General features: G+C 36.1%; 230 protein-coding genes, 9 long non-coding RNA genes, 11 other non-coding genes and 46 pseudogenes across 485 annotated transcripts; 157 read left to right on the forward strand and 139 right to left on the reverse strand.

The window, feature by feature from the left end:
- The first annotated feature begins 13,978 nt into the window (after positions 1–13,978).
- On the forward strand, positions 13,979–16,795 carry LOC104779249 (polyadenylate-binding protein-interacting protein 9-like). Of its 2 annotated transcripts, XM_087452551.1 has the most exons (10): positions 13,979–14,956; positions 15,058–15,168; positions 15,255–15,299; positions 15,511–15,583; positions 15,669–15,781; positions 15,887–15,946; positions 16,029–16,076; positions 16,191–16,259; positions 16,342–16,403; positions 16,492–16,795. In XM_087452551.1, exons 1-10 carry the CDS (start codon positions 14,606–14,608, stop codon positions 16,550–16,552), a joined length of 993 nt encoding a protein of 330 aa, XP_087308677.1. In that variant the 5' UTR covers positions 13,979–14,605; the 3' UTR covers positions 16,553–16,795. The 2 variants fall into 2 exon arrangements, with proteins under 2 accessions (XP_087308677.1, XP_087308679.1); XM_087452553.1 differs by lacking the exons at positions 15,511–15,583; positions 15,669–15,781 and having other exon boundaries at positions 14,187–14,956.
- A 1,558-nt stretch (positions 16,796–18,353) lies between these two features.
- On the forward strand, positions 18,354–19,216 carry LOC104704822 (uncharacterized). Its single transcript, XM_010420853.2, has one exon. It carries the CDS (start codon positions 18,479–18,481, stop codon positions 19,037–19,039), a length of 561 nt encoding a protein of 186 aa, XP_010419155.1. The 5' UTR covers positions 18,354–18,478; the 3' UTR covers positions 19,040–19,216.
- A 79-nt stretch (positions 19,217–19,295) lies between these two features.
- On the reverse strand, positions 19,296–23,117 carry LOC104779258 (terpenoid synthase 17-like; annotated as a pseudogene). The gene is made up of 7 exons (XR_015592152.1): positions 22,864–23,117; positions 21,109–21,382; positions 20,647–21,031; positions 20,338–20,556; positions 20,125–20,263; positions 19,794–20,039; positions 19,296–19,724 (listed from the first exon to the last, which is right to left on the reverse strand). The product of XR_015592152.1 is annotated as a terpenoid synthase 17-like (transcript).
- A 5,044-nt stretch (positions 23,118–28,161) lies between these two features.
- On the reverse strand, positions 28,162–29,526 carry LOC104779265 (geranylgeranyl pyrophosphate synthase 11, chloroplastic pseudogene; annotated as a pseudogene). The gene has a single exon (XR_015558445.1). The product of XR_015558445.1 is annotated as a geranylgeranyl pyrophosphate synthase 11, chloroplastic pseudogene (transcript).
- Positions 29,527–33,793: 4,267 nt separating this feature from the next.
- Positions 33,794–44,506, reverse strand: LOC104704837 (terpenoid synthase 29-like; annotated as a pseudogene).
- An 808-nt stretch (positions 44,507–45,314) lies between these two features.
- LOC104779276 (Terpenoid cyclases/Protein prenyltransferases superfamily protein) lies at positions 45,315–48,167 on the reverse strand. Its single transcript, XM_010503637.3, has 7 exons — positions 47,797–48,167; positions 47,417–47,690; positions 46,945–47,323; positions 46,472–46,693; positions 46,256–46,394; positions 45,877–46,125; positions 45,315–45,768 (listed from the first exon to the last, which is right to left on the reverse strand). The coding sequence occupies exons 1-7, from the start codon at positions 48,052–48,054 to the stop codon at positions 45,475–45,477; spliced, it is 1,815 nt and encodes a 604-aa protein (XP_010501939.1). The 5' UTR covers positions 48,055–48,167; the 3' UTR covers positions 45,315–45,474.
- A 1,012-nt stretch (positions 48,168–49,179) lies between these two features.
- Positions 49,180–50,597, reverse strand: LOC104779283 (geranylgeranyl pyrophosphate synthase 11, chloroplastic-like). Its single transcript, XM_010503645.3, has 2 exons — positions 50,066–50,597; positions 49,180–49,956 (listed from the first exon to the last, which is right to left on the reverse strand). The coding sequence occupies exons 1-2, from the start codon at positions 50,555–50,557 to the stop codon at positions 49,366–49,368; spliced, it is 1,083 nt and encodes a 360-aa protein (XP_010501947.1). The 5' UTR covers positions 50,558–50,597; the 3' UTR covers positions 49,180–49,365.
- Positions 50,598–50,891: 294 nt separating this feature from the next.
- On the forward strand, positions 50,892–52,774 carry LOC104704847 (terpenoid synthase 25-like; annotated as a pseudogene).
- Positions 52,775–53,185: 411 nt separating this feature from the next.
- On the reverse strand, positions 53,186–56,047 carry LOC104704854 (small ribosomal subunit protein eS8y-like; annotated as a pseudogene). The gene is made up of 5 exons (XR_015596344.1): positions 55,988–56,047; positions 54,414–54,488; positions 54,263–54,288; positions 53,628–53,925; positions 53,186–53,536 (listed from the first exon to the last, which is right to left on the reverse strand). The product of XR_015596344.1 is annotated as a small ribosomal subunit protein eS8y-like (transcript).
- A 1,178-nt stretch (positions 56,048–57,225) lies between these two features.
- Positions 57,226–57,987, forward strand: LOC104779291 (uncharacterized). The gene has a single exon (XM_010503651.2). It carries the CDS (start codon positions 57,334–57,336, stop codon positions 57,802–57,804), a length of 471 nt encoding a protein of 156 aa, XP_010501953.1. The 5' UTR covers positions 57,226–57,333; the 3' UTR covers positions 57,805–57,987.
- A 2,439-nt stretch (positions 57,988–60,426) lies between these two features.
- LOC104779297 (putative callose synthase 8) lies at positions 60,427–70,982 on the forward strand. 4 transcript variants are annotated; one of them, XM_010503662.3, is made up of 41 exons: positions 60,427–60,929; positions 61,029–61,129; positions 61,249–61,370; positions 61,454–61,541; positions 61,644–61,754; positions 61,869–61,988; positions 62,074–62,166; positions 62,249–62,340; positions 62,438–62,564; positions 62,666–62,803; positions 62,877–62,953; positions 63,040–63,244; positions 63,636–63,767; positions 63,851–63,968; positions 64,041–64,369; positions 64,547–64,599; positions 64,689–64,749; positions 64,854–64,935; positions 65,027–65,076; positions 65,157–65,243; positions 65,342–65,476; positions 65,603–65,697; positions 65,779–65,863; positions 65,946–66,106; positions 66,191–66,314; positions 66,434–66,555; positions 66,657–66,804; positions 66,907–67,058; positions 67,176–67,282; positions 67,378–67,500; positions 67,594–67,662; positions 67,756–67,924; positions 68,029–68,140; positions 68,243–68,362; positions 68,439–68,554; positions 68,639–68,722; positions 68,816–68,928; positions 69,013–69,242; positions 69,324–70,172; positions 70,280–70,465; positions 70,551–70,982. In XM_010503662.3, the coding sequence occupies exons 1-41, from the start codon at positions 60,680–60,682 to the stop codon at positions 70,779–70,781; spliced, it is 5,967 nt and encodes a 1,988-aa protein (XP_010501964.2). In that variant the 5' UTR covers positions 60,427–60,679; the 3' UTR covers positions 70,782–70,982. The 4 variants fall into 4 exon arrangements, 3 of the variants coding, with proteins under 3 accessions (XP_010501964.2, XP_087359869.1, XP_087359904.1); XR_015592250.1 differs by lacking the exons at positions 70,280–70,465; positions 70,551–70,982 and having other exon boundaries at positions 68,639–68,736; positions 69,324–69,742; XM_087503743.1 differs by lacking the exons at positions 60,427–60,929; positions 61,029–61,129; positions 61,249–61,370; ... (7 more) ...; positions 62,877–62,953; positions 63,040–63,244 and adding an exon at positions 63,368–63,424.
- A 74-nt stretch (positions 70,983–71,056) lies between these two features.
- LOC104779310 (uncharacterized) lies at positions 71,057–72,282 on the forward strand (annotated as a pseudogene).
- An 81-nt stretch (positions 72,283–72,363) lies between these two features.
- Positions 72,364–76,721, reverse strand: LOC104779317 (C2 domain-containing protein At1g53590). 2 transcript variants are annotated; one of them, XM_019246280.2, is made up of 12 exons: positions 75,731–76,265; positions 75,544–75,618; positions 75,236–75,379; positions 74,953–75,048; positions 74,736–74,867; positions 74,494–74,646; positions 74,360–74,401; positions 74,206–74,257; positions 73,990–74,082; positions 73,594–73,901; positions 72,860–73,515; positions 72,364–72,727 (listed from the first exon to the last, which is right to left on the reverse strand). In XM_019246280.2, exons 1-12 carry the CDS (start codon positions 75,845–75,847, stop codon positions 72,586–72,588), a joined length of 2,010 nt encoding a protein of 669 aa, XP_019101825.2. In that variant the 5' UTR covers positions 75,848–76,265; the 3' UTR covers positions 72,364–72,585. The 2 variants fall into 2 exon arrangements, with proteins under 2 accessions (XP_019101825.2, XP_019101822.2); XM_019246277.2 differs by having other exon boundaries at positions 72,364–73,515; positions 75,731–76,721.
- Positions 76,722–77,864: 1,143 nt separating this feature from the next.
- On the forward strand, positions 77,865–79,332 carry LOC104779322 (large ribosomal subunit protein eL20z). The gene is made up of 4 exons (XM_010503679.3): positions 77,865–78,272; positions 78,643–78,721; positions 78,844–78,955; positions 79,046–79,332. The coding sequence occupies exons 1-4, from the start codon at positions 78,101–78,103 to the stop codon at positions 79,106–79,108; spliced, it is 426 nt and encodes a 141-aa protein (XP_010501981.1). The 5' UTR covers positions 77,865–78,100; the 3' UTR covers positions 79,109–79,332.
- An 86-nt stretch (positions 79,333–79,418) lies between these two features.
- LOC104779328 (large ribosomal subunit protein eL20x) lies at positions 79,419–80,903 on the forward strand. Its single transcript, XM_010503684.3, has 4 exons — positions 79,419–79,631; positions 80,023–80,138; positions 80,233–80,296; positions 80,384–80,903. Exons 1-4 carry the CDS (start codon positions 79,617–79,619, stop codon positions 80,723–80,725), a joined length of 537 nt encoding a protein of 178 aa, XP_010501986.1. The 5' UTR covers positions 79,419–79,616; the 3' UTR covers positions 80,726–80,903.
- Positions 80,904–81,025: 122 nt separating this feature from the next.
- On the forward strand, positions 81,026–83,725 carry LOC104779336 (cytochrome P450 72A13). The gene is made up of 5 exons (XM_087504050.1): positions 81,026–81,884; positions 82,040–82,257; positions 82,349–82,596; positions 82,671–83,043; positions 83,148–83,725. The coding sequence occupies exons 1-5, from the start codon at positions 81,611–81,613 to the stop codon at positions 83,571–83,573; spliced, it is 1,539 nt and encodes a 512-aa protein (XP_087360176.1). The 5' UTR covers positions 81,026–81,610; the 3' UTR covers positions 83,574–83,725.
- A 136-nt stretch (positions 83,726–83,861) lies between these two features.
- LOC104745737 (cytochrome P450 72A13) lies at positions 83,862–86,119 on the forward strand. Its single transcript, XM_010467054.3, has 5 exons — positions 83,862–84,369; positions 84,485–84,702; positions 84,782–85,029; positions 85,097–85,460; positions 85,558–86,119. The coding sequence occupies exons 1-5, from the start codon at positions 83,973–83,975 to the stop codon at positions 85,984–85,986; spliced, it is 1,656 nt and encodes a 551-aa protein (XP_010465356.2). The 5' UTR covers positions 83,862–83,972; the 3' UTR covers positions 85,987–86,119.
- Positions 86,120–86,953: 834 nt separating this feature from the next.
- Positions 86,954–87,830, forward strand: LOC147949596 (cytochrome P450 72A13-like). The gene is made up of 3 exons (XM_087504204.1): positions 86,954–87,241; positions 87,328–87,575; positions 87,695–87,830. The coding sequence occupies exons 1-3, from the start codon at positions 87,068–87,070 to the stop codon at positions 87,708–87,710; spliced, it is 438 nt and encodes a 145-aa protein (XP_087360330.1). The 5' UTR covers positions 86,954–87,067; the 3' UTR covers positions 87,711–87,830.
- On the forward strand, positions 87,728–88,712 carry LOC147949597 (cytochrome P450 72A14-like). Its single transcript, XM_087504121.1, has 2 exons — positions 87,728–88,054; positions 88,147–88,712. Exons 1-2 carry the CDS (start codon positions 87,860–87,862, stop codon positions 88,570–88,572), a joined length of 621 nt encoding a protein of 206 aa, XP_087360247.1. The 5' UTR covers positions 87,728–87,859; the 3' UTR covers positions 88,573–88,712.
- Positions 88,623–91,362, reverse strand: LOC147949598 (uncharacterized). Its single transcript, XR_015592379.1, has 2 exons — positions 90,069–91,362; positions 88,623–89,963 (listed from the first exon to the last, which is right to left on the reverse strand). It is a non-coding gene; the product is annotated as an uncharacterized LOC147949598 (long non-coding RNA).
- Positions 88,798–90,935, forward strand: LOC147949599 (cytochrome P450 72A13-like). The gene is made up of 5 exons (XM_087503899.1): positions 88,798–89,197; positions 89,289–89,506; positions 89,593–89,840; positions 89,956–90,325; positions 90,407–90,935. The coding sequence occupies exons 1-5, from the start codon at positions 88,798–88,800 to the stop codon at positions 90,830–90,832; spliced, it is 1,662 nt and encodes a 553-aa protein (XP_087360025.1). The 3' UTR covers positions 90,833–90,935.
- Positions 91,363–92,936: 1,574 nt separating the features above from the next.
- LOC104779358 (cytochrome P450 72A13) lies at positions 92,937–95,300 on the forward strand. Of its 2 annotated transcripts, none has more exons than XM_010503718.3 (5): positions 92,937–93,476; positions 93,585–93,802; positions 93,947–94,197; positions 94,301–94,670; positions 94,749–95,300. In XM_010503718.3, the coding sequence occupies exons 1-5, from the start codon at positions 93,200–93,202 to the stop codon at positions 95,172–95,174; spliced, it is 1,542 nt and encodes a 513-aa protein (XP_010502020.1). In that variant the 5' UTR covers positions 92,937–93,199; the 3' UTR covers positions 95,175–95,300. The 2 variants fall into 2 exon arrangements, with proteins under 2 accessions (XP_010502020.1, XP_010502013.1); XM_010503711.3 differs by having other exon boundaries at positions 93,058–93,476; positions 93,567–93,802.
- A 1,093-nt stretch (positions 95,301–96,393) lies between these two features.
- On the forward strand, positions 96,394–98,914 carry LOC104779349 (cytochrome P450 72A15). Its single transcript, XM_010503705.3, has 5 exons — positions 96,394–97,103; positions 97,202–97,419; positions 97,512–97,759; positions 97,894–98,263; positions 98,347–98,914. The coding sequence occupies exons 1-5, from the start codon at positions 96,707–96,709 to the stop codon at positions 98,770–98,772; spliced, it is 1,659 nt and encodes a 552-aa protein (XP_010502007.3). The 5' UTR covers positions 96,394–96,706; the 3' UTR covers positions 98,773–98,914.
- Positions 98,915–101,372: 2,458 nt separating this feature from the next.
- Positions 101,373–104,373, forward strand: LOC104779396 (F-box/FBD/LRR-repeat protein At3g14710). 2 transcript variants are annotated; one of them, XM_010503743.3, is made up of 4 exons: positions 101,373–101,626; positions 102,660–103,592; positions 103,687–103,827; positions 103,933–104,373. In XM_010503743.3, the coding sequence occupies exons 2-4, from the start codon at positions 102,675–102,677 to the stop codon at positions 104,209–104,211; spliced, it is 1,338 nt and encodes a 445-aa protein (XP_010502045.2). In that variant the 5' UTR covers positions 101,373–101,626; positions 102,660–102,674; the 3' UTR covers positions 104,212–104,373. The 2 variants fall into 2 exon arrangements, with proteins under 2 accessions (XP_010502045.2, XP_010502046.2); XM_010503744.3 differs by lacking the exon at positions 101,373–101,626 and adding an exon at positions 101,786–102,561.
- Positions 101,787–102,632, forward strand: LOC104779398 (SART-1 family protein DOT2-like; annotated as a pseudogene).
- Positions 104,374–106,613: 2,240 nt separating the features above from the next.
- On the forward strand, positions 106,614–110,405 carry LOC104779399 (mitogen-activated protein kinase 19). Its single transcript, XM_010503746.2, has 10 exons — positions 106,614–107,337; positions 107,447–107,855; positions 107,950–108,077; positions 108,175–108,234; positions 108,504–108,653; positions 108,743–108,898; positions 109,040–109,248; positions 109,359–109,460; positions 109,560–109,720; positions 109,865–110,405. The coding sequence occupies exons 1-10, from the start codon at positions 107,311–107,313 to the stop codon at positions 110,260–110,262; spliced, it is 1,800 nt and encodes a 599-aa protein (XP_010502048.2). The 5' UTR covers positions 106,614–107,310; the 3' UTR covers positions 110,263–110,405.
- A 186-nt stretch (positions 110,406–110,591) lies between these two features.
- LOC104779400 (pentatricopeptide repeat-containing protein At3g14730 pseudogene) lies at positions 110,592–112,674 on the reverse strand (annotated as a pseudogene).
- A 214-nt stretch (positions 112,675–112,888) lies between these two features.
- LOC147949600 (U6 spliceosomal RNA) lies at positions 112,889–112,991 on the forward strand. Its single transcript, XR_015565293.1, has one exon. It is a non-coding gene; the product is annotated as a U6 spliceosomal RNA (small nuclear RNA).
- Positions 112,992–113,419: 428 nt separating this feature from the next.
- Positions 113,420–114,980, reverse strand: LOC104779401 (uncharacterized). 2 transcript variants are annotated; one of them, XM_010503749.3, is made up of 2 exons: positions 113,884–114,980; positions 113,420–113,777 (listed from the first exon to the last, which is right to left on the reverse strand). In XM_010503749.3, the coding sequence occupies exons 1-2, from the start codon at positions 114,838–114,840 to the stop codon at positions 113,724–113,726; spliced, it is 1,011 nt and encodes a 336-aa protein (XP_010502051.1). In that variant the 5' UTR covers positions 114,841–114,980; the 3' UTR covers positions 113,420–113,723. The 2 variants fall into 2 exon arrangements, with proteins under 2 accessions (XP_010502051.1, XP_010502052.1); XM_010503750.3 differs by having other exon boundaries at positions 113,420–113,771; positions 113,884–114,956.
- Positions 114,981–115,268: 288 nt separating this feature from the next.
- On the reverse strand, positions 115,269–117,432 carry LOC104779402 (protein FLX-like 1). Of its 3 annotated transcripts, none has more exons than XM_010503754.3 (5): positions 117,210–117,432; positions 116,434–117,128; positions 116,187–116,350; positions 115,974–116,059; positions 115,269–115,553 (listed from the first exon to the last, which is right to left on the reverse strand). In XM_010503754.3, the coding sequence occupies exons 2-5, from the start codon at positions 117,066–117,068 to the stop codon at positions 115,434–115,436; spliced, it is 1,005 nt and encodes a 334-aa protein (XP_010502056.1). In that variant the 5' UTR covers positions 117,069–117,128; positions 117,210–117,432; the 3' UTR covers positions 115,269–115,433. The 3 variants fall into 3 exon arrangements, with proteins under 3 accessions (XP_010502056.1, XP_010502064.1, XP_087360708.1); XM_010503762.3 differs by having other exon boundaries at positions 116,434–117,071; positions 117,210–117,395; XM_087504582.1 differs by having other exon boundaries at positions 116,434–117,071; positions 117,188–117,379.
- A 560-nt stretch (positions 117,433–117,992) lies between these two features.
- On the forward strand, positions 117,993–119,075 carry LOC104779422 (uncharacterized). Its single transcript, XM_010503786.3, has 2 exons — positions 117,993–118,618; positions 118,715–119,075. Exons 1-2 carry the CDS (start codon positions 118,160–118,162, stop codon positions 118,760–118,762), a joined length of 507 nt encoding a protein of 168 aa, XP_010502088.1. The 5' UTR covers positions 117,993–118,159; the 3' UTR covers positions 118,763–119,075.
- LOC104779417 (bidirectional sugar transporter SWEET2) lies at positions 119,042–121,717 on the reverse strand. Of its 2 annotated transcripts, XM_087452566.1 has the most exons (7): positions 121,221–121,386; positions 120,983–121,151; positions 120,490–120,526; positions 120,160–120,376; positions 119,902–120,060; positions 119,695–119,814; positions 119,042–119,600 (listed from the first exon to the last, which is right to left on the reverse strand). In XM_087452566.1, the coding sequence occupies exons 2-7, from the start codon at positions 121,041–121,043 to the stop codon at positions 119,484–119,486; spliced, it is 711 nt and encodes a 236-aa protein (XP_087308692.1). In that variant the 5' UTR covers positions 121,044–121,151; positions 121,221–121,386; the 3' UTR covers positions 119,042–119,483. The 2 variants fall into 2 exon arrangements, with proteins under 2 accessions (XP_087308692.1, XP_010502075.1); XM_010503773.2 differs by having other exon boundaries at positions 120,983–121,717.
- A 1,808-nt stretch (positions 121,718–123,525) lies between these two features.
- On the reverse strand, positions 123,526–125,371 carry LOC104779430 (uncharacterized). The gene is made up of 5 exons (XM_010503798.3): positions 124,963–125,371; positions 124,737–124,837; positions 124,439–124,563; positions 123,993–124,329; positions 123,526–123,889 (listed from the first exon to the last, which is right to left on the reverse strand). Exons 1-5 carry the CDS (start codon positions 125,198–125,200, stop codon positions 123,623–123,625), a joined length of 1,068 nt encoding a protein of 355 aa, XP_010502100.2. The 5' UTR covers positions 125,201–125,371; the 3' UTR covers positions 123,526–123,622.
- A 457-nt stretch (positions 125,372–125,828) lies between these two features.
- On the reverse strand, positions 125,829–127,443 carry LOC104779440 (uncharacterized). Its single transcript, XR_766464.3, has 4 exons — positions 127,267–127,443; positions 126,861–126,901; positions 126,245–126,377; positions 125,829–126,092 (listed from the first exon to the last, which is right to left on the reverse strand). It is a non-coding gene; the product is annotated as an uncharacterized LOC104779440 (long non-coding RNA).
- Positions 127,444–127,846: 403 nt separating this feature from the next.
- On the reverse strand, positions 127,847–129,623 carry LOC104779448 (putative callose synthase 8). The gene is made up of 5 exons (XM_010503812.3): positions 129,269–129,623; positions 129,033–129,133; positions 128,730–128,851; positions 128,351–128,618; positions 127,847–128,244 (listed from the first exon to the last, which is right to left on the reverse strand). The coding sequence occupies exons 1-5, from the start codon at positions 129,498–129,500 to the stop codon at positions 127,972–127,974; spliced, it is 996 nt and encodes a 331-aa protein (XP_010502114.1). The 5' UTR covers positions 129,501–129,623; the 3' UTR covers positions 127,847–127,971.
- A 255-nt stretch (positions 129,624–129,878) lies between these two features.
- Positions 129,879–129,985, forward strand: LOC147949601 (small nucleolar RNA R71). Its single transcript, XR_015565050.1, has one exon. It is a non-coding gene; the product is annotated as a small nucleolar RNA R71 (small nucleolar RNA).
- A 3,216-nt stretch (positions 129,986–133,201) lies between these two features.
- Positions 133,202–136,317, forward strand: LOC104779456 (trifunctional UDP-glucose 4,6-dehydratase/UDP-4-keto-6-deoxy-D-glucose 3,5-epimerase/UDP-4-keto-L-rhamnose-reductase RHM3). The gene is made up of 3 exons (XM_010503823.3): positions 133,202–133,550; positions 134,005–135,579; positions 135,671–136,317. The coding sequence occupies exons 2-3, from the start codon at positions 134,029–134,031 to the stop codon at positions 136,112–136,114; spliced, it is 1,995 nt and encodes a 664-aa protein (XP_010502125.1). The 5' UTR covers positions 133,202–133,550; positions 134,005–134,028; the 3' UTR covers positions 136,115–136,317.
- Positions 136,318–136,423: 106 nt separating this feature from the next.
- LOC104779464 (zinc finger BED domain-containing protein RICESLEEPER 1) lies at positions 136,424–139,600 on the reverse strand. Of its 4 annotated transcripts, none has more exons than XM_087504856.1 (4): positions 139,278–139,600; positions 136,892–138,903; positions 136,721–136,781; positions 136,424–136,640 (listed from the first exon to the last, which is right to left on the reverse strand). In XM_087504856.1, exons 2-3 carry the CDS (start codon positions 138,858–138,860, stop codon positions 136,744–136,746), a joined length of 2,007 nt encoding a protein of 668 aa, XP_087360982.1. In that variant the 5' UTR covers positions 138,861–138,903; positions 139,278–139,600; the 3' UTR covers positions 136,424–136,640; positions 136,721–136,743. The 4 variants fall into 4 exon arrangements, with proteins under 4 accessions (XP_087360982.1, XP_087361034.1, XP_087361065.1 ...); XM_087504908.1 differs by having other exon boundaries at positions 136,424–136,637; positions 139,278–139,596; XM_087504939.1 differs by having other exon boundaries at positions 136,424–136,637; positions 139,144–139,390.
- A 134-nt stretch (positions 139,601–139,734) lies between these two features.
- LOC104779502 (mechanosensitive ion channel protein 5) lies at positions 139,735–143,606 on the reverse strand. The gene is made up of 5 exons (XM_010503870.3): positions 141,335–143,606; positions 141,101–141,224; positions 140,713–141,006; positions 140,420–140,622; positions 139,735–140,323 (listed from the first exon to the last, which is right to left on the reverse strand). The coding sequence occupies exons 1-5, from the start codon at positions 143,050–143,052 to the stop codon at positions 140,020–140,022; spliced, it is 2,643 nt and encodes an 880-aa protein (XP_010502172.2). The 5' UTR covers positions 143,053–143,606; the 3' UTR covers positions 139,735–140,019.
- Positions 143,607–147,164: 3,558 nt separating this feature from the next.
- LOC104704864 (GDSL esterase/lipase At3g14820-like) lies at positions 147,165–149,389 on the forward strand. The gene is made up of 6 exons (XM_019245159.2): positions 147,165–147,319; positions 147,428–147,610; positions 147,728–147,858; positions 147,951–148,175; positions 148,279–148,531; positions 148,633–149,389. The coding sequence occupies exons 1-6, from the start codon at positions 147,256–147,258 to the stop codon at positions 148,827–148,829; spliced, it is 1,053 nt and encodes a 350-aa protein (XP_019100704.2). The 5' UTR covers positions 147,165–147,255; the 3' UTR covers positions 148,830–149,389.
- Positions 149,390–151,783: 2,394 nt separating this feature from the next.
- On the forward strand, positions 151,784–154,909 carry LOC104779513 (uncharacterized). The gene is made up of 7 exons (XM_010503881.3): positions 151,784–152,959; positions 153,409–153,648; positions 153,742–153,831; positions 153,921–154,070; positions 154,167–154,291; positions 154,373–154,502; positions 154,593–154,909. The coding sequence occupies exons 1-7, from the start codon at positions 152,393–152,395 to the stop codon at positions 154,716–154,718; spliced, it is 1,428 nt and encodes a 475-aa protein (XP_010502183.1). The 5' UTR covers positions 151,784–152,392; the 3' UTR covers positions 154,719–154,909.
- Positions 154,910–156,971: 2,062 nt separating this feature from the next.
- On the forward strand, positions 156,972–163,052 carry LOC147949602 (putative leucine-rich repeat receptor-like serine/threonine-protein kinase At3g14840). The gene is made up of 24 exons (XM_087505023.1): positions 156,972–157,352; positions 157,449–157,623; positions 158,125–158,196; positions 158,328–158,396; positions 158,499–158,570; positions 158,666–158,737; positions 158,855–158,926; positions 159,029–159,100; positions 159,190–159,261; positions 159,377–159,448; positions 159,540–159,611; positions 159,703–159,774; positions 159,873–159,938; positions 160,044–160,100; positions 160,184–160,225; positions 160,319–160,359; positions 160,460–160,842; positions 160,920–161,115; positions 161,213–161,374; positions 161,463–161,581; positions 161,665–161,875; positions 161,974–162,211; positions 162,291–162,441; positions 162,521–163,052. The coding sequence occupies exons 1-24, from the start codon at positions 157,004–157,006 to the stop codon at positions 162,923–162,925; spliced, it is 3,312 nt and encodes a 1,103-aa protein (XP_087361149.1). The 5' UTR covers positions 156,972–157,003; the 3' UTR covers positions 162,926–163,052.
- A 1,511-nt stretch (positions 163,053–164,563) lies between these two features.
- LOC104779533 (protein trichome birefringence-like 41) lies at positions 164,564–166,792 on the forward strand. Its single transcript, XM_019239962.2, has 5 exons — positions 164,564–164,892; positions 165,608–165,779; positions 165,866–166,041; positions 166,136–166,294; positions 166,375–166,792. Exons 1-5 carry the CDS (start codon positions 164,633–164,635, stop codon positions 166,673–166,675), a joined length of 1,068 nt encoding a protein of 355 aa, XP_019095507.2. The 5' UTR covers positions 164,564–164,632; the 3' UTR covers positions 166,676–166,792.
- A 372-nt stretch (positions 166,793–167,164) lies between these two features.
- On the forward strand, positions 167,165–167,236 carry TRNAC-GCA (transfer RNA cysteine (anticodon GCA)). Its single transcript has one exon. It is a non-coding gene; the product is annotated as a tRNA-Cys (tRNA).
- Positions 167,237–167,292: 56 nt separating this feature from the next.
- On the reverse strand, positions 167,293–169,940 carry LOC104779544 (uncharacterized). Of its 4 annotated transcripts, none has more exons than XM_010503913.3 (7): positions 169,508–169,940; positions 169,307–169,378; positions 169,059–169,226; positions 168,720–168,890; positions 168,430–168,642; positions 168,245–168,333; positions 167,293–168,154 (listed from the first exon to the last, which is right to left on the reverse strand). In XM_010503913.3, exons 1-7 carry the CDS (start codon positions 169,635–169,637, stop codon positions 167,507–167,509), a joined length of 1,491 nt encoding a protein of 496 aa, XP_010502215.2. In that variant the 5' UTR covers positions 169,638–169,940; the 3' UTR covers positions 167,293–167,506. The 4 variants fall into 4 exon arrangements, with proteins under 4 accessions (XP_010502215.2, XP_087308763.1, XP_087308752.1 ...); XM_087452637.1 differs by having other exon boundaries at positions 167,293–168,151; positions 168,720–168,886; positions 169,508–169,828; XM_087452626.1 differs by having other exon boundaries at positions 168,720–168,886; positions 169,508–169,828.
- Positions 169,941–170,967: 1,027 nt separating this feature from the next.
- Positions 170,968–174,859, forward strand: LOC104779560 (protein GRAVITROPIC IN THE LIGHT 1). 2 transcript variants are annotated; one of them, XM_010503937.3, is made up of 3 exons: positions 170,968–171,399; positions 171,729–171,854; positions 173,121–174,859. In XM_010503937.3, exon 3 carries the CDS (start codon positions 173,121–173,123, stop codon positions 174,534–174,536), a length of 1,416 nt encoding a protein of 471 aa, XP_010502239.2. In that variant the 5' UTR covers positions 170,968–171,399; positions 171,729–171,854; the 3' UTR covers positions 174,537–174,859. The 2 variants fall into 2 exon arrangements, with proteins under 2 accessions (XP_010502239.2, XP_010502231.2); XM_010503929.3 differs by lacking the exons at positions 170,968–171,399; positions 171,729–171,854 and adding an exon at positions 172,782–173,002.
- An 815-nt stretch (positions 174,860–175,674) lies between these two features.
- On the forward strand, positions 175,675–177,184 carry LOC104779577 (protein DOG1-like 4). Of its 4 annotated transcripts, none has more exons than XM_010503946.3 (2): positions 175,675–176,199; positions 176,658–177,184. In XM_010503946.3, the coding sequence occupies exons 1-2, from the start codon at positions 175,793–175,795 to the stop codon at positions 176,986–176,988; spliced, it is 738 nt and encodes a 245-aa protein (XP_010502248.2). In that variant the 5' UTR covers positions 175,675–175,792; the 3' UTR covers positions 176,989–177,184. The 4 variants fall into 4 exon arrangements, with proteins under 4 accessions (XP_010502248.2, XP_010502256.2, XP_010502264.2 ...); XM_010503954.3 differs by having other exon boundaries at positions 176,661–177,184; XM_010503962.3 differs by having other exon boundaries at positions 176,682–177,184.
- Positions 177,185–178,111: 927 nt separating this feature from the next.
- LOC104779599 (phosphoesterase) lies at positions 178,112–182,970 on the forward strand. Of its 8 annotated transcripts, none has more exons than XM_010503993.3 (17): positions 178,112–178,572; positions 178,671–178,733; positions 178,861–179,130; positions 179,426–179,488; positions 179,590–179,718; positions 179,843–180,142; positions 180,385–180,447; positions 180,636–180,710; positions 180,799–180,867; positions 180,969–181,052; positions 181,189–181,245; positions 181,341–181,417; positions 181,707–181,788; positions 181,880–181,996; positions 182,241–182,365; positions 182,548–182,617; positions 182,722–182,970. In XM_010503993.3, the coding sequence occupies exons 1-17, from the start codon at positions 178,216–178,218 to the stop codon at positions 182,776–182,778; spliced, it is 2,058 nt and encodes a 685-aa protein (XP_010502295.2). In that variant the 5' UTR covers positions 178,112–178,215; the 3' UTR covers positions 182,779–182,970. The 8 variants fall into 8 exon arrangements, with proteins under 8 accessions (XP_010502295.2, XP_087361384.1, XP_087361500.1 ...); XM_087505258.1 differs by having other exon boundaries at positions 178,115–178,572; positions 178,858–179,130; XM_087505374.1 differs by having other exon boundaries at positions 178,115–178,572; positions 178,858–179,130; positions 180,385–180,441.
- Positions 182,971–183,072: 102 nt separating this feature from the next.
- LOC104779622 (uncharacterized) lies at positions 183,073–185,118 on the reverse strand. The gene has a single exon (XM_010504001.3). It carries the CDS (start codon positions 185,061–185,063, stop codon positions 183,240–183,242), a length of 1,824 nt encoding a protein of 607 aa, XP_010502303.2. The 5' UTR covers positions 185,064–185,118; the 3' UTR covers positions 183,073–183,239.
- LOC104779630 (uncharacterized) lies at positions 185,113–187,673 on the forward strand. Of its 3 annotated transcripts, none has more exons than XM_010504012.3 (8): positions 185,113–185,561; positions 185,724–185,858; positions 185,941–186,132; positions 186,319–186,380; positions 186,473–186,633; positions 186,708–186,856; positions 187,001–187,141; positions 187,222–187,673. In XM_010504012.3, exons 1-8 carry the CDS (start codon positions 185,217–185,219, stop codon positions 187,402–187,404), a joined length of 1,368 nt encoding a protein of 455 aa, XP_010502314.2. In that variant the 5' UTR covers positions 185,113–185,216; the 3' UTR covers positions 187,405–187,673. The 3 variants fall into 3 exon arrangements, with proteins under 3 accessions (XP_010502314.2, XP_087361740.1, XP_087361761.1); XM_087505614.1 differs by having other exon boundaries at positions 185,193–185,561; positions 185,953–186,132; XM_087505635.1 differs by having other exon boundaries at positions 185,193–185,561; positions 185,724–185,823.
- A 56-nt stretch (positions 187,674–187,729) lies between these two features.
- On the forward strand, positions 187,730–189,869 carry LOC104779644 (peptide-N4-(N-acetyl-beta-glucosaminyl)asparagine amidase A pseudogene; annotated as a pseudogene). Its single transcript, XR_015593179.1, has one exon. The product of XR_015593179.1 is annotated as a peptide-N4-(N-acetyl-beta-glucosaminyl)asparagine amidase A pseudogene (transcript).
- Positions 189,870–189,939: 70 nt separating this feature from the next.
- LOC104779652 (uroporphyrinogen decarboxylase 1, chloroplastic) lies at positions 189,940–192,469 on the forward strand. The gene is made up of 7 exons (XM_010504041.3): positions 189,940–190,223; positions 190,333–190,481; positions 190,785–191,167; positions 191,251–191,535; positions 191,615–191,850; positions 191,939–192,139; positions 192,221–192,469. Exons 1-6 carry the CDS (start codon positions 190,201–190,203, stop codon positions 192,114–192,116), a joined length of 1,254 nt encoding a protein of 417 aa, XP_010502343.1. The 5' UTR covers positions 189,940–190,200; the 3' UTR covers positions 192,117–192,139; positions 192,221–192,469.
- Positions 192,470–194,567: 2,098 nt separating this feature from the next.
- Positions 194,568–199,095, forward strand: LOC104779660 (phosphoenolpyruvate carboxylase 3). Its single transcript, XM_087452653.1, has 11 exons — positions 194,568–194,809; positions 194,972–195,187; positions 195,430–195,824; positions 195,898–195,982; positions 196,059–196,281; positions 196,368–196,471; positions 196,554–196,644; positions 196,756–196,910; positions 197,000–198,001; positions 198,088–198,474; positions 198,556–199,095. Exons 2-11 carry the CDS (start codon positions 195,020–195,022, stop codon positions 198,850–198,852), a joined length of 2,907 nt encoding a protein of 968 aa, XP_087308779.1. The 5' UTR covers positions 194,568–194,809; positions 194,972–195,019; the 3' UTR covers positions 198,853–199,095.
- A 253-nt stretch (positions 199,096–199,348) lies between these two features.
- On the reverse strand, positions 199,349–202,796 carry LOC104779670 (TPR repeat-containing thioredoxin TTL2-like). Of its 2 annotated transcripts, none has more exons than XR_015558447.1 (7): positions 201,277–202,674; positions 201,000–201,195; positions 200,724–200,908; positions 200,298–200,617; positions 200,016–200,220; positions 199,826–199,932; positions 199,349–199,745 (listed from the first exon to the last, which is right to left on the reverse strand). XR_015558447.1 is itself a non-coding variant. In XM_010504062.3 (7 exons), exons 1-7 carry the CDS (start codon positions 202,302–202,304, stop codon positions 199,593–199,595), a joined length of 2,208 nt encoding a protein of 735 aa, XP_010502364.2. In that variant the 5' UTR covers positions 202,305–202,796; the 3' UTR covers positions 199,349–199,592. The 2 variants fall into 2 exon arrangements, 1 of the variants encoding a protein (XP_010502364.2); XM_010504062.3 differs by having other exon boundaries at positions 200,298–200,631; positions 201,277–202,796.
- Positions 202,797–204,901: 2,105 nt separating this feature from the next.
- LOC104779677 (putative beta-1,3-galactosyltransferase 13) lies at positions 204,902–207,383 on the reverse strand. Its single transcript, XM_010504075.3, has 7 exons — positions 206,711–207,383; positions 206,324–206,476; positions 206,138–206,220; positions 205,943–206,042; positions 205,688–205,801; positions 205,390–205,532; positions 204,902–205,284 (listed from the first exon to the last, which is right to left on the reverse strand). The coding sequence occupies exons 1-7, from the start codon at positions 207,070–207,072 to the stop codon at positions 205,193–205,195; spliced, it is 1,047 nt and encodes a 348-aa protein (XP_010502377.2). The 5' UTR covers positions 207,073–207,383; the 3' UTR covers positions 204,902–205,192.
- A 549-nt stretch (positions 207,384–207,932) lies between these two features.
- Positions 207,933–214,342, reverse strand: LOC104779699 (increased DNA methylation 1). Its single transcript, XM_010504101.3, has 9 exons — positions 213,689–214,342; positions 210,642–212,975; positions 210,264–210,381; positions 209,863–209,945; positions 209,421–209,662; positions 209,210–209,296; positions 208,937–209,036; positions 208,533–208,734; positions 207,933–208,454 (listed from the first exon to the last, which is right to left on the reverse strand). The coding sequence occupies exons 2-9, from the start codon at positions 212,916–212,918 to the stop codon at positions 207,976–207,978; spliced, it is 3,588 nt and encodes a 1,195-aa protein (XP_010502403.2). The 5' UTR covers positions 212,919–212,975; positions 213,689–214,342; the 3' UTR covers positions 207,933–207,975.
- A 2,308-nt stretch (positions 214,343–216,650) lies between these two features.
- On the forward strand, positions 216,651–218,921 carry LOC104779710 (protein DJ-1 homolog A-like). Its single transcript, XM_010504110.3, has 8 exons — positions 216,651–216,843; positions 216,964–217,164; positions 217,286–217,435; positions 217,527–217,712; positions 217,790–217,870; positions 218,038–218,238; positions 218,326–218,466; positions 218,548–218,921. Exons 1-8 carry the CDS (start codon positions 216,823–216,825, stop codon positions 218,743–218,745), a joined length of 1,179 nt encoding a protein of 392 aa, XP_010502412.1. The 5' UTR covers positions 216,651–216,822; the 3' UTR covers positions 218,746–218,921.
- A 313-nt stretch (positions 218,922–219,234) lies between these two features.
- Positions 219,235–221,474, forward strand: LOC104779717 (multiple organellar RNA editing factor 8, chloroplastic/mitochondrial). The gene is made up of 4 exons (XM_010504118.3): positions 219,235–219,799; positions 219,964–220,061; positions 220,148–220,213; positions 220,580–221,474. Exons 1-4 carry the CDS (start codon positions 219,396–219,398, stop codon positions 221,242–221,244), a joined length of 1,233 nt encoding a protein of 410 aa, XP_010502420.2. The 5' UTR covers positions 219,235–219,395; the 3' UTR covers positions 221,245–221,474.
- A 6,067-nt stretch (positions 221,475–227,541) lies between these two features.
- Positions 227,542–230,042, forward strand: LOC104779728 (transcription factor TCP4). Its single transcript, XM_010504125.3, has 2 exons — positions 227,542–229,535; positions 229,623–230,042. The coding sequence occupies exon 1, from the start codon at positions 228,216–228,218 to the stop codon at positions 229,500–229,502; it is 1,287 nt and encodes a 428-aa protein (XP_010502427.1). The 5' UTR covers positions 227,542–228,215; the 3' UTR covers positions 229,503–229,535; positions 229,623–230,042.
- A 1,325-nt stretch (positions 230,043–231,367) lies between these two features.
- Positions 231,368–232,318, reverse strand: LOC147949603 (protein S40-7 pseudogene; annotated as a pseudogene). The gene has a single exon (XR_015593537.1). The product of XR_015593537.1 is annotated as a protein S40-7 pseudogene (transcript).
- Positions 231,368–234,399, reverse strand: LOC104779736 (protein IQ-DOMAIN 10). The gene is made up of 5 exons (XM_087505895.1): positions 234,127–234,399; positions 233,945–234,058; positions 233,513–233,854; positions 232,778–233,400; positions 231,368–232,422 (listed from the first exon to the last, which is right to left on the reverse strand). Exons 1-4 carry the CDS (start codon positions 234,199–234,201, stop codon positions 233,146–233,148), a joined length of 786 nt encoding a protein of 261 aa, XP_087362021.1. The 5' UTR covers positions 234,202–234,399; the 3' UTR covers positions 231,368–232,422; positions 232,778–233,145.
- A 173-nt stretch (positions 234,400–234,572) lies between these two features.
- TRNAI-UAU (transfer RNA isoleucine (anticodon UAU)) lies at positions 234,573–234,646 on the reverse strand. The gene has a single exon. It is a non-coding gene; the product is annotated as a tRNA-Ile (tRNA).
- A 322-nt stretch (positions 234,647–234,968) lies between these two features.
- LOC104779754 (uncharacterized) lies at positions 234,969–236,791 on the reverse strand. Of its 6 annotated transcripts, none has more exons than XM_087506107.1 (6): positions 236,361–236,791; positions 236,032–236,265; positions 235,766–235,903; positions 235,608–235,671; positions 235,383–235,505; positions 234,969–235,247 (listed from the first exon to the last, which is right to left on the reverse strand). In XM_087506107.1, the coding sequence occupies exons 1-3, from the start codon at positions 236,590–236,592 to the stop codon at positions 235,866–235,868; spliced, it is 504 nt and encodes a 167-aa protein (XP_087362233.1). In that variant the 5' UTR covers positions 236,593–236,791; the 3' UTR covers positions 234,969–235,247; positions 235,383–235,505; positions 235,608–235,671; positions 235,766–235,865. The 6 variants fall into 6 exon arrangements, with proteins under 6 accessions (XP_087362233.1, XP_087362196.1, XP_087362213.1 ...); XM_087506070.1 differs by having other exon boundaries at positions 235,597–235,671; XM_087506087.1 differs by having other exon boundaries at positions 235,593–235,671.
- Positions 236,792–238,518: 1,727 nt separating this feature from the next.
- Positions 238,519–239,664, forward strand: LOC104779761 (ras-related protein RABA1g-like; annotated as a pseudogene). The gene is made up of 2 exons (XR_015593861.1): positions 238,519–238,874; positions 239,060–239,664. The product of XR_015593861.1 is annotated as a ras-related protein RABA1g-like (transcript).
- Positions 239,665–239,716: 52 nt separating this feature from the next.
- Positions 239,717–242,898, reverse strand: LOC104779773 (uncharacterized). The gene is made up of 6 exons (XM_010504155.3): positions 242,692–242,898; positions 241,088–241,834; positions 240,709–241,004; positions 240,514–240,609; positions 240,234–240,395; positions 239,717–240,133 (listed from the first exon to the last, which is right to left on the reverse strand). The coding sequence occupies exons 2-6, from the start codon at positions 241,809–241,811 to the stop codon at positions 239,942–239,944; spliced, it is 1,470 nt and encodes a 489-aa protein (XP_010502457.1). The 5' UTR covers positions 241,812–241,834; positions 242,692–242,898; the 3' UTR covers positions 239,717–239,941.
- Positions 242,899–243,851: 953 nt separating this feature from the next.
- LOC104779777 (RNA exonuclease 4) lies at positions 243,852–246,195 on the forward strand. 3 transcript variants are annotated; one of them, XM_010504161.3, is made up of 9 exons: positions 243,852–244,203; positions 244,305–244,392; positions 244,492–244,570; positions 244,858–244,939; positions 245,037–245,145; positions 245,284–245,372; positions 245,449–245,513; positions 245,638–245,716; positions 245,798–246,195. In XM_010504161.3, the coding sequence occupies exons 1-9, from the start codon at positions 244,111–244,113 to the stop codon at positions 245,960–245,962; spliced, it is 849 nt and encodes a 282-aa protein (XP_010502463.2). In that variant the 5' UTR covers positions 243,852–244,110; the 3' UTR covers positions 245,963–246,195. The 3 variants fall into 3 exon arrangements, with proteins under 3 accessions (XP_010502463.2, XP_087362411.1, XP_087362384.1); XM_087506285.1 differs by having other exon boundaries at positions 244,019–244,203; positions 244,866–244,939; XM_087506258.1 differs by having other exon boundaries at positions 244,057–244,203; positions 244,671–244,939.
- On the forward strand, positions 246,149–248,908 carry LOC109124634 (uncharacterized). Its single transcript, XM_010504172.3, has 7 exons — positions 246,149–246,823; positions 247,106–247,333; positions 247,438–247,511; positions 247,642–247,801; positions 247,896–248,015; positions 248,130–248,238; positions 248,362–248,908. Exons 1-7 carry the CDS (start codon positions 246,593–246,595, stop codon positions 248,538–248,540), a joined length of 1,101 nt encoding a protein of 366 aa, XP_010502474.1. The 5' UTR covers positions 246,149–246,592; the 3' UTR covers positions 248,541–248,908.
- A 2,669-nt stretch (positions 248,909–251,577) lies between these two features.
- LOC104779793 (uncharacterized) lies at positions 251,578–254,540 on the forward strand. The gene has a single exon (XM_010504182.3). The coding sequence runs from the start codon at positions 252,261–252,263 to the stop codon at positions 254,406–254,408; it is 2,148 nt and encodes a 715-aa protein (XP_010502484.1). The 5' UTR covers positions 251,578–252,260; the 3' UTR covers positions 254,409–254,540.
- An 88-nt stretch (positions 254,541–254,628) lies between these two features.
- Positions 254,629–256,442, reverse strand: LOC104779805 (uncharacterized). The gene is made up of 4 exons (XM_010504191.3): positions 255,889–256,442; positions 255,536–255,760; positions 255,067–255,092; positions 254,629–254,968 (listed from the first exon to the last, which is right to left on the reverse strand). The coding sequence occupies exons 1-4, from the start codon at positions 256,255–256,257 to the stop codon at positions 254,770–254,772; spliced, it is 819 nt and encodes a 272-aa protein (XP_010502493.2). The 5' UTR covers positions 256,258–256,442; the 3' UTR covers positions 254,629–254,769.
- A 153-nt stretch (positions 256,443–256,595) lies between these two features.
- On the reverse strand, positions 256,596–257,943 carry LOC104779811 (uncharacterized). The gene is made up of 2 exons (XM_010504202.3): positions 257,102–257,943; positions 256,596–256,998 (listed from the first exon to the last, which is right to left on the reverse strand). Exons 1-2 carry the CDS (start codon positions 257,756–257,758, stop codon positions 256,663–256,665), a joined length of 993 nt encoding a protein of 330 aa, XP_010502504.2. The 5' UTR covers positions 257,759–257,943; the 3' UTR covers positions 256,596–256,662.
- A 769-nt stretch (positions 257,944–258,712) lies between these two features.
- On the reverse strand, positions 258,713–266,304 carry LOC104779818 (uncharacterized). The gene is made up of 6 exons (XM_087506391.1): positions 264,306–266,304; positions 263,703–263,843; positions 261,818–263,579; positions 261,440–261,690; positions 260,342–261,201; positions 258,713–260,221 (listed from the first exon to the last, which is right to left on the reverse strand). The coding sequence occupies exons 1-6, from the start codon at positions 265,881–265,883 to the stop codon at positions 258,904–258,906; spliced, it is 5,910 nt and encodes a 1,969-aa protein (XP_087362517.1). The 5' UTR covers positions 265,884–266,304; the 3' UTR covers positions 258,713–258,903.
- A 392-nt stretch (positions 266,305–266,696) lies between these two features.
- LOC147949604 (uncharacterized) lies at positions 266,697–268,048 on the reverse strand. Its single transcript, XM_087509617.1, has 5 exons — positions 267,982–268,048; positions 267,704–267,870; positions 267,469–267,599; positions 267,314–267,360; positions 266,697–266,944 (listed from the first exon to the last, which is right to left on the reverse strand). The coding sequence occupies exons 1-5, from the start codon at positions 268,046–268,048 to the stop codon at positions 266,697–266,699; spliced, it is 660 nt and encodes a 219-aa protein (XP_087365743.1).
- LOC147949605 (F-box/kelch-repeat protein At1g24800 pseudogene) lies at positions 267,712–269,776 on the reverse strand (annotated as a pseudogene).
- A 93-nt stretch (positions 269,777–269,869) lies between these two features.
- LOC104779825 (putative pentatricopeptide repeat-containing protein At3g15130 pseudogene) lies at positions 269,870–272,236 on the reverse strand (annotated as a pseudogene). Its single transcript, XR_015558448.1, has one exon. The product of XR_015558448.1 is annotated as a putative pentatricopeptide repeat-containing protein At3g15130 pseudogene (transcript).
- Positions 272,237–274,557: 2,321 nt separating this feature from the next.
- Positions 274,558–276,935, reverse strand: LOC104779834 (putative exonuclease domain-containing protein At3g15140). Its single transcript, XM_010504236.3, has 6 exons — positions 276,548–276,935; positions 276,033–276,235; positions 275,673–275,753; positions 275,297–275,422; positions 275,037–275,160; positions 274,558–274,947 (listed from the first exon to the last, which is right to left on the reverse strand). Exons 1-6 carry the CDS (start codon positions 276,806–276,808, stop codon positions 274,747–274,749), a joined length of 996 nt encoding a protein of 331 aa, XP_010502538.2. The 5' UTR covers positions 276,809–276,935; the 3' UTR covers positions 274,558–274,746.
- A 45-nt stretch (positions 276,936–276,980) lies between these two features.
- LOC104779843 (E3 SUMO-protein ligase MMS21) lies at positions 276,981–279,413 on the reverse strand. The gene is made up of 7 exons (XM_010504249.3): positions 279,105–279,413; positions 278,811–278,882; positions 278,368–278,478; positions 278,180–278,290; positions 277,877–278,016; positions 277,512–277,588; positions 276,981–277,415 (listed from the first exon to the last, which is right to left on the reverse strand). Exons 1-7 carry the CDS (start codon positions 279,345–279,347, stop codon positions 277,270–277,272), a joined length of 900 nt encoding a protein of 299 aa, XP_010502551.2. The 5' UTR covers positions 279,348–279,413; the 3' UTR covers positions 276,981–277,269.
- A 121-nt stretch (positions 279,414–279,534) lies between these two features.
- Positions 279,535–283,681, forward strand: LOC104779852 (uncharacterized). Of its 2 annotated transcripts, none has more exons than XM_087452718.1 (16): positions 279,535–279,845; positions 279,945–280,091; positions 280,210–280,301; positions 280,457–280,553; positions 280,898–280,941; positions 281,030–281,118; positions 281,325–281,422; positions 281,501–281,647; positions 281,819–281,966; positions 282,082–282,158; positions 282,409–282,480; positions 282,596–282,643; positions 282,709–282,836; positions 282,941–283,085; positions 283,171–283,375; positions 283,474–283,681. In XM_087452718.1, exons 1-16 carry the CDS (start codon positions 279,744–279,746, stop codon positions 283,521–283,523), a joined length of 1,689 nt encoding a protein of 562 aa, XP_087308844.1. In that variant the 5' UTR covers positions 279,535–279,743; the 3' UTR covers positions 283,524–283,681. The 2 variants fall into 2 exon arrangements, 1 of the variants encoding a protein (XP_087308844.1); XR_015558459.1 differs by having other exon boundaries at positions 279,585–279,845; positions 281,853–281,966.
- Positions 283,682–285,075: 1,394 nt separating this feature from the next.
- Positions 285,076–286,790, forward strand: LOC104779857 (protein CUP-SHAPED COTYLEDON 1). The gene is made up of 3 exons (XM_010504274.3): positions 285,076–285,427; positions 285,812–286,095; positions 286,182–286,790. The coding sequence occupies exons 1-3, from the start codon at positions 285,229–285,231 to the stop codon at positions 286,620–286,622; spliced, it is 924 nt and encodes a 307-aa protein (XP_010502576.1). The 5' UTR covers positions 285,076–285,228; the 3' UTR covers positions 286,623–286,790.
- A 236-nt stretch (positions 286,791–287,026) lies between these two features.
- On the forward strand, positions 287,027–291,424 carry LOC104779866 (uncharacterized). The gene is made up of 17 exons (XM_010504286.3): positions 287,027–287,285; positions 287,387–287,450; positions 287,595–287,703; positions 287,823–287,885; positions 287,987–288,090; positions 288,325–288,391; positions 288,483–288,554; positions 288,641–288,802; positions 288,909–288,982; positions 289,095–289,192; positions 289,549–289,656; positions 289,827–289,924; positions 290,110–290,247; positions 290,335–290,382; positions 290,603–290,717; positions 290,841–290,938; positions 291,053–291,424. Exons 1-17 carry the CDS (start codon positions 287,231–287,233, stop codon positions 291,137–291,139), a joined length of 1,560 nt encoding a protein of 519 aa, XP_010502588.2. The 5' UTR covers positions 287,027–287,230; the 3' UTR covers positions 291,140–291,424.
- A 66-nt stretch (positions 291,425–291,490) lies between these two features.
- On the forward strand, positions 291,491–292,872 carry LOC104779883 (small ribosomal subunit protein bS20c). Its single transcript, XM_010504308.3, has 3 exons — positions 291,491–291,760; positions 291,912–292,072; positions 292,471–292,872. Exons 1-3 carry the CDS (start codon positions 291,571–291,573, stop codon positions 292,729–292,731), a joined length of 612 nt encoding a protein of 203 aa, XP_010502610.1. The 5' UTR covers positions 291,491–291,570; the 3' UTR covers positions 292,732–292,872.
- Positions 292,285–294,474, reverse strand: LOC104779874 (putative pentatricopeptide repeat-containing protein At3g15200 pseudogene; annotated as a pseudogene). The gene has a single exon (XR_015594012.1). The product of XR_015594012.1 is annotated as a putative pentatricopeptide repeat-containing protein At3g15200 pseudogene (transcript).
- Positions 294,475–296,768: 2,294 nt separating this feature from the next.
- Positions 296,769–298,235, forward strand: LOC104779892 (ethylene-responsive transcription factor 4). The gene has a single exon (XM_010504318.3). The coding sequence runs from the start codon at positions 297,223–297,225 to the stop codon at positions 297,886–297,888; it is 666 nt and encodes a 221-aa protein (XP_010502620.1). The 5' UTR covers positions 296,769–297,222; the 3' UTR covers positions 297,889–298,235.
- An 8,503-nt stretch (positions 298,236–306,738) lies between these two features.
- LOC147949606 (PRA1 family protein H-like) lies at positions 306,739–309,711 on the forward strand. The gene is made up of 5 exons (XM_087509631.1): positions 306,739–306,822; positions 308,455–308,461; positions 308,932–309,396; positions 309,497–309,568; positions 309,671–309,711. The coding sequence occupies exons 1-5, from the start codon at positions 306,739–306,741 to the stop codon at positions 309,709–309,711; spliced, it is 669 nt and encodes a 222-aa protein (XP_087365757.1).
- Positions 309,712–309,828: 117 nt separating this feature from the next.
- On the reverse strand, positions 309,829–315,720 carry LOC104779912 (uncharacterized). Of its 9 annotated transcripts, none has more exons than XM_087506725.1 (21): positions 315,537–315,720; positions 314,961–315,094; positions 314,797–314,853; positions 314,509–314,536; positions 314,298–314,420; positions 314,032–314,143; positions 313,911–313,948; positions 313,754–313,807; positions 313,207–313,275; positions 312,975–313,087; positions 312,768–312,836; positions 312,598–312,677; positions 312,286–312,414; positions 311,944–312,211; positions 311,595–311,687; positions 311,341–311,505; positions 311,042–311,172; positions 310,832–310,964; positions 310,588–310,712; positions 310,336–310,491; positions 309,829–310,245 (listed from the first exon to the last, which is right to left on the reverse strand). In XM_087506725.1, exons 10-21 carry the CDS (start codon positions 313,053–313,055, stop codon positions 310,215–310,217), a joined length of 1,461 nt encoding a protein of 486 aa, XP_087362851.1. In that variant the 5' UTR covers positions 313,056–313,087; positions 313,207–313,275; positions 313,754–313,807; positions 313,911–313,948; positions 314,032–314,143; positions 314,298–314,420; positions 314,509–314,536; positions 314,797–314,853; positions 314,961–315,094; positions 315,537–315,720; the 3' UTR covers positions 309,829–310,214. The 9 variants fall into 9 exon arrangements, with proteins under 9 accessions (XP_087362851.1, XP_087362847.1, XP_087362858.1 ...); XM_087506721.1 differs by having other exon boundaries at positions 314,961–315,103; XM_087506732.1 differs by having other exon boundaries at positions 314,797–314,869; positions 315,537–315,675.
- Positions 315,721–315,746: 26 nt separating this feature from the next.
- Positions 315,747–315,818, reverse strand: TRNAM-CAU (transfer RNA methionine (anticodon CAU)). The gene has a single exon. It is a non-coding gene; the product is annotated as a tRNA-Met (tRNA).
- A 1,684-nt stretch (positions 315,819–317,502) lies between these two features.
- LOC104779919 (protein RICE SALT SENSITIVE 3) lies at positions 317,503–319,948 on the forward strand. 2 transcript variants are annotated; one of them, XM_087452724.1, is made up of 7 exons: positions 317,503–317,859; positions 317,951–318,004; positions 318,515–318,649; positions 318,820–318,925; positions 319,015–319,056; positions 319,142–319,198; positions 319,279–319,948. In XM_087452724.1, the coding sequence occupies exons 1-7, from the start codon at positions 317,687–317,689 to the stop codon at positions 319,798–319,800; spliced, it is 1,089 nt and encodes a 362-aa protein (XP_087308850.1). In that variant the 5' UTR covers positions 317,503–317,686; the 3' UTR covers positions 319,801–319,948. The 2 variants fall into 2 exon arrangements, with proteins under 2 accessions (XP_087308850.1, XP_087308852.1); XM_087452726.1 differs by having other exon boundaries at positions 317,591–317,859; positions 318,515–318,660.
- A 257-nt stretch (positions 319,949–320,205) lies between these two features.
- Positions 320,206–320,988, reverse strand: LOC104745819 (uncharacterized). Its single transcript, XM_010467172.3, has one exon. It carries the CDS (start codon positions 320,980–320,982, stop codon positions 320,350–320,352), a length of 633 nt encoding a protein of 210 aa, XP_010465474.2. The 5' UTR covers positions 320,983–320,988; the 3' UTR covers positions 320,206–320,349.
- Positions 320,989–321,768: 780 nt separating this feature from the next.
- LOC104779958 (putative protein phosphatase 2C 39) lies at positions 321,769–325,792 on the forward strand. 2 transcript variants are annotated; one of them, XR_015594391.1, is made up of 7 exons: positions 321,854–322,113; positions 322,293–322,547; positions 322,652–322,928; positions 323,022–323,176; positions 323,248–323,398; positions 324,953–325,037; positions 325,477–325,792. XR_015594391.1 is itself a non-coding variant. In XM_087506744.1 (6 exons), the coding sequence occupies exons 1-5, from the start codon at positions 322,069–322,071 to the stop codon at positions 323,383–323,385; spliced, it is 870 nt and encodes a 289-aa protein (XP_087362870.1). In that variant the 5' UTR covers positions 321,769–322,068; the 3' UTR covers positions 323,386–323,398; positions 325,477–325,792. The 2 variants fall into 2 exon arrangements, 1 of the variants encoding a protein (XP_087362870.1); XM_087506744.1 differs by lacking the exon at positions 324,953–325,037 and having other exon boundaries at positions 321,769–322,113.
- Positions 323,474–324,580, reverse strand: LOC104779950 (squamosa promoter-binding-like protein 5). Its single transcript, XM_010504390.3, has 2 exons — positions 324,046–324,580; positions 323,474–323,958 (listed from the first exon to the last, which is right to left on the reverse strand). The coding sequence occupies exons 1-2, from the start codon at positions 324,369–324,371 to the stop codon at positions 323,739–323,741; spliced, it is 546 nt and encodes a 181-aa protein (XP_010502692.1). The 5' UTR covers positions 324,372–324,580; the 3' UTR covers positions 323,474–323,738.
- A 1,040-nt stretch (positions 325,793–326,832) lies between the features above and the next one.
- On the reverse strand, positions 326,833–327,754 carry LOC104779966 (uncharacterized). Its single transcript, XM_010504411.3, has 2 exons — positions 327,525–327,754; positions 326,833–327,378 (listed from the first exon to the last, which is right to left on the reverse strand). The coding sequence occupies exons 1-2, from the start codon at positions 327,660–327,662 to the stop codon at positions 327,031–327,033; spliced, it is 486 nt and encodes a 161-aa protein (XP_010502713.2). The 5' UTR covers positions 327,663–327,754; the 3' UTR covers positions 326,833–327,030.
- LOC104779976 (uncharacterized) lies at positions 327,729–329,725 on the forward strand. Its single transcript, XM_010504424.3, has 4 exons — positions 327,729–328,250; positions 328,567–328,788; positions 328,908–329,020; positions 329,157–329,725. Exons 1-4 carry the CDS (start codon positions 328,074–328,076, stop codon positions 329,521–329,523), a joined length of 879 nt encoding a protein of 292 aa, XP_010502726.1. The 5' UTR covers positions 327,729–328,073; the 3' UTR covers positions 329,524–329,725.
- A 1,565-nt stretch (positions 329,726–331,290) lies between these two features.
- Positions 331,291–332,319, reverse strand: LOC104779981 (VQ motif-containing protein 19). Its single transcript, XM_010504436.3, has one exon. The coding sequence runs from the start codon at positions 332,041–332,043 to the stop codon at positions 331,378–331,380; it is 666 nt and encodes a 221-aa protein (XP_010502738.1). The 5' UTR covers positions 332,044–332,319; the 3' UTR covers positions 331,291–331,377.
- Positions 332,320–336,013: 3,694 nt separating this feature from the next.
- On the forward strand, positions 336,014–336,852 carry LOC104765356 (protein GRIM REAPER pseudogene; annotated as a pseudogene).
- A 383-nt stretch (positions 336,853–337,235) lies between these two features.
- LOC104767525 (uncharacterized) lies at positions 337,236–338,368 on the forward strand. The gene is made up of 2 exons (XM_087508600.1): positions 337,236–337,314; positions 337,403–338,368. Exon 2 carries the CDS (start codon positions 337,433–337,435, stop codon positions 338,288–338,290), a length of 858 nt encoding a protein of 285 aa, XP_087364726.1. The 5' UTR covers positions 337,236–337,314; positions 337,403–337,432; the 3' UTR covers positions 338,291–338,368.
- A 1,350-nt stretch (positions 338,369–339,718) lies between these two features.
- LOC104704874 (RNA polymerase II C-terminal domain phosphatase-like 5) lies at positions 339,719–342,130 on the forward strand. Its single transcript, XM_087509638.1, has 2 exons — positions 339,719–340,431; positions 341,278–342,130. Exons 1-2 carry the CDS (start codon positions 339,719–339,721, stop codon positions 342,128–342,130), a joined length of 1,566 nt encoding a protein of 521 aa, XP_087365764.1.
- An 807-nt stretch (positions 342,131–342,937) lies between these two features.
- LOC104704881 (RNA polymerase II C-terminal domain phosphatase-like 5 pseudogene) lies at positions 342,938–343,891 on the forward strand (annotated as a pseudogene).
- On the reverse strand, positions 343,892–347,488 carry LOC104779993 (proton pump-interactor 2). The gene is made up of 8 exons (XM_010504457.3): positions 347,061–347,488; positions 346,324–346,671; positions 345,984–346,163; positions 345,738–345,884; positions 345,452–345,646; positions 345,256–345,354; positions 344,650–345,168; positions 343,892–344,553 (listed from the first exon to the last, which is right to left on the reverse strand). The coding sequence occupies exons 2-8, from the start codon at positions 346,657–346,659 to the stop codon at positions 344,236–344,238; spliced, it is 1,794 nt and encodes a 597-aa protein (XP_010502759.1). The 5' UTR covers positions 346,660–346,671; positions 347,061–347,488; the 3' UTR covers positions 343,892–344,235.
- A 3,469-nt stretch (positions 347,489–350,957) lies between these two features.
- On the forward strand, positions 350,958–354,143 carry LOC104780004 (beta-glucuronosyltransferase GlcAT14A-like). Its single transcript, XM_010504466.3, has 5 exons — positions 350,958–351,440; positions 351,978–352,726; positions 352,827–352,902; positions 352,988–353,103; positions 353,363–354,143. Exons 2-5 carry the CDS (start codon positions 352,150–352,152, stop codon positions 353,866–353,868), a joined length of 1,275 nt encoding a protein of 424 aa, XP_010502768.1. The 5' UTR covers positions 350,958–351,440; positions 351,978–352,149; the 3' UTR covers positions 353,869–354,143.
- LOC104780021 (protein SPA1-RELATED 3-like) lies at positions 354,122–358,286 on the reverse strand. 4 transcript variants are annotated; one of them, XR_015594403.1, is made up of 7 exons: positions 356,851–358,164; positions 356,555–356,712; positions 355,464–356,424; positions 355,210–355,374; positions 354,797–355,108; positions 354,639–354,698; positions 354,122–354,555 (listed from the first exon to the last, which is right to left on the reverse strand). XR_015594403.1 is itself a non-coding variant. In XM_087506761.1 (7 exons), exons 1-7 carry the CDS (start codon positions 357,556–357,558, stop codon positions 354,364–354,366), a joined length of 2,538 nt encoding a protein of 845 aa, XP_087362887.1. In that variant the 5' UTR covers positions 357,559–358,286; the 3' UTR covers positions 354,122–354,363. The 4 variants fall into 4 exon arrangements, 3 of the variants coding, with proteins under 3 accessions (XP_087362887.1, XP_087362898.1, XP_087362892.1); XM_087506761.1 differs by having other exon boundaries at positions 355,228–355,374; positions 356,851–358,286; XM_087506772.1 differs by having other exon boundaries at positions 355,228–355,374; positions 356,555–356,723; positions 356,851–358,110.
- A 3,498-nt stretch (positions 358,287–361,784) lies between these two features.
- Positions 361,785–363,609, reverse strand: LOC104780031 (lectin-like protein At3g16530). The gene has a single exon (XM_010504494.3). The coding sequence runs from the start codon at positions 363,018–363,020 to the stop codon at positions 362,121–362,123; it is 900 nt and encodes a 299-aa protein (XP_010502796.1). The 5' UTR covers positions 363,021–363,609; the 3' UTR covers positions 361,785–362,120.
- Positions 363,585–365,157, forward strand: LOC104780037 (uncharacterized). The gene is made up of 4 exons (XM_010504497.3): positions 363,585–363,660; positions 364,170–364,255; positions 364,479–364,746; positions 364,840–365,157. Exons 2-4 carry the CDS (start codon positions 364,172–364,174, stop codon positions 364,992–364,994), a joined length of 507 nt encoding a protein of 168 aa, XP_010502799.2. The 5' UTR covers positions 363,585–363,660; positions 364,170–364,171; the 3' UTR covers positions 364,995–365,157.
- A 45-nt stretch (positions 365,158–365,202) lies between these two features.
- LOC104780047 (lectin-like protein LEC) lies at positions 365,203–366,301 on the reverse strand. Its single transcript, XM_010504507.3, has one exon. It carries the CDS (start codon positions 366,202–366,204, stop codon positions 365,386–365,388), a length of 819 nt encoding a protein of 272 aa, XP_010502809.2. The 5' UTR covers positions 366,205–366,301; the 3' UTR covers positions 365,203–365,385.
- A 194-nt stretch (positions 366,302–366,495) lies between these two features.
- Positions 366,496–368,073, forward strand: LOC104780057 (uncharacterized). 2 transcript variants are annotated; one of them, XM_010504516.3, is made up of 4 exons: positions 366,496–366,698; positions 367,246–367,339; positions 367,427–367,694; positions 367,783–368,073. In XM_010504516.3, the coding sequence occupies exons 2-4, from the start codon at positions 367,256–367,258 to the stop codon at positions 367,920–367,922; spliced, it is 492 nt and encodes a 163-aa protein (XP_010502818.2). In that variant the 5' UTR covers positions 366,496–366,698; positions 367,246–367,255; the 3' UTR covers positions 367,923–368,073. The 2 variants fall into 2 exon arrangements, with proteins under 2 accessions (XP_010502818.2, XP_087362917.1); XM_087506791.1 differs by having other exon boundaries at positions 366,601–366,698; positions 367,254–367,339.
- Positions 368,074–368,344: 271 nt separating this feature from the next.
- LOC104780066 (uncharacterized) lies at positions 368,345–369,224 on the forward strand. The gene is made up of 2 exons (XM_010504525.2): positions 368,345–368,484; positions 368,585–369,224. Exon 2 carries the CDS (start codon positions 368,646–368,648, stop codon positions 369,078–369,080), a length of 435 nt encoding a protein of 144 aa, XP_010502827.2. The 5' UTR covers positions 368,345–368,484; positions 368,585–368,645; the 3' UTR covers positions 369,081–369,224.
- Positions 369,225–369,874: 650 nt separating this feature from the next.
- Positions 369,875–371,212, forward strand: LOC104780073 (cytochrome c oxidase copper chaperone 1). The gene is made up of 2 exons (XM_019246452.2): positions 369,875–370,011; positions 370,777–371,212. The coding sequence occupies exon 2, from the start codon at positions 370,778–370,780 to the stop codon at positions 371,003–371,005; it is 228 nt and encodes a 75-aa protein (XP_019101997.2). The 5' UTR covers positions 369,875–370,011; position 370,777; the 3' UTR covers positions 371,006–371,212.
- A 43-nt stretch (positions 371,213–371,255) lies between these two features.
- On the reverse strand, positions 371,256–371,964 carry LOC109133388 (metallothionein-like protein 3). Its single transcript, XM_019246455.2, has 3 exons — positions 371,843–371,964; positions 371,622–371,669; positions 371,256–371,531 (listed from the first exon to the last, which is right to left on the reverse strand). Exons 1-3 carry the CDS (start codon positions 371,890–371,892, stop codon positions 371,420–371,422), a joined length of 210 nt encoding a protein of 69 aa, XP_019102000.1. The 5' UTR covers positions 371,893–371,964; the 3' UTR covers positions 371,256–371,419.
- A 2,175-nt stretch (positions 371,965–374,139) lies between these two features.
- On the forward strand, positions 374,140–378,064 carry LOC104780079 (putative ubiquitin-conjugating enzyme E2 25). Its single transcript, XM_010504549.3, has 8 exons — positions 374,140–374,671; positions 374,773–374,872; positions 375,713–375,868; positions 375,972–376,589; positions 376,682–376,745; positions 376,834–376,973; positions 377,083–377,397; positions 377,549–378,064. The coding sequence occupies exons 2-8, from the start codon at positions 374,804–374,806 to the stop codon at positions 377,882–377,884; spliced, it is 1,698 nt and encodes a 565-aa protein (XP_010502851.2). The 5' UTR covers positions 374,140–374,671; positions 374,773–374,803; the 3' UTR covers positions 377,885–378,064.
- On the forward strand, positions 375,190–380,495 carry LOC104780103 (thioredoxin M4, chloroplastic). Of its 2 annotated transcripts, XM_087506813.1 has the most exons (3): positions 375,190–375,301; positions 379,193–379,559; positions 380,017–380,495. In XM_087506813.1, exons 2-3 carry the CDS (start codon positions 379,295–379,297, stop codon positions 380,334–380,336), a joined length of 585 nt encoding a protein of 194 aa, XP_087362939.1. In that variant the 5' UTR covers positions 375,190–375,301; positions 379,193–379,294; the 3' UTR covers positions 380,337–380,495. The 2 variants fall into 2 exon arrangements, with proteins under 2 accessions (XP_087362939.1, XP_010502872.1); XM_010504570.2 differs by lacking the exon at positions 375,190–375,301 and having other exon boundaries at positions 379,131–379,559.
- Positions 378,288–378,949, forward strand: LOC104780094 (uncharacterized). Its single transcript, XM_010504559.3, has one exon. The coding sequence runs from the start codon at positions 378,339–378,341 to the stop codon at positions 378,789–378,791; it is 453 nt and encodes a 150-aa protein (XP_010502861.1). The 5' UTR covers positions 378,288–378,338; the 3' UTR covers positions 378,792–378,949.
- Positions 380,496–381,493: 998 nt separating the features above from the next.
- Positions 381,494–382,896, forward strand: LOC104780112 (expansin-A12). The gene is made up of 3 exons (XM_010504580.3): positions 381,494–381,718; positions 381,811–382,120; positions 382,306–382,896. The coding sequence occupies exons 1-3, from the start codon at positions 381,592–381,594 to the stop codon at positions 382,619–382,621; spliced, it is 753 nt and encodes a 250-aa protein (XP_010502882.3). The 5' UTR covers positions 381,494–381,591; the 3' UTR covers positions 382,622–382,896.
- An 849-nt stretch (positions 382,897–383,745) lies between these two features.
- LOC104780142 (choline transporter protein 1) lies at positions 383,746–387,267 on the forward strand. The gene is made up of 10 exons (XM_010504617.3): positions 383,746–384,100; positions 384,448–384,806; positions 384,897–385,042; positions 385,145–385,328; positions 385,416–385,489; positions 385,592–385,705; positions 385,789–386,148; positions 386,240–386,500; positions 386,593–386,820; positions 386,916–387,267. The coding sequence occupies exons 1-10, from the start codon at positions 383,916–383,918 to the stop codon at positions 387,105–387,107; spliced, it is 2,103 nt and encodes a 700-aa protein (XP_010502919.2). The 5' UTR covers positions 383,746–383,915; the 3' UTR covers positions 387,108–387,267.
- On the reverse strand, positions 387,218–391,196 carry LOC104780122 (putative nuclear RNA export factor SDE5). Of its 11 annotated transcripts, none has more exons than XM_087506839.1 (12): positions 390,774–391,196; positions 389,620–390,182; positions 389,484–389,509; positions 388,929–388,994; positions 388,757–388,830; positions 388,418–388,662; positions 388,243–388,325; positions 388,073–388,129; positions 387,913–387,980; positions 387,686–387,807; positions 387,546–387,607; positions 387,218–387,450 (listed from the first exon to the last, which is right to left on the reverse strand). In XM_087506839.1, the coding sequence occupies exons 2-12, from the start codon at positions 390,173–390,175 to the stop codon at positions 387,331–387,333; spliced, it is 1,479 nt and encodes a 492-aa protein (XP_087362965.1). In that variant the 5' UTR covers positions 390,176–390,182; positions 390,774–391,196; the 3' UTR covers positions 387,218–387,330. The 11 variants fall into 11 exon arrangements, with proteins under 11 accessions (XP_087362965.1, XP_010502892.2, XP_019102010.2 ...); XM_010504590.3 differs by having other exon boundaries at positions 388,926–388,994; XM_019246465.2 differs by having other exon boundaries at positions 388,926–388,994; positions 389,620–390,185; positions 390,774–391,178.
- Positions 391,197–391,257: 61 nt separating this feature from the next.
- LOC104780156 (uncharacterized) lies at positions 391,258–392,048 on the forward strand. Of its 3 annotated transcripts, none has more exons than XM_010504636.3 (3): positions 391,258–391,394; positions 391,558–391,668; positions 391,775–392,048. In XM_010504636.3, exons 2-3 carry the CDS (start codon positions 391,593–391,595, stop codon positions 391,876–391,878), a joined length of 180 nt encoding a protein of 59 aa, XP_010502938.2. In that variant the 5' UTR covers positions 391,258–391,394; positions 391,558–391,592; the 3' UTR covers positions 391,879–392,048. The 3 variants fall into 3 exon arrangements, with proteins under 3 accessions (XP_010502938.2, XP_010502953.2, XP_010502946.2); XM_010504651.3 differs by having other exon boundaries at positions 391,301–391,394; positions 391,486–391,668; XM_010504644.3 differs by having other exon boundaries at positions 391,303–391,394; positions 391,481–391,668.
- A 139-nt stretch (positions 392,049–392,187) lies between these two features.
- LOC104780147 (plant intracellular Ras-group-related LRR protein 6) lies at positions 392,188–397,795 on the forward strand. The gene is made up of 21 exons (XM_010504627.3): positions 392,188–393,745; positions 394,049–394,112; positions 394,202–394,338; positions 394,417–394,503; positions 394,617–394,692; positions 394,778–394,852; positions 394,974–395,043; positions 395,126–395,203; positions 395,305–395,365; positions 395,467–395,545; positions 395,655–395,745; positions 395,860–395,920; positions 396,022–396,089; positions 396,164–396,234; positions 396,333–396,470; positions 396,598–396,702; positions 396,789–396,910; positions 396,990–397,086; positions 397,240–397,314; positions 397,393–397,448; positions 397,554–397,795. The coding sequence occupies exons 1-21, from the start codon at positions 393,681–393,683 to the stop codon at positions 397,627–397,629; spliced, it is 1,752 nt and encodes a 583-aa protein (XP_010502929.1). The 5' UTR covers positions 392,188–393,680; the 3' UTR covers positions 397,630–397,795.
- On the forward strand, positions 392,224–393,541 carry LOC109124914 (uncharacterized). The gene has a single exon (XM_019246470.2). The coding sequence runs from the start codon at positions 392,224–392,226 to the stop codon at positions 393,265–393,267; it is 1,044 nt and encodes a 347-aa protein (XP_019102015.2). The 3' UTR covers positions 393,268–393,541.
- LOC104780173 (uncharacterized) lies at positions 397,756–398,930 on the reverse strand. Of its 7 annotated transcripts, none has more exons than XM_010504671.3 (5): positions 398,774–398,930; positions 398,507–398,638; positions 398,363–398,413; positions 398,205–398,256; positions 397,756–398,119 (listed from the first exon to the last, which is right to left on the reverse strand). In XM_010504671.3, exons 2-5 carry the CDS (start codon positions 398,591–398,593, stop codon positions 397,977–397,979), a joined length of 333 nt encoding a protein of 110 aa, XP_010502973.1. In that variant the 5' UTR covers positions 398,594–398,638; positions 398,774–398,930; the 3' UTR covers positions 397,756–397,976. The 7 variants fall into 7 exon arrangements, with proteins under 7 accessions (XP_010502973.1, XP_087362998.1, XP_010502979.1 ...); XM_087506872.1 differs by having other exon boundaries at positions 398,770–398,928; XM_010504677.2 differs by having other exon boundaries at positions 398,503–398,638; positions 398,770–398,928.
- Positions 398,931–399,184: 254 nt separating this feature from the next.
- LOC104780193 (ultraviolet-B receptor UVR8) lies at positions 399,185–402,375 on the forward strand. Of its 2 annotated transcripts, XM_010504696.2 has the most exons (7): positions 399,200–399,458; positions 399,639–400,284; positions 400,485–400,694; positions 400,790–400,900; positions 400,987–401,355; positions 401,444–401,551; positions 401,894–402,375. In XM_010504696.2, the coding sequence occupies exons 2-7, from the start codon at positions 399,946–399,948 to the stop codon at positions 402,221–402,223; spliced, it is 1,467 nt and encodes a 488-aa protein (XP_010502998.2). In that variant the 5' UTR covers positions 399,200–399,458; positions 399,639–399,945; the 3' UTR covers positions 402,224–402,375. The 2 variants fall into 2 exon arrangements, with proteins under 2 accessions (XP_010502990.2, XP_010502998.2); XM_010504688.3 differs by having other exon boundaries at positions 399,185–400,284.
- An 815-nt stretch (positions 402,376–403,190) lies between these two features.
- On the forward strand, positions 403,191–404,480 carry LOC104780226 (stem-specific protein TSJT1). Its single transcript, XM_010504731.2, has 3 exons — positions 403,191–403,578; positions 403,659–404,023; positions 404,122–404,480. Exons 1-3 carry the CDS (start codon positions 403,373–403,375, stop codon positions 404,310–404,312), a joined length of 762 nt encoding a protein of 253 aa, XP_010503033.1. The 5' UTR covers positions 403,191–403,372; the 3' UTR covers positions 404,313–404,480.
- Positions 404,481–404,503: 23 nt separating this feature from the next.
- LOC104780218 (ribosome biogenesis protein BRX1 homolog 2-like) lies at positions 404,504–406,450 on the reverse strand (annotated as a pseudogene). The gene is made up of 8 exons (XR_015594515.1): positions 406,233–406,450; positions 405,997–406,145; positions 405,603–405,681; positions 405,348–405,470; positions 405,136–405,237; positions 404,956–405,024; positions 404,818–404,877; positions 404,504–404,729 (listed from the first exon to the last, which is right to left on the reverse strand). The product of XR_015594515.1 is annotated as a ribosome biogenesis protein BRX1 homolog 2-like (transcript).
- A 103-nt stretch (positions 406,451–406,553) lies between these two features.
- On the reverse strand, positions 406,554–410,585 carry LOC104780206 (uncharacterized). 2 transcript variants are annotated; one of them, XM_087506908.1, is made up of 8 exons: positions 409,521–410,581; positions 408,463–409,423; positions 408,272–408,362; positions 408,019–408,176; positions 407,861–407,912; positions 407,684–407,766; positions 407,495–407,588; positions 406,554–407,403 (listed from the first exon to the last, which is right to left on the reverse strand). In XM_087506908.1, the coding sequence occupies exons 2-8, from the start codon at positions 409,393–409,395 to the stop codon at positions 406,790–406,792; spliced, it is 2,025 nt and encodes a 674-aa protein (XP_087363034.1). In that variant the 5' UTR covers positions 409,396–409,423; positions 409,521–410,581; the 3' UTR covers positions 406,554–406,789. The 2 variants fall into 2 exon arrangements, with proteins under 2 accessions (XP_087363034.1, XP_010503009.2); XM_010504707.2 differs by having other exon boundaries at positions 408,463–410,585.
- Positions 410,586–417,681: 7,096 nt separating this feature from the next.
- On the reverse strand, positions 417,682–419,491 carry LOC104780234 (uncharacterized). The gene is made up of 3 exons (XM_010504742.3): positions 419,142–419,491; positions 418,260–418,465; positions 417,682–418,159 (listed from the first exon to the last, which is right to left on the reverse strand). Exons 1-3 carry the CDS (start codon positions 419,229–419,231, stop codon positions 417,928–417,930), a joined length of 528 nt encoding a protein of 175 aa, XP_010503044.1. The 5' UTR covers positions 419,232–419,491; the 3' UTR covers positions 417,682–417,927.
- A 1,206-nt stretch (positions 419,492–420,697) lies between these two features.
- Positions 420,698–422,425, forward strand: LOC104704891 (vacuolar protein sorting-associated protein IST1-like). Of its 2 annotated transcripts, none has more exons than XM_010420906.2 (5): positions 420,698–420,813; positions 421,223–421,315; positions 421,407–421,539; positions 421,642–421,745; positions 421,840–422,425. In XM_010420906.2, exons 2-5 carry the CDS (start codon positions 421,233–421,235, stop codon positions 422,258–422,260), a joined length of 741 nt encoding a protein of 246 aa, XP_010419208.2. In that variant the 5' UTR covers positions 420,698–420,813; positions 421,223–421,232; the 3' UTR covers positions 422,261–422,425. The 2 variants fall into 2 exon arrangements, with proteins under 2 accessions (XP_010419208.2, XP_087363070.1); XM_087506944.1 differs by having other exon boundaries at positions 420,772–421,074.
- A 3,315-nt stretch (positions 422,426–425,740) lies between these two features.
- On the forward strand, positions 425,741–427,295 carry LOC104780243 (NAC domain-containing protein 55). Its single transcript, XM_010504750.3, has 3 exons — positions 425,741–426,102; positions 426,185–426,453; positions 426,542–427,295. The coding sequence occupies exons 1-3, from the start codon at positions 425,922–425,924 to the stop codon at positions 427,049–427,051; spliced, it is 960 nt and encodes a 319-aa protein (XP_010503052.2). The 5' UTR covers positions 425,741–425,921; the 3' UTR covers positions 427,052–427,295.
- Positions 427,296–436,419: 9,124 nt separating this feature from the next.
- Positions 436,420–438,500, forward strand: LOC104780254 (NAC transcription factor 56). Of its 3 annotated transcripts, none has more exons than XM_087506962.1 (4): positions 436,420–436,912; positions 437,100–437,407; positions 437,522–437,809; positions 437,871–438,500. In XM_087506962.1, the coding sequence occupies exons 1-4, from the start codon at positions 436,723–436,725 to the stop codon at positions 437,877–437,879; spliced, it is 795 nt and encodes a 264-aa protein (XP_087363088.1). In that variant the 5' UTR covers positions 436,420–436,722; the 3' UTR covers positions 437,880–438,500. The 3 variants fall into 3 exon arrangements, with proteins under 3 accessions (XP_087363088.1, XP_010503061.2, XP_087363085.1); XM_087506959.1 differs by having other exon boundaries at positions 436,483–436,912; positions 437,522–437,806; positions 437,867–438,500; XM_010504759.3 differs by having other exon boundaries at positions 436,481–436,912; positions 437,522–438,500.
- A 3,527-nt stretch (positions 438,501–442,027) lies between these two features.
- On the forward strand, positions 442,028–442,617 carry LOC104780289 (uncharacterized). The gene has a single exon (XM_087506973.1). It carries the CDS (start codon positions 442,167–442,169, stop codon positions 442,488–442,490), a length of 324 nt encoding a protein of 107 aa, XP_087363099.1. The 5' UTR covers positions 442,028–442,166; the 3' UTR covers positions 442,491–442,617.
- Positions 442,533–445,601, reverse strand: LOC104780264 (peptidyl-prolyl cis-trans isomerase CYP37, chloroplastic). Of its 5 annotated transcripts, none has more exons than XR_015594537.1 (12): positions 445,170–445,601; positions 444,758–445,021; positions 444,568–444,657; positions 444,333–444,428; positions 444,031–444,138; positions 443,884–443,933; positions 443,702–443,804; positions 443,534–443,592; positions 443,259–443,417; positions 443,058–443,180; positions 442,924–442,973; positions 442,533–442,831 (listed from the first exon to the last, which is right to left on the reverse strand). XR_015594537.1 is itself a non-coding variant. In XM_010504780.3 (12 exons), exons 1-12 carry the CDS (start codon positions 445,344–445,346, stop codon positions 442,705–442,707), a joined length of 1,401 nt encoding a protein of 466 aa, XP_010503082.2. In that variant the 5' UTR covers positions 445,347–445,601; the 3' UTR covers positions 442,533–442,704. The 5 variants fall into 5 exon arrangements, 3 of the variants coding, with proteins under 3 accessions (XP_010503082.2, XP_010503070.2, XP_087363078.1); XR_015594533.1 differs by having other exon boundaries at positions 443,884–443,948; XM_010504780.3 differs by having other exon boundaries at positions 443,539–443,592.
- A 671-nt stretch (positions 445,602–446,272) lies between these two features.
- LOC104780302 (uncharacterized) lies at positions 446,273–447,822 on the reverse strand. The gene is made up of 3 exons (XM_010504806.3): positions 447,658–447,822; positions 447,012–447,528; positions 446,273–446,925 (listed from the first exon to the last, which is right to left on the reverse strand). The coding sequence occupies exons 2-3, from the start codon at positions 447,496–447,498 to the stop codon at positions 446,543–446,545; spliced, it is 870 nt and encodes a 289-aa protein (XP_010503108.2). The 5' UTR covers positions 447,499–447,528; positions 447,658–447,822; the 3' UTR covers positions 446,273–446,542.
- A 638-nt stretch (positions 447,823–448,460) lies between these two features.
- Positions 448,461–450,381, reverse strand: LOC104780312 (uncharacterized). The gene is made up of 8 exons (XR_015594542.1): positions 450,137–450,381; positions 449,816–449,994; positions 449,675–449,736; positions 449,506–449,588; positions 449,250–449,407; positions 448,961–449,164; positions 448,632–448,877; positions 448,461–448,546 (listed from the first exon to the last, which is right to left on the reverse strand). It is a non-coding gene; the product is annotated as an uncharacterized LOC104780312 (long non-coding RNA).
- Positions 450,382–455,929: 5,548 nt separating this feature from the next.
- LOC109130514 (uncharacterized) lies at positions 455,930–456,660 on the forward strand. Its single transcript, XM_019240118.2, has one exon. The coding sequence runs from the start codon at positions 456,042–456,044 to the stop codon at positions 456,456–456,458; it is 417 nt and encodes a 138-aa protein (XP_019095663.2). The 5' UTR covers positions 455,930–456,041; the 3' UTR covers positions 456,459–456,660.
- Positions 456,661–461,888: 5,228 nt separating this feature from the next.
- LOC104780331 (uncharacterized) lies at positions 461,889–462,410 on the forward strand. The gene is made up of 2 exons (XR_766705.3): positions 461,889–462,088; positions 462,215–462,410. It is a non-coding gene; the product is annotated as an uncharacterized LOC104780331 (long non-coding RNA).
- A 4,052-nt stretch (positions 462,411–466,462) lies between these two features.
- Positions 466,463–468,182, forward strand: LOC104780337 (auxin-responsive protein IAA19-like). The gene is made up of 3 exons (XM_010504839.3): positions 466,463–466,974; positions 467,641–467,734; positions 467,830–468,182. The coding sequence occupies exons 1-3, from the start codon at positions 466,566–466,568 to the stop codon at positions 467,918–467,920; spliced, it is 594 nt and encodes a 197-aa protein (XP_010503141.1). The 5' UTR covers positions 466,463–466,565; the 3' UTR covers positions 467,921–468,182.
- A 769-nt stretch (positions 468,183–468,951) lies between these two features.
- On the reverse strand, positions 468,952–470,467 carry LOC104704897 (putative 2-oxoglutarate-dependent dioxygenase AOP1; annotated as a pseudogene). The gene is made up of 3 exons (XR_015595303.1): positions 469,967–470,467; positions 469,481–469,820; positions 468,952–469,383 (listed from the first exon to the last, which is right to left on the reverse strand). The product of XR_015595303.1 is annotated as a putative 2-oxoglutarate-dependent dioxygenase AOP1 (transcript).
- Positions 470,468–471,228: 761 nt separating this feature from the next.
- On the forward strand, positions 471,229–474,481 carry LOC104780351 (uncharacterized). The gene is made up of 7 exons (XM_010504853.3): positions 471,229–471,566; positions 471,838–471,953; positions 472,055–472,173; positions 472,290–472,452; positions 472,535–472,743; positions 472,820–473,138; positions 473,233–474,481. Exons 1-7 carry the CDS (start codon positions 471,408–471,410, stop codon positions 474,284–474,286), a joined length of 2,139 nt encoding a protein of 712 aa, XP_010503155.1. The 5' UTR covers positions 471,229–471,407; the 3' UTR covers positions 474,287–474,481.
- LOC104780347 (root phototropism protein 3-like) lies at positions 474,340–476,156 on the reverse strand. Its single transcript, XM_010504847.3, has 2 exons — positions 475,121–476,156; positions 474,340–475,045 (listed from the first exon to the last, which is right to left on the reverse strand). Exons 1-2 carry the CDS (start codon positions 475,871–475,873, stop codon positions 474,461–474,463), a joined length of 1,338 nt encoding a protein of 445 aa, XP_010503149.1. The 5' UTR covers positions 475,874–476,156; the 3' UTR covers positions 474,340–474,460.
- Positions 476,157–478,120: 1,964 nt separating this feature from the next.
- LOC104780361 (autophagy-related protein 8i) lies at positions 478,121–479,250 on the reverse strand. Its single transcript, XM_010504863.3, has 5 exons — positions 479,060–479,250; positions 478,903–478,958; positions 478,735–478,787; positions 478,458–478,576; positions 478,121–478,374 (listed from the first exon to the last, which is right to left on the reverse strand). The coding sequence occupies exons 1-5, from the start codon at positions 479,088–479,090 to the stop codon at positions 478,286–478,288; spliced, it is 348 nt and encodes a 115-aa protein (XP_010503165.1). The 5' UTR covers positions 479,091–479,250; the 3' UTR covers positions 478,121–478,285.
- A 17-nt stretch (positions 479,251–479,267) lies between these two features.
- TRNAF-GAA (transfer RNA phenylalanine (anticodon GAA)) lies at positions 479,268–479,340 on the forward strand. The gene has a single exon. It is a non-coding gene; the product is annotated as a tRNA-Phe (tRNA).
- A 464-nt stretch (positions 479,341–479,804) lies between these two features.
- LOC104780373 (pentatricopeptide repeat-containing protein At3g15590, mitochondrial) lies at positions 479,805–482,309 on the reverse strand. Its single transcript, XM_010504872.2, has 4 exons — positions 482,142–482,309; positions 481,969–482,039; positions 481,260–481,845; positions 479,805–481,163 (listed from the first exon to the last, which is right to left on the reverse strand). Exons 2-4 carry the CDS (start codon positions 481,995–481,997, stop codon positions 479,910–479,912), a joined length of 1,869 nt encoding a protein of 622 aa, XP_010503174.2. The 5' UTR covers positions 481,998–482,039; positions 482,142–482,309; the 3' UTR covers positions 479,805–479,909.
- A 665-nt stretch (positions 482,310–482,974) lies between these two features.
- LOC104780384 (protein ANTI-SILENCING 1-like) lies at positions 482,975–487,337 on the forward strand. Of its 3 annotated transcripts, none has more exons than XM_087507000.1 (12): positions 482,975–483,316; positions 483,913–484,278; positions 484,395–484,563; positions 484,668–484,850; positions 484,943–485,217; positions 485,415–485,441; positions 485,744–485,836; positions 486,197–486,275; positions 486,378–486,468; positions 486,563–486,665; positions 486,780–486,896; positions 486,991–487,337. In XM_087507000.1, exons 2-12 carry the CDS (start codon positions 483,925–483,927, stop codon positions 487,036–487,038), a joined length of 1,539 nt encoding a protein of 512 aa, XP_087363126.1. In that variant the 5' UTR covers positions 482,975–483,316; positions 483,913–483,924; the 3' UTR covers positions 487,039–487,337. The 3 variants fall into 3 exon arrangements, with proteins under 3 accessions (XP_087363126.1, XP_087363123.1, XP_019102052.2); XM_087506997.1 differs by having other exon boundaries at positions 482,975–483,165; XM_019246507.2 differs by having other exon boundaries at positions 483,185–484,278.
- Positions 487,330–488,701, reverse strand: LOC104780402 (putative histone H2A variant 3). Of its 2 annotated transcripts, XM_010504905.3 has the most exons (3): positions 488,583–488,701; positions 488,309–488,403; positions 487,330–487,861 (listed from the first exon to the last, which is right to left on the reverse strand). In XM_010504905.3, exons 2-3 carry the CDS (start codon positions 488,384–488,386, stop codon positions 487,565–487,567), a joined length of 375 nt encoding a protein of 124 aa, XP_010503207.1. In that variant the 5' UTR covers positions 488,387–488,403; positions 488,583–488,701; the 3' UTR covers positions 487,330–487,564. The 2 variants fall into 2 exon arrangements, with proteins under 2 accessions (XP_010503207.1, XP_010503198.1); XM_010504896.3 differs by lacking the exon at positions 488,583–488,701 and having other exon boundaries at positions 488,309–488,527.
- A 41-nt stretch (positions 488,702–488,742) lies between these two features.
- LOC104780417 (uncharacterized) lies at positions 488,743–491,225 on the reverse strand. The gene is made up of 7 exons (XM_010504915.3): positions 490,628–491,225; positions 490,350–490,485; positions 490,123–490,204; positions 489,755–489,930; positions 489,526–489,663; positions 489,272–489,411; positions 488,743–489,132 (listed from the first exon to the last, which is right to left on the reverse strand). The coding sequence occupies exons 1-7, from the start codon at positions 490,743–490,745 to the stop codon at positions 488,897–488,899; spliced, it is 1,026 nt and encodes a 341-aa protein (XP_010503217.2). The 5' UTR covers positions 490,746–491,225; the 3' UTR covers positions 488,743–488,896.
- A 123-nt stretch (positions 491,226–491,348) lies between these two features.
- On the reverse strand, positions 491,349–494,745 carry LOC104780428 ((6-4)DNA photolyase). 2 transcript variants are annotated; one of them, XM_010504927.3, is made up of 14 exons: positions 494,192–494,745; positions 494,020–494,091; positions 493,831–493,911; positions 493,552–493,731; positions 493,403–493,474; positions 493,122–493,208; positions 492,940–493,038; positions 492,780–492,863; positions 492,613–492,699; positions 492,462–492,533; positions 492,270–492,383; positions 492,003–492,090; positions 491,817–491,912; positions 491,349–491,650 (listed from the first exon to the last, which is right to left on the reverse strand). In XM_010504927.3, the coding sequence occupies exons 1-14, from the start codon at positions 494,630–494,632 to the stop codon at positions 491,469–491,471; spliced, it is 1,755 nt and encodes a 584-aa protein (XP_010503229.2). In that variant the 5' UTR covers positions 494,633–494,745; the 3' UTR covers positions 491,349–491,468. The 2 variants fall into 2 exon arrangements, with proteins under 2 accessions (XP_010503229.2, XP_087363131.1); XM_087507005.1 differs by having other exon boundaries at positions 493,552–493,735; positions 494,192–494,730.
- Positions 494,746–495,041: 296 nt separating this feature from the next.
- On the reverse strand, positions 495,042–495,886 carry LOC104780442 (uncharacterized). The gene has a single exon (XM_010504945.3). The coding sequence runs from the start codon at positions 495,699–495,701 to the stop codon at positions 495,333–495,335; it is 369 nt and encodes a 122-aa protein (XP_010503247.1). The 5' UTR covers positions 495,702–495,886; the 3' UTR covers positions 495,042–495,332.
- A 1,497-nt stretch (positions 495,887–497,383) lies between these two features.
- Positions 497,384–500,179, forward strand: LOC104780452 (cytochrome c oxidase subunit 5b-1, mitochondrial-like). Of its 2 annotated transcripts, none has more exons than XM_010504954.3 (6): positions 497,384–497,827; positions 498,050–498,135; positions 498,344–498,394; positions 499,368–499,434; positions 499,591–499,670; positions 499,848–500,179. In XM_010504954.3, exons 1-6 carry the CDS (start codon positions 497,647–497,649, stop codon positions 499,914–499,916), a joined length of 534 nt encoding a protein of 177 aa, XP_010503256.1. In that variant the 5' UTR covers positions 497,384–497,646; the 3' UTR covers positions 499,917–500,179. The 2 variants fall into 2 exon arrangements, with proteins under 2 accessions (XP_010503256.1, XP_010503263.1); XM_010504961.3 differs by having other exon boundaries at positions 497,489–497,827; positions 498,053–498,135.
- Positions 500,180–504,802: 4,623 nt separating this feature from the next.
- On the forward strand, positions 504,803–507,530 carry LOC104780501 (uncharacterized). Its single transcript, XM_010505009.2, has 9 exons — positions 504,803–505,589; positions 505,732–505,843; positions 506,134–506,170; positions 506,269–506,338; positions 506,417–506,521; positions 506,638–506,788; positions 506,875–506,957; positions 507,056–507,149; positions 507,243–507,530. The coding sequence occupies exons 1-9, from the start codon at positions 505,361–505,363 to the stop codon at positions 507,325–507,327; spliced, it is 966 nt and encodes a 321-aa protein (XP_010503311.1). The 5' UTR covers positions 504,803–505,360; the 3' UTR covers positions 507,328–507,530.
- Positions 507,524–509,191, reverse strand: LOC104780468 (monothiol glutaredoxin-S15, mitochondrial). Of its 3 annotated transcripts, none has more exons than XM_010504984.3 (7): positions 509,114–509,191; positions 508,886–509,022; positions 508,477–508,617; positions 508,279–508,378; positions 508,080–508,146; positions 507,819–507,897; positions 507,524–507,730 (listed from the first exon to the last, which is right to left on the reverse strand). In XM_010504984.3, the coding sequence occupies exons 2-7, from the start codon at positions 508,955–508,957 to the stop codon at positions 507,680–507,682; spliced, it is 510 nt and encodes a 169-aa protein (XP_010503286.1). In that variant the 5' UTR covers positions 508,958–509,022; positions 509,114–509,191; the 3' UTR covers positions 507,524–507,679. The 3 variants fall into 3 exon arrangements, with proteins under 3 accessions (XP_010503286.1, XP_010503293.1, XP_010503274.1); XM_010504991.3 differs by having other exon boundaries at positions 508,886–508,967; positions 509,114–509,190; XM_010504972.3 differs by lacking the exon at positions 509,114–509,191 and having other exon boundaries at positions 508,886–509,111.
- A 376-nt stretch (positions 509,192–509,567) lies between these two features.
- LOC104780510 (uncharacterized) lies at positions 509,568–510,713 on the reverse strand. The gene is made up of 2 exons (XM_010505018.3): positions 510,555–510,713; positions 509,568–510,466 (listed from the first exon to the last, which is right to left on the reverse strand). Exons 1-2 carry the CDS (start codon positions 510,606–510,608, stop codon positions 509,810–509,812), a joined length of 711 nt encoding a protein of 236 aa, XP_010503320.1. The 5' UTR covers positions 510,609–510,713; the 3' UTR covers positions 509,568–509,809.
- A 5,185-nt stretch (positions 510,714–515,898) lies between these two features.
- LOC104780518 (RNA-binding protein csdA-like) lies at positions 515,899–517,734 on the forward strand. Its single transcript, XM_010505024.3, has 4 exons — positions 515,899–516,249; positions 516,627–517,068; positions 517,192–517,327; positions 517,429–517,734. Exons 2-3 carry the CDS (start codon positions 516,665–516,667, stop codon positions 517,280–517,282), a joined length of 495 nt encoding a protein of 164 aa, XP_010503326.2. The 5' UTR covers positions 515,899–516,249; positions 516,627–516,664; the 3' UTR covers positions 517,283–517,327; positions 517,429–517,734.
- A 676-nt stretch (positions 517,735–518,410) lies between these two features.
- On the forward strand, positions 518,411–521,190 carry LOC104780528 (uncharacterized). The gene is made up of 9 exons (XM_010505032.3): positions 518,411–518,637; positions 519,221–519,412; positions 519,602–519,678; positions 519,895–519,954; positions 520,083–520,286; positions 520,472–520,534; positions 520,631–520,699; positions 520,806–520,851; positions 520,946–521,190. The coding sequence occupies exons 1-9, from the start codon at positions 518,628–518,630 to the stop codon at positions 521,014–521,016; spliced, it is 792 nt and encodes a 263-aa protein (XP_010503334.1). The 5' UTR covers positions 518,411–518,627; the 3' UTR covers positions 521,017–521,190.
- A 210-nt stretch (positions 521,191–521,400) lies between these two features.
- LOC104704905 (F-box protein ETP1 pseudogene) lies at positions 521,401–522,573 on the reverse strand (annotated as a pseudogene).
- Positions 522,574–524,866: 2,293 nt separating this feature from the next.
- LOC104780539 (putative disease resistance protein At3g15700) lies at positions 524,867–527,780 on the reverse strand. 2 transcript variants are annotated; one of them, XM_010505042.2, is made up of 4 exons: positions 526,974–527,780; positions 526,518–526,856; positions 526,364–526,407; positions 524,867–526,227 (listed from the first exon to the last, which is right to left on the reverse strand). In XM_010505042.2, the coding sequence occupies exons 1-3, from the start codon at positions 527,743–527,745 to the stop codon at positions 526,382–526,384; spliced, it is 1,137 nt and encodes a 378-aa protein (XP_010503344.1). In that variant the 5' UTR covers positions 527,746–527,780; the 3' UTR covers positions 524,867–526,227; positions 526,364–526,381. The 2 variants fall into 2 exon arrangements, with proteins under 2 accessions (XP_010503344.1, XP_087363176.1); XM_087507050.1 differs by having other exon boundaries at positions 524,867–525,217; positions 526,974–527,772.
- A 620-nt stretch (positions 527,781–528,400) lies between these two features.
- LOC104780549 (uncharacterized) lies at positions 528,401–529,971 on the reverse strand (annotated as a pseudogene). Its single transcript, XR_015594588.1, has 8 exons — positions 529,768–529,971; positions 529,530–529,642; positions 529,360–529,431; positions 529,217–529,252; positions 529,042–529,087; positions 528,871–528,958; positions 528,731–528,788; positions 528,401–528,630 (listed from the first exon to the last, which is right to left on the reverse strand). The product of XR_015594588.1 is annotated as an uncharacterized LOC104780549 (transcript).
- A 1,383-nt stretch (positions 529,972–531,354) lies between these two features.
- On the reverse strand, positions 531,355–532,965 carry LOC104780558 (uncharacterized). The gene is made up of 8 exons (XM_010505060.3): positions 532,733–532,965; positions 532,500–532,612; positions 532,332–532,403; positions 532,189–532,224; positions 532,032–532,077; positions 531,859–531,946; positions 531,694–531,751; positions 531,355–531,588 (listed from the first exon to the last, which is right to left on the reverse strand). Exons 1-8 carry the CDS (start codon positions 532,809–532,811, stop codon positions 531,538–531,540), a joined length of 543 nt encoding a protein of 180 aa, XP_010503362.1. The 5' UTR covers positions 532,812–532,965; the 3' UTR covers positions 531,355–531,537.
- A 648-nt stretch (positions 532,966–533,613) lies between these two features.
- Positions 533,614–536,153, reverse strand: LOC104780569 (putative polygalacturonase At3g15720). Of its 3 annotated transcripts, XM_087507057.1 has the most exons (9): positions 535,981–536,153; positions 535,711–535,827; positions 535,499–535,633; positions 535,222–535,380; positions 534,918–535,125; positions 534,600–534,681; positions 534,403–534,511; positions 534,186–534,308; positions 533,614–534,095 (listed from the first exon to the last, which is right to left on the reverse strand). In XM_087507057.1, the coding sequence occupies exons 1-9, from the start codon at positions 536,086–536,088 to the stop codon at positions 533,673–533,675; spliced, it is 1,464 nt and encodes a 487-aa protein (XP_087363183.1). In that variant the 5' UTR covers positions 536,089–536,153; the 3' UTR covers positions 533,614–533,672. The 3 variants fall into 3 exon arrangements, with proteins under 3 accessions (XP_087363183.1, XP_019095739.2, XP_087363187.1); XM_019240194.2 differs by lacking the exon at positions 535,981–536,153 and having other exon boundaries at positions 535,711–535,963; XM_087507061.1 differs by lacking the exon at positions 535,981–536,153 and having other exon boundaries at positions 535,222–535,307; positions 535,711–535,939.
- A 3,827-nt stretch (positions 536,154–539,980) lies between these two features.
- LOC104780586 (phospholipase D alpha 1) lies at positions 539,981–544,207 on the forward strand. The gene is made up of 4 exons (XM_010505090.3): positions 539,981–540,723; positions 541,197–541,300; positions 541,549–543,451; positions 543,538–544,207. Exons 2-4 carry the CDS (start codon positions 541,205–541,207, stop codon positions 543,969–543,971), a joined length of 2,433 nt encoding a protein of 810 aa, XP_010503392.1. The 5' UTR covers positions 539,981–540,723; positions 541,197–541,204; the 3' UTR covers positions 543,972–544,207.
- A 796-nt stretch (positions 544,208–545,003) lies between these two features.
- LOC104780578 (uncharacterized) lies at positions 545,004–546,096 on the reverse strand. The gene has a single exon (XM_010505081.3). It carries the CDS (start codon positions 545,979–545,981, stop codon positions 545,310–545,312), a length of 672 nt encoding a protein of 223 aa, XP_010503383.1. The 5' UTR covers positions 545,982–546,096; the 3' UTR covers positions 545,004–545,309.
- A 1,601-nt stretch (positions 546,097–547,697) lies between these two features.
- Positions 547,698–548,729, forward strand: LOC104780596 (uncharacterized). Its single transcript, XM_010505100.3, has 2 exons — positions 547,698–548,179; positions 548,267–548,729. The coding sequence occupies exons 1-2, from the start codon at positions 548,017–548,019 to the stop codon at positions 548,512–548,514; spliced, it is 411 nt and encodes a 136-aa protein (XP_010503402.1). The 5' UTR covers positions 547,698–548,016; the 3' UTR covers positions 548,515–548,729.
- Positions 548,730–549,738: 1,009 nt separating this feature from the next.
- Positions 549,739–551,543, forward strand: LOC104780604 (uncharacterized). 4 transcript variants are annotated; one of them, XM_010505120.3, is made up of 5 exons: positions 549,739–550,364; positions 550,601–550,872; positions 550,963–551,053; positions 551,136–551,202; positions 551,302–551,543. In XM_010505120.3, exons 1-5 carry the CDS (start codon positions 550,360–550,362, stop codon positions 551,353–551,355), a joined length of 489 nt encoding a protein of 162 aa, XP_010503422.1. In that variant the 5' UTR covers positions 549,739–550,359; the 3' UTR covers positions 551,356–551,543. The 4 variants fall into 4 exon arrangements, with proteins under 4 accessions (XP_010503422.1, XP_010503415.1, XP_087363225.1 ...); XM_010505113.3 differs by having other exon boundaries at positions 549,986–550,364; positions 550,598–550,872; XM_087507099.1 differs by having other exon boundaries at positions 550,045–550,364; positions 550,626–550,872.
- An 80-nt stretch (positions 551,544–551,623) lies between these two features.
- Positions 551,624–554,993, forward strand: LOC104780627 (methyl-CpG-binding domain-containing protein 11). 3 transcript variants are annotated; one of them, XM_010505157.3, is made up of 3 exons: positions 551,624–552,711; positions 553,505–553,592; positions 554,001–554,993. In XM_010505157.3, exons 2-3 carry the CDS (start codon positions 553,530–553,532, stop codon positions 554,730–554,732), a joined length of 795 nt encoding a protein of 264 aa, XP_010503459.2. In that variant the 5' UTR covers positions 551,624–552,711; positions 553,505–553,529; the 3' UTR covers positions 554,733–554,993. The 3 variants fall into 3 exon arrangements, with proteins under 3 accessions (XP_010503459.2, XP_010503451.2, XP_010503441.2); XM_010505149.3 differs by lacking the exon at positions 551,624–552,711 and adding an exon at positions 553,056–553,339; XM_010505139.3 differs by lacking the exon at positions 551,624–552,711 and adding an exon at positions 553,102–553,395.
- A 370-nt stretch (positions 554,994–555,363) lies between these two features.
- LOC104780648 (glucan endo-1,3-beta-glucosidase 14-like) lies at positions 555,364–557,447 on the forward strand. The gene is made up of 3 exons (XM_010505167.3): positions 555,364–556,159; positions 556,380–556,697; positions 556,922–557,447. The coding sequence occupies exons 1-3, from the start codon at positions 555,647–555,649 to the stop codon at positions 557,279–557,281; spliced, it is 1,191 nt and encodes a 396-aa protein (XP_010503469.1). The 5' UTR covers positions 555,364–555,646; the 3' UTR covers positions 557,282–557,447.
- An 820-nt stretch (positions 557,448–558,267) lies between these two features.
- LOC104780658 (protein LURP-one-related 12-like) lies at positions 558,268–559,783 on the reverse strand. Its single transcript, XM_010505179.3, has 2 exons — positions 559,336–559,783; positions 558,268–558,864 (listed from the first exon to the last, which is right to left on the reverse strand). The coding sequence occupies exons 1-2, from the start codon at positions 559,600–559,602 to the stop codon at positions 558,469–558,471; spliced, it is 663 nt and encodes a 220-aa protein (XP_010503481.1). The 5' UTR covers positions 559,603–559,783; the 3' UTR covers positions 558,268–558,468.
- Positions 559,784–562,043: 2,260 nt separating this feature from the next.
- Positions 562,044–564,683, forward strand: LOC104780666 (phosphatidylcholine:diacylglycerol cholinephosphotransferase 1). Its single transcript, XM_010505191.3, has 3 exons — positions 562,044–562,622; positions 563,252–563,389; positions 564,208–564,683. The coding sequence occupies exons 1-3, from the start codon at positions 562,113–562,115 to the stop codon at positions 564,532–564,534; spliced, it is 975 nt and encodes a 324-aa protein (XP_010503493.2). The 5' UTR covers positions 562,044–562,112; the 3' UTR covers positions 564,535–564,683.
- A 1,860-nt stretch (positions 564,684–566,543) lies between these two features.
- LOC104780676 (phosphatidylcholine:diacylglycerol cholinephosphotransferase 2-like) lies at positions 566,544–568,262 on the forward strand. The gene is made up of 3 exons (XM_010505201.3): positions 566,544–567,193; positions 567,315–567,452; positions 567,847–568,262. The coding sequence occupies exons 1-3, from the start codon at positions 566,768–566,770 to the stop codon at positions 568,171–568,173; spliced, it is 891 nt and encodes a 296-aa protein (XP_010503503.1). The 5' UTR covers positions 566,544–566,767; the 3' UTR covers positions 568,174–568,262.
- A 567-nt stretch (positions 568,263–568,829) lies between these two features.
- LOC104780685 (protein POST-ILLUMINATION CHLOROPHYLL FLUORESCENCE INCREASE, chloroplastic) lies at positions 568,830–570,709 on the reverse strand. The gene is made up of 8 exons (XM_010505211.3): positions 570,384–570,709; positions 570,156–570,264; positions 569,971–570,055; positions 569,806–569,884; positions 569,571–569,684; positions 569,348–569,460; positions 569,150–569,260; positions 568,830–569,060 (listed from the first exon to the last, which is right to left on the reverse strand). The coding sequence occupies exons 1-8, from the start codon at positions 570,454–570,456 to the stop codon at positions 568,938–568,940; spliced, it is 807 nt and encodes a 268-aa protein (XP_010503513.1). The 5' UTR covers positions 570,457–570,709; the 3' UTR covers positions 568,830–568,937.
- A 189-nt stretch (positions 570,710–570,898) lies between these two features.
- On the forward strand, positions 570,899–573,159 carry LOC104780697 (palmitoyl-monogalactosyldiacylglycerol delta-7 desaturase, chloroplastic). The gene is made up of 5 exons (XM_010505220.3): positions 570,899–571,701; positions 571,791–571,931; positions 572,027–572,167; positions 572,727–572,833; positions 572,919–573,159. Exons 1-5 carry the CDS (start codon positions 571,171–571,173, stop codon positions 573,118–573,120), a joined length of 1,122 nt encoding a protein of 373 aa, XP_010503522.1. The 5' UTR covers positions 570,899–571,170; the 3' UTR covers positions 573,121–573,159.
- A 97-nt stretch (positions 573,160–573,256) lies between these two features.
- LOC104704915 (uncharacterized) lies at positions 573,257–573,898 on the reverse strand. Its single transcript, XM_010420924.3, has one exon. The coding sequence runs from the start codon at positions 573,848–573,850 to the stop codon at positions 573,335–573,337; it is 516 nt and encodes a 171-aa protein (XP_010419226.1). The 5' UTR covers positions 573,851–573,898; the 3' UTR covers positions 573,257–573,334.
- Positions 573,899–575,487: 1,589 nt separating this feature from the next.
- LOC104780716 (putative lipid desaturase ADS3.2, chloroplastic) lies at positions 575,488–577,462 on the forward strand. Its single transcript, XM_010505240.3, has 5 exons — positions 575,488–576,000; positions 576,159–576,299; positions 576,639–576,779; positions 576,976–577,082; positions 577,154–577,462. Exons 1-5 carry the CDS (start codon positions 575,500–575,502, stop codon positions 577,347–577,349), a joined length of 1,086 nt encoding a protein of 361 aa, XP_010503542.2. The 5' UTR covers positions 575,488–575,499; the 3' UTR covers positions 577,350–577,462.
- Positions 577,463–577,481: 19 nt separating this feature from the next.
- Positions 577,482–585,621, reverse strand: LOC104780708 (topless-related protein 4-like). Of its 4 annotated transcripts, none has more exons than XM_087507148.1 (26): positions 585,367–585,621; positions 584,955–585,058; positions 584,463–584,642; positions 584,237–584,350; positions 583,888–584,046; positions 583,619–583,796; positions 583,406–583,526; positions 582,871–582,986; positions 582,615–582,783; positions 582,357–582,466; positions 582,060–582,129; positions 581,858–581,931; positions 581,419–581,514; positions 581,245–581,340; positions 580,778–580,905; positions 580,461–580,695; positions 580,218–580,382; positions 580,018–580,116; positions 579,655–579,798; positions 579,257–579,367; positions 578,994–579,173; positions 578,776–578,904; positions 578,584–578,679; positions 578,294–578,482; positions 578,037–578,203; positions 577,482–577,954 (listed from the first exon to the last, which is right to left on the reverse strand). In XM_087507148.1, the coding sequence occupies exons 2-26, from the start codon at positions 585,032–585,034 to the stop codon at positions 577,759–577,761; spliced, it is 3,402 nt and encodes a 1,133-aa protein (XP_087363274.1). In that variant the 5' UTR covers positions 585,035–585,058; positions 585,367–585,621; the 3' UTR covers positions 577,482–577,758. The 4 variants fall into 4 exon arrangements, with proteins under 4 accessions (XP_087363274.1, XP_087363261.1, XP_087363267.1 ...); XM_087507135.1 differs by having other exon boundaries at positions 584,955–585,061; positions 585,367–585,591; XM_087507141.1 differs by having other exon boundaries at positions 584,955–585,161; positions 585,367–585,539.
- Positions 585,622–587,329: 1,708 nt separating this feature from the next.
- LOC104780726 (PTI1-like tyrosine-protein kinase At3g15890) lies at positions 587,330–589,452 on the forward strand. 2 transcript variants are annotated; one of them, XM_087452758.1, is made up of 4 exons: positions 587,330–587,592; positions 587,973–588,117; positions 588,213–588,475; positions 588,555–589,452. In XM_087452758.1, coding segments are annotated over exons 1-4 (1,014 nt in total). In that variant the 5' UTR covers positions 587,330–587,590; the 3' UTR covers positions 589,159–589,452. The 2 variants fall into 2 exon arrangements, with proteins under 2 accessions (XP_087308884.1, XP_010503552.1); XM_010505250.3 differs by having other exon boundaries at positions 587,355–587,587.
- Positions 589,423–590,288, reverse strand: LOC104780741 (uncharacterized). Its single transcript, XM_010505267.2, has 2 exons — positions 589,895–590,288; positions 589,423–589,729 (listed from the first exon to the last, which is right to left on the reverse strand). Exons 1-2 carry the CDS (start codon positions 590,120–590,122, stop codon positions 589,535–589,537), a joined length of 423 nt encoding a protein of 140 aa, XP_010503569.1. The 5' UTR covers positions 590,123–590,288; the 3' UTR covers positions 589,423–589,534.
- A 285-nt stretch (positions 590,289–590,573) lies between these two features.
- LOC104704926 (uncharacterized) lies at positions 590,574–592,064 on the forward strand (annotated as a pseudogene).
- A 189-nt stretch (positions 592,065–592,253) lies between these two features.
- Positions 592,254–595,991, reverse strand: LOC104780750 (PX domain-containing protein EREX). Of its 7 annotated transcripts, none has more exons than XR_015594631.1 (10): positions 595,512–595,955; positions 595,043–595,153; positions 594,846–594,944; positions 594,646–594,732; positions 594,464–594,572; positions 593,669–594,336; positions 593,406–593,570; positions 593,081–593,323; positions 592,750–592,999; positions 592,254–592,659 (listed from the first exon to the last, which is right to left on the reverse strand). XR_015594631.1 is itself a non-coding variant. In XM_087507173.1 (10 exons), the coding sequence occupies exons 5-10, from the start codon at positions 594,546–594,548 to the stop codon at positions 592,396–592,398; spliced, it is 1,644 nt and encodes a 547-aa protein (XP_087363299.1). In that variant the 5' UTR covers positions 594,549–594,572; positions 594,646–594,732; positions 594,846–594,944; positions 595,043–595,149; positions 595,512–595,991; the 3' UTR covers positions 592,254–592,395. The 7 variants fall into 7 exon arrangements, 4 of the variants coding, with proteins under 4 accessions (XP_087363299.1, XP_010503583.1, XP_087363295.1 ...); XR_015594635.1 differs by having other exon boundaries at positions 594,464–594,582; positions 595,512–595,868; XR_015594638.1 differs by having other exon boundaries at positions 594,464–594,582; positions 595,043–595,149; positions 595,512–595,863.
- A 2,853-nt stretch (positions 595,992–598,844) lies between these two features.
- Positions 598,845–598,932, forward strand: LOC147949607 (small nucleolar RNA snoR121). The gene has a single exon (XR_015565623.1). It is a non-coding gene; the product is annotated as a small nucleolar RNA snoR121 (small nucleolar RNA).
- Positions 598,933–599,590: 658 nt separating this feature from the next.
- On the reverse strand, positions 599,591–600,929 carry LOC147949608 (uncharacterized; annotated as a pseudogene). Its single transcript, XR_015596358.1, has 4 exons — positions 600,921–600,929; positions 600,085–600,371; positions 599,933–599,991; positions 599,591–599,834 (listed from the first exon to the last, which is right to left on the reverse strand). The product of XR_015596358.1 is annotated as an uncharacterized LOC147949608 (transcript).
- A 111-nt stretch (positions 600,930–601,040) lies between these two features.
- Positions 601,041–602,051, reverse strand: LOC104704945 (putative F-box protein At4g17200 pseudogene; annotated as a pseudogene). Its single transcript, XR_015594644.1, has one exon. The product of XR_015594644.1 is annotated as a putative F-box protein At4g17200 pseudogene (transcript).
- A 1,423-nt stretch (positions 602,052–603,474) lies between these two features.
- Positions 603,475–603,562, forward strand: LOC147949609 (small nucleolar RNA snoR121). The gene has a single exon (XR_015565622.1). It is a non-coding gene; the product is annotated as a small nucleolar RNA snoR121 (small nucleolar RNA).
- Positions 603,563–608,438: 4,876 nt separating this feature from the next.
- Positions 608,439–611,304, forward strand: LOC104780757 (putative pentatricopeptide repeat-containing protein At3g15930 pseudogene; annotated as a pseudogene). 3 transcript variants are annotated; one of them, XR_015558490.1, is made up of 3 exons: positions 608,439–609,025; positions 609,153–609,312; positions 609,416–611,304. The product of XR_015558490.1 is annotated as a putative pentatricopeptide repeat-containing protein At3g15930 pseudogene, transcript variant X3 (transcript). The 3 variants fall into 3 exon arrangements; XR_015558488.1 differs by having other exon boundaries at positions 608,443–609,025; positions 609,153–611,304; XR_015558482.1 differs by having other exon boundaries at positions 608,445–611,304.
- On the forward strand, positions 608,452–608,539 carry LOC147949610 (small nucleolar RNA snoR121). The gene has a single exon (XR_015565624.1). It is a non-coding gene; the product is annotated as a small nucleolar RNA snoR121 (small nucleolar RNA).
- A 348-nt stretch (positions 611,305–611,652) lies between the features above and the next one.
- On the reverse strand, positions 611,653–615,200 carry LOC147949611 (uncharacterized). Its single transcript, XM_087452772.1, has 6 exons — positions 614,998–615,200; positions 614,744–614,830; positions 613,390–614,428; positions 612,277–613,112; positions 612,107–612,163; positions 611,653–612,008 (listed from the first exon to the last, which is right to left on the reverse strand). Exons 3-6 carry the CDS (start codon positions 614,327–614,329, stop codon positions 611,766–611,768), a joined length of 2,076 nt encoding a protein of 691 aa, XP_087308898.1. The 5' UTR covers positions 614,330–614,428; positions 614,744–614,830; positions 614,998–615,200; the 3' UTR covers positions 611,653–611,765.
- A 1,456-nt stretch (positions 615,201–616,656) lies between these two features.
- On the reverse strand, positions 616,657–621,863 carry LOC104780774 (TSA1-like protein). Of its 2 annotated transcripts, none has more exons than XM_010505322.3 (28): positions 621,727–621,863; positions 621,574–621,625; positions 621,448–621,489; positions 621,205–621,317; positions 621,028–621,097; positions 620,808–620,882; positions 620,680–620,727; positions 620,524–620,586; positions 620,377–620,424; positions 620,215–620,280; positions 620,078–620,125; positions 619,927–619,989; positions 619,797–619,844; positions 619,623–619,694; positions 619,478–619,525; positions 619,323–619,385; positions 619,180–619,227; positions 619,013–619,078; positions 618,885–618,932; positions 618,711–618,779; positions 618,576–618,623; positions 618,386–618,430; positions 618,255–618,305; positions 618,132–618,164; positions 617,988–618,044; positions 617,869–617,898; positions 617,675–617,778; positions 616,657–617,574 (listed from the first exon to the last, which is right to left on the reverse strand). In XM_010505322.3, exons 1-28 carry the CDS (start codon positions 621,799–621,801, stop codon positions 616,870–616,872), a joined length of 2,298 nt encoding a protein of 765 aa, XP_010503624.2. In that variant the 5' UTR covers positions 621,802–621,863; the 3' UTR covers positions 616,657–616,869. The 2 variants fall into 2 exon arrangements, with proteins under 2 accessions (XP_010503624.2, XP_010503617.2); XM_010505315.3 differs by having other exon boundaries at positions 620,524–620,598.
- A 6,700-nt stretch (positions 621,864–628,563) lies between these two features.
- On the reverse strand, positions 628,564–630,700 carry LOC104780785 (nuclear pore complex protein NUP50B). Its single transcript, XM_010505327.3, has 2 exons — positions 630,449–630,700; positions 628,564–630,040 (listed from the first exon to the last, which is right to left on the reverse strand). Exon 2 carries the CDS (start codon positions 630,008–630,010, stop codon positions 628,745–628,747), a length of 1,266 nt encoding a protein of 421 aa, XP_010503629.2. The 5' UTR covers positions 630,011–630,040; positions 630,449–630,700; the 3' UTR covers positions 628,564–628,744.
- Positions 630,701–632,266: 1,566 nt separating this feature from the next.
- LOC104780794 (coatomer subunit beta'-3) lies at positions 632,267–640,196 on the reverse strand. Of its 10 annotated transcripts, none has more exons than XR_015594647.1 (26): positions 640,117–640,196; positions 639,235–639,485; positions 638,837–638,857; positions 638,671–638,732; positions 638,287–638,323; positions 637,843–638,168; positions 637,611–637,742; positions 637,374–637,522; positions 637,121–637,189; positions 636,738–636,888; positions 636,563–636,628; positions 636,060–636,248; positions 635,792–635,932; positions 635,574–635,648; positions 635,303–635,479; positions 635,133–635,224; positions 634,927–635,043; positions 634,584–634,698; positions 634,417–634,488; positions 633,974–634,170; positions 633,796–633,889; positions 633,605–633,711; positions 633,224–633,353; positions 632,884–633,119; positions 632,611–632,663; positions 632,267–632,516 (listed from the first exon to the last, which is right to left on the reverse strand). XR_015594647.1 is itself a non-coding variant. In XM_087507209.1 (26 exons), the coding sequence occupies exons 13-25, from the start codon at positions 635,867–635,869 to the stop codon at positions 632,644–632,646; spliced, it is 1,425 nt and encodes a 474-aa protein (XP_087363335.1). In that variant the 5' UTR covers positions 635,870–635,932; positions 636,060–636,248; positions 636,385–636,628; positions 636,738–636,888; positions 637,121–637,189; positions 637,374–637,522; positions 637,611–637,742; positions 637,843–638,168; positions 638,287–638,323; positions 638,516–638,570; positions 638,671–638,732; positions 638,837–638,857; positions 639,235–639,373; the 3' UTR covers positions 632,267–632,516; positions 632,611–632,643. The 10 variants fall into 10 exon arrangements, 5 of the variants coding, with proteins under 5 accessions (XP_087363335.1, XP_087363317.1, XP_087363321.1 ...); XR_015594650.1 differs by lacking the exon at positions 640,117–640,196 and adding an exon at positions 638,516–638,570 and having other exon boundaries at positions 636,385–636,628; positions 639,235–639,405; XR_015594648.1 differs by lacking the exon at positions 640,117–640,196 and adding an exon at positions 638,516–638,570 and having other exon boundaries at positions 632,928–633,119; positions 636,385–636,628; positions 639,235–639,377.
- Positions 640,197–651,554: 11,358 nt separating this feature from the next.
- On the forward strand, positions 651,555–656,322 carry LOC104780805 (putative sulfate transporter 3.4). The gene is made up of 13 exons (XM_010505348.3): positions 651,555–652,651; positions 653,178–653,226; positions 653,326–653,533; positions 653,901–654,072; positions 654,167–654,232; positions 654,324–654,437; positions 654,532–654,648; positions 654,739–654,865; positions 654,953–655,239; positions 655,324–655,514; positions 655,605–655,690; positions 655,775–655,851; positions 655,942–656,322. Exons 1-13 carry the CDS (start codon positions 652,316–652,318, stop codon positions 656,089–656,091), a joined length of 1,980 nt encoding a protein of 659 aa, XP_010503650.1. The 5' UTR covers positions 651,555–652,315; the 3' UTR covers positions 656,092–656,322.
- Positions 656,323–656,378: 56 nt separating this feature from the next.
- LOC104780815 (MAR-binding filament-like protein 1) lies at positions 656,379–659,227 on the reverse strand. 2 transcript variants are annotated; one of them, XM_010505358.3, is made up of 4 exons: positions 658,801–659,227; positions 658,635–658,678; positions 658,386–658,529; positions 656,379–658,204 (listed from the first exon to the last, which is right to left on the reverse strand). In XM_010505358.3, exons 1-4 carry the CDS (start codon positions 659,081–659,083, stop codon positions 656,504–656,506), a joined length of 2,172 nt encoding a protein of 723 aa, XP_010503660.1. In that variant the 5' UTR covers positions 659,084–659,227; the 3' UTR covers positions 656,379–656,503. The 2 variants fall into 2 exon arrangements, with proteins under 2 accessions (XP_010503660.1, XP_087363346.1); XM_087507220.1 differs by having other exon boundaries at positions 658,632–658,678; positions 658,801–659,219.
- On the forward strand, positions 659,040–660,560 carry LOC104780826 (pentatricopeptide repeat-containing protein At3g16010). The gene is made up of 2 exons (XM_010505368.3): positions 659,040–659,640; positions 659,807–660,560. Exons 1-2 carry the CDS (start codon positions 659,556–659,558, stop codon positions 660,391–660,393), a joined length of 672 nt encoding a protein of 223 aa, XP_010503670.2. The 5' UTR covers positions 659,040–659,555; the 3' UTR covers positions 660,394–660,560.
- A 1,470-nt stretch (positions 660,561–662,030) lies between these two features.
- Positions 662,031–663,666, forward strand: LOC104704962 (putative F-box protein At3g17620 pseudogene; annotated as a pseudogene). Its single transcript, XR_015594658.1, has one exon. The product of XR_015594658.1 is annotated as a putative F-box protein At3g17620 pseudogene (transcript).
- Positions 662,179–667,713, forward strand: LOC104780835 (G-type lectin S-receptor-like serine/threonine-protein kinase CES101). 2 transcript variants are annotated; one of them, XM_019246577.2, is made up of 11 exons: positions 663,544–663,815; positions 664,045–664,094; positions 664,262–665,443; positions 665,524–665,652; positions 665,740–665,796; positions 665,940–665,996; positions 666,095–666,327; positions 666,398–666,608; positions 666,687–666,924; positions 667,016–667,169; positions 667,231–667,713. In XM_019246577.2, the coding sequence occupies exons 3-11, from the start codon at positions 664,648–664,650 to the stop codon at positions 667,549–667,551; spliced, it is 2,196 nt and encodes a 731-aa protein (XP_019102122.2). In that variant the 5' UTR covers positions 663,544–663,815; positions 664,045–664,094; positions 664,262–664,647; the 3' UTR covers positions 667,552–667,713. The 2 variants fall into 2 exon arrangements, with proteins under 2 accessions (XP_087363339.1, XP_019102122.2); XM_087507213.1 differs by having other exon boundaries at positions 662,179–664,094.
- Positions 667,714–667,792: 79 nt separating this feature from the next.
- Positions 667,793–672,133, forward strand: LOC147949612 (uncharacterized). Of its 4 annotated transcripts, XR_015594662.1 has the most exons (8): positions 667,795–667,940; positions 668,229–668,281; positions 668,400–668,441; positions 668,533–668,631; positions 668,829–670,376; positions 670,472–670,560; positions 670,646–670,744; positions 670,820–672,133. XR_015594662.1 is itself a non-coding variant. In XM_087507254.1 (5 exons), the coding sequence occupies exons 1-4, from the start codon at positions 667,925–667,927 to the stop codon at positions 668,611–668,613; spliced, it is 192 nt and encodes a 63-aa protein (XP_087363380.1). In that variant the 5' UTR covers positions 667,795–667,924; the 3' UTR covers positions 668,614–668,631; positions 670,646–670,816. The 4 variants fall into 4 exon arrangements, 2 of the variants coding, with proteins under 2 accessions (XP_087363371.1, XP_087363380.1); XR_015594661.1 differs by lacking the exon at positions 670,820–672,133 and having other exon boundaries at positions 670,646–670,816; XM_087507254.1 differs by lacking the exons at positions 668,829–670,376; positions 670,472–670,560; positions 670,820–672,133 and having other exon boundaries at positions 670,646–670,816.
- On the reverse strand, positions 669,050–670,227 carry LOC104780849 (uncharacterized; annotated as a pseudogene).
- LOC104780857 (pyridoxal 5'-phosphate synthase-like subunit PDX1.2) lies at positions 670,829–671,967 on the reverse strand. The gene has a single exon (XM_010505398.3). It carries the CDS (start codon positions 671,965–671,967, stop codon positions 671,020–671,022), a length of 948 nt encoding a protein of 315 aa, XP_010503700.2. The 3' UTR covers positions 670,829–671,019.
- Positions 672,134–673,837: 1,704 nt separating the features above from the next.
- LOC104780866 (kinesin-like protein KIN-13B) lies at positions 673,838–678,260 on the forward strand. Of its 2 annotated transcripts, none has more exons than XM_010505416.2 (12): positions 673,838–674,269; positions 674,536–674,754; positions 675,169–675,339; positions 675,455–675,556; positions 675,656–675,733; positions 675,841–675,922; positions 676,228–676,387; positions 676,475–676,777; positions 676,883–677,101; positions 677,193–677,538; positions 677,632–677,697; positions 677,780–678,260. In XM_010505416.2, the coding sequence occupies exons 1-12, from the start codon at positions 674,132–674,134 to the stop codon at positions 677,957–677,959; spliced, it is 2,064 nt and encodes a 687-aa protein (XP_010503718.1). In that variant the 5' UTR covers positions 673,838–674,131; the 3' UTR covers positions 677,960–678,260. The 2 variants fall into 2 exon arrangements, with proteins under 2 accessions (XP_010503718.1, XP_010503711.1); XM_010505409.2 differs by having other exon boundaries at positions 673,878–674,269; positions 675,166–675,339.
- Positions 678,261–678,377: 117 nt separating this feature from the next.
- LOC104780882 (uncharacterized) lies at positions 678,378–679,051 on the reverse strand. The gene has a single exon (XM_010505426.2). The coding sequence runs from the start codon at positions 678,954–678,956 to the stop codon at positions 678,504–678,506; it is 453 nt and encodes a 150-aa protein (XP_010503728.1). The 5' UTR covers positions 678,957–679,051; the 3' UTR covers positions 678,378–678,503.
- Positions 679,052–680,235: 1,184 nt separating this feature from the next.
- On the forward strand, positions 680,236–682,367 carry LOC104780893 (putative F-box protein At3g16210). Of its 5 annotated transcripts, XR_015558506.1 has the most exons (4): positions 680,256–680,549; positions 680,632–681,484; positions 681,564–681,663; positions 681,773–682,062. XR_015558506.1 is itself a non-coding variant. In XM_087452781.1 (3 exons), the coding sequence occupies exons 1-2, from the start codon at positions 680,552–680,554 to the stop codon at positions 681,825–681,827; spliced, it is 1,167 nt and encodes a 388-aa protein (XP_087308907.1). In that variant the 5' UTR covers positions 680,236–680,551; the 3' UTR covers positions 681,828–681,862; positions 682,077–682,367. The 5 variants fall into 5 exon arrangements, 3 of the variants coding, with proteins under 3 accessions (XP_087308907.1, XP_010503738.2, XP_087308911.1); XR_015558503.1 differs by having other exon boundaries at positions 680,236–681,484; XM_087452781.1 differs by adding an exon at positions 682,077–682,367 and having other exon boundaries at positions 680,236–681,663; positions 681,773–681,862.
- LOC104780902 (uncharacterized) lies at positions 682,136–683,227 on the forward strand. The gene is made up of 4 exons (XM_010505453.2): positions 682,136–682,291; positions 682,464–682,520; positions 682,605–682,677; positions 682,765–683,227. Exons 1-4 carry the CDS (start codon positions 682,136–682,138, stop codon positions 682,818–682,820), a joined length of 342 nt encoding a protein of 113 aa, XP_010503755.1. The 3' UTR covers positions 682,821–683,227.
- Positions 683,228–683,400: 173 nt separating this feature from the next.
- Positions 683,401–684,631, forward strand: LOC104780916 (large ribosomal subunit protein eL37x). Its single transcript, XM_010505464.3, has 4 exons — positions 683,401–683,534; positions 683,657–683,792; positions 684,187–684,288; positions 684,386–684,631. The coding sequence occupies exons 1-4, from the start codon at positions 683,532–683,534 to the stop codon at positions 684,430–684,432; spliced, it is 288 nt and encodes a 95-aa protein (XP_010503766.1). The 5' UTR covers positions 683,401–683,531; the 3' UTR covers positions 684,433–684,631.
- Positions 684,632–684,727: 96 nt separating this feature from the next.
- LOC104780927 (ERAD-associated E3 ubiquitin-protein ligase HRD1A) lies at positions 684,728–688,060 on the forward strand. 2 transcript variants are annotated; one of them, XM_087507275.1, is made up of 8 exons: positions 684,728–685,031; positions 685,192–685,753; positions 685,921–686,097; positions 686,267–686,416; positions 686,543–686,748; positions 686,875–687,034; positions 687,333–687,513; positions 687,603–688,060. In XM_087507275.1, the coding sequence occupies exons 2-8, from the start codon at positions 685,221–685,223 to the stop codon at positions 687,708–687,710; spliced, it is 1,515 nt and encodes a 504-aa protein (XP_087363401.1). In that variant the 5' UTR covers positions 684,728–685,031; positions 685,192–685,220; the 3' UTR covers positions 687,711–688,060. The 2 variants fall into 2 exon arrangements, with proteins under 2 accessions (XP_087363401.1, XP_010503775.1); XM_010505473.2 differs by having other exon boundaries at positions 684,785–685,031; positions 686,872–687,034.
- Positions 688,061–688,076: 16 nt separating this feature from the next.
- LOC104765443 (ras-related protein RABG3c) lies at positions 688,077–689,719 on the forward strand. The gene is made up of 7 exons (XM_010505493.3): positions 688,077–688,249; positions 688,354–688,380; positions 688,492–688,591; positions 688,791–688,937; positions 689,036–689,116; positions 689,196–689,341; positions 689,446–689,719. Exons 1-7 carry the CDS (start codon positions 688,197–688,199, stop codon positions 689,510–689,512), a joined length of 621 nt encoding a protein of 206 aa, XP_010503795.2. The 5' UTR covers positions 688,077–688,196; the 3' UTR covers positions 689,513–689,719.
- Positions 689,720–689,750: 31 nt separating this feature from the next.
- On the reverse strand, positions 689,751–692,924 carry LOC104780952 (protein disulfide isomerase-like 1-6). The gene is made up of 12 exons (XM_010505502.3): positions 692,174–692,924; positions 691,897–692,026; positions 691,633–691,801; positions 691,344–691,462; positions 691,156–691,236; positions 690,983–691,072; positions 690,810–690,884; positions 690,653–690,721; positions 690,484–690,564; positions 690,259–690,393; positions 690,103–690,156; positions 689,751–690,019 (listed from the first exon to the last, which is right to left on the reverse strand). The coding sequence occupies exons 1-12, from the start codon at positions 692,689–692,691 to the stop codon at positions 689,924–689,926; spliced, it is 1,617 nt and encodes a 538-aa protein (XP_010503804.1). The 5' UTR covers positions 692,692–692,924; the 3' UTR covers positions 689,751–689,923.
- On the reverse strand, positions 692,894–694,733 carry LOC104780961 (uncharacterized). Of its 2 annotated transcripts, XM_010505516.3 has the most exons (4): positions 694,289–694,733; positions 693,635–693,946; positions 693,368–693,553; positions 692,894–693,282 (listed from the first exon to the last, which is right to left on the reverse strand). In XM_010505516.3, the coding sequence occupies exons 2-4, from the start codon at positions 693,935–693,937 to the stop codon at positions 693,004–693,006; spliced, it is 768 nt and encodes a 255-aa protein (XP_010503818.1). In that variant the 5' UTR covers positions 693,938–693,946; positions 694,289–694,733; the 3' UTR covers positions 692,894–693,003. The 2 variants fall into 2 exon arrangements, with proteins under 2 accessions (XP_010503818.1, XP_087363404.1); XM_087507278.1 differs by lacking the exon at positions 694,289–694,733 and having other exon boundaries at positions 693,635–694,052.
- A 494-nt stretch (positions 694,734–695,227) lies between these two features.
- Positions 695,228–696,676, reverse strand: LOC104780968 (UPF0725 protein At1g02770-like; annotated as a pseudogene). The gene is made up of 4 exons (XR_015595305.1): positions 696,552–696,676; positions 696,266–696,397; positions 695,935–696,118; positions 695,228–695,833 (listed from the first exon to the last, which is right to left on the reverse strand). The product of XR_015595305.1 is annotated as a UPF0725 protein At1g02770-like (transcript).
- Positions 696,677–696,955: 279 nt separating this feature from the next.
- Positions 696,956–697,897, forward strand: LOC104780977 (dynein light chain 1, cytoplasmic-like). 2 transcript variants are annotated; one of them, XM_019240288.2, is made up of 4 exons: positions 696,956–697,074; positions 697,156–697,227; positions 697,325–697,504; positions 697,585–697,897. In XM_019240288.2, exons 3-4 carry the CDS (start codon positions 697,367–697,369, stop codon positions 697,729–697,731), a joined length of 285 nt encoding a protein of 94 aa, XP_019095833.1. In that variant the 5' UTR covers positions 696,956–697,074; positions 697,156–697,227; positions 697,325–697,366; the 3' UTR covers positions 697,732–697,897. The 2 variants fall into 2 exon arrangements, with proteins under 2 accessions (XP_019095833.1, XP_019095817.1); XM_019240272.2 differs by lacking the exon at positions 696,956–697,074 and having other exon boundaries at positions 697,100–697,227.
- Positions 697,898–698,503: 606 nt separating this feature from the next.
- On the forward strand, positions 698,504–700,982 carry LOC104780997 (rop guanine nucleotide exchange factor 13-like). The gene is made up of 6 exons (XM_019246611.2): positions 698,504–698,783; positions 698,895–699,166; positions 699,246–699,320; positions 699,406–699,678; positions 699,796–700,125; positions 700,207–700,982. Exons 1-6 carry the CDS (start codon positions 698,504–698,506, stop codon positions 700,633–700,635), a joined length of 1,659 nt encoding a protein of 552 aa, XP_019102156.1. The 3' UTR covers positions 700,636–700,982.
- On the reverse strand, positions 700,721–702,203 carry LOC104780986 (photosystem I reaction center subunit VI-1, chloroplastic). The gene is made up of 3 exons (XM_010505548.3): positions 701,309–702,203; positions 701,078–701,204; positions 700,721–700,980 (listed from the first exon to the last, which is right to left on the reverse strand). The coding sequence occupies exons 1-3, from the start codon at positions 701,437–701,439 to the stop codon at positions 700,801–700,803; spliced, it is 438 nt and encodes a 145-aa protein (XP_010503850.1). The 5' UTR covers positions 701,440–702,203; the 3' UTR covers positions 700,721–700,800.
- A 2,014-nt stretch (positions 702,204–704,217) lies between these two features.
- On the forward strand, positions 704,218–705,840 carry LOC104781013 (putative isoaspartyl peptidase/L-asparaginase 2). The gene is made up of 4 exons (XM_010505582.3): positions 704,218–704,528; positions 704,628–704,861; positions 704,985–705,071; positions 705,159–705,840. Exons 1-4 carry the CDS (start codon positions 704,367–704,369, stop codon positions 705,651–705,653), a joined length of 978 nt encoding a protein of 325 aa, XP_010503884.1. The 5' UTR covers positions 704,218–704,366; the 3' UTR covers positions 705,654–705,840.
- Positions 705,762–708,332, reverse strand: LOC104781005 (protein tesmin/TSO1-like CXC 8). The gene is made up of 7 exons (XM_087507289.1): positions 707,752–708,332; positions 707,562–707,660; positions 707,218–707,386; positions 706,722–707,123; positions 706,522–706,625; positions 706,327–706,430; positions 705,762–706,233 (listed from the first exon to the last, which is right to left on the reverse strand). Exons 1-7 carry the CDS (start codon positions 707,877–707,879, stop codon positions 705,950–705,952), a joined length of 1,290 nt encoding a protein of 429 aa, XP_087363415.1. The 5' UTR covers positions 707,880–708,332; the 3' UTR covers positions 705,762–705,949.
- Positions 708,333–708,837: 505 nt separating this feature from the next.
- LOC104781031 (malonate--CoA ligase) lies at positions 708,838–713,627 on the forward strand. The gene is made up of 15 exons (XM_010505604.3): positions 708,838–709,413; positions 709,694–709,866; positions 709,968–710,150; positions 710,498–710,669; positions 710,795–710,880; positions 711,076–711,198; positions 711,312–711,419; positions 711,801–711,899; positions 712,035–712,127; positions 712,237–712,314; positions 712,437–712,623; positions 712,723–712,796; positions 712,939–713,118; positions 713,203–713,256; positions 713,349–713,627. The coding sequence occupies exons 1-15, from the start codon at positions 709,230–709,232 to the stop codon at positions 713,391–713,393; spliced, it is 1,839 nt and encodes a 612-aa protein (XP_010503906.2). The 5' UTR covers positions 708,838–709,229; the 3' UTR covers positions 713,394–713,627.
- Positions 713,628–713,633: 6 nt separating this feature from the next.
- LOC104781022 (uncharacterized) lies at positions 713,634–714,601 on the forward strand. The gene is made up of 3 exons (XM_010505592.3): positions 713,634–713,973; positions 714,055–714,195; positions 714,332–714,601. Exons 1-3 carry the CDS (start codon positions 713,809–713,811, stop codon positions 714,503–714,505), a joined length of 480 nt encoding a protein of 159 aa, XP_010503894.1. The 5' UTR covers positions 713,634–713,808; the 3' UTR covers positions 714,506–714,601.
- A 56-nt stretch (positions 714,602–714,657) lies between these two features.
- LOC104781039 (protein NRT1/ PTR FAMILY 1.1-like) lies at positions 714,658–718,829 on the reverse strand. The gene is made up of 4 exons (XM_010505613.3): positions 718,197–718,829; positions 717,872–718,089; positions 715,753–716,312; positions 714,658–715,666 (listed from the first exon to the last, which is right to left on the reverse strand). The coding sequence occupies exons 1-4, from the start codon at positions 718,306–718,308 to the stop codon at positions 714,769–714,771; spliced, it is 1,788 nt and encodes a 595-aa protein (XP_010503915.1). The 5' UTR covers positions 718,309–718,829; the 3' UTR covers positions 714,658–714,768.
- A 4,117-nt stretch (positions 718,830–722,946) lies between these two features.
- On the reverse strand, positions 722,947–724,427 carry LOC104781048 (putative inactive nicotinamidase At3g16190). The gene is made up of 5 exons (XM_010505625.3): positions 724,188–724,427; positions 723,974–724,087; positions 723,491–723,728; positions 723,291–723,407; positions 722,947–723,156 (listed from the first exon to the last, which is right to left on the reverse strand). The coding sequence occupies exons 1-5, from the start codon at positions 724,233–724,235 to the stop codon at positions 723,083–723,085; spliced, it is 591 nt and encodes a 196-aa protein (XP_010503927.1). The 5' UTR covers positions 724,236–724,427; the 3' UTR covers positions 722,947–723,082.
- A 50-nt stretch (positions 724,428–724,477) lies between these two features.
- On the reverse strand, positions 724,478–726,593 carry LOC104781064 (uncharacterized). 2 transcript variants are annotated; one of them, XM_087507311.1, is made up of 4 exons: positions 726,132–726,593; positions 725,382–725,822; positions 725,178–725,293; positions 724,478–725,094 (listed from the first exon to the last, which is right to left on the reverse strand). In XM_087507311.1, exons 2-4 carry the CDS (start codon positions 725,720–725,722, stop codon positions 724,673–724,675), a joined length of 879 nt encoding a protein of 292 aa, XP_087363437.1. In that variant the 5' UTR covers positions 725,723–725,822; positions 726,132–726,593; the 3' UTR covers positions 724,478–724,672. The 2 variants fall into 2 exon arrangements, with proteins under 2 accessions (XP_087363437.1, XP_087363434.1); XM_087507308.1 differs by having other exon boundaries at positions 725,382–725,826; positions 726,132–726,588.
- Positions 726,594–726,825: 232 nt separating this feature from the next.
- LOC109132958 (putative F-box protein At3g16210 pseudogene) lies at positions 726,826–727,833 on the reverse strand (annotated as a pseudogene). Its single transcript, XR_015594667.1, has one exon. The product of XR_015594667.1 is annotated as a putative F-box protein At3g16210 pseudogene (transcript).
- Positions 727,834–733,254: 5,421 nt separating this feature from the next.
- On the reverse strand, positions 733,255–734,355 carry LOC104781080 (uncharacterized). 3 transcript variants are annotated; one of them, XR_002036504.2, is made up of 3 exons: positions 734,006–734,355; positions 733,776–733,869; positions 733,255–733,573 (listed from the first exon to the last, which is right to left on the reverse strand). It is a non-coding gene; the product is annotated as an uncharacterized LOC104781080 (long non-coding RNA). The 3 variants fall into 3 exon arrangements; XR_015558513.1 differs by having other exon boundaries at positions 733,255–733,674; positions 734,006–734,151; XR_015558515.1 differs by lacking the exon at positions 733,776–733,869 and having other exon boundaries at positions 734,006–734,259.
- A 490-nt stretch (positions 734,356–734,845) lies between these two features.
- On the forward strand, positions 734,846–736,673 carry LOC104781091 (uncharacterized). Its single transcript, XM_010505690.3, has 7 exons — positions 734,846–735,076; positions 735,211–735,370; positions 735,475–735,587; positions 735,701–735,766; positions 735,885–735,975; positions 736,070–736,134; positions 736,249–736,673. The coding sequence occupies exons 1-7, from the start codon at positions 734,993–734,995 to the stop codon at positions 736,456–736,458; spliced, it is 789 nt and encodes a 262-aa protein (XP_010503992.2). The 5' UTR covers positions 734,846–734,992; the 3' UTR covers positions 736,459–736,673.
- A 54-nt stretch (positions 736,674–736,727) lies between these two features.
- LOC104781102 (uncharacterized) lies at positions 736,728–739,763 on the forward strand (annotated as a pseudogene). The gene is made up of 14 exons (XR_015594668.1): positions 736,728–736,862; positions 737,016–737,064; positions 737,199–737,328; positions 737,421–737,551; positions 737,638–737,675; positions 737,771–737,850; positions 737,950–738,017; positions 738,133–738,412; positions 738,499–738,611; positions 738,691–738,756; positions 738,844–738,934; positions 739,051–739,118; positions 739,237–739,277; positions 739,365–739,763. The product of XR_015594668.1 is annotated as an uncharacterized LOC104781102 (transcript).
- Positions 739,764–739,923: 160 nt separating this feature from the next.
- On the reverse strand, positions 739,924–741,697 carry LOC104704978 (F-box/kelch-repeat protein At5g51250 pseudogene; annotated as a pseudogene). The gene has a single exon (XR_015594669.1). The product of XR_015594669.1 is annotated as an F-box/kelch-repeat protein At5g51250 pseudogene (transcript).
- Positions 741,698–744,709: 3,012 nt separating this feature from the next.
- LOC104781112 (aquaporin TIP2-1) lies at positions 744,710–746,583 on the forward strand. The gene is made up of 3 exons (XM_010505712.2): positions 744,710–745,365; positions 745,471–745,721; positions 746,072–746,583. The coding sequence occupies exons 1-3, from the start codon at positions 745,239–745,241 to the stop codon at positions 746,444–746,446; spliced, it is 753 nt and encodes a 250-aa protein (XP_010504014.1). The 5' UTR covers positions 744,710–745,238; the 3' UTR covers positions 746,447–746,583.
- Positions 746,584–746,632: 49 nt separating this feature from the next.
- LOC104781121 (photosynthetic NDH subunit of subcomplex B 3, chloroplastic) lies at positions 746,633–748,256 on the reverse strand. Its single transcript, XM_010505717.3, has 6 exons — positions 747,735–748,256; positions 747,414–747,524; positions 747,268–747,324; positions 747,069–747,131; positions 746,924–746,986; positions 746,633–746,821 (listed from the first exon to the last, which is right to left on the reverse strand). The coding sequence occupies exons 1-6, from the start codon at positions 747,966–747,968 to the stop codon at positions 746,729–746,731; spliced, it is 621 nt and encodes a 206-aa protein (XP_010504019.1). The 5' UTR covers positions 747,969–748,256; the 3' UTR covers positions 746,633–746,728.
- A 3,231-nt stretch (positions 748,257–751,487) lies between these two features.
- LOC104781131 (DEAD-box ATP-dependent RNA helicase 45 pseudogene) lies at positions 751,488–754,814 on the forward strand (annotated as a pseudogene). Its single transcript, XR_015558524.1, has one exon. The product of XR_015558524.1 is annotated as a DEAD-box ATP-dependent RNA helicase 45 pseudogene (transcript).
- Positions 754,815–756,767: 1,953 nt separating this feature from the next.
- Positions 756,768–760,847, forward strand: LOC104781150 (tRNAse Z TRZ4, mitochondrial). Of its 2 annotated transcripts, none has more exons than XM_010505751.3 (11): positions 756,768–757,417; positions 757,509–757,598; positions 757,675–757,719; positions 757,801–757,855; positions 757,951–757,994; positions 758,127–758,522; positions 758,615–758,880; positions 758,961–759,105; positions 759,194–759,244; positions 759,336–760,328; positions 760,418–760,847. In XM_010505751.3, exons 1-11 carry the CDS (start codon positions 757,037–757,039, stop codon positions 760,763–760,765), a joined length of 2,814 nt encoding a protein of 937 aa, XP_010504053.1. In that variant the 5' UTR covers positions 756,768–757,036; the 3' UTR covers positions 760,766–760,847. The 2 variants fall into 2 exon arrangements, with proteins under 2 accessions (XP_010504053.1, XP_087363458.1); XM_087507332.1 differs by having other exon boundaries at positions 756,907–757,417; positions 757,951–758,022.
- Positions 760,815–764,488, forward strand: LOC104781161 (protein MODIFIED TRANSPORT TO THE VACUOLE 1). Its single transcript, XM_087507339.1, has 6 exons — positions 760,815–761,023; positions 761,144–761,569; positions 761,803–762,534; positions 762,700–762,855; positions 762,947–763,888; positions 764,079–764,488. The coding sequence occupies exons 2-6, from the start codon at positions 761,363–761,365 to the stop codon at positions 764,118–764,120; spliced, it is 2,079 nt and encodes a 692-aa protein (XP_087363465.1). The 5' UTR covers positions 760,815–761,023; positions 761,144–761,362; the 3' UTR covers positions 764,121–764,488.
- Positions 764,489–766,033: 1,545 nt separating this feature from the next.
- LOC104781169 (ethylene-responsive transcription factor ERF036 pseudogene) lies at positions 766,034–767,059 on the forward strand (annotated as a pseudogene). Its single transcript, XR_015594672.1, has one exon. The product of XR_015594672.1 is annotated as an ethylene-responsive transcription factor ERF036 pseudogene (transcript).
- Positions 767,060–768,676: 1,617 nt separating this feature from the next.
- Positions 768,677–772,829, reverse strand: LOC104781179 (putative inactive ATP-dependent zinc metalloprotease FTSHI 2, chloroplastic). Its single transcript, XM_010505782.3, has 11 exons — positions 771,312–772,829; positions 771,029–771,201; positions 770,754–770,855; positions 770,504–770,668; positions 770,242–770,382; positions 769,875–770,033; positions 769,690–769,775; positions 769,528–769,606; positions 769,279–769,401; positions 769,149–769,205; positions 768,677–769,053 (listed from the first exon to the last, which is right to left on the reverse strand). The coding sequence occupies exons 1-11, from the start codon at positions 772,639–772,641 to the stop codon at positions 768,838–768,840; spliced, it is 2,631 nt and encodes an 876-aa protein (XP_010504084.2). The 5' UTR covers positions 772,642–772,829; the 3' UTR covers positions 768,677–768,837.
- Positions 772,830–772,955: 126 nt separating this feature from the next.
- On the reverse strand, positions 772,956–773,943 carry LOC104781188 (CASP-like protein 3A1). The gene is made up of 2 exons (XM_010505791.3): positions 773,565–773,943; positions 772,956–773,476 (listed from the first exon to the last, which is right to left on the reverse strand). Exons 1-2 carry the CDS (start codon positions 773,825–773,827, stop codon positions 773,122–773,124), a joined length of 618 nt encoding a protein of 205 aa, XP_010504093.2. The 5' UTR covers positions 773,828–773,943; the 3' UTR covers positions 772,956–773,121.
- Positions 773,944–774,041: 98 nt separating this feature from the next.
- On the reverse strand, positions 774,042–776,195 carry LOC104781202 (nuclear pore complex protein NUP35-like). Its single transcript, XM_010505808.3, has 4 exons — positions 776,026–776,195; positions 775,166–775,744; positions 774,695–774,806; positions 774,042–774,547 (listed from the first exon to the last, which is right to left on the reverse strand). Exons 2-4 carry the CDS (start codon positions 775,732–775,734, stop codon positions 774,248–774,250), a joined length of 981 nt encoding a protein of 326 aa, XP_010504110.1. The 5' UTR covers positions 775,735–775,744; positions 776,026–776,195; the 3' UTR covers positions 774,042–774,247.
- A 772-nt stretch (positions 776,196–776,967) lies between these two features.
- Positions 776,968–782,120, forward strand: LOC104781212 (cell division cycle protein 27 homolog A-like). Of its 3 annotated transcripts, none has more exons than XM_087507345.1 (16): positions 776,968–777,237; positions 777,626–777,698; positions 777,796–777,905; positions 778,064–778,110; positions 778,423–778,520; positions 778,640–778,929; positions 779,063–779,182; positions 779,398–779,575; positions 779,805–779,983; positions 780,096–780,161; positions 780,302–780,421; positions 780,619–780,695; positions 780,882–781,001; positions 781,089–781,308; positions 781,452–781,733; positions 781,855–782,120. In XM_087507345.1, exons 1-16 carry the CDS (start codon positions 777,133–777,135, stop codon positions 781,909–781,911), a joined length of 2,142 nt encoding a protein of 713 aa, XP_087363471.1. In that variant the 5' UTR covers positions 776,968–777,132; the 3' UTR covers positions 781,912–782,120. The 3 variants fall into 3 exon arrangements, 2 of the variants coding, with proteins under 2 accessions (XP_087363471.1, XP_087363475.1); XR_015594673.1 differs by having other exon boundaries at positions 776,975–777,237; positions 779,805–780,001; XM_087507349.1 differs by having other exon boundaries at positions 776,975–777,237; positions 781,455–781,733.
- A 403-nt stretch (positions 782,121–782,523) lies between these two features.
- On the forward strand, positions 782,524–783,447 carry LOC104781240 (uncharacterized). The gene has a single exon (XM_010505856.3). The coding sequence runs from the start codon at positions 782,689–782,691 to the stop codon at positions 783,316–783,318; it is 630 nt and encodes a 209-aa protein (XP_010504158.2). The 5' UTR covers positions 782,524–782,688; the 3' UTR covers positions 783,319–783,447.
- An 8,158-nt stretch (positions 783,448–791,605) lies between these two features.
- LOC104781248 (ABC transporter G family member 29-like) lies at positions 791,606–799,179 on the forward strand. Its single transcript, XM_087452811.1, has 19 exons — positions 791,606–792,190; positions 792,595–792,804; positions 792,883–792,967; positions 793,054–793,213; positions 793,295–793,425; positions 793,996–794,086; positions 794,206–794,507; positions 794,845–795,443; positions 795,528–795,688; positions 795,787–795,896; positions 796,001–796,154; positions 796,364–796,530; positions 796,609–796,941; positions 797,026–797,400; positions 797,486–797,619; positions 797,695–797,922; positions 798,010–798,181; positions 798,281–798,535; positions 798,639–799,179. The coding sequence occupies exons 8-19, from the start codon at positions 795,085–795,087 to the stop codon at positions 798,909–798,911; spliced, it is 2,721 nt and encodes a 906-aa protein (XP_087308937.1). The 5' UTR covers positions 791,606–792,190; positions 792,595–792,804; positions 792,883–792,967; positions 793,054–793,213; positions 793,295–793,425; positions 793,996–794,086; positions 794,206–794,507; positions 794,845–795,084; the 3' UTR covers positions 798,912–799,179.
- Positions 791,880–794,576, forward strand: LOC147949613 (ABC transporter G family member 29-like). Its single transcript, XM_087509670.1, has 7 exons — positions 791,880–792,190; positions 792,595–792,804; positions 792,883–792,967; positions 793,054–793,213; positions 793,295–793,425; positions 793,996–794,086; positions 794,401–794,576. The coding sequence occupies exons 1-7, from the start codon at positions 791,880–791,882 to the stop codon at positions 794,574–794,576; spliced, it is 1,164 nt and encodes a 387-aa protein (XP_087365796.1).
- On the reverse strand, positions 792,311–792,392 carry TRNAS-UGA (transfer RNA serine (anticodon UGA)). The gene has a single exon. It is a non-coding gene; the product is annotated as a tRNA-Ser (tRNA).
- A 619-nt stretch (positions 799,180–799,798) lies between the features above and the next one.
- Positions 799,799–802,075, forward strand: LOC104781253 (transcription factor MYBS3). Its single transcript, XM_010505881.3, has 3 exons — positions 799,799–800,473; positions 800,910–801,121; positions 801,217–802,075. Exons 1-3 carry the CDS (start codon positions 800,083–800,085, stop codon positions 801,775–801,777), a joined length of 1,164 nt encoding a protein of 387 aa, XP_010504183.1. The 5' UTR covers positions 799,799–800,082; the 3' UTR covers positions 801,778–802,075.
- Positions 802,076–806,888: 4,813 nt separating this feature from the next.
- LOC104781263 (histidine-containing phosphotransfer protein 4-like) lies at positions 806,889–808,418 on the forward strand. The gene is made up of 6 exons (XM_010505892.3): positions 806,889–807,033; positions 807,156–807,286; positions 807,366–807,434; positions 807,720–807,791; positions 807,980–808,052; positions 808,186–808,418. Exons 1-6 carry the CDS (start codon positions 806,989–806,991, stop codon positions 808,231–808,233), a joined length of 438 nt encoding a protein of 145 aa, XP_010504194.1. The 5' UTR covers positions 806,889–806,988; the 3' UTR covers positions 808,234–808,418.
- An 897-nt stretch (positions 808,419–809,315) lies between these two features.
- LOC104781283 (GDSL esterase/lipase APG) lies at positions 809,316–811,229 on the forward strand. Its single transcript, XM_010505915.3, has 5 exons — positions 809,316–809,886; positions 809,974–810,104; positions 810,191–810,424; positions 810,513–810,768; positions 810,873–811,229. Exons 1-5 carry the CDS (start codon positions 809,643–809,645, stop codon positions 811,067–811,069), a joined length of 1,062 nt encoding a protein of 353 aa, XP_010504217.1. The 5' UTR covers positions 809,316–809,642; the 3' UTR covers positions 811,070–811,229.
- On the reverse strand, positions 811,179–814,148 carry LOC104781273 (polyadenylate-binding protein 6-like). The gene is made up of 7 exons (XM_010505903.3): positions 813,696–814,148; positions 813,137–813,449; positions 812,775–813,034; positions 812,390–812,683; positions 811,923–812,287; positions 811,775–811,837; positions 811,179–811,654 (listed from the first exon to the last, which is right to left on the reverse strand). The coding sequence occupies exons 1-7, from the start codon at positions 813,934–813,936 to the stop codon at positions 811,415–811,417; spliced, it is 1,776 nt and encodes a 591-aa protein (XP_010504205.2). The 5' UTR covers positions 813,937–814,148; the 3' UTR covers positions 811,179–811,414.
- Positions 814,149–816,026: 1,878 nt separating this feature from the next.
- Positions 816,027–818,398, forward strand: LOC104781292 (thiohydroximate-O-sulfate sulfur/sulfate-lyase (nitrile-forming) NSP1). Of its 2 annotated transcripts, none has more exons than XM_087507371.1 (4): positions 816,027–816,265; positions 816,368–816,607; positions 816,705–816,977; positions 817,231–818,398. In XM_087507371.1, the coding sequence occupies exons 2-4, from the start codon at positions 816,413–816,415 to the stop codon at positions 818,176–818,178; spliced, it is 1,416 nt and encodes a 471-aa protein (XP_087363497.1). In that variant the 5' UTR covers positions 816,027–816,265; positions 816,368–816,412; the 3' UTR covers positions 818,179–818,398. The 2 variants fall into 2 exon arrangements, with proteins under 2 accessions (XP_087363497.1, XP_087363493.1); XM_087507367.1 differs by having other exon boundaries at positions 816,096–816,265; positions 816,345–816,607.
- Positions 818,399–819,652: 1,254 nt separating this feature from the next.
- LOC104705032 (replication protein A 70 kDa DNA-binding subunit B-like) lies at positions 819,653–822,010 on the forward strand (annotated as a pseudogene).
- Positions 822,011–824,879: 2,869 nt separating this feature from the next.
- LOC147949614 (uncharacterized) lies at positions 824,880–829,640 on the forward strand (annotated as a pseudogene).
- Positions 829,641–832,692: 3,052 nt separating this feature from the next.
- On the forward strand, positions 832,693–834,308 carry LOC104781311 (PYK10-binding protein 1). The gene is made up of 4 exons (XM_010505951.2): positions 832,693–832,805; positions 832,893–833,124; positions 833,235–833,678; positions 833,878–834,308. The coding sequence occupies exons 2-4, from the start codon at positions 832,924–832,926 to the stop codon at positions 834,127–834,129; spliced, it is 897 nt and encodes a 298-aa protein (XP_010504253.1). The 5' UTR covers positions 832,693–832,805; positions 832,893–832,923; the 3' UTR covers positions 834,130–834,308.
- Positions 834,309–835,104: 796 nt separating this feature from the next.
- LOC104781319 (jacalin-related lectin 32) lies at positions 835,105–837,142 on the forward strand. The gene is made up of 4 exons (XM_010505963.2): positions 835,105–835,176; positions 835,255–835,485; positions 835,953–836,441; positions 836,714–837,142. The coding sequence occupies exons 1-4, from the start codon at positions 835,138–835,140 to the stop codon at positions 836,963–836,965; spliced, it is 1,011 nt and encodes a 336-aa protein (XP_010504265.1). The 5' UTR covers positions 835,105–835,137; the 3' UTR covers positions 836,966–837,142.
- Positions 837,143–838,885: 1,743 nt separating this feature from the next.
- LOC104781329 (uncharacterized) lies at positions 838,886–841,556 on the reverse strand. 50 transcript variants are annotated; one of them, XR_015594702.1, is made up of 11 exons: positions 841,308–841,514; positions 841,156–841,230; positions 841,004–841,059; positions 840,601–840,682; positions 840,325–840,429; positions 840,127–840,235; positions 839,940–840,009; positions 839,558–839,793; positions 839,289–839,446; positions 839,158–839,201; positions 838,886–839,069 (listed from the first exon to the last, which is right to left on the reverse strand). XR_015594702.1 is itself a non-coding variant. In XM_087507414.1 (11 exons), the coding sequence occupies exons 4-7, from the start codon at positions 840,609–840,611 to the stop codon at positions 839,999–840,001; spliced, it is 231 nt and encodes a 76-aa protein (XP_087363540.1). In that variant the 5' UTR covers positions 840,612–840,682; positions 841,004–841,059; positions 841,156–841,230; positions 841,308–841,556; the 3' UTR covers positions 838,886–839,069; positions 839,158–839,201; positions 839,330–839,457; positions 839,558–839,793; positions 839,940–839,998. The 50 variants fall into 50 exon arrangements, 13 of the variants coding, with proteins under 13 accessions (XP_087363540.1, XP_087363530.1, XP_087363519.1 ...); XR_015594683.1 differs by having other exon boundaries at positions 839,330–839,457; positions 839,940–839,979; positions 841,308–841,506; XR_015594704.1 differs by having other exon boundaries at positions 839,330–839,446; positions 839,940–839,979; positions 841,308–841,505.
- Positions 841,557–841,911: 355 nt separating this feature from the next.
- Positions 841,912–843,801, forward strand: LOC104705042 (jacalin-related lectin 33-like). Its single transcript, XM_087507464.1, has 4 exons — positions 841,912–842,127; positions 842,230–842,676; positions 842,914–843,381; positions 843,453–843,801. Exons 1-4 carry the CDS (start codon positions 841,927–841,929, stop codon positions 843,726–843,728), a joined length of 1,392 nt encoding a protein of 463 aa, XP_087363590.1. The 5' UTR covers positions 841,912–841,926; the 3' UTR covers positions 843,729–843,801.
- A 3,203-nt stretch (positions 843,802–847,004) lies between these two features.
- LOC104781361 (jacalin-related lectin 34) lies at positions 847,005–849,336 on the forward strand. 2 transcript variants are annotated; one of them, XM_087507382.1, is made up of 6 exons: positions 847,197–847,243; positions 847,403–847,429; positions 847,540–847,700; positions 847,801–848,247; positions 848,326–848,790; positions 848,903–849,336. In XM_087507382.1, exons 3-6 carry the CDS (start codon positions 847,554–847,556, stop codon positions 849,152–849,154), a joined length of 1,311 nt encoding a protein of 436 aa, XP_087363508.1. In that variant the 5' UTR covers positions 847,197–847,243; positions 847,403–847,429; positions 847,540–847,553; the 3' UTR covers positions 849,155–849,336. The 2 variants fall into 2 exon arrangements, with proteins under 2 accessions (XP_087363503.1, XP_087363508.1); XM_087507377.1 differs by lacking the exon at positions 847,403–847,429 and having other exon boundaries at positions 847,005–847,243.
- Positions 849,337–849,387: 51 nt separating this feature from the next.
- Positions 849,388–851,682, reverse strand: LOC104781376 (jacalin-related lectin 35). 2 transcript variants are annotated; one of them, XM_010506042.2, is made up of 5 exons: positions 851,472–851,682; positions 851,003–851,212; positions 850,448–850,909; positions 849,918–850,367; positions 849,388–849,807 (listed from the first exon to the last, which is right to left on the reverse strand). In XM_010506042.2, exons 2-5 carry the CDS (start codon positions 851,195–851,197, stop codon positions 849,559–849,561), a joined length of 1,356 nt encoding a protein of 451 aa, XP_010504344.1. In that variant the 5' UTR covers positions 851,198–851,212; positions 851,472–851,682; the 3' UTR covers positions 849,388–849,558. The 2 variants fall into 2 exon arrangements, with proteins under 2 accessions (XP_010504344.1, XP_019102207.1); XM_019246662.2 differs by having other exon boundaries at positions 851,003–851,239; positions 851,472–851,597.
- A 1,483-nt stretch (positions 851,683–853,165) lies between these two features.
- Positions 853,166–856,511, forward strand: LOC104781384 (putative mitochondrial-processing peptidase subunit alpha-2, chloroplastic/mitochondrial). 2 transcript variants are annotated; one of them, XM_010506054.3, is made up of 13 exons: positions 853,166–853,438; positions 853,785–854,030; positions 854,123–854,419; positions 854,518–854,679; positions 854,796–854,963; positions 855,053–855,130; positions 855,206–855,272; positions 855,408–855,505; positions 855,588–855,657; positions 855,741–855,814; positions 855,912–855,961; positions 856,058–856,170; positions 856,246–856,511. In XM_010506054.3, exons 1-13 carry the CDS (start codon positions 853,400–853,402, stop codon positions 856,290–856,292), a joined length of 1,509 nt encoding a protein of 502 aa, XP_010504356.1. In that variant the 5' UTR covers positions 853,166–853,399; the 3' UTR covers positions 856,293–856,511. The 2 variants fall into 2 exon arrangements, with proteins under 2 accessions (XP_010504356.1, XP_010504362.1); XM_010506060.3 differs by having other exon boundaries at positions 855,744–855,814.
- Positions 856,512–857,218: 707 nt separating this feature from the next.
- On the reverse strand, positions 857,219–859,406 carry LOC104781401 (protein IQ-domain 26). Its single transcript, XM_010506072.3, has 3 exons — positions 858,567–859,406; positions 858,088–858,288; positions 857,219–857,995 (listed from the first exon to the last, which is right to left on the reverse strand). The coding sequence occupies exons 1-3, from the start codon at positions 858,945–858,947 to the stop codon at positions 857,393–857,395; spliced, it is 1,185 nt and encodes a 394-aa protein (XP_010504374.2). The 5' UTR covers positions 858,948–859,406; the 3' UTR covers positions 857,219–857,392.
- A 2,628-nt stretch (positions 859,407–862,034) lies between these two features.
- On the reverse strand, positions 862,035–862,643 carry LOC104781410 (uncharacterized). Its single transcript, XR_766906.2, has 2 exons — positions 862,305–862,643; positions 862,035–862,217 (listed from the first exon to the last, which is right to left on the reverse strand). It is a non-coding gene; the product is annotated as an uncharacterized LOC104781410 (long non-coding RNA).
- A 2,944-nt stretch (positions 862,644–865,587) lies between these two features.
- LOC104781417 (auxin-responsive protein IAA26) lies at positions 865,588–868,215 on the reverse strand. 2 transcript variants are annotated; one of them, XM_087507482.1, is made up of 6 exons: positions 868,100–868,215; positions 867,140–867,832; positions 866,635–866,918; positions 866,412–866,544; positions 866,117–866,184; positions 865,588–866,022 (listed from the first exon to the last, which is right to left on the reverse strand). In XM_087507482.1, the coding sequence occupies exons 2-6, from the start codon at positions 867,418–867,420 to the stop codon at positions 865,985–865,987; spliced, it is 804 nt and encodes a 267-aa protein (XP_087363608.1). In that variant the 5' UTR covers positions 867,421–867,832; positions 868,100–868,215; the 3' UTR covers positions 865,588–865,984. The 2 variants fall into 2 exon arrangements, with proteins under 2 accessions (XP_087363608.1, XP_010504392.2); XM_010506090.3 differs by having other exon boundaries at positions 868,008–868,215.
- A 2,468-nt stretch (positions 868,216–870,683) lies between these two features.
- LOC104781428 (uncharacterized) lies at positions 870,684–872,264 on the reverse strand. The gene has a single exon (XM_010506101.3). The coding sequence runs from the start codon at positions 871,951–871,953 to the stop codon at positions 870,847–870,849; it is 1,107 nt and encodes a 368-aa protein (XP_010504403.2). The 5' UTR covers positions 871,954–872,264; the 3' UTR covers positions 870,684–870,846.
- A 30-nt stretch (positions 872,265–872,294) lies between these two features.
- Positions 872,295–874,021, reverse strand: LOC104781436 (UDP-glycosyltransferase 88A1). Its single transcript, XM_010506112.3, is given in 3 exon segments — positions 872,295–872,708; positions 872,810–873,203; positions 873,206–874,021. Coding segments are annotated over 3 exon segments (1,413 nt in total). The 5' UTR covers positions 873,950–874,021; the 3' UTR covers positions 872,295–872,433.
- A 2,550-nt stretch (positions 874,022–876,571) lies between these two features.
- LOC104781446 (UDP-glycosyltransferase 88A1-like) lies at positions 876,572–878,334 on the reverse strand. Its single transcript, XM_010506123.3, has 2 exons — positions 877,073–878,334; positions 876,572–876,971 (listed from the first exon to the last, which is right to left on the reverse strand). Exons 1-2 carry the CDS (start codon positions 878,190–878,192, stop codon positions 876,697–876,699), a joined length of 1,395 nt encoding a protein of 464 aa, XP_010504425.2. The 5' UTR covers positions 878,193–878,334; the 3' UTR covers positions 876,572–876,696.
- Positions 878,335–879,203: 869 nt separating this feature from the next.
- Positions 879,204–879,276, forward strand: TRNAK-CUU (transfer RNA lysine (anticodon CUU)). The gene has a single exon. It is a non-coding gene; the product is annotated as a tRNA-Lys (tRNA).
- Positions 879,277–881,844: 2,568 nt separating this feature from the next.
- LOC104705052 (putative protein phosphatase 2C 40) lies at positions 881,845–884,877 on the reverse strand. Of its 2 annotated transcripts, XM_087507531.1 has the most exons (5): positions 884,570–884,792; positions 883,779–883,845; positions 882,712–883,678; positions 882,360–882,624; positions 881,845–882,285 (listed from the first exon to the last, which is right to left on the reverse strand). In XM_087507531.1, the coding sequence occupies exons 3-5, from the start codon at positions 883,474–883,476 to the stop codon at positions 882,158–882,160; spliced, it is 1,158 nt and encodes a 385-aa protein (XP_087363657.1). In that variant the 5' UTR covers positions 883,477–883,678; positions 883,779–883,845; positions 884,570–884,792; the 3' UTR covers positions 881,845–882,157. The 2 variants fall into 2 exon arrangements, with proteins under 2 accessions (XP_087363657.1, XP_019102202.1); XM_019246657.2 differs by having other exon boundaries at positions 882,712–883,845; positions 884,570–884,877.
- A 1,181-nt stretch (positions 884,878–886,058) lies between these two features.
- LOC104781454 (uncharacterized) lies at positions 886,059–889,367 on the reverse strand (annotated as a pseudogene). The gene is made up of 10 exons (XR_015594734.1): positions 889,163–889,367; positions 888,921–889,067; positions 888,709–888,821; positions 888,256–888,348; positions 888,049–888,151; positions 887,887–887,961; positions 887,302–887,399; positions 887,067–887,180; positions 886,555–886,778; positions 886,059–886,333 (listed from the first exon to the last, which is right to left on the reverse strand). The product of XR_015594734.1 is annotated as an uncharacterized LOC104781454 (transcript).
- A 1,671-nt stretch (positions 889,368–891,038) lies between these two features.
- Positions 891,039–891,762, forward strand: LOC104781463 (rapid alkalinization factor 23). The gene has a single exon (XM_010506143.3). It carries the CDS (start codon positions 891,115–891,117, stop codon positions 891,505–891,507), a length of 393 nt encoding a protein of 130 aa, XP_010504445.1. The 5' UTR covers positions 891,039–891,114; the 3' UTR covers positions 891,508–891,762.
- A 5,940-nt stretch (positions 891,763–897,702) lies between these two features.
- LOC104781473 (putative F-box protein At3g16590) lies at positions 897,703–899,032 on the reverse strand. Its single transcript, XM_010506155.3, has one exon. The coding sequence runs from the start codon at positions 899,018–899,020 to the stop codon at positions 897,878–897,880; it is 1,143 nt and encodes a 380-aa protein (XP_010504457.3). The 5' UTR covers positions 899,021–899,032; the 3' UTR covers positions 897,703–897,877.
- A 277-nt stretch (positions 899,033–899,309) lies between these two features.
- LOC104705072 (helicase-like transcription factor CHR28) lies at positions 899,310–902,924 on the reverse strand (annotated as a pseudogene). The gene is made up of 10 exons (XR_015594723.1): positions 902,786–902,924; positions 902,149–902,290; positions 901,938–902,009; positions 901,775–901,852; positions 901,000–901,681; positions 900,791–900,921; positions 900,473–900,694; positions 899,971–900,367; positions 899,666–899,875; positions 899,310–899,558 (listed from the first exon to the last, which is right to left on the reverse strand). The product of XR_015594723.1 is annotated as a helicase-like transcription factor CHR28 (transcript).
- Positions 902,717–905,215, reverse strand: LOC104774377 (pentatricopeptide repeat-containing protein At3g16610 pseudogene; annotated as a pseudogene). Its single transcript, XR_765325.3, has 2 exons — positions 903,085–905,215; positions 902,717–902,996 (listed from the first exon to the last, which is right to left on the reverse strand). The product of XR_765325.3 is annotated as a pentatricopeptide repeat-containing protein At3g16610 pseudogene (transcript).
- Positions 905,216–905,470: 255 nt separating this feature from the next.
- On the reverse strand, positions 905,471–909,714 carry LOC147949615 (translocase of chloroplast 120, chloroplastic-like). 2 transcript variants are annotated; one of them, XM_087507494.1, is made up of 3 exons: positions 909,406–909,714; positions 905,792–909,216; positions 905,471–905,672 (listed from the first exon to the last, which is right to left on the reverse strand). In XM_087507494.1, the coding sequence occupies exon 2, from the start codon at positions 909,155–909,157 to the stop codon at positions 905,822–905,824; it is 3,336 nt and encodes a 1,111-aa protein (XP_087363620.1). In that variant the 5' UTR covers positions 909,158–909,216; positions 909,406–909,714; the 3' UTR covers positions 905,471–905,672; positions 905,792–905,821. The 2 variants fall into 2 exon arrangements, with proteins under 2 accessions (XP_087363620.1, XP_087363622.1); XM_087507496.1 differs by having other exon boundaries at positions 905,792–909,190; positions 909,406–909,563.
- A 274-nt stretch (positions 909,715–909,988) lies between these two features.
- LOC104705083 (kinesin-like protein KIN-13A) lies at positions 909,989–915,379 on the reverse strand. Of its 2 annotated transcripts, none has more exons than XM_087507501.1 (14): positions 914,917–915,379; positions 914,745–914,831; positions 914,399–914,640; positions 913,779–914,000; positions 913,177–913,356; positions 912,958–913,059; positions 912,760–912,837; positions 912,451–912,532; positions 912,189–912,351; positions 911,681–912,010; positions 911,295–911,513; positions 910,649–911,198; positions 910,447–910,512; positions 909,989–910,331 (listed from the first exon to the last, which is right to left on the reverse strand). In XM_087507501.1, exons 3-14 carry the CDS (start codon positions 914,585–914,587, stop codon positions 910,149–910,151), a joined length of 2,364 nt encoding a protein of 787 aa, XP_087363627.1. In that variant the 5' UTR covers positions 914,588–914,640; positions 914,745–914,831; positions 914,917–915,379; the 3' UTR covers positions 909,989–910,148. The 2 variants fall into 2 exon arrangements, with proteins under 2 accessions (XP_087363627.1, XP_087363633.1); XM_087507507.1 differs by having other exon boundaries at positions 914,399–914,627; positions 914,917–915,276.
- A 1,638-nt stretch (positions 915,380–917,017) lies between these two features.
- Positions 917,018–918,670, reverse strand: LOC104781504 (translationally-controlled tumor protein 1). The gene is made up of 5 exons (XM_010506198.3): positions 918,557–918,670; positions 917,988–918,061; positions 917,758–917,886; positions 917,411–917,568; positions 917,018–917,317 (listed from the first exon to the last, which is right to left on the reverse strand). The coding sequence occupies exons 1-5, from the start codon at positions 918,582–918,584 to the stop codon at positions 917,200–917,202; spliced, it is 507 nt and encodes a 168-aa protein (XP_010504500.1). The 5' UTR covers positions 918,585–918,670; the 3' UTR covers positions 917,018–917,199.
- Positions 918,671–918,939: 269 nt separating this feature from the next.
- On the forward strand, positions 918,940–922,805 carry LOC104781511 (protein pleiotropic regulator PRL2-like; annotated as a pseudogene). Its single transcript, XR_015594743.1, has 17 exons — positions 918,940–919,136; positions 919,242–919,282; positions 919,421–919,519; positions 919,719–919,800; positions 919,915–919,980; positions 920,198–920,282; positions 920,417–920,509; positions 920,730–920,793; positions 920,895–920,982; positions 921,084–921,176; positions 921,298–921,381; positions 921,485–921,545; positions 921,645–921,711; positions 921,796–921,873; positions 922,028–922,092; positions 922,229–922,306; positions 922,471–922,805. The product of XR_015594743.1 is annotated as a protein pleiotropic regulator PRL2-like (transcript).
- Positions 922,806–924,535: 1,730 nt separating this feature from the next.
- On the forward strand, positions 924,536–925,540 carry LOC104781520 (phylloplanin-like). Its single transcript, XM_010506221.3, has 2 exons — positions 924,536–924,864; positions 925,047–925,540. Exons 1-2 carry the CDS (start codon positions 924,630–924,632, stop codon positions 925,328–925,330), a joined length of 519 nt encoding a protein of 172 aa, XP_010504523.1. The 5' UTR covers positions 924,536–924,629; the 3' UTR covers positions 925,331–925,540.
- A 3,187-nt stretch (positions 925,541–928,727) lies between these two features.
- LOC104781531 (phylloplanin) lies at positions 928,728–929,705 on the forward strand. Its single transcript, XM_010506233.3, has 2 exons — positions 928,728–929,012; positions 929,198–929,705. Exons 1-2 carry the CDS (start codon positions 928,832–928,834, stop codon positions 929,473–929,475), a joined length of 459 nt encoding a protein of 152 aa, XP_010504535.1. The 5' UTR covers positions 928,728–928,831; the 3' UTR covers positions 929,476–929,705.
- A 1,352-nt stretch (positions 929,706–931,057) lies between these two features.
- Positions 931,058–931,997, forward strand: LOC104705093 (DNA-directed RNA polymerases II and IV subunit 5A-like). The gene is made up of 4 exons (XM_019245585.1): positions 931,058–931,258; positions 931,397–931,582; positions 931,662–931,775; positions 931,872–931,997. The coding sequence occupies exons 1-4, from the start codon at positions 931,058–931,060 to the stop codon at positions 931,995–931,997; spliced, it is 627 nt and encodes a 208-aa protein (XP_019101130.1).
- Positions 931,998–932,234: 237 nt separating this feature from the next.
- LOC104781538 (bidirectional sugar transporter SWEET16-like) lies at positions 932,235–934,539 on the reverse strand. Of its 2 annotated transcripts, XM_010506244.3 has the most exons (6): positions 934,322–934,539; positions 934,142–934,178; positions 933,793–934,003; positions 933,305–933,469; positions 932,569–932,688; positions 932,235–932,462 (listed from the first exon to the last, which is right to left on the reverse strand). In XM_010506244.3, exons 1-6 carry the CDS (start codon positions 934,353–934,355, stop codon positions 932,331–932,333), a joined length of 699 nt encoding a protein of 232 aa, XP_010504546.1. In that variant the 5' UTR covers positions 934,356–934,539; the 3' UTR covers positions 932,235–932,330. The 2 variants fall into 2 exon arrangements, with proteins under 2 accessions (XP_010504546.1, XP_087363670.1); XM_087507544.1 differs by lacking the exons at positions 932,235–932,462; positions 932,569–932,688 and adding an exon at positions 932,713–932,974 and having other exon boundaries at positions 934,322–934,476.
- A 1,776-nt stretch (positions 934,540–936,315) lies between these two features.
- On the reverse strand, positions 936,316–937,450 carry LOC147949616 (uncharacterized). The gene is made up of 3 exons (XM_087507569.1): positions 937,051–937,450; positions 936,599–936,720; positions 936,316–936,470 (listed from the first exon to the last, which is right to left on the reverse strand). Exons 1-3 carry the CDS (start codon positions 937,305–937,307, stop codon positions 936,457–936,459), a joined length of 393 nt encoding a protein of 130 aa, XP_087363695.1. The 5' UTR covers positions 937,308–937,450; the 3' UTR covers positions 936,316–936,456.
- Positions 937,451–937,549: 99 nt separating this feature from the next.
- LOC147949617 (uncharacterized) lies at positions 937,550–939,000 on the reverse strand. The gene is made up of 3 exons (XR_015594751.1): positions 938,548–939,000; positions 938,211–938,472; positions 937,550–938,102 (listed from the first exon to the last, which is right to left on the reverse strand). It is a non-coding gene; the product is annotated as an uncharacterized LOC147949617 (long non-coding RNA).
- Positions 939,001–939,131: 131 nt separating this feature from the next.
- LOC104781547 (oxaloacetate tautomerase FAHD2, mitochondrial) lies at positions 939,132–941,256 on the forward strand. The gene is made up of 7 exons (XM_010506257.3): positions 939,132–939,417; positions 939,624–939,789; positions 940,000–940,052; positions 940,404–940,466; positions 940,664–940,714; positions 940,800–940,917; positions 941,003–941,256. Exons 1-7 carry the CDS (start codon positions 939,304–939,306, stop codon positions 941,116–941,118), a joined length of 681 nt encoding a protein of 226 aa, XP_010504559.1. The 5' UTR covers positions 939,132–939,303; the 3' UTR covers positions 941,119–941,256.
- Positions 941,257–941,303: 47 nt separating this feature from the next.
- Positions 941,304–948,157, forward strand: LOC104781557 (uncharacterized). 3 transcript variants are annotated; one of them, XM_087507575.1, is made up of 4 exons: positions 941,331–943,175; positions 943,309–943,393; positions 943,785–944,525; positions 944,636–948,157. In XM_087507575.1, the coding sequence occupies exon 1, from the start codon at positions 941,462–941,464 to the stop codon at positions 942,956–942,958; it is 1,497 nt and encodes a 498-aa protein (XP_087363701.1). In that variant the 5' UTR covers positions 941,331–941,461; the 3' UTR covers positions 942,959–943,175; positions 943,309–943,393; positions 943,785–944,525; positions 944,636–948,157. The 3 variants fall into 3 exon arrangements, with proteins under 3 accessions (XP_087363706.1, XP_087363704.1, XP_087363701.1); XM_087507580.1 differs by lacking the exons at positions 943,785–944,525; positions 944,636–948,157 and having other exon boundaries at positions 941,304–942,769; positions 942,874–943,175; positions 943,309–943,741; XM_087507578.1 differs by lacking the exons at positions 943,785–944,525; positions 944,636–948,157 and having other exon boundaries at positions 941,306–942,778; positions 942,874–943,175; positions 943,309–943,741.
- Positions 948,158–954,350: 6,193 nt separating this feature from the next.
- LOC104781593 (RING-H2 finger protein ATL2) lies at positions 954,351–955,913 on the forward strand. The gene has a single exon (XM_010506311.3). It carries the CDS (start codon positions 954,708–954,710, stop codon positions 955,635–955,637), a length of 930 nt encoding a protein of 309 aa, XP_010504613.1. The 5' UTR covers positions 954,351–954,707; the 3' UTR covers positions 955,638–955,913.
- A 1,153-nt stretch (positions 955,914–957,066) lies between these two features.
- LOC104781604 (condensin-2 complex subunit H2) lies at positions 957,067–961,282 on the reverse strand. 3 transcript variants are annotated; one of them, XM_087507628.1, is made up of 12 exons: positions 961,112–961,254; positions 960,408–961,040; positions 960,197–960,296; positions 959,619–959,725; positions 959,390–959,532; positions 958,883–959,300; positions 958,607–958,779; positions 958,372–958,536; positions 958,194–958,292; positions 957,963–958,064; positions 957,710–957,865; positions 957,067–957,633 (listed from the first exon to the last, which is right to left on the reverse strand). In XM_087507628.1, exons 2-12 carry the CDS (start codon positions 960,592–960,594, stop codon positions 957,250–957,252), a joined length of 2,034 nt encoding a protein of 677 aa, XP_087363754.1. In that variant the 5' UTR covers positions 960,595–961,040; positions 961,112–961,254; the 3' UTR covers positions 957,067–957,249. The 3 variants fall into 3 exon arrangements, with proteins under 3 accessions (XP_087363754.1, XP_019102253.1, XP_087363743.1); XM_019246708.2 differs by having other exon boundaries at positions 960,408–961,282; XM_087507617.1 differs by lacking the exon at positions 961,112–961,254 and having other exon boundaries at positions 960,197–960,731.
- LOC147949618 (uncharacterized) lies at positions 957,281–957,926 on the forward strand. The gene is made up of 2 exons (XR_015594752.1): positions 957,281–957,494; positions 957,603–957,926. It is a non-coding gene; the product is annotated as an uncharacterized LOC147949618 (long non-coding RNA).
- On the forward strand, positions 961,197–963,791 carry LOC104781615 (uncharacterized). The gene is made up of 2 exons (XM_010506333.2): positions 961,197–962,901; positions 963,372–963,791. The coding sequence occupies exons 1-2, from the start codon at positions 961,630–961,632 to the stop codon at positions 963,543–963,545; spliced, it is 1,446 nt and encodes a 481-aa protein (XP_010504635.2). The 5' UTR covers positions 961,197–961,629; the 3' UTR covers positions 963,546–963,791.
- A 583-nt stretch (positions 963,792–964,374) lies between these two features.
- Positions 964,375–965,849, forward strand: LOC104781624 (ethylene-responsive transcription factor RAP2-3). The gene is made up of 2 exons (XM_010506345.3): positions 964,375–964,729; positions 964,981–965,849. The coding sequence occupies exons 1-2, from the start codon at positions 964,570–964,572 to the stop codon at positions 965,571–965,573; spliced, it is 753 nt and encodes a 250-aa protein (XP_010504647.2). The 5' UTR covers positions 964,375–964,569; the 3' UTR covers positions 965,574–965,849.
- A 2,953-nt stretch (positions 965,850–968,802) lies between these two features.
- Positions 968,803–970,487, forward strand: LOC104781633 (large ribosomal subunit protein eL19z). Its single transcript, XM_010506355.3, has 5 exons — positions 968,803–969,008; positions 969,470–969,592; positions 969,697–970,010; positions 970,115–970,173; positions 970,290–970,487. Exons 1-5 carry the CDS (start codon positions 968,897–968,899, stop codon positions 970,318–970,320), a joined length of 639 nt encoding a protein of 212 aa, XP_010504657.1. The 5' UTR covers positions 968,803–968,896; the 3' UTR covers positions 970,321–970,487.
- Positions 970,488–970,937: 450 nt separating this feature from the next.
- On the forward strand, positions 970,938–979,255 carry LOC104705124 (phospholipase D zeta 1). 4 transcript variants are annotated; one of them, XM_087507667.1, is made up of 20 exons: positions 970,938–971,639; positions 971,921–972,022; positions 972,141–972,247; positions 972,353–972,491; positions 972,713–972,878; positions 973,359–973,532; positions 973,938–974,180; positions 974,273–974,389; positions 974,949–975,088; positions 975,219–975,368; positions 975,669–975,825; positions 975,903–976,382; positions 976,572–976,682; positions 976,919–977,065; positions 977,153–977,350; positions 977,495–977,596; positions 977,914–978,045; positions 978,299–978,364; positions 978,444–978,505; positions 978,659–979,255. In XM_087507667.1, the coding sequence occupies exons 5-20, from the start codon at positions 972,729–972,731 to the stop codon at positions 978,906–978,908; spliced, it is 2,679 nt and encodes an 892-aa protein (XP_087363793.1). In that variant the 5' UTR covers positions 970,938–971,639; positions 971,921–972,022; positions 972,141–972,247; positions 972,353–972,491; positions 972,713–972,728; the 3' UTR covers positions 978,909–979,255. The 4 variants fall into 4 exon arrangements, with proteins under 4 accessions (XP_087363793.1, XP_087363790.1, XP_087363785.1 ...); XM_087507664.1 differs by having other exon boundaries at positions 970,958–971,639; positions 972,166–972,247; positions 972,705–972,878; XM_087507659.1 differs by having other exon boundaries at positions 971,048–971,639; positions 972,705–972,878.
- A 2,166-nt stretch (positions 979,256–981,421) lies between these two features.
- LOC104781642 (putative protein phosphatase 2C 41) lies at positions 981,422–983,621 on the forward strand. Of its 4 annotated transcripts, none has more exons than XM_019246717.2 (6): positions 981,422–981,560; positions 981,745–982,013; positions 982,210–982,497; positions 982,628–982,745; positions 982,853–983,076; positions 983,170–983,621. In XM_019246717.2, the coding sequence occupies exons 2-6, from the start codon at positions 981,765–981,767 to the stop codon at positions 983,341–983,343; spliced, it is 1,053 nt and encodes a 350-aa protein (XP_019102262.1). In that variant the 5' UTR covers positions 981,422–981,560; positions 981,745–981,764; the 3' UTR covers positions 983,344–983,621. The 4 variants fall into 4 exon arrangements, with proteins under 4 accessions (XP_019102262.1, XP_010504668.1, XP_087363830.1 ...); XM_010506366.2 differs by having other exon boundaries at positions 981,431–981,560; positions 981,742–982,013; XM_087507704.1 differs by having other exon boundaries at positions 981,442–981,560; positions 981,742–982,042.
- Positions 983,622–983,788: 167 nt separating this feature from the next.
- LOC104781653 (pumilio homolog 24) lies at positions 983,789–988,846 on the reverse strand. Its single transcript, XM_010506376.3, has 17 exons — positions 988,488–988,846; positions 988,315–988,368; positions 988,091–988,152; positions 987,916–987,997; positions 987,691–987,814; positions 987,519–987,602; positions 987,257–987,371; positions 986,909–987,059; positions 986,685–986,798; positions 986,308–986,379; positions 986,148–986,198; positions 986,012–986,062; positions 985,702–985,809; positions 985,405–985,593; positions 985,229–985,303; positions 984,330–984,583; positions 983,789–984,219 (listed from the first exon to the last, which is right to left on the reverse strand). Exons 1-17 carry the CDS (start codon positions 988,695–988,697, stop codon positions 984,093–984,095), a joined length of 1,923 nt encoding a protein of 640 aa, XP_010504678.2. The 5' UTR covers positions 988,698–988,846; the 3' UTR covers positions 983,789–984,092.
- A 1,691-nt stretch (positions 988,847–990,537) lies between these two features.
- Positions 990,538–991,182, reverse strand: LOC147949619 (putative F-box protein At3g17620 pseudogene; annotated as a pseudogene).
- A 20-nt stretch (positions 991,183–991,202) lies between these two features.
- Positions 991,203–991,703, reverse strand: LOC104705134 (F-box protein At3g17320 pseudogene; annotated as a pseudogene).
- Positions 991,704–992,324: 621 nt separating this feature from the next.
- Positions 992,325–993,293, reverse strand: LOC104705145 (F-box/kelch-repeat protein At3g16740 pseudogene; annotated as a pseudogene).
- Positions 993,294–993,351: 58 nt separating this feature from the next.
- On the reverse strand, positions 993,352–993,699 carry LOC147949620 (putative F-box protein At2g11200 pseudogene; annotated as a pseudogene).
- Positions 993,700–995,386: 1,687 nt separating this feature from the next.
- On the forward strand, positions 995,387–1,002,001 carry LOC104781668 (topless-related protein 2). The gene is made up of 25 exons (XM_010506395.3): positions 995,387–995,958; positions 996,080–996,259; positions 996,363–996,476; positions 996,575–996,733; positions 996,816–996,993; positions 997,083–997,215; positions 997,311–997,426; positions 997,585–997,717; positions 997,803–997,912; positions 998,034–998,103; positions 998,207–998,277; positions 998,369–998,464; positions 998,536–998,628; positions 998,720–998,847; positions 998,964–999,198; positions 999,306–999,464; positions 999,560–999,655; positions 999,870–1,000,019; positions 1,000,117–1,000,227; positions 1,000,345–1,000,521; positions 1,000,611–1,000,739; positions 1,000,829–1,000,924; positions 1,001,009–1,001,191; positions 1,001,282–1,001,457; positions 1,001,554–1,002,001. The coding sequence occupies exons 1-25, from the start codon at positions 995,879–995,881 to the stop codon at positions 1,001,774–1,001,776; spliced, it is 3,396 nt and encodes a 1,131-aa protein (XP_010504697.2). The 5' UTR covers positions 995,387–995,878; the 3' UTR covers positions 1,001,777–1,002,001.
- Positions 1,002,002–1,002,117: 116 nt separating this feature from the next.
- LOC147949621 (uncharacterized) lies at positions 1,002,118–1,002,964 on the reverse strand. The gene is made up of 2 exons (XR_015594782.1): positions 1,002,769–1,002,964; positions 1,002,118–1,002,477 (listed from the first exon to the last, which is right to left on the reverse strand). It is a non-coding gene; the product is annotated as an uncharacterized LOC147949621 (long non-coding RNA).
- A 1,066-nt stretch (positions 1,002,965–1,004,030) lies between these two features.
- On the reverse strand, positions 1,004,031–1,009,099 carry LOC104781679 (DEAD-box ATP-dependent RNA helicase 13). Of its 2 annotated transcripts, none has more exons than XM_087507727.1 (15): positions 1,008,732–1,009,099; positions 1,008,284–1,008,613; positions 1,007,697–1,007,881; positions 1,007,423–1,007,617; positions 1,007,116–1,007,292; positions 1,006,485–1,006,873; positions 1,006,120–1,006,300; positions 1,005,853–1,005,975; positions 1,005,649–1,005,765; positions 1,005,393–1,005,497; positions 1,004,983–1,005,123; positions 1,004,814–1,004,879; positions 1,004,513–1,004,671; positions 1,004,335–1,004,416; positions 1,004,031–1,004,195 (listed from the first exon to the last, which is right to left on the reverse strand). In XM_087507727.1, the coding sequence occupies exons 1-15, from the start codon at positions 1,008,919–1,008,921 to the stop codon at positions 1,004,137–1,004,139; spliced, it is 2,499 nt and encodes an 832-aa protein (XP_087363853.1). In that variant the 5' UTR covers positions 1,008,922–1,009,099; the 3' UTR covers positions 1,004,031–1,004,136. The 2 variants fall into 2 exon arrangements, with proteins under 2 accessions (XP_087363853.1, XP_087363845.1); XM_087507719.1 differs by having other exon boundaries at positions 1,007,697–1,007,884.
- A 3,274-nt stretch (positions 1,009,100–1,012,373) lies between these two features.
- Positions 1,012,374–1,015,387, forward strand: LOC104781687 (putative polygalacturonase). 2 transcript variants are annotated; one of them, XM_010506415.3, is made up of 5 exons: positions 1,012,374–1,012,768; positions 1,013,377–1,013,691; positions 1,013,897–1,014,017; positions 1,014,112–1,014,357; positions 1,014,433–1,015,387. In XM_010506415.3, the coding sequence occupies exons 1-5, from the start codon at positions 1,012,757–1,012,759 to the stop codon at positions 1,015,092–1,015,094; spliced, it is 1,356 nt and encodes a 451-aa protein (XP_010504717.1). In that variant the 5' UTR covers positions 1,012,374–1,012,756; the 3' UTR covers positions 1,015,095–1,015,387. The 2 variants fall into 2 exon arrangements, with proteins under 2 accessions (XP_010504717.1, XP_087308941.1); XM_087452815.1 differs by having other exon boundaries at positions 1,012,580–1,012,772; positions 1,013,350–1,013,691.
- Positions 1,015,388–1,022,639: 7,252 nt separating this feature from the next.
- LOC104781695 (two-component response regulator ARR1) lies at positions 1,022,640–1,026,561 on the forward strand. Of its 2 annotated transcripts, none has more exons than XM_010506426.3 (6): positions 1,022,640–1,023,200; positions 1,023,824–1,023,976; positions 1,024,080–1,024,514; positions 1,024,595–1,024,671; positions 1,024,756–1,025,907; positions 1,026,181–1,026,561. In XM_010506426.3, exons 1-6 carry the CDS (start codon positions 1,023,002–1,023,004, stop codon positions 1,026,247–1,026,249), a joined length of 2,085 nt encoding a protein of 694 aa, XP_010504728.1. In that variant the 5' UTR covers positions 1,022,640–1,023,001; the 3' UTR covers positions 1,026,250–1,026,561. The 2 variants fall into 2 exon arrangements, with proteins under 2 accessions (XP_010504728.1, XP_010504735.1); XM_010506433.3 differs by lacking the exon at positions 1,022,640–1,023,200 and adding an exon at positions 1,023,376–1,023,692.
- Positions 1,026,562–1,026,597: 36 nt separating this feature from the next.
- Positions 1,026,598–1,029,290, reverse strand: LOC104781712 (COBRA-like protein 8). Its single transcript, XM_010506445.2, has 2 exons — positions 1,028,518–1,029,290; positions 1,026,598–1,028,193 (listed from the first exon to the last, which is right to left on the reverse strand). Exons 1-2 carry the CDS (start codon positions 1,029,056–1,029,058, stop codon positions 1,026,773–1,026,775), a joined length of 1,962 nt encoding a protein of 653 aa, XP_010504747.2. The 5' UTR covers positions 1,029,059–1,029,290; the 3' UTR covers positions 1,026,598–1,026,772.
- A 1,320-nt stretch (positions 1,029,291–1,030,610) lies between these two features.
- On the reverse strand, positions 1,030,611–1,031,880 carry LOC104781720 (GATA transcription factor 17). The gene is made up of 2 exons (XM_010506454.3): positions 1,031,450–1,031,880; positions 1,030,611–1,031,207 (listed from the first exon to the last, which is right to left on the reverse strand). Exons 1-2 carry the CDS (start codon positions 1,031,642–1,031,644, stop codon positions 1,030,821–1,030,823), a joined length of 582 nt encoding a protein of 193 aa, XP_010504756.1. The 5' UTR covers positions 1,031,645–1,031,880; the 3' UTR covers positions 1,030,611–1,030,820.
- A 417-nt stretch (positions 1,031,881–1,032,297) lies between these two features.
- Positions 1,032,298–1,033,326, forward strand: LOC104705153 (putative F-box protein At3g17620 pseudogene; annotated as a pseudogene).
- A 1,223-nt stretch (positions 1,033,327–1,034,549) lies between these two features.
- On the forward strand, positions 1,034,550–1,035,740 carry LOC104705163 (putative F-box/kelch-repeat protein At3g16880 pseudogene; annotated as a pseudogene).
- Positions 1,035,741–1,036,083: 343 nt separating this feature from the next.
- On the reverse strand, positions 1,036,084–1,038,375 carry LOC104781729 (putative pentatricopeptide repeat-containing protein At3g16890, mitochondrial; annotated as a pseudogene). The gene has a single exon (XR_015558565.1). The product of XR_015558565.1 is annotated as a putative pentatricopeptide repeat-containing protein At3g16890, mitochondrial (transcript).
- Positions 1,038,376–1,038,490: 115 nt separating this feature from the next.
- Positions 1,038,491–1,039,453, forward strand: LOC104781735 (protein LURP-one-related 13). The gene is made up of 2 exons (XM_010506477.3): positions 1,038,491–1,038,789; positions 1,038,904–1,039,453. Exons 1-2 carry the CDS (start codon positions 1,038,562–1,038,564, stop codon positions 1,039,243–1,039,245), a joined length of 570 nt encoding a protein of 189 aa, XP_010504779.1. The 5' UTR covers positions 1,038,491–1,038,561; the 3' UTR covers positions 1,039,246–1,039,453.
- LOC147949622 (acetate/butyrate--CoA ligase AAE7, peroxisomal pseudogene) lies at positions 1,039,445–1,040,369 on the reverse strand (annotated as a pseudogene). Its single transcript, XR_015558578.1, has one exon. The product of XR_015558578.1 is annotated as an acetate/butyrate--CoA ligase AAE7, peroxisomal pseudogene (transcript).
- On the reverse strand, positions 1,039,445–1,042,010 carry LOC104781747 (acetate/butyrate--CoA ligase AAE7, peroxisomal-like). Its single transcript, XM_087452829.1, has 3 exons — positions 1,041,521–1,042,010; positions 1,040,584–1,041,174; positions 1,039,445–1,040,508 (listed from the first exon to the last, which is right to left on the reverse strand). The coding sequence occupies exons 1-3, from the start codon at positions 1,041,740–1,041,742 to the stop codon at positions 1,040,419–1,040,421; spliced, it is 903 nt and encodes a 300-aa protein (XP_087308955.1). The 5' UTR covers positions 1,041,743–1,042,010; the 3' UTR covers positions 1,039,445–1,040,418.
- A 985-nt stretch (positions 1,042,011–1,042,995) lies between these two features.
- On the reverse strand, positions 1,042,996–1,043,653 carry LOC104781756 (defensin-like protein 47). Its single transcript, XM_010506499.3, has 2 exons — positions 1,043,522–1,043,653; positions 1,042,996–1,043,281 (listed from the first exon to the last, which is right to left on the reverse strand). The coding sequence occupies exons 1-2, from the start codon at positions 1,043,604–1,043,606 to the stop codon at positions 1,043,130–1,043,132; spliced, it is 237 nt and encodes a 78-aa protein (XP_010504801.1). The 5' UTR covers positions 1,043,607–1,043,653; the 3' UTR covers positions 1,042,996–1,043,129.
- Positions 1,043,654–1,047,360: 3,707 nt separating this feature from the next.
- On the reverse strand, positions 1,047,361–1,048,044 carry LOC147949623 (defensin-like protein 47). Its single transcript, XM_087452845.1, has 2 exons — positions 1,047,888–1,048,044; positions 1,047,361–1,047,648 (listed from the first exon to the last, which is right to left on the reverse strand). Exons 1-2 carry the CDS (start codon positions 1,047,970–1,047,972, stop codon positions 1,047,497–1,047,499), a joined length of 237 nt encoding a protein of 78 aa, XP_087308971.1. The 5' UTR covers positions 1,047,973–1,048,044; the 3' UTR covers positions 1,047,361–1,047,496.
- Positions 1,048,045–1,048,694: 650 nt separating this feature from the next.
- LOC104781765 (chitinase-like protein 2) lies at positions 1,048,695–1,050,267 on the reverse strand. Its single transcript, XM_010506510.2, has 3 exons — positions 1,049,616–1,050,267; positions 1,049,369–1,049,528; positions 1,048,695–1,049,284 (listed from the first exon to the last, which is right to left on the reverse strand). Exons 1-3 carry the CDS (start codon positions 1,050,034–1,050,036, stop codon positions 1,048,858–1,048,860), a joined length of 1,008 nt encoding a protein of 335 aa, XP_010504812.1. The 5' UTR covers positions 1,050,037–1,050,267; the 3' UTR covers positions 1,048,695–1,048,857.
- Between the last annotated feature and the right edge of the window lie 2,229 nt (positions 1,050,268–1,052,496).

The raw sequence follows: 1,052,496 nt of genomic DNA on the forward strand, positions 1-1,052,496 counted from the left end.
TGTTGACTCGTATTTTGCTTAAATTTTGCTTCCTTCTATAATATTCCGATGCGCGTTGATGCAAAATAAATTGACCCGTACATATATAAGACTATAAGTGTGTGAGTATTCACATACCAAACAAGTTACTATAGTTGAAAGGTTGGTCTTCAAACTAATTATAAATCTTGTTCTTTTCTGTCCTAATTTATGTCACGTGGTATACATTTTCTTTGGAAATTATGGCCCTAAATAAATCCAAAATACATGGGAAAGTGAAACCATTATTTAATTAGTGGTTAATCGAATGTTTCATGTTTCTACTTTTAATATGAGATCTGACTTTCTGATAGTTTCTTTTTGTAAATTATGAAAGCCATCAAACAAGTTGCAAATTAAAAATTATCTTTTGTGAATGTCATAGACATTAAACCGTCGGTAGTAAAAGTGAGATCACGGTTCCGGTGATGCATTCGTAGTGGTAAATTTGTTTGCTCTGCCTCTGATACTATATAGATCATGGATCTCCATTGTATAATCCCGTTAAACTCATTGAATGACAAACAAAATAATTTTCTATACATGCATGACAAATCCCATACACTCAGACTAAAATTCAATACATGGCATTCTCCGATCCTAACCCAAAAAAAAAGCGATACACTCTTATATTTCTGTGAAAAAAAAACTATTACATAATTGTTACCAGTATTTTGTAAACATAGTTAAAAATTGTAATACTTACAAAACAGCAATCAAAATGATTCACCACGCGAAATACGCAAGACTATACATAACCAAGTATGGATATCCGTTGTCCAAGAGTTGGGTATATTCTAAATGGATAAGAATTTATATATATATATATATATATATATATATGTTTGGCGAGGGTTATTCCCATGTTATTGGACAAAAATGGAGATAAATGGCTGCACCTGATTAAAAAAAAAAATTAAATAAGACCTCCACTCTAAAAAAAGTAACACAAAATAAAAAGAACCGTGATTTTATTGTTACGGGCCCACATCAAGTGTTCTGCGTGTGGGACCCATCCAAGTGCCCCCTGAGTTTATGACTTTTTGTTAGACTTGCGCCGACCGGCCAATCAGCGTTCCGAGATACCATACACATACATGTGCGTAAGTGCATCTCTCTCTCTCTCCCTATATATATATATATAAATGTAAACGTACATGTGTGTTTATCATATGTTTAATTACATTAATTCATATATGGTTTGAGTGTTTTTCATAAAGTTAAATGAATGGATGAGATTTGAAACTGGTGATGAAAAAAAGAAATGATATGTTTTCTAATAACAGTTTGATTTGGTAACCACGAAAATGCTAGTTATCCAATATTTTTTAAAAGTATGCATGTAAAAGCAAATTACTTAAGAAAACCCTTAAAATAAAGATTAATGCATATCATAATTCCTTGTAAATAATGTCATTAAATTTATAGATTGTTTTAACTATCGAAAAAGTTTGCCTATTTCGAATCAATCGCATCTTCTAAACACAATTCTTTGAAGTTTGAACAATTCTAGATAACCTTAATTAACTGTCTATCTCTATTTCGTAGCTTTGTTTATGAAGTTCATAATCCAATAGATCAATATAATTTATAAAACTCTCGTATGTTTATATATATGTGTGTGTGTGTGAATGCAAATAATTGGAGCCAATATGTGTGGGTATGACGACACTGGAATTTTGACCAAGACCTACTTGGAGGAGAGACAAGCACGAGAAGAAGGGGAGCAGACTTATTAGGGACATGTTTGGCAGGTGTCAAATCAAGTTTTAAGAGTTACAGAGAAAACGCCACAATATGGATGACCCCTACTCCAAACGCTGCCTTATTTTATCGTGCGCATGTTTTTGTATTTATTCCTTCGAAATGCATTATAGCACGAGTAAAGAACAAACTCAATTTGAAAGCTGAGATCGTAAGCACAATTGCTTTAATTCCGGTTATAACGCATAGAAGTGAATCAAATTATTTGTGTGTGCCAATGAAATGGTAAAGATAAATCTAATTAATGACTAAAGTTATTTATCTAATTACTCGACACCAGTTAGATAACACTCCAGCATGTCAAAGTCGATGCATCACCGTCCAAGTTTAAATCCACGCAATGCATGTTACCGATGGAAAAAAAAAATTGAATAGAGAAAATTTAATTGCATCTTGTTTTGTAAATTACATATGCTTGGATATTTATAGAAAAAAAATATAATGTATAAAGATATATATATATATATATATATACTTTACAAATGTAGTGCCTAAAGTAGGTGTGACTACAAGAAAATTGGTCTTATTGAGATGAATGTTTGAGACATAATTTTTTTTTCTTTTTTTTAACATCTGATTGTATTAATTTGTAAAAGGATAATACAAGTAGTTTGTCGACCAATCTGGTGGTGAAGCAAAACTAAGATACAAATTGTCTATATTTGTAGCATTTTGAGATAACTTGTCTGCCACCATGTTCTTCTCTCGGTTCACATGTTCAAGTGAGCATAAGGGAAGTTTCGCCATCCAGAAATAAATATCATAGAGAAGAGTGCCCAATTTATTGTGATCCCCAATTGTATTGATTAAATTGTCAACTCCAGATTATCTCCTTCAAACCAAACATGACGCAATCCTTGAACCCATATCATTTGTAGAATGTGAAGGAAACCTAAAGCCTCTGCTTGTAAAGCAGAGTAAGATGGCTGCAGTTTCGCATATTCCGATAGTATTACACGGCCATTTGTATCTCGGATTAGCCAACCTGTGTTCGTGAAGCTTCTCCCCTGTATATCCACTATCAAAATTATGTTACTGTGACATTTTAGATAGGCTATTGTTTGTCACAAATCGTAGTTATTTCTTCACAACAAAATTATTTTTTTTGAATCATATTTTTTTATTTTTTTGGTATATGTTTATTATTCATATGTTCATTATGATTCTGTTTTTTTCATATGCATTGGTTAACTTGCACGTAAGAGAATTTCAAGAAAAGCTTCTTTAGAAAAAGTAAATGGCTTAATCAGTCAAAAGGAAAGTAAAAAAAAGAGAGGATTATTAATGAAAGTTACCAAAAGAAGGCTTTTATCAACCTCATTTGATTTGTTTAGTCTTTACATCTAACTAACTTTGCTATTTGAGGAGACGATATTTATTTTCCTCCAGTAAAGTTAGTCAAAGTTCAACATACATATATATCACTAATATAACAAGATCAAAGTATTAGGTCTGGTCTCGTTGATTTCTAAATTAGTTTTTTTTATTATTTTTTTAAAAAAAACCTAGGTGTCGATAACAATCGTCGTCATTATCTCCTCCGGATAAGATATATACTTAGTCAAATAATCGATGCATATCAGAAATATTCTAATATAGTAAGCTCGACATACCAGAATTTGTTTGTTTCAAGAACATACAAGTACGAATTTATAACGACAACTCGATCTCTTGCTCTTAAGTTATAATACCACAGATCATAAATCACCTTATCAACAACATTGTGACACGTCTCATATTTTGTAATATAAAAATTAAAACCTAAAACGTCTCTTCATAATTATATTGTAACGCATGTATATTCCACCAATGTTCATTTGTGTGTGTGAGTGTGTCCAATCGGAAAAACTAGTTTTCTCTATCGGACGTCGCTATCTATATATGAATTTAATTAAGTATTTGATATATTATTTCAATATATTAAAATTTCCTTTTTATTTGCATATAACAATACGAAGACCACACGATTAATATTAATATTAATGTTTAACTAACAATATAATTGAATAACAAGGAATTAGCTAGAAAAAAATGGATTTTTTTTTTCAAAATTATATCAACTAAAATCCAGAGAAATAACTGTATTTGTAATTTGTATTACACTTATAAATTTGGAGATTTAAAGTTACTGGTTGGCAAATAAAATATGCATTATATACATCATTCTCTTTTTTTACCGTTGCATGCAATTATTAAATACGACCAACGAACTAAACGACTACCGAGGGACTAGAAACAAAAACACAATTTTGTTTTCTTTCTAAAAGCAAACTCCTGATGTCGGCAAAAGATCACTGAAATGCTAATGTAATCACTGAATATAATTCGCCTGATTGGCTAATCCAGTAGTAACCTCTTATAAGAAATCGCTTTTGGTCAGTTTTAAAAATCACTAAATCATCTCTAGTTAAAAATTTGTTCCCACCGTTGAATCGTTGTCGTTCCGAAGATATGAGTTTGCGTGGTGAGCTATATCGCACCCGAAACCGCGTCCGCTTTATCTGTTCTGCTCCTGTCTTTTTTTTCTTCTTATTTTACATAAGCGAACCCTTAATTATACCTAACTAATACTACTTACTTTAATAGCATTTTTTAAAATACTACCAGCTAATGCTTGGCAACAAGGGAAGTGTTTTGTGTACCACACGGAATATATTTGTGCAGTACTAGTAGATGTCACTAATAACAATAATTTATCATAATAACAACATTAACAATAAGATACAACTTCCACTACTAACTCTTTTTTTTATGTTATTCTTAACGCTCTAGATGAGAGTAATGGAGGTGATCATGACAATTTCCCCAGATCATAATAAGAGATGTGACAAAAATAAGATCGTTCTTCTCGAAGAGGCTTAGTTGTCGTTCGTTTATTCGTACCTAACCAAGAGTGACTTATATAGTTAGTATGTAATATTCTCTTTGTTTGACCCAATATAGTATTTAGCAAAGCCTTATCTTTGTTAACTTTTTCTTATTTCCTTTTTGATCTTTGTAATATTTTTGTTCGGTGTACTTAATCACACTTTTCGGAATAATCAAAGACTGCTTTTGATATGATACGGTTTAATCATATTTGAAGGACAACAATTAGTAAATTAATAGAAAAGGTTCTGTTGATAAAGCTTAGCCTACTACATATTGCAAATCATATAAACAATTTGAGGCCCGGGTTTATGTAACTGATAAAAAGTTTAAAAGTTAATCCACTTTTAGCACAAACATTATGCATCCCCTATACTGGTAATTTTATAAACATATATGTAGCTAAATTTAATTTTATTGCAATAGCACCAAAGAAGTTAAACAATCTACTGTATTTGTCTCCCACAAAAGAAAAAAATTCTATTGTATTTGTCGAACTTTTTTTTTTGTTTCTTTGTTTTTACTTTTTTCTAATGGGGTGCGGTGGCTTGGGCTTAGGTCCTCCTAACTGCACTGTGTTGCATTGTTTCTTCAATACCCCTACGTCTTTGAATGTAGCTTCAAACAAGCAAATAAATATCTAGACCTTTTTGTTTATGACTTTATTCATAAAAGACATGTGTGTTGTTTCTATTTGAGTCACCAAAACTTTTATATGTTAGATATTTTGGCACAATTATTATATTATAAACTCCAAAAACTTCTAGTGCAAAGGTTAAATCTTGAAATGGCGTGGACGTCGACCATTTTTAGTGCGGTTCAGTTATATATATATATATATATATATATATGTTTGAATTTCTTGTCAAAGAACACTTCTCATATATTTAAATCCTGGTAAACAACCACTTTTTATAGAAGGAATTTCATATCTAAGACGCGTTTTTTTACTTTATATCAGAAACATTTCGGTTGGTGGATGCATAAGCAGATTTAACTAGTCAATGTTAATGTAATTATATATCACAATACGAAATTATTTTTATTTAAAATAACTTTTCATTACTGAGCATAAATCTAAACACTTTAGATCGGATATTATTTTGTATAAATTAATTGTAGGACTAAAAATAAAGTTATCATTATTGTTAGAAACCTATAAACGTAGGACTAAAATAAAGTTATTATTATTGTTAACAAAACATAATTGTAGGTTTTTAGATATATATCACCCATAACTATTTTTCTAAGAAAATGATATGACATATTTCTCTTTTAGGTGAAAGACTATGAAACAATTATCATCAAAAACTAAGAAGAAGAAGAAAAGAAATCAAACGTAATTGTGAGAATTATATATATAGTCAGGAGGAAAAAGAATAAGAATGGAGACCCCTTTAAAGATTCTGCATAAAACATATAAAAGCAAGCAAAACAAAGGGATTTAACGAAAAAGAAATCATAAAAGGTGAAAGAATACGAAAAAATCTTTAAGGATGGAGTCAAAGTCAAACTTACATGTTTCGAACTATATATATCTATGAAATACTAACTAAAGTAAGCAAACAAAACTCAAAAGCTATAGGAGCGTCAACTGACCCGTTCTCTGAAGACAAAGACTGTATGATAACATAAACTGTACGTTAGCCAAGTAATTCTCAAAATAAGAATATTGTATTATTCAACTCTAATGAGATATAGTAGTTGATGTTATTTGACGAGTTTGATTTTGTCTCAAATCTAACAAACTAAACTAACAACTATACTTAGCAAACAATTACGCACAGTACTGTTAACTGTTAATAGATTGAAGCGTAAAATTTATGCTCTACTTTATATCATTGAAAGAAACGAACATAACCTCCACATAGAGAGAGGACAAAAGAAGTTATGATTAAAGAAGGTGCGTAAAATAAAAGAAAGAGACAGACACTCACTACCTCACTTTCACTGATTCATGCACTCCTTTCATTTTAATAGCTCTCTTCCAATCAAATTTCTTTTTCTGTCCCACTCTCTCCATATCCCTTCTTCCTTTTTAATATTTTTCATTTTTATTCGACCGTCTTGTCCAATCAATGCATGTCGTTCTTCAATATCTACTTAAAGATTCTAAATTAAAAGAAGAAGAAGAAGAACAAAGGTCTCTATCAAATAGTTCCATAATCTAATCTACTTAAATTAATCCTGGAATGGCGGAGAGAATATTTGTTCCTTTTTTCTTATGTTGTTTAGTCAATCTATAACAATAGCTTATTATTACCGATGCACAGCTTCAGTCCCATAACATTTTTTTTTGTTTTTTCCATTTTGAAAATCTATAATATACTTTGGTAAAATAGACAATATTAAGTTAGCGAAAAGGTATATATATATATATATATCGTAGATTTTAGACAAGTAACGTCATGAGAGCATGGCAAAAAAAACCGAAAGTGGACAAAAGATTAAAAAAGGCATTTTATGTACTGTGTGCGTGATACTTATTGATGTAATTATCATTATGTTCTTTCAATTTATAAAAGAAAACAACAAATTATTATCCAAAGCAGTAAATTAAAAAAAAAAGACAGTAAAAAGACGGCAGGCAAATTCTCCAACGGCTCAAAATCTGCCGCCAAAAATGTACGATACCGTTAGTTAAATGACACGTCATTGCTTAGAGACCTTCCGACAAAAAACGACACGGTGGAGTAAACGTGTCCGTCTCACCAAGAAGATGACCCTACACGTGGCACTTCATGACATATATATATATATATTTTTCTGTAAAAGACGTGAATTGAGTCTTTGACGCGTTTGTTTTTTATAACGGTCATCACTGAGCAAAGCGCTTTAACCGACCGCACTCGATCGAGTTGAATCTTCTAATTTGCTTAGCTTTGATTGGTAACATGAATTACAATTGAGTTATAAACTTAACTCATAAATTATTCAAAAATATTACCAATCAACAACAAAACTAAAAATTTTAAAGTTGAGTTTGAGTTACCATATGTTATGGTTGACTTACAATTTTGAGTTGTATCATTTGTAAAATTATTAACTCAAAACATTATTCAACATCATGGAAATTTTCATAAGTTAAGATGTAGTAAGTTGAATTATTTTTTTTTTAATTAAAAAAAAACGAAAATTCAGTTATATAATACAAACAATTATTGTTTTTGTTTTTATTTAATTCATATATCAATAAAAATAACTTTTACTGTTTTTCTTTTATTTAATAACTTTTTAATTAGTTATATTATATTTTTCCTAAATTATTATTTTTATTATCATTTGAAATGAAAATAGGCATAGACCTAAATATGATAAAATTTTAAATATTATGGCATATATTAGTTAATTTTTTAATTTGCAATGTAACAAAGAAGTTTAGTTAAATTTGTGTATATTAAAACTATTTTATTATTTATATATTTTTATTAATTTATTATTCTATAATTTTGTGAAATATGTTCACTAATATTTTTAATAATTATAATCAAATAATACATACTGCAACATCTACCACAAAAATGTCACCGGTCAGTAATTTTGATAAGATTAATAAATCATATTTTTACAGCGATCCATTACATCAAACTGCTATTTTTACCACATAATTTTTACTGCAACTTACATAATATTCTCTGCAATTCAACTTCAATAAATCATTTTACCAATCCGAGCCTTAATCATTTTCGTTAACGGAATCCTATAATTTGACCTTCTCTGATATTATCCCATGAATCTATCATCTACTACTATAATTCTTAGTTATTTCGTAAATTGTTTATCTAAATTTGATAAAAGTTGATGTGTCATTCTTTAAAATTTACTTACTGTTGAATAGGAAACGTAGGGTGCAAATGATTGCAAGGTTGATGAGATTGAAAAATATTATTCAACTAATTTTCATCATTTGCATTGAAAAGGTTGAAGATGTTAGAATAAAATTATTCAGCTCGTTTAACTTAAAAAGTTGAAAAAAAAACTAATCCTATTGTAAAAAATTTCAACTTTTTTAACCATTATTTTGAAGATGAATGAGTTGAATATTATTCAACTCAATTTTGTTTAACCTATTTTTGCAACCATATTCTTTCTTTTATACACATTTTGTAAAAGTGTTACAGATAATTTGAATGTCTTTTTTTCGTTCTTCTGATAACCGATTTTTTTTTTCTTTTGTTTTAGATCAAAATTAATAGTGCATGTAAGGAAGCCGTGAATCCGATTGTTTGTAAAATTCACGTAATTGCTCATATTTTTCTTTTCGTTTTTTTTTGTCATGTGGATAATATTGTGATACTATCGGTAGGTTTGAATATTTACGAAAAGAAAAAGCTTGAATATATTTAGATTTTTTCCGTGTAATTCTTTAAATGCAAACACATGTAATCAACGAAAAAGATAGATCACGTTTGTAAATTTCTGTTTGTTTATTTCTTGTCAACATTTATAGTCTGTTTTACTTACGTAACATTTGTGGCCAATTCTTTTTTTTTTTTTTTTTTATAATTCAGGATAAATCCCCAAGCCTATAGAGGGGTCTGAGACTAATCCCTAAGGGAAATGTAACCCATGGATAGATCCTCTCTCCAGATATTCAAATGGGCCGTAAATAAGGGCCCATATCCATGTGACCGCATAATAAATGAGTAGCAATTCTGCATTTAGAAAGAATTGATTTCTGGCCTTGACCAATAAAATAACTCTTCCAACCAAATGGGAACCACTAGCCCACCACCATGTGTTAAACCATTCTTGAAAACTTTTCAAACAAATACAAAAATATTTTTAAAAAACGAAGAAATTTCCTATGCCCACCACCATGTGGCCAATTCTTCTTTTTACTATTATAAAAAGATGTTTCCATTTAATAGAAATGTTGAAGGAAGTTTCTTAGAACTTGGTTTGCAAGAAAACTGAAAAAAGGAACTCAATTACGATTTTGCTAGCTCGAAGCCTCGAAATAATCTTGGTACGTTGGTTGATTTGGTATATTCTAAACGTCTTCAGATAGTTCGAGAACCCGTGTCATCATATATTCTTTTTTTTTTTTTTAACAACGGTGGAAATGGAATAGTGACAAAAAACAAAAATTGACCACGAGAAAAAGAAGGATGGAATATGCTTGTAAAATATACGTAACAACGGATGCACGTGAACGAAACCTACCAGTAAAATAAAAATAAAACATTATTTCAAAAACCATTTTGTTTACAATAGAGTTAACTACCTTTTCACCTTTTTGCTGTGAAATGAAAGATCAAACAATTAGCACACAAAAAGAAAAATAGAAAGGGAATAAAAGTATTTATAAGCGAGACCCCCGAATAAAAAAAAATTGTATTTGTATGTTTCTATTTAGTTAGTTGGGCCCAAATATTAAAATCCAACATATATTATGTTCGTTATTGGTTTATTCGATTAGTCATATTACATTTTCAGGGAATAATGATGAGCCTATATGGGCCTGGAACCTCCAAACAACGTTGGTGGGACGATTGTTTTGACTTTGTTGTTCCATAAGTCATTATTTATTTTTCTTGCTAAGACATAAGTCATAATTTACCTCAAAACTTAATTTATGGACTTCTAAAAAGGACTTGAACTTGTACAAGAATGAAGAATTTAACGCTAAACGGTCATTATTCAGTTAAGAACGGATTGCGAGGCTTGGCCGAACGCTAAACCTGTTGGCCTGCTCCTGAAAATGCAACACTTGTTAGATCGTACGAGACCTTACACTCTTACAGAGGAAATCAAGTTCCATGGACCATGGACAAATGGTCACGTTTCAAGCCAGTTTTACGGAGTCTCCATTCGGCAATCAAAGTGGTGATATAGCTTTTCAAAGAATGTGGTTTCATGTTGATGAATATTCCCGTGCACCCCTACTGCTTTTAGAAACCCCTTGATATGCTCAAATTGTAATACCCTAATGGTACTAACAATTTTGCAGTTGTAATACTTAAGAGGTCGAATCTACAGAGACTATAGATCACACAATAGACTTATTAATCTTTTAATTATGCTAAATCAAAATATTAATTTAAAAACAATGCAAAAACAGAATTAGAATGTTTTGTAAATTCATGAATTAAAAATGCTAGGTCTAGAGAAATTCTGAGGAATTTATGAAATATTAAATCAATTAATAAATTAGGATTCAATCAATTAAGATTAGATCAAGAACTCTAAACAAAATTGTAAAATAAATCAGTTCTCATTGCAAACATTTTCTAAATTTAAAACCAGAAAATCCAAATCTCTTTGCAATATTCTAGGTTAAAAATCAGCTTTAAAAAAAAATCAGTTTAGATTGTTCACAAAATTATTAAATCAAATCTCTTTGCAAGAAATAATTTTGTTCATCAAAAGGTTTAATTAGGAAAATCAATTATACTCTCATATCAATTTATTTTCCTAGGTATTAATTTTAGGTGATCACTCATGAATTAATATGAAGAACAACCTAAGATGAAAATTACAGAAGGATAAGAATCCTACTAAATCAGCAGATCTAATAGATCATAAAAAACCTATGAAAACCCTGAACCTAACTAGAGATTTACTCAGACATGATTATTGAAACAAAACCATGAATAAAATAGATATCATATAATGATTCAAAAGAAAAAACAAAGAGTTTAGAAAGCTTCTCTCAACAGGGCTGAGTTCTTGGTTTGTCTCTCTCAAAAAGGTCTCTCTCTCAAAAGGTGGCAGAAAAATTGCTAGAAAATAACTTAGATCTAAACAATGACCATAAAAATCCTATAAATACTCTAAAACACGTCTTGGGCCTTAATTGCAAATAAAAGAAACTTGGGCAAATTTTGTAAATCTTCTAGAGCTTGTGGAGAAAACTTCTGATTGACTTGTGGCAGCAGCATCGATCGATGCTTTGGGTTGCATCGGTTGATGCATACTCTTGAACTTGTCTCCCACCTTCGTAGATCAGCCTTAATGCTTTGATTATGTTCCAAATCATCCTTTTTAGCTTATTTGTATTCCGTCTGTGCCAATGAGTATCTAAACCTATAAAGGCTCAAAAACAACCTAGAAAACAAATCAAAAGACTTAAAAAGCACACTTATACCATGGTTAAAAACCACAAAAACCATGATATATCACCCCTCAAGCGAAAATCACCAACATCACGAGAGAGATTTTATCTTTGAGTTTTTGTTATACAAACATATATAAAATATTGTATAACGGGGTACGGAGTACAACAACAATATCGTCATCAATACTTATTAGACTTTTCGAGGAGAGATTAGATAGAAAAATACTTAGGTTCACTCCTAGGGTGAACCTTCTTGTTCACTTCTTCATTTTCAACCAATCAGAATATTATATACATTATTTTATTTAAAACAATAAATCAAAATTAAATTAAAAAGCAAAACAGATTAAGGAAATAAATTCTGTATAATTTTTTAAGGAAAGTTAAATATTGGCTTGGTTTAGATTTTACAATTTGAATGAAATGATCTATCGGTATGAGTTTACAAATAAGGTAACTAGGGTTTAGATTTTACAATTCAAACAAAATTATATGTCAGTTTGGGTTTAAAAATGAAGTGGTTAGGGTTTATATTTTAAAATTAAAACGAAATTATATGTCGGTTTTGATTTACAAATGAAGTGGTTAGGGTTTAGATTTTACAATTAAAACAAAATTATATGTCGGTTTGGGTTTACAAATGAGATGGTTAGGGTTTAGATTTTACAATTACAACGAAATTATATGTCGGTTTGGGTTTACAAATGAGATGGTTAGGGTTTAGATTTTACAATTAGAATGAAATTATATGTCGGTTTGGGTTTACAAATGAGATGATTAGGTTTTAGATTTTACAATTAGAATAAAATTATATATTGGTTTGGATTTATAAATAAGCAGTTTAAGTTTTTAATTTTATAATAATGTATAAAGATTTTGTTTCTTTATTTTATAAAAAGATGAATGAATAGGTTATTAAATGTATTATGATATGTTAAAATTTCATTGACTAAAATATGGAGAATTGAATAAAGGAGTTCACCTTAGGAGTGAACCCAATTCGATTAAATATCTTATTATATACAACGGCCACCACGTATATATATATATATATATGAAAAGTGTACATAATAACATTTGTGGTCGAAAAGAACTCGTGTCATCGTGGAGTTAAAGGAAAATTTGTCTGTCCATGTGTATATGTTACACAACGATATATTAAAAACAAAATATAAACCGTATGTGTCATGTTTATGAATATATGATATATTAAAAAAAAAAAAAAAGAGAAGAGAACGACACATTGAGTTGTTATTAGTTTGGTGTCAAATTAAAAGAGATTTGGTCTTAAATGTAGAAAGCATCTCTCGTATATATAACATCAAACGTGTATATATACAATGCGTTATTTTGGAAACTTCTTTTCACCAATGGAACGAGTCTTATATAGTACTTGTATTTCTTTGAACAATGGTTTACTTTACGAAGTTAAAATATAACTTCTTTCGAAACAGATCCTTCCATTGTTGTGTGACATGTCGAGTCGTTTGTTTGCGTTTGCAACGAAGGGGAAAACGTTTTAAATACTCAAAAATGCAAAGAGTAGGGGACTTTATCATAATTGACCTTTTCTTTCTTAAAATTAATTAATTTAATCAATAAAGAAAGAGATCCAGAAAATTTCGCGATGGATAATATTTTAGAACATATATATATATATAAATGAATGTATATTAGACGTATTACTCAAACGAGAAAAATTGTATAAGACAATTAAAAAGGGAAATCATAAATTTCATTCTCTATTCTAGTTTCGACGAAGACGGTGGATTCTGTTGTTGAATAAGCTAGATATTTGATTCGCGCCGAGATTTGACATTATAATATTTTAAAATGAAAATTTTGAATATACTGGAGAAGAACGAGAAGAACGAGAAAAACGAAATTTATTATAAAAAAAGAAAAAGAGAAATAGATAAGAAGATCCTAACAAACACATATATTTATGCATTCGTAGCAGAATGCAACGGACTTATTAGTTTAACGAGTCTACTACTCTCTCTACGACACAGAAAAAAATGTTTGAACAAGAAAACAATAAAATGGAAGAAGAAAAATTAACCAAAAGGAAAAAGAAAAGAAAAAGAAGACGAATATAATCACAAAATGGAATAAAATAATAGTATGATTGATATTGTCACTTTATATGATTCCCTTATATGATAGTTTGATAATAACATATCGACTCACTTCACTTAGCTAGACTCGAACTGCGTCGAAATTTGAAACAATATTAAATCAGACATTGTTGTTATCCATAGTGTTCTTAGGATTAAATTGGTTAGATCGACAAAATTTAGAACACCTATAAAAATAAATTTAGGGCCAACGTAAACTTGAGGCAATTCGTGCAATGAAAAAAAAGATAAGGGGACACAAAGATAATTAAAAAATAAATGGTTCCCTTTAACAACAAGAATTATATTTCCTACTTGTAATGCAAGTAGAAAAGGCCAAAATAGAGAGCGGCCAAAACGGAAGCCAAAAAAAAAACATTATTATTCTTCCCTTTATTTCTTTCTTTCATCATCTTCCCCCACTTCTTTCTTCTTGGTGGTCTCTCCTCACCACCATTACCACACACACACACAGAAGCTTTCTGTATTTGTTTCTTTCTTATGGGCTAATTTATTACATTTTCACTAAACAGTCTGTTTTTTTTATATATATATACACATATCTACGAGATCAAACCTCTCTCGTGTTTCCTTTGCGCTGTTTTGTCCATTTTTCTTCTCTTATATATGGTTTGTTTTGGTCCATTAAGAGTGTAACATTTTGGATCATCTTCGTCGGAAAATATATACGGGAAAAAGAGATAACTTTCTCTTAATTGTTCTTAATTTTTGAGCCTCTCTGTTTCGTGTTTTCTGGTGAGTTGTTGTTTTTGATCCAATGGCTGCTGCGGTCACTGATGTTGTTCTGGACGATGTTCATGAAATTAATATCAAAAGTGATGGTGGTGAAAAGATCATCGGTGAAGGAATTGATGAGAACACTTCGATCACCGAGGCTGAATCAGAGCTGAAACCCAAATCGGAATTTGATATGAAGAAGCTTGTGGCCATGTTCAAGAAACTGAATCCTCTGGCCAAGGAGTTTTTCCCTTCTTACTACAACCCTAAGAAGAACAATCAGGTTGGGAAACCTAATCAATATCTCTCTGCTGACGATTTTGCCACTGCCAAGAAGCAATCTGGTGAAGAATTTGAATCTGATGCCAAGAAGGATGACAATACCAGGAAGGTAGAACAATTCTGTTTGCTGTTAAAGCTTTAAACTTTTTTACTTAATGGGTTTGCTTTTTTCTTTAATTCTGTTTTTATTGCTGCTTTTTGTTATTATAGAGAAGAAACAATTATAGCCAAGGGAGGAGGAGGTTGACTGGGAGGATTTCTAAGGCTCAAAGAGAGGATAGTATTAGAAGAACAGTGTATGTTTCTGACATTGACCAGAGTGTAAGTTTCATAAGTCTCTCTATTAAGGTTCTCCAACAGAGTCTAGTTAACTTGCATCAATGTAACAATTCTGTTTTGTGATCTAGGTGACTGAGGAGGGTCTTGCTGCCTTGTTTAGTAACTGTGGACAAGTAAGCTTTAAATTTATGTTCTGTTATATATCTTTCAACTTGATGGGTTTGGAAAGTGTGTTTACTTTAAATATAGTATTTTTTAGGCTGTGTGACAAATATACTGAACCTTAAAAACCTTCCTGTTGAAACGATTGTGTAGCAAGAAGTTTCATGATAAAAAAAAAAAAGTTACTTTGGTGGTAACATTGAGTTATATAATTTTGTGAAGGTTGTCGACTGTCGAATCTGTGGCGATCCACATTCAGTCCTTCGATTTGCGTTCGTTGAATTTGCTGATGACCGTAAGTTTGGCTGCTAGATTAATCTTGAAATGCTTTAACAAAATAAAATGATAGTAATTATTTACATAGTTAAAAATTTCTACAGAGGGTGCACGAGAAGCTTTAAGCCTTGGTGGAACAATGCTTGGGTTCTACCCGGTGAGGGTCTTACCTTCAAAAACTGCTATTCTTCCAGTGAACCCCACTTTTCTTCCCAGGGTAAGCTCTATAGGGATTTTGATCAGAAGTTATACTAATCATTTTGGTTTCAGTTTTGAGATTTGAATTTTACTTCTAATATCTACTATGTTTTGGTTAATTCAGTCAGAAGATGAAAGGGAGATGTGCACAAGGACAATCTACTGCACTAATATTGACAAGAAGGTAAATGATGAACTATCTACATAGAATCTATACATATGTTTATTAGTGTCGCCTGTTTAAAGACTTTTTCCTACGAGTGCAGGTTTCTCAAGCTGATGTGAGAACCTTCTTTGAGTCTGCATGTGGTGAGGTCAGAACAGAACCTCTACTATCTCATCTCTCTCTTTCTCTCTTATTTGTTAATTAACCTGAAATTTTCTTCTAAGGAGTGAATGTGATGCTTAACTTGTGGTGTAATACGCAGGTAACTCGTCTGAGGCTTCTTGGCGATGAGTTGCATTCAACTCGCATAGCTTTTGTTGAATTTGCTCTGGTGAGCTCTTTTCTCCATGTCTTAGCATTTGTTGACTTGACTGACATAATGTCTTAGCAATATTGTTTTATTGAATGAGCAGGCAGATAGTGCACTTAGGGCGCTCAACTGCAGTGGATTGCTCGTTGGTGCCCAACCGATAAGGTAGATTCGATCGATGCAGTGTCTTAAAAGATTTCTCTGAATATCTCAACTGGATCTAAATTTGGCTTTTATATCTTTTTTTTTTCAGGGTAAGCCCTTCAAAGACACCAGTGAGGCCAAGAATCACTCGACCACCATCAACAAACTAGAAGAGAGACCCGACTAGCTGGCGTTTCAGAAGAGAGATGACTGCAAACCATTTCATTTCCTTCAGCAATTTTTTTTTCTTCCCATTATCTGTTACGTTTTTAGAACAGTTAATCTCCAGTTATGTTATTAGTAGCTGGGAACACTATGATCCTGCCTCTGAATTTGGAGTTTTTTTTTAGGCTTTTCTGTCGTTTCCACTGAGATACTTCTATCATCTTTCTCTCTAAGGGATTTTTGGAGCATTTGCTTTTCACCTTTTTTTTTTCAAGGTTAGACCAATAGTGCATTAGTACTGAAATAGTCATTGTTTTGAGATACAAATATCAAATCTTGGTAAAAAATTGTGAAAAATTTACAGTGTCGTGTAAATCAAGTAAGGTCTCTAGTGTATACTTTTTACAAATAAATAAATAATATTTTTCTCAAGAGAAGATCTCACCATTGATTTCAACATGTGGAATGTTCAATACCTTGAAGAACTCTGTTTCTGCTTCAGCAAAACTCTCAGTCAACAATGAACATGAGCTTATTCTCAGACAAGACAATGAACAAGGAAGATCTTCATCTATCGATATATGCAGCTTATCACAGCCGTTGATCTCCATTGTCTCGAGCGCTACAGTATCTCGAAACCCTTTCGATTCAGTGTCCTAAGGTTTTCGAATCGGCTTATCCTCAGAGAAAAAACACCTTTTGGCAGTAACCCTTCATCTGGAACGATTCAATGTCTTCGTTTCCTCCTTCAAACAGAAGGTTCATCAATACTTTGACTAGTTGAAGCTATAAATCTGGTTGAGCACTAGTACTCGCATCTAATCTTGGATTCCCAGTAGGGGAAGACAGTTCACCTCTGCTCATAGAGGCAGTGCAGGCTGGACTTTCTGGAATATTATTCAGATTCCTTGTGGAGAAATGTTCTCCTTCAGCAACTGCTCTTAGGGGGCAATCAGCTCAATATCATCAACATCCTCAGTTTCATCTTCCAAGATCAAACGTTTCAGGTTCACCGAGGTCTCATGGTTCACGCAGATCATATGATTCACGTTCACCTTCAAGATATGACTAAAACCTGATTCGTTTTCATCAATCAAAAATCCTTTTTTCCTTTTAGTTATATATATGTAAATGTGTACTACTGGTCGTATATCATTATGTTCTCCTCAGTCAAAAGGGATTTTCCAACTAATGGAAACCTGAGCACTTTTGTACTCTTTTTTTTTTGTTTAAAATTTGTACAATTTGAAACGGCATAAACCCATATTCTGTTTTGTTGGCAATGAGGTCAATGAAACAATTGGTTGATAATATAAATAATAACATACTCTAGAAAGAAAATCCTTTTTATAAATATAAACATACCAAATTGAAATTCTTAAAAGAGAGCATACCAGAATTGGAATGAAATTTTTTAGAAAAGCATAAAGACATATTCCCTCTGTATCACAAAAAATTTACAAAGATTGATTTCTATAATTTATTTATCAATTATTGTTAGAAAATTGTGTAGGTTTCAAGATTCATTAATTGAGAATATAAATTTTTAATAAGTTACTATTGGCTAATAGTCATGAGAAATGTGTATTATAAATAAATAATACATTTAGAGCTAAACATTAAAATGTTTTTTAATTTATGTGAAAATCCTAAAAACCATCTTTTATGATACAGAGGAAGTATAAGCTTAAAAATAAAATAAGAAATAGAAGAAAAAAAGTCAATACAAATCCAGGGCAATCAATGACAATCTAAAAGATATATTATTGATAAACATATATGATAAGTCCACTAATTTTTGTTAAAACTCTCAACAATAAAATCTACACAAATGTGTAAGAGACTATAGGATCTGATTTAAGTTAAGGAGTTTACATTTTTATTGCAAAACTCGAGGTTCGAACTTCTTAAGTGGGAAGAAACTAGAGAAAATGTTGGATTTGGTTGTTGCACTCGTATCATGCGTCGTATTAATAGTGGTGGTTATCTTCTTAAGCTGCATCATCGCCAGCGGGGCAGATGTCGATTCTCCACCGCCGCTTTCACGACGAGGGCAGCTCGGGTTGCCGGTGTATAAAACCAAATGTGAAGATTTGGCAGGCGCTGGTACAGCCATATCAGTGGCTAGAACCAATATCTATGGTGGTTCAGGTGGTGCTTGTGGCGGAGATGGAAGTGAAGGCATCATCACCAGGGATACAAAGCTTCCTTTTCCACCGCGGGCTTCACTGCTTCCACCACGACCAGTGGAGCTCCCTAGGCCTGCGTATAGAGCCAAAGATCAAGATATGATAAGCACTGGCATCGCGCTATCATTGGCTGTATCCGTTTTAAATAGTGGTTCCGGTGTTGGTTGTGGTGGTGGTGGTGGTAATGGAAATAGTTACAGTGACGGGGGAGGCTGTGGTGGTGGTAATGGAAATAGTTACAGTGACGGGGGAGGCGGTTGTGGAGGCGGTGGTGGAGGTGGCGGTTGTGGAGGCGGCGGTTGAGGTGAATATAAGGGATAGGTTATGTTTTCATGAAGGATGTTTAAACATTTACTTTTTCTTCTTTTACAACTTCTTCATGAAAATATTAAACATTAGCGATATTTTCGGTAACAAAATAAATTATAAGATTTTTGTATATATAAAATTATATATATACCAAACGTCTTTATAGGTGAACAGTTTATTTTCTTAAGGCATAATTACGGAACAAATCCAAAATGTCTACTTCATGGTTCGGCTACCAGTGTGACACCAGTGAAAAAACAAAGAACCCACAAATTATATGCCTTGGCTATTACGGTAGGGGAAAGGAAAAAAAAAAAAAGAAGAATACAAAGCGTCTTATTTAGAAGTGTTTCTATGCACTTTATTAAAGAGGAATTGGATGGATGAACAAAGAAGAGATGACTTCTTTGAGCTTTCCGAAATAAGGATCAGTGAATTCATCACCCTCCTTGTAAAACAGATCGATGGGTCGTGAAACGTTGAGGCATCGCACCAGAATCGGGCGTGGCACAGCGGTTGTCGTCAAGTACTCCTCCATTATTATTTTGTAATAATCAGTAGCAATCTTGTTCAACTCTCCAATCGCTTCTTCTTTGGTAACACCATGTTGCTTCATGTAGCAATTCAGCCCATTAGCCACTTCTCCTCTGCTCATCCATTACATTCGTTAAGTTAATTTCTAAGACAATAACTTGTTGTTGATGTGAATATTGTTTGGTTGTCATGATTTTTTATGTCTTACTATTACCTCATAGGTGGCTATGTCGTTCTTAAGACAATACAGGCCATTCAAACCTTCCATCATTTTGGGTCTGGAATTGTACCACTCGCACGTTTGATTCTCATCACAATCTTCCATAGCAATAAAGCTATAGGCTGCAAATTTATCCATTGACGTTTGCATCCCAATCTCCATGTACTCCTCAAAGGTTGGCACGTGACTTGTGCGTGCCCATTTCGAGATGGTCAAGTATGATTTCCCCAACTTCTTCATCTACATGCAAAACATTCAGTTTTTTCTTGTAGTTGTAGACACAGACTTGACTACAACTTTTGCTACCCCAATTTGGAGGACTCACCTCATCTACTGCTACTTGCACAATGCGTGATCTTCCTCTAGGCATCATTTCTTTTTCAATCTCTTCTAAAGTTTCAAACACACTTCGAAAGACGATTCTTAAATAGTTTGGTAGCTTTTCAATGTCCCCAAGATCCCACCTATACCATAAATATTTGGACGCCAAGTTACTTACTCTTAACCTTAATCTAGTAAATAGATTTAAAGACAATACCTTTGAAAAGAGTCAACGAGACTTGTAACTTCAGGAAGAGTGCCATATGCATCACATGTGTCATTCAAAACAGTTGCAACCACAGTGATTTTTGCGACTATAATTCTCCCAAGCGAATACCGTGGCTCAAAATACATTGTGAGTGCCCCGAAATAGACCTCTACAATTCTGTCTCTGATGTAAGGTAGCTTAGATGCCAGATCTAGATCCTTCCACCATCTGCAAAACATAAATATTCAAATAAAGCAACACTGCACGATATATATATGTAATATGTCAAGACTGAAGAAATGAACTACCACAACATACTTAGTCAAATCTTTTAGATCTTGAATGTAATGTAGCTGGCAATAGTTGAAGTTGAGTTTTGCAAACTTTAGCAGCGTCTCGTCGTGATCTTCTTCTTGTTCGTAGAAAGAGATATATTCTCTTGCGACTAGTATCTCCAATTTATGATACCGAGCTCTATACAGTGCGTTTTGTATATGTCTAGAGAGATGGGGACTAGCACTTGCTGCATGATGACCTTTTAATGACTCCAAGTGATACCGAGTGAAACTCAATGCTTCGTCCATTATATCTTCAGATGGTGTCCCAAGATGTGCTGCTTCGTACAATTGTAGCATCCCTCTAACATCATCAGCTAGACTTTCCTTGAACTTCCCATCTTCACCTTTGAATCTATTGAATACATCTACAATGAAGTCGATAAACAAGTTATATATGAGTGTGTATATATTTATGTGAATCAAAGGTAACCAAAAACCATACCGCAAGGAATATAGTAACCGCGTAGTCTGAAAACCTCAAACATGGTGGAGATTGTCTCTAAATCATCTTCCTTGTGGATTATGTCCTCCAAATTCGTAAAAGCTTGGATAAGGATCTCATCAATCTCAGTTTCGAAATGATATGCGATTCCGAGGTTAATTAGCAAATGGATGAGACGGATCCTCTCATTGTCACTGTTTTTGGAAGACATGAGCATGTCCCTCACTTTTGGCTTCATCCTCACTTCAATGTCTCTTGAAAATTCATCAAATTTCTACAAAAATACAAAAGAATAATGTATAACTAAACCAACAATGTGAAACAGATTGAGTCATCATGTGCTTACATCAACATCTAAGGGAACAGAAAGGAAGTGATCTCCCCAAAGAGTGGGAGAAAAGTGTGCCAATGGACGAGTTCGCTCGAGTTCATCATTAGTCTCAGTAGCACTAGCCCTAACACAGACCAAGTGGGTTTTTTTTGCCGGTTTGAGGGAAAGAGTGGGCTTGTGAAGCCAACGCCGGGGAAAGAGAGAGAGAGGTTGGTCGTGAGACAGAGAGGGGAGCTGTGAAAATTAGGAAGACCAAAACCCATTATTGTTGATTCCATGTTGCTACTGGAGATAGCATTTAGAGGAACTCTGTTTTAATGTTCCATTTCAAATTACTCTGTTTTATTTAAGTAAACCCTGGACGCTTGTCTTGCCCCTGATGTTTCTTCAATGGATCCTGATTTGAATAAAAACAAAATGAATTAACTATGTACGAGTTGTATCTATTGTTATGGTTGGACACAATGATGAACTGAGAAACATTAATTGGGAGGGAAAATGTCAGACGATCATTTAATTTGATTTAAGTGGGGAATCCATTCCAAGCTATTCAGTCAATCAAGGTGTCCCCTGTGCATTAAATTCCTTCTGCAACAAGAAATAACCACATCGGGTTGATGAAGGCGTCCTGTGCATTTTAGCCTTGAAATGAAAACAGAGGTACTCTGTTTCTTATGCTTGGTTTCTATTTCATAAGTACTCTGTTTTATTAGGTAAAACCCTAACCTTGCGCAGAGATTTAAATGGATGTTTTCAATAAATAAATAAAAAAACAAAATATTTTCGGTTTCAGTTCTGCATGGTTGAGCTGGGGACATGTCATTGTGAGAACTGTTACAATACGACATAGCCAAAATAAAAGATCTGGATAAACATTAACTATGTTTTATTTAGGTGTCATTGTGCAGTCACGGGAAAGAACTGTTAGACAGTCATTTAATACGATTGAATTAATTGAGAATCGAAGCAATCATATTTAATCACTATCTCTCTTTCTTAAGGGCATGCATTAAATTCCTTCTAAGTTACGACATAGCCAGTGTTCTGCAACAAGAAGCATATGGAGAGGCTCACTCTGAACACGAGCTAGCTTTTTTTGGGTCCGAAAGTCTTTCTTGCTGCTGCGTCTATAACAATACAGGTCTATATACTCTGTTTTGGTTGAAGTACTTGACTACAACTCTTTCGCACTCTGGTTTTAAATTACTCCCAGAAGCTATAACCTTGCGCTCAAAAATAGGACTTTCATCCTTCAAAGTATTGTTATGTCATAGGAACCGTAGAGGGTTCTCTAGCCAGTAAACTTGCCTCAATAATTATGTCAACCGTACTGTGTCTGTGCCCTAAAAGTTAAAAGTTTTAAAATTACTTACCATGGACAAAATAAGACATTGGATACGTCAAAATATGATCCAAATACTTACTGAGTCGTCGATAGGAAGTGAGTGGAAGTAATCTCCCCAAAAAGAGGGAGGAAATTGCGTCAAAGGACGAGTACTCTCAAGATCATCACTAGTCGAACTCTTAGTAGTAGCTTTAACACAGAACAAGTTAGGTTTTATGGGTTTCAGCGAATGAGAAGGGGGACGAGACACGGAGAGGCTGGTCTTAAGACAGCGGGGAATTGGTGAAGGTAAGAGAAAGTTCTGATCCCAAAACCCATTCTTGTTGTTTCCATTTTAGTCAAAGTTAAGATTAGATAGATATAACTACTCTGTTTTACTTGAAATACTCTGTTTTTAGGTTGGTTGGGTTTTTATTCCAAAAGATATCTCATATCTACTGGCTACTGCTCTTATTTCCCTTAAGTAAACAAGGAACAAAGGAAGCTACGTGGTCAACCACTCAACGGCCAGGAACACATTTAATGAATATTGTGTACTGATCTGGTTGTTGTAACTTGTAATGCAAAATATCTAATCTGATTGAGGTATCTTATATAATATGCAAGGTTTTTTCTAACTTTTACTCACATTGCAACATTTGACATTCTCTTTTAGTGACACTTATCGTCCTTTATTTTCATTTTATTCTTTTAAAACAAATTTATATAATTTCTAATTCCAAATAATCATATTTCTCTTTTTAATGTTGGTACAATTGACATATATTTTTAAATCCACTTTTATATCTTAAATTTTTTTTGTCAAACAAAATCAGATTATTTTATAATAAAGTATATGATACAAAATATAATATTCTATAACATTTACTAATAAATAACTGATATTTGATACATCTACTTTAAACATTTTTCTGACATTTTATTTAATTTGTCTTTCATCCTTTAAAGTGAAAAAAATACACACTATTTTTAATAAAAGAAAATATCATAATAAAAACCATATCTTGGATGAGAAATGGAAATAGTTTAAATACATGATTATGATTAAGCTTTTATATATTTATAAACCTAAATTTTAACACGTTTTAGAATCATAAAATATTTTCTTTCATTAATTGAGTAGGCAATAAAGTTAGTCAGCTCTACACTTCCACTAAAATCCTATTAAATTATGATAAATTACACAACAATAGCTTTCCTTTTATATCAATACACATATCAACATAAAATCGATCTTCTCAAGAGCATTTCAGAATTGTTGTCATGTTCAAATCATATATATATATATATATATATATATATATATTTCATATATGTTGACTTTCTTGATTTTCTATCTATTTATTTCATTAGAAAATTGTAAATGACATATTTAAAATAGTATTAGTTAAACCATTAAGTTTGATTATTTTTTATATGGAAAATATATTAAAATTTTATATTTAATATCATGTAGTGGTTACAAATTGCTTTTACCATGCATTAAAGAGAGTTATAATTTCAATAACCATGCATTGAAATGTATTTAGTCTAATGGAAAGATTTTTGTTTGCAAATATTTATGTTACAAAAGTTATGACACCGAATTCCACAATTCCCAAATTTGTAACTGTTAACAAAATATTTTGAACCTAAGAGTTACATCTATCTAACATTCAAATAGCGTACGTATATATAGCCATAGGTAGACATTTACTTAAATACTTAGACTCAAATTTACTCTCAAATTCTAGACCTGTTATAACATATATCATCAACGCTGCAAGAGGAAAAAAGATCATCATGTTTCTTGATTATGATGGTACCCTTCTCCAATCTTTGATGATCCAAATAGAGATTTGATATCTAGCAAGGTGTCCTTATAATTAACCAAAATATATATACCCTTTCTCTCCATAATCAAGATATATTTCATGTGTTCTGTGTTTCACAGATGAGAAGAAGAGTGAAAAACATGGCCAAGTATTTTCAACTTTTATAATTACGTAGATGCATTTTATTTTTGGTAGAATAGTTACATAGATGCATTGACAAGTTACATTTTGTAAAATAATTTTGTTTCCCATTTTCTTAACCAAATTTGTTAAATGTTATTTATTATTTTTATTTTTGTAGATTTATATCTTAGTGAAGCTAGCAGAACCCTATTATATAGAAGCCATGGAATGAAATCAATGGATATTAAAGGCTCAGCTAAAGTCTTCTCGAGATACAAGAAGGTAGATTCTTAAAAAAAATGATTAACCAAATTTTTATCTGAATTCCTTTATTTACATTTTAATCAAAATTTACTCTTGGTTTTTATATATGTAGCCATTATTTGAACTTTCCTGACGATTAGTTAAACGTCTTCATTTTAGGTTTATGTGTTTGTTTTAACATCTTATCGAGAAAGGAACCAAGCCAGTTCCGGAGGACAAGCAGACTAAACAACCTTAGACCATAAATTTATATTATGGTTAAAGGCCATCAAATAATATGTATATTATAATAGTCACGATATATTTTCCTCACTAAAATCTACTCCATCCATTCCTTATAAATCCATTTTCTAGAGAAAAACAAATGTTGCACAAAAAACAATTTTTAGGTTTTCTATATGTTTTAATAAATAATTAATAACAAATTGTAAACTTAAAAAAAAAGAACTGAATATTCTTGGTTGAAATTCGTTAATCACAAAAACATAATGCAAGTAAAGTCAGTTTTTAAGATGTTTGAAAACCCTAAAATATGGATTAATCAGGAACATAGGGAGTATTGTCTAATATAACCATTTAATACAGTCCCACATAATTTTTAAAATTTTCAATGATGGGAAGTTTTTTTAGTCAAGTGGTTACATCACCACCTCTGTGACCGATCCCACCGGAGTTCGATTCCACTATGTCACGTTATCTCGCTTAGTAGGGACTAACTATGAATCGGACCTTGTCAATTATATGTTGACAGAAAACAAATTCAATGATAAATGGAAATAAGGCTGGAATATGATTTGTGGCAACATTTTCATTTTGTTGGATGAAAAGGGATTTTGTTTCATATAACAATATTGGCCAGGCTGGATTGTGGAGAATCACTATCCATGAAAATGGAGGCATATCAAAGGCACTTCAAACGTTTGGACCAAACAAAATAAAAGTTAATTATATAGAGGTAAAGTGAGTCATAAAAAAGCAAGCAATGGAAAAATGGTACATCAATAGTCCATTGTATAAAATTTATAAAAATTAAATGTTTTATTTATGAAATCATTCACAAAACATAAAAAGTTGAGGCAAGTTAATTCAAGAGTGATGGAGAGATAATGTTTAGTATTATAATGTTTAGTATATTTAGTATTTGGTGTTTAGGGTTTAGAATTTAGTTATTTTGTATATATATATATATATATATATAAGGATATTATTGAAAATGGATTACAAGAGAAGGTATTTCTTTTAAAATTATTTGTTGTTAAGTATTACTTTTAGATGATGAAAGTAAAATTAATATATAGAACAACATTAAATTATCTATCAAAGTAATTATATAGTAAGGTCTTACAATTTTTTTTTAGACTACTGATCAGTTTTTTTCAAAAAAAAACAAAGTTATAAATAAATATAATTTATCTTAATTACTTAACGAAAATACCAAATTAAATTGATTTTGCGGTAACTTAAACAATGGCCCTATTATTATTGTAACATATTGTTTAAATATTTTCAACAATACTGTGTACTTTAACTTTTTTCCTCTATCTCAAAATGACTCTTTTATGAAGCATCATATAACAAATATATATTAAAATATTGTAGTTAAATCATAATATTGTAAAAATTAATTTTCAATACATATACTAATAATTACATATATATTTATACAATTGAATAGAAACTTCATTCTTTATTTCAAATTAATCAATGTATAGATGACTCACGCATCACGTAGACTACTTTCTAGTACGTACATACGATCACGTTTGTATATTTTTTTTGAAAAATGGGTTCTCTCATGTATAGTCATATCTTTCCAAATAAGTTGTGAAGCAATAGGATAGTGATGCTTTGTAATTATCTGCTGCTGTACGCTAAAAGTGGATGCTGAATCTCTTATCTTCAATACCGAACTTGTTCATTCCTTAATTTTCCTTTTAAATTTTTATATCTCAGTAGATCTTAACCATACCAAGTGGATTTTTCTTTTTTTTAGCCGTTTTCAGGGAAAGAATGGGATTGTGAAGCCAACGCTGAGAAAAGTGAGAGGTTGGTCGTGCGTGAGAGAAGGACGCTGTGAACGTTAGGAAGACCAAAACCCATTATTGTTGCTTCCATGTTATTACTGTGTAACAGGATAAAGACGAAATAGAGTGTTTAGAGGAACTCTGTTTTTAATGTTTCATTTCAAATTACTCTGTTTTATTTAAGTAAACCCTGGACGCTTGTCTTACCCCTGACGTTTCTTCAATGGATCCTGATTTGAATAAAAACAAAATGAATTAACTATGTACAAGTTGTATCTATTGTTATGGTTGGACACAATGATGAACTGAGAAACATTAATTGGGAGGAAAAATGTCAGACGATCATTTAATTTGATTTAAGTGGGGAATCCAATCCAGGTGTCCTTTCCAAGCTACTCAGTCAATCAAGGTGTCCCCTGTGCATTAAATTCCTTCTGCAACAAGAAAGAACCACATCGGGTCGACCATGGTTTTGGCCTTAAAATGGAGAGGCACACAGATGCTTTGTTTTGAGAGGTACTCTGTTTCTAACACAGATAGATTTACTTGAACTTCTGTACATGAAGAGAAAGATAAAATGACATTTGATTGGTTTAGAGGTACTCTGTTTCTAATGCATGCCCTTAATAAAATGGCATGTAATCTTTAGAGGTACACTGTTTCTAAAGCTTGGTTTCCATCTCAAACTACTCTGTTTTAATTAAGTAAACCCTTGAAGCTGCCTTGCGCAGAGATTTAAATGGATGATTTGATTGCATGATTCAGCTGGGGACATGTCAGATTGTACGTGATTGTGAACATTAAAAGCAGTCACGTTAAAATATGTTAGACAATCATTATCTGTCTTTCTTAAGGGCATGCATTAAATTCCTTCCAAGTTACGACATAGCCAATGTTTGTGAGAATCATGTTCTACAACCAGAAGTACATTGTGTGACGACTCTGGTTTTGGTCCAGAGTACTTACGAATGTTAGTGGTCTTAAATCTTAATATGGAGATGCACACTCTGAAGTCTGAACATGAGCTAGCTTTTTGGGTCCGAAAGTGATTCTTGCTGCTGCTTCGATAACGATACTAATCCATATACTCTGTTTTGGTTTAAGTACTTTATTTAGTAGAAATCTGAAATCTTAATTAATGGTACCATTAAGTGCCATGAGCAAACCTTATTAATCTATGTCGAAACATGACATTAAGATTCAAAAAGACAATACTAAAATACAACTTGAAAACACAGAGAGATGATCACATCATAAATGATTTATAAGAAACAAGACCATAGATCGAACTAAAAGGACTAATTAAGAGATTCTATGCATTGAGAATTTGATGATCAGTCCATAAAAAATCTCAGTTGTGTCTGTAAAGCAACGTAGCTAGCAAGAGCCACTAGAGGCGCCGCCTTGTCCGAATCAAACCCTAGAAGCTGTTCCTCTGCTTCCTTGCTCAGTTTCTCTGCAAATTCCCTCGATCTCCCCAGACCTATCAGCCTTGGATACGTCAGCTTTCCGGCCATTACATCTTTTCCGGCGGTCTTACCCAATTCCTCAGTGGATTTCGTTACGTCAAGAATATCATCAACCACCTGAAACAGCAGCCCAATACTTCTCGCATACTTTCTAAGCTTCTCGATCTCTTCCTCTGTCCCACCTCCCATTATAACCCCTAAAACCGCCGCTGCCTCCAATAATGCCGCTGTTTTGTGGAGATGGATGAACTCTAGATGCTCCAATCTGACGCTGTCTGGATTCATTCTTTCGCTGGCTAGATCCATCATTTGTCCAGCAACTAGCCCTGTTGTACCTATCGCCTTTGCCAACTCAACTACCGCACGGATCATCCTCTCGGGAATGTGCTCAAAAGCCAAAGCAAGGAGTGCATCACCTGCCAAAACCGCCATGTCTTCTCCAAATACCTTGTGGCTGGTGGGCTTGCTTCTGCGGAGGTCGGCATTGTCCATGCACGGAAGGTCGTCATGAATAAGAGAGCTCGTGTGGATCATCTCGACCGCGCAGGCGGCTGGCATGGCAGTAGCCTCGTCGACTCCTACAAGCTCGCAGGCGGCAATGCAGAGCAGAGGCCTCACACGTTTTCCGCCAGTTAGCAATGAGTACCGCACAGCCTCCGGGATCGTGAGGGGTTCTTGGAGAGGTACTGAAACGTTGAAAGCCGCACTTACGGATTCGGCTTTGCGGATCATATACGACTTGAAGTCAAAGGCAGAGTTGGGATCATTGCTTTTTCCTTCCAGCAGAATCATGTCTCCGCCTTGTGAGTTGATAGCACAAGAGAGAGACAAAACAGTGCGTTTTTGGAGATTGTTGAATGAGGGTGTGGAGTTATAACTTCGTCCTCTGGATTGGATAAAGAGAGAGGATGAGCTGAGATGAACAACACTAGTACCCATGGCCGATCCCACCTTCTCCGATATTATTTTGTATTTGGGTTTAAAGAGTAAGTTGAGTTCTTAATAGGTTTCCAATGCTTGGAAGCAATGAACGTCAACGTCTTTACAGTTATTTTAAACTGTAATCTGCTAACAAAATAATTTGAATTAGTTTCCAATTATGGGTTGAATAAGTCACGTTCTATGTACATATTTTAACAAAGAAGTTGAAAATAATAATTAGAATAGTTAATGACTGCAGTTCAGGTCTCGTTAAGTACGAAAGGTTTGACTTCGATCACATGTAGAGAAAAACAGGTGCCCAATATGTGAGTCTGATTCTAAAAACAGGTGTCTAAGAGATTTTGACCTGCGTATACAAATATGTTATATAATATGAGAATGTTTTCTTCTAATTTTGCATAATACGATGACATTTGGCAGCGTATATTTTTGAAATATATCTTTATTTTTGAATTTTTTTTTTAATTTATTTTTCTCAAAAGTATATACATTATTTTCATATTTACTAAATTTAAATGATATTTCTGTACTAAAAAATATATTGACATTTATACAATACACTTTTAGTAATTATATATAGATATCATTTATCAATATTTTATATAATTAACATAAAATTATAATTTCGCATAGGTATTATTTTTCAATACTTTATATAAGATTACCATAACATTATAATTTTGCAAATAAGAAAAAATTAAATATTAATATTTTAAATTTAGACAAAATAAATTTCTGATAATTAAAGATTTAAATATTAATATCATAATTCTGGAAAAATATAATGTATTGTTATTAAATTATTTACTATTTTCAAGCTATAAATATATTATAATATTATAATTATATAATATGAGAATGTTTTCTCCTAACTTTGCATAACACGATGACATTTGGCAGCATCTATTTTCGACACATATCCTCACTTTTGAATTATTAAAATCTTTTAATTTATTTTTCTCAAAAGTACATACATTATTTTCATATTCACTAAATTTAAATGAGATTTCTTTACTAAAAAATATATTGACATTTATGCAATACCCTTTTAGTAATTATTCATAGATATCATTTATCAATATTTTATATAATTAACATAAAATTATAATTTCGCATAGGTATCATTTTTCAATACTTTATATAAGATTACCATAACATTATAATTTTGCAAATAAGAAAGAATTAAATATTAATATTTTAAATTTAGAAAAAAATAAATTTCTGATAATTAAAGATTTAAATATTAATATCATAATTTTGGAAAAATATAATGTGATAGTTATTAAATTCTTTACTAATTTCAAGCTATAAAAATATTATAATATTACAATAATTATTTGTTGATAAAAAAGTAAATATTTGTTTCACAATTTTTGTCCCAAAATATTAAATCAATTTATTCTAAAATAATTTCAAGATATTAAAACAATATACTATTTATTTTTTCTTTAATAGTAATCATTAACACAATTTATTGCATATTAATTCTTGAAAATGTAACTCCCATGATGTTTGAAAAATAAATAAAAACAAATCTTTCATCATGTGAATACACTTTAATATATTAATTGCAATACAATTTGTGTTTTACAAAAAAAAAAAAAAAAAAAAAAAAAAACACAGACAAAACCTATGATATATTTATTCTTTGAAATGTAACCATAACTGTTATGATGTTTGACCAAAAAAAAAACTGAAAAACCTCTCATACTACTACAAATTTATGTATAAATAGCTAGACAAGGTCGTCATTAAACATCTTATTTTACCTCTCACATAATTTTCTAAATTTTGTAATATTTAACGTTTTCCTATATGTGACATTTGTAGGTTTTGAAATAAATAAATTGATTCAAAATTTTGGAGCATATATAGAAGTGAACATGTTAAATGTGGTTATTCATTAGAAAGAGTTAGATGAAGAAGGTCTTAGGCACATAACACATTCTCACTTGTAAATGTTGGTAAATGTTGTTTCAAATGCCTATTTTGTATATCAATGTTGTAATTTGTTTTTCTTTTTATCCATTTGATAATTTTTTAATATAAATTTTTTAGTTTTAGATCATAATTCATAAACTCTAATAGATTTTATATCTTAGTCACAATATTTATGCTACTTATCACCCATGCTATATTTTATACAAGTGTGTTTGTATGTTTACCCATGAAAATGAGTTTAAACAAATATTAACTGTTTCGAATACTATTACTTTAAATTTGTTCCTTAACGTTACAACTGTATTTGTATGTATTTATTAAGTTTGTTTCCGATAATCATTTCCATAGTCCTTTATTTGATATATTAATATATCAATAACATTTTTTTACTCAATTCTCAACTAAAATTCAGTTTGCATTTAGTATGTTCAATAGATATAAAGTACGTAATCAAAATATAGAAATATCTAACAAAGAACTTTCTTTTCCAAATTCAATTAATCAAGAAACAAAAAGAATTCTACTTCTAGAACACAAATGCATTTGAAGTCATTTGTATAATTTATTAAGATTAAAATATTTTATTGCTAAAACACTCAAATTATAATAATAAAACTTTTAAACATGTGTGAAGCATGCTGGTAATATATAAATTTCAAAATTATTTATGCTACCTTTATTTATTTAATTAATGAAATTAATTATGCAGAGAATGAAGGAAAAGCATGAGTTTCGGCTCAAGAAGAGGTTATTCGAGAAATTCAAGCTACTGTCTCGCCCTTCTTGGAGGTGTCTGGTTTTAAAATATATTGATGTTTTATAGATTATGTTAAAAGCCGAAACATGCTCATCTGCATTTTATTTTATACTTAATCAATATTTTTTTCCTAATGTAAAAAACGTTTGTACGTCTTGATTTTGCATCAAAACATGAATAGCTCTATATATTATGTGATACATACTAAATATTTGAAGTAACATTTCATATTAATAAAAAAATTCAGTTTAATGATTTACTAATCAATAGTTATTCATTTAAGTGACTGAAAATACTTATTTAAAAACAAAACAAATAACAAACATAAGATAATTTATCAGAACACAAAATACATAATTTTAAATATTTTAATAAATCTAAGATCTGTTAAAATTATTATAAATTTATGTCGGGCGATGGCGTGAGTCTACTTGTAGTACAATATAGATTAGGACACCATTCCGTCTAGGATAATTTTTAGAGTTGAGGATTATGATTATGTCATTATCAAAGCGTTAAACCTCATCAGAGAAATTATGAGTTTGTTTCTCTCAGGCTCAGCCAAAAGAGTGATCATTCGTGCTTTGTGTTAAAGTGAATGCAGTGTAAAAGCATCTCCAATAGGGTTTCTTATTTTCATTAGCGCAAGTTTTGTTTTAAAATTAAAATGTAAATACATAATTTAAGTTATAAAAAAAAACTAATATTTTAATGCTAAAAATACCATGAGTATGTAACCAATATGGCTGCTCTAATCTCCAATATGAATTGTTATTGTTTTGGAGGTGCCTTGAAGTTACAGATATACTCACAGTACAATCTCTTTTACTATTACTTGCCTTCTTGAATTAGAGTTTCAGTAATCTGAGTTCTCGTGATTGCTCGAATAATTACCCTATACACTTAACCGTGAGACAATATATGCGGGTCAAATCCATATATACCAATGGTACACTAAAGATTTTCGAGATTCATAAATAGCTAAAATGGAGGAATAATAGTTTGTTTGGTATCAGAAATTATAAATAAAAATGCAAGAAATAAATGATTTAATTTATAAGATTAAAATATTGGGTCTTTGAGGTATTTATACCCTTATTAAAATAAAAGAAATAAAAGAAATAAAAATAGAAAAATCAGAAGAAGAAATAAGTTTCTGGATGGCAGGTATAGAGACTACAGACTTCACCAGACTTCTCCAGCCTTCAGCAGACTTATCTACAGATTTCACCAGAGTTGTGTACAGACTTCACCAGACTTCTCCAAACTTCAACAGACTTGTTACCAAGCATACTTGTATACAGACTTTACCAGACTTCATCAGACTTCAGCAAACTTGTCTATAGACTTCACCAGACTTTTATCCAGGCTTCACCAGACTTCTGATTCATTTCAACTTGGAGATGTCCAAAAGTCACTTCCTGCTTCTTTACTCTGGTTAAACTCGAATCCAATCAAAAGACTCCAAATCCATCACATCGTCTCCACACCTAATCACAACTCAAAAAAAAAAAAGACACAAAAAACAGACAAATATGCGACAAATGGCTCAAAACGAATATTGAATGAAGGACAAAAGACACCAAAAAACACAATACATCATCTTGTATTAAAACGATACCCCATATATAATCTTCTTCATGGAAGTAGAAGTGTGCAATCTTAGTTTGGTTTGTTAAAAGTTCTTAAGAGTTAAAAGATAGATTACTAGGGGTATCGGGTGGACGTACAAGGAGGTCATAAAGTGTTCGATTTTGTTTTTGGGTTCACTAAATCCATAACCCTCTGTGTAGTAAACATCAAAGATGCGTGCAAAGTTGAGGCATCGCAGCAGAACCTGGTGCGATACATGGTTATGGTAATGTGAGTTCATGAACTCCTCCATAACCACTTTTTATGGTCTCTGTACACTTTATGCAACTCTTGGGATGCTTCTTCCTTGGTGACTCCATGTTGTTTCATGTAACAGTTGAGCCCATTAGCCACCTCTCCTCTGTTAATCTCGGTCTGCAAAATATCATTTATTCACGACAATTTGCGAAGAGGAAAACAAAAAAGATCAAGAACTAGAGATATCCCCTATAGTGTGTGGTGTATACCTCGTAGGATCCTACGTCATTTGATAGGCGGAACATTAAAGACAGATTTTTGATGATTAGGGGATCGGTATTGAGCCAGTCATAAGATTCGTTCTCATTTATATCTTCCATACCAATAAAGCTGTACGCTGCAAAATCACCCATCACACCTGACAAATACCCAACCTTCATGTACTCATCGAAGGTTGATACATGACCCGTCCATGCCCACTTTGCTATCTCTAGGTATGCTTTCACAAGGATCTTGAGCTGTGTATAGACTCGAAGAATTAATTAGAGTCCACTAACTCTTTTTTTTTTCTTTGTCAATCAAGGATGTAGGAAATGTACATATAAAAATACATACAAAATATTGATTACCTTCTCTGCTGCTTGGCTGACGCCGTACGATCTTCCTTTTGGTCTCATTTCTCGTTCAATCTCTCCTATGACTTCAAACAAACTTCCGAGGACGATTCGTAAATATTCTGGTAGATTATCATTGACACCAATATTCCACCTGATAAATATATTTCCACCAACTAAAATTTAAAAGAGAAAGAAGAGCTATATGCATATATTAGTGGGTGCAGATTGTTAATAGGTGGATTCAAACCCTCCTCCTTTTAACTATTTTTGATGTAAAATCCAACCACTTTGCCATTTACTTTACTTTGCTTAATGTAAGATTTTTACAACGTGGCAGAGGTATGATATATGCATGGATAGACACACAATATAATATATATACGTCTAATAAAGTAAATGTACTAAAAACCTATCAAATTTTGAAAATGTACTAGTTTGCAAACACACCCTATATATGTATACAGAGAGAGTAGAGAGAGCACCTTTGCAAACATTCCGTTAGAGCTGTAACTTCGGGAAAGGTTGCATATGCATCATATGTATCATCCACAACAACCACGATCATTATGATTTTAGCCATTACGACTCTTGCAAGCGAATACTGTGGCTCGAAATACGCTCCTAGAGCCCCGAAATGACACTCCACAAGTCTATCCCTAATGTAAGGCAGCTTAGATGCAAGATCTAAGTCCTTCCACCATCTGCAACCCTAAAAGTAAATTAATGAATTGGGAAAAATTGAAATTGAGACCAATGTTATCAACAAGATGAATTGAAGAGAAGTATGTTACTTGGTGAGGGTTTTGAGTTCTTGGACGTAATGAAACTGGCAGAAGTTAAAGCTAAGCTTGGCAAACTTGAGCAGGATCTCGTCGTGACGTTGTTCTTGTTCGTAGTAAGATATATATTCTCTTGCCACTAGTACTTCTATATTACAGTATCGAGGTATGTATAATGAGTTTTGTATATGCTTGGATAGTTGGGGAGTTTTCACTGGATAGGTTATTGATGTGTGTAGAATTTCACTCCAAAATTTTTACCTAAAAGACTACACGACGACTGAAAGTGTACAGTTAATCAATTGTAGTATTTTAGGATCGATCCCTCAGAGAGTAATAGCAAGTACAAATTGAATTAAAAGGGAAAGAACTATGGCTAAGACTAAAGAAGAGATTGAGGTTTTGGTTTTCCTAATAACTATTGCAAATAAATAAAATGTAAATAAAAGCGGTTTAAAATTATAAGACTAAGGCGTTGGGCATTTTGGGAGTCATCTTAGGGTTTTCATGGTTCTAAGCAATATTAAGTGTAAGATCTAACAAGTAAATACTAATTTTCGGTCTAGGTTCTCAATTACGAAACTCTAATGAACTAACAAGCTATTCTCATAGAATGAAAGTCTAAAGTCTTCACGCTCCGTTATCAACTTTCTCAGGCAACGTCGCATGCAAACCAGCTAGTTAAACAAGTTCGATACATTCACCAAACTTCGCAACTCAACTTATGCAGGTTACGAGCAAGGCTTCGGTATAACACTAGTTCAGAGAAGTAGGATAACATGGTTAGCGCTCCCATTCTCTAGATCAGTACTTGGTGATCAATCCAAGCATAAGCATTAAGATAAAGATTTTCCAAAAGAACTCTAATATAAAACCGAAAATAAGATCTAACAACCTAATTGAAGCGAACCATGAATTCCCCTTGAATCACCCCATAGAACCCAACAAAGTAAACTACTCGCGCATGATGCAAAGAAACAACATTGATATTATAAAGTATAGCATCAAAAGTGAATCAATAAACAAAAGGGGGTTCAAAGTAAACTTCTCTATTTGTCACAAAAGTAACTTGATCCCAAAAGCAAAGTAAGTATGAAAGAAATAAGGAAGAGTAGAGATTTGGTGTCTTCGGCGATGGCTTCTAAGAGGAGTTGAGAGAGGACGAATTTCGACGGCGGTGAAGGAGTCTCTGGTTGTCTCTAGGTCGGCTGCTGGTGGCGTGTATGAAGAACTTAGAGGCACAAAGGAAGCACACCACAAAACCCTAGGTCTTAAGAGTATTTATAGGGTTTTGTTTACGGTTAGGGTTTTGTAAGAGTAGAAACGTCTTCTCTTGTTAAGTGCAGGACAAGGGGCGGCGAAAGAGGCTTCTGGACCATGGAGGAGGCTTGGACTGGGCCGCCGTGATGGTCGCTGGTCAGGCCTTGGATGAAAGCCCATCCGTAGGTCAGTTCTTCTTACGTCAGTTTATAACACGTTTCGGTAAATCGAACATAACTTCCGGATGAATGAATGGATTGACTTGATTCCACCTCGAGGAGAAAAATGACTCTTCCAGCTTTCCATAGACACCAAGCTTGATATATTTTGAGTTTAGGAAGGTCTTCAAAAGTTGCCCGTACTGTAAAGCTCTTAAACTTTCCTAAAACATATTTTCCTTGTCTTTTGGTCCTTTTTGCTATAAAACCTGTAAAACCTTCTTCAAACCTGAAATACTTGATAATAGACATTAAAGCATTGAAATCATATCAAACTATTCCTAAATGCAGACTAAAACTATAGCTAAAATGGGTAAAATAATGATGTTATCAGTTATCAAATACCCAAGACTCCAAGTGATTCCTCGTAAAATTCAGTGCTTCTGTTAAGAAAAAGTCTCTCTCTTTATTAACGATGAATGAATGGTACAAGAGTAACAAATTCTAACAAAGAACCAAGAGAAACTCTAGGCGCAACTAGATCATAATTCTCTCCCAACGAAGACACATACGTCTCGTGTTCTCACAACAAACAACATGCCTAACAAACTCTTTTTACAATTGCTTATATACTCAAAGTATTCTTTCAATCCGCACGTGTTCCTCTATTGCTCCACACGTGCCACTTCTTCTTTGCCTTTCCTCCTTATATAAACCTGATGGGGCTTATCAATACCCCCCTCCCTTCGAAACGCAGCTTATCCTCAAGCGCCAAGGTTGGAAATTGCTGCTTTAACTCCTTTACAGACTCCCAAGTATTATCATAGTCAGGTAGACCTCGCCAATGAACCAACGCCTCCGAAATGCCATTAGTATTGTAGCGAGTATCTAATACCTTTTCAGGCTCAATTACCAACTCATCTGACTCATTGAATATCTCTGGTAATGGTATGACCAGTTGATGCTCACCTAACACCTTCTTAATCTGCGAGACATGAAAAACTGGGTGGATTTTTGAGCCTTGAGGTAATTGTAATCGGTATGCTGCCTTATCGATTCTCTCCATCACTTCATACGGACCATAATATTTCGTTGCTAAATTCTGACAAGCTCTTCTAGCTACCGATTATTGCATGTAAGGTCGTAACTTCAGAAAAACCCAATCACCAACCGCATACTCAATATCCCTTTGATGTTTATCAGCATTGTTTTTCATCAACCGTTGTGCATGAATCAGGTGATCCTTAATTCAGGACATCATTAAGTCACGTTCCTTCATCATAGCCTCCAACTCAGGAACCTTAGTAGCTTGACCTTCAAAGCGCACTATTGCTGGTGGATCACGACCGTACAAGACCTTGAAGGGTGTTGCTTTCAATGATGAGTGATAAGTTGAATTGTACCAGAGTTCAGCCCACGACAAATATTGATGCCAAGTCTTGGGATGAGAGGAAGCAAAACACCTGAGATATGTTTCTAAGCACCGATTCAGAACCTCTGTCTGTCCATCCGTTTGAGGGTGAAACGCAGTGTTGTACTTCAACTTGGTTCCCGACAATTTAAAACAGTCCTTCCAAAAAGCACTCAAAAAAGTATTCCCTCGATCTGAAACAATTGATTCTGGATACCCATGGAGCTTAACTACTTCGAACAATCTTGCCACATATGATGCTGCATAAGGATGCTTCAAACTGAGAAAGTGACAATACTTACTCAGCCTGTCCACTACTACCAAGATCACATTCTTTCCTTGACATTTGGGAAGACCTTCTACAAAGTCCATAGAGATATCCTCCCACACTTGATGTGGCAAAGGAAGAGGTTGGAGAAGGCCAGCTGGTGCCAATGTCGAGTATTTATGTCGCTGACAAATATCACATTCTGCCACATACTTTTGAACATCACTTCGTAAGCCATCCCAATGGAAAGATTGTTGAATTCTTTTGACTGTCTTTAATACACCTGAATGTCCTCCTAACAGTCCATTATGATATTCACTCAATATCAATGGAATAAACCTTGACTTTTTTGATAAAACCAGTCTATTTTTATACCATAACCTTCCATTTCTCACCGAAAATTTCGATTGGGTAGATTGCTTGGATAGGCAGTTTTGCACTTCCCTCTGCAAGTCTGCATCCTTGTCAACTTCTTCATATATGTCATGGAGTTGTAACACTGTTGGCACTGTCAATGCCAAAAGTGAATGAGACAACAACACTCCATAAGGTTGTGTCATCCGAGATAACCCATTCGCTGCTGTGTTCTCTAATCCTGGCTTGTATATGATTTTAAAATCATAATTCAACAACTTGATTAGCCACTTCTGGTAGTCCATTGTCACTTCTCGTTGGTCCAATAAGAAATTTAGACTTTTCTGGTTTGTATGCGCTACAAAATGCCTCCCAAATAAGTAATGCTTCCATTTTTGGATAGACAAAACTATTGCCATTAATTCTCTCTCGTAGACCGGTTTGAGTTGTTCTTTAGCCGTAAGTCCATGACTAAAAAAAGCAATTGGTCTTTTGTTCTGCATCAACATTGCCCGTAAGCCAAAACCAGATGCATCAGCTTCTACCGTAAAGATCTCCTCAAAATTTGGTAATGCCAATATTGGAGCAGTTGACATTGCCTTCTTCAGTCTATCAAAGGCTAATTGAGCTTCTACAGACCATTCAAAACTATCCTTTCTCAACAAATCTGTCAAAGGTCTCGCCAAATCCCCATAACCTTTGATGAATCTTCTATAATATCCTGTTAGGCCCAAAAATCCTCTCAAGTCCTTCACTGACTTTGGAGTAACCCATTGTACCATAGCTCTTGTCTTCTCTGGGTCTTTGGACACTCCCTCCTGAGAAATAATATGCCCCAAGTAATCCACTTGCTTCTGACCAAACGAACATTTTTTTTATTACCAAACAGTTGGTGTTTTTCCAAGATCTCCATAACAACTGTCAGATGCTTGAGATGTTGTTCCCTTGTTGAATGTAAATCAAGATATCATCTAAGAACACCAATATGAATTTCCTGAGATATGGTCGAAACAGCTCATTCATCAAAGCTTGGAAAGTCGCAAGGGCATTAGTTAAGCCAAATGGCATTACTAAAAACTCATAATGACCGTCGTGAGTTCTAAATGTTGTCTTGGGTATATCTTCTTCCTTCATCCTAATTTGATGATAACCAGCACGAAGATCAAGTTTAGAAAATACAACTGACCCATTTAACTCATCCAAGAGCTGATCAATCATTGGAATAGGAAACTTATCCGCCACAGTTGCTCGGTTTAAGGCTCTCTAATCCATGCAAAACCGCCAACTGTCATATTTCTTCTTCACTAACAGAACATGGCTTGAAAAGGGGCTTTGACTTGGTCGTATAATCCCGATGACAACATCTCCTTCACCATTTTCTCCATAACTTCTTTTTGTGCATGTGGATATCGATAAGGTCTACCACTGATAGCATTATTCCCAGGTAGCACGGTGATAGAATGCTCTCTGCCTCTTATAGGAGGTAAGTCAGTGGGAATGTCAAACACCTTGTCAAACCTTGATAACACTATTTGAATGTCCACATCTATTGGTTGTGAAGCTCCTTGATTCAATTGTTGGCTACATAGTGCTACTTCGACACCTCTCTAAGTAACTGAAAATCCACCAGATAGTGATTTCAAGGAAAGCTTTGAAATTTATAAGTCAGATTCTCCTCTCAATGTAACTGTCATGTTCTTATATAAGAACGATATCTCATTCTTCTGCCAGTTTACTCTGCAATCTCCCAAGGTACTCAACCAGAACACACCTAGAATGATGTCAAGATTCCCCAGTTTTGATACCACAAAGTCTGTGGTGAACTCCAAACCTTGAACTGAGAAGGTCACTTTCTCACAAACTCCCATTCCTTGTACTGTTATTCCCGTTCCCAGTCTGATGTTTAAGTTTCCAATCTCTTGGCAGAAGCTACTCAAACTCGAACACTTCCAAACCTAGCTCTCGCTAGAGAAACATGGTTGAGCAGGCATGACGAACCAGTTCATTCACGTCAACGAACACCCTAGACAACTAATCTTTTAGGCCAGGAATGCAAGTCTCTGGCACTAGTTGGTCAGACATTTCATCAAACACCTTTTGGATGCGGAAATGTCTAAGACCTAGTTCCAATTGATCAGAGACAAACTGGTATTTCTAACTCTAGTCCAGAAGGGAGTATACAAATCTAAACTTAAACACCCTACATATTAAGATCCTCTACCTAATCTATCCCATCCTCAAGAACTCTAACACTACTTAGATCCGGAAATCATCATCAAGGATACAAACTCAGAAAGCATTGAATAAAACATAATAAGATAGACAAGAATAAGATGAACAACTTTGTAGAAGAAATCAAATGCAAAAACTGAATATTCTCAAAGATATCGGAATACAAAGTCTCAGAACGTATTTGGTGGCTAGGTTAACCTTAACAACAAAACGAAAATGAGATAAAAGATGAGATGTCTCAGTAAAACTTAACAAAACATATTTATAGTAAAACATAAAACGACAATATAGAACGTCGGTTTGGGAACCCTTCCCGGATGCGTCTTAAGAACAAAACCAAGACGTCGATATAAAAGCGTCGACCGAGTCGCATCGTGAGAGTGTCGATCGAGTCGGAGTCCAGGAAGCTTGATTGAATGGTGGCTTGAGACATGTCATCGGAGATCTGCTGATCGAGTCGCTTCTTGAGGGTGCTCAGGAGAGCTGCTGATCGAGTCGCGTCTTGAGGGTGCTAAGGAGAGCTGCTGATCGAGTCGCATCTTGAGGGTTCTCAGAAGCCCTCCTGAGACGTCTTGGTCGAGTCGCTGCTAACATGTTCGATCGAGTGGGAGCTTGCCTTTGCGTGCAGGTCGAGTCGGAATTCAGATCGTATGTGCGTCCACTAAAACAATGATAACTCATGAATCACGATTCCGATTTGCTTGAAATCAATGGCATTGGAAAGATGACTCGATTATCTACAACTTTGATGAAGACGTAGAAAGCTGAATCCCAAAGTAAAATCTTCACTCAACTCGATCAAAGACGTGGAAGGTTGGGTCGCTGGACTGCTCTCCTGCTCCTTGTTTGCTTTTGATGGTTTGAACATTTCCTAAAATACCTGAAATAACTCCAATATGCAAGATACATGCAAAACCAATGCAAATACTACCTAAATATGCATATTATGCAAAAGAGACTGAAAATAATGCAAAACAATGAGTTAAGAGAACAGAATGAATGAGAAATGCATGATGAAATAGTGTAAAATATACACATATCATGCTACTCCGACACCTCTCTTAGTAACTGAAAATCCAACAGATAGTGATTTCAAGGAAAGCTTTGAAATGTATAAGTCAGATTCTCCTCTCAATGTAATTATCATGTTCTTATATAAGAACGACACCTCATTCTTCTGCCAGTTTACTCTGCAATCTCCCAAAGTACTCAACCAGAACACACCTAGAATGATGTCAAGATTCCCAGTTCTAATACCACAAAGTGTGTGGTGAACTCCAAACCTTGAACTGAGAAGGTCACTTTCTCACAAACTCCCATTCCTTGTACTGTTATTCCCGTTCCCAGTCTGATGTTTAAGTTTGGATCCTCTGTACACTTCAGTTTTAATTTCTTAACTGCCGCTGCAGAAATATAATTGTGTGTTGCACCACTGTCTAACATGACACGCACTTCCGTCTTTCCCATAGTTTCCCTGACTTTAGTTGTTGAGTGGGAAGAAATGCCTCTATATGACGAGAAGGATAGGGCCATACACTCTCCGGTAGGTTCCTCCAAGTTTGCTTCTTCTCTTCCTCCGTCTAACACCTCCACTTCATACCCATTTAAAATAGTCAAGATTCGCAATTCCTTATTAGGACAATGTGATTCTTTGACCATGGACCATCACAGTTGAAACATAGTCCTTTTCGTCTCTTCTCATCCAATTCACTGTTAGAATTGTGCCTTCTAGGTCTTTGTTCTGTTCTCATTACTTGCTTCTCAGTAGCTTGTAAGTTCTCCATAAAGACTGGTTTCGTCTCCAATGTTTAGTGTTGTGATGTGTGTTACTTCTATACTCCGGTCCACTTATCTCCTTGTTCTCTTTATTAGCCAACAACAACTCTTTTTGAACCACTCTTCTGATGATACTGGACTCCATGGCTCGTGCTTCTGCTACCATTTCAGGAAGGTTTCTCAGCTTTTGCATATGCACCAATTCCTGCATCTCCTGAGTTAAACCATTCAAGAAGATCCCTTCTAACTTCTGATCATCCAAACTTGACACTTGCGATGATAAATCCTCAAATCTCTGTACGTAATCAGCAATGGAACCGGTTTGTTTGATACAGAACAAACTTTGGCTTGGACCTCTGATCTTCAAATTTTCAAATCGCAACAATAAGCTTGCTTTAAACTGTTCCCAACTTGCAAATTCACGTCTGTTGATTTCCCAATTATACTAACTGAGAGCTTCACCTTGTAAGCTAACTGCTACCAACGCCAACTTCTCTACATCATTATAACCTCCTGTTCTGAAGAATCTTTCAACCATGGCGATCCACCCGTATGTGCCAATTCCCTCAAATACAGCCATTTCCACATTTTTCAACTAGTTCTCTCTGAGTCTTGGCCTAAGCATACTACGACAAGGTTCCGAGAAAGAATTTGGTACCTGATTTGTTTGATCCTGGTTTTGAATGATTCTGGAATTGCTCGATCCTCCAATTTCTCTCGTAATCGCCTTCAATCTGCACATGTTCCTCTATTGCTCCCCACGTGCCACTTCTTCTTTGCCTTTCCTCCTTATATAAACCTGATGGGGCTTATCAACTTCATTCATTATATCTTCAGAGGGTGCTCCGAGATGAGCTACTTCGAACAACTGTAGCAGACCTCTAACATCTCTGGCTAGACACTCCTTGAACCTCCCATCCTCCCCTCTGAATCTACCAAAGGCATCTACAATGGAAGCACGTACCCAAAGTAGATTTTATAAGTAATTTAGTACATATGTTATGTTATGAATAAGCTGCATGCATGTATGCGTATCAAGGAAACTACTATTCTTAGTTTCTTACTACAAGACATCTTGTGACCGTACAGTCTGAAGACCTCAAACATGATGGTGATTGTTTCCAAATCATCTTCCCCAACTATTATGTCATCCAACTTTGTGAAACTGTGTTTAAGGATCTCTTGAATCTCATTATCAAAATGATAAAGAGATCCCGAGGCTGATAAGCAAATGGATGAGGCGAATCTTCTCCTTGTCACTGCTTTGTGAAGACATAAGCATGTCTCTCACCAGAGGATTCATAGTTTCAATCTCTCTTTCTACTTTATCAAATTCCTAGAAAATGAATACAATTAGCTGGTCAAGAATCATGTTTTCTGCTGCAAGATACGTGAAAGGTTCTCATATGCACTTACAACGCGATCGAGGGAAACAGAGAGGAAGTGATCTCCCCAAAGGGAAGGAGAAAAGTGCGTCGAAGGACGAGTACCCTCAAGATCAGCAGACCTTACAACGAACAAGTCTTGTTTTGCGGGCTTCCAAGATAGAGTGTGGCTGTGAAGTAAACGACGAGGAAAGAGAGAGAGGTTGGTCTGAAGACAAAGAGGGGATTTTCGAAGGTAAGAGAAAGATCTGATCACAAAACCCATTCTTGTTGCTTCCATGTTTTATCACAGTCAAGAAGACTCAAGAGAGGGTGAGAGATAGCTGATCTGTTTTACTTGAAAGACTCTGTTTCTATCTCATTACTCTTATTTCCCTGAAGTAACAAAGGAAGTCAACGGCCAGGAATCATTTTAATGAATACTGTGTAAAACAATAATGTAATAACTAGAATTAAGGAAATTTCGTATAGAAGAGAATCAGGGGTTGTTGAATCTCTAATCTGATTGGGGGAATGAATATTGAATACGATCACGTTTGTAAAGTGTTTTTTTTTTTTAAATGTGTTCTCTCTCATATATGTAAACTTCTCTAATCATAATGCAAGATCGGAGGTTATGGGGTGTAATATAGAAACCCATGTGGAGAGAGAGCACCACGACGCCATCAAAATTCGGATTTGAACAATATTTTCGCTGAATATGGAAGTTGCATATTGTACTAGAAAACCTATTTCTTTTTGTGTTCTCTTAATTATTTAGTATCTAATCATTGAGATATACTAATTTTATCTTCGGTTATTGATGGACGCATATGTGAACCGGGATATATGGAAGGAAAAATGTCAGAGAGCCATTTCAATCTCTCAAGTGTATTAAATTCCCTCCAAGTTACGATTTAACCGTGTTTATGACAGACAAGTGAACTCGGGCCTATTAACAGAACATAAATAGAAAACTCTTGCTGTAAATGGAAATCATCAAAGGAAATAAAGAAAACAAAATTGTCAACGTTTACCTCTTGTTTCACATTTTCTTCAGGTACAAGATGTGATGTAAAAACGAAGGTAAAAAAGAGAGCGAGTACAAAGAACACGTTCGATAGATTCTGGAAAATTATTGATTATAATAATAGATTAAGCGTTGATTCTTGCAGATACATAAAAAAAAAAAAATCAATAAGCAGGTTTGAATACAAAAGGTCAAGTATAAAAAAAAAAAAAAAAAAAAGAAAAAAAAAAGAGAGAGATAAAAGGTAAGTAAGCATAACAGATAGATGGTGATATGGTCACACCGGAAAAGGATGGATGAACAGAGAGGTGATGAGATCTTTAATATTTCCATCTGGATTAGTGAATTCATCAGTATCCTTGTAAAACACATTGACCATGCGTGCAATGTTGAAGCATCGCTTCACAACTGGACGTGGCATATCGATTGTCGTAAAGAACTCCTCCATGACTATCTTATAGCTATCTCTAGCCATCTTACTCAATTCTTCAACAGCTACGTCTTTAGTAACACCGTGTTGCTTCATGTAACAGTTGACCCCATTCGCCACCTCTCCTCTGCTCATCTCTCTCTGCTCATTTATATATATACCCATAGAGTTTATAAATTTATAGCAAAGAAAACAAATGCGAACACCTTGTCTTAATTAGTCATTTTTATCATATATTTGGTACAATACCTCGTAGGAGACAATATCGTTGTTCAGACGAAATATAGGACACAAAGCTTGTAATATTTTGGGTTTGGAGTTGTACCATTCGTACAATGGTTTCTCATCACACTCTTCCATTGCGATAAAGCTGTACAATGCAAAATAAGCCATTCCCGCGGTGACAAGTCCAACCTCCATGTATTCTTCAAAGGTTGGCACGTGACTTGCGCCTGCCCATTTTGATATTGCTTGGTACGCTCTCCCTAGAGTCTTAGTCTAAGGTTTTCATTTGACAGCAATTTTTTTTTTTTTTATCAAACATTTGAAAATGTGAACTCGTGTTGTAATATGTTTCTGACCATTTCAACAACACTTATTATGCAGCCATATAATAATTCTGAACTACCTCATTTATAGTGTGTTGCACACTAGCAGATCTTCCTTGGGGCTTCATTTCTTTTTCAATCTCTCCCATAGTTTCCAATATTAATCGAACGACTATTTTGGAATAGCTTGGTAGTTCGTCAATAGCTTCAAGATCCCACCTGTCCATTTACCATTTCATATATTTTTTTAAAAGCTATTTTTGCAATTAAAATCAGTAAGTGGATGCATAAAGTACCTCTGCAAAGAATCAATGAGACTTTTGACTTCGGGAAAAGTTGCATACGAATCACACGTGTCATCCAAAACAACCACGATCATGGTAATTTTAGCCGCTATAATTCTCGCAAGTGAATATCGTGGCTCGTAATATAATCCCATCGCAGGGAAATAGCATTCCACAATTCTATCCCTGATCAAATAAGGAAGCTGAGAGGAAACATCTAGATCTTTCCACCATCTGCAAAGAAGAAACAAATAAAAAGAGCTTCAAATAAAAGAAGCTTCTGGAAAAATATATTTCCAAGGACTATTCCATCTTCCAACCCTAATCTATTTCTTCTCTCAAACCCTAACATCTAAACATTTAACTCTAGATGGTCAATTGGTCATATTTGTTTAATTGTTTTTTTTTCCCCCAATCATCCTTATATAATTCGAGCTAAGAAATTAAAAGAGTAGTATAATATATGGTGAACTAGGGTAAAATACTTGGTGAGAGTTTTGAGCTCTTGGATGTAATGCAAACGGCAATAGTTGAAGCTGAGCTTTGCAAACTTGAGAAGCGTCTGGTCATGACTTTCTTCTTGGTCGTAGAAAGAAATGTATTCTCTTGCGACTAGTATTTCCATATTATGATATCGAGCTCTGAACAAGGTGTTACGAATATATGAGGAGAGATGAGAAGAAGTAGTAGTACTTGCTGCCAAAGACTCCAATTGGTTCCTAGCAAAACTCTTCGCCTCCTCCATTATATCTTCGGAGAGTGTCCCGAGATGCGCTGCTTGGTACAATTGTAGCATTCCTCTAACATCCCCGACTAGACTCTCCTTAAACTTTCCATCTTCACCTTTAAATTTTACGAATGTATCTATAAAGAAACCAATATACACAGCCATCATCATGTTGTATATATATTTGCATGCATACATATGTGATGAATCAAGGGAAATGATATTGTTACCGCATGACATCTTGTGTTGATACAGTCGGAAAACCTCAAACATGATGGAGACTGTTTCCAAATCGTCTTCCTCGGCCATTAGCCCGTCCAAATCTTCAAAAGCCTGGTTTAGGATCATCTCAATCTCGGTCTCAAAGTAATGGGAGATTCCAAGACTGATAAGCAAATGGATTAGACGGATCTTATCCTTGTTGCTGTTGTGAGAAGACGTCAGCCTGTCTCTCACTTTCGGCTTCATCACCATATCAATCTCTCTCGCTATTTCATCAAATTCCTACGCAGATACAAAAATATACTATATATCAAGAATCATTTTTTATATATATATAACAAAAAAAAGAATGATTCCATTAGTTTTTTCTTGTGATCCAAATACTTACGGAGTCGTCGTTGGGAAGTGAGGAGAAGTAATCTCCCCAAAGAGAGGGAGAAAAGTTCGTCAAAGGACGTCTAGTCTCATGATCATCACTAGTCGAACTCTTAGCAGTAGCTTTAACACAGAAAAAGTCATGTTTTATGGGTTTTATCAGCGAAAGAGAAGGGGGACGCGGGAGAGTGAGGCTGGTCTTAAGACAGAGAGGGACTTGGTGAAGGTAAGAGAAATTTCTGATGCCAAACCCCATTCTTGTTGCTTCCATGTTTTATCACAGTACTCAAGAGAGAGTGAGAGATTGCTACTCTGTTTTACTTGAGTTAAGATAGATATAGTACTTTGTTTTAAGGTTCTGTTTCAGTTTCAAAAGATAATCTCATATCCGCTGCTCTTATTATTTACCTTAATAAGTAAACAAGGAACAAAGGAAACTGTACGTGGTCAACGGCCAAGAAACGTTTAATGAATATTATTTACTAGTGATGATATTATATCTAATCTAATCATTGCAATATTCTAATTTTATCTTCTGTTATTGTTGGACGCATATGCGAAGTGTGAAGTGTACTAGAAACCCCATGTCAGCGAATCATTTTTTGGCAAAATATGATATTGTACTAGAAACCCCATGGGGAGAACACCAGCAATATAGAAACCCCATGGGGAGAACACCAACAATATAATATTTTGGCAAAATATGATATTGTACTAGAAACCATAAGTTTTTTGTTTTGTTCTTAATAATTCCTAATTATTTAGTAATGATGATATTACATCTAATCTAATCATTGCAATATTTTAATTTTATCTTCTGTTATTGTTGGACGCATATGCCAAGTGTGAAGTGTAAACGAATTATTTTTTGGCAAAATATGATATTGTACTAGAAACCCACCAACAATACAATCTTTTGGCAAAATATGATATTGTACTAGAAACCATAATTTTTTGTTTTGTCTTTAATAATTCCTAATTATTTAGTAATGATGATCTATTCATTGCAATAAAAATTTCGGTTATTGTTGGACGCATATGTGAAGTGTGAACCGGGAAATATGAAAGGGAAAAATGTCAGCGAATCATTTAATTTTTATCATATTTTTCAGTTAACCCGTCACGTTACCTGATCATGTTATGTAACAAGAATCACCTCGGCTCAACTGTGGTTTTGTTCTCTGTACATGCAGGAGGTTAGTCTTAAGACGGAGAGTCACCGTAAGTGAGCTAGCTTTTTAGATTCGAAACCCATTCTTGCTGCTGCTTCAATAACAAATTAACAATACAGATATATATTATCTGTTTTGGTTGATGTTCTCTGTTCTCTGTTCTCTGTTTTATTTCAGAAGCCTTATCTTTCCCACTCACGTTTTATTTCCCATTATCCGAGTCATTACGTGATGATTTAGTTCCATTTGACATCAAGATTCAAAAACATAATACTAAAATACAACCTGAAAATACAGAGAGATGAAGGCAACATAATATGATTCACAACTCACAAGGAAAAAGACCAGAGATCGAACTAAATGGACATATTAGGAGATTGCACTGAACACATGATCAGTCTATGCAAAAATCAGTTGTTTCTGAAGGCAATGTAGCTAGCAAGAGCAACCAGAGGCGCTGCCTTATTGGAATCAAACCCTAGAAGCTGTTCCTCTGCTTCTCTTCTCAGTTTCTCCGCAACCTCCCTCGATTTCTCCAAACCTATCAGCCTTGGATACGTCAGCTTTCCAGCCATTACGTCTTTTCCGGCAGTCTTACCCAATTCATCCGTAGATTTTGTTACGTCAAGTATATCATCAACAACCTGAAACAATAGTCCAATACATCTCGCGTACTTTCTAAGTTTCCCGATCTCTTCCTCTGTTCCACCTCCCATTATAACTCCTAACACCGCTGCTGCCTCCAACAAGGCCGCTGTTTTATGGAGATGGATGAACTCTAGACGCTCCAGTTCCACGTTGTCTGGATTCAACCTTTCGCTTCTTAGGTCTATCACTTGTCCAGCAACTAGCCCTGTTGTACCCATGGATTTTGCCAGCTCAATCACCGCACGGATCATCCTCTCAGGAGCGACCAGCTCACTCGACACAACCGTCATGTGCTCAAACGCCAAAGCAAGGAGTGCATCACCTGCCAAAACCGCCATGTCTTCTCCAAATACCTTGTTTGAAAAAAAATGGGTTCAACCCTAGTGAGCAAGCACTAAGATCAATGAATGCTTCAACTCTAGTGCGCATTTCTTTGAGCCTTCATATAATTTAACAACATACCTTGTGGCTGGTGGGCTTGCCTCTGCGGAGGTCGGCATTGTCCATGCACGGAAGATCGTCATGAATAAGAGAGCTCGTGTGGATCATCTCTACCGCGCAAGCGGCTGACATGGCAGTAGCCTCGTAACCTCCCACGAGCTCGCAGGCGGCAATACAGAGCAGGGGTCTCACACGTTTTCCGCCAGCTAGCAATGAGTACCGCACAGCCTCCTGGATCGTGAGGGGTTCCTGGAGAGGTACTGAAACGTTGAGGGCCGCACTTACGGATTCGGCTTTACGGATCATATACGACTCGAAGTCAAAGGCAGAGTTGCGATCATTGTTTTTTCCCGTTGGTGTAATCATGTCCCCGCCTTGTGAGTTGATAGCACAAGAAAGAGACAAAACAGTACGCTTTTGGAGATTGTTGAATAAGGGTATGGAGTTGTATCTTCGTCGTCTGGATTGGATGAAGAGAGAGGATGAGCTGAAATGAACAACAGTAGTAGCCATGGACGATCCCACCTTCTTCGATATAATTTTATAATTGGGTTTGCCCAAATTAAATGTGAGTAAGTGGAGCTCTTAATAGGTTTCTAATAAACTCCTAATGCTTGGAAGCAATGAAGGTCAACGTGTTTATTGTTATATTAAACTGTAGTCTGGGAACAAAATAATATGAAATAATTTCAATTATGGCATGTAAAAGTCACGTTCTATGTACATATTTTTAACAAAGTAAGAAGTTCAAAATAATCATTAGAATAGTTGACTACCATTTTGGGGCACTTGATCAGAGTAAGTAGAATGCAAAGATATGATTTTTTTATTATATTTGTAGGAATTTAAGGCACTTGAGAAAGAAATTGAATCGGTGTTGAAGCCTAAAGTGAGAGACATGCTCATGTCTCCTCACAGCAGCGACAAGGAAAGGATTCGTCTCATCCATGTGCTTATCAGCCTCGCTATAGCTCATTACTACGAGACCGAAATCTAGGAGATTCTACACGAGGCTTTCGGGAAGTTCGCCTGCTTAATTTTGAAAATTGAAACGAGATTGATCATTTTTCATGTTCAGATGTATATATAACATAACATATAATGGTTTGGTATAGATGTGTTCGATAGATTCAAAGACGAAGATGGCAAGTTTAAGGAAAGTATAGTTGGCGATGTTAGAGGGCTGCTACAGCTGTACGAAGCCGCACATCTCGGAACACCATCTGAAGATATAATGGATGAAGCCATAAGTTTCGCACGGTACCACTTGGAATCGTTGACTAGCCACGAAACAAGCTCCCATCTCTTTAAGCATGTACAAAACGCATTGTATAGAGCTCGATATCATAGCATAGAGATACTAGTAGCACGACAGTACATCTCTTTCTATGAACAAGAAGAAGGCCACGATGAGACGCTCCTCAGGTTTTCAAAGCTCAATTTCAATTTTTGCCAGATGCATTACATCAAAGAGCTCAAAATTATCACCAGGTAATTATACGGTATGTTTAAGATTCTCGTCGTCCATATTCCTTACAAATCTAACCTAATTTTTATGGTTCAAGATGGTGGGAGGAGCTAGGTCTACCATCTAAGGTACCGTATTTCATAAGGGACCGCAGTGTGGAGACCTATCTTGGGTGATTGGGAATGTTTTTCGAGCCACGATATTCACTTGGGAGAATTTTCTCAGTTAAACTTACACTGATCTTGACTGTTGTGGATGATACATGTGATGCATATGCCACCCTTCCTGAAGTTCAGAGTCTTCATGATGCTTTTCAAAAGTATGTATTTAGAGTCTTATCTACAACCATACATACCAAAATCTCATGCACCTATATGATGACCTATATATGTGTTTTCAGATATTAATGTAGAAACGAAATATCCAGATGGGATCTGCGGGCCATGGACGAACTACCGACGTATATGAGAATCATCTACCAAAATGTGTTAGAAACTGTGGAAGGTATTGATCGAGAAATGATAGCTCTAGGGAAACTTGGTAGGTTGCAACCAACTATAGATGAGGTAAGTTAACTGAACTCAAGTAGTAGAAAGAGTGTAGAAACCAGTTAACCTAATTAACAAAGGACAACGATCCTTGCAGACTAAGAGTCTGCTGATATTGTATCTAGCGATAGCAAAATGGGCACGCACAGGTCATGTGCCAAGCTTTGAGGATTACATGGAGACTGGGATCTCCTCGTCTGCATTGGATGACTTGACAGCCTACGGCGTTAGACCAATGGACGATTGTGATCAGAAGCAATTGAACGAGTGGTTTTACTCCAAACCCAAAATCTTCCACGCCTTGAATATTGTGTTTCGTATCAGAAATGACATTGTCACGTTCGAGTTACGTATACACACAACTTTTAATTCTGATTTTTTTGGAACATCTCTAATGTAAGCAGTACAATAAACAGCAAGAGATGAGTAGAGGAGAGGTGGCAAATGGCGTCAATTGTTACATGAAGCAACAAAGTGTTACCAAAGAAGCAGCAGTTGAAGTACTGAGGAAGATATATAGAGAGAGATAATTATAAGATAATAATGGAGGAGTTCCAGACGTCCAAAGCTGTGCCACGACAGATTCTGGTGCGGCTAGTCAACATTGCGCGTGTGATTGATTTGTATTACAAAGAAGGTGATGGGTTCGGGCATCCTGATCAAAAGCTCAAACACATTCTTGCGTCTTTGTTCCTCCATCCAATTCCTCTCTGAACATTTATTTAAGTGATACGTAACTTTTACGTGTGACTTTGAATAAGTAATTTTCACACGTGTAAGAGAAAAGCTCGGTAATAAGAGCAAGATTATCGGTAGTATCATAATTGGAGTCTCTTAAATATTGTTTAATTTTTTTATGAATTAATTGTGTATTGTTTTGAATATAAGAATCCATGATCTCTTAGTTAAAATTTTCTCCTCCATTGGTAGGTTTTAATTTTGGGTCTCTTATTTTTTTGAAAATATTGTTTTTTGAAATTTAAAACTTTTAAATAGAATAGAAGTAGTATAAATGTGTAAACATTCAATATTTTATAAAAATAGAAAATATTGCATTTAATTAATTTTTAAACATACAAAACATAAAAACAAACATTAATACATATTACAATAGAAATGTAATTCACAAATGGAAAAAATGATTAGTTGTAAAATGATTAATTGTAATACTCATCATGTAGCTTTCTTTTTGTTGTTAAAGAATGAATAAAAAAAAAAGAGTTAGAATGGAAAACAAATATGACTACTTAACTAAAATAAAAAAGTTAAGAAATAAAGATATAGAACATTGCATCATCATCAGCACGGCCACATGCCACATTGTCCAGGTCTTGATGCGATACATGCAAGCAACCTTCCACTGCTAAACTGCTCTTCAAGGTGAGAATCAAGTGCTCGGCCTTCTTGTCGGGTCTCAAGCTTCCTTTGAACATGATTGCTTTTCTTCACTTCCTCAGTGGCTACCGCATCTCCTTCCTAAGATTACAAACACCAATCGAATCAGAATCGTCTAAAGAGAAAAAGAACAATCAACAACACCAAGTCATCATCAAAGGATAAAACAAACCTTGGTTGCAGCAGCAGCAGCTTTCTTCTTACGACCAATATCAACTCCGTAATGTTGGAGATACCATTGTTTGAATGGAGCAGCATCAACTTGAACAATTGCACTCTTCACAAGAGTTTGTGTACGAACAAGTTCATTGTTAGATGCATTGTAAGCAACATCCAAGTCTTCCCCATGAGTAGTTTCCTGTATCAAGTTTCAAACTCTCCACTATACGTTCCCACCACGCACACGGATCCTCCTCACTGTCTTGTTACTTGATAGCTTAGTGTTAGCTGGTTGCCTTCCAAGCTCATGCCTTTCAACAGACAACCAAAGTTTTTAGTTTATATGATCAATTCCGCATCAATCAGAATTGCGTTTCAAGAATGTAGACACAACCAAAATCAAAGAAAACGAAAAGCTTCGATGAATGAAGAGGAATATGAAAAAAAGTACCCATGATTTCAAAAGCTTTTGGTTCTCAAGAGCTTCAGAGGTTTATGAATGGCGGTGGAGAAGATGAAAGAGCTATAAAGATGTAGAACATTGCATCATCATCAAGAAACAATTTTTTAAATTCAGAATGATTCTCTCAAATTGGATTGTTAAAAAATGGAACCTTTACGAGTGTGGAAACCAGAAGGTTTGCGTGCTTGAGAGCTTCTCTAATGGCTATTATCTGCAATTAACAAAAACGCAATTAAATAACTATACCAAAGACACTATAATAGATTCTGACTTAAAACATATTGTAGTACAGATAATCTTAAACCTAGGAAACACTCGGGATTCTGACCAGTTTACCAAACAATCCAAGGGAGGAGACCCATTGAATCGATACAGCTTAAGCCCTGATTTGGAATAATCAAGCTCCTTCACCTAACAACAATTCAATAAATTAACACTGCCCTTGACCAACAGAAACACTAACAATGCATTTCATTACAATGAATTTCATTACAATGCATCACTTTAAACAGCTGCTTCCTCCTAATCGAACATTAAAAAGACAACTTCTACCAAAAAAATGGACCAAGAACCCCAAATTTCTAACAAACATCAAATTTTTTTTCCCTTTTATATTATTCTTTTTGGCCAACAATAAAACGACATCTCTTAGAACATAGTTGAGTATATTATATAACAGCCTCCCTTAACTTTTTTCTTTTATTCTAATTTATTTTTTTCCTACAAAACGCTATAAACCCCTGTAAGAGACTATCGATGGAGAAGGTCTAATATTACCTATTTCTTTTACAGCACTTTTTAATATATATTTTTTAATACTTGCAGCATCTTACAGATCTTGATAAAAAAAAAACCTTTAACTGGAGTTATAGAGCAAAACTTATAAGAAAAACATAGAACCTGTGAAAATTTTGTGACTGGTATGAAAAAAAAAAGGAAAGAAGTCGATCGCTTGGCTTCTGGTTTGAACAAGAAGGCTAAAATCTGTTTCTTTTGTTGATTCATGTTTTAGAAGAAAAAAAAGTTGTTTCAAAAAGTTACATGTTATCATCAATATCTAAATGTAGTTATTCTTTTCTTTCCAATTCACCTCTATGATATTTATTATTTAAATAAATGTATATAACACTGTAATTAAAAAAAGATATAACTTTAGTGTTTGGTTGACAAAAAAAAAAGGATATAACTGTTCTTTCAAAAATTATTGACTAAATTTGGAAAATACATTCTTTTTGTTTACACTTTTGAAAAAAATACCATTTATTTATTATCATTCCCAAAACTATGTTTAAATTAGTAAAATTACTAAAATAACTTCACTTAAACAATAATAATTAACCAAAAAGATATATATTATAGGTAAATAAGATACCAAATCAATTTATTAATTTATTAGTAATAATTAAATATTTAATTTTTAAAAAGTTGGTATACAGCTAGCAATTCCATAAATTTATTATCTTAATTTTTTTTGTAATATAAAAAATAAAATAACAGTAAACTACCAAATATTAAATTATAATTTTTACCAAATCATGTGCTATTGTCATAGTTCATATTTTGATAGATTCATTATTATTGAAAACGAATAAACTAGTTTAGTGTTATAATTTTTTTTCCGATGTTAACTAATTAAAAAACGTTAAACTATACAAAGTTTTGAATCATATGTTTTACACTACAGGATAATCCGACAAAATATTAGAGAATAATTGGAGAAGATTAAAGAAGTCTTCTTTAAGAAGAGCAAAAGAGAGGTGGAGACATGTGTACCGAGCGATAATTGATGCGACGAAGATGGGGTGGGTCGGTCCACTAGAAGAACCACCACTCGTGCTAATGCTTCGAATCTTATTTATTCGGTCAAATCACTTCTTCTCCAACGTCCAACACCTACATGTGACACGTACCTTATCAAGCATATCGTATACGACCCCCTCAAAATTAAAGTTTCCTTTTTTTACATACATCTTTATTATCAATTTAGTGTCGGTACGTGTATTGTGAATTTGTGATTGTGACATCCATTTGCATTCTTAGGCTCTTAGCCTACATTGTATTTATTTCAAGCCTATATACGTTAGTGTCCCGAACCGTTTTTACAGGCGTGTAAATGGTTCATTCGTACACCTTATTAGAAAACTTTTGAAGAAATTATATATCAGTTAAATTTAGATATAAAGCTTTTACAAATTTTGTGACATTATTGTATTACAACACTTCTTCATAAACACACGACGCCCACCTTTAATTGTGATCTTAGTTTTCTTTTAAAACATCCGAATCGTTTCATGTAAGCAAATTGTTAAAAAGTTAATACAAATGGTAGAACTGTGATATATGTTGAACAATTCCGTGATTCTATTGTTTCATCAGTTTACTAAAACAAAAAGAATTTCTTCATTTTACAATTATGTGAGATTCTTTTTCTTAAAATCGATATGGTATTCTATAATATTCTATCCCTCATGTTTTTATTTCTTCATCTCTCTTAATGTCTTTGTTACGGCCACAAATCATAATTTTTTGTTTAAGAAATGATATGGTGTATAAATTAAAGTTTGACATTGCCTTTAAATTATTCTTTCCTGTAGAAATCAATTCCTCAAGAATAAAATCTTTCATAAAAATAAATTACTTTTTTTGGATATTTATATGGTACTGGTGTTTTCTTTGTCTACATAATAGTGGTATTATCCGGAGCATTTTATAAAGTTCCCCTTTTGAAAATAAAAATAAATTCTACGTCCGTTGATTTGTTCCTAAGTTAATTGCAAACACGAGTAAAGTAGATGTCTCGGCTTTGTTTCTTCGCCTGTCCTAAACCATATCTATAAGTATTAAGTGGGTTGTGTGCATTGTACCAAACTTGAAAGATCTTGCCTGTACGCATATTCCCACTTGTACATTTGAAATTTGACATTCAACTAACTTTATTATTATATTGATGCTCAAGATTTAATTTCATTTAGTCATGTCTCATCGATGGACCATTACTAGTTTGGCCAAAAGCTACGCTATCCTATTCTTTTTTATTATTAAGTATTATTACCATCATCATATCATATTACATATGATCACATGATTGGTCGTGTAGTGTGGGGGAGACATCTTATCTCATATGCCAATTTGCCTAATTAATTAATGAACCTTTGCCTATATAAGAGACCTTAGTTTTGGCTCAAGCTATAATCTATTAAAGTAGTATATATATTTTCTCTTAAGAATTACTCTTTTTTCCCCTCCTCTCTCACAAATGGCGTCGGTGCAATATGCTTTTGACCATCAAGGCGGCATGGAGATTAACAACGATGAGCTTCTCATGTCGTTCTTGGAAGAAGAATCTCCCGTGGAAAATCATAGTAGCATCAACAAAGAGGAAGAAGAGAAATTAAATAGTGTGATTAGATCGTTAGAAGTTGAGATCAACATGAGTTCTCCGACCATAGAAGCTAGGAAAATTGATCTGCAACAGACGCCGACGATATGCGGTCTTGAAGATGATTTCAGGTGGCTTAACGACTTTGATATTGGTATGATTTCGTCGCAAAATGATGATGAGATGATGAACTGGTGTACGGAGCTTTCTTACATGGATGGTGTGGTAGATAGTACTGTTCTTGAGACTGAAGGTGGTGATTATTACTCTCATATTAACTATGGACTTACATTTGAGGAACCAACTCTTTCTCTATGGCAAGAGGATAATGATGTTGTTATGTATTGATTGATTTCGTGAAGCCATAATATAGCAAAAGCTGTTTAATAATCTGAACATAAAAAAAGAAACAAAAGTGTTTCAAATAATCTTTTAACAAAAGAGAAGAAGGATGTTTCAACCAGTTATTTAACCTTTTAAATTCATGTATGTATTAGTAAACGCTACGTTAATGTTACATGCTTTTTATTATGGATTTTTGAGAAATTAATATGTTTTTTGCCCCCAAAAAAACATATATATAAAGAAATATGTTAGAAGATTTATCGTGATTATCACTTGACAAGAACAATCATTAAACTAGCTGGATGAAAATATATTTTTAATTTAAAAGTATATTTTTATCATTCTAACTTTAAAAATATACAAAAAGTTAATATTAGTATACTTTGAAAATAGCTTGATTAAAAAAAGAAATATCTGACATAAGTGAACAAAGGGCAAATTTGGTTTTGGACTCTTGGTGTAGAGTTTGGTTAAAGAGATATTTGAATGTCGTTTGGCTGATGCATAACCAACGACTCCATGGTGCGGCTCCTACTACCTCTGCTCAGCTGATTAAGCTCATCGACAAAAACATCAGAAACAGATTCACTGCAATCCATGATGGCTTGCTTTTATGGTTTGCTACTCGGCCATAATGAGACTCCTCCACAAATCGTCTAGTTTTTTCAACACCAATCTTGTCTAATTTTATCTCAACACACATTTGTAAATTTTCAACACCAATCTTGTCTACAGCGAATGTACAACAGTCTTGTCTTTATTCAAACTCAAAGACTGTTGTACATTTATGCAACAGTTTGAGTTTGAATAAATTTAACATTCAATTCAAAAAAAAAAAAAAAAAAAAATAGGAATGTCAGTTTGGCGGTTAAATTATGACAAAATTTTCTAAAAAGTGAAAATCATGTTTTACTGGGCTTAGAAATATAAATATAATTGGTCGACAAAAAATAAAGAAATATAAAATATAACTAAACCTAAACAAATATGAAAGTTGTTTTTTTGTTTGTCAACAACATGCAATACACGAATATGGATTTTCAGAATCGTGACACATCGACACTATTAGCACAAACCAGTTAACTACACAAGTCTACAAATGCTGGTTGGATGTGAGAATTCTTCGAAGAACTTTTTAAACCGTCCATATATCATAAATAATTTTTTTGTATAAAAAAAACTGATTTGAAGACATTTAAGCCTTGGTATGTTGCTTTGCATTCAAAATACTAACAAACAAAGCCCATGGGCGATTGATAAACATATCTAGGAATCATATATGGGTTAATATACTCAAAAGTCCAATTCTAATTCATATATCAGGCGCAGATATCATCAGTTCATTACATTTAGAAAAATACTTGGGTTCAAGACAAAACTACCATTAAGCTTCACTTGAGGTCTATGCATTACACACTCGTCAATGTAATTAAGTAAATTTATTATCTTCGAATACATAAAATTGTCAATATATCTCGTGGCTTTTGAAAATGTAGTTTGTGCAATAAATAACGTAAGAGAAAATCAAGACAAGAAATGAAAAACACACAAAAGAAAAGGTCAGTTTGATGTTTTAAAAAAAGAAATTGGTTCGCTTTGGACACCAAGTTATATTTTGTAGTCTTTTGGCATATTCTTAGTGACTAAGATACATATGAACATCAAGTATATGCTTTTATATTCCAATTCATTTAAATAAGATTTGGCTGCTTTACAGTCAATCAGCTTCTTTTCTTTTTAATGTTTAGTTTTTTTTTTTTTTCTATTCCCATGCACGTTGGTATATATTATGGTGTAAAATAAACTATTGTTGTGAAGCCACTTTTTTAAAGCAGGGATTTAGTAGCAACAAACACTTTTTTTTTGGTTTGTCATCCAATGAAACTAGTAAACTACTACATACACCAAATGTTTGTTTCTTCATACATCTTATTATCTTTCACTTTAACTCTTGTCTTTTATTTTGTCATCTTTTGGAGAAAAAAGCTTACTTAGTTAATAAAAAAGTTCTTTACAACTTTAATCTTTCTGACATTTAAGACCAAATTATGCAAAGCTAATTAACACTTCTCCTCTATAGATATAGACTTCAATATAGTAAATCTCAACTTTTCTTGTATATATATGAAATTGACTCCCAAGGATTTAATCACAACATGTAGTAATCAAAACTTAAACCTATATATATCAGGATTAATCCAAATTACGTTTCTTCCAAAACTCGAGTTAGGTTAAAATAAGTATCTAAACAATCATGCTATAAAACATAGTAACATACGTATACTATATATCACCTTCACGGCTTCACCTATGTATATATAAAATTACAAAGAACTTTGTGACGTAATTTGATTGTTTGTTTCACATATATATCCAAACTAGGAAAAGAGTTTACTTAAAGAAATATAAACTCACACACATTATATTACTGTAAACCAAGAACTTAAAATCGAATCTAATTAATAAAATTATAATCTAATAAAAGGAAAAAAAAACAAAACAAAAAATAACTGAAAATACATAATTTAATAACCTACTCCTATTCTCTCTATGTTTCCCTCTAAAAAAAAAAAAAAAAAGAACGGCCAACTCTATTAAAGAAAGCAAAAAGCCCCCAAAAGAAAAAAAAAGGAAATCGCACTCATCATCACTCCAGTATCATCCCCTCTCATCAAATCTCTCCTCCTTTTTCAAAAATTTCCGCCATGGAATTGGAAACTCACCTCGCTAAGCAATTGCAACTTTATATAAATCTTCCCATCTCCACTCATCTTATTCCCCCATTCTCCTTCCCTCCAAACCCCCCCTACCGACGAACAAATCCCTAGAATTAGAAGAATCAGCTTTAATACTGATTCTCTGATTTATTCTCCTATATATGTCTCACGAAATCGTCCCCGTCGACCCCATCGATGTTCCTAGTACTAGTTACTCACGGCCTGGTCTGGGTGATGATGATTCGCCGGAACGCCACCAGTTCACGAGATCCCTAACTTTTCGGGAACATGTTTCGTCCTCGGAGCCTTTTGATAGCGAGAGGCTTCCTGCGACATTAGCCTCAGAGATACAGAGGTTTCTTCGTATTGCTAATTTGGTTGAGTCTGAGGAACCTCGTATCGCTTATCTTTGTTAGTTCACTCTCTCCCCCACCCCTCCTTCCCTAATTTTTCAGCTCAATTTTTACTAATGTTCTGAATATATAATGTCGAAATTTTTGGGGGTTGCAGGTCGATTTCATGCTTTCGAGATAGCTCACCACATGGATAGAAACTCTACCGGAAGAGGTGTACGGCAGTTCAAAACTTCTCTTCTTCAAAGGCTTGAACAGGCAAGTCTCCTATAGCTGTGTTTTTTTGACCCAAGATGATATGACCAAATCGTAATCATTCATGAAATTTCTAAACAAATTATCTGTTTCTTTGATTTTTTTTTTTTTTTTTTTTGTAGGATGAAGAGTTTACGGTAAGAAGAAGGAAGGAGAAGAGTGATGTTCGGGAGCTCAAACGTGTTTATCATGCTTACAAGGAATACATTATTAGACATGGTGCAGCTTTCAATCTGGATAACAGGTAAAATCTACTGACTATATAGCTTCTTCTTGTTCACTTTCAGCTAACACACATTAACGCATTTGGAATTTTCATCTTAATAGTCAGCGAGAGAAGTTGATTAACGCACGCAGAATTGCTTCTGTTTTGTATGAAGTTCTTAAGACAGTCACAAGTGGTGCTGGCCCGCAGGTTCTGCTCTCTTTTTTATTTTATTCGTTTCTCTCAACTATAACTTGTGCATTGTTTTCACAATATTGTATGTCTAACTTGAAATATTTTGTTTGCTGATAGGCCATTGCGGATAGAGACAGTATTCGGGCAAAATCTGAATTTTATGTGCCATATAACATTCTTCCTCTTGATAAAGGAGGGGTACACCAAGCAATCATGCATCTGCCTGAGGTACAAAGATATATATTGTCTTCTCACCAATCACTGTTTCTATTTGGTGGTTTTTTATTGTTATGATTTCTCATTGTAGTATGTATGCATTGTTCCTTTACGTCCTAAATACAGATTAAAGCTGCTGTTGCAATTGTACGTAACACTCGCGGGTTGCCTCCTCCAGAGGATTTTCAGAGACACCAGCCTTTTGTGGATTTATTTGAATTCTTGCAGTATGCATTTGGGTTTCAGGTACTTGTCAGGAACTCGGTATCAGTATTGTAAAGACTCTAACTACAGATGGTGACCAGACTTTCAATTTTTTTTCTTCCGCTAGAATGGAAATGTTGCCAATCAGAGAGAGCATCTGATCCTACTACTCAGTAACACCATAATACGGCAACCTCAGAAGCAGTCTTCAGCACCAAAGGTGTTGCGTTATGTCGCCTTTTTCTTGAATAAATAAAGTTCTCCATCTTTGAAACTGACATAATCTTCATTCTTGTAACCAGTCTGGTGATGAGGCAGTAGATGCGTTGATGAAGAAGTTTTTTAAGAACTACACAAACTGGTGCAAATTTCTTGGGAGAAAAAACAACATCAGGTATTTCAAGATAGTTTCCATCTATTCAATTTCAATAGTTTTCTCATCTCTTAAGCCCATTTATTTTTAACTGTTTGGCCTCCCGATCTACCTGCAGGTTGCCATATGTGAAACAGGAAGCCCTACAATATAAAACACTCTATATAGGACTATACCTTCTCATATGGGGAGAGGCGTCAAACTTGAGGTTCATGCCAGAGTGCCTGTGTTATATTTTCCATCATGTAAGCACAAAATTTCTGTTTCTGTCATTAATACATCTTCTTAGAAAGTTCATCACTCAATCTGATCAATATTCACAATGTTGATCTTGATGATAATTCAGATGGCATATGAATTGCATGGAGTTTTAACCGGTGCAGTTAGTATGATAACTGGGGAGAAGGTCATGCCAGCATATGGTGTTGGACACGAATCTTTCCTTGCGAATGTAGTTACCCCCATATACAGGGTTGTCGAAAAGGTGATCTTCTGTTTGATGAAGTGCTTAAATCAACTTTAAAATGAGTAGTCAATTGTATTATATATGTCTGCAGGAAGCTGATAAGAACAAGAATGGAACTGCTGATCATTCAATGTGGAGAAACTACGATGATCTGAACGAGTTCTTCTGGTCAGAACAACATGTCTCTTTGCTACCATGTCTGTGTTTAAAAGCCGTGAACAACATCACTAATCAGTCTTTTACGTCTTCTACAGGTCTTCTGAATGCTTCGAAATAGGTTGGCCAATGCGAGTGAACCAGGGAGATGGCGAGGAATGCTTTGATGGCCAATGTCAGCACGATTTTTTCTGTGTAGAATCGTCAGATACCAGTAAAACAGGGAGATGGCGAGGAATGCTTAGATTTCGCAAGCAGACAAAGAAAACGGATGAAGAGATAGAGGATGCCGAAGAACTTGGGGTACATGTCCCTGTAACTCATGGATCTCTTCCCCTGATTATGCATTTGCATATACACACTAAGTAACCTAAATAATACTGGAAGCTTTATTTATCAGTAGGCTGTTCATTTTTGTCATAGCAGTATGGTGTTCCTAGCTTGTTCAAGAGACTTCGGAGCATATTATCGCTTAATATCTAAGTAAGCACATTATTCAAATTGGTCAATTCATGTGTGAACGGCTTCCAAAATCATCATTCAGAAAAAAGAACTTGGGCTGTCTGTAGGACTAACGTTGTTAGGTTCAGAAAATTGCATTGCTTTTAACTTATTTACAAAGATTGTACGTCTCAAAAATGCTATATAGATAACTGATTTTTCCTTGCCTCATGTGATCTTCTCTTCACTGTAGGGTCTCAGTGAGGAACAAACTAAACCAACCTCAAAATGGCTGGGGAAGACAAATTTTGTAGAGACTCGTTCCTTTTGGCAGATATTCCGGAGCTTTGACAGAATGTGGAGTTTCTTTGTTTTGTCTCTACAGGTTCCTCTTCTTCTGCTCTTTCATCGTTCAAATTATATCCATGTATGCTACTACAAATTATGAAAATCTTGTTTTCATTTCAGGCATTGATAATTATGGCTTGTCATGATGTGGGATCTCCACTCCAAATGTTTAATGCCAATATATTTGAAGACGTCATGAGCATTTTCATTACCTCTGCAATTCTAAATCTTATCAAAGGTTATCAGCTATCTTTAATATGAAACCTGAGATAAAATAATTATTGCTAACAATTTATGGGGCGTGTTGCAGGTATTCTTGACATAATCTTCAAATGGAAAGCCAGGAATACTATGCCAATCAATGAAAAGAAGAAGCAGATGGTGAAGTTGGGTTTTGCTGCGATCTGGACTATAATTCTACCAGTGCTATATGCTCATTCAAGAAGGAAATACATATGTTATTTCACAGATTACAAAACCTGGCTTGGCGAATGGTGTTTTTCTCCATATATGGTGGCTGTCACGATATACCTGACAGGAAGTGCTATTAAGTTGGTCTTGTTTTTCGTTCCTGCCATCAGCAAATACATTGAGACCTCCAATCATCGCATCTTCAAAACTTTGTCGTGGTGGGGACAGGTACATAAATCTCAGAAACTCTATACATTTGTTCAAATTTCTCACAGTTAAGCATTAAAGCCCACCAAATGTATTGTACATGTCTTCAGTTTGTCCGTTTTAGTTTTGGTGTATATTAAACTCACTTTACAAGTTAGTATCCGATTATTTTATTGACTGCTAGCTGATTTTCTGCAGCCTAGATTATATGTTGGGCGAGGAGTGCAAGAAACTCAGATGTCACAATTCAAGTATGTAATTTGGCCAAATTTCCTCGGTTACTTTTGTTGACCATGTATTTTCTATTTTTGTGTAGTTTTTATATATGTTTTCTGTTCAGATACACCCTCTTTTGGATTCTAGTTCTCCTGACCAAGTTTGCATTCAGCTACGCATTTGAGGTAACTAAAATTGATGCAGTTTCCAGATAGGCACTACTGATAACTGATGTTGTATGCGTTGAGCTCAAACAAAGTCTTACATTCGTTATGATCTGAAAATGCAGATAAAGCCTCTAATAGAACCTACACGACTAATAATGAAAGCTGGTGTGCGGAACTATGAATGGCATGAAATTTTCCCAGAAGGTTAACTCCAATACTCTATTTTTTAAAATTCTTATGTTGTAAAGTATGTATTGAAGCGTACTAAAGAACCTTATTTTTTCTCCTTCTATAGTGAAGAGTAATGCTGCTGCAATTGTAGCAGTATGGGCGCCGATCATGGTGGTGAGTTCTCTATGGTAGATAAAAAGCTCTGAGTTTTTCCAGCTCCATGCATATACCTTCCATAAAAATTGAACTTTCAGGTCTATTTTATGGATACACAAATATGGTATTCAGTGTACTGTACGATCTTTGGTGGGCTGTATGGAGTTCTGCATCACCTTGGTGAGGTAAGCACACATTTGTTCAATGCCAGAGTTGTCATTTTTGCATTTTCTGGCCAGGTGTTGCTGTTTCCAGGTTAACATGTTCCTTTATTTCTATTCAGATTCGAACTTTAGGCATGTTGAGAGGCCGGTTTCATACTTTACCTTCTGCTTTTAATGCATGCCTTATTCCACACTCAACAAAAGATGAGAAAAGGAGAAAACAGCGAGGCTTTTTCCCTTTCAGTTTAGGCAGGGTAAGAAATTTTTTGAATGGATAATGTGTATATGCTGAAAGACTAAACTGTACACTTTTTTATGAGCTGACTACTGGACTATATTTGAGTTTCTCATAATGAAGTCATCCACTTTTTCTTTTGCAGGGGTCTGACGGCCAGAAAAACAGTATGGCCAAGTTTGTGTTGGTGTGGAACCAAGTCATTAACAGTTTCAGAACAGAAGATCTGATAAGTAACAAGTAAATTTCTCCCTTCTATACTGTATGCATGTAAAGTTCTGACATATATAAATAGCTAATAAGTGATATTTTTCTATCCAGGGAACTAGATTTGATGACAATGCCGATGTCATCGGAGGTCTTATCAGGGATCATCCGTTGGCCCATTTTCCTCCTCGCAAATAAGGTACATTTTCTTAAAAAATTTCTAAACAATTATTTTTGGGGATTTCGGTTTGTTGGTAAATATAGCTGCCCCATCTTACTAGTTTTCAACAGCTCTGAGCATTACGAAAGACTTTGTCGGGAAGGACGAGGTTCTTTACCGAAGGATTCGGAAAGATGAGTACATGTACTACGCAGTAAAAGAATGCTATGAATCTTTGAAGTACATTCTTCAGATTCTTGTTGTTGGTGATCTCGAGAAAAAGTATAGCCTTATAGCTATGTACAACTTTTACTTCATTTTCTGCTGCCTGCGGGTATGTAATTTATATATTTGATATTGGCTCAGGATTATATCTGGCATAATAAACGAGATAGAGGAAAACATCAGACATTCAAATTTGCTTGAAGAGTTTAAGATGACTGAGCTCCCAGCGTTGCATGATAAATGTATTGAGCTGGTTCAACTCCTGGTAATCATCTTGTGGTGTTGCTATAGATTTTAAAGTGATGCCAATGGCCGTTTCGTTGCCTAAAACTATAGTACTTCCAACGTCCCTTTACAATAAATGGGTTCTTCTGTACATTCCAGGTTGAGGGAAGTGAAGAGCGACTCCAGATTGAGAAAAGCGAAGAACTGCATGGTAAACTTGTAAAGGCTCTTCAGGATATCTTTGAGCTGGTAACAAATGATATGATGGTACATGGTGACAGGTTGGTGAATTACGAAGTTACGGATCCCCTGTTGTTTTTAGTTCTCTCTAAGTGAAGGAATGAGCAAGCTGACATTGCTTAATTATTTTTTGCATGTTTAGGATTCTGGATTTGCTCAAGTCTCAGGAGGGGTCAGAAGAGGACACAGATATCTTTATGAGGGTTATAGAACCACAATTGTTTGAATCTTATGGAGAACATAGATGCATTCATTTTCCACTGCCAGATAGTGCTTCATTGAGTGAACAGGTACCCTATAAGCGTGTTACAGTGTGGCATTCGTTCAGTTGTTCCAACTCCAACCCTGCGAAAATTCTGCTGTGTGCTGATAATGTACATTGGTTTTGGCAGATCCAGCGTTTTCTATTATTGTTAACAGTCAAAGATAGTGCAATGGACATACCAGAGAACCTAGAAGCTCGGCGACGCATATCTTTCTTTGCTACTTCGCTTTTCATGGATATGCCCGACGCTCCGAAAGTACGCAATATGATGTCATTCAGGTTTGCCTTCACGACTTTACCTTAAAAAAATATTCAAATTATTACTTCATTCTCTAGGAAACTAGAAGAGGAGTACATGCTTGGATCATCAATTGATGACTACCATTTTGGTTGCAGTGTTTTGACACCGCATTATCAGGAGGATATTAACTTTTCAACGAAGGAACTACATTCCACCAACTCTAGCGTGTCAATCATCTTTTATATGCAGAAGATTTTTCCAGGTAAGTCACAACACATGTGCGTTTTGATTGATGTATCACTATGTATGTATTCTCTGTCGTGTTTTAAAATGTAGTCTTTATCTTTGGATTGTTAGATGAGTGGAAAAACTTTCTGGAGCGAATGGGATGTGATAATTTGGACTCATTAAAGAAAGAGGGTAAAGAAGAAGAGCTTCGAAGCTGGGCATCATTTCGTGGACAAACATTGAGTAGAACAGGTGAGACCAGTAAGAATATGTGAAAAATTGCCTAATTGATCTTTATCACTCTTAAAGTAACAAATTTTTATCTTGTTTTCATGCTTAACACAGTTCGTGGTATGATGTATTGCCGAGAAGCTCTGAAACTGCAAGCCTTCCTTGACATGGCAGATGACGAGGGTATGTCATCTTGACTCTAATCTCTGATCTTTGCAACTTCTTTTTGAAAACATTAATCTTGTAGATTCAAATGTAGTCCTATTTCTCCTCTAGATCTTCTTGAAGGATACAATGACGTGGAACGAAGTAACAGACCTTTAGCCGCACAACTTGATGCATTAGCAGATATGAAATTCACGTATGTTGTGTCTTGCCAAATGTTTGGAGCCCAAAAATCAGCTGGGGATCCCCACGCGCAGGACATACTTGACCTGATGATAAAGTGAGCTTTTATTGTTATGCAAATTGTACATGACCTCAGTTAGATTCAGTAGCCAAAGTTGTAAGTGCTTCCCTAAAGCAATATTACATGATTGTTGCATTTAGGTACCCGTCTCTCCGTGTTGCATACGTTGAGGAGAGGGAAGAAATCGTGTTGGATGTTCCAAAGAAGGTTTACTACTCTATATTGGTTAAAGCTGTCAACGGTTTCGATCAGGTAATAGTAACTTTGCTACAATGTTGATTGATGTGCAAGTTGAACTGTAAAATCTTCGGCACACGGTAATAGTCAATGATTAAATTTGGTATGATATTCTAGGAAATTTACCGTGTCAAACTTCCTGGACCACCTAACATTGGAGAGGGGAAGCCTGAGAATCAAAATCACGCCATAGTTTTCACTCGAGGCGAAGCACTTCAGACTATTGACATGAACCAAGTAAGTTTTCTGCCTCTTGGATGTACAATTAATTAATCACCTTTGTGTCTTCTAAAACTTTTGACATAAATGTTAGGATCACTACCTGGAAGAGGCTTTTAAAATGAGAAATCTCCTTCAAGAATTTCTTCGAAACCGTGGAAGAAGACCTCCAACAATCCTTGGATTAAGGGAACACATCTTCACCGGAAGGTTTGTTCCACACATACGTGCATGCACATAATTATCTTTCTCCCTAGCATAAGCAGCGAATTTACCGAGTTTCTGGTATTGCAGTGTTTCTTCTCTAGCATGGTTTATGTCATATCAAGAAACTAGTTTTGTCACAATCGGTCAAAGGCTTCTTGCTAATCCTCTCAGGCAATAATCCCTAGGTCTCGAACCCTCAAAATCACAGTTTCCATTTGGTGCGGCTACGGAAACCTAATATGTGTTTTTTTCACAAATTTACAGAGTCCGTTTTCACTATGGACATCCAGATGTCTTTGACAGAATTTTCCACATAGCAAGGGGTGGCATCAGTAAAGCATCGAGAACTATTAACTTAAGTGAAGATGTTTTTGCTGGTATGAAATCACATATAAAGGACTACATTCTCAGCAATTTTTTTAAGGTTTACTTGAAGTTACACTCGTCCTTGTGTTCTGTAGGTTATAATACCACCCTGCGACGTGGATGCATAACCTACAATGAGTACCTCCAAGTTGGAAAAGGTCGTGATGTTGGCCTCAATCAGATCTCAAAGTTTGAGGCCAAGGTGGCTAATGGAAACAGCGAACAGACTATTAGCCGTGACATATACCGCTTAGGACAACGTTTTGATTTCTTCAGAATGTTGTCTTGTTATTTCACAACCATTGGTTTCTACTTCAGTAGCTTGGTAACGTCCATGAAACTCAGCTAAATGATAAGGTTTTCTTGTTTCAGTGATGAGTTCTAAATCCTGCTGACGTGTGTACAGATTTCTGTGATTGGGATATATATTTATCTCTATGGTCAACTCTACCTCGTGCTCAGTGGTTTGCAGAAGACGCTTATTCTTGAGGCCAAGGTGAAAAACATAAAGTCATTGGAAACAGCCCTTGCCTCTGAATCATTTATCCAGCTAGGTCTCTTGACCGGTCTACCAATGGTGATGGAGATTGGATTGGAGAAAGGATTTCTTATAGCCTTTCAAGATTTCATACTCATGCAGCTACAACTTGCTGCATTCTTCTTCACTTTCTCTCTAGGAACCAAAACGCATTACTTTGGCAGAACAATTCTCCATGGAGGCGCCAAATACAGACCCACAGGGCGTAAAGTGGTGGTGTTCCATGCCAACTTCAGTGAAAATTACAGATTATATTCGCGAAGCCATTTCATCAAAGGGTTTGAGCTCATGATTCTTTTGGTCGTCTACGAGTTGTTCAAGCATACATCTCAAAGCAATATGGCTTACTCATTCATCACTTTCTCAGTGTGGTTCATGTCCCTTACATGGTTATGCGCCCCGTTTCTTTTCAACCCTTCAGGATTTACCTGGGAAATAATAGTTGGAGACTGGAGAGACTGGAACAGGTGGATCAAAGAGCAAGGCGGGATAGGGATTCAACAAGACAAGAGCTGGCAATCTTGGTGGAACGAGGAGCAAGCTCATCTACGTGGCTCTGGTGTTGGAGCTCGCTGTTTGGAGATAATTTTGTCTCTCAGGTTCTTCGTGTATCAGTATGGTTTGGTATACCACCTTGACATTTCCCAAAGCAGCACAAATATCATAGTCTACGCACTTTCTTGGGTCGTGATTCTCGCCACATTCTTCACAGTCAAGGTAAAACCTCTCATCTCCTTTTATCTCTCTGCTAGAGTAACAAAAAGATGCACAGAAAACAGAACCAAAGTCGAGCTAGAAACAATTCTATATGTTTTCTCTTGCAGGCTGTAGATCTAGGGAGGCAACTCTTCAGCACAAGAAAGCATCTCCTGTTTCGGTTCTTCAAAGTCTTCATCTTCGTGAGCATTCTAACAGTCATTATTACTCTATCAAACATCTGCCACCTCTCTATCAAGGACCTTATAGTCTCTTGCTTAGCTTTCTTGCCCACCGGTTGGGGTCTGATTCTGGTACCAATCCTTCCCATTTCGAATCTACCTCTCATTGTTCTTACAATTTAGTTTCTTACGGCATCCCCTAAAAACCTCGCTGCAGATGGCACAAGCGGTTAGGCCAAAGATAGAAGGAACGAGCTTGTGGGAGTTCGCACAGGTCCTTGCTAGAGCGTATGATTATGGAATGGGAGTTGTTCTGTTTGCACCAATGGCTATCTTAGCATGGCTTCCAATCATCTCTGCGTTTCAGACACGCTTTCTCTTCAACGAAGCTTTTAACAGAAGGCTTCAAATTCAACCTATTCTTGCAGGGAAGAAGAAAAATCGATAAGATTATGCTTCGTTTTCTTGCTTCCACTCCTCTGCTTTGTACATCTTGTAACTATTTCACTTCTCTGTACAAAAATACGGTTCATTAAAATTATTTCACTGGTGTACTAAACCGCTAAAAAATGTCCGGTATATTACCAGTAAACCGGATCTGAATTTCGAAATCGAAATATCTGAATAGTAAACCACTTGGTTTAATTAATTGTTGGACCGGTTTTGTTCATATTTAAACAGTTCGTGGCGTCTGTTTCAGAGCTGTTTCTGGGAACAGAAACAATGATTCTTCTTCGAAGGCTTCTTGTTCTGTCTTCATCATCGTATTCAAACCCCAGAAGACGCCGATCACTTTCATCTTCGACCGTTCGTCTTCTCTCATCATCATCGACGACGACGTCGCAACGATACTCCGGTGACGATAAACTCGCAAGGCTAAAGCACAAGGACTGGTTAGCTCCAAACGAGGTTTTGAAAATCTTCGAGAATGTCAAAGATCCGAGCTTTCTGATTCCTGCTTATCAACATTTCTCTAAACGTAAAGATTACCAACCAACGGAGTCTCTCTACGCACTTCTGATCAACAAGTTCGGACAAGCTAAGATGTTCGACGAAATCGAGGAAGTAATGAGAATCATAAAGCTCGAGAAACGGTGTCGTTTCTCGGAGGAGTTCTTCTACAATCTGATGAAGGTTTACGGGAATTTAGCCGGTAGAATCAACCGAGCGATCGAGGTTTTGTTCGGTATGCCTGATTTTGGATGCTGGCCGAGTTCCAAAAGTTTCAATTTCGTTTTGAATCTACTCGTTTCCGCGAAGCTCTTCGATGAGATTCATAAGATCTTCGTGAGTGCTCCTAAGCTAGGTGTTGAGATTGATGCTTGTTGTTTGAATATACTCATCAAAGGACTTTGTGAGAGTGGGAACTTGGAAGCTGCACTCCAACTGCTCGACGAATTTCCTAAACAAAAATCACGCCCTAATGTGATGACTTTTTCACCTTTAATCCGTGGTTTTTGTAACAGGGGAAAGTTTGAAGAAGCTTTTGAGTTGTTGGAGAGGATGGAGAAGGAACGAATCGAACCAGACACGATCACGTTTAACATTCTGATTTCAGGGCTTAGGAAGAAAGGCAGGGTTGATGAAGGGATTGGACTTTTGGAGAGAATGAAGTTAAAGGTTGTGAACCAAACCCTGGGACTTATCAGGAGGTGTTATATGGTCTCTTGGATAAAAAAAGGAACTTGGAAGCTAAAGAGATGATGAATCAGATGATTTCATGGGGTATGAGACCCAGTTTTCTGTCGTATAAGAAGATGGTTTTGGGGCTCTGTGAGACGAAGTCAGTTGTGGAGTTGGACTGGGTTTTGAGGCAAATGGTGCATCATGGTTTTGTTCCTAAAACAGGTATGTGGTGGAAAGTTGCTAACTGTGTAGTTTCGAAGAATAATAATGACTGGAGAGAAAATTTGGATCGTGTTACTGCTTGCCAAGAAACTCCTGGATAAGGTTTTATGCACTCTGCTGTGTTGTTTGAAAGATGGAACATGCTATGCACAGAAGCTATTTGTTCTTCGAGTTGAAGAAAATGGAAGAAGCAAGACAGTGACTCATTAAAAAACCAAAGATAGAGACTCAAAACTGGCGTACATATACAACTGTTCTACTTGAGCACACTCAAAAATCCATCCTCAAGCTTTTTTGATTGATTACCTATGATAGTCTTGGGCGTGAAAGACTTTCTCAGCTTCAGCAGAAGAGTTCCTGCCATCACTATATGTAGTTCCCAAGTTTGCTAAATTTACTTTTATCTACCTTTGCTTCTTCGAAATGTCCGCAACACCTTTAGAATCTTCTTTGGAGATTGCTGATATATTTACATTCTCATTCTCACCTGCTTTGACAATTTTTCCTTCAAGTTTTGCTGTTCTTGGTGTCCCCACATCCTGCACGCTGCTAAATGCAGATTCATCATCAGAATATTCACATCGACATTCAGAATCAGAGAGAGACTCAGATTCAGGAATGTTATCTTGGTCTGACACATTGCTTGATTTCCTTGATCCTTTACGTGAAAATGCATACTTTAGTTGTCTTGCAGACTTTTCAGCTTGTTTTAGAATGCTCTTTGCAACATCCTTCATGTGTCCCTTGTGCAGACTGTCTTCAGAACCAAAGCTCCCACCCCTTGAACTTCTTCCTGTGAGTGGCCCCGATAGACTGTCTTCAACGATGAACTTTACCCCAACATCCTTTCGATCTAACGCCTTCAAATTAATCCGAGGAGACATGATATCATCTTCAATGTTCCCTGCATTATTATGGCATTCTTCTTTTTTCCCATTCCTATGAAACATTAAACCGATTCTCTTCAGTCCCCGACCAACAGACTTCATCGGGCTCTTTCCTTCCTGATTTTCATCAGTGCTGTTGCTTTCATTTTTGGGGGATGTAGATGCAGTGGAACGGGCACTGCCAGCACCTTGTATTTGGTTATCGAGGCATCGATTCTTGCCTTTTCTTGGTTCCCAAATCTGTGAGACTTCAGTTCCTGGTTGATGTACCCATATTCCAGTCTCTTCTTCTCCTTCGATGTTAATTGGTTCCATATTATCAGGAACCCTTGGAGACTTATACGATACCACTGAAGAAAAGGAACCTTTATTTGTAATGTCGGAAGCAAAAGAAGCCCACATGTCTTCCTTACTTATTGTCACTCCTTCAAACGGATCATCGTTCAACTGTAAATGGAATCAGATGCACAAGAATTGGTCATGGAAACTCTATATTTAAAGAAACTGAAAAGGATCTCAATCTACCTTTGTCTCGCTCTCAAGTACGGTTACAGCAAGATGCAGCCTTCCCATTTTGATGTTCTGAAGAGGCAACCACATATCATTTCTTTGGCCACCTCGAAACTCTGCAATGTTTACTGAACAATCGCCAAGCCTATCATCGCTAAACCGGTCCTTGTCTTGAACTTCAATGTTAAGAACATTTGGGGAGTCCCATGTGCAGATTGGTATCTTGAACTCTTCTTGCCATTTGGGAGCCAACGTTTTCCTTAGTATCTTGGTTTTGAATCTGTAAGCGCCAAGCTGCCCTTTCACATAAGGATCAGCTAAACCTGAAGCATCCAGATCCGAGCAGTTCATAAACTGTAGTTCCGACAACTAAAGCAGAGGAAAATAACTTCCGGTGAATTTCAGACTAACCATTTAGGTCTGATGGTTTAACATCAGATGCTTCAACGACTTCAACAAGAGCGTGTGCTACTGGTTCTTTCTCATCAACAAAGAACCAATTTTCTGGAACGAACACAGACAACAGAAGGTAACTCATCTGGACTGAATAATATGATGTTTTGAGGAACCAATAAAAGAAGTACAAGATAGATTTCATGAATTATGGACATCTCCTGCAATATTTACCTCCTGACTGTGGACTAACAAATTTCTCCATATCAACTACCAGCATATTTGGCTGTAAATTAGACGACACAAGCTTCATTTAGCTGGGGTGACTGTATTGACAATGGTTTCTTAACTACAGGAAGATAAAGGCGACAAACCAAAAGAATCTTACCTCAACAAGAGTCTGCTCAAATGCAACAGACAAAAGTTTGTCCTGATTGAGAAAGGTAAAGCTCAGAAAAACTACTAGAGAGGAGTTTCTGACACTATATAAGTTTACAAGCTTATCCAGGAGTCAATACTTACTAGCCATCCTGCAATCCCTGGAAGCACAGCAACATCAAGTCCATGAGTGGTAATTGGTTTAACAGTCATTTGGAAATAAGGTGGCTCTGCAAAGCAAACACGTAAACGCCCCAGAAAAGGCCATCGACGAAGGAACTTCACTCCAATCAACACCTTCAAGAGTTAAAGGTATTATCTATATAAAGCAAGTTACTTCATTTAAGAGTATGTGAATTTAACTACAGATAATAAAAATCCACTACCTTTCCTTCGACATGCATTCCTGTTAAATGCAACTTAGTCCACATTCCAAACCCAAGTCTCTTTCTTAGTTTCACAGCGAGTACTGCGCTCATATCATCTGCTGTGAGAAAATTCATTCCAAGTTCCAGTACCTGTAGACACTCCAGTATAAGTTCCACTTTCTCTACAGATATTACACACCAGATGTCACAAAACTGAAGTTGTGCAACTATATACCAAGTGATCATCACCCGTAGATTCCCGAAGAACCCTTATATCAGTCAACAGAGGCGGGTTTCTTCCCAAATAGAGGTCTTGTATCACAGCTTCTTTCTGCAGAAATCATCATACAATCAATAATACGTAAGGCGCTTTTTCGACTGTGAACTGTAATACAGTAAGTGGCATTAGAACCCAAAGAAGTATTTAAAACTGTCTAACTAGACGCAAATAAATTGTAAAGACTCAAAAAGAGACATCTACACTATAAAACAGAGAAACAAATTTGTATGGGGTTTACCGCGGTCCAAGGTCTATACTTGTCCAAGAACCAAGGTATGATTGGACGTAGAATCTTCTGAGATGCAATCTGTTCCATACAAATTGGCCATATCTTCTCAACAGCATGATTCAACCACCGAACTGATTCAGAATCGGATAGGACCTAAAAAGAAAGGATTACCATTTAGTACAAAAGAAAGCTAAAGAAAGTATCTTCCAACACAAGATTGAGAACCCTAGTGTCTGCACTAAGAATTGGAAACAAGGCAACTTGAACAATCGAATCAGTATCACTAAGGAAGAAAACAAAAAAAAGGTAGCAAATACCCTTCTCTGGTTAGCTTGCTTCCTCTCTTCAAACTGCAATTTCTTCCTCAATATGATTACATATCGTTCATGAACCTATAACGAAACCAACCAGGATACAAAAACACAACAATCTTTTCACCAAATCAATAAAAAAAAAAACCAAAAGAAACATGTCAACTAGAAAGAGAAGAGAAAGGAACAATACCAGGTAGAGATAAATCAGAGCGAGGAAAAAGAAAAAGCCGTGTGATCGATTCAAGTAAGATAGAACCCAAAGTAACAGTAACACAATCACTACGTGATGTATAACAGAACACTCCATTACTATTTATTACTCCAGAACTGAAAAAAAAAAAACTACTCCAAAGATTCTTCTTGCTTCTTCTTTTCAAACACCAACCTCATGAAAACCAAACCATCCAAAACCAATCCATCCGAATCGAGTCAGAAAACTTCATCATGTGTGTTGTTTGGTTTAACTAAAAAGATGAAAGAAACCAAAGATAATGATTGCAGTTTCTTTTGTATTTTTCGGTTCTGGGGGGATTGATACAGTTAAAAGCAGAGAGAGGGAGAGACAAATAAGACAGAGCAAACGAGAGAGACGGAGACAAAGAAAACAAAAACATTCGATCTATGCAATTTGCTCTGTTTTCTTCCGCGAAGCCAGCAAACGATGTCGTTTTCATCCCCACAAAATAAAAAAATAAACATCTTCTTTGAAAAAAAGGAAACGCGTCAACCGCCTAAAAGTGTGCAAACGTGTCATATAATCTCATCTCTATTATTATTAGGCCTATTATCATTTTGAATAATATATTGATCTGGCTTTCTCTCTCTTATCTCTCTCGAATGTTTTAGAGAGAGAGAAAAGTTCTCTTCACATTAAAATCGAAATCTCTTTGATTTTAATATGGTTTTTTGTTGTAATATATTATCCAGCCTAGTCGGGATCTTCTCTCTCGTCTAAGCACGAGTTTTGTTTTAGCCGTTTTGCCTTATTTTCTTTTATTTTGTTTGGTTTTTCCCCTTTTCCAGTAACAAAATCTCTTCAATTGAAGGAGACAAACACCGAGAGTGAAAATCAGAGGTTCAAAAGATCATCAACTACTCGATTTTCTTGCAAGAAAGGATAAATCCTTCATACCATATTGGTGCCGTAATCGGCTTAGGATGAAGGTCCTTTTTCTTTGTTCGTGGATCGGGATGATTGGAAACTTGATGGCTGGTGAAGACAGATTCAGGAGAGCGTGTTTTGCTACTGGCTCTAAAATCGAGGATGAGTCGAGGATGAGTCGGTGACATGTTGATTGCATCTTCCACCTCCCAACTTGCGCGACACACGTGTCCATTTTTAGGCCTAACCGATTCTCTTTGTAATTTATGCTGTTGGACTACTGATGGGCTTTCTATTTTGTTGGACTTCTGTTTCACCACTGTATCTTTGCCTAGTTTGGGGTTTTAATGAAATATGATTGTCGACAAAAAAAATATATATATATATATATTAAAATGGTCAACAAAATAAATATGATTTTAAATGTTTATTCAATTGTTATGGTAAACAAGTGGGGTTATTTTTCTTCATCTATATTTTGTAACTATCTCACTCACTCTCTATATATAGACAACTATTAATTATGCATCCACCTCTAATCTTGTATTATTATGGTGGTTGGATTGGATGTATGTTGGTGCATGATTTAGCATCCCTTACATATCGAACTAAACCAGAAAGACAATTTAGTTATTTAACTGGGGATCCGGTTAAGTGTTCAGTTAGGTCATTTAAGCCCACTTCGGATAGAAGAAGTCCAGCCTCGAGAATGAAGAATCGACTTCCACTTCGCCCAGCGGCCGATCTAAGAGATAGAGTAACTTTCCTTATTTCAGTTCGTCCGATAAGGAAAGTTAATATATTGTATGATTCATGAATATGTATAAAGGGGAAAAGATTTCTCCATTGTAAGGCATCGATTATTGAATACAATTATTGAGTTCTCTTCTCGTTCTCAGCAATAAAAACCCTAATTCTTCTAATATCAAAGCCTAGATTAGTTTTCTAAGAGAGTTTTCCTTACTGAATTTGTTTCCCCCATAAACAAATTTATTGTGGAAATCGAGTTTCTACAGTGTACATAGCCAGTAGTTTATCTTTGTAAAGAATCTAATTAAGGTTTTTTTTTTCCTTTGAAGAAGAAGGTAATTGATAATAATAATATTATTATTAGTTGAAGGGTAAAATGTCAATTGATAACGACGGTAAAAATACTTAAATACAATGAATTGAGTATTTTATTTTAATGTTTGCTAATTTGCGTCGGTGCTTTCGTTCCCCTGTGATTACGCGAACGGCAAAACTCAAATTAATTAGGAAAATCTAGTTGGGAAAAATATGACTAACCACAGAAAAAGCCACGTGGCACGTGCACCTTCCTAAAATACGTAACTTTAAAGTTTAACAAGAAGAAGAGGGAATAATATCTTTGGTTCTTTCACCTCTTCACACAGATCCAAATCAGAGAAAATATCTGTTTTTGTTTATTGATCTGTGGAGAGAGAGAGAGAGAGAGAGATGACGAGCGCCGCCGTGGAAGACGATAAGAACAGATCAGTCGTGACGGATCATCAACACCACCACCAACAGCCTCCTCCTCCGTATCAAGGGGTCTCTAACTATCCTCCTCCGCCGCAGCAGCAGCCTCCTGCCGCTGGTTTTCCTCAGCCGGCTCAGCCCTACGTACAAGGTGAGCTTCTTCTTCGTCTCTCATTATCAGGGTAGCTTTTAGATTTCGATTTTTTTTGGTGGGTATGATAAAAGTTTCGTTTTTTTTTTTTTTTTCTTTTTCTTGATCTGTTATTCTATTAAAGGCTCTGTTTTTATGAGTTTTGTTTGGATATTCGCAATGGGTTTAGAATCTGACTCTTGGATATTTCGTACGAGGCTTTGTAGTATTTAAAAGAGAATCTATCTATTGCCTCTTTTTTTTTTATGTCATGGTCCTATTTCGAAATTTATGTCTTTGAGATGATGATGTCAAATCCTAGTTTTCTCAAAAGGATTCTTGTCATTTATTGCTACGCTTCATCATTATGCTGTTTCGGTCTTGGTCGCAGGTTATGCTGTTAATGGAGGCATGACAACAGCTCAACACGATCGCCTTCCTTGTTGTGGTATAGGCGTTGGCTGGGTGCTGTAAGTGATCTCCATCGTTTTACCTAACTTCTCTTCTTATTACGTTCTTGTCAATTTCTAAGATGATTAGAGACACATATTGTAAGGCTTTTTTTTTAAAAGGTTTTTTTGTTTTTTTGAAGATTCATCCTTGGTTTCTTCTTCGGCACGATCCCTTGGTACATCGGGTTCTTCCTTCTATTGTTCTCTAGAAACATTCGTGAGAGACCAGGATATATAGCTTGCGCAATTGGAGTAAGTCCACTTTTATATAATTATCTCTAACTCAACATTGTCCTGGTTCATGTTAACTCTATTCTGACTAACCCATCATCATGTCCACAGTCTGTTGTTGCTACCATTATCATCGTCATTGGAGCCGTAAGAGGATCAGGGGTCTGGTCCTGAAGTGAAGATTGTCAACACTCTGAATCCAGTGTAGACCGGTTAGGCCGTTAAGATATTATTATCACAGAAGAAGATTGTAAATGTGTTTTTTTCTTACTTCAAGAGCACAATGTCTATTGTCTCAAGATTGTATATGTTACCTAAAAAAGTGTTCTTCTCAAAACATACTCTTCTCAAAAATACAACTAATGTGTGAATTATATATAAAGATAAGCATTTGTTTAGATGATATGAATTAATAAACTCCAAGTCTGACAGAATGAACGAAGTACTAAATTTGTATAATGTTAGATTTTAAATTAACTGCTGCAAATAATAGTTTTATAACAATGAGATGAAAAAAATATTATTGAAAGGGCCGAGTAAAAAAATAGAAAAGCCCAGAGAGACGGCATAGGGTTTGTTCTAGAGAACCTCTTTTATAGTTTTTATTTTTCCGGCGCCACCGTGTAGCTCTCTCTGTTTCTTTTAGGCTGATTTCGTCAGAGCTTGATCTCCCTCCCTAGAAATGGGTGCTTTCCGGGTAAGTTGCTCTTCACGATTGTGTCTCCGGATCGTTTTAGGAACTTTCTGAGCTACGAGTGACTCTGTAATTTTGGTCGTTTTGATGATTGATTTAGAAAATCATTAAATGTGCTCGTGCTGCTTGGTTCTGATTCGTTTAGAAAGTATGAAACTTTTTTTCTGAATTTTTTGTTTCCGACCCGAGGAAGTAGACTGCATTAGTTTCTGGATGAACTCTGATCCATGTGAATCTCTATGATAGCTTTAAAGCGTCATTAGTTATCAATAATCCCAAATTGATACTGTTTTGTGACTTGCTTTCTTAGAGAGTTCGTATGATTTAAAGTTTGAGTGTCTTTAAGGGTATGCAAAGCTGATCTCTTTTTCTCTTATAACAATGTACATTGCAGTTTCACCAGTATCAAGTGGTTGGGAGGGCCCTTCCGACAGAGAAAGATGAGCACCCTAAGATCTATCGGATGAAGCTATGGGGTAAAAATGAAGTATGTGCCATGTCCAAGTTTTGGTATGTCCTGTTTGGTACCAGTTGTTTGTTAATGGAAACTCTGGTTTGTCTTGTTTATTCCCTGATCTTAGATGAATTTGTTTGTTGTATCTAGGTACTTCATGAGGAAATTGAAGAAGGTGAAGAAAAGCAATGGACAGATGCTTGCCATCAATGAGGTATTGATTGCATTTCCCCAGCTGAATATCTTACATATGCTGCAAGATGGGTACTTTTATATGATCTTGTTGTTCTTACTTTTATAGATTTTTGAGAAGAACCCGACGACGATCAAGAATTATGGTATCTGGCTGCGTTATCAGAGCCGAACTGGGTACCATAACATGTACAAGGAGTACCGTGACACAACACTCAATGGTGCAGTGGAGCAGATGTACACTGAGATGGCTTCTCGTCATAGAGTGAGGTTCCCTTGCATTCAGATCATCAAGACCGCAACAGTCCCTGCAAAGCTGTGCAAGAGAGAGAGCACCAAGCAGTTTCACAACTCGGAGATCAAGTTCCCTCTTGTTTTCAGAAAGGTCAGACCACCAAGCAGGATGCTCAAGACTACATACAAGGCATCAAGGCCCAACCTGTTCATGTAAAACCAATCTTAAATGATTATTCATATTTTTATCAACCAACAGATTAGGGTTGTAGTTCCAAGTCTGAACAAACCACCATTTTGGAGTTCATCACTTGAAGTTTTAAAGTTTGCATCTTTTGAACATTTGTGTTCTAGATATTATGATACGATATTATTAAGGTTCACTCGTTTCCAGATTTCTCACCAACTTTTAAAGTTTTGCTGCTTCAATGTAATGTTTCAGTTTTCACCAATTTTAAAACTTAGTAAGGATAGTGTTGGAGAGTTAACTGTAAATAAACCTCTCCCGTTATAAATCAGTCTGCTTTAAGATGCAAACAAGCAACATTTCATCCTCAGCCTGTTCTTTGCAAATGGAGCCTTTAGGCATTTTGGCAACTAGTGATGCACTTTTGTAACTGGCACTTTTCATCAATTTTCAAAGTTTTGCTGCTTGAGGTAAGTTTGCAGAAAGTATAAAAGCTACGGAAGTGTTGGAGAGGCCATCGTATCTAATTTTGCAACTCCATTAATCGCTAGATAAACAGCTCTTCATCTGCAGTCTCAGTCTGGTCTTTGCTACATGTTCTCCGGGGAGCTCTCGGCGTCTGATACACACGCGCTTATCCTTGACCAGCAAAAGAGTTGACAACACTTTTTTATTCATCATGCTCAGTGGAATCACCTTTCAAGATTTATCGATTAAAAAATTTGCCAGTGGACAAGATGGACACGACACGACGCCCCAGTTACAGACAAAAGCCCCTTCCCGGCAAAGGATTTGGACTGTAAATTGTGTCTAATCGAAACGAAACTCCAGTGCTAGATCAAAAGTTTCGATCTTTATAAAAAAACCCCCCACGAAAACTTGCGGACTCCAGCAGAGCGAGTTAGAGAATTGGAGATGCCTTTTTCATTAGTAGCAGCTTTAGTATTGGTTGTAACAGTAGTGGTACTGTGGACATGGCGGATCGTGAAGTGGGTCTGGATAAAACCAAAGATGCTTGAGAGTTGCCTGAGAAGACAGGGTCTTACCGGAACTCCTTACACGCCTTTCGTCGGAGATATTAAGAGGAACGTTGATATGATGACGGAGGCCAGATCTAAACCCATCAAGTTAACCGATGATATCACCCCACGTCTCCTTCCTCTCACCTTGAAGATGCACAATTCTCACGGTATAGTGTCTCCCTTCGCTTTCCTCTTAAGGACTTGAGAGTGCTCTTTTGAGTTGGGGAGTGAATTGTGTAGAATTGAGTTTTTGACTTAGGGAGATCTCTCTCTGTTTAGGTTTCCATTATTGGTACTTGATTGAGTTATGTTGGTGCAACAGGAAAGACTTTCTTCATATGGATTGGACCAATTCCAACGATTGTGATAACGAATCCAGAACAGATCAAGGAAATATTCAATAAAGTTTACGACTTTGAGAAACCTTCTACGTTCCCTTTGGTCAGATTGTTAGCAGGAGGGCTCGCGGGTTACAAGGGAGATGAATGGGCGAGTCACAGGAGGATCATCAACCCTGCTTTTCACATCGAGAAGATCAAGGTATTTGGTTCTCTGCTGCCTGCACCAGTTAAGACTGTAAATTTTTTTGGATCTCATAGTGAGTAGTGACCTTGTTTTTTTTTGGTTACAGAACATGGTCCCTGCGTTTTACCATTGTTGCAGCGAGGTTGTCTGCCAATGGGAGAAGCTATTTACAGATAAAGAATCGTCTCTTGAAGTTGATGTTTGGCCTTGGCTTGTGAATATGACTGCGGATGTGATCTCACATACTGCTTTTGGAAGCAGCTATAAAGAAGGGCAGAAGATATTTCAACTACAAGGGGAATTGGCTGAGCTCATTGCACAAGCTTTTAAGAAATTTTACATCCCTGGATCGAGGTAAAGCCACAACCTCCGTCGTGTTTTTCGTGTCACAAACTAAAGATTTTGAGAATTTGTTTGTTTTGGTGTAGGTTTTACCCAACAAAGAGCAATAGAAGGATGAAAGCAATAGATAGAGAAGTAAACGTAATATTGAGACGTATTGTGAGCAAACGGGAGAAAGCGAGAGAAGCTGGAGAACCAGCAAACGATGATTTGTTGGGGATACTGCTTGAATCAAATTCACAGGAATCTCAAGGAAATGGAATGACCGTAGAAGAAGTGATGAAAGAGTGCAAGTTGTTTTATTTCGCAGGACAAGAGACAACTTCAGTACTCTTGGTCTGGACTATGGTTTTGTTAAGCTATCACCAAGACTGGCAAGCTCGCGCACGAGAGGAAGTGAGGCAAGTACTCGGTGAAAACAATAAACCTGATATGGAGTCCCTTAACAACCTTAAAGTCGTAAGTAAAAAAAAAAAACAACTTTCACCATCCTTTTCCAATAAATGTTTACCAAAGTCACTTGAATTTCAATTGAAAGTTTCCTTTTAATGGATTTTCAACAGATGACCATGATCTTCTATGAGGTTTTGAGGCTATACCCTCCGGTGGCTCAGCTTAAACGAGCTGTTAACAAAGAAATGAAGCTAGGAGAGCTTACCCTTCCCGCTGGAGTTCAGATTTATTTACCAACTATTCTTGTCCAGCGCAACATCGAGCTTTGGGGTGATGATGCAGCGGATTTTAAACCCGAGCGGTTCAGAGACGGGCTCTCAAAGGCAACAAAGAACCAGGTCTCCTTCTTTCCCTTTGGGTGGGGACCTAGGATTTGCATCGGTCAGAATTTTGCTATGTTGGAGGCAAAGATGGCGATGGCTTTGATTCTACAGAGATTCTCCTTCGAGCTCTCTCCTTCTTATGTTCACGCGCCTCAAACAGTCATGACCACTCGTCCTCAGTTCGGAGCTCATCTCATCTTACACAAGCTCTGATTTTCGTATTGCTAAAGCGAAGTCATCAAAAGTCTCTGTTCTGTAACAAAAAGATGTCATAGAAAGGCTTATAGCCCTTAGCTTTTGAAATTTTCAACTTCTATGTCTGAAGCAAATAGTTATTCGATATGGTAAAGGTCTTATTCAGTCAAGTCTTAAGGTCGTTTTCTATTGTGGCTGCATTATTAATCTTGAAAAGTCTATACCAAGAAGCCAATTTCGATTCTACTATCTTTAGGATTAGGATGTGTCTAGTCTTTTTAGGTAAGCCAAATAGTTTTCAATGTCATAGCAACCATAGATAAGAAAATCAGAATACTTGAGTTAGACAGTCTAGAACATTCATTGAATCTTCTTGTCCCCGACACTTTTATTTTCTTGACACACACGTAAATTAACATGAATTTATATATCTATATATACAAAGCATTTCACCTGGCAACTTACATTCAGAAAAAAAGAACCAAAAAAAAAGACATCAAACATATATGGAAAAGAAGTGCATCTATGAGTGATACAGAGATATCAGCGGTGGCAGTTGCGGCTGCGATTGTGGTGGTAACTGTGGTTGCTGTATGGATATGGAAAGGCCTGAGTCTGGCTTGGCTTAGACCAAAGAAACATGAGGCTTATCTAAAGAGACAAGGTCTCTCTGGAACTCCTTTCACCTTTCTTGTGGGAGACGCTAGAAGGGAAGCCAGTATGGTAGAACAAGCAAAGTCTAAACCCATCAGTCTTACTGACGATTACACGCAACGTGTCATGCCTCTGATATTACAGACCGTTAAGGATCATGGTAAGAAACGGTTTAGATTTGAACTAAAAAAAACAGAGATCCTTTGTTTTTGTAATATATGAGTTGGTTACTTGGTTAGTGTTGAAATCCTCTGTTTCTATGTTTGTTTGTTTAGGGAAGACAACTTACATGTGGATGGGACCTAAAGCGAGTGTGATTGTGACGAAACCAGAACACATCAAAGAAGTTTTTAACAGAGTTTACGATTTCCCAAAGCCACCAAAGCACCCAATCGTTGAGCTTTTTGCGACTGGTGTCGCCCTGTGTGACGGAGAGAAATGGGCTAAGCATAGGAAGATAATAAACCCTTCTTTTCATCTAGAAAAGCTCAAGGTCTTTCTGACATCAATTCTCATGGCTTTTGCAACTGTTACAAATCATATGTTGACATTGCCTTTTCTTTGCTTTGCAGGTTATGATACCTGCGTTCTACGAGAGCTGCAGTGAGATGATAAGTAAATGGGAGAGAATGGTGAGCGAGCAGGGATCATCGAGTGAGATTGATATTTGGTCATACCTTGGGGATCTAACATCAGATGTCATTTCACGTACTGCGTTTGGTAGTAGCTACGAGGAAGGTAAGAGAATCTTTGAGCTTCAAGAAGAACAAGGCCGGCGACTTTTAAAAGCTCTTGAACTGGCTTTTATACCTGGAATGAGGTACATTAAGATGACCTTTCGTGTTCTTTCATTCATTCGTTATATAGTAATCTTCTCATTGGTTTAGGTTTCTACCAACAAAGAACAACATGAGAATGTGGCAAATAAATAGGGAAGTTAAGTCAAGACTGAAAGAGATCATCATGAAAAGACAGAGAGCATTGGAAGCAGGGGAGGCTCCAAAGAATGATCTGTTGGGGATACTCTTGGAATCGAATTCGGGAGATCACGGTATGAGTATTGAAGATGTGGTGGAAGAGTGCAGGCTGTTTCACTTTGCGGGCCACGAAACCACCGCGGTGCTGCTCGTGTGGACCATGATCATGCTGAGCCATCACACGCAATGGCAAGATCAAGCTAGAGAAGAGATCTTAGAAGTCATTGCGAAGAACAACAAACCTAACTTTGATGCACTCTCTAGACTTAAAATAGTAAAAGCACTAATCTTTGTGTATTTTTCCTATAACCGGAGGATTCTAGGCCAAAATCCCATACTAACGTTTTCTCGGAACCTTTTTGTCTTGACAGATGACCATGATCCTTAACGAGGTGTTGAGGTTATACCCACCAGGGATACTACTTGGTCGAGCAATAGAGAAAGAAACAAAGCTTGGTGAGGACATGACACTTCCAGATGGTGCACAAGTAGTGGTTCCTGTTCTTATGGTTCATCGTGATCCCGAGCTCTGGGGAGAAGATGTTCATGAGTTTAAGCCCGAAAGATTCGCTGATGGGATCTCAAAGGCCACGAAGAACCAAGTTTCGTTTCTTCCGTTTGGATGGGGACCAAGGTTCTGTCCTGGCCAGACTTTTGCCCTGATGGAAGCTAAGATGGCTCTTGTCTTGATTCTGCAGAGATTCTCTTTCGAGCTGTCACCTTCTTACACTCACTCCCCTCACACGGTTCTTACACTTCATCCTCAGTTTGGTGCTCCGTTGATCTTCCACATGCTCTAAGATCGATTGACAGAGTACATAAAATTTCGAAAATCCTCTCTTTTTTTTTTTTACTTAAAACAAGAATACTCTTGATAAGAGTAGCATATGTTATCCAATAATACGAGGAACTCATGAGAATTGAATTACAAAACTATGGTGATCGCAATTATTATCCTATTACATGTGTTCGCCCAAGATGATGAGTGGAAGTGCAATGAGTTTTCCTATGTTAATCAAAATAACCTTCTTCATATGCCTTACACCAAAAGAAAAGAACCTTCTATCATGCCAAGTAACATGTCTTATGGGAAGAGATGATATTTGGAAAACTTCTACAACAGCATTACATATATCAGAAAAAAGGTCAATGAGAATCCATTATAAAATCTACTAATTTGTTAGCAAAAAAATAAAAAAAAAGAATCTACCAATTTGGGTAAACATAATTGTAGAACCCAAAAAAATCTGAAAATATTTAAAATCTCTCAACTTTAAAAATACACAAAACACTTACACAATTCTAACTTCCCAATAAAAGCAAGACATCAAGTAAATCAAAATATCAATTAGTAAAACCAAAATAATTGTCCAAAACATCAGAGGTGGTCATCTCCACATCCGTCTCTTCTAAATTCTCAACCTCTCTATCTCTCTTCTCCGAGAGAGAGAATGGAGATATCAGGTGCATCGTTAACAGTTTCAATAGCTCTAATTGTTGTGTCGTGGTGGGTATGGAGAACTTTACAGTGGGTTTGGTTTAAACCAAAGATGCTTGAGAGTTACTTGAGAAAACAAGGTCTTGCCGGAACTCCTTACACGCCTCTTGTCGGCGACTTGAAGAGGAATGTCAACTTGTTTACGGAGGCAATATCCAAACCCATTGAACTAACAGATGATATCACACCACGTGTCATGCCTCATCCATTGCAAATGTTCAAGAATCACGTTACCTCTCTGATTAGAACTGTTGCAGAGTATCTGATCTTTGTGTGGTTTAAAGTTGTGCATCTTTGTGTGGTTTAAAGTTGTGTATCTTTGTGTGGTTGAAACAGGAAGGTCTTTCTTTACATGGCTCGGACCAACACTAACCATCACCATAATGGATCCTGAGCAAATTAAGGAAGTGTTCAACAATGTTTATGATTTCCAGAAGGCACAGACGTTCCTTTTGGGAAACTTAATAGCAACTGGACTCATCATTAATTATGATGGTGATAAATGGGCGAAGCATCGAAGAATCATCAACCCGGCTTTCCACCTTGTGAAACTCAAGGTTTAAGGTTTTATATTTAAGTTACGAATCAGGTTTTACGTTCATTTAGTCCTGAACCAATTTGTGCCTTGTGCTTCTATGTATAGAAAATGGTACCTGCGTTCCACCAAAGCTGCAGCGATGTTGTTTGCGAATGGGACAAGTTAGTCTCTGATAAAGGGTCGTCGTGTGAGGTGGACGTTTGGCCTTGGCTTGTGAGTATGACTGCAGATGTGATCTCTCGTTCTGCTTTTGGTAGTAGCTACAAAGAAGGACAGAGGATATTTGAGCTCCAAACAGAACTAGTGCATCTCATCATACAAGCTTTTTGGAAAGTTTACATCCCTGGATATCGGTAATAAAAAACCTCAACTTGTCTGGTTAAGAACATGACCGTATAAAGCCAAATGCTGTAATTTATTAGAGATTTTTAATCATGTCGTGTCATATTCTCTCTGTCTTCTGTTTGTGTAGTTATCTCCCTACGTAGAGTAATAAAAGGATGAAAGAAGCATCTGGAGAAGTCCAAGTTATACTGAGAGGGATCGTTAACAAAAGGGTTAGAACAATCCCTCTCAGTATACTTCTTGCTGGGTATACTTCTTGAATCGAACTTGGGGCAAGCGAAAGGAAATTGGAATGAGTACTGAGGATGTGATGGAGGAGTGCAAGTTATTATATTTCGCCGGGCAAGAGACAACTTCGGTACTTCTTGTCTGGACAATGGTATTGTTAAGCCAACACCAAGACTGGCAGGCTCGTGCACGAGAAGAAGTGAAGCAAGTTTTTGGCGACAAAGAACCTGATACAGAAGGCCTTAACCAGCTCAAAGTTGTAAGTAAAACTAAATCATATACCTTTAGGTGACTTCAATATTTTTGTTGTGTTTAAATGATTTTGCTGAATATGTTTCCAAATTCCAACAGATGACGATGATGTTATATGAGGTCCTAAGGCTATATCCTCCAGTAACTCACCTGGCCCGAGCCATTCACAAAGAGATGAAGCTAGGTGACTTGACACTACCAGGCGGTGTCCATATCAGTTTACCCGTAATGCTAGTCCAACGCGACACCAAGCTGTGGGGGAATGATGCAGGGGAGTTCAAGCCTGAGAGATTCAAAGATGGTATTTCAAAGGCAACAAAGAGCCAAGTCTCCTTCTTTCCATTTGCGTGGGGACCAAGGATCTGCATTGGCCAGAATTTTACCCTGATGGAGGCAAAGATGGCAATGGCATTGATTCTAATGAGATTCTCGTTCGAGCTTTCTCCTTCCTATGTCCATGCGCCTTACACCGTCGTCACCATCCACCCACAATTTGATGCTCACCTTATCCTGCACAGGCTATAATTCTAGAACCCCTTTTGTTGTTGTTAATTAAACAAAGGAAGCAAAGTCCAGATCATAATCAAATATTTTTATTAAGTGAAGTCAGTATTTGTAATTTACAAAACAAGATATTTCAAAGAAAGAGTACTTTTCTTCCTCTTTCTGTCGCTTTTCACACAAAGTCAAAATTTGCTTCTTCCCTCTTCAATTAGTCACTACATAATAAATGTATTGTTGACATCAGGGATGATTTACCACCACAACTTCTCCGAAACTCTCCTTAATATAGCCCAAGAATGGCCGCAAACTCTCTTTCTCTCCCTACCTCTCTCTCTCTCTCTCTCTCTCTCTCTCTCTCCGGTAGAGAAAATGGATATATCAGTTGCATCGGTAACAGTTTCAGTAGCTGTAGTTGTTGTTTCGTTGTGGGTATGGAGAACTTTACAATGGGTTTGGTTTAAACCAAAGATGCTTGAGAGTAACCTGAGAAGACAGGGACTTTCCGGAACTCCTTACACGCTTCTTGTTGGCGATTTAAAGAGGCATTTCAGCATGTTGACCGAGGCAAAATCTAAACCCATCAAACTAACGGATGATATTACACCCCGTATCGTGCCTTATCCCTTGCAAATGCTCAAGACTCACGGTATGCTTCCTGGTTCGCTTCTTAATTTCTCTCTGTTTGGAACTGTTGTAGAAAAGGTTTCAACGTTTGCATCTCTATGTGGCTTAAACAGGGAGAACTTTCTTTACATGGCTTGGACCCATACCAACCATCACCATAATGGATCCTGAACAAATCAAGGAAGTGTTCAACAAAGTTTATGATTTCCAAAAGGCGCATACGTTTCCTTTGGGCAGATTAATAGCGGCTGGACTCGTTAGTTATGATGGTGATAAATGGGCAAAACACCGAAGAATTATCAACCCAGCTTTCCACCTTGAGAAGATCAAGGTTTATTAGCTATATCTTCCGTAGTCTTTATGTATGTATGTCTATTTGGCTCTGACCCAATTTGTGCCTTCTGCTTCTATGTATAGAATATGGTACCTGCGTTCCATCAGAGCTGCAGCGAAACTGTTGGCGAGTGGGACAAGTTAGTGTCGAACAAAGGGTCGTCCTGTGAGATGGATGTTTGGCCTTGGCTTGTGAGTATGACTGCAGATGTGATCTCCCGTACTGCTTTTGGCAGCAGCTACAAAGAAGGACAGAGGATTTTTGAGCTCCAAGCAGAACTAGCACAGCTCATCATACAAGCTTTTGGGAAAGCTTTCATCCCCGGATACCGGTAATGAGAAACCTCAACTTGTCTGGTTTTTATACAAGGCCTTTTAGTTTAGGGCTTGAGTAGTGCTGTTTTGAACCATGTTGTGTCATATTCTCTATGTCATCTGTTCGTGTAGTTATCTACCTACAAAGGGTAACAGAAGGATGAACGCAACAGCTAGAGAAATCAAAGTTATACTGAGAGGGATCGTTGACAAAAGGTTAAGGGGAAGAGAAGGTGGGGAAGTACCAAGTGACGATTTGCTGGGAATACTTCTTGAATCGAATTTGGGGCAAACGAAAGGAAATGGAATGAGTACTGAGGAACTGATGGAGGAATGCAAGCTGTTCTATTTCGCGGGGCAAGAGACGACATCAGTACTTCTGGTCTGGACGATGGTTCTGTTAAGCCAACACCAAGACTGGCAGGCTCGTGCACGAGAAGAAGTGAAGCAAGTCTTTGGCAATAAAGAACCTAATACAGAAGGTCTCAACCAACTCAAAGTTGTAAGTAAACCGAACCAAAAACTTTTACGTGACTTTTGATGTGTTTTGATGATTTTTGATGAATGATATGATCCCTCGCAGATGACAACGATATTATACGAAGTCCTCAGGCTATATCCTCCAGTATCCCAGCTGACCAGAGCCATTAACAAAGAGATGAAGCTAGGCGACCTGACATTACCAGGTGGTGTTCAGATCACTCTACCCATTCTGCTAGTCCAACGAGACACGGATCTGTGGGGAAACGATGCAGGGGAGTTCAAGCCAGAGAGATTCAAAGACGGTCTCTCAAAGGCAACAAAAGGCCAAGTCTCCTTCTTAGCTTTTGCGTGGGGGCCGAGGATATGCATAGGGCAGAACTTTGCAATGCTTGAGGCAAAGATGGCGATGGCTTTGATTCTACAGAAATTCTCATTTGAGCTTTCTCCTTCCTATGTTCATGCGCCAGACACAGTCCTCACCACTCACCCACAGTTCGGTGCACCTCTTATCTTGCACAAGCTCTAATCCTATAACCAATTTCCTTGTGTTGCTGTCAAATAAACTTCCATATGATAGATACATACGATTACACATAATACAAAAAACAGAATATTTTTCTAAGTCAAAACTCGCGTCTCACAGACCCTTCTGCGCAGTGATCTCACGGAAACAAATCTCAGTTGCCAATTAAAAAGGATCGAAACTGAGTGAAGAAGATTATCCAAAATTATAAACCTTTTTGAGCATCTGTTCTTCATCAATGCCTCCTCTCTTCTGATTTCTAATCAGCAGCGGCAACGATTTTTATCTGGAGCATCCGTACCCAAAACACGTTGGAGCAATCAACACAATGCTCCCACCAAATATGAAACAGAGTACCATATTCTCTACATAGACGATATTCTCAAAATCGATCACTTCAGAAAACCCTAATATAAAGAACCCCCTAAGGATCGACTCCTCTAAACCCTCAAACCTCGAGATACCCTAATTACATACAAATAGCGAATTCGACCGTCGGCTAAAGGTTCTGCACGACGGCGCTAGCTATGTTTAGACATGACGACGACGTTTTCTAACTACTTTTATCTGGGTTGCCCACCTGACCCCACAACCCTGATAAAATATGAAATTTAAACTGTTTTAAATAAATTTTAATCACCTATGAAATAAAAATAAATATTAACAAATTTTTCAAGTAGCTTTTACTCAGGCATGTATTTGTATTTTTGTAGTTTAAAGTTTAAACTTATTATCAGTTCATTTTTTATAGTTATACTTTTGATATTATGTAATTCAAAGTACATTTACTATACTTACACATCAAAATATTTGTTAAAATACTTTATTTGTTTGTTTCACGTAATAATGTGGTGACTATTTACAAAGTAAATATAGAAGTATATGGTAATCAAAGTAAAAGTATGACAATAAGATAGTTATTAATTTAGATTTATATGATTTAGATTTCAATAGCAACAATATGTTTGATGTATTTACTAGGATTGGGCAAAAATACGCACATGAATATTCAACCTGGAACCCAACCCAAAAATACCCGTTTGAATTGGGTTTGGATATATCTAAATAACTTTATTGGGTTATATATTGCTAAACTTGTGGGTTAGTGTTCACGTTAGGGTAATACATGTTACCCAAACGGGTACCCATAAAACCTGAATATATAGAAATATCTACAATATTAATAATATTTAGCATTTATATAATTCAATTATCCAAAATTATAATTATAATTTTGAATATATCAATTAGTTTTCTACCTAAATACCTAAAATAATTTAAATATCTAAAAAATATTTGTTACATATGTCAAAATTTAGCTAAAATTATTTAAATTTAACTAATTTTTAAAGATTTTTTTTTCGGGTAACCGGTAGTTCGGATAGTAACCGGATTCCAAAATTTATAACTCGGACCGACTTGAATCCGATAGCATCCAAACCGAAACTCTAAAATTACCCAATGGGTTCTATTTTCCTAAACCCGTTTCCCCGAACTCGAACGGATTACCCATATGCCCTGGCCTAATAGTTACCGTAAAAGGTGTAAATGGATGACTTAAAAGATTGAACGAGCATTCATCTAAAAACATATGATAAAAACTTATTCAAGTCATTCAACCAAAAAATTTGAAGAAATGAACAAATTATACTGAAAAATTGTTCAACTTTATCATCTCCTATTTAGGGATGAATGAGTTGAATCCTTTGCACCCAATTCAACTACTTTATCCAACTCATCTTTATGCAACTCATTCATCTTTATGCAACTATTTACAGCCACCAAAAATGAATACCATACAACATTGTTTTGTTTGTATTTTTTTTTTTTTTTCACACTTATAAACTTAGTTGTACTAGACTACTAGTTGGACATAGTTGCCATGTTGGAGGCAAAGATGGCAATGGCATTGATTCTAATGAGATTCTCTTTCCAACTTTCTCCTTCCTATGTTCATGGGCCTTACACCGTCGTCACCATTCACCCACAATTCGGTGCTTATCTTATCCCTTTTGCACAAGCAATATAATTCTATAACCCCTTTTGTTGTTGTCAATTAGGAAACAAATTCCAGATCATAAAATACAAAACACAACTTTTTTTTTTTAATTAAGTGAAGTCAGATTTTGTGTCTTACAGATTAAAAGCCAAATATTTGTTGTATTGACAAAACAAGATATTTTCAAGAGTAATATACATGGACCAATATATTTCTTCCTCTTCGTGAGGCTCTCAATTATTCACTACGCATTAGTTGTATTTACGACATCAGGGATGATGTCACTACCACATCCATATTTCCTACGAAATTATTAACCTTTATATTCCGAGAATGTTAGTAAATTATCTACCCTCTCTCTGGTACAGAAAATGGAGATATCAGTTGCATCGGTAACAGTTTCAGTAGCTGTAGCTGTTGTGTCGTTGTGGGTATGGAGAACTTTACAGTGGGTTTGGTTTAAACCAAAGATGCTTGAGAGTTACTTGAAGAGACAGGGTCTTGCCGGAACTCCTTACACGCCTCTTGTCGGCGATTTAAAGAGGAATTCCAGCATGTTGGCTGTGGCAAGATCCAAACCCATCAAACTAACGGATGATATCACACCACGTGTTGTGCCTTTTCCCTTGCACATGCTCAAGACTCACGGTATGCTTCCTGTTTGGCATCTCTTGATTCCTCTCTGTGTAGAACTGATGTAGAGTATCTAGAAAAGGCTTCACCTTTTGTATCTCTAAGTGGCTGTGGCTGAAACAGGGAGAACTTTCTTTACATGGTTTGGACCTGTACCAGTCATCACCATAATGGATCCTGAGCTTATCAAGGAAGTGTTCAACAAAGTTTATGATTTCCAGAAGGCGCATACGTTCCCTTTGGGCAGAATTATAGCGGCTGGACTCGTTAGTTATGATGGTGATAAATGGGCAAAACACCGAAGAATCATCAACCCGGCTTTCCACCTTGAAAAGATCAAGGTTTAAAAGCTATATATTTTTTTCCATAGTCCATTTGGTTCTGACCCAATTCTTTATGTATGTAAAAGATCAAGGTCTAATTGCTTTATGTATGTATGTCCATTTGGCTCTGACCCAATTTCTGCCTTCTGCTTCTATGTATAGAATATGGTACCTGCCTTCCACCAGAGTTGCAGCGAGGTTGTTGGCCAATGGGACAAGTTAGCGTTGGATAAAGAAGGGTCGTCCTGTGAGATGGATGTTTGGCCTTGGCTTGTGAGTATGACTGCAGATGTGATCTCCCGTACTGCTTTTGGCAGCAGCTACAAAGAAGGTCAGAGGATATTTGAGCTCCAAGCAGAACTAGCAAAGCTCATCATACAAGCTTTTCGGAAAGCTTTCATCCCTGGATACAAGTAATGAGAAACCTCAACTTGTCTGGTTTTAGTTTAGGGCTTGAGTAGTAGTGCAATATCTATAGGAGATTCTGAACCATGTTATATCATGTTTTCTATGTAGTTATCTCCCTACAAAGGGTAATAGAAGGATGAAAGCAGCAGCTAGAGAAGTCAAAGTTATACTGGGAGGGATCGTTAACAAAAGGTTAAGGGCAAGAGAAGCTGGGGACGCAACAAGTGACGATTTGTTGGGTATACTTCTTGAATCGAATTTGGGGCAAAAGAAAGGAAATGGAATGACTACCGAGGAACTGATGGAGGAGTGCAAGCTGTTCTATTTTGCTGGGCAAGAGACTACAACAGTACTTCTGGTCTGGACAATGGTTCTGTTAAGCCAACACCAAGACTGGCAGGCTCGTGCACGTGAAGAAGTGAAGCAAGTCTTTGGCGACAAGGAACCTGATACAGAAGGCCTTAACCAGCTCAAAGTTGTAAGTAACCCGACCCAAAAACTTTCAGGTGACTTGAGTGTTTTGATAATTTAAGCTGAATGATTTGATCCCTCACAGATGACAATGATACTATATGAGGTCCTAAGGCTGTATCCTCCAGTAACACAGCTGACCCGAGCCATACACAAAGAGATGAAGCTAGGCGACCTGACATTACCAAGCGGTGTTCAGATCAGTCTACCCATTCTGCTAGTCCAACGCGACACGGAGCTGTGGGGAAACGATGCAGGGGAGTTCAAGCCAGAGAGATTCAAAGACGGTCTCTCAAAGGCAACAAAAAACCAAGTCTCCTTCTTTCCATTTGCGTGGGGACCGAGGATATGCATAGGCCAGAACTTTGCAATGCTTGAAGCAAAGATGGCAATGGCTTTGATTCTACAGAAGTTTTCCTTTGAGCTCTCTCCTTCATATGTTCACGCGCCTCACACAGTCATCACCATTCACCCACAGTTCGGTGCCCCTCTTATCTTGCACAAGCTGTAATCTTATAACCCCATTCTGTTGCTGTCAAATTAAAATTTCCAGACACAGATGGTACGAGTCCACATTATATACACACACAAAAGAACAGAGTCTTTCTCATGTATTGAAGTCAAAACTCGCGTCTCACAGACCCTTTGCACAGTGATTCCCACGGGTACAAATCTCAATTGTTAAAACTAAAACCCAATTACAAAGTGATCAAAACTCCTAGTGCACATATCCAGATTTATAAACAAGAGATGATAAAAATAAACCCTTTTGAGCATCTCTGTTCGTTCTTCATCAACAACGACTTCACTCTTCCGATTTCTGATTAGCAGCGGCAACGATTTTATCTGGAGCATTCGTATCCAAACACGTAACACCAATCAGAACAGGTCGATTACGTCGTGATTTCGCTTCCTCAACAATGCTCCCACCAAATCTTACAGTCTCTTAAAAATTTGAAACAGAGTACCTGAGTCACACAGAGACCATATTCTCCGAATCGATAACTTTAGAGAACCCAAAAACGAAGAACCCCCCCAAGGATGGACTCTCCTAAATCCCCAAGTATCGACTCTCTTAAACCCCCCCAAACCTCGATACCCTACCCAAATCGAATTCGACCGTCGGCCAAAGGTTCTCAACGACGGGCGTATGTTTAGACAGGACGACGTCGGCCTTCTTCTTTTTTTCGTTTCCTAAAACGCTGTCGTTTTGATTTTATCCATTCTTATCTAGTATTTTTGTATAAATTCATGCGGTGGAAAAAAAATGATGCAATAGCTAAATCCATGAGTTAAATCATCCAAATATTTTAAAGAATTTTTTTTGTATCCATGGGAAATGTTTTCAGACATCATTTTTCTTTTTTGTAAAGAAATGACACTTCGATAAATCGTTTTTCGCACAAAGAAAAAAACAAGTCAAATGACTTCGAAATATTTTGTTTTCCAACGTTGTGGTAAAGGGAAAGAAGAGTAAAACGCGTGGAAGCCTGGAAGGTAATGATTGACGTAGAAACGTCAAAAAGCCGAAGACGTTCATAACCTGGCCACCACTCAAGTCATGACCAAAATAGTTTAGTTATTCATCTTCTCTTTTTTGGTAAAAATATTTCTCATCTTGCTGTTTTAATCAATTTTGTTTCTTACTGCTTCGTGGCATGTGACTGTGAAGCGTGTGAACCTCCAAGTGAAGTAAAAGATCAAAAATACACCACCGCATAAACTGTCCGAAACATATTCCAAGAATAATATTTAACCTTTATATTCCGAGAATATTTAGCAACTTAAATTATCTACGTCCTCTTTCTTCTCTAGATAGTATCGGTAAATGACAAAAGAAACGTCACGAAGTTGAAGACGCTCGTCCCTTGCCCGCCACTGATGCGTTATATGACTATGAGTTAGTTATGAGTTATGACCACACAGAAGTCCAAATTGCTTCTTGCGCCTTCGTGGCATGTGACTGTGAGGCAACAAGTAAAGCAAAATATCAATTAGTCACCATAAGATAATTGTCCGAACACACAAGATATAACATCACTGATGATGTCATCACCACAGTCATATCTTCTCCACAATTTTCAACCTTTATATCCCAACATTTTCGCAAACTCTCCACCCCTCTCTCTCTCGCTCTCTCTCTCTCTTCTCTGGAAGAAAAAAATGGAGATATCAGTTGCATCGGTAACAATTTCAGTAGCTGTAGTTGTTACATCATGGTTGGTATGGAGAGCTTTACAGTGGGTTTGGTTTAAACCAAAGATGCTTGAGAGTTACCTGAGAAGACAAGGTCTTCCCGGAACTTCTTACACGCCTCTCGTCGGCGATGTGAAGAGGAATTTCAGCATGTTGACAGAGGCAAGATCAAAACCCATCAACCTAACGGATGATATCACACCACGTGTCATGCCTCATCCTTTGCAAATGCTCAAGACTCACGGTATGCTTCCTGCTTGGCATCTCTTGATTCTTCTCTGTTTACAACTGTTGCAGAGTATCTGATCTTGAAAAGGTTTCAACTTTTGAATTTTGGAACAGGAAGGACTTACTTTTCATGGTTTGGACCTGTACCAATCATCACCATAATGGATCCTGAGCAAATCAAGGAAGTGTTCAACAAAGTTTATGATTTCCAAAAGCCGCATACATTCCCTTTGGCCACACTGATAGCTAAAGGACTCGCTAATTATGATGGTGATAAATGGGCAAAACACCGAAGAATCATCAACCCGGCTTTCCACCTTGAGAAGATCAAGGTTTATAGTCACCTAGAATCAAGTTATTTAGAAAACTGTAGATGTTTGTATGTTCATTTGGCTCTAACCCAACTTTGTGCTTCTATGTTTAGAATATGGTACCTGCGTTCTACCAAAGCTGTAGCGAGGTTCTTGGCGAATGGGAGAAGTTAGTGTCAGATAAAGGGTCTTCGTGTGAGGTAGACGTTTGGCCTGGGCTTGTGAGTATGACTGCAGATGTGATCTCTCGTACTGCTTTTGGCAGCAGCTACAAAGAAGGACAGAGGATCTTTGAGCTCCAAGCAGAACTAGCACAGCTCATCATTCAAGCTTTCCGGAAAGCCATCATCCCTGGATTTAGGTAATGACAAAGATACACTTATCTGATTTAATATAAGGACTTCAGAGCTGGACTCTTGATCTTTTAGTTCTGCAATCGGTTAAAGACATGAAGAACCGTCCTGTCATAATCGTTGTGCCAACTTTTGTGTGTAGTTATCTCCCGACAAAAGGTAACAGAAGGATGAAAGCAACAGCTAGAGAAATCCAAGTTATACTGAGAGGGATTGTTAACAAAAGGTTAAGGGCGAGAGAAGCTGGCGAAGCACCAAGTGACGATTTGCTGGGTATACTTCTTGAATCGAATTTGGGGCAAACGAAAGGAAACGGTATGAGTACTGAGGATCTGATGGAGGAATGCAAGTTGTTCTATTTCGCGGGGCAAGAGACGACATCAGTACTTCTGGTCTGGACGATGGTTCTGTTAAGCCAACACAAAGACTGGCAGGCTCGTGCACGAGAAGAAGTGAAGCAAGTTTTTGGCGATAAAGAGCCTGATGCAGAAGGTCTCAACCAGCTCAAAGTTGTAAGTAAAACCAAATCATAAACCTTTGAAAAGACTTTTGCTGTGTTTTGATGATTTTTGATGAATGACATGATCCCTCGCAGATGACAATGATATTATACGAGGTCCTAAGGCTATATCCACCAGTAACACAGCTGACCAGAGCCATTCACAAAGAGATAAAGCTAGGAGACCTAACACTACCAGGCGGTGTTCAGATCAGTCTACCCATTCTGCTAGTCCAACGGGACACGGAGCTGTGGGGAAACGATGCAGGGGAGTTCAAGCCAGAGAGATTCAAAGACGGTCTCTCAAAGGCAACAAAGAGCCAAGTCTCCTTCTTTCCTTTTGCATGGGGACCAAGGATATGCATCGGCCAGAACTTTGCAATGCTTGAGGCAAAGATGGCAATGGCTTTGATTCTACAGAAATTCTCGTTTGAGCTTTCTCTTTCATATCTTCATGCGCCTTACACAATCATCACCATTCACCCACAATTTGGTGCTCAGCTTATCCTGCAGAAGCTCTAAAATACTACTACCCTTTTCGTTTTTTTCAAATAAGCTTGTTGTTGTTATACACAGATGAAACGAGTTAGATCACACAATATACAAAAACTGAAATCTTTTTAATGTATTCAAGTCAGAAGTTCTGACTCATAACTTGAACAAATCTCTGTTTGAAACTAGAACCCAATATAAAGGAACGAAATTTAAGACTCGCCCACTATTTAAACTGAGACATATCGAGGAGGAGGACATCTGAGATTCCCAAAAATTATCTCTTCCTACGGTTCGACTCACTAAACCCCTGACCTAGGGAAACCTTAGTTTCAGAGAGATCAACGGCGAGACTTGCGGAGGTTCTTCGGTATGACGGCTTAGAAGCATCTCGGTTCTTCATTAACGACTCCTCTCTTTCGATATCTAATTAGCCAGCGGCAACGATTATATCCGGGAACATTCGTAGCCAAACTCGTAAGACCAATCAAAACAGGTCGATTACGTCGTGATTTCGCTTCCTCAACAATGCTCCACCAAACTTACAGTCTCTATTGAAACAGAGTACCATAGACGAGAGTTCGACGGTGGTGATGTTCGCTAAAAGGGTTCAGCACGGCGGCGCTATTTAGACAGAATGACGGCGGTTTTGTTTTGTTCCCCTTTTTCTATGACGTTTTCTAAAATGCCGTCGTTTACTTTTATCTGTTTCAGCCATTTTAAACGCCGCCGTTTACTTTTATCTGTTTCACCTTTTTCTTCATCTGTTTTGGCGATAATAAAGAACCTAATACAAAAGGTTTCAACCAGCTCAAAGTTGTAAGTAAACCGAACCAACAACTTTTAGGTGTCTTTTGCTGCGATTTGATGAATGGTAATATGATATGATCCATCGCAGATGACGATGATATTATACGAAGTCCTCCGGCTGTAATTTGTATCCACTAGTATTCAAGATGACAGTGTCAGCTTAAACATAACATATTACATGTCGTGGGCAAACTAAAAAAAAATGTCTTTTAGCTTATGAAAAAATTTATTGATTTTTTTTAGATATCTTTGGTTTATATAAATTTTTTTTTGACTTTTCTAGGCAAATTTTTTTTTGTGCCTCTTTAACTTACAAATTTTTTTATCTTGCTCTTTAAACTTGCAATTTCTTTTTTATCCTTTTTCTTATACGTATATGCCTCTTTAATTTATTTATTCGGAACGCTCGTACTGTTCCCTAGTTAAGTCGGCATCGTTCACAAAGAGAGGAAACTAGACGACCTGACATTACCAGGCATTGTTCTTATCACTGTACCTACTCTGCTAGTCTAGTGCAACACGATGTTGAATGTAATGTTAAATTATATTAAAAAGAAAACTTTTTTACAACTAATGCATAAGTTCTTTGAGTGGTTTTAAAAGAAAGTGTACAAAAATCAAATTCTAGAGCCTAGCCATATGAGTAAACCGTTGTCGTAACGCGGATGCAGGGGAGTTCAAGCCAGAGAGATTCAAAGACGGTCTCTCAAATGCAACAAAAGGCCAAGGCCCCTTCTTTTCTTTTGGGTGGGGACCGAGGATATGCATATGCCAGAGCTTTGCAATGCTTGAGGCAAAGATGGCAATGGCTTTGATTCTACAGAAATTCTCGTTTGAGCTTTCACCTTCATATCTTCACGCGCCTTACACAGTCCTCACCATTCACCCACACTTCGGTGCTCCTCTTATCTTGTACAATCTCTAAAATCCCATTACCCCTTTTGTTTCTGTCAAGTAAACTTGTTATGTAAGACATAATTTCTCTTTTCCTATTACGTGGTCTTATATTATCCGTTTTTTATAAAATATTGTTATCTAAATATCTTAACATAGCAAGTAAGGGTCAACTAAACTTGTAATGGAACGAGTTATAATATCATAATACACAAAACTCTAATCTTTTAATATGTGTAGCTTATTAATTTAATGCAGAGAAATTATCATTGAAAACAAAAACAAAAAAATGCAGAGAAATTATCATTAAAAAAAAAAGAAGGAGTTTGGTATTTTTGGCCTGTGGGGAATTTGTCTCGGAGTAAAAGCCACCAAAAAAATATACATATTGACGTGAACTCAAATCTAATACTAAAACATTTAAGACCTTTACCACCTTCAGTTCTCGTGATATAAAGACCAATAACGCTGGCAAAATGATCTCTGCCTCTGATATAAATGGATATTTCTGTTTGATAACTATAGTTTTCTGTCCTGTGGGCTAGTGGACACGGAGAACTCTGATGTGGGGTTGGCTAAAACCGAAGATGTTTTGTTGGAGTGTTACTTGAGAGTTGAAACAGGGTCGTCTACGTTTACCTGGAACTCTTTACACGCCCTCTTGTCGGAGATTTGAGGAATTTTCAGAGTTTTAATAAAGAAAATATCCAAACCCATCAAACTAACAAATGATATCATCCCACGTGTCATGCCTATAACCTTAAACATGCTCCACACTCACGACCAACATTGTTAATTTTGTTTATAAGTCCCTTTATTTTATGACTACTTTAGTTCCATTTTCTTATTATTATTTTTTTGACAACTGATTTTATTATTTTCTTAAAGATAATACTATATATTTGATATATATCGAATAATATAATGGACCTTGACGTGGAATTCAGTTTTCATATATAATAGTATCCGCTCGAGAAAATTCTTCAAGTCAGCCCACCGAAACTGCTTTTGTCAATTTGGGCTTCTTGGTCAATCCTTAGCTAAGCTAGGTAGGGATCAACCTCGATAACATCGTTTGCTGTTCCGAAATCGATCGGTGAATTTCATGTGATTTGAAGTTGGAACCTGGAGATTGTCTTCTTTGTGATCGTCCATTCTCAATACAGACCTGACCATAAAGGTATTCGAGTTATTTTTTTTCCTCTTCTTGTTAGGATTCCAAATTAGGAAGGAATTAATAGGTCAAACAATAAACCCTAGATCTCTAATTCTATATAAGCTTTTGAATTTTCTCGGTATCGTATACGTTTCTGTCTCATCATCGCGGGGTTTTGATAAGGATGTCTCAGTTCAACATAGCTACGAAGAAGGTTTCGATGAAGAAGAATAAGAAACTGGTTATAAACATTGCTCTAGATAAAGATGATCATGGTCAAGGTGGTCTCGGTTCGTTAAGAGAGGAGACAGAGAGGTCTGATTCATCAGAGAGACTAATAAGTGATGTGGTTTGTTCCAAAGCTGACGACCATAATAACCTTGGTTGTTCAAGGGAGGAGAAAGATAGGTTCCAAAGGGTTTGTTCCAAAGCTGATGAAGAGATTGATGATCATCATCATGGTTCTAGTACTTTAAGAGATGGGATGATGCGTGAGGTTGATGTCGGAACAGGATTATCTGGTGCGTTGAACCGTCTTAGAGAGCAAGGTACTTTCAAAGGAGGGGAAAGCAAGCTTGTTGTAGGTGTTAAGGACAAGCATGATGATGATCAAGGTGACAGATTCAGAGATGGATTTAAGGATATACAGATTCAGAGGGTTGACAAGTGGGGAAGGACATTGAATCAGAAAGAAGCTTATCGTGCACTCTGTCATGGATTTCATGGGAAGCAGCCTGGGAAGAGGAAGCAAGAGAAACGGAATAAGAAGCATGAAGATAATTCAAAACAGATGGAATCTTCAGAGAGAGCTGTGGAGAGAAATAGAGAATGAGAGAAGTTCATGCCGTATTGAAGAGTCCTTACATTGTTCTCTAGTCATGATAAAAACTTCTCTATACTAGGCTTTTACAACGATGATCTCATTGGCATTTTTCAAATTAAAAACATCATAGGATTTGGTATTTTGCTTAATATTTTCGAGGTTTCTTTTATGTTTTTTACATCAATAATACAGTGTTTTTCTTTTTCACCTATAATTCCATTGCTTGATGATCAGGGAAAACCAATTTCAATGCATCCCGAGACAAAACAAGCGTGTTTAGTGAAGGTTCCATCTTCCAAGAAGGCTCGCCTATGCAGTGATCAGAACTTTGAAGATAAGTTCAGCAGCTTGCATGAGAGTATTGTTAGCAGAATTCTAAGCCATCTTCCAACTGTAGAAGCTGTTAGTACTTCTGTGTTGTCAAAGTCATGGAGGAACATGTGGACAAGCATCACAGAGTTACAGTTTGATGATAAAATGCATAGGGATCCGACTGATTCTCGATTTACTGACTTTGTTGATCGTGTGATTGGCAACATTGGAAGTCATCATATTAACAGCTTCCATCTATCTTCTGTTAATTCTTACGATGAGGCTTTTGTAATCTCGTGGTTGTCTGAGGTTCTAAAGCGCAACCTTCAGAGACTTGTTATCACTTGCCACGAACTTGACAGCGTAAACTTTTCACCACTGTTTCCTAGTTTTGGTGCTCTTGTGGAGTTAAGGCTTCGTACAAAGAGCATTATTGACATTTCGGCTCCAGCTCTTCTCCCTAATCTTAAGTTCTTGAGTCTCGAGGATGCTAGAATCTTCAACTTGTCTTCCGTCTCAACGAACCTCGTTCTGAACTTCCCTGTCTTGGAAACTTTTGAAGCCTCTTATTGCCGCTGCTTTAGAACTGATACTGTGATCCTAGATTCTCCATTGCTCAGGATCTTTGAGATGTTCAAGTGTACCTCTGTACACGTACCAAATGCTTCTCAAGTGTGTAAGATCAGGGTGTTAGCTTCAAACCTTGAGAAAATCACTTTCTCCGGGAACGATTCCCGAAAGATTCTTCTTTCTTTTCCACCGTCTTTACCTGAAGCTTATCTTGCCCTCAGCAGATCACATTGGTCCAAGAAGTTTCTAAGTAGCTTCACGTGCGTGAGGAGTTTGGGGCTCGAGGTTAGTTACATTACATCTTCCTCTTAACTTAATTTTCAAAGCTTTTCCAGGCTCAGTTCACTCACACAACTCTTTGTCTCGGCGTCCTTCTTAGCTTAGCAAGGATTTTCATGTGTTCACATTACCCAAATTCAGACAGTTGGTTTACCTGCATTTGATATACGACATGACACGGTATTTTATATTAGCACAGTTCCTCGAAGCCGCACCAATACTCGAAATGCTCAGCATCCGCGTAAGTCATATACATGTCCTACTAATAATATCTAATGTTGTGAGTTGTGACACCAATATCTTTTCTCTTGTTCTGAACTTGCCTGTCCGGTGAAACAACCTGCAGGACCTGACATCTCCTCGTTCATCCCCTACTGAAAAGTTCTTGAAGGAACTACGTTCAGAAGAATCCCCGGACTGCATTCGAACAATGCTCAAGGTCCTGCAAATCAGGAATTTTAAGCCAAACAGGCTGCAGACATCAGTGTTGAGGTGCGTGATGGAGAACGCTGGGATTCTTGGATCAGTCATCCTTTCCTCGCCCAATCCGATCACAGAAGAAGCTAAAGCACAGATCTTGTCTTATCCTAAAGCCTCACCTCATGCCTCTGTCTTTTTCGAATGACCAAAACTTGACCTTTTTGCAATTCCCAGTTCCTTGTGGGTTACGGCAAAGTTATATGATCTTTATTTCGATTCTCACTAAAACTTTGAAATTATGTTCTTTGTGGATACTCTGATTTCAAAGAAAAGAATATGCCTTTTGGACAAGGTTTAAAGACAGAAACAAGTGTTGATGTGCCCTTAACCACATGCAACTTCTTCTGCCACTCTCAGTGGACCACTCTTCTTTGCACTAATATTATGATTTATTGGTATGATGCAGCATCCAATATTTGTCTTCTTTTATCACAACTCTTTTGCATAGTAATATAAATATAAATATTAGACAAAATCTCATGAATTGTGTATTATTAAGTTTATGGTCCTCTGTTTTTCTAGTCTAAAAGATTGAAAAAGTTGTTTTGGAGTTATGTGTAAAAGATACTTTTATTTTATTTGATGTTAATATAGGTGGTGACACAAACTTATTAGCATCATAATAATTATGATGGTGATGTGTTTTTAATATTGAACAATAAATTAGGTTCGTTGATTTTAGAAGGCCACCAAACAAACAAAACAAGAAAACAAAACAAAAATCTGCTTGGCGGAGATATTTCGGTTCTTATAATTTACACCACTTTGGAGTTTGGAGTAAAGCCAAATCTAACAAGAGTTATGTTTTATGTGGTCGATTAGTGTCAACTGTGCTATTTTGAGCTTTAACTATAGTGGATAGAAAAAAAAAAAAAAACGGTAATTGATGATCATTCTAGATGAAGTCCTGTCCTAAACGTTGGTTTAATTTGTTGTTAGTATGTTAATATGTTATCAGTTAAATTTCTGGTTAACTGATAAACTTTTATTGGTTTTTTAGTTAATAGCCAGAGCAAAATAGTACTATATACTAACTTTCAATCATGGAAAAATTAATTTCGGATCAAAGGCCGCGAAACCGGATTCGTATATTTTTATGTTCAAAGACCTAAAACTGAAAACTTAAAATGATGACCACATGTCGTAGTTTCAACGGTGGCATATTATTTTAAGCAACTCCCAAATGTATGGGAACATTTTGTGATACTCGAACCCGAGTTTTATACACCAATTTAGACTAAATCAGACCCATTTGTGTCACGTTTCCAATATAGTATAGATATATATATATAGATTGATTTTTAGCTTAATAAAAAGTTTATTATATATGAAGAGAAGTAGAGAATTTGTCGATATTATTATAAAAAAGGGTCACCGGAACGAAGAAAGCGTGATGGAAAATGAAAGATCAACTTCTGTTTAAATGTTAAAATATTATTACTTAGTTGACACCTTGCCCTACATTTATATAAGATATGTTATTTTGTGTGGCTTAAGATTCGAGATCATCTAAATATATAATATGCAAATGTCTTTTTCATGCTTTTTAGCTAATGGACCGACTTTACATCTCACCCATATGTTATTAATAAAAAATCTAAAATTGTACAAATTACATTACAATCCAAGTCTTTAATATCAAACTTAGAATAAACCATATAAGTTTAACATAATTAACTCAACAAAGTATATAAATTAATTAAACTTTGAATGGGCATGCATGATACAACATTTGAGTACTCCAGTATTAACATATAACTTAGTCTCTTCGAGTATTATTTTAAAATTTAATCAAATAAATTAGTAACATTGACCTTGATACCAACTATTATAATGATTTTGTTAACTTTTTTTCTTCATCAAAGGGATACCAAATGAGACTTGCAATCTTTTATTGCCTTCGATCTCAACGTTGTAGCGGCAACAACAACAGCAAGGGTCGCTTGCTAGAAAGTCATTATCCTTTTTTTTTTTTTTTTTTTTGACACTTAAGTCTTCCCCAATTTATTCAAAATGTAATCGTAATTACTATAATCTTATTATATAAAACAACTTTAAGAAAACTCAAAAAGTGTTCTTTAGTATTAAATTCCGCCATGTGTAATATACATGTGAAACGTTATCTTAACTATGATTAGGTGAGTTTTTATTAACGGCTACATAATAGTAAACTTATCCTAATTCATTATTATGTTCTCATCTAATAGTACTAATCTCTTAAATGAGCAATATTAATTGACTGAAACAATCAATGACAGAGAGATAAACCAAACAACTCTTGTTTTGGTATGATTAGCTGTGAAAAAAATAATAATAACAAACTTTCAATTTAACCACACGAATTTTATATTTTTTAAAAAAAGGAGTAGGTGAAGTTTTGCAAATTGCAACATAAAAAATATACGAAGTAAAAAATAGCAGTATTAAAAAGGGTCGGGTTCATTCATCGGTAGTTGCCTCACAACGGGTCAATTTGAAAAAGATCACACCACCGACAGTAGACCTAACCAAACTATTAAACCTCAGAGTTCGTAGTAAATTACGATTAATGCCATTCTGTTCCCTCGTGACCTGTCCCCCCCCCCCCCCGGTACCCAATTAGTACCACGAAAATTACTAATTTTTGAAATATATATGTATGCTATATTTTTAATTATTATTTGGAGAGGAAACAAAAAAAAAAAAATTAATAAAATAAATCACATCTTTGGGTTTTGTATATATATATAAACAAACCATTTCTCATCTTGTTAGAGATTTTTGTTGTTGTTGTTGTTGTTGTGGTTGTCTATCAATCTTTTCTCTTCGATCGCTGGATCTTGAAGATCTCTAGATTTTCTCATCTCTCTCTTTCGCTTTTGAGTCCGTCTGGGTTTTTGGGGAGTTCTTGTGAGAGAATCTAGGGGGTTTTCTCTAGTAATCAAAAAAAAAAAAAAAAATTAAAATCTCGATCGGGTTTTGGTTTCTGGGATTTTGTGTAAATCGAAGAATCGCCATTTTCTTTGATTTTACTCATTTAAAAAAAAAAAGAAAAGTTGCGATCTTTATCGAGATCATTAAGTTTGATTTTGATTTTGATTTTTTTTTTTTTTTGAGGGGAGAAGACGATAAGGGTTGTTGAGCGGTATTGGTTCCTTCTGGTGTTTAAAGCTTTGTTCATCTTTCTATCTATCTATACTTGGTGTTGTTTGGTTTGGTTGCCTGAGAAAATTACAAAAAAAAAAATTCAATCTTTCGGAAGAGGATGATGCAACAAGGTCAGGAGAAGAAGGTTCGTTTCTTATAGCTTTCTTTGTTGAATCTGAGTACCCTTTTTAGTGAATGTGATTCATCAGAGATCTTACGATTCTTTTTTTTTTCTTTGGGACTAATTTGTACAGAACATGAAGGAGGTGGAGTTTTTCACAGAGTATGGTGATGCTAACCGTTATAGGATTCTTGAAGTTATTGGGAAAGGAAGCTATGGAGTTGTTTGTGCTGCTATTGATACACATACTGGAGAGAAAGTTGCTATTAAGAAGATTAATGATGTCTTTGAACATGTCTCTGATGCTCTCCGTATCCTCCGTGAGGTTAAGCTTCTTAGGCTCTTGAGACACCCTGATATCGTTGAAATCAAAAGCATCATGTTGCCGCCTTCCAAAAGAGAGTTCAAAGATATATATGTTGTGTTTGAGCTTATGGAATCTGATCTTCACCAAGTCATCAAAGCTAATGATGACTTGACTCGTGAGCACCATCAGTTTTTTCTTTATCAGATGCTTCGTGCTTTGAAGTACATGCATACAGGTGAGAAAAAAACTTACTTTTTCTTTTTCCCTCACTTAGATTTTGCGGTGATTGGTAAACTCTGTTGTTAACTGGATTCTGTCTGGATGCGCAGCTAATGTTTACCATCGTGATCTTAAACCGAAGAACATCTTGGCCAATGCAAACTGCAAGTTGAAAGTCTGTGACTTTGGACTAGCAAGAGTGGCGTTTAATGATACACCTACAACAGTCTTTTGGACGGTATGCACCCTTATCTTACACATTTTGTTGCCAACTCTTTATTCAGTTCTGGTATTCTCTCTCCAGTGTTTTTTGAATTTTCTTCTCTTTGTTCCAGGATTATGTTGCCACAAGATGGTACAGGGCACCTGAGCTCTGTGGATCATTCTGTTCTAAGGTAGTTGTAATTCTTCTCTATTTCTCTGTGATTGTTAAGTTATAGGTTTGGTGTAGAAATCTGTGTGGTAGAGAGTGTTAGATATATGTCTAGTACTCTGCAAGTTAGACTTGTGCCCTATTGGGTAGAATGAACCCGCATATGGACATAATTTTTGCTCAGGGAGGATTTGAACTCTCCCGGAAATTGAAAAACCATAGGGCAGCCTAGGCACTTGTTTCAGAATTGTTCGCTCAATATTCTGATATGCAGTTTCTTAACTTTGGCAGTACACTCCAGCAATTGACATTTGGAGCATTGGCTGCATCTTTGCTGAGGTATTAACAGGGAAACCTTTGTTTCCTGGAAAAAGTGTCGTCCATCAGTTAGACTTAATTACCGATCTTCTTGGCACACCAAAATCAGAGACCATTGCTGGAGTATGTTCCTTCTGCTTCCACATTACCAAATTCTTTTTACTTTTGCGGGGAGGAGACATGCATAACTAATAATATTGTCTCTAATGCAGGTTCGAAATGAAAAGGCTAGAAAATATTTGAACGAAATGAGGAAGAAAAATCTTGTCCCCTTTTCGCAAAAATTTCCTAATGCTGATCCTTTAGCATTGCGCCTTTTGCAAAGACTGCTGGCTTTTGATCCAAAGGATAGGCCGACTGCTGCAGAGGTGCGTGTTCTGTCATTTCTCTTGTTAATAGATTCTTTCATCCCTTTATATTAGAACAACTGACTTCCTTTTAGTGCAGTAAGCTGTTCATATTTCAGCTCCTTAAATTGGTGGTTTTAACACTGTAATGTTCTTTGACAGGCGCTGGCTGATCCTTACTTTAAGTGTCTTGCTAAGGTTGAAAGAGAGCCTTCTTGTCAGCCGATCTCGAAGATGGAATTTGAGTTTGAAAGACGAAGGTTGACAAAGGATGACATCAGAGAACTAATATACAAGGAGATACTAGAATACCATCCGCAGCTGCTCAAGGATTATATGAACTCTGAAAGCTCAAGTTTTCTATATCCTAGGTTATTACTTCTTCCTCTTTTAAACATAGTCATGTCTTCCTTTCGTAGCAAAATAACACTACACTCTGTCGTTATTCATTTTCGCTGATTGATTTTATTTTCAATTGCAGTGCCATCGGTCACTTGAGGAAACAATTTGCGTACCTAGAGGAAAATAGTGGCAAAAGTGGGCCAGTCATACCTCCAGAGAGGAAGCATACTTCACTTCCACGGTATGTTTTCTCATCCATTCATAACAATTTTACAGAATATATGTCTCTGTTGATTCTGTATGGCAGTTGTGATTAATATTTACCTCTTCATCTTCGTAGATCGACAGTTCACTCCAGTGCAGTAAACTCCAACGCTCAACCCAGTTTGAATGCATCAGACACTCGACGCGTTCCTTTCGAGCCTCCAAGAAATGGAATAGTTCCATCAACTTCAGCATATTCAACTAAACCTTTAGGGCCTCCACCAAGAGTACCATCAGGTAATTACCCAAGTTATAATTTCTGAAAGTATTCGACTTTTTCTCTGGGGCAGAAAAATTGTAGCAACCTTCCACCTTAGTTAATATCACAAATTGATGCACAGTATTGTTCTCAAAGTCAAGCGCCTTCTATATGTCTAACAGGTAGACCAGGCCGTGTTGTGGAATCATCTGTAACTTATGAAAATGACAGAAACCTCAAAGAGTCGTCCTATGATGCAAGGACATCATATTACAGAAGCAAGGTACTCCCTCCACAGACGGTATCTCCTAACTATTTCTTCCATCCTAACTCCATGAACCAAGAGAAGCACGGTGGTACAGCTGCTGCTTCTCAACCAAAACCGCAGTTTGTCCCCTCCCAATGCAACTCCGTGAAGCCAGCTGAGCTGAACCCAAACCCTTATGTCCAATCACAGCACAAGGTGGGTATTGATGCTAAGCTGTTGCAGGCACAATCCCAATTCGGTCCTGCTGGAGCTGCCGCGGTTGCAGTAGCAGCACGCCGGAACATGGGCGCAGTTGGGTATGGCATGTCTTAGAATTTACTCATTTAGCACATTGGCGCTGTTGGCTATTGCCAGAACTCCTCTCATTAGTTGTTATGTAATGTAAGTATTATTCGATCGAAGCCTGATTTGAACACATTTGAGATTGTAATAAAAATGGTTCAGTTTTAACCCCACCATATGTCTCGGCTGAAGCCTAATGTGCTCTTGGAAACTGCTCCGGTAAAGCTTGGATCTTCCATGTGTTTTATTGTTGGAAAAGATTTAAGATTTTGGCCTTTGAAGAATAAAGGACTAAAAAATAAATCAATGTTAATCCAAATTGGCCTCTTGGCTAATAACACAGAGGAATGGCCAAAGAATTTACAGGTCCCAAGATGTGGTTGATTAGATTTTTATAGTCCGTAAACTATTGTCTTTCACAGAACATAAATAGTAAATTATACTCGATGGTTACAAAAATATCTGACGTCTACACAAACAAGTGGTCGAGCATCATTGACTCATTACCATGCATATGAGAAATCAATAGGTTTAACCAAGCGTGGACAGATTTTAATTCTGGGTGAGTCCGATCGCCGGTAAAGAAGGTGTGAACATCATTCTTGAGCGCAATCCAGCTGCAACCTGGTGTCTTCTTCACATTCTGCTGTCTCATTGTGTCTCTAACGTCCCACACTTCCTCGTACTTCCCAGCTTCCACAAGAATATTAGACATTAATACATAACCACCACAATGCTCTGGCTCGAGCTCACTTAGCCGCTTTCCTGCCAATAGTGCGAGATCATTGTTCCCGTGAAGACGACAAGATGACAGTATTGACCTCCAGACTACAGGATTATCGCAAACGGGTATTGATATTGCTAACTCATATGCTTCCTTTAGCTTGTCTGCACGGCCAAGCATATCTATTACACAAGCGTAGTGATCACTTGTTGGGAGAATGTTATATACCGTCTCCATCTGAGCCAAAAATCTTCTCCCTTCGTTCACAAAACCTGAGTGGCTACACGCTTGTAGCAACCCAACGAATGTGATTTCATCGGGTTTAAAACCGGCTCTGCACATGCAGGAAAACATATGCAAAGCTAACTCACCGCAGCTCTGGACACCATAACCATTGATCATGATATTCCAAGAAGCAGAGTCTTTAACCCTCATCGAGTCGAAAACCTTCCGAGCATCCCTCAAATCCCCGCATTTCACGTACATATCCATCAAAGAGTTATGTATGAATTCAGTATTGGAATTACGGTTTAGAAGTCCATTGACGATCATGTAGCCATGAATCTCTCTGCCCTGCTTCAGTGCAGCTAGACGACCGCAAGTGGGCAGAACAGTTGTCAATGTTACAATATCAGGTCGGAATCCAGAACATAGCATCCTTTTGAAAAGATGCAAGGTTCGATCATGATCACCAGAGTAGTCATGAACACATAAAACAGAGTTCCAAGTAAATATATCTCTCTCCTCCATTGCTTCAAATATACTAATTGCCTCTTCTAGCCGCTTACTCTTTCCATACATATCAATCAACGCATTTGAGACAACAATATCAGAATCAGAACCCGTTTTCACCGCAAGACCATGGATTGACCTACCGTTGTCAAGATCCCCTGACACAGTAAAACCAGATAAGACGCTTGTAATCGTATGCCTACTTAGGCCTACACCTTCTTCACGCATTTTACTAAACACTATCAAAGCATCCTCAAATCTAAAAATCTGTGAATACCCATTGACCAACGCATTCCAAAGCACACTGTCATCTCTCTCAGGCAATTCGTCGAACACTTTCTGAGCATCTTCCACTGACTTGAACTTCGAATAAGAAGTAACCAATCCACTCCCAACGTAACAATCAGAATCAAACCCAAGTTTAAACGCGAAACCATGAAGCTTCTTAACATCATAAACCTCCATAGCATCGCATCCTTTAAGCAAACTAGGAAAGGTATACTTATCAGGCAAAATCCCATTAGCTCTCATTTCTCTATACATCTCCATCGCATCCAAAGGAAACCCATTCACCACAAACCCAGAAATCAAAGCGTTGTAACCAAACACATCGCGTTCAGATCCGCCAAAGACCGTCACCGCACGCCGCATAAGACCACACTTGGCATACATGTTGACGAGGCTCGTGACGGCTCGTGGCGAATCTTCGAGAAACCCTTTCCTAACCATGAAACCGTGGATCTGTTCGCCGGAAACGTAATCGTTGCGCTGCGCACACCGTTGCAACGCGGCGATACATGTAGCAACATTGTGGTACTCGTATCTCTTCGGGTGTTCTTCGATTTGTCCAGAAACTGTCGAATATAATAAAGCAGCTGATGCAGACGGAGGCTTTATTATAGCTGAGGATAAATCTGGGTTTCGTGAGAGCAACCTTAAAGTTCCGACAGACATTGAATCTCTATACGTAGAATCAAAACGGTCATTGTTTTTTTTCCGACGATTATATTTGAAAATTGAATTTAAGCTTTTATATATATAAAAAAGCTCTGTGTTTATTATATATATATAGAAAGAAAAAGGCCCATGAAGAGAGGCAGACAGGCCCATTTAATACTAAAGACTATGTAATTTATCCCACATCGCGTAGCTGAGGAGAGATAGCAGTGTTTAAATAAGGTTAGAGTAGTGTAAGTGATTGTCCCTTCGGGGACATCCGATAAAATTGGAACGATACAGAGAAGATTAGCATGGCCCCTGCGCAAGGATGACACGCACAAATCGAGAAGTGGTCCAAATTTTTTTTTCCCCCAAAATTTCCTCAGATCGATCTCTTCTTCTTCTTCTTCTGCTTCTGTTCGATTTCTGTGATTTTCCCCGTTTTGTGGATCACAAGTGATGTTTTTGATGCAAGATTTTCTTGAAAAATGTAAGATTACAGGTTTCTTGAACCCTAAAATTCGACCTGCAATGAACTTATACGATAGCTTAGACAATCTGGTTGGTTTGTTGTTTCAGTTCTGATGGTCGGAGAGTTTTGTTTCTGATTACGTGTATTGAGAGAGGTTCCGATTAGGCTATCGGTTTAAGGGTAAACCAAAGAAACCATTTCTTTACTCTAAAGTCGTCAGAGGAGTTTCTGGTGGATTAGTAATGTTGTATATTCTTTTCCTTTTTTGGTTGGTGCTATACTGTTATTATTGATTTCAAGAGAAATTACAAAAGATTTGATTTTCAGAGAAGACAAGTATTTTATTTTCGAACAAGAGAATCAAGGCCTAGACTCCTCTTTGAAAAACTACTTGGTTGAAAACTTTAAAAATACAACAGGAGTGGAATAAGATTGACCAAAAGATTAAACATAACATAGCTTTTTCAGAAAGTCACAAACTTGACAGCATTTAGCACCAGAGCTACTCTTACTTATCAGATAACAATGAAAATCAAAGAGAAAAAAAAAACAATTAAAATCACATGAGTGGAAGCTTCAGAGTTGCAAGCAAACGCATGGTGGTCATGGTCCTCGAGCTTTCTCCTACTTTTTATCTTCATCTCTAGCAACAATCCTGTACTTCCCACTTTCCTGTTGCTGACAAACAAATACTTATCATCAAATTCAAAAACTGATAGTAAACAGACACAACAACTAAACAGACAAGAAAAAAAAACAGTAGAAAAATTGATAGTAATCTTACCCTTTCCCATAGTTTGGTATGCTCATTGCAGAAACCAACAACAATACCACAAGTCTTCTTGCCTTCACGATACTCAATACAAAGATCCTCCTTCAACCCACAAGTAACATGAAAAGCCAACTGACATCTCATCTCCGAACACTCAATAACACACCCGCGCCTATCCTTACACAGATAACACCTATCTTTCCATCTCTTACTCGGTATCTCACTGCAACAAATCCCTTCCCTTCCTTCAGGATCCTCAAAATAAACCTCAGGCACAAACAACGCGCAAGTGATGTGAGCCCATCGACCATCATTCGTAGGTTTCATCGCTCCACCTTTAGTTGTACACAAACAGCAAGAGACTGGATTCTTCTTCGAAGACATACACATTCTACAAAACCAATCACCTTCTGGTATAGCCTTAACAAGAGGATTCCCATAACAGGAAGCATGAACCATCAAATCACAACCATCACAGAACACAATTGGATTTGTTGGATCACCATCTGTACTTTGACATACAGAACACATAATCCCATCTTCATCTTCTACTTCTTCTCTATCTTCTAGTTCTAGATCCAACACTTTTACATTCCCTAGAGGATTCTCTTTATCATCATCTTCTTCTACCTCTAGACTCGATTCAACCACTAGAGTTGACTTTTTCTCTATTGAACTCTCCTCAACAGAAGGCTTATACTCTATATTCAGATCAAAAGATGAAAATGGGTTACCCGAGAGCAGATCAGGATCAACCGCCCAGATCCTTTTCTTCGCCGGAAGACAACGGTAGGTAGGGTTAGAGTTCTCGGTGTCTTCGTCGTAGTCGACTCGAGTTTGCTTCCTCTTCTTGGCCGGCAACTGCAACGACTTCGCGTCTGGTTGGTTCTGTTGCGCAGCTTCGAGATCTCGTTGCATCAGTCTGTATCTTTTGAGAGGAGGCAGATCTTGATACTGACCAGCATCCATAGCTTCTAGTTTCAGATCTGTGTGTGTGTGTCTGAATGATTGAATGAACCAGTCGTTAGATCTCGGAGAAATTAAAGGCAAAACGAAAACTGAGATTTGCCCGCCAATTTGTTTTCTGTGCGCCAAATTTCTAAAATCTGTTTCTCATTTTTAAAATTTCGTTTATTTTCTTCTTTTCTTTTCGTTTCACCCAAACCGAAAAATAAAAATTTTAGAGTTACCCGCCAATTGTTGTTTTAATTCGGCCTATTTAAGATGTTAATGGGCTTATTCTTTTTATAAAACTATTGGGCTTTCATGTTTTTTTCTTAATTATCAACGCTGTATTTATGCTGCTTGTTTCATAATCATTTGCAAATTATATGCAAATTTTTTTGAGTCTCTGTTTCAGGCTGATCTTCTTGGTCACGCTAAGTCACGAGACGTTCTTTTGTAATTTTTATACTTCTTGAATAAATAACGGGTGGCTTTAGTCGCCCGGTCCCTTACCCAAAAAAAAAATTTGCAAATTATATGCATCATCATCCCCAATAATCAGAGTAAACTTACAAAAAGTAATTTCACGAGATTTGCTGGGAAAATGGACGAATTTTTCACTGATGTCCTTGTTGTCCTTGTGGCTGCTGCTGGTGTTGCTGCGGATCGTAGCCACCAGCCCACGCAGCCTGCGGTCCGTAAGGAGGAGGATAATAGCCAACAACGCCTGCTTGTGCCTGAACCATCATTGTCAATCATCATATGAGCGCATTGCTTTAGATGTGTACAATAAAACTACAATACCATGAGATATCTGAAGATAGTTGTTGTTCAGTTACATATTATATGTCACAGGTTTCATCGACTATTGTTGACTCGAGATTCTTCTAATAAATCTATTGATCCAGTTCTCTTTACTCTTTACACTAGATTGACTTGTTCGAACCTTAGGCTGTACTATTTGGCTACTGAAGTTCCGGTTCATGTCCAAGATTCAAAGTTCAAACTTAAACTGTCTAGACAGAACTATAGTGAGTTCAGACATATCATCTACTGATCTACTATAGCACAGGAAAAATAAAAACTGTCTTCTTAGTAAAAACTAACAAAAGAGATCCCCACGGGAAATAGATAAAAGCTGTAACTTTATAACTTACTGGATTCATGACATAGTTGGGTTGATAAGGATTCACAGGATACCCAGCCTCAGGATTTCCATAGCCACCACCATAAGCAACTCCACCTGATAAAAAAAAAACATGTTTTTGCTTAACATCGGCACATACATTCAACTGTAGTTTCACTGTATATTGCTTATAATTATCTTCACCTATTACAAAAATGTTTGTGATTATTCAAGATGATCATACCAGGATTCCCAACAGGGCCAGTTGCATGAGCCCTCGACTCTGAGTTAGCAATCTCTGCTCGAAGCTTCTCCAGTTCCCGAGCCATTGCAACTAATTTATGCTCCATGATCTTGCCGTGCTCGTAATTTTCCGCATACCCTTTCTTCTCATAATCAATAGCCGCTCTACAAAACAGAAACCACAGCATTTAACATATTAACATCAATATGAACAAAGGGAAATCTTAAAAACGAGACTGGTCTCTAACCTTGCTCTTTGCAACTCTTGCTTTGTGTTCTCAATTTCAGCAGTTAGTGTTGGTATCTGCTGCAAATCTGATGTAAGTCTAGCCAAATCTTGAGTCATCACATGAACCTGGCTGTTGAGTTCTTGCCTACCAGAAGTCAACTCTTTAATATCCACCCGAATCTTCTGAATCTCAGCTCGCATAGCATCAACTTCACGCAGTTCCATCTCGGACCGCATAGATTTATCATACATCTCCCTCATCATGATCTCTTCCTCAGCTCTCAAGGAATCAATGTAATGCATAATTCTCTGCAACTCATGCTGAGCAACTTCAAGTTCCTGATTCAGCGCCACATGAATAGCAGCCACAGTCTGGTTATCAGCAAGTAACCCCTGAACATCTTGGTTCTGAGCAGCGAGACGATCCTCCATGATTGAAAACTGTGGAGGAAGACCTCTTGCATCAACCCTAAACTGTGGAGCTTCCCTACCATCATCAATCATAGAAGGATGAGGCGGAGGTGGCACTGGTCCTCCTCCTCCTCCTAAGCCTCTAACGAAAGGCGGTTGTTGGTGAACCGGAGCTTGTAAGCCACTGTAAGACCCACCATTCATCGAAGGAGGTGGAGGAGGTCCACGGTTTCTTCCAGACATTACCTTAAACGTTTAACCAGTTATGATCTTAGAATCGTTTCAAAACTATAATCTCAATTCCTGGCACGGTGTTTGTTTAATAATAGTCAGCAACAAATTCGAGAACGAAAAAGGCTTACAAACTCAGAATCACGCACTGACCTTCGACGACGAACAGAACAAGCTCTCGCACCGGAGAAAGTAAATTAGGGTTCCTTAGATAACGCCTTGTTTCATCAAATTGAGGATCGATCAGCTTCGACGTTCCCTCAACTGTAACAACTCCGATTTGCTCTAGAGAAATCAAAAACCGTCAAATTTTCCAATTCGCCGGAAATTGATAAAGCGGAGGTTTGCTTAATAATAGTTATTTTCATAACTAGTCCTTGATATTTTCATATTTACAGTATTTCTCAGTAATATTTATCTTTTTGTCATTTTACCCAATTATTTCGGCTTTTTCAGTTTACTCCACTTCGTCTTTAATTGGTGGCACCATGCCACCATGACGGGTCCATAGGTCCACACACCAACAAGAACATGAATAGACAGCGTTGTGTGGCTCGTGATGTCATCATAAACACCTTTTGTCCCCACTAGCTATACCGTGAATATAAGATTCCCATAAGATATATACTCATTAATCATGCTACAAATCATTTAATTAACCTTTAAATCGTCAAAAAAATATTTTCAATCTAAATTTGACTATCTCTAGATTCTCTACCTTGTTGACGCTAAATTCATTTTCTAAGCTAAATTGACGCTCTCATTTAAAAACGATACGTAAGGTTTACACAGCCTTACAATCATACGACTACAATGACAAATGTTAGTATTTAATTTTTCTTTAGGCAGCAATAAATTTGTTTAGTTTCCGTTACGAGACTACCAACGGATGAATTTAATACCACAATGACATCAATACTCAAAACACAATGAATCGTCAAGGTAAGAGAGACGAAAGTTTTGATTGATGGGTTATAATATATCATAATGAGATGAATAAATCTATAACGGTGGTATTCACATGAAGCTCACCATTTTCACCTATATACTTTGCTGCTCTCACTAGAGAGACCCCTAAAAAAGACCCCCAAATTTAACAAACAATGGAAGCCTTGTGGGAGTTGGAGGACAAACTGAAGCTAACAACACAAGAAGCAGTTGTGATCTTGGTCGGAACAGCGGCTGCAGTAACTTTACTCTGCATAGTCGCAGCGTTTCTCAACCGCAATTCTCGGGGGAAGCAAGTAGCAGACGCGGAGTGGGCGTTTGAAGCAGCGTTTGTATCGAGAGCTATGGAGGAAAATAGGAAATGTAAGTGGAGTAAAGTGAAGAGAACGTTGATGGGTTCGTTTTGTTGGAGCTCCGGAGCCAAGTGGATGGAGATGGAAACGCTAAGGCCGCCTCCATTGCCTGCGGCTAAAGAAAGGAGTCTTAACGCGGTTGATCCGGTTTGGCAGCGACCGATACTGATGGGTGAGAAATGTGAATTGCCACGGTTTAGCGGCCTTATATTGTATGATGAACGTGGCCTTCCGCGTCATCATCCTCAACTTCAAGAACAAGTGAGTGTTAGTTTGCTCCTTATCTATATACTCAACAACATATTAGAATGTTTATTTTTCTGTTATAACTTAGTTCTTTCCATTGTTGTTTTGTAGGTAAAACAGAGTTCTATGGTAAGAACAACTCTGAGAGATTTGCTCTGACAATGGTTCTCTCTGCAAGGAATTTTCTTGAAGTTTTGTGTATCACAAGTTAAAACCGCTGTGAAAGGTCAAATTCTGAGAATGTGGAAAACTATGCTTCTGAAAACATTGTCCTATGTGATGAAGATGCAAAAACATCTTTCCTTTTTTTTTTGTGTTCTTGATTGCTTAGAGGGACAAAGAGTAGCTTAATCTTATATGAACAAACGATTTGCTACAAATACATGCAAATTTGTGTATTTGTATTTTTGATTGCTTGGTGTGACAAAGAAAGCAGAGTTCTTATGAAATGGAATAATATTCACCAAACAAACAATATATGGACATTCGTTCTTCAAATCAACCCATACCAAAGATTTACATCTTAAAGAAACAAAATCTTATGAACAAACAAATAAGAATTTCTTCAAATCGACCCCACCGTAGACTTTCATCACACAAACAAATAAAACCACAGTAGTGAATCTGTCATTTGTCTTCGGATAATCTTCAGCAATTTAGAGTCATCAAAACTGGAAAAAAAATCTCCATCCTTGGATCATGACCAGAAGCCGAGAGGATAAACATCTTCACGCCATGAGAGAAGGAAAGCCGCGGTAGATATGGTTACAAGAAGCTACACAAAGTAGACAACAACAATAACAACAAATAAATCTTGATGTCACCACATTTCCTGAGGTGTTTTTTTTCGCCACAGTAGATTTGCATCTTTGTGCTAATTTCACACATAAGAAACAATCAGAGGCTCTTTTGTTTCTTCTGCTGTAGAATTCCTGTGGTAGTAACAGTACAAAGCCAGCTGCACTATACCAAGAATAGTTCCTATTCCATTTGGTATCTGAGTTGAGAAAAAAAAGAAACAAGTTTTGTTAGTACTCCAAAATGAGGAAAACACAGATTGCAATAGCAATTATGGTAGAGTAACAACTTACATAAACAAAGGCGTCCCAGTTGAATAACCCGTAAAGTAAGAAGGAAGCACTCATCAAGAAAGTCGATAGAGAGAGATAAAAAGGCATAAACTCAACGCTCTTAGTCCGAATCACTAGGTTCTGCAAAGAGCAGACATGTCAGGCAATCAAGAACTTAGATGCACATTTTGAAATGATTTGTTGACATTTTTTTTTTGGGAAACTTACGATAACAAACAAAGGTGAGGCAGACATCGAGACAAGAGAACCGCAGCTCAAGAACCCGACAAAGTACCATCGTGTGAGCTGGTCAGGTATCTGCAAACTTCCAGATACAATCAATCCAACCACAGCAAACACCACAAAAAGCAAACCAAGCATCCTCATCTGCCATGATCAAAAATGTTGATTAGCTAGAGTTACTAAAGAAACACGATTTTTTTTTTTTTGGCAAAGAGCATACAAGGTCAGGCAATCAAAAGAAACCTTGTTCTTCTTGTCTGTGTGCATGATGAAGAGGATAATGTAGCATAGCTGAAAAGTGGCTCCAACAGAATTCACAGTCATAAGCATGGTATTGCTGTGTGATATGAAAGGTGTGCCATACCAAAGGCAGATCAAGCAGTTTACGAGAGCGTAAATGTATGGTAAACCCGAGAATTGCTCGGTAGATTTGTTCCTCATGATTCTCCTAAACGTTGGCCTGAGAAAAAGAAAAAAAAGATAGATATTAGTGACTGAAGTCCATAAAACTTATGTTTAATTACAAGTTTACAACCAAGGAGCAAGTTTAGTAAGTGAAAAAGAGGAACTCACATTGGTGAAACGAATAGCCCAAATGCAAATATGTTGCCTGAAACATGGAAGAAAAATGAAACAGTGATAAGTGATATTAACAGATAGGAAAAGTTTATGTTCTTGTTAATAAATTGCATCAGTTCTGTTTCTTCAGAATAACAGAATCAGAGTTCTTGAATTCACCGAGAAAATTGATCAGAGACAACATTTTGTTACTTATTAACGTTGTTTCAGTGCCTAGAAATAGAAAGGTGCAGACCAAAAATGGCTAAACAAATCTACTGAATATTCATGGAATGAAACCTACGCCACATCTACTTACATACTAATTAGCTTACATCTTTGACAAAAAAAATATATATATATATATAAATAAACTAATTAGCTTACATATTTTATATATTAAAAAAAATTAAATGGAATTTAAAAACTGAATATTCCCCAAATTAAATTTTACCCATGAAAAGAAAAGAAAAAGAAAAAAAGCAGTGAATAAAAATATAGAGATTACCTGCGATTCCGGCAACATCTTTACACAGAGATAAAGAAACATTGAAAGTATATACATCCATGAGAGACTTCTCTGTCTTAAACTCTGTTTTTTTTTTTTTTTTTTTTTCTGTTTCTTGCTCTGTTTCTGTTCTGTTCTTATAAACACGGATTAAAACGCAAAACAGATTCTAATTGTAAAATCTAAACTTTCTTCTTCCTTGGAAAAAAAAAAAAAAAAAAAAAAAAAAACGCAAAACAGAGAATTAATAGAGACGAGATGTCTAAGAGATATCTTCTTATAGAAATGAAACTGGAACCCAGCTGAAACCAAAAAGAAGACTTCCCTTAAAAGGTAATGAGCTTAACACTCAATCTGTACGACTATATATATGCGGTCCAGATTTGGCTTTGTCGACTGCTCTACTATCTTACAAAATAAATTAAAACAAAAAAGTGTCGTAAAGTTATATACTATCTACACTTTGCTGGGAACCAAAAAAAAAATGTTATATATAATATGTTACTATCTATTTATTAAGAAAATACATCAGTAATTTTCAAAAACGTGATCTTTGAGTAATAGACTTGCTTGTCTCCGTTGATTATGCGCATTAAATGTTATATTGTTCTTATTAGAATGTACTGTATAAGATTTGAAAAGACTCCAAAGGTTTGAAAATCATGCCGAAAAGAGACAGTTAATTAAAAAAATTTCGTTGTTTTAGCCTACGCTGGAACATTGCTCACCGTCCACATTGATCCCAACTTGATTTATTTTTCGATATCGATAGATCTCCATTTGGTTATCTGATAGTTGCTGTCTGCTGACCAATCATTTCTTTTCGTTTTGGATTGAGCTTTTTTGTGGTCTACGTTTTACATTCTCTCACAAAAGGTTTTATTTTTTGTTTTTTTAATGAAGAGGAATATAATAGTAATTATAATTAACATTTAATTTGGTGGTCGTGTGCTCTCTACGTCAACAAGCTGTCTTGAGTTGTGAATTTGTGATGCATATGTGTCTCGCGCTGAGTCACTCATCACAATCTTAAACCCTGAGGATGAAAAAATCTAGTGGAACACGTAAATCACACTTTTATACCATTTTTATTATTAAGCATAGATTTATAAATCTCCAATGGGACACGTAAACTACGTACAGTGTTTTTGACTAGTTGCATGGTTTTTTTTTCCTTCTTTCTTTTAGAGAATTATCAACCCTTCGAGAGAACAACTCCCATATTTGTTTTCAAATGAAACCATCACAATCTTAATATTGTTTCAGGATCTCATTTACCTCTCATCTGGTCAGCACCTTCCTAACCATAGCGAGACGCTCACTAAACATAGTGTACGTTCTGTGAATTTATTATCGACGGTATGTGAAATTATAACTTACGTAAGGGAGTGAATACGAAATATGAGATCGAGATAAAAATAATACTAGAAAAAAAAAACTGTATATTAAAACTGTATTGTTTAAAGAAAACCCCAACTTGTAAAGAAAATATTCACGTTATCCACTAAATCATTAGATTTTTCTATCAATACTTATTGAAGTCAAAAATACCGATTGAATAGTTAATTAAGCCATGTCAATATGTGATATGTCATTGATGACCTACGTTATAAGCGAAGGCTGCGAAGCCACGCGATCTGTTTAACAAAGCGTGGGACAATCAATCATTAGATCTAATTAACGTAATAACGCAAGTATTGTGTCTCTTTTGCTACTACATATTGGTGAACAAATGATTCCAAGCCATTTATAATTGAAAATTAGGTAGCAGCGATAACTTCGCAAAATATGTATAATCAATAGGTTTGACTTTTTATGTTGTGAGCTGTGTGACACGTTTATTATTCATCACGCGAATTAATTAGTTTTAACTTTGAAAGTATACTCCTTTATTTACAATCAAATTAAAATAGAGCCTTTATGTAGTCACTATCGCTAACCTATGCAAAACATTTATAAACAATATTACATGGGTTATCCAGTTTTCAGAAAATTATACGATTCAGATTTCCGGTGAGTACTTTTTTAATGTTAACTTAGAAATATCAATTGGATCTACAAGAAAAAACACGTGAATTCAGCAAAAGAAAAGTCATTAGGAGACTTTTGCGATTGTTTAATTACACGGAAAAAGTAATAAACTGTGTCTAGTTTTGTTATTTGTCTAGATGATAATTATAACCAAAAACAATTAACAGTGAATGCGACTAGGCCCAAAACAATAAATTGTGAATGCACTCACAGGCCCAAAAAATAAAATATGGCATATCGCTAATCAGTAAATCACCGACAAGGCGACAACTACGATCTAAAAACCCCCAAGTAAAACTTCAAAGCTCCAAACCTGATGGCTAATGAGTTCATCCAAGACCAAGAGTGTGTTGTTGTTCCGGTTATTCAAAATTCCTATTCGAAATATATACTAATGTCACTCAAACACTCAATGTGTCCACCACCACTTTTTTCCAATCAACTTATATAAGCTCTCATGCAATTGGTAAACAGAATTAAAGTTCGTAAATTATATGAATATCCGAAACATATTTTAAAACTGAATTTTAATATTTGTTGTCTTACAAACATTAAAATAAATAAAAACAAGATAGAAAATAATTTTTTTTATTGGCTTTGTTTATGGGATTATTGTTGTTTGTTGTTTTCCATTTGGTTCGCTCTCATGGACGGAGGTACTTGGTCTGGAAACATGTTTTGCATCACGTTAGTCCAGAAGTCGACATCCTTGAGTTTCAACTCCATCTCCTCAATCTTCTTCTCCACCTTGTTCAACTTTTCTTGTGTCTCAAGATATTTATCTTTGTAAAGCAGAGATGGAACTGCGGAACTCGGTCTGACATCGCCCTTCATTGACCCATCTGCAAACCTTCTGTCTTCCTTTATTTGAACTTCCTAACAAACCCCAAAAATTATCAAAAATAGTTAGGTAATATGCTTAGAAAGCTACTATTACAAAATAAATAAATTGTCAACATCGCATCAAATGTGTTGTTACCTCTTTGTGGATAGTATCTATGTCAGTTTGGGCGAGATGGTTTGACTGGATGGAGTCATGATCGCCTTGACACAAGTGAGTTTGGCTCTCATCCTCCAGGGCTTTGCACTTCTCAACTATCAACTCGGCTTTTTCGTCGACAAAGGTCCCATCTAAATTTCTCTTGTGGGTGTCCTCTATTGAGATGACCATGTCAAGTAGTTCACCAGTCTCCTCATCCCGGTTTAATAGTATACTTTCTGGGGGTGGTGCGTAAGCGCCACTTTTGTCGTTTGCCTTGAGAACTTCATACAAAACAGAAGCAATTCTGCGTGCGTTTATCAATTTCTCTCGCTGACTAGTAAGATAAATTTCCATATATAGGTTAATAATGTTGGCTCGCTGAGGTTGAACTAAAACTAGCAATAGTTATTAGTAGATTAAAAAGAAAGAAAGATGGACGATACCTATTATTATCCAAATCGAATGATGCACCATGTGTGATAATGTATGCCAAGTAAGAATCATAAACACGTTTGAGTTCTCTAATATCATTCCTATCCTTTCTTATTCTCGTAGTTAACTCCTCGTCCTACAAGGAAACAATGAAGATAAACAACAAAATAATTAAACAGATGATGTTTAGAAATTTAATTAATTATCCGGAAACTAGTCCACGTCAATATTTATACGATCGATCAAAAATCATAGGCATCAGAAACTAGCTAGAATCTGTATCCTGTTCAACTATATTGGATGACTTGCCTTCTCAAGCCTTCGAAGAAGAGAAGTTTTGAATTGTCGTACACCTCTTCCAGTGGAACTAGCGTCAATTCGGTGAGCTACCTCAAACGTATAGAAACGGCCTGCGACATATGGAAATTATGAGTCTTTTAACAAGAAAGCGCCAAGAAAGAAAAAAAAAAAGAGAAGATTCAAAAATAGTAACAAATTGACCTAAAAACATTAGGGAATACGAGAGTGAACTCACAAAGATAAGCAATACGAGGTTCTTCAGACTCAACCAAGTTAGCTACACGAAGAAACCTTTGAATCCCTGAGGCTAACGTCTCGGGAAGCTTCTCGCTGTCATAGGGTACCCACACAAATTGTTCCTGAGAAGTGACGGATCTCGTGGACTGGCGGATGGTTGGCGAATCTTCGGGGAAGATGGGATCCATATCAACAAAAACATCGGTGGGATCAACGGGGACGATTTCGTGAGACATTTGGGAGGCTAAAAGCTGATTGCTCTATGGTTTTGGCTGGCACTTGGCATGGAGACGGAAATGTTCCATTATATAAAGCGGCAATAACTTAGCGAGGTGAGTTTCCTTGGCAGATTATCTTTTACTCTTTACAACAACGTGCATGGGAAAAGTAAAAAATAAAACTTTGTTGAGTGTAGTAAAGGAGCCAAATCTTGTTTAAATGGAATACAAAGCATATACTTGACGTGAATTTGTAACTATGTCTTAGTCATTAAGATTATATGTACCAAAAGACGACACAAATAAATTGGCTATCCAAAATCAAACCATTTTGTTTTGTTATATTTATCATAATCAAATTATAAAAACGTGAGATAAGGATAGTCGATTTTAATGTATAGACTAGTTAGAGCAAGATTAATGGGGGGGGGGGGGGGGTTTATATATTGAGGATTTTATATACTGTTTGAATTTTTTAAGACTTAAGTGTGTCTTGTTTTGTAAATAAGAACTCATGATCTCTTAGTTAAAATTTTATCCTCCAATAGTAAATTCTAATTTTGGGTTTCTTATTTTTGAAAAAATTATTTTTTGAAATTTGATAGTAAATATGAAACTCAAACTTGTTAAACGCAAAGATAGTAAATATGAAACTCAAACTTGATATAGTAGTAGAGAATACTAAATAAGAGTCATCATGAATCATGATTTAACTTTTGATGGATATGTTACATACGTGAAAAGAGAAGATTGTGATGAAGAGAAATAGATTGTGATGAAGATAAAGGTTCACATCTAGATTTCAAAAAGAAACCTAGAAACTAGAAACCAAAGCTTGTTGGTTTTACTGTTGTTTGGCTTCAACCTTCTTCTTCTGCCATAGCTTGTCGACTCCACTGTCGGCATCACCCTATATCGTTTCAAGAAAGTGTTAACAATGTCATGTACTAACAAAAGCATTACATGACCAATTCTAGTTAACACAATACCAATTCCATTGCTATACTAGATTAAAGTCAGACAAGTCTCAAGATTTATGATATAGAAGCTGTCTTGACAAACCTGAGCACGGACAAAACCGCAGAGAGAAAATGTAGTGAATTGACCAGTGTACACCCCATCAGCATCGAGATGACCAATGTTGAGCTGCACAGAAGCATGATCCTTTGATGTGATCAACCTGTTAGTAACCGAGCTGCAATTATAATCCAAAAACAAACAAGAACAATCAATTCATTAAGTTTCCTTACAATAATAATAAAAAAGTGACTCCTCTTCGTTCTGCATCTTTTGGAGCTTAAAACTGACAGATTTCTAAATCTTTCAATTGCTACAAAACAAACAATTGTACACAAAACATTGTAAAAAAAACCACGAGATAAGATCCAAAGAGAGAACCTCCTTCTCAATGTCTCTTCCAGATCTTAGCAAGAACCTCATCTTACATCATTTTTTTCAAATACAAACATCATTACTCAGCATTCACGTTTTGAATTGCCTATTTTTAAACAAACAACAAGAACATCAAATACATACTAGCTCTCCAGCAAGATCATAGAGGGACTCATCAACTGTCGCCCGCAAATTGACAAAGTAAACTTTCTTATGAACAGAAACAACAAGATTGACACGACAAGAGTACAAAGATACAAATTGTACACGCGACAGCGAACATTACCTGCAATAGCCTCATCCTCTGCATCAGTCTCTGTACTCTAACTTCAAGATGAAAAACAGATTTCAGAACCGGTTAAACAAAAGAGAAGCACAGTGACATCCATCTAAACCATTCAGTGATCTCTATAACAGAACAAAAAGCTAAAGTCTCAATCTTTAATACTTAACCCAAGGTTATCAAAGCTATGACAAAACAAAAAACATAAAGTTATCAAAGCTACATGTCACAAACAAGTTCGATAACCTCTACTAGATTCCAAATTCAACAGTCATGCATTCAAATAGACAAGATCCCTAATTTTCCAACTAACATCAAATAATCCTAATTTGCGATCCAAAATCAAATAACCCTAATCATAAAACAATTTGCGATTCATACAAATGTACCAAAATCAAAGAACCCAAACCTTGAAGCTTTTGATTCCAAATTGTTTTCTCGTTTCGGGGATTCAATCGCGAGAGAAAGAGAGAGAGAGGAAAAAGAATAAAATCGATCTTTCCCAAAAAAAAAATTTCTTTTGTATTATTATGTTCGACCAACCGAAAGATGACACGTAGTCTCTCTTAAACCAAGTTTGAGTATACTATATAAGAGAAGATCTTACATTTTTTCTTTTGTTCTGATTAATTTGTTTTCAACAAAATACTAAGATCTCCTCTATAAACCCACCGATGGAGAAGGTCTTAGACGAGTAGTGAAGTGTGTGATTAAGGGTAGTTTTGTCACCAACAACTACGATCTAAAATCCCCAAGTAAAACCTAAACCAGGCTCTCGTTGATTTCTGATCTACTTTCATCAGATCAAACTTTTGCCGTTTCGCGTTCAAAGCCCCAAACCTGATGGCCAATGAGTACATCCAAAAGTGTGTTGTTGTTCCGGTTATTCAAAATTCCTATTCGAAATATATACTAAGATAATGTCACTCAAACACTCAATGTGTCCACCACCACTTTTTTCCAATCAACTTATATAAGCTCTCATGCAATTGGTAAACAGAATTAAAGTTCGTAAATTATATGAATATCCGAAACATATTTTAAAACTGAATTTTAATATTTGTTGTCTTACAAACATTAAAATAAAATAAAAACAAGATAGAAAATAATTTTTTTATTGGCTTTGTTTATTGTTGTTTTCGGTTTGGTTCGCTCTCATGGACGGAGGTACTTGGTCTGGAAACATGTTTTGCATCATGCTAGTCCAGAAGTCGACATCCTTGAGTTTCAGCTCGATCTCCTCAATCTTCTTCTCCACCTTGTTCAACTTTTCTTGTGTCTCAAGATATTTATCTTCGTTTGACAAATATGGAACTGCGGAACTCGATCTGACACCGTCCCCCATTGACCCGTTTGCAAACTTTCTGTCTTCCTTTATTTGAACTTCCTAAAAAACCCAAAAATTATCAAAAAATAGTTAGATAATAATATGCTTATAAAGTTATTGTTACAAAATAAATAAATTTTGAACATCTCAAATGTGTTATGATCACCTCTTTGTGGATGGCACTTATGTCAGTTTGGGTGAGATGGTTTAAGTCATCGCCTTGGGACATATGAATTTGTCTCTCCTCCTCCAGGGCTTTGCATTTCTCAACTATCAAGTCGGCTTTTTCGACAAGTAGTTCACCAGTCTCCTCATCCCGGTTTAATAGTATACTTTCTGGGGCTGCTGCGTAAGCACCAGTTGTGTCGTTTGCCTTGAGAACTTCATACAAAACAGAAGCAATTCTGCGTGCGTTTATCAACTTCTCTCGCTGACTATTAAGATAAATTTCCATAGGTTAATGTTGGCTCGCTGAGATTGAAGTAAAACTAGCAATAGTAATGATCAGTATAGGTTAAAAAGAATGAACGATATGGACGATATACCTATTATCCAAATTGAATGCTGCACCATTTCTGATAACGTATTCCAAGTAAGCATCATAAACACGTTTGAGTTCCTTAAAATCATCCCCCTTGTCTATTAACCTCGCAGTCAACTCGTTATCCTACTAGGAAAGAAAGAAGACACACATGACAAAATAATTAAACAGATAATGTTTAGAAATTTCATGAATAATCCAGAAACAGATACGATCGGTCATATCTTTAACAATAAGTCAATAACCGTAGACTTAAGAAACTAGCTAGAATCAGTAGTGTCCCGTTCTACAATATTGGATGACTTGCCTTCTCAAGCCTTCGAAGAAGAGAATTTTTGAACTGCCGTACACCTCTTCCGGTGGAAGTAGGGTCAAGTCGGTGAGCTAACTCAAATGTATTAAAACGGCCTGCGACAAAAATAATTATGAGTCTTTTAACAAGAAAGCGACAAGAAGAAAAAAATTAACAAATAAAAGAAGAGAAAAGTCACAAATAGTAACAATTGACCAAAAAACATTAAACAAGACGAGAGTAAAACTCACAAATATAAGCAATACGAGGTTCTTCAGACTCAACCAAATTTGCTACACGAAGAAACCTTTGAATCCCTGAGGCGAACGTCTCCGGAAGCTTCTCAATGTCACAGGGCTCCCACACATATTGTTCCCGAAAAGTGGCGGATCTCGTTAACTGCTGCGAATCTTCGGGGAAGATGGGATCAATATCAATAAAAACTTCGGTGGGATCAACGGGGACGATTTCTTCATGAGACATTACGAAAGCTGATTGTTCTACGGTTTTGGTTGGCGTTGAGATAGGTGGAGATGGAAAAGGTTAATACATTATATAAAGCGGCAATTGCTTAGCGAGGTGAGTTTCCATGGCAGATTTTTTGTCAATTAACTATGTAAGGTTTTTACTAAAATTTGTACTAGAGAAAGTGGGTTCCACGCAATATTTTGCACTTTACAACAACATAATATACCAACGTGCATGGGAAAAGTTAAAAAAAAAAAAAGTTTGTTGAGTGAGATTCTCAACCAAAGTCATATCAACATCAACATCTTGCCCAAGAAAATTACCATTACTTGCTGTGTCAAGCAATTTGGAAGCACTCCTCTATATAATGTACTGAGAAGAGATTCTTTAGAGAAGCCATGATGAGGACATTGCATAGTGTAGCCTTTGAATCTTTCCCATGCTTCACAAAAGCTCTTATTTCCATTTTGAGCAAAGCTTGATATTCCATTCCTTAGTCTTGCTGTTCTAGTAGTAGAGAAGAATTTGGATAGGAAAGCTCTCTTACATTGATCCCAATAGATAACTGAGCCTACCGGCAGGTTCTTCTCCCAACTCCTAGCTCTATCACCAAGAGAAAATGGGAAGAGGCGGAGCTTGAATGCATCTTCAGAGATGTCATTGATTTTCACTGTCCCACACATCATGTCAAACTGATCCAAGTGGTCAAGAGGGTCTTCCATAGGCAGACCATGAAACTTTGAGCTTTGTACCATGTTGATAAGACTTGACTTGATCTCATAGTTATCGTTCTCAACAGGAGGTGCTCTAATTCCCATGCGGTTCCCATGAATGTTTGGTTGATCAAAAGTTCCAATGACTCTTGGCTGTCTTGGAGGATGGATAGGAGCTTGTTCAACATGGGGCTGGTCATTTCCATTGTGACCAGCTGGGGGTGGAGGGTTGTTATCCATAGCTTGGCAGGCTATTCGATGATTTTCTCTTTCAAAACGACGAATGTCGTCAACACGCTCAACTAAATTTGCTTGGCCTTGACTTCTCAAGTTCATACACCTTACAAAAGAGAGTTCAAACCACCAAAGCAAACCAAGTAAGTAACAATATAAAGTAAAATAATAGGCTCAAACAATGTTGAAATCCTAATGAGCAAATTGAATGCAAATGGGCAACAGCGCCAAATTGATGTAGTATATTTCAGTCAATTAAATTATCAATCCACAATCTGCATTAATCAACTCACTAAGAATACACAAAGTTGTTTAACCTATTCTTAACAGGAATTGGTTATGTTGTAACAATCTTAACTAGCAAACAAATTAAAGAAAAGAAACAGAACACAACTAATAACAAACTTTGAATCAAGATTAAACAAGTGAACCTTGGGCAAGGTAATTGACTTGGGAGATAGCTAACCAATCCTAAATGTCCAGGCAACAATCAAGAACAATCCTATGGCTAAGAACACTAATGCAAATCAATCCATTTCCATGGTAGAGATTCCTATGCTAATCAAGTAATAATCAACTTTTTCCAAAGACAATCACAAAGCTAGCATGCATTAAGAACAAGTCTTAATACCACTAAGCACCCTAATCATCAATTTCCATTGGCTAGGAGTGAAAAGCCCTTGAATAGTTTGGTTCAGGAATTTCATCAAACACCTTCTGGGCAATGGAAATCCTAATGTCTAGATTCAAGCTTGATCAAGGCTTTCCAGCATTATTAACACTAAACAAGATATGAAACACATAAATAAGGCTCTAGACATCAAAGATCAATCATATATCTCCCTAATCTACCTAGCCCAAAATTCTAATGATCTACTCACTCATCATCATGATCACACAAAGGAAATAGTTGATCTTTGTGAAATCATAATAAGAGATTATAGATTAAGAGATTTGAAAGAGAAATTGCTATTAAAAAACTTAGAAGTACTCAATCATTCAACAAACCAAGAGTAAATAAGCTTAAGAATCCTAAGTGGCTGCTAAACAAGAGATAAACAAAAGATCAACCAAAGATAAGAGATAAGAGATCAGTCTCCCCTTAATAGGGTTAGAGTATTTATAGCAAAATAAAAGGGAGCCGGGTCAACCCAGTTCAAACCGGGTCAAACCCGGATCAAAACTAAAACAAGTGTGGTGATGGTTTCGCACGGCCATGCTTTGACCGATTGAGATGGTCGATTGGGATGGTCGGGCACACTTTGGCCGATGGTGGTGGCCGCTGGTGTAAACGGTGTTTTCTCTTCTTGAGCTCCATCGGCCATGGCTTGGCCGATTGATGAGGTCGCGTGGCTCCAACGGTCATGGCTTGGCCGATTGAGCTTGGCCGCTGCTCTTGACCAATTGGGATGGCCGCTGGTCTTCACTCGGCCACCGTTTGGCCGCTGCTCTTGGCCGCGTGTGGCTCCTGTCTTCACTCTGGCTGTATATACGTTCACTCAAACAGGTATAACTCTTTACACACACATCTGATTGGCCTGAAATCACCTCCATTGCAAATCTTACTCAATTTCCAATAACTTAGATGAAGAACTCTGGAGCTAAATCTCAAAGAAAGTTCTTCATACGAGTCGATCTTTGAGGGACTGCAAACTGGTTCCGAATCATCAATCATCTTGTGTGCATCCAAATGTGTGTCTTCCATTATATTGCTAATTATTGACTTATTTGGCTCCAAAGCACACTTTCCTTGTACATCTCTACTCCATCATCTGAGATAACAAACTTGATGCAAAATGCAACCTAAAGAACCTGAATGCTCATGAATATGCACAAAATAACGAAGAATTAAGCTCTAAAATTACATAAAAACACAAGATATCACTCGTCTCTAATGTTTCCCTGGTCACGGTGGACGAAGGCAGAGGATTCAACTAGATGAAAAAATTCATCATTGCATGGAGGAGAACTCAGAGAAGTTAGAGATTCAGTCGACGGCTTGATATTGAAGAAGGAGAAGATGAAAGTCGACAAAAAAAAAAGTTGAGGGTTATGAAGAGAGAGAGCTTTGATTTTTTATGAAGAGAAAAGAAAATAATAACAATTTGGAATAAAAAAAATATAGGGAATAAGGGCAAAAGAGTATTTTTTAGAACTCTCTATGGCAGGCAGGAAAATGTTTTCGTGAAAGAGGCATAGGAAAGAAAGATTGGTACTGTTCATGGTATAATCAACACTTTTCTCTTTGAAGAACATGTCTCACATTATGTTAGTAGGATTTTTACTGTTTTAGATAGTTCATAGTAGCATGAACTAGCTAGTAGTCTAGTACTAAACTACTAATAATGATACAAAGAAACCAATTTTTTTGTATGATACTCAAAAATACTTTTCCCGTTTCAAAATATAAAATGTTTTAGAGAAGTTTTCTGTTTTATATATAATATATGATGTTTTCAAGTTTTTATGTAACTTTTAAATTAATTTAGTATTTTATATTATGCAGTATTGTTTTCGATTGGTGGAACATGTTAAAAATAAAGACTTTTTAAAAGGGAGAGAGTGGTACTGTATTTATGTTTGTTCGTTCAAAGTTAAATAATAAATTACACAAAAAAAATTGTCTTCCTACATATACCACTACTATTTATTAATTTAGAAAATTGTGAAACCGAAACTCATGCGGACAACAAATCGAAGTTTCTACGTTTGCCTATATTTTCGGGTAATTAATCCACAAATATTGATAGTAGCACCTTAAAACAATTAATGTCAGAGGTGCATAAAAAAAAAAAAAGAAGAAGAAACGATTAATCCATTTATTTAGCTAAAGCGTAATAATGGGCAAATTAGTCATTTCGTAGTCTCCTCTCCCTGCCTCCTGGTGGTTCTCCGTAACTATCTCTCAAAAAATTAATAAGAGAAGAAGGCTTTAATTACTCTCTTTTATTTCAGACGCTTTGTCCGTTTTGGTTCTTCCCCTTCCCTCTCTTTCTTCTTCACTCCTTTATTTATCTCCCTCCCATTGATCCCTCTCTCTCTCTCTCCCTCTCTCTCTTCTCTCCACAGATTGTTCAAGCTTTAGTAGATTCATCCTGATCTCTCTCAATCGTTCCCGGTACATGAACTCTTTCTCTTTCTCAATTCTGTGTTTGATGATCTCTTCTGACCTTTCATTTGTGAATGCTGCGTTTGATTCGATGACCTGAAGGTTTATGTATGATGTGTGATGCTTTCTCATTGTTTTTGTCATTTGGATCTGCTGCTCAATCTTTGGGAAAATTTTAGCGTATTTGATTGCTGCATTTGTCTTTACTCCTTTGGATCTAGATCTGATCAGTTTTATAATATCTCTCGCTAATAGCATCGTTGTTTTTGCTTCATAAATTCCTCTATCGAAGCTGAATCACAGTGAGATTTCCCAAAATTGATAGATCTGTAAATGGTGCCTGCTTAGTTTGTAGTCTATCTGTTTGATTAAATTACATTTCGAATTCGCTCGGTTCTTTTTGTAATCGTTGTTCTTGGTGCTATAATTACTGAAGCTTCATGGTTTTTTTTTGATGTTACAGATTTGGTTATATTTCCACATTCACATGGCTACTTATAAGCCAAAGAACATCCTCATCACTGGGGCTGCTGGTTTCATTGCCTCCCATGTTGCCAACAGACTTGTTCGTAGCTACCCTGACTACAAAATCGTTGTGCTTGACAAGCTTGATTACTGTTCTAACCTCAAAAACCTCAACCCTTCTAAATCCTCTCCCAACTTCAAGTTTGTGAAAGGTGACATCGCCAGTGCTGACCTTGTCAACTACCTTCTCATCACTGAAGAAATCGACACCATTATGCACTTTGCTGCTCAAACTCATGTTGACAACTCTTTCGGTAACAGCTTTGAGTTTACCAAGAACAATATCTATGGTACTCATGTTCTTCTCGAAGCTTGCAAAGTCACTGGCCAGATCAGGAGGTTTATCCATGTCAGTACTGATGAGGTCTATGGAGAGACTGATGAGGATGCTTCTGTTGGAAATCACGAGGCTTCTCAGTTGCTTCCTACTAACCCGTACTCTGCTACTAAGGCTGGAGCTGAGATGCTTGTGATGGCATATGGTAGATCATACGGGTTACCAGTAATAACGACTCGCGGGAACAATGTTTATGGTCCTAACCAGTTTCCTGAAAAGTTGATTCCTAAGTTCATCTTGTTGGCCATGAATGGGAAGCCTCTCCCAATCCACGGAGATGGATCTAATGTTAGGAGTTACCTCTACTGCGAAGATGTTGCTGAGGCATTTGAGGTTGTTCTTCACAAAGGGGAAGTTAACCATGTCTACAATATCGGGACTACGAGAGAAAGGAGAGTGATTGACGTTGCCAATGACATCAGCAAACTCTTTGGTATAGACCCTGACTCCACCATTCAGTTTGTGGAGAACCGGCCTTTCAATGACCAGAGGTACTTCCTCGATGACCAGAAGCTGAAGAAATTGGGATGGTGTGAACGAACCACTTGGGAAGAAGGACTCAGGAAGACAATGGAATGGTACACTGAGAACCCTGAGTGGTGGGGCGACGTTTCTGGAGCTCTGCTTCCTCATCCACGGATGCTCATGATGCCAGGTGACCGACACTCTGATGGCTCTGACGAGCACAAGAAAACAGATGGTAATCAGACATTCACGGTGGTTACTCCGACCAGAGCTGGTGGTTCTGCAGACAAACCATCTTTAAAGTTCCTCATCTATGGGAAGACTGGGTGGCTCGGTGGTCTTCTTGGAAAACTATGTGAGAAGCAAGGTATTCCATACGAGTATGGAAAAGGGAGACTAGAAGACAGAGCTTCTCTAGTGGCGGATATTCGCAGCATCAAACCTAGTCATGTCTTCAACGCTGCCGGTTTAACTGGTAGACCCAATGTTGACTGGTGTGAATCTCACAAAACCGAGACCATCCGGGTCAATGTTGCTGGAACTTTGACTCTAGCAGATGTTTGCAGAGAGAATGATCTGCTGATGATGAACTTTGCCACTGGTTGTATATTCGAGTACGATGCTGCGCATCCAGAAGGTTCAGGGATTGGCTTTAAAGAAGAAGACAAACCGAACTTCACCGGTTCTTTCTACTCAAAAACAAAAGCAATGGTAAGATAACATCACATAACCAAACCACATCTGATCCTCAATTTTGTTTAAACTCTGTCCATAAAAATCCTCTTGTTTCTATTTTTGCAAGGTCGAAGAGCTTCTAAGAGAATTTGACAACGTGTGCACCTTGAGAGTGCGGATGCCAATCTCATCAGACTTAAATAACCCGAGGAACTTCATCACAAAGATCTCGCGTTATAACAAAGTGGTGAACATCCCAAACAGCATGACCATACTAGACGAACTCTTACCAATCTCAATCGAAATGGCCAAGAGGAACCTAAGGGGGATTTGGAACTTCACCAATCCAGGAGTGGTGAGCCACAACGAGATTCTAGAGATGTACAAGAGCTACATTGAGCCGGATTTCAAATGGTCCAACTTCACTTTGGAAGAACAGGCTAAGGTCATCGTTGCGCCACGGAGCAACAACGAGATGGATGGTTCCAAGCTCAGCAAGGAGTTTCCAGAGATGCTTTCCATCAAAGATTCGTTGATCAAATACGTCTTCGAACCCAACAAGCGAACATAAAACACACATACACACACACACTCTTATTCTCTCTGTGTTCACTAGAATGTTTCTACTTTAATTTGATTTGATTTATCATACGATTCATTTACTCTTTTGCATTCTACGACTTACATGTAGCTCTCTTCACACATTCTACATCACAACACATCTTTGTTTACATTAATATTTTTACACAGATCAATTTACTTGAGTTTACTTTACTACCGTTCTTGATTCCTAATTTCCTACTCCTATTATAATAATGCCTGTGTGTTTCCATATATCAAGATAAGGAGAAGAGTTGAAGAAAGAAACAAAATCGACTGATTTATGTAACTTATTTCCCTTTGCTTTAAACTTGAGGATTCTATTTGTTACAAGAACAATATCTCTCATATGTTAATCTTCCTAATGCATAAATAGAAATCGCAAACTCAAATGCAAACTAAATTAAACCCTCTGTACTTTCTGTCCCCATCTTCGCCACACGACCATCTACCAGCATTTTGCTTTCGCTTAATCACCTTAGCACCTTAGCGAACTACTGAGAGACATTCCATAAAAATGATGATGTAAATATGATGAAGAAGACAATGGAAGGAAGGAACAGAAAAAGCTCAATACCTTGAATTTTGTTCATCTCTTCACTAAGCTGGAGCGTATTGTCTAGACAATGGTAGAGTTTCTTGGCTCGTTATAAGATTTAAAAGCAAAGTCAGTTGGAGTTGAAGATTGACTATTTGAGTTATTTATAAAGGACAAAAAAAGACTTGAATAGAGAGTTTGGGATTGTACCTTCTGTTTCTGTAGACAACCAATCATGTGCACAGAACAAAGCCTGTCTAATATCAGGGTTCAAAGAACTCTGGCTATCAGCGATCATTGGTGTCCCAGAGTTAAATGTTGAATCAGGCGCAAGGATTGACATTGGCGTCCCCAAAATGTCACGTGCCAGAAGAGAGAGGACAGGGTATCTTGGTGTATGAACCTTCCAGTAATTCAGAATGTTGAACTCGCCAGTACGGGGGAACACTGGTTCAGACAAGTATTTGTCCAAATCCGATGCTGTGTTCAGGTTCTGAGAAGTTTCACGGAGAAACTTGTCGAATCCTTTCAATCTGTCTCTAGTGTCCATGGTTCTACCTAAGCCAGAGCCAGAGAAAGAAGAGTCTTCACCGACAATGGCTGAGCACATCGAATATGCATCAAGAAGCTCCTTGACACCATTCGACACTTCCTTGATGCGGTCCAGAGCGGTACTGCCATAGATCTTCGAGTAGTAATACTCCACCAACTTCATCTTGAATCGAGGATCCAATATGGCAGCGATGGCTAAAACAAGGCTGCATTTGTTCCAATACTCATCGAATTTAACCTTCATATTTGCTGCAAGAGAACTCAAGAAATTGTCCTGGTTCTTGCACCACTCGATCAACTGGATGTGGAAATCGCACATCTCAACAAAGTATACATTTGCTGTCGGGAACTTGTTTCTTGAAAAGTCAGAGGCAATATCGAACACAAGTTTAAGATAACCGGTAACGTATCTTGTCCATTCCCACTCCTCATCGGTTAGAGATGAATCAAACGCATGATCGTGATCACGCAGATGGCAAAACGCACCCTTGTACTCCAGCACAGTTTCAAGCATCAGGTAAGTAGAGTTCGAGTTAACAAGAGAATCAAGAACCAAGATCTTGTGGGAGTTGATTCCAGCGAGTTGAGCGATTTCATTGAACCTTACTTGTGTTGATTGTGAGCTCTTGACATATCTCACACTTCCTCGAATCTTCTGGATCACATCTCTCATAGCCTCCAAGCAATCTTGGACAAGAGAGCTCAGAAGATGAGCGGCAGATTTCAACTCAAGTAACTGCCCGTTGACTAAAATCTGGCTGCTCTGAGACATGTGGTCTTTAATTCGCAGGACAATCTCTTCATTAACAGAAAAACTGTCAAACGTTACAGCGAAAAGCTTGCTCTCAAGCCTCCATTCAATCAAACATCTGATGATTACTTCCGAGAGCATATCTTCAGTATGAGAAGGATCCAATGTGATAAAGTTCAGAACATTTCTGTGTAGCCTCCACTCCTCATCTATATAATGAGAGGCCAAACACACATAGTTAGCATTATCCCGTGAAGACCACATCTCCACCGAAAGATTGATTTTGCCGTATAAATTATTCAAAGTATGCTGCACTCTCTGCTTCTCCCTCATGTAAATCTCCATACATGAATCCTCAACTGTGCTATTTGGCACAGCTTCAAACAAGGGCTGAAGGTTCCTAGCAAACACTTTGAACCCAACATGATCAACCATGGCTAACGGATAACCGTGCATAATAATCATACGTGCAAGATCAACCTGACTCCTTTCTTGACTGAACCTTCCTCCACTTCCACGGCTAAGAACCACCTCGTCCCTACGTTGTTGCTCATGATCGAACTTAGGTCTGAGATACTCGTCTTTCGGTTGACCCTCATCGAAACTGATAGGAGTAGCAACAGTAACTGGATTCTCTTTTTTCTTTCTTTTAGGTGTCAGCAACTGAGACATGTCATGATTGGTTCGTTTGAGACACCGCATAAGATGGTTCCTAAGATGAGTAGTCCCGCTGTTGCTCGAACCACTGAGTTTCTTATTACACTGAATACAAACAGCATAGCACACATCAGCCTTTCTCACCCTCTCAAAGTAATTCCAAACAACAGATGTCAACCTCTTCGATTTCTGCAAGATGATCTCATTTGATTCATCCATCTCATACACAAAAAACTCGTATAGCTTGCTCCACCAAAATCCCCTATTCATTGATTAAAAAAAAAACAAAACTTTAGACTTTATAATGACACTAACTGTTACAAAGATCATCTTAACCAGCACCATCAGGCATTATACACTTTGATCAAAACCAAAAGATTCAACATTGCAACAACAGAGATCAAAATCATAAAACCACATTATTCAACAATAACACAACCACACAAATTGAGATGAATGAAATCAAACAAAGGTGAAAACTTTGTGATGAAATTAGTCATACACTGAAAACAAACAAACAGAACCCTTTTGAATTTTGCGAGCAAGGCAGAGTTTTTTTTTTTATACACGAGGAAATTAGCGAAGAGAGTTAGAGACGAACAGAGAAAAAGCAACAAGGTTTGAAATTTGAGGCACCTTTGTTTAACAAAATTATAATAAAAAGCCGTCAGAATCTGTGGAGACTAGAATCGGAGGATCCGAGGAGCTCTTTTAAGGGTTACGGGTGGGAAGAAGCTGGATCGAAGTGTTATCAGATCCGATGGACGATTTGGGTTATTTAAAGACCCGGATTTAGGGGTTTCGGGTGGGTGAGGATAAAGGGATCCGGTTCTGGATCCGAATTGATCCCGGGTCTCGTTAGATTCACACATGTAACGCGCGCGGGCCTTGGCGCGGTTGGATAGATCTGGTTCCCGATCCGATCTCCATTAATCAAATTAATTAATTGCATTCTAAACAAAAATTAAACACGTCTAGATAATGTTTTGATTTATCAATATGATATTTTTCTGTAATATATAGACTATTATAGTTTTTTTTTTTTAAGTGTCTAATTTATTTTGAAACACGTGTTTTACAAATTAAATGTTAGTTTATGCAAACTTGAATTGAACCATTTCATAAAGACCTAAGGTTTTACAATTGTGCCTTCATTCCCTCGATTAAGTAGAACAATATAAAAAATTGTCTCAAGGCCATAAACTTAGCGACAACAATAACTCTACTTACTCTTAAAGCATCACAAACTACTAACTTCAAACAAAACCACTCATACATAATAAATATATACACAAAATAATTCATAATCTTCTTTCGCATAACATAACGCAGTGGAAGTATATATCATTCCATCTCTTTCTCTAAAAATCATTTCAATTCAAGGATTGCGTTGTTGCATCCATGAAGGAGGAATACGGTCTGAAGTCGCTGGACCAGCCGTAGGAGGGAGACTTCGAACATTAATGTTTAGAGGATATAAACGATACTCGATATCGAGCTCTCTACAAGTTTTTCCAACTTCCTCTAGTAATTGACCTCTTCTTATATACCTCTCTCCCATGTCTTGATGATTCATTCTATGTGTCAACCACACCGCAATTTTCACACTATTCAAGTCGTCAATGTTTAGGTACACTATCATAGGTGCAGGATACCAATAATCCTTCTTGTTGTCTACATAACTGCATGAAAATTAAACATAATAAATAATGTTAAGAATCATAATGTTAAACCTTTAGTATATCGTTTAGGATTTACGGGTTTAGGGTTTAAGAAACCTGAGTATTCTCTGTTTAATAGCAGCTATCTTTTCAGGAGGAGTTGCTATATGGATAAAGAATTCGACCGCGTCTCCCATATCAGGACTTCGGTAATAGTTAGCTATCGGTTTTGTGCCAAGAACACTATTCGGGTATATGATCTTTTGATTATCATATCGCAAGAAAACAGTCGTCAATATGTTCATCTCCTCCACAACCAACTGGTATGCATAAACAATTGATAGATTAGAACAAGGCCATCATAGTAAACGTCAAAAGCAATTTTAATGTATATATAGGAGAGAACAAACCTGAACACCGTCGATTTCGCATCGGTCACCGACATCAAATGGGTGCATAACGAAAAGGAAAATGATGGCTTCGAAAATGGTTTTGCATGAGTTTCCGAATACAAAGGCTACAAGAAGAAGCTGAGAGCTTAAGACTAGCAAGAATCTAGTTGTGGCGATTCCTAGTATAAGGAGCCAGATGACTATGACTATAATGCCAATCACCACATTGATTATGCGGTGAAGCCTGTTCACTGCTGTTTTTGTATCGTTTAAGGTCAAGGCCAGAGCCCTCCGTTCTCTAAACGCCTTAACCTGTGAAGAAATTAACACGAGATTAATTAGATAACGTACGTAACTCTGCTTTCCATGAAAAAGTTTCTTGAGATATATCGAATTTGAGACTTACCACCCAATTCTTGAGGCAAGACTTGCTGATCTTATGGCTCTCTGAAGCTCCTTCAAAGAGATCTATGGCTCTTTCAGACTCCTCTTCACATAAAAAACGCAAGAAGTCTTCCAAATATATGTACCTAAAAACCATATATAAGATCCTCTTTAATTAGTTTAAGCTGAAATCAACCTAATCAAGAACTTTGATATATTTGATGATGAAATTAAAGCTATATATAATCAATTATACCTGGAACCTGGCTCGGTGACATTGTGGAAAATCTTCCTAGCTGCACATTTAGCTTCGTACTCGCTTCGTATCTGCGTGGCGTCTTCATCCTCCTGAGTCGTGTCCTGAATCTGTTGATCCAAAGTAGAAAGAGCGCCTTTTCGTATTATGTTCATCAATCTCTTCATGTTCCAAGCAGATACATTCTTTGTGTTCATTCTCTGCAAATGATCAATCCTAATCCCGTCCCTATTCTTGGAACCAATCCGAGTCAGCCCACCTGGTGCTCTCCCGACTTTCATAAAACTTTTAACAGTCTCCTTTAGAGCTGGAGGCAACCTAGCTCCAGCTAGTCTCTCTAAGCTTTTTACATCCTCTGTTACCTTTTGCTCTTCTTCCTCCATTCTCTGAATCTCCATCAAAGGAGGACCCGAGAGAGTCTCAATTACGTATTGAGTGAACAACGACTCCTGGATCCGATCGAAGTAAGTGCTCATGTGGAACGATGAAGCAAGAACCTTAACCAGAATTGTTTTAACCAACCAAATGATAACAGCTACGAGCAAACACACCAACACTCTTGTCACGTACTGAAGCGGCGTGATCCGAGTCTCTCTTTCGACTTTCTTATCGAACAAGAAATGCCACGCGAGCAACACTAGCCCTAACCACAAGCAGTTTTGAACAGATTTTCTCACACCGTAGACGAAGTACAAAACCCTTTTCCTCCACAGGAAGTTCTTCTCGACCAAGAAGACAATGATTCTCACTATCCAACTCGAGACTAATCTCCCACATATCAACACCAAAACCGTCACTTCCCATTTCCACAAATCTAGCTTCCACCATGTCTTGCGTTTCAAGTTATGTACAGTCAAGCTACAGACCAAACTGGTTACTATCAGAACAAGACTTATCCATTCAAGCAAAAGCCAGATGCTAAGTTTGTCCCTTTTGTATTCCTCCGGTAAATCCTCGTCTAGAAACGGATCTTCCTCTTCTTCTTCATCCAAGACCCCACCTCGACCTGGAGTACCCGCTTTAGGGCTTTTCCCAAGAAACCCAGATTTAAAAATCCCGGATCTCCGACCGGACTTCATCTCTGTTTTGTCAATCGCCGGGTGTGTCGGTGTCGGAGGATCCTGCAATCTTGATTTCGTCTTGTTCCTCCTCAGCATCGGTTTGTTCGAACTACACTTCATAACCTCTGCTTCGTCTCTGTTTCGTCCCTCTTCGTCGCTACTTCCACCAAGAGATATTCTGTTCTGCCTCCGTCTTACAGCGTCGGCTTTAACTTTGGTCGTGAACGGAGAGGAAGACTCAGAAATAGTCGACAAGCCACGTCGCGGGGTGTTGCTTGCAGTTGCAGCACGTGGCGGCGTGTTGCTGTGTAGCTCAGCCATGTTAAGCTCAACATCAAGAGAGATCTCGTCTCCTGAAGCTCTCTGCTTGTGGAGAAACTGACGAATCAGCTTCGCCGGCGGGTCAGATAACTCAGCCGACTTATGCCTCCGCTCCGTCGGCTGCCTGAAATGGAAACTGCCGCCGTCTTCGTCGTCGTCGTCTCCTTTCTTATCATTCTTACCCTTTTCACCATCCCAGAAATCATAACTTGATTCTTTCCAAACATTACCTCCCTCAGCATTGCTGCTTGACCCTGTAGCACCGACGGCTCCACTCTCTTGGCCGTTGATGTTCACGATGAAGTCCCGCCGATCAGTTGAATCGACGGCCGCCATGTTTCGTTAGATCTCTCACAAAGGCAGAAGTCTAGATTTTCTTACCTAATATGATTTCCGGAAAAAGTGGAAAGATTTGTTTTTTTTTTGGTTGGGAAAATTTCAGAAGAGACGAGTGACAGTGTACGATCGAAGAAGAAGATGAGGGTGAGATGTAACCAAGTAAGTAGTAGATGAGTGCAAATAAATAAGCAAATATTAAATATGTTACACAAACAAAAAAAAATAGCAGGTGATATTTTGGTGATAATGAGAAAGGGGAACAAAGTTTTGTTCTCATATATCACAATGTGTAAAAAAAATTTAAGTTTTTTTTTTTCTTGAGGAAAGGTTTGGTAATGCAAACTATGTTCATGATCCAAGTGGTATTTATATGATGTGATGTGATTTGGTGAGTTGAACTTTGTGCTAATTGCTAAAAGCAACAAAAACAATAATAGGATAATTGGTTTTTTTTTTCTACTATGTCCCTTTAGAAAGTAACAATAGTGTACGGATGAAAAGGAACGCCATGATAAATGGAATTTTTTCAAATAATGATAACAAAGGTTTTCGACTATGCAACTCCTCCATATTTTGGGTTGTATACTTTTTTCGGGTAAAACCAGGAATTTATATAGATGGGGATGAAAATAAGTATAACCACTAAGTAGTATGTAAAAAAAAAAAAAAAAATCATACAAGTATTCCACATTTCTATGTTAGTCCTAAATCAAAATATTTCTTTTTTTTTTTGGAGAAGAGAGGTACTAGATCTCTTTTTAAAAGTAGACTAGTTTTACGTGTTCTAATCTTTTGTGTTGTGTCCAATAGAAGTAAGAAAAGAAAAAAACATCCACTTGAGAAATGTTCTTTTTTTTTTTGGTAATGGTGAGAAATGTTCTTCTTCTAATTACTATATAAATTTCGTTCATTCCATTAGACCTACTTTATTTAGTAAGTTTTACCAATTTGACCTATACTATATATTATATTCGAATTCATGTCAGATAGCACTGAAATATAATATTGCTGACTGATTGAGCCATTTTTGTTTGGTTGGTATCATTACAAATCATCATTGATATATGATTTTCTCCGATCCAATATAATCAGCACCACTAAATGTTTTTTTATAACCCTAGTACTAAGACTCGTGTCATCCTCTCGGTGGCTTGGTCCTAATAAGTCAAAATGTACACGAGAGTGGAGTTTGGAAGCTTAATAACGCATCTAAAAAACTAAAATCGTGTTGTTTCTAGCTTTATTTTTAGCATATGTGTTCGATAGCTAAATTTTATGTTTTATTTGTAAAAAAATATCTAAAATAGATATTGCTTCATGGTTAAGACTTACGGGGTGGTGCATGTCTCTTGCTTTTTTGTGCTTTTGTGTGCTTTTGGTTTTTAATAGACAGTCGATTTCTATATTTGGTGTGTCAGCAATGCAGAAAGCATTTTCAGTTATCAACTGTGATTAACTGTTAACATAAATAAGAATGGATTACCATTTCTAAGTTGCATGGCGTGTTTCCCTACCGTTTACATATTTTTTAGCTAGTCGTCACTGATTTATTCGAAAAAAACTTTTGCTATACGTATATGCTATTAGTAGAAATCACACCAATTTTTTTTCTGATAAAGATCACACACAAGTTTTACCATCGCAGGTTTTTTTAAAACCAAATTTGCTTTGTTTTTATCATCATAATTATCTCTTACCAACTTTTTGCTAAAGATTTGTTTTTTTTTTGTTGTCAGAAAGCTAAAAGGTTTGGTTATGTAGCTGCAAATAAGCTTTTTTACCGACTACTATGTAGGCGGTCGGGAGCGAAGAAGTAATTATTTTAGAAAAAACACATGAAAAAAATGGCCCAAAACAATCATGCTGACAATACAAATAAATCCACTATCTTATGCCAGACTGGCTTACGTGGCTACATATAAGCGGCGGAAATAATTTAATATAAAGCCAGTTGGAGTGATAAGAAAGGTACACGTGGTTGGACGTTGTTAGTCGACCTGGCGAATAAATACAAAGGTTGCCAAGAGAAAACGACAGGGAAAACGACTCGTGAGGGATGAAAACGGCATACAAGCCAGATACGCAACAAAGCTAGAGGTCAATATCGACATGGTGGTTCTCTTCTCTCTCGACAAGAGTGGTCACTCCGTGTTGATGCTGAGTATATCTCTTGTAATTATCACTCACTCGACTTGGATATATATCTTATCATCTACATCTCTATTGTTTTGGACATCTTCAATTCTGTTTTGGCTTTCTGTTCTCATTATTTATTTTTCCTTTTTCTTCTAATAATACATATCGGTTTTGGTTTTATTATGAACTCTATTGTTAATGACATGAATCTTTTGTTTTCTATAAAATCAATCTATTCGAAGTTAAATCAGCTGGTATCATTTTCATATCAGACTTTTTTCGGTTTAGTTCACATTTGTTCAATTCGATTACTGATGAATTTGTGGACTAATCTACCTTAAACATCATAATATGGTAGCAAACAAAAATTATTGAATTGAATGATGGTTAAGAAGAATACAATCAGAGTGTAAACCGTGTACGGATCTGTTTGGTCTTTTAACCAAAGGCAAATCATGATATTTGTAAAGAAACAATCCATCAAATTAAATAAGTTGGTCAAATATCTGATTATTGTTGGAAATTAGTTAATTCCATGAATGTCAAGTATTTTTATAAAGAGTGTATTCCCGAATTAGTAAGTAGTTCAAAATAACATATAGGTTGTTCATCAACTACGATACATAAAGTATGGAACCGTTGGAAGTTTCAAGGTATAATAAAAGTAAAAGCCATATTTGGTGACTTAAAATTATGACAGGAAAGGCATAGTTTGATTTTTTTGGAGTGGAAACATTAAAAGAAAATGGATGATTTGAATTTTTATATATTGTTTGTGATCCATACGATACGATCAAGAACCATGGACCACATTTTGTTGGATTTCGAAGGTATCAGCCGGTCTAGTCATCATGCATATAATGTTTTTATCTATGGCCCATCATCTGATTTTGTGATCGTGTGACCACGGAACCGCCGCTCGACCTACCCACACATATTAAAATCAACTATTATATTTTCTAAGTGAATATATCCGTATTAAAGACGTTCAACGGTTTTGATATCATACTTATTCAACAATGTGCATTTCTCTCGGATCTAATTATGCGAAGCATGTATACATACGTTATAAACGTTACAATTACAATACACGCTATTAGTTTACTTTCTAGCATCTTCTGGATCCTATTTTTGAATTTGTATCAGTTACCTACTTTTAAAGTATGATCATGACTAGGTGATACTCTCAGTAATTAGGAATTAGGTAGACATTGAAATCATCTATGATGAAGGAGTTAGGCATACTGTATGATTTTGTTACAGACAATTACAGATATCTCTTTTTATAAAAGTTATTTGGCACACAGAATATCATGTCTCTAAACAAACACAGTGAAAACTGGATAACAAAAACAATATGTTATAAAAATGTAAATATACTGGCTTACCACTAATATAAAATCAAACATATTAAATGGGAATTAAATATATTTTGACTGTTAGATATCGACAAATCGATATACACTTGTGACACTTGCATGATATAATTATAGGTTGAGGTGTATTTTCTGCAGAAGAACCTTCCGCATCCAAGAGCGTATTCTTCCATGGCTGATACATCATACATGAATACCTACCTAGCTACGCACTAGCACTCCAGTAGAAATTGTGACAGCGCTATATGCATGTACCTTTTCCCCATTTAGATTGTTATCCTCTCTCTCTCTCTTTTTTTGTTCCTTTTTGGTTGCCTATGTACAGCAAGAAAACAGCTATATATAACTGCGTGTATATACAACGTATATTTACTAAAAAACGTTATTATTTTATACTGTATTTGCATGCATGTAAGATCACTTTCTTTTATATAAGATTCTGTACATGTGATTTTATATTTTTTCTATTAAAACGGTTGCCAGGATTTGCTGTTTCCATTTTAAACAATTATCTTCTTTATGTTTTTAGATTATGTGTATCAAATGATATTCAGACTATATATATATATATATATATATATGTGTGTGTAAGAATGTCTCCGTTCTCAAACATCATCTATTCATCTGCACAGAAATATATATATTGTGAAATTAGTTTTCTCATTCGTTTAAATAATATTTTCGTAGCATGGATCCGCGATTTATATGCTTTATATTGCTGTCTTTTATCGTACAAGCGACCACAGGCAGTGGTACATAAATCAAACTTGTTCAAGGTTTAATTTATAAATTTAATTCTTTTAGTAATCACGTTCTAACCTGTTGTTTTTTTGTTTTTTTTTTTGGTATTTATAATTAAGCTCCTACGAGGAACATAACAGTACCAGCACTGATAGTATTTGGAGACTCAATCATGGATACAGGAAATAATAATGACATCCCCACTCTTCTTAAGGCCAACTTTCCTCCCTATGGTGTAGATTTCCCTGGTGCTATTCCTACCGGTAGATTTTCAGACGGGAAAGTTCCATCCGACATCATTGGTATAACTCATTAATACAAACTCCATATATATATCATTTTGGTTTTGTAATTGCTTTAGTCTATCTGTGTCCTTATTCTTATTATAATGTATTATATATTTTATAAAAACATTGCAGCGGAAAAATTAGGGATAGCAAAGACACTACCACCATATTTAGGCTCCAATCTCAAACCAGATGATCTTCTAAAAGGTGTAATCTTTGCTTCTGGAGGTTCCGGTTATGATCCATTAACATCTACAGTATTGGTACGAATATTTTTACATATATGTTATAGTTTTAATTGATTTTTTTATAACTATTCCTAATTTTCTTTTGGTTTTCATATTTTTTTTTTCAGTCTGTCGTATCGATGTCTGACCAACTGAAGTACTTTCAAGAATATTTATCAAAAATTAAACAACACTTTGGAGAAGAAAAAGTTAAATTTATATTGGAGAAAAGTTTGTTTCTAGTGGTCTCTAGCAGTAATGATCTCGCTGAGACTTATTTGGTTCGATCGGTCGAATATTGTCGTAACTCATATGCTGAATATCTTGCTCAATTGGCATCAGATTTCATCAAAGTAAGTTTCTTTTTATTATATGTATAATATTATAAACCCACATCATTTTAATCGCAAAAGTAACCAAGAAATGATATCTCAATTCTTGATTATAACGTGTTAGGAATTATCTGGACTTGGAGCTAAATACATCGGAGTGTTTAGCGGAGTACCGGTTGGATGTGTACCCGCACAAAGAACACTATTTGGGGGGTTTACAAGATTATGTTTTGAAGATTTGAATAACATGGCACTTCATTTCAATTCAAAGCTATCTTCTAATTTGGATGCTCTAACGAAAGAGCTGCCCAGCAGAGTAGTATATATTGACGTTTACGAAACTCTTCTTGACATCATAAAAAATCCTACAAAATACGGTAACTATGACATATGAACTGATATTTTTTATTCCATTAACGTACATAAATGTTATATGATTGGCATATATAATATATACTTTTTTTTTTAATTTTTGTAGGATTTGAAGTAGCAGATAAAGGATGTTGTGGTACAGGATTAATTGAGTTGATGGAGTTGTGCAATAAATTTTCTCCGTTCACATGTTCGGATCCATCGACTCATGTGTTCTTTGACGCTTATCATCCTAGCGAAAAGGCATATCAGATTATCACTGATAAATTGATGGATAAATACCTTAAGTACCTAAACAATTAAATATGTTTAGTCCAGTGATATTAGTTCATTCAACGAGTGTACTTTGATTGTTTTTCCCTTATTTTTTTTTGTTCTACCATCATTTAATAACAGTGTTCAAGAAAGCGGTCTAGGCGGCCGCCTAGGCGCCGTCTAGGCGCTAGGCGCTCAGCAGACGTCTAGATGACCGCCTAATCCGCTTAAAATTATATACATTTTATTTTAATATTTATTTTTGACTTTTAAATTACATATAATTAAATTATTATGTTTTATATCTATATACGTAATTATAAACATTTATATGTTGTTAATATAACTTAAATAAATGTATTTTTCTTACCGTTGTTTATAATTTATAATTTTTTTTATTTTTATAACATATATTTTAATATAATTATATATATATATATATATAATATTTTATGTTGTAAACGCCTAAACCGCCTAAAACCGTCTAGGCCCCGATTAAGCGTTCTAGGCGCTAGGCGTTGGGTCACCGCCCAGATACCGCCTAGCACTTTCTTGAACAATGTTTAATAATAAGGATTTTTTTCATTAATGTGATTATATTTGATTTAGCTTACGATTTGATTACACTCATTTCTGTTATCTAACCGACATTAGCCTAATTATTGTGTACCTTTGCGTCATAATGGGAACTTAAATTAGGGTAACCAACAAAAAAAAAACACTCATGAATGTGTTTTGATTTAAGGGGGAATGCATGTCGTATTGCTCTAATAAAGTTAATTACCATGATTTACGTAAATGTTACAAAATTATTTAATTCGAAGATAAGTAAAAAGCTTAATGCTGAAGTTTAAAAATTAATCACGAAGCAATCGTTACATAATCTTCCCTAATTTTTTAAGTTATCAACAATTTAATTATTGTTGTACACCGAAAGTGGATTTAATCAAGGTGGCAGTAATTACACAACACTAAATCCAAATTACTGTGGAGAGCCACCTGGTCGATGTGATAAATTAGTGACAGCACATACGATTGAAATGATAAAATAAAAATAGTAGGATTGTTGTACTGGTGACTGGTGTGGTGACTTCCCCCACGATAAAGAGTTAAACTGAAAAAGGAAAGTAACTTATTAACTTTGCGAATTAATTAAATCGTTACAACTTACAACTTTACAACCTTAGCAGATGTCGGCAACTTTAGTTTCTATGCGCATGTGTCTATAAACATATTTACAGTGTTAAATTTTAGTTAAACACATACATTATTCTTTAAAGATAAAATACCGAATAATATAAGTTATCGCTATGTACTTTGCCCCTATTTATAATCTAGATTGTCTTCTACAGTTCTATATCCCACAACCAATAATTCAAAACAAAAGATTCTCATTTTTTTTAAGATATGAAATGGGGGCCATGTAGTATCAGGGAACTGTGGTGAATGAGTGGTCAATAATTTAATGAGCACGTTGACAAAAGAATGTAATAGATAGGCCCCCACGGAGAGAATCAATGGGAGAGGCCTTCGATTATACTAAAAATGATGCATATTAAGTTGTTATATATTAGGTATAGATAAGAAGATGCGATTTATATCTTTAGAGTGATGGTTTATTATATCGTATGCGTTTTAATACCTTTGGCTCTTGGCTTAATATGTTTATGTGTGACAAAAAAAAAAAAGTTTGTGTGAGAAAGAGGCTATATCAAAGTGGCGGTTAGCCAAGACATATATGATTTTATTTCAATTCTTGGGGTATTGGCGTATTGCTATCAGTGCATGCCTGCATGGCCGTAACTCGTAAGCTGAATTTGTGTACAAAAACTAGTTATATCTCTAACTTCTTCTTAAAATACTTAATTATTCCATTATAAGTTACTCAATACAGAAAACACGATTTTCTTTTGACGATTTATACCACGTTGACTAACAATTGGATAAGCGAAGTGGCGGGGACAGAAAGAGTAAACACAATTAAGATGAGATTTTGTGTTTCGAATTCAAACTCACGAGTCATAACAAAGATATATAGAATACATCATATTAGGGGATATGGAGATGCGATGTGATAAGAAGATACGGATTTGTCATGCTGCTTTACGTAAATGTTATATACTAATTCATATAGAAATTTTTGATTGAAGATATATAAAAATATTGATAGTGAGGTTTGCAGAATCTAGCCAATAGCTAGTTCAGTGTATTCTGACGGCAAAAAAAAAGAAGAAGCTAGCTTATTAGTGTATTCTTTTGCAGATCTGCTTCTTTTGTCTCTAACATGATATGTATTCTCCAATAAATTTTGAGAATTAAAAATAAATAAGAAACGTTCTGGCCTATAAAAGAGCAAGCAAGAAAACAATCATTATATTTTCTAATATTATAAGTTATATATCAACAAATTTTACTATTATTGTACATCCCAAAGAAGATATAAATCAAAGTGGCCTGGGAGTACACTAATTAAAAAGAAAAAAGAAGAAAAAAAACCCTAGAGATAAAAAAGAATCGTTCGGTTTGATGATGTGATTATATTAGTGCCATGCAGCACATAAAAATAAAATAAGAAAAGTAACTTATCCAACGTTCAAAAAATTTAATCCTTATGTACAAACAACTTACAACGTTAATAATTTAATACCTTATTCTCCTTTTATCTGTCGCTACCATGTAGGTGGCAACTTTTATATTATAGTTTATACGAATGTCCATTGTCCATGAACATATTTTACACTTTACAGTGTCAACTCTAGCTATTTATATGTAATATATACCGATTAATCATCTATGTTCACTTTGGCACTTTGCATTGCTTATTTATCTTATTAGTTGCATTTGCCTGTTCACTTGCATAAACCCAAAACGATTCTCTCATTTTTTTCCAAAACTGTGCTCATATCTAGGCCTCCGGATAATCAAAGAGCTAGGCCTTTTTAATAAATAGGCCCATTTGAGTGACGTGATTGTTTTTTATCACTAAGCGAGAGAGTTCGGTTAGGTTATTATTTGATACTTATCATCACCCTCTACTTGGCTGAGAGGGTTTCTGGATAAGTAAGATGCCGTGAAGTCAAAAGTACGAAAGGGGGAAGACTTGAAGAGGTTCCTCTTTGGGTGGGGATGGGACAAAGAAAGATTTGATATTTTAAGGAAGTGAACACTCAAAAAAAAAAAATCACAATTTGCTTGGTTACAACTTGTTTTGCGTGAGGGAGAGAGGCATATCATCATCATCACCAAGTGACCCAACAGGTATTTCGAAGTGGCGGTAACTGGTTTAAGGTGAATCTGTGTGCTTTACCCACTTCGCGTCATTCAAAGCTCTTCTCTCTCTCTCTTTCCAACTTTGATTCCATGGCCATCTCTGTAACGCTTTGATTACTAAAGTCCCTAAATTTCCGATCTTTTCGTCTTTGTCTCCCCTGTTTTGCGAGTTTCTGTTGAGTGTGTGTCAAAACCCTAATTTTGACTTCAGCCCTAATTAGATAGATCCTGGGTTAAAGTGTTTTTTTTTTTTTTTTTCTGGTTTTACACTCATAAATTTCCGAGCTTTCGGTGTTTGATTTCGCATGAGGATTTGAATAAGCAAGGAAAAAGAGAAAAAGATGTCAGTGGAGAGATCTATTGAAGCTTGGGAAGAGGTTCAACGACATGGGCAAGACTTAGCTGATCGACTTGCTCAAGGTTTTACGGGTTTGATTCAGATAAACCCACCTTCGTTTCCATGGCCGCCGAGTCATCACCATCTTCACAAGGCGAAACTGTTCGATCTCGAGTTCCCAAGTCAACATTTCAGTGTTATTAGGGATTCTAGGTTTGGTATTAGTCAACCCATCAACGGTGTCTCAGCGATTCTCGATATTGGGAATAAGATTGGTCAAGCTGGTGTTGATTTTGGTGCTGGATTGAACGTTATGGTTCAGCAATTCTTTAGGAGGTTGCCTTTGCCTATACCGTTCCTGCACGACGACAATAACAAGCTTGTTGTCCTTGTGGAAAGTGAAAGGAGCCATATGGCTTATGTGAACACAAAAGGTGATTTGGGATTGGCTGCAGAACGGTTGAGGGATTCAGGGTTTTCTAAAACTGATGATACTGCTTCTGTTACTATGTCTGAGGAGGAAGTTGCTGATTCCTACCTAAGAACGGCTGGATTGCTTGGAAAATCGAAGGTACTAGTTTTCAACCGACTTGAGGGTTCTTGTTCTTCTGTGTTTCACCTGAATTTGTTTGTTATAGCAGTCTATAAATAAATGTTTTTCCTTTAAGTTTATAGAAAACGGGTTATAAAGAATGAGGATGTATAGCTTTTAGAAATATAGATGCTGGTTTGATCCTTATCTGGTGAGACTAGAATTAGGCTGTGGTGATGTCACTGTGAATCCGGGAGAAACTAGTGATATTTCGAAGCTAATTAAATATAAACCTACTGGGGACTAGTGATGTTTTGAAGCAAATAATGCAAGCTTGGACACTGTGCTGTGGGTTTTGAGGAGTCTTCTCCTTCTTTTTGGTGCTGTTTAGTGAAGTTACTGCAAGACTGAAAGTTGTTTCTTTATGTTTGTTTTATCTCTCTCTCTGCTTATTGATCTAGTAACTGTATATTTCTCGAGGAATGCAGGGAACAATTGATATGTCATCAAGTTATGACAGTAGGACAAATGGTATGGAACATTCATTGGCAGCCAGAGGAGACCTCTGGAGGGTAGAAGCTTCACATTCGAGTTCTACTGCAAGCGATGGAAATTCGTCTCTCTTTCTTCTCCAGCTTGGACCACTTCTCTTTCTACGTGATTCAACGCTTCTTTTACCGTTACACTTATCAAAACAACACTTGCTCTGGTATGGATATGATAGGAAGGTATGCTTCAAAAAAATTTCCTACTTCAGTTACTTTTTCTCATGTTAGAATTCTATCCTGAATCTCATGTAATTCTGTTAATTGGCGTGACAGAAAGGTATGCATTCACTCTGTCCAGCTATATGGTCAAAGCATCGAAGGTGGCTTATGATGTCAATGCTCTCTCTCAATCCACTAGCTTGTGTAAGCTGATCTTTCCCTTAAAGCTACTGTTATGTTCTCACTTATCTGGAACTGATTCCCTGAACTTGTCGTATTTGTGCTTGGGACAGTCATTTATGGATTTGCAATTCCCAAACGGGCAGTTGACATATGTATCTGGCGAAGGACTGACGATAAGTGGTTTTGTGCCTTTTTGTGGCGGTCTTCTTCAAGCACAGGGCCAATATCCAGGAGACATGAGATTTAGTTACTCTTGTAAGGTTAGATAGAGATAGGAACCCATCATGATCCATGTGGAGCTTATTCTCATAGGAAACTTAATTGTCGTTTTGTAAATATCTTTGTTTGTGGAACAGAATAAATGCGGAACCCGAATCACACCAATGGTACATTGGCCTGACAAATCATTTGCGTTGGATCTTTCTCAACCCTTGGCTTGGCGTAGATCCGGACTACTGATGAAACCGACAATTCAAGTCAGGTAAACAGCTTTTTCTAACCCCATTTCCCTCTCAACTTATAAAGAATTTGTTGAACTTACATAATTCATAAACCGGAGCAGTGTATGTCCCACATTCGGTGGAAGCAATCCGGGGATTAAAGCAGAAGTTATTCACTCGTTGAGGGATGACTTGAATCTGATATGTGGCTACGCGCTCAACGCACATCCTTCAGCATTTGCCTCTGTATCTGTAAGCAAATCTTCTTATTATTTCAGTTCTCTCAAACCTGACTGTTTTTTTTCTCTCTAGTTACTATAACTTCTCTATCGAAAACTGCAGTTGGGTCGGTCGAAATGGAATGGGAACATTGGACGAACGGGAATAGTTGTTAGAGCTGATACTCCACTTGCAAATATTGGCCAGCCTTCTTTCTCTGTCCAGTTTAGTAACGCTTTCGAGTTCTGAATCTTTTCGCAATTATAACATAGAAAGATTACAGTGTACATGTACATATGTTTGAAAAGAGTGCTGTTCCCTTCAGTAACTTTTGTATATGGTAGTTTACTACTCGGTTAACCCACGAGTCTGTGTCTCTGTAAGTCTGGCAGATATTTTCACCACGTTAAAGATTACAGTGTCACATTGCTTGGTTTCTAGCCCTATTGGTTTCAACTTATCGATGATGTTTTTTTTTGTTTTGTTTAAAGTTTTGAAAACAAAGTGTATTAAATTACGTACTTTTATATATATGTCTAGTGGCAAGTGGGTCACTGACACTTACAGTTGGATCGTAGGTCCATAAAGACTAAATGTATCAAAAGTTGGTACACGAAGACATTAACTGCAAACCTAATTAGAACCCGTGTTTTTAATTCTGTTTATTCTAATAATCCAATTTGATGATGTTTTGACCCAAAGGAATTTTAACTACGTACATTTTCTCTGAATTTTTGGGTTAAAATATAAGAGGAAGAAAATGTTCACTGAACGAATTCCAAATGCCGTACATACTATTATAAAATAGTACGAAATACTTTTGTGGACTCGATTCTTTATTGAGAAATTGTTACGTTAGAAATTGACAAAAGGTTCCACTGAAGATATGACCAAAGGTTTGAGAGCTGTTTGACGACTTTTCATAATTGTTAATTATCGAAAACAATGAGTGGTTACTTTTTTTTCTCGTCTCGATTCTAATAAGAGTGGCTTTGACTTGTCTACGACTACGAGATTTATTCAGTCATCGAAGAAGGTTCAATGAACTAATACGGGTATGGTTCGGAACTAATAAGATAAAATATTACGAGATCCAATTAGAAATTTTTTATAAATATAGATTGAAAAGAAAAAACAAAGTCAAGAGAAGGAAACCGAAATTCTATTAAAAAAAATGCTATAATATAAAATACATAAAAACATGTCACGTTCCAAATTAACATGTGATTTCCAGAACAACAACAGTTGACGCAAACAAGTACTCATTGACTGATAATTGTGTTTAGATTTTATGAATATCCTTCTGAATTTTTGTTTCTTGATATCATCTAATCTACGATGTCTGCAGATAATGCCCATTTCGCTTCAAGTTGAAGCCTTCAACTATAGTATTTTTTCTTAATAACTTTTCTTTAATAAAAAAACTACAATAATCTAAGATGAACACCATTCTTCTGTGGTGAAAATATTGACTTGGACGTAGACAAATCATTTAAACAACACCACATTAATATCCCCTAACCACGTACGTCAACGTTCTTCTGTAATCCAAAAGTTAAAAACTCTACCTTAATTCGTATTAGGCTAGTACCTCATCAAATGATTATTGTCATTATTTTCATGCCTATACATCTGCTAGCTAGCAATAACGAAAAGGCAAAAACCAACAAAAATAATGATAACAATAACAATAATGACAAGAAAAATCATATACTTAGGCAATCCACTATGTTAGATATATGGATTTAACCGAAACAATGTTAGATGTATCTATGTTTTTCTACGTGTATACCTTACCTATGACTCTATGAGCCAGAACACACTAATTACGACCGCACGTACTTTATTATTTGTTCGCTAAAAAGAAATCTTAAAGTTTCGTTTATTTTTTCTTAGGCGAAAAAAAAAAAGGAAGAAAAAGTTGTATGTCTCCATCGTGGAACTTGCTACGTTAATTATTAGTATTTCGCTTCTTGCAGGTGTGTGGGTCGAAGACTCTACCCTTTATAATTTAATTATCTATCCTTTTATCAGGCGTAAACCCATTATGAGAGTTATAATTATCTATCCTTTTGTACCAATAATCTCATAATTGGATGAATAGTAAATAGCTCAACTATTCATTTTTAAAGTTTTGAAAAAACCAAATCCATTTTTTCTTTCTTTCAAATCACCTATTGACTAGTCATTTTGCTTTTTTAATATTTTCATCCTAATTAAGTCGTCGGTAGAAATCAAAGATAATATAAATATACATCAAAGAAAATAATAAAAATTATCTTAAATAAAGAAGAATCAAAACGAATTATTTTTTGATGTGTACAACAAACTCGCTGGCTCCATCTTTGTTTTTCCACACAACCTGACCCACACTATGTTTTATGCAAGTAGCACATTTTAAATCCCTATCCTATTTGATTTAATTGATTATTAAAAAACGATAGAAAAGGCCAAAAAAATATATATATATATATATATATATATATATATTATTCATTTTTTAGATGTAAAAATAGTCCTTTTTTGTCTAATAAATGTTGACTTACTCATCTCCTCTCCATTTTCTCAAATGTCTTCCCCCATTCGTCGTCACATTAAGCAAAAATAAGGCATTCCTCGATACGCTTCTTCACTTTTCTTCTTCTTTCCATCGCCAACATCTCTCTCTCTCTCTCTCTCTCTCTCTCTCTCTCTCTCTCTCTCTCTGCTCCTCTCAACAAATAAATAAGAATCTCCAATCTAATTCCAATTCCATAATCAGATCTTCCATACACAAATTGAATGTTGAAATGTCGTTCAATCGACTTCTCTTCTTCTTCTTCTTCGTCTCTCTTATACTCTTCTCCGGCTTCGCATCCTCTGCAACATTAGCCCCAGAAGAAGGTATTGTATTTGTTTATATGATACTTATGTGTTTGATGATTCGGTGTTAAACGATTTTGTTCTCTCTCTCTCTCTCTCTCTCTGTAATTTTGGCAGTCGAAGCTTTAAAAAGCGTAGCGACGGCGTTGAAGAAGACTAATTGGAATTTCTCGGTGGATCCATGCGACGAAAGTTCATCTGACGGCGGATGGAGGAAACTTAACCAGCCTAAGGGTGCCGAAGACGCCGTTGCTTGTAACTGCTCCTCCGGCACTTGCCACGTCACCAACATGTGCGTTCTTTCTTTTTCTCTCTTCTTCCATTTATTTTATTTTATTTTTACGTCATAAAATCATAAATATTTTCTAGTCTTAGGCACTGAAGAAATTTTTAAACACATACATATATATTTAGTATTGATGAATTCTAAAAATTAAGACTTTTTTTTTTGAACTTTGAATCAGTAGGTCTCGTTTTCTAAAGCTAATTACTATCCCAATGTTTTTATTTAATCTTTAATACAAGTAGTAGTAGCTTTTATAGATGCTGACAATTTTATTGACGCCGTCGCTATGGACCCCTTTTTTTTATTCATTAGTATTATTTATTTGACGCGTCCTTGAACCTAATAACAACACCTAATTTTCTTATTACGTCCGTGAATCTTATAATGTTTTTACTTTCGGGCTGATTGAAATTGGGCCGACAATATAATGGGCCTATTAATTTCGCAAACCGCTTTTTAAAGAAAACCTGTCTTTTTCTTTCCCCCCCCCCCCCCTGAACTCAACAGAACTCTCAAGGGACAAGACCTTCAAGGAACTCTTCCTACAGATCTTTCAGGACTTCCTTTCTTGCAAGAGATGTAAGCAAGCAGAAATATTCACTCACTCACCAATTTTTAACAACCCTCTCTAATGTTTATATCTATTGTTTCAATATCTGTTTGTATTATAATCTCTCATTTTAACTAACTTCACTCTTCTTTCTCGACAGTGATCTGACTAGAAATTATCTCAACGGTTCCATTCCTCCCGAATGGGGATCCTCATCACTTATATCCATGTATGAATCTATATATATGCCTCTTTCTCTTTTCATATGCGCTTTATTTATGTATAGAGGTTGATTGAGTTTTGTTTTGTTGGCATGATGGTGAAAATTCAGCCAACTACTTGGAAACCGGATTACTGGTCCCATCCCAAAAGAACTTGCAAACCTTACAAACCTTTTTAGTCTGTGAGTACACTTCTTGTATCTCTCGCTCTTCACTAATCTTTCAGATTACTCTATAACATTTGTTTTAATTTTCGGAACATTTGTGGTTTTTTTAGTGTCTTGGAATACAACCAACTCTCAGGAAAGTTACCACCAGAGCTCGGAGATCTACCCAACCTTCAAAGATTGTAAGAATTTTTTTGCCAAGTTCTCCCAAACTGTTCCTCTTTTTCATTTTTCTTTATATAAATAAAAAACAATTACTGGCCTTTGCTGGTGTTGAGACTATGTTTTACTCTTTGTAGGTTTCTTAGCTCAAACTACTTGACCGGGGAAATCCCAAGTACATTCGCCAAACTTACTAATTTGACTGATTTGTAAGTATTTCTGTGTTTTTGTTTGATCATCGAACATATGTTATGTTTTGCTGGAGATTTCTGACTTTTGTTGTATATATATTTTCCTCTCTTGGTGTATAGTCGTATTAGCGACAACCAGTTCACTGGTACTATACCAGATTTCATTCAGAACTGGACAGGACTTGAGAAACTGTAAGCAGTCCTTTCAGCTTAATGAGATCTTTCATTTTTCACTTGTCACTTATAAAATATTGAAATGTTTGCTTTGCTTCATCAATCAGGGTTATTCAAGCAAGTGGTTTAGTTGGACCGATCCCTCGTGCCATTGGTCGTCTGGGAACCATAACAGACTTGTAAGTACACAAACTTTGCATGTTGGGGTTCATTATTTTCGCCTCTCATCTCATGGGCTGACTCACCACCTTCAATAATGTATATTTACTCTGTTCCAAATTTGAAATTTTGTAGGAGAATCACTGACTTGAGTGGACCTGAATCTCCATTTCCGCCACTAACCAACATGAAATCGTTGAAGTTTTTGTGAGTTTGAGCCTCACACTAGACGAGTTTGGTATTGGTTTCTTCCACCTTCTACTAGCTAACTTCTGTTTATACTCGTTGTTCGTTGCAGGATTCTTAGGAACTGCAACCTTACAGATACCTTACCTGATTATCTTGGAGAGAGGAGAACCTTAAAGAATTTGTTAGTATTCTCTTTTTTCTACGGCAAGGATAAAATCGATTTATCGAAGATGGAAAGGAATTAATCTGACATTGTGAGACTCATTTCGCAGGGATCTTAGCTTTAACAAACTGAGTGGACCAATCCCCGATTCGTATGCCGCTCTTTCAAATGTAGATTTCATGTATGATGCTCTTCCCTTCTCTTCTTTCTTCTCTTTCAATAAAAGATTTCTATCGAGTAAAGTTAAACTGAGCTGAAATTTGTTTTCCAATCTTGCAGATACTTCACAAGTAACATGTTAAATGGGTCAGTACCAAGCTGGATGGTAGACAAAGGAGACATGATGTGAGTGTTCTTCACCGATATATACACCCATATATATAATCCAATTCTTTGTAGTGGAAACAGTAGAACTAACGTTTTCTTTGGTTGTTGTATCTTTTATGGCAGTGATCTTACTTACAATAACTTCTCCAAAGATATTAAAACTGAATGCCAACTAAACGTGTAAGAAGAACAAATGTTTTAAACTTCTCATGCCTTTAAAGTCGCTATAAAGCTTATGGTTTCTTGGCTCTTTTTATTTGCAGGAATACGTTTTTAAGCACAAGCCCTTTAGTGGCAAATCACTCGTAAGTCTTTTTTACTTCTCATAACATTTCGAAAGCTTTGGATCTGTATAAACACTCACTATAATATTGATGTTACGTTCTATTTTGCTACAGCTCAAATGCTTCGTGTCTGAGTACAATTACCTGTCCTAGAAGTAAGTCTTTGAAGCTATTTATACATTACAAAACCATATCGCTTAATTAATACATTCAGCGTATCTGATTAATCTTCGGTTACTAATCATTTGTTTCCAGCTTTCTACGGCCTTCATATAAACTGTGCTGGTGATGAAATAACAAGCAATGGGACTAAGTATGATGCTGACCCAAGGGATGCACAAGGTTTCTATAATAGTAAAAACGGGTGGGTTTCTAGCAACACGGGAAACTTCTTGGATGGTGAACGACCTAACAGTGGAGAAACAAAAGGGTCGATTTCACCAAATCTTAATATAACAAAGATCAGCATAGATTCTAGGTATACGCAGGCGCGTCTCTCGGCCATCTCCCTCACGTACTACGCATTGTGTCTTGGAGAAGGAAACTATACGGTTAATCTTCATTTCGCTGAAATTATGTTTTATGATAACACCACGTATAGCACCTTGGGAAGAAGATTCTTTGACATATACGTTCAGGTAATTTGTTTAAACTTTTATCTTGATTGTCAGAATTATTGTATAAACGAATCAATTGGCTGGTGTGATATTTGCAGGGTAAACTTGTGGCTAAAGATTTCAATATTGTTGATGAGGCAAAAGGTGTGGGAAAAGCTGTTGTTAAGAAATTTCCGGTCACGATTACAAATGGGAAACTGGAAATAAGATTGCAGTGGGCTGGGAAAGGAACTCAAGCTATTCCTGTGAAAGGTGTATATGGTCCTCTCATATCTGCTGTATCGGTAGATCCAGGTAAGCTTTGCTAAACCTCAAACTATCTCTAAGAGATATTTCTCCTTTGTTTGAGTGTTTTTGTCTCTTGACTTTATCTTCCATGATCTTGCTCTAGATTTTATTCCACCAAAGGAACCTGGAACTGGATCTGGTGGAGGAAGCTCTATTGGTACTGTGGTTGGTAGTGTAATCGCTTCGACCGTATTTCTTGTGCTTTTAATCGGAGGTATATTATGGTGGAGAGGCTGCTTAAGACCTAAGAGTCAGATGGAAAAAGGTACTTAGATAGCTTTTGAACATTCAAATTTATTTTGTGTTATGTCTCTTTGTTTCTTCCTAAACTCAACTGTGTTTCTTCACCTCAGATTTTAAGAACTTAGATTTCCAGATCAGTTCGTTCTCGTTGAGGCAAATCAAAGTTGCCACGGATAACTTTGATCCTGCAAACAAGATCGGAGAAGGTGGTTTCGGTCCTGTACACAAGGTTAGCATCATACTGTGATATGACATGTTATGAGAGATGAATGATATATGATCTTTAAGGTTTTGTCAATTGTATGAATACAGGGAACATTGACTGATGGAACTGTAATCGCGGTGAAGCAGCTATCGGCGAAATCAAAACAAGGGAATCGAGAGTTTTTGAACGAGATTGCTATGATTTCTGCTCTGCAGCATCCACATTTGGTTAAACTATATGGATGTTGCGTCGAAGGTGACCAGCTCTTGCTAGTTTACGAGTACTTGGAAAACAACAGTCTCGCGCGAGCTCTTTTCGGTTAGTCATTCCTTTTCAAGCATCTCATAGCTTAAAAACGTTCTTTTCAATCCAATTTTTGTTTTCCTCAACAACAATGTTTTTCTATCAATTTAAAGGTCCTCAAGAGACACAGATACCACTAAATTGGTCAATGAGGCAGAAGATTTGTGTCGGGATAGCGAGAGGATTAGCTTATCTCCACGAGGAATCAAGACTCAAGATCGTACACAGAGATATCAAAGCCACTAATGTCTTGCTGGACAAGGATCTAAATCCAAAAATCTCGGATTTCGGTCTTGCCAAGCTTGACGAAGAAGAAAACACACACATCAGCACACGAGTCGCCGGAACATAGTGAGTCAATCAATGACAAATAAGAATTTTCACCTCTGTGAGATATATCTTCTAACCAAACAAATTTCTCTTTTTGCAGCGGATATATGGCTCCAGAATACGCCATGAGAGGCCATTTGACAGATAAAGCCGACGTCTACAGTTTTGGCATTGTTGCTCTGGAAATAGTTCATGGAAAGAGCAACACGAGCTCACGATCCAAAGCCGAGACCTTCTACCTTCTTGACTGGGTAAATCTCGAAAACCCTGAAACATAAACCTTAAACCCTAGATCATTGGATCATATATGTATCTCAATTTCTTCCACAGGTGCACGTTCTAAGGGAGCAAAACAATCTGGTGGAAGTAATAGATCCAAGGCTAGGAACAAGTTACAACAGACAAGAAGCAATGACGATGATTCAGATAGGGATGCTCTGCACCAGTCCAGCTCCGGCGGATAGACCTTCCATGTCGACTGTGGTGAGTATGCTCGAAGGCCACTCAACGGTGAATGTTGAGAAGCTACTTGAAGCTTCGTTCAACAAAGGAAGTGAAAAGGACGAAGAGAGCGTGAGAGCGATGAAGAGGCATTACGCAATGATAGGTGAGGAGGAGATAACGAACACGACAACCACCGACGGACCTTTCACGTCGTCTTCTACGTCAACCGCAAACGCCAGCGATCTTTACCCTGTGAAGCTTGATTCTGCTTACTGGAACACCAGAACTTAGTTATGGGGATCCTGTTTTTGCCACCAACAGAAAAGAAAATTATGGAACAAGTTATTATGACGTTTGGTATTTTGCTTTTGTAAAGTTATTTTCTTTACTTTTATGATAATTATTTTATTTAAGACAATTTAGATGATTACGTTATATGAAACAGAAAATGAGGCTATTATTTATCTTAAGAGAATCAAAAAGGTTCTAAAACAATTTAGGTGAGATAATGCTGAGTCAAGCAAGACAAGTATTGTTGTTCTGTTTTTTTTTTTTTTTTTTCGTATTATTGTTCTGTTAACACCTTTTTTATATACAGTATTTGACGTATGGGTTGGAACTTTTTTTTTTAAACTTTCTTAAACAAACTCGATATTATGGTTTCCAAAATTTTCATTCAAAATTAAGATAAACTTCACTCGGCTTATTGGGGATACCAGAGCTTACTGAACTTTCATAAATTTGATTGGTAGGATTACTTTAGTTTCCTTACATATACTGTATAACTTGATAGAACAATCAGTTTCAAATTTATTTCAAATTATTGTTAAAAAATATTGATTGCACCGATAATGGCATTAGTGTATTTATATATCCCCTTAATATGATTGTCTTAATCAACCATCTTATTATTAATTATACACATCTTATGATTCATTTAATAAGAATTACATTATTTGGCTTAAGCTTAACCAGAACAATTATTTTGGATTTAAATAAGAGCGACCGAATAAACTGTTGGTCTGTTAACATCGGTTTCTCTATGGACAAATGATTTGGCTTGTACTAGTTTAATACTATAGGATCTATCTATGTTGTCGTTAAGAAAAATTTCTATACAAAAACTACGCTTAAACTAAAAACATGAATAATTAAAACACCAATTTATAGGTCCGCAAGTTTTTTCACGAGGTAGCACCGGCAAATGAAAAGTCCTTTTAAATAGACGAAACAAAAAGAAAACTCTTCACAGAATCTTTATGGTCCGAACAAATCGATTTATTTCAGGGAAACAAATTTGTTTAAGCATGATCTAGGAGAAGTAAATGATAGGAATAAATTTATCAAGCCTGTAACGGATATTTCGCAATTTAGAAGATGAGAAAGAAAGATTCCCAATGTGATATATGGTAGAAATAAGAAATTAAGATCTCTATCATTTAATATCTTGACCATTTAATTTTACATTACTTGGATTTGAAAATCAAAATCTCGAAATGGAAAACCGTAGTTAGTCTATTACGTACGTGTCAATGAATACTTAAATGCACACAAAGAAATATTGAGAGATTGAGATGAAAAAAAAAAATTTGAGATTTTGTCTTAAAAATTTCTTATCAAAAACTATATATATGGCATTATAAAGTTCACATATTTGACTTACAAAAACAAAACAAAAAAAAAAGAAATATTGAGATTTTGTCTTAGAAATTTCTTATTATATGGCATTATAAGTTCACATATTTGACTTACAAAAAACAAAAAAAAAAAAAGAAATATTGAGATTTTGTCTTAAAAATTTCTTATCAAAACTATATATATGGAATTATAAATTCACATATTTGACTTTCAAAAAAACAAAAAAAAAGTAAAATATTATTTTTGTTTCTTCTTTTTAATGTGACAAATATATACATAAATATATAGATGCGTGGGTGTATAAAAACCAGAAGCGTATTTGAATCTCTCTCTCTCCCCTCTCCTCTCCTCTGTGTTAAAATGGGTTCAAAGGATAACGCCATGTCTAATAGCTCTGCATTAGTTTTATCGCTGCTTCTTCTTCTTCTTCTTCTTCTTCTACACGAAGCAGAGGGATGTGATATGTTCACAGGGCGATGGGTGAAGGACGCTTCTTACCCTCTTTACGACGTATCCACGTGTCCGTTCATAAGACGCGAGTTCGCTTGCAAACGAAATGGACGGCCAGATCTCGATTACTCGACCTTCAGATGGCAGCCTCAGTCCTGCAAATTAGCAAGGTACATACATATCAGGCGTCAACTTGTTAGTATAAATCTTCTTTTTTATCTTTTAGATTTATTATTAATTTTGGGTTTCTAGATATTGAATCAAGGTGTATCGTTATAGATTTATACTATAAACCAAGGGATATAAATAGACGCATAGCCAGTGATTCTTACTTTTGATTCTATATTATATAAAAAAATCTATTCGTAGGTGTTATTATTTGATGAAATATGACATTACATTAGCGTTAATTATTGGTGCACATTTTTGTTGATTTGGTACATATATTATTATTATACCTTTCAAGAAAATAGAAAATATTTGCATATATTATGTGTTTATAACTTTTTATAAATTAAAGGCACTTTTGAGTGAAGCAACCAATGAAAAAAAGAGAATGCTATTTATATAGTAGTTTTGCCATAATTGAATGGGGTGTTTTGGAATCTCTAAAATAAAAAAAACTGCACGAAGATGAAAACGAACTCTATTTTTTTTGTCACAATATGCCAACTGGTGATTCCGACGTGTGTTCCACGCGCCTCCGGTGATACTATGACACCCACCAAACTCTCTCTTCATATGAAGACATAAATTCTCCCACACTTGTGGGGACACTAACTCAAACTCTTTACGGTTCTGTCCTGGTGCTTGTTACGTTAATTACCATTGATGCCACCGACATAACGGCGGCGTTTTAATTTTACTGTTTTGTGTGTGTTTTAGGTTCAACGGAGTGGAGTTTTTGGAGAGAAACAAAGGGAAGAAGATAATGTTTGTTGGTGATTCTCTTAGTCTAAATCAGTGGCAATCTTTGACATGTATGCTTCACTCTTCCGTTCCCAATTCTTCGTATACTTTAACCACACAAGGCAGCATCTCAACCTTCACATTCAAGGTACTAACCAGTAACCAATTTCTACACTTGTTTTGGTTTTTTTAAGTATAATGTCAAACTAACGTGGAGTAATGGTGAAATTGCAGGAGTATGGATTGGAATTGAAGCTTGACAGGAATGTGTATTTGGTAGATATAGTGAGGGAGAAGATTGGGAGAGTGTTGAAGCTTGATTCGATCAATGATGGAAAAAATTGGTTAGGAATGGATACATTGATTTTTAATACTTGGCATTGGTGGGGCCGGAGAGGTCCTTCACAACCGTATGTTCAATTAACTCTAGATTAATAATATGCTTCTTTTTTTTTACTTAATTACATGCAATGTTCTAAGTTTGGATTTGTTTTGTTTTGGCAGATGGGACTGGATTCAATTAGGGACTAACGTTACAAAAGACATGAACCGTGTGGCCGCATTCGAAATCGCCCTTGGGACTTGGGGAAAATGGATCGATACCGTCGTAGATACTAAGAAAACTAAAGTCTTTTTCCAAGGAATCTCACCTTCTCATTACAAGTAAGTGGTTATGCATTTGATTAAAGACAAACTTTCTGTGAAACTTTTTTAAAATCTAAAATGGCTTTGGGTTACAACAGAGGAGTTTTGTGGGGTGAGCCAGCTGCAAAGAGTTGCTTGGGACAGAAGGAACCAGTTTTGGGGTCAAATTATCCAGGAGGATTGCCAGCAGAAGTGGGAGTTCTGAAGAGAGCACTTGGGAAAATATCCAAACCAGTGACATTGCTAGACATTACAATGCTTTCGTTGCTTCGGAAAGATGGTCATCCTTCGGTTTACGGTCTAGGCGGGCAATCCTCCGGTGGTGACTGCAGCCACTGGTGTCTCTCTGGGGTACCTGATACTTGGAATGAGATTCTTTACAATTATATGGTTGTGTAAATTAAAATCTAAACACAAAAGAATAACAATATTTAAACACAGAAAAAACCACAATTATAGCATTTGTTATTGTGTTTGATTCAATTTGAATCTAAATAAAAAGGTATTTTTCTGATTTTTGTAATCATATATCGAGCAAAAGAAGCAATGTGAACCCTAAAACCCCAGTAGTTTTTAATGAACACAATGTAAAATTGTATAGATCAAACGTCTATTGCTAATTCTTTTAGTAAGGTCGTTTTTCAATTGAAGCTTACTATGTGACCAAAGTTTATACCCATTTTATTAAAAATTTAATGGAAATGATGAGAGAAGTCAAGTTTTTTATTTTATCGAATTCGATCTTAGATCACATTGTAGATCAGACTCTCTTTAACTCGGTGCCAATCAAACATGGACTCTGTTTTATTATGAGCACCCATTTTTTTTTCGGTGAAATTCTCAAAGCAATCAGGAGTTCTATAAACCAATCACGTGAAAGTAGCAAAAGGGTTCTTAGCTCAGTGGTAGAGCAATTGACTGCAGATCAATAGGTCACCGGTTCGAATCCGGTAGGGCCCTTTATATTTTTTTCTTCTTTTAGTTAGAATCATTGGTTTAGTTTAGTCCTCTTCATGTTTAAAAACAAAATCAGTAATACATAAATCATCGATCCTTCATTACAAGGCAAAACAAACAACACTTTTAACCTCTTTTCTTTCATCTGTGTAACAAGATTTTCCTTAACAACTATCAAAAAGAAAACATAACGATTCTCCCCGAAGAAAGGACACACCTTGCTCAGAAAAGGGTTCTGAATCAGAACTTCTGATGGAGGAATGAGTTTACTTTCTAGAATCGAAATGGAGTTTCGGGACCATACTTGCCGCTCCTCATGTTGAAATGATCAAACTTTGAACTATTACTGTATTCTACAGGCTTCACCGTATCTGATGGTGTTGGCTTTGGTTCTGTCTCTGTTGTTTTATCTCTATGGCGGCGCCTCGATCGCTCTTTATGGACCTTCGGTTGGGGAACCTCTCCCGAGGCATAGAACTGAGCATAGTCCTGCCGTTTTGATGATGACCTGTGGTGCTTGGATGACGACAAAGTAGGGTCCTTCATTACACTACTTGATCTTAGCTTCGGGGTCTTATGTTCCGGGTGACTCTCATCCGCTTCAGGCAAGTGTGCATGTCGGGATTCAGAGAGTGGTGCTGGTGCAGTATGCATTTGGACTCGAGGTGGTTCTTGTTCGTCTTCAGGCATTTTCAGTCTATCTTTTAATGGCCTTAGATTGGGGTTGGTTTTGAATCGGGCTGGAACTAGGTGGCTGGTTATAAACTCGAGAGAGAGTTTGCAGAGATCAATAATGAGTTGCCCAAATGATGGCCAACCAGGTTCTTCCTTGGTTGCTGTTGTCTCAAGGACAGGTCGGAAAATTTTCTCTTTGCCTTGAACTTTATGCTCCTCTTCAAAGCTGGTTTCTGTCTCTAGCTGCTGTAATATACAACACATAAACCTTTGTTGTTTGTAGCATATGGTTAATGAGAAGTGAAAATGCCCGAAAGAGAAGAAATAGAAATCTACCGTCTTTGAGAAGAAAGAATTTCCAAAACCCTGCTGGAGCAAACAAGTAGCATAACCAATGAGAACGGCACCAATCACCAAGAGGATATCTGCACAAGAGCACGCAATGACACTCTCTGATCCACCTCTAAACAGTGTGTATCTATGTAGTTTACAAATGGGAAGAGGTGTTTTCGACTTATTACCAGTTGGAGAGATTGAGCTATCATCTTGATAGTCACAATCCTCTTCGCTAAGAGAGATTTGGCGAAGAGCTGCGTTTCCTCGGTCAATGACAAGCAACGAGCAGGTAGGCCGAACATAAACAACATCAAAATCATTTGAGAACTTTGCATCCTCACTTGGTCCATCTCTATACCCAGCTATATTTGATTTCCCCCCAGCAATTGTAGTAACACCTGCAAAAATGTTCCATACTTTAGTTTAAGTGCTGATATATACAAAACACTATAAAGAATACTTTTTGTATTATTACCTGAATCTCCAATCTTTCTGATAGCGAGATTCAAAGTATCAGCGACATAAACGTTCCCTTTGTCATCCATTGTTACTCCCCTCGGATGATTAAAACGAGCCTCGCTTGGCTTACCATCTGCATGTCCCGTCTTCCCTTGAAACGATCCAGCCACCAATCTTCCCCTGCTGTCTGCCCACAAGCACATAATATTATAAACAAAGTCATAACAAACTCCAAAACTAATAAAGATAATGTAAAAATCAAATGCTACATACAATGGAGCAATCTGGAAAACGTAATGACACATTAGTATACATAACTATCAATTATCATCAAGGCAAAGTTAGGAAATTATACACTGTGACAAGGGAGGAGTGATCTTCATGATGTTGCTATTAACTTCATCAACAGCATAAAGCTCTCCATCATCAGAAACTCGAATCTTGTAAGGAACAACACCAATTTCGTTTCCTTCCACAACAGTTTCGACCAAGTAACCATTCTCAAATTCAAGAACATTAGTATCTGCACAATTAAAGCAACCACTCTCAAATTCAAGAACATTAGTATCAACCAAGTAAACCATTCTGAAATTGAGCATATACCTGATTGGGATATTTTAGAGGATGATCCCGTAGTCCACTTCAAAACCCATGACATGTGCTTAATCAAAGAACCTGGATTCAATTTACAAAAATTGATATAAAACCCAGTAGTCTAAGAAAGTGAGTGAAGGAGATAGATCAAAAGACACCAAATCACTGATAATAATAGAAAGCAAGCAAAGTTTAACTATGGTAACTTACTAGCAGGAGCAGCTTGAGCTTGAAATGGAAAGCTGTTAAGAAGAGTAAAGACGATCCATAAAGTGAACACAGTCTTTAAAGACCAACAAGTAGTAAAGCTCTGAGCGAGTAGAATCTGAGATTCGCCCATCTCTTTGGATCCTCTAGTTAGTAGTAGCTTCCTTCCAAGTACAAATTTGTGCTCGAGTCGAACCCTAGAGAGGCGATTCACATATTCCAAGACAAACACAACCCAACTGATAGAATGAAACCAAATTTGCAGATGACCACCGTTTTGTTTTTTTTTTTTTTTCTTTTTTTAAGTAAAAAAAAAATTACAACGCCTGTGAAAAAGTGGTCATTTATCAAAATTAAAATTTTTTTATGAAGTTGTAAATTTCTTTAAAAAAAATATCTTCTTTGAAGGTAATTAATTTACTAAATTTGTTTTCTTGTTGTTTTTGTTTCTTCTTATAAAAATTACCTTATTGGGTTACTCGTGTTTGAAATAAAGCAAATTTCTGACCTCGTTTCTGGATTTGGGCTATATAAAAAAGCCCAATAATGAGCCTATTAAGGTTTCTTACCGTTAGTGAGTGAGTGCTAAATGCTTTTGCCCCACTAGATGTCTTCAGGAAAAGACAAAATTATTAGGAAAGGGAAAAAAAAAGAAAAAAAAAAAGCTGATCGGATCAGAAGCACTTCTTCGATATGTCCAATCACATCATATCTTTTTACTGTCTGTTTCAATCTATAAGGTAAAATAAATAATTGAAACTATAGTCTCTCCTAAATAAAATATGTATATATGTGAATAATCTGGTTAATGCGATGGATACGGAAGCCTACTTTACAACTTTGTTATACTTAACCCAGAGTCGTTCATAGCTCTCAATTTTTGGTTTGACATTGAAATCCAATTGTCTCTGCTTTTTTTCTTTCCGCAAAACACGGACAATTTACCTCAATTTTGTACTGACTGATTAAAAAGTTACATTCATATGCCATATTGTATTTGCACAACTCATAAACCCCGCTAATTACAAGACTATTTTTGTTTGATTATCGTTTATATAAAATGATTCAAATGTTGGACTTCGCAATCTGCATCCTTAATTTGCTTTCATCGATAAGACAACTGTTATTTGTTCAGCCAATACTGCTATTCAGCTGTCTTTTATGCAACTTGGACAAATAATTTAAGAGTCTTAGACTCTTATTCAAGAAGAAAAAAATTAGAGAATGAAATGAACTTACTAATAAACAATTAAACATTAAGGCAATTTGAATATGGATCTACTAGTCTACCAACAAATAAATAGTTCAATAAATAACGAAGAAAGCGTTTTCAGCAGAATGTGTGGGAAATGGTTTACACAGTTTTTAATCGCCACGTGTCGTTCATCTATCTAACTCATACCGGACGGACCGGTCTTCGCGTACGAACGTAACAACCAAACAGCTTCCAAGTAGTTTCACTTGTCCCAACCCAAACCGTGTGATTTTTATTTTGCGTTCTGTCTGATTGATTACGCTTTCTAGCATTTTTAATTTGTATTCCCTTAAATACCCAAAACACCCTTTCTTACTTTTCGACGTTTCTGTAGAGTAAAGTAGCAATGTCGGTGTAATTATCTCTTGACCACGAGGGTATTTTAGGTAAAAAAATTCCTTTGAACTTCCCTAGGCTCGCCCTCTCCTCGCGTCATTTACTACTTCTCTTCATCTTCTCCTACGACTCTTTCTCACTCTAAAGCTTTCTCTTTTCACTTTTTTTCCCTCTCTCCTCTTCTTTTTTCATTCTCGAGCTCCGGGTTTGTCTTGAAACCGTGAAGGAATCTGTATCTTCCTTTTTTGTTACCCATCTTATTGTCGTTCAACGACAATCTAGGAAGCTTTTTATCATCGATCAGGTTTGTTGAATCAACATTTAATTATAACTTCATCCTGTTACTATCATCCTTTTTTTTTGTTTCTTCTGAATAATTTGGTTTCCATTATTGTTGCGTAGTTGTTTATACTCTCATTTCCAATCAATGAATATATCTTTGTGACTTGTGAAGCCTCACAATCCAATCATCATTCATAGCAATAATGCCATGGCTAAGCATTCACATTAGTTTGCATATTATTCTGTTTTTTTTTTTTGGTGTTTGTCTTTCTTATATTGGTTCTCTGATTTGTTCAATCTTCATTTGGTAGGTACTGATTTATGATTTTACATGATTGATTTGATCTGCAGGGTTTTAGCAGAGGTTGGTTTGTCATTTCGCCAGTTGGTTCCTTCAGATTCACTCTACAATGAAGTGAGAACAACAAAACAGAACATAGAAATAAGAGAGATAGAAACCTTTGAACTTTTCGAAAGGTACATCACATTCTTTAACATTTTACAGTTCGTTTTCAATGAACTTCGAGTACCACTTTGGTTTTAACCTCTCTGGGGTTTACTGGTTGGATGTTTCCTCGACTCCATTTCCAGATTTCAATAATCACTATCTTTAACATAATAACTCACTAATTCTCCTTCAGTTTGTGTGTATTATGGTCTAAACCAGTAAACCGTAGTGAAATCGAGAATATGATTGTTTTGTGAGTAGCTTGTGACTGTACTAAAATGTTAGGTAGCTATTTTAGGCTTTGATGCTGTATTACTTTCTTTTTTCAATTGAGTGGATTCTAGTTTGATGACCATTCGACAGAATCATATACATATAATATAAACATGTGTGTGTTTGTGTGTGGGGGTACTTTTTATTTCTTGGATTCTAGTTTAACTGATTTGGTTTGTAGCAATTATGAATCCTGAATACTCTAATCCTCTTTCTCAGTATCCCATAATTGCCAACTTATGAATAACTTTGAGTATCTCTATGTATTCGAAACTCATTAGTTCTTTTTGTTTTCACTTTTGAACTTTTTTCTTGACTGTTCCTTTTCAGAGAAAAGTGAAAAAGAAATAAGAACGAGGGGTGTTGAATTATTTGCATGTGTCATGTGTGTGTTCTGCAGATGTGAGATAACCCATTTGGGTGTTATTATATAATATGTATTTTTTCTCACTTTTGTTTGATTCTATAGTAGCAGCACAATTTGACTGAATAGCCCCACACATATATAGCAAAAGATTTCAGAACATTAAAAAAAAAAAGTAGATCGGTTCTTGAAAAGAAAATGGTACTACACACGCAAGTTGTTTATTCTTCTTCCTTGGACATTTCTTAATTCTTTATTCCTTACAAATAAAAAACATTTTCATTTGTATATGAACCACATTGTCCCCACAACTCTGGATGAATCTTTAAGCTGTATCCACTTGATAATCTAGGCATGTATACCTCTTTCTCTCTGTTTACTATATTTATTGCATACCTCTCTCTCTCCTTTGTGACCCAAAAGTGTAGTGTGAAACATTAGTGAAACAATCTCTTCAAAGCTTCTTCTCTGCTCTTCCATCTTTTCTTTTTTTTTGTTGTTGTTAACTAAAGAAGTCTATAAAGAGAAGCTCCATCAATGGTCCTAGATCTGATTTTGCTTTTCCTTTTCTCTTTTTGTTCGATATAGACATTGTTACAAGTCTCCTTCTTCACTTTTATTTGTCACCTTACTAAAAGCATTTGTGATGAATCTGCAGATGGAGTCTGTGAAACCAATGGATGTTGCTTCAGGAAAAGGAAAACTCAGACGCACATTTGCCAAGGTTATCAACATTAAGAAGCTAACCGGTGTTGTTCCAGAAGACAACAAGGTTGAGAGAGTGAAGAAGAGCCAAGAGAATGTTACGTTTGATAAAGATATAGTGAAGAATGCCGCAAATCTCTCCGAGTCCTTTGACAAACTGGAGGAAGAGTACGAGAAAAGGCTTGCCTTGGAAGCTCTTCTCGCAAAGCTGTTTGCTACGATATCTTCCATAAAATCTGGTTATGCGCAGTTGCAGTATGCTCAGTCTCCGTATGATCCAAATGGGATTCAGAAATCAGACAACTTGGTAATAGCAGAGTTGAAGACATTGTCAGAGCTGAAACAGAGTTTCTTGAAGAACCAGCTTGATCCAAATCCTGATAGAACACTTGTTCTTGCGGAGATTCAAGAACTGAAAAGCCTCTTAAAGACTTATGAGATCATGGGGAAGAAGCTTGAGTGTCAGTTAAAGCTTAAAGACTCTGAGATCATATTTCTCAAAGAAAAGTTTGAAGAATCAATGAGTCAGAACAAGTTGATGGGGAAGAGACTAAACCAAAGCGGCCAACTTTGCAATCCACTGGATCATAATCTTCATCTATCGGCGCTAAATCCAACCCATTTCGTTACTTATCTGCACCACACTATCAAACCGATCCGAGGATTCGTCAAATTAATGGTTGATCAGATGAAACTCGCAGCTTGGGACATCGATATGGCAGCTGATGCGATACAACCTGAAGTATTCTATTACAAGCAAGACCACAAGTGTTTCGCTTTCGAGCATTACGTTTGCAATGTAATGTTTGAAGCGTTTCATCTACCTTACTTCTCAAACGAATCATCATCGAAGAAGAAGAAGAGCAAAGAAGACAAAGCAATGTTCTTTGAGAGATTCACAGAGCTTAGATCGATGAAACCAAAAGAGTACTTAGCATCACGACCTAAATCAAGATTTGCTAGGTTCTGCAGAGGGAAGTATCTGCAGCTCATACATCCCAAAATGGAGGAAGCGTTCTTCGGACATTTGCATCTAAGAAACCAAGTCACTGCAGGTGAGTTCCCGGAGACGAGCTTGTGCACTGCGTTTCTCGAAATGGCGAAAAGGGTTTGGCTTTTACATTGCCTTGCTTTCTCCTTCGACCCTGAAGCTTCAATCTTTCAAGTACCTAAAGGGTGTAGATTCTCAGAAGTGTACATGAAGAGCGTGGCGGAAGAAGCGTTTTTCTCGCCGGAGGATGACGGAAACTCGTCGGAATTCGAGCCGGGAGTTGCGTTTACGGTGGTTCCCGGGTTTAGAATTGGGAAAACGTCGATACAATGCGAGGTCTACCTCTCACGTTCATGTCAACGCCATCCGATCAGATAAAGTCCCGGCGATGATGTCACAGGGGTATTAGAGTAATTTAGTTGGTGGGGGACTTTTTTTTGGGGGTAGGAAAAATAATAAATGAGGGAGAGAGAAAAATTACTGACCGTTGGATTCAGGGAAAAGGCAAAGTATTATGTGCTTTGTTGAGTTGAGATTTATGGTTTATGTTTTTTGCTTTGTCAATATTAGAGAGAGCAGAAGAGACAGAAGCATCTCTTAGCTGTTTTCCATGGAATTATTACATGTCGTCACTCACTACCTTCTATTCTATCATATGTAAATAGTTTTCGTCATAATTTATAAAATATTAATTATTGCTATGTTTGTAGTATTACATAATGTTGTGTTTTGATATCAATTAGTGAATTAAAAAGGAATGCATGTATGATTAAAGTAAAGTCTAATTTGTATGAGTGGAATGGAGAGAGATATCATCTTTTTAAAAAGTGATATGAATCATAGGAAAAAAAAAAAAGTGATTTTGAATCATGGACTTGAGTTTTTTACTTTTTTTTTTCCTTCTCTTCTTGAAATTTGACTTTTTGACACAAATCTCTCTGTTTTTATTTATATTTTGACGACCGACCAAATATATCAGATAATTACACTGATGGGTCCATTATATGATGGATAGATCTTTTGGGCCCAAAAACAGTCATATGAACATATCCAAGGATCAGTGGGAATTGACTCGGTTGTGTCTTTGATTCTCGAACCAACCCGGTTAGATTTATACTGATTTACCACCAATTGATATACTCAAAGTTCAACTTCAACAATGTCAGATGCCATTAGATATAGAAGACTGTATAATGATTATTGAGAACACTGTTTCGGTATAATGTCTGTGGGAATTGATATGGGTTCAGCCGTTCAGTCCTAAATTACAAAATTTTGAGACCAAACCAGTTAGCTTTACGCATTTACACCTGCATTCTTATTACGAAGCGCCGAATGTCACACTCTAGTGAAGTACAGTTTTGCGAAAATTTGGCACCAAAAAGAAAAGAAAAGAGATTGAAACATTAATTCTACAAAACGATAAAACGTTAATTTATCTTCTTTGACCGGACAATTAATTTATATGCATCTCTAAAATTTTAGAAGATTTTTACAGGAAAAAATCAAATGGGAACGTTGTCGATACAAATAACAAAGTCGGTGACAAAAGATAATAATAATATAAAAGCATAGTATATACAATATATAAATTGGTTCGACCATCCCAAACACTACGGAGGACACAAATAAAAATGAGCCAAGAGACAGCGATAGCGAGCTTCAAGAAATTCCAACAGTCATGGATCGAGCAGCTACAACACCACCTCAACTACCTTCGTTCAGCTCAAAACCACCACCGGAACTCTGTTACCGGTGACGAGGAACGGCTTAGGGAAGCGGTGGAGAGAGTGATGGAACACTTTAGAGAGTTCCACAGGGCGAAGTGGGCGACGACGGAGAAAGACGTAGTTGGAGTTATGGCTGCTCCTTGGTCTTCGGCTCTTGAACGGTCGCTCCATTGGGTCGGTGGTTGGCGACCAACCACCTTGTTTCATCTGGTTTATACTGAGTCCAGTATTTTGTTCGAGTCTCGTATTGTTGATATACTTCGTGGCTTTCGCACCGGTGATCTCAGCGATCTCTCTCCTTCTCAGTTCAGGTTATACACGAAACTCTAATTAATTATAGCTACTTTGTTTACTAATCACGACTCATACTCTCTAATATAAAACTTTTTTTTATCTGACTTATGTCCTAAAGTTGTGATATGATTCGAGTATTATTGTGATTCTCGTGTTATATAGACTGTTTACCAAAAGGTCCAAAACTAATACATGTTCACACATACAGCTAGATATACCAAAGAGTTCATTTTGAACATAAGTTGTTTATTTGTCTATTTTTAAAAAATGCTAAAAACATTTTGATGGGTTTGAGAGATTAACAAACACATTTTGATTATAGATGATAAAGATTTGATTATTTTGGTAGTTGAAACAGTTTTTCCAAAAAAGACTACTTTATCTTACTTTTTTATCTAGTTTTTTTTTTTTTTTGGTAAATGTGTATGCGCATATGGACTAACTAAATAAATTTTGATTATTTAAAACTTAATAGTAGGATTAAATTTGTCAAAGGCAGGACGGTGAGTGAGCTACAATGTGAGACGGTGAAGGAAGAGAATGCGATAACGGAAGAGTTATCAGAGTGGCAAGACGATGCGAGCGAACTCGTCATGGGAACATCGTCCAATCCCGAGCAGAGGATCCGACGTCTAGCAGAAATCGTCCATCGAACCGATGATCTACGGCTGAGAACGATTACACGTGTGGTGGAACTGCTTAGTCCGCTCCAACAAGCGGAGTTTCTTATCGCTGCGGCTGAGCTTCGTGCGGGCGTTGCTGGTTGGGGGACTAGCCACGACCGTCGTCGAAGTTCCAACGTTTGAAGCTAATAATTAAAACTGTTTAAAAGGTTATATGAATTGAGAAAAAGATTCAAGTTCTTTTGGATATTAATTATATGTTTTTACCATGTTTTTGGTTATATCCACTCAAACCGTACGTGGGAGTTTGTTTGGTTTTTTTACATGGTTATGAAATATATATATAAATCCTGTGTTATGGCTGTCCGGTTGCAGTAAAGATCAACTGATGGGCGTGCGTGTTAGTTTATATTTTTCAGTTGTGATTTCTAAGCGTTAGAACTTTTTTTATGAGATCATAATCGGACCTGAATGGGGCATTTGTTGTTTTGCTAATTAAAAAAAAAAACAATAAAGACAGAATCGTGGACATGGGTAATTGTTGGTTTCTTCTATAGACCAAGTGGAAAAAAAAAAAAATAGAATGTCAGATACCAAAAAAATAAAGGACATGAAGTGAACGTGGCATGGTCATGTCTCTTGAAGACATGCATGAGGACACTTGGTGTGGTACGCGTCCTCCTATCACGGCGTCGATTCCAAACATTTTGTTTGGTTTAGTTTTAAAGATTCTTCCTAAAAAAAAAGTCTTATTTTAGTCGAAGACAAATAGACAATGATTACATGACAATTTTCATCTTACATATCCTTGCTCTTAGTCTTAGTGCAGCTGCCAGCTCCTTCTCGGAATTTTATAAATACTTAACCGTGTGATATTTCAACTGTCTTTCTTCTTTCATTATTTGTGTACCAGCCTACCAGGCAATTACAAAGCAGATTTTATAGTAACTTTCTGAAATTTAGAACTTAGAAACTTGTGAGACTGCTACACAATGAAAAAGATAAAACAAAAAAATATTAAGACTTTATTCTTTCCTCCTATAAATTAACAACAACAGACTCGCAGGAAAAAAACTATCATATGGTTTTGATTGGTTAAAGATGTGGCAGAGAATTTTTTATCTTCAAATAAATGCTTTTATTTATTTTCATTGAAAAAACTACTAAAAAAGGTAAGTTATGAAGGCTTTTCAAAGCCCTAAAAAGCCCAAAATCGAAACCCAATAAAAGAGGAGACACTGAGGTCTGGCCCGAGAAACATAATAATTTACATTTATACCCCTTTGACCGAGATCAATTTACCGACATACATCTTCTAAAGTTTCTACTTTCCACTTTCCAGATTGGCGGGAACGCGAAAAGAACCCTAAATCGCCCTTTTCTCTCGAAATCCCACTCACTCATGGCTTTATGATTACTAAATTCGCGTCTCTTCGTTTCTCCTCTCTTCTTATATTCAATCGTTCCACTCTCTATTTCGGAGAACGACCACCACAGTACTACTATCTCTACAACCCCAGTCACATTTTGAGAAGAACACCGGCGGCGAAGAAGAAAATGCCTGTCGTAGCTGAGTACGCGAAGTCGAATCGATCGTCTTGTAAGTCATGTTCGGAGAAGATTGCTGTGAAATCGCTTAGGTTAGGGTTGATTAGCAAAGGACCTGGCGGGGTTGATATGACCAGGTGGCACCATTTCGATTGTTTCCCTACTGATTCCGAGCCGATTGCTTCAGCTGATGATATCCAAGGTTTATCCGCTTTAGAGGTTAGGGTTTTCCTCTGTTTTCTATTCTACTGTGTGTTTGGACTCTTTAGGGTTAGAGGTTTGTGCTAATGCTTGTGCTTGTTTTTATATGGTATCAGAAAGATGACCAGGATGCTTTGATGAAGATGGTGGAACAGTGTGGTGAAGAGTCTGCTAAAAACGTAAGTATTTTGGAAGTGACGTTGTTCTTTAGTCTCACTCTCATTTGCTCCATCTATCTTAGTTGATGTTAGATTGAAGTGCTCTTTGTCTTAACTGCTTGTTTGTGTTGGTGAAATTTCAAAGAAGCAAGATGAGAAGAAGGTGACGGTTAAAGTTGGGCCGAAGAGGTTTAAGGAGAATAATGCGAAAGTTATTGCTGATTATGCGAAATCAAGCAGATCATCATGCAAGAGGTGCTCTCAGACAATCGATTCAAAGGATCTGAGATTGGGGCTGGTGACTAAAGAGTCCTCCAGGGGATTTGATGTGACCAGCTGGCATCACTTTGGTTGTTTTCCCCGCGAATGGAATCCAATTCATTCTGTGGAGGATATTGGTGGATATTCATCACTTGAGGTTAGTCGGTATTCAAAGATTAGGAATTTTTTAGTTCAGGGGATTATAGAGCTGTTGGATGATTGCGTATTTCCTATGGTAACTAGGATCATAATATGAAACCTATACTGCTATTTTGAATATTGATTTGGGTATATATATTCAAAGTATTGTCACATTGTTTCTTTTTTTTTTTTTTTTGGTAGGAGTCACATTGTTTCTTAAATATAACAATGGTGATCATATCGTTGTCAGTGTCATGTTGAGTAGTGTGCTGACATATCCTTTATATTTGATTCAATTGTAATTTGAACAGCATGATGATCAGAAGGCATTAAAGGAATGGGCCGAACATTGCAGGAAGGGGATCTCGAAAGATGTACTACCAATATAACCTTTATAATAATATAACCTTTTAAAAATATTTGTGGTAGTATATCAGGCTTCTCCAAACTAACTTCTTACTTCATTTTCTGGCAGGAATTACCGAAGCTGGATGAAGAGAATGCGGAATCTGTAGCTGATAATGAGTTAATGGAGGAGACAAACAAAGGAAAACATTCTCCGGTTGCAAAATTGGTGGAACAATGTGGCGAGCCTGCAAAAGAAGTAAGTTCTAGAAATAAAAATTTTCTTTTTTGGGAGGAAAGCCTGCTATAGTCTCATTTGCTCATCTCGATGTAGTTGACTGAAGCACTTTTCGTAACTGCTTGTATCGGTTAAAATAAAGCAGCTTGATGAGGATGAAGAGATTAAAAAGCCTGCATCAGATGTAAAAATAAGTGGGGAGAAGATTAAGGAGACGAAAGAGACTCCTGATTCTTCAAAAGTTAATGCTGAGTATGCAAAATCAAGCAGATCAACGTGCAAGCAGTGCTCTCAGACTATCGCTGCAAAGGAACTGAGGTTAGGGCTAGTGACCAGAAACTTCCGGGGCTTTGATATGACACAGTGGCATCACTTGGGTTGTTTTCCTGTCGACTCAGATCCAATTGGTTCTGTAGAAGAAATTGGTGGATTTTCAGAACTGCAGGTTAGTCTGTATTTAATGATTAGGAATTTCTAGTTCAGGGGATAGAGCTTCTGGATGATTGCATTTATCATCTGGTAACAGGATCATAAAACGAAACAGAATGGAATATAGATGTTAGCATATTTAAATAGTATTGTCACTTTGGCATGACATCGCCGTCAGCGTCATGCTGATTTAACACCCAAAACATGTACATATCCTTGTTAATGCTGACACATCTTTATATTTGTAAATATAAACAGAGTGGTGATCAGGATGCATTAAAGGAATTGTTCAAACAATGCGGGAAGAAGACTTTGGTAGATGTACTAGTAAAACCCTTTTTCGTAATATTCTTTTTCCTTTGAAGGAAGCATTCTGTTTTAAAGTGTTATCATGTCTAATGTCTTAACCAAAAAATAATTATTTAGTCGGTTTCAGAAAATGTAGAGAATTTTAACATTGTAGGCTTCTCTAAACTAACTTGTAACTTCATTTCGTGGTGGGATTGCAGAAGATGGATGAAGATAATGACGAATCTGATAATACTAGGCTAACTGAGGAGACAAACAAAAGAAAACATTCTGAGGTTAATAGATAACGTCATTCACATCTTTTAATATAATCTTCTTAGACTGGAATATTCCTTGACCTGTAATGTATTATTTCTTATGAAGGTTGTTAAAATGGCGGATGAAGATGACTCGCAAACTAAAGCAAACCAACACACGTCTAGAAAGCATAAGGTATACAAGCAATGATATGTACTGAATACCTGCTAATGGTAGCCACTCTCTTCATTGGGTAGAAATTCTCCTTCATAATTTTGGAATATTGTGTTATGCAGGTGAACAATAATGAGTCAACTTCTCAGGTCGAGGTTGAAGCAGAAATCTCTCTTTCAGCTTCTGATGTGAAGGATAAGTACAGGGTAGGCACTTTGTGTCAATTAGGTTAAAGCCATCTACTCCCGTGTTAAATGTTCTTCTTGGGAGTTTGTAGCTTTGGCATTTGTATTCTTTTTCAGTTCTTTTATCTTCATGGCTGCTAATCTACTTGTTTCCTAGGATGCCAATCTACTACCAAAGTGGAAAGCTTTCGAGACAGTTATATTCCTTGAGCGGGTGAGAACTCTTCTTTAGATATGACTTCTCTTCTCGAGTATACGGTAATGTAGTTTTATGGCCTAATGTTATATTCCTTTGTGACATTTTAACAGGATGATGGTCTTAAAGATTCAGAGAAAATAGCTGCATTTGACTTTGATGGATGCCTGGCAAAAACATCTGTGAAAATGTAAGAAGCTCATCCAGAATTTTGCTGTTTTCTCTGTTTCTTGCCTAGGCCGTTTGTTATCTCTGGACCTATAGCTATAGGCTGTCTATCTCAAGTGATTACGTTTTCACAGAAAAGCAAGCCGACAATGCTTTTGTGATTTAGTAAATTTGTACGCTACACTTTTTGTTTATCTTTATTGTTATCTTAATAATTTAATGGTGTTACTGTTACGCATGAACCTTATCTTTTATGGACAATAAGAATCAATGGAATGTGCAATAATATTTTATATTTCTTTCTTTTTCAGTACAGGGGCACATGCTTGGTCCCTTATGTACCCCTCCATTCCTGAGAAACTGCAAAGTCTGTACAATCAAGGCTATAAGCTGGTATCTTATTTCAGATAGAATTCCATCTACGCCTATGTTACTCGACGGTCTTTGTTTATATATAGAATAGCTGAGTTTGATTGATGTACAGGTCATTTTCACAAATGAATCCAACATTGATCGATGGAAGAACAAAAGGCAAGCTGCTGTAGATTCGAAGATCGGACGTCTCAACAGTTTTATCAAGCGCGTGGAGGTTCCCATTCAGGTAAAGTGCACTTAGTTTTCTTAAACGTCATTGTATCTACTGAAGAACACTGCTTTAACTACGTAGCTATCATTTATGAGTAGAAACTGTGATGCATTCAAAATCACTAATCTGAAGTTAATTCATATGGTTCTAATGGCTTGTTCTGTGTATCGAGAAAATAACCCAAAGCTTTCTAAAGTGCCAGTTGCCGTAACATGTTGCTGATACTGTGAAGATTATAATGGGTTTGTTCTGCAAACAGGTGTTTATAGCCTGCGGGTTCTCAAGTTCTGCGGGTAAAGATGACCGTTACCGCAAACCTAAGGCTGGAATGTGGCAACTTATGAAGAAGCATTTTAACTCTGGAATTGCTATTGATATGGACAAGTTAGTTTCTCCCAACTTGCTCCTTTCGTTTTGGGCAAAAAACTTGGATTTACCTGAAATTTTAGAAAGGCTGGAAGATTACACTCATTTGTCCACCAGCCTTCCTGATTGAACTCCATCCGTTCGTGTTCTTACTCGCACTTAAGTTAAGTTGATACTGACTCTCGTACTGTGCTCATCAGATCCTTTTATGTTGGGGATGCAGCCGGAAGAAAAATGGATCACAGCGACGCTGACATCAAATTTGCGCAGGTATTTGTTACAATATCTCAGACAGTACCCGTACCGTATTTTTTAATTCACCCAATATAGTTTCCTCCACGTTCCTCATAGACAACTACTCTCTTTGGTTGCAGGCAAATGGACTAAAGTTTTACACCCCGGAGGAGTTCTTTATCTCTTCAAGTACATAAGCAGGGACTTGGCAGTTTCACTCTTCTCGCAACTTCTTTTGTTTTTTGTGATCAGACTATCAGTAATTTAATATGCTTTTTGTGATCAAACTATCAGTAATTCAGTATGCTTTTTGTAATCAAATTATCAGTAATTCGGTATGCTTTTTGTAATCAAATTATCAGTAATTCAGTATGCTTTTTGTGATCAAACTATCAGTATGTGTTGAAGACTCTTTTGTATATAAGTGCAAATTTAAGCATCAACTAGATCTTACTGAACAAGGAAAAACAAACTCATTTGAACAAGCAGGGTTGCAGAAGAAGAATTAGAAATCATTGATAACAAAAAAGTTTTCAAATTTCCGACTGATTTACAAACACGAGGTTGGCGGAAGTTTCAAATCTCTTCTGATGCTAATAACATACATCAAATACACACTCTTTTTCATTCTTTAATCAAAATAGACTTGGTTCTGAAATCACTCCTTTTGACCAATCTCTCCTTCCAAAATGGCGTGTCTTGTCAGAACAATCTCTTTGACAAGGTTTCTGTAAACAAAGGGCCTAACAGCAGCACGGAGAAATAGCTCAGGTGGGATCCTACTCTTCTTTATCTTCTTCATCCACCTTCCATATCCTACTGTCTTCCATTCTTCTGGTTTCACTTTTGCCTTCTTACCTCTCATTTCCAACTCATCTCCTTCAATCTCACTCTTTTCTCTTTCCTCCATTGCCTTTAACTGCTTCTCATAAAACTTATCTGATACCACCATACTCATCTCCGCAAGCTTCTCCATCCTCTCTGCGTTGCTCGTCGCTTTGTTGAATTGCCCTTCCCAGTACCTTTCATCCTCTTCCGGATCCGTCTCCTCTGTTTCACCTTCTAAACTGTCTTCTTCCTCGCTTCCCTCCACATCTACAACCATGTTATCATCATCATTCTCTTCCTCCACCTCACCATCATCATCATCATCATCGTCATTGTCAGCTTCATCTTCAATCCACTCTGAGAATTCAGCCTTCTTTGAGTTTCCACTAATGTTCATCTCATCCTCATTTTCATCTGGAGCATCACACCCTAGCTCCGTCTCCTCCAACTTTGCTTTCCACTCTTTTGTATACGGATGCAACAACTCGTTCGGGTGGTTTCCAAGCAAGAACTTCAACACTTTGGACTTCTTTTCATCACTCGACTTCTCATACGCATTTACCACATCGTCCACAAAAGCAGTCTGTCTCACCTTCAGCATCTTACACAACCCTCCGTAGTAAGTGCTGAACTCCAATCTACCTTCATCATCCTCCACTTCACACACGAATCCAGATTCCGTTACCGGGTTTAGATAAGGGATGAGCGAGTTAAAGAAATCTTCTTGAGGCTCAAACCTGCACTGAAACACAGGCTTCTTCACATACACAATATCAGGTCTAAACCAAGCCGCACATTGACATATCAAAGACCTAGACTTGTTCCCCAATCTCCCCATCAAATTCCACTTGTCCAGCCTCTGCTTCTTATCCGCTTCTACAACCACTTCGCTAACCAACGTCCATTGCTCCCACGGCAGCTCACTGAGTCTCCATTTCGGATGCCTAACAAAAACCCAAAAATACTTCAAACCAAGATTCGAATCCAACTCCTTAACCCTCTTCTGAAAATCTAAATTCATGTCATGCTGCTCAATCTTCTCAAACTCTTCATGATTCTCCACTTCACCAATCATAGTAACACACTCATCAGAGATAGTACCACGAACAGGATCACCAACCACAACACCACGCCACGAGTAAGGTCCAAACTCTCCATACTTGAACCAATCATAAGGATGACGCAATCTAGGGTCATCCTTATCCATAAACCGAACCATCCTATCGTAACCAAGCCCAATCATCTCAAGCTCCTCTTCCGTGAACTTATCCGGGTGGCTACTAAGAATCTTACTTCGACTCTTGTCAGGGTTATTATACAATCTGTAAAACAAAGATTCCGCTAGCTTCTTAGACTTATCACGAGCGTTCCTCTTCACCTGCTTCCTCATATCTGCATCTCCTTCTATCCTCCCACCAGAAGAACCTCCTCCAAGCTTCTTCTTGCTCCTCCCCGCCAAAGCACGCACATCTCGCCTAAACCCACCATCATTTCTGAGCAAAAGCTCGGAGCTTTTGACCCTGAACGCATAGTTCCTCTCGGTAATAACCGGTAAAACCGAAACGACCCTTCGTACGCCGCAATTGGGTGGAGATTTACGGAAGGAGAAACTAGGGTTCAGGGTTTTAGAAAAGGATAAATCTTGACTCAGCATTGCTTCTCTCGAAACAGCTCTTAGAGATGATTAGAGACGGTAATGATATAAGCCAAAAGATACGACGACGTTTTGCTTCTGTGTTAGGAACTGAAAAAAATTAAAAATCTGATTTTTTTTTTTTTTTTTTTTGTTTGGTTCAGAAGATTTGTGATGGCGAAGAGGATCCACCTGACGGAACTAGGCTGCATCGCGTGTGAGGAACTTAGTGAGCTCGGTGCGGGCAAAGAAGGGTGGCTCGTGAACAATCCGAATCTTTTGTGTGCACTCGATTCTCACTCTTTAGCCCTAGCCAATCGTAATCTCATCTTGATTGTGAATTGGGGTGATCCTGATGCGCCTCGTGTCAAGATCAGGCCCGATCTGTCTCCGATTGAGGCTGAGTCGATTACGGCGATTGAATGGTTGGTGTTTGATGACGTCAGAGTCGTCGTTGCAGGGACTTCTTGTGGGTATCTCCTGGTTTACTCTGTTGCCGGTGATCTCATTCATAAGCAGGTTCAAATAAATTCGAATTTGATGTTTGCTTTAATTGCGGAAACATTGGTTTTATGAACAATGATGTCTCAGAACATTGTGGCAGTTCTGTTGTTGAGTTACTTTAGTTTACAGTAAAGTGATCTTATAGATGAATTACTTAGTTCTTGTCTGTATTTACAGATGGTACATGCCAGCCGTATCTTGAAAATAAGAGTACGAGGAACTAAGAAAGATTTGATACAAGAGACATCCACTGAGGAGATCTGCTTTGTAATGCCTGGTATCATTGCCCGTTTTGATGGCTCCAACATTCAGGTTTTGTTGAAAAAGTAGAATTTCTTTAGGTGATGATTTGCTAAGTTCTGAGATTTGTTTATTTTTGTCTGCGTAATTGTAGAGTATGCTTCAGAAATGGTTTCAGGAGAAAAATTCTAATTTTTGGGACCAAAAGAATAGAAAGGGAGATGTAGAAGATACTGGTAGTTTGTACCAACGACTACCGTATCAGATATGGAATGTCAACAAGAATGGTGTGTGTGTTGATGCTACTGTCACTGGCGTAATGCCTCCTCCATTACTAGAACTTCAGGTGTCTACTGATGTCTATTTTGATTGTTTCAGACTTGGAAAATAAGATAACTCTCTGCATTTTTTTAATAAAGCATAACCTTTTTGTATGTTATGTTTCTGCTGTTGTAAAGAAAGCAAAAGAATAGAGAGACCTTTTTGGAGTTTGTTCCGGTTTATAAATCTGGCTAATTTTATTCTTTGACAGTCAAGTCAACGTTATTATTGTGCAGTGACCATTGGAGAAGATGCTGTAATCTCTTCTTATAGGTATCTTGGATGATTGTTTTTCATATGTTACTTTGATGATGTTCTTCTTCTATTTATTAAAGAATACTTTCTGTGATCACTTTCTTTTAAAGGCTCTCAGAAGACAGAGGTAGATCACTTGTTGGAGCGATTCTTTCAAAAGTTGTGCCTGCAGCTGCTTCAACCATAGCTTCTTTTTCTAAACTGATCTGGAGAAGTAATGATCAATCACCAAAGCGAAAGCCAGAAGCCAAGACTCAGTCTTTTGCTCGAGGTACATTTTCATACCCTCTGATCACTTCACAATATATCACTCTGTGGCTTAACCTTGTCAAAATGTTGCTGCAGCATCATCCTTGACATGTATAAAGGACTACCCAAGGAAAGGCGAGAAGCTCACGTTATCCCCGAGTGGGACATTAGCTGCGATAACAGATTCTCTTGGTCGAATACTTCTGCTAGACACTCAAGCTCTCGTAGTTGTCCGGCTTTGGAAGGTTTGTTTTAACATCCTTGATACTTCTTCCCTTAAATTTCCTCTCTGTTTTTATAATGGAAGACAGTGAAGCAAGACCACTTCGAGAAGAACCAATGTGAAAACAGTTTAATGCCACATCTGACTCAACAACTTTATTTGTCAGGGTTATCGTGACGCAAGCTGTGTGTTCATGGAGATGTTAGCCAAAAAAGATAAAGGGAAAGGAGTAATTCACACAGAACCGGTAAAAAGTGATTACTGTCTATGCTTAGCCATTCACGCGCCACGAAAAGGCATCATCGAGGTAACAATGTCTTCTCTCAATAACTTTTATCATTGTTTTCGATCATATGCATTGACTGATTTGCTCCGCAATGTATCTAGGTGTGGCAGATGAGAACAGGGCCGCGTCTTCTAACGATTCAATGTGCGAAAGGTAGCAAATTGTTGCAGCCAGCGTACAGGTTCGGATCAAATTCATCGTCTTCTCCTTACATTCCACTTGAAGTCTTCTTACTCAATGGAGATTCTGGCCAAGTCTCTATGCTCAACCGATCTCTCTCTTAAAAAATACTTCTAAACTAAACTTTCTATCAATTCCACAACAGTTTTCTTCATACTTTTCTCTAAACTTTTGTCCATAGCTAAGCGAAAGTCTCTAATTGAAATGTTTTCTAAGCAAGAAACAAAAACTTCGCAGTTGATTCTTAATATGTAATCAGTGTTCATGTTTTTTTTTTTTTTTTTTTTAACTTGCTTGTGAGAGTTGGGTGTGAATGTGATCATATGATTTGTAACTTTACTTCAAAGATTCAACTAATAGTGTTATTCTTTAATTCAATCCACAATTAAATAACAAGGAATGTTTTAGTCATGGTCCCAAGAAATAATCAAATCCAAGTTAATTTATTAGTAAGAATTAATACTGTTTTCTTGGGGGAAGCTTTCCTTCTTTAAAATCAGTTTGATTACCAGACAGAGACCAAATGCACACAAAAAAAAAAATGGTCATGACTTTTCCACTCATCTTCTTCACCGTCTTCTTCGCCGCCACTCTCTCCGCCGTCGCTGCCGATCTCCACGTAACCAGATCACGTTTCAAACCTCCTCTCTTCTTCTCTGCTCTTCCTCAAAACGTCACCAAATCCCGTACTCGTTACTTCGAGGTTCAAAAACCTCCCGTACCAAATCTTCCGACATCTCAACCACCATCGTCATGCTCGTATCATATTCTCCACCATGACTTTGGTTACACCTACGCTAAACCACCGGTTCTCGCCAATTACACACTTCCCTCCCACTGCTCGTCGGCTCGAGAGTTCTCCAAAATCGTCCTCGACTTCAAATCCACCAGCAAAGGAAGACAGTTCGATCGTATCTTCGGAGTTTGGCTCGACGGCGTTGAGATTCTCCGGAGCTGCACCGCCGAGCCTAGACCAAACGGAATCGTTTGGTCAGTTGAGAAAGATGTCACCAAGTATCACTCTATCCTCGTCAAGAACGAGACTCAGATCCTCGCTGTTTATCTCGGTAATCTTATAGATAAGACCTATACTGGTGTTTACCATGTCGACGTCACCTTCCATTTCTATCAACTCGAAAAGAATCTTGAAGATTCTTTTTCTTCTTCTGGTTACAGCTCTCCTCAAGCTGATATGATCTTGCCTGTTTCTAGAAACCTTCCCTTAAACGATGGGTTGTGGTTTGAAATTGTGAATACGAGTGATTCCAAGTATAAGGAGTTTGAGATCCCTAGGAATGTGTATAGAGCTGTTCTTGAGGTTTATGTTTCTTTCCATGAGAATGATGAGTTTTGGTATGGTAATCTTCCTAATGACTTCGTTACTGCTAATAATCTCAGTGTTGCTGGTAATGGACCTTTTAGAGAAGTTGTGGTTAGTCTCGACGGTGATATTGCTGGTGCTGTTTGGCCTTTCCCTGTTGTTTTCACTGGTGGGATCAATCCTTTGCTTTGGAGACCAATTACTGCTATTGGTTCTTTTGATTTGCCGAGTTATGATGTTGAGATCACGCCGTTATTGGGAAGATTGTTGGATGGGAAGACTCATAAGGTCGGGTTTAGTGTGACAAACGCGTTGAATGTTTGGTATATCGATGCGAATTTGCATCTTTGGTTGGATCAGGAGAGGGAGATAGTGGAAGGGACGGTGTTGGAGTTCAGTAAAAGCTCGTTGAAGCTTAGCTCTGTCTCAGACTTTAAAGGCATGAATGGGAACTTCACGACGAAAGCAAAGAGGTCGATAACTTCGATCGGGTTGGTCAAATCCTCTCATGGGGACATTATAACCAATGCTAATCAAGAATTCACCTATGGAAACACGATGGTTTTAGGTAAAGATGGGGGCTTGCAGATCATAGACCAGTTGATCCAAGCCGATGATCGTATTCACGCCAAGAAAGCCGCGAGAGAGGTATACTGCGCGAAATCCATCAAGAGGTTTCCTTTTTACCTCTACTCTGACTCTTTAGAGCAGCAGAATGACACATCTCTGGAGATTTCGAATGTCACGATGGAGTTCAACGAGGAGAGATCAGAGAGCGACAAAGGGTTGATGAGAACATTCAATAGCAAGCTTGAAAACAAGCAAGATGGGCAAGGGGTTATGGTGGTGAAGAATAACTTAGTGGTCAATGGATATGGAAGCACACAACAAGTGTATAGATATGTTGGAAGTGACCAATGCTACTTCAGAAACATTAGCAGCTCCAACTACACCATTCTATATGACAAGCGTGAAACTGTTTGCAAGAAGAAAACGCTGAAACTGCCGCCACGACTCGAGCATCTAACCAGACAACATCATTTACTGGCTTGATATATGACCAGAGACAAAAAAACCTCGCTCTTGCTGTGATTGACAATTGGAAAAAGAAACATCACAAATAAATAATAAACTTTCCATGTTCCTTCTGTTTTTTTTTCCAGTTTTTGGTCAGATTTGATGTATGTCATTATGCAATTGCAAGAAGGCTCACGCTGAACTGTGTAGCCTTCGGACTTTACTTCAAAACACGCAGATGTGAGAATAAACCGATCAATTTGAAGTGTTATCAGATTTAACCTGTATCTGAACCGTTATAAACCGAACCAGAGAATCGTACCAGAAGCAACTAGAGAATCCGAAAGGTGGGTCCTACTATTATCCTGATATGTCGTACGTGGCCACATAACAGCCGTCGAAGGGATTGACTTAAGAAGGTCAAAGATTTGACCTTTCAATCGCATCTCTCTCTGTCTTCCCTCGGTGATAAGGGAAACATCTGACCAGACCGGAACCAAGGAGCGGGTAAACTCACAGAAAGCATCGATCTTCAAACTCTTTGCTTCTTCTGTGATTGAAAATGAGCTTATCATCACCAACCAGGTCTGATTAAAGTTCCAATTTTTGTTCTTTCGATTTCAGTTATGCATGATTAGTACTTTTCTTGCTGAATTCCAAGACATTTCTCTTTGCTAAATATTGTTGTAAGCAGTGCCTGTAGCTCTTCGAGATGCTACTCCTCGGGATTGTCGTTACCGATAGGGTTCCGATCGAATCCCGTCAATGTGGGATTGGTTTGTGATCCAAAAAGACACAGTCTTGCTGCTCGGAAGCTCCTCGTAGCTTGCTCCTCCTCTTCCGGTAAGTATCTCCTGCAATCTAAATTCTTGAAGATTTGTGCTTTTCGATTGTGAAGTGATTTTGGTAGGTTCGGGTTTCTAGCTGCTCATTGGAATGTCAATTTTGAGCAGCTCTTGAGTGTAGATGTTTTAGCTTGAATTGGTGTTAGTTTATCTTTTGACCATGTGGAACAGAAGACGAAATTTCCAGTTTTAGGTCACTTAACTTGATATTTTAGCTAGTAACGATCAATGAAACTGTAGCCTTATTCTTTTGTAAGTCTGAAAGAACTTTCTCACATTTTGTTCAAAAATGTTAAAACAGATCCTTTGTTGGTTAAGGCTGCGAAAGGGCAAGTTGTGAGTCGCCCTCCAGCTTGGATGATGAGGCAAGCAGGAAGGTATATGGCTGTTTACCAAAAGCTCGCCAAGAAACACCCGTCCTTCAGAGAGAGATCAGAGAACACTGATCTAATCGTGGAAATCTCTTTGCAGCCTTGGCAAGCATTTAGACCAGACGGTGTCATCATCTTCTCTGACATCCTCACGCCTTTACCCGCATTTGGTGTCCCATTTGACATTGAAGATGTAAAAGGCCCCGTGATCCAATCTCCCATCCGAACTGAAGAAGATTTAAAGAAATTACATCCCATTGATTTCGAGAAACTGCAGTTCGTTGGAGATTCTCTTAAGATTCTGAGACAAGAGGTGGTTTTCCTCCTTCTTCTCAGCTTTCCTCTAGACTTAACCAATACCTTCCAGTTTGTGAAAATGGATTCTTGTTTTGAAAGGTTGGGGAACATGCTGCTGTATTAGGTTTCGTTGGAGCTCCTTGGACTATTGCAACATATATTGTTGAAGGAGGAACAACTCGGACATATACAGTCATAAAGAATATGTGCCACACTGCACCAAATGTATTGAGAGCTCTATTATCTCATTTAACCAAGGCCATTACCGAGTATGTTGTTTACCAAGTTGAGCATGGAGCTCATTGCATACAAATATTCGATTCATGGGGTGGCCAACTGACTCCTGAGATGTGGGAACGCTGGTCCAAACCCTACATCGAAGAGGTATAATTTAGTTGCTTTCATCTTGAGGACTAGATTCTCTTTGGTGTTTAACGTTTTTCTTGTCATTTGGGCTCGCCAGATCATTCATGCTGTAAAGAAAAGATGTCCAGATACGCCGATAGTTTTCTACATCAATGGAAATGGTGGCCTTCTTGAGCGAATGAAGACTACTGGAGCTGATGTTATTGGGCTTGACTGGACTGTAGATATGGCTGATGGAAGGAGGCGACTGGGAAGCGATGTTAGTGTGCAGGGAAATGTGGATCCAGCTTACCTATTCTCTCCGCTCCCTGCTTTAACGGAAGAAATTGTAAGGTAGGTAGTTACTTTGTTCAGCTGATGACAGAGTTATGCTTGTAAATTCAATTCAAGAAACTGAAAGTAATGTTTCTTTTGTTGTCAGAGTTGTGAAGTGTGCTGGACCAAAGGGGCATATTCTCAATCTAGGACACGGTGTCTTGGTAGGAACACCAGAGGAAGCCGTGGCTCATTTCTTTGAAACCGCTAGAAGCTTGGATTACCAAACAGTCTTCCAAAATCATATTCCTGCAGAAAAAGCTGAATCTGAGTTGGTTGCCTGAGTAATCTGCTGTTGAACAGACATGTAAGACAAGTCCCTACGCCAAAGAAATCTGCTGTTTGAGTTTTGTGAACATATGTTCGAATTTCTTAAATTTGGTTGCAGGAATCAGAGAAAGACTTCCATGTCTGACCCATAATCGATGCCAAAGTTGGTAACTTGCTAGGAGATAACATTGGAAGCTGCCCCCTTTTTTTTTTTTTTTGCTAGCCTCCAGTCTTCTGGACCAAGCTGAGCTCAACTATTAACAATGTCTTGAGTTGCTCATGGGCTTCAATGTTGCTGCTTCATTTGGAGATATGTATGACTCAAGTTTTAACTTTTAACCAAACATCAAATTTGGTTGATCTTAAAGCTTTCTCTTTGTTGTCCCACTTTTTCATATGGTTTTATCTCGATCTCGGTTATCTTATCTGAAACCAAGTAGCTTTGAATTATTGCAATTGAACCGAAGAAAAAAAAGCAGAAGAGATCCTGATCAATTTTTAATTTTTGTCTCATCTGGTTTGGTCTAGTTAGATTCAGTTTACCAATTTGGTGTCTAAAACTGTTAACCGAATTAAAACGTACCGTCATATTTTGATTCTTTTTTTTTTCTTTTACTTGACAACCATATTTTGCTTCTTAATGGGCCTACTTTACTTCTTTCGTCAATTATAATCTAATTGTAATATTATTTTTTTTGTTAATTTAAATAAATTGAATATAGTTAAACATATAGAACTATATATTGAAAAATATTTGCAATAAAATTAAAGATAAGAAAGAGCAACATATTTGGAAAAAAAAAAAAGTAGATGATAACAAGATAATTTATATGTGATCTAAAGTCAAATGACATCGCAACATACAAAGTTTTTTTAAGTCTCACCATATTTGTTTTCATGAATCATCCCACTTGTCATTATTCATTAATCAAAAACTGAAATATAAAATGAAGGCTATTGTCGTTACCCTCCTCGAATGTTTCTGATAAATAATGTTAACTTATCATCTTAATACGTCAACCGAATTATCAGTTTGTCACCGACACTGACCCCCCACACCAAACCACTAATCAGTAATCACTAATCCATAAGTTTATAATTAATGTATCTATCAATCATCTAATATATTAATATCCAATGATACTGAACTTTGTTTATTTCGTTGAGTCCATAAAGCGATCTATATAAACTACAAAGTTTTTCGTTATAATTAATTCAGCATTATCGCTAAATTTTAAATTAAGAAGACGGCAATGATTTATGAAAAGAGATACTACTATTAAGATATACAAAAGGGTCAATGATATATGCTTAAAACGAATCAGTCTACCCAAGAGCCATTTTTCTAATCTCTAACTTTATTTTTTTATAGAGAGTTTAGTTATTCCAAAATATTTGACAGGCTAATCTCTAATATTTCGATAGTTTGAAACGACATTTTTTATTAGCCCTAAAAATTTGAAACATAATCGATTTTTTTTTTTTAATGTGATACACTGATATCATACTACTACGACGAAAATGAATCAGAATTAATTCGAATATTCGAACAGATCACTAGCTCTAAATATTTTTAACAACATATCACAAACTTGGTTGACTTGAGTTGCATATTATAATGACGTACTCAGTGATTCGAATATTCTCGTTATCATCCACAAAATAAGAATAAAAACCTTAATTTATTTTAATTTTTTAATTTTTAGGCAAATGATTTTACTAAATTATAGTATGATATCATGTAAAATAGCATGGTATCGTATATAAAAAATATATATATAGCATGCTATCTTTTTATAGTAATTACAACATTTTAAATAGCATGTGTTTTATCGTATAAAATAAAAAACATGTAAATAATATTTTACCATCATGTATTTTTGTAAATAAATACATAATGTAATATCCTGAAGATCTAAAAATTCAACTGGATCGTATGTGAGAGTTAGGGTAAGTCAGAGATCTGTATATAGACGAAGATGCATGCACAAGCAGACAAGCTCACACGATCCTGTATGTTTAGTTTCTTCATCAGCTAAGATTCATTCAAAAACCCAATGAAGAGTAATTCCATAAGTATCTCTGTTACAATTAAGAAATGAAGATCCATATACAGTACAAGATCTTTGACCACATAAAACTTCAAAATTCAAAATGTGTGTTATTTAATGCTTTTATATATTTCAGTCCACAGAATCAATTAGATTTACTATGAATAATAGTTTCATTTTCTTACTCAATTCTAATCGAAAATTTTAATCCACCCTATGAAAAATGGAATTGAATTAGTGAAATATATATATTTTTTTACCATATATTTTATATTTGAAAGAATACCCCCGAGTATTATTCGTTCTGCACAATTAAATAAGATGGATTTTGCTGCATATATAATTTTTTCACTTCATATGATAATTATTTTAAAATGATATAAAATATTTAAGAAATAGGGAAAATAATGAAATAGAGTTAAAAATAAATTTATATGAGTTATTCAAAGCGTGCATGCATTACACAGTGTAACGCACTTGCTCTCGTCTATATATACTCAGACTCTGTTTTCTCATTCTCCTTCATCTCTGAATCTGATTCCCACACCCAACCCAAAAAAAAACCAAACTTTTCTATTGAATCTGGTTGCCTTAGTAATCTGCTGTTGAACAGACAACAAAAACCGAACTATCCGCAGATCTCTTCTTTATTTCAGGTTTGTCTCAATCAAATCAAATTCTGAATTTTTTTCGGGCCAGTCTATACCAAATCCCCTGTTTTTACGGCTAATTTTGAGTCAGTTGCCAACAGATTTTTTTTCTTTCTTTTTTTTTTTCGATTTTTAATTATTTTTCATTTGATATGATATGATTTACAGAGAAGAACTCAGAAAGCTGGTGGAGAGTTTTGTGATTGATCGGCGATAATGGCGGGTCGGAACGTAGAGAAGATGGCATCAATTGATGCGCAGCTTCGGCAACTTGTTCCTGCTAAAGTCAGCGAAGACGATAAACTTATTGAGTATGATGCTCTTCTCCTCGATCGTTTCCTCGATATTCTCCAGGATTTACACGGCGAGGATCTTCGTGAAACGGTACCAATCCTTCTTCTTCTCCTTGTTTGTATAGGATTGAATCAATACCCTTTTGCTAGAGATCTTAAAAATCTCATCTTTGTTTCGATTTACTCGTTAATGGTGGATTAAGCAGAGACTACGTAAAGTTTGAATCAGATTCGGTTGACGTGTTAGTTATGTCTATTGGTGAAATGTTTTGGTGTATAGTTCTGTTATTGATGATTTATTTGTGAATTTGAGAAAATGGTCTTGTGGAACAGGTTCAAGAGCTATACGAGCTATCTGCTGAGTATGAAGGGAAGCGTGAGCCTAAGAAGCTTGAGGAACTAGGGAGTCTCCTGACGAGTTTGGATGCTGGTGACTCCATTGTTATCTCCAAGGCCTTCTCTCACATGCTTAACTTAGCCAACTTGGCTGAGGAAGTGCAGATTGCTCACCGCCGCAGGATCAAGAAGCTCAAGAAGGGTGATTTCGTTGATGAGAGCTCTGCTACTACTGAATCCGATATCGAAGAGACTTTCAAGAGACTCGTTTCTGATCTTGGTAAGTCTCCTGAAGAGATCTTTGATGCCCTGAAGAATCAGACTGTGGATTTGGTTTTGACTGCTCATCCTACTCAGTCTGTGCGTAGATCATTGCTTCAGAAGCATGGGAGGTTAGTTTTTGGATTTTGCTGTCTTTTTTTCTTTTCTTTTGCTTTTGTATATTGACCTTAAATGCTTTCTCAGGATAAGAGACTGTCTTGCTCAACTGTATGCAAAGGACATTACTCCTGATGACAAGCAGGAGCTCGATGAGTCTCTGCAAAGAGAGGTAAGAACTCAACCTCATTGAATTGTACCATGTTGGTTCAGAAGATTGACTTTTAAAACTCTCCTGTTTTGTTTAGATTCAAGCTGCATTCCGTACAGATGAGATTAGAAGAACACCTCCAACCCCACAAGATGAAATGAGAGCTGGAATGAGTTATTTCCATGAGACAATCTGGAAAGGTGTCCCCAAGTTCTTGCGTCGTGTGGATACAGCTCTGAAAAACATTGGGATTGATGAACGTGTCCCTTACAATGCCCCATTGATCCAATTCTCTTCATGGATGGGCGGTGATCGTGATGGTACATACGTTTTTCAGATTACTGACAAACAAATCTTTCTCTTGTTTCCTTTTTCTCACCCACTAATCAACTTATCTGAATATCAGGTAATCCGAGGGTTACACCAGAGGTCACTAGAGATGTGTGCTTGTTGGCTAGAATGATGGCCGCCAATCTCTACTATAACCAAATTGAGAATCTGATGTTTGAGGTTTTTATCTCTTGTTACATGTACTCTTTTCCGGTTTTTCTTCTTCAAGATTCTTTTGATTCATTTGTGTTCTTCTTGGCAGTTGTCTATGTGGCGTTGCACTGATGAGTTCCGTGTTAGGGCGGATGAACTCCACAGGAACTCAAGGAAAGATGCTGCAAAACATTACATAGGTACGAAGCTTTGGTGATTTTCTTCTTGCAAGATAAGAAACACATACTGAAAGTATACAATGGTGCTGCTTTTGCATGCTTAAGTTAATTTTTTTGTTTAACTCAATGCAGAATTCTGGAAGACAATTCCTCCAACTGAGCCATATCGTGTGATTCTTGGTGATGTGAGGGATAAACTGTATCACACACGTGAGCGCTCTCGTCAATTGCTGAGTAACGGAATCTCTGACATCCCTGAAGAAGCTACTTTCACCAATGTGGAAGAGGTAAGCAATCTTTATACTCTTGAGTATTACTTCTTTACTCTGATTATATTCACGGAATTCAATTTGTGTTTACTCTTCTATTTATACAGTTCTTGGAGCCTCTTGAGCTCTGTTACCGATCACTATGTTCATGTGGTGACCGCTCAATAGCTGATGGAAGCCTTCTTGATTTCTTGAGGCAAGTCTCTACTTTTGGACTCTCCCTTGTGAGAGTTGACATTAGGCAAGAGTCAGAACGTCACACAGATGTCTTGGATGCTATCACCAAGCATTTGGACATCGGTTCCTCCTATAGAGACTGGTCTGAAGAAGGACGACAGGAGTGGCTTTTAGCTGAACTAAGTGGAAAGCGTCCATTATTCGGACCTGATCTTCCCAAAACCGAAGAAATTTCTGATGTCCTCGACACATTCAAAGTCATATCTGAGCTGCCTTCAGATTGTTTTGGAGCATACATTATCTCTATGGCAACTTCACCTAGTGATGTGCTTGCGGTTGAGCTTTTACAGCGTGAATGCCATGTTAAAAAGCCACTTAGAGTTGTTCCACTCTTTGAGAAGCTAGCTGATCTTGAAGCAGCTCCTGCAGCTGTTGCAAGACTCTTTTCTATAGACTGGTACAAAAACCGTATCAATGGTAAACAAGAGGTTATGATCGGTTACTCAGATTCAGGGAAAGATGCTGGACGTCTCTCAGCGGCTTGGGAGCTATACAAAGCTCAAGAAGAACTTGTGAAGGTTGCTAAGAAATATGGAGTGAAGCTAACTATGTTCCATGGCCGTGGTGGCACAGTCGGAAGAGGAGGTGGTCCTACTCATCTTGCTATATTGTCTCAGCCGCCGGATACAGTTAACGGCTCTCTTCGAGTCACAGTGCAGGGTGAGGTCATTGAGCAGTCATTTGGTGAGGAACACTTATGCTTCAGAACACTTCAGCGTTTCACAGCTGCAACTCTAGAGCACGGAATGAACCCTCCAATTTCACCAAAACCTGAGTGGCGTGCTTTGCTAGATGAAATGGCGGTTGTTGCAACTGAGGAATACCGATCTGTCGTTTTCCAAGAACCTCGATTTGTCGAGTACTTCCGCCTCGTAAGTATTCATTCACATCAATCCATAATTCACCAAAGTTTTTATGTGTTTTAAGTATACCTCAAACCGTTGGTTTGGTTTCTCAGGCTACTCCGGAGCTGGAGTATGGACGTATGAACATCGGAAGTAGACCTTCAAAGAGAAAACCAAGCGGTGGGATCGAATCTCTCCGTGCAATCCCATGGATCTTTGCTTGGACGCAAACAAGATTCCATCTTCCTGTATGGTTAGGTTTCGGAGCAGCTTTTAGGTTTGCGATTAAGAAGGATGTGAGAAACCTCCACATGCTGCAAGATATGTACAAACACTGGCCGTTCTTCCGAGTCACCATCGATCTAATTGAAATGGTGTTCGCCAAAGGAGACCCTGGGATTGCCGCTTTGTACGACAAGCTTCTTGTCTCAGAAGATTTGTGGGCTTTTGGAGAGAAACTCAGAGCCAACTTTGAAGAAACCAAGAATCTCGTCCTCCAGGTATAAAGCAGAGTCCTCTGTTTCGTGTTCCTTACGGATTTCTTGACAATACCACTGAGACTAAAAATCTCCTTGTTGCAGACTGCTGGACATAAAGATCTTCTTGAAGGAGACCCTTACTTGAAACAGAGACTGAGGCTGCGTGACTCTTACATTACTACCCTCAACGTTTGCCAAGCCTACACATTGAAGAGGATCCGTGATCAAAACTACAATGTGACCCTGCGACCACACATTTCCAAAGAGATCATGCAATCAAGCAAATCAGCACAAGAGCTCGTCAAGCTTAACCCAACGAGTGAATACGCGCCAGGACTTGAGGACACGCTCATCTTAACCATGAAGGGTATCGCCGCAGGATTGCAAAACACCGGTTAAGTGAGTGAGCCAGTGAGACAAAACAAAACTTTGAATTCTCCGTTTTTTTTCTTTTTCTTATTTTCCCTTTTAATAATGTCTTTTTTAGAATCCAAAAAATAATAACTTCTTACGGTTGGATTACAGTTTACTTTATGTATCCACCGTTCTATTGTATGAAAGTAACACTGCTCTGTTTCTGGAAGTGGAAACAAAAACAGAGACAGTAAATCTTAATGTTTGATCTTCTTTGTCTTTTTGCTACTGCTCTCTGTCTCAGAACCATTTACATTTGTTAATACCTTTAAATTGCACGTCGTCTAAAGTCTGAATGTGGTCCCTGAAACAGCAGGCATGTTAATAGAACTATGCCGTTAAAGAAGGGAGGTGCGTTGACGAAACGACACGATTGTTTTTGGTTTTTGCTGTTTAAGACACACGGCTCGCATTTGGTCTGCATGTATTACTATAGCGTACAGTTCTCACTGTAACAATGCTTAAGAGTTAAACCAGATAATAAGAGAAGAAGAAGAAATTTTATTGATGGAAAAAATGTGTTGACAACATGAATGAATGATGTTCTGTCTCTGCTTATTTTATATGGTTTCATCACCTAAGTAGCCAAAATTTTCTCTATGTACAAAGGGACTAATCTCTCTTTTAAATTCCTTCCTAAACCTAACAGAGCAATGAATGAATCAAATCAGAAGTGATCTTTTTTTTTCTTCTTTTGAGTGAACATTATCTTGTTTTGAGTTTTGCTAAAGGCCATAGTGTCTCACTGTTTTCTCTAGTGCTTCCTTGCTTGGACACACAATCTCTTTCATCCGAATCCCAAGTTTGTAAATCTTGAATGTTGGCACAACTCTCACTCTCTCTGCATCACCTACTGCTGGACACTTTACAATCTCCACCTATTGAAAAGACATTTTACAAATAAGTTTACTTGTTCTCTGGTTACATAAACAGATGTCTTCACATTTTTGTTTTTTACCTTGAGGAAATGTAAAGATGGGTAACGAACACATAATGCGTCCATGAACATAGACATCTCCTTGCATTGTGGATCAGATGCTCTAAAAAAGTGTACAATGGAAACTCCTGCCATTGAAGTATACAACAAGTTACTAGAGGGAATTTTTCTGACTGCTTAAGAGCATATATAAGTTTCAAATATCACTTACCAGGACGGGTTAATGCAGCTTTTAACTCTTCAAGACTAGATATTTCCTCAACTTCACCTCCAAACTCCATGTTTAGAACTACTTCACCGCGAGATTTCTTCAATGCAACTTGAGCGTGAAACAAAGACTCAGCCAATTGCTTGTCATAAGGCAGTTCCTTTCTTAAGGTCTCATAGTCGCTCACTGCTTCAGCCCATCTTTCCAACTACAGTTTCGTAGAAATAATAAACTTAGAACAAGTGAAAAACCAAAACTAAGTCATACCATTTATATATATTTCACCTTGCTATATGAAGCAGCCCTTTGAAGACGAGGCTTTGTGTATCTCGGTAGAATGAGCAATGCATGGTTACAATCTTCGATCGAACTCTCCCACATCCCAACTTTAAAGAAACAATCTGCTCTATGACATAATAGAGTAGCATTGGATGGATCATATTTAAGGCCTTCCCCATAAGCTGAGCTTGCTTCAGTGTATCTTTCTAATTCATAAAGATCGTTACCACGATCACGCGCCCTAGTAATTGATCTAACATTTCTATACAACGTTTCAACTTCATAGTTTTGTGGATCCATCTCTGAAGCTTTCTCTGCAGTCGTAACTGCATTTTCAAACCTGCAAGAATTCATCATTTGCTCTTCACTCTTTTTTAACGCATGACATAGCAATAAGACAACAATCAAATCAACATGTCTACAAAATCTCACCTCCCTAGAGCCAACTCCATTTGGGATTTGACAAAATATGTGTAAGCTTCACATATCATATCGAAAAACCGAGTCTGTGCGTAAGAGACCGGGAGTGGTTCTACTTTGGGGACAAATTCTAGTTCTATTTGAGCATCATCAAGCCGTAGGAGTTTCAGTAGTGCTTCAACTTTACACATAGCTAGCTGAAGATTTGAGATATGTAAAATACTTAAAACCACTTTAAAACGTTTTCATGAAGTAACACGGATTAATACAAGAATGTTTGTTATCTACCTGAGGAGAAGAATCAGCTCCAGACGCCATGGCTGCACTTACTTCTGTCAAAACTATATTCCATTCACCTCGTCTTCTTGCATATGTGCATTTGTTCAAGTGTCTATCTATTTGTTGAAGCATCTTCACCACCTTGGGATCTGATGGTTCTGCCACTGAATAAAAGTGTATCCCTGCACTATCGACATAACCTAATCTGCAACCAAATCAAGACTCAGATTTATTTGATTAGATATCCAATCTCTATCAAGATTCTATTAAGCAATTCAGTTTTTACCTAAGAAGCAAGAAGGCTAAACGGTGATGAGCCCTTGCAAATTTTGGATCCAACTTAATAGCTTTTTCACACTCATTCACAGCTTCACCAATCTGACCCAAACTAGACAATGCAGCTGCTCGATTGCTATGGTAAGTCGCATTACTTGGTGATAACTCTATTGCTCGATCGTACAACTTCAAAGCCTCAGTGAAACAACCTTTCTTGAACATATCGTTTCCAATTCTCTTTACCTCTTCTGAATTCGAACTGTATAAAGCAACCTTCCACGGTATCTCCGCGTCGCTAGAGCTGCGTATAGCTAAAGGCAAAACAGAGGAAGAAGAAGAAGAACCAGACGTCCTCGTTGGCTTCACCGGAGATAAGTTGTTTCCTGGGATTATGCTACCGTACCCGTATGACTTAGCACTACCTGGCCCAAGAGCCATGCTTCTTGGTTTCTCTTGAGTCATGCCTGTAATCTGTACCTTCCCCGACGGGAAAAGGTTCCCGCCGGGAAGTATTTGGACATGCTGTTGCAACGCACTAGAGCTTTTAACCGATGGTTTTGTTCTTGTTGTACTCGAAACAGAGCTCGATGGTCTTATATTCCCAGTTGTGGTCTTTGGGCATCCTGTCTTAACGCCAACTTGGCTGCTTGAACGAGATTGAGCGCGGGCAGGACTACTAGACCCAAACTGAGCGGCGGAGGAGCCATTACTGGACTTTGATTGTATGGCGGAGGGAGTACTAGATTTAGCGGCGGAGGGTGTGTTAGACGACTTAAAGGATTGAGCTTTGTTCGACTTAGAGGATTGATCGGCTGAGGACGAAACGGGCCGATCCGAACTGGGTTTTCTTGTATGTCCAGCATGACCCGTAACCGATCCAGAGGAGCTAGAACTACAACTTCCACTACTAGTGGTAGCCGTAGAGGTGGAACGAGTCTGAAGCGGTGTAATTGGTGATCCATGATCCACATTAATTATAATACTATCTGGCTTATCGGTGGTGACACAGTCAGGTTCCCGTATCAAAGGCTTTAACATTTTTGTACGGTCAAAAAAAAAGAAGAAGATACCTTTTGAAGTAGTGATCGGTAATGAATCCCCAAATTTCCCTAATGGTTTCTCTCCGGAAGAAGATTCAGAGCAATGACCTGACCTTCTTCAATGGTGGAGGAGGATCATATATGTTCTGAACAATGCATGGGAAAGGAGAGAGAAAAAGGGAAAGATGGGGATCTCAGCGATGTCAAAGAATGAAGCAAGTGAATGAATGTGATAAGTGTTGTTGTTGTTGTTGTCTCATAGATAGATAGAGAGAGAGAGAGAGAGAAAATAAAAGTTTCAGAAACAGAGAGGTAGGAGACGACGAAGAGCGATTGAAATTAATAATAATATAATCTAAAGTTATATCTTTGTGTGTATTTATTTAATTCTTTAATATTCTTTGTTGACAAAATAAAAAGAAAAAAGTGACTTTTTTTGTTCCTCTCTCTGTTCCGTTAAAGTGTGTACGTAATACAAACTGCGTAACACAAAAATAAATGTTATAATGTACGGATATATTAAATACAATGTTTTTTTTTTTGTGTGTGTGAGGAATATTTTGTTAAATATTATTAATTTGTACCAGATTTTTGCCTAGTCAAATGAAAACTAGTGTCACTATGATCTAAATTTTGCGATTTGAGAATAAATTTAGGATTTGGTTTTAGCTATTTTAATAATCTTCAAATCTTAAAGTCTTGACTGAATCCTTCTCGTGCCTTGCGCTACGACTATGTCCACGCAACAACACTCTACGGCTACCATATACTTATAAAATGCGAACCTTCATATTCATAATAAAATCGGCTCTGAATAAAAATAAAAAATCAGCTTCACGAGACAGATTTCTAAGGAATGTCTTATCATCAGAAGAAACATTATAAAATAGTAGGTGTATGTATGAAGTAAATAAGTTATTAAATAATTTGCAGACTTTTTTTTTTTTGTCTTTCGATTATATCTATGTGCTTTTAAATTTCTTTCTCAATCATTTATTAGCATATGGTTTTGTTCTCAGGTCTTTTAGCAAACTTTTTTTGTCAACGTACTATTTACAGATATCATAATGTACACGCACTGACACACGCATATAAATTAGAAAACCTACGTGTGTTACATATGTAACGCATATATGCCTATTCACATAAGCTAGACGCATGCATATTCGTTTCATCTACGTATTGTTCATGTATGTAGCTTTTGTTTTGTATATAAATTCCCACACGCTTCAAATATCTCAGGTTCATAATGCAAATAATACATTTTACATTACATATTATGTGTGTTCATAAAATCCTAACATCTGTTTAATGTATAATTGCATTACAGCTGCTAGATGCGCATATGTATATATATATATAAAGAAGAAGGTAACATACAGTGCTTTTAGAGTTTTAGACAAATATAAGACCGTGAAAATTAATTTTGGTTGGTAAGTTCATGAACCTACATCTAATTAGACAACGAAATAAATAATATGTCTAGATTTTCTAGTAAGAGTAGGTAAGCACGCACTTAATTGTTTAAACAAAAAAAGACACTTAATTGGCTAAGATGATATTCCACCTGTGTTTCACGTTGTGTATTGTTCTAATACAATGCATACTGATTAAAATCTTTTACAAAAAAAGACATTAATTGGTCCTATACTTTTACACCAAATTACACTACTAATTAAGTTTTCAAAAGTCCCATTATTTTAAAACAATCTTAAAAATATAATTAGAAATCAAATATGTATGGAGTAATGATATATATGTATGGCGTATGGGCTTAAGCCAAGCCATGGTGCCTTAATTCTAAATATGAAAATCATTATTGGGCAGCAGCAGCAGTGTAAGATGATGGGTTCTCTTGTTTTTATTTTTTTTTATAATTATTGTGGGGTTTGACAGCTTTTAACATGCTTACACAAAGATAATTGACCCCATTTTAGGCTACTTCTTCTATTTTCGTTATTTATCTTTTTGCAGACCCAAAATTGTTATAATTTTTTAATTTAATTATGATATAAAATACTATAAAAACCACACGTACAAGTAACATAACCTATGTTCTTACTGTCAAATGAATTGAGTAACGAATTGATTAAGACTTTACGATAAATTAAATGCCAGCTATGTTCTACTGTCAAATGTCAAATAGTATTGAAGTATTTTTTTAATAATCATATACTCCCTCTGGTTTTTTTAGTTGTCATTCTAGACTAAAAATTTTGTTTTCCAATACTTGTCGTTTTAGGTTTCCAATGCATATGTTTGATAAAAATACCAATTTTATCCCAACTATTTTAATGATTTGACCAATAAAAAAATTAGAAAATGTATTAAAGAAAGGATATAATAGAACATTAATCTAGTTTCTTAATTTGTGTGCAAAGCTCTAGAACGACAAGTAAAAAAAACCGGAGGGAGTACTAGGTTAAATGCCAGTTCTCTAATAACTATTTGTTCGATTTCACTTTTCCTCTAGATTCACATAAAGATGTAGTATAATTTTCAATCTAATCTTTTTGTGGAATGGTCGTATAGTACAAAACAATACAAAATAATTTAAGTTACGGAAAAAGAAGCTTAATTGTTTTACACTGTAACTATCACTAAAGAAATTGCAATTAGTTCAATCTTATACTTGTACAACAAGGTATCACCCAAAATTTGTTATACACAAAAAATTACTAACCCTAGTTTAAAATAACCCAAAAGCTGTTTAAGCGTGATCAACTCTCGTCGTTTTTCTCACACTCCCCCAGGAAGAACAGAGCTGCGTCAACTGAAAAACCGAGAGGCTTGAGCTTCAATGGCGGACATGTCAGAGAAAGAGATATATAAATTGTTACGCCTCGGATCTTACATCAGTACAAAAGACATATATAAGAGGGTAGATCATTTATCATCATCCGATGGCAAGGTCGGACTCTTTGAGCAGCTATCTAGCTTGTGAAGTTCCAACATCCTTTTCTCTGGGTTACAAAGACCTGCAGCAGTAACATATTCAATCCTAATTGTGATCAGTTGTTGTAGAAATGCTTATGCAAAGTGAGTAAATTAATTCCTTGAGACCAGAACGAAGAAAAATGAACCTGAGCATTTTGGTATATCCCAAATAGCAATGGAGTGTGGTGAGCACTCTGGTTCACAAAGGGTGTGAAGGTTCTCGTGTTTAACGTTCATTGCCAGCATCCACGCACCTATTGTCACATCCTCGTTGCTAAACATCCTGAAACTGTAGTTTGGGAAAAGTTCTCACTTTGTTAAACAGAAAGACTGACAAGTATCGAGGAACAGAGACCTCTTTAAGAGTGCAAATGAAGTCCTAATCGAGACATATCACTCCAGGAGAATTCAAAAGCATACAACATTTCAGGAGACAGAACTTGCCTGTTGTTCTTTAGGGCAACCAAACTTGTGACAACATCAGCAGAAAGAGCATATATGGGGCCATAAGCATGAAGAAAGTACTCTTTCCCGAGCAGATCTGCCAAAGGTTCATACCTGCAAAAAAATCCAACCAATTTTAAGGTACATCGAACCGCACGAGATGATTAGGTGTCGCAAAAATCCTTATCTTAACCCAAAGTTTTTCATAAAGAGAAGCATGATTTTGCGGATTCTGTTAGTTCTTCCTGTTCTTACCATTTGAGTTTTGGATCTGTGAAAACTGGACCCTTTTTCAGGCATCCAATGTATGTCTGCGAGTGACTCCGCTCTTTAGCCAACAGCAAAGACAACCGATCTGTGAAGAAAAATAACAGCCTCTTATGAAATCAAGAAGGATCAGAACATTCCTGAAGACACGAATTCAAAACCAGAGAAAGCAATCAATTTTACCTGGCCTCAAGTATATATCATCATCAGCTTTGACATAGAATTCTGAATCATATAGGGCGTATGCAGCTTTGAAGAAAGCCAAACTATACAACAAAATCACAAAAACATAAATCATGGATCACATTCTTTTTACTGTTATCTGTCATATGAGACATGAGTAGAAAAAGTATTTAGTCTCTTACTAACGTTTTGTATGGGAGCTTACTGTACTCCTCCTCGATATCAAGCAGTACAAAATCATCATACTCTACGATTTCCCTTCTAAGCTCAGCCAATTTAGCCTCATCTTTGGTTTTGCCTATAATAAACCTGATGGCCAATCCTGTTGATTCTTCCAATCTGCAGAGAGCAGTAGTGTTCTTCAGTGAAACAAAGAAAGTCCCAAGACTCATCAAGCATTGAAGATAAAAGTCCCATGATCACAAAGCTATTTATAACCAGATCAAACCAATCTCGATGATGCAAAAGTTCAATCCTTTGTGACAAATTGATTCCAGAGAGAACCCTAACTAAAGCTAGGACCAGTGAATTAAACCAATTTGAGATTTTGAGAGAAGAGATTGAAATCAGTACCGTCGAAGTCCATCTGGATCGGACGGCATCCACGTGTTCCTGAGAGCTCGTCTCCGGCCAGCTGATCTGAACCCGGTCTGGATTCCGACGAACCCCATAACCTTGTGTCTCTTCACTTGGCCGCCTGCTCCATTATTAACGATGCTATTTCCCGCGACGTCCCAGACGATCCGAACCGTCTTCGGAGGCAAGTTGGTGAGGCAGGTCCGGCCGGATAACCGGAGACCCGGGAATAGAATCGTGGATAGTCCGAAAAGGAAACCGGTGAGCCCAATAGCTAGAGAAGCGAAGACGATCAAAGGCGTCGATCGGCGCGTGAAGAATGATGGCCGCGCGTGAAATAGCTTAGGAGAAGATGGCATGATGGATGGATCCAGCTGCTACGGCGGATCCAATTTCTTTTTTCCGTTAACGGTCGTTAATGGCAAGGCTACGGCGGGTGTTTTTTCGTTACTTCAGGACAGTTGGATCCGTGTTCTCGGATTCGGGTCGGATCCTTTTCAAGATGTAAGGATTTATTTATAAATTTGATATACAATTTTAGAACATTCACTAGGTTTGAGAAAAAAAAAAAAAAAAAAAAGACTTTTTGATTATAAACATTAGTGATGAACACAAGTTAGGCAAATAGTTAATTAATTTGACCATTATGAAACAAAAAAAAAACAAAACCTAACAAATGAGAAATAGCATTCATTTATAGGTGAAAACGTTTCCAAAACCTCTTAAAAATCATAATGAATATCTTTCTTGACAAAATATAAAATAAAAAATCATAGTAATGAATATCTTTGAAGTTAATTAAAATCCCACCAATATATTAGATCCATAAATCAATACACCTTCCAAAAATTAGGGTGTATTTATTAGTTATTACAAAATTTATGTAGACTAAAAATATTTATGTCTACATATACATCCTTCACGTTACGGATGGCATCACGCTCCTTCAAATCAAAGATGGCACCTCACAATAACGAGGGGCTTTAATCAAATCAAATCATGCTATACACGATGGGTTTGATCAACTGATAGAGTTTCAAAGATTGAGAGGATCTTCTTCTTCTTCTCCGTCTGAGTTTAAATCATGAGCAAGATTGTAATCCACTTGGAGGTGGAATATTAAGTTTTGTGTCTTTTATGCTTAGGGGATGATCTGTATTTATAAGCGGTTTCCTTATCTCTTCTTACTCTATAGGTTTCAAGTGAACGAGAGAAGATATAGCAGTGGTCAATACGGTCATAGTTTTTTTAGTCTACTATTATTATTCCGGGTCTTCTTCAGAGCTATCAGAGTCAAGCTGTTCATCAAAACAAAGCAACATGTCATCACTAACATTATTTACTACTACTACTCCTACATCACTTACTTCTTCTAAAGCTGCAGCGGAAGAAGAAGCTCTTGTCATTTCTTTTCCTTCTTCTGAAATCTTTGATACCTCTTCCTGCAAACCTTCTTCTTCTTCTTCTTCTTCTTCTTCTCCCATAGAGACTCTTGTTTTATTTGGCATATCATCAACATTGCTGTCTTGGCTTGGGTTCTCTGTTTCTGAAGTTGGCTCTGTATCCTTGGCTCCAAGTGGCACGGGGAAGCCTGGGGCCGGCTCTCCATCTGAACCTGCTGGAACCATCTGATCACAGCTCTCAACTTGGGTATTCATGGGAAACCCGGCTTTGTCTAGGCCTGGCTCTAGGTCTGCTTCTTTGTTTGATGGTTCACTGTGATCTTTAGAAACACAAACGCCTGTGCAGGAGCAAGAATCCGGTGAGGTGCGCTGTAAATATATATAGAGAGAGAGAAAGAGAGAGGGGTGGAATTTACCGTTCACAATGTTGGTTTTTGTGCTCTCGTAAAGCGTTTTCTTGAGCAGAATTGTCCCAGGGAAGACCATCAAGTTTATTCTTTTGAGAGCATCACGTTCTTCATCATCCATGGGTTTGAAGCCAAAACCTTCAGTCCAAGTTTCCACTAAACTCGGCAATGCAGCTACCACAAGCTTCTCCACTTTGAGAGACATAAGCAGCTGCAGCCAAAACCAATCAATAGTTTTATCTTTTGATAGCCGAGGAATGAAGACATGAATGGAAGAGAGATCATATGAGCTAAGAGATCATCAAGGTCAGCATATGAGCGGTGTTGTATACCTATCATTGTACTAAGTTTATACATTATTAATGTGGATGGATCCTCGAGAACAATCACATGGATAATTCTAAATATTGTACCTCTTCGATGGCAGCCACGAGGATTCTGCACATCCCCTGTCGGCGATATTTGCTGCAGGTAGCTACAAGAGGCATCTCTGCAATAGCTACTCCATGCACCCTGGATAGAGTATATGGGTTTCATATGTAACTCATTCCAGTGTATAGAAGTGATAGAAGTGAAAGAATAATTCTAAGCATCCATTTGCCTGGAGGATTTTGGAAGACATTCCAAACATGTGATAGCCATTGGTATTACTTTTTTTTCCCTAGCATAAATTCGATCATACTAACCTGATAGATGCTACTGAGACCATCACATCGTCCTTCTCCACAACCACAGTGTAAAACCCATCAAAGTCTAAGCGAGCAAATTTTGACCTGTACGTGCAACAAAAGATTCAAAAAAGATAAGACATATCGATGAGTATGAAGAGCAAAAATGAAGCTACAGAAGTAACAAACACAAATCAAAGAGTGCAAGCTAATGACAAAAAGACATTACCCCCAGTTGTATAGCACATGAGGTATCATGTCAATACCAGTTCTTGGATCTATCATAGACTGAAAGCTTTCCTCCATAATTGATAGGGCAACAGCTAATTTCGAGTTGCATTCAGCCTTCAGCGCCAACCTTCGGGCAGAATGAACATTTCCATCTTCTTGAAAACATTTCAGAATTGACCAAGACAAACCAGCCGCATTAGGGTTAATAACCCCAACACGAGAACTGAGACCAGTGTACACCTGCATTACACAAGCTACTTGATGAGAACCTAGAAAGTTGTTAAGCAGCTGTAACATCTTCTTTGTTATATGTCAGAGATCCCATGAGCACCCAAAAAACAATTACTCTCAATGTAAATCCAAAAAGTACTTGGAAGAACAAAAAGTTTTCACGATACACACTAGTTGTTTAAGTCACAGAGACTAGGCATGATTAATACCTTCTCGCAATTTTTACCACAAAAGTAGGTCTCTGGACAAAGTTTTCTCGGTTTACTTGCCCCTTGCAAACATATTCCATGATCTGATAACATAAAAGTAACAATCATCAGCCAAAGTGGATTTCAAACCAAAATAACAACTGTGGGATCCTACTATCGAGAGAGGCATAACTTCAAAAGTGAGTTATACAAGCGTCAATTACTAAAGAAAGAAAATTGGAGAAGTGCCGAGCATGGCAGACAAAACCAAACATCTACAACTGTAATTGATGAACAGTGACATTAATGGTGATAAAATCTCAGTGAACCATGATAGAAGAAAATTCAATCAGAGGCTTCCTTTCATGTGATAACGAAATAAATCATAATTTCTAAGAGATGGCGAGTGGTAAGATGATTACATTTATGCGCACACTGAGAACATTTAAAATCCTGAGAGCGTTCAGCATTCTCACTAACCAACTCGCTGCAATACCAACATGTGCAGCTCGAGCAATACCAACTTCCTTCAGGGAGCACCTGGGTAGAAAAAGCAAAAGTAATACAGCCACTCTCTTTAAAGGGTAGCGATTTACCAAGGATAAAGTTCTAGTTAGGTAACAAATCCTAGTTATATTAATGCCATGTAAGTTACTAGAGTTGACTTAGTAAAAATTACAGAACCAGCCAAGAAGTTTCACCCCACGTGTATGTTTGAGCAATACCAACTGGAGAAGTTTGGCTCCACGTGTATGTATAGCCAAAATGTAAATTAGACCCTGGAATGAGCCAGACAATACCTGCATTGATAAGCAAGCCTGATGGAAGGTCGACGGACAATTATCACAGCAGATCAGTTCACCCCCATCACCACAAACACCACAAGAATCATCATTTGGATCATCATCAGAAGCTTCCACTGATTTCCATCCATTTCTTCGCGCTTTATACTCAGCAGACCAAGCTTCCAGCTGACATGAAGCTAAAGGTTTTCCTGACCCCATGAAAAGATTCAGACATGGGCAATTCTGGTTAAATCCAGCATGGTTCTTGAATTCAGAAAGTGATACAGTCCTATTGCAACATGTACAAACCACTCCATCTTTAGTTACGAGGCCTGTTTTTACCACAGTATCATCATCTGGATCTCGTAACTGGATTACTTCGTCCCTAGAAATTACTTTGGTAGCTATCAACCATGATAAGACAGTTCTTGGACCCAAAATAGACCAATTTCCTTGACATAATTGATTTTCCACATTGCTTGTGCTTCGGGGAAGCAGCCTGCACCCTCCCCTATTGTTTCTTTTTTTTGTTCTAGCCTTTGGTTTCTGGGTTTTCTTTTTCTGGCTTGATCTACAAACCTTACCTTTGTTTCTAATTATTGTCGACACCATAAGATCATCATCCTGAGAATAGTGCTTCCTAGCTTTCTTTCTTCCTTTATTTGAATTGCAACATGAATTCTTAATCTTCTCATTCCTCAACCTTTCATCCGGACTTCCATTTGCGATGAGGTGAATGTTGCTCATCTCCTTATCCTGGCATTCAAGGCTGTCGAGAGAATTAGAATCTAGTGAATCATGTTGGTCCAAGGGAGCTGGTTTGATATCCGATACTTTCTTTGATCTTCTGTGTAACTTCTTTCTCATAACACTTTCATGCATGTCTTCTGCTATCAAGTTTGAAGCTACAACGCCCTTGCTAACCTCCTGCTCATCACTCTCATAGATTTCCTTACCAACTATATTCTGCCTCTCTAGTCTTGAAGAAACTTTTCGAGGGACAATTTTAGTTTGCACCTCAAGATCTAAATGAATCTCTTGGATAGCATCCACGTCATTAACAAGATGACTGCCTTCAGATACTGTCAGCACACTTTCAGGACAGCCTGAAATCATGTTCAAACAAATCGCATCTTCTTTCTTCAACTTGTCAACTATTGAAATCCTTGCAACTTCGACTTTATTTCCTCTTCTTAAAGATCCAACGTGCTTAGAAATGAAGACAGCAATCACAAAAGGCTCTAAGGCACTCCACCAAAGTGCCCGTGTGTTGGCAAGATTTAGATTTTTCATGTTCTCCTCGATGTCCAACAGTGTAAGAGAGAGATCAGACCAGAAGTCATTGATACCGGTCCATTTCTTAGTACTAGTATCCATTAACTTATGACCAGCTAATAGGATCTCACCCAACGATTTCCAAGCTGACCCAAATTCACGAAATTTCCGTCCCTCTGGCGATATGTAAAATGTATCACAGCATTTCCTACCTGATCTTCCGCGCTTCTCGATTTTCCATCTAGCAGCATTTAGCAACTTACAGACATATTTGTAGAGAAGAGGACGGGGATCGTCTTTAGGATCAATCTTTAGACAGGTTTTAGACATAATTAGCTCATTAGGAGATACTTTAGACCCGTTGTTCAACTGCGGTGAGAAGCAAGCCTTCTCACTATGAGGCGTAGAAGCACCTGCACAGATCATTCTGGTTGCGAAGCTCTCCTGAGAAACAGGAGAGGCAATTGCTTTAAATTCCTTTCCATCGGGTCTGTCCAAGTTTTGTGACTTGCACTTTTCTGAGACGATGCCACCCAGATAAACTTCTTTCCCCTTTTCCATGCTTTGCTTTAGCAAATAAGAGCTAGTTGAAACACCCTTGTTGGATGATTCAACTAAATGGAGAGGAATTGTTTCTCTAGCTATATCCGAATTTGGAAAACCACTGAAAGCGGATCCCTTTTCGTCCCTTGCATCCAAATGCTTATTACCTGAAAGCTTAAGTCTCTTAGCTTTCGAGTTAAAATCTGAACCATCTTTTGTAGCAGATGCCTCAAAACCTTCTAGACAAGCATATCCACTTGTTACGACAGAGTTGTCATTGTTGGAACTGAGAGAGGAATTGACATTCTTAGTGGAATCAAATTCGAAGTTAATGACTCCAGTAACGAGACATCTTTTAGTAGTATTTCCAGAATCACTTCCAAAGAAAACTTCTCTGAATATCTGATGATCCTCATATGACCCTTCAAAGCAGTCGTCGGCTCCTAACATGTCAACCTCAGCTTTGCGAAACATCTTGACAAACTAGCTGCATATTCCACTTCACCTTAAATTATAAATGGAAATAGATACCTGAAATTATAACAAAGTAATGATTATTACAAGAACTTTACAAAAGAAGTTTTCAGTACAAGGTCAAGTTTCCTAATTGTGTTATGAAAGTAATCAAAAAGACACAGATAAGACAGGAAGTACTACTACTATGTACAACAACACCTTTTTTTTTTATATCTCTGACGACTAAACTAATAGCCCAGCAAAGATAGAAAAACTACAAATGGAAAAAAAAAAATAAGGGCATCAATTTATCCTCTTGGTTTGTGACATTGTAGGCCTCTACATGGATAGTATCAAGACAAATGCAAAACATGAATTGTGCTTGAGTTTCTTATCTGTCTACTACAATTTCAAAGTTAACTAAACAATTTACATTTAGGTTTTAAGAATAAAGTGGATAGTAGAGAGAACTTATGACCACTATCACTTTATAGATAAACGAAAACTGTCACAGAACCCCAAAATTGCGGTAAAGTTTCTCCAGGAGAAATGGAAATCAGCTTCTCAAAAATCAAACAAGAAGAAATGACGGGAAAAAAAAAGAAAAGCTGGAAACAAAAACACAAAACCCATAAGGCGCAACATGAGCTAAAAAAAAAAAAAAAAAATCAGAGATCCCAGAGAAGGGCCAAAAACTTTGAAGATCCGTAGTGAAATTGAGATGTGAAATCGGCTAATTACATCCAAAAGAAAGCTTCAAAAAAAATTGGGGAAATGTATGAAATTACCAGCATGCAGAAATGGATCAGAGCAGCATCCAAAAACAAAATTAAAATCTATCTGTCCGTGAAATCAGACATATGGATGGGTGGGGGTTTCTTCTTCTTCTTCTTCTTTCTTCTTCTATCACTGGAAAAGCCTCATTTCGGCCCTTATCCTCAGAAAACACACTCTAAGTCTAAACCCCAAATCTCTTTCCGCAAGTGGGAAACGCATTTTCTATTTTCTATTTCACCTTCTCTGCACTCACACTCTCTCTCTCCCCTTGATCTCTCTCTCTCTCTCTCTCTCTCTCACACACACAACAGAAGAACGATTCGATGATTACTTCTTTTTTTTCTATGAATTTGGAAGAAATCCACCTCTCTCTGATTCATTCGGGTGTTAAATCTCCAAAAAATATCACCTCTGAGAATGAATCTCTATCCCCCCACTTTGTGCAGATTGGCTATTTCTCTCTCTCTCTCGTTCCTCTTTTTTTTTTTTTTTTTTTCCTTTTTTCTTTTCCTCTATTTCATTTTTTCCCATTTGTGTGCTGTCACCAAAAAAAAAAAAGGCATCTTTCGTATTTTCATCTTTCTTTATTTTATTTTTTTTCTCTCCTCTTCATTTTACTGAAAAAGGCAATCTTACATTTTTTTTTACACACTCTCTCTGTTGACAAACGGACCAGACTAGTTACGTACGGTTATATACTGAGATACTTTTTATTAGTACGATTTTATTACATGAAATTAAACACACACAAATATTTCTCATGTTCGTAATCCAGTGACTGACGACGACCATATATCACTTCACTATGGTAAGCCAATTAATGGCTATTGTTTTAAGTTCGTCACAGAGTTTTTTTTGGTAAATTCACTATTGACGAACAACAAAACAGAAAAACTTTAAAAACAAAAAAAAAACAAAAAACAGGCATAGTTAATTGCCAGATTCTTAACGGTTTTTTTTGTTTGTTTTTCGTTGTCGTTTTTAAATCATTTCATCTTATGTTTTTTTCTTCTTTTCCTTTGAAAAATCAGTCATCATGACCGATCGTTACTTGGTTTTATCGTTTATAAGTTAAGTAGATTGGATGTTTAGTAATTTGCGCGGCGGAATCTTTACGTGTCTTAACGATAACATGATCACATAGGTGCATGCCATGATGGACGACCAGCTTTGTTGTTGAACATATATAAACACGTTATTTTAACTTATTCTGTGAACACATTATTTAGCTTTTGTTTGCCCAAAAAAATATATAAAAAAAAGTGAACACATACATGATTATTTTGGTAAAAGGTTAAATTGTCAACACATTGGTTATAAGATGTTTTGTTTTAATAAGCAAATAAGGATTCGAATCTTGAGATATTGTATTTGTTTCTTGATTCGATTTTTGACATACATATGAGAAATCCAAAAAAGTACGTGTAGTACGATGGAAACGACTTTGGTTGGTGAAAATTATTATTACTTTTTTATAACCGGGATAAATTCCAGATACTTTTGTCATTTTAAGAATTAACAATGATTATAAAGGATTCTTTTTTTTTCAGATGCATGGTAGACCTCATTTGCTAATTCGATTCACTTACGAGTTACGACTCTTGAACCACGTGTGTTGGACCTGTTGGTTATATATATGTGGCTTTCTTCTGTACTAAGACATTCTTCTTAATCTTAAATTCTTATTTGTAATTGAAATATTTTGGACCAACGAAGCGATCAAAACATGTTTAAAAACAGAAACACATGTGACTTTATAATTTAGTTTAATTTGGTCTGACTCGCAGACCCTCGTTTCACCTCTTTGCTTTCGTGAAGACTCAAACGAGCTGAAGCCTGAAGGGAATCCTACATGGCATCTTCTCATTGTGGTCTCTCTTAACTTTTCTACCTCCTTTTACTTTGTTTCTAGTTCTTCAACTGTTTTAGCTGATTCCATTGCAAAGTCTGCTCTCAGTGTTTTGATTGTCTCACTCTGCCATAGAGTTTAATTAACTCTGTTCTAGGGATTGAGTTTTGACCAACAAAAAAAACAAACAATATACTGTAAAGTGAAGTTTGGTATAATTCTTGTCATCGTTATAATAAATTTTATTTTACAAAAGTCATTATCATATCTAAAACTTTGAGTTTCTTATAATGCGTTGGACCGGATAATGGATACTATTTATTAAATTTTATTGTTTGTTGTACGTTGGCTTAGAAACTATAATTGATCATCACAAAACTCACCATTTTTCACATCTGACTTATAAACCAAGAAAATAATAATGCTTTAAGAAACTGTAACTGTCTAATCACATTCAAGTACTGTAAATATAAAGTGATGCATGAATGGCCAAAATTAATGCTTTCAAGTTTCAACTTTCAGTGAAACAAACTGAAAAATGTTTGTGGTTTGGAATCTCAACCCAAACAAAATAAATCGTCGACTCTTCTTTGAATTCATCATCGATTCAATCCAAAAACCATCGGAACAACCTCTTAGTTGACCTCGTAGCAGATCATAAGTAATGGGATCATCTCTTCTCTGATTAGGCTTAGTAACAAATTGCACGTTAACATAGCTATTTAAAAGGGTACTTTTTTGACCCGTTAACACTACCGTATAAAGCCACTAATCATTGGAACACTATAGAGAGATCGAACAAAACATCTCCCGGTTCAGAAGTTCGTCCGGTTTACACTAGTACAAATTAATATCAAAACAACAGCACATGCTTCCACAAAAGTAAGAACCAGGACGTGATCTCGTTGTGGTGTGGATCAACACTTTTTTCTTCTTTCTCTCGCCAACTTCGGCGTCACCGATAAACAAAGTGGCTTTTAAAATGATTTTATCCAATATATGACGTGGAAAGATTAAAGAGAAACCATCGCCACGGTCCACCAGTGAATGCTTGACACGTATCCACCGAGTTTACTTTTCTTCTATGATTAATTGATTACGTCATCGCATACGTCAGTTTTCTTGTGTTTTTGAGGCTCGTAGAAGTAAAGTGATAAAAACGGAAAGTCGTAAATGGCATCGTCACTTGAACACTATTTTAACCCTATATATCAGTTACACTCCTTTCTTCTCCACTAAACTCCATTTCTCTCTTCTTGTTGATTCTACCATCTCTTTCTCTAAACCTCCGCAACTATGGCCCCATCTACGAAGACGGTGGGTGTGGTTTCTTCAAGATCACCAGATCATACTTCTTTTTTTCACTCTCATCGTACGTAACGATTTTTTTTGATGATCTTATATTAATTTATCCGAGGTTTCTTGGCATCTTTTTAGGTTTTGATCCCTATTGCACACGGTACGGAGCCTCTAGAAGCGGTGGCGATAATCACCGTGTTGCGTCCAGGTGGTGCTGACGTGACGGTGGCTTCCGTCGAGACTCAAGTTGGTGTTGATGCTTGTCATGGCATCAAGATGGTCGCTGATACTCTTCTCTCTGATATCACCGACTCTGTTTTCGACCTTATTGTTCTCCCCGTAAGTCTCTATGCTAGTTTTAACACTTTCTTTGCGTGTGATCTGAGAATTAAGGACAGAAAACAAGTGGATCGATATCAACTAATGAGAATTGTGTTGTTGATTATATGATCGGTTAAAGGGAGGGCTTCCCGGTGGCGAGACTCTTAAAAACTGTAAACCTTTAGAGAACATGGTAAAGAAACAAGACTCAGATGGACGACTTAACGCAGCTATCTGTTGTGCTCCTGCGTTGGCTCTTGGTACTTGGGGTCTGCTTGAAGGCAAGAAAGTAAGTCGGAAGTGATATATCCAAGAACGTTTGTTTATCTTGTTTTCAATTCTTGTCTAATGTCTGGATATTACATGGGGTTTCCTTACAGGCAACGGGTTACCCTGTTTTTATGGAGAAACTTGCGGCTACTTGTGCCACTGCTGTTGAGTCAAGGGTGCAGATAGATGGAAGAATAGTGACCAGTCGTGGACCAGGAACAACCATTGAATTCTCCATCACGCTTATAGAGCAGTTGTATGGGAAAGAGAAAGTTGATGAACTCTTAAGTGTCTTGGTATGTTTTGTCTCTGACTCTTCTACACTTGTTTTGTCACATCTTCTTAGACTTACCAGTTCTCCTTTTGAAATCAGCTCGTTCGTCCTAACCCTGGTGAGGAGTTTACTTTTACTGAGCTTAACCAAACCAACTGGTCATTCGAAGATACACCACAGGTACAGAGTTCAGTTGCCTCTCCACTTGGTCTTTTAATATTTTGTCAAGAAAATATCTGTTTGATCGTTATACGGATTCCCAGGGACATGCTGTGTTGTAAAGGTTTTGTCTTTCTTGATCAACAGTCGTTTATGAGTCAGAAAGATAATGTTTTCCTGTTTTGCAGATTCTCGTACCCATTGCAGAGCAGTCAGAGGAAGTTGAAGCTATTGCGCTTGTAGATATCCTGAGGCGTGCAAAAGCCAATGTTGTGATTGCTGCTATTGGTAACAGTTTGGAAGTTGTAGGATCTCAAAAAGCTAAGCTAGTTGCAGATGTGCTTCTTGATGAGGTTGCAGAGAAGTCGTTCGATCTGATTGTGTTGCCTGTAAGTGCCAACTCTCAAAAGATGAACATTTTGAGATTCATTGACATATAACCAAAAAAATAATCCAACTTCTTTGATGAACTACAGGGCGGTCTTAACGGTGCTCCAAGATTCGCGAGCTGCGAGAAACTGGTGAGTATGTTAAAGAAACAAGCAGAAGCAAACAAACCATTTGGAGGAATCTGCGCATCGCCTGCTTACGTCTTCGAACCTAATGGTTTACTCAAGGTGCATAAATCAAAACAGTGCTAGAATTGTTGTATATTCAAGTCATGAAACTGAGATATATAAGTGACATGTTTTGTATAGGGTAAGAAGGCTACTACTCACCCAAGGGTGAGCGACAAACTTTCAGACCAGAGTCACACTGAGCACAGAGTCGTGGTGGATGGAAATGTGATAACGAGCAGAGCTCCAGGGACCGCAATGGAGTTCTCACTTGCGATTGTGGAGAAGTTTTATGGGAGAGAGAAAGCGCTTCAGCTAGCTAAGGCAACACTTGTGTGATTTTCAAACAATGAAATGACTTGAATAAAAGAAGGCTTTTTGCCTCTTGAGTTATAAATATGCATTGGTGATTAGTTACTTTCGTGATATGACATATGAGCTTTGGTTGGTCTGTAGCTGTATGTCCTTTAAATAAATGAAAAAAAGTAATGAATAAAGTAAACGAGATTCTTCTATGTATGTGCCAATGTGGCCAATATGTCGTTAACCCTCTGCATGAGTTAGAGGCTTTGCTGGAAGAAGATATTATCTTGTATGGAGAGGTATTTATTTTTAGTCACACTTTTTTCACCAAATTCACCTAACAATAACTATAAAATACGAATCTGCCCCAATATTTAGCTTTGGCGTAATATTTATCATACTTTTTAAGTTTTATCTTTTAAAAAGAGAGTAAATGTCACTTAAATTATTAGCAAAAAATGTGTATGATTGCAATTTTTGTTAAAATTGAGGGCAATTTGATTCCATCTGATAAGATCAAGGGGTATAACCGTAGATTTCGCTGCTGTTGGTTCGGATATAAAAATACCGAAAATGTCCTCGAAGCATAATCTAGTATATTAAACCCTCACAAAACCCTCGATTTCATTCCTAAACTTAATCCCTCACTCCCCCCCCCCTAGGGTTTTCATCTGCGAAACCCATCCATGGCGACTTATACCATTTCTCGCTCCTTTCTTAGCCGACCGGCGAAATCTCTTTCGTTCCTGTTCACGAGATCCTTCGCTTCATCTGCTCCTCTCGCCAAAACCCCGGCTTCTTCTCTTTACACGTCGTCTCTGCTCAGCCGTTCCCGTCCTCTCGTCGCCGCTTTCTCCTCCGTTGTCCGTGGTGGCCTCGTGTCCGTGAAAGGTCTCTCGACTCAGGCTACGTCGTCTTCTCTCAGCGATCCGAATCCCAACTGGTCTAATAGGCCACCAAAGGAGACGATCCTTCTCGATGGTTGCGATTTCGAGCACTGGCTTGTCGTCGTTGAGCCACCTGAGGGTGAACCTACTAGAGACGAGATCATTGACAGCTACATCAAAACCCTAGCTCAGATTGTAGGCAGGTAAACCCCTAATTTATTTTTAGGGATTTTAGGGTTTTTATGAAGTGAGGAATCCACTACCTTAATTGTTCTATATAGAGTTGGTACGATTGGATCTGTGTGTTTGCTTGGATCATTTTGAAGCTCTTGTATGATATTTATATATCTCGTTTTGGATATTTCAGTGAAGAAGAAGCTAGGATGAAGATCTACTCGGTTTCAACTAGGTGTTACTATGCTTTTGGAGCTCTCGTGTCAGAAGATCTTTCTCACAAGATTAAAGGTAAACCCTTTGCCTTCTTTGGTTTTAATTTTTACCCATTTTATGTGTTCAAATCCGCCTTCTCATTTGTTTATGTAACTCTCCAGAGTTGCCAAAGGTGCGCTGGGTTCTTCCTGATTCTTACCTGGATGTGAGGAACAAAGACTACGGAGGTAAGGCTTAGTGTGTGTTTTCTAATTCACAACCTGACAAGCTTTGCTCGACCATTATACTTTTTGCTGGTTTTAAATTTTTAATAAGAGGAGCTATATGTCGCTAGTGTTCGCTCTGTGGACTCGTTACTTGCTCCATGTTTTTGTGTTATATGTTGGCACATAGGGCCGACATCTATCTATAGTTAAACAACAGTTCTGAAAATAAATTAAGGGTGCATATGTTAGAATTGATTAGTGATATCTATTTTGAGGCTGGTGTGTTAGAAGTCGCAGTGATGTTGCTTTGTTGAGAGCTTTAATCGTTTGATGATCCTTATTTAGAATTTGTTTGATGCGGGTTGTTTTAAAAAAATTGACTTTCAGGGGAACCTTTCATCGATGGGAAGGCTGTTCCTTATGATCCTAAGTATCATGAGGAGTGGATAAGGAACAATGCTCGAGCAAATGAAAGAAACAGACGCAACGACCGTCCTCGCGGTAACTCTGATAGAAGCAGAAACTTTGAGAGGAGAAGAGAGAACATGGCAGGAGGCCCTCCTCCTCAACGTCCTCCAATGGGAGGACCCCCTCCTCCTCCTCCACACATGGGAGGACCCCCGCCTCCTTCACACATGGGTGGCTCCGCACCTCCTCCACACATGGGGCAGAACTACGGAGGACCACCACCACCGAACAACATGGGAGGACAAAGGCCACCATCAAACTATGGAGGACCACCGCCACAAAACAACATGGGTGGACAGAGGCCGCCACCTAACTATGGAGGAGCACCACCAGCAAACAACATGGGAGGAGCACCACCAAACTATGGAGGAGGACCACCGCCAAACTATGGAGGAGCACCACAGCCACCAAACTATGGAGGAGCACCGCCACCAAACTATGGAGGATCACCACCTCCTAACTATGGAGGAGCAGCACCACAGAACAACAACTACCAGCAGCAGAGTGGTGGAATGCAGCAGCCACAGTACCAGAACAACTATCCACCAAACCGGGATGGCAGCGGGAACCCCTACCAGGGTTGAAGCAGTCGTGGTTTCCTATTTTAATCATGCATTCTGGGCTGTGTATAGATAATTTGAGGAAGAGAGAGTGCAATAGCAAGACTTAAAAACTCCTTTTTATCTCGAGTGTTTTATCAGTCCTGGTATTATGTGAGAGGAGAGCCTAAGTAACACTGTGGCATGGTTAGAACTTTTTACTCTCTTGCGTTTTGTTTTTCTTAGTTTATATCCTAAATCGGTGTTAGTGCTTCCTTTTGATGTTGATTCCTCTTAATTCCTCAATTCTGCTAGCATGAAGTTCGTAACCTACCTCGCACAGTTGATACTTTGATAGTTTTGCTTCTTCCGAGTTCTACTTCTGATTTGCCCAATCATGTTTCTTGGCTGCAATAAAATACTCAAATATTAGAACAGTAACTTTTCTCAAGAACAACAAATGTAAGCATATACAAATATGGGCCGGCTATTCTTTATCCGGCTCATCATTTTAAATTTCAGCCCAAGCTGAAAAAGTACCAACATATTGAAAAGGTAATATTCACCTAATAATGAAGACTCAACTCTATATTTACAAAATACACTAAAATCTGGACTTGCACGTATGTGTGAGTGTGAGACTGTGAGGTGATACTTGTAAAACTTGGACCATGTATGTAGAAGCTGAAAACAAAGTTAGAATGCTGATGCATGCTTCAAAGGACTCGACGGTGTTCCAGATGTGGTGGAATGCTCATTCGTCCATTCTAGCATCATCAAGCTTCCTTTCTTCACCTCAAAGGTAATGAGTGTCCCAAAAACTATAAACGTTCAATTAAAATCATCAGATTATATAGATTATAATGGTCATTGACCCCTTGTCTCCTTGTGATTTTGTTGGTAAGACTGGGAAAAAACCGAGTGGAGGAAGTGCTAGATCTTGGGCCACTCTCAGACTGTGAAAAGAAAGGCTTAGAGAAGCCCTCAACTCAAATCCTCCATCACCAACCAAGGGAATCTAAATTTCCCAACCAATGAGTTTTTGCTCTTTAGGACTTAACTTTAGGTTAATCATGTTGTCTTTCCAATTTTAGGTAGATCGAGTTGTCTTCTGCTCTTTAGGAACCAGTGGGAAAACTGTGGTAGTAAGTTTTTTTTTTAAACCACTGTTGTTATGGAAGCTACGATTCATCTTGACCCTTTTGAGGAATGAAACGTGGTGCTCTTATTATTCTTGTTCACAGAATAAAAAAACAAACTGTTGTGAGTTGCATTATTTGGACGAACTATTCATATAATAAGTTGCATTATTTACATTACATAGAGACAGGTGAAAGTGTACTTGTTGATATTGATATTGTTGGATCACGAGCCTTTCTGTCTTTATGATTTTTATTTTTCTTACATACACTTTGATTGAATGAATAGAGATAGATGGTGTCAAAAGAAGCGAGAGAGTGAAAGGACGTCATGTCCCTTCTCAATGTCTCACCTTTTTTCATGTTCCTTCTCAGGTTTTTTTTTTTTGGATCACCATCAACTTTTCATTAACCAAATTGTTACAACCAAAACCAAATCAAACGTTACATTACATTCACCTCTATAGATTTAGACCAAAATAAATGCAATGGTTAATCAAGTACAACCCTAGAACACTAGCGGATCTAATGCTACCTAATCGAAAACCGTTGCATTTTTTAACCACAGTGAGATAGATAACACACCACGACTCAATGTGAAATCATCTCTTAAACCACCTAAATTGACCTAATGACACGAAAACAAATACTTATACAGAGAAGACCTAATCAATAATGAAAATATATCAAATCCCAGCTAAGAGATCCTCATGATTGACGTGTAGAGCTTGTCTTAATAGCTTCAACACCAAGAGATGCATCATCAGAAAAGCTTGGTCTCCACGGCTTTTACTATTCCGGTCTTAAACCTAAAACGGACAATACATCCGACTGACCCAACTAAAAGTCATGAAGCTATAATAACCAACGAAAATGATGATTCTTCGAACTAACTATACAAAAACCAGAATGCTAATCATGTTCCTTCTCTGTTTGTAAACAGTTTATAATTATACAAATATAATTACAATATTTCGATCTTTTGATTTAACTGGACACCTTTTTTTTCATATCAACAATGTATTTAGTGATTTGCTTGTACTCTTCAAATCTATCTTATATGTCGTGATAACATAGAACTATCTTATAATTTGAAGTGATATTAAGGGATAAACACAACAACAATAACAACAAAAATGAGTAGTAAATCAATAGAGGACCCTTGGAAAGTGACAAATTATATCGATAGAAAAAACAAAATAATTTTGATAGCGAATGGACAGAAGGGTGTTTATTATTTATTCATAACAAAAGAAAAATAAATAAAAACGTACAAATATTTAATCAATTTTTTTAATGTTTTTTGAGGATAAAGGAAACATAGAGACAACTGATTTTATAGAACTGATCCGAATGGTACTATCGATGATATATAAAATTCCAAAAAAAAAAAACACGAATTTTATTTGACAGTAATAGGGGTAAAATTCTTAATCAAAAATCACGGTTTTACCCTTTTTACTGTCAAATTCGCTCGAGAACCAGTTGAGCATGTCTCGTGTCGCCAGGTCATCATAAGAAGTCATGTCCTACGTGCCAAATCCGACATTACGTGTCTTTTCAAAACTTTGCCGATGAGTTTTGTTTTTGCATGTTCACTCCTTAACATTGTTAAAACAAATCAAATTGGGTCGGCTTCCTCTCTAAATTGCTACAACTCAATACTCAAACCATAATAATTCACACAAAAGGCTGTCCAACAACAGAAAAAAATGTTCTACTTATACATCTTTCGTATCTAATCTTTGACCAACAAAATAGGACAATCAATACTAAAATAGTATCTAATTTGATTGTAAGTTTTTACTTACTTACTGATGACGATTCTCGAAACATCATTCCAACTTGCATGTTTTCATTTTTATATTACTGACGAGTGAACGATGACAGACTACCAAAAGAGTCATGAATATCCTGCAAACCATTGTCTCTCCATGTTACTTATATTTTATCTCCATAACATCGGTCATTAATAAAGATCTCTTTTGACATTGTTTAAGAAAAGAAGATAATTGTACTTGTTTTGGTTTTTTTTAATAGTATTCTACTACGACCTTCTTAATGCTCGAAGAGCAAACTATAGAGTCTTTACACCGTATATACATTTCTTCTCTTGTTTATGAAAACACATTCCAACCATAGTCACACGTCCGCTCTGGTTCCATTACGGATTTAAAAGTTAATGAGACTTTTAATGAGAACATGATGTATATATGTATATTTTCTTTGTAATTTTACAGTAATCTTCGATGTGTTCGAAGACTTTCGGTATTAATTGGATTTTCCGAACGATGTATATAAGATCAACTGATACTTTACAATAAGGATTTTGTAGGAACTATTGACTATACTGCGATTTAAAAGTCTGATTAACTTTTAAAAGTCTCATTAACTTTTAAATCGTAAATCTTTGTTCTAACAAAAATAAAATGTAAAGTTTTCGGGGGAAAAAAAAAAAGAAAGATGATCCATACATACTAACATACTATTTGCCTAGTTGGCCATATTGTCAACTATTTTTGATGATCAAAATACTTAAAACTGACGTTATTAATCAATGGTATTCTTAAATTAGCTATTGGCGTTATTGTGCTTAATACCATTGATTGTATTTAACACTAATTCTGATAATTAAAACTTAAAATCTCTCGCAATCATTCTATTTTGTTGTGTTGCGAATCGTGACCGTGATTCCAAGTGGAAGCTACTTTGATTTACAGTTAATTAATATGCAACCGTGGGAGATGACATATATTCTCCTTTTTTCTCTACTAAACAACCTATTTAGTATTTAATGTTTAAAAATATAATACTATGAGTTGTTTATGTTTGATTATTTTAATGTGTTCGTATTAGGTTCGTCAATCGACCCTTTTATATAGTGCTAATATGTCACTTTCCTATTTATTATTCCATTAAATTAGGTGGTTAAATTTTTTATAAAATATAAGATGAAATAGTTTAAAACTATCAAATAATGCTGTATAATAGTATATTTTCCCAACTAGAACAAATAGTATAGTTTAATGTAAATAATATTTGGTCCAAAAAAATGTAAATGATATAATCCTTAGCGTCAAAGTTTTTATGTTAGCTTATCGTACGTGTGTTTAAATTTAATATGCTACAACTTTTTTTTTTTTTTTGAAATACAAGTACTATATATGCGACAAATGTGTGAACAATAATACAGGTTTGTTGTATTTATTCGTGTTTCACCAATCTGGAGTTATTTTGTGGTACATATATTATATAACCACAATATATTCCATACATGGAATTAGTTGTCTGAGTTATTATAGGTAATTGGTTTGGGATTCAAGAAGCATTATAGAGTCCCACCAATTATTATTTTTGAGAGCTTGAGAAATTCTCAAGATCTTAGATATATTTTCGTTGAAGCTTAGATTGTCTTTTACTCCACTTTATTAGTTTATTTTTACGTTCTTGTATTCTTTGATTTCAAACTGCCTTTTTAATATGAATTTGGGTGACATATACGATAAGAACATCTCCAATGGTTCTTTATTTTTTTCTCTATAATAGAGAGTCCCTATAATAGAGGTAAACTTTATTCCAATCCACCTCTATTTTCACCTATAAAATAGAGATTGCTATTTTTTATTCTGTTTATAGGGGAATTCTATTTTTTTCTATAAAGGGTTTCACTATGAATAGAAAAACTCTATTTTAGAGGAGAGAATAGAGATGGGTTGGAATAAAACTCACATCTATTATAAAAATCTCTAGAAGAAAAAAATAGAGAAAACCATTGGAGATGGTCTAAGGTGAAAACAATTACTTCGTCAAGTCAATTAGAAAAGAAAAAAGGAAAAAAATGGATTTTAGAACAAAAAGAATAACGAGGATCTCATTTTGCCTATTAGTTTATAGTAGAATATAAGACAAGAATTTTTAAAAACATCAAAAAAAAAGAAGATCATAAGAAAAATAAAATCTTAGGATATAGACTATAATAGTATAAAGAGCCCTAATTATTTTTGTTAAAAAAAAAGAGAGGCCTAATTGTATAGTTTTAACTTATACTATATTCTTCAATGATCGAGTTCGATTTTCCGAATAAAAATCTGCTTTAGTTAACTATTGAGATTCTTACAACAAAAAGGTGGAGAGAAGAGTGGATCGGAGCATCAATAAAGCTTTATGTATTTTTCCATTAGTAATGTATTGGGTCAACCCTTGGAAAGAAAGAAACTGAGAAGCAAAAAAAGGTTGAATTGAACCTTGACCCAGCTTACACCATAAGTTTTTTTTAGGGTATTTATTCATTTATTGAATTTGGAAACTTGAAAATAAAAAGTACTACTATAGCTAAGCTAGTTCCATCCAGTAGTTTCAACTTTATATAACAAGTCCGCGATTATGATGCGCTTGCGCTGATGATATATAAATTTGTTGCGTTTTGTCTTTTAAATTGATGCGTACATATAGTTTGATGGCTTGTAGTAATATCATTGTGTAACGATTTGAATTCAAATTCAAGAATTTGCAATTGGGAACTGTAAGAATATGACAAAACTTGACACGATATCCCTATATCTTATTTAGGTAAATATAATTCCATTCTTCCTTCTATCATATGTGCAAATTAAGACATGTGTGATTATGTGAACATATCCACCAAAAGAATCCCCATTTTTTGTTTTTCTTTCGTATCGAATAAGTATCTCTGACGAAACATAACACCCCGCGTATATTTGATGGTTTAAGTTTACAATACATCTTAGTAATTCTTAGTGTATACTATAAGATAACACTAAATTAATCTGTTTAATATAGTATATTAGAAAATAACATAATGATTTGCATAAAAGACACACCCTTTTAAAATTTTTATTTTGGGAGACAAATTTGGTTTTGGAAAAGACGAATTCTAAGAACCTAATGTAGTAGTATTATTTTTTTCTGACATTTTTTGTTTGTTTGCACCCTGCAATTCATTTTATATGTATGCTAACTATGTACATGTTTGGCTGTATTTTGAAGTTTTTACATAGTTATATCTACATATTACACATTAAACATTGTTTAGAATTTATAAATTATGAATACATTTGGGAAACGACTCAGCTTCTGATTGCCCAAAAAAGAAAGAAAGTAAATAAGAACAATACTATAAAAATTTAAATAAAATAATAATGGAAAGAATTAAATGTGGGAAGAGGGATGAGAGATTCTTTTTAGTGAGAGGACCAATAAAAAGAAGAAACACTGTCAACTTACCCAATTGCGTCATCATCTACCTACACTACAAACAACACTCTCTCCTCTTCTTCTTCTTCTCTATTTTTACTCTCTCTTTTTTTTTTAATTACCATATCTTTTCTTTTAAACATTTTCCCGAGAAATATCAGAAAAATAAAAGAAAAAAAAAGCTTTCTCTGGTTTTTTTTTTTTTTTTTGTCTTGATTGGTCAATTTACACATCTCCCTTTCTTCTCGTCTCTTCTCTCTCTCTCACATCGCTTGCTTCATCTCTTTGGTCTCCTTCTTGCGTTTTCTTTCTATTAACAACTGAGAGACACCAAACAAGAGAAGAGAGACCTTTTACTAAGTATTAGCCAAAAAAAAAAGAGAGTTTTTTTTCAGATATGGGTTAGTCTCCAATTTTGCATTAAACCTCTTCTTCTTCTTCTTTCTTTCTTTCTTAGGATTGTTTAGAGCTCTATCCTTCTCTGTTTTTTTTAGGGTTAGGGTTAGGGTTTTTTTTTATTTTAAGGTGAGGTTGTGAGCAAGTATGCGGGAGTTACTTCCTTTTTGAGTTACTCTGGATTCCTCACCCTCTAACGACGACCACCGTCGCCGCCGTCGCCGCCGTCTCGACGAAGACTCTGAGCTTCCTCAATATGCTCAATCAATGTCAGACGAATTCCTCCACCCGCCAGCACCACCACCGCGTCCTCCTTCTTCAATGAGGCACCGCACTACGTCGGATGCGGCCGACGGCGGATGCGGCGAGATTGTTGAGGTTCAAGGTGGTCACATTGTTCGGTCCACTGGAAGAAAAGATCGGCACAGCAAAGTCTGCACGGCCAAAGGACCACGTGACCGGCGCGTGAGGCTCTCTGCTCACACGGCGATTCAGTTCTACGATGTTCAAGACAGGCTTGGCTTCGACCGCCCTAGCAAAGCCGTTGATTGGCTTATCAAAAAGGCTAAGACTTCCATCGACGAGCTCGCTGAGCTTCCTCCGTGGAATCCCGCCGATGCTATTCGCCTAGCCGCTGCCAACGCTAAACCCAGACGAACCACCGCCAAAACCCAAATCTCGCCGTCTCCTCCGCCGCAGCAGCAGCAACAGCTTCAGTTCGGTGTTGGATTCGACGGAGGAGGAACAGAGCATCCGAGTAATAACAACAACGAGAACGAGCCGAGTTTTCTCCCGCCGTCTATGGATTCAGATTCGATAGCTGACACTATAAAGTCGTTTTTTCCGGTGGTTGGTTCTTCAACGGAGGCTCCTCCGAATCATCATCAGCTTATGCACAACTACCATCATCATCAGCATCCGCCGGATTTGCTTTCTCGAACTAATAGCCAAAACCAAGATCTCCGTCTCTCGCTGCATTCGTTCCCGGATGGTCCACCGTCGCTTCTCCACAACCACAACCACCACACCTCTGCTTCCGCCTCCGAACCTGTTCTGTTCTACGGACAGAGCAATCCGTTAGGGTTTGACACATCGAATTCGGTGAGCTGGGAGCAACAGTCATCGGAATTCGGAAGGATTCAGAGACTAGTGGCTTGGAACAGCGGCGGAGCAACCGATACAGGAAACGGAGGAGGGTTTCTGTTCGCTCCTCCTCCTACTCCTCCTTCCTCGACGACGTCGTTTCAGCCAGTTCTTGGCCAAAGCCAACAGCTTCATTCTCAGAGGGGTCCCCTTCAGTCCAGTTACAGTCCCATGATCCGTGCTTGGTTTGATCCTCACCAACATCATCAATCCATCTCCACCGACGATCTCAACCACCACCACCACCTTCCTCCGCCGGTTCACCAATCAGCAATCCCCGGAATCGGATTTGCCTCCGGTGAATCCTCTTCCGGTTTTCGCATACCAGCACGGTTTCAGGGACAAGAAGAGGAGCAGCACGACGGTCTCACCCACAAGCCGTCCTCTGCTTCCTCCATTTCTCGCCATTGAACAATTGAAAACTAATCCTCTTTCACATTCCAGGTTAATCCCAAGTTCTGTCCTTTTTATTCATCAAATTCAGTACTTTTGTAGTTGTTTGGTCATTGAACTTATAAAACCATTTTGCAGGGCTTGTCAAGCCTTCCATGCACATTGAAGCTTGACTTAGATTGTTCGGAACAGGGAAGGCGTTCTCGGTTAGTGTGATTCAGTGGCCTGAAAAGCAAGGAAAGGATGAAAGGGAGGAAGAAGAAGGACACCAAGTGTGTAAACCCACAACTTCAGGTTCTTCGACTTCCTTCTTCCAATATCCTGACCTTGCCATTTGTAATTTTTCATCTTTTTTTTTCACCAGTTAGACCAACTGTTCTGTAGCTCAATTATGGTTAGATTCCAAGGTTTGCTTCTTGTTGTGTTATGTTTTTGTATCATCATCACGATCATCCTCTTGTTACTGCAGTAACCTAGATACTTGAGAAATTGCAGTTTCCCCTGTTCTTGTTGTGTAACTCCATGGTTGTTCTTCTAATAAAGTCTTAAACTTTCACTTTTACTGCTTTCATCAGATAGGTAACTGCTCTGTTCAAGATAGATCCTTGTTATTAAACAAGATGAGCCAGGGTGTTGATTCCTATTTCTTTCTCTCAAAACGTAAACCTTTGGTCCCAATAGATATAAGTTGGTCATTTTCCATGAACAGTAACTTTTGAATTGTTTCTTCTTCTGGAACATCAGGAGGGTTTAGCCAGTTCCCTTAAATTACTAGTGAAACTTTACTCACAAGAGTAAAAATATGATTGTTATTCTATGTCTGATGTCAATAATTGTTCTCTCTCACCTACTTTAGTGGTAGGAGGAGATCCACCAAACTTGAATGTGATGTTGTCTTTGATGAGTAAAAGAATGGGGACATGAGATAGGTATAGAGAGCCACCCATGTTGGTCTAAATGAAGGAAGTTGTTCAATAAAACTAGTCAATCTTCTCTTTAGACATTAATAATATTGGATTATTACAAGTTATAGTCAAATATTCACTTGGTACTAAATGTATTTTACCTTACTATAACAGATAACTATATTAGAATATTTAAACTTTACCTTTTAGTTTAAAAAGGAACATCTTTTCATGTGATGTAGTAATAAACACACACCAGACCAATGTGTTGCGATGTCAAAAAGTACGTTACACCCAAAAGATAGAAAGGGAATCGTCTTCTTCAATTTAACGTCTAATGAGTCATATGACTCTCAAACATCATATCTAACCTATCCGTTTATTCTGTCTTTTCTTTTGTCAACTGATAATATGTATCATCAAGCATTCAAAAAAAGAAAAAAAAAAAATATGTATCATCAAGCTCGTTCTATAAGACAATTGTACAGTACAAACTATTAAAACGTTTCTCATTAAACCTAAAAATATCTTATGGGTTGGGGATGGATTTTGAGGAAGATGGAACCAAAATTGTTAAAAGAGCTGTCGCTTTAAGAATGGTCCCCTCTCTCACTCTTGTAAGATCTCACTACTTTATTCAAAAGATCCAAGTTAAAAAAAAGTCACAGCCTTTTAGGCTCTAGACAAGTCCATAAATAAATTGCATGAATACCAATTTGAAAGGAACAAATAGCCAAATACAGTATTGCAAAAAGAAACACAATTAAAGCTCAAAAGGTGATCATTTTCTCTTTGAAGATTAATCAATTTTAGATCATATGATCAGTGTCAACCTCAGCGAACCATATATAAATAACTTTCATGGCTCAAATAATGCAAGAACTTTCTTCAGAGACTGTCATAAAGGGCTTGCATATAAATGTGAAACTTAAACCTCAAAACAACTCTAACCTTCTCTGTCACCAAAACATCAACATGTGAAGCATGAAAGCAACTATAAACATGTGCAATCACATCAATCTCTTTGATATGAAGTAACAAATCGTCTAATGTAGACAACATATATGAACAATACACATTGACAAGTTTCAGTGGCCAAATAAGGGGATAAAGAAGTTCATCAATTGGGATAACAAATTAAAGAATGGTCTTTCTGAATTGAAAAGAAAGAAAAAAGAAAACTCAATCTATGAAACCGGTTCTTCTGAAAACAGCATTCCTTACCTGCCTGAGATCTCTCCCTTTAAGTGTCCTTCCTGCTCCTTCAAGCACCGAGCAAGATAACAACGAAGACTGAGCCAAAGATCGAGCTACAATCTCGTGAGGCGGAAGCATTTCGCCTTCTTCTTCCTCCTCCTCATCATCATCCACCACATCAGTCAGCTTAAACTCCTTCTTATGGCGATTCATCATAGCGGAAGACATTAACGGCACTTGAACAGGAGCTGACTGAGGATACTTCCCACCACCACCTATAAAAGAAGCTGAAAACGGAAGCCTCTCTTGAGGAGGTTTAGGCGCGGATGGGATAGCTCGAGATGAAGACGAAGAAGCAGCAGATGCACCACCACCACCTGAAGAAGACGATGGAGAAACAGTGGAGGAGACAGAAGTAGAGAGAACAGCCGCAGGCTTGTGGTGAAAGACATGACTCAAGTAACTGCTGTTTCCAGAGGATTCAGGAAGAGCGGCAAGGATACCAGAAGCTTCAACGTTTTTCAAACCGCTCTTGCTCCTCTGAAGCTGACGAGCAGGATGATGATGATGATGATGATGATGCTGCGACGGAGACGACACGGGAGAATGACGAGGAGGCGCGTGAGATATGTCGATTGCGAAGATGTCGTCTTCATTAAACTCACCGTCTGCAGAGGCGGAGACGGTGGCTAAAGATGGTGAAGGGATATCGATTCTTGTGTTTCTGTTCATTTTCTTATAAAACTATTTGAGATCTGCGAATCAGAACAAAATCGGGTTGATTCCACAAATCTCTTCACCTCACCCACCAAAGAAAGATTAGATTTTTAAAAGACCTGAAACATTAAAGTTTAGAGTTTTGGAATTAGATCGATCCATGTTAAAAACAAAAAAAAGTTTCGAACTTTTCAATTTCTGGGTAGAAAATAAAAAGGGGTCGTTTTCAATCAAATATCGATTTACTCAAATGAACTCTCTCTCAATCATAACCACAATAAATTCAAAACCTTTCACGTGAACAAATATGATTAGGTCGTTTTTTTTTCTTCTCCTTCTTCTTCCAGAATCAATTGAAATTGCAGCAAAATACGAAAGGTCGATCCAATTATAACCAAAGATTAATTTAAGCAACAATCAAGAAGAAGGAGATTCAGAATCGAAAAAAAAAAGAAAGAAAAGAATCAAAATTACCTCAACTCTTGGAAGAAAAATTAAGACAGCACCAAATCAGATGCACGAACGAACCAGCTAAGCGATCTTAAAATGTTTAGCGACAGAGAGAGAGAGAGAGAGAGAGAAGAAGACCTGAATGACATTTTTCCACAATTTGGCATCCGTACGATACGTCGCCGTTTTCACAACGTTGAAGCCCAATACAGTAGGCCCAAATTAGACTAAAATGTAAAGAACTTGGTTTAATAAAAAAATACTAGGAAAAGAGTTTTGTTTTGTGTATACAAAAAGAAATTAAACCACCAATTTTATAGAAAAGCAAAGCATTAAGAAATCAAACCAGACAATTTTTATATGTAAAAAAACATAAAACGGCTTAATCAAACTCATTCGGAACCAGGCTTTTTGGAATTTTTGACTTCCTTGGTGTTTGGCAAACCCGGTTTAGTAGAGGTCTTTGACACATTGGGTGATAATTTTTCCGGTTTTTTAGCTGGTTTGATCGGTTTAGTCACGTGGCATTGAGCCCTAATCTCCCAAGGTCGAGCTGCAATCCACCGTTCTTTCCAACTCCATCCCCAGCTTTCTTTACCTAGGTTAAAAGAAGCTTGACCTAGATACTGTGTAGCATTAGCCCTCCACTGCGAAAAAAAAAAAAATACAAAAACCAGAAGATTTACTTGAGCTACATGTTATCTAAGTTACAAACCTACCAACGAACCAATGTTAAGTTGAAGTCTCAGTTTCATTGACCTGATGAGAGAAAGCATAAGCCATTGCTCGTTCACGTTTCACTGTAGCTTCTTCTTTCTGTTGGATCTTTGCTAGAATCTCCTCCATTGTTTCAGAACCTCCACACCATTCAACTTCTAGCTCTTGAAGCTTGATCTCCAGCTTCAACCGCTTCTCCAGTCTTTTGTTCTGGAGTCTACCTTGTGTCACCATATACAAACGTCTTTCTCTGATCTGGCTCTGTATATCGCACCAGGTATGCATCACATTGAGTGCAGTTGAAGTCTGGTTACTCAGTTTATTGCCTTGTATCAGCGAGTTAAATCTCCTCGCGCTCATCAAACTGCATAGTCTTTTCCTCGCCTGCAGATCAGATTCGCAGCAACATTTAAAAATGAAAAAAAAAGTGAACCGGTGAATCAGAATTGTCAGATAGTGGAAAATATGACGAACCTTGAATGCTCGAAAAGCCTTTTGAATGCGAATAACAGCGACTTCTGTGGTGAGCCTGGTGGAAGCAGTGCTTGATCCAACCGGTTTGATACGGTTTGATGTTTCAGAAGGTACCTAGAGATAACATCTTTGAAGTCATTTAGGACAAGAAAGGAAACTAATGAAACAGAGTTTATACTAACGTTGCCTCGATTTGGTTTGTTCTTCTTTGGTCCGTTTAGACAGGTAATAGAGCGGAGCAACCATCCAGATCCCATGACAGTAGATTATCAATGTTATGTTAATCTGGCTGAATATCAGATTGTGTTGAAAGAGATATGAGATTATAAATTTATAACGTGTTTTTTGTTTGAAGGCACAAGAAGGTTTAATGTTGAGTGGTTTTTAAGGAAAATGAGAGAGAAAGAGAAGAGAAGGAGAGTTGAAGCTTCGCTCTCTCTGTGGTGAATAAGCCCATCTTGGTGACTGACATTTCAACCAATGGAGAAAGGTGTTGTTTGATCTTTTCTTCAAATTCAAGGTGGGGGCTATTTCTGATCATTTTAATTACTTTAGGCCAAGATTGATGAGACTCATAGAAACAAAGGATTTGTTCCCAAAAGAAAACTAATGAATTTATCTCCAATATTGGTCCCGGCGGGGCTCGAACCCGCGACCTTCGGCTCATAAGACCAACGCTCTAACCAACTGACCTACGGGACCAACTTCTTAAATTTGTTCCATACTTTTATTTCTCTGTTTTGTATATTTTTTTTCTTATGTATTGTATCTCACAAAATTGCAAACAGTAATTATTGATAATTATAATTCAAATATACAAAAGAAAAAACAATATCTTTTAGCAACCAATGAATTAAACACTATTCCCATATTCTTGCACCGAAAGTATCGCACAGTTCAACATGTGAAATATTGTTTAGTATTTTCATGAGTTTCTCCATGATCGGACTCTATCAATTTAATATGGGCTCTTTTTTTGTTGGTCAACATATATGTAAGGTACAAATACTATTTGAATGTTAAGAGGTTAAAAACTGTGTGTAAATTAAACTTACTCAATAATATATAATGCTCTGAAATTCAATCTTAAATGTCACAAATTATGAATATTTGTTTTTTTCACCAAAAGGCCCTTCTTTTCCAACTCCTTACACATCACACCCCAAACGTATAACACTCCTCTTAGCACATTCTTCTTCTTCGTTTTATTTCGTATAGTCCGTCCCTCCATCTAGATGATCGATCATTCCGGGTTCTCCTCATCTACAGCTTCTTCTCCAGTATTTCTCTTCTTGCAGGTATTCTATAATGTTTAAGCATCAACCAAAGTCAGTATATCCAAAATCAAAAGCATGCTATATGTGTACCTCTTCACATCTGGGGTCTAGTTAAACTCAACAGTAAGTAAATTCCAAAAACTTGGGATATTAAAACTTGCCTTTGGTTGACTCTGCTGCACCATGGTATTGGTAGCAATGTTTAGAGGCTTAAAGGGGCCGGACCTCCGGTTTAGAAGAGAAGTACGATGAGCCACGTCTTGATTATACAGCAAGTACCACTCCTGCTTGACAACCAAATCCAGAGGTAATTTGGTAAGTTGTGAAAGGGCAATTGGGAAATTCCTGAAATTAGAGATCATGATAAAAACTTGCGTTTGATTGACCCTTGGGAATGTTAGCAGGGTCTAGTCGATCCACATTGTTATGACTAGCCTCCATGTCCCACTCCTGTTTGACAACCAGAGGCATTATATATTTACTTTGAAAAGGGTAAGACAGGTGACAAATGTATTTAGAAGCAGAGAGAGGTAGAGATGCTTACAGCATATGAATGTTACGCACTCTTGAGATGCGTGGTGAAATCTTCAAAGCTTTGTCCAGGAAAATCGCATACTGAGCAAGTCCAGGGAGATTCATTGGTTTCACTGCACTTTTCCTGAAGAACAAGTCTTGTTTTTTCCTGTTTGTCATCCCCCATATAACATCATCATCTACATGTGGGAATCCAAACTAAACTAGTTGAGAACCAACAGCTTTGCTGGTTATTTCAAGTGAGAGAAAGAGAGAGAGAGGGGACAAAGTTAACACCTGACAGTAAGCTATTCCATAAACACTCTTTCGAAACACTACTGAGAAAGCTTTGCCAGAGACAGTCAGGAGCTGGAGCTCGTTGAGGATATGCCAAAAGAATGCTGTAGCCAAGATGTTCTAGGTCGTAAAGCGTATGAGCTAACGGTTCCAATTCCTTAGAATCAGATATGAGCATTATGGTAGCCGGAGCTGGATTCACATCGGTCCACTCCAACAAACCCGTTCGAACGTCTGTTTCAGAAAAAGCAAACTAACTAACGTTGAATCTAAACCCTAATATACATATATAGAGAAGAAAGAAAGTGAAATTTTTTAATATAACTAACCGTGGCCATGCTTAAGAGCGACTCCAGTGGAAGAAAGCTTGCGCAGGACGTCATCGTCACCAGGGATCTCTGTTAGGTTGCCAAAGGCTGTGATATAGAGAGGACCAGAGCGGTAGCGCCATTGGCCTGAATTTTTCAACGCCGATTCAATTCTTTGACTGATCAGACAAGGATCATGACCATCAGGAATCGGCCACAACACCATCGTTTTCTCCTCCTCCTTGTGCATCATCTCGTTTTTGTGCAAAAAATTAGATTAAAAATATTAGGAAAACGAAACCGCACTTTAGGATCTCTCTAATGTAGAATCAAACGACACTGATACTACCTTTTAGATCAAAATCACCGAAGAATATCAAAAAAAGTAGGGTATTAGGTTTTAGGCTTATGTTTATGAACAAAAGAAAAATTGTTTTCTCTATATATTCTATATACTAGGACTCCCGTATAAATTATTTATAACTAAAATATTTAAATGATAAATTGTATTTGTTGGTTATATATGTTATAATTATATATAATAATTTTTAATTTTAGGGTTTAAAGTTTAAACCATATAATACCGCAATATAATTTATTTTTTACATAATATTTATTTAATTAATTTAATTAGATATGTCTATTATCTAATACCGATAGTGTTAACAAAATAATAAAATGATGTTTTTATCCGTGTAATACCAAATTAATGATATTTTAAATTTATATAAATATGGAAAAAACCGTCCTGCTATATAACTTCGTCCCGAGATATTTTAATTCGCACTGTATCATTTTAATTTTTAATATTTATTGTCTTAAGTTATAAATATTAGATTGAGTTGATATGTTATTTATTAAGATTGTAACCATTTACATTTTATAAGATTGATGCTTCTTATAAAGTTAAATTTTTATAATATTTAAAATTCTTAAAACGGTTGAGTATTTCTCATATTTGAAGTTTTGTAAAAGTTTAAATATATTATTAGTATTTTAAAGGTCTTCTAACTTTTTTAAAAGATGAAATATTTATAATATTTAAACTTTATAAATTTGAAACTTCATAAATGTTTAAATATTATTAATATTTTTAACATTTTATAAAGTTTAACTTTCTAAAAAATATAAATATTTATACTTTTTATAAAATATAAATATTTATAATATTTAAAATTTTAAAAATCTTTAAAATAAAGAACCGGAATAAACCAAATATTTTTTTTTAAAAGTTTGAATGCCTGATAAATCAAGCTTTTTGTATTATGAATCATTTTGGTCTCTTTTATAGTATGACTCTGATGTGAGATATTGTACCCGTAAATTGAGTAATATATGTCTGTTTTTAAAAATTTGTATTAAATCATATACAGGAAAAATCAAAATTTTTTTAACTAAATGTATTATAAAATAATTCAAGATAATTTAAATATAAATTCAAATAAAAAAATGAAAAGGAATTAGATATTTATATTTGAATGAGGTAGAAAGATTTCCTTATTTTTCTAAATCTTATCTATAGTTAATTTTGAAACATTTGGTAACTAATATTAAATTCAATGCATTAAATGTAAAAACTTTCCAAAACCGATTTTTTGAGCAAAAACTGTTGCAAAAATACTAGTATAGATATAGATAATAGTAAAATAATTGTTTTTAATAATATATCAAAGTTATATATATATTACTGTATTTGCAAAATATTTACAATATTAGTTATTAAATAAATAGGTGTTGAATCTGAAAGAATTATAAGTATGTATATTTTATTAAAAATAACTGAATAAGTAATTTTATTAATTTTAATATGTATTATTAAATTTCAGTTTTAAGTTATAATATCAAATTAAATTATTAGAATATCAATAAATATCAACTAATATTAATATATTTATTAAGTACAATATTTATTATTAATGGTAGAAATTAAAAATGTTAGGATATCAATGAATGGACCATATATAAATCCGAATCAGTGAATCGGGTTATATATTTCAATTTTCACCCAACCCGTTTAAAAAATGTACTTCAAATACCATTGCGAAAAATCCGACCCGATAATAATCGGATCCGGAGCCAACCCGATAATAATCGGATCCGGATCCGACCCGACCCGTACGCAGATCTACGCAAATTTTCTCATCCATTTAAATCTCTCTCTCTCTCTCTCTCTCTCTGTCTTCTTCTGCTCGTGCGTTTCATCTCTGCCTTCCGTCTGTTCCGTCAGTACACGTTTTCTTACCACCCACCAGGTTAACCTGAAACAAAAGAGCTGCTTCTTTCTCTGATCGAAGAAACCTTCTCTTCTCACACAATGGCGGCGTACAGAGCTGACGATGATTACGATTTCCTCTACAAGGTTGTATTAATCGGTGATTCCGGCGTCGGAAAATCCAACCTTCTCTCTCGATTCACCCGCAACGAGTTCAGCCTCGAGTCTAAATCCACCATCGGTGTCGAATTCGCCACCCGAAGCATTCACGTCGACGAAAAAATCGTCAAGGCTCAGATTTGGGACACCGCCGGTCAGGAGAGGTATAAACCAACCATTTCTTACATTCAATTTCCCTAAAAACGAATGATGCTTCTGTGACTCACCTCCTCGTACAATTTGATTGATGCTGTTATAACCTAATCGACACATTTGGGGGCTTTGATAGTGAAACGTTTTCATGTACATATGTTTTGATGATGATCTATTGTGTTTTGTTACTTTTTAGATACCGAGCAATCACAAGCGCATACTATAGAGGAGCTGTGGGGGCTTTGCTTGTCTATGATGTTACGCGACATGTTACATTTTGAGAACGTTGAGAGATGGTTGAAGGAGCTTAGGGACCACACAGAAGCCAACATTGTGATCATGCTTGTTGGTAACAAGGCTGATCTACGTCACCTAAGAGCTGTTTCTACTGAAGATGCTAAAGCCTTTGCAGAGAGAGAGAACACATTCTTTATGGAGACGTCTGCACTCGAAGCATTGAACGTGGAGAATGCTTTCACTGAAGTGCTTTCTCAAATATACCGTGTGGCAAGCAAGAAAGCTTTGGATATTGGAGATGATCCGGCTACGATTCCTAAAGGACGAAGTATTAATGTCGGGTCTAAGGACGATGTTTCTGATGTCAAGAAGGTCGGATGCTGCTCAAGTTGATCTCTCTCGATCCACAGCCATTTTGTTTTCTTAGGAGAAACTTATACAGTTTAAATTATCTATGGAAGATATACAAGCAGATGATAATACTCCTTTGTGTTTTCCTTTTGGTTGCTTCTTTTGGTGTAAGTTTTTCAGATCCTTATAATGTTTTTAATTATTTCTACAAAATCATATTCGGGAATTGATGAACAAAAATGAAGAATGTAAAAGAAACTTCACGGGAGCAACCAAAATGTGCAATGAACCAAAGAAGCCTGTACAGTTTTTTTATAGTCACTAAGCCAATCTCAGCTTTTAGGACTGTCACCACAAATTATGTGCACAGAAGTACAAATTTACAGAATTTGGGGCTGGAAACTTACCCTGACTCTGTTTCTCTCTCTTATAAAACCAATAGATAAAAAAAGCACGTCTAAAAAAACCATCTGCGTACGGGTAACCTCTCTTAGCTTGAATCCGTAGTAACCTCTTCTCCTATACTACTTAATCGTAGCTTCTTCTTCTTCTCCATGACCAGTGCCTCTGATTTACAGATTGGGCACACGTTCTTGATAACCAACCACTTCTGCAAGCATTCTGTGTGGTACTCGTGCCTGCAATCTAGCGTTGCAATCTTATCTTGGTGTTTGTAGTTTTCCTGTCAATTTCCCATTATTAAGAAAATATAATTTTACTACTAATAAGAGTCTTAAGTGAACTTTGACAGTTTGCATAAGCTTGGGGGATGCAGTCCTTACCTGGCATATTGTGCAAGAATCGCTTTCTAGATCGGTAGATGGAGCTTCTTCCAGGTTGATTCTGGTCGCTAATGAGGTTTTTCTTTTCAGAAGATCTTTAACATCTTCTTCCGACAAGCCAGTCTTCACAGTTCCAATCTGGTCGCTCAAAGCAAGAAGCTCCTGCACCATCGAGGTTTTGAATGTCATCAGATAAGGCACACCACCGTGAATTCATTAAATAGCTATATGGTGAAAGAGTAACGTGGACCATTTGAATTATGTGGTCTAAAAGACTAACCTCATACGACATGTCCTCTATATCTAAGCGCATGGCTTGATGATCATCGACATTTTCATCATCGTAGAACTCTCCTGTCTCCCAAAGTGCAACTTCCTACACATATTAACAGAGAAAAAGCCATTATTGGAAAGTGAACACTCTTTTGAACAAACTGACTCTAGAAGATGAAAAATGTGCTCAAGAGGATAGTACATGGTGCCTTAGTATTGCTCCAGGTACATAATCTTCTCGGGGATATTGTTGGTTTATCCTCAATCCGGTTGATTGAACGGGTCCCACATGAGTGTATGAAGTAGCATGCATAGTTTCAGTGTATGAGGCTGAAGGCATGTGAGGGTATACAATGGGAGGAGGAGGTACCGGGTGATTGCTAATATAGTGGTTCCTTGGGTATACAAATGGTGGTGTGGGGTTTCTGCTACTAGATGTTTCATGGTATCTTGGGAAACAGACATTACCAGAGTCTATGGATCCAGGAACAACGTTACCTAAAAGATCATTCAAGAAGAAGAATAAATTTTTCAAGAACTTGCAAAATGACAAATTTAAATGCTGCAAATAAGGATAGTACCAGGCATATAAGGTGCAGGGGGTGCTTGGGACCAATGCGAAGACGATCCATCAGATCTGCTGCTATTACAGTGTTGTTCATACCAGGTTGAGCCAGGAGGTGGAAAAGGATGAGCTGCATAGTTTCCTTGAATGAAGTTGTTATGACCATGAGAGAGAAGTGGATCCATTGTAGCTGCTCCTGCTCTGTTCGTCACACTTGCCTGATCTAGTGGTTGTGCATAACTACCAAACTGTGGGAATGAGATAGGTGCTGCCTCCTGTGAATTCAATTGAGGGAACGAACAAGGAGCTGTTAATGGATACTGAGAATTTCCAGGCATTCCTTCAGAACTCTTTCTTTTGTATCCGTGATCCATAAAATGGGGATTTCTCTCATGTTCAGCGGAAGTAGCTCCAACAACTGCACCATAATTTCCATGAGACAACATATAACTCGGTGGAGCTTCATAGTTCACATAAGGGGGATAGAAATTGGGTGCGGTTGACATGGCAGAACCAAGATTTGAAGCACGTTGAAGATGGTACTGCTGGGGAGGCCCGTAGAACATTGAGTGGTTGTTGTCATAAGGTTCTTGCAGAGAAGGAGCTACTAAATGAGGAACAATCACGGGTGGGATATCTGGATAGAGAAAGTTAGTTCCAATGCATGGTTCAGGATGACCGAGAAAGATTTGAGAATGCTGCTCCATGTCTACACCAGTCATCATATTTCTTCGTCTCATATTTGCTTCGTCGCAGAAACCCCCTGGTAGTTGAATTTAACAAAGATCAGCAACAGTAAAGCGAAAGAACAAGTAAAAAAATTCACCCACAAAGACAGCAAAGACCCGATGTTATTATTACACCGCAAAGCTCAATCTAGCTAGTGCTTTTCAAATAAGCACATTGAACATTCAAGCATCACGGATACATTGCAGACTTATGAAACTTAAAGCTGTATAAATCAAACCCAATTCAGAAAGCAAGAATAAATACCTTCTTCAAAACCCAAACATAAACAAAGTAAATCTCCCAACCAATGATTTTCACAGAAACCAAACAGTGGTTTCGGCAAAACCAAACATTCTTGCAAGTCTTATTATATATTATATATGAATTTAAGAAGGAAACAAGACAAAGCCACCTTGCCAGACATGCCTAACCAAAATCAGATCAAACCCAATTTCACAACCAAAACAAAAAAAAACAAGAAATTATAGGAAGGAAGTAGGGAATATATCATGAGATTTATAAAAATCAGCTCCTGACCTTTCCTAGCATCAAGATTGAAGAAACAAAGCTTCGAAAACAATTCAGCAAAAAAAGAAAAAGAAAAAAAAAACACTTGAATTTTCGTATAATCGGAAGCTACCGAACCCTGTAGCACAAACACAGAGGGTTACAAGATATTAAAACAGCAACAACCTAGACGATCAAAAAGAGATTACACCCAAATCCTGACTAAACCAATAAACAATGCAATTCATCAGCAAAGCTCGTATATAAAATAAAAACAATTCCCATAAGATAATCAGCAAAAACAAACCAACCAAAAAGACAACATTAAAAAAAGAATCAAAAAGCAAGAAAAGAATCGTGATGATCATAATCAAGATAAAGTACCTGATTAATCAGGGAGAGAGATAGAGAGATCCAACAACAAGGACGAGCGAGCGAGAGAGAGAGAGAAGATGAAGATGAAAGATGATGAAGACGTCGGTCTTTCTTAGTTTCTAATTTATTTTCCTCACACGGTGACGGATGGTTATATTTATTTTTTCCTCTTTCTTCTCAGTTTTTTTTATTATTCTCTTAGGAATTATCTTTCCTTTTTCATTTTTATTTAATTTTAGTATTTTACTACTTTTTATTTTTCATTGGTTTCTTCTTCTCAATTTCTTTTAAAAAAAAAAAAAAAAAATCTTAAGTAAAAAAAAAAAAGGATAATAATCAATATCCCTTACATATGAAAACGACGTCGTATCTTTAGATAACATAATATATGTAATCTCTTTAATTTCTCATCTAATTACCACTTTTAATAACAGGATCGCTTTTCTCTTGTATACCAATGCATGCCCATTGAATTTTAACAAGAAAACAAGCATGTCACTGGCATATCCTTTTAACTAATAAAGAAGATATGCTTCTACTCTAACCAACCAATTTTTGTTATAAATAAATAATCTCTACCTTGTTTAATTTTCATCAACATAGTATTACATAGGACGGTTTCCAAAAAAAAAAAAAAAAAAAAAGGGACAACGTCGTTGATAAACAGAAAAGTTAGGCAGAGCTGGAGAACTAGAGAACTAAAATGCAATAAATCAGTGATCTGGTTAATGTGGAACAACGTAACGAATCAGTGAGTTATATAATGTAAGAATAATCCCAACTCAACAACACTTGGTATCTCGACAGAACACACTAACATATCATATCAGTTAAGTTTTTTTTTTCACATAAACGTTAAAATGTGATCTTTCGCATCAATCCATCAGAGAAAGATGTTCGTTTTCTTACACAAGTTAATAGTAAATCTCTTCCATGTGTCATGAATTTTATTTATTTTTTTTTTTTTTGTGTGTCGGAAGTCGGAACAGAACAATTGAATGAATCCGAGGATGCAAGTAACATATGATGCGAATATTTATTATAGGGGAGGTGCTTCTGCTTTCCCATGTGCTAGTTTTTATGTTGGTTGAACCACCAAGTCACCTAATTATCCCCAATTAATCATTTCAGTCTCTGTTTATGTTAAGAGAAAGGACATTACTATAAGAATACATCCATATCTTATCTTAGCTTTTTTTTCAAAAAAAAATACAATAATTGAATACATGTATAATTTTTTATCATACCAATAAACTTAGTCAAACAAAATTTATTATAGTATTCCTAACGTGATGAAAATCGTATTATTTGGTTTAGACGGAAACGGCAGCGTTTTGGAAGGGTCTTAAACCTTGCTCTGGAGTCTGGACTCTTGAGCCGCGCTTCTCAACAAAATTTCCAAACGACCGGCGCTGCTACACTAAAAAGATGAGTTCTTCTGATCTTAATAGAAAGCAGAAGACGAAGAAGACAAATACAAAACCTGTTCAGTTAAACCCTAATTGGTCACTTCTCCAACAAGTTAGTCTCTATTTCTTTCTCTTACCTTTCTCCTCTTTTTCCAGATTTTCTTTTTTGTTCAGCCATTGAACTTTTTGGTTTTTTGTCTATCGTGCTTGCAGAAGCTGAAATCTGATTCTCATGGAAACAAGGGAAACACTCGAAAATCGTTTAGTAATGACAGCCCAGATAATCCCAGCTCCATATTAGGTACCATTCAACCTAAAAAATGCGAACTTGAGGTTTAGGGTTTAAATACCATGTTTTTTTGGTTTCTCAGTTGTTCTAACTTACACAGCATACTTGCAGGGAAGCGGAAAGAGAGACCTGATTCAGAGGTTGATGTTCCTAAGATTGATCCCTTAACTCCAGTTAACGACGATTCGAGGTGGGTCATGACGACTAACTAGCTAAGATATATATACACAATGTTAATAACTACACCATATGAGCTTTAAATTGTTAGGGGTTTTGTTGTTGAATTGTAGGTTTCTTTAGGCTGTCAGATTATCTTGCTCTTCTTCTCATTGATTAAGGCGATCATTGTGGAATTGGCTTGAGTCGCTTAGATAATAAAAGAATGTTGAGAAATTGTTATAAGCAACCAAAAAGAAAAAAAGTTTGCTAATAGATGTTTGACAATCTGTATATTAAATCTCACCAACATGTGGATAGTTTGACAGATGAAGTGGCTATGGACTGTGAAATGGTTGGTGTCGGTCAAGGAACCAAAAGTGCTCTTGGACGAGTTACCTTGGTACACATCTCATAATCCATGTTCTTGAGGTGTATATATCATATATGTATCTTCTTCTACGTGAAGGTCACTGATTATTTCACCATCCTATTGTCAGGTTAACAAATGGGGAAATGTTCTATACGATGAGTTTGTCCGTCCAGTGGAACGTGTTGTTGACTTTCGTACACATATTAGTGGGATTCGACCTCGAGATTTGAGGAAAGGTTGGTATTTCTTGAATCTGTCAACATTCTTGACCTTTGCTCCGCTGGAACTAAGGCTTTTAGGGTGCAAATAGATTGGATTTTCTACTAAACGGTTTGGAACTTTGATCTTAATTTAGCATTTTTTTTTAACCTCAGCCAAAGATTTCCGCGTTGCTCAGACCAAAGTAGCGGAGTTGATAAAGGGAAAGATTCTAGTGGGACACGCCTTGCACAACGATCTCAAGGTCTGTAGGTTTTACAAATCTTGAATCTGGTTTCTATACGAATGCAGAGTTTTAACGGAAATAAACTTTGTAACAGGCTTTGCTGCTAACACACCCCAAACAGGACATAAGGGACACAGCTGAGTATCAGCCCTTTCTCAAGTACTCACTCTCAGAGACCCCTGTCTTTTATGAGTTTTATCTAATTGATACTTGTCACACTTCTGCTTTCCCAAACTTCAAACCTTTGGCTTGTAACCTAATGAATCTGTAATCTTCCAAACAGGGGCAAACCAAGAAAGTCGTTGAAACATCTCACATCTGAAATTCTAGGAGCTGACATCCAAAATGGAGAGCACTGCCCTGTAAGTATATACATCTGAATATAAACAAACATCTTGACGTTTTGCATCTGCAAATATTTATCTCTCTTATTGTAACGGCAGATTGATGATGCACGAGCAGCTATGATGCTTTACCAGAAGCACAGACAAGAGTGGGAGAAAAATGTGAAAGACCAGACACGGATGTGGCTGAAACAAACGAAACGTAAGCCTAAGAAGAAAGTAAAACAAGGGAACGCTTCCACCAATGACAGTCCACTTGTTTGAATCAATCAGCGAAAGCAAACATGACTAAACAGAAACCAAGAATCGCTGAAAAGTTTTGGTCTTTTTCCTTTCTTTTGATTGTTGTCGGCATCAGGCGCACACAAATGTACTATCTTGTTGTGTACAAGTTCATCACAATGTTATACCATATTGATATTAGCTCATGTATTATTGTTAAACGAAACAATACATTTTTGGAGGTTCTGAAGTTAAGCAAGTTGTTCAGATTTGTATACCCGTTTACGTTCTCCGGTTTGATTGTCCGTTAGGTTTGTTGAAATCAAAATTTCTATTCTCAGTCTCACTCGGACTCTCGGAGCCATTGGGAGAAGAATTTTGAAGAATGTTAGTTTTGGTTCGGTGTAAGCAATTGAAGAATGTAGCGGTTTGTCTCACTAAATTTACGGTAAAATCGGTTCGGTTTGTAATAAACCGGTTAATTAATTAAAATCACAGGTTGGTTGCATGTACAGTCAAGTAAACAAACCCGCTCTGCGGACGCAAATGCTGCCACGTCTTAGATTTCCGTTTCTGTGTAAACAAGAAAACCTAAAAAATAGAAGAAGCTAGCAGATTCTCGCATCAACGAAGAAGAAGACGAGTAAATTGGTTTCCATAGACGACGGAGAAATGCGAGTGATGAGATCATTGCGCAGTAATTCCGGTTCTGGATTTGTTTTCCGGCCGGCGAGGTTAAGCTCTCTCCGGAGCGTCTTTACCGGCTGCCGTGCTGTGATGTTGCCTCGCTTTGGCGGTCCGGAGGTTTTCGAGCTCCGGGAGAATGTTCCGGTGCCGAATCTCAATCCGAATGAGGTTCTTGTTCGAGCGAAAGCTGTCTCCGTCAATCCTCTTGATTGCAGAGTGAGTGTGTTATCTGCTTGATCCGTTTTGATTTCATCTGATTAGTTGGCATTAAGATATAATCGAAGATTACCGTAATTAGAAATTAGGATTGGTTTGATCGTTTAGCTTGGATCTCTTGCATATGCGTATGAAACGGAAGATGTAAAAGGAGAAGCTTGAGGTGGTGTAGATGTCTCCCATTGATGATAATATTAGTATGAAGAGTTGTGAGATTGATTTGTATGATCATTCAGCTGCTATGGTATCAAGTTTTATGATGAGAAATTCTATTGATTTCAGATACGAGCTGGATATGGACGTTCTGTATTCGAGCCGCATCTACCTATTATAGTTGGACGCGATATCAGTGGTGAAGTTGCAGCAATTGGAAACTCAGTTAAGTCATTAAAAGTAGGACAAGAAGTTTTTGGTGCATTGCATCCTACAGCGTTGAGAGGTACTTACACTGACTATGGAATTCTTTCGGAGGAAGAACTCACGGAAAAGCCTTCATCAGTTTCTCATGTGGTAACTGGGAAGATCTAGATACCCTTGAATCTCTCTATATTTGCTTTTATTTTTCGATTGATTGTATATCTTTTATAAGCTATTCTTTTGTTTGTCTCTTGTAGGAAGCAAGTGCCATTCCTTTTGCAGCGTTGACTGCTTGGCGTGCTTTGAAGAGTAATGCTCGGATAACTGAAGGGTATGTTATTGTCTATTTGGTGGCGAGAAGCTGATACTAATTCACTTTTCAACATTCACACGTATTCTGTCATGTTATATTTGTACTATTGTGGACTCAGCATCGTTTCTTACAATGTGTCTCTTTGCAGGCAAAGACTATTAGTTTTTGGAGGAGGAGGAGCAGTAGGTTTTTCTGCAATCCAGCTTGCAGTAGCCTCTGGATGTCATGTGACAGCCTCTTGTGTGGGTCAGACTAAAGACAGAATACTGGCAGCTGGTGCCGAGCAAGCTGTTGACTACACAGCCGAGGTAATTACATGAGTTGTGTAGTTATCTGTTCGTCCAAAGCAGATCCATGATGATCTTATTCTGACTCCTGAACCTGGACCTGTTTCATATACAGGACATTGAGTTGGCGGTAAAAGGAAATTTTGACGCTGTCTTGGATACTATTGGTGGGCCTGAAACAGAAAGAATAGGTATTAACTTCTTGAGGAAGGGTGGAAGCTATATGACTCTCCAGGTATATAGAATTCTTCTGTTTTTGCTTTACAAGCTGCAGCTACCTTGGTTGCTTAGGTTTTGGATCTTGTTAAACATAAGTGGTTTTTAAATCTTTTGCATTTATCTTTCGAAGGGTGAGGCTGCAGCTTTGACTGATAAATACGGTTTTGTGGTTGGGCTTCCGCTCGCAACTTCACTCTTGATGAAGAAGAAGATACAATATCAGTATTCTCATGGAATAGGTATATGATAGATCCTGATTACTCTCTTTGATTTTTAAGGAACTATTCTGATAATAAGACATGTCTCATTGAGTGGAAAGAAAAGGCTAATGTGATAAAATCTGATTGTGATGAAAAAATCAGACTATTGGTGGACGTATATGAGGGCTGATCCTGAAGGTCTAGCTGAGATTCAGCGGTTAGTTGGAGCCGGAAAGCTAAAGATACCTGTGGAGAAAACATTTCCAGTAACCGATGTTGCAGCCGCTCATGAAGCCAAGGAAAAGAAGCAGATTCCGGGTAAGGTGGTTCTAGAGTTCTGAACTATATATACATAGTAGCAGCAATAATAACATCTGCATAGTTCTCTAGCAGTTGTTCTTTCTAGAGTTTACACGCAGAGAAAAACAAGTGTTTGTTTGACAAAAAAAAAAAAAAATGTTTTTGCGTCTGGAGTTTTCTGTAAATGAGATCTATCAGGCTTAGATTCAGATCAAGAGCTTGAAGTTTCTGTATAGACTTTCCAAAAGGGTTCGTTTTTTATTGGGACTTCGTGTCGCAACTGGCAGTAAAACCGAAAGTAATGAGAATTGTTTAGAAAGATTTTGTTGTTGTTGTTGTTGTCATCTATTGTTTAGAGTCATACAACTAAAAGTAGTTCCAATAAACAAAACAATCACATTTTGATGCTCTTCTAGATTATTGAAGGGTGGTTTTGAAAAGAAATTGAAACTGTTACTTGCAACAATAATTGGAACAGAAACGTAGAGTTAAATCCGAGATCTAATAATAAGTTGATATGGTATAACTATGCACTATAAGATAACGTATATGTGACCTCAATTAAATAAGGCATACATAATTGCTAAATGTGTCACACCATGCCAATGGTTGATCACACTGAACGAACAAATCCTACAAAATCAAAATCCAACCTCATATGCAAATAGCATTCTTTGTTTATTAGTACTTGATTTAAAGTAGGTCTTAAAGATCTCCGAACAAGTAATAAGTTACTCCATTAGTTAGAAAAAAAGGTGTCGACGTGTCATTAAAAGCATAATATGCAGTTAAATTAACTTGATAAATGTATGTTTTGTCTGGTTCTCGTCCTTTAATGGTCTCTCTCTTCTCTGCCAGATCAACAAAACAACTAAATCCTTTTAACGCGCCATGATACGCGTGTCGTTCACACTTCTCACCTGACCTAAGTGGGACAAGAACCTTCTCTTTCTTTCCAAGTCTTCGAAACTTTTTTTTTTTTTTTTTTTTTTTGATTTTAATGTTAAGATAAGTCTTCGAAACTTTTTTCTTTTTTTTTTCTTTCTGGGAAATGTTATTGCCAAGTCTTCGAAAACGATAGATACCTTCTTCGTTTCTTTAATTTCTTCGATATACCTACAGCAAAGAACATACTATATCTACATGCTTATTATTTTTGGGGGACCAATGAGCACATGTGTATATATATCATCATATTAATTGTCAGTAAAATCACGTAGACACCTTTCCATCTATGTAATCAATTTGGCATTTATTATATATATATTATTGTATCCAACAATGTTGATGCTTATGAAAAAGGGGATTGTTACATCTTATCTTATACCAGAGTCAATCATAGTAACATATATTATAATCTAAATTTTGTAGGATTTTTTTTTTCCATAACATAATTTCTACATAGGGAAACAAAAAATTAAAATGGCCGAACGAAGTATGGATTTTTTTAGTATTTGCTATATATGGGGTTTGTTTGTAGAAGAAGTAGTAGAGTATTATTAGTCTAGTTGTAAAATTATTAAATAAAAAGTAGGAAGCGTTAGATTAAAAGCATGTTAATGCAAATGTAAAGTGGTCCTCTTTATTAGTATTAGTACTCTTCTTTTATTAGGTCTGGTCAAACTCTTTTTCTTCTTCTCTATACGACTGCCACATCATAAAAACCTATCTTCAATTCCTTATTATTGTGACCGTTACTTCGCGGTTCACGCGCGTTTTTTCTTACCCGCGTGATTTTTATTCACGCTATTTACCTTCTTTTGTGATTTATATGTAAATGGATCAACCTAACTTGATTTTAAAAAAAGATAAATTAAATGATTATTTAAGGGTGTATTTTAAGTATAAAAGTGAAGCGTAAGTGTTTAATATCAAGAAGTTTTAGATTTTTATTGTTCAAAAGTTTTAGATATTTGATGCTTACAAAGTTTTGAATTAGAAGATATTTTAAATTTGAATTTGATAGTTTTTTACTAATCGGTCTAAGTAAAACGTGTATGTATTCCTAGATCAGTGAAAAAGAGTCAAACTGTGCAAGTTCGAGAATCTCAATAAAAACAGAATTTGGTATTTGTACCTATCGACAAAAATGCAACACAAAAGTTTCGAATAATATGAAACATATTTGTTACGAGGCTGATCTATCCATCTGAAAATTTTAACTCCATGGCTTCTGAATTGTAAATTGTATGATTAGTTAAGAGTAGAATAGTCATGTCTCTAATAATTAGATCATACTCACATTCGGAACAACATAAATGATAAAGAAGCTAGTAGGTCCGACTCCTTTAAGTGCTTCAAAAAGCGACACGACGTCCCTTGGTTTTCATGCACAAGAAAATGAAAAAAGAAGTAAAAGTGAGAATATCACGAGCTTAAAAACTCAAAACTAATAATAACCTAAGCTTGAATGTATCTTTACAAAAATGGTTATAATTAAAATAAGAAAAAGAACAACGGCCATATCGAATCATTACCCTATCTCACGGTACTCCGATCACGTGCAAGCTTTGGCTTCTCTACTATTCTATGGTGCTTTTATATTTTTAATACTAAATAACTTTTTAACTTTATTTAATTTTATCATCAATATTATCTCTGTGCTATATTTGTCTTCGACCGTTTTTAGCCCAAACCATGTGACGATTTCCGGTATACTGTTTTATCATTATGAAAAAAGGAAAATGAATAAAAAAGCTATGTCCCCCTTAATTGGGTTTATTCTTTTTTAAGTTTTTTTAAAAAATAATTAAGTTCACTCTCTCCATAAAGCTTGTTCTTTGTGGTTTTTGGCTATACTAAAAACTTGAAATGATCAGTAAATAAAAACCTCATCCATAAAATGATTATAGTTTCAAACATAAACACAACCAGAACAGAAGATTCTAAAATATCTTAGAGGAGATCTGAACACTTGACTTTACTAATTCATTTTGAATTTTATGTTACATAAAAATTTACACATTTTGTGTAAAAGCATCATCCACTTGTCGTCATAAAATACCATTCCAAGATCCCTCCAATCTCTACATGCATATAAGTCCAATAAAAATCTTAGCCACGAGAAAAAGAAATCCAAAATTTTTTGAATTTCACAATCTTTTTCCAAATGAAAGAAATACTCCACAAAAGTTTGTGTTTTTATTTCCACCAAAAAAGATCCAAAAGCTAAAAAAAAAAAAAAAAAAAAAAAAGGAAAGAGAGATTACAAAAACAATACAAGCAAAATATACAAGAGACATGCGTGTCTGAGTGTTTGTGTTTTTGGGAAAGCCAATACCTTTAGGCTTTAGTGTGCACACACACATGTGTGTATCCCACAGAGTGTACGAACCCCCTTTTCTTGTTCTTTTTTTAACTCATTTCACTCTCATCATGGGCCACCCCTTACTACAACACTCTCTCTTTCACCATCCACAACAATTACCCAATTCACCCCTTCCTCCTTATCAACTACACATGCCACAACCAAACCCAAGCCATTACCATCATTGGCATTACCTAAAAGAAGAAAGAAAAAAAATCTAAATTGAGATTTGTATTAGTCAATCCAATAGATTAGATTTAGGAAGAAGGAATCTTACTCCTCCTAAGTCCTAACCAGATCGAGGGGTATTTTAGTAAATTCTCAAAGGATCCCTAACTCTCTCGATTCCGTTACACTCTCAAAAATTTATCTATCTATGGTGATAGCTACTACTACTACTACTACTATTACACTCTTCTTCTTCTTCTTCTTCTCCTCACTGTAAAAAAAACCAATGGCGGAAACTGAAAGACCCCACCGTTCTTCAAGTATTAACAGCAGCAGCAACAACAACAACAATGCTTCTTCTTCTTCTTCTTCAACCGATCTATTCATTTGTTTCACATCTCGCTTCTCTTCTTCTTCTTCCATGCGTCTCTCTTCTAAATCCATCCATAGTCCAGCTCGTTCCGCTTGTCTCACCACTTCTCTCAGCCGTCGTCTCCGTACCAGCGGTAGTTTGAAGAACGCTTCAGCTGGAGTTTTGAACTCTCCGATGTTTGGTGCTAATAATAGTGGAGGAGGACGCAAGAGATCTGGATCTGGTTACGAGAATAGCAACAATAACAACAACAACAACATAGAGCCGTCGTCTCCTAAGGTTACGTGTATTGGTCAGGTTAGGGTGAAGACTAGGAAACATGTCAAGAAGAAGATGAGAGCTAGATCTAGGAGGAAAGGAGGTGAGACTAGTTTCAGAAGATCGGCCGATCAAAACGACGGTGGTAGTGGAAGCGGTAGTGGTGGTGGTGGATGTCGTTTTGATGCGACTGAGAATCGCTGGGTTCATCTTCCGGTGACTATATGTGAGTCGTTGAGATCGTTTGGTTCCGAGCTCAACTGTTTCTTCCCGTGTAGATCTTCGTGTATGGAGAACAGTCATGGTGATGGGAGGCGGCGAGTTGAGAGTAACAACGAAGGTTGCGGCGGCGGAGGGGGAAAGTCGTGTGGTGCGGTGTTTACGAGGTGGTTTGTAGCGGTGGAGGAGACGTCGTCGGGAGGGAAGAGAAGAGAGATTGAGCTTGTGGTTGGTGGAGAAGACGAAGTTGAGGAAGATAGACGGAGGAGTCGTCGGAGACATGTGTTCGAGGGGCTTGATTTGAGTGAGATTGAGATGAAGACGGAGAAGAAAGAGAGAGGAGAAGTTGGACGGATGAGTATATGTTCTCCGCCGAAGAACGCTTTGCTGTTGATGAGGTGTAGATCCGATCCGGTTAAGGTGGCGGCGTTAGCTAACCGGGTTCGAGAAAGACAGTTGTCGTTAAACGACGGCGTTTACAGAGGAGGAAGAGAAGAGGAGGAAGATGATGAGAGAAGAAGAAAGTTTGAGCTGGAGATTGAAGATAAGAAACGGATCGACTTGTGTGACAAATGGATTTCTGGGGAAACTAATGTCGAGAGAGAAGAAGCTGAAGCAGAAGCAGAGGTGGTTCCTCTGGTTTCAAATCCAGTTACAGAGGAAGAAGAAAGAGTCCAAGTTCTTGAAGATTCGATTGTGGAAGCACAAGAAGAAGGTTCGAAAAGCTTGGAGGTTGATTCGTATGAGGAAGAAGAAATCGAAGCTACGATATTGAAGAACATTGAAGATGATATCAGAAACGCCATAGAAGAAGAGGAGCACATGGCTGAGATGGTTGATGAGGAAGAATTAGCTGCGGTGGCTGAGGTTGAGGAGGAGGAAGAAGAAGAAGAAAGCAAAGAGGTTGAGGAGGAGGAAGAAGAAGAAGAAAGCAAAGAGGTTGCTGATGCTGTCTCTGTAACAAGAGAAAACGAGGAAAGATCCGAACAAGGAAACAGAGAACCCGACCCGAGTCCAGAAGTGGTGATGAGAGGAGGAAGTCAACTCGAGAAGACGACGGCGACGCCGTATAAGGTGTTACCGGATTGTTTGCTGTTAATGATGTGTGAACCAAAGCTATCGATGGAAGTTTCCAAGGAGACTTGGGTTTGCAGTACAGATTTCGTCAGATGTCTACCAGGAAGACCTCCGGCGAAGAAGATACCACCAGAAGCCACCGGAGATAATAATAATAATAATCATCATCATCAACAACCCAAGAAGCGAATTGTCGCAGCCGTTGATTCCAACGCATCTTCTCGCCGGCGTTCAATCGATAAACCACCCTTACACCTACAGCCGCCACGGTCATCGTGTTCATACCCAGCAGCACCACCGATAATAACGGCGGCTGCGGCGGTTGGTGAGCAGAAGGTAGCCGGAGCTAATAAGGCGTACGAGCCACCAGTGCTGCCACGTTGCAAATCGGAACCTAGGAAGTCAGCATCGAAGCTTGCGCCGGAAGCTTGTTTCTGGAAAAACAGGAAGCTGGAGCCGCATCCGCAGGCAAGCGTCGGAGTCGGCGCCGCCGGAGTAGGGTTCTAGGAGAAGGGGGGGAGGCGTGAGTGGGGAATAAAGAAAACTATTTGGGTGTAATAGTAATTTCAAAATACTATAAGTCCTTTGTTTGTAAATTTTGTTTTGTTTAGTCATAATTCATTTCTTTCACTGTGCCAATGTTTTTTCATGAAAATCTGTATCCGTTTTTTGTCCGTTAGTCTAATGTCTCACTTTCCTCCTCTGGTCGATAAAGTCCCATCGAAACTAACAACAACTAACGCTTCCCAACAAACAAGTAGATATGGTTTACAATCAATTCAAAAGAGAGAGAAAAAAAAGAAAACCCCAATTTATACATGAATTATTATTATTACATGTTTCATAAGTACAAAATACAAAGACTGGATCAATCACCGGAACTTTGATCATCGTTGCTTTTATTTACTTCACTGTTGTCTACTGATGAGTCTCCAGGCTGTGTTGTAGCCTTCATGTCTTCATCGGACTCTTCATTGAAGGCTAACTGACCAGAGTAAAGGAGAAGTCCAAACGCGTTGAGACCAAAAACAAATGTTGCTAGATAGCATATACCGTTGATGATAGTCCTGCAAGAAAATGAAGAGTTAGTTTGGTCTAAGAAGTTGCGAAGATTGGCTTGAGATAATGAATATAGAGAAAGGGGTAAGATAAAGCTTATATGTACCTTACGGTTACTGTGATTTGCCTAATCTGCAATAGATAGAAGATAAGCTTTTAGAGAAGTTTAAGGTTTCGGACAAAAGAATGAATGTATAGCTAATAGCCTAATAGCTGTAGCTAGTTTATACATAGAATTCAGAAACCATGGAATGGACACACTCTTCTTATACACAGCAATGATCGAAAGTGTTTTATTGAAAGAAGTCTAAGAATGGGTCATTCCCATAATGAACTTAAAAGCTAGCTGCACAATGAATTGAGAAATCGTGGACAAGGATTGGGTCCTGTGCATAATGAATACCCCAATAATGGGCATTTACAGTTATGGAGGAGGCCATAATGATACTTGGGACACAAGGTAGTAACTAATACTTAGCCAAAGCAAAGATAGAGACAGAGAAACAGCAAATGTCGAGACAAGCAAGCAATGAATGAGATCAAAAGGGGAGAGAGAGAGAACTGAAGAAACGAACCGAGAAGTTATCAGAGATAGTCTGGCGGTTGAGTCCTGATTCAACGGTAACAGTGAATTTGTAAAGGATGAGAGCAATGACTCCTGCTGATATCGCACCAAGAAACGCTTGAGCCGCCGATGGAGTTGAACTACCACCACCTTCTATCGGAGTTGAACCCAACGCTTTCAAATTATCCAATGCCTCATCTTTCAACGATTTCTTTGCTCCGGTAGATCTAAATGTCTACAATTCCAACACCAAAATCAACTCACAATCCCAAATTCTCAAAACACAATCCCCAAATTTCAAATCGATTTTAGACCAAAATCAATGATTCTTTGTTCCGTAACGAGAGGAGAATGAGAATTCACCAGTTCTTTGGAGCGTCGAGCGCGCCGTCGAACTGAGCGGATGAGGAAGACAGTGATGGCACCGGTTAGAAGCACACTGGTGGCTAACTGGAGAGGAGTAGGGTCATCGGAAGTGGCGAATATGGAGTTGGTAGACGAAAACGGAGACGTGGACGGTGGAGGAAGCTCAATTGGACCATCTTCCTCAACATCCTCCGCCACATCGGCTATTTTTTTAACGGCGGTTACCCGGATTCTATCGGGTCGGATCCTGGTAAAAGCGGATACTGTAGAGAGAGATTCCGGTAGGCCGTATATAGAGATAAGACGCGTCGGACGGAGACGGTGAGGGAGAGTGAAGAGACACTGGTGGCTCTGCAACACTAACATTTTTCTATTTTCTTAGCCGTCGAAAGCTTTTTTTTTATCTCACCATTAACGTCTTCTTCAAATAATGTATCCTCAGTTCAAAGCCTCTTTATTGTTTAGAAGGTTCCTCTCCGTAGACTCTCTAAGTGAAACAGAAGGTCTAATATTACCATTATACAAACAAAACTAGTGTCTACCAAAATGTCATCTAGTTTCACTTGATTCTATATCATATAAACTATTACTTCAATTTGCTTTTGCCCTAAAATCACAAAACCCATTATTATGTTTCTTTATCCTTGTTGTAGGTGAAATGATAAATGAATGTTTTTTTAACAAAAGGGAACAAAAGAATGAGATTCAGAAGTGAAGTGTTGTATATATATTAGAAGCATCTTGTTGTGAATGAGAATAATGTTATCAATATCAGCATTCTTGTCGAACATTACTTGCGACGGTTCGAGCCCAAAACTTGATTTGAGCTTTCATGTCTCTACTTGAATCCTTTGGAACCCAAACCGGGATCGGCTGTCCAACCACCCCAGCGGCTCGTGGGACTCTCCTCTGTTTTTGTTCTTCTTGTTTCTTCTCTGAATCAATGTCCAAATCCTTCAACATCATGATCTCTTTCGTGTCGATGCTGCTTAATGTTTTACGCAGCGTTTTTGGGTTTGGGGTCTTTTGTGCTTTGACGACCAGTTCTTGAATAGCCTCTTCTGATCTTGAGTTTCTCGGTGGTCTATGCCTTGGAATGCTTGAAAGCTGCACAAAGTTTCGAAACTTTTCTGATCAACTTCAAAAGTCTCAACAATTTAATCAAATCATCCAAGTATTAGATAAGAGTAATGTAAAAAAGAGAGATCACCTTTGAAGTGTTCTGTTTTGTTGGAGTAAATTCAGAAGAAGAAGAAGAAGAGCTAGCGATGGCTTCACGGATCAAGAATCCCATTCTTGAATCATCAACCTCCTGATCTTGAAACTCATTTCCATCGTCTTCTCTTCCTATGTAACTCGGTAACGTCTGAGTTCTCTGCAAACTCCCTCCCATCGAACAACACTGGACACTATTACTAGAACTACTACCTGTTCTGTTTCTTCTCGAACTGTCTTTTATTCCCTTTTCTCGAATCATAGGTTCCTTCTTCTTCAAGTAAGTTCTTCGTTCTTGAACCCTAATCTTCTCAGAGAACTGTATCCTCATCTTCTTTATCTTCTCAGGCTCGCCTGCACCTTCTTTTTTCTCAATACACGGCGGTGGAACAGAGTCTTCCCCAGTGGAAGCTTTTAGGAGCTTGTTCTCCGAATCCGAATCTCCAATTTTCGAAACTTCGGGTTTGGGACAAGTGGAGGAAGAAGAAGAAGAAGAAGGTGAAGGAGAAAAAGGGTAAGGATCTGAATGACAGTACCTCAAGATCCTTGATCTTCTGTCAAGTAAGTTGTCAAAGAACCAGAAATCTTCGAGAAGATCATCGATGGCTTCGATTTGTTCTAATTCTTGATGATCATTCGAAGCAGATTCCATTTTTTTTTAGTTCAGACAAGAGATAACAAAAAGAGATAAGTATGAGTTCTTGTTTCTTCTTCTTCTTCTTTTGTTCGGTTTGTATTTGAAGCATAGATTCTGGAGACTTATTAAGAGGTGCCCATGTGGGCAACCATTCAGCACTTATTTTAGTTTTTTTACATTATTTTTCAATGTTTTTATGTGGAGTCAATGTTTTTTGTTTTGGTACAAAAAATAAAAGAATAAGATATGAGTAAAACAAAAAGGGAAAGAAATTTTAGAAATTTTCCTTAATTATAAGATTTTTTCATTTTTCAATTATTCTGAATTTTGGAATCAATATATTTTAACTTCTAGGGAAATATTTTTGACTCCACTTATTTTAAAGTTGCAGTGATACAAAAACATCTTGTTGTAAATATATAAACCAAATGTATTTCTGGAAAAGAATAACCCAATAATTAAGTATTGTTAAGTGGATAACTAAACCAAAATTACAAAAAACAAATCAAGAGGATTTCTGGCAACAACTAAGAAAAATAAGGTTTTCAACAAAAGATATGATTGCTAAGAAACGGCATAATAAGCCCTGTCATGACAGTCAACATGCCATGTGATTCTTAAACTAACATGTAACAAATTGGGTTTTCTATAGTATTAAATAATATTATTTGTTATCCATCGCCTCCTACGCGACAGCTACGAATTATAGTAACCTAATAAATACAAAGATATTGGTGATAATATCATAATTTACATGTAATGTAAAAGCATTTACTCTCTCGAGCTCTGAACCTACATATTCTTCTCCAATTATAGTGTGACATTGCATATGCTATATACTTATATACTAGTATGATTTAACAATAACTATGTTCATCAGCCGTAATCTTTATCAGGTGACATGCGGCCAAAGCTAAATCAGTCAATCTAGCTGCGTACCTGAAGATTTGTTGACAATGCTCAAGATACTAATGCTAATCTCATCACAATTATCTCAAGAGAAAGATCCAGTATTAATTAGTAACAATACAGAAAATGTAAACCCTCAGTAAAATGTATATATTTTTTCATACCTGAGCTAAATTAGTTTACCAGTACAGCAAAAATCAATGGAAGAGACACCAGTTAAAACGGGTAACAAAAGATAAAAGATGAATCAATCAAAAAGGCTTCATCTCAGTTGCAATTAACTCTACGAGAGAACCAAGGCAGAGTCTATCATATTTACAATGCAAAGAGCGGTCATCTTCAGTACTTACCGGAACCAATATTCCATCTTTGAAAATGAATTGTGGTTCAACCCAAGTCTTAGGGCTAGGATATCTGTTTGCTTCATCCAAGCTCCCTCGCTCTTCAGCAGAGTGACTGCAACATTCAACTGAGGCAAGAAAATTACCGGATAAGCGTTTGCAAGAACATGCTTCTTTTTCTGGATATCCATCGTGATCTTCAGTCTTTGCTTCCTGTGTAGTACCATCGTTTTTGGGAGAGATGAACTTTCTAACAGCAGCAATAAGCTCGACTGATAATGACGAAACCGCATCATGTATACCCTCTGTTGTGATGTAACTTCTACCAACTCTCAATTCGCGAGTAACTAATTTATGCATCGAATCTTGGAGGATGGAGACACAGTGGGAGCAGCACCGGTATAAACACACCAAACTAGGGTCATCCAGAGGATTAGTTCTTGCAGTCTTTTCAACTTGTTTAACTTGTTCGGGCATGTTGCTTGCAGATTCTAAGGCATGAACTCCGTCCCAGGCTTTACCATGATCTAAGTCAGCTGATTTGTCGGGATCTTCCAGGGAGAGAGTATTGAACTCCCCCGATCCATTAGGATTTTCTAGGGCAGTCTCTCCTTGAAAGGCAATGGCTGTTGTTGTAGTTTCTACCTCGCATGATCCATGGTGAGTTTCATTCTTTTCATGGTCGGCTGCAGGAGAGTTAAGATCAAGAAGAGCAGCCTGCTGTAAGGAACTAACTCCTGAATCCTCGATCATTATTTCAGTATTCGAAATATCATCACCATTTTCTTTGACCAAAGTTAAGCCATCCATACTTTGGGTTGTAAGATGGCCAGTATCTTCACGCGAAGGTTCATGATTTGTTCCAGAACGACCATTTGCAATCTCTAGAACTGGCTGATGACTATCGGTAACATCACCATTTTCTTTGACCAAACTTAAGCCATCCGTACTTTGGATTGTAAGATGTCCAGTATCTTCACGAAAAGGTTCATGATTTGTTCCACAACGACCATTTGCAATCTCTAGAACTGGCTGATGACTATCGGTAAGATTACTAGATATTACAGGGTCTGGCAAATTCATGTTTTGGGTATCTTGTTTCGGGTCTTGTTCTAACCCTTTTAATTGATCAGATGTTCCTTGCTCAGTTGGCTCATAACTCACTGATGTATTGAGTACAGAACATGACAATGGATTCGTCGACTCTGTTTGAGTGGTCGATTCGAAACTGTAAACAATGAAGTTGTGTTAGATATGTCTCTGTGTAAGAACAAACATATACTTAAAACAATGAAGTTATGTATGTGTTAGAACAAACATACATAAAACAATATACTTTAAGGCGTACCTTCGCATTGCATATACCCAACTATTAACCAAATCTTCCAGATAAGCAACTTGAGACAAAATTCGAATATATCGACATCTGTCCTTTCCAGCATTGATTTTTACACTGATCCGTCCAACTAAGAGCTCAAGAACTTTTCGTACCTCAATGGAGACTTCCCTCAGTGATAAATAGGTGCCTCTATACGCTGATAATCCAACAGCAATAAGGCCTCTGACAATACCCGATGAATCTTTCCCTTTAACATTGTTGGAGTCGGAAGCAGTTATAATCTGCTCTGAGGAATTACAAGGACGAGTGATACACGAATTGAATGGCCATCCTCTCCAAGGACCAGAAACATCTGCACTTGGCCCTTGCTTAAGCTTTGATGTAACCCAACAAAGTTCAGCGAACTGAGGATACCGTAGAATTTGATAACCAAATGTGGAGACAGCTAACTGCAGGCTTGATTTCGCTTTCACATTAATGTTGATAGGTAATGGTGGAACTTTTAAAGAGCCATCATCAAGAGGTTTTGATTTACCAACTGCTTCTTCCCTTGCGCCATGATCAGTATTATTCTGATAACCTGCATCTCTGCAACCGTGGTCAGGATCCTCTCTTTGGTATTTCTTCTGTATGTCACAGTGAGTATGGGTTCTCTGATGCACCAAATGAAGGAAAACTTGGACTGCCCGCCTTGACAACTCAGTAGCAGACAGGTCAATGGCTATATCCTGGTCAGAATTTTCCGTGACTTGTACAGTGAATTGTGGAACAGCCTCAGACATAGTTGGCTGATACTCCTTTGAAAGGTCAGTCTTAAAGAACTGTTGTATCTTAGCAGGCAGGAGTTTGTAGGGCATGCCAGAAGTAGCCTATCACCAAAAATAAACAATTTTAGTATAGAGACTGTCTTCTCAGAGACTGGTAATCAACAAAAAGCATAGTACACAGCTTACATTACCACCCTTCACAAAAAGATGGAAAAAAAAATGACTAACCAAAATTACTGTAACTAAATTAACAAGAAGTCCAGACAGCCCATTATTAACTACTGCCGAAACAAGGAAAATATATTGAAGAAAACAATATTATGTAAGAAGTTAAGCATACCAGAATCATCATCTTTGTGGAAACTCGCAACGATTCTACTTGCTCAAAAAATGTGTTCCAAGCATGGGAAACTTGAGCAGCATTCTGCAATGCCTTTTCCTCTCCCATCTCTGGAAAAATGGCAGAACAATTTTCCTTTACAGAATCATCATCACACTCGACCTCCTCACTCAGTGGAGTTTCTGTCTTTACAGCCCACAAGTCAATCCTTGGCATGAATACAACACATGATTTCCTGCTAGCACATTTAACTACAAGCAGACAAGATATTCCAGTTACGAAATTGTATGCAAGACTAAACAGAAAAATGTTATGTGAATGATTAAATATCCTCAATACTGAAGTAACAGCATGGAAATTATATAACAAAATACGTACTTAACAAGTGAGTTATGCCTAACACCAGATCCCCATTTCCTTCTTGTGAAATTGTTGCTGTGTCTATCTTCTGCATCTCTGCATTACCAATAAAACAATGCAAGATACAAGAAGCAAGATGTCGTTGACCAGATTTAGGTCCTCCAGCAATAAGCAGTTGGAACCCTGACTTGCTCGTTGAGTCTACAGAAGCACTTCCCAGAATCCCAGGATGTCGGCAAACTCTGTGTACCATGAATTGTGCAGAACCCAAACTACAGTCGTCAGCACCAGGAATGCTTGCAACAGATCTAACCAAGTCACAACCTCCATCTAGTATCCCAGCATAAGAAAGTCTTTGTACTATATCCTTTACAACATCTACATCTTGGAGAAGAGTATCAACATGAGACCACCAACCACCCTCAGTTATCTTTTTGTCGCTCAAAGCAGAACGGATCACATTTTGGACATCAACCGCAGCTTTGGAAAGAAGAGGTGGTAGCAAGATACGTTCTTCAAGATGAAAAGCAACAAGTAAAGAACACAAGGGTCGCAACAGAGAAGGCACCAAGTAAGTAGGAAGCGGGGCAGAAAATATATCACTAGCTGCTATTCCCGCACCTCTACGTGAACATGGGGGTGGGGAGCGGGATAAAGCTTCCAACCAATCTTTTTCTTCAACTGAGAAGGATGGAAGAGCAGCACGATTACTACTAGACACTCCCAACTCTGCAGCGGCCAAAGATTCTTGCAAAGGGAAACTCCTATTTAAGGCAATCATGGCAGCTTGTGTGCAGAGAGCTTGTATATCGGCACCAGCAAAACCGGCAGTTTCTTTAGCAATCCACTTGAGCAAGTATCCAGACACTGGCTTAGGCCACTTCCTCGTATGGAGTGAGATGATTGCAGCCCTATTGTCGACGGATGGTAGTGGAAAATATATCTCCCTATCAAATCTCCCAGGTCTCCTTAACGCTGGGTCAATAGCATCAGGGTAGTTTGTTGCACCTATGACCACCACTGAGCCACGCGACTTTAAGCCATCTAGTAAAGCAAGCAATGTGGATACAACAGAGCTATGTGTTTGATCTTGATGCCTTGACCGCTTGGGAGCGAGACCATCTATTTCATCAAAAAAGATGATGGATGGTTGGCATTTTTCAGCGACCTGAAACAAAAGCCTCAACTGGCGCTCTGCGTCACCAACGTATTTTCCCAGACAGTCTGCCCCTTTACGGGCAAAGTAGGCAATCCTTCTATTACCACGAGCAAGGGAACCGATCAGCGCTCGAACCACAAGAGTTTTTCCAGTTCCAGGATGTCCATACAAGAGGATACCTCTTGGAGGTGTAAGTCCTAAGTTATCAAAGAATTCTGGATATAGTAAGGGTATAAGAACAACCTCTTTCATACATTGAGTTACACCCTCAAGCCCAGCAACAGAGTCCCATCCCTCAAATGCCTTTCCACTTTCAGAATCAGATCCCCCAATATACTCAGGGGCAACTCTTAACAGATCTCGATGCAGTCTCTTGCTTTCACGTTTTAAAAATTCTTCATCTTCACCACACTTCTCAAACCACTTTTCCTCGGCTTCTACATCCTTACGCCAGGCATCATTTGAGTGTTTCTTCATCTCCAATCGCATCCTCTTGGCTTTCATCTTCTTCATTCTGACTTGACATTGACGACCATAGGGTTGGAAATGATGTCTATGGTCTGTGCAAGCAATGAGAAATTTACGGTGATCAAAGATGCAACCATTAGCTCGTGCACAAGGCTGCGAAATACAGAACACCACAGAGAAATTGTCAGAGCAAGATACAGTAACATTTCCAGCTGCAAGTTAGTTAGCCTATATCTCAGGTGAGGAAGGGAAACCAGAAAGGGAGTAGTAATAGACCAAATGATAGGTTCTTGGACATCGATCAACCCGACAACCAATGGTTGCCCCAGGTCTTGAACAACGAGTGCATTTTAAAGACCTCCCTCTGAAAAGTGCCGCCCTTATATTCTTTAAGCATCCTACACCAGCAAAATAAACCTGCAGTAAAAGAGTAAACATTAACGTTTACGGAAAACAGAGTTCAGTAAAAGGGAAATTACTGAGACGACAGTAAGAGCATAGTTACAACAGATAAATAAATGCCAAGACCCTTTGTATTGCTTAGATCAAGGAATAGAAAAGCCTAGAAAATCAAGAAATTTGACAAGCCTTTTTGTATATTCTGCTCTTTAACTGTTGTATTACATTTTCATCAAGTACAGCAATGGAAAATACAACCATGAGAGATATATCAATAGTTACGAAACAAAATCACAGAACAACGAAAGATTAGGCGAGAGAAAAAACACCAGAAGTGATAATACTGTGACAGAATTGAACAAACAATGTGTGTAAATGAACCCATAGAAACATATATAACATTGAAGTGAGAAACACATGTAAATGCAACCTAAGCAATCAAAAGATGTGTTGTGTCATATAATCAGAACCACACATTACCTCTGGACTCCATACGGCACAATTCTGATGAACCCAAGTTCCAGAAATTCCAAAACGATCATTTATAGGACCCAGTAGACGGCCAAGCCATCCAGTATCATCGCCAAAACCATCCAAGATGTCATAAATTGGCTCCTCTGACGACGAAGACCCACTATGTTCCTCTACGTTACTGTCACCATTATCTTGCATCAACTTCTTTGGGAGTTTGCCATCAGTACCAACTCCACATAAACCACATCGTCTGGTTTGTTTGAAGATTGGCTTACCAAGTCTATCTAATGAAGTGCAAATTGAGTCGACTACCTTCTTGCAAGTTTCATTCTGAATAGGCAACTCATCAAGCATTTCCACACTTTCATCCACTCTAATGAGAAACTCACTTAGTTCTTCGGTCTTATCATGAGATGGTGTACTAGAAACACCTGGCTCTCCGATGTCATCATTCTGCTTCAAACTCTCATTAACCTCGATGCTAGCTTCGTGAAGTTGTTCAGGATGTAAAGCATCTTCTTTTATGTTCTTAACTTTATCAGCAATATCATTATCATCCTCCAGTATACCAGCGCCATTTCCACTTCCAGAAACTATTACACCCATCTCCGTAATCACATCTTCAACTCCCATCTCAATCTCATTTACCAATCCCTCCATTTGATTCCGACTTTCATTTTGCACTGCTTCCATTCTAACATTAGTATCATCTCTCATTTCATCCACATTAGCTTCAGTCTCACTTCCTGTCTTCACTGTACTACCTTGAGTCTCACTTCCTGTCTTCTCTGCACTACCTTGAGTCTCACTTTCCCCCTCTTCATCACTATCATCAGTCTCACTGTCAGTAGTGTCGGTTACCTCCTCGCTCTCAGTCTCCGTTCCATCAACTTCATTCTCACTCTCTAGAACAACGGATCTTTTAGTAGCCTTCTTCTTCTTCTCATCTTTCTCTCTAATTTCACTGTCAGCCTGCATTGATTCCTCTTCAGAATTACTGGTATCTGACTCTTTTCCCTCATCTTCCGAACTTTCGGATTCCGTAACTTCCACTGGCGCTTTTGTTTTAATCAGCTTCCCACCTTTAGGGGATCCACTTTCCTCTTCCCTTTCTCTTGCCACTGCTTTTTCACTCAACTCATAGGAACTATCTCTGAAAACGTGCTTTCTTCTCCCCTTAACCGCACCTCTCTGTCTCCTACTCGCTTGAAAACCGACGTTCCTCCTCCTTGACCTCAACCTAGATTTCCAACCATCCGGGCTATCCAAATCCCCCTTCTCCTCCTTAGTCACTCTCTCTATACTACTGGACCTCCTATCCCCGCGATTATTAAAACGCTGCCGTTTCTTTGGAGGAGCAGGAGAAGCGTCCAAGATGGACGGTATCTTCCTGACCCTAGAGCTCCGCCGAAGTTCAGAGTCAGCACAAGCTAACCCACCAGACCCACCACCACCATCATCTCTGTCTATCGAATCTCCATGGTTTTTTTTGTATTCCTCCTCACATATTGCAGCCAGCTTCTTACTCTTCTTCACAGAAGGAGAACCCAAAGGATTCTTTCTTACCTCATGCGATGATTTCATGACGAATCAAAGACGCATACAACAACTGTTCTTCTCAATGCTGAACCAAATGAACATAAGAAAAACTCACCGAACCATACGCCTTCCGAAATCAAGCTCCGTGAAGCAGTGTATCGCGACGGAGGTGCTTAAGAAAACGCATCAGAGCAACTCAATGATCAGCCCATTTATTTGGCAGAATCTAATCCGAATAAACCCAAACCCTCAATCCTAATTTTCGACTAATTTAACTTGAGAAATTAGGATTGTAATGATACAATCGAAACCTCCTTCCCTCCGAGAAGTTCGTCTCTCCGGTGATAACTCTTCCTCAATTTGCCTCGGAGTTTTGGGTCTCCACGGTGGCGCTAGTCAAATTAACAAAAAAAACTAGAAAATGGGTGAATTGATATAAAATAAATTAGCCACGCTCATTTGAAGCGAGTGAATCTCAGCCGCGTGATTCCCAGTTAACGTAACCGTCGATTTCTCAAGAACCAATAAGATTCGAGTTGACTTAACACACGCAGCTCTTAAGGCCGAAATTGGGCTTTAGTCCTGGGCCTCTCTTTTTGTTTTGGATGCTATTTTCGTACTAAAAGTTGCCGCCTATCAATATCATTTTTATCAGCCGGAACCAGTTAATATGGTACGTCAAGTGTTGAAATGTCATTGAAGGGTTATAATAAATAATAAATCAAAAACCTTCAAAATATGGAAGAGAGCAGCCTATGGAAGATGGAAACATCGCCAAATAAAATGAAGTTTGCTAGTACTATTCTATTATTCTTTTTTTTTTTTTTTACCTTACAATTTAGTGGATACGTTTGACTATCATGATAGGTACTGATCATCGTCTTGGAGATGAGAAGACTCTTTCTTCTTGGACACAGCCATATCAAAACCTTCAGAAGCTCTTCTGTTTTTTGGTTTCAATCCATAGTATCCTTGCAAGGAGTTCATGGCTGGAGACACCTTCTTTTCTGAAGGCTTCAATTTCAAAGACTGGAAGGAGTCAAACAATACGTCTTGGTTGTTGCCATTGCTTGCTTGACAATAAAGCTTGCTTCGAACACCCCTCTCTGCAAGAAGAATTCATGGGAATATGATTACTTTGATATGTGGATGTCCTTTAATGCAAATCAGTAGACTCTACTTAATTCTACTTTTACTCATTCTCTTACTTGCTTTAAAGAACATTGGTTGTAAGGAACTAATCAAGATAAAGTAAACTTAAGAGTTCATAGCCTGCTGCACAAACTCTAGCGCAGATAGAAACTTTACATTTTTCCAGTAGTAACTTTGGTTCTGTGGTGACATGACGAACAACAGAATTCAAAATGTCAAAACAGTTCTTTTACAAGGTAAAGCTGTACCCATCTTGGTTTGATATCGTCGCTCCTTAATACTATCTTGATCTTATGGAAACTTCTTTCAATGAGCTTGCTAACCTAGTCTAAGTTTCTTAATGTTACTTGGGAAATGCACAACAGCATAACTTTACAGGTAATCTAATGTAAACAGCTCAAGTTCTGCAAAAACCTTATAAGTCACACTGTCACAGACTACATACCACGAAGAGAGGATGAAGAGGCTAAAAAAATACCCAAGATTAAGAGAGCCATTAGATAAGCATGGGGAAGGAGGATGTCTGCCAGGTAATGGTATCCGGAGAGACTTGAGAGCAAACATCTGAAGATCAGTTACAAGCCCATTCAGCTTCGTAATATCTGCAACCTGATCAATCACCACACTTCATTAAAAAAAGCACACACAAGCCCCCAAAAAGAAAAAAACAATCCTTGTACACACGATTCATTTAGCTTTTTAAACTATAATACCTCAACACCGTATTTGATGGCAATTCCAGCGAGAGTATCCTCGTGTTCGATATAACCAGCGCCGGTAGGAGTGGTCGAAGAAGGTGGAGACGAGGTCGGTGACGAGATACGCAGTATCTTGGAAACAGATGATGATGATGATGATCTTCTCGAAGGACTATAAGGTGCTATTCTAGGATTCCATTTCCTCGTGCCATTCTAGGATTCCATTCTAGGATTCTAGGTCGTTTTCCTTTGTGGCAAATTTGTTGTTGTTGGATTCACTTATTTTCATAAACCAGCCTTCAGATGCATTATTGGTTTATCTCCTTCTTTGCAAACATAAACCTTTAACATCTTCTCCATCAACTCATAGCTCCTGAGGATTTCAATATCAACTGAAATCAGTGTCATCAGAATATATAAGCTTTGTGGTAAGCCAAAGAGCATCAGTGAGTAGTGGTCTCATATCCACATTAAAAAAATTGCTCCAAGACACAGCACTAGGATCAATCTTAGTGGTAAGCCAAATCTCCAATGTTTCAATTGAGTCTCCACCCCGCTGAAATAGCAGCTGTGTTTTAAATGGCGAGAGGCGAGGTGAGGCGACAGAGGGTAGGTTTGGCGCCCTGCGCCTAGGCGAGATTCGCCCCACGCCTTTGGTGTATGAGGCGCAACTGCAAAAAACAGACATAAGGTTAGTCATAAATCATCGATTCCTTACCATGTAAGCACAACCTGAGTCTAAAACCAATAGCTTATCATTTGAAATTGAAACATAGAGAAAGAGAGAAACCCAATAATAGTTATAACAGAGATTTGAAAACAAAGGAAAAGCCAAAGCCAAAGCCAATCATGAGTGTGAAACAGAGAAATGAAAACAAAGTAGAAGCAAATCCAACGAAAGTTTAAAACTTAAACACAAAGCCTAAAAATCCGTCTCATCATCATCAAAAGTTTAGGGCTTCTAGCAATAAATTCACGGCAATCAACAAAATCATTCTAGAAACATTTTAAGTAAGCAAATATTGAGAAAATATTGAGAAAATATTGAGAAGATATTGAGGTTTAACCATATATTACCTATTACAATTGCAGGCGCTAAGCGAGATGAGGCGGGCTCCATGGCAAGGCGTCCCGAAGCGAGCGCCTTTGGTCTACCGCCTGGCCTCGTCTACTAGAGGCGCTACACCCTTATAATCACCTCGCCTCTCGCCCAGGCGCGCCTAGGCGACGCTTTTTTAAACACAGAATAGCAGGCGAGCTGTTCTTCTCTAACACATGAGAGGGTCACAGTATCTTCAATATAAGAGTGAAACGGAATAGGCAGACGCCGTCCAAATCTCTCTGTTGTAAAATCAAAACAGAGTAAGAAATCTTCAACTTCGTCCTCCTCCATTTCACCGCTGGATTCTCTTAGTACGGGAGCAAAAAAATCAAGCCCTTCCTTCTCATGAGCAAAGAAATAAGCATTTCCCTTCAAAGACACGCCACGCTGATAGAATTCTACCTCCCAGTCGGGTCTGACGTCTAGAACCCTCCATGAGTTAGACCCAAAGTCATAGATCTCGAACCCGAAATAGTGTATTGAATGGATGCAATTATCCACAAACCTCAAGATTTTGTGGTGGTTACGGTTAATGTCGTATCCCAGAGCATACCTGTCTACTCTGTGGAAACTTGTATTGGGTCCTATCCACCTTGTTTGCCCCAAATAAGGATTCCACACCAAGAGCCTCGAGTTGTCCTTGAGGACGCATAACAATAAGCCGCCGCAGTGAAAAACTGTAGATACCTCGACTTGATCAAGTAAAGCTACCTGCTTACCTGCTTTATAGATAGATCAACTGAGTCTTCTTCTTCCTTGCGGCGGAGATGGAATCTGACCGAACAAACCTTGGAATCCATCGTCATGAACCCCAAAAACTGCTGCTTTGATGCTGCTGCTACTGCTTTACCCACAATCCAATCTTTGGATAAAGCGTCCAATAATTTACTAGTGGATCGCACTGCTGCCAAAGATGTTATAGGAACCTTGGCGAGTATCTTGTCCCCTACCACTTCCGGTGGAAGATCGCATATCCTCTTACTCATTCTTCCAACTTCAGACACACGCCGTCTCACAAAAAAAAATATAACTAGGGCTTTCTCTCTACTACATATCTTACATATACAGAAAACCAAAAATTGGATAAAAATATATTGACAATTGTATTACACAAACCGTCAGTTACATTATTTCTAAAAATGGAGAAAACAAATTAATGACATACAGTATCAGCTCGTATGCTTAGCAGAAGTAATCAAGCTTGAGGGTCACCAGTAATCTCCACAAGAACAACAACCATCTTCAAAACTGTGAAACCGAACAGCATCTCTCACAACAAACGATATTTTCGTGATTTTAGACAACGCCTTGATGAACTCATGACAATCTGCGCATACCCTCAAGTTCTTGAACACTCTTACTGTCTTTCCTTTCTGGTCCAACCCGCCTGATGCCAATGCCAGACCGATCGCTAGCTTTTCGCTGTGAGCTCTAAGGTTCTCCTCCTTCGACTCATCGTCTATATCATGCAGCTCATGTTTCAGGCCGTAAACATATCCCAGTTCTTCTCTTAGTCTTCTTTCAACTTCTTTCAAAGTTTCTTGGATCATATGTGTCAGAGGATGTGAATCCTCTCCACTACGGAAGAAATGTACCTCTCTCTCAATTTCGACCCAGCTCATACCAGCTTCTTTCTTCAACCCTTTTATACTGCCAAGCTCTCGTGCGTTCCCTTGTTCGTTCCAGTAACCGGCTTGCCCATAAAGGTTGGACATCATCACGTAGTTTGCAGGATTGTTTCCATCCATCCACAAAAGAATCTTTCCCACTTCTTTCCCTAATTCGATGTCCCCATGTACTTGACAGCGGCTAAGAAGTGTTTGCCATATTCCGACATTTGGTTTAATCGGCATTGTGTCAATCAGATGTTTAGCTTCCTTCAAACGACCAGCTCGTCCTAACAAATCAACTACACACCCATAGTGTTCTACCCTAGGTTTGAGTCCCTGTGTCTCTAGTAACTTAGAAAAAAGTTCTTCACCTTCTCTGATCATACCAGAATGGCTACAAGCTGAGAGTACAGCTAAATAACATACCTCATCAGGGACAATGTTATGTCTCAGCATTTTGTTAAAAGTATCAACAGCTTTATGGCCAAGCCCGTGCTTCCCGTAGCCAGTGATCATTACAGTCCAGGAGATGACATCTCTCAACTGCATTTCAGCAAAGTATTTCTCAGCCTCATCAACTAATCCACACTTGAGATACATGTCCACCACTGAATTTGAAACAGATGTCTCTAACCCAGATGGAAGTTTAATAGCAAGCGCTTGCATTTGCTTCCCTTGCTGCAAGAGGGCAAAATCAGCAAAGACTCCGACGAAGCTAGAAAGAACAAAACTGTCGATCCGGGAGTTAAGCTCCTGTAGTTGCTTAAACAAACCCATCGCCTCCACAAAGTCACCCTCTTGAGAATATCCAAGAATCAATGAACTCCATGAGATCATAGTCTTTTCCTTGATCTGATCAAAAGCTTTCCGAGCACTATATACATTTCCACACTTGACATATAAATCAACAAGAGAACCCGTGATGGTAACAGAACTCGGACAATGGAACCCACTCCTAACTAGAAAACCATGTAACTGTTTCCCTGCATGAATCATACCAGTGCTACTGCAAGCCTTTAACAAGCTAGTCAAAGTGAACTCGTCTGGACTTACCTTTATCTTTGCCTCTTGCATCATCCCAAACGTAGCCAAAGCTTTACTACCATACCCTGCATGTACGTATCCAGCTATCATCGCGTTCCAGCTTATAAGATTCCTATCTCCCATCAACCAAAACACTTTCTCAGCTTCATCGACTCTTCCACATTTTGAATACATGTCAAGCAAAGAATTCCCCACCTCAACCATCATTTCAAAACCAATCTTCAAGCAAAACCCATGGATCTGCAAACCCTTGTCAAGTGCGTTAAGCAAACCACAGACTTTTAGATTCGTGGAGAAAGTGAACTCGTTTGGGTAAATACCCTGACGCCCCATTTCTGAGAGAAGAGATAAGGTTCCCTTGAGGTCACCGTTAAGTACATGTCCGCTCATTAAAGCCGTCCATGAAACAACGTTTCTCTCAGGCATACTGTCGAACACCTTATAAGCAATCAGCGGTTCTTTGCATTTACAGTACATATCGATAAGATAGTTGCTTGTAATCAAATTAGAACCCGATCCGGACTTGAGAAGAAAACAATGAACTTGACTCCCTTGATTACAAAGCCCCTTCCTTGTGCAAACTCGCAAGATACTAACAAGGTTTTGTCGCTGATTCGGATTCATCAGTTCTTGGTACAAATGAAACACGAATCTCAAACTTGACTTTGCGGTTTCCCCCGGTTAAATATATATACTAAAATTTATATGTTTAATTTGTTTGACAGCTTCAGCTCAATTTATTGTTATATTACTCTGCCTTGACCCCCAATTCAGCAGTTCGAGGCTTTTTTGGCACCCTGTTTGCTTTAGTCTTTTTCCCCTTTTATGTTTTCATTAACGTTTATTAGTGTACCATTTTTAAAAATATTATATTCAACTATTAATTTATTTAACACTAACTAAATAAAATTATTTTTTATTTATAATTAAAATAAAATTAATATTTATTTAAAATAATTAAATTAATATTAATATATAAATATATTTTGACTCCCTCAAAAATATTATCTAGATCCGCCACTGGCTCTGATGCTGGCCCAATCTTGAGGACTTTCTTCCGCTCATGTCTTAGCCAGTATTGCTTTTTATGTTTTATATCGGTCGTATTGCTTCATTGTTCGTTCATTTTGCTCATATGTGTTGATCTTGTCATGAATCTTCCTTGTAGATTTGTGAACCAACCTAGGCTATATCTCTACAATCACGGAGAATTTACTGAACAATATCTGGGAGAATCTCTACAATTGCAGGTCTTGTCTTTGTAAATAAATTATCTATGATTATAGGGATAGCCTAGGTTGGTTCAAATTAGGTTAGGGGTGTCAAGTTGGGTAAACCAATCCATAACCATAAAGATTTAGTATTGAATGGATAATGAGTCAACTCAACTCATTAAGCAAATGGTTTGGATCAACCCACAACTCATTTAGCTTAAAGGATTAATGAGTTAAATGAGTTGATCCACTTAATATCATAATCAGATATTTAGACCTTGTATAATTTTATAAAGTCATCAAAGCTTGTGTAATTTTATACATTATCCAAATTATGATAAACATGATATATGTCTCCAATTATTCAAATTTTGAAAACCAGAAATTTTAAACAATTTCAGCTAGGCTCAGCATTCACGACACAAACAGCAAAGTTCCAATTTGTATCAATAATTACAAATTCAGTCTTTAGAGAATCTAACAAGACAAAAGCATAAGAGAGAAGAAAGAGTGTGTTTATGCCTTTCTGGCTAACACTCGCTAGAATCAATCAAGATCCTAAAATTACAAACGATCACCAACACAAGAGAAGTAAGTATCCTAAAATTATAGAAGTTCAATTCGGTTACTCATTTAATTAAAAGAAAAATCGGTTTAATTTGGTATTTAAAATCAATTCAACTATGTTTGGTTTGGTTTTAGTTAACTCATCAATATTTTATTTTAATCCATTTCAACCCAATCCATCAAACCCATAAACCATTTTGATCCATTAATCCATTAAAACTCAAATTATCAATCCAATAAGTTTTTGAATTGGTTTGGTTTGGGTTGATCCATAAATTTGGAACCATTTTGACACCCCTACATTAGGTTTATGGGTGTATGGAGTCATAGTGAAAACATCACTCCTGGAAAGTATCAAGTCATCTCTACCCCAGTAAGCCAGCGATTCCTAAAGGCTTCCAGGGTTTCATTGAGATCTGATATGCACAACAACAAAAAAAAACGTCAGAGGTTAAGTGGTATAGAGGAGATGATTTAAAGAATGTGTGTCGTTTTGTTCTACTATAAACGACGTAGCTATTCAATACTATTGTTCAATTAATTGAAATAATCAAACTCCTATTACTAGAGACACTAATGTTACAAAGTTTGTGTTATCCATTTTTTATTTCAGTGCTATTCAATACTACTATGGAGGACACCCCTGTGGGTTGTTTGCTGTTATTTTTTTTTATGGTTTTATATTTATGGTTATATTTATATGTTGTTGATTTTTTGTACATTTTTTAATGTGTTTGGCTATATTTTGTTGTTTTCCTTTATTTTAATTTTATATTTTATTTATTCATTTATAATGTTGTGTCGTTATCATATGTCAATGAATATTTTTGATTTAGTTTTGAATATGTTTTTTATTATTAAATTAGAAATTTAAACTTAAAACGAAAATGTGACCAGTGTTATAAATAAGGCAACCTTTTGTTTGGTCCTTTTTTGTTTGTCTAAGTGTAATTATTTTTAAAAAAAATCGTCATTTTGTTTTACTGTCATATTTTTAAAGATTTTTTAAATCAAATACTTATAAGTTTGGTTCATGCTCTATGTGTTAGAATCGTTTCTATCTAATTGTAATTTAGTTTCATCGAGTTTCTTTTATTTGTATGACTCATTGTTTATTGATTTTGTGTTAAAATGTTTTACAAATGAGCATAACATGCATAAGCCAAGCGAATAAGTGCTTGCTAATTTTGTTTTTTTATTTATTTAGGAAGTAAACTATATTTTTGACAGTTTCTTTTTTGTTTTTATTTTTATTTTTATTTTAATTGTTGGAAGTCCATGATCTATGTGTCCAAAAAACAATCCAATCATATATAAATTTAAAAGCCAAAGTTTACATGTATATAATCTTCAATTAAAAAGAAAAATATATATAGATTGTTCAATTAAAAATACACTACATAAACTTGTACCATTGTAAATAAAGCTGGTATAAAGTTTGCAAAATTGGTGAAAAAAATAAGCTTGTTATGGATCATAAAGGGGCAAGCTTGTTGTGTTTGTTATTTATCCTTGAGAACTTTACTTGATCCTGTTCTTGAACAGAAACTCGACGTTTCTTGTATTGGATTTGCTTCTTCGAGCTGTGATCTTAAGAACTGCACCATCTGAGAGCATCCGTTGGACCACCCTCGTGATGTTCTTTGTGTCATCAATTCCCAGATGGTGACTTCCCATGAGCTTTATTCCACACTGCTTCATCATTGACACCATTCCTCTGGCCTGTCATGTGTCATGTCATTTACTATTGATGAGTTTATAATAACATACAAATAGGATGATGATACATATAGATCTATCCAAGTTGTTACCTCACGGCCGTAGAAGTTCAAGTAGACGTCTTTGAGATTGATCCATTCCATAAAATATGGCGGAAGCTTGATATTTGACACCACGCATTGTTCAGGAATCTTTGTCTTGATATCCCAATTTCCACTAATTACATTAACTTAATCAATATCCTAAACATGGCAGGAGCTCTAAAGACACTCGTACGAAACTGTGTCTGTTCATAAGGAAACCAACATCAAATATTCACACAGGAAGCTCAGCTCTTAATGTTAGTTCTCACCAGGTTACAAAAGCTGCGTTGTTCAGAGCCCCATCTGTATCTTTAGCCCACAAGCAATGCTCAGCTAACCAAGCTTCAAACTCCTCAACAACTTCCTTAAATGGAATAGCTGTGTCATGCCACACACTGCAATTCGACTTTGAAAAAGTTAATGCAACAGTCTCAGAATCCAAGAGAGGAAAAAGATGTTTGGAGAAGTCTGTAGACTCTAAATTAATTCCATTTATTACTAATTATGGTAGCAGAACTTAATCAACTAAAGCATTTGGCAGCATATGCATAAAGGATCAGGTTAGTTCAATTAAAACATAACAAGCATTGTAGCGCTGTAGCCATATCTATATCTACACCCGGAAGTAAGGTAGAAGTAGCACACCGATCAACACCGAGTTCCCCATACTTGCCTTCGATGTATTTGTTAATTGCTTGCTGACTCATTTTTGTGGGTCTTACAAACCTTACCAAGAACAAAGAACAAAGAACAAATCATCAACCACATTGTAAAATTGAGCAATAAAATTCTTAAAGAACACATAATAAACCAACTTGTGAAATCTAGCTATGAGCAATAAAACTCCTAAAGAACATCAATTTAATAGCTGTTCTTGTGTCTAACTATGCACTTACAAGTTCTTACGCCAATGACACAAAAACTAAACCATTCAAACACCCCAAAGACCCTTTGACCATTAATAAAAGAGTTACGTCATTAAAGATAGGAAGCTGTTATATAAACCTGTGGAACAAGTCTACGACTTCCATGGTATTGGCATCTACGATCAAAACAGGAAACTCAAGAATCTCAACTTTTCCTTCCAAGTCAATAACCAAGAAAAAGTTGAATTCTTGTGGCTTCTTTCTCTCAAGATCAGCAGCAGTCACTGGAAGCTCCTTGGAACAATCATGGTTAAAAATCTCCAAATGGGCAGGATCATCCATCTGGTATGGACACCAACGTGAACTTCATCAGCCATGTTTAACGATTATTTAGGTGTATATAACAAACGAGTAAAGAAATAACTATAACGATCTCGAGACACAAACAATTAACAAGTTCCAAATCTCGCTCAGACATTTCATCGAACAAGTTGCAGACATTGCATAGTTGGTAGAAGTTTCGTATCAAAGCGCTTGTCTAGTAACAATCACACAAAGCAGGAACCACCCAGAAATCAAGGAAGACATGGGATTTAATTCCGCTGTAGCAAAAACAAAATTTAACAAGAACTACGAGTGTAGCGACGTGTTAACCTTTGTGCACTTCCCGTGAGTGTAATACAAACACATGGGTCTCCACCTCGCAATTTCTTTTGTTTCCATCAACGAAGAAGTAGAAGGAGAAGGAGACGAAGAAGAAATGTCAGATGGAGAAGGAGATGAAGATACATAGTGCGAAGAGTTGCACATGATTCGTTTGGTACGAGCTAAAGAGAACGGAAAAGAGAACCGGCTATCACGGAAAGGACTAATTCTCGACATCGAAACACGAAATGCAGAGAAAGCGGACGCCATTTTCGTCGAATAGCTTGAGCTTGACGATTAAAAGAAGAAGATGCTTCCCTTATTCAGAGACTGGGGAAAACATAAAGCTACTGAACTGACTGTTAGTTAACAAATTTACCCAATCCAAATCGAACCAAAATTGAATTTAAAAAACCAAACTGATTTATATCCACACAAACTCTAACCAAACCATACCATGAAAAATTAATAAACCGATTAGACCAAATAAATGGTCATAAACTGAGAATTCTGAACTACAACAAGAAATGTAATAAGCTTTGACTAGCCTCAGTAATTGAACACAAACTTGGCCAAAACGAGCGGTTGAATTCAGAAATGACAGAGATAATTACATCCAAAAGTGGAAACAATTGGTAGCTGAATTCACGTTTAACCAATATACCGAGAAGAACAAAAGCTGTGATGTTTCACTGCAGCGGCTAAAACCCCGAGTAAGAGATGTTTAATCTCTAATCTTTATTGACATCTTCTGTGAAGTCTTCAATCACTTCGGCTCTATTAGATTGTTTGTTCAACGAGCGCAACTCCTCGATTTCAAACTTCAACATTGCATCACAAAACACTTTGTTGTGATTCTGCAGTTTACCTCGGCATCCTGAGGATTTCAAGTGGTCACAGGGATGGAAAAATCAGCATGAAAGAACAAGGGAATCTCTATAAGTTCGGTCGAGGTAAGTAAGAACTATCTTACCTGCAACAGGACAATTTGGATTTTTGACTATGTACTGCAGGATTGCAGCTTTCTCATAGACGTGCCTGCAATCCACACTGCAGCCAGAGAAGGATCAGAAAGACTCAGTATCAATTTTACCGCACAATCATCTATCATTCATGTAAGCTATCCAGCACAAAATGTGATAACTTCTACGCTACATAAAAGATAAAGTAGTATTTCAAGTTTTATGATACATATAGAACTCAATATCGAGTAAATATGGCTTTAAGAATCGTCCTACATAGACATCAAGCATGGGAGAGGACAAGCAAATCATCCGAACAAAACAAGACATCCGAGTTAAGGTAGAAAAAAAAGAAAACAATACACATTCATTGTACCTGCGAACTGGATCTGCTAGTTCAGTGACAGGCTTCCCGCTCAAGGGGCAAGTCATATTTAGGAGAGGGCACTGAGTACTGGTCATGACAATGTCCTCTTCATCGTCACCAGGCATAGGTTCACCTGCATGATGAACATTCTGCAGCAAAACATTGACAAGAACTTATATGGAAATCGGAGTATAGACCTATTAGATTGAAGCTAAGAATAGAAGTAAAAAAAAAAAAAAGAAAGCAATACTATTCTGACAAAAAGAGAGAAAACTGAGGAACTAATGGTGTAGAAAGTCAAAAATGGCATACCCAAACCGCTTCCCTGAACTGGCGCATCAAATGTTCATTTTGTGGCACTGAAGAAGGTGCAGCCTTGAGCTTAGTGAATTCATCATCAAGCAACTTTTGAAAATTCGTGAACTGCAGTCATTAGAGTGAATCAGTCTGCTAAACCTAACAAGCAATTACGTAACACCTGAAAGAGGAATGGGGAGTACCTGTTCCCCAGGTTGGTACCCATTAGCAACAGACTGAATTGCTGAAGAACGAAGATTACAATCACTATATAAATCCAATAGCTCAGCCACAGAATTTTCAAGATCTTTAACCTGTGGAATCCAAAACATCGAAATGAACAGCAGGTATTAAGAGCATTTAGGGGAAAAAACAAAGACAGACATCAAGGAAAGAGTTTGGCTGGAGCCGGACAATACAATGTGAGGAAGAAAGAGAGATGTGATAACAAGTTGTGAAGCAATACAATTAGCCAAGAAACTATCACAATAGACGAAATTCATAGTAGTTCCCTTCAAGTTTAGTGTGAGGATCACTTCTGATTATAGCCAAATACAAAAAAAACTCAAGGAGATGAAACTGCTCTAGACTAAACTATAGGGTTACTCAGACAAACTAAAAATCGAATAACAAATTAATAACCAACCTTGTCAGTTTGATTTTCTTTCTCCAATTGAACAGCAATGTTCTTCATCATTGTCACAGCTTTGCGGATATCCTGCAAAAAAAAAAAAAAGAGAAGTAAACATAACCAGGCTACTATGATGCAACAGCTTGTAGGAAAAACCAATTCAAACGAAACCAAAAGATAAAAGCAGATTCTTCTTAGGCAATATTTTTACCCTAAATTATAAATCCCTTGTTTACTTCCAACTAGTCAAAACCCATATTTACATCAAAAAAGGGCAAGAATAACAGTGGTTTGAACGAAAATACTCACGGCAAGCGTGGAATTGTTATCGGATACAAGGACCAGCGATGCGTTTTGAATCCTTCCGGCAATTCCGTCGGAAGAGGTCGCCGCCATATTTATCCCTGCTTCGCTCCAATTTTTTCCTTCCGAGGTTTGTTTTGGAGGGAGAATTAGAAGACGGAGAGAGAGTGTGACAGAGAGAGCCTGAGGAATACGATGGAGGTTTGCTGAATAAAAATGTGTGCCGTCTCCTGCTGTTATAACCGACATTGTAGTTAATTTTATTTAAAACGTTGAGAACCCAAGTCGTGTGTCGTATTCGTATCATCGCAACCTGTGTTCGTGTAAAGCTTTAAAAGGCCGCAGCCCAATCGACTATACAGAGCATAGCCCGTCTAGGGTTTGCTTAATAGACTGTCGGCCGTTTTATATTACTATAAACAACACGTAGTTAACTGTTCAAAGCTGTAGAAGACATGTGGACAACAAAAGATGGCATGCAGTTTTAAGGATATAGATCTCCGGAAAACGTCGTCGTCTCAGCTCCAATCCTCCAATTCCCGGGACTCGGAAGTCGACGAAGCCGAAGGGCCATAGCTTCCCCATCTTCGTCAAGCTTCATCAATCCATCAATCCATCATTTGAATTTCGTTTTAATTTGAGAACATGACCGATCAAGAAGGAGACTGGAATTTTTATCTGAGAATCCTAAGCAATAGCGCGCGGGATTCAACGGATCCTGCTTCTGATCCATCTATACTACAATCAGTACGCAATCTTATAGACTCAGCTCGAGAAAAATGATTTAGTTTAGATGAACAAAAGGGATTCATTTGCTTGGTTTTTGTTTGAATGTGTGTGGATTAGGTGAAGAAGCTACATGGGTTCTGTAAATTGGAAAACTCAGATGATCTTGTGGCTAGAATTTATCCCCAAATCAATAAGGTCTTCCAGCGTTCGGTTGCTTCACTGTCTCAGTCCGATTCAGGGTCTTCCAAAGGCCTTCTCTTGCTAGTATGTTGTTACTTTCCCTGATAATTTTCAACCAAATTTGTTTCAGATGAGTTTTTTTTCCTACGGTTTTGGGTTCTAGCGTATGATGCATTCAAATATGATGTGTTTTGTGTTTTAGGCCATTCTTCAGTTTTTTCTTGATTTTGGGGATATGGTTCTGCACGATGCTGACCCAAGTTTGAGGACTTTCTTCCGATCGTGTCTTAGCCGGTATGGACTTGCTTTTTATGTTTTATATTGGTCGTATTGCTTCATTGTTCGTTCATTCTGGTCATATGTGTTTTCTACTATCAGTTTGTGTAGATAATTCTTGGGTATTTTATTAGGGACATTTGTGCTAATCTTGTGATGAATCTTCCTTGTAGTGAGTTTTCAGATACTGGTGTTGCAGAGGCAACTTGTGAATTCCTTATCGCGAACAAGAGAAAGCTCTTAGCGTCTTTCCCAAACTTACTCCCTCAGGTATATAAATTAGGAAAAGTAGCCTTATAAATCCTAAAACTTGCTTTTAGCTTTCAGCATCGAGAAAAGTACTCTCTTAATTAGCAAACACCTTTATTTCTTTGTTATTCCTGTGTGTATCAACATATGTAAGAGAACTGTTTGCTTTCATCTTTCTTATTTTGTGTCCATATACTTTCCAATTGTTAAAAATGTGCGAAATCTTTTTAGAATTCAGTACACAATTGCTACATATCCACCGCTTTAACAATGAAGCCAGAACAGACACGCTTGCTCTGGTCAATTGATCTATACGGATTTACATATCCATCTTCTCCGTCTAATACAAGAAATTGTATCTGCAGTTTTTCCCTTTGTTGCTTAAGCTCATTGCCTGGAATTGGGAGAAGTAAGCTGGAAAATTCTTGCTATTTGTTGATTCTGATTTCTGATTTCATGAGTGATAAGGAAAAAATATTTCTTGCTTCTTATTTCAGGTTGGAGAAGTCCTTCCTGAAGATATTTCCCGGACTAATATCACCTGGGTCATTTCTTCCTCTGTTTCCATCCATAGTAGACTTGCCAAGTGAGTCCGCTTGTCTGAAAAATGCTACTGGATTTTTTATACTTGTTTATACTCTAACTTGGAGGCCACTTAGGTGACTCCAACTAGTAACTTCCAGAGCTTGTGTAGTAAATCCTTATTGATGCTTGGATTGTATTCTCTCAGCCTGATTGAGTGTGCGAGTGTTGTGTACTAATTATATGTCTTCTTGTTAATGTTTTTGCTAGTGTTGGTTGTGGCATTAGAAAAAGTTGAAAGAAGCTCGGGGTCAGGGTCAAGGGTTGGAGGTGGCATTGCTTCAATCCAGAAGAGTGCAGCTCCAGAGGTCTTATATTTCATAAATACATTAACCGGGTTGACAGTTCAGATAGTCAATGAATGACAAGGATCCCTGTGAATGCAGATGCTTCTTGCCCTTATGGATGAAGCATATACTGGTTCAACCATCGGGGATGGAGGGGATGACTCTGAATCTGAAGATAACAATACAATAGATGTAGCTGATCCTCTGTTTCTGGAGCTTCTAAAGGACGAAAATGATGGTCTAGCTGTATGCTTTCTTCCTCGGGCTTTGCTTTATTCCAAATTCCAACGGAAACAGTTCCATATAAATATTTTCTGTTTAGTCAAAAATTTAGGGGCCTAAATGAAAGTTGGTAGTTGTTTTAATTATCTAATAGATTTGACAAACTGAGAGTATCTATTCAAATTTGTGCTTCAGGAAAGACACCGCGCTACTCCTGCATTGAGTTCAGCTCTGCAGGCTGCTGCAAGTGGTCCTCGGTCAGAAAGGATGAAGCAGACACTTAAGATTGCTCCCCGACTTCTTGATGTCTACTTTAGTGTTACATTGCGAGATGCAAATGACTGTAAGATAATTTACAGCCTTCCTAGGTTTATTTAGTCAGTTACCAACTTAGTTAGGCCTTTGACCACTAACCGTTCATGCTTGTTTTCTTTCTTTTAATGCTTTATCTTTTGCAGCTTTGATCTGTGCATTAATCCCTCTTCTTATGACAAGAAACGCTACAATGTTTCCGGATAAGAATTTTTCTCATGAGGTATCGCGCATCTTCAGTGTTACTGATATCGTACTTCCATTTCTGAATACTATCCTTAGAAAATTATTGACACATGCTAATTGGCAATGATTGTTGATTTCTCTCCTCTAAATGACTAAATCTGAGTAAAGCGTCCATTGATATTCTACTATTTGTCAGAAGTGCTATGCTTTTTTGACCTTTTAATGTATAAACCTGTTTTGCTGCGATATTGGACCTTAACTTACAGAGATATTATTTGCGTATACAGATCCGTAGGAGGCTACTGGAATTTGTACTTGCTGCATTTCAGAGGTCTCCAAGTTTCATTGCCCTGTTGAAAGTAATGTCTTCCTATGTTTTTAGATTTTTGTTTTTAAAATAAACCCTACGTCCATGCGTTACATAGTCTTTTATGATTGCCGCATATTTTCTCAAGAACTTCTTACATAACGCAGAAGCCTATAATTGACCGGCTTGGAGAAGCTTACGATGATGTTGCAAAGGTCAGTTTCTAATATTTCGACGGATCCTTTGTAAGATAATCTCCTCTAAGCATTTTCTTCCGTAGAGAGAGTTAGCTTTACAGCTGTGTTGGGCAATTGGAGAGTATGGTGGCGGGGGAGAATCACACAAGGAAGCTGCTCGCGAGCTCTTTGAAAGTTTAGAATTGCTTCTATATGAGAATCTCTCATCAAGGTATTTTTAACTTTTGTTATACACTCTACTTTCTCAGACAGAAAACAGAAATGTTATTGACACCGTTTTCTGCAATTTGCTTCCAACAACCAAAACAAAAAAAGCCGCCTAGGTCTGAGGCAAGAGTCTGGGAATGGTTCCAGAAGAACAACACAGTCAAGACTTTTGTGTTTTGTAGTCACAGCTATCGCAAAGCTCGCAACATATCACCGGGAATTATTACCAAGAGCCCGTGTCGCCTTGGGAAAGGTATATACATGAACATGGAGACATATCAAATCCACTAATGGACTTATCAATGGTCGCTTTAACTTATCATTATGTATATGTGTAGGTAGTACGGTCTCGGATATCTGATGCAAGGGTTTGGAGAAGAGCACATGATTACTTGGGACTAATGAACGAACCAGGAATCTGTTGGTCTGTGTTAGGACCTTCACGGGTCTCAGAAAAACGGTTTCCAGGCACGGTTAACTGGAGCGAGGGCGGACAAAAAATGGTTGCACACATTCCATTTCACATTCTCAGTGAACAAGGAGGTTAGGAGTCTCTTATCATCCCTCTATTAAAACTTCATTCAAACAAGATAATGTGGTTGGAATTAGAATAAATCTAAAGTTGTGTCAAATTTTTGCAGGTCCTCCGTTCCATGACTTTGCTCTCTCCGATGTCATCCCCAAAAACTGATCAAACAAAGAAGAAAAAGTTTCTTAAATTGTGTTTTGTTGTGAATAGTGAAACACTGAAAATGATTTTGTGTAATACCCATCTGCAATCTTTTTTCTATCCAGCAGATGTGGTTGTAACCTTTAAGTTAACTAAATAATGTTATCATTGGCACAAAATCTCAATCAGACCCGGTTCGATCCGGTTTAAATGTGGTCTAACTCCCGGTTAAATTAAATTACAATACAAAAACAAAAAAGGAAAAGTAATCCGACACAATAATGACGAAATTGCTATCGCCGTATTTGATCCTCTTTTCTAACAAACTCCGAAGGAGAAAATGCCAAAAAAAAAAAACACTGAGGTGGGTCCAGAGCTTTGCCGTAGACTCGAAAAACGACACCGTAGGGTTCAGGGCGGAGGTCGGCGGAGATGATTCTCTCCTCCACCACTACATACGTCACTCGACTCCTGTCACCACCTGTGTGTTAAATAATACAGTAATCTCTCTTGGTACCCGAGTCTCTCTCTCTCCTTCTCTGTATTCTCATGCTTTTTAAACAAAACAATTATTGATTCTCAGCATCATTATGACTTTACTATAATTTAAAATAATTTTCATCCTTCCAAAATCAGCAGCTGACATTGATCTCTTTATTGTTTTTATGAATTTTCTTCTTAACTAAATGCAATATTTCTCTATTAAAAAATACGGAACTCATAAGAATGAGATATACTTCGTCTACTCAAACATAACGTGTCGAGTTTAACTAATTAATAAAACAAAAAATGGGTTGGACAATATATTACGAAATTGTGAGAAAAAAAAACATCATATCAAAAGTCTTTTTTATACAAAAGTAAAATTTATATTTATATAAGTAGAGTTAATTTTGAGAGAAGCATAGGGGTAAAAAAAATAGCAGGAGAGAGGGGAGAAATATGAAAGATGCATGCAAAAAGAAAAGATGGGAATATTTTTCAATACGACGTTACCTTACTACAGATATGACGCGTCTCTATCCTGTCCGTTCATTTTTTCCCTCTTCAGACGCTGATGGATGGATGTGATTGCTTCTTTATGATTTGATGCATCCATGCACCTCTGTTTTTCATTTTTTTTTTTTCATATTTCTGTTTTTTGTTTTTGTTTTTTCCAATAAAGTTTTGACTTTTGATGTAATAATGCTTTAACGCGTATAGAATTTCTGTAAAAAGTTTAATCTTACTCATGGTGTGAAGCTCGCACTTCTAAACAGACAAAAGATCCAAGTAGTATCCAATAATCTTTTTTAAATTGTAATTTAAATAAATTTTGGATTTTTTTTGCTTACTTACTAACTCTAGGGTGACGTAGAATCGCCTGAAATTTTCCAGTCACGCACGCATTGCATGCTCAAAAGACAAATGTCCAATAATATCATACAAAATCCTAAAACACATTTTAGCTTAAAATATTGTAATCCTATACACACACATATATATTCGTTTTGTGTGGTGTATTGTACACATCAACATCAACTCTGTCTGTCACTAGCTACTGTCAAATATCACATCAGTTGCTTGTAGAACAGGAGAAACACAGATCATTTTTTAAAGAGGACCTTTTTTTTATCTCCCCTTCTCTTTCTTTTCTCTTCCTCCTTTTATCTATCAACATTTTGGATATCTTGGGGGTTTTTGTTTTTTCTTTAAAGCTTTTCTCTTGTGTTTGTGTGTACCGACAATGGATATTGATGTGTTTAATGGTTGGGAGAGATCAAAGTTTGAAGATGAAACCCTAATGCCACCTGGGTTTAGATTTCATCCGACTGATGAAGAGCTCATCACTTACTATCTCCTCAAGAAGGTTCTTGATTCCAATTTCTCTTGTGCCGCCATTTCTCAAGTCGATCTCAACAAGTCTGAGCCTTGGGAGCTTCCTGGTAAACCCACTTAACTCACCTTCTGTTTCACCTGATGCACTTTACAAAATTTAATAATCAAATCCCATCTCTAGACTTTTGCTTTAATCGTCATAAACCCTAGTTTCATCAAGTCCGAAGTCTTACACTTTTCTCTGTTCTTATTTGCCTGTTATCAAATGTCTTAGTTTAGTTGTAGCATGATATAGAGATTAGCGAAGACATTGTTTTTTGTAACTATTTAAGCTTTGATCAGTTTTAAAGAACTCAAACTCTTGTTCAACTTAATTATATCTGCACACTAGTGACTAGTCCTTGTTCGGTTCTGAAACAGAGTCTTTACTTTAAAGACAATGTTATAACTCGATGCAAAGTTTGTAACTTTCTCTTGTACCGTTTGAGCAGAGAAAGCGAAAATGGGAGAGAAAGAGTGGTACTTCTTCACACTAAGAGATCGAAAATACCCAACTGGACTGAGAACGAATAGAGCAACAGAAGCTGGTTACTGGAAAGCCACTGGTAAAGATAGAGAGATCAAAAGCTCAAAGACAAAATCACTTCTCGGGATGAAGAAAACTCTTGTCTTTTACAAAGGCAGAGCTCCTAAAGGAGAGAAGAGTTGTTGGGTCATGCATGAGTATCGCCTCGACGGCAAATTCTCTTACCATTACATCTCTTCTTCAGCTAAGGTCAATTGTTAAATCTCTCTGAATAAATTATTTTTCCTCAAATATATTACTCAAAAATGTTTACTTTGTCGTTTCGTTTTACACAGGACGAATGGGTTCTCTGTAAAGTTTGTCTCAAAAGCGGCGTAGTTGGTAGAGAGACGAACTTGATCTCTTCGTCTTCTTCCGCCGTCGCCGGTGAATTCTCCTCTGCCGGATCTGCCATTGCTCCGATCATCAACAACTTTGTCACGGAGCACGTGTCCTGTTTCTCCAAGAACTCTGCTTCTCATGCCGAAGCAAGCTTTCCTCCTACTACATACCTTCAAGCTCCACCACCTTCACTGCCGCCACGTCACGTCGGTGATGACGTGGCGTTTGGTCAGTTCTTGGATTTGGGATCATCGGGGCAGATTAGTTTCGACGCAGCAGCTGCAGCAGCGTTCTTCCCTAATCTGCCTTCTCTGCCACCCACGATGCTTCCTTCTCCTCCGTCATTTGCAATGTTCGGCGGAGGCTCCGCTAGCGTCTGGCCGTTTGCTCTCTGATGATCGTTCATGCGGCTACAAAACTATCTCTACTATCTTTTAATATTTTAAATCTACCGAAAAGACTTTAGATTGCTTAATTAGTGGCTTTGCATTAGTCTCAATTCGTATCCACTGGTGTAATGTTTCTAAACATGATGACATCTATCAATCTATGCGGATTTCATATTTCTTGCAACATATTTTCTAGTTCGAAAGCGTCCTAAAATGGTCAAATTAATCGTTTATCTTATTGGATAAAGGCTTTAAATGTAGTTTTTAGGAGATTGCATTCTAATTTTTATATAGTGAAAATTAACATATATTAATTAGGCTATGATAGGTAACATGAATTAAGATCGGGTTATGTTCACACTGTGTAACTTAAAAATGTCACCAATCATGATTTGTTTTTAAAACTTAGTAAGATTACCAATGAAGATAACTCTTGCTCACCCCTATGGGCCTTATCAGATAAATGGGCCAGGCCATAATTAAAGAGTTTCCCAATTGCCACGCGTTTGATGAAGCATAGGAGGACTTGAGTCGTCATCAAAGAGGGTCCTTTTCGTCTCTCTCATTCTTGTTCGCAACGAAACAAATTTTGCTGAAAAGAAAAAGAAATCGCCATGGAAGACGTTAACCAGTTGTTCGATGCTGCTTTCGAGTTCGCAAACTATCCCGGTAACTAACGCGATTGTTCTTGTACCACTTCCTTTAATACGTATTTGTGCGATTGTTCTAATTCCGTCGTGATTGAAATACGATTACTGTTTTGATCTCAGGCGTTCTAAACGAAGCCTCGGTTAAGGAGTTCCTCGATCGCTTCCCTCTTCCGGTTATTTTCAAGTGATTCTCTTCTTCCAACTTTGCTTAACTTTTGCGATTTCTGTTTGAATCTTTTTTTGTGGTTTGCTCAGGGTTTAAGTAGTTTCTTATGAGTTCTGGTAGCTATTTAGTTGTTAACTGGGAATTCGTAATACTCGCGTGCAGGGCTTTACAAACCGATCCGGACATCCCAGGTTTTGAGAACACGCTTGTGACTTGCTTGGAGAGGCTGTTTAAGACTAAGTATGGCGCCTCCCTCATTCCTCAATATATGGTAAGACTCACTGATTTCTATTTGTAGATTTGTGCTTCTAAATTAACGGGATGAAAATAGGTTTGACCAATTGCTATATTTGTTGTAGTCTGATTTAATTGTTTGGTGTTTGGTTTAAGCCCGTTCTGCAAGCTGGTCTCAAGGCGAATTCTGCAGTAGTGAAATCTCTGGCTTGCAAAACTGTAAGTGTCTATATATATAAGCATTGGTTTATGCCTTCTCAGTGGGTTTTCTCGTTTGTAGCGTTTGCTAATGTTGAAGTCTTGTTTCGGTTTTTCTTAAGGTCCTTTGCCTCTTGGAGAATTACGATACAAACGATGTTTCCCCTGTTCAGCTAGTTGTTAGCAATGGCATATACCCTCTTCTGCTTGATTATATCATTAACAGGCAAGATGCCATGTTTTATTGTTCTAGATTATATTCTTACAGTTGTCTTCTTTCGTATGGGATTACTCTAGTCTAACAATCTAAAGACCAACAGAAACAACTAGTTGAAGCGTAATGAATACCGTCGAGAAAGCCTTTGGATGGGTCTTGAGGGATTCAAATATGGCTTTAGTGTCTCTAAATAGCTCTTTGCCTCAAAATTCACCATTGACATTTTTTTGTTTGTTTCTGTAGCGATGATGAAGTGGCACATGCTGCAAGTGAGACAATTAAGAGCCTTGCACGTTTTCCCGATGCAATGGTCTGTGTTTAATGTTTAACCGGTTATTCTGGCTCAGTGGCTAGTTCTTTTGCACCAACTATTCCTGATGCATAAAACTCTTTTTCCACAGTCCGTAATCTTCCCTTCTGACACCAACGATGCTACACATCTTCGCAACCTTGCTGCAAGGTGTTCGTCACTGGTAATTCAAATTCAGCGCTTTATAAAAGAATTTTATCATGCTGTTCCATTCTTGTTTTCGCTTACAGTTATCCAACTACTTTTCAGGCACGAGTCCGGGTTTTGTCTTTGGTAGTGAAGCTTTTCTCGATATCTCGAGTTGTAGCTTCAGAAATTAAGAATTCGGGGCTTCTTGATTTACTCGAGGCAGAAATGAAGGGTACAAAAGACACTCTTGTGATCTTAAATGTTCTGGAACTCTACTATGAGGTTGGCCTCTGATATCTGAGATTACTATTGGTCTATTTCCTGTGTTGCCCATTTTTGAAAGGAAAAGATAGAATTATGTTTAAATATTTGTGCATGAACGCTGAAGTTAGTGGAAGTGGAGCACAGTTCAGAGTTCGTGCCACAAACTTCACTTATTCAGCTTTTGTGCTCTATCATCAGGTACAAACACTGTTAAACCTTACCCAAGTTTGCAGCAAAAAGAGTATGGATATCTATTAAGCTTGCCTCAGCTCACCCTTCAATTTTTCTCTGGGTCTTATATTTTGTATAGTGGTACATCGACGGGACCATATGAAAAGTTAAGAGCAATGATGATAAGTGGCAGGCTCCTCTCGAAGGAAAATATCTACAATGTCGTGGAGGAAGCTAGTAAGATTTTCATTATTATCTGCCTCTATTGGTTAGAAAAATGTGAATGTTATGTGTTTCCTTCTATATGCTAAGACAACAAGGAGTTTTAGGGATTATGTTATGTTAGGACTGCAAGAGTTATGCGGTTGTTCCCTGTCTCAAATAATCTAGGTCTTTATTCTCCTATCATCATATAATAAGAGCCTCTGTTTACTGTGCCTATGATACAAGTGAAGAAGTTGACAAGTTAACTACGAATTGCTTTGTCTCTGAATGTAATCTATGAAAGAGAAGATAGCTTTAGGAATAGACTTATGTTTTGCGGCTGTACTGTAGCTGGCAAAAATCCACTTTGACCCTTGTCCTGAATCCAGGTGTGAAGGCGTTAATTTCAGCTATTGTTGGGAGTCTGGAGTCAGTGGAGATAAATGATACTGATGCACAGGAAGTTGCGATTGATGCACTTGGTCAGATTGGATCAAGTAAGTGGCTCACTGTTCTGTGAAACTCCGTTTGTTGCAGTCTCCTAAAAAAGATAGCTAGCTAGGTCATACATTTGCAGTTGTGGGTTATAAAGAGCAACTGACAAGATATTTGTTTCCCATGCAATGATCTTGTGACTTACATGTATATTTTGTATAATAATGTTTAGCAACGAAGGGGGCGAATCTTGTCCTTTCAACTTCACCTCCAGCTGCAAGCCATGTTGTAGCTACTGCGTTTGATCGTAATGCACACGGAAAACAGTTGGTTAGTGAGTTATTGCTATCATCAATTGAAATCCTGCCGATTATATGCTCGTAGGAAGACAGTTTTTAATATCCAACTTTTGCAGTTTTAGGATTTCTGATTCTAAATATTGAGGGTTGATATTTTGTTTAATTAGCAGAGACATTCATGAAACTATATGACTATTTCGTAAATGGCATGTGCAGGCTGCACTGCACGCACTGGCAAACGTCGCAGGTGAAACACGACCTAAGAGCAACAGAATAGTTGATGGAAAAGCTGAAGAAAGCCTTCGATGTCTAATATACGATGTTGCAGCAGAGAGCACAAAACTAACCCCTTCCGTAAGTTCATTTCCTCTTTTGCTCATTCTTCCTCAGTATGTTTGATCCGTAGCATGAACTAATTGAAGCATGCCACACAAATTGCAGGGTTTATTCCTTTCAGTTCTTCAACAAAGCTCAGAGATTCGTCTTGCGGTAAAGCTTTATAACCTCAGCATTTGATCTTTCATATATTCTCCCCCTTGATTTCTCTGGTTGAAAATTTTACAATGCCACACTACATTTCATTCAAAAGTAAAACCTCTCTTTTGTCCTTCTACAAAACTCGGAACATGTCGCTCATTTTATCTCACATTGCCTAGAGGGACCTATGTTTTTTTAGCTAAAACTAGGTTGTTTACAATGTCGTTTGCAGGGTTATAGAACGTTAACAGCATTGGTGGCTCGGCCATGGTGCCTGGTGGAAATCTTGTCCAAAGAAGAGATAATAAACATAGTTACGGATGCAACCACTGAAATTGAGAAAATAGGTAAACCAAGTAACACTCCTGGCATCATCACACACAATGGCTACACCAGCCATTGTGTTGGCTTTTTTCTCCCTTCAACCCCTTTGTTCTATGAGTCTAAATGACACATTTTATCTTACTCAGCAATGGAAGCAAGGTATAACTGCTGCAAATCAATTCACGAAGCATTCTTGTGTAGTAACTTTGCTGATGACCCTCGTCGTCTAAAAACCGGTGAAAAGGTTCCATCTTTTTCCTCTGATATCTTCAACTAAGATGGAAGTTTCGGAAAAGCTTTCTATGATGTTATATTATATACTTTTGGTTGCTGTTGACATGATTGAAATTTGTTGCAGCTGCAAGAAGCTGTTCGAAGTGGACCGTATTTGTCGAAGAAGTACAGAGACGCACGACCAGAAGTAAAGACAGGCGAAGGATTTTGAAGACATAACTAGAGAAAAACTTCTTCGTTGACCAAAGTTTTTTTTTTTGTAATCTTCTCTACTGTTCGGATAAGTAAACTTTTAGTTCCTTGGAAACAGTACAAAGTTTCCAAACGAGATTTGTGTTCTCTATATTTCCGTAGTGTTGAACGTTGGTTAGTCAAAGCCTCAAAGGAAAAACAGAAAAAAAAAAAAAAAAAAGATACGAGTTTGTTCGTTTCTCATAGTTTGCCAGACATAGCCTGAGAATAAAACACGGAAAGGGTTAAATCGTTGTTAAGTAAATCAAATAAGGGTAATATGGTAATTACAGTTCCAGACGTCATCTCTTCCTTTATGGATAACACTGGTTCGAAATGGCCATTATTCTTCTTACTGACAGAAGAGAGCAGTGAAGAGAAGAGAAGAGGAGAGAAGCCGTGTGGATATCGATGGCGACGATAGTGCAGTGTCTTTCTTCCTGTGCGACTCTCGAATCTCAATTCAAAGTCCTTTCGCTTAAGGGAATCTCTTGTTCGTCATCATCTTCTTCCGTCTCCACTCGTCGTGCTTCCTCGGCTACTGTATGCTCTTCGCTTAGCTTCTCTCAGAGCGTTTCTCAATGTGTCTCCTTCTCCTCCGGTATAATAACCCTACTTTCAGAATCGTGAATTTCGTCCTGTTCATGGAATATTATATTGAAATGTGTTATCTGCATTTTTGAATTCACTCGTGCTCTTTGTGTTTTCGAAATTTTGGGGTTTTTGGGATTGAATTATACATGTCTCGATAGGTAATTTGTGGGTTCAGAAGCCAACGAGGCAATTGATTGTGTGTGAGGCTACTGCTCCGACGAAGAAAGCTGATTCAGCTGCTAAGAGAGCTCGCCAAGCTGAGAAGAGGCGCCTTTACAACAAATCTAAGAAATCTGAAGCTCGAACACGGATGAAGAAGGTAATCTTGTAAACCTCATATACTGTTTCTGTGGATGCTGTATACAAGTTTGTTGATAAGCTTGTAGGTGCTGTTTCTCTAAAGTCTTAGTGATAAGTTGCGTGGAATCGATATTAGGTAATGTTTCTCCTTTGGAATTCTTGTAACAACCACTAAACAACGCTGAACATTGGAATCCAAGTAGGTGGATTAGTCCTCATTGTTTGCAACCGTTTTGTAGAAATGGAAGCTGTACCATGTTGTTGTTAGAACTTGGGAGATGTTAAATAGTCTTGATAGTTTACAACATCTCGTTATCCCCGACAGCTACAAGAATTATAAATGTTTGTGATTAACTTTTTTTACATACATGCAAGATGAGAGTAAAATCCATTTGAGTTATATATATATTCTAACAGGTCTTGGAAGCACTTGAGGGACTCAAGAAGAAAACAGAGGCCCAACCTGATGAGATAGTATCCGTGGAAAAACTTATCGGAGAGGCTTATTCTGCAATTGACAAAGCAGTGAAGGTTAAAGCGCTACACAAGAACACTGGTGCTCGTAGGAAGTCTCGGCTGGCAAGGAGGAAAAAAGCTGTTGAGATTCACCACGGTTGGTATGTCCCAGACGGCGCAGCAGCAGCAGTAGCATCAGAAGCTGTGACAACAGCTGCATAAAAGAACATGGAGCTGGATTATGCAAATTTGTTTTTGTTTACTAGATCTTTTCAAAATCAAAATCTGTTTTTATAATGTACATTTAGTCGCTTTCAGACTCATCTTCTTTTGTTAAGTTCGATCTAAGCATTTTGTCTTCTACTCGTGGCTTGGTCTTGTTCTGGTTCAGTAACATCTCAGTTCTTGGCTCTGGCACCATTCCTCTTGACATCATCTCTTGAAAGTAACTTAATGCTTGTCCAATTTTTCCCTTTGTATGCAGACCATGAATTCTAATAGTATATGTTCTCTGATCTGGTCCTAATCCACTTCTCTCCATCTTCCCCCATATCTCTCTCACTTTCTCTTCATTGTCCCACTGAACATATAACCTAAACATCAAGTTGTACAAGTCGCTTGTCATTTCGCACCTGTTCTTTCTCATCCTCTCCAAAACGTCCTCCACATCCTTAGGCTTCTGCGAATACTTAAGCAAGTAACCGAACGTCACATCGTTAGGGGAACAACTCCCACCTTTATGTTCCATCTCTTCCACAAGCTCCCAAACTTTAACTGTTCTCCTTATCTTGCAGAGATGCTTCAAAAGCGAGTTATAGGTGACAACATTAGGACAGCAACCCTTCTCACCCATCTCGTTGAACACTTGAAGAGCCTCAGGGATTCTCTTCTTGAAACACAAAGCATCAATGACATTATTGCAGATTTTAACATCCGGGTTTCTTCCGGTTTCCCACAGAGCTCTGTATAGTTCCATAGCCTTTCCCAATTTCCCCTTCTTCGTCAACGCATTAATCATGGTCCCATAGCTTACAACATCTGGCTTACATTTAGAAGCAATGATATCTTTCCAAATCCTCTTAGCTTCATGAACATTTCCCAAAACACACCACCCATTGAGAATAATATTCATGGCTTTTATATCGCAACCAAACTCTCTTCTGCGAGTGCACAACAAGGTCTCCGCAAATTCGACATGTTTATACCTACACAACCACATCAATAGCCCATGAAATGCAACCAGATCATCCTCTATCCCAAACTCTCTCCTCCTCTCAAACACTCCTACTGCTTCATCTACTTTGTGAGCAGCAGCGTACCGGTTTAGCAAAACCTCGTATGTCTTCTCGTTAATAAACCCATCCCTCTTAGACATTTCGTCGAACACTTGGTGGAACTCTTCGAATCGCTTCATTTTCCCAAGAACATCGAGAATCTCGTTATACACTAAGGAGCTAGATAGATAAACAGATTGTTTCACGATCAATTGGAAAAGTACGTAAGCCGGTCTCCAATCAGATCGATTCCGAGTAACCACTTCTAGAACCAGCTCTTCGGTTAACTCAATCCCGCACTTACCAAGAATCCGCTCAATCTCTTCAGATGAACTTCCACGGTGATTCTTTATGATGTTATGAACATCATCGACAGCAGATTGCTTGACATTGTCGTGAGTTGCAAGAGAATGAAGAAAGTGAGTAGCTTGACTAATACCCAGGAAGCGAGGAAACCCAGAGAGAGTGGTGTTGTTCTTATGATTAAGCTTCTCTGGAGGTAAAACACGGCGAAGAACGACCAAGGATGATGATGACGAAGTGATCTGGCGTCTCCATAGAGCATTTTGTAGCTGAAGTAAGATTTCAATTTTGTTTTTGTTCCCACCCATCTTCACAATCTCTCCAAGGTACGATCTTTGGAAGCAGTACGTAACCAATATGTAACATATATACCAAATTTATTGCAATTATTTTTTTTGGGTAATTAATTATTGCAATTAACATTGTAAAAATAAACTTTAACAAAAATAAAAAATAAAAAGAAATATCTGGTGAGTTTCTTTTTTTGTGAAATTAAAATCTAGTGAATGAATGACTAAATATTACAACTTACAATTTTACAAAGTTCTATTACTGTATACAATAGTATTAAAAAAGTAAATTGCCGACCAAACTAAAATTTTAATTTTTGAGATTTAAACGACCTATAAAAATTTGACGTAGAAACCGACGACATATGTAAGGGAAGCTGCTACGTAGTTCAATAATCATGTTTAAGAAATACTAAAACAGTATCTTGATAATCAATTAACTGTTGTTACACCTTGTGAAACGTAAAGATAGCAATAATAATTAACAAAAAAAAAAAGGAAGATAATATAGTAAAATAATGGTATTTTATTAAAATTCTGATATTCGAGCAGATTCTGTGGCCCGAGAAAAACCCAATCCATTATCCATGGCGTGAAGACATATGTAGCTGTCGTGAAGACATATATTTTAATTTTTCTATATAAAAAAAATACTACTAAGTAGCCAGAATAAAATTAATCAAAGCATTTTATAACGAAGACGTCTTCATGTGCCGTCGTCAATGTAAAGTAAAATTACCGTCCGTCTTTTAGGAAACAAAACAAACGGCGGGCCCACCGCCGTTAGAATCTCTCTCACGATTAGCCGACGCGGGCACCATTCTCTCTCTTTGTCTCCCTCTCTCTCCATAATCATTCTCCACGCGTCGCGTTGACCACGTGGCACTATACATCTTTTATACAAAACCAAAGATAACAAAACACTTTAAATTTTTTTTATTTCTTTTTGGTATTAAATACTCGAGTGCGTTGTGGGCTCATGTTTGTTGTTTTTGGGCGAAGGGGCGGCTATGTAGCTTTCCAATTTTTTAATTTTTATTGACGAAAAAGAAAATGAAAAATAAAGCAGTCAAACTCAAAGTTGAAATGGAGCTTAGAGTCGAACAAGTCACGCATTAACGCTCTCTTTCTTTCACGCGATCGCCGTCGGCACGTGTTTAGCGGTGAGATTCACTCTCCTGCATTGAAACGCGTTTACTTAGCCGCGCGTCCTCCTGATGTCGCCACGTATTTTTTTTACAATTTTGCGTCATCCAATATTATTTATTGTTTTTGGTTTCTTTCTCTCTGCTTTTCAGGCGCCGCTGCTCAATTTATTTCCTAGTAGTAGTTTTTTTTAATTTACCACTCTCCTCTCTTTATTTATTAACTCCCTGATTAGCTCAATATCCGAGTATCTATCTATTTTTTACAGGTATTTTCATGCGCATATAAATGGTAATTTAAATTTCAAACAAAATTTTGAGAAAACTAGAGTATTATGCATACATTTTTAATTCACTTTACTCATTTCGAAAAGAAAATTTGAGATATTATATAAAACATAATTACTGAGTAAATGAAATGACTCACAGATTTATTCAGTTTTTTTTTCTTTAATCTCAATAGCATTAACTTGGAGTCAAACAAATTAACTATTAAGGGAAAACATAATGAGTCCAGTCAATCATAAGTTTAATACTTTATACTTTGTACATATATATGGCAACAAGGTTTGTTGTACATGTTGTGCGGCTGATAGATAAATAAGCTCTCTGATTTGAAACAATCTCATAACAAAGCGTGCAAAATTCAAGTTAGTTGTACTCACTGCCTATCTTTTAAGAGGAGAGCCAGCTTTTAATTCGATCCTAAATCACGTGAGCAAACGGAACCAAGGGATAAAAAAAAAAAGAAAGAGTTCTTAATTCAGAAATTTTGTTTAACCATAGACATTAAATTATGATATGGGATTACATTCTTAATTGGGAACCTTGGTTAAAAAAAAAAAAAAAAAAAAAAAAAAAAAAAAAATCAAAATCAAAATCTTATCAGCATTTATGGGAATACATTGTGTGGGCAAACAGCAAACTCCACGCATCTCCATTTAATGCGTCAAACAAATTTGTCCGGATTTTTTCTTCTTCCTTTTTTTTTCTTTTTTCCTTTTGATCCAATGTATCAAACTTTTGTTACATTGTAACTAAAAAGTGTATCTAACATTGTATCAAAAGTTTAGTACATCAGATAAGCAATGTATCTAAACTCATCGAGTTAGAAAAAGTTCCTCATTAAGTGATATTTTCTGATTTGATGTCATGAGAAAACTTTAATGCAGAGATTATATAGTTTAATTTTCTTATTGCTGAAATATTCATCAATTAAAAAAAAAAGATACTGAGATAAAGTGTTATTTAAAAGGTATATAAAGTAATTAATTCTATATCTATTTTTTTGACAATGTATTTAACAGTGTAAAATACAACAATTAAATCATTAATATGATGATAAACAGAAATTAAAAAAACGCTTGGTGGGGTAAAAAAGAAAAAAAAAACGAAGGGTTGATAAAAAAATAAAAAATAAAAAGCAAAATTCATTGTAAAAAGGAAACAAAAACACGTGGCAAAAGATAAGTGGTGGTAAGAGAGAAAAAAAAACCATGAAAACCGCTGGTGTTTTTTAAGAGAAGCCGCTAAAACCATTTCAGGCTTTGACTGTTCTCACAACAAAGCGCCCCAAAAGGAGCGTCGCTTTTACTCTCTCTCTCCCATCCTCATCATCCATCTTATATATAAACAACCTCTCTCCCCCATCCTCTTCTTCCTTCAATTATCACACCCACTCTCAATCTCTTATCTTCCGATATGGCCAAGATGGGCTTGAAACCCGACCCGGCTACTCCTACTAACCAGACCCATATTAATAATACTGCCAAGGAGATTCGTTACAGAGGCGTTAGGAAGCGTCCTTGGGGCCGTTACGCCGCCGAGATCCGTGATCCTGGCAAGAAAACCCGCGTCTGGCTTGGTACTTTCGATACCGCCGAGGAAGCGGCGCGTGCTTACGATTCAGCGGCGCGTGATTTTCGTGGAGCTAAGGCTAAGACCAATTTCCCCACTTTCCTCGAGCTCACTGATCAGAAGGTGCCTGCCGGTTTCGCTCGCAGCCCTAGCCAGAGCAGCACGCTCGACTGCGCTTCTCCTCCCACGGCGGTTGTGCCGTCTGCTACGGCTGGAAATGTTCCGCCGCAGCTCGAGCTTAGCCTAGGCGGCGGCGGCGCGTGTTATCAGATCCCGATGGCGCGTCCTGTCTACTTTTTGGACCTGATGGGAATCGGTAACGGAGGTCGTGGTCAGTCTACTCCGGTGTTTAGGCCGTCGGCGGTGCATGCTGCGACTAAGGTTGCCTGTGGAGGAGCCCAAAGCGACTCTGACTCGTCCTCTGTCGTCGATTTCGAAGGAAGGTTGGAGAAGAGATCTCAGCCGTTAGATCTAGATCTAAACTTGCCTCCTCCGTCAGAACAAGCCTGAGCGTTTTAGCGGTGTCGTTTCAATTCGAAGCGCATGCGTTATCTTTTTTTTTCTTTTGAGCTGAGAGAATTCGTTTTCTCCTAGTTTTTTTTCTCTCTCAGATGAAATTATTAATCAGTTTTTAGAAAGGAAGAAAAAATTATATCTGAGAGAGAGAAAAATTATAATTTTAGCTGACATGGATCGTTATGTACATATTATTACATAACCGGGGGAGATCTGAACTTTTGTTGTGTGTTTTTAATTTTTTTTTGCGACTTGGTTTTAACCCATGTTGTTCCTCCTATGTTTTTTTTTTATATAATTTTTGTTGTTCTTTTCAATCAATAATTTGGTAATCTTCAGAATGGTGTTATCTAATCTAATCTAATTTCATAAATGATTAATTACTGCTTATGTACTTTATCTGGCGGCTTCTTCTATATTGGCCTTCGTTTCCAATATCGTTAACAAAATAATAAAATTTGATAAAACAATCACAAATAACTGTGTAAGATGAAGGGCGTAAAAGAAATCTAAAATTAAAAAAAAGTGATTAAAAAAAGGTTAGTTGAGTTGTGAGTTGTGAGAGATGAGTTGAGTATGTCGTCGTCGGGGCTTTTTAAACAAATGGTCTAAGTTTCCAGCAGACACGCAGCCGGCGTGTGTGGGCCCCCACTCTTTTCTTCTCTCTGCGGCGTATGTTAGAAAATTCTTCGCGCTTACGTCATTAAGTAGGGTCTACTTATACAGTACGGACATACAAGAGGGCTCTATTTGTTTTTTCTTTTGGGCTAATTTTTGTAGATGAACATTTAACACTCTATTTAGGTTGTGACAGAGAGAACCTAGACTTTAAATTTGATAGATTCTTCTTCTTCCGTTTGAAAAGAGGACAATAAAGGAGATCTAGAAGGAGTATAATAATTTTATTTGGAAAAGATCTCTATAATTGAGTAAACAAATTTTTGTCGGCAAAGATTAAAACAAAAAGGAGTAAATAGATTCTCTTAAACAAAACAACTAGTCTAGATATTGGTTTACATAATTACTTGTATTCTTTAAATATGACATTGAATTGATTCGGAGTTGAATTCGACTAAAAAAAACATCATTTGACCTAATTGTGTGTTTTTTTTATATATAAAATTATCCTTTTGGCCAATTGTTTCTAGATGGCTGGTTTAAATGGATTTTGATTATATTTGATTTTTGTTCGGTAAGCAAAAATTACTAGTATTAGTGAAAACAATGATGGCGTGATGTGGTTAAAATGTAAATTAGATTCAATGATGTTAAGGAAAGAGTAGTAATTTAACGTTTGAAATAAGGAAAAAACGACGACGTATAAGAGGAAGATTGTGAGAGAGAGATAAAAAGAAAAAGAAAGCGGCTTCATAATGAGAGGCAGAGAAGAGATGGTTTGATTGAGATTCTTTGTCTCCAACTCCGCAATCAAAAAGAGTCAAAATAACGATGCCTTCGTGATTCGCGTGTACATTTAACGGCTTAGATTCTTTTTCCTTATACACGTGGTTCGATCTTATAATTTCAGTTTTATATATATAATTCCGAAAGAAAAAGAAAAAAGAGTGAGGCGGCACCGACGGCCAAGCAAAAGCAGCGCGAGTGATCCTTTTCAGAAGAGACCGAATCAGAGACGGTGGCGCCCACTTTTTGCCACAAAATTTAAAAATCTTAGTATATACTTATGAGAAATAGTACTAGTACTTTGTAGTCTTCGTAGTATTATTTCAAAAGTCATCGTCCTCTCTTTATTATTAACAGCGAGCTGCGACCAAATGACTTTTACAATTTTCCAAAAATAACGAATGTTTTACTCTTATCTTTTATCATATTCAAACAGTTTCACACACGCAAGTTAATTTAATGGTTAAAAAAGTTGACTGATATTTTAAGAATATGAAACAGCAAGTGAAACACTCATGTTATTTACATTCTATTTAACTATTACGGGTTATTTGATTTTTATAACATATTCCTTTTAATTTCATCTTATTTTTGGAGGCCAAGTGTGTGTTTTTCAATATAATTATCTAATTAATTAAATAGATATTATTAAAATTTAAGATTTCATGTTTGATAAATGCTTCATTAGGAAGGAATTAATGTTCGCCTTAGAAATTACAATTTTACAATTAAAACAGTATTTGTTCCATTTTTTGTTAATAAAATCATACTATATAACAAAATTAAAATTTACTTCTTTTTTTTCTTTTTCGGATAAAAAAATTTACTTCTTCGATAATAAATTTTAGTTGTTTAGTAATTATCACATTTTAAAATATTAGTTTCATGACTTTTACAAATGTAGAATTTAATTAGTTTCCATACGCAAGATAAGAAAAATAATAGTCCAATAAAGTTGTTGAATTAAAAAAATGATAGCTCAAGATATAGTGATATACCCGGTCAAATCCGGTTTGAACTATTATTGTAGACTGTTAAGTGAAAACCGGAGTCGGAGAGTAAGAAGTTGCATGTGTTTGAGAATCTGGCGCGTGTGAAAGTGGCATGGATGTAAATTCCGTGTTGACGAGGTTTATGTCGGGAGTCTTGGTTGTCTTCACGTGCATCTCCACCGTCCGATAAAGTTTGATTCTCACTGTCTTTTTTTTCTTTCCCATTATTGTTTTTTTTCTAAATTATTTTACCAAGCCAATTGAATTACGTGAAGGACTCCGTAAATTGAGGTATTCTAATTTTTGGCCCCTCATCTCATCATCTTGCTCCCCCATAATAAACCCCACCTCCCAGAATTTTTTCAATACGAGAAACCTTTTTTTTACAACAAGATTAATTTTCAGATTAAAAAAAAACTACAAAAGTTTGAAAAAATGAAAATGCGGAGAAACAGGCGCACACACCAATCTTATCATATAAAGTTGGATTTTGAAAATTAGCCATTAACAAGATTTTGACATGTGTGAAGTTATCAATCTTAGATTTTGACAATTATAAAAGTTAATAATGTAAAAAGATAATTATCAAAAATTACTGAATTTATTATAAATACAATTTTTTTTTGAAATAATTATAAGGAGATTATATATATATATATATATATCATAAAATTCAAAATTATAGTATTATTTATTTATTTTTAATTTTAAGTTATTAATTATACAAAAAAAAGGAATTAAAGAAAATATAGAGTTTTTTTTTGTCGGCCAACGTTTCTTACCATTTAAATAAAGAGGTACATAGTTTTACAAGATTAACTAAACCAAGAGATATCATAAGAGAGTTTACAATTCTAGCTTTTTTTGCTAATGCATCAGCAGATACATTTGATGTCCTACTGATAAAAGTGAAATGATGAAGACTGGTGGACAATTCAAGTATGTCATCCAGATGGCCTTGAATTTCTGTAAACTCATTCGGTGGCTTGCCTTGCTCTTTAGCTTTCTGAAGGTATGTATATATGGTCTTCGAATCTTCACAGAATACTATTGGTTTGTAGTCCAAACGTTTGACATGGATGAGCGCTTCTTTGATCGCAATGGCTTCTGCTTCAAGAGCTGTATTGGTGGGCTCAATTGATGAGGATCCTTTGAGAATACATTTGCCCTGGGCATTATGTAGTTCCCATCCTATCCCAGCTCTGCTTTGATTATTTAACCATGATCCATCTGTATAACAATAGAATATGTTAGTTTGGTTCAAAGCAGCTCTATTGGTGACCATATTAGTCTTCTCATGTTGTTCATGCTTATTGTCGTGAGTCAACGATCCATTGTTCGCCTCCTTCCATAAACTAAAATCCGTGAGAGCTTTGCGTATGATATCAGGAATGGACCATCTTTTGCTATTGTAAATAAGGTCATTGCGGGCTTTCCAAATCCGCCAACCAATGAACGGGAAAATGTACTCCTTTAGAGAGGCTACGTTTTCCTTGAAATGAGATGCTGAAATATTTTAGCAAGAGAATTGTGAGAGTCTAACTGACCTGCATTAATAGGCATAGCAGAAAGCTCCCAAACTTCTCTTGATATTCTGCAGTGGAAAAGGAGGTGAATGATGGTCTCTTGTGCTTCTCCACAAAAGTGACATTCTCGTGGAATATTGATATTCCTTAATACTAATGTCTCAGCAACCGGAAGAGCATTATGAAGGACTCTCCACCATAAGTGCTTGATTTTTGGTGGGACAAACAGAGACCACAATGATTTCCAAAGTGTACTTGCGGTTAGGATAGACTCTTCATCCACTTTGCTGAGTTGATGGTAGCCTGATTTTACTGAATACTGACCATTTTTTGTAAATGTCCATATAGGCATGTCAGGTACCTTGACGAAACGTGGTATGATTCTCCGGATGTGACTAATATCTTGTGGATGCACTAATTCGCGAAGTTTCTCCTCACTCCACTGGTTTGTACTTGGTGTAAGAAGATCCACCACCTTAAGCGAGTTGGGATTTGTCTGATTCGAATTCGCTCTCCTAACTGGTCGAGGAGGGTTATCAATCCATGGATCTTGCCATATTCTTACAGTATTACCATCTCCTATTCTCCATTTGAGGCTTTGTTTAACTAGTTGTATAATTTGGTATATGCTCCTCCAGGCATGACTAGGTCGATGTCCCAACTTTGCATCCGTCAACACCGACTGTGAGAAGTATTTAGCTTGGAGGACTCTTGCAAGAAGGGATTGAGGCTCTTTGAGAATTCTCCATGCCTGTTTTGCTAATAAGGCAATGTTGAATTGATGAAGATCTTTGATTCCCATTCCTCCATATTGCTTCAGTTTGGTCATCTTGGCACAAGAAATCCAAGGTATCTTGTTTTTTTCTTTAGCTCCAAACCACCAAAACTTCCTGATTTGTCCTGTAAGATGATTTATGATTTTCTGAGGTAGCAAAAAACAGGACATTGCATAAGTAGGAAGAGCAGTAGCAACCGCTTTAATCAAAACTTCCTTCCCTCCGGGAGAAAAGAGATTAGAATACCAGCTATTCAACTTATTTTGCACTTTCTGTGATATATAAGCAAAAACATTTGCTTTATTTCGTCCTATCGCTTCTGGTAAACCCAGATATTTCCCAAACCCACTATTTTTATTGATCCCTAGAGAATTCATAATACTCTGTTGGATGTCTGGGTGAACAGTCTTACCAAATTGAATAGCTGACTTTTGGAAGTTGACATGTTGGCTTGATGTTGATGCGTAAATCTTTAGTAGATTGATAACTCTTTGGCATTCTTCTTCATCAGCTTTACAGAAAAGAAAGGAATCATCAGCAAAGATCGTTTATAGAGTTAATTTTAACTTTTAAATTTTGTATATATAAACATAGACCGTTTCATATTTAAATAATTTATTCAAAAACACTGCTTTCAACTTTGTTTAATTGGGAAATTTTTTTTAATGGGAAGATAATTTTTTCTTATTTTTTAAACCAAAATTTTTCTCCAACTTTTTACCTTTTCAGTAGAGAATAGGTAAGATTAATATGTTGATCCAAAAAAAATTAATATATGCGTTTTCTTTTCCTAATACTATATTTTAAATTGTTTTATTTAATTTATATTTTATCTTTGAATTATTTGAGATTCATATATTACTGTGCTTATAATTTTCTATTGTTTCTTTAATTATGTACGTCAAATTAATTTTCTTCTAATTTTTCAATGGTTGGTCATAAACCCTTCTTTTTTTTTCAAACATAATTGTTACCATTATTCATTCAATCTCAAAGGGAGATAATAATTAGAAGCTCATCAACCTAATGGATTGATAAAATAGGCTAATCAAACATAAGCTTACAACAAACATAGATCGATAGATTAGAAAAAAATAAATCGTTGTTGATAGATCCATAGGAGCTCAAAGATTGTGACACCCTGGTTTGCGGAAAAGTTTAAAAAGAATTGATTTTGGCCACATATGTCACCAAAATGCACTTACTTTTCTGGTCAAAGTTCCTGAGAGAACTTCATGATGGGTGACCTTCCTGGAAGTGATTTTCGAAATTGTGCAAGTGAGGACAAAATACAAGAAAATATCATTTGTTGATTTGTAGGATCGGTAAATAAGTTTTTAAAGCCTCCCAGACGTAACAAACCAGTCATCGAATATGGATGGGTCCACGGACCAGGAATAGATGTAGAACCCACTTAGGAAGGTGGGCCCATGGATTAAGAGTGGACATGGGCTCAGTAAGCAAGGTGGAGGTTGAGGCGTTACAGAGACAGAGCCTACATCATGATGTGTCAAAGATACTTCTAAAAATACATTGGGAAATTTAACATTAGTTACTATCAAAAGATTTTGTGACGTTAGTAAAAGGTTTTTACTTTCATTGGTTGTCGGAGCAAGCCATTTTGATATAGCAAAAAGACGTGAACATGTTCTCTCTACACATAAAAAGGGCATAGCCGAGGTTCTCTCTATAGTGGAGAAGGGAGGAAGGTGGAAGAGATTGAACGCAAGGTTATCTCCCTAAGGGAGGAAAGCGGAACCAAGGTTCTCTCCATGGTGGAGGAGGTTGGACGCAAGGTTCTCTCCATAAAGGATGAAAGTGGAGCCGAGGTTTTCTCCATGGTGGTCATACATTATTATGATGATACATCATTGATTAGTGTATTATATAATATATTTTTATTCAAAATGTTTTCTGAGCTAACAATTTTAGTAATTAAAAAACTATGCAATAGTGAAAGTAAATAGTAGGCTTAATGTGTTCATATTGACATTTTTTAACTGATGATAAAGAATATATTTGTAATATAAAGTATAATTAGGTGTAAAAAATACATTTTTAATAGTATCAAATAAAATATTTGTAAATGAATATAAATTAGTGTATTATAATAAAAAAATTTATAAATAACATATAACAAATTTTAATATATTTTTATTAAATTTAATTTAATTTATAAAACTTTAAATCCGCATATTAAACGGTCCTCTTCTAGTTCTATATACATGGATGGGTAGAATTAATAAGATACAGGTTAGTCGCAGATATAGATATCAGGGACACGTCTTAATAATAAAAAATACTAGTATTTTAATAATTACAGTGGGAATAATAATAATTCGTTAAAATCAATTTAGAATACACATGGTAGATAAGACACGTGTGAAACAAGATTAGCTGCGGCGGCCGCTTTTTATTGGTGGAACCCACACGCTTGATAATAAGCGTCATCCAGAATCTCAATCCCAACCAACCAGATTTTTTTCCCTCCTTTTTTTTTTCTTCTCACCCGATTCGATTTCCAAGTCGGCCACACTATGATGGGGTTGTATAAAAAGTAATAGGACCAATAAGCAAAATTCATTAATCGCAACAAATAAGTATCTCAATCATCTTCTCTTTTTAAAATAAGTAGCACACTGCATTAAAAGCCCTCAGGAAAAAAATGAATTACGGAGGCATCGCTTCCAAATAAGTAACATCATTTTATTAATTTGGACAATATTTTTGTTAAGGATAGTTTTATAATTTTAATAAATTTAAATTTTTAAACAAAGATCATATATTATTTAAGTGATAATTTTTAAAAAATTATTAAAATTATATGTTATTGGTTTGATAATTTACAAAATATATATTAAAATCTCATATTATTTGTTTAACGATAACATAAGACCAAAACATTTAATAACATAAAGGAAAGAGTATAACAACCTTAATCTAAAATATTTGATTAAGTCTCGTTATCAAAATGAAAGTAGCCATACATAACAAAATATTTGATAACAAAAAGGAAATAGTATAACAACCTTAATCTAAAAAGATAAAAACAACGGACAATAAAACTTTAAGAGAAACAATAGAACCAAAAGAACAAATAATCTCAAAAATCTTAGAAAATCTTTTTCTAAAGCACAAACAAATGAGATTTACCCAAGATGCTTACAATCTTTTTATTAAGGGTGTGAATGGTTGTAACGGTTGGGGCGGACAAGTCCGTCTGCGGACTAGACTGCTTTTTATTTACTATTCAGCAAATGTAGTCTGCAGTGGTTTAGTCCAAATAAAGTAGAGACAAAACTGCAGCGGACTAACTGCAAATCGCTTTTGCATACAAATAGAGTTGGTGCGCAATGGTCTCTAATACGTTTTAAAAATGAAGTGATCTAGACTGTATATGAATTTAGCCATCCTAATCGCAATTACCATTCAAACCATAAATCAAGTTACTCGATTTGTTTGTTACCTATAAATAATTATTAATAAGATAATATTATTTGTTCTGTGAAAATTTTGTGTTATGCAAAGATAAAGCGGTTTTAGCATAAAGAAGAATGAGAATAATAATAATAGGGGGAGCCGGAGTAGTATATTTTTGTAATAAAAGAATCAAACCAATGTGAAGCAGCCACGCAGGTGGCTTCATCTGGACACATGTTACCAAATTGGGGGCAGGTGGCGCTGTTAAATGTCGTAACGGGACAGACAGTCACTATAGAAAATAAATATGGTTGCGTTTGCGTCGGCTGTGTGACGCTGATATCGTCGTTCTCACGTGTAGGAGCGCGTGAAATAGGTCCCAGTTTTGTTTTTTGGGTCCAAGTGCTTCTTTTTTTTCTTTGTAGTGCGGCGCGTGAGCCACGTGTAGGACTTGTGCTTATTACAAAACACCTTATTGGAACTCTGCAACCAAACAAGAACCACTTATTTATTCCCCATTAAAATATACGTAAACACATTCGTGTATATCTTTTTTTTCGTTTAAGAACAAGAAATTTAAACTCCGTATCATCCATCGTCTGAATCATTTCACAAGTCACTATCTATTCTTTTATTAGTCTCCTTTTTTTCTTTTCAAAACGCATTTTTCACCCTGATTTGTTGTTAGTCACTCGTTAAACCAAAAAGTATGTATTGATTTGTTTAATGAGAAGGGGGGCATTATGGGCGGTTGCCGTTACCGTTAAACCGCCGTTAGCTGCGGCATATGAGTGTTGGGTGATGTGTCAGGTCAGTTGAACTGTCGTCTATTCCATGAAACTTCGAGGAGACCTTATTGGCTTTCACGTGTCTGTTTTGACATTTAGGGTCCAAATAGTGACAGCATATTTAATTGTGCAGGACAAAAAAATTAATAATGCGATTCATACGGAAGAAATATATTTGCGGGACAAATGCGGGTAATAGAAAATAAACAGTCCAAAATAAAACTTGATTGGTGAAAAAATAATTGCGGTTTAGAATAAGCGGTACAAAATAATATAAATAATATAAATTATTATGTGTAATATAATTTCATATATTTTGTAGATATATTTTTTATACAAAATATATTTACATAAATAAACAAGATTTGTATAAACCAATTAATTATCTTTAGTTCAATCTCCTATAGCTTATTTTTTAAAGATAGATTGATTCGAATATTGTTAAAATTATTGTATTTTTATCAACACTTTATATATTTATGTGAAAAGACTGAACATCTATTTACATGACTCTTTCTTGTATTAGAAGAAGACAATTAATTTTGCTTTATTGAATGTTTGCCTTTGGTCAAAATTATATTAAAAATATATAAAAAGCTTAATTTTGGTATGTGGTAATTTATATTTAGGGAAAATGATATGAAAAAATCTTTGACAAAAAGTTATTAAATTAAAAAACAATTTTTTAATAAAATGTTTTAATAAATTTAATATACCAAACTATCGCATGTTTCTTCAATATTTATTCAATAATAATAAAGTTTAAATACAATATTATTTTATTATTTTATAACAATGATACATGAAGGAAGAGGAGAGAATAGATATCTTAGGTATTAGTTATATACGTGAGAAAAAATTACAGCTATATACTATTTTAATAATAATAAAAATAATATATATATATATACTCCATTGCGGTCTGACTGCTGGCTAATAACTTTTTTGAAGTTTTATTGCGGTCCAAGACTATTTTCTGTTCTAAAAAACGCATCCATTCTTTTCTTTGTTTTATTTGCAAAACCACGAAACTATAATAATAGTTGTGATTGGTAACTTAAGTGGGTTATTCAGAATTTTTTTCTCAATTCCGCTAAATACTTGCTTCCATTCAGGGCCTTACAATGACGCCGTCAACTCCTTTTATCCTTTTGTTCTCTTAACTAAAATTATGTAGTAATTTATTTAGTCTTTTGAAACTTGTTATCGCCGCCCTTCACGCTCCTAGCATTTTCATACTCGCTTTTGTTACTTTATATATAGTACAAAAAAAAGAAGGTAATCAGCCTGATTTACAATTTGATTGCCGACATTAAAAGAAAACTATTCATTGAAACTTCAAGGAAAAAACCAAATTCCGTTTTGTGAGGAATTGATTGAGGCTTTCATCATATATACACATATGATCACAGACATGTTACATCATAATGGAGTATTAGCTTTTTTTGTCAACGGATCACAAAATAGTAAACGTTAGGACTTCGGAGTATCAAAATAAATAAAGTACAATTACCATAAATATAGAGTTATGTTCCTTTTTTTTTTCTTTTGAACAAATTATATAGAGCTACGTTCTATAATGATTTTCATCGTTTTAACTTTTAAATCAAAGCTTCTATTAGCGTTAACTTTTTTTTTTCTGAAATTTTTTCAGTTGTCTGGTAATTAACTTTGTCTTAATTAATGGGCTCAAGTAAAGGCCTGATCAAAATGACGCGAAAATATCAACTCTAAAATTTAATATGAATGGCACGTTGGTACATTAACTCTAAAAAATTCGCGATTTGCTACCTTACGAAGAGCATGGATGATATTGATGGATTCGTAACATTTATCCAATAGTAAAAGCTGCCACACCATGCATTCCATTAATGAGTAAATCACTGCAAAAAATATTATATGAAATTTAATCTAGACATTATAATGCTACTTTGAAATATTTTACAGAATAAGTAACAATGATAACTGCAAAAATATATAATTTAATGATCATATATGAATACACAACTGCAATCAAATTTTGAAATATTTGCTAACATAATCAATCTATCTATATATATAAAAGACAACACACATTGCCCACAAAAAAAAAACAAGTTACATAATATATTAAAACAAAAAGGGAACTAAGAAAAAATATCTTTGCGAGCGATTAGCGATGCAAAGCAAAGAGAGAAACAAGAGGTCTCCGCCACCGTCTCCACGTCATCATACTCCACCATAGTTTCACGGGCGAGGATTCTCTTGTCCCTCTTGAGAATCAACCCTTTTGGTAAGCTAACAACGAGTGACCTAGACAAAAACAAAACGCCGCTGTTTAGCGTTTTCAGCGGCAGAACTGAACTCTACTCGTTCCCGGTGTCACAATCGGAGGCAACAGCAAGAGTTCAAGAAAACGTTAGCCAGTTCATCGGGAACTACATTTCTGTCTTTGTCATCTTCTTCTTAATATCTCTGTACAAGCAGACGACACCATTTTTAGTGCTGTTAGCGAGTTTTCCGGTTACGGATTATCTCGACAATTTGATTGTTAAAAAAGGACTTGATCAAGTTTACCCCTTCATTCGTCGTTTGCTCTTCTTCATCTCCAAATTAGGTTGATAAAGAAACAAGTACTATACTTAATACTTTTTGTGGACATAATGCAAGGCAAAATATCTCTTGACGATCGTTGTTGTACGAATGTTGTTTTGCAGGAATATCGGCTCTTCTTATGCGTAGAGAAGTTGTTATCGCTTTTTTCTCGTCTCTTCTTGCTGCTTACTTAAGTACAATTTTTTTTTAATCTCTTTCTATGTCTCTCTTATTTAAATGTAGGCGCGTTACGTATACTTGGGAATTAATTTTTTTGTTTTGGTATATGTTTGTAGTGATGTTATTGCACGGAGCGTTAAGGAAGTTGCGTGATTGAGACTTGGAATCTTCTAAAAGACTTTTGGGTTTTATCGCTTGGGACGAACTTAGCAATATTAACAACTAAATATATGTATTAAGACAATGATTATCAAATTACTAAACAAGAAAGCTATTCATAAACGTAAACATAAGTAATTTAAGGAAATGATTATCAAACTACATTTTTGTAATAATACAAACAAACAAAATTAGCCAAACCCTTTAATACAAACAAAATAAGCCAAACCCTTTAATAATACACAACTATGAATAGAATTTCCTCTTGAAAACTTGGGGAAGACAAATTGAAAAAAATAAAAACAAATTTGTAAAATTTTAAAAAATAAAAACCAAAGGAGAGAAAGAAAAAAGAAATCTAGAAATACATTTTTTTTTGGACAAAATCTAGAAATACCTTTAAAGATATTTTATGCACATAAATACCAAAAATTAACGCATCAATGAAATTAAAAAAACAAGCCAATGCATTCTATGTGTAGGTTGTCTCAGGGTGGGAGCTTAAAGATCACGTGATGATTGGCCTAGCCATCTGCAGAGAGAAAACAAAGAAACCCATTTCGAGGCTTTAAATGAAAACAAAGTTCCAAGTTCAAGAAAAATTGTTCCATATCGAACAAACCTTGAAAGTAAGAATCTGCCCAGTGGGCTAACGTTTGTGTTGGAACTAAACTCCTTGTTATCTTGTTTTCTTTTGTTCACTACATAGTCGGGTGTGGTTTTGGCAAAAACACGGACCGCCATGTCATGCAAATCTTTCACCGAAGCTTCTTTTGAACTGTTAGGGATTTATGGTTTTTCTCACATTAAGTGTATTCACAATCAGATGACCAAACATGTGTTTTCTCTATGTGTTGTTTAAAGTTTCATGTACCTTCCCAAAAGTTCAATCAGCTTGGCAACAAAAGCTTCACAAGAACCAGGTTTTTCACGTTCCATCGTCACAAAGGATCTCAACACTGTACGCCCAATAGATTCTTTTGGATCGTCACCAAGAGCCTACACCATGAACCAGAAGACATGATCATTTCGCTATTCGTTTAACCTACTCGCAAGTCGCAACTCATTTTTATACGCAAGTGAAAAAGATTTGATTGTAGTTATTATAGTAGCAGTACCTCTTTTAGGGACGGTATGAGCAATACTGACAATGATGCAGGCAATGAATCCCATTTGGACTCATCTTCTTCATCACTCACTTGTTCTGACCTTGGGCGTGCTTTTTGTTTACTAGACTCATCGCCAGAGTTTCTGCATAAATTGTAGCTTCGTGTTAGAAATGAGCATACTACATTCTCTGAGCATGAGAAGCTAGGATCTACATTCACCCTGAATAATCAGAATCATCGGCACTTTGTTCCCTTCTTCGGTTAACCGTCCCATCATTATTGTTCTTTCTTATTCCAAGTCTTTCTCTAGCATTTCCCCTTCTGAAGCCTGCGTCAAGTGCTGCCTTTGCCTGAAAGAAGTATTGAATATAAGTGTAAGAATCAGATGATAAATCCCAATGAACAGAAGATACCTAAAGCAATGTAAAGATATGTGGAAAAAAAAAAAGGTGATGGCTAGTACAATTCCGAGAGGCAACCTTTCAAGATAATATGAAGATTAAAGGGGATAAACAAACCTCCGCGAGATTTGCGATGCTATCTTCTGAGGCACTGGAAGTTCTCTCTTGAATCCCTAGTCTAGATTTTGGGGTTCGAGGTGATCCAGAGTCATCGTACTGTCCACGAACAACAACAGTTCCACTTGCTGAAGCATCATGAAAAGGTGTATACCTGCCGCTAGACTAACAGAGTAGAAATGGAATCTTTCATAAGACTCGGAGCTTGTTTCATTTCTGTAGATGATGTTATAATGGATCCAGGACCTTCATACCCCAGAGCTTTGTTCACGGAATATTGAAGATGATTGAGAATTTCTTGGGGTTCTTATGACAACAGTTCCCGATCCACTGAGCGATGAATCATCCTGGGATTAGAAGGACAAGGTACAAAACATATGTTACCGTGTCCTCATTCTTAAGCATACATAGACATACAATAGAGTAAATCCTAGACGTGAAACTTAAAACTAGATCCCTGCAGTAGAAATCATTACCCAAGTAACATGAAACATACATATCACGACATGCTTTAGAATATAATTTTCAGGTGCAACAATAACAGCAAAAATCGTGTCAAATAAGACGGGCTGCATTTGGCACACAAGAGGGAAAGGATCTTACTTCTTCGTTGAAGCCATCTTCATGGTCATTCCGAAAAGGATGTTTTTTGACAAAACCTCCATCAGAGGCTCCAGAAGTTGTACTACCAGTCGCAGATGACCATTGATTACCACTAGCTCTTGTTGTTCTTTGCGAAATATGATTAGAAGAAACTTCTTGGCGCCTCTCTCTCGCTTGAGGAGGTTTTAAAGCACGAACTGTTCCAATACTCTGTGACCCCCCAACGCTAAAGTCCCATCCAGCATTTTTGACAGTATTCCCCTGAAAACTGTAGCTACGAGTTATAAGAGATTTTTTCAAACAAGTAACAGAAGAAACCCCAAGCCCAGAAATCCATCGAACCTAGATCCAGGAGAGCCTTGGCTTCTTTCATCTCTAGCCACCCTAACAGTACCAGATGATTGAACTGGAGTTTTGGGACCATTCCTAGGTGTCTCTTCATCCTCTTTTACTTGGTACTTTGGCCGCTCTCTTTAAAGAGGAAAAAAGGACAGAACAACAATCGTGCTTATTCTGGATTTTCTTTTGGCATATAAAAGATCAAGACAAACATACGGGAAAACCATCTAAATGTTACTTTTGACATACAATCAATTTAGGAAAGTCATAACTGAAATCACATGCCAAATCCGTTGAAGAGAAAAAGCATCAGACCTTATCCTCTCAAGAAGTTTCGGACTTTTCCTAGCATTCTTAATAAATCTGTGTTTAATAAGTTCTCTAGCACTTGGTCTCTGAAAGTATAAGGCTTGAATAAGAGATCTTGAAATCCCACTGCTGCTGTTAAAAAAAAGCAAAGATTTCAAGGATTGCATTATAAATACCTCAGCAGGGACCTTCTTCACGCATAATGAAACAAACTCCTTGACCGGACGGGAAAAATGCTCATCTAACTGCACAGAAAAGAAAGAACGTTAAACATTAAAAGGCGGCTTCACAATCAAGAAATAGCAGTGACAGAATTTCACTGAGGCAAAGCACACAAACCAGCTGCATAACTTTATCATGTTTAAAATAAAAAAATGTGAAACCTGAGGTGGATTTTCCCGAGGAATGATAAAAAGCACTCTCATAGGATGAAGGTCAGCTAGGGGAGGTTCTCCTTTTGCCATCTCAATAACCGTAATTCCGAGCGACCAAATATCTGCTTACAATGACAACAATCCCAGCAACAGAAACAAAATTGCCAAAAAATATTAGATTTGCTGAAACATAAGACATGTCAAGCTAGAAGAGGTGGAGATCAGCATATAGACGAGATACCTTTTCATTATACCCTTCTGTGTTTTGAATCACTTCTGGTGCCATCCAAAATGGGGTTCCTACAAAAGTCTGTCATTGCTTAACATATCAGCGCACACAACCCAGGTGAGCCCTGATGAATGAACGAAAATTCTAGACCCTTAGCAGAGAACTATAGAGTTATCCGAATTGATAAGAGAAGCTTTTTGTTAAGGCCATCTTTCAGAAGATCTCTTCTAACATATAAATATTTCCATAATTGAAACATGCACAGGATTCTACTATGTAAGGCTGTAGATGAGAAATTGGAACCGGGGCTGCAGATAGATGTATAATAATAATGACCTAGTGAATAGGACTATTCAAGAGTATCATAGTCCGTGGAAAACTTAATTCAGTAAAAGCCAATAGACCGCAAGCAGCAAAATCTAAACAAGGAGACCATAAACTTTATTACCAACCCTCCTCATATATTATGGGGACATAAAAGATACATTGCACATCAGAAAGTTGAATCAGTAACAAGAATCAAAATCAACAGTGATCATTGGCATAGTAGAGTACGCACCTTTCTTCTTGATATTGTCCGCGTTAGCTGAGCAGACACACCAAAGTCCGCCACCTGATGCAAAGTGAAAAGGATGTTGAGGATGAAGCTCACGGAACTAATACTCGAAACAGAAGATATTGAAGATTTTACTGCTATAATAAAAGTAACAAAAAACCTTAACATCTCCATTCTCGGTCAACAAAATATTAGCAGCTGCAAAGAAGGGAAGAAAAAGGTTTTATACACCAAGCAGTTAAACACATAAACCACAGTAATTATATTAACGCACACAGAACCTTTAATGTCTCTGTGGATCTTTCCCTCATTATGTAGATATTCAACAGCATGAAGCAGATCGCGTGTGATACAAGCGATTGATGATTCATCCAATGGATTACCAGATTGAAGCTGCGCAAGATATATCACTTTTGAGAATTATAAGTTGTATCAGAGAGAATATAAGTACAGGACACAGATCGATACCGTGTGTGCATCACCACACACACAACTATACTTCCAAAATTCTTTAAGTTCTGAATACAAAAGTAGTGAGTTGACATACAAGATCAGCAACTGAGCCACCAGCCATATATTCCATGATGATCCACAACTTGGTGTGATGAAGATAAGAACCATAGTATTCGGTAATATACGGGCAACGACATTGTGATAAGACTGAAATTTCCTGGGGGTGGTCAACAAAAGAAAATGAGCACGACAATCCATACACACCAATGTATTAAGCTTAGAAATTGACGTCAATGCAGAGGTACCTTCTGGATATCTTCGATCTCATCTTCACTGTCAGATATCAAGTAAAAAGGTTAGTTAGAAAATTAGTAAGGAGGATTATGGTATGCTCAACCAAACACACTATAACTAACAGCTGAATCTATAAGTCTAGTAAAAGCTAAGGAAAGATTACTGCCCTTTATCCTTTGAGAATCATGAACAAAACATTCATCGAGTTATAAAATGTAATTAGTCAACTTATATCCAAAACCTTAAGAGAAGAAATGCATATATGACAAGAAAGAACTTAAAATAGAAAATGTACTCACGATTCTTCCAAGTCGATTACTTTAATGGCAACTTCTTTATTGAGGTCCTTATCAAACCTGATAAGCAACAGCACTAGCTCAGCATACAAAAAAAAAAAGATGACTTTTATCACATGAAATAATTAGATAAATGCTCAATCCATTTTTCCAAACTGGATACTTACGCTTTATAGACATCACCAAAAGATCAATTTCCAATCAACTCAATCTGACTAAATCTGGCTCCAGCTGCCTCTTGTAAACCCGCAACATCTTCCATCTCCACATACAAGGAAAAAACACTCTCTCTACTCTCCCACTGCAAACACTATATTGATAAAAATAAATAAGCCAATAACAACACAATCAGAGAGCAGAGTAGCAGACTATAACAATTATCACCAATCCCTCCCTCCTCTTCTCCCTAGAGCTAAACTCACCCCACAAAAGAATCAAAGCTGCAACGTTTACTCAATAACACGAACTTCACGAAAGTAAAAGCAAAATGCAAACTTGAATTAAATGCGAGAATCCCTTTTACTCAAAGCAAAAAAAAAAAAAAAAAAAAAAGATAAAAAGAGAATGTAAAATTGCAAAAAATCTGGCAGTTTGGTGGATTCGAGGAAGTGACAGCTGACCTATACAAATTTTGCAACTAGCCGCAAATTTGAAACAGACGTCACTGGGTTCTAGCTTATCCCGTTCGATCAATCAGATAACGAAATTCAAATTCTCTAAAGTTGAGGATCGATGCAACTTACAAGGTGATTCGACAAACAAGACGAACGGTTACTATGGGATCTCTTTGCTGCTCTTTCCTTTCGTTTGCTATAGCATTTTCTGAGAAACCACTCTCGAGTACCAAGAAGAGATCGAGGAGACACTATTGGCAGAGCAGATGAAGACGTTTCCTCGATTTGTTGATGATTGTTTTGTTCCTTTTTTGACAAAAAAAGGAAAATCAAAATATATATCAGAGCCAGGTTTCGATCCTGGGACCTGTGGGTTATGGGCCCACCACGCTTCCGCTGCGCCACTCTGATATTTGTTAATCGTTCTTTTCATTCCAACTATTGTTTTTAAAATGAGAAAGAGAAACAAAAAAATTATGGAACTCATTCCTCAGGACCCAGTTCAGAAGAACTACCCAGCCCAAGTTAAAAGCCCAATAGTCTCCAAAGCTGATTTAACGGCCCTCGTAAAAATTGAGAATAATTTCTTAGCCGATCACATATTACAACATATTTTTCGTTAATTTTTAATAAAAACCCTAGCATTTTAGGTACATTACAAGAGAAATATGGGATTAAACAAATTTTATCTGTTCGAGATTCTCCCCTTTTATTATAATCACTGCTCCTTAACTCCTTTTTTGGCCACCCCGAATAAGATTATACTACAAAATAAACTCCTCAAAAGATACGAATATCCTACTTAAAAGGACATATACAAAACTCATGAAACGGTAGTAAAGGTCCTAAGGATAGAACAGACCTTACCATATGGAAAAATTATAAATTTTTCGTGTATTATAATGGTAAAGCTTGAACCAACTTTTTTTTTTTTTCCAGCTTGAACCAACTTATTAGAAATGTTTTACAAAACTTCACTATATATATATATATAAGTATACGATTCTTTTTAAGATACAAGAAAACTAGTCATCGTTTTTTTTCAACAACAATACAATAACCTTACTCCATGTCCTCTTCTTTTATTTTGACAAATTCAAGAGTTTGCACATAAAAATTCAAAATATACAGTGTACTATATAACTAGTATATGAAAAAGGGTTGGGTCCCACAAAAGAGAAATTTTAGGAAAAGAACAGAACCGGTCAATGCGGGGAGCTAAGACTTCCGTCAGGGTTTCAGATGCAACCAGACCAACTCTCTGTTACTGCCTTTCGTATAATACTCCCTCACGCGCCACCCTTTGATTGTATTCTTCATGCGCTTTCGTTTCTTCTTCCTTCCTTATTTGTCTATGCGTAGTCTAACACGCGCTCGAGGTTAAAAACCAGACTGTTGGGTCATTCATTTGTTTGATGACAAAGCCACTCGAGTCTTACACACGGCACGTGCGCACGTGACACCTAAATCTCTTCTTCCTATATATTCTCTTTGTCGTGCCCCCTTAATCTGCGTGCGTGTCACACAGAAGTAAGTATGAATCTTGGTCCAAAACCAAATCCCATGTTTGACGACAACCAAATGAAAGGCTTTTTCCCAACGTATCACTATGGCTGCATATATATAAAAATAATGTCTTTTTAGTGAGGAAAAATGTCGCCTGATTAATTATGGTCACTGTAATTGCATCTTTAATCATAACAAGTTAACAACAACAGTTTATCCACTCCAAATCATATGATTATCTCTCTTTCAGAAAAGCAATCTTAACTACTACTATTAAAAAGAAAATCTACGGTTGATGATTGGATTCATTTTTTTAAAAGCGAATTATAAAGATTTTTTTCAGGAAGATTTTTACGTATCTTTGACTTTCTTGGTTTAAGAGATTAAAACTTTTTTTCATGCAAAAAAACTTTAACTTTGTGTTCAATTGGTTCTCTAATATTTTAATCATGTATTATATATTGTTGACTATACCAAACCCCAAGAAATTCGTATCCTATTGCCACAAGATTGTAAGTTTTTACGTATCAACAAAATATTCAGAACTAAAATAACACATAATTGAGTGAGTCGACAAACAGTAAATGTTGGTTTGGCATTCAGATTAGTCTAAAAAAATAAAAAATAAAAATAAAAGAAAATTATAACATAAAAGAGTCCATGAGAAGCTTGAGCAAGGAAGGCAGCAAAGAAAAACTATAAGGCCAAAAGCTAGAGGAGAAATATCTATATATACATACATACAGATAACACACATCGACATATTTATATAGATGGTGGGCTCAGAACATCGTCATCATCATCGACATCATCATCAAAACCATCAGCAGCAGCAACAAAGGAGCAAAGAAGCTTTAGGGATGGTGGCTCTCCACGAAGCCCTAAGAACCGTTTGTCTCAACACCGACTGGACTTACTCTGTCTTCTGGTCGATCCGTCCCCGTCCGTACGTATCTCTCTCCTTCTCTCTTTTTACTCTACAACATCTCGGTCTCTCTCTCTCTCTCCCCAAACCGATGTCTTTTTTTGTTCTTCAGGAGAGTTCGAGGCGGTGGCAACGGCTGCAAAGTTGGCGACGACAATGGAAGCTTGTAAGTTACACTTTTTTACAAAAAAAATTATAGATTACCCATATATATAGTCAAGACTTAACCTACTTTAGTTTAGTCTTTATGAAACATGGTTAAAAAAAGTCGACATTTTCCCCTATGGTTTATCACTTTACCGTATATTCACCGGAAACTTTCCTCGGAAAGAAACTAGTTAGACAGACTATTTATTAGTACTCTATAGGGTTGATTAAAATCCAAAATAATTACAAAAGTTGCATGAACATCCTAGACATGATCATGATCACGTAGCTAAGAGATGAGAGTATATCTAATCTACCTTTCAATTATAAGTTATGATCTGTTTACTAAATAAATAAAAATAACAAGTTATAAATCATGATCTGGTGGAAAAAACACCAAGTCATCAACTATAGATGATCTTGTCGAATAACCATATATAGTATCCATTTTATTTATCATAATTAATGATTTGTGATGAGAAGAGAGATTTACAAATACATTATGTATTATTGACATATTGATATACAGGATGTTGATGTGGGAAGATGGATACTGCAGAGGAAGAGGAGGCACAGAAGGCTGCTATGGAGACATGGAAGGGGAAGATCCTGTTCGTAAATCTTTCAGCAAGATGTCAATTCAGTTATATAATTATGGCGAAGGGTGGGTACTTGGTAGGTCCTTAATTACTTTTTTATTATCTTGTCTGTGCGCATGAATATATATAACTCCTGACCTTATAACCACTGCAAATTAGCCGAAAATAGAAACTATATATCTTCGCTTTTTTTCTGGGGTTTGCAACATATATACTTCTTGGCTCTTGCCAACAGGTTAATGGGGAAGGTTGCTTCTGACAAATGCCATAAATGGGTTTTCAAGGAACAAACTGAATCTGAATCTAATGCGTCTAGTTACTGGCAAAGCTCATTTGATGCTGTAAGTTTTTTGTTTACAGAATAAATGACACATTTATTTATAAAAAGATTTCACTCTGCAAGACTGAGATCTTTCTCTTGAAAATGCAGATTCCTTCAGAGTGGAATGATCAGTTCGAATCTGGGATTCAGGTAATATAAAGAACAATATTTAACCATATATGATATGAGAATGTTCCTGAATTTCTTGTTTCTCAAGTAACCTTTGCATCTACAGACCATAGCTGTCATTCAAGCTGGACATGGCCTTTTACAACTTGGTTCTTGCAAGATTGTAAGTTTTCACAGTAAATTAGTTTTCTCACTGGGGATCTTTCGGTTATGTTCTCTAAACGGGCTGGTATTGTTACTCAGATACCTGAAGATCTGCACTTTGTTCTTCGGATGAGGCACACGTTTGAATCACTCGGCTACCAATCCGGCTTTTACCTCTCTCAGCTCTTCTCCTCAAACCGAACCACTTCGTCTTCAAACACATCGCTCATGGGTTCAAACCACCCTATACTTCCTCCACAAACTCAACCATTACAACCCTCTCTTCCTCACTACAGCTGGAGCGGTACAAGCCAACGACCGATGATGGCTCAAACCTCTTTGCCTAACTACCAGCCTCACATGCCTTTTCCAGTAATGCCACACTCGAACAAAGAACAAGACCCCGACGTGAAATGGCCCACGGGGCTATCTTTCTTTAATGCATTGACTAACAATGTCAACGCTAAGCTTCTGTTTGACTCAGAGGGGTTAGGTGACAAAACAGACCACCAGGGCCACCAAAACAATAGCCAGGAACAGAGCAATTCTGAGAGTCAAGCGAATCCGAGCGAGTTCTTGAGCCTTGATAGTCACCATCGAAACATGAGTTTCTTGGAGTGATGGTTTTCATGTCTGACCCTCTTGTTTGGTTCTGTTTGGATCCAAACAGAACTTAGTTTGGTTCTGTTTCTGTGTCTCTTGTTTGTTGTTTGGATTTTTTCTCATCACTTCTGTTAAACATAGTTAATCTACTTATCTCTTTTTTTCATTTATTTTTTATTTTTTTCAACTTAAGCATTTTTCTTTCCTAAAAACTTTTCTAGACCCTTTATCTTACGACATAAGTTTTGTTCTAAAATAAATTATAACAATTTCAAATCACCAAGTTCTTTTGTTGTTGAAAATATATTTTGACATTGCAATTGTATTTTTAAATTTACTATAAATAAATCTGTTTGTTTTCGTAATTTATCAGATATAGTCAGGTTGAAGATACTTTTTTTTTTTTTTGTGCAAAAGGTTGAAGATACTTAAATTGTATTTTTAAAGACAAAAATTTAGTTACAGAATCGCCAAAAACCCACAAGCCAATATAGTTTTTTTACTATTGAATGAACAATCATCTTTGTTTCATATATAACCACGTCACCACTCATCATTTCACAAATCTCAAGCTTCTTCCAATGCATGACACTCTCTACAAGCAAAAATAGCCGCCATTAAAATTCTTCTCCACAGCTTCATCACCCTACTCCCCCTTCTCTCCTCCGTCTTCTTCCTCACCCTCGCCACCTTCTTCTTCCGCCCACCGACCCTTATCCCTCCACTCATTTTCACCGGCACGGGAGTTATATATTGCCACCGCTGCGATGAATACGACCTGTACAGAGACGCAGTCACAATCTCCGTCGCTTTCCTCCTCGTCGAATTTACTGTTTTGCAACATTTACTATTCGGAGGTTTTATATCCAACGGCTTGTTGTGAATGTGAGTAATGGGACTGTTGTTGTTGCAACCGACGTTGCAACTGCTCGTTCGTGGAGAGTGAGAAGCTGAGCTGCTATTACTACCAAAACTGCTCCTGCTGTTCGTACTATTGCTCCGGGATGAGATTGACTGCTTTGTATACATACTGCTGGCCGCAGGGAAAGCGTGTGGCAAGAGACGGCCGTTGAAGAAGAGGTGATCAGCGGGAGAATTCTCATTGAACGAGTCTTGCGACGGAGAAGATGGAGTCAACGATCCGAACTCAAACTCCGGCGGCGACTCGTCAGTGTCTGTGGTTTGCCGATGATTCACCATTTTTGATACTTTGATTTATGTGGTTCGTCTACTTCGTTTAAATAGAGAGGAGGACACGTGGCGAAATATGTACGGAAGTATTGAGGAGGGAGCCAAATAAAAAACTTGCCTAAATTGCGTTTGTTACACGTGGCAAAGTAAAATGATTGTGTTTTGTAAATGATCTTGTCTAAATTGCGTCGATGGTCGACCGGATCACGGTCCACGGATTAGTTAATTAATCTTCTAAGTTAACACGCTCATTTTTATTAAAATTCTTGCGCTTATCTTGTTGCATTGTAAATTCATGTCCTCTACAAACTATTTCTAACTTTATAAAAAATTCTCTGCTGTATGTAGCTCACATGTTTTACGCAGGGGACACAAGTCTCCCAAAGATACGCTTAGGGCTAAAGCAAAAGCAACAATGGCTTTTATATACTACAACCTTATCAAACGAGCTTATTATCACAAAAAGATGGAAAGATTCTCTGCTGCTAATCTAACAATTTAGAGATTAAAAATATCCAAAAGTAATTTTAAGATAAGAAGAAATTAAAACACACAATACAGCAGTATCAACAAATTTTAAAAGACAAAAGAATTCGCACTATGGCTTTTGTCTCCCATTGGCCCATTTTGAAGTGTCGCTTTACACTTTAGGACCCGTACCTTAAGGGAAACAGCTATCATCATTAATCTCAGTGCTAATCATATTTAATGTTTCATTTACTAAACGAGTGGATAGTGGTTATCTTATTTAATTCTAATTTGCTTATATAACACATAATTAATTGCCTTTTAACTAAACCTTTGGAAGTAAGCCCATCATCCTATTGGGCTTCAATCGACCCGTTTATCAACATTTTTGTCCGTTTGTTAATAAAAAAATGGAAGGAAGAGGCATAGGTGGCGCGAAGACGTCAGACATCGCCGCAAAGGAAGCGGCGGTGGAAGCTGACATGCAACATCGTGGTCGTCTCTCTCTCTCTCTCTCTCTCTCTCTCTCTCTCTCTCTCGATTCGTATGCATTTTCGTCTGTTCTTCATTACATCACACATACAGATTCTTAGATATATATAATTGATTGTCTCTTCATCTTGAGCCATGACCGGTAAAGATATTCTCCACAAGATGAAGGAATCCGTAAAGGTATCGTTTTTAATTTAATCGCTTACTTTAGCAATCGCTTTTGGCCACTTAACATGCGGATCGGGTATTTGGTAGAAGTAGAACTGGTTCTTTTAGATTCAGATATATAATATACTTGTTGGAATCTAAGATACCTCAGTTGTGACAATTGGCTGTTTGATTGTAACCTTTTGGTGTAGGAGAAAGTTGGGTTAGGTGCATCTGCTTCATCTGCAGATTCAGGGAAAGGTAAGAGCAAGATGTCAAAGCAGATCACACATGGTTTTCATTTGGTGAAAGGGAAAGCATTTCACGAGATGGAGGATTATGTTGTTGCCAAATTCAAGGAAGTTGATGATAATGAGCTTGGTTTGTTTGCTATCTTCGATGGCCATCTTAGCCACGAGATTCCTGACTACTTGTGCTCCCATTTGTTTGAGAACATCTTAAAAGAGGTAATGGGAGTTCTGTGCTTGGAAGTCCAGTTTTTTTTTTTTTTTTTGTTTATAATTGAGATTATGGAGTTTGATGTTTTCTTTTTTTGGTTTTGATTGGGAAGCCTAATTTCTGGAAAGAGCCTGAGGTAGCTATAAAGAAAGCTTATTATATCACAGATACGACGATTCTAGACAAGGCAGCGGATTTGGGGAAAGGTGGTTCTACTGCTGTGACTGCGATATTGATCAATTGCCAGAAGCTTGTGGTTGCTAATGTTGGAGACTCACGAGCTGTTATTTGCAAAGATGGTGTTGCAAAGCCACTCTCTGTTGATCACGAGCCCAATTTGGAGAAGGAAGAAATTGAGAACAGAGGCGGATTCGTTTCTAACTTTCCTGGTATCTAAATAATTCAGTTACATTTATGCAAATATGTTATGATTTTGTTGTTGGATATGATTGAGTCTTGATTTTCTATTGAACCTATTTCAGGGGATGTTCCTCGAGTTGATGGTCAACTAGCTGTGGCAAGGGCATTTGGTGACAAGAGTTTAAAGATGCATTTGAGTTCGGAACCATATGTTACGGTGGAGATAATTAGCGACGATGCAGAGTTTCTTATCCTAGCAAGTGATGGACTATGGAAGGTTTTGATCTATCGTTATCTATTTTTCAACAACTTACTTGTATGGTCGCTGATTCTTTCAAAACTCAATAGGTCATGTCAAACCAAGAAGCCGTTGACACGATTAAGGGGATAAAAGATGCCAAGTCTGCAGCTAAGCACCTCGCAGAAGAGGCTGTTGCAAGGAAAAGCTCAGATGATATCTCGGTCGTTGTCGTGAAATTTCAGTGACCATTAGCTCTCGGTTAGTCTTCTCTTCTCTCATTTTGGCCTTTTCAATTAGCGTTACTCATATAAATGATCAAGTGAAGACTGTGAGAGTAGAAAAAACATATCATAATCGTATCTTCAAACATACAGGAAACACGATCACTAAACATTATTAGACGCATGATGCCTAGGTCTTTTGGATTTGCTGATAGACATCCATTACAGGACAACATAGAGGGAACCATAGGGATGTAGTTATATATTGGTGTAGGATTCGATACCATTGACTCGCTTTTCTTGACATGGTTAGATGCCATTATTTGGATAACAAAATAGAGCATATGTAGATGACAGAAGAGAGGGAGCGGGAGGGTTTATCTGATCTGGGGTCGCTTGAATGACGAGTTGGTCATAGGAAGTTTCATCTCTACCCTGTTTCTTTCTTGAGTCTGGATCAATTGACTACTAAACCCTCTCCGGCCTGACCCTTCTCCATAAATGTCACAAGAAATCTTCCTCCTCCTCTCATTGTGTCCAGCCAAGCGCCTCCTACAACTTCTTTTAGCTTCATCAAACTCTGGTAGCTCATGAAACCTGCTCAAAACCCCCAAAACCATCAAAATTGAGAACAAACCTCTTCCTGATCATTTTTATAAGTAATATTTAAGGGAAGAATGGTACCTGCTGCATTGTTGACAGAAACGTTGCCTGACGCCTGTAACAGTTGCAGCAGATGCCTTTGCATGAACTTCACAAACTCTGTGTCTGCGGTAATACTGCTTGGCATCAGTCAAATTAGCAGTGCACCTATCGACCTGGCACAGTCGAGATGGAACACGGTCGGTGCTAGGACCTCTAACTCTCTCCATCACTCGCTTCCTTTTGTCTTCATCTCCCCCATCTTCCTCTTCTCCATCCATACCATTCTCCGTTTCTTCTTCATCAAGCTTGGAGACTGTAACCTTGTCTTTCAAGTAACCCCGTCGTTGTGTTCTCTGCCCCTCCATTTTTTGGTAAAGCTTTCAAGTTATAGTTTTATGAAATGGTGGTGAAAGTCTGGTTAGGACTAAGTAATGTTGAGGGATGGGCTTGTGGTTGGAATAATGGATTTTTTGAAGTGTTTAAAAAGGGGAGAAAAGTCGGGAGATGGACCACTGTGTCCTTGTATGCTTCTCTGGTGGAATAAGTACATGATTACGTGATGTGTTTGCTCCCCAAAAAAGAAGAATAGAGTAATGGGGTTTAGTTTGAAATTATACAAGTGAAAAATTTCTGCTAACTGCTTTGGTTTCTTCTGGTGCACTTAATAGTTGGTACAAAATTGGAGCTGTATATTGTACTTCCGCTTTATTATTTGACTTTTAATTTGAATTTCTTATTGAAACTGGGGACCCTTTTGTTTGGAACATTGATGTCCTTCTAGGTAATTAAGATGATCCTTATTGACCAGTGCAACTGTAGACATATAGTACAATGAAGACGAGCTGGAAAATCATAATTTACGCATGGTCTTCTCATCTAACTTTATAATATATCTCTAGAAACGGACAAAGATCCTAATAAATGGTGATATCCTTTGTCGATGTAGACTATCCTCATCCTGCAAACCTAGTGGTCATCTATTGTTGGACCCATCTGGACTATAGGCATTTAAGGTTAGCTCAGGATTAGAGGTAAAATGGTTATTTTCAGTTTAAACTTTTTATTACATGCTGGTTTGTAATCTGGTTTTAATTCGCCTTGTCTCTGATATTTGATGCTGGCAGCGTGAATATCATCTGTTCTGGACCATAGCATAGGAATGCATTTTAATTGATGCTTTTACACTTTTTTTTTCCTTTCTTTCGGGTGTTGGGTGTTTATTAATATCACCTGCAAAGATTCGATTTTGTTGGAGTGGAAATTCAGAGATTAAAAAGTAAACAGTGAGGTCACTTTAGCTATAAGGAGTCAATGCAATATGACACTTGGAACAATTCTTGATAGAGAGCTTTGATGTTTAAGGTTTAAAGTTTAGCTGCTCGAAAGAGATCTTCTTCACATAATAATAACCATGCATAAAAGTAACAATATCATTCACTTTTTAACCTTGCTTTGTTTTTGCTTTGATAGGAGAAGAGAATAATAACAAGTATGGGCGTTCCTTCTGTAAGATGCAATCATCACCACTTCTGTTTTACTTGTCTTCCCTTTTTCTTTTCAACTCAAATAGTGAAAGCTTTTTTTTTCTTTCTTTCTTTTTTGTAACTTTTTTTTATTACACAATACAGCAGTGTAAGAAAGTGGAATAGTTAGAAATACTGGGTAGTGAAAGAGACAGGTCATAAAAGGTTTCACATGCCAAACTGTACTCATGTCTTGAGTCTATGACATGAGCTTTTGGGTTTGTTTTTACAGTAACAGAATAAATCTCGTCCCTTTCTTCTCACATCTTCCTTCGATGTTACTTCATTTTGAAATTAAATTGTTTCTAGCAACCTAAAAGTAGAAGAATATGCTATAGTTTAAGGATTTGATTTTGCTTTCGTTTTGTTATATACAGTATATATATATATATATATATATATTTCTTTTTGTGTGAGCAAGAAGTGATTCTCTTGAAATCGTGTAAAGAACACAAAGTGAACAAACCGTAGAATATGATAAGTTTCTGCTCGTCTCCTTCTGCTCGGTGCCAATTTCAAGTTTTGGTCCTAATAAAGAAATAGAATCAAAACGCGAACTTAAAAAGAGAAAAAAAAAAAAGATGCTATTGTATAATCGAGGAAGTGGAGAATATATTTATCCAGTCTTTGGCCAACTTTCGTAGCTTTCGCATTTGTCACTTAACGTAAGGAAACAAAACGCACGTACCTTTCCTTAAGCCACTACTAACACCAAATATCAGAGATGCCTAGGCCTCCTCTCGTTTCGGTTCCACTTGTCCCCTACAGAACCAAAGAGCATCAGTTCTGTTTATTTGTGTCAAAGACGCTACAATCTAACTATGATAATATATATCATACTTATAAATAACTGAAAAAAAAAGAACTCAGATTGAATCATGATAGGGTTTGTAAACAAAACCAAATGATATAGTTACAGTTCATATTTTGTGTGTGTATATATAAACGATTCACAATACCTAGACTGTTTTCAGACAAAGAAACTGAACTACTTGTTTTAGTAAATAGTAGTACACCATTTGTGTCTGATCTGCTAGAGCGCGATTTTGAGCCGAGAGAATTTGTCCCTCCATTTGCAGGAATTTTCAACGAAGCCAGCTTTAAATATTGCCGATGTGATATACCCTACTGACTATGCGATCCAGCTGTGTTCAGTCCCAACCCCACAACCAAACTCCGTAGACATTCGTCAATCTACACACTTATCTTATATCAGTTTTTGCATGCAATCACTTCATATTTTATTCTCCTTAATTAATTTCACGAGAAAAATATCTAGGAGATTATGTTTGTGCGTACATAATTTTAGAAGATAGTTATCATATAAAAATTGTTCGGAGCGGTTGTTTATTTTGCATTAGTTCAACCTAGAGATAAAAAAAAATAGTAATGAAAATCTAGCCACGGTCCATTCATAAATCTTGAACCACGAGCAACCTCTCATTGAAACAACAACAATGCAAAAAAAAAAAAAAAACGACAGAAACCCCAAAACACTAGCTTAGGGTGACTTAACTTCGCCGCCAGTTTGCTGATGTAGATCCTCCACACCCCTGTACTCCGTCGTATCAACAGTCTGTTGCACATCCTTCAACTCCACTGCCACCTTATCCTCTTGAATCCTGCCGTGATCATCATCATCATCGCCCGCAACCGCATCGCTAATGTTTTGACCTGTTTCCTTGGCTGCTTTCCACGCGCCTTCCATCGTATCCTTCATGTTATCTCCGGCATTGATAGCTGCGTCGGTTGCTTTCTTCACTCCTTCCTTTGCCTTGTCCGATACGTAACTCGCCGTGGACTTATCGTCGTTTGCATTGTTCGAGCCTTGACCATAGTGAGTAGAGCCCTATAGAAATAAATCCTTCATTTATCAGCCCTAGTATCAATTAAATACTTAATTAAACGAAAAAAGTGTTACACTCTAATCCAAAAATATTGGAAAAAAAAATAATTAATAATCTAAATTGTTATATAAACCTTAGATATACGTACCGCCGTTTGCTTAAATCCGGTTGAGAAGCAGTTGATTCCGGTTGTAGCTTGTCGGATAACACAACCGGAGAAATGTCCCCCCGGAGTACTTGAAACCTTCACCGCCGTGAGTCTTTTCGCCAAAAACCTAGTCGCCATTATTAATTGTCCTCTTTAAGTTCTCGATTAGATATTAATCTGTTGCTTTCCCAAATTATCTCGCAGTTGCATAAGAAGTAGTTAACGAAGAAGATCCAAAGGTTGCGGAAGTCAGTGGAATATTAAGAGTATCAAGCCAGCGACACGTGGACAAACTTACGACACGTTTCTCAGTTAATGTCTCACTTCTCGACACGTCCTCAAAGCGGTTCCTAAGTAAATCCTTATATTATTACTGTGGCGTTTTCATCTTTTGGCCCATTTATAGCCATTAGGGGCCCATTATTGTTAAGGCCCAGGTTTTGAAGCTTAGCTGGCAATGTCATCTATCTCTTGTGATGATATGGGAAAGTACAAAGAGATTACGATAGCCGGCGACACGGAGAAGCGGAGAGAGTGAAAACGTCGGAGATGAAGTGTGTCGGAGTAGTGGGTGCTGGACAGATGGGTTCAGGAATTGCGCAACTCGCCGCCACGAACGGTCTCGAAGTCTGGCTAATGGACGCTGATCGTGATGCGCTCTCTCGAGCCACCGCAGCTATCTCCACCTCCGTCAAACGTTTCGTCTTCAAAGGTCTAATCTCCAAGGCAAGATTTACTTCTTTTTTTTTTTCACTCCTTGGTATATAATTCTCCACGGAACCAAACCAACTAACTGAGAGATCACCGTGTTAGCAAATATAATCCAATTTATAGCTTGTCCTGTTTTGCTTTGATTGCTCTGTCACGCATATTGGTTCTTAGGCTACTTCACTATCCTATATTAGTTTCACTATAATGTTCTTATGATAGTGCTCTAGTGTTAAAGACTTCAGAACACTTTGCAGGATTTAGGAAAAGTGAAATGGTTGAAACGTTGTGGTAATCTCTATTAAGAAGACGTAGTGATTTTGTAATTTTGCAGGAAGTTGGTGATGATGCTCTGCGTCGTCTACGTGTAACATCCAACATTCAAGATTTGTCTTCTGCTGATATCATCGTTGAAGCCATTGTGGAATCTGAAGACATAAAGAGGAAGTTGTTCAAGGATCTAGATGGTTTAGCAAAGAGTTCTGCGATTTTAGCTTCTAATACAAGTTCTATCTCCATTACTCGTCTTGCCTCCGCAACAAAAAGACCTAGCCAGGTTCAAGTTTATATTTTTTACTTCCTCTAACTAAAATTAATCATCTTATCTGTTGTTCATTAGTTTCAAGTCCGAATATTTTATACTTTCTCAAGTGTGTTTTTGTGTGTCTTCTATAGGTCATTGGAATGCACTTTATGAACCCGCCTCCAGTAATGAAACTGGTTGAGATCATTCGCGGTGCGGAGACCTCAGAAGAGACGTTTATTGCTACAAAAGCCCTCGCTGAAAGGTTCGATATTTCCTTGAAATAAAGTTTTACATGTAACAAGTTTCTTGGGTTTGGTTACTCAGGGTAACTAACTAAATCGCTGGTTTAGTTACTCTTTGTTGAATTCGATTTAACTGTCTATCCCTGAAACCTGCAGGTTTGGCAAGACAACAGTTTGCTCACAAGACTACGCGGGATTCGTCGTGAACAGGATCCTCATGCCGATGATCAATGAAGCCTTCCACACACTTTACACAGGGGTGGCTACAAAGGAAGACATTGACAGCGGAATGAAACACGGCACAAACCACCCGATGGGTCCCTTGGAGTTAGCTGACTTAATCGGTCTAGACGTGTGCTTGTCTGTATTGAAAGTTCTGCATCAGAGACTTGGAGACGCAAAGTACACACCTTGTCCTCTTCTTGTTCAATACGTTGACGCTGGAAGGTTAGGAAGAAAACGAGGAGTCGGAGTTTATGATTACCGTAATAAAGCTACACAAAATCTATCTCCTCGGCTCTGAGAAAGCATAGACAACAAAAAAAAAGTAAAGACATGTTTAGCTCTTAAGACAAGAACAGTTTAATGCTTTGTGGGTTGTGTCTGGATCCTTTGTTTCTCGGTAGATATGTGAAGTTTACCGGTCAGCGACCTTGTGTTGTAATCTTGACATGTACTTTAAAAACTAGCTTAAAACAAATCAATAAACATCGTTGTTGTTATCACTAGTGGTGGGCATTCGGGTATCGGTTCGGATTCGGTTCGAGTAATTTGGATTATAGGTATAATAAAAATTTCGGTTTCAGGTTTGGTTCGGATTTTTTTCGGGTTCGGGTCGGTTTAGATATTTTTTTGGAATATCGAAAGATATCTGATATGTTTTGGGTTCGGCTCGGTATAAGTATTTTTTACTCATTTAGAACCAAAATACCCATATACAATAACTAAAATATCCTATATATAAATTGAATAACTATATCAAATTTCATGAAGTTATAACTAAAAAAATCATACCAAAATAACTAAACCAATTCTATATAGAGTCTAAAGAATCAATCGATGAACTAAAGTACCAAACACTCGTGGTTAAATGCATCAAACTTTCGTGGTTAACTCCATATACAATATAAGTGTCAATTGATGAACTAAATTCACTAAGCAATGAGATTTACCTTTGAACGAGTCTTTAACGTCTCTGAAAGAGGAGATTCAGGAGAAGAAGCGAAGAAATTTAAAGAATCCAGATTCAAATTGTGGATTAGGGTTATAGAATTTATAAAGAAAAAACAAATCTTCAGCAGGTACAGCCATATAGGTAGTAGAGAGTGGAGACGAACTGATAAATACGATTCTTCTTCTTCAATACAATCTAACTGATAAACACACATAAGGATTACATATCTGAAATTATAAACAACATAGGTTTGGATATACATGGGTACTAATTGGGTATCGGTTCGGATCGGGTAATACCCGATACCCAAGAGTATTTGCAATTAAGATCCAACTAATATATTGGGAAAAATCCGTACCTGATCCGAACCGGAGTTTTTCGATTCGGTTCCAATACAGATATTTCGGGTCGGGTATTTTGCCCAGGCCTAGACTTATCACCTTGTTTTCTACTAGTAAATAACTAAAGTGAAACTTTTTCTTTATAACTCTGTTGTTTCAAATTCTTAACTTAATGTTGTCTTGGTTTTGACTTAATCATCAGCAGAATCGCTACATGAAATGTTCTCCGAGACGATCTCTTTTGGGTTGATTGAATCAATATATATCAAAATTCAGACATACTTTTCTTCAAATCAAATAACCATAAAAAAAAAAAAAAGGTAAATTCAACAGCAAAAGGACAGAGAGAATCTTGGTCAAGGTTATCAAACTTATCATCGATGACGAAGAAATTTAAAGAGATAATGATTAAAACCATTAGGTGATAAGTTTTGATGATGCAAAGAATAAACCCAGTCAAATAGGAAAAGACAAATCTCTGTTGACGAAAACAAAAATAGCAAAAGACAAATACCTTGCACATTATTATAATTACTCTCTTAATCCAAACTTCAACGTTAACTCCGTTAGAAAATACTACAGTAGCAATTATAATTTATTACCATGCATTAATCTTTAATAATTTTAATTATCTTTTGAAATTGTAGTAGTACAATTTAAGTTACTCGTTGTAATCTTATCATTATCTTTGTTTATTTATTTGAAAGCTTAATTAACACATTTTACTCTATATTGTAAGTAAAATAGTAATTAGCTGAAGCAGTAGTAATAAAGATATTTAAAAGCAGAGCAAAGTTATTAATAATAAAAGCAAAAAGAAAATTACAATCGCAGTAAAAGAATGTATAAACAGTCTCTCAGTCTACTTCTCCGGCGATACTCTCGGAGAAGTCACCGGAAACAGTGGCAGAAGCTGCGGCTCTGATTCTCTCGGAGTTGAAATCGGAGATTGGTGTAGGTAATAACCCTTGTCAGCGATCGCTCTCTCTTCCTCAGATAATGGCGACATCCTGTCAAAAGGGTCGCCGTCGTTTCCGCTGTTCCCCTGCTTTAACGGCGTCACGGGACTGTTAAGTGCAAGCTTGGGGAAATCAAGACAGCTAGGCGACAAAATATCCTGATTCCTCGGCGAGAATCTTGGACTCCCGGAGCCACCACCGATCATGAGTGTGTTAATCATGAGACTGTTCTTGATGAGGTTGTGGTTGTTAAATCCGCCGTGCGATCTCCTCTCGTAAAGTTTGTTAGCACCAGAATGTTTCTTCGGCTGTACGGTTTTGAACGGTGGAATCACGAAGTTACCCTTGCCGGAAGGAGTCGTCGGAGGACGTTGTGAGTCTGGAGATCTCGGGGAAGAGGTTCCCGTGAGCATCTGTACGACTTGTTTGAAAGAAGATGTGTCTGCTTGAACAAAAGTTGTTGGGTAATGATCAGATCTAGTTACGATGTGATGATGTAAAGATCCATTGATAATGGAAGATGAAGCTGATGATGAGGAAGAAGATAGTGGGTTTGTTGAAATCTCCATTGATGTTATCTTTTGGGGGAGCTTCTTGATTTTAATGGTTTCCTCTATAACTCCATTAGACTATGGCTCTTCTCTTGTCTGTTCGAATTGGAAAATTCTGTGGTGAGTTTTGAGTGAAAGAGAAGATGAAATTAAAATGGAGGTCTTCTCTTCTTGAGGTTTTGGGATTATAAAAGAATTGGATTGGTTATTTTATTTAATATGGAATCTTTCTTTATGAGAAAAAATTAAAACTAGTAAATGTTTATAGAAATAAATATAGAGACAAATAAAAGTTGTCATGAGGATTTGTGCCCAGGGAATCAAAAGATGTTTTTATTAGGCAATTTTTAATTTCCTAACTTTGAATTTGTCTGCCATAGTGTATAAAGGAAGAAATTGCTATGCAACTTTGTTTTTATTAGGCTCTAAATTGATATTGAATTATAGAATTTTACACACTATTCAGAGAATGCTTGTATTGCATACCTTATCGAACAACAAATTATATTTGATACTTTAGTTTTAAAAACTAGTACAGTACAACATAATTGCTTTCTTGAAAATAAATAAATCATATTGCTCCTTTTTCTGCTAAAGTAAAATTATCAAGGGAGTCATATCTTTATGAGTTTTTGTGCATGCATACATACACCTATACACATCTAAATATGTATATATAGATTTATCGTATCTCGGTCTCCTATAGCTTTTTCATATCCAGGAAATGTTCTAACTACCAATCAAACTAGTACACTTGGCTATTTTGTGTTTACATATGATGTGTGCGACATCGACGTATCAAATTTTCATTTGTGATGATAAAATAAAGAAACTTCGAAGTCTTTGGCTCAGTGGACTATATATGTGCGATATTACATACTTTCTCAGGAAAAAAAGAGAAAAGAAATCACGTAGATAAACCACGATACAAATCCTCTATAGAAAGTAGACTTATTTATGTATACAAGACAATTATTTGGATTAGATTTATTTATGTCGTTATGACTCGTTCACAGAAGTAGACTTTGGTTAAACAAATTCAGAGAAAATTTCTTACTTCAATTTCGATTAGAATAAGTCTAGTCAATATTTCTTTCCTAAAACTAACAAAGATCTTTTGTGCAAGTTTCAATTTAAGACTGGTTGTTTAAAGAAACGAAGAAAACTATAAAAAGAAAGATGCGATAGGCGTGCATGTATTGAGCCGCAAACCCTAATGATGAAAATTTTAAATTAAAAGTCGTCTGACTATAGAGAGTTAGAGACACTTGTCCGGCAGATATTGGTTTATTGCTCCTAGTTGAACGGGCAAATACTCCTATTAGTCTACTTCTACTAACTCTAATTAACTTCGGATTGGCCGGTCCAATTATCTATAGATTAAACAATTATTATATGTAATGTCCATGAGAACCATAGTATATGTCATGTTTGGTTACACTTTAATTCGTAGAAGTACACATGTTGCGATAGACTGATTTGGTTTGATCAGTCCAAACTTTTGTTCCCAAAAAACTTTTTCTCTTCTTTAATCTACATAATGAATTCTTGAGTTAAACTAATTACGTTGGTGACTAGCTATAAAATTGTTCTTCTTTTTTTCCTATTCTTCTTTGTCACAAATTGTTCTTCTTTAAGCTGATAAATATATATATATATATGTATATATGTTGCTAAATTAATTGGTTCGTACGACTATGTATGTAGTACTTGGAATTTAGCGGACTGCCCATGGCATAAGAGAAATAAAAAAATTGGGATCATATTGATATATTCTTCGTTAATGTAGGAAAAATCATATACTATTTTTTTGTCGTAGTTGTGTATGAAAGTCAATCGCAATAATAAGATAGTGATCGCAAAGACTATTAATTAGTATTATCTATGAATGCGATAAACAAACTGTAAATGATAGAATATTAAAGAAGATGATGACTCTTTAATTACCGCCTGAGTGCCTAACCCATAGTTTTATTTATTTTTGTTAATTGCCTAACCCAAAGTTGGTTTCCCACTTTCTTTCTTTTTACCTTTTTGGGGTTATTAATGTGCTTAAGAATATATTCGTACTACTTCAAATGTATATGATTAACTATTAAATAACCTTTCACCCACCATTAACTGAAGAAAAGAAGAAAATTTAAACTTTTTAAGGTAAGCTAACGATGCTTATATTAGTGGCTAACAAATGCTTTCTTGTCATAAACATTAAGTAGTTAGATTCTGTAAAATTCAATGTATTTTCGAGTTAGGTTAAATTATCATCACATATCATTCAAACCAAATGTTCCCATTTTACCTAAATTCTCTACCTCAAAAAGAATGATAGAAGAGTTTGACTATCCATACAGAAATGATTCTGATCTTTCTTTTGTGATAGATGTTTGATGATGATAATTTTTTTTCATCGTTCAGTGCAAAAACAAAGACCTGAACACATGTGTCACCCACCAACTTTTTATTCACAATGTAAACAGCAAACACAACAAAAACAATCGATAAAAGTGATATATTTTTTCCACAAGAAAAGACTAATAAATGTAATGAAACAGAGAAGCCACACATGAGAACGTGTTAAAAAACCTAATGCACAGTCGACTTTTTCCCCACGAGCTCCCTAGATTCGTTATTAAAAGTTCAAATATTAACAAACGAAATGCAAATCAAACATTCTCGCATCATCTACTCAAACAATGAATACATACGAGCTTGATGTACTTTATAATAAAGCTTGGTTTTACTGATCACGCAAATAGTTTCCGGGTTAATTTGGGCTGATTTGGCCCATTAATTGTTTTTGGAACCCGCTAATGGCTATGCTTATGTATGAATATCTCAAATTACTCAACAGTACTAACTGGTACTAATAATTATTTTACATGTTAATATAAATTGAATATCTTGATCTTTCAGAGAACATGAAGCTATAGCATATATATTATATAGGCTTAGAAGATGTCATGTGCGTAACAACAGTCTTGAATCAATGAACATAGTAAAAATAGTATTGTTTTGATAATAATGAAACATTCAAAATTGTATCCACGTTTACGAAATTATTATTGGAATTTCAGTTTCCACCGGATCTTCAGAGGTCAACGGTTAAACGTTGGTTTATAGTCAACGTGAAGCTCCAAGTAAAGTGAGTAAGTAATGAGCAATTGCGGTGGCGATATGACTGTCACAAACATAAGAAGTGAGAAATAAACGACATGTTGAGGGGAAACATTAGAGTGTCTTAAGTCGGGTTTTGCAAGTAAGCGTAACGGACATGTGACTCTTACCGAGTTTCGTGGCACATCTACCGTCCTCATACGTGCGAGGTTTGCATAGGTTTCGGTGTAAGACAACTCGTGAACTGCATGACTTCTCAAGTTCTCTGCATAACAGTAAAATGTCCTATGATTGTCTAAGTGAGAGAAGAAAATATAAAATACTAAGTTGGAACAAAATGTGATATTTTGGTTTTAGTAGAAAGAAGGGTGGAGTTGATTTCGTGACCATATTTCCCCATAATATAACTAATCTAAAAAAAGAAAAGCTGAGGACACTATTGGTTAACACGACTACATTTGATGCAAAAGTACTGCGAAAATTAGATCAGCCATGCTTCAATCAGAAGACTAGAGACATTTTTCCGAGTTCCGTCTAAAGAACTTGGCATGTTATGCGGAAAATGGTTATATGAATTTTAACAGAAACAACTGATGAGTTGATGTTAAGTACAAAATGTGTATAACAAAAAAAAGAAAAAAAAATGAAAATTGAGATGATGTTAAGTAACAATGTCTAACAAACAAAATTGTGAAGTAACATATGACAACTAGAAAATATGTAATAATAACGATAATAGCTTAAAGATTCTTGTAAGTAAGGTTTTGCAGTGAATTTCCTTTTTCCCTTCCGTTATAAATAGATAGTAATCACTTGTTTTGCCTAATTTAAGGAACTTAAAAAAAAAAGCTTTCATAAAATCTAGAATTATGAATCTTCTTATGGCAATATATATACCAATACGACATCTTCCCTTTATGTTCCACTCTTCCTTTTTTCTTATTGTTTGTTCCAAAGCCAAACTTTCTTCGTCTACTTAATCGACTCTTTACCTTACAAGCTAAATGGTCATTAAGATCCCTTGTACTTTCATTAAACTGATCATTCCCCTCATCTCCTTAATCCTCTATTTCCTCGCAACGGCAACGGTGTCTAATCCTTATTCCGTTTTAGCCGAAGAAGCTACCAATGTAGAAGACCAAGAGTTCTACATTCTTGATGAAAGTCCTACAATACTTTCGAATGTAACAATATCATCCAAAGCCCGACTACTAGTTAGCCACTGCAAGAAGATCAGAAAAGGGATGAGATGTCATGTGGCAGGTTATAACGTTTGCAACGGCGTAAAGGCTGACAAGGGGACGAGTTTGTTGTATTGTTGCAAGAAGCATTGTCGAAATATCTTAGGTGATATGAATAATTGTGGACGGTGCGGTCACAAATGTAGATTTGGACAAAGATGTTGCGGAGGCATATGCACCAATGTTGGCTTTAACCCTAAGCATTGTGGTAAATGCAACAAAAAGTGTAAATCCGGGGTGAAATGTGAGTACGGATATTGTGGCTACGCTTGATTTTTTAATATGAAACTGCTGGAGGGTTAATGGGTAATTTTAAGAGTGGTGTATTTCTTAAGAAGCTTCATAAGCAGAGATCGTATTCGTATACGCATACTTAAATGGATACATTATCAATCGACAATAGATATCTCTACGCATACGTGCACCATGATTTTATCTGTGATATTTATATATACATATGTGTATTTTGTTCTTGATAACTTATGCAAACTTAAAAAAAAAAAAAAAAAAAAATTATTTTTAATAATTAGTTTGGTTCTGTTTAAAAAAACATAATATCCCAAGAAAAAAGCGTCGAATGTAATTTATATTCCTTATGCAACTTTAATTAATTATAGGTTAGTATATGGGTATAAATAGTATATTGTTTAACTTTTTACCATTCAGGAACATAAATCAAAATTTTCAAAATCTTTGAAACCCGCCCTCTCTCTTCGCGTCGTCTTCTCCGTACAAGTACCTCAGAGTCGAAGCAGGACTGCCTTGGAATACACGCAAATATGGTATTACTCTTTCTTGGAAAAAGTTTTCTATAATTTTACTCTTTTTTGACATTTTCTTGGAAACTTAGGTGATAAGTAGGCGAGTTTCTTTGAGGCGTCGTACGAGTCTTCAACAACTGGCGCCGGCGTATCCTTTCCGATTCAATCTCGCGGTATAAGAGTTATATGAGGTTACGAGTCATGGGTTTGAGTTTTCAGGGTTGAATTTAATTGGAGAACCATGAATGAATTGAATTGCAGGACGTGAGAAGTTCTTTGGAAACGGCTGAGATGGAACGTCGTCGGAAAGGTGAAGCTGTGGTTTACGATGGCGAAAAAGATGATACAGAGAATGGAGTGATTATTCATGAAAGAGGAGAAACAAGTTATGAATTGCAGGACGTGAGAAGTTCTTTGGAAACGGCTGAGATGGAACGTCGTCGGAAAGGTAAAGCTGTGGTTTCTGATGGCGAAAAAGATGATACAGAGAATGGGGTGTTAATTCAAGAAAGAGGAGAAACAAGTTATGTTGGGGTAGGAGGGGGAAGTAGCGAACAAAGGATTAACATAGAAGAACTGTTGAGTGGTCAAGAAGCTCATCAACACAAGCAGCAGACTGATTCCGTATACAAAGAATCACTGTTGAGTTCAAGAAACATCGTTGCTTTGGTGGTGATCTTTCTGGCAACAGTTGGATGGTCGACAGGGTTAAATCCCCCAGGAGGGTTAAACGATGATGGAGAGGCAGCCGTTGGGAAAAAGACAGCATTCTTCATCTTCATGCTTGCGGTTTACACCATGGTTCCTGTTAGTTTGATCACTCTTGGTCTGCTTTGTGGTGTTACCCCTCGTAACCAGAAAGTGCAGAGAAACACATTGAAGGTCTGTCATGCTTTCATGTGGATTGGCTTGATATCATTTGCAGTGGCGTTTGTTTCCGGCAGTTGGTTGATTGTGCCAAGCGATAGATTCTGGTTAAAGCTGATTGGTTTGTTAAACACACTTGCTGCTATGATTGTTCTCATCTCTTACATATGGTCAAAGCAAGCCAGGAAGTTTTTTAGGCGCCTCTCTTTCTGTGATTTGGACGGTTCATCTGATGAAGACGAAGTAGAAACTTCTATGGTTACTACTCAGATCAAGACATAGCAATGGGATTTTTGATATGTTGTAGAGAGAATATATGACGACGGTATATAAGTGGAAATTTTCGATATGTGTATATGAGCTGGGAGTTCTGATATGATAGGACTTTGTTCTGTTATAGGAGTAGCTGATTGATAGGATACATGATTGATGTATACTTTTGATATGTTCAGCTTTCTAATAGATGAAGAAGAAGTTTTAACTCTCCTTTTAATTACTTCTATTGCTAGTTATTTGGTTTCTTAACTTACGAGCTAGCTAACAGCTTTATACAAATCTGACCTTGATTGAGATTTATCACTAAATTTATCATTGGTTTGAGCAAAAAAGGTTTTCGTCTCTGAGAATCTGGTGAACCTGCTGCATTGTAGTTGAGAAACCTTCTTCTGCATTTTTATTTTTCTACTGCTTCTATTTGGATGGATATGATTTCTGTTTTGATGCACTGCATTTGACAACCCGTCAGATTCTTAACTGAAAAGTAATTAGACTAGTTGCTTCCTTGTTCTTCTATATATATAGATGCTTGCTATTCAGTTCTGAAGATATCATCAAAATTAGTGACAGAGGCATATAACTGATCAAAGTAATTCAGCATTCTCTCTCTTTACTCAAATTGTTGCCTTTTTCATCTTTGAGTGATAGGCCTTGCTTGTAGCTTCTTCTCTGCTTCATTTTGCATGAAAAATTGATCTTGTCCCCTGTTTGAAGCCAGTAAATTCTGCTCTTTGGCAATTGCTACTATTCTTCTTTAAAAAATATAGGCACTTAAGCTTCTGATTTTAGTAAAGCAGTAGAGAATAATCGGAGAATGTTCCCATGCTTACTTCTGAGTACTCTTTATTCCATACTAATCTGTTATCATATTCAAATCGCTTAAAATCCTTCCATCTACTCTGTTCTGAACGTATAACTATTTCACTCGTGGGATCAAATCTTAAAAGTTCGCTGTATCCATATAAGCTTCGTCTGTTCTGGACGTGACTGAGGGTTGTTATCGCTTTCCTACCCATTTCTCTAACTACTCTAAAAAACGTTTCAACCTTAATGGATCTCCTTTCCTTTCTAACTCGGCACTAGATATCATATTGAAATCACCTCACACTAGGTCTAAGCTACTAGCATTAGTCTATGGCAGTACAGTCCTGCTTTGACAAGATCATTCATGTTCCTCCATACGTTTTAATTCCTGTTGCTTGTCCGCAAAGCCATAGACATATGTTGCATGTTGATAGAAGGATAAAAACACAGCTGCATGTTCGCTCATCTTTTAACACAAACGAAGTCCAACAAATTATATAGGCCCATTTTATCCTATGGGCCAGGCCTCATGATAGCACAACCTCGCCTGTCTACGACTATTCAGCCATATATATATATATGTTAAAAAAAAAAAAAAAAAAAAGCAGAAGTCGAATTAGGGTTCTCACCATGTCAGGCCATTGTGTTCATTGGCTAGTCCATAACGGGTTCTGTTGTGAATGCAAATCTGCCGTGCACTGGTATAAAGGTGAACTAAAGAATTGCAGAAGGATCAAAGATCCGGATTGTGATCATTCGATGTCTTACCGTGGATACTGTGCCAGGTGCTGTTGTAAAGTGGACGAAAGCGATGGACAGTTATTCAATTACATATCCCAAGGTCACCATCTAACCTACAAATTCGTAGCTTCAATGAAACGGAAGAGGTCTGGAATCGGGTACGGGCAGAGGAAGCTTCACTTGGTTGTTGACTTGCAGCACGTGCTTCTACACTCCCGCCTCTCCAAGGATGATGATGATGGTGTTTTGGTGTTACGTCCTTTCGCTCGGGAATTTCTCCGTGAGGCAAACGAGCTCTTTACAATCTATGCCTACACCAAATCGGATCCAAAGCAAGCCCGACATTGTGTCAAGTTGCTCGATCCGCTGGAAATATTCTTCCCAAGTCGGTTCATTACAATCGCTGATGAGAAGAGGAAGAAGAAGAGTCTTGAGTTTGTACTGGCGGAAGAAAGAGGGGTGGTGATCCTTGATTGCAAGTCTGAGACGTGGGAGAAGGATGATCAGAGAAACTTGCTTCTGATCAAGAGTTATGATTATTTCAAACAAGTGGATGATGATTACCAAGGACCCATCACGAGATTCATCAAACTCTTCAACAAGTCTTCTTTGCTAGATGAAAAGAGAAATGAAGAAGAAGAAGAAGAAGAAGAAGAAGAAGAAGAAGAAGAAGAAGAAGAAGAAGAAGAAGAAGAAGAAGAAGAAGAAGAAGAAGAAGAAGAAGAAGAAGAAGAAGAAGAAGAAGAAGATGATGATGATGATGATGATGATGATGGAGCGCTGGTGGATGCACTCAACTCCCTCAAGACACTTCACCAAAGATTCTTTCATGGCCAATGTAAAGACGTGAGGCTTTTGTTACATCCCTCGACCAGATAATAAAGCTTTAATTTCCTTAATATTTTGTACACTTGATTTTCAAACTTTTGTCAACACCCCTCTCTCTCTCTCCAGTCTCCATTCTTTGATCTTTTGAGAATTCCAAAACTTCAGACTTTAATTAGCTGCTCAACATTTCGGTTTAATCAAGTATAGCAAACTAACTAGTATTCGGATCGACTGAAAAAGCTTATTAAGATTTGGAAACGTCGTGAAAGGACAGTAATCCTCATTTTATCGGGACATGATCGAATTTAGAGGTTTCCACTATATACAGTATAAATTTTATGATTCCGGTCCAAGAGTGAAAATCTAAGGTTGGTTCACCAATCTGTTTATAAGATTTATCCAAAAATTTCGGCTTCGTAGAATTACATGTTTTTTATTTTTTTAATGTTTTTCTTTCACTAATAAATCTATTTATATATATATATATCCCAAAGGAAAACTCCCAAACAAAATTAGGGTTGTACGTACATGATAAACAAACAATAAGGAGTTTTTGACCTAAAAAAACCAATGTCTTGCAATCATCGTATTGTCGTTGAAGGAATCTGCCGTGAATGCAGATCGCGTGTGACTCGACCTAATGATGCCTTTCTTCAACCTTTCAGTAATCTCGCCGATGGCTTATCCTTGAGCCATGAATTTGTAGGGTCTTTGAAGAGCCGTGTTTCCAGAAACTCGTTACAGGAGAAGAAGCTACACTTGGTTCTCAGTTTGAGCGGTACACTTTTCGACACTCAGACTTTCCCACGTCTTTCTAACAAGGAGAAGTATCTAAAAGGTAAAGTCAATTCGAGGGATGATCTTGATTTGTGGCAAACCAGAATCTTTGGTCGCGAGGTCCTGGTAAAGTTGCGGTCTTTTGTTCGCGAGTTCTTGCGCGAAGCTAATAAGTTGTTTATATTGCACGTCCACACTCTTTGTATCCCCGAGTATGCTGATTTTGTGCTCAAGTTGATTGATCCGCATCAAGTGTATTTCGGGAATCGTATCATTAGTGTTAGCAAACACGTCATGTGGGAGAAGGCACTTGATGTAGTCTTGGTCGGCGAACGCCAGGTGGTTATCCTCGACGATAGATACGACGTTTGGTGCCAGGAGAACAGGTCAAACTTGCTGCAGATCACAACTTACTCTTATTTCAAAGCAACTAAAGAAAGGAACAGCCTCGCTGCTGGAGGAGGCATGTTCAAGAACCTTTTCAAGTTTCTTCTCAAGATGTTTTCAAGAGATGATGATCTACTCTCGGATTCATCAGCATCTTACTCTGAAGAGAGAAAAGATGAGAGTGTTGATGATGGAGCACTGGCGAATGCTCTGAGTTTTCTCTCCAAGATTCACCACTCCTTCTTTAACCATCACTATAATGAAGACGATATTTATAAGAGAGATGTGAGAATTTTCCTTCATTCCTGACTTTGTAGACCCAGACTAAATCTCTACTTTCTTAGCTTTGGACTTTTTATAGTTCCCCATATAAAACTTGGATTTTCCTTGTAAGATCTAAATTTAATCAAACCCTTAAGCTAGCTTTTATGCTAAGTTTTACATAAAAATCTCAGTATGTTTTGGTTCGAGCCAACTCGTATCAAATAATTTACTCTTTAAATGGGTTGAAATCACATCATTCAAATTGTTATGAAGGTTTATTCCGCAAAACGGCATATTTTATGTGTTAAAATTTCTGTCACTCTTGATCAGTCTGATTCAGTTTAGCGTTTAAAGAACTTCGTGTTTGTTATGTTTTTATGCTCACCTTCTAGAATTTTAGGTTGAAGAGATGATTCGTCTATGGGGTATTACACTATTACATAAGGTATATGAAGAATCTTTAACAAAAAAAAGAAAAAAAAAAAGTAAAAGGAATGAAGAAATAACATGCAACTAAATACAAATTTCGTTTAATTTTACAAAAAGGGGTCGTCTGATTTTATATATTGTCATTTGTAAAGTAAGTTATTAATAACTTTTCCAAAAATTTAGCCAATGTTGAAATTTCCTAATTTCGATACCCTTTTCTTCGTCATTTTCCTCTTTTCATTCCAATATATATACCATTGATATGTGTATTTTTGTTTTCATTCCAATAAATCAGTTTCACGTGATTTGAGTTTTACCAAATCTTTCTCAAGTATTGCAAAACCATTGATTCATAGAAAACACGATCTTCTTTCCCTTTTTTTTTCCCGGAAAAGAGAGCTCGGAAGATCGATCGATTCAGAGATGATGAACGAGTCATCGTCTTCCTCTGGTAGTAATTGTAGTCATTTGTTTGTTGATCACGGAATCTGCCTCGCCTGTAAAACAAAGGTGAGCTGTGTCGAAGGCCAACCATTCGGTTATCTCTTCCCCGGTTTATGTTTGAGCCGCGAAGCTGTATCTGTTACAAAGCATCTCACAACCCTAATCTCAGTTTACGGACATAGGAAGCTTCACTTAGTCCTTGACTTGGACCGCACGCTAATCCACTCCATGAAGACTACAAATCTTACTAAAGCAGAGAAGTATCTTATCAAAGAAGAGAAATCAGGTTCAAGGAAAGATCTGCGGACCTATGACGGTAGATTAATATAATTAAGTTGCGACCTTTTGTTGAAGAGTTCCTTAAAGAAGCCAACAAGCTGTTTACTATGTTTGCTTACACAAAAGGCCGTTCGAGTTACGGTCACGCTGTTGTGAGGATGATTGATCCAAACAAAATCTATTTCGGGGATCGAGTGATAACTAGGGAAGAGAGTCCTGGCACGAAGACACTTGATCTTGTCTTAGCTGATGAACGTGGAATCGTTATTGTGGATGATAAGCTAGATGCTTGGCCTCATCATCAGAGAAACTTGTTGGAGGTCACAAAATACTTCTATTTCAGAAACGATAACAAATACACTAAGTCAAGACCATCTTACGCAGAGAGGAAGAGTGACGAGAGTAGAAGCAAAAGAGTATTGATGAATCTTCTGAAATTCCTGAAGCAAGTTCATAATGGATTCTTTACCTGTGGGCTTGAAGATGAGTTAGATTTTAAGGACGTTAGGTGCTTGATTAAAGGTCCCTTTAAACCACCTGGATGCTAAATTTTTGAACTTTTTACCAATTGAATAAAGGTATGGATTTTTATCATTACCATTCTTTGGAAACTAGATTTAGCTTCTTCTGAAATATGAAACGAGAGACAGAAAATGGAAGAAGCTAATTTTTATTTGCAATTTTTTTAAGGATATATGTAATTAGTCAAGGATCTTGACTAACTATAAAGTGGATTCAATCCACAATGTTCACATCAAGACAACATGAGATCTCTCTATGGACTCTTAGAAGCTCTTACTCACAATTAGGATGTTTTTTTTTTTTTTCAGACAACTCTCCAAAGAGACAGAAACATTGACTAATAAAATAATATCTAAAGGTTATGAACCTATTATAAAGAAACTAACCGCTAACTTTGCAGCTCTTCCTTCACTCACTCCATCTCTCCAATTAGGCAAAGTCACAAGACCTTTCAATGTCTCTTTCCTTTTCTCACTTTACCTTAGAAGTAAAACCACGAGAAAGAGTGCGCAAGCAAGTGCAGCAGAGGAAAGTCCCCAAACCCAATATTTATGAGCCTTTCTACGGTTTAGGATGGCCTTAGGGAGAGCTTCGGTTCCTCTCCCGCGGTGTTTGTACCTGAAACTTCTTTGCTTTGGAAACAATGATCTATCCTTCTGGTGCTTCTCTTTCCCTGAAGCTGTTAACGTCCTAACCTTTTCCAGCTCATTGATCACTTCTCGTGATTGGTCTGATTCTGAAGGAGAAGAAGAAGAATTTGCAGCAGCTTTCTTCTTCGCCTTCTTCTCACACTCCTGGAAACAAAACGAAGTATTAAAAAAACAGACAAATGTAAAGGAAGAGTTAAATTCACATCTTTAAAAAAATCGAAATGGGATAATATAATTTGCCTTGAGTTTCTTCTCAGCATCCTTTTGAGCTCTTATAGCAGCTTTAGCAGCAGCTTTCTCTTGCAGCTTCCTCTTCCTTTCCATCGCTAACCGAGCTTTCTCTAACTGCTCTTCTCTTTTCCTCTCCTTCAACGTTTCTTCATCGACATCTTCTTCTTCCTTCTTTGGTATCTCATACACCGGGAACTCCAAATCTATAACATCGCTTTCCTCAGCACTCGACCTGTTGCTGCAATCCACAGCCTCTTTCCTCGTTTCTTTCTTTCGTTTGTCAGTAATTACATTTCCATCTTGAGACGAGTTGGAGCTGGAGTCTTCTCTACTCGCCTTGTAAACCTTCTCGCCTCCCATCATCATAGTCTTACTCAGCACTTGCTTTCCCCGAACAACCTGAACTTCAGGATCTTTAATCCGGCCATCACGGTTCAGCTGTCTTTCACAGAGTGAAAGAGAGATTCTTTTCACGTAATCATCCCTAAAAGCCTTGTCACCATTCCAATGAGTCATGAATTTATCAACCTATAAAGAAAACAGAATCAAAAACATATGCTCAAATCTCAGATAGAGACACCTAAGCAAGAATCCTGCAATTAGACCCAAACAAACCTCAGAGCTGGCAAACACTTCAAGATCTCTAACATTTCCAGAAGCAGCCAATTCTTTAGCTTTCCTCATAACAGCATGGCTCTGGAAAAAGGCAGCATTCTACATACACACACACAAAAAAAAAGATAAGAGAAGACAAATATCAGAACTTTGAAATCATCCATAAGCTGAAGTTAACAGAAAGACAAATATGTACCCCTTTGTCTCGTTGTATCCTCAGCATCTTAATCCTTGCATACGATTTGTCCCTCTTCTCAAGTAGTTGTGCCATTTCTAAATCCAACATCCTGATATTGTTCTGAAGCTTCCCCATTTTGTCAGACAACTGGCTAATATTCCATGTAATCGCATCGAGCTCCTTCTTTACTTCATACAATTCCACAGCTATTGACTGTAACGAGGCAAAAAACCATCACATCATTAGATTCAACAATGTTTTTGGTAAAATTCCCCAAAGAGTTGAACTTTGGTAAGAGGCTTACCTTGACACGGTTAATAGAAGCTTCTTTCTGCGCAAGAGATTCCTCGCTTAGAACTATCCCATCAGGCTTCTCAACATCCTTAAGCACCCAATCTTTATCTTCCAAACCAATGCTACCATGTTCAATCTGATAATGAGCTATATATACCTGCATCCACCACATTCAAAACACTTCCACAATCAGAAAACTAAGAAAACCGAATATTTATCTATAATTAAACCCGTTATGTAAAACAGTTTCCATTACAAGATGATCGAGCTCCTCTTTTGTAAAGCAAAGCTGATCACTCCTACTAGAACACCGAAGGTTCCGTAGAGCTTCCTGTAGAGTATCAAATTCCCTCTTCTTTGTTTCAAAAACCAATCTATATCCTTCTGATGTAGGAACCAAACCCTCCATTTGAGCAAACAAAGACGAAAGCTCAGCCTATAACAAAACCCATAACCCCAAATTCAGAAACGTATTCCTCATCATCATCATTATCATCATCATCATCATCATCATCATCATCATCATCATCATCATCATCATCATCATCATCACAAAAAAATAAAAATAAAAGAAAGAAAAGAAAAAAAAGACTCACCCTTTCGAGTTTTTGTGCAGTGGAGACATTGATACGGAGCTTATTACAGCGATAAATCTCCTGATCAGCTTCATCAATCTTAGATTTGATCTCAGGATCATCATAAACCGGTTGTTTAACAAAGTAGAAAGAGAAATGCTTAGCTTCAGGCCATTCCTCTTCAGCCGCAAGTCCCGGCGAACTATCGCCGGAAAAAACAGTGCCGTCTTCTTCGGTGGTGACAGTTGATACATCGCAGTTAGACACAGATTGGTCGCTTCCGAAGAAAATCAAATCGTTCATCTCCGGCGGAGGAACCACCTCGAAGCCATCACAGAGTATAATCTGCGCACCCATTTTTGGCACCACCTTATATAACAAGAACAGAGAGAAAGAGAAAAAAAAAATCACTGTAAGAACAACTGTGACATTGTCAAAAAACGAAACTGAAATCGACTTAAAAAAGATCTGTCAGATAAATGTGACAGAAAATAATAAAAAAAAAAAAAAAAAAAAAACACAAACAAAAAAGCGCAAAGGAATAAAGAAGATTTGAGGAACATACGAGAATTCAGAAAAAACAAGAACAGAGGATGTGTGGTACAACAGTAAACAACAAAAGATGTATCCTTTAAATCAAAAGCCAATATATATATTTTTGTAAAAGACGAACAAGAAAAAAAAACGCAGAATCGAGGAAGAACGAGTTAAAAAAAAAAAAATCGAGCTTTAACCGAAAAAGTTAATTGAGATTTTACCTAGAAAACGAGATATGAGTGTCGTCACTACACACAGATGCTCGCAAAAATCTCAGGGTTTTGTGCTGAAGAGGAAATTTTTATTCTGATTACTTTGAAAAAAAATCCTAAAGGGAGAAAAAAATCTGAGACTTTTTTAGAGAAAGAGGGAGAGAGAGAGAGAGACCCTGTTCTGTTCTTCGGTCTTTCTTCTCTCTAATTCTATCAATCAAAATGGTGAGAGATTTCTCTTTTGGCTATTTCTTAAAATCTCTATCTTCAAGGCTTTAAAAAAAGATCTTCTTTCTTCATCCTTAAATAATTTTTTTAGGAAATATAGATTTACATGTATTTATAATCTTTTTTCTCTTTCTTTTTTGCTTTTTCTAGTCCTCTCTATCCAAAATTTGCTAGACTGTACGTTTTTTTTCAAACAAAGTTTTGGACCTTTTCATATTTCTTTAATTCTTTTTAATTTATATAATGATTATAGTTTTGGATGTATATTACTTTAATTTTGGTTTAATACAATATATTTGTTTACAAAATAAAACACTTTAAATTTTACAATTCTTTTTAAAAAAAAATTAAAAACAAACAATAACTTGTATTTTGACTGGTAAAGTGCAAGTACGTAAATTTTTTTAATGACAAGAAGGAAATCTAATCTTAGCTTAGGCTTAATAGGCTATTCAAAGTCAGCTCTTGTTTATGTGAGTTGACTATTGACTTTCTTTGGATTTGACTCCTCCTTTCAAGTATTTTTAGCAATGAAATAAGAGAGTTTAATTCTCAGTCTAGATAAACTTTATTTCTCTTATTCAATAAATAATTTAACTTAACTTATGGATCATAAATGCTTTACAAAGTATGAACATTGACCCCATTACTTGACATTTATATTAGATGGTTCAAAAATTAAAAAAATGTCTATAACTCAGTAAGATTTATCTGTTCATATTATCTTTCTAAAATCTGTTTACGTATATAAATAATTTGATCGATCAATATGATTAATTTTGTCGCATACCATAATTAGTATGCGTTGACAAATAATTCTATTTTTAATCGATTAAAATTTTTCGTTTTGTTTGCATATTCATAATGTATATGCGTTTGACGAATGTTTATATATTATAATCGATTAATATCATTAATTTTGTCGTATATGCATTGACGAATGTTTATATTTTAATCGATCATTATAATTAATTTTGTCGTATATGCATTGACGAATATTTGTATTTGAATCGATCAATATATATATATATATATAATTGTTTGCATATAATAATGAATATGATTTAATAGTTGTATTAGAATTTTTGTTACATTAATATCTAAATTTAAATGCATGTATTATAGTTTTTGGATAAATTAAAAAAAAAACTACATTTGCAAGACTTATAATTGAAAATTCAAATGTTGTTGGACGCGGAGATAATCAGGTAAGAACCTTCAGACTGGCCAAGCCTTTGAGTACCAAGCATATATATTTGTCTTTGGTAATTATTGTTTTAAGCTGGTAAATTATCTTTGGATTTTTTTTTCCAAGCAGATTTTAGTAATTATAGAAAATATCTGTTGGTGGGATACAAAGATAAATTCATTTTTTTTTTCACTGCTGTATTAATTACAAAAGACAGTCAATTTGACTATGTTTAGATAGTGACTAATCTCCACGTAACCCTAACTACCCTCCAAAAGAAAAAAAAGGTTTTAGCATTTAATTATCGGTTACAAATTTACAATTGGACATTATTATACACGTTAGTAACGGACAAAACCCAAAACAAAAATTATGTAACGGACAAAACCCAAAACAAAAATTATCTAAATATGGTCAACTAGTTTCATAGCTAGTTCAGTTTAAAGCTGTCAAATTTATCGGAAAACTGAAATTTTAAAAGAAATGTGTAATATACCACACAAACAAATTAGATAATTCTCAGAATAAATATAGTTTTCTAAATACTTTGACAATCGTTAACACCTATGGTATCACATAGTCACCAAAATTTTCACAAACCTTGAAGAGTTGTGGTACATATGAGAAAATATGATTGTTTTTTTTTGGTGATGTACTGAACAAATGAATATAATAATATTAGTTATTTAAAAGAACAAAAAAATAATATCAATTATAAATGTTATTTTATACTGAACAAATTTTGTTATAAGAGAAAAATAAAAGATTATTTAAAATTAACAGTATTTATTATAGAATAATTTAAACGAGGAAAACGAAATATATGGTCAATGATAAGTTTATAGATCATGACATAAATCAAAATTATATATTAATAAGACAAAACGATATATTTGTATTTTTATATGTCATATAGGTGATTTTTGATCCGCCAACATTGTGATGTATAAGATCAGATAGACGTTACAATTCCAAAATGGCAAAACAATATCTTTTTTTTTATAGGATATGCATGTTTTTTGATCTACCGACATTGTTGTGTACAAGAATAGATGAACGTTACAACTCTAAAACGACAAATCATATATTTGTATCCTTATATGTCAAACAGATGTTTTTTGATCCGCTGACAATGCAACGTACAAGATCATATAGACGTTACGACTCCAAAATAGCAAAACGATATTTTTATATGCCTAACAAATAGTTTTTGATTTGTTAACATTATAGTGTATAAAATCATATAGACATTACAACTCCAAAATAGCATAATAATTAACATATTCTAGTTAGCCACTTGAAAAAAATCTGTTATTTGGGGTTTGAACTAAGTTATGAGAGTAGAAAAGAAAAAAAAACAGTTTTTATCAAAAGAAATATAGAATAAAAGATTTGTCTTGTAGAAAGGACATGATTCTCTTTTGTATATACTATTTCTCTTTTGTATATACTATCTCTTTTTTGATTTTGACAGACCTAGCTCATCTCACAAATTTGTGTTTTTGGTTCAACTACAAATATTCATTATCCAACGTTCGTACATCACATATCTCATCTAACAGTTAAGCATGTACACAACTTATAGTGGGACGAGTTGAGTTCGATCCGTCACACTGTCTTGATCTCGACCCTACTAGCTGTCTTGACAAAGGTTGAAAAAGAAACGAAAAGGATTGTGAAAGTAACCTCTAGTTTGGGCCTCAGCAATTAAAAAAGAAATGGTTATAAAGGCCTACCAACGTCGAAAGAGATAAAAAAAGACTATGGGAAGCCCATCATCAAGGCGCAATAATGATCTCGTGAGTCTTCTGAGTGACCCACCCACTCTCCACGCGCTTGGCGAAATAGTTTATGTCAATCAATACGTAATTAGCGCAACATACAATAACTTTTTTTTTTTTTTTTATTATCATAAAGTCGTATACCGTTATACGAATGCCAATAATACTCATGTGTGAAACCATAACTTCTGGAGACTCCTGTTGTGGACTTCTAACTTGAAAACGATTGAAAGCAACGATTCTCATATAACAATTAATTGTTACAAAATTTCACGAATTCTTATGACTATTGATTTTAACCCCACCAAAAAGAAAAGAAAAAAAAAGTTTCTTATCAGTTACATCACATTCGAGTGAAAATATAGTTACATTACCACAAATTCATCATAAGTACACAAGGTGTTTAAAGAGCATCTATTTAGAAAATGTAAATTAATTATGGTAAGTAATGTTGCTATCAACATTACCATACGTGTCAGTTACTAGTCCCAATTGACACTAACGCAATAAATATGTCTTGTTCGAATAAAGCCAATAGTTTTCGAATCAGCTGCACCCACATCCACAAGATATACTCCGATTTCATCTATCAACATAAGTCTCAGCCAATCAGTGTAGCTTACTCGTACACGTCTTAAACTCTTAGCATAAACGTAATGTAGAGAATAAAAACTAGAAGCTACCCCAGTATCTTAAAACTCTGAAAACGTGTCAGCCAAACGGTTTCTTTTTACAGTTCGTGTAATTTAATGTTAAAAAAACTTACAAATTTTAAAATTCGTTTATTAGATTCCAGAAATAAAGGAACAGAGAGAGACCAATCAAAAAAAAAAAAGTAACGAGATTTAGAGCTGAGAAAGAACGAAAGATTTGGAATTTTTCTTTTGTTTATGCAAATTATTCAACGAATCGGAGTATCACACACGCTCTACGAATTTTCCAGCTTAATTTATAGATTTAAAAACCGTATTTTTATTTACTTATTTGTTTTTGTTTTTTTTTGTTTTGTTTTGTCGATTTCACTGTCTCTTCATCTTTTATATAAAAACTTTATAACTCCGACACAGGAGTGTCCCGTGTTCTTGAGCATAAAGTAGCGGAACAAAGCAAATAAGGAAAAAAAAAAAAGAACAAAGCTTCATTGCCTCGAGATTAAACAGTATCACACAAGGCAACAACCAAGAAATCCAGGTTTCTTTCATCGTATTAATCTATCGTCTTCTTTTTTTTTTAGTTTTGTTTCTCGATCTCTGTTTTAAATGTCTAGATTTGTTTTTTTTTTTTCTTTGTTTCCTTTATTGTTAGAGAGATGAATAAAGTATTGTTCTACAGTGCATTAGATCTAAATCTCAGCTTCGAGATTCTTATTGTCTCTCTATGTGATAATCTCCGACAAGGTTTTTTTTTTTTTTTTCTTTCCCTTAACATATTGGTAATGTCACTATTTGAGGGGTTGTAAAGAGTTTGCTTAATCTGAGGTTAATCTTGCTGCTGAGATGTCTCGTTGATTGATTGATTATAAATCTCGATCCAAGAGCCTTGTCGTCGTTCTTGATTGAATTTATCTTAAATTATCTTAAAATTGTTTTCGTAATTCTCAAGCTTTGTGCTTTATGTTGCGTGAGAATCTGGGAACTTGTATGTTTCAGCTGCGTGTTACAGTTGCTTATTCTTTCTATTTTTGGTTCTGAAAAGTGGGAAGTTGTAACATTTGTGTTTCTCTGATAGGTTCTTGTGTCCGAGTCTGAAAGATTCAGGCTTTTTAGCTCGAAGTACTTTCCAAGAGGGTTGTGAATCAGTTCACACTTGTGTCTCTTCAGATTGGGATTAGCCAAGAGATTGGTTGGTTTTTTCTTTTCAGAAGTTTGTTTACTTATCTCATGATCACTGGTTTTAAGCAATGGGGTATGTAAACGTGGAGAAGAGATGGGTTTTTCCTCTTGTGATCACATCTCTTGTCTGCGTTTTTCTCCTTGCAACATCTTTCAACATGGGACTAGTCTCTTCCCTCCGAACAATCAACGGGTTTTTCTCCATCATCCCTTCTCGTCTCGCCAAGAATCAAACGAGGTTTGACTTTGCAGAGTCCAAAGTCGCTAGAAAGACACGTGTTCCCCCTCACGAAGACAAGCTTCCCCGTTTTGCTTACCTTGTTTCCGGGTCTAAAGGTGATGTAGAGAAACTTTGGAGAACACTTAGAGCTGTGTACCATCCGAGGAACCAGTATGTTGTTCATCTTGATCTTGAATCACCCGTGGATGAGAGACTAGAGCTGGCTGCTCGGATTAATAAAGATCCTATGTATTCCAAAACCGGGAATGTATATATGATAACCAAGGCTAATCTTGTCACATATAAAGGACCAACAATGGTGGCGAATACTCTTCACGCTTGTGCTGTTCTTCTTAGGAGAAGCGCCAACTGGGATTGGTTTATTAATCTCAGTGCTTCAGATTATCCTCTGGTGACCCAAGATGGTAAAAATATGTACTCTGATCTCACTTTTGTTCTCAGTTTTCATCAATTTTTCAGTCCTGTTTTTGATTAACTTACTGTCAATAATCTCTGTGTTTGAAGATCTGCTTCATACGTTTTCGACATTAGACCGGAACCTCAACTTTATCGAACACACAAGTCAACTGGGTTGGAAAGAGTGAGCATATTCACGTTCTTGAGTTTCCTTTTTGGTTGTGAAGTCTTGTGTTCTTGTGGACTGATTTTGTTGTTTCCTTGTGAAGGGAGAAGCGAGCACAGCCATTAATGATTGATCCTGGACTCTACTTGTTGAACAAATCAGATATTTACTGGGTCACACCTCGTCGAAGTTTGCCAACTGCCTTTAAGTTATTCACTGGTCAGTCCTCTACTTCCTCTAGCTCCATTGGATCAACTTCTTCCCACGAATCAAATCTTGAAACATTGTTGTCATTGCTGTTATAGATCTTTAAGATCAAAACTCTTCTCCAACATCAAATCTTGAAACCTTTCTTTGTTTCTGCTATAAATTCAGGAATTAAAAGCCTTCTTGCCATTAAAGTTTGAACCTATAAGGTGTTGCGGCTTTCTTTTGCTCAACAGAGCTTGAAACTTTTTCGTTGCTGTTGTTGTTACAGGATCAGCTTGGATGGCTCTATCACGCCCGTTTGTAGAGTATTGCATATGGGGATGGGACAATTTACCACGAACACTCCTAATGTATTACACCAACTTCGTTTCATCACCCGAAGGTTACTTCCAGACAGTGATTTGCAACGTGCCAGAGTTTGCAAAAACAGCAATAAACCATGACCTCCACTACATTTCCTGGGACACTCCGCCGCAGCAGCACCCACACGTGTTGTCACTCAACGACACAGTGCCCATGATATCGAGCGGTGCTGCATTTGCTAGGAAATTCAAAAGAGACGACGAAGTACTCGATAAGATCGACAAGGAATTACTTAGACGGAGGACTGATAAAGATAGTTTTACTCCTGGTGGGTGGTGCAGTGGGAAACCAAAATGCTCCATGGTCGGTGATGTGGCTAAGATTGAGCCTAGCGCTGGAGCTCAGAGGCTTCAGGGACTTGTGGACAGGTTAGTTAACGAAGCTAAAACTGGAGTTAGTCAGTGTAAATAGATCGAATTCGAGAATCATTTTGAGCTGTGAATTCAAATTCAGGGAGAGTGAGACTGTCCTTAACGATATATATATATATATATATTTATATTATACATATAGAGAATCTTGCAGTTGCAGGCTTTTAGAAAAGACCTATTATTAGACATTGTTTTCAGCAAGTAGATGCCTTGTATTAGACATCACCTACTGGTCTCGTATTGGGATTAGTTCTTCTTGTTTGAAGTCATCTCCCTCAAATTTACAAATCAAATAAAATTTATAACCTTTTTTTATTGAGATGTTTTCAATTATAACAGAATATACAAATACAAAGATCCAATATTTGTATCCTCCCCTTTTTAAAAAAATGAAATTCTATACACAATGTTTCCCACTTTCCTATCTTTTTTTGGTAAAAATGGTTTACCCTATAAGTACCCCCAACAAAAGCAGATCTCTTGCCAAGAAGAACCAGAGATCTATGAGATTAATCCTTTTACCCCTGAGAGAGGCTCAAGCCATCATCTCCAAAATCTTGATGTTGCCATTGGAGTTAGCAGCGACTAATGTAGACGACTGTCCTCGCCAGCAGATCGAAGATATGAATTGTGAGGCATCATCCACTTCGAGACCAGATACAGAGTCAGTGTTGTTGAACATGTACGACATCACTGGCATTGGGAATGCCTTGTGGTACACGAAAACCTGTAATGGATCCACAACAATAAGAAACTCAGATAATTAAAGTGACAATCTGTCATAAAGATATTTATTCTATCTGTAACAACCTCGTTAGTCTCTGAGCCTGTTGCTATATACCCATCAGAGACAGATAAGCCAACAAAATTCTGCAACACATCACAAGAACATAGCATTATCAGAATGTGTACTCAGAAACCGGAGATAGAAAAGAGTCTAGAAAGCAAGATTTCAGGATAAACGTTACCTTAAAATTAGTATGTCCAGTGAATGAGTGAAGAGGGGTTTCATTAATCCCAGAAGCAGACATCGACAAGTCCCAAAGCTTCAATGTGTTATCAGTAGAAGAGGACACAAGGGTGGATGAATCAACAAATTTGACATAGCTCACTGTCTTGCTATGACCAACCATTGTGCAAAGAGGAATCTTGGGGTTTCGAAGATCGTAGTAATACACTTTGTGATCTGCAGAACCAAATGCTAGAGACCGTCCTGAGTCCGATGGAAACTGGACACAGCATATATTGGCTTTTGTCTTAATGGTCCCAATGCTAGCTCCCTGAAAACATTTTAAAGACAAGCAAGAATCTTTATCACACATGCTGAGAATTAAGATGTCTGCATTATTAGAGAAATCAGTTTCAGTTTTCAATAGCCGACATTTCAAATTAGAATTGCCTGATTGATACTCCATAGCTTAACGGTTCCATCATCGCTTCCGCTAGCCAGCAAAGTCGGGTCTGCTGATGAAATATCGATGGACCATACTCGCTTCTTGTGCTCCTTCATCTCTGTAACCAACTGGCTTCTCGCAACATCCCATATCTGCAAAAAAAACATATGTATCCCACATTGATTTTTATGAAACTCGAAGCTATTAATAACACTAGAGCGAAATCTAAAACTAAACTAACCTGAACCACGCCATCAAAGTTACTTGATACAATTTGGCTCTTTATGTAGCTGTTCCAACATAAACTACTTAGCTTTGACCGACCAGCCAATTCAACAACCGGATAGTGGATATCCCGGTTATTGTTTACGATGGAGTTACATTCGAATATTTTGATTTTCTTGTTGACACCCGCAGTGGCGAATAGTTCCCCATCTCGGTCAAAAGCAAGGGCGCAGACAAGGTTAGAAGAGTTCAACAAATCTCCTTGTTTCAAATCTGCTTTTACTCTTAGCTTACTGAATGATAAATATCTGCACAAACCCTCAAGGAATGGATCTATCCAGCCCCCTTGTCTCAAATCATTATTGTAGAAATCTTTGGGTGCCACCGGGTTGCTTACTGAGCTTTTCTCTGAGACAATCATTGAACCTCTTCCATTTTCACTACTTAAGGGGGAATGTCTAGTTAATGATTTCCCTGAAGCAGTAGCTTTCATTTGCCTGCGCCTTGTCAGAAAGTAGACCGATTCTAGTTTCTTGAAGTTTCTCATCAACCGAGAGCTTTCAAGAAGTGTGCTTCCTTGACTCTCTTCATCAACTTCAACATCGTCTTCCAATGCCGTAACTCCTTGTCTAAACCGTTTTCTTGAGGTCAAGAATGCTGATGGCTCCTCGTTTGCTTGGAAGTTCATCAATGGCTGACCAGAGGGATATTGATGATCATCTTTACTGAAATCAGAGAGTGAGCTTCCCTTTTTCTTCAAAATTAATTGTCTCTTTACAACTTGCTCAATGTCAGAGGAAAGAAGCGAAACGGTATCCCGTAATCTATATGCAGATTCATGCTTTCTCTGTTGAATAAGTAACAAGAACTCGAGTAACGACTCCTGTTCCTCGATTCTATCCCTAAGCTCAACTGCTGCTTCACGTTCTTCCAAATTATCCCTTGGTTCGGTTATAAACTCGCTTTGCAGCAAGTCACTGCACCATAAAAGACAGCTTCTCATTTAGTTACATATAGTAAAAGATTACAGAGACTGGCAATGCTCAAACTAAGAACATGAAGTAAAAGAAGCTCATAAAGAGAAGAGAAGTCAAGAACTATGTAAACCTCATTGATGGTCGACAACTTGGCTCGGGGTGCAATAACCACAAGCAGAAAGAAGCTTCTTTTGGACATTTGAGCAATATCTGAGGCGGAAGAACGCGATGTCTTAAACTAGACATAGTTCTTGACTTCTCTTCTCTTGAAGGCACAGGGCAGAATAGCTGCAAATGGACTAACTTTCATCTAATCACCTTTTCAAGAAGAATAAAACATGCGAAACAAAAAAAAAAACAGAAACTTTGAATCCAACAGCAGTTAATACATTATTAGAAACATTGTTTCCTTCTTATATCACAAACCTCGAAAAGGAGAACGCCAAGACGGTAAACATCTGAAGCACAAGTACTTGAACCACCAAAATCTTCTTCAGGGCTTGTATACCAGCTTGTCTCCATTGCCAATATATGTTTCATAGGAAAAGGTTGATTCTTTTCTTCTTCCAGTTTCTCAATTCGTCTCTCCAAAAGCTTATTGTAGTCTCCTTTCTCTTCAACTACAATAGCTTTCGACACAGCTTCCTCTCTTCTTGAGCTACCAATCTCCTTCTGGCTAATTGGACCGTCCTCCAAGGAATCAGAGCCGGAGTCAGAAGCGGATTCAATGAACGAAACATGGTTAAACGAAGACATGACAAAACAAGATGGCCTGACATTGTGAACAACAATGCCTTGAGAGTGAGCCGAATTCACAATCTCGACGATTTGTCTGAAAACGTGCAAGCACTCGAAAACATCAACGGATCTTTCAGGTTTATCCAACCACTGTCTCAAGCTAACATCACCCCATTCCAAGGATCTAACAAAAGGGTCAATCCCTAAAGAATCGTCTTCACCGGACTTGTGTGTACTACTAGTAGTACCAAACAAGCTTCTAACATACTCATCAACATGAGAGGAAGGCTTGGAACGAGATGTGATTCTCTCACCAGGTGAAAACTCAGTGTTCCTATCTGAAACACCAGAGGTATTATTGAATCCCCTATAGTTAGAATTTGAAGAACCTTCCATTTATCATCCACCAAAAGCTAACCAGAAACCAACAAGTAGTAGTAACCAATAACTTCTCTGAATTCCCAACTCTAACTAGAATCATTTCGGATTCAACAGCTCATTGCTTAAGATCTTCCCCTTTTCGAGTGATCCCACCCAAAGAAAAGAAAAAACTAGGCTATAAACAGAAGAGAACTGAAGAACTTAGGATACCCATTTGAGAATAACAGAGCCAAAAAGATATAAATATTGAAGAAAAATGAAAATGTTTTGATCATATAAACAGCCAAAAAAAAGGAAAGGAAGCTTCTTTACCGCAAGCTTAGTGAGAGAAGATAAGAAGTATCTAAAGAGGAGAGGCCACCCAGAAATAATCTATTAGGGATTGAAACAGAGCCACACAACAACCATCAACACCAAACAACACTGTTTTTATTTTTTTTTCTCCTCTTTTAACTCGAAAAAAAAAAGCAAGAAGAGCAGCCTCTCTCTCTTCTCTTCTCTATCAGCCTCATAAATTATCGGCCTTTAAGAATAAAAACAAAAAACGACTGCTGAAAGAAACGATTCACTGTCGGAGTTTAGTCGTATCTCTTTTTATATTATTATATTTTATCTTCTCTCAGTCCAGGTTTTTCTTTTGTTCTTTTTAAATTCTGATAATCCCTCTTCACCCTCTCTTTACACGCAAGCAACGTGGTTAATCTACCACCTCACAAATCAGTGCAGTGAATCACACAGGGCGTAAAAGGAATAACCTTTTTAAGGCCCAAATGTATGTATATATAAAATATAGACAAACATTGGGGTTGGGGGGAGGGGGGGGGGGGGGTCAAATCTTCAATCTTTTGCTCTGGAACTAAGTAACATTTTTGTTTTCAGGGTTCTTTCTTCCTATAACAGCACGGCAACTTTTTCTTTGGTACATAATTGCAGAAATAACTGAATTTTTTATGAAAAAAACATACCAGAAAATAAAAAAAGAGTCATAATTAGATTGTTTAAGACAAGTGAATCTCTAACGTCTAAAGAACTAGTACATAAGTACATAACTAAAAAGTACGCCACTGATTTTACCTTTATTTATGCGGAAAAAATAAAAATAAAAGAGAGAGAGAGACAGATTTAGCTCCGGTTATCACTCCCGGAGACAATAACTAAACGGAATTCGAACCGGTTTAGCTGTTCTTTGGCGCTGTTTATCGAGTGATCAGCTCCAAATGTGACATGTACCCAGCAAAAAACCGGTGTAGATGTTTTCAAGAAAGAAAAATAAAACTTCAGATAGATCTCTATAAGGACAAAAGTAACATAGTTAATGTTTACAAATTACACCGACAATGTTATAGTTAATGACTCCGAAAAAACGTTAGTCCTGCAATGCTATACTATTGTTTGGTTTTGTTAAAAATTTCTAGGCATCATTGGTTTGTCGATGTTGAGTTTGAGAGAAGAACAGAGCAAGAAAACAGAGTTTTCTGAATCTTGGCATGTAAGTATGTAACAGACTAACTACACCACTACGGTATGAAAGAAGATATATATCTTGAAATTTTTGTTTAGACTGGTAACAAAAATTATAATAACTCAAACCGTCAATTTAGTAACGCCAAGTGGGAGCGTACCGCCGCCACCCACAAGAACCTCAAACAAACATGGACCTACTGCTTTCAGTGCATGAGGCTTTCATCTATCCGATTGGGAAATACAACATAAACAAATTAGAATAAAAACAATCTTCTTGATAATTGAATTCCATTTATTTATTTCGTGTCCCCTTTCATAATGGGAACATTATTAATTCCCATCTCGTGTTTAAATCTAAGACATTCCACGTTTATAGTTTCGTTTGCATGGCAAAACGTTTTCTTTTATTATTATTATCCTTTCTTTGCCGTCAACAACAAACAACAAAAATTCAATTATTCTCCTTTATATAAAAGATAAACCGCTTTCGTTGCTTGGATGCAAGAATTTGATTTGTTTGTTCTCATCTTCAATCTGTAGAAACATCTATACCATACGCGAAGACGTGTAGATGTATTATTGATGTTGATTTCGAGCTTAACTCAATCCTTTACCTTGTGTGAAAATCATGTGGTTCAAGTAAATCCTATTGTAAAGAAATTTAACTTAAAAGAAAAACGTAAGATTCTTTTATTGAAAATCTCTAAATTGACTGAATACAAATCATGCAATACAGAGCCACAGATTTGGCTTGTTTTATTCAAACATTAATCATATATAGTTTATTCACTCTACGGTGCTTAACCACTGAGTAGAAGCAGGGGCGGAGTTAGTATAAGATCATGTGGGTCAAATGACCTTGGTGAATTTTAAAATTTTGCTGAATTTTTTAAAAAACTTTAAACACAACTTTCATAAATATTGGCTATTTATCAAGTTGTTGATTTAATTTTAATTATTTTGTAAAAATTATCTGGTCTTTAGGACAAAAAAAATAACAAAATTACCTTTTGATATTTTCCCTTTAAAATAAAAGATATTCTACCCATAATAAAATATAAAACAAAAAAATGTGAATTTACAATTTATATTATATACTAATAAACAATTTATCTTTTTTACCACACATATATATCTTATACTATGTGTGGATAGATACATAAATATAGTACAAAAGACAGTAAAATCAATCACAAGTAAAGTATACTCTTCATGTCTCACTATAACTCCTCTTTCACACCTTTTGAAGTGACAACATCGTAAATGTTTTGAAAATAGGTGAGGTGTAGCTTATGTATTCTGAAATTTTTTTTCTTGAAAAAACAGTTTTTATATGATTTTGGTTTTAGATGTCATTCTGTATATAACCACAAAAAAAAAATGTGAGAAAACATAGGCCTATGAAAATAATCCAATATTGAATTAAGAATCTGGTTTACAGATTAAATCAATATATGTTACTGATGATAATGCCATATTTATTCAAAAATGGCATATGATTTTGCATTGTCATGTTAGCCACTCAGATTTCAAACTCTCAATAATACATATGTATATGTACATATATATGGGCATGACATTTTACTAACCTTCCATCCTAGTGTTCATTAAAAATATATTTTTTCTTAATAGTTATAGTTCATAAAATTACTTCGAATGGTTAGTAGTTTAGGAAAAGAATAATTCTTAATTTTTAAAATACATTTACAACTGCAATCAATGCAATTCTAAAGGAAAAACGTTTGTTATATTGATAAATATTTTAATAAACAATTCATTAGTTTGTTGTGAATAATATATTGTGGACTGTTTTGATTTTGTACTAATGTAGTTGCTTAGTATACGAGATCTAAGATTTTAATTGTCTATTAGTTATGGAGGATGTTGTAGCCACGTCTCTGGAGGCGCCTAAGATCCCAAGCAAAACCATGCTCTCCACTTATCATCATCACATTCACAGGTGCAAGGTTGGTGCCGGTCCACCTATTTATTCTTTCAATAATCTTCTTGTCACTTCACTCCATTGTTTTTCAGTGCTTCTTGAATTTCTAGGAGAACCCGTTCATAGTTTGCAGCAACTACAACAATCTTGATCGGTCCCATGTATCCTAGCCGCTTCAATGAAGATCTGATACTAGGACCGACAATGGCGGCATCACAGTCATGCGGAACCCTGTAGTTCTTTGTGTCAAACCATACAAATTATTAGAGATATATTTGATTATGATTTTCGTATTATTAATGTTTATTTAATTTTTCCTTTTTATTATTTTGCAGAAAAATATGATAGCTATACCGACCACGCAACGTTATACAAGATCCGATTTGTTATTTGTGCTCCAAAGAATTTTATTTTGAAAATGAAAAAATTTATATAGTAAATGTTTTGAAGAAGAACTACTCAAAGGAATAAGATTATCACTTTTATAATACTCTTTAAGATATCAGAGCTATACGATCTTTAAATAAAAATAAAATATTTAAACGAACAAAAATTTTCATTTTTCACTATATGTGTTTTGTCGATTTCAAACTACATAACTATCCTTTTTAACTTTTTTTCCTAAAACTGTTTTTAATAGCATAACATGTTATAATAGAGAACTATATGTCTATAGTGAAAAATGATTCTTGTTTAATAGTATAGATTGATTTTGAGTAATAATTGATTCGATTACGTTTTTTTTTTGTCCCATTAGCCTATACGATATTAAGGATATCATATCGTCATATCAATCCTTATATGATTGATCTACTGATTGATTATGTTGAGGCTGTTTTTATAGATAGTCGTATATATTCTCATTCATTGTATTGTAATACCCTAGCTTCTCCTTGTATAAATAGAGAACTATTCAAAGGAATAAGATTATCACTTCTACAATACTCTTTATGGTATCAGAGCTATACCATCTCTAAATAAAAATAAAAGTTTTCATCGCCTGAATACAAATAAGGCAATACAGAAAAGCCACAGATTCGGCTTGTTTTATTCAAACATTAATCATAGTTTATTCACTCTAGGATACTTACCACTGAGTAGTAGTAGTACAACAATTACTAAATAAATGCACACAATACCTAGCCAAACTGAACCGAAGAGCCAAACGGGTTTAGTTGTTTTTGGCGGCGTTTTCGAAAGACCAGCTCCAAATGTCGTGACGCTCAACGGCACGTCCCATGGAACCAGCAAAGCCGGCGTACATGTTTTGAAGAAGAACTTCATTGAGCACTCTCGGACCTTGGAGCAAAGGCTTCTTAGGTTTCTTAACGTTTTCAGGCGCGAGCGTAACGGTGATCCTAGAGTCTTTGCTTCTGAACTCGACCCAAGCCTTGAACCTCTCTCCACTGCTCAGATTCACATCTTTGAACGACCAAACTTTCCTTTTCCCGACCAATGTCTGAACCCAGTAACCAGCTTTCTCAGCGACAAGGGAAGTCATCGAGTTGATGTTGACTCCGACATGGTTACCACTAATGTCCATGAACTCATCGTTTTGGAAAGTGTCGAATTCGACAGCGAAGATGTGGTTTTCTGGCTTCCCATCGTTGGTTTTGTTGAGGATTCCAAGGTATCCGCCACCGGAGGCGCCAGAGTTATCAGCTTCCGGGACGATGACGAAAGCAAGGCCTTGACCGGAGTTGGGTTTGGTGCGAGGAGTGATGGAGAAAGTGAAAGAAGTTTCAAACGAAAAAGGAGAAGAAGTGTTTGAAGGCTTGAATGGGATTGGATTGATGTAAAGACCTTTACCGTGAGATAAAGGGTTTTCATCTCGGGTCATGGATAGAGCTCCGGATCGGCCTACGCCATCAGAGGAAGGACCAAGCTCTGCGTCTCCTAAGAACAACAAGTTGTTGCCATCGAAGGAGTTGAAGTTGAACTTGACGGCGAAAGCTGCGTTAGCTAAGAACAGAACAAGAAAACAGAGTTTGCGAATCTGCATTGTGATTCTTTTCTCGTATGTAGTTGTGTGTTGATTGAAGTGTGAAGAAGAATGATGGATGATGAACATATATATATATATATGAGACTGATGATGTGTTTATATAAGGGTTGAAACGAAAGCCATCGAGTTTGAAACTTGAATCTATTATTCTAAAATAAAGTTGGTCAAATAAAATAAGCCAAGTGGACGCGTTAGCACGTTACAGACGCCGCCACGAGGGCCTAGCAGTGTAAATGGACCTACCAGATGTTTTTCAATAATGAACAAATCTTATCTGTTTTGATAAATAAATATTAATTGATTTTGAGTAATAATTGATTCAATTACGTATTCTATTACGTATTTTTTTTTGTCCCCTTTTGGCTAGACGAAACATTGTTGTTTTATTCTTGCCTCGTGTAAAATCAAAATCTATTAGACATCTAGTTTATATGATGAATATGAATGATAATATGATCTGTTTCCCTAACGTGGATGCTAATTTACTATGTTCTTTTACTGACGTCAGAATAAATAAGTAAATACGTTTTATCTGACGACGAGGGTGAAAGATGATGGCACACTTTATAAATTGGGCCGGTGTAAATGAAAATAGCCCATATACTCGGCCCATAAAATCAATTGACGGTCCTCTCCTAGATAGATAATATCAGGCAGGGTCTCTCGCCGGTTCTCTGTTTTTCTTAATCTTCTTCTACTGTTCAAGGTTTGTGTTTTTGTTTTCTCTGAAAAAACTATGTATCGTTCTCTTGTTAAGATTCTGGCAATTGAATATTAGAGAACATTTCGTGGTTTAGGGTCCACAGTACAGGATTTGGGATTCAGGGTTTTATGTTTTAGGGTTTATCATAATTATATCTACGAGAGATGAACAATTTATCACTTGGTAGAATAGAAGCTGAACCGATAGTTAGGGGTTTAGGATGATTCTGGTACATATGATATAGCAAACACATGGGGGTAGCTTTAAGAGAGGTGGTTCTAACGAGAGTCTTTGAAATAGATCGTAAACTAACTAGTATCCACAGCTTCTTGTTTTGTTTGGCTTAAGTTAGGGTGTGATTTGGGTATGAAGAAGTAGGTTAACATGGAGTTACAGGATTAAGAAGATCGACCATGCTAGTTATCAAAATATAATTTTTGTGCCTCTGTTAACAAGAATGCCTTATTTGATGGTTCTGAGCCTATATGTTTGTTGTAATCTGCTAACACTAGAGATGGAGTTGGATCCAAAGAAGTTTGCTCAGCTTTTGGACAAAATTGAAGCCGAAGCTGATGAGTTTCTTCTAGCTCGAAATCAGGTTCTAGAAATCTCTTTGGTAGCATCTCTAGTTGGAATAATATTCACTACTTCCTTATTTAGTAATATGATTTGTGGAATGTACAATAACTTCCTCTGGAATTCACAAGCTTTTTATTCTATTGTTGATCTGCATCTTACTATTGTCTTTGTGAGGAATCAGTTAGGTTGTTAGGTCAATAAGGTTTATTAAACAAATGGAGCTTGTTATATATGTGTAATAGATGGTGGAGAATGACAAGGAGAGGAATGCAAACCGGGAGGCACTTACAGCACTTAGGAAGAGAGCTAGGACAACAAAGACTAGTGTTCTTTCTCCATTCGATTCTATGATGAAGGATACACATGGAAGCTCAACCAAACCTTTGGTTCAAGAAGTTTGCTCCACGTGTGGATCCCATGACTCTACTGAACCCACTTGGATGATGCTACCTGGAGCTGATCTTTTTGCTGCAGTTCCCTTTCATGCTGTGCATACAATGCTTGAGAAAGGTTTTGAATCTAGTTCACAGTATTGCTACTATCCTAAAAAACTAATATAATAGCCTCATCAGAAAAGGTTGATTGTTATTTGTTACTGTGTAGATGAAGAGAGATTGGAGTTTGAATCGAAGAAGTTGCAGAGCTTAGTGAAGGAGAAGGCACTTTTCATATCTGAACTAGGTGCTCTTGCGGATAGTACGTCCCCAGGCGTTATCAGGTCATTGGTGGCGTTAAAGGACAAGCCTTCAGTCAAGTAAAAGTAGAGCAACGCTGGATTGTCACCAACAGTGTTATCCATTCGTGATGTTGAAGTTTTAATGTCCCTATGTTATGAAAATTCATCGTTTCTTGTACTGTATGTTGGAAAATAATATTTTAGGATTTGCGTATATATATCAGTTTTGTTATTTTGGAGCTTAATTTGATGTTCAAGCAAAACCAGTTAATCAGTTAGAAGTACAATAATTTTTTTAAAAAGTATCGTTTATTACTGAATACAACAAATATGGAAAATGCAATGCAAAGTGGTTTTATATGGAAAATGCAATTCAAAGTAAGCCACAGGTTTGTTTGTCTTATCTTATTAAAACCTTTAACAAAGCAGACGATACAATATTACATAGCCAAACTGAAACGAATCAAAACGGTTTAGTTGTTTTCGAAAGACCAGCTCCAGATGTCGTGACGCTCAGCGGCACGCCCCATGGAACCAGCAAAACCGGCGTACATGTTTTGAAGAAGAACTTCATTAAGTACTCTCGAACCTTGGATCAAAGGCCTCTTCGGCTTCTCAACGTTTTCAGGCGCGATTGTAACGGTATTCCTAGAGTCTTTGCTTCTGAACTCGATCCAAGCTCTGAACCTCTCTCCACTGCTGAGATTCACATCTTTAAACGACCAAACTTTCCTTTTCCCGACCAATGTCTGAACCCAGTAACCAGCTTTCTCAGCGACAAGAGAAGTCATCGAGTTGATGTTGAGTCCGACATGGTTACCACTAATGTCTCTGAACTGTTCGTTCGAGAAAGTGTCGAACTCGACTGCGAAGAGGTTATTTTCTAGCTTCCCATCGTTGGTTTTGTTGAGGATTCCGAGGTACCCGCCGCCAGAAGCGCCGGAGTTATCAGCGGCTGGGACAATGACGAAGGCAAAGCCTTGACCAGAGTTAGGTTTGGTGCGAGGAGTGATGGAGAAAGTGAAAGAAGTTTTAAATGAAAAAGGAGAAGAAGCGTTTGAAGGCTTGAATGGGATCGGATTGATGTAAAGACCTTGACCGTGTGAGAATGGGTTCTCTTCTCGTGTCATGGATAGAGCTCCGGATCGTCCTACGCCATCAGAGGAAGCACCGAGCTCTGCGTCTCCTAGGAACAACAAGTTGTTGCCATCGAAGGATTTGAAGTTGAACTTGACGGCGAAAGCTACGTTAGCTAAGAACAGAGCAAGAAAACAGAGTTTGTGAATCTGCATTGTGTTTTGTATGCTGTGTTGATTGAAGTGTGATGGAAATATTTGGAGATTGATAAATGTGTTTATATAAGAGCTAAACGTAAGCCATCCAGTTTGACTATTCAAATCGAATAATTCGAAAAGTGGTCAAATAATATAAGCCAAGTGGGATGCGTTTAAAGATGATGGCTGCCACATGTGACAAGACCAAGGGCCTAGCCGAGCACTGAAAAAAATTTATGGACCCAACCAGTTGATGTCTCTAAGTGAACAAATCTTATATTACAGTTGTCGACGGCGGGAATCGATAAGCATCAATAGAAAGGTGTGGAAGAATGGGCTGGGCCTATCATAGCCCAAATACTTAGCCCTTAACTCAATTTGAGAATTTATTAAATTTTGCTGACTTTTTTTTTTGTCCCTCTCATTGTGTCACGGTGTCACCGGAGATTTTCAGTTTTTCACCGGTGGTTCTCTGTTTTTTGAATCTTCCTCCGCCTGAAATTTAGTTAAAGGTACAATTTTAATTTGTTCATTCTATTTCTTTCTGATGAACTTTGTACCGCTCTCTTTTGTTAGGATAATCGTTGGATTAAAATTGTTACCGAATTGTTTATGAGTTTGTGTGCTGTTGTTGTGCTTGCCTTCGTTATTGCATCGTAGCAATGAGGTTTCGTGATTTAGGGTTCAGGTTTTAGGCTTTTAGGGTTTTTTTTCGGAACTATCAATCACTTTACTCGCTATCAATTGTGAATTCAGTACTCATTTCATTTTAATAGAACTTGAAATCTTAAGTAAGGATGAACAAAACACATGGAGTGGCTTAAGAGAGGTGGGTCTAATGAGAGATTCTTTAAATTTTAGCTTAATCAAACTAGTATCCGCAGTATACCACAGCTTCTCTTTTTCTTTTCGTTTTTGGCTTCGTAGTTAGGGTTTGATTTGTGCACAGAAAAGCCAACCTAACATTGAGATTTTCAGGATTAGGAAGATTGCCTTAGTTAGCTAATCAAATATTTTCCTTTTTCCGAGCGTATTTGATTTTGATTGCTGGTCTGTTAGACTACTAGAGATGGAGTTGGATCCAAAGAAGTTTGCTCAACTATTGGACAAAATTGAAGCTGAAGCTGATGAGTTTCTTCTAGCTCGGAATCAGGTACTAGAAATCTCTTTGGTAGAATAGAATGGAGAAAGAAGACTAGTCTTTGTTTAACCAAAATGGAGCTTGTAATATGTGTAATAGATGGTAGAGAATGACAAGGAGAGGAATGCGAACCGAGAGGCACTTACAGCACTTAGGAAGAGAGCTAGGACAACAAAGACTAGTGTTCTTTCTCCATTTGATTCTATGATGAAGGATAGACACGGTTGCTCAACCAAACCTTTGGTTCAAGAAGTTTGCTCCACGTGTGGATCCCATGACTCTAGTGAACCCACTTGGATGATGCTACCTGGAGCTGATCTTTTTGCTGCAGTTCCCTTTCATGCTGTGCATACAATGCTAGAGAAAGGTTTTTATCTAGTTTACAGTTTTGTTACTCCTCTACTAATATAATAGCCTCAATAGAAAAAAGGTGATTGTTATTTGTTACTGTGTAGATGAAGAGAAATTGGAGTTTGAATCGAAGAAGTTGCAAAGCTTAGTGAAGGAGAAGGCACTTTTTATATCGGAACTAGGTGCTCTTGCTGATAGTACGTCCCCAGGCGTGATCAGGTCGTTGGTGGCGTTAAAGGACTAGCCTTTAGTCAAGTAGAAGTAGAACAATGTTGGTTTATCCATTTGTGATGTTGAAGTTTTGATTGATGTCCCTATGATATGAAATTTAATCGTTGCTTGTATTGTATGTTGGACAAGTCATCATCCTTAATATTAATTAAGAAATTTACAAACTTTCTATTGAATTGATGATTGCATTTTTAAATTGTTCAAGGATGTTGAATCAATTGATTTAAATATTATCTTATGTTTTACCAATTTCTTGGATAAGTTTCCATACAAATGGCATTATCTGTATAAATTAATATATACTTATTGTCTTATAAATTCAATTCTTTCTTGAACAAAACTTTCAACTAAAATAATTTATAATATATAATCGGAAAGCAATCTTTATGCGGTGGGTTTGAATTTCAGCTGAACAAAGAGAAGCTGCCAAAAGAGAACTGAGAGATCAAAGTCAAAAAAATCTTCTTTTGCATCAAAACAAAATTAGGGTTTATCCATAAACAGTTCCCAGAAGTTCTCCTTTGGCTCCCAAAACCACCACAGCCTTAAAACATCATCATCACAGCTTCCCTCAGGTTTGAAAGTTTGAAGCTTTAACATCTCTGTTTTGGAGTTTGCACAAAAATTGGGTTTTTCTTTTTGTTCCATCTGTTTTTTGACCTTTTTTCTCGATAGATTCTTTTGATCACTCAGCAGAAAGCTCGATTCTTTATAATTGGAAATCAACAAGGGTCCGATGAATTCACATCTCTTCCGCGTAATCTGTATACTCCATTCGATTATCGCACTTACAAGTGGAACCCTGATGATGTTCTACACAGAGAAAGCTTCCATCTTTGGTCACGGTAGTGATATAGCAAACAAGCTCAAAGGATCAACGCCTCACGACGAGCAACTCATCCAGATTTCTCAGTCATTCTCTGGTTTGCTTCTATTCGCAATCGGACTGGTCTTGTTCATGGTGTCGTTTGTGAAAGACAGAGAGTTTCATAACTTCTTTGCTGGAGGTTCTGTGATTCTCTATATGCTTATGGCTCTATGGAGAGTTATGTTTGAGTGGAAGATTGAAGATCTTGCTTTTGAATGTCCCAAGCAAGCCCTTGGAGACATTGCTTTAGCTGTCTCATGGGTGTTCTTCCTCGTTTATACATGGAGAGAGAAGTACGATTGATGTTTTTTTTTGTTTTCTTCTTAATTTTGTGGGCTAATGCAAAAGATGATGTGTTTTGTTAGAAAGTGGAGATCAAACTATTGTTGGATTATGTAGATTCAGAAGATCAGCAAGTGTCAATGAAAATGGTTTATTTTTTTTCAACTGTGAAAACATCACACTGTCTTGGTTTCATCTGAAATTGCATTCTGAAATCTCGTTTTGTAAGTAATCTGTACGGTGGGATTCTTATCTGTGAAACTGTAACTTTGTTTTCTCACATGATACAATCTAGAAACAAAAGTGGAGAGATCATATCACCAAACTATTTCTATCAGAGACAAGTTCATATTCTAAGAATGGGATGGTTCTGTGGACAATCACATTCATGATTCATTCCAAGTCCATTAGATGCATCATCATCCTCAATTTCAGATTACACTATAATGAGAAGAAACAGCCAATTCCAAAAAAATCATTAACTTCTCTCCTGACTCCTCTTGCATATAGCAAATAATGTAGCTTTCTTTTGTTCCAGCCTCTCTCACCCTTAGTCTCAGTGTCTATTATAGTTAAGAAGAGTAAAAATTCTCTATAAACATTATGTTTCCATCTTCCTTACCCCTTGTCTTCAACATCAATACCAACCTGAACATCTACTGTCACTCCGCAAGATATCAAAATTGAATTGTGCAATTTCAGGCAAGTGTCATTCTTCAAAGTTATAATAAAATGGGCCTAGCCAATCATAAGGGCCCATAGCTAAATTAGATCCTTGTGTCTGGAACACTCAAAATCAAAAAAATTCTTATTTAGTGGCTTTAACTTTGGAATTCGCCTTCTTGTTCAAGCCAGAAGCCAAGTGTTCTTCTTTCATTTCATACCTGTCGCCGACATTTTCACCGGTTCTCTGCTCTTCGATTCTTCTTCCTCTGTGAATCCATTTTCAAAGGTTACTTTTTTTTTTCCCCTCTTTTTGAGAAATTCTTGTGTCAAGAATTGTAAGATGCTGCAAAGGAAAGATGAAGCATTTTCACTTCAATCTTCGGATTTAGTTCGGCTTGCTTTGCTCGTTGAATTGGATTGTTACCGAATTGTGTTTTATGAGTTTGGTCTTGTTGTTTTTATCTTTATGAATGAGATTTCGTGATTTGAAGGTTCAGGGTTTTGGGATTCGTGTGATGTTTCTCTTAGGGTTTATCAGATTTGTTTATCAGCGACCTCGTGTCTAGAATTAGAATAACCAATTACATTATCCAATTTTTGAAATGGGTTTATTGTGCATTTTAGAAATTGATAGAAAAAAATCTTGAATTTCTAAAACCACTCTTGGTATTTTCAAGCCATTGATTTGTGATGAGAAGAGGTTCTCAATAAAATGTCTTTGTTTCCGATTTCTTACCAAATCCGAGGTTTTAATGGAGTTTTATACGCTTGTTAACTCTTTATTAAGCTTGGTTTTGAGAACCAAACTTGTAATTTACGATCTTTCTTTGTGTTTGATAATGAGTCTTTGTAATTTAAGGACTTGATTTTGATCTTTTACGAGCGTGTCTTGAACAGTTGAATGATAGAGTTTGCTTGTGAATACCAAATAGGATGTGTGGAGGAGAATCTAGCTTATGTAACTTATGTTAATGTTAAAGGCCATTTGTTCATCATTATCATGTTCATATTTTGACCATGTTCTTCCTTGTTGTCTGCATTATTATGACAGGATGAGTGACCAACCAGCACAAAACGGCTTGAATCCTCCTCCACCCGTTTCAGAGCCAACCAAGCCTGCTGCCTCAGTAGAAACGAAACCAAAGAAGAAAATATGCTGTGCTTGCCCTGATACCAAGAGGCTGAGAGATGAGTGCATCGTTGAGTATGGTGAATCGGCTTGCACAAAATGGATTGAAGCTCATAAAATGTGTCTCCGCGCAGAAGGTTTCAACATCTGAAGCTTTTTTTTTCTTTTTTTAAATACGTAGTTTGATGGATCAAACAGAATGAGCAACGTAGATTTGTTCATCGCCCGAAATGGGTTTAGGATATAAAACCGGAGGTTAATTCTCCATGAGATTATTATGTACGCATTTGGTTGGATACAAAATCCCATTTTGTTGTGATTGAAAATAAAAGTTCAAAGAAACCATATATTTTAATTATCTTGCAAGTGTGTAGCTTGATTGATAGGTAAGGGAAAGAAGATGCTACCAATAGAAATATGATATATTGGTGGATAAGGGGGCCATAACCCATTACATTACATCACATTCACACCATACAAGAGTCATAAGAGAGTGATATGAGCTCAGTATATGAACTCACATCATATTTTATTCATATTACATTTTGATAAAGATGAACTTTATTTAATTGGGGCAGCAAGTGCAGTTGGTGCAGCTGCAGGTGGATCCGCACTTGCACTTGCAATTTGCGTCGTTCTCCTCTGCACCAACGTCCATGATCATGGCCTCCTTGTAGCTGCAAACAATATCAGTTTTGTTATATCATCATGATATCTTTGTATCATCATCATCATCATCATCACCATAACAATCATCTTATTATTACCTCTCCTGAGTCTCGACGATGTCGAAGGTGTAGCTGGAACCCTTCTTCCTGCAGTCACAGAAATAGAAAGCATAGATCAATCAAGACAAAGATCATAGTTGCAGTCATAGATCGAGAAAGCATCAAGATCCAAAAAAAAAGAGAGTAGCCCAACAAATATGGATCTTAACAATGAATCAGAAATAGGCTTTCTCATGAAACAAAAAACAGAGGAGACTTACACGCACTGGGTCTTGTCAGCACAGTCGCAGCTTCCGCAGTTGGTAGACATGATTGAGATTTTGAAAAAAGCTTGAAGGGGTTTGTTTGAGTTATGTAGTGATTGAGTTCTTCTTCTTGTTTTGTGATCAAACTTCAATGGCACTCTAATTTATAGAAGGACAGAGAGTGGCGAATCTCTACAGCTTATGTGACAACCGAATCTTTTTGGGTTAAGCCTTTCGTTGCCAACCTCTCGTGTCCAATTTACTCCTTTTTTTCCCCCACTATATTCGTGATTCCTCCAATTATTGATTTCTCGTAATTCATTACAACTTTATTTTTATGGTTTAACAAACACACTGTGGCGTACACGTGAAGGGTGGGTGAAGATTTAAGTGTTATACTAGTAGTTTTTTACTTTTAGACAAGATCTTTTTTTTCCCGTTGGAAAAACATTAATCTTTAAATGTAGTACTTAGGATATTCGGCGTAAATTTTTTTAACTTTGCAAAACTAATGATTTCTCAAAGATTCCAAAAGGATATGGTTTGAATGTAGTGCTCTATATCTTTTTTTACCAAATATGACTACTGTCTACTGACTAAACTTATTTTTTTTCTCAATATAGTACTAACAATCAATTACAATCATTAGAAGAATATTAGTTGATCCAAAAAAAAGATAATCATTAGAAGAATATTAGTCTATTTATCTAATGTAAGTTCAAATACTATATTTCATGGGAGAGCTACTAATATTTAACCAAAATTCTATATCAAAACTAGAATACAGTCTAAAATATAACTTCATATTTCGTTGTTTGATTGTGATCGCAAACGATTTACCATTTAAAATTATAGGTAGTAGCAAATTCCAACATTTTTCCCATGCAAGTATATTGACTCTTAATCATAGTTGTTATAGGATAGTATGATTGAAATGAAAATGGAAAGTAATAGTTTTATGGACACATAAGCCTTTTTTTTTTTTTGGACAAAAGACACATAAGACTTAATACACACATTATCAAAGTACAAAAGAAACTGAACTGCGCACGCCCACTGTACCTTGTGTACATTGTCTGAATGTCTGATTTTCACAATAGGACACATATGTTCAAGAATAATGAGCCACAAAGGTTTGTCGTTTTGCGAATAAAATATGTTTACTAAGGAAACAAAAATACTCCTAAAGATTGATGTTTTGGGATATTTTTTTGTCCCACAAAGATTGATATTTTGTAAACTTCAAGAAATAATCATTGAAAATATTTAAAAATTTTGAATTGTTATTGGTTTAAAATTAAATAATATCTCTTTAGCCAAAGAAAGAAATATATTTAAACTCAGTAATCATTGTTTTTTTAAAATGTGTAAAAACTTCTAAACATCAATATTTATGAGACAGAGTGAGTAGTGGGTTTGTGTCACTTACAAGTTTCAACTTTTATTAATTTGGGATTCTTTAGTTTGTAAATTAACTGTTTTTCATAAATTAGTGGCTTAGTGGCTCACTACTATATTCAATGGTAGATAGAACAATCTTTCTTTTGGTCTAACTTTTTTTATTTTCAAAAATAAACCATCAATTTCATATCCTCAGCTAGATTAGGAAGCCTGTGATTGATAAAATAAAAATCTCATGTTTTTTTTTTGTGATTAATAAAATAAATGCCACTGTTTCTTTACATCGTCCAAAATTTATGGGCTCTTACAAATGGGCCTCCCTAGCAGCTGTTCGTTAATATTCGAATATTAATAGTGGAAATAAGAGAAAATAATCTATAGAGGCCCAAAATAAGACTAGCACAGATCTCTCTTTTTTTCTTGGTCAATTTGTTTTCAACCAAAAAAATATAAAATGTAGGTGTTATTATATGATCTAATACAAAAAAGGATGGTAATATCAATAAAAACGACATCTACATTTGTCAATTTTAATACATCTAAACAAACTTACTGTATTAAATTTAATACATTTATATGTGTTATTTAATATAAATATAAAAGTAATTTAATACATTTGTATAATATAAATAAATTTAATACATTTGTATAATATAAATAAATTTAATACATTTGTATAATATAAATAAATTTAATACATTTTCTCAATACTTACTGTATTAAAACTTTATATCTCTCTCTTTTTTTTAACATCTAAACAAACTTCATCTAATAATAGCAATACATTGATGATCATTTACTGCTCTTCTTGTGTAAAAAAAAACAAAATCAATTAATTGAGACTATCTATACTCAGGTTCATCGTACTGTACTTCTTTTAAATAAAAAGAAAAATTGCTGTTTTAAAAAAAACAATCATAATGAAAAAATTAATTCAATAATATCTTCTTCTCATTAGATTTGGCTATGATTCGTTTAGTTACGATAACATAGTTCAGAACCGTTAGATCTACCCAGATTCTTAGATCCAACGGCTGAAAAATCATAGCCTTGGTCGAAGTCCACCTACCGTGTTGTGTAAGCTCGGGTTTGTTTTCTCTACAGCAGCAGACTATGATAGTACCATCGTTATCACCGTTGATTGATTTATATAAAAACACGATCTGAACCGTCGATTCAAAACACTGGGCCCAGTCTGCGAAGACTTTCCGTATTGACTTGTGGAATATTAAAAAAAAAAAAAAAAACGCATAAATTGGAAATTTTCATAAACCAATAAAAAATCATCGGACTTTAATTAGGTTTTTAATTTTTATTTAAGAGATAGAGATTAAGTAGAAAGAGAGAGAAGGGAACTTTGATTTTTTTTTTTTTAAGAGAGAAGAGAGGCTTTGTGCAATCTCTCTCACTGTGTGTGTTTTTGGTATATAATACGGCGCGAAGGTGAATAAACCCAAAAACACTTTTTTTTTTTTTTTTTAAATTTGTTTCCTTGATCGATTTCGTCTTCTCTTAGTTACGAAGACAATTCTCTTATTTATCAGTTCTTTTGAGTTCTCGGGAGGATCGTTCTCAATGGAGCCAAACGTAGTGGAGATCGCTTCTCATCATGTCGTTGCTTCCAGAACTCTAACGCCTACAAAGGTTAATGCTATTACCAAATTGGAATTGATTGATTTATTGTTAGGGTTCAATCTGTTTCACTGTTTACCCAAAATTGACTGATCTTTTTTATGTATTTATTTTTAATCTAATTCTCGTAATTGATATGCGGAATTGTTTAATTGTAAGTGCGATCATCATCAATCTCGGTTTATTATCCGTGTTTTTGTTGATTTATGGGGTTTTAGTTAGTGTGTACATTCGTTTCGTTGATGTCAATGATGTGTGATTTTTTTTTTTTTTTAGGGTTCTTTGTTTTTTTGTGTTGGCTCACTGTGCATTATATCATTGCTTGTCGGTTTTTTTCTTTATTGTTCGATTGATTTTTTTTTTTTTGTGATCGGTGGCTCTGTGATCAGTTTTAAACGTTTTCATGTTTCTGATCACACTAGAAACTGTAATTGACTGTTCGTGTTCTGTCTCTGTTTAAGTTGTAATGTTATGATATCACAAGTATGTCTATGGTTTGTGACAATTTCCTTTCTTCTTCTTCTTCTTCTTCTTCTTCTTCTTCTTCTTCTTCTTCTTCTTCTTCTTCTTCTTCTTCTTCTTCTTCTTCTTCTTCTTCTTCTTCTTCTCTGTTGGCGTTTTCTCTTGTGTATGCATAGTTTTTAAGTGTCTATTGCTCGTTTGTTGTATATTCCTCTGTTTCTTTTGTTGTGTTTTTTTCTTCTGTTCTGAATTCTTTCTAGAATCGAACTAATGTTTTTTGTTTTCTCTTACTTTTTGCGTCGTTTCGTTTGGTGGTGGTTTTGCTATTCAATTTTGGATACTTTTGTTTGTCTTACTCTGGATTTTTGCGTGGGGTTATGATTCTTGCAGGCTGAAGCTCCAGAAGTGATTGATGTGGAGCAATACGATATGCAAAACGGTGGTGTTGTTAATGGCGGCAGCAATGTGGACAATAAGAATAAAGGGAAGGCTATAGAGTCTGATTCCCTTTCTTACGATGAGCAAGATGATTATGATTATGATGCGGTATGTGTTTGAATTTTCCCTTCTTCTTCTTTTTCTTTTCTTGATGATGAGTGTACTTATCCTAAAAGGTCATGTTTTTTTTTTTTTTTTTTTATTATTCTAGGGGTCTCCTAGCGATGCTTATGATTACCCTGGATCGTCTCCAGTATCAAATAGTTTGCTTGACCCGGATTCTTTGATTTATGAAGACGACTACGACTATGATGACCAATATACTTATGAAATGGAGGAGGAGCCGGATAGTTACTCCATGTATCAAGACCTTTTTGATGGTAAGGATGTGCCAACTGGTGTCGAGGTGTCCATGGATTGGTTTCCAAATTCAGCTGACCAGGAATCAGCGAACTCAAGTGGTAGCAGCTCCAAGAAGGCAACAACAGGAGGTGGAATCCAATCTCAATCCGCTTTACCGCACCAGTCTAACGGAGTCGTACCAAACTCTGCTTATGCATTGCCACAGATCACCAAGGCACCAACCTCTAAAACATATTTTTCCACTACTTATCAGCCTCAGCCACATCCAGTACCAGTAGATACATCCGGTTTTAAAGGTTATGCTGGTCGCCAGAGAGTGGATGAGACTGTTGCACCTCCGGATTCTTCCAGAGTTAAGAGAAATATGGAGGATTTTCTTGGGCTTTATTTGTTTTTCAAAAGATTTGACGTCGTCGAAGATTGTTCAGACCACCACTATGCTACTAAGGGAACAACCTCAAAGCAGGTTGCGACCAGATGATCGTTATTAGTTTAATCATTATTCTGGAATGTTTCTTTTGTTTATTCAGGATTTAACTATTTTCCTTGTCTAATCAGCATTCAAAGGAGTGGGCGAAAAGGATCCAAGACGAGTGGAGAATTCTTGGGAGTGATTTGCCAGGTATACACGCTGTCTTATACATCAATTCCCATTGGTTGCTATTAGCAACATTCTTACATTCTTTTTTATTTATTTGTTCTTGCAACAGAGATGATATTTGTCAGAGCTTATGAATCTAGGATGGATCTTTTAAGGGCGGTGATTATCGGAGCCCAAGGAACTCCCTACCATGATGGTCTGTACTTTTTTGATATCTTCTTCCCGGATACATACCCTAATACGCCACCGGTAAGTCAACTGAAGTTTCTCATATTGAGTTTTTTTTTTTTTTTTTTTTTTTTTTTTCTCCTAAAGGTTTCTCTCTGTTGATATGTGAAATTCCGTTTGGTTTTACAAGATTGTTCATTACCATTCTGGTGGGCTGAGAATCAACCCGAATCTGTACAATTGTGGGAAAGTGTGTCTTAGTCTTCTCGGCACTTGGCAAGGTAATAACCCGAGGGAGAAATGGATCCCCAACACTTCCACAATGTTGCAGGTTCTTGTCTCGATCCAAGGTCTAATTTTAAATCAAAAACCTTACTTCAACGAGCCTGGCTACGAGAGATCAGCGGGTTCTGCATCGGGAGAGAAGGCTTCTGAAAGTTACAGCGAAAACACATTCATACTGTGTTTAAAAACTATGGTTTACACCATGAGGAGACCACCCAAGGTAACAAAAAGCACATCATCCTATTACATTGTCTCTACAAGAAAAGCTTTTAGACATTTAACTAAAAAACTTGAGATTGGTTTGTGTTGTTTTTTTGTTGTTGTTAAAGAACTTGAGATTGATTTGTTCGGGTGGGTTTTTGAATACGCAGTACTTTGAAGACTTTGTGTATGGACATTTCTTCAGCTGTGCTCACGACTTTCTGAAGGCATGTAATGCTTATAGAAACGGAGCTCGACCGGGGGGAACAACTCTGGTGAAGGGGGCTCAAGGTGTGGAAGAGAGTAGCGCAAGCAGCTCTGAGAAGTTTAGAAAAGATGTGGCTACCTTTGTGGAGACAGTGCTGTTAAAGGAGTTTATTCTTCTAGGTGTCCTTGGTCTAGAAGAGGAAGGAGAAGATAAAGCCCCTGAGACTAACAACGACGTTGCTGAGAGTAGCAACAGTACCAGATCAAGCTCCAAGAGAAACAGAGTTTCTTCTAGTTGAGCTCGGCTCCTCTCTTCTTCTTTTTTTTTTCCCTTAGTTTCTGGCGACTTAGTTTCTCCCTTTCTTACAGTCATTGATTCTCTTTTTTAATTTTTCTCTTAACTTAAGACTCTTGAGAACTGAGAAGTCACTCTCTCATATGTACAGTTGCTTTGATCAGTTAGATTTTTTATCCCCCAATTTCCTGAGTTAGAAGGTTTGGATTTTTGACTTCTGAGCTTTGTAATTCGTAATCACGACAAAAGATGAGAGAATCTGATTTACTTTACCGAAGTGTTGTTGTACTTTCAACTGATAATCTAAACTTATGTTCTAAAGAACCGGGGAGAAGTAAAAGTACACGTGGACATCCACGTGTCATCTCCTACTAAAAACCCTAAACCCTTCATCTCTCTGTATATTAGCCGTCTCTAACTAAGCAAGACATCATCAGTCACACACACAGCGATCAAACATGGCTTCAGTTTCATCATCGGCGGCGAGATCACTCATACGAGACGGTAAATCAGCGGTGAATCTACTCCTCCGGGTACGTACGGCCAATCTCACAGAGACAGTGCAGAACAATGGACCGGCCATTCGGTCTCTGCTTCGCTTAAAAAACCAGAAGCCGGCTAGCCAATACCCGGTTTTCCCTAAAACATTTCCGGTAACGCAAACCGGTTTCCGTGTCGGCGTTGTTCAGCAGGAGGACGTTTCGGAGAGAATAGGGAAAATGGAGGCGGCTCATGGAAAGCGAGTGGTGAACAAGAACGAGGACGTCGATACGGAAGAAGAAGAGGAGACAGATTTTGATGAGGATGAGATTGATGACGTGGATATCGACGACGACGATGAAGAGTTTGAAGATATTGATGAAGATGAAGAGGAAGAGGAGGAGCCCAAGTACACAGGAAAGAAGAAGTAGAAGTAGTTTAGTAATAAAAAAGCCTCTTTCGTTCTTGGCAAAATGCTTCTGTTCTTGCTTTGAGATTAATTGGTTCTAAAATGAGAGCATTTCTTCTTGTTATTTTTTTTTTCTCACATTCCATTTTTATAATAAAATTTGTGATTTTGGTTATCAAATTGATGAACAATTCGTATTTCCAAAACTTTAGCTCTACCACTGCTCTTCTCTCACCCAACTTTGGCACTATCTCTGTTTTTTACAATCGTGATTCTGATAACAGCTAAACCCGGATTGGTAGAGTGCTGCCTAACCGAAATCGGATTTGATGGTCGGTATAAAAATAGACTTTAGCGGAGTCCTCTAAAACGGCGTCGTTATATTATTAGAGGCGAATGAATGACGTGGCGAGGATAAAATAGCCTCTGTGTGGACTCTGTAGTCAGTCAGAGAGTCATTCAAAAATTATCAACCTACCCGTATCTGCCAAAAACTTCTCTACCACTCGCTCTCGCTCTGCTTCAATGGCGTCTCTGCTCGATTCCGTCACCGTGACCCGCGTGTTCTCTCTTCCGATCGCGTCTTCTTCGATTTCATCTGCCTCAGCTGTTCCTTCGGTTTCTGGACGCCGGATTTCTCCCGTCAGGGTTCTGGAATTCAAAGGTTTGAAGGCTTCGCGGAGTTTGGTGACTCAGTCAGCGAGTCTGCTGGGTGCGAATCGTAGATCCAGATTCGCTCGCGGTGGAAGAATCGCCTGCGAGGCTCAGGACACCACTGCCGCCGTCGAAGGTATACATATACACACAGCCTTTTTTAACTTCATAGAGAAGCTGTATGGTATATAATAAGTTCATTCATGGTGAATCTGAGGTTGATAAGTTTCCTAAATTTTAGGAATTGCGAGACTAAGGAGCCTACAAGTTTTGTAACTCAAATTCTTATGAAACATTGGATTCTTCTTAGGAACATTGTCACTGTATTCATAGAGATTCTAGAACTCGGAGTGTTTTGGTTAATCCTTGGTCTGTTATATTCTCTGAAACTATGATACATAGGGGGACTAGATGTTTGGATTCTGAAACTAGAACTCGTAGATCTGAACCTTAGAACATTATTTTGGTTGATCTCGTTTGAGGAGGACTCAAGTACAATGCAGTATTGGAATTGATATGCTCTATATACAATTTCGCAGTCTCTGATTTGGTATCATTCATGGATCTATAACTTGTTTGTTGGATGGTTGCAGTACCAAACCTGTCTGATTCAGAATGGCAAACACAGGTTCTCGAATCAGATGTCCCTGTTCTGGTCGAATTTTGGGCGCCGTGGTGTGGACCGTGCCGTATGATTCACCCTATAGTTGACCAACTGGCCAAGGATTTCGCAGGGAAGTTCAAATTCTACAAAATCAATACCGACGAGAGCCCAAACACTGCGAACCGTTACGGGATACGGAGTGTTCCGACAGTAATCATCTTCAAAGACGGTGAGAAGAAAGACAGTATCATCGGAGCTGTCCCTAGGGAGACATTGGAGAAAACTATACAAAGATTCTTGGTCGAGTGAAACAAAATTTGATTCTATTGTGTCACTCAAAACCACTTTACCTTATCTTCTCTGTTGTATAATCTCTGTAAAGTCTTTTGAGGTTTTTCACTATTATGTTACCGTTCGTAGTCCACTTTGTCTGATTTAATCAAAAAAAGAAAAAAGAAAAAATAAAAATCCACCGACGCCAATGAGAAGCACAACTTCACGTTGAAGCACATGCCATTGTTCTTCCTAATAAGCCTATATAATTCACCGTACAATCTATACATACATATATGTTTTGAGTAATGTAGGCTTCCGTACTGTTTCATTCTGTGTACTGCATAGGACATATATTAATACCACGCAGGGTCTATGTAATCTTATATTTATGTGTTTGTGTTGCATCACGATTTCTAATCCAATTATAACCGTGTATCCTTTGTGCCATGTATACGGTAATCAAACAACGCGTTTCCTTTCTGAATAAATTTAATTGGATGCCCACATCTAATCTCGAATTACACACAGGTCATCATCCACAAAGAGTTTTACGTGAACTCGCATTAAATACATCAATAGACTAGAACGTATAATTTGAAATATATAGCTAGATCTCAACTTTTTATACGCCTTAATAATTAAGATACGAAATTCTGAACTAAATATATAGCTAGATATCAAAAACGTTTGTCAACTGTTCCCATCATCTTCATTATATAACACATTTTCCTCCTCTTCTATGAAATATCCGAACCAAATGTTAGTTACAGTCAGATTACAAGGCACTTCCATCTATAACCCAAATATAGAGCTAAAAATACCATTGTCTTGTATAATTTGATTTAGACGTATAGTATATTATGGTTTTATGGAGATATCATCAGTACTAACATTTTTCAAACTACAGTACTTCACCAAAATAAGCAAAATCAACTATATATGACATATTGACATTAAAGTGTTTTAATATTTCAACTATAGGAAACTATGTTCCCTGTGTTTAGACCTATATCTATTCAATTATTAGAGAATTTTTCAAGAGCAATAAAAAATATAAGGATCCAACTAAGAAAGATAACGAACACATGCATATGAGATTGTGGTGCATGTAAGTGAAATAAGTCGTAATAATCACCGACAAAACGCGTTAACACTTATTTTTGATCCTTATAAAACGAGTCTAAATGTATTCCTTCTTCTTCAAGCAATCAATTGTGAGTTCAAAGCTTTTCGAACCTCTTTGTTTCATCAAGAATTAGATATATCCTTATCTAAACAATTTTTGGAGATGAAGGGAAAATATTTGGTAGCGGTTATTCTCTTGGTTGGTACGTTAAGTGTGGGGATGTGTTCTAACGGTTGGATAAGGGCTCATGCAACGTATTATGGTGTTAATGATAGCCCTGCTTCACTTGGTAACAAAAAAACTCTAGTTTTATATACTTTTTTTTTTTGTGTTACTTAAGTTTTTGTATATTAAATACAATTTTGTAAAACAATTTTATAGGAGGAGCTTGTGGGTATGACAATCCGTACCACGCCGGATTTGGAGCCCACACAGCGGCGCTAAGCGGTGCGCTATTCAAAAGCGGTGAGTCATGTGGTGGGTGCTACCAGGTGAGGTGCGACTTTCCGGCAGATCCTAAGTGGTGTCTCCGAGGAGCTGCCGTGACGGTGACGGCTACAAACTTTTGTCCGTCGAACAACAATAATGGTTGGTGCAATCTCCCTCGCCATCACTTTGACATGTCCTCGCCCGCCTTCTTCCGCATTGCCCGTCGCGGCAATGAAGGCATTGTTCCCGTCTTCTATCGCCGGTAACGCGCGTATTCAAAATTTCCAGTGCTATAAGAGTTAATTACTAATGCTGTGTTTGTATTAAAATATCAAAATGTGTAGTATAACTAATAATCCTAAACTTGTATATAAACGCTAACGCAATACTCTTATTTTGCTCAAACCTTAAAGAGCTCGTAATGATTAAATCTTTAAAACCTTATAGGGTGGGATGCAAAAGAAGAGGAGGCGTTAGGTTTACTATGAGAGGGCAAGGTAACTTCAATATGGTAATGATCTCAAACGTTGGCGGTGGCGGCTCGGTGAGAGCGGTAGCGGTAAGGGGCTCAAACGGAAAAACTTGGCTTCAGATGACCCGTAATTGGGGTGCTAACTGGCAGAGCTCCGGCGATCTCCGGGGACAAAGACTCTCCTTCAGAGTAACTCTTATTGACCGCAAAACTTTGACGTTTTTGAACGTTGTCCCTTCTTCTTGGTGGTTTGGACAAACCTTCTCTTCTCGAGGACGCCAGTTTGTCTGAATATAGTGCTCTGGTTAAACAACAACATTTCATTGTTTTACGCATGAGGCTTATTTCAGCTATTTGCTTATTTATGAACTTGTCCTTGTTTTGATTGGGCAATGTTCTTTTGTTTTTATTTTTCTTGCTAAATAATTTCAATCTTGCTTAATCAATTAAAATTTTATTTAACCAAGTGGTTTTCTCATTTATGTATGTATGAAGCATTCTCGAAAGTTAATAGAGTTTTGCTAAGTCTATATTAATGGAAATAACATATTTATAAGTTCATTTAATCATTTGTCAACAGAATTATCAAAGCTAATTCGTAACCTGAAATAATTCGCACCTTTTTTTTTTTTTTTGTCAGTGAAATTATTCTTTCTTACAGAAAGATTTAAAAGAAATATAAAAAATATACGAAATCCAGAGCAATAATATATAAAAATTGAAAAAAACAAGGTGCTGCTGGCCCATGCTTTTCAGTCTTTTCTGCTACCTTTTCCTCTATTCTCCAAGGGTTGATTTTTCAAATACAAAATAAATATACTACATAATTTAATATAGAAAGTGATGAGATTAATAAAAAAATTGAACCAATTTGCAAGAATTTGTTATGAGGTTAATAAAAAATAGAACTACAATATTTTCCTCACAACCATGAAGGTTTCACACCCCATTTAGTTATGTATCACCACACCAGACTGATGTAAGCTTTTAATAATTTGTAATACTATCACAAAGCTTTTTTCTTTTTGTCATCAATATCTACACCATAACTCTGGTCCTTTTTTTTAATTAAATAATATAACAAAGAAAAAAGTGGAATCATTGTTATTTTTTAATGAAGTGGATGGCGTTATACAGTTGCAGATCTCACAGTGAGAATAAGAACAAAAAAGCTTGTTTTTAAATCTAATACAAAAGCACAGGAAGAACAAAGATTTTTAAAAATGGGTTAATTAAGGAACCAACTCTTATTAAAAATGGTCAAAAAATCACAAAGCCCATCAGAACCACCAGACATGGATTCTTTTTCATGTTCCACGGATGATAGATTGAACAGAAACCATTTAATTTTATCTTTTACCAAAAAGAAAAAAAAAATCACTTTTTTAATAACACAACTAGTAAATGACATAAATACCCTCCTACTGGTTTCACACTCTTTTCTTGAACAATGGAACACAGAGAAAGAGAGAGAAGACACTCTTTTAGTCTTCTTTAGTAAAGGTTTCTCTCTGTGTTCTCTCCAAAATTCCCTTTTTTTTTTTTGGACTTGAGGGTTTCTGAAGAAACAGAGCTGTGGCCAAAGATGAGAGGACCTTTGGGAGCTGTGATTGGAAGATATACTTCAAGTGATGGGAGTGTTGCAAATGATGGGATCATCAAGCACAATAGAAAGTGTAGAGATATTACGTTTCTCGTCATCTTCATTGCCTTTTGGGTCTCAATGATTGTCAATTCCAGCTTTGGTTTTAACCAAGGTAACCCATTAAGGTAAAGATTTGATGGATTTTTCAATATACCTCTTTGGACAATTTAAAAGCCTAGTCTTTTTGTTTTTGTTCGTCTATTTCCTCCTAAAACCTCAAATGGGATTTTCAATTCTTCCTCTATGTTTTGCTAGTCTTGGCTTATTACACCTTTTTTTATTATGCCAAAGGTTGTACCTTTATAGTACTATTTGTAGAGTAAAGTAGAGATTTTTCTTCTTCTTCTTGGTGTTCTTTAGAAAAGAGATTCATAATCCTGATTGTGAAAAGCTTAAACCTTATTCATTATCCAGTTGCGTTCTGTAAATCAAAATCGTTAGTGGTGATGTCATATATGAACTGTTCTTGCAGACTCACATATGGATTGGACTATGAAGGGAATGTGTGTGGTAGCAAGCATCGTCACCGTGACCTTACTCAACTTGAGCTTAGATATTGGGTGAACCCTAACCAAGTTTATGAAAGTGGTTTGAAAGATGGGGAACTCAAATTGGCTAATGCCAGAACTGTTTGTCTCTTGGATTGCCCTGCACCCTCTGATGATACTCTCAACTGGGTCTGTGATTATCCTGATGGCGAGATTCGTCTCAAGATGAATGATTGGATCGACAGGAATTACGATTACTTTGAATTTCTTACTCCGGAAATGAGGAATTCCTCTCTTCAGCTTCAGGGTCCTTGTTACCCTGTAATCTTCCCTAGTGTGAATGGTAAGAGTTCATCTTTTATATGTACAAAGACTAGTCTTTATTTACTTTCTATTACTCATGTGTAACAAGATTTGTTCTTTAACTGGTTAGTTTATTGGAGCTGCCAATATATTGCTCGTGCTTCAAATTCATCCTTGCGCCACTGGCAGCAGATGGGTGGTGTGAATATTCAAGAGGACATGATCATAGACAAATCGATTCGAAGGTCAATGAATTCTCGAGCCTCAGTTCTAAAGGTTAGAATGATCCTCATCTCTATTAACATGTAAACAATTTCCTTGTAAAAATGATGAGTTTGAAGAATGCTTCTAAGCTTTTGTTGGTGTGTGCAATCGCAGCGTTATGTAGCTGACATTGGGAAGTCATGGCCAGTATTGATCGTTTGTGGAGGCCTTGTCCCACTGTTTCTATCCATTATTTGGCTGCTTCTAATTCGACATTTTGTTGCCGCCATGCCATGGATAACTGTGGTCCTTTTCAACATGCTCTTAATATCAGTAACAATATTCTACTACTTAAAAGGTTGGTTAAGAAATCAAACTTCCCTTCTCTGTCTCTATCTCTGTGTTTCAATTCATATATGCTTATTCAGCTTTGTATCCTTTGTAGCTGGATGGATAGGAAATGATGCTGTAACACCTATCATTGGTGAGCATGACCCATACTTTCATGTGTATGGTCGAGTAAGTTTAACACTTCTGCGTTACGCTGCCTTCTAATTCCCTATATTATGAGACCATTAGTCCCATTATTTTCCAAGCTTATTTGCGTTTGCTTGTTCCTAGGAGCTGACTCATGTCCGTGGAATTGCCATTCTGATGACTTTTATCTCAATTGTTGCTATCCTCACTTCAATCGCCATCATCCGCCGGATTCTAATGGCAACATCAGTCCTCAAGGCGAGTATTACTTTCTTAGTAATTTTGATGCTAGTTTGGATTTTGCTAGAGAGGTCAATGTGTTGTGTACTTGTGAAATCCAGGTAGCTGCTAAGGTAATTGGAGAAGTTCAAGCGCTGATTATATTCCCGGCCTTACCGTTCGCAATGCTTGCGATATTCTATATGTTCTGGATATCAGCGGCTCTCCATCTGTTCAGTTCTGGTCAAGTTGTTCAGAACAACTGCAACAACACTAACTGCTGTGCGTATGATCTCGTGTTAAAGAAAGTGAATTGTGACCGTTGCTGCGGTTACAGCATACGTTACACTCCCCATATCACTATTGCTATATTCTTCCACCTGTTTGGTTGCTATTGGGCCACGCAGTTTTTCATTGCATCTTCCGCCACTGTGATTGCTGGCTCTGTTGCCTCATATTATTGGGCTCAAGGGGAAGCATCGGTAAGCTAACATTTCTGAGCAAAATACAAGAAACTTTCGATTATTAGTTATTAGTATGTCTTGATTGGGGTTTTATGGCTGAACAATGCAGCCAGAGATACCGTTTCTTCCTGTTTTCGCCTCAATGAAGCGGCTTGCACGCTACAACCTAGGATCTGTGGCTCTTGGTTCACTCATTGTCTCTTTTGTGGAGTCTGTTCGATTCATTCTCGAAGCAATTCGTCGTAGAACAAAAGTAAGCGGGGCCACACCTGATCACTGGTTTTGGAGAATGGCTCATTACACTTCACGTGGCTGTCTCAAAAGCGTGGAGTGGACCATCAAATCAGTTAACCGTAATGCCTACATAATGGTAATAGAAACTCTCCTCCTTTTAGCAAAACGAAGCGCCCATTTCTTTCAACCATTTCTTGATAAAGTGTCTGTCTCTCGGTGTCTTTTCAGATTGCTATAACAGGCGAAAGCTTCTGCAAATCGTCTGCAATTGCGACAGAGTTGATCATGAGCAACATTCTGAGGATAGGGAAAGTTAATGTGATAGGAGATGTTATATTGTTTCTAGGAAAGCTTTGTGTGAGTCTCTTCAGTGCTCTCTTTGGATTCTTGATGTTGGATTCACACAAGTATAGGACTTCTCACAACAAAGTCTCATCCCCGCTATTACCTGTTTTGGTAAAACCTTTTCCTTACCCTCTAAACTCGATTGTAAATACGGAGACAGATGTTTTTTGAGCTTGAATAGGTTTGCTCGTGACTCTTTTGCACAGGCATGTTGGGCTTTGGGGTATATTGTGGCGACACTTTTCTTTGCGGTGGTTGAGATGTCGATAGACACGATCATTCTCTCCTTTTGTCAAGACTCAGAGGATAATCAAGGGAATGCTCAGCATGCGCCACCTCTTCTGCTTGAAACTTTAGATAGCAATCAGGAGGAAGAGGTTCAGAGACTTACCCACTGATTGATCCATACTGTATAAGTTTTGTTTTTTTCTTTGGTTGGCCGGTTTATATGGTTTTGAAAATGGAATATTTTATCTCTAAAACATTATAAAAATATTGTAATGTCAGATGGCTTTGATAATTCTTCGATTCTCAAACCAAAAATCATAATTTTTGCAAGATGCCTCTCTGTTTGGTTACAATTTAGACATCTATAGAATGAAGCAAAGAATTTGATCCTTATTATTTCTTGGCAAAAGTCAATTTCTTGGGGTCAATCTCGTCAACACGAATCATCATCACAAGGCCATTATCTTCTTCAGTCCAACCAATAGATTCTCCCTCCAGCAGCTTTACAATATGCTAAGAAAACAACATAAATAGAAGCAACTTCAAGTTTTTTTTTCAGAGATGAAGACAGTTCTAAACAGATGCAAACAGATGAGTAAAAGTAGTACCTTTCGTTTGCTTTTGAAATCTTCGTTCTTGTCACCCAATGTGACTCTGAGGTACTTGAAAGCTAAATCAGAAATAGAATACAAACTCATCAAACAAACTAGTTTTGTTTCTGTTTAAAGAGAGGGATTTAAAACCTTACATGAAATGCCAGAGAAGTAAATAAGTTGGCGCTTGAGAAGACGAAGAGCTTCCTTTGCTTGGTGTTCGTTCACATTCACTGTCACTACCTCGTCTTCCTTGAAAGTCGAACCATCATCTTCCCTACAAGCATGGTTTTAAATTTTATCAACTATTCTTGCCAATTGAGTATACAGCAGAAAATGACATTAAACGACTGATAATAAATGGACTTAGAAATTAACAGACTTGACTTCAATCATCTTTGCTACAGATTTGTCATCCGCTTCTCGAGCTTTTTGTCCGAAAAAGTGTCCCTATGTATTGTAGAAGACATCGATAGTTGTTATATAGAACACATGAAAGACATTGATCACTTTGGACCAAAAAATTACTTTCCAAATTGTACCTTCTCCACGAGTCTGCGTGCTCGCTCAGGTTCTCCTTTGGAGAATGCTTCTGCAGCCTGCCAAAGAGGACAAGGTTTTAGTTATGCAACCATCACATCATGGCAGTCATACATTGAATATACATAGCAGGGTATTAGGAAACTGAATCCTTATCATCTCAAAGGCTTACAGCTCCGTAATATTCTTTCATCTGATTCCAATACTCATGTACTGCTTTACGATGAGCCTTAAATTCATTATCATCATCTTCATCTATCAAAGGAGAAAATTGATAGTTGAGAAACTCTTGAGAAACGAGAGAATAAACTCAAATAAACGTACATGTAAGACGATGACAAAGTTACCTTCTTTAGATGTATGTGACGATCGTTTCATAGCAACTACTCTCTCTTGAAAAGGGTCTTCCAGAGGTTTAAAAACAGGACGACCAGTAACTCTTGCTCTCCTTTCTCCAAATCTTCGAGTTAATTTTGGTTCTTCCTCCTCATATCTTTCCGCACCTGAGAACAAAGCTTTTAAAACCTCCTTTTCAAGACCAGTTTTGTCAATGCCTCCTTCCTGTGAACCAGAAAAGGTTCTTGCACCGTCACTGCATCATAACAAAAAGCAATTTGAATAGGAAAAATATCAAAAGGATTCCCAAGGGAAGGGTTTGATACAGAGATTGACTAGAAAAAGCGTGCCTCTGACAAAAATCTTGCAGTTCCACTTGGTTGCAGGATGTAGATCCCCGTCTTTGTGGATCAACTTTTGGCATCTTTAAGAAGAGGGGATCAAACCAACAGAGTCAGACTTAGAAGAAGACATTATTCTATAACAAAGACCAAACTGAAAGTCATAGCAAAAGCTCACAACTTCATTGGAAATTCCACCATCAGCATACTTCTTGGTATCAGACAAGTCAAGCAGTTTCTCCGTACTCTGCAATGTAATAAAGAATATAGTGTGGATGCCTAAAAAGAAGATCCAGCAAAAGATCCAAAGGCAGGATCTATGAAATACTCACAAGAGACATATGCCAAGAGCTAAGAAATACCACTAACAATCAAGTGATCAAAAATTAGTGGCGACCGTGGGTATGCAATTGCAAAGTCAACTTTATCTCAAACTTTAGTCAGCCATAGTACCAAGACAGAGAAAAGGATCGTCAAAGTCGCTCAAGGGTATAATTGTAACTAAATAGATAAAGTAGCTCAAATAAAGAGTGATGCGACTATAAAGGTCACACAGGTCATAATTAAGTTAATGGTCATCTTGATGAGCTCAAGGTATGGGAAAATATAATATAATTCAGCCAAGAAATGATACAAGATATTATGATATTTAGAGAAAGAAGATAGTGGAGGCAAAAGCAAAACGCTTAAAGTAATAAAAATACATTACTTTTCAGAGCTAAGGGAATCGGCTTACCTTCTCCACATCATATCCGCATACGCCTGATAGTTTGGTGGAAAAGCAGATTAAGTTTAGCAGCTAGGGTCACCAACACCAGTTTAAAGAAGAAAAAAATGTCGAGCATACATAAAAAAAGCTAGAGAACGCTTACCAAGAACCTGGTGAATGACATCTGGGCTAGCTTGAAAACCCTCTCCAAGCATCTTAACAATAAATTCCTCAAGATCAGTTGGAGCCCTGCTTATCTTTGCCTCGTTACTTTTTGGCATTTCTTCACTCCATATCTCAGTTTCTGGAATATCCCTCGAGTCTATCTTCATTGGCTTAGTTGTTTTTCGGGGAGCATTTGATATAGGCCTGGTTGTAGCATACTCCTTACCGATAAAACTTGAAATAGTGCCCCCAGATATAGAAGTTTTCTTCGGCCTCCATACTTTGGCTTTGCTGTCTTCTTGTCGTCGAACTTCCTTAGGAACATAGACCTGAGTAGGCTTTGAGGTTGCTTTCTCCATTTCAACTTGGTCACTTTGAGGCGTCTTTTCAGTCATTGCAAAGAGAATCTCACCAGCCACATTGACATTCTGGCTTGCTTGGTAGTACGCAGTAGTAATGTCATCAAGAGAAAAACGAGAACTAAAAGCTTCAAGAAGCACTAGCAAACCTCTTGAATCAGGATCACTGTGCGAAGAGCTTGCAACCATTGACATTTCTCTCCTACTAATTCACAGTGCAAAAACAAATGGCTCAGTTAACAACAGTAGTAGCTATACATAACAAGAAAAATGTTATGCATTCGAAGCTGCAAATAACAAGTTTCATCCATCTTCCTAATAACCATCACTGACTAGGACACTAAAGGAGAACATGGCTTGTAATCATGTTAAGAAAAAGACGATAGATTTGGTTTAAAAAATTCAATGTGCTACAAAAAAGTGCATCGCAACAAACACCTGGTAGGCATTATTATATCTCCGACCTAAGTGGATTAATGGAACCTGCTTAATTTACCTCTAAGCAAGCCAATCAATGATCTTTTTCTAAATTATAATGTAATGCAAGTGAAGCAAACCAATGGCACAGTGACATAGCAGACGAAAATAGGCATAATCAAAAGCACAATTAGGGAAGCCCATAATCAAAGCGAGGAATCACCAATAAAGAAGAAAGAATCTCTCAAAAAGAGCCAACTCGAACTCGTTTCGAAACCGCATTACGCCATAGAAATTTAACCTCGTTTCTAATAATCAGCAATGCAAATAGAAAAAATGTAAAACGGAGAGTGTGAGTGAGTAAGAGTTCGCTTACCGAAATCGATGTAGCCGGAGCCGTACAGAGAGGGTTATGTTAATCGAGAATCTAAAATAAGGTATTTGCTTTCGAAAAAGATCGGAACTTGTGTGAAATCGACCCGAGAAGGAGACGAAGAAGACGAGAAAAAGAGAGAATCAGGAAAAAAAAAATAGTTTTTTAAGTACGGAGATGCCTTTGGGTGCATGAGAGGAGAAGTGAAAGCAAAAAAAAGCAAGAACCTTTTGCTTTTCCTCCAACTCACTCGCTTATAAGAAAAAGTGACAATTTTTTTGAAAATCGAAAGAGCCCAATTTCCCCAATTTTTGAGTCGATAGATCCACATTACTTACATGTGCAAATGTTTTGATTGAGAAATTTTTACATGCTTTTGAAGAGAGAAACCAAAAAAAAAAAAAAAAAGTGTGATTTTTGAAACTTGAAAGACTATTCATCAAGTTTCATTTATTGTTGACTAATCCCTCCATAAGTTTGTTTACCAAAATAGCACTCCTTTTTTTATTATTTTACAAATTAGCCCGTTTCTTTTATTCAGTCCTCCTTCTTTCTTCTTCTTCCTCTCAAGTCTCACCAGTCATTATCTCGATTCTCAATCTTCCGGTCACCGACTCATTTCTGGTAAGCTCACACTCCTTATGCTCATCAACAGTTCCTTGATCTACGCTACCAAATTTTTGTTCTTACTCTCATTTCTTCTTTCATAGAATAGGGTTTATCTCTAAAATCTTCAGGATTTCGAGTTTGATTTGGCTGTTTTTGGAATCATCAATTTGAGTTTCAGTGGTTAAAAATAGCTTTGATTGCTGAGATAAAAGTATGGGATCGAGAGGAATTATCACCGATAAGTGGTCAATGAGGATTCTATGGGGTTGTGCAATCGGCAGTGCCATTGGTAATGATCGTTTCTTAGAGATTTCAGATGTTTTGTTTCTCAAATTCGTGAGCTTTTTGTTTCTCTGTGATACCCTTTTTGCTTATTTAATCCCATAAATGTGTAGGTTTATACATGGTTGCTGTAGAGAGACAAACTCAGAACAGGGCTCGTGCTATGGCTGAAGGTTTGAGAGCTGCAGAATCACAAGGTGATGGTGATAGTGTCTAAATCTATCTACTTAAGTAGTGCTCACTTGAGTGTTTTTTTGTTATAATGACTTCTTCTTCTTCAAAGATTGTGTTGATGTAGTTTCTGGTTTGCAAATAATCGTAATAAGGTGAAGTTGCTAAAACATACAATTTGTGTTGTTGTGGAAAAAAAAGGTTCTTTCTTTCTCACTGTCATGCTATGTTTGTGAATCGATTTTTTAATTGCGCATTTTCAGCAAGGCATCTTGCGTTTACTGGGATGTGTATTCTCTTACGTAAAAGTCTCCCCTCCTATATATATTAGCATTAGGGATCATTTATCCGAAATGTACAGCAGGATCAGTTTATTACATAAGAAATAATAATGGCACAGGGACGCCAAGGCAAATGCTTTGGGTTCGTCCTCTTACTTTGCTTTTTCAGTTCAACTTTCGCACGCAGGATTCTCAAGGATCTCCCTATGATGGAGCCAAGCAAGCTAGATCTACACTATGTAATGAAGCCTGGGATGGATGTGCTACAACCTGACCACAAAGTCAAGCCTGATCAGATAATGCAGACCATGGCGAGTGAACTAGGTGACCCACCGGATTATCATGATCCTGACCAAGTAGTTAAGCCTAATCAGATAATGCAGACCATGGCGAGTGAAGCAGGTGACCCACCGGAACCTGACCACGTAGTTAAACCTAATCAGATGATGCAACCCATGGCGAGTGAACCGGAAGAACCTGACCACGTAGTTAAGCCTAAGCAGATAATGCAGACCATGGCGAATGAACCGGACGAACCTGACCACGTAGTTAAGCCTATGGGGTATGGTGTAGGTAGGGGATATGGAAGTGGTGGCTCTGGTGTTGGCTATGGTGTTGGTTATGGCAGTGGAGGCAGTGGCTTTGGAGAAGAAATTGGCTCTAGTGGAGGCAGTGGCTTCGGTGAAGGAATTGGGTATGGTGGTGGTTCAGGTATTGGCATTGGAGAAGGAATAGGGTCTGGTGGTGGTTCAGGTATTGGCATTGGAGAAGGAATAGGGTCTGGGTCTGGCCAACCCAATTGTGGTCCTGTAACGGGAGCTCCAGGTGAAGGGATTGGTATCGGTATTGGACAGGGCTCTAGTGGTGCACCCGGTGTAGTTGTTCCAGGCACAACAATCCCTCCCATAGTGGTTCCAGGGGCACAGATTCCCGGGTTTGTGATTCCAGGAGTAACAGTTCCTGGTTACGGTGCTCCTGGTTACGGTGTTCCTGGCTGCCAAACCGGTGGCTGCAAGCCAAACCCACCACACTACTATAACCCACCAAACTGTCCTCATTGTCCACCTTTCACTTCAGGTCAAGACAAGCACATGTCAGACAAAGGAACCATGACAGAAGCTCTTGCTCCCACTTCATCGGAGATGCATGCCTAAGCTTCAAGTGTCCCATGAAACACCAGTCTAATAAATCACTCATAATGAAATCTATTTTGGTTTGATAAAATCTTCCTTCACATAAAGTTGAATAAGACAATTTTACTGCCCCCAAGTAAACTTAAATAAGGGAAAACTATTTAAGATCAAGTTACTCAACAGATATTGATTGAGAATTAGCCAACTGATACTGTTACTTGTATTTCCATTGGCTGTAGCCATCAACGAGTTTTAAATCTAATAAAAAGGCCCACAAATCCGGTTTTAAATGAAATCAAAAGAGATAAATTTTTCGTAAAGCATTAAACTTTCCGAAAGAAGAGAGTGGTACTGTAATAACACATATCATCTCCGATCAAAACGACAGAGAAGAAGAAGAAGAGCGACGAAGTGAGAGAGATCTTTCTGTGTTAATGGATCGGATTCTGAAGGCCGCTCGAACATCCGGTTCGCTGAATCTTTCCAATCGATCTCTCAAGTAAGATCCATTAAATTTCATCAACCTTTTTCCTTTTTTGGATTGGATTGAAATTTCAGATTTTTTCTGTAAGATTAGTTGTTTTGACTGCGAGAAAGTTTCGATTTTTCAAAGTTTGTTTTAGTTTTTCGAAATGGGTTTAGAATGTGAACATCATCTCTTGATCGGGACTCAGTCAAGTTTCGAGGTTTTGATCCTATTGCTTAGAATAAGCTCGACTTTTTCTCACGAGATCCCATTGTTTATGAGATGCATAGTCTTTGCTTACAGTACTGTTTACTGATTTGGGATTCAATGTTACAGGGATGTACCTTCTGAGGTGTATCAATGTCTGGAAACGACAGGGGAAGGAGAAAACTGGTGGGAGGTGATTAGCTTTTCTCGATTTTTGAAGTATTTTGTAATGCATTGTTCTGTGATCAGATTCTTGACTGGATAAATGTCCCCATTTGGCAGGCTGTTGATTTGCAGAAGTTAATTTTGGCACATAACGACATTGAGGTTTTAAGGGAAGATCTTAAGAACCTTGCCTGTTTGGTTGTGCTAAATGTCAGTCACAATAAACTGTCTGAACTTCCAGCAGCTATTGGGGAGTAAGTATTTCTGGATCTTTGTAGTCGGGTTCCACTCTGTTCAGCTTGATAATGTTTGTTCTCTTAACTTATTCATAGGCTTACAGCAATGAAGTCGTTGGATGTGTCCTTCAACTCAATATCAGAACTTCCTGAGCAAATTGGTTCAGCAGTTTCTCTTGTCAAGTAGGTTATCTCCATCCTGGCATAAACTTCTGTGGTTCGACTTAAAATTAGGGCATTGGGCTCATTAAACCCACACAGTTCATAATTGATTAAACTCCTTGTTATTGCTTTAGGCTTGACTGTTCAAGCAATCGGCTTAAAGAATTGCCAGAATCTCTTGGAAGATGTTTAGACTTATCCGATTTGAAGGTTGTTCTATGTTGCTTCTGTATCAGTTGATTTTTTTGTTTACTTCTTCTTCCATGGAAATGATTGTGCTTATTGTTATCCACAGGCCTCAAATAATCAAATTTCCAGTCTGTCAGAAGACATGGTGAACTGTTCGAAATTATCTAAACTGGATCTGGAGGTATTTGTGTAGATTTCTTCCTAGAGTCTAAAGTGGCTACTTCGCATTTCTTTTTTCTTCTTTCAAGGCTATGCTTGGGTAAAGCAAGATTATTTACCAATGTATCTTAAACCTATTGCAGGGAAACAAGCTCACAGTTCTCTCTGAGAAGCACATAGCATCATGGACCATGCTTACAGAACTTAATGCATGTAATGATATTCAATTTTTCTTTTGCGTTTCTTATATATTGAAAGATTCTGGGACACACTTTCATTTCTATTCCTACTGCAGCTAAGAATATGTTGGGTAGTCTGCCACCAAATATAGGAAGCCTTTCACGTCTTATCCGGCTTGACCTTCATCAGAACAGTAAGTGTAAACTTAGAAGATACTATTTCTGCCATACCATTTGTTCCGAACTTATTTCTTCTATGTAGTCGTTGAATTGTTTACATATTTGATTCATGCAGAAATCTCTTCTGTCCCACCATCCATAGGCGGTTGCTCCTCTCTTGTGGAGTTCTATATGGGGTAGTTCTCTACTATATGATTCAGAAAGATTGTTTGGAAATACATGGAATCTAGTTAGATACTTTGACAAGTGACATTCTTCTTTCTGTACGTAATTCCAGAATGAACTCGCTATCAACATTACCAGCAGAGATTGGAGATCTATCACGTCTAGGAACATTGGATCTTCGTTCTAATCAGGTATTGTGCTCATTTATTTGATGGATATTGTTTTCAGACATTCTTTATATATATATTGAAACCTTATAATTAATGGTCTACACACTTGTGCTTTCTGCCAATTTTTCAGCTCAAGGAATATCCAGTTGGCGCATGTAAATTGAATCTGTCGTACCTAGATCTTTCAAATAATTCATTGACAGGATTGCATCCTGACCTCGGTATGATTAACAAACAGCACTAACCATTTCTGCATCCTCTGTTTGCTAATAATTTTACATATGGCATCATAAGAATCGCTATTAGCATTAAACTTCTTGTCCTCACATTTATAGGAAACATGACTACTCTGAGAAAGCTTGTGCTTGTTGGCAATCCTTTGAGAACCCTTAGAAGGTTTCATTTTACTCTGTCTCTGTTTGGTTTCTTGATTGCCTGGTCTTAATTGAATTGCTACTTGAAGAGGCCAATAATTCTTTATTTTCTTTGCTCTCCAGCTCATTAGTAAATGGTCCTACAGCTGCTCTATTGAAGTATCTTAGGAGCCGCCTTTCTAATAGTGAAGGTACTTTGGTCAACATCCCTCTTTCTCTCTCATCTAAGTGGTCAGGGCTAACTGTAAATGGTTTCCAATTATAGAAACTAGTGCAAGCACTCCAACAAAGGAAAATGTAATTGCTTCAGCAGCTCGTATGTCCATTTCTTCGAAGGTAAGTGAAACCACAGATTTGAGCACCATTGTGTTAAGAATTCCATGTCCTTAATAGAAACAGGAAATTATTATCTTATTTGATTGCACAAAACTCAGGAACTTTCTCTGGAAGGTCTCAACTTGAGTGCTGTCCCTTCAGAAGTTTGGGAATCTGGTGAGATCACGAAAGTTAATCTTTCTAAAAACTCTATCGAGGAATTGCCTGCTCAACTTTCTTCATCTGTTTCCCTTCAGGTAATAGGGTTTCCGGTTTCCCATATATATTCTTCTTAAATATACAAAAAAGATGCTACATATCCCTTAGCTACATAAAGATCTATGAGTTATTGTTATTGAACTCATATTATATTTGCAATCGCAGACTTTGATTTTGTCACGGAACAAGATTAAAGATTGGCCAGGTGCGATCTTGAAGTCACTTCCCAATCTTGTGTGCTTGAAGTTGGATAATAATCCCCTGAAGCAAGTATGTTCAAATAGAATAATATGTAAAGAGTTGATTATAGCTTCCACCAAGAGCTAATGCATCACATTTTTTTATTTGCTCGTAAGATTCCACTGGATGGGTTTCAAGCAGTCTCTGGGCTTCAGATTCTAGACCTAAGTGGTAATGCAGTTTTCAGAGAGCCTCCTAAGTTTTGCCACTTGCCACAACTGCAAGAGCTTTATTTGAGGTTGGTTATTATACTTTATATTATCCATCGTCCATCATTCACTGGTTTAAGATTCCTTACCTTATATTTGACTTGACAGTCGAATCCAGCTATCTGAAGTCCCTGAAGATATCCTCAACTTATCTAACCTGCTTATCCTTGACTTGAACCAGAATTCACTTCAATCGATTCCCAAGGTAATTATATGGCTATGTGCTCTACTTTGTGGTTTTTACTGTAGAGTAGCTGCTGAATCTGTGATTGGAATTTAGTGTAACCTGGCAGAAATCAGCTAGTCAACTAAAGTCTTCACGTAATCCTGATGCATTGTATCTGGTTTTTCCATTCAGGGTATCAAGAAAATGACTTCACTCAAACATCTGGACATATCAAACAACAACATTTCAAGTCTTCCTCCAGAACTGGTAAGTCTCTGTTGCTTTTCTTAACTGAAACATATAGAAATGTATAATGTGTAATAAGAGTCCTGTATTGTTCCTTAGGGTTTGCTTGAGCCGACACTTGAGGTTCTACGACTTGACGGGAACCCATTAAGAAGGTATTTCTTGTAATTCATAAAAACTGACACATTAATAAAAAAGTTAAAACAGTATCATACCAGATTTGATTGATATCTTTTTTTCCACCAACATTCTTAAAACAGCATCAGGAGGCCAATTCTAGAAAGAGGAACAAAAGCTGTGTTGAACTACCTGAAAGACAGACTTCCAGATCAGTAGCTTGTACAACATTTACATCAATACCTATATATGTTGTTGTTTGTAACATTTTGCGTGAAACAACACCAGACTGAATTTTATTGATGAGAGATGCTTGTGTCGTTCTTTGTGTAAGAGATTTTACTATTTGTGAAACAATACCAGATTGATTTATCTTTTTGATGTATTTGGGCCGAAAAAGTTACTGCTTCAGTAAAAAAGGAAGAATGGAAGATGCTACATGTGCCTTTGGCTAACAGTTTCCACATTTGTCATATGGTCTTTGAAATTTTGCAAAGTCTGATTTTTTGTCAAGGAACAAGATCAAAGATTGGCCCGATGCAATCTTGAAGAAATACGCAGGTCTTTTACAAATTGTTTGTTTTCGTGTCTCCTCCATCTTCATTGTCTAATGCTGCTGCTAACCTAAACTTAAGAATCTTGTGGAGTTTTGCAACAGGTTCAACTATCTTCTTCTGTGGCATCTGGTCTTCACTTGCTGAAACTTCTTCTGCAAAAAAATCAACGAAATGAAGAAACCGCAACTCAAAACCAGCACAAGTAGAAGGGACAAAGAGGAAGAAGTGAAAACTAACCCTTTTCAGAGAAAGCAAGGCATGTACCAATCGTTTCAAGATATTCTCCAACCTGAGAGAATCATCAAATCTAACACGATTAAGAGAATGAATGGTTTAAGCAAAAGAGTAACAGACTGAAGTTAGAAAAACTTTTGAATTGCAACTCTCGGACTTACCAGCTTGATTTTGCCATCAATGGTCAATACCGGATTCAAAGTATCCAAACCCTGAGAGGATACAAACAATGTCTGATAAAAAAAAAAGCAATGCAACAGCACAGATAGCTAACAAATTAAAGAATTAGGATTGAACTAACTAACTGATAAAGTGTAAGGAGCATCTGCTGGAATGTCAATGTGCCTTGAAACGTCATCAAGATCAATCATAACATATTCCTCGTCCTCCATCTCTGACTCTCTCTCTCTCTCTCTCTCTCTCTCTCTCTCTCTCTCCTGTATCATTTTGTTTATCAGGGTGAAGAAGAAGAAGAACACAAAGAATCCACCTAAGCCAATGATTTAGATTCAAGAAATTACAATTCTTAACATCTCCTAAACAAGAAATTAATGTTGAGAGTTATGGCTCACCTCTTTCTTTTTTCCACTTAAATCGTTCGAGCAAATACGAAAACCCCGTAAGTAAAAGTGAGATGGTAAATGAAGAACAAACCAAGCAAGATTAAAAGAGGAAGAACGATTCGTGTTATCAAATCGGTTCTTCTTCTTCTTCTTCTGTGTAAAATAATTAATTGGCTCTGTTTTACAACTAACAACAAGTCAGTTTCATTATTGGGCCTTTAAACCTAAAAGCCCATTATTTTGCGTGAGTGTAATCCAGTCTTCCACGTGTCAAGAACGCAAACCACAACAGTCTTTAGGTCTAAAATTAAAGTTAAACCGGAGAATTTTGTGAAACCGGAAAACAAATTATTCAATCAAAACGTGACTTTCCTAAGATGTTACTAGCAAACCGGAAATAATTATGCAAATTAACAAGTTACCTATTTATAATTTGTACACCTAAATATAATATCGAGACAAAGCAAACGAAACAGAGAGTGTCAACAGATTCTGCAAAACAGAGAGGAAGAATCGCCACAAAAGAAGCTTAAGAAGCAAGATAATTGAACTTTCCACACTACTCATTCTTCTTCACACGTCTTTCACCATTTTTCTTATATTAATAAAGCTCCTTTTTAAAGACTTTTTTGGTTTCATTTGTTTTTAAAGTGGGCACCGGGAAAAAAAAAAGTCAAGAGCTTTTGCTTTCCAGGTAAGGATCTATCACCAGTCACCACTACTAAACACCTCTTCTCTTCTTCTTCTTCCTCTCGATCTTCTCGTCCCAAAAACCCTATTTTGCGATTTCAATTCTACGCTATTTTCAATCGAAAGTTTTTTCCTTTTTTTTGGGGTTTTTGTTTAATTCGATTGTTCTGTTCTGGGTTTACAGTCGAATTCCGAAGAAACTGGCGTGTGTGTTCGGTGGATTGATTCATTTCGATCTGACGACCCCTTCTCATGATTAGTTTCCGATCTTCGAATAGACGACCAACTGCGAGATTCTCATCTATAACTCCTTTTCCCTATTCGATTTCATATCTCTTTCTACCATCCAACGTCTTCTTCATACGCTACTTCAATTGCTCCAGATTCCGTCTAAAAATCTGACCTTTTCGCTTGAATCCACCCCAAAGTCTCGTCCTTTTTTAGTTTCGAATTAGGTCATCTTGAATACTCTGTTCTTGGAGATTAAGGAAATGGCTGACCGGAACTGGTTGATTTCGTTCGAGGATCTTCCTTCTCATTTGATCTTGGAGGTGTTGACCTCTGGGCGGCTTAGTGCGGTTGATCTACTTAGCTTGGAATTGACCTCTAAGGTTTTCGGAGGGAACCATGGTTTCTACCCTTTGAAATTCAGATCATTAGCTGATTACGCGGCGTCTCAGCTTTGCTCTGTGCATCCTGTCTATGTTGGAATGGGTTTGACTACACAGAAAGAGCTCTTTGCCAATTGTGAGGGAAACTGGAAGCGGCTTTTGAGTTTCTTACAATCAGTTGAGCAATCCTCAGATATGGTTGAAACCTCTCAAGGCAACGTACGATTTCATTTGCCTTTTTGTCTTTGCTTCTATCGGTGAATATTTCATTTTATATAGACAGTAGTGTTACGTAGCTTTGTGAAGTTGCTGTGAAGAACATCTCTTTAAGTATTAGGAATATAGCTGAACATTTTGTGTTGATTCTTGATTAATTTGGTTTAGAAGTCTCAAATGCATTTCTTTCATTCTCTCTGCAGATGCAAATTGCAACAGGAAAGTATCACACTTTGCTAATCAACAACTCAAAGGTTTATTCTTGTGGTGTAAGTTTGTCTGGTGTTCTTGCTCATGGCCCTGAAACTACTCAATGCGTAGCATTTACGCCTATAGAGTTTCCATTCCCTGCTCAAGTGGCTCAAGTCTCAGCTACACAGAACCATTCTGCTTTCGTATTGCAATCTGGAGAGGTTGGTAGCTTCTCTTTCACTTAAAACCTATCCTATGAGTATATTGTCGCTTGTCATAATTACTTACCAATAAATCTATTTGAAATCTGACACAGGTTCTCACATGTGGGGATAATTCATCGCACTGCTGTGGTCATTTAGATACTAGCCGTCCAATATTTAGGCCTAAGCTTGTTGTGGCTTTGAAGGGGACTCCTTGTAAGCAGGTAAAACTGATACCAACCCTATCTAAGATGAATTGATTTTCTAAATTGAGTTTATCGAACATTGACAAACTCATCTTCCATACCAGGTGGCTGCTGGGCTTCACTTCACTGTGTTTCTATCAAGGGAAGGGCGTGTGTATACTTGTGGATCAAATACTCATGGGCAGCTTGGTCATGGCGATACCGTGGACAGACCAGTACCCAAAGTTGTTGAGTTTCTTAAAAGCATTGGCCCTGTGGTGCAAATTGCAGCTGGACCCAGCTATGTTTTAGCTGTAACAGAGGATGGCTCAGTTTACTCGTTTGGCTCTGGTTCTAATTTCTGCCTTGGTCATGGAGAGCAACAGGACGAGCTCCAGCCGCGTGTAATTCAGGCTTTTAAAAGAAAAGGCATTCATATAATCCGTGTCTCTGCAGGCGATGAACACGCTGTGGCACTTGATTCCAATGGCCGTGTAAGTTCTTTGTTTTCATTGTTTTTGTCTCTATTTGGTCTCAGAAATCAGAAGAAATCTTGTTCTGATTAATCTTTCTGAAACTTAGGTCTACACATGGGGTAAAGGTTACTGCGGTGCTCTAGGCCATGGAGATGAAAACGACAAGATCACTCCTCAAGTTTTGGTCAATCTCAAGAATTGCCTTGCTGTCCAGGTCAGATTCTTCTCCCATCAGTTCCATCTCAGTTAATGAGATAATGATCCCTTTACACCTTGTTCATGTATTCCCTAAGATCTTGAGCGGTCTCTAAGAACTAATAAGTGGTCAGTTTAAGTAGAATCAAAACTTGGGTTGGGATCTGTTTATAGCACAAACACAAAGTATTTTAGACTAAAGGATTTTCAATATAAATTAAAGTTACATTCAGTTTTGGTAAAGAAGAATGTAGCTGAATGTTTTTGTGTTTGTTTGTAAAGGTACGGAGTTTTAATTAGTTCAGGATTAGTTAAACCGGATTTAGACAGCCCTAATCATGACTCTGCTTTTTTCTTGCAGGTGTGTGCAAGAAAAAGGAAGACTTTTGTTTTGGTGGAAGGTGGATTATTGTATGGATTTGGGTGGATGGGGTTTGGAAGCCTTGGGTTCCCGGACAGAGGAGTTTCAGACAAAGTGTTGAGGCCAAGAATATTGGAGTGTCTGAAACCACACCGTGTATCTCAAGTTAGCACCGGTTTGTATCACACCATTGTGGTCACTCAACGTGGTCGTATATTTGGGTTTGGAGATAACGAAAGAGCTCAGCTTGGTCACGACTCACTCCGAGGCTGCTTAGAACCAACCGAAATCTTTCTCCATTGTGGCCGTTCTCGTAGCAGGCTTTGTTGATAAAAAAGGTAGATGTGTAACCCTGTTTGTATGAACAAGATTCAGATTGGATTTAACGGTTAGTGTAAACAACTTGTATGATTTTTACTTGTATGATTTGTATCTGTTTGATTTTTCGAGTTGTGAGAGTAATATAAGATAAATCCGGATCACCTTCCTTACTACCTTACTATCCTTCTTTAAGATGTAATACTCATTTTGCAATCTCATCAGTCATCACTACCATTAGCAAGTTCTTTATCGATGCATTCATGAAATATTCATAGTATCACATCTCCTAGTAAAAACAGTATTGATGCCAAAACATTCTTAGTATTGCGATTCACGATGCCTCAGATATGGAGGTACACCATTTTGGTAGAGAACTGTAGATTGTAGCTTTTTTTTTTTTTTTGTTCTTCATCTTGGCCAATGGACAAGTCTCGACATACTGCGTACATACAACTTCAAAATCAAATTGAATTAAATTGATCATAAATTGATTCTATTTGTTGAAAGATCATAAATTGATAGATACTAATAAAAATATGATAAAATGAAAAATGATAGCTGAAAATGCTAATTACCAAAATAAAATATCCTAAAAGTTTACTGCATTTATACATATCCTTAATATCCGATACACCATAAATATTGTGATATTCAAAAGATCATTATGATTCTGTTGAAAGATAAAGAAAATATCATACAATCATACAACTAATCTTTCGTTGTCAAAAAAAAAGGAAAAGATCCTATCACTTTTTTCAACTTGACAAAAAAAAGAAAGAAAAAGGAATCATACTTTTCCTAACGTGGCACGTTAAATAAATCATATCATTTACAAGATTTACTCGTCATAATAAAAATATATAATCAGTAATCACCGTTGGATTCCCCCAAATTTGTTTATTAACCTACCAGATTTATTAAAAAAAAAAGAGATAATTATAGACTTTAAAAACAAAACAAAGAAACGGATAAGAACACGTCAGACATGTCAGTCTTATCTCAAAAATATCCAAGTCAGGAACTCGTGTCTGTGTAATAATCTCTCTCTCGTATAAATAACACCTCCACTGTCTTCACCAAAGATATTAACATTTCATTTGATAATCTCAAAGAAACAAACACAGAAACAAAGAAACTCAAAAAGAAAAGAAAAAAAAAATGTTGGCTATATTTCAGAAAGCCTTTGCTCACCCACCGGAGGAGCTCAACAGTCCGGCGTCTCAGTTCTCCGGCAAAACCCCTAAACTTCCCGTAGAAACTCTCTCCGACTTCCTCTCTCGTCACCAAGACTCAGCTTTCTCCATGAACTTCGCTGGATCCGCCGTCTTAGCTTACGCTCGCCAAGAAACTTCTCTTCGCCAGAGGTTTGTATATATACAAATATATCAAACTCTTAAACCCCAATTCATAGATTCTTAAAATCTGTTGTTTTTTTCTTTCTCAGGTTGTTCTGTGGACTAGATGGGATTTACTGTATGTTTCTTGGGAGATTGAACAACCTCTGTAACTTGAACCGACAATACGGTTTGTCTGGGAAGAACTCTGACGAGGCTATGTTTGTGATCGAAGCTTACCGAACACTTCGTGATCGTGGTCCTTACCCAGCTGATCAAGTTCTTAGAGGTCTAGATGGAAGCTTTGCTTTCGTTGTCTACGATTCCCAAAACTCCTCTGTTTTCTCAGCTCTGAGTTCTGATGGAGGAGAGAGTCTCTACTGGGGGATCTCTGGAGACGGATCTGTTGTCATGTCTGATGATCTTGAGATCATTAAGCAAGGATGTGCTAAATCATTTGCTCCTTTCCCTAATGGTTAGATTTTTTTTTAATCACCATATAGTTTTAAAGAAAGAAATTTTTGAGTTGAGATCTTGAAGTCTGATGGGTTTGTGTGTTTGTTGTTTATGCAGGGTGTATGTTTCACAGTGAGACAGGGCTTAAGAGCTTTGAACATCCCACTAATAAGATGAAGGCAATGGCGAGGATTGATAGTGAAGGTGTTTTATGTGGAGCTAATTTCAAAGTTGATGCTTGTTCTAAGGTCAATGGTATCCCTAGAAGAGGAAGTGAGGCTAACTGGGCGCTGGCTAATTCTCGTTAAACTTAATTATGCTTTTAATCGTAACTCTTTTTTTTCATTTCTTGCTCTGTTCTTTTTTTTACGTACTCTTGTTTATGTAATTAGCCCTATGACGACGATTAAGATATCAAATTGCTTTGCTTCTTCTTGAACATCGCAAAGAGAATAAAGATCCAGTCTTTACTTGCATAACTCTGTGTTGTTAATATGTAAGAAAAGAATCTCATCTTTTTATCGATTAAAATGGGAGTAAAGACAAAATTGTGTTGATTCTGTGAATTTAGAAGTTTATAACAACTACAACAAAACAAAAGTTTTATCTCAGCAAATTCATCAGGCTCCAATGGGTTTGCGAGCTCATGCATTTTTCTCCTCGTTGTTGCTTTGATCTTCTTAGCAAATTTTCCCAGCTTTATTTCTTTTCTCCAAAGCTCGAATCTTAAAAAAAGAAGGAAATTGAAAGAAAAAAAATAAGAACTTGGACAGAAAAATCATATTATGCAACGTAATCTCTCTCACCCAGTACCTGGTTTCGAGATACGTAGAATGGGTTGGATTTAAACAAAACCTTGGACCAATCACCAACCTGTGTCATCAGATTTTTATTCCATTCAAAAACTAATTCATAAGAACTACGCAAATTAGCTTTAAAATGATGGTCAACCTCAATAAGGGTCATTTTGTCAAGACCGCCTCGTGCAATCTTGTCTGACTCGTTATGAGGTACCGATATCTTGCAATGAAGAAGGAAAAAAAACAGACCTTGGCTAAATTAATCTAAAAGTTTCCAAAGTAAAATGAAGTGAGACCAGTTGGTTTCTGAGATGCTTACTTATCAACCTACCTGATAATTACGGAACCATATATGGTCATCAATGATGGAGAAAACAAACACATGGTCATGGTAAGGTTTAGACTTCCTGTGTTCCTTGGGAATTCCAAAAATCTGGAAGCGAACACAAAACTCACTAAATTGTTCCAAGATATAAACAAAACTAACAGGTACTATAAAAGGTTCATCCACAATTCAAAGGGAGAATGAAAACGGGAATAAACCTGACATCTCTTTGAGAAAGTTTCCAGTGTGCATCTTTATCAAAAAATTGGATGAGAATGTCAAAAGTGGGCGAGAACCTTTCAGATGATTTCCAGTGAGTTTCATCTCCTCCATTGTGTGAACTTCACCAAAATATAAAACAACTCAGAGACAGAACACGATACATGTTGATCAATTTTACACAAAGTAATGATCAGATCGACCAGCTGCGGGCACACATGTTGGAACTAAATAAGAGGAGCTGGAGACATTACCAGCCTTAACCAAGAACTTAACGGAGGGTCCACTTGGGGACTTGACCATCCACAAGTAAAGATCTTTATGCTTTCTACACTAAAAACGAAAACAAAATAAACACATAACAACTTCAGTGTCTTGGAAGATATCAACAAGACACTGATGCCGCAGTTTTATACTCCAGAGACTGTACATTTAAAACAAATCCAGGCATGCTGACATTTAAAGCAGAGAGACTAAAGAACCCTTTGAACCAGAAAAAGGGATTCATCAATTCTATGGTTTCACCTATCTTCTAAAGCATAACCGGTTTACCAAATGATCATATCAACACATAAATGAAAGATAAGACCATAGAAGAGCAACTGATTCTGAATTTTCTGAAAGGTATTAAAAAGATTGAAAATTTACCTCGAAAAACAAACAGGACGAAGATCCCTTAAGCTCGACAAGCTCATTTAGAGTGGCGCCTTTACTACTCTTAGCTTCTACCTTACTATCCTTCTTACAGTGAGGCAGAAGTGACACCATGTTCAACATCAAATGCTGATACCTTCCAACTGAATTAAAACAAAGTTTACTCCCATGATTGCTCCACCATTGAAACCAAATAAAAACCTTTAAAGTAAAATTTCAACACGCCTCACCTGAAACTGATCCGACGTGAACAAGTAACTAGAACCTTCTCTTTATTCCTGAATCCAGACGCAGACGCTGGTTTAGATTTCTCAGCGTCGTCATTCTTATCTTTCCAACCCAAGAGTGTCCTTTTAGGTCTCTCGGGAGCAGAATCATTCTCCTTCACCGGTGCCAACGCTTCACTCTCTCTATGCTTCCTCTTCTTCATAGTATCAAACTCAACAACCTAAGTAAGTGAGATGCTTTAACTAATTTCACAACACAAACGAACAACGTTTCGTAGTTTTGTAAGGAACGTAAATGGGCCGACTTGAGCTTTCACAGAGAGATGCAAAAGATTTTTTTTTTTTTTCCTCTGTTTCTATTTCCAAAATCAATAAACATGTCTCTCTCTGTTCGTGTCTGTAACTCTCTACAATGATCAGTATAGTTTCTTTCCCTCTTTTTTTTTCTCCATTTTCCTGGAAACGATTCTGTAATACAAGAATAGAAAAAGAAAAACAAAAAAAAAAGCTCGCTAAAAAAATCATACAAACCTCACTCGATTCACTCTGTACACTTTATATCAAATCCGAATGGGCAAACCAAAGTTCTGAAATGTTCGTATCTCTCCTCTGAGACCTGCAGTAACAATCACCATTCCCCAAGAAGCTGATACATTCCCTGAGTTTCCCCCAGCCACTCCATTTGACGATAAATCCGTACTCAGACGATTCCCACTTCGGTTCCTTGCAAACAACAGTTTCTCTTCAGGCCAAGTCGCTGACATTCTATCGAAAAAGTATCCGTTTGTTGCGCTCGATATGATCCCGTTTCGTGGACTGGTTCCTCGGTCCAGAGTCCCAGGCTGTTCTACCGGTGTACGAGGATGGTTAGCTGTGGAGACATTGTCCAAATTATTGGTGTTTCCGTTATTAAACCCGACGGCTCTGTTTTGGGTTCCCCAGTTTTCTGTTGAGGCCATTCCGGGCCATGAGATGGCTGCAGAGACGTCTTGGCTATGGAAATGCTCGTAAGAGTTTGTAACCGCCACGTTCTTGTTGTTATTAGTCTTGCTTGGTCGAGAAGCAGGGGACTCGTACTTCCATATGTACACATGCGAGTCCTCGCTCGCTGAAACAACGTATTTCCCATCTGCTGTGATTGAGGCAGAGATCTGGCTGCTTGTATTCCGAAACCCTGCCAAACGAAAACAGAAAAGATCGATACTTTGGCTAGCGAATGACAAAGCTTGATATTTTTTAAAAAGGTTACTGTTTTGTTTGCTTACCTTTAAGTTTGTTAACTAGATCAGTTCCATCAACAACGCGGATCCGTGAATCGGAAGATGTGACAAGCACTTCAGATGAGCTCCCAGGCACAAACTAAGGTATTGAAATGAGACAAAGCAAGCAACTTTTAGAGCCATCAAGAACAACGCCTTCGTATTTTGCTCCAGAAGAAGTGATTTTTTCCTTACCTGGAAACCAGTTATTTTTTTGTGATGAGCTTTCTTCTTCTTGTTCTGTAAATTTATCTGGCTTTTCTGTTGCAGCTTGTTATCTGAAAAAAAAGATAAATATTACTTAGTGTTAAAGCACAAGAAATAGCAGAAAGAAAAGCGATACAAAAACTCAGCAAGAAACTTCATCACTACCTGATGCACTGTACATGCGACAGCTACCTTTGTATGAACCAACCAAAGCGCCCTTCAAATTCAAATAGAAAGATAGAAAAACTCTTTAAAGATGCTTCACGAGATGCGGTAAAAACTGACTTTAAATAATAACTATTAACTAGGTAAATTTAGTGTACCTGGCCGTCTGGAGTGTAGCAAGCAGAAGTGACCATCTCATGAAGATCATACCAGTCAACTACTTGTCGATCTGGTATGCTCCAGACACGAACTTTTGCATCTAAGGATCCACTGATGAAGTATCTATCATCGACCGGATTAAATTGAATGCAAGTCACTGTTCCAACCAATAAGCAAAACACACACATTGTTAGTTTGACAAGTACCAAAAGACAGAAAAATAAAATGCAGCTGGCGGAGAACCCTACTAACCGTAATCACTGTGCGAAAATACTTTCAAGCAAGTCTGACTGGACAAGTGCCACAAACGAACTGTCTTATCCATTGATGAAGAAAGTAAATGCTGAGGAAACAAGTAACAGAAAAAGCTTGTTTACTCTTAGATCTTCTCTACCAATCAATTTCTACCAAACAGTACCAAGAAAATAAACTGACTTACTAACCTGAGACTTGGACCAGGCAAGGTCAAGCACATCATCCACATGTCCCTGAAATGAACAAAAGGGCTTTTCCGAAAGCCCGAAAAGAGAATCTGGTACATATATGTTGTCTAAACTCAATGATTTTCTGCTTAAAGACGTTCTCCCTCTTCTCCTTGGTGACATAGTAGTTGGTTCTGGAGACCCATTATTAGCCAAAAGCAACAGTTCCGGTCTATCAAGTAACAATTCACCCTTCTTCTCACCCTCAACGACTTGCCAAATATGAATGACACACTCCTCACCAGCACTAGCAAGATATTTACCATCCAAACTGAACTTAATGCTCCAAATAGAACCGTTATGCGCTTGAATCTCCTGCGTCTTGTACAATGCCGTGAGCTCTTTAGATGACTTCCCATACTGCTTAACCCTAACTCTCTCCGGCCCGTGAAAAGAAGATTCCTGAGAATCATCCGTAGCAGAGCTCGACCTCCGACCACCTCTCTCTGATGATGTATCTCTATCATCACTGCTTCGTCTCTCTTTGCTATGACCAGTCATGCTACTTGCAACATTCTTAATACTCTTAAACCAACTTCCTTTCTTCTTAGACTTCGATGCATTATCCTTATTACTATTTCCACTGTCTTCGTTTTCTTTAGACGTGTTCTTATCAGAATCCTCAACGTTCTGTCTTCTCATAAGCTCCTGAACAATGGGAGAATGTCCAACACACATCTCAAACTCCTCCATCGTCATTTGTGTTCCAGTTCCCACTTCCTTCACCTTCTTCCATGTACCGTCTTCTTGAATCTCATTCACCACAAACTCTTTCCCATTATCAAGATCCTTAATTGTACACGCTTCAACATTCTCATTCACAACACTCTCGCTCAATACACAATCAGAATCTCCATTTAACCGCAAGTAACCAGTTGAATTCTCACAAAGCATTGAAGAATCAGTACTACCTGCTCCCAAACTGCAATTCACAAATGACGGACTGGTTCTACTGATCTCTGAATGTGAATGATGATGAACAGAGAGAGTACTAGAGACGGAGCAAGAACAAGAATTACCGTGAGACAAATATCGACGGTCACGATCGCCACATTGGCTAGTGGTAATGTCGGATTTTGATCTCACGATGCAAGAAGCACAACCGCCGACAGTTTCAGAACACTCCACATGATCCCGGCGTGCCAACTGATTAAAAGAGATCGATCGGGAAATGTCTGAGGAGGCTCCCGTTTCTTTGGAGCCGGGTTTTAACCGGGAGAGAACCGGGTCACGGCTGAGACCCATTTGGTTTAAAAGCTTGGAACGCCTCTCGGAGACAGAAGCAGGTTCAGAGATCCAAACATCGAACTTCGAAGCACCCATTGGAAACCGAGGAACAGGGAATGGGTATCTACGGCGGCGACCAACACCAACAACACCGTTGGATTCTTCTTCAGGGTCATGAGAAGCGGCGGAGGAGGAGATCCGAGGAGAGGATTCAGAATCGTAATCAGAGTTAGAAGCAGAGCAAGAGCAAGAAGAGGAAGAGGCTAAACGATCAAGAGACTCGTAAAAGCAATCGTTGTTGTTGTCTCCTCCTCCTCCTTCCTCTGCTTCCTCGTTGTGGTAGCTCATGGTTGTCGTAGTGTTGAAGCCAGCGAAGGCATTCCCATCGGAAAATTCCTTCGCCGGTGAATTTGATCAAACAGAGTAATCAAAAGTCCCAAACTTTTTTCAAGCAAATTCTTTAAAAAAATTTGTTTTTTTTTTTGTTGTTGTGTCTCTCTTCAAGTCAAAAAAAAAAAAAAAAGATTGAAACTTTGAAAGTGGTTATGTGATTTGGGGGTTATGTAGTTAAGAATTTGGGAACTAAGCGTGTTTTGAAGAATTCGAAGAATCAGATTGTGGGTTTTCGGGAAGAAGTCAGATCCGATGAAGAGCAAAAAGAGAGAGAGATGAGTTGGGGAGAGGTTCGTAGAGATGTCTGTGTAGAAATCAATGGAGAGAGAGAGAGAGAGGGGGAGAAAAAAAAGAAGTTTTTTGACAAAAATAAGTTTTTTTTTGGTTTGCTCTCTCTGTTTTTTAATTTTTCGTTGTGGCCCTTTTTGCACTTTGTAAGCGCTGAAAACCAAAGTTTTTCATCCAGAAATTAGATCTTTAAAGATTTATAAATATACTATTAATTTTTGAAATTCCGACAAAAGAGAAGGTATATATAATTTTAGTTTAATTTTTTTATAATATGATATGTAAAATTGACAATAATGTATTTGCCATATGCTTTCTTTAAAGTCCATCAAATTAAATAAAGAAGGGCGTGTTTATGTAATAGAGAAGATATTGCATTATTCATTTGTTTTCCTTGATAAAATAAACTATTACTATATATTTTTGACAAAACAAAAGAAGCATATATTGTATATTCCATAACTCTTTTTCATAAAATACCGACACAAAAATTTGGTGGTTTCCATTTCTGATAAATATTACTATAACTGATATATATATATATAAAATATTCTATAATATAGATTGATGCAGTTAAATTAAATTACGAACTAATTATAGTTATAATTCATGAAAAAGGATATTACTAAAAAATAATAATTGGATTAGTAAAAAATTGTTATAAGGATTTTCGTTAGGGAAATTAATTTTAACCAATATTATATAGATATACATGAAATAAAATTTGCCAAGGTTTAAAGATCCATCTATATATATATATTAACAAAAGCATATTAATACTGTTACTTCTCTAATATTAGACAAATTGGTGTACGGAAACAAAGAAAACAGTAGAAAGTTGTAACAAAATGTGAGTACACTAAAAAACATCAATTAACCGATTTAACCATCCAACATATCAAATCACATAAAGGTTTTCTTGAAGATGATGATTAAACCAAAATCTATACATCTTTCGTTTCAAAGGCCCTACAGCCAAAAAAAAAATGGAATAAGAACCACCATAAGTAAACCCCCAAAGCTCCATGTTAGTGATTATACGAGGTTTTATTTGATTTCTAATATAACACTTTTTAAAAGAATTTTTTTTAAAATTATAAAAAGAAAAGAAAAAAAAAAAAAAAAAAACAAGATGGAGGGAAGAGAAATGGGCCTTAGAGGCCCACAAAGAGTAAATGCAGAGGAAGAGGACAGCTAATCAGTAACAACAACACATGCCTTCCCTACTATATTCTTTCCCGTCACACCGTTATTTACATTACAACCCCGTTTCTTCTTCCTTCTCTCTCTCTCTCCGGGACCATCCTTTTACAGATTATAATGTTTATGCTATATTAAGAGTTAATTAAAACACTTGGCAAACACGTTAAACAAAACAAAACAAACATACATTTTTGACAACTAATGATAATATATATACCGACCAGACCACTAGTATAAACATGTTCTATACACAAAGACATGAATATATCAAATCACGGGACTTATTATGGATTTAAGCTTTTGATGATTTGTTTGGTGTAAGACGCTTTTGTTGTTAATTATATATCTCGATTCTACTGGTTTTGTTTAGTTTGTTTTTGGGGCTGGTTGGATTGGATGAACATTGAATTAAAAACTTCGCTCTCAAAACCTTTACTATCATTTACTCTCTATATAGTCACACTATTTGTCTAATGGTTTCACTCGTATCTTGTTTCCATATATAAACATATCGATTAGTGTAGGTTATGTGGTTAACCTTGGAGAATGGAGATGGTTGAACTTGACATCTCAACTTTTGTTACCCAGGGTCGACCATGAATGTTATGTAACTACAGAGATTTGATTCCTCCTGTCGTTTAACTCTATATATTGCTATATACGAACTCTTAATTATGTTCTTGGAATCATCAGTTTTTCGATTATAATTCATGAGGTAATTGATAGTGCCAATCTCATTCTCATCAACATCAAATGATTTGTTTTTGTCTAATAAACACCAAATGGTTTCATGTTAGAAATTTTGATGTGAAACATGTGAATGTTTTAATGTGATTTTCACAAGTTTATTTATGTTAATACACAGGAATTTTGCAATTATGCAATTTTGTTTGGTAGTAGACTCTAGAGTACACAGGAATATCTAAAATGAATGCAAGCAAATTAAAGGAAAAAATAAATAAAAGTAAATGGTGAAAATGTGGTTTACAATAAATTAAAAAGCTGATCTTCTATTTTTATATATAAGTCTCTGAGTTCTCTTTTGCAACATTACGTTTTTTCTTTCCCTTTTTTGCTGTGTTTGCAATTTTTCTCTTGTTTTAACGCATTCATTTACAACAATGTTTCACGTTATTTAGTAACACCACACCTTCAATAAAATCAATACATGGACAAAGAGGATATAGGTATGTCAGAAAAAAAAATCGAAGCTTTAAGAGTGACATAACATTTCGAAGTTAAATGTAAGAGTATAAATGGTGTTGGGTTAGTTCTGATGGAGTACGACATTGATCGCAACATATGAACCGGAGTAAAAAGCAGACTTGATATTTTGTTTAATCTAGTGAACCGGTCTGCAATTTGTGCAAACATAAAAACAATATATAGAGATGATCAGAATATATAATCTAGTGGTTCTTACTTCTTAGTGTTCTTGACAAAATAAAATGATAGAAACCTATATATTGCATGTAGTAGTGTAATTACCCTACATATGTTTTCGGAAGCCTTTTTAGCTAAACTCAAGGCTATATAATCTGTTTTATGGCATACTTAGTTATTGGTGCAAACGTTTGGACTTTGGAGTTTGGAGTTTTTTTTTTTTTTTTTTTTGATAACTCAGGAGTTTGGAGTATTGCTAAAAGGGTTTCTTGAAGATAGATAGTTAAGCCAAATATACTAATTAAAACAATATCTCAAACTTTGATTAATTGTTCAAGATATTAATTGAAACTATGACTAATTATATTCATCCTAGCATCCATTAAAATCTAGTTTAATGGATACTTTAAGTCAATCACAAGCACCGTTCTCTGCCATACAACACATAATGGAAACCTTATCATCAATTTTATATTACTTTTTTGTTCTAAAGATCAGCAATGTATATTTGAATTTACTTAATCATCTTTTTTTATTTCCATTGCTCACATGAGAAAAAAGTTATATAAAACCAAAGAAAATGAAATGAACAAAGCAACAAGAAAAGCGGAATGGGGAAAATGGTGAAGGAAAGAGAGTATTCATTTTTTTTAGTTTGAATTACAATTTGGGGTTAAAGTGAAAATTTTCGTCGGGACAAAAGCTGAAAATGGTCTGCGTTTATGTCATTTTTTGTTTTTATGAAAGCATATTAGAATAATATTATAAGAATAATGAGTAGATTCATAACTAAAAAAGGTGAAAACAAAAATTGGAAATGCGTTAAAAAAAAGAAAAAGAAAAAAAAAAGAAAGAGTATGTATGATAGGGTGTCTCCGTCGGCCGTTGAAGTTGTCAGTGTCTTCAGATCGGCCACGTCCCTCTCCTCTCCCCATTCTTTTCTCTTTTGTCTTTTCTTCTCTCTTATTTTTTTAATACAAAACTTCGAAGTTTTTTTTTTTTTTTCTCAAATGGTGATTACCATTTCGACTAACAAATTTGTCAAATTATCAAAAAATACCTGGGTTAACCTTTTTGTTATATCCGAATACTTCCTCTCACTCTTACTTTTTAGTTTTTATTGAATAAACCTACTTTTATAACACACTCTTAAATTAAATGGTATTTTAGTGAAATATATATATATATATATATGACATTCTGATCATCGTGATGAAAGAATGATACTTCAATATACTCTCCAAAGATCAGCATTTGACAAAGTAGTCGTAAATCGTAGTCGATTATACGGACTCCTCTGTTAGTATTTATTTAGTTAGTGCATGGCAAAATCATAAGATAAGCAGTTCGATATGTTAAAGCTGTTTTGTTTAAGGTTTAACTGAAATGGATTATGGATTATATATAGCCATTTAAAAAAGAATGAGAATTAAACTAGGTTTCGCAGGCTAGTTTTGTTTTGTTTTCATAGCCTAGCAGGCTCAACTATTCACGTAAATATGGAAAAACAAAAATATTGTATAGAAACAGCACATAGGTACATCTTCTACAAGAAAAGGAAAAGACGAGCAAAAGTCAAATATCTTAATAGGTGTTTAGTTTTTTTTTTTCAAATGAACGAAATTACAACATTAAAGAAACACAAAACAAAACCGTTAGCAATTAAATGGTCTGAATCATTCTCACCCACCAACCTCTAGTTAGGGCTCGTTGGCATAACTTTATTCATTCATTTAATCATATATATTTAGCAATATACATCTTTTATATATCTCACGAAATTAACAAAATATAGCATCTTACTTTCCTGAGAAATAAACTATACGTCTAAACTGATAAATAGAGAAACTATCAAATTGTATGTTACCATTTTTTAAGTGATTATATGTTTAGATGGGTTCTCGTTGTTAGCAGAAAACAGAGAAACTATATAAATAGAATAAGATAATTTTATAAACTTTCACATGTTAATGACAAGCTCAACATATAGTTTATGTTTTCTACGGGTGATAAACAGTACTCACTGATAAGAAATAAAATTTCAAGTGTGCCAATAATACTAAAGAATTTACGAAGTTGTGTTGATTCGTTACAAAATTAATTATAAAAAGATGTTATTCGGAAATGTTATCCAGATATTGTCGAGGTCGCTATAACTACTTGTGGGAAATTTAAGCTATGCACACAAACCGTCGAGGTCACTCGTTAAATTAGTCGTACATCGTAAATATGAAATATCTAACAATAGGGAAAACAAATCTCGACCAATTGAAATGATCACACTTTATCTACTTTACTTATCTATATTTAAAATGTCTGAGTTATCAAAACGTTACTTTATTTTTACGAAAAAATGTTATATTGTGTAGATAATTCCCCTTTTGTATATTGTTTTCCTTGGGTGCTAAAGTAGAGTTTGACCATATATTTCTTTGTCGGGGCAACCCAAATCTTGCGATGCAAACACTTGAGAATTGAGATAGCTTTGTTTATCCTGTTTGGTTAGAAATAGACGCACACGTTTAACTTTTCGTATATAGACATATCATTTAATTTAGTTTACTTTTAGTGATTTTGTTACACTTATAATAAAGAAGTTATAGAATATAGATCAAGTAACCAGAATTAAAATTAACGTATGCTTTTGAAAATTGTTATCCCCTATCTCAACAACTATTACGATAAGATAGAGTTGTATTAGGACTCGTATTCTTATCTCTTGTTTTGTCTATGATTACTCTCTACCCGTCAATTCAATCGAACAAGTTTCAACGTAACCTTTTATATCACTTTTTAAAACAAAACTTAATTTTAAAACAAAACTAGTGGTAATTCATTAAACTAATAAGTCAGGGTAGTGTTTTTTTTTTAAGTTGTCGTTGTTAAAGTTTAATTGGAGGTGACTACTCAAGTGCACCAGAAGACACTAAAGTCAATTTTTAATATGTTACATTGATTATAAAATTAAGAGTTAGTACGGATGAAATGTGACTTAAAAGAATCTGAGATCTAACAAAGGACAAACGGGTGTGAGCAATCATTAAGTTTTTCTCTCTGAAGATCGTCTTTCAATTTAAAATATTACTATTATAAAAAGAAAGCAAAAACGCATTTTCCCACATGACAAACATACGTAATTAGAATACGTGTAACGTGAGGATATATGCGTTTGTATACACTAAACTAAATATATACATTGTATAGTATGATTAGATGCGCATATGAATGTGAACGTGCATGCTTAGCAGCTTAAGTGTTACATTTGTACTTACAACATGTATAAGGAGAAAAAGGAGTTTATTTTCATTTTTTTGTGAAAAGATGAAAAAAATCAACTGGCCATTTGAAAAATATATAAAGAAATATGAAAATAATTGGTTTGTGTTTTGGTTTATATTATCGGATATAAAATTGTTAATACACATTCTGAAAATAGTTTGAAAAAGTGTTATATTTCCGTATCATAATGGAATATCATTATCATGTGCCATAATGAACGTATATGCTGGAGTATTATGCCTGCCATCAATTATTTCGTACTTCATAATTATACTATCCTAGTGCTTTGCTGCTAAATTTTTAATACTTAGAGATGTCATTATCGGTTAAATGTCCGTAGGCCTAAACAGGCCGATCATTCACCATATAACGAAAATAAAATGCCCACCCTTTGCTTTATTATTTTAGATAACAAAATAATATCAATTACAAAAATTATTTTAGAATTTCAGTAAATTTTGAAAACTGTGGTTTTAATATCAAAAAAACTTAAAAGCAAGGATTTAAAAAAAAAATGATCGATAAAAGTTAGTCTAATAAGTTATAAAGGAATTATATTTAAAAAATGCAAATAAGGCCTGAAATTTGTTTATTTGATATCACTTTGGATCTTAAGAAAACCATTATTAACAACATTAATAACATTGAACAAAAAAAAATTCAAAAATAGTCAATAGAGTAACAAATTAACAAAAAAATAGCAAAACATATGCTAAATATAAACAAAACATAAGTAAAATATTTTTATATATTTTTATAACACATAAAATAGACTTTCAGATATTATACCCATCTATTTTTATTGTCATATTATCATTTTATTAGTTTATCAAAAATATCTTTTCGTATAAAATTTTAATAAATGTTCTCAACTTTCATGTAGTTTTCATTTTCATTTCAAACATCTAATACATTGTACTTTCGTTTTAATAATATTAGAATACTATATAATATATTTGATTACCTCTAATTACCTCTAACATTGTACTAAGCTAATACATTGTAGCCTACTAACCTTGGAGAGAGATCTATGAACATTCCAATGTTCTGTGATGTTTGGTATTTTACTATTTTAACATGTTTATATGTACAACAACGAAAATGATATTAAGGACTTCCGCTTGCGGCCTGATATGGCCCCTATTCGTAGCCATCTGTTACTCTTACAAGTTGGGTTCCTGACAAGTGCTTTGCGTCTTTGGAGATATATGAATCTTAAACAATTTTTTGATGTTAATAAATTGTTAGTTATTCACTCGGTCCTTCTTCACTTTTGTTCATTTTCAGTTGAACCGGAACTATGATTTATTTTTATTTTTTTAAACAGACTAAACGGGAAAATATTCAGTGTGCGAATTAAAACCATTCTTCCTAAATCATGCAAACCCATACCAATAAAACAGTGAATCACACAAATCATGTTTTCTACTCTTTTTTTTAGTATTCACACATTACAACAGACGACATAACAATGTACGATCTCAGAATACCACAAGAAGCAATCACATATCAGCGTTTCCTTTTAAGAGACAACATAAAATCTAAACATCCTAATGGATAAGTAGTAGCATTGGATGATACTAAACAAAACACAAAAGAAGATTCCCCAACCTTGGATGCTTTAACGTTGCTTGCAGTAGAAGTTGACAGTTTTTAGTAGGAAGGGTTCTGGTAAGCATCTCTAGCACGAGAGTAGCAAACGTAGTAGAACTGAGAGACAATGGCGGTGAAGAGAGTGAAAGCAGCACCAGCAGCAAAAACTCCTTTCCTAATAACTTCACAGCTTGGTGGATTGTCAATGTTCCACAACTTTCTATACTGTGTGTGGTACGCGTTTCTGATTGATGCCGCAAGCAAACATACCTCAGCGATCAAGAAAAACACCCTGCAAATCAAAGAAGAAGCCAATACCGAGTTATAAGACTTATGGGAAATGGTGGGGAAGAGTAATTGTAATGAGAGTTGGTAGTATATTGGTTTGTTACCAGCAAATGAGGAAGAGAAGAATGGCACAAGCTCTTGAACCACCAGGGTTAAGGGACTTTCCACAGCAGAAGCAACGACTAGCCACCATGATAAGGACTTGGCTTACAAAGAGGAGAACGAACGCACCAGCTCCATAGCTTGTAGCAATGTCTGTGCCATACACACAGTACTCATATTGCTTCTCCCTATCCGTTTCAACCTTGCCCTGTTAAAAAACAATTACTACTTCAAGATTAACCATATAAAAGAAAAACACAAACAGAAACCACAATTTCAGATCTTGCAGAGCAAATACATACAATTTTGATCTAAACATGTGACTTCATCTTTAGCTATTTAGTTGTTCCAATATCAAAATACACAACAATTACCAAGAAAGTTCTGCAGAAAACTCTATCCACGCTAAGTCCTATACATAAAAGATTTGGAATTCTAGTAGCTCAAATGTGTAAAATTACAACAATGCAGTAAGCTATAAACTTACTAACAGCTACAATTTAAGCTCTCTGCATAGAAATTATAAGTCATGAATCGTCATTATGCATTTGGATCCTTCAAAATACAAATGGAATCTGATACAATTTTGCAATTGAACGCTAGCTACGGCTCGTATACACTTAGCGGAACACATTTTTAAACAAGAAGCAAGAATGTGGTGAAACAGATCTGAGAATACTTGAGAAAACAAAAGATCGCAGCGATGGAGGATTCGAACTATAGATTTCACTATACACAGAGAGTGAAGCTTACCTAAACACTAACTAATCAAGAGCTTCCCCACAGAATCATCACAGATACAGAATGAGCAACAAAAAAATACCAAAACCTATCAAGCAAAGGAGAAGAGAAGAAGAGAGTATGGGGGGAAGGTGGGGACTTACGACACTTCTTCTCTGTTCGGCGGCAATGGCTAACCCAACGGCGATGAGATCGAGGATGAAGACGATTATAACTACAAGCTTCGAAGCCATTGCTGAATTTTTCTCAGAGCTCACTCTCTCTCTATCTCTCTCTCTCTCTGAAGCAAGCTTTTCTGGTGATTGATAAAAATAGGTCAAAGAGAGTTTGACCCAAAAAGAAACACTTCACAGCTTTAATGGAATAATTTAATTTATTAAACAGTTTTAAATTACATTATTAGTGTGAAAATTAAAACGTTTTTAAAAAGGTGGATTAGTTAAAAGGTCACGGTCTGAGTTTTTAACGAAGACGAATTGAATGGTTTAGATTTAACCGGCTGAACTGGCGACTTGCTGTATAATACGCGTCGGTTTTACCGGTAACTGGTTCTTTCGGTTTGTCGGTCGATCGGTCTTTCCTGAAGTAGCAAGCCAATAATAATAAAGATTGTCGTTGTAGGTCAATGTTTTTAAACAAGTTGGTTAATCGATGCAGTCGTCATACATATTTGCACGCATAATCATAATCTTTGTTTTTAATTATAACTCCATGTTTTGAGTAATAATGATAATTTTTTAACTTATTAGTTTTGTTCTTTTATGCTAGTTTCTCATAAAAGGCCCATACTGCTACGATAATTGGGCTTTCAGTATGACCATGGCCTTCAACTGATTATGTTTTATTTATACGTGACCTTTCACATATCCTTATGTACAAATTAGTTTAAATTTGATCCAAAAACGTATACTCCCTCATCTTTCGTATTTTAAAAAAACGCGTATATTAAAATATTTCTTTCTTTTTACAAAATATAATTTAATATTTTATTTAATTTTAACAAAATTAAACCAATTATAGAAAAAATTATACAATTTAAACAATATATAAAATATTAATTTTTTTGAATTTTGCATACAGAAATATTTAATAAGATGAAACAAATAGAAAGTACTGCATTTATTTTAGCTTTTACTACAAATAATAGCTTATGTATTATAATGTGGGACAAATACTTTGGTTGACAAGTATTAAACCAATTATAGAAAATTATACAATTTAAACAATATATACAATATTAAATTTCTTTGAATTTTGCATACAGAAATATTTAATAGGATCATGAAACAAATAGAAAGTTCTGCATTTATTTAATCTTTACTACAAATGATAGCTTATATTATAATGTGGGACAAGTATTAAAAAACAAAAGTATGAATTTGGGACTTTTGTCATTATCATATTAGAAATTCAAATATATATATATATATACCTCTTGCATTATTATAATGTCAAAACAAAACATGCTTCTTTTTTTTTTACGGAAATTTATGTATAAATATATATATATATATATATATATATTATTTCTCTAAATTAAAAAATCTAGACAATATGTCTAAAATCTTTATGATATCATTAATATTTATCTTTAACTGTATAATATTTATAAATAACAATTTGTTTAACAAGATACAATATATATTATTTAAAAAAATTTCCTTTTTATTTGATTTGGGATAGAGATTAATCAGTTTTTTTTTTTTTGTGTTAACCGAATATTTTGGATATAGTCTACAATATATTCCCAATGGTTTGCAAAAGAGATAAAATATTTCATTGAAGAACGGAGGTTTTTCTTTCCAACGAAAGAAGGTATACTAGAACACATAATGATAGTTTCATATTTTCATTCATTGTCCTCAGTATAACTTGAGATCTTGATTGAAAATACAACATTCGACGATTGAATTGCCGTAGCTGAATGGAATATGAAATGTTTTTTTTGTATTCCCTTTTACTTTAGTCAAGTTACTGATGTATCCCTTAATACAACAAACGTGAAATGCACTTGGATTTCCAACTCCAAATCGGAAAAGAAAGAAAAAACAGTTTTTTTCCAGATTTAATCCCATGGTAAATTAAAATACATACTGGATACTTTTAAAGGATAATATTGATAGATTTTTGGCTATATATATATATATATATATTTACACATCTCATTATTAGGCTCTTACTTCCATACATAACTTACAAAGATCTTTTCACCTTCCTACGGTAGAAAGCAAATAATGATCGCCATGAAAACAAAGTCAGAGGTGGGTTGCTTTAGTAACGTCTTTGGTGTTTCAAGATGGAGAAAAGCGTCCAAGTGGTAAGAAACTTGATTTACTTGCCTTACACGTACGGTTATGATTTGTTTTGTTTCTTTGTTCGAGTTTTCAATTTATCTCTCTTGTTTGCAGCAAAAAACATATTAAGAATGTGATATGTTCTGTCAAATTACATCGGAAGAGAAGAGAATGTATGGTCAGACAATCTCGCTCAGATATCGCTCAGCTCCTTACCAATGGCCGCTTCTCAGAAGCTCTTCCAAAGGTATCTGAAGTTATTCTCAATCACCATGTTACTTCTGCTTGATTGATTTAATTTCTTTCACCATGTTAATTTTGTTTTGTGGTTTGGAATTTGAAACCTTAGGCGAAACAATTCTGTGAAGATGAGAGAAGGTTATTGGCGTACGATCAGGTCGACAACTTCTGCGCATCCATCATGCAGAATATATCTATTTTAAAACGTCAAAGGTAATTTCTTCTTGATATATATAACTTGTGACGTACGGTAATACAGTAAACCTAAGCGGTTCAATAAGTAATAACCTTATGTTTCTTTCTCCAGCGATGTTCATCTGTTACCAGACGTACTTAAAGAAGCAATGGCCGGACTGATATTTGCTGCATCAAGAATCGGGGAGCTTCACGAGCTTCAATACATAAAGAGCATGTTCTTTGTGAGGTTTGGGCATGAGTTTGACAAGGACTGTGTAGATTTGCGCCGAGGAAACGTCGTGGGTTCGGAGATAGTCAAAATTCTAGACACCAAGTTGCCGCAAGATGAAATTAGAGACATTGTAATGGAACTTTCTCAAAAGTACCAGACCAGTACTACTGCGGATTCAATAAGTGATGGTTTAGCTGCAAGTAATGAACTTGGCATTGGTGATTCTGAAGCGGAGAAGATGAAAAGCATTGTTAGGACAAAGTTGCTGCGTCCAAATGTTGGAGAGGTTGAAGGAAGAGATCGATCATTCATGAGATAGAAGAGTTTGATTGGGATTGAGATTGAGATTGTTGTTTTGTTTTGATTGTATGTAGAAGTTTTCATATAAATTCATATATATCTTGTTATTGTAAACAAACAAAGAATTATCGTTTCATTTATTCAATGATTTTAAAATTTCTTAATATCATTAGATATTGACATATTGTTTATGCACGTGTTGACAATTCACATTCTTAAGACGTCGTTAAACAATCTTGAGGATGGACCTATGTCAAAACAGGTCATTCAAACTAATGATGGGCCTGAAAGTGTATTGGACTGAAAATCAAACATGAAAATTTCTCGATACCTAAACTGGCCTAAGACTTTAACCGAGATTTTCCCACGTTTAGCATTGACGTTGTTTATATTGAAAAGAAAAGAAAAAAATCTTGCCAACATCAGTCATCAAATTAACTGAACATCCATGTATACTCCTTCTCAGAAACTGATAAGCGTCAATAAAAGTAAAACAAATGACGTGTTAACTCTAGTGCCCCCAAATAGAATCTGATTATATTATACGTCGTCGAATAAAGTAATCGTCAAAACCTATATTTTCGCGTTTTTCTAGTTCTATGTATATATATATATATATATATATATCTACGATTTTTCCAGGAGTCTCCAGCTTTTGATATTGAGAGGTCTGGTTAAAGATGTTACCGAACAATAACGTGGGCTCTACTTTGCTAGCTCAGAGGCTACTATTGTTAGTTTGTTACCACTTACCACGTGGCTTACATATCACTAACATGAACTCATAACTCACCAATCACAAAAAAGGTGAACAAAACATTTCTAAGGAAATCAAAAGACAAATAAGACGTCCTTTGTTTCTTTTTTCTTTGAAAGACATTGTTGCCCGACAAACAAACAAAAAAAATCGTATCTTATATATAACCTTAACTACTACAGTTTAATCTATGATTTTAAACATTACCAATTACCCTACAAATATCCACGAGTAGCTTATATCTATTGTCTTTTTACCAAAGAAAACTATATATATTTTAAAAACCAAACGTACGTAAAGATAAGATATAGGTTTTTTTTTTGTAGATAAGATATAGTTGGATGAAGTGGGGGTTTGATCTCTGACGGTCATCTTCATCGTTGGATTCTCTTTTTATCGTGTTTCTATTCTATTTTAAGAATATGAAAAGACATATAATATGCACAAGTTGCTGATACTCAATATGATCGATTCGCCAACTTGACTAATTAGCTTATATATGGTTTAGTTTTTTACTATATGTTCTTACCGAAAACTAAACCATAAAAACGTAATGTTTCGGTAACATATATAAAAACTATATATGCATAAATTCGAACGTTATTTCTTCTCATAAATTCGAACTATTTAATATGATATCTAGATTTATGCATATATAATGTAGCGTTTAAATGTGCTTTAGTAGGAGCCAGTTTTGATGGAGCTCATCGTGCTCCAGATTGTCGAATTCTATATAGTATTAAAAAATTTAAACCATTAAATCATAAAACATCATATATATAGTGGAGTTTGAATTTCACTGGCGCATTACAGATTAATAAAAATTGTATTGTACGTCATGGTTTACAAACCCGTTATCTAAACTCACATGTCAAAAGTTGGAATTCTCATATATAGTATCCTCTTACACTTTTAATTTGTCTTTTGAGTTTTGACCTAAATTTACGGTTTAACACATTATGTGATTATGATATATGCATGACATCGCCAGTATTAGCAGTATTTCAATTACTTATCTCAAATTTAAGACCTCTGTGTGGATATTATAGTCCTAATTAAGTTCAAAAAAAATCCCAAAATGGGGAAGCGTAAAGGCTTTAAAAAAATTTGACCAACCCATTTTTTATACATTGTTGGATCCTGTAATGGAAGAGAAATAATATATATATATATATATATATATATATATATATATATATAGAAACGAATTAACACCAGATGCCCCGTGACACGTAAGCTATTGAGTGAAAGAAACCCAAATTCCTTCTTCTATTCACTTATAATTATTTTTACAGCATCATCATGTCGTGTGAACTTTGTTAGTTAATTAACTTTCTACTTATTCTATAGATTTACATATAGTATTAAGAAAACCATCAAACGAAAGCCAGTTAATTCAGTCACTAGAAAACATCGTACGTAAACTTACATACATATATTTGTTAGGATAATTTGCTGACAAATGACATAACTTCCAAGAGAGAATGCAATTTTATCTCTTTCTTTCTTTTTAATTTATTGGGGAAACTATAAATTGAAACTCAAAGTACTGTTTAAGTTTGTGTTTTTAGTTATTTTGATAAAACTAATTCTGAAATTTTATGAAGAGTCGGAATTCATGCCAAGGTTGAATTCGAAGTTTAATAGTTCAAAACTCTTAATTATTCTCTAATTCCAAAGTAAAACTCTGATCAATAAACAACCATAAATTTGTCAAATATCATTTTGTTTCATGGATATTGTACATGAACTTTACTTTTAACTGGTAAATTTTTTTTTTTCCCCACGTACAAACAAAAGTTGAAGGGCTAGAAATGAATTTGTGTTGTTATCTTTTAACAAGACAAAAAAGGAAATGTTTAGGAGTTATACGGACTTACTAAAAATCATATATGTTTTCATTTCTCAACCACAAAAAGCCTTCTTATATATCTGATTGTATGTATGTATATATACCCACGTTTCACAATTACAATCTGATCTGATTAGGAGTCAATCAAAAATTACAGACTGGCTAAATCAAAACTGGAAAAAAATATTAATGAGAGTCTGCATCATCAACTCGTGTTTGTTGTTCGTCTCAGTCTGATCTGTAACGGCGTTTTGACAAAGATCCCGCCTAACTCAACCCATAGACATAAGACATGTGTCGTCTCGTGGTAGTTCTATCCGTATGAAAAACGCTTTCCATGTTACTTACCATCCAGTGAACTCAACCCCCATCTTTCACTTACACCTGTCCTTTCTTTTTCTTGACCCAAAAAAAAAACAAAAAAAAAAAGTTGGCACATACCCATTACAAAAAATAACACTTTTAGAATGTATCTTTCTCTACTTTTTTTTTTTTAATGAATAAAGACTTTTCACATATATATTTATCACAATTATACAACTCATTCAAACAATTACAGGAAAATAACGAGTATTTTCAAGCGTACAAATATTGTAATGACTTTGAGTTAATTCCCTAATACTTGGGGAAAAAACCTTTGAAAATATAACAATTTTTTTTTTAGATCACACGAGGCGGTACAGTCATACACACAACATAATATTAAAGAACTAATATAAAAATCAACTTTATAGTATAGGTTCAAGGAACCAAAAGGGATAGCATAAATCACGACGCTCTAATTGATCCACGTGTCACGATAAACATAAAGTGGGACCCGTATTGTAGGTGCACGTTAACGAAGATTGGGCGGCCTTGTTCTTATACTATTACTCCTATGCTTATCTATTATTATTATATATATACATTCACATACAAGTAGCAGAGCTTCGAAATCTTTAATCTTGAAATACAAAATAGAAAAGAAAATAAAAAGATCAACGAGAGACATCAAAGATATTGTTGTGATAAAAGTGCAAAGATATTTTTTCTTTGTTTCTTTAGAGAGGGAGGAGATTATATATTTAGAGAATGGGTCTCCAAGAACTTGACCCGTTAGCTCAATTGAGCTTACCACCGGGTTTTAGATTTTACCCGACGGACGAAGAGCTTATGGTTGAGTATCTCTGCAGGAAAGCCGCCGGTCACGATTTCTCTCTCCAGCTCATAGCTGAGATCGATCTCTACAAATTCGATCCTTGGGTTTTACCAAGTACGTTACTACCTTAACCGGCCAGGTTTTGTCTTTTTTTTTTTGTAGATTAATTTTATCTAATTATTTTTCTTGATTGTAGGTAAGGCGTTATTTGGTGAAAAGGAATGGTATTTTTTCAGCCCGAGGGATAGGAAGTATCCGAACGGGTCTAGACCGAACCGTGTTGCGGGGTCGGGTTATTGGAAAGCCACCGGTACGGATAAGGTTATCTCGACGGAAGGAAGAAGAGTTGGTATCAAGAAAGCTTTGGTGTTTTACGTTGGAAAAGCACCAAAAGGCACCAAAACCAATTGGATCATGCATGAATACCGTTCATTCGAACCCTCTCGTAGAAACGGAAGCACCAAGGTATACAAAAAAATAAAATTAAAATATAATAAACTAAATTGTATCTCTAGTGTTCTAGATTAATAACAATATTTTTTGTTGTGTTCAGCTTGATGATTGGGTTTTATGTCGAATATACAAAAAGCAAACAAGCGCACAGAAACAGGTTTATAACAATCTAATGACGACTGGTCGAGAATACAGCAACAATGGTTCGTCGACATCTTCGTCGTCTCATCAATACGACGACGTTCTAGAATCTTTACATGAGATTGACAACAGAAGTTTGGGATTCGCCGCCGGTTCATCATCTAACGCGCTGCCTCATAGTCATAGACCGGTTTTAACCAATCAGAAAACCGGGTTTCACGGTTTAGTTAGGGAGCCAAGTTTTGACTGGGCGAATTTGGTTGGACAGAACTCGGTACCGGAACTCGGACTGAGTCATAACGTTGCGAGTATCCGTTATGGTGACGGTGGAACGCAGCAACAGCAGACTGAGGGGATTCCTCGGTTTAATAACTCGGACGTATTGGCTCATCACCAGGGTTTTAGTGTCGACCCGGTTAGCGGAATTGGGTACTCAGGTCAACAAAATAGTGGGTTCGGGTTTATTTGATTGTGTAATGATGACGTAATATAAAAAGCAACATAATTTTATTTTTTTTGGTCTAAGTCAGATTTTATTAATTAAGGGTAGAATTCGAACTTCAGGGTTAAGATTTAGGTTCTACGACTTGTATTTGTATATTCGTCGTCATTTGTCCTGACATTTTTACATTTTTGTAAACTCTTAAGCTGGATCTTTTGTATTAATCAATTATTTATATATACTAAAAAGTAAAAAACAGATTCCATTGCTATATTTGATCTATAAGTTTTGTAATTGCTAACCACGGACAGCAACGATAAACTATAGAAATGTTAGTCTCATTATCATTCCTGACACATGTCACACGCCAACATCTCATATTTCTTTTATTCCTGTTTGTTAGACAACAAATCTCGATTAATAATCATCAATTCATATATGTTTTTTAAAAAGGTTGGCTAGCACTAGTCTTTAATCGCCAAAATATATCGATGAACTAGGAAACACAAAACGAATATGATTTTCTTCGCTATGGCTCATCGTTTTAATATCAGTGCCAGCCAAACAAACAATAGAGACTTTGGCATCAGCTTTCGCTGACGCTGACCACGACATCAACATAGCGAACATGACCAAAAATGTATGTTGATCTGTGACGATCTCTAGCCTATATATAAAACAAATATACTTTTCTTGTGTCATTCAAAAAGTATAAAGACACATGACATAAAAGAAATTTCGCACGAGATAGTTGTGTATATATATTCATTTATGTTCAATGACATTTGCAAGCCGCAAGGTTTGATATAGTAAAATATAATATTATACAGCTGTTAAAGAGCGTTCAAAAATTTTGTTAGAGAAAATAGGACTATGGATATGGGATAAAAGATGTTGTATTGTATAGTGATGGTTATATGTAGAGTATTATTAGATGGCCAAATCTGAAATCTTAAAGACCAATTGGAGTTTGGAGATAAGAACGTACCGTTTTGAGTTTTCCAGAAATTGTACGTGTGAGTCAGCATGGGCTGCTTGTTTGACCAGTTTGGAATAATTTATTTCCTAAAATAGTAACAATTCACACCGTACAAGTTTTAAACACAGCAACGCTTTTTGTTCGTCTTAGTAGATTTTCATAATTAAATAATAAACAATATTATTTTTTTTGCCTGAAAAACCTCTTTTTCACTAGAAAATATTGTCAACACAATTTACATGAATATTCGCTATATATGAACTTTACAGAATTAATTTGTGGAATTTAAAGATTCAATATGACTTTGTCTTACTCTATTCTTTTTTTTTCCTTCTAAATTACTAAAATTTAATAAAATCGAATGTGTGATTGCACAATTTTTAGTTACTTTTGATCTCTCAAACAACTAACTTGACTCTTGTTTACTCAAAATATTTATCCTTATATATATATACATATTCAAAAACTTTTGATTTCTCAAACAACAAACTTGCGAAACTATATTTTTTTAGTCATACAAAAAAATGAAAATGAAAATGTGGTGAAAAGATGCAAATGAAAATATTTCCGTTTGATGTTTGTCAATTAAGGTGCCTGAACGGCTGAACTATTAATTCAGACATGGAAATATTTCAATTTTTGAAAAGGAAAATATAAATGGTTTTACATGTGAATTTTGTTGGACGAAGCTTTACGCAACCCCTTGGAATAGCATATTCTATCGTAAATACATGAAAACGAAGGTTTAGAGTTTAATACTTTGTAACCTTCTTGCATAGAAAGACTTGTGGTCCTTATATATTCAAGATATTTTTGTACGTTAAATCAACGTAACCATTCATTCGACCGTATATACGGGTATACCACATGTAATTTAATTTATCAGTAAATGCGCATTTGCATGGCATTGGAATGGGATTTAGACCGTTTAGTGATGCATATTAATTGTTTTTTGTATCTATTATAAAATGTCAATATTAGGCTAATTATATACATGAAATTAATATCATGCAACATTTGTTTTGTTTTATTTTTTGTTCTTTTGGCTTTAACTGACATTGTATTCATCTTTACTCTCTTAATGAGGCAACGATGTTTCCTGAACTGACATTGTATTTTTTTCTATGCCTTGTATGTCTTTTCTCTCTTTTACTATATATACTATGAATTTTATGTTTGTTTATAAAAACCTGTTGCAGAAGATTCGCTTGCATCTCGTTGGATATATCATCCGAAGTCTATAATAAGAACTGGCAGATTCCATACCAATATCTGATTAACGTGTTACCCAAATAAGTGAGAGTGTGTCGATATGGCTATTCATGCTTTTTATCTATAGGATTTATGTATTTTGTATTAATATATGTATTGGGCCATGGGCCAAAACTTGGTTAATCTAGGCTTATATATTATACAATAATTAATCCCACTTATCGGGTCCCGACTCCTGAATATTTTCCTACTATCTTGAGTTGAGTCTGACTGTCTGTGAGAGAGGCTGAGAGCTAATAGAGATCATCAGACAATTTTATTTGTCATCTTATCTTTAGGATAAACGAAACATACGTATATAACTTTTAACCTTAAGAGATAAATCTAAGATCTATAAACCTACCTTGAGTCTACAAGATTTTTAGAGTTCACTTGTTATTTTATTTATTCTACTACATGATAGTATATCTATTCCGTAATTCATATACCTGTGTAACTGTAAGATTATTATAAGTTCAAATCATGTAGCAATATAATGATGTTAAGTTAGCCACTGCCTAAATTCAAATGCACACAACAATATATAGGTCTATATATACGTGCTTTATATTTAGATATCAGTATCACTAGTTGGAAAGATATGTGAATAAATATTTGTTCAAAATTTAATCGATTCACTCTAAATAAAACGATTCCACTCCACTTGAAGCTTTGATTGATTTAAACATATCAGTTCTAGTCTTCTGGATGTGAGAGTTGGCAAAAACGGATAATCAAAAAAAAAAAAAGCATTTTTTTATGAGATATATATACTTCTAAGTTCTAACAACATAGCAACATACAATTTATGATTTTTATAAAGCATACATTAACATAAAAGTTGCCAAAATACATATAGTTAATATCTAGTTTATGTATTTAGAATGTATATGTAAAATTAAGATAACCTATAAGTTGAAATTTAACTTTCATTTTATCATAGAATATAGCTAAATTATTGAAAAATTTGTTCATGCATAAATTTTAAGATATGGTTTAATATATTTGATATAAGAGGATACATTTTAGAATGCTTGAATCAATATCCAAGAGAAATTGATAAAAAGGAATTAATATTCAAGAGAAGTTTGTCAAAGACAAATATTTGTCCGTTACCGCGCACCATAGGATCGGAGATTGGACTGAAGATAAGTTTTTTTTTTTTTTTTTGATCAAAGAAGAATTCAAAACTGTTGTGAATCATTACAAACCGGTTAATGTAATTGGCCAATTGCAATTGGGTGTCAAATGCATGCAACCGGAACGATTTCAGACTAAACAAATCAACCCTAAAAAATCTCACACATGGAATTATAATGCAAGATCTTATAGTATCTGTTATCTAACAGTGACATTTACAATAAAATACATTTAACCTAGACAACTTTTTTCTTTTGCTGGTGATTCTACCATTGTTTGTGTGACCTTCCGGTGCGTCGAGAAGGTCATGAAGTATATTTAACAAAGCAGACAATTGAGGAGGTCCTTAATCACTTTCCATTTTAAGCTTAAAGACAAGGATAAGAAAGAAAAAATAAAGCAAAGTCTCAGCAGAATCATGTCTTAATCTACTTGATTGATTCTTACATCAGGCATAATTAATCATGGCCATTAATATCTCTAGATCATATCTCTTAAAAATACTTACGTATATTTTACGTCAAGTTGTAGGCATTACACATGACTAATTCTCCAAAAAAATTCGGTAAAAAAATTAAGATAACAAAGATAATTATATATAATATATAATGTAGAAAGTGAACTTAAAAATAACAAAATGTTCAAAAACTTGTGCTTTGAAATTGATTTATATTATTAGTTTTCTTATAAAGATTAAATATGGTTTTTTCTTAGTTAGACTCATAGTTTTGAATTTGTTACGAGAATTTAGTTAACAACGACGACGTCGTATTTCAGTTATGGATATAACTCTAGATGTATACGTAAGAAAAATTAGAGAGATGTATCATGTATGTACGCACACATCTTTTTACATATCAGAAAAAAATATCTGGACCGTGTTGGAATTTTGGAATGATCAGTGACTACTTCACTTGAACAGTGCGTGGCGTGGCGAGATGATGAAAAATTTGATCTATTAAATCGTAAGCACATACTTAATTCTCGAAGTAGTATTAAAATTATTATTTTTGTCAAAAAGTAGTGTTATAAACTTATAGTTACTTCTTATATTAATCTCAAGTTTCTTATGTTAACTCTTCGTTTTTGGATACTACGTATAACATACACACATATATATATATATATGTGTATTAATATGTATATTATACTTATTTATATCAATTGAAAAACAGAACTAACAGCGTTTTCTTCGTGAAACAAATACAGGAGCACGCATTACAAAAATTAAAAGGGTCATGCAAAAAGAGCTTTTGTGAAATCCGTTTTGTATATAAGAAATAATAAAAGAAAATTGTAGCTTTGCTTGATGTCATAAGAATCATGTGTTGTCGTTAATTTTATTCTCAACTCTTGGAGATTTGACTAATATAAGTATACATAAGGTATTTATAAGATCATTTCCAGACCAAATACTTTGTAAGATATATAAAGGAAGTCTCGAAACCTCATATACTATTTCCACCATTTGAAAGAGAAATCAACCTAAAAAGGTATAATATGTTCACTGCTGATGAATTCGTTATATCCGGGAAAAGACCCATATTAGTTTGAAGAAAGCATATTCTTTTGGAAAAAAGGATAAGACATTAAACACGTTGAATAATTAAACAGTTAAATCATCCTAGTTAGTTTCTCAAAGACATGTGTCTTAAAACTAATTAAAAATTGAGTGATCACTAACTAGCAACCTAATTTTTGGATCTAAATTTACATTAATTTAAATAATTTTCTCGATCGAATTAAGAGTCTAGATATCGTATTGACTGACTCGGTTAAGATGGCACCTAGCACCAAGACGTCGCATATATAGGACCTGTCGACCTGATTACTAGCTAGAACCGCCAGATATAGATATAAATCAATAGTATGAATCTAATGTAGGTACCTTTGTAGTTACAAAGTTGCTTGGATCTAATAGTTATAGCACAATGTTTTTTTCCTTTAAGCTAGGAAATATTGTAATATTAATGTTAGTTTGACAATCGTCCGATGTTTGGCTTGTCATGTTACATATATAAGACCGTGTGTGTGATATATATGACGTTTAATTTGGCATAGATATTTTTCTAAATAGAATAAAAGTGTTGTATCACATGATGAAAGCTATTGTTATAAAAGTTCACACAGTGAGTTATTTGTAAGTAGGTCGTTTTTTCTCCATAAAGATTTTTTTATGAGGAAAGTTTTAAATACAATAAAAAGCTTGAAGTTAGGTTTACTATTATTAAATACTTGTAGTAGAGTGAAATTTACCAACCTTGCGAACATATATATATATATATATATGTACAATATACAATACATGTCATGTTTTTGTTATATAATATGCATAATTGTAAAAATTAAATATTTAAATGTTTGAATTGCCCTGGCATCCCACTTATATTAATGTGTTTTAGCTGGAGTATATTTATAATTATTACGATCCAGATTACCGAAATTGTTAAATTTTAAGTGTTTCAACTTTAAAACTAGTTGGTAATTAGGCTATCGGTGCGTATCTTTAATATACTAGCTAGTAGTGTTGGTATTTTGCCATTTGAGATTTCTTTTGCCTCTAGTCCAAATGATAGTTCTTTTTGTTTGATTCGTTTGTATTAGCGCAAAATCATATTGTTATTTTGTATTGATTGTGGGTTTGGTTGGTAACTATGTATCTTTTTGGCATGGGATGTATCGTTTTGACAGTACGTTAGCAATAACAAAATCGGTACCAAAAACGTTTCTAAAAAACGTTACTCTCAGTTTTTTATATAACTTTCTTGTAACGTTTTCTTTACACTTTATTCGTAAAAACGTTACTCTCAGTTTTTTATATAACTTTCTTGTAACGTTTTCTTTACACTTTTTTCGTAAAAACATTACTCTCAGCTTTTTATATAACTTTCTTGTAACGTTTTCTTTACACTTTTACATTGTTTCGTAACAGTTTAAAATTCTAATTTATATTTTTGTATAATTTTATGTGCATTACCAATTGGACTCTATATTTATTTAGTTTACATAATTATATAACATTGATAAATTATGAATATTTTTAACTTAAAAAAACTCCTGCTTATTGAAAATTAAATAAAATATTTTTAACAATTTCAAATCTATGCATATTACATATATTGAAGTTCTTTTTTTTTTTTTTCAATTTGTATGTGATTGCACGAGAACATCGTTATTTATCTGGAATCTTTATCAATCAAAGATTGTTATACGTTGATTTTTCAAACTAAACCAACATTGACAGTTTGACATACGGGATAAGCCCAGTATCCAGCAACCACGTTCTCTTGAATATAACACTTCCAAATAGGGTCCCCTTACATATACTTTCAAGTACATAATTTTGGTAAGAAAAATTGTAAAACTATTAGGTTTTGTTATAATTATATAATCAAAATATATATGTGTGCTGTTGTTGAGATTCTGAACGTAAGCAAAAAAAAGAAGTGGTGTGCAAGCATGTAAAGCACTAGAAATCTTTGTGAAGGCAAAGCAAATAGAAGGATGTCTCTTTGATCTGATGGATGTGACTAAGAAATGATGTAGTTAAATTGACTAATTAGAGGCAAACATTTATTTTGAGTTGGTACAACGTGTGTATATAATATGGTCCACATTTCTCGTTTCTTTCTTTTTCTTCACTGTTATTTTTTTCTTCTTCTTTGTTTTGCAAAAGAAAATAAAGTGCTCTAAAGACAAAAACCTGGGAAACAGATTTGTAATTTGGTTTATGAATAGTTTGAATTGAATACAAGAGAAATCTACGAGAGAGAGAAGGAAATATCACATCATGGTATAGGAAGTCAAAACTCAAAAAAATCATAAAATAAAAACCACTCCTAGGAATCTGAATACATCATTACAAATATAATTTTAAGTGGTCGAGAAAATATGCATGGTTATAATCATATCTTATGACGTTGGAAAAAAAAAGTAAATAAATTAACAAAAAAGTAATCGAAACTTATAAAAATCACATGAAATGGGTTTTGATTTTGTTTGTTTTTTTCCATTCCTATATATTATCTAAAATTATTATTATATAAAATAAAATGTCTGGTGGTGCGATTATCTCAATAACAAAAGCGTGAGGTATGACATCTGAAACGTAAAAAGCTTTTTTTTTTTTTTTTCAACATCCACCCACCCGGCCATCCATTTCCACGTCATCAATTTGTTACCTTCTGTGGCGATTACATGGGTCCCACATCTCAGTTTGCCACGTGTGAATACATCGTCCACTAGGAATCACACGTGTCTATTACTCATTGGAATATTTTTAAAAAATCTCACAAAAGTAATAAATCTTATTACAGAGAGCATTCGAGTTAAAGTTTTAGAAGATTCTTCAGTTTTTTTTTTTTTTTTTTTTCTTTTGTTGATTTCGTCTTAATTATGTATTATAGTAAAGATATATCGAGTATTTGTTTTTTCTTTTTTTAATGTGTTACTGTAATTTTGTCATGGACTAATGACGACGAAAGCGATTTATATCATACAATTTATATTTTCTCTTTAGCAAAGAGATATCGTTTTCTGACGTTAATCTCAGCCTCATCTTGGTTTGTCGTAGTTCGTCTGTGTCGCGAGGTTATACATAAAAAAAAAGTCATTAACGCAGAAGAAAAAAAGAAATAATGACTAATTAACCCTCATGCAATTTGGTTAGCTTGGTAATTACACAGACTCGACATGATTAGTCAGGCTTTGTATATGTGTCGCATTGTCGCCACATTTAGACCCTTTAGTGCAACCAAAACACACTAAAATCGGCTGAAAATTGGGAATTCTTTTTTAGTTTTTAATTAATTATAGCTGATTACTGATTAACATCAAATATATGATTCTACACTATTTCAGTAACTAAAGGTATGGTAATGTTGACGTAAAAAACTAAGATATGTTATTGTTTGAATATTTTTTTCTGTAAGTTTTTTTAAGACAAGTTCTGTGGTTTTTAATAACGCTTCTAGAACTTTGATAGGGTTTTTTACACAGAGCGAAAAAATGTATAAATTACGTGTTATGTTTAGAAAAATTGTGTGGTTTTGAAAATAGCATCTTTGACAATATAATTTTCATCTTAAGAAAAACATGGGAAGAAGTGATCACATATTGACCACTTGAGAGCATTTTCCCAAATACAAATTCTTTTATACTTATTATTTGCCAACCATTATATCCAAAATTTAGTCATTTAGTGAAAGATATTCTGTTAAATATTTATAAATAAATATTCCAAAAAGTTACCATACTACAAAAATATATATATATATATATATAACATTATATCGTTTATATTAGGCCTGGGCATTCGGTTAACCATTCGGTTTCGGTTCGGTTGTATTCGGTTTCGGTTATTTTGGATATAGTAATATAGTAACCATTTAGATATTTTTGAAATTTCGGTTCGGTTCGGTTCGGTTTCTTTCGGTTCGGTTTCGGTTTGGTTATTTAAATAAATAACCATAACTAACATAAATTATATTAACATTAACCAAATAAACCAAATATAACCAAAACTAACCGAATATAACCAAAATTAACCAAATATACAATAACAAAAATACAAAAAAGGGAAAAATATGGATTCAATTTTACAAAATAGTATTTAACTTTGTAAATTCAAAATAATAACATTTACATATATTGATTATTTAAAATATTTAATTGTTTTGAATATAGAAATAATTTATATTTTAAGTTTATTTTATAGTTTTGCATAATATTAAGTATATAATATTTGATATCTTCTAGGTTTTCGGATATTTCGGTTAACCATTTAATTGTCGGTTCGGTTCGGTTCGGTTTCAGTTAGTTTGGATATAGATTTTTACTAACCATTCGGGTATTTGAAGAATTTCGGTTCGGTTCGGTTTGGTTTTTTTCGGTTCGGTTTCGGTCGGTTATTTGGTTATCGGTTATTTTGCCCAGCCCTAGTTTATATGATGACATCATGTGAGAGTGCTAACTGCTAACTTAAGTGTCATTATTTATTCTGTAAAAACATATAGTATGGTTTTGTAAATTGACGTAAATCTCCGGGGGTGTATATATAAATATGTAAGAAAGAACAGAGGATTAAAACCCACACAAAATTGGCATTTTCTACACAGCCCATTTAAAAGAATGATAACGCCGAGTCTGTGAAGCATTTTTCAGCACTCCCTTCTCCCAACCCCAAAAAAAAAAAACAAAAGAATCTCTAAGCAATTTTTTTTTTTTTTCTTGGTAAAAAAGAGAGTATAAAATCTCAGAGAGTAGTAGTAGTAATATGAGCTTCTTCTCCTACCAAAACCTCCGATCACTGTACTAGATTTGTTTTACAATGGAGAGCACCGATTCTTCCGGTGGTCCTCCACCGCCGCAACCTAACCTTCCTCCAGGTTTCCGCTTTCACCCAACCGACGAAGAGCTTGTGGTTCACTACCTCAAACGCAAAGCTGCTTCCGCTCCTTTACCTGTCGCTATCATCGCCGAGGTCGATCTCTATAAATTCGATCCATGGGAGCTTCCTGGTACGTACACACACCCTCAACCATCATCATCATCATCAACTCTTTTTTTTTTTTTTTTCATTATTCGATTCATTTGAATTTGAATCTGTTAGTTCTTTTTTTTTTTCCAGAGATCATCTCTGTGTGTGATGGATGACGTATGATCAAACTGTTTATTTTTTTTTGTTTTGTTCTAATGGTTATATAGCTAAAGCTTCCTTTGGAGAGCAAGAATGGTACTTCTTCAGTCCTCGAGATCGGAAGTATCCAAACGGAGCAAGACCGAACAGAGCCGCCACCTCAGGATACTGGAAAGCAACCGGTACAGATAAACCGGTTCTTGCTTCCGACGGTAACCAAAAAGTCGGTGTGAAGAAGGCACTCGTCTTCTACAGTGGTAAACCACCAAAAGGCGTTAAAAGTGATTGGATCATGCATGAGTATCGTCTCATCGAAAACAAACTCAACAATCGACCACCTGGTTGTGACTTCGGCAACAAGAAAAACTCACTCAGAGTATTATTTCATCTTTAATAACTATATGATTCTTTTTTCGAACAATCTTGATCTTGAATTTTCTTGATCTTGAGTTTTCTTGATCTTGATTTTTTTTGCTTTTCTTGTGTGTAGCTTGATGATTGGGTGTTATGTAGAATCTACAAGAAGAACAACGCAGGTCGACATGTGGATAACGATAAGGATCACGATATGATTGATTACATTTTCAGGAAGATTCCTCCGTCTTTGTCAATGGCGGCTGCTGCTACTGGACTCCACCACCATCACCATAATGTCTCAAGATCGATGAACTTCTTCCCTGGGAAGTTTTCCGGCGGTGGTTACGGTATTTACTCCGACGGTAATACGAATTTATACGAAGGTGGTGGCATGATCAACAACAACATGGGTACCGACTCAGTGGATCATCATGACAATAGTAACGTTGACGTCGTTGGTTTGAACCATGCTTCGTCGTCAGTCCCGATGATGATGATGCCGAATCAGAAACGAGCTCTTCCTGTGCCGTATTGGCCTGTAGCGGAGGAGGAGCAGGACGCATCTCCTAGCAAGCGGTTTCACGGTGGTGGAGATTGTTCGAACATGTCTTCTTCGATGATGGAAGAGACTCCACCAATGATGCAACAACAAGGTGGTGGTGTGTTAGGAGATGGATTATTCAGAACGACGCCGTACCAGTTACCCGGTCTAAACTGGTACCCTTCTTAAATCAAAATATGTGTTCTTAGCCGCCGGTGTGAAGAAATTTTTTCCGATTGGTGGGGGTTATTTAAATTTTATATAAATTTGAGATTTGTGTATATGTTTTGGGGTAAATTTAAAATTGGTCATAGGGGTTAGAGAAAGGAGATTATTTAGAGAGGCGGAGAAGTACTGAGGCAACATATACAAGAAACATAGGATTTTTATTCTTAAGAAAACGATTACTGTTTCTTAATTGTTATTATTAAATGTATAAATTATATACTTAGATGTTTTTTATATATAGATATATTGTATTGATGCATATAATTCTCTCAGTGGTATTTTGAGATTGTATTTTCTTGTAAAGGAGATGATTTAAGAAAAAGAAAAAAAATAGTTGTGTAAAGTGTAAACTGTGTTATTTCTTCACATATGCTATATATCAATGGTGTTTTTGGAGTGAGATATTTCTTATAAAACTTTGGAAGATATTTTCTATGAGCTGACTGATGAGTATGGTCGATGGATCGTATCAGTAGAATATCAAATATTCTAAAGCCTAGCTAAAGCACTTCTTTTGAACAAAAATGGACACGAAGCCATTATTGTATGGAGTGGATTAAACGATTAATAGTAGTCACTATTTTCTCGATTAAACCCAAAACACTTTTAAAATATCTGACCAATTTAGTCGTCATCAGTTTTACCAAAACCGTATTAATAGAGAAACATCCGAGAGTAATATATAAAAGGATTTTGTATATTTTCAAAACAAGAACTCATCCAAGTGTTTTACCAAAAAAAACTCATCCAAGTGGATTATTAGACTCATCTCTTATTTCTAGCCCATGACTTGCCTTTTCCTAATTTTATATGCCACTTCTTATATAACGACGCAGTTGCCACTGCATGTGTACACATTAAAAAAAAACACATTTACATAGACTTTATATTATAAAAAGATCGTGAAAACCAATCTTCTTTAGAAACGACCTGAACATGCTGAACTGATTCAAAGTAATGATAAGCTTCAACTGCGTACGTTGTGTAGATAAGAAATTTCAATAATTGCATGTAAAGCTATAAATATAATATATTATGATATTATGTTTTTATAGACATACGAGGGCCATCATCTCACGTTGATTGTGATTTATCTTCTTATTTTCTATCATATTTTTTTGTTTGTTTTGTATCATTAAATTCATACCAAACCAATCCTCAATTTATAGAGTAAGAAACTATTTTGTATCGTCAACCCATAATCTTGTTGGAAGCAAGAGCCAAACAAACTCGCAACTAAAATAACGAGAAATAAAGAAGAAGAAGAAGAAGAAAACAGATTATGATTATCTTAAACATAAAAATTTGCGTTTGTTTCATATGTTATAATCTCTTGTTTTTTTTTTCGACAGCTTCATATGTTATAATCTTGTAGTTTAATTTTGTTAGTAGAATAGTGATTCAAAGGTAAGAAAAACGATTTTATAACGTCTAAAAAAGAACTTAAATAAAAGCAATTGAATCTAGCTACTACTGTATAACATATTTATCTTACCTCAAAGTCTCAAACTGTAGTAATTTTGTCACTGATCAAAATTAATTATATGATATAAACAAATAACCTCCTACTTTAAAGAGTTTCCAGATATGTTCAGGTGTGGGTGTCATTTTCTGCTCACAATTTTTCTTTTCTATACCCGCTCACAACCTTACTTTTTTTCTTTTTATTCTGTCAATCTGCTCAGAATTTAGATTTTGATTAGACATCCCCCAAATATATTCCGTTAACCATACAGTTACAAGCACACCAAAATAAATGTAACTTTAAGGAAATAGTTTGATTAAACTTTGTGTCGTCGTCATGCTTTAAAGTTGTTTTAAAAGAAACTATAAACACTACGATATCGTATATTATATGTTCTTTCTATAGAGCTAGTCGTCCATGATTTATCAGAAAAAAACTGGGTTTAGAAGAAAAATAGAATCAAAAGATATATTGCATAAAAGCATACTGTGTGTGTGGTACGTTAAAAAAAAAAAAAAAGATTGGCCAGCAATGGACCATATGCTTCTACATCAGCAAAAGGAATCATTATCTTTAAACCAAGAAATTAAAGACGCCTTTAATTACATTCCTTTTCTGGATAATAAGTACAAACCACCTTTCAATTTTTCTTATATATCAATAGCGCTTCATTTTGGAAAACATATTGTATTTATTTCAGATAACACTTGCCATATTTTTCACATCCAAATTTTCTCTAAATTTTCTTAATTTATATATATATATATATATATATATCCTTGAGGCTAGCTCATACGATTCCTTGAATTATTTTAGATTTCAGATTCTGTCTAAATAGAGTTAACAAAATAAATAAAAAGCGAATAAAAGATGAAGAAAAAGGGGACAGTTAAGAGGCAAGGAAAATGCATGCTCAACGAAGATCGACGACAGCTACGTAATAGAAAAGCAAAACAACCGTTACATGTTATAGAGAGATTCTTAATATGAAAACCAGTCAATACGTTTTGTTTTCATGGATTGTACAATAAGATCCTAAACTTTTCCACAAAAAAAAAACATCTTCACTCCAAGAAGTCAATATACATCAAACACAAATTTACTTCCACAACCATTGTTAATAACAACCACAACAAACATGAAAGATAAAGAGCACCAAAGCGGCATCAATCTATTATCACTACTGCAATTGGTTTACCTCATATACACATCATGATGTTATTTTGCCCAATACAAACAGAAGGTGTATGTGTGTGTATACGTAATAAATTGGGTGATTATACTTATATTTTATGGATTTTAGATACAGAAAATAAAAAAAGGTGAGGGATGAAATATTAATGAAGGTAAAATAAGGGTTGGTTGGTGGAGAGGTAATGAAGAGATGAAATATGCACGGATCGGGGAATATGAACCAACGCTGTCTTCAACTCTCTATTTGGACTACATGACGATCCGTTTGATTACGATAGGAGTGAATTTTTAGAAACCCTCCAAACTATATTTATTTTTTTTATATAAAAAATCATTTATTATTGTAGGAGGATAGGATAATAAACACTTTAATTCACAAATTCAGTTATTTGTGTGAGTCATCATTACATGATGTAGTCATGGATGTACCAAGGATTTGAATCTAAATGATGACTCCTGATGGGATCCATCCGCCTTCTACATGTTTGCTATCATGTTAATGTTATATGAATTGATGTTTTGTTTTCTATTTCTAATGTTAAATTTAGTCTTGATTTAAAATTTGCAAATGATATTTTTATAATGTTTTTTTTTGTTACTTTCATTTCATAGGCGAAACTTGTTTGTTTTATATTTTGGCGCAAAATTATTTAGGTTTACAGCTTGAATTTACAAAGTAAATTTCATTTTAGCTTAAACTAAATGACACACACACAATGGTATAAAGGGAAACAAAATTAGAGGAGGTCCGCCAAATAGCCAAATTATGCAAAAGCCCATTATATATAAAAAAAAAAAAAAAAATTCCAATATGATATAATATGACAATGCCAATTATTCAAAATTACATGGACCTCTTGCGGAGGTAGGAAACTTACTATGGACCTCACTAAATTACTAACTATTCCCCATAATGGTCTACAGTAGAATGGATCCATCCTGATCCTATTATAAAAAGCTTTGGACATTGTGTTTGCAAAGCTGGTAAAGAATTAGTATATTAGTAGTAGAGAGAGTTTGGCAAAAAAAGTACTAATTCTGTATGTTTCATTTGGTAAGGGCATTGAAGTTTCTCACTTTGTTCTTCAAAAGATGCGTCGTTGACTTGTTGGTGAAATGGAATTGGTCAAACATTCAAACTTTGACAAATTGGGAGCATTCAGAATTTGAAAAGTAGACCAACCTCTCCATTACAAAAAAACATGTAACCAGGTCAATGGTTCTGTTCTCTAATTCCATATTAATATAAAGAAAGAAGACTCATTGACTCTCTCTCTCTCACACACAGCTCATTTATAAAGAAACGTTTCTTGCATAATTCTATGTAAGAAGAGAGAACAATAGTAACTTATGCAGGTTGTGAGAAGGAGGATCCCATCAGGAGAAGGCGTTGAGATGCCTGGAAGATCCGAGACAAACAGGGTCAGAAGGAGGAGTCATGGCTCAGGTCTGAGGGTTCGAGTAGCTTGCACGTGCTCTGGACGGCCTGGTTCGACAAAGTGTGCGCGACACGGGTTTGTGGTGCCAAGCGATGAGAGGCTAATGAGGAAGGCCAGTGACGGTAGCAAAGAAGTGTTAAGGAGAGCTTTAACGCCTCCGATCAGGCGGATGAATCTCCGGTGGTTGAACTTCCGACCAACACCTAGCCGGCTCTGTAAAATGTCTTCTGTTTGATATCATATAACTGAGAACTTCTTTGTTTTGTTTGAATGTAAATAAACTTCAAAGGCTTTTCTTTTTCTTTTCTTTTCTTTTCTTGTAATGTTGGAAATCAAATAAGATACAGACACAATTGCAGAGATTTGGAAACTTAGCACTCTGTTACGGGGACAAGAAAGTGTTAGAACATTTTTGGATACAAAGAAGGAAGGAAGAAAGAAAGAAGGAATCAAGTGGATGAGTTGTTGTTTTGAGCAGGCAAAATAAGGCGATCTTGGCCTTCGATTAGCTTTGCAGATTTGATTACATCTCCTGTCTTGATCTGCCCAAGAATATCTCTTCCTGCTGTTGTGTATCTGTAGAATTTTGGAGCAAACAACAAAACCATCAATTCAAGTGCAACTTGCACGTTCTGCAATTTCGAACAAGAATGTTTTAAAGCCAATACCCGAAGACAGAGAACTGTCCTTCGTCAAAGGATAAACCACCTAAGCCAGACTGCAAATTTAAAAAAAGATCAGAAGGAAGCTCCTTTGGCTTTAAAATGGGATCAAGCTAAGGAAGTTTTGGAGTGATGCATACGTTTCTTTTGTCGTATAGGTAGAAGAAGAATTGGTAAGGAGAAGAGTAGTCCTCTGAGTTTTCGCTGTGCGCCATTGCGACAGCTCCATAAACTGATAAAGGAAGAACTGGTAACTCCCCATCCTTCCAAAGTCAAAATGCAAAAAAAACAAAGTCAGCTTTTCCGGTCTTTATTTTGGAGTAGAAGCGGTTTTGGTATACCTGAACACTCAATGGGGTTCTGTAGAGAGGTTCGAACTGTCCAGAAGGCATTACTTCCAATGGAACACTAACACTCTCCACCTTACCACTCCCATCCTCTGTGATAACAGCTTGGTTCACCGTATTGAGTTTGACTCCATCATATGCACCGCTAGTTACCTGAACATTCCGAGAAGCAAACAGTTTGTGCCACATGATTTCGAGATTTAAGAGTATTCGTCTCTTCTTAGGTTCAGGATGTGTAGCTAACAAAGGTTAAAGTTAGAGTAAACTACCTTACCAGTTTTGCGAAATTCCCTGCTGTTAGGGGGGCTGAATATCCATCTATAACGATCTGAACCCATAATATAAGCAAAGCAGCGTCTGGTGAACGAACAGCTCGAGAGATTGTGGATTATTATATAAGAACAACACTTTTCTTCGAAAACATGTGACTTTGATACCTGGATTGTAGCACTTTTTCTTTGATCACCCCCAGCTTCAGCTGAAAATGTAGAACCATCACCTTTCTCAATTGTCATTTCCACAGTTCCTCTACCTGCTAACCTATAGTTCCACAGAAGATCTGTTTAATTTGCTCCCAACAAGAGGAGATTAACTCAGAGAAACAGAAAATGGGACTCACTTGGGATAGTTTAAGTATTGCTGAGGAAGTAAAAATGACAATCCAGATGCCTGCAACAACAATTTCTAACATCAGCAGCTAAATCTTGTGCTTATGTGTTTCAACATACCCAGAAGAGATGAGGTGGGTCAGAAGAATTGCAAGTACCTGTAACAACTCCAGTTCAGCAACAGTATCTAGTGATGCTGCCAGGCCAAGGGACACTTTATCAGGATCTTGTTTCTTAATAGATGTTATAAGTGACTGAAGTCCACCCTATCAAACAAAAGATTATAAGGTTTATACCCGCTTATAGCAACACCAAATCACTTTACAACAGAAAACCGCCTATTGCAGTTAGCTGCAAAGTAAGAGAACTTTTCATTATACAAAATCATCTTCTATGAAATTGCTACAGGGATAACAGTCCATCAACTTGAGAATACAGTTGCGATTAAATTCCCACGTACATTGCCGTCAATCATAGTTGCATAGAGTTCTGAACCCTTGTCTTTCAAGTCTGCTGGTATACTAGCCAATATCTTATCTTTATCATCTATAGCCACCTGAAAAAATTTCATCAAGGATTCAATCTTGTGCTTCCAATATTCTTGCAAACACAATACAAATCAAGAGCTAACTCTATAACTTCAGTGCCAACCAATCAAGAGTCTTTATAGAGAAATAATAAGAGTAATTAATTACCTTTAGAGCTTTTTTGACATTGCTCTCCATGGTACCATAAGGCTTCCTTTGCGGAATTCTCAAAAGATATGATATATCTTCCAATGAAGCCTAAGCAACGAAAATATAGTATTATATAACACAATGAGTAATCACTAATTTATCAAAACCAAATTAACCAATATGAAGTCAAAGACAGTGTGTGACAAGCCTGTATTGTCTTCATGCTTGGATTAGCAGGAATAGCCTTTCTTAGAGCAAGTTCACCAGTTCTTGGAACTTTCGTGTCCGGAGAATAAAGAACCGCCTCTGCAGGTGAAATGTAAGCAGAGTCTAGACCACCAAGCAAAGGCATTGGAGACCAAACTTGAACAAATATCAAAATCGTTGCAACCAACTTCTCGAGATTCTTAGTTCCAGCTTCAAAAGGGTTCAACTTTGAATCAATTGAAGAATCGTAAGAATGTATAAGTTCCTGCACTGCTGAAAAAAACTTTTCAGTAGACGAATAAAATACCAATTCATCACTAAAACCCTAAAAAATCGAATTTTGTGCCTATAGATGAATAATACAGTAAACCCTAATGTGACATCAATGTAGAGCTTATATTTTTAAACCTGACCTTAGTGTTACCAATCTTACTGGATGTAGAAAGCAAACGCATGCGGAAATCTCCGTAATTGGTTCGATTAAAGGGTAATTTGGGTTTTACGAAGAGTGATCTGCGGTTGAGAGGTGAAGGGCGGAGAAATAAAATCCGGTGAGAACCGATGGTGGAAGAAGACAAAGGAGAAGCCATTGATGATGTGAGTGAAAAGCTTTACAAGTTACAGAGACTAAAGGATTAGAGAGAGTAGGAGCGATCTTGGCGCGCCTCATCTTCGATATGATTACGTGGAACTATATGAATGGATACACGTGGCTTCTTGTGAAGTTTAGTTAAACGGCGTGTTGTTTTTCTTTGTCGAGTGCAGACGGGACGGCATTGCTTCTTGTGTATCAACTCAACGTTTTGAGAATTCGCTTGTGCACGCTTTGCCGTGTGTCTGTGTGTGTTCGTTCTCTACAGAAAAAGTAGCTTTTTAAGGCTTGGCCCAATCATGGTCCAAGTAGATTAGAATAATAAAAGACTAAAATCTCTCAAGTCTCTTTTTCTCCAGTTCCATTCTATTTAGTCCCAAATGGTAAAAAAACAATATTTATTAAGTTATTAAAATTAAATAAAATTAAATTAGTAAGTGTTCAACGAAAAAACACAATAGTTCAGTGGTTGCAAGCTCCATGCGCACAACGTGCGTTCAGAGTTCGAATCCTATTATACAAGTTGCAACGGATACAACTAGGAGATATGCGGGTTGCAACTCCTACAACTAGGATGTTGAATTTTTTTTTTTAAATTGTTAGAGATGTAGTTTCTTCTTTGGGGGTAATGGCTGGAGAGAATTTAATTCAATAATAAATAAGGGAGACAGATATTACATTGACGTGATGTGACAATGACTGGTCATTTAATGCCTCAACGATAAATGTACATAGACGAAGACGACATTCTTGAAATTCACTCAAACAAAGGTCGAATTTTTCTTTTATTTTATCTTTTCGTTTACACAGTTTTAATGGTTTCTTTTGCTACTACTCTCCACGACGTTAGTCTTGTACCACTGTACCAGCATTTTTGAAAACGCTAACGCGACAGTAAAAAGACTCATATCTTAATCACGCACATACTAAAAGATTCTGCGTTAATAATATGCTAAAGCTTTTTCATATAAATACAAGACTATAAACGCAACCGCAGCGTTTTTGTCTTTCCATCAAAGCATCCGGTTCCGCTTCGCCTCCCCAGACGCCCACAACATACGTTTTGATGATTTACATTCGTAATTAATAGTATATCACAATTATTGTTTTCAAAACCTCCAGACTTGGACTACGTGCCGTTTGCTTTATATATAACGAACCCGACACACAAACGCTGCCGTTTTGAACGCCACGTCAACATCTCCAATCGAGGCGGACTTCACGGGGTCCGGCGACGAGTTCACTGGGTTTCCTGAAAGACACGATGTGGCTTCCGGCCATAAACGCCGTGACTCGCTCAGAGACTCGGATATCTTCCATCTTCAGCTCATGTAAACGCCGCACGTACTCCGGCACGTGTAAGAGATCCCAAACCACACACAAACCACCAGGCTTCACAACCCTAACAATCTCACCGAGAACTCTCATCCTCTCCGCCGCCGCTTCAACCGATTTCTGACCGTGCTCTTTCCCAACCGTGTGAACGAACACAGAAGACACCACCACGTCGAAGTAATTATCCCCAAACGGTAACGTCCTCACATCTCCTTCACGGCAAGTCACATACTCTTGAACACCTACGCGAATTTTTCGAAAATCAATCAAAAACAATTTCAATTTCGCAAAATTGATTCGGGTGGGAACAAATGTTTGTTGTTGTTACCTTCGAGTTTAGCAGTGCGGAGAGTGGAGAGAGTGGTGCGTTTAGAGCGGTCTAACCCGACGACCCGACCGGAGCTACCGGTTTTCTTAAGCTGCGTAGCGACGGCATTGAGGAGGATACCACGTCCGCATCCGAGATCGAGAGCGGTTTTGACACAAGACCAGTCACCGACGGAGCTGACCATGCGTTGAGCCATCTCGTACTGAAGCGGAACATCGGAGTAGACGAAATTAGCGGCGGCGAAGAGGAGACAGACGGTGGAGAGACCGGTGACAGCGCCAGTGAAACCGGCGGCTAACCTGGAAGCGCCGGAGAGGAAGAAGGAATCGAGGAAGAAGCAAATCTGGTCGAAGTAGATGAGGAAGAGAACAGAGAGAAGAGAGAAGAAGAAAGCATGGAAGAGAAGGAAGACGAGTGTCTGCCATTGCTCGATTCCGTAGATGGCGTAGATCTGAGTCCAGTCTCTGTTTCCGGCGGTTTTACCCATTTTTTTTATTTCCAAAAACTCCGATCAAATCTGAGACAAGTCAAGAAAAGAAAAAAAAAAAAATCATATCTATTATAGAATGAGTTTTGTCACATTTGAAATTTCGAATTGACAAAACTAAGAAGAAGTAACAAATAGAGTAAAGAAAAAAGCAAGTACCAGATGATCCAGAGACGATGAAAACAAGATGTTTTCAGATCTCAGGAGTTTGAAATTTTAGCAAATTGTTGAGGTGGAATACGCAAGAAAGCTGAGAATAAGAGTTACATCAAGGACGATGAACTGATTTTGAAGATGTGTGGTCCGTTACAGGAGCATGGTTGTGAAAGAGAGAGTGAACTTACGAAGAAGAAGAAGAAAATAGAAAAAGGGAATTACGATAAAGGGATTTTGCTAAAACTTTTGGTCATACCATTTTTTTCACGCGCTTTCTTTTTCACTCTATGCTTTTTGTCGGTTTCTGCATTTTCAAATTAAACCACTGGTTTTGTTCTTTTTTCGTTTTTTTTTTTAATTTAAAACCGGTAAAGTCGCTTGATTTTTTTATAATTAATTTGGAGGTTGCTAACAGAAAAATCATTAGTGTTAAGTGTTAACCTTTTCTTAATTAAAATATGCATTATACAATATAGGTTTGAATCTGGAAGGTTACACAAAAGTGACAGTAACTCAGTAATATAAACAAATCATTCATGTCATTAATCCAAAACATTCAAATAATTTAGGTTCGAATAGTATTAAGTATTAACCTATATAAATAAATATTAAATCATGCATGTAAGCAAAAAAAAAAAAAAAAAAAGTTAGAGATTGTATTTTTGGGTTCTTAATTTTTTTAGTATTAAAAAGTATATTTTTATAAAATAAGAACCTTTTGTTTGTTAATTAAAATTGTACTCCTCCAATGCTAAACTCTTATAAGTGAGGTTCTTAGTTTAAAAAAAAAAAATTGAAAGTTTAAATGTTTAAACAATGAAGATTTTATTATTGCATCTCATAATAGATCATGACAGTGCTCACAAACTCGAGCACCTTCTGCAACCTATCACTGTACCCAAACACAAAGCAGTTTTAGTTCTGGCCTGAAGGCAAACATAGACCACACATCAACCATATGCAAACTAATAATTTACCTTCTCCTTCTGGAGCTCTTGGAGTTTCCTCTGGAACTCATCTAATCTCTTCAGCGACAAGTCAGACTCGTCAACCACATGAGGCCCATTATTCAAACCGCCAGCTATCTCTTCACATATCTTCTGAATCTGTGATTGTACATCAGAAAACGCCCGGACCCTTTCCTCTTTCTGTTGCCAAAGTTGTTCAAGAGGAGGTGCTATCGCAGAGAGCTGTTCTTTGATCGTCCCTGAACTCTAATATGGCTGCAATCGAGACAGAGACAATGAATCACCCTATAAATCATCTAGTAATAGCATTCCACTTGTAGACGTGAGAGATGACTTACAATGTCAATATAGCTCTTTTCCCCTAGAGCAGATGTGAGATTGGAAAGTTCAACAGTAGCATCAGACAAGGTCTGAAGAAGCTCTGCGCGAGATTTTGCAGCCTACTCAACCTTCTTTTTGTAAACATTGAGCCACTCCTCCTCAATCTGAAGAAGCGGTTTGTCTCGTTCTTCATCACTCTCACCAACTTCATCCCAGATTTCCTATATAAACAAAAGTGTGTCCATTGAGTTCTTGGAACCTTACTACTATAACAGCTAGGTTACGTTTGTGTGTTACAAAATTTACCTGCAACAGGGAGTTCCTGGCTTCATACATACAAGTCTCGATGGTTTTGCAATCATGTAATAGGGAGGTGAAGCTTCTATCTTGGCCAAGAGATCAGCAGTGGCAGCATTGAATGGCTTCAAAGCATGAGTCTCATCAAACATCCATGGAAATATCATCTACATATAAAAATCCAAAACCGTAATTTAATTAACCAACGTGAACCAATCATCCAAGCTACAAGTAATTAGTCATATAATTAGAAATACTTGGAAACCTGTACAAGATATTAGCAGTAGTTTGTTTCCGTCCTTCCGGCTCAAAGCTCAAGTATGTAAGTGCACAGAAGCCACCAAAACTCTGCAGAAAAAAAAAAGTTAAACAAGAAATCAGATGAAAAGAACTGAAGTATAGATTGACTGATAGACAATACAGAGACAAATTACCTGACCCAAAATAGTCCAAGGATGGACATTAGGAACAAGATGAACTCTAATAAACTCAGCATCTAAAGAGTTACAATGTCAATGAGCATTGATCAGTCATCTAGAAGAAAATTTACAATTAAGGAACAAGATCAATATTACCCCCAAAGCCTCTTTCTTCTCTTATTACCCCACGACGAAATCGGTTCACAGGGCTTATAACGAAGAGAAGATGATGATGATGATTCAGGAACAGGGTTTTGGCTATTGAAAGATAAGCAGTGGCATAAGACCATTGACGAGCTCATCAAGTACATGAATCAAACCCAACATCGTTTGTACTGTAAATTTCAAGGAAACAACAAAACAGATTCTTCAATACAAACCCACAGATTTTTGTTTCTTTTATAAAAATTCAACAATTTTAACAAAGCCCTAATCACGGAATTCATATAAGTATTAGGGTTTTGCCCAGAAAGTTACCAAAAGCGAGAAGAAGAAGCAGACCCCGGATGCGAGAGTATCGTTTTCCGCCGCGTCGCCACCGCTCGTCGCGAGAGAGAAGGAAGAGGGAGAAGAAGAAAAAAAAGTTTTTCTATTTCCTAAAATGTTTCACCCAACCAATTTTGACCACGTCGATGACTATGAGGGACTCTTAAACCTCTTAGTTAAGAGCTCTTTCTTAGCATATTCACCAATTTTGATTTAATTTTAATCACATTATAACTAAGAACTCAAGCTAAAAACCCCCGAGATAGTCTCATAGAGTTAAGGGACAAAGACCGTAAATTAAGTTTCATTTGTATATTATTACCACGTTAGATCACTAAACTAATTAAATGAGTGTACTACTTGATTTTTGACTTTTATTTTACATACTCAATTAGTAGATACTATCTTCGAACACCGAGACAACATTTAAATTTGTTGGACACAAGTAGAGACCATGTGTGTAAAGTCTCTCTTCAAACTTCAAAGAAGAAGCGCGTTCCAGGGTTTAAATGATAAAACTTATAAAGGCGACAAAATGTAAAGTGTTTATTCATCTTCAAGATAATGTTGTTTTATAGCAAATATAAATATCTCACACTTTATTAAATTGTAAAATACTGTCACAGATATTTAAAAAAAAAAAAAAAAATTGATAGCCAGTGGAGCTAGCAATAGAGACGACGTGAGATCGGAATCGTCAATAGATAATGTCTGTTATCATGCATGCACTATGTTCCTAGATTCGACATCGCCTGCAATTCTCGTCAAAGATAAAAAAAATAAAAACACTATATATGAAATCAAAGAAGACAAATATTACTTACATCATCTTCTTCTTTTTTATTGTTGAACTCATATTTTAATTTCACGAGACAATTTAAAACATATAATCGAAAATATGGTAAATTCGAAGGCTTAGTTTGGCAAAGTTTATACATATTGTATGTTCTCTTTTCATGAGTTCGACTCCTATATTTTTACCTATCCCGAATAGCGTAAAGTTGGCAAAGTTCACACTTTATTTAGCGTTAAGTTGTGTTCAGTCACCAAGTTACAGCCGTACATCTTACACTCTCGCCACTTATCAAGACGACACGTTCCATATTTGATTCTCCGTATTATTGTTACGTGAAAAGACCCATTGTTATATTACGATCAGACAACAACTAGATTCTTTTTACATCTATGCCTCTTTTAGAAACACAAATCCGATAATTTCTCATAATCACACAAATTACGGATAAAATCGATTTCGAATCAGGTCATCGACGAATCTGACCTTACTTTCTTCTTGTTATTTCTTAACTATAGCTATTTAAAGCATATAACTCAATCAATATCAAACTCGAGTAGGTCTACTTTCCAAACTTTAGTATGTTTCCGTATTTTATTTTTGATGTTAATAATATTAACAACGCGCTGTCTCAAATGGAAACAAATTAAAGAGATATATAATCATTAGCGAATATATTTTAAATCATGCTTTTTTTTTTTTTTTTTGATAAAATATGTTCAAACAAACTTCCCACTGAATATTCAGACTCTTTGTTTATTATAACAAAACTAGGATTGAACCGCGGGACAAAAAAATATTTATTTGTGTTTTAAATATATTTTAATACTTTTTTAATTATTAAAATATTAGTCAAACCGATATAAATAAAATATTTGTTTTTTCTTTGCCATGTTTGTATATTTTGTAGTTCATATAATAAATATGCGTAGCCGTGACTTAGTGCATCAAAAAGAAACCACCGCCTACTGCCTCATTTTCATTAAATCAAGAAGCCCTTACATTGGTGAGATTCAACCCTTTAGAGCAGAGAAGCTTAGATCTTTTAATCGAAAGACTTGAATGAGGTTTTTCTGAAATTAGTAATTATCTATAAATAAAGTAAAAAACTGAAATGTCATTAGATATATTAAATGAATTGGTTTAATACTAAATATTAAATGAATTAGTAAAAACTTAAACTTGATTCTTCTTTATTAAAATGTTGGTTAAAAGTGTTAATTTTGAAAAACTAAGTAATTTTGGTAGAAAAAAGGAAAAAACCAACACCACCAATTGGAACGGGTCTATAACATATGACATATTTAACTATTAAACCAACACTAAAACTAATTTTTAAATATTTCATGCATATATTATATATTTATAACCATAGTTTGGAATTAATTAAGTTATAAATGATATCCATATTTACAGAGCCGTGCCAATGGTTATGGAGGTCGGAGGCACAACAAAAAAAAAATTACATGATTTTTTTTTCCTTTTTTCTAACGCACTTTGGTTTAATTGATAGGCTTAAATATGAGTACTAATTAACATGCGATACATCCCAGTATAATACTTTTGGTATAAAATAGAAAGTATTATATCAATGTTATACTACATTATTAAAAATAAAAAATGATCATATAGTTTCAGAAATGATAACTAATTAAATTTATTAATTATGTAAAATCCTAGTGCTATTTGCAAAAAGAATACAATCTTCTTTAAATTATAAGAAGATTCATGTAAACTCTAACCCGTTCCATCACATGACCTACAACATTATTAAGTTATGTAAACTGTTTTGAACCGGCAATCAATAGTTTTACAGATTAATCCAAGTACTATAAAATATAACATCATCATTCTAAACAAAAAATATTTTGCTAACCCGTTTATATCTTATGATATTTAATATATAACTAATAATATATTGTATAGTATGCTGGTTTGAGTATATTTTGATTACCCACAGGTCAGGAGTTCGATTCCTACCTAGCATTTTATATTTTCGTTGTCCTAATTATAAATAACAAAATTACCCTCGTCTTCTTCTTTCAGAAATTTTATCAGTTTATTTTTGGACAAACTTAGAATCAGTTCTTCTTCTTTTCTCTATTTTCTATACATCATATGCTAGATCCAATAAGTACATATTCATTTCTATGTTAGCAACGAAGAAATGATTTTTTTTTTGAGATTGTGTTTTTTAATTTACATGAACAGATCATAACCGAAAGACAATTCAAGTTTGCTTGATCAAAGAAAAAAAATCTGGAGATGACCGAAAAAAACAATGAATGACCCTATCAGAGATTCATAAAAAACATGCGAATCCTTCGATAAATAGGTTGAATTTTTTAATTAAGTTTTTAATTTCAAATTTACCCTTTTCAATTTTAATTAATCATCTCCTTAATACTTAATTGAGGCAATTGCTGTAATATTAGCTAGGATTTTGGACATTCTTAATTTTGTACTTCTCTTTTAATAGTATTAAGATACTACGTGTTAATGCAAAAGAACCTACATATATATAGAACTTTTGGGGTCCATAGTTTGACGAAATGTAAGAAAAACGTTAAAATGAGTATGGGAAACAGTATGAGAGGCATTAACCCCACCGGCTTTATTAAATGCTCTTTTGGAATAACAAAACACACTAAAAGTCTAAATAACGCTTACGTTCCTACTTGCTACCACCAATTTCTCTTTCACATAACACAACTATAAAACAAAAGAAAGGTCTATTTTATTTTCGAAAACAGGAAGACTCTAAAATATCATTAAACTATGGGTTTGAAATTCGAATAGATAACTAGTATTGAATTTTCAACGACGAAAAATGATGGTTTCGAAAATAGTGAACTATTGATAGTCTCGCAAAATCAAGTTATAATTACATGTATTGTCTCGTTTTGATTCAGTTGCTTTCACATATGGATTGCGTATGCGTTTCCAAGAGATTAGTCTATGGAACGAATGTTGAATACAGTACGATAAAAAGAAGAATAATAAGGAAGTGCATGAAGGCTGTCCAATAAAATGGTGGATTGTATTGTAGTAAGGACCTTTTGTTCGTACTGTAATTATGACAAACGGACCAGTGACCACTATGGGAACCTTAATTAGCTAATAAAATAACTATCAGAATTCATCGTCAGCAATACGTAAGTTATACTATACAACGAATATAGAAATACGTAAGTTGCGCTACATGCGTGTCCCTTTTTTTCTATAGGCTTTTGTATAATAATCTTTATCGGAGAAAAAAAAAAGGTTGCCAGAAGAGCTAGAAATGAAAGTTATCTAGAACTATAAAATAATTCGGCTGTGCGTGATCTCTTATGGAGTAGTACGTGAGACCTTAATTTTTAATAATCGTATCATTTAATGAAGTGTCGGTGTTCAGTATGTTCACATATGCGGGATGCCTCATAACCGAACAGAACTATCAAAATATTTCTTGATTTTTGTAACTCACACATGACCCAGCTAAGCTAGGAGAAGTTTTTATATTTTAAAATCTTATCAAATGTCAATATGTAAATAACATTTTTTGTTCTGTATCATCATCAACACTCTACTTTACACTCTCTAATTAACATAATTTTTTTTCTAATAATATATTTATGAATAAGAAATAAAATTTTGTTTGTGTCTCCTTTACTTTACATCATTTTTTTGTTGTTTCATGTGACATTTTGAAATTCCATCCATTCTTCTTTCTTGAAAGTTATTAAGAAAAAAAAGGAAACATGAATTTGAAAACAATACTAATCCTTGTTAGTTTTGTCAAAAAATAAGATTGTAATCTTTTTTCCCTTTTTGTAATATATATATCTTTATCAACAATCTGTCATGTTAAAGCATGTGATATTAGGAAAGCAATTTATATTGTTGGGGTACAAAATGCAAAACAGCCAGTGATGTAAGGACGTATATGTAAAATGATAAACATCCAGAAATCAAAAGCAGCCGTAGAGAGAATCTTAAAAATCTTGGAGAGAATAGTTTACGAAGTAACAACCTGATTAGTTGGTAGACGCAGAACGACCTAACCCATCGTTGACTTGTAGTAACCCCCTACTCCCTCAACTTTGTTTATTTATCTAACATTCTTATTTGATTATTATTAGTACCTAACTCTTTCTAGTCTTAAAGTCAAACTTAGCCATTAGTCAAATATGTAAGTGACCATTTTGTTTTTGACTAATCGTGGATATAGAATAATAGAAACACATATTTTTTACGCATATATTTTAGCGATGATGCATAGATAATTTTTTAACCATTCTCTCTTGAGTTCGTGGCCGTTTGGTTTCTACTATTCTAGTATGGAGTTCTATAGAAGTTCGATAAAAAGACTTGAGCTCTTAAAATTTTACAGCGTAGAGCAGAAGAAGGGGACATTTTCGGACATCTTTTTATACGATGAAGTAGTTTGTTTTTATATAAAGTACATCATTCATGTTTTAAAGCTAATATAATGAGTGTTGTTTGCCATATGTAATATTCAGACTTTGAGTTTAGTGTAAGCTAGCCCAATATAACATAGACCTGACAAGTTTTAATAATGCTTTAGGCCCATATCTATTTCTGTGCTTTTAAATGTTAAGAAAATGCATGGAATGAGAAAATTTGACAATGTAAAGGTGGGAGAATGGGATTTTTCGCATGACCCATATTTCCGATAAGGAACAATGATAAACTCAACCTCCAACTAATAATTCTACACGTATCAGGAACCCAGTACATGATTCATCAATGACCTATATCGCCTTCACGCAATAACATATATGCAACATAACTCTTGTTAAAAAAAAAAACAAAAAATAATTAACTAATTTATTTAATATTCAAGAATCAAAAACTCGTTAGCTATGATTTAGAACGTCACAACAATACATTAAATACTGAAAGCGTAACAAACAGTATCATTTCTCCTTGAGAATATAGGAATTAAAATATAAATGAGAGACCCTATCGAAATTGGAAATGAACATAAACAAAAATGAAATGAAGAATTCAGTTAGAGGTTGGGGGTTGTACGTGTGTGTACGCACGTCAAAAACAAAACAAAAATCTTATAAATAGATCATTATCTCTATAAATATTATGTCTCGAATCATATTCTTATTAACTACTAAAACATTCTACGCCGAACACGTGTGCATCGCGAAATCAATTATCTTGCGTATTTGTAACCCAATTGTATCTTCAAGAAACACAACTTTTTTAGGACCAATATCGATCACAATCCTGCTTTACTATAAGGTTATTCTTTCAAGTGCATTTTTTCTACTTCTTATTGAAGGATCAACGAGAATGGTGTGTTTTTGTTTCTTGGTGGACCAGAAGAAGAAGGTTAAAGGAAGCAAACCGGCGGCGGGAATGTGTTCCCGGTGCGGTCGTGGAGCAAGAGTAGCCGACATGAAGACTTCGACGAGGTTCTGTCTAATTCCTATTTACTGTCGATCCTGGAGAGCAATCGTATGCAGCTTTTGCGGCTCGGTTCTTAAATCCTACCGTTGAGATTTTATTTTTACATGTTTTGATACCTCTTTTATAAAATCCCCTTTTAGTTTTCTTATACAGTGTCTATGATTTAAAAAAAGACCTTTGTAAAGTTTCCAAAAAAAGGTGTTCTGATTTTGATACTAGACTCTAATGTGAAAAACTTACGCAATAGCGTGATATATCTTCTAATTTTATCAACCACAAAAAAATTAGAACCGTGATTTATGTACAACCAACCATATTTGCAATTATGCAAAATTACTGATAAAGTGTATGACTTTGGAGCTCATTTGGTTTGAGCGCTCAACTCAATCTCATGGGTTTCAATTAAAAACAAAGAAGAAGCAAAAAAGATAATGTAAAAGAAAATCGGCCATATACCTATTAGGCATTAGCTACCATTTCATTTCATATACTTTAGATCCTTAAGAAAATGTGGAGAGGAGATACCCAACACTCACTTTTTTTTTTCTTTGCCATCACCCCGCGGGAATCGCGTGGTTGCAAATTTTGGTTCTTTTTTTGCTTTATCTTCCTCTATTTCCGATCAAATCCGTTGAAGCTTGGTACTCCTCTAGTCGTTATCACGAATAATATGCATACCACTATTACGCTAACCATAATTTTTTTTTGGAATACCATGCTACACAAAATTTTCTAACATTAAACTACGAAATGTTGCATGAGGCAATCAAAATGGCACGAAAGTAAGGAAATCAGCATGAAAGTTTGTTTAGCCGTGGCCCGTGGGATATAAGAGAGAGCGAAAACTGTGGAAAAAGCATAAAAGTGAGGGGAAATTTTGCTAGCTCCGCATAAAAAGATTGGCCACTTATCAAGCGATTCGATTATTGCTTTGATGTCTATGTAATCATTCTCGAAAGAGCAGCAATATAATTACATTGAATACCAATCAATGATGCAGCAATTAAATTTAATTAGATATATGTTTTTTTAATCTAGTTCCAACAAAATATATAAAAGATTTCAAATCTTTTGGTTGTTGGATATGGGCTTCGTCCCAACATTCTATGAGGTCCAAATAGAATACTCTCAAGATTTTAGGGCCTGAAGTTATGGATATGGTCCATCTGGCCGCAGGGGCAAAATCGTCATTTTACAGAGAAACAAAAAAAGCCTTAAGTCAATGGTCCAATATATATATCAGATGTCATTGTTAGAGCTAGGGATCCACTTTTTGGGCAATTAAAGAGAGAAAAGCAATTATTTTCATATTAATTGCACTTAGCTCTTTGATTGTCATTTTCTGTAAACCCTTCACTTCAATTCTACGTTAATAAGACGATCAGTTCCAGTTTATCTAAGAATATCCGTATTATTTATATTGTCGATTTCTTCCACCAATAATTTGGCGCCCACCGTGGGGCTAGACGGAATCCTTTCATTTGACGAATAGAATTTGAAGACAGGTGTTTGCAGAAAACCAGAAGCATGTCTCACACCGATCTCTCCAGCAATGAAGGCGTCGACTCTTCCGCAGCCCGCGTCAAGTCTCCCAGGCGCACCATATGGGGGCGCACCCGCGCAAGGACGAACCAGCTCCAAGGCGTCGACAAGACCGAAGCAGCTACGGTCGAGGACGCAACACTCACTAACCGCGCAGCCGTACGCGCGTAGCGCATTGCTCCAACCAATGGCGTAGCCGTAGGCGCTACGCCCCCCGTTCGTGTAGCCGCTGGCATCAATCCAACCGACCGCGAAACCATAGGCGCTACGCGCGTCGCTCCAACCAATCACACCCAAATTATCCTTGCACCCCGGACGACACAAACAACATCTCATCCCGCGTATCACGTCCATACGCAAGCACTTGTCACTCATAACGAACAATCATCGATATTCTCCACGCCCAAATACGATCTCAATCTCGCAGGCATATCCAGTAATGGCGACCTCGCAACAACCCTTTGGGCTCGCCGGAAGTTCGATAAAGCCACAATCTCGACCTCATCAGCCCTCAAACACGCCAAGTATCAAATGCAACACCTTTGACAGCATCTCACGAACCCTCAAGCAGGTCACCTTGCAGCTCGCTAACTTCTCGATCTCGCCGACAATCAGCCTGTCCGCAAATGACGCAAGTCACACCATTTCGCCAATGATTTCATACGGATAAGCGTTAAGCTCGCCAATGATTCCATACGGAGAAGTGTTGAGCTCGCCAATGATTCCATACGGAGAAGTGTTGAGCTGGCCAATGATTCCATACGGAGAAGTGTTGAGTTGGCCAATGATTCCATACGGAGAGGTGTTGAGCTCGCCAATGATTGCATACGGAGAAGTGTTGAGCTCGCCAATGATTCCATACGGAGAAGTGTTGAGCTCGCCAATGATTTCATACGGAGAAGTGTTGAGCTGGCCAATGATTCCATACGAAGAAGTGTTGAGCTCGCCAATGATTCCATACGGAAAAGTGTTGAGCTCGCCAATGATTCCATACGGAGAAGTGTTGAGCTCGCCAATGATTCTATACGGAGAAGTGTTGAGCTCGCCAATGATTTCATACGGAGAAGTATTGAGCTCGCCAATGATTCCATATATAGAAATGTTGACTCGCCAACGCGACACGACCTTGCAATCTCGCAGCAAGCTTCGTGCAAGCAGTCAGCTCGACCTCAACCTCACCAGACAGCGCCGCCGACAAACACCGCACATTCACTAGCACGCATCAAGGACCAATACTTGCCACATTTGGCGCAACGAGAACATCTCAGAAAAAAAAAATCGTCACATGCTCGACAATATCGAGCTCACGGGATAAGCCGGAAGCAAAAGCCGCACCTAGCTTGCACATCGTCGCCTTGGCCAGGTGTACGATTTTAAACGCGCTCCGCATGAGTGCAGTGGTGAAATAATCCACGTCCTTACTTCGGTAGGACATTTTAAGCCAAGCCCAGACTCGCAATGAGCTAGCAGGAAGCGGAGTGAGTAAGCTGAGACCCCGAATCACACACACGTAATTCCTGCAGCACCCACAGGGTAAGCCGGTCACGCGTACCACACCTAAAACAGTACGACAAGTCCGTCTTGTCTACTCAAGACGTTTCAGGGACAAACATATCCAGGATAAGCCAGGAGACGTCTTGCACTGCAAAATATGCCATGTAAACAAGAAAAACGTCGCATCTCTATTTTGAGGGTAATTTCACAATAATCTAACTTTGCGCGACAAAAATCAGCAATAATAAACTTTTGCGCGAAAATCATCAATAAAAGTATGAATGACCAAGCTCATAAAGCAACCAAGTTCGCAATAACAAAATAAACAAAAAAAGGAATAAACGATAATTAGAAGACGTATCACTCTTGAGTAGTCTCGTCGGTGCCTCCGATAACAAACTCCGGGAAATGCTCAAGATCATCTTCACGACATGACTTCACGTCTAGGTGCAATCACCAAAACAATCTAGCCATTTCGTATGCACGCCTCAATGCCACAACTTCCTCGTATGCTCCTAGCAATGTCAAGCTAAGTCATCTCGCCATTTCGTATGCGTGCCTCGATGCCACGACGTTCCAGTATGCTCCTCACTGTATCACCTCGCCACCTTTCCACCAAAATCTCTATTTCGCCAGGACCTCAAGCATGCCACGATCTCAACCTCGCCAGGTCTTGAACACGCCGATTGGAAAAGCATTAGAGTAGACACATCGTCACGTGAGTTATGACTCTTTCGCGTCAAATATAACACCATCACGCCATGCGTCCATCAACACATACGCGAGCTAGTTACCTCGCCATTAACCACCACACGGAAAAATCACCTCTACTTCGACACGCCCCGAAAAGATAATGGCGCCACCGTCAGTCCCGATGTCGTCACTTTATCCCCTGCGTTTCTACAACAACACGCGAGCTACAAAACTCTATACAAGCACCATTACACAGACTCGTCGTCACCGCGCCTCGATCTACGGATCAACATGCTAGAACAAGTCTTCGATACGGATTAAAACGAACCTCGCAATCTCGTCTGCACCTCGCCAAGGTTTCATCGACGTGGCACATGCGATACGAACAAGACATCTCGCAAACGGCAAACTGCGTATGGCGTCCTGTGTATTGCGCCCCGCGTACTGTCTCGCGCACTGCGTACCTTCTCGCGTACTGCGTACTGCAAACTGCCTCATCTCGCCATTCCATCACACCATCATTGCAAGTTTGTAAGTATGATCTACCCCAAGACCATCCCGCGGGACTCTCGATAGTATCTCGCGAGCACGCACACGTCAACACACACTTCAGCACGCCTCCATATCAAGACATGCGCGCCACCAACATCTCGATCTCACCACCTCGTCTCCGAGAATCTCGACCTCACCACCGAGAATCTTGATCTCGCTATCTCGCCACCTCGCCGTCTCGCCGAGTATCAAGCCATCTCGCCGAGTACCATCTCGCCATCTCACTAATACGAACACGCCAATAAGCCGAATCAAACAACGTACCCGCGCGACATATCAACCCGCTCGATCTCGCACACATGACCTCGCTCCACACCGACGGTCGGACCACGATCAGGACATCTCGTCGCGACAGTAAGTGACGGCGACATGACATCTCAAAAAACGTGCGCAATGCACTATTCATCCTGGAGCTCTCTGGATATCTCGAAAAATGTGTGCAACACACTATTCATCCCAGAACCTTCCGGAAGGTCTTCAAGCTCCTAAAATATTCGGTTCCTTTTGCAAGACGGACCTAAGAGACGCAAAATTGTACCCGACGAGCTCAAGCAAGCCATCGCTCATCGGATTAGGGGGGACCATTGTTGGATATGGGCTTCGCCCCCAACATTCTATGAAGCCCAAATAGAATATTCTAAAGATTTTAGGGCATGAAGTCATGGATATGGTCCATCTGATTGCAGGGGCAAAATCGTCATTTTACAGAGAAACAGAAGAAGTCCTAGGTCACTAACCCACTATATATATCATGTGTCATTGTCAGAGTTAGGGATCCACTTTTTGGGCAATTAGAAAGAGAAGAACAATTATTTTCGTATTAACTGCACTTAACTCTTTGATTGTCATTTTCTGTAAATTTTTCACTTCAATTCTACGTTAATAAAAAAATTAGTTTCGGTTTATCCCTAAAAATATCCGTATTATTTATATTGTCAATTTCTTACATCAATATTAATCTCTAATTTCCACAACGTCTAATTATAATTTATCTTATTAACATGTTGAGATTTATACCACATCAGTCTTTGTGCATGCATATATATATATATATCTCTAAACGCGCTATTGGTAGAAGAGTCCAATTGACAAAAAATTCTACATATTTTTTCAACGGGCATTAAGGGACGTTAAACGTCGGGACAAAAGTAAGTCTTCGTATTATGACAAAAATATAAATAGTAAGTCTTTGTATCGTGCGCCTTTAAGGGCAAATGTAATGATGAAATTAGTTTTGACATGGTCAATAATCATCAACAATACTATTGTCACATATGAAGATGTCTGTATATAAATAAACTCGTATATATCATTTATCTTCATACATATCTTCAACTGAGTAATGGATACCAAACTCTTGTATTTTGTTCTGATGGCTGTGTTTCTATTGCTCAGTGTTTCCAAAATCTGGTGGGAAACTGCTCATGATAAACCGCCAGGTAAGTAACAAATATTAGTCACTAATTAAAATTTGCAAACATCGAGTTAAACTATCATTCAACTATTTGTTATGTTATGTATATACAATCTTTTGATGTAAATTAAATTACTTTGTTTGCTTTTAGTTCTCACGACAAAAGAGTGGCTCGATATACTCTTCGAAACAAAAACTGCGTTTCTTCGCATCGGATTTCACGAAGATCAAGAGTATTTTAGATCTTATTTTGTGCTTTAGACTATATTACACCAAGTGTACACATGTATTATAGTTTTCTCAACGGCTAAATTATTTAATAAGAGAAAAAACTATATGTAATCAAACACTATATCCGCAGAAACAGACCATATGTCGGCAGATTCGGGTTGGAAGCTACTGAATCCGAAAGCCCAACAAGATACATATATGGAACCAAACCCTAGTTTTATTTTGGCGTATTTTAAAACAGAATTCTCCATCGGACGCCGTTCACTTGTTTTATTCCCCCTGTTTAATATGTTTTTGTAAGTAAGATACTAATATACATGAAAATATTCGAACATATCATATAGCGATACATAATTTTCCCCCATAATATCCGACGACTATATATCCTTAATTATGATAAAAAAAAATATAATATCTGAGTTAAATAATCAATTTGCTCGAGTAATGCGTCCGTTAAACACTCGTGCTTTCCTTTTATAGCTTGTTGCCTATTTGCCGGACAATGTTTTATAAATCTTGTTAAAAGTTTTCGAGAAGAATCAAAAGTTGCTGCTATTAATTCTAGTTTTTCAATGAAAATAATAAATATAAATTTAGAATTGGAGAAGTTATTCTGTAATCTGAGCTTTTTTTTTATTAGTTTGATAGAAAACCTTAAACATAACATCATAACCTATAATATGTTCTACGGCTTACTACTAGTTAGTACTTATTACTTAATATGTCTAAAATTTGACATTAATACTTCTGAATCAGTATATTCCATGAACATTAACCATTTCATCAGTATTTCTACATATCAGACTAAGGAGCCTTTTTTTCCTGTAACCATATATACTTGCTATCAGGGGCGGATCTAGGTGTAATGGAGGTGGGGCACGTGCCCAACACTCATTCATAATAATTCTTCAGTTTGATTTATTATGTATAACATATCTTAGCTCATTTGGTAAAAAGTGTCACATACTATGTCAAAGGAGAAGGGTTCAATGCCTCTCATCTACATTTTTTTTATCATTTTTTATGTTTTGTCCTTGTAAAAAAACTTTTTGTTATAAGTAAATGTTCAGTTGTGCCCCATGTAAATTTTCCTCCTGGATCCGCCATTGCTATTATTGCCTGAAATTATTTATGATATTCTCCTGATTCTGGCCTGTATTATATGTGCTTTATATATATGAGATTTTAAATACTGACAATTAAAAAGAATAAAAATTGCGGTTTCAGTTTATGCTGCTTATGGACGTGGGAACATGCTTGTAATTTAATTGTTATTTGGTCGTCCATTTAATAAAAAAGTAAACTGACATTTTTCTTTTCTTTGGAAGATACGTTGTGAATAATGTATAAGGGATTTAGAACATAATTATGATCCTTGAGATTTGTATTATTTTATTAACTAACCGAGAACATAAGCAAGAGAATCGTGGATAACGACCTAACGTATAAGAAACATGAGACATGTCACTATCCCTAAAAAAGTTTTCCGATCAAAACTCGAGTAGAAGCACATCAATTTTCTAGATTAAAAAATAATAATAAAACAAATAGCCTAATTTTTGCTGTCAAGAAAAAGCCTTATTTTTTGTCGAGATAATATTATTTGACGACCTGCGAATAATTTTCAAGTTTCAATGACCTTTTCCAAATTGCAAATGGGTGGAGTTACCAGAGTTCGAAATGCAAAAATAAAGCATCATAATCAAATCCTATTCAATTTTCTTTTTCTTGTTTTTTTAATAAAAAAGGTTTATTCTTGTTTTTTTAGTTTCATTAGAAAAACAAAATCATAAATATAGTATCTTTTGGGAGAAATCGATTTTAAATCAAATAAAAGTACTATATGCATGGAAATATATTGATTATCATGCCTAGAAACATTGAAAATGTGTAAAATTTCTAGTAAAAATAAGGTTAAGGTATTCAATGTTGAGTCAAGACATTTTGTGGTAATAGAAACTAAGTTAACCTTTGTCCCACGAACATACTAAAACATTCAAAAATAAGTGTGTTTTGATTGTGTTAGTTTCCTCCTCCACATCCAAGTAGACTTGTGCTGATGCTCTTATAGGGGCGGTGAGGAGCTATTTGATTGACAGCCGGATAGGAGGGAAAAACGCTTCTCTGTCGCACTCTTCTTCATCGCTGGTTCAGCATGCTTTCGAACTGGTTGGTAAACCACCTATTGGATGCATTGGTATAAAATTTCAAGAGCGTTGAGGGATTGGTCTAATAATATAAAATTATGATGATATCGAAAGGTAACATGATCATATACAACTAATTTTGATTTCTGAATTTTTGTTCAGCCAATTATCAACATGTTTAGATTTAAATCCCAAAATTCACTTATAACAAAATTGCTTTAGTACAATAGCTACAAATTATACGAGGGCTGTATTAGTAGATTTTAGAATCCAAAATTCAGTTTTTAATTTATTTTTTTAATTCCAGAAATTAATTAAAAATGAACTCTATTTCAAGGTATAATTTATTTTGGAAATATATGATTATTGTAAACTCCGCAACAAAAAAAAATATATCATCTACCATGGTATTATAAGGGGTAGAGAAAATATGGACCAAATTAAGGGAATTAGATGAGATTTTTGTACAGATCATATTTGCTTATTGATAATATATTTTTTTAATTGAAAGATGGCAGTGGTGCGTGGATATATTTTAATGAGATGTAAAGCCAAAACACTGCTCCCACTCAAAATATGTAAAATGGAATTTAACAAAATATGATTTTTGATGTACAAATGTTGTTTGTTAGCCATTGGAAACATTACAAGCAAACGAGAAATATGGGAATATCGAGCTCATCTCTCTCTCTTTATGTGGTTGTATTTCATATAATTTCACATGGCCCAACTAGTTTCTGTCAATCCATCGATCAAAGTTTGTAGACAAGACTGAACCCACACACACTCACACACATACACACGGTCGATCTTTTTTTCTACTCTTGTGTCCCCACGTCTCTAAACCCCATCATTACTGGTATGCTGAGCTATAGATAGTTTAGCAACAACCCAACAATGCGGATCTGTCTGAGTTTGAACCCATTCGAAACTAGTTTACTTCGCTTGAAGTCATTGATTCGAGATTAACTTTGGAGATCGATGGGTATATTACATGAAGAACTTTAACATAATATACATCGGTTATCGTCTTAGCTTGTTTGTCGAAGCTAGTCACAGCGCCACTGACTAAAATATTTTGGGAGTTTGGTTTACATGGTGGCTGCAAATAAGTTTTTTAATCTGCATATATAAAATAAATTGACATGATCAGTAGCAAATAAAATAAAACAAAAGCGAGCTAAGTCGAAAATCAAACCAAAACTGAAATTAAAGCTAAATATCTTTACTTCAAATTATGGATATATTATTAATTTGATTAAAACTCAAATTTGAACAACACAAAAACACATACCAAACCAATCGTTACAAGGTACATTTTTACTCTGTTAACTGCTTTTTTCCATTCCCAAACTAAACTCCGTACTACATTTGGTTCCGATCCAGACAAAGTTAGTATGTGCATGTGATGTATACTCTTTATGTGAGATTAAAGCGGTAACCAATCAAATGATGGTAGTTACTGATTAAAGAGAGAATACATATCCCAAAATGGTAGGATTTGAGTTACTATTCCCATGCTCTTATTAGAAATGCGAACAAATAGACTAAAGTTTTATATTTATTTCCATCATAAAATAACTAAATGACATGAACTTATTAGAGAAAAAGGTAGACTATAGTTGTGATTTACTAGTTAGAACAAGAATCTTTACAAAAGAAAAACACATGGTATGTTAGGAGAAGGAGATTCGGATTCCAATGATCCAACGGTCATAGAAAAATCACAAGAAAATTTCACAACCGTAGGATCTGTTCCCTTAACCACCTTGTAATGCCGGTCTTTATTAACTTTAAGAAAAATATAAAAACAGCACCAAACTTATGTCTCTCATGTGACCGACCACCGCATCCTCAGTTGACCTGTCTTTGCCCCCACTTTGTCTCCCCACACAAACTGAATAAAATGAACAAAGAAGACTTTAGATATCAAATGACTCCACGTGTCCATCTCTCATTCGCTTACATCGGTTGTATCGTGTGGACCAACGAAGCAACATATAAAAAGCACGACGCGGTGCCATTACTACAACAAAGAGAAGTGTAGGAGAAGAAAGTTCTCATTTCATAAATTGTATCAAATTGTAAAAAGGAAAAAAAATAAGAAAGAAAGAAGTACAAGAAATGGAGAAAGAAGGACTCGGGCTTGAGATAACGGAGCTGAGATTGGGTCTTCCGGGGAGAGATGTGGCGGAGAAGATGATGAAGAAGAGAGCATTCACTGAGATGATCATGACGTCTTCGGGTAGTAGCAGTGATCAATGTGAAAGCGGTGTTGTTTCATCTGGTGGTGACGTGGAGAAAGTTAATGATTCGCCGGCGGCGAAAAGTCAGGTGGTGGGATGGCCGCCGGTTTGCTCTTACCGTAGGAAAAACAGCTGCAAGGATGCTTCGACGACGAAAGTGGGGTTAGGGTATGTGAAAGTGAGCATGGATGGTGTGCCTTACTTGAGGAAGATGGATCTTGGTTCGAGCCAAGGTTATGATGATCTAGCCTTTGCTCTTGATAAGCTCTTCGGTATCCGTGGCATCGGTTAGTAACAATTGCTTCTCTCTTCCCGCAAAAGTAGAGTGGTGAAAAAAGAAAAAAACTAATTATACATACGAGAGACGTCCGATTAAGAACTTGAGTGTTTTAGACGTAATGTTAGAACTAAGAAGAAATTCACATGTGGAAATGAAACTGCTAGTATCTCTTAGTTAATTATAAGTATTTCAGTACTGTTCTCTTCTATTTTTTTGGTCGACAACCGACAACTTAATTTATGATACAATGACAATATACTAGTACAAATCAATAAGTTCTATAATTTTTGAGTTAGGAGTTTAATTAGTATTGTACTTGTCGTAGCGATGCTATAGACTCTAAAGAGTGTTATGAAAAGGACGAATAGGTTGATCGATATCTTTATTAGTCATCAGGGGAATTTTCATTTAGGTGATTTCAGATTAGTCCTAAAATTTTCAGATGCACGGTTTAACTGGTAATTTAACTCCGAAACTGTTTGGAAATATATCAAAAGTTCTGTTTATAGAAAAGTTAGACGTACGTTTCAATCAATTCATAATTTTTTTTATTAGAAAAAATTAGTTTTAAAATCAGAGATTTTACACTACTTGTGTTGCTGTTAATTAGACTTTTCTACATATCTCAATATAATCAACACAAATAAATATAAACATACATATATATGTGTAGGTGTGGCCTTCAAAGATGGTGATAACTGCGAATACGTTACCATATACGAAGACAAAGATGGAGACTGGATGCTTGCCGGAGATGTACCTTGGGGGTATGTTCATATTCTTTGACTTGTATTATAATCCATTACAAGATATTGTATCACAAACAAAATTAATGAGAGTTTCGATTTTTTTTGGTTTGCAGAATGTTCATAGAATCATGCAAGAGGTTGAGGATAATGAAAAGATCGGATGCTACCGGGTTTGGGCTGCAGCCTAGAGGAGTAGACGAGTGATGATGATTTGAAACAAGAGTCAAGGAGCTGCTGGTTAATTAATTTAACCTTAAACTTAATTAATCATCAATATCCTTTAGAACATTTTTCCTATTCATGTTATATAAAATATATGTTATAGTATATTATTCTGCGAAATTTCAAGTTATGATTTGCATAATTATCTTCAGAAAGACAGCTATATATATATATATATATATATATATATATGTATACACTACTTGTTTCTTGAGTGTTGAGTTAAGACATTAATTTGTTTCAACTTTCTTGTTAAGGGATCGATATATATATGTGTAGGAAACATATGTAATACGTATCCATATTATTTACTTTTATAAAATATTTGAATCTTTTATTCTTTATAAAATACGTATAACTCTTTTTTTCTTTTTCACAATCACAATCTCACATTTAAAATGAAGATTGCTTTTTTTTTTTTAATAATGTTTTAAGCTTATTCTTTTTATTTTACAATGAATCTTTAAATACTGTAGATGTATCCACTCTCTTGCATTTGATATCATTAATATCAATTATAGAAAACACCGACATGTTCGGTATGTCGAGCTAGTTTTTGTCTTTCCATATTGTCTTTCTGTACAACAAAATAGTCGGGATTTATCAAATGTTAAGATATGTGATTATGAAACGAACTCATATGATTTGTTACAACTGTGACCTACCCATGTGCAGTGTAAACCATAAACAGCAAAGATTCACCCGATCCCTCTCTCGCTCTTACTTTTTTCTTGGCCCAAATTAACGATGCCATCATTGATTCATCGTTATCACTTATCTACCACACTAAATACGTCCATTCCTGATTACGTACTGTATATATACTTCCGTACGTTGTGGTGCAAGGCTTTTCATCAGTGTTCAAAGGTTTTAGTCTTTTAGAGCCAGGCAAGGTTAATATCCTTAAACTTACACCTGTACTGAATACACTAAAACTGTAACTAGCTACTACCACTTTAAATTCACATTATTAAAATTCGAAATGAACCGTAGGTTATCACAAGAAAGATCAATGGTGAAAATTCTGCTTCTGATGTAATCAATGAAAAAAAAGTAATTTATGGAGTTTCTGCAAATTAGGTTTTATCACAAGCTCAAGAGTCGATAAGGCAAAGTAAAAGGTAGCAAAAAACCAACTCGAGAGTAAATCAGCAAGTGATCAAATGATACATATTTATCCACAAGGCATCACAAAGATTCAAGGGCACAGTAAGTCTTGAGATTAAATAGATCTATCCCTTTGGTATTCGTGTAGTTGAATTTCAAGTAATCCTCATAATCAAAAGGCTTATAAAGACGAGGATGTTCATCATCTACTATCTCTCAGGAGCATTTATGATAAGTCCTTCTTTAGGACGCAAGAACAATCCAGCCACGTGCCGATCTTTATCTCCTGTTATAACCACACGGTGTATCGGAGGAAACACCTCACCGTTCAACAGCACCTGCAAAACGCATCTTTTATGTATAAGCCGGTTATCACATAACTAAAGATTGTAAAGGATGAAAATCTTGAGACTCAAGAAAAAGCTTGATTTTTACATGAAGAGAGGCTCCGGCTATAACGAGGTAAGAAGAGTCTTGAGATGGCTTAGCTTTGATCCACTCTTCACCGTCTTTAGTTTTGATCTCCAAGCCGTCTACAACATCGTTCTGACAAAGTATGGTGAGGAAATGTCTACCGATGTGAGGGTCAAGTCCTAGCTCCTCTTCTGTTATTAGTATTGTCAATTCCTTTGTATTTAAATAAATGAAAGCGGTTATTCGATGAGTTAAGATGCTCCTTTACGTATTTCTCGAGCCCAAAACTCTCCATGATCATTGTCCTCACCATCACATCTAATTGAGCTATAGCTTTGCCGCAAACGACTGAACATTCTTGCTGAAATATATATCGCAAATTTTACTATTTCATAATCAATACTTCTGTCGAATTTTAGTATAAAAAAGCTAATACCATATAATACAAATGGATAGATCATATGAATAAATGTTAAATTGTGATACAAGTTTTTTTTTGACATGAACCTGAAGGTGATGTTGCCATGAGGCCAAAGCTTGTGAGTCAAGTCATCGACAACATGAGGATTATCTACACCATCAAAACCCATGCCTTCGAATAAAGGCATAGTCGGGATCTGACCGGCGTATCCGTAGTTACGTTTCTCTGACTTTGCACTCAATTTGGTCTCCAAAGGTAAATGAAAAGACTTCCTCCGAGGCCTCGAACAGTGCCTTCCTTAGCTCTTTTGAAGCTCCATCGAACAAGGCATCGAAACATCCGTATTCTTCTAGGGCTTTTCGGACTTGAGATCTCACTGAGTCCCACTCGGGAGTTTCCGGTTTGAGGTTTGGAACCGAGAAGTCGATGAACGGGAGAGAAAGGGGAAGAAATTGGGTTCTTGAACTTATCGTCATTATTTTTCTTTGAGGATCGGATTAAGAATCAATTAGCTTGTGTTTGTGTTCAGTGAAGAATTTGATGAGTCGCTTTGTTATTATAAAGAAAGAGAGAGTCGAAGTGTTAAACTAAAACAGTGGGGTACAATCCAATTGTTTCACATGCATGAACCACGGCTTTTGCTGATATGTACAATTAAGAGTGGATTAGGTGAAATAATAAAATAGTGCATGCGAAATATATACAAGCTAGTGTGAATCATCTGACGTTTTAGGAAGATAGATATAATTCGATATCTACCTTTCCACAATATAACATTTCTCATATATATATATAAAAAAAAAAATCAAGACGGTTCGTAGCTCCAAGTGGGAACATTCTAAATTGATATTGAAATTTTAGAATCATGCATCAGTTTCATTGATATATTAAATATTTTGTCGTTACACCTGACTGTTGTGTGTATGGAGTGAGTGATCCTACAACAGGGTCAAGCGTCTTAGCTATCTTATTAGTTATTACATGTAATCAGTTCACCAAAGTAAACAATGTAATCACACAAACTTAACCGGCTAATTAGTTGGTTAAAGCCCAAAAAAAAAAGAATTGTAATCATTAGTCCTTTTTGATTCAGATTTTTAAAAATTCAAAAAGATCCGAGGTAAGAACATACAAAAGTATTAAAGTTTTTGGTCACAAGAATTGTCAAGAAAAATCAGCAACGTCACCATAGAGAGACCCCAACCAAACCAACCAAATTAATTAAAAAAAACAAAGCAGAAGAGGTGGAGCGTGGGTCCGACGTGGCATATATAGCCGTTACAGTCCCACACGGCCGTTTTTATGCTTACGTGGCTCCTTTTTAATATTAAAATAATAGATAAATAAAGGGACTGTTTTGGTCATCGTTAAACTCAGAAAAATCCGACCGTTGTTTGAGTTTGTTTTTGTTTATCTCCCTCTTCTTCTTGCCTGAACTAAAACAGAACTCTCAAAAGGTTTTTGCTTTCTCTTTTTAGTCAAACACACACACAAATCTAGAGAGAGATAGTTGATCTGGCGGTGAAGATGTTGGAAGAATATGGTATAACGGAGGAAGATCTGGTGATCGAGGAAGCTCAGGGCTATCCGAGAGCTTACGCTAAGATCTGTCGCGATTTTGATGTTTTCCCGTATAGAAATGGTCCTCCTTTTACTTTCACGCCCTACATTCTTCAGCAGAACGAGGTAATTTTTGACCCAAATCATGTATTAGCCAGATCGAGATTGCTAACTTTGGTGGAAATTGAAACCATAAAAATTAGGGTTTTTATAAATAATTCGAACCTAGGGTTTCTTAATTCTCAGACCAAGATTGCTAAACTTGGGGATAATTGAACCATAAAGTTAGGGTTCTTAGAATAATTGAAATCTCGGGTTGCTCAATTCTGTTTTTTTTTTTTTTTATATTCTTAAGTACAAAAACCTTATATGTGGAATTGGTTTGTTTGTCGTGAAGAGTTTGAGATGCAGAGAAGTAGATGAGATGTTTCCAGTAATTGATCCGAAAGCGAGGCCAACAGCAAAACCTAAGATCTTCTTGAGTCTCCTGTGGAAACAACTTAATCATCTAGGGTACGTATTGGCTTATTACTAATCACAAACTTTTTTAACAACAACACTTGTAGTAGTCAATTTTGCAGATGCTTATGAATGATGTTGGGTTTTGTTTGCAGAAATGCTGGGTTTGATCCAGCTGTTATTCGTATTGATCCGTATGGGAATGTTCTTTACTTCCACGCTGATTCAGCTTCTCCTCTTGCTTGGGGTTTTGATCATTGGTTCCCTTGCTCAAGTACTTACTTATACAGAGACATCTCCCTCTTGTTTTTAAAAAAAAAAAAAATACTTTTGACTTGTTGTTGTCTGATTGATTAAAGCTTTCTCTGAATCTAAATTGTTTTTTTGTAGGAGGAGGTTTAACAGTACCAAGCAACTTAAGGGTAGTGCAATGGCAGGCACGCAAGAACAAGAAGGACAAACTTGAGTTCCTTGTACCATGGTGGGATCTTCAAGTGGGCATTTCTGTTAATCAGTTCTTATCCATTTTTGCTGCTTCTTGTTCTGATTTCAGGTACTAAAGTAACAACCAAATTACCACACATTATATATTTTTTTGATGGACAAACACCTTAATCAAATGCAAACGTAATTAGGAGGAGAGCATTCTCATTCTTGTTCCAAGAAGGCGAATGTGAGGAACTCAACGGTTCACAAACGGTTGATTCACACCATTTCCCACAACATTTTGTTGAATCAAAGGAGAAGTTTGGGCTTGCCTCAGCTGCAGTTGTTGTTTCTAGAAGAGATCCGTATGACCCTTCATTAGTCTTGAGATCACTTGATTACAATCGTCAAACACCTGGTTAGTAACTAACTACTACTCAGGCTTTTCGTTTATTAAATCTACTGTTGTATTAAATCAACTATACATATTGCAGCACGGGAGATGAGATTTGGTGCAACAAAAGAGAATGAGACTCCAGACTTAAAGAAAAATCCGTATCACGCCATTGCTGCTGCGAGAGACTCACTGAGACACCGAGAGGAATCACAGAATATGAGAGCCGAGATGAAAAAGTTAGATGATGAAGCAAATGATTTGACAATAAAGAACAATGAAGAGCGGCTTACCATTCAGGAGCTAGAGAACGAGCTGGTTAAGCGAAGAAGAAGAGCTGAAAAGTGCAGGAGATTGGCAGAAGCTCAATGCTCGTACAGGAATACACTTGAGAAGATGATCCGCGATGCTATGCACCAGTAAGAGATTTTCTCTATACAACAGTTGCATTTATATATACTTAAGGCAAATATAACTCGATAAGGTTGTTTAATGTGGCTTGTTGGTTTGTAGGAGTGTTGTGTATAAAGAACAAGTGAGGCTAAACCAGGCAGCGAGTAGTGCGCTTATGGCAAGACTAGAGGCGCAAAAGGCTATTTGTGATGGTTCAGAGAAAGAACTTCACAAGAAGTTTAAAGAAAGAGAGGAGCTGGAGAATCAAGCGAGGCCTGAATTGGAGAAAGCAAGGAAAAGATCTAGACTTTTGTTGAAAGATGAAGATGATGACCTGTTGCTGGACGATAGAGACAGGAAGCTCTCTCTGTATCTTCCTGGAACAAGTGAAGAAATGTCGTCACACAAGGAGTTAAGGGTATACTTTGAGGAAGAGCATAAAGCAGCAGCTTCTGAGGCTGAAACTCAGAAGCATGGGGAAATAGAGGAGGTGGAAGAGGAACAGAAGAATCCAGAGGTATCTGAGAAGTGTCTTGTCGCTTTAGAAGATAATGAACCAGTTGAAGAAAAGCTGGATGTAGAAGAAAGGAAGAGAGGCAGCAGAAGCTTCAGAGCATTCCATGTTTTCAAGGCACCAGAGATTGAGGAAGATGAGGAAAGCAGGATAGAGCGAGGCAAAGGAAATGTTGAGAATTGGCTTCATATATTACTGGAGAACAACAACAAAAACGATCCCTGTGGTGATCTTCAAACCGAAGGAAGCGACAAGAAGATTGATGAAATGATAGAGAAACTGGACCAAAAGTTCCCTATGCTTGAAAAGGTTGATGAAGAAGAAGTGGACTTGAAGTTGCAGGCTGAGGAGACGACAAACAACAACACAAGCAAGGTGGAAACAAGAACTGAAAGTTCTCGCAGAAGCAGAATGAGATTTGATTTGAAGAACACACCAGAGAAGAGTGGCAGAGACAAAGTTGTGAAGAGATCAGAGAGTGCTAGAGCTTTCAGAAGGATTCCATCATCTCCATCGCTCCTCTTCGGAATGAAAAAGGGAATTGACTGCATCAGGAAGAAGCCAGTGGTTTCAAGGAATGATGATGAGAGCGATTATCTTGTCAAGAACAACTTCATCAAGTCATCTCTCCAAACAATCAAACGCGCTGTCAAATTCTAAAGAGCCTGATGAAAGCTTTCATCGATACACTCCCACTTCTCTACATATATGCATTTGTTTAGTATTGTGATCAAGTTGTTTTATTCACTGTTGTGTATAAAAAGGACTTCCCCATTGTTGCTCCTCTATGTGTAATAACAGCTACTTGTTGTATTGTTCTCATTAATGCAAGATTCAAGACATAGATTTTCTCCACCTTGAAGGTGTTGTTCTTCCTTTGACAAGCCTTGTCTTCATATTCCCAGGAGTCCGAGGCTCAAATCCTTCATTGTCACCTGATTCTTCCTCACCCTTGTCAACACCAACACTGCCTCTAATTGACGATACTAACCCGAGCCTCTTCCACCTGAAAAACCCTTTACTCCCACCACTACTCTTCTTCTCCATAAGCCTCTCCAGCTGCAAATGCATTGCACTGCACTCGCTCTGCAGCCTCGCAACATCCTCTCTCAACCTTCTTATCTCGGCTTGTTGAACGTTTATCTCACGTTTAGACAAACACCGTGCTGCAGCACCTCCCTCGAAGTAATGTGAACCAGAAGGGTTTGTTGGACTCCTCGTTGTGCTGCTTATTGAGCTACCATTCCAGTCAATGTGACGACTTAGCTTTGTCTGTTCGGTGAAAAGAACTCTAATGATTGCTCTCACCGGCAAACGATCATTCTGAGCCGCGTGGAGAGCTGCTTCCGGTGATAGCTTTCTGCTATCAATAAGTCTGCAAAGTTCTTTCCTTTCTTGCTTCAACACCTGAGGATGTGCCTGCAATTGAATTCAAATCTTGAATTGAGCCTTACTTTTCAGTTGAGTTGAATCTGAAGTTTAAATCTTTATTACCTTGAGATATGTATCAATGGCGCGGTACAAGCCATCCTCTGTGGTACGAGCATGGCTAGGAAGAGCTTCGATTAAGGAGATAAACTCTGGTAGAGTCAAACCACCGTCAACGGCTGCTTCAGCGAGGTAAGAGTCAACAAGCTTGGCCACTTTAACAAGAGCAGCACCAGTTTTAACACCTTCACTATCTAATCCTGCGAATTTCTTCACAAGACGCGTCACAAGGTCAACGTCAAGCAACGTGCCTGACGTGTAGCTGAAGGAAGGTATCATAAGCTCCTTAAGCGAAGCTTGGTCGAGCTGCCACGATACTCTAGTTTCAATCTCAGTCAAGTAATTCGGATTAGCTCCGACCATTTTCGCCGTCCTTAGGAGACGGAGGAGGAAATTGCAAGGAACAGAGTCTTTCTCCGGCGGGAGGATTCCGATAAGTGTTTCCACGAAGAAACGTTTCTTCATTACAGACGCCGTGACGCTTTCTGGCTGTTGTGTGTCACTAGAGGTGGAGATGATGGCGGAGACATTGCCGGAGAGGTCAGGGAGCCACTTGGAAGCGTAGTGAGCGATGATGGAACCAATGAGGTCTGGTCTGATTCCTTTGGATTTGATTCCGGCAATGGTTTTGACGAAGTAGTTAATGTCTTGGATACATGAGTCGTCGAAGTAAGAGTAGTAGTCCATATTGTCTCCGGTGAAGGTTTCTTGGTGATTGCCGTGGATGGTGACAAGTTCCTGCGGAGAAGTTTTCTTCATTTTGTGAGCTCGACGATGTGTAGTTGTAGTAGAAGATAACTATAGAAAGCAAAAGTTATGGTTATCTTAGGTTTGCTTTATGGTTTTTGCTCGAAAAGCTCATCAGAGAACATAATCATGATTCCACAAATTTCCAAAAAGTTTTCTTGTTTTTGTCAAACAGTTTTGCAATTTTTAGCAAAAATAATGGAAATTTTCATTTTCTAATAGTAACAAACATATTAAATAAGATTCCATTTTCGTGAGGATTTGTGAATAATTTATATATACATGGTAGCTGCCTAATATATTGTGACCGACAATCATTTATATAGTTTTTTTTTCCTGAATTTAGATAGAATAAATTTAGCTATTTTTTTTAAAAAAAAGCAAAATCATGTACAGTATTTCATAGAATTAACTAATGACTACATAGGAAATTTATTCTATTTTCGGATTTAGTTTTTTTTTTTTTAATATAGGTCTTTTGATTTTTTTCAATGCAAAAATATATACTTATAAGGTGTATATTCAAGTTATGTATATGAAGTTATGAACTCGTTAATCGAGTAAGTACTAGAGTCATATGGAATTTACAAAATTGTATGCATATAATTAGAGAGCTTAATGTCAATTAATTAGATAGAATATACGTGTAGCATATATTTTACTTTATACTATTAGGTGTAGCTGTATGTATATGTAGTAAATTAGTAATAGATAGATTTATGTGGATCTTAATATATGCTACACGCGGTTTTATTGAGTGATGAAACGCATGATCCTAATGTTAAAGAGGATTGAGAGGCTGTGGAGGAAGAAGATAGCGATAAGAGTAGGATGAAGACAAATCATCTTGAGTTGCCTCATACACTAAAAACAACTTATAGAGATAATTCACCTTATATATGACAAAGGGAATGAAATTAATGCATAGTCGTGTCCTTGTCTTACTCTGAGATGCTAAATGTGTTTTCTTGTGCTATCATTTAATTGCTAGATCCAATACAATACAATAAACGATTTTTACAGTACAATTAAGTTTTTTTTTTCTTCGACTGTGAACTTCAACATTATCGTTGGTTTTTGGTCTAAACAAGAATTGCCAAACTGCAACTGTTTTGTATATATGGAAACATTTTAACAACTTTATAACACACGAACTCACAAAAGTACATTCATGAATATTCATGAGTATGATTTTGACTGTAAAAAAAAAACAACTAGATATAAGCTAAAAGAAAGCTTACTTTGGAAAAGACAAATGAATCGTAGTCTCTCTGTTTCCTTCTTTTGTAATATCCTTCTCTCCATGTGGTTTTGTAGATGAAACGACAACGAATGGTCCCGTTTTAGAATAATCGTGACCATGCCGCTTGTCTTATCACAACCATACGTACATGCCAAAAATAAGATTCTCTCTAGCCTTTCTTTTTGGTCCCATTGCACAATTCATACACACATCACATCACGAGTGTGATGTCATACCAACCGGTTAGCTAACTAGAGACCTATATACAGTTATGGGCTTGGCTGTTCTTTGGGTTTTGATTAACCTGTTACACAAACTGATGAGAAGCTTAATTGATTACACTTGTGTTCACATGTAATACGAAGTGTGGTTCAAATGTGGAAATATTCCTGCTGACACAGCGTGTTGATCGTAAATAATGGCTGCATATAATAGAGCCTTCCTGGACAACAGAATAGATAATTTTGTGTACAAATAGCATGAAATCAATAGCCTTTACGTAAGGTTGATAGATTAATTCGAGTTTTCAAGATGTCTGCATTGCTTCCTTTGGCGGCTACCACCAAACATCCTTTGTATCCCTTAATATTGTTTAGATTAAAAGGACAAAAAAGAGTATCAACTCTATTAAAATGATCTTCTTCATAGTCATAAGTTGGATCCTGAATATCTCGTGCCATCTGTGATTCACAAGTGATGGTGCAGAGGCCTCTGTCTTAGAGACAGAGCTGGTTGTTCTTCTTCTCTAACTCGGTTTCGTAAACTTAAGGCAACCATATGGAAGCACTTAAAATCTATCCTCGGATTTGAAAATTTTCACCAAAATTCTCTGCCTTTTGCCATTTTGAAAGGTGCAAAAGCAACTCTGGTTTCAAAAAGTTTTCTCTATCTTGTTCCTACTTCTAACTCATATTTTTGTCATAAAGCATCTCTTAGTTTTTCACGTTATAATGCTAAAATATAAATTCTTGTGTTTGTACCATGAAGCCTGATGAACAATGATGACAAAGAGCACCTTTTGGGAAAACACAAGCTGGAATTGAGATTGTACTAGAAACATTTACACAGACGAACAAAGTCTAAGGATATAGCACGCAGTAATTTAAAGCTTACAAGTGTGTGTTTTCTGATGAAGTAAACAGCTTATGTTGAAGTATTTGTACACACTAACGTAGTTTGTTTCAACCAAATGTTTTCTCACTGCTATAGCACATGTAAACAAACCCATCTTCGTCTTTGTAAGATTCGTAGACCGAGTCCATAAGAGCAGCTGCAGAGACAGAAAACATTAGAACAACTATGCCTAGAGAAGCAAAAAAAAAAAACCCCAGTAGCAAAAGAAGAAACACTCACCTGTTTGAGGCAGAGTGTTGTTCACAAACACGAACAAGGCTTTACCAGGAGACAAATGCAATCTAGCGCCCAATATGTATATGAATTGCCCTACTGACATATCTCTTGGAACCAGAAACCTAAAACATTGAAAGACACACACTTGTGATCATTATTTCCCAAAGAACATTACTTCATACAACAGTGATACTAAAGACCAGACTCAAATAGGTTATAAAACAATTCATCAGCATCAGGATGATCATAAAAACCAAAACTTAGGATGAAAGGTTATTACTTCTTTTTCTCGATTTCAGGCAGATCTGTTTTGCAATACTTCTCAGCAATCACCTGCAAAAAATTTGATCCAACAAATTTGAGTTCCGACATAACAAAACAAAACAACTCTGAATAGAATCAGACGAAACAGTTGGAAAAAAAGGAGATAAGATGAATAAAGACTTACTGGAATCCGAGTAGGATACTTAGCGATAATCTCATGCGACTCAGCGAGCCTCTCATCTGCCAAAAAAAAATAAAACTAGAGATAAGGTTATTATTCATTAATTTGTTTTTCAATCAAACCACAAAACGGTGATTGATCTTAAAAGAGAGGCACGTACCCAAAGTGTATTCTTCCTTGAACGATTTCATCTTCTTCGATTCGACGACGACCACCGTGTTGTAGATTTCTTCGTCGTCTGTGTGTGTGTGTGTTTTTTTTTCCCGTTTCCGTCTTTCCCAAAGCGGTGACGAAGTCAACACCGATAATTAAAGTAGAAAATAGAGTAAATAGTTTAAGTTTTTAAGTTTACTTCATAAAACAACAATGCGGGGATAGCTCAGTTGGGAGAGCGTCAGACTGAAGATCTGAAGGTCGCGTGTTCGATCCACGCTCACCGCATTTATTTTCATGCGTTCTGGGCTTTATTGCGTAACATATCGAATTTTTTTAGCAACGGTTATTCATCTTCATCCAATTTACAAAAAAAATTTAATCATGTTTTTGTAGTATCAATAAGTGTTGATCATGTTTCATTTAACAACAACAATGGTACTTCTCACCAAACTCTAGATTTGCCGGATTGCTACTTCATAGCGATTGGCGGAGAAGACGTTCAACACTCATCCTCTATGGTGTTTTGCTTTCTCAGGAAGATGAACAATGATGACAAAGAGCACGTTTTGCGGGGATACAAGTTGGAATTGAGATTGTACTAGAAACATTTGTACAGATGAACAAAGTCTAAGGATACTCTTCCTCCCTCTGAAATACACTTGCTGCAGCTTTATCATAGTCTTTGTGTTTTTAGTATGTCACTTCTACCCTCATGAGACTAGAAAAAAACTCAAAAGTGAGAAATTTGATTTGACTGAAAATGAATACTCTTATTCTTCTTATTTCCTAGCTTAGCAATAGCAGCAGTCAGAACAAAAACTTAGCAGCTCAATACACAAGATGATTATGATCGATCATTCGTCAAGTAAAACAGACACTGGACTCTTACTAAACGGATTAACACGAGCCAGTTTCGCAGCAAGAGTCTTATTCGGGAACACATTATCTGCCTTCATCCTCTGAATCATCCCATAAGCAGGAGTTTTGGCGTTTATATAAGCCATGAGAACGGTTTCATACTGCATAAGCTGAGCTGCATAGCCTGCACTTTTCATCCTCAGGAAGACCTTCTCCGCGTTATGAACATCCCCTCTTTTTGAGTACTCCTCAAGAATCACCATGTAGGAAATGAACATAGGTCTCATCTTGTTATCCTTTGTCGCTCTCTTCAATATCAACTCAGCTTTCCCAACTTCTCCCACTTTGATGTAGAGCTTCACAAGAGCATGCCATGTTGAAGGGCCAATCTTAATTCCTGCATTTCCCATTCTTTTAACCAGATCTTTACCTTTCGCTAGCATCTTGTTCTCTGTGTATATCTCCATGAGGGCAAAATATGGTAGCATGGGGAAAATGTTATACTTCTTCACAAGTCTCTCAAACACCGCCTCTGCTTCTTCGATATCCTTCAGCTTTCCCCATGCTTTAATGGCAGAAATGCAATTATCATATCTTGGATTTTCATCGACAAACCTACTCAGTCTTCTCACATTGTCACTGTCTCCTATGTCTGCATAAAGAGGGAGTAATGAACGGCACACCCATGGAGTTTGCTTCAAGCCTTTCCCTTCTATTTCCTTCATAACTTCTCGAGCTCGCTCTTTACGCCCTGCTCTTATGTAGTACTTAGCCAGGCTAGACTGTAGTTCTGGATCTAGCTCAATACCTTCTTCCTTCATTGTCTCCACGATCTTCTCCATTCCAGTTATGTCCCCGGCTAAACCTTTACTATTGATTAAAAATTGATAGGTACCTCGACTCGGCTTGATGTTTTCTTTCTCCATGAGTAACAAAACATCAGCTATCTTCTTCCTATCATGCATACTGTAGAGGAGAAGCAACTGGTTGCAAGCAAACACGCTTGTTGGAAATTTTAGTTCTCTTATTTTGTTAAAAATATCTTCAGCTTTGTTCACATGGTGCTTAAGCACACAATTAGCCAGCAGGGTTCTGTACACTACTTCTCCCCTGAAAGATTCAGGAATATCCTTCAAAAAGTTTTCGGCTTTTTGTAGACCATGTACTTTGGACACCAAATCCAGTTGAGAAGCATAATTTGCCTCTGTGAACTCAAATTGCTTATTATTAGCTCGCAACCACTCCCACAGCTGTAAAAACCAAAGCAAAGACATACAAATTAAGAGAGTTGATAGACAAAACAATAAACAACGTGGCAACGTAGAAAATGAGAAAATTTATACTACCTGCAAAGCCATAGCAAAGGATCTGCGTTTACGAAGATTGTGTATAGCATGAGAAACCTCAGCTTGACTCAAATCTTTACCTTCTTTGACCCATTTTTCAAGAACATGTTTCACAGATTTATAGGCAACAATAGATTCATACAGCTCGGAGCTCACTCTTTTCTTAGTTGTCTTCCCATCATTAGAATGCTCCACTTCAATTCCAAGATCACTGTCAGACGCATCATCAACATCAGTACCACCAAGCTCAGACTCGGATAAAGAATCAACATCAACAACAACTCCCTCTGTTACATCCCCAGAAACAGGAATCACCTCCTCTGATCCAGACAAATCCTCTTCCCTTACAGCAGCATCCTCATCTCCTTTGTCTTCTTTAGCATCATCAGCTATAGAAGAAAGCTTATGGATGCCAAAGAAGCGTGAAAACACATCTCTTGTGGAATAGAGTCTGACTAAACCTTGAGATTTATGACAAATCAATCCAGTTGATCTAAAGACCCTTTCTTTGTCACAACTTGATACTTCTAATTTACTAACCGGGCCACTAAACGTGGAAGTGGATGCAAAGTTATAACTCCGAGTCCTAAAATACACAATTAACAAAGAAAAAGATAAAAACTTTCAATCCAAATGAACCGTGGAAAGATCTAAAATTTGCTTTCCGGTAAACTCAAGAACTCTAAATCAATGATGACAAAGCAGTTACCTTCGGAGAATCCTCGAAAGCGAATACATTAGTTCCTTCCTTCCTTCCTTCAATCAATTGAGATCAGAATCCTGAAGAAGCACACACAACAACAACAAGACAATAAGATTCGAGAGTGATATGATAGAACATCAAGGCGTAAAGAAATAAAAACCCATTTCTCGAGTACTTACAATTTCGAGGAGATTTTTTTTTTTTCCGCCGTAGGAAAAAAGTGTGATCCTCTCTGCTCACTAGACGACAAAGAAGCTTTCTCAGGGTTTAATGACTCTCTCTCTCTCTCTCGCTGCTAGGGTTTATACGTGTGCCTCCTCTTTTTCTTTTTTTTTTTCACGAAACGTGTGAGTGTAAGTGGTTAAAGGGTATATTTGTCAATTTCAATACACAAAGGGGGATGTTTCTCTTTGGTGCCAATCTCAAACGTCCAAAAAAAAAGTTTGAAATTCATGTGTAAATATAACAATCGCTTAGCTTATTTATTACCATCCGAGCGAGAGACAAAATAAATAAATGTCATTCGTTGAAATTTAAATGTTTTAAAACTCCAACATAGATCATTGCTTATACCAAATCATTCGTATGAATATATATGTCTTTGAAAAAGGTTACATAATTTTATAGAGGAAGTTTATTTTAATTTGTAGTATGAATGTTTTTGGTGCACAAAAGAAAAATGAAAAATTGTCTTTTTTTAGTCATTGCCAAAACAAATTATCAAAAAAATATTAGAGGAGTTAAAATAAAAATAAAAAGAAATTAATAACCTGAAATGAAATGACAGCTGCCTATAGTTTATAGCTACGGTAATATAGCCTTAATAGGGAAATGGGTTAAGTTAATTGTGACGTGTAAAAGGATTTAAAAGTAGGAAAAAAAAATTAAGTGTTTAAATTTTTTAAGTAATAGTTGACACACCAATCAGAGTAGTCAAAATGAGTTAAAAACTTGCCAATTACAGTAATTAATTCGTCGTAATTAAGCTAAAATTTCCATGAAGCATCTTTCCACCGTCTGCTTCCTCACTCATACTTTTTTTTTTTTTTCCAGAAACCCTCAGACTCCATCGTCTCTGCGAAACGCTTCCGACCGGCGACCTAAAATCTTTACGGCGAACCTTCGTCTCTTTCTAGTCTACACGTGTTTCGAAGCATCTACAGCTCCTCTGCATTGATTTCTCCTCTCTTCCTTCTCTATATGGTCTTCGAATCGTCGTTCCTTTTTTTTTTTTTTTTTTTTTTGATTTCTAAGAAACCGTGTCATGAGCTGATTCTGTAAGTATCCGAAGCAACGTCCGTACAGTTTTTTTTTTTTTTCCGTCGTCGCTGTTAACACGTCGAGGTGTTTTCAGGTAGTTTTTTTTTTTGTGGGATTTCTGATGAGCGGTGCTAAAACCACGATGTGTTGTGCAGATTCTCACTTGTATTTCGAGTTCACTGTTGCATTGAACATTTGTTGTTTTTTTGTGGTTTTGTTTGGAGAGCTTACGGAAGAACACTAGGGGGTTTTACCAAAGTTTTTGAGGCTTTTGGAAATTTTGTGTAGCTTAGATTTAGTGTTTTACTTCTTAAACTGGCTTTGATTGTACAGTAATCACCTTTCAAATCTGTTAATTTTCAAGCTAATTAATGTAATTAGGTTTACTACTAGGATGAAATTAATGTGACTTTGTTTACTTTTGTGGACTTGTCTTTGGCAATTTTGTAAAGGTTTTTGGATGCTTCAATCAATGTATACCTTATAATATTGTCCTTGTTAGGAATAATTTTAGCCATGTGCTTGCATAGTTTCCTTTGAGGACCCCTTAGGTCCGAAACTCTAAGAGGATTCATGATGAACGTATCCATGATTAATTTACACTCTCTTGTATTACGTTGGTTGTATCTTATTTTGTTTATCGTCTTCTTCTCTCTAATTTCTACAGTTTGGGAATATATATCTCAGCAGGATAACTACTCTATGTTGCAACTGAATGGTGCTGGTGCAGAAGATGACCCTGTTTGTAAGTGGGGTGCTAGGAGAGGAGTTGCACGGAAAGATAGTAATGTCCAGTTCTATGAATCATTTACCTATGAGGGCATCGAGTACCGGCTTTTCGACTGTGCTTATTTTTATGTACATGGTCAATGTGAGACTTCAATCGGGAAGCTTGTCAACATGTACGAGACATCAGCAGGTGAGAAGAAAGTTAAGGTCATTTGGTTTTTTCGACCTATTGACATCCATCGCTTCTTGGGAAAGTATGAGCCAAAATGGAATGAGTTGTTTCTGGCTTGTGGTGATGAGATAGGGGTTTCCAATATCAATGATGTGGTAAGTTTGCTGTCTTTTCATCTCCTTCTTACTAGTTTGAAATAGCCATCTAAATTTATGGTAAGTTTATTATAGACGTAAGATCAGTTTGGGTTTCCTCTGTGTTGTTGGTCCAGGAGACGATCTTGGGAAAATGCAAAATTAAATGCATATCAGAGGACCGCAGAAACCCACAACCAGAAAGCAGTGACCTGAGGAGAGCTAAGTATGTCTTCTCCCACACCTTCGATACGAGGCTGAAAATTTTATCAAACGTCTTTGCAGATGCAATAGCTGGAATTGGAGGTTTGGAGTAGAACCAAATTACAAACCTTTTATCTTCAGCTCACTCTTCGAATATGGATTAAATGATGCTCTTTTTTACTTTCTATTGTCTCTAATAAATGCAGTGGAGAAATTCTTTAACAGGATAAGAGATAAACAGCCTGTAAAGCGCCTAAACTCAAGCGCAGCTACCAGTTCCAGGGCTTCTCCAGTGAAGTCTATTCATCCAGATTTGGGATCAACAAAGTTAGGAAAAGAAGACAACAGAGATGGAAAGCTGACGAGTAGAACAAGCTCGGGAAGGAGAGGTTGATCCCTTATTCTATCTGTTCTGGCCTCTTATCTGATATATACTTCTGAACTGGACAAACCTGATTGACACTTATCTTTATTTTGCAAGTCTCTTTTCTAGACGAACGCGCTGATCATGTACATGCGAAGAAGAACCCTCATGTCAATACTGATACCAGATCTAGAGGTCCGATAACCAAAACCAGAGCATTTGGAGAGTTACATGCTTCAGGTTCATCAGTCGATGCTATGGCTTCTAAAAAGAGGAAGCGTATACTCAACAGGCCAGAAACAGATGATTGTGATGATTCAGGCCCCCAACTAGGAGAGAAGAAATTCATTAAAAAACCTCCTCTTGTAGAAAAAGCTCCAAATCAGAACATCGTACGTACCATCTCCATCCTTCTTGTGGATTAGCTAAGTGAAATGTTAACAATTTACATCAGAAAAGTGTACACAACTTTTGGGAAATGAACTATTTCTTTTCTTGAGCATAGCAAATATATTATTCTCACTGTAGATTGGATAGTATTAACTTGTGACGTTACCAACCTATTTTCTCTTTTTCTCTTGTCTTACAGAAGAAAAGCAGCTGGTACAAGAAACTGGTAAGTTTTCTGACGCCTCCCTCCACCAAGATTTTTCCTTTTATTAAGGCTAGCTGCATAACAATCATGTTTTGTAGTTTAAGAAGAATCTGAAACAATTCATTCCAATAGACAATGTTTGTTATATTGGCTTTCATCACACGAAATCAGACCATGGGAAATATTACTGTTCACGTAAACTATGAAATACTTAAGATAAAGTTAGTTCAACAATTTGTAAAAAGAAATATTTTAAGATCAATGATTTCTTCATTTAAGATTAATGATTTCTTCATAAAAGATTGTTATATTCCTTATTCCAGCCTTTTGAGGAAGAACTAAAGGCGGCTATAGAGGAAAGTAGGGTGCTCTTAATTGAGAACCTGGAACCATCATACACATCGCTGGAGGTAGAGGTATGATCCTAATCTATTTTACACAGGACATCATTTAATTCATCATCAATTGGTTTTGTGATAAAAATTCATGAAGGTTTGACCCGAAATACGGGAATGTAGTTGATCCAAAGGTGCAATTTAATTCAAGATAAGGGCATGCTATAAATCTCACTCAATGCCAATTTTTTAGTGGAAACCTGTTGTCTTTGTGTATACATGTGTTGCCATATTTTCGAGAATTGTTTTTAAGTACAACATTTTCTGGTTCTTAGTTGGTGTTGGCAATGCAATGTCATCTACAAAGACACGTAGAGTTAGCAATCATTCTACAAAGCTTGTAAATTATAACACTCGCCTTTTCCTTTTTGTTCTATTTAGGAACTTTGTTGGCAAGCTTTCAATGAAGGAGTTGATGCTAAGATGATCCCTTCTAGTCTCATGTCTAGCTCACATCAAGGTATGTATGTTTATTTACACCTACCTGTTTGCTATTTGTTAGCTCATAATGTTTTTTAAAAAATGTCAATGGCAACAAATTAAACTGCATTTACCCAATCAGGCAGGGCTCTTGTGATTTTTGGAACGACAAAGGCAGCTGATTCTGCCTTGTCACGGTTAACTGAAGAGTGTCTGATGTTACTTGGCCAAACGTTACTTACTACTCTCTGATCTTCTATATCTCCACATATGTGAAAACTTCATTAAACCCTTCTTTCTTTTTCTCATACATGATTCATTGTGCAGAGCTCTAGTGGGTAGCAGAAATTTCCCAGTAGAAATTGGAAAATGTAGAAGTTTTACTGGCCATTTTAGCATGTTGGATAGATCTATGATGACAACTCAGAAGGTCAGATGTTGTATGAGTCATGTCAAACATTTTTCTTGTTTCAACGCTCTAAAAAGTCCCAAGTACAAAACATTGTCTCACACAATCTTGTTTTTCTAAACCTTTTCCCAAAAGAGAAAGGCCGTCTCAACATCACACTGCACGCAGCCCAACCACGCTGTAGACTCTATGGCCTATGAGTGGCTCGCTCTACAGGCAAAGTCAGAATTGACGTGGAAGAAGTTAGCCGAGGTCTGCTTTTTCTTCTCTTCTCAAAGTAGACTAAAAACATATATTTTTGGTGCCCTTGCCGGTCTTTATATCTTTTTCTCTTCACCAATTGTAGATACAAGCCAAGGAGATTGACATCCTCAAGCGCATAAACCAACAATGAACCAAAGGAAAGGAACAAAGTGCAAAAAAACCCTTCTCTTAACAACAATACAAAAGAACACTCGTCGGTTTTGGTTTAGTTTTTGGGATCTAGCTGATGTAAACCCATTGTGTCATTTAGGTGGCAACTAGGCAGTAACCTTATACACTCACCTAGCAGGTTGATGCTAATATTTTGGTAGGGGTACATAGAGAAAACTACTTTGACAGGTTTTGATGTCATAAAGTCTAAGGTTATGTTGCTTCTAAAAAACAATACGATGGGTTATGCATCTTTGCAAAGATTTAGTTACCAGTCAATCTCCTCTTTACATTGGCTTTCTCTAACGGCTGTTTCATATGAACAAACCCCAAAACATTAATCAGAAGGAGAAACAATCCCACACACAGGTGGGTCCTTAACAAACAAACAATCCTAAGAGTTTCTCTACTAATGTCTTAACATACACACGACTATTATTACAAAAGGAGGTCCGAGATACAAAAGATAAGAGGGATTATGAGGAATGGTAGAGAAAAACAAAAACTTATTCTTTGCCAGATTTGTTGATGAGAGACTTGTGAATGTGTGGAATGACTCCACCACCAGCAATAGTTCCTTTGATGAGAGTATCGAGCTCCTCGTCACCACGGATAGCAAGCTGCAAGTGCCTTGGTGTGATACGCTTCACTTTCAGATCCTTGCTAGCGTTACCAGCCAGTTCCAAGACTTCTGCGGTCAGATACTCCAAAATGGCGGCTGTGTAAACCGCTGCGGTCGCTCCAACACGTCCATGAGCAGTTGACCTTCCTTTCAACAGTCTATGGATTCTCCCAACTGGAAACTGCAAACAATAAAGAGAGAAGACTCATCACACAAACCGTTTTTAAGATCTACAAAACTCATCAAAGCAGCAAGAATTTGACAATATAACATTTGTTTCTCAAGCTAGCATGAATGTCTATAAACTCATAAAAGCAGCCGGATATGAAAGTCCACCAATTTAAAAAGCTTTGCAGATATCAAGGAACAAAACAAAACCCATGATAGCTTATAAAGCTGCCAAGACCTTAAGATTCATTCCTAAATATGGATGATAACTTTATTGCCCAGCGGCCTACACAATTTAAACATAGTCAAAACTCAAAACAGAGGAGGACCAAGGTAGATATTCGTGTAAACATATAAACACAAATCGATCTATAGACTATGATACTATTAACTAAGCTCAGGAAGACAGGAACTCAAGTAGATCCGTCAGTAACACACGGTTCAGAAACATCACAAATACCTGAAGACCAGCACGAGAAGAGCGAGTAATTGGTTTCTTCTTGTCCTTGTCCTTGTCGTTGCCGCTGGGTTTCCCCATTATCAGACCTTTCGCTCCTTTCCCAGTCATTTTTTCCCGCCAGAAAAAAAAAAAGTATCAGTCTTTTCACTTAGAGAGAGAGAGAGAGGGAAAGAGAAAAGATACGTAGCAGATAAAGAAAGACAAGACGCAGAAGAGATCTTTCAAGTGGATTTATTTCTTGACTTATGGGAAGATTTAAAATTGACTTAATTACCCCTCGGCTTCTGCGCTTATTGCAACTTGTCAGCCAGGTCAAGGTCACACTCACATCGAAAGCTCATGTCTTATCAGTAAATATAACAAATTGGCCCCAACTATTTACAGTTTTTAAATAGACCCCATAAATTCGTAACTGACCAGCCACATCCAGAAACTTTTGCTTTGAATCTTCTTCTGACTCAAATGAAGAAAGACAAAGACAGTGTTCCTTAAAAGACTTGTTTGAAATTTTCGTATCTTCTCTCATTCAGTCTGGAAGCAAAAAAAAAAAATACAGTAAGAAGAAGCACAGAGAAGCAGCCATATTTTTTAGACATCAGATGGTTTCTCTGCGGTTTTCCCTTCTTTGTCAATTTGAAAGCCTTCAATCTTACGAGTGACCTCGTCTACATTCTGCTTCGACTTTGATTCAATGATCTCTTCAGGGTTCACAGGACCAGTCTGCCAGATTCTGATTGTACCATCTTCAGATCCTGAAGCATAAGATTCACCTGTTGGTGCAAACCTAACGCAGTGTACCGGACCATGATGTCCCTTGTTGCATCCTAAAAGTTGAGAGGGAAATAAAGACCCATCAAAACCAAAAAAACTTTTAAGGCAACTATAAGTAGTTATAGTATAAGGCACAGTCAATCAGCTTAAACTGAGTTTATGCAAGTGTTTTTTAGTTTTTCAGTCACTCACCAATCTCCTCTCCGGTGTGGAAATCAAATAGTCTAACCCACATGTCTTCACCACCAGCAACGAATTTGTTGCCAGATTTTGGCTCAAGCGATGCAGATTCGATATTGCAGGGCATGTCGTAACTCTTCACTAGTCCAAAACTGGATGTTACCAAAGACAGAAGATATAGAGCCTTTGAGCAGAATGCAAAAGATTATTTTTTCAAGAGAAGACATAAAAAAAAATCAAAAATCTCCTGAAACGAGAAAGCTTACTGATTTGCATCCCAAAACTTAACAGTTGACCCATCGGCAGTTGTTATATACCGTCCATCTTGACTCACTTCAGCACTGGTGGCAGGAGACTTGGTTTCTAATGTCTGCACAATTTTACCACTTCTCACGTCCCACAGCCTGTTCAAGAGACGAAACAGAGAGTTTTTCTCTAGGTAAACAACAGTGAATGTTGTTGTTTTTTTATGAGATATATAAACTTCATACATACCTGACACCACCAATATCAGTGCAAGAACTTAATATAGTTTGATCACCATGAAGCCATGTTACTGTTCTAATAGAACCAGGAGATTTATCAATCTCTGTAGGAGGTGCATCCAAGCGATTCAAGTCGAAAACACGAAGAATTTTCTCAAATCCTCCTGTGAGTAGAAATTGCGTATCCTGAAGAAAAAAAGAAAGAACCATGTCAGACACTGAGACACATACCACCTTATCTGATTCTTACAGAATACATTTCCTTAAGCAGAACAAAAGATCAATGAAGGGATACATAAAGAAAGACCATTACAACACAGTCCAAAGCTCTTATGTTCAGAAAAGTCTTAATCAAGCAAAGAAGTAGACTCTATATACCTGGGAGAAGGCACATGCTCGAACAATATGCTTGTGCTCAAAAGAATGCAGGACATCCCCGGTCAAAGCATCCCAAAGTTTCCTAAAAATAAAGCCAAATTGTAGATGTCAAATGTATAGACCAAACTAAGCAAATCATGAATAGCATAGCAAAAGAATCAAACCAACTCAAGCGTAAACAAAAACAACAACAACAACAACAAGAGTTGCTAATGTTGATGACTTACGCAGAGAAATCAGCGGAAGCGGAAGCAGCACGCAAAGCATTGTTATCGAGACAAGAACTCCAGACAGCACCTTTGTGGCCTTCAAATGTACCAATCCAATCTCCAGTTTCCCCATTTCTCAACATTGGATGAGAATCTATTTTAACGAAATATAGATCAAAAAGTAGGAAGCGAATCAACAACAGCAGTGAGCAGAAGAACCATTTTTCCAAAGTATAGATCTTACAAACTATCACAATCTTGAATCTTACGAAATCAAAGTTACAATAACAAAATACCTTTGCTGGCGCTGATGAGGAAGAAACCATCAGGAGTGATTGGACTGTAGAACAACTCAACAACAGGTCTCGAATGACCATGGCACACTAAAGGAGTCGCCACTTTCTTCTTCTCCATCTCCCCTTTACTAATCTTCACAACCACACACACACACACACGAAGAAGAAGGAACCCTAACTTGATCGATTCAAGAAAAAAAAAAAAGACTTAAATCGCAGCTTCTGATCGAATCGATTCAACGGAACAATTGGCTCTAAAATTCCACAGCTGATACAATACGAGCCTTGATTCAATCCCACAAAAAATCTAATTCGGAGAAAATCGAAAAATTCGATCGATCTATACTTCTTTTTTCTTGATAGGGAAGCTCCAGTTGAATAATTGCTGCCACCCGAAAAATTACAAAAAAAAAAAAAAAAAAAAAAAAAAAAAAAAAAAAAGGCAAATGGAAGGGAAGCAAGTGTTAAGAATGTGGAAGAAGAAAGCTTTTTTTTTGTTATGTAACCCCGACTGTAGGAGGAGGAGGGCTTGCTGCTGCTGGCCTGTCTGAGAGATTTCTATTTCAGGAAGCTATTTCTCTTTTTGTCTTCTTCCACTTCCATTCCCATATTTTCTTCATTCTTTACAAATTAGCTCATTAAGTTTTCGAATTACATCTCTGTCCCAAAATTCATATACAATTTATGTTGTATTTTTTTTGCCTCCTTAATAGAAAAAGGCTACAATAAATTATATTTTACTTCTGAAATTTCGGTGGAACAAATGTTTACAAAGATTACAGTAGTACTACAACAATTTGGTTTGTAATATAATAAGCCAATTTTCATCAAAATCTTATTATTAGTTGAGTTTTTGACGTTGGTTTCTGATCTTGGTTGACTCTTCATGTCCATCTTCCTCAAGCTTTCTCCTTAAATTCTTCAGATCTTCATCATCCACCTTACCTTCCTTTTTCTTGTTCAATGCATATGTTTCACCCATCTTCCTCTTGCACTCCTTGCTTGCTGTATCGTGCAAAACCACTGCCAACCAACAAACAAAGCCAGAACTATTCAACTTAAATACCTTTGCTGATAGGGACAACAGCTAGCTTCATGATCTTGATCATTATTTCCCGAATTTTTAGCTGCAATCATGTTCGTATCTTTCTAGCAAGTCTATTATGTAAATGGAGACATAATTACTAACTTGGCTTCGGGTAGTCCTTCCCGACTATGCATTTTGCTTTAGTTTGAACACTCAATGGCGCTGTCCATGGCTCGTAGATATACTGCTTTGGCATATCTGAATCAGAATAACTTATTTAGCTAATGAATGAATAAACAGTAAACAAAATTTACCAGGATGGTGATTGGTGAACCTAACTTCAGCTACCTTTCAGTACCGGGAGAAAATGCCTAATAAACTTCCCATCAGGGTCGTACTTCTTTCCGAAAGATATAGGAGAGTAGATGCGGTTGTACTGAAACCATCACAAAACACATTGGGAGCCAAGTGTAAGCAAGCCTAAAGATGAAACTTTTTATATGGAGAATAGATGGTAATGCTTTAGTTCGATTTTACCAATGGTACAGAAATAAAAAGGCTAGGACGCCAAAGAAAACTATCAAATATACGGGGAGAAAAGGAAAGAGACAGTGCCTGGTAAAAGAAGGACGAACAAGATAACCACATCCAATTCCCATTATTGATTGCCCAGTCTGAATCGATCAGAAGCCTTTCAAAAACATCACGCCCTTGTTCCCAATGTATGAACTAACACCAGAAACTATGCATGTGAGTGAAATTTTTTACTGAGGGAGATAGAAACAACAATAGTAGAGGAAGCATTACCAGATCCCCACGAGTTAGAAAACAGGCTACACAATGACGCGCTAGATGGTGCATCCAACCCCATTTCAGAAGCTATAAATTCAAGAGAAAGAATGATTCAGGAATGATGCTTAAAAAGGAAAGCTAGAGTTCACTTTGACTAATATCTAACCTGAACCATGATGGCATCAATCCAAGGGTATCCTGTCTTACCGTCCCTCCAAGCAGCCAACATAGCATGATCCTCGTTCCATGGAATCTACTTAATGTATGGAACAAAAAGATTGGTCTTAAGATTCATGAACATCTAAAAGATGAAGGAACATGATCAGTTGTTACCTGTTTGCAGATCCGGTTTCCCCTCATTTTGTCAAAGTTAGGGGTTCCAAAAGCAGTGGTATAAAAAAATTCTCGCCACAACAACTAGAGACATAGAAAAAGACATCAACTTTCTGCAGTCGTGCAGTATAAAAACAAAGTTTTAAAGTCATTGACTGACCTGCCCAAGGAGAGAAACTGGTGGCGACGTATGCTTTTTAACATCCTTGTAAATATTTTTGAGGCATTGATAAAAGTACCTCGAAGAAAGGCATCCAAACTTCTCAAAGGTCAGGAAACTAGGAGGAAATATCAGCAAATGGAGAGAGATGCTTAAGTAGCTATAAAATTATCTCAACTCACTTTCAAATAAGGTGACAAAACCGTAGTTGCAGGTTTCAAGAATGCAGATGGGTCACCCTTTGGTTTCTCAAAGTTTGCCACCCATGCCTACACCATAAAGAATTAGCCGTATCTTTGACTTTGTAAATAAAGAAGATATAAATCTACAAAGTCTACATAGCATTCCGATTTCTATGATCTTAGAAGGAAAAGATAATATCCTTTCGTCTAAGTACTAGATAAGTAGTTTGCACCAAGAAAAAAATCTTAAAAGGGAAAAATTTCCAAAGTCTTGACCATACCTTATCACTGATTGACTTGGTCAATCGTTGCAAGGCTTCTGATTCACCACCTCTAAAAGGAGTCCACTCAGCCTACAGATATACAAGGGTATAAGTATCTTAGATGGAAAAGTTTTTTAACTAATTACAGAAACACATCATCTCCTAACTATTTCATCTTCTCTGTAGCCAAGTTCTTCAAGCGTTGGTACTTCTGAAATGCCAAGATTTCCAACCTCTCCAATTGGAGGAAGTGAAGAATAAGACATCACAAGTTCAGATGTAGCACATGATGGCTCTCCAGCAATCTTCAGAAATGACTGATAACTCAAAGGTGGCTTCCCACCGTTCTTACTTGCAAGAAAAACCACACACAACTTCAGAACTTTCACAGTTTCACATAGGGAAATCTTTATAAAAAAAACAACTCAGTTAACACTAGCACTTACTTTCTCTATAATGTCTGCCGGATTGAACAGAGTATGGCTCACTGGAGAGAAAACCTCAACTCCAGTTGAAGAAGCATAATCCTATTGAAATCAAAACCACTTGAGTTAACAAAAACCTCAATGAGACACAGCATTTGATTGGTCGTAAGCAAGATCAAAACTTTAAGGCTTAATGAATCGAATTTTTACCTTAACTCTAACATCTAACGCTTGATAATACGGATCTGTATCATATTCAAAGCAAAGCATATTCACCTTCCACTGCCAATAAAGCCCATTCACATATATGTAAACACATTTCAGATTTCTCTATTTGCCTAAAGTAAAACCAATTTCACAAATTTTGAATTTTCTGCATTACCTCTTGCAAGCAACGAACCAGTACTTCACCAGGTTCACCTTTAAGAACCAGCAACCGGGAACCGAGTTTCTTCAGGCTAGAATCGAGATCCTTGAGACTCTCCAGTAAGAACCGGATCCGGTTAACCCCGGAACGAGACGAACCGGGAGAGAACGCAGACGGGTCTAACTCCATGTAATGCGGGTCGATAACAAAAACCGGGTAAAGAAATTGAGAACCTTTTGAGGCGTATTCAAGAGCCGGGTTGTCATGAACCCGAAGCCCTTTCCGGAACCAAACCAACGAACCGAATCCAGAAGCAGAAGCCATGGTTGCAATGGGATTGAAACAATAACTCGAAGATGAAGGGACAGAGAATCTTCGCTTAAAACTTGTCTGATACTTTCCCCAGAAGTTTCTCGTGAAATTCGCGACTCCTGAAAGCGCGAGAGAAGGTTTCATATGAAGAAGATGGTAACGTCGTGAGTTAATATGCGCTTCTTCAACTGTGTCTCCGGCTAATATGCGCGGTTAGTCAGCGTAAGATAAAGAGAATGTATAGGTTATTTATCAGCGGTTATATCATATGCCACGTCATTTAATTTACTGCAAGATCATTTGAGCGAGGTGTTTGATTTTCCACCGGTCATCATTTCTATAGTTAGTGAAATTAAACTTCATAGGGTTGAGTTTTTCAATCGTAACATAGTATTATGACGTTATAATAATGTTAATCAAATATAGACTTCTTAAGATTAAACTCTGTTACTATAGTTCATACTGTTAGCAGTTTCGTTTGATCAAAATAAGCCAGCCTCAAACCAAATTTCTGAATATTTTGGGTAAATAAAAAACGTAGCACTTGTCTAAATACGTAGGTCAACTACCAATCCAACGGTTAAGCATTAATATAAGCTACAACTAATTGATAATCCAACGGTTCAGAAGAAAGCAACACAATCCCACACGAGCCAGACCGTACAAGTACAACACACAGAAACGACGACGTACAATCAAACGGTTTCTTGAGTATCATCATCGGAAAAAAAAAAGTTCTTCATCCCATACGTGGAAAAAAAAGAGAGAGAGAGAGAGACATTTTTTAATTTCGACTAATTTATTGATTATTATTAATACTAGATGATACGTGACCCGGATCCAGTTACTCCTTGACCCGAACGTCAGACGCGAGCCTAGACGCGATCGCAGAATGGTACATAACGTCGTGGAACGTGGAAGCTTCGGCTGTTTTCCTCCGCAGCTGCTTAGCCTTCTCCTCCGTGAGACACCACCTCTGAGACCTTTCGCCAGTTTTAACCAGAACTGATTCCAGACTCGCGGATGAGGGTGAGCTGTTGTTGTTGGTGTTGTTGACGACGTAATCAGGTTCGGATGAAATGCCGAAGAGAGGAGCCCACCATGAAACAGAGGAAACTGGCTTCTTACGGGATGGATCAGATTTGGTAGATCCGGGTTCGGATGATGATGCTCGGATCGAAGAGAGAGCGGAACATGAGATGATTGTAGCCATTTTAGGTTAAAATGAGTTGATCTGAGAGAGAAACAAAATGTGAAGATTGTTTATGGGACGAAGAGAAAGATTATGGATTTGTTTAATAATAGTAGTAGATTAGTTTTTGGATTAAGATAAAATAATGGATTAAGATATTATGTAGATGAAATCAGCTGCGGTTTTTATAGTGTGGAATGTTGTTGTAGTACCCACAGGTTCGTTTTATTTTACTGGTTTTTAATATCAACGTTAGGGTATTTTGGGAAAGAGTGTTGCAACGGTAAATGCGTTGTGTTACACGATAGTTATGGTGGAGATGAGAGCATTGGATTAAGTTCCCTTTTAGGGAGATGGATAAGATTGAAGGCGTGGAGCAGCGTACGTCGCCATCTGCACTTTTCGTTTGTTTATTAGGATTATATTATTGTCTTGGGTGACTTGTCCCTTTGACAATGTCAACATTGACGTGTGTTCATTGGAAACTAGAGTTCAACTAGTAGTAGAAAATGAGAGATTTCATAGTTCTATCGAATATTCTTGAATCAAGGAATAATCGTCGGTCATATTCGTATATTTCTCTCTTTCAACAGTTTTCTCTTTCGGTCTTCTTTTATTAGAGTTCTTAAACAATCAAATGACTATTCCTGATAGGTAAGTTAAATGAACGTTACATGCATATGATATGATGATGTGATAATTTGCATGAAAGAGGAGTACTTGTTGTTTGCTTTTATATTGAATCCTTATTTTTAAAGAGCTGTTTTAACTGCAAGAGGCCGGGAACGATTATTGTTACGGAACCCAAAAGGCCTCCCCAATATAAATATGTTGAACCAAAGAAAAGTAAATATGTTGAACCAAAAAGCCAATCCATATGAATGAATGAATGGTGGAAGATTTCGATATTGTGCCGCACTAACAGACCAACTTCATACTTGATGAATTAAGTCGAAGGGGTTTGTGATCGTTGAGAAGAACCCATATATGATTTTGTTGAAAAGATTAAATGAGTTTGGAGATGCTGATCATGGGAAGAAGTTATTATTTTTGCACAAGTGTTCCCAAAAAAAACTACATTCGCAGCATATCAATCAGAAACCCGAAAATCTTCGACTACTTTACTTTCTCGATAAATCGTCCAGCTAAATGGCATTCAAAGACAACAATATTACACGTGTAACTCGTATTTAATTTACGTCAAATGTGATGCATTCAAGACATACTGTAGTTAAATTATTTATGCTCTCACGGTCTCAAACTATGGTTACTTTATTACAAGACCGTGATCTTTATATTTTGAGCAAATAATACCAAGCCAAAAATCTTCGTTCATGTATCGAAGTTGCCTGTTCGTTCTCATTTTTGTTCATTGGACGTTATTACCGTACCATGATTTATTTTACGATAACCATCGTGGCTCGTGCAGTCGAGCTAACGCTATGGTAGAATTCTACTAAAAAGAAAAGAATAAACAGTTGTAGTCTTGTAGAATTTGCAAGCAGGATGGATTTAATGATTTTGGTTTGCTAACTAAATGAACATAAATAAAACACTCCTAAATAAATGAAAACGAACATGACTAATTGTGCTGTGTCCTGTGTGTTTAAATCCTTAAATTTCCACTTCGTCATAATTTCATTTTGTACATATATATGTATCATTATTATTTATTTCCATTTGTATCACTATCTCCGCTTGATATGGCACATGATATAAAAAGGACTGATTGACACGTGCGTAATGTAGTGTGTTTCGCACGTGCCGGTTAATCCCAGATTCTAAAGTAGTGTGACTAATTCCGAATTAAGAATCTCTAATTTCTCCGAAAGAAAGAAGAAGAAAGACATCACAGAAGAGACTCAAAAAAACATTTTAGGGGGTTTCACAAATCCTTCAAAGGTGTGACCTGAGAATCACAACAAAACTCTAAAATCCCTCTCGATTCATCATCATCATCATCACCATGTGGAGAAGAATCGTCTCCTCTCATCTCAAAACCCTAGCCGCCGATGTCGTCGCTGCTTCTCCTCGTCCATCGATAGCCGCCACCGCTAGACCCGTTGGCTTCTACCTTTCCGCCACTCGATCAGCCATTTCTGCTTCTTCTTCTGTTTTCTCTCCTCGACATTTCAGCTCCGAATCAGGTGATTCTTTAGTTTAAACGTTTTCAGATCTCGGCTTGGGAACTCTAAATAGAATGGTGGGATTGTAGATTCAGTTCGCCATGGATTTTTAGAGGATATACGTAATTCTGTGTTGGTCTCTTAGATTGAAGATTATGTCTACTTATTTGCTGCTATTTTGTTGTGGTTTCTCTTACTCCATTGGAGGGTGAATGATTGTTTATTACGGTTTGTATGTTGCAGTAGAGACTCCTGCGAAGAAGAAGGTGGAGGATGTAATGCCTATTGCGACTGGACATGAGAAGGAGGAGCTTGAAGCTGAAATGGAGGTGATTCCTTTTGTTTTCTTGTATCTAATGCTATTTTTAAGATCTGAGTATGATACACATCTGTTTTAACTGCAACTCCACTTGTGATCATCTCTTTCACTTCTCTGATAATTTTCTGGCATCAAAATGGAGTATATATGTGTGCTTGATAGTAATCTCCAGTTGAAGAAAATTAAATTTTGGCTTTGTCATGGTTTTCTTGGGATAGGGGAGGAGGCTGCTTGATATTGACTTCCCTGAAGGTCCTTTTGGCACTAAGGTAAGTTTCTGTTACCAGACGTAGATATGTCGTGACTCCACATTGAATTCTTTGACATTATATTTACTGCCTAGTTTACACCTTGTCATTGTTTTTAGTCATGATATAGATTTTATGTTCATCACGCAGTGAAACAAACCAAGGATACTTCACTTGAATCGACTATAATGTAATCCAGTTTAGCTATTTCAATTACCTCAAATAAAGTCCAGGATAAACATACTGAAATTTATTTCTTCATCAAAATTGAATTGAAGAGGCCGATCTAGATTTTAGGCATGATCTAGATTTTAATGTAATCCAATTTAGCCATTTCAATTACCTCAAATAAACTCCAGGATAAACATACTGAAATTTATTTCTTCATCAAAATTGAATTGAGTCAATGGATCAACTTGCACTCTTTGTTTTGGTCCATAATGTTGCTTCAGACATGACTGCTATGGCATGGAGCAATCACTGCTTTTATGTGTATTTTGAATCCTGTCTAATTGTCATACTAAATTATCTTGATTACTCATATTTCAAGTTCTTTTTGTGTGAATTTTTAATTAATACTAGTTAGTTAGTTCCCTGAGTGAAGAACCAGCTTGGATTTTAATCATATTTAAGGTTTCGTGAATTCGACGAATCTCTAAGCTGTGTTTGTTAATTTACGATGGCTGACTGCCTATGATGCTTATGTGCACGATAATGACGACAAATTTGTGGATGTCACATACAACATGTGCAATATACTAAAGAATTCTGTCTCCGAAGTACTGAAATCATATATGAGTATATGAGTGGTGAACTTAATTTTGCATAGTGTGCAACATAATCGAGGCATTTGATGTTTTTCATTTTCTCATGTCATTTTATCTCTTGAGTGAACAATATTCAGTTTCTATTGGCTACCAATGGATTCTTTTAACAATTTTGTTAAATTCCTGATACATAAATTTGGATATCAAATCAAATTGTGTTACCTTAGGAAGCTCCTGCTGTTGTGAAGTCCTACTATGACAAGCGAATTGTGGGATGTCCTGGTGGTGAAGGCGGTAAGTTCATTGTTCTTCACTCTTTAATGGCATATACTTCCAAGACTTTTACCTATAGTCGTTGAATATGTCAAGACACATTATCCACTGATGGTTTATCAAATTCACTAATGTCTAATGGTTTATTTAATCTTATATTTCTCCTGGAAACTGCAGAGGATGAGCACGATGTTGTGTGGTTCTGGCTGGAGAAAGGGAAGTCCTTTGAATGCCCAGTTTGCACTCAGTACTTTGAGGTAAGTTAAACTCGTACCAGATGCTCTAAGCAGTAAAAAAAAACAACTTAAGCCTCATCTGATAGTCATAGACCAGACGAATCTGTAAATAGATTAGAGAAAGATCTGTAAATAGATTAGAGCAAGAACTCGTGGAACTAAGATTGAACTGGTTATAATATAATGTATGTTTTGCAGCTGGAAGTGGTTGGTCCTGGTGGGCCTCCGGATGGTCACGGTGATGAAGACGATGAGCACCACCACTGATTCCGGCCTCTCCTTTGCCGCGAGTTTTTCTTTTTGTTTTTCATATATTTTAAAAAAATGTATGATTGGAATAAATATAAAAAAAATATCTGCCGTTTGGTGAAACAAAGTTGAAAAAATGTTTTTGATCCTTTTTAGAACAACAACACACGGTATCAGAGTTTCACAAAATGCCAAAACTCTTAAGACCGTTGTTTTATTTTTGTACTCTTGTATCGGAATCATTCTTGCCTTTCGCTTATTTTATGATTCACCTTTTCAAATGTTTATGGTTCCATGTCTTTTCGTATTGGACGTTTTGATCGTGTCCCTTGATTCGTTGTGAACGGTCATATAATTCAATAGATTTATATAAAAATACCAAATTTATCTTCTAAACCTGTTCATTAATTGGTTAAACACTAATTTACAGTTTACAAAAAGAAGAGAACAATAAAATTACACGGTGGAACTAGAGAACGGTCGATGTCAACATCGAGCCGCTTTTACTTCCTCTAGGCGCAGGTGTTTTTCGATTCTTTCCTAACGTCTTTCTCTCAATTATTTTCTCAAAGGTTAACCAAGCTAAGACAAAATTTTACTTGGTTTATATAGAAGTCGAAATCATGCATATTTGTTTGTGTTTCAAAATTGTGTTATTTTAGCTTATTTCTTTCAACTACGTTTTTGGTTTTCATATCATCATTTACTTTTTGTACTACTTATAAATGATCAAGCGGAGACTAAAAAAGTAAAAATACTAGTGTTGTTATTTATTTTTTATTTTCTTTGCAAAATTACCAACAGTGTGAAACTGAAAGCGAAACCTAACAAGCTATAGAAAAAAATAGATGAAATAAAATAAAATAAACAAAGAAACAAAGTATAGCGCTGTCGGAAATACCCGAGGAATATATTCCAAACAATGGTGTCTTATTAAAACTAAAGTGAAACTCTAAAGAAAAAGAACGTCTGATTTCAATATTATGTTTCTACTTAAGACAAATCACCAAAATATAAAGTTATTCTCCTATGTTCGACATAGCTTCCTTGCCCGGCGTCATTACAAATCCTGATCTCTCGTTTTTCAAACATGCATGTAAATTACATGATGTGATGTATGATGATGCATACACATACATCTGGTTTATTTTACGACGTCAATATACATATATATATTTTATGCGTTCATATAAATTCATGTTTCTAGTGGTGTTTGTGTGAAGTTAGATATACCTATTACGTAGTGTACGAGGGTGGACGAATCCTATTACACCGTCGCCACTTATGCGTTTTAATAAAATAGTAACACGTACAGTATATTGTTTAGCTGACTAACATACACGTGTTTAATATTCTATTTATCTTAATTTATTGTCGGTGTTCACTGTTCAATATACTTATTGTTTTTCTCTTTTTTTTTTTGTCACGACTGTTCATATTGTATGTTTAAGAACATCATTGGTAGCGGAGAACATATTCCTCGTTGCTCAACAAAAAATTAATATTTTAATATTTAATTATTAAAAACTGACAAATGTTTAAAATGTATGAGAAATATTGTTACCCTAGATAACTTCAGTAACTTTCTTTTCTTTTTTTATCTCTTTTTTGTATTTTTTTATTAATTTTTATTAAAGGAATTTGGAGAAGCAATCACCACTAAAAATGGTCTAAAAACATTTCACATGTATTGTGTAATTGGGCACGCTGATTATCCTCCCACGTGGCTCTCCGATTTCTGTTGTACAGTAGCTGTTTTGTCAAATTATGAAAAAGTTAAAAAGACATAGTATTATGTTATAGTATACGTTTACCGTTCTATTCATATAAATGACACTAATTTTCTTTCAGTGAAAAAAACAAAAATCAGTCTGTCTTAAAGTTCTAAATGTTAGTCTTATTTAAATCACCTAGTGCTGAAAATTTATGCAAGGTATTAACGATATTATATGAATACTATATGATTGTAACAATATCAACTGCCATTTCTCCTCCAGTGAAAGGATTAATATTAAACTCGTTTGGTTGCACAAAAAAATCCAATGCAATATAATTAAGTTATGTGAAACATTTATCCCAACTATGTATTAACATATTCAAAGTCTATCCATACAGCTACGGCCTACGGGACACTTCATCCTTGCTAGTTGCTACTACTTGTTCTTTTTTTCTATCTTTTATTGAATTAACTTATCAAGGTTGTATAGAAAATTATAAAGTGATCTGAAATGTAGTAACCTATGAGTATATCACACACATAAAGAAAACCCTATACAACCTATTTTTGTATACAGACAAAGCTACGAAGGCATCTCGTAGCTTGTAATAATTATAATCATTGTACTGTTTTCAAAAAACTAAAAAGAAATACTCATTGTACTATGCAAAAAATATATACCCTTTAAAAACGAAAAAGTAAAAAAAAAAAAAAAAAAAAAAAAAAAAAAAAAAAAAAACTTTCTTTGCGAGTATTATATTCGTCAATTCAACTTATATATATAGGAATAAACTGATCATGTTGATATTTCTTTTCATCTCTAAACGGTATTAAAATTAACCATGCATGTAAATATATCAGTGTTGATCACATAATGGTCCTTTTGTTTTTCTATTAAATAAAATTTAGTATGATTGGTACGAGAAAAATATATTATAAGTAATGATACAATTCTCTCTGCAAACATGCTATTTTAATATGAGTCTTTTATTTTTTTTGGTCGGCAGAAAGAAAAATAAAAAATGAAGCTTTAGAGTACATTATTCTCTAATCGATGAAATTATGCAAGTCATATTAAAAAAGGAAAAAAAAGTTTGCAAAAACGTAAGTCTTAATGGGTTTTGTTAGCCCTTCATCCTACGAACGAACGAACGCTATATAGTATATACTTTTTTTAATCCAAAAATTAGCAAACTAAGCTTGTAGTGCTTAAAGCATCTATTGTCTTGTTTTCTGTCAATTAATAAAAATGTAATGCGAATGCTTTTTATAACCAATCGTTTCTAATTTGGGTTACTATTCACGACCTGTTGAAGAGTTTTGAATTCTTAATGAAATAGGTGGGTCACTAAAAGAGTTGACCAGCCTAAAGCTAAAAAAACATAAAATCGCAAAATATAAATTATATTGCAAAGTTGTTGACCTTTGTTAAAAGTTGTGTAATCTGATGGCGTCATTAGTCACTACTAAGAAAATTCTTAAGTAATGTCAACAATCAAATATTTCATTTTTTTGGGGCAGAACAGTTTGCTTTAAAGAAAGCATAGATAAAATAATATAGGTTAATGTGAATTAAAAAAATATTATTTTTATTATATTTTGTAACATAATGTTGAATCTTCAGCTTGTACACAGTTTACAACTTACAACATTATTCACCAAATGAACATAAAAATCATAAAATATCAGTTTACAAAATATCAGCAAAACAAAAAAAACTACAAAACAAAGAGTATTCTATTTTGTGTTGTTTTCTGGTAAGGTTCTATTTTGTGCTGTTGAGAAAGTATAATATTTTCCTTATTATGATTATCATATAAATTGTTTTATTTTAATATTTAAGAGCATTTTGGGTCTGAATGTTAATTGTGATTAGGGCGATTAAATCTGTGAACAATTTAGATCAAATTATGTTTAAGACACACAATAAACTACTGCAAAACCAATTTATTTTTATGTAAAAACGGTTCGTAGTTGGTCTGGTGTAGTTTTGTTTCTATATTTTTTGAACCGTACCATTACAGACCATATTTGATCAATGGTAAACAAAAAACGGTTTAATGTGCAAATGAATTTGTCTACTTCTACAGCTGCAACCATTAGGATTCAAAATAAGAAACTTACATTTAAAGCATAACTCATAAACCATGAAGTGATCTATATATGTATGAAGTCATAAATTACGCTTGTCGTTGCCAATTAAAGGATTATAAATGAAAATATAAGTAGCAAACTAACGGTTGATATTTTTCTTCACGGAAGATTATTAAGTAATCATTTTGGAAGATAAATTAGTAATCATTTCGTAAAATCTATGAAGATTCTTTGGGAAAGGAGACGAAAAAGGCAATTATTATGCGTATCCATGTAATGTAACCATGTTTACTTGATCTTTAATTTCATGTTATGGTCTTAATTAACTTGACCTTTTTTTTCTTTTCTTTTTTCTGGCTATACTTCACAATGTAACATGTTTATTTGTTGGTTACTATAGGCAAATTTCATTTCAATATAGAAAAATGAAATTACACTATCATAGTTTTTTGGGTATCATGAATTTGAGTGAAAGAGGAATTTCTGAGTCATAAAAGGTGTATGATGTGCTGAGACCCATTCCGATATCATCATCAAACTTTAGGTGACTTCCACCAAATTTCTTTATCGTAAACGATTAAACACGCATGTGGTGGTTGAATGGTTGAAAATTCGAGTCTAAAATCTTACGTAAACTCGCAAAACGAAATTTATATAACTTAGGGTGATCCAGGTCGAACTTTTAGGTGATCATATCAAATATTCATGTAAAATCTACATCTTATCAAATGCTTTAGAACATAATAATGTCAAATACATTTTCTTTAATCTAAATCTAATATAGATATAGTAGGAAGAAAATGACATATAGGTGAAAATTAGTAGGCTCGCAATCATCACCCGCTTTGATGGACAAAAACAAATAGAGAGAGAGTAATGAAAGAAGCGTTGAAGGAAGTAGAGAAAAGATCAAAAGCTTTTTTTGGTTTTATTGCTGTTGCTGCTCCCTCCCACATGAAATCCAGGTTGGTCACACACTATATGTTTCTTACGTATCATCATTACTACACTACACTCTCACTCAGTGCTCTGAGATTTCACAAATCCAAGAACCCTAAAAAATATATATAAAACCTTAAAAGATAATTCCATTGTCCATTGTGTAATGCAAATCCCCAAAATTTTAGTCCCTTTTCTTTTTCTTGTAAAACTTGTAAAAGTCTGGTTAATGGGTATATCTATCAATCATCTCACTTTTTTTCGTATATATGTTTCATTAAACAAATGATTGAACAAGTAGATTTTTTTTTTTTTTTTTTTTTCATTTGTTTTCTTTCTTGATCTTTTGCAATTTTGGATTATGCTCTCATGTTTCTAGTAACATACTTGTGTTATATATATATATATATATTGAATTAATATTCTTTTACGCGGAAGTGTTATTTTTTTTTCTTCCACTGCCCACAAGGCATTGATTCTCTCTTTCTCTCTCTCTCTATCTCTCTCTCCTCTGTGTAGTTTTGCAGCTAGCTCTGCTCTGGTTTTGATTTTGATTCCTTGTGTTCCCAAAAAGATTTATTTCTTTTGTTTTTATAAAGGAAAAAAGAAGAAATTGATTTCATCTTTCCATGGATGCCTTCTCTTAGTAGTATTAGTTTCTTTTGTGTGTGTGTGTGTGTAGCTGTTGTACACATTTAACATCCCATAGTTAATGATTCAGATTCACATCTCTTTTCTTTTTATTCCCCCTTCCCTCTCACCATCACACCTCCATATTTTGCTCTATAAATTTCCCCTCCCTTTCCTCTCACCATCACACCTTCATTGTGTATTTTGTTTTGATATTTCAAGCTCTCTCTCTACCAAAAGCACAAAAGACAAAAACAAAGTCCGCAAAGTTTGCACAACAATGAGCTATTCTCATCAAAGCATGGGTTCTGGTGTGTTTCTGCTTCTGGTTTGCATGTTTATATTAGTGGTTTTGGTGTGAGTTTTATGAAGTGTGTTGATGTGTGCTTGTTAACTCTGTTTTTTTTTTTGTGATTACTCTGCTTGAATATGTTTGTGGCAAAATCTTTGTAGGTAGTAGAAGTGCAAGGGGATATGAGTTTGGAAGGACTTATGTTGTGAGGCCTAAAGGAAAGCACCAAGCTACTATTGTTTGGTTGCACGGTCTTGGAGACAATGGCTCTAGGTAATATAATATTCTCTCACTTGTCTTTTTTTTTTGTGATCAAAGTTAAGAATTAAAGAAAGTTTTATACACTTCAAGTCATACTTGTCAAAACAGTGCCCAAATGACTTAAAAGATATCAAGACAAACTGTTCTTAGGGACAAAGGTTTACATTTCCCTCTGTTAGTTGAACAATTGAAGTATAAATGTGTCATCAAAACTCCAAGTCTTTGCTTTAATTGACTACAACAAATAAAAGGAGCTTTCCCAAAGATAATAACCTCTCACTTTGTCTCTGTTCTCTCTGCAGCTCGTCTCAGCTCTTGGAGAGCCTACCTCTTCCAAACGTAAGGATTCATAAAAACAACCACTTGGAAGTAATTGTACGTCTTTAATACTAAACTCTCAATGAAGATTCTGATAAAAGATTTATGTTCTTACACAGATAAAATGGATTTGTCCAACTGCTCCTTCGCGTCCTGTTTCGCTTCTCGGTGGATTCCCTTGCACTGCCTGTAAGATCAATTAGCTTCCTAAAGTTCATTAAAACATTCCTTTAAACGAGTGATTAGTAAAACCTCTTTGCTTCTCAGGGTTTGACGTGGGAGAAATTTCTGAGGATCTTCATGATGATATAGAAGGCTTAGATGCTTCAGCTGCACATATTGCTAACCTCTTGTCAACTGAACCAACAGATGGTAAGCCAACCAAGAGTTGTATATATCTTCATTCCTTTCTGGCCTCATCAATATTATCCATCACAATCTCTAGCTTAACTTGAAGAGTATATGTTTCTTTTTATGGTTTGTGTCAGTCAAAGTTGGGATAGGAGGTTTCAGTATGGGTGCAGCAATAGCTCTCTACTCCACGACATGCTATGCTCTTGGACGTTATGGAAATGGACATCCTTATACTATAAACCTGCGAGCTACTGTAGGACTTAGTGGCTGGCTTCCTTGTTGGAGGTACTTATATATTCCTTCAACCTTTTCATGTCACTAGCTAGTTAACACAGAGACTGAATATTAGAAGCTTAATCATAACAATGCAGGAGCTTAAGGAGCAAAATAGAAAGTTCGAATGAGGTTGCAAGACGTGCTGCATCAATGCCAATCATACTTGCACATGGAACTTGTATGTTTATAGATCATTCTATGATTTACTGTTTAAAGATCAGTCACCTAAGAACATTCTAATATTTTTTTTTCTCTTGATGTGTTCTTTTGTTGCAGCTGATGATGTAGTGCCTTATCGATTTGGAGAAAAGTCTGCTCAAACACTTGCCATGGCTGGATTCCGACAAGTTATGTTCAAACCATATGAAGGGTAAATGTTTTAACTAAGTATAGACCAAAGTTATCACTCTAATTTGCTCTACTGTTTTGGTCTGATATTCTGAAATTTAATGTGATTCTGCAGGCTTGGTCACTATACGGTTCCTAAAGAAATGAATGAGGTGGTTCACTGGCTCGCCTCAAGGCTTGGTCTCGAGGGCTCGCGTTAAACACTGCACGCCATCTTCTAAGCATCTATAGCGCTATTATACAATGGTGTAGAATATTATATATAAGGGGTGGGGGGGGGGGGGGTTTCTTGGGGTATACGGTATTTTTCATGTTTCTGACTGTTCTGTGATTTTATTCATGCTTTTCTGCTGTTCGATTCTTGATTATGAACAATAAATAAAAAAAGGCTCCATATGCTCTATATTTGTCCCCTTTTGTTCATTACCAAATCCAAAGATTTTGAGTTTCTGAGACATTCATTTATTGCCGTACATCAAAAGACATTCTTATAAAAAGAAGGAACAAAAACATAATAACTTCATTCAGCAGTCAGCTAACGTTCGCCTTGGATCAATCTTGGTTTCCGGAGACGTCTTTAAGCTTCTGCTCCAATTCACCTTCCTGTAATTGTAATAGGGACTTGTGATAAAAGAAACACAATGAAAAAGGAAATAAGGACACACATGGTCTGCGTATAAGTGAAGTTAACCTTGTGCATGTTAAGAATGATGTCTGAGCCGCCAATGAACTCTCCCTTAATGAAGATCTGTGGAAACGTAGGCCAGTGGCTGCACAGAAAGTTTTTGTTCAAACAGGGGGGTCTAGATCATATAGTAAGATTAAGAAAGTGAACTGTAAAGAGCTACTACAACAAAGCCAAGCTAAATTTCAAGGTTAAAAAAAAAAAGAACTGAGAATGAGATTAGACAGCTCTATTGATGAAACTTATAAAGAGTACACACACACTCACCTGAAGGATTTCACAGCAGTTTTCAACTCAGGGTCTTCTAGAATGTTTCTAGCACTGATAGGAACATCTAAAGAAAGAGTTCACAAGATAGCATCATCAGAACTGAGAACATATTAGATTCTAAAATAGATTTAAAGAAGATCCCAGAACAAACAGTACAGACAAATCACAGAGGGCTTCAGTTTCAATCACTACTTACTGTATTGTTGCAAAACTCTGACGGCAAGTGAGCTAAACCCACACTGAGGAGATTCAGGGACACCTTTCATGTAAATCATAACAGGATTATCCTTGACATCCTAAACAACCAAAAAGCTAAACAGCATTAGCCAGATCCAGAGAATCAAAATCCACAAACATTCAAACTTCAAAAATCTAGAAAAGCTGGAGACTTTACATTCTCAACGATATCTTTAAGTGAGTCCGTAGAACCGGAAGGGACTTTTTGCGTAGGCTTGAAATCATCATGTGTGTCTGAATCACTCGGCACTGTAGATGAGTATCTCATCACCCCATTTTGGTAAGCTGATGCAGATGCCTACAAACATAAACCACATGATCATTCTCTATTCAAAAACCAATTCTAATTCACTGAATTCCAAAATCAAAACCTCGAAAATTCCTATTTCTAGTCTAATCCGATTCACTTAACAGAAGGATCTGAGCTCGAATGCTATATATATATATATATATATATATATAAAAATCCAACCTTTAAGTGAAGTAAGATAAGAAAAGAGAGAACTTGATTGGAGCAACACATGAGATGTATCAATTAAAGAAAAGGGTTATGAGAGAAATCTAACCAATCTGCTAGAACGAACAGCCTGGAGGCTAGTGAATCCTTTCAAAAGTCTGCTCGATAAAGAAGCTGCCATCTCTCTGATTCTGAATCACGTAGATTTAATTCAACCGACTCAAAACTGTTCCACGATGTTTTGATCTACTTTGTTTTTAGGAAGACTATATCAAGAACAGAGAAAGAGAAGACGATGTGTTGATTTCTTCACCAGGAAACAAACTAAATGACTCACCAGAAAAATTCGTAGCTACGAGGAGGACCGAGAAGTGAACCGACCACCACAAGAACGACGTCGTGTCATAACTCATCATAACCCTAAGGTGTTTAACTGTTTATTAATCGTATACGATGTCGTTTTTGGCTGTGACTCACCGAAGGCTTACGTTGTTGATTTTTTTTGGTTCGTTTATTTTTTTTTCTTCGGTTTAGATAAATTACTATTCAATTCTTTTCGTTTGGTTTACCTCATTTTTGGTAAAAGAAAGTCAGTATGTATCTAGACAATAAATCGAATTACAAAAAATTTCAATTTTTTTTCAATAAAACGTTGTTAGATTTTCAAATTTATTATTATCTTAAAGAATAAATTGCAAACTTGATTAATTTTAATCGGTTTGGTTAAAAATGCTAGATCGGTTACAAACACTATAGCGCTTGAATACCATTATACCAAGTGGACCGGGATGTGTATTAATAGCTGTTTATTACTTCAACAAAAATACAGGACACAGAAAGTTGTTGTAGACGGGATCAAATCTAAAACTTATAATTTTGGCTGGAAATTAGAAGTCTCCAGGGTCACCGTCACAACAAGATGCACAACGTAATCACAAACACAAAGACGAAACGGAAATTACAAAAAAACAAAACACAGAATTCAAAAGACCAACAAACTTTTAAAATAAACTTTCAAATTGTTCTCTCTAGCTCACTTCCTCTGGTAAGTCTGATGACTCGGATCAGTGGTCCGAGTAGTAGCAGTAGTGGTCGTAGTACTTCCTGGGAAATGCTCTCTGTCTTCTTCCTCTGTAGCCATCCCAAAGGTATGCTTCACCGCATCCGCTGCACCCATCGCCATTTGCTTCACTTGCTCACCGGTCTGGCTCAAGAACCCACCGGTCTTGTCTCTACCAGCTTCAGCCGTCTCTTTTGTGTACTGAGCCGCACCGTGAGCGGTCTCCTTTGTGTATTGAGCAGCGTCTTGAGCCTTGTTCTTTATGGCTTCGCCTGTCTCCGACAGGTAGCTCCCTGTCTTGTCTTTCGCCTCGCGAGCTTTGTCGCCGGCTTGAGAAGTCTTTTCTTTTGCTGCTTGAGTCGTCTCATGGGCCTTCTGTTGGGCAGTCTGAGCAGTTTGAGATGTCTTATCTTTCGCTGCCTGGGCCGTCTCATGAGCCTTCTGTTGGGCCGTTTGTGCGGTTTGAGATGACTTATCTTTTGCCGCCTGGGCCGTCTCATGAGCCTTCTGTTGGGCCGTTTGCGCTGTTTGAGAAGTCTTATCTTTTGCAGATTGAGCAGTGGCTTGAGTCTTGTCCCTGCCTTCCTCAGCCTTGTCCCTCATTGTTCCCATAGCTTGTCCAGTCTTCTCCTGTTATTACACAAAACATATAATCTTACAACTGGTGAAAATAAAATGTGTTTTAACATAATTACAAACATATATGTATTGTTATTACCTGGGCCTTGCCTCTGGTTTCACCAGCTCTGTAGCTCTGTTGGTTGGACGCCATTTTGCTTTAAGATATGAAAACGACACTAGATAGGTTCTTAAAGCCTTTTTTTTTTGTGAGATTGTTTGATGTTGTAGTAGAAACTGTGAATTGTCTCTCCCACCCATCGGGACATTTGTAGTGTGTCTTGGTCGGCGGGAGAAGAAGACACGTATTTAGAAGTGACACGTGTGTAGCTGCGTGGTGCGCTGAAATTAAAACAGAATTAAAAAACACAAGAGTCTGGGGGTGTTGTGCTTTACGTTGCGAGTGTTGGTATGCGGTTTCTCGGTCTTGTACGTGTTGGCCTCTGTGGTTGCGACACGTCATGGTTACGAGGAAGATGCGTGCTACGTGGCGACGCCTTACGTATCGTCGCCGCATGTGATATGGCTATTTTAACAATTTTTTTATTGTTTTGAGCGTTCGTTACATGAAATTTACTCGTCGGTCGTTACATGTTCCGTGACGTATCCAACTATCACTTAGATTAGTACGATTAAAATACTCTTTCTATTTTTTTTTTTCATTTAAAAGGGTCAAACTTAATCTCACATAAACCGAGCAACTAGCTTGCCTGCTCATCTCACATAACTAATTAGTGTGACAATTAGCCAAGGAATATTCGTCACTTGGGAATCAAATTGAAAATAGCTTGGATTATGCAGTTGGATTAAGTGAACACTATCTATCATTCACGTTGGATTATTTAAAAGTAAGGAGTAAGGACAAACATAGAGAGACACACACACAAACGAGTGTGGTAAATTTAAATGTAACCAGTACAGATGATACGATGACAGACAAAAAAAAAGGTGAGTATGAACAAGTGTATCAAACACAATTGAAACACAAATAAACCCACTACCAAGCCCCGAGCGAATTTTAGTGGCCTCCTTGCTCGATGGATCCACTATCTAAGATTAACTACGTACTTAATTAGATATAGCTATTTTATGCTTGCATACTTTCCCTTTTTAGCTTGTAATATTTGTTAAAAGTTAATATACGATACATTCAATAAAAAAACTGTATCAAACAAAAATGAACCAACTAGTTAATAGTTATTTTATTTTTTTTAAATAACTATATTATATCGGACTTCTAACCCAAAATTTGCAATTTCACCGACTAATTTACTTTCACTTTCGATTAGTTAGTAATATTCATCGAAAGCGTGTTAGATTAATAAGAGAATATGGCACAAAAGGGTAGCTGCAACTGCAAAGAATACCCATGGGATACAAACGCCGACAGTATTAGGATATATATCACCATATCAATCATATAACCGATTGCATATATTACGATTCCAGTTATGTATACTAGTATATACTCTCGTTTATGACATTGTAATACCCTAACTCGGGAAAATCCCACTGGCGGAACCAAACAACCGTGAGCCGTCCTAGTTTATTATATAGGTTTTAAGGTAAATTGATTTCTTCTTTTCTTTCAAATTTTATTGTACGAAACCTTTTCCTATATATGTTTTAAAATATTTAGGTTCAGTGGCGGATCCAGGAGAAAAATTTACATGGGGCACAGCTGATGAATACTAATGAAGAATTTTTTTTTAGAAATATTAAGACAAGGCCAAAACATAAAATATGATAAACAATTGTAGATGAGAAGCATTGAACCCTCCACCTTTGACATAATATGTGGCACTTTTTACCAAATGTGCTAAGATATTTTATACACAATAGATCAAACTGAAGAATTATCAAGAATGAGTGTGGGGCACGTGCCCCACCTCCTTTACACATAGATCCGCCCCTGTTTAGGTTTTGAGACCCGTAATAAAGGTTTTGTTATTTGTTGTTATGCTTACAATTAAAAGAAAAGGGTAATTACTTAATATTGTAAAATAAGAAAAGTAAAATGAAAGAGGTGATGCATGGATGGGAGTCCCAAAGAGAATCGAATCAGCCCAGTTCCTTTTTTTTGTGGTTGCCCACTTTACTCTTCTCCAAGAGAATGGACTCCAGATATTAGCAGTTCTCCCCCTATCTTTTTTTATTTTGTTATAACAATACAAAAATCATACCTATTTATAAATATATTTGGAAGATTGCCAATATTTTTCTTTGTTCTAGTTAATATTTTTTTTCTTAAATTGGGAATAAACATCAAGAGAAATAAAGGAAAATTTAAAGTGAGATATAAAAGAAAAGATGGTCTAAACGAAAACATCGAAGAATTATTCCGTCACAATCACCCAAATTTATCTTTATTGAAACTCTCTATTTTGCCTCATCCCTTTTGAGTTTCCACTCTTTTTATGTTTTTTCTTACCCATAATTATATTAGATTTTCTTTTTCTCACTATTTATTTGAATTGTTTTCTCACATCTATCCCTTCGACGCATTTGTAATCATTTTTTTGTTTATACCATTTTAAACTTAATTAAACCGGCCGTATGAAAATCTTCTTTACAAATCTTACGAATGAAAACCTCTTTTTTTTCATCATTATTGTATTGATTTGCTATTTATAAGATATTTTGAGAGACACGCATCTATTTTATTTATTAACATGAACCAAAGTTTGCGAACTTAATTAATGAAAACAAATGGTAGAACAATAAAACAAGAAATTATACGATAGAAAACATTATTCGGAGTGGAACATATAACAACAAAGACAGTTCGTAAAACTTACCAATATCTATCACATTAATCATTCTTTCTTTTTGAAGTTTACAACTTACAAGTTTTGTTACGTTGCTGCTAAGCAAAGGAGAATTTGTATTATATATTTATGAAAAAAGAAAAGAAGAACAAAAGATAGTGAATATTCAAAATTCAAAAGTAATATAAATTTTTATTCGTGTCTCGGATATCGATTCCTTTGCCTCCTTAAAGTTAAAGTATAAATGAAAGAGACTTACCATAATATAATTGTGAGATTAAGCTACCCTTTTCTATATCAACCAAAAAGCTTATACCACGTAGAAGATACCGAATCGATTCCCTATCCCCTCTTTAATATTTGGAAAGTACATGACTTATTTTTGGTAGACCATATAATAGTTATATGAGTCATTAGTTGGTTATAGAATTGACATATTAATAATTGAAGTATAACATTTGATAATCATTTGATATTTACGGGTCTACTTTGATTACTGTTAGATCTTATATCGCTTATTTATTCAATTATTCATAATTAATTATTAATAATAGCAATAGCAATAAATCCATTTTAAGCCTAATCGGGAATAACAATAGTATTTGAAGGAATAAAAATAATATACACAAATGAAACAAAATATTTTAACTCGAGAAATTTTCCGAGTTCGATAATCCTAAACATAAAAACTGTAATTTTTGTTAAACTAAACAATATTTCGATCTTACCTAACAATATATACCCCTACTTCTATATATTGTTTAAGGAAATTTAACAAATTTAAATATCTCCCGCTTTAAATAGGATTAACTCTGTAGACCCCTTCGACGACCAAAAATATTTAAAATTAAAAATACCGCTTACACATACTCTACATAATTTTTTATAATAGATATATGAGTCCAGTCAGTACATAATTTTTTTAGACTATATAATAGATATATGAGTCATTAATTGATTATAAAATTAAAACATTAATCATTGTAGTTGTATTTAAGTGTATCATTTGTATAATTTACCTTTACGGGTTTGCTTGATAATCGAGATTCGAGATCTATTGATAGGGTTCGCTTGATAATCGAGATTTATAGGGTTCACTTGGTAATCAAGATTTATAGGGTTTAATAATAAACCCTTGCCATTTTAATAAATATCATATCTAAAATTTATTATTTATAATATGTACAATTTAAATATCATATCACAATTTAAAGTTATATGTACTTCTTTCCTCAGAAACAAATGCATATCTTATTTACATATTCTATTATTATTTACCAATTAAAATGTAATTAATTTTATAATAAAATAAGTTATAAACTTATAATTCGGTTTAAATGTAAAATATCAAAGTTATATAATGATATTGTTTAATGCTAAAAAATATATCAAATAAAAATATTTAAATTTGTTGTATAAAATAAATTTTAACCCGTGTTATAGTACGGGTACTAATCTAGTTCAAAGATATCATCTTTATATATGTACACTTTTTATATAATTTCGTTTAGCAATTTTATCGTGTGTTCCAACCAATTTTCTAGGGTTAATTCCTTATTCACTCTGGTCGATCTCTACGTTACCTTCACGGCTTCACATTTAAAAAAATAATAGAATTTCATAGATTAGTTCTTCTCATTTCAAAGTAGTTGTAAGACAAAACTAATTAAAGCTCGGTTGCTACATGAAATTGGTGTACTTGTAAACTAGAATTCTTCCATACATAATATACCACCGTTCTGTACATGTTCCAAAATACGTTAACAAGTTTTTACAAAAAAAAAGTATGTTAGCAATGACAAGTTTCAGAATAGAGAAACGATATTTATAGTTTGTTAGTTGGAAATCTGGTATTAATTCTGTAAACATTAATGTGTTGATATTTTTTGTTTTGTGATTGGTAAGCATTAAGCAAGGTCGTCTAGCTAACTACTAGGCTACTAGCTAGCTACTTGAATTAAACACTATCATCGTTCATAGGTAACCAAATTAATGATGAGCTTCCTTGGTGTTTAAGCGTATAATCATGAATTAATAAATAAATATAGCAATGAACTGCATTATAGAGATAGAGGGTCCAAAAAGGTACGAGTCAAAAAAAAAAAAAGGTACGAGTCAAAGGACTGCTTTTATGTAGAGCTAGAGGTTAACAAGATCTCTTTCTTTTAGTTGGGTGTGGGCTCCTTAAGTTGTTTGTTGGCTTCTTATCACTCTTAATTTTACTTAAAATTACATTATGCTTTGACCCAAGATTCTTCTAATCAAAGTACTTTAAATTTACAACTGTTATATAAAAAATGAAGTGAACAAGATGATAAAAAGAACGAGTACGTGACAAAAAAACATGTCGAGTAAAAAAAATCAAGTTGTGGCATCATCAACTGTTAAGTCTATCTTTGACTATAATAAACGAAGATTAATTTGAAGCCAAAAAACTATTAAATCATCTTTCTTTTACTCATGTGGTGATATAGCAAGGACAATAAGAAAATCCATTAAACTAGCTATCCAAATCTAGTATAACATATTTTCGAAATTTTAATTCTTGATATGAATTCCTTGTAATTGTGAATAAGACAACAAGTCACTGAATTCTATGTCTTTTAAGAGTTACATGAACATGCTTTCATTCTAAATATACGTACCATTAAACAAAAAAGCTACGGATAGCATACTGTAATTAAACAAATACATATCATAATACAAGAAACACTCTAAGATGTGGCCAAAGCCAAACATATATCAAAGAATTTCTAGGCTTGGGAATCTCAGCCGAAACTACACTTAATTTATTTTAAATATTTATCGGTTATTTTTTTGTTGCTCTTCTTTTGCGAAAGTTTACACTTGAGAGGTGAAGAAAACGAGAAAGTAATTATTAATTATTTTTATTTTTTTGAACGAGCCAGCAGTTGTGTTCTTCTGTGTTCTATTTAAGCCCATCCTCTTCACATCACTCTTTCAAAGTCTCGTGTCTTATTTTTCTTTCACTAAACTCATCATCACATCTCTTCCAAGTTCTTCAAGGTTAGTCTTTTTAAACTAAAATTATTTCGTAACTATTTTATTATTTTATAGATATTGATTTCAGAAATATATAGCCACAACACAATTGACAAATATTATGTTATACGTATAAGTTAATTGATCTTTATAACTAGATTCAACATATGAAAATATATATGTACATCCACTATTATTATCTTTGCGTAAATTAATACAATTATTTTCCTATAACTTTTAACGAAGCATGAGTTCAATACATAAGAATTTCATTTTCCTTAGTGCCTATATATTGTGTTTACTCAGCGATACTTTGTAACATAGATATATATTTGTTACATCAACTATTCAATTTATTGAAGTATCTAACAGAAATATTGGAAATAATATGCATGTTACAGGAAAATAATATAAACGCACGTAAACAAGAACTGAAAGAATGAACAGACCCGGAGATTGGAACTGCAGGTCATGCAGCCACCTCAACTTCCAGCGCCGAGACTCTTGCCAGCGATGCGGTGACTCTCGTTCTGGCCCCGTTGGAGTCGGTGGCTTAGACTTCGGCGGTTACGGAGGCAGAGCCATGTCTGCTTTCGGATTCACCACCGGCTCCGACGTTCGTCCAGGTGACTGGTACTGCACCGTCGGAAACTGCGGGACTCACAACTTTGCCAGTCGCTCCACTTGCTTCAAATGCGGCACTTTCAAGGACGAGACCGGCGCTGGAGGAGGAGACGGTGGCATCGGTGGTCCGGCCATGTTTGACGCAGACGTTATGCGGTCTAGAGTCCCTGGTAACGGTGGCCGCTCCAGCTGGAAATCCGGCGACTGGATTTGCACTAGGTACCACTTATTAATACTATATATTATACTAATTGGTTGATATAATAATATAATTCGGTTAATGAAATATAATCTATAGTTTTTATATACGTACGTTGAAGTTTAATTTAAAATTGGAAACAGGCTTGGTTGCAATGAGCACAACTTTGCAAGCAGAATGGAATGCTTCAGATGCAATGCACCAAGAGACTTCAGCAACAGAACCTCTTTCTAAGTTATACGCAATGCTTTTGAAGTGGCCTTGTCTCCAATTTCTTTGGTAATTAAATCAACTTTGAACTATAAGTTTTATCGTTACATATATAGATACTGTACTCTTTGTATGTGATTAAGTTCTATTGAAATGTTTTTGTGATGTAGGCACACCGTTTCAATCAATGGAAAGGAGAAGGAGGAGCAAGCAAGATTGAATTAAAGATGATGATAATTTTGTTAGAGATGTTAAAATGAGAGCCAATATTGTAACTTTAGCTGTCGTGCTTTTGGGATGTATTATCCACTTTTTTTTTTTTTTTTTCTCTCTTTTTTTTCCTCTTTAATTCGTAATTTTTCTTTTGCAGTTTCTTTTAAGAGTTTTTATTATTCTAATCATTGTACGCTGCATGTCTTTCTTAAAAGAAGATTTTTTTTTTTTCCGTCAAACTTAAAAGAAGATTCTCTTCTCAATTTCATCGCTTTATACATACATGATGAGTTGCTACTTTTTTTTGTTTTTGTTTTTTTTTTTGTTTTTGGTTTTATTGTAGTTCAGCCTTTTCAACGTATATTCTAATAGACTGTAATATACTAACAATCACTTTTAGACTAGACATAATTCTATCAACCTAGTGACTAGTGACAGCAATAATAAACTAAATTTATGTACCAATTAATTATATGAAATAAGAAGAAAACTTATATCAATTATCAAATAAATAATTGAAATTGTCTAATATACCCCCAAATTGTCTAACTTCCAAGCTATATGAATTTTAAAATGCTTAGGATAACATATGGAGGTTTTGGTATGCATCTCCAAATGCGGCAAGAGCAAACTTTTAGTGCATAACTAGATATTTCAATAGGATATAATTAGAAAGTATGCTCTAAAACAGGTATAATAAATATATTAAAAATCAAAATTTAATACCTGAAATTATTATATATTTTTAAATGATCTATATACTTTTTTGTGCACCAAAAGGATTTATATAAATTAGACTTCTTTTTTACCTAAAAGGCAAAAACAATCTTATTATTATATACATAAACAAAACTTCACTACTTCGGGCTAAGGCAATTAAATGGGCTTTATATAAACGGGCCATAAAAACCCAAATCAAATAAAAAAAGAGTTTGATGTTTCGTGCTTCGCTGTACAAAGACCACTCTGGTTGTATCGAACAGAGCGAACCCAACCAACGACGAGCGTTAACCTCAATTTGATCATCTCCACACTCGTCAAATCTTTGGTGTCCTCCTCCTCCTCGTTCGTATCGTTATCGTATCAGCTCACAAATCTCATTCTCTTCCTTACATTCTTCTTCTTCTGCTTCTCGAATCCTCCTTTGTCTCCCTCCATGGCTTCCTGTAAGTTTTTTCTCTACCTGTATCTTGTTGTCTTCATTGTTCCAGTTTCCTGGGATCGTAAACTAAACTAAACTGGGTTTCCCTTACTACATTCAAATTTGAATAATTTCGGTCTTATAAAACCAGATTTTATCGAAAGGTTAGAACTTTGAGGATTCTGCTAATTTGTGTGATAAGAAAAACTCAGAAAAGGGACTTAAATTTTGAACAATTAGGTTGATTGTGGTATGAATTAGAGATCTTAAGTTGAAGAATCTGTATTCAGTCTTCGTATCAATGTTGATGAGATTCAATTTACTTCCTTTTGATATGGAACTGCGAAGCTAATCTAATTTGAATACACCATTGTCAAGAGTTTGGCATTGATAAGTTACTTAATCTCTCACTGTTGAGTATACGTAGAGCTCGGTTAACATGAGTTTATGTCTTAGATTTTATATTTTGAATCACTTGAAAGCTTCTGGAGCTATTTTGGATTGAGTTCGTATGTACAACTTAAATAGTCAGTGATCATATTTGTTGATTTTCTTTTTTGATTCCGTCTTGTTTTCGCTGAATTTCTCAATTGAGCGTATATTTTCAGGTAGCCTAGGAGTTCCTAAAATTAAAATCTCAGCAGTAGACCTTAGTAGAGTAAGTTCTGGAAGCTTGCTGGTACCATTCAGTCAAAGATCATTGCTTGGACAAAGGACGGTGAAGTACTTGAGTCTGAGGAAAACTTTTGGATCTGTGAAAGCTGTACAACTATCTACTGTCCCAGCTGCAGAAACATCAGGTACACTTATATCTACATGTTTGATTATCTTCATGTCTTTCTTCTATGGTTGATATGCTCATTTTAGCGATTTTACTATCTATAATTATGCACATCTAAGTGTTTTCACAGGTGGTGGGCTGATGAGTGCATGGAAAGTGTCTTTTATATTTCCTTTACTGATTTCTGATTTAACCTTCTTATGCACAGCTACTGTAGGAGTAGAAGATTCTGAAGAAACCAAGTCATCTCCATTGAACGCTCAGCTAGTTCCCAATCCATCTGAGGTGGGTTTTCATTTGCCGTTAAATATTAGGATGTCATTTGAAGAAATCTGGCTGAGGATTTCTGAATTTCTTCCCTTATTGTCAAATAGAAGAGAAGAGAATGTGTTACCTTTAAGGAGTTAGTGGGAAATTCACTTGTTGCATGCACAATAAAACCGTTCGAGTATGTTTTCTATCTGGATGTATTCGGTTTAATTTCGTTTTACAATCTTCTAGGTGGAAGCTCTTGTCACTGAAATATGCGACTCCTCATCAATTGCAGAGTTTGAACTGAAAGTAAGACCCCACTCAGTTGAGTTGTACAGTAGTTATGTTCTTGCTCTTCTGCACGGTCATAACTGTTAAGTTTTAAATAGGATTCTTATCTAATGTTTTCTGCGTCGTTTATTTGCACATTCTAATAGCTGGGGGGTTTCCGCCTATATGTAGCAAGGGATCTAGCTGACAAAAGTAGTCCGCAGCCTCATCCAATTCCTGCTGTGGCTGCTGCAAGTGAAACTACCAAGAGTCCTGATTCGAATGGATCAACACCTTCTACTTCATTGGCTATCACAAGACCAGCATCTTCAGCTGCTGATCAGGGTTTGATGATTCTCCAATCTCCAAAAGTAAGAGACCACACAACTTAAATGCAATATATCAGAGCTTTCATTTACTTTGATGGGAAATATTCTCTTTCTAATTCTAACTGAGTAAGTTCAGAATGCTAAATTTTTCCGTTAAAAAATGAAAAAAGAGATGTGAGTTTCAATCAGAAAGTTGTCCCCAATCTAAATGGTGTGGTAATGTGCAGGTAGGGTTCTTTAGGAGATCCAAAACCATAAAGGGTAAACGCATGCCTTCGTCATGTAAAGAGGTACCAATCTTCTTGAACAGAAGAGAGTGTTTGATTTTATGGTCTAAGAAAACCACTGATTACTACTCTCTTGTTTGCTTTTGTTTAATCTGACAGAAAGACCAAGTGAAAGAAGGTCAAATTCTGTGCTACATTGAACAACTCGGTGGCCAATTCCCAATAGAGGTTAGATAATGGTCCATTTAAAATTTTATGATTTAGTAATGACTATCTCTTGCTTCAACCAACTCATTTGAAACTGTTCTTCTGTTTCTCTCGATCAATCTTCTAGTCTGATGTCAGCGGCGAGGTTGTCAAAATACTCCGAGAAGATGGAGGCAAGTCTTTCTACTTCTTTAACCTTTCCTCGTTTTTTCTTAAAACTTCTTCGTGTAATGATTTTTCTTTCTCGTTTTTTCTCATATGGAACAGAGCCTGTAGGGTACAATGATGCTCTCATCTCGATCCTTCCCTCTTTCCCTGGGATCAAGAAGCTTCAGTAAAAACCAAAATTCGAGATGGTTTTGAGTTATGATGATACCGTGCCTTGTGTATGCTTTTTTAGACAAACAAATTTCATTCATATTTGTGTTCTGTTTTTCTTTTGCTTGTATGAAAGTTTTTCTTTAAGACTGTTTTAGTCTGTGCGTTTCTTATATAAAAAACACATTATGGTACTCTTCTTATCATATACATAGATGATTATTCAAAGAATATGACCAAGGTAAAATAAGAAAAACACATATAATTGCGTAGTCACCTCTTTTTCTTTTGTTGCAAGCAGCAGGTAGCTCGATTTGGACCAAACTTGGAACGTAGTTAAAAATAACTGGCCAATTTGGCCAATAATGGGTATGGCCTTCACCATTTGGATGATCCATCAGACCAAAACCAAATTCGATGACTTTATTATCCTCCCCGAGAAAGTATATCTTGTCGATGGCCTTGTTGTCGTCTTGTTTTCATGTCTCACTACACACGGCGACTTTCTTATCCTCGTCAAGCAAAAAGTGGACATAAGAAGTAATTTGAAGATCAGGGCTCAAATCCAATGCGAAAACCTTGCTCCAGGACACCGCTTTCACTTTGGTGGTCTCATCAATTTTACTCGTCACCCATATCTCAGCCTTGGATGCAGCATCGGGCTGTAAAAACAAGGAAAGCTTCTCTTCTCTGACAACGGAAAGGCTCAAAACTTCATATTCTGGACGCTGATAGGGGAGAGGCACAAATAGAGATGATTTCTCAGTGGAAAAATCAAATCTGAGCAATGACAAGCCAAGAAGATGCGGTTTGATTTCTCATTAGCCAAAAAGTAAGCACTTCCCTTTAAGAACACGGCGTGTTCAGAGCAATCAATGGACCAGCCTGGTGGTGTGAGACCAGCCTGGTGGTGTGAGACCACCATCAGGAATCCTCCTCCACGAATCACAAGAGTTAAGCTCGTAGATTTCTATATCTTCTTCATAAGCATCAACGCACAAAATTTTGTAGCTTTTTCTTTTACTGCAAGCCTTGTTCTTGTTCTTGTCTTGGTAGTAGTATCCGAGAACTAATCTATTAAGTTTATGCCAACGATCAATGCCGACTTCGATCCACCTGGTTTGACCAGTAAACGGGTTCCAAACAACTATTCTAGAGTCCAAATCGCTGGCACTGCATAACAATAAGCCATCGCAGTGAAAGACTTGAGCTATATCGAACTGACGTGAATTGTCAAAATACAGATCAGGAAGGCTAAGCTCTCTTTTTACCTCTACAGATGGAGGAGGAACATAATCTCCATGGTGGAGAAGATTGATGCTCAACGGACAGATCCTGAACTTCGCTGTCGAGAAGAGAAAGCGAAACTCCTTTGGGGCTTTATCGCAGTGCTCACTCGCGAATCTCCTATCATCTTTGTATAAACGGTTCCATCCTTTGCTAGTACATCGTAACCGTTTCAGGGATGTGGCCGGAACGCGACAGAGTATCTCCTCTACCAAATCGTCGTTCAAAAGATCCAGTATCGTCATTGAGCTCTCAATATATTCTAGGGTTTGCTTTTCAGCTTTCCTCTCCCTCAAGGAAGGCCTCAATTTTATATATATACATATAATGTCGAAAGACGAAATTTAACAAATTCTGAATGTATTTTATAGTTAACATTAAAATACCAGATTTGGAAACTTTACAAAGTCTTTTATAAAATCATAACACTGTTGTATAACAGTATTTAGAAACTAAAAGGCTGCAGACGATTGCTCTCCACGATCGACAGTAAACAGGAATTAGACAATCTCGTAATTAAAACATTTTTGTCCAAATCGAAGGACGGATGTGTTCACCCGACCAGTTGGTCAACGTCCTCATCTCTGTCTGTCTCCGTCTGTCGCAGGGGCGGATCTAAAGAAGAGGAAGGTGGGGCATGTGTCCTACTAGAAGTTGAATAACATATACGATTCCTCCATATTTTCCTTTTTATTTCTTTTTTCCCACGTTTCCACTTTTATGTACACATATTTTCTTTCTTATTTTAATTCTTCACTTCTTTCATGTTTTTATATTTGGTGATTCGTTGTAAACATTTTTGTTTTGCTTTCACTTAATTATTTATATACCAAAACATATATATTGATTCTTTAGTATTTTTTTTAACAAATTAGTCTTCTTAAGTCGTTTATGTAAAGTTGTAAACCAGTATTACTATTATCTACGTTATGATATATTAAATAAAAATTATATTCAGTGAATTTAGTAAATTTTTATTCATTATATATTTTTAAAATATATAAATCAATGAAATGGTGTTCTTCATAAATGTTTTTTTCAATGTTTAGATTTTAAAACCTCATATTTTAAAATATATGAGATGCTACAAATAATAATTATTAGTATTAAAATTTTCATATGTTCCCCAGGTTAATAATATTTCGTCTGGATAGTGCATTTCTGTCCCGTTTCATGTTATAAGCTCTGTTTTAACTTATGAGAGAGAGTCCTCTACATTATGCTCTCTGTTTTGGTCTAATAGGAGAACTTAGAACTTCCTCTAGGTTTTGTATGTTCTAATAGAGAACTTAGAACTTCCTCTAGGTCTCTATGTTCTAATATAAATTCATTTACAGATGGCTCTTGAAGCTTACAAAGGCTTGCCCCGTCTGGCCAAACTCGCCAAACTCCAAGTTGAACATCCATACCCTTGACAAGGAAATTCTAAGCCTCACAGGTGTGAGAATGTTCCAGTAGCGTTGTAACTCATTGAAGCAAAATGAACTTGAAACTGATTCTGATCATGACAAAATGAACATGAATGCTTTCTTCTTCTTTAATCTTTCCTTGCTTATCTTAAAACTTCTCCATTACAATGTAATGGATGTTTTCTTGTTTTCTCATATGGAACAGAGCCTGTAGGATACAATATACAGAGCGGTGCCTTAGTTATAAGTTTGGAAACATTCGCCTACCGCCTCTGGTTTCCTAGAAACATTAAAGTGCCAAGTTAAAATAATATTATTGTAAGTTTAGACCATGTTATCTATATAAACGTGATTTTACATATATAATCAAATATAATTCTGATTTACTTTTAAAATAAAAACTATTCACACAAACTAAACTTCAGTTTTGGAATTAAAATAGAGATGAACTACTATGGACTTCTCATTTTATTCTTCATATAGTTGTTTTGAATGTTGTATAGTTGCTAAAACGATATTCACGGTCATCGTAAATTCTATTTTCTTATCCACTTTAGGGAAAATATGCAAATAGCCTACCTTAGATTTTAAGTTAATTTTTACAATTTATCTGTTATATGTATTATAAAATTATTTCATAAGAATTTTAAAAAAATGATCTAATACATAAGTTATAAGTTCGCCTCCGGCCTTAATTATCGTTGGGGCGACTCTGACAATGATGCTCTCATCTCGATCCTTCCCTCTTTCCCAGAAGCTTCAGTGAAACAAATTTCGAGCTGGTTTTGAGTTATGATGACACTGCATGTGCCATGTGTATGATTTTAGATAAATAAATTTCATTCATATTTAATTTGTGTAATGTTTCTCTTTTGCTTGTATGAAAGTTTTTCTTTAAAACTGTTTTATTCTGATAGGTGTGCACATGTGAGAGGCACATGTGCAGATTTAAAGAGAAGCATGAGAAAAATAGGGTATAAATAGAGATGGAGATGAAACATAGAGGTATCCTGCGTGATCATTGAAGTTGAGAGTTTGTTAGAGAGCCTGCGTGCTCTGTTCATGGTGATAGGAGAGGAGCACTGTAACTTCTATCTTATCAATTAGGGTTTATCATTGTATTAGGGATTGAGAAGAGATAAGAGAGAAGAGAGAAGAGATCACACCTTCAAACTTATCACATTCTGTGTTTTCTTTATATAAAAACACATTATGGTACTTTTTTATATATATATATAATCATACATAGATGATTCATACAATCCCAAGATTTTTTACGATCTCCCGGGTTAAAACGCTAGGTGATGATGATTCTAATAGTTAAAGATTTGGGCATTGTTGTTGTTATTGACAGTCGATTCAAAAACGTTGGAGAAGAAGCCGCTTTCTGAATTTCTGTATAAATGCCTCTGCCCTTTCGTTGATATCACGTTCCTTCACCACTGGGTTCCTCGCCAGACTTTTCTCCACCGATGGGACTCTCTTCGCCTGTTCTCTGAGCTTCCTTGGCTCGTGGGTTGATGATCTGTAAGCAGAAAACACGAGATGAGAGAAACGTTGATCCATATGAAGTTTCCTTAACTCTAATGCTTCTTGCTAGCTTTCTAATGGTTTAGTACTCCAAAGTGATGATTAGTGTGATATATATATATATATATAGATACGTATATGCATATATAATTTATAATTTTATGATTGAAGATGGCTCTAGATACATTGAACTTCTGATAGAATAAGCTTTTTTTGATTGAAATAAACATTATTTTATAGTGCTAAATCATTAGATACGCATATTTTGTGTAGATTTACAAACTGTTCTCCTTTGAAAACTACTACTTTTGAAGCTTGATTTTTTTTTCCTAATCTTAAATCAATCTTTTCAAAGAATTTCAGGTTCTTTTCCTTCATTGTCTTGATGATTAACTGCTTTAACTGTTATTATAGATAAACATTCCAATGATATACGCTAACTAGTGACTACTGACTACACACATCAATGCATATTTTTTGACGAACTAATGCATATTAAAGTATATAGTAATTAGTGAATATAAATTGATGATGTGAAGTTTCCAGAAAAATACAAAGGAAAGACAGATAAAAAAGCATGTGCCGTGATGAATACAACATAATTTTTTGTTTTTTATCATATGACCTAAATTCCTGCCTAACTCTCACTTTAGCTAATTAAGAAGCATATACCCTTCAGGAGATTTTGTTTCGATCAATAACAACGAAAAGAAGATAAACTCGTAAACAGATTAATCCATGTGCGCATAATTTAGAGAGACGTCATCTATATTCACGAGAATCAAACTTTTTCGACCAAGAAAACGACAAATTGAATACCAAAACCAATAATTAATCATCAAAACATTGCAAGCCTTCAACCAAGTTCTTCAAACTCTAGCCGGTGACATATATAACACATTTAACTCTCAAATAGAGATACACAAATGAACTACGTACAATGATTTAATCTCCCTAATCCAAATTACGCAACTATCTTTAAGCTCTCCATGCACAACACGATTCCTAAAAAGAAGAAACGAAGTAAGAAACGAGTTTGTAAGAAAAGTACAATTTTATCTGATGAACCAGTCAATGGACTAGTTAATCTGAATATCAGAAAACTAATTATTTTTAAACATGCCGTAAGTTTATAAAATACCTCTATCGAGTGTCCATATTAGTTCCTGTCCAGTAACTTGAGAACTGTTATAGAATTATATAAAACCTTAGTAAATAATAATATACACACGAAAATGAAGCCTAAGAGTTAAAAGAGTAACAAACTAGTAATATATATGTTAAAAATATTGGACCTGAGAAATTGGGAGGAGAGTTACTCAAGATGTACAAAGCGTCACGCCATTCCTGAGGTGTTTTCTTAGAAGCCATGGCTCGGCCAATTGTGACAAGAGCCAGCGGGAGGCCATCGCACTTGGCTGCAACCTCCTGAGCAACTTTGGTTATGTCCGGGTGGCTCTTCACTGTCTCTTCTCCAGCATTCTTCTTAAACAAGTCCCAAGCTCTCTCCCATGGCAGCTTCTCCATTTTAATCTTAGTTTGTGCTCCCATTTCCCGACAAACCTCGTCCGAGCAGGTTGTGAACACAATCTTCGATCTGTTCTGTCCGTCCGGCGGTGGCACACCAGCTTTCACTGTTGGACAAATTTAAAACCATAAATATTATAACCATATTTAAGATTAGGGCAACTCATGAAAACTTGGTTTACAAGTAATATAGTTTCTTGGATGGATCATAAGTAATCGTATACCTAGATCGACTTTCTCCCAAACGTCGTCGAGGAACAAAGCGAATCGTCGTTTGCTAAGTATCTCGAAGATCTTACCAGCTTTCTCTTCCTCTGTCTTGCTCGTCCACGACCTATCAAGAAACCCTATCTTCTCTCGGATCGTGTCCTGAATCTTCTCAAGATTCAGATCTTTGGACACAAACACCCAAATCACAAAGTCAAACCCATTTGACTTGTGCTGAAGCAACCTGTTGTTGACCTGAGTCAGCACCGTCGTCTTCCCAACACCTTCCACGCCGTATAACCCAATAATCCCGGTGTTATCCACGGTCATACACCTCCACACTAGCCCCGAAACCGCCTCCAAACCTACCGTCTGATCATCTCTATCAACGGTCGAAACCATCATCGATCCACCAATGCCACTATTCTCAACCACTACATCGAATGTTCCTCTGCTCTTTATCTCCTGAACCTCTTTCAGCTTCTTGCAAAGCTTCTTGTCCATCTTGTGATAGCTCATCATGCTCGATCCATTTGAAGAAGAAGAAGACATCATCCTTATCAACATCTCTTCTGCTTCTTTGATCGCTACGTCGGCTTGTCTAAGCCAGACCTGGACTTTTTCGAGCCGCTTCAGCTTCTGCTGGTCTTCATACATTTTGACTCGTTTCATCACATTGTTGCGGAGATCCTTGAGCTCCTCCGTCGCGGTTTCCAGCTTCTTCACGTTATCGTTCTCTTTTCCGACGTAGATGCATCGTGTCACCATACTCTTGAAATCTTTCCCCATCCTTCGATCTCTCTTTTTTTTCTTTAATTTCACGAATACTCAAAGAACATATAAGTTATAACCATATGTATATAGATGATCGTGTTAGCCATGGCTTGTACTGACCCGCACGTTGTGTTTTGTTTATTTATTCAAGTCCTAGTCGTTGGAGGACCTCAAGGTTTATTTATTTATCCTATATTATTCAATTCAATCGTGTGATTATTGTTAATTAGATGCATTGACCAGCTAATTAAAGTGGCATTGGTACACATTAGTATACTGAATTCGTATACGAATCAATGATCGTGTGATTAATGTAACAAATAAACATTAGTATACTGATTTTTCTTTGTTAAACAAACAAACAAAACAAATAGTTGATTGTCGCCTGTTATGGTTATCATGTCATGTATTTAGATAAATGTGAGAATTCAATCTACACTTTAAAATATTAGACACTCATTGGTCATTGCGTTACTGATTATATGAGTTCAGGCTTCAAGCTACAATCTTCAGACATAAGTTACACTTCATGTCCTTACTTATATTTCAATCGCTTTTTAGTTTGCCCCCTATATTAGAATTAAATCAATGTTCATAGCTTCTTTAAATAATAAGGATTCCCAAAAATTCGAAAAATCTCCACCTGAGTGGAACTCATAGACGAACGCTGTTTAAGAAATTGTCACTGCTGATTTTAAGATAAAAGCAAAACTGTATATATTTATAAAAAGAGTGGCGTATATGATTGTACAGTTTAAAAGTCACCAAAAGATGATGGCTACAAAGATTGGTTAACTGAGTGTTGCAGAAGCTACTTCTTAAACAACGACCAGCCTTTTTTGTGTAGTCTCAGTCTTTGGATGTGATAACGAGCAATCCCAATGCACCAATGAGTATATACTATAAGAAGAGAAGATGGAAAAAGATGTGTTAATAGTGAGTACATATATCTTAAATTCAGAAACCATGACAAGTCGCAGCCCGTGTTAGAGGACTGTACCTTGATGATAGGCTTCTCAGTCATAATAATAGTCACCCATCCAACATAAGGCAAGAACCTGAAAAACAAAAGCTTGAAATTTTCATACCAGTTCAATGAGATCATAAGGGAACAAAAGCTTGTTGAATTAGAGTGTTTACCCAACAGCTCTGCCCATGATATGGTGCCTATGAAGCCAAAGTTGTCCTTCAGCATAGAGAACGATGTCATCTATTTTATTGTTGTCACCTGGAAAATGCAAAGGTGTGTCAATTAATCCACGAATTGGCTACTATAAAGGGTTATTCATTCAGACCAACATAAACTAGCACCTTATGTCAGAACATCAACTTCTTTAGTATCTCCTCTCTCATGAACCTATAATTTGTTAAAAGAACAACAACAACAGTAAAGAGTAAGACATCACAAGTGTAACTATCCTGAACATTCAAGTTGAATAACGTCCAGTCAGAGATGATAATGAGAAAAATGTACTAGAAACATTACTTTGATGGCTCGATGAACAATGGGAATTTCACGACCCTGAAAGAAGAAGCAACAAGGCAAATTCAAACCAACTAAGAGAAAAGAAACTAAAAGGAAGATAGTAAGTAAATATGGTGGAAACAGAACAAGAGACACACACTTACATCAACACTAAAAACAACAATCTCGCCTGCTCGAATAGGCTCTTTGGTCATCCGCAAGAACAATATATCCCCCTGTCACATTAGCCTCAAATCAATAACCAAGAACCACCACTCAATCTAACAGCAACAAGTAAACTACTTTCAAACTCTAAAACCACAAATGACTTTACTCTCTGAAAGCCAGGTTCCATGCTTTCTGAGAGAACAACAACAACAGGTGATTCACTCCCAGTGACACATATCAATGCTTTCCAAATTATCAATGCAGATGTAACGATCATACCTAAACCCAAAAACAAAATCAAGAAATCATAATTATCATATCAAAAGATGTGACATTTGGTGAATTCTAGATACTAAAAACATATGAGATGAGGAAGTTAAATCAAGGCGTATATAGAAACGTACCTAGAGTGATAGCCTGAGTAAGAAGCTGACGGAACTTGATAGCTTTGATGGAATCAACATTTTCTCCGATGAAACCCATTATTCTTCTTCCTTCAGTTTCCCAAAGCCAAAATGATTTGAGAGATTTTCTGATCCCTGTTGAGTTTTGACCCTTCTCATCTCTCCAAACGCGTTTCAGTGGCCAAGAAGAGAAGAGAAGAAGAAAACACAGAATTTTTTTCTTCAAAGAGCATTTCTTATAAATCGGTTTAAGTTTTTTTTTTTTTTTTTTTTTTTTTTTTTTTTTTTTTTTTTTACTACAAGTCAAACCGGTTTAAAATATTGACGAGTATGTTTGATTTTTAGTCCCTTTGACTATACATTTATTACGGAAACACCACTACATAGACTTTTAGTATTAATTCTCAATTTCTCACTAATATCTAATCACTTCAATTAGAATCCATGTGGTGACGGAACTTATAAAAACAATTAGATTACAAACTCCGATTGCTTTATCATCCACTCGTGTAATATACTTTTTCAGTTTTCCATTAATTATCTTAAAAATGTATGTAACCAAAGAGATAAATGAAATCCCATATTGGATCTTGCATTGCATCGGTTGTGTTCTTGGCTACACTGATTGTGCCAACATGCAAGTTTGTTCGGGTAATTGCGGCGATGGCAATCTATCTGTGGTAAGGGTACTGTCTCGCTTTCTAGACCAGGTCGCATTCTAGACCCCTTACGTTTAAACACTGTCCTTGTCCAATGTCCGACTTCTCCCGAACCTGATGATGCGGTTTCTATTTTCACGTCTCTCAAGAAATTTTCTGTGCACGGTACTCTCTCGCTGCACCTGAAGTCAACTCCGTACTTTGACTTCGACGTCCCAATGAAATTACTATACACCAATTTGCTCACTTCCACTGCCGACGACTACAAACCAAAGGGGAAACAACACAATCTTATGATCAAAGTTAGTAAATTTGCAGTACGTACCTAATGATCTTGAAATCTTTCCCCATCCTTGGATCTCTTTTTTTCTTTCTTTAATTCCACGAATTAATCACTCAAACAACATATAAGTTATAACCATATGTATAAAGATGATCGTGTTAGCCATGGCTTGTACTGACCCGCACGTTGTGTTTTGTTTATTTATTCATGTGCTAGTCGTTGGAGAACCTCATGGTTTATTTATTTATACTATTATTCAATTCGATCGTGTGATTAATGTTAATTAGATGCAATTGACCAGCTACTTTGACAATATTATGATTAAATAAAAAAAAACATAAGTATAGTGTTCTTTGTTTTGTCGTCTGTTATGGTTATCATGTCATATACTTACAATCCTGCATAAAAATTTTAATGAGGAAACATAAAGTGTGAAAATACAATCTACTAGACCCTCATTGGTCATTGCGTTACTGATTGTCTGATTCTATGAGTTCAGGCTTCAAGTTACTATCTTCAGGCATAAGTTAGGCTTATTTGCATATAAGGTCCTCATTTATATTTCAATCGGCTTTTAGACTGCCCCGCTATTTTAGAATTAAATCAATTAAGTACACATCCCTACAGAACTCATAGAAAACGCTGTTTAAGAAATTGTCACTGCTGATTTAAAGAGTAAAAGCAAAACTGTCCATATTTATAGAAAGAGTGGCTTATATGATTCTACAGTTTAAAAAGTCACCAAAAGATGATGGCTACAAAGATTGGTGAACTGAGGGTTGCAGAAGCTACTTCTTTAACAACGACCAGCCTTTTTTTTTTGTCGTCTCAGTCTTTGGATGTGATAACGAGCAAACCCAATGCACCAATGAGTATATACTGAAGGAAGAGAAGATGGAAAAAAATGTGTTAATAGTGAGTACTGTACATATACCTCAAAGTCAGAAACCATGACAAACCCGAAGCCGTGTTAGAAGAATTTACCTTGATGATAGGCTTCTCAGTCATGATAATAGTCACCCATCCAACATAAGGCAAGAACCTGAAAAAGAGCAAAAGGGAACCATTTACCACTATTGAACTTTTCATACCAGTTTCATCAATGAACTCACACGGGTACAAAATCTTGTTGGAACAGAGTGTTTTTACCCAACAGCTCTGCCCATGATATGATGCCTATGAAGCCAAAGTTGTCCTTCAGCATAGAGACCAATGTCATCAATGTCATTGTTGTCACCTAGAAAACGCAAAAGTGTGTCAATTAATCCACGAATTAGCTACTACTATAAAGGGCTATTCATTCAGACCAACAAAACTAGCACCTTTTGTCAGAACATCAACTTCTTTAGTATCTCCCCTCTCATGAACCTATAATGTGTTAAAACAAGAACAACAACAGAAAAGAGTAAGACATCAAATGTAAGTATCCTGAACATTCAAGTTAAAAAACGTTCAGAGATGATAATGAGAAAATGTTACTTTGATTGCTCGATGAACAATGGGAATTTCACGACCCTGAGAGAAGAAGCAACAAGGCAAATTTAAACCAACTAAGAGAAAAGAAACTACATGGAAGATAGTAAGTAAATATGGTGGAAACATAACAAGAGACACACACTTACATCAACACTAAAAACAACAATCTCGCCAGCTCGAATAGGCTCTTTGGTCATCCGCAAGAACAATATATCCCCCTGTTACATTAGCCTCAAATCAAAATCAAGAACCACCACATTATCTAACAGCAACAAGTAAACTACTTTCAAACTCTAAAACCATAAGTGACTCACTCTCTGAAAGCCAGGTTCCATGCTTTCTGAGAGAACAACAACCACAGGGGATTCACTCCCAGTGACACATATCAATGCCTTCCAAATTATCAATGCAGATGTAACGATCATACCTAAACCCAAAAACAAAATCAAGAAATCATAATTATCATATCAAAGCTTCTCAAAGATGTAACCTTGGCGAATTCTAGATACCAATCAAACACAGATGAGGAAGTCGTATAGAAACGAACCGAGAGTGATAGCCTGAGTGAGAAGCTGACGGATCTTGATAGCTTTGATGGAATCTACAGTTTCACCGATGAAACCCATTATTCTTCTTCCTTCAATTTCCCAAAACCAATATGATTGAGAGATTTCAGATCCCTTTTGACCCTTCTCCTCTCCCCCAAACGCGTTTCAGTGGACAAGAAGAGAAGAAAACACAGATTTTTTTCTTCGAAGAGCGTTTCTGATAAATCGGTTTAAGTATACCGAAATTTCGGTTTTTCTTTTTTCACTACAAGTCAAACCGGTTAAGTATACCGAAATTTCGGTTTTTTTTTTTTTAATACAAGTCAAACTGGTTTAATATATTGATGAGTATGTTTGATTTTAATCCCTTGACTTTATTACGGAAACACCACTATTCAAGATTGGTAATTGATTTAAGATTTGTTTTATAGTTTTTGATGTTTGAAATTTTGGGGTTTTTAATTGTTCTTTTTGTTATAAATTTTAAAATTAAGAAACATCTCCTTGAAAAAAATAGGCTTTGAGAATAAACTCCAAAACATGGGTTTTGACTTTTGAAAATGATGTTGAAAAAAAAAGACATGGGTTTTCTCTAATTGATTTGGCATTAAATCTTAGATATACAACTAAAAAAATTAATAAAACTAATAAAATAGTTAAATTTCTTCTATAGATATGCAACTAATAAAATTAGTCATAATTGCTAATTCTCTAATTGATTTGGCCTAAAATCCTATATAATTAAATTTCGAATTTGATTACTAATTGTAAGTTTTTTTTTCAATGATACAGTCATACAGCCCACATATACAACAAGAATCCGGATATATTGTTCCCATTCTCACTTCAATTTGAAATCCATGTGGTGACGAAACGCATAAAAACAAGGGTTACTTTATCATCTCCACTTGTATAATATACTTTTTCAGTTTCCATTAATTATCTAAAACTGTATGTAACGAAAGAGATAAATGAAATTAATAATATGACATTGGAAACTGTAAGTCGTTTCCCTCCGCTTTCAAATTCCCATATTGGATCTTGCATTGGTTGTGTTCTTGGTTGCACTGATTGTGCCAACATGCAAGTTTGTTCAGGCAATTGTGGCGATGACAGAATATCTGTGGTAAGGGCTAAGCATTCTAGACCTGGTACAGCAAGTGTGGACGCACCTCTCACGTTTAAACACTGTCCTTGTGCGACTTGTCCCGATCCTGATGAGGCGGTTGCTATTTTCACGTCTCTCAAGAAAATATCTGTGCACGGTACTCTTTCACTGCACCTGAAGTCAACTCCGTACTCTGACTTTGACGTCCCAACGAAATTACTATACATCACATTGCTCACTTCCACTGCCGACGACTAAAAAAAACCAAAACAATTTGTTTTTTTTACATTTTCTTATCAAAAACAATCTTATGATCAAAGTTAGTAACAATTTGCGGTACGCACCTTATGATCTTTGGCTTTATCAGAGTCTCCTCCGTTGTAGAGCTGATCAATTATAATTGGATTTTCTACATTGTCTAGAGTTATTCCATGGAAAGTGATCATTCTTGCGTATCCCGATCCGCCCTATGTATATTAGGAGATGTTATTATAAGAACAAGAAAAGAAACACTAATGTAAATGACTTAATGAGAGATTATTAGAAAATTCAAAAAAGTACCTGCCAAGTTTTGATCCGAGCCCCATTCGTAGTTCCTCTGAAGTTACAGTTTTGGACACATACATTCTCAACGGTAGCTGTCTCCCCATCTTTTCCCAAGCTTCCTATGCTATATATTTTACAATATACATGGTTTTTAGTATATAGTATATACTATATAAAATAACATTACTTTGGTAGATTTTTAATTAGTTAACCTTATTCCATGGCCTGGTCCGCAGTCTATACCGGAAATCCGGATGTTTGACGTCCCTGAACTTATCGCTATGCAATCATCACCTAGTAATGAGTATAACGACATGTGAATGATTCATCAATTAAGATAATCAGTAAATTCCAAACGACATTATATGGATGCGACATTCGGTGGACCGTCTATTTTGACATGTAACAAGATTGCATTCATACAGGAACTAGTTCTAAAGCTGCTTTTGTTTTAATAATGTATGTAATCTGAGGCAATACTAAAAAATTGCCAAGAGTCCCCAAAAGTAGTTAGAAATTGAGTTTCATACCGGTTGCGATGAGGCAGTCCTGGATGACAACGTTGGATGAACCGCCTACGTCGATTCCATCAGTGTTAGGACTTGATTCCGGCGCATTTATCCGGAGACTTGAGATGGTCGCGTAGTTGCAATCGTTAATGTGAATGTGAGCCATTGGACTATCTACGTGCGTTAACCCACTCAATCTAAGGTTGTTGCAGCTCTTGAACTTCAATGCCTAACCTCATAATATCTCGTTTTCTTAAATTTTAATAAAACTGAAAACAAAACGAATCAATGTTTTGGAAAATGAAACACCTAACGTGACACTCACGGTAGGTCTGGAGCCTTTGTGTTCCCACCAGCTCGAACCCTGGCCGTTAATTTCGCCGCCACCTTCAACCACAAGTCCTTCAATGTCTGCAAAAAGAATCCATTGATCTTTGTCTCCTTTCCAATTTCCTTTACTCGATGCAACCAGATTGCCTAAAATCTTTGATTAAATGACTAATTACTAACCATAGCATATTATTCGTTGTTACTTTATTAACAGAAAAAGCATATTCGTCATTAATCTCTCAAAAAACAGAAAACAGGGGAAAACAGAGTACCTGAACAAAAATAGGGGCCGATTTGCAAGAACCTTGAAACTTCAGGGGCTGTAACAGAAATGTCATCCCTGCCGGCACGACAAGCTGCCCATCTCGTGTTCCGCTACAGACAGTTTCCCAAGCTTTCAAGAACGCCTACAAAGTTTATAATTTCAGAAAAAAATTTGGATGTTTAATGAATAAATTACAACTACGAAACTATTATATTTTACCTGTGAATCGTCTGTAACTCCATCTCCAACCGCTCCGAATTGAGTAACATCCAATGCATTCGAAGATGTGAAGATTTGGAGAATGAATAGTGAGAAACTCAAGAACCAAGCCTTCTTCTTCATATATTTTGGAGAAAGAAGAGTTAAACCATGAAATATAATGATTATATTTACAGTATACGAACATAAATTGTTCAAGCGAAGGCTTTACTATACTACTTATATAGATGCCATATTTACAAAGACAAGAAGATGCTTAAAGACCTTTACCATTTTCAGCGGATATGTGTAGGACAGTAGAAGACAATGTATGTGAAATTCAAATATATGTATAGCTATATGCACATTTAAATTTCTTAATAAAAAATTATGATACATTAACAACTAAATTTTATATACTGGAAACTGGAGTATTAATTACCAGTGTCCATGAGGCATGAGGGGGTCGGAGTGGGCATTGTAATTATTAGTAATAAATAAAAAAAAAGTAGTCATAAAATTACGTACCATTTGAAAGTGTGAGAACTTTATGATCTGAACAAAAATAAAGATTTCTTCAAACTCTACTTTTGATTAATACAGATTTTAAAGAAATTGTCCTAAACAATTTTCTATTCTCTCAAAACTCTCTTAAAAGAAACTCTAAGCTCTTCTAAGTTCTTAGCTCTTTTCTTTTTCAAAAACTAAAACTTAGTATCTAGAAAACTCTCTCTTGCTAAAGCTCAACCTCGCCTTAGCACCACTATTTATAAATCTAGGTATTGACTATTTAATTAGCAAACTACTTAATCTAATTCTAATAAGAATTAGACAATTTCCTTTTTCTTTATGGATTAGGAAATTATCCTTTTTCCTCATGTTTACCATTCACATTGTAAACATGAAACTCTATTATCTTCTAGATCTTCTAGCACCTTCTAAATTATTGTGTAACCTCTTGCTTCTAGATCTTTCCTTGTTAAATACCGACATAAACATCTTGCAACTCTGTTTTTGTACTATTGTTCTATTCTTCTGAAGTAGTTCATCCACTAGTTCAAATGCTGCATCTTCACCATTGTCTTACTATTAGTGTTGTTATATCTATAGCAAAAATATTAAATAATTGTGTATTCATTTAGAACAATTTCAAAGGAAATAACTAAAAATATAACAAAATTTTAAGGAAAACTGTTTATAAATAAACTGCCATAGTTTATATGAAAGTCTATCAAACTAAAAAATCTTCCATATATATAAAAACTAACTTGATATTTTTCCATCGCTCAAAAATTTGGAAGTCTTAAAAGAGACCATCCAAAATCTTGGTTATTGAGATATCATTTTTTTTTTTGACAATCAATTGAGATATCATTTTTATAATTTTATGATTCCGAACTTGAAAGTTTTATTGGTCCACGGACTCCAAAATAAGTGTGGCATGTTTTTATTTTATCCTATCATGCAATATTTGTCTACTTTTTTCCTTTTTTTGTATACTTTTGACAAAGCTTATTGGTTTTCAGCCCTAGAACTTTGAGACCTGGAAACGAATGACAATGTTTATTGGATTTTTCAGACCTTGAACTTGTAACTGGGCAGTGAATGACAGAGTTTTTATTGGTTTGCACACCTAGAACTTGGCAAGGGGCAGCGAATAAAATTAGCTCACTATATTTGTATGCTTTCCTGATTTTTGTTCCTTGCTTGTATAATTTTATATTTCGATTTGTTACAGATCATATTTATTGTGACTAATGATAATCCGGAAGTATAACTGATTTCTTTAGTTTGAAGAATCCGAAGAAACTTGCGTCCGCTTCTTCTCTTTTCTGTCTACTTTTGACTTCATATTTCGCTTTTCTATTTCTTTTAGTTTCTGCTTAGCTTTTGGTTTGGGTTTTCAACATTTTAGCTTTTTCTTTAGGTTTCGAAAGAACAAATACAAAATAAATTATATAATACTAGTTGTCGTATAATAATATTATTGTAAAATTTAATTTTCTTTCCATCAGAGAATCATATTATTCAAGATACAGGCCTATCAGCGGAATGTGTAACGACCAGGCTCATTTTTGGCCCATATGACAAAGATCACGAGCTGTGCTTAAAATTCTACGATCTCTACTAGTACAACTTTTTCTTGGGTCGATAAAAAAGTCTCATGATCTCTAAAATTAAAGTCTATCTTTTTAAGCCAGATATAATATTAGAATCACACAAGGAAATGGGTAGAGCTTCTGTGGCCACAATATTTATATAAATCTAAACAAAAAAAAAGAAGAAGATGAAATAGCCAGAGGGTTAAAGCCAAATAATTATGCAATACTGAATCGTTTTTTCATATATTGTTTCTCTCAGAATGTATCCGTAATCGACAATTCCACCTTTTTCTTTCTTATATGTTATAGTGAAACATTGAAACGAAATTGATAATTCTGTAAATCCCACATTTATTATTGTGATTAAATTAGTTTTAAGTTGATAGATAGTATTTGACGCTAGCTAGTAATTAATCACTAATCACGCAAAGGTAAATCAATCTACCTTCCTATGACATGGACTTGACGCCATTTCTCAGTTTGCTTTTAGATGGAAAGTCTCATGAGTTTGCACTTGGGAACTTTGCCGTGAGAATTACTGCATACGGGAATTTCACCGGCTCCATCAGCCGATATTAAGTTGATGTGCTTCAAAATAAAGTCCCCTGCAATCTACGGTTTACTTTACATTATTTGTTCCTAGTGGGCTACAATCGCGACGCAGCCGTATTTGCCTCACGTGCTGCTCCGTGTATAACATTATAATGCATAAGTGTACACACGAATACACGTATAGTATTGGTAAAGAGACATGTGGTGGTGGTGCACACGTGAGGCATCAGTCTTTTGATCTCGAACAGCTCCGTATTTGGTGACATCAACTATTTGGGAGAAAAATATTGTATAGTACACTGTACACAACAATAATATAATCCAAAATTATTCCTGCATTGTTTCAGATACAATTAAGTTGTTAGATACTTAGATATATTGGCTGCTTTGTTTCTTTTTTTTTGGCACAGAAAATTTCATGATATTGACAATTTCAGAAGAGATAAAAAGTTGGAGCAAAGTGATAGAGATTAAGGTGTCTTACCATAAATTTTAGTAGGTTTAAAATAAAATTAGAAAATATCGGATTTTATATAAGGATGGCAAGAAATAAAGGATTTGATCAAATGATCATTTACATGTTGATGCGGGATAAATGATCCAGAAAAGATAGCGAAAATAGACAATACAAAGTAATTATGTTTCGGTAAATAAGGTGCAAGTTATTAGAAATCATGGACATCCAATCCAAAACCAATTAGCAATGAGTTAGAGTGTTTGTAATCCTTATATATTATACTTAGGAATACATCCCAACTGATGTGGGATTCTAATACACGTGACACCGGTTTTTCAATGATCGATGCAAATTATAACGATCATTCAAACAAATGGCGATTCAAAATAGTATATGATATAATAATTTATAGGAGTATCCAATTGCATTAGTTATGGCCGCCATTGCACTACTAGTGTTGCTTGGTGTATACCGCTTTATCACCTATTCCTTCTCGTTTTGTGTTAACCACATTTTTTGGATAATAGTGTAAGTCATGAATCAAAACTCATGCTAAGAATCAGAAGCATTTAGATCGTCATTAAACATTAGCTAGTAATCTTTATTTTATTTTATCAGCTAGTAATCTGACTAAGTTAAGAGACAAATTACGGGTGACTCCATGCATATCAAAAGTCGTGCCTTGAGTATTGATTGTGTATATATGAAGATACATGTAGATCTTCCCGGTTGCACCAATGATTAAGTTGATATTGTTTAAGGTTGGTGCATTGTATCACCGTGATGCTACAGTTAAGGTCTACGCCAATTTCTCCTTGCATCGTGCTTCTTATTCCTACAAATGATATTATATTGGATTATTGGTAATGTCCAAATTGTCCACCGCATAGATATTTTTCTAATAATAAAGATGATATATATAAAAGTGATAGTTGAAGTCATAATTAGTAAAGCTCTCTAAAGATTAGGATTTTAAAAAAAAAAAAAAAAAAAAAGATTAGGATTTTAATTCTTAAGCATTATTAGTGTTGATATGATATGGTTGGGTTGTAATTAACTGTTATTATATAAAGACATTAATCTCCACCAATAAAATAAATTGATACTGATTTTTTTTCTTTTTAGATATAGAAAACTGTGATTGTATACATCTCTTGTATAATCACCAACCCCACGTTCTGAATGTGAGAAAATATTTGGGATAATTTTATACAACTATACAATCTTATGTGAGAGATCGAATGATGAAGACTAGTGAGTGGTCATTCATGTAATTAATTATGAGAACACGTACTACCTCTGAGAAAAGTCCACAAAAAGTTTCACAATTCACATGATTGACGGTGAGGATGATTCCAACTTAGGAAACGACGTCGTTAATTTTTGGATGCAGAACGTTGGGCGCACGATTTGGATATGTCTCTCCCAATTCTCAAGTCAGGGATTGTTTTTTTGTTTTTTGGGTTATTACAAACTTTGAATATTTCTTTCTTTTCTTGCTCAAACTTTTCAAGATTTTCAATTAATCCCTTTTTCTAGATTTCTGACCCTATTAATTGACATATCATCCTCAACTAATTAATATGGATGTTGAAATCAAATATCATCATATCTTTTAATACTCGGTTTTATCTTAACCATAAGTCTATAAACTGAAAGAAATCTCTTGAGAGTAAATAACTAATTTAGGACCTAATTGTGAAATTAAGAAAGTTTGAAGGCTGAAACGAGGAAAAAGTACAGAGGGGTGAGGCCCCACGCGCTCCAATCGATAGTGAACAGCTCCGCAAACAAAGTAGTACAAGGCTCTCTTTAAAGAGCTCTCTTCTTCCCATTACGGATCAGATCCCGAATTCTTCTCCTTCCTCTGACCACCGACGACCGATCAGATCGCAGTTTCTGCGGGAAAAGAAAAAAATCGAAGTAAGTCATATATTATATCTCTGAATCCGTTTACTTCATATCTCATCCATTTTTATACTAGTCTTCTTCTTATGCTTCTCGTACTTGTTTTGCGTATGAAGAATCGTTTGGATTTAGTGGTTCTTTTTTTTAAAAGAGATGAGTAGAGAACTTGCTGACTTAATTATCATGTTTTGGATTAAAAAGCAATCGGGTTCATTGTTATGAGTTTGTTTGTTGATGGTCCTGTACTGTTGTTTGCTCTGATCCGATCTTTGTTTTTGAGTTAGTTCAGTAGTGTTCGTTTTGTTTTTGGACAATACTGCGAAATTTTGGCTACTTTGAATTTTTATGTCTTTTTCAGACCAGATCTTGGATGTTCGATGATGATTCCTGGATCTCGCTTTTTTATAGTTTTGTCGGAATAAAAATAAAGAAGAAGAACTGATACTAATAATATGTGTTCTAAAAAATATATCTAATTGTTTCAATAGGAGATACAATGGCGCAGCATCTGTTGCACGGGACTTTACATGCTACCATCTTTGAAATTGATGCCCTCCATGGCGGTGGAGTCAGGCAAGGCTTCCTTGGCAAGGTATATATCTATATTTTTAGCTTTTTTTTTTTTTTTTTTTTTTTTTTTTTTTTTTTTTAATCTGTGATTCCGTAGTTGCTAAGTTTCTGGAGGTCATGTTTTAGGCATGTGTTCTTTTAGGTTTCGTCATTGGATTCATTTATAATGTTTATAATGTTTGTGGTTCAAATTAGGTGATGTACCAATATGTTATCAAATGTGCTACATATAATTTTCTTGATGATTTTATTTTCTGTTGGAACTTTCAGATTCTGGCAAATGTAGAAGAGACAATTGGTGTTGGCAAAGGTGAAACACAGTTGTATGCCACAATTGATCTGCAAAAAGCTAGAGTTGGGAGAACCAGGAAGATCAAAAATGAACCTAAGAACCCAAAGTGGTATGAATCGTTTCATATCTACTGTGCCCATTTGGCTTCTGATATCATCTTCACTGTCAAAGATGATAACCCCATTGGTGCCACCCTTATCGGAAGAGGTTACGTTCCTGTTGACGAAGTCATTAACGGCGAGGAAGTTGATCGATGGGTTGAGATCTTGGATAATGACAAAAACCCCATCCAGGGAGGATCAAAGATTCATGTGAAGCTTCAATATTTCCATGTTGAGGAGGATCGTAACTGGAACAAGGGTATCAAAAGTGCTAAATTCCCTGGAGTCCCATACACCTTCTTCTCTCAGAGGCAAGGCTGCAAAGTTTCTCTGTACCAAGATGCTCATATTCCAGACAACTTTGTTCCTAAGATTCCTCTCGCTGGAGGGAAGAACTATGAGCCTCAGAGATGCTGGGAGGATATTTTCGATGCCATTAGCAACGCAAAGCACTTGATCTACATTACTGGTTGGTCTGTTTACGCTGAGATCTCCTTAGTGAGGGACTCGAGGAGGCCGAAGCCAGGAGGAGATATGTCCATTGGTGAGCTGCTCAAGAAGAAGGCTAGTGAAGGTGTCAGGGTTCTTTTGCTTGTTTGGGATGACAGAACCTCTGTTGATGTGCTGAAAAAAGATGGGCTCATGGCTACTCATGATGAAGAAACTGAGAATTTTTTCAGGGGAAGTGATGTTCATTGTATCTTGTGCCCTCGTAACCCTGATGATGGTGGTAGCATAGTCCAAAGTTTGCAGGTCTCTACTATGTTCACGCACCATCAGAAAATTGTTGTTGTGGACACTGAGATGCCAAGCAGTGGAGGATCAGAAATGAGGAGAATTATGAGTTTTGTTGGTGGAATCGATCTCTGTGATGGAAGATACGACACTCCGTTCCACTCCTTGTTCAGGACATTGGACACAGTCCACCATGATGACTTCCATCAACCTAACTTCACCGGTGCTGCTATCACCAAAGGTGGTCCAAGGGAGCCTTGGCATGACATCCACTCTCGTCTTGAAGGTCCCATTGCTTGGGATGTCTTGTATAACTTCGAGCAGAGATGGAGCAAGCAGGGTGGGAAAGACATTCTAGTTAAGTTGAGGGATCTTGGTGATATTATTATCACCCCTTCTCCTGTTATGTTCCAAGAGGACCATGACGTGTGGAACGTCCAACTGTTTAGATCCATTGATGGAGGAGCTGCTGCTGGGTTTCCAGAGTCACCTGAAGCTGCTGCTGAAGCCGGGCTTGTAAGTGGAAAAGATAATATCATTGATAGGAGTATCCAAGATTCTTACATTCACGCTATCAGACGTGCCAAAGACTTCATCTACATTGAAAACCAGTACTTCCTTGGGAGTTCTTTTGCTTGGGCTGCTGATGGTATTACTCCTGAGGACATCAATGCACTGCACTTAATCCCAAAAGAGTTATCGCTTAAGATCGTTAGCAAGATCGAGAAGGGAGAGAAGTTTAGGGTCTATGTTGTGGTTCCAATGTGGCCAGAAGGTCTCCCAGAGAGTGGATCAGTGCAAGCTATATTAGATTGGCAGAGGAGGACCATGGAGATGATGTACAAGGATGTGATTCAGGCCCTCAGATCTCAGGGACTTGAGGAAGATCCAAGAAACTATCTGACATTCTTCTGTCTCGGAAACCGTGAGGTCAAGAAAGAAGGAGAGTATGAGCCTGCAGAGAGACCAGACCCCGACTCAAGTTACATGAGGGCGCAAGAAGCACGCCGCTTTATGATTTACGTCCACACAAAAATGATGATTGGTAAGTTTACATTTCGTTTAAAAGAACGACTTGAGAAGTTTACATAAATGTTATGTGCATGACTAACTTGATGACTCATTTTGCAGTTGACGATGAATATGTTATCGTCGGGTCTGCTAACATCAACCAGAGGTCTATGGATGGTGCAAGGGACTCAGAGATAGCAATGGGAGGCTACCAACCACATCACTTGTCCCATAGACAACCAGCTCGTGGCCAGGTCCATGGGTTCCGTATGTCACTCTGGTACGAACACCTGGGAATGCTAGATGAAACCTTCCTGGATCCCTCAAGCTTGGAATGTATTGAGAAAGTTAACCGCATCGCTGACAAGTACTGGGACTTTTACTCAAGTGAGTCACTCGAGCATGACCTTCCCGGTCATTTGCTCCGCTACCCGATTGGTGTATCCGGCGAAGGCGACGTCACTGAGCTTCCTGGATTTGAATTCTTCCCGGACACGAAGGCCCGTATTCTCGGCACCAAATCAGACTACCTTCCTCCGATCCTCACAACCTAATCTCACTAGGTATGTCTAGTAATGATCTCTCTCTCCCTCTCTCTCTGCTTTGCTGCTGCAAGTAGCTTTGAATAAACTGAGTCTCTGTGTTTAGAATTAATAAGTTAATGGTTGGTGTGATGATGCACTTTTTTTTACCCCTTTGGTTTTATATTCGTACAATGACGTGGTGAGAGTGTAGCTTTGTTGTTATGTACTGTTGAACTTATGAATCTTATCTGATCCTTTTCTTTTTATCGGTTATCCTTACCAATGAGTGTGTTTCACATCAATCTTTTTGAGGTAGTTTGCTATTTTATGCATACAAGGTCATCACTAGTGTGTAGTGAAGAGTCCAGACCACACACTATCAGACCAACGGGCATTTATGAGTTTTCTTTTCAAGTCTTCTTGCTTTAGGATTTAGCATTGTTAGTCACCTTGAAATTTTCTTAAAATTTAAACAAAATTTGGCAAACTTGTACATTCTTCTGCTTTTCTTTTGATTATTTAAATTTCGTAAGAGCAGAACAATGTTAGGTCCCAAAGCTTAAGAACACAAAACACTATTTCGTAAGGCAAATTTCTATTTGTGGTTTGGTTCCATGGACTTGTTGCTTAATTTGAAAATAGAAAACTTGAACAATGGGAAACAATCTCATATCTCCTCTCCATCTTAGAACTAGTCCTCGTCGGTTTGTTCCCGTTAACTGATTAAGCTACAACCGGTGGTCACACAAGACTATCTTGGTTGAGTCGTTTTGACTTGGTCTATTCCTTCTATTTCAATTTTTGCAAATAAAATAATTAAACGCACTCCCACTCCTTAGTTTGAAGGCTACTAGTGGACTCACGTTTGTTTTTGCACTTTGTTATTTGTTTCCCACGTTCGTACAATTAGTATTGGTACCATCTCATCTATTTGAAGACATGAAAAACCAAAAAAGGTACCATCTCATCTATTTGAAGACATGAAAAACCAAAAAAACAAAGGTAGTTCTTTTGAACAAATTATGTTCTTGTTGTTTTTGGGACCTAACAAAGAATCTCAATAATTGAATTGTAATTAGTAAATTACATCTGAATACCAAAAAGGAAAAAAACAACGTTTTTATGGATTCTGTAAACAAAAAGCAAGAAATAGATGAACGAACAAAAATAGCAACGAACTAGGTTAAAGCATATACATTCTTGAACATTCATACACATAGAAAAGTGAAAGGGAAAATCATAAAAACTAAGTTGATAGGTCATATCGAACCTCATAGGTTCATATAACAACATACAGAAATCAAACATGATAAACTAAACTAACACAAAAGGCTGATCAGAGAGAGAGAGGCTTTAGGGTTTAACCGTTTAAGAGGGAAACACGGCACGACACACCGGACAAATCCCACTATACCTAAGCCACTCCTCTCCACACGTGCGATGAAAAACATGCGAACACGGCATTCGACCCGCTTCCTCATCGGACCCAACCCGGATCTTATCCATGCATATCACACAATAACCTCCGTTCTCAACAACCACCGTATCCAAGTGTATCTCCACCGCCTCATCGCTCGCTGGAGCCACCGCAAAATTAACAGCCACGACATCATCCTCCTCCTGCTCTTCACCAGGAAACGTCGGCACGACAACAGACATCGATACTTCTAGCCCCTCCACGTGAGGTAACTCAGAGATCTCTTCACGCGTCTTCAACTCCAAAATCTTCTCAGTCAGCGTGGTAACGATCTCATAATAACAAGGGACTTGGAGCAAATCAAGAATGTGATAGACGAAGGCTAGGATCCGATTACGATCTCCACCGAACAACCATTCACGATCAAACTCGTGAGTTTGAAAAACGGTTCTAGTTTCAATATTGTTAAGATCTTCTTCTTCATCTCCGTCTTCATCTCCACGAGTGTAGTCAACTTGGAAATCGAAAAATAACTTTTCGTTTTTGCGGAGATCTCCGTCGTCGTTGTAGATCCGATTGACATTGATCAAGCTGTCTACGATATCGTGGGAATAGAAATCCATGATTTGTTTTTTTTTGAGAAGAAAAAAAAAGGTTTTCGATTTTTGTGTTTAGGGTTTTGAATTTTTGATTAATATGGTGAGGTTTGAGAGAGAGAGAGAGATCAGCCTAGATAAAGTAGTCAATTGAGTTAACGGAAAAGAGATATTGAAAAGGAAAATTTCCTTTTAACTCAAGAAAATTACCGTATCTTATAAAATAAATGTAAATCAAAGTATTAAAAAAAATCTGATATTCAGTAATAACTACTCTCCTTATTTTCCTAATTTCCTTTTTGTAAAGGTCCCAAACTCCCAAATAATTTAGCGGATTTGTTTAAAAGCAAAATTAAGGAAAAATTAAATGAATGACGGCATTTTAAATATGAAAAAGATGTTTCAGAGATTAACCCAAGTAACAACTTTGATTAAAGTTTAAATACAATTCCACATATTTCGTATGATGATTTTTGTTGAAAAAAAATATAGATTATTAATTTATTATTGACTAAACAAGTAACAAGTACACGACCCTTTTATATTAAAAGGACGACCGAAGATGATAGTTGTAGACAAATCGTTGCGGACTACTGGACTCAAAAAAGTTGTAGAAAACAAACAAAGAACCGTGCCAGTAGCAAGCAGTTTCGTAGCAAGTACATGGAAAGACTTCTCCTCGCTTAGTTCTTTCTTCTTAAGTACGGAAGTTTTGTAATTGTTAAACATGTTCCGATCTTATTGGTTTTAAAATGTTAGAGACTCTTTGGTAAGTCTCGTGTTCTCGAAATCTGAAGGACACGTTTACAGGTTAGACAGGACACGTGTATAGGGTCAACGCAATAGGTCAGTGGTTGACATTGATCCCAAGTTTAAAAAAGTCTCTTAATAATTTTCGAAAATTTCGTCGACATGATTCATCCATAAATCATTTTACACCTTTATACTTTATACTAGTTTCCAATAATTCTCGTTACTACGTGCCGTCTTTCTTTATTTTTTTTTCTCTGTAATATCCATTCAATTGATAATTTATAAGTTCATAGACAGACAACGCATAAAATAAATTATTGATAAGATAGTGAGTTGGGTTTTACATTATACATGTGACAATTGTTCATGTCTATGTTTTTTATCCAACCCATTTTTTATATACAAAGTTTGAGATTTACAAAAAAAAAGAAGAAATTTTTGGGTTTAGATTGGCCACATGCCCACATAAAAATAGAAACACATAAAATTTGATTGAGGTAGTTAAATACTATATTTTAGCGGATGTAGAAAAAACGATTAAGAAAAAAGGCAGTTAACAGAAAAACACAAATAAAATAATAGCTATAATTAGTAATAATCGATTTTAATTTAACACACAAAAGTAAAAATATGCACATTAACTTTACCACAATAACTTTTGTTGGAACCATTTTACTCGCCTCTACCTGCATGTTCTAAGCAAGATAGACTTGCGAAAAGTTTATGTCAAAATACGTCTTTACTTATGAATTAGTCAGTTAAGAGATCATTGAGAAACGATGAAATTAGTTATTGGTAGAATTCTACGAACAATTATTGTCAAAAACTCGAATATAATTATTGTAAATTCCCAATTAGCTTAAAACACAAAAATTGAGTAAGAGTGGTCTACAAAATCCAAACAACATATTGACCAAAAAAGTATTATTCTAATTAAACTTGGTCTACATATTATTTTTCTTTCTCCCACTAGGACATGTGAGTAACGAAAGCACCAAAATCTAACTCGCACTCTCGTCTTTTCCAACTTTTATATATTTTCCATTTGATAAAAAAAAATCTCTCGAATTTATATTTGTATAAATAAAGGAGAGAGTCAAGAAAAGAGTTCCAACCATAAATAATTCAACAGTTGTTAGTTTACAAGTCTCTCCGAAACAAACACATTCACACACACGTCTCTCCTCACAGCCAATCATCGATCATAGCTCGATTTTGTTCATTGTTCCGTTGGTTTTTCTTGAAATTTTTCATTCTCGGTATCATCAAAACTCGTCGGTACTAAAGAAACTTCACGCACATATCCTCAATGTTGAGCTGTTCTAATGGCACCGTCGTGATCGCAACCGCCATGGTTTGCTCAAGCACCGCTCTGTTTCTCGCCATGTCTCGTCAATTCCATGGACAGAATCAAACCTCGAAGGTTCTTGATCAGTCTCCAAGACCCATTCTCCGTTCTTGTCTATCATCAGGTACGATTTTTTTTTTTTTTTTCTCTATGGCTCGAATGTTTTTGATAGTTTTCGCCGGGAAAATAAGTTTATTTTCTTGGGATGCAGATGAGACGAAGAAACAGAGGAAAAAGATAAAGAAAGTGCGGTTTGCGGATAATGTGAAAGACACGAAAGGGAACGGGAAAGAGTACCGGAGGAGGGAATTGAATCGGAGAAACGTACCGGAGCCAGTAACTAAACCGGGAAAGAACGGTTCAATGTGTAGAATCTCCACCACCATGCCAGCGAACCGGATGGCTCTGTACAATGGGATTCTCAGAGACCGAGATCATAGAACTCAATGTTCTTATTGACCTTTTCTTCTTGACCTATCAGGTCAATAGATTTTAGGTTTGTAAATCTTTCTTTTATTTTCTGGTAATATTAGAATCTTTTCTTGGAAATTTTCAGAAGTTGTAGTTGGTGGTGGTTTTCATAGTTTGAAAACTAAAGTGACGATGTAAATAATTGACCTGTAAATAGTGATTAGCAAAATGAAAAGGTAACTAATATGTGTATATTGAAAATATTTAACTTTTTTTTTCCCTTTGGTTAGCTATATAATTTATATTGATTGTGTTAAGAAATAAGAAGAATCAACAATCAGGTTCAGCAGGGCGAATGAATATAAAAGAGTTTCAAGCCTTACAAAAAAAAATCAAGAAACATAATGGACCATATGGCCTAGAGTTATCTTCTAGGATAGAAATAGCCAACACAAATTGCACATGTCACGGCTCGAGATTACGAATTTGATACGCCAGTTAAAGATTTCGTTTTCCATTGAACCAAGCTTGAAGAAGTAGACGAGCCTCTCTTTTTTTTTTTTTTTTAAGATATATGTATTGACCAGAAAATGATGAGGATATGAATCTTTTGTTCTTTACTTAAAGCTATAATTTATATTTAACTTACACAATATGATGCCTTTTAGATGTAAAGCCAGAGGTCAATTCTCTTTATTAAAGATAAATTTGATGTGTTACAAGATTTTTTGAAACTTAATTATTGAGTCCCTCTCCTAATACATTAAGATTTCAAAGAAGAACATTGTCAAAGGAAAAATCGAGATTTGTTCATATTAACGGTTCTCATTATAATTTAGACAATTTGGATGTGCGTATTAATGTAGCAACTAGCAAGAGAGATCAATCTTTAAGCCAAACTTTTTTAAAATCCAATTTTAATCACAAATCATTTCCCAAAAAAGTGCCGCTTGGTGGGTGGGAGAAAACCAAAACTTCAGGCCAATGTGAACAGAATAAACCAACGGTCCAAAATTCACGTAGTTAATTATTTCGGTACTCGGATATTGTATAGATAAGTGATTTATTTTCTCTAACATTTCTTCTAATAGAGCTTATTATATCATTTGCTCACGGCTTACGTCTCATAAGACCTCTCAAATTTAACAACCACCACCTAACTTTATCACCAAATTATATAAACGAATTTTAGTGGATATGTGTGGTTTTAGGCCATTGATAATTTGATTTATGATTTGATTATATAAAATACACTATTACTATTTTACATGTAACCTAATCTGTACAACATCATACACATAACTGTCAACCGTCAGCTTTTAGGATTTTTAACATCCGAGAGTTATTCATTTATTTTTCTAAAAAAGACTAAGCTAACCATTTTCATGTAAAGAACAAAATATACATATGAAAACATTTTGTTTTCTAATTCATATCAAAATCAGTAAAATTTTAAGTAGGGTTTATCACAACCACAACACAGAGTGTACTTTGTCTTGGACTTCAATTATGGGAAAGCAGCCAAAGAGGTCAAAAAGATGGATAAGGTAAATGGTGGGCTCCAAAGCCTCTTTATACAAAGACCCACTACGAATGGTCTCTCTCTCGCTACACATGGCTCGTCGTCGTTTCAGCTATGCGTGGGGGTCTCCTCTCTAACTCTCTTTCAAGTTTCTTCGAAATCAAGTATCCGAAACTTCCAGATACACGCTAGCTATCCCAGAAAAGAGAAGAAAGAAATCACCTTTTCCCCCTTTTTTTTTGTTAATTCTCTTCTTCCGATTTGGTCTTTGCTTTTATACCCAGATTAAATCGATTGATTTCATTTGAAGATTAGTAAAGTTCACAGGGTTCTTTGTTTGATGATCTAAGAAGGGCTCTGTTGTTTCCACCATGGGGTAAGTGAATTTAGTTCGTTTTAAGGATTAGTTTCTATTGGATTTTTAGATATTGTGGCCATTCGGATTCGAAAGTTTCTAGCTTTGTATTTTGTAAAGATTTGAGCTTTCGAGTTAACTCTGTTACAAAGGAATCAGCTTTTGGAATTTTAGGATGATGGTCTGTTTAGCTGATGATTTGGTGGGGGTGATTTGCAAATCAATGATATGTTTATTATGATGTTGTAACACAGCAGTAGTTGTTTGGCTTGTTTTGATAAGTCGAAAGCAACAACAACAACTGTAGATGTGCCTTTGAATGGCTCCAAAGATGTGTTAGTAGAAGAAGAAGATTGGAGTGAGTTGAGGAACCCTAGTGTAGCTTCTGAAGATTTCTGGACAAACACCACTTTAGATATGGAAAGCAATGCTCAGGGTAGTGTTTCTTCGATTAGTACAACGAACTTGACTGTTGATTCTCAAGGATGTGGTTCTAGCTCTAATGAACCTGCTGAATTTGTTAACCATGGTGAGTCACTGACTGTGAGAGTATATGTGCTTGGTGGTTTGGTGATTTGAGCATTTGAAAGTGAATCGGAGAACTTTTGGTGTGTTACAGGTCTTGTTCAATGGAATCAAACTCGCCAGCAATGGTTGGGGGATAAAAGATCCAAGAACCGCAAAAGAGTTGTTAAAGAACCGATACTGAAGTGAGGATTGTATGAGACTTAATGGTTGCAAGATTCAGTCTGTCTGTTGTGTGGAATTTAAACGACTTCATTGTTTTTGCAGTGAGAATGTGACTTATGAGAGTCTACTTGGGAGCAACAAGCGGTTTCCTCGGCCTATACCTCTTGATGTAAGTTCAAACTCCATGGACTGGAGGAAGTACCATCCATTCTAATTCCAAATTTGTGTAACCAAAATTCGTTTTGTAATTGAAATATAATAATTGCAGGAAATGGTACAGTTTCTGGTTGAAGTTTGGGAAGAAGAGGGTCTATACGGCTGAAAGATACATATTCACACATTCATGTTGGACAAAACCTTTCTTTTGTACTTGTTACTTATAACACAAATTCAGATTCTTGTCTATAAAAACTGAACGAATTTGTAAAGAAAGCTGATGGAGAGATTATATAACCAAAAAAAAGAGTTGGTTACAGTATTATCATTTGTCAATGGATCAATTTTATTAAATTGTATTTTCTTTTTTTTCTTTTTCTCTTTCACAAATTATCTAAAATGATTTATAAACGCCGTACACGTATGTATGGTCTGAAACTCTGAATCCAAAACCCCTGAAATAAAAATGAGTAAATGAGTTCTTTAGTTTTATCGTCCGAGGGACAAAAATGGCGAGGGCTTTGTCCAACATGACCACAAACTCTAACCTCTACCACCACTCAGTTCTTACACTGCCGTATCAGCTTCCCCGTGGAAGCGTCTTCCTATTCTCGTCTCCTCGCCGTTTACGTTGCCTTGCCGTTGCTGGTGGTCCTCCTTCTCCTCCAGGCCCTGATCCGCCTCCGCCTGAGGATACTACTCAGCTTGAAGATAACTTTTGATTCTTCATGCCCAGATAATATTGGATTCATCTTTGGTTAGCTGGTCTTCGTTGTACCTGTTATTTTACAAAAATGGTGTTTTTGGGTCGAAAGTTTTAATTTTTATCCGGATGGTTTGATATAACTAAAGAGCCTTTGAGGTTGGTACTTGGTATTGTTGGCTCGTGCTTAAATTGTTATTGTATCATAAGGAGGAGGATGATGATTTTATCCAAGTACTTATGTCCATTGAACTAAAGTTCACATCCTGTGATATGTTGTGGGTTTTGGATTTAGGCAATTAGGAATTGCAGAATCTCCTCCTAGTGAGCCAAAAGGGCATCCATTTCTAGTGGAGATTTTCTAATTTTTCTCTTAAGATGTGAAATTGTGCAGTTGTTGCAGTTAGTTAGTCCATATGTTATGTTGAATATAGCTTTGGTGATGGATTCATTTAGGACATAGAAGAATAGACTGGAAACAGAAACGAAAACACCGCACTTTATACTTAAAGTGAAATGAACACTCTGGGAGTTTGTATCTCTTTGGATAGGTCTCGTGGGAGCAGTGACAAGGATACAAGACCGAGTAAAGATCTTCCTGGCAGTGTTTTTTTGGATGTCTCTCTTCTTCTGGGTTACAGTGGCAGATGGGAGGGGTAAAGGGAAAGGCAAGAAAGGTTCTTCACGTTTCAAATAAGTTTCCAAAAAATGTGAAGAGGCTTTGGTGATCTCATCTACTATCCATCCTCCTATATATATATAAATATATGTCCAGAGACAGAGAGAGAGAGATCAAATACCTGTAGAAAAATTCACCAAGTAAGCATCTTTCTTATATATTTCTTACTCAGATGATAATAGAATACAATAATACATCATAAGATCGTCTTGTCTTGGTTGTTGCTAGTGATAGTTATCATTCCTGATACTGATAGTCACCTTCTCATCACTTTGCATCAAAGTCTATTTCCTCTGCTCAAACGATGTCGTTTGACCAATACGATTAGAACATGAATGGGCCATCAATGATTGGATATTAATGGGCCTAAAAACTAAAAGAGTATCCGGACTCCAAAGCAATATTACACTAGAGTTTTATTTTCCCATGAAAATAGGAGAAAAAGTCGTTTATAACTATTTGGCACGTGCATTACATGAGCACCAAGTAAGTCTAAAATTTAATGTGAAGATCCATACGAGTGAGTCGACGACGTCTCGTCTCCTCCTCTATCAAACACCTTTTATCATAAGCTTTTAAACGTGTCGTTACCATAGGGATGATGGAGCGCATTATACTAGTTTTGGATTCAGACACGTGGTTAGAGTTCATTGGGTTGTTTAGTTAATCTGTGTGTTGTTGTTGTTTACACAACCAAGTCTTAAACTAAAGAAAGACTAGCAGAGCCAACTAACCCAAAGGAAAACAAAATCCCTTCTCTTCTCCGTGGTGCTGGTGTCTTTCTTGACTCTCTTTTTTTTGTCTTTCCCAAAGCCAAACCCTAGGTTGTCTGTTGGTTAATTTGAGAAGAGTAACTTGTAAACTTGTTAATTTTTTGGGGTTTTCTTTGACATTTTTGTGTGATCCTTTTTTGTTTTTCTAATCTGTTTTCAGGGGGTTGCAAAAGGAAGGGAGAGAGATGGGTGGTGAAGAGGAAGTTGTATCTGTTGAGCTACCTGCACCTTCTTCTTGGAAGAAACTGGTTTGTTTTCCTTTGTTCCCCTCCTCTCTGATAATTTTGGTTAAAATCAAAGAAGAAGAAAAGCCCTAGAATTTCTTGTGTTATGTGAAGTGCTGCAAATAAGTCTTTAAAGACCCTGAATATGATAGCTTCTGGTGGCTGATTGTTAGAATAGGTTAAAATACTTGATGTTGATTAGGTGATTCAGAAATGCCTCATTTGATTTGGTTTGATCTACTTCTTCTTACTTCTTTGTTCTTGAATTTCTTGATTCTTATGGTTATGGATGCCACTTGTAGCCTTTTTGAAGCAACATTAGGGTCTGTCTCTAGAGTATAATCCTAAACGTTTTTGAACCTCAAATGTCAATTTCTCAGAGGTTTACATTTAAAGTCAACGTGACTTGTTTTTTTTTTTTTTTTTTTGCAGTTTTATCCCAACAAGGCGGGGACAGTGAAGAAGACGGAGATTGTGTTTGTTGCTCCAACGGGTGAGGAAATCAGTAACAGAAAGCAGCTGGAGCAATATCTCAAATCGCACCCTGGAAACCCTGCTATTGCAGACTTTGATTGGACGACTAGTGGGACACCTAGGAGATCTGCAAGAATCAGTGAGAAGACTAAGGCATCACCTTCACCAGATAAAGAGCCACCAAAGAAGCGAGGTAGAACCAAATCTTCAGGGTCAAAGAAAGATACAGAAGCTGACAAATCAGAGGAAGGAGGAGAGGAAAAATCTCATGTGCAAGAAGATACTCAAATGAATCCTTCAGAGGGTAATGCCGAGAATAAGAATGCAACTGTTAAGAATGGCTATGGTGAAACAGAGAAATTGAATGATGCAAAAGACGACATGGTTGTGGAGGGAACTCCTAATGCGGCCCCAGTTCAAGAAGCAGGTGAGTCTATGAAGGAGAAAGCACTTGATATTGTTGATGATAGTAGTAAGGAGAGAGTGGAGTCTCAGACTGACAAAGTTGAAGAGACTGGCGTAACAGAGAAGAACTCAATTGAAACAGAGAATAACATCGTTGAAGGTAGTGGTGAGGAGAAGAAGGAAACTGCAGGCAAAGGAGCACCTGATTCTGAAGCCAAGACCAGAAACCATGAGGGAAATGGGCTGACAACAGAAGTTGAGTGGAAAGAGAAAACGGCAGAATAGCCCTGCACTGCTCTGCTTCTGGTAATTCATGAACTGTAAGTCAGTTGTTTCTTTCGATCTATTTGAAGTATCTTTTTTTTTGTAATCTAATCAGAGCATTATCCCGGTGAAAGATGTTGTTAAGCTGAGATATGTAATATGAGATGATTGCAGTAATATGTGCAAGTGCTGGTAGGTTAAAAGATTATGTAGAGAAGGATATTATTGGCCCTTCTGTAAAACCATTGCAACCACTATGACTATGTGTTGGTGTTTATCTTACTTCTGCAATCTTTAGGGGGTGTTATTGGTTTGAGATTTAAATAGAATTTTAATGAGTTTTAATAAAATCATACAAAGTACAAATGAAAAACTTTTATGAGATTGTTAGATCATTATTTACAAATCCACAACTAATAACACCAAATTTTACTAGAGTTTTGAAAAGTCTTGATTGAATAACAACATATTTTACATAACATTTAAAGTCATTAAAACTCTCTTTAAATCTTAAACCAATAAGTTTTATTTTACATTTTTTTCATGGATAACCAAGTTTTAAACAAAACAAATTAAAGATCAGTAGATATATTAAACATTTATGGGTCCAATCATCATATTAAAATAAATGAAAGAAAGCAGAAGAAGATTTAAGAGCAAAAAGGTAAAAGTTTTGCTTTGAGGGTAAAGTAAGAATCTTATGCAAACAAAGAAAGACTTACAATGTTAGTTTTCTTATTTCCTTGATTCAGTTTCAGAAGAATCTTTTAATTTTTGCCTTAACAACTTCCCTTGATTCCTTCCTTTTGCATGGTCCCGGAGAAAAGGGTTTAGAATCTTCTTGTTAATGAACAACTTCATAGTATAAACACTTCTTGTTCCCATTCTAGGACCAAAATATTAAAAAACCCTGCTCTGTTTGCAAAACGTCTCAAATGGATTATAGTGTTTCTCTTCGAAAGTCTCGTACTTCACATATGGGTTTCTCTTCTTTCTTCCTCTCGTTTCTCTTTGTCTTCTCCATCCTCTCTTCACAAACGGCCGTAGCATTCATAGGAACATACGGTATAAACTACGGTCGCATAGCAGACAATCTTCCGCCTCCAGATGCGGTAGCAACTCTCCTTAAATCAGCAAAGATCAGAAATATCCGTATATACGATGCTGACCACTCTGTCCTCACGGCCTTCCGTGGGACAGGGATCGAAATCATCGTTGGCTTAGGCAACGAGTTTCTTAAGGACATAAGCGTTGGTGAAGACCGTGCCATGAACTGGCTTAAGGAAAACGTCGAGCCTTTTATACGAGGTGGTACTAAAATTAGCGGTATCGCGGTTGGGAACGAGATTTTAGGTGGCACTGATATCGGGCTTTGGGAAGCTCTTTTACCTGCCGCCAAGAATGTTTACTCCGCTCTTCGCCGTCTTGGTCTTCACAATGTCGTTGAGGTACGTTACCTTAATCTTGTACATTAACCAAACATGTCGTTTAAATCATCTATTTATATTCATCTCAACTTTGCTTATTATGTATGGTACCCATGAATCAATTTAGTTTTATTTTTACAACATAAAACTTAAACATTAGAATGATGGATTAGCCTAGAAAAAATATTAATAATTAATAAAAAAAAATATTTAGCCTAACAATTTGAATATTTATTTACAGGTGTCGAGTCCACATTCGGAGGCAGTGTTTGCGAACTCGTATCCACCGTCGTCGTGCACGTTCAGGGACGATGTGGCGCCGTTTATGAAGCCGTTGTTAGCGTTCTTTTGGCAAATTCAATCGCCCTTCTACATAAACGCTTACCCTTTTCTTGCTTATAAATCTGACCCGATCACAATTGACCTCAATTACGCCATTTTCGAGAAAAACAAAGGCATCTTGGACCCCAAAACCAAGCTTCATTACGATAACATGTTCGATGCCATGGTCGATGCTTCTTATGCTGCTCTCGAAAAAGCTGGTTACACAAAAGTCCCGGTACGTGGTCCTGATAGTACTATAAACAGCTGCAAACTAAAGTTTTGTCAATAACATGCATAATATGAGTTTGAAACTTAGTAGTTTGACCTATTTATTTGCATTGTTTTTTCTGTTAGTAACATGCACTAATTAATTAAGCTACATGTCTTCTCGTTTATGAAAGATATAATATACAATTAGAGTCCACATTAACTTGATTTAAATCATTTAATTGTACGTAGGTGATTGTTTCGGAGACGGGATGGGCATCAAAAGGCGATGCTGACGAACCCGGAGCGTCATTAAAGAACGCCAGAACTTATAACCGGAATCTCAGGAAACGGCTCCTAAAGAGGAAAGGAACGCCGTATAGACCAGACATGATGGTGAGAGCTTACGTGTTTGCTCTCTTCAATGAGAACTCGAAACCAGGCCCCACTTCCGAGAGAAACTTTGGTCTTTTTAAACCCGACGGTACTATTTCCTACGACATTGGCTTCACCGGACTCAAGTCCTCCTCTTCTACGACACGGTGTCATGTATGGTCATCTCTTGCTTCGGCTTCTCTTGTTATGTTTCTTCTTCTTTTCCTTCATCGTTAGTTACGTCCTTGTGAGTTTGTGAGTTTGTGAGATTTGTGATTTTCTAATTGATCCTTTGGTGTATATATATAGATTATCAAGTTAACCATGTACTTCTTGATTTGATTATGATTAGTCACTTTTAACTTTTAAGTGTTGTTGATATAAGAACTTCTTACTTTGTGTATTGTGCTTATTGTACGATATTGCTCTAGTAATTTGAAATGTTGGATATTTCTTTACATTCTTGATTCTTCTCTATATAGTTAATTACCAAGTCAAAAACTGTTAAAGAAAAAGTTATATGGCTGTGTAGTTTTTGGTTGGGACTCAATTACAGCTTAAATTAGATGAAAAGATGTTGTGAAAACTACAGAAAATTAACTTTCACAACTACTTTTTTTATCATACACTAAATTTTGATGTTGTGTATTTTGTTCGACCTTTGAAAAGATGTTGTGTATTTGGTATACGTGAAGGCTTACGTATTATTAATTATTAATAAAGATACATTAGATAAGTCGTGTATTTACGACAGCATGAAAATTTTAATTACGCTAACGAATCAAATTCAAATCTGTATAGTGCAGCAAGTAGTCAAGATAAACAATTTTCTCTCTTTATTAGATTCGGATATAATAATTCTATCAAAATTTGTTCGACCGCCTTCTAATATTTATTATTTTATGTATTATTATTCCTACGCAGTACGCACTCTCTAATCTTGTATCAACTACCACCTCAAATATATTTATATCTAAATCTCTCTCTACTTGGGCATTGAGTACAGTACACGTTACATTTGTCGTATATATTAAAAATTAGTACATCAATAGAGATGTATTGCAATTTGCAACTAACACCATAATTCAAATCTATAATAAGCTAATCAAATATATTAGCCGTTCACAACACATATAATCTGGTCAATGGTTAGATAGATTTGGATCTTTGTATGTATACAAGATTCCAAGATAAGCTAAATTGCTTTTGTAACATGAAACATATAATCAACAAATTTCCCGAGACAGAGACTCTCTATATATAATATGTAACGTACGTAGGAACTTTAATGATTCAACACGGAATTGGTACAAACAGATCTCCATAATCATACACGGTCCAAATCCGAAGATTGAAAAACTAAAGATTAGATTCGATATGATAACGTGAAGACCGGTTGAGAGAGAGGGTGAAAGAGACATACACTAATCCTCAACAAATGGGTGTACCTGTTCATCACCAATCTCAACAGGATCATCACCGTTGATCTGGTCAAGCACGACGACCAAACCCATAGCGAAAGCGCCATCGAAACCAGGTTTGATCTCTAGAGTGAACACATCTCGACCAAGCATCACGTTCGTTGACGCGTCTACTTTACGTTTGATCTCAGCCACAGTACGTTTCTCTGTGTCGTATATGAGGCAGCTTCGTTGCGAGAAGTCACCGTCGATAATGTACTCTTCTCCCGTTCCGTCGTAAACATCTATTTCCATCGTACACCGTCCGATTATAGACGATCTACGCACGCTGAAGATCGGTTTCTGACCGTCCGATCTCTCTCCGAGGAAGCCTTCCCATCTCTGGTGCAGAGTTGGTCTCTGTTCATCAATAACAAAACCAACGAGTTGACTCAGTTTAATTAGTGGAACTAATGTATTTGAAAGAATACAAAACTAATTGACTCTAGCAACTGAGTTGATGACTTACTCGAACTAAGTTTTAGAAAATAAACAAAAAATAGTTGATCAAAATTTTCAGCTCAAAACAATTTCTTCAGATCTCGTTTCTAACAACAACATCCACCAAATTCTTACCAATTTATCCAATTTTTATCAAATACAAAAAAAAAAAACAAGAAAAACAAAAAATTATTCCAAGGCTGTCAAGAATTCAAGATTCTTGAATTTTGTATGGATCCCCATCAATGAAACACATTTAAAAAAAAAAAACAAATCTATCTAATCAAGAAAGCATCAAAACTTTAGTTCTAATCACCAAGCTGACTCTCTTACTTGTCCCAACTCAGTTATAAGAAACAAGAACAATAAAAGATTATAAATAAAGTTTACCTTTCGTTTAACGGTGAGGAGACACTTTCCGGTAGCATCCATGAGGACAATCTCATCGTTATCTCTAGTGTCGGGTCCGTAAGAATCAACCCTGAAGGTAATATCACCGTTGCAGTCATAGGCGGCGAAACCATCGCCGGTGTAGAAGAGAGAGGTCTTGCAAACGGTGAGTGGTTTGTCTTCTTCGTAGAGATAAGCTTTGTCCACCACAATTCTACCTCCCATCTTTTTCCCTTCTTTTGGATTGGTCTCTTCAACTAATTCCATGCTTTTAATTTTCTTTTTTCTTTTGTGTATGAGTTGTGTGTGTGTGTGTGTGGACGGAAGAAGTTAGATTTTGTGGTTTGGTTTACGAATGATTTTTATGTGTGTGATATGGACACTCTTCTCTTCCCTTACCTTGCCTCTCTATTTATATATGGTTGTGGTTGATATTATCTATACATACACACGCGTGACGCGTATGTAACGAATTAATACCTTTTATTAGTCTCCATACTTGTAAAAGTCGTAGTATATATTATTGTAATTGCCTATTGGCTAAAAATAAATAAGTCACATGCATAAATAATTTAATAACATGCGATGACTTGTAAATGTTAGTTTTAATCTGTTTTATTAGACTTTATTCTAAACTATTTGAAAATCTGTTTACACGCCGGTTTTATATCCAAGTTGCAAAAATAGAAATATCTAGGAAGGATCATTAGAAGTTTTTATATGGGTATTTTAACATTTTGATTTTTAAATATATTTTTTTGTGTCGACAAATGGTTTATTCACAGGGCGCTAGTTTCTAGTTATCCTAACTTTGTAAAAGATGTTTAACTACTATAATCTTACGTACATGTAGTGAGATTTCATGTTAAATTATAAAAGTAAGAAAAAGGGAAAATTGGAAATTGATGGTGTGGCTGAGGATATTTGTGAATTAAAATATATATCACATCGTAAGATCTATTTTGTACGTCGAGTTTTATTAAAGTTAGGAAAAAGTGAATCATCAAACATCAACATTGTCCCAAATCTTTAGCCTCCTCCACCGGTAGACAACAAACACGTCTAATTGGGTGAAGATTAGACATACACGTCCAATTAGCTGAAAAACAAACAAAATCACCACCTCTTGATTTACATTTACATTTACACCACGTGGTAATTAAATATGTATATGGCTATGTAAAACTTACAAAATCTTTGGCAGAACTACAATTCAGATTTTTCCTATAATCTTCTAAACGTCTATGTAATTCTACAGAACAAACGATAATATTATGGTTGTTAACATATTGAAAACATACAATACAACAATCAAAACGAAATACGATCGATAAGCTTAACTACACTGAATACATGGCCAATAATTAAACTAACTACTTCATCCTCGTCTTTGGTATCCAGACCAGTTCAATCAACCGCGGGACTCACAAACTCGAGAAACTTCATGATTGACACACTGAGAATATTCCACGTGGGTGTTGAGATAAATTAAAGAGAGTTTTTATTTTGTCTGAAAACAACTCAGTCAGTCACCATGAGTTAGATATCCTACCTTCACTCGAGAAATTGTTTTTTTTTTAAGATACAAAATTATGATAGAATATAGAATGGTTCAATTATTTGTTAGATACTTTAAACAAAATTTTACTTTCGTGCAAGGATCATAAAATTGTAACACATGAATTACGGTCAAGTACTATAGACAAATACAGTACAACTACAATAATATAAACAGATGCTTTGGGTTATAGTATAATTAACACTTCACATACAAAAATAAACAAATCGTGTTAACAAGAAACTATAATCCAAAAAATCAGAAATCAAAACCGTGATGGAGTGAACAATGTCACTAATATTCCAAAAAGAAGAAATTAATTTTGTTCGTTTCATTCATATTTCTTGGTAAATGTATCCATCAGTTTGTTTCTTCCTGTTTTTGTTTTCTTATTGTTCACTACGTGCACCAATGCTTCTCATGTTTGGAGCACGAGATAGTGTTTTGTTTTTTACTCCACCAACATATGAGAAAGTCTTCCAATATTAGTTACAGTAACAATTTAGCATCAGGAGATTAGCAGCCCTTTCAAATATAAATAATTTTACCACGATTTGTGAAACATGTAAGTATGCGGTACTTAATAAAATATATTTTCGAATGTTTATTGTTAGTAGTATCATACGAATAACAATGATTTTTTTTTTTGAACAACAACAATGATCTAATCTAAGTCTCATACTCATGTGTTTTTTCTTCTTCTAACCATACGTGACACATGGATAATATTAGCTAAAATCACTAATAAACAACATGTAACCAACTGTCATTTATGTTTTTCAATGATATTGGAGATTTAGGTAGTTAAGAATTTAAGAGTAATCCAATAGCCAATAATAGTTGTATCAAAAAGTGTGAAAGAAGATATTTGCGCGAAATGGAGAACCAATGCAGTAAATTTAGTTTTTTATATTCAACGAAAAGCACCAAATCCTTTGATATATTCTCCATAATCTTGAATTAGGATTGTTAATACATTGCATACACCAATAATGCATTTTATGTGATAAACTATAGTTTCTATAGGTTTTGGGGAATCTCATATTCTCTTCTCTCTCTTTTTGTCGTCGAAATGTATTATACTTATTAAAACATAAACATTAGTATAAAAAGAACAACATGTCGGTACACAAACAAAAAAGTAAAGCCCACCAAAGAGTTAGAGTGTATTTAACTAACAACCATAAAATTAAAATGTCGTTCTCAAATTCACTTTCATATGAAATCTCCGCCTCGTATCTCTTATATAACACATCTCTCTTCAAACTCCCAAAAATGTCCCTCTCCGTTAACTCTAACGGCCATGTCAGCCTCCGCAGCTAAACCCGCCGTCTCTCGCCGTCACGTATCTAACGGAAACCACACTAACAACGTCGCCATTGAGAACGATCACAACCACCAACGCCCCGTCGCCGGAGATACAAACACTCGAATGGAGATCGCTGCTAAGAACAACGGCTACGCCAACGGTGTCGGAGGAGGAGGATGGAGGAGCAAGGCGTCGTTCATGACGTGGACGACGCGTGACGTTGTCTACGTGGCGAGACACCATTGGATACCGTGCATGTTCGCTGCCGGGCTTTTGTTCTTCATGGGGGTCGAGTACACGCTCCAGATGATACCCGCGAGATCTGAACCGTTCGATCTTGGGTTTGTGGCCACGCGCTCTTTAAATCGCGTCTTAGCATCTTCCCCGGATCTAAACACTGTTCTAGCCGCACTAAACACGGTATGTTATGTCGTGCTAAGTTTAATTTAGGTTTAATCTTATTTTTTTAATGATTTATCTTCAAATTCTTATTGCCTCCTTCCTTCACCTAATATTTTGTTTTCTTGCTTTATCATTTAAATATTTTAATTGAATTAGTCAAATAAAAATAAATAAAAGTGGGGTAGAGATGGAAATAAATCTCATATATATATTTAGTGTTATTTAATTCTCCAGCTGGAATTTTGCTGTCAAAGCAATGAAATATCTTAAGAGTGAGAAAAATTGGCATTAATACTAAAATGGTCTTTAATCAATGAAAGATCGATTAGAGGATAAAATGGGTCTTAATCGATTAGTTAGTGGGTTACAAAATCTATTTAATGCTAAATCTCTTTGTTTTAGTTATGTAATCTTCTTTTTAACAACTGCTTCTTTGTTTGTTTGTACAATACTATATTAGTATTTTGATTGATATAGAGCGCTTTTAACTTTAAAAGCTAATAGAAAATGACACATGGTGAAGAAGATGAGTTGGAGACACGATCACATGGAAACAGAGAGAGATTGGTTTTTTAAATTCGACTTTTGTGTACTTTTTTAAAAGGGAAGAAAAAAACTAAAATAATTGGGTTGCGGGGTGGGGACAGGTGTTCGTATTGATGCAAACAACGTATATTGTATGGACATGGTTAGTGGAAGGACGAGCACGAGCAACCATCTCGGCTTTATTCATGTTCACGTGTCGCGGCATTCTCGGCTACTCTACTCAGCTTCCTCTCCCTCAGGTTTTCAATCCACTTATCTCCCTCTTTTATGTAAAATTTTTAACATTATAGTAGTAACATTTTTTTTCTTCATATTAGTAGTGATGATCTACCCGTATATGTAGTATTAGATGTAACGTTTTATTTACTAGTTGATCCATATCAGAATTCTAACATTTTAGACGACGTGTGATTTCCCTTGGCCACTACCGTAGAAAAAAATACAGTTTATAATAGTCTTCAGATAATTTGATTATCCGAAGAACAAAATTTGGTTAACTTTGAAAACTGACTAACCTTTTTTCCTTTCTATTTTATATATTTAATGAGTTTAACATAGACAAATTAGATATTTTCTAGCTAAAGTTTACATAAAAATCATAGAGACCTTCTTTTAAAAACAAAAAAAATATCTTATAAACAACAATTATTTTGTGAAATGAAAGGAGTGATAGATTGTGTTTTATGCTTTCAAGTTTTACCTTGCCGGCTTTAGGTTAATTATCATCTTAATGATATTTACCAATTTCTAGGAAATCCCTATTTTGTTTTCGTTTGGTACAGAACTTTTTCCCATCTTTCAAAATAATGATCGACGATTTGATTGACTGGACATAAAATATCAGATTCTCACTCATTTACGCTCTACAGTTCTAGTGAGTCATCTATTTTATTTTCTTTCTCGTGACGTAGCATCGGTACTTATATGGATTTATGTGTGTGGTCTTGTTATACTGTTGAGAGTTTACATGTTCAAGAAATAATTGATACAAGGTTAATTAGCTCTAGTCGTGATCAAAATAAGTTAACCCTGGAAGTTAAATTTACTCCTTTTACAGGATTTTTTAGGATCAGGAGTTGATTTTCCGGTGGGAAACGTCTCTTTCTTCCTCTTCTTCTCGGGCCACGTTGCCGGCTCGATGATCGCATCGTTGGACATGAGGAGAATGCAAAGGTTTAAGCTGGCGAGGGTTTTTGACATCCTCAATGTATTACAATCGATCAGGCTGCTCGGTACAAGAGGACACTACACCATCGACCTTGCGGTTGGAGTTGGCGCTGGGATTCTCTTTGACTCACTGGCCGGGAAGTACGAAGAGATGAGCAGAAGACACCACCTAGGAACTGGTTTTAGTTTGATATCGAAAGACTCTCTAGTCAATTAAATTTGTTTTCTATCAAATGTTTTTAGTTCAACACATTTAGTTAAGTTGAATTTAGTCTAATGACTTATTTGTTTCTTCTTATAAATGGTTCATTGTATACCGTTTGTTGAACCTAATTATCGATCTAATGTTACTTAAAAGGTTATTTATATGTTCCGAGATAGTGAGGTTATTTCATTTAACAAAAAAGAGATTTACGAAAATAATTTGTGTTAATCTTATATAATTATCAGTGATATAAAAAAAATAATAAAAATCACTCAACCATATTACTAAAATTTGTATTTACGTTATTCTATTTTTTTTTATTTACAAGTAATAAAATGAAAGATCAACATGAGAACATTTATAATGCTAGGCCAAAAGCACATATATATATATCTAGCTAACCATTTGTAATCAAAAATATCATTCAGAGTTTGTATATACAGTATATACTGTAGTATATTACATTATTTGTAATATACTACAAATAATTCATTATTTTCAAATAATCAAAATATTATAGTATAAACTACATATGTAGAGCTACCAATCTCTATACGTAGGTGAATTCAATGTTGTAGCCTGCAAATTTTTGGGAAACCAACGTAATACACCACTCCCTCCGTTTTTATTTACTTGTCAATGTAGAAAATTTCACTTATATTAAGAAATTGTTTAAATTAACAATTTTAACCTCACAACTCATTTATTGTGTTAATTATTGTGTTAGATTAATAAGGTTATATTTGGAATTTCATTGCAAAAATTACATTGAAAAGTGAGAATGACAATTAATCTAAAACAGAAAATCTCTCCAAAATAACAATTAACAAAAACAAAAGGGAGTACTTGTTAAATAAAACATATTAGCAGCCTAAATGTTATGTTTTGATGGTAGTCAAAAAAAAAATGTTATGTTTTAATGTAGAAACAAATACTTAATATTCGAAGATGCATTTAATATTGTTATAAATGATATGAGAGAGAACAAATTTTGAAATGTTAAATACACTACGATTGATAATATTATTTCAAAACTTCAGCCCACTCGAGTTTATAAAATGGTGTCTTACACAAACTTTAGGCCTAAACCTCCATCATTAAGGATAGAGTGGAGCACATCTGGTACAAAAAGCACACAACCGTTGATGTGAATGGTGAACAAAATTTCCGTAAAGACGAGGAACCGTGAGGACGAGACTGCAAGCATGAATCCTTGCGATCAACAAGAACAGGAAATGGTGCAGAATGTGAAAGAAAAAGAGTTCCTAGAAAAAAAGTATGCGAGCTCAACCTCAATATTCTTGTCTTTATCTATAAGAGGACGTCGATGATCCCACTTGATAAGGAGGTGGAACAATACCGCCTATTACTATCTGATAACAGCAACAAGGTGGGCATGATTCCAGTTTACACAAGGGTGGAATAGTAACAATAGATGACTCTTTGGATAGATCATATCCTCTCCAAGCTTCTGGATTGGGCCTTCAACATACATCCCAAGAGAATTAACATATCACACAACAACAAGGTGGACATGATATGGATGTTCATATGATATGATAATTCTACAAAATTTATGGATGTTCTTCGTAATTTTGAGATAATTTTTAATTTTATTATTTAGCATCTATTTTTAAATTATTTTATTACTTCTAAATAATTTTATAATATAAAATTCTAAATTTGAAGTTTAATTTAATTTTTCTCAAAATATTTTTCCTGCGATGATGGCGAGCCCGAGAGCACCTCCAACACAGATATATTGTTACTCTATTATAAAGACAAAAATAGTAAAAACTATTCGGGATGGTCTAACGAATAACATTATTTTTTATTGCTCACCACTGTCTTTACCCGCTATAATAAATTGTTACCGGTAATGTAACATTAATGAATTAGTTATGTTAGTAAGTTTACTCATCGAGGCACAATATCTTTGATATTCTCCATAATCTTGAATTAGAGTTATATCCACATTATTCATACATACACAACCAACGTGTTGTTTTACGTGATAAACTAGCTATTAAAGTAATGAGAATCTTATACTCTTCTCTCTGTTTCATGTCGTCGAAAATATCATACTTGCGTAAAATAAGCGTAATTGTCGCTCTCTAATCTCATAGTCATCGTTTTCGTATGGATTTTTTTTAGCTCCAACAAGTTTCCTCCGAAATGTAATCTCTTTATATAACCCGTCTCTCTCTAAATCCCGAAGTGTCACTCTCCGTTAATTCTAACGGTCATGTCAGACGCCGTAACCAAAACCGTCGTCCCTCTCCGTCGTAAATCGAACCCTCTTAACGGAAAACACACTAACGGCGTCACCATCGACGACCACAGTCGCCAAGTCGGATCAATAAATAGCCAAATGGAGAACATTTCTACGAAAGCCGACGACGGCGGAGGAGGAGAAGGAGAAGGAGAATGGACAAGCAAGGCGTCGTTTATGACGTGGACGGCGCATGACGCTGTTTACGTGACGAGACACCATTGGATACCGTGTTTGTTCGCGGCCGGAGTTATGTTCTTTACGGTTGTGGAGTACACGTTCCAGATGACTCCCGCGAGTTCGCAGCCGTTCGATCTAGGATTTGTGGCCACGCGCTCTCTGCATAGCATCTTGGCTTCTTCACCAAATCTTAACACCGTTTTAGCCGCTCTTAACACGGTAAACACATATTTAATGACTATCCTAAAACTCCCCACCTTGTAATATTCACATGCAACACAGAGATATTTGTTAAAATTCGACTTAATTTCAATTAGATGATTTGGTTGGGTGGGGACAGATTTTGGTAGGGATGCAAACAACGTATATTGGATGGACATGGGCAGTGGAAGGACGACCACGAGCGACCATCGCGGCTTTATTCATGTTCACGTGTCGCGGCATTCTCGGCTACTCTACTCAGCTCCCTCGCCCTCAGGTTCAAATCCACATACTATTATAGACCAAATTCGATGTAACGTCCAATTATTGATCAACTGATATCAGAAGAATAATATCAATTTTGGACGTGTGATATCCATTGGCTACTACTGCATTAAAAATAAGTTATATTAGTCCCAAATAATTTGATCCGGACTCTCCTCTTGCAAAATAGTGTTCCATGCACGAGTTGATTGACCAGACATAAATATGACATTCTCGTTCACTTACGTTCTACGGTTCTAGTAACTCAGTTTTTTTTTTTTTTTTTTGAGATTTATTTATATTTCTTTTGGTGATGTAACATCAATAGATAGATAGACTTGTTCGTCTTGTTACTATACTAAGGAGAAATGATTTAAGATAATCATTTAATTTGTCTGTTTTTACAGGAGTTTTTAGGATCAGGAGTAGATTATCCGGTCGGAAACGTGTCGTTCTTTCTCTTCTACTCAGGTCACGTTGCTGGCTCGATGATTGCATCATTGGACATGAAGAGAATGCAGAGATTTAGGCTGGCGATGGTTTTTGACATCCTCAATGTATTACAATCGATCAGGCTGCTTGGTACGAGAGGGCACTACACGATTGATATTGCGGTTGGAGTTGGCGCTGGGATTCTCTTTGACTCATTGGCCGGGAAGTACGACGAGATGAGCAAGAGACACTTAAGCACTACTCGTTTAAATTTGATCTCGAAAGACACTCTAGTCGATTAAAATCGTTTTTTTTTTCTTTTTCGGAAAAATAATTAATTGTATATTAAATCTATTTCTTTTTAATAACGTTTAGAAACACATTTTAGATCTATTTTCTCTAAAATGGTTCTAATTGAATACCATTGGTTGAACATAACTAAACGTATACGTACGTCTGTACGTGGTTGTGAAGTTGCTATTTTATTTTATTATTAAATTGTACTCGTGAATTAGGTCTTCATACAACTATTTCAAAATCAAATCCAGATTAATTCTGGAGTCATGTGAAAGTTGGGTATTGTTTTTATTTACAGAATTTTCTGTATGTGCTTGTTCACTATTTTTGCTGCAACATGTGTATTTGTTTCCCATCGGTAGAGATATCATGATGTGTTTTGTATAAAAATAACGGGCCGGAGAGGTAGACCGTTCCATGGTTAGTAGTAGCTTGGCCTCAGGGTCAGGGGAAAGAACATATAATATAACAACATTTATCCAGTGTTTTCATTTGTTGAAAAGTTCTCCAATAAAAAGTCTTTAAATTTTGACAAAAAAAAAAAAGAAAAAAAAAAGTCTTTAAATTTTGACCAAAACAAAATTCTTTAAACTAATTTGGCAGTTCAACTAATAGATAAATCAACAAGTGAAAAATTTGTAATATTCTGTGGCTAAAAATATTATAATTGTAAAGCTCTTTTATGATAATACTAAAAATTGACAAGTGACATTTTTGTATTCAAATACTAACATATGTGTGTCTATATTTACATAAATAAGAATTAGTTCTATTCATCAGAATCGGATAACTCGAGGGGACAAGAGCCATCATCAACATTAGCGTATGGGTTGAAATGTTCAGAATTTGTATCCATGCACCCAGGAACCAGATCCAGATTGCATCTATCTCCCTGAAATTTATTCATACATTTTAAAATTTAGTGTATTCAGACTTTTTATTATAAATAAATTTATAATATATGGATTGGTGAGAACTTACTCCTTCGACCGTCAAGTTGGCGATCATTGTGCAACGTGTGGCAACAACGTTCGAGTCAGGAAATATCGCTCTCTCACAGGCTCCATCTTGGCCCAACTCGTTGGCTAGACCCTTTTTGCACCAATTGATAAATCATAAGTTGTGCATATATATATGACTAAGCAAAAAAAAATAAATCGAAAGAAATTTATTAAATACCTCATTGAAGAACTCAATAGGTTTGTTTTGCCATCGCTTGGGGACTTGAAACTGAAGTCTGTATGGACCGTCCCAATCGACACCGTTGGTGAACGAGAATATCAAATTCACAGCTGGTAACGAATGATTCATACCAAAGATGAAAAATATCTCATACAAAAATATAACTTATTTGGTCAAAGAAAGACATATCCTTTGAATTTCATTATAAAAGAAAACGAACCATGCTTAGGAATGCAAATCTGCATAGTGTAGATTGGAGAATCGGCTTTGCCTCGATCTTTCTTTAGCATTGCTCTTGGCTCCCCACCACACATGATTGGTTGGTTAAATCCTCCTGCACCATTATATTAGTAGTCAATTCACTCATTCTTTTCAGATTTTGTTAGTCCATATATAATTAGACTGGTCTATGTAGCCTCTTAACAACTTAATTACATGTTTTTTGAGAAACTGACCGTTAAAAGCAACCCCATAGTCCTCGTTAAGAGTGAGTTTGCTTGCAGCTGGATTATAGAATAGCTTCAACTTTTCACCCTAATCCAAAAAAGTTTGATTAGAAGTTTGAGTTAAAAGAGCCTTAACTCTAATCTTAGCATTGACAAATGGCTAGAGAATCTTACCGCGGTTGGAGGAAGACCATTCATGGTTTTCCAGTACACAGGAGCAGTACCCATCTCGAACATGGCCCATGAAGGAAGCTTATATCTACCAAAAATAATCAACCATGATATATGTTAATAATTATATTCATATAGTTATATTGACCAAGTAACAAGAAGAACTAAATTAAAGAGTAAAGACAGACTCTTTGATCTCTTCGAGGGGGGCGAGAGTCGTGGCAACAGCTCTTACTTGCAGATCAAGTTTCTTCTTTGGAAATCTCCTTTGTATTGGACCAATCGTTGAACTATACACTGTATTTATTCAAAACTCAAAAAGGTTCAGTTTAACATGTTATACACTACAAAGCATATTAGTATATAAACTAACATAAAAAAAAAATTAGGAACGCGCGTTAAGTGAAAAGGCTTACAAAAATTGCGTTTAGAGGATAAAGGCTGCGAAGGAGACGCGAAAATGGCGGCAGAGTTAGCGGCAGCAGCCATGGAAACCGATCTGATGAAAAACTTTTTTTTTTTTTTTGTTTAGGGATGAAGGAAGGAGAAAATAAGGGAGTAAATTATTGATATATGGCTTCAAGATAAGGGGTTTTTGACACCACACCACAAATACAAATATCTGCTAAGATTTTCTTCTTACACATGAAAACAAAGACTGAAGTATCATAGAGACAAATATCAAATTTGAATTGTAATGGTCTATGACTTCTATGGGGGTAGTGGGAACATCTCGCTCTCACTCTTGAGAGATTTTCTTTAATGGATAAAGGAAGAATGGGCCCAAAACCAAGATAAGCCCAATTTCCTAATTTTTGGGTTGTATTTTTACTTCTAAGAAATTGGGGCGATTTATTAAGTTTCAAAGAAGTTCAAGGGCTTTTCATCAAGAAAGCTAGAAAACTTTGAAGGGAGGATCCGCGTTGGAGATAACTGCCCCAAATTGGCAATCCAAACCCTTAGACCATCTTATCCTCTCTCTCTGAATATCTAGCCGCAATGTAGTCCATGAACCACAAAAAAGATCAGATCTTTGCACGTCTCTGTCAATAACAACTACTACTATATACTTACTTGTGTTGTGAAGCATACAAAAAAAGACCGACCCTAATTTATACACGCACACATATTAACATATATAGTATTGCATATAAAACGTAGGGTTTAAGTCTTCTCTTCTCCTCTGGGGCTATCACATCGACAATGGCTTCTCTTCTAACGAAGCCTAAGCCCGTTTTCCTCTGTTCATCTCCACGAGCTCTAAACACATCAGCCCCACCGTCATTGAATTTCACAAGAATCTCATTCACCCACCACCAAAAGCTTGCTCCTTTCAAGCTCCCTAGTCTCGTTGCCGCATTCTCTGAAAAGGGTCTGAAGAGAGATGTCGCCTCGGGTGCTGCTGCAACGGAAGCGGCGGCGGATGGAGATTACAGGAGGATAATGCTATCAGATGTGTTGGTGAAGAAGAAGGAGAAAGTACATTGGTGGGAGAGAGAGTGGAAAGCTATGGACTTTGGAGCTGTTGCTGTTGTTTTGTCTATGCATTTGCTTAGTCTCTTGGCTCCGTTTCAGTTCAATTGGAGAGCTGTTTCCGTTGCTTTTGGGCTTTATATCGTTACAGGTCTTCTGGGTATTACTTTGTCTTTCCATAGGAATCTTTCTCATAAAGCCTTCAAGCTTCCCAAGTGGCTTGAGTACTTGTTTGCTTATTGTGGAGCACAAGCTCTTCAGGTGATTTGCTTTTATGATAAAATGTAGTTTTGTCGAATTTGTAAAGCTGATTGATTTTGACCCCAAATTGTGTAATTTTGTTTCTTCAGGGGAACCCAATTGATTGGGTGAGTACACATAGGTACCATCATCAGTTCTGTGATTCAGACAGAGATCCTCATAGCCCACTTGATGGATTCTGGTTCAGTCATATGAATTGGATGTTTGATACCAATACAATCACACAAAGGGTAACAATTTGCTTTTTCGTTATCATGTTAAAATTGGTCTTTCTTAATTGGTTATAGTGATTGAAAACTCTGTTTCTGTCTTTTGATGTTTAAAGTGTGGAGAGCCTAACAATGTTGGGGATTTGGAGAAGCAGCCATTTTATCAATTCCTTCGAAACACCTACATTTTTCATCCGGTGGCTCTAGCGGTTGCTCTGTATGCAATGGGTGGCTTTCCATTCATTGTTTGGGGAATGGTATGTTCTGTGACTAATTTTACATTTCAATTCTATCACTGTTCATTTCCAGAACTAGCTATAGGATTATGACTTCTTTTAGCTCGGAGAATTCTAAATAAATCCACCAGTTCTTTGATGTGTAGCTATCAATTTGCTGGGCCAAATCTCCTCACCTGATTTCCCTTATTAAACAGCTTGCGTTTTCTTGTCATTTAGTGCAAACTTAGATTATTGACCTTAAGCACGCAAGTTGTGTTTAGTTGAACAAAACAGAACCACAAGTAAATATCTTATCTTTCTTGTAAGAAAGATCTGTGGTTCATGCCCTTCTCGTGAATGGACTAAAATTCTAGTTGCTTGTATTTAGAAATAAACAACATTTGCATGCTAAAAGTGAAACTACGTTGACAGTTTTAGCAATTTCGTAAACGGAACGAAAGAAAGAAAAAAAACGAAAGCTGAACAAGCTTGATTTTAAAATTTTAACTATTCTAACACTTCCATAGAGCCATAGTTTCTGATTTTAATTTCCCTACTATAGTGTCTGTAATCCTTTTTTCTTTGTTGGGTTTTGCAGGGTGTAAGAATAGTATGGGTATATCATATAACTTGGCTGGTAAACTCAGCTTGTCATGTATGGGGGAGACAAGCATGGAACACCGGTGATTTGTCTAAGAACAACTGGTACTAAAACTCACCCTCGATCACTCTTTAATCACTCGATCCATATTAAGATCTACTAAAGAGACTCTGAATTATAACTTTTCAGGTGGGTAGCAGCTCTAGCTTTCGGGGAAGGATGGCACAACAATCACCATGCTTTTGAGTTCTCAGCACGACACGGCTTAGAATGGTGGCAACTTGATATGACTTGGTACGTCGTTAGGTTTCTCCAAGCCATCGGTTTAGCAACTGATGTCAAGCTCCCATCGGAAGCTCAGAAAAAAAGAATGGCATTGACCAGCGACTGATCTTGAAACTGCGGAACTAGAACTGTCGGTACAATTGAAGCTATGAAGATTAAGAAAAAGGGTTTTGTGCTTCTTTTTTTTCTGTGTTTACATCAAGGTATATAGATATATATATATCTGTGCAAGAGATTGTATGTGACAAACTGATTATGAATTTTATATATCTATAATTACATTCAATACAAGAAGAAAAGAAAAATGTTGAAAAAAAGATTCACGTTCGGCTTGGCCAAGGTGTCCACGGCAATTCTAGATACTCAACTGGTACGAGCCTTGGGAATATGGTTTTGAAATCCCATTCTGGGCCTTTAAACATGATCCCTTTTGGGGTTACCTCGTGAGCACATGACGAATAAGGGCACATCTCAGCATCAAGAAAGGTGTTTTGGATCACGAGTGTGGCTTTTCCTAAGACAGACCGGATATGGCAGATGTGAATCGACGGTATTTTGCTTTCGCCATTTATGAGGATGATTGGTATTGAAAATTGGGCTCCTGGCTTTGAAGCTCGATGCCAACCGTAGTCTTTGTGTTTAGACTGGCATCGATAGACGATCTCCGGGCGGTTTAATCCTTTCATTGCGTTACGAATTGTTATGTTCATGTTTACGTAGCCGGGTCCTTCAAGAACCAAGGCGTTAGAAGAGATCATCATGATGGCTTGTAAAAGAAGACACCATCGAGCTATGGTTTTGACGACGTTGTTCTTGTTGTTGTCAAGATCCCTCATTTTTGTGTTTTTTTTTTTCGATCGTTCGTGTTCGCCCCTCTCTCAGAAATATATGTCACGTATCACAGCTCACTTGAAACCGAAGCTGTTATTTTTTTTCTTTTATTTTCTCAAATAAAAAACAAACTAACTAACAATTATTTTTTTTTTTTGCCACAAACAAACAAGTGGGTACATATACTAAAAATGAAAGGATGTTTGAAAAAAAAACAGAAGTAAAAAGTGAAAGATAGTATAGTTTTTGCTCGATTTAACAGAAATGCCAATGCTTAAGCTGTCACATACCGCATATAGCTTTATTAGTTGATTTAAAATTTGTAAAACAAAAATTTGTTTTTGGGCGTGTGTGTTTAATGTTAATTGAGCAAGCTTTTTGTAGCAGATTCAGTCGAACATGTATCGACCACGTCAGCTGTCGTACTATTTCTATGCGTCATATTTATATGACTCATATCATTATTACGTATGGTTCACGTTAACGCTCGATTTGGAGACTAGGGTTGATTCCATTCTCCCTTTTAACCATATCAAATCGACGACCAGCAATTAGAAGAGACAATTTAGTTTAATTTCCAACACTACCATCAAATCAACATCAAGTCTCCGTTGACCTTCACTAAAACCATACGATAATGAGTATATATATATATTTTTTTTATAAGAAAAGTTTATTTTGATTACTACGATAATGAGTATTTGAAGGAAAGTCACAAGTTTATTTTCTCATCATACAATTATCTTTATAGTTCGAAATTTGTTTTTGGGTCTATTTATTGAGCAGACTCGGCCCAGTAGCTCATGACTCATGAGTCTCACCGTTTCATATATATGCTCCTTACGTGATGCGCTTGTGAAATCCTCCAACATATATTTGCCCAACTCAGCAATCGTATTACCATTATGAGAAATATCCTAAGTGAAAACGTTTAGTATGAGACATTCATAACATTTAATAACTCCCTTAGGATACGAACAGAAACAATATATAATAACGAAAATATCACAATAACTCAATTAGTACGTGGAAAACTATTTTGTGGGAATTGGGAAAACGTCTGGATCAATCTTGAACTCCAATAGTTTATTAGACATTATAGATTTGCCAGCTGGTATTTGGCGCTTGTGTTGTATCCGTCTCTTATTGGTTCGTATTTTTCTACTTGGTCAGTCAGAATCACCACGTACTAGTGATTGGTCACTTGTACCACCTTGTTTGTTCATTAAATTAAATGTATATACTTAAAACTCACCAGCCGTTACGTACTTACGTGAGCGAGACATGCCATCAGTCACCATACGTGGCATGTCTTTGACTGTCGCAAATGGTAAAAACTAAAAGTACCCCAAAAAAATAAAAATAAAAATCAATTAGAATGCTGAATGCCATACGAAAAATTTACGGATGTTTTGCATTGAAAATAGTTTAATTTTCATTTTTGAAAGGAAAATAGTTATAAAATTCCATAATTAAGCAAATTACCAAAATAATGATGTTTTTATTTTTGAACCAAAAGGAATGATATATTGAATCTAATCTTTTTTTTTTTTTTTAAATAACCAGTTGGACCAAAAATGTCATTAAACTGCCATATACTAACTAGTATATAATAGCACATTGGGTATGCATGCAAAGGCATCACTTTTACGACATGGTGTCTCTCTCTACAACTCTCAGACAGCTTTCTCATTTTCCACCATTTGTTAAACAATATAACCCAAGAAATAACAATGCCTTGTTCAAACTTATAACACATAACTCAACAAACTCATTTTTGTCCAAACGAGGAGGGTCCGTGGCTCACTGGAAACGCACGTTCGTGGCAGTTCAATGTGCACAGGATAATGTCGAAAGCTCCTGGAAAATACCCTTGTCGGAGGTTGTGGTGGTGGGAAAGAAGAGGGAATTTTGGGAAAGGAGTTGGACTTCTTGGGACGTTGGCAAGTTAGTCGTAGTCGGTGGGGTTCATTTGCTGAGCCTCCTGGCTCCATTTCATTTCAATTGGGCAGCTTTTCGGGTTTTCCCTTGGCTCGTTTACATCAATGGAGTCTGCATCACCTTGTCTTATCATAGGAACCTTTCTCACCGAAGTTTCGATCTGCCGAAATGGCTTGAGTATCTATTTGCTTATGGTGGCCTTCTGGCTTTTCAGGTTTGGCTTTTATATATATATATATATATATTCACATGATACGGTTGTTTGATATATGAACATTGTGTTAACTGTTAAGAGGATATATATATATATATATATATACATATATATATATATATATATCTTTGATCGTAACTTCTAAATTGTTTGCGCAGGGAGACCCAATAGAGTGGGTGAGCAACCATCGGTACCATCATAAGCACTGTGAGACAAAACGTGACCCACACAGCCCGACGCAAGGGTTTTGGTTTAGTCACATGACTTGGATATTTGATAGCGGTTCTATCCTCAAAAAGGTAATAAAAAATTTCAGTTGTCAAAAACCTATTTAATTTCTTGATGACCATGGTAAATTGATCAAGTTATTCCTTAAGGAACAAGCTCATAAATTGAACTTGATATTGTGAAAGAAGTTCAATTATAGCCTATAGGCCTGATTTAAGATGTTGTAGTGGACTATTTTGGTCCGGAAGTCCACGTCTAGCAGGCCTTGTAGCTCTGCAGACTGGTCTATATTTGGTCTTGATTTTTAAACTAGGACGGGCCCTATCAGAACTAAACTGATCCGGCCTTGAAAAGAGTGGTCCTATATGGGCAGGGACATACCTAACCTTGAATTAACCATCGGATTGCAGTGTGGTGGACATGATAATGTAGATGACCTTGTGAGGCAGCCCTTCTATAGGTTCATTCAGCGGACGGTCCTTTTGCATCAGATGGCTTATGCCCTTCTCTTCTATTTTTGGGGAGGCATGCCCTTCCTTGTCTGGGGAATTGTAAGGATATACAAATCATCCCCTTGTCTTCATTTCAACTATAATATATTATTAAAAAATTTATGCTACATATATTCCATTTGATGATATAAAAATTCGACTTGTGTCATGGACTCATGGTTCAAGTCGAATCACAGTAGATATTTTATATTTATCTTAGCCAAATAATATAAAGGTAAGGTATGATTATGGACAGGGTGTTGCAACTGTGGTTCGACTCCACACGACTTTTCTGGTGAACTCAGTTTGCCATGTATGGGGAACACGAGCATGGAACACTTCTGACTTCTCCAAAAACAATTGGTACACACGTACATATATATTTGTAATCTCACCAAATATATTAAATAACAATTAATGAATTGGTGATATAGGTGGGTGGCGATTATAACATTTGGCGAGGGATGGCATAACAATCATCATGCCTTTGAGTTCTCGGCCAGGCAAGGACTTGAGTGGTGGCAGCTCGACGGGACTTGGTATATCATTAGGTTTCTTGAAGCTATTGGTTTGGCCACCAACGTTAAGTTGCCTACTGAATCTCAAAAGAAGAGAATGACCTTGGTCTGATTCTTAATTTATGTTTTAGAACTTTTGATAATTCTCTCCTACATTTCCAAACAACGAAATTATCTGAATTGGCTAATCAAATCTTTGTCTACAAAGGCTAATCCTTGTCTGAATTGGTGTGCCTCCAAGCCGTTCGTAACATTATCTGTATTGGCTAATCAAATCTTTGTCTACAAACCTTTGAAATCTAAATAAATAAACTGTTGGGAGGAGAACTCTATAATGATAATAATAATCTTGAAAAAAACCGTTTCGTAAACACTAGAATTAATGGAAGAAACTGCTGAGTCACCTTTCACCTACTATGAATAAGTAAGAACATACATCACCTACAATCTCAGAGCTCTCCTCTGTATAATAATGACTTGGGAGGCTACATGATGCGAGCTTTTGGTGAACAGACTCAGCCTCACCTCGGTTGTTGATCTGACCCGGGTGCTGAGGAGACACTTGGTCCTGCACCATTTTCTGGCGGTGGGGACATTCCCCACTTCCCCTCTGGACCTGGTGGTTCGATCACGTGGACCCCACCATCAGTTAGTCCAACTGCAAATTGGTTTGGTTCAGACGGATGAGCTGCGACTGTTGCTGGATATACTCTCGAGCTGTTCAAAAAAGAACAGATGTTACTGATGTTGAATTGGTCTTAACACTAGGAAATGTTGAAATATAGCAGAGGATTCTTACCTAGGGTTCGAAGGCAGATATGAACTGGGACCAATGCGGCACTTCAGTTGCAATGTTGTTGCCGTCAAGATACTCACACTTCCATCATCAAAGGCTGCGTAGATTGACTGGCTATCACATGAGTATACAGCATCTGTGACTGAACCACTTGACTCCTTCGGAATCCACTGCATTAAGAGGAAAAGAAACATATCAGGCCGTTAAGGACATTAACAATACATGGATGTAATGCACTATGAGACATTTTAGCAGTAGACCTGCTTCATGTTCTCTAACTTAGGAGCCTCATATATGGCTAACTGGCTGGCATGGACAACAAGCACATGTGTCTGGTCGTGATGGAACTGAACGCGTGTATGAGCAAGTGGGTTTGGCGAATGCCCGCTTGGAATTTGAATCTGTTTGCTAGCTTGCTTTTCCCATCCATCCATGCTCCATACACAAAGCTACACAGATAAAAACCGTTTATTTTAGGAAAGTGATAACACCGCAGATGAAAGAAGTGGCAGCGGGAATAAATTACAACCAATGCAGCATATAAGCATACCTGAGAATCAGCACCAGAGGAAACAAGAACATTTAGAACGTTTGAGAATGCTAAACCAGTCACTCTCTTCTGATGACCTTTCAATTTACTTTTAACCTGCATGATTCATTACCATCCAAAAGCTGTTTTAAATATTTGTTTCCATGAAAAACTTATTAAGTCCTTTGAACACTTTCAGTTGAATTGGGATACCTCATCGACTCTGACATTATAGATTTGAATAGACGAGTCATCCATTCCGATAGCAATAATATTATTGTCTTGAGGATGGAAGGCAAGGGAAGTCGCTGCTGGAGGTGGCGCCATGAATGTTGTCATCGTCTGCAAAGAAAACAAAAAATAAAATAAGTGAGCAAACACAAAGCTTAAAGCCAAACAGAGGAACAGACGTCAGTTGAACATGGAGGGACCTTAAAAGTCATCATGTTGAACAAGGAAATTTTCCCTCCTGAGGCTGACATGACATACGAATCATTTTTTGAGAGCGCAAAGCATGGAACCACATCTTCTTTGTTTCCCTCGCGTGTGTCATTTGTCATTAGTACTCCACTAGATGGCTGCCAGAGCTGTGGTGGGACATTGCTGTTTGCCTACAAGAAAAAAGACATACAACAAGCTGTAAGTATTGAATTCCAAAATCGACACTAGATGTTGAATCAAAACGGCAATGTACCTTTCCCAAAAGATTTCGCTCACTCTTTTGCCATTTCCATAATTTATGTGCAGCGTTTTCTGCTAATGCCAGTATAGCACCTCCAGAATTTGTATATATTAACTTAACAACCTGCATTAAGAAACAAAATGACATAATGACCATAGATAAGAAGAGAGTCTTCAAACAAAGGGCACCAAAAATAAGATCTATGCAAAGGAAAATTAATTTTAGATATCCAAAGAATTTAAAATGACTTTGGATCATAGAATCGCATCGCATATACTATAATATAAGGGAGTTGTTTTAGCTCTTATGGGAGGGGAGAAATAGGCATATCCTAATTCTTGTAAGGAAAGGACTGGAACACATCATAGTTGGAACGAAACAACATGTTTGAAAATAGATTAGATACATACTCTTGCTGGTAGCAGGCTGTCAGGAAGCCGCAGAGTACGAAGCTGGGATCGTTCGCTGATCTCTGTCAGCTTCCAAGTCTTTGATTTCTCTGCTTCATCAGGGATTCTTGGTTTGACATCTGGCATACTGCGATTATCTCCATTCTAAAACCAAAAAATTGTGAATGAACTTAGCAGGATTTCGGTTAAGTGCCAGAATTATCTTTTGAGGTGTATGCATGAACTTAACAGTTCTGCTTTGATCTCTGTCAACTTCACTAAAGAAACTAAGTGGACATTTTAAATGGTCAACATTCTCCAATGGGATAATATGAAAATATTTAACGAACAAAGTATCTTAAAAGGTTTTACAGGTGGGATTACCAATCCAGTAACAGATGCCACTAGTCCACTTCTTTCAGCCATCGATAGACTCATTCCAGTGCTTGAACTTGGAGTGCCGAATGTGCCACCAATAGGACCCTAAAAACAAAAATCATGCATTCAGATCAGAATTTATTTATTTATTTCTGCGATTGCGCCCAGACAAAGCAGAAAAGTAAGATATGATGACAAGTGTTTACCTTTGCGACTGATCCAGGAGTAGCTCTAGAGCTGTCAAGGCCACGGTTTGCCATGGAGTGCAAAATCCTGGAACCTTCAGCATTCGCTAGTATCTTAATTCCATTATCAGTAGTAGAGACAGCCAGCAGAGTACCTTCTTTATTGATCCTTAAGCAAGGGGAAGACTATTGATATGAAGTTAGCAACCAATTCATTCAAAGGTCAATTAAACAACAACAATTGAGATAGAAATAGATCATTACCGGCAACCCCCCTTCTGCAGTCGTTGTACTCAAAAGTTCAACACTATCCATATCCCAAAATTTGACTTGGAACTCATCACCAGCTACCAAAAACTTGTTCTTCATGGTATCGAACTGGACAACCCCCACAGACCGTTTCCCTAGTCCCAGATAAGTCCGCTTCACAGCTCCTTCACTTTCATTCCATTCAACAATGAATGATTCCCCTTCCTTACTAGTACCACAAGAGAATAATCTACAACAAACGAGAAGATATAAAAATATGAACAAAGGGATGGATACGTAAAGAACATAATATTACAGTGGGAATCATTTACCTAGTCCCATCAGCACAATATGCCATTGCCGTGCAAGATCGACCGGGGGCATCATAATCCACTCTAGAACCCAAGTTGTCATATAACCAAGCCTTTATTTTCCCATCAACAGCAGTTGAGAATATGAACTGAAAAAAAAAAGAAGATAAAATCCCCATTATAACGATCTCAATGGTCAAAATAACCTATCAGCTTGCACGCAGTCTAAAAATGTAGAGCACGAAACAAAAAATTGCTCACATCACTATACAGAACACGAAAACAAGTATCAAGCTAAAACATTGTAGAGAGAGTGTGCTGCAGATGCTTCTATTAGCATCTGTACATGTATCTGTCTCTTTGTAAATAATGGAAATTAGGAATTCTGGTTGAGCAGAGAACACCAAATAGACACTTGGGAAATCTACTTCATCTCATGGAATGCCTTAGAATAGAGAGCAAGAGACACTTTATGCATTCTACACTACCTGAATATTCTCTTTCTGGTGTGGGCACACTGAGTAAACAGGTGCCTCATGACCTTCAAAGGTGTGCAATTTATTTCCGGTGACAGCATCCCAGACCTGTATAGAAAGCATTTAGATACTAGAAGCAAGATGGTCTCATTATATAAATGTAGGAAATTACGCGAAGATGCAAACCTTGATTGTCTTGTCTTCTCCACAAGTCACAACACATAATTGCTGGTTTGGTTGGGAGAAAGCAAGATCGTTGACATTACCAGCATGAGCATCAATCTATAATGGTAACAAAAAACAAACATCAGCGTGTTGGGAACTCTTAAAAATCCAAGAATCGTGAACGGCGATAAACATATATCCAAAGATCCAAGAATGCTGCTCGGTGATAATAACGTAACAGGTTGGAAGTAGACAAACAGGACCCAAAATAAATAAAAACTATATTATCAGAATCCAGGGAACTATAAATTCTTCCAGTGAACAGATTCCATGCCTATATCCACATATAACATTGAGTATCACAAAAAACATAAGAAGATTGATAATAACCTACTAGGAAAAGAGACAGAAGTTGGTGCAACCTCACAATTATATATAAAGTCATGAGTAAGAGACAAACCTCTAGATGATTCCGTAAATCATCGCCACCATGATATGAATATATATGCACAATATGCTTTGAATATGCAACACCTGAAATAGGAAGTAGACATTATACCACTTGATTTACCATAAAATTTATACGACGACGAGTCCTAAACCCAGGAGGGACACAAATACTTGACTAAACAATACGAACACAAGATCATAGAATGGCTTACCCAAAAGACCTCCATCAGGACTCCAAACAACTCGGTTTACTGCTGCAGTATACTCGCTAGCAAGTGAAGCCTTATGCACAAGAATAAAATCAGACAACGGGTCAGCAAAAGGAAAAAATGTCCTTGATATAGTACATGGCAATAGTGAACGCTTTTATGAGTTATCAGATAACTAACTAACTATTAACCTTGATTTGTTCCTCACTAGAAAGAGAAGAAAATCCTCTGTAGTTTTAGCTAACTAACAACAAATATCCGACTAACTATTACATTAGATAAATAAAAGAGGAACTATACCTGAAGATTCACAGTGCAAGCAGCAAGATCCCAAACTTTAAAGCTTCTAGAAACAAGCTTCTCCCTGCTACCCACCTCCCATATTGCGATATCACCAAGATTGGTGCCAACTAGGAAACAAATGTAAATACAAGATAATGTTAGTAGATAGTACTGAGAAGATATAATTTTTTACTGTCTTGATCCAAGTTTTGCAGGATTCTATAATATAAGATAGAATAAATCAGAAGAGTGCGTGCTTCAGAGGAGAAAACCAACCAAGGAGCATAGTTTGCTGTACTGGATGAAAATCCATACTCTTAATGGCAGAACCCTGACTCAAAATCCTGCTAACATTTTTGGGTAAGTCATCCGTAGAATAAGTTGCATGCGCATGGCTTTGCCCTGGATATGTGACTGGCAAGACATTGACTGGAAGATTATTAACCTGCAAAATGTTCAAAGAAAACTGTGACTTTTAAGATATTAAAGAAGAGAACTTGAGCCGAAAAAACAAATAAGCAGCCATTATTACCCCATCTGAAATACCAAAAGGTCTGGGTCTCTTCAACACACTTTCAGAATCTGCCGTCTGATAATCCATTGATAGGCTATTAGTTGGAGGAGTCCTGGGACGCTTTAACATAGACACTGCAAGGAGTAAATGATGAATATAGATTATGATAAGGTATCTAATTGGCAAACATACACAAATAGATCTCTACATTGTGGACTACAAAAAATGGCAGTAAATAGAGACATAAGAGAACACTTCAGGTTATCTCACATTAAATCAAATACTTTGCTACTCTGTGTAACCCAAAAACAAGAGTATTTTAAATTTCACCAAAACGCCACATATGAGCATGTTTCTATCTCTTTACCACTACAATTCTGGGAAATGTGATACAGTTAAGTATTTTTTTTTATCACTTCATGCAGTTCAGGCAATCCTAGATGCCCAAATAATCACCCAACCAATGGTGATCTAAACAAGGGATGGTACCTTACATAACCACATAGCTAATACTTCGGTAAACTAAATCTAAAACTAGTTGGGACAACATTACCAGCACTGTTGGGGGCACCTAAGCCGATAGGGCCAGCAGAAACAGTAGGGTGTGGTCCCGATGGATTAGGCATCCATCCTGCAAGAGATGTTGTGAGAGGAGCTGGTGTTGGCTGAAATGGCTGAACCAAGAGCATATAGACTACAAAGTTAAATTCATGTGATAAAAACTAATCCAAATTCCAACAATAGCTTTAAACTTAGAAAAACTTACACCGTGAGCACCTAATGGTGGGAAGCCTCCAACTTTAGGGACTGAACCCATTAAATGATTAGCTGTCGGGGAAGGAGTGTGTGCACCATTCGGATGCCCACACGTGTGGTCAACAAAGAGTGTTTTTATATCAGGGTTTGGTCTGGGATTCTTGCAAAGCTGATGCTGCCAGTTCAAACTACGATTTAGCAGAAACAGCATTCAGTTAGTTGTTGTACCAAAAGAAAAACGGGAGAGAAGCAAAACAAAAACAAAAAAAAGCTTGGTACCTTTGATTTATTAAGGTTCTCAATCTTGAATTCTTCAAACTGGGAAACTGAAGTTTTTCTCGGAAGAGAGGATTTGCTTCAATGAGTTTTTTAAGTTCCCCAAGCATAATACCTCTTGCGGATGTAGTATCTCCATACTTGGAAAGCTGCTCATTTTCCCTTGAACAATGCAAGAAAAATGGATTATTAATTAATAATAAAACATGAGCATCACAACAAGAGCATGCTTTTCAATAATCGAGCGATCAACAAAACCAACGAGACGCATGGTAAACAAACAAATTCATTAAAATTTATCTCTTCCATACTTAAAATTCAGAACATAAAATACAAGGGCAAAAGAAAGTACCTGAAGTTGGTTAAGGTTAGAAGCATGGTAATCTCCTTAAAAAGCTCTTCGTTGAAAGTAGAGAACACTTTTAACTCCTTAACAAGAATCTCAACCGCCTTGGCATGGTCTTTCCTGCAGAAAACAAAAGAAAGAAGAAGCAGAACATATCAACACTGTGTGTACCCTCTCAAACCCCAAAATCTCTCATCACTTTGATATTTATAGCAAAGAAAAGAAAACATACTTGTCAAGAGCTTCAAGGTACTTCTGCTTGCGAATCTCGAAAAAAATCTTCATGGAGTATCTATTATCATCAACTTTAGTGAAACCAGAAAGGTACTTCTCGACATCGTCCCATTCACCAGCAGTTACACTGTCTTCAAAGTACCTCATGTTGAAGAAAAAACCAGACTCCTTCTCCAACCTAGTCGTTAATAAACACACAGACACAACACAACACAAGCCTCAGCAAAATCCAAAAAAAAAAAAAAAAAAAACAAATAATTTTCAGAGAACAAAAAAATCACAACTTGACAAAACGCATTGAACTTAATAATAATGGTGATTAAATACAAAATTAAAAAAAAAAAAAAAAAAAGAGATTCACAATACGGTTAACACTCGTAGTATAACTAAACTCTAATCCCAACAATTAAAACAAAGCAGGACCACAATTAAAACCAAATTAAGTATCATGAATAAAGAAAAAAAAGGGGGAGGGATGAAAGAAAAAAACCTGTGAACAGTGTCTTTGAATTTCTCTTCGTCGAGAAATTGAAGTATCAAAAAGACGAGTTCTCTGCTGAGCGACGACATACTAATCTTCTTCTTCTTCTTTTACTACTAGAGACTCGAAAAGTAACAGATCGATCACAATACAACGAGAGTTAGGGTTTCTTTTTTTTTCTTCAATTATAAACACATCCTCCTCCTCCTCCTCCTCCTCACACCCATTTTAAAGAAGAACAAAAAAAAAAACAGATCTAAGAAAAAAAAACAAAAACGAAATCGATCGAATTGAAGAGAAGAAGAAACGAATCCCCCTCTCCAGGTGGCACGAGATGCGCACGTGTGAGAATATACCAGAGAGAGAGAGAGAGGGGCTCCCGAGGAGGAGGATTAAAAAGAAAAGTTTTTATTTATTATACCTGGTGGGTTGGGTTGGGTTGGTTGGTTGAATTTGACTTTGAACAAATAGAGAGAGAAGCAGAGAGAGCGAAGAAGAAGAAGAAGAAGACTTTGGAGAAGAAGAGAGAGAGAGACGTGGGGAGAGGATGATGGCTATTTATGCCGATTCTTTCTGATGTTGTCTCGTTTTCGGAGTTTCCTTTTTTTTTTTTGGATTTATTTGTTTTTTCTTTCCATTTATTATTATTATTTAATTGTGTGGTCGTTGGGCGTCTATATTTACAAATTTAATTATTTACTTTAATAGAAGCGTGTATTTTGTAGATAGAGGAATTTAATTTAAAAACTCCCAAAAAAAATAAAAATAAAAGCTTAAAAGAAAAAAAAAGAAAAAAAAAAGGAAAATGTTAATCTACTTCGCACCCCACCCCATAGTTTTATTTTTTTGGAATGACGTGTAATTTATGTTGTTGCGAATCTAGTACATCTCTGCTGTCAATATTAATGCTCTCTCGTTAGCTTTCGACGTTGTATGCAGTGTGTGTAGCTTAATAATTACTAGTAGTATCTTTTTTTTTTTTTTCTTTCTTTCAAATTCAAAGCACATTAAAGTAGAAAGAATTTGATAAATTGGTTTGTTTCTCTTTCTGTGTAGAGAAGAATTTAGTGCCATAATTGTCTTACTACTATCCATTTAGGACGTCATCCCAATAACCCCTATTTTAGTCATGACAATTGCCCTTTTTTTTTCTACAACAAAATACAAGATAACCCCTCTCTAATATTCATTTAATGTTAATTTTAATGTTAAAAAAGAATTTTATATTTTTGAACTGCAGAAAAATATCAGTAAATCAGAATATTAACTGTTAATTTCCTTTTATTTTATTTTTATTTACAAAAAGAAAAAAGAAAAAAAATAGTTAAAGTTTTTTTTTGGATTATTTACTTTATAGAAAATATAAACCATATGTGGTAGGTAACAAAATACATGAATGTAAAAAATGTGTATTCTTTTTCTTTTTTTTTTTTGGGTGAATTATATTATATTCTTCTATTTTTGTTATAGTAATAATCCCCACAAAAAAAAAAAGGAATTTATATTCCCTAAGACGGTTTTGAACGCAATTCCATAAATAGATTAAAAAGCTAGTACTATCTTTAAAAAGGATGATTGTGTAAAACGTGTTATAATTACAAGTATCAACCACACCAAGTTTAGACTGGCCCAATTGAGATTAAGTCTAGCTTGTTGAAAATAAGACTGGCCCAATTAAGATTAAGGCTTCAAATCACGTCACAATTATCATTTTGACAATTAGTCAATGACACCTACAAAAACTATCCATCATTGCAATTAAATTAGCAAAGGATTCCTTAAGCCCATGTTAAAGTGAAGTGAAGCAATCACTCCCAGTCTCCCCTCATTTAGAATTTTAATTTGAGTATAAAACATTCCATTTTTTCTGATTACGCTGATTATTTTTAGCAATTTATTACTAAACATTATGTTATTATATCACCAGTTTAATTCAAATTTCTGTAACCAGAGAGCTAGCGAGACTTTTTTTTTCTTTAATATTAAAAACGATCGTCGAATCTTTGAAGTCTTTCTTTGTTTTGGACAATTCTTCTGTTTCCTTTGTTTGATATGTGAAACATCGAATTAAAAAATGTCTGGATGAGTTGTCGTCACACATCATCAGCCGACCCTCAACAATGACAACAACAAATTCTAATTTTATAAGATCAAAATACACTCGACCATTTTTTATATAAAAAGAAGTATACTTTAGAAGAAGTTATATAATATACACTTTCTCAACGTTCAAAACGATCATTTAGTGCCTGCCTACCTTTTCACAACGGGTTTCAAAATGCTAATTCTTGTTTTATCAAAAAATAATAATAATTATCTTCATTTGGTTTACAAATTGTATTTAATTTTTAATGATTTTTTCGTATCTGCATTATTTTATTATTATTATTATTGGCTGCGAGGAAAAAAAAAAGTGAAAGCGTGCAAAAATACTAAAAAGACCAAAATTACTCTCTCTCTCTCTCTGTTCATCAATCTCACATCGACACGAAAATAGAGCTACTCAGACTTGTTCTATTTTGCTGTTACCTTCTCCGTACGACGAAGAATCTAAACACAGAGCCAGCTGATTAATTGTTTTTCTTGTGGGTTTGTTCGAAGATGCAACTTTTTAATAGCTGTTGTGGAAAAGGATTTGATGGGTAATGTAATCTTTTGATTCATTGACTCGAAATATCTGATTTCTTTTTTTCTCTTTCTTGGGTTGATGCATGTGTTTATTGGTTAAATCGGTTTATGGTGATTAGGGTTTATGATTCCAATATCGATTTTGGATGTTTGAATCTTTTTTTTTTTTTTTTTGTAGCTTATTTTGAATGTAAAGTTTGTTCCTTTTCTTTCTCTTCATAACTATATATATGCCCTGATTGATCCGTGGTAGTTTTTATTCATTTCAAAGCTGATATGATTGATTCAACTGTTCTGCATTTGATAATTTTTTGTTTGTTTCTAAATGAATTGATGAATGATCTTAAAAAAGGGTTTTTGAGGATACTAAGTTTGGTGTTTGATGTGACAATCACACAGGAAGAAGGAAAAGACAGAGCCATCTTGGAGGATATTTTCATTGAAGGAACTTCATGCGGCCACTAACAGTTTCAATTACGATAACAAACTCGGTGAAGGTCGATTTGGTAGTGTGTATTGGGGTCAGCTATGGGATGGATCACAAGTAACTAAACATTTTTGTCTCTTCTTTATCTAAGGACTTGCTTCTTGTTACAAACTTTGGTCTTGTGATGTTGATAATTTTGTGTCTTCTTGCAGATTGCTGTCAAGAGATTGAAGGCATGGAGTAACAGAGAGGAGATTGATTTCGCTGTGGAAGTTGAGATTCTTGCTCGTATTCGTCATAAGAATTTGTTGAGTGTTCGTGGCTACTGTGCTGAAGGACAAGAACGTCTTCTTGTATATGAGTACATGCCGAATCTGAGCTTGGTTTCACATCTTCATGGCCAGCATTCAGCTGAATGTCTTGTAGATTGGTCCAAGCGGATGAAGATTGCTATAAGCTCTGCTCAGGCCATTGCGTGAGTCTCAGAATCTAAAACCAGTTGGGTTAAGGTTGATATGTCAATAAGTTTCTGACACTTTCTGTCTTTTGCTCAGGTACCTACACCACAACGCAACCCCACAGATAATTCATGGAGATGTGAGAGCTAGCAATGTCTTGTTAGATTCTGAATTCGAAGCTCGAGTTACAGATTTTGGATATGGTAAGTTGATGCCAGATGGTACTGGAGATGGAGCTACCAAAGCCAAAAGTAGTAATAATGGGTATATATCACCAGAATGTGTTGCATCAGGAAAGGAATCAGAAACAAGCGATGTGTACAGTTTCGGCATCCTTTTGCTGGTACTTGTTAGTGGCAAGAGACCTCTTGAAAGGCTGAATCCAACAACAACGCGGGGTATAACCGAGTGGGTTTTACCACTTGTCTACGAAAGAAAGTTTGGTGAAATCGTTGACCAGAGGCTGGAAGAGGAACATGTGGAAGAGAAACTGAAGAAAGTAGTCTTGGTAGGGCTAATGTGTGCTCAGACAGAGCCAGAGAAAAGACCAACAATGTCTCAAGTGGTGGAGATGCTGATGAATGAATCAAAGGAGAAAATGTCGGAACTTGAAGACAATCCTCTTTTCAAGAATCCATTTAGCAGCAACGAAAACAATAGCGAGCAGGTTGCAGAGGAAAGCTCAGATGTGATCTCATAAGAGAAGGATCATCAACAACAACAACAACAACAACAACAAGAATAGGAATGGCTAGGCACAGAAATTCATTTGTTCTCGGATTTTTTTTTGTACAAGCTTCTGTTCATATTTGCTAGTTTTTCTCCATCACTGGATCATTATCCAGAGGTCTTGCTTATTATTTTGGTGTGTTTCTTGGTTCATAACATTGATTTGATCACTGATATTGGAGTTTGTAAGGTGTGGTATTGAGCACATAAAAGGCAAATTGTGAATCTTTTGGTATTCTTCAAAGATTGAATCTTTTATTCTGCATTATACTGAACCTTTCTCACCACTAACAGAGTATCTTTTTCACAATGAGCTGAATTAGATTCGATTTACACATTATTCACAATCAGTTCTGTTTCTTGGAGGAAGAAGACGACAGGATCAAAAGGATAACAGAGATTACAACAGGAGCAATGATAATGAAGAGGGCTTGGGTGAGATTAGGTCTTGTGATCTGAGGGAACAAGACACATCCGTATTTGATTATAGCTGCGCCTGCCACTGAACCAACTCCCAGCTTCAACAAATAGTTTAAGTCCTCCTGTAGACAGAGGACTTAATGTATTTTTGAATTAATCGAGTCCAAAACTTCTAAAATGTCATAGACTTCTTCGATCAATTCTAAAACACAGGGGCTAACTTATAATTTTGACAATTCTTTGAGCCCTCTGATAGAAAGAAAAAAAAAAGCTCCAATAGAACTGACCTGAACTCCTTGACCGTTATCGGCTCGTTCTGACCGGTCATCGGTAGCGGTAACGCGAAATGACCGTTTTGTCCCTAAACCGGTTGAAGGATTTCGAAAAGTGGTCGCGAATTTGATACTATTCATGGTCTTCTTATTCGTGGGCTCTAAGCTCCGGTGAACAGAGCTCGAACGAGAAAGCATCGGAACTCCAATCGCCATACCGAGGAGGAAGACAGAACTTGACATCTCTCTCTCTCTCCCTCTCTCTAAATCAGTCGTTTTAAAGTGTCACACACAGTCTTGTGAATGGCGTGAACAGAGAGGATAAGAGAGACACGACGCCTACCTAATAAAAAACACATCTCACGTTTGCGTCGGTTTTGCGATATCGCCCAAACGCAAACGCTGAACCACATCCCACGTTTGCGTTTTCTTTCACTTTCATTACGAAATAGAGAGTTCTCGCGGAACAGTTGTGATTTTTTTTTTTTTTTTAATTTAAGAAAACAAAATAAAAGTGATTAGGGGATACAAAGGAAAGGAAATATTAAAAGATATCGGAATCCTAATTATTTGAGACTAATATACTAATTACAAACCCTAATTATTTAGGTTTAGGGCTTGCGTTAATTATTAATTTATTATATACATAAGCACGGCAAAGTTTAAACCAGAGAGAGTCAGAAACTAATTAGAGATGGCGTCGTCGAGAAAAAGAAAGAGAACACACAGGAGAGAAGTACTCAAAGGAAAAGCTAACGATGCTGAAACTTGTGATTATGATGTAACAACAGAAACAAACTTCATCAATGATTTACCTAATTACCTGAGAGCTTACTGTTGCTAGAGATCTTCTCAAGGCTACGTAACCCTAGAGATGTCATTGTTTGCAAAAGCGTGAGCAAGAAGTGGAATTCTGTGCTATCTTCTTCTTTTCATTATGACAAGACCTTCGCTTTGATCCTCAACACACAGCCTCCCTGTGCTACAAACGACACATGCTTAGACGGTTGGAAAGGATTCAATTTAAACAACTATATCGATCCTGAGTTTAATCATTCTCCTGTTTGTGTTCTAGCCTCCTACAAAGACGTCTTGCTATGCATGAAATATCATATTTCACGTCGTAAGCAACGATCACAATACTACATTGTGAGTCCTTTGACAATGCAATGGACCCGTCTTCCTGAAACTCACAAGGTCTTCTCAGTATTTCCTATCGGGTTAACAGGGAATGGCTCGACGGGCAGGTACTATATTGTCAAGCTATTAGCGCCTACACCTTCTACGCTTAATCTTCAAGTCTTGGATTTTAATCGCGGATAATGGAACTCCTATACTATCGAGCATCCGCCTTGGTCACAGTCCGGATGGTGGCCAACGCATTGCCAGGCCTTGAACTTTAATAAAGCTCTACATTGGTTAGCCCACGACGGACCTATTGTAGCTTATAACCCTAAATATAAGCAACAATGCATCATCATCCATCGTTCTCAAGAGATGCGCCATGCTTCTTATGGTGATGATGCGGTCGTTACAGAGACATTAACCGTCTCTATGGGCCATCTACGCATCATTCAGCTCGTTTGTTATCCCTTTCCACGTGAATTACTAAAACCTTTAACATTGAAATTATAAATCTAGCTCGAAACTATTGATGATTCTTAACTATTTTCTCTCTTTGTGTTTTCTAGATGATCATCACCATGTTTCTATTTGGACACTCGTGGATTACAAACAGTCCCTGTGGAAACAAGAGCACGACTCTGTCTATTTCAGAGACATGGTTTCTGATATTCCGTGGATACAAGACTACATGCGGGAATATAATCTAAAGACAACTAAGCAACATGATATGTCTTTCGTCATGTCAATTTTCATAAGAATGCAGCCTCCAAAAACCAGAGAGCGGATCATTTTTCCACATCCTTTACTTTGCCATCCAACCAATCCTCTTCTCGTTTACCTGTATTTACCTGAACGTATCGTTTCTCTTGATGTCGCAACAAAAAGGCTGCGGTTAGTGACAAAAGACATCAAAAGAGGCATGCGTACTAAATTTGGCCGATACGAATTCGGATATGACATGGTGATACCAATGGTACTTCACTTAGACCCATCATTGGTCTTGGAACATGAGGGTGTGCTGCTGCCACGTCGTAAGAGAGGAATAAGAAGAAGAATATAATTAACGTCAAACTTTTTAGCATGATACTGTATACGAATGTTGTTTTCTTTTTAGCCTGCTTAATACAGTACTTCTTACAACACATGATGAAACCAGTCCTTAGACGAAATGTCAAGATATATTTCAGAGCAATTGATTAAGATAACACGAGAGAATCATCTTAGCACTGCTCTACAAGAAAGACGATTATTTGTTTGGTAGACTCGAGGAACAAAAATGTCTACTACAAAAGTGTGTATTACACATAGGAATTAATAAGTTTATTACAATATATTTTATAACAAGATAAAACCATGTGTACTATCATAGTTTCAAGAAAAACCTGACAAAATCATTTCTCAAGGATCTTGCTCATAACACTTCTTGCTAGATCAATACTTCCTTCTGGCTCTTCTACTTCCTCTTCTATTCCGGGTTCTCTGACTGAGATTTCACGTGCGGACAAGGAGCAACGAAGAACAGAGTTAACCTGCTTCCTTAATCTGGCATTATCAATCAGAACCTCCGTCAGCATCTTCCTTACCGCATCGTCTGTTCCACGATGCCCTCCCGATGTAAGCCTCAGCTTTTCCACTTCCTCTGAGAGAAGCTGGGTCTGTTTTCGAGAAAACATTAACTTTTTGTGTCTCAAACAGGCACAAACTCAGTATAACAAAAAAAAAGCAAAGCATTTCGTTAAACCTACCTCAGCAATTAGAAGACCTATTCGGTTATCAGATGTTGCTAGTAGCTCGATGGCTTCAGATGGAGATGATGAGTCCATTATTAACGTACTCTCCTCCTCAATGTGGAACTGGACATTGCACTCTTGAAGCCGATTTTGTAGAACATCATACTCATGCAGCAACTTCTCGTCTGCGTTTTTTGCAGTTTCTTCTCTATCCTTCTCCCGTTGAACAATTCTCTGAACATTGCAGAAGATTTAAGCGTTAAAACTGCCAGATGTTCCAATTGTTAGAAGAAGATTTTACAGAATTAACAGACTTGAATAAATCTCCTGCAAAGAGCATTTTTACCTCCATCTCCAGTTTTTCTTTCATTGTGCGACTAAGCTCTTGTCTCATAACCGATTGAGTGGTTCGGAGAGATTTGACCTCTTTGATGAGTACTTTCAGCTCTGCTTTCGATTTCACTTCCAGCTCTTCATGTTCTTTGTGAAAATTCTCAAATTCTTCTCTTAGATCAATGATCTGCTGCAGCAACATCTGATTTTCTTGAACAAGTGACTGATTTGCTGTCTCAATATTTGCTTTCTCGTCCTATAAGCCAAGCATAAAGAAAGACATCTATAACTGAATGCAAATGCAAGTTACATTGAAAGAAACTGAGAGAAACACAAACCTTTATAGAGTTCAACAACGATTCCATATCCATGCATTGCTTGCGGAGTTCCTCCATATCCCACTGAATTTGAGTAAATCTTTCCGTTTCATCTAGAACTGTTTTCTCCATGCCTTGCTTGCAGCTCTCTCGAGTTGTTTCAAGTTCAACCTCTAAATCTTTAACCTACAAGACCAAGCCCGAACACGCAAAGCAATATATTTCATCCATTCAAAGATTAAAAGACAAAGGAGAGTACAAACATGTGTGATAGTATTGCATACCTTTGTTGATAAAAATTGTCGAACAGCTAGCTCTTGATTCAGCCTGGAGATAAGATCTTCCGTGTCAGCTTTTGCTGTTTCAAGTCTCTGCTTTAACATATCAATAACCCTCTTTAACTTATGTCTCTCCTCAGAGTGAAATACAATAGCCTGAATCTCAGTATTTACACCAACCGCACTATGCATGTTTCCATGAACTTCATCCTGAGAACCAATAGACCCTTGGTTAACTAAATCAGGTTCCCCAGGAGTTACAATGCTTTCAATGGACTTTTCTTGAAATTTTCTGTCACTTCCCTCCAATCTCTGAATTCCAACTTGACTAGAAATGCCTCCTCCTGTTACACTACCAGTTTCTGCAGCTCCATTAGTCCTAGAAAGACATTCGATTTTTTCCCGGAACGAGCTTTTATCAAGAAGTCCATATTCTGTGATTAATTCATGCCAATCAGTCACATCATCTTCAGAAGTTGAATTCCTCGAGATAAGATTTTTGAGACTAGCTTTGTCATGCTTTATTGTTGAGGCATCAGATGTCTCATCAGCAGAATCATTGCCATGATCCACGATAACTGATGAACTACCAGGAACATCAGAGCAGGTGGTAGTTGGAAGTGCCGGAATGTTCCCAGAGGTAAATTCAGTTTCTTGACATTCATCACTAAAATCTGAAGAGTAAAGAGTTGGAAGCATATTAATACATACTACATAGGTTTTCAGACAACATTACATAATCAAATTCTTCACACGTTGTACAAACAAGAGAAAAAACAAAAGGAAAAGAAGAGCACATACAAGACCTGACAGCAGCTTCTAACTCAAGGAATGTTGCTATCAGAGCGCTTCTGGATATATCAATATCTGACAAAAGTCTATTCATCCAATCTTCCAGAGAGCACCTCCTCTGCAATTGACTAAACATTTTGAGAATTATTTTGCTGTCACTAATCTTAAGAGTTGAGAGAAACGATAGCTACCTCTTCCAAAAGTGTCTGGTTTTTTACCCTCAGAATCTTCTTTGGTGGTGCATGGGGTAACCTTTTCGTCACAAACTCCTTTTTAATCTGAAAAACACCATAGCCCAATTACAATGTTTGAGTATCATATCCAAAGAAACAAATGAAATGAGTAAAGAGCCAGAACTAAGAAGAGGGTATTAAGTAAAGAAAGTACTCACTGACGAATATAGTTCCAAGAAATCATTGAATCTTCTAAGTATAAGCTTAACAGAAGTGATTCCCTCAGGAGATTGTATCCCCACTTGCACTCTATAAAACTGATAAAGGACAGAAGTAAAAAAGCTTAATTAAAGACCATGAAATAGCTAGAATCACTATAACAAAAGAATCAGCTACGTATGTGTAAATTACAAACCACGGCGGGTTCTGAAACGCTTGATTTGGGAAGGCTAACCCAAGAGGGGACAGTGACACAGTAACTCCAACCAGTTTGATGATGGTGTGGCCAAACGGTGTCCCGTCCTTCCTAGGAGAAAAAATTATTAGGACCAAAATCTCATATCCCCTATCTATCAAAACAATTTCTCAAAAAACCATCAATAGTAAAAAGACAATATTAGCCTTAATGAAGGTTGTTAAAGGTTAAATGTTCAACCAAAAACAGAATCCATGCGCAGCGCGCGCGTCCAGTATTCAAATCCCACTATGCGGAGTACAACTAGGGTGTCAGGAGTACAACTAGGTACAACTAGGGTGTCAATTCTTGGGATAGGGGTACCAGATAATTAAATCCCAATTAGAAACAGAATCTATATCACTTAATCTACGATGGAGTCATGAACATTGAAGCAGATTAGTAATGTTGCAAGAGAAAATGAATTTACCCAAAGACGAGGAGGAGCGCTCCAATCCATCCCCAGAGGTAACGGAGACATCCCGTCGTGGCGATGCGGCGGAGATACCATAGAATCGGTATCAGCTTCTCGTCGTCCATTAACTCCGTCGTGAATGGTATTACGGCGATAATCGTCGCCGTCGTCGTCGAGGAAGCGGCGGCGAGATAGCTGCTCGGCGAAGGGACCGGAGACGTCGTAATTAAAATCTAGAAGAGAAAGATCGTGAGCGTAAATATTCATTAGTATTATTACTCTCTTCTTTGATCCTTCTTCTCTCTCTCTCTCGATCGATCTCTCTCTCTCTCTCAATCAAAAAAAACTATTTGCTCTGTTTCTTCTTACAGCAACCGAGACTAAAAACGGAGCGTTTTGGTATAAACGATTGTTCTCGTCGTCTGGGTTGACTGGGTTGGTGTGACAAACTTGGGCTACGCGACTTGAGTTCGAACCTCCAGTTTAATTGTATACACCTCTAATAATGATTATAGTTTTAAATTGCTTTATAACATAAAATATCTTATAAATATGATGTAGGATTTATTATTATTATTATATATATATATAGATATGCATCATATTGCAAGTTGTAAACCAGATATTCAAGAATGATACTTTTACACCATATCAATCCACTGTATTTAGTTTTATTATGGTAAATAAAGAATAATTTATATTTTTATAAGAAAGTTTTACAAAAACAAAGAATAAAAAAGACAAGACCCAATATTACAATCCCTCTCTTATATTTTGATATGATATTAGATTTTAACCCGCAGTATACCGCAGACATATAATTTTTATTATAATTTATATTTTATGTTGTATTTATTTGTTAAATATTAAGATTTTGTAAATAGAAAAATAACTAAATTTTCCAGTGTTATGCAGCTAAATGTTTCTATTATTTTTTTAATCCGCAATACACTTCATGACCATTTATTTGTTATATATTTTTTTGTTTAGTGTTTGAGATTCTATTTTGATTTTTAGTTATTATAACAAAAAAATGAGGGATCTAAATACATAATAAGTAATTTATACGCTGTGATTAAGTCACATTTCCTAATGATTTAATTATTTAACACAATCTTAGTTAAATCAACTTGATTTTATGTCAAATATTCCAATATTAGTAGTGTTGATAAATAATTAAATGAGGATTTAACCCATGTTAACACAAATTTAATAATATTTTATTAATTCCAATATGTCCTCTTTATAACTCATCTACTATATAACCACATTATATAGTTTTTTTTAATTTTACATATTCGTAATAATTAATTTTTTGATTAAGTTTATATATATATTAATTATAATATTTAAATAAATATCAATCGAAGTTTTTCTTACATTAAGAATCAAAACTCACAGGTTTTGGAAAACGAAATGGAAATCAAATTGTTGTTTTCTTTGTTTGTGAATGATTCAGATTCAAAACACAACAGAATGTGTGGTTAAAGATATGATAGTTTTTATTTCCATACTGATTGCTATTATTTTTTAGTTAGAATGAAATTTAAAATATTTAAGAAAAAAAATCTGATGTAATGTTAGTTTTGAAAACTTTTTAGGGGTTAATGTTGTAAATAACTTTTTAAATAAACAAAACTAAAAGGGCATAATACAAAATATACTATATTGATTAGGCCGGTCTTAGCAATATGAGGCCTAAAGCATTTTTGATACATGGTATTTTATATATATAAATATTAACTGTACCCATATGATACATACAACTAAAAAAAACGAAGATTTGAACCAAGGAGGGCACGACAAGGTACTTGTTATCAACTACATAACCAACTTAGCTAAGAAAGTTTTTTTTGTTAATTAACCCAAATAGTTTGTATATAATATGTGGCCTAAAGCACATGCTTTAGCTGACATTGATTTCCGGGGCGACTGTGCTACGCTACACCAACTATACTTCTTCTTCGATGTCTCTTTTCTTAACATCCTACACAATATTTTTCTTTATTTAACATCATAAACTATACATTGTCTTTAATTTCAACACAACGATTCTAAATTATGATTAGATTTAGTAAACCGGTAATCTATCAACTCTGCTCCTTCGGATTCTTCTATGTCGTAAAACAATTGGATCTTCTTCATCTGAACTATCTGAAATTTCATTTCGGCCAACAGACAATTCATCAACAAAATTCCCTAATAAATCTTCTATTTCAAACTCAAACCGGTCTATTTCATCCTCATCATCTCAGCTTCGTTGTCATTTTTGATTTTTTTCTTACCTTATCTTTTGTTTTTTTCTTTTTTCATGTCATCTTTGTCTTCCTCACTAAGATTGTTATCAACGTCTTCCATATCTTTGGGTTGTATCTCATCCATGTCTTCTTCGTTCATTAGGTAACTGAGAGAGAGGTAGTGAGAGAAACTATAAGGAGAGATAGAGAAAATCTACGAGAGAGAGAAAGAGAAAAGCTATGACAGAGCTAGTGAGAGAAGCTATAAAGAGAGAGAAAAGATCTTACCAAAAAAATTGAGAAAAAAGAGAAGCAAGTTCTTGTTGCGATGAATTGGAGACGAAGAAAGGAACCCTAAAATTTATGTACTTTTGATATGAAGAAGAAAAAATTAGACGTGGGTTTAATTTTGTTTTTGGTTCACTAAACGCAATCTTGGTTTTAAAAACGTGATTACTGGTTTATTAAGTGTAATCACGATTTAGAGTAGTTATGTTGTAATTAAAAGAGTGTACCGTTCATGATATTTGATAGAGAAAAAAATTGTTTATGGTGTTAAGAAAAGAAATAAAAAGTCTAGGATGTATAATGAAGAAAGAGTATAGTTAAGGTAGTGTAGCAAAGTCGACCCTTGATTTCCTTGTAGTAACTCATTATACAAGCAAGATTAGATTGTAGTTAGTATTTAATGATAAAAAAAATCCACATTAGATAATATAATAATTATATTATTTACCATTTAAACTTCAAACAAAAACAAAAATTCTCCCCAAATTACGGAAATTTTGAAATTGGATATAAATCAATTCATATTTCAACTAAAATATATTTAACAGACTTCCGAGAAGCTATTTTATCCCTATGGACATCATTGAATTACTAATATCAAAATCCAAAATTTACGAACCAATTATTTAATTATAAAAGTACTTTTTAGGAAACTATTTATTTGAAACTAAACAACTGAATATTTTGTCAAAAAAAAAACTGAATATTTCTTAACTTTTGGTTATATAATTTAATTATTGGTAGAATATACAGAAGTCGTTCTGGTCGAGTGGTAGAATATACTAACTTTAGATTGTGCGACCAGAGTTCGATCGACTATAAGAGCGGTGAAGATAAACTAAATAAAGCGTCGGCCTAGTCCGTCGCTGTCGTCCTGATCATCCGTGACGATAGCAAGTGCCGTCTGAGCTCTTTTTTTTTCCCCTTTTGCTTCACATCGATATACTGTAAACTTCACATCTTTATCTAACTGAACAATTCATTGGACTCTATCACCATTTTGTTGGTTGTGGTGGAAAAAAACAAATATGGATGCTTTTATAAGTACCATATGAATATGTAAGATCATGTATAGCTTTACTGTCGAGTATAGACGATTCTAAGTATTTTTGCTACTGCTCTTTTTTTGTTTGCTAAAAGAAACTAGAAAATAGTTTGAGCTAAACCATTGGAATCTACATCTGGTACTGAACAACTGTAGCTCAAAGCATCAGATTCCCTCGATTAAACAATGACATCAAAGTCAAACTTATGGCGGATCAGAAGATTCACAGAACTATTCCTAACTCACTCTGCCCCATACAATAATCAACAATTTGCCTGACAATTATCGACTCAGTGAACAATTAATGCCTGATGCCTTCACGTGTAATAAAATTCGCCAAGTAGTTAAGCTTCCAGGATACAGATTCTAAGAGAAAGAGAAGAGTAAAAATTTCAAATTGCACTATAAGTAAGTTCAAAGAATAGCAAGAATTTTATAAGAATTTGGGGGTGTTTGTTCGTTCTTTTCTTTCTGAAACACGATCTTACCAGTACTAAACCAAAGTAAACGAGGGAAGTACACACTTAAGGTCTCATACATTTGACTAGTAGGTCCACAAATTTCTTGTAAATGTGCTGCTTCATGTACATCTTCTCAACCTTTTCACCTCCTTGGTTACCTAGTTGTAGCCTTGTAGATGGGTTTCTAAGAAGAAACAAGAGGTTCTGAGCTAAAACTTTATTACCTGGCCTCCCCACAGGGTGAAGTAACCCTGTAACATTGTGCCCAACTATCTCTTTTGTTCCTCCAGAGTCTGTTCCAAGCACCTGTGTCCCATTAAAAACAATGATTAGGATGAGAGAACATTGCCTTTTTGTCTTTCCAGAATAAGAAAACATGGATTCATCTATCGTTTGTATCTCATCGGAAGACCATCATAAGCCATTGCTTCGATAGTCACTCTCCTGAAAGTTTCACCAACTCCCTGTTTCACATAAGTTAAATAATACATCAAATAGCATTTGATAGTGTCTGTTTTGAGTGCAAGCCATAAAAGGATCAAGATGAGGGAAATTACCTGGGAATTTGTTACGTAGACATCTGCAGCAGAGTATAATGAGGCAACACGAGTGGTTGCTGGAGTCCACAGAGCAGACGTCGATAAGTTTCCATTGTTTGACAAGAAGCTCAACATCTCCTTAACGTATGATCCAAGAAGAAGTTTAAGGTCTTGTTTCTATGTTACGTTGTCAGACAACAACAGATAGATTTTCAATAGCAGGAGACGTGATCTTCATCTTCCGTGGTGAACCTCTTAAACGATGTCTTTTCCTCCCTGATGCCATTGAGATTGTTGATTTTTAACTGATTACTTTTAGTTTTAGTCCCTCACTAATTCTTTGTTCTTGTTATGTAAAAGATCAAGCATACCTTGACGATTCTAAATATTTATTTTTGCCTAAAAGAGTTGTAACCCTGTAGATGGGTTTCTAAGAAGAAACGAGAGATTCTGAGCTAAGACAATGTTGGCTGGCCTTCCCAGAGGGTGAAGTAACAATTGAACCGAGTTCGATAAGTTTTCAATGTTAGACAAGAGAAACTGATATGGTAAATCTCTTATATTTATTTAAAATTGGCAAAAAAAAGCGGAAATCTTAATTAGATGATGAAATAGCAAAAAGGCACGAGCCATTATTGAATATCTTTCAAAAGAGATGGATGATGCAAATCAAAGTACGATATCGAAAATGGAACTAGTAATCATAGACAGGCCCGGTCCACAGGGGAAGCAAGTGAAGCCAAAGATCCGGATCCAAAATTTTAAAAGCCTTTTTCATTTAAAAATATGTTAAACAAAAGACCTTTTTTTTTAAAGATATGTATAAAGTTTTTTTTTATTTACATGTGAAAAACCTTTTTCATTTGTAGGATATATAAAATGCCTTAAAATATCAAGTGGTGGCATTTTATAGAAAACCTATAACTTTTGTCATAGATGAAAAAGACACATTTTTTAAATTTTGCGTAGGGTCTGTTGGGCCGGCACTGATCATAGAGATAATCATGGAGATAGTTGCACTAAGTTTGGAGCATAAGAAGGGCACACAAGTGGGAGACAGTATATGTCAGGTTTTCCGAGGTTCGGAGCTTCTCCGAGGCGAAGAGAGTCGAAGTATTCGTCTTGTCCAATGATGTAAGTTGTATGGTAGCGACGGGTCACGGTCTGCTTATATTTGTCTATATCAAAAACCACTGCAAGTTTCGTCTCTTGGTCGATGAAGAAGCTTCCAGCTTCAATGTCAAACTGAAAACCAGTGAGTGGTCTCATATCCACTTTCAAAAATATGGTCCAGGAAACCGCACTGGGCTCAATCTTTGTGGTAACCCAAATTTCCAACATCTCGCATGAATCCAAGCGCTGGTATAACACCGCAAGCTGCTCATCGGTAACACTAGACAGAGTCACGGTTTCTAAAACATAAGAGTGAAATGGCAGAGGAAGACGCAGTCCAAACCTCTCTGTTGAGAAATCAAAACAGAGTAAAAAATCTTCAAACTCTCCATACTCTCCGTCCTCTGTAATCTTCTCTATAGCGAAAAAGTAAGTATTTCCCTTCAAAGATACGCCGCGTTGGTAAAACTGTATATCCCAGTCGGGAGTGACATCGAGAACCCTCCATGAACTAGAGGTGAAATCATAGATTTCATACCCAAAAACGTGTTTTCCGGCACCGAGGTGATTATCCAGAAACCTCAAGACTTTGTGGTTACGGTTGTTGTCGTATCCAAGAGCATACCGGTCTAACCTGTGGAAAGTGTTTCGAGGTTGGATCCATATGGTCTGGCCTAAATAGGGATTCCACACCAAGAGCCTCGAGTTGTTGTCCTTCACGACGCATAACAACAAGCCGTCGCAGTGAAAGAGTTTAGATACCTCGATTTGATCAAGTTGACCTATTTGCTTGATAGATGGCTCGACCAAGTTGTCGCGGATCCCTTGGAGATCGAATCTCATCGAACAGACCCTAGAATCTCATCGAACAGACCCTAGAATCCATCAAACTAAATTATAATATTTTTTTAATATTTTTTTAATTATAATGTGTTTATATGACAATCATATTTTATGACAAACAGAATATATCTCTATCAATAATTTTTTTTTGTATTATATCTACTTGATAGTCAATTAGTCATTATTAGTATAATTGATTTTTATTTATTTATATACTTTATAATCATGTACTTTTGTTCCAGAAAACTAAATATAATGGATGGATATCCATTAGCTAATTAATTGTATACACCTCTAATAATGATTAAAGTTTTTAATTGCTTTATAACATAAAGTTTCTTATAAATATGATGTACGGATTATTATTATTATATATATAGATATGCATCATATTGTAAGTTGTAAACCAGATATTCAAGAATGATACTTTTATACCATTTCAATCCATTTGAATTTAGTTTTATTATGGTAAATAAAGAATAATTTTTATGTTTATAAGAAAGTTTTACAAAAACAAAGAATAAAAAAGACAAGACCCAATATTACAAATTTACAATCCCTCTCTTATATTTTAATATGATGTTATTATTAATAGAGAGAATATAACAAAGCATGTGTTTAAAATTTAAACTTTTATTCTAAAAACTGCATCTCCACATGTGTTAATACTTAATACTAATCTGTTGCTTGAGGCTCAAACTTTATCATTTGTATTACTGTATCGGATAACTTGCTAAGCATGATTAATAAATTTTTAAATAAATGTGAATATTGCAACTTAACAGTTTTCGTGATATATATTGACTTTGATTTCCTTGTAGTAACTCACTATACGATAGCAAGATTGGATTGTAGTTAGTATTTAATAATAAAACTTTTCCAGATTAGATAATATAATAATTATATTATTTACCATTTAAATTTCAAACAAAATCAATTCATATTTCAAATAAAATAATTTTTGAAATTGGATATAAATCAATTCATATTTCAAATTGCGAAGAGTGTCACAAAAACGGTAGGTTTCAGTCATATTTAGCACTTGGAAGACCATCTTGGCTTCATTATCAAGTGCAGGCTGAGAAATAAAATCCTTGCTTTACTTGTTCTTGTGTTTTATTTTGTTTCGAACTTTTTCTGGGTTTATCATATGACAAAAAAAAAAAAAAATCAATTCATATTTCAAATAAAATATTTTTAAGAGACTTCCGAAAAGCTATTTTTATGCCTATGGACATCATTGAATTACTAAAAAATCCAAATTTTACGAACCAATTATGTAATTCTAATAGTATATTTTAGGAAACTATTTATTTGAAACTAAACAACTGAATATTTCTTAACTTTCGGTTATATAATTTAATTATTGGTAGAATATACCAAAGTCGTTCTGGTCGAGTGGTAGAATATACTAACATTAGATTGTGCGACCAGAGTTCGCTCGACATTAAGAGCGGTGAAGATAAACCAATTAAAGCGTCGGCTTAGTCCGTCGCTGTCGTCCTGATCATCCGTGACGATAGCAAGTGCCGTCTGAGCTCTTTCTTTTCTTTTTTTTTTCTTTTTCGCTTTTGCTTCTTATCAATCTTTACCCTAAATTAATGATCTTATAAGGTATTGTTCATCTCAATGATCACAGAATCTATATCCAATGATTTACTCTCGTTTCATCTCTATCCTTGGATCTTGCAAAAGAAGCTCTTTCTCTTCTGGTGTAGTCGTCTAGGTGGCCACATGAGTTATGCCTGTAAGCTGTTTGTGAAGATACCTGCCGGAACCAGACGTAGTTGTGTGGAACAATATGATCAAAGGGTTGGTCAAGGGTGGAGGATTGTGGTGGGAAAGGAATTAGATTGTATTTGAATATGTTGATGGAAGGTGCGACTCCGGATAGCCACACGTTTCCTTTCTTGTTGAACAGTCTTAAGCGAGATAGAGCGTGTTGGCTTGTGGTAAAGAATTGCCATGTTGCGAAATTTGGATTAGGTTCTAACCAAATTAATATTTACACCGGTTCAGCTCTCGGTAGACTATAAACCGAACATTCCCAGTATAGTTCTCGAAGCCTTTTCATATTTACAGTATAAAATATTCAGATGAAAATATTCGATAAAATAGAAAATAACAATTGGTATGTGATCATTCCTGTTAAAACAGAGGAAGCAGAACGGATTAAACAATCAGATGGACGGTTGTTCTGCCTAGACGATGAACCGGGTGGTATGCCGAATGGAGAATCACTCGGTTTAGCTGTTTCAAGAGCGCTTGGAGATTACTGCCTTAAAGACTTCGGTTTAGTACATGAACCGGAAGTAACATACCGAAAGATAACCGACAAAGACCAGTTTCTCATCTTGGCCACCGATGCGGTAGTTATATTAATCTACTTTCATTTGTATCATAATCAAGATTTGATAAAAACATATAAATTTTTTAATTCTGAATTCATTCTTTTAATTTCATATTTACAATGAAGATTGCTTATTTTTATGTAGTAAGCTTATTCTTCTTATTTTAGTATACAACTACCTATTTAAACAAAACTAAATGATTATTACAAAAGAATAAAACCAAAAATAGCCATCCACTAAATGAAAGATATTCATAGATACAAATAGGATAAAAATTACAAAGTCCAAACAAAACAAGAAAGATCGAGATGAAGGAATCAAACACAGGAACATTAAGAATCATCAGTTTTTTTTTTTTTTTTTTTTGTGGTCAAACGTACGTCAGCTTAGTATTCAGACCCATTAAAAAAAAACTAAGCTGACGTCAGCTTAGTATTTAGTATTTACAAATGAATTTTTAGTATATATGTACAAATGTGACACATTCATTTAGTATATAGACCCATTAAAAAATTGTTACAACTCACGGTAAATATTTAAATTTATTTAACTACGAGTCTACCAAACGTAGCACTAAAAAAAACAAACTATTATCAAGACCATTTTTTTATTTTCTTAAAAAATAAAGTTTCCTTAATAAAGATTAGTCAAATTGTCCCGTTCGTTAATAAAGATTAGTCAAATTGTCTATAATCTATATGATCTTTTTTGTGCAGCGGTGGCTAATGTTGTGGCGGAGTTCATCCAAAAGTGGCTCACTGTACCAGAGCTTACAATTATATTTGATGCAAATCTGCCAGCTTCAGGAGATATCCCACCATTGACTGCACGTTTGTTCCATGTAAACGTTGTGCCTTCTAATGACGATAACGATTAGGACTGAAACCCGAACAATAACAAATACACAACTTCAAGAGCCATTGTTAATATTCAAATACTTTCAAAAATATTATTATAAAATGAAATTAAGTTATAATTCAATTATCAATTATAAATGATAAATTTTAAATGATTTTAAGATTCATGATATTTAATGTAATTTTTTACAAAACAAGTGTAAAAACCTATGATTAGTACATCTTCTTTAATATTATAAATAATTTTCTTACTTAATAGTCAACTTCGACATCATACATATAGTAGAATTAGTTTTCAATATCTTACATATTATTTTCAAGAATTACTCTCTATGGAATTGTTGACCATTTTGGATTATATGTGGCAGTTGTTATATATTTTGATGTTTGCTTTTGAAATTATATATTTTGATGTTTGCTTTTGAAATTATAGTAGTATGTTCGAAAATTTATTATATTTATCATTAAAAATGTCATTTTATGACACTTTATTTGGAAACACTTTTGGTACATTAGTTACTTTAAGTTTATTAGCAATTGATATTATAAAGAAGCTATAAGAAATGGTGTCAACGCTAGATTCAACTCGGCATAATCTTCTAGTAAAACATATCTATTATGTTTATATTTTACGAAGGTTGATGTTTTATTATGTTAGATTTATTTTCCTATCTTATTCCTAAAATATTTCTATTTTCTTGTTTGCTAACTTGTTTCAGTTTTATAAACAATCAAACAAAAATGATAATTTTTATATATGTGAAATGTGATAAACAAATTTAGATATTAAAAAAATTGTGAAGATCTTGTTGTTTTTTACCATAAAAAAGTCAGAATGTAACATTTGTTGAGCTTTAAAACTTTTGTTTATTAGACTTTTTAAAGTCTATGTTTAGATAACATATGATTTGTTGTTTTAACAAAATTACCTAAAGAACTTGATTAAATACATTCGTTTAAAATTAAATATACATATATATATATATATATATGTTATTGGTTTCACACCTCTTTTTTTTTATTAGACCTTTCCATTATTCGATGAATATTAAATGATAATTCGCTGTAATTACTTAGATTATTAAGGCTCATCAGCAAAAATCAAACATCGGAGTAAGCCACGTCAGCTTCTTATGTCTCCCTAAAATAATTCGCTTGTTAAAAGTTCAGCATGAAAAAAATACCTGCGTAACCAAACCACAATCACTTTCATATTTAGTATTAATGGATCCTTAAAACAAATTCTAATTAAAAGGCCCATATGTGCAACATTTCTCTAGCCCATCTAACAAACTTAAAGCCACTAAGTCCAAAAAAACAAAAAGCATACTTCTCCCATTCACCTTTCAGACTTCTGATACCATCGATTGAGATTTCTGCAAGGAAGACTTTTGAGTACGACTGCTTCATATTGACATATCTGGAAAGCAGATTATTTTTATGGCAAGCAGATTATACGTTTATCAATTTTTCCAATTTTCATCCTCATATCCTCAATCTTAAATAATGCTTCTAATTAGAAGCTATCTTATATATAATCTGAATTTTTCTCAGGCAAAGGGAAATTATGGTTGTTAGGGGAGAATCAGAGGAGGTGGTCGAAGCAAAGGGAAATTATGGTTGTGGATACTGGGATAGGCTGATGTAAGTAAAGTGTATACGACTTTTGCAAGGTCATATTTTAGCGATTGTCAAAACTGTAAGCGTAAGGAATCACAGTCACATAGTCACAAAGTATCATATTGTTTCCCTGAATTCAAGTATTTTATATTTAAAACTGCAAACTCACATTGTTTCTTGGTTTTGTTGTTTCAAAGTTAAAGTTAACATGCGTCTGATCATGTCGTTACAGAGAAATATACATTGAATAATATGTGGACCGCGAATGTGTAAACTGTACAATGATTTATGGAATTATAAGCTTTCAAATGGTGATACTAAAATCGTAGATATATAATTCCATTAGCGTATAGATAATTTATGTCAGTTCAATGTTAAGATCTAATTATATGACACACTGCCAAAAATTATATGATTTAATTTCACATGTATACTGCTTTTTAAAAATACTATCTCTATCAACATAGCACAAACTCTCACATAAAACCACATAAAATTTTCAAACAAGAATAAAAACAACTGTAAATTTTTTAATGAGAAAGATTAAAAAAAAAACTATTTAGACTACTAAAAGGCAATGCAAATGAATTTTAATTTTAAAATAGGATTCATAATGAACAAAAAAGAAAAGAGGAATATGCTTAAACAATAATACCATAAATTTTATTAATCAAGATATTAAATACATCATCATATGATTTTTGCATAATATGATAGAAAATATTAAAAACAGAACTAATGTTATTAAATTAATTAAATATTGTTAAATATATAAAGGGCTAATCCCTAGTAGATGATAAAACAGATTAAATGATAATTGATTTGAATATTGCTCATTCTTTTTAGAGTTAGACAATTCACTTATACTTGTTAGACCTTTCCATTATTGGATGAAGTCAAATATGGACAGAAACATAGTAACCATTATTAGAGACTTCTCTCTCAATTTCTAATAAAAAGAAAAAGTCGGTTTTGTGCTCTATTTTCTTGTTCTTCCATGTTTATATTAACATTTTTGAAATACATTTTTTGTTCAATCTTTTCATTTTTACTTATTAAAAAGGTTATTTACAACATTAATTCACCTAGATTTGGTTGGATATTAGGATTATTGTTTACTACTTTCAAAATGGTGCATTTCAGTTTTTTGGGTGGTTGAATTGGTTTGTTAAACATCCGGTTATGCGACCCGGTTCCCTTCGACTGATTGTAAAAGAGACGACAAAACAATAACTGTGACAGCTGAGTCCGTTGCTGTCCGAGCTCGTTGTTTCTTTCTCGTAGATTATGTGTTTTTGGCAATGAATTCTGCGAAATTTTAAATCGGATATAATCAATTCATATTCAAATAAAATATTTTTAAGAGACTTTCGAAAATCTATTTTTATACCTCTGGACATCATAAAACTAATATCAAAATCCAAATTTTGCGAACCAATTATTTAATTTATAAAATGTATTTTTTAGGAAACTAAACAACTGAATATTTCCTAACTTTCGGTTATATATTTAATTATTGGTGGTATATACAAAAGTCGTTCTGGTCGAGTGGTTGGCTTTTTAATATTGGCTTCTCCGACCAGAGTTCGATCGGTTTTAAGAGCGGTGAAGATGAATCAATTAAAGCGTCGGCTTTGTCCGTCGCTGTCGTCCTGATCATCCGTGACGATAGCAAGTGCCGTCTAAGCTCTTCCTTTTTTTTTTCCTTTTTTCCCCGGCAATGGATTCTTCGAAATGAAATCCACTTAACTCTCCAATTTTTTACCCTAAATTATCGATCTTTGTTCATCTCAACGATCACATAATCTATATATTCAATGATTTACTCTCGTTTCATCTCTATCCTTGGATCTTGCAAAACAACGGACCAATTCAAGCAGTTACATTCCCAAACCATTACGAGAGGTCTAGCACCAAACCCAACTGTGCAAAAGAAGCTCTTACTCTTCTGGTGTAGTCGTCTAGGTGGCCACATGAGTTATGCCTGTAAGCTGTTTGTGAAAATACCTGAACCAGACGTGGTTGTGTGGAACAATATGATCAAGGGTTGGTCAAGGGTGGATGGGAAAGGAGTTAGATTGTATTTGAATATGTTGAAGGAAGGTGTGACTCCAGATAGCCACACGTTTCCTTTCTTGTTGAACAGTCTTAAGCGAGATGGAGCGTTGGCTTGTGGTAAGAAGCTGCATTGCCATGTTGCGAAATTTGGATTAGGTTCTAATAACCTTTATGTGCAGAATGGTCTTGTTCAAATGTACTGTTTTTTTGGACTAATGGATATGGCTCGTGGGGTTTTCGACAGGAGATGTAAAGAGGATGTGTTTTCTTGGAACTTGATGATCTCTGGGTATAATAGGATGAGGCAATACGAAGAAAGCGTTGAGCTTTTTGATGAGATGGAGAGAAACTTGGTTTTTCCAACTTATGTTACCTTACTTCTTGTTCTCTCGGCTTGTTCTAAGGTAAAGGATAAAGATTTATGTAGAAGGGTTCATGGGTATGTTAGTGAATGTATGAAGGAACCTAGTTTGAAATTGGAGAATGCTCTGGTCAATGCATATGCAGCTTGCGGGGAAATGGATATAGCGGTAAGGATTTTCAGGAGTATGAAGACTAGGGATGTGATTTCTTGGACATCTGTTGTGAAAGGGTTTGTTGAGTCAGGGAATCTAAAGTTGGCTAGAACATATTTTGATCAGATGCCAGTGAGAGACAGAGTTTCGTGGACTATTATGATTGATGGTTACCTACGAGCTGATTGCTTCAATGAATCTCTGGAAATGTTCCGCGAGATGCAATGTGCAGGTATGATACCCGATGAATTTACCATGGTTAGTGTTCTCACAGCTTGTGCTCATCTGGGTTCCTTGGAGATAGGTGAATGGGTGAAGACGTACATAGACAAAAACAAGATCAAGAACGATGTTGTTGTAGGGAATGCTTTGATCGATATGTATTTCAAATGTGGGTGTTCTGAGAAAGCTCAGAATGTTTTCCGTGACATGGATCAGAGAGACAAATTCACATGGACAGCCATGGTTGTTGGTCTTGCCAACAATGGAAAAGGTCAAGAGGCCATTGAAGTTTTCTTACAAATGCAAGAAATGTCAATACAACCAGATGCTATTACTTGTCTTGGCGTCCTCTCTGCTTGTAACCATAGTGGTATGGTAGACCAAGCAAGGAAAATTTTCGCCAAGATGAGAAGCGACCATAGAATTGAGCCGAGTTTAGCACATTATGGATGTATGGTTGACCTACTTGGTCGAGCTGGTTTAGTCAAGGAAGCATATGAGATAATAAGGAACATGCCAATGAATCCAAACTCGATTGTGTGGGGAGCTCTACTTGGTGCTTGTAGACTTCATAATGATGAACCACTGGCTGAACTGGCAGCTAAAAGAATATTTGAGTTGGAACCTGATAATGGGGCTGTTTATGCTTTATTATACAATATATATGCAGGTTGCGAAAGATGGGAGGATTTGCGAGAAGTGAGAAGAAAGATGATAGACATCACAGTTAAGAAGACACCAGGCTTCAGTTTAATTGACGTAAACGGGTTTGCTCACGAATTTGTTGCTGGAGACAAATCACATCTTCAATCTGAAGAGATTTTCGTGAAACTAGAAGAACTAACCCAAGAGTCGACATTTGCAGCATACTTGCCTGATACTTCCGAAACATTGTTCGAGTTTGGGTAAGATAATTTTTCGTAAAGAATTTAGCTTTGGCTTTTGAGGTCATTGCTTCTGAAGCCAGAGAGACAGTGTTCAAGATTATATAGAACCCTGAGATGTGAACAAAACTATAGACTGTCAGAGTAGAAGTTGTTGCTCATGCAGTGGATAAGAGACAACACATGGTTCAGTTCAATTGTTCACAAATGTACTCAACACAACCTTCGGTTAGAGCCTGGATCTAGTATGGGAAGCCTGGATCTGATATTACTTGACTGTGTTCTTCCACTAATAGATTTATCTGACTGTCGGGACAGCAAGGAACAAAGAACTGGAAGAACACAGTCAAGTAAGCACCGTGCAGACCAATAATTAAAAAGCTTCTGGAACTCAGAGCCAAACCTATTCAAGGTTGCACTTGAAGATCACTGTATTTGCTTATAGATTCAGAACATCCCCAACATGCTTCATATGATCCACACAGAGTTCTGTAGCTGAGTGGGGTCCGGTACTTGAACAAGAGTCAGAGGCAGATTTTGGGCGATACAGAAGAGACATATAGGGAAATCTAATAAATCTTTAGTTCTGACTCGATATACTCTAATCTTCACATCTTTATCTAACTGAGCAATTCATTGGACTCTATCACCATTTTGTTGGTTGTGGTGGAAAAAATCAAATATGGATGCTTTTATAAGTACCATATGAATATGTAAGATCATGTATAGCTTTACTGTCGAGTATAGACGATTCTAAGTATTTTTGCTACTGCTCTTTTTTTGTTTGCCGTCTTTCCTACTGCTAAAAGAAACTAGAAAATAGTTTGAGCTAAACCATTGGAATCTACATCTGGTACTGAACAACTTTAGCTCAAAGCATCAGATTCCCTCGATTAAACAATGACATCAAAGTCAAACTTATGGCGGATCAGAAGATTCACTAAACTATTCCTAACTCACTCTGCCCCATACAATACTCAACAATTTGCCTGACAATTACCGACTCAGTGAACAATTAATTCCTGATGCCTTCACGTGTAATAAAATTCGCCAAGTAATTAAGCTTTCCAGAATACAGATTCCAACAAAAAGAGAGAGTAAAGATTTCAAATTGCAATATAAGTTCAAAGAATAGCAAGAATTTTATAAGAATTGGGGGGTTCTTGTTCTTTTTTTTTCTTTCTGATACACGATCTTACCAGTACTAAACCAAAAATAAACGAGGGAAGTACACACTTACGGTCTCATACATTTAACTAGTACGTCCACAAATCTCTTGTACATGTGCTGCTTCATGTACATCTTCTCAACCTTTTCACGTCCTTGGTTAGCTAGTTGTAGCCTTGTAGATGGGTTTCTAAGAAGAAACAACAGGTTCTGAGCTAAAACTTTATTACCTGGCCTCCCCACAGGATGAAGTAGCCCTGTAACATTGTGCTCCACTATCTCCTTTGTTCCTCCAGCGTCTGTTCCAAGCACCTGTTCCCATTTAAAACAATAATTAGGATGAGAGAACATTGCCTTTTTTGTCTCTCCAGAATAAGAAAACATGGATTCATCTATCGTTTGTTTCTCACCGGAAGACCATAAGCCATTGCCTCGATAGTCACTCTCCCGAATGTTTCACCAACTCCCTGTTTCACAAATTGAAGAGGGTAAAAACAAAGGTTTAATAACGCATCAAAAAGCATTTGATAGTGTCTGTTTTGAGTGCAAGCCATAAAAGGATCAAGATGAGGAAAATTACCTGGGAATTTGTTACGTAGACATCTGCAGCAGAGTATAATGAGGCAACACGCGTGGTCGCTGGAGTCCAAAGAACAGAGGTCGATAAGTTTCCATTGTTTGACAAGAAGCTCAACATCTCCTTAACGTATGCAACTTTGTTGCTCTTAGACCCAACTGATCCAAGAAGAAATTTAAGGTCTTGTTTCCGTGTTACGTTGCCATACGGCAACAGCTTTCTTTTACCAGTGGCCGTGAGAACGGCTGGATTTTCAATAGCAGGAGACGTGATTTTCATCTTCCGTGGTGAACCTCTTAAACGATGTCTGACTGAAAGACTAATCTTTTCCTTCCTGATGCCATTGAGGTTCTTGATTTTGGACTGATTACTATTAGTTTTAGCCACTGGTTCTTGTTCTTGTTGACTCTCCAGTGCCAAGGCGGCAGATTCAAGGAGAAGAAGTTGTCCCTTTCCTGGGTTTATGCTGCTAAGAGACATCACAAGCATATCCGTATCTGTCAAACCGAACTCCGTTCTGACTGATTCACGTAGTGTTTGTCTTTTCTTCTTCATCATCTCCTGGGTCAGTGTTGGAGTATTTAGTGAACTGGAAATCCCGGCAACAAAAGCCAACTCATCATTAACAGACAGCGGAACAATAACCGGCTGAGACCTAAGCTTTATATGGTCCTCTTCACACCATGTTAACCATTGTTTGCTCTGTACTTCAGATAGAAAAATTAGCAGTTTCACTCGGTCGAGCACAGGTTTTGCTCGATCAAAGTACTCACGCCGGTTCTCCATCACCCACCAAGCGATTTGACTTCCACCAGCTGGATGGTGATCCATGTATTGATCTGCGGAGATTGTAACATACATCATAATGAATATCCAACCTTGAGGCAGAAAAGGAATATTGAACATGTTTTAACAATTCTTTTGATGAAAAATATAAAACTTGCACTAATAGAAAACAATCTAAAGTGAGCATGCTATATTTGACAACTTCTAGTTTAACAATGCATCTTTCAGTGGGAAAGGAATGGGCTATCGTACGCATTTCTGAACATGATGGTCAATATATACTCATGCAAATAGTGATGTCAAAGAATCAGCAGATCTATTTATCCTTACCTATCCATGAGGCACAGACTGCTGATCCTGCAATAACAAGATCTGCTTTCATGGCAGTTTTGAAGCTGAGTTCTCCTTTGTCTTCAACCACTTTGATCCTTCTCCTTGTGAGCTCTGGCAGTAATCCACCCCTTCTGCTCAAAACTACTGCATATACTGTTGCACCACAGCTCAAAAGCTCAGAAGCCAACTCCATCATTGAAATTGGAGCACCCGTCATTGATAGTTCATGGAAAAGTAGGACGAATCTTCTAGACCAAACAAGACGTTTAAAGTCTGATTTCCTGTCACAGGTCCCTGATCGCTTTTGCGGACTCCATCCAAGAATTCTATCCTCTAGTGATCCAAACGGACCAAAAAGTTTACCGTAGGTGACATTAGTCTTTGGAAGTTCTTGATCTTGCTCGTCCAAGTCCCTAGTCTCCATCACTTTCCTCACCCTTTGCTTACTACGAATCCTTGCACGTGAACTACGACTACCTTTTCTGGTCCTCCTCCTGGAGCTCAAGCTTGGTCGAGATGTGACATCCTCTTTCTTGGCCAAAGTTACATGCATCCTCTTATTTACACCTATATGGACTATATTGGTATTATCTACTACAGCATGAGAACTCCCATTAGCATCCAGTCGTTTATTCTGTTCCACATGCACATCTTCTCTCAGTTTGCCTCCAAACCGCAAGAACTCAACTTTGCTATCATCATCATGCGCCCATCTGGACTGAACATAAAATCCAAGATAGGTCCAAAGAGTAATCAAAAGTAACCAGTAAAGCAGACGGTTACTTCTGAACCACTGAACACCTGCTTTGCCCTCTCGACGTGGAGTCCTGCCAGAATGAACTCTCCTAAATGTAGGTGAACCCCTTGGAGTAGACCTCCCTGACAATGAAGACTTAAAGCTACCTAGTTTCAGCGGTGACAGCCGAAGGTCTTCCATACTATTCCTTTACAACAACAACATCCTCAATAAGCCACAAAATCACTAGCATCTAGACAAGTTTTATTTCACTTCATTCCACCAGCTCTCAGCAGCAACCTAGAAAGATAAAATCAATCATCAGCATGGTTTGCATAGCAAGTACTTGTAATCCAGCCAACTATATATATAGTAAAACTTCTGATCCCAGTTTCATCACTGCTAAATCTAAACAAACTCAAATTCAATTGGTAAATGAAATCGCCACTTCCATATAAAAGATAGAATCAGAACTGAAACCGCGTTGACGAAATAACGAAACAGTTTTCCGATTACCAAATAAAAAGCCAATGTATATATATAAAAAATAAAAGATCAAGATCGAAGCGAGCATCTTTACTTTAAAAAGATCAAAATCGTAGGGAGTAATCTTACTAATTCCGATACTAAATTGAACTTCCGACTTGGTTCGTCGATGCTCCGAAATAGGATTGAGGCGATCTTTTTTTTTTCCCCAGAAATCTACGATTCAAAGAAAAAGATAGAGAAGATGCCTAAAAGTCAATGTACTTCAACAACAAAATTAGAAAGAAGAATCGTCGATGTAAAAGAGACGAGAAACAACAAAAGCTTACAGAAGAAGTAGACGAAGACGAATTAGAAAGAAACAAAAAAGAAGAAGACATTACATTGCATAGAGTTTTCTCCGGTGATCTAAGCTTGAGCCACCACCAAGAGCTGAGCAGAGTCGCGGCGAGAGAGAGAGAGAGAGCTCAGAGACTCGGAGTTTAACGGAGTCAGAGAGCTGTGCACGAGGAGAGAGGTGGCTGATTCTAATTTGTTATTTGATTTTTTCCTTTTTCTCCAATTGTTCTTTTATTTTTTATTAATCGTTGTTTTGCTGACGTCAAAACTAATAAAGTAATCGTCGTTTTGCTTTTCTCCGAGAATGAGATGGCTAACACGTGTGGGCTACTCTGTTTTCATTATTATTATTTTTTAATTTTTGCGTGTGAATTTCCAAGGACATTTGTATTTAAATATTAACTGCCGAGTGACAAAATAATTTAAGTTTGATCCCAAAAATATAGTATAAGAAAATGAACATTATAGAACCATTTTCTTCACTTACATTATGATGATCTCAAAGGAAAACAAATTATGATCTGTTGAATTTTATAAATAAATTTATTAGCCGAAAAAACAAATAATATATTCAAGTGGTTACGACGTTCTTTTTTTGAGTTATGTATCAGGAAAATGGTGGTAGGAGTAGGACTAACTAATCTCTATTTAATGAGATTTATTTACTAACAAATTGCAATTACAAGAACTCAAAAGTCTCATGATTTCTGATTTTAGCTCTTTTAAGTTTTAACTTGTATACAAATGTTAATACATATATAATATTACCTAGCTAGGAACACATAGGCTCCAATTGGTGACCAATATTTAGGAAAAGAATAAAGATGAATATATTTACCATTTGAAAATAATATATTTTCCTCTACATTCCTCTACATTCTTTAAAAAATAAATAACAATAGAACAAAAATGTTCCTCTCCAAAATTGATGAGGAACAAATGTAACAAAAAAAAGAACAAATATAAAAATTCATTTTTTATTTTAAAATAAATTAAAAAAATGTTTATTTAATAATATTTAATTTTGTTATAAAAGAATTTTCATATTTTCACAATGTATTGACAGAAATTTTTTTTGATATGAATTTCATGTTAAACTAATTTTAAGACTCTATTTGAAAACTGTATGAATAGTAAAATAAATTTATGAGACTCATATTTATATCATAAATAAATGTAAGTTACTTTTAAAATTTTATTGTAGGTTAAAATTAATTATTAATATTTAATATGACATCTTAAATTTAATTTACAAATTTTTATTTTGAAATCAAATGTAAAATTCATTATATACACATTAAAAGTAATATTAGTATTATCATTAAAATTTTATTTAAATATTTAATATATTTTTAAAAATATTTTTTTTGTTTGGTTACCATTTACTATTTTATTTATTCTCTGCAGATTTTCCTTTCGTCCTTTCGTTATTCCATTCAGCATTGTTCTTTTTATTCTTTTTCTTTTTGTTTTTTTAATGGTTACCGTAGGAGGCATAGTATATGCCTCTTAAAATCGTGAAGCCTCTTAAATCATCATTATGAGTCGATCATTACGCTATTAAACTATATGAATGTAAAGAATAAAAAGAATCATGATATCCTTTATTTTTTAGTTATTATTAGTATAATTTTGTTGATTTCATCATTCAATTTCACACTTATTTGAAACTTTTCAAGATTTTATCTTTTTTTGCATTAGCGTAAAAAGAAAAAAAGTTTTATTATAAGACGACTAAAACATTATTTTGTAACAAATCTCTCCTTTTATCTATCTCTCTCAAGGGTCTTTTTCAACCTCTCTCCCCTGATATAACCAACAAACAAAGTCTCAAACAAAACAACACCAGGAAATAAAACACAAGAACCACAACTAATTGAAGATGTGCTTTAAATACAATCAAGAATCTCATTAGCTCAATTAAGCGAACTAAGAAACTCAACCCATATCTGTTCTGCTCTCTTCGTCGTCTCTAGCGCAAATTCCTCCGCCGCTTGCTCGTCCTTTGCCTTACGCACCGCCTCGTGATACTCTTCGTAGGCCTGGGAAGCCTCCTTGAGAAGCTGTGACAGACTCGTCGTCAACGACGTAAACTTTGAATCAACGTTCACTTTCTCTGCTTCTAGCTTCGCCAACAGTCTCTTGATCGCAACGATTCTGATGTGCAACGCGTCTCCTCGCTCAGCCGTGGTCTTTGCTGATGCGAAGACCGAGTCTACGGATCTCTGCTTCTCCATTGCGGTTTCTTTCAACAGTTTGGCTCGGGTTTGAGCAATCTGGACTCTCTGAGAAGCCTCGAGTCCTTCTTTAATGACGGTTTTGTATTTGGCTAGCAAAGAGATGTAACCAATAGAAGCTGAGCTGAGTACCTCGTAACGTGTACCGGCTGCTATAATCTCATCGAAGTTTGGATGGTTTACGAGATCACGTGCGCTTAGACCGCGCAGCTTCTTTAGGGTTAGCTTCAAGCCCTCTATGCTCTCTGATGTAGCGGATGATTCGCTTGTGGTAGAAGTAACTGATGATGAGCCAAGGACTGAGCTTACCTTTGAGGACGTTTGTTCTCTATGGGTATGAACAAGATTGTTCAATGATATGGTGAGGCGAGAAGTCTCTGAGCCCTACCAAAGTCAAGTCAAACGTTATCAAGAAACTGAGATTGATTCAGATGTGAGAGCCTTCCATTGTATGTTCAAGAAAGATCTATAAACTAAAACAAACCTGGGATTTGGATTCTTCAGCGAGTATCTCCGCTATGTTAATGGATGAATCCGTGTCTGCCTTAATACCATCTTTGTCTTGGTTAAAACAACCACATACACCATCTGCAAGAAACAAAAACAGAGAGAATTACACATAAGAACAGCTCTCTTGTAAAATTATTAACATTCATAATAATTAGTTTCAAAGCTAACCTGCAGGCTTTAGAAGACCTTCTAAACCAGCTGTTAAAGAAAGAACATACAAACATTGAGATATTAATTGTTTCCCTTTTAGAAAAATATATATTTGTGAGAATCTGAAGATTAAGTACCACTGTTTCCGACATAAGTTTTCTGCGCTACACTTATGGTTGACGTACTCTTTGCAGCTGTTGACACAACACATGCAATTAAGAGATATCACAGAGAATATGAAAGAAAACGACACAAAGAAAAATATAAAAGCAGTCTCTTACAGTCATCTCCATTGGTCTTTGCAATTGTAACAGCTGCAAGTTAGAATTAAACAGGAAGACCAAAGCAAAACTGTTAGAGACTTGTCCTTTTTTTTATAAGAAATATTTAGTCCTTAAGGTTACCTTCAAATTCGCGTTCGATTGCTTCCAACATAATGCTTCTCTTGTTTTCATCTGTTAAGAAAAGAGAAAAGGACTTAAAACGTGTCTCACAAGGCTCTGACTCTGAGGAACAAAAGGATCAAGTTATTTACCTTGTTTTGATTCATTCTTTATCTCATTAAGGCCTCTTGTTGCGGCTGAAAAAGGAAAATGAAACTATTCATGTAAGATCATGATTACTTGTTGTATATGATTTGGATTCATCTGATTAACAAGACTTATTACACCAAGGATAGTTCAAGCTTCCTTCAAAGTTAGAGAGAGGAATATATGTTAAAGTACCTTCAAACTCGAGTTCAATAGCATCAAGCATACTTTTTCTCCTTGCAGCTGTAACAAAACATGAAAACATAGCTGATTCATGGATACATTAGAAATTAAATAAACAACAAAAGAAATAAGGGGAAGATTTGTTACCATGTTCATCATCATCCTTGCCATCGGTTGAATCATTAGCCTTAATCTCTTCAAGACCTTTTGTAGCAGCTGTAATGTAAGAACATAAAAAAAACAGAAGAAAACTTATCTACTTGATCTGTTTGTATTGATTCACATTCAGCTAAGAATTGCAAAATTTTATGTGAAAGTAACCTTCAAACTCGCGTTCGATAGCTTCAAGCATGCTATTTCTCTTTGCAGCTGTAACAAAACATAAAAACATTCTTTAGAAAGCTATGGAAGCAAGGTCAACCGAAAAGGTAGAGAAGAAAAATTATTACATTGTGCAGCGTCATCTCCTTCAGTGAGGTCGTCAAGATTTAGTTTCTTCAGGTTACTTGCAGCAGCTGCAAAGTAGTTTGACAAAACAGAGGAAATGATTCAAGATTTGATTCCGGTACCATAAGAACTAATGAACTAATAGCGAATACTAATATGTCATAATTACCTTCAAATTCACGTTCAATCTCATCCAACATACTTTGCCTCGTTGCAGCTGATAACAAAGATATAAGTAGACCTCTCTGAGAATTACGCTACAAGAAAGGTTAATGAACAGAAAAAAATGTCTAAATGGAAAGAGCTTCTTACATTGGTCTCCCTCCTGTTTGTTATCGGCGAGATCTTCAAGTTGCTTAAAACTCTCAGTAACGGCTGCAAGAGAGGAAACAAACTCTTAGAACTTCTTGAAACCAATAAAGATTTAAAGATTCTCTCTGCATATAATGATTGGTATGTCAATTTACCTTCAAATTCGCGGTCAATTGCATCTAGCATACTTTGTCTCTTGGCAGCTGTAATTAAGGCATATCATATGTTTTCTATCAGAAAACTAAAATGTGGTGGGACAAAAACAGAAAAAGTATCAAAGTAAAGATAACAATATCTTACCTTTTTCTGAATCATCTTCATCTTTGACAGTGTGAGCATTGATCTTTAGCCCTTTAAGACCACTTGTAACAGCTGCAAGTGGAAGAAAAGGAAACATAATCATAAATATTCTAGATAGTCTCAGCACAAATATTGTAAATCAATTAAGATAGATATTGAGCTTGTCAAAATAACCTTCAAACTCGCGTTCGATTGCATCTAGCATATCCTCTCTCTTTGCAGCTACAACAAGACATAAGATTTCTGTTCTGAATATTATACCTGAGACTAAAAGATCATTAAAATAGAGGGAAAGATAAATTACAGTGTGCTTCATCATCTGTGCTTGAGGTTGAATGCCTTAATTCTTCAAGACCTTTTGTAGCTTCTGCAAACACAGGAAAAAACAGAGGTCTAGGATGGTCTTGCAGAAGATATCTAATTAAGACAAGATACTTGTTACTCAAGATACCTACCTTCGAACTCTCTTTCGATCTCTTCTAGCATTTTTTGTCTCCTTGCAGCTACATTAAGACAGCAAAATCTGACTCAAGAGTACTATAATATGTAGACAAGGCATCAAACAACCTAAACACGAGAGAGTTTTCTTTACCATGTTCTTCATCATTGACTCCAGTCAAATCATCAGCCTTTAGTTGTTCAAGACCCTTTGTAGCAGCTGCAAGTAAGAAAACATAAGACAGAAACCAATTGTTAGTTAACTTTTCGTGCTCAAGAACTTAGTTAAAAAGATAAATGATATGTAGAGAGATACCTTCAAAGTCACGTTCAATCTCGTCCAACATGCTTTGTCTCTTTGCAGCTGTAACAAAAAAAGAACAGAGAACTTGGACTTAGAATAACATATAGGAAGAACAAAAATGTGATCGTAAAAAGTGCTAGAGGAAGAGTGTTCTGTTACATTGTTCATCATCTATTCCTTTGGAATCATCAATCTTTAGTTGTTCAAATCCAGCAGCAGCAGCTGCAAGTAACTCTTTTGTAAGTAAGACTTGATCAACAACAGTTTTTTCAAAAACTTAAACTTAAAAAGCTAGACAGAAACATGGAAAGGTACCTTCAAACTCGCGTTCAATAGCTTCCAACATTTTATGTCTCCTAGCAGCTGAAACAACAAAGACAATATAAGAGCAATCTCTTAGCAAAAAGTTCATATTAAAGAGGAAGAATTTGTTTTTGTTCAACCTTCTTCATCATCCTTAGATTCATCAACTTTGTTGATAACATCAGATCCAGCCTTTTTAAGTTCATTGACATGGGCTGTAATCAAGAAACACAAAAGAAGACAAACAAACTCTTCATGTCAATATTTTGATGATCCAAGGCTTCTTCCAGACACATAATATCAATTGTACGACACTTTTAAGAAAACAGAGCAAAAACAGAGTAAAACATCTTCACTTACCTTCGAACTCAAGTTCGATATGGTCCAACATACTCGAACTTTTCTTGACTTCATCAGTAACAGCTCCTACCTATATAGATCCAAAGTAAAAGAAACAAGATCTCAATTTGCAGTAATCTTTTAAATCATAGTCATTCATTCAAATTTTGCTAATGTTAATTCAGAAACACTAGTTACCTGAGCTGATGTATCAACAGATTCTTTAAGAATTTCCACTGATTCTTCAGTTAGAGACAGAGATATAGTGTTGTTATCAGTCGCTGTACTGTTTTTCTGACCACTGGTCTCAGCTGATTCAACACACAACATAGAAACTACATTAGAAATCAAATTGCAGAAGAAGAAAAGAAACAAGACAGAGAGAGAGAGAGAGAGAGAGAGAGAGAGAGAGAGAGAGAGAGAGAGAGAGAGAAGTCTTACTTTGATCTGATGCTTCATTGCCTTGGAGAGAATTGACATTAGCTGCAACCAAGAAAAAAAGTCATCATCTCCTGGTTATTTTAAGAGAATTGTGTTAAACTACGATTCTTAAATCTTAAGACATACCTTGATATTCATGCTCTATTAGACCTACACTCAAACCTCCAGTTCCTTCATCCTAAAACCAAAAGTCAAATGCAATTGAAATCAGTTGATCATATATGATTGATTCGTTTCTTGTAAAAAAACAACAAGATCATATGTCTTTTGTGTAATTACCTGGCAAGAAACTTCATAGAAGCTTGAGAGAACAAGACAAAGAGACAAACCTAGAGCTAAAAACTTCGTTCCCATGGCGGAAGATTGTTATCACAAAGATCAAATAACACTATGCTGAAGCTTGAGGAAAAAACATTATAACATGACTTTAAATAAAACCAAAGTAAAATAATAACTCAACGTGGCTTTTTTATTTAATAATAGATATTCACGTGGCTTTTATTTTTTATATACTTTTCACGTTCCTGATTAGTGATTACAAACAATCTAACGCTATTTTTTCACGTTCCTGGTTATCCCACTCTTTATGTTAGGTAAACAATGCTTTTTGAATACTGTGACCAACTATCTATGCTTAATTTAAGTTTAATGTTGAAATGTATACGGGATCTAACAGGAGAAAGTTTGTTAGAGGGAAACGAAGAAGAAGAACTTTTTATATTTCTGTTATTGATCTTAATTGTGTTTTTACAATTACTAATAGTAATGAAGCTGACCGGTTTAACTCCGGTTTACAACCAAATCACAATCACAATTGGTTAATATTAAACCATTCTCTATATACTCTAATAGTCTCCCTCAAGATGGCAAGTATATAGATTTGAGAGCCATCTTGCCAATAAGAGCATTGAACGGAGCCGGTAGTAGAGCCTTTGTGAATACATCCGCGAGTTGCTGATCCGTCTTGACGTGAAGAGTCTTGATCAAACCACTAACAACTCTGTCTCGTACAATATGACAGTCCAACTCCACATGTTTTGTGCGTTCGTGAAAAACAGCATTGTTAGCTATATGTATAGCAGCTGTTGAATCACAGAAAAATGCCACAGATTTTGTTTGAGGAGCCTGAAACTCTCTGAGAAGATTAACAAGCCAAGCTACCTCTCTTACGGCAAACTCCATTGCTCTGTATTCAGATTCTGCAGATGAATGAGAAGCGACTTGCTGCTTCTTTGATTTCCAGGATATCAAAGAATTACCAAGAAACATGCAGTATCCTGATGTTGATCGTCGAGAATCACGACATGAACCCCAATCAGCATCAGTGTAGGCTTGGAGAATCAAATCACAATCGACAGAATAAAAGAGACCATTCCCAACTGTTCCCTTAACATAATGCAAGACTTTAAGAGCTGCCTGCATATGTGATTCTTTTGGGGCTGCGGTAAATTGACACAAGCAATTGACGGCATATGTGATGTCAGGCCTAGTAATAGTCAAATACATCATTTTCCCAACTAATCTTCTGTAGGAAGCAGAATCCTCTAGTAGTGGTTCCTTACTATCAGAAACTAGCTTTATACTAGGTTCCATAGGTATAGAAGATGGCTTACAAGCTAAGAGACCAGCTTCCTCTAGTAAACCCAAAGCATACTTTCGTTGGCAGATAGATATTCCTGATGCATTTCTAGCAATTTCCAGACCAAGAAAGTATTGGGGATTACCTAAGTCTCGGAGCTTGAAGGCTTTTTGCAGATTCTCCTTTAGCTGAGCCACTTCACCATCATCATTACTTGTAATGATAATATCATCAACATAGACAAGGACTGCAACATACTTTCCATTAACATTTCTGATAAAAAGAGTATGATCTGAATGTGATTTTTGAAATCCCAAAGACATTAACACGACACTGAATTTCAAGAACCATTGTCTGGAGGCCTGTTTTAAACCGTATAGAGACTTTTGCAGTTTACATACTGCGTTTGGAGGAAGAGTTTCACCTTCTTTTGATGTATATCCAGGCGGTAGAGTCATATATATCTCTTCTTCGAGATCACCGTTTAAAAAGGCATTAGAAACGTCCAGTTGATGTAAACTCCATTTCTTTGCAGCTGCAACTGCTAATAAAGTCTTCACTGTTGTCATTTTAGCCACAGGAGAGAAGGTGTCAACAAAGTCAATGCCTTCTTGCTGAGTGTAACCCTTAGCTACTAATCTAGCTTTGTAACGTTCTAGACTTCCATCAGCATTCAGTTTTACCTTATAAACCCATTTGCAACCGATGGCACGCTTATCTGGTGGTAATGAGCATATCTCCCAAGTTGATGTACTCTCCAGAGCTTGTAACTCTGCATTCATTGCTTGTAACCAGTCATCAGACTTTTTGGCTTGACTGAAAGAAGTTGGTTCAGCATGCTTCGTACAGAGCAAATATAAGCTCTATAAGGAGTTGACAAGGCATTATAACTCAGATAATCTGAGATAGGATATTCAACACCAGAAGAAGACAGATTGCAGTAATAATCTTCAAGATAAGTAGGTGGTTTTGTTTTTCTGCAAGTCCTTGAACCATTAGAACTAGCCGTATCTACAGGAATGGAACTGTTGATGACATCATTCACAACTGTAGGAGATTCACTCACAACTACAGGAATGGCGTCATTATGTTCAACAGAGTCATTCACAACTGTAGATGCATTATTGCTAGGAAAATAATCCGGTAAGATAGTGGACTCACCTTTAGCATATGGGAAGATATCTTCATGAAAAACGACATTGCGTGAAACATATATGCTATTAGTCTCCAAATCCAGAAGTTTATATCCTTTAACACCTGGAGGATAGCCAAGGAACACACATGCCTTTGCTCTTGGTTGGAATTTGTTTCTGTTTTTGGAGGATGTGGAGCTATAACACAAGCAACCAAAAACACGAAGACCATTATAATCAGGTAAGTGAGAACTTCATATGGAGACTTATCCTGAAGTATGGGAGTAGGTAGTCTGTTGATGAGAAAAACAGCAGTTAGTACACATTCTCCCCAGTATTCAATAGGCACTTTTGACTGAAACATAAGAGATCTTGCAACATTCAAGATATGTTGATGCTTCCTTTCAACTACTGAGTTTTGCTCAGGTGTCTCTGGGCATGAGAAATAGTGAATGATCCCTTTTGCTTTGAATAACTCAACAAACTTCAATTCTGGTGCATTGTCTGATCTAACACCTTTCACTGTACTTTTATACTGAGTCTCTATCATCTTCAGAAAATCAGGGAAGATTGTTAGAACTTCACTCTTATTCCTGAGTAGATACAACCAAGTAATCCTTGTATGATCATCCACAATAGTCAGAAAATACTGATATCCTTCTGTCGTTGGCACTGCAAAGGGACCCCAGACATCAATGTGTATAAGATCAAAAGCAGAGGCACAAACATGATAATTAGATTTGAAGGGTAGATGCTTTTGTTTCGCAAGAGGACAAATGGTGCAGTGAAAAGATCTTTTATTTCTCATTTTGAATCCAAGTACATCTGTGACAATGTCTACTCTTGATACAGAAGGATGTCCTAATCTACTATGCCATAGACTAGAATCAACTACAATATTTGTAGAGAAAGTGATCTTCTGGGTAATAGAATCTTTAATGCTATGAACATCCAAGACGTATAGATTGGATATCTGCTCACCCCTCCCAATCATCAACCCCTTGATAGGATCCTGTATCATGCAAGAATCTTCATCAAATGTCACTCTATATCCCAAATCTTTTGTCAACTGACTTATACTCAGAAAATTCAACCTGAAATCGGGAATATACAGAACATTGCTCAATATGAGACATTCATTTAACTGCACTGTACCTATTCCTGTGATTTTAACTCCAAAACCAGTAGGTAAAGTGACTGAATTATTTAGAGTTTCTGATAATCTCAAGAACAAACTCTTATCATGGCAAACATGATGTGTTGCCCCACTATCTATTATCCAAGATTCTGAGGATAAAATGTTTCCAGTGGCCCTCAAAACTCCAACAAAACCAATGGTAGAAGGAGAGAAAGCTATACCAGGTAATGCGGTAATGGTGGCACCAGAAGTAGAGGCAACATTGATAGGTTGGTGTTGTGAGTTGAAGTAAGCAATAACTCCATTAATCTGATCTTTGGTGAGGACCTTCGTCAAACCGTCGATCAAGTTATTTGTCTCTGTCATAGCAAGTTGTCCAATAACCGGTTTGATAGGAGCTGACTGTTTCTCAGAATATGGACTCTTCTCTGTCTGGTTCTTATGCTTATGTTTAAAACCAATCGGATAACCATGAATCTTGTAACATCTGTCCACTGTATGGCCTACATAACCACAATGAGAACATATCAGTTTCTGTGGCCTCCCGGTATTATGCGTTGCATTCACTGAAGCTTGAGCTTGAATTGGTGCTTGAATTGGTGCTGCAACTTGAAAGGCAATGGCATTAGAAGGAGCTGGTGTGAAGCTTCGTTGACTGTGATCTTGGTCCAGTAAGTTGTAAATTTCTGCCAGAGTAGGAACATGCTTTTTCATAATGATTTGGCTCCTGACAACAGCGTAAGATTCATTGAGACCAGCCAAGAACTTTATCACACGAGCATGATCTGCTTTCTTCTCCATTGCTTTACAACAATCACATCTCTTACACAAAGTCACACAATCAGATCCATCCAACTCATTCCAAAGAGTTCTTAAAGTGGTATAATATGTTGAAAGATCCATAGTTCCCTGCTGTAAGGACCATATCTGCTGAGATAACTGATAGGATCTTGGAAGATTGGTAATATGGTACCTAGTGAAGAGATCTTTCCATATCTCCGACGCATCATTAAAGCGAAGCATGCTTTTATAAATTTGCCTAGATACTGAATTCATAAGCCAGGATTTCACCATACTGTTACAGCGTGACCAAATCCTAAATATATCATCTGATTCTGGTGGCCGTGGAAGAGATCCATCAATAAAAGCAAGCTTGTTCTTCGCATCTAAAGCAACCTTAATCGCAATTTGCCAATCATCATAGTTTGTACCATCGAATACTTCAGAGATAATGGAAATACCATGATTATCGCCATTTGTGAGGTAGTACGGTGAGTGTATACTATCATATGACTCAATCACCGGAGCTCGCCTCTGAGATCTGGTTACAGGTGAACTTTCCGGAGACGAATCCTCGCGATTTCCCGATCTCCGAGCTGAAGAAGCTATGCGGACCGTGCGATGAGCGTTTCTTCGGTTAGTCACCATCTTTAATCAACAATTTTACAGCGGAATTGAAAGATTTTTGAAGAAAAATTTTGATCGATACAACGATTCTTCAGAAAATAGCCAAACGGATCGATCGAAACAGAGAAATCGAAGAAAAAATGAAGAAATTTAGGTCAAGAATCGAATGAATCTTTGGGATTCATTGCTCTGATACCATAACAGGAGAAAGTTTGTTAGAGGGAAACGAAGAAGAAGAAGAACTTTTTATATTTCTGTTATTGATCTTAATTGTGTTTTTACAATTACTAATAGTAATGAAGCTGACCGGTTTAACTCCGGTTTACAACCAAATCACAATCACAATTGGTTAATATTAAACCATTCTCTATATACTCTAATAGGATCCACGTTGGTTACATTGAAGTTTAAACTATTGATCAATTTAACTAACTGCAATCTGATGAAATCTAAATATAATCATTGAGTTATATCTTCTCCACTCCAAGGTCCACGTACTGTGACCTTCGTTGCTGATTTAATCTATAATGCAATAGTCATTACTATACCAAATCATCGTATCTCGTAAGACTTAAGCAATTATATTATACTAAATGTCTGCCGATCAGTGTTTTATAATGCATTCATTTGGGGTAAAAAACTCCTAGAATGCATTCATTTGGGGGAGTATAAGATAGTATTAGCGTGCAACATGCGAAAATTAAATACATATGTATATGGTTGTACTTGTACAGGAATGACAACACATGTGTCACCCTAAACTCAATTATCGACTTTTTTTTTATGAATTTATAAACTAGGGCAATAAATTCAAAATCAGACTTTTAGATCTCAATATATGATTCCTATTAAAACTTTTTTAATCATTCCACTTTGGTCTAATACGTATTACAAATATAAATCTTGTAAAATACTCCGTAGTACATACTTTTTTTCTTTTGAAATTTTCTTTTTAGCCACCGTAGTACATACTTGAAAGAACTTGTTACTTAAAAACGATTACTTATATGAAATGGAGTGAGTAGTAATCATGAAATCAACAGAAACATTATCATTAACCATCAAGTCCCCAACCCCATCGGTAAACCGTAAACGAAACTCGTTTGGAAAATAAACATATCGTAACAACATATGTCTCTAAATATTATATTGTAAATTGTAATGTTATTATAACGTATAAAATAATTGATATATACGACATGTTGACGATAAGCTAGCAGATTCGATTAGATTAGAGTATTAATTGAGAGGGCCACATTCTTTTCCCGGAGATAACGCCACCGAGCTGCCCATGCATCATCCATTTCTTCATTTTCGTTGCTCAATTAAGTCCTTCTATTCATCTTAACAATAATTTCCTAAAACGTGCTACATAGAGGGATAATTAAAAAAAAAAAACTGATAACTAGTGTACTTATCAGTACCAAATTTTGAATCTTTTAAACAAATTAACACCGTAAAAACAATTGTGTCTCTCCTTGATCCCCCTACTTCAACAAGTTACAACACAATGACATGTATATAAGTTTATAACATTAAAACCAGCTTTCACGGCTGGCCTTCACATAAAACAAGTGAAGCCCAAATTGTAAGCCACATATTATTAAGAGTAAATTGTTTAGTCTCACAATTCATTAGTGCTTTGGCTTGGGCCACTTAACTTTCAATAAGTGATGTCTAGTGACATAAAGATTGGTAAATCAATTGAGATAAATATTGAGTATGTCAAAATAACTTGAAACTCGCGTATGTCAAAATATTGAGTTTTCTTTTGGTACTGGATTGGCCAAAGATTAAGCCGGATGTGTATTATTATTATCTATAAATGTAAGCCGGATGATGATTTACAAAAATACGTATTTTTGAAAAAAACAGTAATAATATCCAATGTTCATTCACAATAATAAGATATCCATAAGAAGTTCAAGTGATCTATATATAATCTCTCTCTATTCTCTCTGCCGAATATGAGCTTCAAACAACATAGACAAGAACACAATGAAACTAATTAAGACGACGAATGTTTCAAAGTTTTTACCTTCAAGCATCTTCAGCCCTCGGTGAGTTCTCAGGTGTCTTTAAAGGAGCTGCTGCTTCTACAACGGAAGGTTTACTTTCTTTATGTTTCTCGATAACTGCTCGGAACTCTTCCACTACCGTTGGGTCCTTGAACTTGAGTGCGAATGTCGAGAGACCTTTCTCGGCTTCATTTATACTATTCACACAAGCAAATGTGATTCCTTTCTTGTCCATGTTCGCCAATTTCATTTCAGGGTAAAGACTTGCGTTCAGGATCAACCTATAGTTTCCTTTGGATCTCATTACCAACCTGGCTTTTCCGTTATCAGCCGTGGATACGTTTACCTTGAGTTCTCCTTTCCCACGCTCTTTCCATCCTCCCTCAAGATATTCAAACATTACTGAATCAGCTGTGAAGGCCGCTTTCTCGTTCTCTTCTCCTGTTTCCACTGAAACATCTTGCTTAGAAGGGAAGGCTGTAGTAGTAGTTTCTGTGCTCTTCGTGACAATGGAAGCAGAGCCGGATGCACCAAACAGGGAAGAGTTTCCATTGCTTGACAGGCCAAAACTGAAGGGTGACTGTTCAGAACCTTGCTGTGGAACCAAACCAAACGAGAATGAAGAAGCAGAGAAACTTGTACTAGCAAGTCCTGTGAATGCGTTTTTGCTACTCGAGTGCTGGTGGAAAGAACTCAAGCCTCCACTATCTCCATTCTTCTCTGTGTCTTCATTTCCATCACCTTCTTTTCCTTCTTTCTCGGTCTGATTACCACCTGAATCCTTGTCAACAGCCTCACTATTGCCGTTGTCATCTTTAGCCGTTTCAGCAGCAACATCAATTTCTGTCGTTGTTTTTGTCTCGTCTTCAATCTTGTTATCAGCTTCACCACCATCTCCAGTATTAACTGCCTCACTCTTCTCGTCATCATTGGTTGCATCACATCTTCCATCATCCTCTGTCGAATCCAACCCAGACAGAGGCTTGTTCGTTTGTTCAGCAGTAGTAGAAGGAACATGAGCAGTAAAAGGGACCAAACGAATTCCAGCAAAGGGATTGGATGCTAGTGGTGCTGCTGCTGTTGCAGATGGATCTCTGCGCTTAGCTCTGAAAATTTTTCTGGTAGCCAAAACCTCCTCACTTGCAGTCTTGAAAGTACCACTGGCGAGTGCAGAAGTGTCTTCATCATCATCATCATCATCATCATCAAGGCCAGGATTGTCACGAGACAGTTCTTTCAAAGCAGCTCTCTTTTTGGAAGGCTGCTGAGCATTTTCCGAGTCCCCCATCTCAACACTTACAAGCAAAGCTAAGAGTCCCTATACAACACCAAAAACAAAAGAATCCATAAAGATTGTTGACCAGACGGACTCTAACCCCATAGACAATGCTTAAATTTTAAAAGCTAGGGAACCCTAAATAACACTGGAGAACGGATCACGGTAACTAAAGTTTAAAGAAACCTAAGATGTTTGTTAACGAAGAAGGCATACCAAAATCTAGAAGCGATCAATTAAATTATACGATTGTGCAGCGGATATTTGAAATCAAAAAGAACTAAATCAGCCGACACGCACGCATACAACGATAAAACCATCTAGCAAAACAGAACTTCGAAAGAAGCCGCAAGTAATGGCGAACTATGTAAAAACCCTAAGAACTCGAGCAGCGAGTTGGAAGAAAGAGTATATATCCTCGAAGGAATATTCCAAGATTCGGAGACTTACGGACAAGCAGAAGCAGCAGAAAATCACTGCCGGAGCGAAGAGAGACGACCGCCCGGAGAGAGTAATAAACAGCCGGAGGGGAGCGAGAGCAATTAAAGAGAAGAAACAAAAAAAAAAAAACGAATCTTATTATTCCTTTTTAGCACATTTAATCTGAAAATTTGGGAAAAAAAGGAAATAAGTATAGGGAAAAATGTTATTTAATACATAAACTTTGGCAAAAAAGACAATGAATTCCATGGGAGTTATGTTGATTAGCCATTTCAAACACCAAATATCATAATATCATTGATCAAATCAAAATAGACATATCGTTAAATAAGATAACTGAGCAACTAATGACCGTTACTTTGCCATTTAACAGCATGTTGTTTTTGGCTTCATCAACCATATTTGATGTTTTAAACGGCTACTCAACAAAACTTGATGTATTAAATGACCTCTCACAAAGTTCATAATTTTTTTGCCTAAATTTGAGACTTTATGTATTTAATTACATTTTATCTAACTTGAGTAGTCTAATTTTTCTTATTTAACTAATAATGACTAATTGTTGAATGAGTTATTTAAACATCCAAAATAAAAATTCATCCTATACTCTTCAAAAATTTAAATTTAAAATATAGCAAATATTATGTTTTAAAGATAAATTCACATAAACACATTATTGAATTGGGGTAAATGTCAATAAAAATGTAATTATGTAATTTAATCACATGTATATTATTTTTGTTTGTTAATAGACAAACAAAATTTTGCACATGGGTTCTCATAGTATTTTACAAAAGTAAATATTATTTTTAATCATTTATGATTTTGGAAAACATAAAAGAGTAATACATCAACAAAATTAACAAATCACCTCTCAAATAATATAGAAGATATAGGAATGTATTTTTTAATTACAGAAATAGTAGATTATACATTTCTGTTAAATAATATCCACGTCATGAATTATATTCATAAAAATTTCTCAAGTTTTAAATATCTTCAACTCAATTGATGTAAATAAAAAATCTTTTTTTCAATTATAACCGAAAATATTATTGCAAAGGATATTTGCTGCACATGTACAAATAACAATAAACTGTATAATAGTCAAATTACGCTTGATTTTACATTTTAGAGGTATAAAGCAAAGATTGTCGAGTAATGTGAACAAAAAAAATCAAAATGCATTATCTTTTTTATGTACTCATAATTTGATTAAGAGTCTTTTCGTCTTGCTGAGTACAAAAATTATTAAATTGTATAATTTTGGATTAATTCATGAACTTTCAAATTTAGGCCAAAAAAACCATGGACTTTGTGAAAGGTCATTTAATACATTAAGTTTTGTTGCGTAGTCATTTAAAACATCAAATATAGTTGATTAAACCAAAAACAACATGCCGTTAAATGGCAAAGTAACGGTCGTTAGTTGCTCAGTTATCTCATTTAACGATATGTCTATTTTGGCTTGGTCAATGATATTTGGTGTTTTAAATGACTAGTCAACAGAAACTTGATGTATTAAATGGCCTCCTACAAAGTCCATGAACATGTTGTGCCTTTTCTGTAATTAATCAGATTTTATAGACTTTTTTTTTTTTTACTAATTATATTATTCTTCTAATCAATTGTATGATCTCCATGGACTTGGTGTATACGGTTTCTATCAATTTGAATAGCCATGTCTCAACCCTCAATTTGAATAGCTACTTGCCCTTATTTTGAATTAGATTGAACTGTTCTTGGATGAAGTATGGGAGTTTTAATATATATTACATCCGTTCATGTTGTTGTAGGCTGATTTCATCCATGATGTAAAAATAAGGCTTCCAAAAGAATTATATATATATGCACCAGAAATCTGTAAACATGAGCTGATGAAAATCTATATAGCAGAGGAATGTAAAACTCTATAATGTGCTTTTAATCATTGTATGAAAACCGTAATACCACCACCACCTGGGATCCCAATAAACCACACAAATCAAACTACAATTTCCTTAAGCCACACACCCAATCCCAATCCCATCCCAATCTTCTTTTTTTCCTTCATCTCCCTCCCACCAAGAATTCATTCCTGATACAACAAGTATATGATTGTAATTAACTCATGCACTGGTTTTTCATAGATGTTTTATCTTATTACCATGGGATGATATAGATCCTTTTACCTTGGAGTTTTGGTGGCGGCTACTGAACTAGCTCTAGGGATCTGGCGTCAACACTGCAAAACATAAACATACGGAAAACCGTAAGTTCGCACTTTTTGCAAAGATGGACACAACTAGTCTTCCAAAAGTCCTAGCCACATAGTTGCAGAGATACTGTATAACACAATTTAACTGAACCAATTTCTATGCAAACTCAAAGATCAAGAAACAAGGCAAGATATATTAGAAGCGACATATTTATCTTTTCGGGGGGAGAAGTTTCAATTTAATCACCATAGACAAAAATTTCGACTATTCAACATTGATCTTGGACTGACTTTTGCTTATTAGGCTGATGGGTTTCCTTTGTTATTCGTACCCCACTCTTCCTCACCCTCACTTCCGTTAACAAGTACAGCAGCATCCGTAGAGTCTTCATCCACAACTCCCTCTTCTTCATTTACTTCTTCTTCTTCCTGTTGTTCCTCTCCATCTCCTTCATTCTCTACGTGACCGTTTTCTTCTACTACCTGCACGGTGTTCAAAATAACTATTCAGCTACTAGTCCTGTTGAAAACAAAGTTGTTGTCTGCTTAGCAAACGATTCAAACAAACCAGTTCCAAAAGAAATTACCTCGTGATCGATGTCTCCATTTTCAAGTGATTCCTCTGCTTCCACTTGCAGGTTTCTAAAGGCTTCCACGAGGGTAATGGAAGATTTATCGGCATGGGATGGATAATTTTCTGCAGCAGTGTAAACTCCCCTGTGGATAAACAAGAGTCAATATATTTAGCCACAATAATGACACTTTGGGTATGAAGTATCAACATTAACCATCTCACTGCATAATCATGGGAAATAATGAGTGGCTCAAGGAGGAAGTTTTCCTACGGGCATCCATCCCATGTGTACAATCATATCGAGGTACATATACAACTATTGACCTACATTTGAAGCCGCAAAGACCATGGCAAAAAAAAAATGCAAGATAGCCGGAAAGATATGTTCGGATACCTTGTCTTTGCAGTGTTTTCTTCAACAGAAAGAGCAACTTGCCAATCCTCAAAAAGATTTGGGTACTCCTCCGGATCAGCTAATGATTCTGCTGCTTTTGAATTAACCTGATGACAAGTCAAAGGCAATTTAAAATCACTTGACATATTTTCTCGCTGACACAATAGATAACAAAAAGATGAGAATATAACCTTGCTGAGATCTTCCCTCCAAAGAGCTACTATCTCAGAAACTTTGCTTGGAAGATAAGATCGTGCCATCAGAGCAGCTTCTGGTATCCGGTTACTATCAAAATAAAAATCCGTTTATCCTAACAATAGGCACACAGATTTGATTTCCTAAATGGCCAAATGAACACTAATTAAATACCTCTGTACCAATAACTGCAGACAATCTTCCAATCTACCCAGCGTAAATAAGCAAAGAAACGCAACATTGTTCTTCCCCTGTTCCTTAGCAAGGCATGCAAGTTTTGACACCCCTTCAGCATCTCCCAAAGAAGAATATAGTAGTAACAAACCACTCAAATCCATAGCGTACTTCATGCAATCCTCGGCCAGTTGAAGCTACCATGATGGAACACGCACAAATGCAAAAGAGTAGCTTAGTTAGTAGACATCAGAGACGAATCCGCAAAGACTAGAAGCCTAGAAGAAAGCTTATTGCCATTGTAAGATCTAAATATAGCAATCAACTTCTATCAATACAATGTAAAGTAGTAACCTGACTGATATAGCATTTGCATAGAAAGTTAATTTTCTTATTACCAATACAAAAATTTGGGTAACATTTTCTTAATAGAGAAGATGTACCTTCCCGGAGGACATGGCTAACTCTCCTAACTGCTTCCATTTAGACCCGCTCTGTACTTCTTCAGCTATTACCTACAAACATGGGAAACAAACATATGATAAATAATTCTACTTCCAGAGAAAGTAAGAGTAATTCTTAAACAATTAAGCATCACCTATCATATTACCTTTGCCATTTCAAGTCTACCCAGTTGTATGGCCAGATCAAATTTGTAGTCAGGATCTGTTGCAATTTCTAAAGCATCTTCAATCATTCCCCGAGATTCCAAGAAATGAGCAACACTGAAAGTTGAAAAAATTTCTAGATGAAACTAAAAGAGATGCACACAAAATAGTGAAAAACCATTTGGCACAAAATATCAAACTGCAGATCCTCACTAACATACCACAATACTGTATTCTTCAAAAATAATATCACGTAAGACATAGCAGGCAACAGGAGATAAAGTGCAGTAAAGAATGAATTATACATGAATGTAAAAATTTAGATCAGAATAACATATAACGTACTTGTTATGTTGCTCTTTAGGAATTGTAGGTAAAATCTGATTGGCTCTATCCAAATCGCCTCGCATCACAAGAGTCTTGTATTCAATCAGGCTAAGCAGCAGGGTATATCCTACGACACTGCATTCCCATAAAAAGGTGAAATACGTCATCAAATTATGTATGCATTATAAAACAGTCTGAAATATAACACAAATAAAGAAACGTACTTGAATTCTTTGTCTATCAAGTACACCCGGCTTTGGTTGGCCATATAGCCTAACAAATACATTGGGCGGTCCAAATGATACATTGTGGTTACCTGCCATAAGTTTATTAGAAGCTAAGATATTATGTAGCTCATAAATATCATTAGAAATCAAAATACACTCTTGGGTACCTCGCCTCCAACACAATAATTAAGCTTCCAAGAAGAGTTGTTGTAAATGAAGCAGTCCCCAACCCATATACCTGTCCTGACACGTTCATCGTTCTCGTGGAGAACCTCAAAAGCATCATCAACACCCTCCTCATCAGTTGGTTTTCCACTATCAAAATGCGAGGAAACCAAGTCACGCTGTAACAGCAAGAGGAACACCAGGGTAAGCTTTTGGACAATCCACGAAAGTGACTATATATAGCTGGAAAATTGAGGTTGAACGGATTCTCACATTGTACTTCAAGATGTAGAATGACGTATCACTAGCAATGGCTACTAAATCACCACTTTCAGCCCAATACAGATTCTGCAGATTTTTCGTGGTAGCGCTAAAGAGTTAGTAAATACGCAAATGGGGACAAATTCAATCTAAAAATAAAATGTAAAGAGAGAATTGAAAAACGTGATGAATGCTAACTTCTCATAACAGAGACAAGTTAACTGGAATACCTTTACTGTGACATCAATTTGTTGAATCAGCCTGCATTCAGCCCAATCATAAAAGCAGATAAAATCATTTGAACACATTGCCAACAAGGTTCCTCCAAAGATCTTCTCAGCTGAGAAAGTAGGCCGAATACTCTTCCTTTCCTGAAAAAACCACCTTTTATTAATACAGCAGACCCAGCAATAGCTGTCTCTGTTGCAAACATCTGCAGTTTCTAGAATCGCACTCTAACAAAATTGTATAAGTAAGACAACAATGAGAATAGCAAACCTGGAAATTTCTATTGCATATCTTTATCTTTGATGAACTTTCTCTAACTGCACATTCCCCCTCGGATGACCAAACAAATTCCAGCCCAGACCCGAAAGATCTATTTCTCCAAACTACAGATGTGTAGATTATGTACTCTCCATCACCACAAACAACGACAGTCCTCCCATGAGGGTTGTGCTTCAAGCTCTGAGAGTTAAAATGGCTATATATGAGATACACGAGATGATTATTCTGAACCACACTCTTGGACTTCATATGATACATAGTTTGAAATTATCATCTATTAACGCTTCATTTTAAATATAAAATTGTTTTAAATAACCTTAAAAACTTAAGATCTAGCTGAAGCATGGCTCCTAGTGATACCCACCAATACTTCAACGCTCATGTCCATCACACCCATTTAAGTGGGACATGCACCAAAAATGTTTACCCAAAGATCCTATAATAGTTCAACACTACAGAAAAAGTTTTGAATGGTGTTGTGTAGTAACGCTCACTTGTGGATAAAGATCACAGGTCCCCAGCTCTTTAACAGACAAGGGAAGTCTTTCTCCATCAGTAACCTAAGGTAGAGAGAAATGAAGCTTAAACTCATCAGGCAGACAAATAAAATTGTTAAGGGGCACAGGTTTACCATGCCAGAATACAAGAGTTACAAAATAGGAGCTAGACCTCGTAACCTGCACCAATACTTTTGATGTTTGCAGTTTGAATTTCATTATGCTTAGCCCATATAATTTTTCCGCTACTGTCCATGCTAGCGACAGGAATTTCTCGTCCAAGTTTAACCATAATGGTTCCTTCATCATATCCAATCACAACCCTGTAAAATACAAACACATGCGTTGTTGATGGTCCTGTATGATCAGTTGAAAAAGGTCTAAACACTGATCCCTCAAAAGCTCCTAGCTACTCTGAGTGACCTTATCTATCCAAATCGTCAATTTCAGAGGAAATCTAGCTACAAAAAGGACAAAAACAAATATTCTATCTATAGAGAACATCTACCCCTCGATCATAATTCGAAATATCATTAAGTAGGGAGCAGAACTCACCGCCGCGAGCTTTTGATGTAACCAATGGCCCAGACTCTCTCGAGACCATAATTCAATGTGTTTTCTAGCCTGAAAAAGAAATATAAGATTGAAAATAACAGATCAAACGACCAAAAGAGAAAGCAAACCTATGGTGAAAATGTATACAAGAAAGAACCCCATGTGAACATGGTGTAGTTGAGTCATGAGTGTTAAAGACCTAAACCATATCATTGTTATGTCTTTTGACAGAAATAATTTTAGGTGAAAATACCTGTAAGTCGTGGAGTGCCAAATGCGAACAGTGCCATCCTCAGAACCTGTGATTATTATCGGAAGCTCAGGATGGAAACATACGGCAGATACATTGTGTGTGTGCCCATCTAGCGTCTGGACACAACTTTTGGTTTGATAGTCCCATACCTGAAAAAGTACCACAAGTAAATGATCTGCAAATACATAATTCTCAGGGGAAGCAAAGCACATATAGGAATCTAAACCGGAAGCATACCTTAGCAGTATGATCATCAGAGCCAGTAATTAAGTAAGGTTTATCACCCCCTGTGAAATAGTCTACGCAGTTGACTCCTTTCTGATGAGCATCCAGTGTAAAATTTGGGTCTGGGGAACCGAGATTCCATATCTAAAGATGAACAAGCATGAAAAATAGTCTGAGCAAACACTTATTAAAGCACCTTGAACTGACTAAGCCATAAATCTAAGCGCATTGACCTCTTTCACACCTTTATGGTACGATCAAGCGATGCACTGGCAAAAGTGTTGGTGTCTTTTGGATTGAATACCACTTGCATCACATAGTGTGAATGTCCCTCAAAAATCTGAGTACAAGCCCAACCATTTTCCCAGTCCCAAAGCTTTATGAGCATATCATCAGAAGATGATAGCACATATGGAAGGGTCGGATGGACAGCTACACACCTAATGTAATCCGAATGAGCCTCGAATACCTTGACCTTGTCCATTGTATTGTAATTGTATACACGGATGTACATATCATCAGCTCCAGCCACAACCCATTGTTTGCGCGGAATAAACTTGGCCGACCTAACTGCAAAATCATATATTAAAATCAGCAACAACAACAACAACAGACTAAACAAGGCAGTATACAGCAAGTAAAAAAACTATAACAATGAAATCAGAAGATGCTCATAAACTTGTTATACCTGGCAACTCGGTCACCTCGAAGGATTTTGTAATCGTCTGAGGATAACCATAGTAAACTCATATCAGAAAAATCATAGTAAGTGCTACCAAAAAGACCAATTACAGACCTCTAAACCTCATAAAATGAGTTACATTTTGGTTATCCCACGTCATAGGCTGTTCAGTGTAAGGTACAAGCATAAAGATATTAATGAAACAGAGAAAAAAAAAATTCAAATATTCACACACCTGTGTTTGGTAGTTCCAAATACACACGGCTCCAGAATACAAACTTGCCAGAATCCTGTAACACCGTGTGATTTGAATCGTTAAATCGTTAATTCAGTCACCACATCCAACCATGTAACTAAGTTTCATTTCATGATAAGTCATTTGAAAATTACCATGGTTCTGTAGGATGAAGATCCACAGATTTGACTCTCTCTGATCGTTGAGCAAATTTTCTCTGATGCAAAAAACATAACAAAAATCAAATTAATAGCCACATCTATTTTAATGAAATAAATGCATTACAGCTCCTAATATACATCAGTAAAGATAAAACAATACCTTGATATCGAGTCTGAGAGGCTGTTGCAACACAAAGAAGAAGAAGAAGAACAATCGTCAGTTACATTGTTTGATTTCAAAATCGTGAAATGTTGCGAATAGAGAGAGCATTCAAAACCACATAAACACCAGATCTTTTTCAAAATTCAATCTCATAAACCAAAAATGCCAGACACAGTCAGACACTCTATACTCGATTTCATGAAAGAATCGATATGAAAACAACATGAGGATGGCGATGTTGAACCATTCAAATCCCACGATCTCACTCAAATTAGGTAAAAACTACATAAGAAAATGCAACATCCAAGATCGCATCGCGCATACAAAATCCAATTGAGATCTGGGGAGAAAGGAAAAAAAAAAAAAAGAGAGGAATGAGAGATTAGAGTAGTTACCATTGTTACGGATTAAGCAGAAGATATGCTCTCGACGGATCTAGTGTTTTTTCGCTTAAATCTGTTAGACCGACGACGATCGGAGAAAGACGTTAAGGCTCAGGGCGTCGTAGAGTGCGGGCAGAGAGCTTGCTTTGTTGTATTAATACGGCGGAGATATTAAAATAAAATAAAATAAAAAATGGAAAATTCACAAATTATGGACAAAGGAACGGATGAAGATATTTACGGGATTGCCACTGCGGTTGGACCTGCTATTAGGGCTGGGCAAAATAACCGATAACCAAATAACCGACCGAAACCGAACCGAAAAAAACCAAACCGAACCGAACCGAAATTCTTCAAATACCCGAATGGTTAGTAAAAATCTATATCCAAACTAACTGAAATCGAACCGAACCGAACCGACAATTAAATGGTTAACCGAAATATCCGAAAACCTAGAAGATATCAAATATTATATACTTAATATTATGCAAAACTATAAAATAAACTTAAAATATAAATTATTTCTAGATTCAAAACAATTAAATATTTTAAATAATCAATATATGTAAATGTTATTATTTTGAATTTACAAAGTTAAATACTATTTTGTAAAATTGAATACATATTTTTCCCTTTTTTGTATTTTTGTTATTGTATATTTGGTTAATTTTGGTTATATTCGGTTAGTTTTGGTTATATTTGGTTTATTTGGTTAATGTTAATATAATTTATGTTAGTTATGGTTATTTATTTAAATAACCAAACCGAAACCGAACCGAACCGAACCGAAATTTCAAAAATATCCAAATGGTTACTATATTACTATATCCAAAATAACCGAAACCGAATACAACCGAACCGAAACCGAATGGTTAACCGAATGTCCAGGCCTACCTGCTATGTTTATGATTTATGAACGTCGTTTGAAAAATATTTACTTTTTTTTTGTTATTGTTATACAGCTTTTTATGACCAAAGTAAGTATCATCAAACAATTTATTTTATACTACATAGAGCCATAGAGGACAAGTCATATGACATGTTGCATTTTATTGACTGTTATATGTTAAACAAATAAAAATTCCTTAATCTCCTAAAAATGGGAAAAGGCCTCACAAACTTTGAACACAAGTCATCTATGCAATAAAAAGGTGACATGTGGCATTTTAATCCTCAAAAATAAACAAGGGAAAATATATATGACTTATTTTTTGACATTTTATTTTCTTTTTGAAAGTTTGGATTTTCCTTTAAACATTTCATCCAATATATTCACGATCTTTGAAACCAGTTTCCTTTAAATTTCTGTTACATCTCATTCTTGCATTTCATTTTCCTCATGATCTTGCGCAGTTACAGACTGTTAGTAAAAAATTTGGACAGAAATTGAAAAACTCCCATGGAGAAGAATTTACAACAATTGTTTTGGCTAACATATTCAGCACATATATTCTGTTCGCGGTGACAGAAGGAGAAGGTCATTGATGTAAATAAGTGGCGCCATTGTTTGATCGTATTAATGTATGGTTGCAACCTCTGATTATAGCAATCTTGAGTGAGTAGTCGGGTAATGTTTAGGTTATCACCGATTTATAGCCTAGTCCCCAGCTGCATTGTATAGCCCGTATTAGACTTGAGCATTCAGATTCTTCTCGAGTGGGGCGTCCTTGAAATTTCCCCATGCCACAATGTAGTACCTGACCATTTGTATTTCGGATTATCCATACGAGTCCCGAGACCCGTTCTCCTTCATGGTGTGATGCATCATAAGTGCACTTTACCCATCCAGACTGTGGTTTGGTCCATCGTGAGTTTCTTCTTGTAAGATTTCCTCTATTTGGTTGGACGTCTTGAGTGTCTGTATGATTTAACCATTCGGCAGCATCTGTTGAGGCTTGAGTGATTATTGTACTCACAGTTACATTCTTCTTGTTGAAAACAAGATCATTTCTTCCTTTTCATAATCTCCATAGCATCCAGAAAAGTAAGAATCGAACCAAATAATCCAAACTTGTATCTTTAGATATGGTAAGAAGAAACTGCAGCTTCTCATGCAATGATTTTTGTGGATCACAAAGTTGATCAGGAGGATATCCCGCCTTTTTCCAGACCATGGTAGCGTATGGACAAGAGAACAACATATGATCCGTTGTATCGATTATTGAACTGCATCTTGCACAGTACGGGTTAACCTTTATATTTTGTCGGAGAAGATTTTCACCTACCCCTATGGCTCGAGATGCCACCCTGCATTGATCTCAATGCTGATTAGTAATAAAATTATTGGAGGGAAAAAAAAAAGATCTTGCGCAGTTACCTTGAATATACTCTTCACGTTGTAATTTTTTCAACATGTGTTTACGTCGATTCTTTTCATAGTCTGGCCGGTGGACATGCAGTATGTGGATTCTCTTTGTATTAGTTCCACCACCACATGCATATTTTTTGTGTATCTTCGTCGTCACATGCATATTTTTTGTGTATCTTCGACGTCACTTATATGTTTCCCTGCCATTTCCGGTCCATGGGATCAGCTTGCTTAGTGTGATTTCGTTTCTCTCGAAAACCCCCTGAAAGCTTCATCATATAAATCTTTTAAAATCTGATAGTAAAGAAGAATTTTAAGTCAGATATTTCATGAAAAAGATCTAGGTAATGGAAGATACTTCTTCATTGAGCATATGCAAAGTAGCCCAAACAAAACCCCTAGCTAGTTGATGGCCTAGGCCCCAGACTCATAAAAACGAGAGTTTCGGCCCGACTCTTTAAATGCTACTTGTATAGACAATTACACATTTTCTTCTTTTTTTAGAAAAAAAAATTGCGAATATATAGTTACTATCAGCAAATCTGATCTTGTTCAATTTTATTCGTTTCTTGGTCAATCTTACAATTTCTTTAGAAAATTTTCTTTAGAGTAACAACGTTAAGTTAATTTGATATGTATAATATAGGAGATTAATAAGTTATGTTCTTACGGGAATATATATATCATTGTTCAAGTTAAGCAAAAGAATCAAGAGAAGTATGCACTTTCTGCCGGTTAAATCGTTTTCGTGTTTCTGCCTTTAGTTAATTAGTTTACCAATTCCGTAGCCCTTTTCCTAGTCTACTATAGATGTATCATTATTTTTATGTTGGCATGGAATTCTAACTGGCATATCACCCTAAATTAATCATAGGTAATCGAGTTTAAGACCAAAGAAAGTTGATAGAAAGTGGGACAAAATGTCATCAGGAGCTTTAAAAAATGAAAAAAAAACATGTTGTAAATTGAGAATAAACCTTCGTGATTCCTACCAAAAAATATTTGACAACGTATTATGAGGGAGTGAGCTTTTATATTTAGATTGATAGAAAGTGAGAATGTCATTAGAAGCTTTTAACATATATTAAAAGGGCTGATGTATACGAGAATAAACCTTCATGATTCCTACCAAGATTTATTGACAAGTAAAACAACATTCACTTGGTTGAAGGATGCACCTTTCATAGTTATGAACTTGCAAAATATATTATCAAAAAATCAACATCTGTATATTATTCATAATATATACCTATGGCCATTCGAGTTGAAGTTGCTTTGTTTTAATTGGCATCCAACAAAAGGCTTGTAGTAATAGACATTTAATATTAGCATGAGGTCTGATTAGAACTGAATACTAGTTCACATTTGTCACAAATAGAATTAATCTCCGATATTTGTTGAGTACTGAAAAATGTCTAAAAACATGAACCCATCCAAATTATTTGAAACAATATGTTCAAAAGAATAACTGATAGTTAGGTCATAGGTGTGTCAAAAATAGCAGAATATATCTTGATTAGACCATGATGAAACTTGCATTACCTGCTGCATAGTTTGTTTCATTTCCATACTCATTGCGTAGGTGGACTCGACGCATCACACATCAAAGTCGCAAAGAGATTAGTTGTTTTGATGCTTTTTGTCCCATTTTATTGAATTTTACTGACTCTTCGTCATATATATATATATTAATGCAAAGTTTCAAGATAAACCCACATGGTTATATTTTAAAATTATTATAAACAAACAATCAAATACTTAAGTTAACATCATCATGACGCTTCTAATGTATGTTTTCTTTTAATGGGACCTTGCATTGGCCGTCAAAGGAGATAAATTATATCAAGTCCAAATTAATGACCAAAAAAAAAAAATTAGGTCAAAGTTAAGAGAAATGATTGAAGCACGTACGAGAGGGAAGAAAGGTCGAAAGAGAACGAAACTGGTATATTCTTTGGAATATACCTGTCCACTTATAATTTTATGAAAATAGAAAAGATATAAACCAATCAAAACTAAGAACTTGGACATTCCCATTATTTACGGAAGAGCTACCTACCGTTGGATCGATCAATGGACTAATAATGTTGAAGTTATCTTCGCATTTGTTCAAGATCTTGCTTTTTACGGCTAAAAGGCTACCAAAAGTGGGATGTGCCTAGCTAAGGGTGGACACCAACAAGCTCACGAATCTAATGCGCTCTTTGTTGTTGAAGTGGTACAGTCGCAACAAACATATTTCATCACCATTTTCAATATTTGTGCTAGTAAAATTAGGTTCAGGAAAAAAGATGGTTATATACTATATGAAATTAATGGGAGTGGCCTGCATGTTATCTCATTCTTAGTGAATAACCATTTACCCCAAAAAACAAAATGCAGGATAAGTGAAATCCTTTCGTCATTTAATACGTCTATATAATAATTAAGCATGGTTGCAACCGGAGTTGAAACCAACGAATCCTCATCTTGATCCATAGAGATCGATGTTTAGTCGTTCAAAACTAGTTCCAGTTCTTCTGTTCATTCCACGATGTTTTGTCGAATCTTGCACATCCTTGCTTCAACATTTTTTTTTTTTTTAAATATGTGAATTTTCATTAGAGAAAATCTAATTGTAGTGATTACAATAGCTTGATACAGAAGATAACTCTTGCCCAAAAAAATAAAAACAATGGGATATCTGCAAATAGACCGAAAGTATCAATATGATCTATAGATTTCTAAGCCACACTTGCAAAAGCCTTTTGAAAATTTTCCGATGTGCCTTTGCGAAGATGGCATCCCGTATTTGCCGATCAAGAACCTTGAAAAGAACCTGTGCTGGGGTGGATAAATTGTTATGCACCCTGTTGTTTCTTTCAATCCAGATTGTGTAGACTAGCGCCTGAGCAACAAGACGACGAAGCGTTTGTGGAGAAGTGGTGTCTTTGATGTCCATCCAAGCGGAGAAAGCATCCCATGTGTGGAAAACAAAGGGAGTGTATCCTAACCGCCAAGTTACCTCTAACTATAGCAGCTTACTGAAGTCGCACTGAAAGAAGAGATGATCTCGCGACTCTGGATCACGACCACACAGACAGCAGGTTGTGTCCAGATTCATGCCCCAGCTTGCTAATCTTGTTTTTGTTGGTAGCCTGTTTAGGTGTGTTATCCACAGCATGAAAGCATGACGCGGGATATTACCTTTGTACCAAACCTGATTTGCCCACGGGGTGGTTCTTGCCTTTGACTAAGCACCTCCCAAGTCTTTTTGTGGTAAAATTAGAATATTCTTCCTTTTCAGTTTTCCAAAGGAACACGTCAGGTGTGTTTGAGAGACATAGAGGGGTTAATGTGGTGAGGTGGATTTGCAGAGTCTCCGCCTGGGGAGAGCGTGCAGATCGAATAAGCCATCCTTTAGGAGAGCATGCTTGAGCGACTGTTGATGAAATGGGGATACTTGTTTGCCTTGAACCAGATTGTCCCGTGAATTGAATTAGTGGGCCATAAGTCAACAAATGTATTTACTCTTTGATGTTTTTAAAATATTCAACTCTGTATGTAAGACACTCGTTTAAGTGTATATATATAGAAGCAAATTTTATTATTATTTTTCCTTATAGAAGCAAAAGAAGTTTACGTACGTATATGCATGTTCCATTTAACGTATTATGGCCTGGCGCGCGCCTTTATTTCCATTGCCACTTGTCACCATTATATAAGTCAACATCGGCCAACTATGTGATGAAATTTTCCATACACTAAAGTTATATATTACCTTTATTCTTATCTGATTACACATATTTTGTCAGGTTAAGTATTCTGCAAATCCTTTGCACAAAAAAAAAAAAAAAAGTATTCTGCAAATCATGTATCAGAAGAAAATTCATCACACAATGTTATAAAAGTGTGCATGCGCAAATTAATGTAATTCTAATTCTTCAAAGAAAATAATTTTAAAAAAAACTCCAACGTTTGAAACGACAATCAATTGAAAACATTATATTGACAAAAAAATGTTCTTGATTGGTGTTGTTCCTGCTACCATAATAAAAAGATGTTGATATCTTAAAATGCGCATATTGTTCTTTTGACGCAGATTGTTCTAAACTAAGACCTTTTTTAACTGGTTTGTCCCGGGTGATTGTGGCTTTACCAAATAAATTTTCATTTCAACTTCTTCTTTTTTTGTGTAAATGGATACAATTAATGTTTCTTAAAACTGAGGCCTTTTGGTTCCGAGAGAAAGTACACGTATCCGTGTTCATACATTGCCAATACAGAGGATGTAAAAAACATCCCATAAACGTTAAGTTTGATATATTTCGATTATTTATTTAATTTTCATTTATAGGCATATAAATATTGATAATATATATATATATATATATATATTGTTGTTAACTTATAGGCAAATAGATATTGATGATTTTATTCATTTGGTATTTTAGGAAATCACAATGGATCGAAGCATCAATCTACGTGTTTCCACCTGAAGAAAAATTATTATAAAGCTATTGATGAAAATCTAAGAAAAACAAGTTATTCGTGTGTTGGACTGTAACCAACTTGCTTTAAAATACATGTTTTATAACATTTGCGAATCCCCATAACCATACATCTGTTTTCATTGCTTGCTTACAGTACAGATTCGTAAGAACCCAATACTGACTAAACATATTAAAAGAAACATTGTTACTAGCTAATGATTTGAGGGGAAACAGGAGAGCAAGTGGACTAAGAGATTAATATATTTCTTCAAACACTAAGTAATTTTAAAGAAAAAAGAGTATTGTGCATAAAATAGGGTTTTTATGTAAAATAGTACATTTTTAAAATTTAATTGGATTTTTAGTACATTTACTATTTATAATTAGATAATTAGGTAGGTTTTACTATTTGTGTAATAGAAAGGTTGTAAGATAGACGAGAAAGTGGTGTAAAGTGTATTATTGTGAAATTACAAAAGGGTAGTTGGATCCGTATAGCTCATTTAGTGTATAGAAATACAAAAATAGAAATATTTTTTAATTTATTCATATTTAATGTACTTTAAATTAGATGTACGGATGAAAATGTGTATATTAATATACATATGTATTATTATTTACCTGTATACTTAATAAACTGTACGGATTGCATCTGTATATTTAATGATTGTACGTGTAAAAATTTGTGAACTTTATTTTACATAATAAAAACAAATCATCAAACAAAATGGATATCAAATAATAGATGTAAGAATATAGAATTTTATATACCTAAATTTTTTTAAAAAATAAATTTATTTTGATTAGTATTTTAATTATTAAATTCAAGGAATCATGTAATAAAATAATAAAATATTTAATTTTAGTGGCATACTTATAAATAAAAGAAATTTTTGAGAGTGAGAAAGTAACGTAAATAGTAGTGAATAGCTGAAGGTGATTATTTTACAAATTATAAATAGTAAATGTACTAAATTAACAATTATGTTTAAAAAATGTACTAATTTTCCAAATATCTCCATAAAATATATGGTTCATCGTTTATGGCTACCTATTACCATTTTTTTTTTTGTTCGCAATCAATACCTTTTACATACATGATATGACAGAACCTACAACTAAAATATTGTAAATAGAGAGAGAAAGACAAGATTTTGATTATTTTTTCCCAACAATTTCTGAAAGAAGAAAAAAAAAATCAAGAAGAATCTAATTGAATTTAAAAAAAATAAAAATAAAAAAGATCTGAACAAGTTAAAGGAATATTATTAATTGATGGTGCCTCAACGTACTCCTCGCCGCGTAACCAAAGGGAGGTCGCGTCCTCGTGAGCTCTCTTACTTCTAGAGATTCTTATTGGCCTTCTCTTTTTCCACCTTAGCCTTTTGCGTATTTGCATATTATTGCATATAGAATTATAATTTATCATTATCGTAAGCGATTTCTATTATAAAGTTTATGCACACTAATCGATCAAGAGATCATATACAAATGATAAGTATTTGATCATATATATATATATATATATATATATATATTAATCTGTAGGTTTGATGATAAGTAGAGGCTGGCCTTGAGCAGGCGCGCTCCAATTTTTGAACCCTAAATATTTAAGGTCCATATGAGAAGCTTTGCATCTAGATATAAATATATGGACATATTACAAGTCAAAACATTGTATTGGAAAGTTAATAGTATTTGACTCTTTGTTGTGATGTAAAAGTTATTAAGCAAACAAAAAAAAAAACGTCTTTACAAAGTTGAGTTTGTTTCATACACTTATTTTAATTTTTTAGACTTTAAGATATGTTTCTTTAATCAAATATTGATATTGATGGAATTTCTTTTGCTGTTAATTATTTTAAAGAAATTTGAGGAAGGATTAGTTATTTGTGGGATGGAGATTTAAAGCAAAATTTTGCGATATAAGAATATATGCATTCATGATTTTTGTCTATTCTAAGTTCTCATTTTCTTCATTTCTATTTTAGTTAACATGCTTTCAAATTTAAAACGTGTCAAGTCTTTGTTACTTTGTTAGTAGTGGATTCCCTTCTTTTTATTTCATTTAGCTTTAGATTCAACAAAATGTGATCTTAAAAAATATGGGAGTTGAGTAGCATACTTAAAATTTGTTTGGATTTCTTCTAGTAGGTCATTATAATTAGTAACCTTAGATTTGTCACTAAGCCATTTAGTTTATAAATGAGCACATACATAGTACCTAGAGGTGTTTGTGATATTACGTAAATTGTCTGAATTCACGTCGATGAATAACGATGATCAATAATATAAAATTAATTTAATCGAATCTGATCAAGTAATAAATTAGTCTTTACAACAAAAAAAGAAGAAGAAGAAAAATAAACCACTTTTAAAAATGGACAAAGAAGGCAGGGGGATATTGATGATAATTAAAGTGTATATTACTTTACCAAAATAGAATAGAACTATATATATAAGAAGAATCTTACAAATCCAGATGCACCTCTCCGAGTGGTTCATCTTATGCCACTTACAATTTATATATGTTGTTATATGTACAGGTTGAGACAAACAAATCATACCAGTCAAATTCTTATTTAAAAAAACGAAGCTTTCTTGGAGTGCAAATATATCTATATATATACTATCATTTTCTATAGAAATAATGTCGGTTCTAGTTAGATTTGTTCTTCTTTATCATCATCTTTTCTGATAAACAAGTTTTATGGACTGATATTTACATTGATCCCGAATCGGCCGTTTCCCACACATTATGATTAGCATTCATTGTTTCACACTACAAACTACAATACGACTTGAAATCCACAGTTTCTGAAATGCTCACTAGACTACAACTTATCTTTAGAGATTAGCAAGAAAAAAAAAAAGAGTTCTGTAACATTAAGTGTTTTGCAGATATATATTCTATTTTAGTATTACTGTAAATCGTCGGAAAATAAATAAAATAATTCACGTTTTGTCAGATATATATAAAATATTGGTCTTGACCGTCTGGTCTATAAATTCTATTGAATCTTCCCAAAACAACGTACGTGATTAACAACATATTGTGTTAACTTCTTGCATTCGTTTTAAATACGTCCAAAAGGTTTTAAAATAGTCATATTTTTGTTACTTAAGATTTTTGTTGCATGCTCGAATTTAAATGACCTAGTCTTCTAGGAAGATAAAAAAATGAACGGAAGGTACCACCAAACAAAGCCTAATCCTTATAAGTTTGTTTAAATGGAATCTCATTAAAATACGAACAAGTTGCGATCAATGTTAAGTAGAAAGCAATATATAGGTAAAAAGGTAATCCGATCGACCTCCCATAAAAAGAAAGTACAAGTATACTATTTTATTGGTTCATAATTTTCAGACTATGTTTATAAAAAAAAAAAAAAAAACTAAATATCTCATAAAGTAATAACAGTAAGAGGCCGTTTCAAAAAAATTTTACAGTGCAGTGGTTTGAAAATCTCAGTGTATGCATAAGAGTTTGAACACAAAAACTGGATTTTGGTGACATATAGGATTTGACCCGTCGACTAATCTTGATTTGTTGCAATCATGTAAATAAGATTAGGTGATTCCATGGTTAACATTTGTGCGCTTACACATGTGTCTGTTTTTTAATTAGTGTTACAGATATTTTGATTCTATCACAAGAAGTGAATCTAATCCTCTGACGAAAAAAAAAGTGAATCTAATCCTCTACAACAATTGAGAATAAAACAATAATTTCATATACGAGTTCTAAACAAATAATCATCTTTATGCAAACAAATTTACAATAAACAATAACAAAATCATTAATCTTAAATAATTCACAATTTATGGGAATCCATGCATAACATAGAAACATTATTTAATAATTAATCAACCACTAGGCGAAGAAGGTTTTATATATACATATGTTCAAATATTCAAATTGTAAACAGTTTATATATGCTATATATATATATATATTGTGATATATAAGATGGTTCTAAGATTTTGTATGTAATTAGTAGTTGTAGTTTTTTTCAATATCTTGAGAAAATAAATTTTGAAGTGGTAAGAAATAGTATGAGTTAAGAAAATAGTTTGATCTTAAGAAAATAGTATGATTTTAAGAAAATAGTATGAGTTAAGAAAATAGTATGAGTTAATGTTGAACAAGAGTGTTATGAAAATCATAAGAGACAGGGGAGGAGAACAACTGGAGGAGGAGAGTGTTGTCAAACTTTAGTTATTTGAACTTTCTAATCACGTGCTCCATCTTCACATCCGATTAGTATACTTTCAACTTTCAACTAAAGCCCTGTTATTAATGGATAACTTTTTTTTCTAAATTGCTAATGCTTTGTTCAATGGCTGCTTAATATCGGGTTAAAAGAAGTTTAGGTAGTGACCTATTCAAGTATTGCTCAACACCAATACAATTGAAGGACTGATATTTTCTGGTCAATAATAACAAGATCCCATAGATCTCATACCAAGAAAAACAAGATTTCATAGATATTTGCCTATACAAACGTAAAGATTAACACTATCAATAATCTTTATATAATGTTTCATCATAAGATGGAAGATAAAGAAGAATTAGGTGCGTTCAAAAAAATATTGTGGCATGGACCCTATGAGTATATGGTGGACACATACTAAAACCGGTACTATAGATTATTGATTTTTGAATCAACTTAGAATCTTTGTGTACATTTTTCTCCTTTTTCTTTGTTTAAGAGCTGTATAAATATTTAATGCTTGATTATCATGAAAAGAAAAATAAAATAAAGACGTTTGATTCACAAATCCAAGTTTTGTTTTATTTTTATGGAAACTTAAATTGAAGCCATTAAAAGTGGATGCCCCCACCACCAGTCTTCCAAATTCAACTGTCCTCATGACCCCAAAAATCAACGTTCAAAATTGATCCACGCATTTCGCAAACATTGCTGCCTGTTAATCTTTTTTAAAAAACACGAAACTGTATTATACATACTGTGAAAACCTTTTTTCCAATTAATATTATCTTCTCCACAAACTAATACAACTCCTTATTTCAGAAGAATTCTTATCTAAAAAAAAATGAAAACTTACATTCAAAGATATTGACCAAAATAATTCATATATTCATTAACTAGCCCAAATTAGAGTGTTAATCTTAATCTGACATGCACACACATACATTAATGACTTAAATTCCGCTATAATTAAATTTGATCTAAACAACTGTGTTGGTGCAGAAAAATATAGACAAATATGTTAGTTTAGGAAATATATTTTAAAATGTGCTATATAAGGAATGTTTTAACACGATAAGAGATAATTAAGTACTAATATCTTTGAGGAATCCCATATATAATCACATAGTATACCTCAGCTATAAAGAAATTTGTAGTAAACAAGTTTTCAAATGTTGAATATTGACCTACATATAATCAAATATACAGATTTTGTTTTTCTTTGCTAATTTTGACCTACACAATTGTGGTAATACAGAAAAACAGAAACAAATATGTCAATTTAAGAAATATATGTTCAAATGAGATATATAAAGATTGATTTGAACAGAATAAGATATGTACAATGTTTTTATATTAAATTAATAAGAATAACATATATCATATTTACTCATTAGTATTCTTTAAAATCTTGAATAAATTTCCAGTGAACAGTTTGTCAAATTCTGTTTTTTTTTTATTACAGGTGCGGTGGAAACTCAAACTTTTGTCGTCGATTTCTTTTGATTAATCCAAATCACACAAAACGATTCGGTGAGTTAAATTTTAATGTATTATTATGATTTTTTTACAATCTTATGAGTAAAATTTTCCAAAATGTATTATGATTTTTGGTTTATATATCATTGATTCCTATCTTCTTCAACTTCATCATCTTTTTCTTCTTGTTCATATACCATGCTCTACACAAAATATGATTTCCTTAGATTTTATTTATTTATCTTTTTTTTTTCTTTTAAAATTTTTTGTGCAACAATTCTTTTTTTATTTTATTTTATTTATAATCCAACTTGGATTGTGAATTTGTGAGGGAGAGAAATGACGCATTTACCCCTTAGGAACTCAAACATCGAAAAAAAAAACGCTTTTGATTATTTTATACTAAAGTCATCAGGAAAACAAAAACTGCCATTACCAATAACACTTTTTTCACAGCCAAGTGTCTCTATAAATACAGGCCATAATTACACCACCTTTTCTCACAAAACCTTACAAACACAATCCCACAATAATCACACAAACACACAAAACAAAATTCTAGTTTGCAGCTCCATATTTTCGAAAACACTTTATAATAATCTCATAAAAACCCACCATAAATGGGTCATGGCACGAACAGAGTAGAAGACATGTCGTCGCCCAACAATGGAACCGCCGCAACCGCAACCGCAGGAGGGGAAACGATCGTGGAGATACACAGCGTTTGTCTGCCGCCGAAGAAAACAGCGTTTCAGAAACTGAAGAAGCGCGTTGCGGACGTGTTCTTCCCTGATGATCCGTTACAGAGGTTTAGGAACCAAACATGGAGAAACAGAGTGATCCTTGGTCTTCAAAGCTTGTTCCCTATATTCACATGGGGTTCTCATTACGATCTCAAGCTTTTTAGGTCCGACGTTGTCTCTGGTCTCACCATTGCTAGTCTCGCCATCCCTCAGGTAACAACACTTTCATTGCCTCTAAGTTTCTTTTGACTAAAGGGAAAGTTTTTATCGAATGTTTCCAAATTTTTTATAAAGTTCTTGAAACTTTTTTTTTTTTTTTTTTTTTTGGCAACCAAGTTCTTGAAACTTTTTTTATTTAATTATACTATATTGCAGATTTTATTATTTGCTCTATATCATGCGACAATTTTTAGCGTGATATGTGGACAATTTTAAAAATTTAATTTAGAGTATATAATTCATTATGATGAAAGGGATAATAAAAAGGCGTAATTGAAGATGTTTTGTGATTTGTCATTAAATCGTTGGGTCGTGTGGGGATGATGACTAGTTGGACTTGGAGAAGTTAAAAGCCAAAAAAAAAAAAACACTTTTTGCTGTGTTTGTTTTGGATTATCAATGTTATCAATAAATGTAGGGAAAACAAAAATATTTTAAAATTCGACAATTTCATATTACCCCTAAAAATATGGTTTTTCTAATTGTTTTATTTTTTCTTACATATTTTTTTAATTTGCAGGGAATCAGTTATGCCAAGCTAGCAAACTTACCACCCATCGTTGGTCTTTGTGAGTATCGATCATCATCATTATCACATATACACATGTTAACCAAGTCTAGCTAATTTTAATTTAGTCTAACTAATAAATTTGGTTGGTTGCATGCAGACTCAAGCTTTGTGCCACCGCTTATATACGCAGTTCTTGGGAGTTCAAAACATCTTGCAGTTGGTCCTGTCTCGATAGCATCACTTGTGATGGGATCAATGTTAAGTGAAAGTGTTTCTTCAACACAAGACCCAATTCTTTATCTCCAATTGGCTTTCACTTCAACTTTCTTTGCTGGTCTCTTCCAAGCCTCCCTTGGCCTTCTTAGGTACTATACTCTTCTCCATTCATAAAACTCATCTTTGGAATGTGCGATCGTCATGTGAAAGAATATGTAATTAGTGTAGAATATATTCAGAGTTTTGCGTAAGCCTTTTTTGTTGAACTTTCACTGAAAGACCGAAAGTGAAATTTAGTCATGATGAATAGAGAGATTAAGTAATATTAAGTAAAAAGAACCAAGATTCTATATGTTTGATTTTGATAGTGACAAGTGACATGTACTAATATCTACACCTCCCAAGATGCTTCCTTCTTTTCTACTAGTTAGTGCTTTCACTGTTTAGTTTTTTCTTTATTCCATGGTCAGCAACTCTTGATTTTATTTAACTTAATTTACTTTAAAAAAATTTCAGGCTGGGATTTCTGATTGACTTTTTGTCAAAGGCAACTTTGGTTGGTTTCACTGCTGGTGCTGCAGTGATTGTGTCACTTCAACAGCTTAAGGGTCTTCTTGGAATTGTTCACTTCACTGGCAAAATGCAATTCATTCCTGTCATGTCATCTGTTTTCAACCACAGATCTGAAGTAAGTCAACATCATTTCATTAAACTATATACTAAAAGTTAAAACACCATAAAAATTCTTCTCTAACAAATAAAATAATGTTACAATTTTGCAGTGGTCTTGGGAAACTATTGTGATGGGGATGTGTTTCTTGAGCATTCTCTTAACCACAAGACACATTGTAAGTTCAAACTCCATGCATTTTTCCACTTGTGATATTAACCGCGGTTGAATATATAAAATTTACTGTTTTCTTTTTGCTGAATATATAGAGCATGAGGAAGCCAAAACTTTTCTGGATATCAGCTGCAGCACCTTTGGCATCAGTTATTATATCAACTCTGCTTGTATACCTCCTTCGATCCAAGACTCATGCCATCTCTTATGTAAGAACATTTTAAACCAGACTGACTTATGTTACTATGCAAAACAGAATTGGAAGAGCTCAGACTCATAGAGATTTATAATCTTTTATTACAGATTGGGCATCTACCAAAGGGTTTGAATCCACCTTCATCAAACATGTTGTACTTCAGTGGTGCTCATCTTGCTCTTGCCATCAAAACCGGTATCATCACTGGGATTCTATCTCTTACAGTAAGCTCTCCAAAATCTCTAGCTTTCTTGTAAAGTTACAGAGTTAATAATATGTGACTAACTTTTTGACCTGACTGTGATATTTTTCAGGAAGGGATTGCTGTAGGGAGAACTTTTGCATCTCTAAAGAACTATCAAGTTAATGGGAACAAAGAAATGATGGCTATAGGTTTTATGAACATGGCTGGTTCTTGCACCTCTTGCTATGTTACAACAGGTTAAAATTTTTACTTGAAACCAACAATCTCGTTCACCTTCTAACTCAGGGAACAATGTTTTGACTCCGGTTTATTGTTTTCTTCAGGGTCTTTCTCTCGATCTGCGGTAAACTACAATGCTGGAGCGAAAACAGCGGTGTCTAACATTGTGATGGCCTCAGCAGTTCTTGTGACCCTTTTGTTCTTGATGCCACTCTTCTACTACACTCCTAATGTGATCCTAGCTGTTATCATCTTAACCGCGGTGATAGGACTCATTGATTATCAAGCCGCTTACAAGCTCTGGAAAGTTGACAAATTCGATTTCTTCACTTGCATGTGTTCCTTCTTTGGCGTTCTCTTCGTTTCTGTACCTCTTGGCCTAGCAATAGCAGTGAGTATACAGTTCTATATCTCAAGGTTCTGGTTTTCCAAAATTTTCAGGCTGTTCTCTAAGTTTGTTAACTTTTTGTTGCAGGTGGGAGTTTCAGTTATCAAGATCTTGTTGCACGTAACCAGACCAAACACTTCAGAATTTGGGAACATTCCAGGGACTCAAATATATCAGAGTCTTGGAAGATACAGAGAAGCCTCAAGAATCCCTGGCTTCCTAGTTCTTGCCGTTGAATCTCCTATTTACTTCGCCAATAGCACTTACCTGCAAGAAAGGTCAGTCGTCTTAACTTCACTTATCTCTTCTTGATATGGTCTCTTTTCTATTTCCTTTTAACTTATGGAAACGAGCTTATGGCTGTGTAGGATCTTGAAATGGACCAGGGAAGAGGAAACTCGGATAAAGGAGAACAATGGTACTACCTTGAAATGCATAATTCTCGATATGACAGGTAATTTCCGTTCTCTCTGAACTATGTTGAAGAGTTCTCAACCCGTCTCTTTGCTCATACTTTGTTTCTTTGGAATTATCTCAGCTGTGTCTGCGATAGATACAAGTGGACTTGAAGCGGTGTTTGAACTTAGGAGGAGGCTTGAGAAGCAATCACTTCAGGTTTTAATTTTTAACTGAAAACAAAGATCATACCTATAAACCTATGAAAGAAAAACACACTAACTTATGTCAAACTCTCGTTTCAAATAGCTTGTGCTGGTGAATCCTGTGGGAACCGTGATGGAAAAGCTACACAAGTCCAAGATCATTGATGCATTGGGTCTGAGTGGACTTTATCTAACAGTTGGTGAAGCTGTAGCTGATCTCTCATCAACATGGAAAGCTAATGGTCAACCATGAGACAAAGCAGTCTCCTAGGAATTTGACAACTTCCAACTTTTACTGGAGAATTTGACAACTTGTCCTGGAAGACTGTTTCTGAAGACGGAGTAGCCTCTTGTGAAACATTTTTGGTGCTAGCTGTAAACTCGTTGAGGGAGTTTCTGTTTTAATTGTAGAATAAATGTAATATCATCTTTTAACATATCGGTATCAGCTCATAATTTGGATATAAATAGCCTATGCAAAGCACTGATCTTGTCAATTTATATTTCCTATCATCATCACTGTTAGGTTAAACTCAATGATGACACTCTAGAACCATTTTTGCCTCTAGTCAAAATTTACACAAAGGTTTAATATTGGCTACAAATAATAGATTGGAGTTGTATGATAAGGGTAGCAAACTCTGGTCATTATAAACTTTGTCTCTTCAAGAACTGGTACTGCTCTTTCTCCTCCTGACAACTTTCTTCACAGTAACTGTGTCATCGCTTTTCTCTTTGTCGTCTTTACTATTCACAGCTTTTACAGACTTCGGTTCACTCCTCATGCGTAGTATCTCACCCTTTGCAGAGCCCAAGTCCTCCTCGAGCTTCTTCACTTTCTTCTCTAGAACTTCCCTCTCTTTTCCAAGACTCATCACGAGGATATGTGCATCTTCCACGTTTTCCTTAGCTTCTTTTGATGCATTCTTTGCCTCTTCTAGTGATCTTTGTAGCACTTCTTTCTCGTCCTCCAAGCTCGAGGCATGGGTATTCACCTTCTCAAGCTCCCGTGACAGAATTGACGTGTTCTTGTTCATCTCATCTAAGGACTTTACTGCTTCTTCGAGGTCTGTTTCAAGGGATTTCCTAGCCTCCCTGTCCATCAAGATCTGCTTTTCCATTCCTTTCACCTCTTTATTCAACGACAAAACCGTCTTCTTCTCCTCTTCCAATTCCTTGCTAGTGGTCTCAACTTTCTTGTAAACCTCCACTAGTTCCTTCTGAAGGCTCTGGTTCTTGACAGAAGATTCATTGAGTTCATGGGTTACTCCCTCAAGCTCGTCTTTAGCTCTCTTCAGAAGATCTTTCTCCACTGCAAGTTCGCTAGCCAAAGTCTCCATTTTTTGTTTTTCCACATTAAGGTTCCTTTCATATTTTTCCTTAGTTTCATTCCAATCTGCGTGAACTATAGCAAGCTCTGATTCTAACTTTGAACACAAAGATCTTGACTCATCTAGCATCGTTTCCAGGTCAGAGACCCGATCTCTAGATGCCTGAAGTTCTTTCTTTGTTCCATCAAGTTCATGTCGCAAATTTTTTACAGTAGTCAATTCTATATCCAGCATTCTCTTCGAGTCTTCGTATTTCTCAGTTAAGTCAGCAACTTTGTCTTTATTTGTATTTACATCCACTAGCGCACGATCCAGCTTTTCATGTAGCTGCTGAATCTCCTGCTCTTTCCTGCTGATGAGCTCCGCATCAGCTGCTGCTCGCGTCTCAGAAGTCAATTTCAAAGCACTATAATCTTTTGAAACGTCATCAAGCTTCTGAATATAACACTCTTTCTCAGCCATCAAAGTTGTTATTCTGGTGTTTAACTCCTCAATCGCTGAATTCTTCGAGTCTAATTCACTCTGATTTCTTGTGAGTTCTTCCTTCAGCTCTTTGATTTCTAAATTCGCTTTGGCAATATCTTGGCTAATCTGAGTGTAAGCAGAGTTGAGATGCTCCAGTTCTGATTCCTTTTCTGCTAGCAATGCACTAATACGTTGAGTTTTCTCTTCACTATCTTTCAGCTCCAAACTAAGCAAGTTGATCCGATCTTGCAGCTTCTCAACCAAACCAACCTTTTCACTGAGCTCTGTTTCAAGTGCCTTTTTGTCTTCACCAGCCTTTGACAAACTATTTTGCAGACTTTGGATTTGAACTTTAAGCTCCTCACATAATCTCTTCTCGCTACTTAGCTCCCGGCCTAAGCCTGCCACCACATCCTTCGCAGAATTCAACTGGTTGGTCAATGAGAATTGTTCCTCTTTTGCCTTTTTTAGTTCCTTTTTCCGCTCTTCCTGCTCATGCTGCAGCTTTGCTTCAAAGTCTTTCTCCTTCAAAATTATTGCTCTTTCTTTGTCTTCCAACTGGTTCTTTAGCTGTATGTCACAGTTATCGGTAGCTTTAAATAAGATCGAATCCAGGAGCAAGACAAATTAAGAGAAGCTCAAACTAAATGCTAAAGATCAATACTTCTCCATGGGACTAAACAATTGCTACTTTTTGACAAGAACATTCAGCCACAATTGCAAAGCAAAATCTGAAGTGCGAGTAGCTTACAGATTCAATGGTTTCTTCAGCAGCTTTTGTATCTTGCCGAGCCAGTGCATAAAGTGCACCAAGAACTCCAGCACTAAAAATTCCAAGGCCATTCAGGAGAGACAGAAATGTATTGGGGGATGTTCCTTCACTTACTAGAGCAACCTATCCACCAAACCAATACTGATTCAGTAAAGTATCAAGCACTTCAAAAACACATTGATTCTAAAAGAGTTCAAATTGAGAAGGTCAAAGAGAGACTCTTACAACCTCAGTTTCTTGATCAAGCTTCGATGTCTTTATCTCATTGCCTCCTGTAATTAAAAAGAAGAAGTGATAAACAGAAGCAACATTTGAGCATTCTCATCAACTCACTAGACCAACAATGAAGTAAGCAGAATAAAAAAGAGAGCAATAAAGAAAAAAAAAAGCTCACTTTCATCAGCCAAAGCCAGTGATCGAAGCTGCAAAAACGGAAGAACGGAGATACCCACAAGAAGAAAAGCTCTCCTCTTGACGGAGGCAGAGTCAAACTCATACCCATCTTCCCGGTTTAAAGAAGCCGATGTTGGTCGCCGGCGCTTGAACTTGGCGACATTACTCGAAGACAGAAGCCCAAAATGAGACGGAGAAGTAGAAGAAGAAGAAGGAGACGGAAGGAATCTGGAATGGAGAGGAACAGAAGGGACGAAGCAAGAGCCCCCAATAAGGAAACCCATCTTCGCCGCCAAGTAAACTTACTCACTGACACAAAGCAGACCCCAAAAACAAAAAAGGAACTTCCTTTGTGTAACCTCGGCAAAATCCCAAAGAAGAATGCTAAGAACTTCAGAAGTATCCTTCGATTCAAATCCTACGAAATCGGAATCAAAGATTGAAACTTTTTTGTTTGAAGAAGGAGCAATGGCATATCTGCAATTTTGGAAAAGTTCGGTGCTTTGTGTACATTAGTTACCCAATCAAAACTCGCCACGTTTTAGACTTTGCTGCCTCGTTATCTTCAATCTTTGGTGTTGGCTCGGTTTTGAGAAAACACGTGAGCATCACGTGCGTCTTCTTCTTCAACATCTCTGACCCCTAAAACTTCAAAACATCTCTCAAACCACCGACGGCGACTTGAAATATCGATTGCTGGACGTCGGAATTTGTCGCCACCGGAATTTTTTACATGTGAAAAACTCGTCTGTAAAGATGATGAACATATCTGCTCGATCCAAATTCCAAAAGAGGAGTATCTCAACTCTACCTCATCTATGTCAGAGATTTAAACAAACAGGTGATATGCATACTTCTGTTCCTCTTACCCTTCTTGAAATTGATGGTTTAAGGGTTTTAGGAGAAATGGGATTTGCAAAAAAAAGTATAAAGTTGCTTCCTTTTGAAGTAATAGAACGAGAAATGGTTTTGATTTTGAACATTTGTTTGTATCCATGAATTTGCAGAGAAGGAGATTGTTCAGATGTTTAGTGAACCGAATCATGAGGAATCTGAGAAGCCTCAAGAGAAGTGGAAACTATCTAGAAAGGATCCATCAGTGAGGATGTTGGATGAGAGATTCATTAGGATAGTGAAAATCTTCAAATGGGGACCTGATGCTGAGAAAGCCTTGGATGTGCTTAAACTTAAAGTGGATCATCGATTAGTTCGTTCCATTCTTGAGATAGACGTTGAGATTAATGTCAAGATTCAGTTTTTCAAATGGGCTGGTAAAAGAAGGAACTTTCAGCATGATTCCTCCACTTACATGACCTTAATACGTTGCCTTGAAGAAGCTAGGCTTTATGGTGAAATGTATAGAACGATACAAGAGGTGGTTCGTAACACATATGTTAGTGTTAGCCCTTCTGTGCTCTCTGAGCTTGTGAAAGCATTGGGGAGAGCTAAGATGGTTGGTAAGGCCTTGTCGGTTTTTTATCAGGCGAAAGGACGCAAGTGCAAACCCACTTCGAGCACTTACAACTCGGTGATTCTAATGTTGATGCAAGAAGGACAGCACGAGAAAGTCCATGAGGTTTATACTGAGATTTGATTTTTGTAAGAGTTGATTTCTCTAAATGGAATAACAAAAAAATGAAAAAAGAAATAGAAGCTGAAAGATTACTACTCTGTTCCATTTCTTTCACACACAGCATGTGTATAGACTTCATAAAAAAGTGTACTACTGATCATATAGTAATGTGAAAGAATTAGCAATGACTTAGCACACGTGATTACACGTAACCATCGCCTAATTCTATTGATAAACTAACTACTAATGAATCACATGAGTATCTTCCATTATCTTTTGCATAAGCAAATGCTAAAAGCTCTTACTCAACATTATAGTCTAATTGAAGATTGATGTATAGTTTAAAAAGTATAAACACTTGAATCCAAAAATGATTACTACAAGAAAGAAGCTCAAGAATAATTTAGATTGAAAACTTTAGAAGAAACAACAAATCTAGCAGAAAAAAACTTTGAAGACACATCAGGATCTTCGTGATATGCGATAGTTCCATCATTTGAAGTTTTGTGAATAAGTGAAAGGATCATATCGAACACGATGATCAAAAATCTGACTCTTCTTCTTCTTATTTTGTCTCATCATCACTATCTTCCTCCATATCAATCTCCATTTTGAGATCTTCGTCAATCTCAAAACATCTTTAGACTGATCTTTGATCCGATCGTAACTGCAAGTCTTCGAACGCATTAGGTGTTTCTTGTCGATACCTGAACCACAGAGCTCCATGAAATGAAGCTTTAGACAACAGAATGTAAATTTAGGGACACAGATGATAATATTCTTGGGTGATATGTTATGGTGTGAGTATTAAATAGTGGTTAGGATCTTATGATATGATGATGTTGAGGATCTAATCTCGTCTTCAAGGAGTGAAGCATGATTTGTTTAATTACTTACTTATTTAAGTAAAAATATTCTATGTTACAACTTGCTTAATCCTGCAATGATGCATATACATTAATGATTCGTACATCATATTATAAGATCATTTCTGTTATAAAGCAATTTAAAACATTAATGATTAGATATATACAACTAATGGGATATCCATTGTATTTATATATAGGGCAATGTGTAAATAAACAAATATTTGCCGTTTTGTTTATATACTTTACATCATTTTTAGTCAGGTTTAGATGTTTTGACATTATTACACATATTAAAAAAAAAAAATTTATTTGTAAATTAATTTATAATTATTTTTGGGTAGATAGAAAAAACATAAAAATTTATTAGATTTATTTTAGCTATTTAATTTACAAAATAAATATTTTAAAAACAAAAATAAATCATAGAACATCAATTTATTAGTCATAAATGGAGTACTGTAAAAACAGCAATACATGAACTGTATCTTTAAAAATAACTCAAATATATTATGTTATTAAATAGGTGAATTATTTTAATAATCCTTTTTTTGTTGAGCAATTTGCAACATAGAGAAAATTAAAACCTTTTAGATATTAAAAATCTCATATAGTTTATTGGATTCATGTACAATAAATTTCTAAAATTCACACTTGTCCCTTTTTAAAAAACTAGAGGTTGTTTCGGTTCGAATTAAATTAATTCTGGTTATGTTCGGTTGGTTGTTGGTTCGTATTTGGTTTCGGTTTAGATTCATAAAAAGCCCATGAGTGGCCCAGATTCATATCACCACCGTCTTCAATCGTAAAAGTAAAAAACTATCGATCGCCGGAAAAGGAAGAAACAAAGGAAAACGAGTTTATAGAGGTCGTCGGAGAGAACCCCTACCGTTTTATTTCCCTATATAAAGGATTGATTGATTTGTGCAATGGTGAAAAAAAACCTAAACTTTTTTTTGCTGTTTCATCGATCTCAAATCTGCCAACGGAATTAGTAGAGGAGATACTCTCTAGGGTTCCGGTGACATCTACGAGAGCAGTGCGATTGACTTGCAAAAAGTGGAATACTTTATCCAAAGATGAGAGCTTTACAAAGAAGCATCTCACTCAAGTAGTGAGAAGAGAAGGGGAGCTTCAGGCGATTGTGTTGCTCAACTATAGTCTTTATCTGATGAGCATCGATCGAATTCACGACAATGACTTTGATCCGTCTGTGAAGTCTAGAGGTAATCTTGTTAGCCTCAATGATTCTGATAAACTCGTCATCATCACTCGAGTGTATCACTGCGAGGGTTTAGTGTTATGCCTCACGGAAGACAACTCTAGGCTCGTGGTTTGGAACCCGTATACAGGGCAAACTCGGTGGATCCGCGTTGAACTCAGATCCGATAAGCACAGAGGAATCTGGTATGGTCATGCTCTCGGATACGACAAGAGGAACCATAAAATCTTGAGATATTTAAATGTTCCCGGGGCGATGTATGTGCACGAGATCTACGATTTAAACTCTGATTCATGGAGGGTTCTTGATGTCACTCCAGACTGGGATGTGGAGTTTGGTAACTACGGCCTGTCTTTGAAGGGAAATACGTACTGGTATGGTACAGATAAGGTATCCCGAGAAGACGTCCCTGATTTCTTACTCTGTTTCGATTTTACTAAAGAGAGGTTTGGTCCGCGTCTGCATCTGCCTTTTGAGTCTTATAGTGAAGATGCTGTGGTTTTATCTAGTGTTAGAGAAGAGCAGCTTGCGGTGTTGTATCAGCACTGTGAAACACATGAGATGGAGATTTGGATTACCACCAAGATTGAGCACAATGCATTGTCCTGGAGCAAGTTCTTAGCGGTGGATATGGATCCACTCACAGGGTGTCGGTTCTATAGCGGTGGCAGTTTCCTCGTTGACGAGGAGAAGAGAGCTGTGGTTGTCTTTGATGAAGATAAAAACGTATCGGAAACCAATCGCAACACAGCTTACTTCATTGGAGAAAACGGTTACTTCAGAGAAGTGGATCTCGGAGAGATTACAACAGCAAAAGAGATTTTCCCGCATGCCTTCTCTTATGTTCCAAGTTCTGTGTTCTTTGAGTCTGGATCTGATGAGAAACGTTAAAAACGTTCTTACCTTTTGGCATCAATTCTTCTTGTTTTCCTAGTCGTATCCAAGACGCATGTCATCTCCTTTGTCAGAACATGAACTGGCAAGTGGGTCTGCAACATCACTAAAGCATCTCTGCGTATCTTTTTTCTCATGGCCATACCATTTTTTATTTCTTGAAGAGTTTCCGGTGAGATATACAGTTGAGTCTTTAGTCAGATATGTTACAAACTAAGTCTGATTCTTGTATTTCTTTCCTACCAGTGGGTTATTATTTTGTGCTCCCACTATGTTTTTTCCATTCGATCAATACAAGAAGCTTTTAGATTATTGGTTTGGTTTTTAATTCTTTCAACAAAATGATTGGGATTTATTTATATTAGTATTATGAATCTGGTGCAAGACGTTGTCTATTTATGAAGAAGAAAAACACAACTCTGTTTCCCTCCTTTGTTTGCCATTGGCTTTCTGTTTTTCAGGTAAGTCCCTTTTAAATCCTCCTACTTGGGTTGTTGAATTCTTCCGACAGACAAAAAGATGTTAGCTAAAAACAGAAACGAGTTGCTGCAATGCAATTGTTTTGCTCCAGAACATGTTTGGTTCTGTTATATGTATCTTGTTTTGGGTAGGTTTGACAAGCAAGAGTCAATTTTCAATTTGTGGTCATTGGCAGCATCACTTTCTTGGAAATTTTTTTTTGTGTAACAGTTGTAGCTCGGAAACTTCAACGAACAAGACTTCAAATTTGTCTCCAGCGTGTACGTGGACTTTTGAATTAGACTTGGACCATAAACGAGATATGTTTTGAAAACCAGTTTTGAGAGAAATCGATTCCCAAATTATTCATCTTGAAGTTTCAGATTTTCTGAAACTATGTTGTCGAATTGCATCTTTCTCACTATTTTTACCTTATCTCTCCTGTTAGGGCAATCATGCTGTGAAACAGATACGCTACAGCAGGGTCAGTACTTGAAAGATGGGGAAGAGCTAAATTCGCCTTTCAATATCTTCAAGCTCAAGTTTTTTAACTTCAAGAATACAAGCAACTGGTGGTATCTTGGGATTTCGTACAACAGTTTGTATCTTCATAATAATAATGAGTATGATTCTGCTAGCCATCAGGACAGACCTGTCTGGATTGCGAACCGTAACAATCCAATCTCAGGACGCTCTGGAAGCCTCACTGTTGATGCTCTTGGCAGATTGAAGATTTTAAGAGGATCAGAGAGCCTGCTTGAGTTAAGCTCTACGGAAACCACAGGAAACACAACCCTTAAGCTGTTGGATTCTGGAAATCTTCAGCTTCAAGAGATGGATTCTGGTGGATCGATGAAGCGGATTTTGTGGCAAAGCTTTGATTATCCAACAGATACTATTCTTCCGGGGATGAAACTTGGTTTCAATGTCAAGACTGGGAAGAGATGGGAACTGACATCATGGCTAGGTGATACTTTACCTGCTTCTGGATCTTTTGTCTTTGGGATGGATTCTAATGTTACAAACCGACTGACCATCTTATGGCATGGAAACATGTTTTGGGCAAGTGGGCTCTGGTTCAAGGGACAATTCCTCGTGGAGAACAAGCTGGGTTTCGACGTTTCCTTCGTTTCAACCAAGAGTGAACGTTATTTTATGTACTTAGGTGATCAGAGTGATGGAACATTATTTCCCAGGATAATGATAGACCAACAGGGCACTTTGCAGACAATCAATCTTAAAGGAGTACAACAACATGTCCTTTGTTCCTCTGTATTTAATTACAAGCTTGAGTATGGTTGTTACCAAAAAAATTCCATGCAATGCCGGTACAAATTTTACGGAGCTGTAGACAAGAATGGGCGTTGTTTGGAGTATGGAAAGTGTTGGAGCTTTAGAGATGATTTCAGAGATGGAGTATTTACTTCCTTGGGAAATGGATTTATTCTTAGCGAGACTGATGGAAAATTAAGCTCAAATGATTGCTATGTTAAATGTCTCCAAAACTGTTCTTGTCTTGCCTATGCTTCAACCCATGCCGATGGTACGGGCTGCGAACTCTGGAACACTGATCCTACAAACAATGGGTCGTCCTCTCATCGACACAGGACTGTACATGTCCGTGAAAAAGGTATGAAGCTTGTGGAAATACATTATGATCTGCCTTTTATAAAGTGTCGCTGTAACTGCAGAATTTTTTTGGACACAAAGATTTCACGTATACAAGAATAGACAACCATATGGCGGCAATTTGGCTAGTTGTTGTGGCGTCACTAATCCTAATCATACCTGTGACTTGGTTGATCATCTATCTTGTTCTGAGGAAATTTAAATTGAAAGGTACAAATTTGAATCAGAAATACTCCAACTTTTTAACCAATCGTACGTGTTCTTACTAACAAGTTAATCTTTTTCTTTTTGATCCAGTAACTGTTATATTTCGCGAAATGTTCAACTTTTTATTGGGAAAAGTCATTCCAAAAAGTAAGGCTCAGCTGAATAACCTTTGTATAAGCATGTATGAGAAATGTCCATGTTGAAATCAAGAACTGTGTCTGTGATGTTTTGTATTTTATTTAGTGATTGGTTGGATACAAATTCACCACTTTTTTTTGTGTTTGATCCAGTGATTGTTATATTCCGCGGGATGTTCTACTTTTTATGGGGAAAAGTCATTCCACAAAGTAAGGCTCAGCTGAATAACTTTTTGTATAAGCATGTATGAAAAATGTCCATGTTAAAATCAAGAACTGTGTTTGTGATGTTTGGTATTTTACTTTAGTGATTAATTGCATACGGAGGAGGCTTTTAAAACTGAGAGTTGATTCAACAGTAGACCAAGAAATGCTACTACGTGAGTTGGGAATTGATAGGAGACGCCGAGGCAAGAGAAGTGCAAGGAAGAATAATAATAATGAGCTTCAGATTTTTAGCTTTGAAAGTGTAGCCTTGGCAACAGATTACTTCTCTGATTCAAACAAGCTCGGTGAAGGAGGTTTTGGTCCTGTATATAAGGTAGTCCAGATTCTTTAGATTTTGATATTAAACTTGAGCAGATTTTGATGTATCCGCTACTCTCTTGAAGGGGAGGCTAAGAGATGAGGAAGAAGTAGCTATCAAAAGACTATCATTATCATCTGGGCAAGGATTAGTGGAGTTCAAGAACGAAGCTATGCTTATTGCAAAACTTCAGCACACAAATCTTGTTCGGTTGCTAGGGTGCTGCATCGAGAAGGAAGAGAAAATGTTGATTTACGAATACATGCCCAACAAGAGTCTTGACTACTTCCTCTTTGGTGAGCTTTCATTAAAAGGTTAAGAATTAATCTATAGAAATCCATATGAAGAAATATAATGACTACAAATCAGTGCAGATCCCTTGAGGAAAAATGTTTTGGATTGGACGCTGCGGTTCAGGATCATGGAAGGGATAATTCAAGGGCTTTTGTACCTTCACAAGTACTCGAGATTGAAAGTGATACACAGAGACATCAAAGCCAGCAACATTTTGCTGGACGAGGATATGAATCCCAAGATAGCAGATTTTGGAATGGCTCGGATATTTGGAGCGCAAGAATCCAGAGCCAACACCAAAAGAATTGCTGGCACATTGTAAGAGTGACCAGAAACAATTAATGATTCTCTGATGATCATTCATAGGCATCAATTGTTGATTAAATCTCTTGTGTTGATATGTGTATAGTGGATATATGTCTCCTGAGTACTTCAGAGAAGGACTATTCTCAACGAAATTAGATGTGTTCAGCTTCGGGGTTCTAATGCTGGAAATCATTTGTGGAAGGAAGAACAATAGCTTCCACCATGACTCAGAAGGACCTCTGAATCTCATTGTTCATGTAAGAAGAGCTAAACATCTTTTTGTCTCAGCTTGGATCTCTGAAACTCTGTTTTTTTCAGGTGTGGAATCTGTTTAAAGAGAACCGAGTTAGCGAGGTGATAGATCCATCTTTGGGAGATCCTGCACTTGAGAACCCGCAGTTGTTGAGATGCGTTCAAGTTGCTCTGTTGTGTGTACAAGAAAACGCAGAAGATAGACCAAATATGTTAGACGTTGTGTCGATGATATATGGAGAAGGCAACAATGCTCTTTCTTTGCCTAAAGAGCCAGCTTTCTATGGTGGTCCTCGGATAAGCTCGCCAGAGATGGAGGTTGAGCCACAGGAGGTGGAAAATGTATCGGCTAATAGAGTTACCATCACGGTGATGGAAGCAAGGTGAAGCTAGTGAATTGAAGAAAACTAGATTGTTCCATTCGTATGTGAATTTTCATCTCATTGTCACTTGTAATAATTTTTGACTGATCTTGTATGAGATTCAAAGTATCTTATTCTGGTTATGTCACACTTGCTAATTATACAACAATTAGACATTCCACGTTGACACGTTTCTGTGGCGCGGAGTGATCGCGTGTTCAATCCTACCACTATATATATGATCACGCAGAACAAGAACCAAATATCTAAACTCGAAGAAACAGAGATATTTTTTCTTGTGTTTTGTTCAAGCAAGGTTATTATTTTCCTTGGGATTAAGAAAGCTATCTCTGTTGTCTTCGAGTTTCAGGTCTAGCCCTAACCCTAAAATTTCAGCCATGTCGTCCAAGCAAGGTTATTATTTTCCTCCTCCTGTCTCTCTCTCTCCTTCTATTTTCTCGGTTAGAATCGATCTATTCATTTATGTCTTGATTTCATAATATTTGTTGATACGTGCTTCTTTCAGATTTTGATTTCACAGATTCATATCGATCGATCTGACTCATCTATTAATATTGTGTGCTCTTAACGCGTAGAAAATGCAAATATCGTGTCTTCTTCATAAACGTCATTGAAATCCAACCATTTCTGCGAAAATGTAATGTGATTCTTGATTGATCGGTTTCTTCATTGGTGTTTTAGGAGGGAAATTGAAGCCCTTGAAGCAGCCTAAGTCTGGTAAGGAGTACGATGAGGTATGTTCTCTCTTACAAACTCGCTAATATTATAACCCTTTTATATTGGAACTCGATTTATGTGTGTTTAGTGCTTGAGTTTTGTCTGAAATTGTACCCTGGCCTGTTTCCAATGTAGCACGATATGGAGTTAATGCAGAAAAAGAAGGATGAAGAGAAGGTGGTTTCCTTAATCTTAGTGTTGATTCATTGAACAATTTTACGAGAAAAGTGATTTGCTGAAGATGATCTTGTTAATGTGATGAAAACAGGCACTTAAAGAACTCAGGGCCAAGGCTTCACAAAAAGGATCATTTGGAGGCACAGGACTTAAGAAGAGTGGAAAGAAATAAGACTAGTCTGCCTCAAATGTAATCTCAAATCTCCTATACTAATATGCTTGTCTTCTACCATGGCTAGTAATATAGTAATCTTTAAAATCATAGGACTTGCACTTGCTTCAAAATTCTGCAACTTTCATTAAGGTTTTAAGTTGTTCCAAGCACACTCACAAAAAAAAAGAATTATTTGCACGAGCATTAACAAAAACCACAACCGATTTTTTCAGAATCCAACCACCAAAACAAAAATTATAACTTTTGAAGAAGAGTAGTGGTGGGAGTAAAGGGTTTTTCAGGTGGAAGAGGCTCGGGTTAGGACCGTCAACTAGAAAAAGTGTTAGTGTTGACAAGGGTGAGGAAGAATCAGGTGACAATGAAGGATTTTGAGCCTCAGACTCTTGGGAATATGAAGACAAGGCTTGTCAAAGGAAGAACAACACCTTCAAGGTGGAGAAAATCTATGTCTTAATCTGGCATTAACGAAAACAATACAACAAGAAGCAACAATGAGGAAGTGTTTTTTATACACAACAATGACTAAACCAACTTGACACAACACTAAACAAATGCATATATGTAGAGAAGTGGGAGGAGTGTATCGATGAAAGCTTTCATCAGGCTCTTTAGAATTTGACAGCTCGTCTGATTGTTTGGAGAGATGACTTGATGAAGTTGTTCTTGACAAGATAATCGATCGCTCTCATCATCATTCCCTGAAACCACTGGCTTCTTCCTGATACGGTCAATTCCCTTTTTCATTCCGAAGATGAGTGACGGAGATGATGGAATCCTTCTGAAAGCTCTAGCACTCTCTGATCTCTTCACAACTTTGTCTCTGCCACTCTTCTCTGGTGTGTTCTTCAAATCAAAACTCTCTGATCTCTTGCTTGTGTTGTTGTTTGTCGTCTCCTCAGCCTGCAACTTCAAGTCCACTTCTTCTTCATCAACCTTTTCAAGCATAGGGAACTTTTGGTCCAGTTTCTCTATCATTTCATCAATCTTCTTGTTGCTACCTCCGGTTTGAAGATCATCACATGGATCGTTTCCAATTCTCAACATTTCCTTTCCCTCGCTCTATCCTGCTTTCCTCATCCTCCTCAATCTCTGGTGCCTTGAAAACATGGAATGCTCTGAAGCTTCTGCTGCTGCCTCTCTTCCTTTCTTCGACACCCAGCTGTTCTTCAACTGGTTCATTATCTTCTAAAGCGACAAGTGACTTCTCATATACCTCTGGATTCTTCTGTTCCTCTTCCACCTCCTCTATTTCCCCATGCTTCTGAGCTTCAGCCTCAGAAGCTGCTGCTTTATGCTCTTCCTCAAAGTATACCCTTAACTCCTTGTGTGACTACAGTTCTTCACCTGTTCCTGGAAGATACAGAGAGGGCTTCATGTCTCTATCGTCCAGCAACAGGTGAATCTTCATCTTTCAACAAAAGTCTGGATCTTTTTCTTGCTTTCTCCAATTCAGGCCTCACTTGGTTCTCCAGCTCCTCTCTTTCTTTTAACTGCCTTTTGCGCCTCTAGTCTTGCCTGGTTTAACCTCAATTGTTCTTTATACACAACACTCGTACAAACCAACAAGAGACGCTCAACAAAAGTGATCATACAACATATTTGCCTAAACATATATAAATGCAACTGTTGTATAGAGAAAATTTCTTAGCATCGCGGATCATCTTCTCAAGTGTATTCCTGTATGAAAGCTTCTGCCAATCTCCTGCACTTTTCAGCTCTTACTTCTTCGCTTAACCAGCTCGTTCTATAGCTCATGAATGGTAAGCCGCTCTTCATTGTTCTTTCTTGTCTAATCTTTTGTTTCATCATCTAACTTTTTCATCTCGGCTCTCATATTCTGCGATTCCTCTCAAAGTCTCAGTGATTTAATCCATTAAACCAACCCAAACCATAATAATCTCCATTCAAATTGATTTAATGCAGAAAAAGAAGGATGAAGAGAAGGTACTTTTCCTAATTTGATCAACTGGAAACTTTTACGAGATAGTGATTGCTAATGATGGTATTATTGTTAATGTGATGAAAACAGGCACTTAAAGAACTCAGGGCCAAGGCTTCACAAAAAGGATCATTTGGAGGCACAGAACTTAAGAAGAGTGGAAAGAAATAAGACTAGTCTGCCTCAAATGTAATCTCAAATCTCCTATACTAATATGCTTGTCTTCTACCATGGCTAGTAATATACTAATCTTTAAAATCATAGGACTTGCACTTTCTTCAAAATTCTGCAACTTGCATTAGGGTTTTAAGTTGTTCCAAGTTTCGATCAAACACAAAAAAGGATCATTTGCACGAGCATTAACAAAAACCACAACCGATATTTTGAGAATCCAACCACCAAAACAAAAAAGATTACAACTTTTGAAGTCCCAAAAAGTTTGCAACTTTGAACATTCCTTCCCATCAAACACTTCCTTGGCTAAAATCTTGAATCCTATCACCACGAACGCTCAAGTTTTCCATTGCATTCTCCAACCCAGAACTCATCTCAGCCAACACATGAGGGTCATTGTAATGCTGAACAGCTTGAACAATACTCCTAAGCTTCTTAAACGGATCTGGACCATCAAAAACCTCAGAACCCACGAAAACCCCATCACAACCAAGCTGCATCATCAAAGCCGCATCAGCCGGAGTCGTGATCCCACCTGAAGCAAACTGAACAACAGGAACCCTACCCATCTGCTTAGTCTGAGCAACAAGATCATACGGCGCCGAAATCTTCTTAGCAAAAGTGAACACCTCATCATCATCCATATTGTTCAGAACCCTAACTTCACCCATCAACGACCTAACGTTCTTCACAGTCCGCGAAATGTTACCTGTTCCGTTTAAATCACCTTGGATCCTGATCATAGCAGCACCTTCCCTGATTCTCCTCAAAGCTTCACCTGTATCACGGCAACCACAAATGAAGGGAGATCGGAAGTTGTGTTTGTTGATGAAATGATCATCATCCGCTACAGAGATAACCTCGCTCTCGTCAATGTAGTCAACCGCAAGAGACTCCAAGATCTGAGCCTCGACGAAATGACCGACGCGAGCTCGCGCCATCACCGGAACAGAGACAGCTCGTTTCACCTCTTTGACGAGGACAGGATCCGGCATACGACGAACACCAGCGCGAGATCGAACCGGATCCGAGACGATGACAGAACATGCGCCGGCGGATTCAGCGATCTTAGCTTGGTTGACAGAAGAAACCTCGACAATGGCGCCGCCGCGGAGTACTTGAGCTAATCCAACTTTAACGGAGAAGGGATGGTTTTTTTTAGCGTCGGTAATGGCAGTACCGCTGTAGAGAGTAACAGCTCCTTGTTGATCTTGATCCGTCATAGCTTGATCCGACATTGTTAGGTTTCGTAAGCTTTGTTTGTTTTAGTAACAGAGAGTATGTTTAAGTTACACGATCGGAGACGAAGGAGAAAGCTGCGTTGAAAGAAAGGAGAAAAAAAAAAAAGAGAGAGAATGGAGAAGAGTGTGGTTTCGTCTGGAAGATTCTGAGACTGTCTTCGTCACTGTGAGAAATCGATTTAGGTCGCCGATTAAGGAGAATGCGAAAACGACGTCGTGTTGCGGAAAAGAGGAAGCAAGCTGAGTGGGCTTCCATGATGATGGTTTGACCCAAGTAGACTATTTTTTTAAGAGCCGTAGGATGTGAATAGTACACGTGGCGTCATCGTGTGATATTCACGCTTCTTTCGTCTGACTCTGACGTCTGTCCAAAGATATTTTTTTTGGACATGATTTTTATTCGATGAAAAAATAAAATTTAAAAAAGAGATATACGAAAATAAAAGGGAGGGGGTGAATCTAACAACTGTCTAACTTTAGTGGTGGCCTACCATGTTTGTCACGACCTAGACGGCGTCGTTTTTAGTGCTCCTCACGTGTTTCAGGTTTGTTTGCTTGCTTATTATCTTCCAACTATTTTTTCACAGTTTTTGTAGCAATTGAATATGATTGAGTACGTAAATCTTACTCTCCCCATTCTCTGCCACTACCACTGATGACGAATAATCATATAAAGTTCTGATGAATCTTGTATTATATTTTTAGAGATGAGACAAAAAAAAAAAAAAAAAATCTCTCAGTCGGCAACTACGGAGAAAGAAAAAAAGATTGATTCAAATCCAAAAGTTCTTTCTAACATCCATTATATATAAAGTAGAAAATAAAGAATAACACACAAAAAAAATTTCAAGTAATAGATGAAATTTTCATCTCTTGCGTTGTGATCGCGGACAGGATCCAAGACTTAATATTTATAATATATATCATATATGGTCCATTGATTGATGAAATATGGGTTAATATAACATCAAAAGAAATGTGGTTAATCAGGTTTAAGAATACCAACACATGCATATATATGATTATGAAGCTGTGTATCAGTGTATGGAAAGCAACATGCGATTTTTTATTTTAATATACCACATCTTTTGATACAAACACGTTCCCCAAAATTATCGGAGGATAATGACGTTGTTTCATATACGACCATATGGGAGATTGTCTATGCTCAAGCTTCAAAATAAAAACGTACTTCTATATATTTTGCTTGGATTCTATTCGAGAGAGATACGTATTATGGCGACAGTACTTTCTCATTTTTTTTCTTTTCTTCTTATGCATAACATATCTCATCATGTTGATAATGATATAGTTCTTACAACGTAACGTATTACCCTCTCTCATAGAGACAACAAGAGAGTGGGGCGACCACTTTTTTTTTTTCTTTTAACGGCAAAATTCAAACTTGAAAACCAACAATCATCGCGGTCTCTAGCTAATTCACAATATAAAATCAAACCACTTTACTACACAAATCCAAATTGTAAAAGCTATCCTGATTACTCTATAAACAATTTTCACTTATAAATGTGACAATAAAATCAACTACAAAAATTACTTTAGAACTCAAAAAACGTTATTTGTTTGTTTCACCAAGCATTTGGATCAAAATTAATAACTTTTATTTAGTGATATTTACCAAATTTACAGAAAACAATAGATTTCACATGAAGAGATGATGATATATTACAAAGTGGCAAACATATAGATTAGTTAGTAGTAGTGTAAAAGGTAGTAGCAATTATACAATTATTAACTTGGTATAGTCGTAATTAGTAACTTTCTTTTAAAATACTAATCATCTTAGTCCACAAAAACTCCAAAAAAACCCATAAAATATATAGTAAATCCAGTAGAATTGGTCCACAAATCTACCATTAATAAATTAAAAGAAGAATTGAAACGACAAATACAAATCGAGTTTAAGGGAGCGTCGTCAGAGAGAGAGAAAGCAACAGCAACAACCAAAAAAAATACTCTCTCTCTGCTCTCTGCGCTTTAATTTGAACTTGTGGAGAGAGAGAGAGAGAAGAGAAACAAAAAGGGTTATTAGATAGCAGAGAGAGGTAGAGCGAGAGAAAAGCTTCGGCTAGGGGATTGAGGTTTAGACGAGATCCGATTTAAAGGATCCATTTGGAGCTCCGATTCGAGCTAAAAGGTCATGAACGGGAGACAGAGATCTGGCGCAGCGGCGGTGCATCACCAGAGGCAGCTTTCGGATAACCCTCTCGATATGTCTTCCTCCAATGGCAGATGGCTTCAGTCCACTGGTCTTCAGCATTTTCAGTCATCCGCAAATGTAATCCCAGAATCTGATCCTTTTCTTCTCCTCCTCCGTATATTTTCATCGATTTGAACTTTTTTTTTTTTTTTTGAGTTTCTATGAAGATCTGTTAGTTCAGATGATTCCTAGATCTTTTAAAATGAAAATTTCTCAGGGAGACTTATCAATTTCTCCGATCTAGAGTTATGGGAACTTTTGTTTTTGAGTTTCTTGTGAACCCAAGTTTTAGTGTATGAGAATTTTTTTTTTGAACTTAATGGTGGGATTGGGATTATAAACAGGATTACGGATACTATGCTGGTGGGCAAGGAGGTGGTCAAGCAACAAGAGGATACCAGAATGCTCAGAGAGGGTTTAATGGAGGAAACGACTTCTTTGGGGAACCCACTACTCCTCAATACGGTGCTCGTCCCACCAACCAGAGGAAGAACAATGATGAATCTGAGTTTAGTCCTGGACTCTTAGATCTGCATTCTTTTGATACTGAGCTTCTTCCTGAGGTAGGTGTATTAGATAGAGTTGCTTTTTAACATTTTGGTGCCTTTTAATTTCCATTTACATATGCTAGTAACAGAGCAGACCTGCAATTCAAGCTTTTATTACCTTTTTGTTTAAATGTCGCTGCATTTAGGTGGACATCTATAATATTGATTACTTGCTGGAAGAGTGGACTCTTTACACTACACTTTTAGGTTACTGGACTATTTTTAGTAAAAGAACTTTTATTTCATCTGTGACCATATCATGGGTTATTGTCTGCTAACCAATTTGAAGATAAATCCTATAAATGAATTATTTGACACCATCTGGTTATTTGTTTCTTTGCTTAACATAAGATAAATACGTGGACTTCATTGCATTTTGCCGTTGCGGTCATATTGTAAAGGCTTTTAATTTGGTTATCTCATCAGCAGATTCCAGTCTCTAGCCAAGTAGATGGCCCCTCACTTTTCAATCCTAGTCAAACCCAAAGCTTTGATGACTTTGAAGCTTACAACAAGCAGCCTAACCGAAGTCGCGTTTTGACTGAAAACTTGGCTGCTGAGAAGGAGAAGATGAACGCTGTTGCAAAAATCAAAGTTGTTGTACGTTTTCTATCCTTCAGTTCCTTTATAGAATCACTTGATTTTCCCCTGCCTTGTGTATTGCGAATACTAATCCTTAATGTATCATGATATTCCCTTTATCGTTTGAGAACAGGTACGTAAGAGACCACTTAACAAGAAGGAGTCGACAAAAAACGAGGAAGACATTATTGACACCCATTCCAATTGCTTAACAGTTCATGAGACAAAAGTGAAGGTCAGTTTCTGGTGGTCTGGATTTATGCAATCTCAATTGTCCGAGTCCTCACCGTAGCAAGACACTTAAGAATGACCTATGATTACATTATCATTGCAGGTTGACTTAACAGCTTATGTTGAAAAGCATGAATTTGTGTTTGATGCCGTTCTTGATGAGGAAGTATCAAATGATGAGGTAAGTGCTGTTTGAAAGTAACAGGACTGAATATAATTATGAACTAAATACGATATTTACATTATAATCAGTTCCTATTCTGGCGCTTATTTCTCAAATTTCTGTAGGTTTATCGTGAGACGGTGGAGCCAGTCGTCCCCCTAATATTTCAGCGCATCAAAGCCACTTGCTTTGCATATGGGCAAACAGGTAAATTATCTTCAAAGGAATCATAGATACACAAGATCACTTTCCTGGAAAATCTGACAAGCTAATAGCAAGACCTTAAGATCCACCATCTAAAGTATTTGGCATGCGTTTCTGCTGTGGGAGGTTAAGGCCTACTCTACTTTCCCAAACTGTGCATGTAAAAGCGTCTTCAGTTTAACTGTGAAAATTGTTTGAAACGCGATAATCAACATGCACTTATGAGACGCAAAGACTAGTCTGCTTTAACTATATTCTTACTCATTTTCTCTATGTGAACCATCTTCGGTTTTATGTTTGCCTCTCAGGTAGTGGAAAAACCTATACTATGAAGCCTTTGCCTCTTAAGGCTTCAAGGGACATCCTGAGGTTGATGCACCACACATACAGAAACCAAGGGTTTCAGTTGTTTGTCAGCTTTTTTGAGATTTATGGAGGAAAGCTATATGATCTCCTCAGTGAGAGGAAGTAAGTTGAAAGGCATCTTACGCAGTTTTAGATCTTGACTGCAATGCTTATTATGTAGATGTATTTAAACTTTCTTTATCTTTGTAGGAAGCTATGCATGAGAGAGGATGGTAAGCAGCAAGTGTGCATCGTTGGTTTGCAAGAGTACAGAGTATCTGATACAGATGCGATTATGGAGCTTATTGAGAGAGGAAGTGCAACAAGAAGCACTGGAACAACTGGTGCAAATGAAGAATCATCTCGTTCCCATGCTATACTTCAGCTCGCAATAAAAAAGTCAGCTGAGGGAAATCAGTCAAAGCCCCCTCGCCTCGTTGGCAAACTTTCTTTCATCGATCTTGCCGGAAGTGAACGTGGTGCAGACACAACAGACAATGACAAGCAGACAAGGTAAAACTTTACACCATATCTTATAATGACACTTTTCAAGTTGTTCAGTTTGAATTATGTGTCCAACTATTTGTTTAGACACATTGTTTGTATTATATGACACAGATTGGAAGGAGCAGAGATCAATAAGAGCTTACTCGCCTTAAAGGAATGTATTAGAGCTCTGGATAATGATCAAGGTCACATCCCTTTTAGAGGCAGTAAGTTAACCGAAGTTCTCAGGGACTCCTTCATGGGAAATTCTCGTACTGTAATGATATCGTGCATATCGCCAAGCTCTGGATCATGTGAGCACACACTTAACACGTTAAGATACGCAGATAGGTTGGTTTATTCATTTGCTGTTGTATATTGTCTTCTTTTTCTGTTAATTCGTGCATCTCATAAATTTTTGCATAAACTATGAATATTGTAGGGTTAAGAGTCTTTCAAAGGGAAACGCCTCTAAGAAAGATGTATCTTCGTCGACCATGAACCTAAGGGAGTCCACAAAGATTCCTTTGTCGGCTGCACTTCCAACTCCAACCAACTATGATGATGACGTGAATGAGATGTGGACTGAAGAGAACGATGACTTTGATGCATCAGATTATGAGCAAGAGAAACAAATGTGGAAGAAAAATGGGAAACTAGAGCCGTCCTATACCGGTATGGCACAGGAGAGAATTCCGAAACCTACTATTCAGATGAAGTCAAGAGATATGCCAAGGCCCGATATGAAGAAGTCAAACTCTGATGACAACCTAAATGCACTTCTGCAGGTAACATTCAGCTAAAGCATTCTATATCAGAAAAAGTCAATATCTGCCGTAATCATCTTTGATACATAAATGGTTTCTCGTGAATTTTACCAGGAAGAAGAAGACCTTGTGAATGCACACCGTAAACAAGTTGAGGATACGATGAACATTGTGAAAGAGGTATGAATTTTTGGTCAGTTGGTTTCGGTTCTATGGCTTAAGCTAAGATTCTCTAACATCCCTTTTGAAATCACCTGCACAGGAGATGAACTTGCTGGTTGAAGCAGACCAACCAGGAAACCAGCTAGATGGTTACATTTCAAGACTAAACACAATTCTATCTCAGAAGGCTGCAGGTATACTCCAACTACAGAACCGTCTTGCTCATTTCCAGAAACGCCTTAGGGAGCACAATGTATTGGTCTCTACCACTGGATACTGACCTATAATCAGACTCTCGAGTAAATACTGGTCCTCCTTTTATCGACCTCATCTCGGGCTTGTGCGGTTGTGCCCCCCTATTGGCTTGGACTGGAGATCAGAAGCTTATCTGTTTACAGCCTACTGAGAACTTTACAGCGAAGAGTTACGGATGATTACAGAGTTTCTCATACGTAATAGATGCAGTCTGTTCTTGCTACTGCAATTTGAATTATATCAGATTCTTGTAATGGATTTATTGCAGAAGATGAAATACCTATGTAATATTGCATTTGTGCTATTAATGAGCTTGCCTTCTTCTATCTATACCATATTATTTGGTGTTCTTGAAGTATGAGTTCCAACCGATGATTGATATAGCTTCAAACAGTATCGTGATGAACAGTGTAACTATTCACCAGCATCAAAGTACTTGTAACTGAGAAACTATTCACCATCAAATGTTGTTGGGAAAACATGAAACAAATAAACAAGAACAGAAGACTAAAAACCAAACAAATCAAGAAGATGACATAATACAAAGATTCTGATAGCCTTTGCATAGATTAAGAATAGAGATCAGTGAGGAACTTGTCAACGATGTTGAGATACACGGGACTTCTAATACGAGAATAGTAATGAAGTGCCTCTTCAACGTCAAGGGCTTGCTCTATATCTCCAGTCTCAATCATATACATCTCGTTAATCTTCTTCTCCATTGTATCACAATCTCTTGATAAACGGGAAGAGCAAGGTTCTGTTTTCTTCTCTTGATGATCTTGTTCTTGCCCTTGAACCTTGTGCTCCAACTTTAATGGACCACCGATGCTGTTTTCCAGATCAGACTCCCAGATATTGAGGAAACTTGCGTAGATGTTGTCTCTATCGAGAGAATTTGATCTGCAAAATGTACAAGGGAAGTGAGTTTTTGGTCTAGGGAGTTTCTTACCTGCTCGGAGAATGATGGACTTGAGACTGTGAAGTGTTCTATGAAAGAAACTGTTTGTTTTCTGAAACATCTCTCTTCAATGCAACTGATAATCAATGTTCTTGTCGGCAGATCAATGTTCTCTCATATATATAAATCATTTTGAAAGTCATAGAAATCAAATTATATGTTTTATTAATGTGTTGATTTGTTACTTTAGCTTCATAGTATTACCTTTTGTGTCTATTACTCAGCATCAAAAAGGCTAAAGTGAAAATTTGTCCTGTCTACGAATAAAATCTTTCTCTTTTGTTTTGTTTATCTCTGTCCATATGTTATAATAACATGTCTTTTGCTTATCTGAAGATCTTAAATTAAAGTTAACAGTATTGACTTAATATTGGATCACGTATATGCGGTACCGATGTTACCGTTGTGCAAGAATCAAGAAACCGTACTCTTTGTCAAAAAATCATGTTTCATAAGCTTTACCAATAGACCTACTTCATGAGTTAAATAACTTGGATATTCTAGCTATGTTTTTTTTCTTAAAACCGCACACTTAAATTGATATACTGTAGAATATATATATATATATATATATATATATATATTTTTTTTTTTTTTTTTTTTGCCATATGGGAGGGGTCGAATTATTTCACACACATGATTGTAATCTTTAAAAGAGAATTGGCTAGACACAAAAACCAGGCAAAATTTAAGTTGAAAGATGAGAGATGAAATTATTCATTTGTAAGAACGGGGTTGTGGTGGATGCATGATTTAAAATTGTTAACCAAATTGTGCTATAATATACACGTATATATGATTTCCTTGGTTACATCTAGGTGATCGATCCTTTGGTATGGAGTACTTCGGATGTATGTAGTATGCGTATATGGGTTTTCTTTTTATGTTTCAGACTCTTTGTTTTGTTTTGTTTTTTTTGTCATTAAATTTTCTCAAATTTCTATGGAAAATTTATTTTAATTTAAGATTTTTGACTATTTGAATTATGCAGTATTTATTTTTTTATTAATCGAACTTTATTAGATAAAAAGATATTTAATATTTTTTGTGTTTTATATAGTATAGTAAATTAATAAGATAAGGGCAAAGATTTTATATTTTCCCGTTATATATGGGACATTTTTTTTTTAGTTTACTCTTTTTCGTGAGAAGAAGATAAAGCTTTGGACGGGTTTTCTTTACTTTTTAAAAATATACTACTAGATTTGAATCTAGCGGCTGAGAAGCTAAGCATCCGCCAACTGTCAAGATCCAAGCTGGTCCAGTTAAAACTATCTGTACGAAAAGGAAACTGAGACCACAGAACTAGAACGGGCTGGTCTGGTTTAACCGGCAACTCAAAATTGATTTTTAGTCGAACAAAGAAGTATTTTCTAAACAAACTGAGAGCATTGGGAGACTTTGACAATTCCTTTCCTAGGTCGGATTAGAAGGCAAATCTTTTTGCTTATAAATTAAAATAAAAAAACAGAGAAGCTTTTCCGACATCAAAACAAATCAGTTCGAGTCAAAAAGAAAAAAAAACAGATCTAAGAAGCTAGAGAGAGAGATTAATTACTGGAATCATCGGAGCAGGTACCAAGCTCAGGCAAAGAAGAAGGAGTTCGGAGAGTAATTCCCTGTCGGAGAAGCTTTGCTTTGCTGGATTGCTAAGGTATGTCGTCATATAATAGTCGTCGGATTCGGAAGATGAGGTGGGAGCTTCCCTTTGAATTAATTGTGGAAATACTCGCTAGGGTTCCTGTTAAGGACTTAGCACGGTTTAGATGTGTCTGCAAGAGCTGGTTGTCCTTGTTCCAAGACGAGAGATTTATTAAACAGCACATGAGTCATGCCCCAACGAGGATCATGTCTTTCCGTGGCTGGCGAACTCAACCCTGCCACTTTTCTTTTGAAACTAGTACTACTACTGGCAAGCAGCCGCCAGAGATGATAGTGCAAGAGGTTGTTAAGTTGAACATTGGAGATGAAGTCTTGCTCCGCAGTTCTGGTTTGATTGGTCACTGCCATGGACTCTTTTGCTTAGACCTTGAAGATAACACTTTTGGTATTTGGAACCCGGCTTTGAGAGAATTCAGAAGAATACAAACAAGGCATCTCAATAACTGGGCTGAGATGGGTTTTGGGTATGACCACTCTACTCAAGATTATAAGCTTGTCTTGGTTCCCAGTATGAAAGAAGGCAGCTGCTCTCAAGCACAAGTGTTATCCTTGAAGTCGGGTGTGTCTCGGTTGATTGATTTCCCGTCTTTAAAAAACTTTTCCATGTGCCACATGAGACTACCTGGAACCCTTGTGGGTCAAAACATCTACTGGCAGGTCTATGATCGTGATCGTAAGGTAGCCTTGACTGAAACGATTTTGTGCTTTGATTTGGTGTCGGAGTCATTCAGCTATTGCCCAGGTCCAAGTACTTCTGGTCAAGGATTTCCTCATGCTGTTGTGGGATTGACAGGAGGTCTATGTACTGTTGGGGTTGACTTGTCTTGTGGTGATCTCATCGTTTGGTCTGCCCAACATGAAAAGGAGGAGAACACTGGTACTATCAAATCTTGGAACAAGATCCTCAGTCTCTCACGGGACATTGTTGTAAGCTCAGTTGCTCATCAAATTTTCAACTGCTGGCTAGTGTCTGCGGTAAACTATGCGGGATTGCTTTTGTTTTTAGTAGGTATTGGTGGAAGAGAAGCAAAGTTGCTTGCATACAACTTTGAGGACAAAAGTTTGAGAATTGTTCAGACTAGTGATAGGTGTGGACTTCTCCAGACGTATGTTGAAACACTTGTCCCTATTCCTGGCGCTTCTTTATAGTTTAGGCTTTTGAAGTGTTGAGAAGGTTTTTTTTAATAGGCTTTTGAACTTGGAGTTCCTCTGCAGGTTCGATTCGAGATTCTACAATATTTGCTGGAAAAGTGACTCCATTTTGGATTGAAAATGAGTTCGGAAAGATGACTACTGCAAATCTATGTAGGCTCGCAAAATTATTCGTTTGTGCATCTTTATCAAATACTACGATTGTGTGTTCACAATGACCGCAGGATTTTGTTGTTTTAACGCTTAGCTTGTTTTTTTTTTTTTTTTTTTTTTTAATAAACGTTTAGCTTATTGAAAGTGATTTAAGACCTTTTTTATTCTGGTAATTGTTATATTGAAGTCTTGTTCATCTTTATGGTTGCCAAAGATTCAACAGAATTCATTTTTTGCCACCTCTTGAGGAAGCAGCAATGAAATGAAAGCAAGATGCAAAACGTACACAAAGCTGGTTGTCTGCTGATCGAGTCAGCTTACTCTTTCACGTTATATCTGAAGAATTTAATCCCACCATATCTCAAAGCAGTTTATAGCAAAAGTAAACTTCTTGACAAGGTGTTGCCACTCTTGAATGAATGGAAATCGGTTAGTGATTCCATGCCCGATGTGTTTCATCCTGCAAATATTCGAATTAATGAATTTGACCAAAAAATATAAAAATGTAAGAGTTTGGTATAATAAAAGCTAACTCATTAAAATTTACCGAAATGTTTTGAAAATGAATGCAATAATGATTTTTTGAAAATGTTTTTTTCAGGTTATTCTAAAACCGAAATTTGTGGTATATTCGGATCTTAGTTCTCCAAATTCGATGGTATATTGCATCTGTTTTCTTTTCGTTACATTTCTTATTACTGTTTTCTCGGTGAGGAACACACAGTTTTGGAAATCTCATCAGGTCACAGGAATCAGACCCACATTGTTAAGTGAAATTAATGGGCAATTTTATCAAATCAAAGATATCAGAGATGGTATGTAATTACTTCTATCCTGTTTACTAAAATGTTTTGTAAACTATTATCAAGTTAACCATCAACGAAACTTTTTTCTGTTGACAGATACTGACTGTAAGATGCCAAAAGGGGTGGGGCGAGCTCCGGGTCTCTTTTTCTAGCTGAGCCTTTGACTGTAAATCATTCATTTTCTTTTGAGGAAACTTAAAAGACAGGAGACTAGTATCAGAAGAACCTTCATATAACAGAGGAGCTTTTTTTTCAAGCTCAAAAGTGCAACAAAAGATGTTGTTGGTCAATCCTATGTGGTGGCTATAGGTTACCCTTTTGGTTGCAGGACTTGTTTGAATATGAGAGAATCTTTGCTTCTGTGTAGGATTAGCAGTGTGTTTGTCTCTCTGTAACTTTTTTTTTGTCGTCTTTTGTCTCTCTATAACTAACTTATCCTCAGGTTGTTTTAGGAGGTTAGTGTGTTTGTTTAAACACTAGCTGTACTCTTCCATAATAAATGCATTCTTCAGAAGTTCACATGAAAAGAAAGAAAAAAAACACATTTGGTGTATAAAAATTTTAAATCACTTTTCAAATGATTTTCTTTTAAAAAACTAATCCAACAGAAATAATCCTTGAAAAACAAAAAGGTCTACTTTCTTCTATATGTTTGAAAAGTTTGTTTAACCTTCTTGATAGATAAAATAAGTTACGATTGCAAATTAGGCCCATGTCTGTCACATACAAAGGCCCATTAATTTAATTACAACCCTAGAATGAGAAATCGCACCTTCATATAAATCGGCCGTCACTAAAAGATGAGCTTCTTCTTCTTCTCTGAAGCCGAATCCTAGGGTTTTCTCTGCACACAACTCGCTCCAATGGTGGGTGATCTCTCTCTCCTCCCCTCTCTCTCTCTTCTCGCTACTCATTCTCGTCGATTGTACCCTAGAAACCATTGTTCTGATCTTTTGTTGTGGACCTTTTTTTTTTTTGAGTATTTCAGGGAAAGGGAACAGGAAGTTTCGGTAAGAGGAGGAACAAGTCTCACACTCTCTGTGTGAGATGTGGTCGTCGTAGTTTCCACATCCAGAAGAGTCGTTGCTCGGCTTGTGCTTACCCTGCTGCTCGCAAGAGGACTTGTAAGAAACTCTTCATTTTCTCGATCTAGATTTGCATTAGTATGCTAAAGTTCATTCTCCCGATTTTGGTCAGTGCTTCGTTTGAGCTTGTTTTGCATTTGCATAGTATTGTATAATCAATAGGACAAGCTTTATCTATTCGTATTGTGTATGTAGCTCTATTGACTTGGTTGTTAATTGTGATTATAGCTTGAAATGTAGAAGCTTTATCTGTTTTTGGATGTATTTGATTCAAAGGATTTGTTGTGTAAATTGTAATTACCGTTCAAGTTAGAGAACTTGTTGTGCATTTTTAGTCCCTTAACTCAATTCTGATTGTTGCATATTCTTATAGAACGAGTGTGATTGTTGCAAGACCAGTGAATGCTTATTAAACTCTTTTGATTTTGTGTAGACAACTGGAGTGTGAAGGCCATCAGGAGGAAGACTACTGGTACCGGAAGGATGAGGTATCTCCGTAATGTTCCCCGTCGCTTCAAGACTGGATTCAGAGAAGGTACTTAATTCTCACATTGTTGATTCTGATTGATTGAGTGTTTTCTCTTCCACTCAAATTGGGGATTTAAAATTGTGCAATTATATGTTTTAATTAGGTACTGAAGCCAAGCCAAGAAACAAGGCAGCAGCTTCCTCAGCATAAAGAGACAGTTCAAGTAATCGCAGGAAGGAGTAAAACTTAGCTTTTTCGTACTCATCTAGTTCACAATTCCTGAGGATCTGATACAATTATGTTTTGTGGGTTTTGTTTCGTTTTTGTTATTCACTTAAAAAAGTTATGAACTTTGTTGAAATATCACATTACATTTGCAACTTCATTTCAACTAGCCTTCTTCTTCATACGTCTCCTCTTGCAAATTACATCCACTGAGGTCCTTTAGCTTATGCAAACTAAACCAAATCCTTTGCACGACTTGTTAATTCCAATAGTTGAAACCAATCGAGTCGAGTAGTGCAACTCTTAAATACATTAAATTGCATCACTTGTAGTGTCTGTTGTAATAAATAAAACAATCAAGGGTATAGTTGGAATTTTAAGAAACCAGCAGAGAAGAACTAAAAAAAATTGGTCTTAATCGGAAAAACATAGAAACACCGCGAACTGGCTCATTCCTCCTCCGCATCGTTGGTTTTTTCCCGCCGTCACTGTCGTTCTCTTCCCCTCGCGATTTCGATATCAACCTAATTCTCTCTCCTAGAAAACATCCTTCCCCCCCCCCCCCCCCCCCAAATTCGCTGCAGGTTAATATTTTCTATGCGGAGATCGAGTTTTTACAATTCTTCTCAATTAGTGATTGGATCAATTCAAATTTGCTTCTTCTTATTTGATCTCTTCGCTTGATTCGCTTGTGCGTTGGATTTGAATCCGCTCCTTACTTCCTAAGTTATAATTTTTTCACAGATCTATCTTTGAAATTGTTGAAGAAGAAGATGATACGACTAAGAACATACGCAGGCCTTAGTTTTATAGCGACTCTGGCTGTAATATATCATGCCTTCAGCAGTAGAGGCCAGTTTTATCCAGCTACGGTTTATTTATCAACCTCAAAGATCAGTTTGGTGTTGCTTCTCAACATGTGTTTGGTTCTTATGCTTAGTCTCTGGCATTTGGTCAAATTTGTCTTCTTGGGATCACTTAGGGAAGCAGAAGTCGAGAGGCTGAATGAGCAAGCTTGGAGAGAGCTTATGGAGATTCTCTTTGCTATTACTATCTTTCGACAGGACTTTTCTAGTGGGTTTCTTCCTTTGGTTGTGACTCTTCTTTTGATCAAGGCTTTACATTGGCTTGCTCAGAAAAGAGTTGAATTCATTGAGACTACTCCTTCTGTTTCTAAGCTCTCTCATGTTCGTATTGTCTCTTTTATGGGTTTCCTTCTTCTTGTCGATAGTCTCTTTATGTACAGTTCTGTTCGTCACTTGATTCAGACTCGCCAGGCTTCCGTTTCTCTCTTCTTCTCATTCGAGTAAGTTGCTTTTGCTGCTTTTCATTGTAATGTATGTTTCTGTTTGAGCTTCAAGAAGACTGGTGTAATATATTTTCTAGTGCTAGTGTTCCCTCTCTGATCTTTAGTATGACCGAAGACACTTGTACTTGTGGTATTATGTAGCTGATGATGAGTTTCTGTTGCAGGTATATGATCCTGGCGACAACAACTGTTGCTATTTTTGTGAAGTATGTTTTCTATGTCACTGATATGATCATGGATGGTCAATGGGAGAAGAAACCAGTTTATACTTTCTATCTGGAGCTTATTCGCGACCTGCTTCACTTGTCCATGTATATCTGCTTCTTCTTTGTCATATTCATGTAAGTTTTTTCCATCCAATTACTGTATATTGTTCTCTTATTGTTCGAGTTATATTATATTCAGGAATCTATAGTGCAGAATGAAACATCTTGAATCAAAGATGCTTAGACAGATTTGGTAGATGACTCTTTGTTGTTGGACTTACTAATATTCTTATTGTCTGTTTAGGAACTATGGTGTGCCTTTACACTTGTTACGGGAGCTCTATGAAACCTTCAGGAACTTCCAGATTCGTGTTTCCGATTACCTTCGTTATCGTAAAATCACGTCCAATATGAACGACAGGTTTCCTGATGCAACTCCTGAAGAACTTGTTGCGTAAGTTTCAGATATCACATTCTTTCTTATGATTCCACTTAAAAGTAGGCATAATTCTGAATTTGGGCTTCTGCATTTTTTGGATGGCTTCTTATGTCATTGGTCCTTCATTTTTCTAATATGCAGAAGTGATGCTACATGTATCATATGCCGTGAAGAGATGACAAATGCGAAGAAACTAATATGCGGGCATCTCTTCCATGTGCATTGTCTTCGATCATGGTTGGAGCGACAGCAGACTTGTCCTACTTGCAGAGCACTTGTTGTACCTCCTGAGAATGCCACATCTGCAGCCGCAGGCCAACGTGGATTACACCAAGGTTCCCAACAGGGTAAGCTTATTGCTGCACATGCAAATTTGCTATAAAACCGACACACAATATTTTTTGGCTTTTGAGAATCTTGATATTGGAACTTGAAACATTGTCTGAGTTTAGTTTTTGTGTACATCGAAGCAGGTACGTCAAGCTCAGGTAACCAGGGATCTGAAACAAGTTCTTCTGCTGGCGTTTCCAATGATAATTTGAGCAGGCACCACGCCAGACTTCAAGCAGCTGCTTCTGCAGCCTCCATGTACGGGAAATCAATGGTTTACCCATCTGCAAAGACAGTAGCATGGTACGTATTGATCTGTTGACTTTATGCTTGGTCTCGAGTGTAGAACTCGTAAGGTTATTTAAATGTTAGGTTCCGTCGGATATTGACTGCATGGTCTAAATAGGACAACATCGAACTAAAATTCTTTAGAAGCTTTAGGATTTGAAGAAAATCAAAGGATACATCTAGATGTGATCTTCATATAACTGGGGATTCATGTTCTGCAGCTATTTTAGCTTTTTGCTATCTTCTCATTTAACTCCTTTCAATGTGGTAGAGGGATAAACTGACAAATATTGTTGTTCCCTTTTGTGTTAAGGTCGCCGGGTATTCCTGGTACAGAGCAAGTGTCAACTGAACCACATCGAACTCAGCCTTCATCCTTTACCCCGTCTCCACTTCCTCAACACAGCCTTCCTGGTGAGAACTCTCAAGCCTATGCAAATATGTCAGAGACTAAGCTGGAAGAAATGAGAAAATCTCTGGAGACCCACCTCGAGGTATGTCGTCCCCACTTCAGTGTAATGTGAAACTCGAGTATAGCTTCTAGTAGATGGTGTATAATCATATCAGTAACGTTCTGGTGTAGATTTTGCGAAACCGACTTCATTTCCTGGAGAAGAGGAAACCGGAATCCACCGAGCTTACAAGCGAACCAGATAACAAAGGAAAGTCGGTTGCGGATGCAGAAGAGTAAATCCAGTGAAACAAGCAAGCAAGACTCAGGTAATGTAACTGAGGCAGAGCAGATAGAGAAAAGAGAAAGCATGGTGGTTCTTCCCATAGAGAGAGTAAAAGAAAAGAAAAAGCATGATTCTCCCAAAAAAAAGTGTACATGTTTTAAAATTCATTGTCATAGAAATTAGAAGCTTGAGACTAAATAAATATGAACAGACTGAATCATAAACAATTGTTGTTATTCAGTTCTTGCGTTTGCATCCCTCTCTAATCTTAAATGTTCCAATTGTAATTTGCCATTATCTTAAACAGTATATGTAATATCCACGGGTTAAAATAAAAAGGTGAAATGATTGGTAGTGGCTGTTATTGGCTGGCTCTGTAACTATTTAAGCCAATAATACTTTCGTAAATCGCCTCTCTACCTGCCTTTACCCTCGGAGAAGAAGAACCAACAAAACCACTTTCTCTAAAAAATCTAACCTTTACTTGTCTCAAAGCATCAATGTCTTCTCGGCGGCGAGTGCTTCTCAAGGTTATTATTCTCGGAGACAGTGGGTAAATTTTTTTAAATTCTATTTTGTCTATTCTCTCTAGATTTTGGTTTTGATGCTCATTGATGGAGACACATTTTGATTATTACATACGTTTTGCTCGCTCAGGGTTGGGAAGACGTCTTTGATGAATCAGTATATATTCTATTATACTCCTCTCCTCAGGATCTGAGATTTTTAACTTGTTATGTGATTCGTTTTATTCAATTAGGAGGACCTGTTGTTTTTTTTATCTTCTTTTGTTAGGTTTGTGAATCGGAAATTTAGTAATCAGTATAAAGCTACCATTGGAGCTGATTTCTTGACCAAAGAGGTCCAAATCGATGACAGGTTGTTCACTTTGCAGGTAAAAATTTAACTGAGTGTGTTTATCTAATACTATATGTATGTGATTAATCAGGTTTGTTGCTCATAGTGTAGTTTCTTGGTTTGTTAGTTTAGGTTTTGAGAAAGAGTTATCCAAGTTCTAATCAAAAGAAGAAGATGAGTGTTTTCAGTGTTCAAATACAAATAGGAATAAAGTAATGTTGTGTTCCCATGTATAGATTTGGGATACTGCTGGGCAAGAAAGGTTTCAAAGTCTGGGTGTTGCTTTCTACCGAGGAGCGGACTGTTGTGTTCTTGTGAATGATGTCAATGTTATGAAATCTTTTGACAATCTTAACAACTGGAGGGAAGAGTTCTTGATCCAGGTTACAAACAACATCCTCATACATACTGTATCATATTCTTTTGGAATGTTTTCTATATGATATCAGTGACTTAATTGGTTTTTATTGAGTGTGTTTAGGCTAGTCCTTCGGATCCTGAAAACTTCCCGTTTGTTGTGTTGGGGAACAAGACAGATGTTGACGGTGGAAAGAGCCGAGTGGTAAATAAGATCCTACTCTCTAAAGTGAAGTAAGAGTTTTGACAAATTTATGCTAAAATAGAGATACCTCATCTTTCAGGTTTCTGAGAAAAAAGCAAAGGCTTGGTGTGCATCCAAGGGAAACATTCCGTACTTCGAGACTTCAGCCAAAGAAGGATTCAATGTCGATGCAGCTTTCGAATGCATTGCCAAAAATGCTCTCAAGAATGAACCTGAAGACGAAGTGTAAGTCCTAACACTTTAGCTAAAACACTTACATCATCTCAACTCCCATCAAATTGAGTTTTTCTTTGAACTTTTCTCGGTTTCTTTGTTTTAATGCCTCGCAGGTACCTTCCTGACACCATTGATGTAGCTGGGGCTCGGCAACAGAGATCAACTGGCTGTGAATGCTAACCAACTTTGTTGCAAGGTTTATTAGAAAGAACTTGTGTTTTAAAGAGTGAGCTTTTTTGTTTCTTTGGCATTATCCTGATGTGTATCAATTAGCATAAGCACCTTTGTTTCTTTCTGCAATTGAAACGAATTGGGCTCCTTACCTTTTTTCCTGTATGGAATTTTTGGTCACGTTTCATTTTTAATCTCTCTTCAGGTTGTGGCAAATTTTGCAAGATGTCATTAATGTAAGTATAAATGCGAGGAAAAAGATCAAATTTTCTCAACTTCGCTATAACTACAGTAGCATTGTAATATCTATCGTTCATTCTATGTCATTCTGTGTTACTTTCCTCAAAAGCTCCATTACATTTCTTTTACTGGTTTCAACAAACTATTATATTGATCCCTAGATCAGATTCCAGATGCACTCTATAACTCATCTTTAGTAGAATGATCCTTTGGTTTCAACTCTCCGTTGATAAAAACAGCCATTTCCTTCGCGCTGGATTTCGTCGACAGCTTTAACTGTGCAATACAAAAGGTGTAAGAGGAAAAGCTTCCTGGAGGGAAAAAGAAAAAAAGAACTGAAGAAATCAAAATAGTTTTACCGGATTCTCCTTTTCACCGGTTTTGTAAAGCAAGATTGTCGGATAATCATCAACCTGCATCAACCATCACACACACCATCATAATCATAGATATCATCCAATTATAATCACACGAGAGGGATCTGTATCTCTTATCAGTTTGCGATTCTTTTCTACCTCTAGCTTAGGATGCTCGTTGGCAGAAGCGTCTATCCTTGCAAACACAAGATTCTCAAACCCTTTAAAGTGTTTCGACAACTTCTCAACTTGTTTACTCAGAGCCTCACAGTTAACACACCATGGTGTGTGTACCTGTCTCCATGATCATACTCAATGTTACATCCATTTTCATAATTTACTTTAACAAGAATTTCGTTCAGAAGAAGGGCTCTATTTACAGACCTCTAGAATAACATTCTCTTGGCTCTTCAAGACCAGTTCATCAAAAGTCCTGCCGACCACAGCCACTACACTTGAATTTTGCTGCAGATGTGAAGAACCATCGTTTAGCCACGTTATTGTTATCCTTATAATAATAACATATAGAAGAAAATGTGTTATTCAGACTCACATTCTCTGGAATTGGCTCTGACTTATAGTAAGGTGAAACAGTTCCATGCGCAAGTCCTGAACAAAATTCCTGCATTGCAAAATTCAATATACATCACATCAATGAGTTTTGCAAATGTCTATGAAGGTAAAACAATCAGTTTTGAAGAAGTTTGTACTTCTATATTGCTAGGGGATGGATCTGACTCGAGCAAAAACTTGGATTTCAGGTTGTTGTTATCGAATGCAGCAACCTGTTAAAGAACTTGATATTAATCACTGTGGTTTGTAGCTTTATCAGTAAATCAAGAAATGCATAGCCTACAAGTATGAGCTTATTCAGACAACTTACAATCGTTTTCTTTGCATCTTCTATCCCAAATAAGGTCAAGAATGGCATTGCGAGATTTTCATTTGATATGTCAATATATATCAACATAAGCTGCAACCATAGCATACTAATAAATACAAGAGAGGGTTTACTCAGTCCATTTGGCCTTTAAGTGATTTGGTATAAGAAAATACCTTTGATATGAACTTTCTTGCAATATCTTCTAGAGACTGAGCAAGATTTTCAAAGTCATCAGTCTTCGAAAAGACCATAACCTAATCAAGAATATGATACCACAACAGTGTAAGTGAAAAATTAACATAACAACCAATAGAGATAGAATGAACTAACATCGGATACAAGTTAAGTGTAAACTTCTCACCTGAAGCTTGACTGGACTGGAATAAACACGAACGGTGTTGGATTCAGTCAGTTTTGTTACCAACGGGAATTTATTACTGTTCAGAAATTCCAAAATCTTCTCGGCTTGGCAAGGTCCATCTGCATGATCAGTGCATAAGACTCGTAATTTGGAAAATAATATACCACACAATAGAGTAAGCTTTGCATACGCCAAAATAATTTTGACAAAAAGAAGCAGCATTTCAAACTTATAACTGATCTTAAGCTGTAAATAAGGGGGAAAGACATTATAACATCAGGGAGCTTACCGTATGCAGTGTACCTCTCAGCCTCAGTTTTAACCAATCCAACAAACACATTGTTGGTTTTAAGTTCAGGGAAGAGAAGCTTGGCGACATCACTACTACTTGTTTCTACAAACTGAATTTCATTGTCTAATGACGCAGCTTTTACAAATTCATCACATCCAGAAGAAGCCTAAGGAAAAAACGTATCCAAAATTTACATTACATAAAACCAGTCTTAGTCTAAACAAATGAATCTATCCAAGGATCACAATCTGAATTCTGTACCTCAGAGTTTTCGAATAGTCCGAGAATGAAAGTATGATGCTTCTTCATAAATCCTGAAGCTTTATCAACTGTATCAAGTTTAATAGTACGCACACCAGTCTTCTTCTGCACCCAAATCACTATCTCCTCTCTGAACACAACACAAGACCAACAAACAAATCACAACCAAATCCATTACCACTCAGACTATGCTTAGTCCCTATCATCAGACGCAGATTACACTAAAACCCCCTAAATTAGAAGCTCAAAGCTCTCGTAATCAATTAAAAGAACTTACGAGTTAAATCCACCAGTGTAAGGCTGAGATGACCCATTAACAAACAGAAGAAGCGTTGGGAAACCTTTAATCTCAAGCTGCGACGCCACTTTCGAATACCTCTCACCGTCGATCTTAGCCATCAAAACAGAACTACCAAACTCTTTCAAACCCGTCGCCGCTTCCGCAAATCGCGGCATTAACTCCGCACTCCTAGCACACCACGGAGCGTAACCTAGAACCATCACATACTCATTCCCATCGATCAACCTCTTCGTGTTGTCTCCGTTGAGTTCCACAACGATCCTCTGCGCCTTACTCACCGTCTCCGCTTCAGATTGTTGCTCCGGTCTCTCTTCCTGCAATTGTTCATCCACCGCTAAAAGCTGCTCCAAATCGTCTAAATCTCCCTCGGATCCGGCTTCGTTACCTTCGACGGCGACATCAGAGCAACGGACCACGACGATTAAGAAACTGAGAAGTACCAGAAAAGTGAACAAGTTTGAAAATTTGGAATTGGGTTTTGGTTTCATCGACATGATTGTTTCTGGGTACTCGTCGGATTTTGAAAAGTCGACGAAGAAGTGATCGTTCTGATACGAAGGGAGTGTTTCTGAAGTGTAAATCTCACCATGATTCACGGCGGGAGCTTAATAAGTAATTTAATTAAAGATTAATCTTTTTTGGGAGTATTAAATACTAATCAAACAAATCTTTGTTTTGAATATTGACCAGTAAATAGTAAACAGTAAATTTGACCCCAATAAAAAAAGTAAACAGTAAATATGAAATACCAATAACCAAAACAAATATTACACATATCACTCGCATTAATTCAATAGGTGTTGCAATTATGTATAGTGGCAAGAACGCTCATTGAAATGTATGGGCTTATTACTAGCAACATCGATGACAAATGTGCATGAGATTCGCTTCGTGTGCCAAATCCTGACCAGTTTGCCAACCACATCACTTCTAGACTGAACTTCAAACTTCAGCTTCACCGGAATCTTTCCACCTCTCTCCGTGGCCTCTAGGCTTGCTCCAGCGCCATATGATGGAACTCTTCTCCCTTCTATAACCACTGATTCCATTCTTCTGTTCTTTTTACGTTGATAATATTCTTCCAACTGCTAAAAGACAATATGTGTCATACCAAATTATATGTATCCAAAAGCAAAATCCAAACCCAAACTAGTAAAAAAATAAAATTACCTGACCAGTGGCAATAGGGAGTTCATAGAAGAAGAGATTGATTGGAGTGGAACTGACATGAACACCAAATACTGGAGCAGGATTGTAAATACTAAGTCTTAGTGTTCCATTTATAGTAAGCATTGTGGTACGTACTCCACTGAAATCTGATCCGTCACCAACATAAAAGTTGTGTAGTTCGAACGTCTGCATCACTAGCTTTCTATCAATCACTAACCACAAATTTCGAATTCATAAATTTAATTCTAATAAATTATAAATTATTACCTTTACAGAGATTTGAGCCTTGTAAGGTATACTAGCTCCCCATGAGATGAAGCATAAGAAGGTGAAGAGAACCACCAAAGCGAAAACAGCAAGTAGTGCTTGACACTTTCTTATAGACGTCACGTCGTCCATTTCATCGTACGAGCCTTCTTCAAGTATAATACATTCTTTCTCGTTAGACATGCATTTCCTGACGCTTTTTCTACCTGAAGACGATGATCGGAACAACCCGGAGAATCTACTCGCCGATGATTTACGAGAGTGACGTCCCAAGGAGGAAGAATCATGTGTGGGCGAGTCCATCCGATTAGGCTGTATGACGGAGGTGGAAGAGTTCTAGAATCAAAATATATATAACTCAAATATAAAGAATAGCTCTCTTTATTTAGCTTAAGAAACTTAAAAACTTAAAAACTTAAAAAATAACTCAAAAACTTAAGCTCTCACAATCTCAATATCTCTCAATTCATAAATTATGCTACAACCTAGCATCTCCTTATATATAAAAACTCCTAAACAAACTTACTAATCTTTAAAGAAAACTTCTTATTTCCTATACTTCCTTTTATTATTATATTTAGATAACTCCTAAATATAATCTCCAATTTCCATAACTCTAATTTGATCTAGAATCTTCTTTAATTTCAAGCTTACTCCAACAAGAGTCACGTGACCGGCTTTGAAGATCGTGATAGTGACGACGACGAAGCCGCGAAGCTTGTTACGTCCGATTCCGACTTCGTGGAAAGCATCGTGCTGCTTTTACTAATTACTCGACCTAATATATACGTATATAACACTCAAAAAACTGAGAGATGATTTGGAAATATAGCAGAGGATTTGAGGCTTTCTAATCAGAACAGAGAATGTGGTTAGTTTAAAGACATTTTTGACGTGGGGAATAAGACAGAACCTAACAAGAGAGTTTTTTTTTTGTGACGAGAAAATGATCAGTAGCTGGAGAAGTGAGATACTGGCCGTTGATAGAGATAGAGATCTTCTAATTTAGGAGTGTCATTCTTCAGAGTTGGTAAAAAGAACAGGGAATGAGAAGGGGAAAAAAAAAGTGAAGTAATGGCCTAATGGGTGTCTTGTGGTTGAGGCATACCGAGATTGAATCTAGACCTATTTATTGGCTTAGGTTTTGGGGTTTTGGGAGTGAGTGAGTAAATGAGTATCGGTGGAGTGAGCTTACTTGTCTAGCTATGATTTGTTAGATGCTTCTTCTACATTGGCATCACCGTTGGTTTTTTTAACTTTTGATTAGTGGAATGATTGATGGAACTAAGGTTGTACAGTACTAGTTGATTTTAACTTTAAGGTGTCTTTATAAAAACAAAAGCTCTCTAATATGAAAGAAGTTAAATTGTCAAATTGGACAGGCTACTTTGTACCTACAAAAGAATCCTTAATCCATAAGTTTGTATTGTTTATGAGTTATAAGGTGTATTAAATTTGATTGTGCTCATCTCTACTTCTATAGACTCTGCCAAAAGCAAAACCAAAATAATAATTTAGATTTTTTTTTTTTTCTCTTGTATTCAGGTTGTTAATTTATGAAACAACATAGAAAATATGATCATCCGACAGATCTCCACATACTTCGGCGAAACACATTAAAAACTGATTAATTTATCTGATCCATATTTGAAAACAAATCTCTTGCCATCAAACTATTAAGGTTAACGCATATACGGCGGCAGCGGAGCACGACGCACAGCGTCTGTAAGCGCGGGAGAGTTGAAAAAAAGTAACAGGGTTAATGTCTATGTATGGATTTTCTCCAATCAAGCGACCCGTGAGAGACAATCGTCCTGTATCCTCATTAAAGATTCTTCTAACAATAGCTTTACGTTCATCATGCTCACCAGCAACCTGAGCCTTGGCCATGCCCTTAAAAGTTATGTAGACCACTGCAGTTTTGGCGTTTAGTCTCTCATTTGGCGGCAGCATATCTTCCTTAATTGGTTTCTATCACCGCTTTCACAATCCTCAGCTTGGACAGAACGCTATCTGAGATTCCGACCCTCTCAATTGCACAGAGTACAAGTTCCAAATACAGATAAATCCAATCATTGTTTTGCAACTCCGATTCCTTCACCACGTAAAATCGTTTTGAATCACTGAAAGAATCCGGCCACTGAGGAAATTCATCACCCACTGAAATACTAGATATGATTGGTTCCTTAGTGGTCACACCTATATATATATATATATATATATATGCAACAAGCAACAATATTAATCAGCAAGAGTGAGATTTTTTTTTGTAGTGAAAAGCGAACAATTGATGTTTTTACCTTTAGGTCTAGCAATTTCAACGACCATGTCCAACCTGCCGACACCTTTTTCATCAACTAGAACCTGAAAAGTTTGATGCGAACCGCTAACTGAATCTTGTGCAAGCAAAGTGATGTAGTAAGGGGACACAAAATTCTGCAACTTGTTGAATTTCGTAACGGCCTCGAGCTTGAAGTTTGTCCCCTGGGAAATAAGAAGAAGTTGAATGTGATCATATATATATATATATATATATACGACAAGCATGCTGCTGGAAGTTGATATATCAACACACCAAGCAAGAAGAGATGGATATGAATATGATGGGGGAGACAAGTTCTTCTTCATTACCTCCAACATATAACGATGAAGCCCCGCACTAGCATAACGCTTGACCAATGGATCAAGAAGATCCCGTTGACAGTCGTAGGGTATCATTGGAATGGCCCCTGGTGGTGCTTTGATTCCCTCGATATCGAAACGCTAATTAGGGGGAAAAAAAAAAAATCACGTAGCAACAGAACAGCTCTAGGGTTAATTCTGTGTGACAACCTAAGGAAGAATATCTTCAACTCCAGCAAACAAATCCTAAAATTAAATAAAAATTCCAAAAAAAGAAAGAAAGGATTACACATACATCGGATTCATCCAGTCGACGCCAGTAATCTTTCACCGCACGGCATAACGTCTCGTGATGTTCAGCCCCAAATCTCGAAATCACGGTCCAATCCATATTCGGCAGATGCCTTTTTTTTTTTTCTTTTTTTTTAAACGATTTATAGGTTTCGTTTGATAATTAAAAACAGAAAATTTTGTATGATTTACGCCGACTTAAAGGTTGGGCCTTAGTTTTGTCGGCCCATTTAACAAGAAACGAAACAGAGTGACGCATTAATATGATGATCACATGCAAGTTTCAGAGTAACTCCCAAAATCAGAAGAGAATTGATATGATGGGGATACACATGAGCCTCTCCATCGTTATCCTTTCAAAATCAGAGGTCTGAAAACAACGTGGACACACGTCAGACACATCATTCCCCACAACTCTGATGACTCATCAATCATCATCACACACACACGTCCTTATTTTCGTATTGCTCTTGTCGCAATTATCAAAATCAGAACAGAGCCGATCATCTATATTTATGGTTTTCACAGTTAGTATTTTCTCTCTTTAAAACTGTGACCTAATAGAAGAAGAAAAAATCTTCTTATCTAACGTATTTCCTTAAACTCAGGAATAAAGAGAATACGACAAGAGACAGAACATGTGATCAGATTGTCACCCTAGAACCTGTCCAAATTAAAAGGTGACATATACTGATATACGTTTCATTTTATCTTCTCCTTACGACTTATGTCACTTATCTTCAAAAAAGGAATCAGTTCTTGTTTTTTGATTTATAGAAATCTTGAGTCTTTTTGAGTTGGGATATATAGTTAGAAAATATGTTGGAAGGGAAAGCCAAGGTGGAAGAGACAGACATGCCAGTGAAGATGCAAATGCAAGCAATGAGGATTGCTTCTCAATCTCTAGATCTTTTTGATGTCTTTGACTGTACATCCATCGCTGCTCACATCAAGAAGGTTCATTAGTTTAGTAGCTTTTGTTCTTCTCTGGCTAATATAAAACTTAATTGGTGTTAACTTTTTTTCAAAATCATCAGGAGTTTGATGAGAGATATGGAAGTGGATGGCAATGTGTGGTGGGAACCAATTTTGGGTGCTTCTTCACACATTCTAAAGGGACTTTCATCTATTTTCATTTGGGAACTCTCAACTTCCTCATCTTCAAAGGCGCCACCACTCTTTAGTCTTTCGTTTCTATATCAGTAACTCACATCCATGTTAAGTAGCTTTGTTTGTGTAGGAAGCTGTTCTTTATTTCTGTTTTCCCTTTTGTAAATAGATCTAGTTTCCAATAAAATTGTGAGATGTTGTATCATTTTGGGGATTATATGAGTGGTTCCATTCAGATAATTCAATGGCTTTTCGGACTAATTAAGAGAAATATACCTATAAATTAAAAACAAAACAAAAAAAAGTACTACCTCGGTGTGGCATATCAAATCATTTAAAAGTAGAATTAGAAAAACTATAATGTAGCATATAAAGCAAAAAAAATCGAAATAGATATCTCAGTAAAACTTCAAATGCAAAAAGTGCATAAATACTTACGTGGTTACAGTTTATAAATAGTAAAGTGAAAAATGAAAACTTTAATCCTAAATTGGTTTATAAAACTGTAAATGAGAAATCAAATCGAGAGGGACAACAAATCGGTTAGTTAGTTAGTAATATAACGAGGCATCAACAGAAGTCAATCTCACAAGAAAAGCTATTCTGGATTTGCCATGCTTGCTCCCTCTAATATTATTATTACCATACGGTTTCGTTCATGAGTTTTAACAAGTTTGTTTCTTCTAATTCCTATGTAAATCACATCAAAAACAGCTTTGTTGTTACTTCTTCTTTTGTTCTTTCTTAATGTCTCTCCCGCCTAAAAACTCCTATTTGTTTCAAGAGGAAAAAATAGAGAGATCAAAAGGCAGAGAATCTCTCGTTAGATTTAAGAAAATCATGGAAATGGTGAGAGCCGGTGGTGATAAAGAACAAGATGGCTACAAGTCGAGATTGTTAGATTTAGAGAACGTGAAGGAGAAGAGCTCATCTTCAAGGCATTTCAAGAGATGGAACTCAGATTCCGCCATGAGAATTGAAGATCCAGACATTGAAGATGCCACCGTTTTCAAGAAAACGGCTGCCTCAAGCGTACTGACGGTGTTACCGCTTCGACTGCCTCTGGCTAAGGATGAGCTACCTCAGACGCGTGACGAAACTGACGAAAAATTACAGAAAGATTCAGGCAAGAGAAGACAAAAACATTTGTATTAATGCTTATGTCTATGTTTCATTACTAAATAAGGTTTCGTGGGCCGCAAGCTAATTCAAGTCATTGTTATTTTGCATTACACAGAAAAGGAGCAGATGCAAGAAAAGTTTGCGAAACTGCTTTTAGGAGAAGACATGTCAGGAGGAAGCAAAGGTGTCTCGTCAGCTTTGGCATTATCAAACGCAATCACAAATCTTTCAGCTTCTGCGTTTGGAGAGCTACGACGTTTAGAGCCAATATCTGAGGATAGAAAAGAGCTGTGGGGAAGAGAAATCGGATGGCTTCTCTCTGTTACTGATCATATAGTTGAATTCTCTCCATCACACCAGACTAACGAGAATGGATCTTCCATGGAGGTTTCTGAAAATATATGTCCCCCTTCTAATTATAGTTTATGTGTCTGTGTGTCTGAATTCTTAATCTTTCCTTTTATAGGTAATGACTACAAAACAGAGAACAGATCTTGTCTCCAACATTCCTACTCTTAAGAAACTCGATGCAATGCTCATTGTAAGTTAAAACACATACTTTAAATTGCCTCTTTGCGTTTTGCATCAAAAAGATTAAAGGTTGTGAAATGTCACAAATTATGCAGGATTGTCTTGATAAATTTAAAGATCAAGATGAGTTCTATTATCTCACAACCGATTCTCCGGAATCTGAAAACAGTAACTCGACCAGGAGTGACGATAAATGGTGGCTCCCTATAGTGAAAGTTCCAACTAAAGGCTTATCTGAAACGTCACAAAGGTTTCTACTGAGTCAGAAAGAATGTGTGAGCCAAGTGCTAAAATTCGCAATGGCCATAAACGCTGAAGCTCTATCTGAAATGGAGATCCCTGAGAGCTACATTGACTCACTTCCTAAGGTATTGACTCTATACCCCCCTAAACCCTTAGACCTATCGACACATCAAGAATCATCGCCGTTGGTTCCTTTTTGATTTGGTATCCTTATTGATGTCTTATTTTTTGCTTTACTGCAGAATGGGAAAGCTAGTCTTGGGGACATGATCTACAAAATGATAACATTAGACATGTTTGATGCAGAGCAGTTCCTTCTTGAAATGGATTTATCATCAGAGCACAAGATTCTTGATTTAAAGAACAAATTCGAAGCTTCGGGTGTGATATGGAAGAGAAAGATAGTGCAGAAAGATAACAAGTCGTCGTCTCCAATATGGAGTACAAATTTAAGTATGGAGAAGAGACAACAGTTAGAAGAAAGAGCAGAAACCATCTTGCAACTTATCAAACAAGAATTCCCAGGGACCTCTCAATCCACACTTGACATCAGCAAGATTCAATTCAACAAAGTAATCTATACCAAATCACATTACACATATAATTGTTTGTGTTCTGTTTTAAGATAAATCTTTAATTTGGTTTTTTTGCAGGATATAGGATTAGCTATATTGGAGAGTTACTCGAGAGTTCTAGAGAGCTTGGCGCACACGGTAAGGTCAAGAATAGAAGATGTTCTTGAAGCTGATCAGCTAACGCAAGAACCTGAACCCGCGGTTTGTAAGAGATATATAGTGAAGGAAACAGAGAGTCCAAAGAAGGAAGAAGCACAAAACTTTTGTCTTTTAGAGGAGAGACCGAAGAAGCAGAAGCCTACGATCTCACTGTCTCAGGTAATGCAATGGAATATCGAAACTAATGAACCAATGAAGAAAGAAAAGAGCGACGCACCATTAAAAGATTCAGGCAAGAAACTGTTGACCAGAGTGTCAAGCATGATCATGGCTAACAACAAGAAGACAGCTATTTATCTTGAATCTCTTGGAAACACAAGAAGTCCAGGGGCGGGGCGATACTCTTGAATGAATAAAAAGAGTTCGTTTTGTAAAACTAGGGGAAGAGAAAACATTTCAAATGTAAGAGAGAAACAGAATATACACAAAATCATTTTAAAAGGGTTTGCAGTATTGAGAAATGTTGTGAGTTTTTAGGAGGAGGAAGAGAAAGAAAACAAGAATATAAATAAATTAGAGCTTGCCGCGAGGACCAAGCTTAGGCTTCTCCTGAGGACCTCTCTTGATGGGAAGAACATCTCCGGTGGAGTTAGCGCTGACGTAAGTAAGCAAAGAGCCTCCTCCAATGATCAAGAACTTGAGGAGCAATCCTCTCTTTGTGAATGGAGCAGCGAAAGTCTCAAAGAACTTGCTCTACGAGTAAGCAAAGAAGATAGAGAATCTTGTCACACAATACTGTTTGATTGAAGTATTAAACGTTAAAAAATTTGTGGTAAGAGATGAAATAAACCTGAAGAGGGTTGTAAGGAGAAGGAGCATCAGAGCCGTATAAGTCCCATTGACCTGTTGTGTTACCCAAATCTTCTAAGTCAAAGTAGACACTTTTGTCTCCATACTTAGCCACTACACCATTAGCCCTATTACAAAATGAAGAACCTAGCTCAAGCTAATTGAAACTATATGCAAATTAATTATGAACTATGGAAGTGTGGTTTTAGTAGCATAAAGAGTTTTTGATTACCGGATGGATTTAGGTTTGAAACTCAGGCGGGAAGGCTTGACGGAGAGCTTAGCTCCAGCGAGTGAGCTACCGCCAAGGCCCTTTACGGCGGCTGATGGTTTCACTGCGGCGACAGTTGCAAGAGACGCCATGAGCTTCGATCACTATTCTTTCTTTGTTGTGAATTTGGTTAAGAGAGATAGCCTTTGATCGTCAAGATGAGTGGATTTTGATCTTCGTCTTCTTAGAGATTTCCTTCTCGAATATTTACTTACGCCAGTTGGAAAATGCCACGTGGAATCTAGTAAGATAAGCCTATCTCTCCTGTGAGGTTCTAAACTAAAAACAAGTTACACGTCGGAAACGCAAGTCTTTTGAGATTTTTTTTTTTTTTTTTTTGGGGCTCCTTCTTTGTGTTTATTTTGTAAAAAAAGCCCCAAAGTTTTTTAGATATACGAAACAACCAGCCGGTCACAAGTTCTCTGAACAACCTTTATATAGGTCTTATTTGATTTTTCATAGATTTCTTGACTCACCACTTTTATTTGGCCTATGATCTTACTTCTTAGTAACTTTTACCACACACGAAGAAAAGAAAAACATAGCTAGATAACCTCAAGGTGTCATGTTTGGCTTCTATTGGTGGTATCTGTTATGAATGGAGAGACGGAAAAGCAGCGATCGTGGGTGGTTCTGTTCTGCCATCTATAAACATAATTCATCATTTAGCATGTATAAAATTGCGGCGTGCTGTGTCTTTAAACACCACATATGATATATTGCATTCAAGTGTGGTTTAACTTGTTTCTGTTTTAAATTCAGATATATCTTTTTTGTCAAACAAATTCAGATATATCTTAAGAATATTATTGCACAGACAGACTAGTATCGATCATTATCTAATACTACAATTTTTTCCTGGCATCCAGTTTGATCTAATACTTCTTTATGTTTATTTTGTTTTGTTTTTTTTTTTCGTATTAATAAAGATCACTTAGTTATATTATAATCGATTTGTCTGTTTTGCACCGTTTCAGAGATATTTTAAATGAATCATACAAAAAGATCTTTCACAAACCATTTTTTAACAAAGGGCTAAAAACTTATAAATTATAGCTCTATTAAAGAAAGAGATGAAGTAAAATTAACATTTGTTATTGCAATTAGTCTCGTGTTTCTTGGACTAATACTTTTTAGGTATTCGAAAATATTTTTCTATAAAAAGTACTCTCTCCGTTTCATAATATATGATTTTTAGAGAAATATTTTGTTTCATAATATAGGATGTTTCCAATTTTTTATGTAATTTTTAGATTAAATTTATATTTTATATTATGTAGATTTGTTTATGATTGGTTGAACTTTTTAAAAGTAACTATTTTTTAATATGTGTGTTTTCACTAAAACATCCTATATTTTGAAACGGAATGAGTAATTGATAGGAGAGAACCAAAATTCATTTTGTTAAGCTCGTATACACGAAGACAAAAGTGGGGTCATCAAAACATTGTTGAGAGGACAAGATTCCACGAGAGTTGGGGAGAGGGATCTCATTGACCCCTAGAGATGGGAGAGGCACTAAAGAGAATAGACGTCTTTCTAAATGGTGTTAATTTGTCACGTGATGGAATCTATTGGAATCCACAAACCAAAGTCACTAGGCTCTGTCTTTTTCCACACATGGAGAGAAAATCTCGGAGATTTCAACTTGTGGCGAGAGGGACAAGAGAGATGTGACTAGCCAACAATAAATAAACATATGGGTTTAGACACAAATCCTGCGGTAAATAACTAATATTGCTAATGCATAATGCATAGGATTCTGCTAATTACTAGCAAGTGCGTGCCACACAACTACTTTCACAACTTCACCTATAGGAAACTCGAATCGAATTGCGTTGGGACTTGGGAATGATTTTATATACCACTACTAGTATACACCAATCAACTTGTCGACATTTGTCTAATCTTTTTGGATCAGTTATTTATATTTTATAAACATTATGTTTACAAAAGAAAAGTCTTGTATAGATTCGATGCATATGACTATATGAGGAAATGTTTTGGTGCGTATCTGACGCAAAAAAGATGACTTGTTTCGATGTATATATATCGATATACATCTGATATGTGGAAATATATGATGCATACAATTACGTAAGATTAATAATAAAAATAGGAATTTTGTGTGATATACCTGTCGAGTTGGACCCAAATATTGTAATCGAGAAGATAAACTTTACACATAATATTGAGCTATGAGTATTGACGCGATTAGCACACAATTAACGATAAAAACATACGGAAGAGAAATTGCATTCCAACTTGGAGTTTTAATTTCTTTATTTGACAAGTTGTGAGAAAACAGTTATTTTATCTCAAAAACACATTTGATCATATAATAAAAAGGTTAAAAACACTCCTCCATGTTCTGCATGGTATAATAAGACAACTGTGAGAAAAACGGAAGAATATAATAGAAAAAAATGGATAACAAGTTAACAACCAATAGTTATCGCTCCCTTCATGCATGGTATAGACCTGACGTGGAGTTCAACATAACAGCTGCAAGTTCCGAAGGAGACTTCTTTGTATAGTTTAAGATATCAGCATAGTAGAAAAAACATAATGTTAACAATCGCAATTAAATTGGTAAATACTAAATAGATATATCAATTCAAAAGAAAAAAAAATGTTTAAAATAAATCCCAAATTGATTTAAAGTGGTTAATTTGAAAAGAGAAGAATTGTTTGACAAATTAACTGAAAAGGAAACAAAAATATATATAAGGAAGATATTTTCCTTTTTCAGTAACAAAAAAGAAACAATGAAATAAGGATAAAAAATAAAAATCAGGTTGGGGTGTACAGTAATTATTAATTAAAAAAAAAAAAAAAAGACGTGAATTAATAATAAAAAAACGAAACAAAAATGTGGGTTCCTGCTTGCTCTCGTAAAAGGCCTATATAAATGACCTAATGCGACTCTACGTTTCTCCCATCATTCTCGGTTTTAAACTTGTGAGACACATATCTTCATTAATAAAGAGAGAGAGAGATAGGGATAGACATAATAATTATGGGTGGGTGGGCAATCGCAGTACACGGTGGTGCTGGAGTCGATCCTAATCTTCCGGCTGAGAGACAAGAAGAGGCCAAACAGCTTTTGACTCGTTGTCTTAACCTCGGCATAGTTGCTTTGCGTTCTAATGTCTCTGCCATTGACGTCGTTGAGCTCGTCGTACGTTACACGTTCTCTTCTCTCATAATTATTATTTTTCATTAACTCTTCTACGTTGTTTTGCTGAACTTTTTTATTTTTTTGTAACGATGAACACAGATTAGAGAATTGGAGACAGATCCTCTGTTTAATTCAGGCCGTGGATCTGCTTTGACGGAGAAAGGAACGGTTGAGATGGAAGCTAGTATAATGGACGGTACGAAGAGACGATGCGGTGCCGTTTCAGGGATAACCACCGTGAAGAATCCAATATCTCTTGCTCGTCTAGTCATGGACAAATCTCCCCACTCTTACCTTGCTTTCTCAGGCGCTGAGGATTTCGCCCGTAAACAGGTTTCTTCTTATTTACTCTTTTGCCCCCCCCTCCCCTCCATCTCTTTTTATTTCTAACCAGTCGGTTTAAACTTTTAAGTGTGACATACTGACATGATTGATTGGTTCTTTTTTTGGAAAAAGGGAGTTGAAATTGTGGACAACGATTACTTCGTCACGGACGACAACGTAGGAATGCTCAAGTTGGCCAAGGAAGCTAACTCCATCTTGGTATATAACCATCGGATTGACTAAATCTTTCACCGTTCATTTATTCATCGCACGTTTCTTCATTAACTAACTTTTTGTTTTCACCAGTTTGATTACCGGATTCCACCCATGGGTTGCGCCGGTGCAGCTGCAACAGACAGTCCTATCCAAATGAACGGTCTTCCGATCAGCATTTACGCGCCGGAGACAGTCGGATGCGTGGTGGTAGACGGGGAAGGACGGTGTGCAGCCGGGACATCAACAGGTGGTCTGATGAACAAGATGATGGGAAGGATCGGTGACTCCCCGCTTATAGGAGCCGGGACGTACGCGTCTGAGCTCTGTGGTGTGTCATGTACCGGAGAAGGAGAAGCCATCATAAGAGCGACGCTAGCTCGTGATGTGTCGGCTGTTATGGAGTACAAAGGACTTAACCTCCAAGAAGCGGTTGATTATGTTATCAAGCATCGACTAGACGAAGGGTTCGCTGGACTCATCGCTGTGTCGAATAAAGGAGAGGTGGTTTGTGGTTTTAACTCCAATGGGATGTTTAGGGGATGTGCAACGGAGGATGGATTCATGGAGGTTGCTATTTGGGAGTGAGAGATATTTTAGATCGAGAAAATGTATTAGTATTTGATTAGTGTGCTCTTAATCAGTCATCGCTCTATTAATTTGGTTATTCATTATAATAAAATCTGGAGTAGTAAATTTAGGTATTTAATTTGATTATCTCCATTCCTATATTGATTTGTGTTTATTGTGGTTAAAAATTGTTAGTTTGTGTTTATCTGTCTCAGCTTCATGGCTAATTATGATTCAGCTCTCAACTATAAGTGTAGTACCTGGACTTTGAGGATGGATGGATCAACAAAATGAGATGCAACTATTATTACCTCTTATGAATCCAGTATCGATTTGATGAACTTCTGGAGACAGTCTCTGAAAGTTGCAAGCACTGCCCTTTCCTGCTCTATGTATATATCTGTTTCGTGGACACCTGTCTTGGTCTTACACTTATTAGAACCTTCCTCTCCATTGTATTGAGCATCTATCAGTTCGATCAATCTTCCAAATGATTGTATTTCTTCTTCTACATTACCGCTCTCAGACTCACACAATAGCTCAGTGCACTTGTTGCCTACCTTATCATCAGTCTTTATACAAATCCTGTTCTGGTCTTCTACAATTTTGAAGGAAGTATGTTTGATGAAACCAAGCAAAGACAGGATGGTAGATCTAATAAAGTTTAGATTTTTTAAGACACAATTGATACCTGCATCGACTGTAGTGGATTCAGATGCTACTAAGAGAAGTGAGCATATATCTCCCAAGTCCGGAACAAGTGTGGAAGTATATCCCAGCGGTGGCTTTTTCTTACTGGTGTTACAATGAAAATACAGTTAAGAAAACACCTAATATAATGAGGTGAAGGATGAGGAAATATCATTTAAGAAGTGCAAAAAAGAACCTGTAAGGAAGCTTAGGAGAGGGAGAGCTAGAGATAGGGGAACCCAGAGCATTTTGAATGGAATGGTCAGGTATCGAGAATAACAGAGCTGGACAAGAACTACGCTGCTATTCCGAACAGAGAAAAAAATGAGTTTTGTGGATTTAAAACCCAATAAGTGCATATTTGTTACGAAGCAGGTAGAAGTATGTATCACTTGCCTGAGGTAGCTCTCGGTGTCTTCTTCTTTGGTATACCTGCGGGGAATTGTGAGCAGAAAACCCAGGTGCATTATTCATACTGCCAGCAGTGATGTGACTGCTGTTAAAGCCGACACTGTCTCTGCTAGAAGAAATGAATCCTAGAGAACTGACAATGTTCTCACGTACAATATTCTTCTCTGGATTATCACATCCTTGGTGAAGCTTCCCGTTGTTTAGTCCCGGGGCAAAAACAGAAGGCTGGAAAACTTCAGCAACATTCTTGCAGTCGATGCATTTACAGTTGTCTGAGCACAGAACATTAGCCTGAAAGCATTCACAGTACTTCTTCAAACACCTGGTTCTTTTGCATTTGCAGCCTCTCGAAAGCAGTCCAAGTTTAGTATCAGGTGCAGCCGTACACTAAAATACAAAGCATACAAATCATGCCAAATACTTACAAATCAGAAAAGATGTGAAACATACCTCTTGAAGTGAGAGGTTTTAAAGAAGATACCTGCTTGTCAATTAGGCTGGTGAAAGACTTTCCATTAAAGGCATTTGGGTTGCGACCTAATACACTCTTCAGAGCTGCTTCTCTGGCATCAGAGTTGTCAGAGTTGTTATGACAATCAGCACAATCACAGTCGGTACATACCACTCCTGATGCAAAGCAATCACAGTACCTAATAACCAAGGGTCAAAACAAAACATCCAATAATGCATCATTCAAGCTTAATTTAAAGCCATCACAATAAATCATAAAGCAGATGAACTCAGAAATCTCAATTCAACATTATATATTAGAAATCTCTATCAGCTTAACAATAGCAATTTCCAGGATTCGTGAGATGAACTTACAACTTTAAACATTTGGACTGCTTGCATCTACATCCTTTGTTCTTCCTCACAGTATTAACACCATCCTGATCTGTAGTATCCTTTGTTTCTGAAGGCTCTCTGATTCAATTTAAAAGACCAATCAAAGTCGATTCTGCAACGGAATTACTCAAACAACGAAAATTATGGCAGAGAGAGATTGGAACAATACCGAGAAATCGGAGGAAGTTCTTCTACATTCGAATCCGAGATGACGGAAGATAACTCCAATTTGGTAGAAACGAGCTCCTTAGGGTTCTTCTCTGTCGCGAATTCGCCGGAATCTACCTTATCTGTCATATCGATTCTTCACCAGAAGCTATTTCCCCAATTTGGCAAACCGAATTGAGCATGATAGGTGAGAAACCATCAGAAGAGCGTCGTCGATTCTTAAATCAGATCAGCGAATGGGAGAGTCGCCATGGCTGGGAGATATCAGAAGAAAATGGATTGCTGGATTCTAATCGGAACGATGATCGTCACTCGCGTGTTTTTTTTTTGTTTTGCCAGCTTCTAGGGTTTTTTTCCCTCAGAAAGAAACCAAAAAGGCTTTCTGAGAACAACGCGAAGGTATTCAAAATCGAGAGCGAGTGAAATTGTGGAGGGAACGAGCTTAGGAAGATGACACAAGATTCTTTTAATTGCTTTTTGTAGCCCTCTCTTCTATTCGAACCCGGGACCTAAAAGATGACAAAGTCCTTTTGATCTGATCAAATAAAATAAAAAAGATTTGATATGTTTTGTTTTCCATGTGAATAATTATTCTAATTTTTTTTGTTACTAAAAAATATTTTATTTATGACTAGTTAAATTCTTGTATTTTGTTACTTTTTTTTTATATATGAGTAAAAAAAAACAGGTAAAGATTTGGTATGTGTGCTGCTTTAACATTTTGTTTTATAGATTTAATAAATCCTAATACAGTATATTTTAATTAAAAGACACTAAAGTCAAATAAAGTACTAATAATAGTTCCATAAAAATTATTTTTTTGGAAGTTAGGCAGGGTCGGAAATAGTTGATTGAAGTCTGAAGACATTAATTGCATGTTGGCATTTAATTAAAAAAAAAATCTACCAACAAAGTTCAAATCAATGAATGCCGTGTGTAAAATGTTTAGCTAACCCACTAAAAAACTGTTAATATTCAACGGTCAGGATCACACCAGTGGAGCTGCAATATTCTGAATTTCTGATGCACTTTTATTTTTCAGTTTAATGTATTTCTTCTGATGGTCCTTACTTAAAATGAAATTAATGACCTAGTACATGATAAAATCAAGTGGTAAAAGAGCTAATCAGTAATTAACCAAAAGTAAAATAAAAGTGGGTTTCTTCTTCTTCTTCTCCTTCTCTCAACTTCATTCATAATTTACCCAAAGATACAAAACGACAGAACAAAACAGAAACCATCCTCGCTTTTTCATCGTCAGAATCATGCACGTGGCTGAATTGTCTCCGAAGAGAATAAAGTCGTCAAACGCTTCAGTCGCTATTTCATGATCCACGAAAAAAGTTTTTTTTTTTTGTTTTTTTTTTCGCGATTGCAACCTAAGATGAACGGCTACGTAATTTGACTCTACGACTACAGAAAAAAAAAAGGTTGAAATCTTTGAGCGAATATAAACATTACATTACTGCAAACCTAAAAATGACCGCTGCGGCATTAAAGAGTTTCAACTACTCTTTGTCTTTAATTACAACCCATCGACTCAACCACATCAACTGCTACGCAATTCTCTCCTGTCGTCGTCGTCTTCCTCGATTCCAGCCTGCTTCTACTTCGTTTCTCAATTCTGGGTTTCGATTCTTCCATTCTAATCGTCATCGCTTCTGTAAGTTCTCTCTTTCCCCCAGTTTACACTTCTGTGATCTCGCTCTTCATCTTTTTTTTCTTTCGGTCCACGCATGTTACATGTTCGACGAAATGTCTCAAAGATTCGTGCTTTCCATATATAAACGTTGATGATCCGGATATAAGAACAATTATGTTATTTTCGTCTTAATTTATTGCAAAATTTCCAGCATCACCAAATTCTTCTCTTTATTGATTTATGTATTGATCCATGTGATATCTCTTTAACCTGAAATTGTCTGTGTAATCAAATGTTGCAGCATCACAGTCTGGTTCACTCATGGAAGTGTTTAAAGCAGCTTGTTCAGAAGGCTCTTCTAGTTCCTGTGATAGGATTGCGATTAAAGCCGATGGAAAGAGTTACTCTTATGGCCAGCTCATATCGTCTGCCTTGAGCATATCTAAATTATTCTGCAAAGATGATTCTTTAAATGTATGGTGATTGGTTTGAAGTTTGTGGCCATATATATCTACTTGAAGCCAATCACAAGCTTTTTTTTGTTTTTAATTGACTTTTTTTCTCTTCTCTCCTAGGGAGGTGAAACTAAGAAGTATGAAGGGTTTGGTAGTCTTAAGGGAGCTAGAATTGGAATTGTGGCAAAACCTTCTGCTGAGTTTGTTGCTGGAGTCCTGGGAACATGGTTTAGTGGTGGTGTAGCGGTTCCACTTGCACTTAGCTATCCAGAAGCTGAACTCTTACATGTGATGAATGATTCGGTATGTCTTCCTATTTGTCTTTCTATTTTCTTCATGTATAGTTTCGGTTATGGCCACACAATCTTCAAGAAACTAGTTGTTAGTTCGTAAGGTATTTTTGATCTTAGTTTTGTGATCTCAGAACCATATCCAAGCTCTTGGTTTATTGCCTCAGTTGTTTTCCATCATGACCAAAAAGTAGAATTAAGTAGAAAAGATTGTAGGGGGCTTAGGTTATTCTGGTTGGCTCTGTTTTTTACCATATTCATTATTCAAGCTTAGAAGTGTGCCTTATGCTGCTCTTTACTATTGAGTAAGAATTATTAACATTTTCTTGGGACTGTAACATCATTGTTTATGGTTTCTAGGATATATCTCTGTTATTGAGTACAGAGGACCATAGTGAAACTATGAAAACTATTGCAGCAAAGAGTGGCGCTCAATATCATCTAATTCCTCTTGTTGTTAACTCAACTTCGGAAACTGTTGCTAGCAATCAGCTTCAGGACAATAGTTTCGAAACAGAAGGAAAATTTCTAGGTAAATTCTGAATTGTCCTGAAATGATGAATTTATATTTGAAGCTACACTTTTAATTTCTGCTCCCATACATCTAGGCAATTATTGGTCTGTTTTTCTGCATTACATCAGCCTATATTTGTGCAGATGAACCAGCATTGATCGTCTACACTAGTGGTACAACTGGTAAGCCAAAAGGAGTTGTCCATACCCACAACAGCATCAATTCCCACGTATATATCCGAACTCCATATGTAGCTCACGTCATGTTTAAAATCCTTTTAACCTGCATTAGAATGTTGCTGCATATGTTAAATTGATAAAAATTGTGATCATCTTATGAGCTTTAGTGTATTTCTCTGTCTCTCCAGTGAGTAAGCGAAATTATGATGCACCACTTTATAAGTTATAAGCTTTTATATGTGCAGGTTAAAATGTTAACTGAAGCTTGGGAGTACACATCTGCGGATCATATTCTCCACTGCCTCCCACTACATCATGTTCATGGGCTTTTTAACGCTTTATTTGCTCCTCTTTACGCGCGATCTTCGGTAACTTATACTATCAGTATTTGCTTTAGCTAGCTCTTTCAAAATGCATTTAACGTCTGAAAACATCAAGCTCGTTATAGGTTTTTAGTTGATGTTTACATTTCTCTTTGAAGGTTGAGTTTTTGCCCAAATTTAGTGTTAGCGGAATCTGGCGTAGATGGCGTGAATCATATCCCGTTAATGATGAAAAAAGTGACGACGCCATAACTGTATTCACTGGAGTAAGTCTTCGTTTTTTGATTTTATTCCTTCAAAAAGATTTCTAATTCATGAATTAGTTGTCCCTGCGTCAAGTTAAGCGTTGATTTCAAGTTGTATCAGCCTTTTCTTGAACCAATATAGCAAGCTTATTTTGTATATGTTTTAATGTTTATATTTTGGGTTCATATCTGATTCGAGGGAAGTATTCAGCGCCAGATAACTCAATTTTACTTTGTACCATAGTTTTGGCTGAGTCGATCACTTTCCAATTTGCTTCTGGCCCTCTAGATATGAAAGGCAAACATATTTTGCTTAAGAGAAATTTAACTTGAGGCAAAAAAGAAAATCATATAAAGATTTAGCTACTTTCCAGTGGTTATAGTGAATTTTGTGATAAACAGGTCCCAACCATGTATACTCGGTTGATACAAGGTTATGAAGCAATGGATAAAGAAATGCAGGACTCTAGTGCTTCTGCTGCACGGAAGCTTCGCCTAATGGTAAGCAACCACATATCTCCTAAAAACGCAAATCCAGCTTATTGATTATAAATGTATATGCTTAGACGGCTGTTCTATTTTCAAATTCTGGTGGAATAAGTGCTTACATATTTGCGGATAAAATTCATTTCTTAGATGTCTGGCTCCTCTGCTCTCCCTCGACCAGTCATGCATCAATGGGAAAGTATCACTGGTCATCGTCTTTTGGAAAGATATGGCATGACTGAAGTAAGTAGATTTTCCTGTCTCTTTTAGTTACAATAATACAATACCTTAGACAAAGCCTGTTCTTAGTAGCTACTTCTACCGAATTAAAAAATTTGTCAAATATTTTCAGTTTGTAATGGCAATATCGAACCCCTTACGGGGCGAACGGAAGGCAGGTACTGTCGGCAAACCGCTTCCTGGTGTAGAGGTCAGTGAGATCCTCTTTCTCTTAGTTCCAAATTCAATACCTTTTAACCAATGCCACACAGCTGAGGTACTAATACTGTTGACATGAAATTATGATACTGAAAAAGTGTGTCAACATGATAGGCCAAAATTAAAGAAGATGAAAATGATTCGAATGGAGTGGGTGAGATTTGTGTTAAAAGCCCATCTTTGTTTAAGGAGTACTGGAATCTTCCAGAAGTGACTAAAGAATCATTTACGGAAGATGGATACTTCAAGACGGGAGATGCTGGTAGAGTGGATGAGGATGGATATTACGTGATTCTAGGACGTAAGCAGAACCAATAAATACATTCAAATACAAATTAAGAGTAGTTTGTGGTTTTCTCTTAATATCTTCTTCTTCTTCTTCTTCTCTGGTAATGATCAGGCAATAGCGCTGACATTATGAAGGTTGGAGGATACAAGTTATCTGCCTTGGAAATCGAATCAACCCTTCTCGAGGTAAACATCCATTTGCGTTTTTTTGGGTCTCTTGAGTATCAGAAGCTATTTTTCTCCTTTGGAGATAGGAAATAGAACTTTAGATTACTAAACTGAAATAATTTGATCTCGTTGAATGAAATCTCTGGGATGTGTTATGCAGCACCCTACGGTTGCAGAATGTTGCGTGTTGGGGTTAACAGACAAAGATTATGGGGAAGCCGTTACTGTGATAATTGTAGCAGAGACAGAAGCAAAGAAGAGAAGAGAAGACGAGTCAAAACCTGTAATGACCTTAGAAGAACTGAGCGGTTGGGCTAAAGACAAGCTTGCACCTTACAAGGTACTCAAAATATGCCAAAATGTTATCCGACAGTCTTGTCAAACTACTTATTTTCTTGCTGATAATATAGTCTTATCTTTTCAGCTACCAACGCGGTTACTAATATGGGAGAGCTTGCCCCGCAACGCCATGGGAAAGGTAGCTATATTTTTCCCCTGAATGAAAATTTGTTTGATGTAATCAAATAAGAGAATCATTCTTAGCTTTTGAAGTAATATTTCGAATTGCAGGTGAACAAGAAAGAGCTAAAGAAATCTCTGGATAATCAAGAATAAATTCTCAGACAACCATGGACTTCTCTGTTACTCATTGTTCTTTGATTCTATTACACATGCATAAATCATTAATCATAAATCATAAATCATAAATCATAAATCATAAATGTATTTTCCTTTTTTTTAAAAGTATCTGTATAATGATGTACTTGACTAAATAATGTCAAGAGTCAAGACCAAACTATTTGGAAATTAATCTCCATTATACTATATAATATATATTTCTATGTTTAACGTGCTGAACGTAACAATCGTTAAGTGTGAAAAGGAGGATACTGTCGGTAAATCATTAAGGCCGCTAATCATCAGTAATCATTCCACAAACACAAAGGTTATAGTGGTAATTAACTCTAGCGATCGATCCGATCATATATTCGACTTGCAAGTTATTTTGTAACGAGCACGTAAATGAGAGATGGTAGATTCCACGGTCCTTAAAACGACATCATCGTATCTCGAAGAGATAGCAGAAGGCAAGGGCAAAAGCGAGTTCGAGGGATTAATCTTGCAAGGCTTAGAACTCATCCATGTCGGGAAAGGAGTCTTACGATGTAAACTACTCGTCACAGATCGTGTCGCGGTACGTAACAAAACTTACTCATCCATCGAATCGAATCTGAGTTTTTAAATCTTTTTACTAACAATGAAAGATGATTTTTAGGGAGAAGATGGAGCTTGGCACGCCGGAGTGATGACGGCGGTAATGGATTCGATCGGAGCTGCTGCTGTATACTCCACCGGCGACGGACTAAATTCCTCTCTTGATCTTAACTCCTCGTTTTATTCAAGGGCCAAGATTCAAGTTCGCTTTCCTATCACTCATTTTTCTCACGTTTTTGTTATGTTTTATGTATATACATTAGATGAAACATGAAAATTACTAAATTAGGTAAGTGCATTATTACTATTATTAGTAGTAATAATTATACAAATCGCAGGAAACGGTAGAGATAGAAGCAAGAGTGAATGGGAGTAATGGAGGATTAAAATCAGTTGTGATTGAGATCAGAAGAGAAACAAGTGGAGAAATCATAGCCACAGGAAGGTTGTGGATGTCCCCTCTTAGCGTCAAAGTCATACCCAATGTTTCTGCTCTTCTTAGTAAGCTTTGATTTTTCTTTTTCAAAATCTTTTCCCATTACAACACAAAATTACCAATATTGAAAATTTGATTCTCTTCAATCAAATACTAGTATCGTACACACAAATGGCTTTTTTCTTTGTAATAAATTAAGCACACCCATTAATTTAAACATCATCCCTCTACATCCTAAGAAAATCCAAATCCATTATATAAGATAATCTAATTACATACAAATATATAGATATTTTTATAACACACGAACAGTACCATTTGTGATACCATTTCTGGATCTTAGTTTAATTTAATAACTTCCTCTTCTTCTTCTCTCACACCATTAACCTTGTCATTCCTCACCTGATCTACCGTAGGACCATACGACCAGCTACACACAACGTAATAGATAACATTAACGAAGCTCAAGGTCGCTAAAACCCAATAGTAATAGTCGTAGTGACCCTTGTTGATATTATCTTCAATCCAGCTAACGTTTCCCTTCTTTGAGCTACTCTTGACCGCATTTAGGATCACACTAGCCAAGATATTAGCCACCGCCATTCCTAGACCGAACAGCGAAGCAGCTATGCTGGACATGCTTTTAGGGAACTCTGTATAAAAAAATTCTGTTTGTCCTATCCCGGTTAAGGCCTCTGCTAAACCGTGTAACACATACTGTGGTACCAGCCACATCGCTGAGATGTTCACTGTTGCGTCGGCGTTGTTTGCGAGTCCTTGGCTTATCGCGGTTTTCCTTCTGTAATGCTCAACAGTCGCCGAAAGCGCCATTGCTAAGAAGGATATGAATAGCCCTAATCCCATTCTAATCTTGACATTGACCCTAACCGGTCTGCCTTGGATCTTGGAAGCTAAAGGGAGGATCGCACGGTCGTACAGAACGACCCATGAGATTAAGGCTATGATTGTGAACATACCGAAAGATCCAGCTGGGATTTGGAAGGTGGAACCGCTGCTTAAATGTCTGTCCATTGATTTAGCTTGAAGCAACTGAAACGAGTTCTGGCTTACGTTTATCGACATCATTATCCCTGTGGACCATACCGGTATCACCTTGACCAACGCCTTGAGTTCCTCAACTTTGTCCGTTGTGCATAGCCTCCATGGGTTTAAGGCTAAACCATCAGAACCAAGGTCTTCCTCGCGGTTTCTTATGACACAAGCTTTGTTTATAAACCTAAACAATTGCAAGAAAGTGTCAATATAAAAAAAAAACAAAAACATAATCAAGAATTATATATATGAAATGGGATTCCAATTCACCTCAATTTGTCACTTGGAGCTTTGACTTCAGAATCTTTCAAACGATAATAACAGTCGTTGGAGTCATGATGATGAGCCGGCAAACTTAACTTCCTGTTCACGTAAGCTGCAACAGCCACTTGAGCTAAACCAGTGAACAGACTCTTGCTCACGTTGCGTTTAACATAGAGAGGAGAAGCGAAAACAAACAAGAAGCCGGCGAGCAGCATGAGAATCGCGGGTATTCCAAACCCGATTTTCCATCCTAGATGATCTTGAATGTAAACAATGACGGTAAAAGCGATCAAGACAGCAACCGATGAAGAAGCGTAGTACCAACCAAAGAAACTCTCAAGAACTCTCTCGTTCTTTGGATTCTCTTTGTTGTCCAATTGATCAGCACCAAAGGCTAAAGAACATGGCCTGATTCCGCCTGATCCAATCGATATAAGTGCGAATGCGGAATACAAAAGAGCCAATTGTGAAGATGTCGGGGAACTGCAGTTGGTTCCGGCTGTTGCTACACAAGGTGATGGCTTCACTTGCGGTAACATCGCCGTTAGCCATAGAACCACCATACCCTGTAACGTTACGTTTTGATTCAGACTATTTATTAAAACGGTAGTAATAGTAATATCACTAACAATAACATAACACAGTATAAAATCAAAAATTGACCATAGTTCGAATAATAGTTACGTAAAAGAGACGGTATATATACAGTGTGCAGGTTAGATTTTGTCGTTTTACAAAAATAAAAATGTAGTTTTTAATTTCATTCGTAACATGTCTTCAAAGAAAAGTACTTCCAAGAACAAGAATCTAAGTTTTAGATCAGAGAACTATACGTACGTCAATTGGTCACAATCATACGAGAACATTATTATAATTTCTTACGGAAAATGATTGATACTCGAGTTGAATGATTGCTATAGCTAGAGATTTCAAAATCAATTGATGTCACCATGTATGTATATGATAAGGTTTGTTTTTCAAGTGGGTGAGATAAAAAAGGTTTGAGATCAAGAATGGGACGAGTAGTACAAAAACATGGGTCACACCAATCGATATTGCTTTCATGTCTAACACTTATATGTTGGCCAAAAACTAATGTCAAATCCTTAAATGGTGGCAAAATGTGGGTCTACTACGTCAGCTTCACCCATATATATGGACTCATAATATTATATAACTATCAAAAAATTATAAATTCAAGCAGTGTGGGTCTTTCACAATCACAAATTGCCAGAGAAAGGCCATAAACCATAAGGAAAGCAACAAGATTTACAAAAGAATAAAAATGGGATTATTTAATTAATAATGATGATTTAAAATACTTTTATGATGATTATTTAAGACATGTTATTATATAATACCCACATGGGACATATCAGAACACCTGGCTTCGAATTTAATAAAACCGACTTTGATATTTTTATTTTTGTTGATGGACACTCAAAAATATTAAAGAAAAGACAAAGCGGTTTAGTTTACATTCATTGGACAGCAATTTCAGGATAGCACATGCAACATGTGAAACTTTTTGACTCTTAATAGAAAGAGGCTTCTATAGTGCTTAATCGTATCAACTCTTAAAATAGAAATTTCACTGTATATAGATTATATAAGTCCTACTGTACTTAACGCAAATATATATACAGCTATCATTTGAAATGAGACAGGAAACGCACGGTAAAAAAAAAATATTACCAGACCAAAAAATAAAGTCACTATTTCGAGAATTTAAATATATATTTTTTTTTAAAAACTAGTTACAAAAACCTCGTACCATTTAATTTGGCTCTTAATTCTATGACTTGGTTAGATTTTATTAAATCCTCTTTTTGTTGTCGACGCAAGTAAAGTCAAGTTCAATCATCGAAAACTGTCAAACCGGAATTTTAACTCACAATTACCGATGCCAAGTAGGTTCGGTCCAATTATCAGATGCCAAGTAAAGAAAAAATACGGGTTACACACACCACCGCACGATATTATTATTTTCACCCAAATTAGTCTTAAAAACATTCAAGTGTCTGAAATAACAACAACTAACACAGAGTTGAAATCGAACCGGATTAAACCGGGAAAATGAAGAAGAATAAACCGGGAAATTGAGAGAGAGGGGGACGGAAATTACCAGGAAACCGGAGAGAGAAGCAACGGCGATGGTGAGAAAGCGACCCAAATACGAATCTGAGAGGAAAGCTCCAACGAGAGGCAAGAAATTAGTAGCAGCGACCCACATGAACAACACTGTCTGAGCTTTGGCAACTCCCAATCTGTAATCACTCATCAGGTAAAGAATCATGTTCTGTAACAACCCGTAGCTCGCCACTTTCTCGAACGCCTCGTTTCCTTCACCCAGTTTATATATATAACAAGAAGAGAGAATTTAGAATCAAGATTTGGGTTTTGTTAAAGAAAAGAAAAAAAGTGAGAGATGTAATGTTTTTAGTATTTACCAATGATGAAAGGCATAGTGAGAAGACCACCCTTGGCTCTGCTTCTTCTACTACTACTACTTGGTTGAAGCATCTCCTTTGATGAGTCTTTTTGATCCGGAGGGTTCTCCATTATATTACCTTTTCTTCAGCTTAGCTTAGGCGAGAGAGAGAAGAGAGAAGAAGAAGAAGATCTTTGTCTTTGTGAGAGAGAGCTTAAAAGAGTTAATGCGATCTTATTTCAGTTCAGACAGCGAGGAATCTCTGTTTTCTGCGACGAGTGAGCAATAATAAATGGGGCAGAGAGAGAGAGAGAGATATTTAAATATACTTACCATTCTTCTTTTTTCTTAAGCCAAATAAATTAATACTACTACTCTACTTGTATCAATTTTTTAATATAATAAAATTCAACTTATTATCCTAATGGCTTTTGAACTTTTTTTTTGTTCATAGAGTGGAGTTTATCATATTTGCATACGACAATCTTTGGTTTTTTTTTAGTGGGTTTTTCATTCTTAGTTATATATAAACGTCATTTTCCTAATCTAGCTACAAAGAAGTTGATTAATAAATGCCAGGAAAATATGGATAAAGATATGAAAATTAACATATAAAGATGTGTATATATAGATACTTACAAAAAAAAAAAAACACACCAGTACATAGTACATTCAACTTCCAATGTTCCATGTTACTTACGTCAAACATTAAAAGGTAGTGCTATTGACTTATTTTTGAATTACAATCTTTTTTTTTATCTATTTCTATTTCAAGTCAGCAGAAAATTATGAATTTGATGTTAATAAATGTAATCTTATTTAAATTGACTTTCTAAATTTATTGAGATGTCTTAACTTTAATTAAATTTTGATTTGAACACTGGAGTCGTCTTTGTAAGACATCACATTAGTGTTCTAGGTTTTATAAGGGTTGCTGATCGCACACATGTTTACTTACTAAGTTACTCAAAGAGATAAGCCTATACTTGAAATTATGAGCTCAAAGCTTGCCAAGGGCATATCATTCTTAAAGTAAGGGAATGAATAAAACTTCAATTTTTCTTCTTGACTAGTCACATATTTTCAATAATTCATTATCTTTCTAAAGAAGTCTTCTTCTAATGATCAGGCCTACAAGGCTACAAATAAATAAAGTTCTTCCATCTCTTCAACTTGAAAGGTTTACAAGTGCTAATCACAATCCTGTAACCAAACATGTAAAATAGCTTTCACAAAGCACATCCCATTACCAAAAAGGAAGGGATCAAAATCATAACAAAAGTTTACTAATAATTGAGAAATGGAAAACATCCCATGAGGTTAACAGCTTTTGTTTTGGCTGTCTCTCTTCCTCTTTTCTTGACAAATTGAAACTTTTCTAATTTGATTTCTTTCTTTCATTATAAAGAAATAGAAGAAGATTCATTAAAGTAAGTGCACTCGTATTTTAAAGTTTTTATTTGCTTCACTTTCTCCAAATCACACTAATAAGTCAACATCTCCCCAAAGAGTTGGCCCAAAAAAAAATACTAATGAAATTTGTAGCATACCATAATTTACCACAACCATGTAACAATGTATGACCTTTATTACTTCCTGAATAAACATTAGTACTTTATCTAAGAAGTTTCGGACTTTACGATGTACAGTAGTAGTAACTTCGAATATAGTAAATTAAATTAGTTTTTTCCTCTGCTAATGTCGACTTTTAGACCAAACTCATTACTTATCCCCAAAAGTTTCTCGAATAAAATAGGTTAGACTATGACCATCCATTCCAAATTGACAATTATAGTTTTGATGTGACGAAATCCAAATAGTGACTGCATTAATAACAAACATTCATCAAAATATCTAACGGAAACAAATACTTCTAGATTTTGAGAATATGAAATAGTGTAATGCGTTAATATACAATACTATAAAAATATGTGGATAGAAACTGAAGTATATATGTATACTTATCATTGGTATTTAAATTTGTTAAGGTAACAGCCAAAAATAAATAATATAAGTATATTTTTTTAAATAGATCGTTTAATTAGTTACCATAAAATTATATCATTATCATTGGCTCATTGCAGATCATAAGACTCCTTAATTTAGTAGAACCCAGAAACTAAAAAACAAAAATCATTACCTGAACTTTATTGTGGTCTTTATAGCATCCACATTTAAATACCAAACTCCTGACATTTAAAATAAATCGGAATTAATCAAGACATCAACTATAGAATTCTCCGTTTTATAAACAACAACAAAAAAAATCTCTTAAAATATTTTCTTAAATATATTAAAAAAAAGTGAACAAAAAGCCATAATGATGAAAGTGACATGGTCATTTGCCTTGCACGTGGGTGTTGGATACTCTGCAATCTCCTTTTTGACAAACTTATTAATCTACTACTCATTATGTCATTTCATTATAAAATTGTGTGTGATCATCATAACTAGTTTACTTTCTGATTGTTAAACTACTTTTAGTTATACTCGTTGTAACTTAACACCTACCTTAACACAAAAATCAAACACGAATTGGTTGGCAAAACCGATTTCAAGAAAATCCAAATTCAAACGACACTGCTACATATGGAAGGGAAACTTTATACTAAAACACATAACACATAACACTGTATGTCGATATAACAAAAAGCAGATGCTAACATATTTTGGTTTTTACTATTGGCTTTTCAGCTTTTATGAAGAAAAAAAGAGGCTTGTGAAATAACACAGTCCAAATAGATGTTCACTATGCATATATTTTGGCGAATATTTTAGTTACGACTTACCGAGTGGAAAACATTACAGAATCTTTATTTTGATTATTGATATATAAAAATGGTGTGAATATATGAAGAGATTGTGGACGAAGATAATTCTGGGACAGTTCCAAAAAAAGAAGACTGTAGAGAAATTGGATTTGTCTGAAACACGTTATTATTATTATACAAAGATTGCTTGACTTACACGCCAACCCCTAAAATTTTTCTTCCATTTCTTACTTCAAGAAGGAAAGGTCTATTGAGGTATGTGTCAGGTTTCAGACTTATTTTTTCTTCTCAAATTCAAAGAAAAATAAATATATTTTGTCAGACCTCATTTTTCTCACCTACTCTGCTTTCTTATTCAATGTTTTGGTCTCTATAATTTTTTTTTCTTCTAATTCTGTTCAAAATCCCTTCTCTATTTACACACAAGTTATTTACCAGACTGTCTCCTTCTTCTTCTTGTGTTTATTGGAATTTAGAAGTTGGGGGTTTCTATACTCTTTTTTAGTTGTTTGTTAAATACTCCATGATAAAAATTCGTTGGAAAAATAAAGTCCAGTCTTGGAGAAAAGTTAATGTCGAAATTATTATCAAAAAAATTGTTAGAAAAACAACAACGCGTTTTATTTCACTTACAAATATGTATGTACAAAGGACCCTCTCTTTTCTAGCTCCTACTCTCTTTTTTTCTGTATTTGTTTTTTTTTTAATCTAAATTCATGAACATGCCTTTGATATTTCAACACTCTATTGTCCCCTTTCTTATCATAAGTCAAATCAATCTATTATCCTAAATCTCAAAAAAAAAACTCTTGTCACATTTTTGTATGCACCTTCTATTTTTATCCTCGGAATCAATAATCGTAAATTCAAACGTTAATTCATCCATCATATGGGAAACAAGACATACTATTTTTAAAAATTTAGAAACACTGTTTTAATTGCACATATACTTTGATTCACTATCAAACTGTTAAGGTGAAAATACATTGCCACCAAAAAAAATTACTACTAGTAGTAGTAGTAGACTTTCATTTAATCCATCTTGAAAAAGAAAGTGAAAGAGGTGCGCTTGTCTTGTAAAGTCCCCCCCCCCCCCCCCCCCCCCCATTGTTTTAAGGGTTACACAAAAGAATGTCCCTCGTAATCATGAAATGAGCTGTGTTACATCAACTCTCTAGATCTTCCCACTTTTTATTTTCTTTAATCATAAACGTCACTTCCAAGTATATTATACTCCATTATTAGTCTACACTTTCCCTGCTTGATTTCTTCCTTGAACAATAAATTGTGCATCATTATTATCAGGTACATGCACGCATCAGTAAGTAAAAATGTACTAATTACAAGAAAGAAATAAAAATTCAATGTGAAGTCTCTCTCAACTAACATAATATGATGATGGCTATTAATGTGTTTACTCATTATTATAGAAGTTACGATCGACACAACATTTAAAGTTAAGTGTTCATGGCAAGCTATGTGTCTAAATATTTTGTGGGTTTTCTTTTGAGTGTGGAGAAAATTTACAAGGGAGTCCGTGAAATGATTTACATGGAGTACTAGTGTGAGTAAAAAAATCAAATTGGAATATTACTAGATTAGTGAAAAATCGTAGACTAGGTGATAATTGACCCAAACTTGGAGGGAACAAAGTGGAGATGGGAAAGCAATAAAGGGAGGAGAGGACAATGAGGTGAGGTTAACTATTACCTTCCATTTCTTCTTTACCCCACGTTACCAATACCACCTTTTCTTATCCTCTTTAATCATCAATAGTGTTTATTTATTTATTCTATTTCACAACTATTATTGTTTTGTAACCAAAAAAAAAAAAAAAAACTAACTAACTATTATTGTTTCAAAGCCAATGCATCACTTACTAGCAAAAGATGTGTGTTTTAGATAAAGAAAAGGTTACACATTCGGAATCCAATGATAATTTTCACATTATAGTAAATGTAAGAAGTTAGTTTTTGGGACGGGATACAAAGAAATGAATACAGCAAGAGGAGATTTTATAACTTACAACAACATTATATTTTATTTCTTGAGTTTCTTTCTTCATTACATATACAAACAAGAAAAAGATAGAAGAAAGGTTTAAGATGATACAATATATGTGATTCGAATGATCTCAAGCAAATTCTTTGGACCACTCGTGTAAAGTAGGAGTCTTGACGCCTATATTCTTCATGTCAAGAATATTCGCTGATCCAACGGAAGTAACGACAATGTTAGTTCCTTTCTCCGAAGATGACAATGAAGAAAACAAGATTCTAACTAAGGAGATGATTTTGTTAAACCACAAAGACAAAAAAAAAACCCAAAGATTAGTTTTTTACCGGTATGGATCTCTGGTGTTGCAGCAGCTGTGGCATCTGCGATAACAGTCACATTTGGATAATCCAGCTCCACTGCATCAAAAACCGTTTGCCGGATACAATTCGGTGTTTGAACACCTGCAAAAAAAAAGGGTTACAAAAACAAAAAAAGAGTCCAACAAAAGTTTCATGATAGTGTTAAGACTCTTGAACATACTCACCAGCAATCACTAACTTGCTGACACCAGAAGTTTGCAAGAAGGAATGAAGATTGGTTCCAAAGAAAGCGCTGAAACGGGTTTTAACTATCTTATAGTCTTCTTCTTCTCTAATGACCAATCCATCTACCAATCTTGCACCTACGGTGCCTTTAACAGTTGGCCCGACTTTCTCAGAATTGTAGTGATGGCGTCTGAATATTTCAACATCTCTTCCTTGAGGATCATGTTCCCGAACAACCTTAAAAACGATTAAGAAGCTCTCATTTCTCATCAATAGTACTTACTACAGTTGACTTAGAGAAACGATCTTACATATTTAGATTCTGAAAACAGAGCTTGCAAGCTAAATATGAAAAAAACAGAGCTTAGTTTCAGATTGTGCTAACGAATTCTTCTTATTGCAAGACACAACCCTATCATGAGAAAAATGCTATAATTCCATCCATACCATGAGAAATACTACGAGAGATGAGGAGAAAGTACCCAAATCACGAGGATTCCACGCTGCCTTGCGAGTTCTACGACTTTGATAACATTAGCAACTATAGATTTCCCACCTTTCACTTGCATAACAGAACCTTCCTCTATGAAATCGTTCTGCCCACACCAAAAACATTATTTCAACATATACTCCACAAATCCCAAAAACACATACACCAGCAAAACCAAATTACAAGATATTCACATGTTGAGAGACCTGCATATCGATAACGAGTAGAGCCGTGTTCGTCCATCTCTCGGCCATAGTTTCCGAGCAAAGAGATGATTGCTTGAATTGCCAATTCTACTAGATCAATAGGCTCTTTCTCATCTCATTGTAATCATTTAGAGATTCTCGGCCCATGGCTTGTGTCTTCTTGTCCGGCCCAACAATAAAGAAAACACAACCGTCGTCTTTATTCCGGTTTGCTAAACATTTTGCTAAGTTAGTATGTCCAAAACCAAAAAGTCTCCAAGATAATCTAAACCGACTGGTACTCAATCAAGGAACAAGACAAACGTTGCCTACTTAAAATTTAAACCTGCTGAAGCATCATATCACAAGAGAGGTTCACAACCGACCAAGACACTTATCGAAAAGAATCTCCTGTATTAACAAACTTTAGTTTTTTAACTTATAAGAGGAAATTGAAAAATAAGCTACGGTAAATAAAACTCTTCTTTTTGCAGGAATCACAAACACTATGACCCGGGCTTGGATATCTCAAGGTAAACCATTTGGGTATAGCCATTGAACACTGACTTATCCAGCCGACCTAAACCCACTCGTTGGAACAGACGGTGCTTCCCATCTGCTACAATCGGTGGAGTCGAACGAGCAGGGTCATACCGCGATTGATGTGTCAATGACGGTCCTGCAACCGGAGGTAGCTCCCAGTAGACATCGAGAATCGATTCTACGTACCGACTGTTCTGGAAATGCTGATTGTATGAGATTGGCGTGTTCGTGTGGTTAAAATCGTCTCTCATCTCTCCTTTAACTCCCCACCATGTTTCACCTGGTCCACACAGTTCCTCTGTGTCAACTGCTTTTTCCCAGAACTTCTTCCTCTTTGATCTCATCCTGGCTTCATCGCTGTCTTTGAAACAACTGTGTCCGCCTCCTGGAGACACAAAACAATCCATATGAGAACCAATCCAATTCCAAATCCATGTATCTATCATGTAATCTCTTTAAAACCCTCACCTCTTATATATGACTGATCACATATCTGTCTCAGGGAATAGTGATCCCCAGTTCCTGTATCGTAGTTATCCTCGAAAATAAGATGTCGGAAACCAGCTTTCAGTGCTTGCTTTAGCCTGCTCATATGAAAATATGTAAAACAAAATCAGTGAAATTCTTAGCACATGCAATATGGCAAAGAGATGAGAAATGAAAAAAAACTACCTTTTGAGTTCATTCTGATGGTCATCAAAGAAGACAATAACGCGGTTGAGATCAGTTATTCCGTGTTTCCGCAACACAGTCTTCCAATCAACACTTCCGAAATCAACAAAGTCTTTGCCTGCAAAGTACGTGCAGTTTCCATCTACATAGGCAGGTCCCTTTCTTAGATACTTCTCGGGGTGCCTTGGGGTAAGTGAGATCATAGGTGTATCTGGCATGGCCTGCCGCAGAACCCAAGTGGAGTGTCCCTTAAAAGCACCACTCTCAATCATCAGATCTGGCTTAAGCCAACGGGCCATGAACCATAACCCAAAGCTGTGATCAAAACCCATTCCATACATGTTGTTCTTGATAGGTCGTGTTTCATATATAGGCACAAACTCTTCTAGACCCTTGAGTAAATCTTTGGAGGTCCATTCAACTTCTTTTCCATGTTTCGATCTGCCTTTTGCCAAGGACAAAAATTAAATACTTCCATAGCAACAACAAATTAAACAATGTATTATCTAACACCCTAAAAATCACTCGTAATCAAAGTGTAGATAGAGCAGTTAACGAATGGTTCTTCTCCATTTGATTTGTCTACACACAGCAGAGCCACTACTATCTAGAGACCACTAGAAGCTACAAAGCCTTGAATTCAAATTGAAACCTAGATCAAATCTCACCAGAGCATTTTGAGTAAAAATTCACAATGTCGAACCACAAAACAAATCAACGGTTCAAGAAAGAAAGATCTGGAGTGCTTACACCAAGGAACACCTAGGGCACCAAAGTCCGATTCGAGGCCATCAAGACCGAAGAAGCCGATCCGAGCAGCGGGATCGAAGCGGGAGATGCAGACGAAGCTGTGAGAATGGAAAGCAACGGAGATGAGGAAGAGAAGGACGAGGAAGAGGAGAGCGAGGATGAGACAAGGCCACCACTGATGGCCGATCCGAGAAAGGAAATTGGAAGCAAGGAGGTAGATGTGTGGGCGTTTGGTCTTAGATTCGTCGGTACCGGATTCGCCGGAAGCAGAGAGATCGGCGTCTGAGTGAGGACGGCGAGATGAAAGCGCCCGATCTAGCATCGTCGTTGGAGTTTTCGGGGACTGAGAGTGCCACAGTGATTGCCCATTGCTCATCCCTCCTCTCTCCATTAATATTCTCTTTTCTTTTCTCTCTCTCTCTTTTTGGAGTTTTATCGATTTTTATAATCTAATAAATAACCAATTTCATTTATCCCGGTTTGGTCTTTAATTTAACAATTCAAACCAATTTCATATATCCGCTTATAATGTAGGATCATTTTTTTTATGTTGTTGGGTTCAACAAAGCGGCTAACGATATATATGCGTCGTGACACAGCGCCTATCGCTTACAATCGACTAGACGTTTTTAGGTGGTTTAAATGTTTACAATACAAAACATTATATATAAAATTATGTAAAAATATATGTTAGAAGAAATAAATAATAATAATATAAACTAAAATTATTAAAAATACATTTATTTGATTTAGATTAATAACATATGAACATTAATATAAAATTTAAAAATTTAAATATATGTGGTTAAAAATACAAAATATATATTAAAATAATATTATGTGATTTTAGGCGGTGTAAGCGGGTTTTTAGGCGTCTTTTGAGCGCCTACCGCATTATGAATTTGGTGAAAATATTAATTTATTGAGTTTCATTTTTTACTTTCAAGTAAATATGCGATTCGTAATCTTAGGAGTCTCCACAAATTCACAGAAAAGTCGTAACCCGGCTAGAGAGTTACAGAGCTGGACTTGTTCAAATGTCTTGTCTCCGGTTTTGTACAAGAACACCTTCGTCTTCATACGTTCTTCAGTTTCCATCTCGAAATTATCCTTGTATCCAGTGAACGTTACGACGAGATTGTTCCTTTTAGTAAAAGACACGAATTCAACTTCATAACCGTATATCCGATCATGTACAAAGATGAAACTCGAGGTTGAAAGGCTTATAATCTTGTTCCATGATGATCCGGTTTTATCCATAACCGAAATCTTAATCTCCTTCTTGCACGTTTCGTAGTCTGTGATACAGAGCTTTTGACTTGTAACGCCTAACCATGAACACGTCACGCCTTGGTTGTAAACCGGGAGAGGGATTTTTCGGTATTCATGGGTTGAGAGATTAAAGCATAGGATAAACCGGTTAGTACTAGACCGGTACGCAATCCAGTAGAGGTATTGGTCCAATAGTGTACCTCCTCTGTCTCTGTAATGCCAATCCGGATTAGGAATCCGTAGGCTCTCTCTCCAAGAACCGGTTCTAAATTCGAAAACATGCACCGTGGAAGCATCAAGCCGGTCGATAAACGTTACGACTTTGTAATCGTCGTGAACCGGGTCATAACCGAAACCCAGAATGTTCGAATCTTGGTATATACCGGGATTTGGTACGATCTAATTGCTTCGAAGATGGATTCCAAACCATTAAAATAGAAATTGATGTTGTTCAGATATTTAGGGAAATATATATTTCCATACTCGATTTTCCTAATTTTTTTTTTAATTTTTTTTTATATTAATGTTTTAATTATAATGGCATATATATGTAAATATTGTCCAACTTCAAGGCTTCTTTTGAAAAATGCTGTGAAAATAATAATATAGATTAAAAATCAAATTAGGAAAATCGAGTATGGAAATATATATTTCCCTAAATATCTGAACAACATCAATTTCTATTTTCCTTTTTAATTACAAGTTTTAAAATGTTTTAATGAAAAAAGAAACTATAATATCTTACCTTATTCAATTTTGATTTTCCATAATTGGTTTTCCATTATACATGTTTTCCATTATACATAAATTGTTTAATGTTTTCTATGTTAAAATGAATAGAGCAATTGATGTCAAAAATGGGTAGAAAAAAATATAAAAATAAACTAATAATGTATGATTTTATTATACTATATATATATATATATTGTTTTAACCTCCACAAAATGATATATGTTTTTTGACTAAAAAACATTTGTCATTTATAGAGTTATGATGTCAAATACAAATATATATATATATATATATATATCCTGTTGCACAATTTAAATAGTGAATACATCAAATTTAGTCATATGATTAATATCAATAATATTATCTGTGTAAATATCAATGACAATACTAAAAAAAGCAACAATAATTTATGGAAAATTTTATTTATCCACGGGTCCAAACCTAAACTAAAAATAATCATAAGAATGTGATGAGATTTAGGTTAATATTAGTACACTTATATATTTTTGCGGGTTGGTTTAAAAACACAAACAAAATATTTTAAAACTTAATTTTACATGAAAGGAGTTAAAAATCAACACTAACCCGCTCCATCATACTCAGATATTTAAAACTAACTATTTTTTTTAATAACTATTTTTTTTATTATCCACGGGTCCAAACCTAGACTAATAATAAGTATGTGATGAGAATTAGGTTAATATTAGTACACTTATATATTTTTGCGGGTTGGTCTAAAAACACAAACAAAAGATTTTAAAACTTAATTTTATATGAAAGAAGTTAAAAACCAACACTAACCCGCTTAATCATACTCATAGACAAAACTAACTAATTTCAAATTGGTGAATAAGAAAATTTAAATAATTTTATACTAACTACATAGTATTATATATATTAACAGATGTTTACTTTCACAACAACTAATTTTGATTGATTAAATTCCAAAATAAAAGAATTTTGATTAATTAAATTTCAAGTGAAAATAATAATTTTTAAATAGATAAAGAAAATAAAATTACAAATATCTCAATATTATTGTAAAAGAGTTTAAAATATATATTTGATCTAACATAATGTTTTTTTAGTAAATTATATAAAATATACAAAAATACATAATCTTGCGGTGTACCGCGGGTTAAAATCTAGTTTAAATTTAGAAAAGAGAACATTTGTACAACTCATTCGCGTGTTCCTTTATCATTAACTTTATCTTTCACGATGACTACTCTACACAAATTGATTTATTAATTACCAAAATATTTTAATGCAATTATTTGACAGGTATTTGAAGACTTATCAACCATTTTATTTATTTAACCAAATCTATACTATTAAAGTAGAAATACTCATAGACCAACTTTTGGATCATGACTTTGTTTTGGTGGTTTTTAAATAAAAAGTTTAGTATTCAATAATTATTCATATATAATATTAACTTCTAAATATTTATTTTAATATACCTAATTTCACTATAAATACAATAGTTCTTGACCATTAAAATATCTCAAATTTAAATTTCTGATTTTTTATAAATACTTTAGGAAAAAACGAAAAAAAAAAAAACAAGAAAAGGAAATTACAATTAACATTTGTGCATATTTTTCTCACAGTTTTAGGAACAAATAAATAAATCCAGTTTAATTTTGAAAACAATTAACTAACTACAATTTAAAATAAAAAAAAATAATTACTTTAAAAGGTATTTTAAAATAGTAAAGTATTCATTATAGGCTTAATAATATAAAGTTAATTAATATATAAGATATGTGAAATTAATAAAAATCAAATCAAATTTATTTTAATGGATATATAAAATATATCTAAAATACACTTATTTGTAAATACTCTCTAAAACACAAGATATGCAAGAAATATCTTATTTGTAAATATTTTTGTAATCATAAACAAAAATAATATATATGTATGAAAATAAACTATTTCATGGATTAAATTTGTTGTTTAAGAAAAATTATTTACAAAATCATTTTTAAAAACATAAAAGAAGCCAAGAAATTTCAATTTATATTTGTACTTCTAAATAGTAATTGCCCTAAAATAAGTATTTAAAACTCTAAAATTCAATAATTACAATTGGTTGACTATATTGTATTACTATATATTTATGCAAAAATGAATATTAATAAGTAGCTTTTTAATTTATTTACTATGAAAAAATATTCTATTGCAAAAGGAAATAAATTATATGTAAACAAATGTGAGAAAAAACACAAAATTTAGTTATGTTCTTACCCAAAATTTTTGGAAGATAAAAATTGTCTAATAGTTAATTATTTAAAAGAGTACAATTATTAGACATAAAAAAAGTTTACGGGACATGAAAAGACGGGATGAGACGACGTGTCTTTACCATTATAAAATCTAATATTTGGATTTAACACCTTTAAACATACCACTATCGCTTAAAAACTACAAAACATATCATGTATGTAAACTAAATATACTAGTCAACACCTTTTTAACATTTCGAAATTATAAAAATCATATAAACCAAAATATTTTATGCATTCAAAAAATATATAAATTAATTACGACATGTGTCATCTCATGCTAATCGGTACGTCATCACGAACTTTTTAACGATAAAGAGAAGTCTTTTATGATTACGTTCATAAATGTTTTTATTACCAATATATTATAATGCAATATTTGACACGTATTTGTAACGACAAAAGCGTTTGATGTGCAGGTTTAGCATTTGTTTAGGCATTACGTTCATCAAAAGTTATACGTATCCGTTTCTCTCACAAGCCTTTAAAGTTTAAATAATTGTTTGCTGAGATTAAGACTTTTCTGTGTGCTTTATGCGTCGAGAGTGGCTTTGGTGGGATCACTAACAAGTGACAGGTCTCTTGTAACTTCTTTAGACAAAACATGAATGCTCTGTCCTCACGGAACGAAGGTCGTAAAGTTAATTAACCAGTTTGCAACCTATGATAATGGATAAATGGGTTATCGTATAGGATACTAATCACAGGGTGCAAATTTAAAGCCTTGCTTCAAACAGTTTAAGAATGAACGCTAATTACACTTTAGTGGCAGATTTGTGAATTGGAAGAATGGTAAATAACACATCACTATAACATCTAATTATAAACTTATACACGAATCCTCCAAATACCTTGACTTGGAAGCCCTCCACACACAATATTCAAATACTTCTCAACGAACACAACATACAAAAAGTTGTGCATATGTGTGTGGAGGACCTCCATGTCAAGGGGCCAGGATGATTTATGTAACAAAACTTCGAGGAGTGACAATAACTTTTGTTATGTTAGGCTGCGGAGAGAGTAGTAGAGATGAAGAGACTCCAAACGAGACGGAAGGGTTTTTATAAGCTGCGAAAAACATAGGGTTTTGATTTTAAAGAATTTAATTACTTTATAAAAATGAACTAAAAATCAAAAGAAGATCCGTAGAGAGGGGAAAGAAAATATGTATTTCAAAATTTGCTGGAAGATTTTTGTTTTCATTTCAATTACGTCAATGAAAGATACTTTGATTTTGTTTTCTACGTTTTTATTTGTTTCCTTTTAAAATTATGTAAGTAGAAAGGCTTTTGTGGATGGAGGTCACTGACCAAGGTCTCGTGCAACTTTATTATAAAAGCTTATTCATATGTTCAAAGAAAAGGCCTTTAAATCTACTGCTGTGGTTTTGATTTGGATACATTCGTATGTGAAACCTGGGAAATCAAAATACGCGTGTCGGGTATTCATATATTTAGATATGTTGCCACACATATGCATGCAACTTCTTTACGCTAGTTTAATTGTTCTGATGAGTTCAAACTTTTTAAGTATGAGTTAAGGCAAATGGCAATCGCATTCCACTCCTCTCGCAAACATAAGGCAAGCACAACCGGCCAACGGGTTTGTTGATTAATACTCGTGATATCGAGAAAATAATATAGATTAGATTAAAATCTCAATCTTTGACCTTTAGCTATTATTATTTTAAATACTTTTTTCTAAAGGAATGTGAAAATCATTTAAAATTGAAGAGCTGAGGTTTCACAAAAGAGCTTAATCTATATATAAAAAAAAAATTACAATCTAGTGTTGAATGTCAATCAACACAAATAAACGGATCAAACTTATCATTTAGGTCCTTAAAAAATGCTTCATGGACCTTTCTAGTTGTGATGGTGTTCCTGATTTTTCCGTATCAATAACCTTGAAAGTGATCAGATGTGAGAGGAAGACGCCTTTGCGTAATGCATTATTTGGATTTAAATACTTTGTAAATTTATTAGTAGACGATTATAAATGATCATCGATCAGAGAGAAGTACTGACACTTTGTATCACTCCCATTAGCCGTATACTTCAGAGACTTGGGAGGTGTAATAATTTAAAAAGACGTTGCAAATTAATAAGAGCATATGCAAATTTCTTTTCTTAATTTTTAAACCTATAAGAGCATATGCAAATTAATATTTTATTAAAAATAATTTAATTTAGGTTTTATTTTTTTTTTTAGAACTCAAAACTAATTATAAACTGCCATGTCTAAAGTTAGTTTCTCAAATGAGAATGGATTCTCATTTTTCACTCTTACTTTTTATTATGTTCAATGTTTATATTCTTTAGAACTGTAGTGAAAACACAGCAATGCACATGATTTAAGTCTCCATAGTTGACACACCCATGTGAGTGATACAAGGATATTACATTTGACCCCCATGTGATGTGAGCAAATAAAAATGATATACAGAACTAGGAATTATATTACAACCCATGCATGCACTATTATATTACTTCCTTCATACACTAGTTTCTTTGGAATCTTGCAACCCCTCTCATAAATAATCGTTGTCATTCAATTGAAGAGCTTGGTGTGGTCATAACAAATATGTGTCTGCGATGTCTCCACCGTTTAAAACTAGTGTATATATCGAGAACTAGTGTATATATCGAAAAAGTCACAAGGAACTATATAGGCATAAAAATTTCATATGTTCATGATGCTTAATAGTATGCAATGAAATAAACCATTTACTAGTTTTAAACGGGATTCTTAGACCATGGGCAGTGGAGTAACCCATATAATTAATCATATAATTATTATTAATCTAATCATAGTAACCCACTAAGTACTTATCAAAATTCATCCTTCCACTAGAGTAACCTTCATAGGTTTCTCAATCAAACAAAAGAAAAACTCAAAGAGTTTGATAGAACAAGGTTATGGGTTTGAAGTTTACAAACTTAAAAAAAAAAAAGAACCTACAAGCAGAAAGAGATACTTCTTTGACCAGATGTCTGCTATTAGCCACATATATCCTTTCCTTTTCTCTGTTAGACTCTATGAACCGGGCTCTTGTAGATCCCATTGCTCATTATCTGAACATACACACGAGAGAGGGACCAAGGAAGAACCAAGGATTCTCAACATTGCCACTTCTAAAGAGTTCTGCATCCACAAACAAATCCTAAAAACACGTTCACTGAATCATAGAAGCAACCACTTCTAGTCTAGAGCATAAAACCAACAAGACAACTTGCCTTGATATACTACATCAGACCAAAACAAAACAATAATCAATCAAAACATGGATTAAACTAGAAAACAAAAGCAGAGGAGCAAACAAAACAAAACCAAAAAAAGACACAACCTTTTATGTTAAGAACAATGGCTCTCTCTCGACCCAAAATAGCAGAAGGGTAAAAAAGATTAGGTCTAATTTCCTCCATATGACTACGCCACACCTAACAAAGAGCAAAATCTAAATTGAAAATCTAATCAACACATACATGCATGAGATAGACGAAGGAAGGAATGAATGATTCAAATCGATTTAGGTGTTTGTATTCATAGGAAGAAGAGAAAAATCAAGAGCCTTGCCTCTCCGATTCGCTCGCCGGTGCACCTCGCCGTCCCCTGGAGATCGATTGCCTCAAATCCGAATCGTCGGATCGAGAAATATAACGATTGCAACCAGATCCAAACATAAATCGTTCTCGGAGACCAATATCTGACGTGCTTAAGCCGGAAAGAAAATGAGAAAAAAAAAAATGTCTTTTATATTTTATCAAAACCCAATCAGAAATTGACACGTATCGTGTCCGCAGAGCAACGGTTCTGTGTTTTTGTGGGCCAATTTTTTAGTTTTTCTTTTCTTTTTTGGCATAGAAATTGTATGAGTACGCCATAAAAACACCACTCGACATGCTCTTAGTATTACTAGCTATATCGGTTTAAACCGCTAACACCTTGACAAGGATCCCCCACAAACAATACTCACATCTTTCTCAAAAGAAACGCAACAAAGTGCCAAAAGTTGTCAGTGCATGTAACATACAACTTTTTTCAAAAAGGTGGTCAGCTTTTAACTTTTCCTTGAAACCTAATTTTGTTACAAACCTACTTCAATTTTTGTTTCTTTAGGTGACGAGGTGGAAGGGGTACGAACAACATGAAAAAGGCCAAACAATAATGCGGAAAAAGTAACCTTCATTGTAAATAAATCCATCATCATATTCATAACCCTACGTACCAACGCACCTAAAGAACAATGAAGCGGTAATGCTGTGGTGGTAGGGTTTTTATTAGCTGATAAAAATTAGGTTTTCATTTTTTTTTCTAAGAAACTTGATAAATTATTTCAAAAATGAATTAAAATATTTTTAAAAAAGGAAATCTCCATTGGGGACTTTTTTTTTTTTATTTATTAATTCTGGCTTTGTGGGGATTATTATTGACCACACGTAAACAAAATAAAGTCTCAAACGGCGGCAAAGAGGTAAAGTCTCTCTGTTCTACGGTATCTGGGTTTGATTTGGAAACGCTCGTATCGTGTGTGACCGTGACGTTCAAGTACGTGTCACGGCTATGGGGAATTTACTTCAGAATCGTGAGGGATCTTCCACTTCTCATCTCACAGCTCCTCTGGCTTTCAAAGGCAAGCAGAAACAGGTTTGCCGATGATCTTTGGTTGTAGCGTGGAGGAAAAACATATCAATCTTTCACCTTTTAACATATGTTGCTATACGATGGGTTCTTTTACTTACTAATTACTATGGATACTTGAATTCTCAAATGCTTGGTAGATTGGACAAGGTCGTCAGAGAGAAGTGTTTACACACTTTGTGTCACTTCCGTTAGTTACCTATCCTGAGTTGAAGAAAAAACTTGAGGCTTTCCAGAATTCTATATTGGGTAACAACAATGATAAGGTTCTTCCACTCAGATTTCAGAACACTTTAGCTCGTAAGTCGTAAGTCCAAAAACAGAGGAAATAACGAATTAAGAGTTTATTAGTAGTATTAAACTTGTTTTGTTTCTATGACTTGTCCTTTTGATATTGGACACAGAGATGGGAATCGAAAAATCGATTTTTGTTTCGCCCAAAACTTTCCATTTGACTGTGGTTATGTTAAAGTTAGAGAACAATGAATCTGTGGTCAAAGCTCAGAATATCCTTAAGGTATATAATTAATTTCCCATGTATTAAGAGATATAGTATCCTTCTTTTATCTTCTAGGATTGCTTTGGTGACTGAGGTGTTGTCTTTCTTTTTTTTCCCTTTCTGAAAATCAGAGTATTTCTCCTAATGTGAGGCAGGCTTTGATGAACCGACCTGTCTTCATAACACTCAGGGGATTGGTAAGAATCGTGAGGGATCTTCCACTTCTCATATCACTACATTTTTAGTGGCTTTGAAACATATAGTCTTTGACTCAATCCCAATGGTCTGCTTTGTGTCTTTTTGTCTCTTGTTAAGGAATGTATGAATGGATCTTTTGACAAAACCCGCGTTCTCTATGCTCCTGTTGAAGAAGTTGGGCATGAGGGTCGCCTGCTAAGCGCTTGTCGTATCCAAAGAGCTTATTTTTACTTGACCAAACACAAGACTTTAAATTTCTATGCAAGAGCTTTAATTTTGAACTCTTTGACTCTCTAGTTCAGATGTTATCATTGATGCATTTGAAAATGCTGGATTTGCTGGTAAAGACGCAAAGTCACGCTTGAAGGTAATGCTTCAAACTCTCCTATTTGGTTACTAGGACAAAGAAAGTGATCCATTGAAAAAAAAAACATTAATTTCTCTTTTACTTCTGCTTCATGCTTGTTCCGTATTTTTGCAGCTACATGCCACGGTGATGAATGCAAGCTACAGAAAAGATAAAAGCAGAAAGATGGATACTACTTTTGATGCAAGAGAGATATACAAAGAGTTTGGGAACAAGGATTGGGGAACATATTTAATCAGAGAAGCTCATATCTCACAACGCTTTAAATATGACCTGAATGGCTACTTCCATTGCTGCGCTTCACTACCTTTTCCACATAAGTGACATTGAAAACGATCAAATCTCCTCTTAAAGGTTTTGTTGTAGGAGAACTGATGTTTTCTCGGTGACAAACTATGATCAGTGTGTATGTCAATATGTAACTGTTTCTATATAATGTGTATGTGTCACAGAAATTGGTAACACTACGGGTTTGTAACTTGTGTTTGTAAGATTTGTTTTGGACAGTGTATAGTATTGAAATATACACATTTGCTAGACTTGAGTCACTTGACAATATATTTAGGGTCATAACGTTAAGCTTTGGAAGTATATGGTAAAATATATAATTCTCTGGAAGTGATGGGGTTAGTAGTAAATAGTCGTAAATAGTGGCGGAAGAAAAAGATGTCTCACGGCTGATCACCGGAGGAGGAGAGTAAGATGTTAACTTGCAGGACTCTGTTTAGGTTCGTTCTCTCATCAAAATAAAAATTGATTCTTTCTTCGAAATTCTATAATCTGATATCAAATTCTTCAAAACCCTAAATTAAATTTTGTTCCTTTCGTGGGTTGGATTAGAAAAAATCGTGAAAAGTGTTTGTTTGATTCTGGCTTTCTAGGATTGATCGTGTATTCGGGTTTACAAGTAGATCTTTTCAATCGAAGTCGGTAAAGTTCAATACTTTGTTGTCTCCTTGGCATTTTGTTACTGTAGTTTTTAGGAAATGTAATCTTTATAAGTGCTCTGAGATTGTTTTGAACTTTTGATGTTTTGTGGTGGCTACACCACTTCAACGTGGCAGGAATCTTTTAGTATCTTGAGCTATAGGGTAAGTGAGAAGAGTGCCATGGATGGATTCAAGAAGCAGAAGAAGATGGTAAATTTAGTGTGGAGACCTATCTCCACTCAATCCTCTTCAGTTATTATTGCAGGTTAAGCATCTTTTACTTAGGCTGTTTAATTGTATGGTTTTGTTCAGATTTAAAAACATTCCATCTTACATTGCTTTCTCATGATGAGACAGAAGCTGGAAAGGATGTCCGAGAAGCAGCTCAGTGTAGCAAATCAAGTGATGTTTCTGAAGAAGTTATTGAAGGAGGAAGGAGTGAGACAGCCTCAGTTGTATCAGCTGGAAAGCATTCAGTTTCTCTTGAGGTCCTTTTTTCTTATATGTTACTTGAAGTTTCTTTTTAGCCTCTTGTTTCAATTACTTTAACTGACTTTTGTGTGATTGGTTTTAGGTTGGGGCTTCTTTGATTAAGTTCATTAGAGGGAAAGAGTAAGATTTCTTCTAGTTTCTTAATCATATACTTCGAGGCTTTCTTCAACCCCGCATGTCTCTATGTGCCAATGGGTTTGCATTCTTTGCAAAAGAGGAACTACGCAGATGAAACTTGAAGAGGAAATGGGAGCGAAGATCATTCTTCCATCATCAAGGAATGAAGACCACATCAGTAAGTTTTTGAAAGAAACTGTAATGTATATAACCTGATGTCTATGCCACCATTTTCCAACTCATTTTTGTTCAACAATTGTATCCTTTGTCTTTGCAGTCATTGAAGGTGGTTCAGTGGACTGTGTGACTAAAGCTTCAGAAAGAATAGAGACCATAATCGACGAGGTTCTTTATTATTTCACTTTGATCCTTAGTATCATGCTTGACCTTTTCTTTTCTTTTCCTTTTTGCTCTCCTTTTTTTCCTTGCTGATTCTGCGCATTTGAAACTCACATTCTAGGTCGTACGGAGTCCGAGTCTTGATTACTCACACTTTGTATCACTTCCATTAGCCATACACCCTGAGTTAGTGGAAAAGCTAGTGAACTTTCAGAACTCTATACTCGGAAACAATAGCATAGCTGGTGATGAACAAGATGACCAAGCTGATAGATCAACCACAAGTGTGGCGGTTGATCTAAAAGCTAATAGTGAAACAAACCAGGTCAATGTGGATATCAAGAGCATACCAATTGTCAGTTACCCGCCTAAGGCCAAAGCAAAGTCATCTACTTTATTGGGTAAGAAAATTACTAAAATCATTGAATCTGAGAAAGAAGAAAACTTGGTCTCTCTTATATGCTCAGTAAATTTTATGCATTGGCAGACTTGGGGATTGAGAAGTCCGTTTTTATTAAGCCGAACACTTTTCACTTGACTGTGCTTATGTTAAAGTTATGGAACAAAGATCGTGTCAATGTAGCGCGTGATATTCTAAAGGTAATTTCTTTTTGAAGAGATGGTTTCATTCATTTAGAAATGCTTCATGAATTTGAGTGTTTTCTATTCTTAAATCCAGAGTATATCTCCTAGTGTGATGGACGCTTTGGATAACAGACCAATATTCATAAGACTTAAAGGATTGGTAAGTTGATACATCCTTGGCTTTTAATTTTTTTTACAATTCATTTACGGCTAATGGTATATTGTCATTTTGTGGTATCTTCTTAAGGACTGTATGAGAGGACCATTAGCCAAGGCTCGTGTGATTTATGTTCCTGTTGAAGAAATTGGCGATGAAGGCCGGCTTTTACGTGCCTGTCGTATCCTAGTTATTAGTAGGATAAATTTTTTTTTTTTTTTATCACTTATCAGTGGGGCATGGTTTAGATTAAGGCTTTAGCGTATGTGCTTTTGATTTTCTTAATCCCAAGCTTAGAAGTTATTACTGATGCATTTGTGAAAGCTGGGCTTGTTCTCGAGAAAGATGCAAAGCAGAGCTTGAAGGTAAGAGCTTTCTGGTGAGATGGTTGCAGCCACTTTATATTTTTGGCTGAAAGCTCAAAACTAATGGACTTGAAAGTGCTTTGGTTTACTTTATTTTTCCATTCGTTTTTGTTTGCAGCTGCACGGGACCGTGATGAATGCGAGGCACAGGAAAAGGAGGTGATTGATTCCCAATTCCAGGTTTATGTTCAGATAAAAAGGAAACAAAACTCTGATTATTAGGAAATATATAACTTGTGTTCTCAGAAAGGACAATAGGAAGAGGATGGAGACGTTTGATGCAAGAGAGATACAAAAACGGTTGGAAATGAAGATTGGGGAGAATATCTGATCCGAGAAGCTCATCTCTCACAGCGTTTTGTATTCGACCAGAACGGTTATTACCGTTGCTGTGCGTCAATACCATTCCCAGGAGAGCTCAGAGCCTGAGATGAAACATGGAACCCGTCACAGTCTCAAAAATCTCAAGCTTTTTCACAGGTTTTTTGGTCCCAACAACATTAATAATCTCGCTGTTTCGTATTAATAAATCAGTGTGCGGAGTTGTATGAACACTTACCACCAGTGACAACTTTGAGAAGAGAAGCAAATAAAATTGTAAGTTCAAATTTCATAATAATATAATTGAGTCCAAGATTTGTAGGATATGATTTCAATATTTGTGCCGAGTCCCAAGATATTAATTCTCTCCAAGTAGTAGTAGAGTAACACATCAAAATAATGGATCCCCTGCTTCCGCTTATTCGAGAACTCCAACATTTCCTTTAAAGCTAAAAGATGATTATTCTTAAACTAACGAACAAAAACAACAACACCAATGCTCTCTTTAAATAATTAAGGTACAACAACACCAATGCTCTCTTTAAATAAGGGTACAACAACATATATAGAGTGAGCGAGATCATATTTCTAAACAAACGAACAAAAAAAAAAAATCCAAAACCAAAGCCAATTAATACTTGTTTATCTTCTTACAAGACCATAGATAGAATAATCACATGAGCCGCCTGATTGATATCCAAGGTATCTTACCATCTCAGGTTCCATCTCCAAGGTATCTTTTCTCTCTTCCTTCTTTTCTCCCGTCGTTATGTGGCAATCGGAGGTCTATAACAAAAGGATATTACCAGAGACACTTTCAAGAAGGCCTTTGTAACTCTCACAGCACTAATCAAACAGTAGCAGCAAGAGCATTCACAAAAGTATAGCGTCTAGGGACTGTAAGCACATGATCAAACCACTCAACTTTCCCCCAAATCTCACTACTCTTGTGCCTTACGAGTGAAATCACAGCACACCAAATCAGTGTGTGATGGCGGAAGCCAGGCGCATAAAAAGAAGGCAGCTCATCGTCCCATAAAAGAGCTAGCTTCCCGCCATAGTCAGTCAATCTAACACAAGAAGCATCAAGGAACTCAGGTAATCCTACCAAACCCTGAAAATCTCTCCACTTACTTGCCTCGGTGTCATACCATATGACGGCTCCCTTAGAAGTAGAGTAGACAACATTGTCTATCGTGCAACAAAGTGAAGAATACAAATGACGCTCCATACATGGTTGTTCAACCGTGTCCCATCTATCTTCCTTGGGTATGTAAACCAAGGCCTTTCCAAAAGGCTCAGCCACACGGAAATTCCCGTCAGTACATATGCTTTTGCAGTAAGCAAATTGGTAGTCTCTGTACTTGAAGTGGCAAGGGATGGGCACAGAATCCCACATTTGTGTGTCTATGTCAAACACCTCCACCGAGTTCTCCAACTTGTTACTCTCGGTATCGCGAGCTTTGTAGTTCCCTGCTACATATATCTTTCTATCAAGGACGCTAGCAGAGAGCGTCAATAGCTTCACCCGCAAGCTTGGAGCCTTGCGCCACGTGTGGGATTGGCAATCCATAACAGACAGGCTGACGCAGCGCTCTCCTATTGTGGGTCCGGCAACATTGTAGATATCAGCAACATTGTAGATATCAGAACCAACCGCTACGAGACCCGCAGAGTTAGACCAAGGAGAATCGGAAATGGAGACTCTAGCCAAAACATACCCACTTGACTCCTCCTTCTTCCTACTAATATACGCACTTCTCTTCGAGTTTAGGGTTGTTTGATCAGGTTTCCGGCAAAGGGTGAACCAGCGAACCTTCTTATCAAGACCCAGTTCTAAGCAAACATAAAGACAACTCTCCGTGTGTCCCAAGAGTGACCTGACCTTGTAAAGCTCTGGTGAAGCCACGAGAGATCGAAATCTCTTGGAGACGAGTGAAAGAGTCGGATAGTGTAACCTTGGGACGCGTGCGACGATGACCAATACCAAATCATCAGGAAGTGACGGAACCAATACCAAATCATCGGGATCGGCAAGTGACGCAATTGTTGTGGTCGATTGAGGCGTCGGCGACCTCTTCTTCTTTGTAATCCTCCTAGTCGTTGTCTTCCTTTTCCTTTTCATTCCCGGGGACGATACGACATTCAGAGGGTATAACTTAAGGCGTTTTGGACGTGGGATAGATATAACCCGACCTAGGGTTCCGGCGTTTTTAAAGGAAGACGACAACACGTTAGGTTAAATAAATATTTGTTGAGCTTTATGGGCCGTTGTGAAATAGCAAGACTTGTGACATTTTAACCGAATCCAAAACCCCGGTTCGGGTTCGGATAGTCTATATAATCTCGCTGTTTCGTATTTATTGAGTTAATAAATCAGCGTGTGGCGTTACAAGTTTGAGAAAAGAACCAAGATAAAATTGTAAAGTTGTACCGGTCATCTTGTGCTAACCAAAGAATTGTCTTCGGTTTTGTTTGTCATGGTCTTGGTTCAGTAAACCGAGCCAAAATGTTCTTGTACTTTTTCTTACACGGTAAAAAAAGGAGTACTCTTAATAAACACATGTACATTGAACGAAAATAGTTAATTATTAGTTTAAGAGCAGCTTAATTAGAGGCTATTAATTAGTATACTGAACTAATAGTTGAAGTCAACAGATCCAAATTTGGAAAGATTCGTGGGCATAGAGGCAAGACAAATCAAGCTTATTGAACTCGTAAGATTCGTATAATTCCACCGGCCTACAACCAATCACAAAGCCATTGTTGTTATAGATAAACTATATTTTAGGCTATCACCCACCTATTAAAGCTTAAGAAACGAGTGTCTGATAATTCATTAGACGAGAATAATGATCCCATCTAATCTAAATAACCTTGGCATATTTGGTAAGGTGGCAGCAATGAACCTTGCAACCAAGGATGTATTGAGTTTCTTGAATTAGTATGAACTATACACGTAATTTTATAACCAAAAGATAAGAAAAAGAACCATAAGAGTTTAAGAAATTTTATAGACGTTAAACATCACACATGTCACTACAGATAAGATGTTACAAAAGCAAAGATATTCTTCTAACTTTCTAATTAAAAAATCACATATGACGTCCTCTCTTGAATGTAGCATCTCTAGAAGAAATGGAAGAATTAGTTCCGGTTCGTTGTTGTTTCTCTCAAGTCTTTAGGTGAGCTCTTACGTCATCTAATGCTCTTGTATACAGTTCTTTTGGTGTAAGTGATAGCTAGTGTTCAAATTCTTGCTGCTTACTCTCTCTTTCTTCAAAGACAAGTTTGCAATTATCCTCAAACAAGATATCAATAGGGAGTTTAAGTGGAAGTTCACAACTTTTAGCTTCATTAGCATAGCTTTTCAACTCTTGTTCAATCACATCTCTCATTAGATTCTTCAATTTTCCTATAAATTCTATCTTTTGCGTCAATGGTACTGCACTATTCTTACACGTAGAGCCGTGACTACCTCTTAAGAAAATGATTAAATTCCCTAAGCCACAATTTATGTCATAATTTAATAGGCCACATTACTCAACAATCTTCTTAAAATTGATACTCTAAAAATTCATTTTACAAGGTTTCTCCAATATATCTAACATTTATCATTCTTTTCTTTGTTTGGCTGTAGATCTTGATCTCAAATATATTTTGGGCTTTTGTTTTTGTTTTTTTAGACTATATTATTCACCATAGAACATATTGATATAAATTTTTGCCCAAAGCCTCTAAATCTCTGAGCAGGATACTGCTTACACGGTAAAAAAAAAAAAGTTCTTAATACACACATGTACGTTGAACGAAAAATAGTTAATTATTAGTTGAAGACAGCTTAATTAGAGGCTATTAATTAGTATACTGAACTAATAATTCAAGTCAACAGATCTAAATATGGAAAGATTCGTGGGCATAGAGGCAAGACAACGAAAATCAAGCTTATTAAACTCGTAAGATTCGTATAATTCCACCGGCCTACAACCAATCACAAAGCCATTGTTGTTAAAGATAAACTATATTTTAGGTTATCATCCACCTATTTAAGCTTAAAAATGAGTGTGCCATATATAATTAATTAGACGAGAATAATGATTCCCATGTAAACTAAAGGACCCTTGGCGTATTTGATAAGGTGGCAGCAATGAACCTTGCAACCAACGATGTATAGAGTTTCTTGAATTAGTAAGAACCACAAGAGTTTTATAACCAAAAAAAAAAAAAAAAACCCATCTGAGTTTAAGAAAGTGTATAGACATTAAAACAACACACATGTCACTACAGTTAAACATAACATATTAACATATGATTGTTTTTTATAAAATTGGCTAAAAGTGGTTGCAGAACTTTTGATTAGAGAATACAATCGCAACTAATACATTATATACATCTACCATAATATAATTGAGTGAACACCAGTTTGTATTATATGAATTACCAAATTATTTCTATCTATCGTGTTTTTTAATCATAAACCTTTAAAATGTTAATTAGTAGAAATGAGGGACCTGAAAATTGAACTACTTAGATAAATTTCACGTTAATGAATGTTAAGTTTGTTATAAGAAATTTGACACGTAGTAATTTTTAGAAAAAGAAGTTAATGTCATCAGCATTGCAACTGGTAGCAACCCGATATCTCCTACCTCAGCAATAATTCATATTTCAAATTTATCAAGTTCAAAGCAAGCATTTGATTGCTAGACAGTTTCTAGGTAGCATTGGATTCAATAAGAGAACAATGTACGTACCAGATTGTGAATCAAACAATGTTGTACGTTTAGCAAGAAAAAGAAAAAAAAATTGTATATCAATGAATGTGATGGAGAATGTTCATCGAAGAGGAAAATAATGGAGGGACCCAAAATAACATTGTTGAAATGGAATATAATCATAAATGAGTCACATCTTCAAAAATCTGATCAAATCACTGGGGAAAAAAATTAAAGATCATGTCACATGCAACCAGTAACCACAATCATATTTTGGCCGGTCTTACACCCATACACATTGTTTACAGCTCACACTTGTCCCTCCTTATTCTTTTGTTTGTATCCATTTGTTTTCTTCTCTCACTACTCTAATCTCATCTTTATGTTTATCCTTTTTGAACTTTTGAAGCTACTCTGTCCTTTGGGTCCACTCCCCACCACCTCTAATTTCAATCACTTTAAACCGGCCATATTACTTTAAACCGACCTTTTAGACTCATAGGAAAATCCGATCCAAATTCTTGACTAATTTATGAGAGATACCGCCGCTATGTTATAATATTGTCAAAAAAAAGTATTTCTAAAAAGACAAAAAAAATTGATCGATTTGTTTTCATTCAGAGTTTACTTATGTTTGGTAGTATTAGAGTTACTTTGTAGTTCAAATAATGAAAACACATCAGAAGGACTAAACGTGATTGGAATCGTATACCGTATGGATACATTTACACATAAGAGTAAAATGTATATGCAGCATATGGTATAACATACATTAAAATGTATTTATACGAAGAAGTTGAGTTTGTTTTACGTAAAATGTCATTATTTTAGCTTTCGTAAGCACCTTCCTAACCCAAATCACGAATAGATGTAGAGTAAAACGGCAACACATGAAATCATTTATTAAGTCGTTTCCAACCCCACCACAAAAAACTCATTAAGGATAGTAGTTTTATAATTTAAATTATATATGCATGATTATATGAAGAGTCTCCTATATAAAGAGAAGGGCATGGAACAGGTCTTATCATCTCCTTCATTAACCAAAAAACAATTATAGCATTTTCTTCTTTCCTCTACAACAATGGCTGGAGTTGCTTTTGGTTCTTTTGGTGATTCCTTCAGCTTGGCTTCTCTAAAAGCGTACCTTGCTGAGTTCATCTCCACTTTGCTCTTTGTTTTTGCTGGTGTTGGCTCTGCCATTGCCTACGGTTCGTAGACGCTTAGTTAAATAAATCTAAATATATTTCATGAGTTGTGACAATTATTAATGGGTCTAAATATTAAATGAATGTGTCACATTTGTATGTATATAGCGAAACTGACGTCCGACGCTGCTCTTGATACGCCGGGACTAGTGGCCATCGCGGTTTGCCATGGTTTTGCTCTCTTCGTGGCGGTTGCAATCGGAGCCAATATCTCCGGTGGCCATGTGAACCCAGCCGTCACTTTTGGTCTAGCCGTCGGTGGTCAAATCACAGTCATCACCGGAGTTTTCTACTGGATCGCTCAGCTTCTCGGCTCCACTGCCGCTTGCTTCCTTCTCAAATTCGTCACCGGCGGTTTGGTATGTTCTCTTGATCTCCAACTCTTACGTATAAAATAAAATCATAGCTCATCTTGCCTCGCACTACTATAGGTCTACAAAACAACAACAACAAAAAAGAACTTTTAAGGTCAAACTAAAAATAAAACATTCTCCATGTTTTTAGTAATATTTGTTTTTTTATGTTAGCCTTGTTAACTATATAGAGCACACATGGTTTGTTTAAAAGTTGGAAGTTATAAAATATTGTAGGTTTTTGTCAATTTATAATGAAACATTATTAGATATCCTTTCCACTAATATATAATTCTTGAGGCAGTTTAATTATTATAAACTAATGAACGAACGCTAAAACTCTATGGAAAACGCAGGCGGTTCCAATCCACAGCGTTGGAGCTGGACTAGGAGCATTAGAAGGAGTAGTGATGGAGATCATCATCACCTTCGCTTTGGTCTACACCGTCTACGCCACCGCTGCTGATCCCAAGAAGGGTTCTCTCGGAACTATCGCTCCTCTCGCTATTGGCCTCATCGTTGGTGCTAACATCCTCGCCGCCGGTCCATTCTCTGGTGGATCCATGAACCCAGCACGTTCCTTTGGACCAGCTGTTGCTGCTGGAGACTTCTCTGGTCACTGGGTTTATTGGGTGGGACCACTCATCGGTGGTGGACTTGCCGGGCTTATCTACGGAAATGTCTTCATGAGCTCTTCCGAACATGTTCCTCTTGATTCTGCTGATTTCTAAGCAAACAAGTGATGATTTCTTGATTCATGTTTCTGTGTTTGATTCCTTTGTCTCGATCTTTCTTGTTTTGTTTGGACTTTGTAATATTTATCCAATTTGTATGAATATCTTTCATTTAGTGGATGGCTGTTTTGGTATTATGATTTTATAATAATCATTTAGTTTTGTTTAAATAGGGTAGTTGTATGGATAATATTATCAACAAATATTATTAAAAATCGATCGTTACAAATTTGTGATATAGGAACAACACTAACAACTAAGAGAACAATGACAAGAGTTTCACGTAGAAGTTTCGGGATCATCGTCATTAGGTATATTCTTAGGGATGTTCCATTCATGAGCTTTCCACTCTGGCAATTGTTGTATGACGACCTATGTATGCCATAGTTTATCAATATCAATCAGTCACATGTATAGAAAATTTGTAACATTATATAACAAAGATTAGAGAGAGTGGGTAGATATATATATTACCAATCCGGTCGAATCTGGATTTCCCACGTTGGTTTGACAAGCTAGTCTCCAGTTTTTTGGTTTCTGTGAAAACATTACTTATTTATACTATTTAACCAAATGATACAAGATTATTAAATACTACTAGTATAAGATAACAATTTACCCTTTTGAGTTTCTCCTTCTCAATGTCAGTTCGTGGATTTAGTAGCTCCTTTCCATTTACAATCTACAAATAACACCCATCAGGAGATAAATTTAGTTAGATGATAATTGATAAACCATCATTTGAATTTTAAAATAAAGCTTATTGATTATTCATTAAGAAACTACTATAAGATATGGTATGGTATTGGTATGTATACCTCGACCATGCAAGTAGCGCAAGTTCCTACTCCTGCGCAGTTTGACAAGGGCTTACTCTGCCAAATTAACACGTGAAAATTATACTCCAACCCAAACTAATTTGTTTAAGAGAATTAATCAAATCGAGGGTGAGAAAATATCATACATAAGGACCATAAAGCTCGATGTTAGAATCCAACATTATGTCTCTAAGTTTCTGTCCACCGCATGCTCTTCTCCAATGCACGTCCGGTGTTCCGTCCGGCAACAACACAGACTAACAAACATTATCCCCAATTTATTAGATTTCTATTATTAATTAATCATCCATTCAAAATTCACCACAGAACACTAAACAATACACAATTTGCTCTAATATCACTTCAAGGTTAATTGCTTTTTACTCACGATTTTGATTCATTCATGTTAACAATATAGATAATAACAAGAATATATATAATCGTCAAGAGTGAAGATCACTACTTACATGGACGAACGCAAAATCGACAGCAGGAGGTTCGTCATCGGGTTCATTTGCGGCTGGAGCTGGTTGGCTCGCTGGTGCCGTGCTTATGGCGCGGATGGTTCCGGCTCTGGTGGCATTGTGTTTTGAGCGTAGGAAGTATGACTTTGCGTTACTAAGTTTGATCTTGTGGCTAAAGCTATGGTTTGGAGATAGAGAAGCTACTAAGCATGAACCATTCAACTGTACACTTCCCATAGTCTTGCTCTAGCTCTTTTCTAATATTATAAAAAATAAAACCAATCAAACAAAAAAAAAAGTTGGGTCTTTTAATTGGGATAATGTTTTATATATGACTCCATCCGGTTTCTGTGGAGGTGAGTGGTGCTTCTTCTATCTCTTATCCAATTTGCATAATCAAACATAATAAATAAAGAAACACCATTTTTTTTTTTTTTTTTTTTTTTTGATGAATGAAGAACTACTAAAAAGACCTAAACCTCCACACTTTGCAATAGCATCACCTTCTACTTGAAAGATCTACTTGTATTACGACTCTATCGAAATATGTATATATCTTTAACGAAGTGATCTGATTCAATTACAAATTACAACTGTGAAAATTCAATTAATGATTTTTATGGGTTAATATATTAAATTAAGGGTCTAAATGGGTAACACATGTTTTGTAAAAAAATTTGAGCAATTTTTAAGAAAATTTTGAGCAATTTTTAAGAAAATTTTGAAGAAAAAAAATATTACAGCATTTGTAAACTTGAGGAATTTTTAGATATTAGTTTTTTTATCTTATTTTGTTTTTGTTTTAGAACTAAATTATTATTGAAATTATAAAAACTAATTTCAATAGTAAAAGTTGTTAATAAAATATTTGTAAACCAGATAAATATAACAAATATTTCTATCAATAATACAACATCAAAAATTATTTCTTAAGAGTATCTATCTTTTTAATAATTTAGTAATTTTAAGAACTCTTAGACCATCGTTATAGGGAGAACACCCTTGGTGTTCTAAGCCCAAAAAAATTAGAAAAATAATGAATAGTGGCTTAGAACACTTTTTTTAGTTCTTGATGTAGAACTGATTTAAGCCCAGTTCTTATTCGACGTGGCTTCACGTGATTGGACGAGATTTTTTGGAAAAAAAGAAAATATTTCATTTATATAAGTATGCAATTTAAATAAGTATGCAATTTAAATGTTAATTTATAAGTTTTTATAATTGTAATATGTTTAAGAATATTATATTAATTTATAAGTATATAATTGCTTTTATATAAGTATGCAATTTAAATGTTAATTTATAAGTTTTTATAATTGTAATATGTTTAAGAATATTATATTAATTTATAAGTATATAATTGATTTTATATAAGTATGCAATTTAAATGTTAATTTATAAGTTTTTATAATTGTAATATGTTTAAGAATATTATATTATTAAATCTTATGATCTTAAACATGTTCTCCCAATAACTAACTTTTTGACAAAAGATCTAAACTAATGATCTTACATTATTTTCATAATATTTTTACTCTAAGAACACTCAAAACTGTTACCCTATAATGATCAAAACTGTTACCCTATAATGATGCCCTTAGATAACTTTAAGGTTAATTTATTAATTTAAGAACATCTTCTCAAACGATGTCGATCCCACCTGTTCTCATCTTCTCACTTTCATACCACACGGACAGCGTCTTCCGGAGTTCGAATTCGATCCGTGTGGGTATTCCAGTATCCGAGGGAGCTGGGTTTACACAATACATGTAACTCCGGAAGACGCATTCAGCTTCGCAAGCTTCGAAGCCTATCGTTGTGACTTCAAGGAAAAATGTGAATTCAACCAGGTCGTGAAAAAGGTTCTAGATTGCTTCGGACTCTCTCAGTTCATAGTCACTGTGCATTCAAGCTTGAGCTCCAACCAGGTCGATCTAGAGATTGAAGGGCGTACGTGCAAGTTTAAGGATGTTCAGCCTGTCTGGGGATTTATCGAGTACAACGAGTAACTGATTAACTTACTGTCTCGATGGATCGGTAATTAATTTTAAGATCATATATACTAAAAAAAAGCAAATAAATAATTTAATAGAGTAATAAGGGTTATTGACATCCATTGTTATTGGAAAAATATATATTAAATATTGGATCACTTTCTCTTATCAATTACAATGATTGTATTGTCACTGATCCAATCGACAAACAATAAAGGATAATTTATTTGCGTCTTAAATTTTAACGCTCATGTGTCTTAAACAATAAACGAACACATAAAACAAATGGAAATTGCAATGTCAAATCGAGCTTAATGATTTGCTCATCAAAATTAAAAGATATACACTAACATATGAACGCTGAACTTGAAACATGTCTAATGTTATTTATCATCAAAATCTAAGCCCAATTGATACATCAACTAAACTAAAGAATGAAGGTGAAACAAACATCATCATCAGCTAATAAGTATATATAAGTCGTTTCTTTTCGGCTTATGAAAAATATTACTAGATTATTAATAAAAGGGTTCGCGTTTGCTATATTCATTTATATATATATATATATATATCATTTCATATATGAATGTGTTAATAACTTAATACAAACATATATAGCATACGACATCAATTTCTACATATAAGATATTAATTTGAGGTTTGGCCCTCTAATTTGTAAAGAGTAAAGACTTAAATAAAACTAAGCAATATCAATTTTTATTACGTTTTGTAAAGCAAATTTATCAATTTCTACATATAAATTATCATACACACATATATCTATATGTGTTCGTTCATGTGTGTGAAATTTTTTATTCTTCATCTCCCGAGTCCTGAGCATTAAAGTGTGCCTACCAACTATGCACCAGAGAGTACTTTCCGTCTTTCTCAACTTCGTTTATAAACCCTGCTAAAGTTTCTTGCTTCTTATAGAAGAGCATTTAACCACCAAATCAATTCGTGTGGATACAAAGTATTACTTAATCATATTCTATATCAGTTACATTTTTGGATGGAGAAAACATTCATTGTATATAATGGTTATAGGCATAAAATGCCTGTGAAACATATTATTAGAAAGCACAATGGACCATATGCATATATATATATATATATATATATATATATTTGTGGTAAACGAACCAAGTAATTTACTTAACCCACATTTGTACGAATTCAGTCTTTTTTTTTCTTTCTGAAAAGATATTGAAAAAGAGTTAATGCATCTCGACGCAAAAGATAGTCAAGATGCCGGTAGCTGGCACAATAACATATTTCAAATATTGCTAATTTTTTATTTAACTTGAACCTTTGATCTAAGAAGGAACTATAAATAATAATCATCCACTAACTTACCCTTTAGACACTGAAATCAAAGGATATGTATGACATACAATAATTAAAATAATGTCAGTCCAAAGTCATAAGAAACTCCAAAGCATACACACACTTGAATTTGCTTTTTAAAGTTACAGGAGAAGACCAAAAAAAAAAAAAAAAAAATAGATAAAAAGAGAAGAAGTGATAAAATAAAATTTAACGAAATCTCGATTAGTGGACCTTAATAACTCTCCCAATTAGCCCAATGACAATTTTTAGTTTTATCTGTTACCAGCACAACCAACCAGGCCCAACAAAATATTAAGGCGGTTGGTTACGTAACACAACATAACAGTAGTCCACCACATCAACAAGACGCGTTAGTGTAATAGTCTTCTCGATTCTTCTAGAAGCTTCGTCTTTTATAATCGTTGAAGATTCTGGCTAGGTCGGTGGATTTGATTTGAATCTGGGTAGGGTAGGTTACGTGCTTTTCTATCGGGATTGATTTTGTTGCATTAGAGATGATGAAGTTAGAGAAATCAAAGTCCAGCAAGGAAGACGATGATGCTTTGAACAAATATCGTAGAGATCGTGATCGCGGTACGGAGCGGAAGAAGGAGAACAACATTTCGGAGAAGAGACGGTCTGAGAGAGTTAGGAGAAGTGATTCAGATGAGAGGATACGGAGTCGGAGTCGGAGACGGAGAGAGAGGAGGATTAGCGATTCTGAAGAAGAAGAAGAAGAAGAAGAGGAGAGGGATAAGAAACGCATAGTGAAGGACAAGGAAAGAGGACACCGTGAACGTGAGAGAGATAAGGGCAAAGATCGGAAAAGGGACAGAGAGAGGAGAGACAGGGAGGGTAGGAAGAAACATGAAAAGGAGAGGTCACGAGAGGGTTGTAATGAAGATAGAGATGATGTGATGTCAAGCTTGACATGAAAAGCTCAAGAACTAGCAGGCATGGTGATGAAAATGGTGAGATCAAAACCCGGAAAGAAGAAGAAGAAAAAGATGTAGAGGATGAGCAGAAGTAGTTGATGATGATGAGACTACCTGAAAACGGTGGAGATGAAACGGTGGAGAGACTATACCTGAAAATGGTGGAGATGCCAAGATGGTAGACTCTGAGAATGAGAATGGAGGTGGCATAGCTGCAGATGATGATGATGATGATGATGTTGATCCTTTAGATGCTTTTATGAATACTATGATATTACCTGAGGTTGAGAAGCTTAGCAATATTATTACTTCTCCCACAGCACTGCAGAACGATGATATTTTGGATTCTAGAATGAATGACAAGGAAAGTGGTGACCGGGCAAACAAAGGTTTTAATAAGGTCCTTGGTAGGATAATTCAAGGTGACGATTCTGATTCTGATTATGATTATTCAGAACCAAATGATTCAAGTTTAGAAGAAGACGATGAGGAGTTCATGAAGAGAGTTAAGAAGACTAAAGCAGAGAAATTGTCTCTTGTTGACCACTCCAAAATAGATTATGAACCTTTCCAGAAGAACTTCTATATCCAAGTCAAGGATATCTCAAGGATGACACAGGATGTAGTTAATGCTTATACAAGGGAATTGGAGCTAAAAGTACATGGGAAAGATGTACCAAGACCCATCAAATCTTGGTACCAGACTGGACTAACCAGTAAAATCTTGGATACTTTGAAGAAACTTAACTATGAAAAGCCAATGCCTATCCAAGCACAAGCACTACCAATCATCATGAGCGGACGAGACTGCATTAGGGTTGCAAAAACCGGTTCAGGTAAAACCCTTGGCTTTGTTCTGCCAATGTTGAGGCATATCAAAGATCAGTTTCCCGTTGAAGCTGGTGATGGGCCGATTGGGTTTGTAATGGCACCAACTAGAGAACTTGTTCAGCAGATTCACAGCGATATCAAAAAGTTTGCCAAGGCATTGGGTATAAGATGTGTGGCTGTGTATGGAGGATCAGGAGTTGCCCAGCAAATCAATGATCTTAAGCGAGGTACCGAGATTGTTGTTTGTACTCCTGGCAGAATGATCGATATTCTTTGCACAAGCAGTGGGAAAATCACCAATCTGCGAACGGTCACATTTTTGGTAATGGATGAAGCTGACCGTATGTTCGACATGTGTTTTGACCCTCAAATAACTTGTATTGTACAAAATATTCGACCTGGCCGTCAAACTGTGCTCTTCTCTGCCACTTTTCCACGCTAGGTTGAAACTTTGGCACGTAAAGTCTTGAACAATCCTGTGGAAATACAGGTCGGTAGGCGGAGTGTTGTGAATAAAGATATAACTCAGTTAGTTGAAATCAGACCGGAGAGTGAGAGGTTCACAAGACTTTCTGAACTTCTTCTGGAATGGTATGAGAAAGGAAAAGTTCTGGTCTTTGTTCGTTCACAGGACAAATGTGATGCTTTGTATAATGAGATGACCAACTATGATTATCCCCGTCTATCTCTTCACGGGGTATGGACCAAAGGCATCGTGAATCAGCTATATCTGGATTTAAGAACAATTTCCGCAATTTGTTGATTGCCACAAGTGTTGCAGCCAGGGGTCTAGATGTGAAAGAGCTTGCTTTGGTTGTAAACTTTGATCCGCCGAACCACTATGAAGAATACGTGCATCCTGTTGGCAGGACAGGCAGGGCAGGGCGGAAAGGATGTGCTGTAACATTTATCTCTGAGGATGATGCAAATTATGCACCAGATTTAGTAAAGGCCTTGGAACTATCTGAGCAGCCAGTACCATATGCTGTGAAAGCACTAGCCGATGGGTTCATGGCGAAGGTTAAACAGGGTATTGAGCAAGCTCATGGAACTGGCTATGGTGGCAGTGGCTTTAGATTCAACAAAGAGGAGGAGGAAGTCAGCAAAGCAGCAACGAAAGCACGAGCAAAGATTGCACAAGCAGAGTATGGCTATGAGGAAGAGAAGTCTGACTCAGAAGATGAAAATGATGTAGTAAGAAAGGCTGGTAGTGATATCTCACAGCAACAAGCTATGCTTTCTCAGATGGCCGCCATTGTTGCTGCTGCTGCTGAAGCTACTGTGACTGCTAACCAATTGATGCCTAACGATGGAGGGCTTGTTACTGTGGCAGGTGTCCCTCCTAGTGATGGAGCAGGCCGCGTTGCAGCCATGGCTGCTGCCGCTAACCTGCAACACAACCTTGCAAGGATTCAAGCAGATGCGATGCCTGAACATTATGAAGCAGAATTGGAAATCAATGATTTCCCACAAAATGCTCGGTGGAGAGTCACCCACAGAGAAACGCTTGGTCGAATATCAGCGTGGAGCGGAGCCGCCATTACCGTTAGAGGTCAGCATTATGAGCTAGGAAGTATGCCGGGACCTAAGCAACGCAAGCTTTATCTGTTCGTTGAAGGGCCTACTGAAAATTCTGTCAAAACAGCAAAAGCTGAACTCAAGCGTGTTCTTGAAGACGTAACTAATCAAGCCTTCTCCCTTCCTGGAGGAACACAAGCCAGAAGATACTCTGTCCTATAAAACCATGAGGTTTGTGATTCTTGGATACTCTCAGAAAACAAGTATAACAACAGTTGCAGAGTCTTATTATAGACTTGACTTGGTGTAACAACAAACATCAATTAGATTGGTGGTGGTTTTCTTTCATTACCGTCGTTCTCTCTTTCTTGTATATAATATTTTGTTAATCAAACAAAATGAAATTCTGAATCAAACATCTAATAGAGAAAGCTGCCAACTTATAAAAAAATGAAGTTACCGTTAATTATTTAACACTGATATTGAACCATTACAGTCAGTCCTAGGTTATTATCCTTGAGACCCGCTTAGTGGAAATATAATCCCGATATAAATGGGGTAAAATTCAACGGCTGAACGTACTAAATTCACAACACAAACAAAAAAAATTGTAAGAAACTTTTGTACAAGAGTAATGAATAATGATGAGATCAAAGGAAACGACATAAGGAGAATAATGTGACGTAAATGGTAGTAAAAATGAGTGGGTCAAGTCGTCTTATTAACAAATTAGATCCGTAGTAAAAATAAACAAATTACTGAATAAGATTCTTTATGCATCACAGTATGCAATCACTGTGCATACCATCATTAAGATGACACTTGTCATCAATCATCATCCTTGAGCCAAAAAAAAATTATGGCATTGAAGATTTTTCCTACGTTTCTCTATAAATGAGACTTGAGAATGCTATCAATCTTCACTTGTATTGTGTCGCTCTTGGTTTTTCTCTCTCGATCGGTATCTCCTAATTAAACCTTAATTTATTTCTTCTTTCATAGATAATCTACTGATAGCAATCGTAGGTATGTGAGTTAACTCTTATTGATTCTTTCTTATTATTATTTCTACTAATACTTATATACACTTTTGTTCTTGGACGTTTTCAAGGAAAACCAAAATATCGAAGATGGCATCAAGCAGTAAGAAAATCGCTGCTGGAGGACTTGTTTCTACAGTAAAACCTCTATAAATTAATACTCTATAAATTAATAAATACTATAAATTAATAAATTTTGCTAGTCCCAAATCGGGACAGTATAAAAAATAACAAAATTTGATAAGATAATAAGATAATAATTTTTTTGAAATCACCATGTAAAATATGGTCCCAATAATATCATAAATTAATAATCATGTAAATATATATATATATATATATATAGATGCTGATATAGTAAAGTATGTTTCTCTTAAATCCCATATCTATAAAACAATTGTTATATTGTATCTTCAAACTATAATGATATAAAATATTCTATAACATTTCATAAAACAGCTAAAACTTTTTAAAGTTTTTAATTTCTAAATATGCATCATTTACATTTTGATAGTTTGATAGATTATTAAAATACGATAATTGATATTCTTATTTATAAATTTGAAAATTTATCTCATGTGTATAAGTGAATTTGTCTATAATATTTGTAATTCATTGTCAATAATATTTTTTAATTATTTCAAATTCAATTCCAATACCATAAAATTTACAACATCCAAAATTCTAATATTATTTTGCAAAAATTGTCTAATTTTTTAAAAAATCAAAAAATTAAAAATATACCTATAAATTAATAATTATTAATTTACACTATAAAATAATAATTATTAATTTATAGATAAATTAATATCACTATAAATTAAGAAAATATCTTGGTCCCAACATTATTACTTTATAGAGGTTTTACTGTATATGTTTTTTCACTTTGACAGACGTCCGGGTGCTGTTTTCTTATGACCTTATCGTCCTGACTAAGGTATAATGTATCGGATCCATCATCGCTTAATATATAGCGTAACAGCTTCCATTTAAAAAAAAAATTCCTCTTCTCATTGTTTGTATTATTTTTCGGCAAGGCTAAGGAGTTAAAAGACAATGGATGTACGTCGTTGAAGGTGGGCGTGACGTCGTCCGAAGAGCAGTTTACGGCGTTCCATGAAGCCGGAGTGGACCACGTATTCTTGGACCCCATAACGATGGAAAAACTCATCCCTTTTATTAACAACATGTTCCGATACAAACAGTATCCCACATCTGAAAATTAGAAAATAAGTTTATAATATATAAATCAATACTAATTCTAATTAGAATTAGTATGAGATATTTTGGGAAGAGCCCAATAAAAAATCCGTACGGGCTAGATTATCTGAGTCCAAAACAGACAATATCATACTAATAAGAGAGTTGGCTTGGCCGCTTCAGCCTTTCACTTCTTGTTTGTGTGATATGGCTAACACAACCATATCATCAACAATTAAAAGATAGAATTTTGTTTTATTAACTACAATAAATTACAGTTTGCATGTGTGTAAGTATGATTTATTATCCAGTATTATACTGTCTGTGTGTGATAAATCCCTTTCACTTCTTTTTCATCTGAGAGGAGAGCACTCTGACTCTCATCTGTGAGAGTGAGTGTAGCGAGAGAAAAAAAACACTGGGAAAAAAAGGAAGGACTTTTGAGCTTTTGTCTGACTATGAAAATCTTAAGTTCAATGGCTCATCAAAACCCAGGAGGCCTTTTCGGATTCTCTCCTCTCAAGTCTTCTTCTTTCTCGCTCTTTCATAGACCCTTTTCTCTCTACCCAATCTTCGCTTCCTCTTCTCCTCCTCCCAGCCGTCGTCGTCCTCCTCCTCCTCCAAGACGCAAGTGGACTAGTTTCGAGGAGCAGAACAGAAAAGGTAGGTCTCCGATGGAGAGAGATAAAGCTACTAGCTTTAATCCTCCTTCTTCTTCTGATTCTTTCGAGTTTAATAAGAGAAGAGCTGCGGGTTTGGATAAGATCGATAAGCCTAAGAAGAATCTCAAGAGGAACACTCGAACCCTTAACCCTACCAACACCATTGCATATGTTCAGGTTTCCAATTTCTATCCACTCCACTCCAATTTTTCAATTTTACCAATCTTAACACTGTAAAAGATGATGCTTAATTCTTCTGCATTGTTAGATTCTTGGGACGGGAATGGATACACAGGATACATCGCCTTCTGTATTACTCTTCTTTGATAAGCAAAGATTCATCTTTAATGCTGGAGAGGTTACTTTTTAATCTGCAATTGCTTTAGTGTATAGGGTTTTTATTAGTGGCTCTAGTCTTAATTGGTTAATTGCAGGGGTTGCAACGTTTCTGTACAGAACATAAGATTAAGTTATCAAAGGTATCAATGACTATACTTGGTCTCTTTTCTTTGTGTGATGAGGCGAGTTTGAAATGTCATGATTTGCTCTACTCTTTTCAGGTAGATCATATATTTTTGTCTCGTGTGTGCTCAGAGACAGCAGGGGGGCTTCCAGGTTTTTTTTTTTTTTATATTAGGCATCAGCTTCAGTGTGTTTGCTGCTACATCATTAGACAGTGATAAAGTGTTCTTATTTTAAATGCGTGTTAGGTCTTCTACTGACTCTAGCTGGTATTGGTGAAGAAGGACTATCCGTGAGTGTTCTTCTCCTATGATCTCTTTGTATGTTTCCTGTTTGCTTTTCCTGAGTTTGTGCTTACCATTTTGACAACTAATATTCGAATGGAATTTGCTGAACTTTTTTACAATCTCTTTTGTTACTAAAGGTAAACGTATGGGGTCCTTCGGATCTCAAGTATTTGGTTGATGCTATGAGGTCATTTATCCCTCGTGCTGCGATGGTTCATACAAGAAGTTTTGGTCCATCGTTGAATACATCTGACTCCACGCCTCAGATTGGCTCAAGTAAACCACCCATGGATCATTATGTTCTTGTGGATGATGAAGTTGTGAAAATCTCCGCCATTCTATTAGAACCGAGTCGCTTAGAGGAATCCGGCAGCAAAACTGGTGAAACTTCAGTTATATATGTATGTGAATTACCTGAAATCAATGGAAAGTTTGACCCAAAGAAGGCTATGGCTCTTGGACTGAGAGCTGGTCCAAAATACAGTTATCTTCAGTCTGGACAATCAGTGAAGTCAGATTTTAAAGATATTACGGTATGTCTCAAAAAGTGCAATTATTTGGATTATCCATAACTCAGTATCAGTTTCTCTTCTAGCAGGCTAACACTGTTCAGTCTTGTTTATAGGTTCATCCGAGTGATGTGATGGGACCTTCAGTTCCTGGTCCTGTTGTTCTGCTTGTGGACTGTCCTACAGAGTCACATGCAGAGGAACTGCTTTCTAATCCCTCTATGAAGAGTTATTATTCATGTCCTGACAACTCAACAGATGGAGCTAAACTTGTTAATTGTATTATTCATCTAAGTCCAGCTTCTGTAACAAATAGTTCTGCTTACCAAATCTGGATGAAGAGATTCCAATCTGCCCAGCACATTCTTGCTGGACATGAAAGGTGAGTCTTCTCAACCATGTTCTTTTTATGAAAAACTGTTGCATTCATTTGTCTTATATTTAGTTTTGGTGTTTGTCCAGGAAGAATATGGAGTTTCCAATTCTGAGAGCTAGTTCTAGAATAACAGCCAGACTTAACTATTTATGCCCACAGTTCTTTCCGGCTCCTGGAATTTGGTCTTCTCAACATGTTAATAGCTCGATCAATTCCACTTCGTTGAGCAAGGTTACAAATACTTTTGTGATATTTTCTTGTAGAGTTGAATCTGGCTGTGTTCATATAGTCAAGCTTTGTTCTTTTCTTCTCTTGTCAGTGCTTCGATTCAAAAATTGGAGAGAGCATTTCCGCTGAAAATCTCCTCAAGGTATTGAGTGTTGCTTCCGTGCATTGTTTCCTCCTTATGAAACTTGCTTCCTTTAGCTCTTAAGTCTCTCTCATTGTTATATTTTGGGCAGTTCACTTTACGTCCACATGGTAATCTTGGGGTAGACAGATCTTGTATCCCTAGTCGATTGACATCCTTACGAGTGATGGATGAGCTTCTTTCAGAAATTCCTGAGATCAGCAGTAAGACCGAAGAAATCAAGCGGTTATGGAATGGGCTACACAACAAGATGATGATCGAAGAGCCATGGCTGGGTGAAAGCACTGTTCCAAGCTGTCTTGAAAACATTAGACGAGATGACATGGAGATAGTTCTTTTGGGCACTGGTTCGTCCCAACCCTCAAAATACCGAAATGTCACCGCAATTTACATCGACCTATTCTCTAGTGGCAGTATGCTCTTGGATTGTGGAGAAGGTACCTTAGGCCAGCTTAAACGAAGATATGGTTTAGAAGGAGCTGATGAAGCAGTGAGAAACTTGAGATGTATATGGATCTCTCACATCCATGCTGATCACCATACGGGTCTTGCAAGAATCCTTGCTCGTAGACGTGAGCTTCTGAAAGGAGTAGCTCATGAGCCAGCAATTGTGGTTGGACCGAGACCGCTAAAGAATTTTCTCGACGCATATCAAAGACTTGAGGATTTAAATATGGAGTTTCTTGATTGCAGGAACACCACAACAACTTCTTGGGCTTCTCAAGAAGCCACCCGCCCTGAGAAAATTACCAGTAGTGGCAATGCAGAGCGTTCTTTGTTCAGTAAAGGAAGTCCAATGCAAAGTATATATAAAAGACCGAGTAGCCCACTCACTGACAATTCTTCAGCTTTACCATTCATGAAGAAACTAAAAAAGGTCCTAGGCGAAATGGGTTTGGAGGAGTTGATTAGCTTTCCTGTAGTGCATTGCCCCCAAGCCTTTGGGGTTGTTGTAAAAGCAGCAGAAAGAAAAAACATCACTGGAGATGAGATCCCGGGGTGGAAAATGGTTTACTCAGGAGACACAAGGCCTTGTCCTGAAATGGTTGAAGCTTCAAAAGGAGCAACAGTTCTTATTCATGAGGTTTGTGAGTTCTCCTATATAAGCAAAATTGTCTAAAACACCTACATCTTTCAAATTCTCATAATTTACCATCTTTTCTTATATAACAGGCAACGTTTGAGGATGCGTTGATAGAAGAAGCTGTAGCTAAAAATCATAGCACAACGAAAGAAGCAATCGACGTCGGATCTTCAGCAGGTGTATACCGAACCGTGCTGACTCATTTTAGCCAGAGATACCCGAAGATTCCGGTGATCGACGAGTCACATATGCACAATACATGCATTGCCTTTGATATGATGAGTATAAACATGGCGGATATACATGTGCTTCCAAAGATATTACCTTACTTCAAAACTCTCTTCAGAAACCAGGAGGCTGAAGAAGAAGAAGAAGAAGAAATAGAGACTGATGACGATAGCTTAAGTGACAAAGTCCCAAGCTTTTTCATCAATTAGTTTTTACTCTGTTTTGTCCCCTGTTTTGACTTTTGTTGTATTTGTCTTTAGAATTGAATATACCAATTTAATTGATTTTTCATGTGAGTGTGACGGAGAAAAATAAATAAAGTTTTCATGTGAATTTGTGGAAAAAAGAGAAATTAAAAAAAAAAAATTGGAAATTTGGGAATTAAGGAAAAGAACAGAGAAGAACAAAGAGCCATTCTTCTTTATTGACCACCTGCTTCCTTCCTTCTCTGTCACCTCTACGAACCGGTGAGTTCTTTTTTTCCTCAATTTCTCTGATCTCTCCGTTAATATTGATTTGATTCTGATGACCTAATGGTTATCTCGTATCAAGGTTTCTAATTTACCTCTGCGTTAATTGGTTTGTAGGGGGGAAATTGGGATCCCGATCGTGATCTTTTAGTGAGTTGGAGCTTAAAAGATCGGGTTTTTAAACTGATATGATAGTTTTGAGGATCGGGTTTCAATAAAGTTGTTGTCTTTTTGCGATTTTTGAACGGGCGAGGTCGAAGGGTTGTTTCGTTGTTGGTGTTGCGTTTTTGGGGAATTAGGGTTTTTGTTGTTGTTGTTGTTGTTGCCGAATTCGTCATGGATACGAGTAGGAGAGCTGTGGAATCGTATTGGAGGTCGCGGATGGTAGATGCGGTTACGTCTGATGAGGACAAAGTAGCGCCTGTGTATAAATTGGAAGAGATCTGTGACCTTCTTCGTTCTTCTCATGTCAGTATCGTCAAGGAGTTTTCTGAGTTCATTTTGAAACGTCTTGATAACAAAAGCCCCATCGTTAAGCAGAAGGTAAATTTCTATTTCAATTGTAAAATGTTGCATGTGAGGATTGGTTTAGTTTACTGGTTGATGTCTGTTTTTGAGAATGGATCAGAGTGAGAGAGCTCTTGTGTGTAAAGTTGAAATGAGCATATACTTCCTAGGGAAACGTAGAATTGATAAGTAACCGATCTAATTCTGGTTAAAATCTCTCTTGGAACTTGTTAATGCTGATTCTGGTTATTGTAATTTTGTGTACATAGGCTCTTAGGTTGATAAAATATGCTGTGGGAAAGTCTGGATCAGAGTTTAGACGAGAAATGCAAAGGAACTCGGTTGCAGTGCGTAATCTATTCCATTACAAGGGTCATCCAGATCCTTTAAAAGGTGATGCACTTAATAAGGCTGTACGGGAAACTGCTCATGAAACAATTTCTGCTATTTTTTCGGAGGAGAATGGTAGTAAGCCAGCTGCTCCTGAAAGCATCAACAGACGCATTGAAGGATTTGGGAATACTAACTTTCAGGTGCCCTCTAATGATAATAAATCGTTCCTGAGTGAGGTGGTGGGTATTGGAAGTGCCTCTATAAAGCAAGGAATCAGTAATTTTGCTCAAGGCCATTTGCCAAAGAAGAATGAGAATGGAAGCAGCAGCTACAGAGGTCCAAATCTCCATAGATCATTAACTATGGAAAATGAGAACTTCAGTAGATATGATCCGGTTAAGCTGGGGAGGGATGGTAACTCCGGTAAGAACACGGCTGGTGGATCTTGGGGCCACGGTTCCGGAGAGGCGAGTGAGAGTTCTGCTTCAGTACGTGTTGAGAGCAAAACTCGTGAGGAGAAGCTGCTGGAAACCATTGTTACATCCGGCGGTGTACGCCTCCAGCCAACTCGTGATGCACTTCATGTTTTCATTTTAGAGGCTGCAAAAATGGATGTTGTTGCTTTAAGCATTGCTCTTGAGGGGAAGCTCCAGTCTCCAATGTGGCAAGTATGTTGATGATAAACTCACCTCCTTGTGAAACTGTGTGATGTGAATGTACCTTTTTTCTTGATTTTATCATTTGTATGTCTTTTCCTGGCTTGTTTCTTCTTTAGCATAAAAAAATCTTCCCACTTATGTTCTTTAAACGAAACTGTGATTTTTGTTTGGCAGGTTCGGATGAAAGCTCTATGTGTCCTTGAAGCCATTTTGAGGAAGAAGGAAGATGATAATTTTTCAATTATACATACTTATTTTGGTGAAAACTTGGATGCCATTCAGCGATGCTCAGAGTCTCCGCAATCTTCCCTTCGCGAAAAGGCCAACAAGGTAAGATTCTGCTTGTCGTAAGTATTCACAAAACTCTACTTTTGGCATTATACTAATTTGATGGTTAACTCAAGATACTGGCGTTGTGTAGGTGCTGAGCGTTCTAAATGGTGCACAGCCAAGTGGGTTGATGAGCAGCTCAGATAATACTGTGAAGCGAGAGGCTGCTGTTGATTTACCTGACTTGATCGATACTGGCGATTCAGATTATACAACAGAAGATACTTTAAACCAGCCACATATTATAAATACTGGCAGTACAGTGACAACAGCAGCTCCGTTGATGGATGATGATTGGTTTGGGGATAGCACTGACACTGGACTGAGTAGCAGCGAGAAGAAAAATGATGATGACCCCTTTGCAGATGTATCATTTCATCCGAATGAAGAAAAAGAAAGTGCTGATGACCTGTTCTCTGGAATGACTGTCGGGGAAAAGTCCGCTGCTGCTGGTGGTAATCATGTGCCTGAGCTATTTGATATGTTTGGGTCGACTGCAAATCTTGAAGCAGAGCCAAAAGAATCAAAAAACATAAATGATTTGATGGCAAGTTTTTCCATTGATGAAAACAATTCAAATCAGAAAGGCTCGTCTTCAAGCACCCTTCCAGAGAGTTTATTTGCAATGCCGAGCACTACCAGCCACCAAGTACCAGATAATCCTGTTGGAGGCATTCTTGGTTCACAAAACCCTGGGTTTGTTCAAAACTCAATGCTTCCTGGGGGTGTTATGCCCTTCAATTTTCCTCCAGGGATGATGATGAATCCAGCTTTTGCTACCCAGCCTATGAATTACGCTGCCATGGCAAGCTTGTTAGCTCAACAGCAGCAGTACCTTGGTAATATGTCCAACTTCCAGCAGTTTGGCAACCTGAACGCTCAGGGTAGCGGGAATGTTCTGTCTATGGGTACTAGCGGAGGGAATCAGTCAGCACTCCCTGATATATTCCAGCCAAATTTTGCTAATCAGGCTCCAACCTCAACAATGAATGGTTCGAAGAAAGAAGATACAAGAGCATTCGATTTCATTTCTGTAAGTTTTGCAATCTTGCTCTTATCTTTGATTGTAAAGTTTGGTCAATTTGTACACGTACAAATATCAGTCTCACCCGTAATAGCTAGCTTGTAGTCTTCTTCACAACCACCTACATAGGTTTTTTTAAACGTTGATTGATTTACTTACACTGATGGAGCAACAACATGTGTACGTTCATGTGGTGCAGGATCATATTGCATCAGCTCGCGACACAAAGAGAGTATCTTGATGATTGCTTAAAAGGGGGAGGAAGCTAAAACGTTAATTTATGAGAGCTGTAAAGGACTTCAAATAGAAAATGGAGATGATGAGCTTTAAATTCATCTAGAAAAAAGTGAAGGAAAAGCATATGGTAAGCTTTTTGCTTATTTATTTTTTCTGTGTCCTCGTTTGTCTTTGTTTTGCTCTTCTTTGGAGTCCATTGTTCTTGGCATGAACATGGTAGTTTGTAGAGTTGCTTTTGTTTCACATGTTTGTTACTAGATGTGCTTCTTTTGTTCCTTTGCTATATATCTGAAGAGACCTGTGTCTATGTATCGAAAGTAAGACAAGAAAGGAAATAAAACTGAGGGGGAAAAAGAGTCCTTGGTTCTTCTTCTTGTAGTAGTATACTCTACTGAAGCATATGAGCGAGCATATGAGCATTAGTGGTCAAGTCAAGTCCACTTTTTATTTATTAGTAAGAAAAAATTGTTAGATGGGAAAAAACGATAACTAGAGAGATAAGTTTGTTTGATTCCTCGTGATGTCCGGTTTAGTTTTTACAATATCTCCAAATTGTTGGATTTATTATGTAATAAAATAAGGGTGATCTAATCTAAGTTGCTGCAGTAAGCTAATTTTTCTCACACGTTAGACTTGTTCCATATTTTCAGCATTGCCTGTTATGCTCTTTTGTTCATTTAAATTAGCGTGTTACTTATTAAAGCTTAGGATAGATTCAATTCATTCATCAATAGTTTTGCATTTGTAGATATATATTTTCTTACGATAAGAAAGAAAAAAAACTGTTGATTAATCTGAATTCAGATATATATATAAAAAAAAACTATTAATTTCTTTAATTAGGTAATCTAAAGAGTTTGGATTAATGGGATACAAAATTATGTGCTTGTTATTTGATTTTATTTTTGACATGAAGTTTGATAAGAGTGCTTCTTTTTTTATGATTACTTTTACCAACGGTAAAGATAGCAAAAGGATTAAAAAATGTGGTGAAAGTTACTTTTATTGTCTTTCACTTTCAGAAAGTGGCAACGGGAAAATGATGAATGACATCCTCAAAATTTAAATCCAATTTACAAGATTTTGTGGTTCCGATTTGTGTTTATAAAAATAAAATAAAATAAAATGCCTCAACGGGCAGATTGATAGTGACATGCAAAGTAACTTAAGACTCTCGAACGTCTCTCTCGAATAGGGAAACGAATGGAACACTTTGAGATTTTATATAATTAGAAAGTTAGAAAAGATCTCTTCTGGTGAATCTTTTATTTTAAAAAACTTTGTCTTTTCTATGAATCTTTTGTGTTTATTCTTTATTGGGAATTTGGCATGAATCGTAATATAAATGAAAAAAATACAAATTTATATAAGTAATAGTAGTAGCTAAAATATCACTATTGTTTTGAGCTTCATGGTAATTGAAAGACGGGTAGGCTAAATATCACTTAAAATGGAGCGTCTGGTTGCATTAGTCAAATTTTGTATTTTTATTTTCTTTGATAGTTTGACACACTTCCACCCAATTATATAACCTTTGAAATCAGAAATAGTCTACTTGTTGACAAAAAAGAAAAGAAAAGAACCATCTATGATTATCTGAAATCATTACTGAACGCAAAAAAAAAATATTCATAATTGTTTTTTTGTTGTTGTTGTTAATTTTCCATATAGCTGTTTTTTTTTTAAGTTCAACATTTCTATATAGTTTGAAGAGTCTAATTTGGTATGATTGTAAGTTTTGACCATAATATGAAAAATATTCTCCAATGGTACAATATTACTATAATTGTTTTTTTTTTTGCTTTATATGTACGATTATAATAATTAAAACCAGAAAACAAATCTTTTTTTTTTGCTTTTACCAGAAAACAACGTGTTGTGTTTTTTTTTATTAGAAAATAAAACCTAGGAATTGAAGCTCATATGAGATGTGCAGTCTATAAATATCAACATGTCTCACATCCACACAAACAAGACGAAGAAGTAAAAGTTATCTCTCTCTCTCTCTCTTTTTCTCAGAACAAAAGAGTACAAAAAATGTCGTCACTCAACAGCTCTTCATCACCAACATCATCGTCATCGGACCAATCTGATGCAACTACTACTACTACAAGCAGCACCCACTTGTCTGAAAAGAACACAAGAAAGAGACGAAGAGACACTTCTTCTTCAACTTCTTCTTCATCTCCTAAGCATCCTGTGTACAGAGGCGTACGGATGAGGAGCTGGGGCAAATGGGTCTCTGAGATCAGACAACCTCGCAAGAAAACTCGTATCTGGCTCGGCACTTTCGCCACCGCTGACATGGCGGCGCGTGCTCACGACGTCGCTGCTCTCACCATCAAAGGCTCCTCCGCGGTCATAAATTTCCCTGAGCTTGCTTCTCTCTTCCCTCGTCCGGTGTCTTCTTCGCCGCAGGATATTCAGGCAGCCGCCGCTGAAGCAGCCGCCATGGTGGTCGAAGGAAAAACGTCAGAGACAGAGACAGAGACTTCCTCGGAAGCACCGCCGCGGCCGTCAGAGTCGTCCGAGGAGGAGAGGCTGGAGGAGATCGTGGAGTTGCCTAACATCGAAGAGGGGAGGTACGACGGAAGCGTGACGTCACGTGATGATCTGGCTTACTCTGAGCCGTTGGATTGTTGGGTGTATCCTCCGGTTATGGATTTTTACGAAGAAATCTCAGAGTTTAATTTCGTGGAGTTATGGAGCTTTTCTCCTCATACGGAACTGATTAATTAATCACTAATTACGTTAGTTAATTATATTGCTGTCATAGATAATAATTATACCATTTGTTTTTTTCGTATGGGATAGGTCGATACGTAGTACTTGGCTAAGTTGTAACATAGGCTAAGGGCTTTAGTGTCTATAGTAAACAATTATTGTAAAATATACCTATGTATATGTGTAATATATATCATACAATCATCGTTAGTTTGGAAATTTGTAACTATCCTCACGCAATGTTCTTGTAGTACGTACATGTGAATTAACAAAACCAAAATGTTATTTTACTCATTTCTTAACGTATAAATTCTTAAAAGAGTCAATGGTCATTCTTTGTTTCTTTCTCACCAGTCATTGACCCTGTTCTCTTCTCCAATGCTGACTCACGTGTTATAGATATTTTAAATTTTTATAATATTGTGAAGAAAGAGTTCGAATCTAAAACTAATAAAATGTTCATAAGTTTGGTATAAAATTACTTTCCAATTTACAAGATTGAAAGACTATTATCTCTAAGCATGTATAAGCAAGAAAATTATACTATTATAGTTAGGTAACTGTGAGAGTTTAGGTTGGAACATAAATTATAGTAGTGATTAGTTATACGAGAGAATGCATTATAGAACACGCTAAAATTAATTCCAACGAGGTACACCGTCCGGTCATTTAATTTACTTATAAAATATTTTGGCTTTTCTTTGGTATCGTATCACTCAATGTTTGTCAAAAAAATGAACTAGCTCCTCTGCTATTACAACCAACGTAGAATCACACAGTGGATAAAAAAGTTCAATCTCTTATTCCAACCAACAGAACTATAACGGATAAAGTAGTTTTGTTTTGGTTTTTTTTGGGGTCACGGGTTCCACCCATAGTAGAATATTATACTCATACTAAATTCTTGTATTCGTTTGTTTTTATCAAACTAATGACACAATTGGCCAAAAGATAATATAAAACGAATAATTCAAACTAAAAAAAAAAAAGTAAAAAACGCACTTGATTTTCATAAAAGGTGGGATTACAGTTCAAGTTCCATTTTCAAATATCTCTTTTATTTTAAATTTGTATATTATTATTAGTCTTCTTAAACACGACTATAAATATAAATTTTTAATTATTTAGTATTTGAACGTGTTTATTTTTGGTTTAAATATATAATTTAACTGAAAACGAGCAACCAGAGAAGAGGAGAAGAGTCAAATATTGCCGTTGTGGACCTCTTTTTGTTTTTGTCAATTTCTTTTGACGAATTCAATTTATGTTTTCTACCGTTGTATAATAAGATTTAATAAACCTTTGGCACCTAATAATATGAGAAAGACAAAGAACCCAATGGAATCGTGTTGAAACTATTCACAGAGATTATTTTAATATGACAAAACTATATGAATCATTATCTCGTGCTTACTTCTCGAAGTCCCTTTGATAAAAATGTAAATAAAAATGAGATGGGTGGGTGGGCATCAATAATAGAGACTAAGCCATTAAGGTGACCAATAAGGAGGTTAAGTAAAAAAATTAATAAAAAGAATTAAAATTGGTAATACGTAAATATCATTTAGTTGTCAAATCTTGCAAGTCAAATGTTATCTGCCTTGTAATATAATCAAATAGTTTTGTGTGTTTATCGACCAACCTATGGACTCTTTACTTGATTTTGATTTTCATCAACTTTGCTATTTCACCTAAAATATATCCACAAAATCATACCTTACCATGTGCCATTTTTCAATGTCTCTCAGTTCCTTTCTAAATTAATTAGGTCCATGCTTTACATAACTTTTTCGTGACAGTATGTCAAACAATTAAAAGTTGACCATTCTTTCAATATGGATGAGGAATGGGAATTATTTATTGAAGCTCAAAGAATTATCTAACCATACACTAAGATTACAGAGGAAATGTAAAACAAAAGATCAATCTCATTGCCTCTCTAATTGGTTTTGATAATGATGTTTGTTGTTTGCCACAAACTGTGTCTCTCTTTCATCTTATGAACTGTTTTTCGCGGTAGTCATGTCCAGTTTCATCACTGTCTCTTCAAGCTCAATCCGTTTGATTTTCCTGAGTTCAAGGATGCTTGGTGGCATTGGTTTAATGGAGCCATAGAGCTCAACAAGAGTGAAGAATTCTTGTTTCGTAAGACTTTTCTTTTGAACCAGTTTCTGTACCACCTCGTCCATGAGCGTCCGGTTCCTTCCAAGAATCTGGTGCATGCATTTTGTTTAATTATATTAAAGAGAGCCTATATAAAAGGAGAATGCTGTAATACAGTTTTAGTCGATTTAGAAGTCTTTTTTACCTCTTTAGCACGCTCGTAACACATGTTCAATATCCGCAATGCCTCCGTATCAATATCCTGAAAATCCAAGTATTCAAAGATGATATTTGTTTCTGAATATTGAACCAACTACAACAACTTGTGGCCTTACGTTAATTCGATCAGCTACCCAGAAGTTATTCAAGCCATGATGCTTATCAGAAAGACCACCGAGAACCAATGATCGAGCAGCTGACCTTGCGTTATCCGATGTTTCAGCCCATATCGTGCTTAACTGGAACAAATCATTAGCAAAGATTGGTAACTCAAAAAACACTACTGGAGAAAAGTAAAATCACAGATCATATCTAGATGAAGTTTCTGATGCAGTGTCATGGTTAAGGGGAAACATATCTCTCACCTGATCCTCACCATACCATAGTTCATCTGCAGCTCGAGGTGCTAACTGAACAGTTATATGATCCAAGATGGATTGTCGGCTGCATATAGTAGACCATAGAAGGACTTGGATTAATGTAAAGAAACCACAGGAAAGTAAAGCTGTATTACTAAAGCCACAAACCTAAGCATCCCTTCCTTAAATTTGATATGATCCATCTTCACCCGGACATAACCCAATTCTCTACCAGCTCTAGGGTTGATTGTCAGCTGGTCAAAGCCATCGAAATGTCACAGTGCGGCATAACAGAAAATTAAAGCTTCAATGTAGTAAGGGGGGTTTGAAGGGAAAAGATTTTAGAAACTTACAAATTCTATATTCTTCATATCAGGAAAGTTCACTGCTACAACAGCCATAGCAGCTTCATTTATAGCTACTTGTCGCCATGTCTCGGAGCTTCTGTCTTTTCTATCTAACATTCCTCTTTCTTCTATTTGTGCAGCTTGAAGCAAATCATCTGTTGTTAACTGCATTAGAGTTACAGAGAATATATAATTTCTCAGTCTTTTACTCGCTGGTATTAAAAATAAACTTTTCAACTTATTATTAGCCTAAGCTGCTTCTCTAGCACAACGCCCAAGAGCTTAATCCATTGGTATACGATCCTAACATTCGAAACCAAACCCATCCAAAAGCAAAAGCGGATACAATTCGAACTAAAAATATTGATCTCACCTCTGTTCTTCCATCACGCATCATATTAATTGCTGCTATCTCAACAATATTGGCAAGTTCTGCTCCAACCATGCCATCTGTCATGCTAGCAACTGCCATATAGTCCAAATCTTCAGCCATTGGCTTCTTGCGAGCATGGACCTAAACAGCAAAACCAAAACAAAGATATAGCTTTGAACCGAAGGACAAAACTCTACATAGCGGAAGAACTTTGCAAATTTACAAGTTTAAGAATACAAAAACACATACGCCAAGTCATTACCTGCAAAATTTCCATCCGTCCAATAAGACCAGGTTTAGGGATAAATATTTTGCGGTCAAACCTTCCAGGCCTCACAAGCGCAGGATCTAGAATATCTGGTCTGTTTGTGGAAGCGATGGTAATGACCTCTCCCCTTCCTTCAAAACCATCTAAAGAAACAAGGAGCTGTACCAAACACAAAAAACGAATAAAAGTTTCACCCTTAGAAAAACGAAGAAGACTATTACACGCAATCTAAAATATCTGGAACCTGATTGAGAGTGGCATCCCTTTCTTGTCCTCCAGAACCCTTTATTAAACCACGCTCCCTTCCAACAGCATCTAATTCATCAATGAAGACCACAGATGGAGCCTGCAGAGAGACCACCTTTATATTAGCATCTGGAAAAAGACTGAATCCTCATTATACAATGAGAATCATCAGAAAATGAACCCAGAGGTATTTCTTTACTATCTGATAAATGAAACTGAAGGTGAGATTTAAGTTCCACGACCAACACTTGTAAGCAAAGTTACAAGACTCACATTCTCTCTAGCTTCCTGATACAATGCTCTGACACGAGAAGCACCGACACCAACATATATTTCCACAAACTGAGATGCAGAGATAGAGAAAAAATTCACTCCTGCTTCGCCAGCTACAGCTTTTGCCAGTAGAGTTTTTCCCACCCCAGGAGGCCCACATAAAAGAATACCACCTAAAGCAAAACACAATATTGAAGAGATGATCAAATAGCAAAAGGATATATAAGTTTATACCAAATACTTGGTGATTTAAGGAAAAACAGAATTTGTCGCAACATCGAACCTGGAATCTTAACACCTCTCCTACGGTACATTTCTCCATGAGTAAAAAACTTAACGATCTCCTCGAGTTCAAGACGAATCTTCCCAAGCCCAGCAACATCTGTAAATTTCACATCCACACCCCTCTCCAGATACTCAGGTAGCCTCTTATTTGATGCTCTTCTCACACGTGCGCCTGATTTCATGAACTGCATTGCCATCTGTAAGTATGGATTTTTCTCACCTGTTCCTTCTTCACCCTCCTCATCCTCTTCCTCAATACCTTCCATCTCCCTCTCCAACTCCCTCATTTTCTTCCTCTCATCTGCTTCTGCCTTCTCGATCTTCAACCTGTCTTCATAATCCTTCTTTTGCTTCCTATAGTTAAGCACCACCACACGATAGAATATATAAAAGAACACCAATCCAAGAGCAGTAGCCACATTAGGATCCTGAGCTAATTTTGCCCACATATCCGCCATATCTCGATAGTTTCTCCTCGCCTCACGCAAAGATTCCTCGTACTTCTTCTTCCTAACAGCTTTCCTTTTCTTCCTCTCCTGTTGTTTCTTCTGCGCCTTCATACTCTTTTCCATCATCTCTCTTTCCTCTTTCATCCTCTCAAGCTCCTCCTTCCTCTCCCTCTTGAAACCCTCCCTCATTTTCTTCAACTCAGCAGCACGTTTAGACTCCTTCTTTGGCTTAAACCATGTTAACATATAAGCAGGCACTCTCCACAAAAACCCTAAATAAGGAGACGGCACAGGAGGCCTCTTAACCGGAGGAGTATAAGCATTAACACAGGCAACATCAATCCCTAACTCATCCCACTGCTCCCAAAACCTCTTATTACCATCCAAAGAAGGCAACACAGTCCTCAATACTCTAGAATCCTCTAAAACAACTAACACAGGCTCTACCTTTTGCCGCAAAGTTAAATTAGGAGGCTTTATCACATGCTTAAGCTTACCTTCAGCTTTTAAGCTCAAAATGTCAGTGTAAGGTATACGATTCGAAACTACAGGAAGGTCTTTAGACCAAGCTTTAAGCTGCTCAAGAGTTAAAGCCTCCTGAGGTTTCTTCTGAGTTCTCTTTCTCTCTGATACCTTCGCCGCTGCGAGTGACGGTTGCGCCAGGGAAGCGGAGATTACAGTGAGAGTGATGGGTATTGCGAGAAGATTGACTTGGGTTGATTTGGATTTCTCTTTCTCTTCGCTATCATGATGAACATCGTTCGTAGCTGAATTGGTTTGGCATGAAATTGAAGGGTAATTTCTAGGGTATCTCTGACGGTTCTCCGGTGAAAGGAATTGAGAAGGTGGTGACGAATGCAGAGGGAAACGACAAGCCATGATGTAGTTCGATTGAAGGAAAGAAGAATTCAACTTAGAAGAAGTGAATTACAATAAACCAAGCGAGTCGAGATCGCCATTAAAACGTATAGAAGAGCTTCATTTCTCAGGCGAAGGGATGGGATAGAAGAAACAGAGAGAATACAGAAACAGTTTGGTAATTTAAAATGACTTTTTAAAGAAAGCCCAATAGGCCCATTTAGCTCATAAACGTTTAAATCCAGCCGCGAAAAAAAGGCGTTCTCTAAATCGGGACGCGGAAATTAGTTTGAATTATTTACTTTGTCGTTTATAAAGGAACTTGGTCAACATAATTTCAAAACAACTTTGGAATTCGAAGTTTTTAGCTGACATCGATTGAAACAAAACAATTCCAAAAATCAATACATAACATAAATAATTATTGTAATGGTGAAAAAAAAACATCGGACAAGACGATGGAAGGAAAGTTACAAAAGGGTAAAACAGTAACTATTGTTTCTAGCGGTCGCGTGAGAGACGGAGAACGTCGAGAACAGAAGAAGCGGCGAGGAGGAGAAACGCGAACAATGAGAAGACGACGGAGAATGCGAGATGGTCACAGAAGAAACCAAGAGATTTGCAGAAGTTTGGAAGAGGCATGTGTCTGATTCCTGTTCTGTTCATATTCGTTACTCCTAAAGCCGCGGATCCTCCACTCACCATCGCGTATCCAAATATCTGATCTGCAATGAAGCAAAACCATGCTTGTGTTCTTGTCGGGATCACGGGAGATCTTTTCATCAGTCTTGTTCCGCTTGTGATAAGTTGGACCAACGAGTAAAGAACCGTCGCAGATGAAACCACCACTAGATATCTGTTTAAAGCATTCAAATAAATATGTCACATTGTCACACTTGTTCACTTACATTTATGATTTACTATGAAATTTGAATTTGGCTTACATTAGAGAATCTGAGAGAGACCAAACGGCGTGGAGCTGAAACTCGAAACCGTAGAGAGTGGTCATGCTAGTCTCGTGTGCTGTCACCATTAATGTCACAGCAACCACCGATACAGCCATGCACATAGCTCTTAGCGCAACCATTGCCACGTCATTGCGTCTTCTGCCGTAAGTGGTGGCTGTGTGCACCACGTCGCGGATATCAAGCTTCTTTTCTTCAGTCACAACGGTCGACTTTTGTTTCTGCTCTGCTGCTTTCGCCATTGTGAGTTTGTAATATGTAATTAATTTACACGAGAGCCACGCCACGCCACAGACGGGATTTATAAGCTTAACATGATAGACACGTGGCTAGCTTTATAGTGAGAAGTTCAAAACACTTCCCGTGAGGCTTCTCAGGTGAGGTCTATGTAATCAGTGTTCGTTCTGCACGAGGAATGACCTCAGTCTGCTCAAATACAAACAACAATAAAACAGCTAGAAGAGAAGATTTTTTTTTATATTTCTTAATCAGATTTGTACTGAATTTTAGCTGTCGGTCAATACAAAGACAATTTTTGGAAAACACCTCTCACAATTTGAATTTTGATCACGCTCTAAATTTACCTACCCACTCTGCTCTCAAAAACTTCAAGTAATCTTGTGTATAGATGAGCCACTAGGGAAATGACTACCAAAGAAGCTTTAAACACCGAACATCAAGTCGTAGACCTTTGCGACCATCGACCTCGATGGGGAGGCCATAGCACCACCGCTGGTTTGAGGGGAGAAAGCGCTACCGTTTTGCAAGTACTGAAGACGAGATGAGGGTCGAGCAGTGTCTCTGGTGGATAATGGTGGAGGTAGAGGCGTGAATCCTTGGTTGTTGAGTCTCTCGTTTAACGCTTGCTTCTGTATCGGGTCTACTGGCTTCACTCCTACTATTACCACTCCGTTTATCATCATCCCACCTTTGTTCAGCGCTTTATGTGCATCAGACCGATTCTGTATCAAATACACGACCACTGTTCAGTTCCATAGTTTCCTTTATAAAGAAGATTTGATTAGATTATCATGTATGACGACTCGTCTAGAATAACTATGAATGATTATCAACATGCATCAAACATGTTTGAAGGGAAGAAGAGTAACCTGGTAGAGGATGTGCATCCAGTTAGCATTGCTTGGACCAGGAACATGTTTCAAGATCATACCACACTTTTCAAACTCCCGTAGTACCAAATTTGTATCACCTGAAGAAAATCTGAGAGCAGTTATCATGATCAGTTCTTAAGATCAAAAAGATAGGACACAAATACAAGATAAGACATTTATTATCTAGAGTCAGAATCCACAATGCCCAAAAATAAAATCACAATTAACGGTGATGGTTGACAAATGAAGAAGTAAACACAGCAGTTATTAGGAACATTTCTCTAAGATCGAAAACATGAGGGACATACACAAGATGAGGCACTTAATAACACTACCAAGTGCCAGTTACTAACCATGTAACTCGAATTTCAGAGACACAAGAATATTGGCAAATCAAGAACATTTGCAACAGAAAAGTAAAACTACAGATAAACAAAGGAAAGAGCAATAAAGCTTAAAAGGCCTTACCCGTAGACAGTGACCCACTCTTCCTCATCAAGGTTACCAGTCGGTATGATCTGCCTCTGAACCTCTGGCCTAGCAACTTCCCTTGGCGGCGGAAGAGTAACCAATGCACCAGGCTGAACCACACCTTCTACAGGAGATCCTTTTCCTTTATCATCCTGCTCCATACTACTACTACCTGCCTTTGACTGCGACCACCAACTCGGACTCCCACTCTGTTGTGCATTCAGTAGAGAAAAAGATGGGCTTGCTTCCAACTTTCCTTTACCCGGAGTTGCAATATTTTTCCCAGAACTCTGGAAAGGCGTTCTCTTGTCAGATTTGGCATCTGGAGACGCTGAGTAGTCAGCAATACCTGACTCAGGAGAGAAATCAGACCGGTCATCCAAAGTATACATTGGAGGTGGTGGAAGATCTGATCCTCCGAAATTCTCACGCCATAGTGCAGATACAGCAGCTGCTTGGCCCGGGCTTGAGAATTTCCCTCTTCGTGCTGAAACAGGAGAAGCTAAATCTTGAAAAAGCAGAGACTGCCTCCCTGATTTAGGAGTCCTGTGAGCTGTAGTACTCATATTTATCTCCCTGCAAATACAACAATCGATTAGTTTTGAGCACAATTACATTAAAAAAATGCTCATCAACATCAACTAAGCTACTCTAATCAGCTCGGCAAGATCAAGATTTCATAGTTGAAGAAAACCCTCGTTTCGAAATAGATGAATCTTGCGACTGAAATCACTAATCACAGGATTTTGAACTCGAATCGTTAAATCAAAGAAGAAGGCAGTAAGATTCATGCTAATAATCGAAAGACAAGAGCAAATACACTATCTAATGGATCAATAGAGAGAGATAGATCAAACCTGAGGATGCAGATGATGATGGTGTTCCTATTCCCGCTTTCGGAATCCCTGAAGAAAAAAAAAGCTCAGCTTCGAGCTTATGGGCGCGGAGGGAAGACAATGATGAAACCCTAGAACCAAAAGATTCTAAAATCGCTAAATTCAAGCGCCTTATGGTGAATGACGAAATTAGCCTCGCGTTTGTAAAATAGCGCTGTGTTCTATGGACTGGACTTGGGCCTATCTTAAAGTTGTCGGCCCATAAGTTTTTTTCTTCAACTTATAAAATTGAATGACACTTGGGATAGAGGGTTAATGTCATTTTAATCATCCATAATGATGTCAAATAAAAATGTTTGTAGTTTTTTTTTTCATGTCGTTAATAAATATGCAGTATGAGGATTTAAATTGATAACATAAACACAAATCCCTAGCATTGTTAGCATCCTAATATAAACACAAATCTCTATCATAGTTAGCAATCTTAAAATGTTGAGAATTCTTATATCATTAATGCATCTTACCCTTGACTTAATTGTGTTTTTTGGCAGCATATCCATGACTTAATTAAAGAGAGATTTTGAGATTGTTTTCCTAGATTTTTTTTTCCTAAAAAAAAAGGAGAAGCTAAATCGTTAAGCTAGAATACATCGTAGATCAAAAGGTGAAAACAAAAAAATTCCCGCTCTATTCCAACGGTTTATAAAATATAATTGCGTCGTTAGTTTGGTACAAATTGTCTTTGTCTGAAATTTTAACTAATTTGGGGCTCTCAAATCTTTTTTTTTTCTTTTTTTTTTCAAATCTTACTCCACTTTGTGTGTCTTCTACCCTCATTTTCCAATTTCTTTATTTCCATTTCTGCAAAGTTCAAATCTATACTAAAACGCGATTTATTTCTTAAAACGCCAAACGTGGTCTTGTGGTGTGGTGTCCGCCAAAAAGCAGGGGGGGGGGGGCACTTTGGGTCACACAACTCACAAAAACACGCACACGCTCATCGCGTGAGAAAGGTCAAAAAGCTTTTGAAATAACTTTAGCGGCGCGCGATTTGCTAGACGAGAAACATTTACACAGCCTCCGAGGAGGAAGAGAGACACATCGATTGTCTCGTCTCATCAGAAAAAAATGGAGAATCTACTGGCGAATTGTGTCGAGAAGAACCTTAGCCAGTTTATGTTCACAAATGCCATCTTCTTCTGCGAACGTCTCCTCGCTGAATTCCCCTCTGAGGTAGGTTTCCCAATTTCGAAATCGTATAGCTTCGATCACATCACATTGTTGTTTCAATTTCTCTTCCGGTCTGATCCGATCTACCTAGCTCTGACCCAGAGTAGACATTTCTCGATTTTAGACGGTGTCGAGTTCTAGGTTTTTTTTTTTTTTTTTCCCGATGCAGTTGGAATCGAGAGGGTCTAAATTATGAGTTCTTCAATATGACTGAACTGATTTCTTATCCCGGCTTGATTTTGTGAATTTTTGTTCTTCGATTTCTCAATTATGTATTCGTATCTCGAATTCTAGGTTTATGTTTCAGTAGATATATTAGCCAATTTGAGATTTGTTCTTTAGTTCTTTCTTGTTCTATGATTCTGGTGATCAACTAGTTTTCATTATGCAGGTGAACTTGCAATTGTTAGCTAGGTGTTATTTGAGTAACAGTCAAGCTTATAGTGCTTATTATATCCTCAAAGGTATTTGGATTCTTCTAACTTTGAACATTTCATGAATTGATTGTTTACATATGTTTGGAAACACTAAACTTGTTTTTTTACATTGTGAAAATTGAAGGTTCGAAAACGCCTCAGTCACGGTACTTATTTGCATTCTCATGCTTTAAGTTGGATCTTCTTGGAGAGGCTGAAACCGCATTGTTGCCTAGTGAAGATAATGTTGATGAAGTATATGGCATTGCTTTTTTTTTTACTTGATTTTCCAAGCTAAATTTTGAGAAACCTCTGTTGAATTTTCAGTGGCAAGGATGTTACTGTCTTTTTTTGGGGGCGTGAAAATTGGCAATTGCTGACTAGTGACTACTGCTTTTTTTTTTAACATGCAGGTTCCTGGTGGTGCAGCTGGGCATTATCTTCTTGGTCTTGTATATAGGTAACGGCTTTTTTGCTTTGCAAGTTCTATATAAGATATTGTTGGCTCTCGTATGTAGTACTTCTCTGTCTTTTGTATACTGATGCTGTAACAAGCTTACTAATTTACTGCATCTTTTACTGCAATGGAACAACTTTCCTATGCTGCAGTTCATCTTTAGTCTAAGTATGCTTCAGAATCCAAATGCCAAAGAGAGAAAAACAACAATATTGACAGTCTATATGGATTTTTTGTAACCCTCAATATGTTCCATTTGCTAAGGCTGATGGTATTAGCTTCTGACATGTGTTACTCTCTGGTTCATGCTTCCAGATATGCTGGGAGGAAGAACAGTTCAATAGAACAGTTTAGGATGGCATTATCATTTGATCCATTGTGTTGGGAAGCGTATAGAGAACTTTGTAGTTTAGGTAAGTGAAAGCTCTGTATGAGTTATGTATTTATCAGTTTATGTTTTGGTTATTCTATCTGGAAATCTGGGGCAACAGATTTATTTCTTTGCAATGGCGTTCTGTGATTACCTTTTCAGGTGCCGCTGAAGAAGCCTCAACAGTTTTCGGAAATGTTGCTTTCCAGCGTCTTCAGGAAACTTTTGTCACGCAAAGAATAAACTTCTCAGAAGGAGCAAACATAAACCAGCTTACAGATTCTGATAAGGCCTCAAGAGATACAAGTTTATGGCGAACAGAACATGTTCCAGGAGAGAACCAACAAGATCTGAAAATTAGGCAGCTTGGAGCAGATATTCCGCCAGATACTGACAGGCAACTTAATACAAATGGATGGGACTTGAACACACCTTCTCCGGTGATTTCACAGGTGATATAATTAAGTCGAGCTTAAAATCCTTAGTTGTTGAATGTCTGTAATCTGCTTCATGACCTATTCCTTTCATAGGGTAATGAGAAGTTTGTAAGATGCCTCCTTATCTCTAAGTATCTATATTGTTTAGGTATTGGATGCTCCACCACCTCTGCTTCATAAGAATATGCTTCGTTCAGCAGTGGAAGGATCTTTGATGTCTGTACATGGAGGGGGCCGGATAAAATTTAGTGAAGAAATGTCAGCAGAGGTTTTATATCTGCAATGAGCTTTTTAAGTGCTTTCAATCCTTGCTTTCTTTGCATAAGCGTTTTCTCATTATTGCATATGCGAACAGTGAACATCTAGCATTGCAAATATCTTAACATAGAGCTTCGCCACCTTGTTTCTATCTTCTAGCTCTATGGCTGAACCATCTAAAGCTACTTGATTTATTGGTCTTCTTTTACTTTCCCTATCTTGAAGGCTACAGAAGGGTCTGGCCGTCGCCGTAGTGCTAGAATAGCAGCAAGGAAAAAGATTCCTATGTCGCAGTCATTTGGTAAAGATTCCTATCGGTTACATCTTTCACCTTCCGAGTCAAACTGTGTACCTTCTCTTTCCTCGATGATTGAAAAATGCCGAATCCAAAGCAGCAAGGAAGGTAACGTTTTCCTCTTATATATTTTTTATTTTATGTCATCCCAACCGGGCCACAGAGCATCAACTGGTTATAGTTTTTGAATTCTTTTGAGGAAAAAGTTAGATCTTTAGTTAGAATAAATGATGCAAAAGTATTTAGGTGGCTTAAGTATTTTATAGGACAAATTGACAATAAGGCTTGACCATATGTGTCCGGCGGTTCCTGATACCGTTATTCTTAAATGATTCAGCAACGACGTCAGGCCAGTCTATAAGTGACATTGGAAGCTCTGTTGATGATGAGGAAAATAAAAATCCTAGTGAATCTTCCCCTGATAGTTCCAGCCTCATTTCTGGAATCTCGGAAGTGCTAAACCTTCTGAGAATTCTTGGAGATGGCCACAGGCATTTACTTATGTACAATTGTCAGGTACTTTATTAAGACAATGTGCGTATGGGTTCATATTCTTCAACTTGAATACTCTGCCTAATAGTTAAACTATCGATGTCAATCCAAAATAACAAAATTGATACTACTGCAGGAAGCTTTGTTGGTATATCAAAAGCTATCTCTGAAACAATACAATACACACTGGGTTCTCGTGCAGGTGATAATATGAGTAGCTTTTCCTGAGCGCTGTTTTATTGGAAATGGAAGCCAGCTTAAATGATCATATTAGTTCATTGACCCTTTCTATTTTCCTTTCGTTGGCGCTGAAACTAAAAAATGAGAAACGTTTTGACACAGGTTGGAAAAGCATATTTTGAGCTACAAGACTACTTCAACGCTGACTCTACCTTTACTCTTGCTCATCAAAAGTATCCTTATGCTTTGGAGGGAATGGATACGTACTCCACGGTTCTTTATGTGAGATGTTGTCAATATTTACAAATCTTCCTGCTATATATTATGAACTGTCCCCGAACTAACTCTTGAACATGATGTTGACTGTGAGAATTACCTGTTGCGATGTCAGCATTTAGAACTTGATTTTGAGATCCACTTGCAGGGAGTTATATGTTATTGTTTTACTTTTTAGTGATTTCGTGTCTTTGTTTTTGAAGCACCTGAAAGAAGAGATGAGGTTGGGCTATCTGGCTCAGGAGCTGATTTCAGTTGACCGCCTATCTCCAGAATCCTGGTATCATTCTTAGAGTCAACCACATATGTCTGTGTTAAGATTTTAATACCTACAGGCTTTAACCAAAACCCGTAAACAGAAACTAGTTTTTAGCAGATCATCTCAAATTTCAATATCTGAAACTGCATAGTTGCTCTTTGCTTGGATTTTTTTCTGTAATGACTGTGGTAGCAATGTGAATTGCAGGTGTGCTGTTGGGAACTGCTACAGTTTGCGTAAGGACCATGATTCTGCTCTCAAAATGTTTAAGAGAGCTATCCAACTGAATGAAAGATTCACATATGCGCATACCCTTTGTGGTCACGAGTACAATTCCTTTCTATGTGTCTCTGTGTGTCTTATTGTGCATATAACCATGCATGTACAATAATAACATACGGTCTGGCTTCACAGGTTTGCTGCATTGGAAGATTTTGAGGGTGCAGAGAGATGCTACCGGAGGGCACTGAGCATAGATACAAGACACTACAATGCTTGGTACGGTCTAGGAATGACCTACCTTCATCTGGAGAAATTCGAGTTTGCGGAACACCAATTTCAACTGGCTCTTAAAATAAATCCAAGATCTTCAGTCATCATGTGCTACTATGGAATTGCTTTGCATGAGTCAAAGGTTGGTACCTAATATACGCTCTTCCCTATCAAGTCTTACTTATATCATATATTGTGATATTCAGATTTAGCTGTGAAACTATGCTTGGCAGAAAAGATAATAGTTCAGAGATAATCTATTAAAATTGAGATAATATTTTGCAGAAGAACGATGAGGCGTTGAATATGATGGAGAAGGCTAAACTCACTGATGCTAAGAATCCGCTCCCAAAGTATTACAAGGCTAACATATTAGCCAGCCTCGGTGATTATCACAAAGCCCAGAAAGTTTTAGAAGAGCTCAAAGAATGTGCTCCTCAAGAGAGCAGTGTCCATGCGTTGCTTTTCAATATATACAAACAACTAAAGCTATATGACAAAGCTGTGTTACATTTCGGCACTGCTTTGGATTTGAACCCTTCTCCGTCTGATGCTGTCAAGATAAAGGTTAAGAGTCCTTCACCTTTTTTTTGCTTCACAAGCATCAAATAACAATGTTTTTCAAGATACATCCTTTGAAAATTTTCATGTTTTTGGTTTGATAGAATTATCTTCGCTGTGCCTACAGGCTTACATGGAGAGGCTGGTAATACCAGACGAGTTGGCAATGGAAGAGAATTTGTAGATTCATTGTGCAGGTGTATACACCCGTATAACCCAAAGCCATCTATAATTTTTCTCATCTTGTGATAGGATTAATCCTAAAACCAAACTTTGCAAATTTCACTAACTGATTAAATATTTTAGGGGTTAACTACAGAAATTGTATAGAGTTGGGTTGAAATTTGCATTTCTTTATTAGAACATCTTTATCAATAAAACTTATTTGTTTTCTTCCTCTGCCTATATTTGTGGCACTCATTGCACCAATGGTAACTATCTGGTGAAGGATTTAAACTTTTAAGACAAAGTAGAAAGTTAAGTATACATATAAAGATAAAAGGTTTAGCCACAGTGGCTAGCAATCCTTTTCAAAAATAAAAAGATGTAGTTGTAAAGGCGTAGTACATACCATCATAGTAGAAGGCCAAGTCATCTTAAAAAACACCCGCACTAGTTAAATTTATTTTATATAGAAAAGCACGACCTAATATCCATATATAGATGGCTATAATACATAGTGCAATCTAAAGTACAACTAAAGTTAATAGAAGAATTCAAAAATTTCTTCTTCCTTTTCCATTATCTGGGTTATTAAACCCCTAAAGCTAAATTAACTACATAAATAAAATGATTGTGTAGTGTTCCACGTTTAAGTACTTCTTTTGCTGAAAAGTCTGCCTCTTTCTCTCTTCTTTATAAATCCCACACACATTGATCCTTAGTCCATAAGCAAATATCAAAGCCAAAAAAAAAAAAAAAAAACAATAATCTCATTCTTTCTCTCTCTATCATTCTAAAGATGGAGAAGAATATACCAATAAGCAAGAAGCTATGGAACATCGTACGTTTTGTCATGTACATGTTACACAAAGGCATTTCTAAGCAAAAGCTCCTCGCTGACTTTAACGCCACTCTCAAACGAGGCAAGAATCTCATGTTCCACAACCGCCGTCGCGTCCCAGCAGCCTCAACTGTCACGTCGTCCCAGCCGCGGAAAGAATACGAGTTTAGCTGCAGCGACACTCCTAACTACTCATTCCCGTTTAACATTGCCGCCTTCAAGAAAAAGAGTCACCACAACAGCCTCTTCTCTTGTGGCCATGCGCCACCGACCCTCGACGACGACAGTTCCGCCTCCAGAGCCGTCCTTGAGCTGCTGAACGGCGCCGGAGATCATGACCAGCAGGGAAGTACCACGCCGGGGGCTTTGTCCATTGAGGCCTTGACGGCGCTATCCCCTTACTTGCCAGGTTTTGGACGGAGTAGTCCGTCAGTGAGGCCTTTACGGGTAACGGACTCACCGTTTCCGCTACGGGAAGATGGTGACGTGACTAACGAACATGTTGACAAAGCAGCGGATGCGTTTATAAAGAAGTTTTACAAGAACTTGAATCAGCAGAAGAAGATGATTGAGTACTCACCTAATTAATATTTTCTCTTTTTGGCTGATTTAGTTCCGAAATTGTAATAATATTCTTGGTTGGAGGGCATGGGGATTATTTTCTCATTTCTTGTTAAAAATCAGATCATCATGAATAAATTTTTATTCGGGTGACCATTTTCTACATTCATTAAGAAAATGTAATGGATTGTTAAAGAGTATGTTCTTTGAATGCAAATTGCTGAGAAAAAATGCATTCTAATAGTTAAAAAATTTGGAAAAAAAAAACTTGGAAACATTGATAGTTAACAATCGCATAAATTGGTGCTGCAGGCAAAGGCAGTTCTAGAATATGACACAACTAAAAGTTGCTGTGGTTGAATTAGAAAAAAAAAGAGAGGTGGAATAGCCGGAGTATAGTACGTACAAACTATTGCGTGTTCGAGAGAGATCATGGAAATGAATAGTAGTAGTACTACGTACGGAGAAATGACTTATAAGAGGAACATGTACATGTCATAGGCCTCCCGTCGATTGTGTCTCATCTTAGAAATTCACGAAGATAAAAAGGTGGCTTTCACCAAAAAACAATATCCTAAATAATGCTTTCTTCGAGCAATTGTCATGAACTCATGTCTCATGATGTGAACTGAAAAATCAAACCACTTAAGGACGAATATCAATGCTCATGTCAAATTCCTATAAGCTAATCCCGATCAATGTACTTTCCCATCTTAGAAATTTGCAGCCATCAATACCATTATCTATTATATATATTATTACATGCAAGTATAAAAATGTCTTTTCTCTTATCTAGAATAATTGAATGGGATACGCATCGTAAGCAATAATATAATCGTGCATGTATATAAGAAGAAAACAACAACTTTTATCTGAAAAGAAGAAGAAAAAACTCGGTTGTACATCGTAAAAGCCGTCAAGGACCAATGCGAGCAAGCTGTTTGGCTCTTTCCTTAAAGCAAAAGAAAAGAAAAAGTCACTTTTTCTCTTCTTTCCAATTTTTTTTTTTGCTTTAGTTTTCTTTTTCTCCACTTGTTAGTTGTTATATGAAACTCTCTTCTTTGTGTTTCACTAGTTTGAACTCTTTTAGTCATAAAACAACAAACTCTGCCACAATCAACCAAAAGCCAATGAGTCAAATAAAATTTTCTTTTTATGAGTGAAAGTGACTATTGTAATTCAATCTCTTTTGATTTCCAAAGTTAAGGAAAACCAAATGGAAAGCAGATTTTTTTTTTTTGATAACTGTTAATTATATTACCAAAAGGAACTTGAGGTTTACAAAAACTTAATTAGAAACTATAACCCAAAAAAAAAAAAAAAAGCTATAGGTTACAAGTTATATAGTTAAACTAGACTATTAGTCCAATGTTCTTTATGAGACAGCATAGGAGAGCCATTTAGATAGCAATCATTTGCATTGTTTTGAGTATTGGTGAGCGAGCAGAATATCCCGGATTGTTCTGTCGAGAATCCGAAACAGAGTATCGACAAGTGTGGTAGATCCTCCGTGGCTGCGAGAGTTTCTTTCTTGCCAAATTAAGTAAACAGTTGCTTGGGTGACTAACTTCTTTAGAGTGGAAGGAAGAGCGTTGGAGTGTCCCATTAGCCAGTGTATCATTGTTTGCCAGTCCACGAACATGAGTTGCGGAAGTCTCAATCTCTGCAGAACCTTGTGCCAAATTTGGAGATAGAAGTTGCAGTGGAGAAACAGATGATCTCTAGTCTCTTCCCCATTAGTGCAAAGAACACATATTGGATCCAGGTTAATTCCCCAATTGGAGAGTCTCGATTTGACTGAAGGCTTGTTAAGGTTTGCGACCCAAAAAGTAAAGGAGTGTTTAGGCAGTCCACGTTTGAACCAGACTGCTTTATACCAGTCTTTGTTAATAGCTGTTGGGCGTAAAATTTCCCAAGTGATCCTCGTATTGAAGAAATCCTTTCTGTTTTCCTCTAGTCCCCAAGAGTATAAGTCCGGACCTGATGCAGCAGAAGGAGGGTTCATCGCAGAGAGAGTTGTTCTGATCGTTTGAAGTATCGGGTGTCTGGTCCTGAGAGAAGGTAGTCTCCAGCCAGACAAACTAGTACCTTGAGCAACTATTGCATCTCTTGGGATGCCCATTAGTCTTGGACCTTCTTCTCCAACTAAGTCAATCAGCGGACCTAGCTGGCTCCAGTTATCAAACCAGTAGCTTGCGGTTGTTCCATCTCCCAGTGTGCAGCCTAGAAGAGCTTTAACTAGAGGCTTCAAGGAGATTAGAGATTTCCAAATCCAAGAAGTACCCTGTCGATTTTCCGTGAGCCAATAATTGTTACACTTTAGCAGATTTGTGGAAAGCAGATTTGTGCATGTTCTTCCCTTAGTCGATATATAGAAAGTAAACTGATAGACATAATTAATTAACCATATAAGCAATTGATACAACTCTTAACTTTTGTTAGTTTAACTAACCCAACAAATTATTTATGTTTGGGACAATGTCGTAATTGAAACTGGCGGTATAGTGCTTACGTTATATGATGATGATATTTTTGTTTTAAGGTTTTGAAAGATAAATGTAATGACGTAATTCTAGATGATATACAAGTTCTTTAGCAAAAAAGAAAAAAAAATGATGTAAATATTTTTATTTGATGGTTCTGTCAGATTTTATATTTTTTTTCTTGCAATATGTGTTTGTTTACAAACCTAATTATACTTCCACTAGAATTATTCGTATCAGAAAAGCAAATGCATCAAACAAAATTTGATTTTTGATCTCATGTAACGTGACCGACGAGATAATGCGCTAACATCGCTTATCTATTTAAACTTATATAATCAATGCAATTATTAATTATATCAGGTCTTCTCGAAGAACATCTAGATGGCATAAGCTTTTGTGAGATGGGTTCCCCTTTTAGGTTTGGTTTAAAAGAAGATATGTAATGTGTAAAGTCTTGCTTCAAATGATTTAATTATATGTTCCTATTGGATTAGGGCGTACGTCTTTATTTATTATCGTACGTCTTTATTTATTATAAATATTTGTGTATCTATATAATATGTGAAATAAACTTTTTAACTTTTCATTTTAGTACGATAGTGCTGGAGTTTGATGGTTTAAACATAGTGCTTTGTATCTATATATACATTTTCACAAACATTTATGAAAAAATTCATGAAATTCTAACTTATTTACAACATTGTCATTGTATTAATTATTAATTAATAGGTTTAAGAAACTAATATTAATCAGTTTAGGAATAATAGATTCGGATCAAGAATAGAGTGACGGATCCTACTTTTCTTATTTTTAGTATCCGATTACCAACCTTTTAATTACGATATTTAATTATTTATTATTCGAATCAATCTTTATTACTAATTTCGCTCCTATTATTTAGTAATTTTACTTACCAAAATTATCTATATTTAATCATTATCATATAATATCTAATTTATTACCAATTGGGTTTAAGATATTCGATTTTAGATTATTTTAAATTTATAAATACTGTTTCACAATATTAGTTTCTTTTGTTAATATTGTGATCTAAAAAATTTTAGCAATAAATTAAAATTTTAAGTCAAAAATCAAATTATTCACTCCGAAACTGGAGGAGACTTCACAGCCGGGAACAGAACAGGCGGCGAGTCGATTTACGGGGCCAAGTTCGATGACCAGAATTTTGAGAGGAAGCACACGGGACCAGGAATCCTGTCGATGGCGAACGCCGGAGCCAACACCAAAGGATCTCAGTTCTTCATTTGCACCGTGAAGACCGATTGGCTTGATGGTAAGCATGTGGTGTTTCGGCAGGTTGTGGAAGGGTTAGACGTCGTCAAGGTCATCGAGAAGGTTGCCATCAAAGGTGTTGTCGCCGATTGTGGTCAGCTCTCTTTAGGATCCATCATCTTAGATCTCTCTCTCCCCCCCCCCCCCCCTACATATATCATATGTCTTGGTGTCTTTGCGTTTGTCGTTGTCTTATTGCTCCGTAGTAGTCATAAGTTTGGTGTCATTCTCTTCTTCGTGGGAACGGAGAGATCTTCATCTTTCCCCCCTACAGTTTGTTTGCTTGGTCACCTTACCATAATCCATAAATAATGAATGACCAACTACTACTCTTTTATCATATTCTCTCTAATGAGTAATGACTGCTTGCTTTTAATTTGCGTTATCTTGGCTTAACTGCTTATCCGTGGCCATGTTTTTTCTTATGTTCGTTTACTTATTGTTTTCTGCATTGTGTTTTTGTGTAGGATAAAATAAAGCATGAAGCGAATACTGAAATTAAAAGCACCAAATGAGTTTTCATCTTAATCAATTCTTCTAATATTTTTATTTTATTTTATTTACTACATAGATTTCTGAAATTCTAGATTTTTGATTAAATAATTATTCTTGTGAACTGTTACTGTATTTTTGTTTGACAGCTTAATTATAAAAGATCATTTTTATTAATTAGTTCATACCAAGTGAGTTTGTACGTTTTAAAAAATACAAATTAAACATTAGTTATATAAGAAATTAAACTATAAAACAATTATATATATATATAAATTAGCCCCGCGGTGTACCGCATGTTACAAGTCCTAAATACTAAAAACGGAAAATATAATGTCTCTTATTTTCTTCCGCATTTAAAATTTAAAATCTATATATATACATATATTCACAAATATAACTTTTCATATCGCCATAATTCTATTCTCAGCGATATCTATGGACTTGATCATCGGGTAGACAAAAAAGTTCAGGACAAAATTACTTTTTAAAAAACTTTTGTGAATAAAAATAAAACATTAGATATCAAATGCCAAATCCTACATTTAATATGTTACTTAATCGTCGGAGTTGACTTAACAATGACCAAATCAAATATTGCTAAAACTTAGAAACGTATAGAGAACAACTTTATCTTTGTTAGATTTGGAAATTATCTCAAAACAATCTCTTTTCTAAGTCTTATTGGACAACAATCGCGTGGGGAGTTAGGAAATCATCATATTAGGGCCAAAAAAAATTATTGAGATCAATTGTGCTTTAGAAATTTTACAAGGGTCAATTGTGCTATTTTACAAAAGTTAATTTGATTTTTTTTTTCTTTAAATTTCAAATAGATTCACTTTATATAACAATGAATTTATTTTGACCTGTGATAAACTTATTTTGGTCAATGAAAATTCAAATATTTTTCGCGTGTGAAATTGAGGATTTATATAAGTTTTTTACGGACTCACATTTTTTTTGTCATCAATTTCGAGGACTCTATTCTATGTAGTTTAATTTTATATATAAACAGCCACAGTATACGGTTGTATCGAGTTATTGCTTCAAGTGTCCGAATGCTACATTTTGAACATAATCACACATCGTTGCTCTGTTGTTGCAATAACTGTTTGAGAACCCTGCCATTAGATTTGCTTAGGGCATATACCTCTTACCACAAAAGACTGATGAGCACCGGCATTATGACCTTCTCCCTGTTTAGAAAAGATTACTGGTTCCTCTCGCGTCTTCTCTACTTGTCTCAGCTGCGCCCTCAAGTACCCCTTTTGCTACTCTGCTTTAGTTGTTTTGAGACTGGATGTCCCAGGAAAATCGGCATTATGATCTTCTCTCAAAGGAGAGAAGATTACCGAAGCTTTCCTATTCCTCCCTACATAACCTTCTTGTGTCCTGAATGGTACCAAGTACAAACCAAAAAAGATAGGATTTATGTTCTCCCTTGGCAAAGTCTGAAGAATATCGGCATTATGACCACAGTTCATAGAAGTGTGGTTACCGAAACCTTCTCAAGAAAGCCATGCTCAACCTCAACCCTTCAATCACCCTCCTCCTTGTCAATGAACCAATCAAATCATTGTGTCTCTTGGCTATGGAAACCCTCTCAACGTCCCAATGTCATACTGATATGGACCACTTACCACATCTTCACCTTTTCTGTGAATGTGACGTCGATGCACCTTGAGCTAGCTTGCGATTTGATACTCTGCTCAAATCCTCAACACCTCTTGGCCATGACTGTCGACTTCTCTATCTTTAAGTTTAAGTTTGTCTGCTTATGTGTTTTACCAAGCCTTGTCTTTGAAAACTCTCAACTTTGTAATCTTATTTACTTGGTACGATTGAATGAAAAGATAATTTATTTGCAAAAAAAATTAAAAAAAAAAAAACTCAACTAAGCCTCTATATATTCTTTGGGCCTCATAATCGTATTTCTTTGAGCCAGCTTAAGCCTCAAATTTAAAACTTGGTAGTTAATTAAAGGAACTCCTGTGTAGGAAATAAAGAAACAAATTTATTCAAACTTAAACGTCCAGATGACGAATCTGTGACATTACGATTTAAAGTGAAAATAAAAAAGTGAAGTAAAAGTAGTTCATGTTGGTGTTATGTCCGTGAACGGCCGAGGCCACATAGACACTAATTTCAAACTCTTTTGACCTTTGAGACTGACAAGTTTGGTTTATTGTGTTCGACGCGAAACACGTTGCACAGACTTAAGTTGGTGAATGGTGAGTGCAAATCCCATCATACCAACTAATATAAAATTATATCATCAATGATACTCTAACGTTCAAACTTCAAAATCCAATATCAATCTTATAAAATTATTAAAAGAAAGAATCGAAGCCAATGTCAATCTACTAGTGTTTAAAATAAAAGAAATAATATGTAGACTATATACACCTATATATAGTTAGCTTTGATTAATCAATATTGGAGTGACCATGTCCGGATCAGTTTATCAGTAGTATCCTAGCGAGTGTTTATGATAAAGAATGTTAACTTTGCAAAATACATGACATAAAAAAGAAAGAATTGACACACATGACATATCTAGAAGTCACGAAAGGAGAGAAGGCGAAACACAAACCAAATGGTGGTAACTGGTAAGCGGTAAATCAATAGTTGGTAATTAGTATTCTATTAGCTTGCCAAGGTTGGTAGTAGTAATTGATTCTTTTTTGGCTCGAAACGTTAATTTTGCCATTTAAATTATTATATAGCGCTTGCAAAGTTGCGCTATAATTTGACTTTCTTATTTGATGAGCAAATCGTAAGGTAACGCTCTAAAGTTTAAACGATTTACATAGGTAAATTAGTACATTTATTTTTAAAATTTATAATAGATGACATTTTTTTTTCTTGTTAGACTCTGAAATATTACCAACAACGATTATGTCGTATTTGACTCTAAAAATGTTGTTGCTAAAAAAAACACTTTTGATATCTCTAGTGTTTTACTTGAACTCAAAACTTTTTTTGTAACAACACTTTTTTGTTTTGTTTACAATTATTATAAGAACACTAATAAATTCTGTATGCGGTGTCATATATTTTACTATTAATAACTATATACATCTTTGGTCATACACGTTGTTTCGTAAAAATAAGAATTTTATAAATTTTTACTAGTTGACTTGTATAATAATTTGGCAAAACATATTTTGAAAATATTATACTTATTCCATGTTTATCCACTAATTCGTAATATAATTAATAATGTTTTATTTTGTGTAGTTATTGTATTGATTGTGTCTATATATATATATATACTGTTCTTTTAGATATGTAATTTGAAAAACTTACAGTAGTTTCATAGTTTTAATTGTAAGAAAATATTTTATTTTCTTAAATTGTTACCTTAATTGTTGTCTAATTGTTTTCTCAAAATTCTTTTCTACTACTCTAATAAAATAGATTGCTCTATCATTTACTGCATAAAATCCAATATATATATATATATATAATTATTTTGGAAAAGTTAAAGATTTTCAGCTTTCATGTTACAAGTACAATTAGTTGGTTATCTAATTCTTCATGAAATAATGTTATCTTCCTTGAGATATCATATTTACTCACCCTTAACAGAACCAAGCTGGTCACCAAATCCATCTTATGTAGTGGTGCATGGCAGGCATATCGGAAACCAAGCTGGTCACCAAATACAGCAGTTTTACCTTTCTCTCTCCATATATATATATAAACAATTAGGAAATAAGTTTGGAGTTTAGTTTTAGATCTTTATTATTACTCCATCCCCTATAAGTCTTAGTTGGTTTATACATAAAGTAAAATATAATATATCAAAAACATTTTTTTTTATCTACAGAAAATTCAAGTTCCACTTGTCAAGTTGTCATGGCAATTAACACAAGGCATCGAATGTCTTACAAACTAAAGTGTAACAAGATCCATACTTAATTACCAAAAAAGAAACGTTCTTCACTTTTAAAACCAAAAACTAAAAACATTACATATATTAAACATTTAAATTAATTGTATTTAGCAGTCGCGGATTTATTACTTTTGTTAAAGAAACGAGTATGTGTGTATAGTTTAAGGAAAATCCCATATATAGTAAATGAAAATTCCCTAGTTCACCAGATTTCGTAAGATAATCTTTCTTTAACAAAACAAAGATAACTAGTACACATGTCCTTGCTCTCACCCACTCAACCCTCAGATTCCTCACGCTTTCTTTTTGTTTTTCCGAAATTTTTTCTTTGGCTACCAAATCAAAAAACTACATTAACAAACAAACCCTTCTCCTCTCTCTTGCCAATTCCCAAATCCTCCAACAACAAAAAAAAAATGGAGACGTTGTCGAGAAGCCTAAGTAGGAGCTTGGGAGAGTTGTTAGCAAGTCATAGTAATAGCCATTTCTCAAGGAGAAGCGGTTCAACGAGCAACGACCACGACGAGGAAGCTCTTAAATGGGCAGCTCTCGAGAAACTTCCAACCTTCACTCGTCTTCGTACCACTATCATTCATCCTCATGAAGATCTCGTCGACGTCACCAAGCTTGGAGTCGATGATCGCCAGAAGTTCATCGATTCTATCTTCAAAGTCACCGAGGAAGACAACGAGAAGTTCTTGAAAAAGTTCAAGAACCGAATCGACAGGTATTAATTATTATTCTAGATTTTTGTGCGACTGACTGTTACATGCAACCAATCTATTAGCATTTTTTTTTTTTTTGATAATTAAAATTTGGTTTGAGTTGAGAAAAATAAAAAATATTACGTCGACAGCAGGGTTCGAACCTGCGCGGGCGAAGCCCAATAGATTTCAAGTCTATCTCCTTAACCACTCGGACATATCGACTGTTTGTTAAACTTAACGACTTCAAATTTATTACGAAAAGTGTTCCGATTTTTTTTTCTCTCTAATACATGCAAAGTCCTTAACTCTTTAAAAAAAAAAAAAAAATCTTATTGCAACAAAAAGTATTCTTGTGATGTAAAATCCTGTTTTTGGAAATTTTACTTTTTACTTCTTAATGTGATGTTCCTATCATTTATGGCAGGGTGCGAATAAAGCTACCCACAGTGGAAGTGAGATTCGAGAAAGTAACGATAGAGGCGAATTGTCACATAGGAAAAAGGGCTCTTCCCACATTACCTAACGTTGCTTTAAACATTGCAGAGAGAGGTCTTCGTTTGCTTGGTTTTAACTTTACAGAAACCACTAAAGTCACTATCCTTAGAGACGTCTCCGGTATTATCAAACCTTCAAGGTAACTGGAAACTTCAAAATTTGCTTTTACATGAATTTCGATGTTGATTATAATGTATGGTTTTGGTGGTTTTTGCAGAATGACACTTTTATTAGGTCCGCCATCATCAGGGAAAACAACTCTTTTATTGGCGTTAGCTGGAAAACTAGACCCAAGCTTAAAGGTTAATTAATACACATATGATTAATTACAAATAATACTAATAAAAAGGGGAGTTGAATTAGTAATGCGATTAACGAAAATGGACAGGTCACAGGAAGTGTAACGTACAATGGGCATGGATTAAACGAGTTTGTGCCGCAGAAAACATCAGCATACATAAGCCAAAACGATGTTCATATTGGAGTCATGACTGTCCAAGAAACTCTTGACTTTTCTGCTAGATGCCAAGGAGTTGGCACTAGATACGGTAATTGTCATTTTAAATGCTTATGATATTTATATAATCGATTTTATCAAATTAAGAAAAAACTTGGTTGTGATCATATAGATTTGTTAAGTGAGCTGGTGAGGAGAGAGAAGGAAGCAGGGATATTGCCGGAACCGGAAGTGGATCTCTTCATGAAGTCCATCGCAGCTGGTGATGTCAAGAGCAGTCTCATCACAGACTACACTCTCAGAGTAATGATTTCACCTTCAACAGATAGTGCGATTTTTTTCGAAAATAGTATATAGATCTAAATATGTCAAATGATATAGCTAGGGTGCAACTGTCGAGTATTTTTTTTTTTTTTGGTTTTTGCATGATTTCATAAGTTCTTAACTAAGAAATTTGAATCCTTCTAGCAAAAAGAAAAAAAGGAAAATAGCAGCTACAAAATATGGGTTAAAGAGTTTAATCAAGTATATATTTTTGTGAAATGATATGGTATTTGTCTTTACCAAAATATCTTTGATCCCACTAACAAGTAGAGATATATTATAAAAAAACAACAACAACTTAGAAGATAGGTGCATGTATTGATAACACAATCAGAGAGATATATAGAAAGTCTTTCCATCTAAAAAGTCCAACTCACGCCATGAGTGGATACACATTCACCTACTCCCAAGTCCCAACTTTTCACCTAAAAGTCATTTGACTCTTTTCATTTTTGACTGAACAACCCCAATAGTAAACATTTTAGTCTAATTTGGTTTGACAAATTGGGGTAACTATTGGATCTTTTTTTTCTTTTTTTAATTCTTCAGATATTAGGACTTGACATATGCAAAGATACGGTGGTCGGAGATGAGATGGTTAGAGGAATCTCTGGTGGTCAAAAGAAAAGAGTCACAACAGGTTCCCTTTAACTTTCTATGTTCTTCAACTACTCCCATATCCATGTTAACTCCATGAGCCGCGAGTCACACGATTAGAACTTATTTTCTTTTCCTTCAAAAAAAAAAAAAACAAAACAGGAGAGATGATAGTGGGACCAACAAAGACATTATTCATGGACGAGATATCGACAGGTCTTGACAGTTCAACAACGTACCAAATAGTGAAATGCCTTCAAGAAGTTGTTCGGTTCACGGACGCAACGGTTCTCATGTCCTTATTATAACCAGCTCCTGAAACGTTCGAACTTTTCGATGATATCATTCTATTGTCAGAGGGCCAGATCGTGTACCAAGGTCCACGTGATCATGTTCTTGCCTTCTTCGAGACTTGCGGTTTCAAGTGTCCTGACCGCAAAGGCACTGCAGATTTCTTGCAAGAGGTCTATATCTTATCTATTAAAAAAATTATTACTTCACCTAGAATTGATAGTGAACTTTTACTTAACTAGGTGATGCACAATTCATATGGTTTTGGTTAAAATTTAGTATTGATGTTAATTCATGGGATTAATTTTACATTTGCTGTTTAATTGAAGATAATGATCCTATTTTTTATATTTATTAAAAATAAATTGGATAAATAAAGGGATAGTGAAATTTTATTTATGATTCTATATTACTAAATTCTACATCTATACAGTCGTTTGCCAAAAGAACCCTAATTTTAATCATTACTATTGAAGAAAATCTATCTGATCCACTTGCCTTGGTAATCAGGTAACGTCAAGGAAAGACCAAGAACAGTATTGGGCAGACACGACGAAACCATACAGTTACATTCCAGTCTCGGAATTCTCCAAACGGTTCAGAACCTTCCATGTCGGAGCCAATCTTGAAAAAGATCTGTCCGTCCCCTACGACAGATTCAAATCACACCCTGCTTCTCTCGTCTTTAACAAACACTCTGTTCCCAAATCTCAACTCTTCAAGATCTGTTGGGACAGAGAACTGCTTCTCATGAAACGTAACTCTTTCTTCTACGTTACTAAGACCGTTCAGATTATTATTGTGGCCTTGATTGCGTCCACAGTGTACCTGAGGACGGAGATGGGGACAAAGAACGAGAGTGATGGAGCCGTCTACATCGGTGCGTTGATGTTCTCCATGATCGTCAACTTGTTTAATGGATTCGCGGAGCTTGCTTTGATGATTCAAAGACTTCCCGTGTTCTACAAGCAACGAGACCTTTTGTTTCACCCTCCTTGGACCTTCACTCTCCCAACAGTTATCCTAGGGATTCCTATCTCCATCTTTGAATCCGTTGTTTGGGTTTCCATTACGTATTACTTGATCGGATTTTCTCCAGAACTCAGCAGGTGAAGATGGTTCTTGAACCCGCAACAAGTTACATTGTCAACTTAAACAAGTTACACTATCAACTTAATTTCTGTTCTTTTCAGGTTCTTGAAGCATTTGTTGGTGATATTTCTGACACAGCAGATGGCTGGTTCTATATTTCGATTCAGTGCGGCAGTTTGCAGATCGATGATTCTTGCTAATACTGGAGGAGCTCTAGTTGTTATGCTCCTCTTCTTGCTTGGAGGGTTCGTTGTTCCTAAAGGTTATATTACATACATACCTTATACCTTTAAAATAACAGTAACATGCAAAATGATTTCTAAAAATATGCAGTTCTTATGTTTTGATGATGGTTAACAGGTGACCTTCCTATATGGTGGAAATGGGCTTACTGGGTTTCACCAATGGCTTACACTTACGACGCTTTAACAGTAAATGAAATGTTGGCTCCTAGATGGATGAATCAACCGGTAAACTCCAACCTATCTTTCTGCCAATATGTCTCTTATATCACTTCTTCCTTTTTAGTCTAATGATTAATCACGCAACGCCTTTTTACTTAATTTCCTTGCAGTCTTCTGATAACTCAACGACGCTAGGGTTGGCTGTTCTTGAGATATTCGATATTTTCACGGATCCAAACTGGTATTGGATCGGGGTAGGAGTCATTCTCATGTTTGTGGTTCTGTTCAACATCCTTGTTACCTTCGCTCTGGCATATCTAAACCGTAAGTACACTTATATCGATTGATTATTTTGATCATAATGATCTATTAGAATCACATATCTACAATAACCTGAGACCTAAATATAGTACATAACAAACATGGGGAAATTCACTCATAGCTTATTAAATTGGTTATGGTATGGAAGCACATGAATGTGACATTTCTTTTCGTTTCTTCCTACCCTGACATTACGTTTATTGGTACGCTAGCACTTGACAAACCACAAGCCGCCATTTCAAAAGAAAATGCAGAAGAAAACGGAGCAGAGAATGGCTCAAAGAGTAACAACGTTTATGCGAAAAGAGGAATGGTTCTACCTTTTACCCCTCTCACAATGTCTTTTGATAATGTCAACTACTACGTCGACATGCCTAAGGTAACACCAAATCCAAAAGACTAAAGTAAGTGTGTTTATACAAAAACATAATGATATAAAACCCCTAAAAAAAAACAGGAAATGAAGGAACAAGGAGTTTCCAAGGATAAGCTTCAGCTGCTAAGGGAAGTGACAGGGGTCTTTAGGCCAGGGGTATTAACAGCTTTGATGGGAGTAAGTGGAGCTGGTAAGACAACTTTAATGGATGTTTTGGCAGGCCGTAAAACTGGTGGATACATCGAAGGAGACATCAGAATCTCCGGTTTCCCTAAAAGACAAGAAACCTTTGCAAGAATCTCTGGTTATTGTGAACAGAACGATATCCACTCACCGCAAGTCACTGTCAAAGAGTCTCTCATGTACTCTGCTTTCCTTCGTCTCCCAAAAGAAGTCACTAAAGATGAGAAATTAGTAATTACTTCTTCTTTTAAACTTCACACATCATTTGAGATATATCTCAAGCCAAAGGCTTAACACATAAGCTGACTTTTGTAGAGATTTGTGGATGAAGTGATGGATCTAGTAGAGCTAGAGAGTCTAAAAGATGCGATTGTGGGGCTTCCAGGGATCACAGGGTTATCGACAGAGCAGAGGAAGAGACTTACAATCGCAGTGGAATTAGTGTCGAATCCATCCATAATCTTCATGGATGAGCCGACCTCTGGTCTTGACGCGAGGGCTGCAGCTATTGTGATGAGGACAGTGAGGAACACTGTTGACACCGGAAGAACTGTGGTCTGCACAATCCACCAACCTAGCATTGATATCTTTGAAGCTTTTGATGAACTTCTTCTTATGAAGAGAGGAGGACAAGTTATTTATGCTGGTCCTTTAGGTCAAAACTCTCACAAGATTATCGAATATTTCCAGGTCAGATTCTACATTTAGTTTGTTAAGACTTTGATATTAAACTGTTAAGAACTTTCCTGATCAGTAATCTTTTGAGAAACCGCAGGCCATTCACGGAGTTCCAAAAATTAAGGAGAAGTATAATCCGGCGACATGGATGCTAGAAGTGAGCTCAATGGCTGCAGAAGCAAAACTTGAGATAGATTTTGCTGAGCATTACAATACATCATCCTTATATCAGTAAGTTAAACCTAATCTTCAAAGCTAAGATTCATCCAAAACACTTATACTCAATTAGAATTGTTCTTGGTGTAGACAAAACAAGAATCTTGTAAAGGAACTAAGCACACCACCACAAGGAGCAAGAGATCTCTATTTCTCTACGCAGTTTTCACAATCATCTTTGGGACAATTCAAATCTTGTTTGTGGAAGCAGTGGATAACTTATTGGAGAACTCCTGATTACAATCTAGCAAGATTTTTCTTTACATTGGTCTCAGCTCTTATGATCGGTTCAATTTTTTGGAAAGTTGGCACAAAAAGGTTTGTGATCAGCGACTTGAGTGAATCAATCCAGTATCAGAGTTCATACTTACATTGAATCTATATAATTTTTATTTTCACAAACAGGGACAATGCAAATGATCTTACAAAGGTTATTGGAGCAATGTACGCTGCGGTTTTATTCGTGGGCATAAATAATTCTTCATCTGTCCAACCGCTAATAGCAGTGGAGCGAACTGTATTCTATAGAGAAAGAGCTGCTGAAATGTACTCTGCTTTACCTTATGCCCTAGCGCAGGTGAGTTTAAACTATAACCGTTTTAGGTATACTTGGCCAACAAGAAATCTTGACGAGTAGTAAAGTAGTCTCTAACTTAAACTTTTTTAATGGTTTCAGGTGGTATGTGAAATACCGTATGTGCTGCTCCAAACTACATATTATACACTAATTATATACGCAATGCTCTGTTTCGAATGGAAACTCGCCAAATTCTTTTGGTTTTTCTTCGTTTCATTCTTCTCCTTCCTCTACTTCACATACTATGGGATGATGACAGTTGCTCTCACCCCCAACCAGCAAGTCGCAGCCGTTTTTGCTGGAGCTTTCTACGGGCTTTTCAACCTATTTTCTGGTTTTGTCATCCCTAGACCGGTTAGTTTTGGTTACGTTTCTGGCAAGAAAGCTTAAAACCCTAAGGGCTTTTCTTTTTTTTATAAAAATTCTATCATAACTTAAGTTTATTTTTCTCCTGCAGAGAATTCCGAAATGGTGGGTATGGTATTACTGGATATGTCCAGTGGCTTGGACGGTGTACGGTTTGATTGTTTCGCAGTACGGTGACGTGGAGGATACGATTAAAGTTCCGGGTATGACAACTGATCCGACGATAAAGTGGTACATTGAAAACAACTATGGATACGACGCAGATTTCATGGTCCCGGTTGCTACCGTGTTAGTTGGCTTCGCTCTGTTTTTTGCCTTTATGTTTGCTTTCGGCATAAGAACGCTCAATTTCCAACAACGGTAGAGTGTAGTAGTCGCCGGACAGGTTTGGCGTGAAGGAAAAAATGAAGTAAAAATAGAGTTTATGGATATACCATATAATAGTTTGTGATTGATGCTCTATTGACTGTAAAGTGTACAATATATAACACAATAGAATCTGGGGGAGAATATACAACATATATACAGGGACGAGAGAATGAGTGATAATTAACTTAAGCTCTAAACTTCATGTATCCTAACAGTTAAAAACATTAATCATAACAACGATGAGCTTGTTTAGGTTTGTGTAAGTGTGTTTGTTTTAAATCGTTTTTGCTTCCACGTCTGCCTTGGGCATAAAAATGTTAAACTTCAAACATAATGAAAGTCAAATGCGTTTGTTTTAATCTTGTGGATGTATACTTCTTTTAAGATTTGTGAACGAAAAAAATAGTTAATTAATTATGACAAGGATAAGTTATGAAAGCTTTTTTTTGTTCAAATCTCAATCACATTTTCGTACCTAATTAAAGTAACTACACATAATAATATGTGTGTATACTAATATCAAAATCTCTTTAAATATAAACCACTTGTCTCATCGTCATATTCAAAACGTGTTATCTTGTAAGACCACGTGCTTCTTCTTCTTAGATAGATCGCGTAACAAGTGGATTGAAATCAAAACATTAGTTTATTGGTGAGTTTCGGGACAGATTTAGGTTTTAAACAATATTATCCTCACATCTTTAAATTTTCATATTATTTGTCGGTACCATTGTTTCTATTTTTTAAAATTATCCTCTATAAATAATAAAATAAATAAATAAAGTCTGTTGTTTGTCATCTTAATACAAAAAAAAAAAAAAAAAAAAAAATTCCAGGTAAGATAAAAAGGATAAATAAAAGCTTATAATAGTAATTAAAAACGCGAATTCAACGTACGATCCAGCACAATCCTCTCATCTTTTGAAACACAAAATACCGAAACTACCCTTGACTTCTTCTTTTTTCCATAAGAAATCAAAACCAAGTCTTTTCCCATGGTTGCAAATTATCTCTATCTTAAAATAAAATAAAATCTGCATTGAATTCAATTCGTGTATACTTCACAAAAAAAAAAAAAAAAAAACAAACAAACTTGTTTTCAAGAAAGCATTTATTACCAAAAAGGTTCTCTCTTTGTTTTTGTTTGATTGTGTGTTTTTGTGCGAATGACTCGTCGGTGTTCGCATTGTAGCAACAATGGACACAACTCACGCACGTGTCCAACGCGTGGCACGTGCGGTGGTGGTGGTGGAGGTGGAGGAGGAGGGTCTTGTTCCTCCTCGGCGGTGAAGCTGTTTGGTGTGAGGTTAACGGATGGTTCGATTATTAAAAAGAGTGCGAGTATGGGTAATCTATCTGCATTGGCTGTTGCTGCGGCTGTTGCGACTACGCACCACCGTTTATCTCCGTCGTCTCCGTTAGCGACGTCTAATCATAACGAGTCACCGTTATCGGATCATGCCCGATACTCTGGTTTGCATCATAATGAAGGGTACTTATCTGATGATCCTGCTCATGGTTCTGGTTCTAGTCACCGTCGTGGAGAGAGGAAGCGAGGTAAAAAAGGACACGACTTTACGTTTTTGAAATCTTTTCTATTTTTGTAATCCGTTGTTGTTAATGTGAAAGTCTGATTGCAAAGTTTTGAATTTTTGTAATTGAAATTGCTCTAAAGGTTTATGCTTTAAGGAATTGGTAGTGGTTAATGGTTATTGAAGGAATTGAAATGGTTGTAGGTGTAACCGGTTAGTGGAATTGTTGGATTAATTTAGTTTCTTATGTTGGTCTTAGATGGGTTGCCTCATTGGTGGGTGGATCATATTGTTGAACTTCTAAGTCTATGGTCATTCTGTTTTTTGTTATTCATCAAAATACTTAATTTATGAATTGGAAAAGTCATGATACATCTGCTTAGTTAGTCTATGGTCATTACTCATTATGTGGTTGGTTATTAAATGTGATGTATATTGTTATATTGGGGTTACTACTATAGGTATTCCTTGGACTGAGGAAGAACACAGGCTATTCTTAGTAGGTCTTCAGAAACTTGGGAAAGGAGATTGGCGTGGTATTTCAAGAAACTATGTAACTTCAAGAACTCCTACACAAGTGGCTAGTCATGCTCAAAAGTATTTCATTCGCCATACAAGTTCCAGCCGCAGGAAAAGACGGTCTAGCCTCTTTGACATGGTTACTGATGAAATGGTTTGCATCAATCATCTCTTTATGATTTTCTGTTATTTCTAGTATTTGGGAAACTTGTATATTGAGTGTGTCTCCTCTGTTTTGCTGCCTTTTAGGTAACGGATTCATCGCCAACACAAGAAGACCAAACCGTAAACCGTTCTTCTCCAAGCAAGGAGCTTGAGAACAAAAGTTACCTTCCTTCACTAGAGCTCTCACTCAATAATACCACGGAACCTGAAGCGGTCATAGCCAAGGCGCCACCACAGGAACAGCCTGAAGAAGCTATTGAACCATCGAACGGGGTTTCACCAATGCTAGTCCCGGGAGGTTTCTTTCCTCCTTGTTTTCCAGTCACTTACACGATTTGGCTCCCTGCGACTTCCACATCACTTCAGGGAACAGAACATGTTTTAGAAGCTGAGACTTCTTCTCAGCAGCATCAGGTCCTAAAACCAAAACCTGGATTTGCTAAAGAACGAGTGAACATGGACGAGCTGGTTGGTATGTCTCAGCTTAGCATAGGAATGGGGACAAGACATGAAACTGAAACTTCTCCCTCTGCTTCCCCGCTATCATTGAAACTAGAGCCCTCAAGGCCATCGGCGTTTCACTCAAATGGCTCGGTGAATGGTGCGGGTTTGAGTAAAGGCAACAGCGCGATCCAGGCTATATGAGATATCTAATGTTGTTGTGTTAAGGAATGAAGAAGACCGGATTAAAGCAGAGGATGTTCCTGATTTGAGGACGAAACAAACCAAGCTTTGAGCCATTAGAGAGACAGAACAAGTACTTACTTCTTACCAAAGAAAAAAACACAGAGCAAACTGTAACAACAGACTTACCAAACAGTCAAAACACATTTCTCAGCATCACGTCATACTTACATAAGATAAGCGTAACTTACGATACTATCCCTGATTTTAATGTTTATGGCATCCTTATTAATTATTTTAGAGATTAGACAATAAGAAATGTTACAAATCATAAATTTATTGCTACCGTTCAACCATATCTACTGTTAAATGTTCGACTCGAACATTAAAATGGATATAAGCAGAAAAGAAAGAGACTCAAAAAAGGTAAGAGTATTTGTTCTTTGGTGTGAAGCTGCTTTCAGCAATGGAAGCACAAATCAAATCAGGAGTAGAGAATCAATGCTGTGTTGGGAATAATTTCAAGAAAATGAAAAGGGAACCTAAAGTCGAATTTTGTAAATGATTGCAGTTCAGCCCCCATATAAGTTCCTAAAAATATTCCAAACGAGTCACTCTCTAATGCTAAAATAGTAAAAATGTGTCAACATTTGTCCAAATGTGTGTATTCACATTTGTTATCAGAAAAATAAAATAAAAATGTGTGAATATTATCTTCATACCTTTAAATATGTTCCTTTCTTGTGCTTCAATCTACCGTCTCTTTCGCTTCTCTAACGACTAGTACGGCTCTTGTATCAGGATTATTCTTGTAATTATTTTCCGGTTTGAATGGATCCAACTTATATCAATCGCCGGTTGTGTCACCCAGTTATATTGGTAGAAGCGTTTGAGGTGGCCATTTACACCTAACTGGCTAACTCTATAGAATTCCAAATCATTGTTGTATGTATGGCCGCACAAGCACTTGGCAACAAAGTTCTTAGTTCTTTAAAATTTAAGAAAACTACTTGAAGTTAGTTAGACCACATATTTTAGTACTTTAACATTATAGAGTCTTGTGTGACCATGAATGCATGAGTTATTATTCAATAGTACTAGAAAGAGATATTTTTAACACTATAGTTTGATCTCTGTTTTACCATAAATTAAGCCTTTATAAATGATAGTAAATGGTGGCCGGTAGGAGCCTAAATTATGTTTAACTAAGCTTTTCTTTTTTTCTTTTTTTGTTCACCAATGTTTAGCTAAGCTAAGTCTTTTTTTTTTTTTGAGAAAAAGGGTTAGCTAAGCTAAGTCCTAAATTATGTTTAACTAAGTTTCTTGGGTTCTAGAGACTAAACGACCACTATACTCTAAATGGACTTCTATGGAAAATATCCTCTAACGTAAAGGTAAGGTGGTCTTTAGGAATGATAAGGAACTAAGACATCTACTTTAATATCTTGGGTACCAATTGCCTTGTTCTAAATAAGCCACCAAGGATATCTTAGAGTTCCAACCTCACTCAAATTATACTAAAAATTATAAGAACAATGCCAAAAATCGTGTTCCTAGAAGAATTTGTCATCTCTTATCTATATGTAAATCAAATACTCTAAAAAATGGTCAAACGTCCTTTATTATGATGGTTTCTTGTCACCAGTTTTGATTGTAAAACAGTAATGAAATTTGTTTGCTATGGTTGCCGTGGTTGTACAGCCTCATCTACACAAACAAATATTCAAACTTCTTCGCATGCAGTGGCCATTATGTTAGCAATATAGCACCATTTAAAAAAAAAAATCTTTGCACCTGTGACATTTATACTCAAAAAAAATTGTAAAACTGTCAACCACGACAGCTACTCAAAACTTGATAGTATTTTTTAGTTGGGATGAGTAAATGAAATTGGATATTATTAACATGTTATGTCGGAAGACGGTTCCCTATGATTTAATGTAAACTCGGGTCTATATTTTATTTTGTTTTTACTTTTATGATTATGATTAGTCGTTATCGGCCGATTTATTTGGTTTTTAAATAATTGTATAGGATTATAGCTTTTTCGGATTGAGGGGAATCATGTTCATAATATCGCCGAGGTGTAATTATTCATGAAGGTGATAGAGGATAAAAATAAATGTTTTTAGCATATACTTTATTTAACGGGGTGATAGATGATTGAAGTTACGTCTTTCAAATTATTGGATATTGTTTGAGAAGAATGTTTTTAATTGAGTAATCTGCATAATTATAAGAAAAACTCTTTTCGTGTCGACATTTGTGAACTTTTAACGAGTCATCTTCAATCAGGAGCCAATCAACATTGTGCCCTCTACGAAATACTTAGTTCAAATTCGGTGCTAATAGCTACTTGTTATAACTTTAGTAGCACAAATTCTCGCATCATGTCTATCAAACAAAAAAATTTCAAGACAAACTTTCCGAAGAATATCTATATATCATTTTAAAAATCAATTAAACATGTATTAATCTTTCAATCATAGGAACTAATTAATAGTGGAACAAGCTAACCTACTAAAGAATCAGAAGACTGATTTTGTCTTCTTTATGGGTATAAGCTATTGACCTACCCTAACCCTATCGTCTATTACTCCATTTCCTAATACTCAATTCCTCATATTTTCTCCCAACGAGAGGTGCATGACAGATAAAGAGGTCAAGATAACAATAAGAGTACCCTTAAAGCTTATAAATAGACAAAACTTCATTTAAAAAAAATAATTCTTTTCTTTTAATAACTAAGATGTGATCGTTTTTAGAAATTTACAGTGATTGATGTTTTCAATAATTAAAATGGCATATGCATCAATCCAACTATCCAAACAAAAATTAAATAATTGTCATGAAATTCATCAGCATTTATTAGAAGTTTATCTTGCACTATGATAAAAACAAAAGTAAAAAAAAAATGACATTAGATTTAAATACCAAAGGTAAGTTAGATATGATCACTTGTCTTTTTATGATGTTAAACCTAACAAGCTTTTGCATGATTTTTCTTTCTAATTTTTTGGGTACAAAGTATTTGTTGTTAGAGAGGAAGGTCGGAATTAAGGAGAATAATCGAGATGAGACATCAAGCAATAATAAAAACTTATATTCTAAACCCACTTCCACCCAAAAATATGTACTAGACAAGTCTCTTTATGTGAGATTGGTTTGGTGGGCGGAGGAATAAATAAAGCTGAAGTTTTCTGTACATGATCAATCTCTCTCTCTCTCTCTTGTGTAATTCGATATATCTCACGATGCTTGTCTGAGAGATAGAGAGAGAAGGAACAAATCATGCTGTAATGATAAAAAAGATCTTTTATGTCTTTGTGTCAATCATTTAGATCACAATTGTTATGTTCTCTGCTTTTGGTTCAGTTTTTTCCTTTTTAGATACTTGTTCCTTGTTTCCAATAACAGAAATTTATGGTTTATTATTACTCGTTGGACATATGTATCTTATTCCCTCTCTCTTTCTTTGTTTTTTGTTTTTTTTTTTCGGTTTGGCGTATCTCCTCATATCCTCCATTAGTTTTATTTAGCAACTGTTTTAACAAAATAGAAGTAGGAAACGCACGCATCCGCACAAGCACTAGCCTCTCTTTGGCACAGCACACCTTCTCACCAGCACACACCTTCACCTTCATTATTGTTTTGTCAAATGGTAAAGAAATTTTGGAATTCACACAATAAAATTTGTAGTGCCCAAGAGTTGTGTAATACACCCAATAAAATCAACTTATCGTTATATTTTATATACAAAAATATACTAGTATGTGTTCAAAAAAAAATATAACTAGTAGTAGAATTTTTTTTTCTTATAATATAATTAACTTTTCTTAATTAGCTGAATTTATATGATATTTTTCTTTTAACATCAACTTTATCCGATATAAAACTTGATAAGAAATTTAAAACTTGCATAATTATGTGTACTATATATATATATATGTAGATGTCCATTTAGTTTAAGAGAATATGAAAATAATAAAAACATGAAACTGACAGATATATATATATATATATATATATATATTTGGTCATATCCATGTTCACTGATTTATTATTTTTCTAGCTAAAAATTATTTGAAATAAAGTAATCAATTCTACCATAATAATGTTTGTTACAATGCGAGTTCCACTTTTTTTCTTTCAGAAATAAACCATTCTTTCTTATTGTCCAATTTTATTCATATTTAGGTTTCTTTCCAGAAATAAACTACTACGGAAATCAAAACCTTAAAAACTACCCAACATATTATATTGATATTAAAAAAACTTTGTGAAAACATGTATTAAATATTCAGTAATTAATCAAGACGGAAACGGTCATTTGATTTGTTGAGAATATATTTCTCTTGAACTGTATACCATTATTAAATTAGAACTTTTCTTTTTCACTTTCAGAAAAATTCTTGTCCAAATTCATTTTATTAGTATATATTTTGCTGCCATTTCCAAAGTTGTGTTCGTACAGCAGCAACGTTTAGCTTTTGGGTTATAATTCGAAATTTACCTGTTTCTATGATGTAAGTATTAAAATAATAGTATTAGATATATTCCGCTATTCGCCATTCATGAGATCCTTTGATTAATTTATTGAGATTTGAAGCATTTCAATCATTTTTTTGGGGCAATATCGATCATCCACAGTAGTTTGTTTATATTCATCATGTACACTACTAGTAATAAATAAACAACGTATATTGATGAATTCACTTTTTTTTTTTTTGGGCAACTTATATTGATGAATTCACTAATATATTGAAATCTCATGCATTTTCAAAACTTAAAACATAAAAATTACTATAAAATACAAATATATAATAACTTGTACTGAGACATATTTCATTAGATATATTACACCTACGATATGCAATTAAATATAAATAAAAATATGTTGAGAAATGCATATATTTGTTAACGAAATAAGCTGATAAAACCGAATACACGTTTCCTTTTTCTATATTTTCGAAGTATGAGAATACATAATTCATGTTCCTTACGTTGCAGGTTCCCATCATTTTTATAAATATTCTCTTCTCTTTTCTACTTTCTCTTTTTTGATGTGTAATATAAAATTATTTTATATTCTATCTTTCCCCTATATATATCTCAGATGTCCACCGTTTCATTATTGCATTGCCACACGAATTACGTAAGATAAAAACGAATTATTAGTTTGGGCGATTTCTCACTTAGTTATTGTTAAGTTTTCTCAAAATTTAAACAAAAATGCAGAGGCAGGTGGCACTCATTAAGCAGTCCCTCTTTGATCAGGTTTCTTAATTTTTTTTTTCGTAGTGTTTTTGTATTTATTTATATTCTTACTAGTTATGAATTTCTTCTAAGAAAATAGAAAAATGAAAGAATCAAAGCTAATATGGGGAAAATGCATGCAGGGATATCTCGACGAACAATTCATGGAGTTAGAAGAGCTCCAAGATGATGCAAACCCTAATTTTGTTGAAGAAGTTTCCGCATTATACTTCAAAGATTCAGCTCGATTAATCAATAACATTGACCAAGCTTTGTGAGTAGTTTTTTTTTTTTAATTCCTTCTATTTTTGCGTAATTTTTTTCGCTTTTTCTAATTTATTTTTACAATGCAGGGAAAGAGGATCATTTGATTTCAACAGGCTCGATAGTTACATGCATCAGTTTAAGGGAAGCAGCACGAGGTAAAAATTTCCCTTGTAATTTTGACAAAATCAGTTACTATCCTAAGGAAAAAAACACGTAGTAGTTAGGAAAAAAATGCAAAGATTTTAGTAGTTAAAAAATGTGTTCAAGAAAAAAAGAGTGTAAAACAAAGAACATATTAAAAAAATTACGTATTTCGATTCTCATTATTATTCAATGACAAAATTTACTTGACTACAAAAAAAAAAAAAAAAATTAGGATCGTAGTTTGGAATGCTACTATTGAGTATTGACATAATGTTGTGTTTACCTTGTTTTTGTAGTATTGGGGCAAGTAAGGTGAAAGCTGAATGCACAAAGTTTAGAGAATACTGCAGAGCTGGAAATGCTGAAGGGTACGTTCGTCTTTTAACACTTACACCTGGATATGTCCATACTCCAGAGATATATGGAATACAAAGTTATGGGGTCAAACTGAAAATAAATAAAAAAACGGAAGCAATCCAATGAACCTTAAACTTGTGCCTTGTTTGATTTTCGACTCCCTAATTAGTTTTCTTTTAACTTGCCGACCGATCCACAGATGCTTGAGGACATTTCATCAACTGAAGAAAGAACACTCAACGTTGAGAAAGAAGCTTGAACATTACTTCCAGGCAAGCCACTGATCACTTAGTTATACACCTTAATGAATCACATAATCATGGGATTAAACCTACTAATCACTTTTTTCATACTACTAGTAGCTTAGTGTATTTGCTGAAGTTAATTAAGTTTTGTAATGAACAGTTGGCAAGGCAGGCGGGGCCAAAGGAGACAGCACGTAGGCCCAAGTAAAGAGAGAGAGCGAGCGAGAGAGAGAGAAATGAGGAATCGTCGTCGAATTTTGTAGAAATAATCATATATAATAAAATAGTTCCTCTTTATTTTTAGTATTTATATATTATACAATGTACGTTATTATAAAGAAGATCTTTGGGCATTTTATATTATGTATGAATAAACGGTCCAAATTTTCTCTATGTTTTCTTTATCCTTCACTGGTATTTCTTTTAAAGAGTTTATATTTACTTTTGCTTTTTATGTATAGAAAGAGTTTTTATTTACGATTACCTCGTATTCGTAGCATTTTGGTTGGCCAATAATAACGGGATACAGAAAAGTGGGGCAAAAAGAATGCATTAATCGATTCTACCATAACGAATGCATTACATTGTTGGGAAAAAAAAAATTAAATAATGCTTTACCTTATTCGGTTTGTTCTAGTCTTCTAGACAGCGTCGTCGTTCGCGACCTATATATTTTGACCTATTTTATCTCATCATGGAAGACAATTTGTAATTATAGATTAGATTCTACTAGTCTCCACTAGAACTGGTCATAAAAGGCTTAGATGCAAACTATTTAAAGTTAAAAACTACTTTGCTATACGACACCGACACTAATTATATAACAATTCTTAATTTAATTACACTTACATGCATGTCTTATGTTTTCATACAATGAGATAACTAAACTACTTTGAGTTCAGAATTTCAAATTTATTTTTTATTTTTGGTCAGCTATATTCAGACCTTATGCATGAAAAAATAAAAATCCATAATGCAGAGAAATAAATCACATGTTTTCTGGTTTTATTTAAAAGACCCAGCATTTATTAGAATTTATTTCTACTTCTTCCACGTAAAGTCTACACTACATACAGTGAGGCTGATTCGTAGACGTAGACAGAGAAATAAATTTCTCTCCCAAAAGAAAGATAAATTATAAAAAAAAAAAAAAAAACAGAACAGCCTAATACATAACTATATATCTTCTTTAATTAATTGTTTAATCAATTATTCAAAGCGACGTGAAACTACTCTGCTCGTCATTTATTAGCCATAGCTATATATATCTCACTCACTCTCACAACCTCCATCTTCCTTTACTTTAAGCACAGACCAGATCCTATTTATTGCATCCATGTGCAACTTTTTTTCCGTTAAAAGGTAAAGTTTATTTAAGAAATTTACCTAATAAAATTGAATTATGCAAAAAACAGGCTGGTTCAGTTTTTTTCCACGAATCAAAAAAAAAATGGTTGGAGAAATATTGAATAAGAGAGAGAGAGTGTGTATACTATTCAGAGTTGACACAACAACATTGAAGTAAACTAACTCCTACCCTCTTTGTCTATGTCTATGTATATATATAAACCAAAGTACATGTAATCTTTCACCATTCACACATACCAAAGCAAAAACATGGATCGTCGCACGATGTTGTTTTTGCTTCTCACATTGGTATCTACCTTCTCTGTAGTCCAAATCTCCTTTGCTCAACTAGTTCCTGCGATCATGACATTCGGAGACTCTGTAGTTGATGTCGGCAACAACAACTACCTCCCGACCATTTTCAGAGCTGATTATCCTCCTTATGGCCGTGATTTCGCTAACCACAAACCCACCGGGCGTTTCTGCAACGGCAAACTAGCTACTGATATTACCGGTAAAAGCTTTTTACTTGTAACCCAAGGTATCTATCTTCTTTAAGTTGTTTGAAACTGAAGTCTTTTGTGTGTTTACTCTGCGACAGCTGAGACTCTAGGATTCACTAAGTACCCACCAGCATATCTAAGTCCTGAAGCTTCAGGGAAGAACCTTCTTATTGGTGCTAACTTCGCTTCTGCAGCTTCAGGTTATGATGACAAAGCTGCTCTTATCAATGTAAGTGACTGTTCATACATTTTTTCTTAGATCTGTTTCTTTTTTTTTTTTTTGTTGATTTTGTTCTTTTCTTTTTTTTGGGACAGCACGCGATCCCGTTGTATCAGCAAGTTGAGTACTTCAAGGAATACAAGAGCAAGCTCATAAAAATTGCAGGAAGCAAAAAAGCTGATTCGATCATAAGCGGAGCAATCTGTCTCCTAAGTGCAGGAAGCAGTGACTTTGTTCAAAACTACTATGTGAATCCTCTGCTTAACAAAGTCTACACTGTTGATCAGTACGGATCTTTCCTTATCGATAACTTCTCTACATTTATCAAGGTAAAACATTTTCCTTGGTTTATCCCTCGCTGTTTTCAATTGCAAAGAATACAAGAAAGACATTCTGAGTTTTGATTAAATGTTGCAGCAAGTGTATGGGGTTGGAGCAAGGAAGATCGGCGTGACTTCTCTGCCTCCAACGGGGTGTCTTCCAGCTGCAAGAACCCTTTTCGGTTTCCATGAGAAAGGTTGTGTTCAAAGACTCAACACAGATGCTCAGCAATTCAACAAGAAGCTTAACGCAGCTGCTTCAAAGCTTCAGAAGCAATATTCTGGTCTTAAAATTGTTGTCTTCGACATCTTCACTCCTCTCTACGATCTTGTTCAGAACCCTTCCAAATCAGGTAAGTCACAAAAATGGACTGATATATTTATAACATTTATTGTTGCTGATCTGCTTTAGATAATCCATGACACATTATTCATCTTTTTTTTTTTTGTCTAACAGGATTCACTGAAGCAACCAAAGGATGTTGTGGAACAGGAACAGTCGAAACAACTTCACTCTTGTGCAATCCGAAATCGTTGGGGACATGCCCCAATGCTACTCAGTATGTGTTCTGGGACAGTGTTCATCCCTCTGAAGCTGCCAATGAAATTCTTGCCAGTTCTTTAATTGGACAGGGCTTCTCTCTCATCGGTTGATGATAGACCTTTCAGTATATGTCATATCTTCTCTTTTCAAATTGCTGTTTCTGTAAAACCTTGAGCCATACATTTGTTTCTCTTTGAACTATGTATCGAACCACCACTATTTACTAAAAATGTACTGAAGCTTACTACAAGAAAACCAAAAGTTTGAGAACACTTAGTATCAGAAACTATATACAACCTACCTCTGCATGTTCTTTTTCACAAAAACAAAATGATTAAAATGCTAAAGAGTTGTAGATCTACAGATCGAAGCTCTTGAAATCTGTACAATTTCTATAAGCAAAAGCTATTGAAGGGTTAAAATGAAAAGAGTGGAATTCTAAGCGGTGAGAGATCTCAAGCCACCGCAGCAGGGCCAATGTTTAAGCAGCTCCCTCCAATCAGTGCATTTTGTTTTCCTGACTTCTCTGCCTTCTTCACTTTTGGTGACAACATTACTTTCAAAGCGGGTGATGCTTCTCTACGGTTCTCAGCAGATGTTGTTGCTTTTGAGCATGTCGCAGCATCTAAAGTTCGGTTACCCTCACCCTTAAAGACAAGTTTCTGTTTGGCACCACTTTTGGCAAAGGGATAAGCCTGCAGAAAAATATCAACTTAGGGATCAAAATTTTCGAGTGAGTAAACATTTTAACCTTAACATAAAAACCTTGGAGATAATGGAAGATTCAGCACATGTTAGTGTTAATGAAGGCATACCGGGTGTTTGTAGACTAGGTGCACTGATCTTTTCTCCTTGAGAGGAGCCTGGCCAGCTGGAACCTGAGTTATAATAATAGGAAGTGTGAGTGATATTTAATTTGAAGACAGGTTTTGGGTTTGTTTGAAGAAGCAGAGAAATGCTTACATAGGTGGTGATGTTTTCGTGGCTAAGCATTTGTGGTAACTGAGGCGCCATATAGTAATAAGATGCCCCGTAAGGTACAGGAGGAACTTGCGTGTAATGATGTGGTTGTCCATGAAAGCTGCTGGGCACAAATGGGAGGACTGGCTGAGCTGGTGAAGGGACAGGAGGGACTTGCGTGTAATGATGTGGTTGTCCATAAAAGCTGCTGGGCACAGATGGGAGGACTGGCTGAGCTGGTGAAGGAACAGGAGGAACTTGCGTGTATTGCTGTGGTTTTCCATGAAAGTATTGCTGCAACCTCTTGAGTCGATCCTCTTTGCGCTCAGCAACTCGAACAACAAATGGTTTTCCATCAACTGTAAACCCTGTAAGCAGCAAGGGTAATAGTCGTGCAAATTGAATCAGTAAATACCAGTTAGGTGTAGTGGAGCAAAGATAAGAGCTAGACTACATTAGTTATAGTATACCATTGAGCTCTCTTTTAGCCTGTTTGGACGCTTCACAGTTAGAGAAACACACAAAGCCGAATCCTTTACTTTTACCATTGTCATGACGCATCACTTTAGCTGAGACTATTTGCCCATAGCTTCCAAATATTTCTCGCAGTCTTGTTTCATTCATTGATTCACTCAAGTTCTTCACGTACAGATTGGACCATCCCATGTTAGACTTGGCAATAAAGTTTCCCCCGTATTTTTGCTTCAGCATCTCCTTCCTTTCATCACTTCTCAGTGCCATTCCAACAGACAAAGTCTTCGATCCTAATCATAAAAGCAAAGTTCCTAAAATCAGAAACTCTGGTCTAATGACAATGTACTAAGTATTGGGTGCAGAAGAAGAAGGTTGAGTTACCAAGTGGTTGTCCATGGAGAGATCCCACAGCTCTCTTAGCATTTACTGGATTGCAGAAGTTGACAAATCCAAAACCTCTAGATCTTCCCATACCATCCCTCATAACCACAACACTTGAGACTGTCCCATATTGAGAAAACAGTGTATGTAGATAATCCTCTGTAACAGTTTCGATCAGGTTCTTCACATAAACGTTTGTGGATTCTTGATGTCCTGCCATAGCTGCTCTTTCATTCTTGTTGATGAACTTGGCTACGAACCTAATTAAAGAAAGAAACACACCAAGTAAAACAAACAATCATTCATCATTAACCTTCAATCAATCAATAAAGAAATCATGCTTAAAGCCACAATTAACTGACAGTTTCTTGCCATCAACCACAGAGCCATGGAGGGCAGAACGAGCAGCTGCAGCAGATTTCTCAGTTTGAAACTGAACAAAACCAAAACCTTTACTTTTGCCATTCTCTTCAGCGACTTTGCAAGAGAGTACGAATCCATAGGGGCAAAACATGCGCTCTAAGCAAATGCTAGTGATCGAGCTGTCAAGATTCTTAACGTATAGATTTCCAAGCCCAGTAGTACGGCGGTATTGAAGATCCCTCTGAGACCACATTATCCGCATAGCCTTCCCTTTCAAATCAGTATGGTTTAAGCACGCCATAGCATTCGATGCTAAACCACCCAAAGAAAAACAAACAAAGATTAATCAGAAGCGATTCATCAATCTCACAAGACCTAAATAATCTGTTAATCAAACACAATCTTGGAGAAATCATTCGCGAAATCTCTAGGGTTTTAACAAGATTTTAAGGGTTGACAGAACGAGCGAAGAAACCCCTAAACGTAGAGAAACCAAAAACAGAGATTTTAAGAAACGAAACGATTAAAGAAAGGACGAAGTCTTTGTATTTTGTTTACCGGTGGAAGGAGAATCGAAGTTGATGTAAGCGTAACACAAGGATTTTCCGGTGACGGAGTTACGGCAAAGATGAACGGAGGAGACAGGAACAGTCAAAGAGAATTTGTGGATGAGATCTTGCTCCGTCACGTCTGGGCTAAGATCACCGACGTAAAGCGAAGAAGTAAACCTTGAAGAAGGCTGCTGATGCTGCTGTTGTTGATTTCCCAACGCCTTCGTTTCAGATTTCACGAGCGCCATGGTTTCTCTTCTTCGTATCGTAAATGAGAAAGAAACAAAAAACTTTTTTTTTTTTTTTTTTTTCCCGAGAAAGTGATGAAAGAGAGACTCTGCAGAGGAAGAAAAAAAAAAGAGTAAAATTGGAGAAGACGAGTGAAGCAGAGAGAGAAGAAAGAGAGATCTTTGTTATTTTTGTCGTTGAGTGAGTGTATGTATCGATATAAGGTGTGTATGTATATATCGTTCTGTTATAACCGTAATGATGATAGCGAGTGACCTGCACACTCTCACAGTCACAGAGACTCGCAGAGACGGCTGTTGTACGGAAACTGCACGCGCCGCGAGTAGTAAAATTCAGTTGTTACTCGCGTTCTACCCAATTATCAAATCACAAGTGGTTTTTCTTTTCTTTTTTTCCTTTCCGTGCATATAATACTTTTAATGGATATATAAATATTAATAAGTGGAAGAGAGCCCTACCCAAATAATTTTGGGCTTTAAAGGCCTTTGGGGTGTGTTCTATATGGGCCATTATGTAAATGCATTTAAATGGGGTGTGTGTGTGTATTTGGATTAAAAATATTTTGGACGAGTTTTTCGATTCTTTTGTTAAATCCTCCTCTGTTATTTAAAAGGGCATGTCTTTTTCTCATATTCGGTATCAGGTGTGAACCGATCTGGTCAAGAGAAGACATGATAGAGAAAGGAAATATTAGGTTTTCAATAGATGAAGCTTTGAAGTTTTATTGATCATCTCTGGTTAGGTAGAATTTTAAGATTTAAAAAACAAAAGCAAATGTTTCACAAATCACGACAAGATTAGGGGATAAAAGAGAGATCACATCTTCTTTTTCTTTTAATGGATGACAAACGTGTATTAACTTTCTCTACCTTTTTTAAAAAATAAAATAATTCTTAATTACTCATTACACTCTAAAATCTTATGATACATTAACGATGTTAATATATAATAAGATTGTTTAAAGAATTACAAATATATATTCACATTTACATAAGAATTAATACGGAGACAAAAAAAAAAACATAACCAACTAATTTGTTATATTATTTTATATATCAACTATGCGAATAAATAACATATACCCGAAAATGAAACAACAATTAGAATAGGGAAAATGAAAATTAATTTTACAATAATATAAGTACAAGAAACAATATGAGTTGGCATATCTCTCTATCATTCATATACTGACCAAGAGAAGATACAAGGTACGTTACGTATTATATTAACCAAAAATATGTGTATCGTTTACAATGAATTTGTTTTATTTTATATTTTATGAACTACTATAAGAGACATCGTCGACGTGTACTTCCATCATTCACTCCACTGATTCATATATAGACCCAAAAATACGTGTTGGAGCATATATATAGACCCAAAAATACGTGTTAGAGCATATATATCGACCCAAAAATACGTGTTAGAGCATATATATCGACCCAAAAATACGTGTTAGAGCATTTATATAGACCCAAAAATACGTGTTAGAGCATATATATAGACCCAAAAATACGTGTTGGAACTACTAAATAGCATATATATACCCAAAATACGTGTTGGAACTACTAAATATTCTCTCTGTCCTTGATAAATTAATGTTTTAGAGAATGTTTATTGTCTCTAAAAGATTAATGTTTTAAATATTTTTAATATTAAAAAGGTATAAAAGTAGAAAAATAGAAAAATGTCAGAAAAAAAGGAATCATCACATATGCATGAAATGACCAAAAATAAAAAGTAAAAATTATAAAGAAAAAAAAACTAAATAATAAATTAATTTTACACGCAATTGTCTTAATATATATGCAAAATCCTAAACATCAAACTATTAGGGACAGAGAGAGTAACATATATAGACCCAAAATACGTGTTGGAATTACTATTAAATACTCTATTTGTCTCTCATAGATTAATGTTTAGTCATTATCACATATATTAAGAAAGAATTTAACTTTTATTTGTAAATTAATTTTAATTATTTTTTTGAAGAAGAGATAAAATATAAACCATTAGATAAATGCCACATATTAAAAAACATAAAATAGAAAAACTATTTTAATTTTTTAATATACAACATCAATCTTTTGGAAGACAAAAATAAATTCTTGAACATCAATATATTAGAGAGAAGGAGTAACCCACAAAAATACATGTCCTTCCATCATTCACTCCACTGATTCATCATTTAAATAGTCGGAGTCGTGAATCACGAGACAATAAAATATATTAAACGAAAAGCATCCCCTGTATCTTCTACAGGTCAATAAATATCCATGCACCTCCCAAAGCTGATCACTGCACTACCTACTACTACTTTCTTCTCAGGTCATCTCTCTCTCCCTCTCTCTTATACTGTATGATTATTGTTTTTTATAGGAGGATTCGGTTACATTTGTAATTACAGGTTATATCGCAATTATATTACAGGTACTGTATTTGGTAAGATTTATCAAACGCAAGCAAAAGATCGAGATGGCCCAAAAGCTGGCAGCAAAGGGTGGTGAGATTGGAGATGTTTGGGATGATGGTGTTTACGACAATGTTAGAAAGGTGTACGTAGGGCAAGGCCAAGATGGTATAGCATTCGTCAAGTTTGAGTACGTCAATGGTTCTCAAGTGGTTGCTGGAGATGAACATGGAAAGAAGACTCCGCTAGGAGTTGATGAGGTACGAAATTAATAGATTCATCTATGTTGAGATTGTTAAAGAGGGTCTTTTGTTGATTAGTTTCGGGATTTATGATTTTTTTTTTTTCTCTTTCCAGTTTGAGATTGATGTTGATGACTACATCGTATACGTGGAAGGTTACCGTGAGAAAGTTAATGATATGCCCACAGAAATGATCACGTTTCTTACATTCAAAACCTATAACGGCAAAACCTCTCGGCCTATTGAACAAAGACCTGGGACTAAGTTTGTGCTTCACGGTGGAAAAATCGTTGGGTTTCACGGACGTTCGACCTACGTTCTACACTCCCTCGGGGCCTATGTTTCTTCGGCGCCGTCCGCTTCGAAATTACTCGGAAAATGGATAAAGGTATAGTAATCTTCTCAACAATGTTTAAGAGGTTTGACTGTTTACCACCTCAAAATCACTAAATCACGTACGGTAAAAAAGAAAGAATGAAGGATAAATAAAGAGACAAAAAAACTCAAATCTATATAATGACAGTCTTACATTTACATTTACATTAATTTCATCTCACCATGCATTATTGGAGCTACGTGCACAATCATAATCTAAATATTTTTACTAAATAACTAAAAAATATTATTAAATTATATATAAGGTGGAGCAAAAAGGAGAAGGTCCAGGGCAAAGATGCTCGCATGGCATAGCACAGGTAGGTAACAAGATTTATGCCTTTGGTGGTGAGTTCATACCAAATCAGCCCATCGACAAACACCTTTATGTCTTTGACCTCGAGACCCGTACTTGGTCCATTTCTCCAGCCACCGGAGACATTCCGCACCTCTCTTGCTTAGGTGTCCGTATGGTGTCTGTAGGATCAACCCTCTATGTCTTTGGAGGCCGAGACGCTTCACGGCAATATAACGGTTTCTACTCATTTGACACTACAACGAACGAGTGGAAACTGGTAACCCCGGTAGAAGAAGGACCCACTCCTCGTAGTTTTCACTCGATGGCAGCCGATGAGAACAACGTTTACGTTTTTGGTGGGGTAAGTGCTACGGTGCGGCTCAAGACACTAGACGCTTATAACATTGTTGATAAGAAGTGGGTTCAGTGTTCGACTCCAGGAGATAACTTTAGCGTTAGAGGAGGAGCAGGGCTCGAAGTGGTGCAAGGGAAGGTATGGGTTGTGTATGGATTCAACGGATGTGAAGTAGATGATGTTCATTACTATGATCCTGTACAAGACAAGTGGACACAAGTGGAAACATTTGGTGAGAGGCCTTCGGAAAGGAGTGTGTTCGCTAGTGCGGTTGTTGGAAAACACATTTTGTTGTTTGGAGGTGAGATTGCGATGGACCCACTAGCTCACGTGGGTCCGGGTCAATTGGCCGATGGCACTTTTGCGTTGGACACAGAGACGTCAAAATGGGAGAGGTTGGATAAGATTGGTGAAGAGGATGAGACTCCGAGTAGCAGAGGATGGACAGCGTCCACAACTGGGACCATTGATGGTAAGAAAGGGCTTGTGATGCATGCTGGGAAAGCTCCAACCAATGACAGGTTTGATGATCTTTTCTTCTACGGAATTGAATCTGCTTGATCAAACGCTTTAAACGCGGTTTGATGATAACCGTTTGTGACTTTAAGTGTGTGTGTGTAATGGATGCAATAAGGAAGGGTCGTGAGGACTATACCATATGATCCTTCGTCAGCTTGTCCATTTGACCGTTTCGTTTTTTTTTTTTTTCTATAAGGTTGTTTCATGCATGTTTTGTGTTTGTACGATAATTGTATCAATAAAATAGTTTATTTTCTTGAAAGAATCGCCATATATCGAAAAGAAAAAATATTTGCCAGATAATGAATAACGATGATGAGTTTTACGATTAACCCCATGCATGATTAATATATATTATAACTAATTTTATATACGGAAGCAAGTCCTAATCGAGGGACGTAAAAGGATCAATTCTCAACTACCAATTCATAAATTGGTGTTTTCTTACCATTTCTATAGGTGGTTTTTGTTTGAATTTGTTTGAATTTTTTTGAATTGCTCACTAACTAAATATTAATAAAAGAAAGAGAAGGGTGAAAAAAATGAAAAAAAAGAATGAAAACGTTTCTCCTATGTACTCATCTACATTGGTAGTCCAAGTAGAAAAAAGTCGATTGGTCTACAATAGAGTTAAAAGTAGAAAACGTCTCTCCTATGAAATCATCTACATTGGACCGACCCATCAGCTTTTAGTCTTGTAGAAAAAGTTGATTGTGTCGAGGATCACATCATAAATATTGGGGCCCTCGTTCCTTATAATCTATATATATAAAAGGAGAAGTACAAATTAGAACATTGTCAAAAATTTCTAAGATTGTCATTCAATTAATTGTAATGGAAAGTATTTTTTAAAATTGGAAGGGGTAATTTTGTCAAAAATAAGCAATCGATATTATCCGAGCCGTTTGTATTAAGGATCTGCGTTCTCTCTCAAAAATAACCCAAATTCAACGTTTTTGGGCTTCGACTCTGATTGATTCAGCTTCTATGAAATCCACTACCTAAAAAAAGTCTGACCCATTAGATATTTGATATTAAACAAAAACCTTAAAATTATCCATCATAATCTCAAAATATCTCTTAGTATTATTAACAAAATCGCAACTTCCCTAAACTGAAACCTTAATATTCGAAACTTTAAAACTATATCACCATGTCAAGCTTTAATATTCGAAACTTTAAAACTACATCACCACAACAATCAAGATCGGGTAACTATACAAATCATAACCAACTAATAAACCAAATTACCTTAATCATCGCTTCATCCATCAAATTACCAAGATTTAATGCATCATAATCTCAAAAAATTTCATAGTATTATCACAAAAATACAAACTTCCCTAACCTCAAACCTTAATATTCGAAAAAATATTGGAAATTAAAAGAATCAAAGATATTATGCTTGCATTATGCTTGCATACCTGAATCACCTATAAATATCTCATCAACATATACGGTAAAATCATCACAAATTCATCAATTCTCGAGTCCAAACTAAGAAACTTACCTTCCAATGGCTGCTTCCTATGCTTTCCTTCGAGATGTCAAGCCTTTCAAAACTTCCTGGAAAGTGCAAGTCTGTGTCCTTCATACATGAAGAACATATACAACACAATTTGGTGAATCATTTGACATGGTGCTCGCTGATGCTCAGGTAAGTACACAGAGCTACTATTATTATGTACAAAATCAAACAATATTCAAGTTAATATTATCTTAACAACAATGTCATTTTCAGGGAACAAAGATTCATGCTACAGTGAAAAAGAATCTGATGAATCGGTTCGAGAACAAGATCACTCAAGAAGAATGGAGATCTGTTGAAAATTTCGGGTTAAGTTTTGCCGGTGGCCAATTCAAACCAACTGGTCATCGATACAAGATGAGTTTCATGACTCAAACCGTTGTGGCAAGGATAGATCCTCTCTCTGACGAGCCATACCTATATCTTTCCCGATTTGATTCTGTAATATCCGGAAACCTCAACCCAAACTTCCTAATAGGTAATCGTATGAATAACATAAAAATTTTAAATATCTCTTCAAAAGTTTATGTGTCTTCTGACAAATCCGTTTATTTGTTAACACAGACATTGTTGGTCAAGTGGTTAATGTTGGTGCAATGGAGACAATAGATGTTAACAACAAGCCAACAAACAAGATTGATGTTGAACTCAGGGATGAGAGGTATATAACATTTTAAATGGCGATCTTTAAATGAAAACTTTTGTTAATGTAAAATTTTTGTTATTCTTTCAACACAGTGATGTAAGGTTAACATGTACTTTGTAGGGATCATTTGCTGATCAAATCTACGCTGCATGTCAAGACGTCGATGTGGAAATGGTGATTTGTCTTCTGAGATTTGCTAAATCAAAATGTACAATGGTACGTGTCTATGCATAAATGAACCAATGGAAATTTTCCTATCAAGTTTTGACTAAATTATTTTTAAACTGTTATCGTAGATGTAAGGACGATTGCAAATGCTTTCAATGCCTCACAACTCACAATAAATCCAGAGTATGGTCAGATTTTCGAGTTCAAGAATAAGTAAGTATAAGTAATTATGTTTTTTTTTTGTATTTATATAGTAGTTATACAGTTTTGAGAAATTAATAACTTGAATCTTTGTTTGTCTAGGTTGCCAAATGATGGTCTTGCTCTCACTTTAATTGAGAGCAAACCAAAACGTGAGCTACAGTTAGCAAATAATGGAGAATTCTACGCTCAACATGTGAATGGGACCATCCAAGATATCTTGAACTCGATTGAGGTATCACTGTGAACATTGTGAACTTAATTAATCTAATAGATTTATATGTCGTGTGTGAAGTACACAAGTAAAGATTTTTCATTGATTGTAGGTTGGTAAGGTTAAGCTGATATGTACTATTTACACCATAGAATGTGACTGGGCGTGGTACTACATTGCATGTAAAAAGTGTAATAAGAAGGTTTCTGAGGTGAAGTCTACTACTAATGGAAATGCATCTGTTACAAAGAAACAGAAGTGGCAGTGTGATACTTGCCATGCACAAGTGACTAATATCTTAGCAAGGTATTAAAGCAAACTACTCATATCCTTAATATGTAATCCATTATCACTCTAATACATAAATCATTTAGGTTCAAAACACATGTCAAGGTGATGGATCAAACAGGACAGATGAAATTAATGCTTTTCGATAGCCCAGCTGCTGAGATTGTTGGTTGTACCGCTAACATTCTAATTGAAGGACCCTTTGATGAGGTAATATGTATTTAGTTAGACAATTGTTCTTTAGCTGTGTAAAATGTGATAAATATTTAAAGGGCTATCAAAAAAAAAAATCTTTACAGATGGAAGATTCAAAAAATTTGCCAGCAGCTATCAGGAATTTGGTTGGGAAAACTTACCAGTTTCTGGTAAGCATTGAAAACGACAACTTGTGGAATGAGTTGGATACATACAAGGTTTCAAAAGTTCTTTCCAAGGATGGTACTAACGATGATGATGTGACTGAGCTGTCTCATGGTGGAGATAATCCAACTGATGATAGCACCAGTGATCAGGTATGGGCAATTTAACATTATCTTATAATATGATTTTGTAAAATTTAGTTGATTGAATCTCTGTTTAGGTAACCCTACTACTTACAAGTAGTGAAGAAGCCTCTGAGTCTACCACTCCTTCTTCCAAGCGATAACCTGGTGATTCAGATGTTCCTCTAGATAATGCTTCTGCTACCAAGAAACTTTGTTTGGATCACATCAAGGTTGTCAACATAAAACAGGAGAAGCTCACAAAGGGTGAGATTATGGCACAGGTAAAGACGGCTACTGCAGGGATGGTAGAAGTAGGCAATGGGACTACTTACAAGAAGAAGTGAGAGAATGAATCGGTCATTGGATCATTGGAATTTTAAGTTTTAATTTTCTTTCAAGCACTAAATAAAGGATCCTATTCTTTGGAATCCATCGAGAATAATAATTGCTATTGGTTTTCCTTTGTTGTTGTTGTTGGCCTTACAACTTAATAAAATTATTACAAGGCATATTTGGTTTATTAAATTTTTGGAATGGGACAATTTTCGAACTTTCCGGATTGAGTTTTATTATAACCCATTATAAATGTGAATGTTATATACCGTTGGGAAATTGTTATATCTCTATATAGGTAGAACATTTATAACTTATATATACAACTAAATCTTTTGAAAACATTTTCAACCATAAAAAATTATAGTTTGATTATTATAAACAATAAATTTTAACATTATTATTTTTACTATAGAATGGTTACTAATATTATAAAAGCATAATAATAATATTTTATCTGCATATTTTCCTAGGTTTATATGATAATGAAAATATAGGCTTACGTTAATATGAGAAAATTGTACCTTACAATATCTACAAAAAATTTGATGAATTTTCTCAAATAAATACTATACCATATTTGTATCAATATAGTCTAAAGAAAAAATGGAATACTCTTAAATATATGATACATAAAATAACTTAAATGAAAATATTATTACGATTTTAGAAACAAGAAAATCACTAACAAGACATCGAAAATCTTTCCATACTATGATTTTATTTATGTCTACATCGATATGATCCTCAATTACAGAAACTTATTCCTTCATTTACGTTCAAAATGCATATAGGATTTGTTAGTTATTCTTTCAACTATTTTTAATGAGATAGATAGCAAGAAAAAAGAAAGTGACGGATGAGGAACAAGAGAGATTTGTCAGGAAATGGATTTGATTGTGGAAATCGACAGAGTAAGAGGAAGTGTCCTACTGAGCCTACTACCAGTGATAACGTGTTCGTGAATGAGAATTCTCATGCTACTCAAGAAAAAGTTGATAGTGTCAATGTGAAAGGGATTTTTGGAAGGCTTTTTACAGATTTAACTAATTTATCTCTTGTTCCTCTAGAAGAATCAATCTATCCAACAAGAAACAGGGGTACTCCAAAAAATATAGGTACACATGAGAATTGGTGTTTACCTCAAATCTTTTATTTTGTATGAGAATTGTGTATCATAAAAGGTTGTCACTCTTCTGGCAATGCAATTCTGTCCTGCAGGAAAAGAGAATCTTGAAGATCAAAACAACAATTTCTCACCAATAACAATCCGACAAAGTTTTGGTTCAGTCAATAACAGCAGAGAAAAGTTATCAACCTGTTCCTATTTGGATGGATCCTATTTGCAAAACAGCAGTAGTGTAACCCCATCTTCAACGTGTATGTTTCCTACTGTATCTGATACAAAACATGTTATTGTCTTTGAATCTTATTTTAGCAATATAATAAGCATTTACAATCGATAGGTGAAGGAGTGGCAATAAACTGTGTTGAGAACTACACACCTCAAGATAAACCAATCATATGCAGATCCTGGTGATGTAGATTTCTTATCCTCCATTCGTAGCAGTTCTAAGAAAGGTAAAAGTCAGTCATTATTGGATTAAATTTCCAACGTATATGCTCATTACACTAACCTCATTTCTAATAATGATATTGTTTGATTCACCAAACAGTAACCAGTTCCGTAGCAGAAGCATCTAATCTCTCTCTGGTGAATATACGACAATCCTATTGTCCACTAGGAACAACCGATCTTATTGAAGATCTAAGAAATGAAGCTATCAAATGTAAGTAAATAATACCATGTTTATTAAGATTACCACGTTCCCAAACTTAGCTGCCTAAACTTTTTCCTCATCACCAGCAACTTTTGAAGAGGAAACACACACGACCCCTGTTACATTGACCAGAGAAAAGTCATCACTAATTACGAATCTGTTTGAGACTTCAGAAATTACTATTGTTGACGGTAATCTATTTGGGACTTCAGAAAGTACTATTGTTGATGGTATGTTTAATAACATTCTTTACTTAAATTTCTATAATTTTAGTAAATGGGAAACTGATTATAATATTTTTTCACCAGATGTTATATCAACAACTAAAGCCAGAAGATCAAGTTGTCAAAGCCAAAACAAACGTACTTCAAAACAGGTTTTAGAAGACATTACAAACCAACCTGATAGAATTAGAAGACATAAGCCAAGCTGGCCAACACCAAGTAAGAGTACAAAACCTAGAAAATATTTAAACAGTTAAGAGTTAGTATTATTAATTATTATTCAAACATCTACATACTAACGATGCAAAACTTTGAAACATTCAGATGTACCAGTAGGAAATGTAGTTAAGCAACCACTCAAAAAACAAAAAAAAATTATTCCACATTTGGTGGAGTATATGGAAAACACCAATTATGCTTCTTCAACCGAAGGTAAGCTGTCTGAGATTGTTTAATAATTAATTATGCGACCTCATCTATTTCACTACTAACTATATTACGATAATAGGTGAGGATCATTCAGATTATGAACATGAATTCGATGTAGTAGTCAAGAAGACACTGTTTCAGAAACTTCACTGTCTAGCAGTGAGATCACAATAGAAACAGATGTTGCATTTACGGTAAAAAAGAAACGACGTAAAGGTTTCAGTGTAAAATCATTATCTTCTGGTGGCACGTCAATATCTAATTCAAAGGGTAAATCTTCGGCTCGAAAAAGACAAAAAGGTATTATTCGTAAAAGTACAAATCTGATTTTATTTAACTTAGTGGTTTATATTAAATTATATTTCAATTTGACTTTTGTAGGGCATGAAAGTGAATATTTAGATCATGGTGATCCAACATACAAGTGTAGTTACTGTGAATCTATGATGTGGTATGATGAGCGACTAAACAAACGAAGAAGAACAAAAAAACCAAAATTCTCCCTCTGTTGTTTACAAGGAACTGTAAAGATACCCTTCCTAAAAGAAGCACCAGAGCTAATGAGAGAATTGCTTAGTAAGGATGATGCACTAAGTAGGCATTTTAGAGAGAATATCCGAGCATACAATATGCTTTTTGCATTTACTTCTCTTGGTGGTCAAGTCGATCGATCCATTGAGAAGGGAAAAGGTCCTAAGCAATTCCAGCTACATGGCCAAAATTTTCACAAAATTGGAAGTATGAAGCCAGAAGATGGAGATTACGCCAAGTTTTCACAGCTATATATAGTAGATACTGAGAATGAGATTGAAAACAGATCAACTATAATGAGGTATGAAACGATCAATATTCAACTTTTATTTTTTTTCTACAACTGTATCCTTCACAATAGGTACTACTGTGTTTTAACAGCCTTCTACTGATAAACGGTTTTTTTTTAATGAAATTTATGGACAGCAAGGGTAAAAAATTCGTGAGTGTCAAAGAGAGGAATAATATAAGAAAGGAGCTCATCGCTAAACTTATTAAGATGCTGGATGAAGTAAATCCTTATGTTGATGCATTTAGACAAGCGAAAGATAAGTTTGCTGCTAATGAAGAAGATAAATTTCATATGCGCATCATTAGTGATCGTGTAGGTAAGGATGGGAGAACATATTCTATGCCAACAACAGCAGAAGTTGCTGCTTTGATTCCTGGTGATTTTCGCCCTGAGATGCCTGGACGTGATATAGTTGTACAAGAAAAGAATTATGGAAAGCTACAAAGAATAAGTGAAGTGCATGTTTCTTACTTGGCACTACAATACCCTCTTATTTTTCCCTATGGTGAAGATGGTTTCAGAATTGGAATAGAGAAAGGGTTTAGAGGTGACAACCCAGATACAAAAAATAAGTTTATTAGTATGAGACAATGGTTTGCTTTCAGAATCCAGGAAAGAGAGAATGAAGCTCAAACTCTCCTAAGGTCTAAGCGTCTATTCCAACAGTTCTTAGTAGATGCATACACGAGTCTGGAATCAAACAGGTTGAAGTATATAAAATTTAACCAGTCTAATCTAAGATGTGATAATTATGCATCTCTGGAAGTTGCGGCCGAAAGTGGAAACTATAACATGGAGGAGCAAGGGAAGCAAGTTCGAATACCAGCTTCTTTCACCGGTTGACCTCGTTATATGTTGCAGGGTTATTATGATGCCATGACTACATGTAAACAGTATGGTTTTCCCGACTTATTCATTAAATTTACATGTAATCCCAAGTGGCCAGAAATTACAAGGTACTTGAAGAAGAGGAAACTGAGTTCAGATGATAGACCAGACATTATGTGCAGGATATTCAAGATAAAACTTGATTCTCTTATCAAAGACTTAACAGAAAAACATCTTTTAGGGACTACATCTGGTGAGTTTTTTTTATGCTTTATTTTGATATTATTTGTATTTAATTTACTATCATAATATTTTAAATTAATGCAGCAATGTACATTGTTGAATTCCAGAAAAGAGGACTTCCTCATGCCCATATCTTTCTATTCATGGATCAAAGTTGTAAATTGCCAACAAGCGATGACATTAACAAGATAATCTCTGCTGAGATTCCAGATAAAGATGAAGATCCAGAACTATATGAAGTTATAAAGGATTGCATGATCCACGGACCATGTGGTGCGGCGAATCCAAACTCACCATGTATGGTTGATGGAAAATGCTCAAAGTTTTTTTCTAAGGAGTATGTTGAAGATACTACTATTGGCAAAGATGGATATCCAGTATATAGAAGGAGAGCATCTACGGTTTTTGTAGAGAAGAATGGAATAAAGTGTGATAACAGATATGTTGTTCCTTACAATCGTATCCTATCATTGCGTTATCGGGCTCACATCAATGTTGAGTGGTGCAACCAATCAGGTTCTATCAAATACTTATTTAATTATATTAACAAGGGACAAGATCGTGTAGCTTTTGTGATAGAACCTACAAAAAAAACTACTTCAAACGATAATGGTGTCACCAATATTAGTAACAACTCAACGGACGCAGGATGTGGTGATGTTTCTTCCTCTATAAATCCTGAAGAGAAGAAAAAAGATGAAGTAAAAAATTGGTTTGATTGCAGGTATTTTTAAAATCCTTCACTACTCAATTCGAAGAATATACACTATTTAGATATTGTGTTGTAAAAATCTGAAAGTTGATTTCATTTTCTGTAGATATGTTTCAGCTTCTGAAGCAGCTTGGAGGCTTTTTAAATTTCCAATACAATATAGAAGTATACCAGTAATGAAACTTCCATTCCATCAACCAGGAAAGCAACCAGTTTTTACAAAGGCAAAGATAATCTTGAAGATGTTTTGGAAAGAAGAGCTAATGTAGATTCTATGTTCATGGCCTACCTCAAATTGAATCAGGTTTGTGAATTTGCTAGACAGTTCACTTATGCTGAAATTCCTAAATATTTCACTTGGGATGAAAAAAAAAACTATGGAAGCTTAGGGAGAGAGGTTTTTCTATAGGAATGATTAATTATATTCCACATAAGATAGAAGCAGAATATTACATGAGAATCCTTCTTGGTATAGTCACTGGTCCTAAAAGTGATGAAGATATTAGAACTTATAGAGGTGTTGTGTATAACACATACAAAAAAGCATGTTGGGCGCGTGGTATTTTGGAAGATGATCAAGCCTATATAGATAGTATTATTGAAGCAAGTCAGTGGTTTTTTGGACCTCAACTGCGCAATTTATTCACTATGATGTTGTTAGATGGTTGTTTATCAAGACCAGAACATGTGTGGGATAAAACTTGGGAAGTATTATCAGAAGACATTGAGTACAAGAAAAGAGAACAATACAATAATCCAGGTTTGGTATCATTTAAACATCTTACAGTTTTTAATTTCAAAAAAAGATATTTAAGCAAGTTTTATTTTTGTAAAATAGTTAAGTGACTGATATCTAATTATTATGTGCAGAATTGAATTTAACGGATGATGAGAAGAAAAATTATACTCTCCATGAGATTGAAGAACTAATGTTAAGCAATGGTGGAACTCTAAAAACATTTGACGAGATGCCTAAGCCAACTGACATAGATGTTGATCATTCCAACCGTCTCATTACAGAAGAGAAGAACTACGATCGTGATTATTTGAAATCAAAACATGATGAGTGGGTAAATAAGATGACATCAGAACAAAGAGCAATATATGATAAGATCATGGGGGCTGTTCTGAAAGACAATGGAGGAGTGTTTTTTGTATATGGCTTTGGAGGAACAGGGAAAACTTTGTTGTGGAAAACTCTGTCTGCTGCTGTTAGATATAGGGGATTGATAGCAATTAATGTTGCATCAAGCGGTATTGCGTCTTTGTTGTTGGAGGGTGGGAGGACTGCACATTCAAGGTTCTGTATCCCTATTAACCCTAATGATTTTACAATGTGTAATATCAATCCTAATTCAGATCTTACTAACATGTTGAAAGAAACTTCTCTTATCATATGGGATGAAGCACCAGTGATGAGCAGATATTGTTTTGAGAATTTGGATAGGAGTTTGTCAGATATTATGAGAAACAATGATAATAAGCCATTTGGTGGAAAGTTTGTTGTCTTTGGAGGTGATTTCAGACAAGTTCTCCCAGTTATCAACGGTGCTGGTAGGGCTCAGATTGTTCTAACGTCTTTAAATTCATCCTATCTCTGGGAGCATTGTAAGGTTCTAACTTTGACAAAGAACATGCGTCTTATGTCAAATGGAGTGTCGGAGAACGAAGCAGAAAATATCAAGGAGTTTTCTGATTGGATATTAGCTGTTGGTGATGGGAAAATTGCTGAGCCTAATGATAGGGAAGCTCTAATTGATATTCCAGATGAATTTCTAATCAAAAATGTTGATGATCCTATAGATGCTATAAGCAGAGTCGTGTATGGAAATTTGGAAATGTTGCAAGAGGAAAAAGATCCCAAATTTTTTCAAAGCAGAGCTATCTTATGTCCAACAAATAGCGATGTTCACACTATAAATGAAAGATTGCTTGAAAAGCTCGAAGGTTAGTATATACTAAACACTTCCTTATTTTACTTTGTTTGACATCTTTTACATATTGATTATATCTATGTCTATACAGGAGAAGAAATGGTCTACTTAAGTGTTGATAGTATTGACCCTCAGGATATCGAATCTTTAAACAATCCAGTCTTCAGTTCTGATTTTTTGAATAGTATCAGACTATCTGGATTGCCAAACCATAGGCTACGGCTCAAGATAGGTGCTCCTGTTATGTTATTTGAGGAATATTGATCCTAAAGGTGCTTTATGCAATGGTACTAGATTGCAGATTACTCAGATGGGGAACAATGTTCTAGAAGCTTGCGTCATTACAGGGGATAGAGTTGGAGACAAAGTTTTGATTCCAAAAGTCATGATAAAACCATCAGACACTAAATTGCCTTTCAGGATGAGGAGAAGGCAATTTCCATTGGTTGTGGCTTTTGCAATTATTATAAACAAGAGTCAATGACAATCACTAGAAGAAGTTGGATTGTTTCTTCCTCGACCACTGTTCTCTCATGGACAGCTATATGTAGCGTTGTCAAGGGTTACATCTAAGAAGGGTTTAAGAGTTCTTATAGTGGATAAAGAAGGGGAGCCCAAAACGCAAACAATGAATGTTGTCTTCAAAGAAATATTTCAGAATCTTTGAAAATAATGATGGATGGTGAGTTCTCAATATTTTTTAAAAATATTGACAAGCAATATATCTATATTTATATCTATATATTATTCGGAAATATCTCTATATAATCTCTGTATGTTATGTAAAATTCTTTTTAGGTTTTTGAAGGGACCAACAAGTGGAAAAGATTTTAGGAGTTACCATATCGTGCTCAACCGACTCATACAAGGAACCATGTTTGGCTACAGGTTTATGAAACTGCTTAAAAACGTTTCCGGTATTTTATTATTTCTGTTGGATTTACATTCTGGAATCAAATCTTATCATAATAAAGTTTTCATAGTTTTATTCATGTTAAATAAATTCATGTATATAATAATGCAGTAGTTAGTGTTCTAGAAAACTAACCTTTCAAAACTAAGGTCAAAACGAATTTTGTCAATTATGATGAATCTTCTAGAATTTGGCTCAGCAATATTATGTGATGTCAAACAGGTCATCTATAAATAATATAGCAGGCAGTTAGTATTTCAGTAGACAAAATCAATTACATTTGGGGGGGGGGGAGAAATTAGCAATATTTTTCGAATACAGAGAGAGACCTTTTAATAATAAATTAGCAATATTGATAATAAATTAGCAATATTGATAAGAAATTAGCAATATTCTTATAAATTATGAATCTATAAACAATTCATTACGATCAACGATCATCAAATTAACCAGGAAACTATAAAAAAACAGAGATAAATCGATGAATATAGAGAGAGACCTCCGCAAGACATGGCTCCCGATTCATCGATCTCAGGTACAAACGCATCCAAAGGCAAGATGTTAACAGCGTGATGAAAGTCTCGAAGGCTGAAGTTTCCAGTAGGTGTATAGGCAAATTTCACCTGCTAGAGCCTTAAAAAAATATGTGAAAAGCCACACACAACCACTAAAGCAGAAGGAAACAAACGATCAATGACGGAGAATATAACCTGATCGTTTCCAGAAATTCGATCTTTCAGGATATAACATAAACCGATCTGGTTGTAATTTTTATCTATAACAATCGATGATTCCCCCGAATTAGAAAGACAACAAAAAGTTAGTAACACCATAGATTACTTATTTGAATCTTGAAGTGCTAATTACATAATGAAAGCTATACCGGTGATATGATTGGTAAATACTACGAGTATTGGGCAGATGTTGTCTCCGTTACATGAAAAAATCAACACAATTTCAGATTGACTAAGGCTCTTAGATTGGTCGTAAACGATATAAACGATTTTCTGTATTATACATCCTACTATTAATCGGGATTAAACAAAATCTATAACATCATCAAGTAAAAAATCCAGAGGATTAGATCTTCACAGCCAAAGATAGTAGAAATCATACAAGTACAAATGATATATAAAGATTTAGAAGCATGTTACCCAGATGATCGATTGCTTGAAGGAGTCAACTAATTTAAAGAAAAAATCATACTTCACTTGATTAATTGCTGATAGATAGCCGATTAAAACAAAATGGAAAAGCACCACTTTTTTACAACAATCATTATCTGACCCTTGAATAGCTCTCCAAAAAACAGATTTATGGAAAGATTAAAAGGATACAAATTGAAATAGAGAACTAATTTTCTGGAATCAACATGAAAAGTTTGACGAAGTTGATTGATCGGAGATGTTCAGCTTTAAGAAAAAAAAGAAAAAAAAAAAAGGAAAGTGTCGTTTCCTATATAGATTCCAGACAAAAATTGTCAGTTTACATTTGGAAAAAAAAAACAAAAAGCAGGCCCTTCAAATTCTTCATATAAACATGCCTAATCTGGCTCAATATGAAATGGAATTTAAACGTAACCTAATAGATATACATGTTAATATTTTCTCATAAATGTCAATATATGATCACTATTATTTCGAAATCAAGATATCAATAGCAATTACATGTTTTTAAAAGTATAGAGATGATTAGTTAATAAAATTATAACAAAATTAAATTTAATAAAATAAAATTATAATTTAAAATTGTGTTGACTACAATAATGTGTTACATAATTTAAACATATCACTTACGAAACGAATAATATATATTTATATCTAAAACATTATACACTTTAAATTAGTCTACTGAAAAATATACTATTAAGCCATTTTACATCCTTAGTAAAACTAAATATTTTTAAAAATGTTGGAACTTATTTTAATATATATAAGTCTATCAATTTGACTTTATTAGTTTTCAAAATTTTAAAAATAATAATAAATCGTCCCGCCGCTGTGTACCGCGGGTTCAAATCTAGTTTCTTAAATATTTGGCTAGATATGTATCTTGATTCATTATTATATGTTTTCAATGAGATATGAGATTTTAATTTGAATGGATAATATAGATTACAATTAGTATTTCTATTTCCTCCATTGGTTCTGAATTTCTCTCAATCAAATCTTCACTATTCTCTGTTTTTTTTTTCATCGGCAACCAATCAGACTCCTAGTAAAGGTCACTAATTCCACAATTCAAACTTATAAAAATGCAACTTGAACCCTTTACTAATTATTCGTGCATAATACAATTGATATACGACCCTATGATTTTAAATTTTTTTAATAATATAATCGATATCTCTTTTTTTGTCTCTCTCTATTTGTATCAATTGGTGAATACTCTCTCTGTAAATTTTATACTATATGATGTCTGATGCTAATCTTATATGCCATAGTTTAAACAAATATTAACGTATTTTTTTTTGGTTAATTAAATATAATATATATAAATATTAACGTATTGCGGATACATTCCTTTAAAATACATAGTTATATATTTTTCCTGGACCCATGCGTAAACACGTTATCTTAGGTTATGACCAAATATAGAAAGGAAAAAAACTCCAAATATAAAAGAATATTATTTGGAAAATTATAAGAATATGAGTTGGTCAAAAAAAATTTAAGCGTAATAATATTTTTAAGCGTTTTTGATAAAAACATTTTAATATTCCTCGTGGATCACGAATTTATAGACTAATATTATTTAGAATTGTAGGAATTAATTAATAGCCTATATCCGGATCTAAGAAATCAATAAATATCTTGATATTATTTAAATTATTTATTGGTCAATTATATTGGCTTATTCGAAGAGGTCAATAAATTGACACTTCAATTCATCACTAATCACCACTCTCTCTCTTTGAAGGTCAGCTCTCTTTCCTCTCTATCTCTTGTGATAATATAATTTTGTAAATTTTAGCTAATAGTTGAAGTTAACAATTTGTTTTCGCAGTTACTCGTAATATTAGTAAAAAGCAAAAAAGATGGCTCAAAAGGTGGAAGCACAAGGAGGGAAAGGAGGCAACCAATGGGACGATGGATCGGGACATGATGCCGTAACCAAGATTCAGGTCGGAGCAGGTGCACTCGGCATTCAATACGTTCAGTTCAACTATGTCAAGAACGGAAAAACTGAAGAAGCTCCTCTTCGCGGTATCAAAGGCCGTGTTATCCCAGCTGATCCGGTTTCTATACCTTTTCCTTCCCGTTGACATTTTTTAATTTTGTTATATATTTAGCTTCTTTTTTTATTTTTTTTTTGAGGTTATTAACATTTTGATTTTGCTCTCTACAGTTTGTGATCAACCATCCAGAGGAGTACTTGGTTTCTGTAGAAGGTTGGTCTAACCCTGAAGGTCTTATTCAAGGGCTTAAGTTCAAATCCAACAAGAAAACTTCTGATGTCATTGGATACGATGATGGTACTCAATTCACTCTCCAAGTTAAAGACAAGAAGATCATTGGCTTTCATGGGTTTGCCGGAGAGAATCTTCATTCTCTTGGGGCTTATTTTTCCCCGTTGACTACTTCAACCTCACTGACTTCTGCTAAGAAGCTCCCTGCACTTGGTAGTGATGAAGGAACTGCATGGGACGATGGTGCTTACCATGGTGTTAAGAAGGTGTATATAGGTCAAGGCCAAGATGGTGTGTCAGCCGTTAAGTTTGAGTATGCCAATGGTTCTGAAGTGGTTGTTGGAGCTGAACGTGGAAAGGTGACTCTACTCGGATTCGAAGAGGTACTAATAGATTGCATTTTTATATTAAAGTTCATGGACTAACTAAACGGTCAGAGCGTTAAACCCATTAAAATGCAACCCAAACAGGCCAATCTATTTCAAACCCATTTACTTATATTCTCTATCGTCGTAAAGTCAGATTGATTTCTATCAGCCAATACTACATTTTTATATATATTTTTGGTTGTCCTCCTTGTAGTTTGATATTGATCATCCGAGTGAATACATCACGGCGGTGGAGGGCACCTGTGATAAAATCTTTGGAAGTACCTCTGCGGTTATTACCATGCTTAGGTTCAAGACTAACAAGCGAACATCTAATCCCTTTGGGCTTGATGCTGGCGTACCATTCGTACTCAAAGAGGAAGGCCACAAGTTTGTTGGGTTCCATGGAAAAGCCACTGAGGTGCTTCATCAATTTGGAGGCCATGTCGTCCCCATCACCAACTGATCATGACATCTTTCTTTTGATTTCCATCTAATAAAATATCAGATCTCTTAATTCTGTCTTCTAAACATGTCATTTGGAGTCTCTTAATGTCTCGGCGGTGACCTTTGAATAAGCTGTTCTACCTATGATATTTCTGTTTGAATTTGGGCAAGTGATGTGAATGTTATGTTGTTTTGTTTTCGGTTGGTTTGTAATTCAACTCGTAAACACTAAAAATGGAAGGTTTCTCTGCCAAACAAAAAAAAAACCCAAAAAATGTAAGATTGACAAACATCAAATAAAATTCAACTGTGTTTCCTATTGAGAAGTTAAATAACATAATAGGATAGAATAATAAAATTACCACTTGCCCACTTGGGATGGTTTGTTTTTGTTTGTGAATTCATGCTTTGTAAAGAAATGGGCCGGGTTTACGTTTTTTTTATTGCATCTAGCCAGTTTTTATAAGAAAACCTAAATCTTCATCATCTAGATCTTGAATAACACGCGTTGCCGCAGTGGAAACACAGCTCACGTCAACGAGTTTTGTGTCGACGTACACGTCAACTTTGAAGTTTTAAAGAAGAAGTATATTATTGAATTGGTATTGTTATCCATTTTTCTAACCCCAATATGAATAAATACCGCTATTCACGAGCAGGAGACAACGAGATAACTTAGGCACAAAACAATATTCTATACGAAACAACAATATTTAACTCCGATATTGCAATTAGATTCACTTTCCTTTTTATGTTACGATTTCAAACAGAACGACACCAAAAATGGAAGTCACAAAACTAACCGTTGTGCTCGTTCAAACAGAACAGAAGGCATATCATTATTTTATCAAGAAACGTGTACTCCTATCAAACCATGCATACTGAAATTCAACTCATTTGCTTCATGTACACAACACTTTAATATTTTAATGAATCGTGAATCATGAGATTATACGACTGTCTTCTACTAATTAATTACTGCCCTATATTCCAGCACGTCAATAAATACCCATGCAATTCTTCGTAAATGGATCACCAAACTCTCTCTCTATCTATCTCTTATCAGGTCAATTCTCATTTTCTCATCTGATAATACTTTTGTCGCAAAATTGGTTATAAACAATTTTTGTGTTCGTAATTACAGGTAATATACGAAGGACTAACCAAAAGAAAGCAAAAGATGGCTCATAAGGTGGAAGCGCAAGGAGGTAAGGGAGGAGCTGTATGGGATGATGGTGTTTACGACGGTGTTAGAAAGGTGCATGTAGGGCAAAGCCAAGATGGTGTGTCGTTTATCAACGTTGTGTACGAGAAGGAATCACAGGAGGTTGTCGGAGGTGAACATGGAAAAAAGTCACTACTTGGATTCGAAACGGTACCTATATATGTTAAAATGGTTGCATATATCGATCCGTTATTGTCGTTATTTTGCATAAATTTGCATTGTGTGTTCTTCAAACCACTTAACACTCAATACTAGGGGTACTGTACGTGTTATGACGTGATAAAAGCTCGCGGACCAATCCATTTAAGCCATGCATGTTTAAATTTGGGTCGGATCAAATTCTAATGTTTATTTAGGGATAGGTCTGGTCCGGTCCGGTCTATTTAGGACCAAATTGATCAGATGCATGCCATACTAAACCCGTCAAACCCATCAATTTCTAAAATAAAATGTTTTAGTTAAAAGTATAGAATGATTTGCAAAACCACAAAGACCAAGTAAAACCTAATATTCTTTAAAATGACTAAATTACGCCTAATACAATATACTGTAGAATGAAAAAATCAATACAAGTACAATATCCCTACTCAAAGAGAGGTATCTTTCTATTGTTGCAGTTTGAGGTGGATGCAGACGACTACATCGTAGCAGTGAAGGTGACCTACGACAAAATATTTGGCTATGACTCCGACGTAATCACATCTATCACCTTCAATACATTCAAGGGAAAAAACTCACCACCTTATGGATTGGATACTGAAAACAAGTTTGTACTCGAGGAAAAAAAAGGTGGCAAGAAGTTTGTACTCAAGGGAAAAAATGGTGGCAAACTTGTTGGGTTCCATGGACGTGCTGGCGAAATCATATATGCTCTTGGAGCGTATTTCACTACAACCACAACTCCTTTGGTACCAGCCAAGAAACTACCGGCAGTTGGTGGTGACGGCGGAGCTGCATGGGATGATGGTGCTTACGATGGTGTTAAGAAAGTGTATGTAGGGCAAGACCAAGATGGTATATCTGCCGTCAAGTTTGTGTACAGCATGGGTGCTGAGGATATTGTAGGAGATGAACATGGAAATGATACTCTACTTGGATATGAAGAGGTAATGCTTGCTTGCTTTTTCTTTCATTGTGAAGTCTCTAACACTTCCCCTCTAGATGATGAGTTTTTTTTTTACTTATTTATCTCAGACTTAATCAATTTAACCGTTTAAATGTTATTGAATCGTGAGAAATTGTAGATTTCGAAATTATATTCAACTCGCAATGAGTGGAAAACTCATAAATTTTATATATTAGTGTTGAGTTATCTTTATTTTCGATAATGAACACTATGACTTATTTAATTGTTTTATTTGGTTTTCATTAATTGCAGTTCCAACTTGACTATCCAAGTGAATACATCATCGCGGTTGAAGGCACATACGATAAAATTTTTGGTAGTGAAGCCGACGTCATAAATATGCTTAGGTTCAAAACTAATAAGCGAACGTCTACACCCTTTGGAATTGAAGCTGGTATAGCCTTCGAGCTCAAAGAGGAAGGTTACAAGATCGTCGGGTTCCACGGAAAAGTCAATGATTTGCTTCATCAGTTTGGAGTCCATGTCCTTCCGATCACAAACTGATCATCACATTCAATCCCACCAAATTTGTCACTTGTGATATCTTGATTGGGTTTTCTACTTTTTCTTGTTATGCTTGTTTATGTTATAATAAGTGTTTTTAAGCATGGTCTCTTCTGTGAAGTTGTTATGTCCTTGATGTTATATGTGATTGGCTTTAATAAAGGTCGTTTGATTCAATTTGTATTACTTGCACATAAGGACAAATCCCTATATACTCATACTCAGCATACTCATATATAGATAACATAATGTCAACTATCTTTTTCAATAAAAGTGAAATCTTAATAATCCTTCTAAAACAAAGGCATCAAATGATTTAGTATTATTCTTATTATTATATTGTATTATATATATACACTATTGAATTTTTGACGCTGTCTACACTTAGATTTTAGAAAAATATGATCTTTTAAATCTCAAATATATTCAACCGATCTCAACTATAAGAATTTTTTTCATTGATTTTCATGAATGAATCATATTATACATTTGAAACAACTAAACTCATTATCAAATTAGAATTAGTAAAAAAAAAATTATCCGACCATTGCTCAGAAAAATTATGTAGATTTTTGGTTAGACTTATGTACATACTACTATCAGATCATCAATATCAACCACTCAAATTCAACTCATTTGCGTCATATTCACAACAATATAATTTTTTTTAAGACTCGTGAATCACGAGATGATATATCAACTCCTACTCCTAGCTATGAAATAATACTGGCCCATACTCAATGAGATCAATAAATACACATGTATTTCTTCGTAATGATGTATCACTAACTCACTCCCTCTCTTTGTTCAGGTAAACTCTCACTCTCCTCTCTGTTAATAGTTTTGTAGAGTTTGGTTAAAAAAACTAATCGTGTTCGTGTTGAGGGATGAATTTTCGATTAATCCTGCAAAAGAGAAAGGCAAGAAAAGTGAGATTAAGATGATGAAGAACCAGAAGTGTGTAGGGCTGGGCAAAATAACCGATAACCAAATAACCGACCGAAACCGAACCGAAAAAAACTAAACCGAACCGAACCGAAATTCTTCAAATACCCGAATGGTTAGTAAAAATCTATATCCAAACTAACCGAAACCGAACCGAACCGAACCGACAATTAAATGGTTAACCGAAATATCCGAAAACCTAGAAGATATCAAATATTATATACTTAATATTATGCAAAACTATAAAATAAACTTAAAATATAAATTATTTCTAGATTCAAAACAATTAAATATTTTAAATAATCAATATATGTAAATGTTATTATTTTGAATTTACAAAGTTAAATACTATTTTGTAAAATTGAATCAATATTTTTCCCTTTTTTGTATTTTTGTTATTGTATATTTGGTTAATTTTGGTTATATTCGGTTAGTTTTGGTTATATTTGGTTTATTTGGTTAATGTTAATATAATTTATGTTAGTTATGGTTATTTATTTAAATAACCAAACCGAAACCGAACCGAAAGAAACCGAACCGAACTAAACCGAAATTTCATAAATATCCAAATGGTTACTATATTACTATATCCAAAATAACCGAAACCGAATACAACCGAACCGAAACCGAATGGTTAACCGAATGCCCAGGCCTAGAAGTGTGGAAGCTAAACGAAGAAGAAGAAGAAGAATCGTGAAAGAAGAGAAGTCGAGAAGGACAATGATGTGTTATGGGCCTGCTGGTGTATGAGTGGTCAAGGCCCATGTCAAAGAAGAATTGTTAAAGGGTTTAGTTAAGACCCACTTGATTGTAATGTTGTTCTGTTAAGTTTTAACTAAGTTAGTTAAGTCTAAGTCTTTAGAGTTGGTGCAAGTTGATGAGAACTGTTAAGAGTACAAGTTAGGACATTGACTTGTAAGGTGTGTAGCCGAGCTAGTGGAGATTTGTTGGTCTAGAGCTTTTGAGTAAACTATGTAAGTGTGAAAAACTTTGTTATAAGGAGGTGTATGTGAGAGTGTAAGTAATAAGAAAAATATGAATGAATGAATGAGAGTTCTAAAAAATTGAGTTCTTTGAGTAAAGAAAAGAAAAAGAAACAAATCTGAAATCAAAGTGAGAAGTTCAACATGGTATCAGAGCGCAACTTGATCCTTGGAGCCTGTTAAAGCAAGAAAGAAGAAGTGAAGAAGTACTTGAAAAGTAGAAGAAGAAGAAGAAAACTGAGATGGCGATAAACCTGCAATCACCTCATCTTATTGCAGTCTTTGATGGCAGAATTACGAGTTATGGTCTGCAAGAATGAAAACCACACTCATGAATAAAGATCTTTGGGATGTTGTTAAAGATGGAGTACCTGAAACTGGAGCTGAAGCCGAACCTGCAACTCCAGGAACATATAAGAGCAAAGAAACTGCAAACCTGAAGGCACTCAAAGCTAAAGATATGGCTGCTCTACAAATCATTCAGCATGCAGTGGTTGATGCGGTGTTTGACAAGATCATTTCTGCAAACTCAGCACACCAAGCATGGAAACTTCTGGAGCACTCCTATCAAGGTAATGAGAAAGTCAAAACTGTTAGACTTCAGTCGTTAAGGAGAGAGTTTGAAAATCTGAAAATGAAAGAAGGGGAAAAGATTAAGGCTTACTCGGATAGGATTCAGGCTGTAGCAAATCAGATGAGATCTTTAGGTGAGGGTAAATCTAACTTTGATTTAGTAGTGAAAATGCTGGCTTCTATGCCAAAAAGCTATGCCGGCTTGTCATCCTTAATGGAAGAAACAAAGGATTTGAACAATGTTACATATGCTGAGCTGCTTGGATCTCTGGAGGCACATGAGAAGAAATTCTTTCCAGAGGATGAAGAAGAAGCAGAAGGAGCCTTCTATGCACGGTTTCGAAGTATGAATGTGGAGAACAAAAACAAAGAAAATCCGGGGCAGACAAGTTATAGAGAAAAGATGGTGTGGTTATTGTAAAAGGGACAATCACAATGAAGATGTATGTTGGCTCAAGAGTGGAAAATCAGACCTGCTCTCAATGGAAACAGAGACACTAGAAGCTGTTTTCACTGTGGAAAAGTAGGTCATCTAATCAGTAACTGCAAACTCAAGAATGGAGAACAAGCTCAAGTTACTCAAGAAGAGAATGAAGAAGAAGAAACCTATCACATGTTCACTGCAAGACAAGAAGACCAAGAAATACTAGAAGAGAATACCTGGCTCATTGATAGTGGATGCACAAATCACATGACGCCATATGAGAAGTTGTTTACTCACATCAACACAAGCTTCAATATTCCTGTACGTGTAGGTAATGGAGCTATGCTGACAACAAAAGAAATGGGTGATGTTGAAATCATGACAAAGAAAGGCAAGAGAATCATCAAAGATGTTCCACTAGTTCCAGGAATTACCAAAAATCTGTTGATCTCAAATGATTGAAAGAGACTATGAAGTTGAGTTTAATCACAGAGGTTGTACCATTCACGATCCTGCTGGAAGGAAGATAGCTGAGGTACCTATGATCAATAAAAGCTTTTATCTGAGAATGTCAAAAAATGAAGAGGCAACAATGGTTGCTATAAAAGAAAAGGTTGAATCATGTTGTCAAGGGACTGGATATACGGCTGGAAATCAAAAGGTGTCACAAACTTGGTCTATTAAGAAGAATGCTGAAGGCCTGAACAAACCTGAAACTCATCAACCTAAGAAGAATGAAGCTGGAACTGTGAAGGAAAAAGCCATCGCTGGAAGTTAAGAATCAGGGAGGTTCTGAAATTGGAAAAGAAGAAAACAAGGATAGAGGAGTCGAAGATGTGAGCCCAGGATGCAAAGTGAACAAGATGGTGATCAAAAGAGACACCGTGGAGAAAATAGAAAGCTCACCTAAGGTTGAGAGGGAGCAGAAGTGGATTAGAAAGGAAACATGCAAGAAAAATGCAGAAAATAATCAAGCGACAGAGAAGGAGAATCAAGTAACAAAGCACAAAGGATTTGGGCTCCATAAGTTGGAGATCAATGGCAAAAGTGAACTTGTTGAGAATCAAAGGCTGATATTTCAAAAGCAAAACAAGGAAGAGGTAAATGGATTACCTTTGCTTGGATCGAATGCCATCAAGTTTGGAGACATAAGTTTGTGTCCAGAGCCTCTGCAAAAGAAGATCAAAGTGAGTTCAACAGAAAGTGAATCAAGCCTGAACAAGAATGAAAAGATCATTGTTCAAGAAGGAGCAACAAAACTCAACCAAGGGAAAATCACAGAAATCCCAATTAAGAAGGAGATCGGAAAATCAAACTCGCCGATGACCTATGCAGATGTTCTGAAAAGTGGCTCTCAGATGAAGAGAAAAGGAACCTTTATTGGAGAAGTAAAGGCGTCAAAATTCAAAATCCCAACCTGGAATCAAGAGTCCAAATCGAAAACTCAAGAGGGAGTGTTGAGGGATGAATTTTCGATTAATCCTGCAAAAGAGAAAGGCAAGAAAAGTGAGATTAAGATGATGAAGAACCAGAAGCGTGGAAGCTAAACGAAGAAGAAGAAGAATCGTGAAAGAAGAGAAGTCGAGAAGGACAATGATGTGTTATGGGCCTGCTGGTGTATGAGTGGTCAAGGCCCATGTCAAAGAAGAATTGTTAAAGGGTTTAGTTAAGACCCACTTGGTTGTAATGTTGTTCTGTTAAGTTTTAACTAAGTTAGTTAAGTCTTAGTCTCTAGAGTTGGTGCAAGTTGATGAGAACTGTTAAGAGTACAAGTTAGGACATTGACTTGTAAGGTGTGTAGTCGAGCTAGTGGAGAGTTGTTAGTCTAGAGCTTTTGAGTAAACTATGTAAGTGTGAAAAACCTTGTTATAAGGAGGTGTATGTGAGAGTGTAAGTAATAAGAAAAATATGAATGAATGAATGAGAGTTCTAAAAAATTGAGTTCTTTGAGTAAAGAAAAGAAAAAGAAACAAATCTGAAATCAAAGTGAGAAGTTCAACAGTTCTTAATTACTAATTACATGTAATTTTCTAAAGATGGCTCAAAAAGTTGAAGTAAAAGGAGGAAAAGGAGGTAACCAATGGGATGATGGATCGGAACACGATGCTGTGACCAAGATTCAGGCCGCAGCAAGCGGGAACGGCATTCAATATGTTAAGTTCGACTATGTTAAGAGCGGAAAAACTGAAGAAGCCCCTCTTCGCGGTGTCAAGGGCCATAGTATCGCAGCTTACCCGGTTCTTATACTTCTTTCTTGTCCATTGGTCTCCTTCTCTTATTAGTATATATGTCGAAAGTTTATTTTTGAAGTATTGACATTTTGATCATGACATCTACAGTTTGTGATTAACAATCCAGAGGAGCATCTAGTTTCGGTAGAAGGTTGGTATAACCCTGAAGGTCTCATTCAAGGGCTTAAGTTCAAATCCAACAAGAAGACTTTTGATGTCATTGGATACGAAGATGGTACTCCATTTAGGCTCCAATTTCAAGACAAGAAGATCATTGGCTTTCATGGGTTTGCCGGAGATTATGTCCACTCTCTAGGAGCTTACTTTGCTCCATTATTAACTTCCAGTACTCCTTTGATCCCTCCTATTAAGCAAGAGGCAGGGGGAGGTACCGGAGGAGCCTCATGGGATGATGGTGTACACGATGGCGTTAGAAAGGTGCATGTAGGGCAAGGCCAAGACGGTGTGTCGTCTATCAATATCGTGTACAAGAAGGGTTCTCAGGAGGTTGGAAGAGGTGAACATGGCAAGAAAAGGCTTCTTGGATTCGAAACGGTATGTATCATATTTGCTTCCACTCGTCAATATATAGTTTTCTTAACTTTGCATTATTAATTCTTCAAACTACTTAACACTTAATAGTACGAACGTTATGGTGGGCTAGCTAAAAGCTTGCGGACCAAATGACCAACCTAGTTAAAATTTGGGTCTGATCAAGTTTTTAAGCTTTGGAAAATGAGAACCAATTAACGTATCTACTAACAAGAGGTATCTTTGTATTGTTGTACGTAGTTTGAGGTTGATGAAGACGACTACATCGTAGCAGTGCAGGTGACCCACGACAAAGTATATGGCCAAGTCTCTGACATCATCACATCTCTTACCTTCTATACATTCAAGGGTAAAACCTCTCCACCCTATGGGTTGGAAACCGAAAATAAGTTTTTACTCAAGGGCAAAAATGGTGGAAAACTTGTTGGGTTCCATGGACGTGCTGGTGAAGCTCTACATGCTCTTGGAGCATATTTTGCTACAACCACAACTCCTTTGACTCCTTTGACGCCTCCTCCCAAGAAACTATTGGCAATTGGTGGTGATAAAGGAAATGCATGGGACGATAATGCTTACGATGGTGTTAAAAAAGTGTACGTAGGACAAGCCCAAGATGGTGTATCTGTCGTTAAGTTCGTGTACGACAAAGACGCTCAGGATATTGTCGGAGGTGAACATGGAAAGAGTACCTTACTTGGATTCGAGGAGGTACTTAGATTTTATTTTATATCAAAATATATTTTATATTTAACAATAAAAGAAAAACAATTAGCGATGAGCATATTGGTTTATATTATTTGGGTTCTTTGGATACATCACCAAGTGAATACATCACCGTAGTTGAAGGCACATACGATAAAATCTTTGGGAGCGAAGACGTAGTCATAACTATGCTTAAGTTCAAGACTAATAAGAAAACGTCTTCTCCCTTTGGACTTGAAGCTGGCACAGCCTTCGCACTCAAAGAGGAAGGCCACAAGATCGTCGGGTTCCATGGAAAAGCCAGCGAGTTGCTTCATCAGTTTGGAGTCCATGTTATGCCGATCACCAACTGATCACATGACATCTTTCTCTTTCGATTCCATTGAATTTGTTATGGTCTCTTGAATAAGTTGATATATTTGTGATTTTAATAAAGGTAGCTGATTAGATACATACTAATTGCACATTAATTTCCATTGTGAACAACGGTCCATATATAAAAAAGTCGCTCCAAGTTTGTTTAGCGTTATAACGTCTTAATATATACGTGTATAATATATATATATGATGATATCGGTATAATTAAGTTCAATCTTGTCTTTATATACTTTTCTTTTGACATTTAGATCTATTGTTATTTAATTTCTTCAAATTATTAGATATCATAAACAGACATGACCAAAAAAAAAAAAACCCTGACATAGAAACTGTATGTTCCTGGAAAGAAAGTCGCAGGAGTTGTTGGGTTTGCTAATTACAACCATTTAAAAGATATAAGAAGACCAAGCTGCGCGCATTGATGCTAACAGTGTTGAGTGGTACGTGTGGAATGTTGGTAAGTGTTGACGGTTGAAAGTTATTTTAGTTTCTTTGTTATCATTAGACTTAGCTTTTCTAATATGTTATCAAACCTCGAGTATCATCTTTGATAGCATTTTGCAAAAAAAAAAAATAACGCACTATTATATAATGCAATGTCGTTGAATATTATTGATGTGTACTTTTGGGGGTAAATTATACTTTGACTTTCTTGGTAATTTTGGGTCATCTGGTCGGCATTGAATTGGTGCAATAACTATTAGACATGCATAAACTTCGCGTTACCAATCGACCTGAGTTCTTCGACTAACAACCCAACCAACCAGAAAGACATAGTACAGTCTAAATCCGGTTTCTCATATGCGCATGTGACGTTGTTGCTATGAGGAGTCAAAACCCATAAATAACAAGTTAAGCCTTATTTCATGTTCAATTATCACTAGTTAACATATGTTTGGACTATTTATTGGTTATGCTTGTATAATTTTCAGTATTTTTTTTTTAAGAATTGTTTAGGAGGATTCTTTCACTTTTCTTTTGTGTGTGAAATAAGTAAGATATATTTCGAAAGTTGGCATCGTGGAATGAATCCAGTGGCATGGGATAGACTCCATCCAACTTATAGTGATTTGGCCTGTAGGTCTACAAGCCGGCCCATGTATTATTAATCTAGGATTTTCCCAATTGAGTTTACATTAATAATAATTTTGGGGTTTCCATTTTCTAATTGAGTTTACCATATTATTCGGATCAGACGCGTAAGGAGGGAGACCTGAGCCATAGATGTCCCATGAGATTAGTTAGACTAGACGTGCTCAAAGTGTGATAATGTATTTTTTAAGCGTAAAAAAATTCTTGTCATACGAATATAAATAAAGGCCACGAGACCCACGAGTCGCATTTTTAATGTATATTTTATACCTTGTTTGTATATCGGGTTATCTGGAAGATTAATTAAGAAGATTTCCAACTGCATTTTCTAAAATCAATGATTTAAAGTAGTCGTTTAGGAGTGTTCTATCCAATTAGATGTGTTAATCTAAAAATTAAGACTATTATTTGAAATACATTGGATTTAGAACACTTGAATTGTTTCGTTAATTTCCTTGATTTATTTTAAGAAAACATCGGCCTACAATTTACTTACCGAATAACAACGTTTAGATCTCCATACTCGAAAATCGAATCAGTAAAAAAAAAGTTATACGTTTTTTTTTTTTTTGGACAAACATCATATTCGATCAAATAAAGCATAATGCTTCCGAAGTCCACCAAGTTAACGACTGTGCAAAATGAGGAAGCTTCAGAAAGTATTGAATTTAAAACTGAAACTCAAGTTGCTCAAATGATTGTATAAAATTAGAATATATATATATATATATATATATATATATATATATAATAGTAGATTACAATATACGATAAGGATCGATTGGAAATAATTTAACATGTGACAACGAACTTTATATTTTTATGTAGCCATGCAATGCACGATCAATTTATGAAATAATTAAGGAAATGATAGATTAGTGAAAATCAATTCCATCGTGTCACCCTCTTCACTACTCATGCTCTCGCTCTCTCAATATTAGGAATATACTATTTTTTATATGGTTTATTTCATATTTTGCTAATCATTTGTTACAAGAAATACATGTACAATTTACAAAGAAGACCTTTTATCGAGAGAAAAAAACAAGAAAGAAAGAAGTATATACACAAAAATAAATAAGTTATATAGAAATAAATTATTATATAAAAAACATATCATGATATATTATTTAATAGAGAATTAAATGTTATAAACCTATAAAAACATCGAAAATTGGGTTACAGCCTATATGTTATTATTGTCTATCACACCCGTTTGCCAAGTATACACCAACATAACCACACATACACATAATATAAATGTTTTGTTAGCTACATAAGAATATATATTCATGAACAAACATAAGTTACATGTACAACACCATAACCATCTAATTCTGATGATTTGTTTGCTGGAATCCGGTGTTGACCAGCATTGACCGACGTTGACCAATGTTGACCAAAAATTTTCATTCAAAAGATTTTAAGAAAAGATTGTATGTCTCATCATTTGTTATATACCATATTATAGCTCTTATATAACAAAAGGAAAAATTTGTATATAATAAAATTTTACTACAAAATATTATAACAAATATACATTTTCCTTTTGTATATAACAAATATAATATGGTATATAACAAATATACATTTCCCTTTTGTATATAATAAATATAATATGGTATACAAATGATATGGTATAAAATTAAAAACTAACTTTTGAATTTATGAAAGAAAAATGTATATTTGTTATACTATTTTGTAGTAAAATTTTCTTATATAATATTTTAATAAAGTTATGAAATTATTTTGTCAATTTTTGTTGTTTATGAAAAAAAAAGTTTTGGTCAACACCGGTCAACATCGATCAATGCCGGTTAATACTAGTCAACACCGAATTCCGATAAAGAAAATATCAAAATTAGATGATTATGGTATTATACACATAATTTATGTTTGTTTATGCATATCTATATTACAATAATTTGTGTAGTTAATAAAACATTTATATTTTTTGTATGTGTGTTGATGTGTTGACGTATACTTGCCATACGTAACAATCATTTTTTCTTTCCTTTTTCTCAATCTATTACATTTTTGGCAAGTTTTCTTTTAGACAAACGAGCTTTGTTTATTCAATCTAATTATAGTATACCGAATTCGTCAATCTATTACATTTTTCATGGGTAGAAAAGTTACAAGAAAGCTACGGTATTACAGATTTGGTGAGAATACGAACGATTATTACAAACTTATGGACCAACATTATTAATTTTAAGTTTCAAAAACAAAAATTATTAATTTTATATTGGCCATGTGGTACACAAATGTTATGATATCTTAAAAATAAAATAATAACTAAGCTCTATATATATATATATATAGATCCAGCAGCCTCTCTTCTTCACACACCTAATCTCTTCATCTTCTTCATCACAGTCGTAGTCTCTACAAACAGGTTATTCATCTCTCTCTCTCTCTCTCTCTCTCTTTCATATACTATGTATGTTATTACCTATCTGTTTTCTGAAAATTCTATCAATCAATATTTAATTGATCTTTTCCTATCTCGATTGTTTCATATAATCAATTTGACTCTTGATCGCACAATACAAAGATAGTTGACCAACAACAAGCCGAATCGGTATTGACCGACTTTAAAACACCTGAGTTAGAACTAGAACCGGTTTGGTATTAACTTTGCTTTATTATAGTACGTGTTTATTAATTTCGGTTATACAATATCCATAATAGAACTAGCCAGTACGATGTCTTGGGACGATGGATCGCACGCAAAAGTGAAGAAAGTGCAGCTTACGTTCGATGACGTCATTTACTCAATCCAGGTCACGTACGATGGAACAACCGCTCTTCAATCCCAGCTTCGCGGCTCCGTTGGTCCCAAATCTGCCGAGGTTAGTCCCACAAAAAAAAAAAAAAAAAAAAAAACTTAATCATCAATTTATGTAAACATAAGATTAATGTTTAATTTCATATATATATAAAATCACTCAGTTCATTTTGGATTCGGACGAGTACATAACGGCCCTTTCCGCTTACGGCAAAACCATTGGTACGCAAGAGGTCATAACGGCGTTGACTTTCACAACAAACAAGAGAACTCTTGGACCTTACGGTAACAAATCCGGTTTCCAGATTTCTGCTCCGGAGGCCACCGGTAAACAGATCGCTGGTTTCCTTGGCACCAGTGGCAATGTTCTCAACTCCATCGATGTTCACTATGCTCCCGTACCAACCATTCCACCCCCTGTGAAGAAGCTGGAAGCAAAGGGTGGTGAGACTGGAGCTGTATGGGACGATGGTCATCACGACGATGTTAAAAAGGTTTACGTAGGACAAGGCCAAGATGGTGTAGCAGCTGTCAAGTTTGAATACATTAATGGTTCTGTGGTCGTCACTGGAAATGAACATGGGAAAAGCACAATGCTTGGATTCGAAGAGGTACTCAAAAACATATTTATATTTGTTTTTGCCTTTTCAACAAGTTTCAGTATTCATGACACATTTTCGTCTGTGCAGTTTGAGCTTGAAACAGGTGAATACATAACATCCGTGGAAGGAACCTACGACAAAATCTTCGGAGCTGATAGTGCTTTCGTGACAATGCTTATCTTCAAGACTACCAAAAACAAAACATATGGACCGTTTGGGCTTGAAGGTAGCACACATTTTGAATTCAAGCAGGTAGGTTTCAAGATTGCTGGGTTCCATGGACGAGCTGGTGAGTCTATCAATGCTATTGGAGTTTATTTAGCTCCATTAGGCATCATCCCTTTGACTCCTGCAACACCATCCAAAAAGCTAGAAGCATTTGGTAGTGAGGGAGGAACTCTATGGGATGATGGTGTTTTCGACGGTGTGAGAAAAGTGTCTGTAGGACAAGCACAAGATGGTGTAGGAGTTGTCCAGTTTGTGTATGAGAAAGGATCTGAAGTTATAGTAGGAAAAGAACGTGGAAAACCCACATTGCTTGGATTTGAAGAGGTACATTTAATCAGTTTCTGCTTCTTTAATATTTTAACCGTATAGGTTTTGTTTTTTTTTGTCATCTTAACAAGTTTCAGTTTTGTTATGTTTTGTGTTTCTTTAATTGCAGTTGGAGCTTGACTATCCAAGTGAATACATTACGGCAGTTGAAGGCACCTACGATGTAATCTTTGGGAGTGAAAGTCCAGTTATAACTATGCTTAGGTTCAAGACTAATAAGCAAACCTCTATTCCCTTTGGACTTGAAGCTGGCACACCCTTTGTACTCAAAGAGGAAGGCCACAAGATCGTTGGCTTCCATGGAAGAGCCGGTGATATGCTTCACAAATTTGGCGTCCATGTCCTGCCAATCACCAACTGATCATCATGGAAATCTTTTGATGATGGTTAATTTATAAACTTTAATTGAATAAGCTGATTCTACTTTACTTGTTTCTTGTTGGTTTACTGCTTCAAATGTTTCAGGTCTTGTCTTTGTGTTGTTTGTTCTCTCTTTGATGGATTTTTGTGATCCAATTTAATAAAAGAAGTTTGTTCAGAGTATTACCCTAGTTCATTGAATAATATATGTAGCACTTTATAAAAACGAGAGGATTTTAAAACTACAACGAAGAAACCTCTTTATTAAGAGTAGAATCGATGCAACACTAACATACATTACTCTTGACTCTTGAGAAAAAACCAAATACAGCACCAGACAACACAACTCCATAAACTCACAACATAGTCTTATTAGAATTCTCGGGATATCAGATTGGTTTCACATCAGTTAGCTATGGGCGCAACATTGACTCCAAGTTTGTAAAGATAGTCACCAGCTTGTCCATTGAAACCAACGATTTTGTGGTCTTTCTTCTCCAGCACGAATTCAGTTCCTCCCTCGAGTCCGTACGGGAAAGATGTTCTCTTGTTTGTCTTGAACTTAAGCGAGATGATGACCGGCGCTTCTACACCATAGATCTTGTCATAGTATCCCGACACAGCTATGATGTATTCATCTGGTCCAAGCAAAAACTGCACATTATGCAACCAAATTCAAAATTCAAGACTTTAGCTTAGGTTTTAAAATAACTTTAACGAAAGACAAGATTTGAAGATCAAATCAAGAAGAAGAAAAAAAAAACCTCCTCTGCCCCAAGCAATGACTTCTTCCCGTGATCACTTCCAAGGACAGGTTTTGATGCCTTTTCATAGTCAGCCTTGAAATAAGTCACACAAGAGTCACCTTGTCCAACATATATCTTCTTGACACCATCATGAACACCATCATCCCAAGCAACTCCACCATCTCCGCCTTGTGCTGGAATAGTATTGGAAGATGGAGTCAATGGTGTGGACGAAGGAACAATATAAACTCCTAAAGAATGGATCAGATTGCTCGAACTTCCATGGAATCCAACGATCTTGCCGCATCCTAGCTCAGCTGCTTCTCCAGAGGTTAGTCCAAATGGCTGAGAAATTTTGCCTTTGAACGTCTTGAATACAAGAGCTGTGATGATCTCTGTTGGTGACCCGAAAAGTTTCTCGTAGTAAACTTTCACAGATGTGATGTAGTCTTCCGGATCGATCTCAAACTGCAAAACCCATCAACATTATTTGAAAAAAAAAAAAAAAACAATTTAGTGCAATAACAAGAACACAAACTATTATGTACCTCCTCTGTTCCAAGTAGTGTCTTCTTCCCATGTTCAAATGATACAATCTTACCATCTTTCTCGTAATCAAACTTGACATAAACCACACCAGAGTCACCTTGTCCGACATAAACTTTCTTTACATTGTCGTAAGCACCACCATCGTCCCATACATCTCCTCCACGGCCACCTTGAGCTTCCAATTTGGTTGGACCACCTGATACCGGCGGAGTCACCGGCGTGGTTGATGGTATTATATAGGCTCCTAACGAATGAATCAAATGGCTTGAACTTCCATGAAAACCAACGATTTTGCCACCTCCTAGCTCAGCTTCTTGTCCAGAGACTAATCCAAAAGGCTGAGAAGTTTTGCCTTTGAATGTCTTAAAGATTAGAGCCGTGACGATCTCTACCGGTGATCCAAAGAGCTTCTCGTAGTAAAATTTCACTGATGTGATGTAATCTTCTGGATCAAGCACAAACTAAGCAACGGAAACAAAAAAAATGATCATGTTAGTGACAAAGAAACTCTCTAATAACAAACAACAAGAAAGATTAAAAAAAATGTTTTCTACCTCCTCTGTTCCGAGTAGCGTCACCTTCCCATGTTCGCGTGATACGATTTTGCCGTCTTTCTGGTAATCAAACTTGACGTAAACCACACCAGAATCACCTTGACCAACATACACTTTCTTGACGTTTTCGTAAGCACCACCATCGTCCCATTCTTCTCCTCCACGACCACCTTGCGCTTCCAATTTTGTCGCCATTTTTTTCTTCTTAACCTATAGTTTTCGTAACCATCTTAGAAACTGTAAACGGAAAACCATAGCAGAAGAGCCATGAACATACACTAATTCAAGCACTTTCATGATGATGAAACTAATCTAAGTGGATCAGGACTATACAAGTTAGCTTCCACTAGAACATCTCTTTAAACAATATTATCATGTTCTCATAAATTCATATTTTATATTTTTCCTAACTAGTAAAAATATTAAAAGAAAAAACGAAAAGGAGTAAAAATGAAGAGAGAATTATAACCTTTGGATGTGAGAAATGGAGATGAAGATATTAATGTTTGGGATTTTGCTGTATATATAAACACTCTTGAATATGAACATTAATTTTTTTTTGCTTTTTTTTTTATATTCATTAATTCACCATTGTTAACCACTTTCTTTTTTTCGGAAAAGCTTCATAGTTTAACCAACTCGTGCTTCACGAGGGATGAATGTTTTGATTAGTTAGAAATGTTCACCAAACAACACTGAACAGTGAACATATGGTATTTTGCATGCCAAAAATATAACATATTTTTTTTCTTTGATAAAAAAGAATCTTTTTTTTTACCTAAATATAGTTCATGGCTCCGTAATAAGAATTGATATAGACTATAGTTTTTTTTTTGCTAAAGTGCAAATATCATATAAATGAAAGTTTGATATAGACTATAGTTCGTGGCTTTCGAGTTACAAAAGCACCTCATGACATGAACACAATGAATGGGCTCATGGCTCCGTTCACCACATGGTAAAACTCACATGATTCATCTATATGTCTCAAATCCCCCAATTATACCCACGGAACCGTTATAACTCGTTGTTCACATATCAAATTGTTCGCTCCTAATATTTTTCTTTTAGAGTTAAATGATTGATTGGGGAGGGAACTTTTAAAGTCTAAAATTTAACCAATCAAGTTAAATCGATTTTATAATCTGAAAAATACTTACATCCTATTTTTCGGTATTTTTTGTTCTAAAGACAGTAAATATGGGGTTTTTTTTTTCTTTTTGGCAAGTCACAGAAGCTTCACATCCAACCATTAGGAAGCCAATTGCCTCCAAATCATGTCAACAACAAAAAAAGACGTAATGTCATTCCTTGCTATTTGATTGTATCATCCAAATAATATATTTTGTCATTTGAGTCTCAATGTTAGTTAGGATTTATGTTTGCAATGAGTTGAGCGTAGCGTTGTGTCTAATATTGCGTGGTAATCATACTTTTATTTTGGAAATACTTTGCCAACAAAATTCGATTTCCAACTACATTTACCGGACAATATCATAAGAACGATATTTCTTTAGGCTTAATTCTGTTTTTACATACTCTTTTATCAATCTTATGTATATTTACTTTTACGTGATAAACTAAAAAATATAAAGGTTAAAACTATTGTGATACTCGTTTTTTACTATACTGAAAGGTGAAAGCTATGATGACTTCGACATATGCCCCCTCACCCCCTCCCACTTGCATTAGTTTTTTTTATCTTCCTTTTTTTTTAACTTCAAACATTCCATTATATTAAGATTAAAGGATTACATGCTTCCCTTTAAAGAAAACTAAACATACATGTATAAGCTTACACAGCAAGATAAATAACTTAGACATGTACTCAAAGACAACAACCAAACTTTAAAACTAGACATAAAACCAAAAGCACTACAAGCTAAATATAAGGGATCCAAAGTCCTGAAGATAGCCAGTTCCCACACTAAGGTAAGGCCACTCGGATTGGTGGATAGCAGTCCATTGCCAAATGAAATGACTAGGGACTCATAATGACCAGATCGCTGATCGCATAACGACACATTGCCCCACTTGGATTAATAGCTGATAAAAAAAGTTATGATCAAAAAAGTGTATCGTATGCCCCCACTCGGTGATAATGATTGATGCAGATATACAATTTCTTTATATGATTCTCTTCTCTCCCACTCATGAAATTGTATATCTGCATTATTTTCATGGGTTTTAAAATTTTTTATAATATAAACTATCTGGGCCAGAATAATTGGGCCTATATTAGTAAGATCCAGTCAACGTAATTAGAAAGCCTTTATCGTTGGCTTCTCTCTCTCTATTCAGCTCTGACTCGGCATCTCTCTCTCTGTCTCTGTCTTCTCCCGTCGTCAGCAACAAACGCCGGTACTCATCTGGCCGATCTAGGGTTTCGCAGTCGCCATGTACCGCACGGCAGCTTCACGAGCTAAGGCCCTTAAGGTCATTGTCTTACTCCAACTTTTTCATTAAATTTGGTTGTTTTTTTTTATAGGAAAACGCTTGAGTTGTGTGTGAACAATTTGTATGATTCAGTATGTTTGGATTTGGTTTAAAGGGTCTCTTAGATTCTTATAGATCTTGATTCAACTCTATCTTTATGATTTCATGCTTTTTAAGATTTACTAAATGATCTCTGTTTCCAAAGTTCTAATTTTTATCAATGTTAAATTCTCAATCTTTAGTTTTTAGATTCTCCTACATTTTGGATGAAAGTATCTATCTTGCAATCAATTTGTCCCAACTGAGACAAAAGCTTAACAATGCATAGGGTTTGTGTGTGTTACAGGGCATTCTTAACCACAATTTGCGGGCTTCTCGCTATGCAAGTTCTAGTGCTGTTGCAGCGAGTTCTTCTTCTACATCAGGTTTCTTCAGCTGGCTAACTGGGGGATCCTCTAGTTCGCTTCCTCCGATGGACATTCCCTTGGCTGGTGTCTCACTTCCACCACCACTCGCTGATCATGTTGCCCCTGAAAAACTTAAGACCACTACTCTTTCCAATGGTCTTAAAATCGCCACTGAGATGTCTTCGGTGAGTGCTTCTTTTGTAGTAATCCCAAACATCAACTTCTTGGTGAAACTATTGAGATTGCAAAGTGATTTTGATTTTGTGATTTTTTTTAGAATCCAGCGGCTTCCATTGGTTTATACGTTGATTGTGGTTCGATTTATGAGACGCCTTATTCCCGTGGAGCTACACACTTGCTTGAAAGGATGGCTTTCAAGAGTACATTAAACAGAAGCCATTTTCGCCTTGTAAGGGAGATTGAGGCTATGGGAGGTAATACTTCAGCCTCTGCATCACGAGAGCAGATGGGTTACACAATCGATGCTCTCAAAACCTATGTTCCTGAAATGGTTGAAGTGCTTATTGATAGTGTGAGGAACCCTGCTTTCTTGGATTGGGAAGTGAATGAAGAGGTAATAAATGTCATGTTGCATTAATCTCACACAAAAACCAAAGCAAAGCTTCTTTGTTTTTGACGTTCCGTTCCTATCGTTTTTTTTTCTTCTGGCAGCTCAGAAAAATGAAGGTGGAGATTGGAGAATTTGAAAAGAATCCTATGGGCTTTCTCTTGGAGGCGGTTCATTCTGCTGGTTACTCTGGGGCTCTGGCAAATCCGTTGTACGCACCTGAATCTATTGCATTGACTGGAGACGTCTTGGAGGAGTTTGTTTCTGTAAGGACCTTCAACACAAGAGATAATTGCATGCTTCTCTGTAATTAGGAATATTAGCTTTTGGTTAGTTATTGCGTGTAAGTGGCTTTCTTCTCATTTTAGTATTGAAATTTCAGGAGAATTACACTGCTGCACGAATGGTACTAGCAGCTAGTGGAGTTGATCATGAAGAACTTCTAAAAGTGGTTGAGCCATTACTCTCTGACCTTCCTAATGTAACCCGAGCAGCGGAGCCAAAGTCTCAATATGTCGGTGGAGATTTCCGTAAACATACTGGTGGAGAGGTGCTAATATGATTTATATATGTTGTGTTCCTTTCAATGGGCTTCTTTGAGTGTTCCTCATTTCTTTCTTCTTTTTGTCTCATTCTCAGGCTACACATTTTGCGCTTGCTTTTGAAGTGCCAGGATGGAATAACGAGAAGGAAGCTATTATTGCAACTGTTCTTCAGGTGCCTAACTCAAATACTTTACTTGATCTTTTCACATGCAAAGATATAATGTATGGAAGATCTAATTCTTACTAGATGCTTATGGGAGGAGGTGGCTCATTCTCTGCGGGAGGCCCTGGAAAGGGAATGCACTCTTCGCTCTGTAAGTCTCTGGATGTGTTTTCTTTCTACTAGCGGCTCCTCCTAGTTTTTTAAACTCTCATGTTTTTTTTATCGTAAGTTCATTTAGTTAGTCATCATGATGATAAACATGATAATCCTTATTGTCTGGATGCAGATCTTAACATTTTGAACAAATATCCGGAGGTTCAATCATGCACCGCATTCAGTAGCGTCTTTAACAATACCGGATTATTTGGAATCTATGGTTGCACGGTGAGTTAGTTGTTGATTATTATCGGCTTTAAGCACGGTATCTACGATATGTGAGTTTGCTTACAATTTTTTGGGGTTGCAGAGTCCTGGCTTTGCTTCGGAGGGAATTCAATTAGTAGCTGCTGAAATAGAAAATGTTGCTGGAGGATATTGTATACATATTTTCCTAAGATTTCTTCCTCTCTATTGTTGAAACTTACATATATAAACCATACTATTTACTTTGGTTTTTTAGCAGTTGATCAGAAACATCTTGATCGGGCCAAGGCAGCAACGAAATCTGCGATTCTGATGAATCTTGAATCTCGGGTAGGTTCACTCATGACTTTCCACCTTTTCTTTTTTAAGCCATGAGTGTGAGACTTTATAATGGAATTTTAAACTGTTTTGTGTGATTGGCTTGCAGATGATTGCAGCAGAAGACATAGGTAGACAGATACTTACATATGGAGAGAGGTACATTACACACGTCCCAACCTCTATACTGGTTAATAGTATATAACCAGACATTTTTTTAACCGTGTTTTATGTTTTTACCTAACACATTTGCAGGAAATCAGTTGACCAATTCTTGAATACAGTAGACGAACTCACCTTACAGGACATTGCAGATTTCACTAGCAAGGTTATAACAAAGCCTTTGACGATGGCATCTTTCGGAGAAGGTAATGAACAAAACATATCATTTCACTTTTTCATCCTTTTTTACAAACTTAATCCAAATTTTGGTTTGGTGACAGTGTTGAATGTTCCAAGCTATGACTCTGTAAGCAAAAGATTTCATTGAAGCTAAAAGAAGCAATAAGATCTTTTGCATCAGAAGATAGTGAGTTTGGGACCTGTAAAATAAAGAAAGAAAGCCTTCGTTTTTTTTTTGGAGATATCTCACAAGTCTCCAATCTCTATTGTCTTTGCTTATTTTTGTCTCTTCGGTTCGTAAATAATGTGGATTGATACGTTTACCAACTTTTTCCAGCTTCAGTTTCAATTTAAGAATGTTGGGAAACATAGGCCATTAAAGATAGACCAAGTCTAAATACTTAAAATCATAAAATGTTTTGAAAGTATTATCAACATTATGATGAATACAATTGTATCTCTTTTTGGCTCCTGTTTACATTCTAAACTATGATTAAGGTTGTTTAATTACAGAAAACCTTAATCAAAAAGGCTATATGAGGGAATCTTTTTGGCAGATTACGAGGTAAATTATTTTACTGCTTATCAAAAGCCGTTGATGTGTTATTTTATTCTAAGTTTTGGGTTTCAGAAGAACGAATATGATGACGTAAACACGTATCGGCATGAACCAATCATATCCCGTGGTGGTTTTTAAAATGATTACTATAAGATATAGTCATAGAGTAGAAAACATTACAAACAAAAAAAAAGATTTTGAAAAAATTTCACAATAATGATAACGTCATGTCGTACTTGTCTGACGCTACATGGATTCCAAATTTATTGCAAATTTCAACCTCATCTCGTCATCATATTTAGCTATTAATTATAATATCTCCTCTCGATTACTCACAGCTTTGAATTTCAAATTCTCCAATACCAATAACTAAATTCAATTTTACCTTAGATTATACTGTATAACCTTAAACCTTTTGGCGATGTACATGAAATTTTTTGTTCTATGTAGTAGTTTCTTACTTCTCTAATGGATGAGAGCAATGCCATGGTGAAGAGGTCGTATGTACTAGTAGATGACTAGATATTTTTTTTTTATTTTTTCCCAAAAGCAAACATTTACAAAAGTAAAGAACCCGAAAAAAAAGGGAAAAAATAAAATAAAAAAGAAGAGAAAAATTAAAAGTCCTCAATGAAAAAAGTCAAAAGCTATGACGATATTTCCTTTAAGGACGAAAATAACGTTTCTTACTAATTATAGAATCTAGCGTCCTGAAGAAACTGATGATCATTCGAACATGGAGAGCGTTGCTGTGGTTGCGTTTGCGTTGGCGTTTGCAGTTGTGGTTGTACCATCCTCACGCCGCTAACGCTACTCCTAGCCGCCATAATCTCATCAAGTGACAATCTTTTTCGATCAGGACGTTGTCTCGGTGCACTATGCGAACGCACCTTAGCTTTAAACGACTGCGTATTAGCCATATAGCTTGGTGTCATCATACCAGGATAGCTCGGCCTAAAACAAGCGTCTCTGCAAACGCTTTTCGCCGGTGAGGGCGGTGTGTAGTAGTGATGGTTATTTGAGAATCTTGGAGTGTTTTGAGCAGTAGGATACTTGCATTTTTCTCCCGGAAAACTCCATTCGAGATCTTTGCCTTGATAGATGAAATCATCTCCACACTCGGATACAGCCACACTCATTCTCTTGGATCTTGATTTCGTCTTGCAAGTGTCAATCTCCACAATCTTGGGACTGGTCTCATCATACGCAATATTGTTGTTGTTGCTCTGTTTCTCAACAGAGATTGATATCCTCTTGCTATGGATTTCACTTCTTGAATCGTCTAACCTCTCCTGTTATATAATCAACCAATTCAAGAACATTAGTTAGACTATATAGACTAAGTTAAAAACAAAAATGACTAGAAGAAATGAACGGTTATTACAAGTGAGTGTCGAGGATGAAACATGTTGTTGTTGTCTCTGATGAGAGAGCGGTTGATGCGTTGAGAACGAACGCTAGTTTGAGCTCTAATGAGAGCGTGCATGCTATGAAGCGTTTCGGCGGCGCGTTTGCGGACTAAGTATCCTCTCACCAAAGCTTGTAGCTTCACTAGACCTTTCAATGCTCGTAACGCTTTCCTCGCCTATAAACAAAAAAATTAATGTAGACCCAAATAAAATCAATCAAAAATCACATTAAGCGGTTTAATCTGAAAAAAGAAAAGAAAGAATATACAAAAAAAAATTCTTGAAATTAGCAAAGGTGTGTGTGTGTCTTGTACTGTTACATTAACGAAGATGTGTAAGGAGCAAGTAAAGTACAGACATACTTTCTTAAGTTTTGTCGAATCTAAACGATACCCACATGGCACAATTCCATCTTTTTGTGTCAACAAAACAAAAGAGGTTTATAGAAATTTACCAAATAACCCTTGAAGACTGATTGGATTTTCACGGCGGCCCACCGCTCCATTGTGGTCCCGGTAACTCCACTCCTGCCGGAATATCCTCCGCTTCTTCCATTACTTGTTAACCTCACCACCGCTACGGCAGCTTGAGCAGCTGCAACCGCTGCGTCTGCTGCTGCGGCTGTGGCGGCAGCAACCGCAATGGCGTGTTTGCTCTGTTCTTTGTCTGTTTCCGCCAGGTAAGTTCTGAGCCAGACTGAGTCTGCTTGGAAAACTTTCCGGTGAACGTCTGACCCACCAGCTATTCCTCCACCGTCACCGGAGACACGGTTCTCTTTCTCTTTGCTCTTCTTCATACCGAAGATACCCTTGAACCATCTCGCAGCTCTACCCATCTTTGTTCTTCCACTTCGAACTTTTAAAGAACACGGTCAAAGATGTTTTCTTGAAACGATTTAAAGAGATGAAAAGATTCAGAGGTGACGGACAAATCACAAACACCTAGAAGAACTTTTTCGTATGCAAAGAAATGAAGAGGAAAAACAAATTTTACGGCACTGAAACTGAAGACAAAGTGTGATGTTTTGTGAAAGGAGAACTGTTAAAAAAAAAGATAAGAAGAACTTCAAGAAAGAGAGAGAGAGAGAGAGAGAGAGAGAGAGTGATGGATAGGTTCTTGAAAAATAAATATATCAAGTAACAAACCATTTATATATAAAGTGTTATTTGAATTTAAACTTGAGCAAAGGACAAATGAGTTGATTATAAAAACTAAGTTCTGTACATTTGCTATGGAGAATTTTGTTTTTAAATGCACCGTTTGGTAAAAGAAGGCTAAAAACTTTTGATTATACGATATAGCTTCAAATATAAGGTACCGTATTTTATAATTCGAAAACTGATTAACAATATATTAAAAAAGGTTAAGCGTCAGGTTTAAGGTAACTTGCTTTATTCAGCAAAATATTTTGTTTCTCAAGAAATATTACTACTATGAAGGAAAAAGATGGGATACAGCTACTATCTCTAGTTCTGTAATTGTAAGACAAACAGTTACTTCATTTGAAAATAGTCAAAATACCTTGAATTTCAATTTCAATGAACTGACAACAGTTGTAATCATCCTTTTTGAAACACGAAAAGTAGGAATCATTTACTCAGAAAATTTTGAAAAAAAAAAATGTTAAGAGAAATACTGTAAATAGGGATTTACAGAATATTTTTTTAACACAGTGTCTAGATTTTAGGGCTGTGAATAATTATTGTTTTGAAAAGGATAGGAAGAAAGAAGTAAGGTAAAATATTTATAATAAAATAAAAAGATCTGACACAACCTCGTGAAGAACTGAATTACAAGACAAAATGATGTCATGGAGAGACAAAAGATGGAGCGCTCCCTAATTTTCTATTAATCGATCTTTTTTTCACTATTATGGTTTTTTTAAAAACTATGCAAAAAATATAAATTCAAGCCACAACGGAACACGGATCTGCAGACAAACAATGAAGACGAGCAGAGTAATTTATATATTTTTTTTTTTACTTACAGATTGAAACTATAAATAAACTCACCTTCTTCAAAGATTCAAAAGTGTTGTGGTGATGTCTCTCTGCGTCTTTAGCAATTTGTTAAGTTATAGTATATTGAGTAATATAAAAAAAAATTGTCTTTATGGAGCATTGTGTTCTTACTCGGTTTTAGAGATACCCTTCTCGTAAATCCCGTTGTTACTTAACTTAATTATTCCCATTTCCTTTCCTCAACCCATAATCCCTTTTTTATTTATTACAATATATACACTATGTAAATTTACATGCTAACTTAAATAGAAACTTTTTTCTTAAGGTAAAGAGATCTTATGGATTTCGAAACATAATCACTAATTTATCCGTTTGATTTGGTATTAAAGCGTATATTACGCTACATTGATTTGTCTTGACTTATTTCTAAAATCAAGCCTGGTTTACAAATGGAATGAGATCATGAGAAGTTTTGAATCTACAATATACTTGTATATATATATGTGGTCGTGGTCGACGAACGTTGACTTGACTAAGCTGTTTCCATCATTATAGCTAAGGTTTATGCTCGTGTCGAGAAGTGTGGCTTGGTAAGGAACGAATATGTGAATCTGGAAACTATAATAAAAAGTTGAAACTTTATGAATTAATGATGAGTTTCTGTTACCAATCAAAGAAGGCAGTAGTAGTAGTAGTAGTATCGGGGTTTGTCTACTACCTCGAGAAATGAAGTTAACTTTGTGAAACAATGTACCTTTTTAACGTTTTTATTTGTACTATTTTTTTGGGTGTGATTGATTTGGTTTTGGGTACAAAGTCATACTAATTTTAGATTCCTAGAGTCGTTATAGAAATTCCACGGTTGCAAAGTTGTATAAATTGATCAATAACTTCGTTCACCGTGACAAACAATTTTTTTTTTTTACCATACCACATTGTACCTTTCTTATTTATCAGGAATACCTAGATTCGTGACAAGACTATTTCCTTAGTTCGATCTGAGTATTATTAGGTGAGACGTAATAACAAGATTAAAATAAAATAGTTTTTGGCAAGAGTTTAAGACGATATGATCAACTCAGCAGAAATCGAATATAATTATTAAAGTGGATTTAGCATGCTCCATATCAATATGGCTATACGAGAAGAGTCACGATTTAATATTTTGGCCTGCAAAAAAGCTTTCGGAACTACAATTGTTCTCCCACGATGTACAAATTATTTGTCGTTTAAGGTTGAGTTTCGTATTTTTTTTTTTCCTTTAATTTGGTTTGAGTTCAGGCCGATTCAACTAGTCCATTTTTTTTTTTGACAGCATTCAGTTAATCCACCTTAAACGACAATAATGTAGTTCGGTTTTGTTTTAGGTCAGTGTGTTTCAATGTGGTTTGTTTTGGAGTTAGTTACTTAAACCTGCAAGTGCAAACATTTTTTTTTATTTTTGTGTTTTTCGCTAAGACACTAATTAATGTAATTCGGTTCTCTTCAATTTCTCTTCATAAAGAAAAAAAAAAGCATTTGTAAACCATTTTAGGTGTGACGGAGAGTGAACTCCCATGTGTAACCCAATATTGGATTGTCCCGTACTCCCGTTACAGCCCAGTATGGGATATGAGTCCGTTCTAAATGGGCGCACGAGCTTACATTATAAAGACTTTATAATTTTGGTTACACACGGCAAAATTATCTTACTGGCTTAATCCGTTTTATTATTTGTAGTAATTCTTACTGGCTTAATCCGTCAGTTTTACGGTAAAAAGTTTTCAAGAACACAAGTATCAAACCGGTTCCAAATCAAACTCAAATTATTTTTTACCTTGTCTAGCCTAGACTTAAGTTATTTTGCAAACCGACTTGACAAAAAAAAGCTTCAAATTTGTTATTTTATAAGAGGCTACGAGGTTTGATTTTCTTTCCGTAGCTTTAAATCGAAAAAAACAACGACGAACATGGTAAATCGATTCATCAATCCAACAAAGGTAATAAATTAATTAACTAACAGCCTTCACTTAGCTAAGCTGCATAACAATATGGGTTTGTATCATGAAGAATATTACAACTTCGTATATATAGAGAAGAAATGTATACATGTGAGAGAACATAATCATAATGAGCTTCAAGCTCTCCATTTATATGCTACCAGCCTAACACACACATTACAAGAACGTATATCTAAATCAATATCGTAATCAACCTTAGACTAAATAAAAAATATACTATAAGATATTTACCTTTTTCTTTTGTTTTCTTGTTTTGCCTGACTTCACCCTGTGTGCCATAAGACCCCTTTTACGACATTGGCGCTCTTAAAGTTATCTTCTTCAGGCCATCTCTCAAGAACATCTGCGTCTTCTGGCTCTTCCTCTTCCTTACCGAAACTAATAGACTCACTTTGTCACTTGCTACGTTCTCAAGAAGAAGACAGACCAATAAGAAGACATAGTTTTTTTTGTCTCTTTATCAAAAATTTCTCTGGTGACCGTTTAAATTTACAAGACTACCATCCCCAAACCATATTTCTACTTAAAATAAAAGGAGCATAGAGAACTTATGGATAAAGTTTAAACGATGAAATGAACAAGTCATTAAGCTGTTATATGTCAAAATGATGTTTCTAGAAGCACTCGATTACTTACGGACCCTTTTTAGTCACAGAAACATTTTATTCATATAACTCAATGATTACAAATTTACAATATGAGCACACAAGTAATTCGATAGGTCCATCACAACTTGAAAAATACTTTCTTCTTCTTTCGTTCTTTCTGCTTATGATATCTTGCAGTTATGCCTTCGTAAGCTAATTAGAGCAGTACTGATTTTGTGTACATTTGTTTTATTTTATTTTGAAGAGAAAACTGTATTGATCTGATATGTTCACTTCGGCTCGTGAGTAGAATAGAACACTCATCATTGTCTTATTGCTGGTACGTTTCACAATTTTTAATAAAAGATCTTTGAAATAGTAAAATCAGGAACTACTGTGTAAGCTTACTTTGTGGAAAGACTGATCTCCGTATCTGTGTTCTTTTGTTTTGGCTTTTTTGCTGTTGTATTATCAATTCATTTTCCTAAGATATAGCAAAAATATCATTTTTTATACAATTGACATGTCATATATTTTTCTTATATATAAAAAATTAACATATGTTTTATCAATTTTATTAAAATTCTAGGGTTTTCTTTTAATTTTGGTTGTTTATCATTCAAAGAAATCGGCGCTTTTGTCGAGTCTTTTTTCTACAAACTTGCATTATTTTTGCAGCGTAACTTTTTTTTTCTCATACACGTTTTTAAAAACTTTCAAAGGGTCATCATGTGGGAGAGCTAAGTGGGATGGGCATTGGAGAAGGGTTTCAACCCTCAATTTCATTATTCTTTAGAAACATAACATTATATACAAATTCAGCAGTTATGGGCGCCTCCACTTGATGAGTACTCTTTATATTGGAGAATCTTGTCTCTAGTCAAAACCCATAATCACTTCTTTTGAGTTCTCTTTCTCAAAATCCATCTATTTCGTTTTCTAATAAACTAATATACATACATATAAATTAAAATGGAGAAAGATTCTCACGATGCGCACATGGAAAGATTATAAATGTGTAAGGGATCATCAACGACAGAAACTTATAGACCGATCGACCTAGCCCGAGTGTCCACAGCAATTTTTTACCATTAATAACCAGAGAACTCCACTACAATAACTAACCTGTTTATCATCACGACAATATATGTGTATATCAGTATATAGATGTATTCATAATTGTACGTAAGGTAAGGTAGACATGACTCTAGTGTAACAGATGAATCATGTTGAAGAAACCTTTTACTGTTTTTCTTGATGTGGGCCAAATGTACCTACTGTTTTACAAGATAAAGTCGTTAGTGTTCTCTACGTTTAAAGAGTATGTCGGAGAATTATTTTCCATTGTAAACAGCGTTTTTAGGTGTTACCAGTAGGAGGGGCATTAGTATGTAGGGTTATATATCTATGTATATAAAATAATAAATTTTTAGGTGCTACCAAATTTTCTAGTGGCTCAAGTCTTACCTTATAGCATTTAAATTTTGACTAGAGAATTATTGAGTAGTACTATTCGTTATATTATAGGTTCAAGTTAAATAGAACACAGTCTTAACAAAAATCAGTTTGTTCGCCAGCCTCGGCACACAATGGACAATCAACTGATGAAACTAAATTGGTACCTTACCAAGAACCATTGCATATCGTTTTTTATTTTTTGTTTTATTTAACGAGTTAGAAATCCAGCCAGTTAATTATTTTATTGGTCATGAGAAATACGTTTATGTCGACATATGTGATATGTATATAAGTTTTTTTATTTGATAGCTAAGCATAAGTGTTCAAAGTTCAATTTCTTTGCTGCAGTGGTGGACAATAACCATCACAATCATGTACATATTAGATGAATAGATAAGGGATTCCTTTATTTGAAGGAGTAATAAGCAATGTGAGTTAGGCATGTCTCAACGAAAAAGACTAGTCTAAAAAATGAAAATGTAATGTTCATATCATATTTTATTTATTCATATCTCTCATTCAGTATTTTCTCCCAAACCCCCAACGACAAAATCTAACTCATGCAGTTATTACTGCTTTATAAGAAGAATCATGTAGTAGTTGCTCTTTAGTTTTTTTCTCATGCTTGATAAGAAATTGAAAATTATAACCAATGAGGCAATGAAAATAGTCAATATGTATTTAGGTTCCAAACGATGAAAAACATTCGGAATAAATTTTAAAAAAATGGAATAAAACTAAAAATTGATATTTCCAACAGTAAAATTGCGGATATTCGCTTTAAATGTGTTTCAGAAAATGTTTGCTTTTGTTTGAAAAATTGTCTTCCTTTATTGTGGTTGTGGACTAGAGTTGATGAGTCTGATGGATTAATCTTCAATGTCACCAACAACCCCTTGTTCATGAGTTTGGTCTTCTATGTTAAGAGTTAAAGAACTGTGGTCTCAGTCTTTAGACCACTTGATTAGCACACAATCTTAACCCATACACAACTTATTTATAACAAAGTGTAGAAGAACATCAAAACTTAGCTAATTTTATATTGATATCCAAAAGTTAATTAATATAGTTGTTTAGCTGCACGATGGTTTTGGCCGGAGACGGCGACAACTTCGGATGAATCTTTCGATGAATTTAAGTCGGCACACTAATGCTTTAACGTTGTTATTCACTTATTTGATTGAACACGATGACAATGTGCTAAATCAAACACTATTTCATTGTGATTGTTTTCACTCGGCCCACCAAGAAAGAAAGGGTCCAATATATATGTGGATACATTGAAATGTGTTTACATACAATGTATGTATAATTAAAAGTGAGGATAAAAAGCTGCTAAATTCTACCTATACAACAAAAGAGATGATAGCCACCAAAATTATCGATATGGACTGATCATTCTGAAAAAGTCTTTTTGAGTATTCAACTTCCAATCTTATCCTCTCATGTACATGCATACTCAGGTTAAATAGTAAAAACACACATAACAATAATGGCCTTTCATTCTCAGCTTTTTACATGATTAAAGGTCGTATAGCCAAAGTTGGAAGGAACAAAAGTTAAAAAGAGCTTTTTTTACAGAGAATAAATATTTCATACTTTTTTTCCGAAAAGATTCTGGCAGACATGAGATAATTATCATGTTCTAATTATCCCCTTTAAATTAATTAAACTGCTTTTAAACACAGATCGCTTCTGTAATCTCATCGTCCAAAGTGTCTTTGAAGACATGGGAATATCAGATCAGATCAAATTGTCTCTTTGGACAAAACCAAATGATTATCTCTTATATATATAACAAAAACCAGATGTACATTTATAAGCTGTGAGACCCTCTGTCTGAAATAGTAGTTTCTAAAACACTCTTCAGTGCCTCATCTTCTCTTGCTTACTGCTGCATCCAACTGCAAATATATATACACATAGGAACCCTTTTAGTTTTAGTCATATAGCTTTAATAAATCATCTAAACTTAAACACATGAGAACATAAGCTTACATGTCAAGGCAGATGAAATCTCCGAGCTTTTAATCACACGCAGTCTCTTCACAGATGAAACGAACATTCTAGGTTTAGACAAAAGATTAAAAAGATTAGTTAGTATGCAAAAAGAAATGGTATTAGACAAAGCTCCAAACAAAAATTCTATTCTTTTTGTAAAGAATAATCAATTTGAATACTACTACTTGTAGTAATAAAAAGCTGAAATGTTTTTGTTGTTATGTGATCAAGAATCTAATTCTGCAAAACACTGAATCAGATTCAGAGAAGAAAATGTGAAAAAGATTCTTACTGCCAAGGAACATCCCCAACAAGCATCTTGTCCCCTTCATTGTCTTCATAGGTTAAAGTAAATTCTCCTTTCCCATCTAATAATCCAATTATAGGTTTCTCTTCTCCTTCACCACCAGAGCTCTCTCTTTGAGCTAATAACCAATAACATACACTTACTTAGTACACACAAGAAACAATCTTTAAGAACAAAAAAAAAATAGATTTGAAATCAAGATTTAAACCTGCGAGTAGACCTCTGAAGAGTTTGTCAACGGCAAAAGAGAGCTGTTCGTAGCTATTGTTAGCATTGAGATCAACTTTACGACCAATAGGAACACCATCCATGTTGATCTTCACAAACATTCCTTCTCTCTTGGGTTCAACTTGCTTTTCATCATCATCATTACTCTTGTTGATTTGACCTCCATGTGAGGATTCATTTCCCAACTTTGAAGAGCTTGTGCTCGCTAGATTCTTTCTGAAAGAACGAACCGGAGGCCAACCCACTACTGGACCAGGAGCAGTTCTTTAAACCAAGACATCAAAAATAAATAAAAAGACATATATGTTAATACCAAACGACAAAAACAGAGCACAACAGAGAAAAAACTTTAAACTTCTAACATGTGAAGGTGAAAAAAAACAATGGAGATTGCAGGAGATGGGTCCCTACTGTTCAAATAGAATAATCTCATCTCTCGAAGCAGTAAGAAAACTTTAACAGTGAGGGGAAAAAGATGATTATACCTTTTCTGAGAGGTTTTGTTGGAAGAAGAGAAGTGATTGCCGTTGAAACCTTGGAAAGATTTGTCTTCTGATTCCATCTTTATGTTTCTTGTCTCTGTGTTGTTGTTCTTCTTCATCGCTGAGCGGTCTTCTTCATCACCACCAGGTGGTCCAAGCCTTAGCTCAAGTTTCTTCTCCTGATCTATGTTGTTCTTGTCTTCTTGATACCATTTTCTTCCTTGGGGAATCAAATCAAGAAGTTTTGGACCGATCGTCTCTCTGTTTCTTGGACAACCTTCCATTGATCAACACAAGATTCCTTCTCTCAGGTTTAACTAGGGATGAGATTGAAATCTTATAGCTTCGTTTACAAGGGGAGACGTACGACAGATAGATAGATAGAGAGAGAGAGAGATACAAAAAGAAGGAACCTTAGCGAATTCACCAAACCCTTTAAAAGACAAAAGACCTGAGAAAACCCTTAAAAAGAAACAATCCCACAAAACTGAGAGCGAGAGAGAGAGAGAAAGAGAGATGTGTTATGAAGGTATGCTAAGACAGAAGTGTGGTGGGATTTTATACAAATCAAAAGCTTTTTTTTTTTCCTCTCTCGTGCACGCTTTGGTGGGTTATCTCTCACACAGCCTTCCCTTCTTTCTTTTTTTTTTAATTTCCTTTCAATTCGTTCTATGTCTCTCTTTCTTACTTCAGATTCTGAAAGGGACGAGAAGAGAAAAATTAGGGATACATAGAAAAGAAAATATGGATTTGTATAAAGAAAAGAAAAGAAAAAAGGGTAAAGGCAGAGTAGAGTGACTCCACTTTTACTCCTAAACCCCAAAAGATGAAATTATAAAACAACATAAATGACATATTATTAGTAACATACCAAGAAAATACAGTAATTGTTCTTGACCATGGAAAAAAAGAAGAAAACAGTAAATAAAAGAAGGGATTTTTTTGGAGTAAAACACACGCAACCTTGTCTTTTTTTCTGCCTCAAATATCGCTTAATTAAGGGTTTGTCTAGTGAAAGAAGCAAAGGGTGCTGTTCGGTTTCTAACAAGTTTATACGGATTAGAAAAATAATTAAATGCATCCAATACACAACTTGACGACCATTTAAAATAAAAAATAAGAAAAATTAAATAACAATAAAGGAACTAATAAGGGGAAGAAGATCCCATAATTCATGGTCTGTTAAGGACCACTCTCTTATCTACTGTCCATAAGACACATATCCCTATGCTTTTTAAAGACATTTTTGTAATATGAAACTTTCATATTGTATTTTATCGATTTAAAAAACTTTAAATATTCCTTTTTTATGTTCAACATATACTAAATGAACCGCATGGGAAGATTAATTGAGAGAACTCAAGAGATGGCGAGAGCATTGTGTAAGCATATGAATCTGCATGGCGTCTCAGTGAAATATATGTAATTTATTTATTTGAACTTGCCTCACAATAAGAGAAACGAAAATGTCAATTTGTTAGCTTGCTAATCAATTATTTTTGTCAAAAGTTAAAAACAATGTGTACGTGTGGATTACGATGGTATATTTTAACTACTATTTCATTTCCCTAACCAAGCAAATAGTCAACTGTTAACTTGTCATAATCTAAAATTTTTCTTTTCTCAAAACAAATAAACAACACCAAATCTACAAAACTAACATAGTATTTGATAAAAACAGAAACTATTGTATTTGGTCCTTTCATCAATACTACAATATTTTGCTGCGTAAATCAAGAACTTATTTCAAACCAAAGGTTTGATTGAAAGCTATTATTTTTGTTTGGCTTTTCACGAGGGGGGAAAGGAATGTACATGTCTCTCCCACGTACGTGTGACCAGGGTGACAGCGATATTACGAAAAGGCCGACCGTAGAAAAATCGAGAATGAAGAGTTCCGGTCAAGTAAGGAAGGGTGATTTGGGAAAATCTTAACGAAGGACGAAGGTGTGTGTCTCTAGTCATATCTTGTCTCCGTTTTACCCAACTCCGTGACTTTCTTCCTTCATTGTCTGACAAAAACCTTAACCATGGTTAAAACCTAACCACACTACTTATACTTGATGTCATCACCGGTCAAGTGTTAAAGAGTGAAAAAATGAATAAAAAATAGTGTTAAAAACCAGTGGACACATGTAACACTTGCACAAGATATTTAGATCGTACGATAAGGTTTAAATTCCGGCTTTTAAATCGTAGCCGTAGGAGCTGAATAGAGATACAGCAAACGCGACGGTTGTGATATCAAGAGTACACAAAAGCATCCCAATTAAAAAGTAGCCGACTCAAGTAAAGGAACAAAAACAACTCGTGAATTGAATGTCATATCAGGGAAATAAAAAAAGAGAGAAAAGTGGTGTGGTGTCAATGATGCTCTTCCCAGAATTTTTCACCAAGAAATGAATTATTTTATCCACTAACTATTTTTGTAGGGTGTTATCGTTTGTACACTCTTTGTCAGTCTATACTCTATATTAGCTTAGCTAATAGCATTATCTTCTGTTTTTGACGTTAGTATTATCTTTTTTTTTTTGGGGAACAAAAGACGAATCATTATAAAAATTCCTACTACAAATGGCCCATGAAACCCACGCATAAAACGGGCTCAGTTTATGCCTTCAAGGACAAATGATGTTTTGACTACTTACGACGGGTTAGTCATCCCCTGACTATTTCTACCCATATCCTTTGCAGTATGATTTTTCATCGTTGTGGTTGTTTTTGGGAGCCACCAACCCATTTCCATCATTTTGAGCATTAGTTTTCTGCTTGCTTGAAGAGCTTTTCTATCTTTCTTTTTTTGTACGTGAATTTCTTGTTGATGTCCAAGTGACATCAACGATTAAGGAGAAGCTGAAAGTGAAAGTTGGGAATGTTGGGGAAACTCAGAGAGTTGAAACAACAAACCATCAATTTATTGGGTGATGTTTTTTTTCATATGACACATCCGGAAAAAATTTAATTCTTTATCGATCATAATTAGTAATGGGGAAGAAGTAAAAGTTTGATCCACAAATCTTATTATTTGGTTGAAGTTTGATCCTGAATAAATTTTTGATCATTACACTAGGAATAATAATTCCTAATAATAATGCATATGCTTCTTATAGTTGGACGAAGCCATCCATGGCACACATTCAATTTTATTCCTTGTTTGAATTTGTGTTTATATTTCTAGGTGTTTATTTTTGAATATATAATAAATACAAAACTTTTTTCAAATTGTATTAGATATTAACTTGTTGTTTGGTCATAGCCTTTTTCTTCACATCGTAATATATATAACCATTTAACCTATTGCTTGGTTATCATATGTACACATGTTTATAAAACTTCAAATCTCAATTCAGATATCTCTCCTTATTTAAAAAGCTTCACATGGCTAAGTAAGTGCCCATTACCGTTTGATCGTAATCAGTTTTAAAGCCTTTTTGGACGATTTATCCATTACTTTTCATGAGCTCAGTTATGTACTTATGTTGTCCACGTCTTTCCCAATTCATGCATGAGCCAAATTACAATGCGGATGCGGATGGATCAAATCAACAAAGCGAAAAGGGTTCATTATATTCAAGTCCAATGAAATATAGCACAATTATCTCATTATTTTTACATATGTTATGAGTTATGACCCGACATTATTTGTAATCAAAATTGTACTTTTGTTTTTTTTTTTTTTTTTTTGCTTAAAGCAATAAAAAATAAGTATATTACAAATCAAAGCCAGTGTCAGAAGACACTAAATCGCCGAGTAAAAGCCCACCCAATGCTCCTCCCAGAAGCCCAGCTCCCATTCCAAGCCCAAGCCCTGTTTTATTATTATTCTTCGACGGCGCTTGCGTTGTCGGACTACCGTATCCGTATCTTGATGTCGGTGGTGACGGAGGATAAACACACCCGTGATGATTCTGCGTAGACGGTGGCGGCGGATGATAAACACACCCGTGATGATTCTGCGGAGACGAAGGCGCGTACCCGTGAAATGACTGTGTTGGTTGCGTTTGGTGGTACGAATGACGGGGAGGCGGCGGATACGATTGATGCTGCGGCGGAGAAGTACTATAATACGGCGGAGGATATAAATTAGCGGAGGGTGACGGAGGCGGGTAAATGTTGATTGGATGTGCCGGATAATGAGAATTGTACTGATACGGGTTTGGGTACGGGTACGGTGGTGGGGAGTATTCTTGCGGCTGAGACGACGGCGGATGTTCAATTGACGAGAGTGGTGGATAGAAACTTGCTTCAGACGACGGCGGAGGAGGATAAGTCATCGTCGTCGTCGTCGTCGCTGGCAAATCAGGAGGTGTATGAATCGGATTCGTGCAAACCGGTGAAGATGATGAAACCGATGAATCCGGTTCAAACGACGGCGTATTAAACCGGTACGAAAAAGTCAGCGAGCCTTGACCTTTCCCAAAAGGAGTTCTCACCTGATACGTTACAAATCTCATCATCCCCTGACCGTTACGGTTAAGCGACGGAGACGGCGTAGAGCCATGGAGAAGCTCAAGAACCGGGACTTCGACTTCTCCGAGATCTTTGTCGCCGAAGATCCCCCGATCGCAGACCAGTTTCACGACGAGGGTCAAACGCCCTTCGTAAGCTAACCTCTGATCGACGGAGAATTTAACGGCGTGGTTCCACGTAGGCTCAGATTCACCGGTTCGATCGATGGGAGTTTTCTCTTTTTCATTCTTCCGAGAATCATCGCCGTTGATATAAACGACGGCGTATACGTCCATTTTGGTGATAAGGTTGACATTTTCAAGATCTTTTGCAGAGTAAATGTTGAGTTCTAAGGTCAGATTTGCCATGGCTAAAGACAGAGATAAGAGAGATTAGAACAGAACAGAAGAAGATAGATTGATAAATTGTTGTTTCTGTCTAAATATTCAATATTGTAACGCGTAAAATAATACTATTGATGTAACTTAAGCTTATTATTAAAAATCACAGATGTGTATCTAGTGGACAGTAGAAGATTCCTTACCTATATAAAAAATCAATCATAGCCGTTCACTTTCAACAGAATTTTGACACGTGTTATCTCAGTGTCGTATTTGCATTGTACAAAGAAAATATTTTGTTTCTACTAATAAGTTAACCTAAATAAACCAAAATTTCATGACGCGGAAATTTTAATTTCTTTACCATGTTTTGATAATTCAAAGATTTTAATTTCTCCGTTAATGATGTTACAAGACATGGAAGTTACTAAGATAATTATTGTAGGAATTTATAATTCTAGAAACATAATTCCAACCATTAATTGTTGATATTACAAGCACTTCAGATCATTTTGGGCACCACGACTGGAGTAACGTAGTCAACGCGGCATGAGACGAACCGGTTTCGGTTAAAGCTGATTCGGCTGCGTACTTCATCGCTTTGGTTCTCTCCCTAACCGGGCCTTCTTGCATTATCTCTTGGACTCGATTCTCCACCTCCGTCGAGGTAACGAAACCCGTCTGCGATTCATTCATCGGGATTGCAATCTTTATTTCATCCACAATCACTACTCTGTTAAACCTCTGCTCAGCGTATAAAGGCCATGCAACCATTGGTACACCTATTTTGGTAAAACCAGTTGAGTTAACCAAACTGAATCATTCTACATAGACACGTAACTATACGATTGAAATTGTGTATTAAGTGTATGGTTAATTTTACCAGCGCAAACAGATTCGAGAATTGAGTTCCAACCACAATGGGTGACGAATCCGCCAACGGCCTTATGATTCAGAACCGGAACTTGCGGAGCCCATGATTTGACGACCATTCCTCTGTTTCCGGTTCGGTTTAAGAATCCTTCTGGTAAAAGAGATTTCAAGTCCGGTTCCGTCTGGTTTTGTAACTCCGGTGGATTACGGACCACCCACAAGAACCTCTGTCCACTCTTTTCTAAACCAATAGCAATCTCTTTTAGTTGTTCCCCTGATAACAACCCCAAGCTCCCAAAACATAGGAACACAACACTCTGTTCCGGCTGCGAATCGAGCCAACTAAGACAGGAATCTCCGTTGTTTCCATGGTTATCTCCGGTTCTTTCTTGAACTATGAGCGGTCTTCTTGAACTATGAGCGGTCCTATTGGATATATAGTTTTAAAACAGAGCTCCTCTGCTATGGTCTTGATGGCTCTGTTCTCTAATGCTTCAAACGTGTTGACAATGATCCCTGCAGACTTTGGGAGCTCTTTAGAGAACAATATGAAAGAATCGTAAACATCATAGCCACGTTCGAGCACCGGTTTAGGCATATCAGAGCCTTTGATTGGAGGAACACCGGGTATGTTGAGGAGCGTGTGGACGTCTTTTAGGTTTTTACCGGCTGTGGTTTCGTCGAGAGTTTGGAGATGGAAGAAAGAAGCGAGGCAAGCGGGTCCAGAGGTGAAGAAGTAGTAGACCGGGAAGGTGAAATCGGCGGTGACTTCTAACACGGCGGTGCAAAAGAAGTCAATAACCATGGCACGGAGGTTGAACGTTTGGGAGACGGTGAGCAGTGTCTTGTGGACATTTGGGTTACTGAGACGGAGGCTTTCTAGGGTGAGTGACTCGTGGTGTTTTGGTGAGGTTTTGGAGGAGTGTGGTGTGATGGCTGGGAGGCGGTGGAAGGTGATTGAAGGGAAGGAAGAGGACACGGAGGATATGTAGGTGGCGGTTGATTCCGGCTGATAAGGTGGTGGAACTAAGATGATTTGGATGGAGAGAGATGGGTTCTTGGATAAGATGAGTTTGCCTAACTCAACCATGGACACTAAGTGACCTATCGGTGGTGATGGATACAAAACTATAGCATTTTGTTTTTCCATGGTTTCTCTTAATGGTTGTGAACTTTGTCCCAAGAATGATAGACTGGAAGATGATGATAGGATGGTTTATAAATCACACACGGCTCTTTGAGTACGCAACAAATATGACAATGTCATCACTAACTTTTTCTTGGATAATAAACAAAAACAACAAATATAAGATGGACCAATCATGGTAAATGGTAATGGCCAGCCTACATAAAAAGAGACAGACGAATCAAGATTTGACACAGGCTGTACCAATAAACAACAGTTTAACTGGTAAACATGTTTTTCATTGATCCTCGTAACCCACCTAATTCAAATCTTCTTCATAATTCAAAGTATCTTTTGTTTCTTGTTAGTTTTTGTTTTGTTTTGAGTATCAATATTTATTAAAACAACCATCTTTTAGACAGTATATTTTTATTTTATATTTTTAGTTTGGTATCTATATTAACATTTTCACAGCATTTTTGATTAAAAAAGCTTATAATTGAGATTTATTTACAAGCAATACCATTGATATTTGTTTATTTTTTAAATTAAATTAATAAAAATAATTTTGGTAACGATAACACATTCCTAAAATCATTTCAAGAATCTCTACCATATCTTTACAATAATCGTTTCAAGATACTGTATAAAGTTATGAGAAGCCTATAAATCAGCTATAATCGATTTTGTATAACCTTAATTACTCACGACATTTAAGTTAAATTATAAACAAATTTGAATACATAAACAAATTACAAATTAATGGCAAGAAAAATATCAAATCGCATAAACTTGGCATATTCACTAAAAAGAAATATTATGCAATATTTAATCCTTAATTACCAGGTAACCAATTTTATATGTAGCATGTTAAGAGGTAAACAAATAAACCTAATTAATTGCCTATAAATAATTGGCCCTTAATCGCAAGTTAGCATCACCAACAACAATAATCCTCAGTCTTTTCCTGCCAATATCGACGGGAGTACGAAACAAATCTGGTGATTAGGGAGGTGGACTCAGCGGCACCCAAACGGGACAGAGAAGCCTTTAAGATGAAGAAAGTGGAACATCAAGATCTCGACGAGGATGAAGATGAGATTCTGTTCATGGAAGAGGTAGTGAAGCGATATGGGAAGAGATCTGGGGTGCTTTAAAATCTTGGAAGAGTTAAGATTGGATTGGCTAATGGGAATTTCAGTGAATTGTGATTATAATTATGTAACTAATTAATTTCAGTGTATTATGATTATGTAACTAATTAATTTCGGTAATATATATACACATTCTTGTGTGTGGATCATCAACGTGATTAGCGTTTGATTTGAATATAAGAGATTAAGTGATGAAATATATAAAAAGGACCAAAACTTTAAGCAAACTAGATTTTAATATTACTTTTTTAAAAACAACACCAATATAGGGCATGTACAATTAAACTGATTTAATAAAAATTGGTATTATGCAATCTTAATAGTTATTAATAAACTCCAACAAAATCTGTAAATTCCAGAAAAATGTGAATTTCGAAAAAAGAAATGTTTTACACTGCGGGTTAAATTATAATAATAATGTTTATGGATTATAAATATTTAAACTTTATAAGAATTATAAAATTTTTAACTTTATATGAATTATAAATATACTATATTGAGTTAATCTCAGAATTATAAATGTTTTTTGACTGAGAAAAAAAAATGTATCATTTATAGAGTTAAGATGCCAAATACATATTTATCATGTATTGAGTAAATCAAATTTAGTCCTATATGAATAATATCAACAATGTTACTAACTTTGTGACAATAAAACTAAATTTGTGTAAATACAGATTTTTGCAATTTAACATATGCACAATACTAAAAAAACAACAATATTTTATGGAAATTTTTATTTGTCCACGGCTCCGAACCTAGACTAAAAATAATTATAAATATGTGATGGGAATTAAGGTTAATAATAGTACAATTATATATTTTTGCGGGTTGGTTTAAAAACACAAGCAAAATATCTTAAAACTTAATCTTATATAAAAAGAGTTATAAACCAACACTAACCCGCTCAATCACTCTCATATACAAAACTAATTAATTGTTTTTTTTCAATAACTAATAGGTTCTAGGCAAAACTAACTAATTTCAAATTAGTGGATAATGTTTAAGTAATATTATATAAACTACAAAGTGTATTATACATATTTACAGATGTTTACTTTCACAACCAACTAATTTTAATTGATTAAATTCCAAATAAAAGAATTTTGATTAATTATTCCAAATTAAAATAATAATTTGTATATAGATAAAGCAAATAAATTACAAATATCTCAATATTATTATAAAAACTTTTTAACATTTATATATATATATATATATATATTTTTTTTTTAACTTTGAAAAATATATATTTGATCCAACATTATATTTTTTAGTAAATTATATAAAATATATATTAAAGAAAAAACATAATCCCGCGGTATACCGCGGGTTAAAATCTAGTACTCTTACAAAATTCGAAATTATTATGGTAAACTCTAAAAATAAGTTATGCAATACATTTTTGTGAGGATATCATACTTTAAGAATTTTGTAATTTTTAATATAGAATGTGAGTCCGGTAAAATAAAATTCTAGGTCCACAAAGATGTCCATGGAAAATTCAAAATTTATTCACTAATCACAAGTCACAAATCAATAGCAAATCTTTTGTTTGTTAGACTTAATTAAATGCTCATAGTAGATTCCTTGATTCCCAAGACTTGATTTGAAAGATCATTTTGTGCTCCACGACTGGAGTAAAGTAGTCAATGCTGTATGAGACGAACCGGTCTCTTTCAAGGCTGATTCGGTTGCGTTCTTCATAGCCTTGGTTCTCTCCCTAACCGGACCATCCTCCATTATCTCTTGGACTCGTTTCTCCACCTCAATTGAGCTCACGAAACCCGTCTCCGATTCATTCATCGGGATCGCAATCTTGATCTCCTCCACAATCACCACTCTGTTAAACCTTTGCTCAGCGTACAACGGCCATGCAACCATTGGTACGCCTATCATATATAGCAAACCAAGTGAATTAACCATACTGAACATAACATTCTCCACGCATATTTATATAATTGAAATACGTCTACGTGTATGCTTAACTCACCTGCGCAGACGGATTCGAGAATTGAATTCCAACCGCAATGGGTGACGAATCCGCCAATGGCCTTATGATTCAGAACCGGAACTTGCGGAGCCCATGATTTGACGACCATTCCTCTGTATTCGGTTCGGTTTAAGAATCTTTCGGGTAAGAGAGATTTCAAGTCCGGTTCTGTCTGGTTTTGTAACTCTGGTGGATTACGAACCACCCACAAGAATCTATGTCCACTCTTTTCTAAACCAATGGCAATCTCTTTTAGCTGTTCTCCTGAAAACAAACCCAAACTCCCGAAACAGAGGAACACAACACTCTGTTCCGGCTGCGAATCGAGCCAAGTCAGACAAGAATCTCCGTTGTTTCCATGGTTATCTCCGGTTCTTCCTTGAACAATGAGCGGTCCTATTGGATAAATATCTCTAAAACAGAGCTCCTCTGCTATGGCCTTGATGGCTCTGTTCTCTAAAGCATCAAACGTGTTGATAATGATCCCTGAAGACTTCGAGAGCTGTTTACAGAACATTATTATAACATCATAGACCTCGTCGTCTCGTTCGAGCACCGGCTCAGGCATATCGGAACCCTTGATCGGAGGAACGCCGGGGATATGAACTGTAGGAATGTCTTTGAGGTTTATTCCAGGGGTCGTTTCGTGGAGGATCGGGCCATAGAGGGAAGATGCGAGAAATGCGGCTCCAGAGGAGAAGAAGTAGTAAACCGGGAAGGTGAAATCGGCGGTTATGTCTAGAACGGCGGTGCAGAAGAAATCGATGATCATTGCACGGAGGTTGAAGTTCTGAGAGATTGAGAAAAGGGTTCGGTGGACATTTGGGTTGCTGAAACAGAGGATTTCTAGGAGGAGTGACTCATAGTGGTGGCGAGAGGTGGGGGAGGAGGAAGAGTGCGGTGTGACGGCGGGGAGATGGTGGAAGGTTATTGAAGGGAAGGAGGAGGAGACGGAGGCGATGTAAGAGGCGATTGATTCAGGCTGATAAGGCAGCGGAACTAAGATGATGTGGATGGAGAGAGATGGGGTTTTGGTGAGGATAGTTTTGCCTAACTCAACCATGGAGACTAAGTGACCTACCGGTGGTGCTGGATACAGAACTATAGCTTCTTCTCCCATGGCTCTTCCTGAGGTTTGTTGCAAGATTTGGAAAGTTTGATAATGATGATATATGGTTTCTGTGTCACCCGTCTATTTGGTTGTCAGGAGATTGATTTCTCATTTAACTTTTTTTCTTTTTGGGAGGAAACGACATAAAATCAGATTGGCCAATGAATGTTATGGTCCATAGATAATGTATTAACTTGACGACAAAAAAAAAAATATCATATCACACAAGTGATAGATACTAAACTAGTTATGGCCTATGTTACAACAACACGAGTGGATAGATTTTCCAGGATTCGAAATTTTCAGTTTATGTTTAAAAATTAATTAATGTTGTTTATAGTAGAAGAAAAAAATTATGTTTTATTTATAGTTAAATATTTTTAAAATTATTTTGTATTGTTTAGTACTCCAGTTTGTTAGACCTCAAAATAAACATAAAACATGATCATTCTTAAAATGATCTCAAAGAGCAAATGCAGCAGAATGAGACGATGGACTTCTCCATCCATTTGTTTATGAAAATTTCCTGCATCCACGAGTCCTTGCCATGTTTACTGGAAACATGTACAACAATTTATTCTTGCATAATGTGTTTGCAATCGCTACAACATTGTTTTATGTTGTAGGTCTACCGAAAGAATTGGAATGTCGTTAAGGATCCACTTTTCTGACGACATCCAAGTGTCTTGTTCGTTTCATACAGATTTCAATTAATCCTTTTGTAAGGAGCTCACACCTATAGTTAATGGTTCTTCAAGTGTAAGAACTAAGAAGGTGTAATGCCAACCCCACACCTTAGAAGAAAAGAAAACAATTATGAAATATCGACTTTTTAGGAAATGAGTATGAGGAAGGAATGTTTATAATATGTTGACAATGAGGTATGTGGTATTATAATGTCTTTACTCAAGAAAATGACAACAAATAGGTTAATTATAAAAAATTTAGAAATACCCTTACAAAAATTAAAATTAATAGAAATAAGATTATATCCGTTAATGAAACGCAACCAACGTCAAAGCCCGTCTAGCTCAGTTGGTAGAGCGCAAGGCTCTTAACCTTGTGGTCGTGGGTTCGAGCCCCACGGTGGGCGAATTTTTTTCATTTATCACTGATTTAATTAATTCAAATAACTCCTATATTTATTAACTTATTTTGACTAGAAAATGTAAAATAGTCCCTCTTCTCCTAATAATGAGAAGGTAAACAGTAAACAAATAAAGAGAGAAGATCTCACAAATGTTCAACTAATTTTCTAATAATTCATTGGCAAAATTAAAAATAAACAATTGAATTATTGTCCATTTATGCATTCTATAACTACATGTCAACTAAATTACCATTTGCATAAAACATTAGATATTTTTTAAAAAAATTGATGAAGAAAATATTAGAATGCTTATACGTAAAAAATATGTCGTTTTGTGCCGTTTTGAATGGAAAAAATATGATCTAAAAATTTATAGTATTCTATACATTATACATGTTCTACAAAATTTAGATAAAATATTCTACACACTCTACATGTTAAAATAAATTTAGAAATTATTTATTTTCTATTAGAATACTAATTTCTACGAAATTTAGAATACATATTCTATAGTTTTTTCTTTATTTATAAAAATTAGAATATATTTTCTAACAGTTACTCATGTTCTAAAAGTGTTAGAAAGTATTTTCTTTTGATTTTCTTTATATTCTACAAAAAATAGAAAACAAATTCTATGTAATTTAAAATTATATAACAGTTATGAAAGAAGATTATAAAACAAATAGATTGGACACTAATATAAAATACAATTTGATTTGGGCTTATTTGAGAGGATATAACAATTATATGAAAGCTCAAGGTTTGTATTTGTTGTTAATTCAAACTATAACCTTGTAGTATACTCTATAACATGTCATAAAAATAACCAAAATTTTCTTTAAGATTTCAACTTCTAAAAAAATAAGAATTTTCATTTTGAAAGTCTTATAGATTGTTAAAATATAACAATTGAAGTCACTAAATCATGTATATAAGTGAATTTATCTATTGTATTTGTAATTTTTGGTCAAGAATTTTTTTTCTAAATATTAAAATTTCAATTCCAAAACTAAAAATTTAGAGCATACAAATACTAATCTTATTGTTTAGAAATTTGTTTCAATTCAAATATTTCAAGAATATTAACTATTAAAAATACTAATTATTAATTTATACTATAAATAATGAATATTTATATATAGATAAATTAATATCTTTTGAACAAAAATATAAATTAATATCAATATAAATTAAAAAAATACCATGGTCTCAACATTATTAATTTATAGAGTTTTTACTAAAGTGTATATTTTTTTTGGTCCTATATGTTGTCCAAAATGTTTTTGGAAATAAAGGATTTTTTTAATTTAAATTTTTAATAGTTGCTCAATATTTTTGAAAATATGAGGATATAATGGAGTTTAAATGATATTAAAGCATCTGTGACCAACCATAAATATAGGAATGCATAGATGGACAATAATTCAATTATATATCCTTTATTTTCAATTTTCCCTAATTCATTTACATACAACAATTTGCAGCCTACTTTATTAATTTTTATGTATTAGTATTTGTCTTATCTATCTTTAATAACTATTATTAATTTGTTTACCGAAACCTATAGTTGTAATTACATGCTTATGTAATTTTAGTAAGGGGTAAATATTATTTTAAAATTATACTTCCATAATATTTGTAGTAGATTACACATAGAATCAAACTGCATTAAAAATTTATAAAACACTCGACATAAGTTTCTTGATTTTAAGCCACACTGAGCTTAATTACTATCATTCCACTTTGTATTTGATTTTCACATCATCATCGAGTCCCAATAACATCATCTCTATTAAACCACATAATTGAGCTTAGTTATATGCCTTTTTTTTGCACACACTTTGTATTTCATTTTCTATTCTAAGCATGGACAAACGAGATCATTAAGCAACTAAAAATAAAAAAAAATTACCTGGTTCTAACCAATATAGTTACTTTGAGAGGGAGTGTAAAAACTCTCTTTCGTGGGATTGCAAATCTTGCAACAAAAATTTCAAGCCGAATTAATTAACCAGCCGTTAAAATAGCATCCATGATGTGAAGAATAAAGTTGGTCGTAGTCTTATGCACAATTTAGTTTTTACGGCTGATTTAGTTTTTAGTTTTTGAATTGTTTTATCTTGATTTGTAGAATGTTAGTTAGAGTCATAGCCGGTCTTTAGGAAGTTGTTTCTTTGTTTCTCTATCTAAGTTAATCAAGTTTGTCAGTCTCTCTGTTGTTTCTACTGAATTCACCATTGCTTTTAAAGATGATTGTTGTAAGTTTTTCAATTTTTTTTTTTTGGATAATTGAGTTAAAATAACTAGAGAAATTTGGTTTGCTTGCTTTCCAAGGAACTTTTTCTTTCAACGGGAATATGTGACTTATAGATTATCGGGTCCAATAACCGTCTCGGTTTTGTACTTATCAGGAACCCAGTCTATACCGAATCACAACAGATTTTTGGTTTGGCCTGGTTTAACAATCGTTACTGTCTTTATTTTTGCTTAAAACGGCCAAACTCCAAAGCATATTCCCCGACAATAAATTAATACAGACCGACCAGTAATGTAAAATACTAAAATGGCAAGTGAAGTTCCAACGCCATCGCTTCGTTGAGATTGATGAATCCAATAGAACCGAGGTACCGAACATACATCCTGGGTTACAAACAAAACCGACTAAAGACCAAAAAGAAACAGAACATATGGCTGAAGAAGATCGAGACAAACTTAATGAATTCTAGGCCTCTAGCCATTTACAAAACCCCAAGAACTACAATAATATATTATATACATTGAAATAATTCCAGCAGCGAAGTAAAAAAACTGTGACCAGTTCCAGAGTCTAAAAGAAGATCAAATGAGACTAATTACAATTTGTCGCCATCATCATCATCAAAAATCACACGAACGTAGAAGCCTTTGAGGTACGTTGATGGGTACCGAGAGTGATTACCATTATAGTCACATCATCATGATATCTCCGTCTCCTACCAGCCGGAACATTCATCAACTCTTCCAACGTGAAGCCTGTATCAAAGTTTAGTCATTGAGTTCATGAAATTCACTGAAGTAAAACATGAGTAGAAAACAAAACTTCTTACCAGCGCGAGCAGCAGCTTTAGCTACAAGACGTTCAAGTAGAAACTTAGCAGGATCACCAGAAGGATTAGTAGAAATGAAGGAATGTACGAGTAGAATCGCTTCCTCGTTACTGAAGAAATCAAACAAACCATCACTTGCAACTATAACAAAGTGATCTGATTCCGTTATCTTGTGAACTCTCATCGATGGTTCCACTGAGACGTAAGGCGGGCTCAAAAGGTTACGAACACGGAGAATTCCCATGAGTGCATCGTTCAGTTTCTCCTGCAAGTTAATGGAGAAGAGCTATTTGATATTTTTTTCTTCCAAGTATAATAAAACCATCACTTAATAATAATATATTACTAGTACCTTCTTCAAGTAACCAACTCCTAGAGCACGAGTAACTTTAAGCTTTCCTTTGATTTTTCCACCAATAACGATTTTGGGATCATCAAGATGCTCACTTAAGAGTCTAGCTTCTTCGACTTCGTTATCAACTGTATGATCCTCTGTGAGCTGAACAGCTTGCAGCTTCTTATTACCATTATAGGTCGCTAGAACAGCTCTGCTATCACCTAGATTAAGGATGTAGAGATCCTTCCCGACAAGGAGAGTGACCAAAACGCAAGATCCCACGGATACTAAGTCCGGTCTCTCTTCCATTTCTTGTTCAACCATCCTTAAGAAATCGTTTTCCGCCTGAAAAAGCGCACGGTTTAAGCAATCTAGCACTCCTTGTCTGAACAAATCAGAGGAAGAGTAATCTATTTTACTTATGTTTGACAACAACTCCAACTTTTCGACATCATCATCGGACTTGGTAAGGCTTTGCTTCATCTGGCGGTCAAGCAACTGGAGATGGAACACAATAGACTCATACAAAGTACAAGCCAAGAAATCAGCAGCATCTCTCCCATTGAATCCATCATATATAGCGCAAAAGAGCCAACCGTTCTCCTCAGAGCATACAGCTTGAACCCTATCTTCCCCTGCAGCACCTCCCGCAACTTGAACTTCCATGGCAGAGAGAAACCCTTCATTAACAGAAGAAGGAGAACTCAATGACGTCAAGTAGCAAGATTCAGGATCAGGAGGGCTCGGACTAGTAGACGAGCTGCAGCTAAGACTCACCATGCTTCCATGAAGAGAAGGAGAGAGTATGTCAAGCTTAGAAAGCGCAGGGGAAGATGGAACTTTCCTGAAAGATTTAGGAGAATCTAGAGAAGGCAAAATCTCAGAACCAATCACTCCATTGCAGATATTGGTATTGGCTAAGGTAGGGTTGCCGCTTAAAGCAGCTCCAGATAAACAAGAGAAACTGCTAGTCTTTTGAAGCCTAAACCCAGCAAGAACCTCACGGCCATCAGGTACACTATCTTCAGGAATCCCTATCTTATTATTATTGCATTGATAACCAAAACTTATCTCAATCTCACCATAAGTAGGATCAGTCTCTTCCTGCATTTTTTTTTTTTTTTTAATTTCACTTTCTTGATAATGTTTCTGAAACAACAAAGATCCATTAACTCATCAGATTCATAAAAAAGTTTCAAATACGAATCAGTACACCACTCTGCTTATCAAATCTTGATTCAAAACAAGATCCACTAACCATGAAAACTGTAAGTCTTGGATTGAAAACAAAAAACATCAAGGTTAGTACTTTTTTTTTAATCATCAACAGTCCTAAACTCCTAATTAAATCTTAGACTTAAACACAACCCAAACCCAACACTTAGTTGCTTTAATAATTATAGAGACAAAAAAAAAAAAAAAAAAACGTGGCGAGAGTCGTCTAAGCACACATATAGAAGGACTGAGAGTTAAACGTGAGAGTTAAAAAAACTAAAAATAAACTCTTTTTTTTTTGTTTTTTACATAGGACGACGCCATTAAATGCAGACCACAAAAGTTGTTAGTTTCAGATAAAATGGTTTTACAGACAAAAGCAAAGCTATCTAAAAAAACAGAGAAGATAGAAACTCATATAGATATAGATTTGGTTTCATCAGAAGTATTCACCATGTCGTGTCGTGTCATATTTGTTGATCATATATCTCTATATTAACGAAAAATCTCCTTAACAAATAGTTTCCCATTGGCAGAACAAATTAAAAAATAAAAATCTAAAATCGAGATTAAATCGGAACGAAAACGAAATCGAGAAGACGCAGCAGATATTAAGAGATATTGAGAATGAGAGTAATGGGTGGTTTTTTTTTTTTACCTTAACGAATACGCGAATCACAGAGAAGAACTTAGTCGTCAAAAGAAACAAATCGGAGAGGAGAGAATATATAAAAAGTTAAAAAAGAGTGAGAGAAGTGAAAAGAGAAGAGAAGAGAAGAGAAGGGGGGGGGGGGGGGGGGGGTGGATTTAATGGATGGATGGAGGAGAAAGAGTTTTTTAACGAGTTGAATGTTTTTTTGTTTTTGCTAATTTTGGGTATTGCTAAAAAATATCTAAAGCCTCCCCTCTTTATAACTATTGTTTTTTACTTTTTTTGTTCTCACACTTTTTTTTTCTTTCTTCTCTGCCTTTTTCGTTTTTGATTCGTTGCTTTTTAGCTTTTTTTTTTAATTTTTATTTTGAAGTTCAATTTTTTTTTTTTACCCGAAACAATAATGATGCGAAGTTTTTATTAGAATCTCGGTTGTATACAGAGGTCTATTTTAGTATATTTTGCAAGTTTTCTTGGTTAGATACTTTCAGATCTCTTTTTTATTTACGAATAGATGATTTTCTTCCTTCAAGAAAAAAAGAAAGTAAACTCATCTATTCATAAGTAAAAAAGAAATCTGAAAAAAAAAAAAAAGAGTTTTCTAAAGCCAATAGTAATTATTACATAAATTCTGTAACTTTGTTTATTTCTTTTTACAGAACGACGAATTTACACCTTGTTTAATAATAAATAGAAAAATAAAAGAAAGAAAAATTTCATAACTTCCTGAGAAAGAATATATCAAACGAGATATTTTAGTTAGGCGTGACGATGTTAAAAACTAGGAACTCAAAAAATATTGATCGACCCAGAAAAAAGATCTATGAAGAGTCAACAATTGAAGGCAATAAGTGTGTTTAGTTGACATTTTTAATCTGATGATGTCATCCTCAGATCCCTACTTGTACATTCTAAAATATTTTAAATTCAATTGTTCCTCTATTATTTTTCTTGGACTGCTCAAAGAACCAAAATATTAATAATCCTACGATTTTATATTTGCAAGAGGGTATATATAATAAACATTGAAATGGTACTAAATCCCTTATCCTAATCATTCACTATAGCAAATTTAGAAAATAAGAAGAGATTAAAATATTAACTAAAATAAATAAGGTTGCAGATTTTGTTTGTAACATAGAGAGTTTATTTGTGTAATTTGTTTACATCAAAGTCAGAGTTGTAATTTGTTTTTATTTTGAAAATATTGCAATTTATTTTTTATGGACAACAGAATAATATATAGCCCAAAATTACATAGTGACGTTACAGAAAATCTGATTTTTTTTTTGTTTGGGGGTACTAGGCTACTAGATGTGGACGTAGCGTACTCTCATACATAGTAGCCGCGAACAGAGACGTAGAGGAAGCAATCAATTAGTGACTTAAGAGTATTTAATAAGTTAAGCGGTAAGCAAAAAAACGAGAATGTTTACGAGTTAGGTCGCATGACGTAGAAAAGGGGAACAGATCTAACATTTTCAGCACCTCTGACTTGATCCAAAGTTGTTAAACCCTATCAAGAAGCAACACAGAAAACTATTCAATTTTTTATACTAGTATATATTTTTATCTACCCTATGTCGTCACCTCGAACAATCAGTTTCGATTTTTTACATATTTTCTCAAAGTCACACAAACCGCAGACAAGTACAGTCTTAACCGATGATAAACGCTCAAAAAACTCACCGATTGTTTCGGTTTGGTAAAACCAAAATTACCGTTTCCAAACCCTTGATCGCATCACATCCAGGCACTAATTTTGCCTACCTAAGATAGTAAAATACGAAACAAGCAAACCAAATCGATGCACGAACAATATTATAAAAATCTCGGATTAAATGTCCAGTATGATTCTACAATACCAAGAGTCAATATAGTAATACTAATTAAGAGGCGGAGTGGGGATATCATATCATATCACATCAATATCATTTCATATACGACTTATCAATGATAGGGAGAGTCGTTTAATAGATTTGATAAATTACCCACAAAATACTGATTTGTGGCTGTTGAACCACAGGAGAGGCTGCTTGCTGTTGAAGCCAACTGATGAAAATAGTTGTCGTCACTATAATTCCCCTCCTCTTGAAAATGACATTTGATGATAGTTCCATTAGCTTACGTACCCCATTTTTCCGCATATTACAATGAATACGATAGATCTCTCTGTTTGTCTTTATCCACCGCGATTTTTCCAACAATACATTAGCTGTTGTAATATGTGCATCTAGTCAGTGCAAGCTCGCCTAAGTCTCTTAAACCACATAACCTGGGATTTCTTTCCTTTGCTAATATCTTATCGTCTATATATCGAGACAATACTATGTATAGACCCGGAATTTATAACCTAGGCTTGTTCAAGGACTAACAGTAAAAACAAACCTTAACTGTTTGTTTTAGATACGGTTTAAGGCTAAGAGCTAAACTGATGGGCCTACTTATATTTATCGTTGATGAAATCACAGAGTATCAACAAGAAGTAGGTGCTGAGGATTACCTTGACTTATTGTATACATAATTAGTACGGAAGCTGAAACCAATAAGTGAAGTATCAAGATGCAATGGTGTAGAAAACTTTCGTCATTCCTTTCTTTGTTCTCAGCTGTGTGATCTAAAGCAAAAACAAGGAGAAACACCCAGAATCATGTACTTTTGGAAAACACAAGGCAAAAGAAGGAAACCACAAATATCTACTTCAGATTGCTACAGTATATTCAATATTGGATGTTTACCTTCATGCTTATGATATCAGATATATATCGGAGACATGTGTCCCACCACACGGACACCCGGGGTTGTCACCTAATTTTCTGATCCGGGGAGTGCTTCCCTGCAAGGTAAGCAAATACAGAAGTTTGAGTTTGATATATATCTCTAGAGTAAAATACATAGAGACATTCTATCGTGGAATCTCTGTCACAGTGCCATCTGATATCTATTTTTCATTGCAATGGTTATTACGTTAGGTGCTCCCTTTCACTAACATATATACCAGAAAGATGATTAAAAAAACACAGCAAGAGCAGGAATTGATACAGAAAATGGTATATCTATCCATGGTAACAAATTGTTACTAACAATTTATTATACAAAGCCAAATAATTGTATATCACTTTTAAGAAAAAAAAAAAAAAGCCACTGTCTAATATATGACATAGCTGCAAAATTTTCATATAACTAAAGATAAACATTGCTGCTACTATAAGAACTTGTCTCATTTAAGGATATGTCTAGTATGAAAAAATAAGTCTGTAAGCTGGACGCCCGAGGTTTATTAGCAATGGAAGATAAGGGAAAAGATCTATATTGGCATATACCTTAGGAATATAATCAGGAAGACTGCCACCACAGAGCACAGATGCATCTTCATAGGGCAATAGAGCAGCATAAACCTTATACAAGGCAAAAGAATCATAATTAATAACCGTGACACAAAATCAAAGAAATCCAACTATGGTAAAGAGACTCTGACGACAAACCTTTCCTCCTTTGGTTATCAGTTCGTTAGCTTCTGCCTCCAACTCTCTCTGCTTCACCTGTAATTCATTCTGTGGAACGCTTCCTTTGTATTCCACATATGGACTGATAACATTGTAGTTGTTAGATCACAGTTTCTATGTATCACTATTTTTAACGAAAGTGGCAAAGAGTCAAGCAGATGACACATCCTTAAGTGAGATCCTTACCCGTCTGGAAAATGGTACCCTTTTCCAGGCTCCAAATGTCCTAACCCAACTTTCTGCATACACATATCTAGCAAGTGTCCACCTGAGTGCAACCTGATGATGAACAAATATTAACTGTAACGCTAAATTACAGAAACAAAACAACAACGACAATGCAAGAACTAAAAAGTAAAAACTGCACAACTCATAATCTATATTTCAGAAATTTTGCATACATTGAGAACAGTCTTAGACAAGCCAGTATTTTAAACTCTGAAGTCTGAAGATTTCAACAAGCATATTACACGAAACTGCATCACTTGTGATTCACAGCTTCTATCTAGTGATAACATAATAAGAATGACTCCAAAATTTTTGCCATGCCAACAACTACAACCAAATCATTAAACCATTCATCTTCCTGAAGACTAAGCTAGACTTTTTTCTAATCAGATTCAATCAACATTTACTTGCCTGGAATTGAGTTTGCGCCTTGTTTCATCAACAAACAAATGAACATGTTTCCCTTCCTCAATATCCATTCCACTCTCATGATTAGAACCTTCGAAAACTCCGTAATGGAGAACCTAACACAAATATTCAAAAGGGAATACACAAACATCATAAACACAAAATTACGAAAAAAAATCATCTACACTGAGACAGGATAGAGATTCAAAAATTACAATTCCGTCTCTCGATCGAACATCTTGAACGGAAAACTTGAAATCCAAACCGGAGAATTCGATAAAACCGGTGTCTGACGGCTGACCACCACCTTGCGGATGAAACACCGTCGAATCCAATATCAGAGCTGTGCGTCCATCTTCCGCCTGAAATCATATACGATAAACATATAGAAAACTATTTAAAGGATTCAGCAATGAAGTCGACGTCGAAGAGCTCGAAAGAATGGTTACTATCTGACCTTGTATCAGGAGAGGAATCTGGACTGAGATTGGAGACTGAACATGTCTACATGATAATCAAGCTTCGTCGGAGGAAAATCCATGGTGGATTCCGTCGGCTTCGTCACGGTGGTGCACGAGCGAGAGTGACCGGGGCAAAGTCTATTGAAGAAACCTCTCGACGACTTTGGTCAACAGTCAACGAAGAAAAGTAAAAAAAAAAAAAAAAAAAGGTTAATAATAACACAATTGAGTACCAAACTATTCAAACTTTTACAATTCATTACGTGTATTTGTCAAATTGGTTTTTAAAAGCCGCATTTTCCAGATATTTATTGTTGGGCCTTCATTATTTGGGCCTTTTAGATTACTGTTGTGTTTTGTGATATTTATTCCAGATATTACTGTTGTGTATTATATTTTCTCGTTTGCGATGACTAGGTTTTGAACCCACCCTACGCTACGCATGATAGGTTTTAAACCCACCCTACGCTACGCATGAGTATATTTGATATATTTTTATGAAAAATATATATGATTAAAGATAATTGTAAAATATTATCTTATAAAAAGTTTAAATTAGTATTAAGGAAAAAGTTAAATTTCAGATACACAATTTTTTGAAATATAAAAATCAGTTGTGTTATAAAATCAAATCTGATAACAAAAAAATTATGAATTTAACTCGACATCCAGGCGAGGCGAATTAAACTGATGATCTCACATATACTAAACCATTTCTTTGACCACAAGAAAAACAAAACAAAACAATTTTATCATTATGAATTTAACTCGTTTTCATATTTAATTGATCGCTACCACCTATGTTTTCGTATTTTTTATTCAATATTTTCTTATTCTTCATATTATTTCTTGTCATTTCTATTGTCAAATTTTGTGGCAATCGTCATCATTACTTTTACCGTCTGGTTATTTGCTATACTCTTTTTCTTTTTCATCCTCGCCAACTTCTTCACTTTCTTCCACTAAAAAACCTTTTTTAGACTATCACACAACTTGTTAATCCATCAAACTCCAAGAACAAAATCATTTCTTTTCTCATAAAAATAAAAAATAAGATAAAAAAGAATTAATGAAAAAATATCAACTTATCTATAAAATCATACACATAAATATGTTTTATAGCTCATAAGAAATAAAAAGCACAAACCTTACGATTATTATTATCCAAGAAAATTGTTCAAGTCCCGGTGGGGGGGATGGGTCCAGTCCAATGCTTGAAAACTATTTTCTCATTTCATAAAAAATTGCTTTGTGGCGGCGTGTCGCTGCGCCTGATATCATTTTAATAATAATGCACATTTTTTTCTTTTAAATATAATAACAAAGGTTAAACTGTCCATTTTTTGATGAAGTTACAAATCACAAATATGAGCAATACATAAGAGATGTACATTAAACTCCCTTCATTAATATGTTGGCATTTTAATAGGTAACCTTTTTTTGAAATAGTTTATCAAAGCATGGAAGGAGAGACCACTCATATGCGTTCTGTATTTATTCTTTATCTACCTTCGTACCAGTATTTTTTTTTTACATAACTCCATTTTTTGAACAGAAACAAACAAAAATTTCCAGAATAAAATAGAGATCAAGTAATTTAAAAGTTTGGTTGGTTGATATATTAAAAAAAAAAAAAAAAAAAAAAAGGAAAAATGAACGAAGAAGATGATATAATTAGTGGAAGTCGCCATCAAACACTTCACACTTAACGCATTTAAACATCCTTAGGTCTGAAGCTAACAAAAGCAACCCCCAACTTGTAAAAAGCCGTCTTATTTACGACACCTCCTTATAAGTCAAAGTGGTATTATTCGTAATTACTTCCATCTTTCAGTGGCATTTCATTAAGCTTCTTCTTCTCTTTTAAAACCTTCACCTTTATCTCTCTCTCTTTCTTCAAAGTTCGTCGTGCACAGAGTAGAGAGATAAAGCTACAAAATTAAAAAAAATGAGAGGTCTCTCCATAACCACGGCGGCGATTCTAGTCATTCTCACCGTCCAGTACTGGTACGTTGCGGTGTCTTCTCAGTCCGTCGAATTCGTAGCTCCGATTGAGACAGAGTGTCGTGGTACTATAGCAGAGTGCTCTGTTTCCGCCGCCCTCGGAGACGAAGACGGAGATCTATTCTACGGCGGAGGAGAAATGGGAGCGGAGTTCGAGATGGACTCGGAGATCAGCCGGCGTATGTTAGCGGCGAGGAGGTACATAAGCTACGGTGCGCTTAGGAGAAACACTGTTCCCTGCTCACGACGCGGCGCGTCTTACTACAATTGCAGACGTGGAGCTCAGGCCAACCCTTACTCTCGCGGCTGCAGCGCCATCACTCGCTGCCGGCGCTGAATCTTTGTAACTCTCTTTAAATCTTTCTTCTTCCTTTTTTTTTTATTTAAATTATTTTTTCTATTTTTCTGATATATAATTTTCAGATTTTTTTTTTTTTTTTTGCCGGTTTAATATTATCTAAAGTTCATTACGCAATAGATTTGGTTACACATATATTGTAAATGTTTCTGAGAATTTATCTCTGTTTATTGATGTAAGTTTGTTACATAAACCACAAAAACAAAAACAAAAATAAAAATATTATGGCGTAAATACATTATTAATTTATAGTATCATCAGTGATAAATGGAATATTGATAACCAGGTAATTCGTATTATATATGAATTTTTTTTTTCGTAATACATGGGTGCATATGCATGTGCCTTAAGAAAATAAAATACGTTTCCATATGATCGCTAGTTAAATAAAAAATAATAAAGTACTTTTTTTTTTATTTTCTTATTATCGAATATTATTGAGATAGATGTGGAAAATAAAGAGGCGATGATAGGATTTGGTTGGGAGCCAACTAAAGCCAGCTTCACGCATCTCTTTCGGCAGAGCTACCCACACGTGTAGGATAATACTATTATTAATTTTTTTTTTTTTTTAATTTGTAATATACATACATTTTGCACAAACTATATACTACTAGTATGAAATTTGTTTGTCACGGGGACTCCTTCACCTACAAAGCAAAACACATAAGCTCTTCGTGATTAACGAAATATAATGTAATGGTTAAAGGTCGTTGGAGGAAATAAAAATTTTCAAAGAAGAAGAAAAACAAAACGTTACATTAATTTAGGACCCATTTTGAGAAACATCTAATAAATATCGCAACAATAATTCAATTAGAGACGCTTTTATATTTATTGCACTTTTAAATCGAATGGTCCTTATACTTCCTCTTGTCACATTTTTAACATAAATATATACAAAAAATTGGACCACATCTCCCTCGCATCATCCCATCCATCATGGGACAGCCCATAGGCAAACAGTCTCATCACCCGATTGTTATACATTATTTATATGTAAATGTTGATCCAATAATGAAGCTCATATTGTGTATAATTTATATGTATGTATGGAATAATGGAAGTGAGTCTTTAACGTGTGCATACGAACAAGAAATGACGATGACATCTTCCGCATCCTTGTCACGCGGACTTAGCTTTCCCATATCCATTTTATACAAATTTCTCTCTTGCAAATAGCATTCTTCAAAACAAATATTTCTTTTGGCAGATTTCAAATGGGATGGTCATCACATCAAATTTTTGCAGCTGGCATTACTTATTATTATTATTATTTTTGGATCAGCGAACTAACTATTTATAATAATATATTTGGATATTAAAAACACGAGTTATTTTACCTACCATCTATTCATATGTCAACATTTTAGACGAGATGGGATTCTACATAGATCAAGCAAACGACTCTTTTGGGACCCACTAGACTTCTATGAGCTGTCTTTAGCGAGATAGACTCGGACCGGCACAATATGTTATCTTTGGGCCATATTTAGAAGAAAGAAAATATAAATTATAACAGTTTTAACGATTATACTAGTGTTTTGCAAAACAAACCAAGAAACAGACTAAAACCCTCCAAGCAAAGAAATATGTAAGTTCCTACTTAGAAACAGCAACCTAAACATAGTAGATGCTACTATATAACTTAACTATATATCTTAGTAAACATATTTAATATCTCAAAAAACACAATGCGAGTTAAAAAGACTGGCATTGTTGAAATTTCCAAAATGTTTGAATATACAAGTACTTGAATTCGTTCTAAAAACACCAAATCCTTGTCGAATACCACTACAAAGTCATGCTCTAAATCCAGTCACAAATTTTCAGTAGAACATCCTTCTATCTGCTCACATAGATGCTTTAGATTTTTTGGTATCACTCCGTTTACTTTATTAACTTGTTCCCACTACCGAATAACCACATATTATTTTGCAGGAACGATTACAAAACCATAGCAATATTATTCACATCACTAAATTTTTTGACAAGTTGGGTTAGGGTCTCAAAATTACCCTAAGAAATTCGAAGCTTTTGTATTCTTTGTTGATGTCATCTATCAATACCTATTCCAAGTAACAAATTATCATGTTTGTTAAACTCTCTAAAATGCTTTATTGTTAAGAAAGAAAACCAAACGAAAACACCTTATAGTAGCTAGCAAATATACCATCTTCATTAGTAGAAATATGTACCGAGAACAGAGAAAACCAAAACCTGCGAAATGATGACATTATGGTCCAAAGCCATTCTGTCCTTATCATGCACCTGACATTTGCAATTTTTTTTCTAAATTCGCTCACATCAACAGCACATGATTCCGTCAATGGTGCAAAGACAAGCCCCACAAAAATGAAGTAACTAGGAAGGATGTAATATTGTTGCAAAAATGAAGTAATTGTAAGAATAGTTTAAAAAATGCGATACAATATTGTTGGAAAGAGATGACTAACCGGTGTTAACGCTATTTAAAACGCTTGCTTTTTTCCATCTCTTAAGATTTGAATGATGACATTATCACCTACTTTCGTCATGGAAACCAAGTCAACACTGGTTTGGTGTGATATTTTCTCGATTTTTGCAGTGTATAAGATTTATGAGTTGTGCCTTTGAACTTGGAAAAATGTGTGTGAGTTGACAACATCAACTAGATGAGCATTTGTTAGAATTTTACATCTCGAGAATGCAAACCCTACACATCCAAAATAACCATAAAAAAGTGAGTTTCAAATATTTATTTTTTTCCAAATTATCACAAGGCGTGCTTATGTATAGTTGTTTCACATAAGAGTTCAAAATTCTAGGTTCAAAAATTGAGCTAATATTACATACCAAAGCCGATCGATATTTCTTTGTTGCATACTTGCCAAAGTCGAAGATTGTGATTTATGTAGGCGCATGAAGAAATCTTCACCACCGATTCCAGCACTGATAGATCAAACTGAAGAGCTTCTAATTTCTCCCACCAATGGATCAAACTTAATCAAATATAGATTGTGTATGGAAAATTCACCAATGTTCCAAGATTCTCAACATTAGTCCAACCATTTAATGTGAAATACAACTAAATGAAGTGATCAGTGTAACTTGACTCTCTTCCACAACCTTGACAAACCAGTGTTGACTTGAAATGTTCTTGGAAGACTCTAAGATCTCGTTCACCACACCTTAGTATATATATATATATATATATATATTTATTTTGCACACACTTTGTGTTTGATTTTTTGAGTTGCACTTCTAATTAACATGGACAAATGAGTGAGCATTAAGCTAGCGCATGGTGCACATCAGCAATGTAAAACATTGGAAGAATCCTGCTCTCTGATATATAAACATCTATTTCTCTTTTATATCGCATTTTTCTCTTAGGATAATCTGAAAGGTTAAGGAAATACCTTGGGAATAACCAGCAACGTACAATACATGTAAAGAAAACACTAGGCTAAAGAAGACAATTTTTTGCTCCAAAACATACAATGCAATATTTGGAAATAGGATCTTATTCTCGTGTGCCTTACTTCCCAAAAAACATTTCTCATATACACCTCTTATAAAACTGAATTTCTTTTTTCTTTTTCTTAAATCAAAAATTTATTGAAAGACCTCTTAATCCTTTATAGTTTAATTTATTTACCAACCCAACCAGTTATTAATCGGATCACTCCACCCAAACCAACTAAATATTGGACTCCACCCAATTAACTTTCTCTTTCTCTCTCAGTCTCTCTCGATTCTGAAATTTTTTTACTTCTCCTCTCTCTCTCTCTCTCTTTTTTTTTTTTTCTCATATCAGAAACAAAATCTCACACCCATCCAAAAATCGAACCTTTGATCCAACAATCTAAAAAGATTTAAGGCTACCTCTCTCATATACTTTTTTTGATTCGATTGAGGCAAATCCCTCTTTTCTCTGTAAATCCTTCAAACACACTATATGGAAATTCTATTCAAATTCAGTTAATCTCCCCAATTTCGCTTATGTTAAATCCTCTTCATCCAAGTCCCTAATTTGCTATTTCCAACGATTTAGGTTCATGGGAAATATGAATAGAATTTGAACTGGGTTTACGGCTAATGATGTGGATGTATTTGTTGGTCTTGTGGATTGTGAAAAAAAATTGATTGTTTTATGTGGTTTTTTGATGGGACATAACGTGGTCACAAATCGAAAAGATGAACACATCACAGAGGGTTTGGTGGTCTCTTTCCAATAGGTTTATAAGAGGAATTGCAGCAGCATAATATTGATGAGATAGCCGATGAAACATTACAGAAAAAGAGGATTGTAGTTTTGTATTTTCGTTGGATAGATTGTAGTTTGTATTGTTGGTACAACTATAATACTTTGGGTACAATTGCAATATTTTAGGTACAACTAGACTATTTTATAAAATGATTTAAATTATTTTATAAAAATGATTTAAAAAATGTATTAAAATGAATTTAAAAAAAAAAATAAAACGAATTTTAATAAATTTTAAACAAATTTAAATGAACGAATGAATGTGTTGAAAATGAATCTCATTTAACACATGCTCCCACATGTTTTGAAAAATTAATTAAATACAAACAAATTTTTCAAATAGTTGTACTTCAAACTTATAGTTATATAAGGATAAGCATAGTTGTACTTTGATACTTTATTATCAGTAGTACCTTATACTAAAAATATTTTTCATAGTTGTACATGTGATATTAGGTAACTAAAGTACATTTTACTGCAATTTCATCAGATAATTTATGTAAAATAACCTTTTTACATGTTTTGATATAGTTACTTGGTTAAAACTTACAAAGTCATCATCAAATATTATGAATATTTTCTCTATGTAGTAAAAGATCTATAAAATGAACATAAAATTTACAAAGTGACCATCAAAATATTGTAGGTGTGTATGTTTGTATCTATTAATAGAAATAGATAGATTTTTGGTTTTTAAAATTAATTACTTGTAGAGTTCAAAGTTCTACATAGTTGTACGTTAGGTGTACCCATTTCAATTAGTTGTTCCACGAAAATAAAACATTTTGAGCTATAAATTAAAACGTAGTTGTACCATAGTTGTATTTGTTGTGAGCTGTACCATAAAATCCCTAATTTAAATCTTCATATTTGCAAGAAACAATACAAATTACAAAACAAAAATGGTACTTAAAATATTGTTGAAGAACAACATCTATATCTAATATAGAATATAAGAGCTCAAGAAAATTTCATCTCAATTGGAAGCTTGAGCTTTAGTTTTAATGGTGTAAAAATTCTCAATTTTTTTCAATTTGGGTGGAATAGGGAAGATGAGCTACAGTGGTGGGAGATTTTCAATGATGACATGTGGGTGAAGGTGAAGAATTTTCTTTTTTTTTTTGTTTTTTTTCTTTATTTTTTCTTATAAGTTTAATGAATATAACAATAGTTTAATGGAAGGATAAAATTAAAAATAAATTTTATAGTAAAGGTAGAGAGGTATGTAGAATAATTAGGGATAGTGTAGAAATTATTTTTAGAGATAGGGGCACAAGAGAATAAGAAAAAATTCTTCACCTTATTGATTTAATTAAATTTAACCTTTAATAACCACTGAGCTACTGTGTTTTTTATTGAACAATTACTGATTTAATTATATTTAATCTTTAGTAATTTTATTGAGAGTAATATTGTATTTTTACCATTTGGGGCTAAATAGAGTGAAATCGGAGGAAAAAGGACTAAAGAGATTTTAGTCCTTTCGAAATATACTATTACGTTGTGCTAGTTTTACATTTGAACTTTAATTTTTTTAGAAAAAACCATTACATTGGCAGTTTTTAAACTGAAAAAAAACAGAAAATGATAATGAAATATATATATATATATATATATTAGTATAGATTATTGTATAACGAGACTAGCCACTTTACTTTACAAATTTATCTCGGCCAAGTTCACAAATCATTGCCTTTGAGGATCACATACAAAGGTAGGCAAATTCTGTCATGTATTTCATGTTATTATGACAGAATTTATCAAACTATTCCACCAGGCCACAGTAAACAAAACATTCGAAAACATATTTTTTAAAAAAGCTTTGGCTTTGTATAGATAGTCTCTGATCCATAAAACATGAACTAGTTATAAGAAGAAGTCGAAATAGACTCACCACTTATCATAAACGTACGGTATATACATTTTTAGTCATAATATATACACTTTATTAAATTTCGAACATCATTCACAAAGCCTCAGCTGAACAAACCATTTAAAAAAGTAATTTTTTTTTCTTTTTTTTAATATGTTACCCAATCCATAAAACAATGAACTCTTCAAATTAATAATACCTCAAAAATGTAATATAAACTAAACTTCTCATTCTCGTTGCTCTTGAACTAAAGGAATGGGAACCAAACTAGGAACATAGACAATGTGAAAAGGCCAAGGATCAACCTCAAAACCCATTTGAATCTTCTTGAACCTATCTCCCTTCACTATATAGACGCAAGGCTTTCCAATTTCATCGCAGGTACACACAATAAGCCTCTTGTCATCATTGTTGTCGATGAAGTAACTCGGCTGAGAATTACAGCGTGTATGGTTTTGTAATCTCGGGAAGTTTGGTATCGACACCGTCATTAACAGTCTCCACGACACAATATCCTTCATATCTCCACTAATCATGTTCTTGGTCACCCAAATCTTGACCTTCTTTGTTGTCTTGCATTGTTCCAACACAGAGATCCGATCTCCCCTAAAAACCTCAAGGATTTGAGTATCCCCGAAATCGTTCTTACACGGCAAGAAACAAAAGGGCTTGAATCTCTCGCTTGAAAAATCAAAGCTTTGGATAAAAGTATCACCACTCTCAAACCTCTTAGCAATCCAATACAAAGTTCCATTCAAAGATAAAACAGTCCGTGGAGATCTTAAGTGCCAGTCAAGTAAACCAAACTTACAATCTTTCCACGCATTGGTTGCAAACTCGTAGATTGAAACTCTCGGGTCAATTTTGCTGTTACTGCCGTCCATCTCTTCACTGTAACCATAACTTAACCCTAATATCTTGTATTCCTTATCAGGTCTACCATTATCATAACCTAGTCCATATAAATTGAATCTATTCCTCTTCGGCTCGATCCATTTAGTTTGTTGTCTTAACCATGGATTCCAGATCGCAACCATGTGAGGCAAAGCAGGACATAACAAAAACCCGTCGCAATAAAACATGTTTCGATACAACTTGAGTTTCTTATTACGACAATCATGATGAGTTTCTAGGTTAAGCTCACGCACCTCTAATGAGTCATCGAGATTGATGCCTATTGAATAAATCTTGGAAGTCTCGGTCCGTAAGATGAATTGAGGACGGACGCAAGCCAAGTGATTGTTGATGAATCTCTTGTCGTTGTAGAGTGTGTTCCATTGTTTGCAAACGGTTCTGAATCGAGCGAGAGATAGAGGTGGAACACGATAAAGTATCTCATCCTCCAACTCCGCTGGAAGCTTCTTCGGCATCGTTATATTTTTTTTTTTTTGGATAGAGAAGAAACCCTAATTTCTTATAAATGCTCAGTTGAATAAAATTTGAGTTATTATAAAATTATAATTTTTATAAAAGATCTAAACCAATATTTTTCCATTTTTCACATTGCAATTACGACAAAAAGATCTGGTTGATTTCATGGATGACCAAGCCCAAAAATAATTTTACCACCTTTTAGATCCTCAAAATTTTAATGGCCCCTTTCATCTTTAATTTTGTCTCATTTTTTTTTAATTTATTTGTTTGGTGATAAGTAAACCATTTTTGCATTACTAATAAAAAATCTAACCAACATGTGAAATTAAAATATCTCTTTACATTCACACTTGTGACTTTATGTAAAAAAGCTAGAGGTTTTATTCCTTATCAAAACTCTAGGGGCACACGATTTTCGGTATATTTCTACTCGCCAAAAAATAGGTATTCAAGATCTTCTAATGTTAGTTGAATAGCAGAACTTTTACCATGTTTTTCACCCAATGCAGATGCAACAATGTTCCTTTTACGTTCCTGTGAAAATTAATTTAAAGAAACAAAAATCACAATTGAGTGGAGCAATGTTATTATAATCTTGAAATGATCCTGATAGGTTTGGAACAAATTAGAAATAATTATACCTGAAGAGTAAGAATTCGTTCCTCGACGGTATTTTTGATGGCAATACGTGTTACCGTAACAGTCCGAGTTTGTCCGATACGATGAGCTCTATCAATAGCTTGGTCTTCAGTTGTTGGATTCCACCAAAGATCCAAGAGAATAACATGGCAGGCAGCTATCATGTTCAATCCAAGGTTTCCAGCTTTAAGAGACATCAGCATCACTTCTACCTGTTTTGGTATTAAAACATTACATTGTCTTACTTAGAGAATTGTAAAAGATGAATTTTGAAAGCAAAACATGTAAGTAATGTAACATCACTTACATCTGGATCACTGTTGAATTCTTTTACAGCTATGTCTCTTGTTAGTAGAGACATTGAACCATCTAGTCGTCTGAACTTTATACGGTTTTTGACAAAAGACTGCTCAACCAAGTCAAGCATACCCGTCCACTGAGAGAAGACTATGGTCTTTATTGGTGGAGAGTCTGGATCAGAGCCTTGCTTTGCAAGCGACTGAAGAATCTCTATCACAGCTTGGATTTTGGATGAAATAAACTCGCCTTGTAGCGAAAAAAGAACTTTCTTATCCTTAGGATCATCATAATCGTTGATGCAACTTCTAATTGCAGATTCAGTGAAAACATTATCATGTTTAAGCTCTGCACTCATAGCAAAACACATGGCCGCACAAAGTAACAACAGGGTCTTTTGGTGGATCCTGCAGAGAATAATAATAAGAGTGAAAAAAAAAAAAAGAATATTAGGAACATAGTGAAGGAGCCTCAAGACAATAAATGCGCAACCATTACATTAATGCACTTACGTTGCAGACATTGCAGATGCTAAAGGATGATTTTAAGAGATTGAGGAGGATTGTTAGATACTCTCTATCGGATTCATGACCCACATCTGGTATTTCTTCAACAGCATCTGAGTGACTATATCCATTAACAAGTTGTGGATGATTACAAGCTTGGCGTAGCCGCAGAAGCATTACCAAAAGATGAGCCATGTGTTCATGCAAAGTACCTTCATCAGCATATTCCTATAGATAAGAGAAAGATATAAAAAAATATATCATATTACAAGGTACGAAGTCACCATTGTGTATATACATATATGATAACTATCGGAGAATTACCTGATACTGCAAACGTGAATACATTTCAAGCTTCCTGTAGAACGACCATTCTACTACTGAAAAGTCCACTTTGCTCAAATTAACTTGCTTTGGAGGTAGAATAATTATAGGCTGTCCATCAAGTAATGTTCCTATAGAAGGACAACATAAACACAATTAGAAGATGATTAGCACAACTACAAAAGGACATAGTAGGAGTTAACGTATACCTTTGGTGCGGCGAAGCATTATTCCCCTTAGAACAGCTTGAAGCTTCTTGTAACCCCGAAGAGAATTTTTGGAAATTGGAACCTTGATTCTTTGACGAAATGAAAGGCACATGGCATAGGGATGATATCTAAGAAACCTGAAATAGCTATAAAGATCGTCAACTTTGTTCTGTATCGGTGTTCCAGTCAAACACCATCTCCTTTTGGCTCTAAGGCTAAAACAAGCTTTTGCAACTAGGGTTCTATGGTTTTTAATTGTATGAGCTTCATCTAATACTACTCTCAACCATCTAACTCTTCCTAGTGCACCAGCGGGAGGCTGAAGATTAGATCCTTCAAAGCTTGCTCTGTCTCTCTTCTTACTGAATGTATCAAAAAGACCCAGTAAAGGGTTTTGAGGGACTTCGTTTGTAACAATGGCGTAAGTTGTCACAACCACATCATATTTTGCTAATTCAATAGGATCTTTGGTTCTGTTAGATCCATGGTAGATTAAAACAGAGAGCTTGTGTTCATCAGAAACCTTCTCTTTCACTTCCCTTGCCCATTGCTTTACAACACTTGCTGGACAAAAAATCAAAGTACCACCAGATTTTCGACCTTTTCGCTTTTTCTGCTTTGATTGTAACTTCAACTTATGCAATAGGATAAGAGAGATCGTCGAGATTGTTTTACCAAGTCCCTGCATTAGCACACACACATATATAACTTGTGAGAAATTTTAACATATCACCTAGTTCCAAAAAAAATGTGACCAACATAATTAAATTGTGACCTGATCATCTGCTAATATCCCTCCCCTACAATTCCTGCTTCTTTTTTCTTTCTTACGCATCCATTCCAATGCAATTTTCTGAAGAAACAATAGAGATATTAGTATACTCAATAGGACCAAATTCCAAAGTAAGGAAGTTAAGTCAAAACGTGATAATTATTACCTGATGCCTCATAAGAGGAACTGTAAGAACACCGGGAGGTAGATCCTTTTCGGTCTTGGGTTGTTTCAGATCCTGTAATTAACTAAGCCATATTAATTGATATCAGGTTGGTTAATGGGATAACACCAACATAATATGAAAGCAAAATCACAAAGAGAGCTACTTAAGTGTTGAAGTCCAAAAAAAAAAAAAGAGATTAAGATGAATATACTTGTAATGCAGCCTGATAGATTTCCCTCTCGTTAACGGTGGTCGCCTCGTCTTTTACTTCTTCATCACTACCTGAACTATAATTCTCCATGGCAGTATCCATCCTAAAACCACTTTTTGATGTCAGAGTCAAGAACTCAGCCCTGCCAGACAAAGACATTACTGTTAACTAACGAAACGGTTGTTTAGTAATCAGACTATATAAGCAACCATCATTCGAATCAAATATTCTTGTAGATTAAGTAACATTATTTATGACTAGCGTCACATGAGTAACGAAATATAAGCATTCTTAAAAATTAACAATCAAACATTACCAATTTTGTTAAGGTTTATGTGATTTATAAAACCCTATTGATCACGACGAGGTAAAAGTATGAAAAGGGCAGAACAAGAACAGAGGACGAATCCGAGATAATTGGGAAAATTTGGGACGTGATCAAGCAGATGAAACGAGTTTGTGATTAAGAATCGCACTGTTGTGATTAGGGTTGCGGCTTGGACGGAGAAAGAGACGATCGCACGGAACGAATTTTAAACAACAACGATCTCTATATATAATGATAATAATACCAACAAAGGGCTTTATTAGTAAGTCGGTTGGCCCAATAAGATTTTTGTATATACACTTACCTTACCTCTTTTTACGGCAGAGTTTTAAAGGTGGAACAGAGAAAGCTCTTTGCTTCTCCGGTTACTTCCCCTGTCTTCCTCTGCAAAATCGTAATTTCATATTATTACGGTACCGTCGAATTCACCATCTTCAGGGTTTCTTAGGTGTGTTTTAGCGACCAATAGCAAAGGAGCTTCATAACACTCATGACACCACTCTATGTCTTGTCTGTCTACCTGTTTCACAACAAGGAGATCAATTAAAAATCCTGAAAATAGTTCTAAACTTCCTCTCTACTAGTTTGGTTTAAATTATATGCAATACCTGCGTCTGGTTGGGCATAAACAATGTATCTCTCTCTACGATCTCATCTTGTCGAGCTTCCATTTGTTCTCATCTCACCTCTTTCAGCCAATTTGGGATAATGCCAGACTTCCAAGAATACTCAAGGTTCTGCTTAAGATCCTCATAATAATCAAACATCGACCCAGCTAAAACCAGGGGACTTGTGAAGCCCTCTTTTCTTCTGTGTCATTCTAATATTCTCTGCATCTTCCCATCTCTCAGCAGCTGAATAGGTGTTGGAGAGAAGAACTAGGCCTTCTGTTGTTCCTCCAAGACTCTGCATCTTTTTCGACACTTCATCACCAAGTTCCACATTATTGTACGTCCAACAAGCAGAGAGAAGTGTACCCAACACGCGAATGTCGGGCTCAAATGGCATCTTGTTGACAAAGCCATAAGCTTCATCCAAGTATCCGGCACGTGCTAGTAGATCAGTCATGTAAATGTAATGGTCTATTCTTGGGATGACATTGAAATCTCCTCGAGACATGGACTTGAACAGTTGTTTCCCTTCATCCACAAGTCCTGAATGGCTACAAGCAGACAAAATAGCAAGAAAAGTCACCTCGTCTGGGTTCACACCTGTGTCACGCATACTTTTAAACAGAGAAAGAGCTTCTTTGCCAAGCCCATGAATTCCAAATCCAAACAGCATTGTGTTCCACGAAACTATGTCCCGCTTATGCATTGTGTCGAAAATTCTCATGGCTACATCAAGTTTCCCGCACTTTGTGTACATATCCATCAGTGCATTACAAATGCTTGTATTAGCTGAATAGCCATGAACAACACAATACCCTTGGCAACTAGAACCGTGTCCCAAAGCAGCCAAGTGAGAGCAAGCGTTCAAGACACCAAGCAGTGTTGTTATATCTGGCCTAACTCCAGATGATTTCATATCATGAAATAGACGTAAACTCTCTTCTGGACGACAGTTCTCTACACACCCATAGATTAGAGAATTATATGAAATAACGTCTTTCAAGCCAATCTCACTAAACTGTTTAAAAGCATCGCATAAGCTTCCATACTTGGCATAGAATGAAATAATGGTGTTTCCAACAGTTAAGTCTAAGATGAAGCCTGCTTTAACCGCGTAACAATGTACGCATCGCCCACCATTCAGATCTCCAAACCTTGCACAACCCGACAGAATAATCCCAATGGCCACTGGTGTCGTCACCATTGCCACATCTGCATTAACCAGCATCTGCACAAACACTTCTCCAGCTTCCTTTATCATTTCATTCTCTATGTAGCCACCAATCATAGCACTCCAGGTTACCTCATTCTTTAAAGACACTGAATCAAAAACTCTTCTCGCATAGATAATGCACTTGCTTTTGCCATATACATCCAAGATCCCCGTCTTGAAAACTAAATCATTGCTAAAACCCATCCGGGTGCAATACCCATGAGCAGCTCTCCCTTCTTTCAAAGCACCAGCTCTTCCTAGTGCAGGAAACATCCCAACGAGTGTTGACAAATTAGGCCTGAGTCCATCGCTGCTTCTACGCATATCCAAAAACAATCCAATGACATCAGTTAAAGAGCAATGCAAAGAAAACCCAGAAATCATAGCGTTCCATGCCACAATATCTCTTTTAGGCATTTTGTCGAACACTTGTAATGCCATATCTAGTTCCCCGCATTTAGCATAGAAATCAACGAGAGCAGTACACACATACATATCAGTAGTAAAGTCGCTACATGTCACATGGCTATGTATCAGCTTACCATCTTCCATTGCTCGCAGACCAGCACATGCTTTCAGCACAAATGGGTAAGTGTATTTCGTTGGTCTAACACCAAAATCGAGCATCTTGTAGTACAAATCCAAAGCTTTCTCCGAGAAATCATTCGATGCATAGGATCTGATCATCACGTCCCACGCGATTTGGTTCGTCCTCGGATGGGGAATTTCGTCGAACACATGGCGTGCAAGTTCGACTTCGTTGCATGATGCGTAAAGACGCGTTAAATTGACGAGGAGGGTAGAGGAACGCAACGTAAGGGAGCGTTTAAGTAGGTGCTGATGAATGATCTGACCTAATGTTAGATTCCTTGATCGAATACAGGATTCCAGAAGTCTCAGATACATTGGGATCATAATTCATAGCAACCCAACGCATGGTTACAAACCAAAGTCATAACGTAAGAACTTCGTTGACTCTTTTAAATATACAAAGTGAATTCCGAAAAAGGTAGGAGTAATATTTAGTGTCACACAAATCAAAACTTAATTTTTCTATTTACAGTCATTTTACTTATCTTGTTTATGTCTTGCTTAAATTCTTCTTATTCTTTTCTTATATTTTGTTCTTAAGAATGTGTTGATTGATAAGAGAGTTGTGGTCGAGTCGAGTATAATAAATCACTAATGCATTTTTATAACTAATCAATAATCATCATGAGGTACATGAACAAAAATAGGTATGCTTTATTCTAACATAGACAAAAAGGTTTGAGAATGTGAAGAAACCCACTACTGAACTATTATACCGGAGATAAAACAGCAAATTGATCTTCAGCTTTTCAATCCAAGGACACACACCACGACGTTCCTCCTGTATACCAAAACCAATAGCCACATCATCAGCAATCCATGGATACGGGCAGTTAACAGAGGGTTTACATCAAGTGAAAAAAAATTGAGATCAGTAACCAAAAGCAGATAGATTAGTACCTTTTCAATCAAAACCTTAAATGTTATTAATCATTGTCCATATTGCATTTGCTCGGGGGAATAATAACTAAGAAGCTTCTTGAACAGAGGCACCAATGCAAACATAGCAAGTTGGAGCTGCTCAGAGCTGTTTACGCGGATGCTTACTTGCCCTGCCCCTCTGTTATTCAAATTAGCACGAGCAATTAGATTAGAAGAACGTCCAATGGGCACTTGGGACTGTATATTTCCTCCGATAGCAAGATCGCCATGCCAATCCATCACAGAAAGTCCAAGAGTTGACAAAAACCGACCAAGTGGATAATCTTTATCTCTAAACTGAGCTTCTAAACTACCACCATATGCAACATCTCCCCGACTAGTCATTGCCCCACCAGACATAACCATTCTGAACCGTTTATTAGCAATCAACTTATCTTCGACTTTCAGCCCCGCAGACACCGAATCACCCAAGAGCGTTACAGAGAGACCAGCTGCCGCTTTGTTTTTCCTAAAATTGTTAAATCTAGTTTCACTTCGAACTGTGTAAGCCAATTCCTTCCCAGCGTTTTGCATGTCAAAACCTAGGGAAGTTGATCTACCCTCTCCATGTTTAACCGAGCTGGCCAATTCCAGCTGCACATTTGCATCCTTCTTGTCCTTTGTCACTTGACCAGAGAAAGATATCGGTATTTTGTCTTTAACAACAAAAAGTCGTTCCGCATTCACACCTTCATAACCAATATCATGATCCCACCCATGAGTTTCCAGGACTGGCCTAACAAGCCATTGATTGGAGGAATCAAGGTACCGGTACCGATGAGTAGGATTGTCAGAGTCAAAAGATGCAGGTAGAGATAAATCCGGCATGGGAACTGGAACAGATGCAGGTTCACTTCTCTCTTCTTCCACATTTTCACTATACCCGTTAGGCATATCTTTAATCTCAGCAGCAAATTTCTTCATCAACTTACGTCTCTTTCTTTCCTCTTTCATCTGCCTCTTCATAAATAATTTCTCCCGGTACTCCATCTCATCGAGATATTCCTTCTTCTGAGTTTTACTAAGCTTAGCCATCTCGGCTTTAGTCAACCGCTTAAAGGGAGGAAGGTCATCATACTCTGATTCTTCATCAGAATCTGATGATTCGTCCAAATCATCTTCATCTTCTTCATCATCGTACTGCTGCTCAGGAAGCTTAGCTTGTGGTCTTGACTGCAGAAGCGATGAGAGAAGAACTGGTAATGGAGGAGCCTTGGACCGAGCTGTAAATTGTTCCCCTGAAATATTATCTTGTAATTTCAGAAGAGCATTTGCTTCTGCTAGAATCTTGGATGCAAATGAGAGTAATAGCAAATGAGGCTTCCACACTTGGCCGTTAGGTAATACTCTCTGGCCTGCCCGATTTGTCCTGCAAGCAGAGTGGTTCTCAACTAAAGAAACAGGGTTCATGAGCCTCATATCTCCCGCTGCTTGGCGAATGGCCTGCTGGATGACATGAGAACGTTGTGTTACAAACATCTCATAGCTAGAAGCAGTACCATTTGGGCCATCTGGTGGAGCCGAAGCGGCATGAGTCAAACCCACAATGGCATTAAACCATATTGATGGTCCAAAAACATCAGTGATGGTGCGCAAGAGAGGCATGTCACCAGAATCTCTGCTTTGCATATCCAACCTATCAAGATATAATACAATGTCAGGCGGATTTTTCTTGATGACTGCCCTAACAGACTTCAGGATCTTCTCATTCTTGTGTTGATCTGACCAGGATGGTAAGAGACCAGGAGTGTCAATTACCCGTACCTTAATTCCCTGAACAAAACCCTCAACATCCTGAACCCTCTTTGTTCCCATCTGGAATGCATCAGTACTGATTTTCAGTTCATCAAAAATAGAATTGATAGTCGCACTTTTACCAACCCCACTTTTACCGAGCACCATAATTGTACAAGAAAAATCAAGGGGGTCCTGTCCAGCTCCCTCAAGCTGTTCTGCCATGGCACTGGCACGATCAAAACTAAAGGCACCAACACGGCTTCCGTTTCTGCCCCTCAACTGTTCAGCCAATCCAAGCCTGTATAAAACCTGAGCAACAACAACATTATGTGGAGTTTGCCCTAATCTATGAGCAAGCCTCAAAAATTTGACCCTGATCAACTGGAGCTTCTCACGAGTCTCATCATGCTCATCTGTCTCTGCAGTGGTAGAGTCTTTAGCTTGCTGAGGCGGATTGTGAGACACATTGCCATTGACACGAGGCTGTTGTGGAACGCGTGGTGACGGTTCCAGAAGAGGAGCCGCACGACCAAGACCTGCCGGGGGAGCAGGTGGTAATGCTGCAGTGTTACTTCTAGACTCTGTTGGTGAAACAGAACTTAATACCTCAGATTCTCTATCCACATGTTGACTTTCCTTAATCTTTTGACCTATATTTACTGTGCTTTCTTGCTGCTTTTCAATTTCCTTAGATAGAGGACTTTGCTGAACATCATGTCCTCCATTACTATTGTGAACAGTCTCCTGTTCTCTAAGAGTTTCCCCAGGGAAGCCACTACCGCTGTGATCTTCAGTCTCGTTCTTTTCCTCGGAACTAGATTTTTCCAAAGGAGATAGGATCCCAACTGCTACTTCAATACTATCATTCAAGGATTGGTCACCTGAAGCATTTTTAACACTATTGTAGTCGGCACCAGTCTCATCATTTCTCTGTGGCCCAGACTCATTGTCAAAGCAATTCTTAAGTGTTCCTTCACCTTCCTCAATCTCTCGTTCTGTTCCAATGCCATTTTCCTTCAAAAAATCGTTTTCAACACCATCATTCCTAGTTTCCTCGGACCAGGCACTTTCTGAGATAACTTCAGCCACCAGTTCTTTATTATCAGGAACTACGACTGCATTTTCCGAAAAAGAATGTATATTTCCGGTTCCTAAACTAACAACCTCAGCCGCAAAATTGGAACCAGTGGCAGTAGCCTTATCACTGTTCTCAACCACATGATCCAAGCTTGATTCGATTCTACCATTTGAAATATCTGCACCTGCTCCCCCATGATCATCACCATTCATCTTGGAAGCCACCACCAGATCAGATTCAGCCTCCTTCGTACCCTTAACCTCACCATGGCTCTCTCCCACCGCCTTATAACTAACCTCTAAATCTTTAACTCCTCTCTCATCCCTACTTGTTGCCTCTAGTGGCGAATCCGCTCCGTAAGATTCAAGTTTTGAACCAATTGCTTCCTCAAAGACCTCTTCTTCATTATCAATCACTTCATCAGATCCCACCAACTCCTTTCTCTCTACATCCCCATCACTGGTTCTATCCTCCGCAAGGTTCATCTCTTCCCCATCTAACCTGCTAACAATCTCAACCCCGTCTCCCATTTCTAAGATCACCGCAGCTACAAACAAAACCCCCTAATCCAAACCAAAATCACGAATCACTGCACCAAACCAAATTAAACAAAAGAAAAAAAAATCCCTAGCTCAGAATTGTCGCCACAAATCATAAATAAATAAAATCCTCGTTACTTTCAAAATCAATGGGAGTGAAGAAAATAACCAAAATCGATTCTGATACGAATTCAAAAGATACAAGACGAGGAGAACAGCAATGGCGAAAAGAATCTAACCTGCTTATTGCAGAGACAGAGAAGGCCAAAGAAAAGAAAAAAAAATAATTTTTGTGTATAGTTCGGCTTTTACTCGCCTGCGACAGTGCGACTACGACGGGAAGGAGAAGGGAGGAGATAAGAGACTTTAATGGACGGTTTTCATCGGTTTGGGTTTTAACATCGGACGGTTGACAATGGCTTTTGTATTGCAGTCGTCGAAAAGGATGTCACGTGACCAATAGTGAGGTGGGCCAAGGCCTTTTAGTTTGGGCTGTTGGCCTTTTGGAGCTATTCACCTGTCTTTTCTTTCTTTGTCAGTAGATTATTAGTTATTTAAAAGATCTTATTATTAGCTTTTATAAAATTGGCTCACTGAAATTTTGGTTACATATAAAATATTTTCACATGATAAAATATGGCTATAATGATTTTTTCAGTTGTTTGAAAATTGAGTTTATAAACCTTAGTTTTTCACCAGCTTCTGGGGACGATATAGTAAAAAAAATAGGAAACACAAAAGGTATAATTTTATAATTAAAATCAGTAAATTAAAAAAAAATAAAAGGAAAATAAATGCCCGATTTCACAAACACGAAGGACATTTCTTTGTAACGAAGAAGAGACCACCACCTTTTTTCTTTTTTTTTTTTTTTTTTTCTGAAACTAAAAAACTTTTTCACTCTCTTCTTCATCCATTGCGTCCCAAGCAAACTTTCACACTTTAACAACACCACACGTTTTGGTTTTCCTTCTTCTGACAACTACCGAGGAACTCTCTTACGGCTTAGTATTTCTTGTTCCTTGAGACGGTGTTGGAACCGAGCAAGCCTGGCTTGAAGACTAACAAGCCCCGCTGCTTTTCTTGACAACACAAAGCTCAGTTGCGTCACATAGTTTTCTATCATGCTTCCTGGTTGGTCCACCTCCGCTAAAAGTTTCATTTCCTGATAACGATATCAAAACAAAAGTCAAACGAAGCTATACTACTAACCTGTTGGACATGGGCTCTGCCCCTACAAGAAAATTTTATTATTTCATTTAGGTGTGTTTTGTACTTACCTCGCGAACAATCTCCATTGTATCCTCTATTTCTTTTCTGTGTGCTGCAATGAGAGCTTCTTCTTCCTGAAAAGGTCATGCGCTGATGGTTATAACTTATGATATGATACGAACAGAACTATTAGTACAAGTTTCTACATTTGCTTTCAAAATCAATTTCACAGGTTCATCACATGTTTAAAGGTTTAAGTGGGCATTTTACCTCAAGCAGTGCATCAATGTTATCATCAAGTGAAGTGTCAGTTTCATATTGCCTCGAAGCGGTTTCATTTGTGCTCTGTCTAAAGTTTGTCAAGGTAGGGATATCCGATGAACTGACTTCTCTTTTAGACCAGCTTTGTGCTCTGTCTGGTTTCTCTTCCCGCAACCCTTTCCCACGAGGTGGCGACACTTTCTTCACTTTCTCTTCACGGTCTGAAGTTTCTTGGGGGTATGACGACAAGTGGCTCCTCTGACTAGTGGAGCCACCAAAAGAACTGTTCGTCTCTGATCTTCCCTTGTCCATTGAGATTGATGGGATTCCACTTTCCTCTCGATAATTTGTAGGCTGTCTGAAGTCAATACCCGATGTAGTGTTGCTGTCCTTTTCAACCACCCTCCTCCTGGTTTCCTGTACATTCAATTCCTGTGGGGGCTCGAAGACATCTTCCACATCATTTGAGCCCAACAAAGTATCCTTATTAACCGGAGGAGGCATTGAATTGGCAGTTTGATCTTTCTTGCTATTTCCAGTTTTTGATAAACTTTTGACCCTGTTTGTTTGGTAAAGCCAACAGCAGGTTAAGAGAAGGTGAAATTGAGAATTTGTTTCAGGACTCAAGAGAGGCAATAGTTGGAACAAAACATACCTATCAGCATATCTTAGAGTATTGAGGGTATGTTCACACGATCCTGCATTTGGAGAGATGCAAGAAATCATCACCGTCCTTGAGTTTCCAACAAATGAGTCACGGAGCACCTCAGTTAGTTTGCTTCCACGAAATGGTATATGTAGCTGGTCATTGTCCAGTGCACGTATACATTCTTTAAGAGCCAAGAGACTCTTGTTGATTTCTGCGCCTTCCATCCTAAGAAAAATCCACCATGAAAACTATAAAGCATTAGATCTGAAGTGTGGTGGTCCTAAAGTAAAAAGCAGCAAAGTGCCACTCCATCAATACAACAAGGCAACAATTCCAAAACAAGCATAAATTTTTAATCTATATTCAACCACAGGGACAACGAGAATCTTTACCTTGTCTGGCGGTCATTGTCTGTGGTGTCTGCACCTCTTTCACTGCCAGCAAGGTCAATGAAAGAGATCTTTCCCACAACTTTCCCAGGCAATTCATTACCATCATTATTCCTCCGTCTAGTTTCTTTTACCTCAACATGCTTTTTTACAACAAGCTGTAGGATAGCATGTGATCTAGAAGATTCCTCATTTGCTCCAGTTGACCCTGTGCTCCTTTCCGCATTTCCTTTCTCGATAAAATCCTTTACAAGTTGTACATCTGACACTTCATATTCTTGCAGGCCAACAATGCAAACTTGCTGTCTACCATCTTCTCGCATGCAAAGTTTCCTGCTCGGCAATAACTAAATTATTTAGATAACTGTAAACATGCATTTGCGATAGTAGTAGATAACAATGGAAAGAATCGAAACTGAAAGGATGGGAAAGCTAATATATGCCAAAAGAAAAGGAAACATCTCAACAATTATGCAATTTCAAAGAAATGAGAAAAAGAAAGAACACTAACTTTCTCTCACTGAGCAGATCGAACAGCTTTCCACCATATATCTCAAAATAGCTGAGCCACAGTTTAAACCTCTGATTGCTGTATACTGGTTGACGCAACAACCTCATAAGATCTTCAACTGCTCGTATGGGTAGTGGTTTCATTGTGAATGTCTTACCACTACCTGAACAAAGCAAAACATCATCAGCGTCATAAAAGCATGAAGAAACTATTATCATCCAAATCCTGGAATCTGTTAGAAAGAATGTAACTGTCAGTATACCTGTTTGACCATAAGCAAAGCATGTAGCTTTAGTTCTCTGGAAAATAATGGGAATTATCGGCTCAATTGTGGCCCGATACACCTGTTCAAGGGAACAACAAACAACTTCAAGAATAAAGCTTCTGTAATATTCAAAAAAACTGAATGTATCCATTAATCAATCCAATCTAGATGGAAGAGGTGGGGGAAACCACATGCTGATCTAGTTAATAGGTCCATAAGGTATGTTGACCTTGACATAAATCATAAGTCTATCACAGTCCTGCTAGGTTTTCATATGGACTCCAATACGTTCAATTATTAACTTACCTCATCATTTGAAACATCCTCATCTAGAACAGCATCAAAGCAGAACTCATGCTTTTCCACATAAGCAGTCAAATCCACCTGCACCAACAAAATTACGATTCAATCAATATTATGACCTTTATAGCAGGATGCCATCGTTCAGTTGTTCAACTGAATCATGGATGCCATTGTTATCTTCGATGACGAATACACACGAACCTTCAGCTTGGGTTCATGGACAGTCAAAGAATTACCAGATACCGTCACAACATCCTCCTCCTTTCTAGCTGTTTCTTTCTTGTTTAGGGGTCTTTTCCTTACCTAAAGAAAAAAATAAAAATAAAAATGGTTTCTCAATGATCCCTAGTGGTAGTGAACGTTGCTTATAAACCAATCAAGTAGTAAGGAAAAAGGTCAGTGCTCAAGTGAATGACCTACCACTACTTTAATCTTGGCTACACTGTTATTTTCTTTTTCACTCTTAGGCAATGAACCCAAAGGTTCAGCATCTGTCTGTTGCCGTTGTTGACGATTAGCTGGCAAATTAAAGTCGTCTTCAAATTCTTTATTAACACTAGGCATGAAAGGTGATGGCTCAAAGGGTTCGGTAATCATATGCTGCAAAATGGAAGGATGTCACTACAAAATCAACGGGTTGATAACTTTCACATGGATAATCACTTTCTTTAAGAACTAGCAAATGTTGACGACTAAAAGATAAAAGAGCTAGCAAATAACACAAGCAACGTTTTTTCCCAGAAACTTTCTAACGACAACAAGACCAAAACTGGTCACCGCTAACTCCTTTCGAGTGTCCAGATTAGAAGTTGCCTAACAGATATCTCAGATAGATTGCATGCACACAACCCCTATGGATTAGTTGGGACTCAATAAGGCGATACAAGATTGGCAGTAACAGTATGACAACTGGGATGTAACATTAGAGCAGAAAATCTGATGCATTTAAGATCTCTCCGTTCTCCACGGACACTAATGGGTAAATATGAATAGTCTTTTCACTGGTTCCCTTCCAAACATACCTCGGATAGAAGCTCTGTATCATCCATAGCATGAAGATCCAATAACCCAGCTCCAAAATCACCTCTAAACTCAGGTGAAAAAAAACCTTCCGAAGACGGCATACCTGCTGATGTCTGAGCAGTTGGTGTATATGATTCAGAAGTCGACTCCCCGTTAAAATTGAGATTTCTCATTAGTTTGAACAGTCTTTGTTTCTCTTCAGCAGTCTGTGCTCCATAACCCTAACAGATACCAAAGGAGGCTTCAAATATCAGAACCACGCTCGAAAAAACTGAGCAATCTAAGAACCATGCAGAAAACATCTAACTTAATCACGTTCGCGTAAATGGCCAAACAAAATCCAAGCCTTCCTTGAAATACATAATGACTAATATCCAAAACAGGGAGAAACAATCCTAAATTCCTACCGCAGTATTTCTTGTAGTCTTAAACCATACATACGCATGATACAGCAAAAACCTAAAAAGCTCTAACAAAACTTGGCTATCTGTGTCTAATACAAAAATCGCCACACTTTACAAGCCAGAGTAAAACTGCATACGGATAAGGGAGAATTAAAGGGCATGCAATGTAATGGAAGAGTCCAGAAACAAAGAAGCAGGGAAAATAAGTAGTGTACCTGCATGAGAAGGTTAGGGAGATGACGCTGATCGTTGCCTGTAGAAGCAACGGGAGACGCCAGATGCTGCAAGCCAGCGGATTGAAGCCACCGTGCCATGACAGCATCTCCTGCGTCATTAGCGGGTATAGCCCCATCGTATAGCGCCGTCGCAGCCGCAGCATTGCTCTGCTGCATTTGGCCGCCCATGAGGCGCTGCGATCTTCTTTGAGGAGCCAACTTCGGAGATCTGTAGAACAACTCTTCATCCAAAACAAAAACATTCCCCACATTTGTTAAGATTACACATCGGAAACAGGAATCAAAAATAAATTCTCCAAATTAGATTCAATCGAAATGAACTCACAATGTGGAGAAGATTCGGATTCAATACAAAACATGAAAGCGGAAAGAGTTACAACAGCTCCAAACTCGTTTCAATTTCCTTGGAAATCTGAAATTCAAACCAATAGATTGCATCAGAGAAGAAGATCGAAGACGACTCCCAAAAAAAAAAGGAAGACGGAAGTGATGATTACCAGATGGAAACGAAGACACGCAACGGTTGGGTTAGAGATCTGCGATCTGAAATTTTTTTTTTTTTCCTCAAAAATACAATCAGATCTCCGACGAGTGAAGAAGAACCCTAAGCGATGCGCGTCGTTTAGCGTTTGGGAAAAAGCTCTGTTCAAAAAATTTCGTCTTCTCCGTAAGCGACGTTAGGCGCAGAGAGAGAGAGAGATGAGAAATGAGGTGAGAGAGAGAGAGAGGGCGTTGAAGAGGATTTGACAAAGTATAAGACACTAAAAGAATAAAATAAAAAGTTTGAGGCGTTTAAACTTTTTTTTTAAAAAGTGATAGTTAGAACCCCCTTTTATTTCTGATACGTTCACCGATTTGTCCTACTTTTATTGGTTTTTGCTATTTAGTCCAAAATATTTGAAACAAGTTCACACGATCTTCTATATATGAACGGTCTTATATGTTCTAAAAGAAGAATACAATGTTAAAATGTATCTTTGTAAACTATAGTTTTCTTTGCTGAGATCATGACAGTATCTTGAATTAATCTCATACCTATATTGACCATATATATATTGCATAAAATTGATGGGTTTATTTATAGATGTAATAGCTAATAATAACCTTTTTGGATTAATACGCTATGTGTATTTTGAGATTTCAGCTACTTTTATGCTATCAAAGGATGTTGGTTTGGACGACCAAGCTATCGTAATAGAAAAATGAAATTTGAAACTATCCGAGGAAAATGACATGAATTCCACAACTTCTGGAAATTTATAGTACTTGATTATGATTTAAAATCTTATATTACCTTTTCAATTTCCATTTTCCCTATAAAAAAAAAGTATATTGGTTTTGAATTTTGAATTGTTTAGATGTGTGAATGTGTGTGTGAGTGTGTTTATGAGAAGCTAACATACTTTTGTGTATGTAAAATGTGTATTGTTTAAAACCAAAAATTTGAGTTAATCCAATATAATATACGAAAAAGAATATGCAAAAGTAGAGAAGTGGGACAATACAGCTTGTGGGTTCCTTCCTTTTGAATCAAAAAAGCTTTTTGCTTTAGCCTAAAGCATTTGGATTTAAACGATTCCTGATTTAAAGTAATCAAGTATAAGCCAGTATGAAAGGGGCTTTTTCTTTATTTATCAACATTGATCACTAGTTTTGTGCAGCTGTAGGTTAATCTACCTCCTTCAGTCCTTTGTTACGATTAACAAATGGCCCATACACTAGTACCGATTACGTAATTTGTTAAGACTTAAAGAGTGTTTTGACCAAAAGCAAAAAAAGTGTTGAAGAGTGTAAAGCTAAAACGAAAGGACCAACAAAAAATTGACTTAAAATACGTTAGATATAAGGGGGGTTGGAGCAACGTCAAACCGACCAAATCACGTTTCCTTTTACGTGAGACACAATACGTACCAACGCATTTTGGTTGTCCTCTCGTCCACATAGTATACACAGAATAAAATAACTATATCTAGATACTTGTATATTATGTTTTTGAGCAATCTACGCAGCGAAGAGCGAACTCTTCTTAATTCTCGCAGAAATCTTATTTTGGATAATAAAAACCAAATAAATGGTCAATGTACGTGAATTGGACAGCATTTGTAAACTTGTAACGTAGTAAAGAATCAAGCATAGGATACGTTGATTGCTAAAGTTAAACAACACACACATTCATACATACATCTTTATTACGACCACTGTCATTTGTCTACAACGAAAACAAGAGGACATAACTCTTAGAAAAGAGTTTTGTGGCCTTTTCAAAAAAGAAAGAAGATAGTTACAGATTCCTCACGTGAGCAGAAGACATACGTGGAGGGATAACATGCCTACGTTGATGAATGTCTCTTGCCACTTTTTACTCGAGAAAAGGTCAAAACAGTACGTAATAGAGCATATTCCATCAAATGTTTAAAGGTTCCAAATAACCCATTGCTACGATCTGATTCCAAAATTATTAGACTTTTTTAATTAGCTTGCATCGAGATTCGCCATGAGTTTTACTAACCCACGCCCAAATGATAAAAGCTAACTGAAGAAGTGATGTTACATCAAACATCCCAAAAGGCAAAGACCAAAATTCAACTAAACAAGAACTGATAAACCATTGTCTTTGGGATAAATTAACTTAAAAGACTTCAAAACACAGAAGAGAAGAGAAAAGCAAACTTGTAGGTCATTTTTGATAGGAGACAACGACGAAACACAGGACAATATAAAGAAACATGAACTTAAGGAGTCGCTGCGACGACCACAGTGCCCCAACGAGAGCTTCTCTCTCAGCACTTGACCTCCTTCAAACCATGTGCGAAGTACAAAAATGTTGGGTTGGTGGCACCCTCCTTGTAGTAAGCAAAGACCAAAGAGCTGTCATCATGCATCCCCTCCCCAACAAAGCTGTTTTGTATCAAACAAAACAATAATCATAAATGAGATTTCAGAATAAGTCATGTTACAATGAAAATAAGACAAGATTGGAGGGGAACTTACAATTGGAAGTCACCGAGCCTGGGGAGCAAATACTTGGTAGCTCCCTCAATACCCTTCTTGAAGACTGCTTGATCCTCCTCGCTGAGCTTGGGTGTCAAAAGCTTGATGTATTTCTTAATATAGGCGATGAATCCCTTCTTGTCATAAGTTGGTTGCTCCTACAAGAAAACAAAAAGAGAGCTCTTGGATCAGTAATTGCAATGCTAACACCAATCAGAACAAAGATAGTAGAGGAGAGAAACATTAGGTAAACTACTGCTATGTTTCGCTTTCAACAGAACAAAAACAAAACAACAACAATATCAACTACTGTGTGATTAAAAGAAGCAGGCAAAAACCAAACCAACCTGAAGTCTGAAGGTGTCGACAATGTCAACAACCTTTTGGGCAGAGTCATCAACACCCTCATCCTCACCACCTTCCTCAGCAGATGGATTGGCACCAATGTTAACATCTACAGCTCCCAACACAACCCACTGTAAAATAAAGTAAAAAACCAATGAGAACAAGAAAACAAAAAATATCACAGATTCAGAACAAAGCATGAAGATTTAGGGTTAATAATGGCACTACTAACCTTTCCTTCAACTTCCCAAAGAATTCCATTCTCAATCTCCTTGTAAGGGAAAGAGTCGGACAGAAGCTCATCACCTGAAATCAATATCCCAAAAAATTTTAGTCACTAATCAAATCAATCTCACTACATCCCACAAATACAAGTACTGTCACTAAATCATAGAAGATCAGCCAAAACTTCATCAAATCATATTAAAGCACAAAACTTTGACATCATAATCACTTCAAGCAAATTCGAACTAATTAAGAATCTAAGCAATCGAATACAAACCAAAAAAAAAATCCAATCTACATCAATATACTAAGCTCAATCAATACGACAACACCTCAATATAAACCAACCAATCTTAGATCTAACCAAATTAGAGAAACAACGCCCCTATGATTAGAATTGCCGATTCAAAGAGATGTAAATTAACGAAAAAGCTCAGATACAATCACAGATCTAACAAAATCTCAATTCGATATACACAATTATCCCGAATAATCGGAAGATATAAGATCGATAAAGCTACAAAAAAAAATTTTAAGACGAGATTAATAATATAAACAAATAAATTTGAGCTTTACCGGTGAGAAGATCTTGGTACACCAACATGGTCGCTTATTGTTTTTATCTCTCTCCGATCGATGTGAAATAAAACGAATATTAAAGGTTGCGGGAGAGAGACGCAGCGACGAGAGGGTTCCAAAACGATGCTCTAACTTTGGTATTTATAGCCAAAGATACTATAAGGCGTAGGGTTTTCGCTGGAGATGCAAACACAGGAAATAAAATTCCCAAGTAAATTACCATTTTCACCTTTTCCTTTTTTCCAAATATTTATATTTTACCCCAAAAAAGGAAAATTGATATAAACCGACCCTAGAACGGTTTATGATTCGGGTTTTGGAGAAACGGGTGGGTATTTGAGATATAAATAAAGGTCGGGTCGGGTTAATTTTCGTACGTTTCTCTCTCGCGTTCTCGCTGGTTCTAATTGTTCGTGTGAAAAACAATTGAGAGATAGAGAGAGATGACGACGATGCTAGGTTTGAGCACCGAGTTCAAACCACAGTCAATGAAAAAACTCAGTCACAGATCTGTTAAGCGAGCTCTTGATCTTTTCGCTCCCGTCCATGACCAATTCCCACCGCCTGATCCTGAAAGGTTTATAACTAGTTTCCCTTGCAGTGTCTCCTCCTTTGTATTTTCTCGAAATCTTTCGAAATTTATGTGTATTGACGATTCTTTTTCTTCTTCTCTGTATCGCAGCAAAAAAATTCGGCTCTGTCATAAGGTAAAGGAATCTGTTCGTTTCTTCGTCTGGTTTGATTTTTCTCAAAATTTGATTTTGTTTTTTGTGTCTTATCAGTTTTGTAGTTTCAAGTATGGTTTAGCTTCAAATTAGGATGTATTTTCAATAACTTGGAGGTTTCTTGTATCGATTCAAGTTGCATTTGGAGGCGTAGAACCCGTTAGTAAGCCTACACGCTGTGCTGCTGACCATAACAGTGATAAGACGGCTCCATCGAATGTCCTTGCCCTTCCAGGTAGTTCTTTGTTTCCCTTATGTTTACCACATCTATTTATATTAGTTGTGAGCTTTCATTCTTATGTCTATAATTAGGATTGGAAAACAAATGTTTCAGTTATATATCTTCTTAGAGTACCTTTTGAAAAACAAACTTTTGTAGCCTCTTTCAGCATTATGGTTTCTCGTTCTGAAAGACTAAATTATTTGCTCTGCAGGGCCTGAAGAGTCCAAGGAACTTCGAAAAGGCACAACAGAGGAAGCTTTAGTTGTTGGGCCAACTTTACCGCAAAGTGACTTGTGAGTTCACCTTTTCCTTTGGAATGTGACTAATCCAAATAATTTTTGCTGTCTTTGTGACTATTGCTCTACTTATCGTGATGATTCTGATAATTATTGATTCTTGATTTGAAGGAACAATACTGCTAACTCAGGCAAAAGCACAGCGATTCTTCCTGCATATGAATCCTCATCTAAAAGGTTTTGTGTCCCATCCTTTTGTTCTTGTATGAGCTCTCTATAATGACAATACAGCTAGATTGTGATACCTATGTGGCATTAAAAAGCAATGAGGTGATATCGGTTGTTCGTAATCAGGGAATTCAATTTGGCATATGTAACCGTAAATACCTCTGGTTTGTTGTATCAATGCTGCCGTTTCTCATTATTTGCTTTTTTGCCTGTCTATGTGTTACAGAAAACTGTCAACTTCTGCTTTAATGGAGAGAATACCTAGTAGATGGCCCCGTCCATAGTGGCATGCACCATGGAAGAATTACAGGGTAAGATATGTGATACAGTAGCATTTCTGCATCTTATGGATATAACATATAAACGAAGTATGTAGGACTACTTGCTGGCGTCAAGAGAGTACTTGATATTCATACAAGTTGATGCGTTTTTTTGTGGTTAACAGGTGATCCAGGGACACTCGGGTTGGGTCACATCTGTTGCGTTTGACCCAAGTAATGAATGGTTTTGCACTGGTTCAGCTGATCATACCATCAAGGTAACTGATCAACTCTGGAATTCTACTTCAATTCCTTTTTCTCATTATTCTGTAACCTTTCTGGATTCTCATTTGCTAGGTTCTGTTTTCGAGTTCTTCATGCATCATTTACCTATATCTCATGTAAAACCTGAGTTTTCATCCTGGGCAAGTTTAGCCCTTGTAGCAGCCTGATTGCATTAGTCTTGCTAACATTGCTTATGTGGATCGTGTTCACTAGATATGGGATGTAGCAAGTGGAGTTTTGAAGCTCACACTTATTGGACATATTGGGGAAGTACGAGGTTAGACTTTATTATATTATTCCCCTCCGTTAAATTATCAACAGTCTTGTAGAGAAGTACAAGTGTACAAGTTTCGGCTCTCTAATTTTATTGTTTAATAGGCCTCGCTGTAAGCAATAGACATACCTATATGTTTTCTGCTGGTGATGACAAGCAAGTCAAATGCTGGGACCTTGAGCAGAATAAGGTTAAAACTCGATGATGGATTTCCATCTCATCTGTAAATTGATTACTCCTTTCCTGATCTGAACTTCTCATATCCAATGTTTTTGGAAATTTTCTTTGATAGGTTATCGATCTTATGATGGCCATAAGCATGGCGTCTACTGTGCAGCTCTTCATCCGATGTTTTATTAACCGGAGGGCGAGACAGTGTCTGCAGGGTATGAAATTTACTGAAAATATGTATGATGTATCCTGTATTTATAAGCATATATATATGTGTCTTTTGAAATTTAAGTTGCTGATCCTGCTGTCGATATATATATCTTGTTCTGCTTATAGGTATGGGATATCCGTACGAAGATGCAAATTTTTGCACTCTCAGGACATACAGCTGATGTTTTTTCTGTTTTCACCCGCCCAACTGTACGTTGCATTTCATTTTCTCTTTATTCTTGCACACCTACTGCTATTTATGTCTCATATAAGATGTTGGGATCTGGAACTCACTGTGCCTGTGATGTTGCAGGACCCACAAGTTGTAACCGGGTCTCATGACTCAACCATCAGATTTTGGGACCTCCGATATGGTATACTTTTCATTTAACAATCTTTTCAACTTTTACTTTTCTTTCCTCTCGAGCTTTTCATTGTATGTAGGTTTTGGCTAACAAATATATTATAATCAGGCAGAACGATGGCAATTCTAACGCAACACAAACGCACTGTCCGATCAATGGCTCTCCATCCGAAAGAGTAAGAAGACTTTTTCTTGCTTTTTCAATCTTGGGTTCTGCATGATAAAGCACCCTTTTTAATGTATCTTTCTGCTTCGTTCAGGAATGCTTTTGTTTCCGCATCATCTGACAACATTAAAAAATTTAGCCTTCCTAAAGGAGAGTTTTGCCACAAGATGCTGTAAGTTTCTGGAAGCCTTGTAGAGTTGTAGTTAGTTTTTTGAGTCTGAATCCATTCTCTTTTCTTCCAGTGCAATGAAATAGATAATATTTCTTAACTGAAGTGGTAAAGAAGTTTCTGATGTGTTTTAATGTTATCTTTCTCCACGGAGCAGTGCTCAGCAGGAAGGCATAATTAACGCAGTGGCTGTGAACGATGATGGTGTAATGGTCACTGGAGGTATGAATTAATTTCCAGATCCCTTTCTTTGATAGTTATGGTCAAACACTGATACTTGTACCTGCCTTTCCTCCACATATTATCTACCCAACCGCATTATTTGAACTAAAATGTCCCTGTCTTTTTACAATTAAAGGTGATAAAGGAAGCTTATGGTTCTGGGATTGGAAGAGTGGTCACAATTTCCAACAGGCAGAAACTATTGCGCAGCCCGGTATGCCCTTAAACTGTTTTTTAGATCCTTTACCTGTGTGTTCCTTGTAAAGTTAAAGGTTTATGATTAGTTCTTAGGAGCCAAAGAAGCTTTCAAGTTTCAAAAAGTGATAATAGAGTTTTAACGCAAGTAGTAATAGTGTCTTATATCGTTTACATGGTTAGGTTCGCTGGAGAATGAAGCTGGCATATATGCAGCGTGTTATGATCAGACGGGCTCAAGGCTGGTAACGTGTGAGGCAGACAAGACAATAAAGATGTGGAAGGAAGATGAAAATGCAACTCCGAAAACTCATCCTCTCAACTTTAGACCTCCCAGAGAGATAAGACGCTACTTAGGCTTCTCTGTGTGTTACATCTCTCTAAACTATACTCAAAGTCAGAAGAATCACCAATCTCACCAAAATCTGTTACTAATTGTTACTAATTAAGGCTTCTTCTTAAAGATATAGATGAGGCAGCATAGTAGTTTATTTGTTAAATTAACTGTAGTTTTACAAGAGTGTAGCATAGTAGTATTGGAAGGGTTTTGAACTAGGGTATTTGAGTTTGGATTGGTACAAGGCAAATCTACTATTAATTAAGATCAGTACAATTCCTAGAGGCGAAGAGTCTCGTAAGCACTCATTATGGAACACTCATTATGGAACTCATAAAATCTACATCTAAATTGACAAAGCACTAATCGTGGAACTCATACTCTTAACCAGCAGCGACAAAAAGTTTAGAAATATACATACAGGCTTATTTGTGATGATAACCTTTTAGATTTCCAAAGTCGCTTCTTGTCCCATCATTACCATTTACTTAGTTACTACATTAATTAGTAAACTCCTGATTGGCTTTCTTAGGATTTTGTTTATGTGGTGTCTACCAAACGATTTTTGAGCGTTTACCGTTACCAAGAGGGCAACTAGAAGGTAATACGACTAATCACGATGTGGATGAATCTTCTTCTGGTCCCGTGGAGTTAAGTAAATGATTCATTCACATTTACATATGAGATAACTCTTTGTTATGGCTATAAAAACAAGTGATCCAACTCAAAGTCGAAGAAAAACAAAAACATAGGTTCCATGGACCAATCTATAACACAAAAATGGGTGATGGGTTTTCTCTTATCTCCTTATATCAAGAGTCTACTTGTATAAGTTTGATTTGTTATATAATAAGATAATTAAGGAGGAAAAAATGAGCCAAGACTATAGGAGAGCCCCCCTATGAGTTGGGGTTTAAGAGTTAAGACCACTCATTGATGCAAATTGTTGGATTTGGACTTTGACAAAATTGAACTCACCATATCTTTTTTTTTAAAACCCATTTAAAGATAAAAGTGTAGTCCAATATGTTGTCCTTCTTTCTTGATCTGTCTCTTTACCTTGCGAGTTCGGTCTCTGGACCAATCTTTCAACAAATAAACATTTTATATAGTTTTGCATTATAATGGTTTCCCGTATCTACGTTTTATCTTAAAAAATATGTGTCACTCAACTAAGTTCTTTAGCTTTTGTTATCATAAACTAATGTGTAATTGTTTCGTTAAAATTATGTTAATCAATTTAGTAGTCAACTAGTCATGTTACTTGGTATATAAACTCAAGTTTCCTTTGGTTATACAGTACGGAAGACTCGAGTTGTTATACATATATTTGTGTCTAATTAGTAAAGAGGGAACGTATTATATTCGTTATTGATTGACGTCGTTACCTTTCGTGCAAGTGCGACTACATATATTGTGAATATCTCAATACATATACTAGTCGAGTCTCGAAGTTAATATCACCACATCATGCATACATGGGTTCGAATACAACTAATTACTACGGGTGCAGTTTGGTATTGCAAATATTATGGCTTACCGACAGTCGCAATCGAATGCATGAGATGATATTGTATAGCATAACATCGGTGTTTATTAATATTCGAATCTTAGGATATTCCTTCAGAAAAATTGCTTGAGTACTTCAAAAAAAAAAAAAAAATTGCTGTATTATAATATAGGGACATTGTTGGTAGTTTTGTACATACAGTTGAAATTACATTTTAGGATCCGGGTTTACGATCAAAGTTGAAACATAGGGACGTTTTCACTTAATTATATTAATTAATAAAATTGTATAATAGAGAAAACGCATCATTTGAGACTTTAGGTATAAAATTGCAAAATAAATAGGAGGGGCAAGATCTATAAAACTTGTTCTATAAATAGAGCTGCATGGGGAAGACACTTATCACATCCAAAACTAAAAGCAACACAGACACAAGAAAGCATTTACTTTCCACTCTATCATTTCATATACAATTGTCTATCTTAACCTACAAGCATGGCAATCTTCAAAAACAAACGCATGATCTTCTCATTGATCTTGGTGTGTCTCATTGTGTTGTCTCCAGTGGCTGAGGCTCAGCTTGGTCTTGGTGGTCTTGGAGGCCTTGGTGGTCTTGGTGGTCTTGTTGGTGGTATCGTTGGTGGCCTTCTCAATCTCGTCAATATCAATGGGGTTATATTTTGCTCTCTCAATGGCGCTCTTAACGGCACTTCAACTCCTGTTTTCGCTAGTAAGCTTTTTAAAGAACTTATGATATACCAATTAATAAGTTTATAAAACCAACAATATTGTGGGACTACTAAATGTATAGAATTCACGAAATTTCAGCAACTGTCTTGTCTTCTATAGGAAGTAATAATCTTTCGTGCATTCAAATTTACTAATCCTACTATATATACTGCTAACGAACAGATGCGGGAGTTCAGCTCCAGTGCGGAAGGCAAAACAGAGTCGTTTCAACTGCGACCACGAACGCTGCCGGATTATTCTCGCTTCCTACAAACGCACTTCAGATGTTGCTTTCCACACTCCTCTCTGATTGTAGGGTCGTCGTGACGACCCCTCTCTCCACCTGTAACGCTGAACTCCCTTCTGTCGGCAGCCTTGTCTCACGGTTAACCATGATCGGAAGCAGCGTCTCCGGCCTCCTCAGCATCGTTGATATCATCCCTGCCGGCTTTAATCTCCTTAACTGATTCCAAACTATATGTATGTTCGGTTACAGTGTGTTTCCCTTCTTTTAATATGTTTTGTCTCATGGCCATTTACGTTTGCTTGCGTATGCATGAATAAGGTCTATACTTATGTCTCAATCTTCAAAGTCTTTTGTTGTAATTTTGTTTCCAGCTTTTTAAATGTATAATGCTTTTGTGAAATGATATAAATTAACAATTTCCCTTTTCAAATATATTTGTCAATATGTGTGTGCATGCAGCATGCGTCTGTGTAAATGAATGGTTGGGGTGAGTGTACATTGCCATATCATCACAACCAAAAAAAAAAAAACATTATATATATAGAGAAGTACATGTCAACATAATATGCAATGATTTATTGGGTGTACGACATGCATTCTATATAGGAGTCCATACTCTGATTACAAATATCATGGAGTATATAGAAATAACTAAACAAAATATAGTCTAGTTTTGCTCCAGTTGATGTAAATAACAAAAATTCTAGCTGCGTTTAAATTTGAGGACTTAGATTGCATGATTCGTAAATGGATGAACTTATTAATTTACCGTTAAGCTATTAAAAAAGGTAACTGTAATTACAAGTTTACAACGACTAATGGGGTTTTGAGACTCTTGCAGACGAAATTAATACAAATTCAAACTTTAGGGGTCTAGGTAATATACTTTTTTTTTTTGCTAACTTGTAAATATCATTTAAAATGAAATGTGAGGTATTACAAAAGTTTTACCTAAAGTAGAGTAATCTTGGCAAAAAAGAAGAAAAACAAGATTACAATGCAAAAAAGAGGAGGCAAAATAGAAGATTTCGATTAACGAAACCAAAGAAGCCAAAGCTTCCTCCATCTCTTCCTCTGCTTTCTCCCTTATATGGTGTTAAGGATCTCCCTGTTAATAATTTTGAAGATTAATGATAGAGAGAGCCTTTGGTTGTTGTGGAGCACATTGTTCCTTTGTCGCCAGATGTGATAGACACACGATTGAGCCACGACTTTTCTGAGCGTTGATGGAGCCCGAGGAAATCGTTGTCTTGTCCATGAAAGGAGTTCAGACCAGTTGCAGATTTGAGTGCTGGTAGGAGATAATCGATAAAAGATCTGATGCCATATAGCAGAAGCAAAGTGACAGGATGTGAACAGTTGGTCCCTCGTTTCTGGATGGCTGGAGCATAGGCAGCAGTCGGAGGAAGCTGCAACGCCCCATGCGGCAAGGCGTTGCCTGGTGGGGAGCCTGTTTAGGTTTGCCACCCACATGTTAAAGGCGATTCTGGGGACAGCACCTTTGAACCATACGGTACTTGCCCAGTCTTTTTCATCCTCTCTAGGCCTGATAGATTCCCAAGTTCTTTGCGAAGAGAAACCATTGCACTCAAATCCATCTACAACCCAATTGTAAGTATCAAGTTCGCATACCTGGCTTGGTAGAGGGATGGTGGTGAGATAAGTGTGGAGGTGAACAGCGGTGTCAGACCTTGGGGCCGATAGCTTCCAACCTACATCATCAGAGGCATCCTTTACCTTTGCTGAGTAACATACTTATAACGACAGTTTTGGCTTAAAAACTTTTAATAAGTCGGCAACGTTACCAAGTTATTCCACCGGGATGTCTCATTGTAGCTCACGCGACATGTTGTCTAAGGATCTAATTAAATGGCTTGGAAAGTCCTACGTGTCGCTAGGGTGGGTGCAGTAGCTATGACAGTGATCTTCCATCTTCAAGACATTAGTGACCATATATCTTCAAGAGGAAATGTAGGAGAAGAGGAATTGGACCTGTTTGACAAGTTTAGATGTCTGTTCTCTGTTGTTAATTTCCTATATATATGAGCAAGAAACAATGGGGTTTATACTGTTCGAGTTTGGACACCGGAAGCTTCGATTGTGGCTGTTGTTTCAATTCTTCTTCCTTATAGTATTTCTTGTTCTTTGAAAACCAGCGTTTGGGCTGATTTGGATATAAGAATTATTTAGTGGGCTAGTTAGGAATATAAATTTTCCATGAGCCCAAGAAGATTTGTTTGAACATGTACAATGTAAAAGGTATAGCCATATAGGATCCAAAGAAATTGAGACTATACATGATCACTGGCTTCATGAGTGGAAGACATTTGATTTGGGCAAAAGGGACAAAATTTTTAATCACTGAATGTTGCAATGTAATAAATCTGTTTCAAAATCTATGATTTCATGTGAACATGTTAATCATGATGACTCTCTTCTCCAATAGCCAAAGCAAACCCTTAGATAATTACCCTGCAAAACTCAAAAAAAAAAAAAAAAAAAAAGATTCATAATAACTCAACTAAGCCTGACATTACAACGCTAACACATCTACTTTTAAATGTCAAATAAATCTTAATCTGGCCTCACAACCAGAAGCGATAACAGGTTTAGAAATATACTTACATCCTTTACAGTGATCAAAACCTCAGGTTTCCAAAGTCATGTCCCATTTTTACCATTTACAATGAGGTTCTTAATTAGTCATTATTAATTTATTTTGTTGTCAAAACTTCCGAGCAACTTTCTTTAGGATTTGTAATGCCTATCAAACAATTATTGATAAATTACATATTACCTACGGCAACTTGATCGAGATACGACTAATATATGTACAACTTGATCAAAGTCGAAGAATAAAAGAAAAGATTCCATATGGACCAGTCTATTACATAAGCTAAGATGGCTGGTGGATTTGCTTTTTATTAAGAGTCTACTTGTATAAGGTTGATTTTTTTAAATAATTTATATATACAAACAAAATATGAGGAAAAGAAATCAAAAAACTATAGGAGACCCCCTTACTAAGATTTGGGTGTCATTTTATTTAAGGATTCAATGTATCGTTTTCTTGAACCAAAACTTTTAGGATAGATTTAACTTTTAAGGTATATTTAAAGTTAAAAGTGTAGTTCAAAATCGTGTCTTTCTTTCTCAAGCCATCTCTTTAATCACCTTGTGCCTTATCAAAGGGTGCGACCTCATTTCTTTTAGACTTAACTTCAAAAACATTCCTCACGGTATGGAGAATTCTTCAAGTTATCGATTATGGTATGGTTATTTTGGTATCTGAGCACAAGATTCCTTGGTGAAATATTATGGAATACCCAAAAGTTGTTGTTTTCCCAAATCTAATGGTCTTAAATGATATAAACCATGTGCAGGGAAAAATTAATTTTACATAAAATAGAATGTTTTTAAACACAATTGTAATTACATTCTAGGATCCGGGTTCACTAGCTATTAAACTCTATATATGGATACGTTTTCACTTGATTTCTCTTTTTTTATAAGTGTATATATAAAAAAGTAAACGCCTATCATATTATAAATAACATAAGAGCAAAGTAAATAGGAGGGGAGAGATCTACAAAAGTTGTTCTATAAATAGAGCGGCATAAGACAGTAGTTTATCACATCCAAACACAAAGCAACACAAAAACATATTTGCTCTCTACTCTATAGTTTCATATACAATTGTCTATAGTAATCCAAAAAAAAGATGGCAATTATCAAAAACAAACACGTTACCTTCTCATTAGTCTTGTTGTGTCTCATTGTGGTGTCTCCAATGGCTAAGGCTCAGTTACTTAATCTTGTCAATGTCCCCCTTGTCACTGGGGTTCTATCTTGCACTGTCAATGGCGCCCCTCTCAATGGCACTTCCACTCTGGCTTTCGTTAGTAAGTTTTCCATTCTTAACCTAGAGACTTATACCTATACCTATTCGTACGGACTAAGATAAGTTAACGAAATTATATTTTATCATCTTAATGAATATTCACAGAATATAATATGATCTCTCTTTGTTGACATGCATGTACATGCACATATATGTACTAATATAATGCTGCAACCTAATTAACAGATGCGATCGTCCAGCTCCAGTGCGGAAGCCAAAACACAGTCGTATCGGAAACGACTACTAACGTTGCCGGAATATTCATGCTTTCTACAAACGCACTTTCGATTCCCGCAATCCTCAGCGGCTGCCGTCTCGTCGTCCCAACCCCTCGCGCCAGCTGCAACGCCACCCTCCCTTCCACCGGACAACTCGTATCCCCGTTAAACCTCGTCGGCAGCCTCGTCTCTGGTATCCTCAACATAGCCCCTATCGTCCCAGCTGGATTTGTCCCCACAAATTAACTAATTCCAAACATAAAGTACTATATACTTTATGTTGGAATACCGTGTATTTCCCTTCTGTTTTGTGTTTTGTGTCATGACCATCGACGTTTGTTTGCGTATGCATGCATCAATAAGGTCAAGTTTATGTCTCAGTCTTTAAAATAAAAGCTCTTGTAACTTCTGTTTTCAGGTGTTGCATGCATAATGCTGTAATGAAATGTAATAAATATTTTCCGTTTTCTATATAATCCCTATTGTCGAAAATATTAAATATATATTTAACATTAAATGAATGCATGATTGGGTGAGTGGGCAATTGGGCATAACAATATAATATGTAAAAAGATAATTAAAATTATTATTAGTGGTATTTAATGAGATATATTGGGTGAGTCGGATGACTTAACTATACAAGGAGTTAACTGTAAAAACGTACGTACGTACAACTACAAATACATATCATGATATGAGGCCTGGAATAAATCATCGTAACTGAGCCCAAGGGCGGATCCACGTTAGAGTAGGGAGGGGCAGTTGCTACTATCAAATTTTTTTAGACTAATATTATTTTATAACAGTTTTGAATTATGCCCATGTTACTCAGGTTTATCTATATTCACACGTTTTTGACATCAAATACGTCTTCCAATCTATACAAAACCAAGTTAAAAGTCCAATTTGTCTATTTATTTTACTAATATTTCAACCCGTATACTTTTAATAGCATTGTGTTACTTAAAAAATTAACCATTTTTTTTAAATGGGTTGTCTTTCTTAAATAAAATTTGAGTTATATTTTTCACCAAAAAACTTGAATTCTTATAAAAAAAAATTTCCATTTCAATTAAAATTTGCTCCGGCTAAATTTTTTTTCTAGATCCGCCACTGGCTTGAGCCTAATATACATGATAGTGATATATATATAATTTATTCACTTCTACACGTCTCAAAAGTTCTTGGGTCGACTGTTTTTCAACAACAAAAAAAGGTCGACTGTTTTTCAACAACAAAAAAAAGGTTGGGGACCAAGTTGAAACATATAGCTTAGGAACGAAACATTTAAAAAAACTTCATGTGACCAATAGAGAAATACAAATCTTAAAAAAAAAGTGGTACACCAATTGCTCTGGCTTTTTTTTTTTTTATGTTTACCCAAATCTATTAGCCTCATTACTGGGAGAATTTTTCCCTTTTTCTCAAAGTAATTACTTAGAGATGTTTTTTTTTTTTTTTTGGCATCTAGAGTTTTCGTATTTAGATTAGGAGGAAGAAATGAGGGCATGTTTCCAAATTTTTAAATTGGACTTCAAACCGATATTAACTATAAAAAATAATAATAATAACCCTGATAATTAATTCTCCAGAAAAAATGTCAAGTTTACTTTCGTTTTACCTTTTTATATATATATATAAATTGGTTGTAAAATATTCTTAGGGTTTCGCAGCCGCTTAAAAAACATCCATCTCCTTTGCTATTTTTTGCATATTTCGTACGTGATTCTCTCCTCCCTCTTAGATCATCATTTGTTTTGCATATTGATTTTCCTGTGAGAAACTAATAGCTGAACGTAACAAAGCAGTGTAATAAATGGGTGAGAATATGGCACTAACGGACGAAGAGATTAAAAAACTGTACCTAGTCCAGAGGACATTGATGCAGATGCTCAAAGATCGTGGCTATTCTATCGAGGATTCGGAAATTACGATGTCCCTAGGAGAGTTTATTGAGAAATATGGCGACGATTTTGAAAGGAAGGCTCTAAATACTCTCAAAGCTAAGAAAAACGATGACAATGAGAAGGTACATATATGTATTCATAATTAATGTTTCTAAAATATGTTTATACCTTAAAATAAGATGCTTGTGGATGGAAAATTTGGTTTATTGGCATTTGCATAGAACAAAACTGATACAAAGCATCGTTGTGTACATATATAGCTCTATATTTTCTTCCCTAATGAGTCCAAAGTTGGAGTTGCGGAGGTGAAGAAGTACACGAACAAGTTGAAATCGGATAATGTTTTCAGAGCAATTTTGGTGGTGCAAGATATAAAGGATTTTTCCCTCTTTGCTCAGCGTTCTATTAGTGCAATCTATCCAAAATTTCATATTGAAGTTTTCCAGGTAATTTAAAAAAAAAAGAATTAAAAAAAAAACACTTTTTGGTTTTTGTTCTCTTGACCATTGAGTATTGTTGGCTTAGGAAGGGGAATTGCTAGTGAACGTAAACAACCATGTTTTTGTTCCTGAGCATCAAGCTCTTACTACTGATGAGAAGAAAACTTTCCTGGAGAGATACACAGTGAAAGAGAACCAGGTTTGTATAGTTTTTTTCCGCACATAAAAAGAAGTATTGTTGTTGTTAGTTTTGTGTAATTAAAGTTTGGAACTCTTCGGTATTGTTGTTATATAGCTTCCAAAGATTCATGTCACCGATCCAATCGCAAGATACTTTGGACTAAAACTTGGAGAAGTCGTGAAGATCACACGTCTGAGTGAAACCTCTGGTCGTTATGTTACCTATCGCTTTGTTGCATAACCAAAACTTTTTGCCAATGATTTATATATTAATTTGATCATATAAGACTAATACATAAGCTTGTTGCTTGTGACCAATAGTTTTGAATCATTGATTGTGTTGTAACATAAACTGAATCAGACTATTACAGTCACACATGCATGTACGCACACCCGACGGTAATACAAAATAAACAAATAAAGAGATTTGTTAATAGGATGCCATCAAAACTAATACTCAACCCTAAAAAACAAAAAAAAATGAAATGAAAATTTTTATTTTGTTTGTGAAGAATTAAAATTGTTTTTTTTTGTATTCGTTTTAGTTATTTTTATGGATTAAAAGATAAACTGGTTAAGAGAGGAGAGGTTGGCTTGGTATGAGGCCTTCTTCATGATCTTCTACATTTGGTTTGGCATTTCTGTAATAATACGCATAAATTAGGAGTTGCATTGTCCCAAGCAAGAATCCCATTCCATTTGGCACCTACACACACAAAATAAAAACCAGTTTAACTCTACGATCATACAAAAAATCTCTATTTCCCTATTATAAAGTTGACATCAAAACAACAATGATACTTATTACTTACTAGTAGAAAAATATCGTGTAGGAGTAAAGCGTAGACACCCCAAATCGCACCATTCAGAGAGAGGAAAAACGACAGCCAAAATGGCATAAACTGAACACTCCTCGTCGTCACCACCGTTTTCTGATCGGGTCAATGATCAAATTGATTGTAGATTAAAACGACGACATTAATTACGTGTATACATCGAAATGTCCATCTAATAATGATAATAGATTAGATACAGTAGACATTGATATTTTTAGGGGAGTTATGAACACGTGCTGAAAAACACTCTCCATACAATTTCATGTCTCTCTTTTTAGCTGTGGTACGGTGGTTGGCTCGATTATTGCTGAATGATAATATAACACTTAAAATATACGACAGCCCAAGACCGGTCCTAGGGTAGCCAAATGAAGCAACAGCCCTTGGACCCTCAGATTAAATACAAAAAAACAATAGTTTTAGTTTTTTTTTTTTTTTTTTTGAAATTTAGTCGTTTGGTTTGGTATGCAATAATCCTATCTCCTCTGAAATCCAGTATTTGCATATATTTTGTCTTTTTTATCCATACCAACACGTATCTAACACTTTGACTCATATCTCATTTCTTTTTTTTCCTGACAATCCATCTTATATAAAATCTTCTTTTTTTTTTTTTGGTTAGGTAGATGATCATTAATTATGTAATTAACTAAAATACTCGGTAATAATTAGTGTGATAAAAATAAATTAAGAAGAGAGAGTAGAGACTTACAATAACGGAAAGAGGAGAACCATACATGATAATGTTGAGAGTTGCACATATGAAACCCATTGAAGTAGAACGCGAGTTTGCATCTCCAAACGCTGTTCTTGTTCCCAAAATCGCGATTACAGGGAAACACACGTTCAGAGCTAGAACGACTAAAACTGTTTTCAACTGAACAAAAAAATTAGAATTGAAAGAGATCAAATTAGTCATAAATTAAAGTGGAACATAATCCTAGTTTATTGATATTATATATAGCAAGTAGACATAATTTAGAAATGAAATTATTGACTAAGAACGTCATCATAATCAATAAAAAATCTGCTAATCAGATCTGAATCTGAGTCAGACCAATGTAATCCCTTATCTGTCCATCAAATGAAAAATGCATTCAACCAACTTTTACCATATAAAACCACATCATATGTAAGATCTCTTTATCAGATATAAAATGCAAACTAAAACTCTTTGTATAGGTCGAAAGATAAACTTACGAATCTGGATTTGGGGACAAAGAAGAGGAAAATGAGAACGTAGATGGACTCAGCAAGAGCACCAAAGCCATTGACTGTAGAAACCAAGTATTCACCAGGTGTCACTATCCCGTAATATGTCCATAACGAAGAACTCATCAACGTGCAAATGTACGGCAAACACTCGTACTCTTTCGTCGACCTCCCTTTCACTATCTTCCAAAACGTCTCCCTATATTCATCAAATCATCATAATGAAATTTTAATTTTCCCTTTTTCTTGTAACTCAATCAATTGTTATAGCTAGATTTTAAATCAAAAACCCATATTGAGAATTAAGATAAGAGTGACGAGATAAATTATAACTCACACAGGGGAGAGGAAGACAAGCACCGATATAATATTTCCTGCATCGATCATCATATAGTTAAATTAATGATCAGTTTATAATATAAGATAATTTGATCATGGCCATGTGAATTAATATGTGATCATCCTTGATGAGGATGATGATAGACTAAAACACGTGCAAAGAAGATGGTGATGTTACCTATGACTCCAACGTAGAAACTTAAGTCTGCCATATTGGGGGGGATGGGTTTCTGAAGAAGGCAGATAGAGAAAGACTAAAGAGGATGAGAGAGAGATAGAGAGATATAGCAAATTATAAGGAGGCGACTTTGTGTTTATCTGTCCACATACGAAAGAGAAGATATATATGTGAGTTTTTTTTGGTAAAGTATTAGTAATAAATTTTAAATTCTCTTTCAGACAGCAAAACGAACAGAACACTAATGTTAAACTAAAAGGGCTCGTGTAGCATGTGAATAATTAGATTAGGATAAAAGTAGAATCGTGCGTACCTTATTCTACACTTTCCACTTTTCAGGTTGAACGATTCTTTTTTTCTTATAATCTAAGTTTTCAATGCTCGACTTGAATTGAAAACAGTGATTTAATAAAGATTTGAACGGCTGTAATATCGCGAGGACAAGAAATCTGTCGATCATGTGAAACATATATATACTTCTACTGTCAGAAAAAAAAAAAGTTGCAATAATATTTTTTTTCTTATAAAAGATCCATATTTAAATAACCATGTGGTAATAAAATTTGACTAAGAAGGATTATAATAAGATTTAGGAGTGAAGATTTTTAAAAGTTTGATTTTCTTTTTGTCAAAATTAAGTGGTTTCTTGTGGCATTTTATGATAGTTTCTAAATATCATTATATATTATAGATAACTTATCTATTTTCACCGATTTGACAAATCTTTAGTTGAAGAATTTTATCCTAAATTTAAAATTTTTACTTTAAACTAAATAGTTGACCCAAAGAATTAATCTTAATTGATTTACTTCAAAGTAAATTGTTGACTGATGGATTATGGATATACTCTTGATTGCTAGTACAAATGTAAAGATTATACCGACCATCCATGCATGGTCTATTGATGAGTGTTATTGTTGTTGTTTCATTTATAAACATACTAAATATATATGATTTGGTTGATTAAGAGGTCGATACATCTCCTTATTGTCAAATTTGGGTTTATTATTGGGCTTCTAACTAAAAATCAATTGACTATTAGTATATTGACCCTAACTATTTATATATTAATGATAATTTTTATCAAACTTCAGATGTGGGACTTGGATTGTATCCCAACAATCTCCCCTTCAAACCAAAGACCACATGTGGGATATTAACATGCCTCCTCGAGATGATAACTCCATCTCGAACTGATCCCACTTGGACCGATAATAAATCCCTTCTTGGGCCCCCATTACTTGGGTTAACAAGAGGCATGTCTGTATCCACTTTTCTAGGTCCACCAGGACTTAAACCATTGGGCTCTGATATTGTTGGGTACAAACCAACGTCCCACATCGGAAGATTAGAAAATAAATTTCTAATATATAAGTCAAGTCCAAACCTACTTAGTATGAGGCATTTTGGGAAGGAACACAATAACAAATCCGTGCGGACTTTGCCATCTCGGCCTAAAGCGGACAATATCATACTAATGGGACTTGACTTGGGCTTAGAAAGCCCAACACTTATTGGACTGAATCCCTTTCAACAATAAATTCCAAGTCCAGCCATAGCATTTGCCTATATTTTTACCATGTAAAAAACTCTTTGTAGAAGCTTATCTGCCCTGAAATAATATTATCTTTTTTATAGAAATGAGAATCTTGATATCTGAAAATATTAATCTTCATTGATAATATAAAATTTTCAAGTTTTTTCATGTTTTTTCTTTTTGATTAAGATTTGTATCTATGTATATGTTTTTGTTCATTTTTTTTAAATAGATCTGATCCTTAACATATCTTCACAGGTTTAATTATTTGATAAGGTCAGTCTCGTAGATCAAATTAAAGTTTAATATAAAAAACAACATTTTTGTTTCTACTTGCTTTGTTTATATGAAAGTGATTATAAAAATGGTAAGCAATCAGTTTTCTTGAAAAATCCATGTCATGGTAATCCACATCATTGTATTTCAGAGGAGATGAATGATAAACTAATAGCCTTACCTTCAACAGAGGAGATTAAAGCAGCCTGCTTCTCCGTTCATCCTGATAAGGCTCCGAGGCCTGATGGCTTCTCAGCTTGCTTCTTCCAATCCAACTGGCAAACAGTGGGACCTCAGCTATCCCAAGAGATACAACAGTTCTTCACATCAGGAGTCCTACCACAAAGGATCAACAACATACATGTTAGGCTGATACCAAAAATCCAAAGCCCAAAGACGATTTCAGATTACAGGCCAATATCATTATGCTTTGTATACTACAAGATAATAGCAAAGATCCTTACCAAAAGACTTCAACCTATTCTCCATAGCATCGTGTCTGAGAATCAGTCTGCCTTTGTGCCACAAAGAGCAATCTCTGATAATGTCCTCATCACCCATGAGGTACTCCATTACCTCCATTCCACTAAAACAAAAAAGAGATGTTATATGGCAGTTAAAACTGATATGAGTAAAACATATGATAGAATAGAATGGGGATTCCTAGTTGATGTCCTAGAGAGACTGGGTTTTCACCGAACTTGGATAAACTGGATCATTCAATTAGTGACTACAGTTAGCTACTCATATCTGCTGAATGGCTCTGCTCAGGGGCTGATCCAACCTCAAAGAGGAATCCGGCAAGGCGACCCACTCTCCCCATATTTGTTTATTCTAAGCAGTGAAGTCCTAACAGGACTCTGCAAAAATGCTCAACTGGATCAAAGTTGGAAAGAACAGCCCAAGAATCACTCACCTCCTCTTTGCTGACGATACAATGTTCTTCTGCAAGGCTGACCAACAAAATTGCTCCACTATGACTGAAATCTTGAGGAAATATGAAGAAGCGTCGGGCCAAACGATAAATGCATCAAAATCAGCCATCACCTTCTCAGCAAAGATGTCCCCTGAAATCAAAAACAATATCAAAGAACAATTAGGGATCCAGAAGGAAGGAGGATTGGGAAAATATCTAGGACTCCCTGGACTTTTTGGCAGAAAAAAGAAAGACATTTTCACAGCAATAGTGGATCGAATCAGACAATGAGCCCGCAGCTGGTCTTCAAGGTCCTATCCACCGCGGGTAAGACCACATTGTTGAAATCAGTATTGGCTGCAATGCCAACATACTCGATGACCTGCTTCAAGCTCCCCTCCTTCCTACACAAAAGAATTCAATCAGTACTTACACGATTCTGGTGGGACTCTAGTATGGAAAAGAAGAAAACATGTTGGGTTTCCTGGAAGAAACTAACACAATCCAAAGGAGAAGGAGGCTTAGGGTTCAAAGATTTACAACAATTCAATGATGCCCTTCTTGGAAAGATCAGCTGGAGAATCCTAACAAACTCAAACTGTTTGCTGGCAAAGGTTCTTTTGGGAAAATACTGTCATACAAACTCCTTCCTAGATAGTGTGGCTCCGGCAAACACATCGCACAGATGGAGAGGAATATGCATTGGAAATGACCTGCTCAAGGGCCAGTTGGGAAGGGTAATTGGAGATGGGACTACTACTCATCTCTGGGAAGATCCATGAATCTCTCTTACCTCTCCACTCACCCCAATGGGACCAGCTACATAAACGACTAGGAATCTTACAGTTTTTCACCTTATCTCGCTTGCCATGTTGGATTGGGACAAAGAGAAAATTCAGCAAACACTGCCAAACTATCTGGAGCAGATCCTGGAGATCAAACTGAGCAAACTTGGTGGAAATGATGAATTTGCTTGGCTCTCCACAAACTCAGGATTATACTCTGCCAAATCTGGGTACTACGAAAGCGTAACAAGGAACCAAGACTCCTCCCTGCAACAAGACATAAACAAAGATTTCAACTGGAACTCACATATTTGGAAATTATTGGTCTCACCAAAAATAAAGTTCTTCATGTGGAAAATGATGAAAGAGCATTACCAGTGGGAGACCAACTCAGAAGCAGAAATATCAACCTGGAAGCTCGCTGCCCTTTCTGTGGCGATGTTGAAACCACTAACCATCTCTTTTTCACCTGCATCTTTGCGAGACAGTTATGGTACAAAACGCCTTTCAAGGAGCAGATGGATCCGGATCAATTCACCACGACCAGAGCACAGCTGGAATTTCTCCATCACAGTATTTGTCTACCACCGATTGGAATTGGCACCGGACTGCTTCACCCCTGAATTATGTGGAAGATCTGAACGGAACGGAATAGTCAAGTTTTCAACAAAAAACATGCGACACCAAGCGAAACGATTCTTCAGGCAATTACCTTAGCTCGAGAATGGCAGGAGGCACAAATAACCTCGACATATCCCCAATCAGCTCGAAACAAACAAGTGCTCAAACCCCTTGAATCTGACGTAGTACTGTGCAAGTCAGACGCAGCGTGGGATGGGACATCGAAATTAGCTGGACTAGGATGGGTATTCTCCAATCGCAGATCGAACTACCACCTTGTAAACTCAAGCAAAGCAGACCATGTTAGATCGCCTCTAATGGCCGAAGGATTGGCTGCTCTCCACGCTCTCAAACATGCATCAAGGCTTCGCTTCACAAAAATATCTCTAGCTTCTGATTCAACTCAACTTATCAAAGCCATAAAATTGGTGACTCCGCAGAAGAAGCTCCATGGGATTCTCCAAGATATCCTGATTCTATCATCTTCCTTTCTCTTTTATAATTTTTGCTATGTCTATAGAAAAGAAAATAGAGAAGCTGATGCACTAGCAAAAACCTCCCTAATAAACTCTGTTTCCATTTAGGCCTTTAATGAAAAAGCCCAGCTCAGCCCGAAAAAAAGAAAGTATTCTACTACTATCTAAATTCGTGAAACACGCGGCTGCTTAATTATTTGCACGTAGGTCCAAATAGTTTAAATATGTTTCAACTTTTGGCCACTAACTTTAAAATCTTCATCTTAGACCCTTTGTCTTGTATCGAGTAAACGCAGTGAAACAACAAATCTTAGAAGAGGGAAAAAAGAAGAGTCACTGTGTGTTGTTGACTTGGTTGGTTTGACCTAAAGATGGCGACTTCGATGATTCAGAGATTGTTCAAACAGGGAACAAAGATCGTCGGCGTTGGACTCAATTACGCTTCTCACGCCAAAGAACTTGGCATTAGCAACGCCCTCCCAAAGGTACGAACTTTACTTTTTTATCTTCTACACATTTTTTTTTTGTTTTCTTCGAGAAATTGGATCGAGCAGGATTGAAAGTTGCCGCGTAAACTGATTAGTTAGGATCGTTGGTTTGTAAAAGGAACATAACTGGGGTCCTCCTTCCTGCATAGTGTTATTTTGATTTGACCCTCTCTGTTTTGTGTTGTGTGATTTGCTGGAAGTAGGACCCGATTGTGTTCTTAAAGCCAACTTCGTCGTACCTGGAAAATGGTGGAACAATAGAGATCCCACATCCACTGGATTCACTTCACCATGAGGTGGAACTCGCTGTAGTAATTGGACAGAAAGCTAGAGATGTCCCTGAACGGTTAGCCATGGATTACATTGGAGGTATATTTTTTTACTTACAAGTAACCTCGTGGATGTAAGAATCAAGTCTTTAAATTTAACAAGTTGGTAATATACTTATTGGTGCATCACGGAATAAGGTTAACCTGTTTGTATGTGATGTTAGTTGTGGTATGTATTCTTCATCTTAGTATTTTTCTATCCCTTTTTTAGTATGTACGGTGTGTGCTTATGTTTCTCCTTGTTCTCTAGGATATGCGCTTGCTCTTGATATGACTGCTAGGGAACTCCAAGTTTCTGCCATGGTAGAGAACCGTTTGTCTTTTGTATCAATATACTGTATGTTTATGGGTTTCTTACTTACATAGTTCCCACTTTTAATAATCTTCTTGCATGCTCAAAGCTTTGCCATTTACTAATTGATCTTTCCCTTGTCCTTTACGGTCTTTATAAGCTCGTAAGCCATAATTTGGTCGAGTTTTCCCTGTTTGGAATCATAACATATGTTTGTCAATTGATTCCATGTTTCTCTCCATCTTTTCCTGTAAACAAAATCTTAGATTTTTGTCCTGTTCTCACACTCATCAGTGTTTTTATGCAATTCTTTACTTAAGCATATATTGTATCATCATGAGGTGTTTAATTCTCGTCTTCAGGCATCTGGTCTCCCATGTACGCTTGCTAAAGGACAGGATACATTTACTCCCATCAGCTCTGTTGTAAGTCATCTCATCTGTTGTAAGTCTTATTTCGTCCACTGGGATTAATGTATATAATTGAGATTGGAGGGCTTGTCATCACCAGTCGATATGCGAATATGTGTAACAAACATAACCATTAGCAGATTAGCTACTGATAGCAAAACACACTCTTAGCCTCTTTATCTTAAATTTTGGTTTCTTTTACCTTGTTTTAGCTACCAAAGGCAATGGTGCTGGATCCCAATAACCTGGAACTTTGGCTAAAGGTTTGGCTCCTCAGTCCTCATGCTCTGTGTTATCATAAGAAGCTGCTACCCTGTTTCCTTTTGATAAATTCCCACTCTGTGACAGGTCGATGATGAGACAAGACAGAAAGGTTGGACAAAGGACATGATATTCAAGGTCCCATATCTCATCAGCTACATAAGTTCTGTAATGACCCTTTTCAAAGGAGATGTCATATTAACAGGTAAAAACATTTGTTTCCCCCATCATCAAGAGACTCCGTAAAACTTGCAACATAGGACTAAAGGTTGGTGAATGTATATACATAGGTACACCAGAAGGTATAGGACCTGTAAAGATTGGTGAGAAGATAACTGCTGGAATCACTGGTCTTTCTGAAGTTCAGTTCGATGTCGGTAGGCGTGTTAAGCCGTTGTTCAGATAGTGTGTTTTGTGAATCTTTTTGTCTTTAACTCTTTTTTTTTTTTTTGTGTATAATCCTCAATTTATATCTTGTAAACATTGTTGTGAATTGTGATGATGATACATGTTAATCAAGTTTAAACTACACATTAGAGTTAAATTATGTAATTAAATTAATATAAATATTAAATAAATTAAATGATTTAAAAAGAGACTGAACTTGCAACGCGGCGAGTTTGTGTCCGTGTCTCCGTCGCTTAGTTAGGTTTACGTCTTCTTCTAGCTAATAATCTCCGCCGCTTCTCTGGTTGTGGAGTGTTCGGAAACTGAATACAGTGAAATGACTCCGAAGACATAGATTGTGAATGCGTAGATCCATCGCGACTGGGTTTGCGTCGATAGCCAAACGGTTTCTTCTACATAAGCATCATCGTCTACATATAATAGGTAACCACAGAACCGCTCCTTTCTGTTTCTGGATTCGAGCTTTCTCTAATTACCGAAAGATTTGGAGAGATGATCTTAACTTTAGCGAGGCTCTTGATTTGTTCACTCGTATGGTTCACTCTCGTCCTCTTCCTTCAATTTCCGAATTCACTAGATTACTCAGCGTTATCGCGAAGATGAGAAGGTACGACGCTGTGATCTCTCTCTTCGATCAAATCCGAATTCTGGGAATCTCGCCTGTTCTGTATACCTGCAACATCGTTATGAACTGTGTTTGTCTATCTACTCAGCCTCTTCGTGCTTCGTCGTTCCTTGGGAAGATGATGAAACTTGGCATTGAGCCTGACTTGTTCACGTTTACTTCTCTTGTTAATGGTTACTGTCATTGGAAGAGGATTGAGGAAGCTATAGCTTTGTTTGATGAGATTGTGGAAATGGGGTTTAGGCCTAACGTTGTGACATACACAACGTTGATTCACTGTCTTTGTAGAAACAGACATGTGAACCACGCGATGGAGGTTTTTAACCACATGGGGGCTAATGGGATTCAACCGAACGTTGTTACCTACAATGCTCTGGTGAGCGGTCTTTGCGAGATTGGTAGATGGAGTGACGCTGCTTGGCTGTTTAGAGATATGATGGAGAGGAACATTGAACCTAATTTAATCACTTTCACTGCATTGATCTATGCGTTTGTGAAAGTAGGGAAGCTTTACGAGGCTGAAGAGCTTTACAAGGTGATGATAAGGTTGTCTATAGATCCTGATGTTTTCACTTACAGTTCACTGATTAAGGGGCTTTGTATGTATGGTCGTCTAGATGAGGCTAGGAGAATGCTTTATTTGATGAAAAGCAATGGTTGCTACCCAAATGAAGTGACTTATACTACTCTCATACATGGGTTTTGCAAGTCTAAGAGGGTAGAGGACGGGACCAAAATCTTCTGTGAGATGTACCAGAAAGGATTAGTTGTGAACGCAATCACTTACACCGTTCTTATTCAGGGTTATTGTCTAGTGGGAAGACCTGATGTTGCGCAAGAAATTTTCAGTCAGATGGGTTCTCGTGGTGCGCCTCCTGATATTAGGACCTACAACGTTTTGTTAGATGGTCTATGTTATAACGGGAACGTAACGAAAGCATTGATGATATTCGAATACATGCGGAAGAGAGAGATGGATATTAGTATTGTTACGTACACTATCATTATTCAAGGGATGTGCAAGGTTGGTAAGGTGGAAGCTGCTTTTGATTTATTTTGTAGCCTTTTCTCCAAAGGAATGAAGCCTAATGTTATTACCTACACCACAATGATATCGGGATTTTGTAGGCAAGGCTTTATTCATGAAGCTGATGCGCTGTTTAAGAAAATGATAGAAGATGGGTTCTCGCCAAATGAAAGCGTGTATAAGTAGGTGATGCCACCGTAAGCTGAACTCATGAGGAGTTAAGGACCTAAGGTTACTTCGATGGTTTTGATCTCAAGCATATGAGTTCTATGACGGTGCAGTTGCAGTTTGGGGAGAGCTAACGCAGCTGCTCAAGAAATATTGGGTGAAAATGGGATGAAACAGCGAGAGAGGCGAGAGCCTCGAGAATCGAATCCATAAAAATCTCACTTTTGCAACACAGGTGAGGACCGTGAGGTTATATAAAATACCTTTTATTAGCACATGTTGCATATATTAGGAAACTTGTACAGCTTCAGGATGTATTGGTAACTGAAATTTAACCTCCATTCTTGTTGTAAATTGTAAATTTTCAGGTGCAATAAAATGTTGTCGTACCTCGTCCCGTCTGCTACATAGGTTGTGTAATGATATATTTACTAGGAGATGTCATCTTCACAGGTATTTGTTGTTGAAGGTTCTTTCCATCTTTGAGATTCCGCATCGAACCAGAGTTATGCGTTAGATAACTCAAGTCTCTGTTGACTTAAGCTTGAAGAATACTTGAGTCATAAGGAATCCTAATCCTACCAAGTTGTGGTTTATAAAGGATTAGGATAATGACAAGTTATATTTAGGAGATATCTAAATATACAAACTCTAATAGGAATAGGTTTTGGTGTTTGAGTTCTCTATATAAGGAGATGCCAATGTGTGGCATAACTTAAGAGGTTTTAGAGAGAACAAGAACAAGCTTTAGGTTTTGAGAGAGTTTCCTAAAGATCAATAAAAGAGAGTGATTCTTTTAAATTCTTGTGTCTTTTAATTCTTTGTTTACAATATTTGGTATCAGAGCGATGGGAGATATCAAACCTATGGGAGAAATTGTTGAAGCTACAAAAACAGTCGATGGAGGAGGATCTTCCTCTCTCAAGTGTCCAATGTTGAACTCCACAAACTACACGGTTTGGTCGATGAAGATGCGGATCCTACTCAAAATACATAAAGTCTGGCCGATCATTGAAGACCCTAGTGATGACAATGATATGAATAATATGGCGATAGCTCTGTTATTCCAATCAATTCCGGAAGCATTCATTCTACAGGTTGGAGAACTAGACACTGCAAAAAAGGTGTGGGATGCAATTCAAGCAAGGCACGTCGGAGCTGAGCGAGTCAAGGAAGCAAGGGTTGCAAACATTAATGTCTGAATTTGATCGACTTAGGATGAAGGATACAGACAGAGTTGATGATTTAGCTGGAAAACTGTCGGAGATATCATCAAAAGCTGCAGCACTCGGAGAAAGCATTGAGAAACCTAAGATCGTGAAAAAGTTTCTCAAGTGCCTTCCTCGGTCGAAGTATATTCACATCGTAGCATCCTTATAACAAGTCCTTGACCTTAACAAAACTAGTTTTGAGGACATTGTTGGTCGAATGAAAGCATACGAAGAAAGAATCTTCGAGGAGGAAGCAGAACAAGAGGATCAAAGCAAACTGATGTACACAAATATGGAAGCTCAAGGAAACCGTGATTACAGTGGAGATTCTCGATACAGAGGACGAGGAGGACGTTTTGGTTTTAGAGGAAGAGGTAGTGGAAGGTCTAATGGAGGAAGAGACTTGTCGAAAATCATGTGTTTTCGTTGTGACAAGATAGGTCACTACACATCAAGCTGTCCTGACCGACTATTAAAACTGCAGGAAATCCAAGAAGCTGATAATAACAACGATACTCAAGATGCAGACGCCGTTATGATACATGAGGTTGTTTACTTGAATGAGAAACATTGCAAACCAAGCAAGTTCGAAACAAGCTTAAGTGGAGAGAATGTGAGGTACCTAGACAACGACGCTAGTAAACACATGACAGGTGATAAGAGATATTTTGACTCAATTGATGAGACCGTAACAGGAAAGGTAAGGTTTGGTGATAATTCGAGAATCGACATCAAGGGAAAAGGAACAATATCGTTCACAGACATCAATGGAAAATCAAGAAGGATGTTGGATGTTTACTATATTTCGGATCTTAAGAATAACATCATCAGTCTCGGCCAAGCAGCAGAAGCGGGATGTGACATTAGGATGCGAGGAGAACACCTAACGATGCATGATCGACAAGGAAAGCTACTTGTCAAGTTTGAAAGGTCGAGAAACAGGCTGTACAAGGTAACCATGGGAATCAAAAGCACTACATGTCTGTTCTCTAAAATCATAAGTGATTCTAGCAGGTGGCATGCAAGGTTGGGACACATAAACTCTGATACTCTAAAGTCAATGATGCTGAACAACCTCACTCAAGGATTGCCACGGTTTCTTGTCAGCTCAGAGGTGTGCTCATCGTGCCTACTTGGTAAACAAACACGAAAGGTGTTCCCAAAAACCACTTCATACAGAGCAGATACGGTGTTAGAACTTATTCACGGTGATTTATGCGGACCTATCTCACCAAACACCGCTGCTGGCAACAAATATATATTTGTCTTCATAGATGATCACTCACGGTACATGTGGACAATCCTACTCAAGGAAAAGAGTGAAGCATTTGAGAAGTTTAAGAAGTTTAAACAACATGTGGAACAAGAAACAGGGGCAATGATACAGACTTTCAGAACAAATAGAGGCGGAGAGCTTGTGTCACATGAGTTTAACTTGTTTTGTGAAAAGTTTGGCATCAAGAGACATCTTACCGCTCCATACACTCCACAGCAGAATGGGGTTGTTGAAAGAAGAAATAGGACATTGCTAGAGATGACAAGGAGCATCATGAAGCACATGCAGGTACCAAACTATCTATGGGGTGAGGTCATTAGACATTCGACCTACTTGTTAAACCGAATTGGAACAAGATCTCTTGAGAACAAAACACCATTCGAGGCATTACGGAACAAGAGACCAAACATTGATCACCTCCGAGTATTTGGCTGCATTGGATACGCTAAGGTGGACAACCCTCATCTCCAAAAGCTAGATGATAGATCACAGACCACAGTTCATCTCGGGACAGAGCCTGGTTCTAAGGCCTATAGACTTCTAGAACCGCGAACTCAGAAGATAATTGTAAGCAGGGATGTAGTGTTTGACGAAACAAAGGGCTGGAATTGGAGCACTAATAGTGAAAATGCAGAACATAGTGGAAGTTTCAATGTTATGATTGGTGAGTTTGGGAACCGAGGCATTCAACAAGAGGACGAAGATGAATCTGATGCAGATCATGGTGTTAATGTTGATCAAGATCAAGGAAACGATGGAGATAACGAGTCTGAAACTTCTCTTAGTGATGCAGAGAAGCAAGAAAGTCAAAATCAAGACCATGTGTTAAGACGAACAACAAGACAAACAATGAAACCAAAGTACCTACAGGATTATGTGCTGTTAGCTGAAGAATAAGGGGAATTTCTGCTCATGTGCTTGAATAATGAGCCTAGGAACTACTTCGAAGCCAAAGAGATTAAAGAATGGATATGTGCATGTGAGGATGAGCTCTTATCGATCAAGAAAAATCAAGTGTGGAACCTTGTAGACCTACCAGCTGGAGTTAAACCAATAGGTTTAAAATGGATATTTAAACTCAAGAGAAACTCGGATGGAACTATCAATAAACACAAGGCTCGGTTAGTAGCAAAAGGTTACGTCCAACAGTATGGGATCGATTTTGACGAGGTCTTTGCTCCAGTGGCCAGGATAGAGACTATACGATTGTTACTTAACCTTGCAGCGACCAACGGTTGGGAGATCCATCACCTAGATGTTAAAGCTGCGTTTCTACATGGTGAGTTGAAAGAAACAGTTTACGTCACACAACCAGAAGGTTTTGAAGTAAAAGGGAGCGAAGACAAGGTGTATAAACTCAACAAGGCTTTATATGGGTTAAGGTAGGCTCCGAGAGCATGGAACAACAAGTTAAATCAGATTCTTGTTGAGTTACAGTTCAAGAAGTGTTCTAAAGAGCCATCAGTCTATCGCTAGGAGGTGAAAGAGAATCTACTCATTGTTGCAGTGTATGTAGATGATTTTTTTGTCTCAGGAACAAGCATTCATGTGATCAATGAGTTCAAAACAGAGATGGCAACCAAGTTTGATATGAGTGATCTTGGAAGACTAACATACTACTTAGGAATTGAAGTGTGTCAGTTTGAGGGTGGAATAATGTTGACACAACAACGGTATGCTAAGAAGATACTAGAGCAAGCAGGTATGAAAGACTGCAATCAAACACTTACGCCGATGGAGCCCGGTTTGAAATTAGCAAAAGCAGAGGAGGAAGAAGATATTGATTCTACAAGCTTTAGGAAAAATGTTGGACGTCTTCGCTACCTACTTCACACTCGACCAGATTTGACCTATTGTGTAGGAGTACTAAGCAGGTATATGCAAACTCCTAAAGTCTCTCATGGTGCTGCGATGAAACAAGTGTTGCGGTATTTGTAGGGTACTACAAACTTTGTCCTCGTTTTCAAATGGTCTGCTACTAAGGTGCCAAGGTTGATCGGTTATAGTGATAGTAGTCACAATGTGGATCCCGATGATGGAAGAAGCACCACTAGTCACATCTTCTATCTTGGAGGAAGTCCTATCTCGTGGTGCTCGCAGAAACAAGATATTGTGGCACTTTCATCTTGTGAGGCCGAGTTCATGGCCGGAACAGAAGCAACTCGACAGGCCATATGGCTTCAAGACTTACTCGAAGAAGTCATTGGTGTGTCTAGTGAGAAAGTCGCGATCAGAGTCAACAACAAGTCAGCGATCGCCTTAACAAAAAATCCGGTATTTCACGGTAGAAGCAAGCATATTCACACTAGGTATCACTTTATAAGAGAGTGTGTAGAAAATGGTCAAATAGAGGTGGAACATGTTCCTGGACAAGAGCAAAAAGCTGATATTCTAACAAAAGCATTGGGAAGAATTAAGTTCAATGAAATGAGGGAGACTGACTGCAAGTTTAGGAGGGAGTGTTGACTTAAGCTTGAAGAAAGCTTGAGTCATAAGGAATTCTAATCCTACCAAATTGTGGTTTATAAAGGATTAGGATAATGACAAGTTATATTTAAGAGATATCTAAATATACAAAATCTAATAGGAATAGGTTTTGGTGTTTGAGTTCTCTATATAAGAAGATGCCAATGTGTGGCATAACTTAAGAGGTTTTAGAGAGAACAAGAACAAACTTTAAGTTTTGAGAGAGTTTCCTAAAGATCAATAAAAGAGAGTGATTCTTTTAAATTCTTGTGTCTTTTAATTCTTTGTTTACAATAGTCTCGAATATAGGATTCTTAGGAAAGCTGTTGATTAATGTACAGAGAACCTGTAATAATTGATAAGAATATAACTTCGAGAATCCGGTATTGCCCTTGTTCAATTCGATCTCTGTTGGCGTCTAAAGCTGTGTTGTAAGGAATATTTAAATTAGGGGTGTTTTTGGATAAAAATCATAGAAAGTAAATAAATGAAAGATTCTAAATGATTTCTAGAGAGTTTATAAAAATCTTGTTAATTATGAGGTGTTATTCGTTCGTAATAATCTCCTTTGTATTTTAGCTTTTTCTGGTTATTATTATTTATTATTTTCATCTAATTGATTTTTCTTTGTATCCTAGCTTTTATCAATTATTAGGAAATATATTATAGTGTTTTCAATAAAAAATTTAGGCCATGAATGTTTACAAGTTTTTAAGTGGTTTTTGAATTCTAATTTTTGGTTTTTAGATTCTAAATTTTGGTTTATGGTTTTTACATTATATGTTAATAATCTATTAAAAAAGAAAAACAGAAAAAAGAATGTAAGTCACGATTAAAAAATGAAAAACTAGTAAAACATAGATTTTGTTTTTTTTTTGAAAATTGAAAAAATAAACCTAACAAAAACCTGATTCCTAATTTTTAGGAAAACCAATTTTTGCATAATCTTGACATTAAAGTAGATTTAAAAAAAAATCTAAAACCAAAAATAGCTTTAAAATCCACAGCTATTCAAGGCCTATTGAAAATATGATTTTTTTCTGGATTCAGTTCCTTTTCAAGTTATTATTTTTTGGAGATGTCATATATATATATATATATATCTTATTATATAAAGTTGGGTTTTGAAAGTTAGTATTTCATATAATCTCCACATGTGTCAAGTATATCCATAATATTTTAACATCTGTGAAAAAAAATTATTTAATCGTTATAAGAAAATTAAAAAAACTTAAAAACAAAAGGATTACAATTAAAATTTTTGAAAAATATAGAAAACCAAAATTAATCTATTATATCACTAATTCTAATTGGAAAGTTATCTATTAAATTACTAATTTCAATAGGAAAATATGTGCAATTAATAAGAAAAATATTTGCAATTTAATTGCAATTATTATTTATTATAATCATATAGTAAAAATAGGCTTAAGATCTTGTATATATATAATTAGATTAGGACTCGCCCGATGTGCGGGTTTTGAGTTTTTGAAATAAAATAAAATTTAACAAATAATATAAAGTAAATATTTTTTGTAAGTAAAAACTATTTATAAAAGTAAATAGATACACCGAGGTGTCCAATGTAAATATCTTGTTTAAAAGGTGTGACTCTACGGTTGAGACTATTAATCACATTTTTCTTTGAATGGTCTCACTCGTGGGAAGTTTATGATTTATCTCTAACTCCGGTCTCATTAAAGGGTTTTCTATATGAGAATCAATAATGAATTGACATGTGTCAACATCTGAATGATATAATTGACACGTGTCACAATTTTGTTAATGAGTAATTTTGTTATCAAGATTTATATAATAACATAGTCAAGATTACAGTATAAATATGTGTAGGAGGCACATCCAAACTTAATCAAAAAACCTGTCCAAAAAAAAACATAAGAGGATTAATTTGGTGAAAGAGCACTCGTTCGTTCGAGCTTTTCAATAAATGTTTTGGAGCTAATGTGTAAAAAGCAAAAAGCTAAGGTAAGAAAAAATTGTTAACAACTTTCCATTTTTCCTGTATGAAAAAGAACAATCTCTGTTGCTAGAACTTTTCTTAAAGAAACTATAACGTGGAAATCGAAATTGGGTTTAGTGTAGCGCACTGGCTTGTTCGTGCTTTATGACAAATGTTTGAAACGTATGGGTAACTAAAAGTAAAAAAAAACAATGAAAACTTGTGGATATATATACCACACATACATCCCCACCAGACTCATTCATTACAATACCTATTTTCTTATACTTTCAACAAAACAAAAATGGTTTTTTTACATCAAACTTTTAAGAAATGTCTTCACACAAGGTAGGACCGTACGGCGATGCTAGTAACATCGGGATGGAATTCGACGACGGTGTCTTTGACGGTGTCACCAAAGTGAGGGTGGGGACAAAAAACAACCAAGTGATGTACCTCGATATTGAGTACACCAAGGACGGAGGTGAACAGAGGATACCGCGGGGAAACAATGCACATCAGGTAGCAAATTTATTAGGAAAAAGAAGATGAATTTTTCTTTCGTATTCCGATTATCTTGATCTAAAATTCTATCACATTGTTAAAATCTTTACAAATAAATGATATACTATCTTGTTATCAACATTTATCCGATTGTCATCCGAAATAAAATAGATTATATATTACATTTTTTATTAAAAAAATCATAACAATAAAGGTTGAGATTTTGCTTTCATCACTTGTAAGAAAAAACTAGATCACATTGTTTAAAACTATTTCAGTAAAAGCTGGTATATTTTCATTACACTTCTCTGTTTTAAGAAATTTTCCCTACTTTCTTGTGATGTAGCTTGCAACGTTCAATGTCCACTGGCCATTCGAGTACATTACTACCGTTATTGGGAGCTACGATAGCCTTGGGGTTAGGGTCACCAGTGTTGCATTTAAAACATCCCATGGGAGAACGTCTCCGACATATGGTGTATGTCGCCCCACCAAAAATTAGCATCCCCTCATTGCCATTTAGGAGTTTATGGACCTCGTGGATATCTTGAATTCCAGATTATTCAAACTATGGAGATCAGTAAATTCTGTAAACCAGATAAATTGATTTGACACTATACTAAATCAGGAAAAAACTCGGACAAATCGGGTTATCAGCTCGCACGTGAATTAATTACAAATGTTGAATATGGGCCGTCATGCACGGCCCTTAGGGTACAAGCTTGGAAACTTGAGGTCCCCCGAAGGTTTAACACTTTTTCTAGCAGATTGCTTCTCGTTCTCTCCCTGTGATGGAACGACTTGCTCATCGGAGTGTTCGGTGCGATACCCTATGTAAACGATGTGATTCGGAGGTGGAAACTATAAATCACGCACTATTTGAATGTTCCCATTCCTGTCGGATTTGGGACTTCTCTCCGGTTGACTTAAGTTCTGGGAGCTTTCCCTATAGTTCCATATACACGAACCTAGATTATCTTTTTTGGCGGGTGTCATTCCAGTCGGACTCTTCGAATATACGTCTCCGTTTACCATGGATTGTCTGGGTCAATTTGGAAGGATATGAATAAAAAAGTTTTTCAGGGCATTGAGGTGGAACCAATTGAGGTTATTAACCAGGCGGCCAATGACAAATTGTTATTAGAAGAGGCCAAATCCTTCACCAGGCCAATGACAAATTGTACGTTGTTCATGGAAGCTACAATGATGTTGTGGTAGAGTCACCAGCCTAACTTTCAAAACATAGGCATGCTGGTGATATCTTTTATAATTTAATTAATTTCATTATGATATTTATCTTTTAAGTTTTCTGTGAAAAAAGATTCAACTGTTGCTAACAATTTTCTGAATGAAGCTATAACTTGGAAGTCGAAATCGGGTTTAGTGTTGCACGCTATCTCGTTCGTGCTATATAACTTTAGGATGTATATATATACCACACATATATCCTACCAAAAAATCTTTATTTTACATCAATCCTTTAACAAATGTTTTCATAGAAGGTTGGTACGGCGATGCTGGTAACAATCAGATTGGAATTCGACCACGGTGTCACCAAAGTGAGTGTGGGGACCTAGAAAATCAAGTGACGTATCTCAATACTGAGTACATCAAGGACGAAGCTAAAGAGAGTTTGATGCGGGAGAGTGTAACCAGGGCATTATTCTGATACCATTAAATGGAAGAAAATTTTTCAACTTAGAAAGCTTTATTTGTGGATAAAGAATCAAATATATGCCAAGAATTTCTGAGATGGATGTCAATGTTTATCATTCATGATCACAACTAATCAGAATCAATAATAGTTTTATATATATGCTTTGGTTTTTCTTGTATTTGGTAGTGGCTTATGAAATTTGTTACTCTACTTGCACTTCTTGTAAAATTTGGGTGTTTCGATCCACAATTATCAAAAGACTATCAAATCATTTTGGATTTATAAAAAAAACTGCATTGATGATCTTACAAAAAAGCAATGATTTTGTCTATTAAAATCGACGGTCTATTAAAATGTTTTGCCTATTAAAAACTGCAGCATTTGAAGTTAAATGGTTCGATTCGATGAGTACATGAAAGCTGTTCATGGAAGCTACGGGTACTAGTACTACGATATCGGTGGTAGAGTCACGAGCCTAACTTTCAAACATCCCATGCTGGTGATATTTTCTACTTTATAAATTTATTATAATATTTACTAAGTTTTGAACCCACGCGTATATTTGATATATTTTGATGAAAACTATATATGATCGATGACGGTAGTAAAATATTATCTTATAAAAAAAATTAAATTAGTATTAAGGAAAAAGTTAAATTTCAAATATACAATTTTTTAAAATATAAAAATCAGTTGTGTTATAAAATCAAATCTGATAAAAAATCATGAATTTAACTCGACATCCAGGCGAGGCGAATTAAACTGATGACCTCACATATCCTAAACCATTTCTTTGACCACCAGAAAAACAAAACAATTTTATCATCATGAATTTAACTCGTTTTCATATTTAATTGATCGTTACCACCTATGTTTTCGTGTTTTTTATTCGATGTTTTCTTATTCTTCATATTCTATTTTGTCATTTCTATTGTCAAATTTTGTGGTAATCATCATCATTACTTTTACCGTCTGGTTCTTCGCTATACTCTTTTTCTTCTTCATCCTCGTCAACTTCTTCACATTTTTCCACTAAAAAACCTTTTTTTAGACTACCACACAACTTGTTAATCCATCAAACTCCAAGAACAAAATCATTTCTTTTCTCATAAAAATAAAAAATAAGATAAAAAATAAAAAATTAATGAAAGAATATCAACTCATCTATAAAATCATACACAAAAATATGTTTTACAGCTCATAAGAAGTAAAAAGCACAAACGTAGATAAATAAGATAATTTATATTTTACATAAATACTTATAATATTTTTAAAGTTTTAGAAGGTTTCGAAATATTAATTTTGAACCTTTTAAAAAGTTTCAATATTTATAATATTTTAAACTTTTAAAATTTAACAATTATAATTTAAAAAGTTTTTAATTATTATAATTTTAAAATTTTAATATTTATAATATTAAAACTTTTAAAAAAATTTAAATGTTATAATATATTTTTTTGAAACTTTTTAAAGTTTTAATTTGATTAAATAAAAAACTGGATCAAATCGAATATACTTTTAAACTTGGACGCCTGATAAATCAAGTTTTCATGCTCATTCGTTATTGGAAACATATTAATCTTATTTATACTAGTTCTAAATCATTGTCTAAAAATTTTCTAGCTGATGTGGGATATTGTGCATAGTTCTTTTATTTCCATAAATTGAAAATTTTCCTTTTTCTAAAAATTTTGGAAATATAAAAAATGTTAACGAATGACATGTCAAATCTTGATAGTTTGTTTAAAATAATAATATAAAAAATTCTGGAAATTTTTAAAAAGTGAATTAGTGAAGTGTCTAATCCCTATTGGTGGTTTAAAATCCTAGGTGGATGCTTTTACGAGCTTATAGCTTCTACTTTTTATTTAGTATAGATTTTTTAATTTTTCTCTCAATAAGTTTTGAGTGACTTGTGATATATATATATATATATATATATATGAATTACATGATATCATTGTTACTTTGTATTTAAATTATTACTGTAAGTAAAAAAAAATTAAAATATTGCCTGTAATGGAACAACAAAAGAGTGAAATACTCAAATATCAAAATGTTAACTAACACAATAACATAATAATTAAATTTATTGTCAATTCAAATTTTTTATTCTAGGTAAATAACATAAAATTTGCATTAATTTATAAAATTTTGAATCTAATATTTCATACGATTTTTTACAAATTAAAAACTAATAATAATAAATTCTACATAATATTTTAAAATATTTAAATCATAAATCAATAACACCTTCTTCATATCTATGATTTTATTATAGTCGTAAAGTGGAATCCAATACACCCCTTATCTATGATAGATTGTTGTTCTTTTGTTTTTTTACATTTTTTTACATATTAAATTGAACCGAAACCGGTTTAATCCCAGTTTCGCTGTAATGGCCTTTTTAGAGGTAACTTAGGTAAGAGAGTAGAAAGGTCAAAAGAAATTACTGGTAAGAGTCAACGTTGGCGGCGTCTTGCAATTTCCCAATAATTAAGAGTGCACTTTCGCACGAAGCTCTCTTCTCTTGTCTCGTCAGTCGTCCCATTAACTAACTCAAATACCAAATCTTTCAATCACCTTCTTCTTCTTCTTCTTCTTCTTCTTCTTCTTCCTTCACTAGTTGACTCTCTTCATCTCTCTCTCTCTCTCTCTGAATCATCTCTCACTCATCCACCACCCAAGAAACAATGAACACCAACGACCCGGATCCGCTTCCTTTAGGCAGACGCGGAGACGACTTCTCCGGTTCCAAAACGTACGCCATGAGCGGCAAAATCATGCTTAGCGCAATTGTCATCCTCTTCTTCGTCGTCATTTTAATGGTCTTCCTTCATCTCTACGCCCGTTGGTATCTCCTCCGTGCTCGTCGACGTCATCTCCGTCGTCGTAGCCGTAACCGCCGCGCTACTACTATGGTTTTCTTCACCGCTGATCCTTCAACCGCCGCTGCTTCTTCCGTCGCCGCTTCACGCGGACTCGATCCTAACGTCATTAAATCTCTCCCCGTTTTCACGTTTTCCGACGAGACTCATAGTAAAGATCCGATCGAATGCGCCGTTTGTTTGTCGGAGTTCGAAGAGAACGAAACGGGTCGGGTTTTGCCCAATTGCAAACACACGTTTCATGTTGATTGTATCGATATGTGGTTTCATTCTCATTCCACTTGTCCTCTTTGCCGCTCTCTCGTTGAGCCTCTCGCCGGAACTGAATTGACGGCGGTGACAACGACGGCGGAGGAGCAAGTTGTGATTGCGATTGATTCTGACCCGGTTTTGGTAACTGAACCGGGTTCTAGCTCCGGGTTGAGGTGCGAGCCAAGTGGATCTAGTTCTTCTACGACGTCGGCGGATAATTCCGGGAGAAAACCGGCGGCGATTACTGTTCCGAGGAGGAACTTCAACGAGTTAGAAGACGAGATGACTCGGAGAGACTCGCCAGCGAGTCAATCGTTTAGATCGCCGATGAGTCGGATGTTGTCTTTCACTAGGATGCTGAGTAGAGATAGAAGAAGCGCTTCGTCTCCTATTTCTGGAGCTCCGCCGGTATCTCCGTCGTTGAGCTGCCGGATACCGGTGACCGAGTCGGATATCGAGCGGGGTGTAGAGGAGACTCGTTGACTTGCCACGTGTTCGTGTGTGATTGGTTCTTGATTTCACCGTGAGTAGAAAGTTAAAAACGTTATTATTACGACAAACAAGTAATGTGATAAGTCAAACAGGCTTTTGTCTAGGTGTTGTAAGTTTCAGCGCAAGTGGAGACACGTGGCGTAATCTGAGCTTCCAGCAAATCAATATCCACCGTCTATTATAATGAGATTAGATAGATTTGTTTTGACGTTGTACAAAAAAAGTCTCAGCCGTCTCAACGTATTAATCAATTTACATTTATTATTATTTTTCCCATCTCTTTAACACTCTCTTTTGTAATACTGCCACCAATTCAATTCAATGGTCATAACTTTATAAACTCATAATACAATTAGTTTTCAACGAGTAATTAACACTCTGAAGCAAGTTTATTAGTGCTCAACACGACTGTGACTTCCTAGTTTTGACTCCTTAATCATGTATCTAATTATTTCATTTCGTTACTACTATATTAATATCATTTTCAGTCTTGTCCATTCATTTGGGGTCTGTTTGATATTTTAAATATATTGATGAAATATGATGACTCTTGGTGTCTCTACGCGTCAGTGGATCAAGTCTTATGCCTCCTAACCACACCACAACGTGATGTTAAAATAAAGTATCTGTTGCAACTAATTCATGTTAACAACAAAGTGGAGTAACAAGTTAACAACTCGCACTATCTCGAAACTCCAATCATCAGTTTCTTTTAAATCAAGTTTTATATTAAAAAAAAAAAACATTTAACACAACATTGCTATTCGTGATTTTCTTTAAGATGTATGCGTGAACAAATTCAGTTTTTAATTAAGCCTAAAAACTATACATAAACTACTAACTATTAGTTAAAAGGTTTGGCAAAGCTACCATACAAGACGTAAATGAAGGGCAAATTAGGTACGTACATATGGTTATCCCAAACAAGTAGATGACAAAAAGATCAAGAGAGTACAACAATTTCGTGGAACTTTCCATTGTCAATTAGATGACGCAAAAGTCTTTTGTTGCTTTCGCTAAGATCCAAAAGTCCAAAAATAGTGTAGAAAAAGGAATTAACATGTAGATAGATAGACTCATTTGGAATGTTTCTTGCTTCTTATATACTTTTTTTTTTGTATATGCAACGTCTTATGTTTCTTCTCAAGTTGTACTACTATATCCTTCTTTTACAAAAGATATATTTACCAGCTGTAAATTATTTTTCATAAGTGACAAAATGTGATGAAATTAACTAACGTAAATACCAACAAGTGAACGGCTGAGACTTTATCAAAATGTGATGAAAATTAACTAAATGTGATGAAATTAACTAACGTAAATACTGAAACTGATAATTAAATGCAATTAGGTTTACATGACTCGGTGGATAATTTTACTTGTTCTCACGGTTATGTTATCTTGAAAAAAATCATTCTTATGAACAAATCTTTAACATCCGAATTTATCAAAATTTCCACAAGCGCTCTCTGTCGCTCTAATATGTTAAAAGACAGTGGAGTTTTCATAGTGATACATATGCTACTTCTGGCAATGCCTTCATTATAACTTACACAAACGAACAGTTACAGAGTTAAATCCCATACCTAACTACACAATCTAATTATTTCCCCAAAGACTTTTCCACTGAAGAAACTTCAGTTACCTCAGCTGCTACATCTTCAGATCGACCCTTCCGTCTCTTCTTACTGTTTGGTGTGCATCTCGTGCCGACGGTGTTGATCTTTGAGATCTTTAGCGAGACTTTCCGTGTCGTCTGGCTTGAGACAGAACATGTGTTTTGCTTCTTTGGTGGTGGTGACTCGTGAGATTTGCCTTTGCTTATTGGAGACTTAGCTCGTTTCCGGGGTAAATTCATTGCTCTTTTCCCATTCTCTCTGTTATGATTCTTGAGCAACCGAACACTGAAAGGTTTAACTGCTGTATAACACATTGGTTCGTTTGTGGAGTTCCCAGGTTTTTCCAGATCAACGTCTCCATTGTTCACCTGTGCAAAAACCATACTTCAAATGTTGAATTCTTGTTTGGTCAACAGACATAATTGGTATCCCCCCGTGACTTACCAACTGGAGAAGCGCAGAGAAAGCCCGAGCTACGTTGTGCTTTTCTTGACCTTTCATGAGATCGGTAAACGTCTCCACGTTTCCACTCTCTTCAACAGTCAGTTTGTTAATAATCCTTTCTCCATATTCTTGAATGTCAAACGGAGGGTGTAGCTCCTGATTCATAGAAAAACAACAACCAGAGGATATAGAAAATGCATTAGATATTTGACTTCAAGTGAATGGTCACAGAAACTAGGATAACGAAAATTACTTGTTCTTCTAGGTTTTGCTCAATTTTGTGTTTCCACGTTGAAACCCGAGCAGCCAGATCCGTTTGCTTCTCACTTTTAGCTATGTTAGCAAGAAGAGCATCCTACAACAAAAAAAAGACGAACATTTGAGCTTCCATAAGAAAACAGAGCTAAAACCTAACTCGGTCTACTCAAAGCTGACAAATGTAGATGAAAATTGTACATGTATAAAATCAAACCAATGTAGTTACCAGGTGTGAGCGGCAAAGATCTTCCAAGCTTTCTTGACAATTTGATTTGTCGTTTCCAAATCCATCGTAGTTGTGAAACTCAGCAGCTCCACCATCATTCTGCATTTTTAAGTTCAAATGAGCGGATACGCATTCCATATATTTCGACCAAAATAGATCAATGAGTGAAACTACTGACCGTATTGAGAACATCTTCATCCATGAACGGATGTTCTGGATCATCACCATCATGATCCCCAAAATCATGGAAGTCGCCATTATTGGCTTCATCATGGTTATCCTGATCGTTATTGCCGTTAGCACCACACGGATGGTTTCCTCCATTTACAAGCATCTCTCGAAACTGACATCAAAACTATCAGTTTCTTTGTGTTGCATTACAATATTATATGAAAGGTATAGAGAACACAGACCTTCTCGTAATAGGGGATGTCTTGTGATTCTTGCTCGTCTTTCCTAGCAGAACCTTGCATCTTCCAAATTCCAATAAGCTCTGAACTGATGGGACCATTGGGTCTAGCGAGAGGAAACATGGAAGTCATATGGTCTTTGGTAAGGTTCCATTCAATCTTTTTGAACTTTTTTACTGCTCAAGAAATAAGTAGAGCATGAACTACAGAAATAAGACGCAGATCGAAAGATATAGCTTCAGATATTAATCAAAACAAAAGCATAAGCCATTTCCCAACCTTTTTTGAAAGGCTTCACTTTCAGCTTCCCTGGTTCATAGGGATTCAATGGCTTCCATGGATCATCTTCATCAGCATCTGTATCACTTAAATCCATGGTTCCTCCATATTCATTATCCATGTCAAAACCATGATCATTGTCTTCAAAAACAGGAGGCTGAGACTCTTGCTCACAATCTTGAACATTGGGACCATTCCCACATATTGGGGACAAGTTGACATTAGTGCCTTGATTCTTGCCAACAGATGACTTACGGGCACTTCCTCCAGAACGTCCTATAGATTTACGTACTGAGCTGCCTCTGTGAGCACTGTTCTTTCCTTTACCAGCATAGGTATCACCTAAAAATTCATTCACCGCTACAGCATCACATGGGTCTAATATAATAAAATCCCGGTAGAGATGTGTAGTTGCCAACTGCAAGACATGAAAGTTAAAAGAGAGTTTAAGCACCAAACTCTTCTGTTGTTTTTCGATGCTCTAAGAGATGGAAGAACAAGCTATACCAGATAGGATTCCAATTCTCCTCCGTCACCACTAGTATCCAAACAGTCACCTTCAACAACAACTAGATTCGCCGGAGGCTTGACAAAGTGATTTGGACAGGCATCTCCCACAACCGAGCTGTCCAAGCTATTCTTTGGGTCCACTATTTTATCAACCATATCGGGATTAGAAATCTGCACTCTTTGAGTGGTAGATGGATAAAAATTATAAATTTAAGAACTTGTTTACCTGGGATGTCATCTACGTTCCAGAAGAGATCATTTTCTTCTTCATCAACCTGACGCGAGGAGCTTGCCCCAGCCTCATTTGATGTATCTTTCGACTGTTCTTGCTCTCTGTTTAAAACAACAAAAACAGTTGACTAATCAGAGAACTTTTTTAATATATATCTTTTGCAATTCTGTAACAAACCGCCTATGTTTGATTGAGATAACATGGTCACAACGATTAGCTTTCTATAGAGTACATAGTTTCTTCATGAATTGCATGACGAAAAGAATGTAAATTTCCACTCAGATACAAAGAAAACATGAATCTCATCAAGTCACAGCTTAGACACAGCACCTTTATAGAAAATAATTCCTTTTCTAGGTGCAACCCATGGAATAAATTCAATTACATCTGTGAACACAAAACAAAACCCATACACATAGAGAAAGATGAAATCGAAGTTAGCCCCTAAACCCAGAGATGCTTGGAGTATCTAACACAGGTACTAATTTTTTTTATCCTATTCGATTATCATTGGACATTAACTTGGCACAAAACAGGAAATTCGAAAAGAAAAAAAAAAAAAAAGGACAAACCTTTGCTTCGATAGAAACTCCAACGTACGCAGAACCAAATTATACAAGTATTCAACTTTCTTGCTGTAAACCTGAACCGAACCCTGAAGAAGCAAAGCAGCTACAGGAACACAAAAATGGAAACCCCAAATCTCAATTACCCTAAAATAAGGGAATAACTTGAAATCAAACTGAGAAAAATTCTGCAAAAATCGAAGCAAAATCCACAAACCTTCAGCGAAATTCACAGGAATCTGCCCATCTTCTTCATTTCCAGTGATTTCTCCGGTACAGATTTTGAGAAGGTACTCTTCTAGCTTCTCCGACAAATCAACTTCCCAATTAGCTACCAAATCTCTCTCCGGCTGTACCGTGTGAATCCTCTCGCCAAGGACTCCACCACCGCCGTGGCTTGTCATTCTATGTTAAGACGCACGGAAACTAAACTTCTGTATGGAGAGATTGGATAATTCATACCCTTAATACCAAAACCCCCAAAAAAACCCTAAAAATTGTGAATTGGGAGGATTCCAGCTAAAAATCGAAAATTTCCAAAGAAATCTCTGATTTTTCAAGTGAAATTTGAGAAATTTTGCTGAGAAACGAAGAGAATGTACGATCTAAGACGAGACAAAATTCAAGTAATTAGTGAAGAAGATAGAAGGAACTGTGAGAAGAGAGCGAGATTGGGGAAAGAGAGAGAGAGATACGAAATATTTTGTCTTCTCTAGATTTTCCCGCTCCTCATCAATTTGCAAACAGTATTACTTTTGAGCCTATGGGCTTTCTTTTAAAGCCCAATAAAACCCCACTTGTGTTACTTCGGTCGGAAGCGGAAGTATTCTGATGATGATGAAACCATTGGCTGCATAAACACTGTTAGCAAGAGGAGGAGCAATTTCAAAATCATGTAATTTAAGAGAGTCGTATACAAACCTTTACTGTGGGTGATATGAGTATTTTTGCCATCTTCATAGTCTTATGTGATATATACTAAACTGATCGAATTTTAATTAAATCTGAGATATTGGGAACTTATGATGAGCAATTGATTGAAGGCAAATAAACCATTTCTGCATATATCTTCAAAGCAAGATATTTCTATTTAGAGAAACCTCAAGCTTTAAAAGGTGAAAAGTAGACATAGAACAAAAAATTTCGGATAAGTTAATCAAACATGGGGGTGAATTAAATTAAACTTTAAAATAAGAGGGACCTTTCCGTAAAGTTTTATTTTATTCTCCTCCTTCGTTGGCTCTTGGAGTCTGAACATCAACATCAGAGAGATCTCTAGATTGCTGGTGGTGGATTCGAAAAATCTCTCACGGTCGGTTCTTGACAACGGATCAAGCTCTCTAATCATCTCCCCCAAATCTGCGTTATCATCTGATCCATCGAGTATTTCTCTTTTTTTTTATCCTTAATTTTACTTTTTTCGTAAATCTGAAGAAATCATGAATTCGAACTTCGGGAAGAGATCGTCCGGATCAACCAATAGCTTCGATTTCGATCTGGGACTCGGATCGAGCCAAGGTAGACCTCTGAATGGCCAGAAAAGCCAAACGTCTTCTTATTCAAGCTCAAATTCGCAGCCGAGACCTGCGTGGCAGCCTGGTAAGCCTTCGTGGACGCATCAGCCCGCGCCGAAGCAGACTACGATCCGATCCGAGATCGGTAGTGGACCGACTTCGATGGTTGGTGATATTCACGGTAAGACGTGGGGTTCAGCTTCGGGATCGGGTTCAGGTTCGGGTATTGGGATTGTGAACAAGGATCCTAGTTTGTTTGGAGATCTGGTTGGTTCCGCGATTGGTCAAGGTAAATCTAATAGAAACGTGCCGTTGAAGAATGCACCGCCTGTTTCGAATAAGAGTCTTTACTCTATGGGGAATTTGGCTGATTCGTTGCCCAAATCGGGTAATTCTATGAAAACTGGTGGTGGTTTGGGTTATAATAGTAGTAATCCGAGTGGTTTTTCAGGTGGTTACACGAGCTCCGTTGGTGTTAAGACGACTCCAAATCTTGGAGGTCCTTCAATGAAAAATATGTCTGGTGGGAATATGAGTGGGTCTGGTATTTCTTTGAATAGTGATCCCTTTGGTTCTTTGCTTGGTTTTGGATCAAAGTCATCAGGAAAGGTTAACAACAATGCACAGAGTTCATTCCAATCCGGAGCATCGAAGCAGAACCCGAATGGTAGCGGTTTCGCGGGGTCGACCACTCAAAACAACGACTTTGGTGATTTCCAGAATGCTGCGAAATCAAACTCGTTCTCATCAGGCGGGTTTACGAGTGGCTTTAATGCTTCAAACGTTGATTTTGGTGTGCAATCAAGTGGTCCTCAGTCTTCGAGTGTGAACGATGATGATCCATTAGGAATGTTTACTAGTTCCAATTCCTCAGCTGCAGCAGCGGCTACACCACAAACTGAAGATTGGGGATTTGAAAGTTTTGACGGTGGGGCTGATTCTGGCGGCGGTTCTACCACTGAGCTTGATGGGTTGCCGCCACCTCCACCGGGTGTATCTGCTACATCAGCTAAGAGCAAGGGTATTGATAACCAGAGGCAAGGTCAGTATGCTGATGCCATAAAGTGGCTCTCTTGGGCTGTGATTCTTATGGATAAAGCTGGAGATGAAGCTGGATCAGCAGAGGTTCTTTCAACAAGGGCTTCGTGTTACAAAGAAGTTGGAGAGTATAAGAAGGCTGTAGCCGACTGCACAAAGGTATATTAAGAAAGGCACATTTTTCTTTGGATCCATCATGGTTCATATGATTCTTATCTCAGACCCTTAGTTTCATCCATATACGAATACTCTAGTTGTATGAGTTAGTTATTGAGTTGTAGATGTGTTGGAATTAGCTAGGGGGTTAACTGTTAAGGACTCTTGATGTAATTGATACTGATAAGAGTTATTAGATATAGGAAACTCAATATGAGATTTAGGTTCATATGAAATCTTAATATAGGTTACGAGTTAGAAATACTGTGCAGGTATAGAAGTTTTAGAGTCTTGCTTTGTAGACCTGAACAATTCATCATAGCTAGTTGATTGGTTGTTATACTCCATTGATGGTTTTGTTGGAGACTGAGATCAAAACCAACATCTGGAAAACTTGTTCTAGAAATATTTTCGTTCTTGATCTGATCTTCAGAGATTTTTTGTTTTTCTTCACTTTGAAAACGTGATTGCAGGTAATTGATCACGACAAGAAGAATGTGACCATTCTGGTTCAACGAGCACTCTTATACGAGAGCATGGAGAAATACAAACTCGGAGCTGAAGACCTAAGGATGGTTCTAAAGATCGATCCTGGGAATAGAATCGCTAGAAGCACAGTTCACCGCCTAGCCAAAATGGCTGAATGATCCTCCATATATAACTATATATACTTTTCAAAGAAAAATAAAAAAAATCCCTTCAAATCTCTATAATCCTTCTTCTCATTGCTCAATACGGTTTCGTCTCTCATCCATGGACCACGCGTGCGTGTATTTTTTTTTTTGGGAGATTTATTAATTCGTCTATATGGCTCATAAATGTATTTTTTGGAACAGTGCATTATATGTTGTTGATTTTCTTCTCAAGTTTATCATAAAATGGTTGGACATCAATGTTTCATGAACATCGGTACAAGCTCGTTGGTATAACTATATAAGAGTTTTAAGTTCGTGGTGAATGAAATGCCAAAGACATCCGTAAACGAGAACCTTACTTTATGATACGCTGCCTGCGTGAATCGTGATGAACGTGAGACGTCTAACGCTTATTACATAAATTAATCATTAACTCTAATACTGGTATTAAATTACACGTTTAGGGTGAGTATACTTCGTTCTTTTTTTTTTGTTAACTATTTTTACTATCAAAAACTCTTTGTATATCAACTAATAGTACAAAACTCTCAAGTCAATCAACCATACATTAAAATATATTTTCCCTCAGATAAATATTCGTATTGAGAAAAGGATAGAATACTGAGATTACGTGTATTGATAATTGAAAGCATTGATTACCCGACGACGCTCGTGGACGCAACACTCCAAATACCGAGTAAATAAACTAATGACAGTTTCTCATACGTTTTGTTTTGAGAGAGAGCCAAAAGAAGAAAAAAAAAAAAAAAAAAAAGCTTACTAATAATTTTGTCGTTACGTGGATTTAGCCTTTAAATTTGTTGTAACCGTCATGTATCAAGGAACATAAAAAACAATGCGAAATTACTATTATACTACAGTAACTATATAAAGTAATTTAATTTCACAGCGACTTTATTATTATAAAACCAAAAAGGCATTTATTCTGGTTGGGGCCTATAAAATGCATTTCACCTGCACCGTAGCAAAAACCTCCTCTTGAAACCCGAAAAATAAAACAAACAGAGAGAAGAAGATGTGTGGCGGTGCTATTATTTCCGATTTTGCCCCTCTCGTCACCAAGGCCAAGGGTCGTAAACTCACGGCGGAGGAACTCTGGTCAGAGCTCGATGTTTCCGCTGGTGACAACTTCTGGGGTTTCGATTCCACCTCCAAGTTCCATCCCACCAACCAAGGTAATCATACGAAAAAATTCACAAAAAAAAAATAATAATATTGAGGAATATAAAGTTTTTTCTGTAGATTAGGAATATTTACGAGATGATTAAATGATTAGGGATTTTTGGTGAGGAAATGATTAGGGATTTTTAAAAATGTTTTTTTTGGTTTTTTGGTAATGTTATTTATTAGAATTATTTAATGATCTGTGGGGTTAAACCTGTAATTTTTGTAACTTTGGGGAATCCGATGTATTTTTTTTTTGAAGTTAACGTGAAAGAGGAGGCGAAGAAGGAGCCGGCGACGACGGAGAAGCGGAGGAAGAGGAAGAATGTTTACAGAGGGATAAGGAAGCGTCCATGGGGGAAATGGGCGGCGGAGATTCGAGATCCACGAAAAGGTGTCAGAGTCTGGCTTGGGACGTTCAACACGGCGGAGGAAGCTGCCGTGGCTTACGACGTAGCGGCGAAACGGATCCGCGGTGATAAAGCCAAGCTCAACTTCCCAGATCTGACTCATCATCCTCCTCCTCCTATTCCTCCGCAGGTGTTGTCATCACCCTCCGTGTCATTAACTGATCATCAGCCTCCGGCGAAGAAGCTCTGCGTAGTATCTCAGAGCGAGTTAATAACTCAGCCGAGTTACCCGGTGGAGTGCGTTGGGTTTGGGAACGGGAACGAGTTTCAAGAACCGAGTTACGGGTTTGAGACTGATTACGATCTGAAACAGCAGATATCGAGCTTGGAGTCGTTCCTTGAGCTGGACGCTACCACGGCGGATGAGCAGCTGAGTCGACTCGATGAGTCGGTTTCCGAGGTGGATTTGTGGATGCTTGATGATGTCATCGCGTCGTATGAATGAAATAAAGTAATAAGTAAAAACAGAAAAAAATGAAATAAATATTGCATTATATTATGTTCTGTAACAGCCGTTACTTGTTAAGCTTTTTACCGTTACATGATGCAACTGCTGCTGATGATGTCTGGGTGGTGTAATGTTGTGACTCAAATCGTGCGTTATATTACGGTTTGTGTTATTGTTATTCTCTATTATGGAAACCTTACATAGTGTGTAATGTAAATATAGATTTGTAATAACAACTTTTAAACACACAGCTATGTATTTTTTGTTTACTCATTGGTACATTCTTCATAGATTTGTCAGCTATTGTGTTACTCTTGGTTTTGGTAATATTAATATATTTATCAAAACAAAGAGATTAATAGTTTTTATTGAAAAAGGTGATGATAGATTTGTCAGCTATTGTGTTACTCTTGGTTTTGGTAATATTAATATATTTATCAAAGAGATTAATAGTTTTTATTGAAAAAGGTGATGATACTAGTATATTAGTAGAAGTGACAAATTAGCAGCCTTTTAATATTTTTTATTTTTATTTTCCGGTTCTTTATAACTACGTATTATGTCTCGTCTGTGTATGAAAAAGGTTGTATGATGATTTATGAGTTTTTTTTTTTTTCATCAATTTATGTACATCTTTACTGGAAAAGGAAGTCTCTACCGTTACTCTTCGTCTTATGGAAAATTGGAATTCTGAATTCTTTTTAAAAAAATGAAAGCAACAACTTACAAATGAAAAACATAGATAGCCAACCTCAGTCCGATTAGAACTAACGGCAAAATAGACTGGATTAACAGAATAAATAAAAGAAAAATAATTACATACATATGAACTTATATATATATATATATATATATTAGATAAAATTAGAAGTTTGTATTTTAACTAAATGGTAAATATCTATAGTCCTATCGTTTTCCCAAAAAGTTTGTTCGTACGTATACAACATGCAGATGGTAAATAAATAATGTTAACTGATAGATGCATGAACCTCTAAAAAGCCTAGTTGGTCTAATAAGAATTAAAGTGGGTCCCTCCAATGTTTCGAAGATTGACAGAATCTATTTGTTTCACGAGTTTTGTCTAATTTTGTTTTGACGTTTCTGATATAATTATATCATTAATTAGTAATTTTATACCACTCGCATCTATTCGGTGTGAATGATTTATTATTAATTACTTAATCAAATTCAGATAACCAAAAATCATCTAATGATCCGTGTCTTTACACTGTTTTTGTTTAACAAACAGTTTCTATGTAGATTAGCATAAACAATAGTTTGCAATCTATTAAGATTAGGTTATAAATGAGTTTTTTCTTTTTGTTTTGTTTTACATACTCCTGATGTCGTACTCAGAAATTCAAGCCAATATAACCGAGAGGATTTGTTTTTTTAGATATATTCAACCAATTGTGTTAAACAATATATTGCTTATAATAATGTCCCGTTTGCTTCTAAAATACTTGTGGTTATTGGTTATACTAATGCTATCTGTTTTCATTATACCAAAGGTTGGTTATACGTATAAAATGACCTTGAGTATTACGTAATATTAAGATGCTTATATATTTATATAATATAAGTCCTCGATGCAAACATTTAATACCTATTTAGTCACATTTACCATTTTGTTCTGCTGTTCATATACCCAAATCCTAGTATTCTACAATGACATATGAAAAAGGTGAAAAAAACAGTGATGTTATTCACTTTCAAACAGAATAAGAGAATTTATGCCTTGTATAGAAATTTCGAACATGGCGTATATATTATGCCTAAACTAAAACTCATTTTACTTTTCAAAATGTTTTGTTGTGATATGTCGTGAAGAAATCGTAATCCATATTTTGACCATCTCTATGTGGTAACTTTTATAAAGTAATCCCAAACTTTATCCTTCTTAGTTACTCCCCCACTTGGAATAATCTAAAAATGATTCGCATTTATTTGACTCGCAACAAATAATGCAATCCGTGTGCGTATCTCTAATTTTTTTTTGTCAATGCATAGGTATTGTAAATGTGCTATGTGATGTAGTCATGTATTTATGTATTATTATGTGATGTATTGAACCTATTATTCTTTTTGTTTGTCCCCCAATGAGTATAATCTTTTTCTTTCATTAAAAATGAAAAAATCTTGGTGGTAATCATATTTTCTTGTATATTTTCATCTAATAGTCATAGATTTAGAAATCATAACATATATTTTATATCATAAATAAAACTGATTTTCAATTTTTTCTTCCTAGATCATCTTTCTGATGGTCACAGATCAAGGCCTCAACAAATTTATGGGTTCTCCAATTTACTTCCAACAATGTTTGTATGATTTAATATATGAACCAATAAAAAACTGACAGGAATTTTGGTTGAATTCATAGAATCAAAGCATATACACTACAAAAAAACAAGTGTATTGTATCACTTAAATGGTATCACAAAACTAAGTGATATTATTTTAATTAGTTATTTATAATGAAGCAACTAAGCATCAATTGTATTAACTGATGTTATAATTGACTAGTTTGACATCAGTTAAATAAAACTGATTCAAGTCCTATTAGTTTGTATCACTTTAGAAAAATTGATTTAAAAATAAATTTACATCATTTTGATGATTTATGTATCTGTTAATAAATATATACATATATCACACTCAAAAATAAATTGAGAATTAAATTTTTATATCTATGATTCTCAATTTTAAATCACCTTGTAACATGTTAATAGTTTTTTAATAATTTTAAGTTCATGCATTGTTTGCATTATGTTTGTAGTAGACAAAAATAAATGATTGTAGTGCTTATTATTTTGGACCTTCTGCAGAAATACCATTTTTAATACATTTTTGAAAAATACACTCTCTTTGTCCACTTTTAATAATACAATTTTTTTATATACAAAATGACGAAATTATAAACTTCAAATAATAATTTTTACCTCCTCAAAACTATACACTAAATGTAAAATAGGGAATTCAAAACTAAATTTCTAAAAATAAATTTAATATATTATAATTATGTATAAGAGGACAAAAAAATGGCAAAAAAATACACCAAAAAAAGGGTATTTCTAACCATTTTTCTATCATTTTTCAAAAACCAGAATAGAATGGGCCGAATTTAGTCCCATATTAAAAGTAAACGGGCCGAAGTAGCCAACATCTCTGTGTAGTGGGTCTTGGAGGGAACTGAATTAGACCCAAAAACCCTAAAGATTTGATTAGCTTTGATTTATAAGTAGTCCCTTTTTATTTATTTTGCCCTAAGGAAAAACCCTAACGGAGAGAGGCGGAGAGGAAGACGGGGAGAAGAAGCTATGGTGTCGCTGAAGCTCCAGAAGCGGCTCGCCGCATCCGTGATGAAATGCGGCAAGAAAAAAGTGTGGCTCGATCCCAATGAGTCTAGCGATATCTCTATGGCCAATTCCAGTAAGATTTTCTAACTCTCTCCGATTACTATATCTGAGCTTGATTGGTTTATAGATTTGAGTTTCGCAGAAGCTGTGTTTTATTCTTGGGAGTGATTAGAAATGGATAGCTCTCCATTTATGAACTAGTCTTTCTGGGATTGGTGTTAGGTTAATTCATTAAGTGAGTATAACCTCATTTTTGCACTGTCCTGTCATAAATTGAAGAATCGTGACGATGTTGTGAGACTTGAGTTCGTCTGAACCAGAGCTGCGACGAGTTCGTTTCAGTTCTGAGTCACATATGTAGTATTAAGATTCTGCATCAAGTTTCATAGAATGAAAATGCGATTGAATTTGATTAATGTCGTTGTAAGAAATGAAGTATTTTGTTTCTGCTTGTTTGTTTGGGATCCAGTGTCATGTTAATTTGATAGTGGGGTTGATATTATTGTTAATACATTGTTGGATTGACTGTAACAGGGCAGAACATTAGGAAGCTTGTGAAGGATGGTTTCATTATCAGGAAGCCTACCAAGATCCACTCTCGCTCTCGGGCTAGGGCTTTGAACGAGGCCAAGAGGAAGGGTCGTCACTCTGGATACGGTAAATTCCGAATGAGATTTCCTGCTTTAGATATCTTTGGTCTCCCTATGATTATTACTGGTTTGATGAACATTTGTCTTTTGTACCACTTCAATGTTTTTCAGGTAAGAGAAAGGGTACAAGAGAGGCAAGGCTACCAACCAAGATTCTCTGGATGAGGAGAATGAGGGTGTTGAGGCGTTTCTTGAGCAAGTACCGTGAGTCAAAGAAGATTGACAGGCACATGTACCATGATATGTACATGAAAGTGAAGGGTAACGTGTTCAAGAACAAGCGTGTGCTTATGGAGAGCATCCACAAGATGAAGGCTGAGAAGGCTAGGGAGAAGACTCTTTCTGACCAGTTTGAGGCCAAGCGTGCTAAGAACAAGGCTAGCAGGGAGAGAAAGTTTGCCAGAAGAGAGGAGAGATTAGCACAGGTGAAAATTTACAGGCCAATCATGTCTATCTGTCATGATAGTTTTATGTTTTGGACATTTTATCGTAAGATGTACGACTCATTAATACTTTTTGGCAATTTTAGGGGCCTGGAGGTGGAGAGACAACAACTCCTGCTGCTGCGCCAGCACCTCAACAAGCAGAGTAAGAAACCTGTTCTCTATTTCCTCTTTCCGGTTTTGGGATATGAAGTTAACGTAGGTGGGATATCTATAGAAGTATCAGAGATTAATTTTGGGGGTTTTTGTGTTCTTTTGCAGGGTGGTAACCAAGAAGAAGTCGAAGAAGTGATTTTGGTTTTGAACATTTTTTTGCGGTTGAATCTTGAGCTTACCTGTAGAAGAAGCGTCTTTTTATTTTAATGATTTTGTCAGAGATTCTTTTCTTCAAAAATATTTCTAATGTTTTGGACCTCACATTGCTTATTATTATGAATTCACCAGTTTTGCTTCTCTTTACATTTATATATTTTCACCAGTTTTAATCCCATTGTTTTGAAACTATAAGTTGGGTAAATGTCACTTGTCAATTTTGGGGTTCCTCCTTATTCAACCATGTGTCAAAATCACAATTGTAACACATATTTAATCACAGTTTTATCAACTTAAGTTTTAATATAGTGAATTTGTCAACAATTAAAATGATGTTTATCCAACACCATTCAATATATATATTTCAAAAACATATCCCAGGTGTAAAGATAATTATGGATACCAAATATTTAATACGTGGGGTAAGTTGTTTTTGTTTTTTTCCCCCAATAACCAATATCCAAATATCAATTAATCCTATAGCTTTGAACACGTGGGATGCGTTTATTGGTCAAAAAGTAAATATGGATTGAAATTATGATTGAATATTGATTATTTTTTACATATAAATTTACTTATATTATAGTTTGATTTATCAATGTTAGTTACTTTACTTTGTAAGAAAATAGTAAAAGAATGTTGTCAAAAAAAAAAAGGATAGTAAAAGAAATAAATAAAACCCGGATCCGTCCAGAATTGGAGTATCCGGTACAAAAAAAGGAAAAAAGAGAGAGGTCAAAGTCGACGTAGTTCAATTCTCATGTTCACTTTGTTTCTTCGTGCACTTGTAAATCAAAATAACCGTGTTCGTGTGTCTCTCTCTCTCCCCCGACTTTTGAATTTTCCCCTTAGATTGATTTGTCTTCCATTGCGATCCTCTAGATCGTCCAACGATTTCGTCTTCTTCAGACTAATCGGATTCTCATCGGAATTCCCCGGGGATATATAATTAAGCATCCCGTAATTTCACGCGACCAGAGACGGAATTTTGTTTTGGTAGATCTTGAATTCAACGATCGAATTGAGTAATTGGAGGTTTGAAGAGATCAGGAAAAAAAAATGGCATCTGAGCAGTTGATGTCTCCCGCCAGTGGTGGAGGACGATACTTTCAGATGCAGCCTGAGCAGTTTCCTTCGATGGTCTCTTCGCTCTTCTCTTTCGCCTCGGCTCCTATTCAGGAGTCTAATCGTATTTTCGAAGAATTACCCAAGGCTGTTATCGTCTCCGTCTCTCGTCCTGATGCCGGCGATATTAGCCCCGTACTCTTGTCTTACACAATTGAGTGCCAATATAAGCAGGCGAGTCCATCTCTTTGTTTCCCTCTTATCTCTCTTTCGTACTATTATAATTTAGGTCAGACTTATAGATGCTTGGATTAGACTATCGACTTTTTCGAATTTGTTTGCTCGGTGTTGTTATTTGGCTGATTGGGAAGCTCGAAACAGAGATACATTTATCAATAGTTATATGTTTCTCCTTACTTTAGTGGAAATGGTGCTAACTATTTTAGTGGAGCTTTTCTACTTTTTGATTACATTGTAATTCTTGAGTCCTAACTTTTAGTGCTTTTATGTCACAGTTCAAGTGGCAGCTTGTAAAAAAAGCATCTCAAGTATTTTATTTGCATTTTGCATTGAAGAAACGTGCTTTTATTGAAGAAATTCACGAGAAGCAGGAACAGGTTTGTGTTTCTACTAGTTTTTGTTTCTCTTGGTCTGATTCTAAGTCTTTTTTTATATTGCATACTTGATGTTACATCGAGTTTTGATGTAGTTTTTCTTTCGAATATCACATTAAAGGTTAAAGAATGGCTTCAAAATCTAGGAATAGGGGATCATGCACCCGTTGTGCAAGATGAAGATGCTGATGAAGTTCCGCTGCATCAAGATGAGAGTGCCAAAAATAGGTCAGACCTGTTGGGCATTATTTTTGGTTGGATAAGTTGCTGACCTGCGTCTGTACTCTTCCAACGGATGCCTTTATTTTCTGACGAGTAGGCTGTTTTGTTCAGAGATGTTCCTTCAAGCGCTGCTTTGCCAGTCATTCGTCCTTTAGGCAGACAGCAGTCCATATCAGTTAGAGGAAAGCATGCGATGCAAGAATATTTGAATCATTTTCTAGGGAATCTTGATATTGTCAATTCACGGGAGGTATGTTTGTATAATCTATTTTGCTGGGTGGTCTAACTACTTTATCATAGTCAATACCTAGTTTTCTCTTCTGTTCTAGCTTGAAAATCTGAATACATCAAGTGTTTATTTAAAGGGTTTCGTGCATTTCATGCTTGTATTCTCATTACAAATTGAGCATCATTCTATTTCTGAGGCTTGCTTGCATAGTTAAATCCTAAATGCCTAATATAGGTTTGCAGGTTTTTGGAGGTCTCGATGTTGTCATTCTCACCAGAGTATGGGCCCAAATTGAAAGAAGACTATATTATGGTAAAACATCTACCGAAAATTTCAAAGAGTGATGATGATTCTAATAGATGCTGTGGATGCTGTTGGTTCTGTTGCTGCAATGATAATTGGCAAAAGGTATGGAAATTCTAATTTTCTTGCTCATACTCGTGTAGTTTGTATTTTGCTATGATAAATTGGTTTACCTCTGGACGTTCCGATTGGGTGACTCGTGAGCTTTGTTTATATGTTCTTTTGTTATTCTTGCCCCCTCTCCTACTCTTGCTTTGTCTCTTAATTCGTTGAATGCTATGAAAAACTTATTTATCTGAAGAAATAGATTTCATCTTTAGTAATTTTTTTTAATGACAAAATATGTTACTACTCTCACTGGAGAGGTTTTATGCAACAAACTTCTCTGCCAGCTTCACCGCCGTTATGAGATATTAAGTTTGAAGAAGTATAATTGTTTTTCTAAATCGACTGTAGATTCTTCAATGTGTATGTTATAAAATGCAGTTGTCTCCTTTAACAGTTCATGTCTTTTGCTCCTGATCAGACATTAAAATTAATCTGACGACAGGATGGTATCTAAGGTTTAGTTTTTCTCCAGTACAGGTGTGGGGGGTACTAAAGCCTGGTTTTCTCGCCTTATTAGAAGATCCATTTGATGCGAAGCTATTAGATATAATCGTTTTTGATGTCCTACCAGTTTCTAATGGAAATGATGGTGTGGATGTATCACTAGCAGTAGAACTGAAGGATCATAATCCTTTGCGGCATGCATTTAAGGTTAGCTGTTACTCTCCTACTTATCTTTCAATCAATTATATCATATATGTATGCTTACTCCATCTAAATAAACTTTCTTGTTTATCTTTTATTTTCAATACCCCTTGGTTGATTATCTATTTCTTTTATGCTTCTACTAGAAATTAAAGTAAATTTTCCAAGTTATATTTCCTAAATTTATATCTATTATGCATGAAGACTATCACCTCAACTGCGCAGTGGGAAATTGATAACCAAGAAAATTAGGATGTCCATGTGTAGTCAATTAAAGTGGTAGCCCACTGAATCCTTCTTTTATAAGCTTAAAAGTTGAATCCTCAGCCTGCACAAATATTTCTGGGGTCAGATGTTTTTTTAGAAGTTATGAATAATCCATGCTATATAATTTTTGTTAAAATGTCCCAGGTAACATCTGGAAACCGGAGTATAAGAATAAGGGCAAAGAGTAGTGCAAAAGTTAAAGATTGGGTGGCTTCTATTAACGATGCTGCGCTAAGACCTCCTGAGGGTTGGTGCCATCCCCATCGCTTTGGCTCATATGCTCCCCCAAGGGGTTTGACGGATGATGGAAGTCAGGCCCAGTGGTTTATAGATGGTGGAGCAGCTTTTGCAGCCATTGCTGCAGCCATTGAAAATGCTAAATCTGAGGTCTTACCACTTTTCATTACTGGGTGTGGAGACGAATGATGTGTTGAAACTTATAAATTTTAAATTAATCTGTTTGTTTCTTTTTCTTGTAGATTTTCATCTGTGGCTGGTGGGTGTGCCCAGAACTCTATCTTAGGCGCCCTTTTGACTCGCATACTTCTTCCAGACTTGACAACTTGTTGGAGAATAAAGCCAAGCAAGGAGTTCAGGTACTTACTAGTTACTACAGACATACACGTATTGATAGCTGTCTGTTGTGTCGCATGTCTGTAATCTGCAATGTAGATCTTACTTGCCAGGTTTGGAGAATTGAGCACGTTTTCTTATTTAGAACCTTGTTTTTGGGATCTTTCCACTGATAGCTATGCCGGTCTCTTGGTAGCATGCCTTGTAAGATTTATTCTGTGATCTTGCAGAGAATTGAAAGAGCCATAGTTTTTGCGTATACTTGGTGGAAATTTGGTAAACATAAGTAGTTTTTGGCTGTGATCATTTTTTTTTCTGTCCTCTCGACAATTAGCATTATTTTCAGTTGAATTTTGGTCAAGTTTAGTGTATTCGGTGCTCGTTATACTTGGGGATAATCTTGGTAAAAATTGAATACTGACTTCGGTTTTCTCTATTTTCTTACTTTTTATTCTGGACCCGTAGATTTCCAATTTTCATAGTTCGGTCATATTTTTTTCATTCTTTTACTCCAGGTTGAGATGAGAAATTGTCATAGTTTGTTTTAATTTTGTTTCATTTGGGTATTACTATCTTTTTCAGATATACATCCTACTCTACAAAGAGGTTGCTCTTGCTTTAAAAATCAACAGTGTATATAGCAAACGCAGGCTTCTTGGCATTCATGAGAATGTGAGGGTACTTCGTTATCCTGATCATTTCTCAAGTGGTGTCTACCTCTGGTATGATATGACACTAGACAGTTTATAATATATCACTCTAATATGTCACAATGCTTTCTTTCTAGTTTATGTGACAACAAAAACAATTGGGAAGCACATTGATTAGTAGTACCTCCACATGTCTTTGTAGGTCACACCACGAAAAACTGGTCATCGTCGATAATCAGGTTTGCTTTATTGGAGGGCTGGACTTGTGTTTTGGCCGGTATGACACGTTTGAACATAAAGTTGGAGATAACCCTTCTGTGACATGGCCTGGAAAGGACTATTATAACCCCAGGTAAGAATTTCCATCTTTAACATGAGTATTAACAGATTTATCATTGCGAATAAACAGTTGATTTTGACATGTCAAATCTTTTTTTTTTCATTTTACCATGTTACTTTTTACAATAAGAAGAACTTGTGTGTCACTTGCAAGTAATTTTTAGCTGTGATGTTTGAAGATAAACTATTCGGTGGGTTTCCACCAATCAGATTTTGGACATTAAAAATACAAATCAGAATGTCCATTACTCATTTCACCTTTCCCAGTTCCACCCTCTGATTTTTCTGTTTGAACACTATTAAATTTCTCCAGAGAGTCTGAACCCAATACTTGGGAGGATGCTCTTAAAGATGAACTAGACCGTAGAAAACATCCACGGATGCCTTGGCATGACGTGCATTGTGCTTTATGGGGACCACCTTGCCGTGACGTGGCTAGGCACTTTGTTCAACGCTGGAACTATGCTAAGGTTCATATACTTCTTTAGCTTTCTTCATCTGTTTGTTTTTCTTGTTATAACCACATGATAATCAATGGTTATTACAGAGAAACAAAGCACCGTATGAGGATTCAATTCCGCTTCTTATGCCCCAGCATCATATGGTTATACCCCACTACATGGGAAGGCAAGAGGAGTCAGACATTGAATGCAATAAAGACGAAGACAGCGTTAAAGGGATTAGAAGAGATGATTCATTTTCTTCTAGATCATCTTTGCAGGACATTCCATTACTTTTGCCTCAAGAACCTGTTGATCAGGATGGTTCGAGTGGGGGGAATAAAGAAAATGGAACAAACAATAGAAATGGTCCTTTCTCTTTCCGGAAATTGAAAGTTGAACCAGTTGATGGAGATACTCCTATGAGGGGATTTGTAGATGATCGTAATGGGCTAGATCTTCCAGTAGCAAAGCGTAAGTCTAATACGATAGATTCAGAGTGGTGGGAAACACAAGAACGTGATTATCAGGTTGGGTCGCCAGATGAGACTGGGCAAGTCGGTCCGAGAACTTCATGCCGCTGTCAGGTGGGTGTTATGGAAGTTTATTTATATCAACTATCTATTGAATTTCAAATTTAAATACAGCTGCTGCAGTTGGCGTAGGATCCTATTCTGTTTCCTTCTTGCCTCCAGCTTTTTATCTTTGAATTTTTCTCGTGATAAAAAAATGTGAATTTTCCTTCAACATTTAGCACTGATTGGACCTATTTTCAGATTATACGAAGTGTCAGTCAGTGGTCTGCTGGAACAAGCCAAGTTGAAGAGAGTATCCATTCTGCTTACCGTTCTCTCATTGACAAAGCTGAACATTTTATCTACATTGAGGTATTAGCTATAAGATTATTTTTTTTCATGGAATCTCGGGTTTGCATGAGTTCAGCTTGATAGACCAATGGCTGAGCATCATATAGAGTTTCATTGAAACAGCCTGCTATCGTAGCATTAAGTCACCTTTCAGATGATACAAGTAACTTGGTTCTTGAAACTGTAGTAGTGGCCATAGGTTCACATTGTCTTCATTTTTCTGACTACTGTTTGTATGGTGTGCAATGTGTCTCCAGAATCAGTTTTTCATATCAGGCCTTTCTGGAGATGACACAATAAAGAACCGTGTCTTAGAAGCATTGTACAAGAGGATTTTGCGTGCCCATAACGAGAAGAAAAGTTTCAGGGTTGTTGTTGTTATACCTCTCCTCCCAGGTTTCCAGGTTAGTTTCATCTAGAAAACTGTATCTGTTTCAAAAAAAGTTTCCCCTTGAGATGAAATTTTCTAAACCGGCTTGTGCGTCTGCTAGGGAGGTATTGACGACAGTGGTGCAGCATCTGTTAGAGCCATAATGCATTGGCAGTATCGAACCATATACAGGGGACAGAACTCAATACTGAATAATCTTTACAATACTATTGGCCCAAAGGCTCATGAGTATATTTCCTTCTACGGCCTCAGGGCATATGGTAAACTTTCTGAGGATGGACCTGTCGCCACTAGTCAGGTAAAAACTCAATCATTCATGGGCTAGCTTTGCTCATTGCTACCTTTTTTGTGGCCACAACACCATATGCCTCTTATACATGTGTGTAAACGTAGCGGTAATGAGTATGAAAAACGGGAATGCTAATTTTTTTTCTCCATGCAGGTGTATGTTCACAGTAAAATCATGATAATTGATGACCGTGCCGCATTGATTGGATCTGCCAATATCAACGACCGGAGTTTACTTGGCTCAAGGGATTCTGAGGTCATATTTTATACTCACGTGCTTTTTTGTGTTAAACATTGATTTCCAAAAGCCTATTTCATATTTGACACTAAGGTGGAGATCAAGTTAAAAACAGAAAGAGTTAGAAAGGTAGAAGAATGGAAGTAGGTCTCAGTGAAAAAGCTTTTGTTTCTTTTGCTGGTGGAAAGAAAATAAAGTATTTCTATCTCAAAACGTTATAGGAGAGTTTATAGTTGGGGCTAAATTAATTTTAGTATGCTGTAGAAGGTTTTTTTAATGACCGTGTGTATCTGAACATTAAAAATCATAACATGCTTCTATATGCTCTATATCAGATCGGAGTACTAATCGAAGACACAGAGTTAGTAGATTCCCGCATGGCAGGAAAGCCATGGAAGGCTGGAAAATTTTCTTCAAGTCTTAGGCTCTCTCTGTGGTCCGAGCACCTTGGACTTCGTAGTGGAGAGGTTTGTATCATATCTTTAACTCTCTCTCTATAACGTTCTTACGAAATTGTATTAGAGATAACAGTATATAAGCAGTTTTTAAACTTCAAAAGCAATGGAAATTATTTCTTGTACTTATACCTAATGATGAAAGATGATCTGAACCTTACCGGGATGAACTTTAAACATTGATTATGATTGAATAGGGTCTTAAGACTATAAATGCTTCCCATGCTTATATTGCTAAAATATGATCTTTGGTTATTCGTTGTAGATCGATCAGATTATGGATCCCGTCTCTGATTCAACCTACAAGAATATATGGATGGCAACTGCAAAGGTTAGCAACGTGATTACATGGTGAAATTTGTATTTTCACTGGCCAGATATAACCCGTACGCTTATTTATCCCAACGCAGACAAACACAATGATATATCAGGATGTCTTCTCTTGTGTGCCCAATGATCTCATCCATTCAAGGTACAATTCCGATCTTTTTCCACCTTTGGACACTATAATAATGTTAAGTAGTGAACTTAAGCTTGAAAATAGTTCTTCTCTACACGAAAATATATTAGACTGATTGATCGATGGCCTTGGAATGTGAAACCTCTTGGATATGTATATATGCAGAATGGCCTTCAGACAAGGGATATCGTACTGGAAAGAGAAACTGGGACACACAACGATTGACTTGGGAATAGCACCGGAGAAGCTGGAATCTTACCATAATGGAGACATCAAGAGGAGCGATCCAATGGACAGACTAAAGTCGGTAAAGGGACATCTCGTCTCATTTCCTTTAGATTTCATGTGTAAAGAAGATCTAAGACCTGTCTTCAATGAGAGTGAATACTACGCCTCCCCTCAAGTCTTCCATTGAGATCATACCTCAATTCTTGATCGCGGATTTTATTCAGTGATCACTCTACACGAAGAGATATTTCATTGCTACCTTTAACCATTTCATCTCATATGTTTATGAGAAAAAATTAAAGATGTTTGTATAGGGATACGATATGTGGAATCAGGAGGAAACGAACTCAGAAGAGAAGCCATTTTGCTAGATTTTTGGTTTCTCTCTTCCGAGGTAAAGTAAAAAAAAAAAAGAAGAAACAGGTCAAGTTAAATATTTACTATCTTATGCTTTTAGCTTTGAACTTGTCACCCACATATATGATTTGTAATTATGCGTTAAAAGACAGAATAATATAACGTTGATGTCGAGAACCACGAGGTGCCATGTGAAAATGCGATGTGACAAATGTGTTTGGGTCTAATTCTTTGTTTTGCCTCTGAATCAAACAACTCCATCTTTACACCACTTGTATCTCCTTGTTGTGTCGTATTTTGTTCCGACTGTTTGTATCTATTTGTCTGTTATGTCTCTCAACTTGCAAAAGAAAATTCAAAGATAAAAAAAGTAAGAGCATGTGGGGGATTTGGTGATCAATATATATTTATTCATACAACTTATATATGAAAAGTGCTGATTTCGGTTTGAAGGTCTACTCTTCTGAAAGTAAATGAAACCGGAAACAACAACAAAAATATTAGTTTAGTTATGATTATTTTCTAATCAAAATTGAACTTTTCATGATCAGAGTATTAATATTGAAGCCTAACTTGTGATTACTTATAACTAAAAGAAATCAAAGTAAATCTTGGCGTTGTAACTTGGTTCGGGTGCATATGGTTCAGCTGATCTTATTTAAAGGTTTCCCAAGTAAGAATTAGAACTGATTATTAGTTTGTTACATTGTGACCATGCATTTAGCATATTCCATCTAGTGCACATTAATTAGTATTATCTCTTTCCATATTTTATGCAACTTTATTTCATAATAATATTATTACCACCCACCAAAGCAAGTCCGCACTCTTAATTTTAATAATTATTTCAAACTTAAATTGTAACCTAAAGTCGTAAGCACTGATATCTATAGATTACCTAAGAAATCTAGCCAAGTGGACATGTATAAAATCTAACATATGGACTAGCCATCTTTAGGCATAGATCAAAAGTGCAAAGAAATCAAATTAAAAGACAATAAAATTACATAGAGAACCTGATACATGTGTGAATATGTGATTGTATATACAACACATACAAAAAAAAAAAAAAAATCCTACGATCCCATGTCTTAATTTTTTTTTTGGTAGTGACGATCCCATGTCTTAATTGCATACATATATACGTATTTTATATAATTTATCCATTTCAATTGTGCAAAGGGACAGATGTTCTTCTCTTTTATGACCCCGAAAAGTTATTTAAAAAAATGATTATAATCTATTGTAATGCATGGCTTGCTTAGAATTATTTAGCTATTTTAGGTTATTATTAGTCATTGCAGCACAAAAACGGTATGTAAACAAATTTCATGGTAGTCTAGATTACGACCTAAAACTTGGCTACATAAAATTATTTAGTCGACTGCTAATATTCAACGTTTCTACAAATTATATTTAAGTAGCGTGAGTTTTACATACACATCGTAACTATGTCGGTTTTAAATCTATTACATTTGAATGATAGGAACCTATCATTTCATCGTTTGACAAAATGTAATAATAATATCAAAGATAAGAGTTGTTTCGGATCAAAGGCACTTACTTACCCATTAGCTTTTGATTCGAGAGCCTCTCACAGCCACAACTTTTTTTGGACAAGTGCTTATTGTGTAACAAACCCCACATGATATCATTTTATACTTTCTTCCACATCCACATTTATCTAGACTTTTTTTTCTTAATTTTAAAGTTTATACATCTCTATCCTAATGAGGTATTAACCAGCTATAATTTATTCATTTGTCGGTCTTAAGCTTTATTATAATATATCGTGACAACAAAAATGAAACTTTGATTGGTTATTCACTGTGGTTGTTGTAACGCTTTTTTGTTTGTTTGTGTTATTTTGACCCCAAAAATAATCTGTTTTCGCAATTTTCTTACATTTTGATGATTGTTTGGAAATAACATCGATCAACATTAGAGAACTCATGTAATTTTATTTTTCTCTTACGAGTTTACATATAAAATAGAACAGCATAAAAGCTCGCTCGAGTTTATATCACTAATTGGTCTATATATTTCAATTCTAGACTATTTTCCTTAGTCCAAGTTTTAGATAGAACATATGTAATTTCTTAATTTCCTAGCTCATCCGCAGTTAATTGTCTATGTTACATTTAATCTTCTTTTTTCAATGGAGAATACATATACCTTTCCTTATACTAACAAAACATAGATATAGCTATTTGTTTAATTTTTATATAATCTCTTTTTAAAAAAAAAATTGTCGTCAACTTTTTCATAACATATACGTGTCCTTATCGACATGCAAAAAGGTATGTATATATGTATTTGTACGTGTACTAAAATAAAAGGCTTAGAATAGTCGGAGAGAAAGCGAAAGATGATGATGAGTCATAGAGACCATTCACCAGCTTATATAAGTAGTAAATCCACTAACATGAATAATATTCAACTGAGAAACTCCGATCAAGAATATTCATTCACAAGAGAAAAGGTATTATTAACCTCCGATTCTCATTTGGTTTCTTATGTTGTTTTCGTTTTTTGGATGCTCTTCTTTTGTTGGTTATTCTTTTTAAAGCTGCAAGAATCATGTGTTCAAAGATACCTAAATTATCTTAGTACTTGTTAATTATCAAAAACTCATGACTTAAAGTTGTACGTACATATATTAGTAGGATCATAAAAGCATAATATTATGGTGCTTTTACCGGCGTTTTTGGACGGATTTGCGAGAACCGTATCGACAAAGAAAGGTAAAATTCCTCCGGAAAATGAAGATGGAGGGAGAGAGATCGCAAAATCGATGATAAAAGATTCCAAGAAGAACTCGACTTTGCTCGGTACTTCAGGATGTGTTAGTTCTGAAAGCTCTAAGAGATTTACCTCTATTTGTTCTAATAGAGGTGAGAAAGGAATCAACCAAGATCGTGCCATCGTTTGGGAGGTACAATTTTTATAAACACTATATGTTAGGTAATTCTTCTTTCTTTCCATGAAACGGATTCTATAAACTTTATAAAAAAAAATAGCAAAACGATATGTTGAAATGGAATCATGACATGAACTTACTAAATTGTGTATATATGATTGTTGAGAAGTTTAAAAACTAATTTTATGAATTTATGTTACACTATATGTAGGGATTTGGGTGCCAAGATGACATAACATTTTGTGGCATGTTTGATGGGCATGGACCATGGGGACATGTGATAGCCAAAAGAGTAAAAAAGTCATTTCCATATTCACTGCTTTGCCAATGGCAACAAACTCTTGCTTCCTTATCATCGTCACCGGAATGTTACTCTCCGTTGGATCTCTGGAAGCAAGCTTGTCTCAAAACATTCTCCGTCGTCGATCTTGATCTCAAGATCAATCCTTCCATTGATTCTTACTGCAGCGGTTGCACCGCTCTAATCGCTGTTTTGCAGGTACATATATGTTCTTCTAACCATACAATAACTATTCATTACATACTATATGATATATATAGGCTAATATATAGATGTTCGGAGAGTATTTAATCTTACTAATGTTGAAGTTTGTTTTTGGTATTATAAGGGTGATCATCTTGTTATAGCAAATGCTGGTGACTCAAGAGCTGTACTAGCAACAACTTCTGATGACGGAAACGTAGTACCGGTTCAGCTCTCAGTAGACTTTAAACCGAACATTCCCGGTATAGTTCTAGAAGCCTTTTCATATTTACAGTTTAAATATTTCGATGAAAAGATTCGATAAAATAGAAAATGACAATTGGTAAGTAATCTTTTCCGGTTAAAACAGAGGAAGCAGAACGGATTAAACAAAATGATGGACGATTGTTCTGCCTAGACGATGAACCGGGGGTGTACCGGGTTGGTATGCCGAATGGAGGATCACTCGGTTTAGCTGTTTCAAGAGCATTCGGAGATTACTGCCTTAAAGACTTCGGTTTAGTATCTGAACCGGAAGTAACATACCGAAAGATAACCGACAAGGACCAGTTTCTCATCTTGGCCACCGATGGGGTAATCTCATATCAATCTACTCTCATTTGTATCATAATCAAATTTGATAAAACGTATATAATTGTGTACTAATATGCATGTGTGTGTATGTAGATGTGGGATGTGATGACGAACGATGAGGCAGTGGAGATAGTAAGAGGAGTTAAAGAGAGAAGAAAGAGCGCAAAGAGATTAGTAGAGAGAGCTGTGGTGCTTTGGCGTAGGAAGAGAAGAAGCATCGCCATGGATGATATTTCTGTTCTCTGTCTCTTCTTTCGCCCTTGTTAGTTTTTACTTTTTACTCTCTCCTTTAGCCTCTATGACTATATTATTAGCATATACATTTTATCAATGTATTTTGAGCGTCAATGAACAAACAAAAATGTGATATATACATTTACATAGGATAATAATAGATATTGTGAGGAGAGTGGTTGAGAATGGAGAGATGGGTGAGTAAGAGTTTCATCATGGTTTTTTTTTTTTTTTTTTGTAAATTTGGTATGTAATGGATCATAACTTCATATGTTGATCATTGTTATTGGCAACCAAATCTTACTATACAATCCTCTAGGGGTCTCTCGTAACATTTAAATGGCAGGATTAAGCAGTGAATCAAATGCATCGCTCCGATCAATAGACAATAGTAGTTCCTAGTACAAAACTATGAGAAATCTAAGTAAGATGGATTATGAGAATCTAGCCAAATATGAAATACCATGAAATCATCAACTATAAAAAAGAAGGCAATTAACGATTGCGTTTGAATTTTGAGTTACAAAAAAGGCCATTCTCGTGACCGCTGTTTTATAGTTGCAGGAAGATAAACTACAGAACTACATAAGAAGAAAGTAAGGACAAAATTTGCCAAACCCTAGATTCCCAATTCTGAAACTTAGTAACCTGTTTGGAAAAAAACTGAAACCCCACTCTGTTATATTTTGTCGTATGTGTACATTTTAAGGTATTTTCTAGTCTCAGCGCACTAGTCGAGAACACAACAGAGCCAAGTGTTTCAACGATGCTTGGATGCTGTATCATTCAGGTTTTTTGTTTGCTGAGATTTTCAAAGTACCTTCATTCACCAACACCTGAAGCTCTGGTTTAGCCATCTCACGAACTTGAAGATCTTCAGTCTCTAGGAAAGCAGATAGTATCTTTGAACTGCCAAGAAAATGAGATTTAACACAGAGTAAGATTTCAAGACGTCACTAAAAAAACCTAGTTGTTTGCAGATAAATGGATGTATGAGAGGAGTCATTAGGCTAACTAACCAGTGTCCTGCAGCCCACGACCTGCATTTTCCAGACAAGGCCTTCTTAAAGAGAGTGGACGCAAAACCAGGGCAATCCAAGACAAGCCTTCTTATGGTCCGACTTGAGTGAAAGTTTTCCATAATGTGCTCTGAATCCTTCTCAGATTCTTGGGGTTTGGGCTTTGCTGCTACAGAACTAATAGCTTCGTACAGCTCGCACAGCTTCTCGCTCAGAGATGGGCAAAGAATACCATCAGCGCCTCCGACTGCAACCTGATACAAAAAACGTGAAAAAAGAGGAAGGAGATCATCACAAAAGAAAAGAAAGCTGGAAATTAGCATTTGTTAGCAAAACATATGATCTATCCGGGGGAGTGATTGAACTTCAACAGATATTGAATGTCAGTAGCATCTGCTATGAGAGGTAGATTAGAGTGATTTACCCCCTAACGTTTTTATAACAGGACTATAACCGACGAAAGATGTTGATACGTTTGAGACTACACATCCTCCCATACTCTACCAGTACCGAAGGAAGAAGAAGCAAAGCCCAAGTGGCTAGTAGTCCATCACAATGGATCCAGTAGCTCCAAGAAGATGTAGTGGGCCTTGGAGAGAGAGTTTATCTAAAGTAAGGAATAAGAGTCACTATCTTTCTGCAGAAGACTGTAACGGATCTTTTGTGTGGGGACAAGGGGCTCAAGAGTAGTACTTATGTAGTAGGTGGGTGAGGGTTGTTTTTATCGATCTTTTGGGTGAAACATTGTAAGGGGGAGGGAAGAGACTCCATCAAACATATCTCTTGGTTGTAACCGTTGTCTTTTATCAAAGAGTACTTCTTATCATTGTCGTTGGTTCTGTTCTAAGGTTTTTTACAAATACAAAACGTATCAGATGTGATAAAACAATTTTCAGTACCTCATACAAGACCTCTTTGCCAATGTTAGACTTGAGGAATTCCTCGGCGTTCTCCACGCACACATCAATAAGACTCTGTCCAGCAAATCAAAAATGATCCGTGAGCAAGTAATAAAACTAAATTATATCAGAAAACAATCAAGAAACTGAAAACTGAGTCACCACGTCACACAGACCTCAGCAAGGCCACTGTTGACGAGCAACTCCCGTCTTCTCACAAGGGGATCTTTTTTACCGCCTGCAGCTTTGACGTTTTCTTCATGATCTGAATGTTCAGTTACTGTATCTTCTTGTTCATCCTTCGTCTCCTCACCAGATTCGTTACCATATGCGTCCTTTGTTAGAGAGGATGTCTCTGACTTATCCTTAAAGAATGGAAAAGGTAGACAGGGTTTTAGATCCAGTAAAAATTCATAAGAATGAATAACTCTAGCATTTTAATTGAAAAGATAGTTCGGGATATATCATCATACCTTTGAGCAAAGTGATGGAACAGACAGATCAAGAGAGGCCAAATCATCATGGCTGAAATAACGTGAAGAATTCGGACGCAGTAGCTGCAATAGCGATCTCCTACCATTCTGCAGACACAATTTTGAAGCAAACGTTAAGGAAGAAAAAAATTACAGGAAGATTCCAACATATTAATTTAGAAAGGCCTAAAATACAAAGGACCAAAATTATGTACAAAATGGAACCAACAAAAGGTAGATGTCATCAGATCCAAGAAAAGATAAGGTAAAATTTCATCTCAGAATAGTTTCATATATAAGGAACACAAACCTTGTCCATAACAAGATCCTTTAAGGTGGGCTCAAGCTCACGGACAATTATCTGTGTATGATTAAACAAGTTTCAGAAGAATTAGAACATAAGCATATAGACTTCCAGCATCTTTTATTTGGCTCAGTGAAACTACCTTGGTCACGAGCTTTGTGTCATCAACTATTGAAAAAATACATGCAAGCACCTAAGAACACATGGTAGACAAGGAGTTATTATCTAAAAGACAAATACAAACCGACAGTGAAGTACTATTAGTGGTAAATCAAAAAGAAAATAATTAAAGGCCTCCTTACCATACTTCCAAACTGATCAAAAGCCACCTTTTGAACATGATCTTTCATTGCTTTGATAATCATCTTTCTCTCCTGCAAAGAATATGATTTAGAGAGAGCAGAAATTCGACTTATAAGTTTCCTTTGGAAACCTCTACCATCAGTCTTTTGCACTAGAGGTCAAAACAGATGTCAACCATGAAAATCTGTTTACAAGTTTGATTTGATATTGACATTTAAATCACGATTTACATATACAACCATTAAAAGAGAAAGGAAAACTTAGGATCAATGTACTTCAAAAGAGAAGACATCAGATTTACAAATGAAACCCATAATATGAGGTACGCCTTGAATTATAAGTTAAGGAGTAAAAGAAAAACGACGAGGATGTGTACCTTAGCGCTTCCATGTTTAATACAAAGCATGGCAAGCCTAGAACCATCACGAGTATGAACCATACGCAAAAGAAGGGACCCTGTCAGTAGCTGAAGCACATCTGCAGCAGAAGTCTACGGAACAAAAATCCATTTAGTATTATAACAAAGGACTCTAATGCAAATTTATACTCCCAAACACACACACATATATATATATATATATAAAATATATAATAATATACCTTATCAGCTATTGTCAGGTATTCAATCAGCAATTTGTGTATGATAGTATGGTCGACAATTCCCTTCTCAAGAATCGGTTGGATAATAGCAGCCATGTGTCGGTTAACTGAATCTTTTTGCAGTCCTAGCTTAGCGATGATGTCTACCACCCTGAACCACATTCAGTAACTCTTAATATATGTTCAACACATGACAATAAAGAGCAATATCGAGTTTGTAATTACCATCGCAAATAACAAAAAGGAAAGCCAAGGGATTCCTAGTTCTCTAGATATAAATACAAGAGACCTGGCTTTTCTATTTCTTATGAGCTAGGGTGAAGACAAGGAAGATAAATGACATTTTACCTTTTTTCGGTAGTTGAGGCCAAGCCCTTGAATAACTGAAGCTCTGTAGAATACAACTCTGCAAGGAGTTTTTGTTTTTGTGCTGCAGTTCCCAGATGGTATGCATGCTCAACAACTTGAGAAAAAAAAAAAAGTGAGCTTCAAAAGAAACAAAAAATGCTATGCGCATCATATTACATAAAATATTTAATTTGTGTAAGCAAGTCGTACAAAAGTATATATGTTGAAACATCAATATGTTACATCAGTATAGCCTACATACCAACAGATCCGAACAGGTGACGGAGGAGATGAGCAACACGTCCCCGGAGGCTGGATATACAAGCTGTCAGCTGCTGCTTAGATGCTGCACAAATAAATCACTCAAATTAACAGTTTGTATAAGCAAGCATACAACTAGCTGTATATTCAACTTGAGTAGTTAGAGCCTTTACCTCCATCCAACATCTTCTTTAATAAAAAAACAGCATATTTATTAGAGGCAAGGGTAAGAAAGCGTGGCTGGAGTTCTGCGAAGATAGTGTCTCTTTCAGCTTGTGAGCAAAACTTTACACAAGTCTAGGCAACAGAAGAAAACAACAGACCAAATTTTGTAAGATATATGTTCTTAGGAATTTGGCAGCCTTTATTCCATAAAACTCAAAGAAGCAAAAACACACCTGGAGTACACGGGATGAAACATGTGAGCCTGCAATCTCTGGAACCTTCCCCTTCATCTTTCTTATAGCTTCAGATACAAGCCTAACAAATAGTTTTTGAAAACAAAGATTAATAATCAAACAAACAAAATGTAGAACGTTTTAAATCCTAAGGCATCCTTTATTGAATACTAACTTTGAACGATCCTCCTTGCCAATGTCACGGCGCCTCATCTTCTCCCATAGAGATCCAAGCTCCTGTTATATATAGTAATGAAAGTGAAGATCAGTTCTATGCACGCTCCTGATTTAAAGCGCTTGAGGCATACACTTTTATCAATCCTCTGTTTCAATAACTACAAGAAACAAAAAAAAAAAAAAAAAAAAAAAAAAATCTCAATTTTACAAAAAGATACATACTTGCTCAAGAGTGTAATGAGGCTTTCTCTTCTTCTTCCTAGCTTCTGTTAGCTCCTGCAATCCAAATCAAAAAAACACATTCAATAAGAATCAGAAACCATATTCTAATTCCAACTTGGCTTAAAATCAGAAACCATATTCCATATCCAAAAAAAAAAAAAAATGTTTTTTACCTTAGCTTGTACACGAAGCTCCTTCTTCGATAGCTTAACGTTCTGATGCTCCTTGTCACCAGAAGATTTAGGTTTACCAAAATTAGGTTTAACATTTTGGTCTCCAGACACCAGCTTTGGCTTCTTCGATTTCTGAGACACGAATTTGTCAGAGCTTTCGGTATCCTTCCTCTTGGTCGATTTCTGCGTTTTCAGACCTTTGGAAGACATCGTTGATAATAAAAATAAAAGCTTGAGTTGAAACTGTAATGGTGGTGTCTGTGTGTAAGAAGAGAGATAGAGAAAGGGGTCCGAAAGGGTTTTACAATTTCTAGGGTTTTTGAGTGAGAACAAGATAGAGACGGCGATACACACAAGACAAAAGTACCAAAATAAGGCTCCCGCTTCTTTAAAATTACTGCTTTGCCATTAACCGGTCCGGTCCGGTCCGATTCTGCATCAAAATCAATTAGCATCTCGGTTTACTGCCAAATCTTTTCGGGGGTGTTATTCAACCTTGGATTTTAATGGAGTTGGGTGTATTTCAAAATTCAGCGTTATTCAATTAGGTATTTTTAAAAGTATAATAAAATCTGCTGTTATTGGATTTAACATTTGTTAGATAATTTTAAATCACTTATAAAATCGTTGTTATTCTATTTCCAATGGATTTTGTTTCACTTTAGATTTTAACGTATTTTACATCCAAAACATAAACAAACACAATCCTAACAATTTTTAAGTATTTCATCTCTCTTTTCATAATTATTTCTCCCAATAAAATCAATTCGTTGTCGTCGACGATCATCGTCATCGTCATCGTCGTCGTTATCATCGTCGTCGTCATCATCCTCATCATCATCGTCCTCGTCATCGTCGTTGTCGTCATCATTATTACGCGAAAATTTGACTCTCAAATTTTCTTCATGTTTACCTCTTTTTTGTTTCATAAGTTATTTGAGAGTTTTGTTCTGCATAAGTAGTTATACCCGCTGGAAAATAAAATTAATGTTTTATCAACATTGCTGATAAGAACAACATGGCCAAAGGAAAGGCGTACAGCAAGCTATCAACATTCACTAAGAACTTTGTGAAGGACCACCTGTTACCGAAAATGTTTGTGAACTACAGGAAAGGCGTACAACAAGCTATATCAAGTAACCCCATAAACTATATAGATTTGATCATAGATGCTAATGCAGATGCTTATATATTTTAATTCGATATAAGAATTGAGTTGTTATTAGTTTCTCCTAAATTTAGTCTGATCATGGGACAGAAACTTATGGATTGTGTAGTATCCTCTCAAAAGATCCAGGGAGGAAGGACAATCAAGCCTACTCAAAGAGCTCAAGAAATGCAATGGACTAAGGTAGGTGGGCTTAACGTAATTTAACAGTTGCATTACCAACTAAAGGTAATGTAACGTAATTAAACAGTTCGATTAGTTTAATTAGTTGGTTTTAATTCACAACATAATTTATGGATAAGTTATATATATTTTTTTTTACTTTCAAAAATAAAATAAAAAGTCCACTAGTAAATAAATGACTTTCAAAACGATGAGTAAAGCTTTTCAAATCCACTAATGACATCCAAATCCACGTTTAAAGCGTTTATAAAACCATTTGACTCTAAAATCCACTAATATTTTAAATCTATTAAAAACCTTTGTTGAATAACACCCCCTAGTTTCTGCCAGATTTTGACCATACGATGTTGATTTAAAGAGAGTAACGGTGCCATGGTTATTACTTCTTTCTTTTCACCTAATTGCTAATGAGAGCTTCCACAGTAAAAATTCCAAGAAGCATTCGGCTGTCGTTTCAAAGAAATGTTGGAAAAGCCAAGGAGAGAGTTATCACATACATATACTGATATACAGTACTACTTTCATTCACTATATCCTTTGGAAATGCAAGGATGATGAATATAGCAGGTTTTGAGAAGCCAGCTAATTAAGTGATAATAATAATAATAATAAATTGATGATGACAAAAATAAAACATAGATAAGGCTTTGTAAATTTTAATGGACTACGTAATCAATCTGGTTGCCTCTTTGGTGCAGCTTAGTTGATTTGGACTGAGCTTGGAACATAAGTAGAGCACATAACTGGGGAACCAGATTTAAATGTAGATTCTCCAAGATCTACTTTTTTCAAGTATCCATCCTTTCCAGTGATATAAGCTGCGTAGCGGAAGTGGTCGTGATCAGGTTCATCCATGTCTCTACCAAAAACCACCGCGACTCTCTTCTCCTCGTCAACAAAGAAACTTCCATGTTCAAATGGGTATTGGTAACTAGTATGTGGATTAATATTCACCGTTAAGAACAAGTTGCTCCACCACCACACCTTGCCAGGGTCAATCTCGTCCATAATCCATATCTCCATATGTAATGAACCACGCCGTTGAAATAACACTGCAAGTTGCTCATCTCTGACACTAGATATACTCACGGTATCTTCAGCAACAGGGTGAATAGGCAAACCCAGATGCGGTCCAAATCTCTCCGTTGTAAAATCAAAACAAAGTAAAAAACAAGAACCTCCTAGATTTTTACTTTGAACAAACCAGTAAGCATTCCCCTTGAGAGACACGCCACGTTGATGAAAAGGTAGATTCCAGCGAGGTGTGTCCTGAACATCCTCCCATGAGTTAGAGTCAAGATTGTAGATTTGAAACTGACCAAATAGATTCCTTTCATGACTCATGTCGTGAACATCCAAATACCTCAAAATCTTGTGAATTCGATGCGATTTGCTCGATACCCCAAATAGTTGTCCTTTCTGCCGTCAGAGTTTCTAGGTTCAATCCACTTTGCTTGTCCACAACAAGGGTTCCAAACCACAAGCCTCGGATTACATTCTTTGGTGATGCACAACAACAAACCACTACAGTGGAAGACTCTAGATATATCGACTCCATCTACATCGTTTAGGCTAATCAGTTTACCTTCTCGCTTTATAGATGTGTCAACATTTTCGTCATTGTGAATTCCACGGAGATCAAAGCTCATTAGATAAACCTTAAAATCCATTATTATGATCGCCAGAGACTCATGCTTTGTTGCTGCCTTTGCTTTAACGACATCATGTATCTTTCTAAAGCTCAATCGTTTGGATAAAGTGTTCCAGTTTTTGCAAGTAGACTGCACTGCCTTACGAGATGTCAACGGAACTCTCAAGATCACATCCTCTACCAAATCCTGTGTAAGATCGGACATCGCCGCCATTGTTGAATCTGTCGTTGCCAAGTTAGGTTAAGCTTCGAAAACTCTTCTCCTCTTCAAGAAGACAATAGAAGAAGACATCAAGACATAGAAAGCTGCTGGACCTATTAGTGGGCTTCAGAATCCTACGGGGCTTTTTAGCATCATCGTATACAAATTTAGGTTTAAAACAAAATAATGTTGTAGTGCCACATAATTTATCTATGTTTACAAGTGAACGTAACTGCCTATTCGTTCTCCTATACACAAAGTGATGTCAGTCAATGATACTGAGAGAGGAGTCATATTAATTATAGTAAGCAAGCCTCTGCTTTCAAGCTCGTGTGCTGCAAAAACATATGGTACCAAGTCACGTGAAACAGAGAGCAATTGCATCGTGCATATATAACAATACTCCTTTCTTTTCAGCTAGCTAGCCAAATGCTTAAAGAGAGCTTCCAAGTATAAAGTCCAAAGAAGGATATTGGAATAAAAGTTGGAACTTGGAATAGCCAATTGAGAAATCAGATAATTAACTGCTTATTTATAATAATTGTTGACTTTATAATTAATCATTAATGATTGAAGATGACAAATATAAAACTGTAAAGTTACATAGGGATTAAACTTCGTAAATGGACTAACTTAATCAACATGATTGCCTCGTGGTGTAGCCTGCTTGATTTGCACTGAGCTTGGAACATAAGGGCACACAATTACTGGGCAATCATAGTTGTATATATATTCTCCAAGATCCACTTTCTTAAAATATCCATCCTCTCTGATGATATAAGCTACGCAGTGCATCTCTAAGTCTCTATCAAAAACTACAACGACTTTTTCCCCTCTGTCAACAAAAAAACTCCCATGTTCAAACGGGAAAGTAAGACGTGTTTTCAGGTTCACAGCTACGAACAACTTGCTCCACGACGCCGCTTCGGGCTCAATCTTATTACTAATCCATATCTCCATCTCTAATGTATCGGATCGCTGACATAACACTGCAAGCTGTTCTTCTCTTACACTAGATAGAGACACACTATCGTCTTGGCGATAGTCAAACGGTAAATCTAGTGGCGGTCCAAATCTCTCCGTTGTGAAATCAAAACAGAGTAAAAAGAAATGTGGGCTGTCTCTTACTCTTACTCGTCCTTCCACTCTTAGTCTGTACATGTTTTGGAAATGTAACTTACATCTGTCTATTGCTCGTCCTCCGAATCTTCGTCCTTCGCCGAATGGTTTCATTCGAGATAAAGAGCAAGATGGCCTTTGCATAAACCAGTTAGTACTCCTTTTAACAAGCCAGTAAGTATTTCCGTTGAGAGACACGTCACGTGTATAAAACCGCAAGTCCCTATCGGGAGTGAGGTAAATATTAATATCCTTCCATGAATCAGGGTTAAAATTGTAGATTTGATACTTAAGACGTCGTTCCTCCATGAGTCCGAAATTATCTTGAAAAATCGAGGTCATTTCCATAGATCTCAAGATTTTGTGGCAACGATGGGACTTCATCTTCTTCTTCTCGTATCCCAGAGCGTACGAGTCCATGTAGCATTCGTGATCAATGGGTTCGATCCACCTTGTTTGCCCACGATAAGGGTTCAAAACCATAAGCCTCGAATTTTTTTTTCTGGTGGTGCATAACAACAAGCCACTGCAGTGAGAGACGCTATATATATATATCATTAACTCCATCTCCATCGTTTAGGCTAATGAATTTAGCTTTTTGATTTATAAATGTTTTAACGTCGTCATCATTGTCAAGTCCACGGAGATTGAAACTCATTAGATCAACACTAGCATTGATCCTCATGATTGCCATAAAATCTCTCTTCTTAGTTGCTGCTCTTGATTTACGGATGTGCTTCTTTGTAAAGCTCCGACGATGTTTGAACAAACCATTCCAGTTTTTGCAAGTAGTTCGCACTGCTCTAAGAGATCTTAACGGAACTCTAGAGAGCACTTCCTCTACCAAATCTAGTGGAAGATCGGACAGCGCCGTTGTTGAATCCTTCATATCCAAGTTAGGTCAAAGCTTCGAATGCTATCGTATCTTCCGGCTACAAAACTTAGAGAATACGTCTGGCTGCATTCGAAGTCTTGAAGGCATAGAAACCTAATGGGTCAATAGTGGATTTCAGAATCTTAGTGGGCTTTTTAATCTACAGTGATGGACTTCGTCGACATCAACAGCAACAACATTGATCGTGATGTGGATGGACGAGAGAGTTTTGTCTAACTAGTTTAAAGTCTGTCTTACATTACATAATCGGGAATTGTTCAGCTTGATAATATAAGCAAACGCATTTCTAAGAACATCACCCGTACCTCAAGTAGCAAAATCAGCTTGATTAGCTTATAGTTATAGAGATAGCTAGTAACGGAAACCCAACAATCATCAGTTTTTTTTTTTCAATTTTTTCTTAAACTTGATCCAAGTAAGTAGTTCTTAAACTTAGAGACGTAAATCCTATGATTACACACGAGACAATTATTTCAACACACCGTCACTTGCAGGAAAAAGGCTTCTCTGGTTATTTTGATTGATATAATATGGTTTCTTTAACGAAAACTAAGCATTTTCCGTGATGAAAAAAATTCTGACCTTGACATGCTTGCCTAGTAAACTTAATAGATAACGATCGTTAGCGAAAATATGTTCACACTTCACACCATGTGGTTCATTAGAGAGATTCAAATTACTAGTTTTTTGTTTATATACTATATGCATACAAAATGGTTACAATCACTCTTTATTTTATTTTTTGTTTTGGTTATCATCAGAATATTTACCCTAGGCCCAATAATAAAACATTAATCATTTATGTTTAAAACATTAATCATATTATCTTTTGGCCCAATAATATTTTATATATTAGAATTTAAATTTCCAAAAACGTGTGCAAAACATATTTGTAAACGTGCAGAACTCAATAAGTTGTAGACCAATAGTATTTTACATATTAGAATTTAAATTTGTAAAAACGCGCTAAACTCAATAACTAACTTGTGAACCCGAATTTGAAAAAACGCGCTAAACTCATTAACTTGTCGACCAATAGTATTTTACATCGTAGGATTTGAATTCTTGAAAAACGCGGGGAACTCATTAACTTGTTGACTAACGGTGTTCTTTTAGGATTTGAATTCCCGAAAAACGCGCGAAACATATTTCTTTAAATTTTGTTTAGTTATTTAATTTTGTTAGATATTTTCATTTATTTAGATTTTTGTCAATAAAAATAAAAGATTTGTTTAATTATGTTTTGAACATTGATCATAAGAAACTTTGATCATTTTGTTTTCTCAAAAAATATGTTTGAAATATGAAGAAAACAAGTTTATGTTTTTTTTTGCTATTGCTTAGATTATTTAATCAAACAAAGAGAGTAAAGTTATTGGCTGGATTTGGTCGCGGCCATTATAGCAGTCGCTCTCAACTCGTTAGATGATGATATATCTATTCCTATTGTCTCACGATATATATAATGAACTCACACGCTTGGAGAGATGAATCACAACAAATATATCGAGACCACGTCATTCCCCCTAAAAAGGCAACAACATGTGGCGGACGCCAGTATCACCTCTGCTCAATTCAGTTCAATTCCATTTCTCGAATCCGCGTGACGTGATCCCTCCCCCCAAAAGAAGGGTTTATATTCTAGTGCTTCGCATCCCACCGTTATATTCCGGTGAAACGCATCGGAAGCCAAACACGTGTTCAAGACAAGTCACATTCGCACAATACCACGTATGAGATCCGGTGGGCTCAACCGTATGAGATAGAAGCCATAAGCAAAGGGGATCAGACCAAACAGCCTAAGCTAACGAGGTTATCAACTTATCAGTGATAAGGGGGATAGCTTATCAAACTACAGTCTGTGTGACAAAACGCATCGAAGAAAGTGGAGAACAAGTCGTACTTTTTTCTTTTTCTTTTTTATTTTTATTTATTTTATTTTTTCTTTTGTGAGTAATATAAATTTGAGATTACTACCTCTCTCTCTGGGGTCAGCTTTTCTTCATTTTTCTTTTTTTTGGTTGGCTTTGCGACGCGAGGAGATGGAGAACTAGAGAAAACCCTAGAAAACCATTTCCCCAACTCGATTTCACAAAAGTTTGACCCTTTACCCATCTTTCAAGAAAAAGCTCACCAGATCGCTTGATTTCTTCTTCTGTGAGTTTGAGAAAAAATGTCGTCTTTGAGCAGAGAGTTGGTTTTCTTAATCCTTCAGTTCTTGGATGAGGAGAAGTTTAAGGAATCTGTTCACAAGTAAGTCTTTCTTGGTTGCTTGTCCACGGCTTCTTTGGTTTCTCTGCCGTAATTTTGATGTTTGGATAAATTTTGGGAATTTGGGTTTGATTTGTGTTTGTGGTGTGGTTGTGTTGTGTAGGTTAGAGCAAGAATCTGGATTCTTCTTTAATATTAAGTACTTTGAAGAGAAAGCTCTTGCTGGAGAGTGGGATGAGGTTGAGAAGTATCTCTCTGGCTTCACTAAGGTCGATGATAATCGTTACTCTATGAAAATCTTCTTTGAGATTAGGAAGCAAAAGTATCTCGAAGCTCTAGATCGGTAATGATTTTCTCTTGTTGTTTGGTCGGATATTTAGACAGACTTGTGTTTCTTGGTTTTGATGCATTTTGTGTGTGTGTGTGTGTGTGGGTTTGTTTTACAGGAATGACAGGGCAAAAGCTGTTGAGATATTGGCTAAAGACTTGAAAGTTTTCGCCACATTTAACGAGGAGCTTTACAAGGAGATTACTCAGCTTCTTACTCTGGACAATTTTAGGTTATTTTTTTGCTTTTGCTTTTGCCTTTGATGTAATTGGATTTTGAAAAGGCTGTCACTTTAGTGTTGACAAGTGTGTTGTTGTTGTGTTTTCTTAGGGAAAATGAACAGTTGTCGAAGTATGGTGATACAAAGTCGGCGAGGACTATAATGTACACTGAGTTGAAGAAGTTGATTGAAGCAAATCCTCTGTTTAGGGAGAAGCTAGCCTTCCCCACTTTCAAAGCTTCTCGCCTGAGAACTTTGATCAATCAAAGGTGAACTATGAGTTGTAATTTTTATTTTTTTTTGATAGAGATGAGTTAAGTGTGTTGACATGTGTGTTTTTGGGAATTGCAGCTTGAACTGGCAGCACCAGCTATGCAAAAATCCAAGGCCTAATCCTGACATCAAAACATTGTTCTTGGATCACTCTTGCTCACCAGCAAATGGTGCTCGTGCACTCACTCCTGTGAATCTTCCAGTTGCTGCTGTTGCAAGGCCTTCAAACTTTGTTCCTCTTGGAGTGCATGGTGGAGTAGGATCACTTACCCACCTTCCACCTTTTTTTTGTTTTAACTTAATGTTTTGATTCTGAGTGTTGACGAAACCATCGTATCTGTGCAGCCTTTCCAACCTAATCCTGCTCCAGCTCCTAATGCCAATGCTTTAGCTGGATGGATGGCAAACCCTAATCCTTCTTCATCAGTACCATCTGGTGTTGTGGCTGCATCCCCATTTCCTATGCAGCCAAGTCAAGGTATATTTAATGTTTCTTGTGTTTTGGATATTATTAGAGTTGTTAGGAAATAAAATCTAAGACCTGAATTCTGTTTCTGTATTTGCTCACAACAGTTAATGTGCTGAAACACACTCGGGGACCGTCAAACTCTCTAGGACTGATGGATTATCAAAATCCTGATCACGAACAACTCATGAAACGCTTGCGGTCTGCACAAACCTCCAATGAGGTACTTATTTTGTGGTCTGCATGAAACGCTTGAAACGCTTGCGGTCTGCATGAAACGCTTGCGGTCTGCACAAACCTTGTTTTTGAAATGCTTAATGAGCAAAAAATCTCTTGTTGCTTTGGAGTAATGTTGAGTATGACTCTACTTTTCAAACACAGGTTACATACCCTGCTCACTCTCATCCTGCTGTGTCACTTGATGACCTCCCTAGAAATGTCGTGAGTACAATCCGCCAAGGGGCGGTGGTGATAAGCATGGATTTCCACCCTTCTCATCACACTCTACTCGCTGGTTAGTCTTTTGTTAACATGAAAAGCTTAGTAAAGTTGAGCTTATTATTTGGATCTTGTTATATAACTTGTCTATTGCTTTGTAGTTGGTTGTTCAAGCGGCGAAGTCACCTTGTGGGAAGTTGGATCCAGAGAGAAGGTTGTCACCGAGTCTTTTAAGATATGGAATATGGCAGCTTGTTCTGGGATCTTTCAGGTTTTTCTTTCTTCTTCCATCGTTTTTATTTTAAATTCCTAGAAACATACTTTAACACTAACCTAATCCAGCTTTTAAGTGATGATTTTTGTTAATATGGTGATTGCATTTTCTTTCCCAGGGTTCTATTGTTAAAGACCCATCGATATCTGTCACTCGTGTAGCATGGAGCCCAGATGGAAATTTGATTGGTATGGTAAATGGAGATTGTTCTCCCCAAAACCGTTTCAAAGATATAGATGTAGTTTCAAGTAGACACGAAGTTTGAACTTGGGTATTGTTTTCTGTGTACAGGGGTTTCGTTTACTAAACATTTGTACCATGTGTATGCCTACCAAGGCTCGGACCTGCGTCAACACCTCGAGGCATGTTTAAATCTTTTCTTGTGTACTTTGTTTATTTTCTTTGTTTCATTTGTGCTAAACTTTCCATCAATCATTTGTTTCTTTGTATTAGATTGATGCTCATGTAGGCTGTGTGAATGACTTGGCGTTCGCCTACCCAAACAAACAAATGTGTGTTGTGACTTGTGGGGATGACAAATTGATCAAGGTGGGTTAGGATTGTCACTTTGAATTTTGGTTTTTATTATTATTTTCATATCTAATTATGAGATTCCTTAGGTGTGGGATTTGAGTGGGAAGAAGCTTTACACTTTTGAAGGCCATGAGGCACCGGTTTATTCCATTTGCCCTCATCAGAAGGAAAACATTCAGGTAAAGGCATCTCTTGTTTTAAAAGACCTGAAGCTTTCACTTTCGTCTTTTTTTTTGTGTGTAATATATTCTTCTTTTTTTTACTATGCAGTTTATATTCTCAACTGCTCTTGATGGTAAGATCAAGGCTTGGCTCTATGATAATGTTGGTTCTCGGGTTGATTACGACGCACCAGGACAGTGGTGTACAACGATGCTATACAGTGCTGATGGAAGCAGGTATATCATTCTTATTTGAAGAGCTAGAGTTGAATATTATGTCTCTGTCATAAATTCAAAATCTCCTGAACAGTTTATATAAGCTCAAATTAAGTAAACAACTGCTGTGTTTTTAGATTATTTTCTTGTGGGACGAGTAAAGATGGAGACTCTTTCCTTGTTGAGTGGAATGAGAGCGAAGGTGCCCTAAAGAGGACTTATGTAGGCTTTAGGAAGAAATCAGCTGGAGTTGTTCAGGTTGATACAACCCGTAACCGTTTCTTGGCTGTTGGTGAAGAAAATCAAGTAAAATTCTGGGACATGGACAATACAAATCTGTTGACAACTGTTGAGGCTGAAGGAGGACTTCCGGTATGAAATTCTTGCCCAAAATATTCGTCTTGGATACTTGTATATATATAGTCCTATCGTATTCTTGAGCCTGTTGCTTTACTAATGGTACGTATTGCTTATATCAGAGTCTACCCCGATTGAGATTCAACAAGGAAGGGAATCTTCTTGCAGTTACCACCGCAGATAATGGATTCAAGATCCTTGCAAATACTGATGGTCTTAGAACCTTAAGAGCATTTGAAGCTCGGTCTTTTGAAGCATCTAAAGCATCCATTGATATGAAGGTTGGAATAATTCGTTTTCATGTTATACTTGTAATCTTTTTATTACCTATGCCTTTCGTCCAGTTTTAACTCGAGGGTCAATGCTGGTGATTCAGGTATCCACTTCCGCAATGGCTCCAAGCATCAGCCCAGCTATTGGTAAAATTGAACACATGGACGCAGACTCTCCTGCAAGGCCAACCCCAATTCCTGTATGTATAAGAATTTAGTAGATTTTTTTTGCTATATATTCTCATATTTCAATCAAGAATCCTTAATCTATGGACTCATTCCCTGACTAAACTGATTTAAATGGGAAGATTAGAATTGTGGCCTAAGTTCAAACGATTGTGGTTCTGTTTTTTGAGTAATTCATAATATGTACACTTTGCTTGTCATCCAACTTTGGTGTTATTATGTATGTAGAATGGAATTGAAGCAATGTCAAGAAGTATGGAAAAACCAAGAATCTTGGAGTCTGTTGATAAGTCTAAACCGTTGGAGCTCACGGAAATTGTCGATCCGACTCAGTGCAGACAAGTGACAATGCCAGATAGCAAGGATTCTGTTAGCAAGGTTTGTTGTCGTCTCAGCTTGAAATTTTCCATCAAAAGTTCTGTTCATTAGTAAATATCTTGGAATAATTTTTTGCTGCTATATCAAAATTCTAAAGGTTGCTCGGCTTCTCTATACAAATTCTGGCGTTGGCGTTTTGGCGCTCGGATCAAATGGAGTGCAAAGAATATGGAAATGGAGCCGCAATGAGCAAAATCCAACTGGGAAGGTGATCCACTTTTAAATTCTACACCTCATGTTGTTTGCCGATATATGAGAGTTGTTGAGTCACTTATTTGAAGCTCTCTTGCGTAAGTGTCTGAAAGTGTGTCTCTTTATTTTGAAGGCAACTGCTAGTGTAACTCCACAGCATTGGCAGCCTAGCAGCGGTCTCCTAATGACAAATGATGTTCCAGAGAATCCTGAAGGAACTGTTCCGTGTATAGCTCTTTCTAAGAATGACTCGTACGTCATGTCAGCTTGTGGTGGAAAGGTTTCGCTATTCAATATGATGACTTTCAAAGTAAGAGTCTTTATCAGACTTTTGTTTTGTTTCTGGACAACATATCTGTAAATATGCGAGCTAAGTGGCATGTTTCACATGGTTCACAGGTAATGACGACTTTCATGTCACCGCCACCTGCTTCAACGTTCTTGGCTTTTCATCCTCAAGATAATAACATTATCGCAATCGGGATGGAGGACTCAAGTATACATATCTACAACGTCAGGGTAGATGAGGTATCATACGTGGTTTACTAAACTTGTGTTGTAATTGCCGACTCACCTTGTAAATGAATCTGTAATGTAATATCTTTCATAATCTATAGGTGAAAACAAAGTTGAAAGGTCACCAGAAGCATATTACCGGTCTAGCTTTCTCTAAGGCGCTCAACATTCTCGTCTCTTCTGGTGCAGATGCTCAGGTAACGCAAATTTTTGTTTCTAAAATGCTTTTGAAAGCTGTTGTGCTCATCTTGTCTTGTAACCTCACAAATTCCTTCTTACAGCTCTTCTTCTGGACCGCTGATTCGTGGGAAAAGAAAAAATCTTCAGCGATCCAGCTACCTCCTGGAAAAGCACCAGTAGGCGACACACGAGTCCAGTTTCACAATGACCAAATTCATTTATTGGTTTCCCATGAGACACAGCTTGCCATCTATGATGGGTCAAAGATGGAGTGTATTCATAAGGTAAACCAGAAAATCGTTTGTTTTTACCGCCACATCTATTCTTTTCTTAGAACAAAACTGAGTCTGACATTCCTTGTCATATTTGTGCAGTGGGTGCCACAAGAAGCTCTCTCTTCACCCATAACCTCTGCTTCTTACTCATGCAACAGCCAGCTGGTTTATGCGTCATTTGCTGATGGAAACATTGCAGTGTTTGATGCTGAAACATTGAGACTCAGATGTCGCATTGCTCCATCAGCTTACATGCCTCAACCAACACCGAACAGGTACCCGTGTTTTACAAAACCTTCATATAAAGCTCCTATAGTTCTGACCGTTTTGATTTGGTGAACTTATTGTGCTTTCTTTTGCTTCTGTGATAGTGCACCGATCATACCCCAAGTGATCACAGCTCATCCCCAAGAAGCGAATCAATTTGCTGTTGGACTCTCTGATGGTTCGGTCAAAGTGATTGAGCCATCAGAACTTTCAAGGAGATGGGGTGTTGGCATCGTGGCTGGTTTAGATAAAGCAGGGGCCGAAAATGGACGACCTTCTAGTTCGTCGGCGGCTAACAACTCAAGTTCAGATCAGATTCAAAGGTAAAAATAGTGGTGTCAGTTAAGTAAGTTAGTTGACATATATCTTTTTAAAGAGATTTGGATTGTAAAGTTGTGATAGCTTGTGCCGTTTTTGTAAATCAGATTCATAAATTTAATCAGGCGGTATTAGAACAAGTTTTAAAAGGCTATAATCTTGATTGTAGTAGCTTTTGATGTATGGATTTGTCAGATATCTGAGAATTTCAATTTTTATTTATTATTAGTCTGAGTGCCCAGTTTCTTCCCGAAGGTAATTATAGATTTTAATTTTTGTTATTAGTATTTTGAGTTTTGGCAAGACATAAAATCATAACCTTATTATTAAAAAAAATAAATCGAAATGAGTTTTGAGTTTTTAACTTATATTCACTTATTTTTCACAATTCTTCTGGTTATGCCTTTTCTTCTTTACATAAGGGAGGTCGACCAAATTTTTGAGTAATACTTAAGAACTTTTCTTTCTTACTGATTGAGGATTCCTAATGTGATGAAAGCTATAATCTGGTAGAATAAGTTTTGAGTTTTTATCTTATAATCTGATAAAGAGAAAGGAGTGAGACGTACAGTAGTTTATAATTTTATGGTTTTTAAAATATAACAAGGTCAAAATCTGATGGGATTAACATAATCTTGGAAAGATACATGCTCATGAAGAAGCCATTAGTTTCCTCTTTTTCTTCTGGTCCCTTCGCTGATCACGCCGACCTGAAAAATGCACAACACAGCAACATCATAAGCATCTGTTGAAGTTTCAACTGAGTACATTACTGGGCACAACTAAGCTCACACACATCAGTGAAAGTAAGTTAATATTTACTTAGATCAGATTTATAATAAGGTAATCATGAGATTTTAGTTTTTTTTACTAAGTATTTTGAGTTTTGACAAGACATAAAATAACCTTATTCTAAAAAAAAAATGAAATGAAATGAGTTATATTCAGGAAAAAAGATGGTTAGATACATATAATATACTTGAAAACATGGTCACACATACCAAGTATACTATTGTATCTTCAACTACACGAATTATATGTATTACATGGCCAAATGCATGAACGATATGACGTTATGTGGTCAATACCATAGACAAACAATCCGGTACACCGGTTGACTGACTCCGGCGAAGACCGATGTTGACTCCGACATTGACCAAAAAAAATGTATATAAACATCAAAAAAAAAAAAAAAAATCTATTAAAAATCAAAAATAATAAATGTTATATATAAACATTTTTGGTTTTTCATGATTAAGAAACATATTCAATTCAATATCTAAATATTTTTATATATCTCTAATGTATTCATTCTTATAATTTAGTTAGTTTTTATTTTTAAAGCTAAATTAATGATTAAATAAAAACCATTAATAATTATTTTCAAGATATCTATATATATCTATATATATAAATCTTTGATAATCAGATTATTCAAATACTACAGATCAATAAAATCAAATTCAAATACTTTCATTAGAAAAATAATATACAAAAGATTGAATATATGACTATTTACTCTAAAGTTTGCATGGTAAATGTTGTATAAAATTTTAGATACTGTTACTATAAAATTTTAGATACTTTAATGTTGTCAAAATGATTTTAGCAAAACAAAATATTTGATTTTAGGGTATGTTTGCAAAAGGGTATAGAATAAGAGTATTTTGCAAATACCTTTATATTACATTTTGAAAATAATTATCAATGATTTTAATTTAACTATTAGTTTAGCTTTAAAAATAAAAAATTAACTAATTATAAGAATGAATACATTTGAGATATATAAAAATATTAGGATATTGAATTGAATATGTTTTTAATTATGAAAAACCATTAATTATTTAATATAATTTTTTTTTAAAGAAAAAAAAATAGAATACATTTTTTTAGTCAACGCTAGAGTCAACATCGGTCTTTGCCGGAGTTAGTCAACCAGTGTACCGGATTGTATGTCTATGGTGTTGACCACATAACGTCATATAGTTCATGCATGTAACCATGTAATACATATACTTTATATAGTTGAGAATACAATAATATATTTGGTATATGTGACCATTTTTCTCTTACACTTCATGTAGATGTAACTAGCTATATTTTTTCCTTATATTCATATATTTTTCACAAATTCTTCTGGTTATGCATTTTCTTCTTTACATAAAAGAGGGGTCTCGACCACAATTTGGAGTAATACTTAACAACTTTTCTTTCTTACAGATTGAGGATAATGTGATGAAAGCTATAATCTGGTAGAAATGAGTTTTGAGTTTTTAACTTGTATAATCTGATAAAGAGAAAAGAGTGAGACGTACACTAGTTTATAATTTTATGGTTTTAACTTATAATAAGGTCAAAATCTGATTGGATCAAGAAGAAGCCATTAGTTTTCTCTTTTTCTTCTGGTCCCTTCGCTGATCACGCCGACCTGAAAAATGCACAACACAACAAGATCATAAGCATCTGTTTAAGTTTCAACTGAGTCCATTACTGGGCACAATTAAGCTCACACACATCAGTGAAAGTAAGTTAAATATTAAATAGAGCAATTTATAAAATATATATACCTATCTTCTCGTCCTTTCTTTTCTTCCTCAAGCTCGCTATATCTCGCCTCTTCTCTGCACTCTGACCTTTCATGTTCAGCATCTGAACAAAGCAACAACATCATTCATCACGTATGGTGGTCATGCAATGTAAACTGGGAACATCAATTATTAGATATGGTCATGCGAACTAAAGTACCTCGTTACCACCAGCACGAAGGGCTTCAAGAGGTTCGATGCAGTTCTGGTTAATGACAACAAGCTTTCTTTTCTTTTTACCTCCACCACTTTGCATTTGTGATTGTTTTTGTTTGGTTATCTCTGCAAACTGATGCTGCATAAGAGTCGACACTCCAGCCTGGGACATATAAAAAAAAAATACTGATAAGTGTCTTGTGCAGCAGCACCTTCTGTTCTGAAGAGAGCTAGAAAGCTTTTTTATTTCCAAATGTGGGACATAGAGGCTGTGGCACAAAAAGATAAAGAGTAATATAATTTACCCCTGCAAAGTAACGGCCTGAAAATTTCTTAGGCTGCATCGGACGTGATAATAGCGAGCTAAGTTCCTGCAGGTTTAACCAGACGTCAAAGATTTAATTTGTTATACGATTTTCTAAAGGGAAACTAATATTTCATGATTCAGAATAACTTTTCTTTTGAGTGACAAACCTCTTGCAGCTTATTAAGTTGTGCGGAGGTAGCTTTTCTCTGCCTGACATTGTCCACTCTTTCCTCTTCACTTTCTTCATCGTCCAATTCAAGTTCCATGGATTCAGCATGTTTTTCAAGCCAGGTCCGGTCTGCTTTCTCCTGGATAACAGACACCATAAACAAATTAATAACAAAAATGAAAGTTAAGTACGCTATAAGAGTCAAAAAGCATCCCGCTTCTGGCAGTGAGTGTGAAGCTAATACGAAGACCACCAACAAAATATTTCACATAGGCCAGGGTTAATATATTTCCAAACATGGTAATAGAAACTTTGGACTTCCTGCATTTATTTCCAAATTTTAACACACTGGTGCTATTACACAAAACCATAGAATACAAGTACATTCAGTATAATGATGGAATATACCCGAGAGCCTTTCCGTTCAATCTGGTCTATCTGACGTGCCAGAGATAATCGCTTCCTCACAGCTGGCATATAAGAGCTATCCAAAGGGAACATCTTTGCGCTTTCCTGTAAGCACAAACAAAGGAACCTTCAGCATGTAAGTAGCCAAACGGAAGTAAAAATATCTACTTTAGCATTACCCAACTCAGTGTTTTTCTTTATGAAAAACTAACTTCTGAGGATATCTAAACTTTGTTTTGGGAGTGTGAATATATACCTTAGAGAATGACTTGCATAACGTGTAAAACTTTGACATATCAGTTGGCGCAATCAAAGCTATACTGCATCCATCTTCGAATGCTCTAGCAGTCCTCCCACTTCTATGTACATATACCTATATGTATAAAAAGATATGTATAAAAAGGCTCAGATCTTGTAGAAATGTTATCAATCAAAAACATTAGAGCCGGTCTTAGCTTACTTCTGCAGAATGTGGAAGTTGGTAGTGAATGACAGTTCGGACATTCTTAATATCAATTCCCCTTGCTGCAACATCTGTTGCTATGAGTATTCCATTGTCGCTTGCACGGAAACGGTCAACTGCCTGTGACATATAAAAGAGGGTGGAAAGGAAAAGATGCTAAGTAACAATATTAAATACGTGTGTACCTCAGAATATAACAAAATGATTTGATTATTATAGCAAAAGATTCATGCGGACATATAATTAAGCAATAGAAAGTTGTACCTTCAACCGAGCTCGCTGCTTCATATCTGAGTAGAGTTTGCAAACATCGAGTCCAAGAATCTTTAAAAGTGCACAGATATGCCGCAAAGCTGCCACTGATGTACAGAAAACAATTGTCCGCCCTTGTCCATGGACACTCAAAATATAATACAAGTAAGCATCTTTTTCCTCCTCTTCACACCTGTAGTTTATTATAAGATACTAAGAATACTGAAATAGACCAAAAGAGTAAGTTCCATCAAAGATTTCTGTATATTTTGCACGCAAAGAATGAGTCGAAACATGGTGTCCTCCAAGCAATAAAGCTTAATTTTTACCCAGTCAAAATGAAAGCTCTGGAGGGATAAAAGTCAAATAGTGCTTACTTAATAAAAGATTCTTCAATCTTTGGAGCCAAAATAGATGCAGTTGTCAGGTCAATGATTGCAACACTATCTCTCATTCCAGCTCGTTCAGATAAAACCTCAATAGAATTCACTTCACCAGATGATGACTGCTTTGACTTCGAGGAGCCACGCTTTAGCTTTTTACGGAAATCCGAAGACAGCGCTATGGTAGCTGAGAAAACAAAAGTTTGTCTTTTCTTCTTTGGGGCGTTGGAAACTGTGTCACTACTCTGCACAGTTTGCATTTTCCCTTCATTTGGTCTATCTGTCCCTGGAAGCAAGTCGATTATAGACTGCAGCTCCCTGAAATGACCACTTTCAACCATGCGATCAGCCTCGTCCAACACAAAGAACGACAAGGAATGCAGCTGCCAAAGAGATCAGAAAAAGACAGAACCATTACACAATAGACAAATAATAGTAGCAACATTTTACACATGCCTTAATTAGCAGACATACTCATTCTTAAGAAAACATACTAGATTACAATCTGAATTCTGCTCCTAAGCACAAATTCAATAATTACACCAGAATCTGATAATGTAAAAGCAAGATACCAAACTAAAAAGAAGCACAGGATTCTGTAAGTCTCCAATTATGCATTACATACCTCTACAAGATGCTTTTCTCCAGCGGACATAAGTTCCCATAACCTTCCTGGAGTTCCAACTACTATTTCTGGTCTCCCATTCAAAAGTCTTTCCTGTTTCGCTGATGACATCCCACCAACAATAGAAACGATACTGACGCTGAGATCCTTGGCAGCAATCTTAAGATGATCCGTCACCTGGTATACGGGAAAAGTAGGAAATGTATTTCAGAACTTCCGTATGACCCCAACCAAAAGTGAACAAAGAAGCATGTCATGTCAGAAGGAAAAAAAAATAAGAAAGCAATGTGATGATAGTAAAGGACACCTGAAGAGCAAGTTCCCTAGTTGGAGTGATGATTAGAGCTCGTAAATAGCCATCTGCAGCATATTTTTTTGCTTCTTCTCCTTTTAATGCATACAATTTACCAACCTTTTCCCGCTCGTCTAAGAGGCGTTGCAGTATGGGCAACCCAAAAGCAAGAGTCTTTCCAGATCCTGTCTCAGCAGCGCCAATTACATCCTGTGGTCCAAATATGAACCATACATCAATAAAATATATTTTTCGGGAATTAATAGAAAGTAAAAGCTGGTCATCTTACCTTTCCCTGATATGCTGCAACGGGAAAACAAGCCTTCTGGATTTTTGTCGGCTTGTTGAATCCGAGGTGGTATATTGACTTCATGAGTAGTGGATGTAGTCTCATCTCACTCCATGCACTAAATTCCGGACGAATCTCGTCTTCCTCAACTTGCTCCTCTACTTTGTTCTCCTCATCGCAGCTAACTGCTACAAACGATAATCTACCGTTATGACTTAAGTTGAGGGTAATATGGTGACATAATAACAAACCTCAAAGATAGGCATAAAGTAGTGCTTGAGGTAATAAGAGATAGTTGAAAATATTCAATAATTTTCCAACTCACGTGAAAATGGTCGAACAGAAGAAATTCAAATTGAGAAACTTGAAAAGATGAACCGAAAAAAAAATTCTTTCAGCTGGGCTAAAATGAAGCTACCCTTGTCAAATCTATCGATACCAGTAAAGGACCATCAACAGACTTAAGTATTCATTGCCAAATCTAAATCTCCCTAAGAAAAATTGTCATATACCGACTACCTAGTAATGATTTACCTATTTTGCACCAAAAGGTAAAAAAGGAACAAAAGAGCATATGAAATACTAACCAGCAGAAGAAGATTCATTATACTTTTCGGCCTCCTTAATCTTCTTCTGCTTCTTCTTCTTCTTATGCTCCTTCTTCTCCTTATTCTTCTTAGCTTTCATCTCTTTTATCTTAAGACTCTCCAAGTTATCCTCATCATCATCCTCATCTTCCCTTCCTTCTCCATCTCCGTCTTCTTCTTCAATTATCTCATCCACATCCTCATTGTCACCATCATCGTTCTCTCCATTTTGTTTCTTCGACTTCAACTCTCTCTCTGTTACATCACTCTCAATCGCAGGAAGATCTAAATTGTAATCAGCTTCATCAATCTCCTCAAGTGAAAGGAAACCTACCCAAACAAAGTATATAAAGTTTCAGACTTTTCACTGAACTAACAAGGCGAAGCAATGACATGAATTTGAGTTTTCTAATAAAAACATTACAAAATTACAATTTTTTTTGTTTACCTCCGTCGAGCTGGCCTGAACCTGCAAATAGAGTTGAGAAGGTTTCGCCTTCGTCGTCTTCTCCGATAGGTATAGAAGAGCTCCAGGGAAGTGAATCAATACGTTCGAAATCCTCCTCACGCTTTCTCTTATGAGTTCTCTTGCTCTTCTTCTTCGCCATCGAGGAAGATTCATTGCCGCCTGCAACCATGTTAGCTGTTGATTTGAGCTCGAATGATCACAAAATGTTTAAAGGGAAGCGCTTTGGGAATCTTTGTCCCCCCAACCCCAAGTAGAGGAGTCGTCGTTGGCAGAGAGATGAAGTATCTCCACAAAAAAAAAGCTAAAAACTTTCATAAACCCTAAATCGGAACAAGACGATGTGATGTAATTAAACCGGTTTCGGTTTAACTTGAATTAATATAAACCGAGTAATTTGCCTTGTACCAACCCGAGTCGCTTCGAACCAAAAATGGAGGATTAGGATTTATGGGCTTTTCTCATAAAGCCCATTATTAGCTTTTTATCTGCAAAAACCCAATCTATTTAATTTTTGATACTTTCTTGAATTTAATTTTAAAATCTTTGTTTTGGAGCACAAACTTTTTTTGTTTTTATAGTACGTAGTTTTAGAATTTACTTTTTGGGCTGCATAATGATACAAATGAGTAATTTTATTTAATAAAAACGATATTATTGCACGCTTTTAGCTGTCATTATTGCTAAAGTGACGAGTGAATAGCCCATTAGCATGCAATTGGAGCATTGATTAGTAGTGATTAGTGCTAATTAAAAAAGTTGTTGAACTCATTTGACTCTAGCTAGTTTTAAACTTTTAATACATTCTCTAGAGAAACACAGTAATTATATCATGGATGCTGACCGTAATTTATGGCTCGTACGTTAAACAACAACAACAACAAAAGGAATCATGTTATTCTTCTCTCGCATGGCTTGAAACAAATGTGTATCAACATGAATGAGTGTTTGATATGCACTAAGTGCAATTATATATAGTATAAAGTGTATTTGCGATAGTATGATCACGAAGAATAAAAACAAAAAGTCGTGTTGAGAGAAAGAAAAAAAAAAGAACGTAAGTGTCAAAAAGTGTGAAAGCGAAGGAGTGGAGTGGGGTCTCTTCACCGCAACCACAAAAGGGATCCGAAGAAAATTCTTCCTAACAGAACAGAATCCAATTTTTCAACATGTCCAATTTATTTACGTGTTCTCTCTCACTCTCTACCCAACTTCTTCGAATACTTCAATGAGTTCTTTTTTTTTTTTTTCTTATTTTGGTAAGTCTGTTTTTTTGTGTGTTAGAATATCGTAGTCATACCTAATCTATGCAGTTTGTTTTGAACTAGATTGGTTGACCAAAATATTACAATATATTATGAAAATTTAGTTTTTGGTTTGTCAAATCATTGATCATTGATAAACAAACCAATACTAGAATCTTTCCATTGCAATTCCAAGTTATTAAGATGCTCAAACACACATAATTTTCTACATATATATCCCGTAGATTAGTTTGAAAATTCTTATTAGAGTGTACGTAGTCGGGGACACACAGGTCATGGAATTTATTATACGAGTACACATTATCGCTATGAAATTTAGACAGCTAAGGTTACGTCCAAGAAGGCCAAAAAAAAAGGATGAAAATTTTGATAAGATCGGGGAAAGAAAATGAAAATGCAATAGAAATGCATAATGAGCTAGTAGTAATATTTCAAATAATAGAGTTTTGGAACTTATTGATCACGGGAGATCACCTGGCATAATTATAGTGGCCACACGACTTAAAATTAAAAAGATAATCATTTTGTTTCTTAGAGACATAAGAGATGTATATGAGTATATGACCCGCCTCGTTGGTTTCATAAGATTCCAACAAATATGAAAGAGACCTCGTAACTAATCACATATTTGATAACCTATACTATTGAGCTTAAACTTTTAGATCTATGTGCTTGAATGAATATATAAATCACACTACATAACGTTAACGTCATAACCAATTTTAATTTTTTTTTCACACATTAAAGTTTTTCTATACGTTTAATCATTACCTAAGACAGCTCACAGTTTTTTATAAAAAAAAAAAAATCAATCAAACTATAATGAATTGAAAACAAGCTACAAATTCACGAAAAAAATACAAATTAACACAATTTTTGTCCTTCTAGATATGAAATCTCATTACATCCATTATAATTAGTTATATAAATTTATAATTATTGTGAAGCGTATCTCCACACAATTAGTCACAAGTCAAAACACTCTCACATATCTATAGTCAATAAAAAAAACTCAAAATCAAAATCTTAGTAATTTCCACAAGCAATTAATTGAAAAATCTCCTCATTAAATAAGACTCTGGTTTTTTTTGTTCTAAAACTAGTGTGTGTTTTTTTCTTTTCTACTCCCTTTGTTTCATAATATAGAATATTTAGAAAAATATTTTTGTTTTATAATATATGATGTTTTTACTTTTTTATACAATTTTTAGATTAAATTTATATTTTATATTATGTAAATTTGTTTATGATTGATTTAACTTTTTAAAAGTAATTATTTATTAATATGGGTATTTTCATTAAAATATATTATACTATAAAACAGAGGGAATATATAATATATAAAAATAGTAGTATGATGTGGTTTATGGAAAATGAACTGTCAAAAGAAAAAAAAAAAGAAAAAAAAGAGAGAGAGAGCCAGGCTGGCATTTTCTCTCCGATGATTGCTCGTGGGTCCTGTTGTCTTCACTGTCTAAGCACATGCGCTTCTGCTTACGTGTCCTATTCGCATTTACACTTATTCGTATTTTTTCCTTTTCCAAAACTATTAAAACCTACTTGCTCTTCGTTTTTTTAATTGATACACTAGTTTATAAAATAAACATTGGTTAATTAGTCTGTAAGCCTACTAGTCTACTACAAGTCTACATCTCATATTCACGAAATCAACTGTAATGTTAAATTTATCAGATCATTTTAAAAAAAAATAGTAGTAGTATTTGCGGAAGAGTAATAAGATGTACACGCAACTGATTAGATGAACAAGGGTTTCGTATTTTAGTAGTAAACTATTACTGACTTCGTAATCCATTTATTATTAGTTTTATCCGCCGTTTGTAAATTAATCACTTTGGCAGAAATATATATTGTATTTTTATTATTTAAAACAGTAAATCCAAACGGCTGCTTGCTCAAATCAAAACAGACCACATGAGCTCCATATGTCGTTTGAACACATCATATTCTTTCTTCGTCTTCTCTATCTCTATCTCTATCTACTGGAGTATAAAATATCTTGCAATTCTTTTAATTAAAATTTGTTAGCATTTGATAATTTGTTTGTATATTGATGTTACTAAAGACGAAATCAGCAGTGGTGCCTATATTACAAACAATTCTTAATTTGGTTTAGTAAATTCATAACGTATAAAATAGTCGTGTCGGCAGCAAGATACGTTGTGCCAGTCGTCCAAAACAAAAAAAAAAACAAAAAAAAAAAGAACTGATGAATTTAGGCGAGTTATTTAGTTAATTTTAATAAAATATGATTACAGTGAATACAGTATAAACAGCTACGAGACAAAATCATAAGATTAAAACATTAGTATAACAAAACAAACTAACTCCTAGTATCATTAACTCTCTCTCTCTTAAGTTTAAAGGAGGAGAGTGATGTCTTTGTTAAGCTAAAATAACGCACCAAGATCTCAGTGAATTAGTAGTATTTGTCTGGTCCTTTTAATGTAAAATTTAATGTTTTACTACCAGGATCAAACAAAATGAATAATAAAAGTGTACTAATGATAGATTTAATATTAATAGCAAGATTTCCAACAAAACAGTAAGTGTTAAACAAATAATAACATGTACTTTGGCTTCGGGACTCTCTTGCTTCTTCTTCTCTTCTCCTCATCTCCTCCTCCTCCCTTCTCGTCTTTTAATTTTTTTTATATATTTTTTTTGTTCTCTCTTGCGACTTTTCTCCTTCCCTCATCAGGAACTTCTTAAGTTTCTGAGTCTATGAAGATGCCAGTAAGTACGTTTCTCCCTTTTCTTTTTCTCCTTGTTGAATCTTTTTTTTAGTTTTGGTACTAATGAGTTTTGCTTTGGACGAATCTCTTATGTGTTGTTATACTTTAATTCTATGATTCTTGTTTTTTTTTTTGGTAAAGAAAATTATATGGAATCTAGATTATCTTCTGGGTTGCTTTCTTGTGTTATTTGTTTGTAATTGAGACTTCTCTCAGTCTCAGCAGCCAAATCTAGAAATCTGTCTTTGATTCCTCTGTTTTTTTTGTACTTACTGGTTCTGTTTCTTCTATCTTCTTGGATCTTCATGTCAGTTACTTTTGATTTATGTGTTGATTATGCTGCTGATGCTTCTGGTTTGTATGCAAAAGTTTATGAACTCTGTGGCTGTTTCTTAGATTTTTCCAAGAATAGAAATATATGATCAGATTACTTAATGTTTTTCATCAGATATAATTCTCATCAAAACGTTTTTTTTTTTTTTTACTTCTCTCACATATAATTGTCATTAGTCATCACGTCCAATTTTTGCTAGATTGATTGAAATTTTCGTAAGTTTAGATCCGAATTTAATCGAATTTTAGACTGATTGGCTTAAGCTGTAAATGCAGGTGGCATTGGTCTGGCTACTGGCATTCAGTATTCTACTGATCGGAGGAGAAGGTAGTAATGCTATCTGCAAGGAGAGTTTCAAGTTAGACCCTAGACCGCACAGCGTTTCCATTCTCGAGTTTGGAGCGGTTGGAGATGGAAAGACGCTGAACACGCTTGCTTTCCAAAACGCTATTTTCTATCTCAAGTCATTTGCGGATAAAGGCGGTGCTCAACTTTATGTTCCACCGGGGAAATGGCTCACTGGAAGCTTCAATCTCACGAGCCATCTCACTCTCTTCTTGGAGAAAGGAGCAACTATTCTTGCATCACCGGTATGATCTCTTGCAAACTCTGTTTGGCTTGAGCTTTGTAGCATTTGCGTTAGGTGTATCGTTCTTTTGCAGGCAAATTCTCGCTTTTAGCATATGCTTTTGGTAGCCATAGCTGTGTTTACGAAGCCTCTTGGTATAGATAAGTTCAGTGTTTTGAATTGGTTAAGATGGTAACACTGTTTCTCTTATGTTGCTGATGTGCTAGGATCCATCGCATTGGGACGTTGTCAGTCCTCTACCGTCCTATGGTCGTGGAGTTGAAATTCCTGGAAAGCGGTACAGAAGTTTGATTAATGGAGATAATCTTGTAGACGTAATCATCACCGGTAAACAACAACAACAAACTCACACCATTATCATTACCTAAGTTTCTGGCTTGACACAACATTCTAGACTTAAAAACTTCTTTATTCTTGGCAGGTGATAACGGGACATTTGACGGTCAAGGTGCAGCGTGGTGGGAGTGGCTTGAGTCAGGGTCCTTAAACTATAGCCGACCTCATATCATCGAATTCGTCTCTTCCAAAAACATCCTCATATCGAATCTAACCTTCTTAAACGCACCCTCAGTAAACATTCACCCGGTTTATTGTAGTCACGTTCATATCCACAAAGTTTTGATCGAAACATCAGTTGATTCACCATACGTTCTCGGTGTTTCCCCGGGTAAGTCATGTGTTACCCATCATTCCGTTATGTTACCGTTCCAAAACACTAATTTCTTTTTCTTTTTACTTTCAGATTCTTCAGACAATGTTTGTCTCGAGGACTCAACGATCAACGTTGGCCACGACGCGGTCTCTCTCAAAAGTGGTTGGGACCAATACGGCATAAACTACGGCCGTCCAACCACAGCTGTTCATATTCGGAACCTCAGCTTAAAGTCTCCCACTGGCGCCGGAATCTCCTTCGGCAGCGAGATGTCAGGGGGAATCTCTGACGTGACCGTCGAGCGACTTAACATACACAGCTCACTTGTAGGCATAGCCTTCAGAACCACCAGAGGCAGAGGAGGTTACATCCGTAATATCACAATCTCCAGCGTCGATCTCTCCGGCGTTGACACAGCCATCTTCGCCAGCGGACACATCGGGTCGCATCCGGATGATAAATTCGACCGGGACGCACTCCCTGTCGTGACACACATCAGCATGCGGAATATCACCGGAGAGGATATAGGATTGGCCGGTAACATCACCGGGATAGGAGAAGCTCCGTTCACGTCGATATGCCTAGCGGATATTCATTTACAAACACGTTCAGAATCTTGGGTTTGCTCCAACGTCTCTGGTTTCTCAGACGACGTAACACCGGAGGCTTGTACAGAGCTCATGAGTTCTCCATCGTCGTGCTTTGGTGGTGGTAGCTTATACGGTGGAGATGCGGCGGCTCAGTCGTGGTAATTATAGCGAAGTAATAAACGGGTGATGAGGATAAGGAGAGTGAGGTGGGAGTTTGGTTTACGTACGATACGATTGGATTTTTCAAATTTTTTTGTCAATAAGTTCATAAATTTGTTGTCAGAGCGAGAGGATAAAAAAAGAAAGGAGAATTACGTTTAAAGTGGTGAGTTTGAAGAACAGAGCGAGCTTCTTCTATTGTTATTATGTACAGTTTCCATTTCTTTCATTCATGGTGTAACAAAAATTCATCCTTTCTTTTTTATGTGTAAGAAAAAAAGTATATCGTTTGTGAATTGACTAATCACCAAAGAGGCATAGAATACTACTAGCTCAAGTTTTAAACTCCATTACTAATCTCTTGTATGAGTTAAGAACATGAGATGAGAGGTATTGTAGTACTTATTCGAGTACTATGATTTATTTAATCTTTTATCTAATCTCTACTAGGTTTCGTAAGATAGTAACCATTTGAATGGCCAGAACACAACAAATATGGGATTGGATCCTCAGATCAAGGAGTCCCTTTAGGAAAATAGGAACTGAGAGTCAAGTATTATTGCCATGTTTAAACCCATTTTTTCGGTTCATGTTTTTTTTTATGCTCTTTTGTTCTGTCTCCGAGTTTCTCTCCAACCTTTTTTACTTGTATATGTAACTGCCAACAATCTCTTTCAAATTAGCAATCATTATGTAAGCATTGATAATGCAGATCTCGAACCTATCATCGCAGTTTCTAATTAAATCTCTGAACATCATTATGCCCTGCTCATTGTTGGCTTTCTGTTTGCTTGGTACAGTCTCTAACCATCTTTTTCCCACGCAACATTGTCCCGAGTTTCTCCCTCTTTCTTTCTCAAATATTTTCTACCAAAAATGCACATTCTTAAGGTACCGGATTTATCGAATACCAGTAAGTCAGACATTGCAAAACCCCGATCGCTTGCTTGTTGCTTCTTTACATTTCACTATACACACATTCAAAAAAACAAACAACTGACAAAATGGCGATTCCCGGTACAAACAACCGAAACCAATCTCACATTTCATGTCCCAGAAAGCTTAAAACCATCAGCTTGCACGAGCACCAAAGAAAGAAAACGCTGTTACGAGCGGTTTGGGCGGTTGCAGATCATTTTCCCGGACTTTATATACTTCCTTTCTCGTAACCATTCGCTATGGAACTATGGAAGTGGTCTTAGCAACAATTAATCGCAATTACCATCTACTACTAATTAAGAAATTTTACATTTTCATGCGTTTATCTTTTTGCGAGATTAATTAGTGACAACATATTTTATTTGTAAATGAGAGCAACTCAACTTTTGTCTAACTATATATATATTTCTTCAAAATCTTTGCAAGTGAAATTAACAATTTCTGAATACATATATTGTATTAGGCCAATATTTGTCCCATCTTGTTGAGAGGTTGGCAGAAGGAAAAAAGTAAAGGAGGACTCGTGCGTGCGCGTGTCACAATGTTGCTGCGGTTAGTTCGTTGTATCTCTCTCTCTCTCTCTGTGGCTTCCATATCTTTTCTTCTCCCACATTGACACGTGGCTCATTCTTGTAGCCGTTGACCCCACTGTCTGTTCTCCCACTCTTGTTCTTTTTTTTGTTTGCGTACACTCAAAACAGTTCTGTTTTACTAAACTGATTGAAGTAAGAAAAAGAAATTACTAAACTGTATGGGTAGTTATTAAGTTATTAGTGCAAACTTACTACCAAACGTTATGGGCACATGATACTAGGACACACATCAAGTAGATGAATATATAAAGTTGTGTTGTGTAACATATAACGCCACAGTCTATTTGGGGCGCATTCAATAATTTGGTTATCGGAATTTACTTCTCAAAATCCATATGGATTCATTATTAGGAAGAATGGTGCGCGTGAATTAATATTTTGATACCTTCATTTTTTCCATAAAAAACATTCTCACGTACACCAGAAACAAAAAAAAAAAAAACTTTAAAAACTAAATAAACTCCATTAGACCATTAAGTGTTTCAAACAAAATACAACTTACAATGCAAAATATTTTAATTTGTGTTAGTCACATGCTATCGATTGTGAAAGATTCGTATATGAGAAGGTTTTTCTCAGCTTTTGCTAAAGAGATGACACTTAACATGTTATCTATCTAACACCTATTTTCTTTTGTTGTTTGGACCTAATTAATTAAATTTATTTATACTTTGGATCTAAGTAATTAGAGTCCCGTAAAACAAACAAAAAAAACTCTTAATATTTCCTTTTTCCCTTCTTCCATAAGAAATAGTTGTAAACTCAATCTGATCTAAAGCCACAATTTATCAATTTGTGATTTCATCCTAGAAAAAAAACTAATTATAGTTTATTTTGAAATTATAAATATAGGTTTCAATCTTATGTAGGATTCATGGCAAAAACGGATTTTAAGTTATGTATAAAATTTAGTTTTGGGTTTCAATCTTATAAACGATTCATGGGCAAGAAAGGATTCTAGATTAGGTTAGAATGTGGGATATTTATATATTCTCAAAATTCTCTTATAAATTTATAAATATTTGGATTTTCATATTTCCTTAGTTTATGGCCTCTAATGGTGGGATGTATTCCGTAAGTAATTTGAGAAAGACTTACTCATTTATTCCCCATTAGATCTTACCAATTTGGTTTCCATAAAAGTAGAATTCATTCCGTTTTCCATTAAATTAGAATTCAATCTCTAATTACTTTTCTTTTAAAACAATTTTCAGTTATTATTATTTAATTTCAGTCATTAGGTTCATCTAAAGAATCATATTATTTTTATATATCTTTACAAATTTCAATAGGTATTCTTGAATAATTTTTAAATTATTTTTGTAAGTTATCATGTTTGTTGTTCACATTAACACTACATAGAAAAAAATTATGCGAGAATGTTTGGCAAATTTATTTATTCATTAGAGTGTTTATGTATGTCTTTCATACTCTCCATGTATGTCATATTATTTATGTATGTCCTTTCTTATATTTTAGAATTTCAATTTTTTCTTCTCTTTGGACATTCATGTGGTAAATCAGGATAAAACTTCTTAGACGATGCATATGAGTTTCTCCATTATAAATTTAATTTTTTAGTAGTCTTCATCTTTAAGAAAAAAAAACATATTTAAAACTATTATAAAAAAGGAAAATTGTATGTTTATTGTCATATGCTTAAAAAATTATGTTGTTAAGCTTGTGATGTCTTTTTATATCATAGTATGATATGAGTTGCATTTTTTATACTATATCTGATTAATTTGACTCCTATAGTTCTGAGTAGTATAAGTTTATTGTATATTGGTATCATATATTTTAAGAATCTTAGTATCAAATAGCTTTAGAATTACCCATCTTAGAAATAAAAGAACAAAAAATTCCTATAACAGTTTCCCACTTTCACATATAATAGTTTACTTTCTAAGAAATTTTATTATTATGACATTTGACATTATAATATCCTACGGTTTGTCTTCTAAGGAGATATGACAAATATGATTATTCATTTTATTCAATTGCATCTATGATGATAGAATAAAACCATTGCATGTTTATACTCATCTAAAAATTAATGTAATTTTTAAACCATCATAGAGTTTCTAATAATTAAAATAAATGAAAAAGAATAATATTATTTTAATTGAAAAAGGGAAACTCGGTTCTCAAGGTTTAACATATAATTTAGTATCGTGAAACTTTCACAAACTATATTAGTAAATATAATTTTATTATTGATAATACATATATGATATGAAATATAACTACGGAATAAAATTAAATATAATTAATAAGCAATTTATTATGTTTTAAAATATTAATAATCTTATATTTATTATTTAAGGTCAAATGCAAAGAAAAATAACAAAATAAGTATTCAAATAAAATTATATTACAAATATTAAGTTACATTAAAAATAAAAAATATTATATTGACGAAAAAATCACCAATGGACGCACAATATTAGAAAGATGTTTTCAAATTTCTCTACATTTAAAAATAATATTATATGATGAGAAACATAATAAATCTTTCACTAATGCATATGCTCTAATATGTATTAAAATCTAAAGGGAGAAAAAACTATACACTAAATACAATGCAATCAAAATTTTGGTCATGTGTTGAAATAGTCTAATACAATATATAAAAGGAAACTCAAGTAACACCAAACAAATCAATCCAAAAAAACTAAAATGATCAGTATATTTTTAAAATTACAATAATAATCATTGTTGAGTAACAAATAAAAACTAATAATTTCTAAATTACTAAATTTGAACAACATCGTAAGCTAAATCCGTGCCTAGCACGAGATGACTTCTAGTGTATAATAATTTTGGATAAATAAATTCCTCGTATACCATTAAGTTACAGTTTTAAGTTCTAACGCATTTGTGTGCTTTGGATAAGTATATTTTGATTATCCAATTTTTGCTGGGTGCATCATTTTCATTAGGACATCTGATAAGTTTTCAGTCATTTAAAATGATATATATACAAATAACATAAAGCTCAATAGGTGTGCAAATATTAGTACTCAATTCTAAAGTTGTTTTGTTTCTGCATAAAAAGCTGAAACATTTGCGTTCCACAAAACCTTTTTTTGGTGACATGGACCTATAGTTGGTACTTGAAAAAAAAAAAAAATAATAAGAATATATGTATAACATGACTGTCTAAGCACGATAAAGTAAAAATATTTACATTAAAAACGTAAAAAGCTCATCGTAAGAGTAAAAAACTTTTACAGAGAATATACGGTTTCTTTCTTGAGACCTTCTCCATTTTATAGCTTTTGGCGCAGTTAATTTTTTAGTTCTTATTAATCAGTATTTTTGTTGTACATACAAGTAGTATTTAAGTAGTATATCGTACATAAGCAAAAGTAAAAAAGCGAATGATCAAAAAAGCTACAAACATGGATCAGTAAATATTAAATGTACTAGCAGTAGATAGATCTCTTCCAAAATTAAAATCCAAGCTTTCGTGGTAGAATATGAGGATAATTTTTTTTTGTCACCTTACTAATTTACTAGTGTTTGAATAGGAAAATAAAAAACAAATGAAGACAACGATCGATGGAGAGGTCGATGCACAAAAGGTGCGACTGATCTTATCCATTTCACGTGGACACGTGTCGCAATAGGGAAAGCTTCTCAGCAACGTGATTTATTTGTTTCTTTTTTCATTTTCTTATCATTAATTAAATGCCTTTTCATTTATTGTTTTTATAAGTTTACAATAACCAAATTATATAAACAGTATCATCTTCAAATCATTTTTTGTTATATATAGCGAAAATATACATATGTATTTCCCGTAATATACATAAGTTGATAGTTCATAAAAATAAAGAAATGCTTCATTGATTTATTGATACTGGATTACTGTATCTCTATTCAGCACCGTCTTAAACTTAACTTAAACTTAAACGGGACCTCTGTCCAATTAAAAAAAAATCTAAAATTCCTTAATGAATTTTTTTAAAAAAAAAAAATTGGACCCTTTTGCTTAAATTTTTTTTTTAAATTTTGTGATAGACCCATGGCATTTGTCTACTCTACTACGTGGGAGAGACGGGCCTGCCTCTATTGTTCGAAAGACTTGCTATTTAAACACTTGATGTCATCGATTAAAACTTTAAGGTAAAGGTATTAGGTATCGATGCACATATGAAACCAGTCGTATGGCACACTTAACACGATCGTTAAATTACAAAAGAATAGACATGTCGGCGGTGCTAAAGACCTGTTTAAGCAAAGTAATCATCTGTATAAGCAAAGTATACACTGAACTTGGATAATTTTTTTATAAATTATTTACATTGAGGTTGACAAATTTTTACATTTAAATATAGAAAAGTTACACACACAAGGCAAAGTAAGTAAAATAGTTGATAGAATAGTTAACTGGTTTAGCTGTGTTTTATAATAGCAATCAAATAGTCAAAATTTGTCATCCTATATATTAAAGAAATACTTGTCGAGGGTAATAGGCGATTGGTGGGTAGCATATGTTACTAATCAATCATTCAAAGGAAACGCACCATTTGAATTATTTATTTGTTTATTTTTAGCATCCAACGTTTTCCAATAGACGTGCATATGTTATACTTATCATATATCATGTAGGAACTATATATATTAAAAAAATCCGAGTTCTTAAGAACTAAAACATAAAATGTTTGATGGCAAAATATTATCTTAGTTATATGTTATGCTAATTAATCTCCTCAACGTACCGAAAAAACGAAGACTAATAAATTTATTTTTTTAGTTTTGTCTAAAGGAGTAGAACAAATGCGACTTTTATCTTCGTTCTTAGATGCCACTAAACGATTTTGTAATGATGATTTTTTTTTTTCGTCACGTTCAATATTATTCCAAATTCTTCTCCTCTTCTCTCACTACACCATTTTTCTCCCAATCAAAAACTTCATAGTAGATGATAATCAACGATTCCCCCAAGATTCAAGATGGAACTAAAAATTGGGTATGTTTGAACAAAACGTATAATATTTTGTTTTTGGGGGCAAAGCGAATTTGTTTTCTTATCCAACCGTCGAAGTTATATATATGTTTTCATACTTACACAAGACTTGAAAGGACAAATTCCAAAATAACCATAGTTAATATATATTATTAAATATATATCCTAGCTAAAACATGTATACGTGATGATGGAAAATGCTTAGGTGTATTTTTTGGTACCTTAATCATACGCTTGAATGTGCGTCGACGTATTATTTTGTTTTATTTAATGATGATTAATTAATACTATTTCTTTTTGCCGTTTAATCTAATACACACAACACATGTAGGTCCATTCATTAAGACAAGGAAGCATGGTTTTCTCTCAATTACAAAAAAAAAAAAAAAAAAAAAAAAAAATTCAAAGGCTTAGTTTAAGTCAAACTTCTTCTTCAACCTCTCTCCCTCTCTCTCTCAAATTGTAAAGTATTGTTTTGGGCAAATTCCTTTATTCGAATTTGTAGAATGTAGAAACAAAAAACTTTAACATTTGTAGAAAAATGGAAACTAAAAACAACAGATTAGGAAATAACAATAATAATGAAAATCTTTTTTTTTTAAGGTTTGAGTTTACAACTTTACCTAAACGAGATAATTTAATTTTTGTTTCTTTTAATAATTATGAGCTGGATCCACGCATCAAGGGTCTATGGTCCCACTATCTTCCAATTATATTAAAATTTTCTTTTACCCCTATAGTTTTAATGAATTGATAATTTCAACCCCAACATCTCACTACTTAACAAAATAGCCAAGATTTTTTTAGCTAAATTCAACAACAACATCCCATATTTCTTGACACCCCAAAGGTTATTTTTTTTGGTTTGTTTGTACTTTCTAATAGACATCTCTAATCTGCGAAAAATTTTGAGAATATAAAAGAAAGTGGGATTTAAAGTGAAACTCTTAGAAATAAATGGTCTAAATGTAGAAATGATGAAAGGCTCTGCATATAGGAATACAATTTATATATATGTAAAGTAATTATATGAATGACTATATATAATAAAACCACATCTTTTGTTTTTTTCTTCCTCTTTTTTTTTTTTTAATTAATTAATTAATATAATAATATGTAATATAGCTTTACTCTGTCTGTCTGATTAAAAAAACAGAGGAATAGAGCTCTAAGGTGAGACAAGCCATGTCTTCTTCTTCAACTCCCTAAGTCTCATCTCACCATCTCTCTCTCTTTCTTTTTCTTTTACCCCCAAATTCATATTCTCACACTACTCTCATCGTCTTCCAATTTTTCTTATTCTCTCAAATTCAACTAAAAAATCGAATAATTATTCCCTTATTTCTTTCTTTCTTGGTATATATTCTTCTTTTTTTTTTTGTTTGGGTGGGTTGGAGAGAGATATGATGAATCCGAGTCACGGAAGAGGACTCGGATCGGCTGGTGGGTCTAGTTCCGGTAGAAATCAAGTCGGTGGCGGTGGTGGTGGTGGTGAGACCGTCGTTGAGATGTTTCCATCTGGTCTTCGAGTTCTTGTAGTTGACGATGACCCTACTTGTCTCATGATCTTAGAGAGGATGCTTATGTCTTGTCTTTACGAAGGTTCGAATCCAAAAAACACAACAAGATCTTCTCTTTGTTTAACGATATAGTTTCTATGAGGAGGTCTCTCTCCTCCTCTTCCTCCAATGATGGGGTTTATTTATTTTTTGTGGTCCATTCTTTCTCTCGTAAAAATTATGGTTTATTTTGAGTAATAATTATGGTTTTTCATTTCGGTGGTTGACTAACTTTGCTCTCCCTAAAATAGAAATTTAAATTGGAGCTAATTTTTTTTTTTTTTTTGTTGTTGCTCTTTTAATTAAGATTCACATACAGTATTCATCTTGATTTAAGATCGCACTATATGATCTGGTTTCAAGATTCACTCTCTTCTCTCTAGATAACCTTTTTTTAGCAAATTACAATAAGTTGTGAGATCCATCGTGTTTGTATATATGAATAATTGAAAGGCTTTAAATGGATTCAAATCTGAGTCTCTCTGATCTTTGACTTGAGTTTTTTGGTTAAATGTCAATTTCAAGACATCTTTTGGTAGGACTTTATCTATCTACAGTTCTGTCTCTCTTTGATCTGTCTTTGGTGTTAAATCTATGTCTTTTCTTTTTAACTCTTTGGATATGGAAACACTATTGGCTGAGTTTTTTTATTTCTCTGACATGCAGTAACGAAATGCAACAGGGCAGAGCTGGCATTGTCTCTGCTCCGGAAGAACAAACATGGATTTGATATAGTCATCAGTGATGTTCATATGCCTGACATGGACGGCTTCAAGCTCCTTGAACATGTTGGTCTTGAGATGGACTTACCTGTTATTAGTACGTTCCATTATTCCCTTTAATCTCAAAGTTTGAATCTTTCTGTAGATTCTTGAACAGTTATGGATGCAATTACTGATCTTGTTTTCTGATATTCACTCAGTGATGTCTGCGGATGATTCAAAGAGTGTGGTTCTCAAGGGAGTGACGCATGGTGCCGTTGACTACCTAATCAAACCAGTACGAATGGAGGCACTCAAGAACATATGGCAGCATGTCGTTCGGAAGAGGAGGAGCGAGTGGAGCGTACCAGAACATTCTGGGAGCATTGAGGAGACAGGGGATAGGCACCTGCAGCAACACAGAGGAGGTAATGCAGCTATTTCTGGTGGTGAGGATGCAGTGGACGATAACTCGTCCTCTGTTAACGAAGGGAACAACTGGAGGAGCAACTCACGGAAGCGGAAAGACGAGGATGGGGAAGAGCAAGGTGACGATAAAGACGAAGATGCGTCTAATTTGAAGAAACCGCGTGTCGTCTGGTCTGTTGAGTTGCATCAGCAGTTTGTTGCTGCTGTTAATCAGCTCGGCGTTGAAAGTAAAGACTTAAAGCTTCTTTACATTTTGCATTTGTGGTGATTATTATGCTTAGAGTCTAATTGGTCTTGTATGGCGCAGAGGCGGTTCCTAAGAAGATCTTAGAGCTGATGAATGTTCCTGGACTAACCCGAGAAAACGTAGCCAGTCACCTCCAGGTATAATAAGTCTTATATCGGATAAAAGGAATAAGCCATTTGATTTGCATGGCTGTTCTTTAACAACTTAGTATGGACTTGCAGAAATATCGGATATATTTAAGACGGCTTGGGGGAGTATCTCACCACCAAGGCAATCTAAACAACTCGTTTATGACGGGTCAAGACGCAAGCTTTGGCCCTCTTTCAACATTAAACGGGTTTGATCTTCAAGCGTTAGCCGTCACAGGTCAGCTACCTGCTCAGAGCCTTGCACAGCTTCAAGCAGCTGGTTTAGGCCGGCCTACAATGGTCTCTAAGTCAGGATTGCCAGTTTCCTCTATTGTGGACGAGAGAAGTATCTTCAGCTTTGAAAACTCGAAAACAAGATTCGGAGAAGGGATTGGGCATCATCATGGGCAACAACAACCCCAACAGCAACAACCTCAGATGAATTTACTTCACGGTGTCCCGACAGGTTTACAACAACAGCTTCCTTTGGGTAATAGAATGAGCATTCAACAACAGATCGCTGCTGTTAGAGCTGGACATAGTGTTCAAAACAGTGGAATGCTGATGCAGTCATTGCCCCGTGGACCACCGCCAATGCTAACCTCGTCGCAGTCATCCATTAGGCAGCCAATGTTATCAAACCGCATTCCCGAGAGAAGTGGTTTCTCTGGAAGGAACAATATCCCCGAGAGCAGCCGAGTGTTACCAACAGGTTACACCAACCACCTAACAACACAACACTCATCAAGCTCATTGGCGTATAACAACTTCCAAACAGAACTCCCCGTGAACAGTTTCCCGCTAGCAAGTGCACCAGGCTTATCAGCAGTTCCAGTTAGGAAAACAAATTCTTACCAGGAAGAGGTTAACAGCTCTGAAGCTGGTTTCGCTACCCCAAGCTACGACATGTTCACCACAAGACAGAACGATTGGGATCTAAGGAATATTGGAATAGCCTTTGATTCTCACCAAGACGCAGAATCAGCTGCGTTTTCAAATTCAGAAGCTTACTCTTCTTCATCCATGTCAAGAAACAACAACACAACTTCTGCAGCCACCGAGCATGTCCGGAACCACCAGCAACAGCCACATCCGGGAATGGTTCCGCACCATCAGGTGTATGCAGACGGAAACAGCGGTTCAGTGAGGGTGAAATCTGAGAGAGTGGCGGCGGATTCAGCAGCAATGGCGTTTCACGAGCAGTACAGTAATCAAGAAGATCTTATGAGCGCACTTCTTAAGCAGGTTTGATTTGATTTTTTTTCTCTTATATAGAAGCATAATCTGATCGCTCAAGCACGCGTTTGAAAACCAAATATATAACAGTTCTCAAACGCTTTCTCACCATTGGTCACATGTCTTTCATAATTACGTAAACTACCACTACTAAGTAATTAAACAAGAAAATTCCAAAAAGTAACTAATCCAAGAACATTGACTTGTATCAACGAACAAAGACCAGTTACGGTTTAAACGTTGGCTTAACAGAACTGGAAACACAATCTTGTGTTGATACAGGAAGGGATTGCACCGGTTGATGGTGAATTCGACTTCGACGCATACTCGATCGATAACATTCCGGTTTGATTGGATTTGAAAAGCCGGTAAACCGAAGGGACTATCGGGGATTTGTATTGTATCATTTACACGACCATCTACTTCTACTTAAAATTTGTTTGATATGTATAGTCTGCATGAAATTTTAGATGGCAGATTATATACAGAAATTATTATTTATGCTAGGTTTTAATTATACATTGGCGATTTTTTTATGTTCCTCATTTATCTACTGAGGTTGTTTAGGGTTTTGATTTTTTTTTTTTTAACTTGGGTAATAAGACGTCTTGTAAGTATTTTTGAAAGTGAACTTGGATCAATGCTATAATAGGATCCTATCAAGAATTCAAGATCAAGACTTAAACCGGACTAAAAATATTAAAGCACAAGGAGTTTTGTCTATTCAATGTGTGTATACATACACTGATTACCAAAAACTGATCATAAGAAATGCAAAGAATCACACGCTGCACAAAGCACCACTCTGACTATTTTTGTAACATATCTGGTTAGAAAGAATCAAGAAACCTGTGTATTGTCCATCAAGGAACTCTTAAATCCGCAGAAACATTAGAGCCAAAAATGGTAACACCATGAGAACAAAGGTGGACATATGTCTCCTTTGACTGTTGTTCGTGGGCAGTACAGAAGGGAGTGAACATTCCTGGCCGTTGAAGTACACTTTGGTCGGAAACCCATCTCCGGAACCAACTTTGATTCCAGGAGTTAGTTTCTTGGTAAAGGACATAACAGACTGCTGTTTCCCTGGTACCCTAAAGTCCTTATCCGGGTTTTTCCCGTCACTCTCTGCCATAAGATAGTTCAGTCCAGGAAGCCCTTCCATTAAAACAGTGGTGTTCTTGCCGTTGATAGGTATGGTAGTTCCGTTGAAGGAGTAAGCTTTCTGAACACCCGGTACAGCTTTTTTCAGTTCAACCGCAGTAAACCAATCTGCAAAATCAGTTTCCCCCCAGTTGAAGAGTGTGACTCGAGCAGTCCATCCTCCTCGATAGTCTGTAGCTAGATGCCAGTTTATGGTGACTCCACAGTTATCTCCACAAGGCAAAGGGTTCGGGAGCTCGCGTCGTTTTATATCTGCCCAAGCAGTGGTAAGTTTGGTTCTGTTCTCAAACGGAATAAGAAGAGCCTGAATTGGAAGAAGTAGAGCTGGAGAGTTTGCGCTGCAAGTACGCGCCACTCTGTTGCTAGAACAACCTCCACAAGCGCAGGTTTTACAAGGGATGATCGAGTCATTGAAGTAAGAAGAGAATGAGACACAGCATTTAGGAGTAGCTGGCTGAGTGATGTTACATACGACTTGCCAGCTAGCAAACGCAGTCCGGTTTGAAGGCAAACCGCTTGGATCAGGGAACTGGCTCGAGCTGACTCGAACAGGAGGGCCACATTTGTAATCAGGGTTAATGTTACCTTTAATTTGCCAGTTCTGTGGAGGCGTTATAGCTGAGATGTTGAGATCCGGAGGCATCTTGTAAACTTGCATTTGAAAAACTGATTTGGACTTCTCTGGATCCATGGACCGTGGAAGAATCGTTCCGTTTCTGCAGCAAAACGGTATACGTCCCATAAGGGTATCGTTATATTTAGTGAGAGGGAGGTCTATGATATGTGGCCTTCTTGCACAGCTCAAGACGTTGGAGAAGTCAATTTCTTTATAGTATTTTGCTTGCGGACCACTGATGCATTCCGATGAATCGACAACACTCGGATAAGCTCCTCTGGTTGTGAAGATAAACTCATCTTTCATCCAGGCGAAACTCAGATCCCAATTGTCAAGCCGACCGAGCGGGTTATGATTCTCGATCGTGACCTGCGTCAAGTAACTCGACTGATATGGTTTGATCACATCGTACATTATGGTTAGATCTCCTTCTTGCCTAGGAAGGAACTTTTCACCAATTTTGGCTGTTGTAATGTTCGGATTTGGCGTGCAACATATTTCCAGAACATTCCCACCTGTAAAAAACAATAGAACACTTATGCCTTCAGAAAAGCCAAGCAAGTAGATTGTTTCTTAAGTAACTATAAGGTCTAAAATCTGAATTTGCTAATGAAGACTACTTCAACCAAGAGATTAGAGATAAGACTTTTTCAACGAGTGAATGATTAAATAACTATTAAGAACCAACCACTGTGACCGTTCCTCCAATTTTTCACTCTTTCTAATGCTTGCGTAATGAAAATAACAAATTCAAGATCACACAACATCCAAAAACGTTCAACACGCAACAATTCTTGAAATTTTCTTGAACAGTCAAACGCAAAACAAAATCTGTTTACCTCGTTGAGTGGGTTTGGGACAAGACCATCCATCGTTAACAAGAGTGATGTTCTTGGGAAGCGGAACTCTCGGCGGCGCAACTCCAAACTGAGTACCCACGAGCTCGACACGTGCTTCCATCTGAGCGACGTCACCCGCCGTCATAATCGCCGACTTCAAATCCGCTGAAGGAAACCCGGAGAAGATCGTCCCGTTCTCGACGCTAACCGGGAGGCTAGAACCGTCGGAGAGAACGGCGTTGGTGGCCGAAACGAGAATCTCGCGGTGGGCGAATTTGACGAAGACACGCCATGATTTAAGCTCGTCGCGTCCGTTGTTGAGCACCGTGATCGCTGACTCGAACCGGTACGGCTGGTTCTTCGTGTCGTTAGGTTTAATCTTGGTGCCGGTTGAGTAAGTATAGGAAACGAACACGCCGTTGCAGAGATTGGCGTCTGGAGAAAGCGGCGGAGGAGCTTGGGGCTGAGACGACGTTAGTGGAATCGTCGTGAAGAGAGATAACAATAGAATCCACGAAATGAAATTTGGAGTTAAACCCATGATGAGTCTTAATCTCTTTACTCACAAACACTAACCTCGTCTTTTTGAAAATTCAGAAAAGAAAAAAATTGGAGCTTTATATTTTTTGAAGAGATAAAGAGACCGCGTTAAAGAAACAGAACACCTTAGTTAGACGCTGTAATGAAAAGAGAGTTATGTGCGCGTTGAAACTTGCTTGCTTGGTTTGGTCTCATTAGTTTTTTTGTTCAAGTAAATAAAATAAGGGTTACACAAACAAATGTTATAAAAATTACAAGATGAACCATGTATTTTTTCTAATCAATCAAAAGTGCAACTCGGGTATAGACGTATAGTTATGTAATATGTGTAGATTACACTGATATCAAGCGTAGCTTATACAATGTTTGCTTAAATGATTTATTTTTGACAAAAAAGTATCTTTTTGTAAGAGTGTCTTATGGAAATGTTTGGATGTATTGAGAAGGATATATATATATATATATATTATGAAGATTTTGCGTGATTTTGGTAAAGAAAAAGGAAAACGCGTTTCCAAATTTAATAAAAGTTGATTATGAACATATCGACATAAAAGATTTCTTTCTTATAAATGTAATAATAATTAGTATTTGATTTCCATAACAATGATTTAATTTATGTATAAAAAATATACTACCATAAGTTAAAACCAAAATGAGATATGCTTTGATTAATGACATTTTCAACCTTTCCCTGAAGATTAGTATTAAATAGTCAGTTTATAAAATGTACAGGGCCTAAATTGAAGAAACTGGGTAATATAAGGGTGAAAACAGAAATGGTCAAAGAAATTCCCGTTGAGCGAGCGAGGTCGGTCTGAGCCTGAGGTGTCAACTCGCCTGACCCGTTTACTTGAATCCTTCTCCCGTGGTTTTCACCTAGGCACTTGCCCCATTTGACCACCACGGTGTCTAATTTTAAATTAAAAATTATTGTTTCGCCACCATTTTAGATTTTTGTAATTTCATAATTCATTGATAATATTTTATATATGATGACTTATTCCTATAAAAATTGGAAATGCTACGGAGTTTGAACTATTTGATTTACGTAATTGGAAATAACCACTTAGATTTACGACGAAACCTAGAAATCGATCGTTAAGGTTAAATCATATTACATAGTACATACTAATAAAATAAAAGATAACCAAGAAAAAAATATTCACTAGGGTGACAATTTACAGTTTCACTATTACATAGTTACCAAAACAATTTCAATCACAATGGAAAAAAATCGAAATTTGAAGATATTTTTTTAAAAATCTCAAACCGTACAAAATTTGAAATTTGAATTTTGCACAAAAGGAAGGAAACATAATTTTAAAAATTCAAATCAAATACGTCTTCAATGGACCAAAAAACAAAAAAAAAGGGGGCGTTGATGGAGACAGGACAACTAAAACCACGCGCCTCGATTCTCCCAACAAAGCCCAATTCCCTGGGCTAGTCAGGCCCATATAAAAAGGTACATTGACGCACCAGACAAATTACGACCAAACTCCTCATTGTTGGTGTGCATATTCAATGATTAATACAACCAAAACAAAGTGTTTTTGTTAATAATGTTTGAATTCATTAAGAGAATGAACCACATAACACATTAGTGAAACCAAAAAGAAAGAAAAAAAAACATCACTAGGGAACTTTTACACATTCATTTCATACATATTATATCTCTCTCTCTATCTAATTAAAAGTTAATTCAAAATCGCTCTCACTTAATTATTATTATTTCCTAATAACCCAAAACAAGAACCGGTTTAGGCGTAAACAGAGCTACAAGAAAGCGCCATGAGAAGCACGGCAGCTCTCTCTTCCTCACCGAGTTTCCTCCATAGTCTCTTCTTCTCAACCGCTGATCTCTTCATCACCGGAACTTTAAACCCTAAATCCAAAAATTTACTCACTCCTTTGTTATCATTGTTGTTACTGCTACTACTAGTAGTAGTCTTGCTATGATTGCTAGACTTATGATCATCATCCTCATCCTCATCTTTGTTGCTCTTCTTAACGTTTCGATCTTCAAGGTTTAGATCATTACTACTGATCTGATTGCTTTTTTTAATCTTCTTCTTCTCTTCTGATCTCACCCCAAGTGCCGCTTGTCTCTTCTTCCTACTCTTGATCCCACAAGCATTGCACAATGACTGTGCATATTTCACAAATCAACAAAAAGCAAATCTATTAGATCGCCAATTTCAAATGTGAAGAGATCAGTTCCTACTACACCAAATTGCTTCAAACTAGCTTTAGGAAACGATCAAACCAACCATAAGCATAGATCGGATCATACTAAGATGATCTTATAGCGATCTGCTGAACAGATCTACTAAAATCGGAAACTCAGAGAAGAAGGATTGAAATTGAAAAAGGGGGGGGGGGGGCTAACCTTTGGACCGGCAGGGCCACCACGCCAAAGAGGAGTACGGATAGTTCCGCAATCAACGCAAGTACGCTTAGTATCACCGGAACTACTACTACCGCCGCCGCCACTTCCACTGCTACTGCAGTTCTCGTTATCAACATCGGATAACTCTCCGGCAGAGTCGAGTTTTGTTTTGGTTTCTTCCGATCTCTCAGACATCTTCAAAAATAAGGAAATGATCGCTAATAAGTTTTGATTATAAGAGTAAGAGAGAGAGAGAGACGGCGAGGGGATGAGAGAGGCAACTGATAAAACAAACGGAGAGGTATTTTATAATTGTGTGGGAGGAAGGCGGGGGGGGGGGGCGGAGAAACCCTAGTATTTCGGGTTAGTTGAAGTTACTATTATACCCTCGAGCGGGAGCTTTTATTACTTTTGTACCACCCGCCAACCACAGAAAAAAAAATCTAAACTAGAGTCTGAATTAAAAAAAAAAGGAAATAACGAGGGAAGATTTTAATTTTTAATTTTGGTTTTAAAAAAAAAACCATTCAAACAAGATTCAAAGTGGCGCCGCATTTTTAATAAATACGCCAAAATTATTGGGCTTAATTTGATAGTCCAAGCCCATGACCACAAGACATAGATGAGAGATTGGTATGTAACCTTAAACTTATTTGAATTGACTTATGTATAAAACTCTTTCTAAAAACCCTAACTTGTACAACATCGATCCTTTGCTGAGACAATGACAATGACGAAGATATCCAATCTTCCAAGGGATTTATTTGAGGAGATATTCTCTAAACTTCCTAAAGAATCTTTGAGAGTAGTACGATATATCTGCAAAGCGTGGAACAAGTTATCCAAAGATGAGGGGTTTACAAATAAACGCCTTAGCTCAAGAAGCTACATCAAGCGAAAGAGAGTTTCTGGTGGTCATGATTAAGGATTTTAGACTTTATCTAATGAGTGTCAACCTCCATGGAATTCAAAACCAGGTTATTATTAAATCATCTATAAAGCATAAAGGTCAACTTACTAACCTTCACAACGATTCATATGATCGAGTCGGTATAACAGGAGTATGTCATTGTTCAGGGTTATTGTTATGTACCAGAGATGACTATACTAGCCTCGTGGTTTGGAACCCTTATACAGAGCAATCTCGGAGGATCGAACTGATAAGTCGTGACGGATTGAGCTTTCCTTGGTATGCTATTGGATACGAGACGAGAAACTCGTGCCGCAAGTACAAAGTTTTGAGATATAACAAATATGGTGGGTACGAAATCTATGAGTTAGACTCTAATACATGGAGGGTTCTAGATGTCAAGCCAACCATATGGGAAACATGGTTTCATCATAATGGCATCTCTGTGAAAGGTAATTCTTATTGGCATATTTATCGAGGAGAAGAATTCAATAGAAAGGCGAGAGAATTCTTGTTCTGTTTTGATTTTACAAGAGAAAGATTTGGACCGCTTATGCCTTTTCCGTTTCAGAGTAATGAAGACTGTATTGTGACTCTCTCTACTGTTAGAGAAGAGCAACTTGCCGTGTTATGTCAGCACTGGGCCTGGGCTAGGTTAAGGATGAAGATTTGGATTACTAATAAGATTGCACCCAATGAAGTATCGTGGGACAAGTTGTTCTTAGAAGTGGCTGTGGATCTATATCCACGAGCTGAACGTGAACTTGACATTAAAAATGGGTATTTCCTCGTCGACGAGAAGAAGAAAGTAGCTGTGGTTTTTGATAACAGCAAAGGGAAGGAGCACGCAGCTTTTATATTTGGAGAGAATGGATGCTATGGAACAGTGGATCTGGGAAAAACTGTAGACAAACTTTATTGGTCTCCATTTGTGTGCTCTTATATTCCAAGTTCAGTGCAAATCTAGCAATCTCTGCACCACCAGGCAAAGGGGGAAAAAATTAAAACACACTATTGATAACTCCGTTTACTTGCATATTTAATAATACTAGATCTTGCTTTGTTTTTGGTTTGTGATCTTCTTCGAACAAGATTAATAAAATTCAATTGTTAACTTTGTTTCTCATCTTACATTGTATGCCATATGCACTAATAAGTCAATTGTTAACTTCTTAAAACCAAGGATATATCTACAGTACTAAGTATAATATTATTCAAAAATTTGATGGCCAGTACAAGGAACTGAGTAAGACGACTAGTTTGAGGTTACTACAAGAAACTCATTTCTCATGTCAATATCTGGCAAAAGGATTATCGTTTCCATAACCTTACACGGTCAGGGTACAATATTAGCCCATGGCATTAGGGAGCAAACTGTATAGATACTTCAAAAGTTATTTTTGTTGTTGTGAAGCATGTTTAGTGTGCAATTGAGACCTTACTTGCCACTCCGAGGTTTGGATGGATGAGCACCTGTTCTTATTTACACAAATTATTTTTCTATTTTTGTTCGTCTTTCTCCTTTGAGTCTTGATTAATTGCCTAGGTAGCATGCCTTGTACCTTGTAAGACTTATTTTGTGATCTTGCATATAGAATTTTAAGTCGCCAAAAGAGTCATAGTTTTTGGTAAACATTAATTCATAGATTTGGATGTGATCATAATCTTTCTTTGTATCCTCCTCTAATTAATAGATACAGTAAAATCTCTATAAATTAATAATCTTTACAAATTAATAAATTTTTCTGGTCCCAAATTAGGCTAATGTAATTTCGGACATAATTAGATAATATAATAAGATAATATTTTTTTTGAAAATTCTTTATAATCTATGGTCACATCATTCATAGAAATTAATAATTATACAATATATATATATATATGTAAACATTAATTTTTTCTATAGCTCATTTCTAACATTTTTACTATATCATAACTTTTAGTTTTCTCTTCAAACCATGATAATTGTTATATTTCTTGTAACTGATTCTATAAAAATATTATTATTTATAATAATAAATCTAATACAAATTAAGAAATTCTCTCTATAAACTAATAATTATTAATTTATCAATGAAATAAAACTTCTATAAATTAGACTTTCAATGTCTAACATTATTAATTTATAGACGTTTTACTGTAATTGTATAACCTAACTTATTTCTTCCCTAAAATTCCTATTACATTGATCCTTGCTTGCGAGCTGAAACAATGACGAAGAACATGTCCGAACTTCCAAAGGAGTTGTTAGAAGAGATACTCGCTAGGGTTCCAGTGCAATCTATGAGATCAGTACGATTGACTTGCAAACAATGGAATACTTTATCCGAAGAAGAAAGCTTTACAAAGAAGCACCTCGTTCAAGTGAAAGCTGCTAGGGAGTTTATGGTGGTCATAGTGATGGATTTTAAGTTTTGTTTGATGAGCATCGATCTCCATGGAATTCACAAGGAAAGAGACGTTGAATCATCTATAGAGTGTAAAGGTGAACTTATTAACCTAATGCATGCGTTTGAAGTCTATCATTGCGGTGGTTTATTGGCATCCATCATCACAAAAGACTTCACTAGGTTTGTGGTTTGGAATCCATATTGGGGGCAAAGTCGTTGGATCGAACCTTGAACTCGTCACATACCTGATATGTATGCTATTGGATACGAGACGAGAAACTCCTGCCGCAGCTACAAACTTTTGAGTTGTGTGGATCCTATTCCTACTATTGCTGGTAGCACTCTTGAGTACGAAGTCTATGAGTTAGAATCTAATTCATGGAGGGTTCTTAATGTCGCTTCTGATTGGGCGACAAATGTTTATAGACACGGTGGTGTCTCTGTGAATGGAAATACTTATTGGTACACTCCAGAAGAAAGAATGGGTGAATACGTGATTTGTTTTGATTTTACAAGAGAGAGATTTGGACCTGCTGCCTGTGCCGTTTCGCTCTCGTAGTAGAGAGTTTGCGGTTCTCTCTAGTGTTAGAGAAGAGCAACTTGCGGTATTATTTGTGCACTGGTATTTTTGTAATATGGAGATATGGATTACTAACACGATTGAGCCCAATGATGTGTCGTGGAGAAAGTTGCTCGTAGTAGTGGACATGGAACCACTCATTGGTGTTCTGTCTAAACATATTACACGTTGGAGTTTCTTCGTTGACGAGGAGATAAAAGCCGCTGTGCTTTTTGATACAGACAAAGAGAATCAAAAAACAACCCGCAACAGAGCTTGCATCATTGGAGAGAATGGCTACTTCAAAAGTGTAGATCTCGGAGAATCTGCACGCAGAAATTTTTTTCCGGTTGGGTGCTCTTATGTTCCAAGTTCAGTGCAAATCAAGCAACTTTCAAAAGGCAAAAGCAGTTAGTCTATTTACAGTAGTACCTGAATTTTTGTTACCATTGTTTGCTTACTACTCGTGCTTTTGTCTTCAATTCTCAGCCTGTATCCCACATGAAAAAGACCAATTTGAGTCATCTCTCGAGTTCAAATATATATCAGTAGCTTAAAAAAGAGCAAGTAGATGATTGATAAAGCCTTCATGTTGTATAATACTAGCTTGAGATGGAAACAACAAAATTATTCAATACTCATGAATATAATCTGGCCAAAACTACTGTGGTCTCCTAAACTTTTACCACTTTTACACGGTAAGGGTATATAATTAGGGACGAGGCCATCTGCATCTAGTGTTAAACATACAAAAATATTTTGCACTTCGACTGTCAAGTACCAATCAACTGCCACTACCATTGCCGCCACTTTCTCGGACACAGAAAGATGTAAAATCTCTGATCAATCAAAAGAACAAAACTTAATACTCTGTCCTGCATTTTCGCTCATGTTCTGTTTCTCTTGCGTCTGCATCAAAGAGGCAAACCATGGCCAAGATCGGGTTCTTTCTCAGACATTTTCAAATGAAAGAACCCACTTTTCTGGTCCCTAAGCCTTCATCGGGTATTCAAACTCCCGAGGATTAGATTTCTATGAGGCTGACACGGTTTCTCTCGAGAGTCCACTTTGTCTCAGATCAAGTTCTTCACAAGACGCTTAGTATATGAATCCGGAACACATCCATGTCTTTCCATTGAACTGAACATATCTCTTGCTTCACTCTCTCTTCCAGATTCACTTAGAGCTTTGATGAGAATGCTGTATGTAAAGTTATCTGGTTTCAAACCAATCTTCAACATTATTTTAAGAAAATCCTCAGCTTTCTTAACCTTTCTCATCTTGCAAAAACTCTGAATAATCGCATTGCACGCATAAAGGTCTGGACTTAACCCGTTTTCCTTCATCTTCGCAAACAGCTTCACTGATCTACCAATATCTCCGGTGGAACAAGAGGAGCGAATCAGGATATTGTACGTGATCTCATTAGGCTCAATCCCCCATTCCAACATCTCCTTGAAACAGTCAAATGCATCTTTGATTTCTTTTGCTCGGCAAAGACAGTTTATAATCAAACTAAAAGTAATCACGTCTGGTTTGCAACCATGTTCAAGAAGCTTCTCTAGTACACCGTGAACCTTCTTTACATCGCCCCTCACACTATAACCGCTCAGAAAGGTATTGAAAGTTACAAGATTCGGAGAAATACCTCTATCCTCCATCTCTGTTAAGAACATAGCTGCACGCTCTATCCGTCGAGCCTTGCAGAGACAGTCGATAACCGCATTATAAGTATATACACTTGACAGAAGCCCTTCAAGACCCATTTGTTTCAGATACCTGTCACCTTCGGAGAACCTACGAGCATTCAACAGAGCTTGAACTACAACAAGATAACAGTTGAATCCTGGCTTAACCCCACGGCTGACAAAACCATCAAATATCCCACACGTCTCAACAAGATCATGCCCTTCTAAAAGACAATTCATTGCAGCATTAAACGTTGAGCTATCCGTAACATAACTTCGCTCACCTGTTTTCCTCAAGAACAGAGCAGTCTCTTTAGCCATCGAGTTGTTTGAAAGACAATACAACACAGTATCATAACCTACTCTTTGCAAGTTTGAGTCTTTCTCCATAAACACAAGCAAAACCTCAAATGCTTCACACGGAGGCAAGCAACGGAAAACCCCATGAACCAAAGTTCTGATCGTAGCTTCATTAGGGTTCAAATTTCTCACCCGCATAATCTCCAACTGCTTCAACGCCTCCTCTACCCTCCCTGCTATCAAAAACCCATCGATCAAAATCGTGTATGTGAACACATTAGGTCTGTTCCCTTCTCGTTCCATCTGTTTAACCAATCGAATCGCCTCATCAACCACACCTTTCTTGCAAACACCATGGATGAGTATATTATAAGTAAACCTATCCGGTTTACAACCATCACTACCCATCTGCTGAAACTTCAGGTAAGCCAAATCAAGTGAACTAGACTTCACCAACGCATCAATCACAGCGTTATAAAGCCTTGTGCTTGGTTTCATCCCAAGGAATGATATCTGAGCAAAAACATCATTACAGTACTTAGCTAAACCTAATCTTCCCCAGCTTCCGATCAAAACACACATCAATTCATCAGTAATCCGATACCCTGATTCTCTAATCTCCTTAAGCAAATCCATAGACAGCAATAAAGGACCTTTACGGAAAAGTGCGTTCCCTAGAACGCTCTTTAAAGACTGATCCTTGGCGTAAACCGGGTCGAAGTTAGAGACCCAGAGGTAAAACCGTAGGGAATGTAATGGGTTGTCTTGATTCTGCAAAACGCTGATTACGAATCGAGTGTTTAATCCAATTCGGTGAGTGGTGAATTCTTGATTCAGGAGCAAAAACCAATCTTTTCTCTCTATGACTTGCGAGATGTAACGCTGGTTCAGAGGATTTGTGGGTTGACCTGAGGGATTTAGGGTTTTTGAGGGTTTGGGGTTTAGAGATTTGGCAGGTTTCGTTGCTGCCGCCGCTGCTGCTGCTACTCTAGATGCTGAAGAAGCAAAGCCTCTCATGTCAGACCTGTACGGTTCTCGAGAGTGACCAGAACGGAGCTGAGTGAAAGTGAAAACATTGCTTTTGGTTTCTCTAAACCTGAAGACGATGGTTCTTAAAACGATGTCGTTTATACACCAATGAGTTTCGAATTAAATTTTAAAAGTATTTTATAGTATCAGAAAAAGTCATGTGACGACCAAAGAAGAGATCAATAAATTCTAGCTTCGATAAAATGTCTTCTACTTTGAAACAAACAAAACAATAAATGGCAAAACAAGATCCCACTAGCAGCAGCAACACGATACCAATACCACCGCTCGTAGGATCTGAGTTTGTTCGTCCTCAAACGTTAGATCTTATCATCACCGGAGATACGGTGAAGGACACCACCGGGAACAAAGTTTTCAAAGTCAAAACGCCTCTCTTTGGTCTCCACAACAAAAGAATTTTGCTTGATCCTAATGACTCTCCCATTCTCACCATGAAAATGAAGGTTAACTATTTAGTTTTTCTTTACTCTTGATTACTATGAATATTTTCTTGATTGTGTTAACCGGTCGATTTTTTCATGATTCTGTTGATTCTTGGTTATGCCTTGTATATGAAGGTGACTAGTAAGCACGATCGATGGCAAGTGTATAGAGGAAATGATTTGGATGATAAGATCTTCACGGTTAAAAGATCTTCGACGGTTCAATTGAAGACAAGAGTTGAAGTATTCTTGAAACATAACCAGACCAGAGAAGCGTCTTGTGATTTCACTATTAAAGGCCGGTTTATGAAACGTGCATGTACAATCTATGTTGGAGACTCGACCAAAATCATCGCTCAAGTACATGAAGGAGACAAGAGATTAGTGGCTACAATATACCCCAATGTTGACCACGCTTTTATTGTTACACTTATCTTTATATTTGACCTCATTAATATGGTTGGGGCTGGAATTTGATTACTACTATTAGTTTGAGCCTTGAGAGAAAGAGTTGACAATTTTACATTGTCTATCTGTAAATGTGTGTGTGTGTTTCTGTCACCTTCCTGGCCAGGCCAATGTGTGTTATTATATTTTTGTGTGTTTACATGTGTATCTCTCAATTGTCGTATGATACTTTGCACCATTGTTTCGATTTCCATGTGAGAAAAATTACTGTTGCAAAGGGCAATGATTTATTTATAAACAAAAAAAGTTGACAATGAAAACAAAACAATTTGGAAATTCTCTGTTATCATATGGAAGTATACAAAGACAACGTTCCACAAAACATACAAACACCTTATTTTCAAAATGATGTCCTTATGAGTTTTTATCACTTCCTATAACCTGCTCCTTGGTACCGGTCCCATCTCTTTGGCCTTAGTCCTCAGAACATGCTTCTGAATTTTTCCAGTAGCGGTCTTTGGTAATGGCCCAAACACCACTGACTTTGGGACCCAATACGCCGGAAGCTTCTCCCGGCAGAATCTCATTATACCCTGAGCCAACTTATTCTGGTCTTGCTTCTCGTAACCGCTCTTAAGTGTTACAAACGCACAAGGAGATTCTTGCCATCGCTCGTCTGGCCTGGCCACAACAGAGGCTTCAAGAACCGCTGGGTGCTGGTACACTACGTTTTCGACCTCGACACTGCTTATATTCTCACCGCCAGAGATTATAATGTCCTTTGACCTGTCCTTGATCTCGATATAGTTGTCCGGATGTTTCACTGCGATATCCCCCGAGTGGAACCATCCGCCAGCAAAAGTCTCTTTGTTCGTTTCTGGATTCTTTAGATAGCCTTTCATCACAATGTTCCCTCGGAAAACTATCTCTCCAGCGGTTTTCCCGTCTGCAGGAACAGGTTTTCCAGTCAGAGTGTCGATGACGTCAAGCTGCTCCATTCCGGTATAGCGGACACCTTGGCGGGCATTGAGCTTGGCCTGAGTCTCAGGAGGGAGGGAATCCCACTCAGGTTTCCAAGCGCACACGGTGGAAGGACCGTAAGTCTCGGAAAGCCCATAGGTGTGAGTGACTCGGAAGCCCTTCTTGCTCATGGAGAAGAGAACAGAAGGTGGTGGAGCAGCTCCTGCGGTCATGACATGGACTGTATGGGGAAGAGGAAGGATAGTATCCTCTTGAGGAGCATTAACAATAGTGTTGAGGACCACAGGCGCTGCACCAAAAATGGGTTACCTTGTACTTGGCTATGCTTGAATACACTTCCTTAGCCGTCACCTGAAACAAAAATTTAATCAGGACTTCTGATCTATGTCAACTTCTTTAATAAGTGAAATGACTCTCAAGTACTACCTGACGGAGACAGATGCTTGTACCGGATAGCACAGCAAGGGACCAAGGGAAACACCAACCGTTGCAATGGAACATTGGGAGAGTCCACAAGTAAACAGGACCTTCTTGCATTCCCCAAATGAGCGGATTGCTCATAGCCATTATATATGCTCCTCGATGGTGAAGCACCACTCCTTTCGGGCTGGCAGTTGTTCCCGAGGTGTAACCAAGAGCGATGCTCTGCCACTCATCAACCGGTGGCTGCCACGGATAGTTCGGGTCTCCAGTCCCAAGAAAATCCTCATATTCTATGGCTCCTTTAGACAAAGCACGGTTAAGCGACTCGGGAGGACAGGTGTGATCACCAATAACAATTAAAAGTGGGCGTTTGAAACTGCTTCCAGCTTTCTCCTCCATAACTCTCAAAGATTCCTCCGCCAGAGTAAAGAACTCTTGATCCACCATAATAACAGCGCTCTGAGAGTGACCGAGAAGGAAAGCTATTGTTGGAGCATTGAGACGGATGTTAACACAATTCAAGACGGCTCCACACATTGGTACTCCGAAATGAGATTCGTACATTGCTGGAATGTTTGGTGCAATAATAGCCACCTGAAACAACGCAAAGCGCCATTCTTTAACATTGCAATAAGAACCAAACAACCAAATCAATACTGTTCATGACCAATGCATCAATGAACAAGATTCATGATATGATTCCACAACACAGATTCTATATGAAATCGATTTGTGATCTCCTAATTAAGGCAAATCTTAAGTAATCAAAATATCTAGCCACTTGTATGTGTTTCTTCAATTATGGAAACATGGAAATATTTGATTTTGTTCAAAATACAAAACGATTCAATGTTATCGGAAAAGAAAATATCAGCTAGAGTCAACACCTACACCAAAGAATCCACAGGAGGTTCTGGAAAAGAGCAAAAAAAGCGATTACCGTGGAACCGGGACCGATGGATCGATCGGCGAGAGCGGAGGCGAGTCGGCGACACCGTTCATAAGTCTGACGCCACGTGTACTCCCGAGATCCGTGAATCACAGATTTTCGCGTCGGATGAATCGCCGCAGCCCTGTCTAAGAACCAGAGCGGCGTCAACGCCGTGTAGTTGGCCTGAATCTTGGGAAGATCGTCGATGTCACGCAACTTCGTTGCCGCCATATCCGACTCTCTCTCTCTCTCTCTTCGTTTTTTTTTTTTTTTTTTGGGGTTGGTTTGTTTATTCAAATCTGGGGAGAGTGGAGAACCCAATCACAAAGACGTTGATGAAGAAGTCGTAAAGGTAAGAGGAGGAAAAGCTTATATGGAGGAGTGTGTGTGTCTGGTTGTTTTTGGGTGAGGTGTGTAATTGCCACGTGTCGTTTTTTGTTTTTGTTTTTGTTTTTTCCCCGGTTTTAATTTTGTTAGCGGACCGGAAAAAAAAATACCCAAGATTAATTTGAACCGAACAACATTTGTAAGGTCGTCGATGCAAAATTGAGGATCAGGCTGTGACTGTTACTGATCAGATGGGAAGGTTTTTATTGGATTTTTTTTCTTCTATTATATGTATATGATGGTCCAAAAAGAATTAAGAGAGTAGTTCTATTTTTTTTTTCTTTTTAATCAAAAAAAATATTAGTGGCCAGTACTATTCTACAAAGGAAGAAAATGGCAAGAGTATCACGTTATTTACATGTGTTGGAGATTAGTTTGTGTTTTGATTTAAAATTTCTTAATTTATCAACAAATTATAACGTAATTTATTTTTTTTAATTTACAAGATTAATAAGATAGCAATAATAAATCGCGATATATTAGTAATAAGTATGTTTGTAATTAATTTGCCATTTTGCTGGTCTCAATATTGTTTGACTAATAGCAATTATATACGCTCACTTATTGTAATAAATTGATAGAAATCGAAAGTAAGTGTGGATTGTCTCAATTTATTTCATATTGTTTTTCCCATGAAATACCATGGTATAAGATCACACTACATAAATCACAGAAAAATAAGTAAAAACTATTTTGCTACAATTTTTTTTTTTTTTTTTTTGTTTTTTTGTTTTTTTGGGCAAACCGTTTAGCTACAATTTGATCACCACGTTCTCTTACCAAAACTGGCGCTAAACATTATCTATCTTACCCAGAAAGCATTTTTGTATATCCTTATCCATCGAGATCACATTAAAAAGACCAAGAGCTCTACTAGATTTGACCTGACTAGATCTGATCGGGAAAGCCTACTTAACTAGATAAAGAAAGAATGACGTACGTAGGTACTCCAAACAACTCGTCTTTACGGCGTTCTTTCTTTTTTCTTTATCTACCTAATATTGTAATTCTGCTTTTCATTGGCGTATATATAATCACATTTCCTTGATGGCTTTGGATGGTAATTAATTGCTTTTAGTTAACTATTCTACGGTAAATGAATCATCACAGATTATTTATTGCATTTATTTGTAAAAGCAAGATACAAATTAAATCCAATATTTTAGAGAATAGTCAATTATACCATCTTCGAATAGTCAATTTTGAGAGAGAGAGAGCATATATAATTGTACTACTTTTGGCAACAACATTTCACAGGACATGGAATACAAGGAGAACCACAGTCTCCACTTCTAAATCCAGCATTTTTACAGTTGTTATTACATTCTTCCCGTCCGTAGTATTCCGAACACGGCCCATGGCAGTTGTCAAATGAAAAATTTTCTACACAATCGATACAAGCATGTGTAAATTAATCTTATATAACATTTCAATAAAAAAGATGTAGTTATATAACATTTCCAAATGATAAAATTTTAACACAAACTTTTGAATGCATGTCTATATATACATAGAAACAAAAACATGGTCAGTTCAAATTCTACATAGATATTTAAATTAAATGTAGCTTTTGACATGTTCTTTGCTAATTTGCAAAATAAAACTAAACCAAACTAAATATACCTGAAGCCAAAACGTTGTGGCTAGACAATGAAACTGCAAATATCATTGCAAAGAAACAAATCACCAAAGTTTTTGTACTACCCATAGTAAATTTTTTTATGAACTCTAATGAGGTATTGAAATGTTTATATTTTTTCAGATCTTAGAGATTGACTCTATTTATATTAACTTTTGGTCTTTAATTTTTTATTATTATTAATTGAATTTCCATCTTTTTGGTCAAAGTTGTCTTTTTCTTTTTGGGGGAAAAATTCATTTACATTTATGAATTTGTAAATATTTACAGTTAATGATCATAAATGAGAACTTAAAACTTCAAAGAGTGTTTGACACTTGTGAATATATATGGTTAAAGACAATTTGTTGGATATATTATCATTATGATCAATCAATATCTTAAGTTAAATGCTAAATTTAATTTCATAATTCAATATTGGAAATTTTTTGTTTATAATTAGGTATATGGTATCAATTTTCTTTGATTTTAAAATTGATATAGAAAATAAATTGAAATGAAAATTACATATTATAATATGTAAGATCATTAACTTCTTTTGGTTGAAGGTAAAATTATTAAATTTTTGTGCTAGAGGTGCTTCAACCCAAACAAACCAATCCTATCCGATCTTAACTAAAACAAATATATTCATTCGGAAAAATTGAACCATATCACCGCCACAATAGTTAAAAAGTCCGTTGTTGGTTCAAAATGACACCTTCTTTATTATAAATAAATCATTTCTGAAATTTTGGATCGTAAAATTTTGTGAATAGGAGTTTTCGGATCCATTAAAACATATAGCACTTCTTTTGTTCGAACTAGGATTTTATCTTCATCCTTTTGGTCTGTGGAAAATATTGTAATTCGTACGTATATTTTTACAAAATATATATAAAAACCAAGCCCATGCAAAAGTCAAGACACATATACTGACCAAACTCGAGTTCTTTTTCAAAAGTCAACCGAACCATATTTCATAAAAACATCACTCAAGAAGAGGAACCAGAGCTCGGAGGAGGAGAGGAGGAAGTGAAAGGCTCTTGATCGGTGCACGATAGATACTCGTGAGGGCCAGCTTCTTTTCGTCCAACGCCTATCAGATCTAGGTAATACATATAGAGAGATCTACAAGATCACATGATTAATAAATATAGAATATATTGTCATTCTATATTGACCGGCCCAAGAAGCTGGTAATACAACGCCTATCAGATCTATATGTTTGCAATCATTATAGTTTATGAAACTCTTCTACTATATAATTCTATGTAACATAGAGCTTATGATTATGATAGTCAATATACTATTTCCTAATCATTTTTTGTTTTTTAATGTAATGTTAAATTATATTGAAAAAGAAAAAACGTTTTTACAATTAGTGCAACAGTTCTCTTGTGGTTTCAAAACAGAGTATATTTCCTAAGCACTAAGATGTTCTCTTCTCATCATATTAATAACAATACAAGTAGTGAGAAACTATGTTGTTCATCTCATCGTTGTCGAATCCGCTGTTGCAGATTTGATCGCCGTAAAGAACGTTTATGGTAGCTCCGTATCCAGGGGTTCGTTTCGACGCCGTGTCGTTCTTTGTCTGCTTCCATTTTCCCACGAATACATCGGGAAAGTGGGGTGGGGCGATGAAATTACCAAGTAGGAATACTTTGGCCCGCACATGACAACACATATGGGATCTGGCTATTTTCTCGACAACAGTTTTGGAAAAAGTATTTATATGTGCAACATAGAAATTGCATTGTCCGAAAGTTCCAACCACTTCAAGATTTCACCATAGAAGGAAATCACCCTGTTTATTACCACGCCAAGAAGTCGAACAATCCTGAGCTTAAGTGGCGTAACCAAGTGGCGTGAGTCATATAGTCATATGGGCATAGTTATATGTAGATAATGCGGTTCGAGTCGTTACATCCAGTCATCTCCATTACGCTACATATAATTAATCTTCGTTGGCAACTATAACGAGTTTTATTTTACTCCAAAAACAAAAAGGTTTATAACCGCTATCTTTAGTACGATCGATTAAGACAGTTTGAACTTTGAACGTAACTTTCCGAATTAGTCTATTTAAAGAAAACATGTAATTAGTAGTAAACTAATTCAAATATATTCTAAATTTCTAATCATGATTTGGCTATATACGATTTGGTAAGATTTTGGTGTTCTTATAAAATATTTAATCAGTGGAGGATAAATGATAGAGATAAAGTATAGTCTGCATTTTTTTTTTCTTTTCTTTTAGACATTTTGCAAATCATATTCAAGAACGGTATAGTTTGTCAATTACTTTTTTTTTTGTCTAATGATAATTTGTTCGCATGATTTTTTTTTTTTTTTTTGTGTTATCAAACATTCTGATTAGGGGTTTGCATACTCGTTTACTTATTTATCTTCTTTAATAACTACACCCCAAAAGTCACAAACAGACATATCAAAGTAAAAATAAAGACCAAAAAAAATATATATATGAAGAACAAGAATACAATTTTAATAAAATGCATTTCAGGGTAACTCGAGTGTTTCAAACAAACGTGGGCCGGTCCGTTTGACACCTCAAATGGAGACATGCGATCACAGTTTATCTTAACATGGGATTCGACTCTTCTATCTATTTTCGGCTTGTTGTTCTTGGCTTCTTGCTTGTTTTGTTTTTCTGATTTTTTTAATTTTTCTTGCTTGTTTTTTTTTTTTTTTTTTTTTAATTTGTTTATCGTTCCTTATGACTTAAAATGATATCTTAAATAACCTCAGCTGGGTATAATTAAAGTCTACTAACCAACTCATGTTTCATTCAATAATTAAGATGTGAGCTAATTACCTTCACATCTTCTTTACTTGGAGCTTGAACATCATTATCGATCGTCATACTAACCACTAACCAGCTTCTTTTTCCTCAATTATCTTTAAGTAAACATTTTCCCATATGCTCCCTTCTCCAGCTCCACAATCTAAACAAGCGTATATACTACTCACTCTTTTGTATCATAGTAAGCGAAAGATTAATTGGAAGAGGTCTCAAATTTTATGTTAAAGGTTTTGAGGACTATTTCATTCATTGCAATAACGCGAAAGCGTTTCATCATTGAATGATCGACAGATATAGCTTGGAGAGAGCAATGTTACAATCTGTAATATCATCGATTTTTTTTTTTCTTTTCTAAGGCAAACGTCGGTTGACATTTAATTTAGAACACAATTCTATAAATATTTATACTAGTATAATTAACTAGGCTGGTGTCCCAATAAATGGGCCATACTATTTTTCCCAAAGAAAACACTGATTATTAATAAATGGTCTTCTTCGCTCTGCGGACATTTGACGCCACCACCTCTGTCTAACTCGAGTTTTACTTTTTTTTTGCTGAGCTGAAAAAAGAAATAAGCTCTTATTTCCAATTTTTTTTTTTTTTTTAAATGAACCTTGTGCAAATGCACTCCCCACATATGTGTGTAGAACCGGCCTTGTTGGTGTCCAGGCCATAAGTTTGCCGGTTTGACTGATCAAGTTTCAACCACTAGATAAATTTGATACGAAAAATTCTTATGGTGTCCAACATCGTAAACTCTTCTGACATTATTTGCTTAAACCAACGATTATTTTCCTAACTAATGGATTTTCTAAATTTTATCTTAAATTGTAACTTTGACTAATATTAATATCTCTCCATCTTCATCTTCATCTTCATCTTCAAACATATACTATAGTAATATGATAATATTGAGTTATATAATAAGAGTTGTAATGAATTTCATCATTATTATGCTATTTACGTTAGGTTTAGTATAAGGTTTATTATATAGCAGATTTCAAGAGAAATTTATTATAATAAACTGTTTCTTATTTTATTGAATTTATTTTTAAAAGCAAAATACAAATTAAATCCAATAATTTAGAGAATATATATACGATCTTAGAATCGTCAAATTTGAGAGAGAGAGAGAGAGCATATATAAGTGTACTATAATTGGCAACAACATTTCACAGGACATGGAATACAAGGAGAACCACAGTCTCCACCTTTAAATCCAATATTTTTACAGTCCTTCATACATTCCTCCCGTCCATAGAATTCTGAACATGGCGTACGGCAGTTGTCAAATGAAAATTTTTCTACACAATCAATGCAAACATTTGTAAATTAATCTTATATAACACTTCAATAAAAAGATAGTTATATAACATGTCCAAATGATAAAAATTTAACAAAAACTTTTGAATGCATGTCTATATATACATAGAAAACAAAACATGGTCAATTCAAATTTTACATAGATATTTAAATTAAATATAGCTTTTGATATGATCTCTATCAATTTGCAAAATAAAAATGAACCAAACTTGAAATATACCTGAAGCCAAAACATTGTGGCTAGACAATGAAACTGCAAATATCATTGCAAGGAAACAAATCACCAAAGTTTTCGTACTACCCATAATATTTTTTTCTATGAACTCTGTTGAGGTATTTCTTGGAGATTGACTCTATTTATATAATTTATGATCTTTAATTTATTATTATTATTATTATTGTTGTTGTTATTATTATTATTAATTGAGTTTCCATATTTTTGGTCAAATTTGTCTTTTTGGGGGAAAAATTCATTTACATTTATGAATATGTAAATATTTACAGATAATGATCATAGATGAGAACTTAAAACTTCAAAAAGTGTTTGACACTTGTGAATATATATGGTTTAAGATAATTTTTTGGATATATTATCATTATGATCAATCAATATCTTAAGTTAAAGGCAAAATTTTAATTTCATAATTCAATATTGGAAAATTTTGTTTAAAATTAGGTGTATGGTATAAATTTTCTTTGATTTTAAAACTGATAATAAAAGATAAATTGAAATATAATGAAAATTACATATTATGATCATTAACTTTTTTTGGTTAAAGATAAAACTATTAAATTTTTGTGCTAGAGGTGCTTCAACCCAAACAAACCAATCCTATCCGATCTTAACCAAAACAAAATATTCATTCGGAAAAATTGAACCATATCACCTGCCACAATAGTTATCAAGTCCGTTGTTGGTTCAAAGTGGCACCTTCATAATTATAAATAAAACATTTCTGAATTTTGGATCGTAAAATTTTGTGAATAGAGTTTTGTGAATATAGCATTTCTTCTGATCGAACTAGGATTTTATCTTAACCTTCTGGTGTGGAAAATATTGTAATTCGTACGTATATCTTTACAAAATATTTTTAAAAAACCAAGCCCATGCAAAAGTCAAGACACATATACTGACCAAACTCGAGTTCTTTTTCAAAAGTCAACCGAACCATATTTCATAAAAACATCACTCAAGAAGAGGAACCAGAGCTCGGAGGAGCAGAGGAGGAAGTGAAAGGCTCTTGATCGGCGCACGATAGAAACTCGTGCGGACCAGCTTCTTCTCTTCCAACGCCTATCAGATCCAGATAATACAAGTAGTGAGAAATGATGTTGTTCATCTCATCGTTATCGAATCCGCTGTTGCAGATTTGATCGCCATAAAGAACGTTTATGGTGGCTCCGAATCCGGGGGTTCGTTTCGACGCTGTGTCGTTCTTCGTCGGCTTCCATTTCCCGACGAATACGTCGTGCGCTGACGGCAAATGTTTCTTCGGTGGCGTCATCCACCGCCAAATCGCCGCCTGAAAAGCCAACGTGGCGTTGTTCTCTAGATACTCTGGGTGACTCAGTAGGTCCATTTTCAAAGCTTCCCCGGTTTGACCATAATTGTAATTCCTAAAACCAGACCAGCGAAAACGAAGTCGAACCGGGGAATTAAATTAGAGTAAACCAGAATTGTTTAATTGTAAGACTACGTACCAGTAAACCGGTAAAGCTCCTCGACCGTGGTACGAGACTCCGGGAGTACAAGGATACGTCAATTTATAGTAATCGTCGCAATACAGCTTATCAGGACTCATCTCCTTGTTGTAACACAATCCCCAAGCTAATGGTCCCCCCGTTGCAACCCCGTACCCGCCTTTAAAATAAATGATTGTACCGGTGATTAGCGATTCCAATTCCCGGTTAACAAACCGGTTTGGATCATAAAAATGTCTTAACTTACACGAGGTTTTGCTTCCAACGTGGCCAAGAAACGCAGCGACTTCCTTCATCCCTTGAAGTTTCTCACCGGTAGTACCGAACCCAAGAGGCTGATACTCAGCAGCGGCGGTGATGAATGATCGGTAATCCCAAAAACCGACGGCGTGAGCCACCGGACTGTTACGCTTAGAGAATAGTTCTTCGAATTGGTATGTGTCAAAGAAATCGGAGATTGTATGGTTACAACAATACGCGGACCATCCTTTACATTCCCATCCTTTGTTGCATAACTTTTTGCCCTTCACAATCTTCACCAGAGGCTTTCTCGCTGAACTAGAAGTCTCGGAACCTTCCTCTTCCGCTGTGACTAGAGATCCTGTCTGACACACGACCAATGCCATCGTGAGAAGCAGCACGAAGAATAATAGCGGTTTCGAAACCATGGTTTATCAAAAAAGTTGTTGGTCTTTTTGCTTAACGATGCGATCATTAATTGTTTGTGTATAATTATTATATACAAACATATAGGCCTAGAGACTATAGAGTAGTGTCGTGTTCGTTTTAGGAGGAATCGGGTTTTCGGGATTTGGTGGGGTTTTTTGCTTGGTTTTGAAGTTTCTTAGAGTGGAAGTTACATCTTGAGAAGGTTGGTTGGACTTGGAGCATGGACACGTAGAATTATAAACTTTATATTTCTAGCAAAATGGTTTAATCTACTGCAACGCAATTAAACTTTCAATTTTTGTTTTTTAAGAATAATAATGAAGTGTTCGTTTAATGGGACTGATTACAGCAAATGATTGAGAAATAAGTTGGGGATAGAGAAATATTGGAAATCGCGTTGGTCAAGAGGATTACACATTTGAGCGGTTTTGTTGTAGTTAGAATACTTTGGACTAATTTATTAATTAGTTATGAACTAAATAGCATGTTATTTCGAAAAACAAAATACTCCAAAATATAATTAAGTTGATACAACAAGATCCTCATGGAGGTTGCAGCAACACAACTTGGTAAATTGGTAGATATATATATATATAGATATCTATATATATTTATTTTTTTCCTCCATTTGATTTCCTTCGTTTATTAACTCACATATAAAAATGTACGTCCTTCTCGTTTGATTTCTGTACAGAAGCTTATTTGCCTCGATTACGTACATGATCCCTTTTATTTTTACATGCTTATAATCAAGAGCTTTTAACTTTCTGAGTCTGTTACATGAACAATAAAGGAGAAGAAATAACTCTATCTTTAGTTGTGTCGGAAAATTTGTTTTTGTGTTAGTGGTTTGCTATGTTTAGTCCCAACCGGTGGTGTAGACTATATGAAAAAGTGTTTCCACAAAATAGGTTCACCAACACAAATGGCGTAACCAAGGGGCGTGGGTCATATTAGACGAAAAAGATGTATTATCTAACATATTTCTTTAGTGGTATATGATAATTCACTACATGAAAAAGTGTTATTGTGACGATATTTTTGTAATGATAATTTTTCTTAAGAATTTATAACATTTTTTCTAATATTCTTGTAATAATGTATGCACATAACAATTTTATTATAAATTTATTGTAAAATAGCGACAATTTTTTCTGTTCTATATTTTTCTTACAAATTAGCATCATTATTACGACATACAAAAATATCTAGCAAATTTGTAAGAATTGTTCAACAATAATAAGTTGTCGCTATTTTGCAAGAAAATGATAGTAAAGACATGAGATAATTTATGTGACACATTTGTCACTATATTTACAACTATTTATTCTTTTGCAACAAATACTTTCTAGAAAAATAATGTAACAGATTGTGTTGCGTTACTCAATATAGTGCAGTCCCCTGAAGGTTGGTTGTCTTTTTTCAACCACCTTGATGAGTTTACTTTGCTCAAGGAGTCTTTCTCACTATTTTTCATCTCTTGGATCCCGCATGCATCAAATTCGACATATTACATGTGCTTTGTGTTCTCTTATCTCAGTAGTTTCTTTTGTAAACTCCTTCCCTCTAGTTTGAATAACTAACCGAGAATTTTCTTTTTAATTTATTGTTTAGTTGACAAAAAATAATAATAATGTATACATTCATATATTTTTATGTGGTAATCATTTATAACAAATAAAAATTACAAACATACGTTACACATTTATGACAAAATTTACTACAAAAATAATATTGCATTAATATGATAAAGTAGCAAGGAGTTCATTCATTGGGTTTGGGCTTGTCTTTCTTGTGGACTCTAATAGCAACGACTATTTTTACGAGAGTTGCTAGTAATTAAAATAACAGCAACTATTGGATGGATTAAAAAGTGTCGATGTAGTCGGTGTACTCTCCGAAAACTTGACTCTCAAGTTACTTGTCTTTTTGAGTTGCCGAACACTGGATCAGCGATCATGAAAAGAACAGAGCCATACTCATACAAAAATTCCCATAAAATTATATTTATATGGATGAGTATGATGAAGACAAAGGAGTGACTGATAAAAAAAGGAGAAGAGGAAGAACTGAAAGTATGTTTCTTTTGACGCAAGGAAAATCATTGTCTTGGATGTGGAGAATAATTATGAGTAGACTTAGATATGTTGGAAGTGCATATTGCTTACTAGTATACATATATTTTGGATGGCACACGCGTGGTAATGTGTAACTCCTATTTGGCAAGCTGTATTTTGGTGTGTAAGGCTAATGAATTGTGACCCAAATTTGGTTATTCTAGTGGATTGTTGCCTCAAATTAATTTGGGGAAACATATATTTCCGTAGAAAATCTACCCTTATTGGATATGAAATCTAAGATATCCTTATAATCCACCATTTTTTAATTGATAGTGAACCAATCAAAATCTTTAGGTTGTTAGATCATTTCCATCTTTGAAACAAATAAAACAAAATTTT

Source organism: Camelina sativa, chromosome 1 (genome assembly GCF_030686135.1).
Source record: "Camelina sativa cultivar CO46 ecotype springtype chromosome 1, ASM3068613v1".
Classification (NCBI taxonomy): domain Eukaryota; kingdom Viridiplantae; phylum Streptophyta; class Magnoliopsida; order Brassicales; family Brassicaceae; genus Camelina; species Camelina sativa.

Coding starts and splice junctions, on each gene's coding strand:
- LOC104779249 (XM_087452551.1), top strand. CDS start 14,606: ATGGCTGCTGCGGTCACTGATGTTGTTCTGGACGATGTTCATGAAATT. Junction 15,169..15,254: donor TTTCTGACATTGACCAGAGT/GTAAGTTTCATA, acceptor TTTGTGATCTAG/GTGACTGAGGAGGGTCTTGC. Junction 15,300..15,510: donor TGTTTAGTAACTGTGGACAA/GTAAGCTTTAAA, acceptor AATTTTGTGAAG/GTTGTCGACTGTCGAATCTG.
- LOC104704822 (XM_010420853.2), top strand. CDS start 18,479: ATGTTGGATTTGGTTGTTGCACTCGTATCATGCGTCGTATTAATAGTG.
- LOC104779276 (XM_010503637.3), bottom strand. CDS start 48,054: ATGGAAGCAACAAGAATGGGGTTTGGCATCAGAAATTTCTCTTACCTT. Junction 46,395..46,471: donor CTCATTGATTCTTTGCAGAG/GTACTTTATGCA, acceptor GTAAATGGACAG/GTGGGATCTTGAAGCTATTG. Junction 46,126..46,255: donor TGCAACACACTATAAATGAG/GTAGTTCAGAAT, acceptor TGAAAACCTTAG/ACTAAGACTCTAGGGAGAGC.
- LOC104779283 (XM_010503645.3), bottom strand. CDS start 50,557: ATGGCTACTACTGTTGTTCATTTCAGCTCATCCTCTCTCTTCATCCAA. Junction 49,957..50,065: donor GCAAGCCCACCAGCCACAAG/GTATGTTGTTAA, acceptor TTTTCAAACAAG/GTATTTGGAGAAGACATGGC.
- LOC104779291 (XM_010503651.2), top strand. CDS start 57,334: ATGGCGTCGGTGCAATATGCTTTTGACCATCAAGGCGGCATGGAGATT.
- LOC104779297 (XM_010503662.3), top strand. CDS start 60,680: ATGTCTCACGAAATCGTCCCCGTCGACCCCATCGATGTTCCTAGTACT. Junction 63,969..64,040: donor AATTCTAAATCTTATCAAAG/GTTATCAGCTAT, acceptor GGCGTGTTGCAG/GTATTCTTGACATAATCTTC. Junction 64,600..64,688: donor ACTCAGATGTCACAATTCAA/GTATGTAATTTG, acceptor TTTTCTGTTCAG/ATACACCCTCTTTTGGATTC.
- LOC104779317 (XM_019246277.2), bottom strand. CDS start 75,847: ATGGAGTGTTCTGTTATACATCACGTAGTGATTGTGTTACTGTTACTT. Junction 74,647..74,735: donor GAATGCATGTCGAAGGAAAG/GTAGTGGATTTT, acceptor TAACTCTTGAAG/GTGTTGATTGGAGTGAAGTT. Junction 73,516..73,593: donor TACTTGAGAGCGAGACAAAG/GTAGATTGAGAT, acceptor TTCCATTTACAG/TTGAACGATGATCCGTTTGA.
- LOC104779322 (XM_010503679.3), top strand. CDS start 78,101: ATGACGAGCGCCGCCGTGGAAGACGATAAGAACAGATCAGTCGTGACG. Junction 78,273..78,642: donor GGCTCAGCCCTACGTACAAG/GTGAGCTTCTTC, acceptor TCTTGGTCGCAG/GTTATGCTGTTAATGGAGGC. Junction 78,956..79,045: donor ATATAGCTTGCGCAATTGGA/GTAAGTCCACTT, acceptor TCATGTCCACAG/TCTGTTGTTGCTACCATTAT.
- LOC104779328 (XM_010503684.3), top strand. Junction 80,139..80,232: donor TGTGCCATGTCCAAGTTTTG/GTATGTCCTGTT, acceptor TGTTGTATCTAG/GTACTTCATGAGGAAATTGA. Junction 80,297..80,383: donor AGATGCTTGCCATCAATGAG/GTATTGATTGCA, acceptor TTACTTTTATAG/ATTTTTGAGAAGAACCCGAC.
- LOC104779336 (XM_087504050.1), top strand. CDS start 81,611: ATGCCTTTTTCATTAGTAGCAGCTTTAGTATTGGTTGTAACAGTAGTG. Junction 82,258..82,348: donor TTCACATCGAGAAGATCAAG/GTATTTGGTTCT, acceptor TTTTGGTTACAG/AACATGGTCCCTGCGTTTTA. Junction 82,597..82,670: donor TTTTACATCCCTGGATCGAG/GTAAAGCCACAA, acceptor GTTTTGGTGTAG/GTTTTACCCAACAAAGAGCA.
- LOC104745737 (XM_010467054.3), top strand. CDS start 83,973: ATGAATTTATATATCTATATATACAAAGCATTTCACCTGGCAACTTAC. Junction 84,370..84,484: donor ACAGACCGTTAAGGATCATG/GTAAGAAACGGT, acceptor TTGTTTGTTTAG/GGAAGACAACTTACATGTGG. Junction 85,030..85,096: donor GCTTTTATACCTGGAATGAG/GTACATTAAGAT, acceptor TCATTGGTTTAG/GTTTCTACCAACAAAGAACA.
- LOC147949596 (XM_087504204.1), top strand. CDS start 87,068: ATGGATCCTGAGCAAATTAAGGAAGTGTTCAACAATGTTTATGATTTC. Junction 87,242..87,327: donor TCCACCTTGTGAAACTCAAG/GTTTAAGGTTTT, acceptor TTCTATGTATAG/AAAATGGTACCTGCGTTCCA.
- LOC147949597 (XM_087504121.1), top strand. CDS start 87,860: ATGAGTACTGAGGATGTGATGGAGGAGTGCAAGTTATTATATTTCGCC. Junction 88,055..88,146: donor GCCTTAACCAGCTCAAAGTT/GTAAGTAAAACT, acceptor AAATTCCAACAG/ATGACGATGATGTTATATGA.
- LOC147949599 (XM_087503899.1), top strand. CDS start 88,798: ATGATTTACCACCACAACTTCTCCGAAACTCTCCTTAATATAGCCCAA. Junction 89,198..89,288: donor GCAAATGCTCAAGACTCACG/GTATGCTTCCTG, acceptor TGGCTTAAACAG/GGAGAACTTTCTTTACATGG. Junction 90,326..90,406: donor GTCTCAACCAACTCAAAGTT/GTAAGTAAACCG, acceptor GATCCCTCGCAG/ATGACAACGATATTATACGA.
- LOC104779358 (XM_010503711.3), top strand. CDS start 93,200: ATGGAGATATCAGTTGCATCGGTAACAGTTTCAGTAGCTGTAGCTGTT. Junction 93,477..93,566: donor GCACATGCTCAAGACTCACG/GTATGCTTCCTG, acceptor TGTATCTCTAAG/TGGCTGTGGCTGAAACAGGG. Junction 93,803..93,946: donor TCCACCTTGAAAAGATCAAG/GTTTAAAAGCTA, acceptor TTCTATGTATAG/AATATGGTACCTGCCTTCCA.
- LOC104779349 (XM_010503705.3), top strand. CDS start 96,707: ATGATGTCATCACCACAGTCATATCTTCTCCACAATTTTCAACCTTTA. Junction 97,104..97,201: donor GCAAATGCTCAAGACTCACG/GTATGCTTCCTG, acceptor ATTTTGGAACAG/GAAGGACTTACTTTTCATGG. Junction 98,264..98,346: donor GTCTCAACCAGCTCAAAGTT/GTAAGTAAAACC, acceptor GATCCCTCGCAG/ATGACAATGATATTATACGA.
- LOC104779396 (XM_010503743.3), top strand. CDS start 102,675: ATGCATCCCGAGACAAAACAAGCGTGTTTAGTGAAGGTTCCATCTTCC. Junction 103,593..103,686: donor TGAGGAGTTTGGGGCTCGAG/GTTAGTTACATT, acceptor CGTCCTTCTTAG/CTTAGCAAGGATTTTCATGT. Junction 103,828..103,932: donor TCGAAATGCTCAGCATCCGC/GTAAGTCATATA, acceptor AACAACCTGCAG/GACCTGACATCTCCTCGTTC.
- LOC104779399 (XM_010503746.2), top strand. CDS start 107,311: ATGATGCAACAAGGTCAGGAGAAGAAG. Junction 107,856..107,949: donor TTTGAAGTACATGCATACAG/GTGAGAAAAAAA, acceptor CTGGATGCGCAG/CTAATGTTTACCATCGTGAT. Junction 108,654..108,742: donor AATCAGAGACCATTGCTGGA/GTATGTTCCTTC, acceptor TCTCTAATGCAG/GTTCGAAATGAAAAGGCTAG.
- LOC104779401 (XM_010503749.3), bottom strand. CDS start 114,840: ATGGATGCTGGTCAGTATCAAGATCTGCCTCCTCTCAAAAGATACAGA. Junction 113,778..113,883: donor ATACCAAACTATGGGAAAGG/GTAAGATTACTA, acceptor TTTGTTTGTCAG/CAACAGGAAAGTGGGAAGTA.
- LOC104779402 (XM_010503754.3), bottom strand. CDS start 117,068: ATGTCTGGAAGAAACCGTGGACCTCCTCCACCTCCTTCGATGAATGGT. Junction 116,060..116,186: donor TGGCCCTGTTGGGAATCCTG/GTATGATCATCT, acceptor TTTTTTTATCAG/GTGGAGTTGCTTATGGTGGT. Junction 115,554..115,973: donor CCAACTATGTCATGAATCCA/GTAAGTTATAAA, acceptor ATGATGGTTCAG/GCACAAGCAGGCGTTGTTGG.
- LOC104779422 (XM_010503786.3), top strand. CDS start 118,160: ATGGAAGCCTTGTGGGAGTTGGAGGACAAACTGAAGCTAACAACACAA. Junction 118,619..118,714: donor ATCCTCAACTTCAAGAACAA/GTGAGTGTTAGT, acceptor GTTGTTTTGTAG/GTAAAACAGAGTTCTATGGT.
- LOC104779417 (XM_010503773.2), bottom strand. CDS start 121,043: ATGGATGTATATACTTTCAATGTTTCTTTATCTCTGTGTAAAGATGTT. Junction 119,815..119,901: donor CCTCACCTTTGTTTGTTATC/GTAAGTTTCCCA, acceptor TGCTCTTTGCAG/AACCTAGTGATTCGGACTAA. Junction 119,601..119,694: donor ACTGGGACGCCTTTGTTTAT/GTAAGTTGTTAC, acceptor TTCTCAACTCAG/ATACCAAATGGAATAGGAAC.
- LOC104779430 (XM_010503798.3), bottom strand. CDS start 125,200: ATGTCTCACGAAATCGTCCCCGTTGATCCCACCGATGTTTTTGTTGAT. Junction 124,564..124,736: donor TTCTTCGAAGGCTTGAGAAG/GCAAGTCATCCA, acceptor GTTTCCTTGTAG/GACGAGGAGTTAACTACGAG. Junction 124,330..124,438: donor TTCGATTTGGATAATAATAG/GTATCGTCCATC, acceptor TTATCTTACTAG/TCAGCGAGAGAAATTGATAA.
- LOC104779448 (XM_010503812.3), bottom strand. CDS start 129,500: ATGTCTCATGAAGAAATCGTCCCCGTTGATCCCACCGAAGTTTTTATT. Junction 128,852..129,032: donor TTCTTCGAAGGCTTGAGAAG/GCAAGTCATCCA, acceptor CTTTCCTAGTAG/GATAACGAGTTGACTGCGAG. Junction 128,619..128,729: donor GCATTCAATTTGGATAATAG/GTATATCGTCCA, acceptor TTATCTTAATAG/TCAGCGAGAGAAGTTGATAA.
- LOC104779456 (XM_010503823.3), top strand. CDS start 134,029: ATGGCTACTTATAAGCCAAAGAACATCCTCATCACTGGGGCTGCTGGT. Junction 135,580..135,670: donor ACTCAAAAACAAAAGCAATG/GTAAGATAACAT, acceptor TATTTTTGCAAG/GTCGAAGAGCTTCTAAGAGA.
- LOC104779464 (XM_087504856.1), bottom strand. CDS start 138,860: ATGGATGAATCAAATGAGATCATCTTGCAGAAATCGAAGAGGTTGACA. Junction 136,782..136,891: donor GTTGTCTACAGAAACAGAAG/GTACAATCCCAA, acceptor TAACGAGCCAAG/AAACTCTACCATTGTCTAGA.
- LOC104779502 (XM_010503870.3), bottom strand. CDS start 143,052: ATGGCGGCCGTCGATTCAACTGATCGGCGGGACTTCATCGTGAACATC. Junction 140,623..140,712: donor GCGAAATCGACGGTGTTCAG/GTTTGTTCTCTC, acceptor TATGCATACCAG/TTGGTTGTGGAGGAGATGAA. Junction 140,324..140,419: donor ATTAAACAGAGAATACTCAG/GTTTCTTAAACC, acceptor ATTTTCATGCAG/TTATGTAGACAACAAGAAGG.
- LOC104704864 (XM_019245159.2), top strand. CDS start 147,256: ATGGATCCGCGATTTATATGCTTTATATTGCTGTCTTTTATCGTACAA. Junction 147,320..147,427: donor ACAAGCGACCACAGGCAGTG/GTACATAAATCA, acceptor TTTATAATTAAG/CTCCTACGAGGAACATAACA. Junction 147,611..147,727: donor AGTTCCATCCGACATCATTG/GTATAACTCATT, acceptor AAAACATTGCAG/CGGAAAAATTAGGGATAGCA.
- LOC104779513 (XM_010503881.3), top strand. CDS start 152,393: ATGTCAGTGGAGAGATCTATTGAAGCTTGGGAAGAGGTTCAACGACAT. Junction 153,649..153,741: donor GGTATGGATATGATAGGAAG/GTATGCTTCAAA, acceptor TTGGCGTGACAG/AAAGGTATGCATTCACTCTG. Junction 154,071..154,166: donor GATTTAGTTACTCTTGTAAG/GTTAGATAGAGA, acceptor TTTGTGGAACAG/AATAAATGCGGAACCCGAAT.
- LOC147949602 (XM_087505023.1), top strand. CDS start 157,004: ATGTTGACTTACTCATCTCCTCTCCATTTTCTCAAATGTCTTCCCCCA. Junction 158,397..158,498: donor TCCTCATCACTTATATCCAT/GTATGAATCTAT, acceptor GTGAAAATTCAG/CCAACTACTTGGAAACCGGA. Junction 161,582..161,664: donor GTTTCGGTCCTGTACACAAG/GTTAGCATCATA, acceptor GTATGAATACAG/GGAACATTGACTGATGGAAC.
- LOC104779533 (XM_019239962.2), top strand. CDS start 164,633: ATGGGTTCAAAGGATAACGCCATGTCTAATAGCTCTGCATTAGTTTTA. Junction 165,780..165,865: donor TCTCAACCTTCACATTCAAG/GTACTAACCAGT, acceptor GTGAAATTGCAG/GAGTATGGATTGGAATTGAA. Junction 166,042..166,135: donor CGGAGAGGTCCTTCACAACC/GTATGTTCAATT, acceptor TTGTTTTGGCAG/ATGGGACTGGATTCAATTAG.
- LOC104779544 (XM_010503913.3), bottom strand. CDS start 169,637: ATGGGCGAATCTCAGATTCTACTCGCTCAGAGCTTTACTACTTGTTGG. Junction 169,379..169,507: donor AGCTCAAGCTGCTCCTGCTA/GTAAGTTACCAT, acceptor AATTGAATCCAG/GTTCTTTGATTAAGCACATG. Junction 168,334..168,429: donor TAGCTCAATCTCTCCAACTG/GTAATAAGTCGA, acceptor GCTCTTGTGCAG/ATATCCTCTTGGTGATTGGT.
- LOC104779577 (XM_010503946.3), top strand. CDS start 175,793: ATGAGCCAAGAGACAGCGATAGCGAGCTTCAAGAAATTCCAACAGTCA. Junction 176,200..176,657: donor CTCTCTCCTTCTCAGTTCAG/GTTATACACGAA, acceptor AAAACTTAATAG/TAGGATTAAATTTGTCAAAG.
- LOC104779599 (XM_087505231.1), top strand. CDS start 178,216: ATGATTACTAAATTCGCGTCTCTTCGTTTCTCCTCTCTTCTTATATTC. Junction 181,053..181,188: donor ATGTGAAGGATAAGTACAGG/GTAGGCACTTTG, acceptor CTTGTTTCCTAG/GATGCCAATCTACTACCAAA. Junction 181,789..181,879: donor ACAATCAAGGCTATAAGCTG/GTATCTTATTTC, acceptor ATTGATGTACAG/GTCATTTTCACAAATGAATC.
- LOC104779622 (XM_010504001.3), bottom strand. CDS start 185,063: ATGCTGAGTCAAGATTTATCCTTTTCTAAAACCCTGAACCCTAGTTTC.
- LOC104779630 (XM_010504012.3), top strand. CDS start 185,217: ATGGCGAAGAGGATCCACCTGACGGAACTAGGCTGCATCGCGTGTGAG. Junction 186,133..186,318: donor CTCCATTACTAGAACTTCAG/GTGTCTACTGAT, acceptor ATTCTTTGACAG/TCAAGTCAACGTTATTATTG. Junction 186,857..187,000: donor TAGTTGTCCGGCTTTGGAAG/GTTTGTTTTAAC, acceptor TTTATTTGTCAG/GGTTATCGTGACGCAAGCTG.
- LOC104779652 (XM_010504041.3), top strand. CDS start 190,201: ATGAGCTTATCATCACCAACCAG. Junction 190,224..190,332: donor AGCTTATCATCACCAACCAG/GTCTGATTAAAG, acceptor TGTTGTAAGCAG/TGCCTGTAGCTCTTCGAGAT. Junction 191,168..191,250: donor TTAAGATTCTGAGACAAGAG/GTGGTTTTCCTC, acceptor TTGTTTTGAAAG/GTTGGGGAACATGCTGCTGT.
- LOC104779660 (XM_087452653.1), top strand. CDS start 195,020: ATGGCGGGTCGGAACGTAGAGAAGATGGCATCAATTGATGCGCAGCTT. Junction 195,188..195,429: donor GCGAGGATCTTCGTGAAACG/GTACCAATCCTT, acceptor CTTGTGGAACAG/GTTCAAGAGCTATACGAGCT. Junction 196,282..196,367: donor GATGGGCGGTGATCGTGATG/GTACATACGTTT, acceptor TCTGAATATCAG/GTAATCCGAGGGTTACACCA.
- LOC104779670 (XM_010504062.3), bottom strand. CDS start 202,304: ATGTTAAAGCCTTTGATACGGGAACCTGACTGTGTCACCACCGATAAG. Junction 200,909..200,999: donor GAGCTGATTCTTCTCCTCAG/GTAGATAACAAA, acceptor TCAAATCTTCAG/CTAGCTATGTGTAAAGTTGA. Junction 199,933..200,015: donor AGCTGCATTAACCCGTCCTG/GTAAGTGATATT, acceptor CTTCAATGGCAG/GAGTTTCCATTGTACACTTT.
- LOC104779677 (XM_010504075.3), bottom strand. CDS start 207,072: ATGCCATCTTCTCCTAAGCTATTTCACGCGCGGCCATCATTCTTCACG. Junction 205,802..205,942: donor ACAGATCCAAAACTCAAATG/GTAAGAACAGGA, acceptor ATTTTTTTGCAG/GTATGAACCTTTGGCAGATC. Junction 205,285..205,389: donor GGATATACCAAAATGCTCAG/GTTCATTTTTCT, acceptor TTACTGCTGCAG/GTCTTTGTAACCCAGAGAAA.
- LOC104779699 (XM_010504101.3), bottom strand. CDS start 212,918: ATGTTTCGCAAAGCTGAGGTTGACATGTTAGGAGCCGACGACTGCTTT. Junction 209,946..210,263: donor TTCTCAGTGTGCGCATAAAT/GTAATCATCTTA, acceptor TTATGTTATCAG/ATCATGGAATATGTTTGCAA. Junction 209,037..209,209: donor GTCTCAGTAGCATCTATCAG/GTTAGTATGATC, acceptor TACTCTATCCAG/GGTGCATGGAGTAGCTATTG.
- LOC104779710 (XM_010504110.3), top strand. CDS start 216,823: ATGGCCCCATCTACGAAGACG. Junction 217,165..217,285: donor TCGACCTTATTGTTCTCCCC/GTAAGTCTCTAT, acceptor GATCGGTTAAAG/GGAGGGCTTCCCGGTGGCGA. Junction 218,467..218,547: donor AACCTAATGGTTTACTCAAG/GTGCATAAATCA, acceptor TGTTTTGTATAG/GGTAAGAAGGCTACTACTCA.
- LOC104779717 (XM_010504118.3), top strand. CDS start 219,396: ATGGCGACTTATACCATTTCTCGCTCCTTTCTTAGCCGACCGGCGAAA. Junction 219,800..219,963: donor CTAGCTCAGATTGTAGGCAG/GTAAACCCCTAA, acceptor TGGATATTTCAG/TGAAGAAGAAGCTAGGATGA. Junction 220,062..220,147: donor TCTTTCTCACAAGATTAAAG/GTAAACCCTTTG, acceptor GTAACTCTCCAG/AGTTGCCAAAGGTGCGCTGG.
- LOC104779728 (XM_010504125.3), top strand. CDS start 228,216: ATGTCAGACGAATTCCTCCACCCGCCAGCACCACCACCGCGTCCTCCT.
- LOC104779736 (XM_087505895.1), bottom strand. CDS start 234,201: ATGGGATCTGGATGGTTGCTCCGCTCTATTACCTGTCTAAACGGACCA. Junction 233,855..233,944: donor AGGCTTTTCGAGCATTCAAG/GTTCGTCATATT, acceptor TCTGATCTGCAG/GCGAGGAAAAGACTATGCAG. Junction 233,401..233,512: donor CTTATGCTTTCTCTCATCAG/GTCAATGAAACT, acceptor TTTTTTTCGCAG/TGGAGGGCTAATGCTACACA.
- LOC104779754 (XM_087506042.1), bottom strand. CDS start 236,592: ATGATGCACAAGGAGGAGGAGAAAACGATGGTGTTGTGGCCGATTCCT. Junction 236,266..236,360: donor CGCTCTTAAGCATGGCCACG/GTTAGTTATATT, acceptor TTTCTGAAACAG/ACGTTCGAACGGGTTTGTTG. Junction 235,935..236,031: donor ATGGAATAGCTTACTGTCAG/GTGTTAACTTTG, acceptor TCCCACATGTAG/ATGATGATGTTATATGGGGG.
- LOC104779773 (XM_010504155.3), bottom strand. CDS start 241,811: ATGAGACGAAGAAATATGATGACTGGTGTAGACATGGAGCAGCATTCT. Junction 240,396..240,513: donor TAGAGGACATGTCGTATGAG/GTTAGTCTTTTA, acceptor TCGATGGTGCAG/GAGCTTCTTGCTTTGAGCGA. Junction 240,134..240,233: donor ATTCTTGCACAATATGCCAG/GTAAGGACTGCA, acceptor GGAAATTGACAG/GAAAACTACAAACACCAAGA.
- LOC104779777 (XM_010504161.3), top strand. CDS start 244,111: ATGAGTTCTTCTGATCTTAATAGAAAGCAGAAGACGAAGAAGACAAAT. Junction 244,940..245,036: donor CTCTTGGACGAGTTACCTTG/GTACACATCTCA, acceptor TCCTATTGTCAG/GTTAACAAATGGGGAAATGT. Junction 245,717..245,797: donor AAAATGGAGAGCACTGCCCT/GTAAGTATATAC, acceptor TTGTAACGGCAG/ATTGATGATGCACGAGCAGC.
- LOC109124634 (XM_010504172.3), top strand. CDS start 246,593: ATGCGAGTGATGAGATCATTGCGCAGTAATTCCGGTTCTGGATTTGTT. Junction 247,512..247,641: donor AATGCTCGGATAACTGAAGG/GTATGTTATTGT, acceptor GTCTCTTTGCAG/GCAAAGACTATTAGTTTTTG. Junction 248,239..248,361: donor TCAGTATTCTCATGGAATAG/GTATATGATAGA, acceptor TGAAAAAATCAG/ACTATTGGTGGACGTATATG.
- LOC104779793 (XM_010504182.3), top strand. CDS start 252,261: ATGGCGGAAACTGAAAGACCCCACCGTTCTTCAAGTATTAACAGCAGC.
- LOC104779805 (XM_010504191.3), bottom strand. CDS start 256,257: ATGTTAGTGTTGCAGAGCCACCAGTGTCTCTTCACTCTCCCTCACCGT. Junction 255,761..255,888: donor CTCGACGCTCCAAAGAACTG/GTGAATTCTCAT, acceptor TTGGAATTGTAG/ACATTTAGATCTACCGGAGC. Junction 255,093..255,535: donor CTATCTCTGATAACTTCTCG/GTTCGTTTCTTC, acceptor TATCTATTGCAG/ATTAGGCAAATCACAGTAAC.
- LOC104779811 (XM_010504202.3), bottom strand. CDS start 257,758: ATGGAATCTGCTTCGAATGATCATCAAGAATTAGAACAAATCGAAGCC. Junction 256,999..257,101: donor CAAAACAGAACACTTCAAAG/GTGATCTCTCTT, acceptor AACTTTGTGCAG/CTTTCAAGCATTCCAAGGCA.
- LOC104779818 (XM_087506391.1), bottom strand. CDS start 265,883: ATGAAATCATCGCATGAGGTAAGAAAGAATCCTTTGGGTTCTCCTTCT. Junction 261,691..261,817: donor AGGCATAACTCACTTGTTAA/GTACGTATTTTG, acceptor GTCTGCTTGTAG/TTAAATGTGCTAGCAGGAAA. Junction 261,202..261,439: donor CCACAAAGATGATGATTCTG/GTATGCTTAACT, acceptor TTTTGGTGATAG/GCTACTTCTGGCATGCCCTA.
- LOC147949604 (XM_087509617.1), bottom strand. CDS start 268,048: ATGGAGAAGATGTTAAAGGTTTATGTTTGCAAAGAAGGAGATAAACCA. Junction 267,871..267,981: donor AATAATGCATCTGAAGGCTG/GTTTATGAAAAT, acceptor ATCCTAGAATAG/CACCTTATAGTCCTTCGAGA. Junction 267,600..267,703: donor CCATCAAATACGGTGTTGAG/GTATTATAGTTT, acceptor GTGATTGATCAG/GTTGCAGATATTACGAAGCT.
- LOC104779834 (XM_010504236.3), bottom strand. CDS start 276,808: ATGGCGTCCGCTTTCTCTGCATTTCGTGTTTCGATGTCGAGAATTAGT. Junction 275,754..276,032: donor GTCGTAGACTTGTTCCACAG/GTTTATATAACA, acceptor GTTCTTGGTAAG/GTTTGTAAGACCCACAAAAA. Junction 274,948..275,036: donor TGAACTTCTACGGCCGTGAG/GTAACAACTTGG, acceptor GACACATGACAG/GCCAGAGGAATGGTGTCAAT.
- LOC104779843 (XM_010504249.3), bottom strand. CDS start 279,347: ATGTCGGTTATAACAGCAGGAGACGGCACACATTTTTATTCAGCAAAC. Junction 278,479..278,810: donor AAGAAAATCAAACTGACAAG/GTTGGTTATTAA, acceptor TGGATTCCACAG/GTTAAAGATCTTGAAAATTC. Junction 278,017..278,179: donor AGTTCAGGGAAGCGGTTTGG/GTATGCCATTTT, acceptor GTTTTGCTGCAG/AATGTTCATCATGCAGGTGA.
- LOC104779852 (XM_087452718.1), top strand. CDS start 279,744: ATGACCGATCAAGAAGGAGACTGGAATTTTTATCTGAGAATCCTAAGC. Junction 280,554..280,897: donor TCCCAAACTTACTCCCTCAG/GTATATAAATTA, acceptor TTGTATCTGCAG/TTTTTCCCTTTGTTGCTTAA. Junction 282,159..282,408: donor ATAAGAATTTTTCTCATGAG/GTATCGCGCATC, acceptor TTGCGTATACAG/ATCCGTAGGAGGCTACTGGA.
- LOC104779857 (XM_010504274.3), top strand. CDS start 285,229: ATGGATATTGATGTGTTTAATGGTTGGGAGAGATCAAAGTTTGAAGAT. Junction 285,428..285,811: donor TGAGCCTTGGGAGCTTCCTG/GTAAACCCACTT, acceptor CCGTTTGAGCAG/AGAAAGCGAAAATGGGAGAG. Junction 286,096..286,181: donor ACATCTCTTCTTCAGCTAAG/GTCAATTGTTAA, acceptor CGTTTTACACAG/GACGAATGGGTTCTCTGTAA.
- LOC104779866 (XM_010504286.3), top strand. CDS start 287,231: ATGGAAGACGTTAACCAGTTGTTCGATGCTGCTTTCGAGTTCGCAAAC. Junction 288,555..288,640: donor CTGCAAGGTGTTCGTCACTG/GTAATTCAAATT, acceptor ACTACTTTTCAG/GCACGAGTCCGGGTTTTGTC. Junction 290,383..290,602: donor GCTCAGAGATTCGTCTTGCG/GTAAAGCTTTAT, acceptor TGTCGTTTGCAG/GGTTATAGAACGTTAACAGC.
- LOC104779883 (XM_010504308.3), top strand. CDS start 291,571: ATGGCGACGATAGTGCAGTGTCTTTCTTCCTGTGCGACTCTCGAATCT. Junction 291,761..291,911: donor ATGTGTCTCCTTCTCCTCCG/GTATAATAACCC, acceptor ATGTCTCGATAG/GTAATTTGTGGGTTCAGAAG. Junction 292,073..292,470: donor CTCGAACACGGATGAAGAAG/GTAATCTTGTAA, acceptor ATATTCTAACAG/GTCTTGGAAGCACTTGAGGG.
- LOC104779892 (XM_010504318.3), top strand. CDS start 297,223: ATGGCCAAGATGGGCTTGAAACCCGACCCGGCTACTCCTACTAACCAG.
- LOC147949606 (XM_087509631.1), top strand. CDS start 306,739: ATGAGAAGGGGGGCATTATGGGCGGTTGCCGTTACCGTTAAACCGCCG. Junction 309,397..309,496: donor CTTCTTCATCTCCAAATTAG/GTTGATAAAGAA, acceptor GTTGTTTTGCAG/GAATATCGGCTCTTCTTATG. Junction 309,569..309,670: donor TCTTCTTGCTGCTTACTTAA/GTACAATTTTTT, acceptor ATATGTTTGTAG/TGATGTTATTGCACGGAGCG.
- LOC104779912 (XM_087506736.1), bottom strand. CDS start 314,333: ATGGAATATATGGCTGGTGGCTCAGTTGCTGATCTT. Junction 313,276..313,753: donor GGACAATATCAAGAAGAAAG/GTGCGTACTCTA, acceptor AAGCAATGACAG/ACTTTTGTAGGAACCCCATT. Junction 311,688..311,943: donor AAGATGGCTTCAACGAAGAA/GTAAGATCCTTT, acceptor TTCTAATCCCAG/GATGATTCATCGCTCAGTGG.
- LOC104779919 (XM_087452724.1), top strand. CDS start 317,687: ATGGTGGGCTCAGAACATCGTCATCATCATCGACATCATCATCAAAAC. Junction 318,650..318,819: donor TTATATAATTATGGCGAAGG/GTGGGTACTTGG, acceptor TCTTGCCAACAG/GTTAATGGGGAAGGTTGCTT. Junction 318,926..319,014: donor GGCAAAGCTCATTTGATGCT/GTAAGTTTTTTG, acceptor TTGAAAATGCAG/ATTCCTTCAGAGTGGAATGA.
- LOC104745819 (XM_010467172.3), bottom strand. CDS start 320,982: ATGGTGAATCATCGGCAAACCACAGACACTGACGAGTCGCCGCCGGAG.
- LOC104779958 (XM_087506744.1), top strand. CDS start 322,069: ATGACCGGTAAAGATATTCTCCACAAGATGAAGGAATCCGTAAAG. Junction 322,548..322,651: donor TTGAGAACATCTTAAAAGAG/GTAATGGGAGTT, acceptor TTGATTGGGAAG/CCTAATTTCTGGAAAGAGCC. Junction 323,177..323,247: donor CAAGTGATGGACTATGGAAG/GTTTTGATCTAT, acceptor AAAACTCAATAG/GTCATGTCAAACCAAGAAGC.
- LOC104779950 (XM_010504390.3), bottom strand. CDS start 324,371: ATGGAGGGGCAGAGAACACAACGACGGGGTTACTTGAAAGACAAGGTT. Junction 323,959..324,045: donor TTCTGTCAACAATGCAGCAG/GTACCATTCTTC, acceptor GGTTTTGAGCAG/GTTTCATGAGCTACCAGAGT.
- LOC104779966 (XM_010504411.3), bottom strand. CDS start 327,662: ATGGCGACTAGGTTTTTGGCGAAAAGACTCACGGCGGTGAAGGTTTCA. Junction 327,379..327,524: donor CCGGATTTAAGCAAACGGCG/GTACGTATATCT, acceptor TTATTTCTATAG/GGCTCTACTCACTATGGTCA.
- LOC104779976 (XM_010504424.3), top strand. CDS start 328,074: ATGAAGTGTGTCGGAGTAGTGGGTGCTGGACAGATGGGTTCAGGAATT. Junction 328,251..328,566: donor TCAAAGGTCTAATCTCCAAG/GCAAGATTTACT, acceptor GTAATTTTGCAG/GAAGTTGGTGATGATGCTCT. Junction 329,021..329,156: donor ACAAAAGCCCTCGCTGAAAG/GTTCGATATTTC, acceptor TGAAACCTGCAG/GTTTGGCAAGACAACAGTTT.
- LOC104779981 (XM_010504436.3), bottom strand. CDS start 332,043: ATGGAGATTTCAACAAACCCACTATCTTCTTCCTCATCATCAGCTTCA.
- LOC104767525 (XM_087508600.1), top strand. CDS start 337,433: ATGGAACGTCGTCGGAAAGGTGAAGCTGTGGTTTACGATGGCGAAAAA.
- LOC104704874 (XM_087509638.1), top strand. CDS start 339,719: ATGTCAGGCCATTGTGTTCATTGGCTAGTCCATAACGGGTTCTGTTGT. Junction 340,432..341,277: donor TTCATCAAACTCTTCAACAA/GTCTTCTTTGCT, acceptor CCGTGAATGCAG/ATCGCGTGTGACTCGACCTA.
- LOC104779993 (XM_010504457.3), bottom strand. CDS start 346,659: ATGGGTGCGCAGATTATACTCTGTGATGGCTTCGAGGTGGTTCCTCCG. Junction 345,647..345,737: donor CTTCTATTAACCGTGTCAAG/GTAAGCCTCTTA, acceptor GCCTCGTTACAG/TCAATAGCTGTGGAATTGTA. Junction 344,554..344,649: donor ATGCTGAGAAGAAACTCAAG/GCAAATTATATT, acceptor TTTTGTTTCCAG/GAGTGTGAGAAGAAGGCGAA.
- LOC104780004 (XM_010504466.3), top strand. CDS start 352,150: ATGGGGTATGTAAACGTGGAGAAGAGATGGGTTTTTCCTCTTGTGATC. Junction 352,903..352,987: donor AGTCAACTGGGTTGGAAAGA/GTGAGCATATTC, acceptor TTCCTTGTGAAG/GGAGAAGCGAGCACAGCCAT. Junction 353,104..353,362: donor TGCCTTTAAGTTATTCACTG/GTCAGTCCTCTA, acceptor TTGTTGTTACAG/GATCAGCTTGGATGGCTCTA.
- LOC104780021 (XM_087506761.1), bottom strand. CDS start 357,558: ATGGAAGGTTCTTCAAATTCTAACTATAGGGGATTCAATAATACCTCT. Junction 355,109..355,227: donor AGCTATGGAGTATCAATCAG/GCAATTCTAATT, acceptor AAATGTTTTCAG/GGAGCTAGCATTGGGACCAT. Junction 354,556..354,638: donor CAGGCTCAGAGACTAACGAG/GTTGTTACAGAT, acceptor GATCCATTACAG/GTTTTCGTGTACCACAAGGC.
- LOC104780031 (XM_010504494.3), bottom strand. CDS start 363,020: ATGTTCATCATCCATCATTCTTCTTCACACTTCAATCAACACACAACT.
- LOC104780037 (XM_010504497.3), top strand. CDS start 364,172: ATGGAGTTGGATCCAAAGAAGTTTGCTCAGCTTTTGGACAAAATTGAA. Junction 364,256..364,478: donor TTCTTCTAGCTCGAAATCAG/GTTCTAGAAATC, acceptor TATGTGTAATAG/ATGGTGGAGAATGACAAGGA. Junction 364,747..364,839: donor GCATACAATGCTTGAGAAAG/GTTTTGAATCTA, acceptor GTTACTGTGTAG/ATGAAGAGAGATTGGAGTTT.
- LOC104780047 (XM_010504507.3), bottom strand. CDS start 366,204: ATGCAGATTCACAAACTCTGTTTTCTTGCTCTGTTCTTAGCTAACGTA.
- LOC104780057 (XM_010504516.3), top strand. CDS start 367,256: ATGGAGTTGGATCCAAAGAAGTTTGCTCAACTATTGGACAAAATTGAA. Junction 367,340..367,426: donor TTCTTCTAGCTCGGAATCAG/GTACTAGAAATC, acceptor TATGTGTAATAG/ATGGTAGAGAATGACAAGGA. Junction 367,695..367,782: donor GCATACAATGCTAGAGAAAG/GTTTTTATCTAG, acceptor GTTACTGTGTAG/ATGAAGAGAAATTGGAGTTT.
- LOC104780066 (XM_010504525.2), top strand. CDS start 368,646: ATGAATTCACATCTCTTCCGCGTAATCTGTATACTCCATTCGATTATC.
- LOC104780073 (XM_019246452.2), top strand. CDS start 370,778: ATGAGTGACCAACCAGCACAAAACGGCTTGAATCCTCCTCCACCCGTT.
- LOC109133388 (XM_019246455.2), bottom strand. CDS start 371,892: ATGTCTACCAACTGCGGAAGCTGCGACTGTGCTGACAAGACCCAGTGC. Junction 371,670..371,842: donor GCTGACAAGACCCAGTGCGT/GTAAGTCTCCTC, acceptor CTGTGACTGCAG/GAAGAAGGGTTCCAGCTACA. Junction 371,532..371,621: donor ATCGTCGAGACTCAGGAGAG/GTAATAATAAGA, acceptor TATTGTTTGCAG/CTACAAGGAGGCCATGATCA.
- LOC104780079 (XM_010504549.3), top strand. CDS start 374,804: ATGGAGCCAAACGTAGTGGAGATCGCTTCTCATCATGTCGTTGCTTCC. Junction 374,873..375,712: donor GAACTCTAACGCCTACAAAG/GTTAATGCTATT, acceptor TGATTCTTGCAG/GCTGAAGCTCCAGAAGTGAT. Junction 376,590..376,681: donor AGGGAACAACCTCAAAGCAG/GTTGCGACCAGA, acceptor TTGTCTAATCAG/CATTCAAAGGAGTGGGCGAA.
- LOC104780094 (XM_010504559.3), top strand. CDS start 378,339: ATGGCTTCAGTTTCATCATCGGCGGCGAGATCACTCATACGAGACGGT.
- LOC104780103 (XM_087506813.1), top strand. CDS start 379,295: ATGGCGTCTCTGCTCGATTCCGTCACCGTGACCCGCGTGTTCTCTCTT. Junction 379,560..380,016: donor CACCACTGCCGCCGTCGAAG/GTATACATATAC, acceptor GGATGGTTGCAG/TACCAAACCTGTCTGATTCA.
- LOC104780112 (XM_010504580.3), top strand. CDS start 381,592: ATGAAGGGAAAATATTTGGTAGCGGTTATTCTCTTGGTTGGTACGTTA. Junction 381,719..381,810: donor TGATAGCCCTGCTTCACTTG/GTAACAAAAAAA, acceptor ACAATTTTATAG/GAGGAGCTTGTGGGTATGAC. Junction 382,121..382,305: donor GTTCCCGTCTTCTATCGCCG/GTAACGCGCGTA, acceptor AAAACCTTATAG/GGTGGGATGCAAAAGAAGAG.
- LOC104780142 (XM_010504617.3), top strand. CDS start 383,916: ATGAGAGGACCTTTGGGAGCTGTGATTGGAAGATATACTTCAAGTGAT. Junction 385,490..385,591: donor ACTTTCATGTGTATGGTCGA/GTAAGTTTAACA, acceptor GCTTGTTCCTAG/GAGCTGACTCATGTCCGTGG. Junction 386,501..386,592: donor ACCGTAATGCCTACATAATG/GTAATAGAAACT, acceptor GTGTCTTTTCAG/ATTGCTATAACAGGCGAAAG.
- LOC104780122 (XM_010504590.3), bottom strand. CDS start 390,175: ATGTCAATGGTTGCAAGCTCTTCGCACAGTGATCCTGATTCAAGAGGT. Junction 388,831..388,925: donor GTGGAATTTCCAATGAAGTT/GTGAGCTTTTGC, acceptor CTCTTCTTAAAG/ATGCCAAAAGTTGATCCACA. Junction 387,451..387,545: donor ATTTCAAAAGCAAACGAAAG/GTACTACTTTTA, acceptor TTGTTTTCTTAG/CATATTGTAAAGCTGCTGGA.
- LOC104780156 (XM_010504636.3), top strand. CDS start 391,593: ATGGGATCGAGAGGAATTATCACCGATAAGTGGTCAATGAGGATTCTA. Junction 391,669..391,774: donor TGCAATCGGCAGTGCCATTG/GTAATGATCGTT, acceptor ATAAATGTGTAG/GTTTATACATGGTTGCTGTA.
- LOC109124914 (XM_019246470.2), top strand. CDS start 392,224: ATGGCACAGGGACGCCAAGGCAAATGCTTTGGGTTCGTCCTCTTACTT.
- LOC104780147 (XM_010504627.3), top strand. CDS start 393,681: ATGGATCGGATTCTGAAGGCCGCTCGAACATCCGGTTCGCTGAATCTT. Junction 393,746..394,048: donor CTTTCCAATCGATCTCTCAA/GTAAGATCCATT, acceptor TCAATGTTACAG/GGATGTACCTTCTGAGGTGT. Junction 395,204..395,304: donor GCTTGACCTTCATCAGAACA/GTAAGTGTAAAC, acceptor TGATTCATGCAG/AAATCTCTTCTGTCCCACCA.
- LOC104780173 (XM_087506869.1), bottom strand. CDS start 398,647: ATGATACAGGAGAGAGAGAGAGAGAGAGAGAGAGAGAGAGAGAGAGAG. Junction 398,257..398,362: donor TTGATGGCAAAATCAAGCTG/GTAAGTCCGAGA, acceptor TGATTCTCTCAG/GTTGGAGAATATCTTGAAAC. Junction 398,120..398,204: donor CCTTGCTTTCTCTGAAAAGG/GTTAGTTTTCAC, acceptor ATTTTTTTGCAG/AAGAAGTTTCAGCAAGTGAA.
- LOC104780193 (XM_010504688.3), top strand. CDS start 399,946: ATGGCTGACCGGAACTGGTTGATTTCGTTCGAGGATCTTCCTTCTCAT. Junction 400,695..400,789: donor TCGTATTGCAATCTGGAGAG/GTTGGTAGCTTC, acceptor AATCTGACACAG/GTTCTCACATGTGGGGATAA. Junction 400,901..400,986: donor AGGGGACTCCTTGTAAGCAG/GTAAAACTGATA, acceptor CTTCCATACCAG/GTGGCTGCTGGGCTTCACTT.
- LOC104780226 (XM_010504731.2), top strand. CDS start 403,373: ATGTTGGCTATATTTCAGAAAGCCTTTGCTCACCCACCGGAGGAGCTC. Junction 403,579..403,658: donor GAAACTTCTCTTCGCCAGAG/GTTTGTATATAT, acceptor TTTCTTTCTCAG/GTTGTTCTGTGGACTAGATG. Junction 404,024..404,121: donor ATTTGCTCCTTTCCCTAATG/GTTAGATTTTTT, acceptor TTGTTTATGCAG/GGTGTATGTTTCACAGTGAG.
- LOC104780206 (XM_010504707.2), bottom strand. CDS start 410,076: ATGAGCTACCACAACGAGGAAGCAGAGGAAGGAGGAGGAGGAGACAAC. Junction 408,177..408,271: donor ATTTTCGCACAGTGATTACG/GTTAGTAGGGTT, acceptor TGGTTGGAACAG/TGACTTGCATTCAATTTAAT. Junction 407,913..408,018: donor GCTACACTCCAGACGGCCAG/GTACACTAAATT, acceptor TTGAATTTGAAG/GGCGCTTTGGTTGGTTCATA.
- LOC104780234 (XM_010504742.3), bottom strand. CDS start 419,231: ATGGCTTCGAAGCTTGTAGTTATAATCGTCTTCATCCTCGATCTCATC. Junction 418,466..419,141: donor CCGAACAGAGAAGAAGTGTC/GTAAGTCCCCAC, acceptor GTTTTTTAACAG/GGCAAGGTTGAAACGGATAG. Junction 418,160..418,259: donor CTTCTCTTCCTCATTTGCTG/GTAACAAACCAA, acceptor TTTGATTTGCAG/GGTGTTTTTCTTGATCGCTG.
- LOC104704891 (XM_010420906.2), top strand. CDS start 421,233: ATGATCGCCATGAAAACAAAGTCAGAGGTGGGTTGCTTTAGTAACGTC. Junction 421,316..421,406: donor TGGAGAAAAGCGTCCAAGTG/GTAAGAAACTTG, acceptor TCTTGTTTGCAG/CAAAAAACATATTAAGAATG. Junction 421,540..421,641: donor TCTCAGAAGCTCTTCCAAAG/GTATCTGAAGTT, acceptor TTGAAACCTTAG/GCGAAACAATTCTGTGAAGA.
- LOC104780243 (XM_010504750.3), top strand. CDS start 425,922: ATGGGTCTCCAAGAACTTGACCCGTTAGCTCAATTGAGCTTACCACCG. Junction 426,103..426,184: donor CGATCCTTGGGTTTTACCAA/GTACGTTACTAC, acceptor TCTTGATTGTAG/GTAAGGCGTTATTTGGTGAA. Junction 426,454..426,541: donor GTAGAAACGGAAGCACCAAG/GTATACAAAAAA, acceptor TGTTGTGTTCAG/CTTGATGATTGGGTTTTATG.
- LOC104780254 (XM_010504759.3), top strand. CDS start 436,723: ATGGAGAGCACCGATTCTTCCGGTGGTCCTCCACCGCCGCAACCTAAC. Junction 436,913..437,099: donor CGATCCATGGGAGCTTCCTG/GTACGTACACAC, acceptor ATGGTTATATAG/CTAAAGCTTCCTTTGGAGAG. Junction 437,408..437,521: donor ACAAGAAAAACTCACTCAGA/GTATTATTTCAT, acceptor TCTTGTGTGTAG/CTTGATGATTGGGTGTTATG.
- LOC104780289 (XM_087506973.1), top strand. CDS start 442,167: ATGCAGGTTGTGAGAAGGAGGATCCCATCAGGAGAAGGCGTTGAGATG.
- LOC104780264 (XM_010504768.3), bottom strand. CDS start 445,346: ATGGCTTCTCCTTTGTCTTCTTCCACCATCGGTTCTCACCGGATTTTA. Junction 443,181..443,258: donor GAACCCCATTGAGTGTTCAG/GTATACCAAAAC, acceptor TGACTTTGGAAG/GATGGGGAGTTACCAGTTCT. Junction 442,974..443,057: donor ACCTATACGACAAAAGAAAC/GTATGCATCACT, acceptor TTAAATTTGCAG/TCTGGCTTAGGTGGTTTATC.
- LOC104780302 (XM_010504806.3), bottom strand. CDS start 447,498: ATGGGTAAAACCGCCGGAAACAGAGACTGGACTCAGATCTACGCCATC. Junction 446,926..447,011: donor CCGCACTGCTAAACTCGAAG/GTAACAACAACA, acceptor AAATTCGCGTAG/GTGTTCAAGAGTATGTGACT.
- LOC109130514 (XM_019240118.2), top strand. CDS start 456,042: ATGTCTCGAATCATATTCTTATTAACTACTAAAACATTCTACGCCGAA.
- LOC104780337 (XM_010504839.3), top strand. CDS start 466,566: ATGGAGAAAGAAGGACTCGGGCTTGAGATAACGGAGCTGAGATTGGGT. Junction 466,975..467,640: donor CTTCGGTATCCGTGGCATCG/GTTAGTAACAAT, acceptor ATATATGTGTAG/GTGTGGCCTTCAAAGATGGT. Junction 467,735..467,829: donor GCCGGAGATGTACCTTGGGG/GTATGTTCATAT, acceptor TTTGGTTTGCAG/AATGTTCATAGAATCATGCA.
- LOC104780351 (XM_010504853.3), top strand. CDS start 471,408: ATGTTGGAAGAATATGGTATAACGGAGGAAGATCTGGTGATCGAGGAA. Junction 471,954..472,054: donor AAACAACTTAATCATCTAGG/GTACGTATTGGC, acceptor TTTTGTTTGCAG/AAATGCTGGGTTTGATCCAG. Junction 473,139..473,232: donor ATCCGCGATGCTATGCACCA/GTAAGAGATTTT, acceptor GTTGGTTTGTAG/GAGTGTTGTGTATAAAGAAC.
- LOC104780347 (XM_010504847.3), bottom strand. CDS start 475,873: ATGAAGAAAACTTCTCCGCAGGAACTTGTCACCATCCACGGCAATCAC. Junction 475,046..475,120: donor CCATTGATACATATCTCAAG/GTAATAAAGATT, acceptor ATTCAATTGCAG/GCACATCCTCAGGTGTTGAA.
- LOC104780361 (XM_010504863.3), bottom strand. CDS start 479,090: ATGAAATCGTTCAAGGAAGAATACACTTTGG. Junction 478,577..478,734: donor CCTGAAATCGAGAAAAAGAA/GTAATAACCTTT, acceptor TCAATGTTTTAG/GTTTCTGGTTCCAAGAGATA. Junction 478,375..478,457: donor CAACACTCTGCCTCAAACAG/GTGAGTGTTTCT, acceptor CTGTCTCTGCAG/CTGCTCTTATGGACTCGGTC.
- LOC104780373 (XM_010504872.2), bottom strand. CDS start 481,997: ATGTATTCGCTTTCGAGGATTCTCCGAAG. Junction 481,846..481,968: donor CTTTCGAGGATTCTCCGAAG/GTAACTGCTTTG, acceptor TGTGTATTTTAG/GACTCGGAGTTATAACTTTG. Junction 481,164..481,259: donor CCTTTGCTATGGCTTTGCAG/GTAGTATAAATT, acceptor TGGTTTTTACAG/CTGTGGGAGTGGTTGCGAGC.
- LOC104780384 (XM_019246507.2), top strand. CDS start 483,796: ATGATGAACGTATCCATGATTAATTTACACTCTCTTGTATTACGTTGG. Junction 485,442..485,743: donor GCAGCTGGTACAAGAAACTG/GTAAGTTTTCTG, acceptor TCCTTATTCCAG/CCTTTTGAGGAAGAACTAAA. Junction 486,666..486,779: donor CTATGATGACAACTCAGAAG/GTCAGATGTTGT, acceptor TTTTCCCAAAAG/AGAAAGGCCGTCTCAACATC.
- LOC104780402 (XM_010504896.3), bottom strand. CDS start 488,416: ATGACTGGGAAAGGAGCGAAAGGTCTGATAATGGGGAAACCCAGCGGC. Junction 487,862..488,308: donor CTTCTCGTGCTGGTCTTCAG/GTATTTGTGATG, acceptor TATTGTTTGCAG/TTTCCAGTTGGGAGAATCCA.
- LOC104780417 (XM_010504915.3), bottom strand. CDS start 490,745: ATGGAGAAGAAGAAAGTGGCGACTCCTTTAGTGTGCCATGGTCATTCG. Junction 489,931..490,122: donor GAGCATGTGCCTTCTCCCAG/GTATATAGAGTC, acceptor TTTTTTCTTCAG/GATACGCAATTTCTACTCAC. Junction 489,133..489,271: donor CCACACCGGAGAGGAGATTG/GTGAGTGACTGA, acceptor CTCAACTTTTAG/GATGCAACAAGGGACATCAT.
- LOC104780428 (XM_010504927.3), bottom strand. CDS start 494,632: ATGAAACCTTCTCTCGCGCTTTCAGGAGTCGCGAATTTCACGAGAAAC. Junction 493,475..493,551: donor GCTACAGAGAAGATGAAATA/GTTAGGAGATGA, acceptor GTATATCTGTAG/GCTGAGTGGACTCCTTTTAG. Junction 491,913..492,002: donor TTTTCTCCCGGTACTGAAAG/GTAGCTGAAGTT, acceptor ATTCTGATTCAG/ATATGCCAAAGCAGTATATC.
- LOC104780442 (XM_010504945.3), bottom strand. CDS start 495,701: ATGGCTACAATCATCTCATGTTCCGCTCTCTCTTCGATCCGAGCATCA.
- LOC104780452 (XM_010504954.3), top strand. CDS start 497,647: ATGTGGAGAAGAATCGTCTCCTCTCATCTCAAAACCCTAGCCGCCGAT. Junction 497,828..498,049: donor ACATTTCAGCTCCGAATCAG/GTGATTCTTTAG, acceptor TGTATGTTGCAG/TAGAGACTCCTGCGAAGAAG. Junction 499,435..499,590: donor ATGTCCTGGTGGTGAAGGCG/GTAAGTTCATTG, acceptor TGGAAACTGCAG/AGGATGAGCACGATGTTGTG.
- LOC104780501 (XM_010505009.2), top strand. CDS start 505,361: ATGATTCAGATTCACATCTCTTTTCTTTTTATTCCCCCTTCCCTCTCA. Junction 506,171..506,268: donor AGAGCCTACCTCTTCCAAAC/GTAAGGATTCAT, acceptor GTTCTTACACAG/ATAAAATGGATTTGTCCAAC. Junction 506,958..507,055: donor CATACTTGCACATGGAACTT/GTATGTTTATAG, acceptor CTTTTGTTGCAG/CTGATGATGTAGTGCCTTAT.
- LOC104780468 (XM_010504984.3), bottom strand. CDS start 508,957: ATGGCAGCTTCTTTATCGAGCAGACTTTTGAAAGGATTCACTAGCCTC. Junction 508,618..508,885: donor CTGTTCGTTCTAGCAGATTG/GTTAGATTTCTC, acceptor TTATGTTTGTAG/GCATCTGCATCAGCTTACCA. Junction 507,731..507,818: donor TCATTCTTAACATGCACAAG/GTTAACTTCACT, acceptor TTACAATTACAG/GAAGGTGAATTGGAGCAGAA.
- LOC104780510 (XM_010505018.3), bottom strand. CDS start 510,608: ATGGCGTCCAACCAACAGAGCTACAGAGCTGGTGAAACCAGAGGCAAG. Junction 510,467..510,554: donor AAACCAGAGGCAAGGCCCAG/GTAATAACAATA, acceptor GTGTAATAACAG/GAGAAGACTGGACAAGCTAT.
- LOC104780518 (XM_010505024.3), top strand. CDS start 516,665: ATGAACAGACCCGGAGATTGGAACTGCAGGTCATGCAGCCACCTCAAC. Junction 517,069..517,191: donor GGCGACTGGATTTGCACTAG/GTACCACTTATT, acceptor AATTGGAAACAG/GCTTGGTTGCAATGAGCACA.
- LOC104780528 (XM_010505032.3), top strand. Junction 519,955..520,082: donor TTGCAGAGTTTGAACTGAAA/GTAAGACCCCAC, acceptor ACATTCTAATAG/CTGGGGGGTTTCCGCCTATA. Junction 520,700..520,805: donor GTGGCCAATTCCCAATAGAG/GTTAGATAATGG, acceptor TCAATCTTCTAG/TCTGATGTCAGCGGCGAGGT.
- LOC104780539 (XM_010505042.2), bottom strand. CDS start 527,745: ATGGGGAAAGATTTCAAGAGTATGGTGACACGATGCATCTACGTCGGA. Junction 526,857..526,973: donor TTGGGAGAAAGTCGATCTAG/GTATACGATTAC, acceptor TTTGTCCAACAG/TGAAAGCTGGTGTGCCACCG. Junction 526,408..526,517: donor CTCTCCTCCCAATTTCTCAG/GTCCAATATTTT, acceptor ATTCTATAACAG/TTCTCAAGTTACTGGACAGG.
- LOC104780558 (XM_010505060.3), bottom strand. CDS start 532,811: ATGGGTTTCATCGGTGAAACTGTAGATTCCATCAAAGCTATCAAGATC. Junction 532,404..532,499: donor TGGAACCTGGCTTTCAGAGA/GTGAGTCACTTA, acceptor CTAATGTAACAG/GGGGATATATTGTTCTTGCG. Junction 532,225..532,331: donor TTGTTGTTTTTAGTGTTGAT/GTAAGTGTGTGT, acceptor TTCTTCTCTCAG/GGTCGTGAAATTCCCATTGT.
- LOC104780569 (XM_087507057.1), bottom strand. CDS start 536,088: ATGTATCATAATTTTTTATTAAGAAATTTAAATGTGCATATAGCTATA. Junction 535,634..535,710: donor GAGTTACAGACGATTCACAG/GTAAAATATAAT, acceptor TAAACTTTGTAG/GCGTTCTTGAAAGCTTGGGA. Junction 534,512..534,599: donor GGACCAGGCCATGGAATAAG/GTTAACTAATTA, acceptor TAAAATATATAG/CATAGGAAGCTTGGGAAAAG.
- LOC104780586 (XM_010505090.3), top strand. CDS start 541,205: ATGGCGCAGCATCTGTTGCACGGGACTTTACATGCTACCATCTTTGAA. Junction 541,301..541,548: donor GGCAAGGCTTCCTTGGCAAG/GTATATATCTAT, acceptor TGGAACTTTCAG/ATTCTGGCAAATGTAGAAGA. Junction 543,452..543,537: donor CCACACAAAAATGATGATTG/GTAAGTTTACAT, acceptor CTCATTTTGCAG/TTGACGATGAATATGTTATC.
- LOC104780578 (XM_010505081.3), bottom strand. CDS start 545,981: ATGGATTTCTATTCCCACGATATCGTAGACAGCTTGATCAATGTCAAT.
- LOC104780596 (XM_010505100.3), top strand. CDS start 548,017: ATGTTGAGCTGTTCTAATGGCACCGTCGTGATCGCAACCGCCATGGTT. Junction 548,180..548,266: donor CCGTTCTTGTCTATCATCAG/GTACGATTTTTT, acceptor CTTGGGATGCAG/ATGAGACGAAGAAACAGAGG.
- LOC104780604 (XM_010505113.3), top strand. Junction 550,873..550,962: donor TGCTGAATTTGTTAACCATG/GTGAGTCACTGA, acceptor GGTGTGTTACAG/GTCTTGTTCAATGGAATCAA. Junction 551,054..551,135: donor GTTAAAGAACCGATACTGAA/GTGAGGATTGTA, acceptor TTGTTTTTGCAG/TGAGAATGTGACTTATGAGA.
- LOC104780627 (XM_010505157.3), top strand. CDS start 553,530: ATGGGTGGTGAAGAGGAAGTTGTATCTGTTGAGCTACCTGCACCTTCT. Junction 553,593..554,000: donor CTTCTTCTTGGAAGAAACTG/GTTTGTTTTCCT, acceptor TTTTTTTTGCAG/TTTTATCCCAACAAGGCGGG.
- LOC104780648 (XM_010505167.3), top strand. CDS start 555,647: ATGGATTATAGTGTTTCTCTTCGAAAGTCTCGTACTTCACATATGGGT. Junction 556,160..556,379: donor GTCTTCACAATGTCGTTGAG/GTACGTTACCTT, acceptor ATTTATTTACAG/GTGTCGAGTCCACATTCGGA. Junction 556,698..556,921: donor CTGGTTACACAAAAGTCCCG/GTACGTGGTCCT, acceptor AATTGTACGTAG/GTGATTGTTTCGGAGACGGG.
- LOC104780658 (XM_010505179.3), bottom strand. CDS start 559,602: ATGGAATTAGTTGAAGAGACCAATCCAAAAGAAGGGAAAAAGATGGGA. Junction 558,865..559,335: donor TCCTCACCGTTAAACGAAAG/GTAAACTTTATT, acceptor ATTGATGAACAG/AGACCAACTCTGCACCAGAG.
- LOC104780666 (XM_010505191.3), top strand. CDS start 562,113: ATGAAATCTCCGCCTCGTATCTCTTATATAACACATCTCTCTTCAAAC. Junction 562,623..563,251: donor TTCTAGCCGCACTAAACACG/GTATGTTATGTC, acceptor GGGTGGGGACAG/GTGTTCGTATTGATGCAAAC. Junction 563,390..564,207: donor CTCAGCTTCCTCTCCCTCAG/GTTTTCAATCCA, acceptor CTCCTTTTACAG/GATTTTTTAGGATCAGGAGT.
- LOC104780676 (XM_010505201.3), top strand. CDS start 566,768: ATGTCAGACGCCGTAACCAAAACCGTCGTCCCTCTCCGTCGTAAATCG. Junction 567,194..567,314: donor TTTTAGCCGCTCTTAACACG/GTAAACACATAT, acceptor GGGTGGGGACAG/ATTTTGGTAGGGATGCAAAC. Junction 567,453..567,846: donor CTCAGCTCCCTCGCCCTCAG/GTTCAAATCCAC, acceptor CTGTTTTTACAG/GAGTTTTTAGGATCAGGAGT.
- LOC104780685 (XM_010505211.3), bottom strand. CDS start 570,456: ATGGCTGCTGCCGCTAACTCTGCCGCCATTTTCGCGTCTCCTTCGCAG. Junction 570,265..570,383: donor ATCCTCTAAACGCAATTTTT/GTAAGCCTTTTC, acceptor GAATAAATACAG/TGTATAGTTCAACGATTGGT. Junction 569,261..569,347: donor CTATTGAGTTCTTCAATGAG/GTATTTAATAAA, acceptor TGGTGCAAAAAG/GGTCTAGCCAACGAGTTGGG.
- LOC104780697 (XM_010505220.3), top strand. CDS start 571,171: ATGGCTTCTCTTCTAACGAAGCCTAAGCCCGTTTTCCTCTGTTCATCT. Junction 572,168..572,726: donor CATTCATTGTTTGGGGAATG/GTATGTTCTGTG, acceptor TGGGTTTTGCAG/GGTGTAAGAATAGTATGGGT. Junction 572,834..572,918: donor GATTTGTCTAAGAACAACTG/GTACTAAAACTC, acceptor ATAACTTTTCAG/GTGGGTAGCAGCTCTAGCTT.
- LOC104704915 (XM_010420924.3), bottom strand. CDS start 573,850: ATGAGGGATCTTGACAACAACAAGAACAACGTCGTCAAAACCATAGCT.
- LOC104780716 (XM_010505240.3), top strand. CDS start 575,500: ATGGTGTCTCTCTCTACAACTCTCAGACAGCTTTCTCATTTTCCACCA. Junction 576,001..576,158: donor GTGGCCTTCTGGCTTTTCAG/GTTTGGCTTTTA, acceptor TTGTTTGCGCAG/GGAGACCCAATAGAGTGGGT. Junction 576,300..576,638: donor GCGGTTCTATCCTCAAAAAG/GTAATAAAAAAT, acceptor ATCGGATTGCAG/TGTGGTGGACATGATAATGT.
- LOC104780708 (XM_087507148.1), bottom strand. CDS start 585,034: ATGTCGTCGCTCAGCAGAGAACTCGTCTTTTTGATACTTCAATTTCTC. Junction 582,784..582,870: donor CTTTTGGTATTTCAGATGGG/GTAATAATGGCT, acceptor AACATTTTGCAG/GTTAATAATCTTCCAGTCAA. Junction 582,467..582,614: donor ACAGCAAACTATGCTCCTTG/GTTGGTTTTCTC, acceptor TTTGTTTCCTAG/TTGGCACCAATCTTGGTGAT.
- LOC104780726 (XM_010505250.3), top strand. CDS start 587,547: ATGCAACTTTTTAATAGCTGTTGTGGAAAAGGATTTGATGG. Junction 587,588..587,972: donor TGTGGAAAAGGATTTGATGG/GTAATGTAATCT, acceptor ACAATCACACAG/GAAGAAGGAAAAGACAGAGC. Junction 588,118..588,212: donor AGCTATGGGATGGATCACAA/GTAACTAAACAT, acceptor GTCTTCTTGCAG/ATTGCTGTCAAGAGATTGAA.
- LOC104780741 (XM_010505267.2), bottom strand. CDS start 590,122: ATGTCAAGTTCTGTCTTCCTCCTCGGTATGGCGATTGGAGTTCCGATG. Junction 589,730..589,894: donor ATAACGGTCAAGGAGTTCAG/GTCAGTTCTATT, acceptor CTCTGTCTACAG/GAGGACTTAAACTATTTGTT.
- LOC104780750 (XM_010505281.3), bottom strand. CDS start 595,763: ATGAATATTTACGCTCACGATCTTTCTCTTCTAGATTTTAATTACGAC. Junction 594,573..594,645: donor ACCAGACACTTTTGGAAGAG/GTAGCTATCGTT, acceptor AGTCAATTGCAG/AGGAGGTGCTCTCTGGAAGA. Junction 594,337..594,463: donor AGAAGCTGCTGTCAGGTCTT/GTATGTGCTCTT, acceptor TTTACTCTTCAG/ATTTTAGTGATGAATGTCAA.
- LOC147949611 (XM_087452772.1), bottom strand. CDS start 614,329: ATGGAAGACCTTCGGCTGTCACCGCTGAAACTAGGTAGCTTTAAGTCT. Junction 612,164..612,276: donor TCTACGTAACAAATTCCCAG/GTAATTTTCCTC, acceptor TTTGTGAAACAG/GGAGTTGGTGAAACATTCGG. Junction 612,009..612,106: donor CAATGGCTTATGGTCTTCCG/GTGAGAAACAAA, acceptor AAATGGGAACAG/GTGCTTGGAACAGACGCTGG.
- LOC104780774 (XM_010505315.3), bottom strand. CDS start 621,801: ATGGGAACGAAGTTTTTAGCTCTAGGTTTGTCTCTTTGTCTTGTTCTC. Junction 621,626..621,726: donor TCTATGAAGTTTCTTGCCAG/GTAATTACACAA, acceptor TTTTGGTTTTAG/GATGAAGGAACTGGAGGTTT. Junction 621,318..621,447: donor CAATGAAGCATCAGATCAAA/GTAAGACTTCTC, acceptor GTGTTGAATCAG/CTGAGACCAGTGGTCAGAAA.
- LOC104780785 (XM_010505327.3), bottom strand. CDS start 630,010: ATGGGGGACTCGGAAAATGCTCAGCAGCCTTCCAAAAAGAGAGCTGCT.
- LOC104780794 (XM_087507191.1), bottom strand. Junction 637,523..637,610: donor CTGATGATCATACTGCTAAG/GTATGCTTCCGG, acceptor GTACTTTTTCAG/GTATGGGACTATCAAACCAA. Junction 633,890..633,973: donor CTGCAGTTATTGGTACAGAG/GTATTTAATTAG, acceptor TTATTTTGATAG/TAACCGGATACCAGAAGCTG.
- LOC104780805 (XM_010505348.3), top strand. CDS start 652,316: ATGGGTCATGGCACGAACAGAGTAGAAGACATGTCGTCGCCCAACAAT. Junction 655,691..655,774: donor CATAATTCTCGATATGACAG/GTAATTTCCGTT, acceptor GAATTATCTCAG/CTGTGTCTGCGATAGATACA. Junction 655,852..655,941: donor TTGAGAAGCAATCACTTCAG/GTTTTAATTTTT, acceptor CGTTTCAAATAG/CTTGTGCTGGTGAATCCTGT.
- LOC104780815 (XM_087507220.1), bottom strand. CDS start 659,083: ATGGGTTTCCTTATTGGGGGCTCTTGCTTCGTCCCTTCTGTTCCTCTC. Junction 658,530..658,631: donor TTGATCAAGAAACTGAGGTT/GTAAGAGTCTCT, acceptor TTTGGTGGATAG/GTTGCTCTAGTAAGTGAAGG. Junction 658,205..658,385: donor CTGAAGAAACCATTGAATCT/GTAAGCTACTCG, acceptor TGTGACATACAG/CTAAAGAACCAGTTGGAAGA.
- LOC104780826 (XM_010505368.3), top strand. CDS start 659,556: ATGATGAACATATCTGCTCGATCCAAATTCCAAAAGAGGAGTATCTCA. Junction 659,641..659,806: donor TCAGAGATTTAAACAAACAG/GTGATATGCATA, acceptor ATGAATTTGCAG/AGAAGGAGATTGTTCAGATG.
- LOC104780835 (XM_087507213.1), top strand. CDS start 663,929: ATGTTTGGTTCTGTTATATGTATCTTGTTTTGGGTAGGTTTGACAAGC. Junction 665,444..665,523: donor TGTACATGTCCGTGAAAAAG/GTATGAAGCTTG, acceptor TTGGACACAAAG/ATTTCACGTATACAAGAATA. Junction 666,609..666,686: donor TCTTGACTACTTCCTCTTTG/GTGAGCTTTCAT, acceptor AAATCAGTGCAG/ATCCCTTGAGGAAAAATGTT.
- LOC147949612 (XM_087507245.1), top strand. Junction 668,282..668,399: donor CTGGTAAGGAGTACGATGAG/GTATGTTCTCTC, acceptor TTTCCAATGTAG/CACGATATGGAGTTAATGCA. Junction 668,442..668,532: donor AAAAGAAGGATGAAGAGAAG/GTGGTTTCCTTA, acceptor TGATGAAAACAG/GCACTTAAAGAACTCAGGGC.
- LOC104780857 (XM_010505398.3), bottom strand. CDS start 671,967: ATGTCGGATCAAGCTATGACGGATCAAGATCAACAAGGAGCTGTTACT.
- LOC104780866 (XM_010505409.2), top strand. CDS start 674,132: ATGAACGGGAGACAGAGATCTGGCGCAGCGGCGGTGCATCACCAGAGG. Junction 675,340..675,454: donor TTGCAAAAATCAAAGTTGTT/GTACGTTTTCTA, acceptor GTTTGAGAACAG/GTACGTAAGAGACCACTTAA. Junction 677,698..677,779: donor CGATGAACATTGTGAAAGAG/GTATGAATTTTT, acceptor TCACCTGCACAG/GAGATGAACTTGCTGGTTGA.
- LOC104780882 (XM_010505426.2), bottom strand. CDS start 678,956: ATGTTTCAGAAAACAAACAGTTTCTTTCATAGAACACTTCACAGTCTC.
- LOC104780893 (XM_087452781.1), top strand. CDS start 680,552: ATGTCGTCATATAATAGTCGTCGGATTCGGAAGATGAGGTGGGAGCTT. Junction 681,664..681,772: donor AGGTGTGGACTTCTCCAGAC/GTATGTTGAAAC, acceptor GTTCCTCTGCAG/GTTCGATTCGAGATTCTACA.
- LOC104780902 (XM_010505453.2), top strand. CDS start 682,136: ATGCAAAACGTACACAAAGCTGGTTGTCTGCTGATCGAGTCAGCTTAC. Junction 682,292..682,463: donor TCTTGAATGAATGGAAATCG/GTTAGTGATTCC, acceptor TGTTTTTTTCAG/GTTATTCTAAAACCGAAATT. Junction 682,521..682,604: donor TTAGTTCTCCAAATTCGATG/GTATATTGCATC, acceptor AAATCTCATCAG/GTCACAGGAATCAGACCCAC.
- LOC104780916 (XM_010505464.3), top strand. Junction 683,793..684,186: donor TGCTGCTCGCAAGAGGACTT/GTAAGAAACTCT, acceptor GATTTTGTGTAG/ACAACTGGAGTGTGAAGGCC. Junction 684,289..684,385: donor CAAGACTGGATTCAGAGAAG/GTACTTAATTCT, acceptor TGTTTTAATTAG/GTACTGAAGCCAAGCCAAGA.
- LOC104780927 (XM_010505473.2), top strand. CDS start 685,221: ATGATACGACTAAGAACATACGCAGGCCTTAGTTTTATAGCGACTCTG. Junction 685,754..685,920: donor TCTCTCTTCTTCTCATTCGA/GTAAGTTGCTTT, acceptor TTTCTGTTGCAG/GTATATGATCCTGGCGACAA. Junction 687,514..687,602: donor CTCTGGAGACCCACCTCGAG/GTATGTCGTCCC, acceptor GTTCTGGTGTAG/ATTTTGCGAAACCGACTTCA.
- LOC104765443 (XM_010505493.3), top strand. CDS start 688,197: ATGTCTTCTCGGCGGCGAGTGCTTCTCAAGGTTATTATTCTCGGAGAC. Junction 688,250..688,353: donor ATTATTCTCGGAGACAGTGG/GTAAATTTTTTT, acceptor TTGCTCGCTCAG/GGTTGGGAAGACGTCTTTGA. Junction 688,381..688,491: donor AAGACGTCTTTGATGAATCA/GTATATATTCTA, acceptor TTCTTTTGTTAG/GTTTGTGAATCGGAAATTTA.
- LOC104780952 (XM_010505502.3), bottom strand. CDS start 692,691: ATGTCGATGAAACCAAAACCCAATTCCAAATTTTCAAACTTGTTCACT. Junction 691,073..691,155: donor CAAGAAAGTTCATATCAAAG/GTATTTTCTTAT, acceptor CTATGGTTGCAG/CTTATGTTGATATATATTGA. Junction 690,722..690,809: donor CATCCCCTAGCAATATAGAA/GTACAAACTTCT, acceptor TTTGCAATGCAG/GAATTTTGTTCAGGACTTGC.
- LOC104780961 (XM_010505516.3), bottom strand. CDS start 693,937: ATGGACTCGCCCACACATGATTCTTCCTCCTTGGGACGTCACTCTCGT. Junction 693,554..693,634: donor AGGCTCAAATCTCTGTAAAG/GTAATAATTTAT, acceptor CTAGTGATGCAG/ACGTTCGAACTACACAACTT. Junction 693,283..693,367: donor TCCCTATTGCCACTGGTCAG/GTAATTTTATTT, acceptor GTCTTTTAGCAG/TTGGAAGAATATTATCAACG.
- LOC104780977 (XM_019240288.2), top strand. CDS start 697,367: ATGTTGGAAGGGAAAGCCAAGGTGGAAGAGACAGACATGCCAGTGAAG. Junction 697,505..697,584: donor TCGCTGCTCACATCAAGAAG/GTTCATTAGTTT, acceptor CAAAATCATCAG/GAGTTTGATGAGAGATATGG.
- LOC104780997 (XM_019246611.2), top strand. CDS start 698,504: ATGGTGAGAGCCGGTGGTGATAAAGAACAAGATGGCTACAAGTCGAGA. Junction 699,679..699,795: donor ACATTGACTCACTTCCTAAG/GTATTGACTCTA, acceptor GCTTTACTGCAG/AATGGGAAAGCTAGTCTTGG. Junction 700,126..700,206: donor GCAAGATTCAATTCAACAAA/GTAATCTATACC, acceptor GTTTTTTTGCAG/GATATAGGATTAGCTATATT.
- LOC104780986 (XM_010505548.3), bottom strand. CDS start 701,439: ATGGCGTCTCTTGCAACTGTCGCCGCAGTGAAACCATCAGCCGCCGTA. Junction 701,205..701,308: donor TTCAAACCTAAATCCATCCG/GTAATCAAAAAC, acceptor ATTTTGTAATAG/GGCTAATGGTGTAGTGGCTA. Junction 700,981..701,077: donor CTCCTTACAACCCTCTTCAG/GTTTATTTCATC, acceptor GCTTACTCGTAG/AGCAAGTTCTTTGAGACTTT.
- LOC104781013 (XM_010505582.3), top strand. CDS start 704,367: ATGGGTGGGTGGGCAATCGCAGTACACGGTGGTGCTGGAGTCGATCCT. Junction 704,529..704,627: donor TTGACGTCGTTGAGCTCGTC/GTACGTTACACG, acceptor CGATGAACACAG/ATTAGAGAATTGGAGACAGA. Junction 704,862..704,984: donor AGGATTTCGCCCGTAAACAG/GTTTCTTCTTAT, acceptor TTTTGGAAAAAG/GGAGTTGAAATTGTGGACAA.
- LOC104781005 (XM_087507289.1), bottom strand. CDS start 707,879: ATGACAGATAAGGTAGATTCCGGCGAATTCGCGACAGAGAAGAACCCT. Junction 707,124..707,217: donor CCAGCCTAATTGACAAGCAG/GTATCTTCTTTA, acceptor TTTGTATTTTAG/TGTACGGCTGCACCTGATAC. Junction 706,431..706,521: donor TCTCCTAAGCTTCCTTACAG/GTTCTTTTTTGC, acceptor TTGTAACACCAG/TAAGAAAAAGCCACCGCTGG.
- LOC104781031 (XM_010505604.3), top strand. CDS start 709,230: ATGACCGCTGCGGCATTAAAGAGTTTCAACTACTCTTTGTCTTTAATT. Junction 712,624..712,722: donor ATATTACGTGATTCTAGGAC/GTAAGCAGAACC, acceptor GGTAATGATCAG/GCAATAGCGCTGACATTATG. Junction 713,257..713,348: donor CCCGCAACGCCATGGGAAAG/GTAGCTATATTT, acceptor TTCGAATTGCAG/GTGAACAAGAAAGAGCTAAA.
- LOC104781022 (XM_010505592.3), top strand. CDS start 713,809: ATGGTAGATTCCACGGTCCTTAAAACGACATCATCGTATCTCGAAGAG. Junction 713,974..714,054: donor TCGTCACAGATCGTGTCGCG/GTACGTAACAAA, acceptor GATGATTTTTAG/GGAGAAGATGGAGCTTGGCA. Junction 714,196..714,331: donor ATTCAAGGGCCAAGATTCAA/GTTCGCTTTCCT, acceptor TACAAATCGCAG/GAAACGGTAGAGATAGAAGC.
- LOC104781039 (XM_010505613.3), bottom strand. CDS start 718,308: ATGGAGAACCCTCCGGATCAAAAAGACTCATCAAAGGAGATGCTTCAA. Junction 718,090..718,196: donor CACTATGCCTTTCATCATTG/GTAAATACTAAA, acceptor AACTGGGTGAAG/GAAACGAGGCGTTCGAGAAA. Junction 715,667..715,752: donor GCTCCAAGTGACAAATTGAG/GTGAATTGGAAT, acceptor GCAATTGTTTAG/GTTTATAAACAAAGCTTGTG.
- LOC104781048 (XM_010505625.3), bottom strand. CDS start 724,235: ATGGCCGAGAGATGGACGAACACGGCTCTACTCGTTATCGATATGCAG. Junction 723,729..723,973: donor GTGGAATCCTCGTGATTTGG/GTACTTTCTCCT, acceptor ATCGTTTTTAAG/GTTGTTCGGGAACATGATCC. Junction 723,408..723,490: donor CAGCAAGTTAGTGATTGCTG/GTGAGTATGTTC, acceptor TTTTTTTTGCAG/GTGTTCAAACACCGAATTGT.
- LOC104781064 (XM_087507308.1), bottom strand. CDS start 726,522: ATGGAGAGAGGAGGGATGAGCAATGGGCAATCACTGTGGCACTCTCAG. Junction 725,294..725,381: donor CATCAGAATGAACTCAAAAG/GTAGTTTTTTTT, acceptor TCATATGAGCAG/GCTAAAGCAAGCACTGAAAG. Junction 725,095..725,177: donor TGATCAGTCATATATAAGAG/GTGAGGGTTTTA, acceptor TTGTGTCTCCAG/GAGGCGGACACAGTTGTTTC.
- LOC104781091 (XM_010505690.3), top strand. CDS start 734,993: ATGGGGAATTTACTTCAGAATCGTGAGGGATCTTCCACTTCTCATCTC. Junction 735,077..735,210: donor TCAAAGGCAAGCAGAAACAG/GTTTGCCGATGA, acceptor AATGCTTGGTAG/ATTGGACAAGGTCGTCAGAG. Junction 735,767..735,884: donor TCATAACACTCAGGGGATTG/GTAAGAATCGTG, acceptor TCTCTTGTTAAG/GAATGTATGAATGGATCTTT.
- LOC104781112 (XM_010505712.2), top strand. CDS start 745,239: ATGGCTGGAGTTGCTTTTGGTTCTTTTGGTGATTCCTTCAGCTTGGCT. Junction 745,366..745,470: donor TGGCTCTGCCATTGCCTACG/GTTCGTAGACGC, acceptor GTATGTATATAG/CGAAACTGACGTCCGACGCT. Junction 745,722..746,071: donor AATTCGTCACCGGCGGTTTG/GTATGTTCTCTT, acceptor TGGAAAACGCAG/GCGGTTCCAATCCACAGCGT.
- LOC104781121 (XM_010505717.3), bottom strand. CDS start 747,968: ATGGGAAGTGTACAGTTGAATGGTTCATGCTTAGTAGCTTCTCTATCT. Junction 747,525..747,734: donor TCGATTTTGCGTTCGTCCAT/GTAAGTAGTGAT, acceptor AATGTTTGTTAG/TCTGTGTTGTTGCCGGACGG. Junction 747,325..747,413: donor TCGAGCTTTATGGTCCTTAT/GTATGATATTTT, acceptor TTAATTTGGCAG/AGTAAGCCCTTGTCAAACTG.
- LOC104781150 (XM_010505751.3), top strand. CDS start 757,037: ATGAAAATCTTAAGTTCAATGGCTCATCAAAACCCAGGAGGCCTTTTC. Junction 757,856..757,950: donor GACAGCAGGGGGGCTTCCAG/GTTTTTTTTTTT, acceptor AATGCGTGTTAG/GTCTTCTACTGACTCTAGCT. Junction 758,881..758,960: donor ATTCTTGCTGGACATGAAAG/GTGAGTCTTCTC, acceptor GTGTTTGTCCAG/GAAGAATATGGAGTTTCCAA.
- LOC104781161 (XM_087507339.1), top strand. CDS start 761,363: ATGGATACGAGTAGGAGAGCTGTGGAATCGTATTGGAGGTCGCGGATG. Junction 761,570..761,802: donor GCCCCATCGTTAAGCAGAAG/GTAAATTTCTAT, acceptor TTGTGTACATAG/GCTCTTAGGTTGATAAAATA. Junction 762,535..762,699: donor TCCAGTCTCCAATGTGGCAA/GTATGTTGATGA, acceptor TTTGTTTGGCAG/GTTCGGATGAAAGCTCTATG.
- LOC104781179 (XM_010505782.3), bottom strand. CDS start 772,641: ATGGCTTGTCGTTTCCCTCTGCATTCGTCACCACCTTCTCAATTCCTT. Junction 770,383..770,503: donor GACGGATGGAAATTTTGCAG/GTAATGACTTGG, acceptor TTTGCTGTTTAG/GTCCATGCTCGCAAGAAGCC. Junction 769,206..769,278: donor GGGTAGCTGATCGAATTAAC/GTAAGGCCACAA, acceptor TTGGATTTTCAG/GATATTGATACGGAGGCATT.
- LOC104781188 (XM_010505791.3), bottom strand. CDS start 773,827: ATGGCGAAAGCAGCAGAGCAGAAACAAAAGTCGACCGTTGTGACTGAA. Junction 773,477..773,564: donor TCTCTCTCAGATTCTCTAAT/GTAAGCCAAATT, acceptor TGCTTTAAACAG/ATATCTAGTGGTGGTTTCAT.
- LOC104781202 (XM_010505808.3), bottom strand. CDS start 775,734: ATGAGTACTACAGCTCACAGGACTCCTAAATCAGGGAGGCAGTCTCTG. Junction 774,807..775,165: donor GAGTGGGTCACTGTCTACGG/GTAAGGCCTTTT, acceptor AACTGCTCTCAG/ATTTTCTTCAGGTGATACAA. Junction 774,548..774,694: donor GGATGCACATCCTCTACCAG/GTTACTCTTCTT, acceptor TATTTGATACAG/AATCGGTCTGATGCACATAA.
- LOC104781212 (XM_087507345.1), top strand. CDS start 777,133: ATGGAGAATCTACTGGCGAATTGTGTCGAGAAGAACCTTAGCCAGTTT. Junction 778,111..778,422: donor CTTCTTGGTCTTGTATATAG/GTAACGGCTTTT, acceptor TCATGCTTCCAG/ATATGCTGGGAGGAAGAACA. Junction 780,162..780,301: donor CACACTGGGTTCTCGTGCAG/GTGATAATATGA, acceptor GTTTTGACACAG/GTTGGAAAAGCATATTTTGA.
- LOC104781240 (XM_010505856.3), top strand. CDS start 782,689: ATGGAGAAGAATATACCAATAAGCAAGAAGCTATGGAACATCGTACGT.
- LOC147949613 (XM_087509670.1), top strand. CDS start 791,880: ATGGAGACGTTGTCGAGAAGCCTAAGTAGGAGCTTGGGAGAGTTGTTA. Junction 792,805..792,882: donor GGTATTATCAAACCTTCAAG/GTAACTGGAAAC, acceptor TGGTTTTTGCAG/AATGACACTTTTATTAGGTC. Junction 794,087..794,400: donor AAAGAAAAGAGTCACAACAG/GTTCCCTTTAAC, acceptor TTCTATTGTCAG/AGGGCCAGATCGTGTACCAA.
- LOC104781248 (XM_087452811.1), top strand. CDS start 795,085: ATGAAACGTAACTCTTTCTTCTACGTTACTAAGACCGTTCAGATTATT. Junction 795,897..796,000: donor CTAGATGGATGAATCAACCG/GTAAACTCCAAC, acceptor ATTTCCTTGCAG/TCTTCTGATAACTCAACGAC. Junction 798,182..798,280: donor TACCTTATGCCCTAGCGCAG/GTGAGTTTAAAC, acceptor TAATGGTTTCAG/GTGGTATGTGAAATACCGTA.
- LOC104781253 (XM_010505881.3), top strand. CDS start 800,083: ATGACTCGTCGGTGTTCGCATTGTAGCAACAATGGACACAACTCACGC. Junction 800,474..800,909: donor TCGTGGAGAGAGGAAGCGAG/GTAAAAAAGGAC, acceptor TTACTACTATAG/GTATTCCTTGGACTGAGGAA. Junction 801,122..801,216: donor ACATGGTTACTGATGAAATG/GTTTGCATCAAT, acceptor GCTGCCTTTTAG/GTAACGGATTCATCGCCAAC.
- LOC104781263 (XM_010505892.3), top strand. CDS start 806,989: ATGCAGAGGCAGGTGGCACTCATTAAGCAGTCCCTCTTTGATCAG. Junction 807,435..807,719: donor TTTAAGGGAAGCAGCACGAG/GTAAAAATTTCC, acceptor TTGTTTTTGTAG/TATTGGGGCAAGTAAGGTGA. Junction 807,792..807,979: donor AGAGCTGGAAATGCTGAAGG/GTACGTTCGTCT, acceptor ACCGATCCACAG/ATGCTTGAGGACATTTCATC.
- LOC104781283 (XM_010505915.3), top strand. CDS start 809,643: ATGGATCGTCGCACGATGTTGTTTTTGCTTCTCACATTGGTATCTACC. Junction 810,105..810,190: donor ACAAAGCTGCTCTTATCAAT/GTAAGTGACTGT, acceptor TTTTTGGGACAG/CACGCGATCCCGTTGTATCA. Junction 810,425..810,512: donor ACTTCTCTACATTTATCAAG/GTAAAACATTTT, acceptor TAAATGTTGCAG/CAAGTGTATGGGGTTGGAGC.
- LOC104781273 (XM_010505903.3), bottom strand. CDS start 813,936: ATGGCGCTCGTGAAATCTGAAACGAAGGCGTTGGGAAATCAACAACAG. Junction 812,288..812,389: donor GGCTAAAAGAGAGCTCAATG/GTATACTATAAC, acceptor TGCTGCTTACAG/GGTTTACAGTTGATGGAAAA. Junction 811,838..811,922: donor ACGAAAACATCACCACCTAT/GTAAGCATTTCT, acceptor ATTATAACTCAG/GTTCCAGCTGGCCAGGCTCC.
- LOC104781292 (XM_087507367.1), top strand. CDS start 816,214: ATGCACCTCCCAAAGCTGATCACTGCACTACCTACTACTACTTTCTTC. Junction 816,266..816,344: donor TACTACTACTTTCTTCTCAG/GTCATCTCTCTC, acceptor TTGTAATTACAG/GTTATATCGCAATTATATTA. Junction 816,608..816,704: donor CTCCGCTAGGAGTTGATGAG/GTACGAAATTAA, acceptor TTCTCTTTCCAG/TTTGAGATTGATGTTGATGA.
- LOC104781311 (XM_010505951.2), top strand. CDS start 832,924: ATGGCTCAAAAGGTGGAAGCACAAGGAGGGAAAGGAGGCAACCAATGG. Junction 833,125..833,234: donor GTGTTATCCCAGCTGATCCG/GTTTCTATACCT, acceptor TGCTCTCTACAG/TTTGTGATCAACCATCCAGA. Junction 833,679..833,877: donor CTCTACTCGGATTCGAAGAG/GTACTAATAGAT, acceptor TCCTCCTTGTAG/TTTGATATTGATCATCCGAG.
- LOC104781319 (XM_010505963.2), top strand. CDS start 835,138: ATGGATCACCAAACTCTCTCTCTATCTATCTCTTATCAG. Junction 835,177..835,254: donor CTCTATCTATCTCTTATCAG/GTCAATTCTCAT, acceptor TCGTAATTACAG/GTAATATACGAAGGACTAAC. Junction 836,442..836,713: donor CTCTACTTGGATATGAAGAG/GTAATGCTTGCT, acceptor CATTAATTGCAG/TTCCAACTTGACTATCCAAG.
- LOC104781329 (XM_087507408.1), bottom strand. Junction 840,231..840,324: donor TTGAGATCAACAGATTTTTG/GTAATTCCTGGA, acceptor TTGTCAGCATAG/CTCCATTACCTACACGTACA. Junction 839,980..840,126: donor ATCCACTATCAATGAGCCAG/GTATTCTCTTCT, acceptor ACTTTTCCACAG/TGAAAACAGCTTCTAGTGTC.
- LOC104705042 (XM_087507464.1), top strand. CDS start 841,927: ATGGCTCAAAAAGTTGAAGTAAAAGGAGGAAAAGGAGGTAACCAATGG. Junction 842,128..842,229: donor ATAGTATCGCAGCTTACCCG/GTTCTTATACTT, acceptor TGACATCTACAG/TTTGTGATTAACAATCCAGA. Junction 843,382..843,452: donor CCTTACTTGGATTCGAGGAG/GTACTTAGATTT, acceptor ATTAGCGATGAG/CATATTGGTTTATATTATTT.
- LOC104781361 (XM_087507377.1), top strand. CDS start 847,554: ATGTCTTGGGACGATGGATCGCACGCAAAAGTGAAGAAAGTGCAGCTT. Junction 848,248..848,325: donor CAATGCTTGGATTCGAAGAG/GTACTCAAAAAC, acceptor TCGTCTGTGCAG/TTTGAGCTTGAAACAGGTGA. Junction 848,791..848,902: donor CATTGCTTGGATTTGAAGAG/GTACATTTAATC, acceptor CTTTAATTGCAG/TTGGAGCTTGACTATCCAAG.
- LOC104781376 (XM_010506042.2), bottom strand. CDS start 851,197: ATGGCGACAAAATTGGAAGCGCAAGGTGGTCGTGGAGGAGAAGAATGG. Junction 850,910..851,002: donor CGCTACTCGGAACAGAGGAG/GTAGAAAACATT, acceptor TCCGTTGCTTAG/TTTGTGCTTGATCCAGAAGA. Junction 850,368..850,447: donor CACTACTTGGAACAGAGGAG/GTACATAATAGT, acceptor TGGGTTTTGCAG/TTTGAGATCGATCCGGAAGA.
- LOC104781384 (XM_010506054.3), top strand. CDS start 853,400: ATGTACCGCACGGCAGCTTCACGAGCTAAGGCCCTTAAG. Junction 853,439..853,784: donor CACGAGCTAAGGCCCTTAAG/GTCATTGTCTTA, acceptor TGTGTGTTACAG/GGCATTCTTAACCACAATTT. Junction 855,815..855,911: donor TGATGAATCTTGAATCTCGG/GTAGGTTCACTC, acceptor ATTGGCTTGCAG/ATGATTGCAGCAGAAGACAT.
- LOC104781401 (XM_010506072.3), bottom strand. CDS start 858,947: ATGGGTAGAGCTGCGAGATGGTTCAAGGGTATCTTCGGTATGAAGAAG. Junction 858,289..858,566: donor CAGTCTTCAAGGGTTATTTG/GTAAATTTCTAT, acceptor TTTTGTTTATAG/GCGAGGAAAGCGTTACGAGC. Junction 857,996..858,087: donor TTCATCCTCGACACTCACTT/GTAATAACCGTT, acceptor ATTATATAACAG/GAGAGGTTAGACGATTCAAG.
- LOC104781417 (XM_087507482.1), bottom strand. CDS start 867,420: ATGGAAGGTTGTCCAAGAAACAGAGAGACGATCGGTCCAAAACTTCTT. Junction 866,185..866,411: donor GTTGGGGATGTTCCTTGGCA/GTAAGAATCTTT, acceptor GTCTAAACCTAG/AATGTTCGTTTCATCTGTGA. Junction 866,023..866,116: donor GATTTCATCTGCCTTGACAT/GTAAGCTTATGT, acceptor ATATATTTGCAG/TTGGATGCAGCAGTAAGCAA.
- LOC104781428 (XM_010506101.3), bottom strand. CDS start 871,953: ATGGCAAATCTGACCTTAGAACTCAACATTTACTCTGCAAAAGATCTT.
- LOC104781446 (XM_010506123.3), bottom strand. CDS start 878,192: ATGGGAGAAGAAGCTATAGTTCTGTATCCAGCACCACCGGTAGGTCAC. Junction 876,972..877,072: donor TCTCGAATCCGTCTGCGCAG/GTGAGTTAAGCA, acceptor TATATATGATAG/GCGTACCAATGGTTGCATGG.
- LOC104705052 (XM_019246657.2), bottom strand. CDS start 883,806: ATGCAGGAAGAGACTGATCCTACTTATGGTGAGATTGAGATAAGTTTT. Junction 882,625..882,711: donor GAGTTGGTTACTTGAAGAAG/GTACTAGTAATA, acceptor ATTAACTTGCAG/GAGAAACTGAACGATGCACT. Junction 882,286..882,359: donor TAAAGCTGCTGCTCGCGCTG/GTAAGAAGTTTT, acceptor ACTTTGATACAG/GCTTCACGTTGGAAGAGTTG.
- LOC104781463 (XM_010506143.3), top strand. CDS start 891,115: ATGAGAGGTCTCTCCATAACCACGGCGGCGATTCTAGTCATTCTCACC.
- LOC104781473 (XM_010506155.3), bottom strand. CDS start 899,020: ATGCCGAAGAAGCTTCCAGCGGAGTTGGAGGATGAGATACTTTATCGT.
- LOC147949615 (XM_087507494.1), bottom strand. CDS start 909,157: ATGGGAGACGGGGTTGAGATTGTTAGCAGGTTAGATGGGGAAGAGATG.
- LOC104705083 (XM_087507501.1), bottom strand. CDS start 914,587: ATGGGCGGCCAAATGCAGCAGAGCAATGCTGCGGCTGCGACGGCGCTA. Junction 913,060..913,176: donor TAGCCAAGATTAAAGTAGTG/GTAGGTCATTCA, acceptor TTTTTTCTTTAG/GTAAGGAAAAGACCCCTAAA. Junction 912,838..912,957: donor TCCATGAACCCAAGCTGAAG/GTTCGTGTGTAT, acceptor TTGTTGGTGCAG/GTGGATTTGACTGCTTATGT.
- LOC104781504 (XM_010506198.3), bottom strand. CDS start 918,584: ATGTTGGTGTACCAAGATCTTCTCACCG. Junction 917,887..917,987: donor TTTGGGAAGTTGAAGGAAAG/GTTAGTAGTGCC, acceptor TTTATTTTACAG/TGGGTTGTGTTGGGAGCTGT. Junction 917,318..917,410: donor AGGCTCGGTGACTTCCAATT/GTAAGTTCCCCT, acceptor GATACAAAACAG/CTTTGTTGGGGAGGGGATGC.
- LOC104781520 (XM_010506221.3), top strand. CDS start 924,630: ATGGCAATCTTCAAAAACAAACGCATGATCTTCTCATTGATCTTGGTG. Junction 924,865..925,046: donor TTCAACTCCTGTTTTCGCTA/GTAAGCTTTTTA, acceptor GCTAACGAACAG/ATGCGGGAGTTCAGCTCCAG.
- LOC104781531 (XM_010506233.3), top strand. CDS start 928,832: ATGGCAATTATCAAAAACAAACACGTTACCTTCTCATTAGTCTTGTTG. Junction 929,013..929,197: donor TTCCACTCTGGCTTTCGTTA/GTAAGTTTTCCA, acceptor CCTAATTAACAG/ATGCGATCGTCCAGCTCCAG.
- LOC104705093 (XM_019245585.1), top strand. CDS start 931,058: ATGGCACTAACGGACGAAGAGATTAAAAAACTGTACCTAGTCCAGAGG. Junction 931,259..931,396: donor AAAACGATGACAATGAGAAG/GTACATATATGT, acceptor GTACATATATAG/CTCTATATTTTCTTCCCTAA. Junction 931,776..931,871: donor ACACAGTGAAAGAGAACCAG/GTTTGTATAGTT, acceptor GTTGTTATATAG/CTTCCAAAGATTCATGTCAC.
- LOC104781538 (XM_010506244.3), bottom strand. CDS start 934,355: ATGGCAGACTTAAGTTTCTACGTTGGAGTCATAG. Junction 934,179..934,321: donor TTTCTACGTTGGAGTCATAG/GTAACATCACCA, acceptor TGATCGATGCAG/GAAATATTATATCGGTGCTT. Junction 932,689..933,304: donor GTTCTCCTCTTTCCGTTATT/GTAAGTCTCTAC, acceptor TGACCCGATCAG/AAAACGGTGGTGACGACGAG.
- LOC147949616 (XM_087507569.1), bottom strand. CDS start 937,307: ATGTCTTTCTTTTTTCTGCCAAAAAGTCCAGGGAGTCCTAGATATTTT. Junction 936,721..937,050: donor GTATCGTCAGCAAAGAGGAG/GTGAGTGATTCT, acceptor TTTTTGTTTTAG/TGGAATGGAGGTAATGGAGT.
- LOC104781547 (XM_010506257.3), top strand. CDS start 939,304: ATGGCGACTTCGATGATTCAGAGATTGTTCAAACAGGGAACAAAGATC. Junction 940,053..940,403: donor AACTCCAAGTTTCTGCCATG/GTAGAGAACCGT, acceptor TCTCGTCTTCAG/GCATCTGGTCTCCCATGTAC. Junction 940,467..940,663: donor TTACTCCCATCAGCTCTGTT/GTAAGTCATCTC, acceptor ACCTTGTTTTAG/CTACCAAAGGCAATGGTGCT.
- LOC104781557 (XM_087507575.1), top strand. CDS start 941,462: ATGCGTAGATCCATCGCGACTGGGTTTGCGTCGATAGCCAAACGGTTT.
- LOC104781593 (XM_010506311.3), top strand. CDS start 954,708: ATGAACACCAACGACCCGGATCCGCTTCCTTTAGGCAGACGCGGAGAC.
- LOC104781604 (XM_087507617.1), bottom strand. CDS start 960,594: ATGACAAGCCACGGCGGTGGTGGAGTCCTTGGCGAGAGGATTCACACG. Junction 959,533..959,618: donor GAACGTAGATGACATCCCAG/GTAAACAAGTTC, acceptor TTGATAAAATAG/TGGACCCAAAGAATAGCTTG. Junction 958,780..958,882: donor AGTGAAGCCTTTCAAAAAAG/GTTGGGAAATGG, acceptor TTTCTTGAGCAG/TAAAAAAGTTCAAAAAGATT.
- LOC104781615 (XM_010506333.2), top strand. CDS start 961,630: ATGAATTCGAACTTCGGGAAGAGATCGTCCGGATCAACCAATAGCTTC. Junction 962,902..963,371: donor CTGTAGCCGACTGCACAAAG/GTATATTAAGAA, acceptor ACGTGATTGCAG/GTAATTGATCACGACAAGAA.
- LOC104781624 (XM_010506345.3), top strand. CDS start 964,570: ATGTGTGGCGGTGCTATTATTTCCGATTTTGCCCCTCTCGTCACCAAG. Junction 964,730..964,980: donor GTTCCATCCCACCAACCAAG/GTAATCATACGA, acceptor TTTTTTTTGAAG/TTAACGTGAAAGAGGAGGCG.
- LOC104781633 (XM_010506355.3), top strand. CDS start 968,897: ATGGTGTCGCTGAAGCTCCAGAAGCGGCTCGCCGCATCCGTGATGAAA. Junction 969,593..969,696: donor GGGTCGTCACTCTGGATACG/GTAAATTCCGAA, acceptor AATGTTTTTCAG/GTAAGAGAAAGGGTACAAGA. Junction 970,174..970,289: donor CCAGCACCTCAACAAGCAGA/GTAAGAAACCTG, acceptor GTTCTTTTGCAG/GGTGGTAACCAAGAAGAAGT.
- LOC104705124 (XM_087507659.1), top strand. CDS start 971,400: ATGGCATCTGAGCAGTTGATGTCTCCCGCCAGTGGTGGAGGACGATAC. Junction 972,248..972,352: donor GATGAGAGTGCCAAAAATAG/GTCAGACCTGTT, acceptor TGTTTTGTTCAG/AGATGTTCCTTCAAGCGCTG. Junction 976,383..976,571: donor GAACTTCATGCCGCTGTCAG/GTGGGTGTTATG, acceptor ACCTATTTTCAG/ATTATACGAAGTGTCAGTCA.
- LOC104781642 (XM_019246717.2), top strand. CDS start 981,765: ATGGTGCTTTTACCGGCGTTTTTGGACGGATTTGCGAGAACCGTATCG. Junction 982,014..982,209: donor ATCGTGCCATCGTTTGGGAG/GTACAATTTTTA, acceptor CACTATATGTAG/GGATTTGGGTGCCAAGATGA. Junction 982,746..982,852: donor CTTTAAACCGAACATTCCCG/GTATAGTTCTAG, acceptor CGGTTAAAACAG/AGGAAGCAGAACGGATTAAA.
- LOC104781653 (XM_010506376.3), bottom strand. CDS start 988,697: ATGTCTTCCAAAGGTCTGAAAACGCAGAAATCGACCAAGAGGAAGGAT. Junction 987,815..987,915: donor TTTCATCCCGTGTACTCCAG/GTGTGTTTTTGC, acceptor TCTGTTGCCTAG/ACTTGTGTAAAGTTTTGCTC. Junction 984,220..984,329: donor TCGTGGGCTGCAGGACACTG/GTTAGTTAGCCT, acceptor TTTTCTTGGCAG/TTCAAAGATACTATCTGCTT.
- LOC104781668 (XM_010506395.3), top strand. CDS start 995,879: ATGTCGTCTTTGAGCAGAGAGTTGGTTTTCTTAATCCTTCAGTTCTTG. Junction 996,477..996,574: donor CTTACTCTGGACAATTTTAG/GTTATTTTTTTG, acceptor GTGTTTTCTTAG/GGAAAATGAACAGTTGTCGA. Junction 1,000,228..1,000,344: donor AGCAAAATCCAACTGGGAAG/GTGATCCACTTT, acceptor TTTATTTTGAAG/GCAACTGCTAGTGTAACTCC.
- LOC104781679 (XM_087507719.1), bottom strand. CDS start 1,008,921: ATGGTTGCAGGCGGCAATGAATCTTCCTCGATGGCGAAGAAGAAGAGC. Junction 1,005,766..1,005,852: donor AACTTCCACATTCTGCAGAA/GTAAGCTAAGAC, acceptor TTATACATATAG/GTATATGTACATAGAAGTGG. Junction 1,005,498..1,005,648: donor TATGCAAGTCATTCTCTAAG/GTATATATTCAC, acceptor TTGTGCTTACAG/GAAAGCGCAAAGATGTTCCC.
- LOC104781687 (XM_010506415.3), top strand. Junction 1,013,692..1,013,896: donor CAACTATTCTTGCATCACCG/GTATGATCTCTT, acceptor CTGATGTGCTAG/GATCCATCGCATTGGGACGT. Junction 1,014,018..1,014,111: donor TGTAGACGTAATCATCACCG/GTAAACAACAAC, acceptor TATTCTTGGCAG/GTGATAACGGGACATTTGAC.
- LOC104781695 (XM_010506426.3), top strand. CDS start 1,023,002: ATGATGAATCCGAGTCACGGAAGAGGACTCGGATCGGCTGGTGGGTCT. Junction 1,024,515..1,024,594: donor TAATCAGCTCGGCGTTGAAA/GTAAAGACTTAA, acceptor TGTATGGCGCAG/AGGCGGTTCCTAAGAAGATC. Junction 1,024,672..1,024,755: donor ACGTAGCCAGTCACCTCCAG/GTATAATAAGTC, acceptor ATGGACTTGCAG/AAATATCGGATATATTTAAG.
- LOC104781712 (XM_010506445.2), bottom strand. CDS start 1,029,058: ATGGGTTTAACTCCAAATTTCATTTCGTGGATTCTATTGTTATCTCTC. Junction 1,028,194..1,028,517: donor TCCCAAACCCACTCAACGAG/GTAAACAGATTT, acceptor TGTTTTTTACAG/GTGGGAATGTTCTGGAAATA.
- LOC104781720 (XM_010506454.3), bottom strand. CDS start 1,031,644: ATGTCTGAGAGATCGGAAGAAACCAAAACAAAACTCGACTCTGCCGGA. Junction 1,031,208..1,031,449: donor GTGGCCCTGCCGGTCCAAAG/GTTAGCCCCCCC, acceptor AAATATGCACAG/TCATTGTGCAATGCTTGTGG.
- LOC104781735 (XM_010506477.3), top strand. CDS start 1,038,562: ATGGCAAAACAAGATCCCACTAGCAGCAGCAACACGATACCAATACCA. Junction 1,038,790..1,038,903: donor TTCTCACCATGAAAATGAAG/GTTAACTATTTA, acceptor TTGTATATGAAG/GTGACTAGTAAGCACGATCG.
- LOC104781747 (XM_087452829.1), bottom strand. CDS start 1,041,742: ATGGCGGCAACGAAGTTGCGTGACATCGACGATCTTCCCAAGATTCAG. Junction 1,041,175..1,041,520: donor CCATCGGTCCCGGTTCCACG/GTAATCGCTTTT, acceptor GCGTTGTTTCAG/GTGGCTATTATTGCACCAAA. Junction 1,040,509..1,040,583: donor CAAGCATCTGTCTCCGTCAG/GTAGTACTTGAG, acceptor TTTTTGTTTCAG/GTGACGGCTAAGGAAGTGTA.
- LOC104781756 (XM_010506499.3), bottom strand. CDS start 1,043,606: ATGGGTAGTACAAAAACTTTGGTGATTTGTTTCTTTGCAATGATATTT. Junction 1,043,282..1,043,521: donor CCACAACGTTTTGGCTTCAG/GTATATTTAGTT, acceptor TCGATTGTGTAG/AAAATTTTTCATTTGACAAC.
- LOC147949623 (XM_087452845.1), bottom strand. CDS start 1,047,972: ATGGGTAGTACGAAAACTTTGGTGATTTGTTTCCTTGCAATGATATTT. Junction 1,047,649..1,047,887: donor CCACAATGTTTTGGCTTCAG/GTATATTTCAAG, acceptor TTGATTGTGTAG/AAAAATTTTCATTTGACAAC.
- LOC104781765 (XM_010506510.2), bottom strand. CDS start 1,050,036: ATGGTTTCGAAACCGCTATTATTCTTCGTGCTGCTTCTCACGATGGCA. Junction 1,049,529..1,049,615: donor CGTTGGAAGCAAAACCTCGT/GTAAGTTAAGAC, acceptor TTTATTTTAAAG/GCGGGTACGGGGTTGCAACG. Junction 1,049,285..1,049,368: donor GGAGCTTTACCGGTTTACTG/GTACGTAGTCTT, acceptor GTCTGGTTTTAG/GAATTACAATTATGGTCAAA.